General features: G+C 45.7%; 1 protein-coding gene across 9 annotated transcripts; it reads left to right on the top strand.

The window, feature by feature from the left end:
- The first annotated feature begins 183,841 nt into the window (after positions 1 to 183,841).
- On the top strand, positions 183,842 to 1,148,038 carry HDAC7 (histone deacetylase 7). 9 transcript variants are annotated; one of them, XM_030198159.1, is made up of 25 exons: positions 620,337 to 620,675; positions 621,009 to 621,071; positions 846,057 to 846,253; positions 863,168 to 863,258; positions 894,783 to 894,900; positions 897,521 to 897,636; positions 898,438 to 898,554; positions 904,976 to 905,088; positions 906,065 to 906,266; positions 934,371 to 934,576; positions 936,741 to 936,914; positions 960,127 to 960,346; positions 962,327 to 962,460; positions 966,423 to 966,543; positions 1,021,490 to 1,021,539; positions 1,051,509 to 1,051,616; positions 1,052,631 to 1,052,686; positions 1,053,639 to 1,053,726; positions 1,061,817 to 1,061,936; positions 1,090,548 to 1,090,645; positions 1,093,512 to 1,093,630; positions 1,113,330 to 1,113,463; positions 1,114,971 to 1,115,055; positions 1,117,063 to 1,117,213; positions 1,147,143 to 1,148,038. In XM_030198159.1, exons 3-25 carry the CDS (start codon positions 846,104 to 846,106, stop codon positions 1,147,186 to 1,147,188), a joined length of 2,817 nt encoding a protein of 938 aa, XP_030054019.1. In that variant the 5' UTR covers positions 620,337 to 620,675; positions 621,009 to 621,071; positions 846,057 to 846,103; the 3' UTR covers positions 1,147,189 to 1,148,038. The 9 variants fall into 9 exon arrangements, with proteins under 9 accessions (XP_030054015.1, XP_030054019.1, XP_030054014.1 ...); XM_030198155.1 differs by lacking the exons at positions 620,337 to 620,675; positions 621,009 to 621,071 and adding an exon at positions 183,842 to 183,982; XM_030198154.1 differs by lacking the exon at positions 620,337 to 620,675 and having other exon boundaries at positions 620,801 to 621,071; positions 904,979 to 905,088; positions 960,130 to 960,346.
- The last annotated feature ends 5,395 nt before the right edge of the window (positions 1,148,039 to 1,153,433 follow it).

Raw genomic sequence — 1,153,433 nt, 5'->3', positions numbered from 1 at the left:
GAGCAGCATATGAAGATTTTACAATAAACAAACATAAATCTCTCTCTTTGGGACAGCCCACCCTTGGTATCACAGACCTGGAGAAGATGCAATTTTCTCCTGAACATAGAATTCTGCATTAGAAGGATATGGAGGAGAGGGACAGAAGCAGAGACATGGAGAGGTGGGAAAGAGCAACATGAAAGAAAAAGTGGATGAGATGCTGAACTGAAAGTGATAGGTCTGAGGGGTGACAAAGGCAGGAGGCTGGAAAAAGACAAGGAAGTAAGACTGAGGGGAATGCAAAGAACAAGACAGAAAAGCCTGGGGAGAAGTGATTGTAAAAGATACAGAAGCACAAATGGAGTGTGCAGATGCATTTAAGTTGTAGCTAATATCTGTGTAAGGTTTGCTTTTTCGTTTGGAAATGATTGTGAAAAGGAAATAGTGTTGTGTAATCTGTTGTAGGTAGGTGCGGTTTGGGGCAGGCAGTCGTATCTGTCTGCATTTCTTATATTTTGACTTCTGAAGACTGAAGGAATTACGTAGTCTGGTAGTTCCTTGTCAACAGGTGCAGGTTTCTCCTTTCTTCGGCAGGTTACTGCACACACAATTCAGAGAGAAGGGGGAAGGAAGGAGCTGCTAGAACATCCACCACAAGTCCACCACACAGGCAGAGCAGAGCAAACCACCACCTCATGTCACATAATTCTTTTTCTTATCTTCTTTCTATCAAACTCATTGGAGACCCACTGCTGCACCTGGCAGGATGATAGCTCTACAGCATCTCACAAAGAACCCACAGTTTTAACCCAATCCTAACCCCTGCTTTCAGTTGCTCTCATTCTCTACTGAGTTCACGCTGCGCCTCCTCCAGTTAAGCAAGGATATTTCTGGGGTGGAAAGGGAGGCCGAGAGCTTGGTTCTCAGTCAGGGTACCGTAGCTGCCAGGCCTGGAATTGAAGGCGTAAGACTTTGAAGCATGCGCCAATCACAGTCAGGATTCTTCATCACACATATAAGCAACTTTGTACTGCAGGCTCATTAACAGTGTATTTTAAAACAACATTGGGGTTGATATTCAAAGCCAGCGAACCGGTAAGAGAGCTTCTTGCCTGATTAACTGGCAATGAACAGGCCCTGAGGGAATATTCAGTGGCACTTACCAAGATAGTACCATTAATATCCCCTCCAACTGCTAAAAATGAAACTAACTCCCTTGTCAGCACACCTAGCGGCTGGTGGAAGGGTACACATCAAATATGATGGTTTGGGTTTATCTGGGGAGGCCCAGACCTTTACTCTGTAATTCACTCCACATACAGTCTGAACCAAACTTTACCATCCTTTAAATGATTTCGGCACAGCACTATCTTCACTGATCAAGCAGTAACTATTTACACTTCTTTCCTCCTCTCTCCAGACATACAATTAATGGTTACTTTAATTCCCTTAGGGTCCCTTTTACAAAGCTGTGGCAAAAGGGGACCTGCAATGGCATCGGCACATGTTTTTGACAAGCACCAGGCCCCCTTTTACCGCAGCAGGAAAAAGACAGGTCTGTCTTTTTTCAGGAAATGTCCGTGCGGCAAGTGAAGCACTTGCCACACGGCCATTTTGGGTGGGGAGCACTTACCGCCACCCATTGAGGTGATGGTAAAAGCTCCTGTGCTAACCCAGCGGTAACCAGGCAGTACCGCCGGGTACTTTGTAAAAGGGGCCCTTAGATAGTTAAACTACTCAACAGGTTGGTGAGTGTCTTTCAAGCACAGAGTTTAGGATATCTACTGTTCACATTAACAGATGTTAAACATATATCAGTGCTCAGTTATTATTCACTTACAGTTTTCCCGACATTCAGTTGTTGGCAGATGGCTCCGGTAGACAAGATGGTAATGGTAGATTGTTATACCCCAAAATATAAAGTCCAAATCCCTCAATGTTCTCTACAACACTAATTAGATTGGGAGCCCTCCAGGGACAGGGAAATACCTAGTAAACTTGAATGTAACTCACCTTGAGCTACTACTGAAAAGGTGTGAGCAAATTCCAAATAATAAATAAAATAAAATAATTGTTTACCTCAGTAGCCGCATATACCAGACCCTATATGGGATATGGTAAGCCTCACAATAGCTCCACCAAGATTGGTCAAGAAAAGCTCCTGAATATATTAACTTTTTCAATAGCTGTTCTGGAATTTTCTGGTCTTTTCTTTTGGGTCTGCTTATTTCTGTGTGTTTCTGTGAGTTTCCACTGATAGTGGCAAGACAGGAATTTCTGGCTGACCACAAATTAAGAAAGACCATTGCCATGACATCCCAACCAACTGTCTTGTTACAAACAAACTGACAAGACCCCCCATTGTCATGACATCCCAACTGTTTGTTACTGAGCAGAGTTGTGGCAAGGACACTAAAGCCCTATCACAGGTCTCCTTTGTACTTGCAGGATTACTGATTGGGTGATATATGAGGTGGTCCTTTGTGATGGGAAGGTTATATAAGTAACTGCTCAACTAAAGAGACTCTGAAATAGTCCGGCTGGCAGGAGAGTTTCATATCCTTGCCACGGCCTATTTCCAGGGGGGGGGGGGTCCTCCCCCCTTGTAAGAACTAATTCTTTACAGCTAAGAATCTTTTGTTATCTCTTTCTTCCTTTCTTTCTCCTCTTTCTCTCTGTTCTGTGACCTTTATAAGACAGGAATACAACTTTCCTTCCTATTGTTACACTCTGTTCTGTAAAACTACTAATGCCAAGAGCCAATAGTATTTCTTGTGTTGTTGCAGTGAGAAATAGATTCCTTTTGGTTTTCTAACTTAGCCTGAGATTTTTTATAAGAATAGCAATCAAACACAGCCATTACATAGCATAATAATAGCATAACTACCTATTTCACATATCATCAAATGCAAAACCTAGATGTGGTTTTTTAGATTGTTATCCTCTTCAGCCCTGTATAGATGGAAAAGGGCACCCTGGTTGTTATAGAAGAAACACAAATTGATTTCCTGCTATTTACCTTTAGGATTTTGTAGGGGTGGACAGGTTACCCATTCCTGTTCTCTTTTTTGTTCCTGATCCTCCTTGAATCCTTGCTCCTCTAGTAAGTGCCTTTACTGACCAACCTGTGGGTAAGAACCAGCTGATTCTTTCAGTTAGGCTGCTGCTTCAGGCATATGTGAAGGAACCTCCCTTGTAGTTGCAAGCAGGGGCGTAGCCAGACCTCGGCGGGAGGGGGGTCCAGAGCCCGAGTTGGGGGGGCACGGTTTAGCCCGCCTCCCACAGCCACCGACCCCCCCCCCCCCCGCCACTTTAGACCTCCCTCCTGCCGCCGCCGCCAGATACCTATGCTGGCAGGGGTCCCCAACCCCCGCCAGCCGAAGTCTTCTTCAGCACCAGTCGACTCTGGCGCCTTCGCTGTTGATCTGTTTCTGACTCCTGTCATTCTCCATTCATGTCCTGTATGTAGCCCCATGCAGGACATGCATGCAGGACGTCAGGAGTCAGAAACAGATCATCAGCGAAGGTGCCGGGGCGGGTAGGCGGTGGGAGGGGGGGTTAAAAGAAGAGGGGGCCAGGGCTTAATTTGTGGGGGCCCATGCCCCCACCTATCTATGCCCCGGTTGCAAGGACTGAGGCGGGAGATGGACAGATGACAAAGTTGGATAGCAGGGAGTGGGCTTAAATACTCGGAGTGTTCTACTGCCACTAGAATCCTCTCTCTGAATATGGCAAAGCCCTCCTGGTCTTCTACCAACTTCCAACACCTTCTAAACCATCAGTTCCAAAGATTTCCTATACTGGATCCTTCCTTAGCCTAGCTGGAGCCATTTTTAGCAGGTACAGGATATAGAGTTCAGTAAAAGGCCAAGGTTAGAATGGGCTTTAGGAACAGTGTTGGAATAACTTGCAGACCCTCTCTCCTATTGGCTGACTGATCTCTGCTTACTACCACAGCCAGCAGTGAGAACACTGACACCAAATGGACTTTCAGGGAACAGCAGTGAGAATTCAGGCAGATTTACCCTGATAAATATCTTATAATATTATACCAGTTATTGTGTAGACAGTCTGGGAGTGGAGTCGGCACTTAACTAGATATATGTTGATAACCAGCCAAATAGGACCACATAAAGAACAGTACTATCTTTGGCCAGTTTAACTTAGCTGTGTGAAGATTGAATATTGGCACTTATCTGGTTAAGAGACAGATGCACTAAACTTAACGAGCCCTTAACGAGCCATGCAAGTAGTAAACCCTGACATGCACTAAAGACTTTTTTCCGAAGACTGTAGCAGCTAATGAAAATGGAATGCAGATGAGCAAATTGTGTAGAAACCCTATTGTAATGAGATGCACTAACCTTTTCCGATTGCCTTAACGCTGGAAAATCTAACGAGAGGTCTGTACCTCTCGTTGGGGCTGCACGGGATAAAACTTGGCCCAAAGTAACAAAACAAAATTGGGGAACAAAAAAATGCTCCGCTTTAAAAAAAAACGTTATCCCCCCCCCCTGCAGTTTTTAACCCTGCTGCTGAACCCTGAAGAAGAAGAGGTTTCCCTGGTCATCACCCCCCCCCCCCCCCAATATTAAAAATGTCTTTTTTGGCAGTGCTTCACTCAGCTGAGAGACCAGGAAGTCTCTGAGCCAATCAGAGCGCGTTTAGCTTGGCTGAACGCGTTGTGATTGGCTTAGGGACTTCCAGGTCTCAGCTGAGTTAAGCACTGCCAAAAAAGACGTTTTTATTATTGCGGGGGGGGGGGGGGGGGAATGACGGCCAAAATGGACGCCCATCCAAAAAAAACGTTCATTTTGGCCGTCATTCCTCCCTGCAATAATACGTCTTTTTTGGCAGTGCTTTATAACATTCTCATTTTTGTTGTCCATTCCTTTACTAATAATTCCTAACATTCTATTTGCTTTCTTAGCCACTGCACACTGAGCAAAGAGTTTCAATGTACCATCAACAAAGACAACTAGATCCTTTTCCTGGGTGGTAACTCCTAAGGTAGAACCTTGCATCATGTAGCTATAGTTTGGGTTCCTCTTTCCCACATGCATCACTTTGCACTGGCTCACATTAAACGTGTCTGCTGTGTGGATGCCCAGTCTCCCAGTCTTGTAAGATCCTCTTGCAATTTATAGAATTCTCTTATGATCTAACAACTTTGAATAACTTTGTGTCATCAGCAAATTAAATTGCCTCACTAGTTATTCCCATCTCTAGATCATTCAAGGTTCAAGTTTATGTTTATTTGATGAATTGCCTAACGCAATGCTGTCAAAGCGATTTACATATAATAAATGTAGTACAATACATTATATCTTACAATTTTACAATAAAAGCAAAATAAGCAGAAAACAATAAAATAAAAGAATAGAAGGAATAGAAAACAAGACCAAAGTGACCACAAATAAGCAAACCTGCTGTATCTCACAAGACCCCAAAGGCTAATGCAGGCCCACAGTTATAGAAAACAAGTTTATTTGTCGAAAGCTAATAGAAAAACATGTTTTTGAGCAAGGCCTTAAATGAGGGAAGAGAAGTCTCCAAATATAAAAGTATGGGTAGGTTTTTCCACAGTGTAAGTGCTACTACATTAACAGGCTGATTTTCGAAAGAGAAGGACGCCCATCTTTCGACACAAATCAGAAGATAGGCATCATTTTCCCAGGGTCGCCCAAATCGGCATAATCGAAAGCTGATTTTGGGCGTCCCCAACTGCTTTCCGTCACAGGGACGACTAAAGTTCACGGGGGCATGTCAGAGGCGTAGCAAAGGCGGGACTTGGGCGTGCTTAACACATGGGCGTCCTCGACCCATAATGGAAAAAAAGGGTGTCCCTGATGAGCACTTGGATGACTTTACCTGGTCCTGTTTTTCTTACGACCAAGCCACAAAAAGGTGCTCGAACTGACCAGATGACCACCGGAGAGAATCGGGGATCACCTCCTCTTACTCCCCCAGTGGTCACTAACTCCCTCCCACCCTCAAAAAAACATCTTTAAAAATCTTTTGTGCCAGCCTCTTTGCCAGCCTCAAATGTCATACTCAGGTCCATCACAGCAGTATGCAGGTCCCTGGAGCAGTTTTAGTGGGTGCAGTGCACTTCAGGCAGGCGGACCCAGGCCCATCCCCCCACCTGTTACACTTGTGGTGGTAAATGTGAGACCTCCAAAATCCACCAGAAACCCACTGTACCCACATCTAGGTGCCCCCCTTCACCCGTAAGGGCTATGGTAGTGGTGTACAGTTGTGGGTAGTGGGTTTGGGGGGGCTCAGCACACAAGGTAAGGGAGCTATGTTCCTGGGAGCAATTTATGAAGTCCACTGCAGTGCCCCCTAGGGTGCCTGGTTGGTGTCCTGGAATGTCAGGGGGACCAGTGCACTACAAATGCTGGCTCCTCCCATTTGGTCGTTTCTGAGATGGGCGTCCTTAGTTTCCATTATCGCCGAAAATCAGAAATGACCAATTCTAGGGACGACCATCTCTAAGGATGACCTAAATTTCAAGATTTGGGCAGCCCCGACCATATTATCGAAACGAAAGATGGACGTCCATCTTGTTTTGGTAATACGGGTTCCCCCGCCCCTCCACCAGGACGTTTTGCGAGGACATCCTCAGCAAAACTTGGGCTTCCCTTTCGATTATGTCCCTCTAAATGTCACTTTCCAGAGTGTGGAAGATGGAATGGTGCGCAGTGAAGGAACAGATAACAATGGCCAATGGCTAGATCAGAAGACTCGCCTAGGAGTATAAGACTGTAGACAAGGTGACAAAAACGCAGGTAGCCCTATATGAAAAATTTTGAACACCAAAAGCAGAATTTTATATGTAGTACGATATTCCACTGGCAGCCAGTGTTCAGTTTTCAACAATGGAGTCACATGATTATATTTGGAAGGATGAAAAACTAGCTTTACAGTGGACCCAGCACAGACCTCTGGGGAACCCCACCATCTACCCTTCTCCATTGAGAATACTGACTATTTAACCCTACAATCTGTTTTCAGTCTGTTAACCAGCTTTTAATCCACAATAGGACATTACCTCCTATCCCATGAGTTTTTAATTTCCTCAGTAGAGAGGTGTGGTAGCCATGATAGTCCACTTTTAAAGGTAATCAATAGAAACAAAAGAAAATAAGATGATACCTTTTTTATTGGACATAATACATTTCTTGATTAGCTTTCGAAGGTTGCCCTTTTTCGTCAGATCGGAAATAAGCAAATGTTGGTAGATGACAGAACGGTTTATAATGGGCTAGAAAACCCAGATCTTAGTTAAGTCCTGTCTGGTGGGTGTCAAAATATTTAATCATTCTGACTTCAAAGGTCTTACATTCCTGTATTGTTTTAAAGTTCCCTTTTAGGATTCTTACCATGAAATCACTGGTATAGTGTTCTGGTTTTGTAAAGTGCTGCCCCACAGGCGTGACATCTTTATTGGTACTAGCATTTTTCATATGGTGTCTATGTAAATGAAATCTCTTCTTTAGCATCTGACTTGTTTCTCCAATGTAGCAGCCTTCGTTGCATTTTTTACACTGAATGATATATACCACATTGGAAGATGAGCACGTGAAAGATTCCTTAATGTTGAATATAAACCATAAAATTGTACTGCTTTGTCACCCTCCTGTCTCCATGCATATCTCCCTGTCCCTCATCCACCCGACTCTTCCTGTCTGTCACCTATCCACCCCCATCCTGTTAGACTGTCACTGGAATGCTTTGATGTTTCACTTATATATACTAAATATCAGCAGCTCAGTTTCCTGACCAAAAAAGATTACTTCATTTGGTTAATTGAGAGATGTTGCCTCAAGAAGCCCCCGGCTCTAATTTATATGGAGCTCTAGGGGGCTGGGTTGCTTCATCATCGGCAACAACACTCTGTAAAAAGCAGCCACTACCCAACGTATATTAATTAGATAATCTTTTTCTTCTTTTCTATTTTTATATATCGTAATGGGCAGTTTATAAAATTAATATAGCGGCTACTTAGCTTTCACATGGTCCAGTCCTTCTTATAAACAGTCGTATCCATAACACGACCCAGACCGACAATGGCCAGCGTTTCGTTGCCTGCGTCAGGGTCAAAGGGTCTGCGTACAACTCCGTCGAAGGATCTCTCATCTACAATGGCTGGTCCGTTGTAGATGAGAGATCCTTCGACGGAGTTGTACGCAGACCCTTTGACCCTGACGCAGGCAACGAAACGCTGGCCATTGTCGGTCTGGGTCGCGTTATGGATACAACTGCTCATAAGAAGGACTGGACCATGTGAAAGCTAAGTAGCCGCTATATTAATTTTATAAACTGCCCATTACGATATATAAAAATAGAAAAGAAGAAAAAGATTATCTAATTAATATACGTTGGGTAGTGGCTGCTTTTTACAGAGTGTTGTTGCCGATGATGAAGCAACCCAGCCCCCTAGAGCTCCATATAAATTAGAGCCGGGGGCTTCTTGAGGCAACATCTCTCAATTAACCAAATGAAGTAATCTTTTTTGGTCAGGAAACTGAGCTGCTGATATTTCATATAAATCTCCTCCATTTTTTGCATTTACTATTGAGCTACAAACTAAGAAGGGGATATCCTTTTGAATTGTTTATAATTTATCACTTATATATACTGTCATCTACCAACATTTGCTTATTTCCGATCTGACGAAGAAGGGCAACCTTCGAAAGCTAATCAAGAAATGTATTATGTTATGTCCAATAAAAAAGGTATCATCTTATTTTCTTTTCCATGTTTTATTTTGTTTTATTTCTATTAATTTCCTCAGGAGTCTGTCATGAGGTACTTTGTCAAATGCCTTTTAAAATCCAATTATATAATATTGTCCGGTTCACCTTTGTCCACATGTTTATTCACCCTTCCAAAGAAATGTAGTACATTGGTGAGGCAAGAATTCACTTGACTAAATCCATGTTAGCTTTTTCTCATTGCTCCATGCTTATGTATTTGCTGTATAATTTTGTTCTTTATAATAGTCTCTACCATTTTGCCCGGCACCAGTCTATAATTTCACGGATCACCCCTGGAAACTTTTTAAAAAATTGGGGTTATATTGGCCACCCTCCAATCTTCTGGTACCATGTAGGATTTTAAAGACAAATTACATATTACTAACAACAGCTATGCAAGTTCATTTTTCAGTTCGGACGTATGCCATCCAATCAAGGTGATTTGCTACTCTTCAATTTGTCAAATTGCCCCACTACATCTTCCATGCTTACAGAGATTTGTTTCAGTTTCTCTGACTCATCAACATTGAATACCATTTCTGGCACTGGTATCTTTCCCACATTTTATTTTATTTATTTATTTATTAGGATTTATTTACCGCCTTTTTGAAGGAATTCACTCAAGGTGGTGTACAGTAAGAATAGATCACACATAAGCAGTAGACAATTAGAGCAGTAAAAATATTCGAACAACAATACAAGTATGGCATAGTATACTATTTGCAATGACTTGTCTTCCTCGGTGAAGACTGAAGCAATGAATTCATTTAATCTCTCTGCTATGGCCTTGTCTTCCCTGAGTGCCCCTTTTACCCCTCGGTCAACTAGCGATCCAACTGATTCTTTTACTGGCTTCTTACTTCTAATATACCTGTTATGTTATACAGGATTTATATTCCACAATCACCAAATATTTTGTTTTTACTATATATTTTTGCCTACAACGCAATCTTCTTTTCAAAGTCTCTATTTGCCTTCCTTATGAGCACTTTGCATTTGACTTGCCAGTCCTTATGCTCTTTCCTATTATTTTCCATTGGATCCTTCTTCCATTTTCTTAAGGATTTTCTTTTAGCTCTAATAGCTTCCTTCACCTAACTTTTTAACCATGCCAGCTGTTGTTTGGCCTTTCTTCCTCCTCTTTTAATACATGGAATATATCTCGTCTGGGCTTCCAAGAGGGTATTTTTGTATAGTATCCATGCCTGATGTAAATTTTTTACCTTTGCAGCTTCTCCTCTGTTTTATTTTGCCACTCTCCTCATTTTATCATAGTCTCTTTTTTGAAAGTTAAATGCTAGATTTCTTGTGTGTACTTACTCCAGAGATTATATCAAATCTGATCATATTATGATCACTGTTATCAAGTGACCCCAGCACCATTACCTCTTGCATCAGATCATGTACTCCATTAAGGACTGGGTCTACAATTGTTCTCCCTCTCGTTAGTTCCTGAACCAGCTGCTCCATAAAGCAGTCCTTGATTTCATCAAGGAATTTTACCTCCCTAGCAGGCCCTGATGTTACATTTACCTGATCAATATCGGGGTAATTCAAATCACCCATTAATATCGTGTTCCCCAGTTTGTTAGCCTCCCTAATTTCGATAACATTTCTACATCAGTCTGTTTATCCTGGCCAGGTGGACGTTAGTACACTCCTATCTCTATCTTTTTCCCCTTTACATATGGAATTTCTATCCATAGGAATTCTAAAGATGTGTTTCATGTCCTGCAGAATTTTTAGTCTATTCAATTCAAGGTTCTCCTTAACATACAATGCTACCCCTCCACCAATTTGATCCACCCTATCACTGCAATATAACTTGTACCCTGGTATGACAGTATCCCATTGGTTATGTTCCTTACACCAGGTCTCAGAGATGCCTATTGTATCTATCTTTTCATTTAGTGCAATATATTCTAATTCTCCCACTACTCCAACTACTCCCACTACTCCAACCAGAGTTACACCTAATCACACTGACCACCCTTCAACATCTTCTGTCCTTCTGTGACTGTTCTCTTGTGCTTGACTGCTTAAATATTTTAAATTTAAATGCTTTACTTTTTGTCTATTAGATTGTAAGCTCTTTGAGCAGGGACTGTCTTTCTTCTGTGTTTGTACAGCGCTGCGTACACTTTGTAGCGCTCTAGAAATGTTAAATAGTAGTAGTAGTAGTAATTCTCCCATCAGGAATGGAGGAGTAGCCTAGCAGTTAGTGCAGACACTTTAAATCCTGGGGAATTGGGTTCAATTCCCACTGCAGCTCCTTGTGACTCTGGGCAAGTCACTTAACCCTCCATTGCCCCGGGAACAAATAAGTACCTGTATATACTATGTAAACTGCTTTGAATGTAGTTGCAAAAACCACAGAAAGGTAGTATATCAAGTCCCATTCTCTTTCACCTTATTTCTTAGGCTTCTGGCAAACAGACATTTCAGCGTTTGTTGTTTCTATTTGCAATTTGCTCAGCAGTTGACAGTGATAATTTGCAACCTTTAAAATCTATCTGACCTTCATTTAAAAACATCTGATCTACTATGGACTCTATTGCAACCTCGCTATTGGGATGCCCTATCTTCCCTGTTTTGAAGATATCTTTTAAAGATACCTTGTTCCAAACCATGCGCTTTTCAGTGACTGTTGGCCTTGCCTCAGATTCTAGTTTAAAAGATGCTCTGTCTCCTTTTAAAATGATGATGCCAGCAGCCTGGAATAGACTCTGCCTTCCCCTAAATGTTAACTAGTTCCTAAGAAATCTAAAACCCTCCTCCCTGCACCATCGCCTCAACCATGCATTGAGACTCTGGAGCTCTGCCTGTCTCTTGGGCCCTGCGCGTGGAACGAGAGCACTTCTGAAAATGCTACCCTGACTGCTACCAGCTGAATATTTCCCCCACTGTAGAAAAATATTTTAAATTTTCTTATGCTCTTCCAGACTGAAAACAGGCTATGTATATACATAGATAGATATTGTAGCAGGCCTCTCAGGTCAGTGGGGCTGAGGGATACTCGGAGGCCAGTGCACAAATGCGTTCAGTAGAATATGAACCTTCTCTCTCAATGCACACAGAATATTAAAGAGTCTCCTAATGGTAGGTTTAATTTTAATAGTTACTAGTTGATAGACACAGTAAATTCAAAAGCGAAAACATAGATGTGAGACTGTTCTCAATTATAGTAAACATTCCCAACCTAGGTGCTAACTTTTCAAAATGCTACAACATAATACAGATTACCCCTCCCTGGACACAGTGAAGCAGGTTCCTTGATATTGGGGGTGATCAGCATCCACTGGCACCCAACAAGCCGGCACCTATGCTCTCCAATACTTTATAAATATATGCAAAAGAAGGGATAATAAAACAATGAGGCAAATAGTCCATAAGAACAAAGCTTGCAGACTTCCCTAGGTAAATTCAAAACCGATCTTAAGACTTTTCTATTTCTGGATGCCTTTAGCTAAATTAGTCACTTTTGTTACTGGCACTGCTGACCCTGATTAGGAGTCCTGAGTCCTCTGGTTTTTCCCTACCTGCTCTCCTATCACTTTTGTAGTTCCACCTCCTTCCCTTTAAACTAATTGTTTTGTGCTTAATCTTCTTTTCATTGTTCTATTAGATTGCAAGGCACCCTAAAAGCCCCCCATAGGGTGGGATAGCAAGTCTTTAATAAGCTTGGAAACTTGTGGGTCCTTTTACTAAGCCACGGTAAAATGTTTTTACCGCAGTCCAGTTTTTACCGCATCTACAAAAAATGGGGTTTTTTTTAATGGGATGGAAAAAGGGCCTGCGGTAAAAACGAAATCAGCGCATGCCCAAAACCGTCCTGAGTCCTTATTGCCACCCATGGATCTAGCGGTAAAGGCTCACATGCTACATGCTCAGTGACTGGTTGGTGTGCACCAAGTGCCGATTACCTCCAGAACCAGCAAGCGTAGGAATAAATAAATAAATAATTCATCCAGGCATTATGGGCAAGCACAAAATCTGAAATTACCGCCAGGATTGTGCGCTGGCTTGGAGATAGTTCCATTTTGGCGCATGCTGCACGCGCGCAGAGCCTACCACAGCTTAGTAAAAGGCTCCTTGGTAAAATTGCTGCAAAAAGTAGCAAAAATTTCACTAGATTGGTTACTCTTGGTCTACTCTGAGCATTGCTACTTACAGCTCAGACATGTTTCACAGCTCTGTGAAGAAACCCTTACTCCTCTCTATGGTGCATTGGTTCTCCTTTTAAGTTATTCAGCCACCTCACTCTCTCTTTTATCAATCATTCACAGCTGTAATGTACCTTTTGGATAGAGGCTAAGCCCCATTCTTTACTCTTCTCACTCTCCTTTTTGTAAGCAAAGGGATTTCCTGTACTTAAAGCAGCCTTCTATCCACTCTGTCCTGTGTGGTGTGTTCCCCAGTGCTCTTTTTTTTCTCTTAGAACAGGCAGGTTGACCGACACTCAAGAACTGGGTTCAACTTCCTGCCTCTGTGAGGTATCAGCATTCACCAGCTCGTGTTCTCAGTTGTAGTCTAACGGTTAGTTCAGTGGCCTGAGAACCAGGGGAACCAGGTTTGGGTCCCACTGGACAAGTCACTTAACCCTCCATTGCCCCAGGTACAAAATAAGTTCCTGTATATAATATGTAAACTGCTTTGATAGTAACCACAGAAAGGCAGTATATCAAAGCCCTTCCCTTTCCCTAAGGACTATATTTTGAAAGGAGTTTCACTCAGTCTTTCTCCTCTGAGGATCAGGGTCAAATCTATATGATGATCCATTCCTCCTCTGCTATGGCATTCTGTGCACCAGGGTGACAGCTGTGGACCAGACTGGCAACTCCTGTGCTTCTCTTCTTCAACTTTAGTCCCTTGAGTAGGGAGCCAAAGCTCTTGTGTGCCCCAGAATGAGGTAACCTACCTCCTGTAGTTTCACATCTCTCCTTGCTGTAGACCTCTCAGGGGGAGGAAGACAAGGCTCCTTCCTGAACTCAAAGTTTTATGCTTCCCTTCTGTTGGGTCACTATCCTTGACTAGACCACCCTATATTCAGATTTGACTGGTACCTTTCTGAAGTAGGGGCCTAGAATGTTCTTCCCGCAATTGTACAGGAAAGCATATTTTGGCAGCCTGCTAAATTATATTGTAATCTCAAATGAAAAAAAAAAGTCATAAAGGATAACTCTCCAAGAATAATAAGGAAAATTAATAGAATGAGATTACAAAATTCCTTATTTTCCCCCTAAGAGTAATACATTATCCATCTGTTACTCCATCATGCTTGACTTCCTGGAAATTACTCTGCAGAGGTTGAATGAAGAAAGGTCAGACAGCTTTGTAAAGGATTTAGGGATAAATTTTAGAAGCTTTAGAGACTGTGCGCACCTATAAATAGCAGACTTTTATGTGCAAAACAGTATATACACCTAAGCAGCAATTTTAGAAACGGTCATATTTATATATATAGATGATGGCAAGGTTTAAATATAAAGAAAGGAGGCATGATCTGTGCAGTCTTTAATAATATACACACATTTTGTATTTCAGAATGGCAAAAAAAACAAACAAGCAGGTGGTCTTCTAGTTCCAGAAGGAAAGAAACCATTGAAACAGACACAGCTGGAAGAAAAACATGAACTTTATTAGTAATTAAATTAAAATGATGCCCGACTCAGCAGTGTTTTGCCAGGCATGGGTTGCTTCAGGGTAAAAACATACCTTATGGTGTGGATCAATCACCAAAAGGTAGTGCGGGACCTCCAGACTCCAGGAGAGTCTCTGTTCAGATAGCATTCTCGAAGCACAGCCGTGTCGAGCATCATTTTAATTTAACTGGCTATGATGTCCCCAGTGTCCTACATTATATCGCCTGTTCCTTCCCATGGCCAGCATCTTATCATCCCCCCTCCTCTGAGGTCCAGCATCTCATCTCTTTCTAGAACAAGATTAAATTCCACTAACAACTCTGTTTTGTTTTGTTTTTTACCACGCTCCTGCTTTATGGAACTCCTTCCTATCTCATCTTGGTTCATTTAAGAAGAATTTGAAGACTTACTTTTCTATGGCCTTTTCAGCTTTCTAGTGTTGGTAGATTACACCTCTGGGACAACCACTCTTTGGTTATTTTGTGTTCATTGGTAGTTTGTATGTTTTATATTCGTATATGTTTAAGTAACTTTTATGTATTTAGTTAATAGTTATTTTCTAAACCATAAGAACATAAGTTCAGAAAATCCAATACATTAACATTTAACTTTCAAAAAGGAGACTATGAAAAAATGAGAAGCACAGTGAAAAAAAAACATAGAGGAGAAGCTGCGAAGGTCAAAAATTTACAGCAGGCATGGATGCTGTTCAAAAATGAAATCCTGGAAGCCCAGGCCAAATATATTCCATGGATTAAAAAAGGATTGAAGACGACCAAATGACAGCCAGCATTGTTAAAAAGTGAAGGAAACTATTAGAGATAAAAGAAAATCCTTCAGAAAATGGAAGAAGGATCCGACTGAAAATAATAAGAAATAGCATAAGGAATGGCGAGTCAAATGTGCTGATAAGGAAGGCAAAGAGGGACTTTGAAAAAAAAGATTGTGTTAGAGGCAAAAACACATATTAAAATTTTTTTTTAGGTATATTAAAAGTAAGAAGCCAGCAAAAGAATCAATTGGACCACTAGCTGACCAAGGGGTAAAAGGAGCACTCAGGAAAGACAAAGCCATAGCAGAGAGATTAAATGAATTCTTTGCTTCAGTCTTCACCATGGAAGATTTGGGAGAGATACCAGTGCCAGAAATGGTATTCAAACCTGATGAGTCAGAGAAAATGAATGACATCTGTATAAACCTGGAAGATGTAATGATGCAATTTGACAAATTGAAGAGTAGCAAATCGCCTGGACCAGATAGTATTCATCCCAGAGTACTGATAGAATTTTAAAATGCAGAACTATTGTTAGTAATATGTAGCTTATCTTTAAAATCGAGTATGGTACTGGAAGATTGGAGGGTGGCCAATCTAACGCTGATGTTTTTAAAAATGTTCCAGAGGTGATCTGGGAAAATATAGACCAGTGAACCTGACGTTGGTGCCGGGCAAAATGGTAGAGACTATTATAAAGAACATAATCACGGAGCATATTCAAAAGCATGTTTTAATGAGACAAAGTCAACATGGATTTAGTAAAGAGAAATCTTGCCTCACCAATCTACTACATTTCTTTGAAGGGGTGAACAAACATGTGGATTAAGGTGAGCCGGTCAATATTGTGTATCTGGATTTTCAAAAGGCATTTGACAAAGTACCTCTTGAAAAAATCCAGAGGAAATTGGAGAGTCATGGAATAGGAGTTAGTGGATTAAAACTGTGGATTAAAAACTGGTTAAAAGATAGAAAACAGAGAGTAGGGTTAAATAATCAGTATTCTCAATGGAGAAGGGTAGATAGTGGGGTTCCCCAGGGGTCTGTGCTGGGACCACTGCTTTTTAACATATTTATAAATGATCTAGAGATGGGAGTAACTAGTGAGGTAATTAAATTTGCTGACAACACAAAGTTATTCAAAGTTGTTAAATTGCAAGCGGATTGTGAAAATTATAAGAGGACCTTACAAGACTGGGAGACTGGCATAGGCGCCCCGTATAAGAGGCTTGGGGAGGCTAAGCCTCCCCAGCCAGGTGGGGTGCAGGGGGAGCAGTCACTCCCCCAAAGATCTTTAAAAGAGATGGCGCCTAACTTCCTAAGCGCCAAATGCTGATCGGCGGTCTCTGCCTCCTCCCGCGCGAGTCTTGCACCTCCCCCCCCCCCCCCCGCTCTCACCCATGTTCTCCCTCCGACGCCGCAGCGTGGATTCACAGAGCCTTAATCTGCCTGCGTCGGAGCCTCTCCCTCAGATGCGTCCCACCTCTGCGTAACACAGGAAGTTGCATTAGAGGAGGCGGGGCACGTCTGAGGGAGAGGCTCCGACGCAGGCAGATTAAGGCTGCCTATGTGAATCGCCGGCGTCAGAGGTAGAACGCCTCAGGCTTTAAAAATGAGCGGATGCAAGTGTGTTTTTATTGTTTTGTGTTTAAATTGTATACTCTTTGCTGGCTTCAAGGAATAGAGGATTATTTTACTTTGTAAATCAATGTGGGTTGCAACTTGGAGTCTATCTTGTATTTACTGTTAATAGCAAGCTATTAGTAAAACCTGCTACTTTGGTAGATTTTTAGTTCTTAGTGTCTGATTTCAATTAATTTGCTCTTCAGCCTTGTGTTAATTCAATTTTTTAAAAAATCTTTTCAACTGTCAAAACCTCTTGAATGTGAAAAAGTACTTGTATTCAGTGTTCTATCCAGGGTGAGCTAAATTTTCAGTATGCATGGATTAAAAAAGTTTTGAAGAAAACAAAGGTAATCCTATAACAGGAAAATAGATGGTACTTTAAACTGATGTTACAAAGCAAATCTCTATTAGAGCAGCTATCAAAGGAGGCAATGCATGATTTTTTTTCTTTACATTGACTTGGGTACAGCAGGTCCAAGGACCTTCTTTTTATGTTAAAGAATGTTATGGTAGGAGTCAGGGCAAACTTTGCATTGGTACTAACTGTTAGTCAGTGTGTTGGCCTGTTTATTCCCACTGGCATAATTTTAGGTGTAGCTCCTCCTTTGTGGAATAGGCTTCAGCTGAGCCAAGACATTTCTCTTAGAAAATGAAAAGCTGTTTCTTTTCTAGGAGGGCGTAGACAGATATTATGGAGGGGGGATTTACCATTTCTAATGCTGTGCTTTATGTATTGTATATCATAATTTTACTTTGTGCTAACTTTGTGTCATGGGGAAGGCAATTTCAGAAAAATAAAAATAAATTGTATATTTAAAAAAAATGAGCGAATGGGTGAGAGCTGGTGGAACAGAAGAGACAGGACCCCGGGGGGGGGGGGGGGGGGGGGGGAAGCTACGAACGGATGGAAGGCTGGCTGGCTGGGGGAGGGGAGGGGAGAGGAGAGTCACTGGTGGGCAGGGAGGGCAGGGGGAGAGGTATTTTATGGATTCCTGACCTACTGCAGCTGCTGTACTGCTCTAACCCTGTCCACTACAGTATTAACATCATGTACCAGTACAGATGTTGCAGAAAAAAAGTAGGCAGGTCCTGTTAAAAGAGGATGTCAAAGGGATATGCTCGTTAGTATGCTCCCCTATCTCTTGTTTGGCCTGTTTGTCTGTCCTAATTAGATTGTAAACTCTGTTGAGCAGGGACTGTCTCTTCATGTTCAAGTGTACAGCGCAGTAGTAGTAGTAGTAGGGCAGGGGAGAGGAGAGTTGCTGGATATGGGTGGATGGAGGGGGGAGAGGAGGGTTGCTGGACATGGGTGGATGGAGGGGAGGGGAAGGTTGCTGGATGGATGGAGGGGAGGGCAAGGGAGAGAAGGGTTGCTGGACATGGGTGGGTGGATGGAGAGGAGGGTTGCTGGACATGGATGGAGGAGATGGAAGGGAGAGAGAAGAAATACTGGATATGGATGGAGGGTGAGGGAGGAGTGAGGAAGCAGATGAGATGAGGGAAAAGGAAGAGAGTAGAAAAACTGCACATGGATGAAGAAAATAGGCAAAAGCTGGTTCCACTGGACAGTCAAGTCTGCGGAGGACCCAGCTTTTACTTACGGATGTAGGACAAGAAATGAAGAAGAAAGGCGGAAAGTAAAGAAATAAATGGAAAGGAAGCCCTGGAAACGGAGTTAAGAGGACAGATAGCAGCAGAATCGGATACTGGGCCAGCATGATCAGAAAAACAAAGTCACCAGACAACAAAGGTAGAAAAGATCATTTTATTTTCATTCTAGTGTTTGGAATATGTCCACTTTGAGAATCAGATGCTCAACATTAAAAGTTTATATTTATTTATTTATTTATTTACTTATTTATGGCATTTTATCCCACATTAAACATGAATTAGGGTGTTTTGTGGCTCTACATGAGAATTGTGATATTATGATTCCTTGTTTCATATTGATGACGGTCTGCATTTCCGTATGGGTGGTATATTGGTGTATTAGGTTCTGCCCAGTGTAATATTTATGGTACAGTAAGGTTCTGAGTGTGGTTTTGCACAAAGTTGTGAATAGTGTTTTGCAGTTGAGCGATTGTGGTTAGTACATGCTTTGAGCAACCACTTTATTCTTTGACATATACATATCTAATATCTAAATTTAATAAAAGGTATTAATTGTGACTTTTATTTTTATTTATTTATTTTTTCTGTGTGTTATCAGACAATTATGGATTTAAGCTCCACCCGTGGCCCCACTCCTAACCCCGCCCCCTTTAGCCTCCCCAAACAGTTGGGCCACCGACCGCCTATGGAGACTGGGCATCTAAATGGCAGATGACGTTTAATGTGAGCAAGTGCAAAGTGATGCATTTGGGAAAGAGGAACCTGATCATTAGCTACATAATGCAAGGTTCCACATTAGGAGTCACTGACCAGGAAAAGAATCTAGACCTCATCGTTGATGATACGTTGAAACCCTCTGCTCAGTGTGTGGCAGTGGCTAAGAAAGCAAATAGAATGTTACGTATTATTAGGAAAGGAATGGAAAACAAAAATGAGGATGTTATAATGCCTTTGTATTGCTCCATGGAGTGACCACACCTCAAATATCGTGTGCAATTCTGGTCACCGCATCTCAAAAAAGATATAGTGGAATTAGAAAAGGTAGAGAGAAGGGCAATACAAATGATAAAGGGGATGGGACGACTTCCCTGACGAGAGGCTAAAGGGGCTAGAGCTCTTCAGCTTGGAGAAAAGATGGCTGAGGGGAGATATGATAGAGGTCTATAAAATAATGAGTGGAGTGGAACGGGTAGATGTGAATCGCTTGTTTACTCTTTTCAAAAATACTGGGACTATTTCTTCAGTCAACGCGTAACTAAACTCTGGAATTCTTTGCCATAGAATATAGTAAAAGCAGTTAGCTTAGCGGGGTTTAAAAAGGTTTGAATAGCTTCCTAAAAGAAAAGTCCATAAGCCTTTATTAAATTGGACTTGGGGAAAATCCACTGCTTATTTCTAGGATAAGCAGCATAAAAAGTATTGTACTGTTTTGGGATCTTGCTAGGTACTTGTAACCTGGATTGGCCACTGTTGGAAACATGAAGCTGGGCTTGATGGACCTTCAGTCTGTCCCAGTATGGCAATACTTATATTCTTATATTCCAATCCAACCAATGTCAAGTAATTATGTCTAAAGCAAGTCCTAATTAGTCAATCTATCGATTAAATAGTAGTTGTGAGAATGAAAGGCAGGGCTGGGTGGGAGTTAGGTCTGAGGAAGAAAATTACCACCTAAAACTGCTAAGGGTTCAAGCAAACACTATTTCCAACCTTCCCCTTTGAATATGGGTAATGCTGGGTTTATATTTTCTCTTTACGTTCTCTTTGTCTTTCTTGCAGCCTTTGAGCGCACAAATGTTCAGCGGATATCTAGGCCCTCCCCTCCCCCCCCCCTCGGAAATTCATGAGCACTCCTTGGCCACTAACAAGTCTATCTTAATTTTCCACAGCTTATAAAAATCGTCATGATTCAACTATCTGGACTGGCAGAGAAGTTTTGGTTTTGCCCTTCAAATTGGATTACTGTGTTCCTCAAAATCAGGGCAAAAATCTGAGGCAGCATAAACCCATCAGAGTTGCAGTTTGAACTGGATCACATTTGCCATGATCCTGCAGAATACTGTATGGTCCCTGCCCAATACAGACAAACATAGACAGAACTTTGCAGTCAGACATCCTCTGTATAGTGCGGATTGCTATTTTTATTTCCTCTTGTTTCTAAGTGGGGTTTGTACAGTGAGCTGTCTGCCAGTCTGCACCTGCAGTGGAGCAGGGCAGGAGGGAGCAGAGAGGATATGTGGTTTCACTGAGTATCTGATATGCGCTTTCACATGTGTACCCCACAGATTAGTGATAAAGAGACTTCGCTGCAGTCTTTTGAGTTGCTTCCGTTGGTGCCTCATATTCTCTCATACAGTAATTCTCCTACTTTAACATTTCCTTAACTTCATCCAGTGACTCAGCCACGATGCACAAATTAACTCCAATAAATACTCAGTTCTAAGCTGCATCACTGCTCATTATAGTAACAAAGTCCTTCCAACCTCTGTATTTCCATGCGTAGATGACATGGAGCCCTGTTCTGTTATCAAATGATCTTGATAGTAGGCTCTAACCCGTGGTAATATACCTTCAGCAATTTTAGTTGGAAAAGAGTATAATAAATCAATAAATGATGAAAAAGGAAGATGCTTTCGCAGAAGAAGTTTTATATTTAGGAAGATGAAAATACCAAAAGCTATGAAGCCAATGATACATATAATTTACCTAAAACAAGGGTGAGTTTAGAGGTCTGGAGGAATTGCCTACTGATCAGAGCAACAGATTGAAAACCAGGAAGGCCAGGGTCCATATTCTACTTCTCCTGCTGACACTCAATATCAGGCAAATCATTTATCCCTCCATTCCCTCAGATATGCTCTCTGGGGCAGGGACCTACCAACTGCACCTGAATTTGTATCTTGCCTTAAACTCAGATTTGGATAATCAACTCTAATTAGCTTTGGTTAGGAAAGCCAGTTATGTATCACTAGTAAAAAAGGCCCGTTTCTGTTAGAAATGAAACGGGCGCTAGCAAGGTTTTCCTTGGAGTGTATGTTTCAGAAAGAGCGTGTGTGAGAGATGGAGCGTGTGTATCAGAGAGAGAATGTGAGAGAGAGAGAGACAGAGTGTATGTGTTTGTGCGAGAGAGAGAGTGTGTGAGAGACAGTGTTTGTGTTTCTATGTGACACTGTGTGAGAGAGAGGGACAAAGACAGTGAGTGTGCGAGTGAGAGTGTATGTGGCAGACAGAGAATGAGTGACTGCGTGTGTGGTGTGAGGAACCCCCTCCCTCTCCCCTGCCCCCTTGCAGCCAGGCATGTGCAGCAACCCTCCTCTCCCCGTGTTCCCCCTGCAGCCACCCATGCCCATCAACCCTCCTCTCCCCCTGCTGCGTCCTTCCTGTCTCCCTTGCTCCCCCTGCAGCCACCCATGTGGTCTCAGCCCCCCCCCCCCTCAGCATCCCTCCTGTCCCCCTGCAGACACGCATGTGCAGCGTCCCTCCTCTCTCCCCTGTCCCCCCTGCAGCCAGCCATGTCCAGTGACCCTTCTGTCCCCCTGCCCCCCCCTGCAGCTACCCATGTCCAGCGACCCTCCTCTCCTGTCCAGCCACCCATGTCTGAGGACACTCCTCTCCTTTTTCCCTGTTCCTCCCCTGTGGCCAGCCATGTCCATCGACCCACCTGCCCCCCTGATGACCACCAACCCTTCTGTCCCCCTGCCCACCCTGCAGTGTCCGTCCTGTATCCCCTGTCCCCCTTGAAGGCACCCATGTGGTGTGTGGAGCCCCATCCCTATCTCCCTGTTCCCTGCCCCCCTGCAGCCACCCATGTGCAGCGACCCTCCCCTCCCCTCCCCCTGCTTCCTTCCAGCCACCCATGTCCAGCGAGACCCCCCCTTCCCCCCAGCCAGCGCAGCACCCAAAGAAAGCCCCTTGTCCCCCCTCCGCGCATCACTCAACCCCCCCACCGTGGCACATCACCAAGCCCCTCCCCCCCTCATCAACCCCCTCGCCACCCGCAACCGCTAATATAAACTGTGTCCGGCTGCTGCTGCTTCTGCTATTCAGCAGCAGCAGCCCGTACATAAAGAAAACAAAAAAAAAAATCCTCCTAAAACGCACCTCCGTTGAGAAGCATCTCACATTGGCTGAAGTCTCAACATGCGCTCCTCCTCTCCCCTCTGACGTCTCGGCGTTTCTCCGGGGTCTTCCAGCAGGGGCACTGACATTGAGGGAAGAGGAGGAGCGGCTGCAGAGACGTCAGCCAATGTGAGATGGTTCTCCATGGAGGTGCGTTTTAGGAGGTTGTTTTTTTGTTTGTTTGTTTTCTTTATGTATGGGCTGCTGCTGCTGAATAGAAGCAGCAGCAGCCGCCGGACAGAGTTTGTATTAGCGGTCACGGGTGGCGAGGCAGTCGATGTGGGGGGGAGGGGCTTGGTGAAGCGGCGGGGGAGGGGTTGGGTGATGCGGCGAGGAGGGAAGGGGGGTAGGGGCTTTCTGATGCCCCGTTGCACGGGTTGTTGTGGCGATGCGGCGGGGGGGGCACTTAGAAGTGCACCGTCGAGGCTGTTTGTGTGTGTGTGTTTGTGTGTGTGTGTGTGTGTGTGTGTTTGTATGTATGTGTGTGTGTGTTTGTTTGTTTGTTTGTGTGTGTGTGCGTGTGTGTGTGTTTTTATGTGTTTGTGTGTGTGTGTGTGTTTTATGTGTTTCTGTGTGTGTGTTTGTGTGTTTGTTTGTGTGTGTGTTTGTTTGTTTGTGTGTGTTTATTTGTATGTTTGTGTATGTGAGTGTGTTTGTTTGTGTGTTTGTATGTATGTATGTATGTATGTGTGTGTGTGTGTGTTTGTGTGTGTATGTGTGTGTTTGTGTTTGTTTGTGTGTTTGTTTGTGTATGTGTTTGTGTGTGTGTGCATTTGTGTGTCTGCGTTTCTGTGTGTGTTTCTGTGTGCGTTTGCGTTTGCATGTGTGTTTGCGTTAGTGTGTGTGTGTGTGTTTATGTGTGTGTGTTTGTGTGTTTGTGTGTGTGTTTATGTGTGTGTGTGCGTTTGTGTGTGTGTTTATGTGTGTGCGTGTGTTTGCATGTGTGTGTGTTTATGTGTGTGTGTGTGTTTGCGTGTGTGTGTGTGTTTGCGTTTGTGTGTGTGTTTATGTGTGTGTAAGCATTTGTGTGTGTGTTTATGTGTGTGTATGTGTTTGTGTGTGTTTGTGTTTGTGTGTGTGTGTGTTTCTGTGTGTTTGTGTGTTTCTGTGTGTTTCTGTGTGTGTGTTTCTGTGTGTGTGTGTGTGTTTGTGTGCGTTTGTTTGTGTGTTTATGTGTGTGTGTGTTTGCGTGTGTGTGTTTGCATGTGTGTGTGTTTGTGTGTGTTTATGTGTGTGTGTATGTTTGTGTGTGTGTTTGTGTGTGTGTGTATGTTTATGTGTGTGTGTGTGTGTATGTGTTTGTGTGTGTGTGTGTGTGTTTGTGTGTGTGTATGGGGGGGGGTTGCGGGTGGCTTTTGTGGTCGTGTGGTTGGGGAGTTTGCCAGCAGTCTGTAGCGATTCCTAGGCAGGGGGAGGAGTATGGAAAACTCCCCCTGCTGGGTCGTTGTTTGTTGGAGGGGGTTGCCAGTTGGTAGGGGTGTCTTTATGGATCCCTTTACTCTCTGTGTTCCGCCCTCGAGGGCGGGTCAGAGAGACATCGTGAGTTGCATGGCTTCACCACCATGAACTTACGAACTGTTTAGGGATTTTGCAGATGGCTTCAGCAGGTTGTCTTCAGAATGTTGAGGTAGCGTTTTATGTACAGACTAGTAAAAAAGGCCCGTTTCTGTTAGAAATGAAACAGGCGCTAGCAAGACTTTCCTTGGAGTGTATGTTTCAGAAAGAGCGTGTGTGAGAGATGGAGCGTGTGTGTCAGAGAGAGAATGTGAGAGAGAGAGAGAGAGACAGAGTGTATGTGTTTGTGCGAGAGAGAGAGTGTGTGAGAGACAGTGTTTGTGTTTCTGTGTGACACTGTGTGAGAGAGAGGGACAAAGACAGTGAGTGTGTGAGTGAGAGTGTATGTGGCAGACAGAGAATGAGTGACTGCTTGTGTGGTGTGAGGAACCCCCTCACCCCCTTCCTCTCCCCTGCCCCCTTGCAGCCAGGCATGTGCAGCAACCCTCCTCTCCCCGTGTTCCCCCTGCAGCCACCCATGTCCAGCATCCCCCTGCAGCCACCCATGCCCATCAATCCTCCTCTCCCCCTGCTGCGTCCTTCCTGTCTCCCCTGCTCCCCCTGCAGCCACCCATGTGGTCTCAGGCCCCCCTCCCTCAACATCCCTCCTGTCCCCCTGCCCCCCCTGCAGCTACCCATGTCCAGCGACCCTCCTCTCCTGTGCAGCCACCCATGTCTGAGTACACTTCTCTCCTTTTTCCCTGTTCCTCCCCTGTGGCCAGCCATGTCCATCGACCTACCTGTCCCCCCTGATGACCACCAACCCTTCTGTCCCCCCTGCCCGCCCTGCAGTGTCCGTCCTGTATCCCCTGTCCCCCTTGCAGGTACCCATGTGGTGTGTGAAGCCCCATCCCTATCTCCATGTTCCCTGCCCCCCCTGCAGCCACCCATGTGCAGCGACCCTCCCCTCCCCTCCCCCTGCTTCCTTCCAGCCACCCATGTCCAGCGAGACCCCCCCTTCCCCCCCAGCCGGCGCAGCACCCAAAGAAAGCCCCTTGTCCCCCCTCCGCGCATCACTCAACCCCCCCACCGTGGCACATCACCAAGCCCCTCCCCCCCTCATCAACCCCCTCGCCACCCGCAACCGCTAATACAAACTGTGTCCGGCGGCTGCTGCTTCTGTTATTCAGCAGCAGCAGCCCGTACATAAAGAAAACCAAAAATCCTCCTAAAACACACCTCCGTTGAGAAGCATCTCACATTGGCTGAAGTCTCAGCATGTGCTCCTCCTCTCCCCTCTGACGTCTCGGCGTTTCTCCGGGGTCTTCCAGCAGGGGCACTGACGTTGAGGGGAGAGGAGGAGCGGCTGCAGAGACGTCAGCCAATGTGAGATGGTTCTCCACCGAGGTGCGTTTTAGGAGGTTGTTTTTTTGTTTGTTTGTTTTCTTTATGTACGGGCTGCTGCTGCTGAATAGAAGCAGCAGCAGCCGCCGGACAGAGTTTGTATTAGTGGTCGCTGGTGGCGAGGCGGTCGATGTGGGGGGGAGGGGCTTGGTGAAGCGGCGGGGGAGGGGTTGGGTGATGCGGCGAGGAGGGAAGGGGGTAGGGGCTTTTTGATGCCCCGTTGCACGGGTTGTTGTGGCTATGCGGCGGGGGGGCACTTAGAGGTGCACCGTCGAGGCTGTTTGTGTGTGTTTGTGTGTGTGTGTTTGTATGTATGTGTGTGTGTGTGTTTGTTTGTGTGTGTGTGTGTGTTTGTGTGTGTGTGTGTGTTTGTATGTGTTTGTGTGTGTTTGTGTGTGTGTGTGTTTGTGTGTGTGTGTGTGTTTGTTTGTGTGTGTGTTTGTGTGTGTGTATGTGTTTGTTTGTGTTTGTGTGTGTGTGTTTGTGTGTTTGTGTGTGTGTGTGTTTGTGTGTGTTTGTGTGTGTGTGTGTGTATGTGTGTGTGTGTGTTTGTGTGTGGGGGGGGGCTGGGGGTGGCTTTTGGGGTCGTGTGGTTGGGGAGTTTGCCAGCAGTCTGTAGCTATTCCTAGGCAGGGGGAGGAGTACGGAAACACTCCCCCTGCCTGGGTCGTTGTTTGTTGGAGGGGGTTGCCAGTTGGTAGGGGTGCCTTTATGCTACTACTACTACTACTACTACTTAACATTTCTAGAGCGCTACTAGGGTTACGCAGCGCTGTACAATTTAACAAAGAGAGACAGTCCCTGCTCAAAGAGCTTACAATCTAATAGATAATGGATCCCTTTACTCTCTGTGTTCCGTCCTCGAGGGCGAGGCAGAGAGACATGGTGACATGGCTTCACCACCATGAACTTACGAACTGTTTAGGGATTTTGCAGATGGCTTCAGCAGGTTGTCTTCAGAATGTTGAGGTAGCGTTTTATGTACAGATGGGGCGTGGCTGAGGGCGGGTCTATGAGTGGGAGGGTGGCTGGTCCTAGCCTATGAAGACTACAGGATTTTTGTGCTTCCCTGCCTTGGAGTGAGCTTCAGAAAGTTCAAGGTGGGATTTATTAATATAGACTAGTATAAAAGGCCCGTTTCGGTAGGCAATGAAACGGGCGCTAGCAAGGTAATCCCCCCCCCCCGCAGCATCCTTCCTGTCTCCCCTGCCCCCCCTGCAGCCATCCATCTGGTCTCAGGACCCCCTCCCCACCAACCCTCCTCTGCCCCTGCAGCCATGCATGTGCAGCGGCCCTCCTCTCTCCCCTGCTCCCCCTGCAGCCACCCATGTCCAGCAACCCTCCTCTCCCCCTGCAGCTACCCATGTCCAGCGACCCTCCTCTCCCCTGCCCCCCCTGCAGCCACCCATGTCCAACGACCCTCCTCTCCTTTCCCCTTGACCCCCCTGTAGCCACCCATGTCCAGCGACCCACCTCTCTCCCCTGCCCCCCTGCAGCCACCCATGTCCAGTGACCCTCCTCTCCCCTGCCCCCCCCGCAGCGTCCCTTCTGTCTCCCCTGCAACCACCCATCTGGTCTCAGGACCCCGTCCCCACCTCCCTCTTCCCTGCCCCCCCTGCAGCCATCCATGTCCAGCGACCCTCCTCTCCCCCTGCAGCCACCCATGTCCAGCGACCCTCCCCTCCCCCTGCCCCCCTCCAGCCACCCATGTCCAGCAACCCTCCCCTCCCTCCTCGGCACATCACCCAACCCCCTCCCCCCCCCCCCCCAGCGCATCACCCAAGCCCCTATCTCCCCTCGGGCACATCAACCCCCTCGCCACCCACAGCTGCCAATACTAACACTGTCCGGCCACTGCTGCGTCTCCTGTTGAGCAGCAGTGGCCGGTACAAAAAGAAAAAAGCAAAAAAAAAGATTTTAAACCTGAAACACGGCTCCGTAGACAGCCATCTGGCATTGGCTGTCATCTCTGCAGCCGCTCCTCCTCTCCCTTCTGACATCGCTGCGCTCCTCCGGGGTCTTCCTGCAGGGGCAGTGACTTGGAGGGGAGAGGAGGAGCGGCTGCAGTGACGACAGCCAATGCTAGATGGCTGTCTATGGAGCCGCGTTTCAGGTTAAAAATCTTTTAGTATTGGCAACTGTGGGTGGCGAGGGAGTTGATGTGCCCAAGAGGGGGGGGGGGTAGGGGCTTTGGTGATGCACCGAGGGGAGGTAGGGGCTTGGGTGCTGCGCTGGGGCCGAGGGGCTTGGGTGTTGTGCCGAGGGGGGGCACTGACAGCTGATTCCCAGGCAGGGGGAGGAGTAGGGAAACACAGTGACATCACTGATGTCAGTGCATTCTAAACTGCCTAGCAGACCATCTCCGAGGGAGCCACGGTCCCAGGCACATTAGAACGTTGGAGGTGAGAATTATTATATAGGATGGGGCATGGCTGAGGGCGGGTCTATGAGTGAGGGTGACTGGTCCTAGCCTATGAAGACTACAGGATTTTTGTGCTTCTCTGCCTTGGAGTGAGCTTCAGAACGTTCAAGGTGGGATTTATTAATATAGATCTTCTTCAGTTGTTGTTCTGGCAGCTTTTTGGTGGTGATGCAAAGGATAACATCACAGGCAATTTGATTTTTTATGTGAAAGAATCACCGGCAGTATCCTGTAAGTCAGCATCTCCCTGGATCTGTACCTGAAATATAAGCACTAAGCAGATCCTCTTCACACTTATCTTTGCATCCTCAAGGATTTCATTCACTCATTTCTTCCTAATGTCTATAAATATAGTAAGAATGACATCCTCAGCCATAAACAGAAATTGCAAAATTGCAGGCTTCCTGAAGGAATCCTGGTACATAGCTCTCAGCTAAGGACTGGCATTGCCATGACTGGGCTAGAGATGAAAGGGGATAAAATCCCTGGGAAGATGAAAGTCAGACGTGCCAAGTCAAATGCATTAGGCATGTAACACATGCATTTGGCCCCTTCTTCAGTTCTCACAGCAAAGTACTTTTCACTCCAGCATTACCTTCTTGCTCTGTACCCTTGGTGTCACAGTATAGCATCTCTCTCCCTTCCCTTGCCCCACACCTGTGATTTGGCTCACTCATGACTCCCCCCCCCCCCCCCCCATTAAGTCCTTTAAACTTGCCCTAGATCACCAGCAGCTGCAGTGCTGAAAACAAGCTGCCTTTGGCCAGTCCATGGAGTCTTCTCTCTGCCAATCCTGCTTTGCTGGAGGTGGGACCAGCAGAGAGAAGGCCCCCTGGTATGACCAGAGACAGCTTGTTTTCAGCACTGCAGCTGCCAGTGATCAAGAGCAATTTTAAAGGACCACCCAGGAGAAGGATGTTGGGATCGGGGAAGGGAGGGGACAGGGGAGAGAGACCTAAATTATGCTGGGACCTTATGGGGAAGGATGAAGAGGGAGAGATACTGGACCCCTAAGTGGGGAGGGGAAGGAGAGAGAGAAGAAAGAGGGACACTTGCTGAATTCCCAGGGAGGATGGCAGAAGGAAGAGAAGAGACAGGGAGAGATGCTGGACTCAGGGGAGGGGGACAGGGGGGAAAGAAGAAAGAGGGAGAGATGCTGGACATGGGGAAAGATGGGGATGTTTGTATGCAAGGGGTCCTTTTACCAAGGTGCGCTAAAAAATGGCTGGACACATGGGAATAGGGGCACAGAGGGGCAATTCTAGACATATGGGGAGAGACACAGAAGGGCAAGATAGGGACAGGGCAAGATAGGGACACAGAGAAGGAGGTGCTCAATATGGTGGGAGGATAGGGACAGGAACACAGGGGAAATACTGGACGGGGCAGATAGTGACACAGAGGGAAGATGGATGGTGGAAATTGAGAGAAAAGAATTGGCAAATGGGCAAAGAGGCCCTGGCAAGAGAGTTAAGAGAAGACAGAAGAAAGCAGAAACCAGTGGACTTGCCCAGAGTCACAAGGAGCTGCCTGTGCCTGAAATGGGAATTGAACTCAGTTCCTCAGTTCCCCAGGACCAAAGTCCACCACCCTAACCACTAGGGTGGTGGACTTTGGTCCTGGGGAACTGAGGAACTGAGTTCAATTCCCACTTCAGGCACAGGCAGCTCCTTGTGACTCTGGGCAAGTCACTTAACCCTCCATTGCCCCAGGTACAAATAAGTTCCTGTATACAATATGTAAGCTGCATTGAGCCTGCCATGAGTGAGAAAGTGCGGGGTACAAATGTAACAACAAAAAAAACAGACACCGGGATCATCAAGATTAGAAAAATAAAATGTCCAGATGGCAAAGGTAGAAAAAGGAATTTTATTTTCCATTTCTAGATTAGAATATGTCAGTTTTTGAAAAGTACATCTGCCAGTACTGGTTTTAGACATGGCTGGGGCCTGCAAGAAAATCCTCCAGCATTCTCCAGCATAATGGTGATAAATCTCACCCTTGGTGTCTCTGGAAAATGAAGGCTGTGGGGGAACTGGAAACTCAAAGTAGATAGAGGATACTGCAAGTCCAAGTTTCCCCCCCGCAAGATGTTGAAAGATAAGGACCATCAGTCCGTTTATACTTATATATCATGATGTCACAGGTTTTATTTGATCTATGGTTTCATTTTTGCACCCACCACTAAGGTCATTTTTTTTTTTATTTGTTCTATACATATTTGAATTCTGCCAATTTTTACTCCCATAAACTTTTCTGGAAGTACACTATCCTCTCAGTAGAAACATACTTTCTCACACTCCTTCTGAGCCACCCTCCCTTTGATTTCATATGATGACTCCTTGTCCCTGAGCTTTGTTTCCTCTAGCACATGTCGCTTTCTGATACTTTCTTTAAGACTCCTCAGCAGTGGCGTAGGAAGGGGGGGCGGTGGGGCGGTCCGCCCTTGGTGCACGCCGCTGGGGGGTGTCAGCGCCTCGCTGCTTCCCTGCTCTCTCTGCCCCGGGGCAGAGAGAGCAGGGAAGCAGCGAGGCGCTGACACCCCCCAGCGGCGTGCACTCGGCGGATTGGCTCTCCCGCCCGCCCCTCACCGCCTTCCAGGTATGTTCTCGGGGGGGGGGGTTGCGCTCTGGAGGGGGGAGGGTGCGCCGCGCTGCACCCGGGAGGGGGTGCGCAGCGGCGACCTGCCCCGGGTGTCAGCTGCCCTCACGACGCCACTGCTCCTCAGTATTTTGTTTGTTTGTATCACATAGAAAAATGTAGACAGATAAAGACCATATGGCCTATCCAGTCTGCCCATCCATGCCAGCTACTCTCCCTATCACTACCTTAGAGATCCTAAGTACTAGGAGGCCGCTCCACCAATTCACCACCCTTTCCATGAAGAAGTATTTCCTCAGGCTACTTCTGAGTCTATCCCCTTTCACCTTCATCCTATGCCCAGACATTCCAGAGCTTCCTTTCCCTTTTCCCTTTTTCTTATAGAGAGCACATTTTCAATCCTCCGGTCTGCGTACATTTACAGAGAAGCTCATGCACCATTTTGGTAGCCTTCCTTTGAACTGCATCTTCCTTAACAATGTCTTCCTCTAGATGTGGTCTGAAGAACTAAAAATAGTGCTCAAGGTAAGTGTAACCGCGACCTGCAGATAGGGAATACTGCTTTCCTCTGTCTACTGGAGCAGTATCTCCAAATGGGTTAGGGTTGCGCATACCAGGACAGTAATAAACCTAGCGCCTAAGCCAGGGTATATGGAGTATGATCCCAGTATCTCAAATTTACTGCTAATGCTCTCCATAATACATGCCAACGAGAGCTTCCTTCTGGTGTTTATAAGGTGTAACAAGCATAACCAACTTGGTGTGCTTGAAACTTCCTCTTAATTAAGCCTGTGACACCCAATATGATGGGGAATGCTTTCTGCCACATTTTCACAGTATCTGAGTGCATTTATTGGCATTTAAGGATCTTCAGCATCTCCTCCCAATTCACAGAATAATGACTTCACAATGACACATCTGTAATCAATGCCTTTTAGGTGGTTTTCTCCTTTGCTATAAGGTCTGGTTTTCTTGATTCAGGCTATTTTTTTTCTTAGAATTGTCAGAGGTGATCATAACCTTTCTTTATGCACTCCAGCATACTATCATCTTTCCCAATTGCTTTGCTACACTCACTGGCAGCCTTGATGTTACAACAAATGACAACCATCAGATCTCTTTCCTTTTTGGTGCCTTCTAGGTTTTTGCCTTCCAAAATGGCATTTCATCTTTGGATTTAAACTCTTCATATACCCAATTTTTTTTTTTATTAAAGTATCTTACAGAGCTATGGGATACAGGGATAGTTTACACAGGCAGTCCTAGCATTATATAATTGGCCCCAGGCTCAGGTTTGGTTTTAATAATATATTATCTGAGTCTTTTGAGGTGTGGAGGGGAACATGGCAGGGATGCCCTTTGTCGCTGTTACTATTTGTTCTTACCCTAGACCCATTAATCTGAGAAATTCAAGATAATCTGGATATAGTAGGATTACAGATAGGGGAGAGCCAATTTAAGATTGCGGCATTTGTGGATGACTTCTTAGTTTATTTTCAAGATCCTCATTGATCCTTGTCTACTCTTCTAGATAGTTTAAAGAATATGGTGATTTTGCTGGTTTTAAGTTAATTTGGAAAAATCAGAGGCTTTGGCAAGCACTGAGGACTTGAGGGGCTAATGGGGAGCATCTTTTCTGCTTCAGTGGGCAGGGGGTTCTTTCCGATATTTGGGAGTGCAAATATCAATGGATGTCACGTCCATGGTCGTGACTCCTCTTTTGCTCACCTGATTCCCTAAAGTGCAGCTTCCGGGATGGCTCCTGCCTGGCCAGCTTCCAAGATGGCTCCTGCCTGGCCAGCATCTAAGATGGCTTCCGCCTGTTCTGTTCCAGCTTCCAAGATGGCTCCTGTCTGTCCTTCCTGAATGCTCACTTCCTATGTGTTTCAAGCCTCTCTTTGGTGTCAGTGTGTTCCCTGCTTCTGTCCTGCTGTAGGTGACATCATTAGTGAGAGCCTTTATAAGGAAGTGCGGCATTGCCAAAAGGTCGTCAGGTTAGTCAGTGTTCTGTTGCGCTGCTACATAGCCTTGCTTTGGGCTCTTGCCCTTCTGCTTGTTGTGTCTGTGGACTGCTAGTCCTTCTGGTGCTTCACTCTGTGTGTGTGTGGAGCTACTGAAGCTTCAGCCTTTGTTTGTTCCCTGTCTGTGTTGGGCGCTTCTGAAGCTTCAGCCTTTGTTTGTTCCCTGTCCGTGTCTGGATCTACTGAAGCTTCAGCATTTAGCCTGCTATTCCTGGTTTATTCTACTGTCTGCAGCCTTCTCGATGGAGAAGGGTAGTTAGTGGGGTCCCTCAGGGGTCTGTGCTGGGACCGCTGCTTTTTAAGATATTTATAAATGACCTCGAGAAGATGGGAATAACTAGTGAGGTAATTAAATTTGCAGATGACACAAAGTTATCCAGAGATATCCAGTCTCATCGCGGGAGGAGTGTGAAAAATTACAAGAAGACCTCGTGAAACTGGGGGATTGGGCGTCCAAATGGCAGATGAAGTTAAACGTTGACAAGTGCAAAGTGATGCATGTGGGAAGGAGGAACCTAAATTACAGCTATGTTATGCATGGTTCCGCGTTAGGAGTTACGGACCAAGAAAGGAATCTGGGAGTCATCGTGGATAGGACGTTGAAATCTTCAGCTCAATGTGCTGCGGCAGCTAAGAAGGCAAACAGAATGTTGAGTATTATTAGAAAAGGGATGGAAAACAAGCATGAGGATGTTATAATGCCGTTATATCGCTCCATGGTGCGACCGCACCTGGAGTATTGCGTTCAGTTCTGGTCACCTTATCTCAAAAAAGATATAAAGGAATTGGAGAAGGTGCGGAGAAGGGCGACAAAAATTATAAAAGGGATGGGACGACTACCCTATGAGGAGAGGTTAAGACGGCTAGGACTCTTTAGCCTGGAGGGAAGGCGGCTGAGAGGTGATATGATAGAGGTTTACAAGATAATGAGCGGGATAGAGCGGACAGGTGTGAAGCATTTGTTTACGCTTTCTAACAATAATAGAACCAGGGGACACAAGATGAAATTAGAATGTGGTAGGTTTAAAACAAATTGGAGAAAGTTTTTCTTTACTCAGCGCGTAGTAAGACTCTGGAACTCATTGCCGGAGAAGGTAGTAATGGCAGCTGGCCTTGCTGAGTTTAAAGGGGGTCTGGACAGATTTCTGAAGGAAAAGTCCATTGATCATTATTAAATTTGGGTTTTTTTGCCAGGTTCTTGGGGCCTGGATTGGCCGCTGTCGGAGACAGAGTGCTGGGCTTGATGGACCTTTGGTCTTTTCCCAGCGTGGCGGTGCTTATGTGCTTATGTACCCAAAGACTCTGCTAGTTCCTGGTTTATTCTCCTGTCTACTGCCTGCTCCAAGACTCTGGTATTCCTGGTTTATTCTACTGTCTGCTGCCTGCCCAAGACTCTGGTATTCCTGGTTTATTCTGCTATCTGCCACCTGGTTTATTCTACTGTTTGCTTCTGCCCAGCTTGGGTGGTTGTCCTGAGTCCTGCTTCTACCTAGCTTGTATGTAAATCCTGAATCCTGCTTCTGACCAGTTTATGTCTTTATCCTGAGTCCTGCTTCTACCTATCTTGTATGTTTATCCTGCATCCTGCTTCTGCCCAGCTTATGTGTATATCCTGTACCCTGTTTCTGCCCAGCTTGTGTGTTTATCCTGAACCCTGCTTCTGCCAAGCTTGCCTGTATTTCCTGAACCCTGTTTCTGCCAAGCTTGCAAGCTTATTCTGAACCCCGTTTCTGCCAAGCTTCTGCATATCCTGAACCCCTCTTCTGCCAACCTTGTATGTATGTCCTGACCCCTGCTTCTGTCAAGCTTGTATGTATATCCAAGCCCCTGCTTCCGTCTAGCCTTTGTGTTTCCCCTGTCCGCTTAGTCTGTCTTGTGTTCTTGCCTAGTGGCAGCGTGGCAGCCTTCAGTCCTAGTCTAGTACCTAGCCAAGCCTCCCTCGTGTATCCTAGACCCGGGGGGGGGGGGGGGTCCTCTGGGCCTTCAGTTCCTGCCTTGTCCTGCAAGTCCTGCCAGCCACCTGCACTCAGGGGCTCAACTCCTGAGGAACAGTGGTCGTGCAGGTGAAGCTGTTCCTGTTCTGCCTGTTCTAGTTGCCTGCCTCAGTTACTACTCCAGTCCAGAGTTCCAGTCCTGTTCTTCCTTGTATCCAGTTCCAGGTTGGTCTTGCCTGCCTCTGCCGCTCCTCGGCAGTGGTCCAAGGGCTCACGGATTCCGGTTCTGCCTCGAGAACCCGACAATGGAGCCAGCTCAAATATATTTATTTATTTATAGCATTTATATTCCACAATATTCCCACCCATGGACAGGCTCAATGTGGTGTACAACAGTCTATAAAAACATACAACAATTCAGCAAACAATCAATGTCATAAAAGGGAAAGGGAAATAGCTAAGGAGGGAAAAGGAGAAAGAGTAGTGGTGAACAATATGTCGCTACGACAGTTGGAATTCAGAAGGAAGAGATGCCAGGTGGTTTTGAAGCGTATGCTGTACCAAAAAGGAAGGTCTTGAGGCTCTTCTTGAAGGTCGGGTGATCAAGAGTAAGTTTGACCAATTGAGGCAGCCCATTCCACAATTGAGTGCTGAGATAGGAGGAGGATGCATACGTGGTCTTATACTTGAGGCCACAAAAAACTGGGTAATGGAGGTTTGAATTTGGACAAATTGCTGTGGGACACTAGCACACAACTTGCTTTATGGCATCATCTGCTACTATCAGTAATAGGTAGAATCCAACTCTACTGTATGGTCATATTTCCACAGTAGCTTTATGTGTTTCAAATGTTTCCTTTGCATTTATTATGTTGCGAATTAAAGCATTACAAAAGGTGGTTAGCACATTTTCTTGGGCTGGTAAAAGACCTAAGTTGGTATTATTTGCTGGGTGGTTGGAAACAGGGGGGCTTGGTTATGCAAGACATAAAATTATGTAATCAAGTATGTTTATTAAGACACTTGCGAGGCTGGATATTCAGCTCAGTTAAATATATAGACATTACCATGGAACGGGAATTTTTTAAGCCCTGGTGTCCTATTACATTGCTATATGCAAAGAGTTCAGAGCTTCCTCCTCAGGTCAAGCATAGCTTATTGTTGCACTCTCTGTGGCATGTGTGGCGGGAGCTGCTCTTGATATGGGACCAGAATCCACATAGTAGCTTGTTACTTTCTCTAATGGGAAATGTGCAGTTTCAACCTGGTCTTCATAATCTGATATTTTGGTAGTGGCGAGGGTTGGGTCTAGAATGTTTGGAACACTTTATTAGGGAAGATGGAGCTCCTTTTGTTTTTGAGGAGCTGATGCAGTGATTTTCCTTTACATTGGGGGACCATTATGCTTATATGCAATTGGCTAGTTATGTTCATAGTCTGCCAACCTCAAGTTTGCAGTCGTGCTTTTGTTCAAAAATGTGAGAATTTTTACATGGAGATGCCATTGGCCAAATATCAGTTTCATGGTTTTATAAACACCTTTGCCAACACTTACTTGGATTGAATTACACTTTACTTCCAGATGTGTGGGTCAAGGAATTGGGTTGACCTTTAAGATTGGAGATTAAGGTCCCCTTATTTGCTGCTATACCACAATTGATACATCAAGCAGACTTACAAGAGTAAGCCGCAGCGCAGGCCATTTTTCAGTGCACCTTAGTAAAAGGACCCTTAGCCATCCATTGCCCCAGGTACAAAAACATAGATTGTGAGCCCTCTAAGGACAGAGAAAGTATCTGCATATAAAAGTGTACAGCACTGCGTATGTTTAGTAGTGCTATAGAAATGATTAATAGTAGTAGTAGTAGTAGTATCAATATTGGGTGATTCATAGAGCCTACTTCTCTCAATGGAGGGCTTTCAGAGCTGGCTGTACAAGGTCCCCCGTTTGTCTGAAATGTGGAACACAGGAAAATAGACTCTGGACATGTTCAAAGGTAAAAGCTTTTTGGAGGGCGCTTATAGTTTATCTTCAAAGAATCTTGGGACACGCTCTGTTCATGTCTCTCGAAGGTGTCTTGTTTCATAGGGCTTCACTTTTGGGATCTTGGGGAAGGCCTTCATTTTCGGGAAAAAATGTATCTTCAATCACTGGATGCAGGATACTTCTCCAGCATTTTGGACCTGGCGCTTGGACGTCTCGGCCATATCCCACAAGACAGAGAAACCTTTTTGCTGTTTGGGACCCTTACTTAGCTTCCATTTCACCTATAGCTCACAGCCAAGTAATTAATAAATTTCACAGATCCTAGGGTTCTTCATAGCTATATGTAATGGGGTGGGGGAGGGTTGCAGGTAAGGTTTGGGTGGGTGGGGTGGGGTCTGTAGATCAGATTTGAGACTATAAGAGTCAAAGTCTCAGATCATAAGGTTCACATGACATGGTAATAGGGGGTTTTATGGTTGAGGGGTTGGGAGAGGGTATCGATATTTAGGTATAAAAGATTACACTTATACTTTGAACTGTAAGCATCAATAATTTATTGTTTGCTTTGAAGATTTACATTGGTGAGAAAAATTTCAATAAACAGACATTTTAATAATAAAATGTGGTTGCCAAACTCATGACCATTATTTCAGTTGTCTGTAGCCATCTTTCATCTTACCCATCCCCAACGGCATGTCTGTTTGTAGATTTTATATCATCTACAAACAGGTGCACAATTATTTCCAGTCCTCCCACAATGTTGCTTTGATCCCGCGAGCGAGGGTTGGGGGTAGGCCTGCATAATAACACAGCCGGACAAAGGTGTAAAACTGAAAATAAGTACCTTATTAATGAAAAACCTGAGGCCTGTTATGTCACAGAGCCAGGAACACAAGGTGAAAAGTCTCTTTGGTTTAATGAATACAGTCTTATTCAGGGCCTGTGGCTGACAGGGCCCAAACATAGCCTGAGGCTGTTGGCTGCCAAGCCCAAATACAGCCTGTTTTTCTCTCTCTGGGCGCCAGGTCTGGCTCTAGCCAGATCTCAGGGCAAGGCGTACAGGTCTCAAGTCAAAAGTGGCTTACCTCAGCCAAGTCACATTCACAAGACATAAGTTGTAGAGGCATATGGTAGGGCTTCAACTCTTCCTTCTCTGGGGCTCCTTAACCCCAGTCTGGCATCACCTTTTATACTTCCTCTTTCTTGTACCTTTGGCTCCTCCTCTCTCATTTCACTTCCTCCCTGGGTGGGACTAATGGGCTTAAGGTGGCTCAGGCTATCTGAGGGACTATCCTTAAGGGTGAGGGGCAGAATTCTGTATATCCCCTCAAAGTCGCTGATAAACTTAGTGCCCTGTAAGGTGTATGTGTATGCAGCCACCCACAACTGAGACTTCATCCCGGCAGGACAACAGTAGGAGCTGCCATTACACCACTTCCCGTCTACCCCTAATTTATGACAACCCCTTGAGTATGTTCAAAACTTGTAGGTCAGCATTTCTTATACACCAACCTTGTAATGCACAAAATCAGAATACATGAAGGGTGAGCTACACGTTTTGAGCATGCTCGCAGGGCTGGCATAGACAGGACAGATCTGCAGCACAGTCTCCACTTATGAACACATATGCCAAGTGGGTGAGTGGGGGAGAAAAAGTTAGATACAGAAGTGGCAGCAGTGGAGGAAAAGAGGAGGCAGAAGGTAGAGACTGGGGACATGGTTAAGAATTGGGGAGAGGGTGGTGGGGATGGGGAGGAGGTAGTTTTTACAGATTTTGTTTTAAGTTTTACACCCACCTTTCATTTTACCTTACATTAATTTTTGGATTATTGTTATGCTACCTCATATCTCCTTTTTTTTGTATCTTGTACTAGTGTGTAACTACCCAGGCTAATGTTAAAGTTAGTATTTTATTGTTTGTTGTTGAGATGTTTTTGTGGTCAGCTTAACTTTTAATTGTTCACTGCTTTCATGGATCTTGAATGGTAGTATACCACATTTCTCAAATAAATAAATAAAAGAATGCTAGGGGAAAGTATAAGAATCACAGAAGGGTATGCTGGGGTTCAGAGGAGGAAGCAGGGAAAAGGATGCTGGGAGGGAAGGGGGGGAAGAAGTCAGATGTGGAGGGGGCTAAAAGATATAGGATGAATGCTGGAGAAGGGGAGGAAAGAGAAAGGGGGAAGATGATGGGGGTGAAAGGAGACAGGGGGTCAGATACTGTGACATGTGATTCTCACAATCTGCCACCACCACTTACTTGCCCAACTCTAGAGCATAGCTGCACACACCCCATAAAAATAGCCCTGACAAAATGGCCCCAACAAAAAAGCTCCAAACAAAAAAAGTTCACAACATAATAACCCCTGACATAACAGCCACTGTCAAAACGGCCTGCCCACAATATAGCCCTTGACAATCAATTGATCATTTTTCTTCCAGGTCATAGACTGGCTAGCTTGCTCATCAGTCTTACATATGGGAGACTATCAAGTACATAAAGTATGTAAGTATTGCCAAACTGGGACAGACCAAAGGTCCATCAAGCCCAGCATCCTGTTTCCAACAGTGGCCAATCCAGGTTACAAGTACCTGGCAACATCCCAAAACAGTACATTTTATGCTGCTTATTCTAGAAATACTGCCAAACAACGCAGCTCAACTCTACTCAATATAGCTGATAGCATTCTGCATGTTTATGAGACTTTACCCATAATCTCCACCATTGGATTCTCCGTTAGCACTCTGCTTATTTTTCTTTTGTTGTTATTCTAGAAATAAGCAGTGGGTTTCCCCAAATCCATTTTAATAATGGTCTATGAACTTTTCCTTTAGGAAGCAATTCAAACCTGTTTTAAACCCTCTAAGCTAACTGCTTTTACTACATTCTCTGGCAACAAATTCCAGAGTTTAATTAAATGTTGAGTGAAGAAATATTTTCTCCAATTTGTTTTAAATGTACTACTTTGTAGCTTCATTGCGTGCCCTCTAGTTCTAGTATTTTTGGAAAGAGTAAACAAGTGATTCAGTGCAGGAGTGGTCTAGTGGTTAGGGTGGTGGACTTTGTTCCTGAGGAACTGAGTTTGATTCCCACTTCAGGCACAGGCAGCTCCTTGTGACTCTGGGCAAGTCACTTAACCCTCCATTGCCCCATGTAAGCCGCATTGAGCCTGCCCTGAGTGGGAAAGCGTGGGGTACAAATGTAACAACAACTACCCGTTCCACTCCACTCAATATTTTATAGACCTCTGTCATATCTACCCTCAGCCATCTTTTCTCCAAGCTGAAGATCTTTTACTGGAATCCAAATAGGCCATATTATGTAGTACTCCCCCCACATCCTCTCCTATCAAAGAAATAGGCAAAGCTTGTTTGGTGAGATTTTCCCCTTGTGAAATCATGTTGCCTATGATTGTTAACCCATGGGCTTTGAGGTTTTCCACTATTCTGTCCTTCAGTAGCGTTTCCACGACCTTCCTCACCTCTGATGTTAAATTAGCAGCTCTGTGGGTTTCCACTTCCTTCTTGCTCCCACCCTTGTAGAGCAGCACCACATCAGCACTCCCTTGAAATATCTCCTGTTTGAATAAATAGAACAGAGCTCTTTAGCTCCGTCAGTACTAATTTTATTTAGTCCATCATTTGTATTCCATCTTTTCCAACCACAGCCGATACAACGTGGTTCAAAACATAAATAGCATGCAGTTTTATGAAAATTACACATCCTCTAGGCCCTCTATTCTCTTCTTCAATAGTATCCCATAATAGCCCTGACAAAATAGCCCCAACAAAAAAGCCCAGACAAAACAGCCTGGTAACAAAATAGCCCTTGACAAAAAGGCCTCTCCCACAAAATAACCCTTGACAAAATAGCCCCCTAGAAAAAAATGCAGTGCCATATTCTGGGCAGCCTGATCGGGCCCTTTTGTCAGAGGGCTGATTTGTCAAGGGCTATATTGTGGGCAGGCCATTTTGACAATGACTGTTATGTCAGGGTCTATTATGTCGGGAGCTTTTTTTGGTTTGCAGTTTTTTTGTCGGGGCCATTTTGACCGGGTACCTGTTTTTACATATAACAATATGGAGGTCATTTTAGAAATTCTATACATGGAAATAGCAGCACTTACATGTGTAGATTGAGTATTTTAGAATGCTATTATTTACCAGTATAGTACAATTGGAATCTAATATAATAATTTGCTCCTCCAACATTCCAATGTGTCTCACTGGGATTGTAACCACCTACTGACATCACTCCTCCAATGTTCTCCTCCAACGTTCCAATGTGTGTCACTGGAATTGTAACCACCTGCTGACGTCACTCCTCCAATGTTCTCCGTCTCCCCTCCCTCCCAGTTCCATGGGACCCTGGAATTGGGAGGGAGGGATAGAGGGACAGAGGGAGGGGGGACCCTGGAAATGGGAGGGAGAGAGGGGAACACTGGAACTCGGAGGGGGGGAGGGGGCAGGGGAGAGATGCTGCACATGGATGGATGGAGGGGCAGGGCACAGAGGACGTTGCCTGCATATGGATGAATGCAGGGGAGACCGCATAATGCAGGGGAGGGAGGGAACCCTGAAACTTGGAGGGAGGCAGGGAGGGGACGACCCTGGAACTCAGAGGCAGGGAGGGGATGACCCTGGAACTTGGAGGCAGGGAGGGAGGGAGGGGACGACCCTGGAACTGGGAGGGAGGGGGACAACAACCCTGGAACGGAGGGAGGGAGGGAGGGGGGATGACCCTGGAACTGGGAGGGAGGGGGGCCCTGGCACACACTCTCATGCTCACACACACACTCTCTCTCTCTCACAGACACACTCGCACCCAGTCTCACTCTCTCTCTCTGTCACACACACACATTCACTCTCTCTCTCTCTCACACAGTCACTCTCACACACACTCTCTCAAACATACACACTCTGAGGAAAACCTTGCTAGCGCCCATTTCATTTCTGTCAGAAACGGGCCTTTTTTACTAGCAAACGTATATTTGTTACAGAATTCCTCTATCAGCTTTTTGGACCAGCTCTGAGGCAAAAGCAGCCCTGAATAGGTTTTCTCTCCATCCACCTGCAGCATTTCTCTTCCCTTCTCCTGCATCCATGACCAGCATTTCCCCACTCGCCCCTCCCCTATTGTCTTTCCTCCATCCCACCCATCCAGCATCACCCCCTCTCTCTATCTCCCTACCTTCCCTGGCCCTTCTCTATTTCTTCCTTCCTCCCTCCAAGTCTAGCATTTTCCCTCAAACTTCCCTCCCTCCCTTCTTCTGGAACTGCTGCTGCCACTGTGCCTTTGAGTGCAGGCCCATGGTAGCAACAAAAAGGATCAGGACCTGTGTAATAAGCACCACGAAACCTTGAAGCCTACATGCTCAGTAAGGCCCTGCTGGTCCCGACTCCCGCCCCCTTTGATGCATGCAGAACATCATGAAGGCTACCTGGTGCGAGGCCTTGTCTTTTTTCTTTGCTGTCATGGGTATTTTATTTATTTGTTACATTTGTATCCCACATTTTCCCACCTTATAAACTCAGAGGTATGGCAATGGCAGTGGCAGTGGCAGCAGCAGAAAGGAGAGGAGGATCAGCCCCATAATTCAATGGCCCTCTTCTCATGAGCAACTAGGTGGCTGAGCCTCCTTCATGCAGGGACATGGGGCAGTTGCCCCTTTTAGCCCATTGGCAAAAGCAACCCTGGGTAGGCTTTGGGGCCTCTTTCTCATTTACTGCCCTGGGCCCCTTCATATCAACAGGGCCGACAAACAGAGCAGCTACCTAGGCCTCACAGCTCCGGGAAATCCCTGTGGTCTGGCATCTCTTCCCCATCTCCCTCCCATCCCCTCACCTTTCTGGTCAACCTTTAACATACTTCTCTTCACGCAGGGCTGATGGCACAGCAACAAGTCTGATGTGCTGCTTGCAGCTACTTTTTCCTTCTGCCGCATTCCACCCAGGGAGAAACAGGAAGTTGCATCAGAGAAGGCAGAACATGGCAAAAGGGAAGCTCTGGGGCAACAGCAGGCAGTGCATTAGACTTGCTGCCATGCTAGCAGCCCCACATGACAAGAAATGTGTTAAAGGTAGACCAGGAAGGTGAGGAGAAGGGAGGGAGATGGGGAAGAGATGCTAAACCTTGGGGACACCCTGGAACTGTTTTAAGATAGTCTGGGGGGGGGGGGGGTGACAGAGAGGGGAAAATACTGGACAGGGGATGGGGAGGGTACTGGAGGAAGAAATTATGGAAATAGAGGGGAGGGAGAGAGAGATGGTGGACAAAGGGATGAAAGGAGGGAAGGGAGAGATGCTGAACCAGGGGTGGGTGGGGAGGGAGAGAAAGATGCTGGATGGGAGGCAGTCGGGAAGAAAGAGAGAGAGTATGGATCCAAGCATGGAAGGAAGGGAGGAGACGAGAGGAGGGGAAGGGAAGAAACTGTTGGACCAGAGTGGGCCCTGTGCTCAGGACTGCTTTTACCTTATGTTTTTTTTCTAGAAAATAAAGGTGTTGGTACTCACACAGGATCAACCTGAGGAGACGGTAACTATCCATAGCTCTACCCTACAGTAGCCACATACCCCGGTTACTAGCAACAAAGTATATAAAAGGTTTAAAATTGCTGCAGAGGGAAGCTGACAGAATAGGAGCCAGCATCAGCAGATAAGAAACACCTGTTGGCTGACTCCTGTTGGCTGCAAGGAGGGATTTTTCCATTTCTATCTGCATTTCTTTCTCCATAAGCATCATAATGCTTCAAAATAAAGCTTTTTACATAATCAAAGGCCATAGTACTGCTCCTCCTCCGCGTCACAGTATAAGAAAAGTAGGGATATCTGGATCATTTGAAGAAGTAGAAAGGCATATGAGAGGAGGGAGCTTTGGAATGTGAGCATGTGAAGTGAGCGAAAAGCATGTGTTACACACCAACACGTGTGACTTGGTTATGTGGGCTAAGAAATGAGATCAGTAGTGGCTATGAGGGGCAGAGACAGCTTAGAGATCATGGTCTGCACTGGCTCACACAGGCCATGAAATCTGTAGCAGCTGTAGAAATAAAGGGCAAGAAAAGGAAAAATGAGTGATGAAGATGGGCTTGGGGGCTGTAAGGAAGAGAAAAATAGGGGGAGAATTCTAGGGCTGGTATGGGATGGGAGGGAGGTAGAGAAACCAGTTGGAGGAGCTTGTGGGGAGAGAGAGACAAAGCTGCTGGAGAGGAGCTGAAGGGAAGAAAGAGAAAGACTGGTGGGGGATGAGTTAGAAGTTGAGAGCCAGAGGCTGGTGGGACAGGCTAGTGTTTCCAAAACTTTAAGGGATAGATATTCCAAGGCAGTTAGTTTATAGTGGTGACTGCTAAACATGTAAGTGCCTTATCTGGGGATTTTCAGTGGCATTTATCTGGGAATTTCGATAGTGCCACTAAACATTCTTACTGACCACCCCAGCACTATGGAGGCAATTCTGTAACTGGGCACCTGCTCCATTTAGGTGCCCCAAGGCGGCAGTGTATTCTATAATGAAATCTAGACACCCAGATTCTGTTATACAATACAAGTGTGGGAAAAACACGCAAACAGGAAGAAGTCTCTATGTAAATCCAGCAGGCACCAAGGATGACGCAAATGATGACCAATCAGGGAGATGAATTTCAAAGTTGTTTAACAAAAGTACCAGAAATACGGACCTGACATGGCCCGTGTCTTGGCAAGCACAGAGTCCTGCCTCAGGGGTCACAAACAAAGTCTGGCAGTCAAATGAAATAAAATGTGCCTGGTGCAGGAGTTCAGCACAGCTTCCTGGTTCTGACTGCCCACTGTCTGGCATATCGATAATAGGAACGCAATGTAGCTAGTGTGGTCAGGGTTCTGCTCCACTCTACAAGTACCTGGCAAGATCTCAGAACAGTACAATACATTTTGCGCTGCTTATCCTAGAAATAAGCAGTGGATTTTCCCTAAGTCTATCTTAATAATGGCTTACGGACTCTTCTTTTAGAAAGTTAGCCAAACATTTTTAAGACTCTGCTAAGCTAACTGCTTTGACCACATTCTCTGACAAATTCTAGAGTTTAATTACATGTTGAGTGAAGAAATATTTTCTCCATTCATTTTAAATTTACTACTTTGTAGCTTGATTGCATGCTCCCTAGTCCTAGTATTTTTGGAAAGAGTAAACAAGTGATTCACGTCTACACGTTCCACTTTTTCTTCTACACACCCCCACAGGGGCTGGTAGAAAAGAGACACCTCTTGGACAGAAACTGTGCTGGTATAGAAACTCAGCCCAGTTTGAATTCCTTTGTCTTTGGCTCCTGCTTCCCTGGTCATTTCACCATTACACTCAGGAAAGAGGGTCTCTTCCTAGCCCAACCAGTATACCTGGAGTAAGAAGGCATGAGGAGCAGTACCAGAATTGCTTAAGTTGCTGCACTTGAACTTTTGGTGCTGCTTTTCCTATGAACATTTGGAAAGCTTGTGCGGCATCACAAATTATGTTCTCTATATGTAATATTATGTTTTGCCCTGCTCCATTTAGGTAGTCACTCTTTGCCTCATCTGGCTTTATCCAGTCAATTCCCTCAGGAGACAGAGATCTGCTCTGGGAATTTAGCCCAAGCTCACTGCTTCCTTCTCCTGCAGATTTACTAGCTTTGAGAATACACCTCTGCTCTCACGGTTTGAAATGCTCCACTCCATTGACACTCCAGAAGATGGTTCCTCCCACAGATTACCCAGGTCTAATAAGCATACGAAATCCAGTCCACTGGCTAGTACAAGCAGCCCAGTATCAAAGTTCTTTTGTATGTATTACATGCATCCCCTAGTCATGGCAAAACTGGCTGAAGAGCCCGTGTTTCAAGTCTCCCAAGTCTCTACATATCCAGCCCATGACAGTGGCACAGGCTAGGGTGTGGTTGGTGGAAGGCAAGGTGATTTTTGCTTTCTGATGGCCTCCTCATACCCTTTCTTAATGGCAGTCTTACCTTGACCATATGCTCTGGGGATGATGATATTTGGATCAGCCGCCCAGCTAGAAGGCCACAACGATACCAGGAACATTGCTGAACTACGTGGTCACATCCTTTGCTCCTCCATCAACTACTTCTGCCTTCTTCCCATTCCATTAAACAGGTTTATTTCTATCCTGGACCTCACTAGCTGGGAAAGGAATTTTGGGGTTTCAATAGAGTTTTCTGTGGTAAGAGCATTTACCCAAGCATTTACCCTGCTAGTCGCAGTGATGGAGGTCCACTCCTTGCACTGGATCCACTCCTCGTGGCAGACAGTGGATGCACTCTCTTCTACAACACTTCACTTCAGCCTTTCTCTTCTTGAGAGTCAAAAACTTCCTCCAATTTGAAGAAAACTTTACTGTAGTGCCAATGGCAGTGGACCATTGGCATCAGTTCCTGTTCCCGGTGTCATTTGTGGCACAGGATCCTGCCAATCAGCTGACCTCCCTCTACTGAAAGGTACACTTGGGGTTGCAACTAGTAGGATATTATGATGGCTTAACGATGTGTCTGTTCGGCAGTCACCTTCCTCATTTACTTTGTCAGTTTTCTCATGATAATGCAGGGCTTATTTTTCCTTCTTCAGCACTTAGATTTTCCACATCCAAGCTGGGGTCCTCCTTGCAATGGTGCTGGCTTTCTCCAGGGCATGGTTTAAATGTATGGCCCTCATTAAGCAAACTCCTTACAATGACATGTATGTTTCCACATAGGTGCGCTGGCTCAGGCCTGCCAGCAAATCACAATAATGGCTCGAAAAAGCCATTTTCCAATCCCAAAATGGCTGCTGGTACCTCCTGTGGCAGTCTCAGCAACCATTTGGATTGAAAAGGCCACTTTGACAGAGCATCAGCATGGGGCAGAAATGAGTGGGGTTTGTTCCTGCCCCCAAGGAGGAAAAGAAAATGGGACTTGATATACCACCTTTCTGTGGTTCTTGCAACTGGGGTAATGGAGGGTTAAGTGACTTGCCTAGGGTTACCATATTTTGTCCCCCCAAAAGGAGGACACATGCCCCACCCCCTTTCATGCCTCACCCCGCCCACTTCACGCCCTTGCTCCGCCCCCTGTCATATTTTCCCCTCCCCCCTGTCACACACCCCGTCACTCCACCTCCCCGTCACCCCTCCCCTTTCCTTACTACTGCCCTGGTGGTCTGGCCCGCCCCCCCTCTGAGTTCCAGGCCCCCCTCTCCCTCCCTTCAAGTTCCAGGGTCCCTCCAAGTTCCAGGGTTCCCCCTCCTTCCCCTCCGAATTTTAAAAGTCATCTCTTTCTTACCTCGTCGGGGTTACGGCAGCGGCAGGCCGGCAGCAGCAGTGAAAAGCGCTGCGTGCACGCTTCAGCCCTTCTTCCCTTCTCTGTCTCTTAGCTCTGGTCCCGCCCTTGCGGAAACAGGAAATGAGGGTGGGACCAGAGCTGAGAGACAGAGAAGGGAAGAAGGGCTGATGTGATGACCCGAACTGAGAAACCCGGACAAATCGAGGAAACTTGGAAACCCGCCCGGACTCCCCAAGGCACTCTCAAAAAAAGGACATGTCCGGGGAAATCTGGATGTATGGTAACCCTAGACTTGCCCAGAGACACAAGGAGGTGCAGTGGGAATCAAACCCAGTCCCCCAGGATCAAAGTCCACTGCACTAACCACTAAGCTACTCCTCCACTCTAATAGCACTTCAGGAGGACACTAGACCACCAGGGCTTCACTAAGGTAGGCCCAGGAAGGATCTAGAAGTGGCATGGGAGAATGGTCACAGGGGGTCACAACTAGGAGGGAAGCTTTTATGGTCAGGGAGATGGAATGGGGGAGGGGCAGTTTTGTTTATGGTTTCAGTTTCTGCCAAAACCAAGTGACCAATCTCAGTCTCAGATTCAGTTGGTCAAGCTCTAGGTACCAATTTACATAACCCCTTCCTTCTTGGATCAGTCTTAGGCGGGTAACTTCCCCTGCACAGCGATTGAGCTCTGCCGCTTTGCAGAGACTTGAGCTGCATGGTGCAGGAAGTTAGGGAAGTCTCGTGGGACTTCAAACCGCAAGACTACCCCAATTTCCTGAATGTGCAGCTCAAATCTCTGCAGAGCCCGTTTGCCGTGCAGGGGAACAGGAGGGGTTTGAAGCAGTGATGAGGATTAAGGAGGTAGGTTGGTGTGACAGTACATTGTAGTGTACCGCCACACCATTATTCACAGTACTATGGCTGGAGGGGGCTATGAGAGATTGTGGGACAGATGGAGGAGGGCCGCAGAGAAACTGGGGGAAGGGTAGGCAGTGGGCATGAGAGAAACTGGATGAAATCTGTAGAGGGAGCATGAGAGAGGCTGGGTGAAAGCTGAGGAGGGGGTCATGAGGGGCTGGAGGGAGATGGGCTGGACCCTGGGAAGGGGCCATGAGAGAGGCTGGGTGAAAGCTGAAGAGGGGGCATGAGGGGCTGGAGGGAGATGGGCTGGACCCTGGGGAGGGGGCATCAGAGAGGCTGGGTGAAAGATGAAGAAGGGGGCATGAGGGGCTGGGGGGAGACAGGCTGGACCCTGGGGAGAGGGCATCAGAGAGGCTGGGTGAAAGTTGAGGAGGGGGGGTTAAGGGGCTGGAGGGAGATGGGCTGGACCCTGGGGAGGGGAAGGAGGCTGGAGGGAGATGGGCTGGACCCATGAGTAGACAGGAACAAGGACATAGCTGGACAGGACAAATAGGGACACAAAGAAGATGAATAGCAGACATGGAGAAAGAAGACAAAAGACCTTGAAAAGGCAGGAAAAAATCAGAAGACACGAACAAAATCTAATGGAAAAATAAAATGCTCAAACAGCAAAGGTAAAAAAATATATTTTATTTTATCAACTGGGTCATCAATAAAGAATTTTAATTGCCCCAGTCTTGAAGGCCCAGTGTTGGTTTTTTTGTTTGTATTTTATCAAGTGGGCCATGTCAGGTTGTTTTTTTTTGTTACATTTGTACCTCGCGCTTTCCCACTCATGGCAGGCTCAATGCGGCGGTTTGGAAAATGTGCATCTCTGATATTTTTCATTTCCAGAACAATGGCATAGGTTGGGTTATTTTACCACAAGTTGGTTTTTTTTTTTTAGTACAGGGGATGGGTTCGATTACTTGTGGGGACAGGAGGGGATAGGTTAGATTATTTATGGAGACGGGTTAGATTCCAGTAGGGACGGGTGAGATTTCTGTCCCCGTGCAACTCTCTACTTTACGCCTGGTCCAATCTACAGCCGTCGAGCTCCTTTATAACACAAGTAGATTTGATCATGTTACACCTCTTCTCCATTCTAAACACTGGCTTCCGTTATCTGCCCATATATAATTTAAAATCCCCATTCTAGTGCATAAATCCAGGCTCTTTTCTAAGTACATATGTGTTGCCATACTGGGACAGACCGAAGGTCCATCAAGCCCAGAATCCTGTTTCTAACATTGGCCAATCCAGGTAACAAGATCCCAAAATAGTACAATACATTTTATGCTGCTTATATTAGAAATAAGCAGTGGATTTTCCCCAAGTCCATCCTAATAATAGCTTATGGCTTTTTCTTTTAGGAAGTTAGCCAAACCTTTTTTAAACCCTCAGTGGATTTTCCCCAAGTCCATCCTAATAATAGCTTATGGATTTTTATTTTAGGAAGTTAGCCAAACCTTTTTTAAACCCTGCTAAGCTAGCTGTGTTTACCACATTCTCTGGCAATGAATTCCAGAGTTTAATTACACGTTGAGTGAAGAAATATTTTCTCTGATTCATTTTAAATTTACTATTTTGTAGCTTCATTGTGTGCCCCCTAGTCCTAGTATTTTTGAAAAGAGTAAACAAGCAATTCACGTCTACCTGTTCTACTCCATTTTATAGACCTGTATCATATCTCCCCTCAGCCATCTTTTCTCCAAGCTGAAGAGCTGTAACCACTTTAGCCTTTCCTCATCTTTTATGTATATATAAATTTTGACATTTAAGGAAAAACAATAAATGATTATAAGATTTTGAAGATCATCTAATATATCAATGAAATAATGAATATTATTATTATTTGTGGCATTTATACCCCGCTCTTTCCCGCTCAATAGCAGGTTCAATGCGGCTTACATAGTATGATACAAAGTATCACAGAGATAATACAGGGATGGAAACAATGTATCAAAGAGATGACATAATTACTTAGATTAGGTTCAGTATGGTACAATGTGCCACAGAAATGATACAAAGTACAGAACAAAGTGTCACAGGGATGGCATAATTACATAGAGTGGGATAATTACATTGAGTGGGACAGTGGTAAGAGATGTGTTGAAGGGATTGTAGTGTGGGTGATATAGTGGAGTGGAGTTGTGTTTGAGAGTTAGGACGGGTTGTAGGCTTGTTTGAAGAGGTAAGTCTTCAGCAGTTTTCGGAAGGGTAGATGCTCAGTGGTTTTTCGGATGTGTCGAGGTATGGCATTCCAGAGTTGGCTGCCAATTACAGAGAAGTTGGATGCGTAGTAGGTTTTGTATTTAAGGCCTTTGCAGTTAGGGAGATGAAGATTGAGATATGTTCTAGAAGTACTGGTCCAGTTTCTGGCTGGAAGATTGATCAGGTTGGACATGTAGCTTGGGGATTCGCCATTGAGGATCTTGTGGATCATTGTGACCGATGACAAGGTGGGGGCGTAAGACTCATCAATTTAAAAGTATAATTATATTGGCGAGCTACACCACTGAGGTCTGAGGTGAGGTTGTTGAACTGAGTAAACACCAATGTAGCTATAGAGTGAATTGTGGATGCTTCCAAATGTATTGCCTGCACATTTTGAATGTTTAAGAAGGATTTTCCTATCACTGATTCAAACATTGCATGCAATATCTCATACATTCTTTAATCACCAACTTCACACACTGTGTGATGAATTCTTACTCATGCCTCCTATCAATGATCTCACACAAGTGGAGGGGCATTTTCAATATGACGTCTAAATCTGAATTTGGACATTTTACACAAAACGTCCAAATTCTGAACAGGAAAGAAGGTCATTTTCAAAAAAGAAAAACGTCTATCTTTTTTTTCCAAAAATACTATGGACGTTTTGTATTTTGGACGTTTTGTGATTTGGATGTTTTTTTGGTCCATTTTGGAAAAAAAAATGTCCAAGTGCAAAATGTACAAAATCAAGCCATTGGGATGTAGGAGGAGCCAGCATTTTTAGTAGACTGGTCCCCCAGACATCCCAGGACACTCTAGAGAGCACTGCAGTGGACTTCATAAAATGCTCCCAGGTACACATCTGACCATTGCTCCCTTACATTGTCTGCTGAGCCTCCCAAAACCCACTACCCCCAACTGTACACCACTACTATGGCCCTTACGGGTGAAGGGGACACTTATATGTGGATACAATGGGTTTCTGGTAAGTTTTGTTTCCTTCACAATACAGGTAGGGAGAGGTAGGAGGCCTGTATAAACTCTTTGAAGTTAGGGGCTCCGTTAGTCTCTCATTGCAGAGAATTTAATCACAGTTTCGGGCAGTTTCAATGTTTAGTGATAGATCATGTGCAAGAACACATTAGGGGCGGAGATCGTAGTAAACTGTTATTACAAGCAGAACAAAGATGGATCCACAGATTAAAAACTTTGGAACCTTTGGGTTTGAATTCGTCCTTACAATGGGGAGCATTCCTATAAATTTATTATTCAACGTAAATTTATTATTCAACATAATAGTGTGTTGCCCTTTAAAAAGATTCAGTTGAGCTGTCAGCGTGAGTCATCAGTGAGGTAGTTGAGTCACGCTTAACGTTAGTGACGTACTAGTTTGTGATTGGATAAAGGTTCTTTCAATTCCTCATCAAGTTCAGGTGAGGACGCCGAGAATTATTTCAGAAGATTCACATTGATTATAAAGGCAAGGTGACATGACTTGCTCTTGAGGGACGATTATGTATAAGTTTACGAGAGCTCCATATGGTATTTATCATCGTAGTCAGACGTGATAAAGTATGTAATTACAAGATTTATTTTTACTTTTCTTGCTCTGATCTAGTGTTCACGGCGCTGCATTCTAGGGGTGAGCAGGTTCCCTGATGAAGATATTCGAAACGGGACCGTAGGAACCAGTGCATTACCTAGCAGAAATTGGATCTAGCGCATCACCAAGAGGAAATTGGCACAGCATTGAGAAAAAATATTTGGCAATATTTGGCAAGATAAGTGAATCAGTTCTACGTGTTTTTTTTTATATGTTTTTTTGATATGTTGAATGGTTTTTAGTCTTAAAAAGACACTCACATGATCTGATACTAAGGACATTGTAATTAAAAATCGAAACAAAAAAAGAAAAAAACAAACAATTGAGGGTTTTTGAGTCAGTGATGACTTTTTCTACGTGCTATACAATGAACACTAATGTGTAAAAATAGCCGTAGCGGTTGAGACTTTTCCCTCATTTGCAAAAAAATCTCTGCTATAGGTGTAATTAGATTATCTAGCAAATTAGCAGTGTATCTGGTGTTGGAACTGCCTAATAAGGTGGCCAGATTTGTCTGCACAGGTTCCACTTCTTCATGATTAAACACTGGCATAATAAACAGGGCAGTGAGCAACTTGCCACCTTGCCAACCTAACCTCATATAGGCAGTTATATGGTGCAATCTTGGAATGTGATACCACGATACCATTGCTTTCAAACCTAAGAATGTCTTCCTGTCATTTATTCACTAATATCAACTTTCTGATTCTATCCCTCCCCCCTATAGGAATACGCAGCATCTGCAATCATAGAATATGCTTTGAATGTGATATGATATACATATACTTAATCTCTATCACTCCTTGCCAAGTTTGGGGTGCAGACCATAGAAATCTGCCTGGCTCCAGTCCTATTTCCCAACTACTGGCCTTATTGTTGAAGCCCACTCCAGCCTTGATCCTCATCTGTCTGCCATTTATGGGACCCATAAAAGTCTGACTGGCATTGGTTTTACTTCCAAACTTCTGGAACTGCCAGCAAAGCTCACTCCAGCTATGAGGACATTTAAGTTTTGTAATAATTATATTCCGTCCTTTTTTATATAGGGATCCTCTGTGTTTATCGCACACATTCTTGAATTCCGTCACCGTTTTTGTCTTCACAACCTCCCCCAGATCTCTAGTTCTACTGATTCCCTGTCTCAGAAAAAGATTAGTTTTCATATTAATACCTTTTAAGATTGTAAATGTCTATCACATCCCCCCCCACCATCCCTCCTTTCCTCTAGGGTATACATATTCAGGTCTTCAAGTCTCTTCTCTTATGTCTTTTAGCACAAGCCCTATATATCATTGTTGTCACCTTCCTCTGACTCACTTCTTTTGATGTCCTTTGGGAGATATGCACCAATTACTTGTACAGGGCATTAACACCTCCTTTCTTTTGCTGAATATGCCTCTCTTTATGCAGCCTAACATCCTTCTGGCTATAACCACTGCCTTATCGCATGGGTTTGTTGCCTTAAGATCCTCTGACATGTTAACTGCCAAACTTTAGACCATTCTTCTAATCATTTTATATCACTTCTTATGTTGTCCACTCTGTTGCACTTATAAGTAAGGAACAGTATTATTTTTTTGTTTCTGATTTTAAGTATGCATGTCATGTTTTATTATGTATGGGTTTTTTTTTGTAAATCGCCTATGGATTAGGCAGTATATAATTTTTGTAAATAAAATAAATAAATACATTTTAATTTCTTCCATAAAAAGCAAACTTTTCCTTCTAACCCTTGATATTGAATAGAATTGGCCCCATTACCAATTCTTAAGGCACTCCACACTCATCTTCCTTTCCTCCGAGTGAATTCCATTCACAATCACCCTTTAATTTGTCAGTCAACCAGTTTCTAATCCACTTTCGGTAATAACTTCAACCTGGAGTCTTATTCATTCCTTCCATCACTTACTTCACACACTACAATGGAGTCTCACTCACTCATCCTAACATTAGGAAAGGAATGGAAAGCAAAAGTGAGGACGTTATAATGCCTTTGTTTCGCTCCATGGTGTGACCGCACCTCGAATATTGTGTTCAATTCTGGTCATCACATCTCAAAAAAGATATAGTGGAATTAGAAAAGGTACAGAGAAGGGCAATAAAAATGATAAAGGGGATGGGACGACTTCCCTATGAGGAAAGGCTGAAGCGGCTAGAGCTCTTCAGCTTGGAGAAAAGACGGCTGTGGGGAGATATGATAGAAGTCTATAAAATGAGTGGAGTGGAACGGGTAGATGTCAATCGTTTGTTTACTCTTTCCAAAACTACTAGGACTAGGAGGCATGCAATGAATCTACAAAGTAGTAAATTTAATACGAATCGGAGAAAATATTTCTTCACTCAATGTGTAATTAATCTCTGGAATTCGTTGTCAGAGAATGTGGTAAAGGCAGTTAGCTTAGTGGGGTTTAAAAAGGTCTGACTGACTTCCTAAAGGAAAAGTCCATAGACCATTATTAAATTGACTTGGGGAAAATTCACTGCATATTTCTGGGATAAGCAGCATAAAATGTATTGAACATTTTTGGGATCTTGCCAGGTATTTGTGACCTGGATTGGCAGTGTTGGAAACAGGATGCTGGGCTTGATGGACCTTTGGTCTGTCCCAGTGTAGCAATACTTATGTACTTATGTACTGACCTCACGTACTACACTGCATTGGAGTCTCTCTCATTCATCAAATTACTGTGCTCACACTGCATTGGAGTCTCACTCCTAACAAGTAGACCTCCTACAAAGGACTGCCCATCACAAAAGTGTGCTGTTTCTTTTTTTTCCAGTAAAAGCTCTCTCATAATGGGAATGACAAAAGACAGACTTGCAGACAGCTGACGAACTTCTACAATATATGGTCTGAATAACAAGAAACAGTATTAGAAAAGTGGCTGTGAAACCTCTGAAATAATCCTTGTGTGGTTGAAGTCCTGTTTTGCTCTAGGGCTGTTCACTCCTGTCCTCTTACAGCTGTTCCTTGTTTCCCAACCATTTGTTCTTCCTGCTTTGCTGGAACATTTGAGTGTGATACTTTTGGGGGTGGGCCAGTGAAGGGTGGGGGATAACTGTCTTAAAACAAGGCAACAGCTGGACATGATCCTCCCTTGGGTCTGTCCATTTCTCCCATTCCTTCCCCCTCTTTGCTATGTGTGGGTTGCTATATATAGCTTTAGACAAACCAAAACAATAGCGTGGCCTAGGGTTAATAACCAGAAAATCAGTCTCATGTGTTCTGGCACAGAGCTTTGCCATGCCTTGACAAGACATGCAGCATGAGTTATTAAATGGACTTGGGGAAAATCCACTATTTCTGGAATAAGCAGTATAAAATGTTTTGTACATTTTTGGGATCTTGCCGGGAATCTGTGACCTGGATTGGCCACTGTTGGAAACAGGATGCTGGGCTCGATGGACCTTTGGTCTTTCCCAGTATGGCAATACTTTTGTACTTACTAGTAAAGAAGGCCCATTTCTCAGAGCAATGAAATGGGCGCTAGCTTGTTTTTTTTTGGGGGGGGGGGGGGGGTGACTCATATACGGAGAGCAGTGTGTGTGTGCACGAGTGAACGTTTGAGTGTCTTTGCCTCATCGCTATGCAGGAGCTTTCCTATCTCCCTTGCCCTCCCCCGATGTCCTGGAACTGTCTTTTGTCACGCTCCCTCCTTCTTCCGTGCCGGGTCCTCCTAAATGGACATGTCAGCATGTAGCGCATGCGGGGCACGTCGGTCACTCATCATTTATGTAGGAGATTGCTGCTGGCGCTCCGTTTCATGCAGTGTCAGTGCTCCGCCGTCGTCATCATCACGTAGTGATGCGAGGGCGGGGCACACACTGATGGGGAAAGCGGCTATCTCGACGCCTCAACTGAGGAAAGCTGATCTCGACGCTTCAACTTCCGGTGGTTGCTTCATTTAGAACATTGGGATTGTGAATTATATAGATAGATGAGTTACTTCTCGCCAGTACAGAACCAAGTGTTGACAGCATGGGAAAGACAAAGTGCCAGTTTCCTGGTACACAGGAAAATGGGGTCTTTATCAGTGATTACTGGTGGAATCCAATAAATAGCCTTCTGCTCAGTGTGCTGCTGCGGCTAGGAAAGCGAATAGAATGTTGGGTATTATTAGGAAAGGTATAGACATGTCCAGTGCCTTTGATATGGTGCACCACGGTATACTTTTGTGGCTCCTTGACTATTTTGGTGCAAGTGGTAACGTACTAGCCTGGCTGAGAGGTTTTCTTACATCCAGATCCTACCAAGTCCGTGCCAACTCTAATCTATCATCTCGTTGGAAAGCAGACTGCAGGGTGCCACAGGGCTCCCCTCTATCACCTACCCTCTTCAATTTGATATTGAAGTAAGGCTTGACCTGCTTAAGCCTCCAAAGAGAGTAGAACATTTGCTTGACTGTAGAGTTCACATGCTGCCCCAATATTTTTAGGGATGCCAAGATAGGCAGGACGAGCTCAGGAGTAATTAATGTAGGAGGCCTGAGTTTGTTATAGGGAGAGGAGAGGATCAAACAGTGCGTTTTCTCAGCGTTGAGTTTAAATCGAAAAGAATTAGCCCAATCGAGCATGGTGTTAAAGCCTCGCCAGATCCTACAGGTGATTTCAGTTAGGCCTTTCTCAAAAGGGATGAAGATAGTGATATCATCTGCATCCCTTTTGAGAAAGGCCTAACTGAAATCACCTGTAGGATCCGGCGAGGCTTTAACACCATGCTCGATTGGGCTAATTCTTTTCGATTTAAACTCAACGCTGAGAAAACGCACTGTTTGATCCTCTCCTCTCCCTATAACAAATTCAGGCCTCCTACATTAATTACTCCTGAGCTCGTCTTGCCTATATTGGCATCCCTAAAAATCTTGGGGCAGCATGTGAACTCTACAGTCAAGCAAATGTTCTACTCTCTTTGGAGGCTTAAGCGTGTCAAGCCTTACTTCCCTAGAGACGTATTCCGCAATCTAGTCCAGTCCCTGGTAATTAGCCGTCTTGATTACTGCAACAGTATCTACTGGGGATGCACGAACCTGCTCCTAAAAAAAATGCAAACTGCCCAGAATACAGCAGCTTGACTCATCTTCGGCAAATCGAGATTTGAAAGTTCGAGACCACTACGTGAGCAGCTGCGTTGGCTTCCTATGAAGGACCGCATCGCGTTCAAGATCTGTGCATTGGTGCACAAAATCATCTATGGAGAAGCCCCTTCCTATATGGACACTCTCATTAACCTGCCGCCTAGGAATTCCTGAAGGTCGGCCCGCTCGTACCTCAATCTCCACTACCCGGCTCCTCGTGGCCTCAAATATAAGACAATTTATGGTTCCTCCTTCCCTTATCTCAGCACTCAACTGTGAAACGGGCTGCCGCGAGAGGTCAAATTCACTCCTGATCACCCCACCCTTAAGAAGCTACTCAAGACCTTCCTTTTTAGCAGAGCATATGCTGTGAGCCCTTCTGGAGCCATACCATTTTAACCCGCGGCTCTCTCTCTCTATAACTTACTCTCCTCTCTTCCTTTTCCTCCTCAGTTACTTCTTTCTCCCTCTTGTGACCTTGTATTTTGTACTATTGTTTGCTTTTTAACTATTGTACGCCACATTGAGCCTGCCCTTGGGTGGGAATACTGTGGGATATAAATGTAATAAATAAATAAATAAAACAGGTGTGAGGATGTAATAATGCCATTGTATCGCTCCATGGTGCAACTGCACCTTGAGTATTGTGTCCAATTCTGGTCGCCGCATCTCAAGAAAGATATAGTGGAATTGGAAAAGGTGCAGCGAAGGGCGACGAAAATGATAGCGGGGATGGGACGACTTCCCTATGAAGAAAGACTAAGGAGGCTAGGGCTTTTCAGCTTGGAGAAGAGACGGCTGAGGGGAGACATGATAAGAGGTATATAAAATAATGAGTGGAGTGGAACAGGTGCATGTGAAGCGTCTGTTCACGCTTTCCAAAAATAGTAGGACTAGGGGGCATGCGATGAAGCTACAGTGTAGTACATTTAAGACAAATAGGAGAAAATGTTTCTTCACCCAACGCGTAATTAAACTCTGGAATTTGTTGCCGGACAGCGTGGTGAAGGCAGTTAGCTTGGCAGAGTTTTAAAAGGGTTTGGACAGTTTCCTAAAGGACAAGTCCATAGACCGCTACTAAATGGACTTGGGAAAAATCCTACTTGGAATCCAGAGATATCAGACTTTGTGTGCTCCTTTGATTCATGCTAATGAAATAGGTACTGGTACTGTTATAATTGAAGAAGAAGACCTGTTTAGTGGGTATGTGAAATATTTTTTTTTTTTTATTTCAAAATTTGTTTATTATTTTGCATATGGTTACAATAAAACATTTAACAAAAATCTTCTCTCTCTCCAATGCAAATCTATTCTCTAAGTTATACACAGGTCTGGTTAGTGAAATTTACCCCTTCCCAGCCTTAGTACAATATTCTGTGTAGTCACAAACTTTAAATTTAACTCTTTGAATCTTACCCCCCCCTTCCACCCTCTCTATCCCCATCTCCATCCCCCCTCCCCTCCTCCCATCTCCCACCCTCGTCCCTTTTAGATAAAGACTATTCTGCTTGATTGTAACATTGACCATTTCTCACATATTTAAAATATGTCCTCTACCCCCTGGGGGTATTGATTGCCAAAATGGGGTCCATAGTCTATAAAAGTCTTTGTCTGTGAATCTCCGTTCTCCTCTATAATCTGCTAATCTCTTTTCGAATTTCATGTAATCCATTAACAACTCACGCCACTTCTGCAGAGTCGGTTCTTTGTTTGTAATCCACTCTGTGAGAATAAGTTTTTTTGCTGCCAGTACAGCTCTACAAGTAAATCCCTTGAAGCCTGCTGTAGTTGGTTGAACTATCCTTGGCCTTCCGAACAGCAACAGCGGCCCTTTCTTCCATGTGGCGCCCCACATACTGGATGTCATTTGTATTACTCTGGTCCAAAATCTTTGTATTTTCGAGCAAGTCCAGAACATGTGCCCTAGTGTCGCGCCCTGCGTCCCGCACTTTGGGCATGCTCCATCTGGAGATATGCCCATATGGAAGGCTCTCCTTGGTGGAATGTAAGTTCTTAATGCAAATTTGTATTCCATTTCACAATATTGGACCATCTTTGATGATTTTTGCGTCGAATAAATGTATTCCTGTAGTATTTGAGGCGTTAAGGTCATTTGTAGTTCCTCCGTCCACGCCTGGGCCAGAGCTACATAATCTATTTCCTCTGTCATGTCTCTTAAATGTCTGTGATGCATTGTCAATGACACTCTGCCCTGTGCCTTAAATGAAAAGGCTGAGGATATCTCCTCCTGCACATCTTCCGTGAGGCATTCCCAGGGCAAGCTGTTTATATAATGTCTCAATTGCCAATAGTAGAATCTATCTCTTTCATCAAATTTAAACTGGGCCTGAAGCTCCACGAAAGGCCTGATTCTCCCCTCTGATGTCAAGACCTGATGTAAGTATACCAGTCCTCTCTGCTGCCATTGGTTAAATCTACGGTGTAGAGTTCCTGGTAGGAATTGTGGGTTATTGCAAATTGCTTGAAAAGGCGTAATTCGTCCAGAGAATTGATGGTGACGGCAAACCCACTTCCAGACCGCCCTTGCCGTGGGCATTATATGCGATTGTTGTAGGACTTTAGGAGCTTGACCGCCTCCCACATGCAACAGGCTACTGAAATGTATTCCCTGAGTTAATGTTGTTTCCAGATTTGTTGCTGAAAAGTCTGAGGTTGATCTGTACCAATCAGAAATATGTCGCATGCCACTTGCTATTGTAAGATACCTGATGCTGAGCAATCCCAATCCTCCATATTCTCTTGGTATTTGCAACGTCCGTACTGGGAGGCGTGCTTTCCTTCCCTTCCACAGAAAGCGCTGTATATACCGGTGCAAGCGTTTTTCATCTTCTTTCTTAAGAAAAAGTGGAAGGGTTTGAAATTTATAGAGCCACTTTGGCACTATCATCATGTTATAAATAGCAATTCGTCCCATAAGGGACAGCGGATATTTCTCCCACAACTGGAGTTTTATGCGAGTGGTCTCAAGCAAGGGCTCGACATTTTCTTGGTATAATTTAGATAGGTCTTGTGGTATGTTGGTTCCAAGATATTTAATTTTCTCTTCCACTCTGGCTATGGGGCAGCTTTCCTTCTCCTGCTGAGTTCCTCTCGGATATACATCCATTATTTGAGACTTTTTTTTATTTAGCTTGAAACCAGAGACTTGCCCAAATTCCTTTGTTAGGCTCAGCAGTTGGTCCAATGAGCTCATCGGGCAGGTTGATATTATCATCAGGTCGTCTGCAAACGCTAGGGCCTTTATAGTATCCCCCCCAACTTTCACCCCGGGGATTCCCTCTGCTCTCTTTATAAGTCTCAATAGGGGTTCTAATGATAGGATAAACAATGTAGGGGATAGGGGACATCCCTGTCTAGTGCCTCTGGATATTCCAAATGATTCTGCTTTAACTCCATTTACTATCACCGAAGCAGTCGGATTTGCATACAAGGATTCTATAGCTCTGTAATACCAGCCCCCAAATCCCATATGCCTCAGTACTTGGAACAAATATGTCCACCCCACCTGATCAAATGCTTTTTCAGCGTCAAGTGAAATTACGGATGTTGGGGTTTTTGTCAGCTGACCAGTCGCCATGGCTAATAGTAGTCTGCGCACGTTTTTGGCTGCCTGTCTGGTTTTAACAAATCCCACCTGCTCCTCCCCCACCAACCTGGGCAAAATCCCGGCCAGGCGATTTGCTAGTATCCTGGCCAGTATTTTTAGGTCAACATTGAGTAATGAGATGGGCCTATATGAGTCAGCCTGGCCCTCTGGCCTCCCAGGTTTTAAGATCAGGGAGATCAAGGCTGTGTTTGCATGATGTGGGAACTGCCCCTCCCCAACTACTTGTTCATAGTAGTCACTAATGACAGGGTAAAATGAGAGTGGTAAAATTTTATAAAATTCCCCAGTATACCCATCCGGGCCCGGCGCAGATCCAAGTGGTAGTGACTTCACCACCTCCTGTATCTCCCTAGCCTCTAGTGGTTCTTCTAGGACTGCTCGCTCACTGTCTGTTATTTTCGGGAGCTCTGCCTGTTCCAAAATTTTTTGTATTTCTACTTCCTCTGGGTCTTCAGGCGAACTATACAGTCTAGAAAAAAATTTTGTCAATATCTCGGCTATCCTTTCGCTCTTATTCTGCAGGAGACCCGTCTCATCTTGGAGGGCTATTATCGGTTTGCGTGGTCCCCACGCCGACACTAAGTTTGCTAACATCGTCCCTGGTCTGTTTCCAAACCTGCGAAATTTAAATTTCTGGTATGCTAGGTATCTCTTGCTTCGGTCATGAAGTAAGGCATTTAGCATCACTTGCATTGCTCGAAGCTGGTCTTTATGTTCTTGAGTCTGTTGTTTGATATATCTGGCTTTTGCTTTTTTTAAGGATTGTTCCAGTCTCATTATTGCTATTGTTTGTTTTTTATTGTGAGCGTGTACAAAGGCTATTATCTCTCCTCTGAGTACGGCTTTAGCTGCACTCCAGAACAGACCAGGCTGATCCATGTGTTCCCTATTATTCTGAACATAGTCCTCCCATTTCTTTTTGATATGCTCTTGGAATTCACTATTCTGGTACAAATAGTTTGGGAATCTCCAACTCCTACCCTGCTGATAGAACCCTGGTACCTCCACGTCTATCCATATTATGGAGTGATCCGATATCTCCTCTGGGCCTATCTCAGCGGCCCGCACCCACGGAAACGCGGTCTGGGCTATTAATATGTAATCTATTCTGGAAAGTGTGCCATGTGCTCTGGAAAGGTGAGTAAAGTCTCTCTCCCCAGGGTGTAAACTACGCCAAGTGTCTACCAAATTGAGTGAACGCTTAAAGGAATTAAGTACATGCGCTCTTGGTCCTCCTCTCGAAGCAACTCTCGGGTTTGAACAGTCTGCATTTGGATCTGCTACTAGGTTGAGATCTCCCATTACCAGGAGCTGCCCAGGTTTGTATGGGAGGCACATCTGAACAAGATTAGGATAAAATTGTGCTTCATAAATATTTGGTCCATATATTCCCAGAATTAGGAAGTTTCTCTGTTGTACCCATATCCGTACCAAAATATATCGCCCTTTTGGATCTGCTTTCACTAATTCAGATTTTGTACCTATCCCTTTTCTTATCAGCACTGCCACTCCGCCTTTCCGATCCCCAGAGGATGCTGAGTGTACCTCCCCCACCCACTGCCTTTTTAGTTTGTTATGCTCCTCTGGCGTAAGTCTTGTCTCTTGGAGACATCCGATATCTACTTTCTGTCTCTTTAGATTTGATAAGATTTTTGCCCTTTTTATTGGGGTCGTTATGCCTCCCACATTCCAGGAGGCAAATCTGATGGTTTTAATGTGCTTTTGTCTGTGGGACTCTATATGGCAAGTAGTATTTATATGTCTGCCTCAGGTGCCCAGCCTCACCCGAGACTCTGTGAGTTGTTCTATTTACCCAGGTCTCTCTTGTTGTGTTATGGGACTTCTTGGAGATGTGTTGTGTCATGGTCAATGCTTGCTTGCTTCCCCCCTTCCTACCCTTCTGCCCCACCCTTTCCCTCCCGCCCTCCCTTAACTCCTTACCCATCCCCGTACAAACCCTTCTGTTTCCCCCACCTAACATATGAGAGAAATAGTGAGATCAATGATGTGGGGCTTCCCCCTCCCCCGCCATTTACTTTATCTGTGGGCCCCTTTTCAATACCTCCTTGGATGGCTCTGGGCCTCTGCTTTGCCTGCTGCTTAAATCCAGAGTCTGTTCTCTTTAGTCCTTTATTTATTTATCTCTGCTTTGCTGTGACTGAAGTGTCTCTGCCGCCCATTCTTGAGCTTCTTTGGGGGTCATGAACACTTGCCATTTGCCCTGGTGATTGACTCGTAGCGTAGCGGGGTATATTAGCATGAATTTTTTGTTCGCTTCCACCAATGTTGTACAAATCTGGCTGTAGGCCCTCCTCCGTTCTTGCAGTGCGTAGGAGTAATCTTGGTAGATCCTCACCGGAGAGCCCTCGAAGGCCAAGGTTTCTCGTTTCAGTCGGGCACCTCTTAAAATTTCCACCTTATGCACGAAGTTGTGTACTTTTACCATCACCATCCTGGGTTTCTGATTATTGTCCATTTTCCGCCCCACTCGGTGTGCTCGCTCGAGGCAAATGGCACCCATTCCGTCTGACAACGCAAACTCATTTTGCAGCCACTTTTCTAGCACTGAAGGTAGTAGGCGCTCTGATACATTCTCAGGTATGCCTACTATTCGCAAGTTGGCTCGTCGCGAGCGATTTTCAAGGTCGTCTATTTGTTGAGATTGCTTTTGCACCAGGGATCTCAATGCCTGAAGCTGTGTTGTTGTTCCGGCTCCTTCGTCTTCTATGGCGGACACTCTTTGTTCTAGTTCGCCTGTGCGCCTGGTCGTATCGGCGAGTAGATTTTCTACTGACGTTAACTGAGTGGCCAACTGTTTTAACTGGGGATCCAGCGCCAATTTTACCGCCTCTGTTATTTGTATCAGTTGCTGATTTGTGAACATCGGCTCTGGCGTCTCTTTCGGCGGGCTCGCCGCCATCTTGCTTTCCGCGGCGCGGGGCCTCTCAGCCTCTTTCTTTACATTTTTCGGCGGCATCCTCGTGTCTAGGCGCGTAACAAAGCTGTCCATGCACTCCTACTATCTGTACGCTTTAAGTTTATAATTTTGAGGTTGAAACGGACGTTTTTATGGCGACAGGGAGGGTTCCGCCCGAGAGGAGAGCAATTCCACCTCCGCTCTCTTCAGCACATCACGTGATCTCCGGGGGTATGTGAAATATAAGATTGAACGTGCAACACTTTCCCTGCCCAGACGCCATCTTGGTGAACTGGTAACATACTGGTTGATGTCTTTTCAGCTTTTGGGTGGACCATGGGAACCTCGATATTTCCTTAGAATATGGGGTACTGATACATTTAGTTCTGTTGAATTTTTTGAGCTTTCTTGATTGCCAGGAAGAACTCCTTTTACTAATATTGGTGCTGTACCTGTAGCTCATAATCTTACATTATGAGTAGGTCGTCTGGATCCACTGACTCCCATGATTCCCTCATTTTGGAATGGGACTCTGGTCCCGATGATAATGAGATGTGGAACCCTTTTGTTCGATACCACACTCTTTGTGAACCTTTACTTGACAGTTGGACCACAGGTCCAGGCAGTGGTGTGCTGGTAAATTTTTAACAACAGGCTCTCTCTCCGGTCCACCTCGGTGCCCCCCCGTCCACCACTGCGCCCCCCCCCCCCAAAATTGCAGAGCTGGCTATAGCCGTGGGGGGGGGGGGGCAATGCATTACTCTCTCCAGGAAAAAAAATTAAATGATCCCAGGTTCCAATCTAATTCATGTTTAATGTGGGATAAAATGCCATAAATAAGTAAATAAATATAAACTTTTAATGTTGAGCACCTGATTCTCAAAGTGAACATATTCCAAACGCTATAATGAAAATAAAATGATTTTTTTTCTACCTTTGTTGTCTGGTGACTGTTTTTCTGATCATGCTGGCACAGTATCCGATTCTGCTGCTATCTGTCCTCTTAACTCCATTTCCAGGGCTTTCTTTCCATTTATTTCTTTCCTCCTTTCTTCTTCATTTCTGGTCCTCAGCTTCTGCCTATCTTCTTCATCCATGTGCAGTTTTTCTCCTCTCTTCCTTTTCCCTCATCTCATCTCCTTCCTCACTCTTCTCTCCCCTCCATCCATGTCCAGCATTTCTTCTCTCTCCCCTCCTCTCCTGTGCCCTGCACGCACCCATGTCCAGCAGTAACCCTCCTCTCCCCTGCCCTGCATGCACCCATACCCAGCGACCCTCCTCTGCCCTGCCCTGCATGCACCCAGATGTCCAGCAGTGACCCTCCTCTCCCCTGCATGCACCCATGTCCAGCAGTGACCCTCCTCTCCCCTGCATGCACCCATGTCCAGCAGTGACCCTCCTTTCCCCTGCCCTGCATGCACCCATGTCCAGCAGCGACTCCCTTTTTCACCCTGCCACACCCTCCCAAGTTGTATCGCGAATTCTTCTCCTCCCTCCCGATCCGGTCCCTCACCGCCCGCTTGTTTTTTGAATTCTTCGGAGCAGGCACTCTTGCCTGCCCGCTTCCAGCACTGACTGTCCTCCCTTGCCAATTCGCTATTCAAAATGGCCGCCGAGACTTCAGCCGAAGTCTCGCGAGGCCGCCTCTGGAAGTCTCGGCGGCCATTTTTAAAGCGCGAATCGGCAAGGGAGGACAGTCAGCGCTGGAAGCGGGCAGGCAAGACTGCCTGCCCCGAAGAATTAAAAAAAACAAGCAGGCGGTGAGGCGGATCCGGAGGGAGGGAGGAGAGCCAGAGCCGGCTCGCTATTTTCAACAACCGGCTCGCAAGCCGGAAGAAAATTTAACAACCGGCTCTTGCGAGCCGGCTCCAGCACACCACTGGGTCCAGGTACCCATATCATTGATGCATTTGATGTTTATGGGATAGCCCTGATTAAACTGGAGGAAGGGGATATACCACTGTCCCGTCCAAATAGTTCAGTTTTGGCTAATTTCCTATGATATATTGGACAGAGGATGGCATCCTTGGATCTTTATCAGAAAAAGAGGTACCAGAATTGTAGAAATGTTTCAGCTTATTTACACACAAACTTGTTGGGGAGCAATTCCTTTACATTATTAATATTTTATTCCAGATTGTGATCTACGTTCCTACAAGACATTCTTCCTATTTTCTGCTTTCAACATATATGCTGCTGACCTCTTCTTTACAAGACACTGAGTTACGGACCAAGAAAGGGATCTGGGTGTCATCGTTGATAATACACTGAAACCTTCTGCTCAGTGTGCTGCTGCGGCTAGGAAAGCGAATAGAATGTTGGGTATTATTAGGAAAGGTATGGAGAACAGATGTGAGAATGTTATAATGCCATTGTATCACTCCATGGCGCGACCACACCTTGAGTATTGTGTTCAATTCTGGTCGCTGCATCTCAAGAAAGATGTGGAGGGGCATAATCGAACGCGAACGCCCATCTCCATGGGCGTCTATGTCTGAAAACGGGTATGTGAAGAGGTGGGACAGACCGTATTATCGAAAAAGATGGGCATCCATCTTTCATTTCGAAAATACGGTTTGGACGGACCAAATGCCATGGATTTGGTCCCTTCTGAGATGGGCGTTTTTTTTTTTTTGCGATAATGGAAACTAAAAACGCCCAGCTCAGAAACGTCCCAATCCAAGCCATTTGGTCGTGGGAGGGACAAATGTACAACACTACCATAGCTCTTAGGGGTGAAGGGTACATGTGGGTACAGTGGGTTTTAGAGGCCTCCCATTTACCACCACAAGTGTTACGGGTGGGTGGGGGGATGGGCCTGGGTCTGCATGCCTGAAATGCACTGCAGTACCCACTAAAAGTGCTCCAGGGACAGGACTTGTTGCTGGTGTATAACCTTGGCACAGCAGTTGACACCTGAAGACTAATCTCGCTGAAAATGTCCTTTATTTGAATAAGCACCTTTACTCACAGTTAACTGCAGATCAGAGGTTGTGCCCCATTGGCAACGAGTCTCGCTGGTACTGAGATTAGCAGTAGGTCCAAGCTGGCAGAATGGTGTACAATGCCCTCTTTCAGCAACATTCAAGGTAAGAACTAAGTGCTGTAAAGTGTCTTACACAAATGGCCACTACCTCATGGACTACCGGAAACAAAACAGTGCACACTCTGACCCAGTAAGCAGAGGGAAAAGCACCATGGGAGTAGAGCCTACTAACTACCAATATCGTGAGCATTTAACACAAGCTAGTGGAATCACGGAGCCCAATACCCTACACCCACCACAATGCATTGCTGATGTGACTCTGCAGTGCCCTTAACAGAAAAGGTGTCACACTCACCCGAGACCCACATCAGAACCAGAGAAAGGCTGTCAGAGGATAGAACACATTCTGCTGTCTTAGAGGTGGGTACGGCATTTGAGGCTGGCATACAGGCTGGGAAAAAAGTTTGTAAACTGGGTTTTTTTGGTGGGAGGGGGTTAGTGACAACTGGGGGAATCAGGGGAGGTGATCCCCGATTCCCTCCGGTGGTCATCTGGTCAGTTGGGGCACTTTTTGGGGACTTGGACCTGAAAAAAAAAGGGTCCAAATAAAGCGGACCAAATTCTCTTCAAAAACGCCCTTCTTGTTTCGATTATCAGCTAAAGATGCCCATCTCTCCTCGGCCGATAACCACGCCCCAGTCCTGCCTTCGCCACGCCTCCGACACGGCCCAGTGATCTTTGTTCATCTCCGTGACGGACTGCAGTTGAGGATGCCAAAAATCGGGTTTCGATTATACCGATTTGGGCGCCCACGGGAAACGGATGCCCATCTCCCGATTTGGGTCGAAATATGGGCATCTTTCTCTTTCGAAAATAAGCTGGATAGTAGAACTGGAAAAGGTGCAGCAAAGGGCGACAAAAATGATAGTGGGGATGGGACGACTTCCCTATGAGGAAAAACTAAGGAGGCTTTTCAGCTTGGAGAAGAGATGGCTGAGGGGAGACATGATAGAGGTATATAAAATAATGAGTGGAGTGGAACAGGTGGATGTGAAGCGTCTGTTCACGCTTTCCAAAAATACTAGGACTAGGGGGCATGCGATGAAGCTAATAGGAGAAAAGTTTTCTTCACCCAACGCATAATTAAACTCTGGAATTCATTGCCGGAGAACGTAGTGAAGGCGGTTAGCTTGGCAGAGTTTAAAAAGGGGTTGGACATTTGGGAAGCTTGCCAGGTGCCCTTGACCTGGATTGGCCGCTGTTGGGGACAGGATGCTGGGCTCGATGGGCCTTTGGTCTTTTCCCAATATGGCATTACTTATGTACTTATGATTTATTTACCACCTTTTTGAAGGAATTCACTCAAGGCAGTGTACAGTAAGAATAGATCAAACATGAGCAGTAGGCAATTAGAGCAGTAAAAATATTCAAACAACAATACAAAGTATGGCATGGTATACTACTTGGAATGGAGTGAAGGGTAAGGCAAAGTTGTAACATATAGATGAGTAAGAAAGTAGGAAGAATTAGAAAGTAAGGTGATTGATTTGAAGAAAGTTCCACGTGAGGTCAAAGAGATGGTTAAATATTATCTCAGCTAGGGTAGGAGTGGATAAACACGTCCCGCTGCAGTATGTGCAGCCTGAGTCAATCCTTGTGTGTGTGAGTGAGACTAACAAGTTAGTTACTTCTTTCATTAAAGGCTTGGTTGAAGATCCGAGCTTTTACCTGCTTCCTGAAGTAGAGATAGTCTTGTGTTAAGCGGAGCCTTTCAGGCAATGCATTCCAGAGTGTGGGGGCTACTCCGGAGAAGGCTCGCTTGCGGGTATCACATCATGTAATGTCTTTTGGAGAGGGTGTAGTTTGTGAAAGTCCTTGGGAGGACCTTAGTGTCCTTGGCGGTGTGTGGAGGATCATCCTATTCTTCAGATACTCTGGGCCATTTCCTTTCAGGGCCTTGAAGATCAGACATAGAGTTTTAAATTTAGCCCTGTATTGTACTGGTAGCCAATGAAGTTTTACCAAAAATGGTGTAATGTGGTCACGTCGCTTGCAACCTTCTATGAGTCTTGCTGCTGCATTCTGGATCAACTGGAGCTGGTGCAGGCTCTTTGTAGTCAGACCATTGTATAGTGCATTGCAGTAATCCAATCTTGATGTTACCATGGCATGCACAACTGGGATAAGATTTACCTTCTCGATGTAAGGAGAGAGGCAGCGTAGCTGTCGCAAATAGTAGAAGCAACTCTTGAAGGTTGCTTGGATTTGGGGAATCAGCGTAAGTGTTGAATCTAACTGTATTCCAAGGTTCCTGACTTGTGATTTGAGGGGGAGTTCATACTTCCCAAAAGGGATTTTGATGTCAGGTATGTATCTACTTGTGTTATCAACCCAGAGAAGCTCGGTTTTACTTGGGTTCAGGCAAAGTTTGTTGTGCTTAGCCCATTCTTGAATTGATGTTAGACAAGTGATCAGTTTATTCAAGGCTGTAGGTAAGTCAGGTTCAATGCATAGATGTAGAACTGACTGTCCATTGACCAAATCAGCTCAGCTAGTGACTTGAAGTAGATATTGAACAGAATAGGTGACAGTATTGATCCTTGTGGTAACCCGCAGGTCAGTGTCCATGGTAGTGATGAGTTGCTGCTTTCTGTCAGTCGTGCTAGCAAGATATCATGATCCACAGTGTCAAAAGCTGCTGAGAAATCTAGCAGTACTAACATCGAGGCAAATCCCTTGTCTCGGTTTCTGTGAAGATCATCTAGCAGGGATATGAGGACCGTTTCTGTTCCATAACCAGGTCTGAATCCAGATTGACATGGATCTAGCCAGTTACTCTTTTCTAGCCATTCATTAAGTTGAACACAGACTGTTTGTTCTATGAGTTTCCTTAGAAATGGGATTTGGATACTGGCCTGTAACTTTCAAGTTTGTCCTGGTCAAGGTTGTTTTTCTTCAGCAGAGGACAAACCACTGCCCTTTTTAATGCTGTTGGTAGTTGCCCATTAGAAAGAGAGGTGTTCACAATTTTTGTGGCGCCTTCTATAAGGTCCATACTTGCCTGCTGCACTGTCTTTGATGGGCAGGGATCGAGGGAGCAGGTAGTTGGTTGAAGGTCTCTTAGGATTTTGTCAAGGCTCTCTGTCATTAGGTTAAAAGTGTTCCATCTGTCTCTGTTAGGAGGGGGCAAGTTTGTGCACCCCTGGTTGACTGGTTGGGCACTGGGTGGGATTGCCTGTAAATCCTGGTAGAGACTTTTAATTTTGTTGGCAAAGTATGCAGCAAAATCATTGCAGTTCAATTTAGACTGGGCAGGCTGGTTTTGTTGTGGGGGTTGCAGTAGGCTGTTTAATATACTGAAAAGCTGCTTGGTTGAATTGGCAGCCTGTGCAATGCATTGAGAGAAATACTGTTTTTTTTGTTAACATTTGGATCTTTCTCAAGGGTTAAAAAGATCTTGTGGGGAATAGAAGCTAGGAAAGGTTTTCTTTTTAGAGTTGGGAGCATAAAGAATTATTATATGGATACAGTGAAAGTCGAATATTACAAACATTTTGAAAAAAATTGAAGTTGTGACTTTTTAGTGTGAGGACTTAGGAAATAGTTGTAGGCATTATGTCTATAAATGTATATATTTTATGATGGTTTTTGATATAGTGTAATAATTTATCTATTTTATGTTATTTTATGTACTTCATTTCGATATTTTTTTTTAAATTAAAAGCGTTAATATCAAATAACTGAGTAAATTAAACAGTTTTTATGTTAGATTCTGAGGAAAGAGGAATTCAACTCTTCAATATGTAACCAGGGTCTGGTGAGTTGGCTTCAGATCCCATTCCTTGTTCCAAATGTGGTCAGCTACCTGACAAAGCGGTCCAGGCCCATAATCAAGCCATTGGGATGTAGGAGGAACCAGCATTTTTAGTAGACTGGTCCCCCTGACATCCCAGGACAGCAATAGGGCACCTTAGGGGGCACTGCAGTGGACTTCACAAATTGCTTCCAGGTACACATCTGACCATTGCTCCCTTACTTTGTCTGCTGAGCCCCCCAAAACCCACTACCCCCGACTGTACACCACTACCATAGCCCTTACGGGTGAAGGGGCACCTATATGTGGGTACAGTGGGTTTCTGGTGAGTTTTGGAGGGCTCACAGTTTCCTCTACAATTGTAACAGGTAGGGAGAAGTAGGAGGCTGGGTCTACCTGTCTGCCCACTACTAGACTACTCCAGGGACCTGCATGCTGCTGTAATGGACCTCAGTATGACATCTGAGGCTGTCATAGAGGCTGGCAAGTAATGTTATTCAACACACATTTTGGGGGTGGGTGGGGGTGGGTGGGGGTTAGTGGTCATCTGGTCATTTGGGGCACCTTTTTGTGCCTTATTTGTAATAAAAACAGTTCTAGCTCAAAACATTGAAGTTTTAGTGCTGGACGTTTTTACTTTGTTTCATTATGGCTGAAAGACACCCAAGTCTTAGGAATGCCGAAGTCCCGCCTTGAACACACCCCTGATACGCCCCCTTGAGATCTGGATGTCCTTCTGACAGACTTCGGAGAAGGACATCTAAAATGAGGTTTCAATTATACCGATTTGGACGTTTCTGTGAGATGGACGTCCAGTGATCATAATATGATCAGATTTGATATTAGCTTTGAAGTAAGTATACATAGGAAATCAAATACATTAGCGTTTAACTTTAAAAAAGCAGACTATGATAAATTGAGAAGAACAGTGAAAAAAAACTTAGAGGAGCGGATGCGAGGGTCAAAAATTTATATCATGCGTGGATGCTGTTCAAAAACACCAACCTGGAAGCCCAGGCCAAATATATTCCGCGAATTAAAAAAGGAGGATGGAAGACCAAACGACAGCCGGCATGGTTAAAAAGTGAGGTGAAGGAAGCTATTACAGCCAAAAGAAAATCCTTCAGAAAATGGAAGGAACCGACTGAAAATAATAAGAAACAGCATAAGGAATGTCAAGTCAAATGCAAAGCGCTGATAAGGAATGGTAAGAGGGACTTCGAAAAAAAGATTGCGTTGGAGGCAAACACATAGTAAAACTTTTTTTAGGTATATTATAAGCAGGAAGCCGGCAAAAGAATCGATTGGACCGCTAGATGACCGAGGAGTAAAAGGGGCGATTAGGGAAGATAAAGCTGTAGTGGAGAGATTAAATGAATTCTTTGCTTCAGTCTTCACCGAGGAAGATTTGGGTGGGATACCAGTGCCAGAAATGGTATTTGAAGCTGACGAGTCAGAGAAACTTAATGAATTCTCTGTAAACCTGGAGGATGTAATGGGGCAGTTCTACAAACTGAAGAGTAGCAAATCTCCTGGACCGGATGGTATTCATCCCAGAGTACTGATAGCACTGAAAAATGAGCATGTGGAGCTATTGTTAGTAATATGTAATTTATCCTTAAAATCGAGCGTGGTACTAGAAGATTGCAGGGTGGCCAATATAACACCGATTTTTAAAAAAGGTTCCAGAGGAGATCCGGGATTAATGAGACATTGTCAACTTGGATTTAGTGAAGGGAAATCTTGCCTCACCAATCTACTACATTTCTTTGAAGGGGTGAACACACATGTGGATAAAGGTGAGCCGGTTGATATTGTGTATCTGGATTTTCAGAAGGCGTTTGACTAAGTACCTCAAGAAAGACTCCAGAGGAAATTGGAGAGTCATGGAATAGGAGGTAGTGTTCTATTGTGGATTAAAAACTGGTTAAAAGATAGAAAACAGAGTAGGATTAAAAGGTCAGTATTCTCAATGGAGAAGGGTAGTTAGTGGGGTTCCCCAGGGGTCTGTGCTGGGACCGTTGCTTTTTAACATATTTATAAATTATCTAGAGATGGGAGTAATTAGTGAGGTAATTAAATTGCTGATGATACAAAGTTATTCAAAGTCGTTAAATCGTGGGAGGATTGTGAAAAATTACAAGAGGACCTTACGAGACTGGGCGTCTAAATGGCAGATGACATTTAATGTGAGCAAGTGCAAAGTGATGCATGTGGGAAAGAGGAACCTGAATTATAGCTACGTCATGCAAGGTTCCACATTAGGAGTCACGGACCAAGAAAGGGATCTAGGTGTCGTCGTTGATGATACGTTGAAACCTTCTGCTCAGTGTGCTGCTGCGGCCAAGAAAGCAAATAGAATGTTAGGTATTATTAGGAAAGGAATGGAAAACAAAAATGAGGATGTTACAATGCCTTTGTATCGCTCCATGGTGAGACCGCACCTCGAATATTGTGTTCAATTCTGGTCGCTGCATCTCAAAAAAGATATACTGGAATTAGAAAAGTTGTAGAGAAGGGCGACGAAAATGATAAAGGGGATGGGACGACTTCCCTATGAGGAAAGGCTAAAGCAGCTAGGGCTCTTCAGCTTGGAGAAAAGGGGAGATATGATAGAGGTCTATAAAATAATGAGTGGAGTTGAACGGGTAGAAGTGAAGCGTCTGTTTACGCTTTCCAAAAATACTAGGACTAGGGGGCATATGATGAAGCTACAATGTAGTAAATTTAAAATGAATCGGAGAAACGTTTTTTTCACTCAATGTGTAATTAAACTCTGGAATTCGTTGACAGAGAATGTGGTAAAGGCGGTTAGCTTAGGCGAGTTGTAAAAAGGTTTGGACAGCTTCCTAAAGGAAAAGTCCATGGATCATTATTAAATGGACTTGGGGGAAAATCCACTATTTCTGGGATAAGTAGTATAAAATGTTTTGTTCTTTTTTGGGATCTTGCCAGGTATTTGTGACATGGATTGGCCACTGTTGGAAACAGGATGCTGGGCTTGATGGACCTTTGGTTTTTCTCAGTATGGCAATACTTATGTACTTATGTACAAATGCTGATTTATGTCACTTTTTGGACGTCCATCTCTTTTGAAAATGAGCCTGATAGTCTCCTTTTGAGTGGTTGGCTTTGGATACCTTAGAACAGAGGTTTTCAACCCAGTCCTCAGGGCACACCCAGCCAGTCGGGGCTTTTAGGATATCCCTATTGAATTCTCCCCCATGGTCTCTTGGCATCTTCACCTGCTTAAATCCTGGAGAAATGAGTTCTCTCTGACACAGGTAGTGGTGGTTCCAAACTTTTCAGTCTATTCAAACAGTCAAGCTCTAGAACAGAACCATGAAGACACTTCAGAACCTCAACAACGGGCTCCAGAGTAAATGTTCAGCAAGCTGCATGCATTGTAGAATAATAACAAAAATAATTCTCCTTCCCTTTAAGAGTTATTCTCTAGCAATCTCTGGGCTAAGGTGATTATTTTACAAGGGCTATTCACATTTCAGGATTGCAAAAACTGGCATTTAAATGTTTATATTGCATAAATGTCTAAATCCCAAATTTATGTAGTAAATTGGCATGGTCTGGGCTTATTTGCAGTAGGATGAGGATGGGCCTAAAAATTAAATGTGTACTCACACATCTATGTCCAAAACAGATCGGTGTCAGGATTTACACTGGCTACCTGGGATGTCTAGGTTTCAGAAAAGTGCTTGTGTTGAGCAACGCTCCACAGTGGTTGATGTTCTGCCCGAATATGAAACTGGCAAGGGATGTTGGACTTTGAGACAGTCTGGGGAAAAATAAATGGGCATGTTCCTAAAATAACTGACATAAACAATTATGTTCTGTTACATACATGTGCTGTTATTTCAGAACATTCAAGGTGACTCAAAAAGGCACAAAACACTGCAAACTGAACCAATCTAGAAATCAAATAAATTCCAGTGAACAAAAGATTTTGATGCATCATTCAAACAACTCACTACTTGTAAATAAGAGGTATCATATAATGTCAAGTCTCAATAAGGTATCCACTTAATCACGTGTAATAATCTACCTCTCATATCAACAAATAATTTAAAAAAATGTTATCTGTGTCTGAAAAATCCAAACCCGGCAGTAGTCATCCAGCAGAGTCTGAAGACAAGGAATCCTGAAGCCAGCGTTTTGGTGAAATCACCTGTTTCAAGGGAAGCCTCAGAAAATTGAAACAATGGTAGAAATTGGGAACAAAACAAAATGACAATGAAAAACTCAAAAATAATAAATCATAATTCCACTAAAAGACAAATGCATTCTTCAGTATAAATCAGCACTACTATGGCTGTCCAGTATTTGCAGGCTAGCTGCAGGCTGAGAACCAGGAAAGCTACTACTACTACTTAACATTTCTAAAGCGCTACTAGGGTTACGCAGCGGTGTACAGTTTAACATAGGACAGTCCCTGCTCAAAGGAGCTAACAATCTAAAGGACAAATGTACAGTCAGTCAAATAGGGGGCAGTCAGATTGGGGCAGTCTAGATTTCCTGAATAGGTATAAAGGTTAGGTGCCGAAGGCAACATTGAAGAGGTGGGCTTTGAGCAAGGATTTGAAGATGGGTAGGGTGGGGGCTTGGCGTAAGGGCTCAGGAAGTTTATTCCAAGTATAGGATGAGGCGAGGCAGAAAGGGCGGAGCTTGGAGTTGGCGGTGGTGGAGAAGGGTACTGAGAGGAGGGATTTGTCCTGTGAGCGGAGGTTTCGGATGGGAACGTAAGGGGAGATGAGGGTAGAGAGGTAATGAGGGGCTGCAGACTGAGTGCATTTGTAGGTAAGAAGGAGAAGCTTGAACTGTATGTGGTATCTGATCAGAAGCCAGTGAAATGACCTGAAGAGAGGGGTGATATGAGCATATCGGTCCAGGCGGGATATAAGACGTGCAGCAGAGTTCTGAATGGATTGAAGGGGGGATAGATGGTTAAGTGGGAGGCCAGTGAGGAGTAGGTTGCAGTAGTCAAGGTGTTTATTTTCTCCGAATCTGCCTTTGCTAATCCAGCAGCGGAAGCAGTGGCCCGTCTCATCTCTCTCTGGGCAAAGTTACATATGCCATTTTTTTGCCGCAGTATGCATGCATTAATGCTTTCTAAAAGGGCCTCTAAGTCTGTAGCTGAGGCAATGGAGGGTTAAGTGAGTTGCCCAAGATCACAAGGAGCTGCAGTGGGATCTGGTAATTTCGGGATGTGTGTGCATACGACCCATGTGCTAAAAAATAACAGTTATTTTTGGGTGCTGGGGGCAAGTCTGGGGATGGAGAATGGATGTGTACAAGGTTAACCCTCTCATCTTTGGAGTCCGTAGTCATTTTCCCACTTTTGTCTCCTTTTCTACTTTTTCCTGTGGGATTTTAGAGTTCTCCACTTTGGTGGATTCTTGCAGGATCTAATCAGTTAGCACAGCTACATTGTTGTGCGCTAACCGATTAGCGTATGCTTAGCGCTTGACCCCTTACCACCTACATAATGGGTGGTGGTAGGAGATCATGCACTAAACTGTTTAAATGGTCATGCATTAACAGCAGAATTAGCGTATGGCCATTAATACAAAAATAGGACATTTGTCCATTTCAACCCAGTGGTAAAAATGGCCTTAGCGCATGGGAAAGGCCTATGTAAGGGTATACTAAACAGGGGCGTAGCAAGACCTCACAGTAGGAGGGGGCTATAGCCTGAGGTTGGGGGGCACATTTTGAGTGCCGTCCCATCTCCCCCCCCCCCCCCACCGCCACGCCATGCCACGTCTCACCTCGCCTCCCCCCCACCGCCTTGCCTCCCCCCACCACCTCGCCTTGCTTCCCCTCACAAACAAATACCTTTGCTGGTGGGGGTCTGCGTTCGCTGCCCTGCTCTTCTTTCTTCTTGCTCCTCCTGTGTACACTGACGCTCCTTTATGTGAAACTGAGAAGGAGCAATATAGCAAAGTAATAGTTTAATATGCATAAAAAGGGAGGCAGTAGCTATCATGAAAAACATTCCTAAATTATGATTAACTCATAAACATACGTGGTAGTTTCAGCCCCAGCGCACCCTATTTCCTGCGCTGAGGAAACAGGCCTGTATTTTTTAGCACAGCGTTAACCTGGCAGTAATCAGTTAGCACTGTGCGCTACCCAGTTACCGCCTGGATAGCGCAGGAGCCCTTACCATCTCACTGGGTGGTGAAAAGTACTCCCCTTCGCATGGCCACGAAGTAAGAGCTAGTTTCAGCCTTTTTTTACCTACTGTGGTAAAAAAGGCCGCAGCTCATGGTAAAAACAGCCCCACCACTAGCACAGGGCCATGTTTACCGCAGCTTAGTAAAAAGATCCCTGAATAAAGTCAGTACAGTTTTTTTTGTTCTATCCTACCTTTATTCCAATAGTTATGTGACTATTGCTGTTCTCCAGATGATTTGGTGCTCTGCCCACACATCACCCTAGCACCGGCCTGGTATGTGCAATTTTTTTTTCGTATGAGCAACATAAGAAGCAACAATTTTTGAGCGCCAGTATTAACAATGCATTTCACGAGACTGGAAGTGACAAAGAAGCAACAGTATAGACTGTTCTATATAGCGCAATTGTGTTTGAAACAAAATTAAATTGGGTCACTAATTGTTTTAGTTTAATTAATTTTTCTAGTTTAATTTTGTTTGAAAGTCGGGTTGGTATTTATTTGAGCGACCATGTAAAATCTGTGAGCGATGCTCCTAAAATGTCTGAGCAATTGCTCACTCACTCCGCTTAGAGGGAACAGTTGGTGGAGGCATACTTATGAAGGCCTAGACCAAGCAGTTTCAGTACTGCTAAATATCTAATATCTAAGAAGTAGTCTATAGTCAGTAAGAGGTGAAGGTTTCTCTTTTTCTGTAGATTACAATGATATTAAGCAGGCCAGGTTAAGCAAGTACCCCACCCCTCCCTACCTTCCTCTGAGCAGGTAATTGAGAGACAATTCATGCCATTCACTGTTTACATGAGTGTGTTTAAAAGCCTCTGGAGACTTTTAGGATGCATAACTAATTTCCAGGTGACAAGGGGGCGGGGCTGGCAGAAGAGAGAGACAGAAATCCTGCAATTCAGGACAGGATAGGAGAATGGCTTATTGCAGGGGTAGGGTCGTGGGAAAGGAATCCTGAATCCTTTGAAGTAAAGATTGCTTTTATTGAGGATGTACCTTTTAAGGAAATGCAATGTAAGAAACAAATGACATCCTGCCTGACGTATTCTTGTATGATGTGTTCCTGAAAAAAACAGTTCTTTGTATTTTGGGCTGAGAAACCCTATATAACTGCCTGGTCTGGAAGACAAAGGTCGTCAATGAAAATCTTCCTCAGTCTATCTCAATAGATTAAGGAATATGCGACCATTTCCATGACTCCCCCTTTTTATGTTCCCTCACTACCCTGCTTCTTATGTGCTACTCTTAACTTTCTATTATGTCTTATTTTTCATGTTCTTGGGTAAGAATAAATGTTGGTAATGTGAGAAGCTTCTCTTGTTCATGGTTGTTTTTGGTACTTGCCCAGCCAGTGGTACTAAGAAATCAGTTGGGGAATTTGTGTGGGTGAGGTGGTGGTTTTTTTGGTTCTGAGACCCAGCACCAACAGGCCCAAACAAAAGTGGTGTTTCTGCCCGGTTCTATTTGGATCAGAACCTCTGATTGCTGACAGGTGCACATGTCGCAATTGGCAAAGTCCAGAGAATTGGTCTCAACTAGCAACTGGCCAAGGGTACGGTTCTTAGGACATACGGCGAACGGTGAGAAAAAAGGAAGACGGCTATCGTAAGTACTTGGGGTTTATTTTGGGGAGTTTATTTTTTTATATTTTCTTCTGTGTTCTTTCCTCTTTCTGCTTTAAGATTTTCAGATAGAATTTGTTTTGTTGTAATCATGCAAGCACCTCTAGAGCTGGTCTCGGGGGCAATTCCCTCTTACAAAAAGGAGATTACCTTAACCCCCCTGAGGGAGCAGCGAAGCAGATGCCTATTAACTATCCCAACAAAGATGAGGGAAATAGTATGTGGACTAGGACATGTGGGTTCCTGAATTTTACAGGATTACGGGGAACCTTAGTGATGGATGAGTATATAGAACAGTGGGTGAAAGAGGAAGGTTTGTAGAAGAAAGCCAGGAAAATTATGAAGATAAATAAGAAGGAAGATGATGAGAGTGAGGAAGATGAAGAAGAGGAGGGGGACACGGACGGGGAACAGAGTAGTAATCAGGGACAAGAAAGTAATGAGTCAGAACTGGTAGAGAGACCGGCAGATCCTGCTGGCATTACTAAATGATTCATGAGCACCCTTTAGTATCCCAAATTATCAGTAGTAGCCTGTTAATGTTTATTGTGTCATTGCATATGTTATTGACGCTTTGGCTACATGTATGACTTATTGGCTGTAAACTCCCCTTGAATATTGGGTTAAATGATTTGTATAATACCTCAGGCATTATGTATGAGAATGATGTGTGCCCCTTTTTTAAATATTAGGAGAAGCACTACAGGAAACAGTTTGTTTTGTGAAGTTTAAATACATTGGTTACACCTTTCAACTGAAGCAGTAAGAGGATTCCTCTTTGTTCTTTTTACCTTTGTGCAGCCCACATGTATTTTGAGACATTTTGTTGTTCAACAGGTCTAAGTCAAGTGTAGGGGAAGGTAGAACTTTAGTAAAAATAGCACAGCTAAAAACTTGTGCTTAGTACAGTTTATGTTTGACATGCAGGACACTGACAGGATCAAAGAGATGTATATCTCTACTCCCCAAGATTGCCTAAGAATTGAGGGCTGGACTGCTACAGACCTAAACTATGCCTAATGTGTTTGTGCATCCCCTCCCTTAACTGAATCTAGTAGAGGCATTTAAGAGCAAATTTTGTTCGTGATTTTTTTTTCTTCTTTTTCTCTCCTGTCTGGTGGGACCCAGCCGATGGAAGCCTGTGGATGCAAGACGTCGAAACAGGGCAGAAACGGCAGATCCACATGAAAACACATGCCCATTTATAGAAGTGTGCCTAAGTGCTTCCACGTGGATCTGCATAGGCGGCATGACCATGGGTAGGTCGGGAGCGTTCCCTTCAAATGTGCACAGGGTTATAGAATTTGGGGCTCCGTGTCCAACTTGCATACTGGGATTTACACCTGCTTTCAGTGGATGTAACTTCTCATGGCCAAAGTTGAGGAAGGATCATGGTGCTACGCGCTATTCTATAAATTGCGCCAACCCTGGAACGTCCGTTATAGAATACCATACAGCGCTGTTTTTTTTTTTGGTGCTGAATTTTGAGCACCATTTATAGAATTTTCCCCTTAGCACATAAATGTTTGGCACATTTCTGAAACACCCATGCCCCTCCCAAGTGCATGTACATACTATGAGGCCAATATTCAGACTGCGGGAGATAGCCAGGCTGCCTCCCGTGGTTGGCGCTGAACCCAGATATTCAATGTTGGGCTGCTTCCAGTGACCGACATTGAATATTCGGTTTATTTATGGTGGTTTCAACATAACCAGACAAGTTGATATTCAGCCAAACTGGCCAAAGATAGGCTTGCTATTTCAGTGACCCAATTTGGCCGCCAAACTTAGCTGTTGATGCACTGAATATTAGCAGATAGCCTGCTATATTGTGCAATATAACCGGTTATCCGCTAAGGTCTGACCACAAATATTCAGAAGGCGATAACCAGCTATCTCCCACTGAATATTCACAGATAGCCGGTTAAGCGATATTTAAACAGCCAGGAGCTGTCCCTAGCAGGTTAAATAGCGCTGAACATCAAGTGGTATAGATTTTGAGCGTTAGATTTTTTTTAAAGAGGAATTTATGGGTCTAGTCCGAATTTCTTGGGGAGGTTGAAGAATGTTTATATAGGGTTACTTTTGAATGGTAGAGAATAAGTTTGTTTTGAATCAGACAATTATGTTTGTGGGACTGTGTTTAGATTCATCGTTGCCCACTGTCATCCCTTTTTTGAGAACTATCGTTTACAGTAAAAGATCAGATCAAGAGTTTAGGTGTTGTACTAGATGTTGTGCAGGACTAGATATCTCAGGTAATAAGAGTTTCTTTTTTCCAATTTCGTCTTTTTGAGCAAGCTGAAACTGATGTTGCCTGCTTCTCATTTTAGGATCGTTGTTCAAAGATAGAGTATTGCAATGCCATTTATTTGGGTGTTGCTGTGACACATTATAAAGCTTTACAAGTTATTCAGAATGCGATGGCAAGATCGATTATGGGATTTTCTAAATATATGCATATTTCACCAGTACTGATGCAGCTACATTGGATGCACAAGATTTTGTCACTTGTTCATCAAATGGTATATGCTACTGTTCCTTGGTTCTATCTTAGGTTCTGCAGTTATATCAACTGGGTAGGCAGTTAAGATCTGAGCATGCAAAGCGAGTATCCATGACAGTATTGAAGAATATCCACTCTGTTGAGTGTTCTGCCCCCATTATTCATGGTAGCAGGGTGAATTGTTATGAATATTTTGTATGACTCTTATTTGTATTTAATTGCATTGGCTATGTAGTAGACAGCACTATGTATTAGGACTGCTATTCCTATAGTTTGTAGTTTCCTGTTATTGACTCCTTGTGAGCTTTCCCTATTGGCTCTTAGTTGGGCTAAGGCCTGCCCTCCCTCTCTGCCCCTAGGGGCTGTGTGAGAGAGTTCCAGTCTTGCTTGCATACCTTTGTGATCAGCAGCTGTTCTAGGAGCTGATCCCTCCTTAATCTATTGTGATTGTATCAACATTCTTCACCATTTTTCCCAAGCCATTTATTCCCAATTGATTCCCAATAGTCCCACATTCCCCTTTGAGTATTACAGCTTTTCCTCTTACTGGGCTAAGGTTCTGGCCATCTCCTTGCCTATGAGGTGGCTGGACATGGACTCTGTTTTGCAGAAGGAAATGATTCTTTCCAAGCAACTGAACTGTAAGTTGATTTTCTTTGATTGCTATGATTGCTACATTAAAGAAGAATTGGATTAAGAATTGAGAGTCTAATTGCAAAGTATTGCTTGGGAATGGTTTAGTTGGTTGTTGAAGCTTTGTGACTTCACCTAACCTAGAACAGCACATTGAGACTAGGAAGACAGCATTTTCAGTTGCTGGCCTATTAATGTGGAATGAATTGCCTGGGTATTTATGACTGTGAGGTAATATATCCCAGTTGAAGAACTACCTGGAGGCACATCTGTTTTTTTGCAGGCATTTTCAATATTTTAGTATATGGCAGCATTGAAGATCTGTTATGATTCTGCTAGACAGGCAGGGGAATGTTTGGCACTCGCTTCTGAATGGCCTGCCAGGGGTTGAGCTGATGTCTGAAGCAGCAGACGTCAGAAGCCTGATCTATGTAAGCTTACCTCTCCCTACAGGCCATGCTTTAGCATTTGATTCCTGTCAGGTGAAGCCTGTTCCCGTTTCTCTCAGTCTATGCTGTTGCACACTGTGTTTGTTGGACTTTGTCTACTCTCCTCGTAGCTTGTAGCTTCTGTGTTTGCTGGGTATTCCCAGTTTGAGCTTGATTGTTTCACTCCCCTGCACACGAGTCTGTTCCCTGCTTGCTGCTGTAGTGTGGTCTGTGGTAAGCTTGTCCCTTTGTATCGTTCCAGTTCATTTGTTTAGTTTCCTTTCCTCAGTGTAACCCTTTATGTGCTGAATTTAGTATTTGCTTTCTGTAGTTCTGCCTCTGTCAGCAGCCTTCCTGTCCTTGTATGTACTCCTGTTTGTTTGTTTAAGTTTTCCTTTGTTTGCCTTACATTTGTCTGCCATGTTTGCCCGGGTTCTTGCTGTTTGGTGTCCCAGAAGCAGCCTTCCCTTTAGCCTGTTTTTTCCCTTTGTTTGCTGAGTCTGTCTCCTGATTTTGGTGAGCTTTGCTCCTTGTCTGATCTGTGTATGTTAAGGCAACTTTCTCTGTGCGCTGTGTGGCATAACCTTGTGTATTCCTATAAGCAGCTTCCCTTTACCCTTGTGTGCTGTAGGGCCAGCCTTGTGCATACTTGTGTGTGGATTCCCTTTACCCTTGTGCGCTGTGTGGCACAGCCTTGTGTATTCCTATAGGTGGCTTCCCCTTACCTTTGAATGCTGTATGGTACAGCCTAAAGTATTCCTTTGAGTGGCTTCCTTTAGCCTTGTCTGCCGTGTGGCACAGCCTTGTGTATTCCTATAGTAGCTTCTGGCTGTCACCTTTCCCCTGGTGTCTCTATCTTGCGCTGTGTGCTTGCTTGTGCTCCAGTCCCTTGGGGACCCCTTGTTGCTCTTTCTCCCTTCCCAGTGTATGACTCGGTTCCTGTTCAGCTATGAGGCCCGCACACTTGGACTCTGTACGAGTGGGTTCCCGTTCGGTCATAAGGCCCACCTGAGTGGTCTATCTCTCTTTTCCTGGTGGTGCTAGTTGCTTGTCCTGTGTGTGTGGGGCTTGGTGGCTGGGTTGTGCATAGCGCCTGTTTGATCTACCCTAGGCCTTGGCCAATATCCTTCCTAGGCCTCAGCCTGGGCTCAAGGGCTCACGAACAGATTAACAAGATCACATAGCTTCAGAGTCTAAGAAGATGTACTATGTTATGTGGTTTTTAAAGTTTTTATTTGTATATTTTTGACTGTTATGTATGTATGATTGTAACCCACTTAGAGATAGGTGGACTATAAATCCAAAAAAATAAATAAAATAAATTTGCTTAAAAGAGCCCAGAGCCTTGGCTGATTTTTTCTGGTCAAGACTAGACCAATATTTATCTAATGATGGTTTACCACATGTAACTGGGAGATCCTATATAAAAAGGGGGAGAAATCCTTTATTAAAAAGAATGGAGGACTGGTCCCGTGGAACATAAATACAGGTTGCTAGTGTTTGGCCTTCTATAGTTATATACAGCAATTGTGTAATTTTTATTATTGTGGTGTTATCTATATTCTCATTGGTATTTAGAAGATTGACCCGTACTACAAGAATACACCTACATGACAGCGCCATTATTTTAACACCCAGATCCACATGGAGTGGGAGCAGAGGGGACCACCCGAGAGGACCCAGTTGAGCCCTAGGAGTGACTGGAGGGTCCTGGGGATAGGGGAGATCAGGTTGGGCTACTACGGAGGGGCTTTGCATCAGATGGAAGTGCTTGGTTGGGAACATGGGGGACTCAAAGAGGGGGGAATCGGAGAATGATGGCTAGGGGAGTGGGAGAGGGGTCAGGGAAGTTAGTGGTCCTCTGTGGTGGGGACATTCCCACACTATCAGCCTACCAGTATGCAGCTTCTCACTGACATCTTGGTGACTGCAGCAGTGCTATCAGCAGTTCTGACAGATAGTGCACAGTATCAGCCTCATGCACTAGCTGTCACAGCTGCCCAGACAGCAGTTTGGCACTCTGAACGTCCCTGGGAGTAGGTCTAACTTCTGCATTGATCTCAGGGGTCACAGACATACCCTCCCCCTTTTGAAATGGGGAATGAATGTCTCTGATTTTGTCCTGCTCTGGTCTGTACCTAGTCATGCCTTGGTCTCACCCAAACCACACCTCCTTGCAGTGACGCACCTGCTGTAGTTGCCACCCAGGATGGAGCACCCCTCCCTGAGTGGAGCACCCCCTCCTCTGAGGAAGGGGGGTGCGCTGAGCAGTTGCATGGCTGTTGACTCTGCTGGTCCTCTACCCCCTCTGACATCAACTTCCTGTTCCTGGGCAGAGGACCGGCAGAGCTGACAGCCACATGACTGCTTGTCACACCCCCTTGCTGCCTGCACCAGGAGCAAACTGCCCTGCACTTGGTATGCTAGATCCTCCTTGCCATATGGACATCCTTCAGTTTTAAACATTCATATCCCATCTTTCTAAAATCAAGATTTGGATGTTCATGAACTATGAAAATCTAAATGCTAGTTTATGGACATCTACAAAATAAATAGTGCTTCTAAACATTGTATTTTCATATTTCAACACCTACTGCATATTTGGATCTGATGACACTGTTAAATAAACCTGCAGACCTACGATAATAGCTCTATAGGTATATTCAATGTCTAATCTTGGCATACACTGATTCTTATAAATGAGCTTGTGGGCATGAAGAAATTTTCTTGTTTATACATCCAGTTTTTCAAGATCATTAAGAGGCCAGTCTACAATTCCAAAGCTGTATCAGAGTGTGGGAATTGCTAGTTAAATCTTATTCCATGATGTTAATGCACTCTTTAGTATCAATTTTAGTCTCTTATTCTTTCCTGATCTTTTCTCTCAGTGATTGTTGCTCCTTCCTCCTCTACTAGATCTTTATATACAAATTTCCTGTTCAACCTTCCTTATCTCTCACGCATCAGTCAGAGGGATTTTTTTTTTCATTTTGCTCTATCTTCCTCTAAGGGACCTCTGTGGCTATACCAGCTTTGGGATATAGAGACCTCTAGTCCTACTTACTGTAATAGGTGACTTTTTCACAGTGGTGTGCTGGTAAAATTTTAACAACAGGCTCTCTCCCTGGGTATAGCCAGCCCTGCAATTTTTTTTTTTTTGGGGGGGGGGCAGAGGCTCTGCGCCCCCTTCCCCACAAATTGCATAGCTAGCTATACCCAGGGAGAGAGCCTGGGGGGAGGGGGCAATGCATTACTCTCTCCAGGAAAAGAAAATGTTAAATGCTCCCAGGTTCCAATCTAATTCATGTTTAATATGGGATAAAATGCCATAAATAAGTAAATAAATAGAAACTCTGAATGTTGAGCACCTGATTCTCATAACATGATGTCTGTTTTAGAAGCCTTTTACCAGGAGAGAAAAAAAAAATCTCTGCACCAATATAACAGGGTTAGGGTTTCTCTTTAACCGGCCCCTCCAAATGACACACAGATTACGATTTATAAGAAATTACTACTCTACCTATGAAAAGTTATTGCCTTATTATACTTCCTCTGTGTACATCCATATGCACAAGCCGGCAAGTTTGAAAATGCAACTTTTTTTTTTACAGTATCCTCCCCACAGTCCCCACCCCACCCCACCTCACCTATTCCAGACCTCCTCTCCGCTCCTCTGGTGAAAAGTTATTCCCTTATTATACTTCCTCTGTGTACATCCGTATGCACAAGGCGGCATGTTTGAAAATATATATATTTTTTACAGTATCCTCTCCACGGTCCCCACCACACCTCACCTCACCTCACCTCACCTAAACTATTCCAGGCCTCCTCCTTGCTCCCTCAGTCCCCCAAGCCGCAGGTCCCAGCACATACCTAAAGGCAGTCACCCTGGTGGTCTAGTGGATTCTTCGGGACAGGAAAGATCCCCAGTCTTTCCTGCCTGCTGCCAGCGCTGACCCTCCCGGTGCCGCATCTCTCTTTAAAATGGCTGCCGAGACTTACAAGGGCAGCCTCTCAAGACTTCAGCAGAAGTCTCACAAGGCCGCTACTGGAAGTCTCAGGAGCCATTTTTAAAGAGCGATGCAGCAGTGGGAAGGTCAGTGCCATCAGGGGGCAGGAAAGACTGGGGATCTTTCCTGCCCCAAAGAATCCACTAGACTACCAGGGTGGCTGCCTTCAGGTATATGTTGAGACCCTGCGGCTTGGGGGGAGGAGAAGCAAACCCACTTATTCTGCCTCAACAACCGGCTCGCAACATGTCACAAAAATTAACAACCGGCTCTTGCGAGCCGGTGTGAGCTGGCTCTAGCACACCATTACTTTTTTATGACACCCAGTACTTTCCAGAATTTGGAGAGTTCTCAATATAAGTAAAGCAATTGTAGGAGAAGACCTCAAATTGGAGGTAAACTGAATGGTATAAACATTTAACTCAAAGGCTGGTCAAGTTACTGTACTACAGGGGGCATAGATTTTGGCTAGCTAATATAACAAGGAGTCAGGGGCAAAAGATGGCCTCTCAAAGACAGAAAAAGGTACAACTGATCCTGGAGAGAAGGAGTTGACTCAGAGGACTATCCTAGAAGTTTGTTCCAAGAGGGCCAGTATTCAAAGAAGGAAGTGCCTGTAACCTGCACCTGACATCTGCCTAACACATGGGTAGCTTGCACCATATCGGCACTACCGCCGGGGTAACATGGGCACTCGGTGGTAATTTTGAAGTTGGTGCGCACTATTTCCTGCAGTAGAAAGTATTTTTCTATTTTCTACCGTGGAGGGGGGGAATTCCATGGTAAGAAAATGGCCCAGCACTGCTAAAAACATGCACCCACACTACTGCAGGCCACTTTTTATCGCAGCTTAGTAAAAGCACCCCATAGAAAGGAGCTGGAGAAGACTGAATTCCCTGTCTATGGAAAGAAGAGGAGGAAATATTCTCAGCCTACTGGAGGAAAGGAGATGACCTGTAACTTCTACATCTTTATCAGTTTCTTTTTTGTTATGATTGCTTAGACATTCAGTAAACTTTAATGGTGCAGAACAAAATCTGGACTGGGCTATGAGTTTGTGGAAGTGGAAGCGGAAGCAAATGGCACAGTAAGTGATCCCAGGAGCCAATTGCCTCCCAGCCATAGCTGGCCTCATCCCAGAGCCCTCTAAATCCCTGATGGTAAATCTGAATAAACAGTGCTGCCTACCCACAGTGTAATTCATGCTCAATACGCATCCAGTTTTTCCTACATAAGCACACAACTGTGGAACGCATTACCAAGAACCTTGACATCTACGTACGACCACCTAAACTTCCGGAAAACACTAAAAACCAACCTGTTTAAAAAGGCATGCTGATCCAACATAAATGCCTGATCTCTGCAACACAACATAAGTAAAGAACATAATGGACATAACACAAATCTTCCGTTAGACGATGCCCTAATGTGGTTGTGCCACATGAACTTTATCTTACCACAATATCACATTGTATTTGTTCACACCAGAGTCTGCAAATGCCTCTCCGTTACTATGTAAGCCACATTGAGCCTACAAATAGGTGGGAAAATGTGGGATACAAATGTAACAAATAAATAAATAAGGGACCACAGACCATAGGGGTTGCATCTGCTTCGAATGTGGCTGTTTATCAATACTGCTAGTTCTCCAGAATAGAAATGTAAAATTAAATTAATTTTTCCCACTATTTGTTGCATACATTTAAGCTTCAGAAGTAGTCAGAGAGGTGAGGAGTTTGTTCTGAAGTTAGGAGTGGGGATTCTTAATACAGTACTATTCACAATGACCAATAAAAAAAATTCAAATTCTGAATGTTTGAGAGCATCTCTCTGTTGTTGTAGTTCTCAAGTACAGTCCTCGTGAACCACAAATGGGTTTTAGTTTCAGGATAATCATAATGAGTACAAGAGCTCTCTGTACGACATCTGATCTAAGAATTAGGTTAATTTGCAAATAATTTGGCTGCCCTGCAAAACCCAGTCCGTTTGAACAGCACGAGGAGTAAAGCTGAGAACAATGGTGCCATTTTCAGATCTGATAGTAGATGAGCAAGCCCTTGCTGCCTTTCCAGGTGATACCCTATACCCTTGATGGACATTCTAGAAAATTTACAAAGTAAATTCACAAGCTGCTGACACCTGAACAAGAAAAGGAGATAACATGTCATAATAAAATTTAAGTTTAAAGAGAAAGAAAAAGAAAAGGTAATAAACAGCTATGTCCACCTGAGACCCCCCCCCCCCCCCCCAATACCCTTGATGTACATTTGACCATCAAAATACTGAGCAAGTGGGATCAATGAAGTAGTTTTAGATGTCTCAAGAGTTTCAAACTTGTTAATAAAAGAAGGCGGTGCAGAGTTTTGTTTAGAGAGGGAGAGGAGCACATAGGGTTAATGAGAAAATGGGTGAAGTACACACACACACAAGGTCAGAAAGTTGAAAAGTATAAAGCTCTCTTAGTGACTGGAAAGACTGAAAACATTTTAGTGATGGCTTTAAAGTTGAGAGAGAAAGAGAAAGTGATAAAGCAGTTGAAGTTCAAAGTTTGTTTGTCTTCTCTTCCCCCCACCCCTAAGTGCTATTTATAATTTGTTTTGCTTCAGATCTTTAGCCAGAGTATTTGATTCTCACAATAGGAACCATGACCAATCAATGTTGAAATATATGGTCATTTCTCAGACCAGAAGACAAGCTCCAAGGTCATCAGGAGGGCAAACTTACAGCATGGTTGAGTCACTGATGTTGTGGAAGCCAACACCAGAGATTCAAGGGTATGAATGAATCAGTACAAGGTGTAAAACATTGAAGATACTGTGTGGAGACAGTGCAATAACTTCAACACATAGAGTAATCTTAAAGATGTATAAGGAATATGTGTTGAGTTTCTCACCTATGGGCCAGTAAGGACCTTAACCCTCTAACTCAGAGATTAAGGGGAGGAGAAGAAAAGAGAAGGGTCAGGAATGGACTCTACTTTCAATAGTGACATAGACATGGGTGGGCCCAGGTGGGTACAGGGCACAGGCCCACTCACTTTGAAAATACCCACTCAGCAGCAGCACAGCAGCCCTGCAAGCTGAAGACTCATGGCAAGATGGGGGGGGGGGGGGTTCACGTAACACCACTCCGACCCCCCCCAACCTAGTACTTTTAAATCCTTTAGGTCTTCACCAGCATCAAGTAGCAACATATTCCCTGCTCACGCCAGCTCGAGTCTTCCCTCATGCAACTTCCTATTTGTGGGACCAGAAAGTTACATCAGAGGGAAGGCTCAGATCTGACATGAGCAAGGGGAATGACTTGCTGCTCGCTGCCGGCAAAGATCTGAAGAATTTAAATGTACCATGGAGTAGAGTTGTGACCCCCTCCCCAATCACCTGGAGGGAGGGAGAGATGCTGGGTATGGGGCCATCTAGGTATGCCCTGATGAGACAGATGTGTGGAGAAAAAGAAGTGTTTGAAGTCCCCCCCCCCCCCCCCCAGTCATTGTGTGCCCAGAGGAGGACAAAGGAGACATCATCATTGATGATCCTGTCCAAAAAGAGATGTAAAATGAGAGTAAAACTGCAGCCAGTTCCACACCCAACACAGGTGCGGAAGGATGGGAACCCAGAAGCAGGGACCAAGCATACGCTGGAAAGCTGGTGTGATAAGAAAGAGGACCCAAGTTCTAGGTGCCTCCTGCTTGTCTAGTCCCAAGAGGTAGAGCATGGTGGTAAGAAGAGAGAAGAACAAAGTCCCAAAAAGGGGAGAGAAGACTTGCCTATATATAGATCCCCTGATATTCAAAGCTATTTAACTAGCCAAACATAGCATACTAGCACCTAATCGCTAATATTCAGCAGCAGATAACTGATTATCTTTGCTGAATATAGCTGGTTAGCGCCTAACACATAACCGACTATATCGTGTCACATATCCGGTTAGGCGCTGATATTCAGCGCCTAACCAGATATGTTTAGCGGTCAAATAGGACCACCTAAATAGCTGTCCTATCTTTAACTGCTTAAAAGTTAACCAGTTGGCGCTGAATATTAGCATGGACGATTAACTTTTTAGTGGTTAAAAAACCCCGAATACTTAATGCCATCCTCCAGAAACAGTCCGGTATTGAATATCTAGGGTTAACACTGGCAGTGGACAGCAAAAGTGTTGCCTGGACCCAAAGTGTCTACACAGAATGAGAGGACAAAATGCATGAAAGGAGGAGAGGGCATATCTCATCCCCTAATGACAGTGCCGGATTTAGTCATAAACTAAACAAGCTACAGCTTAGGGTCTCACAATCCACAGGGCCTCACAAAATTTCAGAATTTTTTTGTCTTTTAGAATTTTATGTGGCTTTTTATGTACCAAGCCAACATCCACAGTTGAAACAACAAAATTCACGAACTTCACTTTAAATACCCCGCTTATTAAATAATTAAAAGGCATATATATGTTTTCAATTTTTTTCTTGGCGAACCAAGGTTCTGTTTTGGTATGCACCTTTGTGAGACCTTCTGGTGTAACTTTTTAACAAGGGGGCTCCAAGCTTTATGTAGCTTAGGGCCTCACCAAGTCTCAATTCGGCACTGCCTAATGAGGTAATTTTATAAAGTCATTCTCTTTACACATGTGTCCACATACATGCATAAATGGCCTCTCATACTGTTAGGTGTAAAAATATATCCCATGATATGATGGTGTGTACTTTTCCAGAGGATATGCACAGGGGTAAATTTCACAAGTACATGCATATATTATGAAATACCTTAATCTAGATGCATATATGCATAAAGGACTAGATTCAGTAAATGGCACCCAAATTTGGGTGCTGAAAAAAAATGCATGTTGAGCGCTATTTTATAAATGGTGCTTTGAGTTGCACGCCATTTATAGAATAGCGGATAGCACCGGGATCTGCACCCATCATCGCCACCATTGGCACTGACCTGTGGGGTACTACAAGGATCGATACTGTCACCTATTCTGTTCAATATCTACCTCAAACCACTAGCCAAGCTGATTTGGTCACACTTCTATGCAAACTACTTTAAAAATGAATACTTCTGATATAAAGACTCTTTCTGAGGCTGCCCTGCTTCAGGCGCAAAAGACTGCACAGCAAACCTTAGATTTGGAGACTGTGAACACTAAAATTCAAGAAATGGGATCTGTAGAAACGGCTTTGGTTAAGGATAATAATTTCCTACATAAAAGATTGGAGTACCTGGAAAACCAGGCTAGAAGACTTAACCTCAGGTTTCTTAACTTTCCCAAATCGCCTTTAATTTCCCCTTTGGATATGGTTAAAAAATATATGTCTGATATTCTTGGAATGGATAAGGACTCACTGCCTCCCCTTACTCGGGCTTATTACATCAGGAGTGGTGGAGTGGTGGAAGAAAATCCCCCGATAGCAGGGGAAAGAATGGATCTTACTTCTTTCCTTGAAAGTTCATTGGAGATAATTACTCAGAGGTTGACTCTGCTTGTTGCTTTTGTGCTGGAGCCTGATAGGAATGCTGTATTAAGGCTTTCCTTGAGACACTTAGAAAATCTGTTTCTGGGCTCAAAAATTTTTATTTTTCCTGGTCTCTCAAGGCCTACACAAATGAGACGGAGGGCCTTTTTGGAACTCCGCCCTAGGGTGGTGGCACTGGGAGCAACTTTCATATTATGCTTTCCTTGTTATTGTAATGTAATGCTTGAGGGTAAACAGTTTCAATTTGTAGACCCAAAACAGTTAAAAGAATTTCTAGATGCTAGAGTGGAATTGAATGTTGTGTGCCCTCCCTAAATGCAGGCTGGGGTCTGAACCAGAGGTTGTAACCATTAGTTCGTAATTATTGCTATATATTTTATTTTTAAATTCTAAATTCTTGGATTCCAAATTTCCTAAACTTGTGGACAGAAAGGCTCTTAATGATATTTCCTTTTATTTCTTTTTTGCCTCTTGTATAAATGCCGATTGCATACTCACGTATTGTGATGATATATTGAAATATATGAATAAAGAAATAATAATAAAAAAAAGTTCTCTTTGCATCCATTCCTGCCTATTTGTCTTCCCTTATTTCCCCATATAGTCCAGCATGAGACTGACCTCTAAGAGATTAAGTGGTTACCGAATATATTCAATCATTTTTATTAACAACATTACATCACTGATACAGCATAAGTTCAGGAAAACAGTACAATCCGTGAAAGCAATGTTGGATTAAAACAGATACAACACTGTATAACCCCCCCCCTCCCCAATTCCCCAAAGAACAAGCCCTCCCCTACCCATCCCTCCCTCCTCGTGAACTGTTCAAATGTTCAGAATATGGCTTCTCCCCTTAGAAGGTAAGGTCAACCACAGAGGCTCCCATTGTACATGGAATTTCCCACCCGCCGCACTGTCCAGGGAATGGACACTACATCTGTCAAGCTTCATTTGCTGTATCAACTGCACTCTCCAAAATGTTAGAGGGGGACGTAATCTTGCCACAAGAAGTTCTGGGTAAGCCTATTCATGATCTTCTCTTCCCTCTCCCTCAGGAACAATGGAAGCTGCTGGAAGAGATAAAGCCTCCTCGGGGCCATGAGCATGTTGAAAAGCGCGATGTGCCCCCACAAGGAGAGTGGCAGTTCCCGCCACAACGCCAACTTATGCCTCATGCTCTCCAACAGTGGGCCAACATTAATTTTGTATAGAGAAGTCAGGTCCTGCGGGATTGAAATGCCCAAATACTTCAAATCTTTGTCTGCCCATCTTAACGGGAAGTCCCTCTGCCATGCATGACACATTGTTTCATCAATTGCGAGCGCACAGGACTTCTGTAAATTTAAAGAGAACTCGGATAACACTCCATACTGTCCCAATATTCTTAGAGCATGTTGTAAAGAGGCTTGGGGTTCCTTCAGGACCAGCAAGATGTCATCCGCATAAGCTAAGGTCTTCACCGTTCCAATATTCACCCCCTTGATCTCCCCTGAACCATTTAGTATTTGTATCAAGGGTTCTAATGAAAGATCAAAGAGGAACGGCGATAAGGGACACCCCTGCCTCGTTCCTCTCTGGACTGGGAACCAATCTGATCTCCCACCGTTTGCCACAATCTGTGCCCCAAGACCTTCGTACAACACCTGGATGATCCGAATAAACCCCCTTGGGAACTCCAACCACTCCAATACTTGAAACAGATGTCTCCAGTCTACGTGATCAAAAGCCTTGGCAGCATCTAGACTGACCAACAGGAGGGGTTCCTTATTGCTTGCGCATTGAGCCATGGCTAAAAGAAAACGTCGTACATGTAGGACTGAGTGTCACTTGGGGATGAATCCCACCTGTGCTGTACTTATTAAATCTGGGATATACTCTGTCAGCCTGTTAGCCAGAATCTTTGCCAGGAGTTTAATATCTACGTTAATTAAGGATATTGGTCGATAAGAATATGGGTCTACCGCCTGCTTTCCCTGCTTAAGCAGCAGAGTAATCAAGGCTGTGTTTTCATGTTTGGGAAACTCCCCTTCGTCCAGTGGCATTCCTAGGGGGGGGGCGGTGGGTGTGGTCCACCTCAGGTGCACGCCGCTGGGGGGGTGCCGCGCGCCTGTCTGTTCTGCTTGTTCCGTGCTCCCTCTGCCCTCAGCGGCACCCCCCCCCCCAGCAGGTAAAAATGCACCCCGGGGGGTGTCTTTCGCCGGGGGGGGGGAGGTGTGTCCTTTCATGGGGGCCTTTCACCGTGGGTGGGGGGTCACGCTGCACTGGGGGGGGGTGGCGCTGCACCCGGGGTGTCAGCCACCCTAGGAACGCCACTGCCTTCGTCTATTACTGCTTGATAATATTCTAATAGGGGCAAGACCAGGCATAATTGCAGTGTTTTATAAAATTCCCCTGAAAATCCATCAATCCCGGGTGCCGAGCCCAACTTTAGGCCTTGAATAGCTTTTTGGAGCTCTTTCGGTTGCAAGGGTATCTCTAGACATTCTCGTGCCACGGGGGCTAACTTAGGCATCCCCGCTGCAGCCAAATATTTGCCCACCTCATCTCGAGATGGGGTACCGTCAGAGGCATAGAGATCTCTGAAATAATTCTGCAATATTCGCAACAAATCTTCTGTTTGATTCACTGTTTTCCCCCGTGCATCTCTCAGGGCAGTGATGGTGCGATTCCGGGCCCAGGACCTGACCATCTTCGCTAAGAAACCCCCCTGTCGGTTCCCATTTTTGAGTAATCTATATTTTTGGTAGACTAAACATCTTTGAGTTTGTTCATGTATTAAGGAATTTATTGAAAACCTGCAGGACCTCATAGTTGTCTCTGTGAGATTGTGTTGGGGAATTTATTAATGTGCGCTTGGCCTTACTTAGCTGGCCCGATAGGTTAAGGATGCTTGCAGCTACTTTTTTCCATCTTGCGGCTACATATGAAATAACCTCCCCCCTCATTACTGCCTTAGCGGTGCACCAAAACAACCCCAGATCTGATCTGTGCTGTTGATTATGTAGGGCGAACTCTTCCCATTTCTGCTGCAAAAAATTAGTAAAGTCCGCGTCTTTCACTAAATAACTAGGGAATCTCCAGTTCCTAGCTACCTGTTGCCCCGTCCTCACTTCTTTGCTGATCCACAAAGGGGAGTGATCTGAGATCACCTCCTGTTCTATACGGGAACAAAGAGGCTGACACAAACACATAATCCAATCGGGCCCACGTCCCATGAGCGCGGGACCTGTGCGTGAAGTCCCTGTCTTCAGGATGTAGGGACTTCCAGGTTAGGGTTACCATACGTCCGGATTTACCCAGACATGTCCTCTTTTTGAGGACATGTCCGGGCGTCCGGACGGGTTTTGGCCAGCCTGCCCATTTGTCCGGATTTCTGGACAAATGGGCGGGCTGACGCTGATGTGCGTGCGGCCGGCGGACCTCCCCTCCCCTTACTCACGATCTTCCCTGGTGGTCTAGTGACTTCGGGGCATGAAAGAGCCCCCTCTTTCCTGCCCGGCACACTACTCTGCATCCTGTATGCTGCCTGTGACGGTCTCGGCGAGATTCAAAATGGCCGCTGAGAATTGAAGTCTTGCGAGGCCACTTCAATACTCGGCGGCCATTTTGAATCTCGCCGAGACTGTCACAGGCAGCTTACAGGATGCAGTGCAGCGCTCCAGGCAGAAAAGAGGGGGCTCTTTCCTGCCCCGAAGAAGTCACTAGACCACCAGGGAAGATAGTGAGTAAGGGGAGAGGTGGTGACGGGGCCAGTGGGAGGTGAGGTGGTGACCAGGGGGAGGGGAAAATGTGACAGGGAGTGGGGCGAGGTGCGACAAGGGGAGGGGTGAGGTGTGACAAGGGGCGGGGAGAGGGTGTGAAAGGGGTGGGGTGAGGGCGTGAAATGGGGCAGGGCATGGGCGGGGCAAGTGTACTCTTTTTTAAGGACAAAAAATGGTAACCCTACTCCAGGTGTAACCCTACCCCAAGAGAGGTTGCAAAAGAAGATAGGATCCCCTAGCCCATCCCACCCTCAGACCCGGTGTTCCTTCGCCCAGTACAGTCTACCTCTGTGTCCATTAGTGCGTTCATGTCCCCAGTAAGTATGAGCATTTTGTCCTGATAGGGGAGTAAGGCCCGTAATAAGTCCGGAAAGAAATCCGGGGCATAGGGGGTAGGTGCATAAATTGACAGCAAATATATTTCCCTCCCCTGCAAATTCAACTTAACCATCAAATATCGCCCAGTATCATCCTGTAGGATAATTTCAGATGAGTAAACTAAATGCTTGCGGTAAAGAATCGCCACTCCCCCTCTTCTCGTTCCGGAGGAGACATAGAGGGGCATAATCGAACGAAAACGTCTATCTCCATGGGCGTTTATCTCCGAGAACCGGTCCGTGAAGGGGTGGACCAAACCGTATTTTCGAAAAAAATAGACGTCCATGTTTTATTCGACAATTTGTGAGCTGGGCGTTTTTGTTTTTCAGCGATAATGGAAAATGAAAGTGCCCAGCTCAAAAACGAATAAATCCAAGGCATTTGTTCGTGGGAGGGGCCAGGATTCGTAGTGCACTGGTCCCCCTCACATGCCAGGACACCAACCGGGCACCCTAGGGGGCACTTTTACAAAAACAAAAAAAAAGTAAAAGAGCTCCCAGGTGCATAGCACCCTTCCCTTGTGTGTTGAGCCCCCCAAATCCCCCTCAAAACCCACTGCCCACAAGTCTACACCATTACTATAGCCCTAAGGGGTGAAGGGGGGCACCTACATGTGGGTACAGTGGGTTTGGGGGGGGTTGGACGACTAAGCATTAAGCAGCACAATTGTAACAGGTAGGGGGATGGGCCTGGGTCCACTAGCCTGAAGTCCATTGCACCCCCTAACAACTGCTCCAGGGACCTGCATACTGCTGCCAGGGAGGTGGGTATGACATTTGAGGGTGAAAATAAAAAGTTGTGAAACATCATTTTTTGTGGTGGGAGGGGGTTAGTGACCACTGGGGGAGTCAGGGGAGGTCATCCCCGATTCCCTCTGGGGGTAATCTGGTCATTTAGGGCACTTTTTGGGGCCTTATTCGTGAAAAAACAGGGTCAAGGAAAAGTGCCCTAAATTCTAGCTACAAACGCATACTTTTTTTCCATTATCGGCGAAAGGCGCCCATCTCTGTTCGGGTGATAACCATGCCCCAATCCCGCCTTCACCACGCCTCCGACACGCCCCCGTCAACTTTGTACGCTTCCGCGATGGAGTGCAGTTGAAAACGTCCAAGTTCGGCTTTCGATTATACCGCGTTATTCGTTTTTGTGAGATAAACGTCCATCTCCAGATTTAGGTCGGAACTTGGGCGTTTTTCTCGTTCAATTATAAGCAGGATAATCTACCTGCCCCACCCACATTCTCTGTAACTTCTTGTGTTCTTCATCTGAGAGCCTGGTCTCCTGTAAACAAGCAATGTCCACCTTAAGCCTTTTTAGGTGTGTCAGGATTTTCTTCCGTTTTATCGGGGAGGAAATTCCCCCCACATTCCATGTTACTAACTTATATGGAGAAGACCCATCTGTCTAGAAGTCCCATCCAACGGAATAAACATATTACTGAGTCTAGAGGCCCAGTCCTTCCCCCACACTCGTTCTCTTCGCCTCCTTACACCCCTTGCCAGTAAACAGAAAAGGTGTGATACCCTGTCCTTCAGGAATAAGAAAATACAGCTCACATTCCCTCCCATGACCATTAACCCCCCACCCCCACCACCTCTCCCCACCCCCGCAGACCACTCCCCCTCCCTCCCTCCACCCTCCCCCCCCCCCAAAATAACCAACTAATTGCGGCGCCACTATGGCATCACTGGAGTCACTCTTTTGCTAGGGTCCCCGCTCCTCTCTGAATGAAAAAACATGCAATACAGCAGAAAACAGTAAAGTACACAGTCAAACCAGCCTTTCAACTCCCACACTCTCTATCTCTGAACCAGAAAGTCCACAGCTGTTACCCCCATGAGATCCAAACTGGTATGCTCAAGGTGATAGCCGTCACGGGGTTGATGCCTGGTTGCTCAATTCTCTATTTACAAAGTCCATGGCTAGTTGCTCTGAAGCACATTTTTATTTTATTTATTTATTTATTGCATTTGTATCCCACATTTTTCCACCTCTTTGCAGGCTCAATGTGGCTTACAATACATCATGAGTGGTGGTAATATATTAGAAAGTAGACATATAGTGTTATAGAAGTATCTTGGGCAACATGATAATGAAAAAACATACTAGTAGTATAACAAGAAGGATTTTAGGCAACATGATAATGATAAAACGTGATAGTAGTATAGCAAGCAGATATTGTAAGACAGTTCTGTATGTATGTGGAGGAGCTGTGTATATTCACATTGGTTGATCTTTGTGGTATGCCTTGTTAAAGAGATGGGTCTTCGGTAGTTTGCGGAAGTTCGTTAGTTCGTACATTGTTTTTAAGTTGCGCGGCAGTGCATTCCAAAATTGTGTGCTCAAGTAGTTAAAGTTTGTCGCGTGCATTAATTTGTATTTTAGACCTTTGCAGTTAGGGAAGTGCAGATCAAGGAATGTGCGGGATGATGTTTTGGCATTCCTGGGTGGCAAGTCTATCAGGTCTGACATGTAGGCTGCTGCATCTCCGTGAATGATTTTGTGAACTAGGGAGCAAATTTTGAACGTGATGCGTTCTTCAAGTGGGAGCCAGTGTAATTTTTCTCGTAGGGGCTTAGCACTTCCATATTTTGTTTTGCCGAATATAAGTCTAGCTGCTGTGTTCTGGGCTTTCTGAAGTTTTTTGATTACCTGCTCTTTACAGCCGACGTAGAGTGCGTTGCAGTAATCTAGATGACTGAGCAGCATTGATTGTACCAGGTTACGGAAAACAGTTCTTGGGAAGAAAGGTCTTACTCTTTTTAATTTCCACATTGAGTGGAACATCTTCTTGGTTGTGTTTTTCGCATGGCTCTCGAGTGTTAGGTGTCGATTGATGGTAACTCCAAGAATTTTAGGGTGTCCAAAATTGGAAGGTTCAGATTTGGTGTGTTAACGGCTGTGAATTTGTACTTGTTATATTGAGAGGTGAGTATTAGGCATTTCTGCATTAAGTTTCAGCCGAAATGCATCTGCCCATGAATGCATGATGTGGAGACTTTTGTTGATGTCATTAGAAATTTCATTTAGATCTTGTTTAAATGGGATATAGATCATTACGTCGTCTGCGTATATGTATGGGTTGAGGTTTTGGTTTGATAATAGTTTGGCCAAGGGTATCATCAATAAGTTGAATAGAGTCGGTGAGAGGGGGGATCCCTGTGGGACTCCACAATCGGGTGTCCATGTGGCTTAGGTAGTCGAGTTAGATGTCACTTGGTATGATCGTTTGGTTAGGAATCCCTTGAACCTATTGAGAAAGTTACCTCCAATTCCGAAGTATTCAAGGATGTGTAGTAGTATTCCATGATCAACCATGTCGAAAGTGCTTGACATATCAAATTGTAGGAGTAGTATGTTCTTTCCAGTTGCAATTATTTGTTTGAATTTAGTCATGAGAGTGACTAGTACTGTTTCAGTACTGTGGTTAGACTGAAATCCTGATTAAGAGTCGTGGAGTATTGAGAATTTATTTAAATAATTTGTGAGTTGTTTGGTCACCAACCCTTCCACTAATTTGGTTATTAATGGAATGGATGCTACTGGCCTGTAGTTGGTTAGTTCACTGGCATTTTTCTTTGCGTCTTTAGGTATGGGGGTGAGTAGAATGTTTCCTTTCTCCTTCGGGAAGAGTCCATTTTGTAGCATATAGTTCAAGTGTTTCGTTATGTCTGTTATGAATTGTTGAGGGGCAGATGTCATAAGGTTGTTTGGGCATATATCTAGTTTGCAATGGGATTTGGCAAATCATTTAAGCGTTTGGGAGATGATATCCTCTGATAATTTCTGGGTCTAGACAGTCAAGGAGTTAAGCATAGTCGATTGTGCTGACAGGTATCTTAAGTCGTAGTTGTACGATTTTCTCGTTGAAGTATCTCGCAAGATTGTCTGCTCCTGGTGCGTCTTTGCTATTGGTTGTGACTGGTGTGATATCTAGTAGTTTATTCACGAGTTGGAAGAGTTTATGTGTGTCCTTGTAGTTTGGTCCAATTACAGTTTTGTAATGTAATCTTTTAGTTTGTCTTATGGTATATTTGTATTTTCTTTGGAGTTGTTTCCAGGCGTTGAGTGTGGGGTCATCTTTCTTTTTATTCCATGCTCGTTCTAACCTTCTAACTTGTGTTTTAAGTTTTTTCAGCTCTTCATTGAACCATGGTATTGAATTCTTTCTACGTGAGGTTCTGGTTTGGATTGGAGCAATATTGTCTAATATGGATCTGCATCTGTCATCCCATTCTAAGAGGAATTGGATTGTATCTGCTTTTATTGTCCAGTCGTTATAGTAGATCTGTTGCCAGAATATTACTGGGTCTATTTTTCCTCTCGTGGTGTTGGTTTTCAGTTCTTGTTTATTCGGTGAGTCTTTCGTACGCCATTGGAGGGAGATGTTTGCTCTATAGTGGTAGGACCACGGTGCAGGTGTTCATTTTGTGTCTGTTAGTATAAGGTTTGAGTCGGGATCAAATTTGTGTGTGACAATGTCTAGTGTGTGTCCCTTGATGTAAGTTGGCTGCATATTTGTCCTGTGAAGATCCCATAGTTCCACTTCCCGTCCATTTGTATTTTTAGGACTGCTGGGTAGGTCAATGCAAAACGGATCTTTTTTTCCACCAAAGTAGAGCATATGGGGTGAAAACGCCATCACTTCTCTTGTAGTCCAGCCAAGTAATCAGGGACGATCAGGATCGATTTACCATCATACTTCAAAGTGTCTCTTTTGGTCTTGTAGCCTTGCATGATCTCTTCTTTATGGATATAGTTGTGTATTTTATTATTACAACCCTTGGCTTCAACTTCCCAGCTTGTAATCTCCCGAGCCTGTGCGCCCGTTCAATACAGAAACCCCCACTGCTGTCTGAAAGCGCGAACTCTTGCTGTAGCCATTTTTCCAGCAGGGGCCCAAGGGATTTGTCTGATACAGTCTCGGGTATGCCAACGAGCCTGATATTGGAACGGCGAGCTCTATTTTCCAAATCCTTGATTTTCTCAGCTTGGGCTCTGAGCTTCGCCTCTAGCTCTGCTACGTTCGGTGCATTAGAATTCCACGTGTCTTCAATGTCAGACATACGCTGTTCCAGGTCTAGGGTGCGCCTTCGATATCTCTGCCATACTGGTATCTAATTTCCCCAATTGGCTTGCCAATGATTCAAATCTGGGTTCTAGGGCAGCCCCGACCGCCATTGAAATCTGTGCAAGTTGCTGGTCTGAGAATTCGGTGCGCCCCTCCGGCACACCATCCGCCATCTTGGGTTCCGCGGTCGTTGGTGAAAGTTTCCCTTTCTCGACCCTTACGCTCCGTTTCGAAGTTCTGACCGGCATGGAGACCAGGAATTGTTTCATACACACTCGAGATCACTCTTACAAGTCCAAAATCTTTCTTTGGGATGATTTTCGGCTGGTTATCAGGTGAGGAGAGAAATGGGGGCCCTGGAGCTCAGCTGCTGCGCTGCTACCGCTCTCAGTGCATCACGTGACTCCAAGGTTACCGAATATAATTAAGAACTTAACTGTTTCACTAGAGAGAACTCCTATTCCTATAAGTGGCAGAGAACTCCCGGGGCGTAGTTAATTAAGGAGTCTTTATAGACACTCAGCTCACACCCTCGTGTGGGGTGTGACACCCATCTGCAGGAGAAAGGAGACAGAGAGATGCAGGAGATCAGAAGCGACAGCACACCATGAAGGAGAACAAGGGACATTTATTTATTTATTGTTATTTATAGTCTACCAATGCAGACAATGATATTTTGATTTTTTGGAAAAACAAGAAAACATGCTGGCCACAACTACCAAAATTTGCATGGGGGATCCTGTACATCCTGCTAACAGCACATCTTCTAAGAAGACATCTTCTATTGCAGGAGGGACTATGGAAGACAGGAGAGCTAGACTGAATCCTGAGACGATGACTTAATCACAGATTTAAAAAATAATAACAGTGCTTCATAGGCATATTTCTCCCCTCTAGGGTACACAGAACTGGTTGTAATTTGTACCCCTGGACATTTTAACAGAGTGGATTAGGATTCCTTGGGGTAGTAGAAATCAGTTATTGTTGGGGTTGGAAGGGTAGATAGAGGGTGGTGGTGAGGAGGATTATTATAGCTGCTCGCTATTGTTTTCTATATGTAATTTATACACAATAGTTGTACAGCATATTGTTCCTTTTTATACTTTAATAAGAAGATTTAAATATAAATCATAATTGCTTGAGGCTTCTGCAGATGAGGACAGAGCCCATGAGGACGGGACGGGGACAGAACCTGCGGGGACAGGGCAGGGATGGAGACAGAACCCACGGGGACAGGGCGGGGATGGGGACAAACTTTGTCCCCGTATCATTCTCTACTCCATACCATTTTGGTCACCTTTCTCTGAGCCATTTCAAGGCTTTTTATACAACCTCCAAAACTGAATACAGTACTCCTAGTAAGGCCTCACCATGTACAGGGGCATTAACACCTCCTCCCTTCTGCTGGATATGTCTCTCTAAGCAGCCAAGCTTCTTTCTGTTTTTTTTCTACTGCCTTGTCACATTGTTTTGAGATCCTTGGACACTAACATAACCCTATCTCAATGTCCTTCTCCTGGTCCATGCACGTCAGCCACTCTCTCTGCTTGTCACATACAGTTCTTTCGGATTTCTACAGCCCAAATGCACTAAAATATATATTTCTTTACAGCCAAGCCCATGCTTCCAGCTTTTATAAATCACTTCTTATGTTGTCTACTCCCGCAGAGGTGTCCACTCTGTTTCAAATCTTTATGTCATCTGCAAAAAAACACAAACTTTTCCTTTTAACCCTTCAGTAATATCACTCACAAAAACATTGAACAGAGTTGTTTCCGGGACTAATGCCTGAGGCACTCTACTACTCACCTTTCTTCTGAGTAAATTCCATTTACCACTCTACCCTCTGTCATCTGTTGACCAATTTCTGACAGTTTATTACCTATGCTTTCCAGTTTATTGGTGAGTCTCTAGTGAAGAACTGTTTCAAAGATTTTGCTGAAATCTAAACAGATTATATCCACCACATGCCCTCAGTCTAGTCTTCTGACCACCCAGTTGAAAAAATCAATCATACTGGTTTGTCATGATCTTTTGGTAAAACTGTGTTGCCTTTGGTTTTGCAACCCATTGGATTGTAGAAAATTCACAATGCTTTCCTTCAGCAGTGTCTCCAGTACTTTTCTCACCACCACCCACTACCACCCTGTAGTTTCCCAATTCCCATATCTTTGTTCCCATCTTTGTGAAGAGGGATCACATCAGCCTGTTTCCAATTCTGTGGTACCTCCCCCATGCGCAAGGATTTATTACAAACATCCTTCAGAGGACTTGCCAGAACCTCTGGGAGCTTTCTCAAGCCCCAATGCTCAAAACTCTGATATTGTTCCAAATAGCGCCATAAAAATACCACCAGAACAGCTCAAAATAACAACGCCCTAATGCTCAGCGCTAATGAGATACTCATAGCACTGAGCATTAGGGAGTTTGGAGGGAGGATTGTGCTTTGGCGCAGGAGGATTGTGTTTGGCCATGTGCAGAAGAGTTCCGTGGTAAGCTTGGCTCCTGCGTGCATACGCCTGGTAAAACCCGAACGTGAAGCACACATTGGCATCTGTTTTCTGCAGCCTAAATATAAACGTTTTAAATTTTTTTTAGCTTGGACGCTTATATTTAGATGCAGGAAACAGACGCCAATGTGTGCTTTCACTGGACATTTTCATTTTTTTTCACATGGCTGCTTTAAATTTAAATGCAGGAAAGAGATGACAATGTGTGCATTCGCTTGGGTCTGCTGTTTCTCATGACCAATGCTTAAGGGCTTATACGGGCTTCCTTCTGCTTCCAAAAGCAATCAAATCCAGCAGATTTTTGCAGAAAGAATTATGAGAAATCCTCTCTTCCAACACCCTAACACCTGCTCCGACCTCGCATTATTTTTTGCAGCAGTAAGGTAGTTTTGTTTTGGGCGCTCTTTTCTGAGCATTGGGGAGGAATATAAAATGACCTTATGTACATGAGCTTGACTACATTTGCATGCTATCTACACTAATGCCTGGCCTGCTCATTGTTTCCCACGCTAGACCCCTCGAACATTCTGTGCAGGTAAATGCAGGCACTAGTACGGCACCAATGGCTTCTAGCACCCGCGTTTACTTCTGAGCATTGGGACCTCAGTGTCCTGGGATATAACTTATGAACAAACACCCCATCTCAGTGCAGGGGTGGATTGACCATTTGGGCAACCAGGCAGTGCCCGAAGGCCCAGAGGCTCTAGGAGGCCCAGAGGCTCCCCTCCCCCCCCTTGCCACTGCTACCGCATACTACAGCCCCCTAGCTTGAGTGGGCCCTCCCTTGTCCCACCTTGAAGAGCCATGGTGGTCTAGTGGCCTCTGCGGGGGCAGGAAAGAACCGCACTCTTTCCTGCCTACTCCTGCTATTCTGCCCGGCGCTGCCATGTCTTAAAAATGGCTGCCCTCTCTGTGGCAGTCTCGCAAGACTGTTGAGACCCGCAAGACTACCGCAGGAAGTCTTGGCACCCATTTTGAAAACACGGCAGCACCGGGCAGAATAGCGGTAGTAGGCAGGAAATAGTTCTTTCCTGCTCCCCGAAGAAGCCACTAGACCACCAGGGCACTTCAAGGTAGGACCGGAAAAGACCTGCTGATGCTCGGGGGACTATAGTGTGCAGGAGAGGGGGTGGAAGCAGTGGCAGTAGGCAGGCTCTACTATGTGGGAGGGGGCATTGGCGGCAGCACAGTGGTTGGCAGCAGCAAGGGGAGCCTAATGACCCTCACTGCCTGGGGGCCTAGGTCACTGTCAGTCCGCCTTTATCTCTAGGCTGTTTGGACGCAGCAGGAAGGAAGTACTCTGCTCTGTGGCGCTGCCACACACAGGAACGTGAGAGTAATGCTAGCACCAAGTGGGCCCCCCTTGGATGCCAGGCCCTGGGGAATTTTGCCCCCCCCTGCCCCCCTCTTGGCGGCCCTGCTTGTCTCAGTGACAAGATCTTGGATATTATTTTTATGCTGCAAAGTTATACCCTGGAAAATCTGTCAATTGTTAAATTTTCATATCTATTGTGACTCCCAAGTAATGACCTGATAAGGATATTGGGTTATAATACTTGCTCATTGGTTTGATTGGAGGGGGGGGGAGTGGGTGGGTAATGGGTTTACAGAATGGGGGAATTGGATTGTATTGGAAAGTTTTGACTGTTAATTACCACCTTTGTTTATATTGTTGGAATAAACATAATTTTCAATACACATAATTTTGAAAAAAAATGCCATATGTATATTAAGACAAAATTGTATAATTTATATAGTTCTACGCTGTATTTTACCTTTACTTTCAGTAAGAAGTTTACGTGTGTTAAATTAATGTCCATTATCTGGAACATTGGGCAGCTACAAGGGCAAGGACTTTTTAAAAAAATTTGGCATCAACTTTGTGGAATGCACTGTCTTTAAGCACTTAGGACTGAAGGATCTTGGAAGCGATTGCTGAATGCGCATTATTTTACTGTGGTTTTTGGTGAGGGGTTAGTAGTAACTGTGTTTCTGGTGAGGGGGGTAAATTTTCTGATATGACGTGGTCTTGTGTGAGTGTGCTTTACCATCTGAATTTGGAGTTCCTTTCTTGGTTTTCTTTCGTTTTTAAGATTGTAAACTGCCTTGTTCTTATGTCAATCCCAGCGGTATAGCATGTGTAATAAATAAAGTGTAAACTTTATGCAGCGGATCTTGCTGCAGATAACGCGTGTTTTCAAAAGACCTCCTTTATGATGTATGCGGAATGGTTCATTGCTATATTATGATAAGTAGAATATCAAATTTAAATTAATTGATTAGGGCACTCTCTGGGAACCCTGAGTTTAAAAAATGCTTGAAAATAATCTTTTTGCAGTGTACTATTGAAAGCAATCGTGGTGTGAGGTACGGGAGGGACAGAATAGGTCGCAGATGGACAATGTCAGTCAATTGGAGACTCGGAGGTGGGGTTAACATGAATAACTGAACAAGGGACGGGTGGACCATACACCAAGAATAACTGAGGAAGGAGAATTACAGTGTAGGTAAGATTCCTCTGATAAGTCATTTCCCATCTCTCTGTGAGGAACTACGTTCTGGCATTGCTGATTATGGGCTGAAATGACATTAATTTTTCTAGCATGTGATGGGATAGACATATGAGTTTTAGCGACAACATGGTGCTCCAATTCAAACTGGAATATAAACTAAACTTGATCTTTATGGGGCTAATGACCTAGAGAGAGATTATTTTTAGCAGGCGTGCCTTGGAGACATAACTCTTCCTCTGCTGTAGAATCAGGCACGAAACACACTCCCTTCTATGGAAAGAGCCTGTATTTAGCATCCCATGTCGATTGCCAAAATTCTCACTTACAAGGGCAAACTTGAAGCATCTCTGGAGAAATGGAGCCCTGAACCTCACCACTCCCTTCCACTTCAGATCTACCCCAGCAGTACATTACTGAACACAACACAGCACATCACTGCATAGAAGAGCACAGGGTGGATTGGCCAGGCATAGCAGCACACATCATAGTATGGTCTGTTTCACTCTGTTCTAGTACAAAATACAACAGAGAAATGAACCACACAGCATGAGAGCAATGGGTATCCTCATCAAACACTCATCCTATAAGGTTAAGGGGGAAAGAATTCCACATTTGTAAAGGAAAGCATACTTTACTCAAAAGCAGGTGAATTGCCACAAACTTTGGTAAGAATACACATTTTGGGAAGAAAAAATATAGCTGACACTGATGATGTGATTAGAGCCTGAAGTAATGGGGTGGTCAGCAGATTTATTAATGATGATTTTGTTAGATTCTGAGAGAGTCAGGAAGGATTTCTTTTGTCACTGTTGCAGAGTATGGAGTATTTTTAGGCATCTTTTCCAATAGTGTGAGCGCCTGTTTTCAACGCTTGATCTATATGTCTATATGTACAAGACTGTTTACACATGTGTGGATGGAAATCCAGGGAGCTGGGCACATTAGGGTGGTGTGGAAGCCAGGAACCACTACTCAAAAAAGAGGAACAGCAGCTATAGGAGGGAGCAGTGGGTAGCCAGGCGCTGCCACCTCTGTAGAAGTGGCAGCAGTGTGACACGAGCAAGAGGTGGTAGGATTCCCCCCACCTCCACCACACAAAGATGACCTCTGGCCATGCCAGCAACTCAGCAAAAGGAGAAGGTGAACAAGGGGAAAATAAGGAAAGAGTCTGGATTTAACCAGGACCAGGGGCAGGGGTAGGGCCACCACCGCCTCTCCCCTCACTCGGGCTACAGCAGCTGCCACCGCCCCTCGCCCCCTTACCTTCCTAAATCTGCTCCTCCCTCAGTCTATCTCTCTCCTGCTCCTGTGTGCTGGGACTTGGGTAATCACATTAACATAATCACCCGGATCCCGACACACAGGAGCAGGAGAGAGAGACAGACCGAGGGAGAAGAACCTTCTGCCTGCCTCCGGAAGCCTTGCCGGCACCAGGCTCCCCCTTGGAGGCTTGGCCCAGGAATCTTGTCCTCCTGCTCCCTCCCCTCGGCAGCCCTGGGCTACTACACATCTCCCACACATTTGGTATACATAATCCATATACACCACCCACCTAATAATATGTAACCCTATGTTCTGCCCCCATATTCATGGAGGCAGGGTATATTGTGATGTATATTTAATATGAGTAATATTTGTATTCAATTACATTATCTGTGTAATAGGTAGCATTATGTATTAGGACTGTTTTTCCTATAGTTTGCAGTATCCTGTGATTGACCCCTTGTGAGCTTTCCCTGTTGGCTGTTAGCTCTGAGCTAGGGCCAGTCCTTCCTCTCTGCCCCTGTGGGCTGTGTGAGAGAGCCCAGTTTTCCTTGCATGCTTTGTGATCAGCTGCTGTTCTAAGGCTAATGTCTCCTTTATTTACTGTAATTCCATCAAGATTTTTCACCATCTCCCCAAGTCATTCTCTTTTTATTTACCTTGAGTATCTCCCCTTATTTCCTTTGAGAGATACAGCTTTTCCTCTCAACTGGGCTGAGGTTCTAGCCAATTCCTTGCCTCTGGATTGGCTAAATGCAGACTCTGTGCAGAAGGCAACAATTCTGTCTAAGCAACTGAACTGTACATTGGATTTTCTTTTTTTATTCTGATGTCCCTGAAAACCACGGACAACTTAACTAGTTTTCGCAAATCTTTGAAGACACATCTCTTCAACAAGGCCTACAAAAGACATCCTTAATGAATCAAATCACTCCTTAAATCACCCCAGTGCTTTAAAACACCTCTCACACGACCTTACCTAACACCTTTCCATCTAAAGCCTTATCTACCCTCAGCTTATTATCGACTGTATCTAAGATTATGTAATGACTCTATCATATTAACACCCTGTAAGCCACATTGAGCCTGCAAAAAGGTGGGATAATGTGGGGTACAAATGCAATAAATAATAATAATAAATAATGTGAGAGAGTGGATAGTATAATGAAGAGCACTCTCTCAAGGATGATGTAGTTCAGCCTCCTTACAGCAGGGGGCACTACTCTGCTGGGGTAGATGCTGAGGCCATAGGAGCCAACTTTTCAAAATGATTAGGGGTGCTGAATTTTTTTTTTACAGGTGGTGCATTCTCCCCTCCCCGTCCCCCTCATCCCCCCTCCCTCCCCCTCTCTCCCGTCCTTCCTCCCTTGTCCCCCGTCCACCTCCCTCCCAGTTCCAGTCCCTCCCAGTTCCAGGCCCCCCTCCCTCCCCTCTCTTTCTCCTTTCCCTCCCCCCTCCCCCCTAGTTCCAGGGTCCCCCCAGTTCCAGGGTCCCCCCTCCCTCCCTCCCTCCCAATTCCAGGGTCCCCCCCAGTTCTAGGGTCCCCCCTCCCTCTGAGTTCCACAAGGTGGTCCCCTCCCTCCCTCCGAGTTCCACAGGTCCCCCCCTGAGAGAGAGAGAAGGGAAAACTGAACTAAGGGCCGAGCCTGCATGCTTTTTACTGCTGCTGCCAGCCGCCGTAACCCCGATGAGGTAAGTCAAAATGACTTTTAAAATTCGGAGGGAGGGGTCTGGAACTCGAAGGGAGGGAGGAAGGGAGGGACGACGACCCTGGAACTCGGAGGGGGATGACCCTGGAACTCGGAGGGAGGGAGGGAAGAACTTCCTGTGGGTGAAATATTGGGGGTGCTCGAGAACCCACAGCACCCACGGAGTCGGCGCCTATGGCTGAGGCTGTTGCTGAGTCAGAGGGGTGGGGCTCAGATCAGGATGGAGCTAAAAGCCCTGACCTGAATAGGTCAGGCAGCCCTGATACAGAGGCCCTATGAGGAGAGAAGCTGCCCTGTAATGTAAGGGTTCCCTTGTTGATGTGCGGTGATCATGACCTGGCTGACATAAGCCACTTTTGCTATTTGACTGAGACTTGCAAGTTGTTTTTTGAGGCTGACGTAGAAGCTGGTAAGTAATATTTGTAATCACATTTTTGGGAGGTGGGAGGGGTGACCACTGGGGGAGTCAGGGAAGATTATCCCTGATTCCCTCCAGTGGTCATCTGGTAATTTAGGGCACTTTTTTTTGTAGCTTATTCGTTAATATAACAGGTCTAGACCAAAATGTTCAACTTATAGCCCTGGATGTTTTGTTTTGTTCCATTATGGCAGAAAAACATCCAAGTGTTAGGAACGCCCAGATCCCACCCTTAACACATCGCAGACACGCCCCCTTGTGATTTGAATGCATTTCTGATGGACTTCATAGAAAAATGTCTAAAAATTGGATATTCAGAAAAGCTGACTGGCAAGGGATACTCCAGGACTGGACTTGGGAAACACTGATGTAGATGATGGTTTGAAGTCCTTGCTAAAGAGAACACATGAAATGCTGGCAGAGGCCAATCTAAGACTTCATAAGATCTGCTCGAACAGTCCAGGAATGATGAGAGCATTTCCTGCAGAGGATCATGCCAAAGATTTAAAGGATCTAAATCTAAGAGTAGACACCCCATCTGCTTTACAGAAGCCTTGAATTACATTGGGATCTAAAGAGAGACATTTTCACCTTTCAAGTTTCCACACAAGAGAGACCATATACAGTACATGCAGAGGTGTCTTGTCTACAGTCAATAGTCTGTACGACCCACTGGGGTTTGTGGCTGCAGTCCCCATTCAAGGAAGATTCCTACTGAGGGAGTTTTCCCAAAGTACTGAGTGTGGATGTCCTACTTCCACCAGAAATGCCATTGAGAGATACCTATGTGACCAAAAGTGCACCTGAATATTCAATCCTCCTAACTCTTCAGATATGGGAGGAGTATGGGAGCGAATGATTGGAGTAGCTCGTCGTATCCTTCATGTCATGGAAACTGATCACCTTCGACTAACACATGAAGCTCTGACAACCTTTCTTGCAGAGTCACTGCCATCAAAAAGGCAGACCCTTAGTACCAGTATCTTCAGAACCAGAGTCGCCAGCAATTTCAACTCTAGCTATGCTTCTAACATAAAAAAATGAATGCCATTCGTATTCTACTTGGAGAGTTCAAATGTAGCAACATCTACAAGCATCAATGGAAGCAGGTCCAATACTTCTCAGATATCTTTTGGAAACGTTGGAAGGGAAAATACCTTCCCACTCTGCAATATTGATATAAGTGGCCTAACTTACAAGAAGGCAACCTTGTAGACAGCCAAGTACAGCGTAGTAATTGGCCTTTGGATCTCATTACTAAAATCTTTCTAAGAGAGGATGGGAAAGTCCCCAAATTGGAAGTCAAGACTGCAAATCAAGGGACAATGAAAACTTCCATCCAACCAGTCACTGAAGTGGTACTTCTCTTACCTCGTAAGAAGACATGAGGACACCGTGGACCATTGTCCACTCCAGAGACTCAGACTATTTTCTCTATTTTGTTTTGTTTGTTAATTGTGTTGTCTGTCTCTCATTTCAGCTCCTGTGAGACAGTGATAGAGAAGTCACCAGGGCAACAGTAAACCGGAGACAAGCAAGACGTTGCCAAGTTTAAGATCCAGATATAAATGGGCTTTTGCATGCTTATAATGTTTATAGTTTGAAGAGTTCAATAGTGGTATCTACCTATACCAGGCGGGGAGTCTTCTGCCTCCCATATTCATGGAGGCAGGGTATATTGTGATGTATATTTAATATGAGAGTTCTTTGTATTCAGTTACATTGTCTGTGTAATACATAGAACTGTGTATTAGGACTGTTTTTCCTATAGTTTGCAGTATCCTATTATTGACTCTTTGTGAGATTTCCCTATTGGCTGTTAGCTGTGAGCTAGGATCAGCCCTTCCCCTGCGGGTTGTGTGAGAGAGACCAGTTTTCTTTGTTTGCTTTGTGATCAGCAGCTGTTCTAAGGCTGATCCCTCCTTAATTTACTGTAATTCCATCAAGATATTTAATTAAGTCTTTCCCCTTTTATTTACCTTGAATTTCTCCCCTTTATTTCCTTTGAGAGTTACAGCTTTTCCTCTCAGCTGGGCTGAGGTTCTGGACAATTCCTTGCCTCTGGAGTGGATAGATGCAGACTCCGCAGAAGGCAACAATTCTGTCTAAGCAACTGAACTATAAATTGGATGTTTTTTGTTTATTCTGAGCACTACAATAAAGGAAGATTTACGTAATAATTGAGAGTCTACTAGCAAAGCTTCTACTTGGGGATGGTTTAAGCTGGCTGTTGAAGATACTCTATACTTTGCCTAGAACAATACACCCCACATATACCCCTCCCCACCACCCACACACAGATTGCTGAATTGAGTAGATGTGCTGGAGTTTGCAAATTAAGGAAAGTAAATTGTGCTATTGTCATGTGAGGGTCTAGCACTTTAAGGTGTAGCAATCTGTCAAAATGCTTTATCATTCTGTTTGCAGGTAGAACATTCTGGCCCCTGCTCCAGAAATCAAATGCCAATCAAAGTGTAACAGCAGGAGGTACACTGAGATAGTCTGATCCCTCAGAACAGGGAAAAATCATGTCTTTCCTCTTCTAGAGAGCATCCTGCTAAGAAGGGAGGAGGAGCAGTAAATGTGGCCTACCAGCATCTTAGGTCCCTGCTTAAAGGACTAAGGGAGGAGAAGAAGAAGAATACAGGGGCTGCCAGTCTGTTAATAAGCTGTTCCTTGGAGCTATAAGGAACCGGGACAAGTGTTTTCACCAGCATTAAACTGCTCAGGGAGGTCAGTCTGATCCACAACTGTCCCTCCGAGGCATAGAGTACCCTAAGGCAGAAGGTCTGGTCACGGGTAGACTGGATCCTAAACCTTAGAGAAGAAAAACAGGGTAGAGCTGATGACAACTGTAAATCCCAGTCCAGGATTGGAATTGAAGACTGAAAGTAGTGGAATCAGTAAGTGCAAATTTCTTCACCCACCCAGTAGTTTATGCTTAATTGGTTCACAAGGCAAGCTTATAGCTCTCATGGAACACAAATAACATCTAAAGGAGAGCTACAAACATCATTGGGATATAAGCACAGTAACCCTGTCACCACCCAATTAAGAGAGAGAGAGAAAGAGAGAGAGAGAGAGAGAGAGAGAGAGAGAGAGAGAGAACAGAGGCTCCACCATCCCTTACCTGTAGCCATAAGACTTTGATACACCATCATAAGGAGTGAGGAGTTGTAATATATCATCTCTGCTGTGCTAAACACATCAAATATGCTGGAATTGGAAGTGAGTGAAGTTATACCAAACAGACCTTGCAATGTTTCTCTGATAAAGGGTTATGAACAATGTAGCAAACAATTTACCTTAATTCATTGGACAATTTTCTTTTTACTTTTCATTATTCTTATACTATACATACTTGTTAAATAGTGGAGGGACCATTGAAGGGATTTTTTTTTAATCTGAAAGTCAGCATAGTCTTCAGTGATGCTTTTTACCTAATATTATTTTTCTGTTTCTAACTCTTTTGCCATCCACTATAGTAAGCTCATCACTTAGAGGGGCACCCTTAACACTTTGTGTGTCATGAGTTAACATTAAGAAGGTAAAGGAGCAAATGTGGCCATATACATGACTATTTGATTGCATACCTATTTCAGGGGTGATCCTCAACTCTAACTGTCAAGAAGTCCGTTACAAAGGCGTTTGAAGACACAATAACATATGGAGATGTTAATCCATTCGTCAGCCCTTGAGCCTAGGCCGAGTCTTAGGAAGGATCTTGGCCAAGGCCTAGGGTGGACCAAACAGGCGCTATGTAAACCCACAGCCACAAAGCCCTGCACACTCAGGACATTCAACCAGCACCAGCAGAAAAGGGAGATAGACCACTCAGGCAGGCCGAACAGCCAAACGGAAACCCACTCATACAGAGTCCAAGCATACGGGCCTCATGGCCGATCTGGAACTCAGTCACACACTAGGGAAGGGAAAAAGAACAACGAGGGGTCCCAGGAGGGACTGGAGCACATGCAATACACACAGCGCTAGCTATACACAAGGGAAGGGCGACAGACAAGAAACTGGCAGCTACAGGCTACGACCAGGGGAAGAGAAAGGCAAGGACAGAATGGGACACAGACTGTATAAGAGTGAAGCTCCACAGGAACACTCTAGGCTGTACCATACAGCACACAAATACACTAGGCTATGCCACACAACACCCAGGGGGAAAGGGAAGCCACCTATAGGAATACACAAGGCTGTGCTACACAGCACTCAAGGATTAAGGGAAACCACTATAGGAATACACAGGACTGTGCCACACAGCACTCAAGGTCAAGGAATACACAAGGCTGTGCCACAGAGTCAAATAACAGACACTAGAGACAAAGGGAAAAAGCAAGCAAACAGGAAAAGCTGCCTTTACATACACCCGACAGATAAGGAGCAATGCTTACAGGACTCAGGAGACAACCATAGCAGACAAAGAGTTAAAGCAGTCTAAAGGGAAGGTCTACTAAACACTCACGTCAGGAAGAAGCAGGGCTTACACTCTAATCAAAGGTTTAAAGCTAACAAAGGAAAAACACAAACAATGTTCCTACCAGAACTCAGCAGCACACAGAGACAGAGCAGACAGATCACCCACAGGTGCAGGGAAGCTAGGTAATCAGGGAAAGCAGCTTAGCTAGGGAAACAAGCATATGCTGGGAACAACCAGCACACAGAGACAGAGCTAAGAGAGCACCCACAGGTGCAGGGAAGCAAGGTAATCAGGGAAAGCAGCTTAGCTAGGGAAACAAACAAGCATACGCTGGGAACAACCAGCACACAGAGAAACTACAAGCAATGAGAAGAGTAAACAATTCCCAAGAATGCACAGTGTGCTACTAGCACAGACAGAGAGAGGGAAACAGGCTTCAGCTGACCGGGATCAAACGCTAAAGCATAGACTGAAGGGAGAGGTAGGCTTAAATAAATCTGACCTCTGACGTCTGCTGCCTAAGACGTCAGCTCAATCCCTAACAGGCCAATCAGCAGCGAGTCCCAGTCATTCCCCTGTCTGTCTTAGCAGAATCATAACAGGAGAGCTTTTTGTCATAGCATATTGTGTTAATTGTTTATTTGTTTGAGTTCTTGGTATACTGTCATTCAAACACTTTTAATTGACATCATTGTGATTTACAATAATACTGTTTCTGAAGCAAGTTCACATAAATCTGAACACTGTCCATTCAAAAACATAATCAAACAACACTGTGCATAGACACAAAAGGGGAGGTGTTGAACAGAACAACTTTAAACCAAAATTATTACATAGAGATACAAGTGGGCAGAAGTAACCAAGGTGCCCTGAGCTTTAAAAAGAACTACAACTCAAGACGTCTAACTAAAATGAATAGATAGGAAGCTTCGTACCATCAGATCTCTATTTTTGGAAGAACATTTTTCACTATTAGTTCAAGTCCTGATACGTTCACATTTAGATTATTGCAACAGTCTATACTCTAAGATTTCAACTAAATTGATTACAAGACTTCAGACACTACAGAACACTGCTGTACAATGATCTTTAGATCTCATAAAGGTGGGAGAGTTTTACCCCTCTGTTGATTCAATTACACAGGCAAGAGTTATTTTCAAATTAGCCTGTACAGTTTATAAGATCTTTGAAGGATATGGCCCATAATAATTGATACACTTATTTTCTTTTCCTAATAATGTTATATCCTTAAGATCTTATGCATTGCGCACTGTTTACTTTCCTACATCCAAAGATGTGCATTTCTTAAGGATCTTTAAAAGTTCTTACAGTTTTCAAGTGGTTCCGTGCTGGAATTCGTTACCTAAAGATCTTTGGTGCGTTAATTCTTATTCTTGCTTTCGAATAAGGGGGGAGGGAGCGGCATGCAAGCTCTGCCTCAGGCGGCATCTTGCCTTGGTCTGTCCCTCATTAGGGGCACATTTTATAAAGTGTGCTAAGCAGTTAGCACGGGATTAGCACATGTTATTAGCACCAGCCCGTGCTAATGGCTACCAGTGCACTAAAAATCTCACACTAACTGCTTAACATAAGATGGGCCGGTGGGGTGGGGTATGGGTAATGACTGGGTGTGGACTGCAAACTGCTATTAATGCACGATCATTTGCACACACTATCACATGTGAAGTTAGCTAACTTTTCTGGGCAGTAACAGCAAGGGATATGCTGGAGATACCCCCAACAGTTATCACACAGCTTTTGCACTCACCACATGCCAGTTTTGGCCATTAAAGCACAGTAAGTGCAAAAACATAACGCACTTTAGTAAACATGCCCCGTAGTTTTTCTGGTCCATATTTTGAATTAATTGGTATTTTTATATGTTTTTACCTTTGTCAGTTTGTATCACTTTAAATATCTTGGGATCATTCTTGATCAGGATCTCTCCTTCTCACAACAGATTTTTTCCCTGGCTAAGACCTTTTTCCTCTGCCTCTTGTCAGTTCAGTGCCGTGAGATCTTATCTAAACAAAGCTTCCCAAATGACTATCCTCTATGCACTTCTCTTATCACATTTAGACTATTGCAACATCATCTAGTCTGGTCTTCCCTAATATCTCATATGCCAACTCTAAACTATGCAAAATACTGCTGTTAGAATATTTGCCCTTGCCACTAGATTCAATCAACCACCATTGGCTCCTGATTGCCTTCCAAAATCAACACAAAATACTTATCTAAACCCACAAAGTGTTCTACTCCTCCCTACTTATTTCCCTCTACCCCTTCTAGAGCTCTTTGATCATTCAATGGCAACCGTCTTCAGATCCCTCCATTCAATCAAGTTCACTATGAATCAACAAAAAAAATCAAGCTTTTTTTGGCTTGCTTCCTGTCTTTGGAATTCCCTTCCTTCCATTATTCAACTTGAAGTCTCTTATCCAAAATGTAGAACCCTCCTGAAGACATACTTCTTTGAAAAAGCCTTCAACGTGCAACTAGCTCCTGAGAGCAGTTCAGGGACACATTAGCTTCTGAAGCGATATTGCTCAGATTTTATTGTTTTTCTCTCTTCTACTTTCTTCTCTCCTTTTGGACACGGTATTGTTTTTACCCTTAATATGTATTATATTATACTTGTACACTGCTTTGCTATATTTTGAGGAAAAGCGGTGTATTAAATGTCAATAAACCATAATTGTTTTTAAATATCTCTATATTGTATAATTTTATATAATTGAATGTACTCTGGCTAGAACCTTTTTTGGGATATAAGTGAATAATAAGTGCTATATTCAAATTCTCTTCACTGCAGGGATTCACAATAACACTGCTGCTAGCCACCACCCCATGACTGAATGAAAATACGGTCAGTATACACATCTCCAGGGGTGTCTCACAGATCTGTTATCCGTTATACACTCATCTGCTTGATTTAATTGCTCTTCCATTATCGGATTTCATTTCTGAATTGATATTCCAGTCTCTCACTGATCTCTCCACAGAATCTCTGAATGTACATACCAGTTCTTCTTAGGCAGTTGAATGCCAATCTATTAACCATGAAAACAAAGATTACAGCCCAAAGCAGGAGAAGACCTGGGACATGGCTTCAAGTCTTTATCACTTGGGATGGGCAGTTTAAGACAAATAAATAAATAAAAATAATTTTTAAAAACTCCTATCAGCAGTATGTACAGTGCTGAGAAAATTTCTGACCCCCCCCCCCCCCCCCCCCCAGGATAATCTATATTTTAGCATGATATATACACTAAACTTGATTAGATCCTAATCTAAATGTAATAAGAAAGGAAGGTAACCCCATTGAACATTTCATTTATTCAAAGACTTAAAAATAAATGTCGTTTTGTAAAAAAAAAAAATATATGAACCCTTATTTACTAACTGCACCTCCTTGAGCAGCAACAACTTCAACTAAATGTTTCCTGTAACTCTTTGATCAGTCCCTTACATCGTCCATGAGGAATTCTTGCCCTTTCTTCTGTACAGAACTGTTTCAAGTCAGTGACATTTGAGGACTTTTTTGCATGAATAGCTCACTTCAGGTCTTGCCACAACATTTCAATATGGTTTAGGTCAGGACTCACACAAAACGGCCTATTTTAAATAGGTTGTCGAAACTAGAATTGATACGTCCAGATCAGGCTGTGCTCAGTTGCACCTGAATTTTAGAAAGGCTCAGCCAAACACAACACCTTTTATAAAATATGTATAAGGACATGCAGAATGCATATGTATTTGCTGGCATGTACAGTTTGAACACCCTCTTGGAAATTTACACATGCGCAAAAGAGTGACAACACTTTCTGGCTTCCACATTGAAGTACCGGCACTTTTACATGGAAATGGCAATTTTGCAACTTCCACACACAAATTCTGGCAAGTGGATTACTGAGACCAAGTCAGCATGGCTTTTGTGTGGGGAAATCTTGCCTGACCAATTTACTTCAATTCTTTGAAGGAGTAAACAAACATATGGACAAAGCGGAGCCAGTTAATATTGTGTATCTGGATTTTCAAAAGGCGTTTGACAAGGTACCTCATGAAAGGCTACAGAGGAAATTGGAGGGTCATGGGATAGGAGGAAATGTCCTATTGTGGATTAAAAACTGGTTGAAGGATAGGAAACAGAGAGTGGGGTTAAATGGGCAGTATTCACAATGGAGAAGGGTAGTTAGTGGGGTTCCTCAGGGGTCTGTGCTAGGACCGCTGCTTTTTAATATATTTATAAATGATTTAGAGATTGGAGTAAATAGCGCAGTAATTAAATTTGCTGATGACACAAAGTTATTCAAAGTCGTTAACTCGTGACAGGATTGTGAAAAATTACAGAAGGACCTTACAAGACTGGGAGACTGGGCGGCTAAATGGCAGATGACGTTTAATGTGAGCAAGTGCAAGGTGATGCATGTGGGAAAAAAGATGTCACGTCTGTGGTCGTGACCCCTCTCAGGCTTATCTTATTTCTGGCGGTCAGCTTCTGAGCTGGCTTCTGTCTGGTCTTTCTGAGTTAGTTCTGTCTCTGTCTTTGTGTGCTGGCTGCTTCCAGCATGGCTCTGATTTCTCCACTACACTGCACCTGTGTCTGTTAAGCCTCTCTGTGCTTCAGTATGCTTTCTGCCTGTGTCTTGGTTTGTGCTCCCCTCGCCCTCTGGTGGCCAGAACCGGTGGCTGCCATAGACTGTCTTGCTGTCCTTACTCGGATGAGGGTACCACCTGCATTCAGGATTCCAGACCCTGCTACAAGATATCATACATGTCTGGAACGATATGGAGTTAGAAATACACGTTTTCTGGGAAATTTGACCAATTGCAATACCACCCTAGAAAGAGGGTCTCTGCGAGGTCTGAACCTCACAGACTTTTCACAGGCTAGAGCAGATGTATGGTGGTATTGTGGAACCCACACCATCCACCATACACTTCACAGAAGCTGGACAGGCAGATGTGCCCTAGTCAAATTGGTAATTCCAATCATTATAGCATCTTTGATTCCTCCTCATAGCAGCTCTTCCTCACGAGTGAAGAGACATGCAATGCCTGGATCTTTTGATGATCGGGTCTATATAGATGCAATTGGAGTTCCAAGAGGGGTCCCTGATGAGTTCAAAGCCAGAAACCAGATTGCCGCAGGGTTCGAATCTGCCTTCTTTTGGTGGTCTACTATTAACAAGAATGTAGATTGGATCAACTATATATATTACAACCAGCAGAGATTTATAAATGATACCAGAGATGCGGTTCAAGGAATTGCAGCACAGTTAGACGCCACTAGCAGAATGACGTTAGAAAATCGATTAGTGCTTGACCAGATGCTAGCGGCCGATGGCGGGGTGTGCCACAAAATAGGTACACAGTGTTGCACCTTTATCCCCAACAATACTGCTCCAGATGGATCAATTACCAGAGCTTTGAAAGGCCTTACCTCACTGTCGAAGGAATTGGCTGAGAACTCTGGTGTTGATACATCTTGGACTGGTTGGATGGATAAAGCCTTTGGTAAATGGAAGACATTTATCATTTCTGCAGCCACCACCATAATCATAGTGGTTGCAATTTTTGTATTAGTAGGATGCTGCATAATCCCTTGTGCTAGAGGCTTAGTAGAACGCTTAATTGAAACTGCCATAACAAAGAAGACAACCACAGGACAATATGTCCTGTACGAAAATCTCCTTCCCAACACCACAGGAGATAACACATTGGACTATCTCCCTATGAGATGGACCAATCGCTATGCAAATGCTAGAGACAATGTAGAAATGTCTGCAACTGTATAATCAGGTAATAGCACACAGGGATGCAATATAATAACGTAAAGCTTCATAAAATGATGTGATCAATAATCAATATGACTATGTAATCCATGCAAATGTATACTCAAAATATAATCAGTATATAGGGTATTATTATGGATTAAGAACTGGTTGAAAGATAGGAAGTAGAGAGTAGGATTGCGTGGCCAGTATTCTCAGTGGAGGAGGGTAGTTAGTGGGGTCCCGCAGGGGTCTGTGCTGGGTCCGTTGCTTTTTAATGTATTTATAAATGACCTAGAGATGGGAATAACTAGTGAGGTAATTAAATTCGCCGATGACACAAAATTATTCAGGGTCGTCAAGTCGCAGGAGGAATGTGAACGATTACAGGAGGACCTTGCGAGACTGGGAGAATGGGCGTGCAAGTGGCAGATGAAGTTCAATGTTGACAAGTGCAAAGTGATGCATGTGGGTAAGAGGAACCCGAATTATAGCTACGTCTTGCAAGGTTCCGCGTTAGGAGTTACGGATCAAGAAAGGGATCTGGGTGTCGTCGTCGATGATACGCTGAAACCTTCTGCTCAGTGTGCTGCTGCGGCTAGGAAAGCGAATAGAATGTTGGGTGTTATTAGGAAGGGTATGGAGTCCAGGTGTGCGGATGTTATAATGCCGTTGTATCGCTCCATGGTGCGACCGCACCTGGAGTATTGTGTTCAGTACTGGTCTCCGTATCTCAAAAAAGATATAGTAGAATTGGAAAAGGTACAGCGAAGGGCGACGAAAATGATAGTGGGGATGGGACGACTTTCCTATGAAGAGAGGCTGAGAAGGCTAGGGCTTTTCAGCTTGGAGAAGAGACGGCTGAGGGGAGATATGATAGAAGTGTATAAAATAATGAGTGGAATGGATCGGGTGGATGTGAAGCGACTGTTCACGCTATCCAAAAATACTAGGACTAGAGGGCATGAGTTGAAGCTACAGTGTGGTAAATTTAAAACGAATCGGAGAAAATTTTTCTTCACCCAACGTGTAATTAGACTCTGGAATTCATTGCCGGAGAACGTGGTACGGGTGGTTAGCTTGACGGAGTTTAAAAAGGGGTTAGATAGATTCCTAAAGGACAAGTCCATAGACCGCTATTAAATGGACTTGGAAAAATTCCGCATTTTTAGGTATAACTGGTCTGGAATGTTTTTACGTTTGGGGAGCGTGCCAGGTGCCCTTGACCTGGATTGGCCACTGTCGGTGACAGGATGCTGGGCTGGATGGACCTTTGGTCTTTCCCAGTATGGCACTACTTATGTACTTATGTACTTATGTACTTATATAACCAAAGAATTAATGATTGTTAGCGATATATATACATACATATGTAAGAGTAAGATTAAACCTGCATATTAATAGGTTGAAAGATATTATTGTTGTAATCATAGTATGTTACTTAATCGCAGATATGGGTAAGCCCCAAGAAGGATTGAAATAACCGAAGTAGTGCCTATGTTGTGACCTGAATTCCAAAATTCTGATCATACCGGTTTTCGATTAGACTCTCCAATTCGATAGTTTTATAGGATACCTTCTGGAATGGATGGTACCATGGTACGTTAACCCTGGTGTCACCCTATGAGATAGGGTGAAGAGGGGAATGTTAATATGTGTTCTAGCTTGAGACCTATCCACTGGAATGGTGGTGGGCCAAGCTACACAGCTTAAACCAGCTGAAAAGCACTGACTAGGCCTGATAATCAGCTGATGGCCTTATAGCAGAGAGCCCAAGAGCAGGACTGCTTGGTGAGTCTTATTGAAACCTGGTACAACTTTCAAATTGACTGTAACACTTAAGATGTAGAAATTAATGACAAAAATGGTAAAAAGCTTGGTTCATAAAATGGTGTCTGTCTTTACAACATGGCTTCCAGTATCACAAGATATAAAGACACAGATCTTTCTCAGTATTAGGAAAGAGGTTTTAAAAGTGTTGAAATTGGCACTATGAAGAAATCTTTGAGAGGAGGGGCAGGTGGGCACCTGATCTGCGGTTAAGTGTGATTCAGAGATGAAGCAAGATTAGAGAAAAAAGTCCCTCTCCAATTGACTTGTATGTACTGAAAATGCTATATAAGAAGTGGGCACCAGAGCTATCGTTGGAACATTTTCCCCAACGAATCTCCGAAAGGCAAAGCTCTGGCCGGTTGAACCCAGAATCTGTCTGATGTTTGTACCAAATTGAAGTCCTGATTTGGGTGAGAATAAAAGACTATTTCTTCCACTAAACTGTTTCAGTCTCTGTTTCAATCTATTCTCTCTCCTCCACCTGTTTCACAGAATACTACACACACAAGTAAGATTCTTTCTTTCTCACTCACATAGATTTCATGTGGGAACATAAATGGCCAAAGATTCACTTAGATCCAGATAGACAGAAAGCTGTGGTCATGGGAATTAGATTCGAGCTGCACCTTCTGTCACCCCCCCTGCGCCTCCATGACCGGAGGCGCTCCTTAGAACCCCGTGACATAACACCATGGAATGGGGTGTCACTGGAATTCAGGGAGGGGGTGATTAACAAGATCTTAGAAGAGCAAACCCTCTGTACACCTCCGTGGGGAAGGGTCCTGTGGGGGTCTAGAGAGGGATAAATAAAAAACACCGTTCCAGACTTCAGCTCAGTCCGGTCTGGATCTTCCAGGCTGCCAGACTTGCCTTTCTTGTTTGTGCCTGCACAGCACCCGTAGCTGCCTTGTGATTGCTGCAGCTGAGTCTCAGCTGCTGCTGGGCTTATTAGCCATTTGGAAACTTCTGTGTTTGCCTTTGCATTGCCTAAGGCCCTGGTTTGTTGGTGCTTGTTGCACTTCTGCTCAGTCCAGTTTATAGTCTGTAATTCTTGCCTGATTCTAGTTTAGTCTTTGTGTAGCTTTGTGTTCTGTATTGCTTGTTTACTGTATTGCTTGTTTCCCAGTCTTGTTTCTTGTTTGTAGTTCAGTGTGTAGTTCTTAGGTTGTCTGTGTTTCTTGTTCAGTGGATGCCTGGCAGCTTTCAGTTCTATCTCTTGTCTGTCAGTATTTGTTCCCTGTTTTAGTGGCTCCTCTGCAGCTTTCAGTCTTGTCTCGTCTGTCAGTATTTGTACCCTGTTTTAGTGGCTGCTCTGCAGCTTTCAGTTCCTGACCCTTTTGGACTGTCCCTGCCCAGTGGGTATCCAGTTCCTGCCCTGTCCGGTAAGTCCTGCCGGCCACCTGCACCCAGGGGCTCAACTCCTGAGGAACGGTGGTCAAGTGCAGGTGAAGTCTAGCGGTCTCTGTCTTATCCCTGTGTGGGGTGGTTTTGCCTGCCGCTGCCACTCCTAGGCAGTGGCCCAAGGGCTCACAAACCTAGTTCCTGCCTTGAAAACATGACAAAAGAATCCGAATTATAGCTACGTCATGCAAGGTTCTACGTTAGGAGTTACGGACCAAGAAAGAGATCTGGGTGTCGTCGTCAATAATACACTGAAACCTTCTGCTCAGTGTACTGATGCGGCTAGGAAAGCGAATAGAATGTTGGGTATTATTAGGAAAGGTATGGAAAACAGGTGTGAGGATGTTATAATGCCGTTGTATCGCTCCATGGTGCGACCGCACCTTGAGTATTGTGTTCAATTCTGGTCGCCGCATCTCAAGAAAGATATAGTAGAATTGGAAAAGGTGCAGCGAAGGGCGACTAAAATGATAGCGGGGATGGGACGACTGTTATGATTCTTCCGGTTTGGCAGGGGAAGGGGGTGGACTTCATTCCTGATTGGCTGTCAGGGTTTGTACTGACGTCAGGGGGTAGTACTTTAGCCTGCATGTCTCTGCTTTCCCTGCTTTGGCGTTACATTTCCTTGTGACTAAAAGCCTGTGCAGGTCTCTGCCAGTACGTTGTGCTGTGCGCTGGCTTTGATCTGTGTTTTCCTGTTCAGGGATTATTTTCCTTCCCCTTTGTTTGCGTTAGCTGGTTACAGCGTGCATGTGTGTGTGTAATCAGTTCTTGACTCCAGCTGGGCTTTCCCTCAGTGCTTGCAGTTCTCTGTGGGAAGCCAGCTGCTTGTTTGTTCAGTGGGGGGGGGGGGGGGGGGGTTGTGCTCCTGTTCAGCAGCGGACTCTGCAGGCTGCTGGTCAGCAGCTTTCTCCCTGGTTGTTTGTTTACTTAAGGATCTCTCTCCCTCGTGTTCCTGCTTGCCGGCACAGTAAATTTAACCCCCTGTGTACTGTGGCTCTGCCTCTGTCTTCTGGGTATTCTGTCAGAGGTTTCCTTTCTCTTTTACTGTTATGACTCTGCCCCGGTATCATGCTCTAATTCATCTCGCCCCCTGGTGGTCGCAATGGACTGTCTGTTGATGGTTTTCCTGGTTCCAGAAGTCATGCCGGTCCGGTCCGGATTTTCTAGCCTGCCAGTTGGTCTCGAGACTTTTTGGAACTAAGCTGTTTCCGTACCTGGTGAACTCCCTGGCTGTTGGCCTTTATTAACCACCTGGAAGTGTTTCTAGTTTGCCTTGCAACAGAGGTCCTCAGAGGTGTGTCTTCTGTGGTTGTTTGTTGCAGTGCTTTTGCTACTTTCAGTTTCTGCCTTTGAACCTAGTGCCTGGACCTGGACTTTGACTTTGCTTGCCGCCTGCCTTTGAACCTTTGCCTGGACCTGGACTCTGACTTTACTTGCCGCTTGCCTTTGAACCTTTGCCTGGACCTGGACTCGGACTTTGCTTGCCACCTGCCTTTGAACCTTTGCCTGGACCTGGACTCGGACTTTACTTGCCGCTTGCCTTTGAACCTTTGCCTGGACCTGGACTCGGACTTTGCTTGCCGCCTGCCTTGGAACCTATGACTGGAGCTGGACCTTGACTTTATTTGCCTGGCCCCGGTTCTGCTAGGTTTGTGGCCTATCTTCCTGTTCTCTGCTGTGGCTTCTGTTCCAGTAGGTGTTCCTCCTGCCGCTGCCATCCTCGGCAGTAGCCCAAGGGCTCACTATACAGTGTTTCATGTGAAGCGTGATATTTACTGTGTCTTTTCCCTGGTATTTGGTTGGGGCTTAGGTTACCCTTTTGTTTGCTGCTCCTGTCTCTGGCTTGTGGGGTTGGTGTGTTCATTCTCCCCTCTGCCCTGGGGTGGGGGTCCCGGGCTACGGGGTCCCCAGGTCAGGGGGGGTCTTTTGAGCTGTTGTCTCCACATCCGCCTGTGGTTACAGGGGCCTTCCTGTATTAGTTTCCCTGCCCTGCGCCGGTCCCCTGGGAAGGTGTGGCCCCGCTCTGGTTCTTTGTCTTCCCCTGCCCTGTGGCTGATGTACAGCACGTGGCTGGCACCTCGGGGTCCTGGGGGGACTCCTATGTTCCTTTCTCCCCTCCCTGGGTGTGTCTGGGTTCCAGTTCGGCCGTGAGGCCCGTACGAGTGGCTCTGAGTGTCTGGGTTCCGGTTCGGACGCGAGGTCCGTTTGTATGCCTATTTCCCTTTCTTCTTGAGGTGCTGGGAGAAGGGGCAGGCTAGGGGTTTGGGTAGTTGGGGCGTGCAGTGGGGGGTCGGTCTACCCCTGGCCTTGGTCTGCGATCTGCAGGCCTCGGCCGGGGCTCAAGGGCTCACGACCAACCCAACGGATTGCAACGACTTCCCTATGAAGAAAGACTAAGGAGGCTAGGGCTTTTCAGCTTGGAGAAGAGACGGCTGAGGGGAGACATGATAGAGGTATATAAAATAATGAGTTGAGTGGAACAGGTGGATGTGAAGCATATGTTCACGTTTTCCAAAAATACTAGGACTAGGGGGTATGCGATGAAACTACAGTGTAGTAAATTTAAAACAAATCGGAGAAAATATTTCTTCACCCAACGCATAATTAAACTCTGGAATTTGTTGCCGGAGAACGTGGTGAAGGCGGTTAGCTTAGCAGAGTTTAAAAAAGGGTTAGACAGTTTCCTAAAGGACAAGTCCATAAACCACTACTAAATGGACTTGAGAAAAATCCACAATTCCAGGAATAACATGTATAGAATGTTTGTACATTTGGGAAGTTTGTCAGGTGCCCTTGGCCTGGATTGGCCGCTGTCGTGGACAGGATGCTGGGCTCAATGGACCCTTGGCCTTTTCCCACTGTGACATTACTTATGTACTTATATGTATGGTGGGGTCCTTTTACAAACGCATATATATAATGGCCACCAATTAACTTGTGAAGCTGCATTTTTTTTTAATTTGGAGGTGGAAATAAAAAATGGAGATTAAGGAGAATTACTCCTTTAGGTGGTCCTATTACAAAGGCACACTAGCGTTTTAGCGCAAGCTAAATGCTAGAGACGCCCATGTATTCCTATGGACATCGCTAGTGTTTAGCACGTAATCATTAGCACGTGCTAAAAATGCTAGCACGCCTTTGTAAAAGACCCCCTTAATGTCTTGAGGAAAGCAATGGCTGAAACAAGCATTTTTTAATGTTTCAATCATTTTATTGAAGTGCAAGTAAACCAGATTTTTATGGTCCGTAAAAACTGTGAAGAGTTCCTGCGCCCCTTCCAAGAGATGCCGCCACTCCTCCAAAGCAAGTTTAATGGCCAACAACTCCTGGTCTCCTATAGCATAATTCTTCTCAGCTGGATTGTACTTCTTAGAGAAGAAGGCGCAGGGAAGGAGTTTACCTCCAGAGTGGGCTTCTGACAGCACCGCCTCAATGCCCACCTCCACAAAAAATTTCGCAGTCAGATTGGGGTGTCGTAACACCGGTGCCCTAACGAAGGCCTGCTTCAGATTCTCGAACTCTCTACACGCTTCTGCTGGCCAGTTGCGAGCATCCGCACTTTTCTTAGTCAAGGCAGTAAGAGAGGCAGTCAGGGAAGAATAATTGAGAATGAACTGCCTATAATAATTCGCAAATCCCAAAAACCGTTGCAGCGCCTTGCGCCCTGAAGGCTGCTGCCACCGCAAGATTGCGGTTACTTTACTGGGATCCATCTGCAATCCTTGGTTGGAGATGATATACCCCAGGAAGGGTAGTTCAGACTGATGGAACTCACACTTTTCCAACTTTACATAGAGCTGATTTTCTCTCAAGCATTGTAAAACAATCTTGACATGTTCATGATTATCTTCCACCGACCTGGAGAATATGAGGATGTCATCCAGATATACCATCACGAACTTATACAGGAGGTCTCTAAAGATGTCATTCATGAACGACTGAAAAACCGCTGGGCCATTAGCAAGGCCGAAGGGCATCACCAGATATTCATAGTGCCCATCAAGGGTATTAAAGGCGGTTTTCCATTCGTCCCCTGCTCGGATCCGCACAAGATTGTAAGCCCCTCTGAGGTCCAGTTTGGTAAATATCTGGGCTCCTTGCAGCCGAACAAACATTTCTGAGATCAGGGTAAGGGGAATTTATCCTTCCGAGTCATAGAGTTGAGACCCCGGTAGTCTATACACGGGCGCAAGCCCCTATCCTTCTCAACAAAAAAGAATCCAGCCCCCGCTGGGGACTGAGACGGGCGAATGAACCCTCGAGCAAGGTTATCCTGTTTGTGTGCAGTATTGTAGGGATATGGGAATGGTTTTCCTTTTTAGTACATTGATTCTATTAATGAATATGCATGTGCACATATCACTGATTACCCTAGAATACAGACTACAGTTGGTGCTTACATTGCTGAGGGAGCTCTTATATGTGTCACTACAGGAGGGGGACCTGATAGCCTAGGCCCAGTGCGGGGGGGGGGGGGGGGGGGCGCATTCCCAAACAGTTACCTTTCCAACCTGTCCCTTATTAGAGTAATGCAGACAGTCCTCGGGGGCAGGTGGTGGTGGTACATGAATATGCACTGTAGATGCCTCAGGCACAGCTGCACCAGAACCAGGCTTTCAGCGATGTTAAAATTTGGTTCACATCTGAGAGCCATATTTCTCAATCAATAACCGTTGTAAAACGTGCATCGCCATATGGACATCCATGCGTGATGGACGTCGTTACATGCACAGTTCCATATATGGCCGTCCATCCCATATATGGACGGGTCAGCACGTGGATGTCCAGGTCAGCACGTGGACATCCTGGCCCATATAGGGTCGGTCAACACGTGGACGACCATCACGCATGGACGTCCATCACACGCATGGACCGTCTTCACACGCGCGGGGTCTTATATGGATGATTATCAAGTGTACGAACCTCTTCATATATACAATAAAATATGAATGTTTCTTATATTTCCCATATCTGGAGGTTCTGCAAGTACAGTGCATGTAGTTACAGAACATCCAGGTACGGGAAATATAAGGAACATTCATAGTGCAAAGTACAGTAAAAAGGATGTGTTTCTCGCAGAACTGCCGAAGGATGTCAAGGACGTCCGCCGAAGGATGTTCATATGGCAAATGTTAGCAAGTACAGTGAATGTAGATTTGTCTTGGCAACGCCCTTTGGCAGTTCTGTAAGATGGACGTCCTTCGGCAGTTCTGCGAGAAATACATTCTTTTTACTACACTGATTTGGATGTTTCGCGCTGCGATTTTGGAATGTCTAAGGACGTCCATACTATTTTTCGATTATACCTATCTGATTTTGGACATCTTTGTGAGGACGTCCATATTCAGACTTGGACAACCTTTCAAAAATGCCCCTCCATGTTTCCCATCTTATTTTTTAGGCTTCTAGCATTTGTATACATGTACTTCGAATTGTGTTTTTTTCTTGCATTTACAAGCTGCTTAGAAGTTGAGAGGGATAATGTTCATCATTTACTCTGCTCTCCCCTTAAACACTCCTGGCTTTCTTTCACCATTGTTGAAACCTCTCTATTGGAATTCCCTAAATGTCCTCTTTCAATAGTATTCTTCAAGGATACTCCATACCAAACCATGCTGTCTGGGATACTGTCAGCTCCCCCTCCCCCCTCCCCCCCTACACACACACATCATTTTAGTTTAAAAGCTGTCCTCCTTTTTAAAAGTTAGCGACAATAGCCTGGTTCCATCCTGGTTAGGGTGGAGTCCATCCACTTGGAACAGGTTCTCCCTTTCCCAGAATGTTTTCCAGTTCCTAACAAATGTAAATCCCTCACCCCTGCACCATCATCGCAACCAGGCATTGAGACTTCAGAGCTCTACCTACCTCTTGGGTCTTGTGTGTGGAATGGAGAACATTTCTGAAAATGCTACCCTGGAGGAGCTGGACTTCAGCTTTCTACCTATGTCATTGGTACCCAAATGTACCAAGACAGCTGGCTGCTCCCCAGCACTATCTAAAATCCTATCTAGGTAACGCGTGAAGTTTGCCACCTTTGCACCAGGCAGGCAAGTGACCAGGCGATCCTCACCTAATGATCAAATCACCAACTACAGTAGCTGTCTTAACTCTTCCTGTCTGGGCAGAAGTTCTTGGAGACATATCTCAGTACAAGAGATTGTGCATCATCTGGTGGGCAGATCCTGGCTACAGCAGTACTTCCTACTGCACCAGGGTGATGCTCTCCTTTTATGGAGAGATGCTTTTGCAATGACCTCCAAAACCTCTTCTTCATAAATCATTCTGAATGTTTAGTATCTTTGTCTTGCTTCTGTACCTTCTTATGGCTTGGCTTCAGCTCATGAGCAAATGAATTTTCTGATGTAAAAACAGAATTCGTGGTTCAGTCAATGTTTTGCCTGAAATCTCCAAGTGCTAGTTAACCCAGTTGGTTTGGAACATATATGCTGTCCTAGACTGATTTGTTGACTGATGGAGGTATGAGGAGTGAATGGATCAGATGCCAGCCAGCTTCCTAGTTTTACTAGTTCCAGCCCTGATCTTCAACCAGTCCATACAAAAACATATTTGTGTAACCCATACTCAGGGTTACAGATGTCAGAGGTATCTTGAATAAAACACATTTCTTGGTGATTCCCCCCCCCCCCAAAAAAAAGATATGTACAGGTCAACGGTCAGGGTAAAAGCAAAAATCACGACAAAGTTCCACAAAAGGCCCTTTCTCCAATTCCTTTCACTGGAACTGGCTCCTCTGCCAACTCCTCTTCCAGGGCCTCAGATAGTACTTCCTTTTTTCTTCAATCCTCTCAGTGTACATGAAAAATACTTACATAAAATCCAAACTCTCAAAACATTTAGTACCTTAGACCAGCATGTTCAATACCTTGTGCATTTGGACGGTCATAGCATACATATGCCACAAACTCCTTTAGAAAAATAATTTCTAGCAGGTGATAAGCGCAGGCATTACATTAAAAAATGGGGAAATTCACTCTTCTCCCCAGGAGAACAAATTTAGAAATTCTTTTCCTGCACCCATAGTTTGGGTGTTTGGGATCACCAGGATGACTGGTCCCTTGCATCTCAATTCTGAGTCTCTCATTAGTAGAGATGGGATGCAGCTTTTCAGCTCCACTCACTTTACTGATGAAAGACTCGTCCTAGAGCACATGGACCCACTGACACTTTCTGCTCCTGGGATTTCCTCTCACCTAGCTTTTCCAGATTAGACCCTTCCTGGGTTTCTTCCATGTCTTCCTTTCCCCTCCCGTGTAAATCCTAGCTGGCTTAGGGTAGTGGATCTCTCTGTGAGGTATGGCTTTGTCAGCTATCAGGAAGAGTGCTCCCAGGTTGCCTTCTGAGGCCCTTTGGGTCCCACTAGCAACTTTCCTTTCTACTAGAGACAGGGACTATTATACTTCCCTCCAAAAACACAGGTGGAGACACTCAATGACTATCTTCCATTACCTCACACTGCAAGGCAAGGTTAGAACTTGAGCAGGGACTTTAGAATGTTCCTCTGTCCAAACCAGAGGTTCTCAACCCAGTCCTTAGGGCACACCCAGGCAGTCAGGGTTTCAGGATATCCACAATAAAAATGTATGAGAGATTTGCATACATTGGAGACAGTGCATATTCATAAGTACATAAGTACATAAGTAGTGCCATACTGGGAAAGACCAAAGGTCCATCTAGCCCAGCATCCTGTCACCGACAGTGGCCAATCCAGGTCAAGGGCACCTGGCACGCTCCCCAAACGTAAAAACATTCCAGACAAGTTATACCTAAAAATGAGGAATTTTTCCAGTCCATTTAATAGCGGTCTATGGACTTGTCCTTTAGGAATCTATCTAACCCCTTTTTAAACTCCGTCAAGCTAACCGCCCGTACCACGTTCTCCGGCAATGAATTCCAGAGTCTAATTACACGTTGGGTGAAGAAAAATTTTCTCCGATTCGTTTTAAATTTACCACACTGTAGCTTCAACTCATGCCCTCTAGTCCTAGTATTTTTGGATAGCGTGAACAGTCGCTTCACATCCACCCGATCCATTCCACTCATTATTTTATACACTTCTATCATATCTCCCCTCAGCCGTCTCTTCTCCAAGCTGAAAAGCCCTAGCCTTCTCAGCCTCTCTTCATAGGAAAGTCGTCCCATCCCCACTATCATTTTCGTCGCCCTTCGCTGTACCTTTTCCAATTCTACTATATCTTTTTTGAGATACGGAGACCAGTACTGAACACAATACTCCAGGTGCGGTCGCACCATGGAGCGATACAACGGCATTATAACATCCGCACACCTGGACTCCATACCCTTCTTAATAACACCCAACATTCTATTCGCTTTCCTAGCCGCAGCAGCACACTGAGCAGAAGGTTTCAGCGTATCATCGACGACGACACCCAGATCCCTTTCTTGATCCCTTTCACTGTCACTGAAAATTAGCAGTTAGCCCCAAACAAATGATTTAACCAGCCAGGAGCCATTTCTGGCTGGTTAATTTCATTTAATATAAGGCCCACAGTTTTTTTTTTAATTTTTATTTTTTAAACAATTTTACAATAATTTCTTGGCTAGAAAAGATGATTAACAAAGAAAAGGGATTAAAAATATAATCTTATATAATTTCCATGTTTAGGTAACATGAAAGAAAAGAAAAAGAAAATAAACTAATCAAGGTAAATAGGTTTACAATATAAGATGAAAAATCTATATCAAACTTCCATTATAATATTAATCTATAGTCCACTATTTAGGAGGCATATCAATATATCTGAGGAATTATTTCATTAGGAAAATAAAGGCTGAGAGGAAGTTGCAGGAATTCCTAAATATTTCACGGAGTAAATGTAATAATTTGTCCTGATTGTAGTGAAGGTAACAAAGGCTATTTTAGAGTCCAAAAAAACATTAAATTGCTTAGGGTCAAAAAACACATATTTTACAGAGTTTAATTTTACAACACATTTGCACAGGAAATTTAACCAGAAAAGAGCGCCCAACTGTTGTATCTTTGGGCGTAATTTAAGAAATTCTTTACGGCGTTTTTGGGTTGCTTTAGAGATGTCCGGATATATTCTTATTTTATAGGTCAAAAAAAGTTGTTCTCGATGTAGGAAATATTGCTTAAGAATCCAATCTCTGTCCAGTTGTAATACAAAGGAGACTATTAAGATTGATGGTATTAAGCCTAAATTATCATCTTCTATAACTTGTGTTAAGTTCAAATCCAAGGTATCAAATGGTATTTCTGTTCCTGGATCCTCCAATTGTTCTAAGGCCCACAGTTTTTAACTGTAAAAGAAACAAAACAATTTTATGCACAGGGAGGCAGACTCCAGAAGGAAGTAAAATATGAGACTTGAGGGACAAACACAGCCTGGCAAGCTTATTCGTGTCACCCATGAATCTTTTCCCTGCCGCTGACACTTCCCACCCAAACAGCTGATGGCAGAGGAGTTACAGAAGAGCCCCCAAGGCTAGCTGAACCATTAAGCAGACTAGGTAGTTACCTAAGGCAACAGTTTCTTGGGGACCATAAAGAGCAGCTGCAGTCGAAGCAAATAATAGATCCGGACAGCCACACAAACTCAAAGAATCATCTACATGCATATTACCCATAGGCCTGAAAAACAAATCATATAACCCTACTGTTGTATCCTTATCATTGTAAAAGAAAGTATATGCGTCAGTGGAGCAATGAAGATATTATTTTATTCCATTGTATGAAGTTTCAAAGATGCTGCTGTTGTTAGTTTTGATGATATGATTTTGTATTATATTTTGTCTGTTTTTGTCAGTTTTTATTTTATTGTGTACTAGTAAAAAAGGCCCATTTCTGACAAATGAAACGGGCGCTAGCAAGATTTTCCTCAGAGTGTGTATGTTTGAGAGAGTGTGTGTGAGACTGATTGTGTGAGAGAGAGGGAATGAGAATCAGAGTGTGTGCCAGGGGCCCATCACTCCCTCCTCCCTCCCAGTTCCAGGGTCATCCCCTCCCTCCCTCCCAGTTCCAGGGTCGTCCCCCCTCCCAGTCCCAGGGTCCGTCTGAGTTTCAGGGTCCCCCCACCCTCCGTCCCTCAGAGTTTCAGAGTCCCCACCCTCCCACCTTCCCTCCCAGTTGAAACAGCTATAGACTTGTTTCTGATGGATCAACAATTTAAAAATGACAATGTGGAGCAGCAGCTGCTAGGTTTGTTTGGTTTAGAGTGTATGGCAATGAGGGCAGCCTGGGTGAGTAAAGGCAAGCTCCTAAGACTCTGGGAGGAGTTAATTGTTTTAATTGCAAGGAGCTGTGCACCCCAGCTGACCTTGTTAATCACCCAGGGCAACCACTCCAGGTGCTTGAGAAAACAATTATCTCCCTCAGCTATTTCTGTGTGCTTGATTTACTACTCTGTTTTCCTTTGTGTACTTGCTAAACTGGATATCTATGCCACCTCAAGTTTCTGGCTGGAGGCTTCAATTAGAACGTTGGAGGTGCCTTTTATATATAGATTGTAAGCTCCTTCGAGCAGGGACTGTCCTTCTTTGTTAAACTGTACAGCGCTGCGTAACCCTAATAGCGCTCTAGAAATGTTAAGTAGTAGTAGTATATAGAGATGTGATTTGTTCTCCATTTAGAATTTGAAGATAATGCGGGATATAAATACATATTATTGTTATTATTATTATTGGCTTTCTGCTCAATAAAGAATTAAGTTTAAGGTTCTTACACTGGCTTTTATAGCACTTCATGAAGGCTTTCAATGTTATTTGGCATCCTTAACTATACTATCAGGCTTATTTTCGAAAGAGAAGAGTGCCCATCTTTTGACACAAATCGCAAGATGGGCGTCCTTTTCACAGGGGCGCCCAAATCGGCATAATTGAAAGCTGATTTTGGACGTCCTCAACTGCTTTCCGTCGCGGGGACGACCAAAGTTCACAGGGGCGTGTTGGAGGCATAGCGAAGGCGGGACTGGGGCGTGCCTAACACATGGGCGTCCTTGACCAATAATGGAAAAAAGAAGGGCGTCCCTGATGAACACTTGGACGACTTTACCTGGTCCTTTTTTTCTTACAACCAAGCCACAAAAGAGTGCCCCAATTGACCAGATGACCACCGGAGGGAATCGGGGATGACCTCCCCTTACTCCCCCAGTGGTCACTAACCCCCTCCCACCCTCAAAAATAAATTTAAAAAATATTTTTCCAGCCTCTATGCCAGCCTCAAATATTAGCTCCATGACAGCAGTATGCAGGTCCCTGGAGCAGTTTTAGTGGGTGCAGTGCACTTCAGGCAGGTGGACCCAGGCCCATCCCCCCATACCTGTTACACTTGTGGTGGTAAATGTGAGCCCTTCAAAACCCACCACAAACCCACTGTACCCACATGTAGGTGCCCCCCTTCACCCGTAAGGGTTATGGTAGTGGTGTACAGTTGTGGGGAGTGGGGTTGGGGGAGGTTGGGGGGTTGGGGGGCCCAGCACACAAGGTAAGGGAGCTATGCACCTGGGAGCAATTTCTGAAGTCCACTGCAGTGCCCCCTAGGGTGTCCGGTTGGTGTCCTGTCATGTCAGGGGGACCAGTGCACTACAAATACCGGCTCCTCCCATGACCAAAGGGCTTGCATTTGGTCGTTTCTGATATGGGCGTCCTCGGTTTCCATTATCACCGAAAATCAGGGACGACCATCTCTAAGGACGACCATCTCTAAGATCGACCCAAATTTTGCGATTTGGGCGTCCCCGACTGTATTATCGAAACGAAAGATGGACGCCCATCTTGTTTCGATAATACGGATTTCCCCGCCCCTTTGCTGGGACGACCAGCGAGGATGTCCTCAGGAAAACGGGCGCCCCTTTTGATTATGCCCCACCACATGTTCCAACTTGGTTCCTTTGATCTTTAAATGATCATCGGCTGGTCTTCTGTAAGGCTAAATTAGAATCTACTAGACATTCAGGAATGAATTCTGGATTTGGCACCAAAAATCAGTGCTGAAAAAACTGAGCGCTAAACACAACAAATGGTGCTCCGAGTTGGGCACCATTTAAAGAACAGCATTTGGCACTGGGATCGGTGTGAGGATTTACATCAACTGAAATCTGGTGTAAATCCTCACACCTAAATTACGCGCGGATCTGCTTAATTCTGTAACACTGCATGAAAATTCCAGGAATGCTCCTGACTTGCCCATGCCCCTCCCATGGCCACGCTCCTTTTTGGATCTGCACATAAAAATTTATGCGTGCATCTGTATAGAATAGTGACTACAAGTTGCACAAGTAAATGTTAATTCTTGCCAATTAGCACCAATAATTGATAGTTAGTACCCAATTATCAGTTCTAATTGGCTCATTATGCAATTAAATTGCATGTGCAAACTATGCAGACGCCCAAATTTGCGCGTCCAGTTTTTACTGTCTTATATAGAATTAGGGGGTCAGTCTTTGATTCCCTTAGCATCAGCTTTGTGGAATGACCTGCCACTTTCACTTTGAGGGGCCCTTTTATGAAAGGGTTGCTGCGTGGCAACGGGCTTGCCTCGTGGCAAAACGGAACTACTGCCAGCCCAAAGCAGCCACCTGGCAGTAGTTCTGCCACGAGTGTGCATGCAGGGAAATATTTTTATCTTTACTGCGGTGCTAACCCAGCGGTAATCAATACCCGGTTACCACGGGAGCCCTTACTGCCACCTCAATGGGTGGTGTGCTCCCCACAACATGGCCACGTGGTAAGAGTAAACTTACTGCATGGCCATTTAATTTTTAGGGGCTTTTTACCCGCTGCGGTAAAAAGGGTCCTGGCGTTTGGGATAAATGGCCCTCTCCACTACCACAGGGCCCTTTTTACCACAGCATGGTAAAAGGACCCCTGAGTGAAAGTCTGATTTGAGAAATTTAAGGCAACACTAAAACTCATCGTTTTCATGCTGCATTTGGATGAGCAGAGCTGAAGTTATGAACCCCAAACTTACAACACTCTGAATTTTAATTTTATTTTAAATTTGAATTTTTAGTTGCATTTTTAAAATTGTACTTTTTATTCTTTTTGACTATTTGATTGCTAATTTAGAGGCTAAAGCTTAGCATGCGCTAATGGGCATGTGTGCGTTAAGTGCCATGTGGTTCATAGGTATAAAATAGAATATGCAGATAACTTGTAGATTTCCATGCGCACCCCCTGCCAAAAATCTGCCACCTTGTCACATGTCCATCAAATGTTCCAGAATGTCCCCTCTTGGAATCATTACTTCCAACAACTATTGGATGCATTTGGGAACATTTTTTCAACCTCAAGGGGGTAAAATACCATCTCTAAAGATCTTTTTAGGCATTTTCTTTTCATGCAGCGCTAACTGGCCATTTGCCTGCAGTTGTAAATATCCACTTCCACCCCTCTCATGGAAATTTCCTCCCCCAGATTTGTCACCCAGGCACTCATAAACTTAAACTTTTTAAAATCCCTCTCTCTCAAGAAAGTGAAAAAACAAATAATTGAACCCTTCATCTGATTCAATGATTCCTGTAAGCTTTCACATATCTCTATCCTTATCTCCCCTCTATCTCTATCTCCTCAGCTCCTACCCCCTTTACTCTCATGAAGTTTTATATGTAAAGAGCTGCCAAAAAATCCCCATGGTCTAATCCATAAAGGTCCTGCAACTCCTGGGGAGATTTGAAACCCTCTTCCCCTACCATTTTTAGGAAAGTATGTAAGCCCCTTCATGCCCATTTCTCAAACACCCTAGAATCCTGCCCCTCCATAAAAGTTTTATCCTTTCTAATTAAAGCAAAAACTCCCCTTTAATCTTGTTAAGTTTCAGAACCTCACTCCAGTGTTTAATGAATGTTGAGTACACCAGTTGCCCACCTCGGTTACTCACTTCTATCTTCCCCCTGAGGCCCAAGGTAAATATTTAACCTCAAACTTGGGCCAGCCCCTTCCTCAATGGCTACTCCAAGTTTATTATGGGTTTACTACCCCTCCCATTGCCAAGTACATCTGGGCAGCTAACATTCTAAAAATTGAAGGTCAAGGAGGGAATAAGCAGACAGCAGACACAAAAGGGATAAGGGAAGAACTACAATGTCAATAGAACAGTAGGGGAAGGTACAAAGGTAGGGTGCACTGCATTCCAGACTCACATCTGAGAGGTGAAGAGTTAACATATGAGCTACAGCTCTAACCATAAGCATCGCGATAAAGGAATGTTTTTGATTCTGTTTTAAAGACCTGAAGATTCAAATACTTCTCCGTGATTGAGGGAGCTGATTCCAGTGTATTTGGTCTTGTCCCCCAGGGACCAAGCGAATCAGAGATGAGTCTTCCATGTGCACACCAGAGTGTTCCAAGCTCCAACTTCCATTCCTTCCTTGCCTACAGTACTGCGGCTCAAACCCAGAAAGAGACAGAAATCTAACCAGAATGTTTCTTTAGGTACTACTAAATTCTTGTGGGGACGGGTTAATTTCTTGCAGGGACAGCTGGGGATGGGTAAGTTCCAGTGGGGATGGGTGGGGATAGGTAATAATCCAGTAGGAATGAATGCAGACAGGTTAGATTCTAGCAGGGATGGGTTAGATTTCTATCCCCGTGCAACTCTCTACTTTGAACCCACTAACCACTTCTTTTTCCCATGTCAACTGTAAACTACAAGGGTCCGAAAAGTCTGCCGGTCAAGGAGGGTCCTGCCCACTTGGACCCCGGACCTGAGGAAGCGCCGGGAAGGGGGCATTTCATAATCTAATACAATGGTTGTATTCCGCGGGTAGCTTGTAAATTCAGCACGGATTACATAAAAAGGAGACCGGGTATACCCGTTGGTAGGGGGTTTAGCTCTAGGCTCCTCCAGAGCTGTTTCAGCAAGCAGCCATTATCTCCGGCTGACATCACTGCCTTCCTGTTATATTATTTTTAGATTGTAAACTCCCTAGACCTCTTCTCCAGACAAAGGGGTATAGAAAATCTAAACAAGAATGGATAGTCTATTATACTTGACATAATGCCAATAAAACAATATATCTTAGTGATGTACAAAGCAAAAGCACAAAGTAAACACAGAACACATAAATATATAAAAGGAATTGCAGAACAAGGCACAGTCAATGGAGGAAAGAAATGAAGGTTTGCACTCCAATACACCACCTCCCTCCCTCCCATCCCCCCACAAGGTATGATACATCAAGCTAATCAGATCATCTTGAGGTGAGGTTCATCTTGAAAGCCTCTCTAAATAGCCAAATCATAAGACTGACCTTGAAACATTTATAAGAAGTTTCTAGATGTAAATCTCTTCTCTTTCCTTCTCTGCTCATATCCAGCAGATTGCCAAGACCTGTCGTTTCTTTCTTTACAACATCCGTAAAATCCGCCCCTTTCTTTCTGAGCACTCTACCAAAACCCTCATCCACACCCTTGTCACCTCTCGTTTAGACTACTGCAATCTGCTTCTTGCTGGCCTCCCACTTAATCACCTCTCCCCCCTCCAGTCGGTTCAAAATTCTGCTGCCCGTCTCGTCTTCCACCAGGGTCGCTTTACTCATACTACCCCTCTCCTCAAGACCCTTCACTGGCTCCCTATCCGTTTTCACATCCTGTTCAAAGTTCTTCTACTAACGTATAAATGTACGCACTTTGCTGCTCCCCAGTATCTCTCCACACTCGTCCTTCCCTACACCCCTTCCCGTGCACTCCGCTCCATGGATAAATCCTTCTTATCTGTTCCCTTCTCCACTACTGCCAACTCCAGACTTCGCGCCTTCTGTCTCGCTGCACCCTACGCCTGGAATAAACTTCCTGAGCCCCTACGTCTTGCCCCATCCTTGGCTACCTTTAAATCTAGACTGAAAGCCCACCTCTTTAACATTGCTTTTGACTCGTAACCACTCGCCTCCACCTACCCTCCTCTCTTCCTTCCCGTTCACATTAATTGATTTGATTTGCTTACTTTATTTATTTTTTGTCTATTAGATTGTAAGCTCTTTGAGCAGGGACTGTCTTTCTTCTATGTTTGTGCAGCGCTGTGTAAGCCTTGTAGCGCTATAGAAATGCTAAATAGTAGTAGTAGTAGTAGTAGGAGAGGAGATTCAGCCAGATGAAATGCCAAAGACTCCAATCTGATGTTCTTATGAAAAGAAACAACAATGTTGTCTATAAGAATCAGTGTATGCCTAGACTGTGCATTCCTAGATCTGAAGGAGGGATGGGACTCATAGAAATAGATTATACATACAGAGCTACGATCATAGGCCTCCAGGCTTATCTAGTGGCATCATCAGATCCCAATGCATAAAATGTGTTGAAATATGAAAGAAGACTTCCAAAATCCAGTTCCATCATTAAACCTGGACAAGTAGAAGGAACGATTGATAATTCATCAGTACCAAAAGGAAAGGAAGCAACAGAATTTGTGAAGAGAAAAAGCTCTTCAAGGAATTGGATCAGCAGGAGAGAAACAACAAGTGGCAAATGCATAAGTACAACGGAAATATTGTGCACCGCCCAGTTCTGCATGTCAGTATGGGTGGTATAGAAAGTCTGAATAAACCATAAGCCATAAAAACAAAATGTTACTCCAGGAACCATTTGTGGATCAACATCTGATACTTGAATGGTTAAGGAGAAGTGATAGATAGTTGCAGCCCAGGACAGTGAAATATGAACGAGATGGTTTACAGCAAGCACTGAAAAAGCTGGTGCAACAGACATCTGTAGATTCTGTAAGAAAGAGCTACTCATCTCGTGGCAGACTGCAAAGTACTGATAGCAGAAACTTTTTATATAGAAAGGTACATCAAGGTGCATGTCTCATTCATTGGAAACTCTGTGAGCAGTACAACATTACTGTATCAGAAAAGCGCTGGGATCATGAGTTATAGAAAATGAAGAGGTTATGATCACCTAGGACATCCACATCCTGACTGATAAAACCTTAGATGCCATAAAACTAGATATAGTGGTAAAAGAGAAAAACCCCAAGTGGTATTGATGATGGAGGTGTCAGTCCCAAGCGATTACTTGGTGAATCACGTGGAGACAGGAAAGATCCTCAAGTACCAAGAAATGCAGTCATACATAATAACATACATAGTAGATGATGGCAGATAAAGACCTGTACAGTCCATCCAGTCTGCACAATAAGCATAAGGTACGATGTGATACTTCATATGTATACCTGATCTTGATTTGTCCTTGCCATTTTCAGGGCATAAACCATAGAAGTCTTCCCTGCACTGTCCTTGTTCTCCAACTTCTGAAGTTGTCATCGAAGCCCCACTCCAGTCCATCCAAATCTGTCCAGGCACAGACTGTAGAAGTCTGCCCAGCACTGGCTTTGCTTCCCAATTACTGGTGTTGTGCCACCTAATCACTGCTAAGTTCTTTGGATCCATTCCTTCTAAACAGGATTCTGAGGCTAAGAAAATGTGGCAGAAAGATACAGAAATATTTCCCATCGATTTGAGTGCCACAGACTTGATCTAAAAGATAAGTTGTCTATATATAGTACATCTTATGAACTCCAGAAAGAAGCTTTCTTTGACACAATGCAAGTTCCCTGGCGAGTGTTAGCAATAAATATGAGAGACTGAGATCATCGGGGCCGCCAAGAGGGGGGGACAGGGGGGACAAAATTCCCTGGGCGCCGAGTCCGTAGGTGCTCGCCCCTCCCTCCCTCCCTCCATCCGAGTTCTAGGGCCCGCCCTCCGTCCCTCCCTCCCTCCGAGTTCCAGGGCCCGCCCTCCGTCCCTCCCTCCAAATTTCAAAAGCGATCTTCTTACCTCGTCGGGGTTACGGCAAGAGCAGCACGCAGTGAAAAGCGTGCAGGCTCACGCTTCAGCCTTCCCTTGTCTGTCTCTCAGCTCTGGTCCCACCCTTGTGGAAACAGGAAATGAGGGTGGGACCAGAGCTGAGAGACAGACAAGGGAAGGCTGAAGCGCGAGCCTGCACGCTTTTCACTGTGTGTTGCTGTTGCCGTAACCCCGACGAAGTAAGAAGATCGCTTTTGAAATTCAGACGGATGGACGGAGGGGGGCCTTGGATCTCGGAGGGAGGGAGGCCTTGGATCTTGGAGGGAGGGGAGGGCAGGGGGGGAGAAAGAAGAGGTCGCTGGACAGGAGGGGAGGGCGGGGGAGAGAGAAGAGATCGCTGAACAAGAGGGGAGGGCAGGGGGGAGAGAGAAGAGATCGCTGGACAAGAGGGGAGGGCAGGGCAGGGGGGAGAGGAGAATTGCTGAACATAGATGGATGATTGGAGGGGGCAGGGGAGAGAGGAAATTTACTGGATATGGGTGGATGGAGGAGAGGCCAGGGGAGAATGGAGAGTTGCTGGACATGGATGGATGGAGGAAAGGGAAGTCAGGAAGGAGATGCACATGGATGGAGGGGAGGGAAGAGAGGAGAAATGCTGGACATGGATGGATGGAGTGGAGGGCAGGGAAGAGAGAAGAAATGTTGGACAAGGATGAAGGGAAGGGAAGGAAAGTCAAAGGAAGGAGATGCACACGGATGGAGGGGAAGGGAGAGAGGAGAAATGCTGGACATGGCTGGAGGGGAGGGAAGACAGGAAGTACATACACATGGATGGAGGGGAAGGGAGTGAGGAGAAATGCTGGATATGGATGGAGGGAAAATTGCTGAATTTAAGGGCTAGATTGGAACACTTTCAGGACAGATGCCGAAACTTGAGGAAGGATAGGGACAGGGCTACAGATGGTAGACAGGATGCATAAGGACACAGGAGGATGGTGGACATGGTGAGAGAAAAAATAGCAAATGGAAAGAAGACACTGCATAAAACAGAAGACGGGACCAAAGCGAATAGAAAAACTATGATCAGACAACAAAGGTAGAAAAAATATTTTATTCAGAATTTATTAATTGGAATATGTCAGCTTTTGGAAATGTGTATCTGTGATATTTTTCATGCAAGTTTCAATTTTGCTAGTATTGCTGCAGGTTGAGTCTGACTTCTTGAGGTAGCTTTCTAGTTCAGTATTTTGCCTTCATATTTTTTTTATTTCTAGTTCCTTGTGTCATATCTGTTGCCATGTGTTTTTCATGTGTGATCAAGTATTATGCTAGTGTGTAGTATTTGCAGCCCTTTTTGTTTTGTTTTTCATTAGGTTGTGTACTGGTGTTTTAGAGCCCAGTGTAATTATAGTGCTGCCTTTCCACGCATAAGGTTGTAGCTCGTCCTGTCCTTGGAATTAGTGCTGTTATGGTTTGGTAAGGTTATGAGTGGGTTTTTGCACAAGTTTGTGTATAGTGCTTTGCAGTGGAGAGATTGTGTTTTGGCCTTACTGAGGTGGCACCAAAACATCAGAAAAGGTGTAGAGCCTAAATCATGACACACTATCTCTTGAAGGATCTACATATAGTGCAGGGGCCCATCCCGGTGGCGGATGGAGGGGAGCGGGTGGAGCGGCAGTGACCTCGGGGGGGAGGGGCCCAGGGCCGGCCCTGGAGATCATGCTCTACATGCTCTGGCTTAAGAATGAGGTTCATTCCTATCATGGTATGCGCAAAACTAACCCACTTGGAGATATTGCCCCAGAGACTCCTTTGAGGTCGTTTTTGTGACTGAGCTTGTTGGCCTATTAAAGATCTTATATGGAAACACTTTCTTGTTGCTTCTGAGCTGTGGTTTGGTTGCTTATATACAGTCCCTGGGCTCAAACGCTTGCCCATGGTACCAAAGGCACATCTATAAGATCTGGGATTCCTTCATGTCTTGATGTTTGGTCAGAGGTGGATTAATAGTGGGGGAGAGATGCAGGAAAGAGTTCCAAATAGCAATAATTTTATCCAGGAATGCCAATAACAATAGATCTTCAGAAAGGTTACTATTATTAAAAGATACCATTGTTAAAATCAGTAATGATTCCTCACAGTGCTGAAGAGCCTAGTGGAAGAAGTGTCAGCTTCAGTGTGCTGTAGAGGAGAAGTGCCAGATTCTGAGCCTGGATGTAGTGTATCACATTTAAAGGAGAACTGACTCTTTCTTCAAGCTTCAGTCAGTATGTGTATGCAGTGGCGTAGCTAGGGGGGCGCAGGGGGAGCGAATGCTCCCCCAAACGGAGTTTTTAAAAAATGGTACCTGCACTTCCGGTGACGTCATGAGCTAGGGAGCAGCGTGCTACCGAAGCTCCGAGACCCCAATCTCCACTAAAGTGATAAATATCGTGGTGGAACTGACGGAATCGCTCCATTATATGGAAAAATACTTAACAGTACTACCGGCAGATATGGCTCAAAAGTCGGTGAAGAAAGACAGGAGTAAAGCGAGTAGCGGAGAAGTTAAAATGGCGGAAGAGGCCGGGGCTACCGAACCCGCGTTTACAGAAACCCGGCTAGCACAACTGACTTCGGCGGTTGAGAAAGCATGGGAACCCAGGTGGGTAGTGCTCACCAGCAAATTAGAGTCTTACCAGACAGCGTTGGATGGGATGGGAATCCGCGTAGGAGACCTGGAGACGCGAGTCTCGGCGGTGGAGGATGACTCGCGCGGATTCGGACCAGATATTGCCACTATGCGCTGCCAACTAAAAGAACATAGGAATCTACTTGATGATTATGAAAACAGAGCGCGTAGGAATAACATACGGATTGTGGGTCTGGATGAAGCGCTGCCTGAGAGGAATCTAGAAACCTGGCTAGAAAATTGGTTGTCTAAAGAACTGGCACTTACAGACACGATGGGCCCCCTAGTGATTGAACGGGCGCACCGTCTGGGCCGCCGACCAGAAGATCATACTCGCCCACGTGTGGTCATCGCAAAAATCTTAAATTATCGCCATAAAGTTGAAATTCTCCAAGGATTTAAACTCAAGCGCGACTCGCTGAAATACAATAATAGGAACATTTTGATCTTCCAAGATTTTTCTACACTGGTACAGGAAAAGAGAAAGCTGTGTTCAAAGCTGGTACAAAAGAACGTTCGTTTTGCGCTACAATATCCTGCTCAGCTGAGAGTTCATGTACATAATACATGGCAGACCTTTACCACACCGGCGTCTGCAAAACAATGCTTAATAGAAAGTAAAATTCTTGATGATGTCTGACATTGAATTTAACGACAAAGTGGAGGAGCGTTCAGTGGGGACCACATCCCCTTCAAAGTTATATGAGTAAAATGTATGTATGATATATGTTTCATTGTAATATGGAGTTCGGGGTCTCTAGTGTGCACTGGGGTCTTAGCTTCAACGTCTGACTAGATCAGGTGAATGAAGCAGGGTAGCTGTATGGTAGGGGAGGTTAAGGAAAGGGAGGGGGGTGGGGGGAGGGAGGGGAGACTCTTTCCTAACTCTTAGCATTAGGAGCGCGCGGGTGTTTCTGCAGGTGGAACATACAAACATGTGGAAGGTGAAGGTCTTGCTGGGACTAGGCACTTGTAGAATCATACGTCTGACTTGTATAGAGAGCCGGGGCAGTTGGACTACCCATAACAATAAAGAGATATGCCTATTAGAATAATATCTTGGAATGTGGGGGGTATAACATCCTCAATAAAGAGGAATAAAATATTGACTGCTCTTAAAAGGCATAAGGCCGATATAGCTTGCTTACAGGAAACACGCCTTAGTGCAGCAGAACATGCTAAGTTGCAGAGATCTTGGGTGGGGGAGTGTTACGCCGTGGACTCTAAGGGGCGCAGGGGCGGTATAGCGGTCCTTTTTCGTAAAGGGTTAGCCTGTAAAGTAACGGTGGTGGAGAAAGGAGGGCATGGTAGAACCATTACATTGCGGGTGTGGGTACAAGGCTTTAGTTTCTTGTTGGTTGGAGTATATGGTCCCAATGACTGCGATAAGGAATTTTACCAGTCCTTGGGAAGCCGCTGTCTTCAACATGGAATGGATAAGTTACTAGTTATGGGTGACTTTAATTTAGTTTTTGACCCAAAGGAGGACTCTTCAAATCCGACTTCGGCACATTATGCTGGACAGACGGCAGGAGAACTGAAAATGCTTGCAAAAACACTAAATTTAGTAGACGCGTGGAGGGCACTGCACCCAGGAGAAAAAGATTACACGCACAGATCACGCGCCCATGGTACCCTAGCACGGTTAGATTATATTTTGGTAGAGAGGTCCATGTTTCCCCAAGTACAGGCAACTCATATTGGACCGGAAGAAATATCAGATCACGCTATGGTGTGGTTGGATCTTGAGGCACCCGGGGATAGAGTTGGGGGGGGCAGGATGGAGATTCCCAGCATACTTGTATACGGAGCCCTCTTTTCAAAAATATCTGATGAGTAAATGGGGAGACTATGCATTTCATAATAAGGAACATGCACAGGTGGATCCCATTTTGTTTTGGGCGACCTCAAAGGCAGTTTTAAGAGGAGATATTATAGCCTATTGTACTGCAAGGAAAAAGCGCAGAGCAGTGAATATTTTACAATTAGAAAAACAGTTCCTCAGAGCTAAGCGCGTGCATGCACAAAGACCTTCACCTAAGACCTTAGAAGCGCTGAAAACAATACAAATTACCCTAAACACCTTAATACACGAAAACGAAACCAGATCGGCGATTTATTATAAATTTAAATTACAGCAATTTAGTAATAAAACGGGACAGTTACTAGCTAGAGTAATTAAGAACTGGGGAGGGCCCAGGGTGGTGGCCACATTGCAAGATGAGCGAAATAAGACCACTTCCTCGCAACAAGAAATTGGAAGCATTTTTACTAAATATTTTGCCTCACTCTATTCCTCTGGTGGGGTGCCCAATGTGCCCTTGATTCAGGATTACTTAGATAAGGCAAGGCTTACCAAGTTGTCATGTGACGAGTTGGCAATACTTATTGCGCCCCTGAATATGGGTGAACTACAACAGGCAATTAAACGATTAAAGCTACGTACTGCCCCGGGACCAGATGGGTATTCCGGGGAATATTACAAGATGTTACCTTTAGAGGCACAAGTAGCGCTTTTGGAACATTTTGATGAGGTGGTCAGTAAAGGTAGTTTCCCCCTTTATGCTAATACCGCGCTTATTACATTGTTGCCAAAGCCTGGAAAGCAGTTAAATAGAGCAGAGGACTTCCGGCCAATATCACTGTTGAACGTTGACATTAAGCTATTGGCGGGGATACTGGCCGAGAGGCTCTCGCAATACTTACCTAAATTGATAAGCGCTGAGCAGGTAGGATTTGTTCGTAATCGACAAGCTACACACAACGTCAGGCGCCTCCTGCTTGCAATGGCGTATTGCCAAGAAAAAGAGGACCCCTCTATAGTGGTGAGTTTAGACACCGAAAAGGCGTTTGATAGGGTAAATTGGGGATACCTATTTCCAACGATGAAGGCCATGGGGATCTCAGGATGGTTTTTGCAGGCGGTCCAGGCTCTTTATTGTGATCCGGCAGCACAGGTTTTGGTTAACGGTGTGTGGGGGAATGAGTTCCAGATTAAAAGGGGGATTCGGCAGGGCTGCCCATTGTCCCCAGCTCTATTTGTAATTTCACTGGAGCCATTTCTACGCACACTTATGAATCACAAGGATATTACAGGTATCCCGGTGGCTGGTCACCAAGTAAAAGTACTGGCCTTTGCCGATGATTTGCTGTTAACTGTGACAGATCCACCAAGGTCTATGGACATACTATTACAAGAAACAGATAGGTACGGACAAATTTCTGGTTTTAAACTAAATTTGTCTAAATCGTCCGCTCTGGAGATAGTCCAAGGAGCCCAACATGATTGGAAATCTAAATTCCTCCTAACTTGGGAAATGCATTTTATTAGATACTTAGGAGTCCGTATATCGGCAGACATGTCGAAGTTATATGAACTTAACATACAAAAACTGCTAATTGATACAAAATTGAGTTTGCAGGCTTGGAGTGCGCTTCCGGTGTCACTACTGGGGCGAATAGCCTTATTTAATATGATTATAGCCCCCAGATAGATAGATATATTTCAAACCATCCCACTGTATTTGAGAAGAAGGGATGAACGAATTTTGAATCAACATCTGCAGAAATTTCTCTGGAGAGGGAAAAAGGCCCGCCTCTCTGTCCCTTCTTTAAGTATACCAGTGGAATATGGAGGCTTGGGTCTTTTAAATCTAAGGTTCCTTAACATAGCTAGTGGAATGAGGCATATAAATGATTGGTATAGGAATACCAATGATTACACCAACACAACCCTAGAGTTGGGTCTCTCACAGGGGACACACTTCAGTAATTATTTACATAGCACTGGTGCACTTGTGCCATACTCCCTGAAACATTCGGGGATCATGGTAACAGCAAAGGCAGTGTGGGGCTGGGTATGCCGTTTACACCAATTTTCTGCAAAGGTAACCCCATTCCTGCACATTAGTGACAATCATGCTTTTCCTCTGGGTCAGCTAAATTCTGTATTTAGGAACTGGAAAAGCAAAGGCATTGTATACTTATTACATGTATTAACCAGAGAGGGCCGCATTCGAGAGTTTTCAGAATTGAAAAAAGAATTTGGACTACTAGATAGTGATATTTTCTACTATAGGCAACTGAGTCACTATGTTGCCTCTCTACCTTGGACATCGCTAACTGAGGATGTACAGGAAGAACTTTCATCAGCCTTTTCGCTGGAATCACAACAGAAAGTACCCATGACATACCATCATAGACACATACGAGACACAGCTCCAGAGGTGGAATACCATAAATTGGCACAACTATGGGAGGCAGATTTGCAAGTGCCAGTCACAACACAGCAATTGAAGACCCACATTTTACAGATAAGAAGAGTTACGACCTGGGCCACACACTGGGAGTTACAGTACAAAATGGTTTTGCAATTGCATATACCTCCAAAGAGAGCATTTCATATGGGACTCTCACCATGGGGAGAATGTGCAAAATGTGGCAGTGCAGGAGCAACATTGGGACATATGTTTTGGTCATGTGTGGGTATTCAGAAGTTTTGGAAACTGATTATAGCCTATGTTGCCAAACTGTGGGGACAATCATGGCAATATAACTCGTCCTTACTTTTTGGTTGCCCCAATTTAGGGATGACGCCCAGAAAGGGATATACTGCATTTGTTTTGAGAGCCATAATTGTTGGCAAGCAGGTAATCCTGACTGAATGGTTGTCATACCAATACCCCACATGGCAGCAATGGCGTTCTCGTATGGTGTCTCTGTTGCGCTTGGAACGCATGGCTATAAAAGACTTTGACTCTAAGATGGCGAGAGATTCCAGCAGAGATGGTCACCATTTTGGGACACTATCCACTATTGAAAGAGAAAAACGCCTAGATTTCGACACAAATCGGGAGATAGACATTTATCTCACAAAAACGAATAAATCGATATAATGGAAAGGCGATTTTGGACGTTTTCAACTGCACTCCATCGCGGAAGCGTACAAAGTTGACGGGGGCATGTCGGAGGCGTGGCAAAGATGGAGCTGGGGCGTGGTTATCAGCCGAGAAGAGATGGGCGCCTTTCGCCGATAATGGAAAAAAAGTACGCGTTTGTAGCTAGAATTTAGGGCACTTTTCCTGGACCCTGTTTTTTCACGAATAAGGCCCCAAAAAGTGCCCTAAATGACCAGATTACCACCCGAGGGAATCGGGGATGACCTCCCCTGACTCCCCCAGTGGTCACTAACCCCCTCCCACCACAAAAAATGATGTTTCACAACTTTTTATTTTCACCCGCAAATGTCATACCCACCTCCCTGGCAGCAGTATGCAGGTCCCTGGAGCAGTTGTTAGGGGGTGCAGTGGACTTCAGGCAGGTGGACCCAGGCCCATCCCCCCCCTACCTGTTACAATTGTGCTGCTTAATGCTTAGTCGTCCAACCCCCCCAAACCCACTGTACCCACATGTAGGTGCCCCCTTCACCCCTTAAGGCTATAGTAATGGTGTAGACTTGTGGGCAGTGGGTTTTGAGGGGGATTTGGGGAGCTCAACACACAAGGGAAGGGTGCTATGCACCTGGGAGCTCTTTTACCTTTTTTTTTGTTTTTGTAAAAGTGCCCCTTAGGGTGCCCGGTTGGTGTCCTGGCATGTGAGGGGGACCAGTGCAGTACGAATCCTGGCCCCTCCCATGAACAAATGCCTTGGATTTATTCGTTTTTGAGCTGGGCGCTTTCATTTTCCATTATCGCTGAAAAACAAAAACGTCCAGCTCACAAATTGTCGAATAAAACATGGACGTCTATTTTTTTCGAAAATACGGTTCGTTCTGCCCCTTCACGGACCCGTTCTCGGAGATAAATGCCCATGGAGATAGACGTTTTCGTTCAATTATGCCCCTCTATGACTACTGCGGCAAGAAGCCACTTGTTAAACTCCTAAACCCACTGCTTTGTATGATGTGACAAGAGAAAGGAAAGAGAGATTAGGTTTGGGAGGGTAGGGGGAGGGCCGGGGGGAGGGGACAAAATAAAAGAAGTTGGGGACCAAGATCATTCCTTTATGGCTGTCTGTTAAGTATAAGGGATTCAATACGAGAAGCGAGGGAAGGGAGGGGAAAAACAAAAGAAATACCTAGTTGAAATGTATGAAAATGTAGATGCTTTGTTATAAAGTTTGGATGTGACATGTGTATATTCCATGGGCTGTTTGGTTCCAACTAATAAAAACAGATTTAAACATAAAAAATGGTACCTATGCAGGTCTCAACTGGCGGGGCCGGTACACTGCAGCCAGGATTAAAAAAAAAAATTGCCATTACTTTCTCCCCTCCATTTCCCATCCCACCATGTTCCCAACACCACTTTCTGTTCTTCCTCTTCCACCCCACCCCGTCTCATCATCAAGCAAGCCTACTATGTTTAGCAGCCCCTGCAGCAATAACATGCTGCCTGTTTGAGCCGGCGTCCAATCCTTCCCTCTGCTTGCTGCGTGTCCCACCCTCGCATAACAGGAAGTACTTGTGTGAAGCCAGAGGCATGCTGCTGCGGATCCAATGCCGGCTCAGGCAGGGGCCGCTCAACAGAGCAGGCTTGACAGTCCGGGGGGGGGGGGGGGGGGTGGCGGCGGGCGGGGAGAGAGAGAGGAAAAACAAACAAAGGGTACTGGACTCGCGGTGGGTAATTGATTGAGTGTGCTGGACTCGGGGAGGATGATTGATGGCAGTGGAGAGAGGGGAAACAGAAAGTGCTGGTCTTGGGGAGGGTGATTGATGGCAGTGGAGAGAGAGAGGGGAAACAGGGTGCTGGACTGGCAGGGGTATTGAAGGTTATATAAAACAGGACACAGGGTGAGGCTATCTAGACTTTTGACCCAAAACAATAGCAAAAACTGATTATAAGAAATAAGGGACTGCCTATGCATGGTCCATCTATAAAACGTTTAAGCTGTTCTAGTTGGATAGGCAGTGCCTTAAAAGGTGGAGAACAAAATATATTTTTTAATTTTTTTACTTATTTGACAGCTTTTTAATTTATTTGAAAGCTTCCCATATGTAGACATAAATATCATGAAATAACAACTGAATATCACTAAAACAGCTTAAAAAACTATTGTAGCTGGTAGAAACAGCACTAATAAACTCTATTTTGTGATCATTTTTCTACACTGTTCTATATAATACAGATGGCCAAATTTCAGTGAGGATATCCTGTTTTCTGATGGATTCAATTTTATGTTAACTATTGTAATCTGCTTTGGGAAGCCTGGTGTTATAAAGATGGAAAGCGGAAAGAGAAGAGGAAGATGGCAGACCATTGGAGGAGGAGGAGGGAGAGAGTGAGTAAGAGAAGGGGAGACATATGATGCTGGACCTACAGGAGATGCAGCTACACAAACCCTGATGGCTTGGTTCCTTCCTGGATTGTGTACACTTAGCAGGCTTTCACTTCTTGTGTGCAGTTTGCTGTCTATACAACCTGGAAGGCACATGGCATTGAGGATTTGTGTAGCACAATAAGAAGGAAAGGGGAAGAGAGGGGACAGGGAATTGTTGGTTTGTAGGGGTGGAGGGGACAGGGAGAGGGAATAGGGAAATACTGGACCATAGTGGTGGAGAAGGGTTGGGGGGACAAGGAGATGCTGGGCTACAAGGGAATAAGAACGGAGAGGGAGGGGAGATGTTGGAATGGTGGAACAATGTGGGGAGAGACCATGGAGGTTCTCAAGGAGAGATGAGTGAAAGGAGGGTGGTAAGTACAGAGGGTAGAATTGTATAATGTGGAGTGGGTGAAAAAGAAGGTAATAAGAGGCCAGGGAATGAGTGAGACAGGAGAGGTAGGGGTGAGAGAAGATGGAAAGTTGATAGGTACTGGTAAATTAAATACAGGTGAAGGACTGAAGACTGAGAAGATAAAATCTGAGGGGAGAGACAGAAAACAGTGAAAGGAAATGTGCCAGAGACAGATAAAGTGAGGAAATAGAAGAAGATAAGAGGGAAATAAGGACAAATGGGCTGCACCCACTGGAAAGAGAGCAGAAGACAGACAGGAAAACAGAAAAGAAGAAACTGGGACCAACATGCTTGAAAAAATAAAATACCCAGACAACAAAGGTAAAAAAAAAGTGCTTTATTTTGAAGTTATTTGGTGGAATATTTTAGCTTTGGGAAATGTGCATCACAGATGTCTTTTGTAATTTTTTTTTTCAGTACAAGAGAAAATACATTTGTGTTTTCATTTCACCTATGTTGTGGAACATGCATAGTTTGAATTCTTGGGGTTCCAAGTTCAATTTTTATCTTTATATTTCTAATTTGTGATCCCTTGTTCTGTATTTGGTGTGTGACCAAGTTGTGGTATTCTGTGGGCAGGTTGTTTCTGCATAGAACTGTTTAGCAGTCTCACTTGTTCTGTTTTACCAGTAGTAGGTATATTGGTGCTCTAGGGCCCAGTGTAATATTTATAGTACTAGCTTTTCATAGGTGAATTAGGATTGATATGGTTTAGTAAGTTTTCTGTATAGGTTTTAGTGTCTTTTTGCAAGGTTTTGTGTTATTTGTGTTATTTCATAAACTGTCTGGCTCTATTTGAAAGTAGGCTCTGGAGCAAGGGCTGCCTTTGGTGGCCCTTGTCATCAAAAATAAAAATGCTCAGGGCTAATGGGCTCCACATCCTGTAGAGTCACCACACAAACAAAAGCCCATCTGATTTAAACAGTTTCTACTAGTGGAAGGAGTGTTCCTGAGGTGATGGTCACAATTTGAATAATTTTACTTGCAATTAAGAAGACAGGTTGCCTGCTCTGGCTGGTCCTAGGACCTCTGCTACCTCCCGCCTCCTAATGTAACTTCCAGTTTCCTTGTAGGTGGGATGCAGCAGGCAGCCCGTGTTAATCATTGCCGGCCACAGTCACTGCACCTGAGTGACAATACCGGCCCTGCTGCCTGTCCGACACTGACTAGCGCCTAATTTACAAAAGTTTGCTCCCCCTGATGTCAAAACCTGGCTACGCCTCTGTGTGTATGTTAAACAGAACTGTCCTTGCCCAGGCCAGAATCCATATGAATTGTGGCAAAAGAAAACTTCCATATGGAAAGCCTGTGTAGAGAAAACAACCAGCAGCAGAGCTGTGCAATTACATTACACTTTATTTTTCTATTACCCTAGTTTTTTATTGGATGTTAGTGTAGAAGCCAACTGAACCCAAAGAGTGTCCTTTGGTTGCTTGGTGGTGCCATTGACGTCTTTCAAATGCGTAGCTTTGTTTTCCTTGGAGCTGGGAAATGCATCATATGATGGATGAGCTGGGAGTTCAGAGCTCAGCTGGGAGCAGAATTCTGATTTACAGTTTCATTCCCTCCTCTGCCCTGCTGCGCTAAAGGTTTTCTGGTATCACAGCACACCTGCTGATCCATGGAGCAAAAGTTCTGTTTCTCCAACAGATAACTGAAAAATGAATCAAATTTCTTTGTACCAAGCCAAGGTTCTGCTGCCTGGACAGAATTGCTTGTGCTCCAAGAGTTGGGAAACACTGAGAAAAACACTAATTAATGCTGTTGATATTGGAAACACTACAATCCAAGAGGTATCCTACTATATAAATGAAGAGTGACTGTTCCAACATTGTTAGAGTCTATAATAGCGGCACGTATACAATATCGTGCTGATGCGCAGCCAGAAGCTCTACCTTTCTGCAGCCGGTTTCTGAGGTGTCTTTTTAAAGTCGCTCCCGTCTTTCACTGTTCAATACGCCATAGCCAACATGGTGGACATTAAAACTCTGCTGTCCGCTCTTTCAGCCAACCCGAGCTCCACAGCCATTCCCATGACCACATTCACGCCAGTAAGCACCAATCAGTATTCCGTCCCGCCCTGACAGGTTGCATTCACGGTTTGGGGCGATTGAAAGGAGAAGCATGCCTGCAGCACTAAAGACGAAGTCGGAGGGCTGAGAGGAGCAGGTATAAGAAGAGAGAGAGAACATGGACTGGGGGGGGGGGGGGGAGTGAGAGTTCAGGAGTGAACAGAGAGAGAGAAAGGGGACCGTGGGGAGGGGTTGGGATTTAGGAGAGCAGGAAAAATTGCTGGTAGGAGGGCAGAGAGAGAGAGAGATGTTTGAGAGGGACAAATGCTGGAAATAGGGGATGAAAAAAACAAGGGAGACTGTGGTCATGGAGTGGAAGGGAGAAATGGTGATCATGGAGGGCAGGGTAGAGCTGGTGCCCATGGAGGGGAAGTAAAGAGAAAAGAAAAGAAGAGAAAACAGGAAGAGACTGTGATCAGGAAGGGGAGAAATGGTGCCTATGGAGGGGAAGGGACCTGGAGAGAAGAGAGCCAGGAGGAGATGGTCATACACACTCACACTCACACACACACTCTCTCTCTCTCTCTCTCTCTCTCTCTCTGAACTCACTCTCACACTCTCTCTTTCAGACAGGCGCACACACACACACTTTCTCTCTCTCTCTCTCTCACACACACTCACTCTCTCTCTCTCTCTCACACACACACAAAATATTACCTCCTGTACTTTTACAAGACAAACAGAAGCAGGGAGAAATTTATCTCCTCCTTCCTTGACTCTTTCAGACAGACGCACACACACACACTTTCTCTGTCTCTCTCTCTCTCTCACACACACACACACACATACACTCTCTCTCTCTCTGAACTCACTCTCACAGTCTTTCTCTCTTTCAGACAGGCGTGCACACACACACTTTCTCTCGCTCTCTCTCTCTCTCACACACTCACTCTCTCTCTCACACACACAAAATATTACCTCCTGTACTTTTTTAAGACAAACAGAAGCAGGGAGAAATTTATCTTCTCCTTCCTTGACTCTCTCTGTCTTTCAGACAGATGCATACACACACACTTTCTCTGTCTCTCTCTCCCTCACACACACACATACACACTCACTCTCTCTCTCTCTCTCTGAACTCACTCTCACACTCTCTCTTTCAGACAGGCACACACACACACACACTTTCTCTCTCTCTCTCATACTCACTGTCTCTCTCTCTCTCACACACACACAAAATATTACAACAATAAGGGAATTACATTTCACAAAAAAATGTTGCCCATTTTAATGGGCTTAATGGCTTGCATTAACATATAAGAATCGATGGTAACTCATCTTGAAGATTAGCAAAAAATCTTGCCCGTTTTAATGGGCTTAAAGGCTTGTGGATATATAATGTAAGACAAACAATGCCTTTCCAGCTCCCCTGCAGGGCTACTCTCCTGACTCCTGCCTATATGGTCTTCATTAAGAAACCATCAGTTTGGCTTCACTTGTCAGACTTTAGGTGAACCAACTGGGAAGATGTAAGGACAAAGGCATGAAAGATCAATGTCTGGGAAGAAAAAGATAGGGAGGCGTAAGAAATATGACATACATGATGGATCCCTAACGAAAACTGGAGAAAGCCTAAAGAGAGGCGCCACTCGTGATGGGTTGCAGATGAGACTCGTATGATGAGGAATAAGGGAAAAGTGCGTGCATGATAATTCCCTGATCAGAATGAGATGTATGAGCAAAAAGGATATGCTTAATAACTGCCTTATGAGATTTAGATGAGAAGGAGGGAGAGGCCAAGCATGATGGAGGAGCGAGAGTTTCCATGCTATGCCCAGCAAAACCCCCAGCCATAACGGTAGCATCTTGGTGATAGCGCTGGAAGAGGGAGGAAAGAGGAAGTGTCAGGCTGTATCCACACTGTGCAGGTCGGTGTGGTCAAAGCACCATTCATCAGAGGCTAGGGCTAGGGAGCAGAGACCCTGCAGACTCAGCACTGCAGAAGTCTGTTTTCCTGCTCAATGGTCTTTTCTCAATTGCCCATTTCCCACGGGATACTCTGAAATAGCTTCAGTGCCTCAGGGTGGAATAAAAGAAAGAAAGATTTTGTTTTTATTTCTGGCTTGTGAGTGGATGGGGGGAGGGGAGGACCTTTGGACTGACTGAGGTTAGGATATGTTAAATGCCGAGGGCATTGTACAGAGGCATTGGCTTTCATGCCACTTTCATCGCCTTTCAAATGGGAATGTAAGAAAAATGATTACTAAGAGTTGTTTCTTATGTCCATGTGAGACTAAGAGAAGGAAGACAAGAATTTTACGACAAATGATGATAGCTGAGGCTATTAGCTCTGTAATGTTATATTATAGAAACATAGAAACATGATGGCAGATAAAGGCCATATGACCCATCCAGTCTGCCCATCCTCTGTAACCCCTAATTCTTCCTGTTCCTAAGCGATCCCACATGCTTGTCCCATGCCTTTTTAAATTCTGGAACAGTCCTTGACTCCACCACCTCCACCGGGAGGCCATTCCATGCCTCCACCACCCTTTCTGTGAAATAATACTTCCTTGGGTTACTCCCAAGTCTATTCCCTCAACTTTATCGTATGCCCCCTCATTCCAGAGCACTCCTTCATTTGAAAAAGGCTCTCTTCCTGTACATAAATGCCCTTGAGATATTTAAACGTTTCTATCATGTCTCCTCTCTCCCTCCTCTCTTCCAGCGTATACATGTTGAGGCTCATAAGCCTGTCCCTATAATTTTTGCATTCAAGACCACTTTCTAATTTCATAGCCACCCTCTGGACCGACTCCATCCTGTTTATATCTTTCTGAAGGTGCGGTCTCCAGAACTGCACGTACTCCAAATGAGGCCTCACCAGAAACTTATACAAGGCACTATCACCTCCTTTTTCCTGCTGGTCATGCCTCTCTTTATGCATCCAAGCATCCTTCTGGCTTTGGCTGTCGCTTTTTCTACCTGTTTGAAAGCTTTAAGGTATTCAGACATAATCACCCCCAAGTCCCGCTCTTCCTTCGCACAATGAAGCACTACACTGTACCGTTCCCTCGGATTTTTGCGACCCAAGTGCATGACCCTGCATTTTTTGGGATGCATTATATTTATGTTTGTGAGGATTTTGCCCTGTAGTATTACAGAAAACAGTATCTCCCTCTCAGATAATCTGTAGGGCTGGTGGTTGGGAGGTGGGGATAGTGCTGGGCAGACTTATACGGTCTGAGCCAGAGCCGGTGGTGGGTGGCGGGGCGGGTGGTTGGGAGGTGGGGATAGTGCTGGGCAGCAGACTTATACGGTCTGTGCCCTGAAAAAGACAGGTACAAATCAAGGTAAGGTATACACAAAAAATGGCACACATGAGTTTATCTTGTTGGGCAGACTGGGTGGACCGTGCAGGTCTTTTTCTGCCGTCATCTACTATGTTACTATGTAGCAAGTTCCAAACATTTTGATTATGAAAAGAGAAACCAAACAGTTGCAAGACCATGTCAGGATACTCCCCTAGAAAAAACATCAATGAGCTCTGATAGGAGAAACCATCACCTAAAGTTCTCTGGAAAAGCCAATTAGTTGTAAGTGCTAGTGGGCTGAAGTAAGAGCAGCCAATCAGCCTCAAGTTCTAGTAGGCACTATGTGTTAGGTGAAGCCAATCAGCTGCACTTACAGTTAGCTCTGTGATAGAAGAAACCAATCAGTTGTGAACTCCAGCAGGTACTCATAAAAGCTCATCTGGTGTGAGCTTCTGTGGGCCCTGATAGTGAAGTTAAATGCAAACCTTGCTTTTGACAGATGAGGATGAAAGTCAGACAGTAGCCTATAAGTTATATGTGTAAATGTGAGTCCCGCCCTTGCTCCACCTAGACTCCTCCTACATGTATGCCTACCTGTAAAATATGTGTTATGCGATACTCACATATTTACAGAATAGTGATTAGGCAGAGTTTTGGCATTAGCACACTTATGTGCACACATGTGTAATTGAGGCCCGATATTCAAACCGCAGGAGACAGCCCGCATAAGTGCCGCAATCGGCACTGACCTCAGATGTTCAATGCCTGGCCGTTTACAGTGACTGGCATTGAATATCCGGGGTTTCTTTAGCCAGCTCAAACTTAACCGGCCAAGTTAATATTCAGCACTGGCCGGTTATGTTTACAGCAGCCAAAGACAGGACTGCTATTTAGGTGGCTCGATTTAGCCACTAAACTTGGCTGGCGAGTGCTTGAATATTCATGGATAGCCGCTATATCATGTTAACCATGAATATTCAAGTGCTTGCTGGCTATCTCCCCCTGTATATTAGCAGTTAGCTGGCCAAATGCTGTTTAACTGGCCAGGAGCCATTCCTGGTCAGTTAAATAGCGCAGAATATCGGCCAGATGGTGTGTAAATGCTAGCACTTACTTTATAGAATTACCCCCAATGTGCCCAATGGCTAAGCCCTACTTTTACACTGCATGCCCCACTTTTTCCTCTTGCTCTCACCCTCTCTCCAGCACCAGTATCTCCTGTACAACCCTCTTTTTCACTCATGTAAATAATGCCTAGCTGTTTTCCCCTGTTCCCTTCCTCTCTTACCCCCCACCTTTGCTCCACATCTTTCTCCTCCCTCTCTCCCCATCTCACTGTGCTTCATCCCTTTCACCATGCAAAAAAGCAGTGTGTTTTTTCTAGAAAAAAAGTGCCGGTACTCAAATGCTTGGCCACCCTTCAGGGGTGGCGTCATCACTGAGGAACCCACCTCACAATATCCAGGCCCCCTACAACCAGTCACAGAATCTATAACAAGGCAGAATTGGTGTATAGAGCCTGAGTTCTGTCATTAAAACTTGTGGACCATGGGTCAGTTTTAGCAGACAATGGAAAAGGTGCCGGTACTCAGTACCCCCAAGTACCCCCTCAAAAAAAGCTTTGCAAAAAAGTATCCTTTCTCTTAACTTCCTCCAGTCCCCCCTCCACTCCCAACAGCAGCAAAATAGTGGTGTACCAAGGGTCTCTAGCACTCGAGGGGCTTATTGATTGCACCCCTCCTTCACTCCTCTCTCATCTCTTCCTCCTCCTCCCCTTCTCATCTCACACATTCTCATTGCTCATTCTCATTGTCCCTACTGCCTTTAAACATGCTGTGGTCACACCTCTCCTTAAGAAGCCTTCACTCCTCCCTTTTCTCTCCAAATTACTTGAGCGTGCTGTTCACCACCGCTGCCTTGATTTTCTCTCCTCACATGCTATTCTTTACCCACTACAATCTGGTTTTCGCCCTCTCCACTCAACCGAAACTGCGCTGACTAAAGTCTCCAATGACCTATTACTGGCTAAATCCAGAGGTCTCTATTCCATCCTCATTCTTCTTGATCTTTCCGCTGCTTTTGACACTGTCGATCAAAGCATACTCCTCGATACCCTGTCCTCACTTGGATTCCAGGGCTCTGTCCTTTCCTGGTTCTCTTCCTACCTCTCCCTCCGCACCTTCAGTGTTCACTCTGGTGGATCCTCTTCTACTTCTATCCCTCTGCCTGTCGGCGTACCTTAGGGTTCTGTTCTTGGTCCCCTCCTCTTTTCTATCTATACTTCTTCCCTTGGTTCATTAATCTCATCCCATGGCTTTTCCTACCATCTCTATGCTGATGACTCCCAAATCTACCTTTCTACCCCTGATATCTCACCTTGCATCCAAACCAAAGTTTCAGCGTGCTTATCTGACATTGCTGTCTGGATGTCTCAATGCCACCTGAAATTAAACATGACCAAAACCGAGCTTCTCATTTTCCCCCCCAAACCCACCTCCCCACTCCCCCCGTTTTCTATTTCTGTTGATGGCTCTCTCATTCTCCCTGTCTCCTCAGCTCGAAACCTTGGGGTCATCTTTGACTCTTCTCTCTCCTTCTCTGCTCATATCCAGCAGATAGCCAAGACCTGTCATTTCTTTCTTTACAACATCCGTAAAATCCGCCCCTTTCTTTCTGAGCACTCTACCAAAACCCTCATCCACACCCTTGTCACTTCTCGTTTAGACTACTGCAATCTGCTTCTTGCTGGCCTCCCACTTAGTCACCTCTCCCCTCTCCAATCGGTTCAAAACTCTGCTGCCCGTCTCGTCTTCCGCCAGGGTCGCTTTACTCATACTACCCCTCTCCTCAAGTCGCTTCACTGGCTCCCTATCCGTTTTCACATCCTGTTCAAACTTCTTCTACTAACCTATAAATGTACTCCCTCTGCTGCTCCCCAGTATCTCTCCACACTCATCCTTTCCTACACCCCTTTCCGTGCACTCCGCTCCATGGATAAATCCTTCTATCTGTTCCCTTCTCCACTACTGCCAACTCCAGACTTCGCGCCTTCTGTCTCACTGCACCCTACACCTGGAATAAACTTCCTGAGCCCCTACGTCTTGCCCCATCCTTGGCCACCTTTAAATCTAGACTGAAAGCCCACCTCTTTAACATTGCTTTTGACTAGTAACCACTTGTAACCACTCGCCTCCACCTACCCTCCTCTCCTCCTTCCTGTACACATTAATTGATTTGATTTGATTTGCTTACTTTATTTTTTGTCTACTAGATTGTAAGCTCTTTGAGCAGGGACTGTCTTTCTTCTATGTTTGTGCAGCGCTGCGTATGCCTTGTAGCGCTATAGAAATGCTAAATAGTAGTAGTAGTAGTAGTGCTCTCCTCTACCATTTCTCTTCCTCTACATTGCTTTCTTCTAACTCCCATCACTGTCATCTACATCTCTTTCCCATTATGAAGGACTCTATAGGTGTCATGCCCCTCACCTGTTTTCTGTGGTCTCCAGCAGCATTCTGTGCCAAGAAGAATCTGTTTACTTCATGGAAACTCAGTACTTCCTTTCTGGCTGATGTCATCACTACCTGTCTGGTAGTATACAAGGAAGTTTCTGACTCCTAGTCAGAGCCTTGACAACAGGTCTTTAAGAGTTGTCTAGTGTCTGTTGCAACCTTGTTCTTGCCTTTGTTCCAGTCCTGTTCCTGTCTGTGCTCCAGCTTGTGTTCCAGTCCTGTTCCAACCAGTGTCTCATTGTGTCTTGTTGCCTGGTCCTGACCGTCAGGCCAGGCCTCCAAGGGCCATCTTAAGGGCCATTCCCTAGTCCTGACCTCATCAGGGCAGGCCTCCAAGGGCCCTCTTAGGAGCCATTCCTTGGCCTTGATTCTGTTGGGTCAGCCCCCAAGGGCTCTTCTAAGAGCCATCCTCTGGTCACATCCTCGCTGGGGTGTGACTCACCTGCCACCAGTTGGGGCCTACCTAACCTTCAGGCTAGGTGAGTAGCGTAAACCTGACTGCGGCCCAACGGCTCACCTTTCAAACGGTGACTGTAGGAAGCTATTGCTCCCCCTTACTAACACTCTTTCAGAGTGGCAGAACCACCTTAAAACTCACATTCCACGCAGGGGGGGAAGTGACAAGGGAGGAGCAGAACCATAAGGGGTGGGCCAGGAAGCATAAAAGCTCATGGCCCTGCTAGGTTGAGGAGACCCTACTACTACTACTACTATTTAGCATTTCTATAGCGCTACAAGGCATACGCAGCGCTGCACAAACATCGAGGGAAACATCGAAGCCTAGCTGCGTATACTTCTACAATGTATGTGTGAACTGCAACTGCAACAGTCAGGTAGGCCAAGTTCAGCTTGGAACCTTGTAGAACTGTATTCTTAAATCAGCTGGAGGCTGGCCGGTGAATGTTACTTGCTAGAGACAGGACAGGTATCTCTGGTCACCCAGGCCAGAGTCGTGGCATGTGCTGCCTTGCAGAGAGACAGCGGTGCTCACTGTGGCCCTGTAGGAGCAGGCCATGAAAAGAGATTCCTACATCCAAGGATTAGCTGTTATGTTTATTTTCTCCCCTCCCTGTGAACTGAACCCTCTAACTGGTACCCGGTAGTAGTGAGCCCCTGTGCCCCAACTGAGCATGGCTGAGATGGAGTGATGCCGCACTCGGTCAGGCAGCCAGACAACCCCTAGCTTCACCTGGGAAGCGACCACCATTCACCGAGAGTTGAGCTCCCAGCTGCAGGTGGCCACCAGGACTTCTGGAACCAGCGGGGTTGCACAGCCGCTGACCAGGATGGCAGAGAACAGACACAGTCCAGAACCGTACTCCGATAGGCAAGAATAGTCAAAATCAGTCCAGGGTCAAGGCAGGCAGCAAACAAGCGAAATCCAAGAAAACTAGCCAAGGTCCGGTACACAGGAAAACAGGAACAGAAGATATTCGGCGAACAGCACTTGACAGCAATTCCTCAGAACAATTGAGGCTGAAGCAATGAAGGACTGAAGGCAAGGCTTTAAATAGTGTTGGAATCAATCTCAAACATGTGCAGCTGATTCAAGATGGATGCCCCCATCAGCAGATATGCCTACGTCCAAATATGGGCTTCCTTCCTGAAGCTAATCAACACCAAGATGGCTTCCTAGGATAAGACCTATCCAAGATGGCTGACTCTTGAGCTAGCCAAGATGGCTGCGGACATTGATCCAACCAAGATGACGGCTGCCAGAAATGGTAAACAGAAACAGACCCATCCTGGAGAAACCAAATCCAAAATAGCCGGCTATCTCTGCTGGACTGCGCCTCGCCGGCGAATCGGCCGCGCAGGCCTGGAACCAGGTGAGGAACGTAACATGTGTGGACTGACGACCACGTCGCAGCCTTGCAAATCTCTTCAATAGTGGCTGACTTCAAGTGGGCCACTGACGCCGCCATGGCTCTAACACTATGAGCCATGACATGACCCTCAAGAGTCAGCCCAGCCTGGGCGTAAATAAAGGAAATGCAATTGGGCGGACTGTCTGTGGGGGCTTGTCCGCTCCAGGTAGAAGGCCAATGCTCTCTTGCAGTCCAATGTGTGAAACTGACATTCAGCAGGGTGGGTATGGGGACGGGGAAAGAATGTTGGCAAGACAATTGACTGGTTCAGATGGAACTCCGACACCACCTTTGGCAGGAACTTAGGGTGAGTGTGGAGGACTACTCTGTTATGATGAAATTTGGTATAGGGAGCATGGGCTACCAAGGCTTGAAGCTCACTGATCCTCCGAGCTGAAGTGACTGCCACCAAGAAAATGACCTTCCAAGTCAAGTACTTCAGATGGCAAGACGCCAGTGGTTCAAAAGGAGGTTTCATCAGCTGGGTGAGGACAACGTTGAGGTCCCATGACACTGTAGGAGGCTTGACAGGGGGCTTTGACAAAAGCAAACCTCTCATGAACCGAATGACTAAAGGCTGTCCAGAGATAGGCTTACCCTCTACACGATAATGGAAAGCACTAATCGCACTAAAATGGTTCCTTACTGAGTTGGTTTTGAGACCAGACTCCGATAAGTGTAGAAGGTATTCAAACAGGGTCTTGTCAAGTTCCCAGGTTCAGAGCCCGTGGGGACGGGTTCTGGAGCAAACGTGAGTCCTTGGGCTGCTGACGAGGAGCGACAGCAGCAGGCAAAACCCACCAACTAATGCTGGGCTAGCACACCGGCACAGGCACGGACTGCAGGCGCCGCCCAGTGAGCCGGAACACATGGACTGGAACCCCCTGGACTGGAGGGCACCGGACTGGTCTGCCCTGGACTGGGACACACTGGACTGGAGTACACCGGACTGGTCCGCACAGGACTGGAACACACCGGGCTGGAACACACTGGAACGGAACACACTGGACTTGAGTACACCGAACTGGTCCGCACTGCTTCACCTGCTCTTAGCCACTGTCCCCCAGGAGTTGAGCCCCTGGGTTCAAGCGGCTGGCAGGACTTACCGGATACAGGATAACACAGGGGCTGGGATACTAGAACAAGTTTGACAGTACCAGGACCAGGAATGGGACTATGGCTGAGGGACCACCTCAGACCCTGGAATACCATGCAAGCTTGCACAAACCAGGAACACAGGGCCAAGACAAGACGGCAGTGCTCCCAAGCACCAAAAGGAAAGGCAGGGAAGCCCCCAGGGGAAAGCAGGGAAACCCAGCAACTCAGAAGTGTTCCTATAGCGCAACCAGACTGAAGTGCTCCTAAGCACCTAACCACAGAAATGCACCACAGCACTAAACTAGCAGAGGCACCAAACTAACATAAGTGCTCCTAAGCACTAAACCAACATAAGTGCTCCTAAGCACTAAACCAACAGAAGTGTTCCTAAGTACTAAACCCACAGAAGTGCTCCTAAGTACTACACTAACAGAAATGCACCTAAGCACTATACTAACAGAAGTGCTCCTAAGCACTAAACCAACAGAAGTGCTCCTAAGTACTAAACCCACAGAAGCTCCTAAGTACTAAACCCACAGAAGAACTCCTAAGCACTACACCAAAAGAAGTGCTCCTAAGCACTAAACTAACAAAGGTGCTCCTAAGCACCAAACTAACAGAAGTACTCCTAAGCACTCCACTAACCAAGGGAAAGCAGGGGAGCCACAAGGAGAAAGCAGGGAAGCTAAACACATAAACCAACAAAGGTGCTCCTAAGCACCAAGCGACAACAGTGCTCCACAGCACTAAACTAACAAAGGTGCTCCTAAGCACTCCACTAACAGAAGTGCTTCTAACAGCACCAAAAGGGAAAGCAGGGGAGCCACAAGGAAAAAGCAGGGAAGCTAAACACATAAGTCAAAAGTGCACACTGCACCAACACTAACCTGGACCTAAAGCAAAATGTTGCAAAGGCAAGGCAGAAAGTTCCCAGGTGGCTAATAAGCCCATCACAGCTGAGGGCACTGCAACAATCACAAGACAGCTATAGGTGAGGCTAGCTGCCAAACTTCCAAATAAGACTGGAAGGCAAAAATATCTGGACCGGAATGAAAGGAGTCTGGAAAGTCTATGGTAGCCACCGGTTCTGGCCACCAGAGGGCGAGAGGAGTACAACCCAAGGGAAAAAAAGTCATGAATATGACAGGTCTGTGCAGGACAAGAGCGAGGTTCTAGGGCCTTGCTGTCACACCAGACGACAAACCTCCTCCACTTGAAAAAGTAACTCTTCTTAGTGGAATCTTTTCTGGAAGCAAGCAAGACTCGGGAGACACCCTCAGAAAGACCCAAGGCGGCGAAGTCTACGCCCTCAACATCCAGGCCGTGAGAGCCAGAGACTGGAGGTTGGGATGCAGAAGTGCCCCCTCGTTCTGAGTAATGAGGGTTGGAAAACACTCCAATCTCCATGGTTCTTCAGACGACAACTCCAGAAGAAGAGGGAACCAGATCTGACGGGGCCAAAAGGGCATAATCAGAATCATGGTGCCGCGGTCTTGCTTGAGTTTCAGCAAAGTCTTCCCCACCAAAGGTATGGGAGGATACACGTACAGAAGTCCGTTCTCCCAATGCAGGAGGAAGGCGTCCGATGCTAACCTGTTGTGGGCCTGCAGCCTGGAACAGAATAGAGGCAGCTTGCGATTGGTCTGTGTGGCGAAAAGATCCACCGAGGGAGTGCCCCACTCCCGGAAGATCTTGCGTACCACAGTCGAGTTGAGCGACCATTCGTGTGGTTGCATGAGTCTGCTCAATCTGTCGGCCAGACTGTTCTTTACGCCTGCCAGGTACGTGGCTTGGAGAAGCATGCCATGCTGGCAAGCCCAGCGCCACATCCCGACAGCTTCCTGACACAGGGGGTGAGATCCGGTGCCCCCCCTGCTTGTTGATGTAGTACATCGCAACCTGGTTGTCTGTCTGAATTTGGATAACTTGAAAGGACAGCCGATCTCTGAAAGTCTTCAGCGTGTTCCAGACCGCTCTCAACTCCAGGAGGTTGATCTGCAGACCAGATTCCTGGAGGGACCACAGTCCTTGAGTGTGAAACCCATCGACATGGGCCCCCCACCCTAGGAGAGATGCATCCGTCGTCAGCACCTTTTGCGGCTGAGGAATTTGGAATGGGCATCCCAAGGTCAAATTGGATCGAATCGTCCACCAGTGGAGTGAAGTGTGAAAACTGGCGGGTAGTCTGATTGCATCTTCTAGCTTCCCCGTAGCCTGATACCACTGGGAAGCTAGGGTCCATTGAGCTGGTCTCATGTGAAGACGTGCCATGGGAGTCACATGGACTGTAGAGGCCATATGGCCCAGGAGTCTCAACATCTGCCGAGCTGTGATCTGCTGGGATGCTCGGGCCCAGGAGGCGAGGGATAGAAGTGTCTACGCCCTCACCTCGGGGAGATAGGCATGAGCCGTCTGTGAATTCAGCAGGGCTCCAATGAATTCGAGTGACTGGACTGGGCGGAGATGGGACTTTGGGTAGTTTATCACAAACCCCAGTAGCTCCAGAAGTTGAATAGTCCTCTGCATGGACTGTAGAGCTCCTGCCTCCGAGGTGCTCTTCACCAGCCAATCGTCGAGATAAGGGAACACTTGCACCCCCAGCTTGCGTAGCAACACCGCAACCACCACTAGGCACTTAGTGCCCAAAGGGCAGCACACAATACTGGAAAAATGCTGTGTCCCCAGACTGAATCGCAGATACTGTCTGTGAGCTGGCAGTACCGGGACGTGGGTATAAGCATCCTTTAAATCCAGGGAGCATAGCCAATTGTCTTTCTGAATCATGGGGAGAAGGGTGCCCAAGGAAAGCATCTTGAACTTTTCTCGGACCAGATATTTGTTCAGGCCTCTCAGGTCTAGGATGGGACGCATCCACCCTGTTTTCTTTTCCACAAGAAAGTACCTGGAATAGAATCCCAGCCCTTCTTGCCCTGGTGGTACGGGCTCGACCGCATTGGCGCTGAGAAGGGCGGAGAGTTCCTCTGCAAGTACCTGCCTGTGGTGGCAGCTGAAGGACTGAGCCCCCGGCGGGCAATTTGGCGGAATGGAGGTCAAATTGAGGACGTACCCGCACCGCACTAATTGGAGAACCCACTGGTCGGAGGTTATGAGAGGCCACGTTTGGTGAAAAAATTTTAACCTCCCCCCGACCGGTAGATCGTCCGGCACGGGCACTGGTATGGCGGCTATGCTCCCTTGGATCCAGTCAAAAGCCCGTCCCCTGCTTTTGCTGGGGAGCTGCAGGGGCCTGCTTGGTCGCACGCTGTTGATGCAAACGAGCGCGCTGGGGCTGAGCCTGGGAAGGCTGCTGGGAAGGAGGATTGCACCTACGCTTGGTGTAAACGTAAGAAGCAGTCTTCTTTCCCCTGAAAAATCGCCTACCTGAAGAGGTAGGTGCTGAAGGCGCCCGGTGGGAGAGAATGTCGAGGGCGGTTTCCCGCTGGCGGAGCTGTTCGACCAACTGCTCGACTTTCTCGCCAAAAATGTTATCCCCCCGGCAAGGGACATCCGCCAGCCACTGCTGAGTCCGGTTGTCCAGGTCAGAGGCACGCAGCCATGAGAGTCTGCGCATCACTATACCTTGGGCAGCGGCTCTGGATGCAACATCACAAGTGTCATAAATACCCCTGGACAGGAATTTGCGACACGCCTTTAGCTGCCTGACCACCTCCTGAAAAGGCCTGGCCTGCTCTGGCGGGAGCTTATCGACCAAGTCCGCCAGTTGCCGCATATTATTCTGCATGTGAATGCTCGTGTAGAGCTGGTAAGACTGGATCTTGGTCACGAGCATGGAGGAATGATAGGCCTTCCTCCCAAAAGAGTCCAGAGTGCGAGACTCACGCCCCGGGGGCGCCGAGGCGGTATCCCTCGAACTCTTGGCTCTCGAGAGCAGAATCCACGACCGTGGAGTCGTGTGGCAACTGAGTCCTCATCAACTCCGGGTCAGTGTGGACTCTATACTGGGACTCCGCTTTCTTCGGGATGGTGGGATTAGATAAGGGCTTCAGCCAGTTCCGAAGCAGTGTCTCCTTGAGGACATTGTGCAACGGGACCGTGGAAGACTCTCTAGGTGGTGATGGATAGTCGAGGACCTCGAGCATCTCAGCCCTCAGCTCATCCACAGTAACCATGGGAAAGGGAATGCTCACAGACATGTCCCTAACAAAAGAGGCAAAGGAAAGGTTCTCAGGTGGCGAGAGCTTCTTTTCCAGTGAAGGAGTGGGGTCAGAGGGAAGACCACAGGACTCCTCGGAAGAAATACCTGGGATCCTCCTCCTCCCCCCACGAGGCCTCCTCCTCGGTGTCGGACATAAGCTCCCTGGCCTCCGTCCGTAACCGGGCCTGTCTCGACTCAGAGGAACCACGTCCTCAATGATGGCGTTGAGAGGTGGACTCCCGTGCCGGCGGGGACGAAGCTCCCTCCATCGACGTCGATGGGGATTCCACCTGAGTGGCGGCCGAGACCGATGCCGCAAGCGGTACCGGTGTCGACGGCCGCATCACAGGGCCAGAGCCAGCCAGTGCTTCTGTTAATGGTGCCGAGGGCGCAAGCACCCCCGGCACCGTGAGACACTGGCGCAGCAGCCCTTCCTGGAGACCTGGAAGAATGGCTCGGAGGCGCTCGTCCAAAGTCTCTGTCGGGAAAGGCTGAGGGGCCGGTGCAGGAGTCGGCGCTCGAATCTGCACGGGGCCAGGGGACAGTACCAGACTGCCCGACGACCGACACATCGACACCTCTTGGATGGAGGGGGAGCGGTCTTCCCGGCGTCGACACTTCTTGGGTGCTGAATCTCTCGACACCTCGGAGCTCCCAGTACCGTGTGAAGGGGGCGACCAATGACGATGCTTCTTAGCTAACTTCTTTCGATGCATGTCATTGGCGCTCCGCGGTACCGACGAGGAGGACATGGAATCCACACGACTCCTCGGGGTCGGGTCCAAAAGGGGTCGGTCCTGATGGGCCTGCACAGCAGGAACTGCCGAGGCAGGTGGAGGCCCACTCGACTGCTCACTGCTCCCAGTGAGAGGTGGTCGTCGGGCTGGTGGTACCTGTACTCCTGAGGTCGATGCCATGTCTGGTGCTGAAGTCGACGACGCCAGTGCCGATGCTGCCAACGTCGATGCCAAAGGGCCGGCGCAAGCTCCAAAAATACGATCCCATTGAGCTTACCTCACTACCTGTGTCCGCTTCTTTAAGCTGAGACATAAGTTGCACGCTTTGGGATTATGCTCAGGCCCGAGGCACTGAAGGCACCAAGCGTGGGTGTCGGAAAGCGAGATCTGCCGGCCGCAACGACCACACTGTTTGAAGCCGATGGAAAAATCGAGGCAGCAAGGTCAAAATCATCGATGGTGGCGGCAAAAAGGGCCACAAAAAGGGAAAATCACGAACGTGCAGCCACGAGGCCGCGACAGTGGCGAAAAGAACGTAAGGCGGCAAAAACTAGGGAAAAAACAGGACTTTTTGTTTTTTTTGTAAGAGGAAGAAAGAAAAGAAGGCACAGATGGCGCCACGAAACAACAAAAAAGCGGACTAAGCGCTAGAACGGTTTCCGAGGGCTGACACAGAGAGGGACGCAACGCAGTCTCTCTCCAAGCATGGAAAACGAAAAACTGAGCGGGAGCAGTCGCGCATGGGCGGGAAGACGGCCGTGCATGCGTGGTGGGCGTGCCCCATGCGCGGGACCTCCCGCAAGACTTTTTGTGAGTTTGCTTCAAACTCTTCCGGTTGGAGGGGGCTGCCGTGGACGTCACCCAGTCGTGAGAACAGGCAGCCTGCTTGTCCTCGGAGAATAATCAATACAACTACTGAAAAACTAAACAAGCCAGATTAATACAGATCAACCCTGGACAGTCAATGCTAACAGAAAACCATGGCCCTTTCATACACGCAGAACATAGATAGACCCTCAACCAGTAGAGAATAAGTAACCACAAACTAAAAATAGAAATTTGTAGACAAAAATTAAACTGAAACCCCAAGAAACCAAACTCTGCATATAGTGCAACACTAGAAAAAGAGAAACAATGATGCATGTCCTCCTATACTGTGTAAAATGTAAAGACAGCAGAAGTAAATATCAAAAACTGACATATTCTAATCACTACAATACAAATTAACAAATACAAATTTTTATTTTTTTTTTATTTGTTACGTTTGTATCCCACATTTTCACACCTATTTGCAGGCTCAATGTGGCTTACATAGTACCGTGATGGCGATCGCCAATTCCGGTAAGAGAAATACAGAGTGGTCTATTGTTGATGTTCATAGATGACAGAGAGGCTCATTTTCAAAGACTTACAAAGTTACATAGGAACCTATGGAACTTTGTAAGTCTAAGTACTTTGAAAATGAGCCTCAAAGTATTTTAAGTGATCATGGAGAGTTAGATTTTGTACAGTTCTGACCAGTTACCAATAAGAGCAAGAGAGAGAGAGACCCCAGGACTCAGGGCAAGATGCATCAACCAAACGTAAAAGAATCTAAAATGTAAAAGTGCTTACCGAATTTGAAAAAATGAAGAATGCACTAAAAACACACCTCAGAAATGTTCGGTACGGTATTCAAAAGTCGGATGCATTAAAGTTTTGCTAATCTGGTGCAATCCCCCGTAGCGGAGTAGGAAACGCATGCGCACAGAAAGCACACGTTATCGGCATTAATCCACAAAGTAGAAAAAAATAAAGGATGAAACAAAAAATGGAAATTAAGATGATACCATTTTATTGGACAAAATACATTTTTCAGTTAGCTTTCCTGAACTGACCTGAAGGAGTTCTGTGTTAAAATTAGTCCAATAAAAAAATCACCTTATTTCCATTTTCAATTTGTATTTATTAACATTTATTAACACAACTACTACGCTGCTTTATTTTAAACTTTTTTCTACCTTTGCTGTTTGGCCATTTACTTTTTCTAATTGTGCTGGTCCCAGTCTCTGCATTCTGCTTTCTTCATTTTCTCTTAACCGCCTTGCTAGGATTTCCTATCCATTTGTCATTTTCCTCTCTCCTCTTTTTCCTTTCAGATTAGTTCAATTTATTTTTCTGCCTCTCTGTCCAGTCTTCAATTTCCCTCTTTTTACTGTGTCTACCTATAGCTTTCCATCTTTTTCCCTCACCCTGGTGCTCCTATTCCAGTTCCTCTTATTCCCCAGTCTCTCACTAAGGGGCCCTGTTACTAATGTAGATTCCTTCCTATGCTAGGCCTCTTACAAGAGCTAGGCCTGTTACATAAGCCTTTACATTGCTCTGTTTGGTTCTTATAAGTTAGCCTAATAAGTTAGCATCTTTGTAAACATACAGTGCTTTCTCAGGACTGAGGAATGACACTTCAAGGATGCAAGTTTTGCTGGAGCTGAGACTATGCCTTTCATATAAGGTGGATATAACCTTGGGACGTGGTGAGAGACTGAGGAGGATACAGTGAGCCTAAAGAATGTTTCAGTCTTGGGGAAAGAGGACACAAGGGGATTGTTAGTTTGCTGTGTGACTAACTGCACACAGAACTGATAGCTAATTAGCCAATGGCCACCGACTGTGCACGTGCACACACATCAGGAGAGACTGATAGAATACAGGAACAATCTATATATGGCACAGGCTACTTTCTGCTTTTAGTTTAGGAGAAATCACATGATTTAGGAGAAAAAAAACTTACAAAAGGTATATATGTGATGGCTGGGACAGTGTTAGCTGAGCAGTCTTTGTTATTCAGGATTTGCGTCTTGCTTTGCTGTATGACAACTTGCTCCAGAGACAACAATTACTTTGTATTTGGCTTAGAGATATACCAATAAAGATTTTTACTGGTTGCACCTATATCTAAGTCTAAATTGCTTCTCTTATTTTTTCAGCCCACGAGGCTGAAGTGTTTCCCCTCCCAAGGGACAGGGATTACACACTAAGTTGTGGTAAAAGGGGCCCTGTGATAGCAGCAGCGGCTGTTTTTGCTGTGCACCGGAAAAAGAAATGGCCGTGCCGTAAGTTCACACTTGCCATGTGACCATTCTGGGAGGAACACTTACCGCCACTCACTGAGATAGCAGTAGGGGCTCCTGCGCTAACCCAGTGGTAACTGGGTAGCTTGCGGCACTGCCCGATTACCGCAGGGTAACCCCCTGTGGAAATATTTTTAAAATATTTCTGGTACCGCAGGCATCTGCATTGGGCCAGCGGTAGTTCTGGGTTGCCATGTGGCAGCCCTTTAGTAAAAGAGCCCCCAAACTCTATCCTCTTTCTTCTGCCCTCTTTCTCCGTCCCCTTCCATCCATCTGCCCTCTTTCTCTGCCCCCTTCTATCCAGTGCATGCCTTCTCTGCCCCCTTCCATTAGTCTTCCCTCTTTCTCTGAGCTTTTCCATCCAGTGTCTGCCCTCTTTCTCTGTCTCTTCCATCCAGTGTCTGCCCTCTCTCCCCCTTTCCACTTAGCGTTTGCTCTCTCCCCTTCCATCTATCATCTGCTCTCTCTCCCCCCTTTCAACTAGCATCTACCCCACTTCTCTCCCATCCTGCGTGTGTCCCCTCTTTCTTCTTTTCATCCAGCAACCCCCTCTCTCCCTCTCCTCTTCTCTCTGACTCCCTGCCCCTGCCACCACTGCTGCTGCTTCTCCAAACCAGCAGTAGCAACAAAGCAAGTTAAAGCCATTGCAGGGCTGCACTTTGTATACATGCAACTGCTAGTTCCACCCCCTCTGATGTCATCTTCCTGTTCCAGGGCACAGCAGCTATGTGCATGTATGTACAGTGTAGCCTCACAATGGCTATAACTTGCTTTACCACTGCTGCTGCTGCTGCTGGTCCACAGAAGCAGCGGCAGCAGGGGTGGTGGCAGGAGGGAGGGAGGTGGGGAAGGCATAGACAAGTGCAGCTTAGAGGGAACATTGAATGCATCCCCTCACTGCCTGCACCCAAGACAGACTACCCCCACTGGCCTGCCCTTGATATGCCACTGATGTGATAGAAGGTGAGAGAATGATATGTACAGACCAGGAAAGATACCTCAGAGTGATAGTGACTGAGGATCTCAAGGTGGCAAAACAATGTGACAAAGTGGTAGCCAAGGCCATAAGGATAAATTGGCTGCATTGAGGGGTCATAATGGCTCTGTGAGACTACATTTGGAGTACTGTTCTGGAGGTCATATCTTGCATAGAACATAAAAACCCATTCAGAGGAAAGCCATGAAAATGGTATGGGGTCTGCACCAGAAGACATATAAGAAGAGATTTGAATATTTCTTTTATTAATTTATTTATAACACAGCTTATAGACTGCTCTATCTAATATTCTAGGTGGTTTGCAAAAATAACATCCATATTAAATTCATACAAAAACAATTTCATCACCAGGGTGAGGGAAAAACTAAAGTAAACTAAAAACTTATAGCTCCACCATCAACAAACATCACTCATCATCCATTAGACTGAAAAAAAAAATAGGCCTTAAGCAATTTTCTAAACTGCAAATAGCTCTCAACCTTTCTCAATTCAATGGGTAACTCATTTGATAGATGAGAACCTTCAATATAAATATGTATATCCTGGAGAAGAGGAGAGACAGGAAAGATATGATACAGCCACTTACATTTTTGAAAGAGAGTAAGGAACAAAACAGCTCTTTCCAACTTGAGGACATGAAATGAAGTTGTAAGGAGGAAAACTTAAAAAGCAACATCAGGAAATACTTTTTTCACTGAGAGGATGGTAAATGCCTGGAACACTCTTCCCCGGGAAGTGGTAGTGTCAAAAGAAGTGACAGAATTCAAAAAGGTGCCGGATAACCCAGAGGTTCCCTTAATGGCACAAAGACGGACTACAAGTACAAAACATTTCCACTCATTCTAAAACTTAAACTTTCACACTTTAAAGGGGAAAAAAAAGAAGCACAGAAGGGGGTAGACTGCACTAGGCATCAGTTATAACCTGAAAAACCAAGGGACGATAACCCACACAGAGTGGCAGGTACAACCCTAGCTGACTGTCTGGGCCATGTTGGTCTTTATCTGTTGTCATTTACTATGTTATTATGTACCTTATCTTCCACTTTGCCCTCCTTTTTGAAGTGAGTGTCCGCCTTTTGGGAGTACTCTTAAATTGGCCACCCTGCCCTTAATCTCACAGAACCTACTGGTCCCAAACACTCAGATTCAGATTGAAGCCAGTAAGGAGAAAGCAAATGCAGGTAAGAAGTGTTGTTCTCTTCCTGCTGATGGGATAGGATCACTGAGGGGCCAGGAGGGAGAGGATTGAGCGGGACAGCTGATTTGCCTAGATTGTCATGGATTTAATATACCGCCTTTCTGTGGTACCTCATGGAAGACTCCAGAAGAAATTGGAGAGTCATGGGATAGGAGGCAGCATCCTATTGTAGATTAAAAACTAGTTAAAGTATAGAAAACAGAAAGTAGGGTTAAATGGTCAGTATTCTCAATGGAGAAGGGTAGATAGTGGGGTTCCCCAGGGGTCTGTGCTGGGACCGCTGCTTTTTAACATATTTATAAATGATCTAGAGATAGGAGTACCTAGTGAGGTAATTAAATTTGCTGACGACATAAAGTTATTCAAAGTTGTTAAATCGGAAGAGGATTATGAAAAATTACACGAGGACCTTACGAGACTGGGAGACTGGGCATCTATCTTTTATTTATTTACTATACTGTTTCTTATTGCATTCACAAAACAGAACGGTTTACATCTTTAAAAAAATTTACATTAAAAACATACAGGAAATCCATTAATTTGATAGAAAAGCACAGCAAAACAAAAACATCCATATTAAAAAGTATGTAAACAACAGACAACCATCCATGCCAAAAATATAATTATACATATTACTAGTTAATAAATATTCAATCTGTCTGTTTTTCCCTTTCATCCCAGATTATTGTGGAACGTATTCTGAAACATTTGTTTTCAGGAATTTACGTAAGTGAATATAGGACTCTGTTACGTCTGTGCCTTCCTCGCCCTCTGGTGGCCAGAACGGGTGGCTGCTATGGACCATCACCCGTTCCAGATTTCTGCTTAGTCCGGTCCGGATCTTCTAGGCTGCCAGGGTTGCTTGTGTTGTTTGAGCCTGCACAGCACCCATAGCTGCCTGGTGATTGCAGCAGTGAGTTCCAGGTGCTGCTGGGCTTATTAGCCTTTTGAAATCTCTCTGCAGTTGCCTTTGCATCGTCTTAGGCCCCGGTACATGGGTGCTTGTGGACTTCTGCCTGAGAGACTTTGTCTGGACCTGATTCTGTGTTTGCTGGTTTCCTGCCTTTTGAACCTTGCCTGATCCTGGACTTTGCTTTGCTTGCCGCCTGCCTTTTGATCCTTTGCCTGGACCTGGACTTTGTTTTGCTTGCCGCCTGCCTTTTGAACCTTTGCCTGGACCTGGACTTTGCTTTGCTTGCTGCATGCCTTTTGAACCTTTGCCTGTACCTGTCTTCTGCTTGCTGGCTGACCGCCAGAGACCTAGCCTGGATTTGCCGGTACGTCTGTTCTGCCTTGCTTCTGGTGTGGGGTGGTTTTGCCTGCCACTGCTGCTCCTCGGCAGTGGCCCAAGGGCTCACAAACCCAGTTCCTGTTTAGTGAACGTGACAGAATGCAAAGGCCATGAGCTCGGCAGGATCACCCTATCTGCTAGGCTTCCGGCCTAGAACTTCTGCCCTTGTTTCCCTGGTGAAGTTCGGTTCTGGCTCTATTATTGTTCCTGATCTTTTCATGACGTTTGGCTGATCCACTCATGAAGAAACTGCCTGAAGCTTCAGCAGAGAGGAAGCGTTTCAGGCAGCTTGGGCTTGTGGAAAACCCTGTTTCAGCCATTGATCCTAGGACCCCGCTTTGGAAATATCGCCACCTACTTCTCTTCGACCCCGCTCTGTGGGATAGTTGGGAAGCTGCCATCGAAAGAAAGCGCCTTGCAAATCCCGAGGTCCAGGCATACGATCAGTCCATCCTGAGGGACGCTGTCAGCCGAATTGCTCCAGAGTTCAAGCCAAGTTCCAGCCCCGGCCAAGCCGCTGAGTCCATGCTGAGTTCCAGTTCCAGGCAAGCCCTTAGTCCTGTTCAAGTGGCGCTCCCACTCAAGCTTCGGAGTCCAGTCCACGGGACGCTTCTAACCAAGCCTCCCATTCTCAGTCAAGTGATGCTGCCACTCCAGCCTCGGAGTCCAGTTCGAGTTCCACTTCGAACCGAGCCTTCGATGCCAGTCCAAGTGACGCTTCCAGTCAAGCCTCTGAGTCCAGTGCGAGTGACGCTTTTGACCGAGCCTCCAATTCCAGTTCGGGTGGTGCTTCGAACAGATCCTCCAATCCTAGGTCAAGTGATGCTTCCAGTCAAGCCTCTGAGTCCAGTCCGAGTCGCACTTTGAACTGAGCCTTCGATGCCAGTCCACGTGATGCTTCCAGTCAGGCCTCTGAGTCCAGTTTGAGTGGCGCTTCTAACTGAGCCTTTGATTCCCATTCAAGTGGCACTCCTAGCTGAGCCTTTGCTGAGTTCGAGTTCCAGCCCAGATGATGCTGAGTTCGCTCCGGGTGCGGGTTCCAGCCAAGATGAGACTGATCCTGCCCTGAGTTCCAGCCAAGATGTTCCAGAGTCTGCACTGAATTCCAGCCAAGTGCTTGAGCCTGCTCTGAGTCCCTGCCCAGAGCCTGAGTCTGTTTTGAGTTTCAGCCCAGATTAGCCTGAGTCTGCTCTGAGTTCCAGTCAAGCTTCTGAGCCTGTCCTGAGTTCCAGCCAAGTGCCTGAGCCTGCTCTGAGTTCCAGCCAAGCGCCGGAGTCTCTCTGAGTTCCAGCCAAGCTTCTGAGCCTGCCCGGAGTTCCAGCCAAGAAGTGCCTGAGCCTGCTCTGAGTTCCAGCCTAGTGCCTGAGTCGACTCTGAGTTCCTGCCCGGTGCCTGAGTCTGTTTTGAGTTCCAGGCCAGAGGATGCTGAGTCCGCTCTGAGTTTGAGTTCCAGCCAAGCTGTGCCTGAGTCTGCTTCGAGGTCCAGTCCTGAGAGCGGTCTGAGGGCCGGTGCTGATGCCTGTCCGGATGCCAGTCTTGACTCTGGTTCAAGCTCCAGCCCAGCTACACCAGGTCATGTTTTGAGGCTCCTCCGTAGATTCCATCATTGCTACCCGTGGAGACCTGAAATCCCTGTGGAGGTAGTGGGAGTCTTGAGGAGGGGGTACTGTTACGTCTGTGCCTTCCTCGCCCTCTGGTGGCCAGAACGGGTGGCTGCTATGGACCATCACCCGTTCCAGATTTCTGCTCAGTCCGGTCCGAATCTTCTAGGCTGCCAGGGTTGTTTGTGTTGTATGAGCTTGCACAGCACCCATAGCTGCCTGGTGATTGCAGCAGCTGAGTTCCAGGTGCTGCTGGGCTTATTAGCCTTTTGGAATCTCTCTGCAGTTGCCTTTGCATCGTCTTAGGCCCTGGTACGTGGGTGCTTGTGCACTTCTGCCTGAGAGACTTTGTGTGGACCTGATTCTGTGTTTGCTGGTTTCCTGCCTTTTGAACCTTGCCTGATCCTGGACTTTGCTTTGCTTGCCGCCTGCCTTTTGACCCTTTGCCTGGACCTGGACTTTGTTTTGCTTGCAGCCTGCCTTTTGAACCTTTGCCTGGACCTGGACTTTGTTTTGCTTGCCGCCTGCATTTTGAACCTTTGCCTGTACCTGTCTTCTGCTTGCTGGCTGACCGCCAAAGACCTAGCCTGGATTTGCCGGTACGTCTGTTCTGCCTTGCTTCTGGTGTGGGGTGGTTTTGCCTGCCATTGCTGCTCCTCGGCAGTGGCCCAAGGGCTCACAAATCCAGTTCCTGTTTAGTGAACGTGACAGACTCTTCTATGCTAATAGTTTTTGGAAGGCAGTTCCGAAGTGAATGGGACTAGAAAAAAGAAAGCTGTGATTCTGGTAGACTCCCATCTGGTCTTTTGGGGTGACGGAATTACTAATCTATTATCTGTAAGTGATCATAGTGTTCGTATGGGAGAGTATGGTGTAATGAGATTAGTTGAATATGATGAAGTCAGTAAATGTAAGGCTTTATGTGTCAAAGTGAGAATCTTAAATTTTATTCTGGCTTCAACTGGGAGCCAGTGAAGATGGTATAAGAGAGGTGTAATCCTATCATATTTTGAAGCCCTACAAATAATACGAGCTGTTGTATTTTTATCATTTGTAACTGTTTTATATTGATCTTAGTAAGGCCTGCATAGATGATGTTGCAATAATCCAGACGTGTCATAACATATGCATATGTTAGGGTACATAGCGAATCTTTGTTGATTGAATTTCTAATTGAACGCAGTTTTCGTAGATGATAAAAAGATTTCTTTACTATCTCAGATATTTGCTCATTAAATGATAGCGCTGAGTCAATAATGACTCCTAAATATCTAAAAGATTGTACCGTTGGTATCTGTTTATTAAACAGTGTAGGTATTACAGAAGGAGCTACTTCACGGCCTGTTATCCAGGATGTAACAGTCTTATCTGGATTTAAGACTAAATGATGTCTTTTAAGCCAACTAGCCACCTCATCAAGACAATTTTGAATTTGTGTTAACTCAGTGTCCAGTGGTTTCACATAATAGATCAAGAGAAAGTCATCCGCGTACGAATATGAACTAATACCCAAAGACTGGATAAGTAATGAAAGAGGACTAATGTATAGATTAAACAAAGTTAGTGATAAAACTGATCCTTGTGGTACCCCACAGGAAAGAGTGAACTTTCGAAATGGAACGATTTTGTACAACTTTAAATGACCGATTCGTAAGAAAAGAAGTGAACCAATCATAGATCGTACCTGAGATGCCAACTTCCTTCAAACAATTAAGTAATAGATCATGATCTATTAGGTCAAATGCTGCTGACAGATCAAGCGAAATAATCAATGCAATATAACCCTGCTCCAATCTAGTATGTATTTCACTTAAAAGAGAAGTCATAACTGTCTCTGTACTGTGCCCTTTCCTAAAACCCGATTATCTCAGGTGTAGTATATTTTTTGTTTCTATATAGGATTGTAACTGAGTAAACACAACTGTTTCTAATATTTTAGATAAAAATGAGAGATTAGACACCGGACGGTAATTACCTGGGGAGTATGGATCTAAAGAGGGTTTTTTTAAAACTAGGCTTTACCAAGGCCTCTTTAAGAGCTTTTGGAACTATCGCCTCTATAAGACTTCTTTTTATAATTAAGTGAGTTTGTAGTTCTAACGATAAACTTTTTAGCCAATTTGATGGTATCGGATCTAACGAACTGTAAGTAGGTGAGATATGCCACATTAATTTTTGAAAAGATATTAAAGATGGAATCTCGAATTGGTGCCATGCTCCTGATAAAGATGAAGTGGGCATCTACTCTACATTTATATCCTTAGCAAACTGAGATCTTATCAGTTTTGGAAATGAAAAATTTTGCTAATGTTTCCGATTCTATATTTAATTTCTCTGTGCTTGTACCTGGCTTTGTTGTTAGATGTTTCATAATGAGGAATAACTGTTTAGATGAATTTGAAGCCTCCTGTATTTGCTTAGAAAAATAAGTAGTTTTTGCTATCTTTATCTGCATTATATAGTAATGTTGACATTGCTTACATTTATCTTTTAGTTCTAAGGTTTTTCCCTTGTGCCATAGTCATTCAGCTCTACGCATTTGTTGTATACATAATTTTAAACCGGGATGATACTACGGTTGAGATTGTTTCGTCCTTTGTTTCAATATTTTCACAGGAGCAATGTTGTCAAATGTTGCCGAAAGAACCAAGTTCCAAGTAGTAATCTGTTCTTCCAATGATAAATCAGAGAAATTTGATGGAAACCTTTCTGATAATGGGGGCAAAGTAGAAGGATCTATCTTTCATAAACCCCTTGTTTGAATAGAGGATGAAATAAGTCTCTGTATTGGTTTAGGAAATAATAATTTAAAGTGAAGGAAAAAATGATCTGACCAGGACACTGGTACAGTTCCAATCTTTGTACATTTGAACTCTGGCATGCATGACATAACTAAATCCAATGTATGACCAGCTTTATGAGTGGGTCCTTTTACATATTGTGTTATATATATCAATATCTTGTAAAAAATTTTAAAAATTTCTTAGAACGTAGGTTTAATCAATCATCTAAATGAATATTAAAATCACCCCATATTAGGAGATTGGGGAACTTTACTACTGCATCTGCTATTGAATGGTATATATTCTCCCAGTCTTCACCTGTAGCAGAGGGAGCACAATATAGGAGAAGTGTATGAAAAGTAGTATTGGTTGTAGTTATTTGTAATAGAAGAAGCTCTGAATAAGAAAGGCCATGCTCAGGAATCTAATTAACTTTAAGGTTTGAAGCATAAAAATAAGCTAATCCACCTCCACGCTTACCCACCTGAGATATATAGCTCACTGAGGACCAGATGCACTAAACGTAATGAGCCCTTAACAAGCAAGTAGAAAACCCTGGCATGCACTAAACACTTTTTTCCGACGATGGTAGCAGCTAATGAAAACGGAATGCAAATGAGCAAATCATGTAGAAACCCTATTGTAATGAGATGCACTAACCTTTTCTGATTGCCTTAACGCTGGAAAATCTAATGAGAGGTCTGTACCTCTCTTTGGGGCTGTACAGGATTGGAAAAATTATTAAAATGTAAAAAAAATTAAAATCGGGGGGCAAAAATGGCCAAGTGCTCGTCAGGAGTGTCCTTTATGGACGTTCTTCACTATATAAAAAAAGTAATCAATCAGGCTCCGATGTTGTTTTGATAAATGTTCAATAAAGACTTCATACAACTTAAAAAAGTGGGGAAAAAAAACAAGTGCTTGTCTTTCTTTTTAACAAACCTATTAGTGGGACTTGAACCTGCCACCTCTGGATTACAAGACCAATGCTCTAACTACTCAGCTACAGCTCCACTTGCTTAGCTTGCTCTCCCTTACTTCCAGCTGAGTGAAGCACGGCCAACAAGGATGGGGGGGGGGGGGGGGGGAGGCCACCCAAAATGGAGTTTTGTTTTTTGAAGTGAAGCTTTATTAAAAAAAATCAAACAGGCTCCGATGCTGCAAGCTCTTTTTTGGACATCATGCAACCCCGGAAGAATAAAAACGTCCTTTTTGGCCATGCTTCACTCAGCTGAGAGACCTGGAAGTAAGGGAGGGACATCCAAGCAAGTAGAGTTGTAGCTGAGTGGTTAGAGCACCGGTGGCGGGTTCAAATCCCACTAATAGCTTTGTTAAAAAAAAAAAGGACCAGCACTTGGATTTTTTTCCACTTTTTTAAGTTGTATGAAGTCTTTATTGAACATTTATCAAAACAGCATAACAAAATACAGCACTCCAGAACAAGTAAGTAATAGCACAACTGATCAGCTCCAGGTCTCTCTCAGCCAATCCCAGCACGCTTAGCTGTTACCAGTATCAGCTAAATGCGCTGGGATTAGCCGAGAGAGACCTGAAGGGAGGGCCGTCCAAAAAGTTTTGATTTGTGTCCTCTCACGTCCCGATTTTCTGGGCTGGAAGGCTCCTTCGTATCGTCAGGTTAGTTTTTATTCTCTTGCCTCTGAACTGTACGTTAGCTTGTAGCCTGTAAAAAGAATGTCTTTTTAGAGGGAGTTTTTTTTATAGTGTAGGACGTCCATAAAGGACATCCTTGGCATGCGCAGAGCAGTCAGCATAATGCTTGGCTGCTCTGCGCATGCTCCACCGGCCGATTGGCTGACTGTTTAACGATGGAATAGAGAATGCAAGTGAGCTACAACGAGCAGCTCATTTGCATTCCTATTCCTTGATGCATGCCCGTTCCTTACCGATTCGCTAAGGGAATTGGTAAGGGAAGGGCTCTAACGATTGATTAGAGCCCTTCCCTATCGGTAAACATTGAAATAAATAGGACTCTTCTCCAGAGAGAATCCAGGTCTCTGTTATCGCAAAGAGATCAAGCTGATACGATTGTATAAGATCCATGATATAATTGTACTTACATTTCAAGGACCGACAGTTTACCAGTGCTAATGACAGGGAAGAGGGAGAAGGGTTGTCATCAAGAACTACCCTTGTGGAAATTGGAGGAAGTGTTAAAAAGTGTAGCCTATCCATACTGATATTTTTCCGACTTGGCCGCCAGCCCCATTGTACTGGGATATGGGAAGTTTCCAAAGGCAGAGGTGAGGCGGCATGAGAAATTCATCAGACAAGACCAAAAAGTGGAAAAAAATAGCAGCTAGCCCGCTTATAGATACTATCCAAATTAATCTTCTTACCGGTCGTCTTTTGTTTCGCTTCATAAATTCAAACTTGCGTGTGCTTAATTGCAAGATCATGAAAAATCTCAACAAAGTGCCATAAAGATATGACACCCTTCCTCGCACACCCCAAGGAGCAAACCTAAGGAGCAGAACCTGCTCCTCAGGTGTGCTCCTCCGGCCTGTGCCCGACGTGTGCGCCGCAGCAGCACAAACACCGCTGAGGTACACGTTTAAATAATAGAAGAGACTTGCTTCGGTGTCGAAGGACGCTGGTGTGTGGGTCACGTGACCCTGCCCGAAAGCGGAATTTAGTATATGCAAAAGAATGTCCAGATAATTTTGGTGTCGAAGGATGCTGGTGCGCAGGTCACATGACCCCACCCAAAAGCAGAACTTAGCATATGCAAAAGAACGTCCAGATAATTTCAGAAACCTCAAGAAATTGGTGGGCGACTGGAATCTCAGCTGAGGCACAGGAGGCTCTGGACTCACAGGTCTGGCAGCTCTTGTATTGTTCTTAAGTTGATAATCTTTAAATTTCGCTTAAATATCTCAGGTCTTCCCCATGATATGGGCTTCAAGATCCTTTCTTGTTTGCCTTTGGATAGAATTGTTCCGTTTCTTATTGATTGATTTCAGATATTTACCTGTTCCACTGCTCGGATGTTATGCTTTAAAAAAAATGAAATCTCAAGCATTGCTCTGGTTTTTTTTTTGGCTTCTTTCCTTAATGGCAGATGACGTTTAATGTGAGCAAGTGCAAAATGATGCATGTGGGCAAGAGGAATCCGAACTGTAGCTACGTAATGCAAGGTTCCACATTAGGAGTCACCGACAAAGAAAGGGATCTCGGCGTCGTTGTTGATGATACGTTGAAACCCTCTGTTCAGTGTGCTGCGGCGGCTAAGAAAGCAAATAGAATGTTAGGTATTAGGAAAGAAATGGAAAACAAAAATGAGGACGTTATAATGCCTTTGTATTGGTCCATGGTGCAACCGCACCTCGAATATTGTGTTCAATTCTGGTCACCGCATCTCAAAAAAGATATAGTGGAATTAGACAAGGTACAGAGAAGGGCAACGAAAATGATAAAGGGGATGGGATGACTTCCTTATGAGGAAAGGCTGAAGCATCTGGGGCTCTTCAGCTAGGACTAGGGGGGCATGCGATGAAGCTACAAAGTAGTAAATCTAATACGAATCAGAGAAAAATTTTCTTCACTCAACATGTGATTAAACTCTGGAATTCGTTGCCAGAGAATGTGGTAAAGGCAGTTAGCTTAGCAGGGTTTATAAAAGATCTGGATGGCTTCCTAAAGGAAAAGTCCATAGACCATTATTAAACTGTCTTGGGGATAATCCACTACTTATTTCTGGGATAAGCAGCATAAAATGTATTGAACCTTTTGGGGATCTTGCCAGGTATTTGTGACCTGGATTGGCCACTGTTGGAAACAGGATGCTGGGCTTGATGGACCTTTGGTACTTACTTTCTCTGTCCCTAGTAGGCTCACAATTTAAGTTTTTGTACCTGGAGCAATGGAGGGTTAAGTGACTTGCCCAGAGTCACAAGGAACTGCCGTGGGAATTGAACCCAGTTTCCCAGCTGACTGCACTAGCCATTAGGCTACTCCTCCACTGAGTATGAGTTCTCTTCTATGTGCGGCTGCACAACAGTGTAGTACAAATAGAAATAATAAGTAGTAATAAATAGTCTTTTATCCCAACATTTCAGCAAGCAACAAGCTCCCTGTATCCCCAAGTGTTTAGGAGTGACATGCTCTGTATTCCTCCACCCACAGAGATGGCAGGCTCTGTATCCCTTATTGGCCGACACTTAGAACGTACTGTAATGCCGGCGCTAGAGCTGATTAGTGCTGCACAGGATGTTCAGAGGGATCTAGCACAGGAAACAAGGTGCACATCAAAGTTGACAGCAAACTGATTTAAATGTATGCAGTTGGATGTAAATGAGGTCATTAGCTATTCCCTCCCAATGCTCCAGAGAATCTGTACAAAAAACTCTGCTCTAATGCTGGAACCTGCCACCAGCTCTGAGGTCACATTCAGTGGTTAGGAGAGAGGATTTCTCATGATTTTCCTTGTAAAATCTGCTGGTTTTGATTTTATTGGAAAGAGGAAGGAATCCCGTTGTACATGTCAGAGCAAAACCGAAAGTGGAAGCACACATTGGCACCTGTTTTCTGCGCTAGTTTTTCAAGTGAAAAAAAAATTGAAAAGTTTATAGTTAAGGAGCAGAAGAATGGAGTTGATGTGTGCCTGCCCTTCCAGGTTTGAATGGGCATGCACACAAGAGCTGCACATACCAGGGGCGTAGCCACGGGCGGGCCCACCCAAGTTCGGGTCAGGCCCGCCCAGCAGCAAAGTTCCTGAGTGATGGCGATTCCAGTCGCAGCGATTCCCACACGCTGCCTGCCAGTGCCGGCTGCCGCTCAATCTCCTCGCGCTACTAAGCGCTAACCCGGAAGTCTCTCCTCTGCAGGAGAGACTTCCGGGTTAGCGCTTAGTAGCGAGAGGAGATTGTTGAGCGGCAGCCGGCAGGCAGCGTGTGGGAATCGCTACGACTGGAATCGCCGTCAGGAACTTTGCTGCTGGGCGGGCCTGCAAGGAGGGTGAGATGCTGCAGCTGCACGAGGGGGGGGGGGGAAGATGTCACATGGGGGAGGGAAGACGGGGGGGGGGACACAGCAGCTGCACAGGGGGAAGGGAAGATGGAAAGAAAGATGCTGCACAGTGGGGAGGGAAGATGGAAAGATGAGGCTTGGTTGGTGGGTGAGGGAGATGCAGCAAAAGGGGTGGAGGGGTGAGGAAGGGAGAAGTCTTGGCTCAGTATGAGGTGAAGGGGAGGGACACATGCTACATACAGAGGGGATAGGTGGGGAGGGGGAGAAATGGTAGGCATAGGGGTGGAGAGGAGGGAGAAATGGTGGGTATAGTGGTGGAGGGAGGGCGGAGCAGAGAAATTTTGTGCCCACCCATTTTGGGCTCAGGCCCACCCAAAACTGGCTGTCTGGCTACGCCACTGGCACATACCACAAAACTCTTGCATATAATCTGCATGCTGTTAATGTTGAGCATTAGGAAATTATTTTTGTGTGCTGGTTCTGCAATGTTTTCTGGCGCTGTTCCCTATAGCCACAGTTTTGAGCATCGGCCCACAAGTGCTTGCTTAGAGGCAACAGGCTCTCTGTTCCTGCCCGGTCCTTCCATGCTGTACTCACTGGATTGTTGGTTTGTCTGTATGTGTTGGAATGTTACAGATGCAGCTGCTGAGCTCACAGTAACATTCCCCAGGAATCACCATCTGTAGACACTCCGAGTCTCCACTGAGTGCTTCCTTACGCCCACAGACAGCAATTATATCGCTGTCTCTCAAGTTTTTAGGGTCTCAAAAGTCCAGAGCTTCATGATAAGAACTCTAGCTCTCTCAACTTCTTCTTACAGGTTTTTGAAAGAACCTGCTCTCTTTTGTTTGTGCTGTTGTTTAATCAGACAGTGCCTGAAATGTAGTTTCAGCTGGTTAGGGTTTGTGTGTGTGTGATGGAAGGGGGTGGAAGTACACTTGGGGAGTATCACTTATCAAGGACAGATTACCAAACTCTTTCTTGGGCTCCTGTTATTCTCCCACTCTGGGCAGGGCTGAGCCTGGCTGATCTGATAAAACTATTTCCTCCCATTGTCATTCTATATGTCCTCTGGACCCTGCTTTGAGGGTACCTTTCCGCTCTTCTTCTTGCACAACCTCTTCTCACCTCCCATTTTGCTTCTCTCCTCTCTCATTCTCTTCCCTTCTGTCCCACTCCTCCTTTCTCACCTCTTCTCCCTTCCCTTTCTCACCACCTCCCTCTTTTTCTCCTCCTCTTGTTCCCTCCAGCTGTCTTTCGCCCTCCCTTTCCTCCACCCCTCTCTGTCTCTCCTTCTCCCACCTCCCTTCTCTGTTGCCTGCATAGAGCATCTTGTGGTGCTGTAAAACAAACTCTCCCCTTCTGTGGGAGAAGCCTGGACAATGCACCAGTGCCTGTCGGACATTTGATATTTCTGGATGTACGGTCGGACTCTTGGGGAGGGTAAGTACCCCAGCAGGGCTGGCTTGTCCATCAATAGTCCATTGTCAGTCAGGAACAGATTTTACAGGGGCTCCTTCTCTTTGCCTAGAAAAAGAAAACATTGAATCTGAGGAATTTGTTTTACTTGCTAGCTTCTGTGTCTCGTTTCCTGTGTCTCCTTGTAGGCATAGTACACCTGGCAGTGATGTGCCGTGTAAAATTATTTTATGAAAACAGAGAAGTATCTTATTATGTAGAGCAGAGCTGGCATGAGCTCCATGAAGAATCTGGTTACACTTCACATCACCGACACTTCTTAACTCTAGCATCAATGTGCCACTGGGCTACTGAGTGCCACAGGGCTAAGATTTCATTCATCCCAATTGTCCGGGTTATCCAAAGTGGCAGAAGCAGAAACTAGCAAAGAGTAATTTTAGTAATTGACTACTTCCTTCTCAGGGGGTGTGTTTGCATAATTCTGCCAACAGAGCGCCTAAATCTGGCATTATAGTTATTTAAGTCTCTGAAAGAATGAAGGTGGTAATATAACTTTCTTGTACTATAAGCTGAGTGAGGTGGGATATTCTCCTGCTGGATGGCTATTATCACTGTACTTATACATACTGAATTGCAGTGCACAGTACTCAGCCTGTTTCCAGTGACATAGTGGGACTAACAATCAGCCTTGGCATTTACAACACACCAGACGAAATCCAGGCTGTAAGCTGGCCACAGGCCAATTTGACTGGTCCATTCGGTCCACAGTTGCACCAGTCCTGGGCTGGGTTGTCACGGAATATTCCATGGAAGATTTGTGGCTCATGTGTGTCACTGCTGCAGGTCCAGGTGAAATCGCTCCATCATGAGCTAATGATGGGGAGCTGTAGGAGGGAGGTTTTTCCACACAGTAGGGGTGCCACTGCTCCTTCTGTTTCTGTTATGCTGTTGTGCTCTTTGCTTTGAGTTTGATCAAACTTTACCTGCACTTCTGCGTTCCTCCTGGCAGTGTGCAGGCAGCTGTTGCAGACACTGTGAAAGATCAAAGAGAGTGAGTGCAGATGTCAGAAGGTGAGAGGCCCGGCACACTGCACCGGATCTGTTATAACCGCAGGAGACACAGGCTTGTATGCATGTAAGCACAGGCACCGACTCCGTGGGTGCTCGAGCACCCCCAATATTTCACCCACTGGAAGTTCGTTCACCCACCGGAAGTTCGTTCCCTCCCTCCCTCCTGCCTTCGAGTTCCAGGGCCCCTCCCTCCGAATTTTAAAAGTAATCTATTTTACCTCGTCGGGGTTAGGGCGGCAGCAGCGGTAAAAAGCATGCAGGCTCGGCTTGGTGCTTAGTTCAGTTTTCCCTTCTCTCTCTCAGCTCTGGTCCCGCCCTTGCGGAAACAGGAAATGAGGGCGGGACCAGAGCTGAGAGAGAGAAGGGAAAACTGAACTAAGCACCGAGCCGAGCCTGCATGCTTTTTACTGCCTGGAACTGGAAGGGACTGGAACTGGGAGGGAGGGAGGTGGGCCTGGAACTCGGAGGGAGGTGGAAAGGGACGAGGGAGGGGGGATGGGGGGACAGGGGAGGGGGAGAGAGAGGGATGGGGAGGGGGAGAGGGAGGGGAGGGGGACAGGGACAGAGGGGGAGAGGGGGAGGGGGAATGCACCAACTGTAAAAAAAAAAAAAAAAATTCAGCACCCCCAATCATTTTGAAAAGTTGGCTCCTATGCATGTAAGGGTGTGTGTACTATGTACATATGCATGCATGAATATTTGCGTCTATGTGCAGGGTCCTGGGTGGCTGTTACTAAAAGGTGGGAGAATTAACAATTCCTGTTAAAGGCAATTTTAGCTGACATCTCTAGCACCATCAGGAAAAAAAAACCCCAAACTGCGCTGTATTATACGGAGAAAATCATTTTTGTCTATTTTAACTATTTGCCTTTTGTACAACTGCCAGCTGTAGGTGGCATGTACTGCATTATGAGATTCTCAAAATCTGTTACACACGTTCCCTTCTTTGGTCAGTGTGGCATCTTCATGGCAGCCGCAGTCTCTGGGAGGGCCAGGAGAAAGGAGGGGGCTTCCTAAGGATTACTTATGATTACCCTCAGTACCCAGGTCTTTCCACTCCGCTGGCAGATAAAAGTAAGCAGTTTCTTCAACCACTGAGCTGAACAATAGAAAAAAAATGTGCCTGCACAGAAACTGTAGCTATCAGGCTTATTTTTGAAAGAGAAGGGCGCCCATCTTATGACACAAATCGGGAGATGGGCATCCTTCTCTCAGGGTCGCCCAAATCTGCATAATCGAAAGCTGATTTTGGGCATCCTCAACTGCTTTCCGTCACGGGGACAACCAAAGTTCACGGGGGCATATCGGCACCGTACCGAAGGTGGGACTGGGGCGTGATTAAGAGATGGGCGTCCTCGGCTGATAATGGAAAAAAGAAGGGCGTCCCTGACGAGCACTTGGCCGACTTTACTTGGTCCATTTTTTCTTGCGACCAAACCTCAAAAAGGTGCCCAAACTGACCAGATGACCACTGGAGGGAATCAGGGATGACCTCCCTTTACTCCCCCAGTGGTCACCAACCCCCTCCCACCCTAAACAAAAAACTTAAAATTTTTTTTTGCCAGCCTCAAATGTCATACCCAGCTCCAAGACAGCAGTATGCAGGTCCCTGGAGCAGTTTTAGTGGGTGCAGTGCACTTCAGCCAGGCGGACCCAGACCCATCCCCCTCCTACCTGTTACACTTGTGGTGGTAAATGTGAGCCTTCCAAAACCCACCCAAAACCCACTGTACCCACATGTAGGTGACCCCCTTCACCCCTTAGGGCTATGGTAGTGGTGTACAGTTGTGGGGAGTGGGTTTTGGGGGGCTCAGCACCCAAGGTAAGGGAGCTATGCACCTGGGAGCAATTTGTGAAGTCCACTGCAGTGCCCCCTAGGGTGCCCAGTTGGTGTTCTGGCATGTCAGGGGGACCAGTGCACTACGAATTCTGGCTCCTCCCATGACTAAAGGGCTTGGATTTGGTCATTTTTGAGATAGGCGTCCTCTGTTTCCATTATGGCCGAAAACCAGGGACGACCATCTCTAAGGTCAACCTAAATGTTGAGATTTAGGCGTCCCCGACCGTATTATCGAAACGAAATATGGATGCCCCGTTCGATTATGCCCCTCCACATCATTTTAGTTTTCTGTGTTACTGTGTCTCATTGCTTTGCAGTAAAACTACACCTATTAAAGGGCGCTTTGAAAGGACCTGCAGGTAAACAAAGAAATGCGTGAGGCAGTACAATACAAATACAACTGCAACCCACGCTGGGAAACACAAAATTATGATCTAGTGCTGTTGAAACTTAATGGTTTATACAAATTCTCCAGGTTTTAAAATTCCCACATGCAAAATGGAGAACTTTCCTTTGTCATTGTCTATTCAGACCTATGACCTTTGTAGAGAAAATTAAAGCTATATCATTTCAAAAAGACAACTTTATAACAATAATAAAAAAAGGTTTATGACGATTGGCTATATGGTAATGTAAACAAACATGACTCTTACAGGAGAAATCCTAAAACACATGACAATGGACATGTATTTCTGTGGTTGGAGGCTCACTGTTTGTTGACAATGATATTATACTACAGCAGCCAGACTGATCAAGAATGAAAAGAAGTTTGCATCTGTAAAAGTTGTGGATAATTGGCATTCTTGATCACTAAGAATTAGAAGGAAAAGAGCTGACCCTGTGACGTAGGCCATTGTGCTGAGTATTGTGGCATGGCAGACTCAGGTTTCAATGTGCTATCAGGTCCAGCAAAGATTAGGCATGGACAGATCCTCACATGGGCCAGGGCCCGGGCCCAGGCCCAGGCCCAGGGGCCCAAAGGTCTACAGAAGCCCTTCTCATTCTCAAGGCAGGCTTTGCATAGCAGCCTAACCATACAGTCCAGTGGTTTTGCTTTTCAGTAATGTGCTAAATCTAGTTATAAACTCTGCTGAAACTCTGACGTTTGGCATTTATTAATGCGCGTGTCAATACCCTATAACACTAACCTGATGTTGTACGCATACTTGTATAAATTTAAAACATTTGCACAGTTGCATGTATATTGTGTTCTTTGTGTGATGGGTAGTAAAACTATGTACTTGGCAGTTGCGGCCGGGAATGTCAGTGGGGGGGGGGGGGGGGGGCACCTATGTGCTAGACCCACAAACTTGTGATGGTCCTGGAGGAGGGGATGGAGATTAAAAGAAAAAAAGGTTGAAAAATAAATATCTATATTTGGCACCATGGATTCAGTGTACAATAAATAGGCAACCTCAACCAATCCCATGTAGTGTAAAACCTAATTTTCTACTGATCAGGGCAGGATTAAGCATAGGCAAACTAGGTTGTATGTTGTTCCCAAATATTTAAGAGAGGACTCTCACATGTGCGTATTCAGGGGCCAATGCACAAAAGTCCCCGTAAAGCAAACTAGGCTGTGTGTTGTTCCCAAATATTTAAGAGAGGCCTCTCACATGAGCTTATTCAGGGGCCAATGCACAAAAGTCCCCGTCAAGCACCACTCTCTATTTCCACCTCGATAAAAATTATCCGATGTGGAAATAGCGAGTGATGCTCAAAAAAAATCACATGCAAATGAGCTACTCACAAAAACAGCGAACACCTCTATAGGGGGAAAGCCAGTCATTAAGCTACACTTGCGCAGAACAGTCAATCACTAAGTGTGGCTGCTCTGGTTATGCTCAGTATGTTACCCAAAGCTTTCATACACACATACAAGCTGCATGTATAAAAGCTGTGAGTAGCTTTTAGTGCAGGAAGGACAAAATCCAGGGGCCCCGGGGCTTTGTCTGCATGCTTAGGGAGCTCTGCAAATCACTGCAGTCTAGCCCATGGTTTGCAATTTTTTGGGTGTTGCCCTCAGCAGCAGGCAGAGCTGTGTTCACATGGTGCTGGGACTCCCAAGTCTCACCCCCCCCCCCCCCCCCCCCCCCTCCGAAGCAGGCAAGCCTCTAATCTGATGTGACTTTCCCAAGTGATAGCAATCTGGCAGGACATCTTACTGGCCTGCTTCAGCCTTATCTCAGGTCTTTCTGGAGGTGTAAAGATGAAGATGGCAGATCGGATACCTGTTTCCCAGGGCCCAGGACCCAGCTCTGCAAGGGTTTCTCCCCTAAAGAAAACTCCTTTGCATATCCCAATTCCCCCTGGTTGAGATTTGAAGGGCTGATCTCTGCAAGAAAAGAGCACATGCCTGCTGAGAGAAGCCACCATCACACTAACAACAGCTCCTGACTGCCTGTAAAAATTCTACGGTAAAAGGTATGGGCTAAATTTTGTGCATCATCTGTAAAGGGCTGTGCATCGTTCAGAATACTCATTTACACTGTAATCAGCTAATTTGCCTACAATTCTTGTTGTATGCTGCCGCAAACAGTAAAAAGGTCGCTAAGCCCCTTTGTGCATGACTCGCTAAAGATCGCGCTTACTATATCGGCTGGAGCTGGTCAAAAACGCACAGTGCTGGCCCAGTAAGTGTAGTGCATTGGGCCCTCAGTGACTCTGAAGGTTGATTTTTGCCCTTGTAAGTTAGCTTCTGGTAGAAAGAAAGGGGAAGGGAAAAGAAAGCACTAGAGCCACTGCTGCCCACAGAGCTCTGTCTGGTCTCCTTACTACACCCTGTTTATTAATCCTTCAGTCCACTTGAGGAGTTGATAATCAGCACACCTTACCTGCTGCTCCCTCCTTTGCTGGGTTTTCCTCTACAGTCAGAACCACACATGACAGGAGGTTTAATTGAGAACTGGAGATGGTACGAGGCTATCTAGCCCATTATACGGGTTGAAGCCAGTGGGCGGAGCTTGCTGGCGGTAGGCAGAGATTACCACCACACTGGCTCACCCAAAACAATAGCAAAAGATTATTAGAAATAACGGACTGCCTATGTGTGGTCCATCTGCAAAAAGTCAAAAGCTGTTTCAGTTTATTTGAAAGCTTCCCATATGTATAGATATAATTATCATGAAATCAAAACTGAATATCACTACAACAGCTTCAAAAATTATTGTAGCTGGTAGAAACAGCACTAATAAAGGCTGTATTTTGTGCTCATTTTTCTACACTGTTCTATGTAATTAGAGTTAGAATATTTGCCCTAAGGAAAAAGAGGACACATGCACCACCCCCTGTCACACCCCGACCAGCCCCCTGTCACACCCCACCCTGCCCCGTCACACCCCCACCCCGCCCTGTTTCTTTGACCCTCCAAAGAAAGCCAGATTCCCTTTCTCTCCCCCATGTATATCCCCTCCCCAATTTTCCAGCATTCCTCCACCCACATGACTCTATTCACTACCCCTCCCCTCCTTTACCTTATTATAGTGCCCTGGTGGTCAAGTGGCCTCTTCGGGGCAGGAAAGAGCCCCGTCTTTCCTGCCCGGCGCGGCTGTAGACCTCTCTTGCTCCCAGCACCGATTCAATAAGGCTGCCAAGAGTTCAAGCAGTGACCATGCAAGTCTTCTGCGGAAGTCTCGTGAGGCTGCCGTTTGAACTCTCAGCAGCCATTTTGAAGCAGCGCCGGGAGCAAGGCAGTCTGCAGACGCGCTGGGCAGGAAAACTTTCCTGCCTCGAAGAGGTCACTAGAACACCAGGGCACCACACAAAGGTAAAAGAGGGAAGGATAGGACGTCCACCTGCCCGCCCGTCAGCATGCCTGTTTGTCCGCAAATCTGGACAAACGGGAAGGCTGGCAAAACCCACCCGGATGCCCGGCAGTGTCCTCAAAAAGAAGACATGTTCGGGTAAAACCGGACATATGGAGGGGTATTTTCGAACGGGACCGGCCATCTCTAAGGGCACCCATCTCCGAGGACGGCGCCACGAAGGGGCGGGGCCAACCGTATTTTCGAACGAGATGGCCGGCCATCTTTCGTTTCGATAATACGGTTGGGGCCGGCCAAATGTCAGAGATGGCCGGGTTTGAGATGGCCAGCCTCGGTTTTTGCCGATAATGGAAACCGAGGCCGGCCATCTTAAACCCAGCCAAATCCAAGGCATTTGGTCGTGGGAGGAGCCAACATTTGTAGTGCACTGGTCCCCCTGACATGCCAGGACACCAACCGGGCACCCATTAAAATAGCTCCCAGGTGCATAGCTCCCTTACCTGAGCCCCCCAAATCCCCCCCCAAAACCCATTCCCCACAACTCTACACCATTACCATAGCCCTTATGGGTGAAGGGGGCACCTACATGTGAGTACAGTGGGGGGGGGGGGGGTTTGGGGGGGGGGGGTTGGAGGGCTCCCATTTACCACCACAAGTGTAACAGGTAGGAGGGGGATAGGTCTGGATCCACCTGCCTGAAGTGTACTGCACCCACTAAAAACTGGTCCAGGGACCTGCATACTGCTGTCAGGGAGCTGGGTATGACATTTGAGGCTAGCATAGAGGTTGGCAAAAAAAGTTTTTAAAGTTATTTTTTTGAGGGTGGGAGGGGGTTAGTGACCACTGGGGGAGTCAAGGGAGATCATCCCCGATTCCCTCTGGTGGTCATCTGGTCAGTTCGGGCACTTTTTTGGGACTTGGACCTGAAAAAATCGGGACCAAGTAAAGTCGGCCAAATGCTAGTCAGGGCCGGCTTTCTTTTTTCCATTATCGGGCGAAGCCGGCCATCTCATACTACGCCCCCGTCCCGCCCCATCCCGCCTTCTGTACCCTGCCAACACGCTCCTTGAAGTTTGGCTGGCTCCGCGACGGACTGCAGTTGAGGCCGGCCAAAATCGGCTTTCGATTATGCCGATTTCGCCGGCCTTGAGAGATGGCTGGCCATCTCCCGATTTGTGTCGGAAGATGGCCGACCTTCTCTTTCGAAAATAAGCTGGATGGTAACCCTATAATACAGTAAATACATTTCCAAATTTCAGTGAGGATATCCTGTTTACTGATGGGTTCATCTTAACTGTGGTTGTTATCTGCCTTGGTAAGCCTGGTGTTATAAAGAGTGGAAGTAAAATTAAACTCTGCTTTCATTGGGGCACATGGAATCACATCTTCAAATAATCTCTTTGTACAAATGGATTACCTGCTGTTTTGAGCATGTTTCAGGGTCAAGTGGTTTTTATAAGTCAAAATAATAAAAATATTTTCTTTCATGCAGATCTCTCATTTGTTTAAAAAATACTAAATGGACTATAAGCCCCTAATGGAGTCCATTGGTTTTCTTATATTTTGTCCTTATGATGACTTATACTGTGCCAAAACTGGAAATACAGTGAGACAGAATAATAGAATTCAGTAACATCCAAAACTTACTGCTCTTTTTACTAAGTCGTGCTGTAGCCGTGCTAGCATTTTTAGCGCACATTAAAAATTAGCGCACACTTACACTAGAGACACCCATATATTCCTATAGGTGTCTCTAGCATTAGCGCGCGCTAATTTTTAGCACACCTTAGTAAACAGGGCCCTTATTAATTAACATTATAATTGTGTTCGCATTTGGGTAATAACTGAGAAAATGCTGTTGAAAAAGGACTTCAAAAAGAAATAAATATATATCATAGAACTGGAAAATGTTGGTACATTTAGACTGACTCTAGACTTCTGCATGAAGGTAGCTCTGCCCTCATTATTAAATATCTCTCTTTTAAATAGTAGTAATAAACAATATTAAGTGCATTTTTATAACGTACCAATTTTACTCCACAAAACAAAAAGAGCAAGTTCCCACAAACCATATTTCTCTTTTGATCTAGGCACAGGAAAAAAAAAGATTTTAAATGCTTCCAGGTTTCAACCGAATTCATGTTTAATGTGGGATATAAATGTCATAAATAAGTAAATAAATAAATAAATAGATAGAAATTCTGAATATTGAGCACCTGATTCTCATAACATGATGTCTGTTTTAGTGGCCCTTTACCAGTAGAAAAAAAATCTCTGCACCAATATAACACGCTAGGGTGTCCCAATAATCAGCCCCTCCAAATGACATACTGATTATGATTTATAACAAATTACCTATGAAAAGTTATTCCATTATTATACTTCCTCTGTGTACATCCGTATGCTGCACAAGCTGGCACGTTTTAAAATATAAGTGAGATTAAATAAAAATGCTACCAACAACAACAGCAGCTCATAGGTTTGTTTGCTTTGTTTTGAGTGTACGCAGAACGACGGCTGCACAGGGAAGGGGAAACACAGACAAACCTAAGTGGCTTCAACGTTTTGATGTCATACCACCTCCTGTTCTCAATCAAACCTCTTTGGGTTTTTAATTGACAGGAGACGGCATCAAGTGACAAGGCTGAAGCTGTAGCTGTCACCAACAATAAAGTACGACAACATGGATGCAGCAGCTCATAGATTTGTTTGCTTTGTTTTGAGTGTACGCAGAACGATGGTTGCACAGGGAAGGGGAAACACAGACGAATCTAAGTGGCTTCAACTTTTTGATCTCATGCCATCTCCTGTTCTCAAGCAAACCTCTTTGGGTTTTTAATTGACAGGAGACGCATCACGAAACAAGGCTGAAGCTGTAGCTGCTATCTTGATACACTAAAACCAAAACAAACTATTGGGTTTTTGTTGTTGTTGTTGCTTTTATCTTTCCTTTCATTGAATGGAGTTCCTTTCCTTTTCATTTTACTTGTACAGCGCTCTGATTTGCCTGAAGGGTGGTATAGCAAGTCAAAATAAACTAAACTAAACTTATTTTTAATAAACATTTGCTATTGTTTTGGGTGACTCAATATGGCAGCAACAGTAGCATATGGCAGCAACAGTAGCATACCTAGGTTGGCCGCCACCTGGGGCGGGTCACTGCTACACCCCCCTGGCCCATTACGCCTCCCCCCTCTCGGTGCATCACCCACCTTCCCCTCCTCCAAAGCGCACTATTCTCACCACGGAGCACTTGCATGGCTGCCAGTCCACTGCCCAGGAACAGGAAGTAACATCAGAGGGGGCAGGGAACTGGCAGAGCCAACAGCCGTGCAACTGCTCCATGCACCCCCTAGCTGCCTGCACCCAGGGCGGACCGCCCCCACTGCCCCACCCTTAGTATGCTACTGGGCAGCAAGGTTCGCCTACTGGCTTCAGGAGATAATGGGCCAAGCACACTCCCGCCATCTCGTCAATTAAAGCTCCTTGACTCAGGACCCATTTGTGGGAGTGTTAGCATGTATTTGTATTACAATGGGGAGCATATTGTGCATGGTTGTCTAGGGCTCACCAAAGGGTCAGTGCTATTCTGCTACTAATCCTATGTGTTGGATCCTTATACACGTACTATAAATACAAATGAAGCTTGTTCTTTAAACTCTGTTGATGCCAGGAAAATGTAAAATGCTTTACTTACTCTACATAGCTTTGTTTGGTTGTGTGTCCTCTATCTCTTCCCATTTTTTCCACGTTCTCCATTCTACTCTTATCCCTGTCTCTTCTTTCCCTCACTTTGACCTATCAACTTAGTTCTCTTTATTTCTCTCCCAACCTTCCTAATTACTATTTTACTTACATACAGGGCTATTCACTGTAGTAAACCATGCCAATGTTAACACAGGTTGTGCTAACTTTAACAAGGTTACCCCCGGATTCTATATAGTGCGACTTCAGTTGCATGAACAATTCAGGTCATATCCTGTATTGTGTGCGCAAGTTAATTATTTTAACAAGCCAATCAGCGCAGATAATTGTCAATTAATAGGCAATTATTGACACTAATTGGCTTTAATTAGAATGTATGCATACAACTTGCTAAGCGTATTCTATAAAGTGATGCGTGTAAATTCTAATGTGCACTGCCAAAAAGTAGGTGTGGCCACAGGTGTGGAATGGGCGGATTGTGGGCATTTCTAAAAATTATGCGTGCTGTTATAGAATACCCCTGCTCTCTGCGTAACTTAGTCGCCAGAATTTATACCAAGTTTTACTTGGCGTAAATTCCAGTGACATTTAGTCATGTGGACAGGCCCTAGGCATATTCTATAAACCACATCTAAAGTTAGGCATGGTTTATAGAATACGCCTAGGCGTATTTTTTTTCAGCGCCAATTTTTACAGCACCATATATAGAATCTAGCCCTTAATGTGTAAAGTTAGTGGATTGGCCCCTTCAAAATAATGAGGCTGTTGCAATTCACACGTTAACTTACATTAAAATTCCATAACCCATATTAATGCATGCATGAATTGCCACAGCTCTAAACTGTGTAGGTTTGTAAGGAATACAAATTAAATGCTACTCAAAAGACACATTTACTCAAAGCTGTTTTAGTGATATTCAATTTTACTTCATGATATTTATATCTAGATATGGGAAGCTTTGAAATAAATGCTAAGTAGTAGTAGTAGTAGTAAATAAAAAGCTGTCAAATAAATAAAAAATTTTTAAAATCCCTTATCCTCCACTTTTTACGTCACTGCCTAGCCCACTTGAATAGATGGACCACGCATAGGTAGTTCATTATTTTTTAATAAGTTTTGCTAATGTTTTCAATAGTGTTTGCCATTGTTTTGGGTGAACTAAAATAGCGACACGGTCCGCCTTACTGACTTCAGCCCTCACAATGGGCTAGATAGGCTCACGCTGTCTCTTGTTCTAAATCTAACCTCCATGGTTTGCCCTGGGCCCAACTTTGTCTCTCTGTGGCCCTGTGTGGGGCTATCCAGACAGTGCTCCTGGAAGTTGTAGGCGGGACTTGCAGAGGGAAGCTACGACGCTGCCAGCCAATCGCTGCCTGCACCGTTCGCCTCTGAGTCCGACGCTGGCTGGCAGGCAGTGAAGGAGGACGGCTGGGGGACGAAGAATCGCTGGATATGGGAGAGGTGAGGGCAGGGGAGAGACGGAGAATCGCTGCACATCGATGGGAGGGCAGGGGAGAGGCGGAGAATCGCTGGAAATAATGGGAGGGAAGGGCAGGGGAGAGAGAATTGCTGGACATGGGATGGGATGGGAGGGAAGGGCAAGGGAGAGAGAATTGCTGGACATGGGATGGGAGGGAAGGGCAGGGGATAGAGAATTGCTGAACATGGGATGGGATGGGAGGGAAGGGCAGGGTGAGAGAGAATTGCTGGACATGGGATGGGATGGGAGAGAAGGGAAGGGCAAGGGAAAGAGAATTGCTGGACATGGGATGGGAGGGAAGGGCAGGGGAGAGAGAATTGCTGGACATGGTATGGGAGGGAAGGGCAGGGGAGAGAGAATTGCTGGACATGGAGGGGAGAGAGGAGAATCGCTAGACGGGGAGGGGAGGACAGGGAAGAGAGAATTGCTGGACATGGAGGGGAGAGAGGAGAATCGCTGGACAGGGAGGGGAGGACAGGGAAGAGAGAATTGCTGGACATGGATGAGAGGGGAGAGAGGAGAAATGCTAGAAATGGATGGAGAGGAGAGCAGGAGATAGAGGAGAATTGCTGGACATGGATGGATGGAGGAGTTGGCTAGGAGAGAGGAGAAATGCTGACTTGGATGGAGGGGAGGAGAGAGGAGAAGTGCTGGACATGAATGGAGGGGAGGAAAGAAAAAAGAAGATGCACATGGATGGAGATGAGGGAAAGGGAAGAGGAGAAAAACTGCACATGGATGGAGAAAATAGGCAAAAGCTGGATCCATGTTATACCTCCTCCAGTCAATTCCATGGAGGAGGACCCAGCTTTTACTTATGGATGCAGGGCAACAAAAGAAGAAGAAAGGAGGAAAGTAAAGAAATAAATGGAAAGGAAGCCCTGGAAACGGAGATAAGAGAACAGATAGAGAGCAGCAGAATCAGAGACTGGGACCAATATGGATAGAAAAACAAAGTCACCAGACAACAAAGGTAGAAAAAAATCATTTTATTTTCATTTTAGTGTTTGGAATTTGTCTTATTTTGCACTGGGTATACCAGAGCTGTAACAGCTTACAGAAATTATTTATAATGAAAAAAAATCACATTATTTTTTCTCCTATACTAGTATAATATTTTCAATTATGTCTGTTTATATGCGCCATGGCTGGTATAAGGGGTGTGGCTAATGTGGGTGTGGCTATAATAGGGGCGGTGCCATATGTGGCACCGCCCACAATTTCTACAAAAAAAGCACTGGATAAAACCAAATTACTTTGGCTAGCTCGGAAAGGTTTCTTTATTCCTGATTTCCTTCCAGTGTCAAGTGATCTCTCTCTTAAAATTGATCTTTCTTCAAAGATGTTTGGAATTTACACTAGAATTTCCCTCCCTTTTGAACCACAGGTAAATCATTTAACTCAAATAGTTTTTTTTAAAGTTACATCTGCTTCATCATATTTGATGGTATTTTGATAAATCTCACTTTGCCATTTTAGTTCATTTTTGTATTCTGAGCACTTTGATTAATATGCAATGCTCTTCATTCATCTATACATCTTAAATAACAATTACTACAGAACACAGCTACTAAACGTATTCTTGGTCTTAAAAACTCTGATAGCTCTACTACCGCTCTTGTTTCCATGCATTGGCTCCCTATTCATTTTAGAGTCTTATTTAAGTTGGCCTGTCTAATTTTCAAAATGCTTGATGGTTCATCTCCAGATTATTTTTTAAATCCGATTTCTTTTCCCTTTATTCTTGGTACGCTGAGAGCCAGAGATCTGCTACACCTGTTACTACCTTCTTTTTCAGGTGTTAAATATAAAGGGCCCTGTTTACAAAGGCATGCTAGCGTTTTTAGCGCACTCTAAAATTTGCGCGTGCTAACTGTGTAGACGCCTATAAGAATATTACAGGCATCTACAATGCCTGTAATATTCTTATAGGCGTCTACACAGTTAGCATGCTAATTTTTAGTGCACGCTAAAAATGTTAGTGCGTCTTCAAAAACAGAGACCAAAAAGATTGCACAGAGGAGGGTAGCCCCAAAAGGGTGGAACCGATTTCCAACCCCAGCAGGGGGAGCAGTGACGCAGTGCTAGGGGAGCCAGTTACTCCCTTCCCCACTAGAGGGAGAAGGGGAGGTGAAGCTCAGTCCCTTAGCTGCATCGCCAGTATATAATTCCCTCCAGCTGTGAGAGGAGGGAGAGATTTCTGGGTGGCTCCCAGCCACCAGGAGGGAGAGGAAATTGATTGAGAGAGAAGCTGCCATGGAGTAGGTGGAGGACGGGAAGGGCCTGCCACTGGAGCTTCCCTGGGGGGGGGGGGGGGGGTAGTAAGCTGCCATGGAGTGTGAGAATGTAAATGTAGCCCTGTCCAGCACATGAAGGTAGTGTGAGAGGCCACAGGGGTGTGGTGCTGTGAGTAGGGTTACCATTTTGTGTCCTCTGAAAAAGAGGACACATGTCACGCCCCCTACCCCGCCCCCACCACACCTCATGCCCCGCCCCACCACGCCCCCTTCGGGTCCTCGTTCTGCCCTATTCCCCGCCCCCCATCACATAGTCTCCTCCCCGTCACATATCCCCCCCTCACTTACTATCTAGCCCTGGTGGTCTAGTAGCGTCTTCTCTTCGGGGCAGGAAAGAGCCCCCTCTTTCCTGGCCGGAGCGCTGCCTGCCCTTGCCTGCTGCATCCTCCTCGGTCTGGCTGGGGATTCAAAATGGCCACCGAGAGTTGAAGCGGCCTCGCGAGAGTTCAACTCTCGGCGGCCATTTTGAATCCCCAGCCAGACCGAGAAGGATGATAGACAGGGGAGGCAGCGCTCCGGGCAGGAAAGAGGGGGCTCTTTCCTGCCCCGAAGACGTCACTAGACCACCAGGGAACATGGTAAGGAAGGGGAGGGGACAGGAGACCAGACCCACGGCGCCGATCGCCCGCCCACACGCCCACCGCACGCACGCGCCTGCCCGCACCCGCGCCCACGTTTGTCCAGAAATCCGGACAAACGTGGGTGCGGGCAAAATCCACCGGATGCCCCGGACATGCCCTCAAAAAGAGGACATGTCCGGGGAAATCTGGACGAATGGTAACCCTAGCTGTGAGGTAGGAGGAAAGCTGCCAGCCCTGTTTGGTACAGGGTCCTCCTGGGTGCTGTGAAGAGGACAGGGGCATTAAGTAGTGGTTTCCTTTGAAGAGATTGTTTGTGAAAGGGTTGAATTATTGGGATGTATATAGAACAGCAGGCTGAACTTTGACTGAGCCCTTCTGAGGGAGAGGGGAAGTGCAAAGGAAGTGGGCCTGAAATGTTAAGGAACTGAATGTTGGCTGGAGTTTGGAAACCGGCCCGAACCCTGTTTGTGAACTGCATTTCAATTCTGAGAGTGGAACTGAATTGAGAATAAAGCACTTTGGTCTTAAGTCCATATGGCAGTCTGGTTCTTTGCTGGAATTCTGTGAGCCCAACAGGGCTGCCGGCCCCAACCCAGAGTGGAGGAAGCGGACCCCTTTACACCATGCGGCAAATGAGAACTTACTGTATGGCCATTTCGTTTTTGGTTATTTTCATCCGCTGCGGTAAAAGAGGAACTGGCGCGTGCCAAAAATGGCTGTCAATGCTAGAGCATGCCCCCTTTTACTGCAGCTTAGTAAAAGGGCCCCTTAGTTATTTCAATCTCATAAGAACCTAAAAACCTATTTGTTTAAATGATTTATGTCTTAATTAGCACATTTTTTTAGGTTACATGGAGGGGCATAATCAAAAGGGACGCCCAAGTTTTCCTGGGGACATCCTCGCAGGACAGCTCCAGCAAGGGGCGGGGAAACCCGTATTATTGAAACAAGATGGGCGTCCATCTTTCATTTTGATAATATGATTGGGGACGCCCAAATCAGCAAATTTAGGTCAACCTTAAAGATGGTCGTCCCCAGCAGAGATGGTCGTCCCCATCTCAGAAACAACCAAATCCAAAGCCATTTGGTCATGGGAGGAGCCAGCATTCGTAGTGCACTAGTCCCTCTGACATGCCAGGACACCAACCGGGCACCCTAGGGGGCACTGCAGTGGACTTCACAAATTGCTCCCAAGTACATAGCTCTCTTACCTTCAGCCAGATGCACTAACTGAATCTCTTAGCGATTCGGAAAGGAACGGGCATGCATGAAGGAAACGAGCATGCAAATGAGCTGCTCGCTGTTAGCTCATTTACACACGATTTCCATCCTAAGGAGGGGAAGCCAGTGCAGAGCAGCCAAGCATTATGTGTGGCTGCTCTGCGCATTGCTGTCTACAACCTTAGAAAAACACAAGTCCAGGTAAAAACGTCCAAGTGCTTGTCAGGGATGTCTTTTTTTTTTTTTTTACAGTATGGGTGAAGGACGTCCTTCGCTATGCCTCCATCCCTGTGACGGAAATTGAGGACGTCCAAAATGTGGATGTTTCTGTGAGAAGGACATCCATGCCTTTGCTATGCTTCTGACATCCCCTTTATTTATTTAGGTTTTGGATCACAAGTAGCAGCAGTGGGATTTGAACTGGCCACCTCTGGACCGCAAGACCACTCCACTCCACTCCACTCCCTTGAAATTTGGCCATCCCTGTGGGGCAGGGCAGTTCAGAATGTCCAAAATGTTTGAAAAAAGGACGTCCACACCTTCGCTATGCCTCTGCTGACACACACATACCTCCCCCCCCCTCCCCCCCCAGGGACCTGCATACTGCTGCGATGGACCTGAGTATGACATTTCAGGCTGGCAAAAAAAAGTTTTTAAAGTTGTTTTTTTCAGGGTGGAAGGGGGTTAGTTACCACTGGGAGAGTCTGGTCATCTGGTCAGTTCGGGCACCTTTTTGAGGCTTGGTCGTAAGAAAAAATGGACCAAGTGAAGTCACCCAAGTGCTCCTCAGGGACGCCCTTCTTTTTTCCATTATCGCTCGAGGACGCCCATCAGGCACGCCCCAGCCCCGCCTTCGCTACGCCTCCGACATGCCCCTGGGAACTTTGGTCATCCCCGCAACGGGAAGCAGTTGGGGACACCCAAAATCGGCTTTCCATTATGCCGATTTGGGCGACCCTGAGAGAAGGATGCCCATCTCCCGATTTGTGTCAAAAGATGGGCGCCCTTCTCTTTTGAAAATAAGCCTGATGTTTTTTTCTTTATTTTGTTAACTGCTTTGAACTACTGGTAAGTGGGAGTTAGTGGGATACAAGAAACATATCATATCACATCACTGTCAGCATTCATTCCTGGCCATCAAGTAAGTTTCTGTCTCTGCTTTGCATTTCTCAACACCACTGTTCACTTGATAGATTTGTTTTGTTAATTTGCCTCTCATAGATTTGGGTGTTACAAATCTTTCTCCCTTGCAGAAGAGATTGTCCCTAATAACTAAGTCTTCATGAAAATTCCAAAACTCCTCCATGTGGTGGGCATGAATGTCATGACTTTGGCCAACCATTGAGTATGATTTTATGTAGTGCTGACAGCTGAGGGTCTATTTCAGTTGAACCTTTCAGTTGGTTCATTTTCTTGTCTGAAATGAGTGACTAACAGGCTCATTTTTTAAAGAGATGGACGTCCCAAAAGTGACATAAATCGGCACTTGGACGTCCATCTCTCAGAGACGTCCAAATCGGTATAATCGAAACCCGATTTTGGACGTCTCTAACTGAAATCCGTCACAAGGACATCCAAATTTCAAGGGAGCATATCAGAGGTATGGTGAAGGTGGGACTTTGGACATCTTTGACCCATAATGGAAAAAAGCAGAGACGTCCATGAGTAAAACTTGGACGTTTTCACCCGGACGTCTGTTTTTATTACGAATAAGGCAGAAAAAGGTGCCGGAATGAAGAGAATCGGGGATGACCTCCCCTTACTCCCCCAGTGGTCACTAACCCCCTCCCACCCTCAAAAAACATTATTAAAAATATTACTTGCCAGCCTCTATGCCAGCCTCAGATGTCAGGTCTATGACAGCGCATGCAGTTTTAGTGGGTGCAGTGCACTTTAGACAGGTGGACCCAGGCCCATACTCCCCCTACCTGTTACATTTGTGGAGGAAACAGCTAGCCCTCCAAAACTACTACTACTACTACTACTTAACATTTCTAGAGCGCTACTAGGGTTACCAGAAACCCTCTGTACCCACATCTAGGTGCTCCCCTTCACCCGTAAGGGTGATGGTAGTGGTTTACAGTTGGGGGTGGTGGGTTTTGGGGGGCTCAGCACACAACGTAAGGGAGCTATGTACCTTGGAGCATTTTATGAAGTCCACTGCAGTGCCCCCTTGGGTGCCTGATTGCTGTCCTTGGGTGCTGGCTTCTCCCATGTCCAAATGGCTTGCATTTGGACGTTATTGACTTGGACATCTTTGGTTTTGAAAATTGCCAAAAGTCAAAGACGTCCAAATCTAAGGACGTCCAAATCCAAGGACGTCCTTGGTATTTTCGAAACGAAAGATGAATAGCTATCTTTTTTTAAAAATGACCTTCTGCCCGCCTCTGAATTTGGACGTCTTTGTAAAACATCCAAATTCCAACTTAGACTTGTAATCTGATGCCACAGCCACAGCCACTTTTCATCCATATATATATTGATGAAAACATTGACAGCCAAAAAAAGTGGCATGCATTTAATTTTCAATGTGAGCAAAGTTGATTTCAGTCCTAGAGGTGAGAGGCACTGTATCCCCGTCTGGCAGTATCTTCAATGCGTAAATGACTGGCTTCCCTTTGGGGGTCTTTTACAAAGGTGCACATTTTTAGGGCACACTAAATGCTGGAGATACCCATAGGAATATATGGCCATCTCTAGCATTTAGTGCATGCTTATTTTTAGCATGTACTAAAATCGCTAGTGTGCCTTTGTAAAAGAACCTCTCTGTGCATTAATACTGCTCCTAGATCTTGTTTAGATGCATCGACCCTTTTCTTACATTGTAATATGTTAGCATGCCAGTCTTTGAAAATTAGGGGTTTTTTTTTCGTCTTGTCAAATGTATCTGCCAGACGGTGCTGGGGCCAATTCTGTTCAATATATTTGTGAGTGACATTGCCGAAGGGTTAGAAGGTAAAGTTTGCCTATTTGTGGATGATACTAAGATCTGTAACAGAGTGGACACCCGGGAGGGAGTGGAAAACATGAAAAAGGATCTGAGGAAGCTAGAAGAATAGTCTAAGGTTTGGCAATTAAAATTCAATGCAAAGTGATGCACTTAGGGAGTAGAAATCCACGGGAGACGTATGTGTTAGGCGGTGAGAGTCTGATAGGTACGGACAGGGAGAGGGATCTTGGGGTGATAGTATCTGAGGATCTGAAGGTGACGAAACAGTGTGACAAGGCGGTGGCCGTAACTAGAAGGTTGCTAGGCTGTATAGAGAAAGGTGTGACCAGCAGAAGAAAGGGGGTGTTGATGCCCCTGTATAAGTCGTTGGTGAGGCCCCACCTGGAGTATTGTGTTCAGTTTTGGAGGCCGTATCTTGCTAAGGATGTAAAAAGAATCAAAGCGGTGCAAAGAAAAGCTACAAGAATGGTATGGGATTTGCGTTACAAGACGTATGAGGAAAAGACTTGTTGACCTGAACATGTATACCCTGGAGGAAAGGAGAAATAGGGGTGATATGATACAGACGTTCAAATATTTGAAAGGTATTAATCCGCAAACGAACCTTTTCCGGAGATGGGAAGGCGGTAGAACTAGAGGACATGAAATGAGATTGAAGGGGGGCAGACTCAAGAAAAATGTCAGGAAGTATTTTTTCATGGAGTGGTGGATGCTTGGAATGCCCTCCCGCGGGAGATGGTGGAGATGAAAACGGTAACAGAATTCAAACATGCATGGGATAAACATAAAGGAATCCTGTTCAGAAGGAATGGATCCTCAGGAGCTTAGCCGAGATTGGATGGCAGAGCCAGTGGGGGGAGATGGGGCTGGTGGTTGGGAGGCAGGGCTAGTGCTGGGCAGACTTCTACGGTCTGTGCCCTGAAAAAGACAGATACAAATCAAGGTAAGGTATACACAAAAAGTAGCACATATGAGTTATCTTGTTGGGCAGACTGGATGGACCGTGCTGGTCTTTTTCTGTCGTCATCTACTATGTTACTATGTTACTATCCGCCTTATTTTCGAAAGAGAAAGACGCCCATATTTTGACCCAAATCGGGAAATGGGCGTCTATCTCCCGTGGGCGCCCAAATCAGTACAATTGAAAGCCGATTTTGGGCGTCTTCAACTGCAATCTGTCGCGGAAACGGCCAAAGTTGACGGGGGTATGTCGGAAGTGTGGTGAAGGCGGGACTGGGGCGTGTTTATCGGCCGAGGAGAGATGGGCGTCCTCAGCCGATAATCGAAAAAAGAAAGGCGTTTTTTGCGCGAATTTGGGTCACTTTTTTTGGACCCTTTTTTTTCACGAACAAGTCCCAAAAAAGTGCCCTAAATGACCAGATGACCACCGGAGGGAATCGGGGATGACCACCCCTGACTCCCCCAGTGGTCACTAACCCCCTCCCACCCAAAAAACACAACTTTAAAAACTTTTTTTTTCCAGCCTGTATTCCAGCCTCAAATGTCATACCCAGCTCCATCACAGCAGTATGCAGGTCCCTGGAGCAGTTATTAGTAGGTGCAGTGGACTTCAGCCAGGTGGACCCAGGTCCATCCCCCCTACCTGTTACACTTGTGGTGGTAAATGGGAGCCCTCCAAACCGCCCCCCAAATCCACTGTACCCACATCTAGGTGCCCCCCTTCAGCCATAAGTGCTATGGTAATGGTGTAGAGTACTGGGGAGTGGGTTGTGGGGGGGATTTGGGGGGGCTCAGCACCCAAGGGAAGGGAGCTATGGACTTCAGAGGTAGTTAACTTTATTTTTTTAATTGTTACAAGTGCCCCCTAGGGTGCCCGGTTGGTGTCCTGGCATGTGAGGGGGACCAATGCACTACGAATCCTGGCCCCTCCCATGACCCAATGCCTTGGATTTGGTCGTTTTTGAGCTGGGTGTCTTCGGTTTCCATTATCGCTGAAAAACGATACCGCCCAGCTCAAATCCGCACAAATCCGGTGCATTTGGCTGGCACAAACCGTATTATCGGAAAAAAGATGGTCGCCCAGTTTTTTCCAAAATATGGTTTGCCCCGCCCCTTCATGTACCCGTTCTCGGAGATAGACGCCCATGGAGATAGGCGTTCGCGTTCGATTATGCCCCTCCAAGTATCATCTTCTTGTACCTCCCATTGAAAATCTGAGCTTTTCTTTAGAAGGGCTCTCAGAGGTGATAGTGTCAGCAAGGTGTGGAATTAACTTTCCAAGGTAATTTGCCATACCCAAAAATGTTTCCAGTTCTGATCTATTTTTGGTGGTCTCATATTAGAAATTGCTGCAATTTGTTTTCCGGATGTGGCCTGGGGCCTTCTGTTGACATTGTGTGGGTTCATTAACTTTGACGATTATACCAAGTTTTTCCATTCTGTTAATTTCCTTAGCAAGTCTCTTTCAGTGCCACTGGAACTTTACTTGGGGCATGTATAGTGGGAATTACTATTTCAACCACCTTGATTCTGTGATCTCCTGGAAACTGCCCTAAACCCTGAAAAACATCTCTTTATTTTGATAATGTATCATCAGAGTGGTCACTTTCAGCTGACATTGCATTTTGAGCATTTTCCATAGACAAAACTAACTGTAGTAGTTTTCAAATGCAGACACGCTCTAAGTCTGAACACTGAGTTGGCCAGTCTTTACGATATAAAGTTTAGACTTTATTGCATTTGTGTTAAGAGACCTTTCACATCAAGTTCTTCAACTGCATAGCAATAAAGCTTGGAACTTGTGGCTTTCACTGGTTCTGAAAACTGTTTTTCTGCTAAAATAGAGGAGTGTGGTGGGGGGGGGGCTGGAGGGAAGAGATCATTTTGCAGGAGTCAGACTTGTGGGAGGAAGGGGATTGTAGGGAAGGGAGAGAGCTACTGGATGTGGGAGGAAGAGAAGGGAGGGGATCTGATTGGAAGGGAGAGAGTTGCAGGAGGTGGGAGGAAAAGGAGGCGGGGATCTGGATGGAAGGGAGAGAGATGCTGGACATGGGAGGGAGAGGAGGAAGGGGCTGGAGAGCTGCTGGACAAGGGAGGAAGAGGAAGAAGGGACTGGATGGAAGGGAGAGAGCTGCTGGATATGGGAGGAAGAGGAGAAGGGGACTGGATGGAAGGGAGAGAGCTGCTGGACATGGGAGGAAGAGGAGGAGGGGACTGGATGGAAGGGAGAGAGCTGCTGGACATGGGAGGAAGAGGAGGAGGGAACTGGATGGAAGGGAGAAAGCTGCTGGATGTGGGAGGAGGAGGAGGGGGCTGGAGAGAAAGAGCTGCTGGATGTGGAAGGAAGAGGAGGAGGGGATCTGGATGGAAGGGAGAGAGCTGCTGGATGTGGGAGGAAGATGGGGAGGAGAACTGGAGGGAAGGGAGAGAACTACTGGTACAGCACTAGGAGGGAGGGAAGGGAAATAGAGATACCAGACCAAGGAGATGAAGGAAAAGGGAACAAATACTAAATCTACAGCATGAGAGAGGAAGGGGGGACAGGGTGGGTGGGTGGGCAGACAGGGAATCAAGCAACCAAACCAGATGCTGGAAAGGGGAGGGAGTAAGAGGGAGAGAAGCTGGATGGGGTAGGGTCACAGAGGGTAGAGATATAATGGCATTGGGGACAAAGAGAGGGGAGAAGCTGAACAGAGAAATATAGGGACACAGAGAAAGGGGGATACTAAACATGGAGGAAGATAGAGGTACAAAGATGGAAGAAGATGGATAGTGGACATGGAGAGAGAGTAGAAATATCAAATGGACATGAGACCTTGGTGAGTGAGTTAAGAGAAGACAGAAGGATGTAGAAACCAGAGCATGGGAGCAACATGATTTGGAAAAATAAAATGAGCAGACAACAAAAGGTAGAAAAAAGAATTTTATTTTTCTATTTTGTGACTAGAATATGTCAGATTTGAAATGTACATCCTGCCAGAGCTGGTGTTAGAATATGGCTGGGGCCCAAGGCAGATATTTAGGAGGGGACCCCAAAGCTTACTAACAGGCTGCACCTTCTATGGCTTCCAGCTGGTCTGGGGTTCTCTCTGGCTAGGGGGCCAAACACAGTTGCCCTAGTTGTACTTCCCCTAACACTGTCTCTTGCATGTGCTATCATATTTGCACCGTATAGGAAAAAATGCATCTCTTTGTATTTCTCTGTGCTGTGGTAAATGCAAGGTCTGGCCTCTTGGGATTTTGATTTAATTTGTTTATGGTTTGTGGTCACTTATTCTGTATTTGGCATTTGTGTTCTGTGTGTGTGACCAAAGTATTCTGTTAGCATCAATTTTTTATGTAGTATTCTATAGTACTTTGGCTTGTTCAGTTTTCTTGATGTATTGATATTTTAGGGCCCCACTGTAATATTTAGGGCATATTTGGGGGAAGCGTATGTGTGTTGGCGGACCATGGCTTAGTGGAGGATGAAGAGTGCACCCTCTTACGTGTCCCCTAGCTCTCAATGTGGCCTACAGCCACTGAAGCAGTGGTGTGCTGGAGCCGGCTCTGTCCGGCTCGCAAGAGCCGCTTGTTAAATTTTGACAGCTCTTGCGAGCCAGTTGTTGTTGGGGGCGAGCCGGCTCCATTAGGGGAGGTAAGCATGGCAGGAGGGCGCCATAACAGGCCATGCTTACCTCCCCTGCCGCTCCGAAACATGTCAAACGATGTCCTTCACCCTCACCCTCCCGCTCCCGCTCCCATCTGACTTTTTAAATTACCTCCGTCGAAACCGCTATTTAAAGCCCTGCTGCGTGCAGGCCGTCTCTCCAGGCTTCCCCTGCTTGCTTCGGTGACGTTCGCGCCCTTAGTCCCGCCTTCTGACATCATTCTTACGTCATTTCCTTTTTCCGCGAAGGCGGGACTAAGGGCATGAACGTCACCGAAGCAAGCAGGGGAAACCTGGAGAGACGGCCTGCACGCAGCAGGGCTTTAAATAGCGCGGGCTTCGACTGAGGTAATTAAAAAAGACAGATGGGAGCAGGAGGGGAGGGTGGGGGCGAAGGACATCGTTCGCTGGACATGTTTGGGAGCGGGAGGGAAGGGCAGGGGAGGGAGGAGAATCACTGGGTATGGATGGGGAGAGGGGGGCAGGGGAGAGATTTGCTGGGCATGGATGGGGAGAGGGGGCAGGGGAGAGACTTGCTGGGCATGGATGGGGAGAGGGGGGAAGGGGAGAGATTTGCTGGGCATGGATGGGAAGAGGGGGCAGGGGATAGATTTGCTGGGCATGGATGGGGAGAGGGGGGCAGGGGAGAGATTTGCTGGGCATGGATGGGGAGAGGGGGCAGGGGAGAGACTTGCTGGGCATGGATGGGGAGAGGGGGGAAGGGGAGAGATTTGCTGGGCATGGATGGGGAGAGGGGGCAGGGGATAGATTTGCTGGGCATGGATGGGGAGAGGGGGGCAGGGGAGAGATTTGCTGGGCATGGATGGGGAGAGGGGGCAGGGGAGAGACTTGCTGGGCATGGATGGGGAGAGGGGGGCAGGGGAGAGACTTGCTGGGCATGGATGGGGAGAGGGGGCAGGGGAGAGATTTGCTGGGCATGGATGGGGAGAGGGGGCAGGGGATAGATTTACTGGGCATGGATAGGGAGAGGGGGCAGGGGAGAGACTTGCTGGGCATGGATGGGGAGAGGGGGCAGAGGAGAGACCTGCTGGGCACAGATGGGGTGAGGGGGGCAGTGGAGAGACTTGCTGGGCATGGATGGGGAGAGGTGGGCAGGGGAGAGAGGAGAGTTTCAGGACATGGATGGAGGGGAGAGCAAGAGAAATTCTGGACATGGATGGAGGGGAGGGAAGGGAGAGAGAAGAAATGCTGGACATGGAGGGAAGATAGAGAAAGGTGATTAGATGAGGGAAAAGGAATTGAGGAGAGAAACTGCACATGGATGGAGAAAATAGGAAGAAGCTAGATCCACTGGACAGTCAAGTCTGCGGAGGACCAGAAATGAAGAAGAAAGGAGGAAAGAAAAGAAATAAATGGAAAGGAAGCCCTGGAAACGGAGTCAAGGGAACAGATAGAGAGCAGCAGAATCAGATACTGGACCAGCATGATCAGAGAAACAAAGTCACCAGACAACAAAGGTAGAAAAAAATAATTTTATTTTCATTATAGTGTTTGGAATATGTCCACTTTGAGAATCAGGTGCTGAACGTTAAAAGTTTATATTTATTTACTTATTTATGGCATTTTATCCCATATTAAACATGAATTAGATTGGAACCTGGGATCATTTAATTTTTTTTCCTGGAGAGAGTAATGCATTGCCTCCTCCCCCCGGCTATGGCAAGCTCTGCAATTTTGGGGGGGGCGCAGAGGTGGGGGGGGGGGGGGCGCAGCGGTGGGGGGCGCCGAGGTGGACGGGGGGCGCCGAGGTGGACCGGGGAGAGAGCCTGTTGTTAAAAATTTACCAGCACACCACTGCACTGAGGCCAGCACTGCTACTCCCCCTCAACCTCGCCCAACTATAACCACTGCCTTCAGGAATCTCCAAGCTGTCGACCCCCCTACTCTGTCCTCTCACATCTCCAATCTCTTCCCTTCCATTTCGTCTTCTGAATCTGTCGACATGGCTGTCTCTACCTACAATGAAATTCTCTCCACTGCTCTGGATACCCTAGCACCAACTGTCTCTCACCCCATTAAGCGCATTAATCCTCAGCCCTGGTTAACCTCTTGCATCCGTTACCTTCGCTCCTGCACCCGATCTGCTGAACGACTCTGGAGGAAATCTCGCACCCTGTCAGAATTCACCCATTACAAATTCATGCTATCCTCCTTCCAGTCCTCCCTATTCCTTGCCAAACAGGAATATTATTCCCAATTAACCAATTCTCTTGGCTCCAACCCTCGTCGCCTCTTCGCCACCCTCAACTCCCTACTTAAAGTGCCCTCCGCTCCCACCCCCCCCCTCACTCTCTCCTCAAACACTAGCTGACTACTTCCGCGATAAAGTGCAGAAGATAAACCTTGAATTCACTTCCAAGCCTTCTCCTCCCTGTGACTTCTTAACCCACTCCCTCAACCAACCTAACCTGGCCTCCTTCTCCTCCTTCCCTGAGATCACCGAAGAGGAAACTGCTCGCCTTCTTTCTTCCTCTAAGTGCACCACCTGTTCCTCTGACCCCATTCCCACCAATCTGCTTACCAACATCTCCCCTACAGTTAACCCCTCAATCTGTCACATCCTCAACCTCTCTCTCTCCACTGCTACTGTCCCTGACACCTTCAAGCACGCTGTAGTCACACCACTTCTCAAAAAACCATCACTTGACCCCACCTGTCCCTCCAATTATCGCCCCATCTCCCTTCTACCCTTCCTCTCCAAATTACTTGAACGCGCTGTCCACAGCCGCTGCCTTGATTTCCTCTCCTCTCAGGCCGTCCTTGATCCGCTTCAATCCGGCTTTCGCCCACTACACTCAACAGAAACAGCACTCTCCAAAGTCTGCAATGACCTGTTCCTGGCCAAATCCAAAGGTCACTATTCCATCCTCATCCTACTACTACTACTACTATTTAGCATTTCTATAGCGCTACAAGGCGTATGCAGCGCTGCACAAACATAGAAGAAAGACAGTCCCTTCTCAAAGAGCTTACAATCTAATAGACAAAAAATAAATAAAGTAAGCAAATCAAATCAATTATTGTGAACGGGAAGGAAGAGAGGAGGGTAGGTGGAGGCGAGTGGTTACAAGTGGTTACGAGTCAAAAGCAATGTTAAAGAGGTGGGCTTTCAGTCTAGATTTAAAGGTGGCCAAGGATGGGGCAAGACGTAGGGGCTCAGGAAGTTTATTCCAGGCGTAGGGTGCAGCGAGACAGAAGGCGCGGAGTTGGCAGTAGTGGAGAAGGGAACAGATAAGAAGGATTTATCCATGGAGCGGAGTGCACGGGAAGGGGTGTAGGGAAGGACGAGTGTGGAGAGACACTGTCCTCATTCGGGTTCCAGGGCTCCGTCCTCTCCTGGTTCTCCTCGTATCTTTTCCAACGCACCTTCAGAGTATTTTCTAATGGCTCTTCTTCCACCCCCGTCCCGCTCTCTGTTGGGGTTCCTCAAGGATCTGTCCTTGGACCGCTTCTTTTCTCGATATACACCTCTTCCCTGGGTTCGCTGATCTCATCACATGGTTTCCAGTACCATCTCTATGCCGATGACACCCAGCTTTACCTCTCCACTCCCGACATCACAGTCGAAACCCAGGCCAAAGTTTCGGCCTGCCTCTCAGACATCGCTGCCTGGATGTCCAACCGGCATCTGAAATTGAACATGGCAAAGACTGAGCTCCTTGTCTTTCCACCCAAACCCTCCTCTCCTCTTCCCCCACTTTCCGTCTCTGTTGACAACGCCCTCATCCTCCCCGTCTCTTCAGCCCGCAATCTCGGAGTCATTTTCGACTCCTCCCTCTCCTTCTCTGCCCATATCCAACAGACAGCCAAGACCTGTCGCTTCTTCCTCTATAATATTAGCAAAATTCGCCCATTCCTCTCTGAACAGACCACCCGAACCCTCGTCCACTCGCTCGTTACCTCTCGTCTTGACTATTGCAACCTTCTCCTCGCTGGTCTCCCGCTTAGCCACCTATCCCCCCTTCAATCTATCCAAAATTCCACCGCACGTCTTATCTACCGCGTGAACCGATACTCTCATATCACCCCTCTCCTCAAGTCGCTTCACTGGTTCCCGATCCGCTACCGTATACAATTCAAGCTTCTCCTATTGACCTTCAAGTGCACTCAATCTGCAGCCCCCCATTACCTCTCTACCCTCCTCTCCCCGTATGTTACCACCCGTAACCTCCGCTCTCAGGACAAATCACTCCTATCTGTACCCTTCTCCACCACCGCTAACTCCAGACTCCGCCCCTTCTGCCTCGCATCACCTTATGCCTGGAACAGACTTCCCGAGCCCATACTCCATGCGCCCTCCCTGCCCATTTTCAAGTCCTTACTCAAAGCCCATCTCTTCTCCCTTGCTTTTGGCACATAACCACCTTCCCCATTCATGATACCTACACTGACTACTTAGTTTGTTACCTTTAGATTGTAAGCTCTCTTGAGCAGGGCCTGTCCTCCCCATGTTTAAACTTGTACAGCGCTGCGTAACCCTGGCAGCGCTATAGAAATGCTAAGTAGTAGTAGTAGGAGTGGGGTAGGTGTGCGGTAGGAGTAGGGGGCGTGGGCATATCAGGTGGCAGGTAACATAGTAAATGACGGCAGATAAAGACCTTATGGTCCATCCAGTCTGCCAAAAAAGATAAACTCATTTACATGGTATGTGATACTTTATACCCGAGTTTGATTTGTCCTTGTCATTCTCAGGGCACAGAACGTAGAAGTCTGCCCAGCACTGTTCTTGTACTAAGTTCTGAAGCTAATGTCGAAACCCCTTAAAATTTACACTCCAGCCAATCCATATCTATTCAGTCACGATCAGGGCACAGACCGTAGAAGTCTGCCCATTACTGGCCTTGTTCTCCAACTTCTGAAGCTGAATCTGTCCAGCCAATTATCAGTGTTGCCGCCCAATCTCCGCTACAATTCCGTAGATCCATTTCTTCTAAACAGGACTCCTTTGTGTTTATCCCACGCTTGTTTGAATTCCATTACCGGTTTCATCTCTACCACCTCCCGCGGGAAGGTTTCCCCCTCTTTGTGAAAAAAATACTTCTTGTCATTACCCCTGAGTCTGCCCCCCTTCAACCTCAATTCATGTCCTCTAGTTCTACAGCCTCCAAAACTGAACACAATACTCCAAGTGGGGCCTCACCAATGACTTGTAGAGGGGCATCAACACCTCCTTTCTTCTGCAAGAAAGGTGTGTGTGTGTGTGTGTGTGTGTGTGTGTGTGTGTGTGTGTGTGTGTGTGTGTGTCCATACACATCCACACCTCTTCATAGTCACATTCACTACTTTTCAGCCCCTCTCTCCCCCAGATCTTCCTTCATGGTGTTTCTCTAGTGCCCATCAATCCAATCTGCTGGCCCACCCAAAAATTGCCTTCTGGCTACGCCACTGATCCATAGATTCAAATCCCACTGCTGCTACTTGTGATCCAAAATCCAAATAAATAAAGGGGATGTCAGAGGCATAGCAAAGGCATGGATATCCTTCTCACAGAAACATCCACATTTTGGACGTCCTCAACTACTGTCGCAGGGACGGAGGCATAGCGAAGGACATCCTTCACCCAAACTCTTTAAAAAAATTTTAAAAAGACGTCTCTGATGAGCACTTGGATGTTTTCACCTGGACTTGTATTTTTCTAAGGTTGTAGATGGCAATTTATTTAAGGCTGTAGACGGTTATTATACCCGCAGCTTGTCTGCATGTATGAAGCCATCTTTGGCATGCGCTGGCTTCCCCTCCTTAGGAAGGAAATTGTGTGCAAATGACCTAACAGTCAGCAGCTCATTTGCATGCGATTTCCTTCATGCATGCCCGTTCCTTTCCAAATCGCTAAGGGATCGGTAAGGGAAGGGCTTTTTTCCGTTTAGTTAGTGCATCAGTTAGTCCACTGCAGTGCCCCCTAGGGTGCCCGGTTGGTGTCCTGGCATGTGAGGGGGACCAGTGCACTACGAATGCTGGCTCCTCCCATGACCAAATGAGTTGGATTTGGTCATTTTTGAGATGGGCGTCCTCAGTTTCCATTATTGCCGAAAATCGGGGACGACCATCTGTAATGTCAACCATCTCAACATTTATGTCAACCATCTCTAAGGTCGACCTAAATGTGGAGATTTGGGCGTCCCCGGCCGTATTATTGAAACGAAAGATGGATGCCCATCTTGTTTCGATAATACGGGTTTCCCCACTCCTTCGCGGGGGGTCCTGTGATGACGCCCTCAAGAAAACTTTCAATTATGCCCCTTCACATCTTTTTTGAGATGCGGCAACCAGAATTGAACACAATATTCTAGGTGCAGTTGAACCATGGAGCGATACAAAGGCATTATAACATCCTCATTATTGTTTTCCATTCCTTTCCTAATAATACCTAACATTCTATTTGCTTTCTTAGCCGCAGCAGCACACTGAGCAGAAGGTTTCAACGTATCATCAACGACGACACCTAGATCCCTTTCTTAGTCTGTGACTCCTAACGTGGAACCTTGCATGACGTAGCTATAATTCGGGTTCCTCTTTCGCACATGCATCACTATGCACTTGCTCACATTAAATGTCATCTGCCATTTTGACACCTATTCTCCAAGTCTCGTAAGGTCCTCTTGTAATTTTTCGCAATCCTCCCGCAATTTAACGACTTTGAATAACTTTGTGTCATCAGCAAATTTAATTACCTCACTAGTTACTCCCATCTCTAGGTCATTTATAAATATGTTAAAAAGCAGCGGTCCCAGCACAGAGCCCTGGGGAACCCCACTAACTACCCTTCTCCATTGAGAATACTGACCATTTAACCCTCTGTTTCCTATCTTTTAACCAGTTTTAAATCCACAATAGAGCACTAACTCCTATCCAATTTCCTCTGGAGTCTTTCTTGAGGTACTTTGTCAAACGCCTTCTGAAAATCCAGATACACAATATCAACCGGCTCACCATTATCCACATGTTTGTTCACCCCTTCAAACAAATGTAGTAGATTGGTGAGGCAAGATTTCCCTTCACTAAATCCATGTTGGCTTTGTCTCATTAATCGGTGCTTTTGAATATGCTCTGTAATTTTGTTCTTAATAATAGTCTCTACCATTTTGCCCGGCACCGACGTCAGACTCACCGGTCTATAATTTCCCGGATCCCCTCTGGAACCTTTTTTAAGAAGCGGCGTTACATTGGCCACCCTCCAATCTTCCGGTACCACGCTCGATTTTAAGGATAAATTACATATTACTAACAGTAGCTCCACAAGCTCATTTTTCAGTTCTATCAGTACTCTGAGATGAATACCATCCGGTCCAGGAGATTTGCTACTCTTCAGTTTGTAGAACTGCCCCATTACATCCTCCAGGTTTACAGAGAATTCATTAAGCTTCTCTGACTCATCAGCTTCGAATACCATTTCCGGCACCGGTATCCCACCCAAATCTTCCTCGGTGAAGACCGAAGCAAAGAATTCATTTAATCTCTCCGCTACAGCTTTGTCTTCCCTGAGTGCCCCTTTTACTCCTCGGTCATCTAGCGGTCCAACCAATTCTTTTGCCGGCTTCCTGCTTTTAATATACCTAAAAAAAGTTTTACTATGTGTTTTTGCCTCCAACCAGTGGTGTGCTGGAGCCAGTTGTTAAATTTTGCTCCAACTTGCGAGCCGGTTGTTGCTACGTGCGAACTGGCTCTCCTCCCTCCCTCCCTCCGGATCCGGTCCCTCACCTTCGCCTTGTCCATCGAATTCTTCGGGGCAGGCAGTCTTGCCTGCCCGCTGCGGTGCTGACCCTCCCTCGCTGCCGGTTCACTCTTTAAAAATGGCCACCGAGACTTCCAGAGGCAGCCTCGCGAGACTTCTGCTGAAGTCTTGGAGGCCGCCATTATAAGTCTCGGTGGCCATTTTGAATAGCGATCCAGCATTGGGGGAGAGTCAGCGCCGGCAGCGGGCAGGTAAGACTGCCTGTCCCGAAGAATTTGATGAACAACTCGAGAGGGGGTGGCAGGGGAGAGAAGGGAGTCAGTTGCTGGACATGGGTGGCTGGAGGGGGGACAGGGGAGAGAGGTCAATCGCTGGGTATGGGTGGCTGGAGGGGGGCAGGGAAGAGAAGGGAGTCACTGGACATGGGTGGCTGGAGGAGGAAGGGGGCAGGGGAGAGAAGGGAGTTGCTGGGCATGGGTGGCTGGAGGGGGGCAGGGGAGAGAAGGGAGTCACTGGATATGGGTGGCATGAGGACGAAGGGGGGCAGGGGAGAGAAGGGAGTCGCTGGACATGGGTGGCTGGAGGGGGCAGGGGAGAGAAGGGAGTCGCTGGACATGGGTGGGTGGATGGGGGGCAGGGGAGAGAAGGGAGTCGCTGTATATGGGTGGCTGGAGGAGGAAGGGGGGCAGGGGAGAGAAGGGAGTCGCTGGACATGGGTGGCTGGAAGAGGAGCAGGGGACAAGAGAGAAAAGGGAGTCGCTGGGCATGGGTGGCTGAAGAGGGCAGGGGAGAGAGGTCAATCGCTGGGTATGGGTGGCTGGAGGGGTGCAGGGGAGAGAAGGGAGTCGCTGGGCATGGGTGGATGGAGGGCAGGGGGAGAGAAGGGTCACTGGACATGGGTGGATGGAGAGCAGGGAGAGAGAAGGGTCGCTGGACATGGGTGGATGGAGGGCAGGGGAGAGGAGGGGAAAGAGAAGAAATGCTGGACATGGATGGAGGGGAGGGAAGAGTGAGGAAGGAGACGAGATGAGGGAAAAGGAAGAGAGGAGAAAAACTGCACATGGATGAAGAAAATAGGCAGAAGCTGGATCCACTGGACAGTTAAGTCTGCGGAGGACCAGAAATGAAGAAGAAAGGAGGAAAGGAAAGAAATAAATGGAAAGGAAGCCCTGGAAACGGAGTTAAGAGGACAGATAGCAGCAGAATCGGATACTGGGCCAGCATGATCAGAAAAACAATCACCAGACAAGAAAGGTAGAAAAAAATCATTTTATTTTCATTATGGTGTTTGGAATATGTTCACTTCGAGAATCAGGTGCTCAACATTAAAAGTTTATATTTATTTACTTATTTATGGCATTTTATCGCACATTAAACATGAATTAGATTGGAACCTGGGATCATTTAATTTTTTTTTCCTGGAATAATGCATTGCCACCCCCCCCCCCCCCAGGCTCTCTCCCCGGCTATAGCCAGCTCTGCAATTTGGGGGGGGGAGCAGAGGGGGACCAGGGGGGAGTGCAGAGGGGGACCGGGGAGACAGCCTGTTGTTAAACATTTACCAGCACACCACTGCCTTCAACCCAATCTTTTTTTCAAAGTCTCTCTTAGCCTTCCTTATCAGCGCTTTTCATTTCACTTGACATTCATTATGCTGTTTCTTATTATTTTCAGTCGGTTTCTTCTTCCATTTTTGAAGGATTTTCTTTTACCTCTAATAGCTTCCTTCACCTCACTTTTTAACCACGCCGGCTGTCGTTTGGTCTTCCATCCTCCTTTTTTAATACGCGGAATATATGTGTTTTTGAACAGCATCCACGCACAGATATATATATATATATATATATATATATATATATATATATATATATATAAAGAAACGTATATTTCTAGATGGTACCTATATATGCCCACCAATACATACATCTGTAAGCACACATACAGTGGGGGAAATAAGTATTTGATCCCTTGCTGATTTTGTAAGTTTGCCCACTGACAAAGACATGAGCAGCCCATAATTGAAGGGTAGGTTATTGGTAACAGTGAGAGATAGCACATCACAAATTAAATCCGGAAAATCACATTGTGGAAAGTATATGAATTTATTTGCATTCTGCAGAGGGAAATAAGTATTTGATCCCCCACCAACCAGTAAGAGATCTGGCCCCTACAGACCAGGTAGATGCTCCAAATCAACTCGTTACCTGCATGACAGACAGCTGTCGGCAATGGTCACCTGTATGAAAGACACCTGTCCACAGACTCAGTGAATCAGTCAGACTCTAACCTCTACAAAATGGCCAAGAGCAAGGAGCTGTCTAAAGATGTCAGGGACAAGATCATACACCTGCACAAGGCTGGAATGGGCTACAAAACCATCAGTAAGACGCTGGGCGAGAAGGAGACAACTGTTGGTGCCATAGTAAGAAAATGGAAGAAGTACAAAATGACTGTCAATCGACAAAGATCTGGGGCTCCACGCAAAATCTCACCTCGTGGGGTATCCTTGATCATGAGGAAGGTTAGAAATCAGCCTACAACTACAAGGGGGGAACTTGTCAATGATCTCAAGGCAGCTGGGACCACTGTCACCACGAAAACCATTGGTAACACATTACGACATAACGGATTGCAATCCTGCAGTGCCCGCAAGGTCCCCCTGCTCCGGTAGGCACATGTGACGGCCCGTCTGAAGTTTGCCAGTGAACACCTGGATGATGCCGAGAGTGATTGGGAGAAGGTGCTGTGGTCAGATGAGACAAAAATTGAGCTCTTGGCATGAACTCAACTCGCCGTGTTTGGAGGAAGAGAAATGCTGCCTATGACCCAAAGAACACCGTCCCCACTGTCAAGCATGGAGGCAGAAATGTTATGTTTTGGGGGTGTTTCTCTGCTAAGGGCACAGGACTACTTCACCGCATCAATGGGAGAATGGATGGGGCCATGTACCGTACAATTCTGAGTGACAACCTCCTTCCCTCCGCCAGGGCCTTAAAATGGGTCGTGGCTGGGTCTTCCAGCACGACAATGACCCAAAACATACAGCCAAGGCAACAAAGGAGTGGCTCAGGAAGAAGCACATTAGGGTCATGGAGTGGCCTAGCCAGTCACCAGACCTTAATCCCATTGAAAACTTATGGAGGGAGCTGAAGCTGCGAGTTGCCAAGCGACAGCCCAGAACTCTTAATGATTTAGAGATGATCTGCAAAGAGGAGTGGACCAAAATTCCTCCTGACATGTGTGCAAACCTCATCATCAACTACAGAAGACGTCTGACCGCTGTGCTTGCCAACAAGGGTTTTGCCACCAAGTATTAGGTCTTGTTTGCCAGAGGGATCAAATACTTATTTCCCTCTGCAGAATGCAAATAAATTCATATACTTTCCACAATGTGATTTTCCGGATTTAATTTGTGATGTGCTATCTCTCACTGTTACCAATAACCTACCCTTCAATTATGGGCTGCTCATGTCTTTGTCAGTGGGCAAACTTACAAAATCAGCAAGGGATCAAATACTTATTTCCCCCACTGTATCCACACACACACACATATATATATATATATTTTTGTAAATAAATAAACCCTTACGTATACATACATATAAATTCACACACACAGTCATACCGTATTCCAAATATCTTTAACACATATTTCTAAATAAAACATAACCAAAGCATACTAAACACTATAAAATCACAAATGTTGGATGACCATGTCTTACCAATAAACTCCTATTGGTCAACTTGCGGACTATTGCGCAAGAAGTAAGTAAAACAATCGGGGTAGAACTCCTAATGTAAGAGAGCAAAAATAGGGTGTTCATAATCAATCACCTATATAATATCTGTGCGTGGTGTATATGTATTTTAGTGTATGTATATATGTGTATATGTATAATGGTTTTAAGTTATGATAATCATGTGCATATGACTGAAATTATGGTCTATTGATATTGTTTTATTAATTTAACAATTTATTGTTTTTAATTGATGTTTATTTTTATGTGTCTTTATGTCAGACCCCTGATGCAGGCGGTTGTACGCCGAAACACGGCCCATGTCGGGTCTTTGCCATATTAAGGGACTACATTTTTCTCAATCCTGAAGGCCCAGTGTTTGCTTTTTCTGTTTGCCTGGTTGTATTTGTATGCTGTTTTCCCTCTCTTCTGTGACTTTTTTGGGGAATAACCATAATGAATATGTATGAGATATCAAGCCAGCTCTTTCTCCCTCCCTTCCTTCCTTCTTTCCTCCTTACCCTTCACTCCCTCTTCCTCTCCAGTAGTATTTCCCCACCCCCTTTCCCATACCATGCCAGTGTTGACCTTAGAAATGCATAGGCTCTATATAAGTACATAAGTAATGCCACATTGGGAAAAGACCAAGGGTCCATCGAGCCCAGCATCCTATGCACGACAGCGGCCAATCCAGGCCAAGGGCACCTGGCAAGCTTCCCTTATGTACAAACATTCTATACATGTTATTCCTGGAATTGTGGATTTTTCCCAAGAACATTTAGTAGCGGTTTATGGACTTGTCCTTTAGGAAACTGTCTAACCCCTTTTTAAACTCTGCCAAGATAACCACCTTCACTACATTCTCCGGCAACGAATTCCAGAGTTTAATTACGCGTTGGGTGAAGAAAAATTTCCTCCGATTTCTTTCAAATTTACTACACTGTAGTTTCATCGCATGCCCCCTAGTCCTAGTATTTTTGGAAAGCGTGAACAGATGCTTCACATCCACCTGTTCCACTCCACTCATTATTTTATAGACCTCTATCATGTCTCCCCTCAGCCGTCTCTTCTCCAAGCTGAAAAGCCCTAGCCTCCTTAGTCTTTCTTCATAGGGAAGTTGTCCCATCCCCGCTATTATTTTAGTTGTCCTTCTCTGCACCTTTTCCAGTTCCACTATATCTTTCTTGAGATGTGGCGACCAGAATTTAAACACAATACTCAAGGTGCGGTCGCACCATGGAGCAATACAACGGCATTATAACATCCTCACACCTGTTTTCCATACCTTTCCTAATAATACCCAACATTCTATTGGCTTTCCGAGCCGCAGCAGCACACTGAGCAGAAGGTTTCAGTGTATTATCGACGACGACACCCAGATCCCTTTCTTGGTCCGTAACTCCTGTGGAACCTTGCATAACGTAGCTATAATTTGGGTTCTTTTTTCCCACATGCATCACCTTGCACTTGCTCACATTAAACGTCATCTGCCATCTAGACGCCCAGTCTCCCAGTCTCGTAAGGTCCTTCTGTAATTTTTCACAATCCTGTCATGAGTTAACGACTTTGAATAACTTTGTGTCATCAGCAAATTTAATTAACTCTCTAGTTACTCCCATCTCTAAATCATTTATAAATATATTAAAAAGCAGCTGTCCTAGCACAGACCCCTGAGGAACCCCACTAACTACCCTTCTCCATTGTGAATACTGCCCATTTAACCCCACTCTCTGTTTCCTATCCTTCAACCAGTTTTTAATACACAATAGGACTTTTGCTCCTATCCCATGACCCTCCAATTCCCTATCCAGCTTATAATCGAACGAGAAAAACGCCCAAGTTCCGACCTAAATCGGGAGATGGGCGTTTATCTCACAAAAACGAATAAAGCGGTATAATCGAAAGCCGATTTTGGACGTTTTCAACTGCACTCTGTCGCGGATGCGGACAAAGTTGATGGGGGCGTGTCAGAGGTGTGGCGAAGGCGGAACTGGGGCGTGGTTATCTGCCGAACAGATATGGGCGCATTTCACAGATAATGGGACAAAAGTATGCGTTTTTAGCTAGAATTTAGGGCACTTTTCCTGGACCCTGTTTTTTCACGAATAAGGCCCCAAAAAGTGCCCTAAATGACCAGATGACCACTGGAGGGAATCGGGGATGACCTCCCCTGACTCCCCCAGTGGTCATAAACCCCCTCCCACCACAAAAAATGATGTTTCACAACTTTTTATTTTGACCCTCAAATGTCATACCCACCTCCCTGGCAGCAGTATGCAGGTCCCTGGAGCAGTTGTTAGGGGGTGCAGTGGACTTCAGGCAGGTGGACCCAGGCCCATCTCCCCCCCCCTACCTGTTACAATTGTGCTGCTTAATGCTTAGTCGTCCAACCCCCCCCGAACCCACTGTACCCACATGTAGGTGCCCCCCTTCACTCCTTAGGGCTATAGTAATGGTGTAGACTTGTGGGCAGTGGGTTTTGAGGGGGATTTGGGGGGCTCTACACACAAGGGAAGGGTGCTATGCACCTGGGAGCTTTTTTACCTTTTGTTCTGTTTTTGTAAAAGTGCCCCCTAGGGTGCCTGGTTGGTGTCCTGGCATGTTAGGGGGACCAGTGCACTACGACTCCTGGCCCCTCCCACGAACAAATGCCTTGGATTTATTCGTTTTTGAGCTGGGCGATTTCATTGTCCATTATCGCTGAAAAGCAAAAACGCCCAGCTCACAACTTGGCGAATAAAACATGGACGTCTAATTTTTTCGAAAATACGCTTGGGTCCGCCCCTTCACGGACCCGTTCTCGGAGATAAACGCCCATGGAGATAGGCGTTTCTGTTCGATTATGCCCCTCCACGTAGCCTTTCATGAGGTACCTTGTCAAACGCCTTTTGAAAATCCAGATACACAATATCAACCGGTTCCCCTTTGTCCACATGTTTGTTTATCCCTGTTACTTTTGCTATATAGAAGGGCAGCTAGATTAATGAAAGTCAATTGAGAGATTTTTCTAGGGAGGGGGGAGGGCTCATAACCAGGTTTTTTTTTTTTCTTCATAAAAAGGTTCAGAGTAGGCATGTGACAATCAAGGAAGAATGAATAAGCTTTGTGAGTCTGAGATATATGGAATAAAGAGCCAACTTTGTGAAATACAAGAGAGAATAAGTTTTGTGCATCCCCTGAGGTCTCTGATACATGGAAGAGGTCAGCAAGACACGGGCACCCTGAGGGCACAAGAGCTGCCAAATGAAAAGGGCAAAGGGTAAACCGCAAGGATTCAGAGTGCAAACTGAGGATGGGTGTATTTGTATACAGAAAAGCACAAGGAAGTAGCACAGCTCACCCACTGTATACCACATAAACACTATAATATTGCGATACCAGAGAAAAACTGGGATCATGACCCTGACAATTACAGATAATGAAGACATTTGGATCGTGTGGGATGCTTCCATGCTAAATTATAAAAAGCTTGATGCTAGAAAACCAGGATAGTTGTAAATGAAAAGAAAAAAAACACAATAAATGCATTGTTAATAGAAGTGTCAGTACCAAATGACTATTCAGCATTATATATGGAGAGAGAGAAGATCCACAAGTAGCCAGAGATGAAATCAACCACCAAGAATATGTGGCTGGAAGATACAGAAATAATCCCAATTATTTGGGGTTCCACCAGCTTGAATAAAAAGAACTTTGAAGCACACCTCAATAAGTTGCCTGAATGCATTATACACTCCCCCGGATTCTATAAAGGTTGCCCATATTTACACAGCAAAATTTGGCAGATAATTCTGAGACTTGTGCACAACTTAATTGGTTAATGAGCTCATTGACGGCAACAATTGAGCACTCACAAGCAATTATTGATGTTAATTGGCATCAATTAGGAATTGCATGCGCAAGTGCCTATGCCCGATTATATAAAGCACCACACCTAAATTCTCTTGTGCATAACCCCAAAGGGGGCGTGGCTATAGGAGGGACATGGGCGGGTCATTGGCATTCCCAAACGTTATGCGTGGAGGGGCATAATCAAAAGGGACACCCATGTTTTCCTGGGGACGTCCTCGCAGGACGGCTCCAGCAAGGGGCGGGGAAACCCGTGTTATCGAAACAAGATGGGAGTCCATCTTTCGTTTCGATAATATGGTCGGGGACGCCCAAATCAGCAAATTTAGGTCAACCTTAGAGATGGTCATCCCCAGGACTTGGTCGTTTCTGATTTTCAGCGATAATGGAAAGCGAGGACGCGCATCTCAGAAATGACCAAATCCAAGCCATTTGGTTGTGGGAGAAGCTAGCACTAGTAGTGCATTGGTCCCCCTGACATGCCAGGACACCAACCGGGCATCATAGGGGGCACTGCAGTGGACTTCACAAATTGCTCCCAGGTACATAGCTCCCTTACCTTCAGCCAGATGCACTAACTGAATGGAAAAAGCCCTTCCCTTACCTATTCAGAAAGGAATGGGCATGCCTGAAGGAAATCGCATGCAAATGAGCTGCTCGCTGTTAGCTCATTTGCACACGATTTCTTTCCTAAGGAGGGGAAGCCAGTGCAGAGCAGGCAAGCATTATGCATGGCTGCGCCACGCATTCCAAAGATGGCTTCATACATGCAGACAAGCTGCGTGTATAATAGCCGTCTACAACCTTAGAAAAACACAAGTCCAGGTGAAAACGCAGGACGACTTTTTTTTTTAGAGTATGGGTGAAGGACATCCTTCGCTATGCCTCTGTCCCTGCGACAGACATCCAAAATGTGGATGTTTCTGTGAGAAGCATGTCCATGCCTTTGACATTCCCTTTATTTATTTGGATGTTGGATCACAAGTAGCAGCAGTGTGATTTGAACTGACCACCTCTGGATTGCAAGACCAGTGCTCTAACCACTAAGCCACTCCTCCACTCCAATCTACTCCCTTGAAATTTGGCCATCCCTGGGGGGGGGGGGGGCAGTTCAGGACGTCCAAAATGTTTGAAAGAAGGACGTCAACCCCTTCGCTATGCCTTCGCTGACACACACATACCCCCCCCCCCCCCCCCCCCAGGGATCTGCATACTGCTGCGATGGACCTGAGTATGACATTTAAGGCTGGCAAAAAAGTTTTTAAAGTTATTTTTTTCAGGGTGGGAGGGGGTTAGTCACCACTGGGGGAGTCAGAGGAGGTCATCCCCGATTCCCTCCGGTGGTCATCTGGTCAGTTCGGGCATCTTTTTGAGGCTTGCTCGTAAGAAAAAATGGACCAAGTAAAGTCGCCCAAGTGCTCCTCAGGGATGCCCTTTTTTCCCTTATCGCTCGAGGACGCCCATCTGTTAGGCACGCCCCAGTCCTGCCTTCGCTACACCTCTGACACGCCCCCGGGAACTTTTGTCATCCCTACGATGGAAGCAGTTGGGGACGCCCAAAATCGGCTTTCGATTATGCTGATTTCTGTCGAAAGATGGGCGCCCTTCTCTTTCGAAAATAAGCCTGATAGTGTTACAGAATCGGGGGGGGGGGGGGGGGGGGAATATATGCCCAACTTGTATGCCAGGATTTATACCTTGTTTGCGAAGGAGTAATTCCTGGCGCCTTCTTTTAGTTGCAGAAATCGGCGTACGTGCTATTCTATATAGGACGCTCCAGGGCCACCGAGAGACTGAGCTGGGCCCGGGGCGGCCCTGCCGCCCCCACCAATCGCTACTCAGGCCACCGGCACCGCAGTCCCCAGTCTCCACCCACCCACCCCCAGCCCGGTCGACAGCCCCCTCCGTCCGCCACTGGGCCCCCTGCATTCAAATCGGCACTGCCTCACCTCCATGCGAAAGCACAGCAGCAGATCGCTTCCCTTCAGGCCTTCCTTCCGTGTCCTGCCTTCACGGAAACAGGAAGTTACATCAGACGAGGGCGGGACACAGGGAGAGAAGGCCTGAAGGGAGGCGATCTGCTACTGCGCTTTCACACGGAGGTGAGGTGCTGTCGAATCGATCTGAATGCAGGGGGCCCAGTGGTGAACGGAGAGGGGCTGTCAACGGAGCCGAGGGCTGGCGGGTGAGACTGGGGACTGTGGCGCCGACCCCCCCTTGGAGGCCTGGGCCTGGGGAACTCTGTCCCCCTCCCCCCCCCCCCCTCAGCGGCCCTGGGACGCTCATCCCAGAGTGCCCTTTATAGAATAGGGCTGAGCACTGATTTTTCCCAGTGCCAAAATTTGCACATCATTTACTGAATCTAGCCCGGTATGAGGAAAATCCTACAACTGGGTGCCTCCATCTAGGCATACGGAGAACACATCCAAATTTGCAAATTTATTAAGCTTTTGATAGAGTTCCTTAAGGGAGACTCCTGAGAAAATTAAAGAGTCATGGGATAGAGGCAATGTTCTGTTGTGGATTAGGCAGTGGCATACCTAGGGTAGTTGACACCCGGGGCCGGTCATTTTTTAACACCCTCCCCCCAAATCCAGTACTAGGCATACCAAGAATACAAAACACTCAGGACCTGTAGAGCAATTCTACCATACCATAAGCAGTAATTTGTACGAGTCACACAAGGAAAAGGAAAGCATCTTAAACACTACAGTGAGCACTAGAACATCAATTCACCTATTGTAAAACGAAAACAGACGGATTAGTACAGATCGTCAATCCTGCACAGTCAATGCCAACCGAAAGCCATGTCTTTTTCACAAACACAGATACACCCTAGTCCAATATAGAATAAGTAATCATAAACTTTCTATATAGACAAAAATTAAACTGAACCCCCGATGCCAGACTCTGCATACAATGCAACACCACAGAAACAGAAAATGTCCCCTAGTACTGTGCAAAATATAAAGACAGCAGATGTAAATTTGAAAAAACTAATACCAATAACCACTTTACAAATTAACAAATAGAAATAAAACAAATACAGAAAATAAAATAATACTATTTTATTGGACAAATACATTTAGCTTCCAGAGGCCAAAATCTCCTTCCTCAGGTCAATACAGTATAGTACTGTTACAGTATCCTATCCTGACCTGAGGAAGGGGGTTTTGTTCTCTGAAAGTTAAGTCAAAATGTATTAAAATTAGTCCAATAAAAAGATTACCTTATTTACATGTTCTATTTATAAACATTTATTAACACAGCTACAATACTATATCCTAAAGCAAAAAAATAAAAATATATATTTTATTTACAGTTTGTTGTCTCTGGTTTCTGCTTTCCTCATCTTCTTTTCACTGTCTTCCTTCCATCCAGCATCTGTCTTCGCTCTCTCTCTGCCATCCAGTGTCTGCCCTCTCTAATGTCCCTTCCATCCACTGTCTGCCCTCTCTCTGCCCCTTCCATCCACTGTCTGCTCTCTCTCTCCCTTCCATCCACTGTCTGCCCTCTCTCTCCCTTCCATCCACATCTGCCCTCTATCTCTGCTCCTTCCATCCACCATTTGCCACAGTCTGCCCTCTTTCTCTCTCCCCCTTCCACCCACCATCTGCCCTTTCTCTCTGCCTCTTCAATCCGTCTGCCCTCCCTCTCCCATCCATCCAGGGTCTGCCCTCCCTCATGTGCCCCCCTTCCATCCAGGGTCTGTCCCCTCTCTCTCTGCCCCCTCTTTTCAGCCCCCAGTTCCAGCCCCCTTCACCCACCACATGCCTTGCATCCCCCCTTTTCAGCCCCAGACAAATTCTCCCACCTGCCCCAGGCATGGACCCATTTTCCCTCCTGCCCCCTTGTCAGACCCAGTTCCAGCTTCAGACCCCTTCTCCCATCTGAGCGCTCCTCTCTCCAGTCCCCTTCTCCCCTCTGAGCTCCCCCACCCCTCCCCAATCCCCTCTGAGCACCCCTCTGAGTTCCCACACCCCTCCCCAATCCCCTTCTGCCCTCTGAGCCACCCTCTGAGCTCCCCACCCTCCCAATCCCCTGCACCCCTCTGAGCTCCCCCACCCTCCCCAATCCCCTCTGAGCACCCCTCTGAGCTCCCCCACCCCTCCCAATCCCCTTCTCCCCTCTGAGCACCCATCTAAGCTCCCCCACCCTCCCTAATCCCCTTCTCCCCTCTGAGCTCCCCCCCTGAACCGGTCCCGTCCCCGTCCCCCCTCCGTTTAGAGCCAACAGAGCCCTCTTCTCCTGCCACCACCCTGCCTTTTTTTTAATCCATGCAGCGACGCAGGCAGCGCCTCGCATCTGCCCTGCTTGTGCTGTGTGAAGAAGAAAATCGCGTCTCTGGCATCGGGCCTTCCCTCGCTATGTCCCTCCCTCTTCTGAGGTAACTTCCTATTTCCTCGAGGGCGGGACACAGCGAGGGAAGGCCCGATGCCAGTGACGTGATTTTCTCCTTCAAAGCACATGCATGGCAGAAGCGAGGCGCTGCCTGCTTCGCTGCATGGATTTTAAAAAAGGCAGGGTGGTGGCAGGAGACGACGGAGTACCCTCCCACCCGCTGACACCCGGGGCAGGCCACCCCCACCGCCCCGCCCTTGCTACGCCACTGGGATTAGGAATTGGTTATTGGATAGAAAGAGGGTAGGGTTAAATGGTCATTTCTCTCAATGGAGGAGGGTGAACAGTGGAGTGCCGTAGGGATCAGTACTGAGACTGCTGCTATTTAACATATTTATAAATAATATGGAAATCAGAATGACAGGTGATTAAATTTGCAGATAACACAAAACTACTCAAGGTTGTTAAAACATATGTGAACTGTGAAAAATTGCAGTAAGTCCTTAGGAAATCCTGAGTGATGTAAAATGATTAAAAGTGAATTGAGTTTTTATTCGTTCCAAAAGACTAGGACGTTACATGGAAATACTTTTAAAACAAATAGGGGGAAATAGTTTTTCACTCAACGATTAGTTAAGGTCTGGAACTATTTGCCGGAGGATTTAGTAACAGCGGTTAGCGTATCTGGGTTTATAAAAGGTTTGGACAAGTTCCTGGAGGAAAACTCCATAATCTGCTATTAAGACAGACATGGGGAAGCCACTGCTTGCCCCGAGATTGGTAGCATGGAATGTTGCTGCTATTTGGGTTTCTGCCAGGTACTTGTGACCTAGATCGGCCACTGTTGGAAACAAGATACTGGGCTAGATGGACCACTGGTCTGTGTGGCAGGACTATAGGTGGAGGACTCCTGCACAGATTAGAGGGAACACTGGTGTACACTATGCACATCAGTGCTAGTTTTCTATGCATTGACATGTGCAAGGAGCGCATAAATGCGGGCTTTAGGAGGGTTCCATAACAGGGCATCTAAAATTAGGTACCTAGTAGGAGCCCATTCTATAAAGGATCTAGCATCTGTTTTCTTGTATAGAATACTAGTGTAATTGGGTATATATGCACTTAACAACTGAGTGTGAATGCTTACGTCAGCCATAGAATCTGGTGTGTTAGTAACCAAGTGCTGCAGATGTGCATAACTTAAAGCATTCTAGAAGTTATGCACATAAATTTTGAGCCCTGCCTATGTCCCGTTCATTCTCTCCCCCTTTGTATAACCCTCCTTGCCAGAGGATGTGGTAACAGCAATTAGCGTATCTGGGTTTAAAAAAGGTTTGGACAAGTTCCTGGAGGAAAAGTCCATAGTCTGTTATTGAGACAGTGCTGCATACATCTAGTAGCTCTATAGAAATGATAAGTAGTAGTAGTAAGCCACTGCTTGCCCTGGGAATGTTGCTGAGCAGGTGGTGGGATAATGGGGGTGGAGAGAGGGACCTGGGTGTGTGAGAATGGGGGTAGAGAGAGAAAAAGGGGCAAGGAGATTGGAATGGTGCTTGTGTGCTGCCCGAGAGATGGATGGGATAGAGAAGAGAATTTTGGGTGGAGAGGAAAGAAGAGAAGAGATGGTTTTGGCACTGTGGATAAAGGAAGGGACTTGCTCAGTTGGTAAAGGGTGAAGAGAAAGAGAGAGAGAGAGAGAGAGAGAGGAAAGGGATGATGAATAGATAGGAAGAGAGAGAAGCAGGAAGTTCAGTTTATAGGTAGGTATCGAAGGGTGGGGGGAGAGGGAGGACACAAGACTGTAGGTTCATCTAAGGGGGGCCTAAAATCCTTGCACCAGCCATATTGACTATTCCTCTTATCAGTCTTCCTTTAGCACTTACTATTTGCTGTTTATTTCCTCTGCCTGCCCCTTCCCTCTCTTCAGTAGTCCTTGTATTTGTTTATTGCCTTGCTTTTCCCCTCTCTGCCCTCCCTCCCTTTCCTCAGCAGTTCCTGTGACCCTGTATATTACCCTTGCTGCCCACCTAGCATTTCTCTATTTTTGTTTATTGCCTCTCCTTTCCCCTGCTTGCTCCATTCCATGTCCTTTCCTGTACCTCTGTTTATTGTCCATTTTTTCCCCTGCAGTTCCTGGTTTATTACCCAAGCTTTACTCTTGCCCCAGTTCCCTGCCTTTCTCTCAGCAGTTCCTGTATCTCATTTGTACTGCCCCCATTTTCCCCACCTGCCCCTTCTCTCTCTCTCTCTCTCTTTCTGCAATAGTTACTGGCAAGAAGTTCAGAAAATTCCAGTTGTTTCCAACAAACCATTATTTTTCTACAGTATAATACACTGCCCTCTGCTCATAGAGCACCTGATGCCTGCACTACATCCCTTAGTAAGAAGTTTCACCTAGAAATAATCTGACCTACATTCCGAGATGGGTGGACACAGAATTGAAAAGTTATTAGGGGAGGTGGGGGGACACACACACAAGCACACTCTTATAAGCCTTCAGCTGGAACATGGGTTGGTAACCCCCAGCATGTGTGCCACTGGAATCCACTAAGCTGGCACACTCCTGCATCCTGAGATGCTGAGGGAGAGTGGGATTGAGTGGGGGAGGGTTGTGGCTGGTTCTTTTTAGGGGATCCCTTCCTGTTCCCTTTTGGATGGCTTCTTGGCAGGACTCCTTCCTTCTTGTCCTCTCTCTCCCCCCCCCCCCCCGCCCCCCCCCCCCCCCCCCCCCACCCCCCCCCCCCCCCCCCACCCAATCCTATGGCATTGAACATCTTTAATAGCAACTCTTTGGGTTATTCAGCCCGGAAAAGCTGCCAATCTGTGACCTAGAAAATTTTCAAAAATGTCACTAACAATAAAGTAAGAACTGCTGCACTAGGTCAGACCAAGGGCCCCATATTACTGAGTATCCTGCTTCGTACAGTGGCAAGCTATGTGTGTGGTCTCCTTGCCTGCAGAACCAAGCTTAAGGAGTCCATAGATCTGATTTGGTACTGTTACTGTGCCCTGGCCATTGGGAAGGAGGTAGCCCTCTCTGATTCGTCTCCTGTGTTTCTCTTTAGTCTCATCCTGAGATGTTTCTTATTTCCAGTTCTATATCTGAGGTCCCTCAGCCCTTCATGTCCCATTCTGACCAACTCAGCCACTTCCCTTTCCTGGCTTCCCTACACTGCCTCCCTCCCATCTTTGAGTAACAAGGAGCTGGTCACAGAATGTACTGCCTCAGGCTATGCATTTCCTTCCATCTGTCAGGAAGGATTCTACCAGCTGTTAGTTATTACACAGAGCTGCCCTCTCCTTCTCCCTATGCCCTTTTCATTTCACATGAAACCACTTCCAGTCCCAAACTTTCTCTCCATCACATACTCTCACTTGTCCCTCCCCTGTAGCTTGTCCTAGCTCATTCTCTCCATTCATCACATCTCTTTACGTGTCCCTCTGTTTCCATCATCATCTCCAGCTCATCCGTTCATAAGTCTCTATCACAGCCACTAACAGCTCTTTCTCATCACAGTCCCTGAAATGTCCTCGTATCAGCTCACTAGGGATAGGCAGTCATTTCAAACGAATGTCATTTGCCAGTGAGAGCATGCACAGTTTGCACGGTACCTGGTCAAAAGAGCCCTGACAAAACAGCTCCAACAAAAAGTTCCCGACATTAATAGCCCCTGACATAATAACCACTGCCAAACAGGCTGCCCACAATATAGCCCTAAAAAATTACCCCCCCCCCCCCGACAAAAGGGCCTGATCAAGGCTGCCCAGATATAGCACTGCATTTTTCCCTAATAATCTTACCTTGCCAAAGAGGATAATTTGGTAAGACTATGAAAGTGATGACAATATTGTTTTTGTTTTAATTGGCATGTTGGTGGAAGAATAGTTTCCTTAAACAGCAGAACAGATCATGAATACCAGTTGGTAGCTATAACATTTTGTTTATTTATATATGCTTTATACAATGCAGTGCTGGTAGGAGCCTTTATCAGTGAAGATTTCACTTGTAGTTTATCATCTTTTTTTGTGATGGTTATTTTTTTTGTCATCTTTTTTTTTTGTGGGAGGGGCCATTTGTCAAGGGCTATTTGTTACAAGGCTGTTTTGTCATGGCTTTTTTGTCTGGCTAATTATCTTGGGGTGTCTGTTTGATTTGCAAATTGAGCATGCCTGATGTTTCGCATACACATAATGGTTCATGCATGCACACCCTACAGAAAAAGAGTGCACACTGGGGTAAATTCAAGGAAGGTTGTCTAAAGTTAAGTGCCAATGATTTGGGTGCTAGGCATCAATTCTATAACAGCAGTTCTGCACAGAACTCCCATTATAGAATACAAATGCAAATCCAAATATCAAAAAAATTCAGAAAATGGAACACCAACAGGAAAGGAACTATTCATAAAACACTGAGGCCCAGATGATCAAAAGCAAACACCGGCGCTAGTGGCTGTTAGCGTCATACTAGCATCGGCATTTGCTGCCGCCCCATGATTAGAGCCCTCGAGCGTGTGAAACAACGTGCTCGAGGGCTCTTTGCGCAAGTAGCATGCAAATGCATGCTAAACAGGGCATTAGGTATTCCTCCCCAATGATCAACGGCCAGCGCGCCAAAATTTGGGTCGCTGGCTGTGGCAAACCCTACGCCAGCTCCGAGCTGGCATTAGGGTTTGCCGATCATTGGGGAGGAATGGTGAGCCCTGTCCAGCATGCAGTTGCATTCTGGCAGGCCCCCGTTCCCCCCCAAATCAAACCTGTCACCCGCCAACAGGGGGCTGGAGATCCGACTGACCTCCGGTCCCCCCCAACGATCCCACCCCCCAGGTCAGGGAGGCCTGGAGATCCAGTGGGTCTTCAGCCCCCCCCCAAACCCCCAAGAAAATGTCAAATGGCCGCTGGCCAAACCCTCTCCCACCCAGTGAGTGACGGGGTGGGGGGGGGGGGCTGGAGGTCCGGTGGACCTCCAGCCCACCCCAACTCCCTCCCCCCTAGCGTTGTCCGACCGATCCCTGGTGGTCCAGCGTGAGGATAAGTAGTAGTGGTAGTAGTAGTGACAACCCCCCTCCCAGCCCTCCTACCTTTAGTTGGAGGAGGGACGCAGTCTGCCTCCCTCCTCTTCCTTCTGTTGATGACGCTGCAAAATGACGGCGCCCAGCCCCGCCCATTGCACCCTGGGATGCGCTGGGCGGGGCTACAGACCATACAAGGGAATCGCTCCCTTACATGGTCTGTAGCCCACCCAGCGCATCCCATGATGCAATGGGCGGGGCTGGGTGCGCCATTTTGCGGTGGCGTCAACAGAAGGAAGAGGAGAGAGGCAGTCTGCGTCCCTCCTCCAACTAAAGGTAGGGGGCCAGGAGGGGGGTTGTCCTTACTACCACTACTACTACTTATCCTCTTGCTGGACCACCAGGGATCGGTCGGACAATGCTGGGGGGGGGGGAGTTGGGTGGACCTCCAGCCCCCCCTCCCTTTTGCTCGCTGGGTGGGAGGGTGGGAGAGGGTTTGGCCGGCGGCCACTTGACATTTTATGGGGGTTTGGGGGGCTGGAGACCCACCGGATCTCCAGGCCTCCCTGAACCTGGGGGGGGGTGGGATCGTCGGGGGGACCGGAGGTCCGCCGGACCTCCAACCCCCGTTGCTTGGGGCAGGGTAGACAGGGCCTGGTGGTCCCATGGACCTCCAGCCCTGTTGATCATGAGGGTTTGACAGGTGTGGGCTTTTGACAGCCTCGACCTGTCAAACAAGTGCGGGAGGATTGTGCTGAGCGCATGCTCGGCACAATTCGCCCGCACTTCTACCCCATGATCAGAGAAAATTGCACTGCTTAAATTTGCATGCATTATCTCTGATCATCGGTGCGGAACAGCGCGGGGCTTTTGATCATGAGGGTGTGAATGTATAGAGAAAAAAGACCAGCACATTACTCCCAAGTGCCTCTATCCTGTACACTTTGTCCACTAACCCTTGAGACAAAGTATTGAGACTCTTGAGGAAGGCACTTTCAGTGCCGAAACGGGTACTGGTACAGTCTTCACTAAATAAATAAATTATATTTCCCACTCCTCTTCTGCTCCTGAGATTATCCGTGGGACACCGTTGTTCTTTTTCCTCCTTGGTGGATTTGTTGCGTAAGGCGTATGGGGCAGACTTAAGGCTCTCAATAAGTATACTTTTGGAAGAAAGGTGGTAGAGGGGGGATATGATCCAGCTCACCAGCCCAAAAGAATAACAACCAACTAAAAGGAAAAACAAATACATTCGGAAATAACCAACAGAAAGGGAACAAAGGACACAACAGAACCAGATACCAAGAAAACAGGCAAATAAAAAAAATTAACACAACCATGTCCCAAACTGAACCTTACCGACCAATCCAAATGGGATACGTAAACGCCAGATCAGTAGTAAACAAAACAGAGATTATAACAGACTGGATCACTACAGACAATCTTGACCTCCTATTCATCACTGAAACCTGGATTCATGACCTTAAAGACCCATAATCTTAGATCTATGTCCACCAGGATAAAAAATTACCCACTGGACAAGAAACGGAAAAAGAGGAGGAGAAATAGCCATAATATACAAATCCGAGTTCACCATCACAACCACAGCAGAAATCCATTCTACCACAATGGACACCCAGGTACAAATAAGTACCTGTATATGTAAGCCGCATTGAGCCTGCCATGAGTGGGAAAGCACGGGGTACAAATGTAACTAAAATAAAAATATTAACCTGCACCTTGAAGATCTCTACTCAACAAGCACCCAAGAATGCGAAGAGTTTCTCCAACTATGGGATCTTCACAGGACAAACACGCAACCAACTCACATCAAAGGACACACGCTAGACACTGTCACACACAAATTTGATCCCAACTCAAACCTTATACTAACAGACACAAAATGGACCACCCGCACCATGGTCCGACCACTATAAAGCAAACATCTCCCTCCAATGGCGAATGAAAGACTCACCGAATAAACAAGAACAAAAAACCTATACCAAGAGAGGAAAAATAGATCCGGTAATATTCTGGTAACAGATCTACCACAACGAATGGACAATCAAAACAGATACAATCCAATTCCTCCTAGAATAGGATGACAGATGCAGATCCATATTAGACAATATTGCACCAGCCCAAACCAGAACCTCATATAGAAAGAATTCAATACCATGGTTCAATGAAGAGCTGAAAAAACTTAAAACACAAGTTAGAAGGTTAGAACGGGCATGGAATAAAAAGAAAGACGAACCCACACTTAAAGCCTGGAAACAACTTCAAAGAAAATATAAATATACTATAAGACAAACTAAAAGATTATACTACAAAACTAAAATTGGACCAAACTACAAGGATACACAAAAACTCTTCCAACTCGTGAATCAACTACTAGATACTACACCAGTAGCAACCAACAGTAAAGATACACCAGGTGCAGACAATCTCGAGAATTACTTCAATGAGAAAATCATAAAACTGCGACTTAAAATACCTGTCAGCACCATTGACTACACCGATCTCCTTGACTGTCTAGATCCAGACCCTGGTGTATACCCAGCAGACAGAACCTGGACCAACTTCGAGATACTATCAGAGGATTTCATCTCCCACACGCTCAAAAGATTCGCCAAATCTCATTGCAAATTAGACATATGCCCAAACAACCTTATGACATCTGTCCCTCAACAATATATAACAGACCTAACGAACCATTTGAACTATATGTTACAAATGGACTCTTCCCGAAGGAGAAAGGAAATATTCTACTCACCCCCATACCCAAAGACGCAAAGAAAAGTGCGAGTGAACTAACCAACTACAGACCAATAGCATCCATTCCCCTAATAGCCAAACTAACGGAAGGAATGGTGACCAAACAACTCACAAACTACTTAAACAAATTCTCAATACTACACGACTCCCAGTCAGGATTCCGGTCTAACTACAGTACTGAAACAGTACTAGTCACTCTCATGACTAAATTCAAACAATTGATTGCAACTGGCAAGAACGTACTACTACTACAATTTGACATGTCCAGCGCCTTCGACATGGTTGATCATGGAATACTATTACATATCCTAGAGTACTTCGGAATTGGAGGCAACGTTCTCAATTGGTTCAAAGGGTTCCTAATCACACGATCATACCAAGTGACATCTAATTCGACTACATCAGCCACATGGATACCTGATTGTGGAGTTCCACAGGGATCCCCCCTCTCACTGACCTTATTCAACTTAATGATGATACCCTTGGCCAAACTACTATCAAACCAAAACCTCAACCCCATAGGCGCCCCGTATAAGAGGCTGGGGAGGCTAAGCCTCCCCAGCCCGCCACTGCCCCGCCCCCCGCCGTACCTTTAAATATTATAGTTTTGCTGGAGTCGCGGGCAGCCGGCATTGAAGACATCGGCAGGCTTACGCTGGTTCCAGCAGCCTTCCCTTCCCTCGTTGCAAGTCGGATGATGGCTCCGCCCTCGTAGAAACAGGAAATACCTCAGAAGAGGGCGGAGCCATCATCCGACTTGCAACGAGGGAAGGGAAGGCTGCTGGAACCGGCGTAAGCCTGCCGATGTCTTCAATGCCGGCTGCCCGCGACTCCAGCAAAACTATAATATTTAAAGGTACGGCGGGGGGCGGGGCAGGAAGGAAACAGGGCAGACGGGAGAGGAGAGGAGGGTTGCTGCACATGGTGGAAGAAGGGGAGAGGAGGGTTGCTGGATGGAGGGAAGGGTAGAGGAGGGTTGCTGGACATGGTGGAAGAAGGGGAGAGGAGAGGGCAGGGGAGAGGAGGATTGCTGGATGGAGGGAAGGGGAGAGGAGGGTTGCTAGACATGGTGGAAGAAGGGGAGAGGAGGGTTGCTGGATGGAGGGAAGGGGAGAAGAGGGTTGCTGGACATGGTGGAAGAAGGGGAGAGGAGGGTTGCTGGATGGAGGGAAGGGGAGAAGAGGGTTGCTGGACATGGTGGAAGAAGGGGAGAGGAAGGTTGCTGGATGGAGGGAAGGGGAGAGGAGGGTTGCTGGACATGGTGGAAGAAGGGGAGAGGAGGGTTGCTGGATGGAGGGAAGGGGAGAGGAGGGTTGCTGGACATGGTGGAAGAAGGGGGAGAGGAGAGGGCAGGGGAGAGGAGAGGAGGGTTGCTGGATGGAGGGAATGGGAGAGGAGGGTTGCTGGACATGGTGGAAGAAGGGGAGGGCAGGGGAGAGGAGGGTTGCTGGATGGAGGGAAGGGGAGAGGAGGGTTGCTGGACATGGTGGAAGAAGGGAAGAGGAGGGTTGCTGGATGGAGGGAAGGGGAGAGGAGGGTTGCTGGACATGGTGGAAGAAGGGGAGAGGAGAGGGCAGGGGAGAGGAGGGTTGTTGGATGGAGGGAAGGGAGAGGAGGGTTGCTGGACATGGTGGAAGAAGGGGAGAGGAGTGTTGCTGGATGGAGGGAAGGGGAGAGGAGGGTTGCTGGACATGGTGGAAGAAGGGGAGAGGAGAGGGCAGGGGAGAGGAGGGTTGTTGGATGGAGGGAAGGGGAGAGGAGGGTTGCTGGACATGGTGGAAGAAGGGGAGAGGAAGGTTGCTGGATGGAGGGAAGGGGAGAGGAGGGTTGCTGGACATGGTGGAAGAAGGGGAGAGGAGAGGGCAGGGGAGAGGAGGGTTGTTGGATGGAGGGAAGGGGAGAGGAGGGTTGCTGGACATGGTGGAAGAAGGGGAGAGGAGTGTTGCTGGATGGAGGGAAGGGGAAGAGGAGGGTTGCTGGACATGGTGGAAGAAGGGGAGAGGAGAGGGCAGGGGAGAGGAGGGTTGTTGGATGGAGGGAAGGGGAGAGGAGGGTTGCCTGGACATGGTGGAAGAAGGGAAGAGGAGGGTTGCTGGATGGAGGGAAGGGGAGAGGAGGGTTGCTGGACATGGTGGAAGAAGGGGAGAGGAGAGGACAGGGAGAGGAGGGTGTTGGATGGAGGAAAGGGGAGAGGAGGGTTGCTGGACATGGTGGAAGAAGGAGAGAGGAGGGTTGCTGGATGGAGGAAGGGGAGAGGAGGGTTGCTGGACATGGTGGAAGAAGGGGAGAGGAGAGGGCGGGGGAGAGGAGGATTGCTGGATGGAGGGAAGGGGAGAGGAGGGTTTGCTGTGACCATGGTGGAAGAAGGGAAGAGGAGGGTTGCTGGATGGAGGAAGGGGAGAGGAGGGTTGCTGGACATGGTGGAAGAAGGGGAGAGGAGAGGGCAGGGGGAGAGGAGGGTTGCTGGATGGAGGGAAGGTGAGAGGAGGGTTTGCTGGACCATGGTGGAAGAAGGGAAGAGGAGGGTTGCTGGATGGAGGGGAAGGGGAGAGGAGGGTTGCTGGACATATGCTGGACATATGCTGGAATATGCCCACTTTGAGAATTAGATGTTCAACATTAAAAGTTTATTTACTTATTTATGACATTTTATCCCACATAAACATGAATTAGGATGTTTTTCATGGCTCTACATGAGGAATTGTGATATTATGATCCCTTGTTTCAATATTGTTGACGGTCTGCATTTTCCGTATGGGCGGTATATTGGTGTATTAGTTTCTGCCCAGTGTAATATTTATGGTACAGTAAGGTTCTGAGTGTGTTTTTGCACAAAGTTGTGCATAGCGTTTTGCAGTTGAGCGATTGTGGTTAGTATATGCTTTGAGCAACCACTTTATTCTTTGACATATGATACATAGCTAATATCTAAATTTAATAAAAGGTATTAATTGTGACATTTATTTTTTTTTCTGTGTGTGATCAGACAATTATGGATTTAAGCTCCACCCCTGGCCCCACCCCTAACCCGCCCCCTTTAGCCCCCCCAAACAGTTGGGCCACCGACCGCCTATGCTCAACCCATACATATACGCAGATGACGTAACGATCTACATCCCATTTAAACAAGATTTAAAGGAAATTTCCAATGATATCAACCAGAGCCTACATATCATGCATTCATGGGCGGATGCATTTCAGCTGAAACTCAATGCAGAAAAAACCCAATGCCTAATACTCACCTCTCAACATAATACGAACAAATTCACCACCATTAACACACCAAAACTGAATCTTCCAATTTCGGACACCCTAAAAATTCTTGGAGTTACCATTGATCGTCACCTAACACTTGAGAATCACGCAAAGAACACAGCCAAGAAGATGTTCCACTCAATGTGGAAATTAAAAAGAATAAGACCTTTCTTCCCAAGGACCGTCTTCTGCAACCTGGTACAATCAATGGTACTTAGCCATCTAGACTATTGCAACACACTCTATGCTGGCTGCAAAGAGCAAATAATCAAGAAACTTCAGACAGCCCAGAACACTGCAGCTAGACTCATATTCGGTAAAACAAAATATGAAAGTGCTAAACCCCTACGAGAAAAACTACACTGGCTCCCACTCAAAGAACGCATCACGTTCAAAGTATGTACCCTAGTTCACAAAATCATTCACGGAGATGCCCCAGCCTACATGTCAGACCTGATAGACTTACCACCCAGGAACGCTAAAAAAACATCCCGCACATTCCTTAATCTTCACTTCCCCAACTGCAAAGGTCTAAAATACAAACTAACGCATGCATCAACCTTTTCCTACTTGAGCACACAATTCTGGAACGTGCTGCCGTGCAACTTAAAAATGATCTATGAACTAACTTCCGCAAACTACTGAAGACCCATCTCTTTGACAAGGCATACCACAAAGATCAACAAATGTGAACTCCTACACATATATCCAGAACTGCCTTACGATTTTTGCTTGTTATATTACTATCATGCTTTATCATTACCATGTCACCCAAGATCTTTTTGCAATAATAAATGTCTATTTTCTTATATATTTCCACTATTCATGATGTATTGTAAGCCACATTGAGCCTGCAAAGAGGTAGGAAAATGTGGGATACAAATGCAATAAATAAATAGAGAGGTTTTAAATACCTCTGTAGCATTAAAGTACAGGAGATGAGCCTCTTTCAAATAAAGAAAACTTCTGGAATGAGAGGGCATAGGATGAAGTTAAGAGGAAACAGGTTTAGGAGGAATGTAAGAAAATATTCTTTCATGGAAAGGATGGTGGACGCGTGGAATGGCCTCCCAATGGAGATGGTGGAGATGAGGACTGGGTCTGAATTTAAGAAAGCGTGGGGCAGGCACTTGAGCTCTCTTAGGGAAAGGAGCAGATAGTGATTGCTGTGGATGGGCAGACTGGATGGACCATTTGGTTCTTATCTGCCGTCATGTTTCTAAGTCTGGGAATAACATAAGCCTAACTTTAAGCATGAACACTTACACCGGTGAACATCCTTGTGCATGTTTTGTACAACATATGCGTGCAAGTCCTGGGCATGCTTAACCCCCCTGCCCCCCCCCCCTCGTGCTATGGATTTTGCATGAACATCTTATACTAAACTGGCTAAGGTAAATTACACGTGTAACTGCTAACTGGTGCTAATTAACACTACTTAATGGCAGTTATTACTAGTTAACATCAGTAATTAGCTCATTATTATATTAAGGTATGTTATTCAATAACTTGCAAGTGCAATTTTGCACAATAACCCCAAATTCTATACATGGCGTCTATATTTGCATGCCAAAATCTGGGCATGCTCCCAAGATGCACACACAAATTATAACAAGCCAATTGGCGTTGATAATTGGGTGCTAACAACCAATTATTTAAGTTAATTGGCACACATTCAAATTTGCGTGCTCATCTGGTTGTGCGCTATTCTAAAAGATATGGTGTCATGGGCATGTCAAGGGGGCGTTCCAAAAAGTGCATGCATAGTTATAGAATATGGCCTCAGCACACCTAACTTGGGTGCCCAGCATTTACACCAGGTTTCAGTGGGCATAAGTCTGGCACCCATAGTTAGGTGCAGGAATCAGCACTAAGTACATAGTAACATGGGGGCATAATCGAACGGGGGCGCCCATCTCTAATGAAGGCCCTGTAAACTGGCGTACCCAACCGTATTATCGAAACAAGATGGGCAGCCATCTTTTGTTTCGATGATGCGGTCGGGGCCGGCCAAATCTCAACATTTGGGCCGCCCTTAGAGATGGCCACCATTGGTTTTCGCTGATAATGGAAATGAATGGCGGCCATCTCAAAACCGGCCAAATCCAAGCCATTTGGTCGTGGGAGGAGCCAGCATTTGTAGTGCACTGGTCCCCCTCACATGCCAGGACGCCAACCGGGCACCCTAGGGGGTACTGCAGTGGACTTCATAAATTGCTCCCAGGTGCATAGCTCCCCTTACCTTGGGTGCTGAGCCCCCCCCCAAAAAAACCCAAAACCCACTCCCTACAACTGTACACCACTACCATAGCCCTTAAAGGGTAACGGGGGGCACCTAGATGTGGGTACAGTGGGTTTCGGGTGGGTTTTGGAGGGCTCCCATTTACCACCACAAGTGTAACAGGCAGGGGGGGGGGTGGGCCTGGGTCCGCCTGCCTGAAGTGCACTGCAGTACCCACTAAAAACTGCTCCAGGGATCTGCATAGTGCTGTGATGGAGCTGGGTATGACATTTGAGGCTTGCATAGAGGCTGGCAAAAAAATGTTTTTAATTTTTTTTTTGGGTGGGAGGGGGTTGATGACCACTGGGGGAGTAAGGGGAAGTCATCCCCAATTCCCTCCAGTGGTCATCTGGTCAGTTTGGGCAACTTTTCGAGGCTTGGTCGTGAACAAAAATGGACCAAGTAAAGTCGGCCAAATGCTCGTCAGGGCTGGCCTTCTTTTTTCCATTATCGTCTGAGGACAGCCATCTCTTAACCACACCCCTGTCCCGCCTTTGGTACACTGCCGACATGCCCCCTTGAACTTTGGCCGGCCCTGCGACGGAAAGCAGTTGAAGCCAGACAAAATCGGCTTTCAATTATACCGATTTGCCGGCCTTAGGAGAAGGTCGGCCATCTCCCGATTTGTGTCGGAAGATGGCCGCCCTTCTCCTTCGAAAATAAGCAGGAGAGTAACATAGTAGGTGACGGCAGAAAAAGACCTGTACGGTCCATCCAGTCTGCCCAACAAGATAAACTCATATGCGCTACTTTATATGTATACCCGACCTTGATTTGTATCTACTATTTTCAGGGCACAGATCGTAGAAGTCTGCCCAGTACTAGCCCTGCCTCCCAACCACCGGCGCTGCCACCCAATCGCCGCTAAGCTTCTGAGGATTCATTCCTTCTGAACAGGATTCCTTTATGTTTATCCCATGTATTTTTGAATTCCGTTACCATTTTCATCTCTACCACCTCCCGCGGGAGGGCATTCCAAGTATCCACCACTCTCTCCGTGAAAAAATACTTCCTGACATTTATCTTGAATCTGCCCCCCTTCAACCTCATTTCATGCCCTCTAGTTCTACCCGCCTTCCCTTCTCCGGAACAGGTTCGTTTGTAGATTAATACCTTTCAAATATTTGACGTCTGTATCATATCACCCCTGTTTCTCCTTTCCTCCAGGGTATACATGTTCAAAAAAGTATGAAAGGGAAAAGTATGATTTTATAAATTGTGCCCGTCCTTTACAGAATCACACAGTGCTGATTTTTTCTTCTGGCACCGAGTTTTGAGCGCTATTTATAGAATTCTCCCCTAAGTGGTTGGGCGTCCAACTTTATAGAATTATGGGATTATCCAGCTGATATTCAGCTTCCCTTCCTCTCCAAAATACCTCGATTTCCTCTTCTCTCAGGCCATCCTCGATCCACTTCAATCTGATTTTCGCCCTCTACACTCGACAGAAACAGCACTCTCTAAAGTCTGTAATGACCTGTTCCTTGCCAAATCTAGAGGCCATTACTCCATCCTTATCCTCCTCGATCTATCCGCCGCTTTCAACACTGTCAATCATGACTTACTTCTTGCCACACTGACCTCATTTGGATTCCAGGGCTCTGTCCTCTCCTGGTTCTCATCCTATCTCTCCCACCGCACCTTCAAAGTACACTCTCATGGATCCACCTCCACCCCCATCCCACTCTCTGTTGGAGTTCCCCAGGGATCTGTCCTTGGACCCCTTCTTTTCTCAATCTACACCTCTTCCCTGGGCTCACTGATCTCATCCCATGGGTTCCAGTATCATCTTTATGCTGATGACACCCAGCTGTATCTCTCCACACCAGACATCACTGTGGAGACCCCAGGCCAAGGTGTTGGCCTGCTTATCCGACATTGCTGCTTGGATGTCCATACGCCACCTGAAACTGAACATGGCCAAGACCGAGCTTATCGTCTTTCCACCAAAACCCACTCTCCTCTTTCCTCCACTCTCAATCTCAGTTGATAACACCCTCATCCTCCCCCGTCTCATCTGCCCGCAACCTCGGAGTCATCTTCAACTCCTCCCTCTCCTTCTCTGCACATATCCAAACAAACAGCCAAGAGACCTGTCGCTTCTTCCTCTATAACATCAGCAAGATTCGCCCTTTCCTCTCTGAGTACACCACCCGAACTCACATCCACGCTTCATCACCTCTCGCCTTGACTATTGCAACCTACTCCTCACTGGCCTCCCTCTTAACCATCTATCCCCCCTTCAATCAGTTCAGACTCCGCTGCACGCCCTTATATCCGCTTGAACCGATATACTCATATCACCCCTCTCCTCAAGTCACTTCACTGGCTTCCGATCAGATACCCGCATACAGTTCAAGCTTCTCCTTCTTACCTACAAATGCACTCAGTCTGCAGCACCTCATTACTTCTCTAGGCCTCATCTCCCCTTATGTTCCCGCCCGTAACCTCCGCTCACAGGACAAATCCCTCCTCTCAACACCCTTCTCCACCACCGCCAATTCCAGGCTCCGCCCATTCTGCCTCGCATAACCTTACGCATGGAATAAACTTCCTGAACCCCTACGCCACGCCCCCTCCTTACCCATCTTCAAATCATTGCTCAAAGCCCACCTCTTCAATATTGCTTTCGGCACCTAACCTTTATACCTTTGTACCTTTCATGTAATCATGACTGCCCCAAATTGACTACCCCTACTTGACTGACTCTACACTGGCCATTAGATTGTAGCTCTTTGAGCAGGGATTGTCCCTTCTGTGTTAAATTGTACAGCACTGCGTAACCCTGGCAGCGCTTTAGAAATGTTAAGTAGTAGTAGTAGTAGCCCACAGTCAGCTAAGTTCCTTGATCGGTGTTGAGCTTGGGATATTCAATGCTGGGCCATTTTTTGTGACCAGCACTGATATTTTTCTGCCAGCGTAAACGTAAGCAACCAACTCAATATTCACGGTGGGCCGGTTAAGGTTATAGTGGCCAAAGATAGGCCTGCTATTTGGATGGCCCGATTTGGCCGCCAAATATTGCTGGCCAAGTGCTGAATATTCGCAGCTAGCCAGTTATATCTTCTTGATATAGCTGGTTAGTTGCTATGGGGGGGATTCTATATAAGGCACCTAAAAAATCCTCACGGAGTTGGCATCCTAGTGCCTAAAACTACCACGCATCCATTTACACCAACAAAATCATGGTGGTAAATCCTGGTGATGCAGATTTAGGTGCACTGGGCCATATTCTATAACTACCCATGTAAATTTGGAATGCCCCACAAAACGCTCATTCCCAGCCTATAACCCCGCCCCTTTTGCCTGCATGCATTAGGTTTAGGCACTCTGCATTACAGAATTCTAATTAATTATCAATTAGTGCTCATTATTGCTTGTTAAGTGCTGTTAACACCGCTGATTGTCTGTTATACCAATATACCAGTTAAGTTACACTGTTACAGAATCCACCTTGGATTTCGGCATGGGAACGCTAGGCGTGCTATATAGAATCTGGGGGTATGCGCTAATATGCAGCTAAGATAACCAGTTGTCTTGAGCTGAATATTAGTTGCTTAGCCAGCTCAATGCTATTTAACTGGCCAGGAGCCATTCCTGGCTTATTAAATAGTGGTGAATATCAGCCAATGTGTGCATACAAGGTAGTAGTCTGTAAGAAAAACACACACTACACTCATATCAAAACAAAAAATGAAACTTTTCTGGGTGTCTGCCCCTATTGCTCACATACCTCTTCCCTTTCCATCACTGCCTTCTCAGTGGAGGAGCTAGTGGTTAGTGCAGTAGACTTTGATACTGGGGAGTTGAGTTCGATTCCCACTGCAGCTCCTTGTGACTCTGGGTTAAGTCACTTAAACCCTCCATTGCCCCCGTACAAAATAAGTAACCTGAATATATGTAAACCGCTTTGAATGTAGTTGCAAAAAAACCTCAGAAAGGCGGTATATCAAGTCCTATTTCCCCTTCCCATTTCTCTCCCTTTCCACCTCAGCCTCTCGTCTCCTCTGCTCTTCCTTTACATCGTCTTTCATTCGTCATCACAGCCCCTCTCGCATCTCTCAGGAAAGCTGAGTAAATCGGAGAATTCTACAAATCGAGAAGGGTCTGAGACAAAGAAATCCATGGATCTTTGTTGAGAATGAAGGTGGGCCTCCTCAAATAATTATGCATGAGTCGAACTTGCAAAAAAAAAAAAAAAAAAAACCAGGGGAAAAAAACACCTAAATCAAAAACTTGCCAAACCTCCATAACTCAGTTGTCTTGTGAATATTTAGAAATGGTGCCTGTTAAACTTGTTCCCAAAAGGGATCTAAACATGCGTAAAACAGACTGCGAAAGCCAAGAGAGTCATACGTAAATGTTTTACGGTAAAACATGCTGTAATATTTTTGCCCAGTCCTAAATCTGGCTCCGAGTCAGGGTCCCGGCAATCGCTGGAGAGAGAAAGTGCCTTTGGAAGGGAGGGGACTGTAGAAAATAATTTATTTTTCCTACACGGTGTGTTCTTTTTTTAATGATTTAATTCCATACACAGCTGTCGTTTCCGTTGCGGAATGTTGTTCTTCACAAGCTGGGACTCTCAAACATTTCCTGAAAAAACAAGTTTGGCCAAGAAGAGGGGCAGGCTGAGATTGGGAAAGCAGGCTGATGAGAAACATCGTACTCCACCTCCTCCTCAGCACTGCGATTCTTCTCATTTTTCTAGAAGATCGCAATGCATTGGTGACTGATGAGGTCATGCATGTTTCCATCACTAGGGAGACCGATAATAAGAAACCCCAACAACTTGGAAATACACAGCACCTCTGAGCTAGACACTTTCTTAATACAGCACCTAGGAAGCAAGCACCCAACCCCCTCAGAGCTACAGAACATTTGCCGGAAGGGAATAACATATTTTGTAATATTATTATCCATGTGCAGTCGACCAAAGCACAGGGAAATACACTGCCTGGCCCGAGGTCACAAAAAAAAAACGCAGGAGGAACTGGGGCTTGGAATTAAGACATAGGGAGATAAAGGTGTGAGTGTATTAATGGGTACTATTAATGCATACATTACAATTGTGTTTTAACATAGTATTATATTGTGTTTTAACACATGTATTGGTCATTTCAAGTTAACACCCTTAGATTAGACTACTAAAGTTCAGTACCACATTGGTGCCCACTAGCATGCATTAGTGTACATTATTTAATCAGGGCCGGTTTTAGACATGGTAGGGGTCCAGGGTAGAAAATAAGGAGGGGGCCCCTGAGCCCCTCTCTTTCCCCTCCCCCAATCTCTCCACCTGCATTGCTATTGTGCAGTCTGGGCATCTCTTACCTTTCCCCCCACCACAGTCTGTCTCCCTCCCTTCCCCTCACCTTGAGGTCTTCTTTAAAAATGTATTTCCCTTTGCAGCTATCCTTACAAGCTGCCCCAAAGCTTTCCCACTCTCTGCTGTGATCTACCCAAGCAGAAACAGGAAACTGTGGGCCAGATGCAGGGTTGCCAGGTGGAAAATTTTTTCCCCACCCAAACCAGCCTAAATCCAGCCCAAAACCCGCCCAAACTCAAACCCCGCCCCTGACACCCCCACCCCCGCGTCATCACCCCGCCCCCGCCGTCATCAACCCCGCCCCCGCCGTCATTGGCCCCGCCTCCCTCGTCATCGACCCCCGCCTCCCCGTCATCAGCCCCGCCTCCCTCGTCATTGGCCCCCCCCCAAAACGTCACTAACCCCCCCCCCCCGCGGGCCGAAAAAAACGCCCAAAAAACAGCCCAAAAGACCAAAAAGCAGACCAAAAAACCGCAACCCGCCGCGGGCAAAAGTTTCCCACGGCGGGTCGTGGAAAACCGCCCAATTGGGCGGTAAAACCGCCCACCTGGCAACACTGGCCAGATGCACTAAACCTAACGAGCCATTAACATAGGTTTTAAACTGGTTCTAGCCAGTTTAACGTGCAAGTAGTAAACCAGGACATGCACAAAAGGGCATTGTCCTATCACGGTAGCAGCTAACAAAAACAGAATGCAGATGAGCAAATTAGTATTATAATGTGTATAAATCATATTATCATGAGATGCACTACCGTTTTCCGATTGCCTAACCGTGGAAAATATAACGGGAGGTCTGTACCTCTCGTTGGGGCTGCACAGCATTTATTCGCCTCTAAAAACTTCTATAAATTTAACCCCCAAAAAAATTTGGAAAAAAAAATGTCCAAGTGCTCATCAGGGCCATCCTTCTAAAGTGCCTAACATGGACGTCCTTCACTAACAAAAAAAGGATGTCCCTGACGAGCACTTGGACGGTTTTCCCCCAGATTTGTTTCTGATGGGTGTCCTGTAATGACCACCACTGGAGACGTGCGAGGACGTTCAAATTAAAAAACTATTTGGACGTCTCTTTCGATTATACCCCTCCTCCAGGTCTCTCTCAGCCAATCACAGCGAGTTTAGCTGACACCAGTGACAGCTAAACGCACTGTGATTGGCTGAGAGAGACCTGGAGGAGGGGCATCAGACGTGCTGCTAACACCCCGGGGCAGACAGAAAGGAGCAAGGTGGCCGGAGCAGAAGCCGCCGATAGCTGCCAGAAGCATCGGGAGCCTCCTCGTAGCTCTTTGATCTCACTTCCGATTATGGGGATGACTTTTTTTTTCTTTCAATGAAGGACGTCCATAAAGGACATCCTTGGCATGCGCAGAGCAGCCAGCATAACGCTTCGCTGATCTACGCATGCTCAGCCGGCCGACTGGCTTGGAAGGAAATCCCATGCAAATGAGCTAGCAGCGACCAGCTCATTTGCATGTGATTTCCTTGATGCATTCCCGTTGCTTACCGATTCACTAAGGAATCGGTAAGGGAAGAGCTTTAATGATTGTTTTAGTGCATCTAGCCCACAGTCAGAAGAGGTCAGATTGCGATTCACAGTAGAGAGAGAAAGCTTCGGGGCAGTCGGAGGCAGCTTGTGAAGATGGCTGCTGCACCAGGGCCCCTCTGAGAAAAAAAATAAATTTCTAAAGAAGATTGGAAGGGAGGAGGGAAATGGACTGTGGTGGGGAGAAGGGGGGGCCTGAACTGCAGGGTCCTCGGAGCTGTGGGGCCCAGGGCAGCTGCCCTGTTTGCCCCTCCCCACCACCAAACGCCGGCCCTGTATTTATTGCAGTGCCCATTACGAGGGTAATTTTATAACAGGTCACTTGGGTTAACAGTGTAAGATGACACCTGTTTTCAGCCTATAGACACATAGGTGCCTGTGTGCCTTTATAAAACACTAGGGGTAACCTGTAGAAACTACAGCTAAATTGAAGCCATGGACGTTTACACCAGCTCAAGAATGTAAATCTACATGTATGCAATCTGAGTGAGCAAGAATGGGCTACATTCTATATATGGCATCTTAAAAATCGGTGCTGAAAAAAATACACCTATGCCTAAAGTTAGAAACAGCGACTAAGGCGTGGAGTGGGTGTATTCTATAACAGCACTCATCGTTTTTAGAAATGCCCACGACCCGCCCATTCCACACCCATGGCCACGCCTCCTTTCCAATCTGCATCTTTGAATTTTATGCACACCACTTTACAGCAGTGGCGTACCAAGGGGGGGGGGGCGGTGGGGGCGGTCCGCCCCGGGTGCATGCCGCTGGGGGGGTGCCATGGCGCGCACCTGTCAGCTGAGTTTGCTGGCTTCGCTAACTTCGCTGCAGCTCCCTCTGCCCCGGAACAGGTTACTTCCTGTTCCGGCTGGGGCAGAGGGAGCTGCAGCGAAGTTAGCGAAGTCAACAAACTCAGCTGACAGGCGCGCGCCGCGGCACCACCCCCCCCCCCCAGCAGCGTGCACCCGGGGGGGGGCCCACGCTGCACCCGGGGGGGGCGCATCGGCGATCCGCCCCGGGTGTCATGCCGGCTAGGATTGCCACTGCTTTACAGAATACGCTTAGCGAGCTGTGTCTGCAAATTTTAATTCATGAATAATTGCTTCTGAATTGGCAATTATCAAGGTAAGTTGCATGCACTAATCAGAATATGACTTGATTTGCACATGCAACTCTGGTCACACTATATAAAGAATTTGGGGGAATGTGTGTACTTTGCGATTCCACCTGTGCTGCTCCCAAACTCTGCCCCATACACACTGCATAATAGTCAGCGCTATGCAGTCGCGGCATGCATTTTGGGGATAATTATATAAAGAACTTTCATGCATGTAAAACAGGGCTTTGTACATAGACATTTACAAAATTAAGCCCATATGTAATGGAACTTATTTGCTGTCAACTCACGTTAATGAGGTTAGCAAACACTTACATAGTAGTGTATTTTATCCAGGGCCGTAGCAAACTATAACTGCATGTACCCTGTACAACATGCTCACACGATGTGGTAACAGCGGTTAGCATATCTGAGTTTAAAAAAGGTTTGGACAAATTCCTGGAGGAAAAGTACATAGTCTGCTATTGAGACAGACATGGGAAGCAACTGCTTGCCCTGTGATTCGTAGTATGGAATGTTGCCACGATTTGGGTTTCTGCCAGGTACTTGTGACCTGGCTTGGCCACTGTTTGGAAAACTAGATGGACCATTGGTCTGACCCAGTATGGTTACACTTATGTTCACCTGCCCTCCTCCCAGAATATTTAGCCCCGTCCACCAGACCACCAGAGATTTTTTTAGGTTGAGGGAGGCTCGGGGATAAGGGGCCGCAGTGTGCTGCCATTTTGACTTTCCTGTCAGTGCCTAAACCAATCAGCGCTCAGGCACTGACAGGAAAGTTAGCACAGGATCCTACTGACAGCTCAGAGCTAGTAGTTTCTAGTCATTGTGGGTCAGTTTTCTGAGCACTGGAGGGAATCTGATAGCGAGCTCATTAGCATGGGACTTTCAGTCACTGCTTCCATGCACGGCGAGGCAGTGGCCAATAACCTCTGTGCATTAGCCACAAAATAATGTTTCATTTAGACTGGCTAAAACCAATCTAAATGAAACGTTGCAAGCCCAGTTTGCTTTGAGCATCTCCTCCTAGTCCTTAATGTGTTAGTGTTAACCTAAAATCAATCAACATAAATGCCAATATGTATTAAATGTGGGAAATGTGGGATACAAATGTAACAAATAAATAAATAAATAAATAAAACTGGGACGACATCCCTGGCAAGGCAGCAGGAGGAGGGAACATCTTATCTCTTTTCTGCTGTTTTGCCCTCCAAATCTAAAATTGTAGTGTTTAGTATTGCAACAGTTAATTCAGTTAAGTCAGTACAATGCTGAAGACCACCATTTGGATTTCAAAGTTTAGGTAGAAGGTAGGCTGTTATCCTTCTAGTACCTTGCTGGGGGAGAACTTTTCTGTCTGGGAAATATAGAGGAAATCTGGGTGGTATGAGGGGACCTTCATTCTAAGGGGATATGGATGGAATGGAGAATTTACAGGTATCAGGGATGTTCACTCTGGAACAGGTCAGTAGGGCAGAGGAGTAGCCAGACACCCAATTTTGGGTGGGCCTGGCCCAAGATGGGTGGGCAAAAGAACTCCACCCCATCCCATAGGTGATTTGGTCTCTCCTCTCGCCTGTATACCATATGGTTTCTCAAATATCCCTCCTCCCGTGCACACCTTTTAAATTTCAGATTTTCAGTGAGCAGCAACTAATACACACTACTACTACTACTACTTATCATTTCTATAGCGCTACTAGACATACGCAGCACTGTACGCTTGCCTCCTCGACAGAGCTTACAATCTAATTACTCATGTAGGCCCCACATCCTTCCCACTGATACAGCTTCCTGTTTCCGCATAGGCAGGAATACATCAGAGGGAAGGCTGAAAAAGACCTGCACGGTCCATCCAGTCTGCCCAACAAGAGAACTCATATGTGCTACTTTTTGTGTATACCCTACTTTGATTTGTACCTGTGCTCTTCAGGGCACAGACCGTATAAGTCTGCCCAGCACTCAGTCGCTGCTTCCTGCAGGCGAAGATCTGCTATTTATAAGGCATGCAGGAGGGACAGTTGTTGGGAGTTTTCAGCTTGGGAATCTCTACTGGCCACATCATAGGTGTGCTGCTACTGGTGGGCCTGAGCTCAAAATGGGTGGGCCTGGGCCCACCCAAGCCCACCCTTGGCTACGCCACTGCTGAGGGCAGCTCTCGACCTGTGAGTTTGTCCTTAATGTTGGCCAATACCCCATGCCAGAATACCGCCGTAAGGCTTGGATTATCCCAACCCAGCTCTGCGGCGAGGGTCCGGAATTGGATGGCATACTCGCCCAGCGAGAGACGACCCTGCTGCAGATTCAACAGCTGAGTTGCCGCCGAAGAGGGCTTCCCGGGTTCCTTGAAGATGAGCCGAAATTGCTTCAGAAACTCTGAAAAGTTATGCAGTAGGGGATCTCTCTTCTCCCATAATAGAGATGCCCAGGCTAGGGAGGGTCCCGCCAGTAGGGAGATGATATACGCTACCTTCGCCCGATCTGAAGGAAAATCCCGAGCCTGCAACTCGAAGACAATTTGGCACTGATTGAGGAAACCCTGACAGGTCTTACTATCCCCTCATACCAAGGAGGCTGAGCTACACGAATACCTCGGCCACATGCCAGGGGACCTGGCAGGGTAAGAGAAGACGGGCCCTCCATAGCACCAGCAGGGGTAAGCGAATCCACACGTTTACTCAGCACGTTCATGACTCCCAATACTTGTTGTAGTTGAGCATGTAGTTCCTGGAGCAGCTGCATCGGGGCGGGTTGGTCAAGCTCATGACTTTGGCGTTCTGTAATCCGTTGGGTTGGTCGTGACCACTTCAGCCCCGGCCGAGGCCCACAGATCACAGACCAAGGCTGGGGGGAGACCGACCCCCCCCCCACACTGCACGCCCCAACTACCCAAACCCCTAGCCTACCCCTTTCCCCAGCACCTCAGGAAGAAAGGGAAATAGGCACACAAACGGGCCTCGCAGCCGAACCAGAACCCAGACACTCAGAGCCACTAGTATGGGACTCACGGCCGAACTGGAACCCAGACACAGCCAGGGACGGGAGAAAGGAACACAGGAGTCCCCCCAGGACCCCGAGGTGCCAGCCACGCACTGTACACCAGCCACAGGGCAGGGAAAACCAAGAACCAGAGCGGGGCCACACCCTCCCAGGGGACCGGCACAGGGCAGGGGAACTAATACAGGAAGGCCCCTGTAACCACAGGCGGATGTGGAGGCATCAGCCCAAAAGACCCCCCTGACCCGGGGACCCCCCCCAGGGCAGAGGGGAGAAATGAACACACCAACCCCACAAGCCAGAGACAGGAGCAGCAAACAAAAGAGTAAACTAGGCCCCAACCAAATACCAGGGAAAAGACACAGTAGAAAAGAAAGGAAACCTCTGACAGAATACCCAGAAGACAGAGGCAGAGCCACAGTACACAGGGGGTTAAACTTACTGAGCCAGCAAGCAGGAACAGGAGGGAGAGAGATCCTTAAGTAAACAAACAACCAGGGAGAAAGCTGTGGACCAGCAGCTGAACGGGAGCACAGCCCCCCACTGAACAAACAAGCAGCTGGCTTCCCACAGAGAACTGCAAGCAAAGGGGAAGGAAAAGAATCCCTGAACAGGAAAACACAGATCAAAGCCAGAGCACAGCACAACGTACTGGCAGAGAACTGCACAGGCTTTTAGTCACAAAGAAATGTAACGCCAAAGCAGGGGAAGCAGAGACATGCAGGCTAAAGTACTACCACCTGACGTCAGTACAAACCCTGACAGCCAATCAGGAATGAAGTCCACCCCCTTCCCCTGCCAAACCAGCAGAATCATAACAGGCTTCTTAGAATTTAGGGCTAGATCCTATATATGGCGCCTGAAAAATCCACGCAGTAAAAAAATACACCTAGGCATATTCTGTAAAATAATATGCCGAATGCCTGTCCACACGACCAAACTTTTAAAGCCATGTTTAATTGCATTTATCAGAAAAGTTAAACTTATGAAAAAAACAGAAGATTTGTGGAAGTTTAAAAACAGATTCTTTGAGAGACTGTGCCAGCACTGACCACATTCCTAAGAGCATTCAAGTCAAGTACCTTCCTTTTGTCTTTCAAGCACCTTTCCCTGCTCAAGAGCAACCCCTCCCCTCTGGGTTGTCAGCAATCAAAGGCAGCCAGAGAAGTCAGGAGGAAAACTGTTTTGTATTGGCAAATCTATGAAGATTTTAACTTTTTAAGCAAGCATAAGAAGGATTAAGAAATGAAATGAATTTAAAATGACTGTTGCAGAATTGATCAGAAACTTTGAAGCAGGATATCAGAGTGACACGGAATCTTCCAACTTGAGTTCTTTGTGTTGCATCTATCACACCTTTGTGCTAATTACCTTGAAGGTGCTCTGAAGTTCCCCTCTCTTCTTCCTCCAGCCAAAGCCAGAAATCTGAGCCCTGAAAATCCTCTGGGCAAGGAGGGTGGGAAGCAATTAGTTGCTAAGAGACTGATTGAGGGAGGACCCTGACTCAGAGCTACTATCCCCCTCCCATTTCCTCTGCTCAATATCTTATCAAAGCCAGAAATCTGAGCCTGAAGATCCTCTGGGCAAGGAGGGTGGGAAGCAATTAGTTGCTAAGAGACCGATTGAGGGAGGACCCTGACTCAGAGCTACTCTCCCCCCTCCCATCTCCTCTGCTCAATATCTTATCAAAGCCAGAAATCTGAGCCTGAAGATCCTCTGGGCAAGGAGGGTGAGAAGCAATTAGTTGCTAAGAGACTGATTGAGGGAGGACCCTGACTCAGAGCTACTCTTCCCCCTCCCATCTCCTCTGCTCATTATCTTATCACTGAAACCTGATCCAATACTGATCTCAACAGCTTGAAAGGCAGACCCTCTTCTTAAGTCAGTGAAGAGAGGGAAGCAACTTAAGTCAGTGAAAAGAGGAAAGCAACGATTAGTAGCCCACAGCGAAAAGAAACCAAAATGAATACCTTCAAACTACTCCTAATAATCTACTCCTTAACACTGATCCACGTAACACTAACCACCCCTCTTGCAGAAAGTAACATTATACGCATACTATACAATCATCAAAGATTGATCAGATACACCACACCTCATCAAACTGACAACAAAGGAAGAACACCAACATGCGGACTACCACCACAGAATGCAAAGAAGGGTCCAAACAAAATCACCTCAACAAAGAAATGACAACTAATAAAAGTCCACACAACACCAGACACAGAAGACCCATTCCAAACAATCCAAGTGGGCTACATCAACGCCAGATCTGCAGTAAACAAAACAGCAATACTAACAGACTGGATCATGGCAGAAAACCTGGACCTACTCTTCATCAATGAAACCTGGATCCACGACCAAAAGGACTCCATAATCCTAGACCTCTGCCCTCCAGGATACAAAAACACACACTGGACCAGAAAGGAAAAGAGAGGCAGAGGCATAGCACTAATCTATCGATCCCACTTTACCACCGAAATCACTGCAGAGTCCATGACACCTCAACTTGAAATTGCCTCAATCAAAATCCACAATAAAACCCTACGTGATCACTTGAATTGTGTCTTGTTTTACAGACCTCCAGGTAATTGGAACTAAGGCCAGACTAACTTCATGGACTTCATTTCAAACACATGTGTAACCAACTCCAATGTACTAGTATTAGGAGACATCAACCTTCACTTAGAAGACCCAAACTCAATCAACGCACGAGAATGTAAGGAATTCCTCCACCTACGAGATCTCAAATGGCCACAAATGCAAGCAACCCACGTCAAAGGGCACAAACTTGATCTTATCTCACACAAACTTTCAACAGACCAGAACCTAATAATAACAGATATTAAAGGGACAGAAACACCCTGGACTGATCAAATTAAATTTATCCCTACACTGGCGGAAGAAGGGATCACACCAAATACAAGAACACACATCCTACAGCACAAGAGGCCAAGTAGACACGAAAACATTCTGGCAACAGATATACAACAATGAATGGACAGCACAAACAGACGAAACAACCACAGAAGGTGATCTCTCCACAGGAGAAATGAAGAACACCAGGTACACACAGTGGATCCAAAAAAGAGTCCTCTCTCATGTAATGTCTTCCCAAACAATGTCTTTATTAAAATCAATAAAAGCCCGACACGAATCGTGTTTCGGCCACACCGGCCTGCATCAGGGGTTTATCAGCTTTGGTTGGAACAGATGAAACAGCTGAATTACAATGAAATTGTAAAGAACAAGGATGTAGGGATAGGGTCCTCCCAGAGAAAAGGAAGAAATGCTGCTGGTGGCGCCCGCTTTCCTCTTCAGAGAGCCTACAGCACATGCCGCATTTCTTCCTCACTCAGTGTCCCACCTTCTGCAATGATGTATTTCCTATCTCCGTGAGGGTGGGACACTGTGTGAGGGAAGGAAGAAGCTGGATGCGAGCCCACTGTGTTGTCTTCTTCACTGTCATTGCTGCGATTGCAAGTAAAAGGGTTAAACGCTTGGGGGGGGGGGGGGGGGGAAGGAACAGAGGAGGGCTGTCAGTTGGGGAGCTGAGGGCAGGAAGGAGGGACCATCCGAGAGCTGCCTGCTGTGTTGCGCTGCGCCGATCCTGCGTTTGGGGGGGCAATGCCCCCTCACCCCCAAACTACACCCATGCCTGCAGATCCAGTGTCTCTCCTCTTTTCTTGCCCCCTCCCCATTCCAGTGTCTCCCCTCCCAGGTCTATTGTCTTCCCCTCCTCCAGTCCAGCAGTCTCTCTTGCCTCTTCCTGGCCCAGTATCTCTCTCTCCCCCTCCTGTATCCAGCACCTCTTCCTGTCTGCTCCAACCCCCAGGTCCATTGCAGTGCCTATCCTGCTCCCTCATCCCCCCCCCCCCCCCCCCCCGTTGCAGCATCTATCCTTCTCCCTTGTTTTTTTCCTCTCCATTGCAGCATCTATCCCTTTCCTTTGTTTCTTCCCCTCCCCCCGTTACAGCATCTATCCCTCTCCCTTGTTTCTCCCCCCCCCCCCATTGCAGTATCTATCCCTCTCTCTCTTTCCCTCCCGAATGCAGTGTCTATCCCTCTCCCTCATTCCTCCCCCCCCCCCCCCCGAATGCAGCATTTATCCCTCTTGCTCCCTCCCTGCAGTCCCTCTAATTTGATTAGATCGCCGTTGGTAGCATGGCAGCATACTAACTAAGACAGCCCCGAAGCCAGCTGTTTTAGTACGATGTTTGCGTGCCGCTACCGGCGGCGATCTAAATCAAATTAGAGAGACCACAGGGAGTGAGTGAGAGGGATAGACGCTGCATCGGGGGGTGGGGGGATGAGAGAGAGAGAGAGAGACGCTTGGGGCTTGCGGCTAAGCCTCTTATACCGGGCGCCTATGAAAATGGCAATATCCTACTCACTCTGATGCCAAAAGACACCAAGAAGAAAACAAATGAAATCAGTAACTACCATCCAGTAGCATCCATTCCGTTGTCAGTCAAGCTGATGGAAAGCATGGTAGCCAAACAACTTACAGATTTTATAAATAAATTCTCAATATTACACAAATCACAGTCAGGTGTTCGCCCCCTCCACAGCACAGAAACAGTATACTCACTCTCCTAGCCAAATTTAAGCAGGAAATAGCAATAGGCAAAAACATCCTCCTCCTCCAATTCGACATGTCTAGTGCATTCGACATGGTAAACCATAATATATTAATAAGATTACTAGATAAGTTCGGAATTGGTGGAAACATACTTAGCTGGATCAAGGGCAAATGCATTTCAACTAAAACTCAACAAAGAAAAAACACACAGTCTTATCCTCTCATCCCAACACAGCGCGGACAACCCCACAATTATCAACACCCCAGATTACACCATCCCTATCTCAGACAGCCTGAAAATCCTCAGCGTTACATTGGACCGCAACCTAACGCTAGAGAGCCAAGTGACATCCACAACAAAGAAAATGTTCCATTCAATGTGGAAACTCAAATGCGTGAAACAATTCTTCCCGAGGGGAACATTTCGCAACCTGATACAATCAATGGTACTAAGCCACGTAGACTACTGCAATGGAATTTATGCGGGGTGCAAAGAACAAACCTTAAAGAAACTTCAGACCACTCAAAACACGGCAGCTGGGCTTATCTTCGGAAAAACTCGATTTGAAAGTGCAAAGCCCCTTCGCAAAAAACTACACTGGCTCCCAATCAAAGAACGCATTGCTTTCAAAATCTGCACTCTGGTTCACAAAATTATCTATGGTGAAGCTCCAGGATACATGACAGACTTGATCGACCTACCAACTAGAAACATATCCAAATCAACATGAATGTACCTAAATCTGCACTACCCAAGCTGCAAAGGACTCAAATACAAATCAACTTACGCGTCCAGTTTTTCCTACATAAGCACACAACTGTGGAACGGATTACCAAAAGCCTTGAAAACAACATACAATCACCTAAACTTCTGGAAAACACTAAAAACTAACCTGTTTAAAAAGGCATACCCTACCGATTCAACATAAATGCCTGATCTTTGCAACACAACAAAACTAAAGAACGTAATGGACATAACACAACTCTTCTGCTGTACGATTCCCTAGTGTGGCTGTGCCACATGAACTTTATCTTACCACAACATCACTTTGTATTTGTTTACACCGGAGTCTGTAATGCCTCTCCGGCAGTATGTAAGCCACATTGAGCCTGCAAGTAGGTGGGAAAATGTGGGATATAAATGTAACAAATAAATAAATATTTTACTTGGTGTAAATACCGGTGAGTAGATTTAAGCGCAGAGGGACATATTCTATAACACTGCATGTACATTTTAGAACTCCCACAAAATGCCCACATCCCTTTTTGGCTGCATGCAGTAGAATGTAGGCATTCTACGTTACAAAATACACTTAGGGCCCTGTTTACTGAGTCGTGTTATAGGCATGTTAGCATTTTTTTTTTTTTATATTTATTAAGATTTTCCATTATATTACAAGACAATCTTCTTGTTCAGGTAAAGTATCTAATAATTTACAAATTTGCAAAATAATAATAATGAAACAGGAAATACAAAAGAAAGTGAAGGTTAAGCTTCACCAAGGAAAAATTATACTCAAGTCCATAATTATGATCCAAGATTTCAGGAAAATACGGAGACAAATAGGAAATTATCAATAGAAATTATACAAAAGCTGTTAAGTAGAGCACAATTATATTTAACGCTTTTCCATTTTCACTGAGGTTATAAGCGAGGACACATGAGACGGCTCTGTAAGTACGTATTTTTTCTCCCCAAGCCTTACTATGCACTTGCAGGGGTATCTTAGAAAGAAGGTACCCCCCAAGTGCAAAATCTCAGGCCTAAGGAGCAAGAATTGTTTCCTTCGTCGTCGAGTCTCCTTAGAGACATCAGGAAAAAGTAAAACTTTTAAACCCAAAAAGGGTTTATCTTTATTACGGAAAAATAAACGAAAGATCCAGTTCTTGTCTGGTAATAATGCCACCGTGGCCACTAGTGTAGCCACAGTTGCCAATTCGGTATCAGAAGTCTCAAGTAAAAGAGAGACATCAATCGGAGCTTCGGGTAAAGAGGTTCCTTTCCCAGGAATATAATACACCATAGACATTGGTGGCAGATTCTGTTCAGGAATTGATAAATTTTCACGCATATAGCGTTTCAGCATATCTGTAGGAGTTACATTTTGAAGTCGAGGAAATAATAAATCTGAGATTATGATTTTGGTATAATTGTCAAAAGATTCCATTTTGTCTCTAAGGCTTGTCAAGTCTTTCACCATAATAGGTTGTAAAGTTTCAAGTTTCACAAGTCTCTGATCCAAATTGGTAATTTTCCCATTTAATTCTTTAATCTGTTGCTCTTGTATCCCTAAGTTACTTTCCAAAGATTTTACTTTAGGGTGAAGATCATTAATCTGTTTAAGGAAAACTTGTCCAGATTGGAAACCAAATCCCACAAAGCTTCAAGTGTCACATCTTTAGGTTTAATCATAAATTCTTAGGTAATATCAACCTTACAGGCTGGTTGTATCTTCGCTTTGCCCCTCAGCTTCTCTCCCCTCGGTTTGCAGCGTTTCCACAGGCAAACTGATCTCCAATCCTACCTCCGTAGTAAGGGAGGCTTCGATTCGGCGTTCTTCTGGGCCCCTAACCTCTATGGGAGTAGACCCTGTCGAATCCAGGAGGAAGGAACTGGCGCCAATCGGCTGGGGAGGAGGAGTGCGTTCAACGGGGCTTAGAGTCACTTCAAGTCCAGAGAGCGCCAAATTCTCCGTTTCGCCGGCGCGTACATCTGGTAGCAAACCTCCTTCGCGATGGGCTCCTTGCGATCTCAAATATCGGTCCAACGGACCAGGTAAGGAGGGTGTTAGCAGGGAAGCCCTGCCCGCTATTCGTCCTCTCCGTTTCGGCATGTTTAGGAGCTTGAGTCGCTGCGACCTATCAGCTTGCGGCCATCTTGGATCATGAGTCCTGCCAATTCATCAGCATGCCTGGCAGCAGGAGATGAATTATTAAGACCAGGGCATGTTAGCATTTTTAACGCACATTAACTATGTACACGTGTTAACCGTGTACATGCCTACACAGTTAGTGCACATGCTAATTGTAGGCATGTTAAAAATGCTAATGCACCTTTTTAAACAGGGCCCTTAGCGAATAGTGTACGTAAATTCTAATACTGCCAATAGTGCTCATTATTGCTTGTTAAGTGCTGTTATCAACACTGACTAGCTTGTTAAGCCAATTAAGTTGCGCGTGTTGTTGTAGAATACTCTTGGATTTTGGCGTGGAGCACTAGGTGCGATATATAGAATCCAGAGGTTAGTGCGCACTAATTCTGTTGGTGCACACTAAGGGGCCCTTTTACTAAGCAGTGGTAAAAAGTGACCAACGCTATCCTTAGCACGGGTGTTTCCCTTTTGGAGGCAACTTTTAGCATGACAGTAAAATGACCCCATTTTCCATTTTTCCTATTAATGGCCATGTGCCCTTACCACCACCTATTATGTAGGTCTCACGTGCTAACCACTTGTTAATCGGTTAACGAGCAGCAATGCAGCTGCATTAACCAATTAGCATAGAACACGCCTACTCTCCCCCCCATCCCTAAAAATAAGCTATACTTTTTAGTGCGTGGGTAGCTCACACCAGTCCCAAAACTACAGCGGGATGCTGGAGCGTGCCTCTTTGTAGTGCTTACCGCAGCTTAGTAAAAGGACCCCTACACTTCCAATGGGTTCCCTGAGGAAGCAGCTTGTGAAATATGAACCATGTTGGAACCCTTCTTTCATGTATTAAAGAGCACTGAAACTTTTTTTTTCCAAATAAATACATTAATTTGAAATTGCACTTTAATACAATATAGCTGTGACAATGGAATACAGTTTGGACAGTTTTTCGGACTGTGAAATTAAATTCTAGAACAGCGAATTTCTCAAGTACATGATTATATTAAGTTGAGCCTTGTGCCATTGCTCTGGGTGATTGTGGCAATCTTTCAACTATTTATAAGCATGACATTTCATCTTACATCTAAGTGTTATAAATAAATCAAAATCATTTTACGTATATGGTTAATGTGCACTGTGAGGCTTTTTTATGGAGAGATCTCAGGCGTTTATTAAACATAGATGTTACAGCATGTGGAGGAAGCAGAGTCTTGACCAGTGTTGACAGTGACTACAGAACAGGACTGGTGTTAAACATGCATAGGTCCCTAGCAGAAACTCCCACCCCCCCTAGCTGTGACTTCTACAGAACAGGGAGCCTGTAAAATGCACAGTCCATTGGCTGAATATGCCAGAGATTCAGAACAAAGAGTGTTCTCTATATATTTATATATTTAGAGCAATCATTTTGTGGGAATGTGTTCACTTCATGGGACTAAGTTTTGAAAGGGTCATTTTCATAAAGGACACGATAGAATCACAAGACTTCAGGCTTTCCTGTACAGAGTGGAATGGCAAGACAAAGGGAAACAGGAAGAGGGACTTTTACAAGGTTCAGAGGGGGTTCTGCTGTATTTAATCTATTTCCTGTAGGCCAGAAGCTGTTTCGCCCTTGAATTTGTTCAGATTTAGGTGCCCTTATCTCTCAGGAATTCCTCTCTTCCCTCCTTGGAGGGCTTTGTTTGTGTAATGGAAGCAGTGTTTGTTTTCTTTTGCTTGGAGGCATTAGACAAGGAACTTCCTGTGCAGGCAGGAAGTAGTTCTTCCCCCAAACCCTACTATTTCCTGTTACTGTGGCAACCAGCTCTCACTCACAGCAAGTCTAACTCTGCTAAGTTTTTTTTTAATGTAACAGTTTGCAAAATGTTTTCTCACATTTTTTTTTTTAAGTCTAGGTCTGTTAAGGGCAGTCTGTATTGTTCACACTCCAGTAGGACAAATAAAGTGGGAACTATTGGCCTGAAATGACTGCTTTCACTTTGGGAAACAAAGGCTGAAAACCGTTTGAATTGTTTATTTAAATTAAGAAGTCTCCTGATTATTCGAGCACTGGTACATTTGTCCCCAGATGTTTTTGCCAAGCTCTTTGTAGATAAGGTACACAGCAGTAAATGAGAATTTCCCACATGCATCTGTGATGTCGATAACCATACTGATTTGTCTGCTGATAATAGGGATTCTGTGGTGGATAATGACTCAATCACTTGCTCTTTGGGTAGTATTTGCACAACTTCTAACTCCAGGATGGGATTTAATATGTTGGCATCCAAAGGAAGGACTGGAGAACGGTTAGAGAAGAGGTTTGTCCCCCCCATAGATCATAAAGCACTTTCCTAAAGCAAGCAAAATCATACCCGTGTTTAGAATAGGTAATTGGTGCCTTCAAAATTTGGCACTCTAGCAAGCTGGTTGTGTTTAAATCTGGGCCTCTTCTGTTTCATTGGTTGGGTTAACTAAAGCAGTGGCGTAGCTAGGTGGGGCACCAGGGGAGCGGCCACTCCCCTAAACGGAGTTCTGCCGGCGCCTATTTTTTCTCGTCATGTTACACTGAAAATGTGCGCCGGCGGAAGTCCGCTCCCCCCGCACCGTCAGCCTGGCTCAACCTGGCTCCGCTTCTGAACTAAAGGATCCTTTTACTAAGCTGCAATAAAAATTGGCCTTAGTGCACCATTATGCAAGTCTTTCCTGTGCCAGTGGCAAGGGCAGAGGCCCACCCAGCAGTGGCACAGCTGGTTTGTGGCTTGTGGGTAGGGTTACCATATGGCTCCAGAAAAAGGAGGACGGATTGAGCCAGCCGGGTTTTACTTCCATTGCTTTTAATGGAAAGCAGTTGCTTTCAATGGAAGTAATTGAGCCAGCCGGGTTTTACTTCCATTGCTTTCAAAGCAATGGAAGTAAAACCCGGCTGGCTCAATCCGTCCTCCTTTTTCTGGAGCCATATGGTAACCCTACTTGTGGGATCCCCAAACCCACCAGCTGAAGACTCCCGGCGCCTCTTAACTTCACTCTCCAACCCCCTGGTACCTTGTAAAACCTTCAGTGCTGGGCCGTCAGCAAGCAGCAACTCATACCAGCTGTTCACACCAGCCCTGAGTCTTCCCTCTGATGGAACTTTTTGTTTGTGGGACCAGGAAGTTGCATCAGATGATAGGCTCAGGGTCCGGTGTGAGCAGCCATTACAAGTTGCTGCTCGCTGCTGACCCAGCACTGAAGAATTGAAAAGGTACCAGGGTGGGGGAATGAAGTTAAGAGATGCTAGATCACCTGGAGGGAGGGGGGAAATGCCTGGGTGCCCACCCAATTGGAGCTCAAGCCCACCCAAAATTGGGTGTCTGGCTATGCCCTGTTCTGCACACTAAGGCCATTTTTATAAAATGGCCAATTTTCTATTTTGTCTTAACGGCCATGTGCTAATATTGCCATCAGCACGTGGCCTTTTAAAAAATTAACACATGAGCACTTACTACCATCCATTTTATAGGTGGTAAGGGCTCATAAGGTATTCCTGTGCTAAACAGTTAGTGTGTGCTAATATAGATGCGCTAGCTGCTTAGCGCAGGAATGCCCATTCTCTGCCCATGACACACCCCCTCAAAAAATATTTAAAATACTTTTATCACGTGCATATTTCCAAATTACATAGAAACATGGAAAAATGTAGGCAGATAAAGACCATATGGCCTATCCAATCTGCCTACTCATGCTATCTATTCTCCCTATCACTCCCTTAGAGATCCCATGTACTTGTCCCAAGCTTTCTTTAATTCAGATACTGTTTTTATCTCCACTATTTCCACCAGGAGGTTGTTCGACAAATTCACCTCCCTTTTCGTGAAAAAGTATTTCCTCAGGTTACTTCTGAGTCTGTCCCCTTTCACCTTCATCCTATGCCCCTTGATTCCAGAGCTTCCTTTCAGATGAAAGAGACTCACCTCCTATGCATTTATGACGCATAGATATTTAAATGTCTCTACCATATCTCCCCTTTTCCACCTTTCTTCTAAAATATTCATATTGAGATCTTTAAGTTACTGCAGGACACCTGAGCGCATCTCCATTTATAGCAGCTTAGTAAAAGGGCCCCTAAGATTTTACCAACTATCAAGTTGATATTAATCTCATGATACCTAAGGGCCCTGTTTACTAAGGCACGCTAGTGTTTTTAGCGTGCACTAACGCTAGGGACGCCCATAGGAATATATGGGTGTCTCTAGCATTAGTGCGTGCTAATTTTTAGTGTGAGATACCCTGGCAGACCAATCATATCGGGTATTGGCACACTCATGGAGGACATATCTGGACTTATAGAGGGGATTCTGAAACCTCTAGTGCACAAGACAAACAGCTTCATTCAAGACACCACAGACTTTCTGAATAAATTGAAAAATATCAAGCAATTACCACCGGGTACCCTTCTGGTCACGACAACATTCCCCATCCGGATGGCATAACGGCATGTGAGAAGCTCTTAAAAACATCCACACTGGACCATCAATACTCACCAGAAACTATTACAAAATTAATCAAATGTATTCTAACTCATAACTATTTCCGCTTTACCAATTATATCTACCTACAAATCATGGGTACTGCGATAGGCACCAGGGCAACACCTCAATATGCTAACCTCTTTATGGCTGAACTGGAAGAGACATTTCTGAATACATATCAGACCACACCCCTAAAATACTACCGGTATATTGATGACACATGCGACTAGCTTCTCCTACATGAGCACGCAGCTATGGAATGCACTACCAACTGAGTTGAAAACGATTAATGAAATAACTAACTTTCGCAAATCTCTGAAAACCTCTCTCTTCAACAAGGCCTACAATGAGAATCCATATCTTAACCATTACACTACACCACAACACAACACCCTATTCTGATAGTTATCTTTCTATAACTTTGTTTAGATCCTTTTTCCTCGTCCATGATCCTGGTGTAACACCAACTGTATTTGTCTCCTGGAATGGCGATGCCATAACAGGTTTTTGTAAGCCACATTGAGCCTGCAAATAGTTGGGAAAATGTGGGATACAAATGCAATAAATAAATAAAAATGATTTGGACTGAGGGGGAAGAAACTCTAAAACAATTTCACAGTTCTTTCAATATATACCATCATACAATCAGATTAAAAATTGACTACTTCACAGAAAAGTCAAATTTTTGGATACCACAGTTTCAATCAGCAATGGCTACATACAAACATCCAGTAAAACTGGAGGACGTAATGGGACAGTTCAGCAAACTGAAGAGTAGCAAATCTCCTGGACCGGACGGTATATATCCTAGAGTACTGATAAAACTGAAAAATGAGCTTGAGGAGCTTCTGTTAGTGATATGCAATTTATCCTGTTTTTTTTCAAGATTTTTTTATTGGTTTTAGTACAATGTAAATAGTAAATAGTACATAACATTAACCAAAAGAAATAAAAAGATGCATTATGGAGATATATAATAGATTATAGTGTGCCAAGGAATTATACAATTATAGTTATAATAATAATTCTAAGATAAGTAGTTGTTATCATTTATGTAGTTTCGTTTGTAATGGAATCAAGATAGGAAGCAATTGGAGACCATTCAGTATTTGTTTAATTATTGATCCTGTGAAAGTGGCGGAAGCCAATTCTAGCTTCTGGTACATTAGAACAGATTGCCACCAGAAATGTTCATTTAACATTGAAGAGGTTTTCCAATTATTTAGAATCATACGTTGTGCTGTAGTAACTAATATGTCAAACAATTTGTAATTATTGGGAGAGAACGGTGAATTCTGGAGAACAGGATTTCAAAATTATTAAATGAGGAAGTTAGTGGAATATCTGAATCAAATATTTTACTAATGATGGTCCATATTGCTTTCCAAAATTTTTGAATATGAGGGCAATCAAATAACATTGGCAGGTAATGTTTCACATGTTCCATTACCATGCCAGCATAGGTGTGTGGGGTTAGACGTGCAGAGTGTAGTTTCCTCGGTGTCCACAGATCTATGGTAAAGGAATAGATTGATTGTAATATGGTTAGCAGATGGTAATGGTTTGATGAGAGAGAACCATAGTTTATCTTTAGTTGTGTTCAGGAACTAATATATGTATGTCATTCTCCCAAGTTTGTATTAGCGTGTTGTGTTTTTTATAGATGGAAGACAAGAATAGTTTGTATAGTAGAAAACCATTGACATCCCTGCTGAGCTATAAAGGCTTTGTGATAAAGCATAAAGTTTGGAAAAAGGATACCAAATTTTTCTTTTGGGGCTTTAAGTTTTTTTAATGAAATTCTGGATTGTTTAGATTTCCATAGGAAAGATGTTAGGAGTGTGTCTATTTGTTTGTTAAATGATGAATGAAATAATACAGGTATCATGCTGAGTATGTAATTGATTTTAGGCATTACCATCATTTTGATTGTTTCAATTCTTCCCCACCAAGAAATATTTAAGGGATGCCATGATAAAAGAAGATTTTTGAGAAAGGTCAATATGTTATTAGAGTTAAATTTGATAGTATCATGTATTGAGGAGTAGAGATCGATATCAAGATATCTAATTGATTTATTAGACCAGGATAGTTTGAAGGGATCAATCAAGTCTTTTGACATGAGAATGTTGAGTGGAAGGACTTCAGATTTGGATTGATTGATTTTGCAACCTGAGACAGCTGAGAAGTTATTAATGAGTGAGAGTAATGCCGGTATGGAATAGGATGGATGGGTGATATAATAAGAATATCAGCACATATGCTGATAATTGTACTGTTTTACTTTTGTATGATATACCGGTAATGTCAGTTTTTCTTTTATTGCAATTAAGAGAGGTTCTAATACTAAGTTAAACAGGAACGTGGTAAACAGGGTGTGGTACCGGAAGATTGGAGGGGTGACCAATTGTAACGCCGATTTTTAAAAAAGGTTCCAGGGGAGATCCGGGAAATTATAGACCGGTGAGTCTGACGTCGGTGCCGGGGAAAATGGTAGAGGCGTATTATTACAAACAAAATTACAGAGCGCATCCAAGGACATGGATTACTGAGGACCAAGTCAGCATGGCTTAGTGTGGGGAAATCTTGCCTGACCAATTTACTTCAGTTCTTTGAAGGAAGTAAACAACATGTGGACAAAGGGGAGCCGGTTGATATTGTGTATCTGGATTTTCAAAGGCGTTTGATAAGGTACCTCATGAAAGGCTACAGAGGAAATTAGAGGGTCATGGGGATAGGAGGAATGTCCTATTGTGGATTAAAACTGGTTGAAGGATAGGAAACAGAGAGTGGGGTTAAATGGGCAGTATTCACAATGGAGAAGGTAGTTAGTGGGGTTCCTCAGGGTTCACTCACTGCTTTTTAATATATTTATAAATGATTTAGAGATGGGAGTAACCAGCGAGGTAATTAAATTTGCTGATGACACAAAGTTATTCAAAGTCGTTAACTCGCGAGAGGATTGTGAAAAATTACAGAAGGACCTTACAAGACTGGGAGACTGGGCGGCTAAATGGCAGATGACGTTTATTGTGAACAAGTGCAAGGTGATGCATGTGGGAAAAAAGAACCCGAATTATAGCTACATCATGCAAGGTTCCACGTTAGGAGTTACGGACCAAGAAAGGGATCTGGGTGTCATCGTTGATAATACACTGAAACCTTCTGCTCAGTGTGCTGCTGCGGCTAGGAAAGCGAATAGAATGTTGGGTATTATTAGTAAAGGTATGGAGAACAGATGTGAGGATGTTATAATGCCATGGTGCGACCGCACCTTGAGTATTGTGTTCAATTCTGGTCGCCGCATCTCAAGAAAGATATAATAGAACTGGAAAAGGTGCAGCGAAGGGCGACAAAAATGATAGTGGGGATGGGATGACTTCCCTATGAAGAAAGATTAAGGAGGCTAGGGCTATTCAGCTTGGAGAAGAGACAGCTGAGGGGAGACATGATATAGGTATATAAAATAATGAGTGGAGTGGAACAGGTGATGTGAAGCGTCTGTTCACACTTTCCAAAAATACTAGGACTAGGGAGCATACGATGAATCTACAGTATAGTAAATTTAAAACAAATTGGAGAAAATTTTTCTTCACCCAATGCATAATTAAACTCTGGAATTTGTTGCCGGAGAACGTAGTGAAGGCAGTTAGCTTGGCAGAGTTAAAAAAGGGGTTGGACGGTTTTCTAAAGGACAAGTCCATAGACCGCTACTAAATGGACTTGGAAAAATCCACAATTTTGGGAATAACTTGTATAAAATGTTTGTACGTTTGGGTAGCTTGCCAGGTGCCCTTGACCTGGATTGGCTGCTGTTGTGGACAGGATGCTGGGCTCGATGGACCTTTGGTCTTTTCCCAGTATGGAATTACTTATGTACTTATGCACTTATATATAGGAAACCCACAGACAAATGCAGCTACTTCCATAACTCCAGCTTCCACCCTTCACATACAAAAAAATCCATTATTCATAGCCAGGCCACAAGATACCACCGTATCTGCTCTGACCTAGGGGACAGAGATAGGCACCTCAAAATCCTGACTGCATCCTTCAAACAGAAAGGCTACAACCCCAAAATAATCTCCAAAAATATTGCCTCCTCCCTCAAAACACCCAGGGAAAATCTGCTACAATACAAAGAAAAGAAAGCCACAGACAGAACCCCCCTTATACTGACATACAACCCAGAGCTGGAAAAACTGAGGAAAATCATAAGCGATCTGCAGCCATTACTCCAGGAGGATGAATTACTGAGAGAGATATTCCCATCCCCACCAGTGCTGGCCTTCCGACAGCCACCCAATTTAAAACACAAGCTAATGAGAAGCAAGCTCTCAACAGAGACCCATAAGAGAATGACAATAAATCCAGCTACAAACTATGCCAAAACATTTCACAAGACCCCACAGTCATTCACAAAGGAAAAATATTCAGCATAAAGGAATCCTTCACATGCTCATCTTCCAATGTAGTATATGTCATCCAGTGTAAAAAATGTGACGAAGGATGCTATACTGGAGAAACAAGCCAGATGCTGAAGAAGAGATTTAATTTGCATAGACATCATGTGAAAAATGCCAGTGCCAACCAGGATGTTGCCTCTGTGGAACAGCACTTCACAAATATTTTGACACCCACCAGATAGGACTTAACAAAGATCTGGGTTTTCTAGCCCATTAAAAACCATGAAATTTCACTGCTTTGTCACCCTCTGATCACCATGCATATCTCCCTGTCCCCCATCCTCTCAGCCCTCTCTGTTTCTCACCTAGCCCACCCCTTCCTCATCCTTTCAGACCATCACTGAAATACTTTGATGTTTCACTTATATATGCTGTTACTTATCAAAATTTGATTATTTCTGATCTGACGAAGAAGGGCTACCTTCGAAAGCTAATCAAAAAATGTATTAAGTTAGTACAATAAAAAAGGTATCATCTTATTTTCTTTATTGACTGCTAGTGTGAGATAAAAATGTTAGTGTGCCTACAGTGCTTAGTAAACTGGGCCCTAAATTTGATAAGGACCCAAAGTTAGGCTTGGCAACTATGTTAAGCTCCACTGTTAATGCTAGCCTGTCACAAGGCACTGCCCCTGTACCTCTGAAGGAGGCTATTATCAAATCCTATTGAAAAAGGGAAAACTTGAATGCTTTCTTGGCAGCAAATTATCACCCAGTCTCAAATTTGCTCTTTGTGGCTACAATATTAAAGGAAATAATCTATCTGTAGTTGTTAGATTAAAATAAGATTAATGTCTCACAGTCAAGGCAATTTGTTTAAGGGCCCTTTTACTAAGCTGTGGCAAAAGGGGCCTTGCATTAGCAGTGGGGGCCGTTTTTTTACTGTAGCGGGTAAAAAGGCCGATAAAAGAATTGGCCATGCGGTAAGATGCATGTTATGGGCTGGATTAAGTAAATGGCATTGAAAAGTTGGCACCAGGAGAAATTCATGCTGAGTGCTATTCTGTAAAGGGTGTGTGAGCTGAGTTCTCTGTGTCGAATACTACTTAGCATGTATTCAGGCACCCAATTTTGGACATGGGGGTGCAGATCTTGATAGAATTGTGTGCAGCCAGATCTGTACACAAATCCAAATTATTTATATTTTGCTCACATCTTTTCAGTAGTAGCTCAGGGTAAGTTATATTCAGGTACACTGGGTATTTCCCTGTCCCTGGAAGGCTCACAATCTAATTCTACTTTCTTTGTGTGGAAATATGTTTTTTTCAAGAAAAATAGTTTTTAAACAAAGGGAGGAGGTGGGTGTTATGACCACTGATTAAAGAAAGTAGTGACCCTCTATGAGGTATTTCAGCAATGTTGCTGTTTGTCACCTGTCTGAGGTCTCTTCCCCCCTTCTGCCTAATTTTTATACCCTGCATATTGTATTTTATTAGATTCGCCTACATATAGAGTAACAAATAAAATCATATAAAAATAAACATGTTCAACTATGTAAAATCCATTTGCTTAATAGTAAAATTGTAAAGGTGAATGAAGGTAACAAACTAAAAATAATCATTCACATACCTGAAGATCACAATTTCTTTATCAAAGTCAAAGCATCAAATACACACACAACCTAGACATATCAAATCAAGTTTCCAACTGCATCAAACTGAAAATCACTAGCCTAGAAAATGAAACTTTACACTTAATTCTGCAGGATAATAGGAGTGCTCAAGTGTGGGAAGTGTTAAAAATGTAAAGAAATATAAACAACTGACCCGGGATAAATACTGTGCATAATAAACAATATAAATAGTTGAGGCAATATGGACTGGTGCTCTACTAATGACCCAAATTATAATGTGAATGTGTGTATATCATTAAATATAAAGTGAAAATAATGGCATTGTATAAAGGCATGATGGAAACATGCAAGAAGGTATTAAACATGCCATGAAGAAATCAGGTAATGAAGATAACACAGAGGGGCATTTTTGATATGACATTCAAATCCAACTTTGGATGTTTTGCGGAAAACATCAAAAAATCCAGTAGCGAAGATGGCCACTTTTGAACCTGAAAAGGTCTTTTTTTTTCTTTGAAAATGGCCATTTCCTAGATGTTTTCTAGATTTTGTGCTTAGTGTGTCTATCTTTTTGGACCATCTTCCAAAAAAAAAAAAAAAGGTCCAAGTGAAAAACACCTAAATTTAAGTCATTGGGGTGTAGGAGGAACCAGCATTCTTAGTAGACTGGCCAAATAGACATCTCAGCAGAGCAGTGGGGCACCCTAGGGGGCACTATAATGGACTTCACATAAAAAGTCCTAGGTACACACCTCACCATTACCCCTTATATTATATGGCAAGCCCTCCAAAAACTTACTGTATTCATCTGCACACCACTACAATAGCCCTTATGACTGCAGGTGTCACTTATATATTTGGGTACAGTAGGTTGAGTGTAACAGTTAGAGTGGATTATGGGCCTGGGTCCCCTTCTCCACAGTGCACTGCAGCAACCACTAAGATACTCCAGGGCCCTGCTTTCTGCTCTAATAGGACTGGCCATAACATCTGAAGCTGTCATAAAGGCTAGTATGTAGTGTTTCTTTCACATATTTGGGGGGTGGGAGGGGGTCAGTGACCACTGGGGGAGTAAGGAGGTGTCATTCCTTTATTCCTCCAGAGGTCATCTAGTCATTTAGGGCAATTTTATGTGGCTAAGTTGTTAGCCTGGGATGTATTTGCATTGTTCCATTATAGCAGAAAAATGTCCAAGTGTTAGGAACGCCAAAATCCCACCTCCAACACGCCCCGTCATGCCCTCTTATGTAGAGGAGTGTAGATTTCTATTGATGCCCTCTTATGAAATTGGATGCACTGCAGACAAACAGCATAGAAAAATATCTAAAAATTTGTTTTGAAAATAGTGATTTGGACATTTCTGCGAGAAAAATGTTCATCTGCCGGTTTATGCCACTTTTTGGACATTTTTCTCTTTTGAAAATGAGCCTCAAAGTGAAGACGGTGCAGAGGGAAACTGCATGATCCAAACTGTAAGAGACCACATACTGAGTAAAACTGGTCTTGTTGAATTCCAAAAAATGCCAATAGCTCTAAAAAGACAATATACATAAACCCCGGGATTCTATATATGGCACCTTAATTTCTGCATGGAAATCGAAATGTATTTAATAGCAATAGGTGTAACTTTAATTGGTTAGCTAATCAGCACTATTAATTGGATTTTAAACAATTATCAACACTAATTGGCATTACACTAATTTGCATTACAATCAACCGCAACCTAATACTAGAGAACCCGTGAAATCCACAACTAAGAAAATGTTCCACTCAATGTGGAAACTCAAACGCGTGAAACCATTCTTCCCGAGGGAAACATTTCGGAACCTGATACAATCAATGGTACTAAGCCACCTAGATTACTGCAATGGAATTTATGCAGGATGCAAACAACAACTCATTAAAAAAACTTCAGACCGCTCAAAACACGGCAGCCAGGCTTATATTTGGAAAAACGCAATTCGAAAGCGCCAAGCCCCTCCGTGAAAAATTGCACTGGCTCCCAATCAAAGAGCATATTGCTTTCAAAATCTGCACCCTGTTTCATAAGATTATCTATGGCGAGGCCCCGGGATACATGACAGATCTCATCGACCTACCAATCAGAAATACAACCAGATCAACACGAACATATCTAAACCTCCACTACCCAAGCTGCACCACCTCCAGGAATCTCCAGGCTATTGACCCCCCCCCCCCCCCCCCCCCACTTTATCCTCTAGTATCTCTAATCTCCTCCCTTCCATCATGTCCTCTGAGACTGTAGACGAAGCGGTCTCCGCCTACAATGCCGCCCTCTGCTCTGGACACCCTCGCTCCATCCACCTCCCGTCCCACGAAGCGCACTAATCCCCAGCCCTGGCTGACCCCTTGCATCCATTACCTTCGCTCCTGCACCCGATCCGCTGAACGCCTCTGGAGGAAATCTCGTACCCACTCAGACTTCCTTCATTACAAATTCATGCTATCCTCCTTCCAGTCCTCCCTATTCCTTGCAAAACAAGACTATTACACACAATTGACCAACTCTCTCAGCTCCAACCCTTGTCGTCTCTTCACCACCCTTAACTCCCTCCTCAAAGTGCCCCCCGCTCCCACTACCCCTTCTCTCTCTCCTCAATCACTGGCTGACTACTTCTGCGACAAGGTACAAAAGATCAACCTTGAGTTCACTTCCAAGTCACCACCTCCTCTTCAGCCTGTAGCCCTATCCAATACCCAACCAACCATGGCCTCCTTCTCCTCCTTTCCTGAGATCACCGAGGATGAAACCTCCCGCCTTCTTTCCTCCTCGAAATGCACCACCTGTTCCTCCGATCCCATCCCCACCAACCTACTTAACACCATCTCCCATACTGTCACCCCCTCCATCTGTCGCATCCTTAACCTTTCTCTCTCCACTGCAACTGTCCCTGACACCTTCAAGCACGCCGTAGTCACACCTCTCCTAAAAAAAACCATCACTTGACCCTACCTGCCCCTCCAACTACTGCCCCATCTCTCTCCTCCCCTTCCTCTCCAAATTACTTGAGCGCCGTTCACAGTCGCTGCCTTGACTTTTTCTCCTCTCATGCCATCCTAGATCCACTTCAATCTGGTTTTTGCCCTCTACACTCGACAGAAACAGCACTCTCTAAAGTCTGCAATGACCTGCTCCTCGCCAAATCCAGTGGCCACTATTCCATCCTCATCCTCCTCGATCTATCTGCTGCGTTTGACACTGTTAATCATGATTTACTTCTTGCCACACTGTCCTCTTTTGGGTTCCAAGGCTCTGTCCTTTCCTGGTTCTCCTCCTCCCGCCGCACCTTCAGTGTACACTCTCATGGATCTTCCTCCACTCCCATCACACTTTCTGTTGGAGTTCCCCAGGGATCTGTCCTTGGACCCCTTCTCTTCTCCATCTACACCTCCTCCCTAGGATCACTGATCTCATCTCATGGATTTCAATATCATCTTTATGCTGACGACACCCAGCTATATCTCTCTACACCAGACATCACCGCTGAGACCCAGGCCAAGGTGTCGGCCTGCTTATCCGACATTGCTGCCTGGATGTCCAACCGCCACCTGAAGCTGAACATGTCCAAAACCGAGCTCCTCGTCTTTCCACCTAAACCCACCTCTCCTTTTCCTCCTCTCTCTATCTCAGTTGACAACACCCTCATCCACCCTGTCCCATCTGCCCGCAACCTCGGAGTCATCTTCGATTCCTCCCTCTCCTTCTCTGCGCATATCCAACAGACTGCCAAGACTTGTCGCTTTTTCCTCCTCAACATCAGCAAAATTCGCACTTTTCTATCTGAGCACACCACACAAACTCTCGTCCACGCTCTCATTACCTCCCGCCTTGACTACTGCAACTTGCTCCTCACCGGCCTCCCACTTAGCCATCTATCCCCCCTTCAATCCGTTCAGAACGCTGCCGCGCGTCTTATATTCCGCCAGAACCGATATGCTCATATCACCCCTCTCCTCAAGTCACTTCACTGGCTTCCGATCAGATACCGCATACAATTCAAGATTCTCCTCCTTACCTACAAATGCACCCGGTCAGCGGCTCCCCACTACCTCTCTACCCTCATCTCCCCCTATGTTCCCGCCCGTAACATCCGCTCACAGGACAAATCCCTCCTTTCAGTTCCCTTCTCCACCACTGCCAACTCCAGGCTCCGCTCATTCTGCCTTGCCTCACCCTATGCTTGGAACAATCTTCCTCAACCCATACGCCAAGCCCCCTCCCTACCCAACTTCAAATCTCTGCTTAAAACTCACCTATTCAAGGCTGCTTTCGGCACCTAACCTTTCGTGATATATAGTATGCCCTATCAGACGGACTCTACACTTGTCCGTTGACTGCACACTTATCTTTAGATTGTTTAGATTATCTCTTGATTGTACACCTGTCTTCTAGATTGTAAGCTTAGATCGTACACCTGTCTTTTAGATTGTAAGCTCTTTGAGCAGGGACTGTCCTTCCATGTTAAATTGTACAGCGCTGCGTAACCCTAGTAGTGCTTTAGAAATGTTAAATAGTAGTAGTAGTAGTAGTAGACTCAAATACAAATCAATTTACGCATCCAGCTTTTCCTACATAAGCACAAAACTATGGAACGCATTACCAAAAGCCGTGAAAACAACTTATAACCACCTAAACTTCCGGAAATCACTAAAAACTTACCTGTTCAAAAAGGCATACGCTACCGACCCTATTTAAATACCAGAACCCTGCAACACTACGAAACCAAAGAATGTAAAGAACGTAACTTAACTCTTCCTCTATATGATTCCCTAATATATTTGTTCCACATGAACCTTATTCTACCATAACATCACTGTGTAACTGTTTATACCGGAATTGGCAAACACCTTTACGTTACTATCCAGCTTATAATCGAAAGTGATCGCTGGTCATTTCCAGACACAAATCGGGAGATGGCCATCGATCTCGGAAAAGCGGCAAAATCGGTATAATTGAAAGTTGCGTTTTTGACAGCATCACCGCTTTCCCGTCGCCTCGCCGGCAAAAGTTCAAAGGGGCATGTCGCCGGCTAAGCGAAGGCGGGACATGGGCGGGTGTGGGCGTGGCTACCAGATGGCCGGCTTTCGCCGATAATGGGAAAAAAAACCCGATGATAAGCAGTATTTCGCCGGGTTTACTTGGTCCTTTTATTTTCACGACCAAGCCTCAAAAAGGTGCCCCAACTGACCAGATGACCACCGGAGGGAATGGGGGATGACCTCCCCATACTCCCCCAGTGGTCACCAACCCCCTCCCACACTAAAAAAATAAAATTAAAAACCTTTTTTGCCAGCCTGTATGCCAGCCTCAAATGCTGTACCCACCTCCATGACGGCAGAATGTGTTCTATCCTCCGACAGCCTTTCCCTGGTTGTGATGTGGCTCTCGGGTGAGTGTGACACCTTTTCTGTTAGGTGCACTGCAGAGTCACATCAGCAATGCACTGTGGTGGGTGTAGGGTACTGGGCTGTACTCACATGGTGCTTTTCCCCCTGCTAACTGGGTCAGAGTGTGCCCTGTTTTACTTCCGTTAGTCCATGAGGTAGTGGCCATGTTTGTAAGCCAGTTTTAGATCCTCTTCATGTGTTAGCCACGTTAGAGAACTTAGTTCTTACCTTGAATGTGGCTGAAAGAGGGCATTGTACACCATTCTGCCAGCTCTGACCTACTGCTAATCTCAGTACCAGGAAGACTCTTTGCCAGTGGGGCACAACCTCTGATCTGCAGTTAACTGTGAATAAACGTGCTTATTCAAATAAAGGACTTTTTCAAAGAGATTAGTGTTCAGGTGTCAACTGGTGTGGCAAGCATAAACAGCAGCAACAAGTCCTGTCCCTGGAGCACTTTTAGAGGGTACCGCAGTGCACTTAAGGCAGGCAGACCCAGACCCATCCCCCCCCCCCCCCTACCTGTAACACTTGTGCTGGTAATGGGAGCCCTCCAAAACCCACTGTACCCACATGTCTAGGGTGCCCAGTTGGTGTCCTGGCATGTCAGGGGGACCAGTGCACTACAAATGCTGGCTCCTCCCATGACCAAATGGCTTGGATTTCGCCGGGTTGGAGATCGCTGGTATTTTTTTCCATTATCGCTGAAAAACAAACCCGGCCATCTCAAACCCAGCGAAATCCACGCCATTTGGCCGGGCTAAACCGTATTATTGGAAAAAAATGGCCGGACATCTTTTTCGATAATATGGTTCCGGCCAACTGTAGCACCGCCGCCACAATAGATCGCCGGCGACGTTCGATTATGCCCCTCCACATAAGTCACATTGAGCCTGCAAATAGGTGGGAATATGTGGGATACAAATGTTACAAATAAATAAATAAGATTTACGTGCACAACTCACTAAGCGTATTCTGTAATGTGGTGCACCTGAATTCTAAGTCACATAGTTGACCATTTCTAAAATCTATGTGTGTTGTTATAGAATATTTATTTAGATTTTTGCTCACACCTTTTTCAGTAGTAGCTCAAGGTGAGTTACATTCAGGTACAGTAGATATTTCTCTGTCCCAGGAGGGCTCACAATTTAAGTTTGTACCTGAGGTTTGCCCAAGATCACAAGGAGCAGTAGTGGGATTTGAACTGGCCACCTCTGGATTGCAAGACCAGTGCTTTAACCACTAGACCACTCCTCCACTTGCTCTATGCCTAATTTAGGTGTTGGGATTTATGCCAAGTAAAACATGACATAAATGGCGTTATTCTGTATACTGCACCAAATCTTAAGCCTATTCTATAAAATGTAGGCGTACTTTACAGAATACGCTTAGGCTTATTTTCAGGAGCCATACATAGAATCCAGCCAAAAATGCCATTTTAAAGATTTTGTTCAGCGAATGAATCATAACACAAATAAAGAAATTGAAACACAAATAATAAAAGGCTAAAGAAGAGCTTACTGTCAATTAAATGCGCCACTGGATTGCAGAACACTTCTATAAAGAGCAACGCACACAAGCAATACAACTTTCAAATATAAAAAAAACAAGAGCATGACGCACCAAGTGTAGGAAGATATAATTATCAGCGATAAGGGGCCCTTTTACAAAGGCGCACTGAAAAATGGCTTGTGGTAGTGTAGATGCGTGTTTTGGGCGTCCACAGAATCATTTTTCAGCTCACCTGTAAAAATTGCCTTTTTAAAATTTTTGCCAAAAATGGACGTGCGGGGAAAGGGTTGACGGCGGTAGGCGGGGGAGGGTTAACGGCGGTAGGGGGGAGGGTTGACGGCAGTAGGGGGGGCGGTGGCTGGGGGGGCTATAATGTGCCCCCTCACTCTAGCCCCTGCCCCCCCCCTACCGCCGAACCTCAGATACACCCTTGGCTGAAGGCATAAAAAACAAAACATACAAGGGCCAAATCTACAAGTAACTGTCAAATTAAGCACTCAAAAGAGAAAACTTAAAAAGCATGCATCTAAAACTTAAAAGTGTGCAAGTAAATAAGAACTACATCACATTAATAAGCAAACGATGCCTATATAAAACGCCAATATGTGCTCTGAAAGTGTAAAAGCAAAAAATAAAACAGAAAGAAAGAATATGGCACCCATGGATAAGAATCAGTTATAGATCAGTGAAAAAGATAATTGGAAAAAAATTCATAAGAATGTACATCAGGTCAAGCACGCCTGGATAAGTTGCCTACACGTTACATCTTATGAACTCCAGTGTGAAGCTCCCTTTGGCACAATGCAAGTACTATGGTAAGCATTAGTAGTACATTTGAGAGACTGAGATCATATGCCACATACCCTGGCTTAGGAGTGAGTTTCATTCCTGTCATAGTATGCAGAAAACTAACCCATTTGGAGAAATTGCCCTCTCCCCCCGAGGATTAAGTTTAAAATTCTGATTTTAGATCACAATATTTGACAGATTTGCTTATCCCATACCACCCTGCGAGATGTTTGTGTTCTTCTCAGCAGAATTTGCTTGCAGCTACGTCTATGGTTACAATTTGTCTAGAAGAGACGCAGTGTGCTGTTTTTTCATAGCAGACATCGTTGCTGTGGAATTTGTTACCATTAGAACTTTGTCTGGAAGTCTCTTATTCTCAGTTGAGGCAGAGTGTAAAATCAAGCCTGTGGATAAATTGATCTGGTTCATCACTTTATTATTTTTTGTACTAATTGTGTAATGGTAATACTATTATAATGAATAATGGGAAAATTGAGTTTTATTTAATGTATAATTTGGATTTTGTAAAGCAATATACAGTAATACTGATTGTTGAATAACAACAAGAAATAAAATACTACTGAATGTGCATGACCAGGTTTTGTTGAGGTCTCCAGAATATGTACGCAAAATCTGTAAATAGGGTGGGCATTAGGGGGTGGCAATCTGGGGCAATTGCCCTGAGCTCCCATGCCAAAGACGGTCCAATGATTGACTCACACTGGAGGCATGTCCTGTAGGTGGGCTTCAGAGTCCCTTTCCCAGTGGGTTGCTAACAGCTGCCCTATTTGCCTCCTCCCACCCGCCAAAAACAGAATTTTAATAATGATTATTATGGGGAGATATATCCTACCAGGTATCTAGATTGCTTGTGTCATCTGGAAACATGTCATCTTTCACTCAATTCTGATCTGGAGAAAAAGGTATTGGCTTGAAAAGCTAGTCAACAATGTATTGTTAGTCCAATAAAAGAGGTATCATCTTATTTTCTCTTTTTTTATGTTGTTGTTTTATTTCTATTTATTACTTTAAAAGTGGACTAACACAGATACCACACCATTGTATCTAAGTTTCCCTATGGAGGCCAGGACCTCCAATTCCATATAGCAGTGTTCTTCAATGAAAGACCCAGGGGCCAATGGCAACCCACAGAGACTTCTAAGGTGGCTCCCGTTGTCTTTCTGGGGGGGGGGGGGGTCTGCTATTATGCCTCTCTACCCTGGCTCAGGACAGAAAGGGGAAAGTGGACGGGGGGGGGGGGGGGGAAAGAGCCACATGCTTGAAGGACAAGGCATTTCTTGAATCTTAACAGACAAAGGCAACTGCATTTGAAAATGCTCACAACCTTGAGAATATCCCCAATGAAGTCTGAAGGTGGTTTGGTGGGGATGGATGTCATTGACATACATTGGTCCGCAGTCTCATGGCCACGCATGGAAAGATATTTGGCGGCTCTCCTTCAGCTCATTAGAATCCAAAGTGGCCCCAGCTTAAATATTAATGAACACCACTGCCATAGAGGCACTGGGAATAAAAGCAGGACGGCTCAGTCTGTTCCTTAGGATACAGAGCTTGTGTGGGCAATTCTGTTGAAAACAAACAGCTTATGATAAATCTCTGCCAGGTACACAGTCATCCTGCTATGTTATGGAGGGAGAAGTCAAAGCTAAGGAGGGACTCCCTCCATTCCTGTACTGCAGTAAAAGTCTGCAATGTGCCCACAGCCAAAGAAAACAAAGATTCCAGCCCAATTTCCTCACGTGCTGTACGAATGCATTTCCAAGTCTTTCTTAAATTAGTTCAGTGCCTTCCAAGCTGTTATCCAATATGACCCTATTTTAACATTTAAAAATTCACATGACCCCAGATGATGATGAAAATAGCAGACCTACAGTCTCCTCTCCTCCCTTATCCACTTCCTCTTCCCCCTACATATCCAAAGTATGATGCCAACATGAGCGGAGGTGGTAAAAAGAGCAGCTATCAGCAGAGGACACGGAAAATTAGTGTGCAGTGCATGGGTTCTAACAGGAACCAGTATGAGAGAGGGCAGGGCCTTCATGCTGACTGCCACTACTGAACAGAGGTGATAGTGCAGGTCCAGATAGAAGAGCAAGAGCCCTGTTTCGGTGGCCCCATCCACTGATGATGTGACCCCATGCAAGGTCTCGTTCCAGTTTGGAAACCACTGGATTAATCTATTCAGTGTCATTATACTTTTTCTGCCACTAGTTGCTGCAGGTCCCTCCATGGCTCAGTTCTTTTCTTTTGGTAACACTGTCAAAGGCCAGAACACATGGAGGTAACTATTGGTCAATGTAGCTCCATTATCTGGTTAAACACTGTGATGAAGGAGAGAGGTGAGTGGGGAGGGTGTAACACTAAAAATCTTGACATCCAGAGGTGCCCAGTTCAAGTCCCACTGCTGCTCCTTATGATCTTGGGCAAGTCAATTAACCTTCTATTGCCTCAGGTACAAACTTAGATTGTGAGACTCCAGGGACAGGGAAATACTCAGTGGACCTGAATGTAACTCACCTTGAGCTACTACTGTAAAAGGTTTGAGCAAAATCCAAATAAAAATAAACATCAACAAACAGTATACAAAGAGAAGAGGGAATAGGTTAAGCCGGACAGTTTCTGAACTGTTTACACTGTTTTTCATATACCTTTTCTGAGGGCAGGTTTTGTCCTTGCTGTGAGGTTCAGGAGAGGGTGTCTTAAGTGCACCATTTGTGTATGCTATAAGTTTGGGAGTTTGCTTGCTTGGGATGTGTAAAAGAACCTATTAATCGCTTGGTTGACTGTTTCAGTGGTAAGGGGAGTGAAGGTTGTCCAGAGTCTGTCCACTGGGTATTCACCAGGGATTGGGTCCCTACACTCAAAGAAGTTATCGAAGTCGGTGATGTTCTGAGGTAGTGTGTTGCGTATATTTACAATTTTTTCGTTGAAGTATTTGGCAAGTGCGTCTGCAGATGGGGTGTTAGATATGGTGACCACGGTGGTGTCTTAGTAGTTTGTTCACGAGTTGGTATAGTTTTTTCGTGTCTTTGTGGTCAGGTCCTATTTTGGTTCTGTAATATGACCTTTTGGTTTGTCTTGTTGCAGTGGAGTTGAATGGGTAGATGTGAAGTGTCTGTTCACGCTTTCCAAAAATACTAGGACTAGGGGGCATGCGATGAAGCTACAATGTAAATTTAAAACAAATTGGAGAACATTTTTCTTCACTCAACGTGTAATTAAACTCTGGAATTCGTTGCCAGAGAATGTGGTAAAGGTAGTTAGTTTAGCAGAGTTTAAAAAAGGTATGGACAGCTTCCTAAAGGAAAAGTCCATAGACCGTTATTAAATGGACTTGGGGAAAATCCACTATTTCTGGGATAAGCAGTATAAAATGTTTTGTACATTTTGGGGATCTTGCCGGGTATTTGTGACCTGGATTGGCCACTGTTGGAAACAGGATGCTGGGCTCGATGGACCTTTGGTCTTTCCCAGTATGGCAATACTTATGTACTTATGTATTTTCTTTTAGTTTGTTTCCATGCGTTGAGTGATTGTTCATCTTTTAATTTTTTCCATGCTCGTTCAAGCTTCCTGGATTGTGTTTTTAGGTTTATTTTTAGTTCTTCGTTGTACCATGGTATTGAATTTTGCCTATGTGATGTTCTTGTATGTAAGTGCTATTTCGTCTAGTGTGTTTTTGCATCTTTTGTCCCAATCTGAGAGGTAGTATGTAGAGTCCGTTTGTGCTGTCCATGGAGTAATTTCAATACTTATCCATCTCCTCTGAAGAGAAAGAATACAATCTGTCCAACGTCTTGGACCCCCCCCCCCCCCCAGAGAACCCCCATTCAGGGTATTCCACGCCGCTTGCAACATGTGGGAGACTAACTTGTAGAAGGTGTTTGGCAACTCCAAGAAGCCCTCTATTCTTCCGAGGGCTTGGCCGAAGATGTCGAACTATACATCCCTTACAGACATGACCTAACAGAAATCACCAAAGAAATCACACTCAGCTTGAACATCATGAACTCGTGGGCGAACGGATTTCAACTAAAACTAAACACCGAAAAAACACACTGTCTAATCCTCTCATCCCAATATAACACGAACATACTCTCCAACATAACCACCCCAGACTACACCCTCCCTATCTCAGATAGCCTGAAAATACTCTGAGTTATAATTGATCATAATCTCACACTTGAAAGCCAAGTGAAAGCCACAACAAAGAAAATGTTCCACTCTATGTGGAAACTCAGAAGAGTGAAACCATTCTTCCCGAGAGAAACATTTCGCAAATTGGTACAATCAATGGTACTAAGCCACCTAGACTACTGCAGTGGAATCTATGCGGGATGCAAAGAACAAATCATAAAGAAACTCCAAACTGCCCAAAACACGGCAGCCAGACTCGTGTATGGAAAATCAAGATTCGAAAGCACAAAACCTCTAAGAGAAAAACTACACTGGCTCCCAATCAAAGAACGTATTGCGTTCAAAATCCATGCCCTCGTTCACAAAATCATCAATGCTGAAGCCCGGGATACATGTCAGACCTCATAGACCTCCCAATCAGAAATACAACAAGATCAACACGAACATACTTAAATCTCAGATAGCCTGAAAATACTCTGAATTATAATTGATCATAATCTCACACTTGAAAGCCAAGCGAAAGCCACAACAAAGAAAATGTTCCACTCTATGTGGAAACTCAGAAGAGTGAAACCATTCTTCCCGAGAGAAACATTTCGCAAATTGGTACAATCAATGGTACTAAGCCACCTAGACTACTGCAGTGGAATCTATGCGGGATGCAAAGAACAAATCATAAAGAAACTCCAAATTGCCCAAAACACGGCAGCCAGACTCGTGTATGGAAAATCAAGATTCGAAAGCACAAAACCTCTACGAGAAAAACTACACTGGCTCCCAATCAAAGAACGTATTGCGTTCAAAATCCATGCCCTCGTTCACAAAATCATCAATGCTGAAGCCCGGGATACATGTCAGACCTCATAGACCTCCCAATCAGAAATACAACAAGATCAACACGAACATACCTAAATCTCCACTACCCAAGCTGCAAAGGACTCAAATACAAATCCACCTATCAGTGGCATACCAAGGGGGGGGGGGGGCGGTGGGGGCGGTCCGCCCCGGGTGCACGCCGCTGGGGGGGGTGCTGCGCGCCTGTCGGCTCTTCGTTTTCATGCTCCCTTTGCCCCGGAACAGGTTACTTCCTGCTCCGGGACAGAGGGAGCATGAAAACGAAGAGCCGGCAGGCGCGTGGCACCCCCCCCAGTGGCGTGCACCTGGGGGGTTCTTTCACCGGGGGATCGGGGGTTCTTTCGCTGGGGGGGGGGCGTCGCGCTGTTCCGGGGGGGCGCTGCACCCGGGGGGCGGGGCGCATCGGCGATCCGCCCCGGGTGTCAGCCCCCCTAGGAACGCCACTGCAACCTATGCATCTGGCTTCTCCTATATAAGCACACAATTATGGAACGCACTACCAAATGCCGTGAAAACATTACCACCACATAAACCTCCGGAAACTACTAAAAACTTACCTGTTCAAAAAGGCATACCCAAACAACCCAACTTAAATGCCTCAATTCTGCAACACAACAAAACCAAAACTCAATTGGACATAAATTACCTCTTCCTCCTTATGATTCCTAAATCTGACTGTCATGCACGAACTTGACCACAACTTCACTTTGTAATTGTTCATACCGATATTGGCGATCGCCTCTACGGTACTAAGTAAGCCACATTGAGCCTGCAAATAGGTGGGAAAATGTGGGGTACAAGTGTTAGAAATAAATAAATAAGGGTGCTTTTAACTTTGCTGATTTTTAACAGCTGTATCATGTGCGGACTGACTCCAGGTTGCATATATTCTTGGGAGCCAGTGATCTTCAGCAGAAAGGATCATGATGAAAGGGAGTTTGCTAACCAATTCAGCAAACCCTCAGGGGATTCTTTGGAGGTGGTGACTGCTGAGAGGGAAAACAGAGGGCTTCTTTTACAAAACAACGCTACCAATTAGTGGTGCGCTGAATGCAAAGAAGCCCATTCAATTGCCATGGGCTTCTTTGCATTCAGCACATGCTAATCAGTAGTGCTGCTTTGTAAAAGGAGCCCAGAGCAACTGAATGTGCATAGGTGCTTGGAGCAGGGCTTGTAGTGGGAGGCAGGGCTGGAGGTTGGGAGGCGGGGATAGTGCGGGGCAGACTTATACGGTCTGTGCCAGAGCCAGTGGTGGGAGGCGGGACTGGAGGTTGGGAGGCAGGGATAGTGCTGTGCCAGAGCCGGTGGCGGGAGGCGGGGATAGTGCTGGGCAGACTTATACGGTCTGTGCCAGAGCCGGTGGTGGGAGACAGGGATAGTGCTGGGCAGACTTATACGGTCTGTGCCAGAGCCGGTGGTGGGAGGCGGGGATAGTGCTGGGCAGACTTATACGGTCTGTGCCAGAGCCGGTGGTTGGGAGGCGGGGCTGGTGGTTGGGAGGCGGGGATAGTGCTGGGCAGACTTATACGGTCTGTGCCCTGAAGAGCATAGGTACAAATCAAAGTAGTGTATACACAAAAAGTAGTACACATGAGCTGTCTTGTTGGGCAGACTGGATGGACCGTGCAGGTCTTTTTCTGCCGGCGTCTACTATGTTACTATGTATAACAACACAGTCTTGAAACTATGTGACTGCTTTGTGTTTGAAAATTGCTCAGGTTGGTGTAGGCCAAAAAGAATACATGTGCAAACTGCTTTGTAGAGTGACTGAAGGTGCAGAGGTGCTTGTAGCAGGGCTTTCTAATGAATATTTTATCTGTATAACAAAGTCTTGAAACTATGTGGCTGCTTTGTGTTTGAAAATTGCTCAGGTTGGTGGAGGCTGAAAAGAACACATGCAATGCAAGTTAGGCAGTATAAGGTAAAATTATGTATAATCATACCTGATAATTTTCTTTCCATTAATCATAGCTGATCAATCCATAGACTGGTGGGTTGTGTCCATCTACCAGCAGGTGGAGATAGAGAGCAAACTTTTGCCTCCCTATATGTGGTCATGTGCTGCCGGAAACTCCTCAGTATGTCGATATCAAAGCTCCATCCGCAGGACTCAGCATTTAGAGAATTACACCCACGAAGGGACACTCTGCCCAGCTCACCACCGCCGAAACGGGGGAGGGGAATTAACCCAGCTCATCCCCACACAAGTGGGGGAGGGGAATCCGTCCAGCTCATCCCCGCGGAGCGGGGGAGGGACACCACACCCGCCGATGCGGGGGGATCTGGCTTATCCTGCAACCGCAACCGCGGGAGGAGCTGACTGACCCTAACACCGCCGAAGCGGGAGGGGTACAAAGCTGCCCTACAGCCGCACGAAGCGGGAGGGAGTGCCGGCAGAATTTATGTCTCAATCCAGCCCCATAAAACGGAGGGGAGAGGAATGCAGCAGCTCACTGTAACACAAACTCGTCTCAACTCTTGAAGAATCCAAGTGAAAGAACTTGAACACGAAGTCTTTCTGAAATAACTGAAGACTAAACTTGAACCTGAAATGTAACCAGAATAAAAACAGAACAGATATCTGGGAGGGGCTATGGATTGATCAGCTATGATTAATGGAAAGAAAATTATCAGGTATGATTATACATAATTTTACCTTCCATATCATCAAGCTGATCAATCCATAGACTGGTGGGATGTACCGAAGCAGTACTCACCCAGGGCGGGACATTGAAATCCCTGACCTCAACACTGAAGCTCCAAACCGGGCCTCCGCCCGTGCAGCCACAGTCAAACTGTAATGCTTGGAGAATGTATGAGCCGAAGCCCAAGTTGCCGCCTTGCATATCTCTTCCAAGGAGACGGATCCGGCCTCTGCCATCGAGGCCGCCTGAGCTCTCGTGGAGTGAGCCTTCAGCTGGATAGGCGGCACCTTCCCCGCGGCCACATAAGCCGCTGCAATGGCTTCCTTGACCCATCTTGCCACTGTAGGCTTAGCAGCCTGCAGACCCTTACGAGGACCTGCAAACAGGACAAACAGATGATCCGATTTCCGGAAATCATTGGTCACTTCCAAGTATCTGAAGATGACTCGTCTCACATCCAGATATTTAAGAGCAGAGTACTCCTCTGGGTAGTCCTCCCTACGAAAGGAAGGGAGACAGAGCTGCTGATTCACATGGAAGCGAGAAACAATCTTGGGCAGGAAGGAAGGCACTGTGCGAATAGTCACTCCTGCCTCAGTGAACTGCAGAAAAGGCTCTCGACATGAGAGCGCCTGGAGCTCGGAAACTCTTCTGGCTGAAGTGATAGCCACCAAAAAGACTGCTTTCAACGTCAGGTCTTTCAGAGATGCCCTCGACAAGGGTTCAAAAGGCGGCTTCTGCAATGCTCTTAGCACCAGGTTGAGATTCCACGCAGGCACCACTGAGTGCAGAGGAGGGCGCAGGTGATTAACTCCCTTGAGAAAGCGCACCACATCTGGCTGCGAAGCCAGGGAAGCACCCTTCAGGCGGCCCCTGAAGCAAGCCAGAGCCGCTACCTGGACTTTAAGGGAACTGAGCGACAGGCCTTTCTCCAGACCTTCTTGCAGGAACGCCAACACTGAAGAAATTGGAGCAGTGAAGGGAGAAAGTGAGCCTGCAAAGATACGCCAAACCCTGGCGTAAGCAGTAGAAGTAGAGCGCTTCCTCGCTCTCAGCATAGTGGCGATGACCTTGTCTGAGAAGCCCTTCTTCCTCAGACGCTGCCGCTCAATAGCCAGGCCGTAAGACCAAAGGGAGAGGGATCCTCCATCCCCACGGGACCCTGATGTAACAGGCCCTGCTCCACTGACAGCCGCAGAGGATCGTCGACTGAGAGCCTGATCAAGTCCGCATACCAGGGACGTCTGGGCCAATCCGGACCCACCAGGATTACCCTGCCGGGATGCTTTGCCACCCGGTCTAGCACCCTGCCCAACATGGGCCAGGGCGGGAACACATAGAGGAGCTCTTGTGTCGGCCACTGTTGGAGAAGAGCATCTACTCCCAGGGATCGAGGGTCCCGTCCTCTGCTGAAAAAGCGCGGCACTTGGCAATTGGCCGATGACGCCATCAGATCTAGGCTCGGCTGGCCCCAGCGCTTCGTGATGTCCAAGAACGCCTGAGCAGATAGTTGCCACTCTCCGGGCTCCAAGGTATGGCGACTGAGAAAGTCCGCCTTGACATTCATGACTCCGGCAATGTGGGCCGCTGAAAGCTGCTCCAGGTTCGCTTCCGCCCACTGGCAAAGACTCATAGCCTCCTTGGCTAGAGGGGCGCTCTTGGTACCTCCCTGGCGGTTGATATAGGCCACAGCCGTGGCATTGTCCGACAGGACCCGTACAGGCTACAACACCAGTACCGGGATGAACTCCAATAACACCAACCGAATGGCTCTGAGTTCCAGGAGGTTGATAGACCACTTGCCTCTGCAGGAGACTAGAGCCCCTGCGCTGTCCTTCCCAAGCAGTGGGCTCCCCAGCCCATCAAAGAGGCGTCTGTCGTGACGACAATCCACTCCGGGGTCACCAGAGGCAATCCTGCAGACAACTTGTCTGTCTGCGTCCACCAGCTCAGCGCCTTGCGCACTGCTGGGTCCACGGGAAGGCGCACAGCATAATCCTCCGACATCGGAGTCCAGCGCAGCAGCAGAGATAGCTGTAGTGGTCTCATATGAGCCCTGGCCCAGGGCACTACTTCCATCGTGGCCGTCATAGAGCCCAACAGCTGCACGTAGTCCCAAGCCCGAATAGGAGAGGCTACTAGGAACTAGTCCACCTGAGCCTGAAGTTTGACAATCCAATTGTCTGGCAGGAACACTCTGCCCACTTGGGTGTCGAATCGAACTCCCAGATACTCCAGGGACTGAGTCGGGCGCAGCTGGCTCTTCTTCCAGTTGATGATCCATCCCAGGGAGCTCACAAGAGCAACTACCCGGTCCATAGCTTTGCCGCACTCTGCATAAGAGGGGGCTCGGATCAACCAGTCGTCCAGATAAGGATGGACTTGTACTCCTTCCTTTAGCAGGAAGGCCGCTATGACCCCCATTACTTTGGAAAAGGTCCGCGGAGCAGTAGCCAACCCGAAAGGGAGGGCTCTGAACTGGAAGTGTCGTCTCAGGACTGTAAAACGCAGAAAGCGTTGGAGAGGAGGCCAGATGGGAATGTGCAGGTACGCTTCCTTGATGTCCAAGGAAGCCAAGAACTCTCCTGCCTTCACTGCCGCTATAACAGAGCGGAGAGTCTCCATGCGAAAGTGCCTCACTTTCCAGGCCCGATTGACCCCTTTGAGGTCGAGGATAGGCCGGACAGAACCTCCTTTCTTTGGAACCACAAAGTAAATGGAGTAACGTCCCTTGCCAATCTGATTTTTTTGGCACCGGAACGACCGCACCCAGGCGGATCAGGTTGTCCAAGGTCTGCTGCACTGCCACAGCTTGACCGGAGACTTGCAGGGAGAGAGTACAAACCCGTCTCTTAAGGGTTGGCAGAACTCTAGCTTGTAGCCGTCTCTGATGACTTCCAGCACCCACGCGTCTGAAGTTATAGTGGTCCACTCGCCCAGAAACGAGGACAGCCGTCCTCCAATCTGCACTGGGACGTGGACCAAGGCCCCGTCATTGGGTACGAGACCCTGGGGGAGGACCGGAGGGAGCACCTCCGGGACGGCGGTCTCTGCGAAAGGAATGCTGCTTGGGGGAGAAATTCCTCTTGAAGGAAGAGGGGGCAGAGGAACCCGACTTGCCCGGGCGCGGGTACCGACGGGCTTCCAGCAACCGTCCTCTGGAGGTACCGGGACGAGTACTAGCCCGAGCCCTGACCTCTGGTAATTTCTTGCCCTTAGACGTGCCGAGATCGGTCACGATTTTGTCCAGCTCGACCCCAAAGAGCAGCTTGCCTTTAAAAGGCAATCTAGCCAGGCGGGATTTAGAGGCGTGGTCAGCAGACCAATGTTTCAGCCAAAGCCACCGCCGCGCAGAGACTGTCTGAGCCATGCCTTTAGCTGAGGCTCTCAAGACATCATACAGCAAGTCTGCCAAATAGACTAAGCCCGATTCCAGGGCCGGCCAATCAGCCCTCAAGGAAAGATCCGAGGGGGAAGCCCGCTGCACCATAGTCAGGCACGCCCTGGCCACATAGGAGCCGCAAACTGAGGCCTGCAAACTTAAAGCAGCTGCCTCAAAGGACGACCTTAAGGCCGCCTCCAATCTTCTGTCTTGGGCGTCCTTTAGGGCCGTGCCACCTTCCACCGGCAACGCCGATTTCTTAGTCACCGCAGTGATTAAAGAATCCACGGTAGGCCACAGATAGGCCTCACGTTCACTCACAGCCAAAGGATAGAGGCGGGACATAGCCCTAGCCACTTTAAGGCTCGTTTCCGGGACATCCCATTGAGCCGCAATTAAGGTGTGCATGGCATCATGCACGTGGAAGGATCTAGGCGGGCGCTTCGTCCCCAGCATAATGGCAGAGCCAACAGGGGCTGAGGGAGAGACGTCCTCCGAAGAGGAAATCTTCAAAGTGTCCATGGCCTGTAAAAACAGGTTGGGCAAATCCTCTGGGCTAAAAAGCCGCGCTGCAGAGGGGTCATCCGCTCCATCCGAGCGGGGATCTATCTCCTCCAAGGAATCCGCAAAGGACCGTTGGGAGACCTCAGACACGCTGCCCTCATCTACATCGGAGGAGACAAAGTCCTCCAAGGCCTGGAAATCAACCCGAGGGCGTTTACCTCTGGGAACCTCAACCTCTTTATCAGAAGAGGGAGCAGGGGCAGCGTTTTGCATGAGGAAAGCCTGATGCAGCAGCAAAACAAACTCGGGGGAGAAACCCCCCAGACTGTGCACTTCCGCAGCCTGGGCAACAGCCCTAGACGCACTCTCAACCGGCGCTCGCAATAGCGGGGGAGAGACATGCTGCGCATCCAAAATGGCGTCCGGCGCGAAACTCCGCGAAGGAGCCGCGCGGGAAGAACGGCGCTTAACTTTAGCCGCTTGTGCCGTCGCCCAAATTAAGGGCGTTCATGGCATTAATGTCTCCAACCTCAAGGGCAGCCCACGAAGAAGCCGTCCGAGCCGCGTGGCCGGCCAAGATGGCGGAGGCGAGGAGCGGGGGATGGGCGTTTATGGCGGGAAAAAACCGCCACGCCGGAGGAACGACCGGGACATTCATCGGTCACTAAACTGTCACCCATCAAGGGCGAATCAGGTTGTAAAACCCCCGCATCCCCTCTAGAAGCGCTCCAGCGATCCGGGGAGCGACCCTTTGCGCCCACGCCCTCCGACGCCATATGCCACGAGGAGAAGAATCGGGGAACCCCCTGCCCGCTATAAAAAGGTAAAATTACCTGCTTGCCGCTCCGAGCTGTAACGAACTGGTGTCCCAGTGAGTAGCTGCAATGAACGTTTAAAGAAACGTCGAATTAAACGCCTTTAAAGACGTTTAAAATTTTTTTTTTTTTTTAAACGGAGCCAGCGGGAGGGGGGAGAAAAGGAGGGACCTGGCACCACCAGGTTTGCACTTGCTCAAAAGAGCCCTCAACCCCAGGCCTCAACAAAACCTAAGGATTAGGCTTGGAGGCCTAGCCAGAGCTGCTGCTGTGTGTGACCACCACCTGCTGAGATAGAGAACATACTGGGGAGTTTCCGGCAGCACATGACCACATATAGGGAGGCAAAAGTTTGCTCTCTATCTCCACCTGCTGGTAGATGGACACAACCCACCAGTCTATGGATTGATCAGCTTGATGATATGGAATGAAAATTTAGGGCCTTGTCTCTAAAGGGTTTATGCTCCTAACTTTGGGACCTTTTTACTAAGATATGCTAAGAAATGGGCTTAGCACATCCTAGGACTATCTCATGGCTAAACCCATTTTTAGTATGTCCTAAAAAAAAGGGCTTTTTTTTTCTTTTATGCGGGCCCTGTGCTGGCCCATTAGCCAGGAGCCTGCCTCAGGAGTCTTTCTATATTATCAGGCAAGTGAAGCCATCCAATGGTAAATTTGCCAATTGGCATTGAAAACAAGTGGTCTTAAAAAAAGAGAAAACGCAGCCTAAGGTAATTGGTGCTTTCAAAATGGGTGGAAACTCGCCTATTGAAGCAGAACACTGGTAACGTAAAATCTTTAAAAGACGCCGCAAATGGCGCCAAAAGTGCAGGCAGGGCCTTGGCCAAAACACAATACTGTGTTGAGTCTTCTATCAATAAAACTTGTGTCATTAAGAATTTTGAAGAGCCTGATCCACTTCCCACTGTTCTACTAGCAAAAATATTAACATGGGAGCACTTACCGCCTCCTATTTAGGAGGTAGTAAATGCTGCTGTGTTAACCACGTGGTCATGTCGATGCACCAGTTGAGTACTGCAAACATACTCCAGGGCCACTGAGAGGGGGGGCAGAGGGAGCAAAATTCCCTGGGCCCTGCCTCCAAGGGGAAAGAAAGCTTTTTCGGGGTCTTTCTCTCTCCTGCTCCTGCATTTATTTTATTTTTGTACCCTGCGCTTTCCCACTCATGGCAGGCTCAATGTGGCTTACATGGGGCAATGGAGGGTTAAGTGACTTGCCCAGAGTCACAAGGAGCTGCCTGTGTCTGAAGTGGGAATTGAACTCAGTTCCTCAGGACCAAAGTCCACCACCCTAACCACTAGGCCACCTTTCCCTTCAAAGCAACAAGCAAAGAAGAGGAGGTGGCATAGGACTGGGCTAGACATGACGACAATGGGATGATTATTTTCTAGACCCCATTTTGAAGGATTGCCACGTACTACTACTACTACTATTTGGTGATGTATAGTAACCAAAGAGCAAGCTGATCCAATGCTGGTTTGTATGGCAGAAGGGAAGGGATATTGGATGTGTGGGTACCTTGTGTAGCTTCCATCAGGTTACACTTGCATGGGGATGGAGAAAGGAGGGAAGGGGTTAAAGCTCAAGTGTAGTGTGAGTGGGAGCACGGCTGACACCTCCCTCTCTTTCCCCGGTAACCCCCCCCCCCCCCCCCCAACCAAGCTCCAAGAATTTCCTCTCCCCTCAGTATTCTAAAATATCTTTTTCTCCTTGCTCTGTACCCTTTCAAGATCTGGCCAGAACTTCCTCACCTCTTCCACTTCTCTCTCTCTCTCCTTCATGATCTTTTGTTCTTGTTTTCCTCCATCCTAATCTTCCTTCCTTTCACCTCTCTCTCCGATTCTCTTCCCTCTTCTCTTCAATGGCTAATGTTCTGTCCTTCCCACTCCTCACCCTCTCTCCTAGCTTCCACATTTCATCCCCCTATTAAACTTACAAAAGAACAAAATCAATTGTTCAGACACAAAGCATGGCTGGGAAACCATTTCTTAAAGTTTACTTTACTATTTTAAATAAATTGTTTTCTATACAGAATAATTCAAAGATATGCAAATGTGTCACATAGCGGGTCTTTTACAAATGCACAGTAGTGTTTTTAGCACACGCTAAATGCTAGAGACGCCCATAGGAATATACGGGCATCTCTAGTGTTTAGCGCATGCTTATTTTTAGTGTGCTAAAAATGCTAACACGCCTTTCCAAAAGGCCCACATAATTGCATAACTATGCTGCAGAATCTACTCCAATCTGCTGCAGGCAACTGGGGCTATCAGCATAGAGAGGGGATTCTTTATTGATGCAGTACTACTACTACTACTTTTCATTTCTATAGCGCTACTAGACGTACGCAGCGCTGTACACTTGAACATGAAGAGACAGTCCCTGCTCGACAGAGCTTACAATCTAATTAGGACAGACAAACAGGACAAACAAGAGATAAGGGAATATTAAGGTGAGGATGATAAAATAAGGGTTCTGAACAAGTGAATAAGGGTTAGGAGTTAAAAGCAGCATCAAAAAGGTGGGCTTTTACCTTAGATTTGAAGATGGCCAGAGATGGCGCTTGACGTACCGGCTCAGGAAGTCTATTCCAGGCATATGGTGCAGCAAGATAAAAGGAACGGAGTCTGGAGTTAGCGGTGGAGGAGAAGGGTGCAGATAAGAGAGATTTACCCAGTGAACGGAGTTCCCGGGATGGAATGTAGGGAGAGATGAGCAGGGCCAGTCTTAGCAAGTGCAGGGCCCTATGCAGACCAATTTGGTGGGGCCCCATCCTAGCCCCGCCCCCACCCCCGCTCCATCCCATTGATTATTAAATTTTTAGAACATTTTTTATTTATGAAATTTCAAATAAAGACAAATGAAGCTAAATTTGTACAGAAAAACTGATTGAAATAATAAGCACAATGCTATCATGAAAACCCCCCTCTTAGTAACATAGTAACATAGTAAATGACGGCAGAAAAAGACCTGCATGGTCCATCCAGTCTGCCCAGTCTCCCCTCACCAGAAATTATTCAGTTCAAGTCCACTACAATTAGTAGTTCCAATTCTCATAACCCCGGGGGGTCAGAGGTGCAGACACACAATCTCTCCACTGCAAAACACTATACACAAACTTGTGCAAAAACACACTCATAACCTTACCAAACCATAACAGCAGTAAATCCAAGGACAGGACAAGCTACAACCTTATGCGTGGAAAGGCAGAACTGTAATTACACCAGGCTCTAAAATACCAATATACTACCTCGTGAAAAAAAGCAAAACAAAAAGGGCTGCAAATATACTACACACTAACAGGATACTGCACCTTGATCACACATGAAAAACACATGACACAACAGATATGAAGGCAAAATACTGAACTGGAAAGTTACCTCAAGAAGTCAGACTCAGCATGCAGCAATACTAGAAAAATTGAAACTTACATACAAAATACCACAGATGCACATTTCCAAAATCTGACATATTCCAATTAATAAATTCTGAATAAAATACTTTTTTCTACCTTTGTTGTCAGATCATTTAGTTTTTCTATTCGCTTTGGTCCCGGTGTCTTCGGTTTTATGCAGTGTCTTCTTTCCATTTGATATTTTTTTCTCTCACCATGTCCACCATCCTCCTGTGTCCTTATGTGTTCTGTCTACCATCTGTAAATCCTCTCTCCCTGGGCCCTGGCCTCCCATCCATGTCCATCCTTGTTCCTCTCTCCCCTTCCCTCCTCCTTCTGTCCATATCCAGCAATTCTCCTCCCTCCCCTCCATATCCAGCAATTAATCCTCTCTCCCTGGGCCCTGCCCAGTCCCATCCATATCCATCCATGCCCATCTGGCCCCGACCCCCTCCATTCATCCCTATCCAGCAATGCCCCTCTCTCCCTGAGTCCTACCCTCCCATCCATCCATGCTCATCTGTCCCCTGCCCCCTCCATTCATCCCTATCCAGCAATTTCCCTCTCTCCCTGAGCCCTGCCCAGTCCCATCCATATCCATCCATGCCCATCTGGCCCCTGCCCCCTCCATTCATCCCTATCCAGCAATGCCCCTCTCTCCCTGAGCCCTACCCTCCCATCCATCCATGCCCATATGACCCCTGCCCCCTCCATTCATCCCTATCCAGCAATTCCTCTCTCTCCCTTCCATGAACCCTGCCCTCCCATCCATGCTCCTCTCTGCCCTGCCCTCCCGCTCCCATGTCCCAACTGGCCTCCCGCCCTCTTCTCCCCCACTAGATCCCTTTCCTTTTTTGTTTCTTTTAAATTTACCTCCGTCCGGCAGCACAGCGTCAGTGAAGGAGGCGGCGCTTCCGAGTCCCGACGTCTCTAGCCTTTCCTTCACTCAGGGGCCCACCTTCTTCTGACGTCATTTCCTTGACGTCAGAAGAAGGCGGAACACTGAGCGAAGGGAAGGGGGAAGGCTAGAGACGTCGGGACTCGGTAGCGCCGCGTCTTCACTGACGCTGCGCTGCCAGACAGAGGTAAATTTAAAAGGAAGGTAAATTTAAATAGCGCCAGGAATCGGGAGCGGAGGAGGCTGACTGAGGCATGCCGCGCGGGGCCCCCTTAAGCGCGGGGCCCTATGCGGCCGCCTCGCCTTAAGACCGGCCCTGGAGATGAGAGTGGAGAGTTACTGAGGAGCTGCAGAGGAGTTTGAACTGTATGCGGAAACGCATAGGAAGCCAGTGAAGTGACTTGAGGAGAGGACTAATATGAGCATAACGACCCTGGCGAAATATTAGTCGTGCAGCAGAATTTTGAACAGATTGAAGAGGAGAGAGATGGCTAAGTGGGAGACCTGTGAGAAGCAAGTTGCAATATCTAAGCGAGAGGTGATAAGAGCGTGGATGAGGGTTCTGGTAGTGTGCTCAGAAAGGAAAGGGCGAATTTTGCTGATATTATAGAGAAAGAAACGACAGGTTTTAGCAGTCTGTTGAATATGTGCAGAGAAGGAGAGGGAGGAGTCGAAGATGACCCCAAGGTTACGAGCTGATGACACAGGAAGGATGAGAGTGTTATCCACAGAAATAGAGAATGGGGGAGGAGGAGAGGTTGGTTTAGGGAGAAAGATAAGAAGCTCAGTCTTGGTCATGTTTAGTTTCAGATGGCGCTGAGACATCCAGGCAGCAATGTCAGACAGGCAGGCTGATACTTTGGCCTGGATTTCGGCTGAGATTTCTGGTGTGGAGAGGTAGATCTGGGAGTCATCAGCGTAGATGATACTGAAAAACATGGGATGAGATCAGAGTACCAAGGCAAGAAGTATAGATGGAGAAGAGAAGAGGTCCCAGGACAGATCCCTGAGGTACACCAACTGACAGTAGGACAGAAGTAGAAGAGGATCCACTAGAGTATACACTGGTACGCTGGGAGAGATAAGAAGAAAACCAGGAAAGAACAGAGCCCTGAAATCCAAGTGAGAACAGCGTATCAAGGAGTAGGTTGTGATCAACAGTGCCAAAAGCAGCAGATAGATCGAGAAGGATGAGGATAGAATAGAGACCTTTGGATCTGGCTAGGAACAGTTCATTGGAGACTTTAGCAAGCATTGTTTCAGTTGAATGAAGGGGGCGAAAGCCAGATTGAAGTGGATCAAGAATAGCTTGAGATGAAAGAAAGTCAAGGCAAAGGAAAGGGATAGGAAAGGGAGGAGGGAGATGGGGCGATAGTTGGAAGGACAGGTAGGGTCCAATGAAGGTTTTTTTAAGGAGTGGTGTGACTACGGCGTGTTTGAAGTAAGATTGTGTTGGAGCTGTGTACTGAAGCCAAACTGTTGCTCACTGATGCAGTAAGCAAAACTTTAGCACTAACCTAGGAGAGCACAATGGTTGCATGTGCACATGGTATGCACTAAGGGCATCTGGAACTGTGAGCATGAAAACGTATTGGCACACATCTGCTGGAATGCTATTCTGTGCATAAAATGTTTGTGATACCAATATTTATTTATGCACTAGCATTCCAGCACATGCTCAGATGTGTGCTGAACCTCAGACCTGTGTGCATTTCTAGCTGCCCTTAGTGCAGATTAGAACCACGTCCTCTCAACAGTGCAACTTTTTTTTTAACCTGTGCTCTACAGGGGGCCTATGAAAAATGCTGCTGGTTCTATATGCCCACAGCAAAAAGAAGAAACAGCCATACTGTAAATCATCTCAAGCAATGCAGAACTACTACTACTACTTATCATTTTTAAAGCGCTACTAGACGTACGCAGCGCTGTACACGTGAACATGAAGAGACTGTCCCTGCTCGACTAAGCTTACAATCTAATTAAGAGCAAGCTAACCCTTCTATGCTTCCTCAGACTTGGCATTAAAGCTCTGGCATTGTGCTCAGCCTTTGAGTCTTCTGCTCAGTTCTCTGCATTTATGCAGAATAGCTAAGATATAACGTAGAACTGGATCAGTGCCCTGGTTCTACCGCACGATTAATGAAAAAAATATCCGCACCCATGCAATAAGAAATGATCATGCAAATTATGTGGCAGTAATCCACTGCTTATTGCAAATTGTTGCCCTTTCTACTAGTGTCTGAGTAGTGATTGGTTCAGGCACTGAAAGGAAGGGTGACATTAAAACAAAACAAAACAAAAAAACCTCAAGCCAAAAACCCATGCCCATTGACATTCTGCATCAACCCCTTATTTATTTATTTGTAGCATTTGTATCCCACATTTTCCCACCGATTTGCAGGCTCAATGTGGCTTACATTTGCCGTAATGGCGGTTGCCATTTCCGGGTAACAGAATTACAAAAGGCATTGCATTAAGGTGCATACATACATGGTAAAGAAGAATACATTATGGTATTGCATATTAGTTCCTGAGTGATAAATAGGATTGTAACATACATTAGGTCATCAACTATAGAGAGACCATAATCGACATAAGGGTTAAAGTGGTAGTGCTTGATCATTATTAACAAAGAGGTTATTCATTCAAGTGATAAAGAGTTCGTTTTTTTCTAGTTCATGTGCAGTCTTATTATTTAGTATTGAGGATGGATGTTATTGGTATGCCTTCTTGAACAGTTCAGTTTTCAGTAGCCTTCGGAAAATAGTTAGGTCTTGTGTTGTTTTTATGGCCTTCGATATTGCGTTCCATAGTTGTGTGCAGATGTAGGAGAAACTGGTTGCGTATGTGGATTTATATTTTAGCCCTTTACAGTTGGGGTAGTGGAGATTGAGGAATGAGCATCCTGATCTTTTTGCATTCCTAGTAGGCAAGTCTATAAAGTCTGACATATAGGCCGGGGCTTCCCCGTGAACGATTTTGTGGACCAGGGTGCAAACTTTAAACACAATTTGTTCTTTTAATGGGAGCCAGTGCAGTTTTTCTCTTAGGGGCTTGGTGCTTTCGTATTTCGCTTTCCCAAATATGAGTCTGGCTGCTGTGTTTTGGGCGGTTTGAAGCTTCTTAATGATTTGTTCTTTGCATCCTGCATAAATGGCATTGCAGTAATATAGATGGCTTAGTACCATTGATTGTACTAGGCTGCGGAATACGTCCCTTGGGAAGAAAGGTTTGATCCTTTTAAGTTTCCACATTGAGTAGAACATTTTCTTTGCGGTATTTTTCGCATGGTCTTTGAGTGTGAGATTTCGGTCAATTGTGACTCCCAGAATTTTCAGACTGCCTGAGACCAGAAGGGTGTAGTCTGGGGTGTTTATAGTATTGGGTTTGTTTGTGTTATATTGTGAGGATAGGATGAGACATTTCGTCTTTTCTGCGTTTAGCCCCAACAAAACTGCCCTCCAACCCCTGAAAAAACATCCCTGCCATCTATTGATACCCCTCCCTCAACCCAATGACTTGACTTTTATTTAAAAAGTCTCTGATGTCTAGAGGGACCTCCCAACCTCTCGCCTAGCCCACCTCCCTCAGACTCCATAATGAGGGAAGAGCTATGCTCACTGGCTCCTGCCTCTGGTGCTAGACTGTCCCTGCCCAATGCATCCAAGGATAGATGGTATGGGGCCAGGCACCCCCATTTTGAAGATGGTGCCAGCAGAAGCAGGAGCAAGTGAGCATTGCTCCTGCCTCATTTAAAGGTACAGGGTCTGGGGAACCTGGGCTAGAGGTTTGGGGAGGGTGGGTCCCGCTAGATATCAAAGACTTTTTTTAAAGTCATCAGATTTATAGTTTAGTTTATAGTTTATTGTGACTTACTAGACTTCTCTAGCTGTCAGGGCAGAGCAGAGCAGAGCAGTGTACAGGCTGAAATCATACATTTAATAGAAAAGATGGGAAAGGCATTCAATCACTAGGAGAACTCAGAAAGACATAGAGGAAGAACCAAAACTCAGGAGACATTGAAAAACTCAAGCTAGGACCTCATGATATACCATCACCTCAAAGGTTTGTTGGAAGAGCCAGGTCTTTAGATATGATTTGAAACTCTTCAAAGATAGGTCACTACAGAGGAAGGGAAAGGGGGAGATTATTCCAAACATAGGGTGTGAGGAAAAGGAAGGCACTATATCTGGTTACTTCTAGGTGTTCCAGTTTAGGACTTGGTAGAACCAGGTGATGGTCATTCAAGGACTGCAATACCCAGGTCAGTGGAGGTGGGAGGGATTTGTGCCACTAGACACTAGGGCTGGTTTTCAGTGATGAAGTTGGGAAGGGCGCAATCCATCCCACCTCTGGCACAACTTCCTGTTTCCCCTGGGCGGACTGTGGCAGAGGGAAAGCGCCAAGGAGGCTGAAGACAGCATGTCAAAATTATTGCCGCGCTGACAACCCCGTGAAGCAAAATGCATCTTAAAGTTAGACCAGGAAGGTGAGGGAGACACCGGACAGGAATGGAGAGAAAAGATAAGCCGGTCCACAGGGGGCCCCCTGGAGCAGCTGTTTTTGAAGTAAATCAGGGAAGGGGGTTCAAAAAGAGGGAGAAATGCTCGACCGAGAGTAGGGGGAGATAAAGGGGAAAAATGATGGGCCCAGAAACAGAGAACAGGGAGAGAGATGGAAAAGAAAGGGAGAGAAGTTGGACCCAGGGGGAGGGGTCAGAGATATTGGCTGGGAGAGCAGTTGGGATGAAAAAAGGAGAGATGATGGACCTGGAAGTGGTGGGGAGGGGAGAGGGGAAGAGATGTTGGATGGAAGAGCAGTCTGAAATAAGGAGAAAGAAGTTGGACCTGTTGATGAGAGGGAGGGAAGAGAGAGAGAGAAAATTTGGGTTTGAGGGTGGAAGGAAGGGATCGATACTGGATAGATACCGTCTGCTACACTGCTAGCCTTTAGATTAACTGTGTTTCAAGGGTACAATTTATTGGAATAAGTACATTATTACTCTGTTATATTTGTTATATTATATTGTTATATTGTACTTCCATTACTATGTAAGCTGCATTGAGCCTGCTTTAAGTGGGAAAGCGCGGGATACAAATGTAATAATAATAATAATGGGATGAAAAGAGGAAAGAGATGCCACATCAAGGGGGAGGGAAGAACAGAAAAGAGAGGGAGTAATGATGGACCATGGGGGTGGGAAGAGAGAGGAGAGATGGACCCATGGAGGGGGGCAGGAGGGAAGAAAGGTGAGACAGGAAGGTGCTAAGAGGTGGGGGGAAAGGGACAGGGAAATGTCAGGCAATGAGACTGGGGTAGGCTACAAAAGTGGAGAGAGGGAGAGACGATTCTGGAAATGGTGGAACCATTTAAGAGAGTTCAAAAGGAGGTGGCAAGATGAGTGAGAGAATAGTGAGTACATAGGAAGAAATGTGGTAATGGGGAGATGAAAGGAAATAGGAGGCTGGGAAAGGAGTTAGGAGATAGAAAATTGATAGGTTGCTGAAAATTAAAAAGAAGGGATGGGTGTAAGAGAGGGTGAAATTTTAGTGGACAGAAGCAGAAGAGATAGAAAAAAAAGGAGGAAATAGAAAGGGAAAAATCAATGTGTTAGAGACAGGTATAGTGAGGGAATGAAACAAGAGAGGGGAGGAGAAAAAGAAAAACGGACAGCAGAAAGAATTATCAGGCAACAGACAAGAAAGCAGAAATGAGAAACTGGGACTAAGATGATGGAAACGTAAAATGTCCAGACAACAAATGAAGAAAAAAGTGTTGCATTTTTAATTTATTATTAGCTTTGGGATATGTGCATCACAGATGGTTTTTGTATTCAGTGGAACAGGCAGATGGCTGATTTGGGGGGAAGGAAGGGGGCTTGAGCCCAAAATGCATGGGCACCAAATTTTCTCCCTGCCTGAATGCAAAATATAAATATCAAGCTGGTGAGGATCCTCAAGCCCTGCCAACTGAAGACCTCCTCCTTCAGTTCAGCAGCCAGAAATCTCCAAGCTCTACAACTGGTGGCAGTATGCCTGAGTTGCTAATTCTTTCCCACACCCATCATACATGTTCAGTTTTCATACAGGTGTGGGGGGGGGCTTCTGGCTGCAGAGCTTGGAGAGCTCTGATCGCTGAACCTGAGAAGGGGGAGGATGAGGAGGTGGTCATCAGCTAGTGAGGTTTGGGGACCCCCACCAGCCACAGCAAAGGAGTTGTTAATTTTAGGGAGCCTAGGCCTCCCCCCTTTTGTGGTTATGCCACTGATTGTGTTCAGTACAAAAAGAAGTGTATTTCGGTTTTTATTTTTCCAGTGTTGTAGTTTAACTTCATGGGGTTCCCAGTTCAGTTTTGGTGTTCATATTTCTAATTTGTGATCTCTTGTTCTGTATTTGGTGAAGGTCTATCAGCAGTCATTAAAGTTGTTTTATGTGCAGTGGTAATGGTGGGGGAGGGGGGGGGAGGGAGGAGAGGGGATTGGGGTCCCCTCCTTAATTTCTACCCTGGGCCTCCATGATATCTAACACTACTACTGCTATTTAGCATTTATATAGCGCTACAAAGCATACAGAGCGCTGCAACACCACAGTTGCCTATCTGTACTATCTATGTTTAGGGTTTTACTTGGAGCATAATTAATATTTTTCTTTTATGTTTGCCGTTTCTGATTTTGTGTGTATCCATTTTTAATGAATTATGGTTTCATACCAACTACAGCCCTGCACTGGTGAGATGGACAATTAAAAATTTCAGAAAATAAACATAAAGAAAAAAAAGAGCAAGCTTTATCCCCCCCCCCCCCCCCAAAAAAAAAAATCGCGTTGGGCCCTAGTAGGCGGTGGATGACCACCTTTCTCCCTTCTTGAGCCCCATCAGCTGCTGACTACTTAGCCAACTGGTGGCGCTGCACCGCTGCTGGGTAGTCGGTACCCCGCGCAGCAGCGGAAGGGGGTGGGGAGGAGGTGCTGCCGCTTCCCTGCTCGAACACGTAGTTGTAGCATGTTTGGGTTTCTTTTTCTCACACGCAGGCAGCTCTCGTCCCTCTCCTTCAGCCACCGATCTATCCAGCAGCAGAGCGAGCCCACGCATGGTGCTGACGATTCCCTGTCACGAAGGCAGCAAAGGCGCTTGCCAGTTGTTTTGCTCAGTGCGGACTTATAAATAGCGTACAGCTTTCGGTTGATAATGCGTGGGCAGAGGGGAAGGAGATGGGTTTTTCCTGGGGCCCTCGCGTTTCCTCTGCGAGGCGCCCAGATGAGTCAGAGGCTCGTTGTTTACTGGGCCCGCGTGCGCGCTTTTGGCCGCCTCTTAAAAAAAAAAAAAAAAAAGCGTATTCTTTTTTTCTTAAGCACGTTTGTGACGCAGTAACATCGGCAGCACCTGTAGAAATTGGCGTCGCAGGTCGCAGTACTGCACTTTATATATAACACACAAAACAGTGTAGTAGTTTCCATTATTCTATCCTTTGAAATTGGTCCTGACTCCTGCGGGAACCATAATGGAAATGGGACTTGATGTACTGCCTTTCTGAGGTTTTTGCAACTACATTCAAAGTGGTTTACATATATTCAGGTACTTATTTTGTACCAGGAGCAATGGAGGGTTAAGTGACTTGCCAAGAGTCACAAGGAGCTGCAGTGGGATTTGAACACAGTTCCCAGGATCAAAGTCCACTGCACTAACCACTAGGCTACTCCTCCACTCCTATGCACCAGGATGAGGTTGACAGAAATCCAGGATCAGCCAAAAAGTCTCCCTCCTGGAATGGGTAACTTGGCAGTACAGGCCTTAGGGATCTTACTGGAAAAGTCCAGATGCGGTGTTGGAGTAGTAATTCTGATGCCTATTTTGGTGGTACTGATATACACAGCTGTTTAAAGGCACGTGTGATCATGGACGATGGTGGCAATATCCTATATAATAAAAAGCACCTCCAACGTTCTGAAGCTGACTCCGTGGCACTCAAACCTTGAGCATTCGTGCTCTCTTTATCCATCTCCTGAATTGACATCAGGACTTCCGGGTTCGGCACAAGCAGCAGTGACCAACCAGACGAGGGTTTGAAATCGCTCCGCCATCGAGCCCATGCGCCTCCCTCCCTCTCAGAACGAAATGGAGAATGGCAGAAACCGCTCCAGCGGCAACAGCATCAGCCGCTGCACCAACAGTGGCTCCAAGTGTGGCCAACAAAAAGGTGAAGCCAACTGGAGCGGCGAAAGCATGCAAGTCAGGAGCGCAGCGCCATGTCCCTGGCTGCCCTGAAGAAGGCTCTGGCGGCGTCGGGCTATGACGTGGAGAAAAAAAACGTTGCTTGAAGCGGCATCGGCGGGAGTTAAAGAGAGTCCGAAGAGAGCCAAGAAACCGTCAGCAGCTGCTACAAAAAAAATAGCAAAAAGCCCCACAAAACTGAAAGCGGGTTAAACACAAAAAAGTAGGTAAGAGCCGGGCTAAAGCAGTGAAACAGAAGGTGAAGAAAAACCCAGAAAAGGCTGCCAAACCCAAAAAGAAACAGTAAGATGAGTTTGGTTCTTATTAAATGACTTGACAAGCCTGCTGCACGGGGGGGGGGGGGGGGGGGGGGGGGTCCTGAGCCTCAGAGAGGGAGGGGGAGGGGCGATCCTGAGCCCTCTGGGGGAGGGGTGGTCCTGAGCCCTCAGAGGGGGGAGGAGCCAGGGGGTCCTGAGACCAGATAGGGAGGGGGGCCTGAGGCACTCTCACACACTCTCAGTCTCACAGAGAGTCTGTGTATTGAGTACATACTCTCTGACACTCTGTCTCACACACACTGTACGCACTTGCACACACACTCATTCTCACACACACACTCGCATATGCGCACATTCACTCTCTCTCTCTCACACTCACTCTCACACTCTCTCAAACATTCACACTCCAAGGAAAACCTTGCTAGCACCCATTTCATTTGTGCCAGAAACGGGCCTTTTTTACTAGTATTACATATTATGCTAAAACTGTCATTATTTTTGGTTCTACACTTTTAGACAAATTGAGTAGCTAGTGCAGGGCTTAATTTGTGGAAATATCCTGGAATGCAGTTCTGCCACTTCTTTACAAGACTCCAGAGCAGCAGTTCTTAAGCAGTAGTGCCTGCACACCGAAAGGGTGCAGGAAGAGGTCAGGTGGAGTCTGGTGCAGACAGTGAAGGCCGTTAGGACAGTTAAGAACATAAGAGTTGCCATTACAGGGGCATACCGAAGGTCCATCAAACCCAACATCCTATTTACAACAGTGGCCAATCCAGGTCTCAAGTACCTGGCAAGATCCCAAAAGAGTAAAACAGATTTTATGCTGCTTATCCTATTTATTTATTACATTTGTATCCCACATTTTCCCACCTCTTTGCAAGCTCAATGTGGCTTACAATACATCATGAATGGTGGAAATATATTAGAAAATAGACATTTAGTGTTACAGAAGGATCTTGGGCAACATGATAATGATAAAACATGATAGTAGTATAACGAACAGATATTGTAAGACAGTTCTGAATATATGTGGAGGAGTTGCGTATATTCACATTGGTAGATCTTTGTGGTATGCCTTGTTGAAGAGATAGGTCTTCAGTAGTTTGCTAGAAATAAGCACTGGGTTTTCCCTTTCAGGAAATTATCCAAACCTTTTTAAAATCCTGCTAAGCTAACTGCTTTTACCAGAGTTTAATTACATGTTGAGTGAAGAAATATTTTCTCTGACTTGTTTTAAATTTACTACTTAGTAGAACTAGTATTTTTGGAAAGAGTAAACAAGCGAGTCACATCTACCCATTCCCACTACGCTCAGTATTTTATAGATCTCTATCATATCTCCCCTCAGTCTGCTCCAAGCTGAAGAGCCCTAGTCACTTTAGCCTTTCTTCATTGGGAAGTCGTCCCATCCCCTTTATCATTTTCATCACCCTTCTCTGAACCTTTTCTAATTCCGCTATATCTTTTTGAAGATGCAGTGACTAAAATTGTACTCAGTATTTGAGATGCAGTCACACGATGGAGCAATAGGCATTTTAACAATCTTATTTTTGTTTTCCATGCTTTCGTAGCCACCACTGCACACTGAGCAGAAGGTTTCAATGTATCATCAACGATGACACTAGATCCCTTTTCTGGGCAGTGACTCCTAATGTGGAACCTTGTTGAACACCATTTGATGCTAAATCTACCCAAGTTAGTGGCCATGATTTTTTTCCTCTCACTCCCCAGCCAGCCAACCAGTTGTGAGACCCCTAGCTTTATAATCAAGGGTGTTTCTCATGCCTTTATTCCATCAACTAGATTCCTGAGAGTTACCCTGGACAGCACTCTGTCCTTTCATTCTCATATTTCAGGGCTGGTTTCTCTTCTTTCTTCACACTTTGCCTTCGTTCTGTTTGCCCCCTTCTAGATCATAGCTCTCTCCGTATCCTCCTCCACTCTGTATTGTCTAAGCTCAGTGCTTTTTTTGTAGAAAAAAAGGTGCCGGTACTCATTGTGGGCGGAGTCACCACATATGACTCCACCCCTATTATAGCCACCCCCATGTTAGCCACATCCCTTATACCAGCCATAGCACATATAAACAGACATCATTGAAAATATTATACTAGTATAGGAGAAAAAAATAATGTGATTTTTTTTTTCATTATAAATAATTTCTGTAAGCTGTTGCTCCAGTATACCCAGTGCAAAATAAGACAGCAGATGTAAATTCTCAAATTGGACATATTCCAGACACTAAATGAAAATAAAAGGATTTTTTCTACCTTTGTTGTCTGGTGACTTTGTTTTATGGATCATGCTGGCCCAGTATCCAATTCTGCTGCTATCTGGCCTCTTAACTCTGTTTCCAGGGCTTCCTTTCCATCTATTTCTTTACTTTCCACCTTTCTTCTTCATTTCTTGCCCTACATCCGTAAATAAAAGCTGGGTTCTCCGCAGACTTGACTGTCCAGTGGATCCAGCTTCTGCCTATTTTCTACATCCATGTGCAGTTTTTCTCCTCTCTTCCTTTTCCCTCATCTCCTTCCTCACTCTTTCCTCGCCTCCATCCATGTCCAGCATTTCTTCTCTCTCCTCCATCCACCCATGCCTAGCAGCCCTCCTCTCCCCTGCCCTTCCCTCCATCCACCCATGTCCAGCATTTCTTCTCTCTTTCTCTCCCTTCCCTCTCCTCCATCCACCCATGTCCAGCAAGCAACCCTCCTCTGCCCTCCCCTCCATCCACCCATGTCCAGCATTTCTTCTCTTTCTCTCCCTTCCCTCTCCTCCATCCACCCATGTCCAGCGACCCTCCTGTCCTCCCTGCCCTCCCCTGCCATCCACCTATGTCCAGAAACCCCCTCCCCTCCATCCACCCATGTCCAGCGACCCTCCTGTCCCTCTGCCCTCCACCTATGTCCAGAAACCCCCCTCCCCTCCATCCACCCATGTCCAGTGACCCTCCTGTCCCCCCTGCCCTCCCCTACCATCCACCTATGTCCAGCGACCCCTCCTGTACCCCTGCCATCCACCTATGTCCAGAACCCCCCCCCTCCATCCACCCATGTCCAGTGACCCTCCTGTCCCCCCTGCCCTCCCCTGCCATCCACCTATGTCCAGAAACCCCCCTCCCCTCCATCCACCCATGTCCAGTGACCCTCCTGTCCCCCTGCCCTCCCCAGCCATCCACTTATGTCAAGAAACCCCCCTCCCCTCCATCCACCCATGTCCAGCGACCCTCCTGTCCCCCTGCCCTCCACCTATGTCCAGAAACCCCCCTCCATCCACCCATGTCCAGCGACCCTCCTGTCTCACCTGCCATCCACCTATGTCCAGAAACCCCCTCCCCTCCATCCATGTCCAGCGACCCCCCTGCCCTCCCCTGCCATCCACCTATGTCCAGGCGTGCAGCAAACAACCCCCTCCCGGTCCCCCTTGCCCTCCACCCATGTCCAGTGACTCTCCTCGTTCCCCTGCTCCCCCTCCCTCCAGCCACCCATATCCATTTGAGCCCCCCCTCCCATCTGAGCCCCCCCTCCCTTCCCGAGCTAACCTACAGGGTCCCTCAGCTACTCCGTGACGCCAGACGACCCTCCTGCTACCCGACCCGGCCGGCACCTGAGAGTAAAGAAGAAAAAATCGCTTCGTCGGCCGGCCTTCTCACTCTGTCCCACCCTCTGATGTAACTTCCGCAAGGGCAGGACAGAGTGGGAAGGCCAGCCGACGAAGCGATTTTTTCTTCTTTTGCTCTCGGATGCGAGCACCGGGCCTCCGCTTCATAGAATTTTTTTAAATGCTGGGTCAGGTGCCGGCCGGGTCGGGTGGCAGGAGGGTCGTTGGTGGCATGGAGTAGCGGAGGGACCCCGTAGGTTAGCTCGGGGGAGGGAGGGAGGGAGGAGAGCTTCGGACCTTCAAAAAGGTGCCGGTACACTGTACCGGCGCATTACCGGCACAAAAAGCACTGTCTAAGCTTGACTATTGTACACTGTTCTATTGGTCTGCCTGCTTACCAGTTACATTGTCTGCAATTGGTTCAAAATAATGCAGTGAAACTTCTTCATAATCAAAAGAAACATGACCTGTTTGTTACTCCCCTCCTTCTTGCTGAACACATATTCCCCTTGGCTTATAAGACTCCTTTTAAGGTTGATGTCTTATCGTGTTTGCTCCTCTGGCCTGCTGTCCTTTTTGGCTTCTCTTTTGATTTCCTATGCCCCTGCACAATCCCTGCGGTCATCTGACCAAGGTTTGCTCTTAGTTCCTTCTTTTTGCCAGATTTTTCCAGATATTTTCTGGTGTACCTGTGTGTCGTGACCTCTACACTGTGGAATACCCTTCCTCAATATTTGTAACTTGAGAAGTCCTTCAGCACTTTGAAACCTCAATTGAAGGCTTATTACTTTTTCCTTGATGCCCCTCTCAGATTTCCTTTTCACTGGCAAATATACGTTCAGCATCCCCCTTCCTTATGTTTTCTCCTTTTCCCCATTGTTCCTGTTGTAGACATGTAATCTTTCCTTTTCCCATTGCCCTCTTGTATTCTGTGCTGCTATATGTGTTCATTTCCCCTTTCCATTTAGTTTATTCATTGTAAATCGCTTAGATTTCTTTGAAATTTTGTGGTATATCAAATAAATTGAACTTGAATCACGTAGGTTCCTCTTTCCCGTATGCATCATTTTGTATTTTCTCACATTAAACGTCATCTGCCATTGGGATGCCCAGGCTCCTAGTCTTGTAAGGTCCTCTTCCAGTTTTTCACAATCCTCTTGTGATCTAACAACTTTCAATAACATTGTATCATCTGCAAATTTAATTATCTCACTAGTTATTCAACTGGAAAATCTGAAAGTGGACAAAGCTAAGGGGCCAGATAGGATACATCCCTGGATGCTGAGAGAACTCAGAGAAATCATGGCATGACCTCTTAAGGATTTATTTAATAGATCTTTAGAGACAGGAGAGGTTTCACGGGATTGGCAAGGAGCGGATGTTGTCCCTCTTCACAAAAGCAGAGACAGGGAAGAAATAGGAAACTACAGGCTGGTAAGCTTCATTATAGCTATGTCATGCAAGGTTCTACATTAGGAGTCACGGACCAAGAAAGGGATCTAGGTGTCGTCCTTGACGATACGTTGAAACCTTCTGCTCAGTGTGCTGCTGCGGCTAAGAAAGCAAATAGAATGTTAGGTATTATTAGGAAAGGAATGGAAAACAAAAATGAGGATGTTATAATGCCTTTGTATCGCTCCATGGTGCGACCGCACCTCGAATATTGTGTTCAATTCTGGTCGCCACATCTCAAAAAAGATATAGTGGAATTAGAAATGGTGCAGAGAAGGGCGACGAAAATGATAAAGGGGATGGGACGACTTCCCTATGAGGAAAGGCTAAAGCGGCTAGGGCTCTTCAGCTTAGAGAGAAGGCGGCTGAGGGGAGACATGATAAGAGGTCTAAGAGTTGAACGGGTAGATGTGAAGCGTCTGTTCACACTTTCCAAAATACTAGGACTAGGGGGCATGCGATGAAGCTACAATGTAGTAAATTTAAAACGAATCAGAGAAAATGTTTCTTCACTCAACGTGTAATTAAACTCTGGAATTCATTGCCAGAGAATGTGGTAAAGGCGGTTAGCTTAGCGGAGTTTTAAAAAGGATTGGACAGCTTCCTAAGGGAAAAGTCCATAGACCGTTATTAAATGGACTTGGGGGAAATCCACTATTTCTGGGATAAGCAGTATAAAATAAATAAATAAATAAAATGTGTACATTTTTGGGATCTTGCTGGGTATTTGTGACCTGGATTGGCCACTGGTGGAAAAAGGATGCTGGGCTCGATGGACCTTTGGTCTTTCCCAGTATGGCAATACTTATGTACTTATGTTCATGTCAGTAGTAGGAAAAATAATGGGGTCACTGCTGAAGGAAAAGATAGTTAACTTTCTAGAATCCAGCAGGTTGCAGGATCCGCGGCAACACGGCTTTACCAAAGGAAAATCCTGCCAAATTAATCTGATTTCTTTGACTGGGTGACCAAAGAACTGGATGAAGGACGTGCTGGATGTAATTTATTTGGATTTCAGCAAAGCCTTTGATACAATTCCTCACAGAGAAATTGCCGGAGAACGTAGTGAAGGCAGTTAGCTTGGCAGAGTTTAAAAGGGGTTGGACAGTCCATAGACCACTACTAAATGGACTTGGGAAAAATCCACGATTTCAGGAATAGCTTATATAAAATGTTTGTACGTTTGGGTAGCTTGCCAGGTGCCCTTGACCTGGATTGGTCGCTGCCGGGGACAGGATGCTGGGCTCGATGGACCTTTGGTCTTTTCTCAGTATGGCATTACTTAAGTACTTATGTAATATATTTATGAGAGACAGTGCTGAAGGGTTGCCTTTTTGTGGATGACACGAAGATAACAGAGTGGATACCATGGAGGGAGTAGAAACCATGGGAAGAGATGTCCAAAATTAGAAGAATGGTCAAAGGTCTGCCAGTTAAAATGTAATCCCAATTTAAAGTACAAAAACTCAATAACCCCATAACACAATAAAATAATATGAATGCATCAGTTGGCACAGATTTACAAGTCCGAAATAACTTTATTATATTACACTAATACATCCTTTAAAAACCTGGCTATTCAACATATCTATCTCAACCCTGATGTAATATAACATTGAATAAACATAAAAACTCTAATACTTATCTGAGAAAACTTTCTATTTTAATGTCAAAATAGATGACCCGTAGAAGTAAAATCCAAAATCACTTGTGCTGTAAATAACATCACTTCTGGTTGAGAACGCTGACCAAATCTGTGTCCAGTCTTCAAAGTTCACAATTTCAGTTGAACCCGCCACCAAGGTGTGTCCTTATGAGTCTTCAACTTGCACAACTCCAAAATCTACAGGGTTACTTAGTCCCACCAATTTAGGCATTTCCTTGTATGTCATAACATCCACAATCCAAATGTCTTGTGCAAATCCTTGTAAATCTTAAGGTTACTCTCAATAATGACAACACAGATTGGTTGGGGGTTTTTTTTTACCTTCATTTGCGCACTTCTCTGGGTTGCACGATCATGTCTTCATGACAAAGGCTGTAGACTAATGACTGAAATTACTGAATAATTGTTGCAATACATATGAGTGAAATGTTTCCTAGTACATATTGTTTGTAAACAGTCCATTTTATTCAACATGCATACATTTCTGTAGCATAAGTGTGAATTCATTGGATGTATAAATGGGAAGGGGAGCAAGAATTTCAGAGCTGCCAAATTACCCAGTTCCAGGAGGGAGATTTTTTTGCCAGTGGTGGTTGTAAGCTTACCTCCGAATGCAGTATGGTGTTTGTAGTCCCTGATGCTACCCATTGAAATCAGTGCTGCAGATCTCATAATGCATCATGTTGAGGTTGGCAGAAATCCAGGACTGGCCTGAAATCTCTCTCCTGCAACTGAGTAACTTGGAAGCTCTGGGATTTTATGAATCAGGTAAAGGGCTGTGAGACATGAAAAAGCTTAAGAACCCCCTGCTCCAGAGCAACAAGGGAGTTCTGCTTCAACGCCTTAATTCCAGGCAGCCTGTAAGGAGCTAAGGAACAAATTATAGTGCCTCGCAAAATATTGTCACAGTAGATTGTGAGGGCTTGCTGAGAGGATGGCTGCAGGGAAAGCGAGAGCGGCCCAGGAAGGAGCAAAGCAGGCAAGCACACATCCCATGTAGGCAGGAAGCTCGCCCCCTGGTGGATAAAAGATTGGTGAGAGTGAGGAATAAGGTTAGGAACTACCATCCCCATAATGCACCTGACCCAATACAGCACTCACAGGAAGTGGAGGAGGAGGGACAGGATTGGGAGATGATTTCCAATCAGGAAGATGAGGAGCAGCTGGGAGAGCCCTGGGTGGAGGAGGAAGTGATGGAATGGGATAAATTGGAGGAGGCAGGTGAGAGTGAAGAGGAGAGAATGGAGGTGTCTGCATTGGCTCAGGCTGCTGGAGCTAAGGTGAGGGGTTTACTGGCTGCTGTATTTCCTCAACTGGTTGGAATTGGAAGGAGAGAATTGAGGCAGCTGGGGAAGAAGTTGTGGCAGAAAGTAACCCAGAGCGTTAGGAGAAGAGGAGAGGTGGAACTGCAGGCTGAATGAGCTTTTGGAATCAGTTGGAAATGTGTAGCTACCTGGGAGGATAGAAGGTAGCATTGAAGTGCAGTAAACTGTAGCCAGTAGGGTGAAGGATGAACCCTCATTGAACACTGTGATTATTTATTTATTTGTAGCATTTGTATCCCACATTTTCCCACCAATTTGCAGGCTCAATGTGGCTTACATTTTGCCGTAATGGCGGTTGCCATTTCCGGTTAACAGGATACAGATGGCATTGCGTTTAAGGTGCATACATTCATGGTAACATACATGGAACATAATATTGTGGAACAGATCATGGTGTGTATATATATATACCATGTCGTACATACATGGTAAAGAATAATACATTATGGTATTGCAAGAAGGTTCCTGAGTAATAAATTGGGTTGTAACATACATTAGGTCATTGACTATAGAGAGACCCTATTCGACATAAGGTTTAAAGTGGTAGTACTTGATCATTAAGTTTAGTTTTGTATAGATCGTGTATAATGTTATTATTTAGTATTTAAGATGGATGTTGATGGTATGCCTTCTTGAAAAGATCTGTTTTCAGTATCCTTCGGAAGATGGTTAGGTCTTGCGTTGTTTTTATGGCCTTCAGTAGAGCATTTATTTATTTATTGCATTTGTATCCCACATTTTCCCACCTTTTTGCAGGCTCAATGTGGCTTACAATACATCATGAATAGTGGAAATAAGAAGAGAATAGACGTTTGGTATTACAGAAGATTTTGGGTTACATGATAATGAAAAACATGATAGTAATATAACAAGAGACATTTTAAGACAGTTTTTGGATACATGTAGGGGAGTTCACATGTGTTAATCTTTGTGGTATGTCCTGTTAAAGAGATGGGTCTTCAGTAGTTTGCGAAAGTTGGTTAGATCACAGATCATTTTTAGGTTGCGCGGCAGCGCATTCCAGATTTGTGTGCTATATATGAAAAGGTTGATGCGTGCATTAGTTTGTATTTTAGACCTTTACAGTTGGGGAATGAAGATTAAGGAATGTGCGAGATGATTTTTAGCATTCCTGGGTGGTAAGTCTATCAAGTCTGACATGTAGGCTGGGGCTTCGCAGTGAATGATTTTGTGAACTAGGGTACATATTTTGAACGTGATGCATTCTTTGAGTGGGAGCCAGTGTAACTTTTCTCATAGGGGTTTAGCCTTCATATTTGATTTTCCGAATATGAGTCTGGCTGCTGTATTCTGGGCTGTCTGGAGTTTTTTGAGTATTTGCTCTTTGCAGCCAGCGTAGAGTGCTTACAATAGTCTAGGTGACTGAGTACCAATGATTGTACCAGGTTACGGAAGACGGTCCTTGGGAAGTATTGTCTTACTCTTTTAATTTCCACATTGAGTGGAACATCTTTTTTGTTTGTGTTTTTCACGTGACTCTCAAGTGTTAGGTGTCGGTCAATGGTAACTCCAAGAATTTTAGGGTATCCGAAATTGGTAGATTCAGTTTTGGTGTGTTGATGGTGGTGAATTTGTTCGTATTGTGTTGAGAGGTGAGTATTAGACATTGGGTTTTTTTCTGCATTAAGTTTCAGCTGAAATGCATCTTGCCCATGAATGCATGATGTGTAGGCTTTGGTGATTTCTTGGAGATTTCCTTTAAATCTTGTTTAAATGGGATGTAGATTGTTACGTTATCAGCGTATATGTATGGGTTGAGGTTTTGATTTGATAGTAGTTTGGCCAAGGGTATCATCATTAGGTTAAATAAGGTCGGTGAGAGGGGGGATCTCAGTGGAACTCCGCATTCAGGTGTCCATGTGGCTGATGTACTCGAATTTGATGTCACTTGATATGATCATGTGGTTAGGAACCCTTTGAACCAGTTGAAAACATTGCCTCCGGTTCCGAAGTACTCGAGGATATGTAATAGAATTTCATGATCAACCATGTCAAAGGCGCTAGACATGGCGAATTGTAGAAGTAGTATGTTCTTGCCGGTTGCAATCATTTGTTTGAATTTAGTCATGAGCGTGACCAGTACTGTTTCGGTACTGTGATTAGAACGAAATCCTGACTGGGAGTCATGTAGTATTGAGAACTTGTTTAGATAGTTTGTGAGTTGTTTGTTCACCATCCCTTCCGTTATTTTGGTTGTTAAGGGAATAGATGCTACTGGTCTATAGTTGGTTAGTTCACCAGCATTTTTCTTTGCATCTTTGGGTATGGGGGTGAGTAGAATGTTTCCTTTCTCCTTCGAGAAGATTCCATTTTGTAGCATGAAGTTCAAGTGATTCGTTAGGTCTGTTATAAATTGTTGAGGGGCCGATTTCATGAGGTTGTTTGGACATATGTCTAGTTTGCAATTAGATTTGGCGAATCTTTTAAGCGTTTGGGAGATGAGATCCTCCGATTGTAACTCGAATTTGGTTCAGGTTCTATCTGCTGGGTATACTCCAGGGTTTGGGTCTAGGCAGTCTAGGAGTACAGCGTATTTGATGGGGCTGACAGGTATTTTAAGTCGCAGTTGTACGATTTTCTCCTTGAAGTACTTCGCGAGGTTGTCAGCTCCTGGTGTGTCTTTACTGTTGTTTGTGACTGGTGTGGTGTCTAGTAGTTTATTCACGAGTTGGAAGAGTTTGTGTGTATCCTTGTAGTTTGGTCCAATTTCAGTTTTGTAGTATAATCTTTTGGTTTGTCTTATGGTATATTTATATTTTCTTTGAAATTGTTTCCATGTGTTAAGTGTGGGGTCGTCCTTCCTTTTATTCCACGCACGTTCTAATCTTCTAACTTGTGTTTTGAGTGTTTTCAGTTCTTCGTTGAACCATGGTGTTGAGTTCTTTCTGTGTGAGGTTCTGGTTTGAATTGGGGCAATGTTGTCTAGTATTGATTTGCATCTATTGTCCCATTCTAAGAGGAATTGGTTTGTATCTGCCTTTATTGTCCATCCATTGTGATAGATCTGTTGCCAGAATATAACCGGGTCTATTTTTCCTCTCGTGGTGTAGGTTTTCCGTATTTGTTTGTTAAGTAAGTCTTCCGTTCTCCATTGGAGGGAGATGTCTGCTTTATAGTGGTCTGACCATGGTGTAGGTGTCCATTTTGCACCTGTTAAAATAAGGTTTGAGTCGTGGTCGAATTTGTGTGTGATGATGTCTAATGTCTGTCCTTTAATATGAGTTGGTTGCGTGTTTGGTTCTCTCATAGTAACTCTCTCATAGTAGATGACGGCAGAAAAAAACCTGCACGGTCCATCCAGTCTGCCCAACAAGACAACTCATGTGTGCTACTTTTTGTGTATACCCTACTTTGATTTGTACCTATGCTCTTTAGGGCACAGACCGTATAAGTCTGCCCAGCACTATCCCCGTCTCCCAACCACCGGCTCTGGCACAGACCGTATAAGTCTGCCCAGCACTATCCCCGCCTCCCAACCACCAGCTCTGGCACAGACCGAATAAGTCTGCCCAGCACTATCCCCGCCTCCCAACCACCAGCTCTGGCACAGACCGTATAAGTCTGCCCAGCACTATCCCCGCCTCCCAACCACCAGCCCCGCCTCCCAACCACCAGCTCTGGCACAGACCGTATAAATCTGCCCAGCACTATCCCCGCCTCCCAACCACCGGCTCTGGCACAGACCGTATAAGTCTGCCCAGCACTATCCCCGCCTCCCAACCACCAGCCCCGCCTCCCAACCACCGGCTCTGGCACAGACCGTATAAGTCTGCCCAGCACTATCCCCGCCTCCCAACCACCGGCTCTGGCACAGACCGTATAAGTCTGCCCAGCACTATCCCCGCCTCCCAACCACCAGCCCCGCCTCCCAACCACCGGCTCTGGCACAGACCGTATAAGTCTGCCCAGCACTATCCCCGCCTCCCAACCACCAGCTCTGGCACAGACCGTATAAATCTGCCCAGCACTATCCCCGCCTCCCAACCACCGGCTCTGGCACAGACCGAATAAGTCTGCCCAGCACTATCCCCGCCTCCAACCACCAGCTCTGGCACAGACCGTATAAGTCTGCCCAGCACTATCCCCGCCTCCCAACCACCAGCCCGCCTCCCAACCACCGGCTCTGGCACAGACCGTATAAGTCTGCCCAGCACTATCCTCGCCTCCCAACCACCTGCTCTGGCACAGACCGTATAAGTCTGCCCAGCACTATCCCCGCCTCCCAACCACCAGCCCCGCCTCCCAACCACCAGCTCTGGCACAGACCGTATAAGTCTGCCCAGCACTATCCCCGCCTCCCAACCACCAGCTCTGGCACAGACCGTATAAATCTGCCCAGCACTATCCCCGCCTCCCAACCACCGGCTCTGGCACAGACCGAATAAGTCTGCCCAGCACTATCCCCGCCTCCCAACCACCAGCTCTGGCACAGACCGTATAAGTCTGCCCAGCACTATCCCCTCCTCCCAACCACCAGCCCCGCCTCCCAACCACCGGCTCTGGCACAGACCGTATAAGTCTGCCTAGCACTATCCTCGCCTCCCAACCACTGGCTCTGGCACAGACCGTATAAGTCTGCCCAGCACTATCCCCGCCTCCCAACCACCAGCCCTGCCTCCCAACCACCAGCCCCGCCTCCCAACCACCGGCTCTGGCACAGACCGTATAAGTCTGCCCAGCACTATCCCCGCCTCCCAACCACCGGCTCTGGCACAGACGAATAAGTCTGCCCAGCACTATCCCCGCCTCCCAACCACCAGCCCCGCCTCCCAACCACCGGCTCTGGCACAGACCGTATAAGTCTGCCCAGCACTATCCCCGCCTCCCAACCACCGGCTCTGGCACAGACCGTATAAGTCTGCTCAGCACTATCCCCGCCTCCCAACCACCGGCTCTGGCACAGACCGAATAAGTCTGCCCAGCACTATCCCCGCCTCCCAACCACCAGCCCCGCCTCCCAACCATCGGCTCTGGCACAGACCGTATAAGTCTGCCCAGCACTATCCCCGCCTCCCAACCACCGGCTCTGGCACAGACCGAATAAGTCTGCCCAGCACTATCCCCGCCTCCCAACCACCAGCTCTGGCACAGACCGTATAAGTCTGCCCAGCACTATCCCACAATTGTAGGAACTCTTTGCATTCTTGGGTGCTTGTTGTGGTGAGATCTTCAAGGTGCAGGTTGATATCTCCTGTTATGATGAGGTTTGAGATAAAGTCCATGAAGTGTGTTTGGGAATCTTGCCAGTTGCCTGGTGGTCTGTAAAGTATGGCTACGTTAAGGTGTTCCTGCAAATTTGGGTGATTGATTCTTACCGAGGCAATTTCAAGTTGTGGCAGAATGGATTCAGCTGTGGTTGTGATGGTGAATTCGGATTTGTATATTATGGCTATTCCTCCTCCTCTTTTTCCATCTCTTGTCCAATGGGTAATTTTGTATCCTGGTGGGCATAGGTCTAAGATTATGGGGTCTTTAAGGTCGTGGATCCAGGTTTCAGTGATGAATAGGTCAAGATTATCTGTAGTGATCCAGTCTGTTATAATCTGTGTTTTATTTACTACTGATCTGGCGTTTACATATCCCATTTGGATCGAATGGTAAGGTTCGGTTTGGAATGAAGGTGTGTTAATTTTTATTAGTTGTCTGTATTCCTGGTCTCTGGCTTTGTTGTGTCCTTTCTTTCCTTTCTGATGGTTATTTCCGTATGTATTTGTTTTTCCTTTTTGTTGGTTGTTGATCTTTTGGTCTGGTGAGTTGAGAGTGGGTTGCCTGTAGGGTGTGTATGTTGTGGGTAGATTGTTGTTTATGTAAGGGGTAGTCCATGCGTGGTAGATTAGGGGGAGGAAGTAAATTATCATGAACAATGTGTTGGTGTTCATGTTGGCTGTTGTTTCATGGTTTTGGTTGTGTCCGAGGGTGTTAATAGCTAAGATATTATATGAATATCAAACAGTTACCGCGTTGGACAATGTCAACATCAGTGGGGTGAACTTTGAGTAGTGACTAAGTGTGGTGTTAGCATTACACGTATTTAGCTGTCTTAACATCAGGGTATCAACCTTAAGCAATGTCAACATCAAGCTTTATCCGTATTAAGCAGTGTTAACATCAGCGGTTTCAACATTAAGCAGTATCAGCATCAAGCAGTGTCACAACAAGTAGTCTCATTCCATAGCTGCGTGAGAAACTGGTCGCATATGTGGATTTGTATTTTAGCCCTTTACAGTTAGGATAGTGGAGATTGAGGAATGTGCGTGATGATCTTTTTGCATTCCTAATAGGCAAGTCTATAAGGTCTGACATGTAGGTCGGGGCTTCTCCATAGACGATTTTGTGGACCAAGGTGCAAACTTTGAACATAATTCATTCTTTTAGTGGGAGCCAGTGTAGTTTTTCTCTTAGGGGTTTGGCGCTTTCGTATTTCGCTTTCCCAAATATGAGTCTGGCTGCTATGTTTTGAGCGGTTTGAAGCTTCTTGATGATTTGCTCTTTGCATCCGGCATAGATGGCATTGCAGTAGTCTAGATGACTTAGCACCATTGATTGTACTAGGCTGCGGAATACTTCCCTTGGGAAGAAAGGTTTGATTCTTTTGAGTTTCCACATTGCGTAGAACATTTTCTTTGCTGTATTTTTCGCATGGTCTTCGAGTGTGAGGTTTTGGTCAATTGTAACTCCCAGAATTTTCAGTCTGTCTGAGACCGGAAGTGTGTAGTCTGGAGTTTTTATGGTATTGGGTTTGTTTGTGTTGTATTGTGAGGACAGGTAGAGACATTGTGTTTTTTTCTGCGTTTAGCTTTAGTTGGAATGCGTCCGCCCATGAGTTCATTATTTGGAGGCTGTGTGATTTCATTTGTGATTTCGGTTATGTCTTGTTTGAACGGGGTGTATATTGTGATATCGTCAGCATAGATGTACGGGTTAAGTCCTTGGATAGCGATTTGGCTTAAGTTGAAGAGGGTTGGTGAGAGGGGTGATCCTTGTGGTACACCACATTCAGGTTTCCATGGTGTTGACGTTTTTGAGTTTGAGATCACTTGATAGGATCTTGCTGTTAAGAAGCCTTTAAACCATCGTAGTACGTTTCGTCCAATCCCGAAGTAGTCTAGGATGTTCGGGAGTATTTGGTGGCTGACCATGTCGAACGCGCTGGACATATCAAATTGTAGGAGTAGCACATTGTTTCCAGTTGCAATTAGTTGTTTAAATTTGGTTATGAGAGTAGTTAGCACTGTTTCAGTACTATGGTTGGATCGAAATCCTGACTGTGATTCATGTAGTATTGTGAATTTGTTTAGGTAATTGGTGAGTTGTTTGGTTACCATACTTTCCATTAGTTTTACTATCAGGGGGATGGATGCTACTGGTCAATGGTTGTGTCATTTAATTTTTTCTTTAAGTCTTTGGGTATGGGTGTAAGTAATATATTTCCTTTGTCCTTGGGGAAAAGTCCGTGTTGTAGCATGTGGTTCAGGTGTGACGTAAGGTCTGTTATGAAGCATTTGGGGGCGAACCTTATTAGACTACTGGGGCAGATATCCAGTTTGGAATGGGTTTTGGAGAATTAGTTGAGTGCTTGAGTGATGGTTTCTTCGGTTAGCAGATCGAAGTCATTCCAGGAGTAGGGTCCAGGTAATCCATAAAATTTTCGTGATTAGTGGTATTGAGTGGTAGTGTGGATCGAAGTTTTGTGATTTTCTCATTGAAGTATTTGGCAAGTTGGTCTGCCGATGGGGCGTCTGTGCTGGCTGTGGTAACCGGTGTGGTGTCTGTTAGTTTATTCACGAGTTGGTAGAGTTTATGTGCGTCTTTGTAGTCTGGTCCTATTTTGGTTTTGTTGTATGTTCTTTTGGTTTGTCTTATTGTATATTTGTATTTTCTTTGCATTTGTTTCCAGGCTTTGAGTGTATGTTCATTTTTTGTTTTTTTGCCATGAGCGTTCGAGTCTCCTGACTTGTGTTTTTAGTTTTTTCAGTTCTTCATTGAACCAAGGTATTGAGCTGTGTCTTCGTATGTATATAAACAAATGTCAGTGACTGAGGATGAAACGGTATAAAATGCTGTAAGAATGATGAACTTTGGACTGTAAGAAATAAAAGAAGAAAATCCTTTTATGATATGACTGGAGTTGTTGGTCATTTTTGGGAAATGCTATTCATATGCAACCGTGAGGAGCCTCTAAACTGAAGGGAGGCACGAAGGTGGGAGTCAGAACTGAGAAACAACTGGTGCCAGAGGGAGCAGGAGCCAGTGTTGAAGCAGTCTGGCTAATTAGGGTCAACTCTGGCCAAAGAGTGGAAGGGAGACCTGCTGACAAGATGCACTGCCGATGAATCATGGGAGGGGGGGTGGCTGAGCCTGGAGCAGAGCCCAGAACAGTGATTGTACTCTAATCTAGCCCCCCCCCCTCACTTGTTGCTTCTGCTCCCCTCCCCCCAGCTGCACTTTCTTTTTGCCTACAAATTAAGCCTTGTGCCTTTTTCCCCCCAGACTTATTCAGTTCTCATTTTGCCGAATTGCATTGTGCAGTGGTTCCCAAACCTGCTCCTGGAGGCACCCCAGGCAGGGCCGTGCCAACACGGTAAGCGAGGTAAGCACGGCAGGAGGGCGCCCCGCCGCGCCATGCTTGCCTCGCCCTCTCCCATGTCCCAACTGCCCGCCCTCTTCTCCCCCCCCCAACAAGATCCCTTTTAAATTTACCTCTTCGGCAGCGAAGGCGCAGCGTCAGTGAAGGAGGCGGCGCTCCCGATGTCTCTACTAGTCTTCCCTTCGCTCACTGTTCCGCCGTCTTCTGACGTCAAGGAAATGACGTCAGAAGAAGGCGGGACATTGAGCGAAGGGAAGACTAACGAGACTTCGGGAGCGCTGCCTCCTTCACTGACGCTGCGCCTTCGCTGCCGGACGGAGGTAAATTTAAAAGGGATCTTGGGGGGGGGGAGAAAGAGGGCGGGCAGTTGGGACATGGGAGCGGAAGGGCAGGGGAGAGAGGAGTGTGGATGGGAGGGCAGCAATCACCTTCACGTGGGGGAGGGGGCGCGCGCTGCGCGCAACTGTTCATCTGCGGGGGGGGGGGGGGGGGGTGCCAACTGATCCTCTGCAGGGGGGTGACACAGACTCTTGGCACGGCCCTGACCCAGGCAGTCGGGGTTTTTCAGGATATCCACAATAACTATTCATGAGAGATTTGCATGTACTACCTGTACTCTATTCATATCTATCTCATGCATATTCATGTGGGTATATTGAAAACCTGACTGGCTGAGTGTATTCTGAGGACTGGGGCCAAGAACCCCTGCCTACTTGTATCTCATGTGTGGATGTGAGCTGTACAGCTTGCCAACCCTGCATCAAGAGGCTCACCACTGCTTTGGCTGAAAACTTAGCCATAGTACTTATGGTTTCAGCACTTGGAAACACTTAAGGGAATACACAGACTCAAATGTTGGCTTTACCCTAAACTGAAAGGAAAACACACAATAGAATTAAGCGTTGCCTTTTCTGTCTGACAACACTAGGACTCTTGCTGAGAGTAAATAGGTCACCTGTTTATAAGTACTTTTTGGACAGGTTAAAGCAAGACTTACATTTTCCTTCTGGTGGCTTCCTGTTTGACTCACACTGATGCCCTCTCCTCAGTCACTTAAGATTTGAATTGTGCAGGAGGACTGGTTACAATTAGCCCACCCCACCCCTAAGGTTTCCCAGAAAGAGGCAGCCCCCACCTCTCCAGAACAACATCTCCAGACCGGACATCCTGAACAAAACGTAGGTAGCAGAAGCTAAAATAACAGCCAATGGCTGCTGCTAGGAGGATTTCTCTTAGCAGTGTAAAGAGAAACCTAAGCAACAGCAGATAGGGTGAGAAAGGAGAGAGAGGAGGGCATGCACATGGGAGCTGACCTAACCACTAGACAAGACTAGGCTGTAGCCTAGGGTTGCCACGACAAGGCAAAGCAGAGTAGTTCAAACAGTCATACTAATTTAAAAGTCCCACAGATGGGTCGATATATGCTGCACTGTTCTTTTCCAAAGCAGTTTACTCAGGAGCAAGATTAGTGTGGGAAAATTATGATGTGGGAAGATTTTGAAGCCACCATGGCAAAGGATAATGTGGCAGGCACGCCAAAAGGCCAAATTATTAAATATTTCCGATATGAAAAACCACGACAAATCTTGGTGCATTTCTTTACTGCAGCCCTTAGTTGAAGCAAGGGAGTAAAGATGCCCCATGGAGCAAAGTGTCATCTGAGCTGAAGTGCGACACGAGACAACTGCCCCATTTTGGAAGGTGGCAGTGCCAGAGAGGCAGCATACCTCCTGCCTCAGAACTCCACATGTAGGTTGAGGGTCCAAGCTCATTGGGCCACCAGGAAATAGTGCAAGTAAGGGGGAGCCCCCAGATCACCATGGATTTTAAATGGGCTTTTTTTGTTTACCCCCCCCCCCCCCCCCACACACACACACATATACATACTGACTGCCAATACAGTTTGGCAGTGTGTGCTGTATCTTTCTTATTGCACATTTTTAAATGCTGCAGTAATTTGCATGTCATTAGTTTACTGCAGTCAGGTTTTCAGGATATCCATAATGAATATTCAGGAGAGAGATTTCCTTGCAGTGGAGGCAGTGCATACAAATCTCTCATGAATATTCATTGTGGATATCCTGAAAACCTAACTGGCTAGGGAGGGGGGGGGGCTCACAGGACACGTTTGGGAGCCACTGGTTTACTGCATCGGAAGTTAGAGGTCTTTCAGCTCATGCGTTAGAACACGTGTGCTGAATCTTAGGGCACTGTTCTAACACATCGCTCAATACATTGCAGAGAGGATGGGCAGATTTCAAATTATTTACCCTGATAAATGTCTTTTGGAAATTGCCTTTATTAAGTGTTTAATGATGAAAGTCTTGGGGAAGTGGGGATGGGGTGTTGTCTAGGGGGCATTAAAGATAATTGAGGGGCTGCAGAAGCCAGAAGTTCACCTATTACCATTTCACAGGCCCTATAGGTTACAAAAGAACAGGAAAAAGGCAGATCTCCCTCCACCCTCGCCAATATACATCATCCCAAACTATTTTGCATTGAATGCCCTTCAGATGAAGATCATTTGCTTCATCCAGTTTGCTCAGCTACCCTTTCTTTCTAAGAGCTGAGCTCTGTTAATCTCCTCCCACCCTTTCTGTTGTCAACAGGGCCTTGGTCTCAAAAAGAGAAAGGGCCTCAGTTAAAAAAAAAAAAAAAAAGGTTTATTTGTTTTAAAAAAAATATAGGGAGTTTTTTTTTTAACTAAGCTGCACTAAAAAGTGGCCTTAGCGTGCCATTAAACTGGTCATTTCCCGCATATTAAGGCCTTACACTGGTCTTTACTGTGTCCTAAGGCTCTTAAGCACAGTCAAAAAATGGCCAATTTTCCATTTTCTGCATTAATGGCCACACACTAAGGGCGCCTTTTATGAAGCGGCGCTACCAATTAGTGTGCACTGATTACGAAGGAACCCATTGAATTCCCATGGGCTTCTTTGCATTCAGCGCTTGTTAAGCAGTACCCTCACTAGGAGTGGCCTAGTGGTTAGAGTGGTGGACTTTGGTCCTGGGGAACTGGGTTCAATTCCCACTGCAGGCACAGGCAGCTCCTTGTGACTCAGGGCAAGTCACTTAACCCTCCATTGCCCCAGGTACAAATAAGTACTTGTATATAATATGTAAGCCGCATTGAACCTGCTATGAGTGGGAAAGCACAGGGTACAAATGTAATTAAAAAAATAATAAAAGGAGCCCTAATTTTGCCGTTAGCACGTGACCATAAAAAAAAGTATGGAGTCCTTATAAAATACAGCCAAACAAAGGGGATATAACTGAAACAAGTGTTTATTTTCTTCAATCCTGAGGCAGGGTCAGGAACACAGAGAAAACACCTCTTGCAATTCAGGTAGCAGTCTTTCTCAGTTCTTCAACTACTAGGGTCTGGCTCCAGCCAGCCCTCAGAGCAAGGCTTGTCAGTTCCAAGCAAAAGTGGCTTGCCTCAGCCAGGTCACAATTTTTAACATACCCTAGGGCTTCAACTCCTTTTCTGTGGCCCTCTGTATTGGGGCCTCCTGCTCACTAGTTCAACCTGAACCTGGAGCCTCTGTATCAGGGCCTTCCCTCTCAAGGCTTTTAGCTCTCTCCTGGCCTGAGCCCCGCCCCTTTGACTCAGGCTCAGCCTCTGCAGCCTAGTGCCACCTGCTGCCATATGGCTGAACTGAGTCACCTCCGCTTTGGCAGACTAGCGCCATCTGCAGAGAACTTCGTCAGTGAGGGATTGTTTCCTGCCCCTACACTACTCGTTCCCTCACAGAGCCCTTACCACCACCTGTTTTGTAGAAGGTAAGGGCTCACACGCTAATCAGAGTATGGGAATGCAGATATGTTAAACTGATTAGCATAGAAACACCCTTTCTTTGCTCCCTTAACGACAAAATTAATCTTTTTGCACGCAGATTGCAAAATAACTCAGACCACCTCAGCGTAGCTGTGTTAGACACACTCTAGTTCTTACCGCAGCTTTGTAAAAGGACCCTTTAGTAGCTTAGCATGAAATTAATTTTTCTAGCTTGAATTTATTCATTTTCCTTTTCATATTTCGAATGTCTTTTCTAACATTTCAGGTTTATTTATTGTACCACCTGTAAATTACATTAAGCAGTTTGCATATTAAAATCATAATGTAGTATGAGGGAACCCACAAAGGCAGCTTAAGATACAATAAAAGGTAAAATAATAAGAGACCTCTTAAATTGCTGTAAGACGGAGGAGTTGGCTATTATTATTATTATTATTATTAACATTTGTATAGCGCTACCAGACGCACGCAACGCTGAACACCTGACACAGAGAGACAGTCCCTGCTCAATATAGCTTACAATCTAAAAAGTAATACAGACAGACAAGACAATTAAGGGCGATGTCAATTAAGGTAATTAAGACAAGACAATTAAGGGTGCGGGGGGGGGGGGGGGGGAGTATTGGGTGAGAAGGAACAAGGGGAGGCAAATGAGCCAAAAGCAGTGGTGAAAAGGTGGGTTTTCAGCATAGATTTGAAAACAGAGATGGAGCTTAGACGTACAGGCTCAGGAAGTCTATTCCAGGCATAAGGTGCCACGAGGGAAAAGGAACGGAGTTAGCAATGGAGGAGAAGGGGGACGACAAGAGAGATTTGTCCAGTGAGCGGAATTCACGGGGAGGAATGTAGGGAGAGATGAGAGTGGTTAGAGCACCAGTCCTGACATCCAGAGGTGGCCAGTTCAAATCCCACTGCTACACCTTATGATCTTGGGCCAGTGACAGTCACTTAACCTTCTGTTGCCTCAGATACAAAATTAGATTGTGAGCCCTCCAGGGACAAAAGAAATGTTCAGTGTGCCTGAACATAACTTACCTTGAGCTACTACTGAAAAGGTGTGAGCAAAATCTAAATAAATAAACATAAGGGAGGATGTGTTAAGAGCATTGACAAACACTGATCATGAGCTTGCAAACACATTGTAGATCTAAAACCCAAATCAAGTTTGGGTGAAAGGAAATAGCTGTGAATTTTGTTAATGACAATTTGAGGCAAAGTCCAAATAGTATTTAATTCCAAAGGGTCAGTGCAATGACATCAAAAGACGATGTTCTAGCTTTTGAGATGGCTAAGGACTACCATTGGATGTTGCTATAATGACAAGAGTACAAGAAGGTGAATATGGGATAAAAGACCAGTAAAGAACTAAGGGTAACTACGTAAGTAATTTTGTGAACCAGTATCAAAGTTTTAAAATTAATTGGTAATGTGCTGAAAGCCAGTGTTCTGACACTAGGCGAGGAGTAACACTATTGAATCTTTTTGCTCTGTGAATTTAACAGCTGTACTCTATATCAATTGAAGCCATCTTAGTTGATATTGAGGGATACCATGCATACGTGAGTTGTAATAATTTAGATGTTATGACTAAAGAATGAATCAGCAACGAAAGGATGAAGCATCAAAAAAGGGTCTAGCTGAGTGAATTTGTTGTAGGACAAATAAAGACTTATAACAACAGAGTAAGTTTATCATCTAGTGTTACTCCCAGCGGGGTATAAATGTAATAAATAAATAAATAAAAGTTTGCTGAATAGTTGGGAGATACTACAAAGGAGTGGCGATAGAAAGAAAAATAAAGCATCAGTCTTAGAAGTATTTTAACTACTGTTTTGCAATTGCATCTAACACAATAAGAACCCATTAAACTACTACTACTTAACATTTCTAGAGCGCTACTAGGGTTACGCAGCGCTGTACAGTTTAACAAAAAGGACGGTCCCTGCTCCAAGGAGCTTACAATCTAGTGGGCGAAATGTCAAGTTGGGGCAGTCTAGAGTTCCTGAATAGAGGTATGGTGGTTAGGAGCCTTCAAATTTGCACTGGCTCAGGCCTTTGTGATTCTCTTAAATACCCTAATTTCAGATATTTAAATATCTATATCATATCAACCCTGTCTCTCCTCTCCTGTAGCGTATGTATAATCTTAACTGGTTTATAAGAGTTGCTATATTTTTCTCTTTCCTTCTTGTTTTTGGGTTGGACTGTTTGAGTTGCTGCTATCTGGAGTCCATGACAGAAATGGACCTTGCCCTAGCTGATAGGTGATTCCAGGCATGCACTGGTTTCCTTCTCTCCATCTTTGTTCTGACTGTTGTCCTGTATGGTGCAAAGAACAAAATTACAAGGAGTATATATTCCCTTTCAGAGCCAGCACAGAGAAGGCAGAGACTTTGTACAAAAGAGTAAGCAGGAAAAGCTCTGCACAGTCATCAGAGGAACAGCAGCAAAATATGTTGCACGAGGTTGCATAGGCCCAGTACATGTCCCGCAAAACAGTAATGGGAAGTTACAATTAAAAGTCAGAACATTCACAGTGATGGTTAGTATGGGAATCATAACAGCAGCCTTTTGCACAGTGAGCAATTCTTGTGCAATTATTTTTGTGCTTTTCCATCTTTTAAGAAATCCTTTTCTTGTCTTTCTAATACTTAAGACCACGGGCCTGATATTGAACCAACATGGCAGCCATATTAATTTAAATGCCAGCACTGGTTCAAATTAATATATACATTCAGCACAACTGTACATAGAAGCGACTATACTGAATATATGTACAATGCAGTCACTGCGCCAGGGCTGTTTGCTTAGTTTAGGCCTTATCTAATGGTGGCTGACTACTGCCACTATCTAGATAATTTCTCTGCCCTACCTTGTTCCACCCTCTCTCTGTCCATTTCTTCTATCGATCAGACCATTCAGACAGACTTTCAACCAATAGTATCTGAATAAGGGCTGAAAATCTACAGATGAATAACTTCATTTGAATATCAGCCAGTGTTTAAAACGGTTATGAAGAAGGAATACATTCTATGGACAGGGAGGATAGAAAAGAGGGAGGGGGGGAATTCAAGGAGAAGAAAACTAAGGCGCAGCTAATGCCTTGTTCTGGTTCCATGTGTTCATACCTCAGTGCATCCAAAGGGTTTGTGCAGGACAGTGCCTGTGGATAGGAATAAGAATAGCAGGTTAGGGAAATCTCATAAGGATGTGAGGGTAGATAGGTCATATCGAGAAACAGGATTTTAAGAGAAGCAAACTATCTGAAAAGAAGGACCACCAGGCCTCAGTTTAAATCAGCCCTGTTTTTTTTTCATACTTAGAGCTACTTTCCAGGAGCAACCTGAAATGGAGCATCAGACAACAGGAGTGACAGGTGATCAGCTTTAACACTAATTCAAGGTTTGAGCCTTGAAAAACATATAGAGGCTCATTTTCAAAGAGAAAAACATCTCAAAAACAGCATAAAGTGGCATTTGGACATGTTCGCGAAAAAAACGTCCAAATCACAATCTCTGCAGTGCGGGCCAATCAAAAGGGGGCGTGTTGGGGACGGGATTTGAGTGGTCCCAAAACTTGGACATTTTTCTGCCATAATGAAAAAAGCAAAAAGCCTCCAGGGCTAAAAGTTAAATGTTTTGATCTAGACCTGTTTCAGTCACACTTAAGTTACAAAAAGTTGTGCTAAATGACCAGATGACCACTGGAGGGATTAAGGCATGACCTCCCCAGTGGTCACTGACCCCATCCCACCCCCCAAAGTTGTGAAACAGCACATACCAACCTCTATGACATCTCCAGATATTATGGCCAGTCCTATTCGAGCAACAAGCAGGTACCTGGAGTAGCCTAGTGGTTGATGCAGTGCATTGTAGAGAAGGGGACTCAGGCCCACACTTGTGGTGGAAAGTATCAGCCCTCCAAACCCACAAAAACCTACTAGACCTAAATATGGGTAACATCTGCGTTGTAGTGGTGTACAGTTGGGTACAGTAGATTTTTGGTGGGTTAAGGGTGTAATGGTGAGATGTCTACCTGGGACCTTTTATGTGACGTCCACTGCAGTACTCCATAGGTGCCCCGCTGCTGTACTGGGATGTTTGCATGGCCAGTCTAAGAACGCTACCCCCCCCCCCCCCCCCCATACATTCCAATGGATTGTTTTTATGCTTTTTTCCCTCCAACAGTGGTCCTAAAAGATAGATGCACTGAGCACAAAAACATCTAGCAAATGGCCATTTTCTAAACAAAATGGATATTTTTCTGGTTTGAAAGTGGCCATGTTAGCTTTTTGGACTTTTTTCTCAAAACGTCCAAAATCAGATTTACACATATCAAAAATGCCCCTCCACATATATGTACATGCTTTCTAATAAATCAGTTCCTTTTCTACCCTCCAAACAGGGAATGTAACGTAGGATCAGAGGTCCTCATGTGGGGTTATGACCTAGTTCCAGGTCATCGGGTACTACATGGAATTATCTTCTGAGAGTATAACAAGTGAGGAAAGCATACGAAGCATGGCTCATGGAATTCCTTCCAGCTCCTCCATTTGAATGCACGTGTCTGTGTGGAGCACAGGAGGCAATGGCTTTGCTAATGATGGGTTGGGGCATCTCCTTAGCTGTATGACTCTATGCTCAGATTGCATATTACTCTCTGCAAGCTCTGCTGATTTAATCTCTGCTGATTTAGTTCTCCTTTGGGTGGTACATCAGACAGATGGCATGTTGAAATCTTTACCCTCTGTTTGATATCACTCTCCCTTAAAACACAGTACCTTAGGTTCCTCTGTCACCTCAGAATTCTTCGCTCAGTTCTTTCAGCCTCACCCTGGTTCTTTGAGATGTAAGTACTTCACTCCTGGGACAGCAGTGAGCAGTCTCTTTGTAATTGTCTTAGGCGTGGGCTGCACTTAAGGCAACTCTTCTCCTTTAGGCATTTGGAGGAGGAGTTGAAAGTTGGTGAGGGGTAGATGGTGGAAGGTGTAATTGTTGGGGAATAGTTTTGAAAAGTGAAGGTATATTGCGTGGGGTAGTTGAGGGGGTAATAAGTACATAAGTAATGCAATACTGGGAAAAGACCAAGGGTCCATCGAGCCCAGCATCCTGTCCACGACAGTGGCCAATCCAGGCCAAGGGCACCTGGCAAGCTTCCCAACGTACAAACATTCTATACATGTTATTCCCAGAATTGTGGATTTTTCCCAAGTCCATTTAGTAGCGGTTTATGGACTTGTCCTTTAGGAAACCGTCCAACCCCTTTTTAAACTCTGCTAAGCTAACCGCCTTCACCACTTTCTCCGGCAACGAATTCCAGAGTTTAATTATACGTTGGGTGAAGAAAAATTTTCTCTGATTTGTTTCAAATTTACTACACTGTAGTTTCATCGCATGCCCCCTAGTCCTAGTATTTTTGGAAAGCGTGAACAGACGCTTCACATCCACCTGTTCCACTCCAATCATTATTTTATATACCTCTATCATGTCTCCCCTCAGCCGTCTCTTCTCCAAGCTGAATAGCCCTAACCTCCTTAATCTTTCTTCATAGGGAAGTCGTCCCATCCCCGCTATCATTTTAGTCGCCCTTCGCTGCACCTTTTCCAATTCTACTATATCTTTCTTGAGATGCGGCGACCAGAATTGAACACAATACTCAAGGTGCGGTCGCACCATGGAGCGATACAACGGCATTATAACATCCTCACACCTGTTTTCCATACCTTTCCTAATAATACCCAACATTCTATTCGCTTTCCTAGCCGCAGCAGCACACTGAGCAGAAGGTTTCAGTGTATTATCGACGACGACACCCAGATCCCTTTCTTGGTCCATAACTCCTAACGTGGAACCTTGCATGACGTAGCTATAATTCGGGTTCTTTTTTCCCACATGCATCACCTTGCACTTGCTCACATTAAACGTCATCTGCCATTTAGCCGCCCAGTCTCCCAGTCTCGTAAGGTCCTCTTGTAATTTTTCACAATCCTGTCGTGATTTAACAACTTTGAATAACTTTGTGTCATCAGCAAATTTAATTACCTCGCTAGTTACTCCCATCTCTAAATCATTTATAAATATATTAAAAAGCAGCATTCCTAGCACAGACCCATGAGGAACCCCACTAACTACCCTTCTCCATTGTGAATACTGCCCATTTAACCCCACTCTCTGTTTCCTATCCTTCAACCAGTTTTTAATCCACAATAGGACATTTCCTCCTATCCCATGACCCTCCAATTTCCTCTGTAGCCTTTCATGAGGTACCTTGTCAAACGCCTTTTGAAAATCCAGATACACAATATCAACCGGTTCCCCTTTGTCCACATGTTTGTTTACTCCTTCAAAGAATTGAAGTAAATTGGTCAGGCAAGATTTCCCCACACAAAAGCCGTGCTGACTTGGTCTCAGTAATTCTTGTCCTCGGATGTGCTCTGTAATTTTGTTTTTAATAATAGCCTCTACCATTTTCCCCGGCACCGACGTCAGACTCACCGGTCTATAATTTCCCGGATCTCCCCTGGAGACTTTTTAAAAAATCGGCGTTACATTGGCCACCCTCCAATCTTCCGGTACCACGCTCAATTTTAAGGATAAGTTGCATATCACTAGCAGTAGCTCCGCAAGCTCATTTTTCAGTTCTATCAGTACTCTAGGATGAATACCATCCGGTTCAGGAGATTTGCTACTCTTCAGTTTGCTGAACTGCCCCATTACGTCCTCCAGGTTTACCGTGAAGTCAGTAAGTTTCTCCGACTCGTCCGCTTGAAATACCATTTCCGACACCGGTATCCCACCCAAATCTTCCTTGGTGAAGACCGAAGCAAAGAATTCATTCAGTCTCTCTGCTACGTTTTTGTCTTCCTTGATCGCCCCTTTTACCCCTCGGTCATCCAGCGGCCCAACAGATTCTTTTGCCGGCTTCCTGCTTTTAATATACCAAAAAAATGTTTACTATGTTTTTTTTGCCTCTAATGCTATCTTTTTTTCGTAATCTCTCTTGGCCTTCTTTATCTGCGCCTTGCATTTGCTTTGACACTCCTTATGCTGCTGCTTGTTATTTTCAGACGGTTCCTTCTTCCATTTTCTGAAGGTGTTTCTTTTAGCCCTAATAGCTTCCTTCACCTCACTTTTCAACCAGGCCGGCTGTCTTTTGGACTTCCGTCTTTCTTTTCTAATTCGCGGAATATGTATGGCCTGGGCCTCCAGGATGGTATTTTTGAACAGCGTCCACGCCTGTTGTACAGTTTTTACTCTCTCAGTTGCCCCCCTAATTTTTTTTTTACCGTTCTTCTCATTTTATCATAGTCTCCTTTTTTAAAGTTAAACGCTAACGTATTTGACTTTCTGTGTACAGTTACTTCAAGGTCGATATCAAAACTGATCATATTATGATCACTGTTATCAAGCAGCCCCAGTACCATAACGTCCCTCACCAGATCATGCGCTCCACTAAGGACCAAGTCTAGAATTTTTCCTTCTCTCGTCGGCTCCTGCACCAGCTGCTCCATAAAGCTGTCCTTGATTTCATCAAGGAATTGTACCTCTGTAGCGTGTCCCGATGTTACATTTACCCAGTCTATATTTGGATAATTGAAGTCACTCATTATTATCACATTGCCCATTTTGTTCGCGTCTCTGATTTCTTTTATCATTTCTGCATCTACCTGCTCATCCTGGTGAGGCGAACGGTAGTACACTCCTATCACCGTCCTTTTCTCCTTTTATACATGGAATTTCAACCCACAATGATTCAAAGGTGTGATTTGTGTCCTGCTGAATTTGTAATCTATCTGAGTCAAGGCTCTCGTTAATATACAATGCTACCCCTCCACCAGTCCGGTCCACCCTATCACTACGATATACTTTGTACCCCAGTATGACAGTGTCCCACTGGTTATCCTCCTTCCACCAGGTCTCAGTAATGCCTATTATATCCAATTTTTCATTTAGTGCAATATATTCCATCTTATTTCTTAGACTCCTAGCATTTGCATATAGACATTTCAGAGTATGTTTGTTGTTCCTATTTGCATGATGCTTAGTACCTGACACCATCTTTTTTTACCATCTTTTGTCTGATCTTTAGTTGTATTTAAGGGCACCTGGCCTACCACGGTCTGTTGTGCAACCTCACTATCCAGAAACCCTATCTCCCCTGTTTGTGAGGTATCTTTGCAAGATACCTTTTCCCGAACCATGTGCTTTTGAGCGACTGTCGGCCTTCCCCCCATTTCTAGTTTAAAAGCTGCTCTATCTCCTTTTTAAATGCCGACGCCAGCAGCCTGGTCCCACCCTGGTTAAGGTGGAGCCCATCCTTTCGGAATAGGCTCCCCTTCCCCAGAATGTTGCTCAGTTCCTAACAAATCTAAAACCATCCTCCCTGCACCATCGTCTCATCCACGCATTGAGACTCCGGAGCTCTGCCTGTCTCTTGGGCCCTGCGCGTGGAACAGGTAGCATTTCAGAAAATGCTACCCTAGAGGATCTGGATTTGATCTTTCTACCTAAGAGCCTAAATTTGGCTTCCAGAACCTCTCTCCCACATTTTCCTATGTCATTGGTACCCACATGTACCAAGACAGTGGACTCCTCCCCAGCACTATCTAGAATCCTATCTAGGTGACGCGTGAGGTCCGCCACCTTCGCACCAGGCAGGCAAGTCACCAGGCAATCCTCACGTCCACCAGCTACCCAGCTATCTATATGCCTAATGATCGAATCACCAACTACAACAGCTGTCCTAACCTTTCCCTCCCGGGCAGCACTTGGAGACATATCCTCGGTGCGAGAGGATAGTACATCCCCTGGTGGGCAGGTCCTGGCTACAGGAGTACTTCTTACTTCACCAGGGTGATGCTCTCCTTCTAGGAGACCTCCCTCCTCCAAGGTAGCACAAGGGCTACTAGACTGGAGGTGGGACTTCTCTACAACATCCCTGTAGGTTTCCTCTATGTACCTCTCTGTCTCCCTCAGCTCCACCAAGTCTGCTACTCTAGCCTCGAGAACGGACATGTTCTCTAAGAGCTAGGAGCTCTTTGCATCGGGTGCAAACATATGACATCTCACCAACTGGGAGATAATCATACATGTGACACTCAATGCAAAAGACTGGATAGCACCCCTCTCGCTGCTGGACTGCTGACTCCATCTTGGTGTTTAATAGATCAGTTGTGGGGATAATTTGTGGGAGGGGTTGTTTTACAGATCATCTGGTATCACATAGAGTTATCTTCTGAGAGTATAATAAAGTGTTACTACACTGCAATTTATTCCTTCCCTCAGTTCTGGTTCCAGAGGAGCAAGTCACAGTAAGAGTCAGAATTCCACTGTGACCTGAAAAGGGAGAGCAAGGCTGGACATGCCAGATTTTATTAAAATGTTGCTTTGATGCAATATGTGAGATTTTTCATGGGTCAGCGCCTAAATATCTTTTGAAGAAATTGGCCCTCTGTATACCTAATTGTCCCTGATGCTCCTTAAATGAAAGACACTTTTCCATCTGCCAGTTCTTCCCAGCTTCAGTGTGCCTGTAGGCATGCATATTCTTGCTCTTTGTATGGATTAGTATTCCTTTGGGGTCCTTTTACTAAGCTTACAGTAAGCACTAATGTGTTCTTACTGCAGCTTAAAATGTCTTACCGTGGGGCGCACTCAGGCAGCCCAAGGTAATTTTGGCATCTGCACGTGGTTCCCACACGCTAATCCAGAGGTGGCTGGTTCAAATCCTGCTGCTGCTCCTTGTGATCTTGGGCAATTCACTTAACCCTCCATTGCCTCAGGTACAAACTTAGATTGTGAGCCTTCCTGGGACAGAGAAATATCCAGTGTACCTGAATGTAACTCACCTTGAGCTACTACTGAAAAGGTGTGAGCAAAATCTAAATAATAAATAAATTTTGTTTTTTAGCACTGGGGTGTGTTAGGGGTGGAGAATACTGTGCTACTCAGCGTAGCTAAATCACTGCACACTGAGGGGCCCTTTTACTAAGACATGTAGGTGCCTACATGCACCCAATGCGTGCCAACTTGGAGTTACTGCCAAGTTACCATGTGACCCTTGCAGTAATTTCAATTTCGGCACATACCCACTATGTGTGCCTGAAAAATATTGTTTATTTTCTGGCATGTGGCATTTGACGTGTGTAAACCATTACTATCCGGTTACTACTTGAGACCGTTGGTCAATGGCTTGTGATAAGGTCTCGGACCCAAAATGGGCGCGTGGCAATTTTTATTTTGCCGCACTTCCATTTTCAGAAAAAAAAGCCATTTTTTTTGTAGGTGCGCTAAAAAATAATTCTATGTGCGTCCAAAACACATGTCTACACTACAGTAGGCCATTTTTCAGCACACCTTAGTAAAAGGACCCTTAAGCAATTAGTGCGTGAGCCCTTACTGCCTACGAAATAAGTGGCAGTAGGGACTTTTGCGCTAATGGGAAAATATAGTGCATGAACATTATTTGAAAAAAAAAAGAAAACTGGGCCATTTTTTAAATTATTATTTTGTTTATTTTGTGTGTATATTAATTGCTTATCTTATTGTACAATTTTATGATGTAATATTTTGTAAACCCGTTCTGGGCGTAATCAGTAGAGCAGGCTAAATCCACAAACAAACAAATAAATAAGAATCAACATATAATGGCATCATTCACACAGTACACTGCCTGCTCTTTTCTCTGTTTTCAGATCATAGTGGAACTCTAGTTGTGGCTAGTTTCTCCTTCCCTTCCCACATTCAGCTCAGGGCAATGGATCAGTGTTTATTAATACATTATTATTCTCTTAATAGACAGTTGTGGGTGATATGTAAGGGAATATTATGTGTAGGAATATTATGGGCATCTACACGGTGTGCTAAAAATGCTAGCACACCTTTGTAGAGTAGAAATTGAACGCATAAAAATCTACTTTCCAAGAGATGTATTCCGCACACTAGTCTGATCCACAGTCCTTGGCTATGCTGACTATTGCAACGGAATCTATGCAGGCTGCAAGGCACAATCATTGAAGAAACTGCAAACAGCACAGCAGCAAGACTAATATTCGGCAAAAATCAATTCGAAAGCGCAATGCAATAAAAGGCGCAAGAACATACCTTACTCTTCCCCAGATGTCAAGACCTAAATAAAAGTCATCACACTCGACCGGAGGAAGTGACGTCACCGATGTAGTCGGTAGCCAGAGTGTAGAGCTCCGCGGGTTATAGCCATAAAAGAGTGTCTACCCTATGATAAAAGCGAGATAATTAATCCTGCGACCGCTGAAAACGGAATATAATAACGTATGGCGGCTAGAAAAAAGTTGGCGAAATACAAGTATTCGGCGGATTCGCCGCGGGCTGCTAAAAAAGGGAGCGTGGCCCTATTGCAGAGCGGAGCTAAAATGGCGCCGACTGAGGAAGAAGAACCCGATAACGATATGGAGGAAACCGAGGTGGAAAGGAGCGAAATCATTCGATGGTTTCAAGAGCTCAAATCGGAGATGATCAACACCAGGAAAAGCATACAGTCGGCGGTTGCAGAGCTCAGGGAAGAGGTAAAAGAAATGGGACAGCGCGTGGTTGAGACGGAGGAGAGAACAGAGGCAATGGCGGGAGAATTAAAAACGTTAAAAAAGAAAGTAAATACGGAACAACAAGTGAGATTGAACATAGAGCAGCAAATAGAGGACTTAGAAAACCGCTCCAGAAGGAGTAATTTACGTTTTAAAGGCTTGCCGGAAGAATCTCAATACAAGGATGTAGAGAAGACTGTAAAAGAGATCTGTGCCTATATTTTGAATCAAGGAAAAGATTCCCAAGAAATGCTGGAAGGGCCCACAATAAAAATTGATAGAGCCCACAGAAGTTTGGGACCACAGAGGAGTGATCTCCCCAGAGACATAATTGTATGCTTCCATGACTTTCAAGTTAAGGAGGCAATATGGCGGAAAGCACGTGCTATGGGGGAAGTGGAATGGAACAATGTAAAGGTTCAGATTTTTCAAGATCTGGCGAGAGCAACTCTACAAAAAAGGCGGGACTTTAAAGATATCACTAAATATCTGCAAAGGGCTGGCCTGAGATATAAATGGCTGTATCCCAGCGGCATACTGGTATCAGTGGGCGGCCAAACAAAGAGAATACTGCAAATAGAAGAAGCATGGAAAATATTGGCATCATTAGGCTGTACGGACTTGCCAGAAGTAACAGCGACTCCTCAAAGCTCCCAAAAAGACAAACCCATCAAAGGTATGGGGGGATGGAAACAGCAAAGCAGAGGCAACAGTAGAAGGAGCCCAACATATGAGGACCGAGGGCATGAGAGAGATGCCGAGACTTGAAAAGCTACTGGTTTCAGGGCAATAGCCCGGACCTAAACCTGGTACTATGTACAATGTGTTATATGAGAAGTTATGTTAAGAAATATTGAATGTTTTCCTATTTCTGTTTTCTATGTTTAAAAGGGGGATTGGATGTGAGGGATGATTATGGGTAAAGGGGGACATGAAAGTTAAATTGAAGATGAAAACCCCATCGGAACGACACTTCCTTAGGGAACTAACTGGCATCTAAGCTTGGAGGCCAGTCGAGGGGAACTAATCGGGGAGGGGAGGGGCAGGGGGGAGGTAGGGAGGGGGGTGGGATAACAGTGGGATCATGGAATGTGAATGGTTTGAATACCCCTGAGAAAAGAAGTATTATATATAGGGAAATCAGGAAAATGCACTGGGACATTGTAATGTTGCAAGAAACTCATATTCAAAAGAAAGATGAAAGACTAATACAATATAAAAATATGGGCTCTGGATTTTTCCAGGCTGACCCCAGAGGAGGGAAGAAGGGAGGGCTGGCAATTTATATAAAAGATACAGTTGTCTTTGTTCATGAGCAAACATATAGGGACAGCCAGGGTAGATGTTTAGCGATTAAAGGTAAAGTAAATAACCAACCAATCACATTAATTAATGTTTATGCTCCTAATGAGGGGCAAGGTGCATTTTTTGAGGCTTTAAGGCTGGAACTGCTCCAATTTGTAGCAGGGGATATAATATTAGGGGGTGATTTTAACTGGGCTCTGTCAGACTTGGACCGCTCTAAAGGGGAGAGGGGAAGTGGTCAGGCAAATACGACCAAGCTTCTGAGAATGGTCAAGGATTTAGATTTGATTGATGTTTGGAGGATGCAACATCCGGGGCAACGGACTTACTCCTTCTTTTCACACGCACAACGTACTTATACTAGGATAGATACCCTCTGGAGTACCCGTAATTTATGGGGAAAGGTAAGGGATTCGGGAATAGGAACCATCCATGCATCAGACCATGCACCTATTTGGATCTCTTGGAAGGGATTAGGGAGAGAACGGGGGCATACTTTTTGGAGACTAAATGAATCCTTGTTGGACACTGCAGAGGCTTGTGAAGAAATTAGAATAGTGATACAAGACTACTTAAAACATAATGATAATGGGGAAATCTCTGATGGGATCCTTTGGGATGCTCTAAAGGTGGTGGTGAGAGGGCATTTAATTAAGAGAGGTAGCCAGCGTAAGAGAGAGGGACAGCAACAGGAGTTGAGGGTGCGACAAAGGCTAGCCACTCTAGAAGCTCAACATCAAGGGGGACGAAATCAGGGCATATGGGGGGAACTGAAAGAATGCAGGGCAGAGCTACAACGGATTCAATTGCGCCAAATGGAATATCATCGCAAACTTATAAAACAAAAGTATTTTGAGTATAGCAATAAAGCGGGAAAAATGCTGGCACGAAGTTTAAAACAACAACAGATAAGCAATACAATCACCAAGATAAAGGGGGTAGGAGATCAGTTAGCCCACCAAGATAAAGAGATTCGGGAACGATTTGCACAATATTATTCAGCCCTGTATGCCAAAGAAACGAGAGTCAGCGAGGTAGGAATTCAACAATATTTGGAAGGGATAGGCCTACAAAGGCTAACGGAATATCAGAGGGAATATTTAGATAAACCTATTACGATAGAAGAGATAGAAGGAGTAATTAAGGGCTTGAAGGGGGGAAAAGCACCAGGATTAGATGGATACACGGCCAAATTTTATAAGTTGCTGGGAAAGGAAGTTGGACCAGTATTAGGGAGGGTGGGAAATGCATGTTTTAGAACAGGGAAGTTACCGAAGAGTATGTATGAAGCGGGGATCTCGGTCCTCCCTAAGCCAGGTCGAGATCCAACACAATGCGGCTCGTATAGACCGATCTCTTTAATAAATATTGACATCAAGATATTGGCGAAGGTAATGGCTGAAAGAATTAATACATTTCTACCCCAGTTAATTCACTCGGATCAATCAGGCTTTATACCCAAAAGGCAAGTAGCTGACAATATTCGGAGAACATTAAACATAATATGGGAGGCACAGCAACGGGAGGAGGATATGGTGCTATTAACAACTGATGCAGAAAAGGCCTTTGACCGTGTGGAGTGGAACTATTTATGGGAGGTATTAAAGGTCATGGGATTTGGTACGGGGATCTTAACTTGGCTCCAGGGATTATATGCTGCACCGATGGCAAGGATAAAGGTCAATGGGGGATATTCAGATCCGGTACAGATACAGAGAGGAACTAGACAGGGGTGTCCACTTTCACCTTTGCTCTTCGCTATAGCAATTGAGCCGTTTGCACAGAGGATTAGGGAGACAACACTGATACGAGGATTTCAAGCGGGAACAGGGGAACACAAGATAGCTTTGTTTGCTGATGATATTCTCTTTTATGTAAGTCATCCGGAAGAGTCTTTACCCTACATTTGTAATGAGATTCGAACTTTCGGAGAATTGTCAGGATTTAAAGTTAATTACGATAAATCTGAAATTTTGAATATCAATATATCTCAAATTGGGATGGAAGCACTGTTGCATAGATTTCCCTTCAGGCATGCAAGAGATAATTTTAAGTATTTAGGAATTCGGATCTCAAGGGATATCACACAAATATATGGATTGAATTACGCTCCGTTATTCCGTGAACTGCGTACAGATATGAGCAGGTGGAAAAACGGACTGTTATCATGGTGGGGTAGGATAGCGGTGATAAAGATGAACTTGGTTCCCCGGATGTTGTTTCTATTCCAAACATTGCCGCTGGAGGTTCCCACAGCGGCTCTAAATAAACTACAAGCTGATTTGTCTCGGTTTGCGTGGGGGGGCAAGCGGGCTAGAATATCGAAAAGAATTATGTGGGGGAAGGTGGAGGAGGGAGGAAGGGGACTACCCAATGTATTGTGGTACTATCAAGCAGCGCAGTTGAAACAGGTGGCGGAATGGAGCAAAGGGCATAGATCACCGGTGGCGACTCTGGAACAAGACTTAACCTCTTGGTGTAACCTGGAAAGAGGAGTGTGGGGATCTGTAAAGATGAATAATTTACAACAGGGACATAATAATCCATTCATATACCACTTGCAACATATCTGGGATGTACTAAAGAACAAGTTTAAGAAGGGGGTAAAAACTTCTACCTTAGCATATATTAGGCAAGAAGCTGAGTTTCCCGCAGGGCGAGAGGGAGGGGTATTTCGGGAGTGGAATCGAAAGGGACTGAAAAGATTCAGGGACCTTATGTCGGAAGGGGTGCTAAGAGAGTTCGTAACCCTTCAAAGGAAATACGAACTGCCAGATTCTGATCATTACGCCTATTTACAAGTTAGGCATTTTATGAAGGGACAAGGGTGGTTGCAGTCCGATCCACGTGAAAGAGAGGTATTGGAAAACATATGGGAAACCCTGGAGGGAGGAAAGAAGGGAATATCCAGGCTATATAGATATATAAGGGGAGACAAAATGAAGAAATTACCATATATGACAGTGTGGGAGCGAGATCTAAATATTGAACTGAATGTGAAGGAGTGGGAAAGGGTGTGCATGGAGGTGAAAAAAGCATCTATCTGTGTATTAATTAAAGAAAATGCTTACAAAGTTTTAAGTAGATGGTATTACACGCCGGACAGGTTAAAACGAATATATCCCAGTGCATCCGACCAATGTTGGCGATGTAAGGACGGGATAGGTAGTTTTATACATGTATGGTGGGAATGCTTGTATATACAAACTTATTGGGTGGATGTTACTATGCACTTGACACACATTCTGGACACACAATTTCCAAGAGAGCCAAAATGGTGCTTATTAGGTTGGGGAAACAAAAGGGGTCAGAAATGGCAAAGGAGGCTTAAAAGATTGGGGTTGGCAGCCGCAAAGTTGGAAGTTGCGGCTCACTGGAAACAGAGCATTGGCCCCACTATTGCATCATGGAAGATGAGAATCAAGAATATTGCAGGCCTGGAACAGTTGACTGATAAGAGACTGGGTAAATACAAACCTGATGCTAAAGAGTGGACTCAATTGGAGAAATTATGGTCTAATACAATGTAAGAAACAGGGGATATAACCAAAAAGTGGACAGAAATGAATAGGGGAGGGTGGGAAAAGGAGGGGGGGGGGGAGGGGGGGAGGAAGGGGGAAAAAAAAATTATTAAAACTGATGATACACTGAGATGTAACTCAACTGTTTTATGTTACTCAGAATGTTAAAGGCGGCATAGCCTTATATTGTGTTCTTTAAGCTGTGTCTAATAAAAAAAATTTTCAAATTAAAAAAAAAAAAAAAAGTCATCACACTCTACCAGCTTTACGTACATTTGTCCAAGATACGGAATACAATACCGAAAGTCATAAAATGCGCGAATAAGTACCTGACATTCCAAAAACACCTGAAAGCACACTTCTTCAGAAAATTCTTATTGAATGAACCTACATAGTCAAGATGACCACCAATAAACACACCATGTAACTTGACCACTAACAGTAATTGAACCAAGGCATGCGTACACTCTAAATGTCTATGTAATTATTTAGATTGTAAGCTCTTTTGAACAGGGACTGTCTCTTTGTGTCAGGTGTTCAGTGCTGCGTGCGTCTGGTAGCGCAATACAAATGCTAATAATAATAATAATAATATGTCTAAAAGAAATACATTGTAAGCCACATTGAACTGACAACTGATTGGAAAATGTGAGGTACAAATGCAAAAATAAAATAAACAGGACTCAAAGAGACTGGCAGTGCACATAAAAGAAGTATTTTCAAGTGACCTGATGGTGAGTCTTTATTTAGGGGTGGGTTTTCCTCCCGCCTTTATAATATTTCCAATATTTCCAATTTATGAGATTTCAGCAAGCAGAAACCAGAGAGCAGAATTTTCTGCATTTACCAGTGACGGTGTGGATGAGATAAGATTTAAACCTGGTAACAAATAAATATTTGACAAAGATAAGATTGATGAAATTTTCAGAACTGGAGAGAATGGCAAGACATGAGATTGCTTAGTACTGATATGGACTCGTTCACCGTAAGGGAAAGTCACAGGAATTGTGGATTTCAAGAGGCTTTATAGCTTTTTGTGAGAAGTGGTTGCCGACCTCGCAGTGCCTGCTCAATCTGATTTTGCGCCTTAAAGTAGAAACAGGTACTTAAACTGTCCAACTTTCATCATATCCTTTGATTCATTTCCTTCTAGTACGATTCTTATGTTTTTATGTAACTTTGAAGATAGGTCATTTAGAAATATTGACCAGTATAAAGCACCAGTGCTTGCATAGATAAAAAATAAATTCTGTTTAGTATCTGGTGGTTATAAAGAAACTAAACCTTAGCTGAAAGGGAAGAAAATCAGAGGAAAGCTCAGAATCTTGAGTAAGAATTGGGAAAAGCAAGCTCTGGGGCCCTTTTACTAAGCTACGTAAGGGTCTCGTGCACCCAACGCATGCCAAAATGGAATTACCACCCGACTACTGCATGGCTCTTATGGTAATTTCACTTTTGGCGCGCGTCTGATACACGCATCTGAAAAATATTTTTTCTTTTCAGGTGCACATAACAGACATGCGCCAAGTGGCATTTGATGCTCGTAGGTCATTACTACCCAGGTTTATTACCGCTAGGTCAACGGCTAGTGGTAAGGTCTCAGACCCAAAATGAACGCGCAGCAATTTTCATTTTGCCGCATGTCTGTTTTCGGCAAAAAAAAGGCATTTTTTGTAGGTGCGCTGAAAAATAAAACACACGTCTACACTACCGCAGGCCATTTTTCAGCGCACCTTAGTAAAAGGATCCCTCTGTTAGGGAATCTGAGAGAGAATATGTAGCAGCAGGAAGTAGGAGTCCTTTAAGAACTTTATTTTTAAAAGAGAATTACAAGGAAAACATTGAGGATGGAGGCTACAGTTTCAAAATTGTCTGAAAACATAATTTATAACTTATGAAGCAGAAGCTTGAAATTCTGCAGAAGCAGCTGTTGTGAATAAAGGTCTCAATTTAGTTCCCAGCTGATATGTTCCAATGGTTTAAAATGTAAAGTTGGGCTATTTACATTTTAGAGACTGGTGAAATTTAAACCTTTGTTCTCTGTAATAGGCAGTATAGCAAGAACCATTAAACATAAACCTAAACATGTGAATATAGCTCGGTTCTCACACTATACTCTTAGATGAAAAAGCAGTTTTGTCAGTATAAGACAGGGAGGTACCACATCCTGAACTCCTTAAAGTCCAATAGAACTAAAGTGGGCAAAATAACTGAGGACCCCTTTTTACTAAGCTGAGGTAAAAGGGGGCCTGAGCTGGTATCTGCATGTATTTTTGATCCATGCTGAGGCCCTCTTTTACACAGTGGGTAAATGGCTGTTTTTTTAAAAAAAGAAATGGCCGTGGGTAAGTAAACAACATGAGGCACGGCCATTTTGGGGGGGGGGGGGAAGCACTTACCGCCACCCATTGAGGTGACAGTAAGGGCTTCCGTGCTAACCCGGCGGTAACCAGACAGCGCGCGTCACTGCCTGATTACATATGGGTAAATACCGGCGCTACAAAAATAAAAAATATTTTTGCAGTGTCGGAAATACGTGGAGGGGCATAATCGAACGAAAACGTCTATCTCCATGGGCGTTTATCTCCGAGAACGGGTCCGTGAAGGGGCGGACTGAACCGTATTTTGGGAAAAAATAGACGTCCATGTTTTATTCGACAATTTGTGAGCTGGGCGTTTTTGTTTTTCAGCGATAATGGAAAATGAAAGCGCCCAGCTCAAAAACGAATAAATCCAAGGCATTTGTTCATGGGAGGGGCCAGGAATCGTAGTGCACTGGTCCCCCTCACATGCCAGGACACCAACCGGGCACCCTAGGGGGCACTTTTACAAAAAAAAAACAAAAAGGCAAAAGAGCTCCCAGGTGCATAGCACCCTTCCGTTGGGTGTTGAGCCCCCCAAATCCCCCTCAAAACCCACCACCCACAATCTACACCATTACTATAGCCCCAAGGGGTGAAGGGGGGCACCTACATGTGGGTACAGTGGGTTTGGGGGGCGGTGTGGAGGGCTCCCATTTACCAGCACAAGTGTAACAGGTGGGGGGGGATGGGCCTGGGTCTACCTGCCTGACGTCCACTGCACCCCCTAATAACTGCTCCAGTGACCTGCATACTGCTGCCAGGGAGGTGGGTATGACATTTGAGGGTGAACATAAAAAGTTGTGAAACAGCATATTTTTGTGGTGGGAGGGGGTTTGTGACCACTGGGGGAGTCAGGGGAGGTCATCCCCGACTCCCTCCAGTGGTCATCTGGTCATTTAGGGCACTTTTTGGGGCCCTATTCGTGGAAAAACAGGGTCCAGGAAAAGTGCCCTAAATTCTCGCTAAAAACGCATATTTTTTTTTCCATTATCGGCGAAAGGCGCCTATCTCTGATCGGCCTATAACCACGCCCCAGTTCCGCCTTCACCACGCCTTTGACACGCCCCCATCAACTTTGTCCGCATCCGCGACGGAGTGCAGTTGAAAACGTCCAAATTCGGCTTTCGATTATACCGCTTTATTCGTTTTTGTGAGATAAACGTCTATCTCCCGATTTGGGTCGCAATATAGGCGTTTTTCTTTTTCAATTATAAGCTGGATAGTAACATAGTAGATGACGGCAGAAAAAGACCTGCCCGGTCCATCCAGTCTGCCCAACAAGATAAACTCATATGTGCTACTTTTTGTCTATACCTTACCTTGATTTGTATCTGTCTTTTTTAGGGCACAGACCGTAGAAGTCTGCCCACCACCAGCCCCGCATCCCACCACCGGCTCTGCCACTCAATCTCGGCTAAGCTCCTGAGGATCCATTCCTTCTGAACAGGATTCCTTTATGTTTATCCCATAAGAGTAAGAAGAGGCTGGATAGGAAAGGGCATGCTGGGGGTGGGAACTACCGCCAGGCTGCTGCAGTAGCCCGGTGGTAGTTCTGGATTAGTGAGCAGTAAGTCCACGTTGGACTTACTGCCGCTTAGTAAAAGATCCACTTAGTTTAGAGAGGCAAAATAATGAAGGTCTCAGTCTGTAGTCAACTTCTCCTTATGATCTTGGGTAAGTCACTTAACCTTCCATTGCCTCAGGTACAAACTTAGATTGTGAGCCTTCCTGGGAGAGAGAAATACCCAGCATACATAAATGTAATTCACCTTGAGCTACGACTGAAAAAAAATGTGTGTGCAAAAATCCAAATAAATAAATGCATCTAACTCCAGCTTTGCTGGCTTCTGAACACATCTACTTTGCATTACCACACTATGTTCCACTTACTATCTACTTGTGAGTGCAGTCTTTTGCTTTTAAATTGCAAATGTGTGTAATATCATGCCAACAGGCACTGGCTAGTTCCCCATATCTGTGATTGTTGGGTTTAGCGCCGCTGAGGGACATAACACCATCTCTTGAGTAATGTAACTGTTTTCATTATGATTTGGCGATTATTAATGTCAAGTATAGGAATTCAAGTGAGGAAGAACAATACTGAGGGAAGATGTGAAGATCAAGATGTGGAGAGAAATGAGGGAACTGTGCTAGTTGTCCCTGGATTCATTTCTGTTTATCAGGCTGATTCAAATCTGATATTGCTTCCAACACATGCATAGGCATTGAATCCCGCTTTAAAGTGATCAAAAGTAGAAGTCCCTGTGTGCAATGGAGTAAACCCAGGACTGGGTCAGCCTGACCAGCAGAAATGGAATCAGTTGGCACCTGACATTGACTGTGCTGATGGAATGCTGATCCCCATCACTCTTTTTTGTATAAAGGCTGAAGCTGTAAAACTGCAATACCACACTGCTGGCAAGAAACAGACCTCACTGGGCCATAAAATAAAAACATGGATGATATCAGTGATCCCTGTCCATCAGCTCCCTACCAGTGAGGTGTGGCTCAGCTGTGTCCCTTCAGAAATCATGTCCTTGGGCTGAGAGCCACGCAGGAACATCTGGAGGAGGTGAAGGGTCTGGCTGTTCTATCCCATTGGCTGCAGGCCCTCCGTTCTTTCAGTCTCTGCACTTGTGCAAGCCCAACCAATAAAATGATGAACAACAGAAGGCATGGTACTCTTTGGAAGTGTACCCCTTGGGCAGGTCAACTAAGAATGCCATATCAAGAGACAAGACTTCTTAACAAGTGTACTTTAGGAGAGATCTGTGTCACATTGCTGACATCACTACCATAATCCATCCCCCACCCCTTGCCCTGTTTCTGTAGGACAGTGCACCAAATTGCCTGATTCTATTTCTATTTGCCATTAGGGGCGTAATTATCAACATGAGCTACCGTTATGACATGTTACTTTACCACTAACTCCTGCTATTTTAGCATAGGGCCCACTCAAGAATTCAGGAATTCACTCAAGGTGGTGTACAGCAAGATAAAATAACACGTCCTAATGGCAGCTCACATTTATAACTTCTTCCATTAAATATCCCACTTTTAATGACAATTATTAACACAATTCATAAAATTCCTATTACGATTCATTTTAAAACATTTTTATTATCATAATGTAGCAGACCCCTGAGCGGAGCATAGTTTTTGGTGGCTGCAAGAGTTTTTGCAGGTTTAGTTTTTCTTGGTCCTGAGGGGCAGAATTATTCCTTAAGGCCCTAGCCAGAACCAGCCACTCACCTGTTTGTTCTTTTGTGTCTCAACACTCACCTCCTCATACTGACCACAACTACAGTGGTTCTGGTTAAAAATATAATATCCTGGGTAAGTAAAAGTCAATTCATCCGTACTTCACAGACCATCAAGTGGGAGACAAACATATAGAAAAAAGTATTCTGCTAACCCACTGAACTCTATACTGATTTCTGAACTTCATACTTCTTCTCTCTTCTTTATTGATTTACTAGTAAAATAGGCCCATTTCTGACACAAATGAAACGGGCGCTAGCAAGGTTTTCCTCGGAGTATGTATGTTTGAGAGAGTGTGTGTGAGAGTGACTGTGTGAGAGAGAGAGTGAATGTGCGAGTGTGTGTATGTGACAGAGAGAGTGAGACTGGGTACGATTGTGTCTGTGAGAGAGAGAGTGTGTGTGTGAGATTGAGAGTGTGTGCCAGGGGTTCCCCCTCCCTCCCAGTTCCAGTGTCTCCCCTCCCTCCGTGTTCCAGGGTCGGTCATCATCCCCCCTCCCTCCGAGTTCCAGGGTTGTCCCTCCCTTCCTCCCTCCCTCCCTCCGACTTCCAGGGTCATCCCCTCCCTCCCTCCGATTTCCAGGGTCGTCCCCTCCCTCCCTCTGACTTCCAGGGTCGTCCCCCTCCCTTCCTCCCTCCCTACGACTTCCAGAGTCATCTCCCTTCCTCCCAGGGTCGTCCCCCTCCCTCCCTCCCTCCGAGTTCCAGGGTCGTCTCCCTCCGAGTTTCACGGTCCCCTCCCCCCTCCAAGTTTCAGGGTCTCTCCCTCCCTCCCTCCCTCAGAGTTTCAGGGTCCCCCCTCCCCCCTCCCTCTGAGTTTCAGGGTCCCTCCCTCCCTTCTTCCCTCCGAGTTTCAGTCCCCCCTCCCTCCCAGTTCCAGGGTCCTCCCTCCCTCCGTCCCTCCCTCCCTCCCAGTTTCAGGGTCCCCCTCCCTCTCTCCCTCCTCCCTCCCAGTTCTAGGGCCCCCCTCCCTCCCAGTTCAAGGGTCGTCATCCCTCCCTTCCAGTTCCAGGCCCCCTCCCTCCGATTTTTAAAAGTCATCTTCACTTACCAAGTCAGGGTTGCGGCGGCGGCCAGCAGCGGTAAAACAAGTGCAGGCTCGGCCCTTCTCTCTCTTTCTCAGCTGTGGTCCCGCCTTTGCAGAAACAGGAAATGAGGGTGGGACCACAGCTGAGAAAGAGAGAGAAGGGCCGAGCCTGCACGCGTTTTACCGCTGCTGCCGGCAGCTGTAACCCTGACTTTATAAGTGAAGATGACTTTTAAAAATCAGAGATAGGGGGCCTGGAACTGGAAGGGAGGAAGGGAGGGGCGACGACACCCTCATGCGTGTTGCAATGACGGACCGGGCAGGCGTGTTGGGCGATTTTTTCACACCGTTGATTGGTTCCTCGTTCTTGTGACGACATGAGGGCGTGACAGTGAGAGTCAATGAAACGCTGAATGACAGACTTACGAACCCTATACTGCCACAGTGCCACGGAGTCAACTTCAGAACGTTGGAGGTGCTTTTTATTATAGTAGATTTGTTTCAGCATTTATATCCCACAATTTCCAAAATTACTTTGGTTCAATGCGGCTTAAAATAAAAATCACAAACAAATTCTAACAAATTGATCACTGTCCCCCAAGCTCTATAAATGGTACCTTAAGTTGTGCGTGATAATCTGATTGCATTGCCAAATTGCACGCACAATTGATTAACAAGCCAATCATCGCCAATAACTGGTACTTAACCAATTAGCGACACTAATTGGCTTTAATTAAAACTTATACGCACTGTCGCTAATTGGTTTTAATTAGAATTCATATGCACGACATTCTAGGCGTATTCTATAACATGGTGCGCGTAAATTCTAAAGCGCGCAGCTGAAAAGCCTGGCTTTAGGTGGCTTAAATGGGTGCACCTAAATTTTAGTCACAAGAATGGCGTGTTAGCATATTCTATAAACTACGCTTAACTTTAGGTGTAGTTCATACATTTGTGCTAAGCATGTGTTTTTTCTGTGCCGATTTTTAAGGCGTCATTTATAGAATTTGGCCCTATAGCAACAAATTGAATCAGCGAGACAAAGAACAGATCCTAATTAAAAAATCATTAAAAGCCTCAGTTACTAACTTCAGTAAAACATTTTCTAAAAAAGAAGGCTTTTAGATGTTTCCGAAAACTTAAGTGACTGTTCAAACCTCTTAAATCTTTGGGCAGAGAGTTCTACCACTTTGTACATTGAAAAGAAAATCCTACAGAATGTAATAATTTGCACCTCCAACATTCTGAAGCTGACTCCGTGGCAGACTGCAGTGAAGGGTTCGTAACTTTGCAACCATCTCTCTCTGTCCCGCCCTCGTGTCAAAATGTGATGACGTCAAGGGCGGAACAGTGAGAGGGAAGGGAACCCTGCTGAGTTGCTAGGCAAAGGAATGCGACGTCACCAGCATGAGGGACGTATCAGAGGCTGTTCTGTGCATGCGTCACTTCACAGGTCTCTCTCAAGCCACCCTGCGATTCTCCCCTGCCCCCCCTCCAGCCACCCAGCGATTCTCCTCGCTCCCCTGATTACCTCTGTTGAAGCGGCCACGTCATTGAAAGCCCTGCCCGTCTCCAGCATTCCCTTCGAGTTCGTTCCCTCAGAGTCCCGCCTTCTGACGTAATTTCCTCTTTCCGCGTGGGCAGGACTCTGAGGGAACGAACTCGAAGGGAAGGCTAGAGATGGGCAGGGCTTTCAATAATGCAGCCGCTTCGACGGAGGTAATCAGGGGAATGAGGACAATCACTGGGTGGCTGGAGGGGGGGCAGGGGAGAGAGGAGAATCGCTGGGTGGCTGGGGGGGGCAGGGGAGAGAGGAGAATCACACACACTCTCTCTTTCACAGACACACTCACACACATTCTCTCAAACATACACACTCTGAGGAAAACCTTGCTAACGCCTGTTTCATTTGTGTCAGAAACGGGCCTTTTTTACTAGTTGACTTATAAAACAACTTCTGACAGCTAGGACAATGGAGAGTAAGATAATTCCTTATATTGCATTTTGTAGAGGTAAATTAATCAATTCAGGCATGTATCCTAAAGCATAACCAAAAATGATTGGATATGCCAAAGTGCATAACTTAAAGGCAATACACGCCTTGATTCATGGGAACCAACTTTTCAAAATTATTGCGGGTGCTAAGCCCAATTGAAATATCCCCTCTCTGGACACATACAAAGAAATTTCTCAATTGGGGGTCCTCAAGCACTATGCCTTGATTGTTGCTGTAGGTCGGGGTGAGTGGCATTGGGACTCTGCACTCCTCTCTGTCAGTGATGATGCTTGAGGGAATTGCTTCTCCCTTTTCTAGAATGACACTTAGAACTCCACCCATTCTCTCATAGTAGTGGATCCTTCTTGTCCCTGGGATATAGGTTTCAGCTCCCGTCTTTTTAGCAGCCTGGCTCTACTTGCCTCAGTACTCAGCCAGCATTGCCCCTCTTAGCTATCCCTCCTAATTCAGTTTCACACGCACACAGGTAGTGTTGTCTCTTGGTTTTGATATCGCTCTCCCATGTACACGGTACCTCAGATTCCTCTGCCCCCTTGCAGGCTTTTTGGCTCTACTCTGCCAGCCTCGACCTAGTTCTTTGGTATTAGGACTTCTCTCCTAGGACTACAAGACCTTCCCCAGTTGTCTTAGTACATCCTCCAGGAATTACATGGTTATGCACCTGCAGAATTCTGTTCTTAGTGAGCAGACACAGAATTGCATAATTTCCTGAAACATGAGTAGAGGAGTGTGGTAGCCGTGTTAGTCCACTCTTAAGGTTATCAATAGAAATCAAACAAAATAAAACATGGAAAAGAAAATAAGATGATACCTTTTTTATTGGACATAACTTAATACATTTATTGATTAGCTTTCGAAGGTTGCCCTTCTTTGTCAGATCGGAAATAAGCAAATGTGTTAGCTGACAGTGTATATCAGTGAAAACATTCATGAGCAAAGCACACACAGAAGATATCAGATATACCCTGAGGCGTAGAATTTACCTCTGATTTGGCTTCCCTCAGCCAGGCAACAGAAACAGCCAAAACAGAAGTAGAGGAGAAGGAAGAGGTGAGCTGGACTGGTCCTGAGGCACCTCCTCCCTATCAGACACCCAGGCATGAGGCGCACACAAGCTTCCTCATCATCAGTTACAAATGTTCATTGAATGTCAAGCTATGACTAGGAAGACATCAAGTATAAGCTGTATGGAAAACCGTATTTCACAACTATATGGTGTAATATATGAGCACAAATATTTGGAGAATCAATTGTGTGGGCTAGCTCAGCAGCAATGCTTTTAAAGAAAGATTCAAGAAGTAGTAGAGAATGACGCAAATGACGACCAATCAGGGAGATGAATTTCAAAGTTCTTAATTGAAAGCACCATATTTTTAACTTTGCTGCTCTCCCATCTTCTATCCCTCTGTCAAGCTATTCACCTTGGCAGTGGTAACAATTGCCTAAAATCATCAAGGAGCTGAGCTGTAGCAGTCCTGAAAAAAAATCAACGTGTTTTTGTGGTTACCAGTTACAAATGTTAATTGAATGTCAAGCTACAGCTAGGAAGACATCAAGTATAAGCTGTATGAAAAGTGGAATTTTGGCTCTACAGCCTCATTGAGCTTGCACCTGGAGTTTGGTGTAAAATTTCAGCCTCCCTTAAGGGGAACATAGCACAGCTGGGAAAAATAACAGCAAAAGGCAACTTAACTTAATTAGGGGATTGAAACATTTACAGTCTGTGGAAAGACTGGAGCAGCTTGGAATGTCTCCCTTGAGAAGGTCTGCAGGCCATACTCGTTCTGGGCAAAGCAGGATTCCCTGCGGTCTCTGATAGCCTTAATTTGACCAATGTAAGAATTTTCCACACATCCTGCAAGAGGAAGAAACTAATACACCAATTTGATATCAGGCTAAAAATCCTTAAAAGACCAGTTTAGGCCACTGAATACTTTTTTGCTGCTTTTCCCCCCTCTGTTTTTAATAGTTTTCTACCTGTTAGTTTTGGGCAATCTCTTTCTAAGATGAGTAAGTTGGCCTAAAAAATCTCAGAACATAATAAAGCTCATGCCTCCTCAGTTGTGGCCTTCCTTCTTCGGCATTGAAGTACGAGGGAATTCCTTTCAGCTTATTTGCACTGTAGGAAAGAAGAGAAATGTTGCTTTGATTGATTAATAAGATGGTAACGGTCTGAGTTCTCATCAATTACAGATGTTTTATTGTTATTTTAATATTTCATGTGTATGACTGTATTAGTAGGTTGTGCATCGTGTTGAGTTGCGAAAGGGACATGGATGATAAATAACTAGCAGAGAAGAAGATATTACAGAAAACTGGAGGGGGGGGGGGGGTCAATTGATACCACATATACTCTAGACACTGATCACTTTATAAGTAACAACACTTCTTTAATGCCCATTTCCCCTGAGCAGTAGAAAATTGGAGAAGAATCTCAGCTGTGCAGGTTGGATGGTCCAATTTGTCTTTGTCTGCCATCATATTCTGTGTTGCACTTTGATTTTAACACTGTATTTCCCTCCCTGCAGTTGTAATATAATTGTATTTCCATACCCTGTAATAGTAGGATATAGTGATGTCATACAATACTGAGCAGGATCTAAGGACCCAGTGGATACTGACAGCCTAAAAAATATATAAGATTGTGTAACTATCTACACCCCATCAGGTGACATCATTTTAAGTAATTTATTGCTCTGTCAGTGTTTTAATCATGAGCGAAACAAAGCTGAAAAGGAAGATCAGCCGAATGTTGAGAGCTGGGGGTGCCTGATGGGGGCATTCTTGCTCTCTTGATCATGCCACAGATGTTTCTGCTCTGTTGTTATTAGTGGAATGCTTGGAACTGGAAAGTGCATTGGGAAGTGGGAGATATCATTGGAAGAAACAAACTCTAAAAATGCCTGACCTTGTGGAGCTGTCGGTCAAGATGGCCGCAACAACTTGAGCTCCAGGATTCCCCGAACGGAGATCCTCGCTACGGACATTCCCAACACCCAGCGCAGCAGGGAAAAGTACCTCTTGAAGACACCAGGATCAAGCCAAACAATTAGAACTGAAACAGCCTGGAGCACACCCGAGAAGCGGGAGAAAACAGCCGCGGTTGATCGCTCTTCCTCCATATGGCGCCACGAGCGTTTTCTCTGGAGTGGTAAAGTCAGCGGAGGGTAGTATAGGACCCCGGACCGACTACAGAGGACGCGGAGACCTACCCAGCCTGCAGTCAGGGGGGTTGAATCGGAGGAACCGGAGGCAGCGCAAAAACAGGCAAGATTTTAGATCCCAAAGGGGGGAAGGGCAGAAAGGAAGAAGAGGTGAAGCGAGAACTACGGTACATAAGAACGGGAGCAAGCCTAGAGTATGGGAGGCATCTGAATACCATAATGAGAGAATAAGAGCAGCAAGTTTAGCAAACTACTGTCACTAAATCGTGAGCAGATTAAGAACCTGCAGCGTGGTTCAAACTGTACCTACGTGTCCCTCCCGCTAAAATCCAGATTGCAGTGTGAAGGGGGAGCCAAGGTAATGTAAAATAAAAAAAGAGACTTTGGAGGACAAATCTGAGGTTTGTGGAGTATCATATTCAAAGGGCAGCTTGGAAGAAAATACTCATTGAAATAATAGGTGGCCATTACAGGAGTGAAGTCTTCAAATAAAAATTTCTGTATGGTGGCCCGAGGAAAGAAAAAGGAGGTGGAAAAAAGTAGAGGAGGAGGTTCAAAGATGGCGGAAAAGGGTTCTCCTCCGTCACTATCGGTAAGCTCCGCATGGGCATCCGAAATAGTGATGGAAGTGAAAATGGCTGTTGAAGAGGCCATGAGTCATCAACTACAGCAAGTAATAGACAAATTAGATGGAATGGACCGGCGGCTTACTAATTTCACTACAGACCTCCAGGATATCCAGCAGCAGTTGGGAGAAATGGAAGCCACAACCCAAGAATCAACTACAGATATTGAATGCTTAAAGAAAGCTGTGACTTCTTTGGAGGACAAGGTGGATGATTTAGAGAATCACTCTCGAAGGAACAACCTTAGATTGATTGGAATACCAGAATCGATAAAGGAGGTGGAACTGAGGAGTTTCCTGGAAACTTGGCTTTCTAAATCCTTGCAGACTCAAAGTACCGCGGGGCCGCTACAGATAGAAAGAGCTCATCAGTTGGGCCCCAGGAGAGCTCTCAACGACCACCCCAGGGTGGTAATGCTTAAACTGCTCCACTATCATCATAAGATGGAAATACTGGCAGCCCTCAGGAGTGGAGGAAAGCTAGAAGTCGAAGGGCATAGGATCCTGTGTTTTCAGGACTATTCCACTAAAGTTTCTCTTCAAAGTAAACAATTTTCTATGGTTTGTGGTCGTTTGCACAGATTACACATACGGTTCAGCCTACTGTATCCGGCCAAGCTGCGAATTCAGCATAATGGAACTGTACAATTTTATGAAAATGTAGAAGCAGCCCAAACATTTGTGGATCAACTGGAGCATGAGAGACCGAGTACATCTAAGACATAAGGTGACTCCCTATTGAGAGTTTGGGGATCTTTGATAGAAGATGGAGGTGCGGAAGAGACACTGAGAACTGAATATGAACATTGTCTGCAGAGAGTAAAAGACTAAGCGGTATTAATAGTTAAGGAAGGGAGGAGGGAATATGTTGAACGGACACATTTGTTTAGGTGGGGGGTCCCTGATCGGGGATACGGAAGCAGAGCACTTTTGGTGCCCTTTAGGAGTGGGTTTGGGTTGGAAGGGTGGGGGATGGGATGGGAGAGGAAGGGGTAGGGGGAGAAACACAGTCGAGAATGTACTTCAAGGTCTGGGAGGGGAAAGAGACATCAAAAGGAGAATCCTGGGTAACAGAAAGGGGTGATTGCCATGGAGTCAAATTTAAGGGGGGGGGGGGGGATGACGAGGGTACTGGCTGGGATGCCCTCATCGCTCAAAGAGAGAAGGTATCAGTTTTCCATATCATTTGTTCAATGGTATCACGTAATGGCCCTTAAAATAGTGACATGGAACGTAGGGGGTGTCTCTTCACCGATTAAAAGACAAAAAATTCTCCAGACACTCCATAAACAAAAAGTGTCCATAGCCTTCCTTCAGGAAACACATTTAAATGCCAGGGAACACCAAAAACTATGTCAATGGTGGGTGGGATCCTATTTTGAATCTCCTGCGCGAGCTAAAAGAGCGGGACTCATTGTATTAGTCAGGAAGGGGATTCAGATGGCCACTCATACAATCATTGCTGACGATGAGGGAAGATTTGTGTTGATGCATGCAACAGTAGGACATCAACCATTAATTCTATGTAATATATATGCTCGAAACACATACAACAAGGCTTTTTAGAAAAAAATTCTCACCCATCTAAATGGTTTTGAAGGGATTTCTTTCTTGATTGGAGGGGATTTCAATGCTGTGGGATACCCGAATCTGGATAGATCACATGGGGGGTCACGGGGTTCCGGTTTTGAATCTAGTGGAATCAAGGTATTGAGTGAAGTCCTGGATTTGGTGGACGTTTGGCGTACCTTACATCCGGTAGAACGTGATTATACTCACCTGTCTCATGCACATGCCACCATGTCCAGGATCGATTATATATTCATTTCTCGTAATTTGTTTGGAGGGGTGCGGGAGGCAAGCATAGGTCCCATTCAAATATCAGATCATGCACTGGTAAGGGTAACTTTGGAACTGCCTGAAGCAAATCCCCAATGTTTCCAATGGAAGTTTCTTGCTCGTTTATACAAAGATAGAGACTTTACTGATTTTATAACACAAAAATACCAGTTGTTCCAAGAAACTAATCAGGCCCATAGGGAAACCCCAATTTTATACTGAGAAACAGCTAAAGCAGTGCTTAGGGGAGAGGTTATGGCATATGTCAGTCACCAGAAGAAAGTTAGGGAGAGGGAGTTGCGCCGTTTGGAAAAAGAGGTAATAAGGTTAAGGCAAGCATACGGTAGACACCATAGCATACAATTAAAAACTCAGCTATTGGAATTGCAGCAAACTCTGAATGAAAGGATTCATTATAGCCCCCCAAAACAACAAACCTACTATAGATATCAATTATATAAATATGCAAACAAAAGTGGGAGGTTGCTAGCTTGCCTGGCACATCCCCGGCAGGGGCCCTTTAAGATAAATGCATTATACTCGGCCAGAGGAACCTTGGAGAATAAGGATGCACAAATTAATAGAATTATGACAAAGTATTATGCACATTTGTATTCACAACCAAGCCCTCCCCCATTAGAGAGTTCCATGTACTTTTTGGGACAGACTGTCCCTTGTATAAGCCGGGACAGCCTGGCCATGCTCAATGCTCCTTTTACAATAGAGGAGATATCCTGGACCATTCAGCAGGGACCATTGGGTAAGGCACCAGGTCCTGACGGTTACAGAGGTGAATTCTATAAAATACTGAGGGAAGAAGTAGTGTTACCTTTGGCAGCCATGTTTAATTCAGTAGTGAAGGAGGGAAGGATGCCCAATTCGTTAAGATTGGCACAGATCATAGTGTTACCCAAACCAGGTCGGGACATACAGAAGCCAGAGTCTTATAGGCCGATATCGTTACTCAATTATGAAGCCAAACTGTATGCAAACGTTCTAGCAAATCGCCTGTCCCGTATACTGCCAGATATTATTGAAGAATCTCAAGTGGGTTTTGTACAGGGCAGAAATATTACCAAAAAACGTAAGGAAAATATTAACAACACTAGAAGCAGTGAATAATCAAGGTACACCAACTATGTTAATCAGCTTTGATGCCGAAAAGGTGTTTGACAGGGTGGTATGGGATTTTTTATTTGGAGTGGATGCTTATGGTATAAAGGGGGCTTTTCAGGAGGCGATCAGGGCGCTATACTGTCTTCCTCAAGCGCAGGTGTGGGTTAATGGAATAGTGTCCCCCCATTCTCTATATATCGGGGTACGAGACAAGGTTGCCCATTATTGCCTCTTTTGTTTGTTTTGACTCTGGATCCCTTGATCAGGGATATACAGAGGACTCCAGATATACAGGGCATTAAGCTGGGTACTAAAACTTTTAAAATAGCAGCTTTCGCTGATGATTTACTTGTTCATGTGACTAATCCCAGGATCTCAGTGGGAGCCCTTCTGGAATGTATGGTAGAATATGGGGACTACTCGGACTTTAAGTTAAATCTCGAGAAGTCAGAAGCGCTGCAGAGAGAAGGGGAACAACTAGAGGGTTGGCAGGGCAAATTCCTATTGAAATGGGCCAATGAATCATTTCTGTATTTAGGGGTGAGGCTGACCATGGAAACTTCAAAAATATATCAATTAAATATAGATAGGTTGATACAAGAAGTGGAGTCACCTGCCGTTGTCACTTATAGGAAGAATTAACTTATTTAAAATGATTTATGTATAAATTTCATTTTTCGGCAAAGAAAGGTTTTAATTGTCTGTTACAATCAATAAAAATGATTTAAACATAACTTATTTAAAATGATCATCTTCCTAAGATGGCTATTTGTTATGCAAGTATTGCCTTTGCAACTATTGAGAAAAGATTTACAAAAACTGAATAGATTATGTAGGAGATTTCTATGGGGAGGGAAGAAATCAAAAATACGGTTAGAATATTTATATGATAACTGGGAACTAGGGGGACTGGGATTACCTTGTGTTAGGAGGTATAATCAGGCCTGTCTGCTGAGACATCTCAGGGATTGGCTGTTAGATACGGATCAGTTCACTCCAACCAGCTGGGAACGAGTACTATACAAGCCGTGGCATTTAAACTTTTTATTACAGGCTCAGTGAAAAAGTTTACCGCTCATATGTAGAAAAAGTATACTGTTACAACCCTTAAGAAATATTTGGCGTATTATTATGAAAATATGGAATCAGAACCCAAATATTAGTGACCAGTTCTTCCTCTTCAACATCAACAAAATTCACCCTTTCCTCACTGAGCACACCACCCAAACTCTTGTCCACGCCCTCATTACCTCTTGCCTCGACTACTGCAACCTACTCCTCACTGGCCTCCCACTCAGCCATCTATCCCCCCTTCAATCCATTCAGAACTCTGCCGCAGTCTTATATTCCGCCAAAACCGTTATTCTCATATCACCCCTCTCCTCAGGTCACTTCACTGGCTTCCAATCAGATACCGCATACAATTCAAGCTTCTCCTCCTTACTTACAAATGCACTCACTCTGCTGCTCCTCACTACCTCTCTACCCTCATCTCCCCCTACGTTCCTGCCCATAAGCTCCGCTCACATGACAAATCCCTCCTCTCAGTACCCTTATCCACCACTGCCAACTCCAGGCTCCGCCCATTTTACCTTGCCTCACCCTATGCCTGGAACAATCTTCCTGAACCCCTACGCCAAGCCCCCTCCCTACCCATCTTCAAATCCTTGCTTAAAGCTCACCTCTTCAATGCTGCTTTCGGAACCTAACCTTTCGAACATATAGGCTGCCCCAATCTGCCTGACCTATCAGATTGACTGTACATTTGTCTTTTAGATTGTGAGCTCCTTGAGCAGGGACTGTCCTTCCATGTTAAATTGTACAGCGCTGCGTAATCCTAGTAGCGCTTTAGAAATGTTAAGTAGTAGTAGTAGTAGTAATATCAAGGAAATGCTGATTTCCAACCAGGTCTGGAGAAGGGGCTAGTGGAGAGTTGGGCAATAAAAGGTACCACTTTAATTGCACACACAATTAATGAAGAGGGAGATTTATATAGTTTTCAAGACCTGCAACAAAGGTTATCTATGACTCATAAAGATTACTTTGCATATAGACAATTACATCATTATTGGTCAAGCTTAGATAGAGAAGCATTAAGAACAAAGCTGGGCAAGAAGCTTCGAGATCTTCTTCGAGGGGATGTTTATGGCATGGTCTCAATTTCAAGTCTGCATAAAGTCCTGTTATCTCTTATACCCCCTCATAACTATGATTCACTCAAATTGGCATGGAGTAAAGATTTGGGTTACGAATTGAAGGGAATAAACTTTGCAAAGCTGATAAAAGATATCCCAAAGCAAGTAGGTAGTGCCAAGCTTCAGGAAAACCAGTATAGGATATTACATAGGGGTTATATATCACAGTTGCAAGCAGTGAGAGCAGGCTGGATATTAGATGTCATGATTCTGGTCGTGTCCCCTCTCAGACTCACCTTATTTCTGGCGGTCAGCTTCTAAGCTGGCTTCTTTCTGTTCTTCCTGAGTTAGTTCTGTCTCTGTCTCTGTGTGCTGGCTGCTTCCAGCATGGCTCTGATTACTCCATTATACTGCACTTGTGTATGTTAAGCCTCTCTGTGCTTCAGTATGCTTTCTACCTGTGTCTTGGTTTGTGTTCCTCTTGCCCTCTGGTGGCCAGAACCGGTGGCTGCCATAGACTTTCCAGACTTTCTTTCAGGTCCGGTCCAGATATTCCAGCCCTCCAGACTTGGTTTGAAGTTTGGCAGCTAGCCTCACCCGTAGCTGCCTCATGATTCCTGCAGCTGAGTTCAGCTGCTGATGGGTTCATTACCACCTGGAAACCTTCTGAGTTTGCCTTTGCATCGTCTAAGGTCCCTGGTTTGTTGGTGCTTTGTTGCACTTCTGCCTAGTCTGGTTTCTTGTATTGTTCCCTGTCTGATTCTAGTTAATCTGTGTGTAGTTTAGCTTAGGTTTATTTGCTTATTTCCCTAGTCTTGTTTCTGGTCTGTATTCCCTGTCTAGTTTCTGTTTGTCTATGTCTCTTGCTTAGTGGTTGCTCTGCAGTTTTCAGTCCTGTCTCTTGTCTGTCAGTATTTGTACCCTGTTGTAGTGGCTGCTCTGCAGCTTTCAGTCCTGTCTCTTGTCAGTATTTGTACCCTGTTTCAGTGGCTGCGTGGCAGCTTTCAGTTCCTGTCCTTTAGCTTGTCCATTCCCTGCTTTGTGTAGTATTGTCTGTCTATGAGTCCTAGCCCAGTTTCCTGCCTTGCTGCCCATGTATATTCCTTTCCCCTCTGATCCTCTGTCCCTGTTCAGCCTAGTTGGTATCCAGTGCCTGCCCTGTCCGGTAAGTCCTGCCGGCCGCCTGCACCCAGGGGCTCAACTCCTGGGGAAGGGCGGTCAAGCGCAGGTGAAGTCTAGCTGTTTCTGTAAGAGTTCTGCCTTGTCTCTGGTGTGGGGTGGTTTTGCTTGCCACTGCTGGCAGTGGCCCAAGGGCTCAGGAACCTAGTTTCTGCCTTGAAAGCCTGGCATTAGATGCTACGTGTTCTAAATGTAAAAATGGGAACAACACTTTTATGCATGCTTTCTGGAGATGTGAAAGAGTTCAAACATTTTGGAGTACATTACAGAAGTATTTAGAACACCTTCTTGGCCAAAAAATAATACATTCTTGGAAAGGAGTACTATTAAATAAACGGGAGGCTACTGGGGTATCAGACAAAAACGTAGTTCTTTTAATGTATAAGGCATTTGCGGTGGTGAAAAATGTATACTTAAGTATTGGATGCTGGAGGAACCTCCATCTTTCTGGCACTGGAGAAATTGCTTTCACGAATTAATGCTTTGGGAGGCACGGGAAGCAGGGGCCACTCCAAAGAGAAGAAAGGCCTTTTGTAATATTTGGAACAGCTATTTACAGAACATCTCCCACAGAGCAAGAAGTGCTGTTCTAAACAAGTTCTGTACTTTGTAGAGAGATAATCATAAGGAATAGGAGTTTGGAATTCTTTACTGGAGAGGTTTGGGTGAAAGGACAGGGAGGGAAAGGACAGGGAGGGAAAGAGGACAACCTTGAGAAGGCGATGTTATCCGTAACTGAATAATAAGTTAAATTGGTAATCATTCAGGTTGATTAGTAAATGATGATCAGAGAGGGACTCAGGTAAAAGGGGATCCTTGAAGTATGGAGGAAATTTTGGAAGGGGTAGGGAGGGGGGAGGAGATAGGTGTAAATGTGGTAATATAGTAGAATGGTTCATATGGGGTAATACTAGACTTTAGGAATGGAGGGGGGTGGGGAGAAAAGTAAAAAACAAAAATTCTTTCATGATTGTGTTGAATGTTGTATGTTGGTAAACATGTTACGAGATTCAATGTTTATATCTGGAATTTTGTGGTTATGTCTTGTATGCAGAATCATCAATAAAAATTATTAAAACTAAAATGCCTGTGCTTAATTGAATTATGCAGCCATTCCAAATCCACCTGAGGGAATCTGAAAGGGAAGAAGGCAGACAGTAATGTTGGTGTGGGGGGAGTGGAATGAGGGTGGTGATGGCACTACGAAGTGACTCACGTACACGTGGCCCTGCTTTTCTACCCTACTGACATGCCAATGAGGCTCTGAAATGCCTGTAGTCTCTGCGCATGGCCCACCCCCACCCCACACAGAGCCAGCATTAAGGGGTGGCAAGCAGGGCAATTGCCCTGGGCCCCAATACCATAGGGGGGCCCTAAACCTGCCTCAAGCTAAAGGAGGCATAGGCTGAAGGTCAGCGTTTAGGCTCTCTCCCTGGTTTCTGCACTGGACCCCTGAATGTCTTAACACCAGCCCTGACCCCACAAGCAACACTGGAGGGAGAATGGGGGAATGGGAGAAGTTTGTGCAAAGAAGGGCAGGGTAGTTTGTACCTGGTCAAAATAGCCCTGACAAAAAAGCTCCAAACAAAAAAAATTCCCGACATAATAGTCCCTGACAGTGCTGTCAAAACAGCCTGCCCACAATATAACCCCTGACAAATTAGCCCCCCCCCCCCCCCCACACCAACAAAAGGGCCCGATGAGGCTGCCCAGAATATGGCACTGCATTTTTTTTCCTAATAATCTTACCTTGCCAATCAGGATAAGGTAGCATGTTGATGGAAGAATAGTTTCTTTAAATAGCAGAACAGATCATGAATACCAGTTTGTAGCTCTAGAATTTTGTTTATTTATATATGCTTTGTGCAATTGAATGCTGGTAGGAGTATTTATCAGTGAAGATTTCAGTTGTAGTTTATTATATTTTTTGTGATGTGTTATTTTTTCTTAGGGGGCTGTTTTGTTTAGAGGCTATTTTGTCAAGGGTTGTTTTGTGGGAGGGGCCATTTTGTTAAGGGCTATTTTGTTAGGGTGTGAAATGTCAAAGGTTATTTTATTACAAGGCTGTTTTCTACTACTACTACTACTACTGCTAAACATTTCTAGAGCGCTACTAGGGTTACGCAGCGCTGTACAAATTAACAATTAAGGACGGTCCCTGCTCGGAAGAGCTTACAATCTAAAGGACGAAATGTCAAGTTGGGGTAGATAAGTTTTCCTGAGAAGAGGTGAAGTGGTTAGGTGCCGAAGGCGATATTGAAGAGGTGGGCTTTGAGCATTGATTTGAAGATGGGTAGGGAGGGGGCACGGCGTATGGGCTCAGGGAGTTTGTTCCAGGCATGGGGTGAGGCGAGACAGAAGGGGCGGAGCCTGGAGTTGGAGGTGGTGGAGAAGGGTACTGAAAGGAGGGATTTGTCTTGAGAGCGGAGGTTACGGGTAGGGACGTACGGGGAGATGAGGGTAGAGAGGTACGGAGGGGCCGCAGATCGAGTGCATTTGTAGGTGAGTAAGAGAAGCTTGAACTGTATGCGGTATCCGATTGGGAGCCAGTGAAGTGACTTGAGGAGAGGGGTGACATGAGTATATCGGTTAAGGCGGAAGATAAGACGTGCGGCAGAGTTCTGGATGGACTGAAGGGGAGATAGATGGCTACGTGGGAGGCCGGTCAGGAGTAGGTTGCAGTAGTCAAGGCGAGAGGTAATGAGAGAGTGGATGAGAGTTCGGGTGGTGTGCTCGGAGAGGAAGGGGCGAATTTTGCTAATGTTGTAGAGGAAGAAGCGACAGGTCTTGGCTATCTGCTGGATGTGCGCAGAAAAGGAGAGGGAGGAGTCGAAGATGACACCGAGGTTGCGGGCAGATGAGACGGGGACGATGACGGTGTTATCAACTGAGATAGAGAGTGAAGGGAGAGGGGAAGTGGGTTTGGGTGGGAAAACAATAAGTTCAGTCTTAGACATATTCAGTTTCAGGTGGCGGTTGGACATCCAGGCAGCAATGTCGGATAAGCAGGCCGAGACTTTGGCCTGGGTATCCGCAGTGATTTGTGGTGTGGAGAGATAAAGCTGGGTGTCGTCGGCATAAAGATGATAGTGGAGACCATGAGAAGAAATCAGGGAGCCTAGGGAAGAGGTGTAGATTGAGAAAAGAAGGGGCCCAAGGACAGATCCCTGAGGAACTCCAACAGAGAGCGGGATAGGGGAGGAGGACGCACCATGAGAGTGTACTCTGAAGGTACGATGGGAGAGATAAGAGGAGAACCAGGAGAGGACAGAGCCCTGGAACCCAAGGGAGGACAGTGTGTCAAGAAGTAGGTTGTGATTGACAGTGTCAAAGGCGGCGGAGAGGTCGAGGAGGATGAGGATGGAGTAGTGACCTTTGGATTTGGCGAGGAATAGGTCATTGCAGACTTTAGATAGTGCTGTTTCTGTTGAGTGTAGGGGGCGAAAGCCGGATTGAAGCGGATCAAGGATGGCATGAGAGGAGAGAAAATCAATACAGCGGCTGGGCGCGTTCAAGTATCTTGGAGAGGAAGGGTAGGAGGGAAATGGGGCGGTAGTTGGAGGGACAGGTAGGGTCAAGTGATGGTTTTTTGAGGAGTGGAGTGACCACAGCATGCTTGAAGGTGTCCGGGACCGATGCAGTGAAGAGAGAGAGGTTAAGGATATGACAGATGGTGGGGGTGATGGTAGGAGTGATGGTGTTGAGTAGGTTGGTGGGGATGGGGTCAGAGGAACAAGTGGTGGCTTTCGAGGAGGAGAGGAGATGGGTGATTTCCACTTCGGTGATAGCAGGAAAGGAGGAGAAGGAGGCCTGGGTAGGTTGGATGACAGAGTGAGATATAGGCTGAAGAGGAATTTGTGCTTTGTGCAATTGAATGCTGGTAGGAGTATTTATCAGTGAAGATTTCAGTTGTAGTTTATTATATTTTTTGTGATGTGTTATTTTTTCTTAGGGGGCTGTTTTGTTTAGAGGCTATTTTGTCAAGGGTTGTTTTGTGGGAGGGGCCATTTTGTTAAGGGCTATTTTGTTAGGGTGTGAAATGTCAAAGGTTATTTTATTACAAGGCTGTTTTCTCATGGCTTTTTTTGTTGGGGCTATTTTGTCAGGGCTATTATGACTGGGTGCCGAGGTAGTTGTACCTGTGAAGCACTGAGAAAATACAGTGAAAGCTACTGACTCTGTGATGGTTTGAGATGCAGCACATGAAGCCCTGCAGCAGGGGAGAAAGAGCCAGTGCCACTGTCCTGCTGGCTAGGAGGGAGTGAGCCTGAGAAAGGGCATAGAAGAGGGATGAGGGAGAAGAGAAAAAATGGGTTAAGGAGAGGGGAAAAGACTCAGGGAGGGAGGGAAAGAATCTGGGATTGACTAGATGGGATGACCAGGGCATTGCCCTGGGAACTGTTTTTAGGGTGGTGATGACTCCTGTCTCTGGGGCTGGGTAGGGAGTGGAACCAATGTGTTTCATGTTACATTGGCATTAGTGTGGGGAAAAAAAAAGCTAACTCTTTTGTTTCAATTTATTTATTAATATTTAGTTCCCAACACTGCCTCAACATGTTTTCTATATATATAATTCTCACTCCAACATTCTGTCCTGCCTGGGACCGTGGCTTCTGTGGTCTGCTAGGCACCATCATGATGTGTGCCCCTCACGCCCCTCCCACCGAGTTCCAGACTCCGCCCGCCCTCCGATTTCAACACCCCCCCTCTGCGTTACGGACCCCTGGACCCCCCTGCCACGACCCCCTGGATCCCCCTTCCAGACGAAAACACTCCCCCGCTGCCGTCGCGTAACTGTGCCGGGGCGTTGCTTCATGAATAATCAGCTGTTCAAGTTTCTGTGCGTGCGTCTGATATCAGACGCATGCAGAAACTTCAACAGATGATCATTCAGCAAGCAACATGCCAGCACAGACGAAAACAGAACTTCGGCTGTCGGGGGTTGGGGTCCCCTGTCAGCACAGGTACACGACGGTGGAAGGGGTCGAGGGGGTCACGGCATGGGGGGGTCCAGGGGTCCGTAACGCGGAGGAGGGGGTGTTGAAATCGGAGGGAGGGGGGTGTCTGGATCTTGGTGGGAGGGTTGTGAGGGGGCCTTGAAATGGGTGGGTGGGAGTCTGTGAGGCCTGTGTGGGTGGGTGGGAGGGAGGGATGGGGGGCCTTGAACTGGGAGGGAGGCAGGCCGGCCTTGAACTGGGAGGGAGGGAGGGAGGCAGGCCTTGAACTGGGAGGGAGGCCTTGAACTGGGAGGGAGGGAGAAAGGCAGGGAGGGAGGGTGGCTTTGAACTGGGAGGGAGGGTGGGAGGGGGTCTGGAACTCGGAGGGGACAGAGCAAGGCAGCGAGGGAGGGTGGAGGATTGCCTTGCTAGCCCCCGTTTCATTTCATAATGAAACAGGCCTTTTTTACTAGTTAATATATATTTTGGTTCTATAATAAAACAAAGTAAGTGGGGGAGTTTTGCATAAGTTAAATGAGCTGAAAGTACTGAAATTACTTATTTTCACAAGCTTTGTTTTATTTAGGGCCAGAAAGTATAAAGAGTCGAAATGCATCTTTCCTTCCAAAATCTGCCACTAGTTTTGTAATGATTAGATGGCAGGAGGAGACAGTGCACTGTTACATAAAGTCAGAAAGGAGAATCCGTTACATTTTAGGGCAGAACATAATTTACTGCCTCTTTAGTTATTGTCCCAGAAAAGCAATCACATTAATCTCTGCAAAGTGATACATTTTAAATAAATAGTATTGGACTTTCCATGGCTCCACACTCCCATGACAGGAGTAGCATAAGAAATATTTCTTCATGAGAAGGGCAGTGGATGCATCTATAGAGGTGAAGGGAGGGTAAGAGAAGAAGCAGCATCCAAAAATGTATGGAACAAGGACAGAGGGTATTTAGGGAGAGGGAAAAGCAGAAGATCAATTAAGTGGACACCTGGGCTGTTGCAAGGAGGAAGAAAGAATGGGGAAGTGAGTTGATGTTTTTCCATTGTCAGGGCACCTGTTCTGTTCATGCCATGGAGCCCATGACAAACATGGGATCCTATACAAAGGGCTTCATTTGCCCAAATTTCAGACTTAATAAAAAGAACTGCAGCCAAAAGATACTCACCAACTTGCATAAAATAGTTCAATCCTATTTGAACAAAACATGCATGATTTGGGCTGGCCTGGTTTAGGAAGCAGAATCATAGTTTCTGCGGCTGTGTATGGGCACAGCAGGTACCTTGATGGAGAATGTATGGTGGTGCCTCCTTCTGCATTCTCCAAATACATTTTTCCAAACCAATATCAATATGTTTTTGTGCACATCTTCAACATCTCATTTTATGACAGTAATTATTTGATAGACCCCCCAAAATTTCCCACTGTTCACCTTCAGAGGCCAAAACAATTATGAGTGAATCCAGCCCATAGAAACTGAGATCGCAAAGGGGGTCAAGTGTTGTAATTTCGAAACCTATCACGGAAATTATACTGAGAAAGAAAATTCAGCTTAAAGAGAGCATTGTATATATCAGGTCTGTCTGTGAATTCTCAAAACCACAAGAGGCAGAGCATGAGAAAGAGAGAGAGAGAGAAAACTGCCTGCCTAACCCAGGTCCTGTGCAGACACACCAAAGATGAGCCCGTGAGCGAGCGAAGGTGAAATCAGTGTTAGTAGATGCCCCACTCTAAGGTGACAGATGAACAGACACAACGAAGGTAAAGCCTCTGCTACGTTCACATGTGTTCTTTTTTCTTGAGTGTCCAAATTGAAGGGAGCGGGATAGAGAATCTCTCTGATACACTCTTGCAACACACTGCTGCATTTATGTTAGTTGACCCCAGCTAGGATGTGATATTTCTGTTCCTTTTAAGCTCTTTCCCACCATATCTCCTTTCCTAATGGTCCCTTTTTCTATCTCCAAGGTCTTTATCCTTCTCTCTATCTCTCGTTTATTGTTTGTTTATTTATTTACTATACCATCACTTATCCCAAACAAATCAGACTGGTTTACATTAAAAAAAAAAAAAAAAAAAAAAAAAAATATATATATATATATATATATATATATATATATATATATATATACATTTTAATTTAAAACTAGGAAATCCATCATTGATAGGACTGCACAAACAAAAACATCCACACTGAAGAAGGAACTAAACAAATATACCATTCATACACAATTTCTCTCTCTAACCAGGATTATTATTACAGATCTGTAGATCAAAGGCAGAGCAGCTTTTATCCCTTAGGCGAGGGGCTGTGGTGTTCCATTATTATACTGTAAGGCAGGATAAATACCACTTCTGTAAAGCTCAGGGGTAAATGAATTTGAGTACATAGGCACAGACCACTGAAATCAGTTTGGGTAATTATATGAGATTGGTGTTTCTCAAAAATGATGGAAGACACAAGAGTGAGGTGCAATTGAAAAAGGCAAAGCAAAACTGTACAGTCAGTTGCAACCTTCCAGTACACAATGACAACGGTGAGCGCTGTTTTAATAGTTCCAGTGCAAACTGCATAGGGATTCTATCAGGTTGTTTTATCAGCTAGTTGGTAACTGATGCAAATTTTTTGAAGTCAAATAGATTGAAGACTAAAATAGTATGGTTTGGAGCTTATGAGTCATTGCCAATGAAACATCTTACTTTAGAGTCAGGAGAAAAATTACAAATTGAAGATCATTTGAAAGTACTTGAAGTTATTGTTGATTCAAAATTTGTCCTTTGAATTACAATTAAAAGCGTTAATGGAAAAATTATTTTTTAGGCTAAGACAATTGAGGGTAATACACCTGTATAATTACATCTGTAGAATTTTAGAAGTATGGCACAAGCCATTCTTCTCCCATACCTGGATTATTGTATCTTATTGTACGGAGGGCTCACAATCAGGATCCTCTTTTACTAAACCGCGCTAGCGATTCCCATGCGGCAAATGCGATGCAACCCAAGGACTGCAACACATTTGCCATGCTGGGAATCGCTAGCACGGTATTATAATGTTTGATTTATTTAAGCCGCATCTACATTCAGACGTGGTTTATAGAATAATGCATAGGCCAGGTGGATGTGCCTAGATTTAAGCACAGTACTACTACTACTATTTAGCATTTCTATAGCGCTACAAGGTGTACGCAGCGCTGCACAAATATAGAAGAAAGACAGTCCCTGCTCAAAGAGCTTACAATCTAATAGACAAAAAATAAAGTAAACAAATCAAATCAATTAATGTGTTCAGGAAGGAGGAGAGGAGGGTAGGTGGAGGCGAGTGGTTACAAGTGGTTACGAGTCAAAAGCAATGTTAAAGAGGTGGGCTTTCAGTCTAGATTTAAAGGTGGCCAAGGATGGGGCAAGACGTAGGGGCTCAGGAAGTTTATTCCAGGCGTAGGGTGCAGCGAGACAGAAGGCGCGAAGTCTGGAGTTGGCAGTAGTGGAGAAGGGAACAGATAAGAAAGATTTATCCATGGAGCGGGTGCACGGGAAGGGGTATAGGGAAGGACGAGTGTGGAGAGATACTGGGGAGCAGCAGAGTGAGTACATTTATAGGTTAGTAGAAGAAGTTTGAACAGGATGCGAAAACGGATAGGGAGCCAGTGAAGTGACTTGAGGAGAGGGGTAGTATGAGTAAAGCGACCCTGGCGGAAGACAAGACGGGCAGCAGAGTTTTGAACCGATCCACTTAGTCACCTCTCCCCTCTCCAATCGGTTCAAAACTGGAGGCCAGCAAGAAGCAGATTGCAGTAGTCTAAATGAGAGGTGACAAGGGTGTGGATGAGGGTGTTTTGGTAGAGTGCTCGGAAAGAAAGGGGCGGATTTTATGGATGTTGTAAAGAAAGAAACGACAGGTCTTGGCAATCTGCTGGATATGAGCAGAGAAGGAGAGAGAAGAGTCAAAGATGACCCCAAGGTTTCAAGCTGAGGAGACAGGGAGAATGAGAGAGCCATCAACAGAAATAGAAAACGGGGGGAGTGGGGAGGTGGGTTTGGGGGGGGAAATGAGAAGCTCGGTTTTGGTCATGTTTAATTTCAGGTGGCGTTGAGACATCCAGACAGCAATGTCAGACAAGCACGCTGAAACTTTGGTTTGGATGCAAGGTGAGATATCAGGGGTAGAAAGGTAGATTTGGGAGTCATCAGCATAGAGATGGTAGGAAAAGCCATGGGATGAGATTAATGAACCGAGGGAAGAAGTGTAGATAGAAAAGAGGAGGGGACCAAGAACAGAACCCTGAGGTATGCCGACAGGCAGAGGGATAGAAGTAGAAGAGGATCCACCAGAGTGAACACTGAAGGTGCGGAGGGAGAGGTAGGAAGAGAACCAGGAAAGGACAGAGCCCTGGAATCCAAGTGAGGACAGGGTATCGAGGAGTATGCTGTGATCGACAGTGTCAAAAGCAGCGGAAAGATCAAGAAGAATGAGGATGGAATAGAGACCTCTGGATTTAGCCAGTAATAGGTCATTGGAGACTTTAGTAAGCGCAGTTTCGGTTGAGTGGAGAGGGCGAAAACCAGATTGTAGTGGGTCAAGAATAGCATGTGAGGAGAGAAAATCAAGGCAGCGGTGGTGAACAGCACGCTCAAGTAATTTGGAGAGAAAAGGGAGGAGGGAGATGGGTCGGTAATTAGAGGGACAAGTAGGATCGAGTGAAGGCTTCTTAAGGAGAGGTGTGACCACAGCATGTTTAAAGGCAGTAGGGACAGACATTTGTGCCAGTGAAAAGCTGGTGTAAATGCCTGTGCCTAAATGTAGGCATGCACCCCTGAATTGTATAACCACACTCAGAGATGTGATTGATGGCCTCGACACACCCACACTCCTCACATGACCATGCTCCCTTTTTGGCTGCACACGTTTAAGCATGCCGCTTTTTAGATTACCAGTGGTTCCCAAACCTGGTCCTGGAGGCACCCCAGCCAGTCAGGTTTTCAGCATATCCACAATGAATATTCATGAGAGAGATTTGCATGCATTGCCTCTACTAAATGCAAATCTATCTCATGAATATTCATTGTGGATATGCTGAAAACCTGACAGGCTGGAGCCTCCAGGACCAGATTTTGGAACCACTGGAATATGCCTAAAAAGAAGTGCGCGTAAATTCCACTTATGCCCAATTCGTGTTGATAATTGGTCATTATCAGCCAGTTATCAAGACTAATTGGCTCGTTACTTAATTTAGTAGCGCACGTAAATTGGCCAAAGACTCAAATGTATGCACACTACTCAGCATGCCATATATAGAATCCGAGGGTTAGTCCACTATCTTGATTTTTCGTCATCTTTTTGTTCAGCTTGTTCAGTTTAAAGTTAAACTATCTATCTGTTAAGAAGATTCAAAAGAAATTGTATTTAGAGTCTTCATTTTTGTACCAGGGAGCGAAAACTTGGAACAACTTACCGCTGAAGACTCGGAAAATTCAGACGTATATTTCTTTTTGAAAAGTTTTAGGCTTATTTTTTTTCTGAAAAAGTTTGTTTACAAGACAATGAAGATTGAATGTAATTCCCCTAATATGTGGAATCTCTTTTTGTGTTATCCATTTTGAATCCAATTGGAATTTAGCGGACTATAAGAACAATATAGCATAGCATAGCTTTAGCACCTTTAATCTGTTTAACTATGAAGGTCATATATATTTTTATATAGCTGTAGGATATTATAACGGTGAGTATTCTTTCAGAGTATGAAATTCAAAATAATGTAATTGGGCTAGAGAGGATCATGCCTGGCTAAATTGTGCTGAGAAGATCAGGAGCAGATATTCAATGGCACTTAACAGCTCAGTCTATCTGCTGCGGCCCTCACCAGTTAGTGCCAGGGTGGTCAGGGAGCAGAGCCAGCAGTTATGCAAGCACAGGCAATGCTCAGTACCTTGCCTTCATAGCTAATCAGACATGTTGGAGCACATAAATAGCAATCCTAACTTTGCCTGGTTAGCTATGATGGTACAGAACTGAATATTGACCATACTTCTGGGTACTGCTGATGACCTGATAGGGCCCAGCACTGAGGGGGTCCTTTTACTAAGCTGCGGGCAGTGGTGTTCCTTGGTCGGCTGCCACCCTGGGTGAATTGCAGCTACGCACTCCCCCCCCCCCCCCCGGGTGCAGCGTCCCCACCCCAGGTGCAGCTTGACACCCCCTGGGTGCAGCGTCATTGTCTCCTCTGGTGCATCACCTCCAAGCCCCCCCCCCCCCCCGGGTGCATTGTTCTTACCTGCTGGGGTGCTGGGAGCAGCCGGGCGGCTGTTGGCTCCACCAGTTCCCTGCTCCCTCTGCCCCGGACCAGGAAGTAAAAGGAACAGGGAACCTGAGGAGCCGACAGCCATACAGCTGCTCCCTGCACCCCTCCTGCAGTGTGCACCAGGGGCAGACTGCCCCCACTGCCCCGCCCCTGGCACAGCGCTGGCTGTGGGAGAAAGGGCCCTGCAGTAGCAGAAGGGGCTGTTTTTCCCATGCGTCAGGGCCCTTTTTACTGCAGTGGGTAAAAAGGTCCCCTCCCAAAAAATAGCCTTGCGACAAGATAACACTGCGTGGCCATGCAGCAGGGAGCACTTATTGTCACTCACTGAGATGGCAGTAAGGGCTCTCGCGGTAACCCAGCAGTAACCAGGCAGCGTACGGCAATGCCCAATTACTGCTGGGTTGGCGCTGCACTATAAAAAAAAAATTTCCAGCACGGTGGAAATGGCACTCACTCAAGCTAGAACTACCACTGGCGCAGTGGCATTCTGTGGTTCACTGCCACCCGGGGCGGATTGCTGCTGCTCGCACCCCCCCCCCCCCCAGCTGCAGGGCAACACAGCACCTCCCCCCGGTGTGACATGGTGGCACGGCAACACGGCGACCCCCCCCCCGACTGAGTCCCCACCTGTCTACCAGCTCCGTCCACCCGGCGCCTCGTGCGACTCTGCGCTGCTGTAAAAGAAGAAAATCGCCTCGTCAGCGGCCCTTCTCTCACTGTGTCCCGCCCTCTGATGTAACATCCTATTTCCTCAAGGGCGGGACAGAGTGAGGGAAGGGCTGATGAGGCAATTTTCTTCTCTTACAGCAGCGCAGATGCGAGGCGCCGCACCACACAGCTGCTGGGTGGATGGAGCTGGTAGGGATTTGCTAGCAGAGCACCCCCCCCCCCATCTGTTGACACCCGGGGTGGACAGCCCCGCCCTTGCTACACCACTGCACTGGCGGCCACGTTGGGCCGGCGGTAGTCCCGAGTCAGCATGCGGTAAGCCCGTGGGGATGAGGACAAACTTTGTCCCCGTGTCATTTTCTGCTTTGAAGCCTATTAATGAACTGGACTGTTATTTATGTTTGAGTGATGCAGACAACGATATTTTGATTTTTTGGAAAAACAAACATGCTCGCCACAACTAGCAAAATTTGCATAAGGGATCCTGTACATTCCTGCTACCAGCACATCTTCTAAGAAGACAAATTGCTCATTTTTATTATTGTTTTCTATTTGTGATTTCTAAACAACAGTTGCACAGCATATCGTTCCTTTTTATACTTTAATAAAAAGATTTAAATATAAAATCATAAGTGTTCGAGGCTTCTGCAGATGAGGACAGAGCCAAAGGGGATGGGGCGAGGACAGGGACAGAACCAGCGGGGATGAGACGGGGACTGAGATAGGGTCGGCGGATTCGGGATGGGGGTAGGGTGGGGATGGGGTGCTTTACTTGCCGCACGGCCATTTCCTGCAGGAAAGAGAGACTTCCCTTTTACCCGCAGTGGTAAAAGGGGGCCTCGGCGCATGTGGAAAACACACATCAATGCTAGCGCAGGCCCCCTTATGCCACAGCTTAGAAAAAGGGGCCCTAAGTGTATTCTATAAAGTGATGCAGAATCTGCCCGTTCCGCTTGTAATGTAGGCGTCAACTTTTACACCGGGTTTTCATTGGCGTATATGGCCGCGACTAAATGTAGTTGCAGAAAACAGGCTCTGGGTGTATTCTATAAACCGCACCTTGCTTTAGGCATAGTTTATAGAATATGCCTAGGCGTATTTTTTTCAGTGCTGAATTTTTTTTAAGTGAGAGATATAGAATCTAGCCCAAAATATTTTAGAGTACACTGCTCATTCTTAATAAACTCTAGAATTATAAGATCCCGACTGATCAAACACTATAAACTTGGAATGTTTGGAGTGAATGACTGTGGAACACTTTCACACTTTAAAACTTTATGGACACAACTAGGCTGAACAAATACTTTCCACTATACTAAGCACTATTCCCATACTGTGTAGCATTGTAAGGTTATGGGCCATACTTAAATTTTCAGATCTTTAACTTTTTCTGTAAAAGTAAGTTCTTCTTAGTTATTGTTATAACTAGTTTTATGTAAAACAAACCTTGCAAAGATTGTTAGAATTTGTTTAATTTTGTAACTGACTTTTTATCCTTCACTGGTCTGTTTTCTGCCTAGAGCTTAACGGTTAAGCGGATTATAAATGCCAAAATTATCCCATGCATTCTTCAATTCCGTCACCGTTTTTGTCTTCACTCTCCTGCGGGAGAGCATTCCAGGCATCCACCACTCTTTCTGTGAAAAAGTATTTCCTGATATTACTCCTAAGTCTCCCACCCTGCAACCACAACTCATGACCTCTAGTTCTACCACTTTCCCTGTCTCTGATAAAGATTAGTTTACATATTAAAACCTGACTGAAAGTTTGAAGTATGTCCTATAACAAAATCTAAAGTAAGCAGTGGGTACGTAGAAGGGCTGCCCCTGACCTAGCATTCTTCTTTTTGTCTTTTGACAATCAGATACACTGAAACTAGCAAACTTTAGGCTGCTGTGGGGCAGGTGTAATAAAGTATATTGGTCCAGTTTGGTCTCAGTCTGCAGATTCCTCAGTAGAAACATCTTTTTTTTGTTATTTTGCATTGGAGTAAAGAAGAAAAAAAAACTAGGCGCATCTCTCATGCTGTGTCAGCACCTAGGCAAAGTTTTCAATATCAATATCAATATTTTATTTATTTATTGGAATTTATTAACCGCCTTTATGAAGCGATTCACCCATGGCGGTGTACAGCAGGTACAGTTTAACATCAAACAATTTTGCTAACAGCATAACAATAGTGAAGTGAACAAGTATAGACATAGACAGAATGAAAGAGGAAAACTTGAAAGCAGCAAACTGAGACCTAATAATAGGACTACCATGAAACAGGATCAAAAATATATACATTTAACGGCACTGAAATTCAAATAACAGAGACATAATATGATGTAAGCATAATAGCGATAGAATATCTAATGAACACACAGGGGCCCTTTTACTAAGCCGCGTAGGCGCCTACACATGCCCAACGCACGCCAATTTGGAGTTACTGCCTGGCTACCCCGTGGCCCGTGCGGTAATTTCATTTTTTACATGAGATTGGGTGGCAGAGCCGGTGGTGGGATGCAGGGCTGGTGGTTGGGAGGCGGGGATAGTGCTGGGCAGACTTGTACGGTCTGTGCCCTGAAAATGACAGTTACAAATCAAGGTAAGATATACACAAAAAGTAGCACATAAGAGTTTGTCTTGTTTGGCAGACTGGATGGACCGTGCAGGTCTTTTTCTGCCGTCATCTACTATGTTACTATGTGCCAGAAAAAAAAATTTTTCTCCAAGAAAAACTGCATTGGTTACCAATCAAAGAACGCATCACTTTCAAAATCTGCACGACTGTTCACAAAATTATATAAGGTGAGGCACCGGGATACATAACAGACCTCATAGACTTGCCAACTAGAAACACCACAAAATCTGCACGATCATACCTAAATCTCCACTACCCGAGCAACAAAGGACTCAAATACAAATCCACCTATGCATCCAGTTTTTCATAAGTAAGTGCACAACTGTGGAACAGACTCCCAAAAGCAGTAAAAACTACGCTCGACCACCTAAAGACAGAACTGTTCAAAAGAGCATACCCCACTGACCCAACATAAAATAACTGGACATCTGCGACACAATGTAACCAAAGACCGCAATGGACATCACATAACACTTCCTCCGCTCTCCCTATCTAAGTTCTCCCCAACTGTACCTACCATATATGTACCTCATTCTATCACAATATCGCTTTGAATTAATCCAAACCATGTATTTGTTCAGATCGGAATCAGCTAACGCCGTTTACGGTAATATGTAAGCCACATTGAGCCTGCAAAAGGGTGGGAAAATGTGGGATACAAATGCTACAAATAATAATAATAATATATTTTTTCTGGCCCGCAGTGAAAATCAAGTGGTAACTCTGACTTGACACGCGGAGGTGATTACCGCACGGTTAACGCGAGAGACCGTACTGCTAAGTCAATGGCTGACGGTAAGGTCTCAGACCCAAAATGGACGTGTGACAATTTTTATTTTGCCACACGTCCATTTTTGGCAAAAATAAAAAAGGCATTTTTTGCAGGCACGCTGAAAAATGGATCTGCACGTGCCCAAAACCTGCGCCTACACTACCGCAGGCCATTTTTCAGTGAACCATAGTAAAAGGAACCAATAATTAGAACATTCAAATAACATTGCTATGATACTAATGCTTTTCTGCAACACAGCTGAGGGGCCAAGTGCAGATTTATAAATGGGGACAAGATGTGTGATACCGAGTCAGCTGGGATAAATAGATGGGTGTCTAAACTCAAGGCAAGTTCTATGTATAGTTAATCAAGATATAAGGAACTGGTCTAAGTTACAGTCAGGCTCATTTTCGAAAGAGATGGACGTCCAAAAAGTGACATAAATCAGCACTTGGACATCCATCTCACAGAGATGTCCAAATCGGTATAATTGAAACCCGATTTTGGACGTCTTTCTCAGAAGTCTGTCGCAAGGACATCCAAATCTCAAGGGGGCATGTCGGACGCGTGGTTGAGGTGGGACTTGGGTGTTCCTAAGACTTGGACGTCTTTGAGCCATAATGGAAAAAAGCAAAGACGTCCAGGACTAAAACTTGGTCGCTTTCACCCAGACCTGTTTTTATTACGAATAAGGCACAAAAAGGTGCCCAAAATGACCAGATGACCACTGGAGGGAATCAGGGATGACCTCCCATTACTCCCCCAGTGGTCACTAACCCCCTCCCACCCTCAAAAAACATAATTAAAAATATTACTTGCCAGCCTCTATGCCATCCTCAGATGTCATACTCAGGTCCATGACATTGCATGCAGGTCCCTGGAGTAGTTTAGTAGTAGGTGCAGTGCACTTCAGACAGGCGGACCCAGGCCCCCCTACCTGTTATATTTCTGGAGGAAACAGCGAGCCCTCCAAAACCCACCAGAAACCCTCTGTACCCACATATAGGTGCCCCCTTCACCCGTAAGGGCTATGGTAGTGGTGTACAGTTGAGGGTAGTGGGTTTTGGGGGGCTCAACACACAAGGTAAGGGAGCTGTGTACCTGGGAGCAATTTATGAAGTCCACTGCAGTGCCCCCTAGGGTGCCCGACTGCTGTCCTGGCATGTCAGGGGGACCAGTATACTAAAAATGCTGGCTCCTCCCATGTCCAAATGGCTTGAATTTGGACGTTTTAGACTTGGATGTCTTTGGTTTCGAAAATGGCTGAAAATCAAAGACGTCCAAATCCAAGGACGTCCAAGGTATTTTCGAACACAAAGATGGATGTCCATCTTTTTTTGAAAATGACCTTTTCCCCGTCTCTGAATTTGGACATTCTACAAAGACGTCCAAATTCCAACTTAGACATTTCTTTCGAAAATGCCCCTCAGTGTGTCTAGCAAGCTAGTCCAGGTGCAGAATGGGTGTATAGTCAGCCGCCCTATGTATTAAAGGCTTGGGAGAAGAGCCAGGCTTCCTGAAGTAGTGGTAGTGTCCAGTAAATTCCATAGCTTGGGGGCTACTCCTGAGAAGGCTCACTGGCGGGTATCACATTGTCCAATTTCCTTTGATGAGGGGACAAATAGTGATGCTCTTTGAGAGGATCTTAGAGGTCTCAAAGATGTGTAAAGGGTAACTTATTCTTTAAGTACTCTGGCCCATTCGTCTGAGGGCCTTGAAAATCAAACAGTTTTACATTTAGCCCTGGAAGGTACTGGTAGCCAGTGTAGCTTTTGCAGGAAGGGTGTGAAGTGGTCACGACACTTGCAGCCTTCTATCAGTCATGCTGCAGCATTCTGGATTAGTTGGAGCTGATGCAAACTCTTTTTGATTTGACCAGTGTACAGAGCACTACAATAATCCAGTCTTGATGGCATGGACCACTGTGGTCAGACTCATGCTTTCAGTATATGGAAGGAGATTCATAACTGCCATAGGTGATAGAGACAATTTTTAAAGGTAGTTTGAATTTGCAGAATCAGAGTGAGCGATGAGTCTATGAGAATCCCAAGATTCCTGACCTATGATTTTAGGGGGAGTTCCAAAAGGTATTTTGAAATCCGGTATTTACATTTTTTATATACCACTGTATCCCCTAAAGAGGGTTCACCACAGTTTACAACAAATCAATTAGACACTGTCTTTCAAAGGAGAATCAATAAACATATCAGAATGGCAAATGGGATTGAGAAAAGGCCAATGCAGAGTTCCCTGTGGTGCAGTGATAAGACTGGACAAGGGATGTCACACTTACTAGACAGATAAAGGCAGGAAATCCAGTTTATACCCCTTTTTTTCCGCAAAAGGTTTTCTGAAGATTTTCCTTTTCTACAAGGCAAGTGACACAAGATCCAAGAATTCTAGAGTGCATAGGAAACACAAGTCAAGGAGGAGGTAATGCCCTGTACAGGTTCTTAGTAAGATTTCATTTGAGTATTATGTCCTTTTTTTAGCTAAGATCAAGAGTGAGATCTGAGCTATGAGAGGAGTAGATAAAGAACTCAACAGTTTATCCAGTCTGCCCAACAACCATATTCATTAGCCATGGGTGGGCCGGGCCCCATACAATTTGTGCTCAGGCCCACCCAAAATTTCATCTCCCATAGTGTGGCTGATGGGGATCCTCGAGCCCTGCCCAGCCACAGACCTCCTTCCCGCCAAATGAGTTTACTTCTTGGGCAGCTGCCAGCACTGTCCCTGAGAGGCTGCTGCCAGCTGGAGGCACCTCCACCGTGCACATGCTCAGTTTTCACACTGTCGCAAAATTGAGCATATGCAGAGGCCAGCATCTGGCAGCAACAGTTCGGGGACTTTTACGTTTCGAAAAGTAATGTTTAGTGTGGTGGGACCGTCACTTTGGAACAACTTGCCTGTCCTTTTGCGTACTGAGATCTCTCTCCCTTCACTTAAGGCTATGTTTAAAACTCATCTCTTCCAGCTGGCCTTTTCCGATTAAATTTTGGTTGTCCATTGTTTCTTTGCTCTGGCCTTAGGATACTGCAAGACACAACAGGACTGTTTGCTTGCCTCTGCCTGCATCTGCTCATATTTGCTTATCTATATTTGCTTTGTTACTATTTTATTTTATTTGTTCTGCTCTATTTGCTTATATTGTAAAATTTAAAAAATGCAATGTACTGTCCTGTATGTGGAATTTTACTTTATGTAAATCACTTTGATGGCTTCGGCCTTTGGTGATTAATCAAATAAATGTAACCTTTGAACCCTTGACTGCCTTTGGCGATCGATCAAATAAATGTAACCTTTGAACCCTTGACTGTGTCAGCAGCCGCCCATGAAGTAAGCTTGTTTGGCAAGAAGGAGGTCCTTGGCTGGCAGGACTTCTGGATCCCCATCAGCACAGGTATTTCATTTACATAGGGAAGGGCACCAAGAGGGGAGGCAGAAGTTAAATTTGGGTTTTGCTTTAGTTCATGGAGGGAGGGGGGGGGGGGTTGCAGACATGAAATTTTTGGCCCACCTACTTTGATCTCGGGCCCACCCTAAAATAACTGTCTGGCTCATTATCAATCCATAACTAAATCATGATCCTTAATTTTTTGGTGGGTTGAATTTGAGAATCCGTACAGTGGGTGTATGTGTGTGTTTGGAAGAGGGAGAGATTATTATTCTGCCACACAACGCAATTGAAACAGTTATGCCCTGTACAAAGTGGGAGGATTGATTGCCTGCTTAAAAATGATGGCCAGCTCTGGAGACAGCAGTTGTTAAGAGAATACAGAGAGAGCAGAGGCAAAATGGTGCTATGAGATAAGACTTAAGGGCTGAAGTATGTATGCCTTAGAGGGGAAGAGAGAGGAGGAATATGATAGGCCATTCTAACCCAGTGTGTGGTGAGCTTAAAGTTTCTGAGATCAAGAGGCTTCCAAACAAATTTCCTTATGTTTTTCCTGAAGAATACAGCTGTAAAACTTCTTTTGCCATGTGACCCCATTACTAGCTAAACAACACTTGCTTCCAGTTTCATCCAGGATTAGGTTTAAGATTCTGTTCTTGATCCACAAGGCTTTCTATACTGGCATCCTTTTTCTTTATCCACCTTGCTGACCTCTTACAGGCTTTGAGTTCTCTTCCTTCCCCAGGACAGAATCTTCTCTATTCCGGCCCATGTGTGCTGGTCTCTAGTCTAGACGGCATTCAGCCTTTTTCTTCTTAGCCCCTTTACTGTGGAATTCATTGCCTTCTATTCAGCTTGAGACTTCATACAAAATATTTAAGACAGACTTGCTATTACGAATTGGCCTTTGTTGAGCTGGGTTGATTTTGGGCTGCGGCCATGCAGTGCTTGGTACTCATTGTTCTGGTTCATGAGTGATGTGTTGTGGTATTTGTTTTATTTTACTGTTGAAACCCATTTTGCTGTTGGTTATGAAAAGTGCTATCCTAAGTATTGCAATAGGAGTCAGATGCCTCAGAAAACAAATATATATTTCAGTAGAAAGGAAATGCAAGAGCAAGAGGTCACGGTATGAGGCTCAGAGTGGGTAGACTGAGGAATAACATAAGGAAATATTCCTTTGCAGAAGAGGATATATGGAAGGCTCCTTCCCACTGGAGGGTGCGGATAAGCACAGGGACCTTGGCTGCAAAGAAGGGAAGAGGAACGCCTGAGCCTCACTGTGATTTAAATTGCATCAGGAACGAGGAGACTGGACATGGACTTGAAGTCCTTGTCTGCTATCGGTTTCTCACATTTTTGTTGGCCTTCTTTGTTTAAAAAGGATCAGTAACAAACAGATGACCAATCTAATAACCAAACCACATTACAAATATCTACCCAACCGCAAAATAACAGGGAATAGACATTGTGCATAATTCAAACACCAAAGAAACCCTAAACTTTCCTCTCTAGAGAGCATTGTTATTTGTTGGCATGGAGAAGGGATGTGCAGTCCAGTAAGGTCGGGAAGTTCTATGAACGATAAGTACATCAGACAGTTGACTTAGAGTAACAAATGGGCCCACATTGTCGTCCCATAGCTGTAATAAATCAGCACAGCTGAACTCATGGTGTTGGGTTTCAAGATTTGAAAAAAAAATTCCTTAAATTCCTAAATCTGGACTATTCCTGCTGCAGTCTGTTTATTTGTAAAGCTGAGTGGAAGCTGAAATAAAGGCTCACATTTAGCCTAGCATCTGAACTCTCCCTTCTCAAGTGGGAAAAGGACCACACTGATGGCGTGCAGGGTATTTAAACATTTTGTAAATGTGGCATGTAAGACAGGATCTTTATTTTGTCTGTAGCACTGCTGCCAGAGTGGCCCAGGGCTTATTGGAGAGGTAATGCAGTCCAGCCCTAAGAGGTTAAGTTGATGACCCCTCCTGGCAGCACAAGAAGAGACTTCCTTCTAGCTTTTTAGCAGTAAGAGACCTGGAAGTTCCCCAGGCATGTCATCTGGAGAGGGGGAGAAAATGGATATGAAAAATAAGAGGAATTTTATTTGGCCTACTGTGTCTGGATTGTAATTTGCCTTTGGTATGGGTTTGCAAAGGCAAATTAAATCCAAGATCTAAATCTAATTCAGAGGGGAAAACCCCCATCAATTGAGTAGCATAAGCTGATTGAAAAATGTATCTCTACTAATAACGGTAGACACTGAAATCTGAATCAGGTTGTAGCCTGGTTTAGAGAGCATTTATTAAACAGGAACTGGCTCATGTAAGAAAACAGGTTTTATCACAACTGGTTAACTGGGCCATTGCTTCAGTGCCACTGCCCACACTCTGTTTACCTGCTAAATCAGTCATTTCCTAGTTAGCAGGATCAGCTGTTTCATGGTTCCCACAGTCACAGCTTGAGACCCTGCTGCTGAACCTTTCCAAACCCCTGGTCCACAGGTCACATTTGGCACATGCCCTCTTTCTGGTTTTTGACACTCCAGGCCTTGTACTGACCCTGAGTTTTACTCCTGAATGCAGAACAAAACTTTACTAGTATTCACTGGAAGTCAGACAGGATAGGCTGTGGATTTTATGCTTTATATAATCATTAATGGGTGGTTTATTTGGAAAAGAAGGCAGAAAACCGAGAGATTCATCAAAAACATACAGCGTTGACTCTTTTTTGTCTTTTTTGGTCTTATTCTTAGGTTTTCTTTCATTTTTAAAGGATTTTGGAATAAATGGTTATACCATTTATTACAGGCATGCATTATTAAAAATATCTTTTCCTATGTCAGGCCTGTGCTATAGTTGTGGTGCTGTTACAACAATTGGCTTTACAATAAATTTTCCTTTATGTGTGGAAGAACATTGTCCTCCCCTATTTCTTTTGTTATGTTTTGTTATGTTATAACAGACTTATCACCCGCCAACTCCCTTGAGATTCGAGGTGAGATACAAATCAAGAGTCAGAAATTACAATATAAAATAAAAATTAAAAAAAAAACATGGATATAAAAGGCAAACACTTTGAAAACATAGCACCAACTCTTGTGCAATCTAAGTAGAGGCAGCATCAGTAGTTATGCATGTCTCTGATAAAAACAACAGAAAAAAGAGCAGGCCACGTAAAAAGTAAAATGCTACTTATTTCCAAGTCATTAAAACAGCAAACAATTTCCTTTAATCACCCAACATAGCCATGTTTCACCCTACAAGGGCTGCATCAGGGGCTAAACAAATAACCAGCAGGAGCAGTCCAATGTTTTCCATGTCTGGTTACTGCAATAATACAGCAAGAGGTTTTGCTTTTACAAGCAGCAGTTGCAGCAGCCACAGCAACCTGGCTTACAGGGCTGCCTACAAATGCAAATGTGCTGTATTGCAGTAACCAGGCAGGGAAAACATTGGACTGCTTCTGCTGGTTATTTGTTTAGCCCCTGATGCAGGGGCGGCCCGACCAATAGGCCACCTGAGGCAGGGGCCTCAGGCAGCACTCTTTCAGGAGTGGCATCTCCTCCTTTCCTTCCTCCACCCCGTTCCCTGATTTCACCTTCTTTTAACATTTTTTAAAAGCCGGCAACAGCAGTGATTGCCATACACTTCCCTGCCCCTGTCACCATCCTCTTCCCTTTACTGCAGCTGCCTCTCTGATGTAACTTCCTGTTTCCTCAGAGGCAGCCGCAGTAGAGAAAACGCCGGCGCCAGCAGCAGGGCAGTGTATAGGAGTCGCTGCCTCTGCCGGCTTTTAAAAAACATAAAAAGAAGGTAAAATCGGGGAACGGAGTGGAGGAAGGAAGGGGGCAGAACTTGGCTCGGTGGTGGAGGGTGGCAGCCTTTCAGCCCTGCCTCAGGTGGCATCTTGCCTTGGGCCATCCCTGCCCTGATGCAGCCCTTGTAGGGTAAAACATGGCCATGTTGGGCAATTAAAAGAAATTGTTTGCTGTTTTGATGATTTGGAAATAAATATCATTTTACTTTTTACGTGGTCTGCTCTTTTTTCTGTTTTCTCAGATCTTGCAGATCGTTTGCCTGTTTGTTTTTTGGGTGTTTCTTATAAAATACACACAAAATGCACAGATTCCTACTGGCAAATAGATGCACAAAGTTTCTCCTACCGTAGAGCAAGTGTAACTGTGCGGGATTATTCAAGTAGGTTATTTTATAAAGCCATTTAGGAGCATGTGTGTGGGATAAAGGCAGAGGATTACAAGTAACCAAAGGCAATTAGAACTGTTATATTCTAGTCTTTTTACCACCACCCCAAATTATTATGTACCAGCCATCCACGTCCAACCCCTTTTTAAACTCTACTAAGCTAACCGCCTTCACCACTTTCTCCAGCAACGAATTCCAGAGTTTAATTATACTTTGGGTGAAGAAAAATTTTCTCCGATTTGTTTTAAATTTACTACACTGTAGTTTCATCGCATGCCCCCTAGTCCTAGTATTTTTGGAAAACGTGAACAGACGCTTCACATCCACCTGTTCCACTCCAATCATTATTTTATATATCTCTATCCTGTCACCCCTCAGCCATCTCTTCTCCAAGCTGAATAGCCCTAGCCTCCTTAATCTTTCTTCATAGGGAAGTCATCCCATCCCCGCTATCATTTTAGTCACCCTTTGCTGCACCTTTTCCAATTCTACTATATCTTTCTTGAGATGCGGCGACCAGAATTGAACACAATACTCAAGGTGCGGTCGCACCATGGAGCGATACAACGGCATTATAACATCCTCACACCTGTTTTCCATACCTTTCCTAATAATACCCAACATTCTATTCGCTTTCCTAGCCGCAGCAGCACACTGAGCAGAAGGTTTCAGTGTATTATCGACGACGACACCCAGATCCCTTTCTTGGTCTGTAACTCCTAACGTGGAACCTTGCATGACGAAGCTATAATTCGGGTTCTTTTTTCCCACATGCATCACCTTGCACTTGCTTACATTAAACGTCATCTGCCATTTAGCCGCCCAGTCTCCCAGTCTCGTAAGGTCCTCTTGTAATTTTTCACAATCCTGTCGCGATTTAACAACTTTGAATAACTTTGTGTCATCAGCAAATTTAATTACCTTGCTAGTTACTCCCATCTCTAAATCATTTATAAATATATTAAAAAGCAGCGGTCCTAGCACAGACCCCTGAGGAAGCCCACTAACTACCCTTCTCCATTGTGAATACTGCCCATTTAACCCCACTCTCTGTTTCCTATCCTTCAACCAGTTTTTAATCCACAATAGGACATTTCCTCCTATCCCATGACCCTCCAATTTCCTCTGTAACCGTTCATGAGGTACTTGCACATAAAATTTAGGAAAGGATCCCATGCCTAAATTTAACAAGCCAATTGTCGGGTCAAATTAGCTTGTCTTTCAATTAAATTGCATGTGCCCAAATTTGTGCATGCAATTTTAGTGGCTTTTATAGAATTCGTGGTGCATGTGTAGCTGGTCCCCTGATTCATTGGGGCTGAGGGTGAACCTAGAGGTGGATACACAACTTGTTTTACTGGCTGCCACAATCTTCTCAAAATCATTCTCCTAGCACAGAAATGGTCCCCTCATAACTGTCTCTACCATTGGAATATCAGAATCACTCCGAGAAAATAAGGGAGGCAAGTATAGATTATAATAAAAACTCCCATTTACTTTATCCAACAGTGCTATCACAATAAGGTGGTAGACAGCCCTGCAAAAAGTATCAAAATTAGCTCGATTGCTAATTGATGTTTCGTAAGCAACTAAAAGCAGTGTTATTTGAGCTAGTGATAGTTTTAACCTGTTGTATATTTCCCAGCAAAATGTGTTGGTTCTCTTGTTATCTTGTGATCCGCACGGAACTATAGAGGATGTTGCACAGTATAAGACTAATGTAATGTATTCAAAGTAAGTTACATAAGTGGTCACTTAGAAAGTACATCCAGCTGAGAATATGGATGTCCATGTGTTTTAGAACAGGGTACAGTATGTACTGGAAATGTCCAGCATAAGCATCCATGGCCATAGGGGACAACTTTTCAAAATTATTGGGGGTGCTAAGCCCAATGAAAATAACCCCTCCCTGGACACATACCAGCTCCTATGTCCAGTGGCATAGCAAGGGCGTGGCGGTGGGGGCGGTCCGCCCCGGGTGTCAGCGGGTGGGGGGGGGGTGCTCCACTCCCGCTGCTCCCATCCTACCTTTAAAAGAAATCAGTGAAGCGGCGTGGCAGGCAGCACCTCGCGTCTGCCCTGCTTGTAAAAGAAGTAGATCTCCTCCTCGTCGTCGGGCCTCACTGTGTCTCGCCCTCCTCTGAGGTAACTTCCTATTTCCGCGAGGGCAGGACACAGTGAGGCCCGACGACGAGGAGGAGATCTACTTCTTTTACAAGCAGGGCAGACGCGAGGCGCTGCCTGCCATTCTGCTTCACTGATTTTTTTTAAAAGGCAGGGTGGTGGCAGGAGAAGAGGGCTGTTGTTTCGACGGAGCTGGTAGGCGAGGCTGGTCAGGTCGGGGGGCCCAGATGGGATAAGGGGATGGGGTGCCCACATGTGAGAAGGGGATGGGGTGGGGAGACCAGATGGGAGAAGGGGATGGGGTAGGGAGCCCAGATGAGAGCAGGGGAGCCCAGATGAGAGCCCAGATGGGAGAAGGGGATGGGGAGCCCAGATGGGAGAAGGGGATGGGGAGCCCAGATGGGAGAAGAGGAGCCCAGATGGGAGAAGGGGATCCCAGATGGGAGAAGGGGGTGGGAGTGGGGTTCTCAGATGGGAGAAGGGGGCTAGAACTGGGGTCTGAGAAGGGGTCATGCCTGGGGCTGGTGAGAAAATGGAGCATGCCTGGGTCAGGTGGGAGAATGGGTCTGGGGCTGAAAAGGGGGGCCCTAATGCAAGGCATGTGGATGAAGGGGCTGGAACTGGGGGCTAAAAAGGAGGGTAGGTGGGATAAGAGAGCTAGTACTGGGACTGGGGGCTGAAAAGGGGCAGGGGCTGAAACTGTGGGGACTGGGTGCTGAAAAGGAGACAGGGAGAAGTGGCTGGGGCTGAAGCTCCGGACTGGTGAGAGAAAAAGGTTGGGGGTTGAAACTGGGGGCTGAAAAAGGGACAGGGAAAAGTGGCTGGGGGCTGAAGCTCGGGACTGGTGGGAGAAAAGGGCTGGGGCTGAAACTGGGGACTGGTGGGATAGTGGGGCTGAAACTGGGGGCTGAAAAAAAGGGGCAGAGAAAGGGGACAGATCCTGGATGGAAGGGGGAGTGAGAGGGAGGGCAGACCCTGGATGGATGGGAGAGGGAGGGCAAATGGTGGATTGAAGGGGCAGAGAGAAAGGGCAGACAGTGGATGGAAGGGATAGAAAGGGCAGACAGTGAATGGAAGGGGGAGAGAGAGGGCAGACAGGGGCAGATGGTGGATGGAAGGGGCAGAGATAGAGGGCAGATGTAGATGGAAGGGGCAGGGAGAGAAGGCAGACACTGGATGGCAGAGAGAGAACAAAGACAGATGCTGGATGGAAGAAGTGAAAAGAAGATGAGGAAAGCAGAAACCAGAGACAACAAACTGTAAATAAAATATATATTTTATTTTTTGCTGTTGGATAAAGTAGTATTGTAGCTGTGTTAATAAATGTTTATAATAGAACATGTAAACAAGGTAATCTTTTTATTGGACTAATTTTAATACATTTTGGCTAACTTTCGGAGAAAAAAACCCCTTTCTCAGGTCAGGATAGGATACTGTAACAGCATTATACTGTATTGACCTGAGGAAGGATGTTTTGGCCTCCGAAAGCTAAATGTATTAGTCCAATAAAATGGTATTATTTTATTTTCTATATTTATTTTATTTCTATTTGTTAATTTGTAAAGTGGTGATTGGTTCTTGTTAGTTTTTTTTTCAAATTTACATCTGCTTCTGTGGTGTTGCATTGTATGCAGAGTCTGGCATCTTGGGGGTTCAGTTTAATTTTTGTCTAAATAGAAAGTTTATTATTACTTATTCTATAGTGGATTAGGGTGTATCTGTGTTTGTGAAAAAGACATGGCTTTCAGTTGGCATTGACTGTGCAGGATCGACAATCTGTACTATTCTGTCTGGTTTCGTTTTACAATAGGTGAATTGATGTTCTAGTGCTCACTGTAGTGTTTAAGATGCTTGAGATTGAAGGGGGGCAAACTCAAGAAAAATGTCAGGAAGTATTTTTTCATGGAGAGAGTAGTGGATGCTTGGAATGCCCTCCCGCGGGAGGTGGTGGAAATGAAAACGGTAACAGAATTCAAGCACTCATGGGATAAACATAAAGGAATCCTGTTCAGAAGGAATGGATCCTAAGGAGCTTAGCCGAGATTGGGTGGCAGAGCCGGTGGCGGGAGGCAGGGATAGTGCTGGGCAGACTTATATGGTCTGTGCCAGAGCCGGTGGTGGGAGGCGGGACTGGTGGTTGGGAGGCGGGGATAGTGCTGGGCAGACTTACACGGTCTGTGCCCTGAAAAGGACAGGTACAAATCAAGGTACACAAAAAGTAGCACGTATGAGTTTATCTTGTTGGGCAGACTGGATGGACAGGTGTTTTTCTGCCGTCATCTACTATGTTACTATGTTACTATGTTGTGTGATTCATAGAAATGACTGCTTATGGTATGGTAGAATTGCTCTTTAAGTCCTGAGTGTTTTGTATTCTCGGCATGCCTGTACTAGATTTTGGAGGGGGGTGTTAAAAAATGACCGGCCCCGGGTGCCAACTACCCTAGCTACGCCACTGCCTATGTCCATGGCTACACCAAGGTCCATGCAGAGCCAAGGTGCTGCCCAGTGGTTAGAGCAGTGGGCCCCAGGTTCACATCTCACTTCAGCTGTTTGTGTACCACTTCACTAGCCTTCAGGCTTGCAGGTGTCTTATATATTCAGGTACAGTAGGTATTTTTTCTATTCCTGGAGGGCTCAGAATAAAAAGAAAAAAGAGCTAAAGTGGGATTTGAACATGGGTTCCTTGGTCTTTAGTCTACTGCTCCAACCACTAGGCTACTCCTCAAATCAACATGTTCCTTTAAGAATAGCCATAATACCTGAAGCTGTCAGAGAGCTTGATATCCCTTGTCAAGTTCACATTCAGGGGGACAGCAACCACTGGGGGATTAAGGAGGTGTTGTGCCTTAATTCCTCCAGTGGACAGCTGCTCAGTCAGAGCACCTTTCTGTAACCTGGACAAGTACCAGGTCTAAATAAGAACATCCATCTTTTTAGACTTGGTCTTCCCTTCCCCTTCTGTGATCAGAGTTGGACGTTCATATTTTGGGCCCTCCCTAGTCCCGTCCAGACCACACCTCTTTGCCATACGGATGCATTGCAGTGTTACATCCTGCCTTTGTAAAATTGGGATTTGGACGTCCATGCAATATGGACATCTAAATGCCAGCTTTCAGACATCCAAAACAAGATTAGAGCGTCATGTTTTGATGGCACATATTTGTTGGTGAGCGTGTGCATTTGCAGAGCCAGCAAATGCACACATAAATTATAGCATAATATTATTTGCACATGTTCTGCCTAACATGGAGGTGCAGGTGATTACACCAGCAATAGTGCTGTTCTAAGTGATTAAACACATTGTCTGCCACTTGCTCTAGTATTCTACATTTGTAGAAAGTGGGTAACAAAAACACACACATAAAATGAATAAAAATGCTAAAACATAACAAACAACAAAAATCATCAGCAATTAATACATCAACTCAATTAGCTGAAAACAGTTTTTTCAATACACTTCATCCTTCTTGAAAGGCCTTTAAAAATCATTTAAAATGCTGAGCATTATCACATAATCTTAGATGCTTGGGCAAACCATTTCATAGCAAAGGACTAGCAATCGAAAATGCACACATCTTTGTATCCACATAGTGATACATCATTGGAGAAAGCAAACAGAGCTGTTGAGATGCTCAGATCTTAACGATCGTCCTGACTTGTACCGGAAATGGTGTGCGCTGGGGGTGGGAATGTGTCTTCCCACTCATCCAGTTACATAGCCAAACATAAAAATCTCAATTTTAATTTCCAAAATCTTGAAGTAACTGCTGAGTGTCACCCTAGTACGCGAATAATTTACTTAAAGTTTTAAAAAATTACTTCCGGGACTAATCTGATCAGGAGTATATGTTCCCCTTCACAGGCCAATATCTCCCTTTTCGTTATGCAAAACATTTACAAAGAGTTACCATGTGGATACGAACAATTCTAGTTTTCTCTCAAGGGCAATGTAATGTTTTGTACATTCTTCATTCCCACACCATTAGATCTTGGACCCTTTCACCTCCCTGTTCCATGCCAGCATAATTCTGGCTGCCAGCAATGAATATATTACAAGAAAATTACAACCCTCCCCAACCTATTTTCTTCCTTGACATACTCAAAAAGATAATTTAGAAGCTGATCCGATCTTTGACTTCTTAAGGAAGAGATGTTTTATGGTTCTGGTCACTAGGGATAGAATCTTTTGCTTAGGGAGATTGTGTAATCACGATCATTGAATATTATAAAGAAAGTTATATTTCCTGAGTACACAGGACTTCATAGAATATGGGAATTGCCATACTAACTCTAGTGGTGAAGTCTATCCAGCCTGGGAACTCATGAGTGGCAAACAGTAGGTACCCAGAGCAAGTGTATAGGATACAGTGTCTGCTCCGCTTCAAGTAGTCATGTTTAGGGATGAATAAAACCAAAGTGACATCCCTGACTGCTGTGTTAGTCAATCTGCATTGTTAGTTCTAATATACTGGATAGTGTGGCAGAGCACCTCCCTCTGGGCAACTTTGGTAGTGATGTGCTCTCAGTCAAACTAACAGGTCCGTTTTCTAGTATCATCAACACTAAAAGCTCTTCAGGGGTGGTTTCAGGAAACTTTATTAACCATGAGTTCAAGAACATAAGAGCATAAGCATTGCCATACTGGGACAGACTGAAGGTCCATCAAGCCCAGTATCCTGTTTCCAACAGTGGCCAAACCAGGTCACATGAACCTGGCAAGACCCCAAAAGAGTAAAACAGATTTTTTGCTGCTTGTCTTAGAAATAATTTGTGGAATGTGGTGGATAAATTTGCTCCAGAAAAGCAAAGGAATCTCCTACTCCATGATTTAATGTAGAACTGAAGATATTGAAACAAGAAATTAGGAGAAGCAGTGTGAGGTAAAGAGTAGTGAAGTCAAAACAGAGTATAAAGAACAGGCAACAAAAAATATGGTGCCTTTTTGCTAAAATGCACTAGAATCCAGACCTAATGCATGGTAATTGAAGCACTAATCATCTGCTTGCTGAAATCACACAGATCTTGAGGTGTGAATATTCACCTAGAAGTAGGACTAGGTGTCATATTAAAAAAAACACTGGTAACTCCCAACTTTGGTGAAGGTCTTGCTTATAAAGACCTTCAAGGGAGGAACTGTTTTTTTCTTGGTTTGTGCTCCTCTCGCCCTCTGGTGGCCAGAACCGGTGGCTGCCATAGACTTCCCAGACTCTCTTTTCAGTCCGGTCCAGATATTTTAGCCCTCCAGTCTTGCTTGGAAGTTTGGCAGCTATCCTCACCCTTAGCTGCCTTGAGATTGCTGCAGCTGAGCTCAGCTGCTGATGGGCTTATTAGCCACCTGGAAACTTTCTAGTTTGCCTTTGCAAACGCCAAAGGTCCAGGTTAGTGTTTGGTGCTGATAGGAGCACTTCTGTCTTGCTGTGCTGTTAGGAGCACTTCTGCCTTGTCTTGTGTCTTACCTGTATGCCTTGTTCTTGTCTGGGTGCCTGTGGGCACTCCTGTTTTGAACCCTAACCCTGTTTCTGTCAAGCTTGTTCTGTATCCTATTCCCTGTCTGAGAATCCCATATCCTCAGTAGTCCCGAACCCTGTGTTAGTCAAGCTTGTTTAGTATCCTGTTGGTCTAGTCTGTCTGCAAGCTAGGTCCAGTAAGTCCTGCCGGCCACCTGCACCTGGGTGCTCAACCCCTGGGGAATGGTGGTCAAGCGCAGGTGAAGACCGGTTGCTCTGTCCTGCTTATTCCCTGCTTGCCTACTGCTGTAGTTAACACTTTGTTATGATGTTCTCCTTTGTTCTTGTTTGTTTGTTGTTGTTGTTTTTTTTTTTTTTTAATTATTGTTATCTGGTTGATACTGCTAATTTAATATTAATGAAATCCACCTTAATAGAGTCGTTCCTTCTCTTTGGCTATGTGCGATGGTACTTTTGCCTTTTTTGTTTTGTTAGATCTTTGATATAAAACAGTTTATGGTTATTTAAGTACATGTTCTGTAACTGTTTCATTGCTTGTTGATGTCATGCTGTTATATGATATCAAGAGGAAACATTATAAAAGTTATTTGATATTTTGTTAAAAAATGCCTACGTTATAAAGGCTAATAACACAATAGCAACACTGTCACTTTGGATATGTACTACCTGCAAAACGTGTTTACATAGGTTTATCTGCTGACCTCAGCAGTGACACTTGCAGGTTCTATAACTTTCTATACTGAAAGGATTACACACCCGCCTCATTACTGGCTATGCACATCATGAATCTTTCTACTATGAAAAGTCATCTGTATGTTATTCTCTATCACCTTGAATTTTCAATTGTAATTCAAAGAAATACTCATCTTAAGATGCCTAAGAAACAATTTCGGGTTGGGGACAGAATAATGAGTATTTTTTTGAATTACAATTGAAAACTGTTAATGATAATGATAGAGAAGGATATAGAGATTATTTTTCGTAGTAGAAAGATTCATGATCTGCATGGCCAGTGATGAGGTGAGTTTGTAAGAATGTTAAAGAACCTGCAAGTGTCACTGCTGAGGTCAGCAGATAAACTTATGCAAACACTGTGGAAGTCTTTTTGCGGTTATGTTATAAAGGCAACATAGGATCGTATATGTCTTTTTAAATAGACTGTTGAGCATGGTAGTGTGGAAAAAGAGACCTTGGGGGTCCTTGAAATATTACCAGAAGTGAGCAGAAGTGCAAAATTACCTCAAAGTTGCAAATGTTAGAAGCCCAGATGGCTCAATGGATGAGTTAGCCTTTGGTGTTTTCTCAACATAAAAATATGCAGGCTTCCTTAATGCAAGAGAAAAGAATATGAACAATATTACTAACCATTTAAGGAGGGAACGAGACAGTTGATGGTGAAGATGGGCAGACTGGATGGACCATTTGGTCTTTATGTGCCATCATATTTGTGTGTTAAGGTTTTTGAATTTTTCTCAAGTATGGACAGCTACTCCAGGGGATTATTTCATAGATTTGTTAAGGAAGTTTTGAAGTTTCCAGAGAGTATATTTCCTCTAGTACATAAGATTTGTTATTTGCCTGTGCATGTGAAAGGAGGGAATGCCCCTCAAGAGGAACAGTCTTTGGCCAAACTCTTTGATAGCTTGGACTTATCTGGACTACTTCAAATATTCCTTGGAAGATATTTCTAAGAGGACAACTTTGCTGATTAATTTTGTATTTCTGCAAGATAAGGAATCAGTTATGAGGTTACATTGTGATGTCAACATTCTTTATGGGTGAGAAGATTCAAGACTGTAGGAAACAGTTCTTAGCTTTACATTAAGAGATTATATTGGGTGCCAAGTTCACATTGAGATTCCCATGTAAATGTTTGATCTTGTTGGAGAATAAGATAAAGGGGGCCTTTTTATTAAAGCATGTCCTAAGTACCACGTGGCCCATAGGTATACAATAGGATATGCAACATTTAGTTCGCGTTAAATCCATTAGTGCACACTAAGCTTTAGTAAAAGAGCCCCATTATGTTTTCTATGAACCATCTCAACTTGGGTTCTCTTTGGAGGCCAAAGGTGTGTCTTTGGTTAAGAGGTTGAATTAAGTCCATTATTTGTTTGAGATACTGTAATCCTGCTCCTTTTCTTTTTCGTATTTTCTTTGTGTCCATCTTGCTATAGTTCAGTTCTTAACCCCTTTCCCCATTGTTTGTAGTTCAATTGCAATAATATTTGTGGCATTTTCTTGTTTAGAGCTGCCTTGGATTTGTATGTGTAGAAATGTATATATTGGTTTTCAAAGCTGATCTTTGTATTCATCACTGTGGTTCACTCCTTATTGACAATGAGATTAGATTAAATTAATAGGTAGCCCTCCAACCCCCACCCAACCCCCCAAAAAAAGAACAGATAAAAGGACTACAAATACTATAATAATAGTGCAAAAGTAGTAGAAAAGTGGGTAGGAAGGACCATATTTCTCCCATTATGGAATCACTTTACCGGCTCCCTGTTGAAGCCTGAAGCCGCATGTAAAACTTGTTCTGGGCTTTGATTGGCCCAGGAGCTCAAAATTCAGCTAGTATGTACTGGCTTTTTCTCCATTCTTAGCCAGGGAGAAAAGAGAGAAAGATTTCTTTGCTGAGGCCCTGTGAATAGTTATATTTGATAACCTGCGAGCAGCTATCCAGCTTATAATCGAAAGTGATCGCCGGCTATCTTCCAGCACAAATTGGGAGATGGCCGGCGATTTCTTAAAAGCGGCGAAATCGGTATAATCAAAAGCGGCATTTTAGACAGCATCGCCGCTTTCCCGTCGCTTCGCTGGTGAAAGTTCAAGGGGGCGTGTCGGTAGATTAGCGAAGGCGGGCATGGGCGTGGCTACCAGATGGCCGGCTTTCGCCGATAATGAAAAAAAAAGCAGCGTTAAGCAGTATTTCACCGGCTTTATTTGGTTCTTTTATTTTCACGACCAAGCCTCAAAAAGGTACCCCAACTGACCAGATGACCACTGGAGGGAATGGGGGATGACCTCCCCATACTCCCCCAGTGGTCACCAACCCCCTTCCATACTAAAAAAATAAAACTAAAAACCTTTTTTGCCAGCCTGTATGCCAGCCTCAAATGCCGTACCCACCTCCATGACAGCAGAATGTGTTGTATCCTCCGACAGCCTTTCCCTGGTTGCGATGTGGCTCTCGGGTGAGTGTGATACCTTTTCTGTTAGGTGCCCTGAGAGTCACATTAGCAATGCATTGTGGTGGGTGTAGGGTACTGGGCTCTACTCCCATGGTGCTTTTCCCCCCTACTAACTGGGTCAGAGTGTGCCCTGTTTTGTTTCCTGTTGTAGTCCATGCGGTAGTGGCCATTTTTGTAAGCCAGTTTTAGGTCCCTTTCCTGTGTTACCCACGTTAGAGAATGTAGTTCTTACCTTGAATGGTGCTGAAAGAGGGCATTGTACACCATTGTGCCAGCTCTGACCTACTGCTAATCTTAGTACCAGGGGACTCTTTGCCAGTGGGGCACAACCTCTGATTTGCAGTTAACTGTGAGTAAACGTGGTTATTTCAAGAAAGGACTTTTTCAGAGAGATTAGTCTTCAGGTGTGAACTGGTGTGCCAAAGTTATACAGCAGCAATAAGTCCTAGAGTCTGTATGCAGGTCTCTGGAGCATCTTTTTCGATAATACGGCTCTGGCCAGCTGTAGCGCCGCTGCCAACATAGATCGCCGGCGATCTATTTGGCCGGCGACGTTCGATTATTCCCCTACATATGTCCTGTTCTCCCCAGGTACTATTTAGATAGTAAATAAATGTTTAGATAGTTTGTAATTGATCCATATACTTGTTATTGTTTTGCTGATTGTACCTTTTCTGTTCATTGTTCTAATTTTTCTTGAAAATAAATATTTTTTTTATTATTTATTTTATTTGTTACATTTATATCCCACATTTTCCCACCTATTTGTAGGCTCAATGTGGCTTACATAGTACCGGAGAGGCGTTACAGACTCCAGTGTAAACAAATACAAAGTGATGTTGTGGTAAGATAAAGTTCATGTGGCACAGCCACACTTGGGAATCATATAGCGGAAGAGTTGTGTTATGTCCTGTTATGATTCTGCCGGTTTGGCTGAGGGGGAGGGGTGACGTCTCTTCTGATTGGCTGCCAGGATTTGTGCTGATGTCAGGGGATAGTACTTTAGCCGGCCACTGAAGAGTTCCTCTGCTTTCGCGTTACTTTCACTCTTATGGTGTCTTGAAAGCCGCAGTTCTTGGTCAGAACGTGCTCTGTGCTCTGACTTTGATCTGAGTTCCCTGTTCAGGGATTTCTTTCCTTTCCCTTTGTTTGTGTTAGCTGGGGGCAGAGTGTGTGTGTGTGTGTGTGTATAATTAGTTCTCTTGCCTCCAGCTGGGCTTCCCTTCGCTGGCTGCAGCTCTCGGTGGGAAGCCAGCTGCTCGTTCCTCAGTGGGGGCTGGGCTTTGTTCAGCTTTCGTCTCAGCTTGGCTGCTTGTCTGAGAGTGTCCTCTCTGGTTGTTTGTTTACTCTTAGGATTTCTCTTCCCAGTGTCCCGGCCTGCTGGCTCAGTGAGTTTAACCCTTTGTGTACTGTGTGTATTGTGTTCCTGCCTCTGCCAGTGTGTTTGTTCTATTGGCCCTGTTCCCTCTCGGGAAGCGTTCTCTCTGATTGTTTGTTGATGTATGGAACTCTCTCTCTCCCTGGTGTTCCGGCTGGCTCTACCCTTTGTGTTCTGTTTGCCTCTGTCTGCAGTGGGTCTGAGGCAAAGGCTTTCTGCCTTCCTTTTGTGTCTGGTTCCTCTGGCTTCTGCCTGGGGCTTCCTACCCTGGTGGGGGGGTTGCTGTGTTAGTTCCCCTGTCCTGCGCTAGTCCCCTGGGTGGGCGTGGCCCACTCTGGTTCTTTCGTTTCTCCCTCTGCCCTATCGCTGGTGTTCAGCACGTGCCTGGCATCTTGGGGTCCCGGGGGCCCTCTGGGTTCTTTCACCCCCTCGTGTGTGTCTGGGTTCCTGTTCAGCCGTGAGGCCTGCACAAGTGGCTCTGTGTGCGTGGGTTCCGGTTCGGCCGCGAGGCCCGCCTGTTTGCCTATTTTCCTTCTTCCTGAGGGACTGCGGGGAGGGGTAACTTAGGGGTATTGTGTAGCTGGGGTGTGTGGTGGTGGGTCAGTCTTCCCTTGGCCTGGGTCGGTGCCCTGCTGGCCTTGGCCAGGGCCCAAGGGCTCACGACCAACCCAACGGATTACATGTCCATTACGTTCTTTAGTTTTGTTGTGTTGCAAAGATCAGGAACACTCTGCCTAATTGGGTGTCGAATCGAACTCCCAGATACTCCAGGGACTGAGTCGGGCGCAGCTGGCTTTTCTCCCAGTTGATGATCCACCCCAGGGAGCTCAAAAGAGCAATCACCCGGTCCACAGCTTTGCCGCACTCTGCATAAGAGGGGGCTCGGATCAACCAGTCGTCCAGATAAGGATGGACTTGTACTCCTTCCTTTCTCAGGAAGGCCGCGATGACCACCATTACTTTGGAGAAGGTCCGCGGAGCAGTAGCCAACCCGAACGGGAGGGCTCTGAATGGAAGTGTCGGCCCAGGACTGCAAAACGCAGAAAGCGTTGATGAGGAGGCCAGATGGGAATATGCAAGTACGCTTCCTTGATGTCCAAGGATGCCAGGAACTCCCCTGCCTTCACTGCCGCTATAACAGAGCGGAGGGTCTCCATGCGAAAGTGCCGAACTTTCAAGGCCCGATTGACCCCTTTGAGGTCGAGGATAGGCCGTACAGAACCTCCTTTCTTTGGTACCACAAAGTAAATGGAGTAACGTCCCTTGCCAAGCTGATTTTCTGGCACCGGAACGACCGCACCCAGGCGATCAGATTGTCCAAGGTCTGCTGCACTGCCACAGCTTTGACCGGAGACTTGCAGGGAGAGAGTACAAACCCGTCTCTTAAGGGTCGGCAGAACTCTAGCTTGTAGCCGTCTCTGATGACTTCCAGCACCCAAGCGTCTGAAGTTACCCTGGTCCACTCGCCCAGAAACGAGGACAGGCGTCCTCCAATTTGCACTGGGCCATGGACCAGGATCCCGTCATTGGGTACGAGACCCTGGGGGAGGACCGGAGGGCGCACCTCCGGGATGGCGGTCTCTGCGAAAGGAATGCTGCTTGGGGGAGAAGTTCCTCTTGAAGGAAGAGGGGGCAGAGGAGCCCGACTTGCCCGGGCGGTACCGACGGGCTTCCTGAAACCGTCCTCTGGAGATACCGGGGCGAGCACTGGCCCGAGCCCTGACCTCTGGTAACCTCTTGCCCTTAGACGTGCCGAGATCGGTCACAATTTTGTCCAGCTCGACCCCAAAGAGCAGCTTGCCTTTAAAAGGCAACTTAGCCAGGCGGGACTTAGAGGCGTGGTCCGCAGACCAATGTTTCAGCCAAAGCCACCGCCGCGCAGAGACTGTCTGAGCCATACCTTTAGCCGAGGCTCTCAAGACATCATACAGCAAGTCTGCCAAATAAGCCAAGCCCGATTCCAGGGCCGGCCAATCAGCCCTCAAGGAAGGATCCGAGGGGGAAGCCCGCTGCACAATCGTCAGGCACGCCCTGGCCACGTAGGAGCCACAAACTGAGGCCTACAAACTTAAGGCAGCCGCCTCGAAGGACGACCTTAAGGCCGCCTCCAATCTTCTGTCTTGGGCGTCCTTTAGGGCCGTGCCACCTTCCACCGGCAACACCGTTTTCTTAGTCACCGCAGTGATTAAAGAATCCACGGTAGGCCAAAGAAAGGCCTCCCGTTCACTTTCAGGCAAAGGATAGAGGCGGGACATAGCCCTAGCCACTTTGAGGCTCGCTTCCGGGACATCCCATTGAGCCGAAATTAAGGTGTGCATGGCATCATGCACGTGGAAGGTTCTAGGCGGGCGCTTCGTCCCCAGCATAATGGCGGAGCCAACAGGGGCTGAGGGAGAGACGTCCTCCGGAGAGGAAATCTTTAAAATGCTCATGGCCTGCATTAACAGGTTGGGCAAATCCTCTGAGCGAAAGATCCGTACTGCAGAGGGGTCATCCGCTCCATCCGAGCGGGAATCCGCCTCCTCCAAGGAATCCCCAAAGGACCGTTGGGAGAACTCAGATACGCTGCCCTCATCTATATCAGAGGAAACAGCGTCCTCTAAGGCCTGGGAATCCACCCGAGGGCGTTTACTTCCGGGGGCCTCAACCCCTTTATCGGACAAGGGAGAAGGGGCAGCGTTCTGCATAAGGAAGGCTTGATGCAGCAGCAAAATAAACTTGGGGGAGAAACCCCCCAGACTGTGCACTTCAGCAGCCTGGGCCACAGCCCTAGACGCACCCTCAACCGGCGCTCGTAAGAGCGGGGGAGAAACATGCTGCGCATCCAAGATGGCGTCCGGCGCGACACTCCGCGAAGGTGCCGCGCGGGAAGAACGGCGCTTAACTTTAGCCGCTTTTTTTGCCGTCGCCCAAATCAAGGGCGGCCATGGCATGAACGTCTCCCAGCTCAAGGGCGGCCCAAGAAGAAGCCGTCCGAGCAGAGTGGCCGGCCAAGATGGCGGAGGCGAGCAGCGGGGGATGGGCGTTTATGGCGGGAAAAACCGCTGCACCGGAGGAAGACCCGGGACACTGACCGGCCTCCGAACTGACACCCAACAAGGGCGAATCAGACTTTAATACCCCCGCATCCCCGCTAGGAGCGCACACGCGGTCCGGGGAGCGATTCTTCGCACCCTCGCCCTCCGATGCCATAGGCCACGTGGAGATCAATCGGGGAACCCCCTGCCCGCTATAAAAAAGGTAAAAATTACCTGCTTCTCGCTCCGAGCTGTAACGACCTGGTGTCCCAGTGAGTAGCTGCAATAAACGTTTAAATAAACATTGAAATAAACGCCTTTAAGGACGTCCAAAAATTTTTTTTTTTTTTTTTAACGGAGCCAGCGGGAGGGGGGAGAAAAGGAGGGACCTGGCGCCACCAGGTTTGCACTTGCTCAAGAAGAGCCCTCAACCCCAGGCACTCAACAAAACCTAAAAATTAGGCTTGGAGGCCTAGCCAGAGCTGCTGCTGTGTGTGACCACCACCTGCTGAGATAGAGAACATACTGGGGAGTTTCCGGCAGCACATGACCACATATAGGGAGGCAAAAGGATTGCTCTCTATCTCCACCTGCTGGTAGATGGACACAACCCACCAGTCTATGGATTGATCAGCATGATGATATGGAATATATACTTTAGACACACAAGCAAACCTATTTAAAAAAATGTATACAAAATAAATAATAAACCATTGGACAGGTATAAAAACTATTTCATTAAATGGTGTAATTAATTTTTGTCATTTAAAATTAAAAACATATAAACACATTTATAAACAAATAAACGATCATACATATATCCATAAAAATGTATGAGTATTAGAAATCAATATAAACTTATAGATCTACATGCTGGTTTCATGCTCACATAAAAATATTCTTAAAGAATTATGTATGCATACCATTGGCCTAAAAAACCATCTCTCTATATAAAACGCACCTCCAATGTTCTAATGAAGCCTCAGAAATTTCTATCCAACGTTCTAAAGTTGTAGTTGAAAGATTGCAGTTTGTCTGCCCCGCCCTCGCATCACAACGTGATGACGTCGAGGGCGGAGCAATGACACTAAACGAATCGGATCACACGCACCACGAGTTTGACAGCGCAACCCACAATCTCAACCAGCCACCTAACATTGCCTACACGAACGATGTTGATGTCATTTGCAAACACTATAGGGAGGGAGTGAGCCAGCCTGAACGTGACAGATAGGGATGGAGGCAGGCAGCCACAAACACCACGACGGAGGAGAGCGGGAGCGAGCAAGACAGCCTCCCTGAATGTGGGACTGAAAACACACACAGGACCCCCCCCCCCCAAACAGACCCAAAGGAGGCAAAAAAACGGAAACCCAAAAGCAGAACCAACTGAGCAACACACCGCCCCCCCCCCCCCCCCCCCCCCCCGGCAAACAGAATCACAAAATCCCAGAAACTCAGTTCGCCCTCCAAGTACACGGTCCGCCCAAGCCCCTCCCCTAGATGCATCACCCAAGCCTCTACCCACCTGTCACCGTTAAACACCCCCATACTAACCCTCCTCCCGTCAAGCTCTTACATCAACAGCCCTCCTTTGTTTCCTGCTGCCCAACCATAGCATTAAAATCAGTTCACTAACCTGACAGAAGCAGAGTCCAGCCGGCTCCCCTTCAGCTTTCCCCTACTCTATCAGCGTCCCGCCCTTGCATAAACAGGAAGTGAAACAGAAGGGGAAAGCAGAAGGGGAGCCGGCTGGACTCTGCTACAATCAGCGAAAAGCAACAAAGAATTAAAATTTAAAAAAAAGAAGCACTTCAATGCTGCCACAACAACTTTTGAACAAGGTACACTTCACAAAAAAAAACCCTACATGTGTCTCTCAAACAACTCCACTTCTCTCACATACACAGTCAGTCACTCCCACACAAACAATATCTCTCTCATACACTCTGTGATACACACTCTGACACAGTCACACGCTCTCTCTCTCTCACACACACACAATCTCTTTCTCCACACATACCTGCGATAGAAAAAAAAATGCAAACACCTGCACCACCATAAACACTGACTCCCCTATAAAGAAACAAGCTACAGCTTAATTTAAGTACAACCCCCCCCGCCCCCCCCCCCCCCCCCCCCCCCCCCCCCCCCCCCCCCACTCTCAATGCCTATATCACTGACACCCAGGACAATAAAAAAACATTCACTCTATTTGTCAGACACACATTCTAACACTCATACACACTGTCTCTCTTCCTCTGACACACAGAGACACACTACCCCCTCCAACTTCTCCATCCGTGCCTCCCCCCCCCAAGGGAGTTCCTAAAAAACAACTCTTATCACTAACACACACAGACACTCATTCAAACGCCCCTTCCAACCTTCACCCTCCCGCCACAAAACAAACACACACAAAAGAAACACACAAACACACACACATTCTCTCTCTCTCTCTCTCTCTCACACAGTCAATCTCACACATACTCTCCCAAACATACATACTCCAAGGAAAACCTTGCTAGCGCCCGTTTCATTTGTGTCAGAAACGGGCCTTTTTTACTAGTTATTATTTAAAATGCCAAATTAAGGACAAAATCAAAAATAATATATTGAATAAATGAATACATTTTTTACTGACCTTATAGTGTACAGCTGATTTTGTATATTCTATTATCTGTGATATATTGGTGTTACATAATACCGGATATAGGTATTTTATTCTATAAATAATAGCAGAATAATCGCTAATTAATAAGCAGGAATATCTCAGGATAAAAAGGACAACAACAAAGAAGGACTATCTAGATTTATGAGTTAGTGTGTACACGTTCCACCCATGAGTCAAAATATAGAACATGTATTATAATGACGTGAATAATAAGAGCATGGGATGTCTAGCATAAATAAATGTTTCAATATCAAATATTAAAATTAAGATAGACTAAAAACATGGGATAAAAGGAAGAAAAAAAGACTTAAAAATATATATATCATATATGTCAAATATGCTGGCTGTAAACATAGCGTCTACAGAGTCCACAAAACATCTTAAAAGGTCAACATAGTTTAAAAAGTTAAAAAAAGGCACCCTACAAAAATATCCCAAATCGAAATAGGCGTGATTGGGAAAAAAAGGGGGGCTAAATAAAAAGTGTGACGAGATAAAAATATCTCGACCAGAACAGAATGTCCATAGTGTGGAAATTGCTTCAATGATCAGTACACGATCGGACTGGAAGAAATAATGCTTTAATAATTATATTTTTCCTTTAAAAATAGGGAGTTCAAAAATTATACAAACATTGTTGAAGTAAGAAAGTTAAGGAAATATTACAGTACAACTTGTAGGCCAGACGAATTCTGGACACTTAAACATTTATATCAAACGTTAACATCAGGTGGAGTCACCACTCCACCTGTCTTCCTAGATGTTATAAACACCTCCAATTGGGATGGATCAAAAAAGGTAAATTTCTCATTACGGTATGAAATTTGACACTTGCAGGGAAATTTAAGGAAAAAAGTAGCTCCCAGGTTAATCACTTCTTGCTTTTTTTGTAAGAATTTTCTCCGGCGCAGCTGTGTTTCCCTTGATACATCCGGGAATATATTAATTTTTAGCCCCTTAAACATTTTAATTCGATTTTTATAGAAAAGTCTCAGTATCCATTGTTAATGATGAAGAATTTCAAATCTGATATTGAATGATTCATGTCCTTCCAATGTGATACCAAGAGTGCAGATTCGACTCCTCTCCTAAGACAACTCTGATGCTCTATAATACGGGTCTTAACTGATCTCTTGTTTTTCCAATATAAGCTCGACGACAGGGACACATCACCATATAAATCACATTAGATGTAATGCAGTCTGAACTATGTCATAGCTTGTACTCTTTGTTAGTACTAGGATTAATAAACTCTGTAATCTCCAATGCATGATCACAAACACTGCATTTTCCACATCTTTTGTGTCCTACGGAAAGCAAATCGATACTCTGTGGAAGTAGTTCTGGTAGGCTTGATGGAACTAGAAACTCTTTTAAATTTCTCTCCCATGAGTAAGCAATTACTAAACGTTTATCTTTGAAGCACTCATGCTTTTCCAAAATGTGCCAATGTCTTCTGATAGATTTTTGTATGTCCCTTGCCAAAAATGAAAATTTAAGAGTACATACTAAATCTGGTACCTCTCTTGGGGATTTGGATCTTAACAAAAAATCACAATCTTCAGACACTGCTCTCTGATAACCTGCTTCAACATGTTTCTTAGGATACCCTCTGTTCTGGATTCTTCATGCCATCATTTTAGACTGATTTGTGAAATCATCAAAATCTGTACGAATTTTTTTCAAATGTAAGCATTGACACAATGGTAAATTCTTCTTCAATGTATGGTGATGGTAACTATTGAAGTGTAAAAAGGCATTACGATCCATTGATTTTCTAAAAAGTGTAGTTCTGAAATGATAATCATCTTTATGGATTGATAAATCAAGAAAACTGATTACTTTGTCATCATACTGCATTTTAAAATGAAGATTGGGATCCTTGGTATTCAACCAATCAAAGATTTTTTGTAGTGATACAGTATCGCCTTTCTAAATTAAAAATATATCGTCTATGTATCGTTTTTAAAACAAAATCTGTTGCTTAAAAGGATGATCACCCAAATATGTTTTTTCAAAGTGTGCCACATACAAATTGCCTATGTCAGGAGCCACTGGAGACCCCATCGCGGTACCTTTAATCTGTTGAAAAAAATTGCCCTGAAAACAAAAGTAGTTATTGATCAATGCAATACTGGCACATGCGAGAATAAATCTGTTGGGTATTCTCTTATATGTATTGCGATTTTTAATTGTATGTTCAATGAAGTAAATTAATCAAATGTGTTGAGTCTCGAACATATGACGGTATTCCGGAACATAGGGTCTCAAAAAAAGTCAACAAATACTGACAAAGGTTCAAGGATCGAACCATTTCCTGATATAATTGGCCTTCCTGGAGGATGAGTAAGTGATTTGTGAATTTTTGGCAATATGTAAATTGTGGGAATAGTCGGATCTGTGATATTGAGAAAATGAGCTTCTTTGGAAGTAATGTAACCAGCCTTAGATGCACACTCTACTAAGGATGCAATGTCAGTTTGCAGATTTGGTGTAGGATCAGATGACAATGGTGCATAATAGTTTCTATCTTGAATTTGTCCCTCTATTTCAGCAACATATTGTGAACGATCCATTATGACAATTCCTCCGCCTTTGTTAGCGGGCTTGATCACTATTTGGTTATTTTTTTGCCAAATGCTGCATTGCAAATTTCTCTTCTCTGGTAAGATTATAATACCGAGGTCTCTTCTTCTGTTCAATTTTGGAAAGATCCCGTTCAATACATGAATTAAATGCTTGTATGAGTGGGTCTACTGGACCAGGGGGAATCCAGGAACAGGGTCTTTTAACCACTGAAGTATCTATACCAGTGGGCTTATTTGAAAAGCAATGAATAATTTGTAACTTCCTAGAAAAACGAAAAAGATCAATCCGTGTTTGAAAAGCATTGTAGGGTGCCATAGGTACAAATGTGAGGCCTTTTTGTAAGACTGAAGTTTCTGTAGTAGTGAGAGATATACTAGATAAATTAAACAGTGGAATGTCTACCTCCAGCTGTCGTGATGTGTCTGTGCCCTGTTGGCTGGTATGTATGGGCGTCCTGTCCCTCTCCCTCTGCCCCTCCATGTGCCCCTCATTCCTATAGCATTGTGTCTCTGAGAATGTTCGTACATGGGGTAGGGTGGTCTGTGTGTATGATTCTGAAATCGTGGCGGAATCTCTCTGGTATCTTTGGACCAAACCTTCTCTAAAAAAGATGACACAGGGGCAGCGGCCACAGTAGGGACAGGTGAAGACTGTGTTGTTACTCTTTTTGGTTTTTCAGATCGAATAGGTGATTCAAGGGGGCTATGAAATGGTGATGCATACAAATCTCCAGATTCACTCCTAACTCTTTTTCTACTTTGTTCTATAGGACACTGTTGTCTCGGAGGTGATAATACACGGGGAGGAATATGAGTTGGAAAATTATTTTTTTTAGAATTATAATATGGTCTAGCCTTTGAGAAATGATATATATAACCCTTTTTATAATCACTTTCATCTCTAATAATTTTTTTCTTAATGTCTTTTAATTCTGTTTTAAAATTACACAGTTTATGTTCTATATCTATATTGATAGTCTCAAAATTATGATCCTCCTTTTTAAGAATGCTCAATTTGCTATCACACTTCTCTCTTAAAATCATGCTTTTCTCTTGAGCTGTTTCTGCTATTAAAATCATCAAATCTAAGGAACATTTGTTTAAATACAACACCATTTGTCTAAAAATTCTTGATTATCTAAGAATATAGTAGGTTTCTTCAAGATACGAATACCCCTTGGGATCTTTTTATTTTTACAATACTGTATCATATTAATAAAATGTAGATAATTTCTAATAATATTTTTCTTCTGTTCAATAAATTCTCTCCATAAATCAACTAAAGTCTCTTTTGGACCTATATTATCCTCTTCTAAAAGGTCCAAATCTTGCATCAAGAGATTCAAATGTTCGTCACTGTAAGTAAGCACGTCAGCTCCTCTCTCTCTCTCTCTCTCTCTTGCTTAACTTGTGGCCCATTTATATAGAGTTTATTTTTGCTTGTTTATTGTGTTATGTGTACATAAGTATTTGCCATACTGGGACAGGACCAATGGTCCATCAAGCCCAGCATCCTGTCTCCAACCGTGGCCAATCCAGGTCACAAATACATGGCAAGATACCAAAAAAATTACAAAACATTTTATGCTGCTTATCCCAGAAATAGTGGATTTTCCCCAATTTAATAATGGTCTATGGACTTTTCCTTTAGGAAGCCATCCAAATCTTTTTAAAACTCTGCTAAGCTAACCACCTTTACCACATTTTCTGGCAATGAATTCCAGAGTTGAATTACACGTTGAGTGAAGAAAAGTTTTCTCCGATTCGTTTAAAATTTACTACTTTTGTAGCTTCATCGCATGCCCCCTAGTCCTATTATATTTGGAAAGCATGAACAGACGCTTCACGTCTACCAGTTCCACTCCACTCATTATTTTATAGACCTCTATCATATCTCCCCTCAGCCGTCTTTTCTCCAAGCTGAAAAGCCCCAGCCATTTTAGCCTTTCCTGATAAGGAAGTCGTCCCATCCCCTTTATCCTTTTCGTCACCCTTCTCTGCACCTTTTCTAATTCCACTATATCTTTTTAGAGATGCGTCGACCAAAATTGAACACAATATCCGAGGTGCAGTCGCACCATGGAGTGATACAAATGCATTATAACGTCCCAATTTTTGTTTTCCATTCCTTTCCTAATAATACCTAACATTCTATTAGCTTTCTTAGCCGTCGTATATGGTTGAAAATTTCTCTGGGCTTCTAAAGATAAGCAGCACTAAAAAAATTGGCCAGTGTTATCCCTAGCTCAGGTCCTTCCCGCTCCTTAAGGCTTCTATTAGTGCTGCCAGTAAATGGCTGAGGGGGTCCTAGCATTTTTAGCATGCACTAAATGCTAGAGATGTCCATAGGAATATATGGGCGTCTCTAGCTTTAGCGCATGCTTATTTTAACTGCGCACTAAATACACTAGAGCACCTATCTAAAAAGGGCTCTGAATTTCCTATTTCTGCAATAATGACCACATAAGCACTTACCAACACCTATTTTGTATGTGGTAAGGGCTCACGCGCTAATCCTGTGCTAATCAGTTAGTATAGCTGCACCTACTGTCCGCTGCAAACATGCTCCCAGTGCTAAAACATAGTAAACATAGTAGATGACGGCAGAAAAAGACCTGCACGGTCCATCCAGTCTGCCCAAGAAGATAAATTCATATGTGCTACTTTTTTATTTGTACTGTCCTCTTCAGTGCACAGACCGTATAAGTCTGGCCAGCCCTATCCCCGCCTCCCAACCACCAGCTCTGGCACAGACCCTATAAGTCTGCCCAGCACTATCCCCGCCGCCCAACCACCAGCCCCGGCACAGACCGTATAAGTCTGCCCAGCACTAGCCCCGCCTCCCAACCACCAGCCCCAGCACAGACCGTATAAGTCTGCCCAGCACTAGCCCCGCCTCCCAACCACCAGCTCTGCCACCCATTCTAGGCTAAGCTCCTGAGGATCCCTTCCTTCTGCACAGGATTCCTTTATGATTATCCCACGCATGTTTGAATTCCGTTACCGTTTTCATCTCCACCACCTCCCGCGGGAGGGCATTCCAAGCATCCACCACCTTCTCCGTGAAAAAATACTTCCTGACATTCTTCTTGAGTCTGCCCCCCTTCAATCTCATTTCATGCCCTCTCGTTCTACCGCCTTCCCATCTCCGGAAAAGGTTTGTTTGCGGATTAAGCGAATGCTACATACCTGTAGAAGGTATTCTCCGAGGACAGCAGGCTGATTGTTCTCACTGATGGGTGACGTCCTCGGCAGCCCCTCCAATCGGAATCTTCCTAGCAAAGTCCTTTGCTAGCCCTCGCGCGCGCCCGCGCGCACCGCGCATGCGCGGCCGTCTTCCCGCCCGAAACCGGCTCGAGCCGGCCAGTCCAGTATGTAGCAAGACAATACAGTTCAAGGGAAGACACAACTCCAAAGGGAGGCGGGCGGTGTTTGTGAGAACAATCAGCCTGCTGTCCTCGGAGAATACCTTCTACAGGTATGTAGCATTCGCTTTCTCCGAGGACAAGCAGGCTGCTTGTTCTCACTGATGGGGTATCCCTAGCCCCCAGGCTCACTCAAAACAACAACCATGGTCAATTGGACCTCGCAACGGCGAGGACATAACTGAGATTGACCTAAAAAATTTACCAACTAACTGAGAGTGCAGCCTGGAACAGAACAAACAGGGCCCTCGGGGGGTGGAGTTGGATCCTAAAGCCCAAACAGGTTCTGAAGAACAGACTGCCCGAACCGACTGTCGCGTCGGGTATCCTGCTGCAGGCAGTAATGAGATGTGAATGTGTGGACAGATGACCACGTCGCAGCTTTGCAAATTTCTTCAATGGAGGCTGACTTCAAGTGGGCTACCGACGCAGCCATGGCTCTAACATTATGAGCCGTGACATGACCCTCAAGAGCCAGCCCCGCCTGGGCGTAAGTGAAGGAAATGCAATCTGCTAGCCAATTGGATATGGTGCGTTTCCCTACAGCCACTCCCCTCCTATTGGGATTAAAAGAAACAAACAATTGGGCGGACTGTCTGTGGGGCTGTGTCCGCTCCAGGTAGAAGGCCAATGCTCTCTTGCAGTCCAATGTGTGCAGCTGACGTTCAGCAGGGCAGGAATGAGGACGGGGAAAAAATGTTGGCAAGACAATTGACTGGTTCAGATGGAACTCCGACACGACCTTTGGCAAGAACTTAGGGTGAGTGCGGAGGACTACTCTGTTATGATGAAATTTGGTGTAAGGAGCCTGGGCTACCAGGGCCTGAAGCTCACTGACCCTACGAGCTGAAGTAACTGCCACCAAGAAAATGACCTTCCAGGTCAAGTACCTCAGATGGCAGGAATTCAGTGGCTCAAAAGGAGGTTTCATCAGCTGGGTGAGAACGACATTGAGATCCCATGACACTGTAGGAGGCTTGACAGGGGGCTTTGACAAAAGCAAACCTCTCATGAAGCGAACAACTAAAGGCTGTCCCGAGATCGGCTTACCTTCCACATGGTAATGGTATGCACTGATTGCGCTAAGGTGAACTCTTACAGAGTTGGTCTTGAGACCAGACTCAGACAAGTGCAGAAGGTATTCAAGCAGGGTCTGTGTAGGACAAGAGCGAGGAGCTAGGGCCTTGCTGTCACACCAGACGGCAAACCTCCTCCACAGAAACAAGTAACTCCTCTTGGTGGAATCTTTCCTGGAAGCAAGCAAGACGCGGGAGACACCCTCTGACAGACCCAAAGAGGCAAAGTCTACGCTCTCAACATCCAGGCCGTGAGAGCCAGGGACCGGAGGCTGGGATGCAGAAGAGCCCCTTCGTTCTGCGTGATGAGGGTCGGAAAATACTCCAATCTCCACGGTTCTTCGGAGGATAACTCCAGAAGAAGAGGGAACCAGATCTGACGCGGCCAAAAAGGAGCAATCAGAATCATGGTGCCTCGGTCTTGTTTGAGTTTCAACAAAGTCTTCCCCACCAGAGGAATGGGAGGATAAGCATACAGCAGGCCTTCCCCCCAATCCAGGAGGAAGGCATCCGATGCCAGTCTGCCGTTGGCCTGAAGCCTGGAACAGAACTGAGGGACTTTGTGGTTCACATCGAGATGCGAAGAGATCCACCAAGGGGGTGCCCACGCTTGGAAGATCTGGCGCACCACTCGGGAGTTGAGCGACCACTCGTGAGGTTGCATAATCCTGCTCAACCTGTCGGCCAGACTGTTGTTTACGCCTGCCAGATATGTGGCTTGGAGCACCATGCCTTGACGGCGAGCCCAGAGCCACATGCTGACGGCTTCCTGACACAGGGGGCGAGATCCGGTGCCCCCCTGCTTGTTGACATAGTACATGGCAACCTGGTTGTCTGTCTGAATTTGGATAATTTGGTGGGACAGCCGATCTCTGAAAGCCTTCAGAGCGTTCCAGATCGCTCGCAACTCCAGGAGATTGATCTGTAGACCGCGTTCCTGGAGGGACCAGCTTCCTTGGGTGTGAAGCCCATCGACATGAGCTCCCCACCCCAGGAGAGACGCATCCGTTGTCAGCACTTTTTGTGGCTGAGGAATTTGGAAAGGACGTCCCAGAGTCAAATTGGACCAGATTGTCCACCAATACAGGGATTCGAGAAAACTCGTGGACAGGTGGATCACGTCTTCTAGACCCCCAGCAGCCTGAAACCACTGGGAGGCTAGGGTCCATTGAGCAGATCTCATGTGAAGACGGGCAATGGGAGTCACATGGACTGTGGAGGCCATGTGGCCCAGCAATCTCAACATCTGCCGAGCTGTGATCTGCTGGGACGTTCGCACCCGCGAGACGAGGGACAACAAGTTGTTGGCCCTCGCCTCTGAGAGATAGGCGCGAGCCGTCCGAGAATCCAGCAGAGCTCCTATGAATTCGAGCTTCTGCACTGGGAGAAGATGGGACTTTGGATAATTTATCACAAACCCCAGTAGCTCCAGGAGGCGAATAGTCATCTGCATGGACTGCAGGGCTCCTGCCTCGGATGTGTTCTTCACCAGCCAATCGTCGAGATATGGGAACACATGCACCCCCAGCCTGCGAAGCGCCGCTGCTACCACAGCTAGGCACTTTGTGAACACCCTGGGCGCAGAGGCGAGCCCAAAGGGTAGCACACAGTACTGGAAGTGGCGTGTGCCCAACTGAAATCGCAGATACTGCCTGTGAGCTGGCAGTATCGGGATGTGAGTGTAGGCATCCTTCAAGTCCAGAGAGCATAGCCAATCGTTTTGCTGAATCATGGGGAGAAGGGTGCCCAGGGAAAGCATCCTGAACTTTTCTTTTACGAGATATTTGTTCAGGGCCCTTAGGTCTAGGATGGGACGCATCCCCCCTGTTTTCTTTTCCACAAGGAAGTACCTGGAATAGAATCCCAGCCCTTCTTGCCCGGATGGCACGGGCTCGACCGCATTGGCGCTGAGAAGGGCGGAGAGTTCCTCTGCAAGTACCTGCTTGTGCTGGAAGCTGTAAGACTGAGCTCCCGGTGGACAATTTGGAGGTTTGGAAGCCAAATTGAGGGTGTATCCTTGCCGGACTATTTGCAGAACCCACTGATCGGAGGTTATGAGAGGCCACCTTTGGTGAAAAGCTTTCAACCTCCCTCCGACTGGCAGGTCGCCCGACACTGACACTTGGATGTCGGCTATGCTCTGCTGGAGCCAGTCAAAAGCTCGCCCCTTGCTTTTGCTGGGGAGCCACGGGGCCTTGCTGAGGCGCACGCTGCTGACGAGAGCGAGCGCGCTGGGGCTTAGCCTGGGCCGCAGGCTGTCGGGAAGGAGGATTGTACCTACGCTTACCAGAAGTATAGGGAACAGTCTTCCTTCCCCCGAAAAATCGTCTACCTGTAGAGGTAGAAGCTGAAGGCTGCCGGCGGGAGAACTTGTCGAATGCGGTGTCCCGCTGGTGGAGAGACTCTACCACCTGCTCGACTTTTTCTCCAAAAATGTTATCCGCACGGCAAGGCGAGTCCGCAATCCGCTGCTGGACTCTATTCTCCAGGTCGGCGGCACGCAGCCATGAGAGCCTGCGCATCACCACACCTTGAGCAGCGGCCCTGGACGCAACATCAAAAGTGTCATAAACTCCTCTGGCCAGGAATTTTCTGCACGCCTTCAGCTGCCTGACCACCTCCTGAAAAGGCTTGGCTTGCTCAGGGGGAAGAGCATCAACCAAGCCCGCCAACTGTCGTACATTATTCCGCATGTGTATGCTCGTGTAGAGCTGGTAAGACTGAATTTTGGCCACGAGCATAGAGGAATGGTAGGCCTTCCTCCCAAAGGAGTCTAAGGTTCTACAGTCTTTGCCCGGGGGCGCCGAAGCATGCTCCCTAGAACTCTTAGCCTTCTTTAGGGCCAGATCCACAACTCCAGAGTCGTGAGGCAACTGAGTGCGCATCAGCTCTGGGTCCCCATGGATCCGGTACTGGGACTCGATCTGCTTGGGGATGTGGGGATTAGTTAAAGGCTTGGTCCAGTTCGCCAGCAATGTCTTTTTGAGGACATGGTGCAGGGGAACAGTGGACGCTTCCTTAGGTGGAGAAGGATAGTCCAGGAGCTCAAACATTTCAGCCCTGGGCTCGTCCTCCACAACCACCGGGAAGGGGATGGCCGTAGACATCTCCCGGACAAAGGAAGCAAAAGACAGACTCTCGGGAGGAGAAAGCTGTCTTTCAGGAGAGGGAGTGGGATCAGAAGGTAGACCCTCAGACTCCTCGTCAGAGAAATATCTGGGGTCTTCTTCTTCCTCCCACGAGGCCTCACCCTCTGTGTCAGACACAAGTTCACGGACCTGCGTCTGCAACCGTGCCCGGCTCGACTCCGTGGAGCCACGTCCACGATGGGGGCGTCGAGAGGTAGACTCCCTCGCCCGCATCGGCGAAGCTCCCTCCGCCGACGTAGTCGGGGAGCCCTCCTGGGAGGTGGCCGCAGTCGGCACCGCACGCGGTACCGACGTCGGGGACCTCACCCGGGCGATGGGCCAGCCGGCGCCACGCTCGACGGTACCGGAGGCGCAAGCACCGCCGGTACCGGAGGGGTAGGGCGCAACAGCTCTCCCAGAATCTCTGGGAGAACGGCCCGGAGGCTCTCGTTCAGAGCGGCTGCAGAGAAAGGCATGGAGGTCGATGCAGGCGTCGACGTCAGAACCTGTTCCGGGCGTGGAGGCTGTTCCGGGCTGTCCAGAGTGGAGCGCATCGACACCTCCTGAACAGAGGGTGAGCGGTCCTCTCGGTGCTGATGCCTGCTGGGTGCCGACTCCCTCGGCGACCCAGAGCTCTCGGTGCCGACGCGGGGAGGGGACCGGTGTCGATGCTTCTTCGACTTCTTCCGAAGCATGTCACCGGAGCTCCCCGGCACCGACGAGGAGGACGTAGAATCCAGCCGTCGCTTCCTCGGGGCCGAGGCCGAAGGAGGTCGGTCTCGGGGGGGCTGTACCGCAGGAGCCCTCAGGGTAGGAGGAGACCCACCCGAGGGCTCACCGCCACCAGCAGGGGAATGGACAGCCCTCACCTGCACTCCACTCGATGCACCACCGTCCGACGACATCAGGAGACGAGGTCCCGGTACCACCGACGTCGATGCAGCTATCCGATGTCTCGGCGCCGATGCAGAGGGCCGATGTCTCGATGCACTCGATGCACTGGCAGCCAAGGAAGAAGGTCTGGACGCTGATGACGTCGATGCACACGATGACCCCGGTGCCGATGCCGACGAAGAGCCCGAGAACAAAACGTTCCACTGGGCCAATCTCGCTACTTGAGTCCGCCTTTGTAAGAGGGAACACAGACTACAGTTCTGGGGATGGTGCTCGGCCCCCAGACACTGAAGACACGAAGAGTGCCTATCAGTGAGCGAGATTACCCGGGCGCACTGGGTGCACTTCTTGAAGCTGCTGGAAGGCTTCGATGTCATGGGCGGAAAAATCACGCCGGCGAAGTCAAAATCCGAAATGACGAATTTGGAGCACCAAAACTTTAAGGGAGAAAAATCTCGACCGAGGCCGAAAAGAGGCCTACCCCGACAACGAAAGAAAACTTACCGGGGCAAAAACTGGAAATACGGGAAGGGGCAAACGAAACCCAAGGGGGTTTCCGGAGCACTTTCCGAACGAAAATAAACTTTTCCGAAGAAAAAACACGTCGATTAAATAACGGACGCGCGAGGTCGACTCTCCGGGGCTCAACACGGCAAAAAAACACAGCCGTACCGAGTGCGGACAAAAGAAGACTGGCCGGCTCGAGCCGGTTCGGGCGGGAAGACGGCCGCGCATGCGCGGTGCGCGCGGGCGCGCGAGGGCTAGCAAAGGACTTTGCTAGGAAGATTCCGATTGGAGGGGCTGCCGAGGACGTCACCCATCAGTGAGAACAAGCAGCCTGCTTGTCCTCGGAGAAATACCTTTCAAATATTTGAACGTCTGTATCATATCACCCCTGTTTCTTCTTTCCTCCAGGGTATACATGTTTAGGTCCGCAAGTCTCTCCTCATACGTCTTGTAACGCAAATCCCATACCATCCTCATAGCTTTTCTTTGCACCGCTTCAATTCTTTATACATCCTTAGCAAGATACGGCCTCCAAAACTGAACACAGTACTCCAGGTGGGGCCTCACCAACGACTTGTACAGGGGCATCAACACCTCTTTTCTTCTGCTGGTCACACCTCTCTCTATACAGCCTAGTAACCTTCTAGCTACGGCCACCGCCTTGTCACACTGTTTCATCGCCTTCAGATCCTCAGGTACTATGACCCCAAGATCCCTCTCCCCATCCGTACCTAGCAGACTCTCACTGCCTAACACATACACCTCTCTTGGATTTCTACTCCCTAAATGCATCACTTTGCATTTCTTCGCATTGAATTTTAATTGCCAAACCTTAGACCATTCTTCTAGCTTTTTCACATCCTTTTTCATGTTTTCCACTCCCTCCGGGGTGTCCACTGTGTTACAAATCTTAGTATCATCCGCAAATAGGCAAACTTTACCTTCTAACCCTTCGGCAATGTCACTCACAAATATATTGAACAGAATCGGCCCCAGCACCGATCCCTGAGGCACTCCACTACTCACCTTTCCCTCCTCCGAGCGAACTCCTTTCACCACCACCCTCTGGTGCCTGTCCGTCAACCAGTTCCTAATCCAGTTCACCACTTTGGGTCCTATGTTCAGCCCATCCAGTTTATTTAAGAGCCTCCTGTGGGGAACCGTGTCAAAAGCCTTGCTGAAATCTAAGTAGATTACGTCTATAGCACGTCCATGGTTCAATTCTCCGGTCACCCAATCAAAGAATTCAATGAGATTCGTTTGGCACGATTTCCCTTTGGTAAAACCATGTTGTCTCTGATCTTGCGACTCATTTTCTTCCAGGAAATTCACTATCCTTTCCTTCAGCATCTCTTCCATTACTTTTCCAGTAGAGGATTACTTGACTACTTTTCCAATAATCGAAGTGAGGCTTACCGGCCTGTAGTTTCCAGCTTCTTCTCTATCACCACTTTTGTGAAGAGGGACCACCTCCGCCGTTCTCCAATCCCTCGGAACCTCTCCCATTTCTAAGGATTTATTAAACAAATCTTTAAGAGGACCCGCCAGAACCTCTCTGAGTTCCCTCAATATCCTGGGGTGGATCCCATCCGGTCCCATGGCTTTGTCCACCTTTAGTTTTTCTAGTTGTTGATACACACTCTCTTCCGTGAATGGTGCTATATCCACTCCATTCTCAAATGTACTTTTGCCAGTCCATCGTGGTCCTTCTCCCGGATTTTCTTCAGTAAAAACAGAACAAAAGTATCTATTTAGCAAATTTGCCTTTTCTTCATCATTATCTACATAGCGGTTTGCAGTATCTTTTAGTCTCACAATTCCCTTTTTAGTCATTCTCCTTTCACTAATATACCTGAAGAAATTTTTGTCACCCCTCCTTACCTTTCTAGCCATTTGTTCTTCCGCTTGCGCTTTCGCCAGACGTACCTCTCTCTTGGCTTCTTTCAGTTTCCTCCGGTATTCCTCCCCGTGTTCCTCATCTTGAGTTTTTTTGTATTTCTGGAATGCGAACTCTTTAGCCTTTATTTTCTCAGCCACTTGCTTGGAGAACCATAGCGGCTTCCTTTTTCTCTTGTTTTTATTTACTTTCCTTACATAAAGGTTTGTGGCCCTATTTATAGCTTCTTTCAGCCTGGACCACTGTCCTTCCACTTCTCGTACGTCCTCCCACCCCATCAGCTCCTTCCTTAGGTATTCCCCCATTTTACTAAAGTCAGCATGCTTGAAATCCAGGACTTTGAGTTTTGAGTGGCCACCCTCCTCTTCAGCTGTCATATCAAACCAAACCGTTTGATGGTCACTGCCACCCACTCGGACATTTGACACACTATCCGCATTTGTGAGCACCAGATCCAGCGTCGCTCCCTCCCTCATGGGTTCCATGACCATTTGTCTGAGCACAGCACTTTGGAAAGCGTCCACAATCTCTACTTCTTCCGATTTTGCAGAAGGAACCTTCCAATCTACATCCGGCAGATTGAAATCTCCCAGCAACAGCACCTCTCTCTTCTTATTTTTTTATTTTATTTTTATTCTTTATTTTTTTAGCATGTCGGTAGCATGCGCTTATGCAAAAACTGTCGTGCGACACTTGAGCACACCCCGCGGTAATGCATTTTAACCTGTGGTAAGCCATGCACAGCTTAGTAAACAGGCCCCAAAGTGATTCCTAAATTTAAATTTAAAAATGTTTTATTTTGTCAAAATGATAAACTATGCTTCAAAATGCTGGCCGCTTTGGTTCCCAAGGGCTAGGGTGACCGTGATCACAGAGCTTCATATCAAAAGGGATGAGCAGATCAAATCCTTGCTTGGAGATGAAGTACTGCTGTGCCACTGCGAGTTTTAGCTGGTTATGGGCCCCTTTTACTAAGCGGCAGTAAGCCCAATGCGGGCATACCGCTCGCTAAACAGGAAGTACCACTGGGCTACCGCAGCAGCCCAGCGGTACTTCCCACCCCTAGTGTGCTGTCATATCCAGCGCTACAAAAATATATTTATTTTTGTAGCGCCGGAGTGTACCCAGCATTAATCGGGCAGTGACGTGTGCTGCCCAGTTACCACTGGGTTAGCGTGGGAGCCCTTATGGTGTAAGGGCTCCCCCCACCCCACCCCCCAAAATGGCCACGCAGCAAATGCTTTACTTGCTGCATGGCCATTTCCTGCAGGAAAGAAAGACTTCCCTTTTACCTGCTGTGGTAAAAGGGGACCTCGGCACGCGTGAAAAACTTGCGGCGATGCCAGCACAGGCCCCTTTTGCTGCAGCTCAGTAAAAGGGGCCCTGTATGCAGGGAATCAAATTAGGATCTGGCTCTGTCTGTCGCTGATTACCCCACAGAAAACGTAAATAGGGATCAATTGAAAAATAATTAATGTACACTGCCTAAGTAACATTGAAAGCAATAAATAAATTACTTAGGGAAAAATCATATCATTAGCATAAATTAAATAAGATGCAGTGATTTTAATGGATTTTAACAATTCAATAATTTGTATGGGAGAAAAACATGTGCTCAGATGGACATCAAACCAGTGCCTTATTTCCAGCACCATTCAATTAACCCAATTCAATCATAGCAACATGGGGAAACAATTTCCATTTAATTAACACAGGTTTTTTTTTAAATAAAAAGTACATTAAACATCTCACTAATATCATTTATATTTCAAAGTGGAATAGCACATATCTGTCTGTACTCAGTATCTGCAGGATGAAATATCTTGCTGATTTCAATAAGCACACCAGTTTCAACTGATTTCACTTCCACATCACAAAAGCTTCTTCAAACTACCAGTGCTCTAATATGGACCACGTTTCACTTAAGCCCTCAGGGAGAATACTTCATGAATTCTGACGAAGATGTTTATGATTCCAATAACTTGTACCAGATGCTGAAAAATATTTATAATGTGTATCTCAAAAAGATTGTGGAGTCCTTTTACTAAGGTGCGCTGAAAATGACCTGTGGTAGTGTAGACACGTTTTGGACGTGTGCAGAATTATTTTTAGCGCACCTACAAAAAGCGCCTTTTTAAACTTTTTGCTGAAAGTGGACATGTGGCAAAATGAAAATTGTCGTGCATCCATTTTGGGTCTGAGACCTTACCGCCAGCTTAGCGGTAGAGTCTCATTCGGCAACCGGGCAGTAATGACCTAAGTGCATCAAATGCCACTTGACACGTGTCTGATATGCACGTCTGAAAATAAAAATTATTTTTCGGACGTATGTATTGGACGCACGCCAAAAATGAAATTACCACAAGAGCCATGCAGTAGCCAGGCAGTAACTCTATTTTGGCACGCGTTGGGCGCATGTAGATGCTTACGTGGCTTAGTAAAACAGCCCCTGTGTCATAGAGCCAAAGTTTTGCTTCCAACTTGAAAGTGAAGCATTGGCTCTATTCCTCCATGAGGCACCTCTGCTTGAACGAAACTTCCTTTTCCCTCCTACACTATTCACAATCAGGTTTTAGACCTAATTGTAGTATGGAGAAAGTCCTTACCACACTCATTGCTAACTTCAGAAAAGAAATCAGCATAGGTAGGAAAATCATTCTTCTTCAGTTTGACATGTCTAGTGCATTTGATGTGGTCAATCACAATTTGCTACTAGTGCTAATGGACAATGTAGGAATAGGTGGGAATGTACTTAATTGGTTCCAAGAGTTTTTAAAATCAAGATCATATCAGGTCAAATCACAAAGCTCTATTTCTTCCCCATGGTCACTAGACTGTGGAGTGCCACAGGGCTCGCCCCTATCACTCAGCCTGTTCAATATCATGATAACCTCCAGGTAAGCTTCTGGATGCCTGAAGTTACAAAATTTTATTTAAGCAGATGATGTAACAATTTATATCCCTTTTGACAATACCATTGAAGATGTGCTGAATAATATTAAATCTGGCCTTGATCTGATGGAAAAATGGGGCTCCACCTTTACATTTAAATTAGAGGAAAAAACCCAAATTATTCATCTTATCTAACCCCTATCACACTATACATTAGCTTAGCTTTACTGTCGATGGTAATTTATCCATTGAGTCAAACTAAAGATATTAGGAGTAATAATAGACTCTTATATGTTTTTCAATGCCCACGTTCAAGCAGTCACAACAAAAGCATTCAGAGTAATGTGGAGGTTAAAAAGAATCAGATATCTCTTCTTTAATGATATCTTCAGAACCTTAGTACAATAACTATGTAAGTATTGCCATACTGGGACAGACCAAAGGTCCATCAAGCCCAGCATCCTGTTTCCAACAGTGGCCAATCCAGGTCACAAGTACCTGGCAAGATCCCCAAATTGTAGAATAACTAGAAATAAGCAGTGGATTTTCCCCAAGTCCATAATGGTCTATGGACTTTTCCTTTAGGAAGCCATCCAAACCTTTTTTAAACCCTACTAAGCTAACTGCTTTTACTACATTCTCTGGCAACGAATTCCAGATTTTAATTACACATTGAGTGAAGAAATATTTTCTCTGATTCGTTTTAAATTTACTATTTTGTAGCTTCATTGCGTGCCCCCTAGTCCTAGTATTTTTGGAAAGAGTAAACAAGCGATTCACATCTACCTGTTCCACTCCACTCATTATTGTATAGACCTCTATCATATCTCCCCTCAGTCATCTTTTCTCCAAGCTGAAGAGCCCTAGCTGCTTTAGCCTTTGCTCATAGGGAAGTTGTCCCATCCCTTTTATCATTTTCGTTGCCCTTCTCTGTACCTTTTCTATTTCCACTATATCTTTTTTTGAGGTGTGGTGACCAGAATTGCACACAGTATTCGAGGTGTGGTTGCACCATGGATGTAGGCCTGGGTCACCTTCTCCATGGTGCACTACACCGACCACTAGGCTGCTCCAGGACCTGTTTGCTGCTTTAATAGGACTGGCTATAACATTTCAGGCTGTCATAGAGGCTGGTATGTACTGTTTCTTTATATCTTGGGGGGGGGGGGGGGGTGGCGGGAAGCGTTCAGTGACCTCTGGGGGAGTAAGGGAGGGTCATTCCTCTATTTCTCCAGTGGTCATCTGGTTATTGAGGGCACTTTTCTTGTGGCTTAGTTGTTATTATAAAAGATCTAGCTCAAAACGTCTTAGTTTTAGTCCTTGGTGTTTTCATTTTGTTCCATTATGGCTGAAAAACGTCCAGGTCTTAGGAATACCCAAATCCCACCCTTAATACCTTCAGATCTGGATGTGCGCCGGACGAACTGCAAAGAAAAACGTCTGGAAAATGGGTTTTGAAAATACCGATTTGGACGTTTTAGTAAGAAAAACATCCAAATGCTGCTTTATGCCACTTTATAGATGTTTTTTCTCTTTTGAAAATAAACCCTATAGTTTGCTACCCTCTGATATTCAAAAACATTTAGCGGACAGGAATGGCACCTGGCCTGTTAAATGGTACATACCTGGCTGCCTGGTGATATTCAATGGGAGATAGCCGGCTGTCTCCCGCTGCATATTGCTGGTTAGCGGCTAGCCGGTTACATCGCATGATATAACCAGCTATCCGCAGATTTTTAGAATGGGTTTGGCGGCCATATTTGAACTTAACTGGCCAATGCCAAATCTCGGCTTGGCCGGTTAAGTTCAAACCAGCCAAAAAAAAACTGGATATTGGAGTTAGCTGAGCTAACTCCTGTGGTCTGAATATCGGCCCCTAGGTGTTTAGTTTCTATGTAGGATCTGTAGCTGTTTGGCTTGTTCTGTTTTTTCCATCAGGAATGATGTTGGCATTTTAGGGTGCTGCCTTTTTATAGGTAGGATTATTCTTTAGTCCTGGACATTTGTGCTGTTTTATTATGACAGGTTTTCTGTATAGATATGGAATATGTTTGTTTTTTTGCAGGGTTTGTTTACTTGAGCTCATTTCTGTTATGTAAAGTTTGTGAAATAATCATAGAATGCATCTACATGTGGCAGTTTAATGAATGAGACATTGTAAAAGTTGCTAGCTGTTCATGTGCCAGTTAGATGCACTGTTTACCAGTACATATTGTTTCAAAGTCACATGGCAGAATATCTAGAAAGTACACTGTACGTTGAGACAGTCTAAGTACGTGCTTGTATGTGTAGACGTATGTTGAAGTGTTTATACAGGGAAATGTATATGAATTATGGTATACTCTTTTGCAATAGGCTAGAATAGAAATTGATTTATTATTCTAAATTAACTTCAACTAGATTTACACAAAGTATCAAACCTGAGCTTAGCGTTGTGCTAATGCCATATTGAGCTAATGCCATTATTGTTTAAGAACTGGCCAGACATTAAATAGATTGTTTCACTTGTTGGAAACTGTGACTTTTATGACCTTATGCCTATAAACCACTATTAAGTGCTCATTGCTCTGCTCTGTTTACTTGTTTTATTGTCTTCCTTCAAAGCACCCTTATTTACTCTAAGTTGGCATCCTTTTGAAGCATGCTGCGAGACTAGTCTGAAAACAATGACACCTAGAACTGCATTATTGGAAGGAGACTTTTTGGACTCATTTATGTGATTTAAGAACTGCTCCATTTACTGGATGAACTGTTGAACTCTACCCCAGTGATTACACTGTTTCTCTGCTTGCAGGATTTTTGCTTTTATGTAATTTCTGTTCCATTTTTAGTTATAATGCTTTTTTGTCTGCTTATTAGGTTTACAAGCATATGTTTATGGTTTGATTCCTGTTTCATAATGTTTTTTGGTCACACAATAAGCAGTGTTCTGTCCATTTCATAGCCAAGTGTTTTTGTTTCTATTTTTCTGTATATGCCCTCTTATCATTCAACTATTGGATGCTGTCTTCCTTCATAGGCAGATCGTCATTTGTAAGTAGATGTACAGATCACATTTCTTTAATAAATGCCTTTGCAGACACAATAGTCAGAGACTCTGCACTAACTGCCCCTTTACATGACAGTCTTTTCCAGATAGATAAAAAAGTACCCTTCCTAGATCAGGTACTCCACAAGAGGGATGGTAACAAGAATATTCACAGCATACTAGTTTTCCCAAGATGTGTACCTGGGAGCTTTTATGTGAAACCCACTGCAGTACCCCCTAGGGTGCCCCATTGCTCTGCTGGGATGTCTGTGTGGCCAGTCTACTAAGAATGCCGGCTCCACCTACATCCCAATGGCTTGATTTTGTGCGTTTTTCACTTACTTTTTTTTTGTTTTGAAAATGGACTAAAAAGATAAAAGCACAGAGCACAAAGAAGAAGTGGCCATTTTCAAAAATAATTAGAGGTTTTGCTTTTTCAAAAATGGCTATATTTTCTATTCAGATTCTGGATGTTTTGAGCAAAACCTCCAAAGTCGGACTTAGATGTCATATCAAAAATGCCCCTCTGTGTCACAGAAATTACATGCTAGCAGAATACCACACCTTGGTCACATGCACAAACACAGACAGACCCTCAATAAAAATGAAGTAAGGGAACATACATCAGTAATAGATATATAAAAACAAAAACACTGAACTGGAAACCTTAAGTCAGACTTCACATGTACTGCAATAATAGAGAAACAGAAAATAAACTGGAAGGTATCAGAGATGTACATCTGCTGAAGCTGACATATTTCAACTAATAACATAGTAACATAGTAGATGACGGCAGAAAAAGACCTGCACGGTCCATCTATTCTGCCCACGATAAACTCATATGTGTATACCTTACCTTGATTTGTACCTGTCTTTTTCAGGGCACAGACCGTATAAGTCTGTCCAGCAGTATTTCCCGCCTCCCAACCACCAGTCCCGCCTCCCATCACCGGCTCTGGCACAGGACCCCGTATAAGTCTGCCCTCCCACTATCCTAGCCTCTCAACCACCAACCCCTCTTCCCCCCGCCACCCAATTTCAGCTAAGCTTCTGTGGATCCATTCCTTCTGCACAGGATTCCTTTATGCCTATCCCACGCATGTTTGAATTCCATTACCGTTTTCATCTCCACCACCTCCCGCAGGAGGGCATTCCAAGCGTTCACCACCCTCTCTCTAAATTCAGAATAAAATATTTGTTGCTACATTTGTTGTTTGAAGATGTTATCTTTCCATTTCCTTTGGTCCCAGTGTCTCTGTACTCTATTTTTTTCTCTATTTTTTCCTAATTCTCTTGCCAGGGTCTCCTGACCATCTTCCTTATGTATCCCTATCTCTCTTCCCCCTCCCTTTGCCAGCATTACCCCTCTGTACCCCTCTCCCCCTTTGCCAGCATTGTCCCCCTGTGCCTCTCTTTCCTCTTCTTTGCCAGCATTGCCCCTTGTGCCCCTCCTCCTTGCCAGAATTGCCCCATGTGCCCCTGTCTCTCTCTCTGCCAGTATTGTTCCTGTATCCCCACGTGCCCCTGCCCAGCATCTCTTGTGTCTCTGTTCTTCCCCTCTCTGTCTCTTCCATTCCTGTCTCATTACACTGCACCCCAAAGCCAGGCAGCACCCTCTCCCTGTTTCTTCCTTCCTCTCATGGTCCAGCATCTTTCCCTCCCTCCCTGTGAGTCCATCGATTTTCCACCCCCCCCCCTCTCCTGACATCCCCTTCTTCCAATCCAATTCACTCTCTAGTATGGTTTTGCCCTCTCCCTCTGTATCTCTAATTGGCACTTGCAGCAGCCCTGCGCCCACCGAAGTCAAACATTAGTTTAAGTTTTATTCTCCTTCTTCTCAACTCTCCATGGTCCCAACTTATCTTTGCTGGCAGTGAAGAGAGACTGCTTTCACCCGGTCATGGGCCCTTCTCTCCACTGTGTCCCTCTTCCAGTGAGGTAACCAGTTTCTGCCTAGGCAGGATGTGGCAGAAAGAAGGACCATGGCCCCGTGGAGGCAGTTTCTCTCTATCCCACTTACTACTTGCTAGCCAAAGTCTCCGAGGCAAGCAGAGGACTATCAGGGATCTGCTTGGGGACAGGGACTGTTTGACTGAGCAGGCTGATGGGCTGGCTGTGGTGTCAGTCACCTGGGCTGCTAGGCTGGGGGCTAGTAGGAGTAGTGAAAATAAATGGCATTTCTATTGGCCAGTTTTGAGGCATAGCACCAACTGCCAGCCAAGCTATTCAGAAGTCAGCCAGACTGACTGAAAACCAGCCACGTTGGCATCCCTATTCAAGTACAGTAGCTATTTCTTTGTCCCTGATTGGCTTACTAACTAGAAGGCCTTTTACTAAAGCTTAGCACACGCTAACGGACATTAGCATGCTCGAAGTGCCACATGGCCCATAGGTATAAAATAGGACATGTTGCATTTAGCATGTGCTAATTCCATTAGCATGAGCTACGCTTTAGTAAAAGGGCCCCTAAGTTTGTACATGAGGCAATGGAGGGCTAAGTGACTTGCTCAAGATCAAAAGGATTAGTAGTGGGATTTGAATGTTGGCTATCCAGGTTCTCAGCTCCTTGCTGTATCCATTAAGCTACTCCTTCCTTGGAGGTGCAAAGCATCAGGAGGAAACTATCTGGATCCTCCCACCTACAATAAAATATAGGCACATCTCCCTATCTTTCTTTATGTAGTCCTATCTCTCTTCTTTTGTTTTCCTTCTACCTTTGTCTATCTTTGTCCCACTGTTTCCTTCCCTCTCCCTCTCCTACTATTTATCATTTCTAAAGCGCTACTAGACGCACGCAGCGCTGTACACTTGAACATGAAGAGACAGTCCCTGCTCGACAGAGCTTACAATCTATTCCTTCTGTCTCTTTCTTGTTCATTTTGTTTCCTTATAATGGTTTGAAATGTCCATACATAGGACCCCATGGAATGGTTGGATTGCCACTATGAGACTGGCACCACCGTTACCCAGCTATTGATGCCTTTCAGCTGGGATACGACCAGCCACAGCTGCTGTGGGATGGAACTCTACAGAGAAATTAAATGAAATAAAACTATGTCCACCCTGCATACTGGTATCTTTTTCATTATTATTATTGTGGCTGTAACAATAAACAGACTCTCCAAGGCTAATTGGGGAGTTCATTTGCCAGCTGGTTACTTTTATTTTCCTGACTTATCAAGATGACATAATACCTTCCACATCATTTCTGTCTGTTGCTAATGTGTGCTTACAAACCTCACCAGTGATTCACTAGCACCAACCCCCGGTTTTAACAGAAAACACAGTTCTCTGGCATAGGTCAAGCCGTTTCACAGCTCTCAAGGCTGAAAACATTTAGCTCTTTGTGTTCAGTGCTAAAAACTGTCTTGCCCGGGTTGGAAAGGAAGGATATTGACTTGGGGAGGAGTTGTGTGTGTTCATTATACAGTAGGTAGACACCTGTGCATTGCATTGCAGCTTGGAGAGCTGTGGTTTGGTCCAATTTGGCAGGAGTATAGCACACAAACCTTTTTTATTTCCATTTTTTATCAATTGCTTCTATCAAGTTTGTATTTTTTAAATTTTCCTGGCCACCTTTTGCAGAACTCTGAGGCAAAAGATACCACCACAGCAAAAGACTAGAAGAGAGGTAGATTCAGGAGCAATATAAAGAAGCACTTTTCATAGAGCAGAATAAGGGGTGGACTTTGAAGCATTCACTTGTGTTGAGTTTAGCACCCCTGATCATTTAAAAAGTTAGCTCCTATGATGGAGACAAAATGATTTTGAAATTCAAAAAATGTTTGGGACAAGCACAGTAGATCTCAGCTAACTGGGAAGAAAGAAGTAAAACAAGAATCAAGTATGGTCTGGTAGAAAAGGGAAATGGGAATAACAAAATGTCTTTATGTGCCATGATGTTATATGTTTCTGTGTACCCTCAAGCATGTTCCCAGAAATGGATTTGCTTGGCTCTGTATACCCTAAACATATACCGTGCTGGTTGGAACAAGAGCTAACACTTGCATTTTGTTGAGGGCTGTTCATGGAGGCAAATGTTTGGTCGGTTCTGGATTTGGGGAGGTTTAAACTAAAGTTGTTCAATCAAAATTTTTAATTACAGTTAATTACCCAATTAAAAATTTTGATCGCAATTATCCTATTTGTAATCTCTGCCCAGATAGGGCTGCTGAATATCCCCTCTGGCCACCACCACACTTAAGACAATTAACCAGATATGGCAATATTTAGGACCCTAGCAGTAGAGATCTTGGCTGCCATTGTGAACCTGGAACTGGCTTGGGCTGGACCACCAAGGCATTCTTAAGGTAGGCCCAGGGGGCTTACAGAGGGTGTGAGGAAGTTATTTGGAGGGGGTAAGTGGTCTTCAAGAGGGAGGTGTTCATCTGGGGGAGGGACCTTTTCAGGAGGAGGGATGTTCTTAGAGGTGGGAGGGGCTTTGGGAGGGGGTGATCACCTCTCATGTCAGCATAACCACGTTAATAATTTTAATTCCTATTGACATTTGTGGCTTAATCATAAACATTAATGTCAATCAATAGCACTAGTTTAAAGTACCTTTTATTTATTGAGGCATAGCACAACAGAGTAATTTTAACTTGACAAATACAGAGTATATTAAAGTGAACTTTCTGTGGACTATTGCATTGGAACTGTTTACCACTAGGTATGTGGGTGGAGCCTGTTTTGATGGGTTTTAGACAAAAATTCCAAAGAACAGTGCAGCTTAAGAAGTTTAGTGAATATTGTATTATCCATTTTGCATAATAATAAACTGCTTTGCATGCATTTCCATGTTTCTGTGCTCATTAATGTTTATTCTGGTAAAAAGATTCTGCATTATGCTGCATTATTGGCAACTAATGCCTAATTGCCAATTAATGTGTATTAATTGCAAATAAGGTATATTATTGCTATAATGCAAATCAGTTAGTTTTGTCCATACAACAAGAAGTAGCATGTTACCACAGTGGTCCTGGAGGGAGCAACAAATCTACAGCTTTTACCAGTCCTGGATTTTGAACTTTTTCTACATAGAATCAGCACTTCATACATCATAACATACACCATTTATCCCATGCTTTTGTGGCATTATGCAAATAATAAAAAGATGTATGAGATGAATCCGACTCTTTAGACCAATTTCTCTCATAACGTGGGCTTAAAGATCTTATCTCACATATTAACAGACAGGTTGTGCACATACTTGCTGGCCTTAAATGGCGCAGAGCAAGTGGAATTGTTAAGGGATGTCAATCTGTGCTAAATGTACAAAATAATCTTGGCAATGAATCATTATGTACAGAGAAACATTCTGGGCGTATTGGTGGGACTAAACATTACAAAAGCCTTTGACCAAGTACATTGGACATATGTGAAACATTAAAATATATAGGTATGGAGGGATGGTTCCTGCATGCCATTAGCACATTATATACTGACCGCAAGCATCCATATTAGCTAATAGAATAGTCACTGACACAATCCTGATCCATCGGTTGTCCTCTGTCTCCGTGCTATTCCTGCTTTATTTAGAACCACTGTTAAGGACTCTGAAAAAGAATGTACATATGATATATTACATTAGTCCCAGTCTGGTTTCCATCCTAATTTTAGTGCTGAAACCATGATAAGCTCGTTGTTAGACAATTAAAGATCAGCACTGAATGAAGGGCACTGTACACTAATATTGCAGTTCGATTTCTCCTCGCATTCAACTTAGCTGATCATGAAATCTTGCTTGGTATTCTTGATAACGTAGGTATTACTGGGAAAGTTTTAAGTTGGTTTTGTCAGTTTTTAACCAGAACATACAGAGTAAAACAGTGTCTTTTCTTCAGCTTGGAAAAAGTTTTGTGGGGTGCCACAGGGCTCCCCATTCTCCCCAGTATTGTTTAATGTGTTCACGTATACTTTAGGATATGAACTGGAAAGTTCAGGATTTCGTTCTTATATATACGCAGATGACATTACAGTGAGGTTATTTTCCCTTTAAGGGATTCCTTGGAGATATCTATTCCTCAAGTTCAGGATTGTTTGACACTTATTGACTCTTGGATGTCTAGGCATCTGCTAAACATAAATAAGGACAAAACCAAATTTTTATTAGTAAATGAACAATCTGCCCATTTGAATTCTAACATGATTAGAGCTAACAACGTAGATTATCAATTGTCTCCCGCAATCAAAATTGTAGGAATTTTATTTGATAAGATGTTATCATTGGAACCTCAAGCTAATCAACTCATTAAGAAAACTTTTCTATTAATGCATAAACTGCAGCATGTTCATAAATTCTTTGAGCAGGACCAATTTCATGTATTGGTTCAAGCATGATTACTATCACAAGTTGATTATTGCAATTTAATCTATTTGGACTGCTCAAAACATTGATTGAGAAAATGGCAAACAATTCAAAACACTTCAGTTAGATTGATTTTTTTTCCCTTATCAAGGTTAGTCTTGTCACACCTTTTGTATGAAATTGTATTGGCTACCTATAGAGGGGAAGATTAAGTTTAAATTCTTTTGAGGCCTTTTTACAAAGCCGCAGGAGGGTTAATGCGTGGGTAGTGCACGCCAAATTGGCACTACCACACATCTGGCAGTAATTCCAAGTTTGGCGCACGCCAAATCCCGTGGTAGAAAATATTTTTCTATTTTCTGCTGCGGGGGGTGTTTCCAGTGGTAATCGGCAGCATGCCCACATTGGCGCCTACTGCATGGTTACCATGTGGGTAGCGCATGAGCCCTTACCACTGTCAGTGGTTAGCAGAAAGGGCTCAGGCCGTAAATAGTTTTAATTTTTGCACACACCCATTTTCCGGCCCATTAAAAAATGTCCGTTTCCCCAACTGCAGTAAAAAGTGGCCCAGCGCATGCCCAAAAGATGTGCCTACACTACCACAGACCACTTTTTCCTACAGCTTTGTAAAAGGACCCCTTTGTGTTTTGCATAAACTTTTATATGGCAGTTTACCTGCATATATGTATACTCATTTCCATTTAGCGTGGTCTGGTAGGGAGCGTAGGAGGTGTAATAATAGAATTTGCTTTCCCAACTCTTAAAGTACTCTTCCACAATTCTTTGGCATATCAAGCTGCGAAAATCTGGCAAGAACTCCCTAGAGAGATACAATTCATGTCAGATTATTTAATCTTTCGAAGATTAGTCAAAACATTTTTGGTCTGTAAAATGTTTTTGGATTAATTACATAAGTTTATTGCTTGTGTTTCCTAGAAATGTTCTAGCTCTGATGATGTGATGTGGTGTGATGTGACAAGGGTTATTACTTAGGTGGATATAAAAGTACTAGCATTTGCAGATGATATTTTGTTGGTTCTTACTGAGCCTCAGCACTCTCTTCCCAGGGCTCTGGAGAGTATAACTGCCTTTGGGAGCCAGTCGGGTCTTCAATTAACTTGTGAAATCCAAGGTTCTCCCCTTCCAGGAATCTGTGTGACAGACATGGGCACTTTTCCTTTAAGCTGGGCTAACACCTCTGAGATACAGATATGGCATTCCTACCCTACTACTAATACTATTTATCATTCTGTCTTTAATAGGCAGGATACACCTATATAATATGTTCTTGATTCCTAAGTGGTTGTATACCTTTCAAATGCTTCCCTTATATTTAACTACTAAAGATAAAAAGCAACTCAATAATATATAACAAACTATGGGACTCTTTCGTTTCGATAATACTGTCGGGGACGCCCAAATCTCCACATTTAGGTCGACCTTAGAGATGGTCGTCCTTAGAGATGGTCATCTCCGGGTTTCGGTGATAATGGAAACCAAGGACGCCCATCTCAGAAACAACCAAATTGGGGAGCGAGTGGAAGAGCAAGAAAATCGCTCTCGAAGAAATAACCTCCGGGTCATAGGTCTGCCCAAAACGGTAACAGACCAGAGACTTTATGATTTTTTTTGCTAAGTGGCTCCCGGAGCAACTGGGGCTGGAAGCTCGGGAAGACCTCTATTGCTGTGACAGGGCGCATCGGGTTGGACCGTGGGGGGAGAACAACAACAGGCCCCGCACGGCGATTGCCCACTTTACAAACTGGCAGGCGAAGGAAAGAATCCTGAAAGCTTCCAGAACCAAAGAGGCGCTTGAATATGAAGGGCGTCGATTGCTGCTGTTCAACGACTACTCGACGAGGGTGGCAATCCTGAGAAAAGCTATGGCCCCCACGTGCTCAGCGCTCTACAAGCAAGGGGTAAAATTCGCCTTGTTGTACCTGGCCAAGCTGAGGATTTGGCATGAGGGAAAGGTACTCGTTATAACGGATGTGGCAGCAGCGCAGGCCTTCCTAGAGAACTACAATAAAGAAAAGAGTCAAGCCCCACGCGAACCTGAATAGAGAGCAGAGAGGGCACGAGGGAGATGGAGAAATTTGAGACTACACCCGCAAATCCTCCGTGGTACTGCGGATTGGAGCTGAATGTTTGGCAGCAGCAGGAGAAGTCACAATTAACTGTCCTACGCTTGCCTGTGGAGACTGGAGTGGAGAGTGACACTTGATGGAGAGCAGAAGGAGGAGAAGAATTGTAGGCAAGGAATGTGAACAATTAATAATATGTTTCTGATGTTGATTAATATCTGTTCTGAGTTGGGGGGAGATGAAAATGAGTTAACAAACATAAAGTTCATGTGCATTGTTGTAAAAAATATATAGTCTTGCAATGATACTAGGGTAATAATGGTAGGGCGGGGGGTGGGACCTTGTTCTCTTTGGGCTGTACTAGGTAGGAGAAGGATGCGGGAGGATGACTGGGTCGGGGAGGACGATGGGGGTGGGGCAGGGACAGGGGAGGGGGGAGGGGTCGGAGAGGGCAGAATGTGTGAATGGGTGAGTATGGACGGTGGAATGGGTTTGAGGATGGGAGAGGGGGAGACGAATGGAGATATAGTGTGGAAGGAGGTGCGGAAGTGGCTGTTGGGTAGGTGGGAGGGGAGGAGGAGGGGAAGAGGGATGGGGGTCATAGAACTGGGAGGGCTAGGGAGAGGATAGCGGAAATAACTGTGACAGTCTGTTTGCTAGTTGGGCAGATCACAGACGCTTGCCGGTCGGGCTGGGCGACTGGCAGGCTGAACACAATCTTTATCTATGGTAAGGACAGCAAATCATATGACTATGGTTAATTTGAAAGTAATAATGCTACCACCCCTCTCGGCTGGACTGTAGTGATGTGCTCCCAGATACCTGATTGTTGTAGTCGTGGCAAATATCCAGGGAGCACACACTCACAGCTGAGGGAGTGGAACAAATAAACTAACCTCGTCCTTTACTCTCAAAGAATAAAGGAGGAAAAGAAGCTAAATTTAGGGTTTGTTCCTGAACTGGAAGAACCGCACCTTCAGATTTGCAAATTATCTTTTTCTTTATTGAATACAAATGCAAACAAATTTTCATTCAAATAAACTCAAATTCACAATTAGTGTGTGGCTTAATAGACCTGCAATAACATGTTCAACATTCAAGTGTAGAACTACTTGTACACCCTTAACTTTTTCTGTTTCTTTCAACAAAATCACCTAAAAAGGCAGAAAAGAACCTTTTCAGATAAATATTTAAATTGTCTTTCAATCAAAATCAGATATTTGTTTTAATACTCTTTCCTTGCTATTGATGTCAGAATTTGAGTCTTTATGGGTATTATGGATGTTGGTGCAGGGATCTCACTTGAACCCAGAACACTTAGGCAAGTCAGGAAAACATGGATTTTTTTTATATTTGATGTTGTTCTGTTCTTTAGTTTTCCCTTAAGATGTCGTGAAAAATAATATATTCCTTTCAACACCCTTGGCAATCTCACTTAGCTGTAGTTGAATTTATTTAGGTGATGTCTTTCTTGCGTTGGAGCTCATCTGGAACCCTTCAGAGGAGGACTCCCCCAGATTTCTTCTTCCTAAACCTCACTTATAAAGAAAATAACCAGGGAAGCAAAACCTTAAACTCCCTGCTTGTCCAGGAACTGACTCCACTCTGGTGACAATTAATCAGTTCTCAATACTGTGGCCAAACTCTCTAATTGAAATAAAATAAGTTAAAGGAGTACTCACTTCACAGCCTATTTCTCACTGTTAATTCCCTATTATAAACTGTTGTACAAGAAGGCTTTTGCACTGCATTCAGGGATCTCACACAGTAACCCATTCCATATTCAAATAGTAATACAACATTCCATCTCACAGACTTCACATAAAAACATAACATTTCCCTGCACAGCTATCAGATCAATCTGGAGAATACAGCACACTCATACAAAAGCAGTGCTTAATCTGCCACCTGACAAACCTTGCACTGAACTCAGAGCACTCACAAATAACACACCTTTTCCACAGACACAGCCTAAAAGTTTCTTTCTCCAAATAACAGATTCACCTTCAATTTCCCCTTGATCATCCTTTAAATTCTAGCACATTTCTTTCCCTGACACCCTTATAGTTTCTCTCACTTAGTATAACTACCAGCAGAAATCACAGTCTCCCACACTTCTACCAGTCTCTCTCAACATGAGTCTCAACTGTTTTTCCCTATTCTAAAAAGAGTAGGCAGCTATGTGTCCACTTAATACCTTAGCATACAGACTCTCATTCCACAAAATTGTAACTCACTTTTTATCTCTTGGAACCCAGTTCTATCTCTGAAACACACTTCACACTCACCTCAGCTCACTTTCAATGTCAAAGTACCCTTTTTCAATGTCACATTTCACTTTAAACTCATAAAATATACTGTTTTCTCTTACATTACACAGACACACACCATACGTTTTTCTTTCCCAGTGCTTCCCTGGTCTTCAGGGTTGCCAGGTGGAAAATTTTTTTCCAGCCCGATGGAGCCCAAAAAACAGCCCAAAACCCGCCCAAACACAAACCCCGCCCCTGACACCCCCACCCCCGCGTCATCAACCCCGCCCCCGCCGTCATCAACCCCGCCCCCGCCGTCACCGGCCCCGCCTCCCACGTCACCGGCCCCACCTCCCCGTCATCGCCCCCGCCTCCCACGTAATCGGCCCCGCCTCCACGTCATCGGCCCCGCCTCCCCGTCATCGGCCCCGCCTCCCACGTCATCGGCCCCGCCTCCCACGTCACTAACCCCGCCCAAAACGTCATTAACCCCACCCAAAACGTCACTAACCCCGCCCCCCCGCGGCCGAAAAAACCGCCCTGAAGGCCAAAAACAGCCCAAAAAACCGCAACCCGCCGCGGGCAAAAATTTCCCGCGGCGGGTCGCGGAAAACCGCCCAATTGGGCGGTAAAACCGCCCACCTGGCAACACTGCTGGTCTTCGCAGCAGTCTCCCTAGCAACTCACCCCCCCCCCCTAGAGGAACATCTGACATCCCTCAGCCAATCAGCTTGTCAGAGAAAGACAGGTTTTTTTTTTCTCTGATCTGTTTAGAATCTTGGCTGCTCTCCCTCCCCCATAGAAGTTACTGCAAAACTTCCTATATAGAGAGTTTCAAAGTCAAATTTTAACCTGACTTGTACCCAAAACAACAAGAAACATTTTATAGTACAATCCCCACCAAATCATGGTTTATTTCTTGAAAAATAAAACCATATTTAAGAAACATCTCACACTTTCTTCACCTAATTCTATTAATAATTTCCAAACCAACTTTAAACCTTTTCCAGCCAGCAGCATCCATCAAAACCCTGGAACAGCCCCCCCCCCCCCCCCCCAGAGCCCCAGGAAAAAAAACATTTAATATATTAGAAATATATTAGATTGAAAGCTCTTTGAGCAGGGACTGTCTTTCTTCTATGTTTGTGCAGCACTGTGTATGCCTTGTAGCGCTATAGAAATGCTAAATAGTAGTAGTAGTAGTAATATATTACAATAACTCTAAATGTAGATGGCATGCATTCCCCGATTAAAAGAACTAAGTTGTTCTCATGGCTGCGGAGAGAGGGGACTGACATAGCATTTTGCAAGAAACCCACCTCTCAGCCATAGAACACCAAAAATTGCGAAGGAGCTGGGTGGGGGAGGTAGGGTATTCTTCCTATAACTCTAGGCAGAGAGGAGTGGCCATACTAATACACAAAAAACTGCCTTTCAATATCCATAAAGTGGTTCAAGATAAAGAGGGTAGATATGTACTGGTTGTGGGTGAACTGTGGGGACAACATATACTCCTGTGCAATATATACAGGCCTAATGTCTACTCCCCCAGATTTTTTTCAAATATCGTGGCCAAGGTAGCGCCCTTTCCTAACTGTTTAATAGTACTGGGGGGAGATTTCAATGTTGTGGCTGATCCCTCCATTGACTGCAAACCTCCGAAGGTAGCGGGAGGGAACTGGGAAGCTAAGGGAGTGAAGTTTGTGGCTTCTCAATTGGGACTTGTGGACATATGGCGACTGATGCACCCGCATGACAGTAAATACACATTTTAATTTCACCCACATGATGTTTATTCTCGGCTAGACTGTATGCTGGTCAATACTTCCTGGGTGAACAGAATCTCTAAAGTGGCTATACTTGATAATGTACTGAGTGACCATTCCGCAGTCACTTTAACTATATCATTTGCGGCAGACTCAGGAGAGCGGGTGTGGAGGTTCTCGCCAACACTGTACAATAACAGGGAATTCCATGAGTTTTTGAGAAATAAATGGCTAGAGTACCAAAGGCATAATCAGATGTTGGGGGTAGATGCAGGTACATACTGGGAGGCCTCGAAGGCAGTGCTGCGAGGCGATATTATAGCGTATATGGCAGGGCAGAGGAAGCAAAGGGAGGCAGATCTTTTACGATTATCGAAAGAATACCACCAGTTGAGAAGAACGCACACGAGGGATATGACCACAGTCGGCAAAGCCCACCTGATGCAGGTTCGCAAACAAATTGATGATATCTTGGCCCAGAGGGCGGAGAGGGATATATATTTTCAACCCTTCAAATTGTACAAATGGGGTAATAAAGCGGGGAAAATACTAGCTAATTTGGTTAGGCCACCCCGCAAACGGCAGGTTATCACTAATATTAAGGACTTGGCAGGGCGGGTGCACACAGAAGAGGCCCAGATAATGCAGCAATTTGTAAACTTTTATAGCTCTCTCTACCAAAGCCGGGAGTTCGATTCAGAGGCATGCGAGAGGTTTTTTCACACGATACATCTCCCACAACCCACAGAGTTGCAAGCATTGAACGCTCCAATCCTAGGCCAGGAGATTAAGCAGGGCATTAAATCCTTGAAGCTGACCAAGGCCCCAGGACCAGACGGGTTTGGTCCCGAGTATTACTGTATCTTGGCAGACCTAGTGGTGGAGCCTTTGAGAGCATGGTTTAACGGGATAGTGGCAGAGGGGTTGGCAATTCAACGCAATATGGCCCATGTGGTACTGCTGCCCAAGCTGGGCAAAGACGCAACACAGGTGGGATCGTATAGACCCATATCACTTCTAAATCAAGACATTAAATTACTGGCTGCCATAATGGCTAAGCGATTGAATGCGGTAATCCCTGATTTGATACACGAAGACCAGGTGGGATTTGTTCCGGGGCGCTACGCATCTATGAATATCATGAGGGCTATGTTGGCAATACAGGAATATAAGGAGAGTGGAAGCTATCATGGGATTGGACATGGAAAAAGCTTTTGATAGCATTTCCTGGCAATACCTATTTTGGACCCTGGAGCGGTTTGGAATCACAGGGACATATATAACATGGATTAAGGCCCTCTACACGATGCCACTGGCTAGGTTGTTAATCAATGCAAAACTTACAGAGAGCTTTTTAATACACAGGGGCCCCCGACAGGGCTGCCCTCTCTCGCCACTCCTCTTTCTGTTGGCCGCTGGCTATAAATTAAGAAGCAGCAGAGCGCTAAGAGGGCTGCGGGTGGGCCACAGGGAATTTAAACTTAATTTGTTCGCAGACATCTTATTATATGTGGCACACACCCCTATGGATCTGCCAAGGGCATTGGCCATAGTAGATGACTTCGGGGATCTATCAGGACTGCGAGTAAATCGCGCTAAATCGGAGGTACTACCGCTTTCGGGACATACTGGGGACCCGGGAGTAGCTGGATTGCCAATCCCATATGCCAAGGGTGCAATGCGATACTTGGGTATCTTCCTCAGCACTAGCGCTGGGACATTTTATCAGAAGAACATAATGGATCCCATGGGAAAAATCAGGCAGTTGTGTGTACAGTGGAAGGAACTACCACTCTCCTTAATGGGGAGAATAGCCTTAGCAAAAATGATCCTGCTACCCAAAATTCTTTATCCCATACAGGTGGCACCTATATGGATTCTATGGAGAGAGGAGCGCCTGTTTCGCTCAACCATCCGCTCTTTTATTTGGAGCGGAAAGGGAGCAAGAATTGGGCATCAAAAACTCTCCCATAACAAGGGGACAGGGGGCCTAGGACTCCCCGACATCCATTTATACAATTTCACAGCGCTTATGCGTTTCATTTTCTAAGGGCTGGCAGACCATTACCGGTTTTTACCTAGTGGAGGGCTGGAGGATTGGAGCCAACCATGGTCTTTTATAAATCTCATACATATGCAGACTAGTTCTAACCCTCAGATAGTGGGTAGGCTGGGCTTCCTGAGACACATGAGGAGGGCATGGATTTGGTGGAGAGAGCATCAAAAGAGGTCACCGGATGCGTCCCCCTTTTTGGGCATGGTGGGCAACACGGAATTCCCGGAGGGTGTGGGATACTCGGTGTTCACTCAGTGGAAACAAAATGGGTGCAGGATTTGGGGCCATCTCTTAGTACAGGGAGGGGACTCTATGGAATCCTTTGATCAAATAAAGGAACGATGGGGCGTCCCTAATAAGTACATAAGTAATGCCACACTGGGAAAAGACCAAGGGTCCATCGAGCCCGGCATCCTGTCCACGACAGCGGCCAATCCAGGCCAAGGGCACCTGGCAAGCTTCCCAAACTTACAAACATTCTATACATGTTATTCCTGGAATTGTGGATTTTTCCCAAGTCCTGTTGCAGTACATCCAGGTGAGGCATTATTACTCTACCTTGAGGGGGATCTATGGGGATAAGTGGTTGTGGGGCGCACTTGATAAGATCCTGCTAAAGCTACCATATAAAGTAAATAGCCTCTCCACCTGGTATAAAATTCTACAAATGCACGTGCCAGAGGGGGGTATGGAAAGATTGGTGGGACAGTGGAATAAAGACATGGGTATGAATTACACAGTCCAAGTGTTCAGCAGGCTCTTTACCACCCTATATGCAATGATTAAAGCAGCGGATTTACAGGAAACACAATATAAGATATTACACCGCGCCTACATTACTAAATCCAAAGGGGGATGCACAGTATGTTAGATGCCAGAGGGGACGGGGAACATTCCTTCATTCTTTTTTGGAGTGCCCAAACCTTTTATTATGGAATGAAGCCTTTCAATTAATCCAGCAGGTACTCCAGAAACAGATAGAATGGGATTACGCAACTTTACTTTTAGGGGATCAAACTCTCTTATTGGCTCAGGGACTCCTGCAGCCACATAGGAGATTCATATATATGACTTTACTTTTAGTTAAAAAAACTGTTTTACAATTCTGGACCTCCTCCGAGAGCATACCGATTGATGCATGGAGGGCAAGGATGAGAGCCAAATTTATGCCAAATCTCTAAAACTGGCAAATAAACAATATTCGAAGGTGTGGACAGACTGCATACAGAGGTTAAGCTAAGGGAGTAATGGGGGGGGGGGGGGCTGAGGGAGGGCTCGGGGTAGGGTAGAAGGGGGAATGAGGGTGTCTGTGGTCTGGATGATTTGAGTTGGTGTGGAATAGAAAGGGATGGATGAGATGATTGGAAGAGGGGGATATTTGAAAAAAAACGATGCAAGAGGGGCCGCACTGATTATGTTGATAGACTACTTGGTTTGTATTAGCTGTTCATATGGATATATATTGTATGCAATTTTTTCTTTTGATACTATTCTGGATATGGCGGAGTGTGACCGCAGATTGTATTGGTGACAATAAAAATGAATTAAAAAAAAAAAAAGAAACAACCAAATCCAAGCCCTTTGGTCATGGGAGGAGCTAGCATTCATAGTGCACTGGCCCCCCTGACATGCCAGGACACCAGCCTGGCACCCTAGGGGGCACTGCAGTAGACTTCAGAAATTACTCCCAGGTGCATAGCTCCCTTACTTTGGGTGCTGAGCCCCCAAAACCCACTCCCCACAACTGTACACCACTATCATAGCCCTAAGGGGTGAAGGGGGACACCTACATGTGGGTACAGTGGGTTTGTGGTGGGTTTTGAAGGGCTCACATTTACCACCACAAGTGTAACAGGTAGGGGGGATGGGTCTGGGTCCGCCTGCCTGAAGTGCACTGCACCCACTAAAACTGCTCCAGGGACCTGCATACTGCTGTCATGGAGCTGGGTATGACATTTGAGGCTGGCAAAAAGTATTTTTAAAGTTTGTTTTTAGGGTGGGAGGGGGTTAGTGACCACTGGGGGAGTAAGGAGAGGTCATCCCCGATTCATTTCGGTGGTCATCTGGTCAGATTGGGCACCTTTTTGAGGCTTGGTTGCAAGAAAAAATGGACCAAGTAAAGTCGGCCAAGTGCTCGTCAGGGATGCCCTTCTTTTTTCCATTATCAGCCAAGGACACCCATGTGTTAAGCACACCCCAGTCCCGCCTTCGCTATGCTTCCGACATGCCCCCAGGAACTTTGGTCGTCCTTGCGACGGAAAGCAGTTGAGGATGCCCAAAATCGGCTTTCGATTATGCCGATTTGGGCAACCCTGAGAGAAGGACGCCCATTTCCCGATTTGTGTCGAAAGATGGGCGCCCTTCTCTTTCGAAAATAAGCCTGTATGTGGACTCATTAAACAGTATGGCACTTCATACTAAACTACAGGAAATCTTGCCAGAGGTGCTTAGTTTAGACACACAACTTAAAGTGCTGTTGAGATATCACCATAAATATCTACAGAGTAAGCATCCAGAACAGGATTATGAGTCATTGGCCCTTACGTGGAGCAGGGACTTCTCTCAGGAAATATTGGGAGAAAATCTGAAATCAGCCTTAGAATACATTTGTATTACAATTCCCAATGCATGTTCTATTACTAAAAACGTCATGCATTTGGAATTGCAATACAAATGTATTCTAAGGTTCTATATTACACCTTATAAGGTATACAAGAGGACAATCAGAGAAAATGACATCTGCCTTAAATGTTCTCAATCTCACATATGGCTCACATGTTTTGGACATGTCCTAAAATCTTGGCCTTTTGGTGTTCTCTCTATGGGCGTATTTCACAGACTTGGCAGATTCACCCGTCCCCTGAGATTTTGTTTGATAGACCTTCCATAATCCATCCTTTGCCTAGGGAAGCCCATGACTTTTTGAAGCTCGCTTACTTGATGGTAAGGAAATGCATTCTTGTTATGTGGACGTAGTCAGCATTCGTTGTCTAGGTATGGTTCCGGGTCCAGTCTGTAGAGGCAGTGGGTTCTCAATAATGCACAATCCACACGCGTTTGGATAGAAAGTATATTATATTTGCATATATATATAGGCTCACAGCACTTAGTACAGATAAATATTGCAAGGCTGTATATGGGTGTGTATTTAGATGAGAATCAATGAAAGAAAGGTAAGGATTGGGGGGTTCAGGGGGAAAGAGAGGGGGAGAGCGGCTAAAGATGTGGGTGTGCAGAGAAAGAGAGAGAGAAGAGAAGCAAGAGCAGAGCCATGTGCTCTGCTTTTTATATGTATCTAACAGGAGCAGAGAGGGATCAAATAACTTCTTTCCTTCCCAGCCTTTGTAAATGTCAGTTATTTCCTTTGCAACCTCCAGTTTAATTTCCTGATGTAAGGAAGGTGAGCATTTTCACAGGTTTTAGTCTTTGAAGTCCCTAGTTTTGGAGCCTCTCTGTCTAGCTTTCATTATTTTCAGAGAGCCCTGCTCCCAGATGCCCAGAGAGGACAAAGGTATGTTAATTAGGGGTACTTACGAAATCAAAGGGCTAACAGGCAGCTGGGCAACATTTGGTCCATCTGCCATCCTCAGGGCTTCCTGAGGGAGGGGGGAGTTATCAGAAGCTGGTTTCATATTAATCTAAATATGTCCAGCAATCCTGACATCCAGCAATCCTGACGGATGTCGGCATAGGTGCCTTCACTCCTACAATGGAGATCTCTGGTGATTTCTTTGTTGACATATGAAAAATTAGACATTGGTGATTTGAAATCTGTACAAGACAAATTATTCCAATATGTTTGGGAAACCTTTTGGAATTATTTAACACCACATGCACGTAACAGTGTACCGAACCTTTAATAGTCGTAGTATATCCTTCTGTATTGGATTCCTCTTGTTTATTTATTGTATGGGAGGGTGGGTGGGAGAATTGAATGATCCTTTAATTCACCTGCTGTTTTGTAATTGGAAATAAAGAGCTATTTTTTTCTGATAGCTATACATTGCACTAAATATTTGAAACATAATATCATAAGATCTGGTATGGGCATCGGAAGATAAAGATGAGAAATATGCTTCCACAAGAATGTGTAGGTGCAAAGGCGCCCTGCATAAGAGGCTTGGGGAGGCTAAGCCTCCCCAGCCCAATCGTGGACTTCCGTTGGCTGCTGCTGCTGCTGCCCTCACAAATGCAGCACTTTTGCCAGACAGCTCTCCCTCCTTCCTTCCCGCTCTCGGCTCCCCGACCGGCACAGCCCACCCCCCGCGTTTTAACCTTTAACATTCTGTGCAGCGACACGGACGTCAATGAAGAAAAAGGCACTACAGGCTCGTCTCCGGCTCCAGCTTCTCCTTTCTTTCTTCACACAGTGTCCCACCCTCGCGGAAACAGGAAATGCATCATCGTGAGGGCGGGGCATTGTGTGAAGCGAGAAGGGAGAAGCTGGAGCCGGAGATGAGCCTGTAGTGCCTTTTTCTTCATTGACATCGGCGTCGTTGCAACCGTCAAAAGAGGATTCTACCTGCCTTGTGAGTGACAGACAAGTACAGTCTCCATTATATCACCTTTCAAGCTGGATCTAACTTAGAAGTAGGGACTCCAGAATTTTCCTCTCTCTCTAGACACAGGGTACACATCTGAGACTCATGGTCTCTAGCTTAATCCTTGCTTCCCCACCACTAATGATGTTCTTTGTTTGCTGAATACATATATCTCTACTACCTCCAATAGGTGACAGCTCAACGTATCCACCACTGTCTCCATGCACTGCCACATAGTACTTTCCTCATATCACATTCTTAGCAACTGTGCCACTGTTGTTCTTTCTCCTTTTCCTCATCATCCCTGGTTTGTTATGATATGCTTTGGATTTTGATTTCTATTAATGGTGGGCCAAAAAGTCAAATTCCATATTGTTGATGGTCTGCATTTTCCGTATGGTAGTATATTGCTACTACTACTACTTATCATTTCTAAAGCGCTACCAGACGTACGCAGCGCTGGTGTATTAGGGTCTGCCCAGTGTAATATTTATGGTACAGTAAGGTTCTGAGTGTGTTTTTGCACAAAGTTGTGCATAGTGTTTTGCAGTTGAGCAATTGTGGTTAGTATATGCTTTGAGCAACCACTCTATTCTTTGACATATGATACATATCTAATAACTAAATTTAATAAAAGGTATTAATTGTGATTATTTTATTTTTACTTTTTTTTCTGTGTGTTGTCAGACAATTATGGATGTAAGCCCCACCCCTAACCCTACCCCCTTTAGCCTCCCCAAACAGTTGGGCCACCGACCGCCTATGTGTAGGTGGCCTTCAAGCTCAGTGGATTCTACCCAGAGATAATTAGCCCATGAAGCAGAGATATCAGACAGTATGACAGGCCTTCTCTCATGTGTTCACATAAGGTTTCAGCCAAAAAATGGGAAGCGCTGTTTCTTCATTCATGTGGAAAGGTGTTACAACTTGGGATGTGTCTGAAGGACAACTTTGTGCTGATGGAATTGGGTGTATGGTTCATGCAATACCAATGCCTGAAGCTCACTTAAGGGGCTCAATTTCAAAAGAGAAAAACATCCAAAAAGTGGCATAAATCAGCATTTGGATGTTTTTTCTCACAAAAATGTCCAAATTGGTATTTTGAAATCAAAGTTTTAGACGTTTTACTATGAAATCCATCAAAAGTGCATTCAAGTCACAAGGGGGGTATGTCAAGGGTGTGTTAAGGGCGGGATCTGGGCATTCCTAACACTTGGTCATTTTTCTGCCATAATGGAACAAAACAAAAACATCCAGGGCTATAAGTTGGACATTTGGGTCTAGACCTGTTTTATTAATGAATAAGCCACCAAAAAGTGCCCTAAATGACCAGCTGACCACTATAGAAATAAAGGAATGACACCCCTTTATCCTTCAGTGGTCACTGACCTCCTCCCACCCCACAAAGATGTAAATGAAACAGTACATACCAGGCTTTATGAAATCTTCAGATGTTATGGCCAGTTCTATTAGAGCAGCAAACAGGTTCCTGTAATATAGTGGTTGGTGCAGTGCACTGTAGAAAAGGTGACCCAGGCCCACAATCCACTCTAACTATTACACTTGTGGTGGACAATGTCAGCCCCCCCCCCAAAAAAAACCCAAAACTTACTCTACCCACATATAGGTGACACCTGCAGCCATAAGGGCTATTGTAGTGGTGTATAGTTGGGTACGGTAGGTTTTTCGTGGGTTTTAAAGGGCTTACCATATAATATAAGGGGGTATTGGTGAGATGTGTACCTAGGACCTTTTATGTGAAGTCTACTGCAGTGCCCCTTAGGGTGCCCCGCTGCTCTGCTGGAATGCCTGTGTGGCCAATCTACTAGGAAAGCTGGCTCCTCCTAATTCTCAATGGCTTGATTTTCTATGTTTTTCACTTAGAACACATCTAGAAAATAGGCATTTTCAGAAAAAAAAGGATAGATGTTTTTCTGTTTTAAACATGGCTATATTCCCCACTTGAATTCTGGACTTTTTGTGCAAAGCATTCAAAGTTGAAGTTAGATGTCATATCAAAAATGCCCCTCCATATCTCCCAGCTGAAGTAATAGCTATGAGAAAGAGTAAGTTCCAAGTTAAGAACTTGAGAGATGTTTCTAGAAATTGAAAGGGAGGCTTCACAGCTGAAGCAAGGACTAGATTCACGTCCCAAGATACATGGGGCTTTTCTAATAGAGGTTTTACATAAAGTGTGCAACCAGCTGCGATTATGAAGTTGGAAGGTTATCTATGGTGAATGGTAAGCTAACAGTAAACTGAGATGAACTTTGATAGAAGAGGTTAGAAGCCCAAGATGATATAAATGGTATAGATACAATAGAATCATCATAGAGTAGAACAAACAGCAGATTGACAAATATAGAGGATCAAAAAGCAAGGAATTATTTCAAACAATAATATGAAATAAATCCTTGCTTCTTCATCATCTATATTTGTAGGTCTACTGTTTATTCTGCTCTGTTTGCATCGCAGATCTTCTGCTTCGTGTCCCCTAAATCATCATAGAAGGACACATGACAGGGTCATGGCCGTTAAAACAGCACCAGATTGAAAACCTTCTCCACTTGTGGAAGGCTTCCAAGAAGATATAAAGATGCGAGATCTTGGTGAAGAAGTCTACCCTCCTTATCTTATCTTGTCTTAATACGTATTGACCACTTCCACCCAGTAAGATCCAAAGCGGTTTACTATCACTCTTATTTTCGAAAGGGAAGGACGCCCATCTTTCGACACAAATCGGGAGATGGGCATCCTTCTCGCAAGGTCGTCCAAATCTGCATAATCGAAAGCCGATTTTTTGCCACCCTCGACTGCTTTCCGCCGTGGGGACGACCAAAGTTCACGGGGGCGTGTCGGCAGGGTAGCGAAGGCGGGACTGGGGCGTGATTAGGAGATGGTTGTCCTCGGCCGATAACAGGAAAAAGAAGGGCGTCCATGATGAGCACTTGGCTGACTTTACTTGGTCCATTTTTTTTCATGACCAAGCCTCAAAAAGGTGCCCCAACTGACCAGATGACCACCGGAGGGAATCGGGGATGACCTCCCCTTACTCTCCCAGTGGTCACTAACCCCCTCTCACCATAATACTTTTTTGCCAGCCTCTATGCCAGCCTCAAATGCCATACTCAGGTCCATCGCAGCAGTATACAGGTCCCTGGAGCAGTTGTAGTGGATGCAGTGTACTTCAGGCAGGCGGACTTGGGGGGGGGGGGGGTGGGGGGGCTCAGCACCCAAGGTAAGGGAGCTATGCACCTGGAAGCAATTTCTGAAGTCCCCTAGGGTGCCCGGTTGGTGTCCTGGCATGTGAGGGGGACCAGTGCACTACAAATGCTGGCTCCTGCCATGACCAAAGGGCTTAGATTTGGACGTTTTTGAGATAGACGTCTTTGGTTTCCATTATCGCTGAAAACCTAAATGCCAAGATTTGGGTGTCCCCGACCGTATTATCGAAACAAAAGATGGACATCCATCTTCTTTCGATAATACGTGTTGCCCCGCCCCTTCGCAGCACCGTCCTTAGAGTTGGGCGCCCTTAGAGATGGTCGTCCCCGTTCGAAAATCCCCCTCTGTGAATATAAAAACAATAAATCTATAATATAAACAGTGACAGGGAGCAGGGAGGTAATCATTAGCAGCTGGTTTCACCTAAGTATTTCTGGAACAAATGGGTTTTCAAATTTTTACGGAAAACGATATAAAATGAAGTTTGTTTTATTGCTATGGGAAGACTATTCCAGGTTTGTACTGCTTGGAATATAAAAGATGTTTCCAGAATGATTTTGTATCAAACTTGCTTGAAAGAAGGGAAATGAAGGGGACCTTTTACAAAGCCACACTAGCATTTTTAACTTGTGGTAAAAATCAGCTAGCGGTAAACACTGAAACGCCCATAATGGACGTCTCAGCGTTTACCGCCAGCTGATTTTTACTGTGAGCTTTGTAAAAGACCCCCTAAGACTCCAACAGTCAAGTATACAATTTCCATGAATGGTTGTTGGGACAAAATCGAATCTAGTCAGATAGGAACCAGGCCATACAGTATTTTAAAAATGATACAAGAGGGCTTGAATTTAACATGAGCACACACAGGAAGCCAGTGAAGTGCTCTCAATAACTGTGTAGCATGATCGAATTTAGGCTGCCTGAAAATCAAATGAACTACTGTATTTTGTAGCAACTGAAGTTTATTTTTGCAGTTTAACAATTATACCAAGATACAATATGTTGCAATAGTCAAACTGAGATAGTATGAAACCTTGCACCACTATTGCAAAGTGCTGTTCTGAAAAAATAAGGACATACTGTTCTCAGTTGTTTCATTCTGAAAGCAAGCTTTTTGGTAAGATGACGCACCTTGTCCTCCATGGAACAGGCAGAATCCGAAATTACCCCAACACCTAATTGCAAGTTCAATAGGTAAAAAGTCTTTGGAATTTAACAGTAATGTGTCTGGCAAAAGGTCTTGAAGTTTATATAACCAAAATAATTTGGTTTTGTTAGTATTTAATTTTAGTAGTTGTGATAAGGCCCAATTTCTGATCTTTTTAGTACATTTAGTTATTGCCAAAAAAGATAGATTCATACTGTCAGTGAGTGGAATTAAAACAAACATAAGAGAGAAGGAGTTGGTCTTTCTCTAAAGAAATTGAACCTAAGGATAAAGGGGAGTCCTGAGGCACCCTACAAGGAGGCTGCCATGATGGAGAAAGTGTGCCTTTCATTTTAACCATATATTTCCTGTTGGACAAAAATTTCCAAAGCTAGCCAAGCACCAAACCAAAAATACCCAATTTGCCCAGCTTAGTAATCAATAATGTGTGAATGACTGTATCAAATGCGACTGAGATGTCAAATTGGAGCAATGCTTCTTGGCTGCCAGTGCTAAGGATTTTTCTTGCTTTGGTAACTACGGTTGAGTAACTTTTCAGTACTGTGTGAACTTTTGAATCCAAATTGGGATGAATGCAAGATATCAAATTTATCCAAATGTTTAGACAATTGCTGACTTACTGTTGACTCAGTTAAACTTCATTAAAAAAAAAAAAAGGTGTTCTAGCAATAGGAGCTAGAACTATAAGATCATGAAGGAGAGAGGAGCAGTTCTGCTGAGAATCACTATGCAACAGCTTTGCTGGAACTTGTGCAATACTTTTTGTATGAGTGGAATTGGAAGGTAGACATAAAGGAATGACCAAGTCCATAGAATCGTTAGAGCATCTGTAGTGAGATATAGGGGAAAAGGAAGAATGGAACAGGAAAGAGGAAGCTTTGTGTTAGCTTCCCTAACAAAGAGACTTATTTGAGGCATTCTCTAATCTTGATAAAGGCACATCAGAATATTTACATTGAGGGACCATTCATGAGGTCAAAAGACCCTGCTGAGCTTATCAGATAACAGATTCCAAGCATCCACCACCCTCTCCTTTTTTCACGGAGAGGGTGGTGGATGCTTGGAATGACCTCCCGCGGGAGGTGGTGGAGATGAAAACGGTAACGGAATTCAAACATGCGTGGGATATGCATAAAGGAATCCTGTGCAGTAGGAATGGATCCTCAGAAGCTTAGCCGAAATTGGGTGGCGGAGCAGGTGGGGGAAGAGAGGTTGGTGGTTGGGAGGCGAGGATAGTGGAGGGCAGACTTATACGGTCCGTGCCAGAGCCAGTGATGGGAGGCGGGACTGGTGGTTGGGAGGTGGGAAATACTGCTGGGCAGACTTGTACGGTCTGTGCCCTGAAAAAGGCAGGTACAAATCAAGGTAAGGTATACACATATGAGTTTATCTTGTTGGGCAGACTGGATGGACCATGCAGGTCTTTTTCTGCCGTCATCTACTATGTTACTATGTTACTAGATAACAGATTCTGAGAGCCAGATAAATAAGTGGCCTGCATTTGGATGGTGTTGGCTTTTGAAAGTCCAAGATTCTGGCTGCTTCTTGGTAGAGACGAAGAAAGCCTGAGCCACCTTGCTTGTTCTCATAAAACAGTGCTACTTGATTGTCCATTTGAATCAGTACAAAGGAACTGTGAAGACAGTGAAGGAATACTTGTAGTGCATAGAAGATTGCTCTGAGTTCCAAATGGTTGATGTCATCTACCAACATTTGCTTATTTCCGATCTGACGAAGAAGGGCAACCTTCGAAAGCTAATCAAGAAATGTATTAAGTTATGTCCAATAAAAAAGGTATCATCTTATTTTCTTTTCCATGTTTTATTTTGTTTTATTTCTATTGATTACCTTTAAAAGTGGACTAACACAGCTACCACACCTCTCTACTTAAACCCTGTAAACTGTCTGCAGTGTTTTTGGAATACTCTGGTGCTCTGGGGGAATGGTAATGGATTAAATGGCAGCAGTGCATTTGTGGGTCAGTAAGAGATAGTGAGCAAATGGCGTAACACTCCCAGGACATCCCTTCCATTCCTCACCTCCCAGCAATGCCTGAAAAGATATTCATTATTCCTTGCAGCCACTGTAGAACAGCAGGCTTTCATTGTTAGCCAAATAGTCAGAGTCAGGGGCAGTGCTGCAGGGGGCAAAACTGTCTAAGCTGACATTTACCAGGGCTAGAAATGAAACAATACATGATGCTTGCGTTACAAGGTTTTTGATCTGGAATGCTCTGTGAAAATGCCTTTTCCTTTTACCATGTTATACTACTAAGGAAAGCAGCTGGAAAGTGGTAAGGAAGGAAGGGACTGACCATGGAGGGACCCACATTCAAGGATATCCCTCCTGCTTTGGTGGACATGTAAGAAAGCCAACACGAGTAGATATGATCAGGAGTTGAACTGTTTGGATGTGACATAAGATGGTGGAGGATTGACCATGTCACTAAAAGCCCATTATCATACAATATCAGCCATAACTGAGATCCCAGTAGGCAGGCTTTCAGAGAGCACAAAGTTATCAATAGAAATCAAACAAAATAAAACATGGAAAAGAAAATAAGATGATACCTTTTTTATTGGACATAACTTAATACATTTCTTGATTAGCTTTCGAAGGTCGCCCTTCTTCCTCAGATTGGAAATAAGCAAATGTGCTAGCTGACAGTGTATATAAGTGAAAACATTCAAGCATTACTATGACAGTCTGACAGGGTGGGAGGATGGGGGTGAGTAGGAGGTATACGTGGGGACATCAAAGCATATCATTGATATTCTAACAGGATGGGTGTGGATAGGTGAGGGGAGGGTGATCAACAGAGACATACAGCTTTATGGTTATAATGGGCTAGGAACCCCAGATCCTTGTTAAGTCCTTTCTGTTGGGTGTTAAAATATTCAATCATTCTGACTTCAAAGGTCTTATGTTCTTGTATGGTTTTAAAGTTACCTTTCAGCAACATTCCACATGCGGATGGCATAGCTGCATGTGGAAGACTCCTAAAAAAATCCACACTGGACCATCAATATTCACCAGAAACTATTACAAAATTAATCAAATTCATTTTAACTCACAACTAGTTCCACTTTAACAATGAACAGGATGCTGCCCCCATCTGCCATGCTCAGCGGAAGGCAGCTCCGGCCAGTCCCGGAACAGATCCCCAGCTGGCAGGGCTTGGGGATTCCCACTAGCCACAGCAAGGGTCAGGGCTACTGTTAACCATGCTGGTGACCAGGGCAGAAAATAAAGAAGCCCCTCCCCCAATTCCCTTTCTTCTCCAATCTCTTCATCTGCAGTTACAGTCACACTGACAGACCCTCACAAATTACAGAACAAGGGATCACAAATTAGAAATAAAAATATGTAGACAAAATTGAACTGGGAACCTCAGCATGTACTGCAACACTGGAGAAAAAAAAAAACACAAATGCGCATTTCCTTTTCTACTTAACACAATAAAAAGACATCCACTATGCACATTTCCCAAAGCTAACATATTCCATTTAAAACATTCAAAATAAAATGATTTTTCTACCTTTACTGTCTGGACATTTTATTTTTCCATCATGTTGGTTCCAATTTCTCTTTCCCACTTTCCTGTCTGTCTTCTGCTAATTCTTCAAGTGGTTGTCCATTTGTCTTTTTTCTCCTGTCATTTCATTTCCTCACTATACCTGCCTTTGAAATATTGATCTTTCCATTTTAGCTCTTTCCTTTCTTTCTTTTTTCTTTTCTGCCTTTACACTCAAATTTCATCCTCTTTCAAAATCTTTTCTTTCTTTTTACTTTTCAGATATCTATCACATTTCCATTTCCTTTCATCCACTAGCTCTCCGATTCCCCATCTCTCTCTTTCTCAGCCTTCCATTCTCTTCCATCTTCGATCTACGCGCCATTACCATATATCTACCCCCTGTGATCACTATTCTCTCATTTTTTTCCTTGCCATCTCCACTCCCTGGGCCTCTCCCCCATGCTTTCCACCATTCCCAGTGTCTACCTCCCTCCACCCTTCCAGCCCAGCATCTCCCTCTTTCTTCTCTCCTCACCCTCATAGCCTGATATCTCCCTATCCCTTTTACCTCCCACCACCAGCAGCATCTTCCTGTCCGATCTCTCTCTCCTCCCCTCCCCCATTGTTCAGCATTTTTCCCTTTCTCTTCCCTACCATACATTGTCCATCTTCTCTCCCTGGATCCATCTTCCCTCTTTTTCCCCTTCCCTGCTTGTGCATCTCTCCTTTCCTCTCCTCTCCTCCATCTTCATGTCCAACTTTTCTCCCTCTCCCTGCCTTGAGCACCTGGTCTAACATCTCACTCTACCCCCTTCCCTGCCATGCCACACAGCATCTCTTCATCTTTCCTTCCCCTCACCTCAATGCCATGTTCAACATTTCCCCTCTCATCTTTCCCTCCTTTCATTCCACTTCCATATCCAACACTTTTTTCTCTCTCTGGTCCTTTACCACTCCTATGCAGCCTTTCCCTCCCTCTCCCCATCCCACCCCACCCCACCCATATCCAACAATTCTCCCTCTCTTTCCCCTTGCAGCATCTCTCCATCCCTCCCCCCACATTGAAAAATTATTCCTCCACCCCACCTAGCACTACCCTGTCTCATTCCCTCATCCCAACAGTGCCCCTGTCTCTCCCTGTCTCCCTGACCCCTCTCAAGCCACCTACCAGCATGCTGTAAGTTTCTTTTTCTCCCTCCCCCCAGCCACCCGTTGACATGCTGCACCTTTTTCCCCTCCCCCCCGCCAGCCACCTGTTGACATGCTGCACATTCCCCCCGCCAGCCATCCACCCACCCACCCGCTGACATGCTGCACTTTTTTCCCCTCTACCCCGCCGCCAGCCACCCGCTGCAGTTTTACCTCCCAGCCACCCGATCCAGTTCTTCACGTCTACAATGGCGCCGAATCCGTCAGCACGCTGCTGCTACACGACTGCTTCCTTCTGGGCTGGCCTCACCTCCAATACTCTCTGAAGAGGTGGGGCCAGCGCAGAGGAAGCACTTGTAGCAGCGTGCGCGCCGGAGGGCGCTGCAAGGCTCGAGCTAGCACCACTGCCAGAAGGGGATGACAGGGGAGGGAGCAGGGAGGGAACAAAACCTTCTGCGCTCCGGCGGGTGGCTGGGACTGGAGGAGGGAAAGCTGAAATCGTGGATTGGTTCTCTATGAGATGCACATTGCTGGGTGGGCCCGAGCCCAAAGTGGGTGGGCCCAGGCCCATCCAGGCCCACCCGTGGCTACGCCCCTGCTTTGAAGTCCATTCCATCTGCTTATTCAACCTGCTGCCACTCCGAGTTGCACTCATTTACCCACCCCCTGATAAGTCCCTTTCTTCTTTCCTCACTGACTTTGATGCATGGCTCTCTGTTTTTCTTGAACCTTCATCTTCGTCCCTCATTCTTGGCACCTTCAACATCCACGCTAATGACCCATTTGATTCTTATGCTTCTCAATTTCTCACTCTGACATCCTCCTACAATCTCCAGCTGAGCTCCATCACCCCTACTCACCAGAATGGTCGCTGTCTTGATCTTGTCCTCTCCTCTGTCTGCTCACCCTCCAGCTTCTGCGCTTCAGCTCTTCCTCTCTCTGACCACCATCTTATCACCTTCACACTTCATCACCCTCCCCCTCAGTCCCGCCTGACGCTTACCACATCTTTCAGAAATTTCCAGGCTGTCGACCCTCCTTCCCTTTCCTTATGTGTCTCTAATTTCCTTTCTTCCATCTTGTCCACCAAGTCTGTTGACAAGGCTGTCTCCTCCTACAATGCCACTCTTTCCTTTGCTCTAGATATCCTCGCACCCTCCACCAATCGTCGCATAAGGCGTACCAACCCTCAACCCTGGCTGACCCCTAGTATCTGATACCTATGGTCCTGTGCCCACTCTGCTGAACGTCTCTGGCTGAAATCTCGCACCCATGCCGATTTCATTCACTTCAAATTTATGCTGACCTCCTTCAAGTCATAAGTACATAAGTACATAAGTAGTGCCATACTGGGAAAGACCAAAGGTCCATCTAGCCCAGCATCCTGTCACCGACAGTGGCCAATCCAGGTCAAGGGCACCTGGCACGCTCCCCAAACGTAAAAACATTCAAGACAAGTTATACCTAAAAATGCGGAATTTTTCCAAGTCCATTTAATAGCGGTCTATGGACTTGTCCTTTAGGAATCTATCTAACCCCTTTTTAAACTCCGTCAAGCTAACCGCCCGTACCACGTTCTCCGACAACGAATTCCAGAGTCTAATTACACGTTGGGTGAAGAAAAATTTTCTCCGATTCGTTTTAAATTTACCACACTGTAGCTTCAACTCATGCCCTCTAGTCCTAGTATTTTTGGATAGCGTGAACAGTCGCTTCACATCCACCCGATCCATTCCACTCATTATTTTATACACTTCTATCATATCTCCCCTCAGCCGTCTCTTCTCCAAGCTGAAAAGCCCTAGCCTTCTCAGCCTCTCTTCATAGGAAAGTCGTCCCATCCCCACTATCATTTTCGTCGCCCTTCGCTGTACCTTTTCCAATTCTACTATATCTTTTTTGAGATACGGAGACCAGTACTGGATACAATACTCCAGGTGCGGTCGCACCATGGAGCGATACAACGGCATTATAACATCCGCACACCTGGACTCCATACCCTTCCTAATAACACCCAACATTCTATTCGCTTTCCTAGCCGCAGCAGCACACTGAGCAGAAGGTTTCAGCGTATCATCGACGACGACACCCAGATCCCTTTCTTGATCCGTAACTCCTAACGCGGAACCTTGCAAGACGTAGCTATAATTCGGGTTCCTCTTACCCACATGCATCACTTTGCACTTGTCAACATTGAACTTCATCTGCCACTTGCAGGCCCATTCTCCCAGTCTCGCAAGGTCCTCCTGTAATCGTTCACATTCCTCCTGCGACTTGACGACCCTGAATAATTTTGTGTCATCGGCGAATTTAATTACCTCACTAGTTATTCCCATCTCTAGGTCATTTATAAATACATTAAAAAGCAACGGACCCAGCACAGACCCCTGCGGGACCCCACTAACTACCCTCCTCCACTGAGAATACTGGCCACGCAATCCTACTCTCTGCTTCCTATCTTTCAACCAGTTCTTAATCCATAATAGTACCCTACCTCCGATTCCATGACTCTGCAATTTCTTCAGGAGTCTTTCGTGCGGCACTTTGTCAAACACCTTCTGAAAATCCAGATATACAATGTCAACCGGCTCCCCATTGTCCACATGTTTGCTTACCCCCTCAAAAAAATGCATTAGATTGGTGAGGCAAGACTTCCCTTCACTAAATCCGTGCTGACTTTGTCTCATCAGTCCATGTTTTTGTATTATGCTCTGCAATTTTATTCTTAATAATAGCCTCCACCATCTTGCCCGGCACCGACGTCAGACTCACCGGTCTATAATTTCCCGATCTCCTCTGGAACCCTTCTTAAAATCGGAGTAACATTGGCTACCCTCCAGTCTTCCGGTACTACACTCGATTTTAGGGACAGATTGCATATTTCTAACAGTAGCTCCGCAAGTTCATTTTTTAGTTCTATTAATACTCTGGGATGAATACCATCAGGTCCCGGTGATTTACTACTCTTCAGCTTGCTGAACTGACCCATTACATCCTCCTAGTCCTCGCCAAGCAAGACTATTACACTCAACTGACTAATTCTCTTCACTCTAACCCTCGTCACCTCTTCGCTACCTTGAACTCCCTCCTCAAAGTACCCTCAGCTCCTACCCCCCCCCCCTCTCTCCTCAATCACTGGCTAATTACTTTCATGACAAGGTCCAGAAGATCAACCTTGGATTCTCTGCCAAGCCACCTCCTCCTCTTCTTCCCTTAACCCACTCCCTTAATCACCCAACCAATGCCTCCTTCTCTTCCTTTCCTGATATCACCGAAGAGGAAATCGCACACCTTCTTTCCTCCTCGAAATGCACTACATGTCCCTCTGATCCCATTCCCACCAACTTACTTAACTCCATTTCTCCCACTATCACCCCCTCTATCTGTCACATCTTCAACCTCTCTCTTTCCACTGCAACTGTCCCTGATGCCTTCAAACATGCTGTGGTCACACCGCTCCTCAAAAAAACGTCATTGGACCCTTCCTGTCCTTCCAACTACCATCCCATCTCCCTCTTACCCTTCCTCTCCAAGTTACTTGAGCGTGCCGTTCACAGCCACTGCCTTGATTTTCTCTCCTCTCATGCCATCCTTGATCCGCTTCAATCCAGCTTTCACCCTCTACATTCGACTGAAACAGTGCTCACTAAAGTCTGTAATGATCTATTCCTCGCCTTATCCTGCTTGATCTATCCGCTGCTTTTGACACTGTCAATCATAGTGTTCTTCTTGCCACACTGTCCTCGATTGGATGTCATGGATCTGTTCTTTCCTGGTTCTCCTCTTATCTCTCCCACTGTACCTTCAGAGTATATTCTGGTGGATCATCCTCCACCCCTGTCCCACTCTCGGAGTTCCTCAGGGATCTGTCCTTGGCCCCCTTCTTTTTTCCATTTATACTTCTTCCCTGGGCTCTCTGATCTTATCTCACAGTTTCCAGTACCATCTTTATGCCGACGACACTCAGCTCTACCTCTCCACACCTGACATTACTGCTGAAACCCAGGCCAAAGTTTCAGCCTGCATGACCGACATAGCTGCCTGGATGTCACACTGCCACCTGAAACTGAACATGGCCAAAACTGAACTTATTGTCTTTCCCCCCAAGCCCACCTCGCCCCTCCCCCCATTCTCTATTTCAGTAGATGGCACCCTCATCCTCCCTATCTCATCTGCTCGCAACCTAGGAGTCATCTTTGATTCCTCCCTCTCCTCAGTGGCGTTCCTAGGGGGGCTGACACTCGGGGCAGATCGCTGATGTGCCCCGCCCCACAGGTGCAGCGCCCCCCCCCCCCCGGATGCAGCGCAGACCCCCCCCCCTGGTGAAAGGACACCCCCCCGCGAAGGACCCCCCCGGGTGCACGCCGCTGGGGGGGTGCCGCGCGCGCCTGTCCTCCGTTCGTTCCATGCTTCTTCTCTGCCCTGGAACAGGAAGTAACCTGTTCCGGGGCAGAGAAGAAGCATGGAACGAACGGAGGACAGGCGCGTGCGGCACCCCCCCCAGCGGCGTGCACCCGGGGCGGACTGCACCCCCCCACTAGGAACACCACTGCCTCTCCTTTTCCGCTAACATCCAGCAGACGGCCAAAACCTGTCGCTTCTTTGTCTACAACATTAGCAAAATTCACTCCTTCCTCTCTGAATATGCTAACAGAACCCTTATCCAAACCCTTGTCACCTCTCGCTTGGATTATTGCAATTTGCTTCTCACTGGTCTTCCGCTCAGCCATCTCTCTCCTCTCCAGTCTGTCCAAAATTCTGCAGCACAACTTATTTTCCGCCAAAATCGTTTTACTCACACTAGCCCACTCCTCAAGTCACTTCACTGGCTCCCTTTCCGCTTCCGCGTACAGTTCAAACTTCTCTTACTGACCTTTAAATGCATCCATTCTGCAGCCCCCCATTACCTCTCCTCTCTCATCTCTCCCTACATTCCTCCCCGTGAACTCCGCTCACTGGACAAATCTCTCTTGTTGTCCCCCTTCTCCTCCACTGTTAATTCCAGGCTTCGTTCCTTTTCCCTTGCAGCACCTTATGCCTGGAATGGACTTCCTGAGCCTGTACGCCTAGCTCCATCTCTACCTGTTTTCAAATCTATGCTGAAAACCCACCTTTTTACCACTGCTTTTGGCTCTTAACTACTACTCAATTACCCTATCCTTGTTCCTTCTCACCCAGTACTTTCCTTGCCCTTAATTGTCTTGTCTGTCTGTAGTTTTAGATTGTAAGCTCTATCGAGCAGGGACTGTCTCTCTGTGTCAGGTTTTCAGTGCTGCGTGCGTCTGGTAGCACTATACAAATGTTAATAATAATAATAATAATAATACTATGTAAGCCACATTGAGCTTGCAAATAGGTGGGAAAATTTGGGATACAAATGGAGGAGTGGAGGAGTGGCCTAGTGGTTAGGGTGGTGGACTCTGGTCCTAGGGAACTGAGGAACTGAGTTCAATTCCCACTTCAGGCACAGGCAGCTCCTTGTGACTCTGGGCAAGTCACTTAACCCTCCATTGCCCCAGGTACAAATAAGTACCTGTATATAATATGTAAGCCACATTGAGCCTGCCATGAGTGGGAAAGCGTGGGGTACAAATGTAACTAAAATAAAAATGCTACAAATAAATAAAAGAAAAAATAATAAAAGAAAATCCTTCAGAAAATGGAAGGAACCGACTGAAAATAATAAGAAACAGCATAAGGAATGTCAAGTTAAATGCAAAGTGCTGATAAGGAAGGCTAAGAGGGACTTCGAAAAAAAGATTGCGTTGGAGGCAAAAACACATACCGTGTTTCCCCGAAAATAAGACACTGTCTTATATTAATTTTTGCCCCCCAAAATGCGCTAGGTCTTATTTTCAGGGGCTGTCTTATTTTTCGGAGAAACATCGGGGTTGGATCGGGGTTGGCCCGCCCGCCCTCCGTCACTCCCGGAACTAACCTTAACACCTCCTTTCACCTTCGCAGCAAGCAGCAGCAGGGCAGGCCACTCCTTCCTGCCATGTCCACCCTCGCCTGACGTAACGTCCACGAGGGCGGGGCACAGAAGAAGGAGAGGCCTGCCCTGCTGCTGCTTGCTGCGAAGGTGAAAGGAGGCGTTTAAGGTTAGTTCCGGGAGCGATGGAGGGGGGGTGGAGGGGGGGCCCGGCGACCTTGGGTGGGGGGGCGGCCCGGGGGTGGCCTTGTCCGGCTCTCAGCGGCCCTGCTTTCAAACAAAAATTTGCTAGGTCTTACTTTCGGGGGAGGCCTTATATCTACCAATTCAGGAAAACCTCTACTAGGTCTTATTTTCGGGGGATGTCTTACTTTCGGGGAAACAGGGTAGTAAAACTTTTTCTTAGGTATATTAAAAGCAGGAAGCCGGCAAAAGAATCGGTTGGACCGCTAGATGACCGAGGAGTAAAAGGGGCGATCAGGGAAGACAAAGCTATAGCGGAGAGATTAAATGAATTCTTTGCTTCGGTCTTCACCGAGGAAGATTTGAGTGAGATACTGGTGCCAGAAATGGTATTCGAAGCTGATGAGTCGGAGACATAGAATGAATTCTCTATAAACCTGGAAGATGTAATGGGGCAGTTCTACAAATTGAAGAGTAGCAAATCTCCTGGACTGAAAAATGAGTGGAGGAGTGGCATAGTGGTTAGGGTGGTGGACTTTGGTCCTGGGGAACTGAGGACCTGAGTTCAATTCCCACTTCAGGCACAAGCAGCTCCTTGTGACTCTGGGCAAGTCACTTAACCCTCCATTGTCCCATGTAAGCAGCATTGAGCCTGCCATGAGTGGGAAAGTGCAGGGTACAAATGTAACAAAAAAAAAAAAACTTGCAGAGCTATTGTTAGTAACATGTAATTTATCCTTAAAATCAAGAATGGTAGCAGAAGATTGGAGGGTGACCAATGTAATGCCAATTTTTAAAAAAGGATCCAGAGGAGATCTGGGAACTTTTTTTTTTGTTACATTTGTACCCCATGCTTTCCCACTTGTAGCAGGTTCAATGTAGCTTACATATTATATTATATACAGGTACTTATTTGTACCTGGGGCAAAGGAGCTGCCTGTACCTGCAGTGGGAACTGAACCCAGTTCCTCAGGACCAAAGTCCACCACACTAACCACTAGGCCACTAGTCTGACATTGGTGCCAGGCAAAATGGTAGAGACTATTATAAAGAACAAAATTACAGAGCATATTCAAAAGCATGGATTAATGAGACAAAGTCAACATGGATTTAATGAAGGGAAATCTTGCCTCACCAATCTACTATTTATTTTATTTGTTACATTTGTATCCCACATTTTCCCACCTATTTGTAGGCTCAATGAGGCTTTCATAGTACTAGAGAGGCGTTTGCAGACTCCGGTGTGAACAAAAACAAAGTGATATTGTGGTAAGATAAAGTTTATGTGGCACAGCCACATTAGGGAATCATATGACGGAACAGTTGTGTTATGTCCATTACGTACTTTAGTTTTGTTGTGTTGCAGGTATCAGGCATTTATGTTGGATCAGCAGGGTATGCCTTTTTAAACAGGTTAGTTTTTAGTGTTTTCCAGAAGTTTAGGTGATCGTACGTAGCTTTCAAGGCTTTTGGTAATGCGTTCCACAGTTGTGTGCTAATGTAGGAAAAACTGGATACGTAGGGTTGATTTGTATTTGAGTCCTTTGCAGTCTTGGGTAGTGCAGATTAGGTACGTTCGTGTTGAGTTGGATGTGGTTTCTAGTTGGTAGGGTCCGATCAAATCTGTAATGTATCCCGGGGCTTCACCGTAGATAATTTTGTGAACCAGAGTGCAGATTTTGAAAGCAATGCGTTCTTTGATTGGGAGCCAGTGTAGTTTTTCGCGGAGGGGTTTTGCGCTTTCAAATCGTGTTTTTCTGAAGATAAGCCTAGCCTAGCTGCGTGTTTTGATGCGGTCTGGAAGTTCTTTAAGGTTTGTTCTTTGCATCCTGCATAGATTCCATTGCAGTAGTCTACATGGCTTAGTACCATTGGTTGTACCAGGTTGCGAAATGTTTTCCCTCGGGAAGAATTGCTTCAGGCGTTTGAGCTTCCACATTGAGTGGAACATTTTCTTTGTCGTGGATGTCACTTGGCTCTCTAGTGTTAAGTAGCGGTCCATGAGTCCATGACGTTCAAGCTGTTCTTGATTTCGTTGGTGATTTCTGTCAGGTTAGATTTATAAGGAATGTATATAGTGACATCGTCTGCATAGATGAAAAGGTTAAAACCTTGGTTGGATAAGGACTTGGCTAGTGGGGTCATCATTAGGTTGAAGAGGATTGGTGATAGTGGTGATCCTTGTGGTACTCCACAGTCTGCTTTCCACAGTGATTTCTTTGAAGGGGTGAACAAACACGTGGATAAAGGTGAGCCAGTTGATATTGTGTATCTGGATTTTCAGGAGGCGTTTGACAAAGTACCTCCTGAAAGACTCCAGAGGAAATTGGAGAGTCATGGAATAGGAGGTAGTGTTCTATTGTGGATTAAAAACTGGTTAAAAGATAGAAAACAGAGAGTAGGGTTAAATGGTCAGTATTCTCAATGGAGAAGGGTAGTTAGTGGGGTTCCCCAGGGGTCTGTGCTGGGACCACTGCTTTTTAACATATTTATAATGACCTAGAGATGGAGTAACTAGTGAGGTAATTAAATTTGCTGATGACACTACATTTGTAAATCAGCGAATGGAACTCTTGTCTGGAAAATTACCTACTATTGAACAAAAGTTGGAAACTTTGAGTAATAATACAGAAAATAATTCTTTAGCTATCCAAGGATGTCAACAACTGCAAATCAATTTAATTAAGAAAATCTTCTTCTACAAATGGTGGAAATGCTTGAAAACTTTCAACGCTCTAATACATTGCGGTTATTAAATTTTCCAAAACAGCCGTTGATATAACCTCTTATTACCTTTAAAAAATATCTCACAGAAGTTTTGAAGGTACCTGAGCAGTCATATCTCCCTATTTCAAAAATCTTCTATATAACATCTTCTTTGAAGAGAGTTCCTGAACAATTAGAAAGAATAGAACCCCCAGCACCAGCCGGGGACATGAATTTGACACAAATGATAGAAGATGATATGGCTGGCCTTACATCAGCAACGCTCAACCGGATAGAGACTGGGTACTAAAACAATACTTTTTACATAGAGAACAGAATTTCCTTGGTTACAAAATACGAATTTACCCTGATGTTTCAAAGGTTACGCAGAAAAAGAGACAAGAATTTCTTAAATTGCGCCCAAAGGCTCTTCAATTGGGCGCGTTATTTTGGTTAAACTATCCTTGCAAATGTGTTATAAAATTGAATTCTGTAAAGTATATATTCTATGATTCTAAGCAATTGAACTCTTTCTTGGATTCTAAATTAGCTGGCTCACCTATTTCGCCACCAGGGCCTGTAACAACTTCTACGCCATAATGTTGGAACACTTGGAGCATATTTTCAAGCACTTTGGGAGGCTAAGTTCCATATGTTTCTATGGAACTTTGGGAGGCTAAGTGCTTTGAAAATAAGCCTCTTGGACTTCTTGCTCTACCTTCCTTTTTCTTTTCTTTTTCTTTATTGAAATTGGAGCAATTTTCCTAGATTATAGTTAGTAATGCCTCCAAATATAGTGGACTAAAGATGAGTAAGGATCATATTGTGATTTATTTGGGATTGTAACAATATTTCTTATTAATATATATGACCATTGACATCTTTTCTGATTTCAAGATTTGAACTTGAATAATAATGTAAAATGTGATAAATAAATAAAAAAAATGTGCTGATGACACAAAATTAGTCAAAGTCATTAAATCGCGGGAGGATTGTGAAAAATTACAAGAGGACCTTACGAGAATGGGAGACTGGGCGTCTAAATGGCAGATGATGTTTAATGTGAGCAAATGCAAAGTGATGCATGTGGGAAAGAGGAACCTAAGTTATAGCTACGTCATGCAAGGTTCCACGTTAGGAGTCACAGACCAAGAAAGGGATTTAGGTGTCGTCGTCGTTGATGATATGTTGAAACCTTCTGCTCAGTGTGAAAGCAAATATAATGTTAGGTATTATTAGGAAAGGAGTGAAAAACAAAAATAAGGACGTTATAATGCCTTTCTATTGCTCCATGGTGCGACAGCACCTCAAATATTGTGTTCAATTCTGGTCACCGAATCTCAAAAAAGATATAGTGGAATTAGAAAAGGTGCAGAATATAGACCAATTATGGTTAATATTTCTCAGGCCATGATAATGATGTTTTATATTTTATTATCTTTTATATGTATATGTGTATGTATGTTTACATAGGATTGTATATATAATAGGTCTATATTCTTTTAAATTATGATAATTATGTTTTGGTTTTAAATGCTTTTTTTTAATGTACATGTGAATGTATGTTTATGTAAGAATGCATATGCATCTTGATTTTGATGTTGGTCCTGCACTATTGTATTATATATTATATATTTTTTACTGATATATGTTTATATATTTTTCACGTTAGACCCCTGATGCAGGCGTTTGTACGCCGAAACATGGCCCATGTCGGGTTTTCATCATAAATAAAGGACTACATTTTTCTCAATCCTGAAGGCCCAGTGTTTACTTTGTTTGTTTGTTTGGTAAATGTTTAACAACAGGCTATCTCCCCGGTCCACCAGGAAATAACATCTCTTATACTTGAATGCAACTCATCTTGAAGTACTACTGAAAATCCATCTCTGAACACAAATAGACCTTTATTCAATCTAGAATATGAACCATATTCAGAAATAGAAACTCAAAATTGTTAGACCCTATGAGCAGTGCAACACTGGAAAAAGAAAAGCAGAAATGTGTTTTCTCCTATGCGTTGGTAAAATAAAGATGCACATTTTCCAAAGCTAACACATTCCAATCTTTAAAAATGGAAAATAATATTTTTCTTTTCTACCTTTGTTGCCTGGGCATTTTAGTTTTCTAATTGGGTTGTTCTTAGTCTATTTCTTTCATTTCTCTTGTATCAATCTTTTCCTTAATTCTTATCCTGTTTTGCTTTTCCATTTCTTCTCTGCTTCTATATTCACTTATATCTGAGTTTACCCCTCATTTTTCCTTCCACCAGTCTCCTTCCTTTCACATCTCATCTACCTTTCAGCTTTTCCCATCTCCCTCTCTCACTCCCTCTTCAGCATTCCCATTTCCCCCATCTCTCTCCTCTCCCATCTCCCATGCTTCTCATATTCTCATCAGAGCCCCTGTCCCATTCCTGTCTCTCCTTCTCTCCCTTGTCTCCAGGCCATCCTTCTAATTTCTAATCCTCTGCACTATTTCCTATTGCCCTCTTTCATTATCTTCTTAATTCCATTTTCACTCTCACTCACCCCCTTTAGAGACCCATCCTGTCCTCTCTCATACCTTGCCACGGCACTCCCATTCTTCCGTAGTACCTCTCATCCTCTCTTCAGTCTTTCAGGTCATTCACACCATGTCTCAACTTCTTCTCACCCTTCATCCCCTTTCTCTTACCCCCATTTCACAAACTCACTCACACTCCCAGGCCATCAACACACTCCCACTCATACCTACCAATTATCAGGTCCTCACTATCTCCTTAAACTCCCAACAAGAATTAGATATTTGCAGAAACATGACAAAACACAATGTCAGAAGACAGCTGAAATGGAAAACAGTGTGGAAGAGCTTTATTTTCACATCCATTCAGCAAAGCGGAAAAAAACAAGGCTGAGAAGTCTGAGGAGACAGCTGTACATGAGAAAGGCCATGTGTGCTCATAGCTTTACACTCAGTTCTCCTGTTGTAGTATATGTGCTGCTGAAGCTGAAGCGAGCACCTTCACACCCAGTGCTGAGCTCTGGGAGAGCTCTTCCAGTCCAGTGATGTATGATAATCGCATGTGTTCCCGATTCTATCCTCCATGTCAATGGAATATTCTCCATCTTGGTCCTTAACTTCAAAAGGTTCAGATGTTCCATGCAGAAGCTCATCATAGTTCCATCTCTACTTTCAAATCTCACCAAGAATGCTAATGTAATTTAATGTAATATTTATATTCTACCAACTTCAGGCACCGATCACTACAAACTAAACTTATCCCTACACTGGCAGAAGAAGGGTTTACACCGAATACAAGAACACACATCCTACAGCACAAGAGGTCAAGTAGACATGAAAACATTCTGGCAACTGATATACAATAACGAATGGACAGCACAAACGGACTCCATGTACTACCTTTTAGAATGCGATAAAAGATGCAGAAGCATACTAGATAAAATAGCACCTTTCAAACAAGAATCTCATGTAAGCATAATTCAATACCATGGTTCAACGATGAACTGAAAAAGCTAAAAACACAATCCAGGAAACTCGAACAAGCATGGAAAAAACCAAAAGATGAACCTACACTCAACGCATGGAAACAAATACAAAGAAAATACAAATACGCAATAAGACAGACCAAAATATCATACTATAAAACTAAAATGGGGACAGATTACAAAGACACGAAGAAATTATACCAACTCGTGAACAAACTCCTAGACACCAACCTGGTCGCTACAACGAATACAGACATCCCATCTGCAGATAAACTTCCCAAGTATTTCAATGAAAAAATTGTAAACCTATGTAACACACTACCTCAGGAAAACATTGACCTCGAAAACTTCCTTAATGAGTCGGACCCAACCTTTGGAGAATACCCGGCTGACCGAACCTGGTCAAACTTCGCCCTCCTTACCGTCAAAACAGTTACCCAGGTGATTAGCAGGTTCTCCAACACTCACTGTAAACTAGATACCTGCCCCAGCTATCTAATGAAATCCATCCCTGACCGCTTCATAACAGACCTTACATCCCACCTAAATTACATGCTTCTGCAAGGTCTCTTCCCTAAGGAAAATGGCAATATCCTACTCACCCCGATACCAAAAGATACCAAGAAAAATACAAATGAAATCACTAACTACCATCCAGCAGCATCTATCCCGCTGGTAGTCAAACTGATGGAAAGCATGGTAACCAAACAACTTACAGATTATATAAACAAATTCTCAATATTACATGAATCACAGTCAGGATTTCGCCCCCTCCACAGCACAGAAACAGTACTACTCACTCTCCTAGCCAAATTCAAGCAGGAAATAGCAACAAGCAATAACATCCTTCTCCTCCAATTCGACATGTCTAGTGCACTCAACAAGGTAAACCATAATATACTAATAAGATTACTAGACAACTTAGGGATTGGTGGAAATATACTTAGCTGGATCAAGGGTTTCCTAACCACAAGAACATATCATGTAAAATCAAAATCAGACATATCATCACCATGGAAAGCAGAATGTGGAGTACCACAAGGATCACCGCTATCACCGATCCTCTTCAACCTAATTATGATCCCACTAGCCAAGTCCTTATCCAACCAAGGCCTTAACCCTTTCATCTATGCAGATGATGTCCACATATGCAATCCTTACAAAACTAAACTGACAGAAATCACCAACGAAATCAAGCTCAGCTTGAACATCATAGACTCATGGGCAAATGTATTTCACTAAAACTCAATAAAGAAAAAAAACACATTGCCTCATCCTCTCATCCCAGCACAATGCGGACAACGCCACAAGTATCAAAACCCCAGATTACACCCTCCCCATCTCAGACAGCCTGAAAATCCTCGGCGTTACAATGGACCGCAACTTAACACTAGAGAACCAAGTGAAATCCACAACAAAGAAAATGTTCCACTCAATGTGGAAACTCAAACGCGTGAAACAATTTTTTCCAAGGGAAACATTTCGCAACCTGATACAATCAATGGTACTAAGCCACGTCGACTACTGCAATGGATCTATGCGGGATGCAAAGAACAAACCTTAAAGAAACTTCAGACCGCTCAAAACACGGCAGCCTAGGCTTATCTTCAGAAAAACGCGATTGGCTCCCAATCAAAGAACGCATTGCTTTCAAAATCTGCACCCTGGTTCACAAAATTATCTACGGTGAAGCCCGGGATACATGACAGACTTGATTGACCTACCAACTAGAAACACATCCGAATCAACACGAACATATCTGAATCTGTACTACCCAGCTGCAAAGGACATAAATAGAAATCAACTTACGCATCCAGTTTTTCCTACATAAGCACACAACTGTGGAACACATTAGGAGTAGCCTAGTGGTTATTGCAGTGGACTTTGATCCTGGGGAGCTGAGTTCAATTCCCACTGCAGCTCCTTGTGCCTCTAGGCAAGTCACTTAACTCTCCATTGGCCCGGTACAAAAATAAGTACCTGAATATATGTAAACCACTTTGAATGTAGTTGCAAAAACCTCAGAAAGGCGGTATATCAAGTCCCATTTCCATTACCAAAAGCCTTGAAAACAACATACAATCACCTTAACTTCCAGAAAACTAACCTTTTTAAAAGGCATACCCTACCGATCCAACTTAAATGCCTGATCTCTGCAACACAACAAACTAAAGTCCAGAATGGACATAACTCTTCTGCTGTATGATTCCCTAATGTGGCTTTGCACATGAACTTTATCTTACCACAACATCACTTTGTATTTGTTCACAACCGGAGTCTGCAAACGCCTCTCCGGTACTATCCAGCTTATAATTGAAAAAGAAAACGCCTATATTGCGACCCAAATCGGGAGATAGACGTTTATCTCACAAAAACGAATAAAGCGGTATAATCGAAAGCCGAATTTGGACGTTTTCAACTGCACTAACGTCGCGGATGCGGACAAAGTTGATGGGGCGTGTCAAAGGCGTGGTGAAGGCGGAACTGGGGCGTGGTTATCGGCTGATCAGAGATAGGCGCCTTTCGCCGAATAATGGAAAAAAAATATGCGTTTTTAGCGAAAATTTAGGGCACTTTTCCTGGACCCTGTTTTTCCACGAATAGGGCCCCAAAAAGTGCCCTAAATGACCAGATGACCACTGGAGGGAGTCGGGGATGACCTCCCCTGACTCCCCCAGGGGTCACAAACCCCCTCCCACCACAAAAATATGCCGTTTCAACAACTTTTTATGTTCACCCTCAAATGTCATACCCACCTCCCTGGCAGCAGTATGCAGGTCACTGGAGCAGTTATTAGGGGGTGCAGTGGGACGTCAGGCAGGTAGACCCAGGCCCATCCCCCCCACCTGTTACACTTGTGCTGGTAAATGGGAGCCCTCCACACCGCCCCCCCCAAACCCACTGTACCCACATGTGGTGCCCCCCTTCACCCCTTAGGGCTATAGTAATGGTGTAGACTTGTGGGCGGTGGGTTTTGAGGGGGATTTGGGGGCTCAACACCCAAGGGAAGGGTGCTATGCACCTGGGAGCTCTTTTACCTTCTTTTTTGTTTTTGTAAAAGTGCCCCCTAGGGTGCCCGGTTGGTGTCCTGGCATGTGAGGGTGACCAGTGCACTACGAATCCTGGCCCCTCCCATGAACAAATGCCTTGGAGTTATTCTTGTGAGCTAGGCGCTTTCATTTTCCATTATCGCTGAAAAACAAAAACGCCCAGCTCACACATTGTTGAATAAAACATGGACGTCTATTTTTTTCGAAAATACGATTCGGTCCGCCCCTTCATGGACCCGTTCTCGGAGATAAACGCCCATGGAGATAGACATTTTCATTCGATTATGCCCCTCCATGTAAGCCACATTGAGCCTACAAATAGGTGGGAAAATGTAGGATACAAATGTAACAAATAAATAAAATAAAGGGAGAAACACTGAAGGTTTTTTTTTTTAAATGGGTGTCCAGAAAGATCTCATGGTTCATAAAAACAAATCAGATAAGATATACACATAATTGTTAAAGCAGAAGCATCAACCATGTAATTCTTTGGCCAATCAATTCCATACTTTTCAATTGAATTATAACACCAAATCATGGTGTGACTCTTACTTCTCTGTCTTTTTACTGAAAATCCACCATTTTGTCCTGAAAGCCTGCTAGTTGGCAATCTGTCCACGATGATCCCATTAAAAGGGACAGGTGTCTTTCATCACATTCTAGTGCTCATATTTAATATTTTTTAGTTAAATCCAGATCTGTACTTCTCTCCCTTGCCCCCTCACCCCAAGCTTTGTTCATCTGTATGAAACTGATATTCTTCTGCGTCTTGTGTAACATGAGGCTCCCTCCTCACCTCCGTCCTTGGGAAAACTATGTACCAAGAATGTGGCTCAGCTGCATTCGTGATGCACTCAAGATCTGTTTTGTTTCAGGGATTCCACCATCAGGACTCAGTTCATGTCAAATCAGCTGTTCTTTTGCAGATCATGGTACATTTTTATTGGCTAAAATACATACAACTCATTCTTTCAGAGTTGTGATAGGACTGTCACTGCACTGCAGTCATTGAACAGATTGATCCTGGTCTGGTGTGCCCCACCACAACACACAGGGAGCTATGAAAAGTTGCACAAGGGGTAAAACCTGGACTGGATCAGCCTAATTCAGCCTAGATGCCATACATTAACTTTCAGACTTCATAGGTATGAGTTTACATCCAAGAAGGGACCTGTGTGATCAGGAAAGCTTCCTGTATAACAACAGGCTTATCCAAGGCCAGTCTTTGAAGGCTGTAACAGGCCAGATTTCAGCATAACCCTAATGAATGTAAGATAAATTTGTATATCCACTACTGCCATTGTTTGCAAATCCATGTCTTGCATATTCATTAAGGACATTCTGAAATCTAGTTGTTTGTGGACTGAACTTGGAGGAGCCATCATCAGTTCTAATGTCTGTCACATAAACGTTTTCACAGAGCTACAGAGGATTCACTTTTCACTAGAACCCACAGGGCTACTAGAACTCTGCATTCTATGAATCTATCTGGTAACAGATTTAAAATGAATTCTAGAAAGTAGTTTTAGTCAAAGGATAATCGAAATATGGAATTTTCTGCCTGAAAATCTGGTCAAGGGTAATAGTATAGCTGAGTTTATAAAAGGTTTGAACAAGTCTCTTGAGGATAGATCTGTTAACCACTGTTTACACAGATAGATTTAGGTGTCTCCACTCCCACTTCTGGGAATTACTACATTGAATGGGCTTTACTATTTGGCAACAAAAATGGCCTTTGTAGCAGACAGGATGCAGAGCAAATGGACCATCATTCGGACTAAATGGGACTTGGGAAAAATCCACAATTCCAGGAATAACATGTATAGAATGTTTGTACGCTTGGGAGGCTCACCAGGTGCCCTTGGCCTGGATTGCCCGCTGTTGTGGACAGGATGCTGGGCTCGATGGACCCTTGGTCTTTTCCCAGTGTGGCATTACTTATGTACTTATGACCCAGTCTGACACTTCATTATGTTCTTAAAGGGCAGAATGAACCAATAAATTTAAGCTGTTGTTCAAAATTCATTTGCTAGCTTACATCTCCTGCATGTATGAGGTCTTCTTGGCACAGGAGGATTTAGTTACTTCATCCATGGGCTGGTTTTCATGTAGCTGGACTATTGTAATAGTCTGTGTTTTGCCTAAAAAGCACCTTTGGTACATAGTAACATAGTAACAAAACCCTCAATTCAATATAGCACAATTAAGTTGCTTGCACAAATCTATTTGTATTCTGCATTTGTGCGTGCAACGTAATTACTTTACAAGCAAATCAGTGTCAATAATTGCCATTTAACAAACTATTATTGACACTAATTGCATATTTCGAATTTACGTGCAGAACTGTCTAAGCGTATTCTATAACATGATGAGTGTAAATTCTAAGTCGCATAGTTGAAATGAGGGCATGGCCATGCGCATCAAATGGGCAAATCGTAGGCATTTCTAAATCTATGCATGTTGTTATAGAATACACCTCGTCTGCGTGTAATTTAGGCTTCGGCATTTACACCAAGTTTTACTTGGTGTAACTGCCTGCAATTGAATTTAGTTGCATGGACGGGTGCTTGGCATATTCTATAAATCACACAGAAATGGCTTATTCTATAAAGTACGCCTAGGGATATTTCATTTCAGCGCCAATTTTTTAGGCATGATATATAGTTTCTAGTGCTAATTCTAAATGATGGCTGCCGAAGAAGGTGGCCAGAGCCGCGCCCACCACTCTGCACAGGCCCCAGTCACACATGCTTAAACACTGGTTGTCGTCTCCACCATGCCAACCATATAGGCAACCAAACATGATGGAGTCTTGGTTATAGCCACATATCATCTCCATTTCACATTAGATAGTCTTATGGACAAGTGGGCTAAACCTTAATTTTGCCAATTTGCAGCTTTTGGATCTAGTACATGACAAGTGGTCTAAGCTAAAAGCCAATGAACTTTGCAGGGTTTTGCATGTGATTAAATGTCTCCATTGGTCACATGGGCCAACAGTAGACAACTGTGAAAATGTGTAGCCCACTTGGCCATAAGACCATCCATTTTATTGACTGTTTCCAGATAAAGGCTCAGGACACAGAGTGAAACATGGAAGACTCTAACGCTCTGCTGGGAATTGTTGCTAATGCATCGATATTTTGTAGCATGCAGCTGGCCACCTTGGAAAGGAAATGCATTACAAGCTGTGCATTTTGTTACTTGATTAAACAGGGCAAAATATTTGTGGATCGACAGAAAAGCTTCAGTAAGCGTCTCACTCTGAGACATAGTCTTCATTGAATTGGTCAGAGTAGCCTGACTTTCCACTTTCTCTCTGTTAAAATCTTTTATTTGTCCAGTAATTCGCACTGGTGGTTCTTCCAAAGCTTTCACTTGAGAAACACTCACCCAGGACTGTACCAACTATAGCTGTGCCCCATGCAACACTGTCCACTTTGCCACCGCCAATGAGAGAAGGTGGTAGCCTGGGAACAAATTTTATGTTCCTCCATATTTGTGCTTGTGTGGCCACACTGCTTGCACAGCCCTTTGCAACTGCACTAACCTATATGGAACATGGGAGGTTGCTTCAGTTGCTGTTCGCATCTCTTCTGTCCTACCTGACTCCTTGGATACAGAATGTGGGAAAGCACCTCAGAATTACTGGTCAGTGCTTTAACGCCTGGGAACTTGGTAGGGTGCTTGTCCTTCTTTCTTCCTGGGGGTTTCCTCCAGCCAGGATTACCCTGCACAATGCTGCAGCATCTCTGTTCAGGTCACGATTGTGACCTGTATCCCATGCTACACTCACCTCGCCTCCTGGTGACCAGGCCTATGGCTGCTGTGGACTGTCTTCTTCCTGTTTCCCAAACATGTTCCAGAGTTCATTCCAGTCCTATTCTGATGTTCCAGCATTCCAGACTTGCTTTGGGGGTTCCTGCAACCAAGCCTTGCCCTGGTGTTCCTGCTGTCAAGCCTTGCTGTGGTGTTCTTGCAGCTAAGCTGTGCTCTGGTGTTTTTGCTGCCACGCCTCACTCTTGCTAGTGACCTCATCTGTAATTGCCTTTATTAAGCACCTGGGAACTTTCAGGCTTGCCTTTACAACAGACGTCTTCAGATGAGTTTTCATCTGTGTGTGTTTGTTGCAGTTCCAGCCCTGCTAGTTCTTGTCTTGCCAGTCTTCAAACTTCTACTCCAACCCTGCTTGTTCCAGCCCTGCAAGCCTTCAGCTTCAGTTCTAATCCTGCTGTGTCTGCCCTGTTGTCTTCAGCTTCAGTTCCCCCACTGTTTGTTCCAACCGTGGCTGCTTTCAGCTTCCATTCCAGCCAAGCTTGTTTGAGAATCCTGAATCCTGTTTGAGAATCCTGAATCCTGTTCCAGCCAAGCCTGTTTGAGAATCCTGAATCCTGTTTGAGAATCCTGAATCCAATTCCATCAAGCACATTTCAGAATCCGTTCCAGTCAGCCAAGCCAAGCCCATTCCAGAATCCGGTTCCAGCCAAGCCCGTTCCAGAATCCGGTTCCAGCCAAGACAAGCCAAGTCCGTTCCAGCATCCGGTTCCAGCCAAGCCAAGCCCATTCCAGAATCCGGTTGTTCCAGTCCTGCTTATTCCAGCCCTGCTCATCTACCGCTTCAGTTCTCATCCTGCTAGTTCTGGTCCTGCTTGTACCAGCCTGTCTGTGTTCAGCCTCGCTTCCTGTTTGGGTGGTTCACCTGCTGCTGCCGGTCACTGGCATTGGCCCAAGGCTCACTACTCCGGACTCCGTGACAGCCTGTGACAGCAGTACCTAGATTCTGGTGCTTGGACTGATATTAGTGATTCACAGTCCCAGGACTCTGATGCCTCTGCAGTTGTTCTGGCCACCGCTTGTGTTCACCCAGACCAGTCAGCTCCAGGTTGAAACCTGCACTACATCCAAGACTATGATTCCCTCCATCGGAGGTTCTAAGAAGACTTCTCAAGACTTGTTATCTCATATCATGCCTGAAGAACAGGACCCGGGTTATAGGGTTCAGGAGATTCCTGTTATCAGGGGAGCTTATGGTCTCAAGGACAGCCCACGGCAGTCCATGGCTTGTAGTACTACTCTAGCGCTGTTTGCAAGATCCAGCTCTGTTGACAAGATCCAGCCTTGTCTTCAACCTATAGACTGGCTATCAACTTCCAGTTCTGTCGGGTTCCTGTTCATACACCTAAACTCAGCAGCAGGTTCCACAAAGATATCCCTGGAAGCCCAGACCTCCCGTGGGGACCAGGGGAGCATTGAGGGGGAGGTACTGCCACGATTGTGACTGTATCCCATGCCTACGCTCACCTTGCCTCCTGGTGACCAGCTGTTGTGGACTGTCTTCTTCCTGTTCCCAAACATGTTCCAGTCCTATCTGATGTTCAAGCATTCCAGACTTGCTTTGGGGTTCCTGCAACCAGCCTCGCCCTGGTGTTCTTGCTGCCAGGCCTTGCTGTGGTGTTCTTGTAGCCAAGCCGTGCTCTGGTGTTTTTGCTGCCAAGCCTCACTCTTGCTAGTGACCTCATCTATAATTGTAGTGGAGGAGTAGCCTAGTGGTTAGTGCAGCAGACTTTGATCCTGGGGAACTAGGTTCGATTCCCACTGCAGCTCCTTGTGACTGTGGGCATTTCCCCAGATACAAATAAGTACCTGTATATATGTAAACCACTTTGAATGTAGTTTCAAAATACCACAGAAAGGTGGTATATCAAGTCCCATTTCCCTTTATTAAGCACCTGGGAACTTTCAGGCTTACCTTTGCAACAGAGGTCTTCAGATGAGCTTTTGTCTGTGTGTTTGTTGCAGTTCCAGCCCTACTAGTTCTTGTCTTCAACTTCTACTCCAACCCTGCTTGTTCCAGCCCTTCACGCCTTCAGCTTCAGTTCTAATCCTGCTTGTGTCTGCCCTGTTTGTCTTCAGCTTCACTTCCCCCCACTGTTGTTCCAACCATGTCTGCTTTCAGCATCCATTCCAGCCAAGCCTGTTTGAGAATCCTGAATCCTGTTGAGAATCCTGAACCCTGTTCCAGCCAAGCCTGTTTGAGAATCCTGAATCCTGTTTGAGAATCTAGAATCTGATTCCAGTCAAGCCCGTTCCAGAATCCGGTTCCATTCAAGCCAAGCCCATTCCATAATCTGGTTCCAGCAAGCCAAGTCCGTTCCAGCATCTGGTTCCAGCCAAGCCAAGCCCGTTCCAGAATCCAGTTGTTCCAGTCCTGCTTATTCCAGCCCCTGCTCATCTACCACTTCAGTTCCCATCCTGCTAGTTCCAGTCCTGCTTGTACCAGCCTGTCTGTGTTCAGCCTCGCTTCCTGTTGGGGTGGTTCACCTGCTGCTGCCGGTCACTGGCATTGGCCCAAGGGCTCACTACTCTGGACTCCGTGACAGTCCGTGACAGTTCATTTGGGAAGATAAAAGTGGCAGGGCACATTCATATCATAATGTCAACAGCATTTAGAGTGCACACACCATTCCAAATCTGCAGGGGTGGTTCTGTGAAGAGTCGTAGGATTGGTGAATCCTCTATCTTGTTATTTCTTTAGCTCCCTCAGCATGAACAGGAATTGCTATAAATGTTAGCTAGAATAAACCAGATGATTTTCCAAAAATAACAATGAGGAACACTGCTGATTCACCAGAGGACTGTTGAAACTGAGGAAGCTTTTCTGTGAAATGGGAATTTAAAATGACATGGGAGAGAGGGGGGTTGAGTCTGGTGCATTCCATTCATTGTTAGATGTAATTGTGGTACACTGCATGTGTTAAACTGTTCATGGTCTACAGAAACAAATGTGAGATTTTAAACTACACAGGGTTACAGAACTGTGTACATCTTGTATCTAAAATAAATGCAACATCTGAGAACTAGGCATTTCTGCATCATAAATCAATAAGTCTTTGGGATTTTGTGAATTTCTTGTATCTTAAAATTGCAGTCGTGAGGATTTGGAGGTCAGAGTGCTTTATCTGCTTCTGGGCATGCATTATTTGCATTGTGAGCTGTAAGATTTATGTATTTATTTGTAGCATTTGTATCCCACATTTTCCCACCAATTTGCAGACTCAATGTGGCTTACATTTCCCGTAATGGCGGATGCCATTTCCGGGTAACAGAATTACAAATGGTATTGCGTTCAGGTGCATACCTACGTGGTAATATACATGGAACATAACACGCATGGAACAGGATCATGGTATAAATATATATCATGTGCATATATACATGGTAAGGGAGTATACATTATGGTAATGCATGAAGGTACTGGGTAATAAATTGGGGTTGTAACATACATTAGGTCATCGGCTAAGAAAAGACCATATTCGACATGAGGATAAAGTGGTAGTAGTAGTTCATTAATATCAGTCAAGTGATAAGATTTCAAGTATGTCTAGGTTGTGTAAGGTCTTATTATTAGTATTTAAGATGGATGTTTATGGTATGCCTTCTTGAACAGATCTGTTTTCAGTAGCCTTCGGAAGATAGTTAGGTCTTGCGTGATTTTTATGGCCTTCGGTAGTGCGTTCCATAGCTGCGTGCAGATGTATGAAAAACTGGTAGCGTATATGGATTTATATTTTAGCCCTTTGCAGTTAGGGTAGTGGAGATTGAGGAATGTGCGTGCTGATCTCTTTGCATTTCTGGTAGGCAAGTCTATAAGGTCTGACATATAGGTCGGGGCTTCCCCGTGAACGATTTGTGGCCAGGGTGCAAACTTTGAACGCAATTCATTCTTTTAGTGGTAGCCAGTGTAGTTTCTCTCTTAGGGGTTTGGCTCTTTTGTATTTCGCTTTCCCAAATATGAGTCTGGCTGCTGTGTTTGAGTGGTTTGAAGCTTCTTAATGATTTGTTCTTTGCATCCGGCATAAATGGATTGCAGTAGTCTAGATGACTTAGCACCATTGATTGTACTAGGCTGCGGAATACTTCTCTTGGGAAGAAAGGTTTGATCCTTTTAAGTTTCCACATTGAGTAGAACATTTTTTTTTTTTGCTGTATTTTTTGCATGATCTTCGAGTGTAAGATTTTGGTTAATTGTGACTCCCAAGATTTTCAGGCTGTCTGAGATCGGAAGGGTATAGTCCGGGGTATTTATGGTGTTGGGTTTGTTTGTATTGTATTGTGAGGTCAGGATGAGACATTGTGTTTTTTTCTGCATTTAGTTTTAGTTGGAATGTGTCCGCCCATGAGTTCATTATTTGGAGGCTGTGTGTGATTTCATTTGTGATTTCGGTTATATCTTTTTTGAACGGGATGTATATCGTGACATCATCTGCATAGATGTACGGGTTGAGTCCTTGGTTGCATAACGACTTGGCTAATGGTGTTATCATTAAGTTAAAAAGAGTCGGCGAGAGCGGTGATCCTTGTGGTACTCCGCATTCAGGTTTCCATGGTGTTGATGTTTTTGAGTTGCATATCACTTGGTAGGTTCTTGTTGTTAAGAAGCCTTCGAACCATCTAAGTACGTTTCCTCCTATCGCGAAGAAGTCCAGGATGTTTGAGAGTATTTGGTGGCTGACCATGTCGAACGCACTGGACATGTCAAATTGTAGTAGGAGTACATTGTTTCCAGTTGCAATTAGTTGTTTAAATTTGGTTATGAGAGTGGTTATCACTGTTTCAGTACTATGGTTGGATTGAAATCCTGACTGTGATTCATGTAGTATAGTGAATTTGTTTAGGTAGTTGGTAAGTTGTTTGGTTACCATACTTTCCATTAGTTTGACTGCCAGGGCGATTGATGCTACTGGTCGATAGTTGGTTGTGTCATTTAATTTTTTCTTTAAATCTTTGGGTATAGGGATAAGAAGTATATTACCTTTGTCCTTGAGGAACAGTCCATGTTGCAACATGTAATTCACGTGTGATGTAAAGTCTGTTATGAAGCGTTGGGGGGCAAGCCTTATTAGGTTGCTGGGACAAATATCCATTTGGAGTGGGTTTTGGAGAATTTGTTGATTGCTTGAGTGATGGTTTCTTCGGTTAACAGATCGAAGTTAGTCCAGGTTCAATCTGCTGGGTATTCATCTGGAGTTGGGTCCAAGCATTCCATGAATTTTTCGTGGTCAGTGGTATTGAGTGGTAGCGTGGATCGTAGTTTTATAATTTTCCCATTGAAGTATTTGGCAAGGTTGTCTGCTGATGGGATGTCTGTGCTAGTTGTGGTCACCGGTGTGTTCACAAGTTGATAGAGTTTATGTGCGTCTTTGTAGTCTGGCCCTATTTTGGTTTTGTAGTATGCTCTTTTGGTTTGTCTTATTGAGTATTTGTATTTTCTTTGCTGTTGTTTCCATGCGTTAAGTGTAGATTCGTCTTTCATTTTTTTCCATGCTCATTCAAGTCTCCTAGTATGTGTTTTTAGTGATTTTAGTTCTTCGTTAAACCAAGGTATTGAGTTTTGTCTGCGTGTAGTTCTTTGTTGTAGTAGTGCAATTATGTCTAGTGTGTACTTACATCTGTCGTCCCAGTTTAGTAGATAGTGTTTGGAGTCTGTTTGTGCCATCCAATCATTATTGTACATCTGTTGCCAGAATGTTCCAGGATCAATTTGGCCTCTCGTGGTGTAGGTTGTGGGTTCTTGCTTGAGGTTCGTACCTTTTTTTCCTCCATTGTAGGGTGGAGTTTAGTTTATAGTGATCTGACCATGGTATGTCCGACCATTTTGTATCTGTTAGTATAAGGTTTAGGTCTGAGGATAGTTTATGTGTGATGAGGTCAATTGTGTGTCCTTTGACATGTGTGGCTTGTATATTGGGCCAGCTAAGGTCCCATAATTGGAGGAAGTCTTTGCATTCACGTATATTGGTTGCCTTAGGGTCTTCGAGGTGTATATTTATGTCTCCTATGATAAGTAGATTGGGATTCGAAATACAAGTATTCGATATGAAATCCATGAAGTGTGATTGACATTCTTGCCAATTACCCGGTGGTCTGTAAAATAAGACAACATTTAGACTGTCAAGCAGGTTGGTATGGTTGATTCTGACTGAGGCGATTTTAAGTTCTGGTGTTATAGACTCAACAGTTGTTGTTACATTGAATTGAGATCTGTAGATTAGTGCTAGACCTCCGCCTCTTTTTCCTTTCCTTGTCCAAAGAGTAATTTTGTATCCCGGGGGGCAGAGTTCTAAAATTATGGGGTCTTTGAGGTCGTGGATCCAGGTTTCGCTAATGAGTAGTAGGTCGAGATTGTCTGCTGTAATCCAGTCTGTTATAATTATTGTTTTATTTACTACTGATCTGGCGTTTATGTATCCTATTTGAATTATTTGGTAAGGGTCCGTTTTTGATGTTGTGTTGATTTTGATTAGTTGTCGTTCTTTTATTTTAGTAGGACCCATGTTTCCCTTCTGTTGTGGTTGTCTGCGTGTTGGTGGTTTTCCTTTGTTAGAATTGTTATTGGTTTGGTAAGGTGTATTGTCTCGTGTTAGTCTTTGGTGTGTATGTAGTATGGGTATCATTGTGCTTTCAGTGATTGGAGTGGTTATAGTTATGTGAATCAGAGTGATGATATAAATAATATGAGTAGTTTGAGTGCATTCATTATATTTTTGGTTTGGTTTCGGTGTGGTTTCTAATGCAGTATTTTGGTGGGGGTGTCAGAAAATTATGTATTTAGATGATTTACTCACAGTTGATGTTCAACCGTGGTATTCCAGGATATAGAATTTCTTGTATCTGTGTCAACAGTCAAATCTAACGCTCTCGATGAGACGTCTGTTGTGTAGGCTGAACCGTCGACGATCCGTTCAGCCTCATCATTCTCTTCTGACTCCTGTAATCACTCAGAGGTTTTTGGTTAATCTCTGTTTCCACTCTTCTGTGCAGCCGTCATTGGTATACACTCAAGTCGCTACCAAGGAGGTTTAATAGACTGGAGTGGAAGTGAGCCTGTCTAGTCCACGCTAGGCTTATAGTTAATCTCTGTTTCCCTCCCCCATGCATCCGTCATTACCATAGACTCAGATCTAAGCAAGCAAAACTCAGAGCTGCTTGGTTCACGTTTAGTAGTTAGGAGGGTTCATAGACTGTAGTGGAGGTGAGCCTTTCTAGACCAAGTTAGTCTTTTAGTTAATCTCTGTTTCTACTCCTCCATGCAGCCGTCATTACCAAAGACTCAGATCAGCAAGCGGAGGAGTGGGGCCACTCGGTCTGGTCTTGATGGTAATGTTGTATTTTACTGTATTATCGAATTGTAGTACTGTTCATACCTTAGTGTTGTTTGATGTTCATGGAGTAAGCCACTTTGAGCAGTTAGTTCTCCTCCATAATATCTCCTCCGTAATGTCCCCTCAGTGACGTTATTGCTATAGCACTGGTCAAGTTTAGGGACTTCAGTCGGGCGTTGTTAGTGTAGGTTGAGGTGGTCGTTGAAGAGCTCCCAAAGTGGGCTGTTTGCAGTGGTGTGCTGGTAAATTTTTAACAACAGGCTCTCTCCCTGGTCCACCTCGGCGCCCCCCCCATCCACCTCTGTGCCCCCCCCCGTCCACCACTGCGCCCCCCCCATCCACCTCTGTGCCCCCCCCCCAAACAAAATTTGCAGAGTTGGCTATACCCCGGGGGAGGGGGGGGGGGGCGGCCAACACATTACTCTCTCCAGGAAAAAAAAATTAAATTATCCCAGGTTCCAATCTAATTCATGTTTAATATGGGATAAAATGCCATAAATAAGTAAATAAATATAAACTTTTAATGTTCAGCACCCTGATTCTCAAAGTGGACATATTCCAAACACTATAATGAAAATAAAATTATTTTTTTTCTACCTTTGTTGTCTGGTGACTTTGTTTCTCTGATCATGCTGGTCCAGTATCTGATTCTGCTGCTCTCAATCTGTTCCCTTGACTCCGTTTCCAGGGCTTCCTTTCCAATTATTTCTTTTCTTTCTTCCTTCTTCTTCATTCTGGTCCTCCGCATACTTGACTGTACAGTGGATCCAGCTTCTACCTATTTTCTTCATCCATGTGCAGTTTCTCTCCTCACTTCCTTTTCCCTCATCTAATCTCCTTCCTCTATCTTCCCTCCATGTCCAGCATTTCTTCTCTCTCCCTTCCCTCCCCTCCATCCATGTCCAGAATTTCTCTTGCTCTCCCCTCCATCCATGTCCTGAAACTCTCCTCTCTCCCCTGCCCTCTCTATCCATCCATACCCAGCAATTCTCTTCTCTCCCCTGCCCCTAGGGTTACCATACGTCCAGATTTCCCCGGACATGTCCTCTTTTTGAGGGCATGTCCGGGGCGTCCGGCGGATTTTGCCCGCGCCCATGTTTGTCCGGATTTCTGGACAAACGTGGGCGCGGGAGCGGGCAGGTGCGTGCGTGCGGTAGGCGTGTGGGCGGGCGATCGGCGCCGTGGGTCTGGTCTCCCGTCCCTTCCCCTTCCTTACCATGTTCCCTGGTGGTCTAGTGACATCTTCGTGGCAGGAAGAGCCCCCTCTTTCCTGCCCGGAGCGCTGCCTCCCCTGTCTATCATCCTTCTCGGTCTGGCTGGGGATTCAAAATGGCCGCTGAGAGTTGAACTCTCGCGAGGCCGCTTCAACTCTCGGTGACCATTTTGAATCCCCAGCCATACCGAGGAGGATGCAGCAGGCAAGGGCAGGCAGCGCTCCGGGCAGGAAAGAGGGGGCTCTTTCCTGCCCCGAAGAGAAGATGCTACTAGACCACCAGGGCTAGATAGTAAGTGAGGGGGGGGTATGTGATGGGGGGGAGGGGACTATGTGACGGGGGGGCGGGGAATAGGGGCGGAACCCGGACCTGAAGGGGGCATGGCAGGGGCGGGGCATGAGGCGTGGTGGGGCGGGGTAGGGGGCGTGACATGTGTCCTCTTTTTCAGAGGACACAAAATGGTAACCCTACCTGCCCCCCTCTACCCACCCATGCCCAGCAAGCGTTTGCCCTGCCCCCTCTATGCACCCATGCCCAGCAAGTCTCTCCCCTGCCCCCCTCTACCCATCCATGCCCAGCAAGCCTCTCCCATGCCCCCCTCTACCCACCCATGCCCAGCAAGCCTCTCCCCTGCCCTCTCTACCCACCTATGCCCAGAAAGTCTCTCCCCTGCCCCCCCTCTACCCACCCATGCCCAGCAGGTCTCTCCCCTGCCCCCCTCTACCCATCTAGCGATTCTCCTCCCTCCCCTGCCGCTCCGAAGCATGTCCAAAGATGTCCTTCGCTCCCACCCTCCCCTCCCGCTACCCTCCGTCTTTTTTTAATTACCTCCGTCGAAGCGCGCACCATTTAAAGCCCTGCTGCGTGCTGGCCGTCTCCAGGCTTCCCCTGCTTGCTTCGGATGATGTTCGTGCCTTAGTCCCGCCTTCGCGAAAAAAGGAAATGACGTCAGAATGAAGGCGGGACTAAGGCACGAACATCATCCAAGCAAGCAGGGGAAGCCTGGAGACGGCCAGCATGCAGCAGCGCTTTAAATGGCGCGTGCTTCGACGGAGGTAATTAAAAAAAGACGGAGGGGAGCGGGAGGGGAGGGTGGGAGCGAAGGACATGGTTGGATATGCTTCGGAGCGGCAGGGGAAGTAAGCATGGCCTGTGATGGCGCCCTCCTGCCATGCTTACCTCCCGCAATGGAGCCGGCTCGCCCCCAACAACAACCGGCTCGCAAGAGCTGTCAAAATTTAACAAGCAGCTCTTGCGAGCCGGTGCGAGCCGTGCGAGCCGGCTCCAGCACACCACTGGCTGTTTGTAAAGTCTCCGTTGGGGCCTTAGTTTGCGTTGTTCTTACAGCACACAGTATTTCTTTGTATTCATTCGTTGCTCCGCAAGCTCACAGTGGGTGGTCGGTTGCCCTGCGCTTTTTCACCTTCCAGTGCGCCTCTGTGATCTTTCCCGTGACCCCTGCGATCTCGGCAGGTGGATGGCCGCTGGTCTGATGACTCACTTGGTGGTGATCTCTCGCTCGGCGGTCTGGCCAGTAGGTCGCGGGGTCGGCCGGGTTGTCTGGGGGTCGCAAGGTCAGCTAGTTCGTCAGGTGGTCACTGCACCAGATTCATTTTTTGCCTCCCAGTGCACCTCTGTGATCTTTCACGTGACCCCTGCGATCTCGGCGGGTGGATGGCCGCTAGTTTGATGACTCACTTGGTGGTGACCTCTCGCTCGGCGGTCTGCCTGGTAGGTCGTGGGGTCGGCGGGGTTGCCTGGTGGTCGCAAGGTCGGTTAGTTCGTCAGGTGGTCACCGCACCAGATTCACCCGTTCACCAGGTTTCACAGAGAGCCCTCCGCTGCAGTGGCATAGCCAGGCCTGACATTTTGGGTGGGCCCAGAGCGAATATGGGTGGGCACTATGTATGAGTCCTGGGCACTATTAAAATTTATTGTTTGTGAATTTCTAGGTGGGGGTGGGCTTTTCATTGCCTAGGGCAAAAGGGATATATATTTAATGATTAAATATACTTTTTCCCCCTAGGTAGTAAAGAGTCCACCCCCCCACCCAAAAACCCACCACCAGAGCCATCATTTTGATTACAAGAGTAATCAAAATGCTGGCTGGTGCCTGGTGGTGGGCTTCTGGGAGGGAGTGGGCTCTTCACTGCCTAGGGCAAAAAAGGGTATATGTAACCATTAAATATACCTTTTTTGCCCTGTAGGCAGTGAAGTGCTTATCCCACCCAGAAGCCCAGCACCAGCCAGAATTTTGAGTACAATTACATGGCACGTTAAAAAAAATTAAAAAATACATGTTACCTGCTGGGCAGCTCCTGTACCTGTGTTGTGTGGGGCCACGGGGAATGCTACTGCTGCTGCTGTGATGATGATAATGATCGATTGGAGAACCGACACCCACACCAAGACTAAATCTAGAACTGGCTGGCAGGTAGGCACAGTATGGACTGACTGTGGAGGAGCTAGACTGCCGTTTGTTTGGCCAGTAACGGTTGAGTCAGCCAAACTGCTACGAAAAAGTCCCTCCAAAGGAGCGAGCGCTGAAGTCAAACAGGAGTGATCGTGGAGGGTAGTCCCTTCCAAGGAAGTCTTATTAAACTTCCTTGGCTGCAGGCCCGCGCCACAGATTTCAAAGTGCCGGTTGGGAAGTACTGCGTCTGTGCGGTACAGGAAATAGTATTGGGGTCAGAGGAAATAGGGTCTGAACTACCAATGAGACCTCAGAGCAGCGCGTCGGATCTGTGGACTGAAGCCGGCATTTTGTTCCGCTTTGGGCCGCACCTCATCAAGCCCTCAGTGGTTTTCCTGCAGACAACAGAGCTCTCATTCGCACTGGTAAACCGGTGACCGGTGCTGCCCAGACACGTGTTGGTTTGTCCACTGCGCCTAGCTCCTCGTTTCCACGACCTCAGCCCACAGGAACTGATGGATTTGTTCGGCACCGCACAGCTTGCGTCATGGAGCGTCACGACACTTCGCTCACTACAGCTACCAGTGCCGCCCGAGAGACTAAAAAGCAGGTGGGAGGTGGCTGAGCAGGCCGGCGCTGCTGCGAGGCAGAAAGGCAGTGGCTTCTCAGCTGTGCACTTTTCAGCGCTTAAACTGGGTGGGCCTGAGCCGAGATTGGGTGGGCCTGGGCCCACCCAGGCTACGCCCCTGCTCCGCTGGTCCACCTGGGTTCCGATTGGATCAACCTATCTCGTCCAGCGACCCATCCGGAAGGCCGCGAGGTCGGCCAGGCTGCCCGGTGGTCACGAGGTCGACTGGCCCAACTGGTGGTCGTCACTCTCGTCCAAACCGTCCAACATGCCTCACAACGGACCTTCTGTTGTTGTGTAGAGCACTTCCCAAACTGTGGGTCATGATCCCAAACAGGGTCACGACACTGCATTTGGGAATTGTGACCTGAGCAGGCAGATCATCATAATGAACCATGTTGGAGTTGCAGTCATCACTGCACTCTTTATTTTATAGACCTTTATCATATTATTTATTATTTATTGCATTTGTATCCCACATTTTCCAACCTTTTGCGGGCTCAGTGTGGCTTACAATATGATATGAATGATGGAAGTACAATTTGTTACAACTTGGTTATGGATTACATTGTGAAGAGTTATGCGAGACAATCAAAGTATTGTTGCAGAATATAACAATGGATCAAAGCTTTGAAACATTGGAAGGAGACAGCGGGAAGCTAGAAGGGCATTATGTGTGGTATACATATTTCTGTGGATAAAGGTATGAGTGAGGTTAGATTACGGGGGTGAGAGTTCAGAAATGGATGTATTGATGCATTAGTGAACAGTGAGTGTGGACTTTATGTGTTTTGGTTCTTTCCGTAAATTTTATCAAAAAGATGAGTTTTTAATAATTTGCGGAAGGAGGCTTGCTCATAGATCATTCTCAGGTTGCGCGGCAGTGTGTTCCAGAACTGCGTGTTCATGTGAGAAAAGGTTGATGCGTGTAGCGTCTTGTATTTTACGCCCTTGCAATTAGGGAAATGGAGGTTGAGGAAGGTTCGGGATGATCTTCTAGCGTTTCTGGGTGGTAAGTCTATTAACTCAGACATGTAGGCTGGAGCTTCGCCGTGAATGATTTTGTGGATTAATGTGCATACTTTAAAAGTAATGTGTTCCTTGAGTGGAAGCCAGTGTAGCTTCTCTCGTAAGGGTTTTGCACTTTCATATTTTGGTTTTCCGAAGATGAGTCTGGCTGCTGTGTTCTGGGCTGTTTGAAGTTTCCTCAGTATTTGCTCTTTGCAACCTGTGTACAGTGAGTTGCAGTAATCCAGATGACTGAGTACGAGGGATTGCACTAGGCTACGAAAGACGGATCTTGGGAAGAATGGTCTTATTCTTTTCAGTTTCCACATGCAGTAGAACATCTTTTTTGTTGTATTGTTTGCATGAGTTTCGAGTGTTACGTGGCGGTCGATAGTGACTCCAAGGATTTTTAGCGTTTCTGAGATTGGAAGGTTTAGTTTTGGTGTGTTTATAGCGGTAAATTCATTCGTGTTATATTGGGAGGTGAGTATCAGGCATTGAGTTTTTTCTGCATTTAATTTCAGACGAAATGCATTTCCCCATGTGTTCATGATGTGTAGACTTTGATTGATTTTGTTGTGGATTTCTTTGATGTCTTATGTATATTGTTACATCATCGGCGTATATATATGGATTGAGGTTGTGGTTTGATAGGAGTTTTGCCAAAGGGATCATCTCCCCTCAGCTGTCTTTTCTCCAAGCTGAAGAGCCCTAGCCGCTTCAGCCTTTCTTCATAGTGAAGTCATCCCATCCATTTTATCATTTCCGTCGCCCTTCTCTGTACCTTTTCTAATTCACTATATCTTTTTTGAGATGCGGCGACCAGAATTGAACACAATATTCGAGGTACGGTTGCACCATGGACCGATACAAAGGCATTATAGCTGCCATAGCACACAGAGCAGAGGGCTTCAACGTATCATCAACAACGACGTTGAGATCCCTTTCTTGGTCAGTGACTCCTAACATGAAACCTTGCATTATGTAGCTATAATTCGGGTTCCTCTTTCCCACATGCATCACTTTGCACTTGTTCATATTAAATGTCATCTGCCATTTAGACGCCCAGTCTTCCAGTCTCATAAGGTCCTCTTGTAATTTTTCACAATCCTCTCGCGATTTAACAACTTTGAATAACTTTGTGTCGTCAGCAAATTTAACTACCTAACTAGTTACTCCCATCTCTAGATCAGGGGCGTAGCTGCTATGGGGCCACGGGGGCCTGGGCCCCTGTAAATTTGGCCTTGGACCCCCTGCCGACACCTCTCAACTCCCCCGCCAACCCGCCATCGCCGTCTGTACCTTTGCTGGCGGGGGACCCCAACCCCCACCAGCCGAAGTCTTCTTCCTGCGTTTGGTTTCTTCTGAGTCTGATGTCCTGCTGCACGTACAACATGCAGGACATCAAACTCACAGAAACAGAACGAAGCCCTGCAGATCGCAAGGCTTCGTTCTGTTTCTGTGAGTCGAGAAGGGGGGTCAAACTTATTGGAGGTGGTGCTGGCGGCGGTGTCGGCGATGGCGGCGGCAGGGGGTGTCGGTAATGGCAGCGGGGGGTTAGCGGCACCGGGGGGGGCTAAAATGTGCCCCCTCACCTCGGCTCTGGCCCCCCCCCACCACTGAAGTCCAGATACGCCCCTGCTCTAGATCATTTACAAATATGTTAAAAAGCAGCGGTTCCAGCACAGACCCCTGGGGAACCCCACTATCTACCCTTCTCCGTTGAGAATACTGACCATTTAACCATACTCTCTGTATCCAAATGGATACAGAAAGTGAAAGTGCCTTGGTGCTTTGTAGCTTTTACTACATGAGACGTGGGGTAAGGAATAATATATTGTAGAGGAATATATTCGAGTTATTCCCCAAGTTTTCCACGTCATCACTGTGACCCCTGACGCAGGTGCTAGTCACCGAAACACGGCCCGTGTCGGGTCTTTTTGTCAAGGCTCATTCATTAAAGAACTGTGTTCCATTTTTAAAGGCCCGTGGTGATGTTTTTTTGTTTGGACTAACAATAGTTCCACCAGATCATTTTTCAATTCTATCAGTACTCTGGGATGAATACCATTCAGTCCAGAAGATTTGCTGCTCTTCAGTTTGTCAAATTGCCCCATTACATCCTCTAGTTTTATAGAGATTTCAATCAGTTTCTCCAACTCGTCAGCTTTGAATACCGTGTCTGGCACCGGTATCTCTCCAAAATCTTCCTCGGTGAAGACCAAAGCAAAGAATTCAATTTCATTTCTCCACTATTGCTTTGTCTTCCCTGATTGCCCCTTTTACCCCTCGGTCATCTAGCGATCCAACCGATTATTTTGCCGGCTTCTTGCTTTTAATATACCTAAAAAAATTTCTACTATGTGTTTGTGCCTTCCATGCAATCTTTTTTTCATAGTCCCTCTTTGCCTTCCTTATCAGCGCTTTGCATTTGACTTGACATTCCTTATGCTGCTTCTTATTAATTTCAGTCAGTTCCTTCTTCTGTTTTCTGAAGGATTTTCTTTTAGCTCTAATAGCTTCCTTCACCTCACTTTTTAACCATGCAGGCTGTCGTTTGGTCTTCCTCCTTCCTTTTTTAATACACGGAATATATTTGGCCTGGACTTCCAGGATGGTATTTTTAGACAGCATCCACACCTGATGTAAATTTTTGACCCTCGCAGCTGCTCCAAGTTTTTTTTTTCACCGTTCTTCTCATTTTATCATAGTCTCCTTTTTGAAAGTTAAACGCTAACGTATTGGATTGCCTGTTTATACTTATTCCAAAGCTAATATCAAATCTGATCATATTAAGTTCACTGTTATCAAGCAGCCCCATCACCATTACATCCTGCACCAGATCATGCGCTCCACTAAGGACTAGGTCTAGAATTTTTCCTTCTCTTGTCGGCTCCTGTACCAGCTGCTCCACTTAAATGCAGAGGATCAAAAGCACAGCACAGCAACAAATTGACAGAAAGTTATTGCCTCTCGTGTTGCATTTCTGGTGCCAAAAAAGGTCCAGTCTTATCATGGTGCACTCTTCAGTACCAAAGTGCTTGAGGAAGGATGCAGATTGTGTGTCGGTGTTGTAGATTCCTCAGTGCAGAGTCTTGTGAAGCAGACAGAGCACAGTACAGATATCTTTTTAAGGGTTTATGTTCAAAGTGATTTAACTAGACAGAAGAGGCTCCTGCCCGGTATAATCACACCGGTCAACCCAGAAGCAGATATTCAGCAGCGGTTGTACAATGCCATTGAATATCCCTTCTAACCACTCTCTGGTTAGTGCTGGGATGGTCCCGGGGTGAAGTCAGGGAGGAGCCAGAAGTTATGCGGACACTGGTGGTATTCAGTGCCAGTGCCCACATGGCTAATTGGGTTCATAAATAGCAGTCCTAACTTTTCCCAGTCAGTTGCATAGGTCCAGCACTGATATCGACTGGACCTGGATGGCTTCCAAGTGCTCTCATTAAATACTGGCAAACCTGGATGGCTTCTGGGTGCCGCTAAAGACTTGGATATTCAGTTCCAGTGCCTGGATAGGGTTCAGCACTGAATATCCAGATCTAGTAATTTAGCTGACGTAGTTAGTGTTTAAAGAAACACTGACCTCCGCTGGCTGAATATGGACTCCTTAACTCCCAGTGCCTCTGCAAGACTGTCACGGATCTTTAATCTAAGGCCTGTGGTCCAGATGTTGTCTTTGGAGGAGGTTTTTCCTTCCCCCCCCCCCCCCCCCCCATCCCCTCATACTTTTCCTGTCCCCAGGTCACTTTTTTTTTTTACTTGTTTGACCCATGAGTGCTATCCTGTGTCTTTCCTTCATGAGCTCAGTATCATCCTACCAGAGAAGATATGCACCCCATCACTACAGGGGAGGTATGTTCCCCACTCTTGATGATGGAAAGCTTGGGAGGGAGAGAAGATTTGTCTCCTTACTCCTGGGCTACTGCACTGGGAGTATATTCAAGTTTTGTCTTCTGGGGCTGCAGGACTGGTGTGTGTGTGTGGGGGGGGGGTGCTCCCCACTCTCAGTGATGCTGTACTGGAAGTGTGTTTGCAGTTGTACAATTCTCCAAGACTGCAGGACCAAGAGAAGAGGTGGTGATGAGAAAGGAAGAGCAGTAGGAAGAGACATTAGGGATCTAAGGGAAACAGAGAGAGCAAGAGTAGAATGAGTGGAGAGGGAGGTTTGAGAGGGGAATAAGAGAGAGGAGCTAAATGGTACGACAGAGTTACACCTCTCTTGAAAGAAACCCATTGGCTTTCATGTTTATTTCGCATGAAGTACAAAATTTTGATGATTACCTATAAAGCTTTTCATTCAGGCCAGCCAGAATTCTTAGCCAATTTACTTATTTCTTATTGCCAACCGTGAATATTTGAATCAAAACCAGTTGGATTTGCCATCTCCTACCCATGCAAGACTACAGTCTACTCATACTTCAGCATTTTATTACCCAGCAACAGCTTTATGGAATTCTTTGCCAACCTATCTCTGTTTAGAAATTAATGCATTAGCATTTAAGAAAGGACTGAAAACTTTTTATTTCTCCTTAGCATTTCCAGGATAGCTGTGTCTGGATAGCTGTTGCCTCATTTTATTGTTTATTACTGTTTTCATTGTATATGTATTTATGTAATGTTATTTTTATTCTATGTTGTTGTAGATTTACTTATTTAATGTTATTTTTATTCTGTGTTATTGTTTTTTATGTTTTAATGTTTTAATCAACGTTATAAACTGCTCTGATTGGTGTTACCAGATATGACAGTATATTAAATTCTTCCAAAAGAACCATTATCCCCTGGATTCTATATATGGCGCTTTGAGTTGTGCATATAAATTTGGGCATATGCCCAATTTGCACACGTAATTTAATTGAATAATGAGCCAATCACCAATAATTGGGCAATAACAAGCAATTATTAACACTAATTGGCATTAAAGGAAAGGTCACCACAGTATCGCTTGCAGCCAAGAAATAATGTGATGATGGCCCTGTAGAAGGGCACCTCCGCCCTTGCCACCCCGATATGCTCCTTGCAGCTGGGCTGGACCCTGTTCATCTGCAATGATGGGGCACATGTTGCTGCTGACGTGGGGGATGCCGAGCCATGCAGTTGGTCAGCTGCAGGCTGAGGGGGTGTAGCCATGGTGGACACCCATAAAATTTTAAATGCAGCAAGGGAAGCTGGGTCTTTGCTTCCTTTGCTGCTAGCGCTCTAGCTTTCGGCAATAATTGCCAATAATTTGAATTTACACACACATCTTTTTAGGCACATTCTATAAAGAGGTGTGTATAAATTCTAGTGCATAGACCCGAAAAAGGGTGTGGCCATAAGAGGAGCATGAGTGGGTCAAGGGCATTCCTGCAATTTGTGCACATTATTATAAAATTAGGGGGATCTGAGGATAATTTAAATATGGAGATTTACACTAGGTTTTCATTGGTGTAAATGGTTGTGCCTAAACATAGTCGCGGTTCCCAGTACTAAGCGCTATTCTATAAACCATGCCTAACTTTAAGTGCAGTTTATAGAAAAGTACTAAGTACTATTTTTTTCGGCACCAATTTTATAGGTGCCATTTATAGAATCTAATCCTCAAAGTACAAAGTTCTTCCTTTCAGTCTGTCCTTGGCACCCAGAATGTGCACCAAGAAGCAGTTTTATAACAGGGTATATGGTAGGAGCCGGTTTGATAAAGAAACATAGGTGTCTACTTTCCTTTATAGAATGCTAGTGAAACTAGGTATATACGTGCCTAAAAGTTAAGCATGTGCATATAAGTGCTTGAGATACACCGTAACTTATAGTACCCTATAAGTTATCCACGAAATTCTATATATGGCGCCTTAAGTTGTGCATGATAATTCAACTTAATTGATTAATAAACCAATCAGTGCTGATAATTGGTACATAACAACCAATTAGCAGCACTAATTGGCTTTAATTAGAATTTACACGCACAACTTTCTAGGCATATTCTATAACGCAGTGCGCATAAATTCTAATGCATGCAGTTGAAAAGGGGGCATGGTCATGGGCATGGAATGGGGTTTTAGGTGGCATAGTTTATAAAATCACGCTAATCACATGGTTTTTTGGTGCTGATTTTTAAGGCGCCATTTATAGAATTTTGCCATATGCATGTAACTTTGCATCCCACCCATGTTCCATTCAGACTCCACCTCTGTGTATGTCCACCTGTAAAACACGCAGTATGCAAGCATATTTACAGAGTAGCACTTAGGTGGAATTTTGGCATATATAAGACATTAGCAATTATTTTTTTTTGTTACATTTGTACCCCGCGCTTTCCCACTCATGGCAGGCTCAATGCAGCTTACATTGGGCAAAGGAGGGTTAAGTGACTTGCCCAGAGTCAGAAGGAGCTGCCTGTACCTGAAGTGGGACTCGAACTCAGTTCCTCAGTTCCCCAGGACCAAAGTCCACCACCCTAACCACTGGGCCACTCCTCCACTCCATTTTAATGAATTATGTGCATAATTGGCATATTTATTTATTTACTTATTTATTAGGATTTATTTACCGCCTTTTTGAAGGAATTCACTCAAGGCGGTGTACAGTAAGAGTAAATCAAACATAAGCAATAGACAATTACAGCAGTAAAAATATTCAAATAACAATACAAAGTATGGCATTGTATAGTACTTACAATATCAACACAATATGTAATAAAACATTTTCATAGTGAAGAGTATAAGCAAAGATGGAACATATAGATAGGTAGGCGAGTAGGAAGAGTTAGAAAATAAGGGGACTGAAAGTTTAACATGAGGTCAGAGAGGTGATAAAATATAATCTCAGCTAGGGTAGGAGTGGATAAACACAGAACTCTGAATGTGTACTTTATAGAACTGCCCATGTGTACAAGCAAGGCCTACTAGTCTTTCCACATCTCTATGACTGGCAACTCATCTTCAGATTTGCTAATTTCACTGAGTAACATGGTCTTATCCATGCTTCAGTATTTAGGCTTCTTCATACCTTCAAGAAGTCCACCTCTTCTGAACACCATCCAAGTTAAAGCTCTTTTTACACAAGACAGAGTGCGATATCGTACACCAGGTTGTCTACGGCACAGCGCCCAGTTATATGATGTCACTAGTAGAACTATCACCACCAAATCTCAGGAAGAAGCTGAGAGACAATCTAATTCTCCACTTCCCTAGCTGTAAAGGGGTAGTCTATAAATCGGCCCATACCGCCGGCTTTCCATATAATACGGCCAAATGGTGGCATGCATTGCTCTATGACATTTGACATTACACCACCTATGAAAGCTTTCATAAAAAACTGAAAATATTTTTATACAAGAAATTTTTGTTGATACACATGTCTTAGATCAGAGTTGCAAGACAGATCCAATAATCAGATCCTGATTGTGTATTCCACCCTCTCCCACCCTGGCTCTATTCACTTCACATGGGCATCATGCTTATGACCTTGGAGCAGTCTATCTAGATCTCACTCCCTATTCGTGTAACCACAATTCTATTGATCTCTGCCTTATCATGCCTCCTTGACCTATATCTGTCTATCTGCTTTATTTTATATAAATCACATAGAACTGAACATTCAACTTGGACAAATTCAAATCTTCTTCAGTCTGTTCAGAGGGTTCAGTGCTCCAGTTTAGTCACTGCCAGAATCTATTTGGAAATGCTGGGCTATATGGGCATCCATAGTTCATGTAATTCCTGTCACTCCTCTCAAGACAAAGAAGCCACAGTGGTATTTAAAATTCCAATGGAGTCACACTTTCCAGCACTTATCCTCCAAGAAATTCTCTTCTAGAAGCCATAGTTCAGTGGCGGACTACAGAGGTCAATATGTTCGAGGGGTTCACCTTTATGCCCAAGTAATATAATTGTGTACTCACTGCAGATGCTTCAAATTTCATATGGAAGGCTTACTTCAACTTTCAACATAAAAAAGGCATCTGGGCAAAGGCCACTCAGCTGTAGCCTAATGGTTAGAGCAATGAGCTGAGAACCACAGGAGTCTAGTTCATATCTCATTGCTGCTCCTTGTGATCTTGGGTGAGTCACTTCATCCTCCATTGCCTCAGGAACAAACTTAGATTGTGAACCTTTCAGGGACAGAATAATACTACCTACCCAAATGTTCACCACTTGAATAGTTTGCAGGTGGTATATAAGAAATGTTTTTAAAACACTGTGTGGAGCTGAGAGTGATATTTTACTACATTTGAGTACTTGAGCACCTTCTCCACAATCAGATAGTGCTAATCCAAACTGATAATCAGGTGGCAATGTTTTATATCAAGAGACACCATGACTATGGAATTTCATGACCGTAAATCCTTCAAATCCCGCTACATCCCTAGAAAGCAAAACCACTTAGCATATGGACTTGGCAGAGTCTTTCAACCTCACAGGTGGTCACTAGATTCGAAAGTTTTTCTGTTGATCTCCCAACACTGGGGAATTCCTCAAGCAGATGTATGCAGCAGCAGCAGCAGCAAAAGTGCCAAAATTTCTCTCTACTGCTCCAGACACCTGTTTCCAGTTTGTCTCATGCAGGATGTACTCCTTTAAGTGTATCCCTCTAATATCCAAAACTCTTCAGAAGTTCAAGAAAGCTAAGCACAATGATTCTCAAAGACCTCATTCGCCTCATCAAAACTGGCTCTCCTTCCTCAAGAGTGTATTGGTTCAGCCTCTGCTTACATTCCAGGTGCTCCCAAATTTCATCATACAGCATCAGGGCATGCTTTTGCATCCCAATCTCAACTCCCTAACACTCATGTCCTGGACATTGAGCAAATTGTTTCCTACTTCTCACATTCACCTCATCATTTTCTCCGGGATATTTTGCTGAAGCAATCCTAGTGATTTTACCTGGAGATGCTGTATTTAATTTCTCACCTATAAATCTGCCTGTTAAATATATTATAACAAGAACATAGTTGAACAAATGATCACATAATGCCTGCTTTTTCATCAGTAATCTGCCATGTATCCAGAATTAATCAGGCTGGATTCCATACCAAGGGCTGTGCAAGCACTGCAGTCGCATTGGGCCAGATTCTGTATATGGCACCTAAAAAATCTGTGCGGAAAACATTTCTGACTAAGCGTATTTTATAAGCAGTGCCTAGATTTAAGTGCAGTATATAGAATGTGCTTAGTTGATATCCCAGTGCCTAAAACTATATGCCTCCATTTACACCAATGAAAATGTGGCATAAATCCCAGTGTGTAGATTTAGGCGCAGAGGGCCATATTCTATAACTACCTGCATAAATTTTGGAATGCCCACAAAACACCCATTTCCCCACCCATAACCATGCTTCTTTTTGCCTGTGTGCATTAGAAGTTAGGCACACTGTGTTATAGAATATGCTTAGCGAGTTGTGTGTGTAAAGTTTAATTATTTCCAATTTGTGCTGTTATCAACTCTGATTAGCTTGTTAAGCCAATTAAGTTACATGCGTTGTTATAGAATACGCCTAGATTTCGGTGCAGATCTCTAGGTGCGCTATTTAGAAGCCGGGGAATAGGGTGGAAATATGAAGGGGTGTGAAAATTGTACCCAGCCTAATGTCTCCTCTCATTGGTGGCGGTGAGCTGCACAGTGTGCAACTAAAGCTCAGTACAGTCCTGGTCAGGCTCACAATTCCATTCTCCTTCCCAACAATTGGTTTGAGCTTTACACTGATTGAGGGAACTGATGCAAGTAGGAAAGGCCGCACACGCTCAGACCTTTCATTAGTTCTGAGCTCTGGGAGAGCTGTTCCATCCTGCACCATCAGATGACATCACCCACTTGTGTGTCTGATTCAGGGCAGCTTTTACCTATGGGAAAAACGGGCAACTGCACCAGGCCCAGCTTGTTAGGAGCCCACTCTAGTCCTCCTGCATTTTCTTTCTCTCCCTTCTTCTCTGATTCAACTACTTCCAAGGGGAAAAAGCAGCATAATGGCATGGAACTGCTGTCAGTCCATGCTGCTGATGGCTCTGCTGGTCCCATCCCTCAGAAACCAGAAGCCACATCAGAAGGGGTGTGACTGGCAGAGCCATCAGTGGCGTGGACTAAGAGTGGCTCCACACCATTATGCTACTTTTATTCCACGGGATGTGGCTTGGCTGGTAGGCAGGTAAGCTGCTGGACAGGGATGATAGGGAAAGGGAAATAGGACTTGATATACCACCTTTCTGAGGTTTTGCAACTACATTCAAAGCGGTTTACATATATGCAGGTACTTATTTTGTACCAGGGGCAATGGAGGGTTAAGTGACTTGCCCAGAGTCACAAGGAGCTGCAGTGGGAATTGAACTCAGTTCCCCAGGATCAAAGTCCACTGCACTAACCACTAGGCTAAGGGGGAAAGGGTGCTGCTGGATTGTGAGGGAGGGGCTCTGGCATAGGCGGTCGGTGGCCCAACTGTTTGGGGAGGCTAAAGGGTTAGGGTGGTGCCAGGGGTGGGGCTTACATCCATAATTGTCTGACAACACACAGAAAAATAAATAAATAAAAGTAAAATAGTCACAATTAATACCTTTAACAATTAAACATCAGATCCTCCAAAATATTATAAAACCATGTCTGATGTTATGGCAAACAAACTAAAATTAATTTAAAGTGTTGATGTCACAATCTCTCCACTGCAAAACACTATACACAAAGTTGTGGAAAAACACACTCAGAACCTTACCAAACCATTACAGCACTAATTCCAAGGACAGGACGAGCTACAACCTTATATGTGGAAAGGCAGCACTGTAATTACACCAGGCTCTAAAACACCAATACATTACCTAGTGAAAAAAATAAACCAAAAGGGCTGCAAATAGTACACACTAGCAGAATACTGCACCTTGATCACACATGAAAAACACATGACAACAGATATGACACAAGGAACTAGAAATAAAAAGATATGAAGGCAAAATACTGAACTGGAAAGTTACCTCAAGAAGTCAGACTCGGCATGCAGCAATACTAGAGAAATTGAAACTTACGTGCAAAATATCACAGATGCACATTTCCAAAAGCTGACATATTCCAATTAATAAATTCTGAATAAAATACTTTTTTCTACCTTTGTTTTCTGAGCATTTAGTTTTTCTATTCGCTTTGGTCCCAGCGTCTTCTGTTTTATGGTGTCTTCTTTCCACTTGATATTTTTTCACTCACCACTCCACCATCTTCCTGTGTCCTTATGCGTTCTGTCTACCATCTGTAGCCCTGTCCCTCTCCTTCCTCCAGTTGCAGCATCTGCCCTCAAAGCGTTCCGATCTAGCCCTTAAATTCAGCAGTTTCCCCTCCATCCATATTCAGCATCTCTCCTCACTCCCCTCCCCTCCATTCATGTGCATTTACTTCCTCTGTCTTCCCTCCCCTCCAGCCAGCATTTCTCCTCTCTTCCCTCCACTCCATCCATGTCCAGACTTCTCCTCTCTTAGTACATAAGTACATAAGTACATAAGTAGTGCCATACTGGGAAAGACCAAAGGTCCATCTAGCCCAGCATCCTGTCACCGACAGTGGCCAATCCAGGTCAAGGGCACCTGGCACGCTCCCCAAACGTAAAAACATTCCAGACAAGTTATACCTAAAAATGAGGAATTTTTCCAGTCCATTTAATAGCGGTCTATGGACTTGTCCTTTAGGAATCTATCTAACCCCTTTTTAAACTCCGTCAAGCTAACCGCCCGTACCACGTTCTCCGGCAATGAATTCCAGAGTCTAATTACACGTTGGGTGAAGAAAAATTTTCTCCGATTCGTTTTAAATTTACCACACTGTAGCTTCAACTCATGCCCTCTAGTCCTAGTATTTTTGGATAGCGTGAACAGTCGCTTCACATCCACCCGATCCATTCCACTCATTATTTTATACACTTCTATCATATCTCCCCTCAGCCGTCTCTTCTCCAAGCTGAAAAGCCCTAGCCTTCTCAGCCTCTCTTCATAGGAAAGTCGTCCCATCCCCACTATCATTTTCGTCGCCCTTCGCTGTACCTTTTCCAATTCTACTATATCTTTTTTGAGATACGGAGACCAGTACTGAACACAATACTCCAGGTGCGGTCGCACCATGGAGCGATACAACGGCATTATAACATCCGCGCACCTGGACTCCATACCCTTCTTAATAACACCCAACATTCTATTCGCTTTCCTAGCCGCAGCAGCACACTGAGCAGAAGGTTTCAGCGTATCATCGACGACGACACCCAGATCCCTTTCTTGATCCGTAACTCCTAACGCGGAACCTTGCAAGACGTAGCTATAATTCGGGTTCCTCTTACCCACATGCATCACTTTGCACTTGTCAACATTGAACTTCATCTGCCACTTGCACGCCCATTCTCCCAGTCTCGCAAGGTCCTCCTGTAATCGTTCACATTCCTCCTGCGACTTGACGACCCTGAATAATTTTGTGTCATCGGCGAATTTAATTACCTCACTAGTTATTCCCATCTCTAGGTCATTTATAAATACATTAAAAAGCAACGGACCCAGCACAGACCCCTGCGGGACCCCACTAACTACCCTCCTCCACTGAGAATACTGGCCACGCAATCCTACTCTCTGCTTCCTATCTTTCAACCAGTTCTTAATCCATAATAATACCCTACCTCCGATTCCATGACTCTGCAATTTCTTCAGGAGTCTTTCGTGCGGCACTTTGTCAAACGCCTTCTGAAAATCCAGATATACAATATCAACCGGCTCCTCTCCATCCATATTCCATGTGCATCTCCTTCCTGTCTTCCTTCCCCTCCATCCATCCATGCCCAGCAACTCTCCTCTCTCTCCCCTGCCCTCCCCTCCATTCACCATCCATGTCCAGCAACTCTCCTCTCTCTCCCCTGCCCGCCATCCAAATCTAGCAAATCTCCTCTCTCCCCTGGCCCCTCCATCCATCCATATCTAGCAATTCTCCTCTCTCCCCTGCCCTTCCCTCCATGTCCAGTGATTTCTCTTCTCACCCCTGTCCTCCCTTCCCATCCATGTCCAGCAATTCTCCTCTGCCCCTGTCCTCTCCTCCATGTCCAGTGATTTCTCCTCTCTCCCCTGTCCTCTCCTCCCATCCATGTCCAGTGATTCTCCTCTGCCCTCTCCTCCCATCCATATCCAACGATTCTCCTTTGCCCCTGTCCTCCCCTCCCCTCCCATCCATGTCCGGTTACTTGTCCCAGCCCCCCTTTTCAGCCCCCCAGTTTGAGGTGTAACCCAGCCCCACCTGCCTGTCCTCAGCTCCCCAACAGCCCACCATTCTGTTCCTGCTGCAGCCGCCCTGCATTTAAAACCTGTTATTTTAAGTCGCAGTGGTGGCTCGCCTCCAGCCTTTCCTTTCCCGCTCAATGTCCCGTCCTCACGTAAACAGGAAATACCTCATCAGCAGAAGGCGGGACACTGAGTGGGAAGGGAAAGACTGGACTCGAGCTGCCATTGCGACTTAAAATGACAGGTTTAAACGCAGGGCAGCTGCGTCGGAAACGGAATGGAAGGCATTACTACTACTACTACTTATCATTTCTATAGCGCTACAAGGCATACGCAGCGCTGTACACCATACACAAAAAGACAGTCCCTGCTCAAAGAGCTTACAATCTAGATAAGACAGGTAAACAGACAGAACAATAAGCGTAAGGGAATAAAGAGGTGAGGATAAAAGGACAGGGCAAGTGAGTAGTGGTTAGGAGTCAAAAGCAATGGTAAAGAGGTGGGCTTTAAGTTTGGACTTGAAAACGGCCAAAGGCATGTTGGGGAGTTGAGGGCAGGCTCAGCTGGGGGTGGGGGGCGAAGGCGGAAGATACAATTTGTTCTTGGCTGTACCAGTAGGGCCACATTGGAGGAGAAAGCAGACGGGGAAGGTCACAGCTGGGCTGGGGAGGCTTAGCCGCCCCAAACCTCTTATACGGGGCGCCTATGGGCTCTGGACCAGGCAGCCCATCCATAAAAGTTTGCCCAGTGCCCCAAAGGTGGCTAATGTGGTCCTGCTTTGATTAATCCTGATATCTGTAGAGAGTCTGTTCCAAGTAAGCAATTTTGCTTTACCTTTAGCTTTGTCATAACTGAGGATCCTCTGTGCTTGTCTCTGGCCTTCTTGGATTCTTTACTATTTCAGCTTCCATCCATCACTAATGGTAGGCAAAACCAATACCAGATCCTGTCTAACAACCTTATCTGCTTGGACAATGTTTTTCATGAGTACAATAAAGTCAATATTTAATTTATTTATTTTTGATCATTTGCCTCAGGAATCTGGAAACTATGAATAATGACCTTGGGCAAGTCATATCATCTGCCTTTGCATCAGGGACATTTCCTAAACTGAGTGCATTAAAGTGGGTTCATGTGAGTTACAAGTTTAATTACTAAATAGTTCCCACTGAAAATAATGGAGCTTGCAGTTATGTTTCAACAGTTTTTTATTGATGAAGCAACATTTGCAATGTAATGTAAGGACTGCATCATAACAACACTCTGTAAGCCACATTGAGCCTGCAAAAAGGTGGGATAATGTGGGGTACAAATGCAATAAATAATAATAATAAATAATAACCGTTAAATTCAACTGACACCACGCTGGTTAACATGTCAAAGTCACAGAAGAAAAACATTCACTTGTATCATCAATATTTTAGTATAACATCCCCCCCTCTCCCAACTAACAACAACTCTATGCCCACCAACCATTTACGTTCCTACTCCCCCCCACCCCCCACTCCCCATCCCCCCTACTTCAGAAGAGAAAGAACTGTCCAATAAATGTGAGTTAAAAACAATACCAAAGGAACAGACAAACATTGGAAATCCCCCTCCCTCCCCCCACCCACCCCCCACCCCGCTAAGGAGATACCCGAGCCCCCAATCAATATCTAAAATGGATGGCCTACTCCAACATGAAGCCTAAAGTGAATTGACCACTAAACTCCTCCCTTTAGGAGACAAACTTTGGATATATGGCCCCCAAATGTCCAGAAACTGCCTCCGCCGCTTGGGGGAACTGCCCATTCCTCTCCTCTCAAATAACATGAACTCATGCAGTCTGTTCCGCCAGTGCCAGAAACCCGGGGGGGGGGGGGAGGGGGGACTCCGCCATCCATTGACTCATTATAAGCCGCTTACCAATCAGACAGGCTTTCCGAATCAACTGTCGAGCCGAGCTACCCTGCAAAAAGAAAAGCTCATATTTGTCCAGCAAAATCCCCATTGGGGAGCACATGACTCTCGATCCCAAAAGGGTCTCCAAATAATGAACAATGGAATCCCAAAAGTGCCTCACCTTGTAGCACCCCCACAAACAATGGAAAAAAGACCCCAGAGCCCTCCCGCATTTCCCACACAAAAGCGTAGAGACCCCTCCCATCTTGAATATCTGAGCCTTTGTCAGGTAGGCCCTATGCAGAACACAGTACTGGCATTCTCTAAGTTTGGCATTACCCGTCAGACTTGGAATTCTAGATGTCAGAACATTGAAGTCCAGTGCAAGATGTGGCTTTACCAAATCTCCCGCCCACCGCTGTTGAATTTGCTCTCGATCTTTAGGCACCAGATATCGTCCGAACGCCCTATGTAACCCGGAGATAGAAAGACGTTCCCCCTGTATCCAGTGAAAAAACTGCCGCAGGGAATGACAGTGTCTAGAGCCAGTGGTGTGCTGGTAAATTTTTAACAACAGGCTCTCTCCCCGGTCCACCTCGGCGCCCCCCCCCCCCCCCCCCCCCGTCCACCTCTGCGCCCCCCATCCACCTCTGCGCCCCCCCCCAAATTGCAGAGCTGGCTATAGCCGGAGGGGGGGGGCAATGCATTACTCTCTCCAGGAAAAAACTATTAAATGATCCCAGGTTCCAATCTAATTCATGTTTAATGTGGGATAAAATGCCATAAATAAGTAAATAAATATAAACTTTTAATGTTGAGCACCTGATTCTCAAGGTGAACATATTCCAAACACTATAATGAAAATAAAATGAGTTTTTTTCTACCTTTGTTGTCTGGTGACTGTTTTTTCCTCTCATGCTGGCCCAGTATCCGATTCTGCTGCTATCTGTCCTCTTAACTCCGTTTCCAGGGCTTCCTTTCCATTTATTTCTTTCCTCCTTTCTTCTTCATTTCTGGTCCTCAGCTTCTGCCTATTTTCTCCATCCATTTGCAGTTATTCTCCTCTCTTCCTTTTCCCTCTTCTCATCTCATTTCTCACTCTTCCCTCCCCTCCACCCATATCCAGCATTTCTTCTCTCTCCCCTGCCCTCCATGCACCCATGTCCAGCAACCCTCCTCTCCCCTCCATGCACCCATGTCCAGCAACCCTCCTCTCCCCTCCATCCACCAATGTCCAGCGACCCTCCTCTCCCCCCTGCCCTCCATCCACCCATGTCCAGCAACCCTCCTCTCCCCCCTGCCCTCCATCCACCCATGTCCAGAAACCCTCCTCTTCCCTGCCCTCCATCCACCCACCCATGTCCAGCAAACATCCTCTCCCCTCCATGCACCCATGTCCAGCAACCCTCCTCTCCCCTCCATCTACCAATGTCCAGCGACCCTCCTCTCCCCCCTGCCCTCCATCCACCCATGTCCAGCAACCCTCCGATTCCCTGCCCTCCATCCACCCACCCATGTCCAGTAACCCTCCTCTCCCCTCCATCCACCCATGTCCAGCAACCCTCCTCTCCCCTGGCCTCCATCCACCCACCCATGTCGAGCAATCCTCATCTCCCCCCTGCCCTCCTCTCCGCCATCTTCCAGCCCTCTCCGCTCCCCTGGTTGTCCATCTTCCGTCTGTCCTCTGCTCCCCGATAGTAGCCCTGCTGGTTTCCTTTCTGCGCTGCCGCCGCCGCCCTGCCTTTAAAAAATTTATTTTCCCTCGAGGCGGCCAGTGTTGAAGCGAAGGCAGCAGGCTCAGCTCGGTTCCTGCCTTCGTTCCGTTCCTTCACATCATGGCTCCGCCCTTGCCTGACGCATTTCCTGTTTGCGCAAGGGCGGAGCCATGATGCGAAGGAACGGAACGAAGGCAGGAACCGAGCTGAGCCTGCTGCCTTCGCTTCAACACTGGCCGCCTCGAGGGAAAATAAATTTTTTAAAGGCAGGGCGGCGGCGGCAGCGCAGAAAGGAAACCAGCAGGGCTACTATCGGGAAGCAGAGGACAGACGGAAGATGGATTAGCGGGGCGGGGGAGCGGAGGTGAGCCGGCTCGCACGGGCCAACAACCGGCTCGCAAGATGCCAGAAAATTTAACAAACGGTCACACCGGCTCCAGCACACCACTGTCTAGAGCCCAAAGCCACCTTATCCAGCAAGTCAACATAATGCTTCAGCTGGGCATAAGCAAAAGTACCTCCCATGTCATAACCTAGCCCCAGTGCCCCTAAATTCAACATTAACCCCTGCCGGTTCAACACATGTTCTAACCTAGTTATACCTTGCCACGCCCATTTCCGGAAAACCACATTCTCCAGACCCAGCAGAAACAGCAAGTTGCCCTGAATAGGAAGAATATCCGAATCCCATCTACTCGGCAAACAACCTCATCAAATCTCTCCAGAGATTTCGCATAGGGGTCAATAATATGCTATTACGCAGCTCAACCAGAATCATCTTACTGGGAGCTTGTAATAGAAAATGAAACTGACAGGGCGCATAGTACTGACTTTCCAAGCGTCACTCTGTGTAATCATCTCGCGCCAGAAACCAGTCCCCAAAATGACGCAAAAGGCAAGCCCAGTTATAGCGCCTCAAGTCTGGTAAACCAAGGCCGCCCTCCCTCCATGTCCCCTGCAGTATATTCAATGGGAGCTTTGCCTTCCTCCCCCCCCCCCCCCCAGCAAAACCATCTAAACGCCTTCCTCAGCAGATTAAGATCTCCTGCGCTCAAGTAGATGGGTAACATGTGCAGTAGGAATTCCACCATTCTAAACAGCTGAATCCGCCCAGAAAGCAACAAAGGCAAAGACATCCAAGCTTGCAACCTCTCCGTTGTAGCCTTCAGCAAACCAGAGACATTCAGATGATACAACTCTGAGACCCTCATCGATAAGCGCAGACCCAGATATTTAAAGGATTCCTGCGCCCAGCGAAGAGGGAACTCCTCACCCCATTCCTGCCGCACCCCAGTGGCGTAGCCACAGGTGGGCCTGGGTGGGCCAGGGCCCACCCACTTAGGACTCAGGCCCACCTAACAGCAGCACTCATTTAGTGGTAGCTGGTGGGGATCCCAAGCTCTGCCAGTTGAAGACCTCCCCCTGATGGTGCTGAAAACATTGCTCTCCACTTCAGCAGTCTCAGCTTCCTAAGCTGGCACCTGCGTATGCTCAGTTTTCGGCGCGTGCCTGCTGCAGGCTGCCAAGGTGGAGACCAGTGTTTTTCCGCCAGCTGAGATATATTTTTAAGTTGTCTAGGCCCACCCAAAATCTGATGTCTAGCTACAACCCTGCCGCACCCCCTCCACAGAAGGCAACGCCAGTGATTTGGAGTAATTCAGACGAAACCCCGCAAAGTCTCCAAATTCTCGAAAGAGTTCCAGGAGAGCTGGTAAAGAGGTATGCAGCTCAGTAAGGTGCACTAACAAATCATCCGCAAAAGCAGAGAGCAGGAACTCCTCACTCCCAATTGACACTCCTTTGATTTCTGGATGCTGTATAATTTCACGAATAAGAGGATCCAGAGATAAGATAAACAAAAGAGGGGACAAGGGACAACCCTGTCTGGTCCCTCTATAAATCCGGAAAGACTCCGAACGCTCTCCATTCACCCACACATACGCTCGTGGTTCCGAGTACAGAACTTTAATAGCATCTAAAAAGAACCCCTCAAAGCCATAGTATCTTAAAACAGCAAACATATGACCAATTCAACCGATCGAACGCCTTCTCCGCGTCAAAGCTAACTAAGAGCGAAGACAGGCGTCCCCTGGCCACAGCCTCCAAGGAGGTCAAGATAGATCAGACATTTTTCACTGCCGTCCGTCTCTTCACAAAGCCCACCTGGGACGCATCAACCAAGAATGGGAGAACCAATGCTAAGCGGTTGGCCAATACGTTAATAAGGGATATGGGCCTATAAGATTCTGGGTCCACCACATTCTTCCCTTCCTTAGGTATCACAACAATTTGGGCCTCTTGAAAAGTACCAGGGAGCATTTGCTTAGCCACCATCGAGCTGAACAAGGACATCAACGACATCTTGACGTGATCGAAAAACTGTTTATAAAACTTTACCCTGTAACCATCTGGTCCAGGGGCCTTGTGAGAAGCACACTGCTGTAAGGCCAACATTAACTCTCCCTCAGTAAATGGCGCATTCAGGCGTTCCCGCTGTCGGTTAGAAAGCTGGGGGAGATTCAAGTTATCCAGGTACATATCACTATCTGGCACAGCATCCTGATCCGCAGCATACAACACTTTGTAAAACTGACCAAAAGCGTCCGCTATATCCCCATCCGCACGCATCATCCTCCCATCCCTTGCCCTCAACTGCAACACATGATGGACACCCCCTTTTTTATGAAGCATCCTAGCCAGCAAGCACCCCGCCTTGTTACCATGCTGAAACAAACGGTATTTATAATAAAACTGAGTCTTAACCGCCCTTTGATGTAACATTTCATTGAACTCTTTCTGTGCTTCCAACAATGCCTCCCTACACCCAGAAGTAGACGAGCACCCATAAGCTCTCCGCAACCTCTGAACCAAGGCTCCCAAACGAACAATTTCCCCATCCCTCATCTTCCTGACTCTCGCTGGATAAGAGATAATATCCCCTCGTAACACGGCCTTTGCTGTTTCCCAAAAAAGAGCTGGCTGAGCTGCATGATCCCCATTATGGTGCATATAGTCGTCCCGTCTATCTGTCAAATAAGCGTGAAATCTCATGTCCCGCACAAGCTCCAAAGGGTATCTCCATATTCGACTCCTCACACCCCGCAACCTTTCCTTCAGGGTCAACCAAACCAAAGCATGATCAGATACCGCGTACGGTTCAATTTCCGCCTTCTGCACTTGAGAAAATAGGGAGCGAGAAACAAACAAGTAATCGATGCGGGATTGAGAGCCATGTGCTCGAGAAAGATGAGTAAAGTCTCTCTCAGACGGGTGCAGCACCCTCCATACGTCTACCAACTCCAGAGCCTTACACAAGGAAGATAGCGCCCTACAGCCTCCCCCCGAACTCTGACCACCCGGGTTAGAACGATCCACTAAGGGATCAAACACCAAATTGTAATCCCCACCCGCGTACGGAGACAGCCTCTTAATCAAGTCTTGAAAAAAATTGCCATTGAAAACATTGGGGCATAAATATTACCTAACACTAAGTGAAGCCCAGCCATCTCCACATCAGCCAAGACCCACCTGCCATCTGGATCAGCCTTAATCAAATTAAGTTGAAGCGGGATGCTTTTCCTGAAAAGGATCATCACCCCTGCCTTCCTCCCCACCGCAGGAGCCTCCACCAAAGAGCCCACCCAGCCTCTTTTAAATTTAGCGTGTTCTCCCGATGACAGGTGTGTCTCTTGTATAAAAGCTACATCAGCCCTCTGCCTCTGGAGCGCCTGTAACAACTTAGCGCGCTTAGCAACCCCCCCCCCCCCCCCACGTTCCACGAAATTATGTTAAGTGATCCCATTAATCCAGTAATCATGTATTCTCAGAACAATGCTAACCCCACTCAAAAACAAAGGAGGGTGCCCCCCAGCCCTTGGACACCCCCCCATAACCACCCATTCCAATAACTACTCCTCCAAACCATCCCCAGGTATCTCCTCAACCACCCCCCACCCCCCACTCCTTCGTGGCTCCTAGAAAGCCGGACCATGCGAGCTCCCCCCTCACCCATCGCAACTGCAATTCATACTCTCTCATTCATTCATCCTTTGTACAGCAAACCCATGCAAATATCTCACCGATCCCCACATTGAATCATCAAATCTCCTGCCCCCACCCTTAACTCAATATTATCCACTGTCTCTGGTATCCAACCAAACATTAACCCAATCCCCGGATCCTGACATCTCACCCAACATAAGGCACACAACACAGGAATACTTCATACAGTCAAAAGAGGCAGTTTGATGTGCGCATATGAACACCTCTCCTCCGCCTCACGTCGAGTGCAAACAGGCTCAGCGTGTCAGGCTGCTGCGTCCAATTCACCTGCCATCCACACGAGGCCTTTCATTCTGGGCCCTCGGCCACCAAATCTTGTTGCACAAACTTCGACGCCTCATCCACCATGGTGAAAAACCACTGGGACCCTTTGTACCAGATCTTCAGCCGTGCAGGGTATAGTAAGGCAAATTGAATCTTTTTCTGAAATAAAAGTTGACACACATCACGGAATGCCTTACGCTGCTGGGACACCACTGTGGAAAAGTCCTGGAAACAGCGCACCACTGAGTTTTCATATTTCAGCTGCCCCAATTTCCTGAGTGCTTGAAATATGTCTTGCTTATGTGCAAAATTTAGCACTTTGAAAATCACCACTCTGGGGCGCAAGCCATCCCTTCTCAGAGGCCCCAACCTGTGGGCTCGTTCCACCCGCAGAGGGCCCGTTGCCAATTGTAGCTAAAGCACTGTAGGAAGCCAGGACTCTAGGAAACCTCTCAGGTCGGCTTCTTTGATTGTTTCCAGCAGCCCTACCATCTGTATGTTACTCCTCCGAGCTCTGTTCTCCAGGTCCTCCAATTTAGCTTCTAGGCGTTCCACCTTCTGTTTCAGGGCCTTACCAGAGCTCTCCTGCTGTTTCACTGAGTCCTCAATGTCCGACAGACGCTGCTTGTATTGGGCGAACTCCGTCTGGATGCCCCCCAGTTTGTCATCTATCCCTTGTAGTTGTTCAGTGATCTTCTGTAATTTCAGGTCCACAGAAGCCTCCAGTATCAAAGAAACCTCTGCCTCAACCTCCGCGGCCCACGCGGAGCTCACCGTCAGAGGACTCCCGCTGCATGCGTCCGCCATCTTGTTTTCAGGCACCCGACCTCACGCCCCGTCTTTCTTGCTCGTTTTCGCCACCATCCTCCGCTCGTGGGTGCTTTCCGCCGACCCCAAAGCAATCCCTTCGATATCTCCGCTCTCGGGTGGTGACCAGGAGCGCTCCGGTAACATGATTATGCTTAAATAAATGAGGGTGAGGAGGGAGCTCCGCACGACGACAGCCTCTCTCTAGCCGTGCATCACGTGATCCGGAGCTTGCAGTTAAATAACATGGGTTGAACTCTCATCAACACATGTTAACAGGTTAACAAATGTTAGTGAATGCAGCCCTTCAATTGTAAGCCCTTAGAGAACAGGGAACTGCCTACTGTACCTGAATGTAATTCACCTTGAGCTACCAGTGAGAAGAACTGAGCTACATAAAAATAGATAAATCAATTGTAATCATATTTGGAATTACAACTTAGCCATATGCTACGCAAGGTAAATGACAAATAATGTCAAATACCGGTATTAGCATAACATGAAACAATTCCACAATGCTCTTTCAATTAATTATTATCTTTCACCAACAAAATTGTATTTTGGTATTTAAGACTACTATCTAATGATAATCATTTTGATAATTTGAAAAAGTTCAGATTTAAGAGCATTCAGGTATTGTTGTGATACTGTCTGTTCTCTGGTTTATTGTTGCTCTGAATTATCATCACGTCTGCAAAAATCAATTTTAAAAATGTCCAAATATTCAAATAGGGCAAAAATGCCAAACCTGAGACTTGTGAAATAGAAATTGGGAATGTTGTTAGATTATATGCTGTGGTTGGTAACCTGGAGGTGGTGGTTATGGTGGAATTTGTAACTTGCATTAACCTGCAGTGGGCACTGTGACACTGTTTTGGGAGGTTTTCTGTCTCTAGTGGGAGTTTGCCAATCCTCACTGGTATTCAGATCTAACAAAGACTTAAAGAAAGCTGGACACGCTGGACTATTTGGGGATTATTACATCTTCTAATTTCTCCATCAGTTCCACAGAGAAATATTGGACATATGTCAATAACCCCCCCCCCCCCAATAAATAAATAATGAGGAGTTTTAATTAACAGATCAAAACTTCAGCCCTGGCTATAGTCCATTCACATGTCTTTAATATACATTCATAATTCAATCATCTTACAACATGTAGCTTATCTTATATTTACTGGCATAAGGGAAGTAAACATTCTTCATACAGTTTATTTTAAGATGATTCAATTGTGAATGCACTTGAAAGATGCACAAATGGACAGTAACCAGGCCAAAGTATTGACACTTGGTGCTACTTCTGCTCATCCAGTCCCTGTTTGTCTCTTCATCTCACATCACAAGTCCAGTTACCCACATGAGAAAGTCATTTAAAAAGGGAATCCTATTCATGAATATTGTTACTGCTGTAATTTATTCTTGCTGTACACCACCTTGAGTGAATTCCTTCAAAAAGGTGATCAATAAATCTGAATAAATAAAAAATAAATAAATAAATAAAATCTTGAATGTAGTAAATATTATATCATACAGAAAATGTGAAGGGGGAGGGGTGGGTGCTGCATCAGAGACAGGTCACAGGTTAAAGGCAATAATGGACCTTCACTGACCCAAGATAACCCATCACAAGCAAGAGCAGACGCTTCTTGTGGGGGCTTTTCTAGGCCAGACAACTGCCACTATCTCATAATCAGGGCAGATAAGGGAAAGCCAGAATCCTTTGATACAAGCACAAAGGGACTTATGGGACATTAGTTTACTCACCCATTAGCAGACATAATCCTTCTGTGGCTGTAAATTCTGATATTCCCAGCCCACACCCCTTCCCCCTACTTCACACAGGAAACAAGTACCAGTGAATCATAGTTACCTGATGCTAGGGTCCACCTTGGGGGTCAGCACTCAAGAAAAAGACCTGAATGTCATTGTAGATAATATGCTGAAATCTTCTACTCAGTGTGCGGTGGCAGCCAAAAAAGCAAACAGGATGCTAGGAATTATTAGCAAAAGGATGGCGAATAATACCGAAAATACTATAATGCATCTGTATCGCTCCATGGTGAGACCATACCTTGAGTACTGCGTTCAGTTCTGGTCACCGTATCTCAAAAAAGATATAACAGAATTAAAAAAGGTTCAAAGAAGAGCAACCAAAATGATAAAGGGGATGGAACTCCTCTCATATGAGGAAAGACTAAAGAGGTTAGGGCTCTTTAGCTTACAAAAGAGACGGATGAGGGGAGGTATGATTGAGGTCTACAAAATCCTGAGTGGTGTAGAAAGAGTAGAAGTAAATCAATTTTTTACTCGCTCCAAAAGTACAAAGACTAGAGGATACTCAAGGAAGTTACATGGAAATACTTTTAAAACAAATATTCACTCAACGAATAGTTAAACTTAGGAAATCTTTGCTGGAGGATGTGGTTACAGCAGTTAATGTATTTGGGTTTTCCTGGAGGATAAGTCCGTAGTCTGCTATTGAGACAGGCATGGGGAGCAACTGCTTGCCCTGGGAATTGTAGTATGGAGTGCTGCCACGATTTGGGTTTCTGCCAGCTACTTCCATCCCCTTTATCATTTTAGTCACTCTTCTTTGAACCTTTTCTAATTCCGCTATATCTTTTTTTGAGATACGGTGACCAGAACTGAACACAATACTCAAGGTGCGGAAGTACCATGGAGCGATACAAAGACATTGGTAGTGTCCAATTTTTGGTGCTAACAAGCTTGTTATTCAATTAAATTGCACATTTTGAGAGCCATTTATAGAATTTGGGGAATAGTGCTACTGGGAATTTTCTCTGACTACACTACCAGCAGCTGTATAGTAGCAGGGTGGAGCAAGGGTGTTCCATCTAACTCTGTGGATAGCAATGATATGCATTCGCTGTCTATATAGATTAGTGGTACAAATTAAGGCAGGAAGATGCTGACCTGACTTGAAACCCTTTCACTGTATGCAAAGAGGCTGAATAGTACCACTCTCTATATCAACCAATCCCAACCCAGTCCTCGGAGCACACCTAGTCCCGTTGGGTTTTCAAGCTATCTACAATGAATATGCATGAAAAAGATCTGCACGCTCTGCCTCAATTGTATGCAAATCTAACTCATGAATATTCATTGTGGATATCCTGAAAACCCAATGGGACTAGGTGTGCCCCGAGGACTGGGTTGGGAATGGCTGCTCTATATTGTCGCCAGCAGAAAGCACTGTCTACGTATATTCAGCACTGCCGCCTGGATAGCTTCGCTGAATTTATGTGGGTTTTTAAATGCCATGGCCAGAATTTAAAACAACCGCTCACTGTCATGGCTGAATATTGAGCTGATAGAATCTGAGGGCAGATAAGGAGTTTAAAGCCCATCTAGTCTGCCCAGTTCTTAATTCCCAGTTGATATCTGGCTTTCACTTCACTTCTTCATAGTTCTTTAAGTCTGCTGATCCTTATTTCAGTGTCTTCAAGTGAATTAGCACAGCAATCAGAGCTACCAAGGGGGCCCAGTTTTTGAAAGGGAGATTTAATTTATTTTATTTATTTATTTATTAATTAGGATTTATTTACCGCGTTTTTGAAAGAATTCACTCAAGGAGGTGTACAGAAAGAATAAATGAAACATAAGTAATAGACAATTACAGCAGTACAAATATTCAAATAACAATACAAAGTATGGCGTGGAGGGGCATAATCGAACGCAAACACCTATCTCTATGGGCATCTATGTCCGAAAACAGGTACATAAAGAGGCGGGACAGACCATATTTTCAAAAAAAATGGATGTTTTTCAGCTGGGCGTTTGTTTTTTTTAGCGATAATGGAAACTAAAAATGCCCAGCTCAAAAATGTCCTAATTCGAGCCATTTGGTCATGGGAGGGGCCACGATTCGTAGTACACTCGCCCCCCTGACATGCCAGGACACCAACTGGGCACCCTAGAGGTCAGTGCTGTGGACTTCAGACAACGCTCCCACATGCTTAGTTCCCTTACCACGGGTGCTGAGCACCCAACCCCCCTCCCCCAAAACCCAGTACCCACAAATGTACAACTCTACCATAGCTCTTAGGGGTGAAGGGGGCACCTACATGTGGGTACAGTGGGTTTTGGAGACCTCCCATTTACCAGCACAAGTGTTACAGGTAGGGGGGGATGGGCCTGGGTCCACCTGGCTGAAGTGCACTGCGGTACCCACTAAAAGTGCTCCAGGGACCTGCATACACGCAGGCCTCTAGGACTTGTTGCTGCTATATAACATTGGCACACCAGTTGACACCTGAAGACTAATCTCTCCGAAAACGTCCTTTATTGGAATAAGCACGCTTACAGTTAACTGCAGATCAGAGGTTGTGCCCCATTGGCAACGAGTCTCCCTGGTACTGAGATGAGCAATAGGTCAGAGCTGGCAGAATGCTGTACAATGCCATCTTTCAGCCACATTCAAGGTAAGAACTAAGTTCTCTAACGTGGCTAACACATGAAAGGGATCTAAAACTGGCTTATAAACATGGCCACTACCTCATGGACTACCGGAAACAAAACAGGGCACACTCTGACCCAGTAAGCAGGGGAAAATCACCATGGGAGTAGAGCCTACCAACTACCAACATCGTGAGCATTTGCCACAAGCTACTGGAATCACGGAGCCCAATACCCTACACCCACCACAATGCATTGCTGATGTGACTCTGCAGTGCGCATAACAGAAAAGGTGTCACACTCACCCAAGAGCCACATCAGAACCAGGGAAAGGCTGTCACAGGATAGAACACATTCTGCTGTCATAGAGATGGGTATGGCATTTGAGGCTGGCATAGAAGCTGGAAAAAAAGTTTGTAAAGTGGGTTTTGTTTGGTGGGAGGGGGTTAGTGACCACTGGGGGAGTCCTGGGAGGTCATCCCCGATTCCCTCCGGTGGTCATCTGGTCAGTTGGAGCACTTTTTTGGGACCTGTTCGTGAAAAAAAAGGGTAAAAAAAAAGTGACCCAAAATCGCGGTAAAAATGCCTTTTTTTTTCGATTATCAGCTAAAGACGCCCATCTCTCCTCGGCCAATAACCACGCCCCAGTTACGCCTTCACCACACCTCCAACACGCCCCCATCAACTTTACCTGTTTCCGCGACGAATTGCAGTTGGAAACGCCCAAAATCGGCTTTCGATTATACCGATTTGGGCGCCCACGGGAGAAAGACGCCCATCTCCCGATTTGGGTCGCAAGATAGGCGTATTTCTCTTTCGATTATAAGCTGGATAGTATACTACTTACAATGTCAACACAATATGTAATAGAACAGCAAAGATGGAACATATAGATAGGTAAGAGAGTAAGAGGAGTTAGAAAATAAGGTGACTAATTTAAAGAAAGTTGCACAAAGTTGCACATGAGGTCAGAGAGATGATTAAATGTACATGCTTCTGCTTGGTTTTCCGCCACTGCTGCTCATTGGGAGAAGCAGCAGCAATGCCAGTGTTCTGATGGTTGCAGTGGCTCAGCGAGAAAATTTGGCAGGTCTATAATCTGTGTCTTTATGCAAAAGGATTCTCAATACAATGGGGTTCAAACCTAGGACCAGCCAGGAGATGGATTTTATTGGCCATCCTTGTGTAGCGACCCCACAGCTTTGCGTGTTCTTCACCCACCACTCTGTGGCCTTGCAGTAGAATTATTTTGTCTGTGGTCACTTCATATCATAATTAGGAACTGGGGATATTGCATAAGTAACTGCACTGACACATGACCTCCTGTATTATTAGTTTATTCATGTAATTACTGGATGTCAGTTTCTCAAACACATATTACATGTTTATCTTGAGGAAAGGGGAAGTGACAGACAAGAGCTATTAAAACTCATTTCCTGGAAATATAACTTTCTGAGAATACTGACTCTTTTTGGCTGAGCAAAGACATTCTAGCCTGATTCACTTGGGCTTCTCTGCTGTTTTGGCTCTGGGAAAGGAATCTGATTTTGTAAGAGGGAGACCCCAGTCAAGGAGCACAGCAGGAGAAAGCTAGGTGGCTGTCTATGGACGATAACTACTAAACTCTGAATTAATGTTGAGGTAGTGGGATGGGGACAGTGAACACAAAATTCAATCTTATTTCCTGTTCCCACACCAGTGATAAGCCAGGAAAGCAGTGCAGGGAGATTTCATGGAGCCACTCTTTTGTTCTGATTGTGGTAGGACAGTCGAATGTTCACTATATTCACAATGAATGTGCATGAGATCATACCAGTGCGCATGCTTTATTGTGTATTCAGTCACACAACTTTTTAAAAGCCAGTTTTAATGTGTCAAACATGGTTTACACACAAATATTTATTTGTTTATTTATGACATTTATATCCCACGTTAGATTGAAAGGGACTCAGGTTAATTGTGTCTTACATGACAATAAGAAAAACAGTAAGCATGTTCAGATAGTTAACAGAATGTAAAACATATATGCTATAATGCTATAACAATAACGTGATATGAACAGATATAACTGGAAAGAAGGTGCTTTGAGAATTAAATTGGGTATTCAAATTATAAATGAAAAAATTAGGCAAGGACTTGATTAACCAAGACAGGATGGAATTAGTGGAAGATGGGATACGGTAAACTTGGTATCATGAGTAGGTTCTACAAGAAATGAGTTTTCAGTAAACTTCAGAATAGCAAATAATCAGCTGTGCATTCAATAGTTTTAGCCAAAGAGTTCCAAATTTTAGTGCCTTGATATGAGAAGTTAGTAGTGTGTATTATTTTGTAGGTCACTTTCTCGCAAGTAGGGAAATGTAGGATAAGATATTCTATAGGTGATATTAAGGCATTACAGGAAGGTAATTTAATGAGATTGTTCCTGTATGATGGAGCCAACCATACAGAATTTAGTGAATGAATGTGCACAACTGGAATGATATTCTATCTTTTATAGGCAACCAGTGTAGATTATACAGAAGGGGAGTTGCTTTGGCAAAGCGTGGAGATCTATATATGAGGCGCACAACAATGTTTTGAGCAGTTTGTAGGGTTTTTTTTTTTTTAACTTCCTTTACGTTCTGCATAGATGGAGTTGCTGTAATCAAATTTTTGATAGGACTAAGGGTTGAACTAAGGTACAAAAGACTTAGGGGCCCTTTTACTAAACCGCATAAGCATCTGCGCGTGCTGAACGCATGCCAAAATGGAATTACAACACGGCACTCTTGCAGTAATTTCATTTTTGCCATGTGTCTGATACATAGTCCGAAAAATAATTTTTACTTTCTGCCGCACATATCGAACGTGCGCCAAGTGGCATTTGGCATGCAAAGGTCATTACCGCCTGGTTACTGCATAAGACTTTACCTCTAGGTCAATGGCTGGCAGTAAGGTCTCAGAACCAAAATGCACATGTGGCAATTTTGATTTTACCGCACTTCCATTTTCTGCAAAAAAATTTTTAAAAGGCCTTTTTTACAGGTGCTCTGTAAAATGATTCTGAGTGGGCCCAAAATCCGCGCCTACACTACCGCAAGCCAATTTTCAGTGCACCTTAGTAAAAGGACCCCTTGGTTATCAAGGATGAGGAATTGATTAATAGTGACTCCTAAGATTTTCATTGTTGATTCAAGGGGATAAGTGAAGTTCTCAATTTAAATGATTTAAGATTAATAGGGTGAAGAGGATTATTTATGTATGTATGTATGTATGTATTTATTTATTTATTTGTTGCATTTGTACCCCACATTTTCCCACCTATTTGCAGGCTCAATGCGGCTTACATAGTACCGTCAAAGGCGTTTGCCCAGTCGGTGGATAACAAATACACAGTTGTATAGTGATTGTATGTGGAGGGTCGAAATGGATGAAGATTGCGTGTTGTCCTGTTCGATCATAGTCGTACTGTGTTGGTAGGTGAAGAGGGTTACGTGGGGTTGTTGGGGTAGACCTTTTTAAAGAGGTTGGTTTTTAGTGATTTCCTGAAGTTCAAGTGGTTGTGGATTGTTTTCACAGCTTTTGGGAGCCCATTCCATAGTTGTGCGCTTATGTAGGAGAAGCCGGATGCGAAAGTTGTTTTGTATTTCAGTCCTTTGCAATTTGGCTAGTGTAGGTTTAGATAGGATCTTGATGATCTGACTTTGTTTCTTATTGGTAAGTCTATGAGGTCTGTCATGTATTCTGGGACTACGCCATATATGTTTTTGTGGACTAAGGTGCAGATTTTGAACATGATCCATTCTTTGATTGGGAGCCAATGCAACTTTTCTCGCAGGGGTTTGGCACTTTCGAAGCATGTTTTGCTGAATATCAGCCTGGCTGCTGTATTTTGGGCAGTCTGGAGTTTTTTTATGAGTTGTTCTTTGCAGCCCGCGTAGATTCCGTTGCAATAATCTGCATGGTTTAGGACCATTGATTGTATTAGGTATCGAAAAGTTGTTAAAAGTTAGTAACTATTAGGAATTTAGTTTTATCAGTATTGAGTTTTAATTTAAAGTTAGATGCCCAGGATTCCATTAGAGAGATGCCTATTCTGGTGATATGCATGATTTCATATATTTCTTTGGTAAATGGAATATAAATGGTAACATCATCAGCATATATATATATGCTTTACAAAATGCAATTCTGTTATAGAGCAGCTATCCTTCTTTCCTTCATAGAATACTAGCATAACTGGGTATACAGTGGGGGAAATAAGTATTTGATCCCTTGCTGATTTTGTAAGTTTGCCCACTGACAAAGACATGAGCAGCCCATAATTGAAGGGTAGGTTATTGGTAACAGTGAGAGATAGCACATCACAAATTAAATCCGGAAAATCACATTGTGGAAAGTATATGAATTTATTTGCATTCTGCAGAGGGAAATAAGTATTTGATCCCCCACCAACCAGTAAGAGATCTGGCCCCTACAGACCAGGTAGATGCTCCAAATCAACTCGTTACCTGCATGACAGACAGCTGTCGGCAATGGTCACCTGTATGAAAGACACCTGTCCACAGACTCAGTGAATCAGTCAGACTCTAACCTCTACAAAATGGCCAAGAGCAAGGAGCTGTCTAAGGATGTCAGGGACAAGATCATACACCTGCACAAGGCTGGAATGGGCTACAAAACCATCAGTAAGACGCTGGGCGAGAAGGAGACAACTGTTGGTGCCATAGTAAGAAAATGGAAGAAGTACAAAATGACTGTCAATCGACAAAGATCTGGGGCTCCACGCAAAATCTCACCTCGTGGGGTATCCTTGATCATGAGGAAGGTTAGAAATCAGCCTACAACTACAAGGGGGGAACTTGTCAATGATCTCAAGGCAGCTGGAACCACTGTCACCACGAAAACCATTGGTAACACATTACGACATAACGGATTGCAATCCTGCAGTGCCCGCAAGGTCCCCCTGCTCCGGAAGGCACATGTGACGGCCCGTCTGAAGTTTGCCAGTGAACACCTGGATGATGCCGAGAGTGATTGGGAGAAGGTGCTGTGGTCAGATGAGACAAAAATTGAGCTCTTTGGCATGAACTCAACTCGCCGTGTTTGGAGGAAGAGAAATGCTGCCTATGACCCAAAGAACACCGTCCCCACTGTCAAGCATGGAGGTGGAAATGTTATGTTTTGGGGGTGTTTCTCTGCTAAGGGCACAGGACTACTTCACCGCATCAATGGGAGAATGGATGGGGCCATGTACCGTACAATTCTGAGTGACAACCTCCTTCCCTCCGCCAGGGCCATAAAAATGGGTCGTGGCTGGGTCTTCCAGCACGACAATGACCCAAAACATACAGCCAAGGCAACAAAGGAGTGGCTCAGGAAGAAGCACATTAGGGTCATGGAGTGGCCTAGCCAGTCACCAGACCTTAATCCCATTGAAAACTTATGGAGGGAGCTGAAGCTGCGAGTTGCCAAGCGACAGCCCAGAACTCTTAATGATTTAGAGATGATCTGCAAAGAGGAGTGGACCAAAATTCCTCCTGACATGTGTGCAAACCTCATCATCAACTACAGAAGACGTCTGACCGCTGTGCTTGCCAACAAGGGTTTTGCCACCAAGTATTAGGTCTTGTTTGCCAGAGGGATTAAATACTTATTTCCCTCTGCAGAATGCAAATAAATTCATATACTTTCCACAATGTGATTTTCCGGATTTAATTTGTGATGTGCTATCTCTCACTGTTACCAATAACCTACCCTTCAATTATGGGCTGCTCATGTCTTTGTCAGTGGGCAAACTTACAAAATCAGCAAGGGATCAAATACTTATTTCCCCCACTGTATATGTCTCTATGTGGTTAGGCACAAGCCTTACTTCAACCATAGATGCCAACATTTCAAAATGACTGGGGGTCCCAAATACAATGCCCTTCATTCTATACCTTGGTGCTTAATGTTAGATCCTAATCTGAAGTGGTTAAGTATAATAATCCTGTGTAACTCCTCATAACAAATTTTGAATTATAATCTTGCAAGTTATCTAAAGATGGAATTTTGAAGGGAATGAGATTTTTTTCACAGGAAAATGCCTCTGAATATCAGCGGTCTGAATGTTTTTGTCTCGCTGAACCACCACTCTTCAATGGCAAAAAACCCCGATTTTACTTGTATCTCTTTCTCTTTTGACTGTTTCTTAATATATGTGATTGGAAGCAAGTATAGCTGAATGTGAATGTTGTAACTGAATGTGAACGTTTTAACATAAATCTTATTATTATTATTTATTGCATTTGTGTCCCACATTTTCCCACCTATTTGCAGGTTCAATGTGGCTTACAGAGTCCTGTTATGGCATTGTCATTCCAGGATATCAGATACAATTAATGATATAAAAGGTTGAGTCAAGGAAAAGGAAAAGAGTTAGGCAGATAAGTATAGAAAGTAAACTATAGAAGGTATATAAGTATAGAAGGTAAACTTCCACTTATCTTTAGGTTCTTTCCCTGTCTGTAGTGTCAATCCAGCCACCGTCTGTAGTATCAATCCAGCCACCAATGGGGTCCCGTTTCGCCCTTGCTTGTGGACTTCGTCAGGGAAAATTATGGTGTGGTTCACAGTAACTCAGACATATGTTTATAGGTAGTGGTAAAAGTTCTACTATTTTGGGCTTAATGTTAGATGCAAAGTGCTCATGTAAGATATGGAATATTAGCACTTATGCATGACAGAGATGCCAATAATTGGCACTTATGTGCGTGATAGGCACTGTTCTATAACATACACACCAAAGTTGCTTTACTGTGTTACTGGGAAGGACATATACACATGATCGGGACTTAGGCATATAGAGGGGCATTTTCGAACAGGGACGACCATCTCTAAGGGCGCCCAATTCTAAGAACGGTGCCGCGAAGGGGCGGGGCAACACGTATTATCGAAAACAAGGACGCCCAAATCTTGACATTTAGGTCAACCTTAAAGATGGTCGTCCTCGGTTTTCGGCAATAATGGAAACCAAAGACGTCTATCTCAAAAACGTCCAAATCTAAGCCCTTTGGTCATGGGAGGAGTCAGCATTTGTAGTGCACTTGTCCCCCTCACATGCCAGGACACCAACCGGGCACTCTAGGGGGCACTGCAGTGGACTTCAGAAATTGCTCCCAGGTGCATAGCTCCCTTACCTTGGGTGCTGAGCCCCCCAAACCCCCCCCCCCCAGGTCCGCCTGCCTGAAATACACTGCACCCACTACAACTGCTCCAGGGACCTGTATACTGCTGCGATGGACCTGAGTATGGCATTTGAGGCTGGCATAGAGGCTGGTAAAAAAATATTTTTAAACTTGTTTTTTATGGTGGAAGGGGGTTTGTGACCACTGGGGGAGTAAGGGGAGGTCATCCCTGATTCCCTCCGGTGGTCATCTGGTCAGTTGGGGCACCTTTTTGAGGCTTGGTCATGAAAAAAAATGGACCAAGTAAAGTCAGCCAAGTGCTCGTCAGGGACGCCCTTCTTTTTCCTATTATCAGCCGAGGACAACCATCTCCTAATCATACCCCAGTCCCGCCTTCGTTACCCTGGCAACACGCCCCCCGTGAACTTTGGCCGTCCCCATGACGGTAAGCAGTCGAGGGTGTCAAAAAAAATCGGCTTTCGATTATGCCGATTTGGCCGACCTTGCGAGAAGGATGCCCATCTCCCGATTTGTGTCGAAAGATGGGCATCCTTCTCTTTCTTAATAAGCGTGATTGCCAAGCGATGCACACAATTTACAAAATACTATCAGTTACATGCGCATTCAGGCATGTCAACTTATGCCAGCCATTGACCTTTCATAATTGGGTGCACCTATTGTAAATTTCAGTGCGCCAGTGAGGTTTTCTGCTAATATTCTATAACGGCTTAGACGTATCAGGCATTTTAGGATCAGACCCTATTTCTCATCAGAAACATTCAGACTATTGGTACAGTCATTAACATTATCCCAATTTGATTATTGTAATGCCATATATGCTGGCTATAAGGAGCACCTGTTGAAAAAAACTCCAAACAGCTCAAAACACTGCAGCCAGGTTCATATACAAAATCTCTCATTTTGCAAGTGCCTCCCCTTTATTAATCAAATTACACTGGCTTCCCATCAAAGCAAGAATCACCTTCAAATTATGTACCTTTATCTTTCAAATACTAAATGGCACAGCTCCAGACTATTTGGTACCAATAATAAACTTACCTCAAAGAAACACTAAATATGAGACAAGAAACTATCTCAGACTACACTTAATTGCAAAAAAGTGATCTACAAAACTGTCTACTCTGCTGACTTCACTTACCTAGGAACTCCTTACCACCCAAAATAAGAAATATACAGGAATATACTAGATTCTGCAAAATCCTCAAATCTTTCCTATTCAAACAAACCCTCACAAAGAACAACCATATCTCAAACAATTAATTATTACCTGAATTGGTTATTACTCTATTTACCAATAGATTTTCTAAATGTTAAACATCCATAGTTATCCCAGTATGTTTATGATACTGTATTGTAAAATTGGATTCTTACAACAAATTACTTTCTTATGCATTATTCTTTTTATGTAACCTATAGTGTTTATTGTAAGCCACATTGAACTCAAAGTTGTTTGGGGTAATATGGGATATAAATGTCACAAATAAATAAATAAATGTCCTGAAACTGTTATAGAACTGGCGCTAAGCACGCTCCATTGTGGTACCTACATCTTGGTGCCAAGTTACAGAATTGCCCCTAGTACAAACTACCCCTCCCTGGACACAATGAAGGCGTTTGCTCAATATTGAGGGTGCTCAACACCCGCTAGCACCTCTAGTGCTGGATTCTATGAGTGAAGTGCTAATGCCTGAATGCTGAAGATACTTATTATATGTTAAATGTGTAAGTGTGAAAAGGTGCAGCAAAGGGCGACGAAAATGATAGTGGGGATGGGATGACAACCCTATGAAGAAACACTAAGGAGGCTAGGGCTTTTCAGCTTGGAGAAGAGACGGCTGAGGGGAGACATGATAGAGGTATATAAAATAATGAGTGGAGTGGAACAGGTGGATGTGAAGCGTCTGTTCACGCTTTCCAAAAATAGTAGGACTAGGGGGCATGCGATGAAACTACAGTGTAGTACATTTAAAACACATAGGAGAAAATGTTTCTTCACCCAATGCATAATTAAACTCTAGAATTTGTTGCCGGAGAACGTGGTGAAGGCAGATAGCTTGACAGAGTTTTAAAAGGGTTTGGACGGTTTCCTAAAGGACAAGTCCATAGACCGCTACTAAATGGACTTGGGAAAAATCCACAATTTCGGGAATAACATGTATAGAATGTTTGTACATTTGGGAAGCTGCCAGGTGCCCTTAACCTGAATTGGCCACTGTCGGGGACAGGATGCTGGGCTTGATGGGCCTTTGGTCTTTTCCCAGTATGGCATTACTTATGTACTGCCCTGGCCTCATCCAGACTCCACCTATGTGTAAACCCATCTGTCAACTATACGCTACATAAGATGTGTACATATTGACAGGATACTTCAAAACCTAGTGCTCTCCCTTGGGAAATGATTACGCCGCAAGCCTCAGCGGGGACACTGACTAATTCATATCTTAATATAGTGAGAATTACACACCCACGTCCTTATGGTAATGCAGTGAATTTTCTAAATATCAAATTTTGAAAGCTTAAATCTTCTTCTTTATGCACTTTGTATCAAAATGATTTCAACTTAATTATATTCTTAATTTTATAATAAATGTTTCAGTGGGCTGTGTCGGCAATGCCAGGCGGCAGCTGCTAGCACAGCTTTGTAAACAGGGGGGTAAATAACTTAACGTTAAATGCACAATTAATCGTGATTAAATTTTTATTGAAATGCAGCCCTACAAAATTTAAGAAGAAAAAGTAATTAATTTTTAGGGTTCCATTTCGATAAAAATTTCACAAAAAAGTTTCCTTTTATTCCCTTAAAGTACAATTAAATAGCGCTGTGTCAGATCAGGTTACTGGTTGCTATCAGATTGTATAAGAAATCACTGAAAAGAAGCTCTTTAAGATAAATGAAATTTTGAATGTGAGAAACATTTTGATTTGGGAAACCATATGCTAAGAGAATATTTCTAGTGGTTAATTTTATATATAATGAAAAAATGGACTGATGAAGAAAATAGGTATGAGAAGAAAGAGTCTGGATACAACTAAAAGTTGGACTCTATCCACCTTCTGATGGTCCTTAAAAATAAGAGAATAAAAGGAACTTTTTTTGTGAAAGTGATTGATTGATGAAGTTCCTATGATTTAGAGACTCTAAGACCTCATTTTTGTATACATTTATAGAAAAGTAGCATAAGTCTGCAACTTCACGTCTAACTTTAGGTGCAAGCTCTTCCGCCATGTCACAGGCTGGTGTAAGTGCTGGGGCCTAACAGGTGGCAGTGAGACACATAACTCCTTGTATTTTAGGACCTGAGTGGCTGATTCGTAGACACATCCCTGACCCAACCATGCCCCTCCCATGGCCACGTCCCCTAGAAGTTGTGTGTGACAGAAATTGCACACTCACCCTTGGATCTTATATTTATTTATTTATTTGTTACATTTGTATCCCACATTTTCCCACCTATTTGCAGGCTCAATGTGGCTTACATAGTACCGTAAAGGCATTCGCCAAGTCCGGTAGAGAAACAAATACATGGTGATGTTGTGGTCGATTAAGGTTCAGGCACAATGGGGATCGAAGAGAGGAGAGGTTATGTGGAGGGGCATAATCAAACACGAACGCCCATCTCCATGGGCGTCTATCTCCGAGGACGGGTACGTGACGGGGCGGGCCAGACCGTATTTCGAATGCAGAGCCTGAAAACCATTAGCTCCTGATCCACACAGCGGGTCCGTTTTTTGCCACTTGTAGTTTGGCAAGTTTTCAGTTGGAAACTGCTTCACTCGAGTGCGAGAGCCACTGCACACCTCTTGGCTCGTTATCAGGCTTTCTGACCATATGACCAGCAAGCTCACACGGCCGTAAACTACTCCCGCACAGTGGGCCTTCTATGAGGTGCACGCCTCATCGCCGCTCATCAGCTGCTTGCCGGCAACTTCCTCTATACTCCCAATATACTTATCCTAGGAGATATAAATCTGCATCTTGAAAACTACCTGTCTAATCACACGCAAGATTGCTTGGACTTTCTCCATTCCTGGGACTTTGTCTGCTGGAATCATCAGGCAACCCACTCAAAAGGACACATTCTCAACCTCCTCTCCATCAAGACTGTTGATTCACATTCCTTGTAATTAACTAAAACTCACTGGTCAGCTATCCCTTGGTTGGGCCATTTCAAGCTCAAATGTACCTTACTATGGCAGGTAAAGGGTTCACATCATACCACACCCCAGCCATCTTACAGCACAAGAGGTTTTATTGATCCCAAGATATTCTGGGAGTCCATATATGAGACAGCTTGGCCAGAGCAGGCGGCCTCCGAGAACTTCCTCTTGCACTGGGATGATCGATGCAGTAGAGTATTAGTTGCCATAGCACCAATCAGAACAAGGACCAGAAAGCGGGTCTTCGCTGCCCCTTGGTTCAACGAAACTAAAATCCATTAGCAGAAGACTCGAACGGGCATGGAGAAAGTGTCAGGACACTCATCATCTCACTGCCTGAAGCAGTCGCAGCGAACGTACAAATATGCGCTTAGATGAGCAAGAAAACTCTATTACAAAACCAAAATTGGGCCGGAATACAAAGACACGGAAAAACTCTTCCACTTTGTTCACAAATTATTGGATACCAGTGCGCTCACATTATTCAGTACAGACACCCCATCTGCTGCTAGCCTGGCCAAATACTTTAAGGAAAAAATCGAAACGCTACAGAGTTCCTTACCTCAGAAAAATTCTAGCGTAAGTGATTTCATCAATGGCCTGGATCCGAGCGCAGTGGAACAACTAGCTGACCGTTTTTTCTCAAATTTCAAACTCCTTTCCAAGGATTTAGTCAAGCAGGAACTCCACAGATTTTCTAGGAAGTTTTGCAAACTAGATATTTGCCCAGCTCACTTGCTCCAATGTGCCCCTGATTGCTTCCTTGCAGACTTAACACTGCATATTAACTTCATGCTTGGCAGTGGAAAGTTCCCAGAGAACTATGGAAACATTTTACTTACCCCAATTCCAAAAGATGCAAAGAAAAAACACCATGATCTTACCAACTATCGACCGATTGCTTCTATCCCGCTTTTTGTGAAATTAATGGAGAGCATGGTAAACAAGCAGCTCAATGAGTACTTGGACAAGTTCAACATTTTGCATGATTCACAGTCGGGATTCCACCCGCTTCACAGCACTGAGTCCGTGCTTCTCACACTTCTGACTAACTTTAAACGGGAGATAGCAGTCGGGAAGAGCATTCTACTATTGCAATTTGACATGTCCAGCACTTTTGACATGGTGAACCACCACATCTTACTACAGTTGCTCGATTACTTTGGTGCCAGTGGAAACGTATTAGCATGGCTGAAAGGTTTTTTAACATCCAGAACCTACCAAGTGAACTCCTGCTCAAGCTTATCTCCTATCTGGAAGGCTACAAGTGGTGTGCCACAGGGCTCCCCACTTTCCCCGACTCTTTTCAACATCATGCTGGTCCCTCTGGCCACTGCCTTGTCTAAACTTGGTCTAAACCCATTTATTTATGCTGATGACATCACAATTTCTATTCCTTTTGCAACTGACCTTAGCGAGATCCTTGCGGAAAAACGACTCGGACTACAAACTGTGCTTAACTGGGCCAACTCCTTTCAGCTAAAGCTCAATACTGAGAAAACCCATTGCCTCATTCTCTCCTCCCCTTATAGCAAATACGCCCCACAAGCTTTAATTACTCCTGAGCTTACCCTCCCCATCTCTGAATCCCTGAAAATCTTAGAAGTGATAGTCGATTGAAACCTAACGCTAGAGCAGCAAACGACTTCTACCGTCAGAAGCATGTTCTTCACTTCTTTCCTAGAGGCGTCTTTCACACCTTAGTGCAATCACTGGTCCTCAGCCGCCTTGACTATTGCAATGGCATCTATTCAGGGTGCAGAGACGTGCTCCTGAAAAAACTACAGACAGCTCAGAATACTGCTGCCAGGCTAATTTATGGTGCATCTAGATTTGAAAGTGCAAGACCATTGCGATAGAAACTGCACTGGCTTCCCGTCAAGGACCGTATCACTTTTAAAATTTGCGCCCTAGTACATAAAATCATCTACAGCGAAGCCCCAGCATACATGGACACCCTGATCAACTTGCCACCAAGGAACTCTCACAGGTCTGCATGATTGTACTTAAACCTACATTACCCAGTATATTCTGGACTTAAATACAAAAGAACCTACACATCAACTTTCTCCTACACTAGTGCCCATCTCTGGAATGATCTACCTAAGCTAGTGAAATTTACCACTGATCATCCTACCTTCAAAAAGCGCCTCAAGACCTATCTATTTGGCAAAGCATACACACCACTACCGTCTGGCATCTCTAACTTCTGAACTGTCTTCCCCGCTGTCATATTACCACCTCTGCTTTTTCTCTTTTTCTTCACCTCGCTTCTGTCCTTTCCCATTATATTTCTAGACAGTGGCGTAGCAAGGGGGGGCAGGAGGGGCGGTCCGCCCCGGGTGTCAGCTCAGGGGGGGTGCTCCCTGCCAGCTCCCCCCCTCGGCAAATCGACACCCCCCCCCCCCCCGACCAGCTCCCGCACCCTACCTTTAAAAAGAATATCGGGAGGTGAGGCACAGCGCCTCGCACCTGCCCTACACATAAAAGAAATGTGGACCGTCGGGTCTTCCCTCGCTCTATCTGTCCCGCCCTCCGCTGATGCAACTTCCTATTTCCGCAAGGACGGGACAGACACAGCGAGAGAAGGCCCGACAGTCCACATTTCTTTTACATGCAGGGCAGGCGCGAGGCGCTGCGCCTCGCCTCCCGATATTCTTTTTAAAGGTAGGGTGCGGGAGCTGGTCGGGGGGAGGGGGGTGCAACGGCGAACCGCCCTGCCCCGGGTGGCAGCCCCCCCCTGCTACGCCACTGTTTCTAGGACATTAACTGTTTGACCTTGCCTGCTGTATGTTTATGTAGATTGTTGTAAGCCACATTGGGCCTACCCTTGGGTGGGAAATTGTGGGATATAAGTTCTGTAAATAAATAAATAAAATACGGTTTGTGCCGGGCAAATGCATCGGATTTGGGCGGATTTGAGCTGGGCGTTATCGTTTTTCAGCGATAATGGAAACCGAAGGCGCCCAGCTCAAAAACGAACAAATCCAAGGCATTTGGTCATGGGAGGGGCCAGGGTTCATAGTGCTCTGGTCCCCCTCACATGCCAGGACACCAACTGGGCACCCTAGGGGGCACTTGTAACAATGAAAAAAAAAATTAAAATATCTCCCAAGTCCATAGCTCCCTTACCTTGGGTGCTGAGCCCCTCAAATCCCCCCCAAAACCCACTGCCCACAACTCTACACCATTACCATAGCACTTATGGCTGAAGGGCTGGGGGCACCTAGATGTGGGTACAGTGGGTTTTGGGGGCAGTTTGGAAGGCTCCCATTTACCAGCACAAGTGTAACAGGTAGGGGGGGAATGGGCCTGGGTCCACCTGGCTGAAGTCCACTGCACCCACTAACAACTGCTCCAGGGACATGCATACTGCTGTGATGGAGCTGGGTATGACATTTGAGGCTGGCATACAGGCTGGAAAAAAAAGTTTTTAAAGTTCTTTTTTTGGGGTGGGAGGGGGTTAGTGACCACTGGGGGAGTCAGGGGAGGTCATCCCTGATTTCCTCCAGTGGTCATCTGGGCAGTTGGGGCACTTTTTGTGGACTTGTTTGTGAGAAAAAAGGGTCCAGAAAAAGTGACCCAAATTCTCGCTTCTGGCGCCCTTCTTTTTTCGATTATCGGCCAAGGGCGCCCATCTCTCCTTGGCTGATAAACATGCCCCAGTCCCGCCTTCACCACGCCTCCGACATGCCCCTATCAACTTTGTCCGTTCCCGCGACAGATTGCAGTTGGAGACGCCCAAAATCGGCTTTCGATTATACCGATTTGGGCGCCCAGGGGAGAAAGGCGCCCATCTCCCAATTTGGGTCGAAATATGGGCGTCTTTCTCTTTTGAAAATAAGCTGGATAGTGTCCATTATGAGCTTTGGTTTTGCTGTGTTGCAGAGTGTAGGCATTTATGTTGGGTCGGTAGTGTATGCCTTTTTGAACAGGTTGGTTTTTAGTGATTTCCTGAAGTTTAGATGGTTGTAGGTTGTTTTCACAGCTTCTGGCAGTGAGTTCCATAGTTGTGTGCTTATATAGGAGAAGCTGGATGCGTATGTTGCTTTGTATTTGAGTCCTTTGCAGTTTGGGTAGTGGAGGTTTAGGTATGTTCGTGATGATCTGTTTGTGTTTCTGGTTGGTAGATCTATGAGGTCTGTCATGTAGCCTGGGACTTCGCCATAGATAATTTTGTAGACAAGGGTGCAGATTTTGAAGGTAATACGTTCTTTGATTGGGAGCTAATGCAGTTTTTCTCGGAGAGGTTTGGCACTTTCAAATCGTGTTTTACCAAATATCAGCCTGGCTGCTGTGTTTTGAGCGGTCTGGAGTGTCTTTGTGAGTTGTTCTTTACATCCCACATAGATTCCGTTGCAATAGTCTGCATGGCTTAGTACCATTGATTGTATTAGGTTACGAAATATTTCTCTTGGGAAGAAAGGTTTTACGCCTTTAAGTTTCCACATTGAGTGGAACATTTTCTTTGTTATGGAGTTCACTTGGCTCTCAAGTGTAAGGTTGCGGTTGATTGAAACACCGAGTATTTTCGGGCTATCTGAGATAGGGAGGGTGTGGCCTGGGGTGTTTATGGTTGTGGGTTTGTACGTATTGTGTTGAGATGAGAGGATGAGGCAGTATGTTTTGTCAGTGTTCAGTTTCAGTTGAAATGAGTTTGCCCATGAGTCCATAGTGTTCAGACCGAGCTTAATTTCACTGGTGATTTCTGTCAGATCATGTCTGAAGGGAACGTATAGCACACCTAGAATTACGCATGATTACATACATAAAACCAGGCATATTTTATAACTACATGTGTAGATTAATTATTTTAGCAAGCTGTTAAGCATTGTTAACAGCTCTTAACAAGCAGTAACGAGCACTAATTGACAAAAATTAGAATTTATGCATGTACATTGCTAAGCATATTCTGTAATGTACTGTGCCTAAATTCTAATGTGCACAGGCAAAAAGGGGCGTTCCAAAATCTATGTGTGTTTTTATAAAATATGGGCTAGTGCACGTAAATCTACATGCAGGGATTTGCACCAGCATTTCATTGGCATAAATGGATGCACGTAGATTCAGTCTTATAAACTATGCCTAAGTGTATTCTAAATACCGCATGTAGATATATGCACAGTATTTAGAATATACTCAAGCATAATTGCCTACCGTGCGTTAATTTTAGGTGCCATATATAGAATTGGGCCCTCAGCGACTAAGGTCAGTTGCATATGCAACTGCCAATGGGTGCCAATTAATTCAAATTAACACCAATTTAAGCCAATAATTGGCTGTTAACTCCAATTAACAGCCAATTATTATATTAATTTATACATGCAATTGACCTTGTTCTATAAATAGCACATGCAAATTTGCACGCTAAGCCTAAATTTGGCCATACAAGTTTATAGAATTAGGAGAATAATGTCTTTGTTTTTGTGTGAGTTATATTGATTATGTTTTTATAATGTTTTATTTTATCCATATTATTATGGTTGTTTTTGTGATCTGTCTAGGACAACTGTTTTGGATAAGAGGGCATATAAAAGCGATAAAAGACATTAAATGAGATAAAATACACTAGGATATAGGCAGATTTATCTGATGCATATTCATTGTGGATACCCTGTAAACGTGACTGACTGTGGGGTCACCAAGGCAAGTTAGGGAAGCTCTGTATTCATATGGCCTTATGTCATAAAGGTTTTGCCCTCATTAAGAGCATGAAGATGGATTTCTGATTTTTGCTAAGGCCAGAAAATACATCACCATGCCTGCACTGAGAGCAAAATGAACTTGTCCTTCCTGAGTTGCTGCTGTATAGTAACCCATGACTGTCATTCATTGGTAGCGTTGTGTGCGATGACAATACAGTCTGGCAGCATTTGAGCATCTTACTTTCAGTAAACTATCAACTCTGCTTATCTGAATGAGATCTCAATAGGAACTTGGAGTGACTCAAAAAGGGACCTGTGTGGCCTTGAAAACATACTGTGAGTGGTACATCTCTGATGGCCCTCTGAAAAGTCCAAGTGTCACAGACTACTAAGACTTCACTGACATGAAGTGAAGATGTGAGATACGCACTGATGTAGGAAAAGAATGTGGTGCTGTGAGGCATCTCGAATGAACCTGGATGGAGGAGGTTTATATGAATTAAATCTTACACTGGCATCGGACAGATGAGATGGAAGAAAGAGAAAGTCTTCCTGAGAATATAATGGGGTAGAATAAGAACAGGGGCTGTACATGACAGTTCCCTGATGAGGGCAGAGGTTGGACGGAGTAAAGAGAGAGGTCATCCTCTTCTCTTCCATCTATTCATTTCACTACTGTCAATTACATAAACTATAAAGTGGCATTCAATAAGAATATAAAGAACCAATTCATACAACTGATTCAAACAAACCATGCAATCAGATTGTAAAACAATCAAAACTAATAAAAGGGGTGACTCCCAGGTCCACTACGATCCACTCAGGGCCTCCGCTCTAGGTGCTCAGCGCTCCCACCAGGTGCTGTGGAGGACTTGCAGCCCGTCTGCATTTCCTCACAGCTGTATCCAGGGTGACTCCCAGGTCCACCCCAATCTTCCCAGGGCCCTCGCTCCAGGTGCCCAGGGTTTCCAGGTGCTTTTTGGCTAGGATCAGGCGACCCTCAAGGGGAGGAATGCTGGCTTCGGCCTAATCCCTGGTAAGCCTTTCCTCAGCTCAGAGGTGCCCAGCTCTACCACCGGCTGCCTTTCAGGTGCGGTGGAGGACTTGCAGCTCATCTGCATATCCTTTACAGCCTTCTCTGGGGTGACTCCCAGGTCCACTCCGATCCACTCAGGACCTCTGCTCTAGGTGCCACGCGCCGGGGCATTTTTCTCTTTACATTTATTTTTCTCCCAGTTACTAATTATGGCTCCAGTACACTTTTTCTTCTTGGTACTGTCCCTTCCTAATTTGTTTTCTCCATCTTAAAACCACCGTACACTGCAGGAACACATTGTCCACCCTCTGTATTCATCATCTCACCATCTCTTTTTTCCTCTTCCTTTTTCTCAGCTCTCAACCTTCAACATTTCCTTCCTTCCATTCATCCATCTCCTTTCTATCTGAGTACATCTCGCCTTCATCACTGTCATCGTACCTCTCCTACTCTTCTCCATACTCTCTTGCTCCTTCTCCTGCTCTCCGCTGGGGACATTAATCAAAATCTAGGTCCCCCACATCAGCTCTCATCCTATTTGTGCAGGTCACACCATGATATCTCCAATCTAATTTCTGTTCCTCTCCTGCCCCCTCCTTCCTTGCCTTTCTCTTGCGCTCTGTGGAATGCCCGCTCTGTCTGTAACAAACTTTCCTACATCCATGACCCCTTTATCTCTCGTACCCTCCATCTGCTTGCCCTAACTGAAACTTGGCTTTACCCGGAAGACTCTGCTTCAGTCGCGGCCCTATGCCATGAAAGTTATCTTTTCTCCCATACTCCTTGCCCAGTTGGCCGCAGAGGTGGTGTCAGACTACTACTTTCACCCTCTTGTAGATTTCAACCTCTTCTTCTACCTCAGTCTCACTGTTTTTCTTCCTTCGAAGTCCACTCCATTCGTCTATTTGCTCCTCTGCCTCTCCGAGTAGCAGTCATTTATTGACCCCCTGATGTCCCTTTCTTCCTTTCTCACTGACTTTGATGCTTGGCTTTCCTTCTTTCTTGAACCTTCATCTCCTTCCCTCATTCTTGGGGATTTTAATATTCATGCTAATGATCCCTCTGACTCTTATGCTTCGCAGTTTCTTGCTTTAACATCCTCTTTCAATCTTCAACTGTGCTCCACTGCCCCCACTCACCAGAATGGCCACTGTCTTGATCTTATCCTCTTCTCAAACTGCTCACTCTCCAGTTTCTGTGCCTCAACTCTTCCCCTCTCTGACCATTATCTGATAACTTTCACACTTAAACAACCTCCTCCCCAGTCCCGTCCAATCTTAACCAATACATTTAGGAATCTTCAGGCTATTGATCCTTCTACTCTGTCCTCCAGTGTTTCAAATCTCTTCTCTACCACTATCCACCTCATAATCGAAAGTGATCACCGGCCACTTCCCGACACAAATCGGGAGATGGCTGGCGATCTCGGAAAAGCGGCAAAATCGGTATAATCGAAAGCTGCTTTTTTTGACAGCATCGCCGCTTTCCCGTCGCCTCGCCAGTGAAAGTTCAAAGGGGCGTGTCGGTGGCAAAGCGAAGGCGGGACATGGGCAGGTATGGGTGTGGCTACCAGATAGCCAGCTTTCACCGATAATAGAAAAATAAATATGGCGTTAAGCAGTATTTCGCCGGGTTTACTTGGTCCTTTTATTTTCACGACCAAGCCTCACAAAGGTGCCCAAACTGACCAGGAAGGAAGCGGAGATGACCTCCCCGTACTCCCCCAGTGGTCACTAACCCCCTCCCACCAAAAAACCCCCACTTTAAACACTTTTTTTTCCAGCCTGTATGCCAGCCTCAAATGCCGTACCCACCTCCATGACAGCAGAATGTGTTCTGTCCTCCGACAGCCTTTTCCTGCTTGTGATGTGGCTCTGGGGTAAGTGTGATACCTTTTCTGTTATTTGCACTGCAGAGTCACATCAGCAATGCATTGTGGTGGGTGTAGGTATTGGTAGTTGGTAGGCTCTACTCCCCTGGTGCTTTCCCCCTGCTTACTGGGTCAGAGTGTGCCCTGTTTTGTTTCCTGTTGTAGTCCATGCGGTAGTGGCCATTTTTGTATGCCAGTTTTACTTCCCTTTCCTGTGTTACCCATGTTAGAGAATGTAGTTCTTACCTTGAATGGTGCTGAAAGAGGGCATTGTACATCATTGTGCCAGCTCTGACCTACTGCTAATCTTAGTACCAGGGGACTCTTTGCCAGTGGGGCACAACCTCTGATCTGCAGTTAACTGTGAGTAAACGTGCTTATTCAAATAAAGGACTTTTTCAAAGAGATTAGTCTTCAGGTGTCAACCGTTGTGCCAAAGTTATACAGCAGCAATAAGTCCTAGAGGCTGTATGCAGGTCCCTGGAGCAGTTTTAGTGGGTGCAGTACATTTGTGGGTAGTGGATTTGGGGGGGGGGGGGGGGGTTGGGGGGCTCAGCTCCCAAAGTAAGGGAGCTATGCACGTGGGAGCTTTTCTGAAGTCCACCGCAGTGACCCCTAGGGAGCCCGGTTGGTGTCCTGGCATGTCAGGGGGGCCAGTGCACTAAAAATGCTGGCTCCTCCCATGGCCAAATGCCTTGGATTTGGCCGGGGTTTGAGATGGCCGACATAACTTTCCATTATCGCTAAAAAACAATGCCGGCCATCTCAAACCTCGGCCAAATCCAAGGCATTTGGCTGGCTGGAACTGTATTATCGAAACAAAAGATGGCCGGCCATCTTTTTTGAAAATACGGGTCTGGCCAGCTGTTTGCGGCACCGCCAAAATACATTGCCGGCCATGTATTTCACCAGCGCCGTTCGATTATTCCCTCCACGTTATCCAAGTCTGTCAATGAGACTGTCTCTTCCTATAATACTATTCTCTCCTCTGCTCTGAATACTCTCGCTCCTCCCATTCCCCGTTCTGTAAAACGTACCAAACCCCAGCTTTGGCTGACCTCTAGAATCCGCTACCTATGTTTCTGTGCCTGCTCTGCCGAACGACTTTGGCTGAAATCATGCTGACTTCATACATTTCAAATTCTTACTGACCTCCTTCCAGTCTGCTCTTTTACTTGCCAAACAGGATTATTACATCCAGTTGACAAATTCTCTTGGCTCAAACCCTCGACGTCTCTTTGCCACACTGAACTCTCTCCTCAAAGTGCCTTCACCTCCAACCCCCCCCCCCCCCCCCCCCTTCACTTACCCCCCAGACTCAGGCTGAGTTCTTTTATGATAAGGTTCACGAGATTAAGCTTGAATTCTCAACCAGGTCACCTCCACCTCACCTTCCCTTAGTCCATTTTCTCAACCCTCCAACCCCTGCCTCCTTTCCTTCCTTCTCTGAAATCACTGAAGAGGAAACTACACATCTTATCCTCCTCGAAACTAACTACCTGTTCCTCTGATCCTATTCCCACCCATCTACTTAACACTATCTCTCCTACTGTCATCCCTTTTATCTGTCATATCCTCAATCTTTCACTGTCCACTGCGACTGTTCCTGATGCCTTCAAACATGCCATAGTCCCACCACTCCTTAAAAAACCTTCAGTAGACCCTACCTGTCCTTCCAACTATCGCCCCATCTCCCTCTTCCCTTTCCTATCCAAGATACTTGAACATGCTGTTCACCGCTGTTGCCTTGACTTTCTTTCATCTCAAACTATTCTTGATCCACTTCAATCTGGCTTTTGCCTCCTTCATTCAACTGAAACAGCACTTGCTAAAGTCTCCAATAATCTGTTCCTTGCCAGATCCAAAGGTCTCTATTCTATCCTCATCCTTCTCGATCTATCTGCTGCTTTTGACACTGTTGATCACAGCCTACTCCTTGATACGCTGTCCTCACTTGGATTTCAGGGTTCTGTTCTTTCCTGGTTTTCTTCTTATCTCTCCCAGTGTACCTTTAGTGTATAGTGGATCCTCCTCTACTTCTATCCCACTGTCAGTTGGTGTACCTCAGGGATCTGTCCTGGGACCTCTTCTTTTCTCCATCTATACTTCTTCCCTTGGTACTCTGATCTCATCCCATGGTTTTCAGTATCATCTTTACGCTGATGACTCCCAGATCTACCTCTCTACACCAGAAATCTCAGCCGAAATCCAGGCCAAAGTATCAGCCTGCCTGTCTGACATTGCTGCCTGGATGTCTCAGCGCCATCTGAAACTAAACATGACCAAGACTGAACTTCTCATCTTTCCCCCTAAACCAACCTCTCCTCCTCCCCCATTCTCTATTTCTGTGGATAACACTCTCATCCTTCCTGTCTCATCAGCTCGTAACCTTGGGGTCATCTTCGACTCCTCCCTCTCCTTCTCTGCACATATTCTCAGAAGCTTAGCTGAAATTGGGTGGTGGAGCAGGTGGGGGGAAGAGGGGGTGGTGGTTGGGAAGCAAGGATAGGGGAGGGCAGACTTATACGGTCTGTACCAGAGCCGGTGATGGGAGGCGGGACTGGTGGTTGGGAGGCGGGAAATACTGCTGGGCAGACTTATATGGTCTGTGCCCTGAAAAGGACAGGTACAAATTCAATTCAAGGTAAGGTATACACATATGAGTTTGTCTTGGGCAGACTGGATGGACCATGCAGGTCTTTTTCTGCCGTCATCTACTATGTTACTATGTATGTTATTCAGCAAACTGCTAAAACCTGTCGTTTCTTTCTCTATAATATCAGCAAAATTTGCCCTTTCCTTTCTAAGCACACTACCAGAACCCTTATCCACACTCTTATCACCTCTCGCTTAGACTATTACAACTTGCTTCTCACAGGTCTCCCACTTAACCATCTCTCTCCTCTTCAATCTGTTCAAAATTCTGCTGCACGACTAATATTCTGCCAGTGTCGTTATGCTCATATTAGCCCTCTCCTCAAGTCACTTCACTGGCTTCCTATCTGTTTCCGCATACAGTTCAAACTCCTCCTATTGACCTATAAGTGCATTCACTCTGCAACTCCTCAGTACCTTTCCACTCTCATCTCTCCCCGGGAACTCCGTTCACTGGGTAAATCTCTCTTATCTGCACCCTTCTCCTCCACTGCTAACCAGACTCTGTTCCTTTTATCTTGCTGCACCCTATGCCTGGAATAGACTTCCTGAGCCCGTACGTCAAGCTCCATCTCTTGCCGTCTTCAAATCTAATCTAAAAGCCCACCTTTTTGATGCTGCTTTTAACTCCTAACCATTATTCACTTGTTCAGAACCCTTATTTTATCATCCTCACTTTAATATTCCCTTATCTCTTGTTTGTCCTGTTTGTCTGTCCTAATTAGATTGTAAGTTCTGTTGAGCAGGGACTGTCTCTTCATGTTCAAGTGTACAGCGCTGTGTACGTCTAGTAGCGCTTTAGAAATGATAAGTAGTAGTAGTAAAATCAACTAATACACAGAAAAATAAAAAAATTTAAAACTGATGACAAGTGAGACAGAATAAGCAGAGCAGCCATGCTTCATGGCTTCTCAATGAGAGGCAGGAGGGAAGGAACATGCAGATTGAATTAGGTACATTGGCTTCCTGATGAGTGCTGGATGCAAGCAGGTAAGTAGAGGTTGTGCATGGTGGCTCCCTGATACAAAAAGGATGTGGATAGATTTTTCCTGCAAGCCAGCATTGATGCTTTCTTTTTGCTTGTGTAGAGCTGTGCTGGGTTTTGTGCTGTAGCTTTGTTGAGCAACCTACCTAGCATTATGTTTCTGCTGCTGTGCCTGGCAGGACTTTTAAGGTGAGCCTCTGACCAAGAATCCTGACCTGCTCTAAATTTAGCCTCTGTTACTACAGCAACCATTACCGAGATGTGCTATATGTGTTCTGTATGCCCTCAGGTGTCAGGAACAAAGAGGCTTGCCTTTTCTGAGTGACCTGATACTGCAGTTTCTCAGGGCTGCTGGAAACCACAGCGGCATACCCCAGAACCCTGTTAATGCTGCCAGTAAACAGCCTATCATAGCCTTCATTTTTGGTCTCTGTGTATCTGAAGGTTTCTGAGTGCTTCCTCTTGCCGTGACATATTCTGAAACATGGGTCTAACCATAGCAGGCTGCTGCCAGGTTATGTGGAGTCCATTTTGGAAGAGTTGTACACCATTTACATGCATAATGTTTATTTATTTATTACATTTGTACCCCGTGCTTTCCCACACATGGCAGGCTCAATTCGGCTTACATAGCAACAATAAATATACAATTTGTAATAAACGTAATAATGATGGGGTTAGCGGATAAGTAAATAGAACATAGGAGGAATTAGGTGTAGGATTAATTTGAACATAGGAGGAATTAGGTGTAGAAGGAAATGGGCGTTAGGAGGTAGGTGTAGGAAGATGAAGAGGAATAGATGGAGAGGAAAAGATAAGGGTAGTAATAAGGATTATGGAAAACATGGTCAATAAAAAACACATGTGGGCGCACTTTAGTTAGTTGAATTGTTAGGGTAGGCTTTCTTGAAAAGATGGGTCTTCAATGCTTTTCTGAAGGGCAAAAGGCCGTTGATTAATATGCTAATGCTATGATTAATTTGCTATGATTAATATGATTACTATGCTATGATTAATATGCTAATCTGCACATGTAAATTGGCACACACATGAGACAGATTTAAGAAAGGACCCAAAATTGAGATGTCCAGGTTTAGAACATCTCAAGTTCTACCAGTACTTAGAATAGGATCTGCCGGCCTAATGCCTGTTCTAACATACACCGAGAAATGGATATTCATTTAGACACTGATTACATGCGGCAGGAGCATTCATTTTAGAATCATAAACATCTAAAATATCAATGGATCCACTTGGGCACATGAACGTTTATGTGCCAGCATTAAAAAAAATGTTCATGTTATGAAATAGCAACATAAACTGTATGTGCTGGGAAAATAAACATGTATTTATTTATTCATTTATTGGGATTTATTAACCGCCTTTAAGAAGAGATTCACAGAAGGCGGTGTATAGCAGGTACAGTTTGACATAAAACTTAACAATTTTGTTAACAACATAACAATAGTAAAATAACCAAGAATAAACGTAAATACAGTAAATGAGGTACGCCAGACATTTTCTTTTTCCTGAAGCTGTCACAGAGCCTGGTATTCCTTGCCAGTTTCACTTTCAGGGGAGACCTAAACCACTGAGGGATTAAAGAGGGTGACCTCCCCTAATCCCTTCAGTGCAGCACTGCTCAATAGAAGTACGTATCTGAAACCTAGACTTCCTGGGTAGCAGGTGTAAATCTTTCTAAAATGGAGGCAACACATGTATTTTTAAGCATGCCCTAGTCCTGTAAACTGTTTTGTCTATGTTCATGATACCTTGGTTAACAATTTTCCTTCTGCTCTAGTTAAGGATGAGCTTTCTGGTCTCCCTCCTTTCCATTATTAATGCTAGTCTATCCACTAGATGGTTTCCCTCTGCTTGAAGGCATGCAATTACACAAGCAGGTTTAAAGGATCCAAATCCGACCAGCTTCAGCCACTTAACTGTCGACCCATTTCTAACCTGCTTTTTCCTTCCAAAATTCTCCAGAGTGGTGCATTCTCAGTTAGTTCCATTCCTGGAGAAGACAAACACACTTCATTCCAAACAATCTGGTTCCAGGACAGGTCACTCAACAGAAACAGTTTTATTGCATCTTCATCATGATTTAAGGTATGGGAGACAGCATAATCCTGCAGCACTTATTACTTCCCTGGATATCAGCACAGCCTTTGACTTAATGGACCCTACGAGGCTGCTAGATTAATTATTTTCCTTGGTTATCAATAGAAATCAAACAAAATAAAACATGGAAAAGAAAATAAGATGATACCTTTTTTATTGGACATAACTTAATACATTTCTTGATTAGCTTTCGAAGGTTGCCCTTCTTCCTCAGATCGGAAATAAGCAAATGTGGTAGCAGGTAGTATATATAAGAGAAACATCAAAGCATTACTTTGTCAGTCTGACAGAGTGGGAGGGTGGGGGTATACATGGGGACATCAAAGCATTTCATTGATATTCTAACAGAATGGGTGTTGGTAGGTGAGAGGAGGGTAATAAACAGAGAAATACAGCTTATGGTTTATAATTGGTTAGAAAACCCAGATCCTTATTAAGTCTTGTTTGTTGTGTGTCAAATAAGAATGATTGAATATTTTGACACACAACAAACAGGACTTAATAAGGATCTGGGTTTTCTAACCCATTATAAACCATAAGCTGTATTTCTCTGTTTATTTCTCTGTTTATTACCCTCCTCTCACCTACCAACACCCATTCTGTTAGAATATCAATGAAATGCTTTGATGTCCCCATGCATACCCCCACCCTCCCACTCTGTCAGACTGTCAAAGTAATGCTTTGATGTTTCTATTATATATACTACCTGCTACCACATTTGCTTATTTCCGATCTGAGGAAGAAGGGCAACCTTCGAAAGCTAATCAAGAAATGTATTAAGTTATGTCCAATAACTTTTCTTTTCCATGTTTTATTTTGTTTGATTTCTATTGATAACCTTTAAGAGTGGACTAACACGGCTACCACACCTCTCTACTTATTTTCCTTGGATATAAAAGATAAGTTCTGCACTGGTTTGCCACCTACGTTCAGGATTGTTTCTACACTGTAAAGATTTCATCTTCAGCATCAGCATCAGCATCTGCCTCTTATTAGTTACCATCTGGTGTCCCTCAGGGTACAATATTGTCTCTGACCTTTTTAAATGTCTTTCTTTCTCCCTTACATAAATTGATTCACAGCCTTGGTCTAAGTTGTTACATTTTTGCAGTTGATATCCAGATCATCTACTACTCTCACTCCTGATCTTACAGACTTAAATACAGCTCTTGATTCTGTTGCCTCTTGGCTTACCTGTCATGCTATGAAACATAGTCCATCTGTGAGGGAGTCTATACGACACTGCCCCTTTCCCTTAAGGATATTCCTTCACAGTGTCAGAACCATCTTAAAACCCATAGTCCCACCCGGAGGAGAGGTGACACAGGAGGGGTGGAGCCAGGAGGGCATGGTGCAGACCAAAAGTTACCAACTCCACTGGTTTCCCACAAAATTGGGCTCCTTTAATAAGTTGTCTGTGGGTGGTTGCTGGTTGCGGTTTTTTGGCCTGTTTCCATCTCCTATTGGTCAAATTTGGTGTTGGAATGAGGCTTGGTGCATCTCAAGCCTCATTCTGGCTCCAAATTCAACCAATAGGAGGGTGAGGTGGGTGATGAGGTCATTATCAGCCCTGCGAGAGGCAGCAGCAGCGGCGAGCAGAGCAGTGACCACATGGGATTTCAGCACTGAGCAGTGATCACGTGGAATTTCACCAAGAGAAGAGCAACTCCCCCCTGCTCCTCAGAGAGCTTGGACTCTTTTGGGCTCCTTTCAGGTGCGGAATCGTGGATTGAGCTTGGGCTATTTTGGGCTCCTTTCGGGTGCAGATTGGGCTGGGAATTTGTTTTTCTATCTGGCAACACGCCCCAGCTAGGTTAAGGAGGCCCAGAGTGAAATTGCCACCCAAGGCCTACTGCATCTGCCTCCACAACATATCTGTGAACTGCAGCCGTGACAATCAGGTAGGCCAAGTTCAACTTGGGACCTTAAAGAACAGTATGCTTGACCACAGTATTGTTGACTAGAGAAAGTAGAGTATGCCATGGCCCTACAGGAGAAAGACCCCAGGAGGACTTTTCGTACACCTGGGGAATAGTTTATGTTATTTTCTCCCTTGTCTGTGAAGCTAACAGGACCCCTCATAGCTAGCACTTTTAATAAAATATTATTTGAAAGATATCCAATATGTATTTCATGTGGTGTTAGAGGAGGGGGAAATGAAATCTTTCATTTTCCTAAGTACTGAGTATGTTTTGGCGCTGGGATTTTTTTCCTATTTGCAATTGAGCCATTATGTTTCCACCCTACCGTCTTCTTCTTTGAGATCGTAGACTCATGAGTTGCTTACAGAAGCTTTTTCTCTAGAGGCTCAATTGCAGTTATCCCTGGAGCCTAGTGGTTGGGTCAGCAGACTTTGATGCTGAGGAACTGGGTTTGATTCCCACTGCAGCTCCTTGTGACTCTGGGCAAGTCACTTAACCCTCCATTGCCCCAGGTACAAATAAGTACCTGTATATAATATGTAAACCACCTTGAATGTAGTCACAAAAACCATAGAAAGACAGCACATCAACTCCCTTTCCCCTGAGGTACCACAATAAATACTTACAAGAGAAATTGCCCAAAATATTAATTATGACCTTATAGCTCAGTAGTGGAATAGTGATCTGAACCTCATGCTTACCAGTGAGCAAATTAAGAAGTGTCTTTTAAATAGATGAAGCCTAACAAATAACTAATAGCTGAATGGCTGAAGTCTAAAAAATTTATAATTCATTGGGAAATGGAATATACATTTTTATTGTGTCTATATATTTCTCCTCATAGAGGAGAAATGATCTCTGCTCAAAGAGTCTACAACCTAAGAAACACTAGGTCATATGCTCTGGTCTTACACCTGTCTATCTTTTGGGATAGTATTTGTACACATGTTCACTCGTTGCCACCATACTGCATAGCCCCCCCCCCCCATCCCGAGTGTGTATGGGAGGGGAGAGACTGGCTCAGCAGCAGCATGTGGACAGTGGCGCTGGCTGCAACAAGGAAGAAAATGACCTGTTCTGGCCGCCAGCTGCAGCATGTAGGAGAATGACCTGTTCTGGCCACCGGAGGATCTCTTCCAATTGGCGAGACTTGGGGATTTTATTTATTTATTTATTTGTTACATTTGTATTCCACATTTTCCCACCTATTTGCTCAATGTGGCTCAATGTGGCTCAATGTGGCTTACATAGTACCGGAGAGGTGATTGCAGACTCCAATGTAAACAAATACATAGTGAAGTTGTGGTAAGATAACGTTCGTGTGGATCCCCACCTGCTCAGGTGGGGTTGCTGGTGCATGAGCAGAGGTGGGGGGAAGAAAGTGTGTGTGGAGGGGAATTGTGTGCACACCCATTTTGGGCTCAGGCCCACCCACAAATATCATGTCTGGCTACATCTCTGTTTGCCCAGTACAGGATTTGTACAGATAACATTCAGTTTTGCTTCCTGGTTACATCCTGATTAGAGGCCAACCAAATTTCAGTTTCAGATTCAACACCAAAACCAACCCAAAATCTGGGTTCGGGTTTTGGCCGAAAATGCCTATGCATTTTCAACTGAAACTGAAACTGGGCCCCCCTCCTGCTTATGCTGGTTCCAACTGCAAAATGGCTGATGGGACCTCCCAAGGCAGTCTCGGAAGCCATTTCTATTGGAGCAGCACATGGAGCAGGAACGAGTGGGATTTGTTCTTGCCCCCAAAAAGACTAACAGTGCTTCCTAAGGTAGGCCTGGGGAGGGCCTACCAGTGTCAGGCATGGGGGCCGCCACTCCTACCACTGCCAGAGGGAGGGGTTGGACTTTTTTAGTTGGATTTGGGGGGCATTTTTGTTTACAGTTTGTTTCTGCCAAAACTGAGTGGCCAATTTTGGTCACAGATTCAGTTTTGACAGAAATCACAAATTCTGGGATCAGTCAGGCTCTGATCCTGATTGGATGATGCAATTGATCTTAATACCTGTCTGAGCAACATTAATTTTTGAATAATACAATACAATACATTTCTTATATTCCATGATTTCCAGAATTCTGGTTCATCATGGATTACAATGAAAAAGATAGTTAATTACTGGAAAATTTTGACATAGATAACTGAAAAGATAAGACTGAATTAGTTTTCAAAATATTTGGAAAAGAAAAAAGTTTTCAATTTCTTCCGAAAAGTCATATAGAGTGATTCAAATCCAGTGCTTTTTTCCCTAGGAGAAAAGGTGCCAGAATATCACCCTTCCCTGCGACCACAATGCAACCTCCTGCCCTTCCCCATACACACATTTCTCCATAACCACAAGCTCTAGTGGTCTAGAGGCCTTTTCATCAGAAGTGACCCCTACTCACTCCTGTCCATGCTGGTTTTGCTATCAAAATGGCTGCTGCAAATTCCTGTAGCAGGTGTTTTGAGATTGGAACTGGCATAGGTAGAAGCCACTCCTGCCTAGGTTGGTTTCAATCTCAAAATGACTGGCACAACCTCCCGTGGCAGTCTCGCTAGCTATTTTGATTGCAGAATCATCATGGGCAGAAGCAAGTGGAGTGGGGGTCGCTCCTCTCCAAAGGGGCTGCTAGATCACCCCCAGGGCTTTTAAGGTAGGCCCAAGGAGAGCCTACAAGTGAGGGAGGGGGAGCTTGTGATTGGGGGGGGAGGTGCTTGGCAAAAAGTGCAGCCAGAAAAAGGTGCCGGTACAGTGTACCGACTCAAAAAAGCCCTGTTCAAATCCAGTGTCCTTAGAGAATGGAGTCCAAAATTTAGCAGCTTGATATGAAAACAAGCAGGAAAAAAAATTGTATATTTAACATCACCTACAGTTGTAAAGCTAAAACTGAATTCATGTTACTAAACAGGTCTATTTCTTTGTATTTCCCCCAATTATTAAATTATGAATCTATTAGGTTTCTGTGGCCTCTCAGATCCGTAAGGATTCTTCTTCACCTGCCCTCTCTATCCTATATAATAAAAGCACCTCCAACATTCTGAAGCTGACTCTGTGGCACTGTGGCAGTGTAGGGTTCGTAAGTCTATAGTTCAGCGTTTCATTGGCTCTCACTGTCCCCGCCCTCACGTCGAGGAAACGGAATGCTGCATAGTTGCCAAGCAAACAAACGCGACGTCACAGGAACGAAAAAACAATCAGAACGGAACTTGGAGGAGGGAAGTGGAGTGGATTGAATCTCTAACAAACAATCATATACAGGGAGGTATGAACATCAGTGGAGGCAAGTGCACAGAACGGAAGGGAAGACAAACATTTAATCACCACGTCACTCACACACACACTCACACACTCACTCTGTGTATCTCTCCCTTACACTGTCTGTAAAACACACTGTCACTCTCAGTCTCTCACATGGGCAACTGTATGTTGCATTCTCAAGAGTAAGGAGCTCTTCTGATGTGATTGTTAAACTGATTGAAGGGCCTGAACAAGGAAAACTTTTACCTCATTGTAACACAGTTTACACAAAAAAAATATTGTATATAAAGAAATCTTACACATGTAAACAACAATTATATTCAGAATACAACCGTGGAAACATTAATGGCAGGAACTCATTACATTGCTAGCGCCCGTTTCATTGCGTTAAGAAATGGGCCTTTTTTACTAGTGAATCTATATTTTAAAAGAGGTGATAAAATCTGCATTGTTAAAGTTATGATTGTTGCAGAGGCTGAAATGTTCTTTATCTCCTAGTGATTTTAGATCAGTTTTACAGGCACTTGTGTTAACAAAATTAGATTACTATTATTCTGTTTTGGAGGTTACCAAGCCTCTCGATGCAGACATTTCAACTTGTGCAAAATCCTGCTGCTCATTTATTCACTCCGTGTTTGTATTCTCTACACTGGTTGCCTATGTTGTGGAGGATAAAATTTTAAATATTGACTGATAAACCAAGCACTGTATAGAGACGTTTCCTTATAATTTAACAGGGTTCTGAAAATTTATAGGCTGCCAGGCTCCTTGAAATTGGAGGTCACCCAACTTCTGCAAATTCCATCTGTTATGAATATGCACTTTCCATCTGTTAAGAAGAGCAATGATTCCTGTGGATCAAGAAGGAGAAATGTATTGGGGCTTTAATTTTCTGAATGTGAAATATTGTTTGAGGAGACACTCTGGTTAGAGATATTTACTGCTATTCAATAGGATTGTGTTTTTGACAACTGTGATTATGTGCTATAATTATAGCATGAGATTGTATTTGTTAAGAACATAAGAATAGCCATATTGGGTCAGAACAATAGTCCATCTAGCCCAGCATCCTGCTTCCAACAGTGGCTAATCCAGGTCACAAGTACCTGACAGAAACCCAAGTAGTAGCAACATTCCAAGCTACCAATCCCAGGGCAAACAGTGACTCCCCTATATCCATCTCAATAACAGACTATGGACTTTTCCTCCAGGAACTTATCCAAATATTTTTTAAACCCAGATATGCTAACCACTGTTACTACATCCTTTGGCAACGAGTTCCAGAGCTTAACTATTCATTGAGTGAAAAAATATTTCCTCCTATTTGTTTTAAAAGTATTTCCATGTAATTTCATTGAGTGTCCCCTGGTCTTTGTACTTTTTGAAAGAGTGAAAATCGATTCATTTCTACCTGTTCTACACCACTCAGGATATTATAGACCTCAATCATATCCTCCCTCAGCCATCTCTTTTCCAAGCTGACGAGCCCTAACCTCTTTAACCTTTCCTCATACGGAAAGAGTTTCATCCCTTTTATCATTTTCGCCGCTCTTTTTTTAACCTTTTTTAATTCTGCAGTATCTTGTTTGAGAGACGGTGACCAGAATTGAACACAATACTCAAGGTGAGGTCGCACCATGGAGCGATACAGAGGCATTATAATATTCTTGGTCTTATTTTGCATCCCTTTCCTAATAATTCCTAGCACCCTGTTTTCTTTTTTGGCCGCCACCACACAATGGGCAGAAGATTTCAGTGTATTGTCTACAATGACACCTAGATCCTTTTCTTGAGTGCTGACTCCTAAGGTGGACCCTAGCATCAGGTAACTATGATTTGGATTATTCTTCCCAATGTCCATCACTTTGCATTTGTCCACATTACATTTCATCTGTCATTTGGATGTCCACTCCTCCTGCAATTTTTCACAATCTGCATGTGTTTTGACAACTCTGAATAGTTTTGTGTCATCTGCAAATTTAATCACCTCACTTGTCATTCTGATTTCCAGATCATTTATAAATATGTTAAATAGCACCAGTCCCAAGACAGATCCCTGCGACACTCCACTGTTCACCCTCCTCAATTGAGAAAAATGGCAATTTAACCCTACCCACTGTTTTCTGTCCAACAACCAATTCCTAATCCACAGGACATTGCTTCCTATCCCATTTTTCAGGAGTCTCTCATGAGGAACTTTGTCAAAAGCTTTCTGAAAATCTAAATACACTACATCAACCGTATCACCTTTATCCACATGTTTATTTACGCCTTCAAAGAAATGAAGCAGATTGGAGAGGCATGACTTCCATTGGCTAAATCCATGCTGACTGTGTCACATTAAATCATATTTATTTATCTATCTGTTCTGTAATTTTATTCTATATAATAATTTCCACTATTTTCCCCAGCACTGAACTCAGGGTTACTGGTCTGTAATTTCCCAGATCACTTCTGGAACCCTTTTTAAAAATTGGCATCACATTAGCCACCCTGTAATCTTCAGGTACTACAGATGTGACGGATATGTCATTACAGCTATGTACGTTTATTTGTAAACTGCTATGAAATTCTGATACAGCAGGTTAGAAGACATTGAAATAAATAAATAAATTAATTAATTAATAAAACAGACATGAGTGCATACTTTCTCTTTGAAAGTCCATCAAAGTCCACACAGAGAAAATGATAGGTATGCTTTTTATATGCACATGAAATTATATAATTATTTCCTATGTAGAGCATTATATACAACTAGTTTTAGATGGGTCAGTTAGAGGCTATTTATTGTGTCAGGATATTATCCTTGGTCCAGGGTAACCCTAATTCATGACTGCTACATAGTGGGAGGTTCTGGCAGGGGATAGATGAACATTCTACTCATCTCTTTCGTATGTACTGCTTTACCAGCCAATTGCCACTATCAGAATACCGGGCTAGAGGAACCTGGAGTCCGACTTGAGATTTTCAGTAACAGGGATAAGCTGAGCCACTCCCCACCTTTTACAGATGATAACCTGGGACCATCTGGTAACCAAAATGCATGGAAGACAAACACCAGACCAGGTGACCTGCTTTGGATTTACAGCCTGTCTCACTGACACAGACTACTGTGGATTCTTTTGGATTCGTAATAAGTAAATGAAAACCTTTATTAGAGGAGCTGAATTCTACAATGATTAGGATATATACAATGATTAGCACATATACACACAATGATTAGCTGTATAAATAATCATTACATCACTGGTCTCTACATCTAAGCAATGCCAAGAGTTCTTAGATCAGGAAAAAGAAGCAATAATTACATCACTATACATACAATCATCACTGGTCCTTACATCATCCAGGCTCGTAACATCAGCTGGGGGGGGCCTAGTTCACAGTGAGAGCTATGAGTTTCTTGGACCAGGAACAGACCCTCTGCACAGTACGTCTACTCACAGATGAGCCCCCACTCTGCTGTGACAAGCCCACCCTTTTTATTAGGCTTCAAGCCCATGTCCAGAGCTAAGGAAAGTTACAGAATGCTTCTCTGCTTAGGTACTGTGGGAACGTGGTCACATGTTTTCCAACTCCAGGTGGCCAGGCTGGACCTGGAAACAAGAACCATCCTTCCCTTCACATACCAAATTAGTTAGAGCTATGTCTTATCTTCTGTATTCCAACTTATTTTCACACAATCAAAGTTAAACAACCATTTTTAAACAGAATTACTTCTAATCAACAATACAGACGAGGGCAAGATGGCGACTTGAGAGGACATTGTAACTGAGCTCCTGACCTCCAGCGAACGGAACCAAAAAAGTAGCACTCTTTACCTAGTTTCATGGGTAAGAGGAAGGGGCACAGTCCTCCTCCAACCCTGGGAGCCCGGCTCTTCGGCAACAAATGCTTGAGCGGTTCGGCGTTCAGACACTGAATCCACAAACGCCCGCCTTGACAAGATCTGATGTTGGTCAGATGGATCGCAGTATAGAGGCGGCTTCGTTAAGTCCGCCCCAAACCATAGCTTCTCCGCGTCCTGGAAGCAGTATGATGTCAGCGGAGTTACAGCTTGAGTTATCGTCCAAAGGGTCGTTTACTCGAGAAGTAGGAGGAGGCCCTGCTGTTACTTCAACTCCAGAGGTGTTAACATTAAGGAATAGATGGGCTGATAACCCCATATCTCCTTTTGGTCTGAACACAGCTTCCAAGGTGACCGGAGAACAACAAAAGCCTGCTGTGGTAACGTTAGAGGTTTTGTGGGACGCCATTCAGGGGGTAATCACTACCCTCCTCCAGGTAACAAATTCAATTGAAGATGAAATTTCTGGTTTAAATCAATCCCAAGAGCTTCTGTTGGGAAACGTACAAGAAAATGAAGAAAAAGCTGAATTATTAGGGGGAGAAATAAAAAAATTACAAAACTTAACAGGAACAATGATTAAAGACAGGTTCATTCAAGCTAGGAAGCTGGAATATCTGGATAACCAAGGGAGGAGAAATAATCTAAAACTTCTCAATTTTCCTAAATCACCGTTGATTCCTCCAATTGATATGTTGAAAAAATATCTTTGAGAAGTCTTAGGAGTTCCGATAGAGGGCTTTCCTCCCATTGCCAGAGCTCAATATATATCTGGAATTAAATCCCTCCCTTGGACTCTCAATCTGAATTGAATATCACTGAGTTCTTGGAAAGTTCATTAGAAGTAATAACACAGCGTATACCGTATTTTTCGGACTATAAGACGCACCGGAACATAAGACGCACCTAGGTTTTAGAGGAGGGAAATAGGAAAAAAAATTTTTGCTTTTTCCCTCCTCTAAAACCTAGGTGCTCCGATGCGTCTTGTCCGAATCCCTCCCTCCAAGTTTGGGATCGCCCTCAGGGTTACCTCCTCCCCCCTCCCCGGCTCTGTCACCACCTCTCCCCTTACGCGATCTTCCCTGGTGGTCTAGTGACGTCGGGGAAGGAAAGAGCCCCCTCTTTCCTGCCCAGCGCGCTGCTCTCCATCCTCCTGTATGCATTGCTGCCTGACGGTCTCGGCGAGATTCAAAATGGCCGCCGAGAATTTAAGTCTCGGCGGCCATTTTGAATCTCGCCGAGACCATCAGGCTGCATACAGGAGGATGGAGAGCAGCGCCCCAACGTCACTAGACCACCAGGGAAGATCGCGTGAGTAAGGGGAGAAGTGGTGACAGGGCCGGGGGAGGGCGATCCCGAACTCGGAGGGAGGGAGGGAGGGATGGCAGGCGGCCTGCCAGCCAGCCAGCCAAATCTCTACCTTCGGACTATAAGACGCACCCTCCATTTTCCTCCCAAATTTGGGGGGAAAAAGTGCATCTTATAATCCGAAAAATACGGTAACTCTCCTAGTAACTTTTGCACTTGAACCAGACAGAAATAATATATTTCGATTATATTTCAGACATATGAATGCAAAATTCTTTATAGCCAAGATTCAAATATTTCCTGATTTAAATAAAGAAACTCAAAAAAGAAGGCACGAGAATTCATGGCATTAAAACCAAGAATTCTTGCTCTAGGTGGAACTTATGTACTGAAATATCCTTATACCCTCCTCTCTTCCTTCCCGTTCATATTAATTGATTTGATTTGCTTACTTTATTTATTTTCTGTCTAGTAGATTGTAAGCTCTTTGAGCAGGGACTGTCTTTCTTCTATGTTTGTGCAGCGCTGCGTATGCTTTGTAGCGCTATAGAAATGCTAAATAGTAGTAGTAGTAGTAGTAGTAGTATAGATGTTTTGTATTTTTAAATGAGTCAAATTATATATTTCTTGACCCAAAGAAAATGCAAGATTACGTAGTTCCTAGAGAAGGAGGAAGTGGTGATACTCAAACCTGAATCCTCACATATGACTATGCTGTAAATGTCAGCTAGCAGTCGTTTGCGTTTTCCCTCTTTGATTGTTTTAAGTTGATAACAATTTTGTAAAAAATTTATTCTCCTTGTATCTTGCCCCAAAATAGTGCTCAATGTTTGGAGTAAATTTGTTTCTTTAATAATATCTACGAGACAATCTGTCTACTTAATTGTATATGCCTAATATCTTTTACATTTGTATATTATATGGATAAAAAACAAAACAATACAGACCCTGAGTGCACTGGCCAGTCCAGACAGGGTTGAAAAACAATCTTTAAAATTCACTTCCATTACACCAGGTCAGGTGTCTGGTTTTCAGGATAAGCAGACTATGAAAATTCAGAAGGTTATTGGATCAACTCCACACAGATATGTGTTTTCATTGTGACAAATCTGAACACCAGACCCTTTTGTAGCATGTAGAGGTTGGAGTTTGCCATTCCTACCCCAGTAACGCTTACCACTTATGGAAGGTTGTATAGATATAATCTGTAATAAGACTTTTGGGTGCGGTCTGCTTTATTCCTTTTTATACTACAACAGTAGGAGCACAGATCCATAATAGTGACCAAAGATCAACAGTTCAGGCTGTACAATAAGCCTGAGAACTGCTGTGCTGCACCAATTTACTCACCAAGGCTCTTGCCCTGCAGTTCAAGCCCAGTATAAACAATACAGAGGAAAGAGTATCACATTTATTGGAAATTATAAGGCATAAATGCTCCTCCTGCCCCTAGAAGGTTAATCAGTAATGTGCTGTTAACGTTACTGATGATAGTGGAGGACACTTCCTTATGACCTGGGAGGAGAATGAGTCAGAAGATCTCCTGCAAGGGAATTTAAAACTCCCTGCTTTTCCTCTGGCTCTCACTTTGACCACCAGCATGTCCACATGCACCAGATTTTAGTTTTGAACTGTATAACAGGTCAGCATCTTTGTACCACTTTGAAACAATATTTTTTTTCTCCAGGGAACTGTATTTCTTTTTGCTTCCAGAAGGGAAAATAAGTACTACAGAAAACACTGTACAAGCAAGAACTTGCACATTTTGGGTCAATGTCCCATTGAGAGTGGAAGTTATCAACATGGGCTATCGTTAAGATGGGTTATTTTACTACACAGTGTTACATTTTTTGCAGTGAGACCATGTGCTAAAATAGTATGAGTTGTTCTAAAATAACTCATCTTAATGGTAACCCACTTTGATAATTTCCTCTCTGAAAGAGACATTAACCCTGAGTTATTTAAAAGGATGTTGGTTCTGCAAGATTTTCGGTGAAATAGTTTCTCCTGCAGAAATTTCAGGAAATTAAAATCTTGGGCAAAATATGTGCTCTTTGCTTCTTTCAATATTGGGCAAAGCAAAGCCAATATGCAGACTTTACGCCCTTTTTTGTCCTAATTTTACTCAAAACTTAAATCTGAACCTTTTAAAAAACATGTCTTTATTAATTTAATCCATAATAATGATGATAATGGTTTAATTCAATAAAGAAGTGTTTATATAATATAATGGCAGACACTCATTTCATTTGTCTGTTTGCAGAGACAGGGTGTGCATGCTTACTGTACTGCAATCAACATCCCACAGTTCCTAACAGTTGCCCCAGACCAGCTAATGCTCCTGCTGTGCTCATCCTCTCACAAATTCCACTGTTCTTGATGATCACACCAATGCAGTCATTCTCCTACATCTCTTGTTGGTCCTGTGAGCCACCTTGGTCCAGCTCTGTGAATGTTCCTCTTATCACTGTCAGAAGGTCCCAAGTCCTCGGACAAGCAGACAGGGAGAATGATATCAATACTGCAAGGCTTTTAGACTAGAAGCATCTTCTGGCATGCGCTAGGCTTCCCTCATTGGCACTTGGGGTCCATTAGCCAGTTCATATCCAAGTTGCAGCAACCCAAGCAAAGAACAATAGGGTGGATGGTATTGAATCGTGCCACATACAGTGGGGGAAATAAGTATTTGATCCCTTGCTGATTTTGTAAGTTTGCCCACTGACAAAGACATGAGCAGCCCATAATTGAAGGGTAGGTTATTGGTAACAGTGAGAGATAGCACATCACAAATTAAATCCGGAAAATCACATTGTGGAAAGTATATGAATTTATTTGCATTCTGCAGAGGGAAATAAGTATTTGATCCCCCACCAACCAGTAAGAGATCTGGCCCCTACAGACCAGGTAGATGCTCCAAATCAACTCGTTACCTGCATGACAGACAGCTGTCGGCAATGGTCACCTGTATGAAAGACACCTGTCCACAGACTCAGTGAATCAGTCAGACTCTAACCTCTACAAAATGGCCAAGAGCAAGGAGCTGTCTAAGGATGTCAGGGACAAGATCATACACCTGCACAAGGCTGGAATGGGCTACAAAACCATCAGTAAGACGCTGGGCGAGAAGGAGACAACTGTTGGTGCCATAGTAAGAAAATGGAAGAAGTACAAAATGACTGTCAATCGACAAAGATCTGGGGCTCCACGCAAAATCTCACCTCGTGGGGTATCCTTGATCATGAGGAAGGTTAGAAATCAGCCTACAACTACAAGGGGGGAACTTGTCAATGATCTCAAGGCAGCTGGGACCACTGTCACCACGAAAACCATTGGTAACACATTACGACATAACGGATTGCAATCCTGCAGTGCCCGCAAGGTCCCCCTGCTCCGGAAGGCACATGTGACGGCCCGTCTGAAGTTTGCCAGTGAACACCTGGATGATGCCGAGAGTGATTGGGAGAAGGTGCTGTGGTCAGATGAGACAAAAATTGAGCTCTTTGGCATGAACTCAACTCGCCGTGTTTGGAGGAAGAGAAATGCTGCCTATGACCCAAAGAACACCGTCCCCACTGTCAAGCATGGAGGTGGAAATGTTATGTTTTGGGGGTGTTTCTCTGCTAAGGGCACAGGACTACTTCACCGCATCAATGGGAGAATGGATGGGGCCATGTACCGTACAATTCTGAGTGACAACCTCCTTCCCTCCGCCAGGGCCTTAAAAATGGGTCGTGGCTGGGTCTTCCAGCACGACAATGACCCAAAACATACAGCCAAGGCAACAAAGGAGTGGCTCAGGAAGAAGCACATTAGGGTCATGGAGTGGCCTAGCCAGTCACCAGACCTTAATCCCATTGAAAACTTATGGAGGGAGCTGAAGCTGCGAGTTGCCAAGCGACAGCCCAGAACTCTTAATGATTTAGAGATGATCTGCAAAGAGGAGTGGACCAAAATTCCTCCTGACATGTGTGCAAACCTCATCATCAACTACAGAAGACGTCTGACCGCTGTGCTTGCCAACAAGGGTTTTGCCACCAAGTATTAGGTCTTGTTTGCCAGAGGGATTAAATACTTATTTCCCTCTGCAGAATGCAAATAAATTCATATACTTTCCACAATGTGATTTTCCGGATTTAATTTGTGATGTGCTATCTCTCACTGTTACCAATAACCTACCCTTCAATTATGGGCTGCTCATGTCTTTGTCAGTGGGCAAACTTACAAAATCAGCAAGGGATCAAATACTTATTTCCCCCACTGTAAATACATTCTGTAAGACTGGTTGTCCATATGCCACATCTAATCTTGGGGATTGGTCAAGGCAATAGTATGTAAAAGTATGGATGGAAGACCATGTAAAAGCCTTTCAGATATCTTGAAGAGAATCTGACTGAAATTTGAAGTTGAGGTTGATTTGCTCTGAGTTGGTAGGGTCTGATTGAGCCTACTGAGGAGATTCCAGTTTGTTTGTAGCAAAAGGTTATACAGTTCGATATTCACTTGGAAAGAGGTCATGCTGGTTGCTAGTTTAAGTCAAATGAAATGAAAAGTTAAAAAGACTTTCTGTATTGTGATGTGTGAATTAGATAGTAAGCTAAGGGTCTCTTATAGTCCAGTGTTTGCCTTGTTGGAATAGAAAGTAGCAGGTAGTATAATAGATTGGTTAAGATAGAATTCCTACACCATGTCTGGAGGAAATTTTGCATGAGTTCAGAGCACAATCCTATTTGGATGGAACTGTGTATATATTGAATAATCAAAATGCGCATAAATCTCACCGAATATGATAGCTGACCTGATTACAATTAGTTTTCCAAGAGAGACTTTTAAAGCTATGGGGCCCTTTTACTAAGCTGTGTAGACACCTACGCACTCCCATCGCGTGTCAATTTGGAGTTACCGCCTGGCTACTGCGTGGCCCAAGTGGTAATTTCATTTTTTACACACATCCACTATGCGCGCCAGAAAATAAATTTTATTCTCCTGCGCACAGCAGAAACCGAGCGGCAATCATCATTCTATATGCGTAGATGATTACTGCATGGTTACTACTTTAGACTTTACCGCTAAGTCAATGAGTGACAGTAAGGTCTCAGACCCAAAATGGATGCATGCCAATTTTTATTTTGCCATACGTCCATTTTCGGCAAAAATTTTAAAAACGCCTTTTTTACAGGTGCGCTGAAAAATGGATCTGCGCTGGCCCAAATCGCATGCCTACACTAGCGCAACCCATTTTCAGTGCACCTTACTAAAAGGACCCCTATGTTTGCTAAGTTCCAAAGGGGCTGTCATAAGCTGTGCAAGAACAATGTTAAGATCCAATGGTAATGACAGAGCTTGAACTGGAACTCTTGTGTTCATCAACCCCACATGAAATGAGCTACTAAGATAAGATTTGAGTTGAAACACCCTTACACCAGTACAATATGCCATTATACTGTAGCACTAAGATGAACTCTGATTAAATATGTTTTTAATCCTAAATTGGACAGGTAAGGAAGGGAGCACACTAACTGAGGAACGGGACAGTTTAATGATTGTGTTTTTCTACATGTACAGCAGCTAGTGAATCTCAGCCATTTTGAACTGTAGCATTTTCAGCTGGATAGTCTTCCTTTGGGTGAGAAGAGATGACTGTTTTCCTAGATTAATCAGTGGCTTGATAGCTAGTTCACTGAGCGAGGTGAACCATATCTGTCGTAGACAATAAGGGTGTACCAAAAGGAAGTATGCTGATTCTCTGATTATTTTCTGAATAGTATTTGAAATGAGTGTGACAGGAGGGAAGGTGTAAAGGAGATCGTAACTCCTGGGTTATCAAAAAGGTATCCAGAGTTAGACTGCATTCTGTTTATCTTTTTGAGCAAAAATGTTTACATTTTTCCTTTTGTTGAGTGCAAAGCAGCCTGTTGTGGTTGATCTCTATTTCTTGAACAGGTTTAAGACAACATTGTCATGTAGTGATCACTTGTGAGGGTACAACTATGGCTTGATTTGTTTAGTTTGGTTTTTGGTGCTGGGAAGATAAGCTGCATGAGGAGCTATAGCCCAAACTTTTGTTTTTGTTTTTTTGCAAAGGTTGAATGAACCAGTGCCTCCTTATTTGCCGAATGATTGTGACTTGATTGTCCATGCAGATCAGGAGCATTTTTTCTTGGATCTACTGTATTATTTATTGCTCTGAATTCTATAATGTTGACGTAGAGGAAGGTTTTGTGCTCAACATCCTTGAGTGTGCAGATGTAGCTTAGAACTTCCCATCCTCTACTGAAAACATCTGTTGTCATGACTAGTTAGTGTTTTGGTAGTCAGTAGGGTATTCCTCATCTGAGGTTGGCCTTGATCATCCATCACTTTACAGATTTTTGAATGACATGGTCTACTGTTATTCAGTGAGTGAGAGAGAGAGAGAGAGAGAGAGAGAGAGAGAGAGATTGTTTTGGTCCAATTTGAATTTTAGTTGCCATGCTAGTCATCTCATGTTCAGTCTTGCATAGGGATCTATGTTTACTGTGGCTGCTATGTTTCAAGGTTCCTATAAAATCTATAGATTAAGCTGGGGTAAGAGCAGAGTAAACCCCCTAGTGGTGGAGCAGGTAATTACAATAAGTAAAGAAATAAATATATAGGAATGTCACAGTTTCAAATAGGGTTCCCAAATAAACTCCACGCAACCAAGGGATTTGACAAGAAAAATATTAAATATTTTATTAAATGGTAAAGTAAATAGAAACACTTGGTTATGTTCCTTAAAGTTAGTACCAATTGTTAAAGTTTGATAGTTTTAAATAAACTAGTGCAAGGTGTTAAATACTTTGCGATAAATTACAAAGGCAATAAGATGTTCAAAACTACAATTACAGTTAACAAGACCCCAACCCCACTTCTGCAATAACACAAACCATCCCAATAGCTTTTTTTGAGGGGGTATTTGGGGGTACTGAGTACCGGCACCTTTTCCACTGTCTGCTAATCTTGACCCATGGTTCTCGTATTTTAATGAAAGATCTCAGGTTCTACATACAAAATTCTGCCTTGTCATAGATTCTATGACTGGTTGCAGGGGTCCTGGCTATTGTGGGGTGAGTCCCTCAATGATCACTCCACCCCTGAAGGGTGGCCTGGCATTTGAGTACCGGCACCTTTTTTGCTAGACAAAATGCACTGGGCAGAACCCAACATCATCGCACTCAGCCCTACCTACCATCCCTACGTCTTGTTCAATAGTACACTTCTCATAACATTGAGACAAAAATAGAAAATATATGCCAGATGGTAAAGACCGGTACTTAGCTTAGGGCTGGATTCACTACTGCTGTCGGGTGCCGTGCTGTGGACCAGCTGAGCCCAGTTGAAAGGTACATGTGCTCGTGATAAAAATTAAATGCAAAATCTTCTTAACTCTTCTTAATAGCTCTTTGATGCATATCACACTCAATCATACTCAGGTCCACTCCCGTACTCTCTCTCGTTCTCAACACCACGTGTGTTTCGCTATTCTTAGCATCTTCAGGAGAACTTAGATATACCAGAGCATTGCTCCCGCTGGACAAAGTGGCTCTGAAAAGGAGGGGAGACCATCGTATGAGATTGCACAATAGGAACTTGATTCCGATCTATTCTTGCCTTTCTTGTATGTATTATCAATGCTTGATTGACAATTCTCCGAAAGATTCTTTTATATGGCACTTTATTAAAGCACCTAGTGTCTCTGTACCTGGAATCTTATAAAACTCTTCTTAGCCTGTCATAAGAACATAAGAGTAGCCATACTGGGTCAAACCAGTAGTCCAACTAGCCCAGTATCCTGTTTCCAACAGTGGCCAAGCCAGGACACAAGTACCTGGCAGAAACCCAAATCGTGGCAGCATTCCATGCTACAAAACCCAGGGCAAGCAGTTGCTTCCCCATGTCTGTCTCAATAGCAGACTATGGACTTTTCCTCCAGGAACTTGTCCAACCCTTTTTTAAACCCGGATACGCTAACCTCTGTTACCACATCCTTAGACAAAGAGTTCCAGAGCGTAACTATTTGTTGCATGAAAAAATATTTCCTCCTATTTGTTTTAAAAGTATTTCCATGTAACTTCCTTGAGTGTCCCCTAGTCTTTGTACTTTTGGAACAATTAAAAAATAGATTTACTTCTACTCATTCTACACCACTTAAGATTTTGTAGACCTCGATCATATTTCCCCCTCATTCCCCCTCATCCGTCTCTTTTCCAAGCTGACGAGCCCTAACCTCTTTAGCTTTTCCTCATATGAGAGGAATTCCATCCCCTTTATCATTTTGGTCGCTCTTTTTTTTAACCTTTTCTAATTCTGCTATATCTTTTTTGAGATACGATGACCAGAACTGAATGCAATACTCGAGGTGCAGTCACACCATGGTGCAATAAAGGCATTAAAGTATTTTCGGTCTTATTCATCGTCCCTTTACTAATAATTCCTAGCATCCTGTTTGCTTTTTTTTTTTTTGCTGCCGCATACTGAGCAGAAGATTTCAGCATATTATCTGCAATGGCACCTAGATCTTTTTCTTGAGTGCTGATCCTCAAGGTGAACCCTAGCATCAGGTAACTGTGATTCGGATTATTCTTTCCAATGTGCATCATCTTGCATTTGTCAACATTAAATTTCATCTGCTATTTGAACGCCCAGTCTTCCAATTTCCTACGGTCTTCCTGCAATATTTCACAGTCCGCTCATGTTTTAATAACCTTGAATAGTTTTGTATCATCTGCAAATTTGATCACCTCACTCATCGTTATGATTTCCATATCATTTATAGATATGTTAAATAGCACTGGTCCCAGTACTGATCCCTGCGGCACTCCACTGTTCACCTTCCTCAAGGCCTGGAGTCTTAATTTTTCCTCCATTTAATCACGGAAGTTTCAAGTTTATTTTTTTTTTACGCTTGTCATCTCTCACAGGTTACTGTAATGCTTTATACCTAGGCCTACCAACAAAATTGATGTCCAAGCTCCAATTCATACAGAACGCTTCAGACTTGGTAATCTTCAGACTTCAAAAATTTGACAGTCACACCCTATCTGAAAATATTACACTGGTTCCCTATTCAAAAGAGTGTTATTCAACGCTACCTGTTTAATTTTCCGAGTAGTATATGGTTCAATTTCAGAAGTGTTAACTGGCATTTTTAAAGATTTAATGTTTGGTCATTCTACACGACTACACCGCCATCTGATATTCTGTTCCTCAAGTGCCAAAAATGTCTGCTTCTTCAAATACTTTAATTTTCTTCTAAGATCATTTCACTATGAAATTCCTTACCTACCATAATCTGCCTTGAACTCTCCTACCTTACCTTTATAGAAAAACTAAAAACCTTCCTGTTTGATGTAAACAGAATATCATCAATCGCAAACTTTTCTGTGCATTACTGACAAAACTAAAAACCTTCCGGTTTGATGAAGAACAGAATATGGTCAATCTCAAACTTCTGTGCGTTGCTGACAAACTCCTTATACAAAATGAAAACTTTATAGTTCATTGTAACATGTCTTCTGAGTAAAATGTAAAATGCTTTAATTCATTGTATTATGTCTTCTGAGCTACTGTTGTAATCCCAAAGAAAGCTATTCTGTGGTGAACCCTCTTTGAAAATACGGTGGTACACAATAAATTGATACTGATACTATACAGCCCATCGAATGCCTTCTGAGCAGTGTAGAGAACATTTGTATATTTAAAAAATTTTTAAATAGAATTTAAAAATTAATAAAGGAACTCCATTACTATCCAAGCCATGGCATACTTTAAGGCTTGTACAATTTTATATTTAAAACATTACATGGTCTTGCTGCAGAATACATAATGTCACTGTTAATTTTTCCTTGTCATGATGATAATATTTATTTATTTATTTGTTGCATTTGTATCCCACCTTATCCCACCTCTTTGCAGGCTCAAAGTGGCTTACAATACATCATGAGTAGTGGAAAAGTGTTAGTATCATAAACATTTAGTATTGCATGATCTTGGTTAGTATGATGATAAAAACAAAGTAGTAGTATACAAACAGATTTTAAGAAACAGTTCTGAGATTAAATAGGCGAGTTGTGTAGTGTATGTTCACTTGGGTTGGTCTTTTTGGTATGCTCTTTCAAAGAGATGGGTCTTCAGTAGTATGCGGAAGTTCGTTCTTTCGTAGGTCGATTTCAAGTTGCGCGGCAGTGCGTTCCATAACTGTGTGCTCAAGTAGGTGAAGTTTGACGCGTGCATTAGTTTGTATTTCATTCCTTTACAACTGGGGAAGTGCAGATCAAGGAATGTGCGGGATGATCTTCTGGCATTCCTAGGTGGTAAGTCTATTAGGTCAGACATGTAAGCTGGTGTGTCTCCATGGATAATTTTGTGAACTAGTGAACATATTTTGAACGTGATGCGTTCCTTAAGTGGAAGCCAGTGTAATTTTTCTCGTAAGGGCTTGGCACTTTCAAATTTAGGTTTGCCAAATATGAGTCTAACTGCAGTGTTCTGGGCTGTCTGAAGTTTCTTGATTATTTGTTCTTTGCAGCCGGCATATAGTGCGTTGCAATAGTCAAGATGACTAAGCACCAATGATTGTACCAAGTTACGGAAAACACTCCTTGGGAAGAAAGGTCTTATTCTTTTTAGTTTCCACATTGAGTAGAACATCTTCTTGGTTGTGTTTCTTGCGTGGTTCTCTAGTGTTAGGTGTCGATCAATGGTGACTCCAAGAATTTTTAGGGTTTCTGAGATAGGAAGGTTTAGTGTGTTGATGGCGGTGTATTCTTTTTTGTTGTGTTAGGAGGTTAGTATTAGGCATTGGGTCTTTTCTGCGTTGAGTTTCAACCGAAATGCGTCCACCCATGAATGCATGATTTTGAGGCAACTACAGAATATTTTGTCTCTACACTTACCATCTTTTAGATTTTTTTAGATATAAAAAGATATTTTAGTCTTTGTTTTATAAGTACATAAGTAATGCCACACTGGGAAAAGACCAAGGGTCCATCAAGCCCAGCATCCTGTCCACGACAGCAGCCAATCCAGGCCAAGGGCACCTGGCAAGCTTCCCAAATGTACAAACATTCTATATATGTTATTCCTGGAATTGTGGATTTTTCCCAAGTCCATTTAGTAGCGGTTTATGGACTTGGCCTTTAGGAAACCGTCTAACCCCTTTTTAAACGCTGCCAAGCTAACCGCCTTCACCACGTTCTCCTGCAACGAATTCCAGAGTTTAATTACGCGTTGGGTGAAGAAACATTTTCTCCAATTTCTTTTAAATTTACTACACTGCAGTTTCATCGCATGCCCCCTAGTCCTTGTATTTTTGGAAAGCATGAACAGACGCTTCACATCCACCTGTTCCACTCCACTCATTATTTTATATACCTCTATCATGTCTCCCCTCAGCCATCTCTTCTCCAAGCTGAAAAGCCCTAGCCTCCTTAGTCTTTCTTCATAGGGAAGTTGTCCCATCCCCATTATTGTTTTAGTTGCCCTTCGCTGCACCTAGGAGTCAAATTTTGTAGTGATATTTCTGCAGTTCTTAAATCTCTCGCTAATCTCTAGCGATTTAGGAAGTCTTTAGTTATTTAAGAAGTTTTTGTTCCTGAGGGTGTTCCAGAGACGCCTCCACTCATGTTCCTGCTCTAGGACGTGGCTCTTCAACCACATCTGGGCTTTTCCCCTGTGGCCAAGAGCTCACCCTCCAGATGCGACACAAACTAAGCAGAGGGTTTCAACATATCATCAACAATGACATCTAGATCCTTTTCCTGGGTGGTGACACCTAATATGGTCTCCCCCACTTCTCTTCCTATTGTTCTACTCTATATAACTGGGTTATCTCTGTGACACTTTGCACCACACTTTGTGTTATCTCTGTGATACTTTGTACCATACCTTGTAAGCCACATTGAACCTGCTATTGAGCGGGAAAGAGCGGGGTATACATGCTATAAATAAATAAAAAAATAGATGGCAAACCATGCTCAATAGCAACAGATAAGAGCCATGAGAGTGTGGATTCCATTTCTATGCCACATCAGATTCAGGACCTTGGGGAGGAGGGGGAGAGATCCAGGACCTCTGTAGTGAAGGAGGTAAATTTTTGCAGCCTTGAGGGGGTCATGAATAGAAGTGCTGATACTTGCAACTCCAGGTTGCTAATTGTGTACTGGTTTCTGCAGGAGGTTAAAAAGGAGGGTATAGTCAAGCTGGGGAAGTGCAGAAACAGCCCTGCTCTTGTCTATGGGAGTCAAGGAAAGCATGTAAAACTGCTCATGGTGAGTTGATTATAGAGAAGAGTGTATGGACTAACTCCTTTTTGAATCTGTACTATTTTCCTGACTAGAGTTGTTGTGTTCAATTATCTTTATTAAACTTATTCAACAGAAACCAAACAACAAAAATGCACCAAGACAAAAAAGCATCGATCATCTTGTAAATAGGACTTGATATACTGCCTTTCTGTAGCTTTTGCAACTACATTCAAAGCACATTACATGTTGTATACAGGTACTTATTTGTACTTGGGGCAATGTACATAAGTACATAAGTATTGCCATACTGGGAAAGACCAAAGGTCCATCAAGCCCAGCATCCTGTTTCCAACAGTGGCCAATCCAGGTCACAAACACCTGGCAAGATCCCAAAAAAGTACCAAAACATTCTATACTCCTTATCCCTGAAATAGTGGATTTTCCCCAAGTCCATTTAATAATGGTCTATGGACTTTTTCTTTAGGAAGCCATCCAAACCTTTTTTAAATTCTGCTAAGCTAACCGCCTTTACTACATTCTCTGGCAACGAATTCCAGAGTTTAATTACACGTTGAGTGAAGAAACATTTTTTCCAATTCATTTTAAATTTACTACATTGTAGCTTCATCGCATGCCCCCTAGTCCTAGTATTTTTGGAAAGCGTAAACAGACGCTTCACATCTACCCATTCCACTCCAATCATTATTTTATAGACCTCTATCATATCTCCCCTCAGCTGCCTTTTCTCCAAGCTGAAGAGCCCTAGCTGCTTTAGCCTTTCCTCATAGGGAAGTTGTCCCATCCCCTTTATCATTTTCGTCGCCCTTCTCTGCACCTTTTCTAATTCCACTATATCTTTTTTGAGATATGGCGACCAGAATTGAACACAATATTCAAGGTGCGGTCGCACCATGGTGCGATACAAAGGCATTATAACATCCTAATTTTTGTTTTTCATTCTTTCCTAATAATACCTAACATTCTATTTGCTTTCTTAGCTGCAGCAGCACACTGAGCAGAAGGTTTCAACATATCATCAATGACGATGGAGGGTTAAGTGATTTGCCCAGAATCATAAGGAGCTGTAGTAGGAATCAAACCCAGCTCCCCATGATCGAAGGCTGCTGCTCTAACCACTAGGCTACTCCTCCACTAGCATTGGTCTAGGCCACCTTTCTTTTGGAGAATAAGGAAGCAGTTTGCGTAGAATCCCAGATCTTCACAAATCAAGTCATACAACGTAGCTCCCTAAGGAGGAGCAAAGATGGTGAAATAAATTTAAGCATAGCATTCCTTTTCACTGCCATCATGGCTTCATATTTATGAGTCAAATCAGATTCCACCATGTGTTCCAGTTGAGAGCAGTATTGTCCTTCCAGTTTGATAAAATCAATTTGATTGCCAAAGAGATGAATAAAGAAAAAAGTTGGGAACCAGAGTTTGAAAGAGTGGTCTGAAATGCTAGTGCCTTCTAAGCAATTATTTTGTAAAACAATATTTTGTTAATCTGAAAAGTGGTCCTTAATTCGTTCCAGGCTTCATTCTGATATCTATTAAGATTTGGGCATATGAGACATATGAGACAGGGTCCCAGCTGAAGACTGACAAGAACAGCATTATTTGCTCCCTTCTTCCCCACTTTAAAGAGTTTAACTCGGGTCCCCTGGCCTAGATTTTTAGTTTTCCTTCGTGTGTTAGATTTATGTCAAAGGTTTGGAGAGGTTCTGGGATAATAGATCTAAATTGATATAGTGGGGGATTTGGAGCACTAAAGTTGATCACGTGGAGGGGCATAATCGAACGCAATCGCCTATCTCCATGGGCGTTTATCTCCGAGAACGGGTCCGTGAAGCGAACCGTATTTTTGAAAAAATGGACGTTTTTGAGCTGGGCGTTTGTTTGTTTTTTAGCGATAATGGAAACTAAAAACGCCCAGCTCAAAAACGTCCTAATCCGAGCCATTTGGTCGTGGGAGGGGCCAGGATTGGTAGTACACTGGCCCCCCTGATATGCCAGGACACCAACTGGGCACCCTAGGTCAGTACGGTGGACTTCAGAAAAAGCTCCCACATGCATAGCTCCCTTACCACGGGTGCTGAGCTCCCAACTCCCCTCCCCCAAAACCCACTACCCACAAATGTACAACACTACCATAGCTCTTAGGGGTGAAGGGGGCACCTACATGTGGGTACAGTGGGTTTTGGAGGCCTCCCATTTACCAGCACAAGTGTTACAGGTAGGGGGGATGGGCCTGGGTCCACCTGGCTGAAGTGCACTGCGGTACCCACTAAAAGTGCTCCAGGGACCTGCATACACGCAGGCCTCTAGGACTTGTTGCTGCTGTATAACATTGGCACACCAGTTGACACCTGAAGACTAATTTCTCCGAAAACGTCCTTTATTGGAATAAGCACGTTTACTCACAGTTAACTGCAGAGGTTGTGCCCTACTGGCAACGAGTCTCGCTGGTACTGAGATTAGCAGTAGGTCAGAGCTGGCAGAATGCTGTACAAACAGTACAATGCCCTCTTTCAGCCACATTCAGGGTAAGAACTAAGTTGTCTAACATGGCTAATACAGGAAAGGGAACTAAAACTGGCTTACAAAAATGGCCACTACCGCATGGACTACAACAGGAAACACAACAGGGCACACTCTGACCCAGTAGGCAGAGGGAAAAGCACCATGGGAGAAGAGACTACCAACATCGTGAGACTGTAACACAAGCTAATGAAATCACGGAGCCCAATACCCTACACCCACCACAATGCAATGCTGATGTGACCCTGTAGTGCACCCGAGAGCCACATCTGACCCAGGGAAAGGCTGTGAGAGGATCAAACACATTCTGCTGTCATGGAGGTGGGTACGGCATTTGAGGCTGGCATACAGGCTGGGAAAAACGTTTTTAAAGTGGGGGGTTTTTTGGTGGGAGGGGGTTAGTGACCACTGGGGGAGTCCGGGGACGTCATCCCCGATTCCCTACAGTGGTCATCTGGGCAGTTGGGGCACTTTTTTGGGACTTGTTCGTGAGAAAAAGGGTCCAAAAAAAGTGACTCAAAATCGCGGTAAAAACGCTTTTATTTTCGATTATCAGCTACAGACGCCCATCTCTCCTCAGCTCATAACCACGCCCCAGTTCCACCTCCGACACGCCTCCGACACGCCCCCATCAATTTATTCATTTCCGCGATGGAGTGCAGTTGGAAACGCCCAAAATCGGCTTTCGATTATACCCATTTGGCGCCTTTGTGAGAAAAACGCCCATCTCCCGATTTGGGTCGAAATACAGGCGTTTTTCTCTTTCGATTATAAGGTGGATAGTGGTCGTTAGTGCTCTATATTTAAAGGCAAGGTAGTTTTAGATGGGTAGCAGTGAGCAATGTTTACTGAAAGTTGTGCTTGTATTGGTCCCTTAGGGCTCTGTTTACTAAGGTGCACTAGCGTTTTTAGCATGTGCACAAAATTAGCATGCGCTAACTGTGTAGGCGCCCATAGGAATATTGTGGGTGCCTATGCAGTTAGCGCACACTAATGGTTAGCGCGCACTAAAAGCACTAACGCGCCTCTAGCGCGGCTTAGTAAACGGGGCACTTAAATCTAATCATCGCCCTCTTCATCTTTGCTTATGGGGTCCATCTTTCCTTGTTTTTGATGACTTAGTAATAGCATTTCTGCTGCAGGATGTAGATTGGCTGCTCAGCAGGTAAGAAGTGATGCAGGGCCTATGGCAGATTTGCTCTGTTTTTTAAATTTTCACTTTAGGCCATACTACTATGCTTGATAATAGCATGTTTGCCTGGTCTTTAGCAGATCCTGCTGGTATTTTAATAAAGCCCCTTATAGGTGCCTTACTTACGATTTTGTCAGTGGTTGGGACATCTGCTGAACCGTGTAGGTGGAATCTCTGGGGAGACATTGGCAGGGGAGGACTGAAACAGTCACTTTGACTCTGCCTCATGCTTGGGACATCACATGCTGTCAACCACACTCCTTCTTGCTCTTCTTTGTGCAGACTGTAATTGACTGTGCCCTAGTAACTGAAGACCCTTACTTTAGAAGCCCTAGTTGGGAACTACATGTGCAAATACCAGCATTAATTGAATAAACATTGAAAATTCAGTTTTAGAAAGCCAGGATTTATACATGTAAATCTGCAGAATGTGCAAATGGAAAGGAACATGGTTTTGGAGAAACTAGGGCAGGACCAAAAAAATAAATATATATTCTCCATTTCAGAAGAGAAATGCATGTCTATGATCATCGTGATCAATGCTGGAAGTTACAGCTGCTCCCAGGTACATAAAGGTTTTGTAAAAGTGCTTGTTTTGGACAGCGCTTTATAGAATGAATTAAGGGAGGTTGTCCCCTTAATCCCCCAGTGTTATTCCCCCCAAAATTGATGGTGGTGAATGGAGTTCGCTCGGAGGAGGGAAAGGTGAGTAGTGGAGTGCCTCAGGGATCGGTGCTGGGGCCCATTCTGTTCAATATATTTGTGAGTGACATTGCCGAAGGGTTACAAGGTAAAGTTTGCCTTTTTGCGGATGATACCAAGATTTGCAACAGAGTGGACACCCCGGAGGGAGTGGAAAACATGAAAAAAGATCTGAAGAAGCTGGAAAAATGGTCTAACGTTTGGCAATTAAAATTCAATGCGAAGAAATGCAAAGTGATGCACTTAGGGAGTAGAAATCCAAGGGAGGCGTATGTGTTAGGTGGGGAGAGCCTGATAGACACGGATGGGGAGAGGGATCTTGGGGTGATAGTATCTGAGGACCTGAAGGCAATGAAACAGTGCGACAAGGCGGTGGCCGTAGCGAGAAGGTTGCTAGGCTGTATAGAGAGAGGTGTGACCAGCAGAAAAAAGGAGGTTTTAATGCCCCTGTATAAGTACATAAGTACATAAGTACATAAGTAGTGCCATACTGGGAAAGACCAAAGGTCCATCTAGCCCAGCATCCTGTCACCGACAGTGGCCAATCCAGGTCAAGGGCACCTGGCACGCTCCCCAAACGTAAAAACATTCCAGACAAGTTATACCTAAAAATGAGGAATTTTTCCAGTCCATTTAATAGCGGTCTATGGACTTGTCCTTTAGGAATCTATCTAACCCCTTTTTAAACTCCGTCAAGCTAACCGCCCGTACCACGTTCTCCGGCAATGAATTCCAGAGTCTAATTACACGTTGGGTGAAGAAAAATTTTCTCCGATTCGTTTTAAATTTACCACACTGTAGCTTCAACTCATGCCCTCTAGTCCTAGTATTTTTGGATAGCGTGAACAGTCGCTTCACATCCACCCGATCCATTCCACTCATTATTTTATACACTTCTATCATATCTCCCCTCAGCCGTCTCTTCTCCAAGCTGAAAAGCCCTAGCCTTCTCAGCCTCTCTTCATAGGAAAGTCGTCCCATCCCCACTATCATTTTCGTCGCCCTTCGCTGTACCTTCTCCAATTCTACTATATCTTTTTTGAGATACGGAGACCAGTACTGAACACAATACTCCAGGTGCGGTCGCACCATGGAGCGATACAACGGCATTATAACATCCGCACACCTGGACTCCATACCCTTCCTAATAACACCCAACATTCTATTCGCTTTCCTAGCCGCAGCAGCACACTGAGCAGAAGGTTTCAGCGTATCATCGACGACGACACCCAGATCCCTTTCTTGATCCGTAACTCCTAACGCGGAACCTTGCAAGACGTAGCTATAATTCGGGTTCCTCTTACCCACATGCATCACTTTGCACTTGTCAACATTGAACTTCATCTGCCACTTGCACGCCCATTCTCCCAGTCTCGCAAGGTCCTCCTGTAATCGTTCACATTCCTCCTGCGACTTGACGACCCTGAATAATTTTGTGTCATCGGCGAATTTAATTACCTCACTAGTTATTCCCATCTCTAGGTCATTTATAAATACATTAAAAAGCAACGGACCCAGCACAGACCCCTGCGGGACCCCACTAACTACCCTCCTCCACTGAGAATACTGGCCACGCAATCCTACTCTCTGCTTCCTATCTTTCAACCAGTTCTTAATCCATAATAATACCCTACCTCCGATTCCATGACTCTGCAATTTCTTCAGGAGTCTTTCGTGCGGCACTTTGTCAAACGCCTTCTGAAAATCCAGATATACAATATCAACCGGCTCCCCATTGTCCACATGTTTGCTTACCCCCTCAAAAAAATGCATTAGATTGGTGAGGCAAGACTTCCCTTCACTAAATCCGTGCTGACTTTGTCTCATCAGTCCATGTTTTTGTATATGCTCTGCAATTTTATTCTTAATAATAGCCTCCACCATCTTGCCCGGCACCGACGTCAGACTCACCGGTCTATAATTTCCCGGATTTCCTCTGGAACCTTTCTTAAAAATCGGAGTAACATTGGCTACCCTCCAGTCTTCCGGTATTACACTCGATTTTAGGGACAGATTGCATATTTCTAACAGTAGCTCCGCAAGTTCATTTTTTAGTTCTATTAATACTCTGGGATGAATATCATCAGGTCCCGGTGATTTACTACTCTTCAGCTTGCTGAACTGACCCATTACATCCTCCAAGGTTACAGAGAATTTGTTTAGTTTCTCCGACTCCCCCGCTTCAAAGACGTTGGTGAGGCCCCACCTGGAGTATTGTGTTCAGTTTTGGAGGCCGTACCTTGCGAAGGATGTTAAAAAAATGGAAGCGGTACAAAGAAAAGCTACGAGGATGGTATGGGAGTTGCGTTCCAAGACGTATGAAGAGAGACTTGCTGACCTGAACATGTATACTCTGGAGGAAAGGAGGAACAGGGGTGATATGATACAGACGTTCAAATATTTGAAAGGTATTAATCCGCAAACGAATCTTTTCCAGAGATGGGAAGGCGGTAGAACGAGAGGACATGAAATGAGATTGAAGGGGGGCAGACTCAGGAAAGATGTCAGGAAGTATTTCTTCACGGAGAGGGTGGTGAACGCTTGGAATGCCCTCCCGCGGGAGGTGGTGGAGATGAAAACGGTAACGGAATTCAAGCATGCGTGGGACAGGCATAAAGGAATCCTGTGCAGAAGGAATGGATCCACAGAAGCTTAGCTGAAATTGGGTGGCGGGGGGAAGAGGGGTTGGTGGTTGAGAGGCTAGGATGGGGGAGGGCGGACTTATACGGGGTCTGTGCCGGAGCCGGTGATGGGAGGCGGGACTGGTGGTTGGGAGGCGGGAAATACTGCTGCACAGACTTATACGGTCTGTGCCCTGAAAGACAGGTACAAATCAAGGTAAGGTATACACATATGAGTTTATCGTGGGCAGACTAGATGGACCGTGCAGGTCTTTTTCTGCCGTCATCTACTATGTTACTATGTTACATAAGAATGCCCATACTGGGTCAGACCAATGGTCCATCTAGCCCAGTATCCTGTTTCCAACAGTGGCCAATCCAGGTCACAAGTACCTGGCAGAAACACAAATAATAGTAACATTCCATGCTACCAATCCCAGGACAAGCAGTGGCCGATGTCTATCAATAGCAGACTATGGACTTTTCCTCTAGGAACTTGTGCAAATCTCTTTTAAACCCAGAAATGCTAACCGCTGCTACCACATCCTCTGGCAATGAGTTTCAGAGCTTAACTATTCTTCCTATTTGTTTTAAAAGTATTTCCATTTATAACAAATAGGAATTTCATTGAGCGGCCCCTGATCTTTGTACTTTATGAAAGAGTGAAACATTGATTCACCTCCACCCACTCCACACCACTCAGGATTTTGTTGACGTCAATCATATTCCCCCTCAGCCATCTCTTTTTCAAGCTGAAGAGCCCTAACCTCTTTAGCTTTTCCTCGTATGGGAGGAGTTCTCATCCCTTCTTAGTTGCTTTTCTTTGAACCTTTTCTAATTCTGCTATATCTTTTTTGAGATATAGCGACCAGAATTGAATGCACAGTTGAGTGCACTGAAATTAGAGTGGTACTTATAGAACAGGGTATAAGGCATTTCCACGGGATAACTACTAATTGGCTTCAACTAATGCTTCTTAAGGTCGATTGATCCTTGGTGCCAATTTAACCTATTAAGTTATGCGCAGAGGTGGAAACTGTGTGCACCTCATTTTGTGCACCATATATAGAATCCAGGGGAATATAACTTTAGATTAAAAAGAAAAAGCAGAGCACTGACTGAATGGTGGGTTCAAGGCTTCCCCAGGGGATTGCCCATCCTGCCCCATTCATTATGAGTTTTCACTCATCTACTATAATAAAACGCACCCTCAACGTTCTGAGGACACTGACGTCACTGCAGGCACTCACACACCGGTTCGTAAGTTCATGGTGGTGAAGCCACAACACTCACCATGTCTTCATGCCCCACCCTCGCGTCACACGTGATGACATCGAGGGCGGAACAAGAAAACAAGGCAAATGAACACACGAGAAGCAGTACTCCTCCCCTTCCAAGAAATCCCAGCCGCCGACGATCACCCCGGCCCCTTTCGCCCCATCGCCCCACCCCCAGTAGCACACTCTTCCCCTCATCACCTTCCCTCCCCCCTGTCACCTCCCCTCCCCTTACGCCACTATCCCTGGTGGTCTAGCGGTACCTGTTCGCTCGGGCAGGAACGAAGGAACCCCCACTTTCCTGCCCGGAGCGCTGCTGCTAGCTGCCCGGCTGCATCGTGTCTGAGTCCAGCTCTCAGTAATTCAAAATGGCCACCGAGAATTGAAGCTGCCTCGCGAGACTTCAACTCTCGGCGGCCATTTTGAAACGCCAAGAGCCGGACTCCCACACGATGCAGCAAGGCAGCTAGCAGCACCGCTACGGGCAGGAAAGAGGGGGCTCTTTCTTTCCTACCCGACCGAACAGGTAACTCTAGACCACCAGGGAGACTAGCGTAAGGGGAGGGGAAGGGACTCCCGTGCCCGCTAGCGCCCGTTTCATCAGAGGCAGAAACGGGCCTTTTTTACTAGTATATAAATATTTGGGGTAAGATGGGCAGTCCCTGGGGGAGCCTTGAACACATCATTCAGACAGTTTTTTTTAATCTAAAGTTATATTATGTGCTGATTATTTATAAATTCTGCTTATTGTACCTGTTAGGTATAGATAAAAGTGTGTCTTTGCAGACACACTTTTAAGTATTATTTATTTGCTTATTTATTTTGTTGCTTTTGTATCCCACATTTTCCCACCTATTTGCAGGCTTAGTGTGGCTTACATTGTTCCGTAATAGCGATCGCCATTTCCGGAAGGAGAAATACAGAATTATATTATGGGGGTTATACGTATAATATCCACTACTGGTATCTGTTGTTGTGAGGTGCTGGTCTGGATCTGAGCTCACCAGACCAGGTCTGAGGGCAGACTGGTTGGGAAACACTTGCAGTATACAAACACTCTTGTTTTGAATTAACCTCTTTTATGCATAGAACATGTATGATAGACACCGTTCTAGGTTTTAGCTTTCTTAGCAGGGGCAGTCTCCAGAGGCCATCTTAGACCCTTTTCTCATTTGAAATAAAAAACTAAGGGCTTGACATTCAAAGCAATTTAACTGATCAGAAATGGCTCCTGGCTGGTTAAATCGTTTGTTTGAGACTAAGCGGTCATATTCAGAGGCACTTAAACGAAGAGTGCCGCTGAAAATGTCCAGTTAGCACCCAAAGTGAAACCAGCTATTTTATGGGTGTTTCCAAGATGGAATCAGTACTTGGTCGGTTAAGCACTGATATTTCAGCACTTAACCAGTCAAGGTAACTGCATAAATAGGATCTCTTAAAAGTCAGTCTTATCTTTATGTGGTTCACCATAGCTAGTTAAGTGCTGAATATCGCACAACCGGCTATGCTTTGCTGGCTGGCTCTAAATACCCAGAAATTCAGTGCCAGAGCCCAAACAATGGCTCGGTATTGAATTTCCAGGAATAATGCCAGCAGCAGTCAGCATAATGCTGATCATCAGTGGCTGAATATCGAGCTAAAGGTTTATTAATTTTGAGTAGTCTCACCTGTTATTAACAGTTTCTAGCAGTTTTATTACAACCCTCATGATGTGGTGACTGTGAGACATTTGATTATATTAATCTCCTTTATATCGCTGTATCTCAGAAAAGATATGGAGGAATTGGAAAAGGTTCTCGTGCGCCCTCTGGAACGCCCAATCGATCTGCAACAAACTTCCCTTCACCCACGATCTCTTCATCTCCCATTCCCTTCAACTGCTCGCCCTAACTGAAACCTGGCTCACCCCTGACAACACTGCCTCAATTGCAGCCCTATGCCACGGAGGTTATCTTTTCTCCCATTGGCCCCGCCCAGTTGGTCGCGGTGGCGGCGTCGGGCTACTACTTTCGCCCTCTTGCAGTTTTCAACCTCTCCACCTACCTCAGTCTCACTGCTTCTCATCCTTTGAGGTTCACTCCATCCGTCTATTCCACCCACTACCACTCAGAGTTGCAGTCATTTACCGCCCCCCTGATAAGTCCCTCCCTTCCTTCCTCACCGACTTCGATGCCTGGCTCACTGTTTTTCTCGAGCCCTCATCCCCATCCCTCATTCTTGGGGACTTCAACATTCACACTGATAACCCATCCGACTCATATGTTTCTCAGTTCCTCGCTCTTACCTCCTCCTTCAACCTCCAACTGAGCCCCACCACCCCTACTCATAAATCTGGCCACTGTCTTGATCTCGTCCTCTCTTCTACTAGCTCACCCCCCCAATTTCTGCGTTTCAGCTCTTCCTCTCTCTGACCATCACCTAATCACATTCACACTCCAGCACCCTCCCCCTCAATCTCGCCCCACACTAACTACTACGTTCAGAAACCTCCAGGCTGTTGACCCCCCCCACCTTATCCTCTAGTATCTCTCCTCTCCTCCCTTCCATCATGTCTTTCAAATCTGTTGACAAAGCCGTCTCCATTTACAATGCCACTCTCTCCTCTGCTCTAGATACCCTTGCACCGTCCATCTCCCGTCCCACAAGGCATACCAATCCCCAGCCCTGGCTGACCCCTTGCACCCGATACCTTCGCTCCTGCGCCCGTTCGGCTGAACGCCTCTGGAGGAAATCTCGCGCCCATACTGACTTCATTCACTTCAAATTCATGCTATCCTCCTTCCAATCCTCCCTTTTCCTCGCTAAACAGGACTATTACACCAAATTGACTAATTCCCTCAGCTCTAACCCTCGTCGTCTCTTCGCCACCCTCAACTCCCTCCTCAAAGTGCCCTCCGCTCCCACTCCCCCCTCACTCTCTCCTCAATCTCTGGCCGACTACTTCCGTGACAAGGTCCAGAAGATCAACCTCGAATTCACCACTAAACCTTCTCCTCCTCTTCATCCGATAACCCACTCTCTCAACCAACCTACCCAAGCCTCCTTCTCCTCTTTTCCTGCCATCACCGAAGAGGAAACCGCCCATCTCCTCTCCTCCTCAAAATCCACCACCTGTTCCTCTGACCCCATCCCCACCAACCTACTTAACACCATCACTCCTACTATCACCCCCACCATCTGCCATATCCTCAACCTCTCTCTCTCCACTGCAACTGTCCTGGACACCTTCAAGCATGCTGTGGTCACACCACTCCTCAAAAAACCATCACTTGACCCTACCTGTCCCTCCAACTACCGCCCCATTTCCCTCCTACCCTTCCTCTCCAAGATACTTGAACGCGCCATTCACAGCCGCTGCATTGATTTTCTCTCCTCTCATGCCATCCTCGATCCGCTTCAATCCGGCTTTCGCCCCCTACACTCGACAGAAACAGCACTATCTAAAGTCTGCAATGACCTGTTCCTCGCCAAATCCAAAGGTCACTACTCAATCCTCATCCTCCTCGACCTATCTGCCGCTTTTGACACTGTCAATCACAACCTACTTCTTGACACTCTGTCCTCCTTTGGGTTCCAGGGCTCTGTCCTCTCCTGGTTCTCCTCTTATCTCTCCCATCGTACCTTCAGAGTACACTCCCATGGTTCATCCTCCTCCCCTATCCCGCTCTCTGTTGGAGTTCCTCAGGGATCTGTCCTTGGGCCCCTTCTTTTTTCAATCTACACCTCTTCCTTAGGCTCCCTGATCTCCTCTCACGGTTTCCACTATCATCTTTATGCCGACGACACCCAGCTTTATCTCTCCACACCAGAAATCACTGCGGAAACCCAGGCCAAAGTACTGGCCTGCTTATCCGACATTGCTGCCTGGATGTCCAACCGCCACTTGAAACTAAACATGGCCAAGACTGAACTTATTGTTTTCCCACCCAAACCCACTTCTCCTCTCTCTTCACTCTCTATCTCAGTTGATAACACCCTCATCGTCCCCGTCTCATCTGCCCGCAACCACGGTGTCATCTTCGACTCCTCCCTCTCCTTCTCTGCCCATATCCAGCAGATAGCCAAGACCTGTCGCTTCTTCCTCTATAACATTAGCAAAATTCGCCCCTTCCTCTCCGAGCACACCACCCGAATCCTCATCCACTCTCTCATTACCTCTCGCCTTGACTACTGCAACCTACTCTTCACCGGCCTCCCACTTAGCCATCTATCCCCCCTTCAGTCCATCCAGAACTCTGCCGCACGTCTTATCTTCCGCCTTAACCGACATACTCATATCACCCCTCTCCTCAAGTCTCTTCACTGGCTTCCAATCAGATACCGCATACAGTTCAAGCTTCTTCTACTCACCTACAAATGCACTCGATCTGCAGCCCCTCCTTACCTCTCCACCCTCATCTCCCCTTATGTCCCTACCCGTAACCTCCGCTCTCAAGACAAATCCCTCCTTTCAGTACCCTTCTCCACCACCGCCAACTCTAGGCTTCGCCCCTTCTGCCTCGCCTCACCCCATGCTTGGAACAAACTCCCCGAGCCCATACGTCAGGCCCCCTCCCTACCCATCTTCAAATCATTGCTCAAAACCCACCTCTTCAATGTCGCCTTCGGCACCTAATCACTACACCTCTTCCCAGGAATCCATAACTGCCCCAACTTGACATTTCGTCCTTTAGATTGTAAGCTCTCCTGAGCAGGGACCATCCTGATTTGTTAATTTGTTAATTTGTACAGCGCTGCGTAACCCTAGTAGCGCTCTAGAAATGTTAAGTAGTAGTAGTAGTAGTAGATGGAACTGCTCCCATATGAAGAAAGGTTAAAGAGGTTAAAGAAACAGCTGAGGGAGGATATGATTAAGGTGTATAATGATCGAGGGGATGGAACTGCTCCCATATGAGGAAAGATTAAAGAGGTTAAAGATATGGCTGAGGGAGGATATGATTAAGGTCTATAAAATGCTGAGTGATGTAAAACGGGTAAAAGTGAATCTTTTTTTATTCTTTCAAAAAGTACAAAGACTAGGGGATACTCAATGAAATTACATGGAAATACTTTTAAAACAAATAGGAGGAAATATTTTTTCACTCAAAGAATAGTTAAGCTCTGGAACTCATTGTTGGAGGATATGGTAACAGCGATTAGCGTATCTAGGTTTAAAAAAGATTTAGACAAGTTCCTGGAGGAAAAGTCCATTGTTATTGAGATGGACATGAGAGAAGCCACTGCTTGCCCTGGGATTGGTAACATGGAATGTTACTACTAATTTGGTTTCTGCCAGGTACTTGTGACCTGGATTGCCCACTGTAAGAAGCAGGATACTGGGCTAGATGGACCGTTGGTCTATCCCAGTATGGCTATTATGTTCTTATTCATCGCTGTTGGTCTGTGGTCTTCCATTTTAAAGAGACCCTGCTAGCCTACCATGGCATTGAACAGCAGCTACTAAGAGGATTCACTCATCTCTGCTTCATCAAGAGTGAGTTTCTACCAACACCCAGAATGAATGAGGAAACAGGCAAAAGATGCCAAAGAATTTGTGGTTTTCTGAAGTGTCATCATCACTGTATTTAAGCCGTTTAAGAAATATTTACTTTGTAAATATCTGCCATCCTAAAACAAAACAAGAGATGAATGTATAGCATTATTTTAGAATGGTGCAGCTATGACCAGTCCTTGGCCTGTGAGCAGAGTCAGACCTGTGGGGAGCTCTCTGAGTTAGCAACTCTTGTAGCCTCATTACTTATGGTTTCTGGGTCTGATTACTCATTTAGGGACCAGATTAGTAATTTGTGATAAAACAGTACAATTTCGCATTGTTTTGCTGTGAGAAAATCCCTGCAGGATCTGATGGACTACTTTAGTACCGCAGTTTAATAAACCCTGCAGAAATGTTACTGACACAGCTGTAGTTGGGACAACCACACATTCCCAGCCATGACAATGCACAGGCACCACCCAAGCTGCAATATTTAAAGTAACAAGTAATGTCGTAGACGCACCTCTGTAACAACATCTATTACATTTATTAAAAGAAATATATTCTGTTACTGCCCTAAATCCCCTGAGCATAAACCCCTGTTTCCTAAAGCCCCTCCCCCCCCATAAAAAAAAGAATATATTTTAACTCCCCCTCCCATCCAAGGTCTCCCCAATACCTCAACCCCTCCTACAAATTCCCTTTACCTGAATTCAAGTCCTGGGTATTCTAGACAGGAGCACTATCCCATTGCTCTTACTCAGTTGGTTCCAAAATTCAAAACTAGCTGCCCAGAATCAAACTATCTTCCTAAGCTTGTGCAGCAGAGTGTATTTTATATTTTACATGTGTATCTCACAGCCCTGCTCCACCCAGCCTCTATCCCAGGAATTCCTGTGCTCAATCCATGTAAAGGTTGGTGCTTCATGTCAGTAGTGCATAACTTTTATTTACTTATTGGGATTTATTAACCACCTTTATGAAGAGATTCACCCAGGGCGGTGTACAGCAGGGTTTTGTACATGCTTATTTCTGTGGGGAAAATACTGTGTTACCCACAGAAGCAAGCTTTGTATAATTATCCCTAAATCTTGGCAAGCAAGGGGATCAGAGAAAAAGTGAGGAAGCATATTTTTCCTGAAAGGGTAACAGATGCCTAAGGAGCCCTTTTACTAAGCTGCGGTAGGCTGTACGCACATGCAGTGCGAGCCCAAACGAGACTACTGCCAGGCCAGCATGCCCTCCTGGCTGTAATTTCAGATTTGGTGCACGCTGATAACGTGTGGATGAATTCAGTGCTTTTTTTGTAGAAAAAAAGGTGCCGGTACTCATTGTGGGCGGAGTCACCACATATTACTCCACCCCTATTATAGCCACACCGACATTAGCCACACCCCTTATACCAGCCATAGCGCATATAAACAGACATCATTGAAAATATTATACTAGTATAGGAGAAAAAAATAATGTGATTTTTTTTTCATTATAAATAATTTCTGTAAGCTGTTACAGCTCCAGTATACCCAGTGCAAAATAAGACAGCAGATGTAAATTCTCAAATTGGACATATTCCAGACACTAAAATGAAAATAAAAGGATTTTTTCTACCTGTGTTGTCTGGTGACTTTGTTTTTCTGATCATACTGGCTCAGTATCCGATTATGCTGCTATCTGTCCTCTTAACTCCGTTTCCAGGGCTTCCTTTCCATTTATTTCTTTACTTTCCACCTTTCTTCTTCATTTTTTGGCCTAAATCCTTAAGTAAAAGCTGGGTCCTCCGCAGACTTGACTGTCCAGTGGATCCAGCTTCTGCCTATTTTCTACATCCATGTGCAGTTTTTCTCCCCTCTTGCTTTTCCCTCACCTCATCTCCTTCCTCACTCTTCCCTCGCCTCCATCCTTGTCCAGCATTTTTTCTCTCTCCTCCATCCACCCATGTCTAGCAGCCCTCCTCTCCCCTGCCCTACCCTCCATCCACCCATGTCCAGCATTTCTTCTCTCTCCCTTCCCTCTCCTCCATCCACCCATGTCCAGCAACCCTCCTCTCCCCCTGCCCTCCTCTCCATCCACCCATGTCCAGCAAGCAACCCTCCTCTGCCCCCTGCCCTTCCCTCCATTCACCCATGTCCAGCAACCCTCCTCCCCCCGTCCTCTCCTCCATCCACCCATGTCCAGCATTTCTTCTCTCTCTCTGCCCTCCCCTCCATCCACCCATGTCCAGCATTTCTTCTCTCTCTCTCTCTCTCTCTCCCTTCCCTCTCCTCCATCCACCCATGTCCAGCAACCCTCCTCTGCCGCCTGCTCTCTCCTCCATCCACCCATATTCAGCATTTTTTCTCTCTCTCTCCCTTCCCTCTCCTCCATCCACCCATGTCCAGCAACCTTCCTCTTCCCCCTGCCCTCTCCTCCATCCACCCATGTCCAGCAACCCTCTTCTCCCCTCTGCCCTCCCCTCCATCCACCCATGTCCAGCATTTCTTCGCTCTCCCTTCCCTCTCTTTCAACCACCCATGACCAGCAAACCTCCTCTGCCCTCCCCTCCATCCACCCATGTCCAGTGACCTTCCTGTCCCCCCTGCCCTCCCCTGCCATCCACCTATGTCCAGAAACCCCCCTCCCCTCCATCCACCCATGTCCAGCAAGCAACCCTCCTCTGCCCCTGCCCTCTCCTCCATCCACGCATGTCCAGCAACCTTCCTCTCCCCCCTGCCCACTCCTCCATCCACCCATGTCCAGCATTTCTTCTCTCTCCCTGCTCTCCCCTCCATCCACCCTTGTCCAGCAACCCTCCTCTTCCCCCTGCCCTCCCTTCCATCCACCCATGTTCAGCAACCCTCCACTCCCCCCTGCTCTCCCCTCCATCCACCCGTCCAGCATTTCTTCTCTCTCTCTCTCTCTCCCTTCCCTCTCCTCCATCCACCCATGTCCAGCAACCCTCCTCTGCCCCCTGCCCTCTCCTCCATCCACCCATGTCCAGCAACCCTCCTCTCCCCCCTGCCCTCCCCTCCATCCACCCATGTCCAGCATTTCTTCTCTCTCCCTTCCCTCCCCTCCATCCACCCATGTCCAGTGACCCTCCTATCCCCCTGCCCTCCCCTGCCATCCACCTATGTCCAGCAACCCCCCTGTCCCCCCTGCCATCCACCCATGTCCAGCAACTCTCCTCATTCCCCTGCTCCCCCTCCCTCCAACCAGGGCCGTGCCAAGGGTCTCTGGTGCCCCCCTGCAGACTATCAGTTGGTGCCCCCCCCCCCTGTCTCGCTTCTTCATTAGATGTTTCTCCATTGCTACCTGTCTTTCCTTTAGACTGAAAACTACAGGCCCAGCCAGACCTGACAAAAGGGTCTACCACACCCTTCAATGTCAAGCATATACTAGAAAACTGTAAATTAGCTTACACAGGAAAGCAGTTTAAAAAAATAAACACAATTCCTGCTGTTTCTTAACACTGCTCTCCAGAGAAAGCCCTGCCTTTATAAAGAGGCTTTTCAGTGGGACCTAGCCTATTAAAAACTATTAGCATAATTAGGAATGGCCAGCCCTTGTAACTGCAGAGACCTAAGCTTTGATTATGCATGTTCCTGTCTTTGTTACAGTGGGGGGGGGGGGGGGGGGGTCTCTTCATCTCATTTGCACAGTCTGACCTCCCTGGCTCACTGGGAGCCCAGTCTCTTGGAGACTGCTATACATTGCAAAATAAGATATCAGATGTAAATTCTCAAAGTGGACATATTCCAAACACTAAAATGAAAATAAAACGATTTTTTTTCTACCTTTGTTGGCTGGTGACTTTCTTTTTCTGATCATGCTGGCCCAGTATCTGATTCTGTTGCTGGTATCTGTCCTCTTAACTCTGTTTCCAGGGCTTCCTTTCCACTGTATGTATCCCTCATTGATAAGTCTCTGACTCTAAAGTTTAGCAATTTCATTAAAGCAAAATGTATTTTCAAATATCACAAACTCTCCCTATCCAAGCAGAATGTTTTATATAAAAACAAACACACAAAAAAAGCAATCAGATTTTTACTTACCAGCTATTCTACACTATACGTCACCTCAGCCAATTAAATGGATTTTAGCTGTAGCTATGATAATTATGTACACATCATTGCAGTCATGCCCTCCTCTCAGTGTACATGCTCAAAAAATAAAAACTTTGAACCACTTACAGATAACAATTACACTATTTATTTTTTTATTTCTCCCCAGTCTCACTTGCACACCTGCCTCCAAACCTGTTCTCTTTAATTTGAATGTTGCTCCAGCTCACCCTGAATGAAAGTTGTTCACACATCAAAGCCATAAATAGCTGCTGGTTGTAGTCTTTGAAGTAGCTTTAGCAGAGCATTGTGTCTGTCTCAGCACTGCTGGGCTACCTTCACTTCCTGATGTGGGGCAGGGGAGAGAGGAGAATCAAAGATTTTGCAAGTGAGTGGTGCCCTCTAGAGGTCTGCGCCCCCCTGCATTGCTTAGCTCGCTTACCGTGTCAGCACGGCCCTGCCTCCAACCACCCATATCCGTCTGAGCCCCCCCCCCCCTCCCTGACCCGGTCCCTGCTCTCCCCTCCATCCACCCATGTCCAGCAACCCTCCTCTTCCATCCACCCATGTTCAGCAACCCTCCTCTCCCCTCTGCTCTCCCCTCCATCCACCCGTCCAGCATTTCTTCTCTCTCTCTCTCTCTCTCCCTTCCCTCTCCTCCATCCACCCATGTCCAGCAACCCTCCTCTGCCCCTGCCCTCTCCTCCATCCACCCATGTCCAGCAACCCTCCTCTCCCCCCTGCCCTCCCCTCCATCCACCCATGTCCAGTGACCCTCCTATCCCCCCTGCCCTCCCCTGCCATCCACATATGTCCAGCAACCCCCCTGTCCCCCCTGCCATCCACCCATGTCCATCGACTCTCCTCATTCCCCTGCTCCCCCTCCCTCCAACCACCCATATCCATCTGAGCCCCCCTCCCGTCTGAGCCCCCCCCTCCCTGACCCAGTCCCCACCTGCCTACCAGCTCCTTGCCACCAGACGACCCTCTGCAACTACCCAGAGAACTGAATAGAAGCTAAAGCGTGGGAGGACTGATGGCATGGCTTTAAATAGTGCATGAATTAGGCCCAAAAATGCACAGCTGTCTTCAAGATGGCTGCCCCCAAACGGAGACGCCCTCAAGCCCAAACATGGGCTTCCTTCCTGCGGCAGCCCAACACCAAGATGGCCGCCCCATCCTAAGACGCCCACCTCTGAGATGGCCGCCCTCTCTTGGATATGCCCAAATCCAAGATGGCCACCATCTCCTCAGATGCCCATACCTTGCGCAAGCAGGGAACATGACAGTATCCTCTCCTAATGCCTCCCCCTCCATCCTGGGCCTGGTTTAGCAGGGTATCGATCATGAAAGTCCCGTAGCAAATTGGGAGCATGAATCTGATTCGCTGGTTCCCATGAGTTATCCTCAGGCCCATAATGTTTCCATGCCAATAGATAGTACAGGCATCCCCGCTTAAACTTTGAATCCAGTATTTCTTGTACCTCAAACTCAGGTTCTGAGGAGAGCTCCGGGACTGGACCCACTTTGGGTTTGGGGTGCCACTTGGAGGATACCAATGGCTTGAGTAAAGATACATGGAACACATTATGTATCTTGAAGTGAGGAGGCAAGCGTAGTCTGTAGGTAACGCCCCCTATTCGCTCAGTAATGGCAAATGGTCCAATGAATCTGGGGGCAAATTTAAAAGAAGGCAGTCTGAGTTTGAGGTATTTGGTGTTGAGCCATACCCGTTGTCCCGGCTGGAGTAGTGGTGGTGAGCGCCTCTGCAAAGCGTTGATATGTCTCCGTGGCTTGTTGGAGGTGTGACTGTACTTCATCCCAAACTTTCCGGAGATCAGTTAAGGTCCTTTGAAGTTAAGGTGGAGCAGCGGTTGAAACACCTCCGATCACTTGTGGCATGGGGAGAGGCAATAGTGGGTGCCATCCATAATCCGCGAAGAACGGAGAGGTGTGAGAGGCCGAATGAAGACTGTTATTGTAAGCGAATTCTGCCCATGGTAACAACAAGGCCCAGTCATCCTGCCGAATATTAAAATGCATCCGCAGATACAGTTTCAGCGTTTGATTCACCCGCTCCACCATACCATTGGTTGCGGGATGATATGCCAATGAGAAGTGGTTTGTGATTCCAAAGTTTGTACATAAGGCCCTCCAGAATCTGGACGTGAACTGTGGCCCATGAGATGTAACGTCTTATGGTAGCCTTGGTGTCCCGCAATCCTGGAAGCATGTCCCCATCTAAGTATCTTTCTCCTGAACCAAGGGGACATGAGGATCTTGGAAGGGCTTTGGGTAGATAGCGCGGAGACGGTGATGCAGGCTGGATTCAACATAGGACTCCACTCCTCAATCTCCTCCGGCGGGTCAAAGGCTCTGGACAGGGCATCTGCCTGTATATTTTTAACTGCAGGGCGAAAGCTGAGATGAAAATTGAAGCGGGCGAAAAACAAGGACCACCTGGACTGACGGGGATTAAGTCTCTTCACCTCCTGCAGATACAATAAGTTATTGTGGTCAGTGATAATAGAAATCGGATGAACTGCCCCCTCCAAGAGATATCGCCATTCCTCAAAGACCAGTTTAAGGGCCAGCATTTTTCGATCCCCAACCGTATAATTTTGTTCTGCTGCTGTAAAGTTTTTGGAGAAGAAAAAGCAAGGGTGCCTTTTCCCTGCACCTGAAGTCTGTGATAGGATAGCTCCAGGTCCTAAGGCCGAGGCGTCCACCTCCAAAATGAATGGTCGCTGGGTATTCGGACTATGAAGAACCGGGGCAGATAAGAAAGCCTTCTTTAGGCTTTCGAAGGCTTCAATAGCTTGTGGGGACCAATCCCTCACGTTGGCTCCCTTCTTTGTCAAGACGGTAAGGGGAAATAAATTGTCTATAGTAATTGGCAAAGCCCAAGAACCTTTGTATCACCCGTAATCCCTGCGGGCATGGCCACTCTTGAATAGCCCGGACTTTCCCAGGGTCCATCCGCAACCCAGTGGCTGAGCTAATGTATCCCAAAAAAGGAATACTTTGTTGATGGAATTCACACTTCTCAAGTTTGGCGAATAGGCGATTCTCTCGTAGCCTTTGCAGTACTATTCGCACATGCTTCACATGTTCTTGAGGTGACTTAGAAAAAACAAGGATATCGTCCAGGTAGACAATTACTGAGACATACAACAAATCTTGAAAGATGGAGTTGACGAAGTCTTGGAAAACAGCTGGGGCGTTACACAGGCCAAAATGCCCCTCATGGGTGTTAAAAGCCATCTTCCATTCATCCCCTGGCCGGATACGCACTAAGTTATAAGCACCTCTCAGGTCCAATTTAGAGAAAATGGTGGCCCCTTGGAGACGATCAAAGAGCTCCGGAATAAGGGGTAAGGGGTACCTGTTTTTAATCGTGATGGCATTTAAACCTCGATAATCAATACATGGACGTAAAGAGCCATCTTTTTTTGACACAAAAAAGAATCCCGCGCCACCGGGCGAGGAGGGCGGGCGAATGAATCCTTTTTTCAAATTCTCGTGGATGTACTGGCGCATGGCATCCGACTCCCCACAAGACAGTGTATATATTCGTCCTCTGGGAGGAGTCTGTCCAGGCATAAGATCGATCGCACAATCAAAAGGACGATGAGGGGGAAGAACATCCGCCTCCCGGGCATCAAACACGTCCTGGAACGTCTGATACTCACTGGGGAGCTGGAAACAGCAAGCCTTCAAACCTCCTATTCCCATCTTCACATTACCTCCGGAGGAGACCCTGAGTTTAAGGCAGGTCTCCTGACACCGAGGGCTCTAACTAGCCACATCGCCGGTCTTCCAGTTAATCTGAGGCATGTGCTGGTGTAGCCAGGGCATGCCCAGGATCACGGGGTGAATAGCCTGAGGCAGAACGTACAATTGGATCGTCTCGTCATGACTTACTCCCAGCCTAATCTGTAATGGTTTGGTGATTTGCGTGATAGTGTGAGGCAAGGCTATCCCCTGCACTGAGGTTACCTGCAGTGGCGATCCACTGGTTACACAAGGATTACCTAACTTCGTCAGGAGTCCGGCGGTGATGAAATTACCTCCAGCTCCTGAATCTATCAAAGCCGAGGTGGACACTGATATTGCAGAGTCAATGGAACAATAACCAATTTTTCATGTAATGGGGATACTTGTTCAGGCTTAGCGAACACATGACCCAGGGCCACCTCCCTTAGTGGTCCTGGGTCTGGCCGTTTCCCGCCTTGCAAGGACAATAAGCCACTATATGGCCGGTCTTCCCGCAGTAGAAGGAGAGTCAATTCCTTTGACGAAAAGCTCGCTCCTTCTCGGAGAGACGTGATCAGCCCATTACCATTGGTTCTTTGGAACTCTCCACCGCAGACCCCAGTGCCCGCTGAGTGGAATAACGGGACTGTGACCCCGAGGTGGTCTGGGGTCCCGAACACTGATTCGCCCGTTCCCGGGCTCTCTCCTGAAACCGGACATCCACTTGGGTACATAGGGAGATCACTGCATCCAAGGATGCAGGTACCTCTCGTCCGGCTAACTCGTCTTTAATGCGGCTATCTAATCCCTGCCAGAATATGGCAGTCAAGGCTTCTTGATTCCAGCCAAGTTCTGAAGCTAGCGTCCGGAAGCGAATAGCGTATACCCCCACAGTCTGTACCCTGTTGCACTCGCAACAGCTCCCCAGCGGCGGAGGATGGTCTTCCTAGAACGTTGAATACCATCCGGAATTGGCGTAGGAACTCATTGAAATTACTTAACATGGGATCCTGCTGCTCCCAAAGGGGAGTGGCCCATGCCAGGGCTGGTCCAGACAAGAGAGTCATCATATATGCAATTTTAACTTGGTCAGATGGAAAGGCTCGGGGCTGCATTTCAAATAGCATTCTGCATTGGTTGATGAAACTTCGGCAGGCAGAAGGTGTGCCATCAAAGCGTGACAGATCCGGCAGCTGGAGTCCCAAGGGAGATCCCCCCGGCTCTGAAGGGCTAGGAACAACCTGACGGGCCACCGGCATGGCCTGCATCTGGGAGCAGACATTCTGCAGCGCCGTGGATAGTTGGTTCAGCTGTCCTTGCTGCTGTTGTACAATTCGGGTCAACTCGGCCATCTCGGACTTGTCCAACAAGCTCATGGCTTCGGCTTTCTGTCAGGCACGCCAAGTGGAGATGTGAGCCCTTGTGCCCGATGGAGGAAGAATTCCCACCTAGCTGTTGGCCAACCCCGAGTTTCCCCCTGTGTGTCCCCCCTGCGACCTCCAAGAGAATTGGGGTCGCAGTTAAACAGCCACCTCCCCTTGGACAGGACTTTAACTTTCACCTTTACCATATGGTCCTGTCCTCCATCCCCAGCTGTTAGTCCAAGTCACAGTTCAACTAGCCCAGTGTTGCCTCATACGTAACAGTTGCAACTTCATCTGGCACAACTTTAAGGTAAGTACCTTTTCCTTCTCTGTGATGAGGCATCTTGCCTCAAGCATCCCCCATGCCTCTGATGGAGATTCTTCCCTCTGGTCACCTGTCCAGTTTCTCCTTAGGGGTCTGTGCCCCAGGGTTTGCAGCCCATTTCAACCAGCCTCCAGGACTCCATTTTTTCTTTTCAGGCCCCCTTCCCTTCCTGGGAATAAGCCCAGATAGCTGCAAATAAAAGCTTATGGTGTCACAACTCAGCAGAGGCCAGTTCCAATGGAACTGGAAGGCCAAAGGGGCAGGAGCATACTAGTGTGCTATAAAAAGGTCAATAAAGAAAAGAGATGAAAATATACCCCCTCCCCCCGATATTAATTTAACTGGCTGGGAATGGCACCTAACTGTCTAAATGGCACTTAGCCAGCTATCTGGTGATATTCAGCAGTTATCCCCCACTGAACATTCCCAGTTAGTGCCTAGGAGATGTCCGACTATATCACACGATATAGCCAAATATTAAAATCATATCCAGCTATTGAAACTAGCTCGTACATCTTTAGATGGTTTAGAGTTAACCAGCTATCTTTGAATATCAATGTAGACGATTAACTTCAAACCGGCTAAAAATAAAACAGATATTCAACGCCAGTTACCAGGAATGGCCGCTGACCGCAGGAGTTAGCCGAGATCCTTCCCACAGTCTGAATATCAGCCCCATACAATAATAGATGGAAGGCCTAGAACTACTAACTGTCCAAGTTCCAAAAAGTAGATACCTGTAAAAAATGAGCGACATAATTTGCATACATACTTACATCTAATACCCTCCAGACACAGTAAACTATGGACTCAACATTGAGCTCACGGCAGTCAGTGATTTTCAAGGCTCTGGGTGCTGCGGGCTAAAGTTGGCCCCGACATTCAATGCCGGACCTAATCCAGGCACCAGCACTGTATACCCAGCTCTTGCCTGGCCACTGGACGTTATCTTGGTGCCAGTCAATATTCAGACCAATGCCCAGATACCTACTTGGTTAATGTTTGGCAGCCTTTTTGCTGTCTTAAATTTATCTGGTTAGTGGGCTGAAAATCGCTGCTTGGGTAACTCCCAGCTCCACTCAGACTCCTTCCCCAGACCAGACCAGCACTAACCACAGAGTGCCACAGTCATCTGCTCAAATTTTCAGCAGCGCTATCTGGTTATATGCCACTGAAAATCCAGGTATGACCCAATCAGAAGCAGACGACCAGGTAGGACTTCCCATCAAGTTATCTTAGTATTGCCCCCTATAGGTAGAAATAACCAGCACATAATTAACTTTAGATAATGAACAAGCAGAGCTGAGTAGTGAAGACCTGGCCAGTGGACCTTTGTGTGCTGAGTTTAAGGCTCATTTTAGGGACTTCCCATCTTACCCCCATTGATATGTGAGTCCTCCTGGGCTCTGATGTCTGCAACATGTGTAGATGTAGATGTACCTGAAAACCTCATAAAAATGTAAGTCCTATGCTGGAACAGACCAATGGTTCCCTGAGTGTGGTGTCTTGTGTCTAACCCAAATTCCTAGGAAGTACCCAAGAGATCCTTCCCTATTACTCATTCTCAGACATAATTGGTGGTGAACCTCAAGTCTGCCTGACTAATAACAGTTAATGGACCTGTTTTCCAGATTTCTCCTCAGACCTTTGTTTAAACCCACTTATTAGGGGTCGATATTCAAAGTGTTTTAACTGGCTAGAAATGACTCCTGGCTGGTTAGATTTCTATTCAGGGCTAACCAGCCTCTTTCAGCGGCACTTAACCAGTTAGTGCTGCTGAAAATGACTGGCTAGCGTCGAACTGAAAACCAGCTATTCTGGAGGACGTTCTGAAGGTGGAGTCAGCACTTAGCTGGTTAAGGGCCGATATTCAGCACTTAACTGACCAAGGTAACCGCATAAACAGGATCACATAAAAGTCAGTCCCATCTTAATGCCATACCCTATAAACAGTTATATGCACATCATATTTAACCGGCTATGGTTTAGCTGGCTCTGGAAACTTGGAAATTCAATGCTGAAACCTGAACATGGCCCAGCATTGAATTTCCAAGCATAATACTGCAGCAGGACATGTTTATCCACTCCTACCCTAGCAGAGATAATATTTAACCATCTCTCTGACCTCATGTGCAACTTTCTTTAAATTAGCCACCTTACTTTCTAACTGTTCTTACTCTCTTACCTATCTATATGTTCCATCTTTGCTTTACCCTTCACTATCAATTAAAATGTTCTATTACGTATTGTGTTGACATTGTAAGTAGTATACTATGCCATACTTTGTATTCTTATTTGAATATTTTTACTTCTGTAATTGCCTATTGGTCATGTTTGATCTATTCTTACTGTACACCATCTTGAGTGAATTCCTTCAAAAAGGTAGTAAATAAATACTAATAAATCTTAATAAATAAAATACGGATGACCAGCATCAAAACGCTGAGCACCGCCAGCTGAATATCAACCTCTTAATCTTGAGCACATCCTCCAGCATGAAATTCCACCACTTAACTGGTGTTAACTGAGAAATGTAATGTGTCATTTATAGTCCACCAACTCTCAATAGGACCCAAAGTGGATTACAGTAGTTAAGGTATAATTAGAACAATCAAGAAATAGACCATAATAAATACTTTCTTTTTCTAAATAGATATGTTTTCAATTCACTTCAAAAAGAGAAGTAAGGACTAATGGATCCCAGCTCCTTTGGTAAAGAGCAGCAAGTATGGACTGCCTGATAACAAACCGAACTATTCAAAATTTTCCTGTAGCGGATGCCTGATAGCGAAAACAAGTAAATTAATTGCATGTCAATAGCTTGTGTTCACTGATATTTATTAGGAAAGAAAAATATGTCCACTAAATATTCTGGGCTTGTTCCTTCAAACACGAAACAGAGTTAAGGTGAAAAACACATGAGCATGCACCGGTACCAGTGTAGACGAACCAAGGACAGAGTTACACTATCAAACTTCTTCAAATGGAAAATCATTTTAGCCGCTGTATTTGCAAAAGCTGTCATTTAGGATAAAGGTTTACAGAGATGGTTCAATACAAACTATTACAATAATCTAAATGGGATAAGACAAGAGCCTGAACTAATAACAAAATAAAATGCTCTTCTGAGAATAGTGAATGCAATTTCAAAAATACCGTACTAACAACACGATGTACAGTATCTGTGGTCAAGTGATAAAGTGGTATCCAAAAGGACTTCCACAACCTTGGAAGTGGTTTCCACTTTAAGTGATGATCCACCTGAGAGTGTCAAAAACTCCAGAGTACGTTTTATAGAATTTCAGATCAGTTAGTTTCATGACCTGTCCCCTAACTCCTAGTGCCATTCCATTACTAACACTGGCTGTGCTGTAACCTAAACAATGACTCTGCTTGAGAAACTCGCCCTTGGTTTACCGAACGAGTGTTACTGAGTTGTATCGTTCAGTCAAGAGACCACCCTTAATCCAAACTGGGATGAACTGGCAGAAGAGCAGAGGTACAAGTGTGTTTTATTTTGGAAAATAGATAGTAACATAGTAACATAGTAGATGACGGCAGAAAAAGACCTGCATGGTCCATCGAGTCTGCCCAACAAGATAAACTCATGTGTATACCTTACCTTGATTGTACTTGCCTTTTTCAGGGCACAGACCGTACAAGTCTGCCCAGCAGTATTTCCCACCTCCCAACCACCAGTCCCGCCTCCCATCACCGGCTCTGGCACGGACCTTATAAGTCTGCCCTCCACTATCCTCGCCTCCCAACCACCAACCTCTCTTCCCCCACCTGCTCCGCCACCCAATTTCGACTAAGCTTCTGAAGATCCATTCCTGTTTTGTCTCAGGGGATAAGATTCCAGTTAATACAAATGATTTGTTTGTCACCTCTTGCTACCTAAACTGTGGAATGACTTACCTCTTACCATTAGGAACTTACATCCCTCACTGCTTTTAAACAAGCAAAAGCTCGCCTGTTTCTGTCATCCTTCCCCAGGTCCAACTGATGCTTTACTCCCCCACTCTCCCTATTTTCTTCCTTTAATTGCATTTTAGATACCTATGTGAAGGCCTTTGGCAGTATATCAAGTGTAAATTACAATCAAATGATTGCCTATGTGCAGAAAAACCACACGCTGTACAGTGGCGTTACTGATTATTGTTGTAGCACTTGCGGAGGAGAAAATACCTCAGAGACCTCTACCGGGTCTGATTACCCATACAATAGCACCGCTGGTGTGTTACCATTATTACTACTACTACTAATTGTCATTCCTAAGGCGCTACTAGACGTACGCAGTGCTGTACACTAGAACAAGAAGAGACAGTCCCTGCTCGACAGAGCTTACAATCTAATTAGGACAAACAAACAGGACAAACAAGAGATAAGGGAAAATGTGGGATACAAAAGCAATAAATAAATAAATAAAGTGAGGATGATAAAATAAGGGTTCTGAACAAGTGAATAAGGGTTAGGAGTTAAAAGCAGCATCAAAAAGGTGGGCTTTTAGCTTAGATTTGAAGACGGCCAGAGATGGAGCTTGACATACCGGCTCAGGAACTCTATTCCAGGCATATGATGCAGCAAGATAAAAGAGCGAAAACAAAAAAAGGGGTGACTCTGCGTCACCTATTCACAATAAAAATCATTGTTTTAACCAATTTATACGTCTGCCCCATTGTTTGAATAGAGCCTATTTTCCCCACCCCTTTTTTTGTTTTTGCTTTTTTTGTCCTGTGGGGATCAAGTGCACCTCCACACCCCGTGTGGTTTTTCTCTGGGCAGCAAGATAAAAGGAATGGAGTCTGGAGTTAGCAGTGGAGGAGAAGGGTGCAGATAAGAGAGATTTACCCAGTGAACGGAGTTCCCGGGGAGGAATGTAGGGGGAGATGAGAGTTGAGAGGTACTGAGGAGCTGCAGAGTGAATGCACTTATAGGTCAATAAGAGGAGTTTGAACTGTATGCGGAAATGGATAGGAAGCCAGTGAAGTGACTTGAGGAGAGGGCTAATATGAGCATAACGACACTGACGGAATATTAGTCGGGCAGCAGAATTTTGAACAGATTGAAGAGGAGAGACATGGTTAAGTGGGAGACCTGTGAGAAGCAAGTTGCAATAGTCTAAGCAAGAGGTGATAAGAGTGTGGATGATGATTCTGGTAGTGTGCTCAGAAAGGAAAGGGTGAATTTTGGTGATATTATAGAGAAAGAAACGACAGGTTTTAGCAGTCTGCTGAATATGTGCAGAGAAGGAGAGGGAGGAGTCAAAGATGACCCCAAGGCTACGAGCTGATGAGACAGGAAGGATGAGAGTGTTATCCACAGAAATAGAGAATGGGGGAGAAGGAGAGGTTGATTTAGGGGGAAAGATAGGAAGCTCAGTCTTGGTCATGTTTAGTTTCAGATGGCACTGAGACATGCAGGCAGCAATGTCAGACAGGCAGGCTGATACTTTAGCCTGGATTTCGGCTGAGATTTCTGGTGTGGAGAGGTAGATCTGGGAGTCATCGGCGTAAAGATGGGCTGAGATCAGAGTACCAAGGGAAGAAGTACAGATGGAGAAAAGAAGAGGTCCCAGGACAGATCCCTAAGGTACACCAACTGACAGTGGGATAGAAGTAGAGGAGGATCCACTGGAGCATTCACTAAAGGTACGCTGGGAGAGATAAGAAGAAAACCAGGAAAGAACAGAGCCCTAAAATCCAAGTGAGGACAGCATGTCAAGGAGTAGGCTGTGACAGTGGCGTACCTAGGGTAGTTGACACCCGGGGCCGGTCATTTTTTAACACCCCCCCCCCCCCAAATCCAGTACTAGGCATGCCGAGAATACAAAACACTCACGACCTATAGAGCAATTCTACCGTACCATAAGCAGTCATTTCTACGAGTCACACAAGGAAAAGGAAAGCATCTTAAACACTACAGTGAGCACTAGAACATCAATTCACCTATTGTAAAACGAAACCAGACAGAATAGTACAGATCGTAGATCCTGCACAGTCAATGCCAACTGAAAGCCATGTCTTTTTCACAAACACAGATACACCCTAATCCACTACAGAATAAGTAATCATAAACTTTCTATTTAGACAAAAATTAAACTGAACCCCCAATGCCAGACTCTGCATACAATGCAACACCACAGAAACAGAAACTGTCCCCTAGTACTGTGCAAAATATAAAGACAGCAGATGTAAATTTGAAAAAAACTAACAAGTACCAATCACCACTTTACAAATTAACAAATAGAAATAAAACAAATATAGAAAGTAAAATAATACCATTTTATTGGACTAATACATTTAGCTTTCAGAGGCCAAAACCTCCGTCCTCGGGTCAGTACAGTATAGTGCTGTTACAGTATCCTATCCTGACCTGAGGAAGGGGGTTTTGTTCTCCGAAAGTTAGTCAAAATGTATTAAAGTTAGTCCAATAAAAAGATTACCTTATTTACATGTTCTATTATAAACATTTAACACATCTACAATACTTTATCCTAAAGCAAAAAAAATAAAAAAATATATTTTATTTACAGTTTGTTGTCTCTGGTTTCTGCTTTCCTCATCTTCTTTTCACCGTCTTCCTTCCATCCAGCATCTGTCTTCACTCTCTCTCTCTGCCATCCAGTGTCTGCCCTCTCTGCCGTCCCTTCCATCCACTGCCTGCCCTTTCTCTTTGCCCCTTCAATCCACCATTTGCCCTCCCTCTCCCATCCATCCAGGCTCTGCCCTCTCGCTCCCCCTTCCATATAGGATCTGCCCCTCTCTCTCTCTGCCCCTTTTTTCAGCCCCCAGTTCCAGCCCCCTTCTCCCCTCTGAACACCCCCACCCCAGTCCCCTTCTCCCCTCCCCTTCTCCTGTCTGAGACCCCCACCCCAGTCCCCTTCTCCCCTCCCCTGTCTGAGACCCCCACCCCAGTCCCCTTCTCTCCTCTGAACACCCCCACCCCAGTCCCCTTCTCCCCTCCCTTCTCCCCTCCCTTCTCCCCTCTGAGATCCCCACCCCAGTCCCCTTCTCCCCTCCCCTGTCAGAGATCCCCACCCCAGTCCCCTTCTCCCCTCTGAGATCCCCACCCCAGTCCCTCCCCTGTCTGAGATCCCCACCCCAGTCCCCTTCTCCCCTCTGAACACCCCCACCCCAGTCCCCTTCTCCCCTCCCCTTCCCCCGAGACCCCCACCCCAGTCCCCTTCTCCCCACCCCAGTCCCCTTCTCCCCTCCCCTTTTCCCCTCAGAACACCCCCACCCCAGTCCCCTTCTCCCCTCCCCTTCCCTTCTCCCCTCTGAGATCCCCACCCCAGTCCCCTTCTCCTCTCCCCTGTCTGAGACCCCCACCCCAGTCCCCTTCTCCCCTCTGAACACCCCCACCCGAGTGCCTTTCGCCCCTCTCCTTCCCCACCTTAGTCCCGTTAAAACCGGTGAAGCAGCGTTGCAGGCAGCGCCTCGTGCCCTGCTTGTAAAAAAAAATCAAATCTCCTTCCTTCTCCTCATCTTGACGTCGACTCGGGCCTTCCAATCAAATTGGAAGGCCCGAGTCGACGTCAAGACGTCAAGACGAGGAGGAGAAGGAAGGAGATTTGATTTTTTTTTTTTTTTACAAGCAGGGCACGAGGCGCTGCCTGCGACGCTGCTTCGCCGGTTTTTTTAATGTGCGGCACCGCGGGAACGGCCATGGGAGGCGGCGGGAGCGGAGCACCCCCCACCCACTGGCACCCGGGGCGGACCGCCCCCACCGCCCCCCCCCCCCTTGGTACGCCACTGGGCTGTGATAAACTGTGTCAAAAGCAGCAGATAGATCGAGAAGGTTGAGGATAGAATAGAGACCTTTGGATCTGGCCAGGAACAGATCATTGGAGACTTTAGTGAGCGCTGTTTCAGTTGAATGAAGGAGGCAAAAGCCAGATTGAAGTGGATCAAGAATAGCTTGAGATGAAAGAAAGTCAAGGCAACAGCGGTGAACAGCACGTTCAAGTATCTTGGATAGGAAAGGGAGGAGGGAGATGGGTCAATAGTTGGAAGGACAGGTAGGGTCCAATGAAGGTTTTTTAAGGAGTGGTGTGACTACGGCATGTTTGAAGGCATCAGGAACAGTCGCAGTGGACAGTGAAAGATTGAGGATATGACAGATAAAAGGGATGACAGTAGGAGAGATAGTGTTAAGTAGATGAGTGGGAATAGGATCAGAGGAACAGGTAGTTAGTTTTGAGGAGGAAATAAGATGTGTAGTTTCCTCTTCAGTGATTTCAGAAAAGGAAGAAAAGGAGGCAGGGGTTGGAGGATAAGGGAAGGAGAGGTGGAGGTGACCTGGTTGAGAATTCAAGTTTAATCTTGTGAACCTTATCATGAAAGAACTCAGCCAGAGTCTGAGGGGAAAGTGAAGGGGGGGTTGGAGGTGGAGAGAGTTCAGTGTGGCAAAGAGACGTCGAGGGTTTGAGCCAAGAGAATTTGTCAACTGGATGTAATAGTCCTGTTTGGCAAGTAAAAGAGAAGACTGGAAGGAGGTCAGCAGGAATTTGAAATATACGAAGTCAGCATGGGCACGGGATTTCAGCCAAAGGCGTTCGGCAGAGCGGGCACAGGAACGTAGGTAGCAGATTCTAGAGGTCAGCCAAGGTTGGGCTTTGGTACATTTTATAGAACGGGAATGGGAGGAGCGAGAGTATCCAGAGCAGAGGAGAGAATAGTATTATAGGAAGAGACTGCCTCATTGACAGACTTGGATAACATAGTGGTAGAGAAGAGATTTGAAACACTGGAGAACAGAGTAGAAGGGTCAATAGCCTGAAGATTCCTAAATGTATTGGTTAAGATTGGATGGGACTGGGGAGGAGGGTGTTTAAGTGTGAAAGTTATCAGATGATGGTCAGAGAGGGGAAGAGTTGAGGCACAGAAACTGGAGAGTAAGCAGTTTGAGAAGAGTTTAAGATCAAGACAGTGGCCATTCCAGTGAGTGGGGGCAGTGGAGCACAGTTGAAGATTGAAAGAGGATGTTAAAGCAAGAAACTGCGAAGCATAAGAGTTAGAGGGATCATTAGCATGAATGTTAAAATCCCCAAGAATGAGGGAAGGAGATTAAGGTTCAAGAAAGAAGGAAAGCCAAGCATCAAAGTCAGTGAGAAAGGAAGAAAGGGACTTATCAGGGGGTCGATAAATGACTGCTACTCGGAGAGGCAGAGGAACAAATTGATGGATGGAGTGGACTTCGAAGGAAAAAAACAGTGAGACTGAGGTGGAAGAAGAGGTTGAAATCTACAAGAGGGTGAAAGTAGTAGCCCGACACCACTTCCGCGCCCAACCGGGCGAGGAGTATGGGAGAAAAGATAACCTCCATGGCATAGGGCCGCGACTGAAGCAGAGTCTTCAGGGTAAAGCCAAGTTTCAGTTAGGGCAAGCAGATGGAGAGTACGAGAGATAAAGAGGTCATGGATGTAGGAAAGTTTGTTACAGACAGAGCGGGCATTCCACAGAGCACAAGAGAAAGGCAGGGAAGAAGGTGGGAGGAGAGGAACAGAAATTAGATTGGAGGACCAGGATTGGCATTAATGTCCCCAGAGGACAGCAGGAGAAGGAGCAAGAGAGTATGGAGAAGAGTAGGAGAGGTATGACGACAGTGACGAAGGCGAGATGTACTCAGATAGAAAGGAGATGAATGAATGGAAGGAAGGAAATGTTGAAGGCTGAGAGCTGAGAAAAAGGAAGAGGAAAAAGAGATGGTGAGATGATGAATACAGAGGGTGGACAATGTGTTCTTGCAGTGTACAGTGGTTTCAGATGGAGAAACAGATTAGGAAGGGACAGTACCAAGAAGAAAAAGTGTACTGGAGCCATAAGTAGTAACTGAGAGAAAAATAAATGTAAAGAGAAAAATGCCCCGCGTGCCTGACAGCGCACGGCACCTAGAGCAGAGGCCCTGAGTGGATCAGAGTGGACCTAGGAGTCACCCTGGAGAAGGCTGTAAAGGATACGCATATGAGCTGCAAGTCCTCGACAGCACCTGAAAGGCAGCCGGTTGTAGAGCTGGGTACCTCTCAGCCGAGGAAAGGCTTACCAGGGGTTAGGCCAAAGCCAGCATTCCTCCCCCTGAGGGTCACCTGATCCTAGCCAAAAAGCACCTGGAAACCATGGGCACCTGGAACGAGGACCCTGGGAAGATCGGGGTGGACCTGGGAGTCACCCCAGATACAGCTGTGAGGATATGCAGAAGGGCTGCAAGTCCTCCGCTGGGCACCTAGAGCGGAGGCCCTGAGTGGACCACAGGCAGTCAACTTTTAATCACTGGTCATAAAAACTCCTCCTCATTTCTTTAATTATGTTTTTTTTCTTGCTAAGTGTAACAGTGTGATTGAAAGCAGGGCCGTGCCAACACGGTAAGCGGGGTAAGCGCCACAGGGGGGCGCCTGCCTTCAAGGGCGCCGTGCCGTCGAGTTGTATTTTTTTTTTTTAAACCTTACTTCTCCGCTCCATTCCCGAATCCCCGGCGCTTTAAATTTACCTCGCTCTGCCTCCGACATCTGCGCAGCATCAGTGGAAGTGCTGCCTGTCTGACGTCTCTCCACCAGCCTTCCGTTCGCTCGTTCATTCCCTCTGTGTCCCGCCCTCAAGGAAATGACGTCAGAAGAAGGCAGGACACAGAAGGAACGAACGAGCGAAGGGAAGGCTGGTGGAGAGACGTCAGACAGGCAGCGCTTTCACTGACACTGCGCAGACGTCGGAGGCGGAGCGAGGTAAATTTAAAGCGCCGGGGAATCGGGGATGGAGCGGAGGAGGCTCAGGCTGACTGAGAAGTATGCTCAGAGCCTCCTTTGCAGGCCAAACCCAGCTATTTCATCCATCGCGCCCCAGACGGCAGCTTGGGGATCAGCGCTCGGCTCTTTGGCACCGCCCAGCTCTTCCACGCACCTTGGAGCCAGGCAGGTCCGGGGGGGGGGGGCGCACGCACCAACTGATAGTCTGCAGGGGGGCACCAACTGATAGTCTGCAGGGGGCGCCAGAGACCCTAGGCACGGCCCTGATTGAAAGACACCCAAGCAGTGCAGCACTTATCAAACTAAGTTATCCCGATTTTATTATAAGATGAACTTTCCTTCCTGAATACTTACTTCATTCTGTCTCCTCTACCTTAACTGTGTATTTCTTTTTTTTCCGGAACTGGTAATCACCATTACGGAAATATGTAAGCCACATTGAGCCTGCAAATAGGTGGGAAAATGTGGGATACAAATGTTGTAAATAAATAAATAAATCTTAATGTAAACCTGACGAGGCCAATGTTTTGCTCCCATATAAGCTTTATCAGGGGCAGTGCTGATTGCTGCAGTGTCGTGGAATCTGCAAGCAAAAAGAGGAAGTAAGCTCATGTGTAAGAGAGTTATCTGGACTTACAAATTTGTGACCAATGATTAAAAGTTGGCCGCCTGTGGTTACGCACCAGCACTTCCATTGTATGGGCTTTCAGACCTGGTAGAGGTCTCTGAGGTCTTTTCTCTTCTGTAAGCGCTACAACAATAATTAGTAACATCGCTGAACAGTGTGTGGTTTATCTGGCTGCACATAGGCAATCATTTGATTGTAGTTTACACTAGGGAACCAGCATATGTGTACAGTTGCACAATAATAGTAGTATATCAAGTGTACCAAAATAAATAAAAATAAATAAATATGTATACACAGCTTCATCCTTAGCATGCAAAGTTGCATACCCAAGCTATAGAATGAGGTCAGTTACACACTTCATAATTTAATAATTAGATATTAATTGGCTTTAACAATCAAGTATTTGCGATAATTGGTTTTAATTGGTGCTAATTGGCAGATACATGTGTAACTGTTCTTAATCAGTATCTACAAAATATGTATGCAATTTCCTTGGCTTGGAGTATTTACACGAGCCATTCAGCTAGCGTAAGTTGGGTGCATGACTGCAGATTTATGCTAGTATTCTGTAAGAGCATGTGTAGTTGCTGCTATGGGATGCGCTCAACACGCATCATTCCAGCACCTAACTTTAAGCAAGCTATAGAGAATTACCCCCAAGCCCCAGATTCTATAAATAACATATAAATGTATGCATGCAAAATTGCATGCTATCCTGAGATGCACACACACACACGCAGCTAAATTGGAAGCGTAGCCTAGTAGTTAGTGCAGCGGACTTTGAGCATGGGGAACTGGGTTCAATTTCCACTACAGCTCCTTGTGACTCTGGACAGGTCACTTAACTTTCCATTGCCCCAGGTACAAAATAAGTACCTGCACATAGTATGTAAATCACTTTGATTGTAACCACAGAAAGGCAGTATATCAAGTCCCTTTCCCCATTAATGGCAATAATTAGGTGCTAACAATTCCTTATTGGTGTTAATTGGCAACAGTCTGGGATGTGCAATTCAATAAAGATCCGCATCAAATCTTATAGCACACAACTTGAACGTGGGCGTGGCCATAGGAGGGTCAGGGGCATTTATTTTATTTATTTATTGGGATTTATTAACCACCTTTATGAAGAGATTCACCCAAGGCGGTGTACAGCAAGTACAGTTCAGTGTTGTCAGCCTCACTTTTTTCCCCGTGACTTTGGGCTTATTTTTTTTAGAACTTGCTGGGGTTTTTTTAATTCGTGGGTAGCTTGTTTTTGGGCTTAGCGCTGGCAACATATATAGCAGAATGACTCACATACGCTGCCTGAGCCACAACTCTGGCATCTTGCGATTGGCTGAGCCGTGATCTCCTGGAGTGGGACACCAGGTGCTAAAAGTGCAGAGTTAGTGAAGTTCTGCATTTGGATTAAAATTCTTAGCATAACTTATAAAACCCTTCATTCTGGTTCTTCCTCTTATCTTGTTTCTATATTTATTCCTTACACTCCTAACTGCTAGCTCCGTTCCCCTGATTCCAATCGACTTGTTTTGCCCTCCCTGAAACAGGCCCATTATGAAGAAGTGCTGCTTTTTTCTTCTTAGCTCCAAAGCTATCGAATGATCTTCCCCCTTCTAGATTTCTCTTTTCCATGCTTTAAGGGGGTCTTTTCCTAAGCCTCTGTAATATTTTTCGCTCGTGTTACAAATCAGCTGGTGGTAAACACCGAAACACCCATAGGAATATAATGGGCATCTCGGTGTTTACTGCCAGCTGATTTCTACTGTGAGCTAAAAACACTACAACGGCTTAGTAAAAGACCATCTATGACACTGCTGCAAACTCATTTCTTCACTCTTGCTTTTGGCACCCCTCTTCCAGAGTCTTAGCTGTGGAGACTGTGTGACACTGGCAGGCAATGATTGGCTTTGTTGGGTTCAATTGTTGATTGTTGTTCTTGGGTGAATGGTTCCTTTCAAATAACGTTTTATTAATTTTAACTTTGAAAACAACTATGATCTATGCTTAGAAATGGTAGTATATCAAGCTTATTAATAAACATAAATAATATGTGTAACTTGGCACATGTAAGAAATCCGTATAAACATTTATGTTTGCATTTATTATGGTATTTTCTATACTGCCTTTTGTAAAACCATAGCAAAACAGTTTACAATAAATCATAATATATAATATATGCATATTTGGCTGCAATACATATATTTATTGCCACTGAATATATGTATAACTTTATAGAGCTATCTTGCCCATATAAAGTTATACAGCTATTTTCCCACTTGAAATGTAACTCATATTTCTATATATGTATCTGAATGTTGCCGTTATTTGTCTTTGTATGAATTGAGAAGCAGGGGGAAATGCTCATGTATGAAAGATAAGCAGTGGAAAGAGTGAGTGTGCACTGACCTATTAAAATGAAATAGTAACCAATACCATCTTAAATACATGTACTTTCTATAGGGCTATCTCATCAGTTGAGATAACGCTGACACAGACAGAATCACTTGCACCATGTCAGAATTGTTTACCTGTCCAAAAACTTTGCAAAAGTGAGAAAAATAATGGTGAGATAGTGGAGGCAGCAGCTGTGTTTCCACAGAGAAGCCATCTACTTCAGGGGTCAGCATTATACGGTTCTTTTTTGCACTCATGTCCTGTTTCTATCATAAGTCCCTGTGTGTTAGGTGTGAATTAGAATTTGCCCAAATATCCATTTTTCATGAAGGATCAATAAGAACTGAAGAATCTGGTTTTCATACTTTTCAGTTATGTAAAGTGGCCAGATAGTACCATATTCTAAGAGAAAGACTGAGATGGTCTTGGGATTACATACAGTACATGTATGAATTTGTAATTCCTGCTGTAACTAGATAATGTTTAATTTAAATTACCTCCCTCCCTCCTCCTGGGATCGGAAGAGTGCTGAAGGCCTCAGGGGGAAGAGGAGGGGAGGTGTAGCCTATTATGCTGGCTCCTCCCAGAGCCGGCAGCGAAACAAATAAAGAAGAGGAAGAGCATCTGCCCCCGCGAACCTGAAAGTGCTTCCGACCATGCGTCGTGGCTGTATTCTGGGCCACAGGGAGAAAGGGCAGGCAGGCAGGCAGCAGAGGGGGGCTGCGGCACTGGTGAAGAGAAAAAACAATTTTTTTTAAAGACGCGCCAGGGTGAACTGTGACACTTGCTGGTGCAGAGAGAAAAGCAGCAGGCTGGCTGGCAGGGAGAGCCACGGCATCGGAGCCGGCAGCCATGCCTGTGCAAATAGTTTGTGTGCACGGGAAGAAAACAGGAGAGCCAATAGGAAAAGAGAGGAGGCAGGCGCCCTAGATTGGCATGAGAATCGATCAGGAGCCCATGTGGAGGAGCAATCCCAGAAGTGGGGCAGGGCCTGGGTCCACTCCAAGCAGTTCAAGCAGCCTAGGCTGTAAATCCAGGCAGGTACAGGTGGAGAGAAGGCTGCAGGCAGGCTCCTGGGCTGAAAGGGGCAGCAGGAGAGTAGAAGCCTGGGCAGGAGGAGGTTGCTGGCAGGCAAGCCCAAAGGATGAAGCAGGAGAGTCTAGGCAAGCCAGGCAGAGAAGAGAGGCGAAGGCAGCAGCTGGGTTCCCTGGGCAGAAGAAAAGAGAGAGCTGTTGGCTGGACCTCTTGAAGTGAGAGATCTGTGGATGAGCCTGAGAGAGGGGCTATGAGCAAGCCTGCAGAGCTCGTGAGTCCTGGGGCAAGGCTGAGAAGAGAAGAGTGCTAGAGTGTGGGCTGTGCAGGGCTAAGGAGTGCTAAGCAGGGCCTGAAGGGGAGACAACAGGCAGTAGGTGCAGAGAGTGAAGGACAGGCAGTGATAAGAAAGAGCCTGAGCTGGGCAGAGTGAATGCTGGGCTGAAAAGAAGCTGAAGGAGAGTCATGTGGCTCAAGCCCCATACCTGGGAAGGAAGCCCGAGCCTTGAGAGAGAGGCCCAACTGAGAGTGCCTGCACCCAGGAGATTGATTGTGAGTGCCTGCACCCCCAAGAGCCCGACTGAGAGTCCCTGCCCTGAAGAGAGAGAGCACCTGCATCCGAGCCCAAGCCCTGAGGAAGGGAGATACCATGAGTACCTGCCCCAAAGAGAAAGCCTGCCTTGAGAGACCCAGTCTAGGAAGCCTGCCTTAAATGTCTGCCTCCTAGAGCCCAACCTAAGTGCCTGCCAGGGTGAGCTGTAGGGTTTAGAGGCAAGTGCATAAAGGAAAACGAGGAAAGAGGAACATAAGCACATAAGTACATGCCAGGGGGAGGGTAAATATGGATTCCCTTGCTTATCCTTTTATTTAAATCTAGTTAGCTATATACGACTTTCCCTGCCAAAGAAGACACTAAGACTAGAGTGCACACATGAGAAGAGGGAGTCAGGGTTTTCCTCTTTTTTAGTTTGTTGAGTTAGTGTAGTAGGTTACTGCACCAAAGAGCTGATCACCTTCAAGTAGAGATGGGACAGAGACCAACCACCAAAGGTATCCAATACAAGAGAGCAGTGAGCTAGCAAAGATAGACTGAGTAACAGTAACAAAGTACCTCATCTGGCATTATAGTATAAGTTTGAGCTACAATATACATTTGAGCTGTATTGCACAAGTAGAGTTTAATTAAGAGTGATAGTATGTGAAGACTTGCTTTGACTGTGAACTGATAATTGAGAATATTAAGATTTGCACTGTGATATCCTTAAGAAAACTTATGCATTCAAATATTTTTGAACACTAACTGGAATTTTAACATTTACTATCCAGTCAGGACACATGTGTTACATGTTTAGAACATAAGAACATAAGTGTTGCCATACTGGGACAGATGAAATGTCCATCAAACCCAATATCCTGTTTCCAACAGTGGCCAGTCCAGGTTACAAGTACCTGGCAAGATCCCAAAACAGTAAGATAGATTTTATTCTGCTTATCCTAGAAATAAGCAGTGGATTTTCCCCAAGACCATCATAATAATGGCTTATGGACTTTTCTTTTAGGAAGTAAGCCAACCTTTTTTAAACCCTGCTAAGCTAACTGGTTTTACTACATTCTCTGGCAACAGATTCCACAGGTTAATTACATGTTGAGTGAACAAATATTTTCTCTAATTTGTTTTAAATTTACTACTTAGTAGCTTCATTGTGTGCCCCCTAGTCCTAGTATTTTTGGAAAGAATAAACAAAGATCGATACTGTCACCTATTCTGTTCAATATCTACCTCAAGCCACTAGCTGAGCTGATTTGGTCAATGGACACTCAGTTCTACATCTATGCGGATGATGTGCAGCTACTCATACCCACTGACCCTGACTTACCTACAACCTTGAATAAACTGATTACCTGTATAGCATCAATTCAAGAATGGGCTAAACACAACAAACTTTGCCTGAACCCAATTAAAACCGAGCTTCTCTGGGTACATAACACAAGCAGGGGCGTATCTGGGGTTCGGCGGTAGGGGGGGGCCAGAGCCAGAGTGGGGGGGGCACATTATAGCCCCCCCCCCGCCGCCATTGCCACCCCCCTGCCGTCGTCACCACCACCCCCTACCGCCGCCAACACCTACCTTTGCTGGCGGGGGACCCCAACCCCCGCCAGCCAAGGTCCGCTTCCTCTAAAAATATTCCTTGAGCTGAGGTCTTTTAAGTTGTTCGTCCTCACTCCCACTCCTCCATGCTGCTGTTCAAACTCTGTGGAATCCAGTTTCAGAGTCTGTCTGATGTCGCAGCACGTTGTACGTTCAGGACGACGTACAACGTGCTGCGACGTCAGACAGACTCAAAAACTGGATTCCACAGAGTTTGAACAGCAGCACGGAGGAGTGGGAGCGAGGACGAACAACTTAAAAGACCTCAGCTCAAGGAATATTTTTAGAGGAAGCGGACCTCAGCTGGCAGGGGTTGGGGTCCCCTGCCAGCAAAGGTAGGTGTTGATGGCGGTAGGGGGGTCCAGGGCAAAATCTGCGGGGGCCCAGGCCCCTGTGGCCCCACTCAGATACGCCCCTGAACACAAGTGGATACATACCTGACATCAAAATCCCTTTTGGGAAGTATGAACTCCCCCTCAAATCACAAGTCAAAAACCTTGGAATACAGTTAGATTCAACACTTAATCTGATCCCCCAAATCCAAGCAACCTTCAAGAGCTGCTTCTACTATTTGCAACAGCTACGCTGCCTCTCTCCGTACATCGAGAAGGTAAATCTTATCCCAGTTGTGCATGCCATGGTAACATCAAGACTGGATTACTGCAATGCACTATACAGTGGTCTGACTACAAGGGGCCTGCACCAGCTCCAGTTGATTCAGAATGCAGCAGCAAGACATATAGAAGGTTGCAAGTGATGTGACCACATCACACAATTTTTGCAAAAACTTCATTGGCTACCAGTACAATACAGGGCTAAATTTAAAACTCTGTGTCTGATCTTCAAGGCCCTGAAAGGAAATGGCCCTGAGTATCTGAAGAATAGGATGAACCTCTCCACATACCACCAAGGACACTAAGGTCCTCCCAAGGACTTTCACTAACCACACCCTCTCCAAAAGACAATACACGATGTGATACCCACAAGCGAGCCTTCTCCGGAGTAGCCCCCACACTCTGGAATGCACTGCCTGAAAGGCTCCGCTTAACACAAGACTATCTCTACTTCAGGAAGCAGGTGAAAGCTTGGCTCTTCCACCAGGCCTTTAATGGAAGAAGTAACTAACTTGTTAGTCTCACCCACACACACAAGAAGTGACTTGGTCTGCACATACTGGAGCAGGACATGTTTATCCACTCCTACCCTAGCTGAGAATAAATCAGTGGCGTAGCTACGGGCGGGCCTGGATAGGCCCAGGCCTGCCCAGTTTGGTCTCAGGCCCATTCAGAGTCCCAACACCTCCGTGTCTCCACACCCTCTCCCACCCCCACCGTAGCGCTTGCATTTAATGCTATTGGCGCTGCCTCCTTCTGCACCTCACAGCCTCCATCTCCCACCCCCACGGCAGCGCTTGCAATTTGCTATTGGCGCTGCCTGACAGCTGACAGACGCGGTGCGACATCCTGCTCCAGGGCCTTCCCTCTGCCGAGCTGATGCAACTTCCTGTTTATGCAGGGCGTTGGTGCCGCGTCTGTGAGTTGCTGTCAGGCTACGCCGACAGCAAATTGCAAGCGCTGCCGCTGGGGTGGGAGACGGAGACTGTTAGGTGCAGGAGGAGGCAGCGCCGATATCGTTAAATGCAAGCGCTGTGGCGGGAGGGTGGGAGAGGGTGAGGAAGATGTGTCCACATAGGGTTACCATATTTTGTCCTCTGAAAAAGAGGACACATGTCCCACCCCTGCCCCGCCCCTTCCCCACCCCTTGCCACGCCATGCCCCACCCCCTGTCACATATTCCCCTCCCCCTGGGTCACATATTCCCCTCCCCTGCCCTCCATCACCTCCACTGCCCCACCGTTACCTCCCCTCCCCCGGGTCGCCTCCTCTCCCCTTACTTACTATCTACTGCCCTGGTGGTCTAGTGACCTCTTTGGGGCAGGAAAGAGCCCCCTCTTTCCTGCCCGGAGCTCTGTCCTTGCCCTGCATCCTGTTGCTGTGATGGTCTCGGGATTCAAAATGGCAGCCGAGAGTTGAAGTCTCACGAAGTCGCAGGAGGAATGTGAACGATTACAGGAGGACCTTGCGAGACTGGGAGAATGGGCGTGCAAGTGGCAGATGAAGTTCAATGTTGACAAGTGCAAAGTGATGCATGTGGGTAAGAGGAACCCGAATTATAGCTACGTCTTGCAAGGTTCCGCGTTAGGAGTTACGGATCAAGAAAGGGATCTGGGTGTCGTCGTCGATGATACGCTGAAACCTTCTGCTCAGTGTGCTGCTGCGGCTAGGAAAGCGAATAGAATGTTGGGTGTTATTAGGAAGGGTATGGAGTCCAGGTGTGCGGATGTTATAATGCCGTTGTATCGCTCCATGGTGCGACCGCACCTGGAGTATTGTGTTCAGTACTGGTCTCCGTATCTCAAAAAAGATATAGTAGAATTGGAAAAGGTACAGCGAAGGGCGACGAAAATGATAGTGGGGATGGGACGACTTTCCTATGAAGAGAGGCTGAGAAGGCTAGGGCTTTTCAGCTTGGAGAAGAGACGGCTGAGGGGAGATATGATAGAAGTGTATAAAATAATGAGTGGAATGGATCGGGTGGATGTGAAGCGACTGTTCACGCTATCCAAAAATACTAGGACTAGAGGGCATGAGTTGAAGCTACAGTGTGGTAAATTTAAAACAAATCAGAGAAAATTTTTCTTCACCCAACGTGTAATTAGACTCTGGAATTCGTTGCCGGAGAACGTGGTACGGGCGGTTAGCTTGACGGAGTTTAAAAAGGGGTTAGATAGATTCCTAAAGGACAAGTCCATAGACCACTATTAAATGGACTTGGAAAAATTCCGCATTTTTAGGTATAACTTGTCTGGAATGTTTTTACGTTTGGGGAGCGTGCCAGGTGCCCTTGACCTGGATTGGCCACTGTCGGTGACAGGATGCTGGGCTAGATGGACCTTTGGTCTTTCCCAGTATGGCACTACTTATGTACTTATGTACTTATGAGGATGCTTCAACTCTCTGTGGCCATTTTGAATCCCGAGATCGTCACAGCAACAGAATGCAGGGCAAGGCAGTGCTCCGGGCAAGAAAGAGGGGGCTCTTTCCTGCCCCGAAGAGGTCACTAGACCACCAGGGCAGTAGATAGTAAGTAAGGGGAGGGGAGGCTAGGATAGGCCCGCCACCCGCTCATCCGCCCGTTTGTCCAGAAATCCGGACAAACGGGCGGACTGGCAAAACCCGTCCGGACGCCCGGACATGTCCTCAAAAAGAGGACATGTCTGGGTAAATCTGGACGTATGGTAACCCTATGTCCACAGCTACTTTGACAGAATGTAGTGGCGTAGCCAAGGGTGGGCCTGGGTAGGCCTGAGCCCACCCACTTTGGGCTCGGGCCCACCCAGTAGCAGCACACCTATGATGCGGCTGGCTGGGATTCCCAAGCCCCACCAGCTGAAAATTCCGAACAATTGTCCCTCCTGCATGCCTTTGTAAATAGCAGATCTTTGCCTGCAGCAAGCAACGACTGATATATACTGCTCACACCAGCCCCACAGCCTTCCCTCTGACGCACCTATGCAGAAATAGGAAGTTGCATCAGTGGGAAGGCTGTGGGAGCAACATGAGCAGTGTGTATTAGTTGCTGCTCACTGCCAGTAAAAATCTGCTATTTAAAAGGTATGCGGGAGAGAGGGGATGTTTGAGAGACCATATGGCATGCAAGCAACAGAAGGCGAGACCAAATCACCTGTGGGATGGGGCGGGGTTCTTCTGTCCACCCAAAATTGGGTGTCTGGCTACACCCCTGGCACAATGCCACCAGTTTGCGAACCTCCCAAAATATGAAAGACCGCCGTTGCTTTGACTTTCTTTCATCTCAAGCTATTCTTGATCCACTTCAATCTGGCTTTCACCCCCTTCATTCAACTGAAACAGTGCTTGCTAAAGTCTCCAGTGATCTGTTCCTGCTCAGATCCAAAGGTCTCTATTCTATCCCCATCCTTCTCAATCTATCTGCTGCTTTTGACACTGTTGATCACAGCCTACTCCTTGATACGCTGTCCTCACTTGGATTTCAGGGCTCTGTTCTTTCCTGGTTTTCTTCTTATCTCTCCCAGCGTACCTTTAGTGTATACTCTAGTGGATCCTCCTCTACTTCTAGCCCACTGTCAGTTGGTGTACCTTAGGGATCTGTCCTGGGACCTCTTCTTTTCTCCATCTATATTTCTTCCCTTGGTTCTCTGATTCATCCCATGGTTTTCAGTATCATCTTTACGCTGATGACTCCCAGATCTACCTCTCCACACCAGAAATCTCAGCCGAAATCCAGGCCAAAGTATCAGCCTGCCTGTCTGACATTGCTGCCTGGATGTCTCAGCACCATCTGAAACTAAACATGACCAAGACAGCTTCTTTCCCCCTAAACCAACCTCTCCTCCTCCCCCATTCTCTATTTCTGTGGATAACACTCTCATCCTTCCTGTCTCATCAGCTCGTAACCTTGGGGTCATCTTCGACTCCTCCCTCTCCTTCTCTGCACATATTCAGCAAACTGCTAAAACCTGTCGTTTCTTTCTCTATAATATCAGCAAAATTCGCCCTTTCCTTTCTGAGCACACTACCAGAACCCTTATCCACACTCTTATCACCTCTCGCTTAGACTATTGCAACTTGCTTCTCACAGGTCTCCCACTTAGCCATGTCTCTCCTCTTCAATCTGTTCAAAATTCTGCTGCACGACTAATATTCTGCCAGTGTCGTTATGCTCATATTAGCCCTCTCCTCAAGTCACTTCACTGGCTTCCTATCCGCCTACAGTTCAAACTCCTCTTATTGACCTATAAGTGCATTCACTCTGCAGCTCCTCAGTACCTCTCCACTCTCATCTCTCCCTACATTCCTCCCCAGGAACTCCATTCACTGGGTAAATCTCTCTTATCTGTACCCTTCTCCTCCACCGCTAACTCCAGACTCCATTCCTTTTATCTTGCTGCATCATATGCCTGGAATAGACTTCCTGAGCCGGTACGTCAAGCTCCATCTCTGGCCATCTTCAAATCTAAGCTAAAGGCCCACCTTTTTGATGCTGCTTTTAACTCCTAACCCTTATTCACTTGTTCAGAACCTTTATTTTATCATCCTCACTTTAATATTCCCTTATCTCTTGTTTGTCCTGTTTGTCTATCCTAATTAGATTGTAAGCTCTGTTGACTGTCTCTTCATGTTCAAGTGTACAGTGCTGCGTACGTCTAGTAGTGCTATAGAAATGATAAGTAGTAGTAGTAGTACTTTTCAGATATGTGTCCAGAGTGATGGTGTTGGGAAAGGCAGTCAGACCTAGTATTTCTTCCCACTGGATCAGGCTTGGCCAACCTACGGCCCACGGGTCAGAACCCAGCCCACCAAGTGCTGTTTTTTTTGGCCCTTGGAAGCTTGGCAATTTTTGTTGTGCTTACAGTGAGATTCCTGCTTCCCCGTGACTCGTAAACTTGAGCTACGCAGTATCGGAAGTTCGGGTTAGTCTTGTAGTTTCAAGTCTCATGAGGCTTGAAACCGTGAGACCAACCCGAGCTTCTGGCACCATGCAGCTCAAGCTTGCATAGTTTCTTCTGCAGCTAAAGCCATGCGTGAGGCAAGAGACTGGGTGAAGACTGGGGACGAGACATGAGAGAGAGAGCATGAGACTGGGTGAAGGCTGGGGAGGGGACAACACACCATTTTATTTTGCCACTGTTTGACGGAACATGTGGCAAAATACTATTATTTTTATTTTGTCCTTCCAAATGTTACAAAATATAAAATGTAGCCCTCATTAGAAAAAGGTGGACAAGCCTGAACTAGATCAATATATTTGGGGTTAGAGGATAAAAAATAATGTTTTCTTGTATGAGCATAACTGCTAAACAGGGAAAGTATTTCCTCAATGAAATCTTTCCCTAACAAACAAGGCTGTTTATCTACAAACAGAACAAAGTGAAAAAAATGCAGAAAATCTTAATTGTTTTGAATGTGTAAAGGCTTCCATTGTTTCAGCTGGTACTCTTTTGCTCATTGCCCTGTACAGAAAATAAACAGCTTAATATAGTGTTGTGAAACCCAGAGGCAAGGAGAGGAAGGAGGAAGGAGGCAGCTGTCCTCAGAGCCCCTTTGCAGATGGAGCAGTCTGAGGAGCCTGGGGGTTTATACCTACACACAAACACACATATTCAGGCATGTGGAAAGGCATTTCTACCGAAACACAACTAGTACCAACTGGCTCCAGATTCACCAAAAGGGTTGATTCAGTCCTGTGGTCACCCACTGCCTGCAGGAACTTGTAGTTCTGATTTCCTAATTTCTTTCCCTAAGAAAGGCTAGACTACAGGTCCCTGCAGGCAATGGGTTAAACCCAGGACTGGATAATATCTGTGGAGTAATCGGGAGCCAATTGGCTACATGTTCCTATGTACATGCATTTCATTCCACATTAACATACAAATTCACATAGACATATTTCCAGACACACACACACACAAACATACAGATATACATGTGCACACACACGTTATCAGTTTCTAAGTTTATTTATTACAGAATTACACACAAGAGCTGAACAAAGCACAGAATAAAAAATAAAACATCATTGAAGAATAAATAATATAATAATCTAATATAGATAGTACAACACAAAATATAACCCAAATAAAGCAACAATAAAATTTAAAAATTGCTTGTAAAATATGCAACATAATCAAATCACATATGTGTCTTTCTTGGCAGTTTCTTAGGGAGCCCTTCCTGGAAAACTGTATACTCCAGAGTGAACGTCTCTGTCTAAATAAGCATTTTTGTGTGTCATTAGAATGAATTTATAAATTAGTTTTCAGTTGGCTTGTTGGTATATATCTGTTTGGATTTGGGGATTTATGCAGGGCTTAATTTCTAGAGGAATGGCCTGGAATGCAGTCAGGGCTGGTCTTAGCAAGTGCGGGGCCCTATGCAGACCAATTTGGCGGGGCTCCATCCTAGCCCCTCCCCACCCTAGCCCCACCCCCACCATAGCTCAGCCCCCACCCTAGCTCCACCCCATTGATAAGATTATTCCATTTTTAAATTTTTTTTAATGATATTTCAAATAAAGACAAATGAAGCTAAACTTCTACAACTTGTACAAAAAAACTGATTGAAATAATAAGCACAATGCTATCATGAACCCCCCCCCCCCCCCCAAGAAATTCAGTTCAAATCCACTACAATTAGTAGTTCTAATTCTCATAACAAAGGAGAATAAAGGAAAAATACTAAGAAAAGATCCAGGACTTTCAAATTCCCCTATTTTTTAATTTAAAAAGGTTCCTTGGAAATGGATTTTATATGTGCTCTTTTCCTCTCCTAAGCTGAACATGCTTAGAGAAATGCTCCTCTTTCTTGAGGCTACAATGCTATTTGCTTTGGAAACTCAAATTCTCCTAAATACACATGATCTGGCCAGCTTAGTAAGTACCTTTAAATGGACAATTTTTAGTCTGCCCACTTGGGATTCTTTAGGTTTTCAATAACTTTGGGCAAATTAACAGTAAAGTCTGGCACTACTAGCCCTCTCCACTTGCCCCTGTCCCCCACCCCTCACATACACGCACCACTTTAGCTAACCTCTTGATCTTTTCCTGTCACTGCCCTTCATAAAACACTGAATTTTGACTTAATCACTGATGGGAGAATAATAGACTACTGCAATAGTATTTACCTTTAAAATGGCACAAAAGGGGTTTGAAACTTCCTTCTTCCTTATAAGAAAAGCTATCATCATACCTGGCTTGCCTTTGAATGGCAGTGGCGCAAACTTGCTCGAGCTCCACTTGACTGTCTTTATTTATTTTTAAGTCGCACTCACTCACACACTGGCTCACCTCCGACCAGGCTCCAGGCAGCTTTCCCGCTCAGTGAATCCCGCCCGCCAAACAGGAAATACCTCATCAGAAGGCAGGACATTGAGCGGGAAGTGAAACACTGGGGTGAGCCGTCGCTGCAACTCTCTGTCGGGAGCCAGGGCCATCACGCTGGCACTGCAACTCTCTGTCGGGGCCGTCAGTGCAACTGTCGGGGTCTGGGGAGGCGGGAGGCTGCTGACAGCGGGCTCAGTGGGGGGTGGGAAACCTGCTACAACGTGGCGGGAGCGGAGCAGCGGCGGCCGAGCGGGATCATGATGCAGTCGTCCGAGCGGAGGTCGGTCGGAGTGAGGCAGAGTTGAGGCGCGCCGCGCGGGGCCCTATGCGGCCGCCTTGGTCGCCTCTGCCTAAGACCGTCCCTGAATGCAGTTCCACCACTTCCTTTCGGATTTCAGAGCAACAAGGGTCTTCTGCCCCAGGGCCCAGCCCCTCTGATCCAGGAACCCTGCAAGGAAGAGGAGGGGTGGGGATGAGCCTGGGACAGAGAAGAGAACAATCAGGCTGCTCCCAAATCCAGCCCCTATTCTCCTGATGCTCCGGTTCTTGCCCTTCCCGCCCCCTCCCACCCCTAGCTCCACAGTTCTACCTCTTTTTTGTCTACAAATTAAGCCCTGGAGGGGAGGGGAGAGGAGGGGAAAGGCTGAAGTGTCTAGGGCTCTTCAGCTTGAAGACAGCTAAGAGGAGATATGATAGAGGTCTATAAAATAATGAGTGGAGTGGAAAGGGTAGGTGTGAATCATTTGTGTACTCTTTCCAAAAATACTAGGACTAGGGGGCATGCGATGAAGCTATAAAGTAGTAAATTTAATACGAATCGGAGAAAATGTTTCTTCACTCAACGGGTAATTAAACTCTGGAATTTGTTGCCAGAGAATGTGGTAAAGGCAGTTAGTGGGGTTTAAAAAAAAGTCTGGATGGCTTCCTAAAGGAAAAATCCATAGACCATTATTAAACTGACATGGGGAAAATCCACTGCTTATTTCTGGGATAAACAGCATAAAATGTATTGAACTTTTTTGGGATCTTGCCAGGTATTTGTGACCTGCTGTTGGAAACAGGATGCTAGGCTTGATGGACCTTTGGTTTGTCCCAGTGTGGCAATACTTATGTACTTATAAAGGAACCAATTTTCAAAGGGAGTTATCCAGGTAAGAGTGGCTCCTACCCAGATAACTTCCAACGCATTCCATCCTCATCTTCTTTTTATTTTACATATCCTATCTTTGTTTACCTCCATGTTCTACTTACATATCCTTCTACACCATTATTATTATGTTTTATCACTATTTGCAGTAATCTCGTATAGACTTTGTAATTCTATTTACTTTTTGCAATGTAACCCGCATTGAGCCTGCTATGTGTGGGAGGGCGCGGGGTACAAATGTAATAAATAAATAAATAACTCCCACTGACCAGGTTCAACTTGGATTTTCAGTGGTATATACTCAGATAATGGGCAGACCGCAATGGCACTGTCTGGGAAGTGTCAGGATGGTCCAGGGGTGGAGCTGGTAATTATCTAGGCACTGCCAATATTCAGTGGTATATACTCACATATGCTGCCAAATATCTGGACAGACTGTAGCAGCACTATCCCAAAAGCACTAGAGTGGTCCAGGGGCAGAGTCAGGACACAGCTGGTGATTATCTGGGAAATGCCAATATTCAGCACTGGCACATGGTTAACTATCCAAACGTGAATTGAGGTTGTGGAGTGGTAGACTCAGGAGTAAAGTCAGGAAATACTTTTTCAGAGAGACAGTGGTCGATGCCTGGAATACACTACCAATGGAGGTGGTGGAGCAAAGAGTGACAGAATTCAAAACTATATGTGATATTTATTTATTTATTTATATATTTAGCATGTCCTCCCAAAAAAGCCCAGAATGGATTACAAAAGAACATACATAATCAATTAACAAAACAAACATACAAAAAATAAGACAGAAACCATTAAGAAAATAAAATCAGATAATCCTTAATTACAAAACTATTTTTAATAGCTTTCCTAAAAATCACATATCCCTTAAGCATAAATCATAGTTTAGTTATAAAGTATAGTTTTAACAGCTTTCCTAAACACCGATAAATCTTCGATAAATTTACAAAAGGGAGGAAGCTTGTTCTAGAAGAAAACAACTGAATAGGAGTAAGCTCAAGAATGTACTCTTTCAAGATAAACACAGAGGATCCCTAAACAGAAAGATGATGATATCAAAACAAAGCTTAAACAACCTATGGATAAAGCTGCCAACTGGATCCAGATTCTCAGGACAGGGTTGATCCAGTCCTGGGTTTACCCCTGTGCGTGCTGGGCCTTGTAGTCTTGCTTTTTCTTAGAGATTGCAATGGGAAAATCAGAACTACAAGGGGGTAAACCCAGGACTGAATCAACTCAGTCCTGCAAATATGGATCCAGTTGGAAGCCTTACCTATGGATGTTGATATATGATGGGCAGGAGTGAGGCTTTGATGGCAACTCCAGCAGTGGGGAAGTAAGGCCAGTGCAGGGCAGACTTCTACGGCCTATGCCTCATATATGGCAAGATCAGGATGGACTGGAGTGGGCTTCAACAGCAGTTCCAGCTGAGGGAATCGAAGGCCGGTGATAGGCAGACTTCTTCAGTGTGTGTCCTGAAAATAACAAGGATAGACTAGGGTCAAGTATACATACTTTATACCACATTCATTTTTGGTTTAATAATGAATTGATAATGAATGTGACTGTTAAGCAGATTGGATGGATCATGCAGATCTTTATCTGCCGTCATCTGCTATGTTACTATGTAGGTACAACCGCACACATAACAGTCCTAACTTGCCCGGATAGTTATCCAGGCACTGGAACTGAATATTAGATAACTTCTGGTGGCCACAAAATCACAAATATTCAGCACCGGTACCCAGATAGGGTCTGGCTCTGAAAATCCGGGTCGAATTCAGACACTGCTGACTGAATATTAACCAGCATGTGTACTTCGTAGTATCTGAGTGTATGTGTGCTTTGTTAGTGTGTGTGTGTACGCACCAATCTGCATATGTATCCTGATCTATGTGTCAGTCTGGGTGTGTTTACCTGTGCATTTCATGTGTATGTGTGTGTGTGCATGTAGCAACAGATAGTGGCAAAATAAATCAGCCTGGGGCCCCCTTGGGGATGCAGAAAAGGGAGAGTCTTTCCTCTTTTCCTCCACTGGTGCCTCCCCTCCTGCAGTGCTGGATGATGAAGAGGAAAACCAGATGGCCAGCATAACCATCCAGTAGTATTAGCTACAGAAGAGGGGACTCATTAAAGCAGAAGCATCCCACAGTGTCTGCTGAGCAGGCCAGCGCTGAAGGAGTATTTTAAAAACTGACAGGACAGAGATGCTAGTCTTTATCGTGCATTGTGAGATTAGCATTACCATTCCACAAGTTTTAAAAATACTGACATACAGGATGACTCTTCATCATGATCTCTTCCCTGTCCTTCTCTTCTGTAGTCAACGCCACAGGATGGTTCCACTAACCAGAGGCAGCCCATAGGAGATGCCAAGACATTTGCAGACTCATTGTGGGGGGTGGGGGTGGGATGACTCATTCACATCAGGTAGCAGGGGCTGAAAGGCGAGGCTGAGAAGCAGGGCCATATGTGAAAAACAGTCACTCAGTGGTGGGGGCCAACTCTGCCACCAGCCACAAGGACCCCCTCATCTTCTTTTCTTCAGTAGCCCTGACAGAATGCTTTCCCTGGCCACTCATTTCCAGGCTCCATCACTAGCACTGTAGAGATGTACTCTGCTGCACTATCTTCCTTCCCACATCGCTGTCTCTCAGGTAACCTGCACTGACCTATTGAGAGAAACCAAATCCTCCTATAGGCTAATCCACGCAGGTGTGTGTCAGTCTCTGTGGCTAGTCTGTGAATGTGTCTTGGTTTTTGTGTGTGTTAGTGTGTGTAGCCATGTTAGTCCACTTTTAAAGGTTATAAAGACAAATAAAACAAAACACAGAAAAGAAAATAAGATGATACCTTTTTTTATTGGACTAATTTAACACATTTTTTGATTAGCTTAGTGTTGTGCAATGTGGATAGGGCATCTATAGTTTGTGTGGTTATTCACAGAGTTTTTGAAGAGATAGATTTGAAGAGGAGAAGGTAGTGGTAGCTTTTGTGTTCAGTTGTAGAGATTTAGTGATGTTCATTCATATAGTTTTTGAAGGATAGATTTGAAAGGAAGGTGATGATATCCTTTGTGATTACCTGTAGAATTTTTTTGAAGAGTAGGTTTTCATTTCTTTCCTGGACTGGAGGTGATTTGTGATGCTTCTTATTGTTTTTGGTATCGAGTTCCTTTGAGGTTACCTTTGAAAGCTAATCAAAAAATGTATTTAGTCCAATAAAAAAAAGGTATCATCTTATTTTCTTTTTCTCTGTTTTGTTGTATTTCTATTTATTACCTGTATACGAGAGGCAATTCTATAATTGAGTGTTTGCAGCTAGACATGCTTTGCACTCGCAAGTGCCGCTTTATGGTCAATAATTTTTATTGATAACTTAGGTCAATATACACTTCAAAAAGGCATTTTACATTGAGAACTATCTCCCCCATCATCAAAGTTTAACATGTACCCCATTTCCCCCAAACAAGACCCCCTCCATCCCCATTCGACTTTCAATTAGAAAACACTAACCCATGTAACCAGAAATAGTATAAAACCATATTACTCTCCCTTCCCATTCTAACCCTCCCCTCCTCTCCCCCCAACCCTCCCCCCTGCTTCACCAACTACATAAACTCCGAATTCCGCAAGTTCCGCTTTAATTGGCAAATATGCACCACAGTGCTCTACGCACTAGGGGGCATATGTATGGTGCCAAGCAGCACATGCAACATGTACAACACTATCAGTTGTGTGCAATGCATGGCACTTAGGCATGCCCACATACACCATACATTGACCTGTCATAAGTGATCATGCCTAACTTCTGGCACAACAAAGCAAGCTTACACTAGTACAGTGTTTCCCAAGTCCGGTCCTGGAGTACACCTTGCCAGTCAGGTTTTCAGGATAACCACAATGAATATGCCTGAAAGAGATTTGCATATAATGGAGGCAGTGTATGCAAATCAGGGGTGGAGGAATGGGATTTGATATACCGCCTCTCTGTGTTTTTTGCAACTACATTCAAAGTGGTTTACATAGAGGTACTCCAGAACTGGACTTGAGAAACACTGCGCTAGTACTCTCTAATGTGTTAGGCACACCTAAGTGCCGTGATACAATTGGTGCTCATCACGCCTTATTCAAGGTGCCAAGTTATCAAATTACCTCCATTATTGACAATAATACAGTGGGGGAAATAAGTATTTGATCCCTTGCTGATTTTGTAAGTTTGCCCACTGACAAAGACATGAGCAGCCCATAATTGAAGGGTAGGTTATTGGTAACAGTGAGAGATAGCACATCACAAATTAAATCCGGAAAATCACATTGTGGAAAGTATATGAATTTATTTGCATTCTGCAGAGGGAAATAAGTATTTAATCCCTCTGGCAAACAAGACCTAATACTTGGTGGCAAAACCCTTGTTGGCAAGCACAGCGGTCAGACGTCTTCTGTAGTTGATGATGAGGTTTGCACACATGTCAGGAGGAATTTTGGTCCACTCCTCTTTGCAGATCATCTCTAAATCATTAAGAGTTCTGGGCTGTCGCTTGGCAACTCGCAGCTTCAGCTCCCTCCATAAGTTTTCAATGGGATTAAGGTCTGGTGACTGGCTAGGCCACTCCATGACCCTAATGTGCTTCTTCCTGAGCCACTCCTTTGTTGCCTTGGCTGTATGTTTTGGGTCATTGTCGTGCTGGAAGACCCAGCCACGACCCATTTTTAAGGCCCTGGCGGAGGGAAGGAGGTTGTCACTCAGAATTGTACGGTACATGGCCCCATCCATTCTCCCATTGATGCGGTGAAGTAGTCCTGTGCCCTTAGCAGAGAAACACCCCCAAAACATAACATTTCCACCTCCATGCTTGACAGTGGGGACGGTGTTCTTTGGGTCATAGGCAGCATTTCTCTTCCTCCAAACACGGCGAGTTGAGTTCATGCCAAAGAGCTCAATTTTTGTCTCATCTGACCACATCACCTTCTCCCAATCACTCTCGGCATCATCCAGGTGTTCACTGGCAAACTTCAGACGGGCCGTCACATGTGCCTTCCGGAGCAGGGGGACCTTGCGGGCACTGCAGGATTGCAATCCGTTATGTCGTAATGTGTTACCAATGGTTTTCGTGGTGACAGTGGTCCCAGCTGCCTTGAGATCATTGACAAGTTCCCCCCTTGTAGTTGTAGGCTGATTTCTAACCTTCCTCATGATCAAGGATACCCCACGAGGTGAGATTTTGCGTGGAGCCCCAGATCTTTGTCGATTGACAGTCATTTTGTACTTCTTCCATTTTCTTACTATGGCACCAACAGTTGTCTCCTTCTCGCCCAGCGTCTTACTGATGGTTTTGTAGCCCATTCCAGCCTTGTGCAGGTGTATGATCTTGTCCCTGACATCCTTAGACAGCTCCTTGCTCTTGGCCATTTTGTAGAGGTTAGAGTCTGACTGATTCACTGAGTCTGTGGACAGGTGTCTTTCATACAGGTGACCATTGCCGACAGCTGTCTGTCATGCAGGTAACGAGTTGATTTGGAGCATCTACCTGGTCTGTAGGGGCCAGATCTCTTACTGGTTGGTGGGGGATCAAATACTTATTTCCCTCTGCAGAATGCAAATAAATTCATATACTTTCCACAATGTGATTTTCCGGATTTAATTTGTGATGTGCTATCTCTCACTGTTACCAATAACCTACCCTTCAATTATGGGCTGCTCATGTCTTTGTCAGTGGGCAAACTTACAAAATCAGCAAGGGATCAAATACTTATTTCCCCCACTGTACATGGAGATATCAATATTCAGCTACAGGGAGAGTATATATTTAATGGCACTATCTGTTTAGCTGCTGTCACTGAATACCCGTGTAAAACCTGAAATGTCTAAGTATGTTTCAAGTGATACCTGCTAATGCCGCTTAGATGTTTAAATTATATTTTATTTATTTATCCATTCATACTTGTATCCCACAATTATCCAAAAACTAGTTTTGGTTCAATGTGGCTTACATTTAACAGAGATTACACTGATTCAATTACATTTACAAGGTTGTATGTTGCTGTGTTTTACAGTGGTTGGGAAGATAACTATTAGTGCATATGGAATAGTCATTGGGTTTCTTGAGAAGATATGTCTTAGATCATATCTTAAATGAAAAGATGTGTTACAGTTAGAGGTTGTGTTGTGTATGAGTAAGTGTCACTGCCTCCACAATGCCTTAGATCCTATCCCTGCTTTTGGAGAGATAACTTTGGACATATAAATAAATCATACATCCAAAATTTATCAGTTCAACTGCCTTGTATTAAAAAACAAAAATCATCAACAAATACTTATGTGGTCAGTGGAAACAACCTGAGAGTGGTTAAAATAAAGGCAGAAAAATACAGTGTGTTAATAGTGATGAATGATAACATGGAAAAAGGTACAGAAAAGATAACAGAAAATTGTCAGGTTCTGGTGCCAGTCCATGTTATTCCTAGTCAGATTACATTTGTAGTCTGGTGGCAGGATATCACATATTTTGTTGCTATTCTCATCTTTCTCACAGGATCATACTAAGAGTTTCCTGTTCATTTTTTATGGGACCTATGTAACTCTGTTTCTATCTGTGAGAAGTGTCATACCAAGGGCCTATGTGAGAGGTACAGCCACAGAATGCAAATATGGAGGGGCACAAAAAATTGCTCCCACCCCACCATCTCCTCTGATGGGTGGTGACAGCGAAGCAGGCAGGGAAGGGGGTGCTTTGCATTTGCACAGGGCACGCAACTACACTTCTATAGTTCAGTACTTATCTGTGAGAATGTGTCAATCTGTGTGGATCAGTCTCTGGTTTTGTATCTCTGAGACTATTAGGCGTGTACAGGTGGGTGTGTCCCTCTGCCTGTGACTGTGGTATGTGTGTGTGAAGTCTCTTTCTCCTAGCACAAGCAGGATGCCTCAGCCACATATAGGTGACATCCATGACTCCCATTGGACAGAAATGGTCTCCAATAGCTCAGATTTGTTTTTAATCCCTACGAGCATGTGCATCAGATGCCTCCACTGGGCGAGTCCAGGCAACTCCCTTTTAGCGTTGCCAATTCTGAGGTAAAACCATGGAATTGGGCTATTTCCCGCTCCTCTCCATGATTTTATTTTTAATGCCTGCAGGTCACGGCTTTTTGGGCTATTTTTGTCCAGGTTGTGCTTTTTTTTTTTTAATCGCTGCGGCCCGCAGGTTGGCTCCTCATTTATTGCTGCCTTCCTATTGGTCCTAATTGGACCACTAGGAGGTAAGATCTGGCCCTTTCAAATGCTGCACCGCACCATGGATTGCGCGCCTTTTTTCTACTACTACTACTACTACTACTATTTAGCATTTCTATAGCGCTACAAGGCATACGCAGCGCTGCACAAACATAGAAGAAAGACAGTCCCTGCTCAAAGAGCTTACAATCTAATAGACAAAAAATAAATAAAGTAAGCAAATCAAATCAATTAATGTGAACGGGAAGGAAGAGAGGAGGGTAGGTGGAGGCGAGTGGTTACAAGTGGTTACGAGTCAAAAGCAATGTTAAAGAGGTGGGCTTTCAGTCTAGATTTAAAGGTGGCCAAGGATGGGGCAAGAAGTAGGGGCTCAGGAAGTTTATTCCAGGCGTAGGGTGCAGCGAGACAGAAGGCGCGAAGTCTGGAGTTGGCAGTAGTGGAGAAGGGAACAGATAAGAAGGATTTATCCATGGAGCGGAGTGCACGGGAAGGGGTGTAGGGAAGGACGAGTGTGGAGAGATACTGGGGAGCAGCAGAGTGAATACATTTATAGGTTAGTAGAAGAAGTTTGAACAGGATGCGAAAACGGATAGGGAGCCAGTGAAGGGTCTTGAGGAGAGGGGTAGTATGAGTAAAGCAACCCTGGCGGAAGATGAGACGGGCAGCAGAGTTTTGAACCGACTGGAGAGGGGAGAGGTGACTAAGTGGGAGGCCAGCAAGAAGCAGATTGCAGTAGTCTAAACGAGAGGTGACAAGGGTGTGGATGAGGGTTTTGGTAGAGTGCTCGGAAAGAAAGGGGCGGATTTTACGGATGTTGTAAAGAAAGAAACGACAGGTCTTGGCGGTCTGCTGGATATGAGCAGAGAAGGAGAGAGAAGAGTCAAAGATGACCCCAAGGTTTCGAGCTGAGGAGACAGGGAGAATGAGAGAGCCATCAACAGAAATAGAAAACGGGGGGAGCGGGGAGGTGGGTTTGGGGGGGAAAATGAGAAGCTCGGTTTTGGTCATATTTAATTTCAGGTGGCGTTGAGACATCCAGGCAGCAATGTCAGACAAGCACGCTGAAACTTTGGTTTGGATGCAAGGTGAGATATCAGGGGTAGAAAGGTAGATTTGGGAGTCATCAGCATAGAGATGGTAGGAAAAGCCATGGGATGAGATTAATGAACCGAGGGAAGAAGTGTAGATAGAAAAGAGGAGGGGACCAAGAACAGAACCCTGAGGTACGCCAACAGGCAGAGGGATAGAAGTAGAAGAGGATCCACCAGAGTGAACACTAAAGGTGCGGAGGGAGAGGTAGGAAGAGAACCAGGAAAGGACAGAGCCCTGGAATCCAAGTGAGGACAGGGTATCGAGAAGTATGCTGTGATCGACAGTGTCAAAAGCAGCGGAAAGATCAAGAAGAATGAGGATGGAATATTGACCTCTGGATTTAGCCAGTAATAGGTCATTGGAGACTTTAGTAAGCGCAGTTTCGGTTGAGTGGAGAGGGCGAAAACCAGATTGTAATGGGTCAAGAATAGCATGTGAGGAGAGAAAATCAAGGCAGCGGCGGTGAACAGCACGCTCAAGTAATTTGGAGAGAAAAGGAAGGAGGGAGATGGGTCGGTAATTAGAGGGACAAGTAGGGTCAAGTGAAGGCTTCTTAAGGAGAGGTGTGACCACAGCATGTTTAAAGGCAGCAGGGACAGTCGCAGTGGAAAGTGAGAGATTGAGAATGTGACAGATAAAAGGAATAAGAGTAGGAGAGATGGCATTAAGAAGGTGGGTGGGAATGGGATCAGAGGAACAGGTGGTACATTTTGAGGAAGAAAGGAGAAGTGTAGTTTCCTCAATAGTAACTTCAGGAAAGGAGGAAAGGGAATGAGGGGAAGTCTTCTCTCATGGCCTGCACGACCACGCCATGCTTAAGTTTTCACTCAGCCGGAGGAGGCGAGGGGCAGGAGACAGACGGTCACCGGATGCTCTGGTGGTGGGACCCCTCCTGATCTGCTCTCCAGTCTGAGTCAGAGAGCAGATCATCAGGAGAGGGGGACCCGCAGCCACCACCAAAGAGGAGGATGAAGGCAGAAAGCGCAGTGAGTGATATATTGACCTCATTAATATTAATACTGGCCTTATTAATATTTATATTAATATTGTGCTATTTTGGGAATACTTTTTGGCTGGAAAATGTTTTGCCGTCAGTCCCTTTCCTGCCTCAGTCTAAGTTTTCTGCCGTTCCCAACGGTCAGATTTTTCAGCTCTCCACCAACTATCTTTTAATGAGCTCATGCACTTACACATCAAGAAACAAACTTCAAGATACCAACACTGGGATGCAGGCACCACCATGAAGGTTCCAGACGCAAGAGGTGTATGACCGAGATCTAGGACTTGCAGACCTCGTCCTACCTGTTTGCTCAATGGCCACATGTCTTAGTGCCCAGATGCATAGTCGAGACACTGTTCCTGCATAAAGCAGTACAGGCAAGAACAACTCTTCCTGCAGCTCCACAACCAAGCCTCCTTCTAGTGCCCCCCCCTCGAGGTCCGCTAGACCCTATCGGGCCTCTCCCACCCCCAAAATGCACATACAACAATCTCAGAGCTCCCTGCCTTAACCCCAGACTGTCTCCTCAAGCATTCAGCCATCAGGAACCCCAGAAATTGTCCTGTCCTGAGCACAGAACACAGGGGGGGGGGGGGGAGAGGGGGCACAGCTCCTACTGCTTGTCTGACTGTACATTTATCCTTTAGATTGTAAGCTCTTTGAGCAGGGACTGTCTTTCTATGCTAAATTGTACAGCGCTGCGTAATCCTAGTAGCGCTTTAGAAATGTTAAATAGTAGTAGTAGTATTCTACTACTACTACTACTTAACATTTCTAGAGTGCTACTAGGGTTACACAGCGCTGTACAATTTAACAGAGAAGGACAGTCCCTGTTCAAAGGAGCTTACAATCTAAAGGACGAAGTGTCAAGTTGGGGCAGTCTAGATTTCCTGAATAGAGGTATGGTGGTTAGGTGCTGAAGGCGACATTGAAGAGGTGGGCTTTGAGCAAGGATTTGAAGATGGGCAGGGAGGGGGCCTGGCGAATGGGCTCAGGGAGTTTATTCCAAGCATGGGGTGAGGCGAGGCAGAAAGGGCGGAGCCTGGAGTTGGCGGTGGTGGAGAAGGGTACTGAAAGGAGGGATCTGTCTTGAGAACGGAGGTTACGGGTAGGAATGTAGGAGGAGATGAGGGTAGAGAGGTAGGGAGGGGCTGCAGATTGAGTGCATTTGTAGGTTAGTAGGAGAAGCTTGAACTGTATACGGAACCTAATCTGAAGCCAGTGCAGTGACTTGAGGAGAGGGGTGATATAAGTATATTGGTCCAGGCGGATGATAAACCGTGCAGCAGAGTTCTGAACGGACAAGGGGGGATAGATGGCTAAGTGGGAGGCCAGTGAGGAGTAGGTTGCAGTAGTCAAGGCGAGAGGTAATGAGAGAGTGGATGAGAGTTTGGGTGGTGTGATCAGATAGGAAAGTGCGAATTTTGCTAATGTTATAGAGGAAGAAGCGACACATCAGGGTGCCTGTGAGTGCTGCTCCCCCCCCCCCCCCCCAGCCATACAGATCAGACCAGTCTCATCAATGCCAAGCTCACAAAGCCCGCCCACCCTCACAGACACCAACAGCCATGCTGACCTTCCTGTCCCCTTCAACTCACTCCTGCCAACATCACTGCCACACACCGGCATGCCCCATCCATCCAGACATTGCAGGACAGGTACAGGCCTGTGAACACCAGGCTCTTAGGTGTTTTCACGGAGCCCAAGAGCACTCACAGGGATCCTGTTGCCTCTCTATCAGCAAACAATCTTTCTGCCTCTCTGGAAAGAAAGACTGATCCTGCAGGGATTCGTGACTCTGCCTGTAAAGAGACAAAACAGGCATCACTCCTTATATCAGGCCCAAAGGAGATCTTCAGAGTACCCTGGGGGATTTGACACATGGGTCAGCAACAAGAAATCCTGAAAAGCAGCAGGGGATCTGCCTTGATCCTGCACAGAGTGCCCCTCCTCCCCCAAGACCTCCAGATGAGGCATGAGGCAGGGAGCTAAACTGGACTCTGGGGAAGATGCACTAAAACAGTCGTTAATGCCCGTTGCTTACCAATTCCTTAGCGAATCGGTAAGCAACGGGAATGCATCAAGGAAAGGGAATGCAAATGAACTGCTCGTTGTAGCTCACTTGCATTCTCTATTCCATCGGTAAACAGTCGGCCGGTCGAGCATGCGCAGAGCAGCCAAGCGTTATGCTGAGCTAAACGCGCTGTGATTGGCTCAGAGACTTCCAGGTCTCTCAGTTGAGTGAAGGACGTCCAAAAAGGCCGTTTTTATTAGAGGGGGGGGCATCCAAAACGGACGTCTTTTTGGATGGGCGTCCTCAACTGCACTCTTCTGCTAGGATTGAGCCGCTTCAGAGCCTTCCTGCAGCAGGCCATGGAGGGGGTGAGCGGCGCGGCGTCTTCCTTTCGGGCGGCACAGATTTGGTTTTTTTTTAATAAATCTGTTTATTGAAACCAGAACAAGTGACATCATACAAATTTAGACCAGCGGATTGAGTATAAGCTGGCTAATTTTAATATACCTATCTTCAGTTACCCCCCTCCTCCATTTTCGGGCGGCACAGGTTTTTATTAAGTGAAGGATGTCCAAAAACAATGTCTTTGGAGTGGGGTTTTTTTTTCCAGGTGAAGGACATCCAAAAAGGTCGTCCCTGACAACATTTTTTTTCTTCCAATTTGCCCCAACGAGAGGTGTAGACCTCCTGTTAGGTTTTTCACGGTAAGGGGATCAGAAAACCGTAGTGCATCTCATTATAATAGCCTTGCAACGGTAGTGCAGCTCATTATAATAGCCTTTGGATCATCTGCATTCCGTTTTCATTAGCTGCTACCGTGATCGGAAAATGGCTCGGAGAAGCCTTTAGTGCATGCCATGGTTTACTACTTGCTCGTTAATGGCTCGTTAAGTTTAGTGCATCTGACCCTCTGTCAGTGCAGCGCTCTGCCTGTACAGATACAAAACAGGCATCACTTATCTGGGGCCCAACGGAAGGACTTCTTCTGAAGCACTGGACCTCCATGCAGTTGAATCTGCAGCATAATTAAGTAGGTCTGGACCCACCAATTGGGTCCCATGGCTCCCGAGCCTGCGCTGAGGACTATGCACCTCAAGGAGCCCCCACCCCAACAGTCTGGATCACAACAGGTACTGCATTGGCCTTCGGCCAAGTGCAGCCAGCGCGGTCAGTGCAGGGTGCACACTCCCAGTAGCACGACATTGCCTCCAGCATCAGTGACCTTCCCACAGGGGACCGTTTAAAATAAATAAAGCTGTCTCACACCTTTCTGCAGGTAAGATTCACTTCCCTTTACCATGATGCCAGGGGCTTCAGGCCGATACTTCCCCTAATGACTGATCACTGCGTTAAGGAAATGGCCTGACCCAGTCTGGAAATACTGAGGGCCCCTCACAGGCCAACTCGCTACTACACCCTATTTCTATTTCATGGGGGGTAGCAGTACCCACAGCCTCAGGGGTCTGTGGTCCACAAGCCCTTATATGTACACACTATGGCCCAAATGCAAGTCCACTGTCTTCACCGGGGGGGGGGGGGCAGGATTGACCTTGAATACTTGGTTTTATATAGATGGATAGAGATATAAACACCTATCTATCTGTCTGTCTGTATATATATCTATCCTATATAATAAAAAGCACCTCCAACGTTCTGAACCTGAATGCGTGGCAGTGAAAGGTTGAAGGGTTTGTGCTACCTCTAACGCTGTATCCATCTCCTGAATTGATGTCACGTACTTCCGGGTTCGTCACAAACAGTACTGACCAACCACAGGATAGCAGCACAAGGCACAACCTCAACGTCTATAGCCTTCCCTTCGAGTTCATTCCCTCAGTCCTGCCCTCGCGGAAAGAGGAAATTACATCAGCAGGCGGGACTCAGAGGGAACAAAGTCGAAGGGAAGGCTACAGATGGGCAGGGCTTTCAAAGACGCAGCCGCTTTGATGGAGGTAAACAGGGGAATGAGGAGAATCGCTGGGTGGCTGGAGGAGGGGCAGGGGAGATAGGACAATCGCTGGGTGGCTGGAGGGGGGGCAGGGGAGAGAGGAGAATCGCAGGGTGGCTGGAGGGGGGCAGGGGAGAGACGAGAATCACTGGGTGGCTGGAGGGAGGCAGGGGAGCAAGGAGAATCGCTGGGTGTCTGGAGGGGGGCAGGGGAGAAAAGAGCATCAGTGGGTGGCTGGAGGGGGGCAAGGGAAAAAGGAAAATCGCTGGGTGGCTGGAGGGGGGCAGGGGAGAAAGGAGAATCACTGGGTGGCTGGAGGGGAAGCAGGGGACAGAGGAGACTCGCTGGGTGACTGGAGGGGGGGCAGGGGAGAGAGAATTGCTGGGTGGCTACAGGGGGGCAGGGGACAGAGGAGAATTGCTGGGTGGCTGGAGGGGAGGGGCAGGGGACAGAGGAGACACACTCGCACCCGTCTCACTCTCTTTCTGTCACACACACACACTTGCACATTCATTCTCTCACACACACACACTCTCAAACATACACACTCCAAGAAAACCCTTGCTAGCGCCCGTTTCATTTGTGTCAGAAACGGGCCTGTTTTACTAGTATCTATATATATACACACACCTTCGAACACCCTGAAAAACCAACTGGAATGGTTTAAAATCAGGGGGCAAATGCTATGCAGTGTCAAACTGGCCTTATTTGGAACTACATTCATACTGAAATCAACTGGAACTGTCTAAAATCAATGGGTTAACAAGAACTAGGGCCTAGGCGGCCTTATCCCAAACCACATTCACACTGAAATCAAATTGAACCTTTCCAAATCAAGATGCTAATGCTAAACAGTGCCAAATTGGCTTTATTTGGAACTGTATTCACATTACACACTACTCCCACTACTTCTGATTACCCATTCGGGGAATGATTATTACAGATTATCACCATTCAGATTACAAACCCGTTGTTTCATAGTACACTTCTTATGGTACCACTACCAGGGGCTGTGATCGTTATACAGACTGGGAGCCTGTACTTCTGCCAGGTACTGGTGACCTGGATCGACCCAGTATGGCTAGTCTTATATTCTTATGCTCTTATTTCCGCTGTCTTTCCACTCATTGGTATGTTACAACAACTGTAACTGCACTCAGACTGAGTCTAGTTACCACCTATTCAAAGGCCCATCAGTGGACATTCTAGTATTCTTACAGCACCATCTCTGCCACAGACCCGTTTGACCCCTTGCTGCCAACAAACCCCGTGGGGCCTTCTACTTTTCTTTCACATCTTGCACCACTAGATTGGGCCAGAGCCTCCTACCTCAGCACATCAAGGGCCATAAGGAACAAAACCCACTGGGGCACCTAACCCTCCTTACGCCCCTTGGCTCAGCAGTAACCTATATGTGGCTGATGCATCTTTCTTGTCCTAGGAGAAAATGAAGTTACTTACCTGTAACGGAAGTTCTCCATGGACAGCAGGATAAGTCAGCCTCACAACCCACCTACCTCCCCTTGGAGGATCCGTCCCTAGCTAGGGATTGACTGAGGCAGGAAAGGGAGTTGCCTGGACTCGCCCAGTAGGGACATCTGCTGCACATGCTCAGAGGCATAAAAAACAATCGTTCTGAACTATTGGAGAGCATTTCCGCCCAATGGTAGCCGTCGGACATCACCTATATGTGGCTCACTTATTTTGTCTGTCACTCTTTTGGTGTATGCGTGTGCGTGTGTGTGTGAGAGAAGTCTTTCAGAATGCCACTCTTTCTTTGCAGCTCTCTGTGTTTCCTTCTGCTTGTGAGTGTGCGTGAGAAGTCTCTCATGCTTTTGCTTTGTGCTGCTGTCTCCTTCTGCCTGTCAGTATGTGTATGATCTCTCTCTTTCAAAGTAACACAGTAAATTATGGCAGATAAAGACCCACATGGTCTATCCAGTCTGCCTGATAAGGTGGCCAGAGCCGCACCTGCCACTCTGCAGGCCACAGTCACCCATGCTTAAACACTGGTTATCAAGTCTCTACCATACAAACCCTATAGGCAGCCAGGTATGATGGAGTTTTGATTATAACCATATATCATCCCCAAGTATTGCCAACAGTATTCAACTTACCAGTCAAGATGTCTTCCCCTTCCCCCTGAGCTGCACAGCACCCTCACTCTCAGCATGACAATAATGTGATCTACAACACTGGAATTGTTGAAGCTTCACCTGTCTTTTGCCACTTGCGGAACACAAACCATAGAAGTCTGTCCGACTTTGGTCTTAGTTCCCACTGTTCTTGCCCAACATAACATCTCAACAGCCATGTCGGGTTTCCTCCTCTTTCTATTTAGGCATCCCCTGTTTCTATCCCACACATTTTTAAATTCGCTCACCGTTTTTGACTCTACCACTTTTCCTGGAAGGGCATACCAGGTGTCTACTACCCTCTCTGTAAAAAATTATTTCCTGACGCTACTCCTAAGCCTGCCTCCCTGCAGCCTCAACTCATGTTCTCTAGTTCTACCGCCCCTATGTCTCTGGAAGAGGTTTGCTTGAATATTAATACTTTTCAAGTTCTTAAATGTCTGTATCATATTATCTCTCCTTCTCCTTTTCTCTAGCGTATACATATTCAACTCCTCCAGACTCTCCTCATATGACTTTTGACACAAACCCTGTACCATTTTTGTTGGCTTCCTCTGAACCACCTCAACTGTTTTTATGTCCTTGAAAAGATACAGCCTCCAAAACTGGACAGAATAATTCAAGTGGAGCCTCACCAATGACTTGTACAGGGGAAACAGTACCTCCTTTCTTCTTCTGGTTTTACCTCTCTATGCAGCCTAGCATTCTTCAGGCAACAGCCACTGCCTTGTAACATTGTTTCACCATCTTGAGATCTTAGACACTATCACCCCAAGGACTCTCTTCTGCTCTTTTGGATTTCTACACCCCAGGTGCATCACTTTGCCCTTCTTCGCATTCAATTTTAACAGCCAAACATTCAACCATTCTTCTAATTTTTGTAGATCTTCTCTCACGTTGTCCACTCCCCCTGGGATTCCACTCTGTTGCAAATCTTGGTGTCATCTGCAAAATGCAAACTTTTCCTTCTAACCTTTCAGCAATGTCGCTCAAAAATATGTTGAATAGAATCGGCCCCAGTATCAGTCCCTGAGGTACTCCATTACTTACCTTTCAATCTTCTGAATAAACTCCATTTACCACCATCCTTCACTGTCTGTCAGTCAACCAGTTCACCAATGTATGTTTTAACTTTAGCCCGCTAACTTTATTTATGAGCCTCCTATGAGGAACTGTGTCAAAGGCCTTACTGAAATCCAAATAGACTACATCTAGCGCATGTCCACTATCCAATTCTCATCACCCAGTCAAAGAAATCAATCAGATTAATTTGGCATAATTTTCCTGTGGTGAAAGCATGTTGCCTTGGATCTTGTAACCTGTTGGATTCCAGGAAACTCACTATCCTTTCCTTGAGCAGGGCCTCCATTACCTTTCCAACCACTTAAGTAAGGTTTACTGGTCTATAGTTTTCCACTTCTCTGTCTCTACTTTTGTGAAGAGGGACCACATCCGCTCTTCTCGTCCCACGGAATTTTATCTGTCTCAAAGAACTTATTAAACAAATTTTTAAGAGGGCCCGCCAGAACCTCTCTGAGCTCCCTCAAGATTCTGGGATGGATCCCTCCCATCTGTCCTCATGGCTTTGTCCACTTTCAGTTTTTCAAGTTGTTCATAGATGCTTTCTTCTGTAAATACTGCAATATCAACTTCATTTTCATATATACCTTTATCAGTTACTCAAGGCCCTACTCTAGCATTTTCTTTGGTGAAGAAAGAAGTATTTGTTAAGCACATCTGCTTTTTCCTTATCACTCTCCACATAGCAGTTCAGCATCTTTCAGTCTTACAATTCCATTTCTAGCCTTCCTCCATTCACTAATATACCTGGAAAAAAGTCTTCCACCATTCGTTAAATTTTTAGCCGTTTGTTCTTCCGCTAGAGCCTTTGCCAGCTGTATTTCTCTCTTCACTTTTAGTTTTATCTTGTAATATCTTCTGTCTTCTTGTGTTCCTTTGAATTTCATGAACACCACCTCTTCTGCCTTTCGTCAGCGACTTGTTTGGTGAACCATATCGGTTTCCTTTTTCTTGTTTACCGTCCTTATCTAAAGACCTGTTGCTAATTTTATAGCTTTCAGTATGAACCATATATTCTCCACCGCTCTGATGATGTCCCTCCACCCCATCAGCTTTTTCTTCAGGTGCTCCCCCATTTTAACAAAGTCAGCATTCTTAAAATCCAGGATTTTGAGCAAAGTGTGTCCAGATTCCACTTTTAGCTAGGTGGGCACCACCCAGACACTGGACACACTATCTCCATTTGTAAGCACAAGATCCAGCATTGCCCCTCCCCTCCCGTCATGGGTTCTGTCACCATTTGTCTCAGCGGTGCACTTTGTAAAGCATTCACAATCTCTCATTTCTTTCTGATTCTGCAAATTTCTACTACTAATCATTCTTGCAACCTGCAGCTGGCAGGTTGAAATCTCCCAGTAATAGCACCTCTCCCTTCATTCCCAACTTTTGAATATCTATGACAAAGTTTTTTGTGGCTGTGTGTCAGTCTTTTGCTTTGCAGTTGTGCGTCTCCCTCTGAGTATGTGTATTTGTATGAATCTCTCTCAGTGTCACTCTTTCACTGTGTGTGTGTGTGTGTGTGAGGTCTCTCTCTTTCTGTTGTGTCACTCTTTTGCTTTATTCCTCTGTGTATCCCTCGTGAGTATTTGTGTGTGTGAAGTCTCTTTCGCTGTGTATGCCCGTGAGTTTTCATACGTGTATGTAGTCTCTCTCTCACTATGTACGTTTCCCTCTGCCTGTGTTTGTGTGTATGTTAGTATATGTAAGGACTCTCTCTCGCTGTCTATGTCTCCCTTTGCTCTTGAATGTTTGTGTGTGTGAATTCTCTCTTTCGCTGTGTATGTCTCTCTCTCTGCCTGGGGCTGTTTGTGTGTGTGTGAAGTCTCTCTCTCTCTCGCTGTGTGTCTCCCTCTGCCTGTGTATGTTTGTGCGTGTGTGAAATCTCCCTCTGCCTGTTTCTGTGTGTGTGAAATCTCCGTGAATGTTTGTGTGTGTCTCCCTCTGCTTGTGAATACTTATGTGTGTTAAGTCTCTTTCCCTGTGTATGTCTCCCTCTGCTCTGCCTGTGTCTTTGTGTGTGTGAGATGTCTCTCTCTCCTCGCTGTGTCTCCCTCTGCCTCTTGTGTGGGTGAACTGAAGTCTCTATGCTGTGTGTCTCCCTCTGCCACTGACGACTGCGTGTCTCTCCCTGACTCCCTCTCTTTGTGTGTGTGAAGTCTCTATCGCTGTTGTGTGTCTCCCTCAGCCTGTGAATGTTTGTGTGGGTGAAGTCTCTCTCTCACTATGAGTGTTTCACTTTGCCTGTGATGTGAGTGAGTGTACGTGTGTAAAGTCTTTCTCTCGGTGTGTATGTTTCCCTCTGCCTGCTCGTTTGTTGGTGAAGTCTCTCTGACTGTGTGCGCGCAGTCGTTTGCTGAGTTTGTGCTGCCGCTACGGTCGGGACTGTGCCTGGAAGTGAGTAGCAGAGAGCTCGGAGCCGCCTTCAGGCCCAGGAGTTATTTTGAGTGTGCTCCTCCCCTCCAGATCTATTTCTGTCGGAGCCCGGGGCTGGGGGGGGTAGTAGTCAGTGAAGTGAGATCTGGGCGGCGGGACCTCCTGCTCCTCCTCTCCTCGCATCGGGCCCTGCAGTGCAGATAGACAGCCCGCGCCTCCTTCCTTCCGCTCGGTCCCGGGAGCATGAGCCTGCTGCCGGCGGCCGCTCGGGAGCTGCGTGTGCCGGGAAGCCCATGCCGGGATTACAGCAGATGTTAAGGACAATTTACGAATCGGAGTCTTCTTTCTCCACAGATGGAAGCCGAGGGAGCTCAGAGGGCGTGAGCCCGGCCGGGGGACAGCGCTCCTGCAGCCCAGGTCAGTACGGGGGATGCTCGGGTGGGAGGTACCGGCTTCACAGGCGCGACACGTTACCAAAGTCAGATGCAAAATGTTTATAATAAAGGCGTAAAGAAAACGCAGTGTAATTGGGGACCGCGGGAAATGTTTTGTTTTGGGGATCATACAAATCAGCCTCCTCGGGGAGTACTAGTTTGTTTACATTGGGGGAGGGTTGGCAAAGAGTAAGGAAGTCATATGGTAATGGGGGAAGGTGTAGCAATTCAGCGTTTGAGGGGCCAATCCTCTGCCCCTCCTCCTCAACAGCTGCTTTGTTGGTGCTTGTGGGTGAAAACTTCATAGGATGCTGATGGCCCAATCCGTTCTGCTGTCGGTAGTTTTCTAGTAGCATTGAACATAAGTCGTGATAACTATATGTGCTTGTGTCTAGAGGCTGAGTACAGCATCTGAAAAGTCTAATTGCCAACAAAAGATTTAACAATGGCAGCTTCTGTCAGCCCTGGAGTGGGGTTTGTGGTGTAGTTATGCCTCTGTCTTGCACTAGCCCTCAGTGGCAGAGCTGTTTACTGTCAATGAATGTCGGAAGTTGCCATGCTGCTCAAACAGCAGAGCAGTGGGCTCCGATCCCAGAGATGGAAGCCGCCTCTTCCCCTGAGAGCAGTGAATGAGATCCCATGGACATTCTGGTTATTACTGTGCTCGGTTGATCCGAGGGTTTTCAGGAAAGCTGCTAGCAAAAGTCACAAAACTTTTCTTTCCAAGAAGGGGAAAGTTATCCTAGAAGTCAGTATCTACATCTTAAACCTTCCTATTGCCTTTCTCTTCATCCTCCTCCATCTGGTAGTGCAGACACACTGTTCTCTGGTTTTGATAGCTGATTAGATACTGTTTCCCAGCTATAAGTAGGTTAGTGGGAAGCCAGTTGTTCCAGGTTCTCTCTGTTAATTTGGGTTCATCAATAAGGTGCTGGGGTCCCAGAAGGGGGATTTTTTTTTAGTTGCCCCTTTCCTTGAGAATACACTAGAATTCCAAGTAAGTTTGGGCATTTATTAATCAGGGAATCAGAGGTGAGTTATTGAGGCTTCTATTCATAGTTGGACGCCTTCCATACTGTGGGTTTTGTGAGCCTAGGATTTCCTTTGTGGGACTATAAAATAATTATTTGATGCCCAGTTTTAGTTGATGTTATTTAGAGTTGTCACCAGACGACTGTCAGACCAAGTTGAATCTAACCTGTTTTGTTAAATAGCATTCCAGCGCATTTTCTGTCTTTTGTAGTTTTCCATTTGAAAGAAAAAAGGAAAAATCCTGTAATGCAGTGGGATAGGTGTAAGAAAACTAGGACTGATTTGGATTGTCTGACTGGGCTCAGGTGATAGCACTGTCTTTCTGAGCTCACTGTGGCCCTCCTGTAATAGGCTAGTGCTGCCTATAGTATCCCATGGACAGTGGAGGGATAGAGATGTTTAACTCGGCTAATTCATGGGCTGATGCTCAGAATTCGGCGCTACCTGGAACAGTGCCTGATCAATACTGCAGGAGCACTGATGGAAAAATAGTTACCCAATTTTAAACTGTAAAAAGATGTAAATGATATGCGTGCTGTTTGACTGAAAGCAAGGGGGAGCTCTTGTACACATGCACCAGGCAAACCTGGAAGCAAAGAACACATCTGCACCGTTCTGCGCTTTAAATATTATCTTTTCATAATTTTTTTCATCTGAAAAGCTTTTAGTTAAGCACAGAAAATGGGTGCCAATATGTGCTTTAATTAAGGGTTTGTTCTGACTCGCATACATTCGTCTCTCGCTACTGGTGCTTAGAGGCTTGCACGGCCTTTTTTGCTTTCAAATTAAATAAAAACTGGCAACATTTAAAGAAAAAATTGTGGGAAATCCTCTCTTCAAACACCCCAATGCGTTCTTCAAGCTGGTGTTAGGTTTTCAGTGGTAAGGGCGGCTTTCTTTTGTGCGCTGTTCTCTGAGCTTTGGGAGAGAATAGGAAATTATCTCATAAACATCCGTTTGACTACATTTGCATACTATTCGTGTTAATCTTTGGCGCGCACACTTTCTCCTGTGCTAGAGACCTCTGAACATTCTGTGCTCACTAACGCCAGCGCTAGTCTGGCGCTAATCACCTCTAGTGCTGGTGTTAGGTTTTGAGTTTCGGTCCATCGGGTTTTTAATCGGACAGCACAAAAAGCGGCCCTGCAGTGTGGTGTGTTGGGACAAATTTTCAGGGGGCACTTGGCTACTTTTCTAAGCCGGCTGCTGCCAGAACAAGCTAAGCAGGGGCTACCGGATGGAAAACACATACCGGTAGTTGTTGGATTTTGCTGATTGACTGTTCCTGTTTGACCAGTTTGTTCATTAGGTGCCAATGATAAGGGCAGCAGAAGAGGAGTCCCTGGTATTTCTCCTCTAGCTTAGGTGTTAAAGCAGAGCCTCAAGTCTAAGGCTTTTTGCACACCTGCCTGACCTATAAACTAGCCTTTAATACATCTGTTTTAAGATGCTGTAAGAGGGAATGGGGTGGGCACCTCACTACGTATCTATTTCTGGAAGACTGTGCAGAGATCTGAAACCATACACGTACTATTTCCTGTACTTTCATTACTGTGTTTTGAGACTGTTTTGCTATGTAACAGAAATGCAGAAGGTCACGGGGTTGGGGAGGAAGAATTAGAGCTGTGAGTTCAATGATTAGCACTGGTGGGCCGATGTTTGTTACTCACCAATTGAGTGGTGCTGATAAGGTGTGGAGTTCAACTGACTCCAGGTGTACGGATGTACTTCCTGGATATAGTCGGCACACAGTGCCTTGGGTGATAAGAATAAGCAACATGCTTCTTTCTCTGCTGCAGATCAGCAATAGCGTTTCTACTTCCTGTGTAACAGGGTGTTGCCTGGGCTGAAGAAATCACTTTCAATTGTGATGTCATTGCCTTCTATCTGTTGTGACATCACATTGAGTCACTGTGTCTGGTATCAGAAACAAGGCACACTGCCAACACTTCCAAGAAATGCTAGTCTGGTGGATTCAAATGGTATTCAGTGCTGGAGAGAGGGGGGTTCAGCTAATTGAACTGTTCCATTGGCTAACGTGCTGGCGATTCATAAGATTGATTTGCATACACTGCCTCCTTGGTATGCAGATCTATCTCATGAATATTCATTGCAGATTTTCTGAAAACCAGATTGGCTGGGGTTCCCCCAGGACAGGTTTGGGAACCCCTAGCTTAGTGTCATTTTGTATAAGGTGTTGCGATTTCTGTTTTAGTACACTCAAATGTGTAGAAATAATGTTTAACAAACCAGTTGGAGATAAGGCATGCAAATAAACTCTAACCTATATTATATGCAAATTTCTCTCATCATGCATATTCATTGTAGGTCCTAAAAGCCTGATTGGCTTGGTTTGTCCTGAGGGCTGGATTGAGAAGTCCTAGTTTAAATAGTGTAGGAACAGATAGGCATGTCGTGTGGCCTTTATGTGAAAGGAGACTACAGGTGACATTATAGGGTAAAGGGTAATGGATTTAATGATTTTTCTGTGGCACAGCCAAAGCAGTTTACACATTAGGATCACATCTCACTAAAGTGTTAGGGCTGATAGCCTGACAAATAGTAAACTTATAATTCAAAGGAACCTGTTTCAGGGCAGGATTAACCCTTTGGTGGGCCCTAGGCAAATAAAGGCACTGTACTATAAATACATTTTTGAACTCCCACGAATTGGGGGGGGGGGGGGGGGGGATATATGGTTCTGACTGCAGAGGAAATGAGCAGTGGAAGAAGCAGCAGGTAACAAGTGCTGCTCACTGATCTGCCCTCTGGAGGTAGTGCACAGGCAGTGGGAACAGTAGACAGACCTTGCAAGTCATACTAGTGCTGGTCTCCTCCTAGCTCTTCGTTCTGCCAGAAGTTGAGTCACCAGGGCAGAAATAAGCCCTAGGAGCCATTCAGTTAGCAGATCTGAGAAGCCCCTTTTAAATATTTGGCCCCTAGGCATGGGCCTAGTTTGCTTATGTCTGCATCCCACCCTTCCTGTTCTCATAATTGATGAGAGTGTTCCCATAAGTAAGGGAAGGGCAGTTGGACTGTGCTTTGCTGGAGGCAGGATAGTGGGTTTTTTTTTGTAGTTCTATAATACTTTCTGATTTTTTTTGTTTAAAAGATGTTGGTTAATATGCACATTTGTAGGTACTGTGTTGCCTCTTGTGATATAGGAAGTAGCGCCAAGGTGTCCTCCCGGTCCTCTTGTCTGAGGAGTGAGTGGTGACAAGCACAAGAGGCCTCACTTACAGTACTTGATAACATAAGGATGTGTTGTGCTTGAGAGCCCTAGTCTAAGGGAGCTGGTGACTTCCACTGTCAAGCTTTTGAACATTTAAAAGCTAGTTGTTATATCAAGCACTGAGCAATGCAAAAGAGTGCAACGGCTGGAAAGCTGTCTGCCCTTTAATCTGGCTTCATACTTGTTCAGTGAGTTTGCTTTTTCTGTTGCTAATTTCCAAGGGTATTCTATTTCTTTTGAAAGTCTACAGATTTCCTTAGTGCTGCACTTCTTTTGTGGTTGCAGGAAAAGTTCAGCTAACCTGTACAATTCAGGTTTCTGTCTTCCTGAATCCAGGGCTGGTGCAACCTTTAGACAAACTAGGCAGGTGCCTAGGTCAGCAGCTGCTGGGGGTGGGGCAGGGGAAAGGGAGCAAAGAGCAGCTGTTTTCAAAACAAAATAGGTTTAGACAGCCACACAAACTGCAAGAATCATTGGTGTGTGTACCTTACTTGGAAGAAGAATGGGCAATTTTCAAATAGCCCATTTGCGTTTGTAATTGGTTTTTGGAAATTGCTCTTATATGTTCACAAAAGTCTAATATTTAAAAGTATGAGGTCCAAGTATGTTTATAGGATTGATCTGAGGGTGACCGTGTGCTGATAACCATGGTTCTCGAGTTTTAATTATCAAAATGTTGGAAATGGAGGGGGTGGCTAGGAGTGTAGAAGCTAATTAAGAGAGTGCAAGACTCTGAAGGTTTATCTGGGACGACAAATACCTTGCACTGGCCCTGCCTGAATCTTGTAAGATTGTTCTTGGAACGTTCATCTATTTTTTTTCCCCTTTGTTGCTGGTGGATTTTGCCCAGCCCTATAATTAGGTTTAATATGAGATAGAGAACAGGTGCATACAGAGAGGGGGATGGGAGGATCAGGCACTGTCTTGGTGTGCTGGGAAGCCATAAAGATGCTCTTTCAGAGAGCCTCACCTGTCCTAACATGGGATGGGAGGGAGGAGAGGGTCACTTTTTCACCTGACGTTATGTTGCACTATTCACAATGGAGAATGTCAGCTTTAAGAATTTACTATGGTAACTGCAAGCTGGGATTTTTTTTTCTTTCAATACTGATTTTCTAGCTGATTTTGTGTTGAGGGCCCTGAATTGACAAATTCCAAACAAGGTGGTGCCCACCCTCCCTTCTGCCCCTCCTAGCAGGTTTACTTGCACATTGCCTATTCTGCAGATAAGGTGGCCAGCTGATTCTGGTCAGTTGTGACAGGCTGAGCCACTTTTTCGTCTCTGGACTTGTAGGCAGGGGTGTGCTGGTAAATTTTTAACAATGGGCTCTCTCTCCGGGAATAGCCGGCCCTGAAATTCTTTTTTTTTGGGGGGGGGGGGGGGAATACATGCCTCTCTCTCCCCTCCCTTGTGCGGGCATGCTAGGCATACCTTTGCCGAGCCCCACCAGCCAATAAATGGACTGCCACCATTCTTTGCTGCTTGTTTCTGGCTCTGAGCAGCATGATGGAACCTTCTTGCGCTTGCATGAAAAGTCTCAGCCTGATGCTCAGAGTCAGAAACTAGGAGCAGGGAGCAGCAACAGCAGTCTATTTACTTGGCTGGTGGGGCCAGCATTACTGCCAGCAAAGTAAAAATGAATTCAGGAGGGGGCCCAAGCCCACATTTTGGGAGTCAGTTGTTAAAGTAGCCATGGGGAGGCCTACTTTAACAACCGGCTCCCAAAATTCTTAAAAACTTAACAAACGGCTCTCGCGAGCCCTTGAGAGCCTGCTCCAGCACACCACTGCTTGTAGGGCCAGTTTTTCTAGGAAAGGCAGGAGCTACAGGTCCAGAAATACAATGGGGCAAAACTGGGACTGCTCAGCCTGTCGGTGTTGTCTCAGACTGCTGCCTTTTTTGCAACTGAAAACAAATTATTTTTCCCTTCCACCACTAGTTCTGCTCTCTGACTCACCTTCCTGAGCTGTAGCACAAACACAAGCAGTTTAAATTGGACCGAGTGGCTGCCGCTGCAATTGTGTTTACACAGAGCATTGCAAGACCTCCGTTTCCTGCATCTCTGTGCCAGGGACAGTCCGGCCAACAAGAAGTGTCCCTTTTCCCTCTTTTAAATGTATGCAGCAAGAACCTGAGCAAAAACCTAGGAGAGGAGGGCATAAATATCTCGCACTTGCAGCTGCTGGTGTCATGCTTGCAGTGTGCCTTCTTCAACCATAAGGGCTATTATCAGAGATTTAAGACCTGCATGTTTTGTTCTGCTGATTTTATACAGATTTTCCCTTTTGCCAGTAGGGGGGTCCCTGGAGGACATGTATCACTGGTTTAGATCAATTCTTCTGTGTGACACACCTGACAGCGTTTATGTATGTGACACACCGAACACTAAAATGCACAGCTGAGGAAATTACACCTAAATATTTCATTGTTTGGCTGTAAGTTTAGTATGAATTTGCCTACCCCATATCAATGAACTGTATGGAAGACATCAGTCCCAGATTTCTCACTTACACAGCAACACAAATATATATTCAAATTCTGGTGCCTGTTCTATTTTAGGAATACCCCTGACCTGCCCATGCTCCCTCCATGGCCACACCTCCTTTTGGGTTGCAGGCTATGGGATTTGGGTGCACATTGTTGTAGCACTTAGCAAGATGTGCATCCAGTTCCAAATTTTGTGCTGATTAGTGGCACTAATTGGATTGTAAGCTAATTTAGTTGGGTGCACATCTTGGGTTGGTGCCCAAATATCAGCACCATATATAGAATCCTGGGGTATATGGGTAGTGACAGGATGAAAATCTGCCATATATGCAGGTGTAGAGCGAGCGTGGCACCCAAAACTAACCTTATAGAGGTGATATTCATCAGCTGAAAGATGAATTTATACATATTTATTGAAGCACCACAGCCAGAGTTTTAAATTAATGCAGTTACTATGGCTGCTGAAAATCCTTCCCATGTTTATTTGGCCAGTTTTGACTATTGTTCTGAAGAACTTTGATTGTTGAGTCCTTCTTTATAATACCTGTTGCCATTTTGATAGTCAACTTTTCTTACAGGGACATATAGTAACATAGTAGATGACGGCAGAGAAAGACCTGTACGGTCCATCCAGTCTGCCCAACAAGATAAACTGATATGTGCTACTTTATGTGTATACCTGACCTTGATTTGTATCTGCCATTTTCACACCACAGACTGTAGAAGTCTGCCCAGCACTAGCCCTGCCTCCCACCACCGACTCTGCCACCCAATCTCCGCTAAGCTTCAGAGGATCCATTCCTTCTGAACAGGATTCCTTTATGTTTATCCCACACATTTTTGAATTCTGTTACCATTTTCATTTCCACCACCTCCCGCGGGAGGGCATTCCAAGTATTCACCACTCTCTCCGTGAAAAAATAATTCCTGACATTTTTCTTGTCTGCCCCCCTTCAATCTCATTTCATGTACTCTAGTTCTACCGCCTTCCCATCTCCGGAAAAGGTTCGTTTGCAGATTAATACCTTTCAAATATTTGAACGTCTGTATCATATCACGCCTGTTTCTCCTTTCCTCCAGGGTATACATGTTCAGGTCTGCAAGTCTCTCCTCATATGTCTTGTAACGCAAATCCCATACCATTTTTGTAGCTTTTCTTTGCACCGCTTCAATTCTTTTTACATCCTTAACAAGATACGGCCTCCAAAACTGAACACAAAACTGAACACAATACTTCAAGTGGGGCCTCACCAAAGACTTACAGGGGCATCAACACCTCCTTTCTTCTGCTGGTCACACCTCTCTCTATACAGCCTAGCAACCTTCTAGCTACTGTCACCGCCTTGTCACACTGTTTCATCGCCTTCAGATCCTCAGATACTATCACCCCAAGATCCCTCTCCCCGTCTGTACATATCAGACTCTCACCGCCTAACACATACATCTCCCGTGGATTTCTACACCCTAAGTGCATCACTTTGCATTTCTTCGCATTGAATTTTAATTGCCAAACCTTAGACCATTCTTCTAACTTTTCAGATCCTTTTTCATGTTTTCCACTCCCTCCCGGGTGTCCAGTCTGTTACAAATCTTAGTATCATCGGCAAACTTTACCTTCTAACCCTTCGGCAATGTCACTCACAAATATATTGAACAGAATCGGCCCCAGCACTGATCCCTGAGGCACTCCACTACTCACCTTTTCCTCATCCGAGCGAACTCCATTAACCACCACCCTCTGGCGTCTGTCCATCAACCAATTCCTAATCCAGTTCACCACTTCGGGTCCTATCTTCAGCCTGTTAAGTTTATTCAAGAGCCTCCTGTGGGGAACCGTGTCAAAAGCTTTGCTGAAATCTAAGTAGATTACGTCAATAGCACGTCCATGATTCAATTCTCCGGTCACCTAGCCAAAGAATTCAATGAGATTCGTTTGGCACGATTTACCTTTGGTAAAACCATGTTGTCTCGGATCTTGTAACTTATTGGCTTCCAGGAAATTCACTATCCTTTCCTTCAGCATCGCTTCCATTACTTTTCCAATAACCGAAGTGAGGCATACCGGCCTGTAGTTTCCAGCTTCTTCCCTATCACCACTTTTGTGAAGAGGGACCACACCCGCTGTTCTCCAATCCCACAGAACCTCTCCCGTCTCCAAGGATTTATTAAACAAATCTTTAAGAGGACCCCCCCAGAACCTCTCTGAGCTCCCTCAATATCCTGGGGTGGATCCCGTCCGGTCCAATGGCTTTGTCCACCTTTAGATTTTTAAGTTCATACACACTCTCTTCCGTGAACAGTGCTATAGCCACTCCATTCTCATATGCACTTTTGCCCATCAATCGCGGTCCTCCTTCAGGATTTTCTTCTGTGAAAACAGAACAAAAGTATCTATTTAGCAAATTTGCTTTTTCTTCATCATTATCCACATAGTGGTTCGCAGCATCTTTCAGTCTCACATTTCCCTTTTTTAGTCTTCCTCCTTTCACTAATATACCTGAAGAAATTTTTGTCACCTCTACTTACATTTTTAACAATTTGTTCTTGCGCTTTCGCCAGAGGTATCTCTCTCTTGGCTTCTTTCAGTTTCATCCAGTATTCCTCTCCGTGTTCCTCCTCTTTTATTTATTTATTTTTATTTATAACAATTTTTTATAACATTTCTCAAGGTTATACACTTGATCCGGAAAGTGTTATTACATTTCAAGAATACTCAAAGAAAATAGTTTAATATAGGTACGTTATAACACTCAACTCCATTATAAGATCGATCCAAGATTTCAAAATTCAGGAAAGTCAAAAGGTAAATAACAGAGGTTAATCAGCACCTAGTGTAGGACAGAAAATATTAAATTAAACTCCTTCAGCTCTCTTAGAAGATATGAAAGATGACAAATGTGAACGATCCATGAAAACGTATTTAAATGAATTAAATCGAATGATACATTTACAAGGAAACCTTAAATAAAATACTCCTCCAAGTTGGAGAATGGCAGGTTTTAACAATAAAAATTGTTTACGCCTTTTCTGGGTCTCTTTCAAAATATCAGGAAACATATTTATTCTTAGGCCAAGGAATAATTTATCCCAGTTCCTAAAGAATAGCCGAAAAAGCCATTGTTTATCAGGAATTAAAGATACAGTTGCTACCAATGTAGCCACCTGAGTTTGTTCTAGTTCAGAAGTTTCAAGAAATGCGGTCAGGTCTAGAGAGTCTTTATTCTCTTGTTGAGGCAAATCTTTCTGTGGGGTATAATACACCTGATTAAAAGGTAGTATATTTTCCTCAGGAATCTCTAATATTTCACAAAGATATCTTTTCAACATATCCATTGGTTCCATATCATCATGCTGATCAATCCATAGACTGGTGGGTTGTGTCCATCTACCAGCAGGTGGAGATAGAGAGCAATCCTTTTGCCTCCCTATATGTGGTCATGTGCTGCCGGAAACTCCCCAGTATGTTCTCTATCTCAGCAGGTGGTGGTCACACACAGCAGCAGCTCTGGCTAGGTCTCCAAGCCTAATTTTTAGGTTTTGTTGAGTACCTGGGGTTGAGGGCGCTTCTTGAGCAAGTGCAAACCTGGTGGTGCCAGGTCCCTCCTTTTCTCCCCCCTCCCGCTGGCTCCGTTAAAAAAAAAAAAAAAATTTTGGACGTCCTTAAGGGCGTTTATTTCAACGTTTATTTAAACGTTTATTGCAGCTACTCACTGAGACACCAGTTCGTTACAGCTCGGAGCGAGAAGCAGGTAATTTTTACCTTTTTGTAGCGGGCAGGGGGTTCCCCGATCGATCTCCACGTGGCCTATGGCGTCGGAGGGCGAGGGCGCGAAGAATCGCTCCCCGGACCGCGTGTGCGCTTCTAGCGGGGATGTGGGGGTCTTAAAGTCTGATTTGCCCTTGTTGGGTGTCAGTTTGGAGGCCGGTAAGTGTCCCGGTTCTTCCTCCGGTGCGGCGGTTTTCCCCCGCCATAAACGCCCATCCCCCGCTGCTCGCCTCCGCCATCTTGGCCGGCCACTCTGCTCGGACAGCTTCTTCTTGGGCCGCCCTTGAGCTGGGAGACGTTAATGCCATGGCCGCCCTTGATTTGGGCGACGGCAAAAAAGCGGCTAAAGTTAAGCACCGTTCTTCCCGCGCGGCTCCTTCACGGAGTGTCGCACCGGTCGCCATCTTGGATGCGCAGCATGTTTCTCCCCCGCTCTTGCGAGCGCCGGTTGAGGGTGCGTCTAGGGCTGTGGCCCAGGCTGCTGAAGTGCACAGTCTGGGGGGTTTCTCCCCCAAGTTTATTTTGCTGCTGCATCAGGCCTTCCTTATGCAAAACGCTGCCCCTGCTCCCTTGTCCGATAAAGGGGTTGAGGGTGGATTCCCAGGCCTTAGAGGACTCTGTCTCCTCTGATGTAGATGAGGGCAGCGTATCTGAGTTCTCCCAACGGTCCTTTGGGGATTCCTTGGAGGAGACGGATTCCTGCTCGGATGGAGCGGATGACCCCTCTGCAGCGCGGATCTTTCGCTCAGAGGATTTGCCCAACCTGTTAGTGCAGGCCATGAGCATTTTGAAGATTTCCTCTCCGGAGGACGTCTCTCCCTCAGGCCCTGTTGGCTCTGCCATTATGCTGGGGACGAAGCGCCCGCCTAGAACCTTCCACGTGCATGATGCCATGCACACCTTAATTTCGGCTCAATGGGATGTCCCGGAAGCGAGCCTCAAAGTGGCTAGGGCTATGTCCCGCCTCTATCCTTTGCCTGAAAGTGAACGGGAGGCCTTTCTTTGGCCTACCGTGGATTCTTTAATCACTGCGGTGACTAAGAAAACGGCGTTGCCGGTGGAAGGTGGCACGGCCCTAAAGGACGCCCAAGACAGAAGATTGGAGGCGGCCTTAAGGTCGTCCTTCGAGGTGGCTGCCTTAAGTTTGCAGGCCTCAGTTTGCGGCTCCTATGTGGCCAGGGCGTGCCTGACGATTGTGCAGCGGGCTTCCCCCTCGGATCCTTCCTTGAGGGCTGATTGGCCGGCCCTGGAATCGGGCTTGGCTTATTTGGCAGACTTACTGTATGATGTCTTGAGAGCCTCGGCTAAAGGCATGGCTCAGACAGTCTCTGCGCAGCGGTGGCTTTGGCTGAAGCATTGGTCTGCTGACCACGCCTCTAAGTCCCGCCTGGCTGTTGCCTTTTAAAGGCAAGCTGCTCTTTGGGGTCGAGCTGGACAAAATTGTGACCGATCTCGGCACGTCTAAGGGCAAGAGGTTACCAGAGGTCAGGGCTCGGGTCAGTGCTCGCCCCGGTAACTCCAGAGGACGGTTTCAGGAAGCCCGTCAGTACCGCCCGGGCAAGTCGGGCTCCTCTGCCCCCTCTTCCTTCAAGAGGAACTTCTCCCCCAAGCAGCATTCCTTTCGCAGAGACCGCCGTCCCGGAGGTGCGCCCTCTGGTCCTCCCCCAGGGTCTCGTACCCAATGACGGGGTCCTGGTCCATGGCCCAGTGCAGATTGGAGGACGCCTGTCCTCGTTTCTGGGCGAGTGGACCAGGGTAACTTCAGACGCTTGGGTGCTGGAAGTCATCAGAGACGGCTACAAGCTAGAGTTCTGCCGACCCTTAAGAGACGGGTTTGCACTCTCTCCCTGCAAGTCTCCGGTCAAAGCTGTGGCAGTGCAGCAGACCTTGGACAATCTGATCCGCCTGGGTGCGGTCGTTCCGGTGCCAGAAAATCAGCTTGGCAAGGGACGTTACTCCATTTACTTTGTGGTACCAAAGAAAGGAGGTTCTGTACGGCCTATCCTCGACCTCAAAGGGGTCAATCGGGCCTTGAAAGTTCGGCACTTTCGCATGGAGACTCTCCGCTCTGTTATAGCGGCAGTGAAGGCAGGGGAGTTCCTGGCATCCTTGGACATCAAGGAAGTGTACTTGCATATTCCCATCTGGCCTCCTCATCAACGCTTTCTGCGTTTTGCAGTCCTGGGCCGACACTTCCAGTTCAGAGCCCTCCTGTTCGGGTTGGCTACTGCTCCGCGGACCTTCTCCAAAGTAATGGTGGTCATCGCGGCCTTCCTGCAGAAGGAAGGAGTACAAGTCCATCCTTATCTGGACGACTGGTTGATCCGAGCCCCCTCTTATGCAGAGTGCGGCAAAACTGTGGACCGGGTGATTGCTCTTTTGAGCTCCCTGGGGTGGATCATCAACTGGGAGAAAAGCCAGCTGCGCCCGACTCAGTCCCTGGAGTATCTGGGAGTTCGATTCGACACCCAAGTGGGCAGAGTGTTCCTGCCAGACAATCGGATTGTCAAACTTCAGGCTCAGGTGGACCAGTTCCTAGTAGCCTCTCCTCTTCGGGCTTGGGACTATGTGCAGCTGTTGGGCTCTATGACGGCCACGATGGAAGTAGTGCCCTGGGCCAGGGCTCATATGAGACCACTACAACACTCTCTGCTGCAGCGCTGGACTCCGGTGTCGGAGGATTATGCTGTGCGCCTTCCCTTGGACCCAGCAGCGCGCGAGGCGCTGAGCTGGTGGCTGAAGACAGACAAGTTGTCTGCAGGGATGCCTCTTGTGACCCCGGAGTGGATTGTCGTCACAACGGACGCCTCTTTGACGGGCTGGAGAGCCCACTGCTTGGGAAGGACAGCGCAGGGGCTCTGGTCTCCTGCAGAGGCAAAGTGGTCTATCAACCTCCTGGAACTCAGAGCCATTCGGTTGGCGCTTTTGGAGTTCCTCCCGGTACTGGCGTTGAAGCCAGTACGGCTCTTGTCGGACAATGCCAAGGCTGTGGCCTATGTCAACCGCCAGGGAGGTACCAAGATCGCCCCTCTAGCCAAGGAGGCCATGAATCTATGCCAGTGGGCGGAAGCGAACCTGGAACAGCTGTCAGCGGCCCACATTGCTGGTGTCATGAATGTCAAGGCGGACTTTCTCAGTCGCCATACCTTGGATCCCGGAGAGTGGCAGTTATCGGCTCAGGCGTTCTTGGACATTACGAAGCGCTGGGGCCAGCCGAGCCTAGATCTGATGGCGTCATTGGCCAATTGCCAAGTGCCGCGCTTTTTCAGCAGAGGACGGGACCCTCGATCTCTGGGAGTAGATGCTCTTCTCCAACAGTGGCCGACACAGGAGCTTCTCTATGTGTTCCCGCCCTGGCCCATGTTGGGCAGGGTGCTAGACCGGGTGGCAAAGCATCCGGGCCGGATAATCCTGGTGGGTCCGGACTGGCCCAGACGTCCCTGGTATGCGGACTTGATCAGGCTCTCAGTGGACGACCCTCTGCGACTGCCAGTGGAGCAGGGTCTGTTGCATCAGGGTCCCGTGGTGGTGGAGGATCCCTCCCCCTTTGGTCTTACGGCCTGGCTATTGAGCGGCAGCGTCTGAGGAAGAAGGGCTTCTCAGACAAGGTCATCGCCACTATGCTGAGAGCGAGGAAGCGCTCTACTTCGACTGCTTACGCCAGGGTTTGGCGTATCTTTGCAGCATGGTGTGAAGCAGGCTCACTTTCTCCTTTCACTGCTCCAATTTCTTCAGTGTTGGCGTTCCTGCAAGAAGGTCTGGAGAAAGGCCTGTCGCTCAGTTCCCTTAAAGTCCAGGTAGCGGCTCTGGCTTGCTTCAGGGGCCGCCTGAAGGGTACTTCCCTGGCTTCGCAGCCAGATGTGGTGCGTTTTCTCAAGGGAGTTAATCACCTGCGCCCTCCTCTGCACTCAGTGGTGCTTGCGTGGAATCTCAACCTGGTGCTAAGAGCCTTGCAGAAGCCGCCTTTTGAACCCTTGTCGAGGGCATCTCTGAAAGACCTGACGTTGAAAGCAGTCTTTTTGGTGGCTATCACTTCAGCCAGAAGAGTTTCCGAGCTCCTGGCACTCTCATGTCGAGAGCCTTTTCTGCAGTTCACTGAGGCAGGAGTGACTATTCGCACAGTGCCTTCCTTCCTGCCCAAGATTGTTTCTCGCTTCCATGTGAATCAGCAGCTCTGTCTCCCATCCTTTCGTAGGGAGGACTACCCAGAGGAGTACACTGCTCTCAAATATCTGGATGTGAGACGAGTCATCATCAGATACTTGGAAGTGACCAATGATTTCCGGAAGTCGGATCATCTGTTTGTCCTGTTTGCAGGTCCTCGTAAGGGTCTGCAGGCTGCTAAGCCTACAGTGGCAAGATGGGTCAAGGAAGCCATTGCAGCAGCTTATGTGGCTGCGGGGAAGGTGCCGCCTATCCAGCTGAAGGCTCACTCCACTAGAGCTCAGGCGGCCTCGATGGCAGAGGCCTGGTCCGTCTCCTTGGAAGAGATATGCAAGGCGGCAACTTGGGCATTGGCCCATACCTTCTCCAGGCATTACCGCTTGACTGTGGCTGCTCGGGCGGAGGCCCGGTTTGGAGCTTCAGTGTTGCGGTCAGGGATTTCAATGTCCCGCCCTGGGTGAGTACTGCTTTGGTACATCCCACCAGTCTATGGATTGATCAGCATGATGATATGGAAGGTAAAATTATGTATCATACCTGATAATTTTCTTTCCATTAATCATAGCTGATCAATCCATAGCCCCTCCCAGATATCTGTACTGTTTATATTCTGGTTGCATTTCAGGTTCAAGTTTAGTCTTCAGTTCCTGTTCAGGAGGACTTCGTGTTCAAGTTTTTTCAATTGGATTCTTCAAGAGTTGAGACGAGTTTGTGTTACAGTGAGCTGCTGCATTCCTCTCCCCTCCGTTTTACGGGGCTGGATTGAGACATAAATTCTGCCGGCGCTCCCTCCCGCTTTGTGCGGCTGTAGGGCAGCTTTGTACCCCTCCCGCTTCGGCGGTGTTAGGGTCAGTCAGCTCCTCCCACGGTTGCGGTTGCAGGATAAGCCAGATCCCCCCCGCATCGGCGGGGTGGTGTCCCTCCCCCGCTCCGCGGGGATGAGCTGGACGGATTCCCCTCCCCCACTTGTGTGGGGATGAGCTGGGTTAATTCCCCTCCCCCGTTTCGGCGGTGGTGAGCTGGGCAGAGTGTCCCTTTGTGGGTGTAATTCTCTAAGTGCTGAGTCCTGCGGATGGAGCTTGGATATCGACATACTGAGGAGTTTCCGGCAGCACATGACCACATATAGGGAGGCAAAAGGATTGCTCTCTATCTCCACCTGCTGGTATATGGACACAACCCACCAGTCTATGGATTGATCAGCTATGATTAACGGAAAGAAAATTATCAGGTATGATACATAATTTTACCTTTCACCAGTTTAATCTTTGGAAAGTTTATAAATCTTACATTATTGTTCCTCAAATAGTTATCATATGTTTCCGCTTTCCTTCTTAAATTAGCAATATCTTTTAGCATTACTACTTGTACATTTTCCATTTCTGTGACTTTTTTTCTCTATAGTTTCTCTTTTTTTTCAGTTGAGGATTTTATATCCAATTCAATTTTTAACATCTTTTGTTCAGCTCCAGTTACTTTCTCAGATATAGAGTTAGTTTTTCGGGTAAAAGTTAACATAAACTGTGAAATTAAGTCCCAAAGAGAATCAAGAGTTACCTCTGTCGGCTTCTCCAGCATTTTAAGAGGAGTATTATATGGATGTTCTGGATTCTTCTCTAATTCCATGCCTTGTTGCCCCGTAGTCTTTGTGGCAGGACTGCTCGCCTCAGGAGACCTTGATTGCCCCTCTAAGTCCCCCTCAAGTTGTAATTGAGCTTCGGTTGTGGGTTTCTCCTTCTCATTCCTTGGCGGGAGTCCCGTCGATCCTTCAAAGGGGGAGCTACTCAACTGAGGCTGCGGGGGTGGAGTTCGTTGATCGGGGCTCAGAGTGATGTCATGCCCCGAGGACGTCGATAGTTCCTGCGTTTGCCTGGCACCTTCTAGGGTTCCACTCCTGGTCTGTTGAATCTGTCCTGAAGTGCTTACAAAGCGGTCCATAGGACCAGGTAATGAGGACGCTGGCTGCGAATCTTGGGCTGCCGCCCTTCCTCGTCTTTTCGGCATTTCGAGTAGCAAAAGTTGTGAGCTCCTCTAACTAGCTAAGTGCTGGTGGCCATCTTGGATCTCGGACTAAAGCCTCTGTATCCCGTGTTCCTCTTCTTGACTTTTTCTGTATTTCAGGAACGCCAACTCTTTAGCCTTTATTTTCTCAGCCACTTGCTTGGAGAACCACATCGGTTTCCTTTTTTTCTTGCTTTTATTTACTCTCCTTACATAAAGGTTAGTGGCCATATTTATAGCTTCCTTCAGTCTGGACCACTGTCCTTCCACTTCTTCCACAGAAGCTTAGCTGAAATTGGGTGGCGGGGGGAAGAGGGGTTGGTGGTTGAGAGGCTAGGATAGGGGAGGGCAGACTTTTATACGGGGTCTGTGCCAGAGCTGGTGATGGGAGGCGGGACTGGTGGTTGGGAGGCAGGAAATACTGCTGGGCAGACTTATACGGTCTGTGCTCTGAAAAAGACAGGTACAAATCAAGGTAAGGTATACACATATGAGTTTATCGTGGGCAGACTAGATGGACCGTGCAGGTCTTTTTCTGCTGTCATCTACTATGTTACTATGACACTGCCAGCCAATCACTGCCTGCACCGTTTGCCTCTGAGTCCGATGCTGGCTGGCAGGCAGTGAAGGAGGACGCTGGGGGACGAAGAATCGCTGGATATGGGAGAGGTGAGGGCAGGGGAGGGACGGAAAATCGCTGCACGTCGATGGGAGGGCAGGGGAGAGGCGGAGAATCGCTGGAAATAATGGGAGGGGAGGACAGGAGGAGAAAAAGGTGCCGGTATGCTGTACCGTTGTGTACCGGCACAAAAAAAGCACTGGCTTTTCTATATAATGCATCATTGCTTTTTCAAGTGCTTGCTTGCAAGCATCATAATACTGAATTCATTCTTTGTTGATTTGCCTTCCACATCTTTTATAGTTATATTACTCTCTATCGTTTCTCCAGAACGGTGGGATTCTACACTTAATCCTTGATATAACAGCTCAGTACCAGAATGTATTCGGGGAGATTTTAATGTTCACTTTGTTTCCTCTACTACTATTAGGGATGAAGACTTTAATATGATTTATTGAAGGGCTCAGTCTTCACCTACTTACTGTAGGATGAACACATGTAAAAGGCAATGTTTTTGAGATTTGATTTTTTTTTTCATCTTCTTAGTCTTAGCCATCCTTTCCTGAAAATACAGTAAGCTTTTTTTTTTTCTTGTGGTCTGATAATTTCCTAATATATGCTCTATTAATTATTCCACGAACATTAAGACATAATAAAGAGAGGAAGGAATTTTGTTTATTTTATCTCGGGTTGATCCAGATTCCTTTGTAAAGATTGTTCTTTCCCATCTAATTTCATTTCATTGCCTCTAAATGAACAAGTTGAATTGTAGAATTCACATGTGTCACGATGATTGGATATTCATGCCCCCAGTATTAGTTACTGAATGACAGGAAAAATAATCGGACCTGGTACCGTCCAGGATTGTCCCTCTTAGAGAGTCGCGTTAGAAGGGTTGAAAGGAAATAGTGTGTTATGAAAATGGATATAGTTAAGAGCTATTATAAGGAATGTAATCATCTGATGGAATTAAAGAAGGCTAAAGGGGATTACTATTCACGCCTCGTTTACAACAGTAAGTGTCCAGTGAGAATACTCTTTCAAATGACAAGCGATCTGTCAGACCACTCTGGGGCTCATTGTACTGTAGTGTCTCCCTTATATGGTGTGTAGCCCCGCCCAGCGCATCCCAGGATGCACTGGGCAGGGCTGGGCGCCGCCATTTGCGGCGTCGAAGGAAGAGGAAGGAGGCAGGCTGCGTCCCTCCTCCAACCAAGGTAGGGGGGCAGGCGGGCAGAGAGAGAGAGGGAGGGCAGGCGGCGGATGGAGTGACACCATCACACAGGGACCCTTGCCAATGCTGGGGGTTGGGGTGGGGGCACCGGCGGTCCAGCGGACCTCCAGCCCCCCTGTTGCTGGGGGGGGGGGCTTGGTCAGCACCCACTGGACCACCTTGGACCATTTGCGGGGGGGTTGGGGGGGCTGGAGATCCACCGGATCTCTAGCCCTCCCTGAACCTGGGGGGGGGGGGGGTTGGGATCGTTGGGGGGACCAGAGGTCCGCCAGACCTCCAGTCCCCTGTTGCTGGGGGTGGCTCACCATTCCTCCCCAATGATCTGCAAACCCTACATTGGAATCTTTAAATCGGAAGATGGACGTCCTCAACTGCCCTGTTGCAGGGACGGCCAAATTTCAAGGGGGTGTCAGAGGTATAGCGACGGGGCAGTTGAGGACATCCACATTTTGGACGTTTCTGCAATGGGCAGTTAAGGACGTCCAAAATTGGATGTTTCTATGAGAAAAACGTCTTTCTCATAGAAACATCCAATTTTGGACGTCCTCAACTGCCCCGTCACAGAAACGTCCAAATTTTGGACGTCCTCAACTGCCCTCGGCAGGTTTTGCTGTAGGGGGGAATGGGGGCCTGCCAGCATGCAAATGCATGCTGGACAGGGCTCACCATTCCTCCCCAATGATCTGCAAACCCTAACGGCAGCTCAGAGCTGGCATAAGGTTTGTCGTGGCTAGCGTCCCAATCTTTGGCGTGCTGGATGCTGATCATTGGGGATGAATGCGTTAAGTGCTGATTAGCATGCATTTGCAAGCTACTTGCGCTAAGAGCCCTGCTTAGCATGCATTTGCATGCTACTTGCGCTAAGAGCACTCGAGCACATTGTTTCACGCGCTCGAGGGCTCTAATCATGGGGTGGTAGCAAACGCCGGTGCTAGTATGGCGCTAACAGCCTCTAGCGCCGGCGTTTGCTTTTGATCATTTGCCTGTCTGTGCCTTAGCTCATTAGCTTTACTCATACAAGACCTGGGTATGGCAGCACATCTTTTTGCAGACGATATCCAACTCATTACTTTTGTTGACTGTGATCAACCAGACATTTCTTCTTTTAACATCCTGGCTTGAAAAACAGTGCTTGAAGTTAAATCCTACAAATGTAAGGCAGTATGGATCCAAGGGTCTTTTTCTTGTACCTGCTGTGTCACCAACTAGGTCATGATTGTAAAAATCTTAGCTGTCTCTTTGATTCTCATTGTATCAGTTATTAAGTTGTTTTTGCTTCTCTTTGTTTTAGTTGTGTTAGGCTGTATGTTGACCAAGTGTCTTTTCATTAAACGTATTCATACATTTATTTTTTTTCAGTAAATTTGGTTACTGTGGTTACTGTAATTCTTTTATTTAATGGTCTTCCTAGGTATACTGTTAACAGATTAGTTAATCTAGAATACAATGAATAGGCTTATTAAAGGTGCCAGAACATATGACTTCTATTATTGAAAGAGACACACTGGCTACCCTGATGTTATTATAAGAAATATAAAATATTGGTCTTGACCCATAAAACATTTTTTACAGGACTGCCTCATTGCTAATCAAAGATACTGGTTCCACATTGCTCAAATAGTCCTCAGATCTCTAAATTAGAATCGATTTGTCACTCCTCCTGTTTTTCATGCTAGATTAGATTCCACTCAAGACTTGGACCTTTTTCTTTCTGGCTCCAACATTGTGAAATTCCCTTTCCCAAGAATTACGTTCAGAATCACAATTAGAATCCTTTAAAAAAGGACTGAAAATCTATTTTTTAATGGCTTTTCCAGGGTCATAGGGGCATTGGGTGGTGCAGGTTTGATGGTTGAATTAAGTGTTGGATTATTCAGTTGTCCGATAATGTCATCTGTATGGATTTTGTTTTATTAGTAGTTATGTCACGTGTATTGTATTTTAAGTCTGCATCATTTATATAAACAGTTTTGTTTTGCTGTTTACCTAGAAGGGCAGTATATATCAAATGCTGTGAGTGAAGGAATAAATAAATAAATATTGTATAAATAGGGCTACTGATTCTAGCTTTAAACTGACAAGCCTCCGATGTGAAACAATTAAAATAAGTACATAAGTATTGCCACACTGGGACAGACCAAAGGTCCATCAAGCCCAGCATCCTGTTTCCAACAGTGGCCAATCCAGGTCACAAATACCTGGCAAGATCCTGAAAAAGTTCAATACATTTTATGCTACTTATCCCAGAAATAACCAGTGGATTTTCCCCAAGTCAATTTAAAATGGTGTTTACAGTGTGTTTTTCCTAGCAAAAAAGGTGCCGGTACTCAAATGCCAGGCCACCCTTCAGGGGTGGGGTGATCACTGAGGGACCCACCCCCAACAGCCAGGCCCCCTGCAACCAGTCACAGAATTGGTGTGTAGAGCCTGAGCTCTGTCATTAAAACTTGAGATCCATGGGTCAATTTTACCAGACAATAGAAAAGGCCCAAGTACCCCCTCAAAAAAAGCCCTGGGTGTTTATAGGATAAACACCAGAGAACACCACTTCCCCTAGTACTCTCACCCCTCCGCTGGTTTGGCTTCAATCCTCTATTTGGTTCTTGTGTCCTTCTTGCACTGGTGACTCCTTCCTAAGTGATAAAGACATACCTGTTTGATTCCATTGGAAAAGGTACCAAGAAATAGCACCCATGGCATGAAAACACCGACATAAACACTGATTTTGTTTTTGGTACCATTTAAACAACACCTAATTAGCTAGAAAATAAGCACCTAAAAGTACAACTTATAAACATCTAGAAATAGAAGTCCTAATTATAAATGTGACATTTTAAATAATTGCAATCCACATTGAACAAGTTTGGGCTATGGGTATGGTGCAACATCAGCTCTCTTCATTAATTTAGCAACTTCCTTGTCAGCAGCAGATGAATCTATTACGAATGGGTTGTGTCCACCTACCAGCAGAGGGAGATAGAGAACACTGAAAACCATAGTGCCTCTAGCACGGCTAGCTCCATCTGCCTCTCAGTATTCTCTATCCCCCAGCAGGGTTGGACGCAGCTTATTCAGCTCCTTCAAGAATCTGCCTGGGGTGGCTCCTGTGCTTTTGCCAGTTGTAGCAGGGGTGTTGTGGCTATTGCAGCTCCGCTTTAAAGGCACATAGGTTAGCCCTTTCCCTACCTTACCCTTCCCCCTATGTGGATGCAGGCATATAGGTTTGCTCTGTCTCTGCCTTTCCCACTCTCTTCTATGTGGATGCGGGCACATTGGTTCATCCTTTCCCTGCCTTTCCCACTCTTCTGGACCTCCGGAGTGCCTCTGTAGCTGTTGCCTCTAACTTTCCTCACAGCGTTAAAAAAAAAACAAACCAAAAATCGTGATGCGCTTCTTAACGCTGCGATTCTGAGGCTATCTTCTGTCTGTGCAGTGTGACCTGGGGGATGCTAAACCCCAGCGGTTACCTGAGGATAGGCCGCGGCCTTCTTCCAAGGGTCAGGCGGTTCCCTCCTCTTCCAGACCTCGCTTCCGTGAAGCTAGAAGGTAACGCCCGGGGCGTTCTGCTGGGTTTACTTCGCGTGCCCGTTTTCAGCAGAGGAACTCCTTTTGCTCAGACAAACGCTCCGCAGCGGCCAGTTCAAGGCCTGGAGTTCATGGATGACCCTCTCAATGATGGTGTGCCGGCCCACTCCTTGATTCCTGCAGTTGGAGGACGTCTTTCCCTCTTTCTCGAGGAATGGGTCAAGATTACCTCAGATCAGTGGGTTTTGGACCTGATCAGAGACGGCTACAGATTGGAATTTACTGACCCGGTGAGAGATGTGTTTTTGGAGTCCCGATGCGGCACTGCCTTCAAACGGTTGGCGGTAGAGGAGACCTTGCAAGGCTTGTTGCACCTGGGAGCGGTGATCCCCGTGCCTCCCGCCGAACGCGGCTGCGGTCGTTACTCCATTTATTTTGTGGTGCCGCGAAAAGGTGGGTCTTTTCGGCCCATTCTTGACTTGAAGAAAGTCAACGAGTCACTCAAAAGTACGGCATTTCCACGCGGAAACCCTGCGCTCCGTCATTGCGGCAGTTCAGCCAGGAGAGTTTCTCACGTCTCTGGACCTGAAAGAAGCTTACTTGCACATCCCTATTTGGCCCCGCACCAACGGTTTCTCCAGTTTGCAGTGTTGGGAAAACACTTTCAGTTTCGGGCCTTGCCTTTTGGCTTCGCCACAGCTCCCCGAACCTTTTCCAAGGTAAAGGTGGTAGTAGCTGCCTTTTCTCAGGCGAGAGGGTATCCGGGTTCACCCGTACCTTGACGACTGGCTCATCAGAGCGGACTCTACAGAGCAGAGTCGTCATGTAACAGCCAGAGTGGTCTCAGTACTGCAATCTCTGGGCTGGGTCGTCAATATACCCAAAAGTCACCTGACCCCCTCTCAATCTCTAGAATATTTGGGGGTTCGGTTCGACACAGCCTCGGGGTTGGCTTTTTTACCCGCACAAAGGAGGTGCAAGCTCCAGACCCAGGTCCGTCTGCTCCTGAGGATGCCTCACCCGCGAGCTTGGGACATTGTCCAGCTCTTGGGGTCGATGATGGCCACCCTAGAACTGGTGCCTTGGGCGAGAGCGCACATGAGACCGCTGCAGTGTTCCCTGCTACAGCGTTGGTCTCCCATTTCCCAGGATTATCAGTGCAGACTCAGTTGGCTCCCTGCGGCCCGACTCAGCATGGAGTGGTGGCTCTCAGACAGCAAGCTGCGGCGAGGAATGCCTTTAGCACTCCCCGACTGGTGCCTGGTGATAACCAATGCCAGCCTGAAGGGCTGGGGTGCTCATTGCCAGGAGAGGCGTGCCCAGGGTCTGTGGACACTCGAAGAATCGAAGTGGTCCATCAGTCACTTGGAGTTAAAAGCAATTTTCCAGGCGTTGCTGGTCTTTCAATCGACCTTGGAGGGATTGGCTGTCAGAGTGCTGTCAGACAATATGACAGCAGTGGCCTACATAAATCGTCAAGGCGGAACGCAGTGCAGAACACTGGCTGCGCAGGCCGCTCAGATTTGCCACTGGGCCGAGCTGCATCTACAGTTCCTGTCAGCAGCTCATATTGCAGGTCAGAGCAACGTGCAAGCCGATTAAGCAGACACCACATCGACCCAGCAGAGTGGGAGTTGGCAGACGAAGTGTTCCTTGAACTCTGTGTCAAATGGGGAACGCCTGTAGCGGATCTGATGGCGTCAAGCACAAATGCCAAAGTCCCGTGCTTTTACAGCAGACGGAGAGATCCTCGCTCGGCGGGGTTGGATGCCTTGGCTCAACCCTGGTATCTGGGCCTCCTATATGTGTTCCCGCCTTGGCCCTTTATAGGTCTAGTACTCCTGCGAATTCGGCTGCACCAGGGAGTGGTGATTCTCATTGCCCAGACGGCCCTGGTATGCGGACCTCCGGTGGATGCTGGTGGAGGCTCCTCTTCCTTTGCCTCTGGTATTGAACCTGTTGACGCAGGGCCCGGTAACCATGGAGGATCCCTGCCGCTTTGGTCTTACAGCATGGCAATTGAGAGGGCGCAATTGAGAGACAAGGGCTATTCTAACAAGGTCATCTCCACTCTCTTGCAGGCCCGCAAGCGGTCCACTTCCGTTGCGTATGCCCGGATTTGGCGCCAGTTTGAGGCTTGGTGTGTTCCAAAGGCGATCACACCCATGCGGGCTTCTGTCTCGCTGATTCTTGACTTTTTGCAGGATGGTGTACGAAAAGGCTTGGCCTATAATTCCCTGCGGGTGCAAGTGGCAGCATTGGCATGCTTTCGAGGGAAGGTCGCTGGCCTCTCCTTAGCTGTGCATCCAGACATTGCACAGTTTCTTAGAGGGGTGCTTCGGCTCCGTCCTCCCGTGCGGGCACCTTGTCCGGCTTGGAACCTGGGGCTGGTATTGAAGGCTCTGCAGGGTTCGCCCTTCGAGCCGCTGTGGCGGGCTTCGGAGAAGGATATGACTTTAAAGGCAGTCTTCTTGGTGGCAATCACATCAGCGAGACGGGTGTCTGAGCTCCAGGCACTGTCCTGTCAAGACCCATTTCTGCAATTTTCGGAGTCCGGAGTAACGGTACGTACTTGTGCCTTCCTTCCTGCCTAAGGTGGTTTCAGCGTTTCACCTAAACCAGCCTATTTATCTGCCCTCCTTTACTAGGGAGGAGTTTCCGGAATCTTTTGGGCAGTTACACCTTCTGGATGTGTGCAGCACTCTGTTGCAGTATCTGCAGATGTCTAATGCTTTCAGGACCTCTGATCACCTTTCTGTATTGTTGTCAGGTCCTCGCAGAGGGTCTCCAGCGTCTAAAGCCACTATAGCCCGTTGGCTTAAGAGAGCCATTTTTTCTGCATATCTGCTATCTGGCTGGCCTCCGCCTGACGCCTTTAAGGCACATTCCACAAGAGTGAGTTCTTCCTCTTGGGCTGAGACGGGAGCACTCTCTCTTCAAGAGATATGTAGTGCAGCTGCTTGGGCTTCTAAGCTCTCTTTTGCCCATCATTACAGGCTGGATGTGGCTGCCAGGAGGGAGGCGCTTTTTGGAGCACAAGTGCTTGCGTGTGGTGTGGCTTGTTCCCGCCCTATCTAGGGATTGCTTTGATACATCCCATTCGTAATGGATTCATCTGCTGCTGATGACAAGGAAGGGAAAATTAGGTTCTTACCTTGGTAATTTTCTTTCCTTTAGTCACAGCAGATGAATCCATGATCCCTCCCTGATTGACTCTGTTTTGTGTCAGTTTTTCCTGCAGACATGTTCCCTCATTGGGAGAAGTTGGAAAACAGTCTTCAGGATTTCTGGTCTACTAGAGGAGGTTGAGTTCGTCCCTCCTTTGTGTTATTGCTCCTGTTCTGGGGTGTTCGTTCGTTGTGAGGAAAGTTCATGTTATGCTACTTTGCGGTTTAACACTGCTTTGGAAGCTTCAAAATACTGAGAGGCAGACGGAGCTAGCCGTCCTAGAGGCACTATGGTTTTCAGTGTTCTCTATCTCCCCCTGCTGGTAGGTGGACACAACCCATTTGCAAAGGATTCATCTGCTGTGACTAAATGAAAGAAAATTACCAAGGTAAGAACCTGATTTTCCCTCTTGCCAAGAGATGGCTTCTCTCCCAGCACACGTTTTCCTACCTGCATTTCTTTGTCCATCATAGACTATCCCCCCACCCCGCCAGCATCTATATATCTAACCATCCCCTGAATAGCCCCCTGAGATGGTGACTATGCAGAGCCATCATCCATGGTCCAGGGATACGTCTCTCCAGCTTCCCCCCTCCCCCAATAGAACTAATATTCTTTCCCTCCCTCTCAACCCACAGGGCTGTGAATGCCACTTCAGTCCTGTGTGTGGATTTTGTCCCCACAGAACTAGGGACCAAATTCATATGTCTGGGGTATTGGGGCTCTGGAGTCGGAGTTGGAAGCAATTTTGGGTGGAGTTGGAGTCAGTAAATATATACCGTCTCTGACTTCAGCTTCAGAATAAAAACTTACCACATTAAAAATATATGGTAAATTTTATCATTTTATACTTATATATATTTTTGTCCTGGATCTAAAGTACTAGTGAAAAAAGAAATTTTTTTTTAAAGCTTAATATCAGTAGAGTTAGAGTTGAAGTTTTAATATATCAAGGCCTTAGCCCTGCGGGGTGGTATCACTGAATGGGTTAGATTTGCACATACCATGACAGAAATGAACTTATTTGTAAGCTAGGGTATGTTGGGTATAATTCAGCTCTTGGTTTTTCTGTTAGTACTTGTGTGGTGCAACAGAGAGTTTCCTTCTGGAGTTCATAGGATGTAATATATGTACAGTTGGCACCCAATAGAATAGGGATTATTTCTATATCTTCCTGATCTCGGATTGTCTCTCTTAATCTGAAGATCTTCTTCTCTGTATGTGGACCAAACCCATATTTCCTTTGAAATATAGTGTGTGGCGCTGCCAGTGAGTCGGTGAACTGATATTAAGATGAAGAAAGTTACCACAATTCTACCATGCACATTACTGGCTGAGCATTGCAGAGAGGGGTTGAGCACAGGTATTAACATGGGCGCAGAAGACGTGTCCACGCACTACATTAAAATGAATGGTAATAAGGCCATTAAATATTCTGTGGCAATACACAGAAGGAAACGGTGGATTTTGAGCACACATAATGCAAGAAATATTTTGCCAGTGTAGAAGCATCACTCAGGAAGATTTCATGTTCTCTTTGCAATTTAAATGCCTTGTTTCGCTGTCTTTTTCATTTCTTTTTCCAGCTAGACCAGCATCTGCAACTTTAAAACACACAGAGGAGGTAACCGCAGTAATGTTGTGGAGGAGTGGCCTAGTGGTTAGAGCACTGGTCTTGCAATCCAGAGGTGGCCAGTTCAAATCCCACTGCTGCTCCTTGTGATCTTGGGCAAGTCACTTAACCGTCCATTGCCTCAGATACAAACTTAGAAAATATCCGGAGTACCTGAATGTAACTCACCTTGAGCTACTACTGAAAAAGGTGCGAGCAAAATCTAAATAAATAAATAAATGTGCGACCATGTTCGAATAAAACTGAAGGTGGCAGCGCACATCTGCAGCTGTTCTTTGCAAAAGGGAAGGGAAAGGAGATGAGACATGATTGCTTACAATCAAAGTGGTTTACATTTTATATACAGGTACTTATTTTGTACCTAGGGCAATGGAGGGTTAAGTGGCTTGCCCAGGGTCACAAGTAGCTGCAGTGGGAATTGAACCTGGTTCCCCTGGTTCTCAGCCCACTGCCCCAACCATTAGGCTACTCCCTCTAGATATCAGCCTTGCAAGAAATGTTTGCGAGGCTAATGTTTTATGTGCATAACAGCCACAAATGTGCACTGGAAACTTTTTGCTTTCTTCAGACATGCACACAGGAAACCATGCTTCTGTTCATGTGTGCTTGTGCCCGGCAGGCCATGTTTTAGCATGGTTCAGTTTTGAGCTTGCAGTAGAATCTGCACATTCAGCCATCTGCATGTGGCTCTACCATGAGGCTTTCTGCATCAGTCTCACAACTTGCTGTGCCTTATATGACAAAAAAAAAGGAAGGGCACCCCTCTCCCCTAATGTCCTGATTATTACTAAGTCGTGTGTGAGTTGGAATGAGTTTGACAGTCCAGTGCTTCTGCCTAATATGCAAAGTGACACCATAGAGTTTTTAGCAGCCATTTCTGAAAGGCTCTGTGCCAAACTTTCAAAAGGAATCTGCACAAAATTGTGACCAGGATAATGAACAACATAAACATGATGCAGTTATGGGCAGCAACATTCAAGCTCAAACTGAACAAACCCCCCCCCCCCCCCCCCCCCCCCCCCACATTGTCTGATACATCACCATCATGGGCGCATCCCTTCCAATAACTGACAATCTGAAAATATTAGGAGCCACTATTGACCGCTACCTATCCTTCGATAAACAAATCTCATACACTTCGAAGAAAATATTCTAAATCATGTGGAAACTAAAACGCATAAAAACTATTTCCCTAGAAATATATTGACTACATGTTGACTACTGCAGCGGAGTTTACTCTGAATGCAGGGAACAATTATTAAAGAAACTGCAAACAGCTCAAAACACAGCTGCAAGACTAATATTCAGGGAAAAAAGTGAACCTCCACTGGCTACTCATTAAATCACGCATATCCTTCAAGATTTGCTTACTGGCCTACAGAATAATTTTCAGCCTTGCACCGGAATACATGTCAAACCTAATAGAATGACCTCTATGCAACGCAGTAAAGGGAGCAAAAAACTATTTCGCCCTACGCTTTCCCAAATGCCAAGGACTAAAATACAAATTCTAATACTCAACCAGTTTCACATACATTTGTCCAACACATTACCAACAGCTATAAAATGCACAAATAATTACATAATCTTCCGGAAACACCTGGAAGCTCACTTCTGCAGAAAATTCTTGTTCAACGAACCCACATAATCAACTGGAATCCCAACCAACACACCTCATTGACTGACCAATACAGATTCTGATCTAAGTTCGCGTCTACTTCAAACACCTTTGTAACTGGTCTATTTCTTGTCTTCCCACCCAAACCCACTTCTCCTCTACCTCCACTCTCTATCTCAGTTGATAACACCCTCATCGTCCCCGTCTCATCTGCCCGCAACCTCGGTGTCATCTTTGACTCCTCCCTCTCCTTCTCTGCGCACATCCAGCAGTTAGCCAAGACCTGTCTCTTCTTCCTCTATAACATTAGCAAAATCCGCCCTTTCCTCTCTGAGCACACCACCCGAACTCTCATCCACTCTCTCGTTACCTCTCGCCTTGACTACTGCAACCTACTCCTCACTGGTCTCCCACTTAGCCACCTTCAGTCTGTTCAGAACTCTGCTGCACGTCTTATCTTCCGCCTGAACCGATACACTCACATCACCCCTCTCCTCAAGTCACTTCATTGGCTTCCGATCAGGTACCGCATTCAATTCAAGCTTCTGCTACTAACCTACAAATGTACTCGATCTGCAGCCCCTCCTTACCTCTCAACCCTCATCTCCCCTTACGTTCCTACCCGTAACCTCCTCTCTCAAGACAAATCCCTCCTTTCAGTATCCTTCTTCACCACCGCCAACTCCAGGCTCCGCCCTTTCTGCCTCGCCTCACCCCACACGTGGAACAAACTCCCCGAGCCCATACATCAGGCCCCCTCCCTCCCCATCTTCAAATCTCTGCTTAAAGCCCACCTCTTCAATGTCACCGGCACCTAGCCTCTACACCTCTACCCAGGAAATCTAGACTGCACAACTTGACATTTTGTTCTTTAGATTGTAAGCTCCTTCGAGCAGGGACCGTCCTTCTTTGTTTATTTTGTACAGCGCTGCGTAACCCTAGTAGCGCTCTAGAAATGTTAAGTAGTAGTAGTATTGAAATTAAACTGTAAGCCACATTGAACTGGCAACTAGATTGGAAAATGTGGGGTATGAGTAAAAACCAAACTTCCATCACTGTAATACACAGAATCTTACAGGGTTGCAACTAGGACATGCTCTGGATTTTGTTTATTTAAATGTAACCTACAGGGGGTTTCACCCAGCATCAATACAATGGTTCAAAAGCTGCTTATCTTGTTCTGGGTATTTGTATGTGCCATCTCAAAGTTAAAACATCTCGAAGGGCAGATGAAAAGGGGTCCTTGACTTCATAGGTCTGTGAAACTTCTACTGTCCTTTTCACTGGTGCCAGAATGGTCTGCAGCTGTCAGATCCTTACCTTGAAAGAGCCAGGAGAACATGAGGTTAAGGATTAGAATTTGAGACTTCTAACCTTAACACTTTTTTTTTTTTTTTTAAAGAAAAGCACTTCAGAAAGTTAAACAGAACACACACACTTCAGTCTAGCACAGAGGTTCGCAAACCTAGATGATTAAATTCCCTGCACTGTGCAGGTCTTTTTCTGCCGTCATCTACTATGTTACTATGTTCTGAACATCACTGGAAAATTAGTGCCGGAACAGCACAAGGAATTAAAGCCCTCGTGATAAAAAAAACTAGTAGCATGCAAATTTATATATGTTATTAATTTTGCTCATCCTGCGGGAAGTGTGCCTGGACATGCGCCCAAGGCACAATCTTCCTGCAGTTGTTTAAAAAAGCCTGAACATGTGAAACAGGAGGTTCCCCCTGCCCTCACACACACAAGGGACTGGAAGTCTGGTGGACCTCCAGCCTCCCTAACCCCCCTTTCCCGAACAAGTATACCTGGTGGCCCAGTGACCACCCCCGACCCTCCCCCGACACAAGGGCACAGGGGGCTGGAGGTCAGGTGGACTTCTAGCCCCCCAACCCCCTGACACCAAAAAAAGGGTGTTGGGTGGCAGGATGGCTCAGTGGGCAACCCTGCCTCCCAACCCCACCCCCCAGTACCTTTTAGAAGGGCGTCACCATTTCGGAGGCGGCGCTGAAGGAAGGAGGGAGTGCTACTCCCTTGTCATTAGAGGTACATGGGGGGGGGAGCTTGGAGGTTCACTAAGCTCCCTTTATCATGGGGAGGAGTGTGTGGGAGGTTTGCTATGGGGGGAGTTTGGGGAACGCTAGACCACCAGGGAAATGTTGGGTGCTGTGTTTGAGGGGAGTGACGGCTGAGCAGGGTTTAAGCCCCCCCCCCCCCCCAGTTTCTCCTTGCTCCTTCATCTCCTTCCAACTTGAAGTCGGCAGAACTCGCAAACCCGTGGGAAGGAGGCCTGCTACTGGCCCTTTCTCTTCCCCTGTGGTCTTCTCCAGTCTGAGGCAGCAAATGTGGAAGATAATCAGCTGTCAGTGGTTGGCCTAATCATCTTTTTTTTTCTTTTTTTCTCTTGGTTTCAGTCCTCTAGGAGATTCCCGTAGCCAGGGATGGTCAGGCATTAGCGTGGGAGGGCCTTGACCTCCCAGTGCCACAGGAAGCTGGAGGCTTGACATTCCTAAAAAGCACTGGACAGACAAAAAGGGGCAAGGAAGTGATTGGTTTCATAAGATCATACATACTGGATCAGACCAAAGGTCCATTGAGTCCAGCATACTGTCTGACAGTGACCAATTCAGGTCACAAGAACCTGGCAGGGTCCCAAAGACTAAATCTGATTCTTGTCTCACGTCTCACACCCAGGCATAAGCAGTGGCTCTGTCCTTGCCTTTTCGGTCAAAGCCTTATTCATGAAACCAGGTAAACAGGAATTTTCTGCTGGCCTGTTTGTCAACCCTTGGCAGGTCCATGGTTAATCCTGTTCCTTGCTGGGAATATCAGGATAGTAATTCATACTTTCTTGGGGTGGGTGATATGGGAGCACCTTTCTGCTATGTGGGCAGTTTCTCGAGGGAGAAACAGGGACCGTGTTTTTAGAGGTAGAAATATATTTAGAAGGCTTAGGCATTTTTTGGAGACAGGGACTTTTGTTTTTCGGTTTATTGCTGCTGTTTTGCTTATTTTGTTTTGGCCTGTTGTAGTTTCCTTCTTTTTGTTTAATTATTATTTGCTTCTTTTTCTATTCTTTTTGATTTTATTGCCTTTTCTGAATTTTCTAGGGACCAGAGAATTTCCTGGCCTGGGTGGTGCTATTCTTGCAGTTAATTCTAATGGAGTTAACTTGTTTTTGTAGTTTTCTGTACAGTTGTAGCATTTTGGTATGATGTTTATTTTGTTAAAGATTGGATACAATGTGTACATTAGGTGATTTTTTTTTCTTTTTTAATGTTGCATTGATTTGAATAAACATAGTATGATTTGTGTATATTTTCTCTTTTCAGTTGTTTACCCAGCACTCTTCTTCTGCCAACCCTCCTCATTTATGATGTAGCTTGAATTAATCTGTGAATGCTGCAACATCCATATTGGGTCTGTCTAGCAATATTGTTACCTTGCCCTAGAAGTGAGTTTAAGGGGAGAGGTTTTTAGAGGAAAGCATGTGACAGGCAAGACAGTGCTTTGAATACTATGTGCAGTTCTGGTCACCGCATCTCATATATATCGGAATTAGAAAAGGTACAAAAGGTTGACGAAAATGATAAAGGGGATGGGATACCTTCCCTATGAGGAAAGGCTAAAGCGACTAGGGCTCTTCAGTTTGGAGAAAAGATGACTGAGGGGAGATGGAATAGAGGCTTATAAAATACTGAGTGGAGTGGAATGGGTAGAGGTAAATCACTTGTTTTACTCTTTCCAAAAATACTAGGATTAGGGGGGCAGCAACGAAGCTGCTAAGTAGTAAATTTAATGCAAACTGGAGAAAATATTTCTCCACTCAACCTGTAATTAAACTCTAGAATTTGTTGTCAGAGAATGTGATAAAATCAGTTCTCCGAGGACAAGCAGGCTGCTTGTTCTCACTGATGGGTGACGTCCACGGCAGCCCCTCCAATCGGAAACTTCACTAGCAAAGTCCTTTGCTAGCCCTCGCGCGCCCGCGCGCACCGCGCATGCGCGGCCGTCTTCCCGCCCGAAACCGGCTCGAGCCGGCCAGTCTTCTTTTGTCCGCACTCGGTACGGTCGTGTTTTCGCCGTGTCGAGCCCCGGAAAGTCGACCTCGCGCGTCCAATTTATTTTGAGCGTGTTTTTTTCCTTCGGGAAAGTTTTCTCTTTGTCGGGAAGTGCTCCGGAAACCCCCCGCCGGGTTTCGTGTAAATCCTCCCCGTACTTCCAGCTTTTTGCCCCGGTAAGTTTTCTTTCGTCGTCGGGGTAGGCCTCTTTTTGGCCTCGGTCGAGATTTTTCTCCCTCTAAATTTTGGTGCTTCAAATTTCGCCATTTCGGCTTTTGATTTCGCCGGCGTGATTTTTCCGCCCATGACATCGAAGCCTTCCAGCGGCTTCAAGAAGTGCACCCAGTGCGCCCGGGTTATCTCGCTCACTGATCGACACTCGTCGTGTCTTCAGTGTCTGGGGGCCGAGCACCGCCCTCAGAACTGCAGTCTGTGTTCCCTGCTTCAAAGGCGGACTCAGGTAGCGAGACTAGCCCAGTGGAACGTGTTGTTCTCGGGCTCTTCGTCGGCATCGGCACCGGGATCTTCGAGTGCATCGACGTCGTCAGCGTCCAGACCATCTTCCTCGGCCGCCCCTGCATCGAGTGCATCGAGGCATCGGGCCTCTGCATCGGCGCCGAGACATCGGATAGCTGCATCGACGTCGGTGGTACCAGGACCTCGTCTGCTGATGTCGTCGGACGGTGGTGCATCGGGTGGAGTGCAGGTGAGGGCTGTCCATTCCCCTGCTGGTGGCGGTGAGCCCTCGGGTGGGTCTCTCTTTCAGGGAGAGAAAACTAACAACTTGTGGCAGCAGCTTCGGAGAGCATTTTCCATCTCACAGATGGGCTGCGGAGAATACCTTCTCCTGCTTTGGACTTGGCCTGGCCTCAGAGTGACATCCTATAGTATATCTCCTATCAAACTGGGCTCTCTTTTTCATCGGGCACTGCCATTTCCTCCCCTCACCCTCCCCACTGACAGTTTGAACTTCGTGGGTGTGGCTTGGATCTCTTTCAGGGAGAGAAAACTAACAACTTATAGCAGCAGCTTCAGAGAGCATTTTCCATCTCACAGATAGGCTGCAGAGAATACCTTCTCCTGCTTCCACCCACCCTACCCCTCTACCCACCCACCCCTAGAGTGACATGTCTTATATAACCTCCCTATCAACCCACTCATTACTTTACCTCACCCATTTCTATTCTTCTATCACCTTCTCCCACTACTCCAACCAGAGTTACACCTAATCACACTGACCACCCTTCAACATCTTCTGTCCTTCTGTGACTGTTCTCTTGTGCTTGACTGCTTAAATATTTTAAATTTAAATGCTTTACTTTTTGTCTATTAGATTGTAAGCTCTTTGAGCAGGGACTGTCTTTCTTCTGTGTTTGTACAGCGCTGCGTACACTTTGTAGCGCTCTAGAAATGTTAAATAGTAGTAGTAGTAGTAGTCTCCGCCTACCCTGAGGGCTCCTGCGGTACAGCCCCCCCGAGATCGACCTTCTTCAGTCTCGGCCCCGAGGAAGCGACGGATGGATTCGACGTCCTCCTCGTCGGTGCCGGGGAGCTCCGGTGACATGCTTCGGAAGAAATCGAAGAAGCATCGACACCGGTCTCCTCCCCGTGTCGGCACCGAGAGCTCTGGGTCGCCGAGGGATTCGGCACCCAGCAGGCATCGGCACCGAGAGGACCGCTCACCCTCTGTTCAAGAGGTGTCGATGCGCTCCGCTCTGGACAGCCCGGAACAGCCTCCACGCCCGGAACAGGTACTGACGTCGACGCCTGCATCGACCTCTCAGCCTTTCTCTGCAGCCACTCTAAACGAGAGCCTCCGGGCCGTTCTCCCAGAGATTCTGGGAGAGCTGTTGCGCCCTACCCCTCCGGTACCGGCGGTGCTTGCGCCTCCGGTACCGTCGAGCGTGGCGCCGGCTGGCCCATCGCCCAGGTTGAGGTCCCCGACGTCGGTACCGCGTGCGGTGCCGACCGCGGCCACCTCCCAGGAAGGCTCCCCGACCACGTCGGCGGAGGGAGCTTCGCCGATGCGGGCAAGGGAGTCTACCTCTCGACGCCCCCATCGTGGACGGGGTTCCACGGAGTCGAGCAGGGCGAGGTTGCAGACACAGGTCCGGGAACTCGTGTCTGACACCAAGGGTGAGGCCTCGTGGGAGGAAGAGGAAGATCCCAGATATTTCTCTGACGAGGAGTCTGAGGGTCTTCCGTCTGATCCCACTCCCTCTCCTGAGAGACAGCTTTCTCCTCCCGAGAGTCTGTCTTTCGCTTCCTTTGTCCGGGAGATGTCTACGGCCATCCCCTTCCCGGTGGTTGTGGAGGACGAGCCCAGGGCTGAAATGTTTGAGCTCCTGGACTATCCTTCTCCACCTAAGGAAGCGTCCACTGTTCCCTTGCACCATGTCCTGAAGAAGACATTGCTTGCGAACTGGACCAAGCCATTAACTAATCCCCACATTCCCAAGAAGATCGAGTCCCAGTACCGGATCCATGGGGACCCAGAGCTGATGCGCACTCAGTTGCCTCATGACTCTGGAGTTGTGGATTTGGCCCTAAAGAAGGCTAAGAGTTCTAGGGAACATGCTTCGGCGCCCCCGGGCAAGGACGCTAGAACCTTAGACTCCTTTGGGAGGAAGGCCTACCATTCCTCTATGCTCGTGTCCAAGATCCAGTCCTACCAGCTCTACACGAGCATACACATGCGGAACAATGTGCGGCAGTTGGCGGGCTTGGTTGATGCTCTTCCCCCTGAGCAAGCCAAGCCTTTTCAGGAGGTGGTCAGGCAGCTGAAGGCGTGCAGAAAATTCCTGGCCAGAGGAGTTTATGACACTTTTGATGTTGCGTCCAGGGCCGCTGCTCAAGGTGTGGTGATACGCAGGCTCTCATGGCTGCGTGCCGCCGACCTGGAGAATAGAATCCAGCAGCGGATTGCGGACTCGCCTTGCCGTGCGGATAACATTTTTGGCGAAAAAGTCGAGCAGGTGGTAGAGTCTCTCCACCAGCGGGACACCGCATTCGACAAGTTCGCCCGCCGGCAGCCTTCAGCTTCTACCTCTACAGGTAGACGATTTTTCGGGGGAAGGAAGACTGTTCCCTATACTTCTGGCAAGCGTAGGTACAATCCTCCTTCCCGACAGCCTGCGGCCCAGGCTAAGCCCCAGCGCGCTCGCTCTCGTCAGCAGCGTGCGACTCAGCAAGGCCCCGCGGCTCCCCAGCAAAAGCAAGGGGCGAGCTTTTGACTGGCTCCAGCAGAGCATAGCCGACATCCAAGTGTCAGTGCCGGGCGACCTGCCTGTCGGAGGGAGGTTGAAAGCTTTTCACCAAAGGTGGCCTCTCATAACCTCCGATCAGTGGGTTCTCCAAACCTACAGCTTCCAGCACAAGCAGGTACTTGCAGAGGAACTCTCCGCCCTTCTCAGCGCCAATGCGGTCGAGCCCGTGCCATCCGGGCAAGAAGGGCTCGGATTCTATTCCAGGTACTTCCTTGTGGAAAAGAAAACAGGGGACCTGAACAAATATCTCGTAAAAGAAAAGTTCAGGATGCTTTCCCTGGGCACCCTTCTCCCCATGATTCAGCAAAACGATTGGCTATGCTCTCTGGACTTGAAGGATGCCTACACACACATCCCGATACTGCCAGCTCACAGACAGTATCTGCGATTTCAGCTGGGCACACGCCACTTCCAGTACTGTGTGCTACCCTTTGGGCTCGCCTCCGCGCCCAGGGTGTTCACAAAGTGCCTAGCTGTGGTAGCAGCGGCGCTTCGCAGGCTGGGGGTGCACGTGTTCCCATATCTCGACGATTGGCTGGTGAAGAACACATCCGAGGCAGGAGCCCTGCAGTCCATGCAGATGACTATTCGCCTCCTGGAGCTACTGGGGTTTGTGATAAATTACCCAAAGTCCCATCTTCTCCCAGTGCAGAAACTCGAATTCATCGGAGCCCTGCTGGATTCTCGGACGGCTCGCGCCTATCTCCCAGAGACGAGAGCCAACAACTTGTTGTCCCTCGTCTCGCGGGTGCGAGCGTCCCAGCAGATCACAGCTCGGCAGATGTTGAGATTGCTGGGCCACATGGCCTCCACAGTTCATGTGACTCCCATGGCCCGCCTTCACATGAGATCTGCTCAATGGACCCTAGCCTCCCAGTGGTATCAGGCCGCTGGGGGTCTAGAGGACGCCCTGTTTTGGTGGACGATTTGCTCCAATTTGACTCTGGGACGTCCCTTCCAAATTCCTCAGCCACAAAAAGTGCTGACCACGGATGCGTCTCTCCTGGGATGGGGAGCTCATGTCGATGGGCTTCACACCCAAGGAAGTTGGTCCCTCCAAGAACGCGATCTACAGATCAATCTTCTGGAGTTGCGAGCGATCTGGAACGCTCTGAAGGCTTTCAGAGATCGGCTGTCCCACCAAATTATCCAAATTCAGACAGACAATCAGGTTGCCATGTACTATGTCAACAAGCAGGGGGGCACCGGATCTCGCCCCCTGTGTCAGGAAGCCGTCAGCATGTGGCTCTGGGCTCGCCGTCAGGGCATGGTGCTCCAAGCCACATATCTGGCAGGTGTAAACAACAGTCTGGCCGACAGGTTGAGCAGGATTATGCAACCTCACGAGTGGTCGCTCAATTCCCGTGTGGTGCGACAGATCTTCCAGGCGTGGGGCACCCCCCTGGTGGATCTCTTCGCATCTCAAGTGAACCACAAGGTCCCTCAGTTCTGTTCCAGGCTTCAGGCCCACGGCAGACTGGCGTCGGATGCCTTCCTCCTGGATTGGGGGGAAGGTCTGCTGTATGCTTATCCTCCCATACCTCTGGTGGGGAAGACTTTGTTGAAACTCAAGCAAGACCGAGGCACCATGATTCTGATTGCTCCCTTTTGGCCGCGTCAGATCTGGTTCCCTCTTCTTCTGGAGTTATCCTCCGAAGAACCATGGAGATTGGAGTGTTTTCCGACCCTCATCACGCAGGACGACGGGGCTCTTCTGCATCCCAACCTCCAGTCCCTGGCTCTCACGGCCTGGATGTTGAGGGCGTAGACTTTGCCTCTTTGGGTCTGCCAGAGGGTGTCTCCCGCATCTTGCTTGCTTCCAGGAAAGACTCCACTAAGAGAAGTTACTTCTTTCATTGGAGGAGGTTTGCCGTCTGGTGTGACAGCAAGGCCCTAGATCCTCGCTCTTGTCCTACACAGACCCTGCTTGAATACCTTCTGCACTTGTCTGAGTCTGGTCTCAAGACCAACTCCGTAAGGGTTCACCTTAGTGCAATCAGTGCATACCATTACCAAGTGGAAGGTAAGCCGATCTCAGGACAGCCTTTAGTTGTTCGCTTCATGAGAGGTTTGCTTTTGTCAAAGCCCCCTGTCAAGCCTCCTACAGTGTCATGGGATCTCAATGTCGTTCTCACCCAGCTGATGAAACCTCCTTTTGAGCCACTGAATTCCTGCCATCCGAAGTACTTGACCTGGAAGGTCATTTTCTTGGTGGCAGTTACTTCGGCTCGTAGAGTCAGCGAGCTTCAGGCCCTGGTAGCCCAGGCCCCTTACACCAAATTTCATCACAACAGAGTAGTCCTCCGCACTCACCCTAAGTTTCTGCCAAAGGTCGTGTCGGAGTTCCATCTGAACCAGTCAATTGTCTTGCCAACATTCTTTCCCCGTCCTCATTCCTGCCCTGCTGAACGTCAGCTGCACACATTGGACTGCAAGAGAGCATTGGCCTTCTACCTGGAGCGGACACAGCCCACCAGACAGTCCGCCCAATTGTTTGTTTCTTTTGACCCCAATAGGAGGGGAGTGGCTGTAGGGAAACGCACCATATCCAATTGGCTAGCAGATTGCATTTCCTTCACTTACGCCCAGGCGGGGCTGGCTCTTGAGGGTCATGTCACGGCTCATAATGTCAGAGCCATGGCTGCGTCGGTAGCCCACTTGAAGTCAGCCTCCATTGAAGAAATTTGCAAAGCTGCAACGTGGTCATCTGTCCACACATTCACATCTCATTACTGCCTGCAGCAGGATACCCGACGCGACAGTCGGTTCGGGCAGTCAGTTCTTCAGAACCTGTTTGGGCTTTAGGATCCAACTCCACCCCCCGAGGGCCCTGTTTGTTCTGTTCCAGGCTGCACTCTCAGTTAGTTGGTAAATTTTTTAGGTCAATCTCAGTTATGTCCTCGCCGTTGCGAGGTCCAATTGACCATGGTTGTTGTTTTGAGTGAGCCTGGGGGCTAGGGATACCCCATCAGTGAGAACAAGCAGCCTGCTTGTCCTCGGAGAAAGCGAATGCTACATACCTGTAGAAGGTATTCTCCGAGGACAGCAGGCTGATTGTTCTCACAAACCCGCCCGCCTCCCCTTTGGAGTTGTGTCTTCCCTTGAAGTGTATTGTCTTGCTACATACTGGACTGGCCGGCTCGAGCCGGTTTCGGGCGGGAAGACGGCCGCGCATGCGCGGTGCGCGCGGGCGCGCGAGGGCTAGCAAAGGACTTTGCTAGTGAAGTTTCCGATTGGAGGGGCTGCCGTGGACGTCACCCATCAGTGAGAACAATCAGCCTGCTGTCCTCGGAGAATACCTTCTACAGGTATGTAGCATTCGCTTTAGCTTAGCAGGGTTTAAAAAAAGGTTAGGATAATTTCCTAAAAGAAGATTCCTAAGCCGTTACTAAGGTGGACTTGGGAAAATCCTCTGCTTATTTCTAGAATAAACAGCATAAAATCAGTTTTACTGTTTTGGGATCTTGCCAGGTATTTGTGACCTGTATTGGCCACTGTTGGAAACAGCATACTGGGCTTGATGGACCTTTGGTCTGTCTCAGTATGGCAATTCTTATGTTCTTATTATCATAGCTGCTTATCCACTGATTCAGCCACACTTAACTGGACTGTGCCACTGAATATCAGCACTACCTGCCTGTACACTGCCCAGTTATACAGGGGCAAAGCTTGGGGACCAGTTTGAATAATATTGGTGCACTGTTAACTTCCCACTAGTCGCTGTAACTGGATATTCATTGCCAGAACCGGGACATGGCCTGACATTGAATATCTAGGTTTGGTTCTATCCACAGCTGTCAACAGCTTAAAACACGGACTTCTGCAGGCTGAGTGTTACCCCCCCCCCCCCCCCCCCGATTTTTTCCCTCTGCCTTTTTAGAGCTGTCTTTCCTGTGCCAGATCAAAAAAAGTCAGAGCATAAGTTTTAGCCGATGGAGTAAAGTTTTTGTCCTCTAGGCCTCATAGTATACGGCTTCACAGCCTGTAACCCAAGAATTGTCCATGACCAACATGTGACAGGAGCTCTGAAGAAGGGACCTGTGTGGTCTCCAAAGGTCATTTACAAGAATTCCTGTGCTACTTCAGTTAAAGGCACTGTCACAGTCTGTCACGAAGTCCGGAGTAGTGAGCCCTTGGGCCACTGCCAGTGAGCGGCAGCTGCAGGTGAACCACCCAACAGGAAGCGAGGCTGACCAGAGACAGGCTGGTACAAGCAGGACCGGAACTAGCAGGATGGGGACTGAAGCAGGACTGGAACAACCGGATTCTGGAATGGGCTTGACTTGAACAGGATTCAGGATTCTGGAACAGGATTCAGGATTCTCAGGCAGGCTTGGCTGGAACAGGATTCAGGATTCTCAAACAGGCTTGGGAACTGAAGCTGAAGACCTACAAGACAAGAACCAGCAGGGCAGGAACAGCAACAAACACACAGACAAACTCAACGGAAGACCTCTGTTGCAAAGGCAAGTCTGAAAGTTCCCACGTGCTTAATAAAGGCAATTACAGATGAGGTCACAGGTAAGGCTTGGCAGCAGGAACACCCGGGCAAGTCTGGAGTGCTGGAACATTAGGACTGGAATGAACTCTGGAATGTGTTTGGGAACCAGGAAGAAGACAGTCCACAGCAGCCATATGGCCTGGTCACCAGGAGGCGAGGTGAGTGTAGGCATGGGATACAGTCACAACTGTGACAGGCACATTGAAACTGTTACAGCTCTAGTTTTCTCTTGGGCTCATATGGTTAAGAAAACTGTTCTTCGGGGCGTGTTGAAGTCTCCTGTTGCTGAAAACCATTAGAAGCATATGACCAGCAGATTTGAACCAGTGCACAGGGAGCTGGCGTACTGAGCAACATACGTGTTGCATTATTCATGTTGGAAAGGGAAGCCAGAACTGGCAGAGCCCAGCACTTACTCAACCTTGGAAACTTCCCACCTTCCTTTGTCAGGAAAGGCAAGGACAGATATTAACTCTCTGCGTGTCTTGAGGCATGTCAAATGTCCAGCCTTCAGGGATCTCTCATCTAGGGACACCTACATTCCCACCAGTCTTCAGGGTGTCTATCCAAGCTTAGTAAGGACTGCTTAAGCTTCTTGTACTGCAGCCATTGTGCTGGTGATTTCCCTCCCCCTTCCTAAGCATAGTCCTTGCCTCTAATCCATATACATTTCATCCCAGGACTTCTCTCACAGTCTTCCTTTCTCTTTCAGCCATTGCCTTTCAAAGGCCTCCACCTGCAGCTCTCCTGTTTGTGTCCCTAAGCTTTCTCTTCATCTCCCCTGGTCTGCACTTCTACCACAGTCTCTCGTCCTCAAACATTTCTCGCCACTGTTCCCACCCTTCATAATCTTGTTTTGCCCCTCTCTCCACATTAGAACTCTTTTTCTTTCCAGCAACACACATGTAACTTCCCACTGTACATTGTGGTCTGTTTTTTTATATAATAAAGCAGGAGTTTATGACTGGCAGGGCAAGAAGAGGCTGTGAGTTATGGTGGACTAAGAAAAATGCTGTGGCAAACTGCCTTGGTACTGCTGGCCTCGGGTATCTTAGCATGTTTATAGAACTACAGGGTTCCTGCATCCCAGAATCCGAGCCTTTTAGGACCCAGTTTTCAGTTCCAGAGGATGAGACATCTGGACATGTTGATGAGGCACCAGAGGCCTGGGCAGAGTGGGTGACCTCTGCTTGATTGGGACTTTGGACTAGAGCAGTGGAAAGCCCGGTTTGTGTTGACTTCTTTTTCTCAAATTGCATTTGTTGGATATAGCAGCACGCATGTTGTTGGTGTGTGGTGGTAGTGATGGTGGTGGGGAAGAAAGTTGCACCGTGTCTGCCTCCACCAGATATGAAGCTGAAATGTGGCTTTTTCTGTGGCAGTACTTACTGCTCTGTGTGGGCATCAGGCATCACAGTACTTGCATGATATGTACACACCATGAGAGAAAAGGCTGCTGGCGTAGATATGTCCACAAGCAGCAGCCACATCCATTTTTTTTTAGCAGCCAGACTTCCTGGGAACTGTTGCTTAATTACTGTTTTTATTTTTCCTTTCCAGAGAGGTCTGGGCTTGTGGGGGATCTTCATTTGTACCATGGAGTGGGGGAAGGGACTCCAGTATCCAGGGTTCCTTATAGAGTTAGGTGCCATATCAGGGGCCTTGCTTAGCAAATTTGCCTGTCTTTATTTATTTAAACCTGCCTCCCCTGCTCTTAATTACTTTAATTAAAATCAGAGTGTTTGACATGCCTTGTGCAGTTCCTCCCTTGCTTCATTGTTCAGTGTACAGAGTTTTTTTTGCTTCATGTTTGCCTGCAAGGAATTTGCAGTTTGAATAAACGAACACAAGCTCTGCCCCTAGCTTGATACTCTTTTGAGTGTTGTATTTAGAGTGGGGTTTTTTCCGTTTCTTTTTATTTAGCTTTTTATTGCAGGTCTCTGTTCCACTCCTTCTTTCCTTGTGCTCTTTCCCTCTTCATCCGGCTCCCATCAGGAATCCATCGGGCATGGTTTTGCATCCCACTTTATAACAGGGGTGTCAACTTCCAGTTCTTAGGCTCTATATACTTGACCCATTTTTTAAAAAGGGTATACAAATATAGAGCCACAATATGCAACGGTCATCCTGACTGCATGGCAGGTATCGATCTCCAGCCTGCAATGACCTGGAGAAGTGGTGCTACAGCAACAGATCTGGAAGAGTTTAGCAGAGTTCTGCTGTAGAAGAAAGTTGTGCTGGTCAAAACGCCCATTGGCTATAGTACCTCACTTTTTGTTCTCTTTCCAGAAGTGAGGAACCTGAGAGTTTCAGCAGAACAGGTCTCTCTCGCTTGTCCACTCTTCAGTGCTGCTGATGGAGCCTTGCAAGAATTTTTACCTGGTTGTTAAGATCAACTCTGATATTTAACCTTAAGCCACATACTTGTATTCACCTGACTTATACGAGTAAGTCTGAGATGGTAATTTTGATTCTGGTTATCTATATCATGGCACCTTCAGTAACATTAGGCACCACTTGTGCATATAGATAACAGAATACTAGCACTTATGCGTGTATGATGCATGCTCACACACAAGTGCAGGACATGAACTCAACAGTGTTCTTTAACATACATGCACAACTGCCTTAGTGTGTAAATGCAAGGGGGAATAAACATAGGCGGAGCATGGACGGGACATGTTTGTGTTGCCCACTTAAGCACACAGTTTACAGAATACCATAAAGGGTAAAGAGTCATGGACTTGATATACCGCCTTTCTGTGGTACAGCCAAAGCGGTTTGCATGCAGATACTTTCTCTGTCCCTACTGAGCTCATAATCTGTTTCTTTTTTTTATACACGCAAGTGCTGCAATTAGGCAGTAGCAGCAATGTCTGCCATAGATGTGATGTAAGCATTAGCATCAAAGTGTAGGTGCATTTCTGCTGACTTTATTTTATTTTAAAATATATACAGTGGGGGAAATAAGTATTTGATCCCTTGCTGATTTTGTAAGTTTGCCCACTGACAAAGACATGAGCAGCCCATAATTGAAGGGTAGGTTATTGGTAACAGTGAGAGATAGCACATCACAAATTAAATCCGGAAAATCACATTGTGGAAAGTATATGAATTTATTTGCATTCTGCAGAGGGAAATAAGTATTTGATCCCCCACCAACCAGTAAGAGATCTGGCCCCTACAGACCAGGTAGATGCTCCAAATCAACTCGTTACCTGCATGACAGACAGCTGTCGGCAATGGTCACCTGTATGAAAGACACCTGTCCACAGACTCAGTGAATCAGTCAGACTCTAACCTCTACAAAATGGCCAAGAGCAAGGAACTGTCTAAGGATGTCAGGGACAAGATCATACACCTGCACAAGGCTGGAATGGGCTACAAAACCATCAGTAAGACGCTGGGCGAGAAGGAGACAACTCTTGGTGCCATAGTAAGAAAATGGAAGAAGTACAAAATGACTGTCAATCGACAAAGATCTGGGGCTCCACGCAAAATCTCACCTCGTGGGGTATCCTTGATCATGAGGAAGGTTAGAAATCAGCCTACAACTACAAGGGGGGAACTTGTCAATGATCTCAAGGCAGCTGGGACCACTGTCACCACGAAAACCATTGGTAACACATTACGACATAACGGATTGCAATCCTGCAGTGCCCGCAAGGTCCCCCTGCTCCGGAAGGCACATGTGACGGCCCGTCTGAAGTTTGCCAGTGAACACCTGGATGATGCCGAGAGTGATTGGGAGAAGGTGCTGTGGTCAGATGAGACAAAAATTGAGCTCTTTGGCATGAACTCAACTCACCGTGTTTGGAGGAAGAGAAATGCTGCCTATGACCCAAAGAACACCGTCCCCACTGTCAAGCATGGAGGTGGAAATGTTATGTTTTGGGGGTGTTTCTCTGCTAAGGGCACAGGACTACTTCACCGCATCAATGGGAGAATGGATGGGGCCATGTACCGTACAATTCTGAGTGACAACCTCCTTCCCTCTGCCAGGGCCTTAAAAATGGGTCGTGGCTGGGTCTTCCAGCACGACAATGACCCAAAACATACAGCCAAGGCAACAAAGGAGTGGCTCAGGAAGAAGCACATTAGGGTCATGGAGTGGCCTAGCCAGTCACCAGACCTTAATCCCATTGAAAACTTATGGAGGGAGCGGAAGCTGCGAGTTGCCAAGCGACAGCCCAGAACTCTTAATGATTTAGAGATGATCTGCAAAGAGGAGTGGACCAAAATTCCTCCTGACATGTGTGCAAACCTCATCATCAACTACAGAAGACGTCTGACCGCTGTGCTTGCCAACAAGGGTTTTGCCACCAAGTATTAGGTCTTGTTTGCCAGAGGGATTAAATACTTATTTCCCTCTGCAGAATGCAAATAAATTCATATACTTTCCACAATGTGATTTTCCGGATTTAATTTGTGATGTGCTATCTCTCACTGTTACCAATAACCTACCCTTCAATTATGGGCTGCTCATGTCTTTGTCAGTGGGCAAACTTACAAAATCAGCAAGGGATCAAATACTTATTTCCCCCACTGTATCCTGCCTTTAACAAGGCAAGTTACAAATACGCACTCGTAACCAATATGCACAAACAAGTGTGCTAAAAAATCCTTTAAAGTTCTTAATTTTACAAACAATTATAAATTCCCACAACACCGCAAATAACTGTGTTGCTTATTCCAAAGAACAGGGGGAGCCGCAGAAAATGCACGATTCCGAGTCTCAACATAGTGGCATGTTGTAGCTGAAGGACCACACATACTTTGCAGATTGAGAGCGTAATGTACGTCTTGGTATAAGCGTATTTATAGAAGTGTGTTCAGCACGTGTAAATCTGGCTTCTAATTTCAAGTCCCTAGTTACAAAATTGCCCCTATGTTCTTATGTGTTGTGGTGGTTTTGCAAACCATTGAGTCAGTATTCATCCACCTCAGTATATAGGGCTTGTATTTTTATTTTTTTAACACCAGCTGTGGTGATCAATATAATCCAGTGACTATCTGGGTAAGGCAGTCCTCACTGGCAATACTCAAGTCTGCAATCCGGATAACTAATAAACAAATAACTGGATGGATAGAAAGTTGTCCTAAGTTAGCAGACTATTGCTACTATTCGGAAAGTTCCAGGATCACCCTAGCACTATCTGTATCATATGGAGGATGTAAGGATATTCTGAGGCATTATCCAGTTATCCCGATTAGTTGTACTTTATTGCTGTTATCTGGATAACTGCTTTTGAATATTAGATTGTGCATTTTTAACCATTTGGAATGATCCTGTAATTTTTATTTAATAAGAAAGTTTTGAGAGAGTGGTTGTCAGTATGACATAGAAACGGAGAAACTGACGGCGGGTAAAGGCTGAAAGGCCCATTTGGTGAGCTTGTTTCTGATGCAATACTACAAAGCCTACCTGGTCTCGAGCTTTACCCTCACATTTTCCTTTCTGAGGCTGCTCTGATCTCTTGGGCCTTCTTTTCATTGCAACTAGATAGAATGAGGCAACTCCAGACCTGGATTAGCTTGTTTGAGGCAGTCCTGTTTGAGCTTATCCCATGCTTTTTTTTGGTTCTTGTTACATGGACTGTCTCCCAGTGCCAGCCAAAATTAGGGATGGGCCATCCAGAAGATGTTCGTGTAGGTTTTTCCGGTAGTATTGTTGCTTTTCAAATGAATGCCATTAATAGTACACCCTCTTCTTAAAGTGTGCACTCGTTCCTGATATGGGATTCCCAACAAGTCACATGTGCTTCCTTTCGGAAAAAGAGGGCGCGCTGTGTGCACTTATCTTCTAATTCTGTAATCTTGCCTGTCCGTTTTCACACTCCCAGATTTTATAAAGGTCACCCAAAATAGGGCACGGATCCCAGATCAGAGCCTAAAATAATTAGTTGATAAGCTCCAACGATTAATTATCGGAGCTAACAAGCACTTGGCACTAATTTTGATTTGGGTGCCATTCTGGCTATATGCTATTCTGTAACAATGGGCACCTAAATTGGATCGTGGACAATTCAAAAAGGAGTGTGACCATGAGAGGGGCATGGGCAGGTCAGGAGGCATCACAAAAGATACACACAGTGTTACAAAATACCATGGATTTGTGTGCCAGGATTTTACACTAGGTTTCAGCTGGCAGAAGTCCTCATGCCCCAAGGCTGAGCACCGAATTCAGCAACCAAAGTTGAGTACTGAATTTTGTCAACCCCCTTTTATAGAATCTGACCCTCTGTGCACCACAGGTTACAGAATACCTCATTGGTATTAATATAATTGGTGCTAATTTGCAGCTGCATGCGTAACTGCCCTTTGGTGGTGTTCTGTAATCTTAGCACATAACTCCTTTTAGCATACATCTGCTGGGGGGGGGGGGGGGTTGTGGGCGGGTCAGGGGTGTGTCCAGCACAGGCGCACTAAGATTATAGAAAACTCGCAGTTACATGCCTAATTGATTATGCGCCAGCTTTTCCACCAGCCTGTGATGTGGCATAAGTGCTTTTGTTTAAAGTTAGGTGCAAAACTGCAGACTTAACACTAGTATTCTATAATGGCAATTACATGCATGATTGCTGTAATAGATTTTGTGCTTGGTGCACAAACTTAATTAGAATTTATTTACCACCTTTTTGAAAGAATTCACTGAAAGTGGTGTACAGTAAGAATAATTCAAACATAAGCAACAGACAATTGCAGCAGTAAAAATATTCAAATAACAATACAAAGTATGGTATAGTATACTACATTACAATGTCAACATAATACATTACAGTGTCAATACTTAATAGAACATTTTAATAGACAGTATAGGTAAAAGCAAAGATGGAACATATAGGCCCTGTTTACTAAGATGCATTAGCATTTTTAATGCTCCTGCAATTAGCAGGTGTGCTAACCGTGTAGGCGTCTATAGGGATATTGTAGGTGCATCCACAGTTAACGTGCATACATGGTTAATAACATGCATTAAAAATGCTAACGCGCCTATAACGTGGCTTGGTAAATGGGGCCCATGGATAGGTAAAAGCGTAAGAGGAGTTAGATAATAAGAGGTCTAATTTAAAGAAAGTTACACATAAGCCCGAGAGATGATTAAATATTATTTTGGCTAGGGTAGGAGTGGATAAACATGTCCTGCTATAATATGTGTAGTCTGTGTCACTCCGTGTGTGTATGTGTGAGTCTAACAGGTTAGTTACTTTAGGCACCTAACTTTAGACAACCTGTACAGAATTACTCCCATGGTGCACACTGTTTAAGGAAAGGGTGCATTTTTATCTGTGGACAATATTTGTTTTAAACAACAGCCCATCCTTAGCCAAAATAGCATCTGCCACCCTTTCTTACTAGAACTGTAATGTTCTCAGTCAACAGTCTTTTTTTATGTTCAGTACAGAAATTACTTTTTAACTTTAAGGTTTAAACAGTTTTTTGAACAATGGGCCCAATATAGAAAAAAGCTGAGCACCTAAATGTGTGCCTAGTTTCGTGACATTTAATAGCCTAAGGGGCTCTTTTTTTTTTAAGCACATGCTAAAAAATGCTAAGAAGTCCATTTTATACCTTTTTATATCTTTTGGGCTTCTTAGCATTTAGCGTGCTCTAAACGTTAGTGAAAGAATCCCTAAGTTTTTAGCTGAAAATCTATCTTAAGTTGGGAGCTTTTAAATTTTATTTACACTTAAAATTTAGGCCTCCCATACCATTCATCTGCCTAGATTAATGAGTCTAGTGCTCAAAAGCAGTGCTAAACTCCTAACTTTCTCCTGCACGACATCCAGCCCTGTTCCCTCAAATTTTTTACTGCTAAATTTAGAAGTTTAGTGAAATTCTGAGTATACATTTTTAAGCACTCGACCCTCTTAAATTTTAAGAGGCCTATTTCTCCGAGTTAGTAGCATAAATCCTTTGAATATTGAGCGCAGCAAAGCTTTCAATAGGAGTCGTCATGCATGGCCTGCATCTCCGTGAAACTTAGGTGAATCTTTAATGGATCTTCTCTTCAACCTTCCATAAGCTCTCCATAATTAGGCTTAGCAGCCCGAATGCCACAAAAATGAGAAGTGTTTTTAACAAACATAAACTCTGTGGTAAGCAGAGGGGGGGTGGCAACATCAGTGCTTGAAGAGCGGTGGTTCCCTTCTGCCTAGCGTCGGCCTCTGTCGTCCTTTCTCAGGGTTCTGAGTAACCACAGGGTATTTTTAGATGTGGTACAGGCTTAGTTAAGCAACGCTTTGTGGGCAGATCTGTAACGCACGGTGTGGCAGCAGGAAGGACAACCTTTTCTTGAATGAGATTTACTAACATTTTGCTGGAGAAATGCAACTGTCAGCTCTTAAATCTCTTTAAAGATAAAAGCCCAACCTAATCATGTTTAGAGGAAAAGTGCATAGTATCATGGAGGAAAAATCCATAGTCTGCTCCTGAGGCAGACATGGGAAGCAACTGCTTGCCCTGGGATTTGTAATATGGAGTGTTGCCACGATTTGGGTTTCTGCCAGGTACTTGTGACCTGACTTGGCGCTGTTTGGAAACAGGATACTGGGCTAGATGGACCATTGGTCTGACCCAGTATGGCTACTCATCTATCTTAGCTATCTTTTAAAAAGTGGAATAGAATGTATATATTGGTAGAGGGTTAACCACAGTTGAGAACGCTAGATAGGGTTTGGAAGAGTCTGAGGCTGTTAAAGATACAGTCTATGAAGGCTTGAGTGGTGGGGGCTGGCTTAGGCATTGATGTAGAGTGGGCACGCGAGGAACAGCAGAGATAGTGATGACCCTCCCCACAGCACTGCTTTGTATTGGGGTTCCACAAATTAGGAGGAACTATGTGATGAGAGAAGTAATATTGTTTCTGAAGGAGCGCCGTAACAAGAAGAGCTTAAGCAAAGAGTTGAGACAGGATTTTGGAAAGGTGGCGTGAAAACCAGCAAATGGAAGTGTTCTCTTACATGCTCTTAAAATCAAATTATTTGGTTGGATAGTCCAGTGCCTCTTTTTTTTTGTTTGTTTTTTTTTAAACAAAGGTACAGGATCTGACTCTGCTAACAATTAGCCTGTTGGTTTGATATCCTGTAGAAACTGGATTACTCTTTAATACGCCTCCACGGAGCACCCACTGCTTGTCACCCTGCAGGATGCTGGACTGGATGGACCTTTGTCCTGTCCTAGCCTGGCAGATGCTGAGGGCCTGATGTTGTAACACAACACCTATGTAAGAAGTAAAAAAAAACAAAACGCCTATTTTAAGCTCCACTAGCATGAAAATGCCGACGCACCAGTGGTGTAGCTAGAAGGCAGTTTTTGGGTGGGCCAACAGGTTGGATGGGTGGGCACTACAACTTTTTTTGAAAGAGAAAAAACAGCAACCTGATGCACCCATACTCTGTCCCTACCCCACTCCATGCTCGACCTCTACCTCACTCCCCATAACTTCAATGAGGGTTGCAGTGCAGGCTTCAGTGGTTGCCCAATTGAGAGCTAAGGGATGTACAATAGACTGCACTTCAGCCCCATTGAGCCATGGTCCTCCAACACACATATGGTATTGAAGTCAAACACATTCTGCATCCAGAGAACCTCCTGGTCCTCCACCAACATTGGATACAGAGCACAGCAAGGACATTTCCCCATAAAACTCATCATACAAAGAAATTTTGGTTTCTAGTGTAATCTCAACAACAGACATAAATTAATTTAAAACATCTATATAACAAAAGTCACTCAGGAACCACAGCAAATCTACCATACCAACACTAACTTCCAAAAACAAGGATCCTACCTATGAAAAGGACGCGCCTTAAATATTATAGTGGGGGCCCTAAAATACAAATACATTTGTCATGAAAGCTGAACAAGCCAAATTACTACAGAATGCTACATAGAAACTTCATGCTAACAGAATACCTCAGTCACACACAAAGAACACAAATGCCAAATACAGAATAAGTGACCACAATCTCTAGAAATATAAATTAAACCAAAACCCCAAGAAACCAGACCTTGCATGTAGTACAACACCAGAGAAACAAGAAAGGCATTTCCTCCTGTGCAAAATATAAAGATAGCACATGCCAGGGATAGTGTTAGGGGTTGCAACTAGGGCAGTTGTGCTTGTTTCCCTGGCCAGAGAAAGCCTGCCTGCTGGAAGCTGAAGGCGCAGCCTGGTAATGGACTTTAGGGCCCTTTCCTAGATTTCTGTCCTGGACCCCAGCCATGTTTAAAATCAACTCTGGCAAGATGTACATTCCAAATCCAACATATTATATTCACAACATTGAAAATAAAATAATTCTTTGTACCTTTTTGTTGTCTGGTCATTATATTTTTCAAATCGTATTGGTCCCGGTCTCTGGTTTCTGCTTCCCTCTGTCTTCTCTTAACTCACTTGCCAGGGTCTCCTGTCTATTTGACATATCTTCTTTCTCCATGTCTATCATCCATCTCCCATCTCTGTTTTCTTGAATTTCCTCGTCCAGTATCTCCCCTATGTCCATATCCCCTCATCCATCATCATTCCTTTGTGCACCTATGCACCCCATGCCCAGCATATCCGTTCTGTGTTCCTTTTCTCCCCCTTGCCTCCATATACCCCCCTCTCCAGCATTTTATCTCTATGCCATCCCCATAAGGTATCTCACATTTGTGTCTCTGTCCCCATGCTTCCACCAAATGCCCATCATCTCCCTTCTGTATCTGTACACCTCCCTAAGTCCCCTTTCTCCCTCCCCCACACCAATGTGTCCCTCTCCTCTCTGATCCCACCCCAACCAGCTTCTCTTCCTCTCTTTTCTTCTCCTTATGCATCTGGCTCTTTCTCCCACTGTGGGTTCAGCATTTGACCCCCCCCCCCCCTCTTCCTTTATCCCCTTGTCCAGCATCTCTCTCCCTTCCCTCTAACCCCTCCCATAGGCCCAGCACCTTTTTCTCTTTGCAGGTCCACATCTCTCTCCTTTCCCTTCAGCCATCCCCTGCATATCCAGCACCTCTCTCCCTTCTCCCTTTCATCCAGCCCCCCACTACATGTTCAGCACCTCTTCCCTTCACTTCAACCCTCTGCATATCCAGCACATCTCCCCTTTCCCTCCACCCCCCCCCCCCGCATATCCAGTTCCTCTCCCCTTCCCTCCAACCCCCCTGCAAATCCAGCACCTCTCTCTCTTCCGTTCTCTCCAATCCCTGCCCCTCGCAAGTCTAGCGTCTTTCTCTTCCCTTCAGGCCCCTCCCCTCCAGCACCTCCGCATCTTCCTTAACCCCCCCCCCCCCGCAAGTCCAGCACCTCTCCCTTCCTTTCAGCCCCCTTCCCTTACAGGTCCAGCACCCCACTGTCTTCCTCACCTTCTCCCATCCCTGCAGCAGCACTTGCATTTAACTCTTATCAGCGCTGCCTCCTCCTGTACCTCACAGTCTCCGTCTCCCACCCCAGCGGCAGCGCTTGCAATTTGCTATCGGCGCTGCCTGACAGAAACTGACAGGTGCAGCGCCGACGTCCTGCTCCGAGACCTTCCTTCTGCCACGTGCGTCCCGCCCTGCATAAACAGGAAGTGCATCAGCGCGGCAGAGGGAAGGCCCCGGAGCATGACGTCACGCGGAGTCTGTCAGCTGTCAGGCAGTGCCAATAGCAAATTGCAAGTGCTGCTGCAGGGGTGGGAAAGAGTGAGGAGACACAGAGCTGGGCGGGCCTGGGCCCATCCAGGCCTGCCCGTAGCTATGCCACTGTGATGCACACATTTCCACTCACTCTGAAGTTGCTATAATTATGCATTTGTAATCTTATTCTCCGAGGACAAGCAGGCTGCTTGTTCTCACTGATGGGTGACGTCCACGGCAGCCCCAGGATCGGAAAATCTTCCTAGCAACAGAAGTTTGCTAGCTCTCGTGAGATCTGCATGCATCGCGCATGCGCGACTGTCTTCCCGCCTGCTCCCAGCGTGCTTCTCAGTCTCTCTTTTTCCGCGGTCAGAACGGACATGTATCGCTCGTTCGCTGCCCCAGAGAGGCCCCCATTGCGTTCTTCGCTGCGGATTTCGTGCCTTTTCGGCTAGTTTCTTCGTTCTCCTCTCGTGTGTAAACAAACAAAAAAAAAAGTTTGTTTTCCGTTACTTCTTCAAAGTTTCCTAAGTAAGTTTCCTTTCTTTTCCGTGCGCGGCCTGTTTCGCCGCCCATCTGGGTTTTTTCCCTTTTTTGGTGCCCTCTTTTTGGCATCATTGTGTTTGACCTCGCCGGCATGATTTTTCCGCCCATGTCATCGAAGCCTGCCAATGGCTTCAAGAAGTGCACGAGGTGCCACCGGACGATCTCACTGACTGATAGACACGTTTTGTGTCTTCAGTGTCTCGGGGCAGGTCATCGCCCGGACGCCTGTACGTTGTGCCTACAGCTAAAAAAGAGGACCCAGGCGGCAAGATTGGCTCAGTGGAACATCCTGTTCGGAGCCTCGTCCGGTCCTTCGATGTCGACGGAGCCAGCGGTACCGAGATCATCGCCGATATCGATGTCGGCATCGGAGGGAGCATCGACGTCCGGAGTGCAGGTGATGGCTGTCCAGAGATCCCACGCTGGTAGCAGTGAGCCATCGAGTGAGTCTCCACCTGCCTTGAGGGCTCCTGCGGTGCAGGCCCCCCCGGGACTGACCACCTTCGGACCCGGCCCAGAGGAGACGTTTGGATTCCACGTCGTCCTCTTCGGTACTGATGCCGTGCTTCGCGCGAAGGCGAAGAAGCACTGTCATCGGTCACCTTCCCGTCGCGGTACCGAGAGCTCCTTGACACCGACAGATTCAGTACCTGTGAAGCGTCGACGTCGGGAGGACCGCTCGCCCTCCATACAAGAGGTGTCTGTGCTCTGCTCCAGACAGCCCGGTACCGCATCCGCGCCCCAGGCAGGTTCTCAGCTCGTCGCCGGTACTGGCCCCGCTGCCTTGCTCAACAGCTACTCTGGACGAGCGCCTCAAGGCCATCCTTCCAGGTATCCTGGAAAGGCTGCTGCGTTCTTCTGCTCCGGTGCCTGTGCTGGCGGTACCGTCAAGAGATGCGGCAGTTGGCTCTCCGCCTGTGGTGTGGACTGCGACGCCGGTACCGCTTGCGGCACTGGCGTCTGCTGCCACCCAGGGGGACTCCCCGCCGACGTCGCTGGAGGGAGCTTCTTCGCCACCAGCACGGGAGTCTTCTGCTCGGCACCGCTGTAGGGGACCGGGTTCCTCGGCATCGAGACGGGCTCGGCTTCGGACTGAAGTTCGTGAACTTGTGTCCAATACCGACGGTGAGGCCTCTTGGGAGGCGGAGGGGGACACCAGGTATTTCTCTGACGAGGAGTCTTGTGGTCTTCCTTCCGATCCCACTCCTTCACCTGAGAGAAAGCTTTCTCCCCCTAGAGTCTGTCTTTCTCCTCCTTTGTCCGGGAAATGTCTACGGCCCTTCCCTTCCCAGTGGTTACTGAGGATGAGCCCAGGGCTGAGATGTTCGAGGTCCTGGACTATCCTTCACCACCTAAGGAATCGTCCACTGTTCCCCTTCATAATGTCCTCAAGCAGACATTGGTGGCGAACTGGGCGAAACCGTTAAGTAACCCCCACATTCCCAAGAAGGTTGAGTCCCAGTATCGAGTCCATGGGGATCCGGAGTTGATGAGGACCCAGTTGCCTCATGACTCTGGAGTTGTGGACTCAGCTCTCAAGAAAGCCAAGAGTAGTAGAGATTACGCCTTGGCGCCCCCGGGGCGTGAATCTAAGACTCTGGACTCTTTTGGGAGGAAGGCCTACCATTCTGCTATGCTCGTGTCCAAGATCCAATCCTGCCAGCTCTACATGAACATCCACATGTGGAACAATGTGCGGCAGCTGGCGGACTTGGTCGATAAGCTCCCGTCGGAGCAGGCCAAGCCTTTTCAGGAGGTGGTCAGGCAGCTGAAGGCGTGTAGGAAATTCCTGTCCAGGGGTGCCTACGATACTTTTGATGTAGCGTCCAGGGCCGCTGCTCAGGGTATAGTGATGCGCAGACTCTCATGGCTGCGTGCCTCTGACCTGGAGAATAGGGTCCAGCAGCAGATTGCGGATGCTTCTTGCCGGGGGGATAATATTTTGGTGAGCGTGTCGAACAGGTGGTAGAACAGCTCCACCAGCGAGACACCGCATTCGACAAGCTCTCCCACCGGACGCCTTCAGCATCTACCTCAAGAGGTAGACGGTTTTATGGGGGAAGGAGGACTGCTCCTTACGCTTACAGTAAGCGTAGGTACAATCCACCTTCCCGCCAGCCTGCTCAGGCTAAGCCCCAGCGCGCTCATTCGCGTCAAAAGCGTGCGCCTCCTCAGGCCCCTGCAGCTCCCCAGCAAAAGCAAGGGATGGGCTTTTGACTGGCTCCAGGCGAGCATAGCCGAGATAAAAGTGTCTGTGCCGGACGATCTGCCAGTCGGAGGGAGGTTAAAGTTTTTTCACCAAAGGTGGCCTCTTATAACCTCTGACCAGTGGGTTCTCCAAATAGTGCGGCTAGGATACGCCCTCAATTTGGCCTCCAAACCTCCAAATTGTCCTCCGGGGGCTCAGTTTTTCAGCTTCCAGCACAAGCAGGTACTTGCAGAGGAACTCTCCGCCCTTCTCAGCGCCAATGTGGTCGAGCCCATGCCACCGGGGCAGGAAGGGCTGGGATTCTATTCCAGGTACTTTCTTGTGGAAAAGAAAATGGGGGATGCATCCCATCCTAGACCTAAGGGCCCTGAACAAATATCTGGTCCGAGAAAAGTTCAGGATGCTTTCCCTGGGCACCCTTCTTCCCATGATTCAGAAAAACGATTGGCTATGCTCTCTGGACTTAAAGGATGCTTACACTCACATCCCAATACTGCCAGCTCACAGACAGTATCTTCGATTCTGTCTGGGGATACGGCACTTTCAGTACTGTGTGCTTCCATTTGGTCTCGCCTCTGCACCCAGGGTGTTTACCAAATGCATGGCGGTAATTGCAGTGTCGCTACGCAGACTGGGAGTGCATGTGTTCCCTTATCTCGACGATTGGGTGGTAAAGAACACCTCGGAGGCAGGAGCTCTACAGTCCATGCAGGTGACTATTCAACTCCTGGAGCTACTAGCTTTTGTGATAAATTATCCCACCTTCTTCCAGTTCAAAGACTAGAATTCATAGGAGCTCTGCTGGACTCCCAGATGGCTCATGCCTACCTCCCCGAGGAGAGGACAGGCAATCTTCTGTCCCTTGTTTCCTGGATGCGAGCGTTGTAGCAGATCACAGCTCGGCAGATTTTGAGTTTGCTCGGCCCCATGGCCTCCACAGTTCATGTGACTCCCATGGCCCGTCTCCACATGCAATCAGCTCAATGGACCCTAGCTTCTCAGTGGTTTTAGGCTGCGGGGAATCTAGAGGACGTGATCCAACTGTCCACAAGTTTTCTTACCTCCCTGCATTGGTGGACAATTCGCTCCAATTTGACCCTAGGACGTCCCTTTCAAATTCCTCAGCCGCAAAAAGTGCTGACGACGGATGCATCTCTCCTGGGGTGGGGAGCTCATGTCGATGGGCTTCACACCCAGGGAGGTTGGTCCCTCCAGGAGACAGGTTTCCAGATCAACCTCCTGGAGTTACGAGCGGTCTGGAACGCACTAAAGGCTTTCAGAGATTGGCTATCCAACCAAATTATCCAAATTCAGACAGACAATCAGGTTGCCATGTATTACATCAACAAGCAGGGGGGCACCGGATCTCGCCTCCTGTGTCAGGAAGCCGTCAGGATGTGGCTTTGGGCTCGCCGTCATGGCATGTTTCTTCAAGCCACATACCTGGCAGGCGTAAACAACAGTCTGGCTGACAGGTTGAGCAGGATAATGCAACCTCACGAGTGGTCTCTCAATTCGAGAGTCGTTCGCAAGATCTTTCAAGCGTGGGGCACCCCCTTGGTAGATCTGTTTGCTACTCAGACAAATCAGTTCTGTTCCAGACTTCAGGCCCACTGGCAGACTAGTGTCGGATGCCTTTCTCCTGCATTGGGGGAAGGGCCTCCTATACCCGTATCCTCCCATACCCTTGGTAGGGAAGACTTTGCTGAAACTCAAGCAGGACCGTGGAACCATGATTCTGATTGCTCCGTTCTGGCCGCAACAGATTTGGTTCCCTCTTCTTCTGGAGTTGTCCTCCAAAAACCGTGGAGATTGGAGTGTTTTCCAACCCTCATAACTCAGAACGAGTGGGCGCTTCTGTATCCCAGCCTCCAGTCCCTGGCTCTCACGGCCTGGATGTTGAGAGCGTAGACTTTGAGGCATATTTTCAAAGCACTTTGGGAGGCTAAGTTCCATAGGTTTCTATGGAACTTTGGGAGGCTAAGTGCTTTGAAAATGAGCCTATTTGCCTCCTTAGGTCTTTCTGAGGGTGTCTCCCGAGTTTTGCTTGCTTCCAGGAAAGATTCCACGAAGAGGTGTTATGCTTCCAAGTGGAAGAGGTTTGCCGTCTGGTGTGACAGCCAGGCCCTAGATCCTCGTTCTTGTCCTACACAGACCCTGCTTGAATACCTTCTGCACTTGTCTGAGGCTGGTCTTAAGACCAACTCTGTAAGAGTTCATCTTAGCGCAATTAGTGCTTTTCATTACCATGTAGAGGGTGAGCCTATCTCGGGACAGCCTTTAGTTGTTCGATTCATGAGAGGTTTGCTTTTGTCAAAGCCCCCATCAAGCTTCCTACTATGTCATGGGACCTCAATGTCGTTCTCACCCAGCTGATGAAACCTCCTTTTGAGCCACTGAATTCTTGCCATCTGAAGTACTTGACCTGGAAGGTCATTTTCTTGGTGGCTGTCACTTCAGCTCGTAGAGTCAGTGAGCTTCAAGCCTTGGTAGCTCATGCTCCTTATACCAAATTTCATTATAACAGAGTAGTCCTCCGCACTCACCCTAAGTTCTTGCCAAAGGTGGTGTCGGAGTTCCATCTTAACCAGTCAATTGTCTTGCCAACATTCTTTCCCCGGCCTCATACCCGCCCTGCTGATCGTCAGATGCACACATTGGACTGCAAGAGAGCATTGGCCTTCTATCTGGAGCGGACAAGCCCACACAGACAGTCCGCCCAATTATTTGTTTCTTTCGACCCCAATAGAAGGGGAGTGGCTGTCGGGAAACGCACCATCTCAAATTGGCTAGCAGATTGCATTTCCTTCACTTACGCCCAAGCTGGGCAGACTCTTGAGGGCCATGTCACGGCTCATAGTGTTCGAGCCATGGCAGTGTCAGTGGCCCACTTGAAGTCAGCCCTATTGAAGAGATTTGCAAGGCTGCGACGTGGTCATCGGTCCACACATTCACATCTCATTACTGCCTCCAACAGGATACCCAACGCGACAGTCGGTTCGGGCAGTCTGTGCTGCAGAATCTGGGGTTTAGAATCCAGCTCCACCCTCCTAGGCCCATTTTTATTCTGTTCCAGGCTGCACTCTCAGTTAGTTGTTGGTGTTTAGGTCAATCTCCTGTTGACCAATGTTTGTTGCTTTGAGTGAGCCTGGGGGCTAGGGATACCCCATCAGTGAGAACAAGCAGCCTGCTTGTCCTCGGAGAAAGCGTGGTTACTAACCTGTAGCAGATATTCTCCGAGGACAGCAGGCTGATTGTTCTCACATACCTGCCCTCCTCCCCTTTAGAGTTCTGTCTTCCCTTGTCTTTGCTTTATACTGGACTGAGGAGCACGCTGGGAGCTGGCGGGAAGATGGTCGCGCATGCGCGCGATGCATGTGGATCTCGCAAGAGCTAGCAAACTTCTGTTGCTAGGAAGATTTTCCGATCCTGGGGCTGCCGTGGACGTCACCCATCATTGAGAACAAGCAGCCTGCTGTCCTCGGAGAATACAGGTTAGTAACTTCGCAAAAATCATCTCGCACATTCCTTAGTCTTCATTTCCCCAACTGCAAAGGCCTAAAATACAAATTAATGCACGGATTAACCTTTTCCTATATGAGCACACAATTCTGGAACGCATTGCCACTCAACCTAAAAGTGACCTATGAACTGACCAACTTCTGTAAACTACTAAAGACCCATCTCTTCAACAAGATATACCACAAAGACCAAAACATGTGAAACTCCCGCATATATCCAGAAATGTTAATAATGCCTTCTGTTATATTACTATCATGTATTCCACTACCATGTAACCCAGAATCCTTCTGTAACACCAAATATCTACTCTTTTCTCTTTCCCACTACACATGATGTATTGTAAGCCACATTGAGCCTGCAAAGAGGTGGAGTAATGTGGGATACAAATGCAATAAATAAATAAAATAAATAATGTACTAAAATACATATGTACATTGCAGCTCTGCCTCTGCTCCATCCAAACTCTGCCCCCAGGGATGCCTACGTAGCACATGTCCTAAAAGTAAGTGCACATTTTCAGGACAATTCTATAAGAAGTCCCTTCCATTTTACACACCAGCTGTGTTCCTGAATGCACAGAATACTGATGTTTAGGCATCAGAGCTTACCTGCAAAAATGGCATTTGGACACTTAAGTGGTGGTCTACAAGTAAACAATCAAATAGCATGGCATGTGTTTGCAGGTGGACTTTTACCCAAGCAGAGCATTGGTGGACCATAGGCAAGTGGCCATTTAGGTGGGCAGTTTACAAAATACTCTTAAGTTGCTTGCAACATTTAGGTGCCCCACTATGCCAGATCTATGTGGGTGTAATTGAGGACCCCTAAATGTGCACTAATATTGGGGGCCCATATGTATACTAGTACAATAAAATCTCGGTTATCCAACGTAAACGGGACCAGCCCATTGTTGGATAATACAGAAAACAATGGCAACCCCTCAAAGAACGCATAAACAAAGGCAAAAAGTTCCCAATTTTTGTGGTAAAAGTAGGGCCCCAGATTCAAAACTAATTGTCCCGGGCGCGAAACTTCCCTCTGTGCTACGCCAGAAAACGAAAAGAGAAGCCGCACGCTTCTTAACGGCAACGCGATGGCGTCGCCAGGGATCTGTAACTCTTGGATATACCGGATGGTCACATCAGCGAAGGTCAGGTAATCAAGATTGTACTGTATTTGATAAGGGCACTTGAGCGACCAAGTGTCAGCATAGAGTAGCCTCTCAACTCTGCATTACTGGGGCAATCCTGTTGTGGAATTGCCCCCTTTCTGTGAGTGTACTACTTATCTTGAATTTGAACAGAGAAATGTTTTCATGTGTACAGAACAGTCTGTGCATGTGGAAAAAGCTTTTTGAAATCTCCCCCCCCCCCCCCCCCCCAGCCCCACCTTCCTGTTGGTAACTTGCTGAACTGTGGAATCCATAATGTAGGAGGTAACCTAAGGATCTCCGAAAAGAGAAACAAAGCTCAGGGATTCAGGCCAATTCTGCTCCTGCTGGACACAGCCCATACGCTGTCTGAGCTCCCTGTACAGGGCACCACAGACAATAGAATTGCTGACCCCACATCCTTGTGCCTCAGAAGAGCTTCTCAGGAACACATGCACAAGAGAGCTTGGCTTCCATGCTTCATCTGGTTTTACTGACCTATAAAATCAAAAAAACAGCCAAGAGGCTGTAACCACCTTCTCTGTGCCTCCCGCTGTCCCGCACCTTACGTGCCACATTTTTGTGAAATTGCCAGTGTTTGTGAAATATAGTGTGCTGCAGGGTGCAAATGGGCCCTAGTAACATAGTAACATAGTAGATGACGGCAGAAAAAGACCTGCACGGTCCATCCAGTCTGCCCAACAAGATAAACTCATATGTGTCTACCTTACCTTGATTTGTACCTGTCTTTTTCAGGGCACAGACCGTATAAGTCTGCCCAGCACTATCCCCGCCTCCCACCACCGGCTCTGGCACAGACCGTATAAGTCTGCCCAGCACTATTCCCCGCCTCCCACCACCGGCTCTGGCACAGACCGTATAAGTCTGCCCACCACTGTCCTCACCTCCCAACCACTAACCCCTCTTCCCCCCCACCGGCTCCGCCACCCAATTTCCCCCCCTCCTCACCAATCATAATATAAATAACGTTTTTAGAACGTTCAACAAATGGGGGTCCATATGGCTCTGAGAGCAGAGGAGGCAGCAGCAGGTAAAAAGCACTGTTTGCTATGCTTGTGACTCCTCTTGCTGAGTGGTGAGGGAGTGGGAAGAATAGACAGACCTGTTTGGGTGCTTTTGGCTCTTATCCTCCTGTCCCCCTCCCCTCCCCCCAACAAGACACACACTTTTCTTTCTGCCACCAGCTGATTTACCAGGGAAAAATGCCTTGAGAACCAATGAATAAACCTGAGAGGGCCCCTCCTAAACATTTGGGCCCTAGGCATGTTCCTTGTTTACCTGTGCTTTAACCCTGCCCTGGTGAGGTGGAGGCAGAAGTCGTAATATATTTTCTCCCCATTTACTTGAGCAGTGTATTAAAGAATGTGCATGGTAGTACATCAAGTTTCAATTGGATTTTGTACATAAATTAGGAGGTTTACTCTTGTTGAGCTGTTTTATTCCAGGGACAAATTAATAGGTGGATAATTGTTGGTCATAAAGCTGATGGATTGATGTTTCTTGATTCTCATGGGAGGGGAGAAGCATGGACTTGGGGACTTCCTAATCCTTTTGGCAGGGCAGTAGGAGCAGTACGTCTAATTGGTTCCAGGCAGAGCCAGGCTGATCATCTTCTGTTGCGTGCTCTGCTTTTCTGGGAGAGCATGAATTACCTTTGCCTTCAGTTGAGTTGGGGTAAAACCAGGACTACTGGCCAGGAGCAGCTGGCCAGGAAAGCGTGGCACCAACTGTGTCAGCATCATCTTGTTACACGTGAGCGTCCAGTGCACCAAGACCAGGTTTAGAATTACAGTACCGATAGTTACATGGTCGGCAGGGGTCAGCAGGGGCTTCAGAATTTTAGTGCCCAAGGTAATTCCTGTGGTGCCCATAGCATAATCCAGTCCTGCAGCACACTGAAAAAATGTTACCTACCAAGGACCATGCAGGCTGCCTGCTTGTTTGTGCCTGCTGCATGCATTTTGCAGGGTCCCCCCCCCCCCCCCCCCCAGAATGTAGCTTGGCTACAAGAGTGCAGGCTGTGAAAAAATCAAGACACTGAAACTAACATGGACTTACATTTTCATGGTGTACTCTGGAAAAAAATAAATAAAAATTTTCTGCTACTTGTGAACCTGCCAAGTTTGTGTCCAAAAGAGGAAACGGGTGCGCCTTTTCTACTTAAAATTGTTCCACTCCAAGTATGCCTGGCTTGGCCCCTTTGAACTGCTTTGTAAGGTCTTCTACATCTCATGGGATGCTGAGTTCCCTAGTCCCCTCCCCTCTCCCCCTCCCCCCTCCCTTCCAACCAAATGCATCTTGTAGCACGCTTACAATGTGGTTAAGCAGGTAGATCCACATTGGTGTCGCAAGACAGATGCTGAAGCAGAGTCTGAAAGCCAAAAGCCTTTATCTTAACGCTTTCCTTGCCAGAGAGTACTGGTGGGAGCTTGTTCAGTGATGTAGCCTCCCATATCTGGTCCTACCTCCCCATGGCCACGCTGCCCTAGTCTGTTTGTCATTCCCCTGTTATCCCTCTGCCTCCCCTCCTGGTAGAAGATACCTGGGGCCCTGTTTCACAATTATTCCCCTTGGTATGTCTTTACTGGAATTTGTAGAGGTCACATATCATCTCTCAAAGGTCAGAGCGCTTCCCCCCCCCCCCCCCCCCCCCCCCCCACTTTATTTATATATTTATTTATTTTGGCCTGCTTGGTTCATTGGTTCTTCCTCAGACATTAAAGTAGTATCTCCTAGATTTGACTGGTCCATTTTCTGATGGTGTGCCCGTAAATTGATCTCGGTTGATCTAGAGCAGGGGGTGCTCAATGTCGGTCCTCTAGTCGGGTTTCCAGGATTTCCCCAAAGAATATGCATGAGATCTATTCGCATATGCTGCTTCCATTGTATGCAAATAGATCTCATGCCTATTTATGGTGGAAATCCTGAAAACCCAAGGGTTGTAGCCCTTGAGGACCCACATTGAACACCCCTGATCTAGAGGGCTGTGTGTAATGTTATAGATCACAGGACACTTCGATCATACTCCATTTCCATGTTCAAACCATTTGGAATCACATTTATCAAGTCTGAAGATCCACAATAGTTCTTTAAAATTTTGAGTGTGGTAGAATGTTTTTGAACTCTGACATTGGCTGCACATAAATGCTGACGCCATTTAAAAAAAATAGATCTTGTGGAATAAGCAGATCGGCTGAGCTCCAGTTGGACTTTGAAACAAAGAAACTAAAGCCCTGATGCGGAGAAGGATAGGCAAAATACATCATGTGGGCTTGAAAAAAGAAAGCTATATTGAAGATAATTACAATAATTGTTTGATATTATAAAACTTGAGGGTGGAATTGAATTGCTATTTATTTATTTATAACATTTGTATCCCACATTTTCCCACCTATTTGCAGGCTCAGTGTGGCTTACATAGTTCCGTAAGTGGTGATTACCAGTTCCGGAGAGGAGAAATACATAGTTGAGGAAGAGGAGACATACCAGCTTATAATCGAAAGTGATCGCCGGCCATCTTCTGACACAAATTGGGAGATGGCCGGCGATTTCTTAAAAGCGGCGAAATTGGTATAATCGAAAGCAGCATTTTTGACAGCATCGCCGCTTTCCCGTCGCTTCGCCGGCGAAAGTTCAAGGGGACGTGTCGGTAGATTAGCGAAGGCGGGACATGGGTGGGCATGGGCGTGGCTACCAGATGGCCGGCTTTCACCAATAATGGAAAAAAAAAAAGCGGCCGTTAAGCAGTATTTCGCCGGCTTTACTTGGTCCTTTTATTTTCACGACCAAGCCTCAAAAAGGTGCCCCAACTGACCAGATGACCACTGGAGGGAATGGGGTATGATCTCCTTATACTCCCCCAGTGGTCACCAATCCCCTTCCAAACTAAAAAAATAAAACTAAAAACCTTTTTTGCCAGCCTGTATGCCAGCCTCAAATGCTGTACCCACCTCCATGACAGCAGAATGTGTTGTATCCTCCGACAGCCTTTCCCTGGTTGCGATGTGGCTCTCGGGTGAGTGTGACATCTTTTCTGTTAGGTGCCCTGCAGAGTCACATTAGCAATGCATTGTGGTGGGTGTAGGGTACTGGGCTCTACTCCCATGGTGCTTTTCCCCCCTGCTAACTGGGTCAGTGTGCCCTGTTTTGTTTCCTGTTGTAGTCCATGCGGTAGTGGCCATTTTTGTAAGCCAGTTTTAGTTCCCTTTCCTGTGTTACCCACGTTAGAGAACGTAGTTCTTACCTTGAATGGTGCTGAAAGAGGGCATTGTGCCAGCTCTGACCTACTGCTAATCTTAGTACCAGGGGACTCTTTGCCAGTGGGGCACAACCTCTGATCTGCAGTTAACTGTGAGTAAACGTGGTTATTTCAAGAAAGGACTTTTTCAGAGAGATTAGTCTTCAGGTGTGAACTGGTGTGCCAAAGTTATACAGCAGCAATAAGTCCTAGAGGCTGTATGCAGGTCCCTGGAGCAATTTTAGTGGGTGCAGTACATTTGTGGGTAGTGGGTTTGGGGAGGCTCAGCTCCCAAAGTAAGGGAGCTATGCACGTGGGAGCTTTTCTGAAGTCCACCGCAGTGACCCTTAGGGTGGCTGGTTGGTGTCCTGGCATGTCAGGGTTGCCAGTGTACTAAAAATGCTGGCTCCTCCGATGGCCAAATGCCTTGAATTTGGCCGGGGTTTGAGATGGCCGACATAACTTTCCATTATCACTGAAAAACAAACCCGGCCATCTCAAACCCGGCGAACTCCACGGCATTTGGCCGGGCTAAACCGTATTATCGAAAAAAAAAAGATGGCCGGCCATCTTTTTCGATAATATGGTTCCAGCCAGCTGTAGCGCCGCCGCCAACATAGATCGCCGGCGATCTATTTGGCCGGCGACGTTCGATTATGCCCCTCATAGTGGATTAGGTTACAGGAAAGAAAGTTCGTCTTATGATAGGAACTGAAAGGAATTAGGTTAAACTTCATTCATGACAGATTAACTTGAACAAGTAGGAATATTAAACTATAAATCAGGATAATTTAGCATAAACAATTAAGACATAAAGAATACATTTTTGTATAGGTACATTTTGTTGGCATTTAGGATGAGTTGTTATTGAATGCTTTCTCAAATAAATAGGTTTTCAATAGTTTACGGAAGTTCACTGTGTCATGGGTTATTTTTATGGCTTTTGGTAATTCATTCCAAATTTGCGTGCATATGTAGGAGAAGCTAGATGCATATGTTAATTTATATTTCAATCCCCTATAGCTTGGATAGTGGAGATTCAAGAATGTACATGATGAGCTAGTAGAGTTCCTGGTAGATAGGTCAATAAGGTCTTACATATACTCCGGAGCTTCACCGTGTATGATCTTATGAACCAGGGTGCAAACCTTGAAAACAATACGCTCTTTTAATGGAAGCCATTGTAGCTTTTCTCGTAAGGGACTGGCGTTTTCATATTTCATTTTGCCAAATATGAGTCTGGCTGCCGCGTTTTGTACAGTTTGAAGTTTTTTGATAATTTGTTCTTTACACCCAGCATAGATGGCATTGCAATAGTCTAGCTGGCATAATACCAATGATTACACCAGTCTGTAGAATACTTCTCTTGGGAAGAAAGGTTTAATTCTTTTGAGTTTCCACATTGAATGAAACATTTTCTTTGTTTTTTCGCATGGTTTTCTAATGTAAGGTTTCGATCAATTGTAACTCCTAAAATCTTCAAAGTTTCTGATACAGGAAGGGTAAAGTTAGGGATATTTAAATTAGTGGGTTTGTACTTGTGCTGTGATGAAAGATTGAGACATTGTGTTTTCTCTGCATTGAGTTTTAATTGAAAAGCATCCGCCCATGAGTTCATAATGTGGAAACTGTCATTTAGTGCTTTAGTGATTTCTGTTAGGTCATGTTTAAATGGGATATAAATCGTAACATCATCTGCATAAATGAAAGGATTAAGGCCTTGGTTGGATAATGTTTTGGCTAAAGGTGTCATCATTAGATTGAAAAGGGACGGTGAAAGTGGAGATCCTTGAGGGACTCCACATTCTGGTTTCCAAGGTGATGATATAGTCGAATTTGATATCACTTGGTATGTTCTTGTTATTAAAAAACCTTTAATCCAGTTAAGTACGTTTCCTGTTATTCCAAAGTATTCTAGGATATTTAACAGTATTTCGTGGTTGACCAAATCAAACGCACTGGACATGTCGAATTGCAGGAGAAGTATGCTGTCTCCAGTTGCGATTGCTTGCTTAAATTTGGTTAGTATAGTGATCAACACAGTTTCTGTACTCCGGTTAGATCGAAATCCTGATTGTGATTCATGTAAAATTAAAAACTTGTTTAAATAATCGGTGAGCTGCTTAGTTACCATTCCTTCCATTAGTTTGACTGCTAAAGGAATGGATGCTACTGGGTGGTAATTGCTTATATCATTTACTTTTTTCTTTACGTCCTTAGGTATTGGTGTGAGTAGTATATTTCCTTTATCATTGGGGAAGAGTCCATGTTGTAGCATATAATTTAGATATTTCATAAGGTCTGTTATGAATCATTGAGGACGAATCTTATTAGATTATTGGGGCATGTATCAAGCTTGCAGTGGGATTTAGCAGATTTACTGATCGCTTGGGTGACAGACTCCTCAGTAAGGGTGGAGAAGTTAGACCAAATTCTGTCAGCTGGATATTCCTCTGCGGTTGGATCCAAGCAGTCAAAAAATATTTTGTGGTTAGTAGTAATAGATGATAATGTGATTTGGATCTTCGCACTTTTCTCATTAAAGTATGTAGCAAGACTGTCTGCTGATGGGGTATCTGTGGTAGTTGAAGTGACTGGGGTGGTATTTAGTAGTTTGTTCACTAGTAGAAAATGTTTGTGTGTGTCTTTGTATTCTGGTCCAATTTTTGTTTTGTAGTACGGTCTTTTGGAGTGACGTATTGCATATTTGTATTTCTTTTGGATTTGTTTCCAAGAGTTCAATGTGTCTTCATTTTTCCTTTTATTCCATGCTTGTTCATATCTCCTAACCTGGGTTTTTAACTTTTTCAATTCTTCATTAAACCAAGGCATCGAGTTGTTTCTTCGTGAGGATCTTGTTCGTAAAGGTGCTATATTATCTAGTGTATTCCTGCATCTAGTGTCCCAATCTTGGAGATAATTTTTCGAGTCTGTTTGTATTGTGCATTCGTCAGTGTAGAGCTGTTGCCAGAATGTCATGGGCTCTATTATTCCTCTTGAGGTGTAGGTTGTGCGTTCTTGGTTATGGCGTGTGTTTTTTCTTCTCCATTGTAAGGATATGTTTAATTTATGGTGATCTGACCAAGGTACTTCTTCCCATTTTGTATCTACTAGAGTTGGATTAAGATCTGATGCTAATTTGTATGTAATGAGGTCAAGAGTGTGTCCTTTGGTGTAAGTTGCTTGTATATTTGGCCAGATAAGGTCGCATAGTTGAAAGAACTCTTTACATTCACTACATTGGTTGAATTGGAATCGTCTAGGTGTAAGTTTATGTCCCCTATAATAAGAACATTAGAGTTAACGACACATGTTTTACTTTCGCGACATGGTGCAGAAAATCAACCTTGAATTCACCTCCAAACTATCTTCTCCTCCTCCTCACCCTATAACACACTCCCTCAACCAACCAACCCAGGCCTCCTTCTCCTCTTTTCCCGATATCACCGGAGGAAACCGCCTATCTTCTCTCCTCTTCGAAATGCACCATCTGTTCCTCAGACCCCATCCCCACCAACTTACTTAACACCATCACTCCTACTGTCACCCCCCCATCTGTCATATCCTCAACCTCTCTCTCTCCACTGCAACTGTCCCTGACACCTTCAAGCATGCTGTAGTCACACCACTCCTCAAAAAACCATCACTTGACCCTACCTGTCCCTCCAACTACCGCCCCATTTCCCTCCTACCCTTCCTCTCCAAGATACTTGAACACGCCGTTCACAGCCGCTGCCTCGATTTTCTATCCTCGATCCACTTCAATCTGGCTTTCGCCCCCTACACTCGAAGGAAACGGCACTATCTAAAGTCTGCAACGACCTGTTCCTTGCCAAATCCAAAGGTCACTACTCCATCCTTATCCTCCTCGACCTATCCGCCGCTTTTGACACTGTCAATCATAGTAACATAGTAACATAGTAGATGACGGCAGAAAAAGACCTGCACAGTCCATCCAGTCTGCCCAACAAGATAACTCATATTTGCTGCTTTTTGTGTATACCCTACTTTGAATCATAACTTATTTACTTCTCGCCACACTGTCCTCACTTGGGTTCCAGGGCTCTGTCCTCTTCTGGTTCTCCTCTTATCTCTCCCACCGTACCTTCAGAGTACATTCTCAGGGTTTTTCCTCCACCCCCATCCCGCTGTCTGTTGGAGTTCCTCAGGGATCTGTCCTTGGACCCCTTCTTTTCTCAATCTACACCTCCTCCCTGGGTTCCCTAATCTCCTCCCATGGGTTCCAATATCATCTTTATGCCGATGACACCCAGCTTTATCTCTCCACACCAGACATCACTGCAGAAACCCAGACTAAAGTATCGGCCTGCTTAGCCGACATTGCGACCTGGATGTCCAACCGCCACTTGAAACTGAACATGGCCAAGACCGAGCTTATTGTCTTCCCTCCCAAACCCACTTCTCCTCTCCCTCCATTCTCTATCTCTGTTGATAACACCCTCATCGTCCCCGTCTCATCTGCCCGCAACCTCGGGGTCATCATTGACTCCTCCCTCTCCTTCTCTGCGCATATCCAGCAGATAGCCAAGACCTGTCGCTTTTTCCTCTATAACATCAGCAAAATTAGCCCCTTCCTGTCTGAGCACACCACCCGAACCCTCATCCATTCTCTCATTACCTCTCGCCTTGACTACTGCAACCTACTCCTCACTGGCCTCCCAATTTGCCACCTATCCCCCCTTCAGTCCATTCAAAACTCTGCTGCACGTCTTATCTTCCGCCTGAACCGGTACACTTATATCACCCCTCTCCTCAAGTCACTTCACTGGCTTCCGATCAGGTACCGCATAGAGTTTAAGCTTCTCCTTTTAACCTACAGATGCACTCGATCTGCAGCCCCTCCCTACCTCTCTACCCTCATCTCCCCTTACATTCCTACCCGTAACCTTCATTCTCAAGACAAATCCCTCCTGTCGGTACCCTTCTCCACCACCGCCAAATCCAGGCTCCGCCCTTTCTGCCTCGCCTCACCCCATACCTGGAATAATCTCCCTGAGCCCATACGCCAGGCCCCCTTCCTGCCCATCTTCAAAGCCTTGCTCAAAACCCACCTCTTCAATGTCGCCTTCGGCACCTAACCATCATACCTCTATTCAGGAAACCTGGACTGCCCCTACTTGACATTTCGCCCTTTAGATTGTAAGCTCCTTGGAGCAGGGACTGTCCTTTATGTCAATTTATGTTAATCTATACAGCGCTGCATAACCCTAGTAGCGCTCTAGAAATGTTAAGTAGTAGTAGTAGTATGTTTTCGATATAAAGTCCATAAGTAGTGGTTGGCAATCAATCCAGTTCCCTGGTGGTCTATAAAACAGAACAACATTCAGGTGGTCGACCAAGGATGTATGATGGATTCTTACTGAGGCTATTTCAAGCTGAGGCGTTATAGATTCGGCTGTTGTTGTAATGATGAATTGGGATTTATGGATTAATGCATTACCTCCTCCTCGTTTTCCTTTTCTTGTCCAATGAGTGATTTTATAACCTGGGGGGCATAGGTCTAAAATTGTAGGGTCATTTTGATCATGAAGCCAAGTTTCAGTGATGAGTAGGAGGTCGAGGTTGTCAGTCGTGATCCAGTCTGTTATTATAGTTGTTTTATTAACAGCTGATCTAGCATTAATATAACCTAGTAGAATTGTTTGGTAAGGGTCAGTCTGATTTGAAGTTAAATTAATTTTTATTAATTGTTTATTATCTTGTAGTTTAGGTTTGTTAGGACCTTTCTTTCGTTTGTATTGATTTTGTCCCCGTGTAGCTAGGACTCTTTCGCTTAGAGAACAGATGGCTGAGGGGAGGACGATAGTCTATAAAAATACTGAGTGGAACAGGTAGACGAGAATCACTTGTTTACACTTCCTTAAAATCGAGCGTGGTACCGGAAGATTGGAGGGTGGCCAATGTAACGCCCATTTTTAAAAAAGGCTCCAGGGGAGATCCGGGAAATTATAGACCGGTGAGTTTGACGTCGGTGCCGGGGAAAATGGTAGAGGCTATTATTAAAAACAAAATTACAGAGCACATCCGAGGACATGGATTACTGAGACCGAGTCAGCACGGCTTTTGTGTGGGAAAATCTTGCCTGACCAATTTGCTTCAATTCTTTGAAGGAGTAAACAAACATGTGGACAAAGGGGAGCCGGTTGATATTGTGTATCTGGATTTTCAAAAGGCGTTTGACAAGGTACCTCATGAAAGGCTACAGAGGAAATTGCAGGGTCATGGGATAGGAGGAAATGTCCTATTGTGGATTAAAAACTGGTTGAAGGATAGGAAACAGAGAGTGGGGTTAAATGGGCAGTATTCACAATGGAGAAGGGTAGTTAGTGGGGTTCCTAAGGGGTCTGTGCTAGGACCGCTGCTTTTTAATATATTTATAAATGATTTAGAGATGGGAGTAACTAGCGAGGTAATTAAATTTGCTGATGACACAAAGTTATTCAAAGTCGTTAACTCGCGACAGGATTGTGAAAAATTACAAGAGGACCTTACGAGACTGGGAGACTGGGCGGCTAAATGGCAGATGACGTTTAATGTGAGCAAGTGCAAGGTGATGCATGTGGGAAAAAAGAACCCGAATTATAGCTACGTCATGCAAGGTTCCACGTTAGGAGTTACGGACCAAGAAAGGGATCTGGGTGTCGTCGTCGATAACACACTCAAACCTTCTGCTCAGTGTGCTGCTGCGGCTAGGAAAGCGAATAGAATGTTGGGTATTATTAGGAAAGGTATGGAAAACAGGTGTGAGGATGTTATAATGCCGTTGTATCGCTCCATGGTGCGACCGCACCTTGAGTATTGTGTTCAATTCTGGTTGCCGCATCTCAAGAAAGATATAGTACAATTGGAAAAGGTGCTGCGAAGGGCGACTAAAATGATAGCGGGGATGGGACGACTTCCCTATGTAGAAAGACTAAGGAGGCTAGGGCTATTCAGCTTGGAGAAGAGACGGCTAAGGGGAGACATGATAGAGGTATATAAAATAATGAGTTGAGTGGAACAGGTGGATGTGAAGCGTCTGTTCATGCTTTCGAAAAATACTAGGACTAGGGGCCATGCGATGAAACTACAGTGTAGTAAATTTAAAACAAATCAGAGAAAATTTTTCTTCACCCAATGTGTAATTAAACTCTGGAATTCATTGCCGGAAAATGTGGTGAAGGCGGTTAGCTTAGCAGAGTTTAAAAAGGGGTTGGACGGTTTCCTAAAGGACAAGTCCATAAACCGCTACTAAACGGACTTGGAAAAATCCAAAATCCCAGGAATAACATGTATAGAATGTTTGTACGTTTGGGAAGCTTGCCAGGTTCCCTTGGCCTGGATTGGCTGCTGTCGTGGACAAGATGCTGGGCTCGACGGACCCTTGGTCTTTTCCCAGTATGGCATTACTTATGTACTTATAAATATACAAGGACTAGGTGCACACAATGAAGTTTCTAAGTGGTAAACTTAAAACAAATTGGAGAAAATTATTTCTTTAGTCATTGTAAAGACTGGCTGTATTGTTCATGTGATGTCTATGTAAATTGAATCTTGTCTAAAGCATCTGGCCTGTTTCTCCAATATAGCATCCTTCGTTACATTTTTTACACTGAATGATATATACCACATTGGAAGATGAGCAAGTGAACAGATTTTTCTAAAAATACATTAAAAAAAACTCCAGAAATTTCTGATATTACGGCCAGGGTGATAGTTCTGGGTATGAGTTTTGTACTGAGATTTATTTCCATGTCTGTGTTTCACAAATTTTGAGTCTAAAAATTTATTGTTAATGCGAAACAGTTCTCAAATTTTATTTCCACTAGAAGAATTAAGAGTCAAAATGTAATCCCCCACTGTAAGAATTGGCTTGTTTGTCTGTAGTGGAGATTATGATTCTTATTGGGTTTAAAAAAAACAAAAACAAATTTAGGGGCCTTGTTACTAAAGGGTGGTAGGGCTACTATACGGGTAGTGTATGGCAAAACAGCACCGCTGCGAGACTATTGCTGTGATCAGCATGTGCCAATCCCCACACTAAAAAAAAAATAGAAATTATTTTCTACTGCTGGGGAAGGGGGAGTAGGCATGCCCTGCAGTAATCGGGCAGTGCATGGCCATCACCTCATGCTGTCTGATTATCAGAAGATTAGCGCATGAGCCCTTACCGTTAACTAAATAGGTGGCGGTAAGTACTCAGGCAAGAGTGGCTGCATGCTAATTGTGAAATTGGTGCACAGCCATTGCAGAGACAAGTTACAATTCCAGCATTTTTCAGACATTCTAGAAAGTGTCCGGAGCATATGACAAACCCACATGCTGATTGCAGTGCTGGCCCCTTAGAATTTAAATTAAAATTAGTCCTGTTCTTGGCTCATTATGCTACTGTGGACTTACAAGAATGTGTCATTTTTCCCTATTATTTTAGGGGGTCTTTACTAAGCCGTGGTAGAAATCAGGTGGCAGTAAATGCTGAGCTGCCCATTATATTCCTATGGGCATCTCAGCATTTACTGCCAGCTGATTTCTACCATGAGCTAAAAGCGCTACCGTGGCTTGGTAAAAGACCCCCTTAATCTTTGAGGAGGATTTTATTAGTTCCAGTAATATTTCTGTAATTAGTTTTTAATAAATAAATTTTTAAAAATTGCCCTTTAGTTAACTTAACCTACAAATTAATGTACAATTAGATGAGATAACTTGATTTAGCATGTACAAATATTGTAAGGTGCACATCCCTGACCTCTGATTTTGAGGAGTGATTATGATTATGATCTTTCTCCTGGGCCTTCCTCAGAACAGATTATCTGACAAGCCTGGACTTTTTCAACCTTGTTGAAACACTTTATTCTAACAAATTGTATTTAGTTAGCTCTAATTTTTCACTAGAGAAATATAAATGTTTTGTGTGGTAAAGAACGTACTCTTATAAAGGAGCGTCACCCTGATTTCTGGTGTACAGAAGAGAAGGCAGTGTTCTGATCCCAGGAGTGAACAGCACAGCTTCCTGCTGTGGGGGACACCTCCCTTCTGGTCCCGTCTGGAACTGCCTGGCTCTTGCATTGACGTCACCCAGTTGGCTTGTTTGTTCCTCGTCGCCGTAGGAGAATGTATGCCTGGACAAATGGAATTTTGTGATGCCGTCTTGTGTGTTGTGGAAGTTTTTTCCTGAAGTTTCGTTCGCTTTAATGTTATTGTTTCGTTCGCTTTAATGTTATTGGTTTGCTACCCCTCCTTCCCTTCTCACCCCATCTCTCCACAGTTTGTTTTGTGGGACCCCTGATGGACAGAGCAGCCCTGTGTTGAGAAACTTCTAGATGTGGGGTTTTTTTGTGTGTTTTTTTAACCTCAGAAAGGTTTGTCAGACACGTATATTTGTTTATCTTTGGTCATTTTACTATTGCTATGCTGTTAACATTAAAAGAAAACTTACAATTTTGTTAAACATTACTTCCTGCACACCACCTTGGGTGAATAGCTTCATAAAGGCAATTAATACATCCCAATAAATAAATAAATTCCTATACAGCTGCACTTGAGAACTTGCTGAAAGTTATATCTTGCACAGACACGCCAGGTTACCCAGTTGGAAGCTAGAGATTTTGGGACATTCCTAGCTTTGAACTTACCTCCCAAAGCAGTGTGGGGTTTTTAATATCTGATCCTGCCCATTGGGATCTGCAACACTGATTTCATAATGCACTAGGATAGGGTGGTCAGAAATCTAGGATTCTTCCAAAATCTCCAGCCTGGAATTGGGTAACTTGGCATCTCTGCTTGCATGATACATCTCTTCCTTTAGAAAGTATCTGTTGGTCACAAGAACCCCCCTACACTGCAATTTGGGACACATCACACCAGGGACATAGCCAGACCTCAACATTTTTTTTTTTTTGGGGGGGGGGGGGGGTCTGGAGCCCAAAGTGAGGAAAAACTGCATATCACTGTGCAGGCATTTGTGAGGCAAAGTTATACGTTTTTTTTATTTTTTTTTAAAGTGAATTGTAATAAATGTTCTGTAGTTGGTCTGGGTTCTCTGGTTTGGGTTCAGAGATCCTGACTTGCTGTCTAGATCTGGGGAGGGGGGATTCTTAGGTGAATTTAGTTGGCCCTGGGTCCATTTCCTAGAGGCATTGGGTATAGCAACATAAAACATAAACACAGATTTAAAAAAAAATCCAAACAGGGCTGTGCAGTTGGTACACCAGACCTAAGTATAAAATAATGATATATAGTAAATATATGTTGTAAGCTAGAAGTCAGTCAGTACATTTTTATCGACTCCACACAAAATTGCTTCTGATTCAGATTCCAACACCACATCCCTGAATCTAAAGGATATTTTTATCTGTGAGGTAAGCTTGCTGCTACTTACTACTGCTATCATTACTAACTTATTTCTTTGGTGCTATTAAACGTACACAGAGCTGCACACATTATATGCAGGTACTTTCTCTGTCCTTAGTGGCCTCCCAGTCTAAGATGTTTTAAGTACTTGGGGTAATGAAGGGTTAAGTCAGAATGAGCTGCAATGGGAATCAAACCCAGCTCCCCAGCATGTCAGCTTGTTGCACTAATTATTAGGCTACTCCTCCGGCTTGCTACAAATAACACACAGATAAAGGTCATTTTTATTTTCAAATCAAGGAAAACACCCTCTTAATTTTTATGGGATTAATCAGCTCAAAGTGGTCAGTGGATTTTAAGCCGCTGACAGCCGTGGACTGAGTTAAGCCTAAGAATTGGGCAACGGGCCATGTCTGGGTTCTGACATTTGAATATCTGGGTAAGTACCAGCCGATATTCAGACCGTGCCTGGTTAGCTTGGAAAATAAAGTTAGGACCGCAAAATAACCTTTATCTACTTAGGCCCCGATGCTCAAAAGCAAACGCGGGCGCTAGATGCAATTAGTTCCGTACTAGTGCCTGCATTTACCTGTGCAGAATGTTCAGAGGCCCGGAGTGCGGGAACAAACGAGTGCACAGAAGAACAATGCAAGTAGCATGCTAATGTAGTTAAGCTCAGGTTAGTGAGGTCCTTTTGTATTCCTCCCCAATGATCAGAAAAGAGCGCCGGAAACAAAACTACCTTACCACTGCAAAAAATAACGCCAGGTAGGAGCAGGCATTAGTGTTTGGAAGAGAAGATTTCCCATGATTTTCATGCTCCTCTCATGATTCTTTCTGTAAAATCTGCCGGTTTTGATTGCTTTGGGAAGCAGAAGGAAGCCCCGTGCAAGCCCTTAAATGCTGGTTCTCCAAGGACAAGCAGGCTGCTTGCTTTCACAGGAAATGGCAAATTTTTTACCAGCAAAAATAGTTTTGTCAGAGCTTTCTGGTGCGCAAACCGCGCGTGCGTGGACGACTTCCCGCCCGTCGCGTGCCTCCTTAGTTTTTTCTTGTCTGCGAACGAGGTGACAGGTTTTTTTTCTGTGTTCCTCGTAAGGCCCAGGAAAAGAGTCTGACCACCTGAAAACTCAGCGTAGCTAAATTCTTAGTTTAACCCCCTTTTAAAGTTTCCTTTGTTTTTCGACGCAGCCGGCTTTAGGCCATGCAATCGGGTTCTCCCTTTTTTTTTGTGCCCTTTTTTCTTTTAAATAGGCACAATCGTGTCTTTTGATTTCGCCGAAGCCGTTTTTCCTTCCATGTCATCGAAGACACCCAGTGGCTTCAAACGTTGTACTCGGTGCAACCGGACCATCTCAAGTACCGATACCCATGCCTGGTGTATCCAGTGCCTTGGGCCTGACCATAGCCCAGCCGCTTGTGGTTTGTGTCTTTGTATGAAGAAATGGACCGAGAAGCCCAACGAGAAAAGCTTTTTGGGGCTCGGTCCGGTCCTTCAACGTAGACATCGACATCAGTACCAAGGTCGGCAGTGTCGACATCGACTGGAGCATCAATGTCGGGAGCAGAGGTAATGGCTGCTGAGAGACCAACTCTCGCTGGGAGCAGTGAGGCGTCGAGTGGGTCTCCACCTGCCTCAAGGCCTCCTGTTATGTAGGCCCCCCAGGACCGACCTTCGTCGGACCCAGCCCCTAGGAGGCATGAGGATTCTACATCCTCATCGGTACCGAGGAGTCTCGATGATGGGCGTCGAGCAAAGGCAAAGAAGTACCATCATCGTTCTCCTTCGAAGCACGGTACTGGGAGCTCCGGAGTGTCGAGAGAGTCGGCACCCGAGAAGCGTCAGCGCCGAGAGGATCGCTCCCCCTCGATACAGGAGGTGCCGATGCGTCTGTCTCCTAGCAGAGCCCGATGCCTGCTCCCGAGCCTGTTCCACCGACCCCGCAGCCCTCTCTGATGGCAGCTCTCGACGAGCGCACCCGGGCCTTGTTTCCAGAACTTCTGGAGAGACTGCTGTCAGTCCGCTTCGGTGTCGGGGGTGTTTGCGCCTTCTGTACCATCTGCTGCAGCGGTGTCTGGCCCTTCTCCTGTGGTGAGGTCTTAACTGCGGTGCCGCCTGCAGCATCGACGTTGGCTGCCACCCAGGTCGACTCCCCTTCGACGTCAGTGGAGGGAGCTTCGCTGCAGTCAAACTGGGCGTCGGCCTCTCAACATTGCCATAGAGGACTTTGTTCCTCGGCGTCGAGGCAGGTTCAGTGTCGAAGTACCTTGACACAAGTTTTATCCGACACTGAGCAGGATCGTTCGTGGGAGTCAGAGGAAGATCCCAGGTACTTTTCTTGTGATGAGTCCTTTGGGATTCCCTCTGATCCTTCCCCTCCGCCAGAGAGGAGACTGTCTTTTTCCTCTTGTGTCTGGGAAATAGCTACGGCTATTTCCTTCCCTGTGGAGGTTGAGGATGAGCGCACGACTGAGATGCTCGAGGTCCTGGATTATTGTTCTCCACCTAAAGGTATTGAAGGAAGTCCTTATGCGAAACTAGTCGGCCCCTCTGTCTGGCCATGTGGTCCCGAACAAAGCTGAATCCCAGTATTGGATCCACGGTGAACCTGGATTGATGAGGTCCCAGTTACCCCACAATTCCATGGTGGTGGACTCCACCCTTCAGAAAGCCAGGAGTTCTAGAGACTATGCTTTGGTGCCCCCAGGCATAGAGGCTAGAACTCTTGATTCTTTCGGGAGGAAGATGTATCAGGCCGCTATGCTCGCCGCCACGATTCAGTCATACCAGCTCTTCATGAGCGTGCAGTTGAGGGACTCGATACGGCAGCTGTCAAGCTTGGTTGATGCACTGTCTACGGAGCTCGCTGAGCCTTTTCACCAGGTGGTCAGGCAGCAGAAGGCGTGTCGAAAGTTCCTGGCCAGGTGTACATTTGACACTTTTGATGTAGCATCCAGGATCACTGCTCAGGGTATAGTGATACGCAGCCATGAAAGTCTGCGCGTCTCTGACCTGGATCATTCTGTCCAGGTGGTCAGGCAGCAGAAGGCGTGTCGAAAGTTCCTGGCCAGGTGTACATTTGACACTTTTGATGTAGCATCCAGGATCACTGCTCAGGGTATAGTGATACGCAGCCATGAAAGTCTGTGCGTCTCTGACCTGGATCATTCTGTCCAACAGCAAATGGCGGATGTTCCTTGCCGGCAGGGGGGACAACCTTTTTGGTGAAAAAGTAGAGGATCTTGTTGATCAGATCAAGAAGCATAATGATGCTATGGATTCTCTCTCCCACCGGGTGCCTTCTGCTACTGCCTCCTCATCTAGGAGGTATTTTGGGGGGGAAGAGGAGTGCTCCCTATTCCTATCCTAGGCATAGGTACACTCCTTCTCGGCAGCCTGCCAGCCCCAGCACGCTCGTTCTCGTCAACAGCGTGCATCTAAGGCCCATACTGCTCCCCAGCAAAAGCAAGGGACAGACTTTTGACTGGCTCCAGTTAAGCATAGCCTCAATAAAAGTGTCTGTACCGGACAACTTGCCGGTTGGGGGAGGTTGATATTTTTTCACCAAAGGTGGCGTCTCATAACCTCTGACCGGTGGGTTCTTCAAATAGTCCGGTCAGGATACACCCTCAATCTGGAATCCAAATCTCCATATTGCCCACCAGGAGCTCATTCTTACAGCTCCCAGTACAAACAGAGGAACTCTCCGCCCTTCTAAAGGCTCAAGCGGTCGAACCCGTTCCACCAGTGGAAGAAGGGCTTGGATTCTATTCCAGGTACTTTCTTGTGCAGAAAAAGACGGGGGGGGGGGGGGGGGGGGGGGGATGCGTCCCATCCTAGACCTAAGGGGCCTGAACAAGTTTCTGGGTCCAGCACAGTTCAGGATGGTTTCCCTGGTCACCCTTCTTCCCATGATTCAGGAGAACGATTGGCTCTGCTCTCTGGACTTAAAGGATGCTTGCACACGTATCTCGATACTTCCAGCTCACAGGAAGTATCTTCGGTTTCGGCTGGGAACTCAGCACCTTCAGTATCGTGTATTGCCTTTTGTTCTGGCGTCTGCGCCCAGAGTGTTTACAAAGTATCTGGCGATAGTAGCAGTGTCACTACACAGACTGGGAGTGCATGTGTTCCCTTATCTCAACAATTGGCTGGTGAAGAGCAGGTGCTCTACAGTTCATGCCAATGACTGTTCAGGTGCTAGAGCTACTGGGTTTCGTGATCAATTACTCCAAGTTCCATCTCACCCCAGTACAGAAGTTGGAATTCATTGGGGCTCTGTTGAACACAAAGACAGCTCGAGATTATCTTCCCGACGCAAGGGCACCTGGTGTCCATGGTTCGAGCGTCTCAACAGATCACGGCTCGGCAGATGTTGAGACTTCTGGAGCATATGGCCTCCACAGTTCATGTAACTCCCATGGCACGTCTACATATGAGATCAGCTCAATGGACCCTAGCTTCCCAGTGATATCAAGCTGCGGGGGATCTAGAGGATGTAATCCAACTACCCACTGACTTTCGGAATTCCCTTCAGTGGTGGATGATTCGATCCAATCTGACCTTTGGACGTCCATTCCAAATTCCCCAGTCACAAAAAGTGCTGATGACATCTCTCCTGGGGTGGGGAGCTCATGTAGATAGGCTTCACACTCAAGGAGCTTGGACCTTTCAGGAAAAAGATCTTTTAACTGCGAGCGATCTGGAATGCTCTAAAGGCTTTCAGAGATCGGCTGTCCAACCAAATCATTTTAATTCAGACAGACAATCAGGTTGCTATGTATTACACCAACAAGCAGGGGGCACCGGATCTCGCCCTCTGTGTCAGGAAGCCGTGCAGATGTGGCTTTGGGCGCGCCGCCATGGCATGTTTCTACAAGCCACTTATCTGGCAGGCGTAAACAACAGTCTGGCTGACAGACTGAGCAGTATAATGCAACCTCACGAGTGGTCACTGAACATGGGAGTAGTCCGCAAGATCTTCCGAGCGTGAGGTACCCCCTCAGTGGATCTTTTTGCCACTCAGATCAATCACAAGGTCCCTCAGTTCTGTTCTAGGCTTCAGTCCCACGACAGACTAGCGTCGCGTGCCTTTCTCCTACATTGGGGAACAGGCCTTCTGTATGCGTTTCCTCCCATATCTCTAGTAGGGAAGACTTTACTGAAACTCTAGCAAGACCGAGGAACCATGATTCTGATTGCGCCCTCTTGGCTCCATCAGATCGTGGAGATTGGACTTTTTTCCGACCCTCATTACCCAGAACGAGGGGTCACTTCTACATCCCAACCTCCAGTCTCTGGCTCTCACGGCCTGGATGTTGAGAGCTTAGAAATTGCCTCTTTAGGTCTTTCAGAGGGTGTCTCCCGAGTCTTGCTTGCTTCCAGGAAAGATTCCACGAAAATGTGATATTCTTTCAAATGGAGGTTTGCCATCTGGTGTGACAGCAAGGCCCTAGATCCTTTTTCTTGTCCTACACAGACCCTACTTGAATACTTTCTACACTTACCAGAGTCTGGTGTCAAGACCAACTCCGTAAGATTTCGCCTTAGTGCGATTAGTGCTTTTCATAGCCGTGTAGAGGGTAAGCCTATCTCTGGACAGCCTTTAGTAGTTCGTTTCATCAGAAGTTTGGCTTTGGTCAAAGCCCCCAGTCAAACCTCCACCAGTGTCTTGGGATCTCAATGTCGTTCTCACCCAGCTGATGAAAGCTCCTTTTGAGCCACTGAATTCCTGCCATCTGAAGTACTTGACCTGGAAGGTCATTTTCTTGGTGGCTGTTACTTCAGCTCATAGGGTCAGTGAGCTTCAGGCCTTAGTAGTGCATGCACCTTATATTAAGTTTCATCACAACAGAGTAGTCCTCCGCACGCACCCTAAGTTCCTGCCAAGGGTGGTATCGGAGTTCCATCTGAACCAGTCAATTGTCTTGCCAACATTCTTTCCCCGTCCTCATACCCACCCTGGTGAAAGCAGTTTGCATACCTTGGACTGCAAGAGAGCATCGGCCTTTTACGTGGAGCGGACAAAGCCCTTTAGACAGTCCGCCCAGTTGTTTGTTTTTGTTTCTTTTGATCCCAACAGGAGGGGAGTCGCCATCGGAAAACGCACTATCTCAAATTGGCTAGCAGATTGCGTTTCCTTCACTTAATGCCCAAGCTGGGCTGACTCTGGAGGGCCATGTCACGGCTCATAATGTTAGAGCCATGGCTGCGTCAGTGGCTCACTTAGTCAACATCCATTGAAGAGATTTGCAAGGCTGCAACGTGGTCATCAGTCCACACATTCACATCTCACTACTGCCTTCAGCAGGATACCCGATGCGACAGTCAGTGCTGCAGAATCTGTTCGGGGTTTAGAATCCAACTCCACCCCGCTAGACACATTTGTGTTCTGTTCCAGGCTGCACACTCAGTTAGTTGTTTATGGTTTCAGGTCAATCTGTGTTATGTCCTCACCATTGCGAAGACAATTGACCAATGTTCATTGTTTTGAGTGAGCCTGGTTGCTAGGGATACACCACATGTGAGAACAAGCAGCCTGCTTGTCCTCTGAGAAAGCAAAGATACTTACCTGTAGCAGGTATTCTCCGAGGATAGCAGGCTGATTATTCTCACAAACCTGCCCACCTCCCCTTTGGAGGAGTTGTTTGTTTAAATGCTTTTTGTTTAAATTGAGGAGGCATGCTCATGCGACGGGTGGGAAGTCGTCGGCTCTGGCAAAACTTTTTTATTTTTGCTGGTAAAAAATTTGCCATTTCCAGGGCCGACGCGGATGTCGACGTCGACCCACATGTGAGAACAATCAGCCTGCTGTCCTTGGAGAATACCTGCTACAGGTAAGTTTCTTCGCTTTATGAGATACAGCAGACCCAAGCGAAAGCACAAATTTAGATACGTCTGTTTCCTGCATCTAAATTTAAAGCGTCCATGCTAAAAGAAAAAAAAAAAATTAAACGCTTGTGTTTAGGCTGCAGAAAACAGACGCCAACATGTGCTTCACGTTCATGTTTTACCAGGCGCATGCATAGAGGTGCCAAGCTTACCACGGAACTCTTCTGCGCATGTACCGAGCACATTCCTCCTGCCCAACTCCCTAATGCTCAACGTTATAAGTGCATCTATATTTGCATCAAATTAGCATTGAGCATTAGGGTAGTGTTCTTTTGGCGCTATTTGGAATTGCACCGGAGTTTTGAGCATCGGGGCCTTAATCAGTTACAGTTAACTCCTTTATAGCTCGCTGCTACCAACAAAGTAGTTCACAGCGGGTTACAACAAAGGTACTAGATTAAGAAAAAGATCTATGATGTAACAATAATTTCATTATGTATATCATAAACTGAAATAACCAGATCAGTAATAATTCTTGCATAACAACTTGCACTATAATTGCTTCCTCAATACATATTTATAAAACGTCTTCAAATCTTTCTTAAAAGTAACGTAACTTGGAATACGCCTTAATGTAGGTGACAAAATAGGCCATAAAAGTAGCAGCCTGATATGAAAGCAAGCATGTAAACAATTTCTTAGAAGTAACTCCCCGAGGACTAGGAAAAGAGAAGAGGAAATTACGAATATTATATTGTTGAATTGAATTTGAGTAACATACTATATATTGGGGCATTAAACCACATACAATCTTTATAACACCTTAGTTTGAACAGTTAAGACTGAATATAACTACTAACCAGTTAAGTATCGGCTCTACCTGGTCCACCCTGGCAGTAGCTGTTAGAGCCAATATTCAGCATCTCTACCTGCTAAAACACCATTAATTATTGGTGAATGGCTATCGTGGCAGGTTTTTACTGGGTAGGAGTCTCTCTTGCCAGGTTAAGGGTTCCTTTTGCTAAGCGGCAGTAAGCCCAATGTGGGCTTACCGCTTGCTATAACGGAAGTACCGCCAAGCTACTGCAGCAGTCCGGCAGTACTTCCCACCCCTACCGCGCCATCATTTCCGGTGCTACAAAAATGTATTAATTTTTGTAGTGCCGGACTGGACCTGGCGGTAATCGGGCAGTGCAGTGCGCTGCCCAGTTACCGCCAGGTTAGCATGGGAGCCCTTACCGCCTCAGCGGGTGGCGGTAAGGCCCCCCCCCCGAATTGGCTGCGTGGCAAGTGCTTTACTTGCTGCCCGGCCATTTCCTGCAGGAAAGTGAGACCTTCCTTTTTATCAGCTGCGTTAAAGGGGGGCCACGGTGCACGTGTAAAACACAGCCAACGCGGCCCCCTTTTGCCGCAGTTTGGTAAAAGGGGCCCTAAATCATTTTGAATATGGGCTCTGTGTTTAGAACAGTGATTCTCAACCAGTGTGTCACCAAAAATTTTACAAGCCTCTAATTACTACCTGTGCCTGCAAGCTGGAAACGGCAGAGACCCAGAGAGTCAAGTACTTGAATTCCCCATTAACTGGTCCCGATTTCTACTTCTTCACTACCCCCAATGATAACTACTGCCACCATCCCCAACTAGAAATGTTGCAGATCTGCTGTTCATAGGTTCTGTTATTTTTACATGGTTTCTGGGTACCATAGTTGAAAGGTTTTCTGTTACTGTTTACAGTATCTGGCTGTGGAGGAGTGTTGTGTTGTGGTTACTGAGGTGACACCAGAATTTAAATATATATCTGCCCGATATTCAGCGTTTTTTAACCAGCCAAAACGGCTACTGACTGGGTTAAATAGCACTTAACTGGCTATCCGCTCATATTCAGTGGGGGATAACCGGCTATCCCCTGCTGAATATTCCTGGTTAGCGGCTAGTTATATCATGCGATATAACTGGCTATTTGCCGTTCCTTGTCATCAAGCAGATGAAGCCATTACGTATGGGTTATGCCCATCAACCAGCAGGGGAGATAGAGAGCACTCAAACTTTCACAGTGCCCTCTTGGCCAGCTAGCTCCACTGCCTCTTCCGTATTCTCTATCTCCCTTAGCAGGGTGGCTGCAGCTTGTTCGAGCTCCAGAAAAATCTGCCGGGAGGTGGTTCCTGGCTTGCCAGTTGTTAACCGGGGTGTTGGAGGCTATAGCAGCTTCACTTTAAAGGCACATAGGTTAGCCCTTTCCCTGCCTTACCCATACCTCTGTGGATGTGGACATATTGCCTTGCTTTCCCTGTCCTTACCCACCAACAGTGGATGCAGGCATATAGGTTCGCCCTTTCCCTGCCTTTCGCACTCATCTGAGCCTCCGGAGTCTTCAATACTTCTGCTTTCCTCACAGCTTAAAAAAAAAAAAAAAAAAAGTCGCGTCCCGTTTTTAAACGCAGAGACGCTGGAACAGAGGTTTTTGACCTGATTTTCAGCAGGATCGTAGTTGTACACTAGATCCTTTTAGGTAAGAGTGTTTTCCAACTCCTCCGAGGTGGGCCCGCGATCGGGGTGATTTGGGCGCGAACACCATTTTGGATTTTACCGCCGTTTTTTGGCGATGGCTGCGGACAATGTAAAGCGCTGTTCCACTTGTGGCAAGCGCAAATCAGCAGCAGGGCTCAGTAAATCGTGCTGTATTGGCGTAGGAGCCGGCCCGAGCATGGCGAGCGATGTTTCTTCCCGCTCTGAGCTGGCAGCGGGCGCCATTTTGCTTACACCGCATGGCACGGCCTCCGTGGACACGGAGAGACCTGAGCCGGGTGGGGCACCTCGAGATGAGGTTATTTCAGGAGTGGCTAGCACCGGACAGGATTTGGGTGCCCAGGGTGAGATTTTCTCCCCGGATTTTGTGCTTTTGATGCATAAAGCATACATGATGAAATGAGCCCTTCCTCAAGGGTCGCCTCGCCTGAGGCTCCTCTGATTGCCCCCCCCGATGGATTCTGGCCTGGGACTGCCCAGTGAGGTTTAATTCCCGGATGCTTGGCCTAAAGATAAGCGCAGAAGGGTTAATTCCCCTTCAGATTGTGGTGCACCTTTCCCCCCCCCCCCCCCCCCCCCCCCCCCCCCCCCCCCCCCCCCCCGTGGTCGGGGTGTGAGGATTTGGAGAACTCTGACAGACGTTCTTGGTCTGAGGAACCAGAGTCAGGTGCGGATTTACCACAGGATCTGGATGATCCCTCCGCGGTGAGGATTTTCCACCGTGATGAGCTGCCAGCGCTTATTTCAGATACCCTGCAGGCCCTCTCGATTGAAGATCCTGACAGTGGCATGGCCTCCTCGGGTAATCCCAGGATGGCTAGTACCAAGAAAGCTGCTCGGGCCTTCCCTTTGCATGACTCCATCCTAGAGCTTGTTTCGGCTCAGTGGGCTGACCCCGAGGGACCTTTGAGAGTTTCCAGGGCTATGGGGCAGTTATACCCTCTGCGTGAGGGACATATGGCTCGTTTTCAAATGCCTACAGTGGATGCCCTAGTCACTGCGGTGACAAAGAGAACTACCCTCCCTGTTGAAGGAGGTGTTGCCCTGAAGGATGTTCAAGACCGTAGGCTGGAAACAGCGTTGAAACGGTCCTTTGAAATTGCAGGTCTCACTGTTCGGGCATCTGCATGCAGCTGTTATGCTGTGAGAGCCTGCCTAGCTTGGCTGCAACAGGCAGTGGCTCAGCCCGGAGATGGAGCGGAGCCCTTCTTGGATGTGGCTCCGCGGATGGAGGTGGCCTTGTCCTTTCTGGCTGATGCCCTTTATGACCTTGTCAGAGCTTCGGCTAAACAAATGGCAGTAGCAGTGGTGGCTCGCCGTCGTCTGTGGCTATGACACTGGGCAGCAGACATGGCCTCTAAGCAAAGGTTGGTGAAGTTGCCTTTTCAAGGACTTCTCCTATTTGGTGAGGAGTTAGAGAAAATTGTGAAAGGCCTGGGTGATCCAAAACCCCAGCGCTTGCCCGAAGATAGGCAGAGGCCTTCCTCTAAGGGCCAGGCGGTCCACTCCTCGTACAGACCTCGCTTCCGTGAAGCTAGAAGGTACCGCCCGGGGCGTTCTGCTGGGTTCACTTCACGTGCCCGTGGTCAGCAGAGGAACTCCTTTTGCTCGGACAAGCGTTCCGCAGCCGGTGGCTCAAGACCAGGAGTTCAGGGGCGACCCTCTCAATGATGGTGCACCAGCCCTCTCCTCGATGCCTGTCATCGGAGGACGGCTTTCCCTCTTTGTCGAGGAGTGGGCCAAGATTTCCTCAGATCAGTGGGTTCTGGACCTGATCAGAGATGGATACAGAATAGAATTCAACGCCCCAGTAAGAGACGTGTTTGTGGAGTCCCAATGCGGTTTTGCCGTCAAACGGGCGGCGGTGGAGGAGACTTTACAAGGTCTGATTCAGTTAGGGGCAGTGACCCCGGTGCCTCCCGCCGAGCAAGGCTGCGGCCGATACTCCATCTTCTTTGTGGTGCCGCGAAAAGGTGGGTCCTTTCGCCCTATTCTGGACTTAAAAGAAGTGAATAAGTCCCTGAGAGTGCGGCATTTCCACATGGAATCCCTGCGCTCCGTCATTGTGGCGGTTCAGCCAGGAGAGTTTCTCACGTCTCTAGACCTGAAAGAAGCTTACTTGCACATACCGATTTGGCCCCCGCACCAGAAGTTTCTGAGGTTTGCGGTGTTGGGAAAACATTTCCAGTTCAGGGCCTTGCCTTTTGGCCTCGCCACAGCTCCCCGAACCTTTTCGAAGGTAATGGTGGTAGTAGCTGCTTTTCTCAGGCGAGAAGGTATCAGGGTTCACCCGTACCTAGACGACTGGCTCATCAGAGCAGACTCTGCAACAGAGAGCTTACAAGCTACAGCCAGAGTGGTCTCAGTACTGCAATCTCTGGGCTGGGTCGTCAATATGGCCAAAAGTCACCTGTCCCCTTCTCAATCTCTAGAGTTTTTGGGGGCCAGGTTCGACACAGTCTCGGGCTATGTGTTCCTACCCGAGCTAAGGCGGTGCAAGCTTCAGAATCAGGTCCGTCTGCTCCTGAGGATGCCCCGCCCGCAAGCTTGGGACATTGTCCAGCTGCTGGGATCGATGACAGCCACAATGGAAGTGGTACCCTGGGCGAGAGCGCACCTGAGACCTCCACAGTATTCCCTACTCCGGAGATGGTCTCCTATTTCTCAGGATTACCAATGCAGACTTACTTGGCTCCCTGCGGCCCGTCTCAGCATGGAGTGGTGGCTCTCGGACAGCATGCTGCGGCGAGGAATGCCGCTGACGCTCCCCGTTTGGTGCCTAGTGGTAACAGATGCCAGCCTGAAGGGCTGGGGCGCACACTGCAAGGGGAAGCATGCCCAGGGTCTATGGACACCCGAGGAGTCGGAGTGGTCCATCAACCGCCTAGAGTTGAAACGGTGTTTCAGGTGCTTCTGGCCTTTCAAGTGACCCTGGAAGGATTGGCTGTCAGAGTGATGTCGGACAACACGACAACGGTGGCCTATATAAATCGACAAGGCGGAACAAGGTGCAGAGCACTAGCCGCGCAGGCCGAACTGATTTGCCACTGGGCCGAGCTGCATCTTCAGTGTCTGTCGGCAGCTCATATTGCAGGTCAGAGCAATGTGCAGGCCGATTATCTGAGCAGGCATCAGATCGATCCAGCAGAATGGAATCTGGCAGACGAAGTATTCCTGCAGATCTGTGCTAAATGGGGCAAGCCCGTGATGGATCTAATGGCGACAAGTGCCAATACCAAAGTCCTGTGCTTCTTCAGCAGACGGAGAGATCCTCGCTCGGCGGGGTTGGATGCCTTGGCTCAACCCTGGCCTCCGGGTCTACTTTATGTGTTTCCCCCATGGCCCTTGATAGGGCGCCTGCTCTTGCGGATTCGGCTGCACCCAGGAGAAGTGGTCCTCATCGCCCCGGATTGGCCAAGGAGACCTTGGTATGCAGACCTCCGACAGATGCTCCTGGAGGCTCCTCTGCCGTTACCTCTGGTACCGAACCTGTTGACTCAGGGACCGGTAGCCATGGAGGACGCCGGCCGCTTTGGTCTTACGGCATGGCTATTGAGAGGGCGCAATTGAGGGATAAAGGTTATTCCAATAAAGTTATTTCCACTCTCCTGCAAGCCCGCAAGCGGTCCACTTCCGTGGCTTATGCCAGGATTTGGTGCCTGTTTGAGTCTTGGTGTGCTTCCAGAGCCATTGTTCCAATGCGGGCTCCTGTCTTGCCGATTCTGGACTTTTTGCAGGAAGGTGTACAAAAAGGCTTGGCCTATAATTCCCTGCGGGTGCAGGTGGCAGCGTTGGCCTCCCTTCGTGCTAAGGTGGAAGGCGTGTCTTTGGCTGCTCACCCAGATGTGGCACGGTTTCTTAGAGGGGTACTTTGGCTCCAACCTCCAGTGCGAGCACCCTGTCCAGCTTGGAACCTGGGGCTAGTTTTGAAAACCCTGCAGGCATCTCCTTTTGAGCCACTTCGGCGAGCATCGGAGAAAGACTTGACACTTAAGGCCGTTTTTCTGGTGGCCATTACCTCGGCGAGACGGGTGTCAGAGCTCCAGGCGCTGTCCTGTAGAGACCCATTTCTGCAATTTTCAGAGTCCGGAGTCACGGTTCGGACCGTGCCTTCCTTTATGCCTAAGGTGGTTTCAGCCTTTCACTTATACCAGCCTATTTTCTTGCCCTCTTTTTCAGAGGAAGAGTTTCCAGAATCTTTTGGGCAGCTGCACCTTTTGGATGTGCGCAGGACTCTGCTGCAGTATCTGCGAGTTACTAACTCTTTCAGGACTTCTGATCATCTGTTTGTTTTGCTATCCAGTTCTCGCAGAGGGTCTCCAGCGTCTAAGGCCACTATTGCCCGCTGGCTCAAAGAAACTATCTTTTCAGCTTATCTGCTGGCCGGCAGGGTTCCGCCTGTAGCCTTTAAGGCACATTCTACTAGAGCGATTTCTTCCTCTTGGGCTGAAACTGGAGCACTCTCTCTTCAAGAGATATGCAGTGCAGCAACATGGGCTTCTAAGCTCTCCTTTGCCCGACATTACAGGCTGGATGTTGCTGCCAGGAGGGATGCGCGTTTTGGTGCACAAGTGCTAGCGCGTGGTGTGGCTTGTTCCCACCCTATCTAGGGATTGCTTTGTTACATCCCATACGTAATGGCTTCATCTGCTTGATGACAAGGAAGGGAAAATTAGGTTCTTACCTTGGTAATTTTCTTTCCTTTAGTCATAGCAGATGAAGCCATGAGCCCTCCCTGTATGATTGTCTGTATGCTGTGAATCTGTTTTTCAGGTTCTGTTCTAATTTCCTGAAGTTCCTTCCTTGGGAGAAAGTTGGAAAACAATCTTCAGGATTTATGTTCAGTTTAAATTTAGGAGGATGTGTTCATTCCCTCCAGCATGTTTTTTTTTTGGAGAATGTGTTGATTCTCTCCAGGAGGCGCGTGTGTTCCCCTCCAGTTCTATAAATAGGAGGATGAGTTCATTCCCTCCAGTGTGTTGGGAGGATGTGTGATTCCCTCCAGGAGGCGCGTGTGTTCCCCTCCACTTATACAATAAGGAGGATGAGTTTATTCTCTCCAGGAGGATGTGCATTCCCTCCTTTATGAGTTCATGCCCTTGTGATGGGCCATCGTTCGCTGTGAGGAAAGCTCTTGTGATTCCCATTGCGGTTTGCCATACTGCTTTGGAAGCTTCAAATACTGAAGAGGCAGTGGAGCTAGCTGGCCAAGAGGGCACTGTGAAAGTTTGAGTGCTCTCTATCTCCCCTGCTGGTTGATGGACATAACCCATACGTAATGGCTTCATCTGCTATGACTAAAGGAAAGAAAATTACCAAGGTAAGAACCTAATTTTCCCATCTCTGCATGCAGTGGGATAAAGCAGGATTAAATCCTGCGAGGCAAATCTTATTAATGAGCCCTCCATTTACTCAGGTACAAACTTATATAAGCATTGCTATAGTGGGACAGACCGAAGGTCCATGAAACCCAGTATCCTGTTTCCAACAATAGCCAATTCAGTTCACAATCCCAGAACAGTAAAACAGATTTTATGCTGCTTATCCTAAAAATAAGCAGTGGGTTTTCTTAAGTCCATCTTAATAATGGCTTATGGACTATTCTCTCAGGAAATTATCCAAACCTTTTTTAAATCCTGCTAAGCTAACTGCTTTTACCACATTCTCTAGCAATGAATTCCAGAGTTTTTAATTACACATTGAGTGAAAAAATATTTTCTCTGGTTTGTTTTAAATGTACTAAGGCTATAATCTCTTCAGGGACAGGAAAATAATTTAGTACCCAAATGTAACTTGCCTTGAGCTACAATTGAAAAAAGCACAAACTAATTTCAGAATCCAGTTCAGTCCAACCAAGTTTGTGGCAGGTAGAACAGCCATGGGCTGTTTAACATGCTAGTCGGAGATGTCACTGCAGAGCTCAGTGCTAGAGAGTGGAAGGTCCTAAGGGCTCAAGACAGCGGGGTCTGTGTGTTTTATTTTGAATTTTTATGCTTTCTCGCTTAAAAAGTGGAGCACTAACAACTGGATGGTATAAAATGGAATGGTAGAGGTTCAGAGTTGCCCAATGCTTATACCGCTGTAGCAGTAGTCCTTACCTCCCCTTGCTGTTACCACTGCCCTCTATTTAAAGCATCACTTCCTATCCATCTGTCATATGATTTGGCTCTGTGACAGTTGGATTGCACTCCTCCCCTGCCTTTTTAAATCCTTTTTCATGGTTCAATGAACTTTTTTTTCCCTTTTAGACTCTGAGCATTTGTTAGGGACTTGGTTCTGGAATTTGGTCAATTTAGTTGTGATCCGGAGCTGTTTTAATCAGAAATTCTAGACTGGGGTAACCATTTGTTTTCTGAGATTACTTCTGTGCTACTAGCATGCCTGTGCTTTTCCTTCCTTCCTGTGGGGAAAGCTTTTTTTCAACCTTTTGTGTAAGGCTTGCAAACCGTGTGCAGCTTTCTCCGTTTTGGTGAGGGAGTTAGGGCTCAACCCACCATCCAGATGCTTCTGGGTGTTTCTTTTATGAGCTGCTGTTGAAGATCTGCCAGCAGTGTAAGAGGGCAGTGGAAAGGTGCTGCCAAGGCCAACTCTTAAACTGAGAGAGGTCAAGCACAGGGCCCACATATCTGTAAAGGTTTGTAAAACAATTGAAACAAAGAGAGATGACAATTTTGAGTATTTCTGTCCACGCAAGTGTGGTCTAATTACAGTTTTCCTGGACAGGGGCAGATGGCAGAAAACTGAGACCTCATTTAGGGTACTGTGTACAATTCTGGAGACCACACCTTCAAAGAATAAACGGGATGGAGTCGGTCCAGAGGGGGGCTACTAAAATGGTCCGTGTTCTTTTGTCATAAAGCATATGAGGACAGGCTTAAAGATCTCGATATGTATTCTTTGGAACAAAGGCAGGAGAGGGGAGATATGATAGACATTTTGAATACCTACATGGCTTAAATGCATAGGAGGTAAGTTTCTTTCAATTGAAAGGAAGCTCTGGAACAAGGGGGCCTAGGATGAAGGTGAAAGGGGATAGACTCAAGAATAACCTGAGGAAATACTACTTTACAGAAAGGATACTGAATTTGTGGAATGTATTCAGTAGAAGTGGTGGAGTTGAACACTCTTATCTGAATTTGAGAGAGCTTGGGACAAGTACATAGGATTTCTAGGGGAGAGGAAAGAAGAGTAGATGGCATGGATGGGCAGAATGGATAGGCCACATGGTCTTTATCTGCCTATGTTTCACCTTCACGGTGTGTGGACGGGATACAGACTTGGCTCACTCCATGTTCTGAAACCAGGAGGATGGGTTTCATTTGCACTCTGGCCAGTAAACTTATTATCAACCTCTGTCCTCAAGATGGAGTGCCATGGGGCTGTAATCCAGATGAGAGCTGAGAGGCCAAAACCGTAGCCAGTCAAATGCAAAAAAACCCATGCAGAAATGGGTGAAAGCGAGGCAATATCGCTGGTGCATCAGCTACTATTTTTCAGGGATGTGAAACCAAACCACCAGCAGTAAATACCATCTGCCCAATATTCAAAGCAATTTAAAAGGCCTAGAGAGGCTTCTGGCAGTTTAAATTACTTCTCCATGGTTAACCATGAATATTCACTGGCACTTAACTGGTTAGTGCTGCCGAATATTCATGATAGCACCTGAGCCGAAACTGGCCAACTTGTGGGCATTCCAGGGATGGAATTGGCATTTATGTGGTTGAGCTGGGCAGACTTCTATGGTCTGTACCCTGAGAATTGCAAGGACAAGCCAAACTCTGGTATACATACAAAGTATCACAAGCTCATCTTGTTGGGCAGACCGGATGGACCGTTCAGGTCTTTATCTGCCGTCATTTACTATTAAGTGATGATATTCAGCCCTTAACTGCATAAGATAAATCACATAAATAGTGGCCTAATTTTATGCAGTTAAGGGCTGCATATTGCACTTAACTGCATAACTATTAGCTGCCAACATATAACCAAATATTCAATCCCGGTGCCTGGACGTGGCCGGGCATTGAATATCCAGAAGTACAGCTGGCGGTGGACATAAAATCGCTGACCGCCTCCGGCTGAATATCAGCTGGTGTGCGTGTGGTGTGTATCCAGTAGCTAGGATTTGGATTTTAGTTGTAATTGCCTTCCCAGACGTGTTCAAGGCAAGTTTTAAATTCAGGTGCAGTATGATCTAAATTGTCCATCAGTACATCCCTGTTCCGTAGTGCCTTCATCTATAGATATGGTCCCATTGCTTCATGTGCACTTAGGAAAGAGGTGATTCCCATGCTAAGCCAAAGACTCTCTTCTGCCTCCCTGCTGCATATATGCTACTCTGTGCTTTACTCCCAGATGTGTTGAATAATTCCCCAAATCCCTTTTGTTTGTGCTGTGCATTTCTGGGGAGCACTAACTTCAGGTTTAGTGATTTGCAAAGTAGCTGGGAGAAGGGAGGAAGGCTTGCATCTTGAATCCACTCCTATCACTTGGTTATTTGGTTGTAAAAGCTACTTGAAATATGCAAGTTAACACCCTTCCCTCAGCAATTCAAGATGATAGTAATGGCAAATGTGGATCAAAGGGATAGAAACTCATGGGAATGTTCTCTGCCCCCTCCAGTGGGATGTGGTGAGATTTATATAGAATGGGTTTTGCTATTCTTTGACGCTACAGCAAGGCCTGTACTTTGATTTTCATAGATGAGGAGAGGGTAGGGGTTCCCCCATGAAAGGGTTACACCTTGGCTGATGTGTAGTGACTAGAGGCTATTCTCCCAGACATCCCTACAGAGGCAGGTGCTCTGTAGACCCTGGAGCCCTACCACTTTTTTTTTTAATGATTTTTAATTATTATTATCCACCTGAAGCAGGGTGACCTGTACCTCTAGAATCACCAAGGTCTTGAAGTCTGGTCCCTACCCTTAATTTTTATTGTTTAGTAATAGTACAGATCCCTGTTTGCACATTGGACTTGGAGGAAAAACATGGCATGGATTTCATGATTGTAGAAGCAGTAGACGTAAGAATGAAGAATACAGGGTGGCATGGAAGAAATGGTAACTTCAGCCTGTGAATGCCTGAAAATAGCAGTAAAGCACTGTCCTTTTGGACAAGCTGGGGAAGCTCTATGCCAGACACTCAGAAGCAGGAGGCATAGCGGAAAGCAGCGTGTCGGATTCAAAGGAGTGGAAACCAAGACACTATCAGGCTCATGTTCGAAAGACATGGACATCCAAAAAGTGACATAAATCGGCATTTGGACGTCCTTCTCACAGGGACGTCCAAATCGGTATAATCAAAACCTGATTTTGGACGTCTTTGTCAGAAGCCCGTCGCAAGGATGTCCAAATCTCAAGGGGGCATATTGGAGGCGTGTTTGTGGTGGGACTTGGGCATTCCTAAGACTTGGACGTCTTTGAGCCATAATGGAAAAAAGCAAAGATATCCATGACTAAAACTTGGACATTTTCACCCAGACCTGTTTTTATTACAAATAAGGCACAAAAAGGTGCCCGAAATGACCAGCTGACCACTGGAGTGAATCGGGGATGGCCTTCCATTACTCCCCCAGTGGTCACTAACCCCCTCCCACCCTAAAAAAATCATTAAAAATATTACTTGCCAGCCTCAGATGTCATACTCAGGACCATGACAGCGCATGCAGGTCCCTGGAGTAGTTTAGTAGTAGGTGGAGTGCACTTCAGACAGGTGGACCCAGGACCATATCCCCCCTACCTGTTACATTTGTGGAGGAAACAGCGAGCCCTCCAAAACCCACCAGAAATCCTCTGTACCCACATATAGGTGCCCCCCTTCACCGTAAGGGCTATGGTAGTGGGTTTTGGGGGACTCAACACCCAAGGTAAGGGAGCTGTGTATCTGGGAACATTTTATGAAGTCCACTGCAGTGCCCCCTAGGGTGCCCTATTGCTGTCCTGGCATGTCAGGGGGACCAGTGTACTACAGATGCTGGCTCCTCCCACGTCTAAATGGCTTGACTTTGGACGTTTTAGACTTGGACGTCTTTGCGTTCGAAAATTGCCGAAAATCAAAGACATCCAAATCCAAGGACATCTGTGGTATTTTCGAAAAGAAAGATGGACGTCCATCTTTTTTGAAAATGACCTTTTCCCCGCCCTCAAATTTGGACGTTTTTACAAAGACGTCCAAATTCCAACTTAGACGTTTCTTTCGAAAATGCCCCTCCAAGTCCTCAAGCTTTTCCCAGCATAATCTGAGGAGCCCCAGGTACTAAAGTTGCCATCCATGGGACCACCTAATTTGGGGTTTCCTCCCACCGCACAAAGTGGACTGCTCAGAAGATCTGCAGCCTAGTGCTCCTGGGTTTAATTTAGTCCTTTGTGTGTTTCTGTACAGCAAACCTAGGTGATATTGAGAGCCTCCTAACATGGCCAGTCACCTCCTGTGAAAGAAAAAGCAGCATGTCTGACCCCGCTATGCAGGGGATACCGTATGACTTCTACTGCAGAGCACCTTTTACTTTCCAAACTTAATTTAATTTATTTTTTTATTTGATTATTTCATACAATTTCTAGTCCACTAATCACAAAATTCTTTAAAAGAGGAAAAGCAAACAAACCTTCCAGAGTTTTATGGCCTAGGGTTTCTTCATTGATCTGATTATGGCTCCAGCTGCTCTGCTGTGATAGTGTCTCTGTTCTCTTCTCATGGATAAGAGATGGGAAATCCAGGGCCTGTATGTTTCAGCTGGAAGTCATGTCTGCCTTAGAGATTTGTCCTCTTCCCTAGAAAGGGACAGTCTTGGATTTGGGCCTGTGTCTGGTGATGAAAGCCACTCTGTAAACAATGTAACTGTTAGGATAGTAGTTTTGGAATTTCTCTCAGTAGGATCCCAACACATCATAAGTCTAATACCTAAGAAACCTTCAGACAGCCCCCTCTGTGTTGGAAGGTCTTATGGCATATTTCTGGAATCTGGACATTGTGTTTCTAATCTTACTGTACTTAAGGCAGTGGTTACTAACAGGCTAAAGAATGCACATTACATGGCAAAATCATGGATTATTTGCCCTCTAATGCATTTTGTTTTAATGTGATACAAAGCACCTCATTATACAAAATGGAGTATTGCACCTCACTTTTAACTTTGTAAACTGCGTTGTTTATTCATGGGAAACTAATTTTAATTTTGCGTTAGTGTTTTTCTCCCCAGGATTGCTAACACTGGGCCCAATGCTCCTGGAGTTTCCACTCATCAGACACCCCCCCCCCTCTCATTTAGACCTTCCCCAAATCCAGCACCTCCCCTTTTTTTTCTCATCTCCACCACCTACTGGGTTGGGGGTGGGGGGTTCCCAGGTATCTAGTGGGGGGAAGGGAGGGTGGAAGTAATATCTTCAAAATGGTGTCTGATAGTGCTTACGATACTACTGTTAGGGACTGAGAGGTGATGTTTTGAAGCCGACAGCCTATAAGGCAGAAGCAATTTGGGATTACATCTGCCTCTGCTATGCATTAGGAAAGCTTCTGATCTGGGGTGGGGGATGTCTGATGCAGGCAGAGTGTGTTTGGGTTGGGAGAATTGTTTGGGGGCAGGGGCCATAGTCATGGGTGGACCTGGAGAAGCTGTGGCACCTCACTGTAGAGTCAAGCCCAGTTAGTTGGCAGCATTACACATGTGACAGGATAATTAGAGGCATTGCCATTATTTGCACTGGCTAGTGCCCACCCATGTTAATCCCAGGTCTCATCAAAAAAACAAAAATTCCTGCTTCCATAGCGTCCCACAGATCAGTCCAGAGACTGGTGGGTTATGTCCCTCTGCCAGCAGGTGGAGATAGAGAGAACTTCTGAGCCTCTATATGTGGTCATGTGAAGCCAGCCAAACCTCAGTATTCTCTCTATCTAGCAGGTGGATGGTCATAACTCTGCAGCTCTGGATTTGGGACACCTCGCCCATTCCCTCGGGATAAGCTGAGGTTACCCCACGAGGTTGAGGGCTCGCTTCTGCTGAGCAGGGATACTTGGTGGTGCCAGGTCCCTCCCTTTCTCCCCCCTCCCGCTGGTCCTTGGGGCACGTGAGTGTTAATCTCCTGAAAAAAAAAATTCAGGCAGAGACTTTAAACACATTTTTGTGTGATAGCCAGCAAACTCACAGTGAGCAGGAGCCTGCTGCAAGGCAGAACGGTAGGGAGCTGTTTTTGGCAGGCTGGGGAGTGTTATTCTGCTCTTCTTTTCTCTAGCATCATGGCAGCCCCGTCGGAATCTGTAAAGCGCTACTCCCGGTGTGGGAACCGGAGAGCAGCGTCTGGGGCGTGTGATTCCTGCCCCCGCGTTTCGCTGGGACAGGGAGACGCTGCGGGGGGCGGGAAGCGCTCACGGGTCCGGCAGGCCCATCGTTGCCCTCAGGGCGACCGTCTTCTCGGCCTCCAGCGGATGATTTTGGCGCCGTCGCACCTTTGAAGGGGCGGGTGGCGGCGGATTCTGCGGCTGGAGGTAGGAGCCGGTGATCAGCTGATGCTCGATCAGCTGGGGCTGGGACTCACAGTGCAGGCTCCCGAGCAGCTGGAGAAGCGTCGGAGCCAGCACGCCTGTTTTCCCGCGCGGATTTGCTGCCGTTTTGGATGAGGGGGAAACGGTTGCAGGGCCCCCTTTGGTCGCGAGTGTTCGGCAAGGATCTCTGTCTGCAGAAATCAGACAGGTTGCCGATGGGGAAGTGGCACAATCAGCAGTGCCTTTTTCCCCTGAATTTGTGCTATTGCTGCACAGGGCCTTTTTGCTTAAGAGATCCGGGAGGATCTTAGGAGTTGATGGTTCTTTGGGGACTTCTTCAGAGCAGGTCCCGTGACTTGGATTCGCAGGAGTTGGAATCAGTGTTGGGGACTGCAGAGGTAGATGACGGCCGGTTGTCAGAAGTTTCCTTTCTGACCCGGTCGGAAGTGCTGGAAGAGGGAGAATAGCTGTTTGAGGGGGCTGATGATCCGAAGGCAGCACGTTTGTTCCGCCACAAAGAATTGGCAAACCTTACTGTCCAAGTCATGGAAGTTTTAAATATCTCTCCACTGGACAACAGTACCTCCTGCGCGGTAGCCCCTTCTATTATGAAAGGGACTAAGCTTCCGTCCAGTACTTTTCATATTCATGAGGCTATGAGGGTGCTCATTGCGGCGCAGTGGGAGACACCGGAGGCAGGGTGGTGTGTGGCAAGGGCCATGACGCGTTTATATCCGCTTCCAGATGGAGAGTGTGAACAGTTGCATTGGCCCACGGTGGATTCGTTGATCACAGCGGTTACGAAGAGGATTACCTTGCCGGTGGAAGGCGGGACGGCACTTATGGATCCTCAGGATAGGAAGTTGGAATCTGCCGTTAAGGCATCCTTTGAGGTGGCAGCATTGTGCATGCAGGCAGCGTTCTGCGGGTCTTACGCAGCCAGGGCATGTCTTTCTTGGGTGCAGAAGGTGTCTTCCTCAGAGGAACTGGTGACAAATTTGCCCTCGCTTGAGGCGGGTCTCGCTTATTTGGCGGACTTGTATGATATTCTTCGGGCATCAGCCAAGGAAGTGGCCCTATCTGTGGTGGCTCGCCGTTGGTTGTGGCTTTGTCACTGGTTGGCGGATACGGCTTCTAAGTCTCGCCTTGCTTGTCTCCTTTTCGTGGCAAACTTCTGTTTGGCAAGGATTTGGATAAGATTGTGAAGGATCTGGGAGATTCTAAGGGCCGTCGCTTGCCGGAAGATAGGCCGAGGGCAAATTCTCGATCGAGTTCCTCTCGGGCTCGGTTTCGTGATACAAGGCGTTATCGCCCGGGTAGGTCGGTGGCTTTTTCTAAACCTCGTTTCCCTCAGAAGCAGCAGCCTTTTCGGGGGGAGTGCCGCCCAGGCGGCGTGTCCTCTAGACCTGCTACAGGGTCTCATAACCAATGATGGGGCCTTGGTCCATCTTCCAGAGGCAATAGGGGGACAGCTGCCCCTTTTTTTGGGAGAGTGGACCAGGGTGATGTCAGACGAATGGGTGTTGGAGGTAATAAGGGACGGTTATAAGCTGGAATTGGTTCGAAACCTATCAGAATTTTTTGTGGAGTCTCCTTGCAAATCTCTAAAGAAGAGAGTGGCGGTCAGGGACATGTTGAAGAATTTAATTCGCTTGGGAGCTGTGGTTCCCGTGCCAGTAACTCAGTGTGGTCTAGGCCGTTATTCCATCTATTTCGTGGTACCAAAGAAAGGATGCTCGTTTTGTCTGGTCCTCGATCTCAATGGTGTAAACAAAGCTCTGCGAGTGCGTCATTTTCGCATGGAAACTCTGCGTACCGTCATAGCTGCAGTTCAGCCCGGAGAGTTTCTTACCTCTCTCGATCTCAGGCTTATCTGCACATTCCCATTTGGCCTCCTCATCATCGGTTTCTATGCTTTGTGGTTCTAGGTCAACACTTTCAGTTCCAGGCGCTTCCCTTCGATTTAGCTATGGCTCCTCAAACGTTTTCCAAGATCATGGTTGTAGTTGCAGCGTTTTTGCGGCAGGAAGGGGTGCAAGTGCATCCTTATCTCGACAACTGGTTGATATGGGCTCCGTCTTTTCAGGACAGCGTTCAGGCAACAGCCAAAGTGGTCAGTCTGCTGACGTTGTTGGGATGGATTGTCAATTTGGAGAAGTCAATTGGTCCCATCTCAGTCCTTGACCTTGGAGTTCTATTCAACACCTGTGTGGACAGAGTCTTCTTGCCAGACAACCGGAGGGTTGGGATCCATCGCAGCCATGCTGGAGGTGGTTCCGTGGGCCAGGAGTCGCATGAGGCCTCTGCAGAAATCCCTGTTGAGCCACTGGTCTCCGGTGTCGGAGGATTACTCAGTGCGGTTGTCTTGGGAACCGATGATCTGGATGAAAATGCATTGGTGGCTCCGGACCGACAAGTTGAGCCTGGGGATGCCCCTGGCGGTGCCGGACTGGGTGGTGGTGACTACGGATGTCAGTCTATCAGGATGGGGAGCCTATTGTCGAGGGAGCACGGCGCAGGGGTCCTGGTCCCTGGAGGAGGCTTCGTGGTCCATCAATTGGTTGGAACTGAGAGCGGTGTGGCTAGCATTGCAGTCCTTTCAGGCAGATCTGGTGGGGAGACCGGTTCGGGTTCTCTCAGACAATGCGACGGCAGTAGTTTATGTCAGTCGTCAGGGGGGCACCAGGAGTGTTCCTCTGGCCAAAGAGGCGATGTGTCTATGCCGATGGGCAGAAGAACACTTAGCTCAGCTCTCGTCAGCGCACATAGCGGGGATTCTGAATACCGAAGCGGATTTTCTGAGTAGGCATATCTTACATCCGGGGGATTGGGAACTCTCCGCTCAGGCATTTGCGTTGATCGTGAGCCAGTGGGGAGTTCTGGCTATGGATCTGATGGCACGAGCAGACAATGCTAAAGTGCCACAATTTTTCAGCCGTGGCAGGGACCCCCAGTCTCGGGGGATGGATACACTTCTTCAGCCTTGGCCTCTGACGGGTCTTCTGAATGTTTTTCCGCCGTGGCCTATGATAGGCAAGATATTGAGACAAGTGGCGAGTCACCCAGGTCCGGTGATCTTTGTGGGTCTGGATTGGCCCAGGCGTCCGTGGTATGCAGATCCGGTGCACCTTCGAGTCGGCAATCCATTGCGCTTGCTCGTTCGTCGGGGTCTGTTACGCCAAGGACCTATCCTTATGGAGGATCCCTCCCCAATTCGGCCTGTCTATTGAGAGGGCAAGTTTGAGACTAAAAGGTTATCTGGAAAAGGTAATTGCCACTATGCTGCAAGCTGGAAAGCGTTCCACCTCCACAGCATACACGAGAGTGTAGTGGATATTTGAGTCATGGTGTGCGGCGGCAGGGATCTCAGCCTTTTTGGCTTTGGTATCGTCGATTTTTGCATTTTTACAGGATGGCCTAGATAAATGCCTCTTGTTGAGCTTTTTAAAAGTTCAGGTGGCAGCTTTGGCATGCTTTAGAGGCCGTTTGCGAGGTCTTTCTTAGCCTCGCACCCAGATATTCGGTTTTTGAGGGGGGTCAATCATTTGCGGCCTCCGCGAGTCTCAGTTTTTCCTACTTGGAATTTGAATTTGGTACTGAAGGCCTTGCAGCGACCTCCATTTGAGCCGTTGTCTCGGTTGTCGATTAAGGATTTGACTTTGAAACAGTATTTTTGGTTGCTGTTTCCTCAGCAAGGAGGGTTTCCGAGTTACAGGCTTTGTCCTGTAGAGATCCATTTCTTCATTTTACCGAGGCTGGGGTGACTCTGCGTACAGTTCCGTCCTTTTTGCCGAAGATTGTTTCACATTTTCACATGAATCAGCAGCTCTGTCTTCCCTCTTTTTGTAGGGAAGATCATCAGATGGAATTTTCCTCTCTCTGGTGTTTGGATGTTAAGAGGGCTATTATCAGGTATTTGGAAGTGACTAATGACTTCTGATGTTCGGATTATTTGTTTGTTCTTTTTGCAGGGCAAAGGAAGGGGCAGCAAGCTTCTAAAGCTCGCTGGTTAAAGGAAGCTATTGCCTCTGCGTATATCGCTTTCGGTAAGGTTCCTCCGGCGCAGCTCCAAGCTCATTCCACTAGGGCGCAGGCAACTTCTGTGGCAGAGGCTAGATCGGTATCTTTGGAGGAGATTTGTAGATCGGCCACCTGGTCCTTGATGCATACTTTTTCAAAGCACTATTGGTTGGATCTGGCAGCAATGGCTGAAGCTGCGTTTGGATCTTCGGTACTGCATACTGGGGTCTCTGGGTTCCACCCTATATAAGGACTGCTTGGGTACATCCCACCAGTCTCTGGATTGATCTGTGGGACGCTATGGAAGGAAAAATGAGTTATTACCTGTTAATTTTCTTTCCATTAGTCCCGACAGATCAATCCAGAGGCCCTCCCTTGAGGTTTCCTGCTTATCTGTTGGGTGTTTCTAGTTTCAGATTTCAGGTTTCAGTTTTTGGATTGTTTATTGTTTGTTCAACATGCATTGGAGCGAATTCCTTACTAACTGTGAGCTGCATGAGTTCCTCCCGCATTTGCGGTTGCAGGGTGTCCGTGAATTCTCGAAAACAGGAGAATAGCTCTCTATTGGGAGTTGGACATTTACATGACTTTGATATGGATAATACTGAGGTTTGGCTGGCTACACATGACCACATATAGAGCCTCAGAAGTTCTCTCTATCCCCACCTGTTGGCAGAGGGACATAACCCACCAGTCTCTGGATTGATCTGTCGGGACTAATGGAAAGAAAATTAACAGGTAATAACTAATTTTTCCTTACACTAGGGAGTAGTCAAGATTCAGGCCAGCTTAGGACCTGCTGTCTTTCCATTGCTGCAGCCAAGAATGCATGGTCTTGTGACTGCTGCAACTCAAAGAAAAAAAGTTTATCACACAAATTACTAACCTGTGGTACTGAGCTGGTAAAAGGCAATATCTTACACTGCCCTTCTTAATTTTTGTGTGAATGTGACATTAGGATATTTTACTTTCTAGCACATCTTGTGGTTCTGTATTGTTCTCTATAAGGTACAGAATGGCATTGTTCCCCTGAGGAACAGGAATCTGCTACATTGGGGGAGACGGTGGCTAGTCATAGATCATGCTCTGGGGATGGGGGTAAGGAGCAAAGAACCCCTAACAAGGTCCAGGTTTTCTGACTTGGCTTGGATTTGGGCTGTAGCTTTATTTGTACTACTTATTTATTCTCATCATGTGGTGCATTTTGGGGGGGGGGGGTGAAACAAAAACAGGGGCGGTAAGAGGGCAGTTCTGAGTGTTAAATGTAGGGGAGAGAAGGGAGGCCTCTAAGGATTTAAGAGATGTACAGAGCTGTTTTATTAATGCAGCATTCCCTCAGTCAGTGTTAAAGTTACTTTATTATTATTAACTCTTTTTATTGAAGTTTGAGCAAGCACAACTACTAAAAGCAATCTTATCTAACCCAGAAAGGTAACAAGATTTAGAGTTTGATCACTCAATGTATTTTTGTGCCTACTTGATCTTGCAGCACCTCGGATCTAAATCTGAATTTAGAATTATAATCTGGGATTATTATATTTTTCTGAACCCCTTGTGTATAATTCCTTTCCAACATTCTACTGCTTGCACCGGGATTTGTAGCACGGAATGTTGCTACTATTTGGGTTTCTGCCAGGTACTTGTGACCTGGATTGGCCACTGTTGGAAGCAGGATACTGGGCTAAGTGGATCTTTGGTTTGACCCAGTATGGCATGTTCTTATGTCTGTCAGGGGAGGGGGCAAAATAAGTCTCCAAGGCACTCATGATCAAAAGTCAACGCAAGCACGCGAGCGCGCAAGCCCATTATCGCCGTTTTTGCGCACACTTTTAAAACGTGGGATGATCAGCGTGGTTACTGCCATAAACTGCAAGTGTGCCCAGCACTTGCGCACATGACATTTAAATGTAGTCAATCTCATGTAAATAAGGTAATTTCGTGTTCCTTCTGGATGATCGAAAACTAGCGCCTCATAAACAGAGGTGTTGAACGGCGCTATGCCGAAAAACAGCGGGGCAGAACAACGCAAGGTCCTAGCTGGCGTTCTTGTGGCGCAGGTCCCATCAGAGCTAAAAACTTTTTTTTTTTTTTTTTAACTTCCTCTTCCTTCCTTCACGTGAGCCGGAAGTGCAAAGCTGGAAGACAAAATTATAGCACATGTTGTTCCGAGTGGTAGATTTAAAACAAATAGGAGAGAGTTTTTCTTTACTCAGCATGTAGTTAGACTCTGGAACTCGTTGCCGGAGAATGTAGTGACAGTAGTTGGCCTTGCTGAGTTTAAAGGGGGGTTGGGACAGATTCCTGAAGGAAAAGTCCATTGAACATTATTAATTTAAATTTTTGTTTTGTTTTTGGGTTTTTGCCGGGTTCTTGAGGCCTGGATTGGCCACTCTCGGAGACAGGATGCTGGGCTTGATGGACCCTTGGTCTTTTCCCAGTATGTTCTTATGTTTGTACTGCTTTTGTCAACTTTTCTTTTTAGTGAACGAGGTACAAACAATACAATGCAAAGCCACCTCGATCAACAGGGAACCAATGTTTTACGGCACCACGTGCTTGGACCCACTTTACGACAGGACGCACTTTACGACAAAACGACAAGCAGCCCTACGCACATGCGTGCTGTTCGTAGCCTAGCGCGTCTGATTAGCGCGTCTAATTAGTGCGCATGAGTCCCGGCTACTTAGCTTCATTTAACTACGTTGTCTATAGGGGTTAGCGCCGCTACACCGCTGCATATATCTGCCTACATTAACTTCTGATCATGCCATAGCGCTACACCGTGCTACTACGGCGTTGGAAGAGTGGTATTTCTAGAGCACTATCTAAAATAGCGCCGGGGTTTGATCATCTACTTGCAAGAGCGTAACAGAATGGGACCAGATTTGTTGTGGAGAAGAAGCCAAGGAAAAGACACATCAAATTTGAAAATGGACAGATCAGATAAGGGGTTCCAGAATGTATGTATGTATGTATGTGTGTGTATGTATGTGTGTATATATATATACTCCACTTCTCTCCTATTCTGGTCACAGGCACACACAAACATATACACACATGCATGCATTAACACACAAACAATAACAGCAGTGGGGGGTGACGAAAGTGGCTGGAGATCTTTAATGACAATTCTTCAATATGACTCGACACAGCATGCACACACAAACATATGCACACATACGCAGATAAAAACACATAGAAGGCTTAGAAATAATTCCATTAGACATGCTCTGTGTGCTTCCCCCACCATGCACTCTTGCCTCACCCCGTCTCTTGGTAGATGTGTATTTCTTTTGTAAATTCTGCTGTGAAACCTAGGGCCAGATGCACCAATCAACGAACCAGCAACCTGGTTTTTAAACCAGTTCTAGCCAGTCTAGCGATCAAGTAGTAAAACAAGACATGCACAAAAGGGTTCTCTGAGCCATTTTCCTGTCACGGTAGCAGCTCACGAAAACGGAATGCAAATGATCTTAAAGTTATTATAATGAGCTAATTAGTATTATAATGTACATGCAAGGCAGATGCCCAGTTGTTTTCCGACCCCATGCAGGGAGGAGGGTTTTAGATTTGTTAGGAACTGGGCAACACCTTAACCAGGGTGGGACCAGGCTGCTGACATGGCATTTAAAAAGGAGATAGAGCAGCTTTTAAACTAGAAATGGGGGGAAGGCCGACAGTTGCTCAAAAGCGCATGGTTTGGGATAAGGTATCTTGCAAGGATACCTCACAAACAGGGAAGATAGGGTTTCTGGATAGTGAGGTTGCACAACAGACCATGGTAGGCCAGGTGCCCTTAAATACAACCAAAGATCAGACAAAAGATGGCAAATCATTAGTGTCAAGTACTAAGCATCATGCAAATAGGAACAACAAACATACTCTGAAATGTCTATATGCAAATGCCAGGAGTCTAAGAAATAAGATGGGAGAGTTGGAATATATTGCACTAAATGAAAAATTGGATATAATAGGCATTTACTTTGTTTTCGATAACTCTTCACAATGTAACTCAGAATTGTACTGCAACCAATTGCACTTCCATCATTCACAATGTATTGTAAGCCACACTGAGCCCGCAAATAGGTGGGAAAATGTGGGATACAAATGCAAATAAATAAATAAATAAATAAAAATTACTGAGACCTGGTGGAAGGAGGATAACCAGTGGGACACTGTCATACCGGGGTACAAAGTATATCGTAGTGGACCGGACTGGTGGAGGGGGTAGCATTGTATATTAACGAGAGCCTTGACTCAGATAGATTACAAATTCAGCAGGACACAAATCATACCTTTGAATCATTGTGGGTTGAAATTCCATGTATAAAAGGAGAAAAGGACAGTGATAGGAGTGTACTACCATCCGCCTCACCAGGATGAGCAGGTAGACGCAGAAATGATAAAAGAAATCAGAGACGCAAACAAAATGGGCAATGTGATAATAATGGGTGACTTCAATTATCCAAATATAGACTGGATAAATGTAACATCGGGGCACGCTAGAGAGGTACAATTCCTTGATGAAATCAAGGACAGCTTTATGGAGCAGGAGCCGACGAGGGAAGGAAAAATTCTAGACTTGGTCCTTAGTGGAGCGCATGATCTGGTGAGGGATGTTATGGAGTGTCAAAGCAAATGCAAGGCACAGATAAAGAAGGCCAAGAGGGATTACGAAAAAAAGATAGCATTAGAAGCAAAAAACATAGCAAAAATTTTTTTCGGTATATTAAAAGCAGGAAGCCGGCAAAAGAATCGGTTGGGCCGCTGGATGACCGAGGGGTAGAAGGGGCGATCAAGGAAGATAAAGACGTAGCGGAGAAATTGAATGAATTCTTTGCTTTGTTCTTCACCAAGGAAGATTTGGGTGGGATACCGGTGTCGGAAATGGTATTTCAAGCGGACGAGTCTGAGAAACTTACTGACTTCACGGTAAACCTGGAGGACGTAATGAGGCAGTTCAGCAGTTCAGCAAACTGAAGAGTAGCAAATCTCCTGGACTGGATGGCATTCATCCTAGAGTACTGATAGAACTGAAAAATGAGCTTGCGGAGCTACTGTTAGTAATATGCAATTTATCCTTAAAATCGAGCGTGGTACCGGAAGATTGGAGGGTGGCCAATGTAACGCCCATTTTTTAAAAATGTTCCAGGGGAGATCCGGGAAATTATAGACCGGTGAGTCTGACGTCGGTGCTGGGGAAAATGGTAGAGGCTATTATCAAAAACAAAATTCCAGAGCACATCCGAGGACATGGATTACTGAGACCAAGTCAGCGCGGCTTTTGTGTGGGGAAATCTTGCCTGACCAATTTACTTCAATTCTTTGAAGGAGTAAACAAACATGTGGGCAAAGGGGAGCCGGTTGATATCGTGTATCTGGATTTTCAAAAGGCGTTTGACAAGGTACCTCATGAAAGGCTACAGAGGAAATTGGAGGGTCATGGGATAGGAGGAAATGTCCTATTGTGGATTAAAAACTGGTTGAAGGATAGGAAACAGAGAGTGGAGTTAAATGGGCAGTATTCACAATGGAGAAGGGTAGTTAGTGGGGTTCCTCAGGGGTCTGTGCTAGGACCACTGCTTTTTAATATATTTATAAATGATTTAGAGATGGGAGTAATTAGCAAGGTAATTAAATTTGCTGATGACACAAAGTTATTCAAAGTCGTTAACTCGCGACAGTATTGTGAAAAATTACAGAAGGACCTTACGAGACTGGGCGGCTAAATGGCAGATGACGTTTAATGTGAGCAAGTGCAAGGTGATACATGTGGGAAAAAAGAACCCGAATTATAGCTACGTCATGCAAGGTTCCACGTTAGGAGTTACGGACCAAGAAAAGGATCTGGGTGTTGTCGTCGATAATACACTGAAACCTGCTGCTCAGTGTGCAGCTGCGGCTAGGAAAGCGACTAGAATGTTGGGAATTATTAGGAAAGGTATGAAAAACAGGTGTGAGGATGTTATAATGCCATTATATCGCTCCATGGTGCGACCGCACCTTGAGTATTGTGTTCAATTCTGGTCGCTGCATCTCAAGAAAGATATAGTAGAATTGGAAAAGGTGCAGCAAAGGGCGACTAAAATGATAGCGGGGATGGGACGACTTCCCTATGAAGAAAGACTAAGGAGGCTAGGGCTTTTCAGCTTGGAGAAGAGACAGTTGAGGGGAGACATGATAGCGGTATATAAAATAATGAGTGGCGTGGAACAGGTGAATGTGAAGCGTCTGTTCACGCTTTCCAAAAATACTAGGACTAGGGAGCATGCGATGAAACTACAGTGTAGTAAATTTAAAACAAATCGGAGAAAATGTTTCTTCACCCAGTGCTTAATTAAATTCGTTGCCGGAGAACGTGGTGAAGGTGGTTAGCTTAGCAGAGTTTAAAAAGGGGTTAAACGGTTTCCTAAAGAACAAGTCCATAAACCACTATTAAATGGACTTGGGAAAAATCCACAATTCCAGGAATAACATGTATAGAATGTTTGTACGTTTGGGAAGCTCGCCAGGTGCCCTTGGCCTGGATTGGCCACTGTCGTGGACAAGATGCTGGGCTCAATGGACCCTTGGTCTTTTCCCAGTGTGGCATTACTTATGTACTTATGTGGAAAACCTAACAGGAAGTCTGCACCTCTCGTTGGGGCTGCTGTTAGCGGGACCCATGCAGAGGAGGACGCCCATTGCAAAAATCGAAAGAAAAAAAAACGTCAAAGTGCTCGTTAGGGACGTCCGTCACTCAAAAAAATAGGACGTCCCTTACGAGCACTTGGACGTTTTTTTCTTCAGATTTTGTGGTGGGCGTCCTTTTCTTGGACGTGTTTTTCTTAGGACTAAGGTGCCCGAAATGACCACCGCCGGAGAGAATCGGGAATCGGGACGTGCGAGGACGTCCCTTTTGATTATGCCCCTCCAGGTCTCTCTCAGCCAATCACAGCGCGTTTAACTGTCACTGGTGTCACTAGTGCGATTTCCTTCATGCAGGCCCATTTTTTACCGATTCGTTAAGGGTAAAAAATGGGCATGCATGAAGGAAATCACATGCAAATTAACGCTGTTAGCTCATCTGCACGCGATTTCCTTCCTAAGGAGGGGAAGCCAGTCGGCCAGCTGAGGATGCGGTAAGGGAAGGGCTCTTTCCGTGGAGTTAGTTCATCTGGCTCCTAGTGACTGAACTGTTACTTTAATGGTTGCTGTTTGTGGTGACATCTGATGACTGAACAATATACTTTGGTATGGATTGCCATGTGTATTGCCTATTAGCGGTGGAGAAGGGAAGGGAAATGGGATTTGATATACTGCCTTTCTGTGGTTTACATAGTATATACAGGTACTTATTTGTAGGCATAACAGTATTTGTTGCCTTTAGACAGTGGTGCCCTTTAATTAAAACTAAAGGTATTCATTTTAAAACATTATTTTCTGGATCTTTTTTTTTTTTTTTTTTTTGCCCAGTATGAGATAGATTGGTCTCTTTATTCCGGCGCTTTCTTTTTTTTTCCCTAACATCCATACCGTTCAAAGCATTCATGCAGTCTCTTTACATATCTTCCGATTTGTCACAGACACTATGTTCCTTATCGCCCAGCGGTCAACATTTTTTCACAAACCCTTAGATCTGATTATGTCTGTCTGTCTATCTATCTATCTATCTATCTATCTATCTATCTATCTATCTATCTATATTTTTATTTGGATTTTTGCTCGCACCTTTTCAGTATATATATATCTATATATAGATACCTATATCTATAGAGAGAGAGAGAAAAAAAATCTCATTTAACGATTATTCATACATTATGCTAAATTACACACACAGTCTCTCTGTAAATACACCTCCTTGAGCACATTGCACAATATTTCATTCAGATTGTACAAATGATAGAATGCTGTCCCTACCTCTGAACACTTCGCAAGACTCTATTTCTTTTCCTGTACAATGTAGACAAAAAGAGAATGTAAAAGAGTATGTTAAACAATCGAGTGACTAAGGAAAATCCACAAAAAATGGAGAGAATAATGTAAACAAATTAACATGAGAGATATATAAATCAAAACTATGAATAAACACTACATTGAATGCATGCATAGCGTGACATATGGAATGAGTGCAAATTTGGTATTGTACTATGAGGCAGAGGAAAAAATATTTGTTTATTGTTTTCCTGTAACTATATATAGATATGTAGTTACAGGAAAACATATGACTACTGTGGGACATTTACAAACCACTTATGGGGTAACACAATATAAGGGGAAAAGTGCCTCTTATGGGGTAACACAATATAAGGGGAAAAGGGAGGGGAAGGAAAAATATATGGGAAGAGATACGGGTCTTGCAATGTGTACAGAGGTAGGGAGTGCATCTCACCATTCAGGCATTTAAGATGATGTATTTGTGCAATGTGCTAAAAGAAGTGTTTTTACAAAGAGACTGCATGCATAATTTAACATAATATATGCATAATCGTTAAATAATAAGCGTATCGGACCCATCATGTAGTAAAAAAAATATATGGAATAAAATACAGGAAAAGAAATATGGGTCTTGTGAAGTGTACAGCATTCTACCATTTGTGCAATTGGAATGAAATATTGTGCAATGTGCTCAAGTACTATGTACAGTTCTTTTTGTCTTTTCCTCCTTTTTAACTTTTTTAGACCAGCTTATGTTTACATCCTAAGACATCTCACTGTGAAAATATGTGATCAGTTTCTGTATTATTTTAATCATATATACATTAGTTTTATTTCTATTATCACTTTAAAATAATATTGCATCCTTCACTTGTCCTTCACAATGGATTTTATGATTGTGTTATTATTATACTTGGAGGGGCATTTTCGAAAGAAACGTCTAAGTTGGAATTTGGACGTCTTTGTAAAACGTCCAAATTCGGAAGCGGGGAAAATGCCATTTTCGAAAAAAGATGGACGTCTCTGTTTGTTTTTGAAAATACCATGGACGTCCTTGATTTTCGGTCATTTTCAAACACAAAGACGTCCAAATGCAGGACGTCCAAAACAGAGGAGGAGTGGTTTAATGGTTAATGCAGTGGACTTTGATCCTGGCAACATGGGTTCAATTCCCACTGCTGCTCCTTGTGACTTCAGGCAAGTCAAATGCACAAGGGGCATTTTTGGATATGACATCTAATTCTGAATTAGAACAGGAAAGGTAATTTTCTACAAAAAAAGTCTATCTTTTCTTTTTGAAAGTGCTGTTTGGAAAAATGTTTTGTGATTTGGGGGAGGAAGGGGAGGTGATCCTCGAGTCCCTCCAGTGGTCATCTGGTCATTTGGGGCACCTCTTGTGTGGAGTAGAGGAGTAGCCTAGTGGTTAGTGCAGCAGACTTTGATCCTGTGGAAGTGGGCTCCATTACTGCTACAGCTATTAAACAGGTCTAGCTCAAAATAAGATTTAGTCTTGGACGTCTTTGTTTTGTTCCATTATCGCTGAAAGACGTCCATGTCTTAGGAACGCCAAAGTCCCGCCTTGAACTCACCCCTGGCACGCCCCCTTGAGATTTGGACGTCCTTCTGATGGACTGCAGTTACAAATGCCCAAAATTGGGTTTCGATTATACCGATTTGGTCCATCTCTTTTGAAAATGAGCCTGATAGTTTATTATTCGAATGGTTACTACTATATAATGTTTTATTATCTTGTTTTTTCATATTTGTAATTTATTTATATTTGTACAGACTCCTGAAGCAGTCACGTTTGTGCAGAAACATGGTACCATGTCATCTTCCTCAATAAATGTTTTTTATTTCACATTGAGAGTCATTGGTCTGTTTTGAAGAGCCTGATCCCGTTCTCACTCTCTTTGCCTGGTTTACTTTGTGGGATTCTGGTGTTTTTTCCACTTTTGTGGTCCTCTCACAGTTTACTGGTTCAGCTTTGATCAATAATAGATCTGTTTGCCTTTCAAAAAGCTTTAAAAACTTTAAAATCTTTTCCTCATCATAGATAATTGTAATATTTTTTTGTTCTGATTTTATTTAGTATGTAACATCCTGATCTTGCGTATCAGTTTTTTTATTTCTTTTGTTACCTCGCCTTGACATCTGTTGCCTGTGATATCTAATGGTTAGAGATATGTCATTTATAATTTTATTCTACATCTTCCAAACAGAATGTTCAAGAACCACTCCAGTCAAACTATCCATGAGCCATGTGTCGCCTGCTATTCCTAGTTGTATAGATTGGTGCACAGTGTTCTCCTTTGGTAGATCAGTTCCATTTCAGTGTTTTTGGTGTCGTGTGTGTGCTTCTCTGTATTCACGTGCCAGCTATTTTAGTGCACCTGCAATTTGATTTCAGTCTGTCCTGAGTATGTAAATTTTACAGCATTGTTATGGTTCACTGTGAGTTTAAGATTAGATTTGCATTTCTGAATCTCTGTGTTTCTGGTTACAAGTGATCCTTGATTGTTGGCTGTGGTTGTAAATGCTTTGTGTTTTGAGATTAGAGCACCAGACCCATATCCCTAATGTCATTATTTTATTTATTTTTGAACATTATTGTACCATCGTTCATAAAAATATCATAGTGGTTTACAAAATACTGGTACAAAATGTTGCAAAATATTTACGGTAACACAATAACATTAACAAAAATAACATACTATAGACTAGAGAGTTAAAATCATTCAGCAAATGGGGAAGGGGGTGTATAACTAGTATAATACAATTTAATCCAAAAAACGGTAGCCAAAGTTATACAATTATCAGGAAACAAAAGGGAAGGAATAGATCCCTGAAAGGGCTCTGTGCCTGCAAAAAGGCTACAAAATCCCAGACCAGTTAGGTCCAGGCTTCCATTTAAGGAAACGGGTGGGTGGGAAGCTACTACTACTACTCATTTCTATAGCGCTACTAAACGTACACAGGTCTGTACACTGAACTTGTAAGAGACGATCCCTCCTCGACAGAGCTTACAATCAAGACAGACAATTGGGACAATTAAGGGATAAGGGAATTACTTAAGGTGGGAATGATAAAACAGACATGGGTATTGAACAAGTGAATAGGAGTTAGGAGTCTAAAGCAGCCTCAAAAAGATGGGCTTTTAGCTAAGATTTGAAGACGGCCAGAGCTGGAGCTTGTTGTACAGATTCAGGAAGTCTGTTCTATGCATATTTATTTATTTATTGCATTTGTATCCCACATATTTGCAGGCTCTATGTGGCTTACATTGCTCCGTCATGGTATCACCATGACTGAATAAACATACAATTAGTAATTATATAAGAAACATGGGAAATATAGTGTATAAAAGTAACATGTATAGAGAGAACATTAATGGAATAATAGATGAAAACGGTTCTGTACTAAAGTTCAGATGATGGATCATTATAGTATGTTTTGTTAAAGATGTGGGTCTTCATGGATTTCCGGAAGTTGATTAGATCGTGCATTTTTTTCATAGCAGTTGGTTGTGCATTCCATAGCTGTGTGCCTATATAAGAAAAACTAGATGCATGTGTCAGTTTATATTTTAGTCCTTTACAGCTTGGGAAGTGGAGATTTAGGAGTGTGCGAGATGATATTTTAGAGTTCCTGAGTGGTAGATCTATGAGGTCTGACATGTAGACCGGAGCATCTCCATGAATGATTTTGTGAATCAAGGTACAGATCTTGAACATAATGCGTTCCCTGATTGGGAGCCAGTGTAGTTTCTTTCTAAGGGGTGTGGCACTTTCGTATTTTGCTTTACCAAATATGAGTCTGGCTGCAGTATTCTGGGCTGTCTGAAGTCTCTTGATGATTTGGTCTTTACAGCCAGCGTGTAGAGCATTGCAATAGTCTAAGTGACTTAACACCATTGACTGCACCAGGCTGCGAAATATATCTCTTGGGAATAAAGGTTTTACTCTCTTAAGTTTCCACATTGAATGGAACATTTTCTTTGTGGTATTCTTCACATGACTTTCCAATGTAAGATTTTGGTCAGTGGTAACGCCAAGAATTTTCAAGCTTTCCGATATGGGAAGGGTGAGGTTTGATGTGGTTATGGAAGTGTATTTATTAGGGTTGGATTGCGAAGAGAGGATGAGAGATTGTGTTTTTTCAGCATTAAGCTTTAATTGGAATACATCCGCCCATGAGTTCATGATTTGGAAACTGTGGTTGATGTCATTTGTAATTTCATTTAGGTCATTTTTGAATGGGATGTAGATTGTGACATCATCTGCATATATATGAGGGTTGAATCCTTGGTTGGCTAACGATTTGGCTAGGGGTGTCATCATTAGATTAAAAAGGGTAGACGAAAGTGGTGATCCTTGGGGAACTCCACAATCAGGTTTCCAAGGTGTTGATGTAATCGAATTAGATTTTACTTTTGTGGTTTACCATATCGAATGCGCTGGACATATCAAATTGCAGGAGAAGTATGTTATTGCCTGTTGCAATTGTTTGTTTGAATTTATTAAGGAGAGAGTAGTTAGTACTGTTTCAGTACTATGGTTTGACCTAAAGCCTGACTGAGAGTCGTGAAGAATAGAAAATGTATTTAAATAGTTGGTTAGTTGTTTGGTTACCATGCCCTCCATCAGTTTGGTTATCAGAGGGATAGATGCTATTGGGCGATAGTTAGTTATATCATCTGTTTTTTTTTCTTTTGATCTTTAGGAATTGGGGTGAGTAGAATATTTCCTTTATCTATTAGGAAGAGTCCGTGTTGTAACATGTATAAATGCATCGTGAGGTCCATTATGAATCGTTGAGGGGCATGTTTTATAAGGTTGTTAAGACAAATGTCAAGATAGCAGTGAGATTTGGCGAACCTATTAATCACTTGGGAGATGGTATTATATAGGAGTATGTCGAAATTTGTTCAAGTTCTGTCTGCTAGGCATTCATCGAGGGCTGGATCAAGACAGTCTAGGAATTTTACGTAATCAATGGAAGCAGTTTGTATTGTGAATCGTAACTTTACAATTTTCTTGTTAAAGTAAGTCGCAAGATTGTCAGCTGATAGGGTGTTTGAAGTATTTGAAATAACCGGGGTGGTATCTAATAATTTGTTCACTAGTTTGAAGAATTTATGTGTGTCATTGAAGTCTGGTCCTACCTTGGTTTTGTAATATGATCTTTTGGTTTGTCTGATGGTGTATTTGTACTTTCTTTGTAGTTGTTTCCAAACATTGAGTGTGGATTCATCTTTTCTTTTCCTCCAAGCTCGCTCTGATCTTCTGACTTGTTTTTAGTTGTTTTAATTCTTCATTATGTTTCAACTATTTTATTGACACCTCAATATATGGTACATTACAACAATAAAGCGGTATTACAGAAATTTTGCAACGTACAATGCGTAAACCACCTAACTTTTAACAGGGTCAAACTTTTATTATTTATCCCCCACCCTTCCCCCCCCCCCCCAACCCTCCCCCATTGTACTTCGCAGTTGCGGGAGCACGATGATCATGTACAGGGTGGGCTGAGACATGTATCTGATCCTAGCACACTACTAGGGGCTCATTTTCAAAGCACTTAGCCTTCCAAAGTTCCATAGGTTTCTGTGGAACTTTGGAAGGCTAAATGCTTTGAAAATATGCATGCATGTGTCTGAGACACCCACCCATCTACTCGATATCCAGTCTCTGTCAAAGAGAACGTCTCATTGACCTAGAGATATCAGAGCCTGTCCAGGGTTCTCTGCGACATTGACTTCATACCAGATCCGTACCTCCTCCATAATACACTAGCCCCCAGTCCATCCAGTCGCCTCCCAAGCCTATCTCCTAGCTACTCCCTCTCCTACCCCCCACCTACCTCCCCCCCTCCCAGCAAGCGGTCCTGTCTCACTTCCAGCTCCAGGCAACCTTCACTCTCCCACAGCTTCCCTTCGACTTTATCAGGCATTGAGAAGCAAGCTACGTCCCCTTGGGCTAAGAACTTGCAGATACGGCATCCAGATTTGGAGAAATTGTGCTCTACATTTGGGCAATTGTTTAGAATCTCTAGCTTCCCAGGAGGCCAAAAGGTGCACTTGATTGCGCCAGTGCCAGTAAGCCGGCTCATCCGGGGAGGTCCAATATTGCATAATGCACTTCCGAGCTACCAAACTCAGCTTCCTATATAGCTTTATAGCGGGGGCATGTAGTGGGGCAAAAGCCCTTGGTTGATCGAGCAGAAACTGCCTTTCCGTTACTTGAATCTTATTCCCTAGTCGAATCAAAAACCCTTTTACCCATTGCCAAAACGCACGCACCTTGGGGCATTGCCATAGTGCATGATATAATGAGCCGAGACCCCTTCCACATTTAGAGCAGGCTGAACTGTCCGGCCCCAACACATGAGCCAGTTGTGGTTTAGACATGTAACCCTGAAGGACTATTCTATATCCGCATTCTCTCAGCCTTTCATCCTGTACTAGCATACGGATACCTTTCAAAGTAGCTGCCACATCCCAAGACGCTAGCGAGGACCCTAGATCCTGCTCCCATTTGTGTTTAAGGCCTTCATATTGTCTCTTGGGTCGACGCTGAACTAGGGCTGCGTACAGACCAGAGACCGAGTATCGAACTGTTAACAACTCCTCAAAAAAGCCTCAAATTGTTTCACCAATCTGCCCCTTCAGAGATGCCTGGTTCAAGGATTTCATATAGTGTGTGACCTGTGCATAAGCGAACCTATTGCCCCATGTTGTCTCCACCTTATCCTGGAGAGCGTCAAATGTCATCACCTCCCACTGTTCGATAGCAAATGTTCCAATTTCATGATGCCCCGCCCTTGCCAGCTACCAAAGACCGGGTTGTCTAGTCCCGCTTCAAATACTGGGTTGCCTACAATCGGTATTTGATCTGTAACATGTGGATGTCCCCCCATCTGCCTCATCCACCATTGCCATGCCTCTCGGAGAGGCTGAAGTAGGATACTTGTTTTGAATTTAGGTGGGATGAGGCCACAAGGCAAATGGGTAAGTGACAACACATCATAAGGCGCAAAAAAGGCTTGCTCAATAGTTAGGGGCGTGTAATATTGCGTGCCATTGAACAAGTCCCCCAAATGTCGTATCACACGCCTGATTGTATAGGAGCAGGTCCGGGAAGCCTATACCTCCTTGCTTCCAACTCCCAACTAACATGTCCTGGCTGAATTTTGGCTTCTTCCCTGCCCAGCAGAACTGACTAAAAAGTCGCGTCACCCGTTTCAAATCGTTTTTCATCAAACGGATTGGCAATGTTTGTAAAACGTATAACCAGCGAGTTAACAGCACCATCTGTATGAGGTCTACCCGCCCCATTAGAGACAAAGGGAGGCTCATCCAAGAGTCTAATTTGTTCCTGGTATGCTCGAGTAGAATCTTAACATTTAACTGGTATAAGTCAGAGGTGTTCATTGTGAGCCAAATTCTTAAGTATTTGAAAGAGTCATTGGCCCACCTCAATGGAAAACCAGGTCCCCAGTCCCTCTGACTCACCGCTGGTGAGGCAAGAGCTTCAGACTTGTCCAAGTTTATCCGAAAGCCTGCATAGTCTCCGTATTCACGAAATGTCTCCAATAACGTGTCCAACGACTCTCTCGGATTCGTGAGATGTACCAAGAGGTCATCTGCAAATGCTGCGATCTTGAACATGTGCGACCCCACTCGGACTCCCTGAATCATAGGATTTTCCATAATCTCTCTAATAAGGGGGTCTAAGACCAAAACAAAAAGAAGGGGGGATAAGTTTAATTCTTCATTAAACCATGGTATTGAGTTCTGTCTACGAGATGTTTTGGTTTGTAATGGTGCTGTGGTGTCTAATATGTTTTTGCATCTGCTATCCCATACTTGGAGAAAGTCTTTTGAGTCCAATTGTGCTGCCCAGTCATTCTTGTAAATATGTTGCCAGAATATAACCGGGTCAATTCGACCTCTTGTGGTGTAGGTTGCACGTTTTTGAGTATGGTATAGGTCTTTTTTTATGCCATTGCAGGGATACATTCAGTCCACTTTGTATCTGTTAATACGAAATTAAGATCTGCAGAGAATTTATAAGTAATTATGTCTAGTGAATGACCTTTGGTGTGGGTTGCTTGCAAATTTGGCCAATGAAGGTCACAAAGTTGGAGGAAATCCTTGCAGTCGCATGCATAGGTTGAGGTGGGGTACTCTAGATGAAGGTTGATATCTCCAATTAAGAGTAGGTTTGAACTGGAGACACATATGTTCGATATGAAGTCCATGAAATGTAATTGGCAATCAAGCCAGTTACTTGGTGGTCTGTAGAACGGGATAACATTTAGGTGGCCGAGTAAGTTTGGATAATTAATTCTAACTGAAGCAATTTCTAGCTGAGGGGTTATGGATTCAGATGTTGTTGTCAAGATGAAGTAAGATCTGTAGATTATAGCTAAGCCTCCTCCACGTTTTTCCTTTCTAGTCCAGTGGGTCACTTTGTATCCTGGGGGGCATAAATCCAAAATTATGGGGTCTTTAAGATCATGGATCCATGTTTTGCTTATGAAAAGAAGATCAAGTTTTTCTATTGTGATCCAGTCTGTAATGATTATTGTTTTATTAACTATTGATCTGGCGTTTATATAACCCACTGATACAGTTTGATAGGGATCAGTAAGGTGTGAGGATGTGTTGATTGTAATTAGTTGTCTAGTCTCTTGGTATTTAGGTTTATTTTGACCATTTTTTGTTTTATGTTGGTTATGGCCATAAGTAATTGATTTTCCTTTGAATTGGGTATTGTATTTTTGGTGTTGTGCAATCTGTTTAGGTAGTCTAAAAGCTTTGTGTACAGTGGGTATGTTGTTGTTTATAAGAGGAGAGGTCAATACATGAAATATTAGGGATAAGGAATAGATTAAGAGGAGCAGTTTAGCAGTGAACATGTTGGCTTAGATGCAATAAGGTTATGGATGCGGTAATGAAGTTCAGAGGATTGTACAGCACGACAGTGAGACTGCAGAAGTCGGTAGTCAATGGTATAATGCAGTAGAAGTTGATAAGAATTTGCATCGGTATAACAGAACTATAGATATTAATGTATCCTTCCTTTTGTCTTGCTGTGTTGTGGTTAAGGGTAGTTGTATTTTAGTCAGATTCCCACGGTGTATTATAGCTTCTATGGTTAACTTCCTCAGATCATAGTTCAGATCCTGATTCGGGTCGAGAATATAATGGACTCGAGTGAGTCAGGTTTTTTTTTCCTTCCACTCGGGTTCTGGCTAAACCCAGGGGTATGATTTACTTGTCAGTATTATAAAATCGATGAAGAGGATTCTGTTAATTATGCAGCTATGATGTTGTCTTGTAGTTTTTAAGGCTGCTTATTTAGCAGTGAAGTCTCTTCCTTCCAACTATATCAAAAACAGACCGTGACCTACGGTGGCCAGTGTTCCGTCGAGCTGCGTCAGGGTCAATCGGTCAGAAAGTATTTGATAAATTTTGTCCCAGTTCCAGTTGTAAACAGTTGATTTATTATCGATCCTCCTCAACCAAAGGGATATCTTCAGCTTTATTTCAGAACTTTATTTCAGAACAGCTTTATTTCAGAACTGGAATATGGTGCAGCAAGATAAAAGAATGGAGTCTGGAGTTGGCAGTGGAGGAGAAGGGTACAGATAAGAGAGAGTTATCCAATGAATAGAGTTCCTAGAGAGGAGTGTAGGGAGAGAGAAGCGTAAAGAGGTACTGAGGAGCTGCAGAGTGAATGCACTTGTAAGTCAATAAGAGGAGTTTGAATTGTATGCGGAAATGGATAGGTAGTCATTGAAGTGACTTGAGGAGAGGGCTAATATGAGCATAGTGATACTGGTGGAATATAAGTTGTGCAGCAGAATTTTGGACAGATTGAAGGGGGGAGAGAGAGGTCTTAGTGGGAGACCTGTGAGAAGCAGGTTTCAGTAGTTCAAGCGAGAGGTGATAAAGAGTGTGGATAAGGGTTTTGGTAGCATTCTCAGAAAGGGAGCGATGAATTTTGGTGATATAGAGAAAGAAATTACAGGTTTTAGAAGTCTGATATGTGCAGAGAAAGAGAGAGAGAGAGGATTACTCCCAAAGATTACCCCAAGGTTACGAGCTGATGAGATAGGGAAGATGAGTGTTATCCACAGAGAATGGGGGAAGAGGAGAGGTTGGTTTAGGGTGAAAGATAAGAAGCTCAGTCTTGACCATGTTTAGTTTTAGATGGCGGTGAGACATCCAGTCAGCAATGTCAGACAGGCAGACTGAGACTTGGGCCTGGATTCCTGCTGAAATTTCTGGTGTGGAGGGAGAGATCTGGGAGTTATCAGCATAAAGGTGATTCTGAAAACCATGGGAGGAGATCAGAGCACCAAGGGAAGAAGTATAGATGGAGAAATGAAGAGGTCCCAAGACAGAGCCCTGAGCCCACCAACTGATGATAGGATAGAAGTGGAGGAAGATCCACCAGAATATACACTAAAAGTGCGATGGGAGAGATGAGAAGAAAACAAAGAAAGAACAGAGCCCTGAAATCCAAGTGAGGAATGCATATCAAGGAGTAGGTGGTGATCAGCAGTGTCAAAAGCAGCAGAAAGATTGAGGATAGAAGAGAGCCTTTTGATCTGGCCAGGAATAAGGTCATTGGAGACTTTAGCAAGGGCTGGGTGGGTGCCAGATTGAAGTGGATCAAGAATAGCTTGAGATGAGAGTCAAGACAACGGCGGTAAACAGCATGTTCAAATATCTTGGATAGGGAAGATTGGGTGATGGTTGGAAGGGCAGGTAGGGTCCAATTAAAGTTTTTGAGGAGTGGTGTAACTATTGCATGTTTTAACGCATCAGGAACAATTGCAGTCAAAAGTGAAAGATTTGAGGATATGACAGACGGAAGGGATGACAGTAGGAGAGATAGTGCTGAGTAGATGGGTGGGAATAGGATTCGAGTCACAGATACTTTGGAGGAGGAAAGAAAATGTGCAGTTTCCTGTTCAGTGATTTCAGAAAAGAAAAAGGAGGCAAGGGTTGAAGGAGGGTTGACAGAATGGACTGGGGGAAGAAAAGGTGGAGATGACTTGGTTGAGAACTCAAGGTTAATCTTGTGAACCTTATCGTGAAAGTACGTAGCCATAGTCTGGGGAGAAAGTGAAGGAGGGGTTGGAGATGAAGGCACTTTGAGGAGAGAGTTCAGTGTTGCAAAAGACATTGAAGGGTTGAGCCAAGAAAGTTTGTCAAGTGGATGTAGTAGTCCTGTATGGCAAGTGAAAGAGCAGACTGGAAGGAGGTCAGCAAGAATTTGAAATGTATGATGTCAGCATGGGCAGAGCATTTCAGCCAAAGGTGTTCGGCAGAGCGGGCACAGGAAAGTAGGTAGCAGGTTTTAGAGGTCAGCCAAGGCCGGGGTTTGGTACGCCTTACAGAATGGGGAATGGGAGGAATGAGAGTATCCAGAGCAGAGGCAAGAATAGTATTATAGGAAGAGACATCCTCATTGGCAGACTTGGATAACAGTAGTTGAGAAGAGAGATGAAACTCTGGTGGAGAGAGGACAAGAGTCAATAGCCTGAAGATTCCTAAATGTATAGGTATTGGACTGGACTAGAGGGGAGGGTGTTTAAGTGTGAAGGTTATCAGAAGATGGTCAGAGAGGAGAAGAGCTGAAGTGCAGAAACTGGAGAGTGGGCAGCTGAAAAAGAAGACAAGATCATGACAGTGACCATTCTGGTGAGTAGGGGTAGTGGAGCACAGCTGAAGATTGAAGGAGGATGTTAAAGCTAAGGTGTCAATATTCAAAGCAATTTAAATGACCAGGAAAAGGACCTAGGTGTCATCGTTGAAATCATCTGCTCAGTGTGTGGTGGCGGCGGCGGCTAAGAAAGCAAATTAGAAAAAGAATGGAAAACAAAACTCAGAATGTTATTATACCTTTGTATTGTTCTGTGGTATGACTGCATCTCGAATACTGTGTGCAGTTCTGGTACCTGCATCTCAAAAAAGATATTGTGGAATTAGAAAAGGTACAGAGAAGGGCGTTGAAATTTATAAAGGGAATGTAGGACCGGAGCAACAGAAAGCTACTTGCAGAGACAGACATGGGAAAGCCATTGTTTGCCATGGGATTGGTAACATGGAATATTGCTACTAATTGTTTTTTTTGCCAGGTTCTTGTGACCTTGATTGGCCACAGCAGGGTACTGGGCTAGATTGATCATTGGTCTGACCCAGTATTGCTACTCTTATGTCTAAGAGTAATTGTGTAAAAGGTGGAACACAAAGAGGCATATTTTCAAAGCACTTAGCCTCCCAAAGTTCCATAGAAACCTATGGAACTTAGCCTCCCAAAGTGCTTTGAAAATATGCCTCAAAGACAGTTGTTTGTGATGAGAAAACCAGATTTCTTTCCTGGCTGAACTGCTTGATTTTGCGGACAGTGGGTTTGAGTTTCTTCTTCAGTTACACTCTCTTATTAAGGGGCCAAATGCTCACAGCTAGCACCAGTGCTAAAAGGGGGTTAGCACCAGGTTTGTGTACATATTATTGTGCACTGAATGCTCTAATGGTTTCATTGCAGGTGCTGAAACTTTTAGCACAGTCATATTTAAATGTAATCATTAGGTACCTCGCAGCAGTGCCTGAAGAAAAAAGTTTCTCAAATGTGTTTAGCGCTGGAGACTTTGTATTGTATTAACGATTTATATTCCGCTTTTAACTCAAAGGCTACAAGGTGGATTACAATTATCAACAACTTCTCATAAGAGAATGGATTTGCAAAAGAAGAATAATAAAATTATCTAGCTTTGCCAGGTCTGGGGCAGCGTTACAAGGTTTGGTTGAGTGAAGAGGAGTCTAGAAGCTCCCTTCTCTTCCTCCAATCCAACCACCCTGCACCGGGCGGTCTTCCCTACTACTTCTACTAAATAATAATAAAAAGCACCTGGTGGTCTAATGGCCCTGGCCCTGTCCCCTTCTCAAACTGTAAAGTAGTGCCCTAGTGGTCCCCTCCCCCACACAGCTAAGTCGGGCCAGTCCTCCCTGCTAACTTTGGTAACCTAGCCCACTCCTTCAGACCCCCATACCTTTTTTCGGAAACAGGAGCAATGCTTACTCACTCCCGCTTCTCCAGGTGGCCATCTTCCGTATATGGTGGTTAGGCCCTGCCTAGTGCATACCAGGATGCACTGTGTGGGTCAGGGTGCTTTCATTGTGAAGATGGCAGCCCAGAAGAAGCAGGAGAAAGTGGGCATCACTCCTTTTCTGACAAAAGGTATTGAGGGTGGGCTAGGTTACCACTAGACCACCAGGCCAAAGTTCCAGGGGGCCTGGCTTAGCTGAGGAGGGGGTGGGGTGGGAGCACCATACCGCCAGATCATTTGTGAGGGAGGAGGCCGGGGCCAGGGAAGCCACCAGACTGACTATTTTAAGGTTGGGTAAGGGGGGGTGGAGCCATTAGACCACCAGGCTTATTTATTGGGGGAAGGGGCATGCTGTAGCACAGTTTTTAAATCACCACTCAGGCCCTGACAAGGAAAGTCAGTGTAGAGTTCTGAGTGGCATATTACTACTGCAGTTTTAACGTGATAGTAAATTTGCATGCTCATTACTCTGAGCTAGAAATTGTATGGGAATGGGGATTGCAGTAATTTCGCGGGACTGTAGTCACAATCTCTGGTGACTCCAGAATGAGGCTTGCAATGCATTGAGAGAGACGATTGGAGCATCAGAATGAGGTTTGGAACATATGGAGAGAGGCAGCTGGAGGGCCATAATGAGGCTTGGAATGCCCAGAAAGGTAGCCAGGACACTAGACTGAGGCAGTGGCGTAGCCAGAATGCAGTTTTTGGTTGGGCCAATGGGCAGGTTGGGTGGGCATGCATTTCCCCTCCTCCCCCAACCATGAACTTAAAAAAATGAAATACTTTAGCTGGTGAAGATCTCTAGCCCACAGACCCCTGTTTAGAAAAGCACAGCTGTGAAAGGCACTGCTCCATGCTAGTGACACTGGCTTCGACACCATAGGCATGCTCAGTTCTCATGCATGACATATTCCAATCATTAAATAGAAAATAACATTTTTTTTTCTACCTTTGTTTTCTGGTCATGTTATTTTTCTAATCATGTTGTCCCAGTCTCTGGTTTCTGCATTCCTCTGTCTTCTCTTAACTTTTTTTGCAATATCCTCTGTCCATTTGACCTTTCTTCTCTCTCCATGTCCACCATCCATCTCCCTTCTGTGTCCATGTCTTTATCCTACCTCTGTGTCCTTGATCTTATCCTCCCCCATGTCCAGCACCTCACTTTTGTGACCCTGCTCTTATCCTTCCCTGTGGCCATAATCTCCCCCTATTCCTTACCTCATGTCCAACATGTCCTGCATCCTGTCCTTCCTTGTGTTCAGATTCTTCTCCCATTCTTTGATTCATGTCCATCAACCCCTCTCTGTGTCCAGTCCTTCCCTGCATCCATTCTTTCCCCCCCCCCCCCCCCCCCCCCCCCCCCCGCTGTTCCTTCCCTCATTCCTTCGCTTATCCAGCAACCCTTGTGGGCATTCATTCTGGGTATCCAAAATCTTCTACCATTCTTCCTTCATAACCAGCATGCCCTCTCTGTGTCTTGTTCCTCCCTGTGTCCACCCCCCCATTCCTTCTCTTGTGAGCAGCATTCCTTTCCTATATCCCCGACCCCCCAATTCAGCATCTCCTCTATTTTCTGTCCTCCTCTGTGATCTTTTTCCTCACCCCCAATCCAGCATGTCTTCTATTTTTCAGTCCTCCTCGGTGTCCTTCCTTATGCCCAATTTTCCCCTTCTTGTTCTCTGGCACTCTCAAGCCTTCCTGTCCCCTACAGCAGCTCTCTCCCCTTCAACCGCCAACAGTCCTTCCTTACCCATGGTTAGTTACCACTAAACCCAGCAACGATGTCTGTCCTGCCCCTCCTGCCCTCTCAGAAACAGGAAGTCTGTGTCTGTCGCCACAGAGCCATCAGCGTAACGTGACTGGGAGGTCCCGCGCTGCCTTCCACGGACTACATCATTGCTGTGGGCCCTCGAGCTACATGGATACTGTCCTTTTGCAGCGATCCTCTCTCCCACCCCTGCCGCAGCGGCAGCGGCATCCTGCTCCGGAGCCCTCCCTCTGCCGCACTGATGCAACTTCCTGTTTACACAGGAACATGGCAGAGAGAAGGCCCCGGAGCAGGACGACGCATCTGTGAGTTGCTGCCAGGCAGCGCCGATAGTAAAGTGCAAGCGCCGCGGCAGGGGTGGAAGAGGGTGAGAAAGAAATGGATGTGTGTTTCTGAGGGGGCCTGAGGCAAAATTGGGTGTAGCTACGCTCCTGGACTGAGGTTTGGAACACTCACTGAATGGTGAATACCATTCAAAAACCACGAGAGGCTGTAGGGGTTGGGAGGAAACAGAGGGCTGCAAATAAATAATAGCATCGACTCCTGTGGGTACGGGTGGGCTGGAATGGATTTTAGTGGGTATGGGTTAGATTCCATTGGGGATGGATGAAACTTCTGACTCTGTTCAACTGTACTCTTAACATGTCACAGCAATTTTTCTGTGCCAGGTTCATGGTAGAGTTTCACTCTACTGCAAACTTTTAAGCATCAGCCTCCAAGTACCTTACTGCTATTACAGCAGATTAGCTTTTAAGTAAGGGCCGCGTCACCTTCCACCAGAGTTCAATGATATCACAATACCCTTCAAGTGGACAGTTCAACTATAGCAAGAGCAAATGAAATGCAGAACCCATATTTTGCTCTAGTTTTTTGTGGGCTGCTTTCTTGCTAACCTTCTCCATGGATGCCACAGGCTTCATGGAAGCTCAGCCACGTCCCTGCCGGGAGTCCTTCACTTGCAGGTTTGGACTTGTGCTGCTGCTGATGCAATATTGGCTTTTATCTGCCTAAATGAGTCTGGTTCTTCCCAGAATAACCTGTTCCTCCCACCAGCTTTTCTGCTTTTTCTGCCTGAGCTGGGTCAGGCGGGTGGGTGAACGAGGGCCTGTGTGGGATGTGGAGGAAGCCTACAGCGCTGTCTCGGTTCCTAATGGGTGTTGCTTCACCCATCCTGAGATGAGTGGCATGCGGGAAGGGCAGAAATAATCCTACTGTGTTTCTTTTAACTTCTCCCCCTCAGTCCTTCACTTCACCATGATTAAGACACAGCTTTCTTGTTTTTAAGTGTTTCAACATTTTATATTGCAGTCATTATGGATGCTCAAATGTTGTTTCAGATTGTCTTGTCTTGTGTTGGAAATACATCAGAAGGAAGAGTTCTCACTGAAGGGTCATCCTCTGCTGTGGATCATCGTGTACTTGGATGTTTGTATAGTATAAATAGCTTTAGATCATAAGGCTGCTTGCTGTGTGCAGGTTACTGGTTCCTGCAAGATGTCCCCTATGGTATAAGGGTGTTCCTCTTAGTGTTTATGTGAGTCATGTATGTAAACTGAGCATTTTTGGCTGCCTCCAACTGTAAAGGATGACTTTCTTACACAATAAGAGATGTCACAGCAACTGGTCTCTCTTACAAATCAGAGATGTTTAGAAAACCTGTCCAGTTGTTTAAGTGTTAAGCAGTAAGAGCCAAAATGTTCCAGCTGCTGAACAGAATGATGAGGAAGAACCTCAGAAAGTGCGTTAGTGCTGCGTAAAGCATTAGGCTTGCTGCTGCTGGAGTTGCTTCTAGGGGTGGCCACGTGGTCTGCTTTATACAGGACAGTGCTGAGATTTCAGAAACTGTCCCGTGGTGTGCTTCAGCGAGAACATTGTCTGGTCTTTAGTCTGGTCATGATGGGACAAAGAAAGAAAGGAGGGAAGCTGCAGAAAAGTGATGCATCACACTATTTCCTTCTTTAAATCCTACATCTGGCCATGTGTCATTCAGCTGCAATTGTGCTTAATTAGGCATGGGACAATTGCTTTTAAAAAAAATCTGGTCTGTCTTGCATATATCAGGGTATCTGTCTGTCCTGATCCCTCAAGTTTGTTCTCAATTGTGCTCTCCATTTCTGAATGGAGGAGTAGCCTAGTGGTTAGTGCAGCAGACTTTGATCCTGGGGAACTGGGTTCAATTCTCACTGCAGCTTCTTGTGTCTCTGGGCAGGTCACTTAACCCTCACTTACCTGTATATACTACGTAAACCGCTTTGAAAGTAGTTAAAAAAACCACAGAAAGGCGGTATATCAAATCCCATTTCCCTCAACTTAATGATGATCCCACTGGCAAAGTCCTTATCCAATCGAGGCCTCAACCCGTTCATAAATGCAGATGATGTTACAATCTATGTTCCCTTCAGACATGCCTTGACAGAAATAACCAATGAAATCAATGATGGCCTGAACATCATGGACTCTTGGGCAAACTCATTGTAATTGAAAGTGAACACTGAAAAAACACACTGCCTCATCCTCTCATCTTAACATAACAAGTACAAACCCGCAACCATAAACACCCCAGGACACACCCTCCCTACCTCAGACAGCCTAAAAATACTCGGCGTCACAATCGACCGCAACCTGACTCTTGAGAGCCAAGTAAACACCTTAATAAAGAAAATGTTCTATTCAATGTGGAAACTCAAACGAATAAAACCTTTCTTCCCGAGGGAAACTTTTCGAAACCTAATACAATCAGTGGTCCTAAGCCATGCAGATTACTGCAACGGAATCTATGCGGGATGTAAAGAACAACTCACAAAAAAACTCCAGACCGCCCAAAACACATTAGCCAGACTGATATATGGTAAAACACGATTCGAAAGTGCTAAACCCCTTCGAGAAAAGCTGCACTGGCTCCCAATCAAAGAATGGATCATCTTCAAAATCTGCACTTTGGTCCACAAAATTATCTACGGTGTAGTCCCCAGGATACATGACAGACCTCATAGATCTACCAACCAGAAACAGAATCGGATCATCACGATCATACCTAAACCTACATTACCCAAATTGCAAAGGACTTAAATACAAAACAACTTACGCATCCAGCTTCTCCTACATAAGCGCACAACTTTGGAATGGATTCCCAAAAGCTGTGAAAACAATCCATGACCACCTAAACTTCAGGAAATCACTAAAAACCCACCTCTTCAAAAAGGCCTATCCCACCTATCCAATGTAAATCCCCCACACCCAGCAACACAGCATAACCAATGATCGTACTGGACAATTTACAATCTTTGTTCCCTGACCCTCATGACGCCTGATTCACACCTACCTCATTTGACCACAATATAACCTTGTATTTGTTATCAACCGAATTGGCGAACACCTTTACGGTACTATGTAAGCCACATTGAGCCTGCAAATAGGTGGGAAAATGTGGGGTACAAATGTAACAAATAAATACCTCTTTCCAATTTCTCCAGGTGCCTTCTCTATTTCCCCTTCCTTTCTTTAAGGTTGTGTTTTTCACCAGGCCAGCGGGGCCAGGGACATGGTGAGGATATTGCCACAGCTGCTGGTCCCTCCTGGTGCATGCCTCCTTTGTAATTGGGAGAAACAGGGGCAGAGACTGGGACCCTTGTCCATGCTGCCATCGGAAGCAGAGGAAGGTTTGCCATTTAAATGTGGTACTGTCTGGGAACAGTTTTTACCAAGGGGGGGGGGGGGGGAATCCTGTATTCTGGCGATGTCATTGACCAGCCTTGCTTCTAGGTACTGAAAATGACACACATTGAATGTGATACCTACTGACATCATGAACAGTGTCATATGAAACCGCACACTTCTGAGGGAGCCTCTCTTTCTTTATAGAGGGGCCAGTGCAGAAAGCAACTGCAGGGTGAAAGTGGGTTATACATGCCAAGCAATGCAGAGAGGAGTTGTGCGTGGGTGTTAGCTCATGTAGGAAGACACAACCGCAGGTTGTATTAAATTGTATGCTAACAAGCTAATTAAGGTATTCCATGCTACACAGCGAGTATGCCACCCAGTTTGAGATGTGCACAATGCACGAATTTCTTCGCCAGGTCTGGGGTTGTGTGGAAGGCATTGTGGAGAGGATTCCTTGTCAGTCTTTCACATTAAGTGCTGGTTTTGTCTTGTTTTGCAAGCAGAAGGAAACCTGTGCAAGTTTTAAAGGCAGAGGTCAAGTAACAAACGTGTGCTTGTCCGAATAAAAGCAAAAGCACAAATCGCCACCTGTTCTGCGCCTAAATTTGAGTCTCTCAAAAATTTCAATTGGTGATATGCTCACGGTAGAAGCCACACGCTCGGACATCTTCGTGTGACTCTATTGCAAGCCTTTCTGCATTGGCCCTAGAGCTGGGTACCCCTTTCACACTTCTGGCAACTCAGTTGGCAGACCCTTAAGTCCTGAGAGATGTATTGGAGCAGGTAGGAAGCCATTCACTGGATTATCATGTTTCATATACCAGGAGAAAAGTGGTTCAGAATGTAGGAAGCTGTGACCAGCAGTATTCTGTTGAGGGACTTTTGTTCTCTTTCTGTACTATTTCCTTAAGATGAAGGAAAACTGCAAGATTGGTTTTTATAATATACAGGATACAGTGAGCATATATTTCATTTTGTGCTTATTTTCAGACTCTGGATATAGGCCTTGTGGGCCAAAACACAATTCATGTTGAGTCTTTTAAAAGATTTAATTAAAGATTTGGTGGCATCTTTTGGTGTGACACCTTTCTTTTGGTCACCTCTACTGTTTCGTGTGTTTCATATACTAGGTTAGGCAGTGCTTTACAGACACATATAAAAGAGAGTCCCTGCTCGTTGAAGCCTACAGTCTAGTTGACAAACAAGACACACAATGAAAGAAATAAGAGGCTTGTCAGTTTAAATCTTCCCTAACACATTAGGGAAGATCTAAACTGACTCAAACCAATTTCTTCAAGAATGGGACAATAGATGCAAAAACACATTAGACAATATTGCACCACTACAATCCAGAACATCACACAGAAAGAACTCAATACCATGGTTCAACGAAGAACTGAAAGAACTAAAAACACAAGTCAGAAGACTAGAACGAGCATGGAACAAAAAGAAAGATGACTCTGCACTCAACGCTTGGAAGCAACTACAAAGAAAATACAAATACGCCATTAGAAAAACTAAAAGATCATACTACAAAACTAAAATTGGACTAAATTACAAGGATACACATAAACTTTTCCAACTCGTGAACAAACTACTAAACACTGCCCCGGTTACTTCTAACAGCACAGACACACCAAAAGCAGACGATCTTGCAAAATACTTCAGGGAGAAAATTGTAAAGCTATGACTCACGATACCAGTCAACACCAGCAAATATACAGAACTCCTTGACTGTCTGGACCCAAACCCTGTCGAACACCCAGCAGAAAGAACCTGGACTAACTTCGACACATGATGATACCATCTCCCAAGCGCTAAAAAGATTCGCCAAGTCCCACTGCAAACTAGACATATGCCCAAACAACCTTATAAAATCTGCCCCACAACAATTCATAACAGACCTCACAAAACATCTGAACTATATGTTACAAAACGGACTCTTCCCAAAGGACAAAGGAAACATCCTACTCACCCGTATACCTAAAGACACAAAGAAAAGTACAAGCGACTTAACCAACTACCGCCCAGTAGCATCTATCCCTCTGATAACCAAATTAACGGAAGGTATGGTGACCAAACAACTCACCAATTAATTGAATAAATTTGCAATACTTCACGACTCTCAATCATGATTTCGATCGAACCACAGCTCCGAAACAGTACTAGTCACTCTCCTGACAAAATTTAAACAAACTATTGCAACCGGCAACAACATACTTCTACAATTCGACATGTCCAGTGCCTTCAACATGGTTCACCATGGAATATTACTAAACATCCTGGAATACTTCGGAGTTGGAGGTAACGTCCTAAATTGGTTTAGAGACTTCCTGACCACAAGATCATACCAAGTGACATCTAACTCGAATACATCAGCTCCATGGATACCTGAATGTGGAGTCCCTCAGGGATCTCCCCTCTCACCTACCCTCTTCAACCTAATGATGACACCCTTAGCCAAGTTACTATCCAATCAAAACCTCAAACTATATATATACGCAGACGACGTCACGATATACATCCCGTTTAAAAATGACTTAAAGGAAATCACCAATGACATCAACCATAGCTTCCAAATCATGCACTCATGGGTGGATGCATTCCAGTTGAAACTGAATGCAGAAAAAACAGAATGTCTTATACTTACTTCGCAACATAACACAAGCAAATTCACCACACTAACCACACCAAACTTTTCTCTTCCCGTCTCAGACACCCTGAAAATTCTCGGAGTCACCATAGACGAAATCTCACACTAGAAAACTACGTAAAGAACGTAACCAAGAAGATGTTCCATTCAATGTGGAAGCTTAAAAGAGTAAGACCTTTCTTTCCAAGGACCATCTTCCGCAACCTGATACAGTCAATGGTGCTGAGTCACCTAGACTACTGCAATGCTCTCTACGCTGGTTGTAAAGAGCAAATCATCAAGAAACTTCAAACAGCCCAGAACACAGCCGCCAGACTCATATTTGGTAAAACAAAGTATGAAAGTGCAAAACCCCTAAGAGAAAAACTACACAGGCTTCCACTTAAAGAACGTATAGCGTTCAAGGTCTGCACTCTAGTTCATAAAATCATTCACGGAGAAACCCCGGCATACATGTCAGACCTGGTCGACCTACCACCCAGGAACGCTAAAAGATCATCCCGCACATTCCTCAATCTTCACGTCCCCAACTGTAAAGGACTAAAATACAAACTAACACATGCGTCCAGGTTTTCGTACATAGGTACGCAGATGTGGAATGCATTACCACTTAACCTAAAAACAATTTACGAACTAATTAACTTTTGCAATTCCCTAAAGACCTACCTCTTCAACAAGGCATACCACAATGGTCAACAATTATATTCGCAACATATCGCTAGGTTACCTTATACTCTGACCTGATTTCTTCCAAGATTTGTTTACTAACTGTTTAATTCTATTACGTTTCTTATGTTCTCAATGTAACACCAATCTGTAATCTTTCACTCTGGCATGGCGACTGCCATAATGGAACATTGTAAGCCACATTGAGCCTGCAAACAGGTGGGAAAATGTGGGATACAAATGCAACAAATAAAATAAAATAAATATTTGGAAAAACAAAATACGAAAGTGCTAAGCCCCTAAGAGAAAACTTACACTGGCTTCCTCTTAAAGAACGTATAACTTTCAAAATATGCATTCTGGTGCATAAAATAATTCATGGTGATGCCCCGACCTACATGTTAGACCTCATTGACCTACCACCCAGAATGCTAAAAGATCAGCACGCACATTCCTAAACCTTCATTTCCCCAGCTGTAAAGGTCTAAAATATAGAGTAATACATGCGTCCAACTTTTCATACTTGAGTTCGCAAATGTGGAATGCTTTACTACTTGACCTGAAAATAATTCACAACCTAATTAACTTCCGTAAAGCACTGAAAACACATCTCTTTAACATGACATACCATAGTGACTCATAATTGGAACCGTAATTCTTCATCATCTACTTAACAATCAGATTATTTTCTCCCTATATAGTACTGCCTAATTTATCATGTAATTCATGTTCAATATGTGATACCAGTTGCATATTCTCCCCCTTTTTACCTGATTGTTCATTATATCATCCATGTTTCTATATATATTACCAATTGTATCTGTACTCTGACATGGCATAAGTCATGACGGAAATTGTAAGCCACATTGAGCCAGCAAATAGGTGGGAAAATGTGGGATACAAATGCAACAAATAAATAAACTTTAAATTAAAAATGTGGCCATTTTGCTTGATATACCAAGATACTGAAGAGCGTTAAAGGAGCAGGATAAAAAAATTAAGTTGTTTAATTCTAGATGACATTTATTCGTGTTTTGAAGCTGTCAAAAGCTATCTTTCTACTTAAGCCACCCTTCACAGCTCTGAATCTTGCGTGCAGGCCCAACGAGCTGCCCATGGAAAGCAGAAGGAGCTAATAGGCAGATGATCAAAAGCCCCGTGCTGTTCCAAACAGTGCTCTAAAAATAACCTGGAACAGTACGGGGCGTTATTAGACCTATGATCAGAGATAATGACATGCAAATTTAAGCACGCAATTATCTCTGATCATGGGGTAGAAGTGCAGGAGAATTGTGTCTGAGCATGCGCTCAGCACAATCCTCCTGCACTTGTTTGACAGTTCTGGGCTGTCAAAAGCCCAAACCTGTCAAACACAGGGGCTGGATGTCCATGGGACCACCAGACCCCAACTACCCCTGCCCCGAGCAAGGCAAAATGGGAGCTGGAGGTCTGGTGGACCTCTGCCCCCCCGACCCACCCCCCAGGTTCAAGGAGAGCTGGAGATCCGGTGGGTCTCCAGCCCCCCACCCAACTCCCCTCAATGTTTCTAAAAAGTCCCTGGTGGCCCCCCGACACCCCCTCGACACAGTTCAGGAAGGGCTGGAGATCCAGTGAGTCTCAAGCCCCCCCCCAATCCCCCAGCATTAGCAAGGGGTCCCTGGTGGTCCAGTATTGATTTCCTTACTCCCCTACCTTGAGTTGGAGGAGGGAGGCAGCCTGCCTCCCTCCTCTTTCTTCGATGCCTCCTGCAAAATGGCAATGCCCAGCCCTGTTCAGTGTATCCTGGGATGTGCTGGACGTGGCTTCACACCATATAAGGGAGTTAGCCCCGCCCAGCCTATTCCAGGATACAGTGGACAGGTCTGGGCACCGCCATTTTGCAGGCGGCGTCTAAGGAAGAGGAGGGAGACAGGCTACCTCCCTTCTCCAATTCAAGGTAAGGGGTAGGGGGATTGACACTGGACCACCAGGGACCCCTTGCTAATGCTGGGGGGTTGGGGGGGCTGGAGACCCACCGGACTTACAGCCCTCCCTGAACTGTGTTGGAGGGGGTATCGGGGGGACCGGAGGTCTGGCGGACCTCCAGCCCACTGTCGCTGGGGGGGGGGGGGGGGGTTGGTCGCCCACTGGGCCATCAGGGACTTTTAGAAATGCTGAAGGAAGTTGGGGGGGGGCTGGAAACCCACCAGATATCCAGCCCTCCCTGAACCTGGGGGGGTGGGGTGTTGGGGGGACCGGAGGTCCGCCGAACCTCCAGCTCACTGTCTTTGGGGGGGGGGGTCATCAGTTCCTGGGGGGTTGCTTCGTTGGGGGGGAATGGGGGCCTGCTAGCATGCAAATGCATGCTGGACAGGGCTCACCATTCCTCCCCAATGGTCTGCAAACCCTAACGCCAGCTTGGAGCTGGCGTAGGGTTTGCCATAGCCAGCGATCCAATCTTTGGTGTGCTGATCATTAGAGATGAATAGGTTTAGCATGCTATTTGCGCTGAGCCCTGTTTTGCATGCATTTGCATGCTAGTTGCGTTCAGAGCCCGTTGGCACGTTGTTTAACGCGCTCAGGGACTCTGATCATGGGGCGGTAGCAAACACAAGCGCTAGTATGGTGTTAACAGCCTCTAGTGTCGATGTTTGCTTCTGATCATCCGTATGTAAGGGTGCATTTGGGAGAGTTGAGGAGTTCTTTGGAAAGAAGAGAGGTGTTCATAATAAAAGGTGCATACTTGTTTTGTTTTTTGTTTTCATTACAGTGTGCCAACACGTAGGATACACATATGGAGACAAAGTTGAACAACACCAGCAAAAGAGAGAGGAGAGAAGCTGGTGCTTTTGAAACCAGCGCCGTGGCTTTAAGTGTGGCCAGCTCAGCTGGGGTTATTTAGCGAATGGCTGTCTTCCTTCTAGCTGGGCTTGTGGCAGGCTAAGAAAGCAGCAGCAGATTCAGGGACTTTTTCTTCACTTTACGGGAACTTGCACTGTGGTTTCCAGTCTTTCCCGTGCCCCTCCTCCATCTCTTTTTAACAAAAAGGTTTTGCTTGTCTGTGACCAGGATAATAGGCAGTCATGTAATCTCCCACGGGTGAGATGCCAGCTCATTGGGGTAGAGAGAGTACATGTGAGGATTTTGTGAAATTCTATCTCGGGCTTGGGGGAGGAGAGGGACATCCGATTTTTTTTTTTTTAAATATCTTTATTATTAGAAGAAAAGACATGTAACATTTGAACATCACATTCCGGCTCAATGAAGCCAACTATTTCCAATATCTAGCAGCCAGAACATCCGATTTTATCAGATTAACAGCTATTGTCTGAAGAGTGGCAGGGAACCCTATAGAGGTTATCTCCTTTCCCACCTTCTCAAGCCTCTGAGGTCACTGAAGCAATGAAATGGATGAAGGAAACAGTGAGTTACATTTTAAAAAAAGACACTTCCTCTTACTGAGAGAATTTTTTTTTTTTTGCTGCAGATCAGATGTTTTTTCTTTAAATCCCGGAAGAGGTCTGCCGCTAAATATATACATGGTTGTGTTTACTAGGAAAAGGTTAGAAAAAATATGGCTCAAGGCAATCTGCTGCCTGAGGCAAGGGATAAAGTTGCACCCCCTTAGCCCTCCAGAGTACCCAAAAGGGAGGACCCCCTCCCTCCTCAGAGCTGCAGTCTGGCAGGAGAGTAAGGGGTGTTCCCTCACTCAGAGCATCCTCAGGCAGTTGCTCCAAGAAAAAATACATACAACTTAGTCCCAGGCTGTATATAATAAAAAGAGAACTTATAGTTAGTTAGACTTGGGAAAATTAATCACAGATAAATGATGCAGCCTCCAGTGATAGTATAAAAAGTACTGACCACTGACCCTGCACACTGGACTGGAGCAGAGTACTACTAATCATTTCTAGAGCACTACTAGATGTACATAGCTCTGTACATATTATATACAGGTACTTTCTCTGTCGCTAGGGGGCTCACAATCTAAGTTTTTGTACCTGGGGCAATGGACGGTTAAGTGACTTGCCTAAGGCCTCAAGGAGCTGCAGTGGGAATTGAACCCAGGTTGCCAAGATCAAAGCCCGCTCCACTAACCATTAGGCTACTCCTCCACTCCTTGGGGGACCCTGGTTCAAATCCCACTGCCAAGCAAATCACTTAACCCTCCATTGCCTCATGTACAAACTTATGGGCCCTTTTACTAAGCTGCATTAGATGCTAATGCACGCCTGATGCAGCAAAAATGGCCTAACAGAATAAGGTGAAGCGTTCTGCGTTAGTTGTGCTATCTGCGCTCACTAAGCAGAGAAGGGGCATAGATGTGCTAACTAGCTAGCGCTCCGACATTACTGCCATGTTAAGTGGTTAGCACATCCATAACACAGGAGTAAGTGCTCCTGTAGTAACTCCCCCCCCCCCCCCCCCCCAGTGCCATTCACCAGCTCTAACATTAGAGCATGGCCGTGTATTCAACAAATACAAAAAAGTGCTTTTCAACAGCTGTTCAAAACATGGGCTTATTTCTTAGTGCAGCTTAATAAAAGAGCTCCTTAGCTTGTAGATTCTCTGGAGCCGGGAAGTACCTAGTGTATCTGAATGTAACTCCCTTGAGCTACTACTGATAGCTATGAGCTGAATTCAAATAATAAATTAATAAACAAGCGAACAAATGTAAAATGTTTCACAGGAAACCCCCAGCCAGCCCCTCCTTTAGCAACAGGTCAGAACAGGACTAGGACATTTCCTCATAGATCTCACCATACCAAAAAAAAAAAAAAAAAGAGCAGGGGTCCACGAATCTCAAACGAATACTACAGTGCTGTTTTGCGTCTTGTCACTTCATCTTAACAACACCATAAACCACCTCTAGTATTGGGCATATTGTGAAGTAATACAAAACATAGTAACATAGTAGATGACAGCAGAGAAAGACCTGCATGGTCCATCCTGTCTGCCCAACAAGATAACTCATATGTGCTACTTTTTGTGTATACATGACCTTGATTAGTATCTGCCATCTTCACGGCACAGACCGTAGAAGTCTGCCCACCCAATCTCTGCTAAGCTTCTGAGGATCCATTCCTTCTGAACAGGATTCCTTTATGCTTACATGCATTTTTGAATTCCGTTACCGTTTTCATCTCCACCACCTCCCGCGCGAGGGCATTCCAAGCATACACCACTCTCCATGAAAAAATACTTCCTGACATTTTTCTTGAGTCTGCCCCCCTTCAATCTCATTTCATGTCCTCTAGTTCTACCATCTTCCCATCTCCGGAAAAGGTTCTTTTACGGATTAATACCTTTCAAATATTTGAACGGCTGTATCATATCACCCCTGTTTCTCCTTTCCTCCAGGGTATACATGCTCAGGTCAGCAAGTCTCTCCTCGTACGTTTTGTAACACAAATCCCATACCATTCTCATAGCTTTTCTTTGCTCCATTTCAATTCTTTTTACATCCTTAACAAGATACGGCCTCCAAAACTGAACATAATACTCCAGGTGGGGCATCACCAACGTCTTATACAGGGGCATCAACGACTATTTTAAATGGTTTTAAAACCATTTAAAATAATCACTCAGGAACTATGGAACAAATATACCATTCTATAACCGTTCTAATTTCCAAGGGTCAACCAAGGACCTATCTCAGAAATGGCAACACTGTAAATATTGCAGCAAACCCTAGTGTCGGTACATCTATTGGAAAACTGAACAAGCTAGAATGCTACAGGTTTCTACTTAGAAATGCCATAAGAACAGAATACCTGGCCTTGGTCACACATGCTGAACAGAGATAGACCCTCACCGAGTACTGAATAAATTACCACAAACTAAAAATAGAAATATGTACACAAAAATTAAACTGAAACTCTTAAGTATTTGCACTCTGCATGCAGTGTAATACCAGAGAAATAGAAATTGTGATTCATTTCCCCTGTAGTGTGAAAATATAAAGATAACAGATGTACTTTCCAAAAACTGGCATTCCAGTTACTAAACTAAAAAAAACAAAAAACGTTTTCTACTTTTTTGTTGTTGTCTGATCATTTTATATTGCCGAGTCGGCGTGCATAGACTGTTGAGAATTTAAGACGGGCAAGACTAACCCGAGTCCCTGATGAAAACATTGAAACCCGCGGCGTCGGGCGTAATTTAGGGGAAGCCAAAGTGGACTTCAACAGCGAGAGACATGCAGTAACGTCTAAGATAACGTCTAAGTAACGTCTAAGATAAGTTTAAGTTTTTATCATTATTCTTATTTAGAGCACGTACACTTTTGGGCACTAGTGAAGTGTGTTTGCAACAGCACTTAATAATGGTTTAATAAGGGATTCCCCGATGAAGAGAGACCACGCCACTTGGCAATAAACAATGAAGTTGCCTTAAAGTGGTATTGTCCGAGGGTTCCCGAATAGCATATTTATATATATATATAAAAAAATAAATATATAAAACAATTAAAACAATTAAAGAAATATTAAAAAGTTTTTGTTTTATATGCTGTTTCCACACACTTAGTTCTTTTCTTTGGATATGTGAAAAGCTAATTTTTCAATACAACATGCAGATAATATCCTAGGCTGCCTAGTGGCACTCTTTTTCCTTTCTCTCCCCTCCTCCCTGTACCCTCCTTTCCTTTCCAAGAGCTGGCCTTTCTCTTCTTGTCCTTCCCACCCTCACACAGAATCCCAGGGCGGTATTAATTCTCCTTTCCAGTTACAGATGAGCCGGTTGGGCCCTTCCCCTCTTTACATTTGTTCTGGATACAGTTTGAGGTGGTCCTGGGCAGAACTTCAAAACGAACATTAAAAGCAGCTGTTGGCGAGCGTCATACACAGGAGACTGGGAGGGACAACCTGGCTTCCCTCTCTCTGACGGGGGTGACCGCTTTTGCTGGAGGCTTGCTGTACATTCTGAGAGATTCCAAAAGCACGTTAGGGTTGGGTTTTGTGTGTATGTGTATATATTCCTGTAAGCTTCATAGGAGCATAGAAGTTTGAGGCAGGCAGAGACCTCTAGGCCCATCAAGACTGTCTATTGGTGTTCTGTAACATGGTTGCAAATTTCTTGGGGGGGGGGGATGCTCAAGATTTGCCATTAACATCCATGTACATCGTTACCACTGAATTTACCGACTGTGGAACAGTGACCAGTGCTCAAATGAAGTTGCATGCAAATGAGATACATTGAAAGCCTACGTCAGCTCGGTAGAGAAAGCGCCTAGCACATGCGCAGAATGGTCTCGCTGTAAACATCCATGTTTTGCGCATGCCCAACAAAAAAGAAAGCAGAATGGTAACAAATGTGTTCTGTAGAAAGCGCAGGAAGAAACTTCCATCCACGTCTGTTGCAGTCAAACGCAAGATGTAAGCACTTTAGAGACTGCAAGATACACACGTAAAGAACATGCCTCTATTGCGGCAAAGTTTTAAAGCGAGAGAAAATGATCCTGACAGCCCTTGTGGTTGTCTCCTGTCGTAAAGCAAACCTTTTTGTGTGCACCATAGATGGACATCATATGCGTGCATTAACTGACATCATATGCGTTCATGAAGATAGATTTGTTTATTGTTCCATGACACTGCTACATGCAGAACACACCGACATACATGCACATGGTACGTTTCCCCCCTCAGACAATACACAGAACATATTTCCCACACATGTGCAGATAGTATTAAAAAAAAATGCAAGCACATTGCTTTCCGAAGGGTGGAACACACAAGTATAAATACATGCAGACGGCATACTTCCCACCATGGCTCTTTTCCCACACAAGTGTATGCAGATATTATTTTAAAAAATGCTGGCATTTGGGTGGGGAGGGTAGTAATAAGGGGAGATTTTTAATTTAATGGTGGACCCAAATTAGATAATATGGGAGGGGGAAGTTGGACATTGAGAAAAGAAAGAAGCCTTAAGACCTGTTTAGATAGTCTTAATGTGACGCTGTAAGAATCTGGGGGGGGGGGGGGGGCAGGGGGTTCACTTTTTATTCTGCCCTGTATGACTCTTATTCCCGGATCAACGTCATATATTGTGATAAGAGTTTGAGTGGGGAGCTTTGTTTTTTGGACAGCAGGCGGCTGGTACTAAATATTGGCGTCTGAATGGCAGCTTGTTATAGGATCTCCAGGTGATTCAACAGGTGGAGAGCACTATTAGAGAGTTTAATGATCCTAGCCTGTTTTCTCCTGAAACTATGTGGGAAAGCTTGAAAGCGGTATTAAGAGGTTGAATTCATTGGGATTGCAGCTGCTCCGAAGAAAACTAGAGAAGGAGCAGTGGTTAAGAGGGGATCTTAAGAGGTTGGAGAGGTTACATCAAGAGCAGAGGGTTGGTGAGGAGATTGGAAAATAACTGCGAGGGGTGAGAAAGGAACTTAGAGAACTGCACAATGAAGAAGTTCAATTTATGTTGGAGAGAGTTAAGCAGAGATATTATGAGGCAGGAAACAAAGCGGGTAAATTATTGACCCAGAGATTAAAAATACAGCAAACAAGGAATAACATTGCCTCTATTAAGGAGGCGCAGGGAGAGAAGAAGATATAAAACAAAAGCTGTTGAATAAGGAGTAATACACACTTGAGCAGAGGGGAGATTATAGGGTATTTGGCATTGTTCTCCCTTCTTTGTCCACTGATATGAGGGCAGTTTTAGATCAGGACATTACGAAGAGGAAGTTTTTCAGGCTGTCAAATCTCTCCGCCCAGGAATATCACCTGGGCTGGATGGATTTACAGGCTTTTTTTTTACTAAGAAGTTTGGACAGCTGGTAGTGCCTTACTGGTACATTGTTTAATTCATTGCAGGTGGAGAGCGATTGCTGCATTTTATGTGGTTAACGGGTATTAGTTTTACCCAAAGTGGGTAAGGATACTACACAATGTGGGGGCTACAGGCCTATTTCCTTTTTGAGGATTGATACTAAATTGATGACCAGGGTACTGACTAATAGGCTGGCCCAATATCTGCCTCGACCAAGTAGGATGCAGTTCGAAGAGTTTCATTGTTATCTGGCAGGCTCACGTGAGGGGTGAGAGCATGCTGGGGGGGGGGGGGGGGGGGGGGGATAGTGGTGGATGCCAAAAAGGCCTCTGGTCTTTTGGCCTTTCATGCTTAGGGTTCTGGAGAAGGTGGGCATTTAGATGTATATCTTGGATACAGTCTCCTTACAATGACCCTTTGATATGTGTTAAAATTTTTGTCAAATATTCCCCAACCCTTTCATTACAAAGGGGTACCCGACAGGGGTGTTCCCTTTCACCATTGCTCTTTGCATTGGTGATTGAGCTGTTTGCGCAGAAGGTTTGAGAGACGATGGAGATAGTGGGGTTAGAGGTTAGGGGCAGGCAACACGGGATCTCTTTATTTGCTGATGATATTTTCTTAATGACGAGAATAACAAGGGAGGGCTTAGCTGCAGCGCAGCAGTTAATGGATGAATATAGTAAGATGTCAGATTTTAAGGTTAATTTATCAAAGACTGAGATATTGAATATTTCAGTGCCAGAGGAAGCTGCAGAGTTAAAAAAAAAATAGTTCCCGTTTTTTTATGGGTGCCTTTTTCCATTAAGTACTGGGGTATATATATATATATATATATATATATATATATATATATATATATATATATATATATATGCTTTATGCTTGGCTAGCTAAGATAAATCAGGATTTGGAGCGTTGTCTTGGATGGGCCAGATAAAAGTTATCAAAATGATTTTACTCATTCCTGTATTTGTTTCAGACCCTTCCCATACAAGTATCTTCCTCTCAGTTTCATAAATAGCATGGGAAGCTGTTTTGCTTTATCTGGGGTGGAGGATCAGAAATCTAGAGTGGGGAGGAAGGTGATATTCCTAGGTAAACTTGAAGTGGGTATTGGAGTCCCAAACCTAGAAAAATGTTGCCAAGCAGCCCAATTAACTACTACTACTACTTAACATTTATAAAGCGCTACCAGGGTTACACATTTAAGAGGTCTATTTGGTTGGCAGTAGAATACAGATAAATTATGGGTGCCAGTGGAAGCATGGCAGGCTAAGAAATGGGGTTTATCTGTCCCATTGTACACTTTACCTTGGGTGGGGTATTTGATTGGGGATGTGAAGGGTTTTGAGAATCCCTTCACGAAAGTCACCATGTGGGTTTGGAAGCGGACATAGGAGTGTTTGTTAGCGGGTAAGCAATACTCCTATTTTCTTCCTGTTAGATTTGCAAAGGGTTTTCAACCAGGGAGGGATGAAAGAATTTTTATGGTTGGGAGAGGGCAAGGCTCTGTTATTTTGGCCAGATGGTGGAACAAGGAGGGGGGGGTTCTTTCTTTCAAGGAGCTTCGGTCTTGTTTTCCCTTTATTGCGGGAGATCTTTTTCCATATTTCCAGGTGAAGAATTTACCTGGAATTTGCTTGAGCAACTGGGCAAGAACCGTAGTGTTTTTTTGAGGGGCTTTTCCTAAAGTGGCCTTGTAAGGACCTTTATTTTGGTGCTTTATAAATTGCTTAATGAAAACGGGGAGGTGAGCTGGGGTATACGACTAGGTGGGCACAAGATTTGGGGTGCAGTTGGGATATAGCAGATTGGGAAAATATTTGGGGGCACATGCATAAAATTTTGTTTGCACCTTCAGTAGTGGAGAATGCTCTCAAAACTATTTTTTGATAGTACTGTACTTCTTTACAGACTAGTTGGTGGGGGGTACAGAGTCAGAATGTTTGTTGGCAGGGGTGTGGGGGAGGAGTGGCCTAGTGGTTAGGGTGGTGGACTTTGGTCCTGGGGAACTGAGGAACTGAGTTCAATTCCCACTTCAGGCACAGGCAGCTCCTTGTGACTCTGGGCAAGTCACTTAACCCTCCATTGCCCCATGTAAGCCGCATTGAGCCTGCCATGAGTGGGAAAGCGCAGGGTACAAAATGTAACAAAAAAAAAAAGGTAGGGTTGTCCCAAGATGATGGGGTTTTGGGATGTTTTTCAGCATTTCAGCCTGTGTAATGTTCTGTCTTTGTGGTGCCAGAAGTGGCACTTTTGAATAGGGTGGAAGGGGTGGATGAAGATCGAGGCAAGCTGATGATGACCATTTCTGCGACTTTGATGGTGGTGCCTGGGGTGTGGAAGGGGGACGGGGGTCCCTTGGCTGGGTGTGGAAGGGGGACGTGGGTCCCTTTTTGTGTCACAAGTTATGGCTAAGTTGGGTTATGTATGTGAATAGTATAGAATTACAGCTTTGCATTTGAATTGGGTACAGCAACTTAGCAAAATATGGAGATGTTATCTTGATTCTCGTGGGGGGGGGGGGTCTTCTAGGGCCATTTTGTGACTCAGGGCCTTAGTTCTTTTGGGGTGTAGAGTGGGTATTGGATGCTGCTTGTTCCACAGGGATTTGTACTCTCTGGTTTTGCTGGGGGGGGGGGGGGTTATTGAGGTGGGTGGCTGGGTAGTTAGGGATTAAGTGCTGGGGGGGGGGCTTGGTGGGGGTTTTTTTCTTTGCCAAAATTCTTAGAACAATACAATGGTTCCATGTGATGTTTCTGATTTGTATTAAAGACTTTAGAGTTAAAAAAAAAAATGCTGGCAGACTTTTCCACTGAGAAGTCGCCCTTATGCAATGAAGGCTCAGACCTGACAGAAAATTTTGAATGTAACAGGTAGATGCTCCTTTCTGTATTGCTCGGAAACATCTGCGCATCACATGGAATGCTCATTTTAATACAAATGAACTTGTTTTCGTAGATTTGTGTAGTGTTTTGTTAGTGTTCCGCAAATGGTGAAAGTAGTGCTGAGACCCTGGTGCATTAGATGCGCAATAACGTGCATGCTAAACTGGCTAAAACCGGTCTAAATGAAATGTTATGAGCCCGGTTTGTTTTGAGCATCTCTCTTTTGGTCACCTGAGCCTCTTATATCCCTTCTTATGGGAGATATGAAACCTTGTATACCCTGGACAGTCTTCTCCTTGCACAGAGATGCTGGTACTTGTGATCTGTGGAACAAACTGAGTGTTTCGAACTTGATTCTATCCTCTGGACAGTATGTGTATTTAGGTAACTCCTTTCCCCTCCCTGTGCTTTCTGATCCTGCTGTTATAGGGTGGGAATAAGGTGCCTAGATGGGTGATGAGCACTGATGGAGAGCGTTTCACTTCCAGTATTTATCTTACTGCTTCTTTGAGAAGAGCTGTTTTTTTGTGGCACTTTCAGTCATCAATCTGTGTGTATGCATTTGTGAATGTAACTGAAAATCTGTATCCATATATTTTATTGACCCCTGATGCAGCCCATCGGTAGGGTGAAACATGGCCATGTCGTGTCTTCTATGTGATTTTTTTTTCCATTTTAATAAAGTTGTTCATGTCTATTTCTGGTGATTTGCTAATGTCACAAATGAGCAAATGCAGAGTCCTGACCACTAAATCCATCTAGCTTTGGTGAGCTCTAGGCAAACACTGCTTTCCTTCCACCTTAATTATAAATACATGATTAAATCCTCAAAATGTGTGAACATCATTATGTTAACCTCTACTTCATTCCCTGGTGTAAATTTTCATCCCCCCACCCTCCTGACATGTTCAGCCCCTCTTGGTCCTCTTCAGCCAGCAGACTATAGGGTCCCAGGTAGTTCAGCTGCAGAAGAAACAGAAGAAAGCTGCCGTACAAGGATGTAGCAGGTGAGAAACACCTCTCATAGGGGCTGGGGAGGGAAGACTTTGGTATACTAACATGCCCCTGCTCTTTTTTCTGACATTAGCTGACTTACCAGGACAAAATCTGTCTTGGGAACTGCTGACAATTTCCCACAAACATTTGGGTTTAGGCATGTACCTAATTTGCCTATGCTTAAATTCTGCTCTGGGTGTTGTAATTGGTTACTGCTGTGACTAGAGAATGACACGGGGACGGGGAACCGCAGTAACAGCGGGGGCGGGGACAGATCCCACGGGGATGGGGATAGAGCCCACGGGGACAGGGGACAAACTTTGTCCCCGTGTCATTTTCTCTGTTAATGAACTGGACTGTTATTTATGTTTAAGTGATGCCTACAAAGATATTTTGATTTTTTTGAAAAACAAGCAAACATACTGGCCACAACTAGCAAAATTTGCATGGGAGATCCTGTACATCCTGCTACCAGCACATCTTCTGAGAAGACAACTTCTATTCCAGGAAGGACTGTGGAAGACAGGAGAGCTAGATTGAATCCTGAGATTGTTGATGATTTCTTATTTATCCAAAGATTTAAAAAAAACATAACTGTGCTTTATAGGGCATATTTTTCCCCTCTAGGGCATATAGAATGGGTTGTATTTTATACCCCTGGACATTTTATCAGTGTGAATTAGGATTCCTTGGTGTAGTAGAAATCACCTATTGTTGGGGTTGGAAGGGTAGAGGGTGGTGGTGGGAAGGAGGGTTTATTATAGCTGCTCATTGTTATTATTTTTCTCTATTTGTAATTTATACACAACAGTTGCACACATAGGCGTAGTTTGACTGTTTCATTTGGGGGGGCAAAGGAAGGGGCGGGGCATATTAGCATATTCATTTGCATATATGTATATGCAAATTATGCTAATATGGAGGAAGGAAGGGAGCAAGAGCTGGCTTTTTTGGGAATAACCAGTGTTCGTTTGCCAATGGATAGCCACTGAATCAGAGAGGCAGCGGGTTTGGCGACAGGCAGTGGTGTACTGGCAAATGTTTAACAACAGGCTCTCCCCCCAGTCCCCCTCTGCGCCCCCCCCCCCCAAATTGCAGAGCTGGCTATAGCCGGGGAGAGAGCCTGGGGGGGGGGGTATAAATAAGTAAATATAAACTTTTAATGTTGAGCACCTGATTCTCAAAGTGAACATATTGCAAACACTATAATGAAAATAAAATGATTTTTTTCTACCTTTGTTGTCTGGTGACTGTTTTTTCTGATCATGCTGGTGCAGTATCTGATTCTGCTGCTATCTGTCCTCTTAACTCCGTTTCCAGGGCTTCCTTTCCATTTATTTCTTTCTTCCTTTCTTCTTCATTTCTGGTCCTCAGCTTCTGCCTATTTTCTTCATCCATGTGCAGTTTTTCTCCTCTCTTCCTTTTCCCTCATCTCATCTCCTTCCTCACTCTTTCCTCCCCTCCATCCATGTCCAGCATTTCTTTTCTCTCCCCTGCCCTCCATCCACTCAGTCCAGCAGTGACCCTCCTCTCCCCTGCCCCCATGCCCAGTGGCCTTCCTTTCCCCTGCCCTCCATCCACCCAGTCCAGCAGTGACCCTCCTCTCCCCTGCCCCCATACCCAGTGGCCCTCCTTTCCCCTGCCTTCCATCCACTCAGTCCAGCAGTGACCCTCCTCTCCCCTGCCCCCATGCCCAGTGGCCCTCCTTTCCCCTGCCCTCCATCCACCCAGTCCAGCAGTGACCCTCCTCTCCCCTGCCCCCATACCCAGTGGCCCTCTTTTCCCCTGCCCTCCATCCACTCAGTCCAGCAGTGACCCTCCTCTCCCCTGCCCCCATACCCAGTGGCCCTCCTTTCCCCTGCCCTCCATCCACTCAGTCCAGCAGTGACCCTCCTCTCCCCTGCCCCCATGCCCAGTGGCCCTCCTTTCCCCTGCCCTCCATCCACCCAGTCCAGCAGTGACCCTCCTCTCCCCTCCCTTCATTCCGCCCTCTCCCCGTTCCTTCTCCCCCCCCCCCCCCAGCGAGCCACTTCTCCTCCCTCCCTCCGGATCCGTCCCTCACCAACGATCTTCGAATTTTTCACCTGCCCGGCCCGCTAGCGCTGACTCTCCACTGCCGGTTCACGCTTCAAAATGGCCGCCGAGACTTCTCGCGAGGCCGCCTCTGAAAGTCTCGGCGGCCATTTTTAAAGCGCGAACCAGCAGGGGAGAGAGCGCTAGCGCCTAGCGGGCAGGCAAAGGATTCGAAGATCAGGTCGGTGAGGGACGGATACGGAGGGAGGGAGGAGAGCCGGCTCACGGGGGGGCCAGGGGGGGAGGAGAAGGAACGGGGAGAGGGTGGGGTGAAGGGAGAGCTGCCTGTTGCCGGCCCTGCGTTTGGGGGGGCATTGCCCCCCCTCGCCCCCCCCCAGTCTACGCCCATGGTTGCACAGCATATTGTTCCTTTTTATATTTTAATAAAAGATTTAAATATAAAATCATAAGTGTTCGAGGCTTCTGCAGATGAGGACAGAGCCCACGGGGACGGGGCGGGGATGCAGACAGAACCTGTGGGGACGGGGTGGGGACGGAGACAAACTTTGTCCCCATTGCATTCTCTAGCTGTGACCAGTAAGGTGTCATGGCTGATATTTATGTTGTGTCCATAGGTATGAGGCTCCCTTCAGGGTAACACATTACAGTAGAGAACTTCTAGAGGAAAAGTGTGTTTTTTGGTGAAAACCTTTAGCTCCCCCATTCAAAGAAAAACTTTTCTCAGTAGATAACAGCAAATAGTATAAAAGTGATAAAAAAATACACAAAAACAAATCACCCCATAAAACATCAATACATCAAATACCAAAATACAGAATCTAGACTAAAACAAGTATTAAAATCTGGCCAATATGCCTTACTTTTTTAAAAATGTAGGGGAAAACAGCTTTTACAGTTTGGGTCTCCAAGTTAGCATAAACTAAAGCTAGTGAGAGGTGTTCTGATTCAAGCAGGGCAGTATAACTCTGGAGAAATGATTTTAATCTTTAAAAAGCATATTAGCATTCTAATTTTGGATTCTTGTTGGCACACAGGCTGGGATTTCCGTAGGCTCTGTTTGTATATGTTGCAAGGGTTATTACAGCTGTGGGGTGTAAATGCCTTCCCTGCTAATATCACTACTCCATAGCACACAATGATTGGAAGTGCTACTGGAACTTTTGCTGCTAAGTTACTGCCTTCCCTTAAGGATGTAAATTACCGTTGCTTCCAATGTGGCTTGTGGCCCACTTTAGTATCTCACCAGCAAGTACCTGAGCTGGGGGAGGGGAGACGCTCTCTGTTCTATATTTTTACCTTTAACATCTTCTCTCCTTATTAATTTTCATCTGATTCGCTTCCAGGGTCAGTTGGGCTTCTCCTTTCTGCTTACTGGTTCTCATCAGGAGACTCAGTTTGGCTCTTATCAGGCAACCTTCATGTGTAGCCTTTAGTGACTTTATTGTTTTGGTCCCACATCTGGCCATTCACTGCAGAGATCTTCCTTGAAGATGAGCAGAAGATGAGCCTTCTGGAAGAAGGCTGTCCGTGATCCCTGACTGCCTGGCATTCCTTTAATGTAGCAGTAGTCCCCTGCCCACTTTCTGTCTACTTCAGGGTACTTCATTTGGGACCAACACTCCCAGTGCAGCAGATCTGAGGAGCAACAGTGATCTCTGGCTCTAAGGTGGTAAGGTTCCCTACCCTGCTGCCATTTCTCTAGCTCTGAACACGTGTTTTTGGGAGGCACTGGCCCAAGATCCTCCTAATCTTTTTGTGGCTATGACCCCATAATTGTGACCAAATAAAACTGTGACTCCCCTGAGGTATAGAATAATGATACACCTGTGGAGTGCCAACCTAGGCCGTGACTCCAGTGGCAGATTTCTGACCCACAGTTTGGGAAGCTCTGCCTTAAGAAGAGAGAATTGTGACCTGCTACTGCTTCTGGGAGGTGTCTGGTATTGAGCAGGCTGTCAGAAAGAGAGGAGAGACATGGGCCTTGTCACTTTTGACAGGCTTTCAGTTAACATAATTGTGCCTTTTTTTAAAATGATTTAAACAGTCATAGTGCTACAAGGAACATGCAGTCCTGTGCAGACGTAAGTAACCGGTAGGCTCTGTTCAATGAGCTTTACAGTTTTCTGAAGACGGGCAGGACAAGTAAGAGATCAAGATGAATTAGGGAAATTGTAAAGGTGAGTAAAGGCCTGTTTTAATAGAATATAGGGACCAATCAGTCTAACTGGATAAAGCTCTAAGAATGGAATATTTGCCTCCACAGAAACAGCCTAGATGAGTAAACAGGAAATATGGTGGTCAGGTGAGGGGCAATGAAGGGTTTCAGGTAGGGTCTGACAGTTCTTCAAAAGGTGTGTTAAAGCACCAAATTCGGGACTCATAAATCTCTGAGAAAACCATTTCCACAAGGTTTTTCCAGTTGTGAAGAGTAGACTGTATGAATATATCCATCCACACAAGTCTTCTTACCCCATAGAGGTAATCGCTGTATTTAAAAAATTGCTGAGCCCCTCAGGCTGCTTCTGTGACTGAAGCATTTCGGTAGCATTTCACAGTGGCTGTTTCATCTCGCCATTTCACTGGAGCTTAAGTGAATTCAAGAATTTTTGTTTGCATTGTCAGAGTAATATATAAATGGGGTAATTTTATAACAAGATGGCTATTTGAGAAGTCCAAAAGGCAACCTAGGTACATAGCTCTTTAACGGTTCACCCAGAACCAGCCTCAGTAGTGCACTGAAACTGGTGTAAATTTGAGTGTGTACTTTGTACCCATGTGTTTTATAAAAGATGCACACACATCACAACTCCCTCTCCCCCTCAAGAACACGTGCACAGATCACATAAAAGTAGGCCCACACACTGTTTTCAGTGTATTGTATATGCACATAAATCTTCTGTCCACTGTGCAGCGGCAGCCAAAACAGCAAACGGAACACTAGAAATTAAGAAAGGGATGGAAAGTAAGATGACTAATATTATAGCAGTAGCATCAAAATGATTCAGAACAATATGGAAACTGAGAAGGATAACAGACTGTTTTCCATACTGGTCCAATCAACGATACTATCACTACTAGACTACTGGAATGCAGCATACATAGGGTGCAAGGAGTACACACTAACGTTGCTGCAAACAGTCCAAAACACGGCAGCAAGACTGATTTTCAAGAAATTGAAATATGAAAGAGCAACTTCACTGCCTGAAACACTACATGAGCTACCAGTCCAAGGCAAGAATATTTTTCAAAGCAAGCACTCTAATCTTCAAGATACTAATCAGAATGGCACCTGAATACATTCTTAACATGATTGAAGTATCCTCAAGAACTGCCAGCTCAGAAAACAGAAACTACCTACTCCTACATCTACCCAACTGCAGAAACACCATCTACAAAACTATCTACACAGCAGGATTTATCTACTTGGGTTCTAAATGGTGGAACTCGATACTAAAAAAACCATAAGAAGCATCACAAATCTCCCCCAATTCAGAAAAGAAATGAAAACCTACCTCCTCAAAAACTTCTACAGTTAATCACAAAGATATTTGTCGCCTTCCTTTGAAATCTACCTCCTCAGAAACTATATGAATAAATATCGCCAAAACTCTACAACTGAAAACAAAAGCTTCCACTACCTTTTCCACTTCAAATCTCTTCTTCAAAAGCTGTATGAATAACCACACAAACTATAGATGCCCTTTCCACATTGCACAAGACTATTGTAACGCCACCAAAATATAAATTGTAAGCCACTTGGAACCAAAACTTGTTTTGGGATAATAGTGGGATACAAGAATGCATAAATAAAGTGAGTTAAGGGAAAAGACTGAATCCAGTTTAAGGGGACCCGAAGATTCTCTTAAGATTGCTGAAGTGGAGTGTGATATGCTAAAGAGGTTAAAATACTTGGCTTCCCTTCTTCTTTCTCTTTCTACAGGGGCTGGGAGTAGGCGAGCACACTGCACTAGTGGTATATAGGCTGTGGTGTTAGAATAGCCCTCAATTCAGAGCACCTGTAACGTGGCACACGTTGGGGAGTGAGGACCAAGGAGCAGAAAAAGCCCCTCCTCCTGCCATATAGTTCAGAATTTTTTTTTTTTTATGGCAGCAGGACCCGCAGAAATAAATACTAAAGCGAGGTGCCTGTCCTGGCCTCACTTACTATTTTCTGCTTGCTTCTAATGAAAGTCTGCCTAGACTACCTGTAATTTAGTGCTAATTATGCAATTAGATGATTAAATTGCACTAGTGAAAACAGGGAAAAGGGCCTTCTATTAAAAAAAAATCTGCTTGAGGAAAAAGACCCATTGTCAAACCAAGAATATTTGCTTAATTAGAAATAAATGGCTACGTAGTGTAATTATCGTTCTCTGAGGACAAGCAGGCTGCTTGTTCTCACACGTGGTTCGACGTCCGCGTTGGCCCAGGAATCTGCAATTTTGCAAGCAACAAATTTAAAAAGTTTGCCAGAACCTTCTGGCGCGCATGCGCGGACAACTTTCTGCCCGTCACACGAGCATTCCCGCTCAGTTATTTTTTTCTCCGCAGTGAGGTGCAGTCGAGTTTTTCCTGCTCCTCTAAGGCCCGGGAAAGAGTTCCTTCGTTTTTGCGGCTTTTTGCCTTATTTCTTTTTTCTTGTTCCAAATTTATAGTTAAAAAAAAAAAACTTTACCCGTTTCTTTCTTTCTTTCTTTTTGCTCTTTTAAAGTTTCCTTTCTTTTTTGACGCGGCCGGGTTGTTCCCCTTTTTTCATGCCCTTTTTTTCTTTTAACTGGCACGATCGTGTCTTTTGATTTTGCTGAAGCCGTTTTTCCTTCCATGTCATCGAAGACATCCAGCGGCTTCTCAAGAGTTGTACTCTGTGCAACCGGACCATCTCAGGTACTGATATCCACGTCTGGTGTATCCAGTGTCTTGGGCCCAACCTTGTAGTCTGTGTCTTCGCATGAAGAATTGGACTCAATTGTCTCGAGAGGCCCAATGAGAGAAGCTTTTTGGGGCTTGGTCTGGTCCTTCGACGTTGACATCGACATTGAGGGATGCATCATTGTCAGCAGCCATGGTAAGGGCTACGGAACGACCAACTCATGCTGGGAGCAGTGAGGCATCGAGTGGGTCTCCACCTGTCTCAAGGCCTCCTGTTATGCAGGCCCCCAAGGACCGACCTTCGTCGGACCCGGCCCCAAGGAGACGTGAGGATTCCACGTCTTCCTCATCGATACCGAGGAGTCTCAATGACGGGCGTTGAGCGAAGGCGAAGAAGCACCGTCATCGTTCTTCTTCGACACACAGTGCCGGAGGTGCTGGGGTGTCGAGGGATTTGGCACCAGAGAAGCGTTGGCGCCAAGAGGATCGCTCTCCCTCTATTCAGGAGGTGTCGATGTGTCGGTCTAGCAGCCCGATACCTGCTCCCGAGCCTCGACAGATTCTGCCACTGGTTCCTATATCGATGGCGGCTCTCGACGAGCACATCAGGGCCCTGCTTCCAGAGCTTCTGGAAGGGTTACTACGCCAGTCTGCTTCGGTGTCGGGGGTGCTTGCACCTTCCGTACCATCTGCTGCAGCGGTATCTGGCCCTTCGCCTGTGGTGAGGTCCCCGACTTCGGTGCCACCTGCGACCCAGGTCGACTCCCCTTCGACGGCGGTGGAGGAAGTTTCACTGGAGTCCAGGCGGGCGTCGACTTCTCGGCACCGCCATCGAGGCTCAGTTTCGAACTGCTCTGAGAGATGTTTTGTCCGATACTGAAGATGAGCGTTTGTGGAAGGAAGAGGAGGATCCTAGGTACTTTTCATCTGATGAGTCCTATGGGATTCCTTCTGAACCTTCCCCTCCATCAGAAAGGAGACTTGTCTCCACTGGAGAGTCTATCCTTTACCTCCTTTGTCCGGGAAATGGCTGCGGCTATTCCCTTCCCTATGGAGGTTGAGGATGAGCCCAGAGCTGAGATGCTCGAGGTCCTGGATTGTCCTTCCCTGTTTTCACTAGTGCAATTTAATCACCTAATTGCATAATTAGCACTAAATTACAGGTAGTCTAGGCATACTTTCATTAGAAGCAAGCAGAACCTAGAGAGGCTGCAACGGCTCCTTTGCATAATGTACTGAAGGAAGTCCTTATGCGAAATTGGTCGTTCCCTCTGTCTAACCCTGTGATCCTGAAAAGAACTGAATCCCAATATTGGATCCACAGGGAACCTGGATTGATGAAGTCTCAGCTACCTCACAATTCCATGGTGGTGGAGTCCGCTTTCAAAAGAGCCAAGAGTACTAGGGATTATGCCTCGGCGACCCCAGGTAGAGAATCTAGAATCTTAGACTCTTTTTTTTTTGGAGAAAAGCGTATCAGGCTGCTATGCTCGCTGCCAAAATCCAGACATACCAGCTCTTCACGAGCATCCACTTGCGGAACTCGGTGAGGCAACTCTCTAGCTTGGTTAATGGTTGATGGTGATCAGGCAGCAGAAGGGGTGTCGAAAATTCCTGGCCAGGGGTACGTTCAACACTTTTGATGTAACATCCAGGATCTCTGCCCAAGGTATAGTGATGCGCAGACTCTCATGGCTGCATGTCTCTGACCTGGATCATTCGGTCCAGCAGTGGATGGCGGATGTTCCTTGCCGGGGGGATAACCTTTTTGGTGAGAAAGTAGATCTGATTGACCAGCTCAAAAAGCACAATGATGCTATGGATTCTCTCTCCCACCGGTCATCTTCTGCTACTACCTCCTCATTTAGGAGGTTTTTTTGGAGGGAAGAGGAGTGCTCCCTATTCCTATGCTAGGCGTAGGTAAACTCCTGCTTCTCGGCAGCCTGTCCAAGCTCAGCCCCAGCGCGCTCGTTCTTGTCAACAGCGTGCGCCTAAGGACTCTGCGGCTGCCCAGCAAAAGCAAGGGACGGGCTTTTGACTGGCTCCAGTTCAGCATAGCCTCAGAAAAAGTGTCCATGCCAGACGGCTTGCCAGTTGGCGGGGAGGTTGATATTTTTTCACCAAAGGTGGCCTTTCATAACCTCCGACAGGTGGGTTCTTCAAATAGTCCGGTCAGGATACATCCTCAATTTGGAATCCAAACCTCCAAATTGTCCACCGGGAGCTCATTCTTACAGTTCCCAGCACAAGCAGGTACTTGCAGAGGAACTCTCCACCCTCGTACAGGCCCAAGCGGTCAAACCCATTCCACCAGGGTTCCAGGTACTTCCTTGTACAAAAACAAACAGGGGGGATGCGTCCCATCCTAGACCTAAGGGCCCTGAACAAATATCTGGTCCGAGAAAAGTTCAGGATGCTTTCCCTGGGCACCCTTCTTCCCATGATTCAGAAAAATGACTGGCTATGCTCTCTGGACTTAAAGGATGCTTATACTCACATCCCTATACTGCCAGCTCACAGGCAGTATCTACGATTCCGTCTGGGAACACAGCACTTCCAGTATTGTATGCTGCCCTTTGGGCTCACGTCTGCGCCCAGGGTGTTTACCAAATGCCTGGTGGTAATTGCAGCGTTGCTACGCAGACTGGGAGTGCATGTGTTCCCCTATCTCGATGATTGGCTGGTGAAGAACACCCCAGAGGCAGGAGCTCTGCAGTCCATGCAGATGACTATTCAACTCCTGGAGCTACTGGGGTTTGTCATAAATTACCCAAAGTCCCATCTTCTTCCAGTTCAGAAACTAGAATTCATAGGAGCTTTGCTGGATTCACAGACGGCTCATGCCTATCTTCCAGAGGCGAGAGCAGACAACCTTCTGTCTCTTGTTTAAGGAAACAGCAGATCACAGCTCGGCAGATGTTGAGACTACTAGGCCATATGGCATCCACAGTCCATGTGACTCCCATGGCCCATCTTCACATGCGATCAGCTCAATGGACCCTAGCTTCCCAGTGGCTTCAGGCCGCAGGGGATCTAGAGGATGCAATCCAGCTACCCACCGAATTTCGCAATTCCCTCTAGTGGTGGACAATTGGATCCAATTTGACTTTGGGTCGTCCCTTCCAAATTCCTCAGCCGCAAAAAGTGCTGACTACGGATGCATCTCTCCTGATGTGGGAGCCCATGCAGACGGGCTTCACACTCAAGAAGCTTGGTCCCTCCAGGAATCAGGTCTTTCGGATTTCGGAGTTGCGAGCGATCTGGAACGCTCTAAGGGCTTTCAGAGATCGGCTGTCCAATCAGATTATTCAAATTCAGACAGACAATCAGGTTGCCATGTATTACGTCAACAAGCAGGGGGGCACTGGATCTCGCCCCCTGTGTCGGGAAGCCGACCAGATGTGATTATGGGCTCGCGCTCACGGCATGTTTCTCCAAGCCATGTATCTGGCAGGTGTAAACAACAGTCTGGCCGACAGGTTGAGCAGGATAATGCAACCTCAAGAGTGGTCGCTCAACTCGGGCATGGTACGCAAGATCTTCCGAGTGAGGGGCACCCCCTCGGTGGATCTTTTTGCCACTCAGACCAATCACAAGGTCCCTCAGTTCTTTTCCAGACTTCAGGCCCACGGCATGCTAGCGTCGGATGCTTTTCTCCTTCATTGGGGGAGAGGTCTTCTGTATGCATATCCTCCCATACCTCTGGTGGGGAAGACTTTACTGAAACTGCAGCAAGACCGCGGAACCATGATTCTGATTGCGCCCTTTTAGCCGCGTCAGATTTGGTTCCCTCTTCTTCTGGAGTTGTCCTCCGAAGAACTGTGGAGATTGGAGTGTTTTCCAACCCTCATCACTCAGAACAAAGGGGTGCTTCTGCATCCCAACCTCCAGTCTCTGGCTCTCACGGCCTGGATTTTGAGAGCGTAGACTTCGCCTCCTTAGGTCTTTCTGAGGGTGTCTCCTGAGTCTTGCTTGCTTCCAGGAAAGATTCCACAAAGATGTGTTAAGCTTCCAAGCGGAAGAGGTTTGCCGTCTGGTGTGATAGCAAGGCCCTAGATCCTCGCTCTTGTCCTACACAGACCCTGCTTGAATACCTTCTACACTTGTCAGAGTCTGGTTTGAAGACCAACTCCGTAAGGGTTCACCTTAGTGCAATTAGTGCTTATCATCAACGTGTAGCGGGTAAGCCTATCTCTGGACAGCCTTTAGTTCGCTTCATGAGAGGTTTACTTTTGTCAAAGCCCCCTGTCAAACCTTCATCAGTGTCATGGGATCTCAACGTCATTCTCACCCAGCTGATGAATCCTCCTTTTGAGCCACTGAATTCCTGCCATCTGAAGTATTTGACCTGGAAGGTCATTTTCTTGGTGGCTCCTTATACTAAATTTCATCATAACAGAGTAGTCCTCCGCACTCACCCTAAGTTCTTGCCAAAGGTGGTGTCGGAGGTCCATCTGAACCAGTCAATTGTCTTGCCAACATTCTTTCCCCATCCTCATACCCGCCCTGCTGAACGTCAGTTGCATACATTAGACTTCAAGAGAGCATTGGCCTTCTATGTGGACAAGCCCCTTCAGACAGTCCGCCCAAATGTTTGTTTCTTTTGATCCCAACAGAAGGGGAGTTGCTGTTGGAGAAACGCACTATTTCCTTTTGGCTAGCGGATTGCATTTCCTTCACTTATGCCCAGGCACAGCTGACTCTTGAGGGTCATGTCACGGCTCATAGTGTTCAAACCATGGCAGCATCAGTGGCCCACTTGAAGAGATTTGCAAGGCTGCGACGTGGTCATCAGTCCACACATTCACATCTCTTTACTGCCTACAGCAGGATACCCGACATGGCAGTCGGTTTGGGAGGTCAGTGCTGCAGAATCTGTTCGGAGTTTAGAATCCAACTCCACCCCCCTAGACCCATTTTTGTTCTGTTCCAGGCTGCAGTCTCTGTTAGATGTTTCTTCGTAGGTCAACCCTTGTTATGTCCTCGCCATTGCGAGGCCCAATTGACCTTTGTTTTGAGTGAGCCTGGTGGCTAGGGATACCCCATCAGTGAGAACAAGCAGCCTACTTGTCCTCTGAGAAAATGAAGATACATACCTGTAGTAGGTGTTCTCCGAGGACAGCAGGCTGATTGTTCTCACATACCCGCCCGCCTCCCCTTTGGAGTTGTCTTCCTTTCTTTGCTTGTTATCAATCTGACGGGACTCTCCCGCGACGGGTGGGAAGCTGATGGCCGCGCATGCACGGTGCGCGCACCCGCGCATGAAGGGTGGGAAGCTGATGGCCACGCATGCGTGGTGTGCGCGCCCGCGCACGATTGAAGGCTCTAGCAAACTTTTGTTGCTAGGTAGATTCCAGTCTCGGGGCTGCCGTGGATGTCACCCATCAGTGAGAACAATCAGCCTGCTGTCCTCGGAGAATACCTGCTACAGGTATGTATCTTCATTTTCTGTTAGTGAGGTTGCAATAGAGACCTTAGTAGTCCAGGTGTCTTTAAATAAAGAGAAGACATATTTTAATGATTGCAAATTATCACTGTCTAACTGTTGAGCAAGTTGTAAATAGGAACAACAAACATGGTTTGAAATGTCTGTATGCAAATGCCATCTTGGAATCCTTATGGATAGAAATTTCATGTACAAAGGGGAAAAGGATAATGATATGAGTGTATTACCATCCACCTGCCAGGATGAACAGACAGATGCAGAAATGTTATCAGAAATTAGGGAGGCTAGCAAACTGGGTAACACAATAATAATGGGTCAATGTAACATCAGGGCATGCTAGGGAGATAAAATTCCTAGATGAGGTTTTTCTTGGGTCCCGACATGGACCGTATTTTGCATGCCCGCCGTTTCAAGGCACCCAATAAACATCTCAATCGCCCTTCTCTGTATCTCTAAAGATAACTTGTGACATTTTGAAGATTTATAAATATATGGATATTTGTATAAAATAAGAAATTATAATAAACTACAAAAAATTGATTTAAAATAATAGTGTGCAATGATTAGACACTTAAGGATGGCAGAAACAAGAAGAAAAAGACCTTTTTAGGTTGGTGTTTGTCCTCAAGCTATATGAGCACACTATATATATATATATATATATATATATATATATATATATATATATAAAATTCATTTTGGTGTTAATTACTATAGGTAATGGAATAGCTCTGTGGGAAAGAGTGATATTTAATTTTAGCACCCAGTTTACTAATTAGTTTATGCGTACTTCTGGGCCCCATGGAATCCTGGGGACTGAGGGTAATTATAGCGGCTGCTTGTGTATGAAAGGCAGGCAGGCATGACCACAAATCCTGCAGAAATCATGAGTAAAATGAGCCCACATACATTTACATCTCCTCATGTATAAACAATGTTGACTTGTAAAGCACTTAGGTTGTGTTTAGCAGTATATCAAATAATATTGAAATGTGAAATAAAGTCCGCACGGAAATGACAACACTGCCTAAAATCCACTCCGATCATATCTACTCCCAAGTTGCATAAAAGGATACAAATTCATTCTTGTCACCTCACATGTACTTTTATAAGGTGGGTGGGTGAAGAGTCTCTCTCTCTTTTTTTTTTTTTATAGGGAGCTTTTTTTAAAAAAATATATATATATTTATTGGCACAACATGATACATAACAAAATACCAAAACTACATGAACATTCCACCAAATGGTAACAAGGACAATATCAGTTCTGTACAAGCAGAGTGGCAAACATGGATTTTTCTTTTTTTTTTCCTCCCCTCCCCCCTACTCCCATGCAAGCCCACCCCACCAATTACCCCCCCCCCCCCCCTCCTCCCCCCTAACAGTTCAGAATTCTGCTTTTTGCTATAGGAGTGAGTGAGTCCCAAACCGGAGACCAAATCCTGCAAAAGTGATCTCCCCATTTAGAGGCCAGGTCACAGACCCTCTGCTTCTCCACCGAGCAACATTGCATCATAGCCCATCGCCAATGCGACGTACAGGGGGCCTCCCGGGTGAGCCACTGTTGCAAGATGGTTCTTTTCCCCATCAACACAGATCTCTTCAAGAAGGCTTTCAAGCCCTCCGGCATAGGCCCCTGCACCGCAAAAACATCAAACAGTTGACCAGGAGTGGGCTTCCATCGCACTTTCCACATGCTTGACACCTGCTTACCCATGGCCAACCAAAATGAATGCACCACCGGGCAGGACCAAAACATGTGGCCCAGGGAGGCGCCCTCTCTAGCACACTTAGGGCAATCATCTGTCTCTCTCAAGGTTGCTCTAAAGGCTCTGTGGGGTGAAATATGTAAGCGTAACAAAAACTTATAGTTCAACTCCCACCATGCCGTATTCTCAGTCACTTTGTGCAGTGATTTCAGGCAAAGCTCCAATTGTTGCGGCTCCAAGCGCCATTTCAGCTCCTGGTTCCACAGGGCGCATACGGGGGCAGTGTCAAGTGGTGTTAAAGAGTCTCGTAGGCAACCATGATAGTACTTCAGAGGGGTTCTCTTTTTCGCCTCCAGTCCCAATAGATCATCCTGGAGCTCCCACACCCCTCTGGTCAGGGAGCTAGCCGGCAGTGATCGGACATAGTGTTTCAGCTGTAAATATGCAAATGCATCACCCCTTTCTAGACCAAATTTCTCACACAGGGACTGGAACGATTTCATAGACCCCTGCTCTGTTACCACCTGAAATAGGAAGTGGATCCCCTGGGCGGACCATTTTTTCCACAGGACTGAGGACTCTCCTTCTGGAAATGCCAGGTTACCCCGAATTTGGCAGTAAGGGCGACACCAGTTTATCCCATTTGAAAGTTTTACTTAACCATTGCCATGTTTTGCGTAGGGGGTTCAAGATAAATTTGTAGGGACCCAAAAGGGGCAATTGATCTGTTGGGGCCTATAGCCAGTACGCAAAATGAAGGGGTTCCATCAGAGCGGTCTCAATTCCAGTGCATGAAAAATATTCAGTGGATCGAAACCAGTCCGATATATGACGCATACAGCTAGCTATAGAAAAAAGTCTCAAGTCCAAGAGTCCCAGTCCCCCTTCCCCCGGGGGCCACATTAGTGTTTTAATCCCAATTCATGTTCTCTTCCCCTGCCATAAGAACCCATTAAGCTGTTTCTGAAGCCATGTGTCCTCTTTGTGGCCCAAAATGAACGGGAGCATCTGTAAAATATACGTCCACGTAGGGAATAAGACCATGTTATATAGAGCTATACGGCCCTGTAGCGAAAGTGGTAATCCCCTCCACCCCTGCAGAGTGGTCGAAAGGTTATCCCTCAATGGTCCAAGATTTATCACAGACAATCAGCAAGATCGGATGGAATTAATACACCCAGGTAGTGGACCACCCCTTCAGCCCATTGGAATGGGAACTCACTCACCCATTCCTCCCTTACCGCGGACTGGACTGGAAGTGGCACCGATTTTTGTAAATTAAGAGTGGGTCCAGAGAAAAATCCAAACTCCTCTATGACCTCTAGTAGGTGGGGGACCGAGATGGTAGGTTGTGTAAGGGTCAGGAAAAGATCGTCTGCAAAGGCGAGTACCCATGTTTCTTTCCCGTGACACGTCACTCCTTTTATGTCTATATCTTTTAATATAGTGCATAGGAGGGGTTCTAGATACAATAAAAACAGTAGTGGGGAAAGGGGACACCCCTGTCTGGTGCCCCTCGCCACTATGAAAGGGGCCGAGCGAAGCCCGTTGACCAACACCCGTGCTGTAGTGCCCTGATAGAGGGTCTCTATGGTAACCAAGAACCTTTCTCCCACCCCAATGTATTCTAGGACATGAAATAAGTAGTCCCAGTTGACTTTGTCGAAGGCCTTGGCTGCATCAAGACTCACCAATAGCAGGGGGTCTCCGGTAACCTGGCCATAAGCCGTTGCTAATAAAACTTTCCGCAAATGAGTAACTGCATGCCGGCCCTGTACAAATCCCACCTGGTGTTCCCCCACTAAAGATGGAATGTGGATTGCCAGCCTGTCTGCCATTATTTATAGGGAGCATTTTATGCACATTTATTGCTACATACACATGAAAAATCATATATAAAAGCACTCCCTATGGAGGCAACGTTATCCTTTTTGATGCATAAGATGCCTCTCAAAATGCGATCATGCGTAAAAGAATGCAGGGTACAATGTGAATACTCAGGGGAGAATTTTAGGCAGAGCATAGGTGTCATCGTGATTTACGCATGTGTTTATTAAAATACATGTTTGCGTGTATATTTTATGCATGGTCATTTAGGTCTGCTCCCGAGCAGGCCCCAGATGCCAGCATTCACAATCTAGGAAGTATTTCTGCAAGATTTGTGCTAATATTTTACAAGTAGGGAAAGCATGCACAGCGTGACTTACTGAATTCTTTCCAAATCCTCATGTGCTGTTCATATGTTGTGTCTCTGGGAAGCAGCTAGGGGTGATGAGGCATTTGCAGGGGCAGGGGTTAGCTGTAAGGGTAGGAGGCAGTTTGCAGGGTTGGGAGTAAAGATGTGGAGGGTTGTTTTTGAGAGTAGCAGCAGTTTTGGAGGGGGGCAGGGAGTAGTTTATGTGAGTGGGCGTGATTTTGTGGGATGATGTGGCAGTTGCAGGGGTGTAGGTTTTTTTTTTTTTGGGGGGGGGGAGGGTATTTCAATATATGTAATTTTTATGCTGTAGTAGGTGTAATTCCTTCTCCCTTAAAAATGCATTGGCTCTTTTTTTGGAAGGAGGGGGCTTATTTCTCTGTAATCCCCTGTCTAATTTGGCCCATTTTTGAACTCCGTTGTTTCATTGGGTTTTGCCACATGTTAAGTTTCACCCCATTCTGTTAAATTTTCAGAGAGCTGCTGTTCCCCAGATGGGGGAAAGGGGGGAGACTCCCACTTAAGTGTGTAACTTACAGAATAATGTAAGTTTTATGTGTGTCCCTGCACCTATGCAAGTTCTGACTTGTATAACTGTGGCCACCTAAATATTAGGCACATTGATACCAGGTTATGTTGTTATTCTATAACAGAGTCTGGGCACTCGGAAACCGTTTTAGAATAGACTCCATCCGAACATTAGGCGCTACTTCTGCACTGAGTTTTTGGCTTGAAAAGGCATTCTAACAGGTGCAAGGCACTGAATTGGGGCAGAAATGGCAGATTCATGTGAAAGCACACACAGACATTTATAGAATAATGCCTAAGTATTGCTGTGTGGATCTGCAAAGGGTGCATGGCCATGGGAGGGTCATGGGTGGGCCAAAGGCATTCCCTTAAAATGCATGCAGTGTTATAGAATTTTGGGGAATCCGTACCTAGTTTCAGTTGGTGTAGCTCCTCGTCCCCAAAGTTGAGTGCGGATCCTAGGTGCTACTCCCTATTCTGTAAAGGGTGCTGATCTTAGAGTGACTGTTATAGAACACTGTTCAGCACTGATTTTTTTATTTTTCTATTGGCACTGAATTTTGAGCACCATTTATAGAATTCCCCCCCATTATGTGTGTGTGTGTATATATATATATATATATATATATATATATATATATATATAGCAGGACATTCACTTATATTACTATATGCAGTGGTGCTTACTAAATGAAGAGTTTGAAATGTCTGGATTACACATTTAAAAAGTATTCCCTCAACATCGTGCTCGGTTTGGGGTTCTCTTTATTTAATTACGTTTTGCTCATACCTTACCTGTGTTGGCTTGAGGCAAGTTACAACGTAAGAATTACATGAATATATAAATAGATAAAAATCATATACTTAAGCTATAAACAACAGCAAAGTAGTGAGTCTCCATAAAATCAATGGGCCCAATATTCAGACGACCTGTGCTTCTAACTTTGGGGCTGTTTTACCAACGTGTGTTAAGATTTGCAGCTACTACAGCAAAATAAGAGACTTTACTGCCCAGGAGCTGCAAATCTAACAGCAATTAGTGGGGACATTTCTGGTATCTTTGTATTGATTTGTGCATTAATTTTACCAGTTTGGATTTGCACCTGCATCTTGCTACTAAAACTATACAACCAAATCTCATGGTGCACAACCCAAAAGGGGCATTCTGGAAGTTTGCACACAGTGTTATAGAATACAGTGGATGTGCACCCAAATTGTTCGTCAGGGACGTCCTTGCTTTTTTCAATTATGGGTCAAAGACCGTCCAAGTGTTAGGCACGCCCAAGTCCCGCCTTCGCTATGCCTCCGACATGCCCCCTTGGAATTTGGACGTCCTTGCGACTGCAGTTGGAGATGTCCAAAATTGGGTTTTGATTATACCGATTTGGACGCCTCTGTGAGAAGGACGTCCATCTTCCATTTTATGTCGAAAGGTGGACGTCCTTCTCTTTCGAAAATGAGCCCGATAGTCTCTCAAACATACTCCTTTCCTGCATACATTTTAATTAGCAGATTTTCACCGGCAGCAACTAATACACACTGCTCATGTTGGCCCCACAGCCTTCCCTATGAATATATCAGAAGGAAGGCTGAGGGTAGGTGCGAGCAGTATCTAGCAGTCGCTTCTTACTGCAGGCAAAGATCTGCTATTTACAAGGTATGCAGGAGGGAAAGTTGTTGGGAGTTTTCGGCTGGTGGAGGGGCCAGTGGCTAGTTTGCCCTCCTGGTTATGTAATTTTGCATTCCTCAAGAGAAGGGAAGAAGGGCGGGGGTGGTGGTGGTGGGGGGTCGTACTGAAGATCTCGCTGGAGTAGGACAGGACTCTCTTAAATATTGAATGTGTGCAAATACTGTTTGCTCACATGATAAGCTTTCTCTTACATAAGTACATAAGTACATAAGTAGTGCCATACTGGGAAAGACCAAAGGTCCATCTAGCCCAGCATCCTGTCACCGACAGTGGCCAATCCAGGTCAAGGGCACCTGGCACGCTCCCCAAACGTAAAAACATTCCAGACAAGTTATACCTAAAAATGCGGAATTTTTCCAAGTCCATTTAATAGCGGTCTATGGACTTGTCCTTTAGGAATCTATCTAACCCCTTTTTAAACTCCGTCAAGCTAACCGCCCGTACCACGTTCTCCGGCAACGAATTCCAGAGTCTAATTACACGTTGGGTGAAGAAAAATTTTCTCCGATTCGTTTTAAATTTACCACACTGTAGCTTCAACTCATGCCCTCTAGTCCTATTATTTTTGGATAGCGTGAACAGTCGCTTCACATCCACCCGATCCATTCCACTCATTATTTTATACACTTCTATCATATCTCCCCTCAGCCGTCTCTTCTCCAAGCTGAAAAGCCCTAGCCTTCTCAGCCTCTCTTCATAGGAAAGTCGTCCCATCCCCATTATCATTTTCGTCGCCCTTCGCTGTACCTTTTCCAATTCTACTATATCTTTTTTGAGATACGGAGACCAGTACTGAACACAATACTCCAGGTGCGGTCGCACCATGGAGCGATACAACGGCATTATAACATCCGCACACCTGGACTCCATACCCTTCCTAATAACACCCAACATTCTATTTGCTTTCCTAGCCGCAGCAGCACACTGAGCAGAAGGTTTCAGCGTATCATCGACGACGACACCCAGATCCCTTTCTTGATCCGTAACTCCTAACGCGGAACCTTGCAAGACGTAGCTATAATTCGGGTTCCTCTTACCCACATGCATCACTTTGCACTTGTCAACATTGAACTTCATCTGCCACTTGCACGCCCATTCTCCCAGTCTCGCAAGGTCCTCCTGTAATCGTTCACATTCCTCCTGCGACTTGACGACCCTGAATAATTTTGTGTCATCGGCGAATTTAATTACCTCACTAGTTATTCCCATCTCTAGGTCATTTATAAATACATTAAAAAGCAACGGACCCAGCACAGACCCCTGCGGGACCCCACTAACTACCCTCCTCCACTGAGAATACTGGCCACGCAATCCTACTCTCTGCTTCCTATCTTTCAACCAGTTCTTAATCCATAATAATACCCTACCTCCGATTCCATGACTCTGCAATTTCTTCAGGAGTCTTTCGTGCGGCACTTTGTCAAACGCCTTCTGAAAATCCAGATATACAATATCAACCGGCTCCCCATTGTCCACATGTTTGCTTACCCCCTCAAAAAAATGCATTAGATTGGTGAGGCAAGACTTCCCTTCACTAAATCCGTGCTGACTTTGTCTCATCAGTCCATGTTTTTGTATATGCTCTGCAATTTTATTCTTAATAATAGCCTCCACCATCTTGCCCGGCACCGACGTCAGACTCACCGGTCTATAATTTCCCGGATCTCCTCTGGAACCTTTCTTAAAAATCGGAGTAACATTGGCTACCCTCCAGTCTTCCGGTATTACACTCGATTTTAGGGACAGATTGCATATTTCTAACAGTAGCTCCGCAAGTTCATTTTTTAGTTCTATTAATACTCTGGGATGAATACCATCAGGTCCCGGTGATTTACTACTCTTCAGCTTGCTGAACTGACCCATTACATCCTCCAAGGTTACAGAGAATTTGTTTAGTTTCTCCGACTCCCCCGCTTCAAATATTCTTTCCGGCACCGGTGTCCCCCCCAAATCCTCCTCGGTGAAGACCGAAGCAAAGAATTCATTTAATTTCTCCGCTACGGCTTTGTCCTCCTTGATCGCCCCTTTAACACCATTTTCGTCCAGCGGCCCAACCGACTCTTTGGCCGGTTTCCTGCTTTTAATGTATCTAAAAAAGTTTTTACTATGTATTTTTGCTTCCAACGCTAATTTCTTCTCAAAGTCCTTTTTTGCCCTCCTTATCTCCGCTTTGCATTTGGCTTGGCATTCCTTATGATCTATCCTGTTACTTTCAGTTGGTTCTCTTCTCCACTTTCTGAAGGATTGTTTTTTGGCTCTAATGATTTCCTTTATCTTACTGTTTAGCCACGCCGGCTGACGTTTAGTCTTTTTTCCCTTTTTTCTAATACGTGGAATATATTTGTCCTGAACCTCCAGGATGGTGTTTTTAAACAGCATCCACGCCTGATGCAAGTTTTTTACTCTGCGAGCTGCTCCTTTCAGTCTTTTTTTCACCATTTTTCTCATTTTGTCGTAATCACCTTTTCTATAGTTAAACGCTAGCGTACTTGATTTCCTAGTTTCACTTCCTTCAATGCCAATATCAAAACCGATCATATTATGATCACTGTTATCAAGCGGCCCTCGTATCGTTACCCCCTGCACTAGATCATGAGCACCACTAAGGACTAAGTCTAGTATTTTTCCTTCTCTTGTCGGCTCCTGAACTAGCTGTTCCATGAAGCTGTCCTTGATTTCATCAAGAAATCTTATGTCCCTTGCGTGTACAGATGTTACATTACCCCAGTCTATATGCGGGTAATTGAAATCCCCCATTATTATTGTGTTGCCCAGTTTGTTTGCGTCCCTGATTTCCTTTAACATTTCCGCATCCGTCTGTTCGTCCTGGCCAGGCGGACGGTAGTACACTCCTATCACTATCCTTTTCCCCTTTGCACATGGAATTTCAATCCACAGTGATTCCAAGGAGTGTTTTGCTTCCTGCAGAATTTTCAATCTATTTGATTCAAGGCTCTCGTTAATATACAATGCTACCCCTCCACCAATCCGATTCACCCTATCACTACGATATAATTTGTACCCCGGTATGACAGTGTCCCACTGGTTATCCTCCTTCCACCAGGTCTCAGAGATGCCTATTATATCTAATTTTTCATTTAGTGCAATATATTCTAACTCCCCCATCTTATTTCTTAGGCTCCTGGCATTCGCATATAGACATTTCAAACTATGTTTGTTGTTCCTAAGTACATCATGCTTAGTACTTGACAGTATTAATTGGCAATCTTTTGTCTGATTTTTATTGTTATTTAAAGATACCCGATCTACTACAATCTCTTTTGCAACCTCACTATCAGGATACTCTATCTTCCCTGTTATGGTGATATCTTTGAAAGATACCTTATCCCGAACCATGCTCTTTTGAGCGACTGTCGGCCTTCCCCCCATTTCTAGTTTAAAAGCTGCTCTATCTCCTTCTTAAACGCCGATGCCAGCAGCCTGGTCCCACTCTGGTTAAGATGGAGCCCATCCTTTCGGAATAGGCTCCCCCTTCCCCAGAATGTTGCCCAGTTCCTAACAAATCTAAAGCCCTCCTCCCTGCACCATCGTCTCATCCACGCATTGAGACTCTGGAGCTCTGCCTGTCTCTTGGGCCCTGCGCGTGGCACAGGTAGCATTTCAGAAAATGCTACCCTGGAGGATCTGGATTTCAGCTTTCTACCTAAGAGCCTAAATTTTGCTTCCAGAACCTCTCTCCCACATTTTCCTATGTCATTGGTACCCACATGTACCAAGACAGCGGACTCCTCCCCAGCACTATCTAGAATCCTATCTAGGTGACACGTGAGATCCGCCACCTTCGCACCAGGCAGGCAAGTCACCAGGCGATCCTCACGTCCACCAGCCACCCAGCTATCTATATGCCTAATGATCGAATCACCAAGTACAACAGCTGTCCTAACCTTTCCCTCCCGGGCAACATTTGGAGATATATCCTATCAGAGAATTATGTACTCTGACTGCAACTTTTAATATTGATCATTATTTCTTGTTATTGAGATTTTAATTTGCATTTGGAGGATAAGGGGTTACTGAGAGGTATGTTCAGGTCAACATCATTGATTTGTCAGAGACAACATTTGTTAGAAGAAGTGTTTGTGATCTAGTGATCGATAGGCTACTGATTGTTCAGCCATTTGGGCTGATCATTTATTATTGGAGTTTGTTTTGGGTGGGCGATGGTGTCCCTCTGTGCCTAAAAGTGGATCAAGGATTGTTGAGGGTAGGGGTAAAATTGATTGAGAGTCTTTTGCAGACAGTACAGTTACTTCAGAATAAGGAAAGTAATTTGTGTTTAGCGGGTCAAGTTAAGTGTTGGAATATAAGTTTGAATTATTCAGTTTGAAGACTAAGGTTCTTATTTTAGAACCTTATTTGTGTTTTGGATGTCTGAAAACTAGCATTTAGACATCCATATTGCATGAATGTGCAAATCCCGATTTTAGAAAGCCAGGATATGGATGTTTAAAACTACAGTACGTCCCTATGGCAAGGGGGCGTGGCCTGGGTGTGTTTTGAATGGAACTAGGGAGGAGCCAAAATATAGACATCCAACTCTGATTTCAGAAGGGGAAGGGACATTTGTCCAAAAAGATGGACAAATGTCATTTAGATCTGGTACTTGGCACATCCAGGTTACAGAAAGGTGTTCCGATTTGAGGAGCTGTCCACTGGAGGGATTAACGCAAGTCATCTCTTTAATACCCCAGTGATTGTTGTCCCCCTCCCACCACAGATGTGAAACGAGCAAGAGATACTGGGCTCTGTGACAGCTTAAGGAACTATGGACCTTTATGGTACTAAAATCTTTTTAAAATTAACTTTAATAGACCTCTGTGCAGACCGGAGGAGTAGGCTAATGGTTATAGAAGTGGGTTGAGAAGCGAGGGACCCTGGTTCAAATACCACTTAGCTGTTTTGTGATTTTTTTTTCTTTAATTTGTGAATCCTCCAGGGACAGAAAAATACCTACTGGAAGTCTAAAGGCTATTGAAGCAGTGTACATTCAGGCTTTACAAAGGTTGCTGGTGCGGGCGAGGGGTCCATTCCTTCATGTGCTCTTTGAATTGGTGGATCATGTTGTTTTGCTCTCTAGTTTGAGTTGATTGAGTATAAGTAGTCAGGTTTGACTTGGTATACACTTTTTTTTTTTTGTCTTCCAGGATGACTGAAGTTTATTTTATTGAGATAATCATTGACACAGGTACCTTTGAGTACGGTCCTTAGAGCTCACCCCTTTCCCCTCTATTCAGTGTGTATGTTCATCAAGAGACGCTAAGAGGTTAGCACTGATTTTCAGCACTAAAGTCATAAATTAGAATCATAAATCTAGGCAAGCGAATGGCAGCCCTAAATTAATAGGGGTTGATATTCAAAGCGACTTAACCGGCCAGGAGAGGCTGATAGTCGGCAACATTTAACAAGCTATGATAAGAGATAGCTGGCTGCACAAACACACGACATGGCCTGGCATTGAATATCTAGGCCTAATACTGCCAGTGGCCAAAAACACCCTGCCTGGTGTGGGCTGAATATTTATCCCATAATCTTAACTTTTTAAGCTCCAAAAATAAAATTAATTTTTAGCTGAAAACCTAGACCCCTAAATCTGGCTAAAAACAGGGCATGATTTTAAGAGCACAGCTTTTTTTTTTTTTTAAATATTGGGCCCTACTCTTACTCATTTTATGGGGCAGTGTGTGGGGGTTGGAATCTTGCACTGCTGCTGCCTGTGCAGTACCTGTTCTGTGGTGAACAAATGGAGTATTTGATAGGGCCTTTTACTAAGCCGCGATAGCGTTTTGGCCCACGCTAATGATTAGCATGCGCTTAATGCTAGAGACGCCCATGTATTCCTATGGACGTGTCTAGCATTTAGTGCACGCTAAAAACGCTGCCACAGCTTAGTAGAAGACCCCTTGAGTTTCTTGACTATGCAGTGGGACATAGTGGTGAGTTGATGGAACTTCTCTGAGATGTTGACTTTGGTGTCTGGATGGGTTTAAAAGAAGTCTTTTGTATCTTTCTCAGTGCTGGTGAAGTCACTAAGGTGGTGATGGAGCATCCAGACAGCTCCAGGTTTTACTTACTCAGGAATGTGTTCCTGTTTTGAGGTATAGAATAGGAGGTACTAATTCTGTGTTTGTTGGTTTGTAAGTTTTTCCTTCATCTGCCATTTGGACACCCAATTTTCCAACTTCCAAAGGTCTTCCTGCAATTTTTCAAAATCTGCATGCATTTTAACAACTTTGAATAGTTTTGTGTCATCTTCAAATTTAATCGCCTCACTCAATATTTCCATTTCTAAATGTTAAATATCACCGGTCTCAGTACAGATCTCTGTGGCACTCCACTATTCACCCTCCTCTACTGAGAGAATTGGCCATTTTACCCTAACCTCTGTTTTCTATCCGTCAACCAGTTCCTAATCCACAACAGAACATTGCCCCCTATCCCATGGGTTTTTAATTTTTGTTTTCTCAGGAGTCTCTCATGAGGGACTTTATCAAGCATTTTCTGAAACTCTAGATGCACCACATTGATCTACTCATGTTGCAGATGTTAGGAGTCTGATCAGCAGACAAGACTCCTGTTGCCACATCAAAGGCAGACAAGGCACAAATGATGTCATTTAACAGTGCTTCATTTAAATCCAAAAGCAGCTTCTGTAGTTTTTATCACTGAAACCAGTTACCAGTTGTCTAAGATGTGTTAAGTTTTTGCATATCCATAGTAGCATTTTATAGATGTTGTTCCATCTAGTTGGAACAGCCTGTTTAAGGCTAGTCTCAGGCTTTTAGAGAATGACATGGGAGACATACAGTTAACCGCATGTCCTCATCCTCATGTCATTGCCTACCCAGGATCATTAGCCAAGGCTATAGGACCCAGGAACATCCATCCATTGACCACCCAAAGTTCTTAACAATTGTGGCATGCTCTAGATAATTTTGTAATTTATTTCTTGTTCCTTTGAGTATGTGTGCAGTGACAAGTGTGTCTCTTTCAGTGTTTGCACTTCTGCCCAGCGAGTCGTTGACTGGCAGCGCCCCTGGCACAACCCATGAATCCTGGAAATCAAATGTCTGACCCACCCTCAGGCTGTTGATCTTATTTCACTGCAGATTTGCTGGTTCTTTGTGTACTCAGCTAGTAAGAAAGCTGGTGCTTTTTCTTAATGCCTAAATGGGACTTTGGAACCAGAGGTTGATTTCAGCAGCAGCAATTACATTTCGTCTTCAGTCTACACCCTTCTACCTCCTTTCTTCTCATATTCTGCAGTGCCTGGCACTGGTCACTGATGGTAAACACATCCTCTTTCCAGGTAGAAAGTCTGAGGAGGAGATCCTGCTACTTGGAAAAGCAGTGGATAGAGACCTTGGACACCTGCAGGTTTCATCTGAAATCTGACTCCCAGGAGGGGCTGACTTCCTGTATTGTAAGCGCCCGTCCCTGCTTTTGGGTTTATCCAGTAATCTTACAGGCATCCAGCAGGAACTGGATGACAATGTTAATCTTTTTCTGTTTGTAGATCCGAGATGGGAATATTAGAAGCACCTGAGAATAATTGTCCCGATTTAGGTCTTCAACTTTTACTTCCTGTTACATTGCTGTTTGCTTTACTCCTTCACGTGCCCCTATCATGTTGGCTGTCATCATCAGGAAGCTACTCCCCTAACAAGGCTCATATATGGTTTTAACCTCCACCTTAACCATATATCATATAGAAATCATTCATATGTTTTTTATGGCCTCAGCAGTGCACATGACCAACTTCACTCTTTTATTGGACATTCAATAGCACCCAAATCCTCACTGGCGATAATATTTTATTAAACTGTTTCTTCATTTACTTATTTAACTGTTCATTTTACTTTTTAATCTCTAAGTTACTTATAAGCAATACTTAACTTGCACTGAACGGTCAGACCAGGGGTTCAACAATGCCCGACATACATGTTTCGCCCTAAAAGGCTGTGTCAAGGGCTCCCCTAAAAAATACATAAATATAAGTGCATTAAAACATCGTCTTTAAGGAGGCAGCACAGGTCCCGTATTTTACAAATGCCCAGCTGTCTCCCCATACTATACCCCATATTTTATTCTAAACCATACTTGCAACCTACCCTTTGCCGTTCTTAGTACCAGCCTCGCAATGTTTTCTTTCTGGATTTCCTCCTGCTAAGAAGCTAAAAGGACAGAGTAGGAAGCCGTCGCCATCTTAGCAGGAGGAAATCCAGAAAGAAAACATTGCGAGGCTGGTACTAAGAACGGCAAAGGGTAGGTTGCAAGTATGGTTTAGAATAAAATATGGGGTATAGTATGGGGAGACAGCTGGGCATTTGTAAAATACGGGACCTGTGCTGCCTCCTTAAAGGCGATGTTTTAATGCACTTATATTTATGTATTTTTTAGGGGAGCCCTTGACACAGCCCCCTTTTCTGATCTGTATGTAAAATGCACGGATCCTGGTGCCTAAAGATGCGTGCGTAAATTTAAATTAAAACCAGTTAGCATGGATAATTTATTATTGCCCAATTATCAGCGCTGATTGTCTCGTTTAATTAAATTGCATGTGCAAAATTGGATGTGCATCCAAACTTGCATGCACAATTTTGAGCATCATATATAGAATTAGAGACAAAAAATATGATACTTCTGAGGCTCATGAGATCAATATCGGGCAGTGCTAGCTTGCCAGTACTCAACATGCTCATCGTTCTGGCATCGGTATCTCTGAGTGCTTCCACATTTCTTTTGGTACTCAGCCTTGGCACTCAGCTGATGGGGCTTGGGGATACCCACCAACTAAGGTGTATAATTACTTTGAATTTTGATGAAGGAGGAGAGGGAGGGTGAAGAAAAGGGACCACAGGTGAAAGATGTTAGACGAAGGGGGAGGAAGAAGAGGCATTGGTGGCAGATGCTGTGCTGGAAAAGAGGGAGAAAAGCAAAAGGAAAGATTCTGGAGGAGGGAGGGACGAAACAGACAAAAAAAAATATTGGAAAAAGGGGAGAAAAACAGACCGGGACATCCTGGGAGAGGGAGGAAGAGATAGAAGAAAGAAGTACCTGCAAAGGAGCAGTGCACTTTTCCTAGCGAAAAAGGTTCTGGTACTCAAATGCTAGGCCACCCTTCAGGGGTGGGGTGATCACTGAGAGACCCACCCCACAATAGCCAGGCCCCCTACAATCAGTCACAGAATCTATGACCAGGCAGAATTGGTGTGTAGGGCCTGAGCTCTTTCATTAAAATTTGGGGACCATGGCAGTAGAAAAGGTGCCGGTACTCAGTACCCCCAAGTACCCCCTCAAAAAAAGCCCTGCAAAGGAGAGAAAGGCAAGAGGGGTAAAAGGTCATGGATTTGATATACTGCTTTTCTTTGGTACAACCAAAGTGGTTTATATGTATAATTATATGCAGGTATGTTCTATGTCCATGCTGGGCTCACAATCTAAATTTTGTACCTGGGGCAATGGAGAATTAAGTTACTTGCCCAGTGTCACAAGGAGCTGCCATGGGAATCAAACGCAGCTCCCCAGATTTTCAGCCCACTGCTCTAACCATTCTCCAGGGTACTAGTGGAGGGAGGGAAGCAGCAGTGTCCCTGGAAGCTGGAAAAATAGGAAACAGGAGAATGGATGTTGAGAAGGGAAAGGAGAGGCAGAGGACATGGGTAATGAAAAGAGGGGGGAGATAAGGGTGGATGATGGGGAACAGGAGAAGCAGGTAGGGGAGCAAATGCTAGGAATATAAGGTTGAGGTTAGAGTAGAGACTCACAATGAGGTGGGGACTTTGGAACTGGTTAGGAAAGAAGAAGAAGAAGAGGACAGACTCAAATTAGTAGAGGATTGAGAGGAAAGTGGGATCTCAAGGATTGTTTAGTGATTGGGTCGGGTGGGAAAGTAGGATTTGGGTATTGGGTTGAGGAAGAGTTGGTATTAAGGGTGGGGATTTGAGTAGGGATATGCTGGATTGGTTGTGAAGAAAGCTGGGAAGATTGTGTGAAAGACCTGGCGTGGCTGAGGTAGGTTTAGAGGACAGGAGATATGACATATAAAAATCACCATATATGGTCAGACCATAGGCTTAGCCTCCCCAGCCCAATCGTGGACTTCCGACTTCCCTTAGATGCTGCAGTGCTGCCCTCACAAGCGCAGCGCTTTTGCCAAGCAGCTCTGGCTCTCCCTCCTTCCTTCCTTGCTCTCAGATCAGCTGCTCCCCGATCGGCACCCCCCCTCCCCCGCGCGTTTTAACCTTTACTTTCCGACGTGGCAGGCTGGCAGCGACGTCAGTCAATAAAGAAAAAGGCACTAAAGGCTTCCAGCTTCTCTCTTCACACAGTGTCCTGCCCTCGCGGAAACAGGAAATGCATCATCGCTAAAGGCGGGACACTGTGTGAAGAGAGAAGCTGGAAGCCTTTAGTGCCTTTTTCTTCATGGATTGATGTCGCTGCCAGCCTGCCACGTCGGAAAGTAAAGGAGGGCGGGACACTGTGTGAAGAGAGAAGCTGGAAGCCTTTAGTGCCTTTTTCTTCATTGATTGACGTCGCTGCCAGCCTGCCACGTTGGAAAGTAAAGGTTAAAATGCATGGGGGAGGGGGGTTGCCTTTTTGTTCCGTTGTGTGTAATAGGTATGCAATATCAACCAATCTTCTGCTATAGGACCTCTTTGCTGTGGACAGTGTTTAAGGCACAGTGTGAATTTAAAAAAGCAGCTGAAGATTTATTTTCTATTCAAGCATATGGTGGTGGGTGGAGAGCTGAGTTAAGAGGTGTCTTATTGAGGGACCTGTGTCTCTGTTTTTATAGAGTTTTGTTTTCTGTGACTTGATGTAACCCGCCTAGTTGCTCAGCAGGCTAAAAATGTGAACATAAGAATAGCCATATTGGGTCAGACCAATGGTCTGTCTAGCCCATTATCCGGCTTCCAGCAGTGGCCAATCCAGGTTATAAGTACCTGGCAGAAACCCAGTTAGTAGTACTATTGGGCAGACTAGATGGACTGTACAGGTCTTTATCTGCCATCATTTACTATGTTACTACCTCTTGAAGGATCTACATTTGGTCGTTAATAAAAGGAGCTCATTGTGACCACTATCTACCCTAAAAGGGTGTTTTGTGGCTCTACATGAGAATTGTGATATTATGATCCCTTGTTTCATATTGTTGACGGTCTGCATTTTCCCTATGGGTGCTATATTGGTGTATTAGGGTCTGCCCAGTGTAATATTTATGGTACAGTAAGGTTCTGAGTGTGTTTTTGCACAAAGTTGTGCATAGTGTTTTGCAGTTGAGCAATTGTGGTTAGTATATGCTTTGAGCAACCACTTTATAAATTTAATAAAAGGTATTAACTATGACTATTTTATTTTTACTTAATTTTTTCTGTGTGTTGTCAGACAATTACGGAGGTAAGCTCCGCCCATGGCCCCACCCCTAATCCCGCCCCATTTAGCCTCCCCAAACAGTTGGGCCACCGACCGCCTATGGGTCAGACCAAAGGTCCATCTAGCCCAATGTACTCCTTCTAACAGTGGCCAAACCAGGAAACAAGGATGGCAAGATTCCATGCTGCTTAACCTCAGGGATAAGCAGTGGTTTTCCCTGGGTCTGCCTTAATAATGATTTAATTTGTCCAATCCTTTTTTAAACCCAGCTGTGCTAACTGCTTTTACCACATCTTCTGGTAACGAATTCCAGAACTTTAACAATGTATTGAGTGAAAATCATTTTTTCTTATTTGTTTCACAAGTATTACTATGTAATTTCATGGCAAGAGCTCTGGTCTTTGTGCTTTTTGTAAACAGTTGATTCACATTTACCTGTTCTACTCCACTCAGTAGTTTATAGATCTCTATTTGTAACTCTTTTTAGATGTCTCTTTTCTCCAAATTGAAGAGCCCTAATCTCTGTAGCCATTTCTCATAGGAGACTCTTGCCATCCTCTTTTTGGTTATCCTAATTCCACCATGGGGCTCATTTTCAAAGCACTTAGACATGCAAGGTTCCATAGACTCCTATGTAACTTTATTTTTATTTATTTATTAGGATTTATTTACTGCCTTTTTGAAGGAATTCTCGCAAGGCGGTGTACAGTAAGAATAGATCAAACATGTTTCTCGCAAGGCGGTGTACAGTAAGAATAGATCAAACATGAGCAGTAGGCAATTACAGCAGTAAAAGTATTCAAATAATACAAAGTAAGGCATCAAGTATCTTGGTTAGGAAAGAGAGGAGGGAGATGGGGTGATAGTTGGAAGGGCACGCAACTGTGGAATTCACTTCCAACTCAACTGAGAACAATCAACAAATTAATGAGCTTCCGCAAATCCCTGAAGACTTACCTCTTTAACAAAGCCTGCCATGAGATCCCTTAACTAACTATAACACAACACCTACCCAGCTTATTCAGAATAGATCTTTTCACTGCTTGACCAGACCCTCTTATCTTCCTTGACTTCTTTGTAACACCAATTGTATTATTTAACTTGATATGGCAATGGTATAACAGGTCTTTGTAAGCCACATTGAGCCTGCAAATAGGTGGAAAAATGTGGGATACAAGTGCAATAAATAAATAATAAATAGTATACTACTTACATGTTTAATTTCTTTATTGATTTTCATTTAATGCAAAGATACAATCTTTGATCAGATATACCAATACTTCAATAACATTGTTCAAGAAGAAACATTGTATTAATATAAAAATAAATTATTGGTTTTAACAGTCCATAATTAAGAGAGAAAATCCAATAATATACCAAAGGAAGTTGGTCTAATCTTCTTAGTTCTGCCAAAGGAAATTGAGCAGGAGGTTACCCCTATCAATTGAACCGCTTCACATCTGGTTCTCCTCCTTATTACTTTGCATATTTAGAAAGTTTCACAACTATTCTGGTTCAAAGAAAGCCTATCTCTTATCTTTAAAAAGTAATAAGCATTTGCAAGGAAATCTCAATTGAAAACAAGCATTTATCCCAATAGATTCTTGTTTCATATCCAGAAACTTCTTCCTTCTCTGTTGTGTCCATCTAGAAATATCAGGGAATATTGAAACTTTGCCTCCTTTAAATTCAGGATGAATATTCTTAAAATAAAGTCTTAATAAAGCTTCTTTATCTTGAAGAAATACAAATGTAACAATTAAGGTTGCTCTAGTTTCAATTTCCTCTTTGGAATGTTCCAGAAAGTCCGTTATATCCAATGTTTCTATTAAGTTATCTTGTTGTAGTGGAACATTTTGTTGTTGCTTTAATTTTGTTTCTAAGTAATAAAATCTCTGTATAGGTGGAAGAGATTGTTCTGAATACTTATAGATCTCTTTCAGGAATTTGAAAAACATATCTCTTGGAGTAACATATTGAGAATGTAGAAAATTTAGTATACGAAGATTTAAGTTTCTTGAGAAATTCTCTAAATTTTCTATTTTCCGATGTAATAATAAATGATCTCCAGAGATTTGAGCTTGCTGTTCTTGTAATTTAGCCATATCTATTTCCAAAGAAGATTGTTTAATTAAGACACCTTCAATTTTTTCTACATTTCTTACTTGAGTAGCATTATTTAATGAAACAGAAATAAAGGAAGCACAAACTTTAAGCAAAGATTCAAGAGCAGTCCAGATAGTTTCCAACGAGATTTCCTGGGGTCTAACAAGCGGCTGAATTGCCCTGGCACATAAGAAAATTTCCTCTTGTAAACCAGTAGCCCCTTCTGCCGTTGTCTCCCCCGAAGTCATTCCTGGAAGTCTCAGTTCGGCCTCCATAACTTCAGAGATATTTTCGTCCACCGCTTCCACTGACGAGTTCTGCCGCCCCTTCGAGTCGGTTTCTGTTCCAATACTCTGTACAATGATCCCGTCTGGTTGCGGAGGTGGAGGGGTTGCAGGTCCTAACGGGCTGAGCGAAAAATCGCTCTCCTGACCGGGGCTCTTCCTTGCCCTGGTAGTGGAAACGCCAGTATTCAGGGTCCAAACCAAAAATGTGGAGATTGAAGACTGTCCCAGTAAAGGGGTAGTTAGCTTTGGGAGGGGTGGTCCCTTAGGCATACCCTTCCTTTTCGGCATGCTCGTTTGAAGAAAAATTATATTTTTTTAGTGTTTGAAGAGAGCGCTCCTCTCACACATCCTGCTACATCGCCATCTTGGATTTCTCTGGCTACTACTTACAATATCTAATAGAACATTTTAATTGACAGTGAAGGGTAAAGCAAAGATGCAACATATAGATAGGTAAGAGAGTAAGAATAATTTGAAAATATGTTTTTTTGAGATGTGATGATCAGAATTGCACACAGTATTCAAGCTGCGGTTGCACTATAGACCTATAGGGAGGCATTATGCTCTTTTGCTTTATTCCCTATTCACAATTCCCAACATTGTTTACTTTTTTGACTGCTGCACACAGAGCAGAAGATTTTAACATATTATCAATGATCCATTTCCTCAGTGATGACTCCTAATGTCGAACCTAGCACTCTAATTTGGGTTATTTTTCCCTATTGTGCATTACTTTTCATTTGTATTCAATTTCATCTGCAGTTTGGATGTCCAGTTTTGTAAGGTCCTCCTGCAATTTCTCAGTCTGTATGTGATTTTAATAACTTTGAATAATTTTGTGTCATCTGCAAATTTGATCACTTCCCTCTTTGTTCTTTTTTTTTTTTTTAAATTTATAAATTTTTATTGAACATCAATCAATATAACAACAGTCTGGAGCCCATGACTCCCACAACTTTCCAACAAGTCAGAATTCAATCAAGTTCCACAAGAGTTTCCCCCCCCCCCCCTCCAACCCCCTCCCCCTACCCCCCCACCTTTCCCTCCCCCCCTACCCTTCCCACCCTTCAAAACTGTAGCTTAACCAGCCCTACTCTCTATGTTCCCAGTAAAGAGTATCTCCAATTGCATCCATTCTTCTGCAGTGGGACAATATCTCCCTCTACGTCTGTCCGTCATCTTTTCCATAGCCGCTATTATCCTAAGCCTCTCCACCCAATCCTTCCCCCTAGGATCCTTTGTTTCCAATTTAAGGCCACAATGGTTTTCGCCGCAGCCATACCCATTCGTTTTATTCTGCATTGCCATCTCTTCCCCCTCATATTGCCCCAACCCAACAAGCACCACTACATGGAACCGTATTACCCAACATTGTAGTTAGCAAGCCTGTTACTTCCCACCAAAATACCTGTAGTACCGGACACTCCCACCAAATATGGAAATATGTTCCCCTCCCATTCTTACATCTCCAACATGTGTCTGAGGCGTCTGGAAACATTACTTTTATTTTATCAGGCGTGTAATACCATCTGCTTAGTATCTTATACGCATTCTCTTTAATAAGGACACATATAGATGCTTTCTTGGCCTCTAAGCAAATTCGCCTCCATTCTATTTCAGTCAATTCAGTTTCCAGATCCCTCTCCCACGCCTTCATGTACGGTAATTTTACAAAGTCCCCTCCCCTAATATAATCATAAAGTTTAGATATCCCTCTCCCCTGTAGATCTATGGTACCCCACTCCCTCTTTGTTCTTATTTCCAGATCATTTATAAATATGTTCAAATGCACCGGCTCAGTACAGATCCCTATAGTATCCCTGACTGCTCACTCTCCTCCACCAAGAGAAATGTCCATTTAACCCTGCTCTGTTTTCTAGTTTTTAACCAGTTCCTGGCTGTGGACAGAGCAAAAGACAGTAAAAGAGGATAGATCTTTGGAGGGGTGAGAGGGGATAGAAAGTGGGGAAAGGGGAGGCTGGGTAGGAAGTAAGAAATAGAAGAAATATGCTAAAGTCAGGGGATGGAATGAGTGACATGGAAAAAGTTGAGGCTGATGAGAGGCATTGGGAGGTAGATGGGAACTGGAGAGAGGGATGAGTACAGTGAGTGGAAATGGGCAACTGAAGTAGGGTGCAAAATGGAGATGGGGGATTGGAATTGGAGACTGGGAAAGTAATGAAAGACCTGAAAGGGAAATGAGGGAACTTGGATTAGGAGATGGAAAGCTGCTAGTTAGGTTAGAAGTGGCTGAAGACTGCAGGGTAAAGAGAAGGGGGAAGAGAGGTGTAAAATCTAGTGTGAATAGAGAGTCAGACTAAAGAAATGGTGAACAGATATGTAAGCTCATTATCAGAGAAAAATAGAAGGGAGGAAAGAAAGAAGATGGAGGGAAAAGAAATAGAAAATGGAAAAGGAGTAGAAAAGATGACCCAAGGAGAAAATGGAAAAAGGGGAGCAGGACCATTAGAAAGATAAAAATATCCCAAAGGTGTTATAAAATATTATAACTGTGAGGCCCGATATTCAGCTGGACATGCTTTCAACAGACCAGAACTTAACAATTGCAAATATTAAATGGACAGAAACACCCTGGACTGATCATTACAAACTAAACCTATCCCTACACTGGCGAAAGAAGGGAATACACCAAAGCCAAGAACACTCATCATACATATCAAGGGGTCATGTAGACACGAAAACATTCTGGCAACTGATATACAACGATTGGACAGCACAAACAGAATCCACAGACTACCTCCTGGAATGGGATAAAAGATGTAAAAGCATACTAGATGAAATAGCACCCTTACGAACAAGAACGTCACGAACAAGAACTTCACACAAGTACAGCTCGATACCATGGTTCAACAATGAACTGAAAAAGCTAAAAACACAATCCAGGAAACTTGAATGAGCATGGAAAAAAAAAAAAGATGAACACACACTCAACACATGGAAACAGTCACAAAGAAAATACAAATACGCAATAAGACAGACCAAAAGATCATACTTCAAAACTAAAATAGGAACAGACTACAAAGACACAAAGAAATTATACTAACTAGTGAACAAACTCCTAGATACCAACCTGATCACTACTTTGAACAAAGACACAACATCTGCAGACAAACTTGCTAAATATTTCAACGAAAAAATTGTAAACCTACGCAACACACTACCTCAAGGAAACACTGACATCGAAAACTTCCTAAATGAGCTGAACCCAACCATTGGAGAACACCCGGCTGACCACACTTGGCTAAACTTCACCCTCCTTACCGTCGATACTGTAGCACGGGCGCTCAGGAGGTTCGCCAACACTCACTGTAAACTAGATACCTGCCCCAACTACCTATTGAAATCTGCCCCTGACCGCTTCATAGCAGACCTCACATCCCACCTAAACTACATGCTCCAGCAAAATGGCTGCCGAAAGTTCAAGCAGTGACCTTGCAAGACTTCTGCAGAAGTATCACGAGGCCGCCACTTGAACTTTTGGCATCCATTTTGAAGCAGCGCCGAGAGCAAGAGAGGTCTACAGCTGCACCAGGCAGGAAAGAAAGGGCTCTTTCCTGCCCTGAAGAGGTCAGTACACCACCAGGGCACCACACTAAGGTAAAGGAGGGGAGGGGAGGATAGGTAAACCTGAGGCCCACCTGCCCGTCCACTCGCCAGCCTGCCCGTTCATCCGCAAATCCTGACAACCAGGCAGGCTGGCAAAACCCGACTGGATGCCCGACCATGTCCTCAAAAACCCCATTCCCCCACAAATTAAGCCCTGTTTACCATACCCTAACAGCATTAAATCCCAAGACTTAACAGGCCTATCTAGAAAAAGGAAGCACTGTAAAATCATACCAGGCCCTAGAACACCAATACCTGCAACTGGAAAAACAACAAACTTGACGGCAAAGGTCCTCACACAGACTATATAGTAGCAGAATACCTCATACACAGAACAAACATGGCCTTCATCAATTACAGAATAAGAGACTACAAATTAGAAACAGAAGTACACATACAAAAACTGAAACAAAAGCCCATGAAATCAAGACTTTCAGCAGTGGAACACTGAATAAAGAGAAACAAATGCATACTGTCCAGTGCCAAGCAAAAATGCAAAGGCAAAAGAAATATGTTGGGTCCATATTCATGGTGATTTAACCAGCCAGAAATGGCTCCTGGCTGGTTAAATTACCTAAGGGCTAACCGGTCATTTTAAGCGGGACTTAACCGGTTAGTGCCACGAAAATGTCTGTTTAGCACCCAAATGAAAACCAGCTGTTAGTCAGCACTTGGCTGGTTAAGTACCAATATTCAGCAGTTAACCAGCCAAGGTAAGCACATAAAAGTACCATAGCCCTACAGCCAATTGAGTGCTGAATGTTGCACTTAACCGCAGGGCCGCTCTTAGCAAGTCCGGGGCCCTATGCAGACCAATTTGATGGGGCCCCACCCTAGCCCTGCCCCTACCCTAACTCCACCCCCACCCTAGCTCCACCCCCACCCTAACCGCCCCCACCCTAGCTCCAGGGCCCGCCACCCCTCCCTCCGAGCTCCAAGGCCCCCAGCTCCAGGGCTTGTCGATCCTGTACAGTCAATGCCAACTGAAAGCCATGTCTTTTTCACAAACACAGATACACCCTAATCCACTATAGAATAAGTAATCATAAACTTTCTATTTAAACTGAACCCCCAAGATGCCAGACTCTGCATACAATGCAACACCACAGAAACAGAAAATGTCCCCTAGTACTGTGCAAAATATAAAGACAGCAGATGTAAATTTGAAAAAAACTAATAAATACCAATCACCACTTTACAAATTAACAAACAGAAATAAAACAAATATAGAAAATAAAATACCATTTTATTGAACTAATACATTTAGCTTTCAGAGGCCAAAACATCCTTCCTCAGGTCAATACAGTATAGTACTGTTACAGTATCCTATCCTGACCTGAGGAAGGGGGTTTTGTTCTCCGAAAGTTAGCCAAAATGTATTAAAATTAGTCCAATAAAAAGATTACCTTGTTTACATGTTCTGTTATAAACATTTATTAACACATCTACAATACTACTTTATCCTAAAGCACAAAAATAAAAATATATATTTTATTTACAGTTTGTTGTCTCTGGTTTCTGCTTTCCTCATCTTCTTTTCACTGTCTTCCTTCCATCCAGCATCTGTCTTCGGTCTCTCTTTGCCATCCAATGTCTGCCCTCTCTGCTGTCCCCTCCATCCAGTGTCTGCCCTCTCTCCCTGCTCCTTCCATCCACATCTGCCCCTGTCTGCCCTCTCTCTCTCCCCCATCCATTCACTGTCTGCCCTTTCTATCCCTTCCATCCACTGTCTGCCCTTTCTCTCTGCCCCTTCAATCCACCATTTGCCCTCCCTCTCCCATCCATCCAGGGTTTGCCCTCCCTCTTGCTCCCCCATCCAGGATCTGCCCCTCTCTCCGCCCTTTTTTTTCAGCCCCCATTTCCAGCCCCACTATCCCACCAGTCCCCCATTTCAGCCCCAGCCCTTTTCTCCCACCAGTCCCAAGCTTCAGCCCCCCAGCCACTTCTCCCTGTCCCCTTTTCAGTCCCCAGTTTCAGCCCCTGCCCCTTTTCAGCCTCCAGTCTCAGCACTAGCCCCCTTATCCCACCTACCCTCCTTTTCAGCCCCCAGTTCCAGCCCCCTTCATCCACAAGCCTTGTATTAGGGCCCCCCTTTTCAGAACCATTCTCCCACCTGACCCACACATGCCCCATTTTTCCACCAGCCCCAGGCATGGCCCCCATTTTCCCATATTGCCCCTTCTCAGACCCAGTCCCCTTCTCCCATCCGAGACCCCCCTCCCCAATCCCCTTCTCCCATCCAAGAACCCCAATCCCCTCCCCACCCGTCCCCTTCAACCATCCAAGCACCCCCTCCCCACCTCAGTCCCCTTCTCCCATCCAAGAACCCCATTCCCCTCCTCACCCGTCCCCTTCTCCCATCCAAGAACCCCCTCCCCAGTCTCTCCCATCCAAGAACCCCCTCCCCACCTCCTTCTCCCATCCTTGAACCCCCTCCCCACCTCAGTCCCCTTCTCCCATTCAAGAACCCCCTCCCCAGTCTCTCCCATCCAAGAACCCCAGTCCCCTCCCCACCCGTCCCCTTCAACTATCCAAGAACTCCTTCCCCATCCCCTTCTGCTTCTCCCATCCGTGAACCCCCTTCCCACCTCAATCTCCTTCCCATTTGAGAACCCCCTCCCCACACCCTTCTCCCATCTGAGTCCCTCCCCACCTACCAGCTCCATTCTCCTGCCGCCCACCACCCTCACTGCCTTAAAAAAAAAAACAATTTTGAAGCGCTGGAGTGACAAGCAGCAGTGCCTCGCATCTGCCCTGCTACTAAAAATCTCTTCGACGATGTCGTCGGGCCTTCCCACATTGAGTCCCGCCCGCTTTCGTGATAATTGGAAGTTACCTCAGAGGAGTGTAGGACTCAATGTGGGAAGGCCCAACGACGTTGTCGAAGAGATTTTTAGTAGCAGGGCAGACGCGAGGCGCTGCTGCCTGTTACTCCAGCGCTTCAAATTGTTTTTTTTAAAGGCAGGACAGGGCGAGCAGCGGGAGTGGACTCGGAGCACCCCCCCACCACCCGCTGATATCGGGGGCGGACCGCCCCTACCATGTCGCCGTCGCGCGTTGTTGAACTTGGGAGGGAGAGTGGAGCTCGGGGGGGGGGGGGGGGGAGGCGGGGCGACCTGAGGGCGAGGCCCTATGCGGCCGCCTCGGTCGCCTCGCCTTAATACTGGCCCTGCTTAACCGGCTATGGTTTAGCTGGCTCTGCAAACACAGAAGTTCAATGCTGAGGTCTGGGCATGGCCCTACATTCATTTCTGGGCATAATGCTGGCAGCGATCTGCAAAACATTTATTTATTTATTTATCTGTTTGTTTGTTACATTTGTACCCCACATTTTCCCACCTATCTGTAGGCTCAGTGTGGCTTGCATAGTGCTGGAGAGCTGTTTACAGACTCCAGAGTAAACAAATACAAGGTGATGTTGTGGTAGGATAATGTTCATGTGGTAGGATCACATGAAGGAATCGTACAGCTGGAGAGTTGTGTGATGACCATTACGAGCTTTAGTGTAGTTGTGTCGCAGAGATCAGGCATTTACGTTGGGTCAGGGTATGCCTTTTTGAACAGGTGTGGGTCTTAAGTGTTTTTCGAAGTGTAAGTGGTTGTATGTAGTTTTCAAGTCTTTTGGTAGTGCGTTCAACAGTTGTGCGCTGATGTAGGAAAAACTGGATGCGTAAGTTGATTTGTATATGAGTCCTTTGCAGCTTGGATAGTGGAGATTTAGGTACATTCGTGTTGATTCAGATTTGTTTCTAGTAGGTAGATCGATCAAGTCTGTCATGTAGCCCAGTGCATCACCGTATATAATTTTGTGAACTGTGGAGGGGCATAATCGAACGGGGCCGGCCATCTACAAGGGCAGCCATCTCTAATGATGGCCCCGTTAAGTGGTGTACCCAACTGTATTATTGAAACAAGATGGTCAGCCATCTTTCGTTTTGATAATACGGTCAGGGCCGACTAAATCTCAACATTTGGGCTGCCCTTAGAGATCGCCGGCGTTAGAGATGGCTGCCATTGGTTTTCGCCGATAATGGAAACTAATGGCGGCCATCTCAAACCTGGCCAAATCCAAGCCATTTGGTCGTGGGAGGAGCCAGCATTTGTAGTGCACTGGTCCCCCTCACATGCCAGGACACCAACCGGGCACCCTAGGGGGCACTGCAGTGAACTTCACAAAATGATCCCAGGTGCATAGCTCCCATACCTTGGGTGCTGAGCCCCCCAAAACCCACTCCCCACAACTGTACAACACTACCATAGCCCTTAGGGATGAAGGAGGGCACATAGATGTGGGTACAGTGGGTTTTGGGTGGGTTTTGAAGGCCTCCCATTTACCACCACAAGTGTAACAGGTGGGGGGGGGGGGTGGGCCTGGGTCCGCCTGCCTGAAGTGCACTGCAGTACCCACTAAAAACTGCACCAGGGACCTCCATAGTGCTGTGATGGAGCTGGGTATGACATTTGAGGCTGGCACAGAGGCTGGCAAAAAAATGTGGTTTTTATTGGGTGGGAGGGGGTTGGTGACCACTGGGGGAGTAAGGAGAGGTGATCCCCGATTCCCTCCGGTGGTCATCTGGTCAGTTTGGGCACCTTTTCAAGGCTTGGTCATAAAAAGGGACCAAGTAAAGCCGGCCAAATGCTCGACAGGGCTGGCCTTCTTTTTTCCATTATCGGCCGAGGCCGGCCATCTCTTAACCACGCCCCTGTCCCGCCTTCGGTACACTGCCGACACGCCCCCTTGAACTTTGACTGGCCCTGCGACGGAAAGCAGTTGAAGCCGGCCAAAATCGGCTTTCGATTTGGCCGGTTTCAGGAGAAGGCCAGCCATCTCTCGATGTGTGTCAGAAGATGGCCACCCTTCTCGTTTGAAAATAAACAGGATAGTGCAGATTTTGAAGGTGACGCGTTCTTTGATTGGGAGCCAGTGTAGTTTTTCGCGGAAGGGTTTTGCGCTTTTGAATCGTGTTTTTCCGAAGATGAGTCTTGCTGCCATGTTTTGAGCGGTCTGGAGTTTCTGTAAGGTTTGTTCTTTGCATCCCGCATAAATTCCATTGCAATAGTCTGCATGGCTTAGTACCATTGATTGTATCAGGTTGCGAAATGTTTCCCTCGGGAAGAATTATTTCACGTGTTTGAGTTTCCACATTGAGTAGAACATTTTCTTTGTTGTGGATTTTACTTGGCTCTCTAGTGTTCAGTTGCGGTCCAGTGTAACGCCGAGGATTTTCAGGCTGTCTGAGACAGGGAGGGTGTGGTCTGGGGTGTTGATGGTTGTGGGATTGTCCGTGATGTGTTGGGATGAAAGGATGAGACAGTGGGTTTTTTCTTTTGCTGAGTTTTAGTTGAAATACATTTGCCCAGGAGTCCATGGTATTCAAGCCGATCTTTGATTTTGTTAGCGATTTCTATCAATGTAGATCTGTAAGCGATGTATATAGTGACATCATCTGCATAGATGAAAGGGTTAAGGCCTTGGTTAGATAAGATCTTGGCTAGTGGGGTCATCATCAGGTTGAAGAGGATCGGCGATAGCGGTGATCCTTGTGGTACTCCGCAGTCTGCTTTCCACGGTGATGATATGTTTGATTTTACTTGATATGTTCTTGTGGTTAGGAAACCCTTGATCCAGCTAAGTATGTTGCCAGCAATCCCGAATTTGCCGAGTAATCTTATTAATATATTATGGTTTACCATGTCGAATGCACTAGACATGTCGAATTGGAGGAGGAGGATGTTGTTACCTATTGCTATTTCCTGCTTGAATTTGACAAGGAGAGTGAGTAGTACTGTTTCTGTGCTGTGTAACGGGCGAAAACCAGACTGTGATTCATGTACTATTGAGAATTTGTTTATATAGTCTGTTAGTTGTTTGGCAACCATGCTTTCCATCAGTTTGACAGACAACGGGATGGATGCTACTGGTCAGTAGTTGGTGATTTCATTTGCTTTTTTCATGGTGTCTTTTGGTATTGGGGTGAGTAGAATATTGCCCTTTTCCTGCCCAAAAGAGGTCACTAGACCACAAGGGCACCACAGTAAGGTAAAGGAGGGGAGGGGTACTAAGGGAATCAGGCTTTTTTTTTGGGGGGGGGGGGGGCAAAGTGACGGGGCAGGGTGGAGTGTGATAGGAGGCGGGGCATGTGTCCTCTTTTTTTTTTTTTTTTTCGTTAGGACAGATATGGTAACCCATTGATTGTATCAGGTTGCGAAATGTTACCCTTGGGAAGAATTGTTTCACTCGTTTGAGTTTCCATATTGAGTGGAACATTTTTTTTGTTGTTGTGGATGTCACTTTACTCTCTAGTGTTAGGTTGCGGTCGAATGTAACGCCAAGGATTTTCAGGCTGTCTGAGATAGGGGAGGGTGTAATCTGGGGTATTGATAATTGTGGGGTTGTCCATGTTATGTTGGGATGAGAGGATAAGACAGTGTGTTTTTTCTTTGTTGAGTTTTAGTTGAAATGCATTTGCCCAGGAGTCCATGATGTTCAAACTGGTTGTGATTTCGTTGGTGATTTCTGTCAGTTTAGATTTCTAAGGAATGTATATTGTGACTTTGTCTGCATAGATGAAGGGGTTAAGGCCTTGGTTGAATAAGGACTTGGCTAGAGGGATCATCATTAGGTTGAAGAGGATCGGTGATAGCGGTGATCCTTGTGGTACTCCGCAGTCTGCTTTCCAAGGTGATGATATGTTTGTTTGATTTTACTTGGTATGTTCTTTTTTTTTTTTTGTTACATTTGTACCCCGCACTTTTTCCCCACTCATGGCAGGCTCAATGCGGCAGGCAATGGAGGGTTAAGTGACTTGCCCAGAGTCACAAGGAGCTGCCTGTGCCGGGAATCAAACTCAGTTCCTCAGGACCAAAGTCCACCACCCTAACCACTAGGCCACTCCTCCACAACTGCAGTCTGCAGTCTGCTTTCCATGGTGATATGTTTGATTTTGATTTTGCTTGATATGTTCTTGTGGTTAGGAAACCCTTGATCCAGCTTAGTATGTTTCCACCAATCCCGAACTTACCTAGTAGTCTTAATAACATATTGTGGTTTACCATGTCGAATGCGCTAGACATGTTGAATTGGAGGAGGAGGATGTTTTTGCCTATTGCTATTTCCTGCTTGAAATTGGCTAGGAGAGTGAGTAGTACTGTTTCTGTGCTGTGGAGGGGGCGAAAACCTGACTGTGAATCGTGTAATATTGAGAATTTATTTATGTAATCTGTAAGTTGTTTGGCAACCATGCTTTCCATCATTTTGACTGACAGCAGGATGGATGCTACTGGACGGTAGTTAGTAATTTCATTTTTTTTTCTTGGTATCGGGGTGAGTAGTATATTGCCATTTTCCTTAGGGAAGAGACCTTGCTGTAACATGTAGTTTAGTTGGGATGTGAGGTCTACTATGAAGCGGTTAGGGGCGGATTTCATTAAGTAGTTGGGGCAGGTATGTAGTTTACAGTGAGTGTTGGAGAACCTGCTGAGTGCCCGTGCAACTGTATCGACGGTAAAGAGGGCAAAATTTAACCAGGTACGGTCAGCCGGGTATTCTCCTAAGGTTGGGTCCAACTCGTTAAGGAAGTTTTCGATGTCAGTGTTGTCCTGAGGCATCATGTTGCATAAGTTTACTATTTTTTTGTTGAAATACTTAACAAGTTTCTCTGCAAATGGGATGTCTGTATTTGATGTTGTGACCAGGTTGGTGTCTAGGAGTTTGTTCACGAGTTGGTATAATTTCTTTGTGTCTGTGTAATCTGTCCCTATTTTAGTTTTATAGTATGTTCTTTTGGTCTGTCTTATAGCGTATTTGTACTTTCTTAGTGATAGTTTCCATGAGTTGAATGTGTGTTCATCTTTTGTTTTTTTCCATGCTCTTTCGAGCTTTCTGGATTGTGTTCTTAGCCTTTTCAGTTAAGCAGTGAACCATGGTATCGAGTTATGCTTACGTGAAGATCTTGTTCTTAAGGGTGCTATTTCATCTAGTATGCATTTGCATCTTTTATCCCATTCCATGAGGTAGTATATGGAGTCTGTTTGTGCTGTCCATTCATTGTTATATATCTGTTGCCAGAATGTTTTCGGGTCTGCTTGACCTCTTGTTCTGTAGGTTGTGTTTAGTGTAGTCCCTTCTTCCGCCAGTGTAGGGATAAGTTTAGTTTATAGTGATCAGACCAGGGTGTTTCTGTCCATTTAATATCTGTTATTAAAGTTCTGGTCTGTTGAAAGTTTGTGTGAGATGGGATCAAGTGTGTGCCCTTTGATGGGGGTTGCTTGGATTTGTGGGCATTTGAGATCTCATAATTGGAGGAATTCCTTGCATTCTCGTGAGTTGGTTGAGTTTGGGTCTTCTAAGTGAAGGTCGATGTCTCCTATTACTAATACATTGGAGTTAGTTACACATGTGTTTGAGATGAAGTCCGTGAAGTTAGTCTGGTTTTCATTCCAGTTACCTGGAGGTCTGTAAAACAGGACGCAAGACAGATGATCGCGGAGGATTTTGTTGTGAATTCTGATTGAGGCCATTTCAAGTTGAGGTGTCATGGACTCGGCAGTAGTTTCGGTGGTAAAGTGAGATTGATGGATTAGTGCTAGGCCTCCGCCTCTCTTTCCCTTATAGGTCCAGTGTATGATTTTGTATCCTGGAGGGCATAGGTCTAGGATTATGGGGTCCTTTTGGTCATGGATCCAGGTTTCATTGATGAAGAGTATGTTGATATTCACCATCTCCCTTCTTTCTTTCTTCCATCCCCCATTTCCAACATCTGTCCCTCTCTTCTCCAGCCATCCAGCATTGCTTCTCTTATCATCCACCAACGACCCATCTCTTTTCCCCCTCACCATCCAGTATCACCCATCTCTTCCCTCACACACCATCACCATCCAGCATTGCCCAGTCTCTCGGTTCCGCACACCCCCCCAGCCATCTAGTATCACTCTTTTCTCTCCTACTCTCCCCTCTACTACAAAAACAAAACCATCACCTCTGGATGTATTGACTTGTCTCCTCCTATATCCTTGTCTCCTCATCTCCCCCACCCCCCATATTCTGCATTGCACCGTTCTCACCCCCATATTTTGCATTTCCACATCTCTTCTCCATCATATTATGCATTGCTCTTTCTCCACCCCCATATCTTACATTGCCCCATCACTCCCCCCCCCCCCCATGGTCTACACTGCTCCATCTGTCCACACCCTCCATATCCTACATTGCCCCATCTTTTCCCCTCCCCATAGCCTAAGAACATAACAATAGCCATACCGGGTCTTCTCCATCATATTATGCAATGCTCTTTCCCCACCCCCATATCTTACATTGCCCCATCACTCCCCCACCCCCATGGTCTACACTGCCCCATCTTCCCCTCCCCATAGCCTAAGAACATAACAATAGCCATACCGGATCAGACCAATGGTCCATCTAGCCCAGTATCCTATTTCCAACAGTGGTAAATCCAGGTCACAAGTACCTGGCAGAAACCTAAATAGTAGCAACATTCCATGGTACCAAAAGCTTAACTAGTACCCAGGTACTCTCCTCCGTCACCTCGAAGCTGCCCCGCAAAGCAACAGGCTTGCCTGGGAGTTGAACCTAGGACTTCACGCACCGAAAGCAAGAGTCATACTCCTAGACCAATGAGCCACTGGGCTGCTTAGCAGACTTGAAGCAATTTGAACACACTTTTGAAGGCCCACAATTCCTAATACAGAGTTTGGTGAGTGAATGAGCGTAGCTAAGGTGGGAATCAAACCCAGTTCCCCTGGCTTCTAGGCTACAGCACTAACCACTAGGCCACTATGCCACTTCAGTGTGACTTCTTGTTTCTGGTTCCCTGCGCCTGCATAAGTACATAAGTATTGCCATACTGGGACAGATCAAAGCAGTGGCTTACCAAAGTGGGGGCGGTCCGCCCCGGGTGCATGCCGCTGGGGGGTGCCGCGCCGTGTGCCTGTGGGCTCCGTCTTCGCTAACTTCGCTCGTTCGCTGCAGCTCCCTCTGCACCGGAACAGGTTACTTCCTGTTCCGGGGCAGAGGGAACTGCAGCGAACGAGGGAAGTTAGCGAAGTCGGAGCCCACTGGCGCGCGCCGCAGCACCCCCCCCCCAGCGGCGTGCACCCAGGGGGGTGTCATTTCGTCAGGGGGGGTGTCATTTCGCAGGCGGGGGGGGGGGGGGCGCATTGGCGATCCGCCCCGGGTGCAATCCAAGCTAGGAATGCCACTGGATCAAAGGTCCATCAGGCCCAGCATCCTGTTTCCAACAGTGGCCAATCCAGGTCACAAATACCTGGCAAGATCCCCAAAAAGTACAAAACATTTTATACTGCTTATCCCAGAAACAGTGGATTTTCCCCAAGTCCAATTTAATAATGGTCTATGGACTTTTTCTTTAGGAAGCCTCCCAGACCTTTTTTAAACTCTGCTAAGCCAACTGCCCTTTACCACATTCTCTGGCAACGAATTCCAGAGTTTAATTACACGTTGAGTGAAGAAAAATTTTCACGGATTCATTTTAAATGTACTACTTTGTAGCTTCATCGCATGCCTCCTAGTCAGTGGTGTGCTGGAGCCGGTTGTTAAATTTTTAAAGATCTTGCGAGCCGGTTGTTTTGCAGGGCGCGAGCCGGCTCCGGTAAACAAGGTAAGCATGGCAGGAGGGCGCCACAAGCCATGCTTACCCGTTTACCTCACCTCCCACCACTGCCCTCGTTTGCCTGCGCCGCCCTGGTGGGGTGTTAAATCATTATTATTACCTTCGTTGAAGTGGCCACGTCATTGAAAGCCCTGCCCATCTCTAGCCTTCCCTTCGTGAGTTCGTTCCCTCAGAGTCCCGCCCTCGTGGAAAGAGGAAATTACATCAGAAGGCGGGACTCTGGGAGGGAACGAACTCACGAAGGGAAGGCTAGAGACGGGCAGGGCTTTCAATGACTCGGCCACTTCGTTGGAGGTAATCAGGGGGGAGAGGAGAATCACTGGGTATGGATGGCTGGAGGGGGGGCAGGGGAGAGAAGAGAATCGCTGGGTATGGATGAGTGGAGGGGGCAGGGGAGAGAAGAGAATTGCTGGGTATGGATGGCTGGCTGGAGGGGGGGCAGGGAAGAGAATAGCTGGGTATGGATGGCTGGAGGGGGGCAGGGGAGAGAAGAGAGTTGCTGGTCATGGGTGGATGGAGGGAATAGGAGAGTTGCTGGTCATGGGTGGATGGAGGGGAGGGCAGGAGGTAGAGGAGAGTTGCTGGACATGGGTGGATGGAGGGGAGAGGAGGGTTGCTGGACATGGATGGAGGAGAGGGAAGGGAGAGAGAAGAAATGCTGGACATGGATGGGGAGGGTAGGTATATAATCAAGTGGGCAGCAGTGCTCAGGACCTTACAGGTTATTCAGCTCTGGGCATAGCACTCTCGGCATTAGGTGATTCAGCTTCTATTTTTGCCCTCTCTGGGAACTATGGCGAGATAACATCTCAGCAGGGTAGGCTAAGCTAATGTTTCTAGCTTCCTAACCAAAATATTTCAGATGCCCATTTGTTTTATGCTATGTCAGCCAACGTTTGTTCTGAAGAATGTTTTGCATTGCATCCTCAGTTAATAAAATAAAATAAACAAAATGGTTTCTCTCTGTTTTGAGCCATGTTCCCTTCTATTTTCTTCTCAATGCTGTGTCTAGGTTACTTTTATGGTGCTGAGGTACGTGAGGTCATGCAGCTTTACAGATTGGGCCAGTTTGGTTGTAGACTGACAGGGATTACCTGGTGGAGAGCAGTATATAATCAGTTTGTCTGAAGCTCATCTTTCCTATCCTCTCCCTCCCTCCCTACCTTTGCCATCTTTCCTGAGGGGTGCGAAGGTCTGGAATAAAAAGCTCTTAATGTAGTTTTCAAATTTCAGTTTACAATTTTTCTTATGATTTTACTCCAATGCTGGACCATGTCCAGAAGGCAGCAGCAGCATTGATTAGGGATGTGTGGACAGCTGTTTTCTACCGGTATTAGTTTCTCCTGTCTGTCCAAACTAGACTGTTCAATTCAGCCATGGGTAGAGCTTGTTGTCTCATTTGTTGGGGCACACTCATCCGATCAAGGCTGAATGAGACTATAAGAACATCAGTGTTGTCATTCTGGGACAGACCGAAGGTCTGTCACGCTCAGCATCCCATCTCCAACAGTAGCCACCTCTGTTCCCAGGCTCTCCACTGATTCTGCACTGAATGTCTGGTCTTGGGTTGCCCAGTTTAGTGCTGATGTTCATCACCACTATCCAGTTTATTCTCTTTGTATACTGTTTCCTTTCGGGTTATCCTCAACTGGTCACCTAGATACTGTAATGTTGCAGTTACAGGAGTTATATCTAGTTTACAATTTGGCATAAGTCTGCTGTTATGTGTCTTTCTGCTGTCTCACACATTAGTTCTCCCGCTCTCAGCAATGAAGTGGTGCAGGTTCAGGCTCTCCTCGCTCGTGGCGCTCGATTCGCACCATTTCAAGAGAGGTGGGCCCAGATGAGAAAGATATGCATTCAGGTTTGTTCATCCTTTGTCAGATGTTTTCCTAGCATCTCGTTGCCATTTCCACATCACATGCAGGGGCCGTCAGAGCTACTCTCTGCAGATTTCTGGTCTTTCGAGCAATTTTCTCCTGTCCCTTGGGCGGATCAGTGGCAATTGATTGTTACTCCATTTACTTTCTGGTTTTCAAGAAAGACAGACAGTTTTTTCCATCCAATTTTAGATTTCAAGACGCTCAGTCAAGTCCTTTAAGTGCTCTCCTTTTGGATGGAGTCTTTATGACAGTGCGGTCACGGGAGTTTTCTGACTTCTCTCGATTTTACAGAAGCCTATTTTCACATTCCTATTCGTTCTGCACATCAACGTTTCCTTTGTTTTCTTTTGCAGTGCTAGTCCACCATTTTCAGTTTCAGCCTCTTCCCTTTGGGTTGGCATCTACTCTTCATACGTTTACCACAGTCAGGGTAGTTGTGGTAGAGGCTCTCACAATGGAGGGCATTTTAGTGCATCCTTATTTGGATGATTTGTTGATCTGGACAAGGTCTTCCCACAAGTATCTTCAGGTGGCAGCTCGGGTGGTACCATTCTTGTAGGTCCTACATTGGGTAGTTAATGTGCAGAAGAGCAGTCTTCTGCCTTCTCTGTCGATTACGTATCTGGGGGTCAGGTTCGACACAAGCCACGGTCGCGTGTTCTTCCGTCGACTCGGGTCTTCAAGTTGCAGACTCAGATTTCGTTGCTTCGGGCAGATTTTACTCCGGTGGGATGTTCTCTACAGCCTTGGGAACCAGTCCGGCAGTGATCGAGGTGGTGGCCCGGCCAGGACTCACAAGAGATCTCTTCAGATCTAGTGGTTGTCGAGATGGTCATTTCAGAAGGTTTCGCTTCATCAAACTTTGCCTCTTTCACTCTAAGTGCAGACCAGTTTATATTGGTGGTTTTGGGAGTCCAATTTGTTCAAAGGTATGCTTCTGGATCAGGCCAGATGGTCTGTAGTGACGACAGATGCTAGTTTCCTCGACTGGGGAGCTCGCTGTCAGGGGCAGTTTCCTCAGGGTCTCTGGTCTCTTCAGAAGGCATTAGGGACCAGAGTGATTTCTTCTGGGGCTCCAGAGGTGTTTTTCTTCTTCTGAGAAGCCGAGCAGTTCCACTAAGGTCAGGCAATGCAACAGTGGTCGCAATTTTCAATAGATCATGAGGTACGGGGAGTCTGCCATTGCTGACGGTGCTCCTGCTTCATTGGGCGGAGGTCCATCTGATGGTTCTTTCAGCGGCTTAAGTAGCAGGGGTCCTAAATGTTCACGCAAACTTTCTCAGTTGTCTTCTGCTCCATTCGAGAGAGTGGTTGCTATGCGAAGTGGCGTTTTGGCCATTACTCATTTGTTGGGGGGGGGGGGGCCGGAATGCTTCGGTTTGCTTCCCCCAGCAATGCAAAACTTCCTCTGTTCTTCTGTCATCAAAAGGCTCCCTTAGCGCAGGGAATGGACGATCTTCTACAATCCTGCTCAGCCGGTCTAAGGTATGCTTCTGATATGGTGCTTTTTTCAGAAGGTAGAGGCACACAGGGGAAGTCTGATTTTCGTGGTACCGGATTGGCCTCAAAGGACGTGGTGCGCCGATCTTCGACGTCGTTGGGATGGCTTTTTCTTTAGACTTCCGGTCCAGCGAATTCTCTGGTCGCAGAGTCCTATCGTGCATCCGGAGTCGGATCGATTCTGTCTTACGACCTGCATCTTGTTAGTGCTATCCTGGTAGTAAGGTTATTCTGCTCAGATCCTTGCGTTTATGCTTTGCTATTGTCAACGTTCTACGTCGTTGATGGAGATGGCGCACTTGGAGGATATTGGAGTACAGGGGTAAAGGCTTTGGGCCTTTCACTTTTCTGTGCTTCGGTTCCACATCTTTTGTTTTTTTCGCAGCAGGGCTGTGATATAGGCCTTCTTTAGGTCTCTTTTAAGGTGCAGTTTCCCTCTTAAGGTGCAGTTTCCAGTTTTGTTACCGTTCCGTGGTCGTATCCGAAGGAGGTCTCTAGTTAGTCTTCCGGATGGGGTCCGTTTTTTGAGGACGGTTATTGTCCTTTGCCCTTCCTCGCAAATTTTTTTCCTCGTTGGGATCTGATTTTTTGTGTTTAAGGTTCTTACGAAGACCCCCTTGGAGCTTTTGTTATCCTCTACTTTGGCGGACTTGTCTCTGAAGACAGTATTTTGGGTGGCTGCTGTTTCGGCTAGACGAGCTTCGCAGTTGCAGGCGCTGTTGTGTAGTTCTCCGTTTTTTGAGTTCTGGTCCGATCGGGTAGTGTTCCAGACCGTCCCTTCCTTTCTTCCTAAGGTAGTGTCTCAGTGTTTTATATTTCTCAGCCAGTGCTATTGCCTGTCTTCGGTTCTCTTTCTGGTTCAGAAGAGCAGTGGTTTTTGAAGTATTTGGATGTCAAGCGGGTGTTGTAGCACAATATTAGGTCTACTGATGACATCCGGTGATTTGGTTGTTTCTTTGTTCTGGTTGCAGTGGCAGCCTCTAACCTCTCTGTTTCTTGATGGCTCCAAGTAATGATTGCTTCAGCTTATTCTTTTTCTGGGACGTATGTTCCAGAGCAGGTTGAGGCTCGCTCTGCAAGAGATCGGTCACCCTCGTGGACAGACAGTTGTCTGGTGACTTCAGAAGATTTTTGTAAGGCGGCATCATGGTTGTCTCTGCATTCTTTTTTTCTAACCACTACCATTTAGACGTTCTCAGTTGTCAAGTTGTTTAGTGCGCGCATTTTATTGGCTGGGCTTCTAGGGTCCCCCCCCCCCCCCCCCCCCATATTTTCACTGCTTTGTTACTTCCCATCAGTTACATTCTGGGCCGGTCCGGAGGGACACTAAGGAAGGGTAAATTAGACCTTACCTGCTAATTTGCTTTCCTTTAGTCCCTCCGGACCGGCCCAGATCCCTCCCTTCAGATATCGGTGTTTGTTCGGAGCTGTGTTGTTAGTTTCTTGATCAATATAGTTAAAAAGAAAAGAAAATTTTCTGAAAGGTCCAGTATGAAGGTCCATGATATGTTTGAAGGCACGCACCCGTTGTTGGCAATGTGCCGGTGGCTGCTCAGGTTTTTGGATGCACAGTTTCTGTATTTCTTCTATGACTTTCCTTCTGCTTTGGTACTTTATTACTGGATCTTTCTCTAGCTGGCAAGGGCTCTTATTGGATGGCTAGAGTCACAGTTTTTTCTCAGTCTCCACCTGCTGGAAGGCGTGCACAACCCATCAGTCACATTCTGGGCCGGTCCAGAGGGACTAAAAGAAAGCAAATTAGCAGGTAAGGTCTAATTTACCCTTGTGGTGCCACCCATGTCCCGCCCAAAACACGCCCCCCTTGCAAATTTGTTTTCTGGTGATTTTAAAAATCCTGCCTCTCGGGGTCCGTTTTTGTACTTTTCTGATGTGTGGAGTTATGGTGGTCACATTGGGAGAAAACTAAAAATCCTGACAGACTGTTAGATAGGAGGAGTGGCCTAGTGGCTAGAGCACCTGACTGACAACCATAAAAGCCTGGTTCAAATCCCACTGCTGCTCCTTGTAATTTTGGGTAAGTCATTTAACCCTCCGTTGTCTCAGGTACGAAATTAGGGGCCTTTTTACTAAACCATGGTAGAAAATGTCCTTAATGTTGGTAATGTGGGTCATCTCTGCGCGTAAAGACCATTTATACCACAGCCTTAAAATTGCTATTTTTCAATTTTTTCTTCAAGCTGTTTACTAATGTTAGCATTAGTGCACGGCAGCTGAAAAAAGAAAAATAATGCTGCCTCCTATGTAGGATGCACTCGTGGCTCCCACATTAAGCACACGTAAACCAGTTAGTGTGCAGTAATGTCGGCATGTTAACTGATTTTTGATGCCACACCCATTCTCTGCCCATGACACGCCCCATGACAAAAAAAGTTGAAAAAATAAATAGCTAATGGCAAAACTAACGCAGAATGCTTTGTAAAAGGGCTCCTTAGATTTCCAGGGATAGGAAATGCATAGTGTACCTGAATGTAACTCACCTTGAGCTCATACAGACAAATAATCTTGGTGGCTGTTACCGTCTAAAGATACTGTACTCGCCACTTGTAGGAAAATTCTGAGCGGCCCTTCCTAAGGGGAGACCAGCACATTCTTGAAAAGTTCTCATCCTCCTTCTTGTTGGTATAACTCTTACAGATGTACAGTTGAAAGGTATTACTGCCTGCAGAGAATCTGGATCACTTTGGCTTTATGAATGGATTTGTACTTTCAGCTGTCAGGCAATGAGAACTCTCCATCACCCCTTTACCCTGCCCACGCAAAGTCACAAATTTTGTTTGCAAATGATTATTTTAGCTTTTTTTTAAAACTATCCACCTGTTGATGCTGATATTTAAGTTAATGTGCGCAATTGGGCTAATTGCCAAGAGGGTGGGAATGCTTGCCAAAGCCTGGGAATCGCCTGCGGGAAAGCAGCGAGGGCGGTGTCAACACAGGGCATTGTCTCCTCCGCCCCGCTCAGCTCCTGCAGTGCTGACTGAGAGACATGAATGACGGAGCCTGGGAGTTTCCCTTCTAGATTCTATAATACAATTTAATCCAGTTCTCCTAAATTAAGGTATACAATGGAGAGTAAATTGATGTACATGGGGACTGAAGGGAGGTAAGCAGAGACCAGTTTTACAAGAGACAGAACAGGAGTAAGGATTTCTCATTCCCTCCCTTCATCTTGCTATGAGCAATTCAATATGATGCTCAATTTAAGAAAACTCAAAACATGGTGGTTCCACAAAGCATATGAAAATTAGATTTCTTTTTGTTATGTGTCATGTCATGTATTTTTATTTATTTATTGCATTTGTATCCCACATTTTCCCACCTCTTTGCGGGCTCAGTGTGGCTTACAATAAGATATGAATAATGGAAATACATTTGTTACAACTTGGTTATGGGTTACATTGTAATACTTTTAAATTAGTTTTAGTCATTCTTTTTCTCATATGCTACATGATGTAGATATGTGTCCATAATTATTTTATGAAATATTTGGCTGTTTGGATTATATAGTGTATTGTTTATATGTTTTGTTAATTTTTACCTATTATGAATGTTCTCTTGTAACCCGCCCAGAACTTTAGATGGAGCAGGATAGAAATTTGTGAAATAAATGGGAGGCTGCCATGGCTAGTGGAATTGGGCAGCTGGGGGAACAGAAGAGTTTCATTAGTTTAATAGGCATTGCACATCATAAAACTGGATTAATGGCATTTAGGGCCAGGCTGACTGGTATCTCTTTGAGTTCCATTCCCAGCTCAGCTCCCCACTCCTTGTGTGAGCTGTCTGGATAAGGTGGGGTGAGAGGACTGAAAGAGTGCACGCTTATTTGCATGTGAGAAAGGTAATAAATAGAAATAAAACATGGAAAAGAAAATAAGATGATACCTTTTTTATTTGATATAACTTAATACATTTCTTGATTAGCTTTTGAAGGTTGCCCTTCTTCGTCAGATCGGAAATAAGCAAATGTTGGTAGATGACATGCCAGAATATACCCCAGGAAGTTCCTTGATCAATTTGTGGCTGTTTCTGTTGAGTGAAACCCTACTCCCCCTTCAGGACCTATGCATACTGCCTCAGCAGACTCGGGCCAATGCTCAGAACTCCTGTAGTAAGCCAGCAGCGAAGAAACCTAGTTCACCAGTGCTCAAAGGAAATAATATTCAAATTATATGTGCATTGTAAAAGTGAAAGTGAGGAGGGAGAGGCATGCTTTGGTACAAGCACAGAAGAGTTTCATGGTAAGCTCAGCTCCTGTGCACATGCGCCTGGCAAACTCGAACGTAAAGTACACATTGGCATCTGTTTTCTGCGCCTTTAAATATAAGCATTTCAATTTGTTTTTTTACTTGGAGCACTTATATTTAAATGCAAGAAACAGGCGCCAATGTGTGCTTTCCCTTTTGGGTTTCCTCTGACCTGTGCACATTAATTTCTCACTGCCAGCATTTTAGGGGCTTGCATGGGCTTCCTTCTGCTTCCAAATTATATAAAACCCAGCAGATTTTAAAGAATGAATCATGAGAAATCCTCTCTTCAAACACCCTAACTCCAAGCTGGCGTTATTTCTTCAGTGGTAAGGTGGCTTTGTTTTGTGCGCTGTTCTCTGAACATTGGGGAGGGAATAGGAAATGACCTCGTTAACATCCTTTTGACTGCATTAGCATTCTATTTGCGCTAATCTTTGGCGTGTTCGTCTCCCGCGCTACAGCCTCTGAATATTCTGTGCTCACTAAGGTTGGCGCTGGTTCGGTGTCCACATTTAATTCTGAGCATCAGTCCATGAGGAAGCCAGATGGGGTCAGGAAATCAACCCTGTGTAGGATGAATCCAATTTCAGGTTGGGGGGGGGGGGAGTTTGTAAAATGTCTCTTGGTTATTAGGAGCAGGCTGAGTCATGCCTGAATTCCCCTGGTCTTCTCCCCTTCCTGAGCATAGGTGGTTACTTCTGTTTTTCTCTAAAATGAGATCTGCAAGCCCACACTTGCAGCTAGGCAAGGCCAGAACTGGCTCAGCCTGGTTCCAGATTATGACCTGGAGTAACCTGGAAAACCAAGTCCCAACCTCTGGTGACGTTATGCACATCTGGCATTTGCCACCAAGTTGCTGCTTGCAGAAAAGCTGTGGGAAAGGAGGTGCTGCTTGCTGAGGCTGGTATGGAATGACCAGCACAGCTGGGCGATGATACCTGCTCTCTGCTGTGTGAATGCTAAACTTCCAGGACTGAAGGGGACAGCAGCAGCAGGCCTGAGGGTTAGGGGAGACTGGATGGAGGTGGAACAGGAAGTGCCCTCTGTAACTGGCAGCCTTTTTCCTCCCTGAGCCAGCATTTAGTACCATGTGACCCCCCATTGGCCAAGGTCACAGAGTGGGAGTGAAGCGAAGTTCCTGTTGCTGGGAGCCATAGCTGACTTCAGCCTTTTCAGCCCCCACCACCTCCAGCCTAAAAATATCTGCTGAGGTGGCTGGTTTTGGTCTTGTAAACAACATACGTTTTTAAAAGTAGAGGGACTTTTTTTTTTGCACAAGCATTTGCAGTCAGTCAACTGGAAGCTGAAGCATTCATTAACTTGGGCTCCGAGAAATGCTGAGGTCTGCCTAACCATTTCCCCTTACCCCCATGGTCTTGGTCATTTGGAACAACTAGCCTACAGGAAGTTCCCTGGCGTCCCTCAAGGAACTCTTCATGCATTGGGACCCCCCCCCCCCCCCAGTGAATGTGGGATTTTGAGATATTCTTTAGTGGCTGTACATATGTGGTGGGATCAGGGTCTCAGAGTGCACAGGTGATTGCTGGTCTCCCATGCTCTAGTGCAGTTTCATGCTTAGCAGTACTTTCAAGGACTAAGGATCAGAGCTTCTTTACTATGCTGTATCTTAAACACCAGTAATGGATCTTCTGTCAGAGGGCATTAGTTTAGTGACTCTGGAGACCTGGGTTTAAATTCTGCTTCTTTCACCGACACTGGTAACATAGGCAAATCACTTTCTTTTCTATTGCCTCAGATAGGAAGCTGTTTAGAGAAGAGACTTGTACCTGTATGTATATTCTGGCATGGAGCATGCTCTATGTGCATGCATAAATATTGAACAAGTGGGGAAAAGTAAGCAATGAAAGAATTCTTTCTAACTCATCTGCATATGTATGTATGTATGTGTGTCTGACCTGCAAGAGAGAAGGAAGGTTGGTCTGGATTGAGTGGTGGTTTGCAAATAATGACATGAAACTAAGTGTGTTAATATATCAGCCCATTAGATATCACGCTGAACAAATGTCAAAAGATGAATTTATTCAAGCTTCACAGTTTGCCACTGTCCACACCAACAGGTACTGGCGTTCATGTTCAAATGTACAGTGCTGGGTACGTCTTGTAGTGCCATAGAAATGATATGTAGTAGTAATAGCAGTAGTAGTACATATAAGTGCTTGTTTTCAAAGCAGATGGATTTTTTTTGGCCATTTTGAGACGTCCATCTCCCAAAAACAACCAAATTGCGATTTTCAAAAGGCATAATTTGGACATCCTTCACTACAGTCATTCAAATAACAAGGGGTGTGTTGTGGGCGTGGTTAGGGCAGGACTAAGGGAGGGCCCAAATTTAAGACATCAACAGTGATAATTTGCTTGGGAAGAAATGTCCAAGTCAAAAAAAAGGGGGGCATCCTAAGTTAGACCTGTTCCAATCACGTCAAGAGCATAAAAAAGTACCCAAGTTGAATAGCTGACCACTGGAGGGTTAATGTATGACCCCCTCATGAATCCACCCAGCGGTTACTGTCCCCTCTCCCTCACTCCTGAAAGTGACATAGAAAAGGGAAACTAGGCTCCCTGACAATATCAGGTGCTGTGTGTATTCTGAACACAACAGCAAGCAGGTCTGAAGGGTGGCCTAGTGGTTAGTGGAGTGGATTGTAAACCAGAGGACCCAGGTTTAAATCCCACTTCAACTCTGTTATTTTATCTTTAAACAAGCAACAAAGCCTGTTTCATAAAAAATGAAACTGGCTCTAGGAAGGCTCTCGTCTAAGCGATTTCTCCTCTCTCCCTTGCCCTCCCCTCCATGTCCAGCAATTGCTCCCTCCCCTTTCATCCATGTCCAGCGATTCTCCTCTACCCTGGCCTCCCCTCCATGTCCAGCGATTCTCCTCTGCCCTGCCCTCCCATCCCATTGATCTCCAGCGATTCTCCTCTGCCCTGCCCTCCCATCCATGTCCAGCGATTCTACCCTCCCCTCTCCTCTATGACCAGTGACTCTGTCCTTCCTGCCGCCCTGCCTTTAAGCCATTCATCTTGCCTCAGGTCGCATCAGCGGCAGACTCGGCTCGCGTCGCCTCCAGCCTTCCCTTGCCTTTCCTCTCAGTGTCCCGCCCTCCTCTGACGTCATTTCGTCTTTCCGCGAGGGTGGGACACTGAGAGGGAAGGGAATGCTGGAGGCGAGCTGACGTCAGCATGGTGTTACGAAGCCAGCCATCCAGGGAAGCAGTGTGACCAATTATGTAGATTATATATCTACTGTACCTAAATGTTGGATATCTTCAAGCCTGCAGTGACCACTAGGCTGCCCCTCCGTTCTGCAGGGATGTCTGTGTGACCATTTTTTGTACAAATGCTGCCAGACAAGACGTCCTTGTTGGGAAGAATAAACCAATAAGAAAGGCATGCAGAGCATTGCTTATATAATTATTTCTAACTGCTTTGTGTATGCACACGTGTGTTCTCTGTGTGTCTGTCTGACCTGGAGAGGAGGGAGGTTGGATGGTGGACTAGTATCATTCTGTTGGTTTGGAAAGAATAATAAAATGAAACCATTAGGTGTCACTGTCAATAACTTTCAAAGGATTGATTTTACGGGGTTAATATTCAGAGTGATCTAACTGGGCAGGAGAGGCGTCTGCCTGGTTAAATTGCTGGACGGTTTGGGGGTGGGTGGGTGGAGTTGGCACTTATACAGTTAAGTGCCAATAATAGACCATATAAAACACAGTCCTATCTACTTTGTCCAGTTTCACTTAGGCAGTTAAATGCTAAATATCACAATTAACAGGATTAACACAATTACAGCCAGCTGCACAAATCTAGATATTCAATATTGGGCCTGGACATGGCCTCGCATTGAACATCCATGCATAACGCTGCTGTCGGCCAAAAAAAGCTTGACTGCTGCCAGCTGAATATTGACCTGTACGACTTTAACCAGAGGATACCAGTGTCCCAAGGAAATAGATTCTCATGCATCTCCATCATTTTGAGGCTATACATATAGCAACAAGTAGCCAAACTGCATGGTTCAGTCACCTGGTATCACAGCAAAATCAGTATCCTGTTTCCAGCAGTGGCCAGTCCAGGATACAAGCACTTGGTAGATTCCCAAAAAGTAGCAAGATTCCATGTCAGTTAACCTCTGAAATAAGCTGTGGCTTTCCTGAGGTCAACCTTAACAACGGCTTATGTAGTTTACCTCTAGGAATTTATCCAAATCATTTTTAAACTCAGTTTGTGGCCACTGTTGGAAACAGGATACTAGGCTAGATGGACCATTGCTGTAACCCAGTATGGCTACTCTTATGTTCTTATCTGCTGTGACAATAAGTTCCAGAGCTTAACTATGTATTGAGTGAAAAATATTTATTCCATTTGTTTTAAATATGTTACTACGTAACTTCATGGAGTTCTCCTAGTCTTTTTACTTTTTGAAAGAGTAAACAATCGATTCACGTTTACCCATTCTACACCACATAGGATTTTATAGACCTCTGTCATATCTCTCCTCAGCCATCTCGTCTCAAAGCTGAAGAACCCTAGCCTCTTTAGCCTCTCTTCATATGAGTTTTTCCATCTCTTTCATAATTTTGGTCACCGTTCTCTGTACCTGCTGGGGGGGATCACATTCTTTCTGTGACTATACAGATTGGATCACATCCACAGAAGCTTTGATAACTGCTGGCTTATACCCTGCTTCACTTATGAAAACAGTAAGTTTCTCATTGCATGGACACTGGGCTGCTGCTTGTAAACTTCTCTACTGTTCATCCACTGGTAAGCACTCTTACTTGGTGGAAACTCTACCCCCTTGATGATCACTGTCCGCATAGCCGCAGCATGAGCCTCATTGCCTCACCTATGTAGCATTTTCCGTACTATCTGCCTTTTCATTTATCCAACTACAGGTTGGTCCCATTTATGTCAGTCATTCGAGACTGTACTGTGCTTACAATGTCAACACAATACACACAATATCTTAATAGACAGCATAGGGTATAAGTGAAGGTGGAACACAGACAGATAAGAGAGACTAATAGGAGTTAGAAAATAAGGGGACTAGTTTAAAGAAAGTTGCAGATAAAGTCAGAAAGGTGCTTGAATATTAACTCAGCTATGTTCGGAGTGCATAAACACAGTGCTTTTTTTGTGCCGGTACGCAACGGTACGGCGTACCGGCACCTTTTTCTCCTCCTCCCCTCCCCTCCCATTATTTCCAGCGATGCTCCGCCTCTTTCCTGCCCTCCCATCGACGTGCAGCGATTTTTCCGTCCCTCCCCTGCCCTCACCTCTCCCATTTCCAGCGATTCTTCATCCCCCAGCCGTCCTCCTTCACTGCCTGCCAGCCAGCGTCGGAGTCAGAAGCGAACGGTGCAGGCAGCGATTGGCTGGCAGCATCGTAGCTTCCCTCTGCAAGTCCCGCCTATGCGTAAACAGGAAGTTGTAGGCGGGACTTGCAGAGGGAAGCTACGACGCTGCCAGCCAATTGCTGCCTGCACCGTTCGCTTCTGACTCCGACGCTGGCTGGCAGGCAGTGAAGGAGGACGGCTGGGGGATGAAGAATCGCTGGAAATGGGAGAGGTGAGGGCAGGGGAGGGACGGAAAAATCGCTGCACGTCGATGGGAGGGCAGGAAAGAGGCGGAGAATCGCTGGAAATAATGGGAGGGAAGGGCAGGGGAGAGAGAATTGCTGGACATGGGAAGGGAGGGAAGGGCAGGGGAGAGAGAATTGCTGGACATGGGATGGGAGGGAAGGGCAAGGGGAGAGAGAATTGCTGGACATGGGATGGGAGGGAAGGGCAAGGGAGAGAGAATTGCTGGACATGGGAAGGGCAGGGGAGAGAGAATTGCTGGACATGGGATGGGAGGGAAGGGCAAGAGAGAGAATTGCTGGACATGGGATGGGAGGGAAGGGCAAGAGAGAGAGAATTGCTGGACATGGGATGGGAGGGAAGGGCAAGGGAGAGAGAATTGCTGGACATGGGAAGGGCAGGGGAGAGAGAATTGCAGGGCATGGGATGGGAGGGAAGGGCAAGGGATAGAGAATTGCTGGACATGGGAAGGGCAGGGGAGAGAGAATTGCTGGACATGATATGGGAGGGAAGGGCAGGGGAGAGAGAATTGCTGGACATGGGATGGGAGGGAAGGGCAAGGGAGAGAGGATTGCTGGACATGGGAAGGGCAGGGGAGAGACAATTGCTGGACATGGGATGGGAGGGAAGGGCAAGGGAGAGAGGATTGCTGGACATGGGAAGGGCAGGGGAGAGAGAATTGCTGGACATGGGATGGGAGGGAAGGGCAGGGGAGAGAGAATTGCTGGACATGGGATTGGCAGGGGAGAGAGAATTGCTGGACATGGGATGGGAGGGAAGGGCAGGGGAGAGAGAATTGCTGGACATGAGAAGGGCAGGGAAGAGAGAATTGCTGGACATGGAGGGGAGAGAGGTGAATCGCTGGATGGGGAGGGGAGGACAGGGAAGAGAGAATTGCTGGACATGGAGGGGAGAGAGGTGAATCGCTGGATGGTGAGGGGAGGACAGGGAAGAGAGAATTGCTGGACATGGAGGGGAGAGAGGAGAATCGCTGGACAGGGAGGGGAGGACAGGGAAGTGAGAATTGCTGGACATGGATGAGAGGGGAGAGAGGAGAAATGCTAGAAATGGATGGAGAGGAGAGCAGGAGATAGAGGAGAATTGCTGGACATGGATGGATGGAGGAGTTGGCTAGGAGAGAGGAGAAATGCTGACTTGGATGGAGGGGAGGAGAGAGGAGAAGTGCTGGACATGAATGGAGGGGAGGAAAGAAAAAAGAAGATGCACATGGATGGAGATGAGGGAAAGGGAAGAGGAGAAAAACTGCACATGGATGGAAAAAATAGGCAAAAGCTGGATCCATGTTATACCTCCTCCAGTCAATTCCATGGAGGAGGACCCAGCTTTTACTTATGGATGCAGGGCAACAAAAGAAGAAGAAAGGAAGAAAGTAAAGAAATAAATGGAAAGGAAGCCCTGGAAATGGAGTTAAGAGAACAGATAGCAGCAGAATCAGAGACTGGGACCAATATGGATAGAAAAACAAAGTCACCAGACAACAAAGGTAGAAAAAATCATTTTATTTTCATTTTAGTGTTTGGAATTTGTCTTATTTTGCACTGGGTATACTGGAGCTGTAACAGCTTACAGAAATTATTTATAATGAAAAAAAATCAAATTATTTTTTCTCCTATACTAGTATAATATTTTCAATGATGTCTGTTTATATGTGCCATGGCTGGTACAAGGGGTGTGACTAATGTGGGTGTGGCTATAATAGGGGCTGTGCCATGTGTGATGACCCCGCCCACAATGAGTACCGGCACCTTTTTTTCTACAAAAAAAGCACTGCATAAACATGTCTGTGTGTGTCTAGCAAGTTAGTTGCTTCTTCCATTAAAGACCTGGGTGAAGAGCCAATAATGTGACACATAAACAGCTATGTGCCTATAGAGGCACATAGGTGTTTATGTGTCATTATATTATTGGAGTGGTAAACCAACAGAAATCATGGCAATATTGAAGCTGGGGATGTATATTCCTACTCAGGAGCAGGTATAAATGTTACTATGTAAAGTACACACATATTTTCTAATTTACATATAAATTCACTGGTGAAGTTACATTTACATGTAACTTCACCAGTGTTTTGCCCCAGAACATACTACATGAGGATCATGTAAAAGTACATGAGTAACTCATGGTTAAAGCACTGGTCTTGACATCCAGAGGTGGCCAGTTCAAATCCTGCTGCTGCGCCTTGTGATGTTGGGCAAGTCACTTAACCATCCATTGCCTCAGGTACAAACTTAGATTGTGAACCCTCCTGGGACAGGGAAATCCCCAGTATACCTGAATGTAACTCACCTTGAGCTACTACTGAAAAAGGTGGGAGCAAAATCCAAAAAGTAAAATAAACTTCTGGAGTGGAGGAGTGGCCTAGTGGTTAGGGTGGTGGACTTTGGTCCTGGGGAACTGAGGAACTGAGTTCAATTCCCGGCACAGGCAGCTCCTTGTGACTCTGGGCAAGTCACTTAACCCTCCATTGCCCCATGTAAGCCGCATTGAGCCTGCCATGAGTGGAAAAGCGCGGGGTACAAATGTAACAAAAAAAAGCCTTTTAATGCGCGATAAATCCAGTATTCTCCCCCTTTACGTATAGCCGTTGGCCTCTATTTGCGAAATGGGAAGCAGCTGAACGTGTAATCTGTAAAAGAGGGAGTAAGGAAGTGGGAATCTAATCAGGCAACGTGTTGATACTTTTTAAATAAAATAAATGCATTGGTTTATGGCATGTATTCCAGAATGTCGTGGCCACTGCTGTTCAAAGGTGCCTTTGAATTTGAGATAGCGTGGTTTTTCTGACATCAGGATAAGCTCCAAACCTGTGACTAAAAGCAAGAGGTATTGAGAAGCCAGTAGCATCCCTTCAAACTGTTATTCAATTGTTAATAAATACCTCACAGATTGCTCTAAGATGCTTTGTAAGCTCTGAGCCAGACTGCTGACAGCAGCAATAGGGGAAGATATCAGAGTAAGCAAGTCTGAAGAGAACCGGGGCAAAGTCCTTGAGGGGAAAGTCACACAGCTGAGTGCCTGTACTATCAAACCATGAGGGCCATGTAAAGCAGGTCTAACTGTACAAAGGGGATTCCTCGGGTCCATGTCACTTCCTGAGCTCTGCATCCACCCCACCCCTGTCCTGTAACAAAAGGTGAATGGGTAGCAGAGGCAAGCACTGTCTTGTTCTTAACAAGCAGCAAGTCTGCATGCTGCAGAAATACTGAGGCATGATGCAGGGATTATTTTTAAAAGCCTTTTTTAATGTAATTTTTGGGGAACTAGATTTTCACAAGAAAAGATACAGAAACAAGTACTGGAATCATGCTAAGTACTGGATAGTACAGTGTCCCTCTGCTGCCCTGGATGTGAGAGAGACAATTTAAATACAGAGTTGTTGAAAACTTGTATAAAAGGCTGCCATACAGAATTTCTTGCCTTTATTTTTGTGTTCTCATGTGGCATGTTCGCTCCTGTTTAAAAAAAGATATATAAATAATAGGCTTTTTCTGAGGTCATTCTGGTCTTTTCATGATGTGTTCATCCTTTACATGTGTCAGTGGACACTGGCACCTGTATATAAAAAAAAATGTTCCGGGGCCAGTGCAGAGGAAGCACTCGTAGCGGACGGCACCGCTGCCGGAGTCCGGACGGGGATGACAGGAGGAAGGAGGGAGCAGGGAGGTAACAAAACTTGCGGTGCGCCGGCGGTTTGGGCGTCTGGGTGCACCGTTGCTGGTTGGGCCCAAGCCCAAAGTGGGTGGGCCTAGGCCCACCCATGGCTACGCCCCTGGACCAGGTAAAGTCGTCCAAGTGCTCATCAGGGATGCCCTTTTTTTTCATTATGGGTCGAGGACGCCCATGTGTTAGGCACGCCCAAGTCCCGCCTTCGCTACGCCTCTGACACGCCCCCGGGAACTTTGGTTGTCCCCGCGACGGAAAGCAGTTGGGGACGCCCAAAATTGGCTTTCCGTTATGCCGATTTGGGCCAGTGGCATAGCCAGAAGGCAATTTTTGGGTGGGCCAACAGGTCAGATGGGTGGGCACCAGGGTTGCCAACTTTTTGAAATTGAAAAACTTGCCTCCCGATACCCCACCCCATGCTCCACCTCTACCCCACTCCCAATAACTTCAATGAGGGTAGCAGTGCAGGCTTCAGTGACTGCAGGCCACATTGAGGGCTAGGGGGAAGTACAAGAGATTGCACTCTTCAGCCTCGGTCCCCTAACACACATACTTAGCCTGTATAGCAAGACCAAACACTTTTCAACACATGTCTCTAGGTACACGCTATAGAAACAATCCCAGAAAGTATAGTGTAGTATTAAAGGTAAATAAATTCTGCATCCACAGAACCCCCTGACACCCCCCCCCCCCACCCGTCCCAATGGGTGCAGAGCAGAATTAGGACATTTCCCAATAAAACTCACCATAATCTCAACAGCCGCCATATAGTAAATAAAACAATCTTTAAAACAAAATGTCACTCATAACCTAGAGCAAATCTACGATGCCAGCACTAACTTCCAAAGCAAGGATCCTACCTATGAAAAAGGCCCTACATCAGTGATGGGCAACCTTTTGAGCTTGGTGTGTCAAAATTCGCCAAAAATCCGAGCATAACTCGGGTAGTGTGTCACCTGAGAAAAAAACCATAATTTCGCGATATTTATAGTTTAAATAACAAAAATGTATAATTGTAATATATAACTGTATTTAATAAACCAAAAACGAATTATTTAACTTACCTGCTTAGTGACTTCTTTGTTCATCTGTCAGTCGGTTTCTTTTGTTGGTCTTGATATTATTTAACTTGTGTGGGGTGCCGTGAACTAAGATAAGTGAGGGGGAGGGGGAATTCTTTAACTAATCTGCCTATTAGTGACTTTTTTGTTGCTGAATTTCATTGGCTAAATCTTCAATTGAAGGTTGGTATTTTGTACACTTCAAGCCCAAGCAAGCGCTACTAACTTCATCTTTCAATCTGTTTCTTTTGTTGGTTTTGATATTATTTAACGGTGAGAATAAGGTTTCACAAAAGTACGTAGAGGGAAAAATTGTGAGTAAAGCCATTGCTATATTTTTCAGGGTGCTAAAAGTGTCTGGTAATCAGATCCAGGCACTCCAAATTTCCTGGTAACTCGGATATTCTCTTAATAATTGCATCTTTATTCTGCATATCGTGAAATAGAACTGGTGCTCATCTTAGGAGAGTTTCTTTAATAAATCCTCCCTCACTGAGTGCTTTTCCATGCTGAGCTATGAGTGAGCAATGCTCAAACTTGCAGATGTTAAATTTGTAGAACCTTTTACAAATGTAAGGATGGAATTAGATTGGCTCTTATAAAAGTGTAGCTGCCTGGAAATGTATTCCTTCCTTTCATCCTCACTTTTTTTCAAGAGCTGGGAATGATTAGTTTCAAAATGTCTATTTATATTCCACGTTCTGCTTACTACCGTTTCAGTACATAGAACGCAAAATGATGTGCCATTTTTTTCTATAATGCCATACATCTCGGTCCATGTCTCTTGAAAGGGTCGGCTACTGCTACTACCACTTCCTTTACTTAACCTTGGTTTTTTATTTTTTGGGTTCTCCATCAGGGGGGCAGTGACAGAAGATAGAATTATAGATAGCCTGTTAGCCCTGCAGGCAATTAGGGGTTAACTAGCCTAACTGACCACCTTATGTAAATTAAGATGGCTGCCGCTATTTCTAATGGCGGGAAACGGCACCCATAGCACATGCCCTCGCCTCTCCCAGCCTCCCCCTCACCTATCTCAGTAATGATGGTCAATTAGAAATCCATGACACCCCAGAACAGTAGATTGGATGATGGTTTCTGTGGTTATGTGGTTGCTGGGAATGGCGATCACAGGGCCCTCAGAGATGCGTCCCCCACGGCATTCCGCTGCTCTCTGCTCCGCCGGCCGGAAGTGAGGTCAAACGGCCGTGCAGGAGCCGGGGCAGAGGGAGCAGCAGGGAGGGAACGAACGGAGGACTCGGAGGGAGCCAATAGCGCACACGGGTAAACATGCACCGGGGGGGGGGGGGTGATTTCGCCGGGGGGGGGGGGGAGGTCGCGCTGCACCTTAGGGGGGGGGGGGCGCATTACAGTGGGGTCATAAAATAGCAATATGTCTATTGGGAAAACTGAACAAACTAAAATTACTACAGAAGGCTACATAGAAAATTCATACTAACAGAATACCTCAATCACACACTTGGACCAAAAATGCCAAAATATAGAATAATAGACTACAAATTATAAACATAAATTTAATCAAAACCCCAAGAAGCCAGACCTTGCATGTAATACAATACCAGAGAAACAGAAAGAAATGCATTTCCTCCTGTGCAAAATGTAAAGATAGTACGTGCCAGGGATGGTGTTAGAAGAATGCAACTGGAGCAATTGGTCCCCTGGCCAGAGAGAGCCACAAGCATGATGGAAGCTGAAGGCAGTGCAGTCTCGTGATGGGCTTTGGGGTTCCCTCCCAAATTTATGGCATGGGCTCCAGCCATGTCTAACACCAGCTCTGGCAAGATGTACATTCCAAATCTGACATATTCTAATCACAAAATAGAAAATAAAATTATTTTTCTACCTTTTGTTGTCTGGCTATTTTATTTTTCAAATCAGCTTGGTCCTAGTCTCTGGTTTCTGCTTTCCTCAGTCTTAATTCACTCACCAGGTCTCCTGTCTATTTGTCATGCCTTCTCTCTCCATGTCCACGAGCCATCTCCCATCTCTGTGGCCCCAAAGTTCCTTGTCCAGTATCTCCACTGTGTTCAAAATCTTGCATCCATCACCCTTTTATCTCCTACCCCTGTGTCCAACATCACCCCTTGTGTCCCTATGCCCTCCCATATCCAGTACCTCCCTTCTGAGTTCCTATTCTTCCCTATATCTAGTATCTCTCCCCTGTGTCCATATACCCCTCCCTCCCAGTGTCCAGCATAGCCTCTCTATTCCCAAATCCCCCCCCCCCCGTCAGGCATTGCCCCTCTGTGTTCATATGCCATCCCCATACAGCATCTCAGATCTGTTTCTGTATCTCCCCTTTCTCCCTCACCCACACCAATGTCTCTCTTTCCTCTGCGTCCCACCTATCCAGCTTCTCTCCTTCCTTCCAGCTTTTGGCTCTTTCTCCTACTGTGAGTTAAAAATTTGTCTCCCTCTTCCTTCATCCCCTTGACCAGTCATCTCTCTCCCTTCCCTCAAAATCTCTCCCTCTGCTACAGCACCTCTGTTCCTTCCCTGAGCCTCCCCTGCAAGCCTACCCTCTAGCCCCCCCTCATAGGTCCAGCACCTCCCTTCCTTCTAGCCTGCCCCTCCTTGCAGGTCCAGCAACTTCCTTCCTTTCCTCCAGCCCCCAGCCTCTCCCCCTTAGGTCCAGCACCTCTCTTCCTTCACTCCAGAGTCCAGCCCCTCCCCCCCCAATAAATCCAGCACCTCTCTCCCTTGCCTCAGCCAGCCACTTCCCCCTTGCAGGTCCAGAACTTCTCTGCCTTCTTTCCAGCCAACCCCTCCCTTTTGTAGGTCTAGAACCTCTTTCCTTTCTCTTCCCTTCTCTTCGGCCTCCAGTCCCCCACCCCACACAGGTGCAGCCACTGTTTCCCAGCCTGCCCCTCTCCCACCCTGCAAGTACAGCCACTCACTCCCAGTCCACCCCGCAGGCCAGCAGATGGCCACGAGCAGAGCGGAGCGAGTGAGGTCGAGGCTGTACACGCTGCCACATCATACCGCACGTAGGATGGACCAAGCTGTGCGATGTGACCTGCATTTCAGTGGGCTGGACGGAGCAGTGGAGATCAGCTGAGCGGGTGCCGTCTGCGGTCGTATGCTACGATCGCGAACGCGATGACTCAGTAGAAAACGTTGAAAAAAGGCTGCACTGTAGTGTGTGCGCTTGGGCGGGCCTGAGGTGAAATTGGACGGGCCTCACCCGTAGCTACGCCCCTGATTTGGGCGACCCTAGGAGAAGGACACCCATCTCCCAATTTGTGTCGAAAGATGGGCATCCTTCTCTTTTGAAAATAAGCCTGATTGTGTTTGTCCACATCTGGGGCGTAGCCAGACCTCAGCGGGAGGGTGGTCCAGAGCCCAAAGTGTGTGTGGGGGCACATTTTAGCCCACCTCCCCCCACCCACCGCCCCTCCCCTGCCACTTCCAACCCCCTTCCTCCGTGCCGCCACAGCCGCAAGGTACCTTTGCTGGTGGGGGTCCCCAACCCTCGCCTGCCGAAGCTTTCTTCAGCGCCGGTCTCCAGCGTGCCGCGTTCACTGATCTGTGCTTTGAGTCCTGCTGTCCTGACCTGCACGTTCCTTTAAGTGAAACTGAGCATGCTCAGTTTCACTTAAAGGAAGGAACATGCAGGACGTCAGGACTCAAGAAAGCACAGATCAGCAAACGCGGCGCTCCCAAGACAGGCATTGAAGAAGGTTTCGGCTAGCGGGGGTTTGGGACCCCCGCCAGCAAAACCAGGGACCCGGACTAAATCTGTGGGGGCTCAGGCCTGCGTGGCCCCACCTAGCTACACTCCTGGTCCACATTAAATTTCATCTGCCATTTGGATGCCCAATCTTCCAGTTTCCTAAGGTCTTCCTGCAATTTTGCACAGTCCGCATGTGTTTTAAGAATCTTGAATAGATTCATGTCATCTGCAAATTTAACCACTTGCAGCATTCCACTATTCATCCTCCTCCATTGAGAAAAATGGCCATTTAACCCTCTGTTTTCTGTCCAATAACTAATTCCTAATCCACAGAAGGACATTGCCTCCTATCCCATGATTCTTTTATTTTCTCAGGAGTCTCTCATGAGGAACTGTGTCAAAAGCTTTCTGAAAATCTAGATACAGTAAATTAACTGGCTCACCTCTATCCACCCTTCTCACCTGTAGTAGTGAATTCCCATCCCAACTTGTGGTCTGGGCAGTCACCTGTGTTTTCCCTCCCTTTGCAAGGACCATGCCTGTATAGCTGTCTGTGTTGAATTATTACTTAGACGACACCCTAACACAAGTTAATTAAAGCGATGCAGATGTTACCCTGATACACATCATGGATGAATACAGTCTCTTCATGTTCAAGTGTACAGCGCTGCGTACATCTAGTAGCGCTATAGAAATTATAAGTAGTAGTAGTTCCTTATTAAAGGAACTTTCAAAACTTGTAACCTTCCAGGTCATCCTCTGCTCCAGCTAACCCAGTGAACAGAAGACCTGACTTGGGGGGGTCAAATCAAGGATTTTTTCCATGACAATGTACAGTACTTTATGCACCAGAAAAAATGGGTAAAAATGATCCACACCAAAGAAATATAACGAATCACAAAATAATACCTCCAGTGTGACACACAGTCCACCTAATTCTGTAGTCTTGCATACACATTTCCATGCTTAACTCACAAAATTGTGTTTGTAGGTGTTAGAATATTAGCAGTTACACATGCAACTTAATTGGTAAATTACATACTCATTTGTGTTAAATAATCAGAAGTTGGACTAATTTGCACTTACGTGTATAAATGAACTTAGTCAATATTCAGTAAACTTAGGGGTTGATATTCAAAGCATTTTAACTAGCCAGAAACGACTCCTGGCTGGTTAAATCACCAGTTTGGGGCCATCTGGTAATTTTCTGTGGCACTTAACTGGTGAAATTTGATGGTTAGCTCTTAAGAGAAAACTGACTATTTTGTGTGTGTTTGTGGGGGGGGGGGGGGGGGGGGAGGGGGGTGGAATCAACACTTGGCTGGTTAAGGTGTGATATTCAGAAGTTAATTGGCCATGGTAGCTACATGAATAGGACCACATAGGTCAGTCCTATCATGTGGTAACCCACAGTCAGTTAAGTGCTGAATATTGGACTTAACTGACTGTGTGTTAGCTTGGTCCGTAAACCTGGATATTCAATGCTGAAACCCAGACAGGGCCCAGCATTAAATATCCAGGAGTAATGCCAGCTATGGTCAGGAAAATGCTGAGCGATGCTGGCTGAATATCAACCCTTAGTTTATATGGTAAAAAAAAAAAAGCCTGTAGCACATAACAGCAAGGGTGGTGTGCAGGTAAGAGGGTCATAAGCGAGTCAGGGGTGTGGCAAGGATTTTCACACTAAGTTTCTAGAACAGCGTTTTTCAGCTGGTGTGATGCGGCTGCTTCCCAGGTGTGCCACGGGGATCCACCAAGTCAACACACATTTGGCTGCCCTCGCATGCTGAGCATCCCTATTCACACACATTTGGGGACCAGTCCTCTCTCCATGGTCTGTCATGTCTCCCACTCTCCCTGGTTCAGTATTATCTCCCCCTCTCCTCCCCGTCCACGATCCGGCGCATCTCCCCTCAATCTCAAACTGCTCCCCATCCTTCAAACTCATGCCTGAGGCCCCCTGCAGCTTTCCTTCTCCGGCACCTTGTGCCCTCTGACACAACTTCTGACCCTCCTCCAACACAACTTCTCTCAATCAACTGTGTCCTGCCGTGCTGGCAAAAACAGGAAATTGCGTCAAAAGGGGGCAGGGCCTGTCACAGGTGATGTCAAAGACAAGTTTGAAGGTGGGGTGCGGGAGTGGGGAGTTTGAGAATGAGGGAGAGGTGCTGAACTGGGGCTGGGGGAGTGTGAGAATGAGGGAGAGATGCTGGGCTGGAGGAGTGTGAGAATGAGGGAGAGGTGCTGGACTGGGGCTGGGGGAGTGTGAGAATGAGGGAGAGGTGCTGGGCTGGGGGAGTGTGAGAATGAGGGAGAGGTGCTGGGCTGGGGCTGAGGGAGTGTGAAAATGAGGGAGAGGGGCTGGGGAAGTGTGAGAATGAGGGAGAGGTGCTGAACTGGGGCTGGGAGAGTGCTGGACTGGGAGATGGAGTGTGAGAATGAGGGAGAGGTGCTGGGCTGGGGGTGAGGGAATGTGAGAATGAGGGAGAGGTGCTGGACTGGGGCTGGGGGAGTGTGAGAATGAGGGAGAGGTGCTGGACTGGGGCTGGGAGAGTGGGAATTGAACCCAGATTCCCAGTATCAAAGACCGCTGCACAAACCACTAGGCTACTTTTCCACTCAAATGAGAATCATGTTCTGCATCAGGTAAAGGATTCTGCTGGCATACACAGTGGTTAAAATTCACAATGACACTGCTGTGTGTGGGAGCACGTTCACATTTTGGAGGTAAACCTATAAAGGGGCACCTATTTGTTTGCCAGGAATTCACTTATTTGGTTCCTATTCTATAAGGGAAACGAGGCACCTATTTTCCTATATAGAACACTAGTGTAATGGGGCAAATACACACCTATATTTCTTTCTTCCCCCCCCCCCCCCCCCATTCTTCCCTTCATCTCTTACCTACTGCTAATTCTGAGCTTTTTATTTCCTATACCGCTAGTTGCCACATGGCAGTTAGCGGTATAGGAAATAAATAATTTTTTGAAATTTTTTTTTAGGCACAAGCGCTTCTACAAGCATAGAGCTGGTGTAAATGCTTGCACCTAGATCTCTGAACATTGTGCTTAAATTACATGCTCTGTTCCGATTCCACCCATGTGTACGTCCACTTCAGAGCGTGCCCCGTTGCATTTAGAGGCCACGTTATAGAGAGCGTGTAGCCGGAATCTTGGCACTTGCGCATGTGCACACACGTCTATATGCTGGTATTGTGATCATTTACACACGTTCTTGATGCCTAATTGTTGGTGCCATCCTTATAGAATTGCCCTCCACGTGTATTGTCACATCAGAGGTATCAGTTTGCAGTACCTACCACCGGGTTGGTCCTGAATTCTCTTTTTGCTAGTGCTGTGATTTTAAGTGTATCTGGTGCTCTGAGTTTGAGCCTCACCTCAGGCAACTCTGCACTCGTTTTCCTGCGGAGAATGGGCCTAGTGGTTAGAGCACCGGTCTTGCAATCCAGAGGTGGCTGTTCAAATCCCACTGCTGCTCCTTGTGATTTTGGCCAAGTCACTTAACCCTCCATTGCCTCAGGTACAGATTGTGAGCCCTCCTGGGACAGAGAAATATCCAGAGTACCTGAATGTAACTCACCTTGAGCTACTACTGAAAAAGGTGTGAGCAAAATCGAAATAAATAAATAAGCACTGTCGGGGTATTTTTATAATGGGAAATACCCAGGTAAATAGGACAGGAAGGCCCAAAGCATATTTTCTGGTATTTCTTTAAGTGCAATGATGTGCATTAGCTCAAATATGACCCTTCTACTTACAGAAGGCAGTCAGATTGTCACGTTCCCGGGGTCCTTTTTATAGGCTGTCATTGAGGTTCTGGCTGGCCATTGCACTGTGCCCTGAGGAGGGGGGGTCAGCAGCAAAGTGAAATAGGCTGGGATGTTGAAGGAAGAGGGGAATGTATGGCGGCTGTGGTGTTTCCCCCCCCCCCCCCCCCCCAATGCTTTTGCATTAGAGGACTTTAAAAATCCAAAGACTTTGGTTTCTGTGTATCTGCATATTATTTGGGCACTACAGCATGGCTGTAATAAAATTTGAACAGCTTTGACTAGTATTCACAGCATGGTGTGTGTTCATCCACTGGGGTTCTGTTAGAAGTGGCCATTTTTACCTCCGAGACAGAAGAAAAGCACAGTTGAGCCACCCCTGGCATTTTTCTCAAGCCATTCTCTCTTAAGTGACATACGTTTTACATTCCCATATGGTGTGTTGGTTTTTTTTTTAAGTGTAGCCACATGTTTGAGATTTCAGAATGTAAATGTGCTCATCTGTGTATGTGTATATGTGAGTTGTGCTGTGACTCTTGGCCTGTGTTCCACTTCTACTCCCAGAATGTGTTTCTCATTGTATAGCAGAAGGTCAGAGATGTGTGCTGACAGTGGGGGAGGGGGAGAAGGGCCCTGGAGGCTAGCTGATTGTACAGCCAGACATGGTCCACAGCTCAAGTCCCACAGAGTTTCCATTCCAGAGAAGCTTGGCTATGGAAACACTCCTCAGATGTCAGCATGCCACTCATGCAAACATATGTATGCATATGTTTTTCTGCCTTTCCATTTACCTGTGTGTATGTGTATGTGTGTGTGTGTTTGTGCGCGCGTGCGCGTGCTTGCTTGGCTGCACTTTGTATATGAGTTTGGGGGGGCACATAAAATAGATGCCATAACTGGAAGATTACATCCATGGTGGTAATGTAGCAGCAGCATATCCTCAGTGGGGTCGGGTGGCAGGGCGTAAACCTCCAGTATTATATTGGATCTCAGTTTGAACCAGAAGGAATCATTCTTGCCTGATGCCTTAATCTCTCAGTTGAATTGTAGCAATTAATTAGAGCCAGAAGCAATCATTTCTATATGAAAAGCTATTAATTTTAATAGACACTGAGCAAATATAGTGTTACACATACTCTGATGTTTAAAAACAAGCTTTTAGGTAAATAGGGCATAGTTTTTAGTTATCAGTAAATAAATGTAATTGCTACAACGTGGGCAGGTATTTAAAAAAAAAAAAAAACTTCCCCTCCGAAGGGACACCACCTTCTAGTGGTGGAGGGGCTTCTGTGTTTCAATGACTCAGAGGGCTATGCTGAAGGGTTACCCATATCAGACAGGCCTCTGAGGAGAAACCAGACAAAGATGGTGACCTGAAGTTCGTATGCCCAGCGGCCCAGCTGCCCTCTGAAGTTTTGTCTTCTTTATGTAAATTCCCTCTCTGCAATTGCACTTTCCTTAACTAAGAGGAAGGGAACAACCGGCGGTCAGCCGCTGATGGCCAGCGTTTTGTCTCCTGAGCAGCAAGTGCGGGACCGCTGCGCTTCGAACTGCCCACAGATGAAAGGGTTGGCGAGTCCTTTGATTAGCGCCGGCGAAGGAGCGTCGACGCTCTTGGACCTGGAAAAACAACTCCATCGCTCCTGAATTATTCAACCACTATGTCCAAAGGAGTGGAGAAGTGAGTTAGAGGCATATGCTGAAACGGAGGACGTTTACAGCAGAACCCGAATCGGTGGAACCACTCCTAAACATCTCAAGAGAAATCACCTTGGAGTTTTTGGCTTCCGTGGAGGTTACATTGAATGCTATCTGGAAAGCGCTTCAGGACCTGACGGCGGTAGTAAATAACTTTGTTTCAGATATTGGAGAGTTACATGGACAATTTGACTGAACCCTTTGAGAGTGAAGTTCTACACAAGCTAGCAGTGGTTATGATCCTGAAAATGATAATGGACCAGAAATTTTGAATGATAAGGTGGATGTTATTGATGGCCGACTGGGAGGATGCACTGTAAGGAGCTCCGGTCTGAGGATCCGGTCTGAGGATCGTATCCCCAGCGCTCCCGCTGCAGTGCGATCCCCCCCCGGAAGAGCCCGAGTCGTTGGTTGGCTTGGCGCGGTGGCCTCTGCTGTCCCGGGTCCAGGTTCGCCCTCGGTCGTCGCGCACTCGCGCTCCCCAGCAGGAATTGCCCGGGACCGAGTTGGCTGGGAGTCGGAGGGAGTTCGCCTGCGGCCTGTAGTGCGGGCCCGACCTCGTGGCGCGAGCCCGGTCCAGGCGGCGCGGTGCACGGGCGGTGAGCACTCTCACCACTTGAATTGGTGTTTGCAGACCTGCGTGGTCCCGGCCCAGCGGTCCGGGGGACCCACCGCACCACCGCAGCAGTCCTGGGCCCAGCAGCCCGACGCCCATGCTGCCCTTCCTGCCGCGTGGCGCGGCCTGCCTGCACCACGAGTCTTCCAGACTGGGCTGTTGGGGTGGCGCACAGCGAGGCACTCTTCCACAGGCGCCCTGGTTGCTCTGTTGCTTGAGGGCAGCCCAGCTGCTCCGGCACTTTTGCTCAGAGAGCAGCCCAGCTGCTCCAGCTTTCCAAAGTCCACCCGAGCCAGCTTCTCTCTGCTTGCTGCCCCAGTCCGACGGTCTGTTGCTCTGAGAGCAGCTCAGCTGCTCCAGCTTTCCCCAGTCCACCCGAGCCAGCTTCTCTCTGCTTGCTGCCCCAGTCCAACGGTCCCAGCTTGTTCCAGTCCGCCGATCCAGCGTCCCCCCTGATTGTTTCAGTTCATCTGCTCCAGCCTGCTTGTTCCAGTCCAACTGCCCCAGCGTGTTCCAGTCCGCCTGATCTGAACTTGTTCCAGTCTGCCTGATCCCAGCTTGTTCCAGTCCGCCTGATCCCAGCTTGTTCCAGTCCGCCGATCCAGCTTCCCCCTTGCTTGTTCCAGTCCATCTGCTCCAGCCTGATGCTCCAGTCCAAATGCTCTAGTGTGTTCCAGTCCACCTGTTCCGCCTGCTCCAAGCTCGTTCCAGTCTGCATGATCCCAGCCTGTTCCAGTCCGCTTGTTCCAGCTTCTCCCTTTTTGCTCCAGTCCATCTGCTCCAGCCTGCTTGCTCCAGTACACCTGCTCCAGCCTGCCTGCTCCAGTACATCTGCTCCAGCGTGTTCCAGTCCGCCTGAACCAGCTTCTCCATGCTTGTTCCAGTCCGCCCGATCCCGGCTTGTTCCAGTCCGCCGATCCAGCTTCCCCTGCTTGCTCCAGTGTTCCATTCCACCTGTTCCTGCTTCTCCCTGCTTGCTCCAGTACACCTGCTCCAGCCTGCCTGCTCCAGTACATCTGCTCCAGCGTGTTCCAGCCCGCCTGAACCAGCTTCCCCCTGCTTGTTCCAGTCCACCTGCTCCAGCCTGCTTGTTCCAGTCCGCCCGATCCTGGCTTGTTCCAGTCCGCCGATCCAGCTTCCCCCGCTTGCTCCAGTGTTCCAGTCCATCTGCTCCAGCCTGCTTGTTCCAGTCCATCTGCTCCAGCCTGCTTGCTCCAGTACATCTGCTCCAGCATGTTCCAGTCCGCCTAACCAGCTTCTCACTGCTTGCTCCAGTCCATCTGCTCCAGCCTGCTTGCTCCAGCTTCTCCCTGCTCGTTCCTGTCCATCTGCACCTGCTTGCTCCAGCTTCTCCCTGCTCGTTCCTGTCCATCTGCACCAGCTTGTTCCAGCCTACCTGCTAGCTTGTCAGGCGTTGACTTACTTGCCTGCCTGCTAACTTGTCAGCCATTGACTTACCTGCTCTCCAGTTTCTCCCTGCTCGTTCCTGTCCATCTGCACCACTATGCTCCAGCCCGCCTGCTAGCTGTTCAGCCACTGACTTACTTGCCTACCTGCTAACTTGTCAGCCATTGACTTCGTTCCTGTCCATCTGCACCAGCTTGCTCCAGCCCGCCTGCAAGTTGCCTGCTGCTAACTTGTCAGCCATTGACTTACCTGCTCTCCAGTCCATCAATCCCTTCAATTCCAAGCCTCCAATCCAGCTATCTGCTCTATATCACTACACATACACCTGTTACACCACAATCACTACTTATGGCCCCTGTCCACATCCTCTTCCTTGCCCTGTCCCTTCCTAATCTTTTTCCCCTCCCCTTACCGCTGGAACTCATTGCCCACCCGTGTTCCCTCCCATCCTGCTCGCTACGGCATCCCTCACCACCTCACCATTTCTCTTGGCCCCCTCCTCCTTCCTCGCTCTTAACCTTCAACACCTCCTTCCTGCCATTAACCCATCACCATTCCTCCTCAGTGCACCCCGTCTTCATCGCCTTCGTCGCCCGACCTCCCCCACCCTCCTCCGCAATCTCTTGCTCCTCCTCCTGCTATCCGTGGGAGACATTAATCCTAATCCAGGCCCCCCTAACCTGTCCTCCTCCTATCCATGCAAACGATTCCGTGATGTCTCCAATCTCGTTTCTATTCCCCTCCTCCCCCTCTTCCCTCCCCTTCTCATGTGCCTTGTGGAATGCCCACTTGGTCTGCAACAAACTGCCCTTCACCCACGATCTCTTCATCTCTTGTTCCCTTCAACTGCTCGCCCTAACTGAAACCTGGCTCTCCCCTGACGACTCTGCCTCAGTTGCGGCCCTTTGTCATGGAGGTTATCTCTTCTCCCACACTCCCCGCCCAGCTGGCCGCGGTGGAGGCGTCGGGCTACTTCTTTTGCCCTCCTGTAGTTTCCAACCCCTCCTCCTACCGCAGTCTCACTGCTTCTCATCCTTTGAAGCTCACTCCATCCGGCTATTCTACCCATTACCACTCAGAGTGGCAGTCATTTACTGCCCCCCTAATAAACCCCTCTCTTCCTTCCTCACCGACTTCGATGCCTGGCTTTCCGTCTTTCTTGAACCCTCATCTCTGTCCCTCATTCTCGGAGATTTTAACATACACGTTGATGACCAGTCCGACCCTCACGCTTCTCAGTTCCTCACTCTAACATCCTCCTTCAACCTCCAGCTTTGCTCCACCACCCCTACTCACCGAGACGGCCATTGTCTTGACCTCGTCCTCTCCTCTTCCGGATCTCCCTCCAATTTCCATATTTCAACTCTTCCTCTCTCCGATCATCACCTAATCACCTTCACACTTCTTCACCCCCCCCCCCCCCAGCCCCGTCCAACTTTAACCACTACCTCCAGGAATCTCCAGGCTATTGACCCTCCCACCCTATCCTCTAATATTTCTAATCTCCTCCCCTCCATCATGTCCTCCGAGTCTGTCGACAAGGCTGTCTCCGCTTACAATGCCACTCTCTCCTCTGCTCTGGACACCTTCGCACCTTCCACCTCCTGTCCCACAAAGTGTACTAATCTTCAGCCCTGGCTGACCCCTTGCATCCGTCACCTTCACTCCTGCGCCCGATCTGCTGAACGCCTCTGGAGGAAATCTCGCACCCATTCAGACTTCCTTCACTACAAATTCATGCTATCCTCCTTCCACTCCTCCCTTTTCCTTGCCAAACAGGATTACTACACCCAATTGACCAATTCTCTCAGCTCCAACCCCTGTCGTCTCTTCTCCACCCTTAACTCCCTCCTCAAAGTGCCCTCCGCTCCCACCCCACCCTCTCTCTCTCCTCAATCACTGGCTGATTACTTCTGCGACAAGGTGCAAAAGATCAACCTTGAGTTCACTACCAAGCCATCTCTTCTTCACCCTGCAACCCTCTCCCTCACCCAACCAACCCAGGCCTTTTTCTCCTCCTTTCCTGTCATCACAGAGGAGGAAACCGCTCGCCTTCTTTCCTCCTCGAAATCCACCACCTGCCCTTCTGATCCCATCCCAACCAACTTACTTAACATCATCTCTCATACTGTTAACCCCTCCATCTGTCATATCCTCAACCTCTCTCTCTCCACTGCAACTGTCCCTGACACCTTCAAGCACACCATAGTCACACCTCTCCTCAAAAAACCATCACTTGACCCTACCTGTCCCTCCAATTACCACCCCATCTCCCTCCTACCCTTCCTGTCCAAAATACTTGAGCGTGCCATTCACAGTCGCTGCCTTGATTTTCTCTCCTCTCATACCATCCTCAATCCACTTCAATCCGGTTTTCGCCCTCTTTACTCGACAGAAACAGCACTCTCTAAAGTCTGTAATGACCTGTTCCTTGCCAAATCCAGAGGCCACTACTCCATCCTCATCCTCCTTGATCTATCCGCCGCTTTTGACACTGTGAATCATGACTTACTTCTTGCCACATTGTCCTCATTTGGGTTCCAGGGCTCTGTCCTCTCCTGGTTCTCCTCCTACCTCTCCCACCGCACCTTCAGAGTTCACTCTCATGGATCTTCCTCCACCCCTATCCCCCTATCTGTTGGTGTTCCCCAGGGATCTGTCCTTGGACCCCTTCTCTTCTCAATCTACACCTGTTCCCTGGGCGCCCTGATCTCATCTCATGGTTTCCAGTATCATCTCTATGCTGATGATACCCAGCTATATCTGTCCACACCAAACATTACCGCAGAGACCCAGGCAAAGGTATCAGCCTGCCTATCCGACATTGCTGCCTGGATGTCCAACCGCCACCTGAAACTGAACATGTCCAAGACCGAGCTCATCCTCTTTCCACCAAAACCCACGTCTTCTCTTCCTCCACTTTCTATCTCAGTTGATAACACCCTCATCCTCCCCGTCTCATCTGCCCGCAACCTCGGAGTCATCTTTGACTGCTCCCTCTCCTTCTCTGCGCATATCCAGCAGATTGCCAAGACCTGCCGCTTCTTCCTCTTTAACATCAGCAAAATTCGCCCTTTCCTCTCTGAACACACCACCCGAACTCTCGTCCATGCTCTCATTACCTCTCGCCTTGACTACTGCAACTTACTCCTCACTGGCCTCCCACTTAGCCATCTATCCCCCCTTCAATCTGTTCAGAACTCTGCGGCACGTCTCATATTCCGCTTGAACCGATATACTCATATCACCCCTCTCCTCAGGTCACTTCACTGGCTTCCAATCAGATACCACATTCAATTCAAGCTTCTCCTTCTTACCTACAAATGCATTCAGTCTGCTGTCCCTCACTACCTCTCTACTCTCATCTTCCCTTATGTTCCCGCCCGTAACCTCCGTTCACAGGACAAATCCCTCCTCTCTGTACCCTTCTCCAACACCGCCAACTCCAGGCTCCGCTCATTCTGCTTCGCCTCACCCTATGCTTGGAACAACCTTCCTGAGCCCTTACGCCAAGCTCCCTCCCTGCGCATCTTCAAGTCTTTGCTTAAAACCCACCTCTTCAATGCTGCATTCGGCACCTAACTCTTACTGTTCAGTAAATCCAGACTGCCCAATTTGACCGCCCCTATCGGACTGTCCATTCACTTATCACTTAGATTGTAAGCTCCTTGAGCAGGGACCGTCCCTCTATGTTAATTTGTACAGCGCTGCGTAACCCTAGTAGCGCTTTATAAATGTTAAGTAGTAGTAGTTCCAGGTATGACTCCTAAAGTTTTCCTCAGAAATATTTCCTTAATTATTACTTCGAAAGCAGTGAAGCCTGTGAAAACTGGGATTGCTTTAATCAGTGGAATTTGAATTAGAGACTTAAGTATATGTATTGTTAAATAATTTCTGGTTTTTAAAAGAGAGAGAATGTAATCAGATGTATTATTTCTAACTAAAATCTGGACAATAAGTATGTTCTCAATGAAATGAATTGACTATACACCGTATTTGGTCTTGAAGAAGCCAACCAGATGATCAATGTGGAATAATGAATTAGATGAGTAATATCTGGGGATAATCAGGTTAATACCATGTTTTCTTTTTTCTGTTTACTGTTTAATTGATCTCCTTGTCTTATCTCATGCTCCCTATTTTTCTTCACTTTGTGGTCTAAGAAAGAGAAAGCTTGTATATAATCTATATATCTAGTTGGGATTGTTTTCTTCTTATCTTGTATTAATGTGCAGTCATCTCTGTATTACTGTTTGCAAGTGACCCTTGTAAAATGAAAAATTATAAATAAATGATTAAAAAAAAACTTTATAGAACCAGAGAGCAAAGAGAACTTGGTGTAACGTCCCAGGGGGAGGGCAGGGCGTGATGTAAGGGATTGCAAGGGCCTAAAATACTGTCCAGGAGAGAACTGAATTGCTAGAACTGCAGAACTGAATATTTTGTAGAGTTTTGGGAAGTTTTGGACGTTTTAGGATCTGATTAGATGGCTGGAGCTGGTCTGGTCTGGAATAGAGTGTGAGTGTAATGAGATTTAACTCTCAACACTTGATGATAATTTCTCTTTGAGCGTTCAGTAAAGATGAGCACACAAACATGGGTGACCATAGTCATTTTGTTGCACGACGTCAGACACACGCAGAGGAACTTCCAGAGAAGATGAGGAAGGAACGCGAAGGGCACAACAACACTTCAGCTGACGGGGGTTTGGGTCCCCTGTCAGAACAGGTAGTACACAACGGCGGCGGGAGGCGGTTTTCGGCGGTCCGGGGGAGGGCGACAGGTTCGCCGAAGGGGGGGGGGCGAGGGGGCCGTAGCGCGGGGGGGGGGGGGGGGGGAGGAGGAATTGCCTGCCTAGGGCCCGTTTCCTTGCCTTCAGAAACGGGCCTTTTTTACTAGTAATAATAATAATAATAATTTGAGGATAAACAATTTCAATTTTTGTAGCCTAAACAACTAGAAGAACTTTTGAACGCCAGAGAAGAAGTGCATGTTAAAATGTGGTTCTTAATGTTAGTAGGTGGCTGAAGTAAACAGGTGGGAGCGACATATCTCCTATAAGTATTTAATCTTTTATTTTTTTTATTTCCTTTATCTTGGATCTGATTACTTCTTATTGTGGATGAAAATTAGAATTTCTTGAACTATTAAGTTCCTGTATTTTTCTGAGTTTCTGTGATAGTATTTGGATATTGTATATCATTTTGAAAATTATAAAAATAAAATATATATTAAAAAAAGGAAATACATTTGAAGCTGCATTATTTCAGATGACAAGTCATCGTGTGAAGACAGTCCTGCACATAGCACCTGCTGAAACCTGCAGAAGGCAGCGAGGGAGGGAGGGAGGGAGCATATTTAAATAGAATTATTACTGCTGATCCATGCATCAGTCCTATTTTGAAATACATACTGACTGTACTCATATTTGAAAACTGACTGATCAGTCAGTTTACTGAAACTATACACTTTACTGTTTTGCCTCTTCATTGCACCCAACTTTAGTCTTTTGAATATATTTCTAGTGAGCTTAGAAGTTCCTGAAATGGAGGGCGGGTTAAATCTGTCTGGCTATGCTGTGGACAGGAGTTTGGCCTTGTGTGCCCTTCTAACTGCAACCTCATGTTTTACAGATCAGGGAGGGAGAACAAGTGAAAAGAAATGAGCCAGAGGCTGTGTATTCCGGACACTTCTGTTCTATATGATGGACGCAGCCTTAGTTGTCTGTGGGTGATTATGAAGCTCAAGGCTCTGCACGCCTATCAAAATAGTGGAATCTCTTGTAGCAGTAGTACCAAGCCAGGAACCTTTCAGTACATCATTCTGGGTCCTTGGGCTTTGACACTTGACTGTTTTGTTTTCTGTTCAGGTCCTAATATACTTTTTTTGGGGGGGGAGGGAGGGAGGAAGGAAGGAATAAAGGCTTCCATTTTTTAAAAATAATTATCATGACCTTGCTTATCAAATTGGTCCATGATTTTCACAGCTAAATTTGCCTATGGCAATGGCATTATTGATAGGATGACAGCAATAAGATTAACCATTCAGGGTCAGATTGATGGTCCATCTAGTCCATTATCCTATTTCCAATAGTGGCCAGTCTAGGTCAGAAATACCTGGCAGGATTCCAAAAAGTGGCAAAGATTCCATGCTACGAACCCCAGGGATAAGCAGTGGCTTTTCTTGGGTCTATCTTGATAACGATTTATGGACTCTTCTCCAGGTACTTGTCCGAACCTTTTTTAAACCCAGCTAAATTAAGCATTTTTACCACTTGCTGCGGCAGTGAATTCCAGAGCTTAACTATACGCTGAGTAAAAAATTATTTTTTTCCAATTTGTTGTAACTTCCTGGAGTGTCCCCCCTAGTCCAGTGGTTCCCAAACCTGGTCTTGGAGACATCCCAGCCAGTCATAGTTTCAGGATATCCACAGTGAATATTCATGAGAGATCTGCATTCACTGCCATCACTGCATGCAAATCTCTCTCATGAATATTCATTGTGGATATCCTGAAAACATGACTGGCTGGGGTGCTTCTAGGGGTCAGGTTTGGGAACCATTGCCCTAGTCTTTGTACCTTTTTGAAAAGGTAAACAATCAATTTATGTTTTATCTGTTCCACTGCTTTCAGAATATTTTATAGACCTCTATCATGTCTCCCCTCAGCCGTTTCTTCTCCAAGCTAAAGAGTGCTAACCTCTTAAGCCTTTCTTCATATGACAGTTCCATTATAAGTGTTTTGAGATGCAACGATCTGGATTGCAAACAAGGTGCGGTCTTTAAAAGGGACTAAGGGAAAACTTGATAAGAACAGCCAATGAGTGCAAGTCAGGCCTTCAGTGTGTGGTGAAGATTGTCTGAGTGAGAGGGGAGATTTTGTTGGGATTGGTGGACAGGAAGGGGGTAGAAATAATTCCTTGTTGTGCCTCTTTTGATATTGTCACCATGGCGTAACCTTTCCCTTAAATCTCATGCTGTTTTGTTGTTTGTGTTTTTCAGCCTCCCCACTGCCACCGGTCTCCCTGCCCATAGTGCAGACTGCCCCCATGGATCTCCGCATGAAACCTGGCTCTGACACCACCTTGCTGGCATTGAAGCAGACGACGCAGCTGCAGCATCAGCTCTTCCTGGCAGGCCTGCACCATCAGCAGTACAGTCAGCCACAGACTGCAGCCTATGCCCACCAGCACCTACGGGTACGTGACAGGCAGGACACATTTACCAGAAGCACAGAGGTCAAACCGATCTTATAAAGAAAAAAGTGTTTTCTCATTTTTCCTTATGAGCCCCAGGTCAAAGGGGCCTTGTATTTTATTTTTGCGTTTTCAATTCTGAGATTTTTATCATTCATTTCACACTCATTCTGTAAGGTTTAGCCATTTCTGTGGCATAAAGCCACCTCCATTTAAATTCCAGGACAACTTTTAAAATTTTTTCACAAGCAGTTGCCCGTTCTCCTCAGATCCTTAGCAAAAGGAGAAAAATCAACTTTATATATCTAATTAATATCCTGCCAGAAAGAGTTAAGTGACTGCACTGTTCCGAGAGAATTCTTGCTGTTGTAAAGTACATTGTGTCTGCTTTAATAGGAATACCAAATGACTCCTTATCACTTGGTGAAGGATAATGTGGTTCTGGTTCTGTTCCTGGTCCTGGTCCTTTGCTTTCTTGGAGATATTCACATGTCCCTAAAAGAAAGAAACCTCTTACCACTTCATGCAGTGACATAAAATCTGGATTGGATTAGCCTGTCCTAGGTGACATGGAGTCTTCTGGTGACACTAAGGTGTTTTTTTTTTTTAAAGGTTATACAGTGGCATAGCTAGGGGAGGCGCAGGGGGAGCGATTGCTCCCCCAAACGGAGTTTTAAAAAAAATGGCGCCTATGCAGGTCTCAACCGGCGGGGCCGGTACACTGCAGCCAGGATTTAAAAAAAAAAAATTGCCATTACTTTCTCCCCTCCGTTTCCCACCCCATCATGTTCCCAACACCACTTTCTGTTCTCCCTCTTCCACCCCACCCCGTCCCGGAACGTCATCAAGCAAGCCTTCTATGTTTAGCAGCCCCTGCAGCAATAACACGCTACCTGTTTGAGCCGGCGTCCAATCCTTCCCTCTGCTTGCTGCGTGTCCCACCCTCGCGTAACAGGAAGTACTTGTGTGAAGCCAGAGGCATGCTGCTGTGGATCCAACGCCAGCTCAGGCAACGTGTTATCGCTACAGGGGCTGCTCAACAGAGCAGGCTTGACAGTCCGGGGGTGGCAGCGGGCGGGGGGAGAGAGAGGGGAAACAAAGGGTGCTGGACTCGGGGAGGGTGATTGATGGCGGTGGAGAGAGGGGAAACAGAGGGTGCTGGATTCAGGGAGGCTGATTGATAGCGATGGAGAGAGAGAGGGGAAACAGAAGGTGCTGGTCTCGGGGAGGGTGATTGATGGTGGAGAGAGGGGAAACTGAGGGTGCTGGACTCAGGGAGGGTGATTGATGGCGGTGGAGAGAGAGGGGAAACAGAGGGTGCTGGACTTGGGGAGGGTGATTGATGGCAGTGGAGAGAGAGAGAGAGAGAGAGAGAGAGAGGGGAAACAGGGTGCTGGACTGGCAGGGGGATTGAAGGCAAGGAGGTTAGGAGACAGGGTGAGGCTGTCTAGCCTTTTGACCCAAAACAATAGCAAAAACTGATTATTAGAAATAAGGGACTGCCTATGCATGGTCCATCTATGAAACGTTTAAGCTTTTCTAGTTGGATAGGCAGTGCCTTAAAAGGTGGAGGACAAAATATATTTTTTAATTTTTTTTACTTATTTGACAGCTTTTTAATTTATTTGAAAGCTTCCCATATGTAGACATAAATATCATGAAATTAGTAAAAAAAAGGCCCATTTCTGACACAAATGAAACGGGCGCTAGGAAGGTTTTCCTCGGAGTGTGTATGTTTGACAGAGTGTGAGAGAGAGTGAATGTGTGAGTGTGACAGAGAGAGTGAGACTGGGTGCGAATGTGTGTGAGAGAATGAGTGTGTGGCTGTGGCTGGGGGGGGGGGGGCCTCCCTCACTCTCCCTCACTCCCTCCAGGGGCCCTCCTCTCTCTCTCTCCCAGTTCCATGGTCCTCACCCCCTCCCTCCCAATTCCACAGTCGTTCCCCCCCCCCCCCCCATGGTCGTTCCCCCCCTCCCTCCGAGTTCCAGGGTCGTCGTCCCCTCCATCCATCCCTCCAAGTTCCATGGTCGTCCCCTCCCCTCACCCCCTCCCAGTTCCAGGGGCCCTCCTCCCTCCCTTCCAGTTCCAAGGGCCCTCCTCCTTCCCTCCCTCCCAGTTCCAGGGGCCCTCCTCCCAGTTCCAGTGCCCCCCTCCCTTCCTCCCTCCCTCCGAATTCCAGGGTCGTCCCCTGAGTTCCAAGGTCATCCCCCTCCCTCCCTGTCTTCAAGTTTCAGGGTCCCTCTCTCCCTCTCTCCGAGTTTCAGGGCCCTCCCTCCCTCCCTCTCTTTGAGTTTTAGGGCCCCCCTCCCTCCCTCTCTCTCTGAGTTTCAGAGCCCCCCTTCCTCTCCCTCTCTCTCCGAGTTTCAGGGCCCCCCTCCCTCTCTCTCCAAGTTTCAGGGCCCCCCTCTCTCTCTCCGAGTTTCAGGGCCCCCTCCCTCTCTCCCTCCGAGTTTCAGGGTCCCCCCTCTCTCTCTCCCTCCAAGTTTCAGGGTCCGTCCCTCCATCCCTCCCTCCTTCCGAGTTTCAGGATCGTACCTCCGAGGTTCAGGATCGTTCCTCCATCCATCCCTCCCTTCCTCACTTCCACTTCCAGGCCCACCTGCCTCCGAATTAAAAAAGTCATGTTGGACTTACCAAGTCGGGGTTACGTCGTCCGGCAGTAGCGCAAAGAGCCGTGCAGGCTCAGCCCTTCTCTCGCTGTCTGTCTCTCAGCTCTGGTTCTGCCCTTGTGGAAACAGGAAATGAGGGCGGGACCAGAGCTGAGAGACAGACAGCGAGAGAAGGGCCGAGCCTGCACGGCTCTTAGCGCTACTGCCGGACAACGTAACCCCGACTTGGTAAATCCAACATGACTTTTTAAATTCGGAGACAGGGGGCCTGGAAGTGGAAGGGAGGGACGGACGGGGGACCCTGGAACTGGGAGGGAGGTTAGCAAATGTTTGTTTGTTTTTTAATTTTTGCCTTTGTTTAGCCGGAGAAAGATGTTTGTCTCTCTCTACCCATGTCCCTAAAGTTCACTTGGAGTTCCAACGTTCCAGTGTCTCTGGTGACATCATCTGGTGGTTACGAACGCAGCCAAAGACATTGGAACGTTGGGAGTGCAAATTATTATATTAGATAACAACTGAGTATCACTAAAACAGCTTAAAAATTATTGTAGCTGGTAGAAACAGCACTAATATACTCTGTATTTTGTGATCATTTTTCTACACTGTTCTATATAATACAGACGGCCAAATTTCAGTGAGGATATCCTGTTTCCTGATGGATTCAATTTTATGTTAACTATTGTAATCTGCTTTGGAAAGCCTGGTGTTATAAAGATGGGAAGCGGGAAGAGAAGAGGAAGATGGCGGATCATAGGAGGAGGAGGAGGCAGAGAGTGAGTAAGAGAAGGGGAGAGATATGATGCTGGACCTACAGGAGATGCAGCTACACAAACCCTGATGGCTTGGTTCCTTCCTGGATTGTGTACACTTAGCAGGCTTTCACTTCTTGTGTGCAGTTTGCTGTCTATACAACCTGGAAGGCACATGGCATTGAGGATTTGTGTAGCCATGTCTCCTGGCACAATAAGGAGGATAAGGGGGGACAGGGAATTGCTGGTCTGTAGGGGTGGAGGGGAGAGGGAATAGGGAAATACTGGACCATAGTGGTGGAGAAGGGTTGGGGGGACAAGGAGATGCTGGGCTACAAGGGAATAAGAAGGGAGAGGGAGGGGAGGGGAGATGTTGGCATGGTGGAACAATGTGGGGAGAGACCATGGAGGTTCTCAAGGAGAGTTGAGTGAGAGGAGGATGGTAAGTACAGAGGGTAGAATTGTATAATGTGGAGTGGGTGAAAAAGAAGGTAATATGAGGCCAGGGAACGAGTGCGACAGGAGATGTAGTGGTGAGAGAAGATGGAAAGTTGATAGGTACTGGTAAATTAAATACAGGTGAAGGACTGAAGAGTGAGAAGATAAAATCTGAGGAGAGAGACAGAAAACAGTGAAAGGAAATGTGCCAGAGACAAAGTGAGGAAATAGAAAAAGATAAGAGGGAAATAAGGACAAATGGACTGCACCCACTGGAAAGAGAGCAGAACACAGACAGGAAAATAGAAAAGAAGAAACTGAGACCAACACCCAGACAACAAAGGTAGAAAAAAGTGTTTTATTTTGAATTTATTTGGTGGAATATTTTAGCTTTGGGAAATGTGCATCACAGATGTCTTTTGTAATTTTTTGTTTTCAGTACAAGAGAAAATACGTTTGTGTTTTCATTTCGCCTATGTTGTGGAACATGCCTAGTTTGAATTCTTGGGGTTCCCAGTTCAATTTTTATCTTGTTCTGTATGTGGTGTGTGACCAAAGTGTGTTATTCTGTGGGCAGGTAGTTTCTGTGTAGAACTGTTTAGCAGTCTCACTTGTTCTGTTTTACCAGTAGTAGGTATATTGGTGCTCTAGGGCCCAGTGTACTATTTATATTACTAGCTTTTCATAGGTGAATTAGGATTGATATGGTGTGGTAAGTTTTCTGTATAGGTTTTAGTGTCTTCTTGCAGGGTTTTGTGTTGTGTTATTTCATAAACTGTCTGGCTCTATTTGAAAGTAGGCTCTGGAGCAAGGGCTGCCTTTGGTGGCCCTTGTCATCAAAAATAAAAATGCTCAGGGCTAATGGGCTCCACATCCTGTAGAGTCACCACACAAACAAAAGCCCATCTGATTTAAACAGTTTCTACTAGTGGAAGGAGTGTTCCTGAGGTGATGGTCACAATTTGAATAATTTTACTTGCAATTAAGAAGACAGGTTGCCTGCTCTGGCCGGTCCTAGGACCTGTGCTACCTCCCGCCTCCTAATGTAACTTCCAGTTTCCTTGTAGGTGGGATGCAGCAGGCAGCCCGTGTTAATCATTGCCGGCCACAGTCACTGCACCTGAGCGACAGTACCGGCACTGCTGCCTGTCCAACACTGACTAGCGCCTAATTTACAAAAGTTTGCTCCCCCTGATCTCAAAACCTGGCTACGCCTCTGAGGTTATATTGTAGGTATATTGAACAAAGCAGGTAACAAGTGTTTGGGCAGTTAACTCCATGAAATAGGGTGTTTCTTGGTAATTGAAATCTGTGTTCCAGCCAGTAGAATTGCTCCACATTAGACTCGGCATTTTATTGGACTTGTAATTCATTAATGACTCCCAGAGAATAAGAGCTGTTATTGGCATTGAGAAGCTGGAGGATTCAGGAAGGGCATCCATGCCAGTGACTGTCCCACTTGGATGTATTATTGCAAGGGAGCTTGTATCTTTAGGGGGTGGGCAACAACCCAGTCGGAGTTTTCACAGTGAATCAGGGGCGTAGCCAGACTTCGACGGGAGGGGGATCCAGAGCGCAAGGTGAGGGGGCACATTTTAGCCCCCCCCCCCCGCCGCCGACCCCCCCCCCCCCCCGCCCACCACCACCAACTTTCACCCCTTCCCCTTCTATGTTTGTGCAGCGCTGCGTACGCCTTGTAGCGATATAGAAATGCTAAATAGTAGTAGACCCCCCTTCCCGCCGCCAACCCTCTCCCACCGCATACCTTTGCTGGCGGGGGACTCCAACCCCTGCCAGACAAGGTCCTCTTCTCGGCCGTGCAGCATTGCTGACCCGCCGCCACCGCAACCCTCTCCCTCTGCGTACCTTTGCAGGACATCAGACGCACGCACAGAAACTTGATCAGATCATTCAGCAAGCAAAGCAGCGCAGCAGAGAGAACCTGGCTGGTGGGGGTTGGGGTCCCCCGCCAGCAAAGGTACGCGGCGGGGGAGGGTTGGCGGCAGGAAGGGGGGTCGAGAGGGTCGTGGCAGGGGGTCCAGGGCCAAATCTAAGGGGGCCCAGGCCCCCGTGGCCCCATAGTAGCTACACTCCTGCAGTGAATATGCATGAGATTGGATTTGCATGTACTACTTCCATTGTATACACATAATCTAATGCATATTCCTTGTGGAAATCTTGAAAACCCTGACTGTGTTGTGGCCCTTGAGGACCATGGTTGCCCAGCCCTGATCTAGGAGTTGGTCTAGTGCCTCAGTAGTAGTGCTTAGCAATTTGTGGGTGGTGGCAGGAGCCCTAGCCACTGCTCAGTGGTGACACCCAGTGGTTTGCAAACTTTGCTCTTTTGAAGAGAGAGCCAAGCTTTTTTGGTTGGAGATGTCTTCCTGGCTTCTGGGCCAAGTTGATCAGTAGATATTTGAAATAAAAGCAAAACACTGGGAATAAAACCTTGTGTAATTGTGAATGGTGATTAAACTAAAAGGAGAAGGAAATTGTCATCCACAAAACAAGTATTTTTCTTTAATAGTGGTGCATTCTTTGAAGTTGAAGGGAGAGATTGAGGCCTTGCAGAATGGCACTTTCAGAATCCCTGCAATACGTTTTATTAACTTCGTAAATAACTGTGCTGCAGCAGAAAAAATGTCCATGTGAAAGTAACAGGGCTAGTCGTGCTGAGGCAGGATCTGATTGGGTGCTGCTCAGTCTGCTGTTCCTGAAATGCCTTGTACGTGGTGTGGTACACCATTGATGCCTTTTCATCATTAGGTTTTTAAAATTGACTAATAGGAATTTAAGCTGCAAGCAAAAATTTGGGTGCATTTAACACAGGGGAGACCAGATTTGTCCTTGCAGAGATTAACTCCCCCCTTCCCTTTTTTTTGTCACATGCCTGTGATCCAGCGGTTGGTTGCAGTGTGGTATCTGGGTGGGTGATCATGCCATTTTGTTTGAAATGAAGTGATGGTGCCCAGGGCAGTGAGCTTTAGTGGCATATAACTCAGCTAAAATACATATATTCCAACAAAATGAAGTTACAGGCAAATTTAGAAAAACAAGTTGTTAATGCCCAGCAGAATCTTTTTAACACCTAGACTGTGAGCTAGCACAAACTCTCCTAAGCAGGAGCATACTAAGTTGCTCCATTTTGGGATAGAAGATGTGAAATGGACTCTTGTCTCCAGGGCAATCATTCAAGTATCCAGCACTGAAGTGACAGGAGCCCTCCTGAGTATTTATGTGGCTGTTAGCTTGCAGCTACACTATGAGGGTTGGCCCTTGCTGGCATTCACATTTTTAGAGGGGAAGTTTGCCCCTCCCCTCTCCCTTGATGACCTGTTTCCAGACTGCTCAGGACACCGGTTGGCCCATGGAAGGCTTGCATCTCTCCCTGACATCCCTCCTCTTTACTTCCTATAGACAATAGGTTCAGCTTAATTGATGTCTTGGAGAGGCCTGATGTCATTGGGTATTTTGAAAGCCGCCCTGCTCTTGGTTAGTAGGCCTTCCCATAGACAAATGGTAGCGGGGTGCTGGGAAGGGAGAAGCTACTGGGGTCCTTATGACTGGCATTCATATATCCACTGATAATACTGCAAAAGAAAATCCCAAGGTGTGGGTCATTTTAGGGGAGGGGGGAGGATACAAACTCCGATATGTTTATGGAAGATGTTATCTGAAGCCATTTGTTGCTGAGTGTTCTAATGGTGATTTTAATTTCGGTGAGTGTATTTCTTATGCATTATTCTTTTGTTATGTATCCTGTACAAAAAAAGAGAAAAGCTTCACTGGCTCCCCATCAAAGAGAGAATATACTTCAAGGTCCATACAATGATCCATAAAATCTTATCAGAAAAATCCCCGACCTGTATGAACAACTTGATAGACCTTCCAGTTAGAAACAGATCTATATCATCACGAACATATCTCAATTTACACCTTCTCAACTGCAAAGGTATCAAGTACAAAACCTACTATGCATCCAGCTTCTCCTTTCTGGGTAGTCAACTTTGGAATGCACTACCTAGACCCATCCGAGCAATTAACAACTATTTACAATTCAGGAAAATGTTAAAGTCCCATTTCTTCAAGCAAGTTTACCCTAACCAACCAACTTAATTCTACCAGCCCACCTAAACTACCCCTGATCTGAAGATGACACTAAATCTGGCACCAATCACACCTCTGACCTTATTTCCAAATCCCCTTATACTCAATCTCCACCCTTCTATTCTCTACCTTTTATACCATTCCCCCCCCCCCCCAATCTCCTTCCCTTTACCTCCCCTATCCTTTCCTTGTCTACCTCCCCTACTCCAATTCATTATTCTTGGGCACTGTTGCCATTATATTTACCACAGTTTATAAGATTCTTCTTACGTGTACTTTGTAATGCTTTTCTTTACTATGTAAGCCGCATTGAACCTGCTGTATGTGGGAAAGCGCGGGGTACAAATGCAATAAATAAATAAATATACTGTTTATTGTAAGTCACATTGAACTCAAACTTGTTTGGGATAATGTGGGATTTTATAAATGTCACAAATAAATAAATAAAATATAAACTCATAGGGGAAAAACTGTGGTAAAAGAAGCATAACATATATAACATAGTAAATGACAGCAGATAAAGACCTGTATAGTCCATCCAGTCTGCCCAACAAGATAAACTCATTTTCTCCGAGGACAAGCAGGCTGCTTGTTCTCACTGATGGGTGACGTCCACGGCAGCCCCTCCAATCGGAAACTTCACTAACAAAGGCCTTTGCTAGTCCTCGCGCGCCCATGCGCATGCGCGGCCGTCTTCCTGCCCGAACCGGCTCGTGTTCGTCAGTCTTCTTTTGTCCGCGCTCGGTACGGTCGTGTTTGCGCCGTTCGCGCCCCTTAAGTTGACCCTCGTGCGTCTTTTGACTTCTTCGCTTTCAAAAAAAAAAAAAAAAAGGGATTTCGGAGAAGGGCCTTTCGGTCTTTTTCCCTTCCCCGTATTTCTAGTTTTTGACCCCGATAAGTTTTCTTTCGTTTTCGGGGTAGGCCCCTTTGAGGCCTTGGGTCGAGTTTTTTTCTCCCCCTCTTTTTGGTGCCTTACCGCAATTACGAGTTTTGATTTCGCCGGCGTGATTTTTCCGCCCATGTCATCGAAGTCTCCCAGCGGCTTCAAGAAGTGCACCCAGTGCGCCCGGGTAATCTCGCTCACTGATAGGCACGCGTCGTGTCTTCAGTGTCTGGGGGCTGGGCACCGCCCGCAGGCCTGTAGTCTTTGCGCCCTTTTACAGAAAAGGACTCAGGTAGCGAGATTGGCCCAGTGGAACGTTTTGTTCTCGGGCTCTTCGTCGGCATCGGCACCGGGAGTATCGAGTGCGTCGACGTTGACAGCGTCAAGACCTCCGCCCTCGGCCGCGACTGTATCGATTGCATCGAGGCATCGACCCTCTGCATCGTCGGGGCCGAGACATCGGAAGGCTGCGTCGGCGTCGGTGGTACCGGGTCCTCCACTAGTGCTGATGTCGTCGGACGGTGGTGCTTCGTCTGGAGTGCAGGTGAGGGCTGTCCATTCCCCTGCTGGTGGCGGTGAGCCTTCGGGTGGGTCTCCCCCTACCCTGAGGGCTCCTGCGGTACAGCCCCCCCGAGACCGACCTTCTTCGGCCTTGGCCCCGAGGAAGCGACGGCTGGATTCTACGTCCTCCTCGTCGGTACCGGGAAGCTCCGGTGACATGCTTCATTTGAAAAAGTCAAAGAAGCATCGACACCGGTCTCCTTCCCGCGTCGGTACCGAGAGCTCTGGGTCGCCGAGGGAGTCGGCACCCAGTAGGCATCGGCACCGGGAGGACCGCTCACCCTCTGTTCAGGAGATGTCGATGCGCTCCACCTTGGACAGCCCGGAACAGCCTCCACGCCCGGAACAGACTCTGACTTCGACTCCTGCATCGGCTTCCATGTCTTTCTCCACAGCCGCCCTGCACGAGAGTCTCCGGGCCGTTCTCCCAGAGATCCTGGGTGAGCTGTTGCGCCCTTCCCCTCCGGTACCGGGGGTGCTTGCGCCACCGGTACCGTCGAGTGAGGCGCTGGCTGGCCCCTTGCCCGGGGTGAGGTCTCCGGCATCGGTGCCGCTTGCGGTACCGACTGCGGTCGCCTCCTAGGAAGGCTCCCCGACGACGTCGGCGGAGGGAGCTTCGCCGGTGCGGGCGAGGGAGTTTACCTCTCGACGCTCCCACCGTGGCCGTGGTTCCACGGAGTCGAGCCGGGCACAGCTTCAGACACAGGTTCGTGAACTTGTGTCTGATACCGATGGTGAGGCCTCGTGGGAGGAGGAGGAGGACATCAGATATTTCTCTGACGAGGAGTCTGATGGCCTTCCTTCTGATCCCACTCCCTCCCCTGAAAGGCAGCTTTCTCCTCCCGAGAGTCTGTCTTTTGCGGCCTTTGTCCGGGAGATGTCTTCGGCCATCCCCTTCCCGGTGGTTGTGGAGGACGAGCCCAGGGCTGAAATGTTTGAGTTCCTGGACTATCCTTCTCCACCTAAGGAAGCGTCCACAGTACCCATGCATCATGTCCTAAAAAAGACATTGCTGGCAAACTGGACCAAGCCTTTAAGTAATCCCCACATTCCCAAGAAGATCGAGTCCCAGTACCGGATCCATGGGGACCCAGAGCTGATGCGCACTCAGTTGCCTCACGACTCTGGAGTTGTGGATTTGGCCCTAAAGAAGGCTAAGAGTTCTAGAGAGCATGCTTCAGCGCCCCCATGCAAAGACTCTAGAACCTTAGACTCCTTTGGGAGGAAGGCCTACCATTCCTCTATACTCATGGCCAAAATTCAGTCTTACCAGCTCTACACGAGCATACACATGCGGAACAATGTGCGGCAGTTGGCGGGCTTGGTGGACAAGCTCCCTCCTGAGCAAGCCAAGCCATTTCAGGAGGTGGTCAGGCAGCTGAAGGCGTGCAGAAAATTCCTGGCCAGAGGGGTGTATGACACCTTTGATGTTGCGTCCAGGGCCGCTGCTCAAGGTGTGGTGATGCGCAGACTCTCATGGCTGCGTGCCTCCGACCTGGAGAATAGGATCCAGCAGCGGATTGCGGACTCGCCTTGCTGTGCGGACAATATTTTTGGAGAGAAGGTCAAACAGGTGGTAGAGCAGCTCCACCAGCGGGATACCGCTTTCGACAAGTTCTCCCGCCGGCAGCCTTCAGCTTCTACCTCCACAGGTAGACGTTTTTATGGGGGAAGGAAGACTGTTCCCTACTCTTCTGGTAAGCGTAGGTACAATCCTCCTTCTCGACAGCCTGCGGCCCAGGCTAAGCCCCAGCGCGCTCGCTCTCGTCAGCAGCGTGCGCCTCAGCAAGGCCCCTCGGCTCCCCAGCAAAAGCAAGGGACGAGCTTTTGACTGGCTCCAGCAGAGCATAGCCGACATCAACGTGTCAGTGCCAGGCGATCTGCCGGTCGGAGGGAGGTTGAAAGTTTTTCACCAAAGGTGGCCTCTCATAACCTCCGACCAGTGGGTTCTTCAAATAGTCCGGCAAGGATACACCCTCAATTTGGCCTCCAAACCTCCAAATTGTCCACCGGGAGCTCAGTCTTACAGCTTCCAGCACAAGCAGGTACTTGCAGAGGAACTCTCCGCCCTTCTCAGCGCCAATGCGGTCGAGCCCGTGCCATCCGGGCAAGAAGGGCTGGGATTCTATTCCAGGTACTTCCTTGTGGAAAAGAAAACGGGGAATGCGTCCCATCCTAGACCTAAGGGCCCTGAACAAATATCTGGTCAAAGAAAAGTTCAGGATGCTTTCCCTGGGCACCCTTCTCCCCATGATTCAGGAAAACGATTGGCTATGCTCTCTGGACTTGAAGGACGCCTACACGCACATCCCGATACTGCCAGCTCACAGACAGTATCTGCGATTTCATCTGGGCACACGTCACTTCCAGTACTGTGTGCTACCCTTTGGGCTCGCCTCTGCGCCCAGAGTGTTCACGAAGTGCTTGGCTGTAGTAGCAGCGGCGCTTCGCAGGCTGGGGGTGCACGTGTTCCCATATCTCGACGATTGGCTGGTGAAGAACACATCCGAGGCAGGAGCGCTGCAGTCCATGCAGATGACTATTCGGCTCCTGGAGCTACTGGGGTTTGTGATAAATTACCCAAAGTCCCATCTTCTCCCAGTACAGAGACTCGAATTCATAGGAGCTCTGCTGGATTCTCGGACGGCTCGGGCCTATCTCCCAGAGACGAGAGCCAACAACTTGTTGTCCCTCGTCTCGCGGGTGCGAGCATCCCAGCAGATCACAGCTCGGCAGATGTTGAGATTGTTGGGCCACATGGCCTCCACAGTTCATGTGACTCCCATGGCCCGCCTTCACATGCGATCTGCTCAATGGACCCTAGCTTCCCAGTGGTTTCAGGCTGCTGGGGATCTAGAAGACGTGATCCACCTGTCCACGAGTTTTCTCAAATCCCTGTATTGGTGGACGATTTGGTCCAATTTGACTCTGGGACGCCCTTTCCAAATTCCTCAGCCACAAAAAGTGCTGACTATGGATGCGTCTCTCCTGGGGTGGGGAGCTCATGTCGATGGGCTTCACACCTAGGGAAGCTGGTCCCTCCAGGAACGCGATCTGCAGATCAATCTCCTGGAGTTACGAGCGGTCTGGAACGCTCTGAAGGCTTTCAGAGATCAGCTGTCCCACCAAATTATCCAAATTCAGACAGACAACCAGGTTGCCATGTATTACATCAACAAGCAGGGGGGCACCGGATCTCGCCCCCTGTGTCAGGAAGCCGTCAGCATGTGGCTCTGGGCTCGCCGTCACGGCATGGTGCTCCAAGCCACTTATCTGGCAGGCGTAAACAACAGTCTGGCCGACAGGTTGAGCAGGATTATGCAACCTCACGAGTGGTCGCTCAATTCCCGTGTAGTGCGACAGATCTTCCAGGTGTGGGGCACCCCCTTGGTAGATCTCTTTGCATCTCGAGCCAACCACAAAGTCCCTCAGTTCTGTTCCAGGCTTCAGGCCCACGGCAGACTGGCATCGGATGCCTTCCTCCTGGACTGGGGGGAAGGTCTGCAGTATGCTTATCCTCCCATACCTCTGGTGGGGAAGACTTTGTTGAAACTCAAGCAAGATCGAGGCACCATGATTCTGATCGTTCCCTTTTGGCCGCGTCAGATCTGGTTCCCTCTTCTTCTGGAGTTGTCCTCCGAAGAACCGTGGAGATTGGAGTGTTTTCTGATCCTCATCACACAGGACGAAGGGGCGCTTCTGCATCCCAACCTCCAGTCTCTGGCTCTCACGGCCTGGATGTTGAGAGCGTAGACTTTGCCTCTTTGGGTCTGTCAGAGGGTGTCTCCCGCATCTTGCTTGCTTCCAGGAAAGATTCCACTAAGAGGAGTTACTTCTTTCTGTGGAGGAGGTTTGCCGTCTGGTGTGACAGCAAGGCCCTAGATCCTCGCTCTTGTCCTACACAGACCCTGCTTGAATACCTTCTGCACTTGTCTGAGTCTGGTCTCAAGACCAACTCTGTAAGGGTTCACCTTAGTGCAATCAGTGCATACCATTACCGTGTGGAAGGTAAGCCGATCTCAGGACAGCCTTTAGTTGTTCGCTTCATGAGAGGTTTGCTTTTGTTAAAGCCCCCTGTCAAACCTCCTACAGTGTCATGGGATCTCAATGTCGTTCTCACCCAGCTGATGAAACCTCCTTTTGAGCCACTGAACTCCTGCCATCTGAAGTACTTGACCTGGAAGGTCATTTTCTTGGTGGCAGTTACTTCAGCTCGTAGAGTCAGTGAGCTTCAGGCCCTGGTAGCCCAGGCCCCTTACACCAAATTTCATCATAACAGAGTAGTCCTCCGCACTCACCCTAAGTTCTTGCCGAAGGTTGTGTCGGAGTTCCATCTGAACCAGTCAATTGTCTTGCCAACATTCTTTCCCCGTCCTCATTCCTGCCCTGCTGAACTTCAGCTGCACACATTGGACTGCAAGAGAGCATTGGCCTTCTATCTGGAGCGGACACAGCCCAACAGACAGTCCGCCCAATTGTTTGTTTCTTTTGATCCCAACAGGAGGGGAGTGGCTGTGGGGAAACGCACCATATCCAATTGGCTAGCAGATTGCATTTCCTTCACTTACGCCCAGGCTGGGCTGGCTCTTGAGGGTCATGTCACGGCTCATAATGTTAGAGCCATGGCAGCGTCGGTAGCCCACTTGAAGTCAGCCACTATTGAAGAGATTTGCAAAGCTGCGACGTGGTCATCTGTCCACACATTCACATCTCATTACTGCCTGCAGCAGGATACCCGACGCGACAGTCGGTTCGGGCAGTCAGTACTTCAGAATCTGTTCGGGGTTTAGAATCCAACTCCACCCCCTAGGCCCATGTTTATTCTGTTCCAGGCTACACTCTCAGTTAGTTGGATAAGTTGTTAGGTCAATCTCAGTTATGTCCTCGCCATTGCGAGGCCCAATTGACCATGTTTGTTGTTTTGAGTGAGCCTGGGGGCTAGGGATACCCCATCATTGAGAACAAGCAGCCTGCTTGTCCTCGGAGAAAGCGAATGCTACATACCTGTAGAAGGTATTCTCCGAGGACAGCAGGCTGATTGTTCTCACAAACCCGCCCGCCTCCCCTTTGGAGTTGTGTCTTCCCTTGTCTTTGTCTTGCTACATATGGGACTGACGAACACGAGCCGGTTCGGGCGGGAAGACGGCCGCGCATGCGCGGTGCGCATGGGCGCGCGAGGACTAGCAAAGGCCTTTGCTAGTGAAGTTTCCGATTGGAGGGGCTGCCGTGGACGTCACCCATCAGTGAGAACAATCAGCCTGCTGTCCTCGGAGAATACCTTCTACAGGTATGTAGCATTCGCTTTACATGGTACGCGATACTTTATATGTATACCCGAGTTTGATTTATCCTTGCCATTCTCAGGGCACAGACTGTGGAAGTCTGCCCAGCACTGCAGGAGACATTATTAATAAATACATTAATTAAAAAGTGTGTCCACCATGGTTGTGTTTCGCCCAGCGAGGACTGCTTCAGGGCCAATGTGAGTACAGTGAAATCATCAAACATAAAATCATATCATGAATAAATAATATAAAATGTCATAATTAATCAAATAGTACTAAAGGTTAACTCAAATATAGACATCATAATAAATAGTAACTGACTAAAACATAAAATAATAGTGTCTAAAAGCAATATCTCTTATACATGCAAATTGACATACTACACTGATAAGCACTACAGTGTGGTGTGGAGACCAAAGCTTATTACATACCTTTTACTTCTCCATAGGGATAATTCTATAAGGATGCACCTTAGGTGGTAAGAACGTGTGTAAATGTAAGTATTGTAGTCATGCACGTATGTGAACCGGTGACGTAACCACAGCCCTCCCCACTTTGGGCCTGCCCTCCACACCTACATTATGGATGTCCGAAGCCCTGCCAGCTAAAGAAATGCAGTGCCCAAGCTGCTCCACAGCATGCCTCCTCCAGCTGACGCAAGATTTCTCACATGCTCAGTTCACGTAAGAATTGAGCATGCTCAGGGAGTCCTGGAGGCATGCTGCAGGCTTCTGATTTGCAGAAGCAGCGCAAGGAGACAGGGAGCGTCTCGGTCACTGCATTCTTTTGGCTGGCTGGGCTTTGTCATCCCCACCAGTGGAGGTATATTTCACTAACGTGCAGGGGAGGGGGAGAGGAGGAATGCGTTACCCCCTCCCCAGTCCACCCCTGGTCCCCCCCAAATAAAATCGGAGGGCTTGCTTATGCCTCTGATGTAGAACATATATGCGTGTGAATGACCGTTTTTTTGGCTGTGTTCTAGTCTGTAAGCACATGCCAATATTGGATGGCACATACATTGCAGGAGGGCATTCACATGGGTGTATAGGGGCCAACTTTCAAAAATGATTGGGGGTGCTAAACCCAATGGAAATGACCCCTCCCTGCTCACAGTCAAGGAGTTTTTTTCAATATTGGGGGTGCTCACGCACTTTCAGAGCTGGCTCCTATGCATGGGTGGAGTTTGGGCAGGACATGGGTGTGGCACACATTTATGCACATAGATTATAAAATCTGTTGGTGTGAACAGTTATGGCTGGTGTAAGAGGTCACGCCTAAAATATAGGCACATATTTGATCTGTTACACTTGTATTCTATAAAAGAAAGTAGGTGATACTTTTTTATAGGATAGACTCCAAATTGGCACATTCATGGAACCTAAAAATAGACAGTTCCCAAAAAACAACAAGGCAGAGAATCCGCAATCTCCAACGTGGAAATAAACAAAGCAGTAAGTGGTAAATCCAAACAAATCTTTATTGATGAATTTCAGTCTAATAGAAATGGCCTGTGTCGGGCATTCTGTTAGATTAAAATTCTTCAATGAAGATTTATTCGGATTTACCACTGATCTGCTTTGTTTGATTCCACACCTAAAAATAGACATCCATTTATAGAGTCACTCTCATAGGACTAGATTCTATATATGGTGATAAAAAAAAACCCTATTCATAGCGCTATTCTATAAACCTCGCCTATATGTAGGCATGATTTATAGAATGCAAGTAGTGACCCTTCCTGTGATGCCAATTATGCCAACTAAAACCTGTAAAAATGCACAACTAATTTAGGCGCGGATTGGACATATTCTATAACTGTGTAAATTTTAGGAATGCCCATGCATCTCCCGTGGCCACACCCCTTTGAGATCCATGCAGTCCGATTTATGTGCATTGCTTTACAGAATACGCTTAGCGAGCTATGAGCATAAATCCTAATTAATGCCAATTAGTACTGATACTTGCCTGTTACCGTCCAATTATCAGTGCTGATTGGCTTGTTACCCAATTAAGTTCCACGCACAAGTTAGTTAAATGTGCTGATTTGCGTGCGGAATTCTAGTCGCCATATATAGAATCTGGGGGATAGTGTATTTGTGGTAAGAAAGTAAAAGTAATATGTTTCCAGATCTCAGACTTGAATCTTTGTGCTGCTGTCCTGGCCCATGGGACGTTACCTGCATGGGACGTTGCAGGCGTGCAGTGTAACTCTTAACAGCTGGTGTAGGGTGCTGATGTCTCCCTTCCTAAAACTATCTTTCTGTTCCTTCTCCCTCCCGCCAAAGCTGAACATGGAGTCCTCAAACCGTGATTCGGAGCAGGGAAAGCAGGACCAAGAGCTGCGTCACTTACTGCACAAGCATAAAAGTCAACAGAGTGAGTATGCATTGCTGGGAAGAGGGGCCTAGATCTTCAGGATTGCTTGTGAAATGTGTACGTTTCCATCCATTCTCATCCATAAAGAACCAGGGAACATGACGCCTGTTGAAATTGGAAGGTGGGGCTTTCCTTGGGTCTAGTGGCTTAAGTGCCATTCAGTTTGCTTCAAATCTGATTTAGGAAATAGTTTTATACTTTGTCTATGTAAACAGAGCTGCTGAGAGGGGGGCAGGGAGGGCAAGATTCCCGTGGTCCCGGCCTCCAAGGGGGGCCCGGCACTGGGGTCTGTCTCTCCTGCTCCTTACGGGACCCAGGTGATCGCACCCCGACAAGAGCAGGAGAGAGAGAACTCCAGCGCTGGGGAGGAGCAGTCACAGGGCTTCGGGGCCTCTGGTTTGGCTGGCGGGGGTCCCCAAGCCCCACCAGCATTATTCTCCACCACATTGCCTGCCCTGTGGCTGTTTTTCCTGAGCTCAGTGGCAGACAGATGTAGAGAAGAAAAAGACGAGAAGAAATGGAAAAGCAAATCTGGAAAATAAGAAGACAAACACAAGGGGTCAAGGAGGGAGAGAGGTCTGCATCCGGGGAGGAGGGGGGGGGGCAAAGAGGGAGAGAGGTGTTGGGCAGAGAGGTCAGTTAGGGAAGCGGTCCAATGAGTTGGGTGAAGAGAGGGGGCATGGAGAGGGAAAGAGGTGCTGGACTTGGGGGGGTGGGGGAGAGGAGAGAGCTTCCAGGACCTGCAGGGAAGAGATGAGGAGAGACAATACCACAGTGGAAAATGAGTGAAATGTTGCACATAAAGGGAAGAGAAGAGGGGAGACAGGCTGCACATGAAGGGAAGAAGAAGGGAAGAGAAGATAGATTTGAGAAGGAAGCAGATAAATTGATGAAAGTTGAGTGTGAAAGATCAGTGCCAAATAAACATAGAGCAGAAGAGTTAAGAGTGCAAATGGAAGAGTTAAGAGTACAGACAGAGGAAAGCAGAACTAAAGATTGGGAACAAGTTGATTGGAATAATAAAATCATCAGACCACAAAGGTAGGAAAAATGATTTTTTTATTTTATTATTTATTGCATTTGTATCCCACATTTTCCCCACCTATTTGCAGGCTCAATGTGGCTTACATAATAACCATGGTGGTGATCGCCAGTCCCGGTATAGCAGATACAGAGTGACAATGTAGAGTTCATGTAGGATAAACACATCAGGGAATAAGGAGGAAAGGTTGAGTTGTGATCAATTCGAGTCTTAGTTTCACTGTGTTGTGAGATCAAGGCATTTAAGTTGGGTCATCATGGTATGCCTTTTTGAATAAGTAAGTTTTTAGAGATTTCCGAAAGTTTGATAGGTCGTGAGTTGTTTTCAAGGTATTTGGTAGTGCGTTCCATAGTTGCGTGCTTGTAAAGGAGAAGCTGGATGCATAGGTTGTTTTGTATTTAATTCTTTTGCAGCTTGGATAATGTAGGTTTAGGTATGTGCGTGTTGATCTTGTGGTGTTTCTGGCTGGAAGGTCAATGAGGTCTGTCATGTATCCCGGGGTCTCACCATAGGTGATTTTATGCACTAGGGTACAGAGTTTGAAGGCAATCCGTTCTTTGATCGGGAGCCAATGTAGTTTTTTGCGTAGGGGTTTGGCACTTTCGTATTTTGTTTTTCCAAAAATTAATCTGGCTCAGGTGTTTTGAGCGGTTTGGAGCTTCTTTATGATTTGTTCTTTGAATCCCGTATAGATTGCATTACAATAGTCTAAGTGACTTAGTACCATAGATTTTACTAAGTTGCAGAATATTGCCCTCGGGAAGCAAGGTTTTGTTAGTTTGAGTTTCTACATTGATTGGAACATTTTCCTTGTTGTATTTTTCGATTGGGTTTCTAGCGTGAGGTTTTGATCGATGGTAACTCCAAGAATTTTTAGGCAGTCAGAAACAGGGAGGGTGTAATCTGGGTTGGTAATATTGTTAGGTTTGTTGGTATTGTATTGGGATGTAAGGATGAGACAGTGTGTTTTCTCTGCGTTTAGTTTCAGTTGGAATGCCCATGTGTTCATGATTTGCAGGCTGAGTTTGGTTTCGTTAATGATTTATATTGGGTCATGTTTAAAGGGGATGTATATCATGACATCATCTGCGTAAATGTAGGGGTTAAGTCCTTGGTTGGATAGGGATGTGGCTAGTGGCGTCATCATTAGGTTGAATAGGATTGGTGATAGTGGTGATCCTTGAGGTACGCCGCAGTCTGTATTCCATGGTGATGATACAATTGGAAGAACTAGATAAAGATCTGATCGCTGATATTCAAAAGTTGGGGAAGAAAAGAGAGGTGCTGTTGTTGGGAGATTTTAATCTGCCGGATGTAGATTGGAAGGTTCCATCTGCAAAATCGGAAAGAAGTAGAGAGATTGTGGATGCTTTCCAAAGTGCTCTGCTCAGACAAATGGTGAACGAACCCACGAGGGAGGGAGCCACGTTGGATCTGGTGCTCACGAATGGGGATAGTGTGTCAAATGTCCGAGTGGCCATCAAACGGTTTGTTTTGATGTAACGGCTCATGTGGACGGCGGCCACTCTAAACTCAAAGTCCTGGATTTCAAGCGAGCTGACTTTAACAAAATGGGAGAATACCTGAGAAAGGAGCTGATGGGCTGGGAGGACATACGAGAAGTGGAAGGACAGTGGTCCAGGCTAAAAGAAGTAATAAACAGGGCCACAGACCTTTATGTAAGGAGAGTAAATAAAAGCAAGAGAAAAAGGAAACCAATATGGTTCTCAAAGCAAGTGGCTGAGAAAATAAAGATTAAAGAGTTAGCGTTCCAGAAATATAGAAAATCTCAAGAGGAGGAACACGGGGAGGAATACCGGATGAAACTGAAAGAAGCCAAGAGAGAGGTACGTCTGGCGAAGGCGCAAGCGGAAGAACAAATGGCTAGAAATGTAAGGAGGGGAGACAAAAACTTCTTCAGGTATATTAGTGAAAGGAGAAAGACTATAAAGGGAATTGTGAGACTAAAAGATACAACAAAACGCTATGTAGAAAATGATGAAGAAAAAGCCAATTTGCTAAATAGATACTTTTGTTCTGTTTTCACTGAAGAAAACCCTGGGGAAGGACCGAGAGGGACTAGCAAAAGTACACCTGAGAATGAGGTGGATAGAGCGCCGTTCACAGAAGAGAGTGTGTATCAACAACTTGGAAAGCTGAAGGTGGACAAAGCCATGGGGCCGGACGGGATCCACCCCAGAATACTGAGGGAGCTCAGAGAGGTTCTGGCGGGTCCTCTTAAAGACTTGTTTAATAAATCCTTGGAGACGGGAGAGGTTCCGAGGGATTGGAGAACGGTGGAGGTGGTCCCTCTTCACAAAAGTGGGGATAGGGAAGAAGCTGGAAACTACAGGCCGGTAAGCCTCACTTCGGTTATTGGAAAAGTAATGGAAGCCATGCTGAAGGAAAGGATAGTGAATTTCCTGGAAGCCAATAAGTTGCAAGATCCGAGACAACATGGTTTTACCAAAGGGAAATCGTGCCAAACGAATCTCATTGAATTCTTTGACTGGGTGACAGGAGAATTAAATCAAGGACGTGCTATGGACGTCATCTACTTAGATTTCAGCAAGGCTTTCGACACGGTTCCCCACAGGAGGCTCTTAAATAAACTAGACGGCCTGAAGATAGGACCCGAAGTGGTGAACTGGATTAGGAACTGGTTGACAGACAGACGCCAGAGGGTGGTGGTGAATGGAGTTCGCTCGGAGGAGGGAAAGGTGAGTAGTGGAGTGCCTCAGGGATCGGTGCTGGGGCCGATTCTGTTCAATATATTTGTGAGTGACATTGCCGAGGGGTTACAAGGTAAGTTTTGCCTTTTTGCGGATGACACCAAGATTTCCAACAGAGTGGACACCCCGGAGGGTGTGGAAAACATGAAAAAAGATCTGAAGAAGCTATAAGAATGGTCTAACGTTTGGCAGTTAAAATTCAATGCGAAGAAATGCAAAGTGATGCACTTGGGGAGTAGAAATCCAAGGGAGACGTATGTGTTAGGCGGGGAGAGTCTGATAGGCACGGACGGGGAGAGGGATCTTGGGGTGATAGTATCTGAGGACCTGAAGGCGACGAAACAGTGCGACAAGGCGGTGGCAGTAGCTAGAAGATTGCTAGGCTGTATAGAGAGAGGAGTGACCAGCAGAAGAAAGGAGGTTTTAATGCCCCTGTATAAGACGTTGGTGAGGCCCCACCTGGAGTATTGTGTTCAGTTTTGGAGGCCGTATCTTGCGAAGGATGTTAAAAAAAATGGAAGCGGTGCAAAGAAAAGCTACGAGGATGGTATGGGATTTACGTTCCAAGACGTATGAAGAGAGGCTTGCTGACCTGAACATGTACACCCTGGAGGAAAGGAGGAACAGGGGTGATATGATACAGACGTTCAAATATTTGAAAGGTATTAATCCGCAAACGAATCTTTTCCGGAGATGGGAAGGCGGTAGAACGAGAGGACATGAAATGAGATTGAAGGGGGGCAGACTCAGGAAAGATGTCAGGAAGTATTTTTTCAGGGAGAGGGTGGTGGACGCTTGGAATGCCCTCCCGCGGGAGGTGATGGAGATGAAAACGGTAACGGAGTTCAAACATGCGTGGGATATGCATAGAGGAATCATGTGCAGAAGGAATGGATCCTCAGAAGCTTAGCTGAAATTGGGTGGCGGAGCAGGTGGGGGGAAGAGGGGGTGGTGGTTGGGAGGCGAGGATAGGGGAGGGCAGACTTATACGGTCTGTACCAGAGCCGGTGATGGGAGGCGGGACTGGTGGTTGAGAGGCGAGAAATACTGCTGGGCAGACTTATATGGTCTGTGCCCTGAAAAGGACAGGTACAAATTCAAGGTAAGGTATACACATATGAGTTTGTCATGGGCAGACTGGATGGACCATGCAGGTCTTTATCTGCCGTCATCTACTATGTTACTATGTTATGTTACTATGATATATTCGATTTTGATTTGACTTGTTAAGTTCTTGTGGTTAGGAAGCCCTTGATCCAGCTGAGTACACTTCCACCAATCCCGAAGTAGTCTAATATGTTTAGTAGTATTTCGTGGTTGACCATATCGAACGCGCTTGACATGTCGAATTGTAGGAGAAGTAGGCTATTGCCTGCTGCGGTTTCTTGTTTGAATTTGGTTAGGAGGGTAATTAGTACTGTTTTGGTGCTGTGGTTGGAGCGAAATCCAGATTGTGATTGATGTAGTATTGAAAATTTGTTTAGGTAGTCGGTAAGTTGTTTGGTTACCATGCTTTCCATCAGTTTGGTTACCAGTGGGATAGATGCTACTGGTCGGTAGTTGATTTCGTTTGATTTTTTCTTTGTATCTTTTGGTATGGGGGTAAGTAGGATATTTCCATTTTCTTTGGGAAAGAGTCCGTGTTGAAGCAGGTAGTTTAGGTGGGATGTGAGATCTATTATGAAGCGTTGAGGAGCTGGGGCAGGTGTCCAATTTGCAATGAGTCTTGGCAAATCTTTTGATCGCCTGGGTGACTATTTCGGGGGTGAGGAGGGCGAACTTTGTCCAGGTTCGGTCCACTGGGTGTTCATCGTAGGTTGGGTCGAGGCAGTCGATGAATTTCTCTATGTCATTGGTGTTTTGTGGTAGTGTGTTGCGTAGGTTTACATTTTTTTCTTTAAAGTATTTAGCAAGTTCGTCCGCAGTTGGGATGTCTATGTTGGTTGTGGTGACCGGTGTAGTGTCTAGTAGTTTGTTCATGAGATGATATAGTTTCTTCGTATCCTTGTAATCGTGTCCTATTTTGGTTTTGTAGAATGATCTTTTGGTTTGTCTTATTGCGTATTTGTACTTTTCTTTGAGATTGTTTCCATACGTTTAGTGTGTGTACGTCTTTTATTTTCTTCCTTGCTCGTTCGTGTTCCTAGTTTGTGTTTTTAGATTTTTTAGTTCTTCATTGTACCAGGGTAACGAGTCATGCCTGCATGAGGTTCTTGTTTTTAATGGTGCCATTTCGTCTAGTATACTACAACATCTTTTATCCCAATCTAGAAGATAGTATATCGAGTTAGTTTGAGATGTCCATTCATTATCATAGATCTTTTGCCAGAATGTTTCCGAGTCTATTTGTACTCTTGTGGTGTAGGTTGTGTGATCTTGTATTCGGTTTGTGCCTTTTTTTCGCCATTGAAGGGATAGGCTTAGTTTGTAGTGGTGTGTCTGTCCAGTTAATATCTGATATTATTTTTTCGGTCTGTGGACAGTTTATGTGTGAGGAGGTCAAGTGTGTGCCCTTTGACATGTGTTGCTTGCATATATGGTAATTTAAGGTCCCAAAGTTGGAGGAATTCTTTGCATTCACGTGCGTTGGTGGTGTTTGGGTCTTCTAGATGAAGGTTGATGTCACCTAGTATTAATATATTGGTGTTTGTTACGCAGGTGTTTGATATGAAGTTAGTTTTGTTTTCAGTTAGTGATTGAATTATGCAGGTGTTGAGAATTTACATCTGTTGGCTTTATTTCGCACGGTACAGGAGGACATCTATTTTTGTGGTGGTGCATGACATGTAGAGTCCAGTATGTCTGCTTTCAGTTTTAACGTGCATGTTTTTTGCGGCTCCCTATTTCTGCAACTGAGGTGAAGGATTCTGCCGGTATGTGGAGTCTGTGTAGGAATCTGTAGCAGTTTCCCAGAAGCAGGTATATTGGTGCTCTAATGTATTTCAGTAACATAATTAAATGAAATAACTACTTCTGAAGGTTACAGGTATGAGTGGGGATGGAGAAGATTACTTGCAGGGTTGGAATGGATCTTAGCGGGGATGGACGGGTATGGGTTTGTTTCCACTGGTGTGCCTTCACAATTTTTGCGCCTTGTAAGTGTGCTGCGAGATGAAAAAGGTTGAAACTCACTGGGCTGGATCCTACACACAATCTATGCTGCTAGTTACAATGGAAGCAGACAGGGCAGGCTCGCTCATGTGATGGCATAGGTACGCCAACATTTCAAAATGATTGGTGGTTCCAAACACAGTAAGTGATCCTTCCCTGGGCACATTGGAGACATTTGTTCAGTATTGGGGGTGCTCTAGCAGAATGAACAGCAAGCTGAGAGCTATGGAGGCCAGGGTTCAAATCCTGCCTTTGCCTCGGGTGCTGTTTGTGACTTTGGGCAAATAACGTCATTCTCTATTTCCTGAGGTGCAAAAGTTTTGATTGTAAGCTTTTTGAGGGAGGAACTTTATTGCTATTACATTTGGGGAGGGAGAGGTAGAATGTAAGGCTTCTTTACCATTATTACATTTTTGGTGGGGGGAAGGGGCAGGGAGATTAGAATTTAAGGCTTCTTGACCATTGTTTAGAAAGTTGGGCAAGAAATGTAAACATTAAAAATTAATTAAAAATTTAGTCTCCTGAGGGATTCATCTGATTATTTTTTTCTTGGTATTTGTCTTTTGGTTTAATATATTCCTGGAAACTCTAGTCCAAGTACTGCTCAGTGTCTTGCTGTTGGAGAAAGACAACAGGCATTTAGTTACAGCCAACTCAACTGTGATAAAATAAACAGTTAGTTTTTATTTACACACACACAGAGAGGAAACTGCAGGCCCTTCCTCTATAATAAAAATGAATTCATTGTTTGAAGTCATGACATCATGGAATGAAGCTGCCAAGAACAGAACCAACAAGAGCCGGTGATCCTAGTTCCAGAGCCCATTAGGAAGAGGGTAGAGAGGAGGCACTCTGAGCACAGAATGACTGTTATAGGAGGTGGTCTGTATGATAGAGAGGTGTGTCTGTGTGACAGAGGACAGGGAACACAGGACTGTACCTAGAGGGGACGGAGCCAAATAGAGAGACTGGTGTGTTGAGCATTATTAGTGAGCTATCCAGTATCTGTAATCAGAGTACTATGATTCCTAACAGCAGCAAAAAGCTAAAAAAAAACTCCCCAAGCCCCAAACCATGTTTTCACCTTATAGGTTCTGATTAACAAGTATGTAAAAAAAATAGCGCCCCTTCAGAGGGAGTATTTGCATGTTTTATTTTCTCTATTACAGCTTTTGCTAGCGCCAGCCCATTGGCTCAGTGGCACTGTGGTGCGTTGGCAGTTGAGGGGACTGAGTTGGATTCTTATGTAACCCTTCAGGGTTAAAAGTGAAAAGAGTACCTGGCTGCTTTGGGGTCTGACTGAGGCCGTGCTGGTGTTGTGGAGGGTCTGATCTGCGGCAGGGTGATTTGGGTCTGGAGCAGTGGGGCCACAACTGCAAATCCTCAGTTGTCTGGAGCGGAGACTGGCGTGGGCAGTGTGGAGCCGCATGGTCGTGGTTACAGAAGAGTTTGGGCTGTCTGAGCATGTACTCAGTTTCTCGCGCATGCACTGTATGTGTGAGAAGCAGGCTGTTCTCGCCCTTGTCGGGGCCTCTTCTGGGCATACATGGTTTCCTGCGCATGTGCAGAGGCATAAGAAACAGGGCCAAAAGGGAGCCGGCCCGATTCAAGAAGCTGGGCTGGTTTTGGAGATGGAGCAGAGCTGCGGGGATGATAGCGGATGTGGGGGAAAGCTCTGGAGAGTCTCCCTGAAGGTTTTCATTTTTTGGTTGTTGGCAGCAGTGCAGCCCGGAATGGCTGTGTGCGCATGTGCGTGTGAAGAGCAGGAGCAATGGAGCGTGAGAGCTGCAGGCTTGAGGGCAGAGCTGTGCAGCGGAAGGTGGGACATTGCTTGATGATGTCTGAGGAGGCTGTAAGCCTTGGCCAGGCAGGAGAGAAGGAAAAAAGATGACTTCTCTTTTGGAGCCAGTTTCTGCTTGGTGCTCGTTCAAAAATGGTGTTTCAAAACAGAGGAATTTAAATGCAGCATGTGCTGGGCAGTGAAGCCTTGGAATCCTGAGCTAGTGTTCTGAACTGCCGTTCTCTAGCAGTTGGGAGGGCAGTTCCATAGCGAGGGCGGCTGACACCTGGGGCGGGTCACCGCTACGCACCCCCCCGGATGCAGCATGGCGCCCCCCCTCGGCACGCACCCTCCCCCCCGGAGCGCATTCTTACTTCAATTAGGAAGCGAGGGGCGGGCGAGAGGGCCGATCCGCCCCTGAGTGCACGTCGCTGGGAGCTGCGTCCACTCCGCTGGTTCCTTGCTCTCTCTGCCCCAGTACAGGAAGTAACCTTTTCCGGGGCAGAGGGAGCAGGGAACCAGCGGAGCCGACACACCCCCAGTTGCGTGCACCCGGGGTGGACCGCCCCACCGCCCCCCATTCCTACGCCACTGTGGGAGGGAACTGCGTTGGTGTAAAGAACTGTCTGAGTGTATGGGTGTCATGTTTATGAGGTACGACTGTTTATGGAGTTAGAGTTTGATGTTTTGTGGAGTTATGATTGGCTAAGGCTTTTATGATTGTGCTTATGAAGAAAGTCAGTGAGTTGGGCTGTAGTTGTAGCTGCAAGAAACTGTAAAGGATCTGTAAGGGCAACGTTTGAGGTATGGTGTGTCAATGAAATAAGAACTGTTGTGAGTAGTTGTAGGCTATTGTTGTGGGTTGAAATTAATTAGGGATTTATATGTTTATTTTGAAAGGTTAGCTAGAAAACACAAATAGTAATATGCTCAGGCAGGACACATTTAGAGTGCATTCACCAGTGAGATGGAGTTTATTTATTGGGTTTTTAAAGAGAGATCAGTAGGGAGAAGACGTCCTGACATCGCTACCGGCCAATGCAAGAAAGAGAAGATTTCATGAAACGTGGACTTTGGGCTAAAGCTACGTGATGCCTGCACTGTGACTTTAGAGACGTATAGGGGAAGCAAAGTGAAAAGATAAAAATTTACCTGATCCTGGGGTTGTTGTCTGCACATAATTTGGAAAACCTGGAAAATAAGATTTTGACACAAAGCATCAATTTCAGAAATGAAAGGGTTAATTTAGAAACTTACTTGTTGCATTACACTGTTAGAAGTAAACAAAAGAGCTACTTATTTAATGCTATCCTGGAAATGTTGAATATGTTCTTTGCAGTGCATTTGTACGTTTTGCTGTAGATTCTGAGAACTTTGTAGAAAGAAATATTGTTAGCATGCATAAATGTTCATAAAATAAAACTTATTTTTATTGTTTAACTCCCTGGTTGGTGTAGAGTTTATTTGGGGTAACACTGGCAATTTTGTTAACAGTGTAATACCTTGCTCTGCCACCAGGGGGCTTACATGTAGCTTAGGCCTTCAACCTCTTGGGTTGGCCAGGGTCCCTTTGGAAGTGGTGTTTACAGCTCCTAGAGGGGAGCGGGTCCCAGTCACTATATAGTGACTACATTTAGTGGTTGGACTTTAGGGCCTGTGATTCCAGGGTTCTGGAAGGAGCTTTGGTTTGTGGGGGAAGCACTGTTATTGGAATAATGAAACTACAGTGAATTTAAAAAAGGAGGGAAAAATCTCTAGGCAGTTCCAAATGAAAAGTATGAAATCAAATCTTAGCCCTAGTTCAACTGAGCTGGATACCCAGAAGCAGCAGGACAGAATTGCTGGTAGGAGTGTGTGTTGGGGGGGGGGGGGGAGCATTTGAATTATACTTCAGCAAACCTGAGCTCAATACAAGCTACAAATTAAGATAGAGTGAGTAACCCCTTCTCTGGAGAGAACTTATAATCTAAGATGGTACTCGAGACAGTGGAGGGAAGATGACTTGTCCAAGGTCACGTGGAGGGGCATAATCGAACGCGAACGCTTATCTCCATGGGCGTCTATGTCCGAAAATGGGAAGTGAAGAGGAGGGACAGACTGTATTTTTGAAAAAAATGGACGTCTTTTTTTTTTTTCTCCCCGAAAATATGGTTTGTACGGACCAAATGCCATGAGTTGTTGTTTTTGAGCTGGGGGGGGGGGGGGGGGGGGGGGGGGGGGGGGGGGGGGGGGGGAGGGGGGGGGGGGGGGGGGGGGGGGGGGGGGGGGGGGGGGGGGGGGGGGGGGGGGGGGGGGGGGGGGGGGGGGGGGGGGGGGGGGGGGGGGGGGGGGGGGGGGGGGGGGGGGGGGGGGGGGGGGGGGGTGGGAGTGGGGGGGGGGGGGGGGGTTAGCGATAATGGAAACTAAAACCGGACCAGCTCAAAATCATCCTATTCCGAGCCATTTGGTCGGGGGAGGGGCCAGGATTCGTAGTACACTGCCCCCCTGAAATGCCATGAACCAACTGGGCACCCTAGAGGTCAGTGCGGTGGCTTCAGAAACAGCTCCCACATGCATAGCTCCCTTACCACGGGTGCTGAGCCCCACCCCCCTCCCCAAAAATCCACTACCCACAAATGTACAACACTACCATAGCTCTTAGGGGTGAAGGGGGCACCTTCGTGTGGGTACAGTGGGTTTTGGAGGCTCCATTTACCAGCACAAGTGTTACAGGTAGGGGGGGATGGCCTGGACCGCCTGCCTTAAGTGCACTGCGGTACCCACTAAGAGTGCTCCAGGGACCTGCATACACGCAGGCCTCTAGGACTTGTTGCTGCTGTAGAACCTTGGCACACCAGTTGACACCTGAACACTAATGTCTCCGAAAACATCCTTTATTGGAATAAGCACGTTTACTCACAGTTAACTGCAGATCAGAGGTTGTGCCCCACTCGCAAAGAGTCTCCCTGGTACTGAGATTAGCAGTAGGTCAGAGCTGGCAGAATGCTGTACAATGCCCACTTTCAGTAACATGGGTAACACATGAAGGGGAGTTAAAACTGGCTTATAAAAATGGCCACTACCTCATGGACTACCGGAAACAAAACAGGGCACACTTTGACCCAGTAAGCAGAGGGAAAAGCACCATGGGAGTAGAGCCTACCAACTACCAACATTGTGAGCATGTAACACAAGCTAGTGGAATCACGGTGCCCAATACCCTACACCCACCACTATGCATTTCTGATGTGACTCTGCAGTGCGCATAACAGAAAAGGTGTCACACTCACTCGAGAGCCACATCAGAACCAGGGAAAGGCTGTCAGAGGATAGAACACATTCTGCTGTCATGGAGGTGGGTATGGAATTTGAGGCTGGCATACAGGCTGGCAAAAAAAGTTTGTAAAGTGGTTTCGTTTGGTGGGAGGGGGTTAGTGACCACTGGGGGAGTCAGGGCAGGTGATCCCCGATTCCCTCCAGTGGTCATCTGGTCAGTTGGGGCACTTTTTTGGGACTTGTTTGTGAAAAAAAAAGGGTCCAAATAAAGTGACCCAAAATCGCGGTAAAAACGCCTTTTTTTTTTCCCGATTATCAGCTAAAGATGCCCATCTTTGCTCGGCCGATAACCATGCCCCAGTCCCGCCTTCACCACGCCTCCGACACGCTCCCATCAACTTTATTCGTTCCTGCAACGGAGTGCAGTTGAAGACGCCCAAAATTGGCTTTCGATTATACCAATTTGGGCACCCGCGAGAGAAAGATGTCCATCTCCCGATTTAGGTCGGAATATAGGCGTTTTTCTCTTTCGATTATAAGGTGGATAGAGTGTTTGTGGAAGAAGTGGAATTTGAATCTTGGCCTTCCTGATTCTCAGCTTCTAACCACATAAGTATTACCATACTGGGACAGACCGAAGGTCCATCAAGCCCAGCATCCTGTTTCCAACAGTGACCAATCAAGATCACAAGTACCTGGCAAGATCCCAAAAAAGTACAATACATTTTATTCTGCTTATCCTAGAAATAAGCAGTGGATTTTCCCCAACTCCATTTTAATAATGGTCTATGGATTTTTCCTTTAGGAAGCCTTCCAAACATTTACTACTTTGTATCTTCATTGCGTGCTCCCTAGTCCTAGTATTTTTGGAAAGAGTAAACAAGCGTTCCTTGTCATCAAGCAGATGAAGCCATTACGTATGGGTTATGTCCATCAACCAGCAGGGGAGATAGAGAGCACTCAAACTTTCACAGTGCCCTCTTGGCCAGCTAGCTCTACTGCCTCTTCAGTATTCTTTATCTCCCTTAGCAGGGTGGCTGCAGCTTGTTCGAGCTCCAGAAAAATCTGCCGGGAGGTGGTTCCTGGCTTGCCAGTTGTTAACCGGGGTGTTGGAGGCTATAGCAGCTTCACTTTAAAGGCACATAGGTTAGCCCTTTCCCTGCCTTACCCATACCTCTGTGGATGTGGACATATTGCCTTGCTTTCCCTGTCCTTACCCACCAACAGTGGATGCAGGCATATAGGTTCGCCCTTTCCCTGCCTTTCGCACTCATCTGAGCCTCCGGAGTCTTCAATACCTCTGCTTTCCTCACAGCTTTAAAAAAAAAAAAAAAAAAAAAAAAAGTTGCGTCGCACTTTTAAACGCAGAGACGCTGGAACAGAGGTTTTTGACCTGATTTTCAGCAGGATCGTAGTTGTACACTAGATCCTTTGAGGTAAGAGTGTTTTCCAACTCCTCCGAGGTGGGCCCGCGATCGGGGCGATTTTGGCGCGAAACCGCCATTTTGGATTTTACCGCCGTTTTTCGGCGATGGCTGCGGACAATGTAAAGCGCTGTTCCACTTGTGGCAAGCGCAAATCAGCAGCAGGGCTCTGTAAATTGTGCTGTATTGGCGTAGGAGCCAGCCCGAGCATGGCGAGCGATGTTTCTTCCCGCTCTGAGCTGGCAGCGGGCGCCATTTTGCTTACACCGCATGGCGCGGCCTCCATGGACACGGAGAGACCTGAGCCGGGTGGGGCACCTCGAGATGAGGTTATTTCAGGAGTGGCTAGCACCGGACAGGATTTGGGTGCCCAGGGTGAGATTTTCTCCCCGGATTTTGTGCTTTTGCTGCATAAAGCATACATGATGAAAAGAGCCCTTCCTCAAGGGTCGCCTGAGGCTCCTCTGATTGCCCCCCCCCCCCCCGATGGATTCTGGCCTGGGACTGCCCAGTGAGGCTTTTTTCCCGGATGCTTGGCCTAAAGATAAGCGCAGAAGGGTAAATTCCCCTTCAGATTGTGGTGCACCTTTTTCCCCCACGAGGTCGGGGTGTGAGGATTCGGAGAACTCTGACAGACGTTCTTGGTCTGAGGAACCAGAGTCAGGTGCGGATTTACCACAGGATCTGGATGATCTCTCCGCGGTGAGGATTTTCCACCGTGATGAGCTGCCAGCGCTTATTTCAGATACCCTGCAGGCCCTCTCGATTGAAGATCCTGACAGTGGCATGGCCTCCTCAGGTAATCCCAGGATGGCTAGTACCAAGAAAGCTGCTCGGGCCTTCCCTTTGCATGACTCCATCCTAGAGCTTGTTTCGGCTCAGTGGGCTGACCCCGAGGGACCTTTGAGAGTTTCCAGGGCTATGGGGCAGTTATACCCTCTGCGTGAGGGACATATGGCTCGTTTTCAAATGCCTACAGTGGATGCCCTAGTCACTGCGGTGACAAAGAGAACTACCCTCCCTGTTGAAGAAGGTGTTGCCCTGAAGGATGTTCAAGACCGTAGGCTGGAAACAGCGTTGAAATGGTCCTTTGAAATTGCAGGTCTCACTGTTTCGGAGCGTCTGCATGCAGCTGTTATGCTGTGAGAGCCTGCCTAGCTTGGCTGCAACAGGCAGTGGCTCAGCCCGGAGATGGAGCGGAGCCCTTCTTGGATGTGGCTCCGCGGATGGAGGTGGCCTTGTCCTTTCTGGCTGATGCCCTTTATGACCTTGTCAGAGCTTCGGCTAAACAAATGGCAGTAGCAGTGGCGGCTCGCCGTCGTGTGTGGCTACGACACTGGGCAGCGGACATGGCCTCTAAGCAAAGGTTGGTGACGTTGCCTTTTCAAGGACTTCTCCTATTTGGTGAGGAGTTAGAGAAAATTGTGAAAGGCCTGGGTGATCCAAAACCCCAGCGCTTGCCCGAAGATAGGCAGAGGCCTTCCTCTAAGGGCCAGGCGGTCCACTCCTCGTACAGACCTCGCTTCCGTGAAGCTAGAAGGTACCGCCCGGGGCGTTCTGCTGGGTTCACTTCACGTGCCCGTGGTCAGCAGAGGAACTCCTTTTGCTCGGACAAGCGTTCCGCAGCCGGTGGCTCAAGACCAGGAGTTCAGGGGCGACCCTCTCAATGATGGTGCACCGGCCCTCTCCTCGATGCCTATCATCGGAGGACGGCTTTCCCTCTTTGTCGAGGAGTGGGCCAAGATTTCCTCAGATCAGTGGGTTCTGGACCTGATCAGAGATGGATACAGAATAGAATTCAACGCCCCAGTAAGAGACGTGTTTGTGGAGTCCCGATGTGGTTCTGCCGTCAAACGGGCGGCGGTGGAGGAGACTTTACAAGGTCTGATTCAGTTAGGGGCAGTGACCCCGGTGCCTCCCGCCGAACAAGGCTGCGGCCGATACTCCATCTACTTTGTGGTGCCGCGAAAAGGTGGGTCCTTTCGCCCTATTCTGGACTTAAAAGAAGTGAACAAGTCCCTGAGAGTGCGGCATTTCCACATGGAATCCCTGCGCTCCGTCATTGCGGCGGCTCAGCCAGGAGAGTTTCTCACGTCTCTAGACCTGAAAGAAGCTTACTTGCACATACCGATTTGGCCCCCGCACCAGAAGTTTCTGAGGTTTGCTGTGTTTGGAAAACATTTCCAGTTCAGGGCCTTGCCTTTTGGCCTCGCCACAGCTCCCCGAACCTTTTCGAAGGTAATGATGGTAGTAGCTGCTTTTCTCAGGCGAGAAGGTATCAGGGTTCACTACTACTACTACTACTATTTAGCATTTCTATAGCGCTACAAGGCATACGCAGCGCTGCACAAACATAGAAGAAAGACAGTCCCTGCTCAAAGAGCTTACAATCTAATAGACAAAAAATAAATAAAGTAAGCAAATCAAATCAATTAATGTGAACGGGAAGGAAGAGAGGAGGGTAGGTGGAGGCGAGTGGTTACAAGTGGTTACGAGTCAAAGCAATGTTAAAGAGGTGGGCTTTCAGTCTAGATTTAAAGGTGGCCAAGGATGGGGCAAGACGTAGGGGCTCAGGAAGTTTATTCCAGGCGTAGGGTGCAGCGAGACAGAAGGCGCGAAGTCTGGAGTTGGCTGTAGTGGAGAGGGAACAGACAAGAAGGATTTATCCATGGAGCGGAGTGCACGGAAGGGGTGTAGGGAAGGACAAGTGTGGAGAGATACTGGGGAGCAGCAGAGTGAATACATTTATAGGTTAGTAGAAGAAGTTTGAACAGGATGCGAAAACGGATAGGGAGCCAGTGAAGGGTCTTGAGGAGAGGGGTAGTATGAGTAAAGCGACCCTGGCGGAAGATGAGACGGGCAGCAGAGTTTTGAACCGACTGGAGAGGGGAGAGGTGACTAAGTGGGAGGCCAGCAAGAAGCAGATTGCAGTAGTCTAAACGAGAGGTGACAAGGGTGTGGATGAGGGTTTTGGTAGAGTGCTCGGAAAGAAAGGGGCAGATTTTACGGATGTTGTAAAGAAAGAAACGACAGGTCTTGGCGGTCTGCTGGATATGAGCAGAGAAGGAGAGAGAAGAGGCAAAGATGACCCAAGGTTCCGAGCTGAGGAGACAGGGAGAATGAGAGAGCCATCAACAGAAATAGAAAACGGGGGAGCGGGGAGGTGGGTTTGGGGGGGCAATGAGAAGCTCGGTTTTGGTCATATTTAATTTCAGGTGGCGTTGAGACATCCAGGCAGCAATGTCAGACAAGCACGCTGAAACTTTGGTTTGGATGCAAGGTGAGATATCAGGGGTAGAAAGGTAGATTTGGGAGTCATCAGCATAGAGATGGTAGGAAAAGCCATGGGATGAGATTAATGAACCAAGGGAAGAAGTGTAGATAGAAAAGAGGAGGGGACCAAGAACAGAACCCTGAGGTACGCCGACAGGCAGAGGGATAGAAGTAGAAGAGGATCCACCAGAGTGAACACTAAAGGTGCGGAGGGAGAGGTAGGAAGAGAACCAGGAAGGACAGAGCCCTGGAATCCAAGTGAGGACAGGGTATCGAGAAGTATTCTGTGATCGACAGTGTCAAAAGCAGCGGAAAGATCAAGAAGAATGAGGATGGAATATTGACCTCTGGATTTAGCCAGTAATAGGTCATTGGAGACTTTAGTAAGCGCAGTTTCGGTTGAGTGGAGAGGGCGAAAACCAGATTGTAATGGGTCAAGAATAGCAGTCGTCTAGGTACGGTTCACCCGTACCTAGACGACTGGCTCATCAGAGCAGACTCTGCAACAGAGAGCTTATAAGCTACAGCCAGAGTGGTCTCAGTACTGCAATCTCTAGGCTGGGTCGTCAATATGGCCAAAAGTCACCTGTCCCCTTCACAATCTCTAGAGTTTTGGGGGCCAGGTTCGACACAGTCTCGGGCTATGTGTTCCTACCCGAGCTAAGGCGGTGCAAGCTTCAGAATCAGGTCCGTCTGCTCCTGAGGATGCCCCGCCCGCGAGCTTGGGACATTGTCCAGCTGCTGGGATCGATGACAGCCACGATGGAAGTGGTACCCTGGGCGAGAGCGCACCTGAGACCTCTACAGTATTCCCTACTCCGGAGATGGTCTCCTATTTCTCAGGATTACCAATGCAGACTTACTTGGCTCCCTGCGGCCCGTTTCAGCATGGAGTGGTGGCTCTCGGACAGCATGCTGCGGCGAGGAATGCCGCTGACGCTCCCCGTTTGGTGCCTAGTGGTAACAGATGCCAGCCTGAAGGGCTGGGGCGCACACTGCAAGGGGAAGCATGCCCAGGGTCTATGGACACCCGAGGAGTCGGAGTGGTCCATCAACCGCCTAGAGTTGAAAGCGGTGTTTCAGGCGCTTCTGGCCTTTCAAGTGACCCTGGAAGGATTGGCTGTCAGAGTGATGTCGGACAACACGACAACGGTGGCCTATATAAATCGACAAGGCGGAACAAGGTGCAGAGCACTAGCCGCGCAGGCCGGACTGATTTGCCACTGGGCCGAGCTGCATCTTCAGTGTCTGTCGGCAGCTCATATTGCAGGTCAGAGCAATGTGCAGGCCGATTATCTGAGCAGGCATCAGATCGATCCAGCAGAATGGAATCTGGCAGACGAAGTATTCCTGCAGAACTGTGCCAAATGGGGCAAGCCCGTGATGGATCTAATGGCGACAAGTGCCAATACCAAAGTCCCGTGCTTCTTCAGCAGACGGAGAGATCCTCGCTCGGCGGGGTTGGATGCCTTGGCTCAACCCTGGCCTCCGGGTCTACTTTATGTGTTTCCCCCATGACCCTTGATAGGGCGCCTGCTCTTGCGGATTCGGCTGCACCCAGGAGAAGTGGTCCTCAACGCCCTGGATTGGCCAAGGAGACCTTGGTATGCAGACCTCCGACAGATGCTCCTGGAGGCTCCTCTGCTGTTACCTCTGGTACCGAACCAGTTGACTCAGGGACCGGTAGCCATGGAGGACGCCGGCCGCTTTGGTTTTACGGCATGGCTATTGAGAGGGCGCAATTGAGGGATAAAGGTTATTCCAATAAAGTTATTTCCACTCTCCTGCAAGGCCGCAAGCGGTCCACTTCCGTGGCTTATGCCAGGATTTGGTGCCTGTTTGAGTCTTGGTGTGCTTCTAGAGCCATTGTTCCAATGCGGGCTCCTGTCTCGCCGATTCTGGACTTTTTGCAGGAAGATGTACAAAAAGGCTTGGCCTATAATTCCCTGCGGGTGCAGGTGGCAGCGTTGGCCTCCCTTCGTGGTAAGGTGGAAGGTGTGTCTTTGGCTGCTCACCCAGATGTGGCACGGTTTCTTAGAGGGGTGCTTCGGCTCCGACCTCCAGTGCGAGCACCCTGTCGAGCTTGGAACCTGGGGCTAGTTTTGAAAACCCTGCAGGCATTTCCTTTTGAGCCACTTCGGCGAGCATCGGAGAAAGACTTGACACTGAAGGCCGTTTTTCTGGTGGCCATTACCTCGGCGAGACGGGTGTCAGAGCTCCAGGCGCTGTCCTGTAGAGACCCATTTCTGCAATTTTCAGAGTCCGGAGTCACGGTTCGGACCGTGCCTTCCTTTATGCCTATGGTGGTTTCAGCCTTTCACTTAAACCAGCCTATTTTCTTGCCCTCTTTTTCAGAGGAAGAGTTTCCAGAATCTTTTGGGCAGCTGCACCTTTTGGATGTGCGCAGGACTCTGCTGCAGTATCTGCGAGTTACTAACTCTTTCAGGACTTCTGATCATCTGTTTGTTTTGCTATCCGGTTCTCGCAGAGGGTCTCCAGCGTCTAAGGCCACTATTGCCCGCTGGCTCAAAGGAACTATCTTTTCAGCTTATCTGCTGACCGGCAGGGTTCCGCCTGTAGCCTTTAAGGCACATTCTACTAGAGCGATTTCTTCCTCTTGAGCTGAAACTGGAGCACTCTCTCTTCAAGAGATATGCAGTGCAGCAACATGGGCTTCTAAGCTCTCCTTTGCCCGACATTACAGGCTGGATGTGGCTGCCAGGAGGGATGCGCGTTTTGGTGCACAAGTGCTAGCGCGTGGTGTGGCTTGTTCCCACCCTATCTAGGGATTGCTTTGTTACATCCCATACGTAATGGCTTCATCTGCTTGATGACAAGGAAGGGAAAATTAGGTTCTTACCTTGGTAATTTTCTTTCCTTTAGTCATAGCAGATGAAGCCATGAGCCCTCCCTGTATGATTGTCTGTATGCTGTGAATCTGTTTTTCAGGTTCTGTTCTAATTTCCTGAAGTTCCTTCCTTGGTAGAAAGTTGGAAAACAATCTTCAGGATTCATGTTCAGTTTAAATTTAGGAGGATGTGTTCATTCCCTCCAGCATGTTTTTTTTGGAGGATGTGTTGATTCTCTCCAGGAGGCGCGTGTGTTCCCCTCCAGTTCTATAAATAGGAGGATGAGTTCATTCCCTCAAGTGTGTTGGGAGGATGTGTGATTCCCTCCAGGAGGCGCGTGTGTTCCCCCTCCACTTATACAATAAGGAGGATGAGTTTATTCCCTCCAGGAGGATGTGCATTCCCTCCTTTATGAGTTCATGCCCTTGTGATGGGCCATCGTTCGCTGTGAGGAAAGCTCTTGTGATTCCCATTGCGGTTTGCCATACTGCTTTGGAAGCTTCAAATACTGAAGAGGCAGTGGAGCTAGCTGGCCAAGAGGGCACTGTGAAAGTTTGAGTGCTCTCTATCTCCCCTGCTGGTTGATGGACATAACCCATACGTAATGGCTTCATCTGCTATGACTAAAGGAAAGAAAATTACCAAGGTAAGAACCTAATTTTCCCATTCACATCGACCCGTTCCACACCACTCATGATAAAGGTCTATAAAATAATATTTATTTATTTATTGCATTTGTACCCCACGCTTTCCCACATACAGCAGCAGGTTCAATGCGGCTTACATAGTAAAGAAAAGCATTAAAAAGTACATGTAAGAAGAATCTTATAAACTGTGGTAAATATAATGGCAACAGTGCCCAAGAATAATGAATTGGAGTAGGGGAGGTAGACAAGGAAAGGATAGGATAGGTAAAGGGAAGGAGATTGGGGGGGGGGGGGGGGAATGGTATAAAAGGTAGCGAATAGAAGGGTGGAGATTGAGTATAAGGGGATTTGGAAATAAGGTCAGAGGTGTGATTGGTGCCAGATTTATTTCCCCTCAGCCTTCTTTTCTCCAAGCTGAAGAACCCTAGCCGCTTTAGCCTTGACTCAAAGAGAAGTCATCTCATCCCCTTTATCATTTTGTCACCCTTTTCTGTACCTTTTCTAATTCTACTGTATCTTTTTGAGATGCGGTGACCAGAACTGAACCAGTATTCAAGTTGTGGTTGCACCATGGAGCTGTACAAAGGCATTATAACGTCATCATTTCTGTTTTCCATTCCTTTCCTAATAATACCTAACATTGTATTTGCTTTCTTAGCCGCCGCCGCACACTAAGCAGAGAGTTTCAACGTATCATCAATGATGATGCCTAGATCCCTTTTCTGGTCAGTGACTCCTAATGTGGAACCTTGAACTAAGGGATCAATGCAGAAAGCAACCCTTAGAGCTACTGACTGCATGGCTTCTAACACAAGCTTTCTGCAAAGGTTTACTGCCAAGATGCAGTAATCAGTGAACATGCATACTTCTAGATGCAAGTGTACACCATCAAAAAAACCCATTGCAGACCATGGCAATCTGCAGCTCATCGCTAAAATGTCATCCTTCCTGTCAAAACAGAAGAAACAAATCTTCGCAAGAATATAGATGATAGAACAAAACAGTGAAGTTGACTAAAAACTGGACAACGCTCCAGGTAAAAAACAAATAATTTATTGATCGGTGAACACGACTCGACACAGCTTTGTTTCGGCCTATTGGGCTGCATCAGGAGTCTTTTTACAATCAAAAACCTTACTCATGTCTGATTAAAAAGAAATCACTCGTGTTCGTTATTCAATTGATGATATTAAAATGGAGCTGCAGCGTCTTGTACGTCAAAATGAAGTAGTGCTCTTCTTAAGATTAGGAAAGTTTGAAGAGCACTACTTCATTTTGACATACAAGACGCTGCAGCTCCATTTCAATATCATCAATTGAATAACGAACACGAGTGATTTTTTTTTATCAGACACAACGAGTGAGGTTTTTGATCGTAAAAAGACTCCTGATGCAGGCCCAATAGGCCGAAACACAGCTGTGTCGAGTCGTGTTCACCGATTAATACATTGTTTTTTACCTGAAGCATCATCCATTTTTTAGTCAACTTCGTTGTTTTGTTCAATCCTTCCTGTCAACGCATGAGTGGTGATTGGCTCATGCACTGACAGGGGGAGGCAGTTTTTAAAGATGGCAGCTGCATGAGGGGTCATATCTGCAATCACTCAAATAAAGTCCCCCATTCCCCCCTCCCATGAACCTCCTCAAATTGCACTGACATATAGTGGATCTCCCCTCCATCCAGTGCTACCCCCCAAAAAAGCCCTGGTGTCTAGCAGCAAACATACCCCCTTGACCTCCTCTGGAGTACCTTCAAGAATAAGCAGGAGCAATGCCCACTCGCTCGTGCCTCTGCTGCATGATCTTTGTAAATGACAGTGCCTGACCCTACATGGTGCGTCCCAAGATGCATTGCACAAGGTCAGTCTGTCAAAAAAGGGAATCTTATTCGATAGTCTTCACCTAGACTACTAAATAAGGGAAAAATGTCCATATTTGGCAGACTGATCCTAGGATGCACCGTGTGGGGTTAGGTGGTGTTATTTTTGAAGATGGTGGCACAGAGACAGGAGTGAGTGGGCATCGCTTCTACCTCGTCTTGACCATATGCCTTGTGGGGGGATCTCAGGGGGGGTTGGCAGGCAGTCAGTTATATCAGGGAAGGGGGGGTCTTAGGGGGCCTGGGAGGGCCACAGCTATTATGTGGGAGGATCGAGGATGGGGTCTCGCTAGACAACTGGGCTAATCGTTTGGGAGGGATTAGGGTTTCAGTGGGTGGGATGTCAGAGAATCGGGGAGTAATCTCAAGGGGGTGGGTCTCAGGGACTGGGGGGGGGGGGTTACTAGGCCAAAAATGTGGTCCAATTATCACACCAAAAAGTGATGATTCCAAAATATAACCAATTTAAATTATGGAGAAAAAAGACCTCAACCACTGAAATGGCACTCTCCTTCAATCAATGGTTCCATTTATTATCATTGGTCCAAAAAACCTCTATTTAACACTTAAATAACATTTATCTTTATTTTGTTTAATTGTCCCAATGTGGATTTATATTCCAAATAAAGAAGAATATTAGTCACATTGAGACAGTTAAATGGACAGTTAAACAAAATTGAAAAATTGGAATAAGATAAAGAGAAAGAAAGGTATACATTTTTTTAAATAAATTGTTAAATGGAGGTCTTTTTTTGGACCATTGATAATAAATGGAACCATTGATTGGAGCAGAGTGATATACAATATCTGCCATTATGGTTGTTGAGGTCTTTTTCCTCCATGATTTAAATTAGTTATATTTTGGAATAATCACTTTTTGGTGTGATAGTTAGACCATATTTTTGGTTTGAAATTGTTTCATATTTGGCTCCACTATATTCTCTGTTTTGAAGTGGGGTCTACTAGGCACCAGGGCTATTTGTCTGGAGGCTCAGGGGGGTTTGGGGGGTTGAGGTGTGGGTAGTCAGAGGGTCTGGTGGGGGGGGGGGGGGGGGCCTGGAAGGGTCACAGCTGTTTTTGGGGAGGATTGAGGATGAGGGCTAATTTGGAGGAGTTGTCAGGGATTAGAGTGGGATCGGGGAGTAATCTAGGGGTGGTCAGAGGTCTGAGGGGCCTGGGATTGGGGCTATTAGCTTTTCTGATGGGAGAGATACCAGTGCTAGAAATGGTATTCAAAGCTGACGAGTCAGAAAAACTGAATGAAATCTCTATAAACCTGGAAGATATAATGGCACAATTTGACAAATTGAAGAGTAGCAAATCGCCTGGACTGGATGGTATTCATCCCAAAGGACTAAAATAATTGAAAAATGAACTTGCAGAACTATTGTTAGTAATATATCATTTATCTTTAAAATCAAGCATGGTACCAGAAGATTGGAGAGTGGCCAGTGTAATGCTGATTTTTAAAAAAGGTTCCAGAGGTCATCCGGGAAATTATAGACTGGTGAGCCTGACATCTGTGCCAGGTAAAATGGTAAGAGACTATTATAAAGAACAAAATTACAGAGTATATTCAAAAGCTTGGATTAATGAGAGAAAGCCAACATGGATGTAGTGAAGGGAAATTTTTCCTCACCAATCTTTTATATTTCTTTGAAGTGGTGAACAAACATGTGGATAAAGGTTAGCCAGTCGATATTGTATATCTGGATTTTCAAAAGGAGTTTGACAAAATACCTCATGAAAGACTCCAGAGGAAACTGGAGAGTCATGGGATAGGAGGTGGAGTTCTATTGTGGATTAAAAACTGGTTAAAAGATAGAAAAAAGAGTAGATCAGTATTCTCAGTGGAGAAGGGTAGATAGTAGGGTTCCCCAGGGTTCTATGCTGGGACTGCTGGCTTTTAACATTTTATGATCTAGAGATGGGAATAACTAGTAAGGTAATTAAATGTGCTGATGACACAAAGTTTATTCAAAGTTGTTAAATTGCAAGAGGATTGTGAAAAATTACAAGCGGACCTTACGAGACTGGGCATCCAAATGGCAGATGACGTTTAATGTAAGCAAGTGCAAAGTGATGCATGTGGGAAAGAGGAACCTGAACTATAGCTACATAATGCAAGGTTCCACATTAGGAGTCACTGACTAGGAAAGGGATCTAGGTGTCATTGTTGATGATATGTTGAAACCCTGTGCTCAGTGTGCAGTGGCGGCTAAGAAAGCAAATATAATGTTAGGTATTATTAGGAAAGGAATGGAAAACAAAAATGAGGACATTATAATGCCTTTGTATTGCTCCATAGTACGACCGCACCTCGAATACTGTGTGCAGTTCTGGTCACTGCATCTCAAAAAAGATATAGCGGAAATAGAAAAGATACAGAAAAGAACAATGAAAAATGATAAAGGGAATGGGACGACTTCCCTATGAGGAAAGGCTAAAGTGGCTAGGGCTCTTCAGCTCAGAGAAAAGACAGCTGAGGGGGACATATGATAGAGATAAAATAATGAGGTGGGGAGGAGTCAAGATGGCGCCCAGCGCTTGATCGCGTCTCAAACGGAGTTCGTCTTTGGGGCCTTTTTTCTTGTTCTAAAGATTACTCTTTTCCAAATGCCGCACACTAAGAGGAAGGGGACGGTAAAAGGTTTTCCACCGTCAACTCAAATGCCTACCCCGACTCAACAGACGATCCTTAGATACGCGACAAGCACTCCATTACATACCGGCGAGAGCCCTGCTGTTAGCCCTGCTGGAGGAGCGGCATATCTACTGGGGCATGAAACATCTTTATCGCCGCCGGGTTTTAATCCGCCACCTTACCCTGCTGAGCTTCATGGAGAGGTTGAAAATACTCGGCAACCGGAAGGCGGTGTCTGGGGTAATCCTGACGGTGGCCCCCCACGACAGGATGCGGCAGGAGATAAGACTCAAGAGACGGTAACGGCGTCTCCTAAGCTGCCGTCATTACAATCCATCTGGGAATTAATGTTGCAGACAGAGGTGGTAAATTTAAAAACGACAACAGAAACTCCTATAAAAGATAAATTAATGGTTTCAAGGAGACTTGAGCAGATAGAAAATCACAATCGCCGATTAAACCTGAGGGTGTTAAATTTTCCTGTAGCAACGCGGATTACCCCATTGGACTTTTTAAAAGAAATATCTTACTGAAATACTTAGATACCCTCAGGAGGCAATTCCTCCCTTAAATAAAGTTTATTATTTACCGCCTTCAAAAACAACAAACATGAAATCAGAGACTCTACAGAATTTACCTTCTGACGGGATACAAGATTTATCTGCTTTATTGGAGGACAGTGGTGTACCAAGGGGGGGGGGCGGTGGGGGCGGTCCGCCCCGGGTGCCAGTGGGTGGGGGGTGCTCTGCTCCCGCTGCCTCCCGTGGCCGTTCCCGCGGCGCCGCACATTTAAAAAACCGGTGAAGCAGCGTCGCAGGCAGCGCCTCGTGCCCTGCTTGTAAAAAAAAAAAAAAATCAAATCTCCTTCCTCCTTCTCCTCCTCGTCTTGACGTCGACTTGGGCCTTCCAATCAATTTGATTGGAAGGCCCGAGTCAACGTCAAGATGAGAAGGAAGGAGATTTGATTTTTATTTTTACAAGCAGGGCACGAGGCGCTGCCTGCGACGCTGCTTCGCCAGTTTTAACGGGACTGAGGTGGGGAAGGAGAGGGGCGAAAGGGACTCGGGTGGGGGTGGGGGTGTTCAGAGGGGAGAAGGGGACTGGGGTGGGGGGTCTCAGAGGGGAAAAGGGGAGGGGAGAAGGGGACTGGGGTGGGGATCTCAGAGGGGAGAAGGGAAGGGGAGGGAGAAGGGGACTGGGATGGGGGTGTTCAGAGGAGAGAAGGGGACTAGGGTGGGGGTCTCAGACAGGGGAGGGGAGAAGGGGACTGAGGTAGGGGTCTCAGACAGGAGAAGGGGAGGGGAAAGGGGACTGGGGTGGGGGTGTTCAGAGGGGAGAAGGGGGCTGGAACTGGGAGCTGAAAAAAAGGGGCAGAGAGAGAGAGAGGAGACAGATCCTAGATGGAAGGGGGAGCGAGAGGGAGGGCAGACCCTGGATGGATGGGAGAGGGAGGGCAAATGGTGGATTGAAGGGGCAGAAAGAAAGGGCAGGCAGTGGATGGAAGGGATGGCAGAGAGGGCAGACACTGGATGGCAGAGAGAGAGAGAGAGAGTGAAGACAGATGCTGGATGGAAGGAAGACGGTGAAAAGAAGATGAGGAAAGCAGAAACCAGAGACAACAAACTGTAAATAAAATATATATTTTTATTTTTTTTGCTTTAGGATAAAGTATTGTAGATGTGTTAAATGTTTATAATAGAACATGTAAATAAGGTAATCTTTTTATTGGACTAATTTTAATACATTTTGACTAACTTTCGGAGAACAAAACCCCCTTCCTCAGGTCAGGATAGGATACTGTAACAGCACTATACTGTACTGACCCGAGGACGGAGGTTTTGGCCTCTGAAAGCTAAATGTATTAGTCCAATAAAATGGTATTATTTTACTTTCTATATTTGTTTTATTTCTATTTGTTAATTTGTAAAGTGGTGATTGGTACTTGTTAGGTTTTTTTTTCAAATTTACATCTGCTGTCTTTATATTTTGCACAGTACTAGGGGACAGTTTCTTGTTCTGTGGTGTTGCATTGTATGCAGAGTCTGGCATTGGGGATTCAGTTTAATTTTTGTCTAAATAGAAAGTTTATGATTACTTATTCTATAGTGGATTAGGGTGTATCTGTGTTTGTGAAAAAGACATGGCTTTCAGTTGGCATTGACTGTGCAGGATCTACGATCTGTACTATTCTGTCTGGGATCGTTTTACAATAGGTGAATTGATGTTCTAGTAAACACTACAGTGATGCTTTCCTTTTCCTTGTGTGACTTGTAGAAATGACTGCTTATGGTATGGTAGAATTGCTCTATAGGTCCTGAGTGTTTTGTATTCTCGGCATGCCTAGTACTGGATTTGGGGGGGGGGGGGGGGGGTTAAAAAATGACCAGCCCCGGGTGTCAACTACCCTAGGTACGCCACTGTTGGAGGAATCTTTGTCAGAGATTGAATCAAGAAGAACTTTAATTGTGTCCTTTATATTCGAACAGGACTTGAATGCTCTAATGAGATTATATTTTAAAAATTCAACTAAGCTCTTTTGTGGTCAAAAGATATGGATATATCTAGATGTGGTAAAAACAACACAGGATAAGAGGAAAACATTTCTGGCTCTTAGAGAAGAAGTTAAAAGTTTGGAGCTAAATTTTTGCTTGCATATCCTTGTAAGTGTGTTAAATATCTAGGAAACAAATATGTTTTTTTTTAAATCCTGACCAATTACAAAATTTTTTGAATGCAAAACGAATAACTAACTAGATGGTAAATTGTTAATGAAGGAATAACTGATTAAGATATAGAAAAAATGGAGCTTCTGGACAGGCCTATTTACCTTAAAATTTATATTAGTTGGATTTTCTCCTCAATTTCTATCCCCCCCCAGTATACTGTGGTCTAAGAAGTATATATATATATTTTGTTTTCTCTTCTTACCGGTTGGAATTCTATCCAACGTTTAATGATTTTTCTTTCGTGTTACTAATGCAAGTTGTCTTGTATAAAATTATAAATGCAATAAAAAAAAAGAGATAAAATAATGAGTGTAGTAGAACAGGTAAACGTGAATCGCTGGTTTATTTTTTCTAAAAATACTAGGAATAGGGGGACATACAGTGAAGCTACAAAGTAGTAAATTTAAAATGAATCGGAGAAAATATTTCTTCACTCAACGTGCAATTAAACTCTGGAATTCATTGCCAGAGAATGTAATAAAAGTAGTTAGTGGGGTTTAAAAAAGGTTTGGATAGCTTCCTAAAAGAAAAGTCCATAAGCCATTATTAAGATGGAGTTGGGGAAAATCCACTGCTTATTTCTAGGATATCAAGTGAATAGAAAGTTACTGTTTAGAGTAATGCCCACTGTTATAATCTGCGATCGTATGGCCACTGCTAATGGAGGAGGAGTCTCATACACCTGTACAGCTGATTTCACCTCACCCAACAGTGAGTCTTAGTTTCTGTGTGTCTTTATAATCATCGTCTCGCCTTCCCCCATATATACTAATGCTGTCTAGTGACCACTACTATGTTACATTCTGTAATCGCACTTTAGAGCGGTCTTATCTGTATCTTAACATCATAGATGGCTGCGCTTTACTTATCTGTGTCGGCTGGTGTGCCCTGTTTGCCCAACAGGAGCCTGTTGGGCAAGAACGCTTTGTCAAGGGGAGATAATTGCACAGGACCTGCAATGATACAATTTATATAAACTGTGTAAAGTATGCTTGCCAAACTGGTGACTCTTACTCTATACTAATGTGCTTATGTCTTACCACTTCGACCTCACTTGCGCCGTCTGTACGCCATCTGTTTGAACATTACAAGTAGAGATCAGCCACCTTTGGTTTGACAGTATTTCTAGGATAAGCAGCATAAAATGTATTGTACTGTTTTGGGATCTTGCCAGGTACTTGTAACCTGAATTGGCCACTGTTGGAAACAGGATGCTGGGCTTGATGGACCTTTGGTCTATCCCAGTATGGCAATACTTATGTTATGATGTTATGATGATATGGGAGTAAATTTATCACACTGTACTTGCCTTAAAATCTTTTTGGAATAGCTGATAGACTCCTTACAATTCGTTTTAACAAGCTGTGCATGTCTATCAAATGAGTTCACCTTCATGCTGAACCCTTTCCTGCCAGTAACATGCACACAGACCTCTCGCTAACCATGCATTTATGCCTGAGGTAGTTTTGTTCATTGGCTCCTAGGCTAATTGAATAATGTATTCATCTGTTGGCTGTTTGGTAAAGATAAACAGACAACCTTCAGGCAGGAGTAAGGAATGGACTCAGTCTGAGCCCTGAGCCCCTCCTACTACAGTTCTGCTCAACTTAGTCCTCAGGGAACATCCAGTCAGTCAGGATATCCATATGTATAAGAGATTTGCATGTCCTGCTTCATTTGAATGCAGAACTATCTCATGCATATTCATTATGAGGATTCTGAAAACTCTCCCAGCTAGGTGTGGCCTGAGGACTAAGTTGAGATTCACTGCCCTAACATCTATATAAGTAATCTCCCCACACCACTGGAGAGATCAGGGGTCTTTTAGAAGAATCTGAAAAAGACAAAAATATGGCTTTCAAGGAATCAAAAGATCTACAACTCAAATTTTTCCTTTAAGTCATGAAGAAGCTGAGTGTGGCATAAGATCAGTGTTCCTGAGGGTAGTGGGGAGATGATGCTTCAGTATCACATAAGGGACAGGCAGGTCCTATGCCTTGCCTCACGATTGAAAGCATGATGTTGAACCCCCTCTCTCCCTGGTTGGAACACAGCTGGGGGATTCCCACACAGCTTAGAGGGAACTTTGGCCTAGACTGTGAAAATCCTGGCCTGATATAAATGCATTTGGAGTTTTAAATTAGCTACAAAAAGGCCAAGAATCCTGTGTGCAGTAAAGAAACTTTGCCTGTTCTAAACTTCCAGAAAAACTACCTCCAAAATGACCTGGTAGCACAGTTCAGTCAATTCTCCCTCCACATCCACAGAGCAGAACTAGGATAATTTTCCTCTTACTATTCACCACATAAAAATAATATTCGAATTGTGGTGTCAAAATATACTCCACTATCATGTGCTTTGTGATGTAACACAAAATCCTTAAAAAAAAAAACCAAAAAAACAACAAAGCATAAAACCACACACTAGGCAGGGGTGGACATCCATGTTCCTCGAGGGCCACAACCCAGTCGGGTTTTCAAGATTTTCACAGTGAATATGCATGAGAGAGATTTGCATGTACTGCTTTCATTGTATGCAATAGATCTCATGCATGTTCATCGTGGAAAGCTTGAAAACCCAACTGGGTTGTGGCCCTGTGACTGTGGTTGTCCACCCCTGCCCTAGGCCCTTAGTGCAGTTGTGATCTGGCAGGTTTGCTACCTAACTGTTAGGATTCACAGCACCAAATTTACCTGAGAAAAGACAGCTCTACAAAATGCCCCCAAGCCCTAGAACACCAATGCTACACCTACTACAGGAAGAAGAGAACAATGCCTATTGCTATAGATCTGTACGCCAAAACTACTCACTACTAAACCCCTCACCATAAATTATAAATCATATATGCAGAAAACTGGAAACCCCACCTACAGAGAGAGAGAAAGAGAGAGGGGGTGATTTCCATCGGTCAACATCCTGCACGGCTGTGGACCAGTTAGGGAAGGCTAGTTTGTTGTCATAAAGCACAAGGAGCCTTCAAAAATGGGGATGTCTTGGTTTCACTTCATTCAACAGACCCGACACGGTCCATGTTTTGGCAATTATGGCCTGCGTCAGGGGTCTAATGATAGTATCTCAAATTCTAGAGTAACGGTATAAAAAACCATCCAATGGAACAAACATAGTTTCATCTGCTAAAAACTGGATAGTAAGTTACCAACTTGAAAAGCGCATTGAGAAAACTAAACTTAAAGAGTGCTGCTTGTACTAAACATACACTGTATGCCACCAAAACACGATGCTTTTCATGAAAAAACGGGGTCCCCATGCAATAACCAAGGAAATTCCACCCTCCTCTTTCACAGAAGTCACGAGGCATTTGTCATTTGGGCATGTGCTACCTCTTCTCACTGTCTGACAGTTCTCTGGACAAGAAGGCATAGATGTGCCATTCAGGTGGGGACATGTGCGCCAGGGTATATGTGTGTGACAGAAGGTGTTCCTTATAGACACAGAGATAAAAACTTTTCTGTCAGGGAGCTGGTTGACAAATCTTCCTGGGTTTTTTTCTTATCCGGTAATACAGTGGTTTTTGCTGGCCTGCTCCAAGCAGTGTAATAAAATTGTCCCTTGATCTGTAAATATTGTATCTGGGAAACACCTTTTTCTGTTTTTAATCTTGCCATTGCAATGAGTCTGACAGAGCCCCTCCCACAGCTCCCCCTCACCCACACAGGGTAAATACTGTGTAGTACACAGCCATTTATCAGTAGCAAATACGATCCTGGTCCTTCTTGGGCCTAAACTGCTGATATTAAAGTACAACATAAAAACCACAAGTAGGTCACACAGAAGTCCCTTGTGTTCCCTCATTGGAATAGTCTGATCCTGCTTGACTAAATCTGATGAAGACGTGCCCAATACAAACAGTGAGAGACATCTGAAGGAAACCCCTTGTGTTTAAAACCTTTCCAGCTGTCTAAAGTGTTCTCAGCACTCCCCTTCTAGTGCTGAAGGCACTTTGCCAGCACAGCGCACCTGAGGTGTGTCTCAGAAACCCTCACACACACCCTGTTGTGTCATCATGTATGTATAAAGATAGCAAACATCAGTGAATTGTGTTCCAGTGTATTGCATCCCACATCCACAGGTCACTATGAAATTGTAGTGACTCTCTTTTCCTTGTATCACTGGGTGTGCCTCTGTGTTCCCATGTCTGCAGGTGCAGTGGCGAGTAATGCAGTGAAGCAGAAGTTGAAAGAAGTAATCCGCAGCAAACAGCAGGCGGCGCTGGAGCGTACCAGTGCCAGTAACATCAATGGTCCCAAAATCCCATATCGGTGAGTGGCTCTAGAAAGTTCCATGAGAATCTCTGGTCATAAAGACAAATAACACACTGGACAAGGATTGCCACCGGGAGCCCTGAGTGCAGGTGTATGGCCGTCTTCTGACCCAACTCATCTCAAGCACACACAAACTGCAAGAGTTGCACGACAATGTATCCCTGCCCACTACAGGCAGAGAAAGTGCCTGCATATAATGTGAAACTGCTTTGGTTGTGCCACAGAAAAGGTGGTAAATCAAATCCATGACCCTGACCTTTACCCATCTTACCCCTTCTCTCCAGAGAGGTATGTAGACTAAACACTTCTGCTTAGCTTAGAGATACCTGGCTTAGGGCCACCCTGGCTCCGTTGTTGGTTCAGTTGTTAGTTCAAATCTTCTGCTAATCAAGGGGCAGTGGAACTTTTTCTTTGGGAGGGCCAAACAAACCAAACTCTGTCCTCACCTCTCATCTGTACACAGGAAGATGTGTACAGAACTATCCTTGGGGGAGATGATTTTTGGGTAAATAAAAATTGGTAAGTCCATGGCCCCCGTGGCCCACCCGTTCTGCTGGCCATAGGGTTGATGAAGCTGAGCTACTACTTAGTGCTCACAGCGCCTGAGGGTAGATAGTCTCAATCACTGTGTAATGGTGACACCTAGTGGCTGGAATTAGGAGCCACAGTTGCAGCATGGCCACAGTTGCAGCATTCATGGTTCATGAGTGTTGCAGCGACTGGCCTAAGCAGTGGTGTGCTGGTAAATGTTTGTTCAAAAAAAAACCCCAAAACTGTATATATGTACGAAACCGTATTATACATTTTATTGGTACAAAGGATATGTGTAGGCAGCAACCAATTTACTAATAATAATAAAATATACAATATAAATTTCATTTGGCCAATTGATTTTTGCAGAATGCTTTGGTTGATTTTTGCCACACTCTTATATCTGTAGCCAACCTATGTTTTTTTGCTAATTCTTTCAAGATTTAACAAATGGAGTTGCATCTCATTCTAAGTCTTTCCCCAATAAATTTATTGACGTTAAATCTGATGTATGATTTACTGTCAGACTACTGCTATCCTGTATAGCAGTATACCCACTACTGGGAAACTGGAACAAGCTGGACTGTTACAAATTCCTACACAGTCATTACATGCTAAAAGAATTCTTCACCTCAGTTGCACATGCAGAACGTGGATAGACCCTCAACTGATATAAAATAGGGGGCCACAAAAAACAAACAGACTGGAGACCCCCAAGAAACCCAGATTCTATAAGCAGTGAAAGTACTGGTAAAAGTAACAGAAAAGCATTTTCTTCCGTTCTCTGCTAAATACAAAATTAGAAAAGATGTACATTTCCAAAAAAAACAAACATCCATGAGCAGCATGTCCCCCTTTCCTTTCCCTCCCGTCCACGAGCAGTATGTCCTCTCATCCCCATCTATCCATGTGCTACATGTCTCCCTCCCCTCCCCTCCCTCTTCACTTCCCTCCCCTCTATGTACAGCATGTCCCACTCTCCTCTCCCTTCCGTTCCATCCACGTGCTGCTTGTCTCCTCTCCCCCCTGCGAGTTCAGAATCTCACCTTACTTTCCTCTGTCCTCTCTCCCTTGCCTCAGGCCCCATAGTTGGAGCGTTTGCTAGCTCTGGGTGCACCTTTGAGGGAAGTGGTGGAGAGAATTACTTGCACATTAAGCTCCCTCCATCTGCTCCAAATCTATCCATCTGCTGGGTCCTTCCCAAGCGACAACAGTTACTTGGCGACACAGGGAAGGACCAAAGACTGGCCAGAGAGAGCCTGTTGCAATTGCTGCCATCAGAGCCGGGCCACCACTGCCTGAATTTGATAGCCAGCTTGCAAAATGTTGGAAAAGATAACAACCGGTTAAAGCTGGCTCCAGCATACCACTGGACCTAAGTGAGGTGGGGTGGGAGCGATATGAAAAGGGGAAACACATTCCCAGATGGTTGCAATGAAAGCACATGATGCCAGACCACAGCCCTGGTTCCGATTTACCCCAGAGGCCCAAAGATGCAGGAGGAGACTGCTGACTTAAAAGTACCCCAAACACTATAATTTATTCAAATCCATGTTATGGCTGACACTTTTAAGTAACTTGAAGATCCTGGGAGAGGCGTTTCAGGTTTCTCCCAGTTGAGAAGCTGGGTTTCTCTGTCTCTACATCATAGTGTGTGTTTGGCAGTATTGCACACTAACCAGTTCTACACTGTATACGTTGCTGCTGTTTTATTGCTCCATAAAATAGCTAGCTGTTTTTTTCCCTCTGGGTAGCCAGAGGTGTGACTTGCTGCTTTTGTTTGGAGTTGACTGGCATTGTCACTCCAAGTGGGCAACTTGTTCAATGTCAGGCCTAGTTGTGTTGCTTTTATATAGCAGTAATTTACCTAAAATAGAGGGCCAGCAGCAGCCTCTGTGCAATTTAGGAAAAGGTTGTATGTCTATGACCAGGCTTGAGATCATTGCTCAGATGTGATTGGAGCCATGGCATGTACTCAGTTGATTTTGGTTCAGGTGGATGCACATGGAGCATATCGAACCACACATTTGCAGTGAACAGCTTTCTGGTATAGCTCTGGTGTAATGGTCCTAATTCCTCTTTGCAGAACCCTGGAGCACCCAGACCCTGAAGGAGCCCCGCCGTCTGCACTCCAAAGCTTTGTCCCCCAGGCCAGCTCGAGTTCAGGAGATGTGCCAGATCACTTTCCCCTCAGGAAAACAGGTACAGGCTTCTCCCCGCTTTTCTGAGGCTGCGCCGCTCTTCTTTCGTGCTGAACATATTGGTTTTCTGAGGGGAGGGGCAGTGGAGTTGGTAGCAAGGATGGCCATGGAATGTGTGTGGACAGTAAAGGTATGATCTCACTAATGCAGTCCTCAGGTCTGAGATTCTAATGAGGGGTGCAGGTTTTAGAAATATTTTAACACACACCTTGTTAATGGAAATGTATAGGCAATAATCACAATTTGTAGCGGTTTGCAAGGAGCACAACTCTGTGGAATAAAGGGTTCTTTCAGACAAACCCAGATTGGACACAACTTACAAAGAGTAAAGCACTTGCTATAATATTCATATGCAGTAGCCCAAGCTCGGTCCAGCAATTAGTGAACTCTATCAGCCTACAGCGCCTCAGGCTCAACCCAGGATGTTAATAGCAGTAACGTGAGAAAACCCATGACAGGAAGATGTGTACAGAACTATCCTTGGGGGAGATGAGGAAACAAAAGAATTAACACTATAGGGATGTTTGATGGATGCGAGTTCTAATCCCAGTCCTATCACACTCTTAGGAGGAAATGTAACTTTATTTTGTTCAGACTTAGAGACCTGCAGTCCAGTAAAGATATCTCAGTCCCTTCACTCTCTCTCTTTACAAATGTTCGGGCAGGCCCCTCGTCACAGAGGCGGTGCATATCCTTCTAAAGGGCAGTCACTTTAAAGCACTTCAGCATCCTGGGGTTAGAAGGGTGATGCATGGATCCAAATTATTTTTAGTTCAGTAATGGGATTTTACCTTTTCTGTAGCATCGGAGCCCAACTTGAAGGTGAGGTACAAGAAGGTAGTGGACAGGCGGAAAAACCCTTTGATGCGTAAGGAGAGCGCCCCGCCCACTGTGAAGCGGAAACCAACAGAGACACTAGGTAGGTGGCTTCCACACTGAAATTTGCCGGGCTGAGCCTAATGCGCTGCAGGCTGTGAGTGACCGTGGCTTTCTGTGCTGAGCCCGAGGTGTCTGCAGGCTGTGAATGGCAGTGACTTGCTAAACTGAGCCTGAAGTGCTTGGGGCCAGGTGTATCCCTAACTTGCTGGGCTGAGCCACTGAGGGGGTAATTCTATAACTGTGCACCGATATTTAGGTGCATATTCTGTAAAGGAAAGTCAGCGCTTTCTTTCTTTTCTAGAATACTAGAAAATATTTCTTCACTCAACGAGTAATTCAACTCTGGAATTCGTTGCCAGAGAATGTGGTAAAAGCAGTTAGTTTAGCAGGGTTTAAAAAAAAAAGGTTTGGATAATTGCCAAAAAGAAAAGGCCATAAGCCATTATTAAGATGGACTTGGGGAAAATCCACTGCTTATTTTTAGGTTAAGCAGCATAAAATCTGTTTTACTGTTCTGGGATCTTGCCAGGTACTTCTGACCTGGATTGGCCACTGTTGGAAACAGAATTCTGAGCTTGATGGACCTTCGGTCGGTCTGTCCCATTGCAGCAATGCTTATGTTCTTATGTAACTTGGAACATAAGTGAATATGCTCTTAGGCATGAGCGCTAGAGGTGGCAAAAGTGTGTGCTTAAGCAAACCAGAGGATCCCAGAAGAAATTTTGATTTGATTTATTAAGACTTGGTTAATCGCCTTACCTCAGAAATAGCAAAGTGATGTACAAAATTCAATAAAATAAACTAGAAAAGGAAATAGAAAAAAAAAAGAATATGGGGGATAGTGAGAGAGGTGGGAGAGGGGAGACTGAAAGGCTACTGGAACCCGAGAGAGCTGCCAGGATTGAATTGGACAGAAATGGCCTTTTCGTAGAGATGTGTTTCCAGCAGCACTTTAAACTTGGGATAAGAACACTGTAAATGGATGGCGGAGAGAAGGGAATTCCAAAGCGATGGAGCAAGCTAGAAAAAAAAGCACCGCTCAGGTGGATTCATGACGGGCTTCTTTTAGAGAGAATTCGCAGACGGTTATTATTAAGAAACCAGATCACCACTGGTCAAAAGGTCCAAAACCACTTCTATTAGTCTAATTCTAATCGGTTTGGACCTGTTGATGAGTGATGGTCCGGTTTCTTTTGGGGTCCTCTGGTCTGTTCCTCTTCTGGTGTGGATCGTCACTTCTCCTTTCTTGTGTTCCAGAGATTCATGCTTAAGTTTTTAGTATTCTCTAAGTTGTGTACATAAATGTGAATCCTGCCCAGACTCTGCCTATGTGTACACCTCACTGTTTGTTCCCTCTGAGGTGAGCAGGAGTCATTGGAGACAGACAGACAGGTTCCCTGGAGTCCTGCATGATTGCCCTGTCCCTCATGATTGAAAATGTGATCATGAAACAGCACCACCCACTGTCAAGACTGTAGGTGGAGGACTCCCTCTCATCTTAGATGGAACAGTGGTACACCTACCTGTAAAATATATACTATGTAAGATAAGCAGACATTTCCAAAAAGTGCTTACGTGAGTTTTTGGTATCTTTTCGCAAAATTGGTGTGTAAATATTACTACTACTGCCTGTTTCCATTATGTTCATTCCCACTATTCCAGGACAAGTGGGTAGTTATGTCCATTGACCAGCAGGTGGAGATAGATAATACAGAACTGAGCACCACTAAATAGTTCCCTGCTAGCGGCTCAGCTCCTCAGTATCTTCTATCTCCAGCAGGTGGATGGACAGACTTTCTGTGGTTCAGTTGGTCAACTGGTTCCCGGTTGAGCATAGTGGGCAGACATACCTGGTGGTGCTGGGTCCCTGTCGTTCTTTCCCCCCTGGAGTGTTCTGCGTTCTTATGGGAGCCTGCTCAGCAACCAGTCTGCTTCAGAAGATAAGGAACAGTGCAGGCAGCGCAGTGAGTTTGGCGGGCCGGTGGAGCTGTGCCCTGCCGTAACAGGGGGGTGGCTGTGCCCCCTGGGAGCATGGACCCGGGGTAGTGTGTTCTCTGCTGTGCTTTGGGCCTCAGGATGTCGTTGGGAGTGATTTGTGTCTGTGCTCACAAAAAAAAAAAGAGAGAGCTTTATGGTTGAGTTGTGCTGCGCTCCAGTTTTTAAAAAAAGCGCACGAAAGACAAGCGAGTGTGTAGCGCGGTGCGCCACATGTTTTCCCGCGCTGCGTCAATCTTTGTTCATGGCAGCCCCTGCTGGGAGTGCGAGGAGAAAAGCGAGTGTGTAGCGCGGTGCGCCACATGCTTTCCCACGCTGCGACAATCTTCATTCATGGCAGCCCCCGCTGGGAGTGTGAGGAGCTGCCCGTCTCCTCGGGCTGCTGCACGGTGTGCAGTACGGTTCCCGAGTGGAGGGATTGAGTCGGGGCTCACGCACACAGAGCGCCCTCAGTCGCAGCAATGCGTTTCTTGCAGCTCTGATCCCCAGTTCAGTGTCTCGGCGCTTCGCCTCAGAGGGAGGCGGGAATGGCAGCCATTTTGTTCTCTGCCGGCGCAAGGGCCTGTGCAGACAGCTGTAGCAGTGGGGATTTCAGGGGGGGCCCCCCTGAGTCAGCGCCTACCCTTCTGGGCTTGTTCTCTTGCTCTGCCAGACTTTGGGTTGGTGCAAGTAGTCCCTTCTCCAGCAGCCCTGGCATCTCCTGGGGAACAGGGAACGGGGTTTTTCCTGCCGGCTCCCAGGAGTTTGCAGCGGATAACACGTGGAGTCTTCATTTTGTTTTGCTGCAGTTGGGCTGCTCTATGGGGTCTCCTCTGTCAGAGTCCTTGGTGGAGGGTGAGCTCCCTCTGGGGGAGGAGGATGACCCTCGGGTGCTCGGCCTGTTTCAGTGGGGGGAGTTCGTCTCCCTGTTTTCGGTGGCGCTAGCAGCGCTTCCCATAGCGAAACCCTTGGGGTTCTCTGGAGGAGAGTCGGGTGGCTAGCCTTGTGTAGGGCCTCAGGGGCTTGTCCAAGGAGTTCCCCATGTATTGGTCATTCGGGGCCTGTTTACCACAATGTACAGTGCACTTGACTCAGGCCTGCAGGTTGGGAGAACCATGGCCCACTTCTTTTCTCTAGTGCAGCGAGAAGGAGTAGCTCAGTTCCCTACCTGGACTCAGTGTCTGCAGTCACCTTGAATTTTCCCTTCCTGTTTGCTGGCGGCATTGCTTCGCGGAATCTGCTAGATGGGAAGCTGAATCAGACCTTGTAGCCTGTCTTGGAGGTGTTTGAATTAGGAGCTACAGGCTTTTATTGGTAGCCCTTTGTTTTTCCTGCTGCGGGCTGTCTTGGGTCGAGGGCTGTGGCATGGGCCTGCTTGCAGTGGCAGCAGCAGTCTGTTTCTCAGGGCAGTCCCTGGGCTGCCTAGTTGGAGGCACATTTTGCCTGTCTGGTGGACGCTGTGTATGATGCTGTCTATGACATTCTTTGGGCTTCAGCCTAGGGTATGTCTTTGGCATTCACCACAAGCTGTCAGTTCTGCCTGCGGCCATAGGCAGTGGTTGCCACCTCCAAGGCCTGCGTGATCAGGTTTCCACTTTGGGGCACCTTTCTCTTTGGGTACACCCTCAGCGATTTGGTTCGGGAGCTCGGTGAGTCGGGCTCCAGCGTATGCCAGGGGACATTCCTCGTTCTTGGACCGCCCTGTGGGCTCGGCAAGTGCCCGGTTTCGTGTCAGCACTAAGGGTAGGCCTGGTCCTCAGAATTTTGGCCAGGGCTCGGTTTTGAGGCTGGAACCAGGAACCAGCAGTTCGTTCCTGTTCTGGACCCTGCCAGTTGATTCCGTCAGACCCGAGGACCCTTTTTGAGGTCATGCTCATAATGGCGGTCTTTCTGCGGAGACACAGGTTTTTGTGTTCTCCTGTACCTGGATGACTCCGGGTCTCTTCTTGCCTAACCTGAGTAGAGACCCCTTCAGCGCTGGTTCACCCCCAGTTTTTTGTCTGGTTTGGGTGTTTAATTTCAACAGCAGCAGGCTGGCACCAGCTCGCCAACTTTTATTCCCGATGAGCTTGAGTGTTTCTTCAGAGTGGCAGCACTTTTAAGTTAGCTTCCAAGTTTCTCGCTCCTGCTTTGTCACCAGCCACAGGCCTGGTATTTCGTGCAGGTCCTTAGATTCATGGAAGGGGTTCCTTCTTCTCTCATGCGGCTGCTTTAGGGGGCCCTGCTCAGCCACTGCTCTTAGGTTTCAGAGGGCGGCGGCATCTGGCTCTTTTGCTGTCAGTGCATGAGGGGTTTACTGCTTCCCCAGTCGTTGACCCTGGGAAGACCCTCCTCTAACCTGCTTTGAGAGGTGGTGTCTATAGATACCAGCTTCTCAGGCTGGGGAGTGACCTTTGCTGGGGTTTCTTGGTGCAGGGCTCTTGGTTTTCAAGGAGGGCATTGGCCCTCTATCCTCTGGAGCTGCGTGCAATGAGCCGAGCTCTGGAGGCCTTTGCCCCACTGTTGGGAATGCCGATGTTTGGGCCTTTCGGTCTTGCCTGCGGCGGTTGCCTTTTTTTTGCCTCGCAGTGGGGGACTCCTAGCAGTCTTGTTAATGGACGGGGCAGTGAGACTTCGGTTGTGCCTTTGGCTGGTTTGCGGGGTCCCTCAATATGGAGACAGACTTGCTCAGTCGGTACGCTCTGGTTTCCAGCAGAGGGAGCGGTTGGTCAAGCCATTTTCAGCTGGTGGCCTAGTCCTATGTCTAAGTTCCTCGGTGCTTCAGGCACCGCTGGGCATAGGACTGTAGGGATCTATTCGCCCTGCGACAGTTGTGTCTGAGCGAGAGACCTCCGTATGCCTTCCCCCATGCCGATTTTAGGCCGGTTGTGGGGGAGAGTGGCAGACCTTTGGGGCAGGGTGATCCTGGTCTCCAGCCTGACCATGGCTTCCATGGTATGCAAATCTCGTGAGGCTCCTGGTTAGGAAGCCATTGTGATTCCCTCAGTGTCGAGGTCTTTCTGTCGGGGCCTAGTGGCCATGGAGGTTCCCTCCCCCCCTTTCCTTTGGTCCTGCGGCCTGGCCCTGGAGAGGGCTCGGCTGAGGAAGAAAGGTTATTCGCTTCAGTGGTGGCTTCCCTGCTTCGGGCCGGGAAGCGCTCTTCCTCATCAGCGTCTGCCAGAGTGTGTTTCTAAAGTCTGGCGTGCTGTGTGGTTTTGGGTCGCAGTTGCGTCCTCTCTGGGCCACTTTCTGGCTTTTTCGTAAGAGGGAAATTCATGGGGCTAGTGCTGTAGGGCCAGTGGGGGTCCTGGCTTGCTTTCAGGGCTGCTTGCAGGAGTCTTTGCTCCTTCTGGACTGAGTTCTGGTCCTTCGGGTGCTTCAGCACTCCCCGTTTGAGCCTGTTGATAGGTGGCCCTCATTCTATGGCACCATGGCTTAGTTGGCTAAAGCACCTGTCTAGTTCTCTGTTTGTCCACGGTGTTCTTTGAGGTGTTTCTGTCAACCTGTTGCTTCTCACAACTTCAGTCTCTTTCTCTCTTGGAAGGTCCCTTTATACATTTTTCGGAGGCAGGGGTCTCCTTGGGGCAGTACCATGCTTCTTGCCTTAGTTGTTGTTGGTCTTTTTCCTTAGTCAGCGGTCTGTTTTTTTGGAAGCTTCTGGTCTCAGCAGGACGTTCTTGCATTTCACGGTTCCCGATGTTTTTCACCATTCGTTTGGTCCTATTGGGCTGTTTGGTAAACAGCAGGGGGGTCTCATGTTGCCCAAGGCTTTCTTTGCCCAGTGGGTGAAGGTGGCTGTGGTCTCAGCCTGTATCCTGGGAGGCGCTTCTCAGGTTGAAGGCTCTCTCTCCTGGACGTGTGGCTACGTCTTGGGCGGAGGCTTTGTTGTCTTCTCTAATGGCTATCTGTAGGTCAGCGGCGTACGCTTCGCTGCATACCTTCAGTAAGTATGGTAGAATGGTTGGTGCCGCTCAGGCAGCAGCTACATTTGGGGCGTCGGTTCTGCGTATGACAGATTCAGCTTCCCACCCTCGTAGGGATAGCTTTTGAACATCCCACTTTTCCTGGAATAGTGGGAATGAACATAATGGAAGGAGAAATTAGGTCTTACCTGATAATTTTCTTTCCATTAGCTCTTCACACTATTCCAGGAGCCCTCCCATGGTGCGACGCCTTTGTTGGTGGCTCTATGTACTGTCTTTGTATCCTGTTTTCCAGGGGCTTTATCTTTGAATGGTTCTTGGGGCTGGATATGTTGATTGCTGACCCTGATTGGGTGTGTTTTCTTCCTTGCTTGAGGACGGATGCTGAGGAGCTGAGCTGTTAGCAGGGAGCTATGTAGTGATGCTCAGTTCTGTAATCTCTATCTCCACCTGCTGGTCGATGGACATAACTTGTCCTGGAATAGTGTGAAGAACTAATGGCAAGAAAATTATCAGGTAAGACCTAATTTCTCCTTATAGACTTGCCCTCCTTAGTGACTTCATTGTTTTCTATCATGGTTCCAGCAGATTCCTCTCCCAGCAGCAGCAGCACTCCTGTGTCGGGCTGCAGCTCTCCCAATGACAGCGTGACTGCGGAAAATGGCTCCTTCCCCTCCCTGCCCACTGTGACAGCAGAGGTAAATCGTCAGAGACATCAGAAATGGTGGGAAATGGGAAGAGCCAGAGGATTGCTGCCTGTTCTGGGGCATCCTATGGCTCCAGCCCCTTTTCTTGGCCTTGGAGCTGTGTCCGTCAGCTGCCTGGACACATCTTTGTCCCCTAGTAGCCAAATCCAATGTGTACAACTTGCTTGCGGACAGTGTAAGCTTTTGTGTCAGGTAGATCTTGAAAACGTTCCACCAAGAAATTAGTTTTCCTAATGGAAGAGATCTTCTGAATGTGGATGAATTTATTTTTTCTTATTTTAAAATATTTATAAAACAGCACGGTTTGCTTAAAATATTCTTCTGAGCATTGTAAGGCCCTGAAGAGGTGCATGAGGGGAAGGTGCCTGGGACAGACGGATCTCCTCGGTGCATACACCTATGCAGCACAAGAAACTACTCCTGCCTACTCGTTACTGCTGCAGTGGCTCATCTCTTGCAAGAGTGTTCCCTGGCACAGCTCAGTATGCTCCATACTGCTATCCCCTGCCATCCGTACCCATTTGAGGAACAGAGTCCAGGGAGACTTCAGTGCTCTTCACATGGATTTAGAACTCTAGCTGCAAACATAGGCAGCCCCTGTGAAACTGACAGTGCACGTTAGGTCCTTGAGCCTTAACAGGTCAGGTAAAGGTTGGGACATTGGCGCAGTAGCACATTAAGCAGATGGCAGGCCTTGGTGAACCCTGTCCAGATGGGGGTGACAGCTAGCAAAATCCAAGAGTCATGTGTACTCGTATATGCTGCTTTTTCATTCATTGAATAATAAAAAAATATCTCTTTAGTTCACTTAATTTTATTATTAAAATATATATATATGTTGAGATGTTTTTGTATTGTGGGTTTTTGTTCCTTTCATTGCCTCTGCCACCTTCCTCCACACCTTTTCCTCTGGATCCTGCCACCAGCTGCTTTCTGCCCTTCTTACGTATCACCTTTGTCCCTACAGGGAGAGGCAGAGCGGAGAACTGTCCTGGGCTTGGCCCCACACAGGGTTCCAGTTCTGAATGGTCCAGTTCTGACGGGTGCTCGCTCTCCCCTTTTCATCCCTTCGGGGCTGGAGCAACATGACCCTGGGAGCCCCCTGTCACCCTGCCTGCAGCCCGTCATCATCTTGGAGCCATCCGTTACTCATGCACCGCTAGTTGCTGGTAGGTACAAGTCTGGAATCTGCTCGACTGGCAATCTGTTCCAATATGTCCTGTATATTGATGTCTTGTGCTTGGGGTAGACTGGAGGTGCTACACAGACAAACACATATAAGCGTAGGGAGCGCTAAGTTAGAAATCAACAGGATTAAGGAGAACCTACTGCACACTGCTTCATCCAGAGCCTTCAACCTACTGCTTCATCCAGAGCCATGAAGGATGAAAAAGCTTTAGCCTAGATGAGCCTGTTGCTCTTTACGTGTTGTCCATTTGTGTTTCTCCAAGCTTGGCTTAACAAATACAAGAACAGGCGGTTTCAGTTCGTGTTTAAGTAGTGCCACCTGCTTTTTGTTTTGAAGTAGTGGAGTAAGCATTGGCTGTTTACAGGAACAGATTGTCTTGGTGAGCAAGAACACAAACGAGCGCTGCCTGAACAGTGTACATGAGGTGTGAGTGGCAGGGGCCGGGCACGGATTAGTCACATGGCAATGTGCGTTGGGGAGATGGTCTGAGGTTCCGTCAGTTTTGCTCAGCTATTCTGAGTGAGGGACAGAAAGTAGCTAGACTGGGGAAAAATAGCCAGGGCCACAAGAGCTGAATAACTATTGCAGGAATAACGTGTACAAAAGGTGCCATGCAATAAGCAAAAAAAGGAAGCCAAAAGAAGAAAAACAAAAACCCCTCATGTAATAATTCACAAAGAGAAAAAGAAGTAGGGGGCGGACAGTGTTCTTCCACATACAAAAACTTACTTTAAAACCAGCAGTTGTAAAGGTACCACATATGTAGAGACTCGACATGGGACAATGTTTCAGCAATGTGGAACTGCCTGCCTCAGGGGTCACACAAAATCTGTATGATGCTATCAAAGGATTCAGATCAAAGCAGTGGTGCACAAGAGACGTTCCTAGATGCATCTGAGCACGGCAATATTCTGTGAGCTGAGTTTTGTTCTGTCCTGTGCACCAGGGGCAATAATTGACACGCCTTGCATACATTTTAAAATATTTCCCCATGGGTAAATACATGAAAAGTGTTCACATTCACCTGCGTGAAAAATGGGTGGAATTAGCTTGGGGCATGAGAGTGTGTGCTAATAATCTCATTTTAATATAGTAACATAGTAGATGACGGCAGAAAAAGACCTGCACGGTCCATCCAGTCTGCCCAAGAAGATAAATTCATATGTGCTACTTTTTTATTTGTACTGTCCTCTTCAGTGCACAGACTGTATAAGTCTGGCCAGCCCTATCCCCGCCTCCCAACCACCAGCTCTGGCACAGACCCTATAAGTCTGCCCAGCACTATCCCTGCCTCCCACCACCGGCTCTGGCACAGACCGTATAAGTCTGCCTAGCACTATCCCCGCCGTCCAACCACCAGCCCCGGCACAGACCGTATAAGTCTGCCCAGCACTAGTCCCGCCTCCCAGCCCCAGCACAGACCGTATATGTCTGCCCAGCACTAGCCCCGCCTCCCAACCACCAGCTCTGCCATTCATTCTAGGCTAAGCTCCTGAGGATCCCTTCCTTCTGCACAGGATTCTTTTATGTTTATCCCACGCATGTTTGAATTCCGTTACCGTTTTCATCTCCACCACCTCCTGTGGGAGGGCATTCCAAACATCCACCACCCTCTCCGTGAAAAAATACTTCCTGGCATTCTTCTTGAGTCTGCCCCCCTTCAATCTCATTTCATGTCCTCTCGTTCTACCGCCTTCCCATCTCCGGAAAAGGTTCGTTTGCGGATTAATACCTTTCAAATATTTGAACGTCTGTATCATATCACCCCTGTTCCTCCTTTCCTCCAGGGTATACATGTTCAGGTCCTCAAGTCTCTCCTCATACGTCTTGTAACGCAAATCCCATACCATCCTCGTAGCTTTTCTTTGCACCGCTTCAATTCTTTTTACATCCTTAGCAAGATACGGCCTCCAAAACTGAACACAATACTCCAGGTGGGGCCTCACCAACGACTTGTACAGGGGCATCAACACCTCTTTTCTTCTGCTGGTCACACCTCTCTCTATACAGCCTAGTAACCTTCTAGCTACGGCCACCGCCTTGTCACACTGTTTCATCACCTTCAGATCTTCAGATACTATGACCCCAAGATCCCTCTCCCCATCCGTACCTAGCAGACTCTCACCGCCTAACACATACGCCTCTCTTGGATTTCTACTCCCTAAGTGCATCACTTTGCATTTCTTCGCATTGAATTTTAATTGCCAAACCTTAGAGCATTGTTCTAGCTTCTTCAGATCCTTTTTCATGTTTTCCACTCCCTCCGGGGTGTCCACTGTGTTACAAATCTTAGTATCATCCGCAAATAGGCAAACTTTACCTTCTAACCCTTCGGCACTCACAAATATATTGAACAGAATCGGCCCCAGCACCGATCCCTGAGGCACTCCACTACTCACCTTTCCCTCCTCCGAGCGAACTCCATTCACCACCACCCTCTGGCGCCTGTCCGTCAACCAGTTCCTAATCCAGTTCACCACTTTGGGTCCTATCTTCAGCCCATCCAGTTTATTTAAGAGCCTCCTGTGGGGAACCGTGTCAAAAGCCTTGCTGAAATCTAAGTAGATTACGTCTATAGCACGTCCATGGTTCAGTTCTCCGGTCACTCAATCAAAGAATTCAATGAGATTCGTTTGGCACGATTTCCCTTTGGTAAAACCATGTTGTCTCGGATCTTGCAACTCATTTTCTTCCAGGAAATTCACTATCCTTTCCTTCAGCATCGCTTCCATTACTTTTCCAATAACCGAAGTGAGGCTTACCGGCCTGTAGTTTCCAGCTTCTTCCCTATCACCCTTTTGTGAAGAGGGACCACCTCCGCCGTTCTCCAATCCCTCGGAACCTCTCCCATTTCTAAGGATTTATTAAACAAATCTTTAAGAGGACCCGCCAGAACCTCTCTGAGCTCCCTCAATATCCTGGGGTGGATCCCATCCGGTCCCATGGCTTTGTCCACCTTTAGTTTTTCTAGTTGTTGATACACACTCTCTTCCGTGAACGGTGTTATATCCACTCCATTCTCAAATGAACTTTTGCCAGTCCATCGTGGTCCTTCTCCCAGATTTTCTTCAGTAAAAACAGAACAAAAGTATCTATTTAGCAAATTTGCCTTTTCTTCATCATTATCTACATAGCGGTTTGCAGTATCTTTTAGTTTCACAATTCCCTTTTTAGTCATTCTCCTTTCACTAATATACCTGAAGAAATTTTTGTCACCCCTCCTTACCTTTTTAGCCATTTGTTCTTCCGCTTGCGCTTTCGCCAGACGTACCTCTCTCTTGGCTTCTTTCAATATCTTAACACATGCACACTAGGAGCTTGCTCTCATAGAAATAGTACAAAGTATGGTGCACTGTGCCAGCATTTTTATACGCAAGTGCATTCATGGAGCATATGAACACATGTACACCTTCAGAACAGGCATACTTTGTGTGTACAAATTTGTGCTCTTCTGAGGTTTTATTTATTTATTTATTAGGATTTATTTACCGCCTTTTTGAAGGAATTCACTCAAGACGGTGTACAGTAAGAATAGATCAAACATGAGCAGGAGGCAATTAGAGCAGTAAAAATATTTGAACAACAATACAAAGTATGGCATGGTATACTAATTGCAATGACAACACAATATGTACTAGAACATTATAATTGACAGTGAAGGGTAAGGCAAAGTTGTAGCATATAGATGAGTAAGAAAGTAGGAAGAATTAGAAAGTAAGGTGATTGATTTGAAGAAAGTTGTACATGAGGTCAGAGAGATGGTTAAATATTATCTCAGCTAGGGTAGGAGTGGGTAAACATGTCCCGCTGCAGTATGTGCAGCCCTAGTCAATCCTTGTGTATGTGTGTGAGTGAGACTAACAAGTTAGTACTTCTTCCGTTAAAGGCTTGGTTGAAGAGCCAAACTTTCACCTGCTTCCTGAAGTAGAGATAGTCTTGTGTTAAGCAGAGCCTTTCAGGCAATGCATTCCAGAGTGTGGGGGCTACTCCGGAGAAGGCTCGCGGGTATCACATCATGTAATGTCTTTTGGAGAGGGTGTAGTTAGTGAAAGTCCTTGACGGTGTGTGGAGGATCATCCTATTCTTCAGATTTTCAGGGCTATTTCCTTTCAGGGCCTTGAAGATCAGACATAGAGTTTTAAATTTAGCCCTGTATTGTACTGGTAGCTAATGAAGTTTTAGCAAAAATGGTGTGATGTGGTCACGTCGCCTGCAACCTTCTATGAGTCTTGCTGCTGCATTCTGAATCAACTAGAGGTGCAGGCCCTTTGTAGTCAGACCATTGTATAGTGCATTGCAGTAATCCAGTCTTGATGTTACCATGGCATGCACAACTGGGGTAAGATTTACCTTCTCGATGTGAGGAGAGTGGCAGCGTAGCTGTCGCAAATAGTAGAAGCAACTCTTGAAGGTTGCTTGAATTTGTAACTGTATTCCAAGGTTCCTGACTTGTGATTTGAGGGGGAGGTCATACTTCCCAAAAGGGATTTTGATGTCAGATATGTATCCACTTGTGTTATGGACCCAGAGAAGCTCGGTTTTACTTGGGTTCAAGCAAAGTTTGTTGTGTTTAGCCCATTCTTGAATTGATGTTAGACAAGTGTTCAGTTTATTCAAGGCTGTAGGTAAGTCAGGTTCAGTGGGTATGAGTAGCTGCACATCATCCGCATAGATGTAGAATTGAGTGTCCATTGACCGAATCAGCTCAGCTAGTGGCTTGAGATAGATATTGAACAGAATAGGTGACAGTATCGATCCTTGTGGTACCCCGCAGGTCAGTGTCCATGGTGGTGATGAGTTGCTGCCAACCATTATGGATTGTTGCCTGTCTGATACATAGGATCTGAACCAGGCAAGTACTGTTCCATTGATACCTGTTTCTGTCAGTCGTGCTAGCAAGACATCATGATCCACAGTGTCAAAAGCTGCTGAGAAATCTAGCAAATCCCTTCGGTTTCTGTGACGATCATCTAGCAGGGATAAGAGGATCGTTTCTGTTCCATAACCAGGTTTGTGAGCCCTTGTGCACAGACGGAGCACAGTGATGAAGTATGGAGCCTGCGCCCTGTCGGGCAGCCGAGCAAACCCCGAGGCTTCACCTGAGAGGACCACTGTTCCCTGGGGGTTGAGCCCCCAGGTGCAGGCAGCCCACAGGACTTCCGGATACGGCGGGGGTCAGAGGGCCGCAGTCAACAGGCAATGGAAGGCTGGGCTTGGACAGAAGCTAGGTTAGTTGAAGTAACCAGCAAAGAACAGTCGGGATCAAGTAGTGGACGAGTTGCAGCAAGCGGAGGGTACTCCAGATCAAGCAGAGGTCTGGTGACTTGGCAAGCAGAGAGTAAAGCTAAAGGTGGACAAAGCCATGGGACCGGACGGGATCCACCCCAGGATATTAAGGGAGCTCAGAGAGGTTCTGGCGGGTCCTCTTAAAGATTTGTTTAATAAATCCTTGGAGACGGGAGAGGTTCCGAGGGATTGGAGAATGGCAGAGGTGGTCCCTTTTCACAAAAGTGGTGATAGGGAAGTAGCTGGAAACTACAGGCTGGTAAGCCTCACTTCGGTTATTGGAAAAGTAATGGAAGCGATGCTGAAGGAAAGGATAGTGAATTTCCTGGAAGCCAATAAGTTGCAAGATCCGAGACAACATGGTTTTACCAAAGGGAAATCGTGCCAAACGAATCTCATTGAGTTTTTTGATTGGGTGACAGGAGAATTGAATCAGGGACGAGCTATGGACGTAATCTACTTAGATTTCAGCAAAGCTTTTGACACGGTTCCCCACAGGAGACTCTTAAATAAACTGGATGGGCTGAAGATAGGACCTGAAGTGGTGAACTGGATTAGGAACTGGTTGACGGACAGACGCCAGAGGGTGGTGGTGAATGGAGTTCGCTCAGAGGAGGGAAAGGTGAGTAGTGGAGTGCCTCAAGGATCGGTGCTGGGGCCGATTCTGTTCAATATATTTGTGAGTGACCTTGCCGAAGGGTTAGAAGGTAAAGTTTGCCTATTTGCGAGTGATACTAAGATCTGTAACAGAGTGGACACCCCGGAGGGAGTGGAAAACATGAAAAAGGATCTGAAGAAGCTAGAACAATGGTCTAAGGTCTGGCAATTAAAATTCAATGCGAAGAAATGCAAAGTGATGCACTTAGGGAATAGAAATCCACGGGAAACGTATGTGTTAGGTGGCGAGAGTCTGATAGGTACGGACGGGGAGAGGGATCTTGGGGTGATAGTATCTGAGGATTTGAAGGCGACGAAACAGTGTGACAAGGCGGTGGCTGTATCTAGAAGGTTGTTGGGCTGTATAGAGAGAGGTGTGACCAGCAGAAGAAAGGGAGTGTTGATGCCCCCTGTAAAAGTCGTTGGTGAGGCCCCATCTGGAGTATTGTGTTCAGTTTTGGACGCCGTATCTTGCTAAGGATGTAAAAAGAAACGAAGCGGTGCAAAGAAAAGCTACGAGAATGGTATGGGATTTGCGTAACAAGACGTATGAGGAGAGACTTGCTGACCTGAACATGTATACCCTGGAGGAAAGGAGAAACAAGGGTGATATGATACAGACGTTCAAATATTTGAAAGGTATTAATCCACAAACGAACCTTTTCCGGAGATACGAAGGCGGTAGAACGAGAGGACATGAAATGAGATTGAAGGGGGGCAGACTCAAGAAAAATGTCAGGAAGTATTTCTTCACGGAGAGAGTGGTGGATGCTTGGAATGCCCTCCCGTGGGAGGTGGTGGAGATGAAAACGGTAACGGAATTCAAACATGCGTTGGATAAACATAAAGGAATCCTGTTCAGAAGGAATGGCTCCTCAGGAGCTTAACCGAGATTGGATAGCAGAGCCGGTAGTGGGAGGCGGGGCTGGAGGTTGGGAGGCGGGGATAGTGTGGGGCAGACTTATACGGTCTGTGCCAGTGCCAGTGGTGGGAGGCGGGACTGGAGGTTAGGAGGCAGGGATAGTGCTGGGCAGACTTATATGGTCTGTGCCAGAGCCGGTGGTGGGAGGCAGGGATAGTGCTGGGCAGACTTATACGGTCTGTGCCAGAGCCGGTGGTGGGAGACAGGGATAGTGCTGGGCAGACTTATACGGTCTGTGCCAGAGCCGGTGGTTGGGAGGTGGGGCTGGTGGTTGGGAGGCGGGGATAGTGCTGGGCAGACTTATACGGTCTGTGTCCTGAAGAGCATAGGTACAAATCAAAGTAGGGTATACACAAAAAGTAGCACACATGAGTTGTCTTGTTGGGCAGACTGTATGGACTGTGCAGGTCTTTTTCTGCCATCATCTACTATGTTACTATGTTCCAAGCAGAGGTCAGGTCAGGCAACAAGCAGAGAGTAGTCTGGTTCCAAGCAGAGGTCAGGTCAGGCAGCAAGCAGAGAGTAGTCAGGTTCCAAGCAGAGGTCAGGTCAGGCAGCAAGCAGAGAGTAGTCGGGTTCCAAGCAGAGGTCGGGTCAGGTAGCAAGCAGTAGTAGACAGTCTCCCAGTAGCACAAGCGATCTACCAAAGTAGAAGCTGAAGCAAGTTTGTGGGGAAGGCTGGCTTCTTAAATAGTCCTCCAGAGAGACTAGCTACAGCTGGCAAGGGGCTGGGAAACAAGAGCTGACTGGCAGAGAGGGACCCGATTGGCCAGCCAGCAAGAGGAGGCGGAGTCCGGGCGTAGGGAGCCAGTCCGGTCGTAGGGATGCGTGGCCCGAGTTCCCGGCCCCGCGCCCGGAAGAGGAGAGCTGAACTAAGAGCGCCGACGCTGCCAAGATGGCCGGTGCTCCCACCAAACCAGCGGCGATGACACGAATGGGGGCAAAGGCCCTTGCGCTGGCGTTGCCACCTCAGTGGCGCCAAGGACAGAGCGGAGAACGTGGTGCTGGGGCATCAGCATGGCCGACGCTCTCCTCCACCAAGGCTGGATTGAGGAGCAGGCAGATGGCGAAGCGTGCGCAGCAGGTGAGGAGCGCGACACATGGATCTAGCCAGTTACTCTTTTCTAGCCATTCATTAAGTTGAACACAATACTTGTCGCAATCTTTGAGGTTATTGTACAATCCTATTTTGTAAAGGTTCAGAGATGCCTATGCTGCCTTTATAACATAGGTGTTTTTTTGTCATTTCCCATAGGTACCCTATATAAACATCTTCCATATAGTTATTTCACATCATTTCTTTGAGATCTTGTTCTTTTTTTTTCCTGTTAATCTGGTGCTTAGATTTTTCTAATTTTGTGTAATGGTTGGTCATCCAAACAGATACAGTCCAGGACTTGTGAGTTATGCCCATCAACCAGCAGATGGAGACAGAGGAAGAAAGTAGTTCCTTATGACATGTCTCATAAGGACACTGTGCACTCATTAGTCCCTCAGTATTCTCTGTTTCCAGCTGCTAGCTGATGGTCTCGCCATGCAGCTCCTGACCTAGTTTTAACTAGCATCCAGTTGAGCCTGGTTCCCTCTTTTGGGTTTTTTTTCTGAGTCAACTTAAATCTGAGCTGCAGTTGACTTGGGAGCGCCTTAATTGGCTTATTCTTCTGTCCTAGTGTAAATTTTGAGTAAATTGGGGATGACTTGCTTGTCTCTTTCTCCTGTTCCTTTATTTAAAAAAGAAAAAAAAGGAACAAAAATGGAAAGTTGAAAAAGTAGAGCTGAGGTACATCTCTGAGGTTCTGGGATCCCTCCCCCGTACTTCTCTTTTAGAAATAGAAGGGTGAGTTTATTCTATGTTTTGTTTTTGCTAACTTTGGAGAGACTTCTTGTATACATTAATTGTTTGCAGTATCTATAGATGTGCATACGTCTGTCCTTAAACATGAACACAGTTAATTCCCTTCAGCTGTTTCTGGCTGCTTTTCTGCAAGAAAGTTTAATTATATCTTTACTTTTCAACCTCATGTTGCTAATATATTAAATTCATTTTGTTACTGCCTCGTCTTTTGAGCTATTTTTTTTTCATGCTGGAATCTTCCAGTCGGGACTCTATTTTCTATTGCTCGGACAACTCTTCAGTGTTTTGTCTCCTGTCTCTGCTTACCTAATGTGAAAGAACTCGGCATCAGGCTTATGTACATGAATTTTTTATTTTAGAAATACTCAGCCAGTTATGGTGGTTCTTTGGCATGGCAGTGAGCGCATTTATTAGTGCTCCAGAGATACCACAATTGGAATTAAAATTGTGTTTACGCTTTTTGCCCCTTTTCTCCATTAGTCTCCGTTCAACTTCATGAAATTCTGCTTCAGCAGCCTTCTACTGCTGTAGTATTTCATCTGCACATTATTGCACTTTAAACCCTGCCACTAGTAGAATGTTCCATGCTTTCCCTCTTTGTGATTTCAGTTGTCTTTCAGGCTCATTTTCAAAAGAGATGGACGTCCCAAAAGTGACATAAATCGGCACTTGGACATCCATCTCCCAGAGATGTCCAAATCTGTATAATCGAAACCCAATTTTGGACGTCTCTAACTGAAGTCCATCGCAAAGACGTCCAAATTTAAAGGAGGCAAATCGGAGGCGTTCCTAAGACTTGGACGTCTTTGACCCATGATTGAAAAAAGCAGAGACGTCCATGACTACAACTTGTATGTTTTCACCTGGACCTGTTTTTAGGTACAAAAAGGTGCTCGGAATGAATAAGGTACAAAATGGTGCCCGGAATGACCAGATGACCACTGGAGGTAATCGGGGATAACCTCCCCTAGTGGTCACTAACCCCCTCCCACCCTCAAAAAACATTATTAAAAATATTACTTGCCAGCCTCAATGACAGCGTCAGATGTCATTCTCAGGTCTATGACAGCGAATGCAGGTCCCTGGATCAGTTTTAGTGGGTACAGTGCACTTCAGACAGGTGGACCCAGACATTTGACAAGGTACCTCATGAAAGGCTACAGAGGAAATTGGAGGGCCATGGCATAGGAGGAATTGTCCTATTGTGGATTAAAAACTGGTTGAAGGATAGGAAACAGAGAGTGGGGTTAAATGGGCAGTATTCACAATGGAGAAGGGTAGTTAGTGGGGTTCCTCAGGGCTCTGTGCTAGGACCGCTGCTTTTTAATATATTTATAAATGATTTAGAGATGGGAGTAACTAGCGAGGTAATTAAATTTGCTGATGACACAAAGTTATTCAAAGTTGTTAAATCACGACAGGATTGTGAAAAATTACAAGAGGACCCTGGGAGACTGGGCGGCTAAATGGCAGATGACGTTTAATGTGAGCAAGTGCAAGGTGATGCATGTGGGAAAAAAGAACCCGAATTATAGCTACGTCATGCAAGGTTCCACGTTAGGAGTTACGGACCAAGAAAGGGATCTGGGTGTCATCGTCGATAATACACTGAAACCTTCTGCTCAGTGTGCTGCTGCGGCTAGGAAAGCGAATAGAATGTTGGGTATTATTAGGAAAGGTATGGAAAACAGGTGTGAGGATGTTATAATGCCATTGTATCGCTCCATGGTGCGACCGCACCTTGAGTATTGTGTTCAATTCTGGTCGCCGCATCTCAAGAAAGATATAGTAGAATTGGAAAAGGTGCAGAGAAGGGCGACTAACATGACAGCGGGGATGGGACGACTTCCCTATGAAGAAAGATTAAGGAGGCTAGGGCTATTCAGCTTGGAGAAGAGACGGCTGAGGGGAGACATGATAGAGGTACAGTGGGGGAAATAAGTATTTGATCCCTTGCTGATTTTGTAAGTTTGCCCACTGACAAAGACATGAGCAGCCCATAATTGAAGGGTAGGTTATTGGTAACAGTGAGAGATAGCACATCACAAATTAAATCCGGAAAATCACATTGTGGAAAGTATATGAATTTATTTGCATTCTGCAGAGGGAAATAAGTATTTAATCCCTCTGGCAAACAAGACCTAATACTTGGTGGCAAAACCCTTGTTGGCAAGCACAGCGGTCAGACGTCTTCTGTAGTTGATGATGAGGTTTGCACACATGTCAGGAGGAATTTTGGTCCACTCCTCTTTGCAGATCATCTCTAAATCATTAAGAGTTCTGGGCTGTCGCTTGGCAACTCGCAGCTTCAGCTCCCTCCATAAGTTTTCAATGGGATTAAGGTCTGGTGACTGGCTAGGCCACTCCATGACCCTAATGTGCTTCTTCCTGAGCCACTCCTTTGTTGCCTTGGCTGTATGTTTTGGGTCATTGTCGTGCTGGAAGACCCAGCCACGACCCATTTTTAAGGCCCTGGCGGAGGGAAGGAGGTTGTCACTCAGAATTGTACGGTACATGGCCCCATCCATTCTCCCATTGATGCGGTGAAGTAGTCCTGTGCCCTTAGCAGAGAAACACCCCCAAAACATAACATTTCCACCTCCATGCTTGACAGTGGGGACGGTGTTCTTTGGGTCATAGGCAGCATTTCTCTTCCTCCAAACACGGCGAGTTGAGTTCATGCCAAAGAGCTCAATTTTTGTCTCATCTGACCACAGCACCTTCTCCCAATCACTCTCGGCATCATCCAGGTGTTCACTGGCAAACTTCAGACGGGCCGTCACATGTGCCTTCCGGAGCAGGGGGACCTTGCGGGCACTGCAGGATTGCAATCCGTTATGTCGTAATGTGTTACCAATGGTTTTCGTGGTGACAGTGGTCCCAGCTGCCTTGAGATCATTGACAAGTTCCCCCCTTGTAGTTGTAGGCTGATTTCTAACCTTCCTCATGATCAAGGATACCCCACGAGGTGAGATTTTGCGTGGAGCCCCAGATCTTTGTCGATTGACAGTCATTTTGTACTTCTTCCATTTTCTTACTATGGCACCAACAGTTGTCTCCTTCTCGCCCAGCGTCTTACTGATGGTTTTGTAGCCCATTCCAGCCTTGTGCAGGTGTATGATCTTGTCCCTGACATCCTTAGACAGCTCCTTGCTCTTGGCCATTTTGTAGAGGTTAGAGTCTGACTGATTCACTGAGTCTGTGGACAGGTGTCTTTCATACAGGTGACCATTGCCGACAGCTGTCTGTCATGCAGGTAACGAGTTGATTTGGAGCATCTACCTGGTCTGTAGGGGCCAGATCTCTTACTGGTTGGTGGGGGATCAAATACTTATTTCCCTCTGCAGAATGCAAATAAATTCATATACTTTCCACAATGTGATTTTCCGGATTTAATTTGTGATGGGCTATCTCTCACTGTTACCAATAACCTACCCTTCAATTATGGGCTGCTCATGTCTTTGTCAGTGGGCAAACTTACAAAATCAGCAAGGGATCAAATACTTATTTCCCCCACTGTATATAAAATAATGAGTGGAGTGGAACAGGTGGATGTGAAGCATCTGTTCACGCTTTCCAAAAATACTAGGACTAGGGGGCATGCGATGAAACTACAGTGTAGTAAATTAAAACAAATCGGAGAAAATTTTTCTTCACCCAACGTATAATTAAACTCTGGAATTCATTGCCGGAGAAAGTGGTGAAGGCGGTTAGCTTAGCAGAGTTTAAAAAGGGGTTGGACGGTTTCCTAAAGGACAAGTCCATAAACCGCTACTAAATGGACTTGGGAAAAATCCACAATTCCAGGAATAACGTATAGAATGTTTGTACGTTTGGGAAGCTTGCCAGGTGCCCTTGGCCTGGATTGGCCGCTGTCATGGATAGGATGCTGGGCTCGATGGACCCTTGGTCTTTTCCCAGTATGGCATTACTTATGTACTTTTCTGCTATTTAAACGCCCAGTCCCAGTCTTGTAAGATCCACTTGTAATTTTTCACAATCCTCCCCCGATTTAACGACTTTGAATAACTTTGTGTCATCAGCAAATTTAATTACTTCACTAGTTACTCCCATCTCTAGGTCATTTATAAATATGTTAAAAAGCAGCGGTCCCAGCACAGAGCCCTGGGGAACCCAATAACTGCCCTTCTCCATTGAGAATACTGACCATTTAACCCTACTCTCTGTTTTCTATCTTTTAACCAGTTTTTAATCCACAATAGAACACTACCTCCTATCCCATGACTCTCCAATTTCCTCTGGAGCCTTTCATGAGGTTTTTTTTTTTTTTTGTTACATTTATACCCCGCGCTTTCCCACTCATGGCAGGCTCAATGCGGCTTACATGGAGCAATGGAGGGTTAAGTGACTTGCCCAGAGTCACAAGGAAGTGCCTGTGCCTGAAGTGGGAATCGAACTCAGTTCCTCAGGACCAAAGTCCACCACCCTAACCACTAGGCCACTCCTCCACTTTGTCAAACGCCTTCTAAAAATCCAGATACACAATATCAACCGGCTCCCCTTTATCCACATGTTTGTTCACCCCTTCAAAGAAATGTAGTAGATTGGTGAGGCAAGATTTCCCTTCACTAAATCCATGTTGACTTTGTCTCATTAATCCATTCTTTTGAATATGCTCTGTAATTTTGTTCTTAATAATAGTCTCTACCATTTTGCCCAGGACCAACGTCAGACTCGCCGGTCTATAGTTTCCCAGATCTCCTCTAGAACCTTTTTTAAAAATTGGTGTTACATTGGCCACCCTCCAATCTTCCGGTACCAAACTCAATTTTAAAGATAAATTGCATATTTCTAACAATAGCTCCGCAAGCTCATTTTTTAGTTCTATCAGTACTCTGGGATGAATACCATCTGGTCGAGGAGATTTGCTATTCTTCAGTTTGTAGAACTGCCCCATTACATCCTTCAGGTTTACAGAGAATTCATTACGTTTCTCTGACTCGTCAGCTTCGAATACCATTTCCGGCACCGGTATCCCACCCAAATTTTCCTCGGTGAAGACCTAAGCAAAAAATTCATTTAATCTCTCCGCTACGGCTTTGTCTTCCCTGATCGCCCCTTTTACTCCTCAGTCATCTAGCGGTCCAACCGATTCTTTTGCCGGCTTCCTTCTTTTAATATACCTAAAAAAATTTTTACTATGTGTTTTTGCCTCCAGCGCAATCTTTTTTTCAAAGTCCCTCTTAGCTTTCCTTATCAGCGCTTTGCATTTGACTTGACATTCCTTATGCCGTTTCTTATTATTTTCAGTCTGTTCCTTCCATTTTCTGAAAGATTTTCTTTTAGCTCTAATAGCTTCCTTCACCTCACTATTTAACCACGCTGGCTGTCGTTTGATCTTCTGTCCTCCTTTTTTAATATTCTACTACTACTTAGCATTTCTATAGCGCTGCCAGGGTTACGCAGCGATGTACAAGTTTAACATGGGGAAGGACAGTCCCTGCTCAAAAGAGTTTACAATCTAAAGGATTAATATGCGGAATATATTTGGCCTGGGCTTCCAGGATGGTGTTTTTGAACAGCATCCACGCCTGATATAAATTTTTGACCCTTGCAGTCGCTCCTTTAAGTTTTCTTTTCACCGTTCTTCTCATTTTATCATAGTCTCCTTTTTTAAAGTTAAACGCTAACTTATTTGATTTCCTATGTATACTTACTTCAAAGCTAATATCAAATCCGATCATATTGTGATCACTGTTATCAAGCGGCCCCAGCACCATTACCTCCTGCACCAGATCATGCACTCCACTAAGGACTATGAGTACTCAGTGCACGAGGAACTACTTTCTTCTTCTGTCTCCATCTGCTGGTAGATGGGCATAACCCAAAAGTCCTGCGCTGATCTGTTTGGACTAGCTCCCAGCATAAGCACTGCCACACTGGGAAAAGACCAAAGGTCCATCAAGCCCAGCACTCTGTCTCCGACAGCGGCCAATCCAGGCCCCCAAGAACCTGGCAAAAACCCAAAATTTAATAACGATCAATGGACTTTTCCTTCAGGAATCTGTCCAGACCCCCTTTAAACTCAACAAGGCCAGCTGCCGTCACTACCTTCTCCAGCAATGAGTTCCAGAGTCTAACCACGTGCTGAGTAAAGAAAAACTTTCTCCGATTAGTTTTAAACCTACCACATTCTAATTTCATCTTGTATCCTCTGGTTCTATTATTGTTAGAAAGCGTAAACAAACGCTTCACATCTCTCCGCTCTACCCTACTCATTATCTTGTAGACCTCTATCATATCACCCCTCAGCCGTCTTTTCTCCAGGCTAAAGAGTCCTAGCCTTCTTTTTTTTTTTTTTTGTTTCAACATTTTTATTGACCAACCAATACAGAAATAAAATTTGCACACATGAATCTACAAAAGCAATTGTCGTCTGTGATCATTATCATAATCTAACATTATTTTTCCCCCCTTTTCACCCTCCTCCCCCCACCCCTCCTCCCCTCTTCTTTCCAGTGATACCATCCGATTGTTTTACCCTTCACCCCTCCTTCCCCCTATCCCTCCCTCCCCTATCTCCCTCCTGGCTTGTGTTCTGATAGCCCGGAGAGATCCCACCCCCCCCCCCCCCCCCCCCGCTGTCTGTTAACTACGAAATTTATGTGTGATCAGGGCTATCTTTAACCTTCAAGTTAGGGTGTCGCATTATGCCAATTAAGTAGTAAACTATGCCCTCTAGGGCTTAATGCCTCCAGATAAGGGCCCCATATCTGTTTAGAATGTACATAATAACATAGTAACATAGTAGATGACGGCAGAAAAAGACCTGCACGGTCCATCCAGTCTGCCCAACAAGACAACTCATGTGTGCTACTTTTGTGTATACCCTACTTTGATTTGTACCTGTGCTCTTCAGGGCACAGACCGTATAAGTCTGCCCAGCACTAGCCCCGCCTCCCAACCACCGGCTCTGGCATAGACCGTATAAGTCTGGCCAGCACTATCCCCGCCTCCCACCACCGGCTCTGGCACAGACCGTATAAGTCTGCCCAGCGCTATCCCTGCCTCCCAACCTCCAGTCCCGCCTCCCACCACTGGCTCTGGCACAGACCGTATAAGTCTGCCCCGCACTATCCCCGCCTCCCAACCTCCAGCCCCGCCTCCCACTACCAGCTCTGCTATCCAATCTCGGTTAAGCTCCTGAGGATCCTTTCCTTCTGAACAGGATTCCTTTATGTTTATCCCACGCATGTTTGAATTCCGTTACCGTTTTCCTCTCCACCACCTCCCGCGGGATATGTACATATCTCTTTGGGGAGCCCCTTGCCTCCCGTGCTTCCCATGTTGCCAAAAGGTGTACCTGATTTCTCCAGTGCCAGTAAGCCGCCGACTCCGGAGCCGTCCAATACTGCAGAACAGTCTTCCGCGCCACCAAGCTCAGCTTATGGCATAAGGTGCGTGCCCCCGCTGAGTGTGTCCTGAAGGCCCTTTTCGTGTCCAATACAAAGTGATCCCAAGTTCCTGTTACTGATGATCCTAGTATCCGGGACAAGAATCTCTCAACCTGTGTCCAGAAAGCTCTTACCCCTGGACATGCCCAAAATGCATGGAACAATGTATGTGGGGTTTGACTTCATTTAATGCAACTCGCTCCTTGCAGGAGGCCTATACGTGACAACTGTTGCCCTGACATATATGCACGCATGATTGTCCGATAGCCACACTCGCGTAGTCTTTCATCTGACGTAAGGGTTGCTATTCCCTGCAGCATGGTTCCCCCTTCCCAACCCACCAGGGGTCTCCCTGCTTCTTGTTCCCATCTACCTTTTTATAACCTCATAATTCTTTGCCGGAGGTCCCCGACGGATCAATGCTTTATGAAGTACCGACACTGACAGGCCTGTTGCTTCTGTTTCTTGAAAAAAATCCCTCCCTCTTTGCCCCAAACCCTGTCTCAGCATAGGTTGATCTAAAGCAGATACATAGTGTTTAATTTGGACATACGCGAACTTATTCCCCCAAGAGACTGCTACTCGTTCTCTGCAATTCTTCATAACCTATTAGTTCTCCATCTCTCCCCAGGAGGTGTTCCAGCTTCCTAATACCCTCTCTTTCCCTTTTTATAAATACTGGATTATCTGTACCTGGCTGAAAGGTCAGATTCCCCCTTATTGCCAGTTGGTCAGACACCGTATAGCTCCCCCCCAACTTTCTCGCCAACCCTTTCCATACCTCCCTCATTGATGTGAGTATCACACAGCCTCTAAATTGTCGTGGAAGTTGGTTCTGGGTCATATGCAACAAAGAGAGGAAATCATATGGGGCAAAATACTCCCTTTCCATATCAGTCGGAGTATATATGTTGGTCTTACAAACCCAGTCCCCCAGATGACGTAGCAAACAAGCTTGGTTATACACATGTAGGTCGGGGATTCCCAGGTCCCCCTGATTCCAATTCCCTAGCAGGTAGGAGAACCGTACCTTTGGCTTTTTTGCTGCCCAACAGAAACTGCTGAAAGTTCCATATAGCCTCTTCAGATCTTTCTGAGTCAAACGAAGCGGCAATGTCCGCAGCACATAGAGTCACTTGGGAAATATCATCATCTGCACTAAATGTATCCGTCCTCTCAATGATAATGGAAGATTTCCCCATTTTTCCAAATGATTCTTGGTTTCTCTTATCAAATCCTTAATATTAAGATTATATAACTGCTCCAATTCCATTGTCAATATGATGCCCAGATATCTAAATGAACCGTCTGCCCAAACTAGCGGAAATGTTCCCCCCCCCCATATCTGCTTCACCTCCTCTGAGGAGGCCAACGCCTCTGACTTAGCCAAATTTATGCATAAGCCCGCAAAGTCACCATATTCCCGTAGGATGTCCATTAAGGCTATAAATGATTCCCTCGGATCAGTCAACAACACCAGCAAATCATCTGCAAATGCTGCAATTTTAAAATCCCTATCTCCCACCCGCACGCCTCTCACTGAAACATTATCTGCCACGTCTCTAATAAAAGGATCCAGGGTTAAGACGAATAGCAAGGGCGATAGTGGGCATCCCTTCTTCTTCCTTGAAGTATAGGAAAACATTCTGATTCTAAACCATTTACCAGAACTGTGGCTTGAGGCGCATGATATAGGGCTTTAACTACCGACATAAAGCGCCCCCCAAACCCATATGCCCTTAGAGTGGTAAACATAAACTACTACTACTACTACTACTATTTAGCATTTCTATAGCGCTACAAGGCATACGCAGCGCTGTACAAACATAGAAGAAAGACAGTCCCTGCTCAAAGAGCTTACAATCTAATAGACAAAAATAAATAAAGTAAGCAAATCAAATCAATTAATGTGAACGGGAAGGAAGAGAGGAGGGTAGGTGGAGGCGAGTGGTTACAAGTGGTTACGAGTCAAAAGCAATGTTAAAGAGGTGGGTTTTCAGTCTAGATTTAAAGGTGGCCAAAGATGGGGCAAGACGTAGGGGCTCAGGAAGTTTATTCCAGGCGTAGGGTGCAGCGAGACAGAAGGCGCGAAGTCTGGAGTTGGCAGTAGTGGAGAAGGGAACAGATAAGAAGGATTTATCCATGGAGCGGAGTGCACGGGAAGGGGTGTAGGGAAGGACGAGTGTGGAGAGATACTGGGGAGCAGCAGAGTGAGTACATTTATAGGTTAGTAGAAGAAGTCAGCGTACCCTGTCAAATGCTTTTTCAGCATCGAAACTGATAAGCATTGACGGGATCTTACTCCTCTTTCGGGTCTCTAGTGCCATCAGTATTCTCCTTAAGTTTTTTGCTACTGTCCTCCCCTCCACAAACCCCACCTGTGCCTCATGTAGCAATCTAGCTAACATTCCTGTCACCCGATTAGCCATTATCTTGGCCAATATTTTTGCTTCCACATTTAGTAGAGAAATGGGGCGGTAGGACTCTGGCTTAGATGGATCCTTGCCTGGCTTTGGTAGGACTACAATTTGTGCCGAGGATAACGTATGCGGCAATTTCTCCACTTCCACCACTCTATTTAGATACCTGGTCAGCGTTGGTATGATTTCTTCTCCTAGTGTCTTATAAAATTCCATTCTAAGCCCATCCGGTCCCGGGACTTTACCGAGTGGGTCCCTTGCTATCACCAATGTCACCTCTTCTTCCTGTATTGGCCTATTCAGCTTTTCCAGGTCAATCTGCCTCAAAGTTGGCAGGTTAAGATTTTCTAAATAAAGATGTCCCGGCAGCCCCTGCTCCTGCAGTTTATCATATAACCGGCTATAGAACTTTTGAAAGACCCTACATATATCCTCATCTTTCCGCACTGCATTCCCCTGGCTATCCTTCAACTGGAGCACCCTTCCTCCTCCCCCTCTGGGCTTTGCCAATTGAGCCAACAAGCGGCCCATCTTGTTACCATGTAAATATAATTGGTATTTATAGTAGGCTTGGGATTTAGCTGCCCTCTGGTGCAAATGCTCGTTTAAAGCCACTTGCAGTTCCATTAAACGCGTTCTATGAGCCGTACTATGTGTCTGACCAAACTGTTTACGGGCTTTGCAAATTTGCGCGCTCAGTCTCAAAATTTCTCTATTACGAGCCACCCTTACAAAATGTGAATAACTGATGACTTCTCCCCTAAGTACCGCCTTCGCAGCATCCCAATACAGAATTGGGTCACCTACATGCCCCCCATTTTAATTTGCATAATCCCGCCAACAACCCACAATTTTCTCTTTAAAGCGTATGTCTCTATATAGTTCTGTCGGGAACCTCCAACAGCCTCTGGCCCCCACCTGAGAGCTCGCGGACCATTCCATTAGCACCCAAGCATAGTCCGATATTGTATAGGTCCCTATCTCTGCTTTAAGAACCTTGCTAAACAATCCTGTAGACACCAGCACATAATCAATCCTCGCTTGTGTGGAATGGGCTCTCTCCATAGGATGGAGCACCCGCCATACGTCAACTACTACTACTACTACTTAGCATTTCTATAGCGCTGCCAGGGTTACGCAGCGCTGTACAAGTTTAAACATGGGGAAGGACAGTCCCTGCTCAAGAGAGCTTACAATCTAAAGGTAAAAACTATGTAGTCAGTGTAGGTATCAGGAATGGGAAGGTGGTTAGGCACCAAAAGCAAGGGAGAAGAGATGGGCCTTGAGTAAGGAAAATGGGCAGGGAGGGCGCATGACGTATGGGCTCAGGAAGTCTGTTCCAGGCATAAGGTGATGCGAGGCAGAAGGGGCGGAGTCTGGAGTTAGCGGTGGTGGAGAAGGGTACAGAAAGGAGTGATTTGTCCTGAGAGCGGAGGTTACGGGTGGGAACATATGGGGAGAGGAGGGTAGAGAGGTAATGGGGGGCTGCAGATTGAGTGCACTTGAAGGTCAATAGGAGAAGCTTGCACTGTATACGGTAGCGGATCGGGAGCCAGTGAAGCGACTTGAGGAGAGGGGTGATATGAGAGTATCGGTTCACGCGGTAGATAAGACGTGCGGCGGAATTTTGGACAGATTGAAGGGGGGATAGGTGGCTAAGCGGGAGGCCAGCGAGGAGAAGGTTGCAATAGTCAAGACGAGAGGTAACGAGCGAGTGGACGAGGGTTCGGGTGGTCTGTTCAGAGAGGAATGGGCGAATTTTGCTAATAATATAGAGGAAGAAGCGACAGGTCTTAGCTGTCTGCTGGATATGGGCAGAGAAGGAGAGGGAGGAGTCAAAAATGACTCCGAGATTGCGGGCTGAAGAGACGGGGAGGATGAGGGCGTTGTCAACAGAGACAGAAAGTGGGGGAAGAGGAGAAGAGGGTTTGGGTGGAAAGACAAGGAGCTCAGTCTTTGCCATGTTCAGTTTCAGATGCCGGTTGGACATCCAGGCAGCGATGTCTGAAAGGCAGGCCGAAGCTTTGACCTGGGTTTCAACTGTGATGTCGGGAGTGGAGAGGTAAAGCTGGGTATCATCAGCATAGAGATGGTACTGGAAACCATGTGATGAGATCAACGAGCCCAGGGAAGAGGTGTATATCGAGAAAAGAAGCGGTCCAAGGACAGATCCTTGAGGGACCCCAACAGAGAGCGGGACGGGGGTGGAAGAAGAGCCATTAGAAAATACTCTGAAGGTGCATTGGGAAAGATACGAGGAGAACCAGGAGAGGACGGAGCCCTGGAACCCAAATGAGGACAGTGTGTCAAGAAGTAAATTATGATTGACGGTGTCAAAGGCGGCAGATAGGTCGATGAGGATGGAATAGTGACCTTTGGATTTGGCAAGGAACAGGTCATTGCAGACTTTAGAGAGTGCTGTTTCTGTTGAGTGTAGTGGGCGAAAGCCGGATTGAAGCGGGTCGAGGACGGCCTGAGAGGAGAGGAAGTCAAGGCAGCGGCTGTGGACAGCACGTTCAAGTAATTTGGAGAGGAAGGGTAGAAGAGAGATGGGGCGGTAGTTGGAGGGACAGGTGGGGGTCAAGTGATGGTTTTTTGAGAAGTGGTGTGACTACAGCGTGCTTGAAGGTGTCAGGGACAGTGGCAGTGGAGAGAGAAAGGTTGAGGATGTGACAGATTGAGGGGTTAACTGTAGGAGAGATGTTGGTAAGCAGATTGGTGGGAATGGGATCAGAGGAACAGGTGGTGCACTTAGAGGAAGAAAGAAGGCGAGCAGTTTCCTCTTTGGTGATCTCAGGGAAGGAGGAGAAGGAGGTTAGGTTGGTTGAGGAAGTGGGTTAAGAAGTCACAGGGAGGAGAAGGCTTGGAAGTGAATTCAAGGTTTATCTTCTGCACTTTATCGCGGAAGTAGTCAGCTAGTGTTTGAGGAGAGAGAGAGGGGGGTGGTGGTAGCGGAGGGTTCTTTAAGTAGGGAGTTGAGGGTGGCGAAGAGGCGACGAGGGTTGGAGCCAAGAGAATTGGTTAATTGAGAATAATATTCCGGTTTGGCAAGGAATAGGGAGGACTGGAAGGAGGATAGCATGAATTTGAAATGGGTGAGGTCTGACAGGGTGCGAGATTTCCTCCAGAGTCGTTCAGCAGAGCGGGTGCAGGAGCGAAGGTAACGGATGCAAGAGGTTAACCAGGGCTGAGGATTAATGCGCTTAGTGGGGCGAGAGACAGATGGTGCTAGGGTATCCAGAGCAGTGGAGAGAATTTCATTGTAGGTAGAGACAGCCGTGTCAACAGATTCAGAAGACGAGATGGAAGGGAAGAGATTGGAGATGTGAGAGGATAGGGTAGGGGGGTCGACAGCTTGCTGAAGGCAGTGGTTATAGTTGGGCAAGGTTGAGGGGGAGGGTGATGAAGAGTGAGGGTGATTAGGTGATGATCTAAAATAGGAAGGACTGAGGTGCAGAAATTGGAAGGTGAGCAGGAAGAGAAGAGAACAAGGTCGAGACAATGGCCATCACGGTGAGGAGAGGTGGTAGGTCTAGCAGGTTCCCCATGCGGCGCAATCCCCTGTCAGATGCCCCCATATCTCTACACATCCCCTGTGAACTATCTAGTTGTGGACCCCAAACCATATTAAAGTCGCCCCCCACCACCAAATGGGCCCCTGTGCAATTGAGCAGTTGATTAATCACACTAGTATAAAACTTTTTGTCATATTGATTGGGTGCATAGATATTACACAGTATAATTTTTTGACCCTGCAGTTCCAATTCAATTAAGACAAACCTATCTCCCGGGTCTATGAATATTGGATTGCCACCCCTCTACGGACTAACACCGCCACCCCTCCTTTCTTTCCTATAGCCGCTGCAGCTATGCAATCTCCTACCCACCATGTTTTAAGTTTCGCGTGTTCTGCTTGTGTAAGATGCGTCTCTTGCAGCAACGCCACATCAACTTTATATCTCTGCAATCAACTTTATATCTTCAGTTGTCGTAATATTTTAGATCTTTTTATCGGGGAACTAATGCCCCCGACATTCCAAGATACCAGCTTTACCATGAGCTCAACCCATCCAAGATAACAACTGTCTTGTTTCTGTAAACTCCATCTCCAGAGAGGCCTCCCAGCCAGCACCTCTCTGGTTTTAATCCTGCATTTACATTTCTTTGTCTTTCAAATAGGATCTGGTCACCCTTATCTGTTATAATCATTGACAGCCTCTCACACATACCGTTCCTATTACCTTCCCCTCCCCCTGTTCCCCCCCTTCCCCTCCCCCCTTTCCAACCCTGCCTCACCTTGACCTCTGTTCCCAGTATGGAAACTGTCACGTCTTGACGCCCCCTCATCCTCCCTCTCCTACATCCAGCTTAACAAGCCCCGTCCCCACTCACCAACCTCTTCTCTTTTGAACTTAACAGAACTTACAACTTTTATTAACAGAACCCATTCAAACTATACACTATAAACTTTAAACTTTCTGCTCAATTCCCACCCCTCCCCCTGAGTAGTGGGGGATAGAGAGAGGTAAATTACGTCTATGTCCCAACCTCCATCTCTCCAACCCCTAAGGCCCATGCAAAGTCCCCGTGATTACTTGTCTCCAATATTCGCTGGTTGCTGCCTTTTGCTGCCAAACCTCCACTCCGATAAAGATTCCGGGCTTCAATTGCCCTCTCCAAGTGTCTCCTCTCAGCCCGAGCCGGTTGCCTGCTCTTCCTCCAACTGTGAGACAAACCTCTGCGCCTCCGCCACTGCTTCAAAAGAGTAGTCTGTTCCCTTATGAGTGATCTTTAAAGTAGCAGGATATATTAAAGCAAATCTGATTTTCCACTCAGAGTTTTGTACATATTGGCGAGAAAGCCCGTCTGCTCCCCGCCACTCCAGCTGAATAGTCCTGGAAGCACAGGATCCGCTTGTTGTCATATGATAGTTGCTTGGCCACACGGGAGTGTTTCAATATGAATTGCTTGTGGGCAAAGTTGAGAATCCGCATGATAACCACTCGGGGTTTGTCAATGTGAGTCTTGCGAGGTCCTATTCTATGGGCTCTTTCCACCCTTACTGGGCCCATCTCCGCCGGAAATGCAACAGCTTTTGCAAGCCAGCGTTCAACCTCCACTGAAGTCCTGGTCTCTCACGCTTTCAAGGAACCCCACCTCAGGTTGTTCCGTCTGGACCTATTCTCTAGGTCCTCCAGTTTTTGTTCTACAGACTCCATTTTCTTTTGCATCGTCTTTTGTGTCTCTTCCACCTCCGTCATTCTGTCTTCCACCTCGCTCGTCCTCGTTTGGAAGGCCACACACTCGCATGTCAGATCCTCCATCCGCGTTTGCAGCTGTTCCAGCTTGGTGCTTATAGGTGTTAATCGCCTCTCCAGCATCTCCTCCAGAACCGTCGACATTTCTGCGGTGATCTCTGCCACCCAGGCCGACGAGACTGATCCCGCGGGGTCCGGGGATGCCGCCATCTTGGATTCTGCCGATTTGCCTCTGAGTTTTTCTTTCTGCGTCGATTTTGTCGCCATCGGAGCCGGGTTTTTTTGTTGAGACTATTACCCCTGTGTGCTGCCTTTGTTCCAGTCTCGTTACATGCTTCTTTCGGGGCCAAAATTCAGTACGATTCTCGGAGGTTTAGGATAAGGGCCGGAGCGTCGCTCACTTGCGACCACCCTTCCTCATAGCGTCACGTGACCCCTGAGTCCTAGCCTTCTTAACCTCTCCTCATAAGGTAGTCGTCCCATCCCTTTTATCATTTTCGTTGCCTTTCTCTGCACCTTCTCCAATTCCTTAATATCTTTTTTAAGATGAGGCGACCAGAACTGAATACTCCAGGTGTGGTCGCACCATGGAGCAATATAATGGCATTATAACATCCTCATGCTTGTTTTCCATCCCTTTTCTAATAATACTCAACATTCTGTTCGCCTTCTTAGCCACCGCAGCACATTGAGCTGAAGATTTCAACGTCCTATCTACGTTGACTCCCAGATCCCTTTCTTGGTCCGTAGCTCCTAAAGCGGAACCTTGCATGACATAGCCATAATTCGGGTTCCTCCTTCCCACATGCATCACTTTGCACTTGTCAACGTTGAACTTCATCTGCCATTTGGACACCCAATCCCCCAGTCTCACGAGGTTTTCTTGTATTCTTTCACACTCCTCCCGTGACGAGACAACCCTGGATAACTTTGTGTCATCTGTGAATTTAATTACCTCACTAGTTACTCCCATCTCAAGGTCATTTATAAATGTGTTAAAAAGTAGCGGTCCCAGCACAGACCCCTGAAGGGACCCCACTAATTACCCTTCTTCATCGAGAATAATGACCTACTCTATGCTTCCTATCTTTTAACCAGCTCTTAATCCACAATAATACACTGCCTCCGATCCCATGACTCTCCAGTTTTCTTTGGAGTCTTTCATGAGGCACTTTGTGAAACACCTTCTGAAAATCTAGATATACAATATCCACCGGCTCCCCTTTGTCCACATGTTTGTTCACCCCCTCGAAAAAATGCAGTAGATTTGTGAGGCAAGACTTCCCTTCACTAAATCCGTGCTGTCTTTGTCTCAGTAGCCCATGCTTTTGTAAGGGGTCTGTAATTTTATTCTTAATAATAGCCTCCACCATTTTCCCGGCACCAACGTCCAAGTTATTTCCCCCCCTCTTCCTGATACATCCCTTTCCAGCTCTCTCCCCCAAACACTCCAGTGTGCTTTTTATATCCTCTCATCCACACCAGTCAGATGACAGGAGGAGGCTGATCAGGCCATGTCCTCCTCCTCTGCCATCCAGAGTCAGAGTGCTCATTTCAGTCGTACAGCTGTACAGTATCCTGCGTGGCTCAAATAAGGAGGAGGATGTGGCTTGATGTGCTTCTGTTCTACTTTTGCCATGATCACAGTTAGGATGGAGGGAGGAAAAGCATGCAATCTGCTGCTTCTGTCTTGTGCTTCTTGGGCAGAATTCTGTGCAAATTCTGCTTTGCTGAGTTGTATAGAATTTTCCCGGGAATAGTTTTTAGGGCCACTTTTTGGATGGTGTGGAGGGAGAGAATAGTAGTATATAGTGCAAATATGCATGTTTATTTTAGGCAAAGCCACTTACACCAACTACAGAGGTGGTGTAAATGCTCACAAGTAGATTGCTAAAAAAGCACCTAAGTTATAGTATTTTATAATCTGCACATGTAATTGTGTCCTTCCAGACTTCACCCATGTGAACACCCACCTTCAAACTTCATACCATCACATTAGGTGCCACTTTGTTGCTGGAATGTTGGCATTTGCACACACACACACACACACACACACATACATATGCATTCTTAGCACTTACATATTGGTGCTCTCCTTATAGAATTACAGCCCCCCCCCCCCCTTAGCATTGGCAGTCAGCACTAGCACCCAAGTTCTCGGCCCCTCTCTAAACTCATTCCTGTGACCATGTGGATTGCAGCATACCCAGTTCAGTGGTTCAGTGTAATGTATAGAAAAAGATAACTGCACATACCATGAATTACAAGCCTATATATATTAAACAGCAATAAATTGTACATGTAAAACTTGTTTAAAACATAGTTTTCAAACAGGTAATTTCTAAATGTTTTATAAATAGGACTAGTCCTTATTAAGAGTGGAGTGGAATTCTACCACTTTGCTGATAAGTATGTTCCTTGGCCATCTACATTTGGTACTTTTGTGAAATAAAGCACCAAAATTTTAAGCACTCGATCCATTTCAGTTTTCCAAAGAGCCATTTTAGACATTGAACTCCTAAACATCTCTCTGTATAAAAGGCAACACCAACGTTCTATGAAGCCTCCAGCCGGAAGTGTGAAGGGGGCGAGATATCCGGTTTCCCTATGAGTGTCTGCCCCGCCCTCTCTGTAACACAATCAGTGAAGGAAAACAGCAGAGCACTAAATCAAATCGCTGGCTCTGTAACAGTGAAGGACTCAGAGGGGGGAGGGGAGAGAGGCCAGAGGGCAGGGACACACACACTCCCACATGCACACAGAAGAAAACATTGCTAGCCCCCGTTTCATTTGCATCAGAAACGGGGCTTTTTTACTAGTAGAAACATAATTTCTAAGGCGTAGATTCGGTAAATGGCGTTCAAAATTTTGTACCAAAAAAAAAAATTTACTCTGAACAGTGTTCTGGGATGGGCATCTTTTACAGAATAGTGCTGCGATCAGCGCACGAGAAGTTACACCAGCTGAAACCAGGTGCAAATCACAATGCACGAGCTGGGTGCAGATCCGCACTGAGTACATTATAGGTAACACCCCTGGTTCGCCCATGGCCCTCCCAATGTCACGGCCCAATTGCAGATCCATGTGGAAACCCTGGCCCCACCCCCCCTTAAAATTTAAAACTATTTAACCAGCCAGGAACGGTACCTGGCCTGTTAAATGGCACTTATCCAGCTATTCAGCAATATTCAGCAGGGGAGAGCTGTTATTCCCCCGTTGAATATTCCCAGTTAGTGCCTAGGAGATAACGTGCTATATCACATGATATAACCAGCTATTTCTGAATATTCAATTCATATCTGGCTATAGTAAGTGACCACATCAGGCCACTTAACTAGCTAGTTTATCTTTAGCCGGTTTAAAGTTAACTGGCTAGTTTTGAATATTGGCTTAGCCACTTAATTTTAAACTGGCTAAAAATAAAACGGATATTCAGTGCCGTTCACTGGAAACGACCCAACACTGAATATCCAGGCTGACCCATGGGAGTTAGCCGGGTTCCCCTCTGCGTACTGAGTATTGGGCCCCTTGGGCACTATTCTATAAATGGGTGTGTTAAGTGTGTTTTTTGGTGCCTTGCATCCATTAGAATGTGTTTCCACACTGAAAATCCAGCTCGGAAATAGCGCCTAATGATCGGCACTGGTTACAACTGTGCATCTCTGTTTAGGTGCTGAGGACACACATTAGACAGCCAGGTTCTATTATATAAATGTAGCAGGAACCCCCCCAGTATCAGCACGCCTTAACATTTACCCGGCTGTGGTTATACCAGCCATATCCCTGGAGGAGCTCCAGGCGCATAAATGTGTCAAGGATGTGTGTAACTTAGTGGTCTGTAAGTTACCTATATAACTGGGAGCCCTGTCCATGCCTTTGCATTTAGGCATTGTGGAAGTTAGGTGTGCTGTTACATAGTGCTTAGGCGCCCTGCAGGCCTTTTCACAGGTAAGTATAGACTTAGTTGTGCAGTGCTAGGCATTTACACATTCATGGGATGCAGAAGTGCAGATGCCTAGATCACAGAATTATCCTTCACATTCATTGTGCTGGTTGTGGGGGGTCTGTGGTGGGGCCTCTAAACTTTTTTTTTTTTTTCTGGCTATCTTATTAGGTGTAATTATTCGATTGTAAACTGCTCTGATGTTTTAATGAAGGGCGGTATGTAAGGATCTGTAATAAACACAAATGTTTAACACGGCCCATTTAGCTTTCAGTGTAGCTGTGAAGCATCCTTTCTTCCCCTGATATTATATTTTTCTCTTTTGTAGTTCCAGGTTTGGGGGCTGTCCCCTTTCACTTTGCCCACCAGCTTATCCCCACAGACCGGTTGCCTGTTTCTGGCCAGCATAAGCCACTCGGACGGACAAGATCGGAGCCCCTTCCTCAGAACCCCAAGGGGGTCCATCAGCAGTACCTGTATCAGCAGCATGCCCAGTTCCTGGAGCGCATGAAGCAACAGGTTCCCTTAAGCAGGGTAAGCGATGGGCAGCATTAAGACATACGCAAACTAGATACGTACCTACAGCCCAAATGTATTTATTTATTTGTTACACTTGTATCCCACATTTTCCCACCTATTTGCAGGCTCAATGTGGCTTACATAGTACCATAGAGGCGATTGCCAATATCGGTATGAACAAATACAGAGTGAGGTTGTGGTAAAGTTCATGCGTGACAGACAGATTTAGGAATCAGCAGGGGGAATCAGTGAGCAGCATGTCTTACCTGCTGTTTCCTCTTTTGTTTAATTTTCCTCTACAAGTCAGAACCACTCAAGACTCATTTGTGGTATTTTAAAAATGTATTTGCATTACAGTGGAAGACCCAATGCAGTTGCTCACCTAGAGCCTCCCAAAAGAGTTAATCCTGTTAAAGGGAGGACCTGGGGATGGTGTGCTCCTCTGATAGAGGGGCTAAAGCAGTAACCTAACCAGATCTGGCCCAGAGTCAACATGTTTGTGCAGTAAGCATCTCTCTCTCCCTTCTCCTTTCCCCCAACCCCTACAAGTCTGGTATCACTCTCTTGCCCTTGGTCTTCCAAACTTGCAGAACTTTCACTGAGTTGTGACAGAGGAAGTCCCCTGAGCTGGCCATAGGCAGCCTGGCATCATCACTGCCAGGAAAGACATGCATGTGTGGAGGACTGAGAATAAGAGGCAGATACTGGTTCGGGGGGGGGGGGAAGAGAGAAACATGCTAAAATGTGAAGAGTTTTTTTTTACCTAGGCACTAGTGGAGGGACAGGCTGGCGCCTAAGGAAAAAAGAGCTCCTGATTGGCCATTAGACTTCAGTGGCCTTGAGTTAGAAATTGGAGGGCCTGTGCCCATCCAGGCCCACCCATAACAAGGCAGAGAAGAACAGATAATTTTGAGGCTAGCAAGCATTTGCTGGTCAAGGGGTAATTTAAGTAATCTTAATGCTTAAATGTCTGGTGTTTACTAGACTGATACTCCAGAGCCACAGTGTGAAATTGTCACTGCATTATACACTCGAGCCTGGGGAGGCCATTCGCACAAAATCATGTGTAAGCTAACAGTTGTTTGTTTGGGCTTCCGAATTTGGGAGTGGGGGGAGGAGTAATGTGGAAGGAGTGGTAAAACCCCTGTAAACCTCTGGGGGAGTACCTTCCCACTTTCATGGCACAACACTAAAAGCATCTATAAAACTAAGAGAAGCGCTTGTGCATCAGGAGATCAGCAGTAAGGACATTGGACATGTTGGCACACGTGTTTTAAAATTAGCTTTGTGTCCAGCATGGGGCTACTGCTGGTTTCTTATCCCACCAGTGGCTAAAGAAAAGAGGCAGCCCTGAACCACCGGTGCAGCTCATCCTGAGGAGGAGGCTTGGAGTCACCACCTTTAGAGGTGGAGAGAGAAAGAGGGAAGTGGATGCTAGGAAGGTACTACTACTACTACTTAACATTTCTAGAGCGCTACTAGGGTTACGCAGCGCTGTACAATTTAACAAAGAGAGACAGTCCCTGCTCAAAGAGCTTACAATCTAATGATGGGATGGAGAGAGAGAGAGAATGCTGCATCTCACAGAAAAGACAGAGATTTGAGTTGATTTTGGTGTGCTAGCCAAGATGTGGAGGGGCTAAAGGGCAGAATGCTGGTTTATGGGGTAGGGAGAGATGCTTGGTTCTGTGAACAAAGGAAGGGGCATTCGGCAGAAGATAGAGAGAAAGAGATGGGGAATATTGAAAAGATTTTTTTTTTGGGAGGGGGGGTGGTGATGCTGCACCAAAGCCTCTGCCTATAGATAAATGTGTAAGAGGGGAGGGCACAAAATTGAAGGTTCACCTGCTCAGCCAAATATCTTTATACCAGTCCTGATCGTGGGCTCCAGGAGGGTCTTGTAAACAGTTGGTGGAATAGGAATAGTGAGAAGACCAGTGTCCCTAAGTATATGTAAGGACTGGGCTGTTTGGTTGCCTCTGATTCCCCAGTCCACTTACAGTTTGTTTGGGATTTTTTTTTTTTTTGGGGGGGGAGAAATGATGGGAAAAATGAAAGGTTTGTGCTGTAAAGTTACTTAAAGAATTGGATCGGATTTCTTGATTTGATATACCGCCAATATACTTTTGTGTCTAAGCGGTTTACAATAAAAAATATACATCATCAATCTTATCTGCAGAGACCAGCGAAATACAGTGAGAAGCCTCGGCTCTGCCAGATCCCATCAGAAGACATGGATGCAGATGAGGGGCCACAAATTAGGAGCAGTGAGCATGGGCGAAGTAGGAGGCAGGACCCACTGAAGGAGAAGGACCAGGAGAGGGGCCAGCAGGAGGAGCTGGTCCTGCAGCAGGTAACAGCAAAGACCACATTAAAAATCCCTCATGATTAACAAAAGTAAGATAACAGATGAAGAGCACTGGACCCATCCTCCATTGTTTCAGCCTTAGCTAATGCAGTGCAGCCAGTCTCCAAGCTGTCAGCTACACAGACTGGTCTATGTACGCTGCTCCAGTTCTGGTCACCCTCTTGTCTTGCCCTTACCTCCATCTACTGTGCTGAGGATATTTCCTAGCTGTTGGACATGGAAATGTGAGTACCTGCAGGAGATCTTCCTTCACCATTTTGTCCTTAACTGGAAAGAATGCCCTAGAGCTTTGCCTTAGCTGACCGGGCTGCCTCTACTTGGGAACTGAATAGTTCTGGGCAAGTTAACTTTGTTATTCACGTTTGTTGGCTTTCTGCTTTTCCAAGTAATTGAATGTTTAGTCCAGCACTCAGGTTCTTTCTCCCCCACGTGTTCTTATTGTTGCCTGTCTGTCCCTGACATACTGGCAATCTTGTTATCCGTTCAGCTTCTGCTGCCTGAGCTTGCAGACTACAGCAGACATCCACCACTCTGTCAGTAATGAAGCACTTTCTCCAATCCTCCTGCCTGCTTTGTATCCCAATCACTTGTCGTTGACTGATTTTTTGCAAAGAGATGATAATATAACAAGACACCTACATGGAGAGGACTAGAAGGTGCCTGTATGTCATAGTGGATGATGATGATGACAGCAGACACCTGTACAGTCCATCTAGTCTGCCCAACAAGATGAACTCATTATGTGTATATGTATACCTGACCTTGATTTGTCCTTGCCATTTTCAGAGCACAGACCATAGAAGTCTGCCCAGTACTAGCTTTGCTTCCCAATTACCGGTGTTGCCACCCAATCTCTGCTAAGCTTCTGTGGATTCATTCCTTCTGAACAGGATTCCTTTGTGTTTATCCTGCGCATTTTTGAATTCCGTTACTGTTTTCATCTCCACCATCTCCCGCGGGAGGGCATTCCAAGTATCTACCACCCTCTCTGTGAAAAAATAACTTCCTGACATTTTTTTTCTGAGTCTGCCCCCCTTCAACCTCAATTCATGTCCTCTAGTTCTACCACCTTCCTGTCTTCAGAAAAGGTTTGTTTGCGGATTAATACCTTTCAAATATGTGAACGTCTATATCATATCACCCCTGTTTCTCCTTTCCTCCAGAGTATACATATTCAGGTTGGTAAATCTCTCCTCGTATGTCTTGTAATGCAAATCCCATACCATTTTTGAACATCCTTAGCAAGATACAGCCTCCAAAACTGAACACAATACTCCAGATGGGGCCTTACCAATGACTTGTACAGGGGTATCAACACCTCCTTTCTTCTGCTGGTTACACTTCTCTCTTGCCTTCGTGCCAGCCAGCCAGCACCTCAAACTCATTTTACTAACCTGACTGAAGTCGTGACTGCAAAAGAAGCAGAGTACAGCAGGCTCGCCTTCAGCCATCCCCTTCTCTCTCAGCGTCCCGCCCTCATTTCCTGTTTACACAAGGGCGGCACACTGAGAGAGAAGGGAAAGGCTGAAGGCATGAAGGCAAGGAGGGCTGTTGAGGGAGAAGAGGGCAACTCGGGAGGGGGGGGCAGGTGGGGTTTGGGGCATCACTGGACATGGAGGGGGGAGGGCAGGGGAGAGAGGAGAAATCGCTGGACATGGAGGGGAGGGCAAAGGAGAATCGCTGGACATGGATGGGAGGGAGGGGAGAGAGGAGAAATCGCTAGACATGGAGGTGAGGCCAGGAGAGAGAGGACAGTTGCTGGACATGGATGCAGGGGAGGGTGGGGCACAGAGGACACTTGCTGGACATGGATGGAGGGGAGGGCAGGGGAGAGAGGACAGTTGCTGGATATGGATGGAGGGAAGGGCAGGGGAGAGAGGACAGTTGCTGGACATGGATGCAGGGGACGGCAGGGGAGAGAGGGCAGTTGCTGCAGATGAGGGCAGGGGAGAGAGGACAGTTGCTGCACATGGGATGCGGCTGAGGGCAGGGGAGAGAGGACAGTTGCTGGACATGGATGCAGGGGAGGCCAGGAGAAATGCTGGACATGGATGGAGGGGAGGAAAACTCACACAAACACACACACACTCTGTCTCTCTCATACACACTCTGTCTGTCTCACACACACTCTCTCAAACATACACACTCCGAGGAAAACCTTGCTAGCACCCGTTTCATTTGTGTCAGAAATGGGCCTTTTTTACTAGTTCAGTAATAACTGCGTGCATCTTGGGTGAATGCGCCTCCCGTGGCCATGCCCCTTTTTGAGTTATGCAGTAAGATTTGCGTGCGGATCTTAGCGCTTAGCAGGATGAGCGTGCAAATCCAAAATGTTGACAGTTTAATATCAGTAATCACCAATTACTGGCACTAGTTAGCTTGTTAGCCAATTTAGTTGCACGCGCTTCTCAGAACAATGCACAATTTTGCATGCGGAATCTTGCATGTAATATTTAGAATCTGCCCCTTTATGCCAAATTCCATAGTCTAAACATATACATTCAATTAAAATCTATAATAATAAAATATTGTTGACATGGTGACTCTTCAAGTGTAATTCATCCATAGCTTAGGACCTTGGTGTATAAAGTTTGTTCATCTAGTAATTTATAGAGGCATTGTTGACAGGGTGGGCAACGCAAATATCCGAAGTGAGATGAATACAGCTGCCTGAGGGGACATACTTGATCTCCAGGGAAGTTAAAACCCCAGGGGCAGTCTTGTGTACAGTCTAAACCATCAGACATACGAGTATGCACATAAATTGTGACACCACCCATGGTCTACCCAGACTCTAGTTTACACTGAAGCTATGTTCAAGTTAAGAGGCATTTTATGTGTGTGTGTATACTGCCAAGTGCACAGAGTTTCCAGGTGCTTTTTGGCTAGGATCAGGCGACCCTCAGGGGGAGGAATGCTGGCTTTGGCCTAACCCCTGGTAAGCCTTTCCTCAGCTGAGAGGTGCCCAGCTCTACCACCGGCTGCCTTTCAGGTGCTGTGGAGGACTTGCAGCTCATCTGCATATCCTTACAGCCTTCTCCGGGGTGACACCCAGGTCCACTCCGATCCACTCAGGGCCTCCGCTCTAGGTGCCGCATGCCGGGGCATTTTTCTCTTTACATCTAATCTTCTTCCCAGTTGCTAAAGTACCTCAGTCATTTATGGCCCCTATTCACATTCTCTTCCTAGCCCTGTCCCTTCCTAATCTTTTCCCTCACCCCCTACCTCTCTCCGCCACAGGAACTCACTGCCCATCCATCGACTTCATCACCTCACCTTCTCTCCTACCCTCTTCCTCCCTCTTGGCTTTTAATCTCCGCCTCTTTCTTCCATCCATTTTGCCTTCCCCATTCCACCTAAATACCTCTCTCCTTTGACGCCTTCGTGGCCACACCTCTCCTACTCTCCTCCGCTCTCTTTTACTCCTTCTCTTACTCTCAGCCGGTGACATCAATCCCAATCCTGGCCCCCCTCACCAACTATTATCCCAACTCTACAGATCTCACCGCGACCTCTCTAACCTCATCTCTATTTCTCTACTCCCCTCCTCTTCTCTGCCTTTCTCTTGCGCCCTATGGAATGCCCGTTCTATCTGTAACAAACTCGCCTATATCCAGGACCTCTTTATCTCGCGTCACCTCCATCTGCTCGCCATAACAGAAACCTGGCTCTGCCCTGATGACTCCGCTTCAGTCGCAGCCCTGTGCCATGGCGGTTATCTATTTTCACATACTCCTCGCCCTGCTGGCCGCGGGGGCAGTGTTGGACCTTCTCTCTCCCTCCTCCAGATTTCAACCCCTTCTTCCACCTCAATCTCACTGTTTTTCCTCCTTTGAAGTCCACTGCATCCGCCTTTTCTCTCCTCTGCCTCTTCGAATAGCGGTCATGTATCGTCCCCCTGATAAGTCCCTTTGATGCCTGGCTTGCCTTCTTCCATGATCCTTCCTCCCCCTCTCTCATCCTTGGTGACTTTAATATTCCTGCTAATGATCCTTCCAACTCTTATATTTCCAAGTTACTCGCTTTAACATCCTCCTTTAATCTCCAACTATGCTCCACCTCCCCCACTCATCAAAACGGTCACTGTCTTGATCTCATCTTCTCCTCCAACTGTTCACCCTCTAGTTTCCTTGCCTCTGATCTTCCCTCCTTATAACTTTCACACTTAAATCTCCTCCCTCCCAGTCCCGTCCTATCTTATCTAATTTATCTAGGAATCTTCACGATATTGACCCTTCATCTCTATCCTCCCATGTTTCAAACCTCCTCTCTACTGTGGCACCATCCACGTCTGTCAACGAGGCTGTTTCTTCTTACAACAATACTCTATCCTCTGCCTTAGACACTCTTGCACCTTTGATGACCCGCCCTGTAAGGCGTACAAAACCCCAACCATGGCTGACTTCTAATATCCGCTACCTACGTTCCTGTACCCGCTCCGCAGAACGCCTCTGGCGGAAATCTCGGGCCCTTGCTGATTTCAATCTGCTCTTTTACGTGCCAAACAGGACTATTATATCCAACTGACCAACTCTCTTGGCTCTAATCCTCGACTTCTCTTCACCACATTGAACTCTCTCCTTAAGGTGCCCCCTCCCCCAACTCCCCCTTCATTATCTCCTCAGACCCTTGCTGAATTCTTTCACAACAAGGTTCAAAAGATAAACCTTGCTTTCTCTACCTCACCACCTCTCCCTCCACTAGTCCGTTCCCCTCTCTCTCCTTCCCCTCATTCCCTTTCCTGAAGTTACTATTGAGGAAACTACACTTCTCCTTTCTTCCTCAAAATGTACCACCTGTTCCTCTGATCCCATTCCCACCCACCTTCTTAATGCCATCTCTCCTGCTCTTATTCCTTTTATCTGTCACATTCTCAACCTCTCACTTTCCATTGCGACTGTCCCTGCTGCCTTTAAACATGCTGTGGTCACACCTCTCCTTAAGAAGCCTTCACTCGACCCTACTTGTCCCTCTAATTACCGACCCATCTCCCTCCTTCCTTTTCTCTCCAAATTACTTGAGCGTGCTGTTCACCGCCGCTGCCTTGATTTTCTCTCCTCACATGCTATTCTTGACCCACTACAATCTGGTTTTCGCCCTCTCCACTCAACCGAAACTGCGCTTACTAAAGTGTCCAATGACCTATTACTGGCTAAATCCAGAGGTCAATATTCCATCCTCATTCTTCTTGATCTTTCCGCTGCTTTTGACACTGTCGATCACAGCATACTTCTCGATACCCTGTCCTCACTTGGATTCCAGGGCTCTGTCCTTTCCTCGATCTCTTCCTACCTCTCCCTCCGCACCTTTAGTGTTCACTCTGGTGGATCCTCTTCTACTTCTATCCCTCTGCCTGTCGGCGTACCTCAGGGTTCTGTTCTTGGTCCCCTCCTCTTTTCTTTTTTTTTTTAATTTATAAATTTTTATTGAACATCAATCAATATAACAACATTCTGGAGCGCAGGACTCCCACAACTTTCCAACAAGTCAAAATTCCATCCATTACCACAAAAGTTTTTCCCCCCCCCTCCCTCCCCCTCACCCTCCCTCCCACCTTACCCTCCCCCCCTACCCTTCCCACCCTTCAGCACTGTGACTTAACCAACCCCGTTCTCTATGTTCCCAGTAAAAAGTGTCTCCAGATGCATCCATTCTTCTGCAGTGTGACAATATCTCCCTCTACGTCTGTCTGTCATCTTTTCCATAGCCGCAATTATCCTAAGCCTCTCCACCCAGTCCTTTCCCGTAGGACCCTTTGTTTGTTTCCAATTTAAGGCCACAGTGGTTTTCGCCGCCGCCAACCCCATCCTTTTTATTCTGCATTGCCATCTCTTCCCCCTCCTATTGCCCCAGCCCAACAAGCACCACTTAGGATCACATGGGACCATGTTACCCAATATTGTAGTTAACAAACCTGTTACTTCCCCCCAGAATACCTGCAGTACCGGACACTCCCACCAAATATGAAAGTATGTCCCCCTCCCATTCTTACATCTCCAGCATGTGTCAGGGGCATCTGGAAACATTGCCTTTATTTTATCAGGTGTGTAGTTCCATCTGCTTAATATCTTGTATGCATTCTCTTTAATAAGGACACATATAGATGCTTTCTTGGCCTCTAAACAAATTCGCCTCCATTCTATTTCGGTCAATTCCGTTTCCAGATCTCTCTCCCACGCCTTCATGTATGGCAATTTTACAAATTCCCCTCCCCTGATATAGTCATAAAGTCTAGATATCCCTCTCCCCTGAAGATCTATAATACCCCACAAGTTTTCAAATTTTTCAGTTATGGCTGGGTCCTCTTTCATCCCTATTTCCCTCCACATATAATCCTTCACCTGCATATATGCAAATATGTCTGACATAGGAAAGTCGTATTCCCTCCTAAGTACCTCAAAACTTTTGATCGCCCCATTATCCAAGAGTTCCCGAAACCGAATCAGTCCCTTTTGAACCCATGTGAGGAGCACCCGGTTTTCTTTCCTCCCTATAAACCCTGGCTCCTGTGTTATCCAAGCAAATGTGGATCTATTCCGGGTTTTCCTCAATCTTTTCTTAAGAGCTCCCCATAGTCTCAGCAAATGGGATACAAAGGGATTCAAGGCCCTCCTCCTATACTCCACATCCGGGGTTGAACCCCACAACAGCGCATCCAAATTTCCCCCCTGAACAAAGATCTGCTCCAAATTAGTTATTGGTGAGAGATCCACTTTACTCCATGGTCCTATCTGCTGCAATTGGGCTGCCCAATAATACCAAAGGATATTTGGCATACCCCTTCCTCCCTGTTCCACAGTCCGCCACATGATCTTCCTAGATAAACGGGCCTGTTTCCCCCCCCATACAAATCCACCCAACTCCATTTGTAATTTGTAGATCTCCCCTTTGGGTACTAAAATAGGCAATGTCTGAAACAAGAATAACAATCGGGGAAGGATATTCATTTTTATGGCTGCTATCCTACCCCACCATGACAACCAACCCTGCTTCCATCTACCTAAGTCCTTTCTAATTTCTCTAAAGAGGGGTAAATAATTCAACATATATAAGCTATTAAGGTCTCTCGGGATGTTAATACCCAGATATTTGAAGCTCGTAGTTGTCACCCTGAAGTCAAAATTACTCCCCAACTGTACCATCTCTGGATCTGATATCGTGATGCCCATTAATTCGGACTTATCCAGATTTACCTTAAAGCCTGATAGGGTTCCAAAAAATTTCAATTCCCTCATTATTATAGGTAACGTCAGGAGCGGGGATCCTACATAAAACAATATGTCATCGGCAAATAATGCCATTTTGTGGTCTCTCCCCCCCATTCGGACCCCTTTAGCATCTCTTAGGTTTCTAATTCTTTGTGCTAATGGCTCTATAGAAATAGCAAATAACAACGGGGAGAGAGGGCAGCCCTGCCTCGTTCCTCTTTGAATGTCAAATGAATTTGACCAACCCCCGTTAACTTTGATCCTGGCCACCGGTGTTGTATACAACCCTTTCACCCACCCTACAAATAGGCTTCCTAGTCCCATTTCCAACATTACCTCCCATAAATACTCCCATTCGACTCTGTCGAAAGCTTTCTCAGCGTCGATTGTGAGCAATGCCAGTGAGTCCCCCCTTTTCTGTGCCCCCCAAATTATATTTAGAGTTCGTCTGATGTTGTCGCTCACTTGTCGGTGCATTATGAAACCTGACTGATCTGTGTGTATAAGCGAGGGAAGCAGTACCTTCAATCGCTCCGCTATTACCTTGGCCAGTATCTTAACATCAACGTTAAGCAGGGATATCGGTCTATATGACCCACATACTGTAGGATCTCGTCCCTGTTTTAGTAGTACCGAGATCCCTGCCTCCCTCATACTCAATGGTGGATTGCCTTCAACAAAACATACATTCCCAACCTTTACCAAGAGTGGCCCTAATTCTTGCTGAAAGATCTTGTAAAATTTAGCAGTGTAACCGTCCAATCCAGGTGACTTCCCACTCTTCAAACCTCTAATGACTGAAAGCACCTCTTCTAGATCCATTGGCGCTTCCAATTCCGCCCTCTGTTCAGCTGTTATCTTAGGTAAATCTAATTCCTGTAGAAACTCAAGGATGTCTTGTTTCTGGGGCCCATCTCCCTTGGCATACAATTTAGCATAGAAATTCACAAATTGTTCTCTAATTTCATCATCCTGATAATGGAGCCTATCGTTAACCCCTTTAATTTTTACAATTGTATTTTTTATCCTTCGTTCCCTAAGCCTCCTTGCTAGCATATTTCCCGCCCTATTACTAAATTCAAAAAAATTCTGTTGCATTAACCTTCTATGGAACTCCATCTTTTTCAACTGTATAGTTTGTAATTCTGTTCTCCATTTAATGAGTTCCTCCAAATTCTGAGCTCCACCAACCCGTTGATGTCTAACTTCCTGTCTTACCAGCTCTTTCCGCACCTATAATTCATGATGTTCTCGTTCCTTTTTCCTAAAAGACCCTTTTCGTATAAGGTGTCCCCGGATCACCACCTTCAATGCATCCCACACAGTTCCCACCCCCACCTCTCCACTGTCATTAAATTCTAGATATTCTTTGATGGCTTCTCTAATTTCCTGACAATCTTCCGTTTGATCTAATAAAGTTTCATTAAGGCGCCACAGCTTTCCCATTCTCTTACATCCCCTCCCCTTCAGTGTAATCCAAACAGGGGCATGATCTGAGGCATGAATGCTCTCAATCTCTGTCTGATGAATTGCACCCCATAATTCCCTACTACACCATAACATATCAATTCGTGCATAAGTGCTCTGAGCATGAGAATAATGGGTATATGTTCTTTGAGCTGGATGCTGGAGTCGCCACACATCAAGTAAATCTAATTTCCTCATCAATTTACGTAGCATACGGCTATTAGCTCCCCCCCCCCACCCACTCCCCCTTTAGAATGGTCAATCTTTTCAACCGTATAATTAAAATCCCCCCCCAATAGGATCTTCCCCTCCACGAAATTCGCTAATTCTTGCCTGAGATGGTCATAAAACCTCCCCTGACCTACATTGGGTGCATAAACATTGATAAGTGTGAGTGGACCTTCATTTGTTCTCCCCTTAATGGCAATGCATCTCCCTTCCTTTTCTTTATAAACGTCCTCTTTAACAAATTGCACATGATCTTTCACATAAATTGCCAACCCCCCAGTTTTACTCCCCTTGGGGTCTGCCAACGTGAAGCCTTCTCCCATACCTTTGTTGAGTATCAAGTGTGTATCTTGCGACCTAATATGTGTTTCTTGTAGGAAGACTATGTCCCAGCTCATTCTGCGCAATTCTCTAAAAATCACGCTCCTCTTATTAGGGCTGTTCATTCCATTTATATTCCATGACCCTACCCTTAACCCCCTTCCCCCCCTCCCCTGGTTCCCTCCCCCCGCCCTCCCACTCGTGGGCTTGTCCTTCAACTGGCCATCCCCCCCGTCAGCCAGTTTTGCCCCTCAGGAAGTGAGCCCTCCCCAGAGGACCGCTCATTAACCATAAACTCAGTCCACAGCATTCCCCAACTTTTCCTTTCCCCCTGCAACTCTATCCCATCATATAACATCATATAACATCCTGCAGGTCACCCCGCTCGCCTGTCTTCAGACCAAAGTTCAAACCACAAAGTCTGTACTTGGCTTTCTTCAGGTGCCATCTTCATTTTCAAGTTCCAAACGACCCACAGACTGTGATCGATATTCCTTCTGTCTGGTAACTTTCTGCCATCCATTCCGCTCCTTTCGGGCCGGGCTATGCTGCTTCTGCAGTTGTGCTTCCTCCACCTCTTTCGGCAAATCTGCACACCCCATATCGCGTAGAAGTTTCCATGCTCCCAAGTGAGATTGTAGTCTGCGGGTATTATTACCAACTGTAATTTGTATTCCAAAGGGATGCAACCACCGATATCTCAGGCCAGCCTTCTGGAGGTATGTCGTGACTTCTTTGAAGTCTCTCCTCCGTAGTAGTGTTTTCTTTGCCAAATCCTGAAACACTTTGATTTTCCCAGATTTCCATTCTATTTCTCCCATTTGTCTCGCTTTCCGCCACACCTCCTCCTTCACAGTGAACTTGTGAAAGCAAGCAATTATGTCTCTCGGCATTCCACCACGTTGTGGCCCCAAACTCCTATGGGCCCTCTCGATTTCCACCGGCTCTCCCTTTACTTCCTCTTCGGAGCTGGTGTCCTGCTCCAGTAGGAAGGCACATATATCTTTTACCGTCTGGGCTGCATCCTTGAATTGCTCTTCCTCCGGCACCCCCTTGAATCTCAAGTTGCACCTCCGTGAGCGATTCTCCAAATCTTCCAGCGCCATCTCGATCTCTAGCTTAGATTGCTGTTCTGATTTAAGAGACTTCCGCAGATCCCGAACCTCTGCTGACACCGCTTCGGTCTTCTCCTCCGCCTCTGCCAGCCGGTTACCGATCTCTTTCATTTCCTCCCGCAACTCCGCAACCGCTGAGTGCAAGCTGCGCCTCGTTGTTACCATTTCAGTCTTTATCTCTTTAAACCACCTTACAAAGTCCTGTTTGCAAATTTCTGTATCACTTGCCCCGTTCTCCTCTGGGTCCGGATCAGATTCATATTCCTCGGCCGCCATTTTGGAGCCTCGTGTCGTCGTTCGCGCTCCTGCACTCCCGCTCGGTTTCGGAGCCTCGGAAGCAAATTTGAATTTGGCCAGTTTCTTTTTCGCCACCATACCGCTTGCGATCTCGTTTCCTGAAGACAGATCGTTTCGATTTGAGTGGGGAATAGTTTAATTTCGCCCTGGAGCTGACAGAGCTCTTTAGCTAAGCAGCCATCTCCAGGAGCTGACGTCACTTCCCCCTCCTCTTTTCTATCTACACTTCTTCCCTTGGTTCATTAATCTCATTCCATGGCTTTTCCTACCATCTCTATGCTGATGACTCCCAAATCTACCTTTCTACCCCTGATATCTCACCTTGCATCCAAACCAAAGTTTCAGCGTGCTTGTCTGACATTGCTGTCTGGATGTCTCAACACCACCTGAAATTAAATATGACCAAAACCGAGCTTCTCATTTTCCCCCCCAAACCCACCTCCCCACTCCCCCCGTTTTCTATTTCTGTTGATGGCTCTCTCATTCTCCCTGTCTCCTCAGCTCAAAACCTTGGGGTCATCTTTGACTCTTCTCTCTCCTTCTCTGCTCATATCCAGCAGATTGCCAAGACCTGTCGTTTCTTTCTTTACAACATCCGTAAAATCCGCCCCTTTCTTTCCGAGCACTCTACCAAAACCCTCGTCCACACCCTTGTCACCTCTCATTTAGACTACTGCAATCTGCTTCTTGCTGGCCTCCCACTTAGTCACCTCTCCCCTCCAGTCGGTTCAAAACTCTGCTGCCCGTCTCATCTTCCGCCAGGGTCGCTTTACTCATACTACCCCTCTCCTCAAGACCCTTCACTGGCTCCCTATCCATTTTCGCATCCTGTTCAAACTTCTTCTACTAACCTATAAATGTACTTACTCTGCTGCTCTCCAGTATCTCTCCACACTCGTCCTTCCCTACACCCCTTCCCGTGCACTCCGCTCCATGGATAAATCCTTCTTATCTGTTCCCTTCTCCACTACTGCCAACTCCAGACTTCGCGCCTTCTGTCTCGCTGCACCCTACGCCTGGAATAAACTTCCTGAGCCCCTACGTCTTGCCCCATCCTTGGCCACCTTTAAATCTAGACTGAAAGCCCACCTCTTTAACGTTGCTTTTGACTTGTAACCACTCGCCTCCACCTACCCTCCTCTCTTCCTTCCCGTTCACATTAATTGATTTGATTTGCTTACTTTATTTATTTTTTGTCTATTAGATTGTAAGCTCTTTGAGCAGGGACTGTCTTTCTTCTATGTTTGTGCAGCGCTGCGTACGCCTTGTAGCGCTATAGAAATGCTAAATAGTAGTAGTAGTGTTCTGAAATCCCTTTCTGTAAGGGGTCATGTTAGCGAGCAGGGACTGTCTCTTCATGTTCAAGTGTACAGCGCTGTGTACTTCTAGTAGCGCTATAGAAATAAGTAGTAGTAGCTTTGAAACATTTAAGCCATAGCAGCAATCATTAAGACTTCAACTTCAGCTATTGCCTATTCAGGTATCTTTCATATACATTCATAATTTAGTCATCTTAATAAAAATACAAAGAAAAATCCAGTTTAAATGGAAACGCGTTTTACATTCCCTCGCCCTCCTCTTGAACCTGAGAGGGCTCTGATTCCCCTATCACTGAAACAACTGCTCCCAGCCCCCTCACATTTCCCCTAGTTGTAAAACTATAGGCGCCTGGTATAAGAGGCTTGGGGAGGCTAAGCCTCCCCAGCCCAACCGCTGCCCCCACCCCGCGAGGTGCAGACTTCCCCACTCCCCAGTCGCCAATCATCTCCCGTCTCTGCCCTCAGCTGCCCGATAGCCCTCGTTCCCTTCCTGCCCTCACCCTACCTTTAAATATTGTAATTTTCCTCGAGCGAGCGGCGCCAGCATTGCAAGCAGCAGCAGGCTGCAGCCTTCCCTCGCATGGCTCTGCCCTCTTCTGACGTATTTCCTGTTTCTGCGAGGGCAGAACCATGCGAGGAAAGGCTGGAGCCTGCTGCTGCCAATGCCAGCACCACCCGCTTGAGGAAAATTACAATATTTTAAGGTAGGGCGAGGGCAGGAATGGAACGAGGGCTATCAGCTGAGGGCAGACGTGAGATGATTGATGGCAGGGGGATTGGGGGGGGCTGGAAGAAGGCAGGAAATGGCTGGCAGAAGGGAGATGGTTGACATGGGCTGCTGGATGGAGGGGAGGGGAGGGCAGGGGGGAAAGGAGGGTTGCTGGACATGGGAGGATGGCGGGGAGAGCAGGGGAGAGGAGGGTTGCTGGACATGGGTGGATGGAGGGGAGGGGAGAGGAGGGTTGCTGGACATGGGTGGATGGAGGGGAGAGGAGGGTTGCTGGACATGGGTGAATGGAGGGGAGGGGAGAGGAGAGGAGGGTTGCTGGACATGATGGATGGAGGGCAGGGGGAGAGGAGGGTTGCTGGACATGGGAGGATGGAGGGGAGTGCAGGGGAGAGGAGGGTTGCTGGACATGGGTGGATGGAGGGGAGAGGAGGGTTGCTGGACATGGGAGGATGGAGGGGAGGGCAGGGGAGAGGAGAGTTGCTGGACATGGGAGGATGGAGGGGAGGGCAGGGGAGAGGAGAGTTGCTGGACATGGGTGGATGGAGGGGAGAGGAGGGTTGCTGGACATGGGTGGATGGAGGGGAGAGGAGGGTTGCTGGACATGGGTGGATGGAGGGGAGAGGAGGATTGCTGGACATGGGTGGATGGAGGGGAGAGGAGGGTTGCTGGACATGGATGGAGGGGAGGGAAGAGTGAGGAAGGAGATGAGATGAGGGAAAAGGAAGAGAGAAAAACTGCACATGGAGAAAGAAAATAGGCGGAAGCTGGATCCACTGGACAGTCAAGTCTGTGGAAGACCCAGCTTTTACTTATGGATGTAGGGCAAGAAATGAAGAAGAAAGGCGGAAAGTAAAGAAATAAATGGAAAGGAAGCCCTGGAAACGGAGTTAAGAGGACAGATAGCAGCAGAATCGGATACTGGGCCAGCACGATCAGAAAAACAAAGTCACCAGACAACAAAGGTAGAAAAGATAATTTTATTTTCATTATAGTGTTTGGAATATGTCCACTTTGAGAATTAGGTGTTCAACATTAAAAGTTTATATTTATTTACTTATTTATGGCATTTTATCCCACATTAAATATGAATTAGGGTGTTTTGTGGCTCTACACGTATCATGATATTATGATCCTTTGTTTCATATTGTTGACGGTCTGCATTTTCCGTATGTGTGGTATATTGGTGTATTAGGTTCTGCCCAGTGTAATATTTGTGTTTTTGCACAAAGTTGTGCATAGTGTTTTGCAGTTGAGCGATTGTGGTTAGTATATGCTTTGAGCAACCTCTTTATTCTTTGACATATGATACATATCTAATATCTAAATTTAATAAAGGTATTAATTGTGACTTCTATTTATTTTTTCAGTGTGTTATCAGACAATTATGGATTTAAGCTCCACCCCCAACCCCGCCCCCTTTAGCCTCCCAAACAGTTGGGCCACCTACCGCCTATGTGTAAAACTCTGTTACAGTGAGATGGATTTGCATAAGAATGGCTGCCAGCAAATCTCTGTTCTCCCTGCTGAATATTCTCAGTGGAGCCACTAGATGGTAGCAGTGCTACACGGGTCATTCACATAACTGCAAGAGGGGCATTCACTTGGGTGGAACATGGATACAGGAAAATATCTCAAGCCCTTGCTGCATTTGGGCATTCACAGTTACAGGTCTGTGGCAGGTGCATAAACGTAGGGTGCGCCGATGCTGGGTTACGTTCATATTCTGTAATGGAATCCAGGCACCTATATGCCATTATAGAATAGGCTTTCACAGCACTGGCCACCTAAAAGGAGACACCCGCTTATAGAACTGCACCCCCCTCCCCCCATAGTTTGGGTTTAAATACAGGCTTACCTGAACTGAGTTGAGGAGTTCTCCCTTCCCCCATCCCCAGATGTTGAATCTGTGAAAAATGTTGGCAACCCTACCCCTCACTCAGTGGCGTACCTAGGGTAGTTGACACCTGGGGCTGGTCATTTTTTAACACCCCCCCCCCCCCCCCTCCAAAATCCAGTACTAGGCATACCGAAAATACAAAACATTCAGGACCTATAGAGCAATTCTACCATACCATAAGCTTTAATTTCTACGAGTCACACAAGGAAAAGGAAAGCATCTTAAACGCTTCAGTGAGCACTAGAACATCAATTCACCTATTGTAAAACGAAACCAGACAGAATAATACAGATCGTCGATCCTGCATAGTCAATGCCAACTGAAAGCCATGTCTTTTTCACAAACACAGATACACCCTAATCCACTATAGAATAAGTAATCATAAACTTTCTATTTAGACAAAAATTAAACTGAACCCCCAAGATGCCAGACTCTGCATACAATGCAACACCACAGAAACAGAAAATGTCCCCTAGTACTGTGCAAAATATAAAGACAGTAGATGTACATTTGAAAAAACTAACAAATACCAATCACCACTTTACAAGTTAACAAATAGAAATAAAACAAATAATATCATTTTATTGGACTTATACATTTAGCTTTCAGAGGCCAAAACCTCCTTCCTCAGGTCAATACAGTATAGTGCTGTTACAGTATCCTATCCTGGTTATTTAGATTACATCTTGCTCAGTAGTAGCTCAAGGTGAGTAACATTCAGGTGTTGTGGATATTTCTCAGTCCCACGAGGGCTCTAAGTTTGCACCTGAAGCTTTTGGGGATAAGTGACTTGGTCAAGATCCCAACGAGCAGCAGTGGGATTTGAACCCGCAACCTTTGGATTGCAAGACCAGTGCTCTAACCATTAGGCCACTGCAGCCACCAGGTTGTAGCCACCTGCAGGTAATTTGGGCTAGGAACTGACCTGAGGAAGGGGTTCTGTTCTCTGAAAGTAAAATGTATTAAAATTAGTCCAATAAAAAGATTACCTTATTTACATGTTCTATTTATAATCATTTATTAACAGCTACAATACTACTTTATCCTAAAGCAAAAAAATAAAAATATATATTTTATTTACAGTTTGTTGTCTCTGGTTTCTGCTTTCCTTAACTTCTTTTCACTGTCTTCCTTCCATCCAGCATCTGTCTTCGCTCTCTCTCTGCCATCCAATGTCTGCCCTCTCTGCTGTCCCCTCCATCCAATGCCTGCCCTCTCTCCCTGCCCTTTCCATCCACTGTCTGCCCTCTCTCTCCCTTCCATCCACATCTGCCCTCTATCTCTGCCCCTTCCATCCACCGTCTGCCCTCTCTCTCTCCCCCTTCCATCCACTGTCTGCCCTTTCTATCCCTTCCATCCACTGTCTCTCCTTTCTCTCTGCACCTTCAATCTACCATTTGTCCTCCATCTCCCATCCATCCAGGGTCTGCCCTCCCTCTTACCCCCCCCCCCTTTCCATCCAGGATCTGTCCCCCCCTCTCTCTCTGCACCCTTTTCCCCAGCACAGACCCCTGGAGAACCCCACTAACTACCCTTCTCCATTGAGAATACTGACCATTTAACCCTACTCTCTGTTTTCTATCTTTTAACCAGTTTTTAATCCACAATAGAACACTACCTCCTATCCCATGACTCTCCAATTTCCTCTGGAGTCTTTCATGAGGTACTTTGTCAAACGCCTTATGAAAATCCAGATACACAATCCAGCTCATTTTCGAAAGAGAAGGGCGCCAATATTCCGACCCAAATCGGGAGATGGGCGCCTTTCTCCCGTGGGCGCCCAAATCGGTATAATCGAAAGCCGATTTTGGGCACCTCCAACTGCAATCTGTCGTGGGAACAGACAAAGTTGACGGGGGCGTGTCGGAGGCGTGGTGAAAGCGGGGCTGGGGTGTGTTTATCGGCCAAGCAGAGATGGGCGCCTTCGGCCGATAATCGAAACAAAATGGGCGTTTTTAGCGAGAATTTAGGTCACTTTTTTGGGACCCTTTTTTTTTCACAAACAAGTCCCAAAAAAGTGCCCTAAGTAACCAGATGACCACCGGAGGGAATCGGGGATGGCCACCCCTGTCTCCCCCCAGTGGTCACTAACACCCTCCCACCATAAAAAAACAACTTTAACAACTTTTTTGGCCAGCCTGTATGCCAGCCTCAAATGCCATACCCAGCTCCATGACAGCAGTATGCAGGTCCCTGGAGCAGTTGTTAGTGGGTGCAGTGGACTTCAGGCAGGTGGACCCAGGCCCATCCCCCCCTACCTGTTACACTTGTGGTGGTAAATGGGAGCGCTCCAAACCGCCCCCAAAACCCACTGTACTCACATCTAGGTGCCCTCTTTCAGCCATAAGTGCTATGGTAATGGTGTAGAGTTGTGGGCAATGGGATTTGGCTCAGCACCCAAGGGAAGGGAGCTATGGACTTGGGAGGTATTTTACTTTTTTTTTTTTTTAATTGTTACAAGCAGTGCTTTTTTTGTAGAAAAAAAGGTGCCGGTACTCATTGTGGGCGGGGTCACCACACGTGGCACCGCCCCTATTATAGCCACACCCACATTAGTCACACCCCTTATACCAGCCATGGCGCATATAAACAGACATCATTGAAAATATTAAACTAGTATAGGAGAAAAAATAATGTGATTTCTTTTCATTATAAATAATTTCTGTAAGCTGTTACAGCTCCAGTATACCCAGTGCACAATAAGACAAATTCCAAACACTAAAATGAAAATAAAATGATTTTTTCTACCTTTGTTGTCTGGTGACTTTGTTTTTCTATCCATATTGGTCCCAGTCTCTGATTCTGCTGCTATCTGTTCTCTTAACTCCATTTCCAGGGCTTCCTTTCCATTTATTTCTTTACTTTCTTCCTTTCTTCTTCTTTTGTTGCCCTGCATCCATAAGTAAAAGCTGGGTCCTCCTCCATGGAATTGACTGGAGGAGGTATAACATGGATCCAGCTTTTGCCTATTTTCTCCATCCATGTGCAGTTTTTCTCCTCTTCCCTTTCCCTCATCTCCATCCATGTGCATCTTCTTTTTTCTTTCCTCCCCTCCATTCATGTCCAGCACTTCTCCTCTCTCCTCCCCTCTATCCATGTCCAGCATTTCTCATCTCTCTTCCCTCCTCTGTATCCATATAAAGCAATAATTCTCTCTCCCCTCTCCTCCATCCAAGTCAGCATTTCTCCTCTCTCCTAGCCAACTCCTCCATCCATCCATGTCCAGCAATTCTCCTCTATCTCCTGCTCTCCTCTCCATCCATTTCTAGCATTTCTCCTCTCTCCCCTCTCATCCATGTCCAGCAATTCTCTCTTCCCTGTCCTCCCCTCCCTGTCCAGTGATTCTCCTCTCTCCCCTCCATGTCCAGCAATTCTCTCTTCCCTGTCCTCCCCTCCCCATCCAGCGATTCTCCTCTCTCCCCTCCATGTCCAGCAATTCTCTCTTCCCTGCCCTTCCCTCCCATCCCATGTCCAGCAATTCTCTCTCCCTTGCCCTTCCCTCCCATGTCCAGCAATTCTCTCTTCCCTGCCCTTCCCATGTCCAGCAATTCTCTTTCCCCTGCCCTTCCCTCCCATGTCCAGCAATTCTCTCTCCCTTGCCCTTCCCTCCCATCCCATGTCCAGCAATTCTCTCTCCCCTGCCCTTCCCATGTCCAGCAATTCTCTCTCTCTTGCCCTTCCCTCCCATCCCATCAATTCTCTCTCCCCTGCCCTTCCCTCCCATCCCATGTCCAGCAATTCTCTCTCCCCTGCCCTTCCCTCCCATGTCCAGCAATTCTCTCTCCCCTGCCCTTCCCATGTCCAGCAATTCTCTCTCCCTTGCCCTTCCCTCCCATCCCATCCCATGTCCAGTAATTCTCTCTCCCCTGCTCTTCCCTCCCATCCCATGTCCAGCAATTCTCTCTCCCCTGCCCTTCCCATGTCCAGCAATTCTCTCTCCCTTGCCCTTCCCTCTCATCCCATGTCCAGCAATTCTCTCTCCCCTGCCCTTCCCTCCCATTATTTCCAGCGATTCTCCGCCTCTCCCCTGCCCTCCCATCGACGTGCAGCGATTTTTCCGTCCCTCCCCTGCCCTCACCTCTCCCATATCCAGCGATTCTTCATCCCCCAGCGTCCTCCTTCACTGCCTGCCAGCCAGCGTCGGATGCAGAAGTGAACGGTGCAGGCAGCGATTAGCTGGCAGCATCATAGCTTCCCTCTGCAAGTCCCGCCTACAACTTCCTGTTTACGCATAGGCGGGACTTGCAGAGGGAAGCTACGACGCTGCCAGCCAATTGCTGCCTGCACCGTTCGCTTCTGACTCCGACGCTGGCTGGCAGGCAGTGAAGGAGGACGCTGGGGGACGAAGAATCGCTGGATATGGGAGAGGTGAGGGCAGGGGAGGGACGGAAAAATCGCTGCACGTCGATGGGAGGGCAGGAGAGAGGCGGAGAATCGCTGGAAATAATGGGAGGGGAGGAGGAGAAAAAGGTGCCGGTACGCCGTACCGTTGCGTACCGGCACAAAAAAAGCACTGGTTACAAGTGCCCCCTAGGGTGCCCGGTTGGTGTCCTGGCACGTGAGGGGGACCAGTGCACTATGAATCTTGGCCCCTCCCAAGACCAAATGCCTTGGAGTTGTTTGTTTTTGAGATCGCTGAAAAAGGAAACCGCCCAGCTCATATCCACACACATCCGATGCATTTGCCTGGCATAAACCGTATTATCGAAACAAAAGATGGACGCCCATCTTTTTCGAAAATACGGTCTCTCTCGCACCTTCACGTACCTGTTCTTGGAGATATGCCCCTCAATATCAACTGGCTCCCCTTTATCCACATGTTTGTTCACCCCTTCAAAGAAATGTAGTAGATTGGTGAGGCAAGATTTCCCTTCACAAATCCATGTTGACTTTGTCTCATTAATCCATGTTTTTGAATATGCTCTGTAATTTTGTTCTTAATAATAGTCTCTACCATTTTGCCCGGCACCGACGTCAGACTCACTGGTCTATAATTTCCCGGAAATCCTCTAGAACCTTTTTTAAAAATCAGCGTTACATTGGCCACCCTCCAGTGTTCCGGTACCACACTCGATTTCACACAGCTCACAGTTCATCTCATGTGTGTACAGAATTCTATTACATATGTGCACAAATGACTCCTAACTTTAGATGCCCTGGTGGCCAGAAATCCTTAACATGATCTATGGTTCAGAAAGCATGCAACCTTCTCCTGGGGTGGATGGTTATGGCATCATTTTACTTTTTTTTTTTTTTTTTTAATGCATGTTCCCAAGAAAAGAAGGAATGAATTATTTGTTACTGTGTTGGTGTGCAGGAGCCTGAGGTGTTCATTTTCAAAGCCCTATTTATGTTTTTTACTTCACTAATTGGCATTTAGACATGTGTATCATCTGCATATCTAAATCCTGATTTTGAAAAGTCAGGGTGTACATAGCCAAAATATTGAATATGTGCATGTGGCAATGGAGGATGGTCTGGTCATGTTTTTGCTGGGACTAGGGCGGGGTCAAAACGACCCATGTGCGTACATATTTGTCTGCCAATATCAGCATTAAGATTTACACCTGCTCCTGATTAGGTAAAGTGGCTTGTTTTGTTCAGTGCTGCTCTGGAAAGGTTAAGGATGGTTGCCTCCTTAATCCACCAGTGGTTTTGCACCTTCCAAAAGTGATACTGGCAAAGCATATCGGGTGCTGTAATAGCTTTGGAAAACCTACACATGGCTGACACACATGTATGTTCCAGCACATATTTGTGTGTGTTCTGGAATATCAACATAACATGTTTATGTTGCTGTGTTGACTCCCATTGATAATTTGGATGTTGATTCGTACAAAATGGATGCTCCCACTGCATGCAACCAGTATATACATGTCTGTTCCTGGAGGTATTTCAGAACAGGCTCTATATTAGTAGATCCTATTCTGAAGTACTAGCCAAAATTGACACATCCCAACTTGGACATCTCATTTCCGATTTGGATTTTCTATGTAAAATAGACTGTGAGTCTATTAGAAAAGTCAGTCCTAAGGAGTTCTCCTGAACTAAGATCCTCTGTTCTTGGAAGTTTTGCCTAAGGACTGTCAGCTTCTTAAAAACGGCTCTTGGTGTGTCTCTTCATTATCTTTTGGCTTTTGCTCTTCAGTTGCATCATGTTACTAAATTCATGCTGTGTGCCCACCTGATTGCCTTTGTGCCCTTGGTGCTCTTTGAAGTGTTAAAGGTTTCATTGCCAGTACCATCTATATTACAGAACTTTCTCATATAGGCTGTTTTAATTGGGGAAAAAAATAATCCTGCTTTGTTGTAGTGGTGTAGCCAGACTGCCAATTTTGGGTGGGCCTGAACCCAAAGTGGGTGGGCACTAAATTTTCTCTCTACCCCCCCCCCCCCCCCCAGCAAAATTTAGTCACACTCAGATGCATTTGTCACACAGGGTAAAGTGCTGCTTTTCAGTGCATCAGATTTCAGACAATTTATTTAATAGCCTAATCCTTTTCAGTGAGCTTTCAGAGGCCAAAACCTCCTGCCTCAGGTCAGTATAATGCTGTTACAGTATCCTCTCCTGACCTAAGGAAGGAAGTATTGGTCTCTGAAACTTTATTAACACCATATTACTTTATCCTAAATTAAAAATAAAATTATTTTCTTTACCTTTGTTGTATGGCCATTTACTTTTTCTCATTGTGTTGCTCCCAGTCTCTAGATTCTGCTTTCCTTCGTTTTCGCTTAACTCTTCTGCCAGGGTTTCGTGGCCATTTGTCATTTTTCTCTCCTTTTTCTTTGCTTTCTTCAATATTTTTCTGCCTCTCTCTGTGTCCAGATTTAATTCATTCTTACTATCCATTCTTTAATTTCCTTCATCTACTTATGGCTTTTCATCTTTTTCTCACCCTTGTTCTCCCCATGCCCCTTCCTCTTATTCTCCAATCTTTCACTACTCCCCCTTTCCATGCAGCAGCTCTCATCTTTCTCTCCCCATCCTTCCAGTGTCTCCCCTCTCTCTCCCCATCCTTCCAATAGTCTCCTCTCTTTCTTTCTGCATCCTTCCATCGTGTCACCTCTTTCTCCCTACCCTTCCATCCAGCGTCTTCCCTCTTTCTCTCTCCATCCTTCTACCCATCTACCCTCTCTCCTGATCCTTCCATCTAATGTCTCTCTCCCTCCTTCTAACCAGTGTCTATCTCTCTACCCTTTTCTGTTCAGTGTCCCTTCTCTCTCCACATCCTTCCAGTCTCTCCCCTTTTTCTCTGCATCCTTTCATCCATCTCCCCTCTTTCTCTCCCCATCCTTCCGTCTGTTTTCCCTCTTTCTCTCCCCATCCTTCCGTCTGTTTTCCCTCTTTCTCTGCCATCCTCCCGTCTGTTTTCCCTCTTTCTCTCCCTATCCGTCCGTTTTCCCTCTTTCTCTGCCATCCTTCCATCTGTTTTCCCTCTTTCTCTCCCTATCCTTCCGTTTTCCCTCTTTCTCTCCCCATCCTTCCATCTGTTTTCCCTCTTTCTCTGCCATCCTTCCATCTGTTTTCCCTCTTTCTCTCCCCATCCTTCCGTTTTCCCTCTTTCTCTGCCATCCTCCCATCTGTTTTCCCTCTTTCTGTCCCCATCCTTCCGTTTTCCCTCTTTCTCCCCATCCTGCCATCCGTTTTCCCTCTCCCGATTCACCAGCCCCAGCTCCCATTGCCGGCCACTGCTGCTTTTCCTGATGAACAGCAGGGCCGACGCTACAAAAAGAAGCGCTCAGCTGACTGAGCTGAGCGCCAACGCTAACACGATGAGAAAAAATGTTTAAAAAAAAAAACGCGGCACCACAGGCAGCCTCAAAGCATTGGCTGCTGGCTCTGCAGGCTCCTCCCGTCTCTTACGTCACTGCCCCTGGAGCGAAGCAGGGGCAGTGACATAAGAGACGGGAGGAGCCTGCAGAGCCAGCAGCCAATGTTTCGAGGCTGCCTGCGGTGCCACGTTTTTTTAAAAACATTTTTTCTCGTCGCGTTGGCGCTCAGCTCAGTCAGCTGAGCGCTGCTTCTTTTTGTAGCGCCGGCCCTGCTGCTCATCAGAAAAAGCAGCAGTGGCCGGCAATGGGAGCTGGGGCTGGCGCGGGCCTTGAGGAAGAGTGGGTGGGCGGGCCAGAGCTGAAATTGGGTGGGCCTGGGCCCACCCAGGCCCACCCATAGCTACGCCCCTGCTTTGTTGGCATGAATCTTCCACTCCAACTCTTACGATGTGGCGCACCCACCTGATTTCTTTGTTAGCAATCCACTTGGGCATAGTGGATATTTCATCCATGAGAGGTGAACATTTTCAGCACGTCTCGGAGCATTTTTGGGCTACCTTGCAGCAGAATTCTCAGTCATCAATAGTTCCTTTGGACTATGTTTCTTCTTCTGTTTTGATGCCTCCAGCAGTGAAGATTGGGTGGGATGGGGTGGTGGGTATGGGGGCAGGGGGTGTGTAAAAGTGAGGGGTAGTTCTTGAATGGGAAAATACTTCTGATTTGGTAAATGCTTATTGCCACAATCTGATGTTTGTTGATTTCAAGTTTGTATTTTGCTTTGGCGATTTTGTGTTCAATAAAGATAATTTAAACATAAATTTATGCTGCTTCTTTCTGTTCAGCAGGCATATCTTTGGGAACAGCAGCAGAGGATTCAGCAGCTCAGAAGGCCGACACCTCTGGATGCCCTTGTGGTACCCAGTATGCATGCTCTCCACAGACCCCTTTCAAGGGCGCAGTCATCCCCCGCCTCTGCCACACTATCCTTACCTGTTCAAGAGCCGCCTGCCAAGATGTCACATCCTGTTCCAGAGCAGCCTGCCAAGAACCGCTTCATTACAGGTATCCATGGAAATGTGGACAGGGTCTATGACAAAGAGAGAGAGAAGGGGATGCGAACAAAGTGGGGGAGGCTTTTTTTCCCCTCAAAACCCATGTTACTGTTTGTTTCACACTTCTGTGATCTGCCTGATGGAAGAATTGTCCAATCTTAAACAAAATTTAGAAAAATAATCACTCGTTTTTGTACCAAAAAAAATCCTCTTCTAATGAAAAGGAACCACTAGTGCCTGACACAAACTTACACGGCCTTACTCTGTCCAATCAATCACCAGTACCTATACATCTCTAACAAGTCTGTCCTCTGTTAACATTTTTTTAAATTTAAAATTTTTTGCATATAAAACTTTAATTACTTTCTTGGAAAAAAAACCCTAAAGACCTGACATGATCCTGTGTTTCATTAACAGCGTTAGGGGACTTGTCTGTATTTCTCTTTTAGTTGCTTCAGTGTCTCATAGTGCTTTAAACCTTAACTGTCCTTTCCCAGAGTGTACTTTGCAGCTGTCTGTGCTGTGTTCATGCTTTACAGGCATGAAGGCGATTATCTGCATGGAGTGCAAATGAACTTTGAGGAAGGTTTTATTACACTTATTATTTCGAGTGTTTCAAGCCTATTGAATTCTTTCACTGAATACCAAAATTCCTACACCAGGAAAGAAAATGGAATCGTAAACAAAACACTGATGTAAACGTTAGAAAACTTTTTCTCACTGATTTTTCTACTGAAAGGAACTAATAATTGTCTGACAAAAGCTTATGTGGCCGTACTCTATTCAATCACTGCTTCTCTTATGCATTGTTAAAGATCTTTCATTTATGGTTAATTTTTAATTTATATATTTTTAACATATAAGACAAATTATTTCTTTGGGAAAATACATAGCTCCATGTTTTGTTAATAGCTGTATCTTGATCGATGAGCTCTAAAGCTCTGTGCTATTAACTGAAAGAGGAACATAAACAAGACCCTTGATGTCAAGGGGGAAAGGACGAGTCTGACACAGGTATTTTTTTTTTCCATTTTCACATCGGTGCATGTCAGATCTATATTTTTTCCCAGGTCAGCAGTTAACAAGTGTGGGCATAACTAATAGTTCCTTAGCATTCTCACCAGACCAGTCCAGAACCTGTGGTTGACTGTCACAACTCACAGGTTCTGAAAATTAGCAGGTAAGATCTAATTTCTCCTTAAGGTTTCTGATTTTAGGTTATAACTGATAAACACTGATAATGCATCCCTAGTGTAAAAACTCTAATTGGCTAAATAGCAGAAAAACATAATTTCCCCTAGTATTCTGTCACTTGCCCTTGGTTTGTCTTTTATCTTCTACTCAATTTTTGTGTGTTTTTTTTTTCTGTTCTGTCTCCAAAGTGACACAGACATACATTGTTTGATTCCACTGAAAAGGTATCCTGAACTAGTACCCATGATGTGAAAACACTGATAAACACAGATGGTTTTTCTGTACCCTAAAAAAAAAAAAACCTAATTAGCTGGAGAATAAACACCTAAATTTGCAATTGAAGAGATGAGTTCCAAAATCTGTCAAGTACGAAAAACTGTTCTCTGGATAAGTGCAAGTTTTTATTGTAACATACGAAAATGTTTGTCCCCGAGTATCATATATCTTATGCATAAATGCCTTTTAGTGCAAATTTCACACATCCTATGGCTATCTATAAAGGCAGTTTGTCTCTGGTATGAACTCACTTTTGAAAAAAAAATGTACTTAAGAGGTTTCAGAACTGTCCTCTTCAATTATAAACACCTAAGAGTAGTAGACATATTAATAGTTCTTATTTTTTTATGCAATAGAATATTGAGGCTCAAAGAAAGGATGCCTGGGAATCAGATCTAAAGTGAAAGCAATAGACACAAGAAACCTCTCCCCTTCCTGTCCCCTTCCATCATCTCCATCTCTGACCTTCTTGTTCTCCTCCCTGGGCTTTCCTCACACATTTGTATTTTTTGCACTCTAGGCATCGTGTATGACTCGGTGATGCTGAAACACCAGTGCTCCTGTGGAGACAACCGTAACCACCCAGAGCATGCTGGGAGAATACAGAGCATTGTGTCCCGCTTGCAGGAGCGGGGACTGCGCAGCCTTTGTGAGGTAACTGCCCACCCCAAGGAGCAGGCCACATGGTAAAACCGTGACCAGTGAGGTGTGGAATCACGAAGTCACTGCAGAGAGGAACAGACCTGAAGGAAAACCATAGTTGTAGTTTGCCTGTTTACTGTGAGGGGGGGGGATTGATTCAGCATTAGCACTCCTAAAATGGGGGGGGGGGGGGCAGCACTACCCCCACCCGAAACTACACCTATGGAGAGAACTGGAAAACTAGGGGATTCCTATCTTATTCTGGTGAAGGTAATACATGCTTTTACCTGGAGCTATAGAGGAGTTTCCTAGGATCACTTCCTAACCACAGATTTTGAAGCTAAATCCTGATTCACTACTAGAAAAAGGAGGAACTGTGAGAAGTGGTAGAGAGAGGTTTAGGTGGTAAAATTATCCTAATGTCATACATGAGCTTCTGAGATTACATGGTGCTTCCTTCTTCAGATAGTGTGGAGGAAAGGAACCTGTGTGATCTGAAAAGCGCATGTACATGAGTCAGCAGGACAAAAACAGGCAGTAATATGACTTCTTGGCCACCTCAGTGTGCAGGGTTTATGCCAAAGACTGAGAATCTGCACAGTATATGAGGAGGGTTAAAATTTTAGCACAGAAGAACAAAGTGAGGAGAAAAAGAGGATGTTCAACGAGTCTTTAATTCTGACAAGTATAAAATCTTGCCATCAGACCCCACTGGAGATTATCTTCAGATAATGGTACACCAGTCACAATAATGGTCTGTTTTACTCCAGGACCGATAGAGCTACTAGATCAATTTATTTCATTTATGTATTTATTAGGAGTTGTTTACTGCTTTTATGCAGAAATTTAACAAAAAGGTTTGTAAAAAAAATCTCTATCAGGAAGACAATGAAAAGAACAGCTTTTTTTGTATATGTGGTGAGGGGGGATGAGCAGTTTTTATAGCATCAGGGTAGATAATTTGAAATTTCACTAGACATTCAACATAGAACTGATGATTCCTACTTTAGAGAATGTGTATGTACATACCTGGATACAGAAAACGATACCTGTGTCAGGTGACTCTTCCTCCGTGACATCTCCTGAAAATCCAAAAGATAGCAAGTAGCATATTTGCACAAAATATTTGTGGGATATGTGGATCCTCTCTGGAAATAATCCTCTTATGGTCCTCATAGACCCACTGACATATCCTGAAATATTGGTGTTGATCAGACCCAAAACTAAATTGTTGTTAGGTGGTGTCATTGCACCCAAGTATTCCTATGTTGTGATCATCGTACAACCAATGTTAGGTAAAATCATTTTGGCAAAGATTTCAAATCAAAATCACTAAGTACAGAATGAATTTGAAATCAAAATCAGTAAATCAGTTGTGATTTTCAAATCAAAATCGGTCAACAAATGATTCAAATTGAGAATTGGCAGAGCAAGGTACTACTGTGAAATGCAGTTGACACAGGAATACAGGATTATAGAGAAATCCATCAATATTGATGCATGGATGTACAAATCCATGGCAAGAATTAATATATAAATTAGGTTTATAGAGTTTGGTAGCTTAGGCTCCAGTTTAGACCTCGCCAGTGTTATTGACCATCACAGTAATAAATCCATGAATCCTAAGATTAAATCAACAAGCATCATTTTAAATTATTTTTGATTTCATAACCAAAAAGATACAAAATTATTTGAATACGTGACTCCAAATCAAATCTAAAATCAAAATCAGGGTAAAAAGGGTGATTTCAAATATTAATGTAAAAAATCATGCAAAATGATTTTAAATTGTCATTTCAGTTTACTTGATTTTAAATCATACCTAACATTACATACAGCCAAAACATCATCAGGAATGCACAACTGCACATTTATTCACCTTTCCTTCCTCCCTTTGGGGTCCTTTTACTAAGGTGCGCTCAAAAATGGCTTGCGGTAGTGAAGGTGCAGGTTTTGGGCGCATGCAGAATCATTCTTCAGCATACCTGTAAAAAATGCCTTTTTAAAAAATATTTGCCGAAAATGGATGTGCGGCAAAATAAAAATTGCCACGCGTCCATTTTGGGCCTGCGACCTTACCACCAGCCATTGACCTAACGGTAAAGTCTCACACGATAATCGGGTGGTAATGACCTATGTGCAACAAAAAAGAAGTTACCGCAAGAGCCACACAGTAGCCATGTGGTAACTCCATTTTGGCGCGTGTTGGGCACGTATAGAACCTTACGCGGCCTAGTAAAAGGGTCCTTTTGAAAGTAGACTAAAAACAGAGGCAGCTGGCAACCTTCTATGTGTCTTGTTTATAGTTTTGCTAAGCTCAGCAGGAGTCCTCTATGCATTCCTGCCAGTGGGGGTGATGCCTCAAAATCACAATTAAAATCATGATTTTGAAGTTCTGCCCTGTCAGTAGGAACGTACACAGAGGACTCTCCCACACAGCTTAGTATTTTATTGTAATTACATTTCTGTTTTCAAAATCACCTGTAAGCCTGCTGCCCAAATGGCAGGACATTGGGCGATCTCCCTGTCAGTGTACATGTCTCTCCCCTGCTGATAACTTTCCAATTCATTGCCATTCTTAAATTTTGTAACATGTCAGGGTGCCCACAAGGATAATAAAATGGTATTGGTTTAGGGATCCTTGTATTTCACAAATGCGCACATACAGTTGTCAACCCTGAATAACTTTTTGGTTTGGCATTCAGTCTACACCAGGTTTTCTGGATGCACGATTATATTATATGACAACTTTTTGGTGTTGCATCTTATCCACGCCACATCTTCAGGCTATGTTAGAGGTCTATGAGGATCATAAGGGGATTATTTTGGGGGCAGCTTTTTTTCAGTTTTATATCTGAACTTCACCAAATGTTTGGGAGATATCCCAGAGGTGAAGAACAAGGAGAGATGGGCACAGATATTTTTCCATATCCACGTCATTGCATGTGCATGTTTCAGAAAGCATCTTTAAATGGAAGTATTAATTTTGAATCTTTTAGGTCCTGAATGTGTAGTACAGTGTTGTGAAGCCACAAAGGAAATTATTTTGGTAGTAGGGGGAAGGGGGGGGGATGAGCTCACACCTTTTTCAGTAGTAGCTTTTGGTGAGTTACATTCAGGAACAGTAGGTATTTCCCTGTCCCTGAAGTCTTAGGATCTATGCTTGTACATGAGCAATGGGATTTGAACAATGGCTTCCCTGATTCAGAGCCCGGAGGAGTAGCCTAACGATCGGAAGTGAGTTGAGATCCTGGGGAACCGGGTTCAGTTCCCTCTGCAGCTCCACGTGACCGTGAGCAAGTCACTTATCCCTCCGTCACCCCAGGTATAATATACTACTTAGATTGTGAGGCAAATTAACTGTAATAGAAATTGTAAACCGCTTAGGTCTAGGTAGTATATAAATACATAAATAAAATTAAGCTACTCCTCCATTCAGTAGGGATTTTTTTTTAAGAGCAGAATGGGACCAATTTGCTCCTCTTGTACAGTTTTTGTTTTAAAGGCTGTTCTTATGACCATGTAAAAGTGCCAAGGCCACGGTGCTCCATATCGGATTAGCTGGTGGTTCCTCAGCAGGGAGGGAGAAAAGCAAGACTGTGTAATATCTGAGCCATGGACCTTGTGACTTTGATTTGTATATACATCAGTTTAGGTTTCTGTTTTTGGCACCTTGAATGTGTCCCTTATGCACTGAGGGAGTGGTAGTGAATTGCACCAGAAGACAGGAAAGCCAGAGAAGCTGGGTGTTAGTTTAACAAACTCCTCTCTGTTATCGTGCCATGACTGGCCCTGTACAACTTCAGTGCCTGTCTGCTACCTTTTCTTGTTTTCCTCCGTTTCTCTTTGCCTTTCCATGGCTTTTGGTCTTTTTCCTCTTTTCATTTCTCTCTTCCTTTCCTCTCTTGCTCTGGATTAAGCGTCACTGCTGAAGCCGGTGTCCTGAAGGCTGCCCCCTTTTCTTCCTGCCTCAGTGTCTGCGTGGGCGGAAGGCGAGTCTGGAGGAGCTGCAGTCTGTGCACTCGGAGCAGCACGTCCTGCTGTATGGTACCAATCCCGTCAGTCGGCTTAAGCTGGACAACAGGAAGCTTGCAGGTGAGCTGAACTGAAACAAGACTGAATTTGAATTTTGGGCCAGTTTTGGCGCCAAAACTGAAATTTGGTTGGCCTCTAGTTTTGTTGTTCCTGCTGCTGCAGGTTCCTAGGTGATGCAGTGACAGAGGGTGATGCTTAGATGGGAAATGCTGGACTGGGGTTTTTGCTGACAGAGCTGCCCCAAGTTCAACAGTTGACAGACAGCACTTTCTGCCAACCTCTAGCATCTCGTACAAAAAACCAGTCTGGTCAAATACTAGAAGGTTAGAAACCCTGTTTGTTGGTCCTGGGCCTGGCTAATATTTTGAGGTCTGTTTAAATAAGAGGGGATATGCTAATAGAAACCAGAGCACTTCTATATAAATCACTTAATGTGCTCCAGACCAACAAAATGTGTATCCAAATTCTATTTATTATAACAAAGCACAAACCAACATGGATACACACCCCCTTATACCTGAACAAAGCTCAATCCTGCTTACATAATCTTTATAACGAATTGCTCAGTTGTGAAGGTGAAACTACTTCACATATAATCAGCGGGACTAACGTCCAGCCAGAGTCCCGGATTTCCGCTCCTCAGGCTTCTGAAGAAGCTCCTGAAGAAGTACCACAAAATGTGGTCACGCATTGAGGAGCTGAGGAACGTCTGGGGACATGTTTATTTTCAGATGGATCGGGCGAAGCTCTTCTGCAATGACTGAGCTGTTAAGAAAATTTAATTAATATACTCACAAATCCCAAGACACCAAACAGGCTTAAAAGACAAACATCTTTATTTTTGCAAAGGAGACAAAAATCCAACATCAATCAGGAGGTTATCTGACTCAAAAAAAAACCCCTCTACTCTTATAAACCTTTCTCCTTCAATGCCTACGTGCAGTTCCACAAAGGAGACATGGTGTCTGTGTGTCTGTCATCACAAATACATTTCAACATGTTACAGTTCTAGACTGTTAGTAAGCTAGCTAGGCAAAAAGCATATCTCAGAACATTCAGTTCTACTTATAATGCGCACAAGGTCAGAGCTGAACTGTTCCTCTTCTTCGTTTATTTAAAATTGTATGAATGATTAACCCTATATTAACACAATATTTTCTCTACATTTCCCTCCTGTTTATCATTGTTACATATGTTTTCTCAAGTCTCTAAGATAGATTCCTTTCCAAGACTCTTTCTTTTAATCCTGAAACTTCATGCAGTCTTGAGATTATTATATGCCAATGGAAGCTATGTAGTCTTTAGAGGAAGCCCGGCTATTGCCATCTTCATCATCAGGCTCTTCATGCTGGTACATAGTCTTAGTTAGGGTCGCATCAATTAGTCTTTGGAATAGGCCGCGAATACATGGAATGCAGCAGCATCCGCATGTTACCAATATGGCTGCAGCCACAGCAACCGTGGGTCAATACAGAAGTAATCAGCCCACTCCAATTCCCCCAAACCAATCTTCCATCCATTTGGTGAATGGGTCATCAAAGCCTGAATTTTCTACCAGTTCTTTTGACAAGGCTGTCAGTCCAGCCAATGCCTTGGTAATACTCCCATCGGGAGCTGTATTCAGAATATATGTACATCAAGAGAAAGGACTCAAATCCCGCAGTAACCTGGTTCCTTGCCTTGAACTCATTGGGTACCCCTCGAGTTACCCCAAAGTTGAGTGGCCAACTGATGAGGATGCACCGTGAGGAGCTCTGCTGGGCACAATTGATGAGCGATCGCCCCAGTGCTCCCACTGCCTCTCTGCCATAGCCCGAACCATCCAGACGACCCCCGGGCGCGAGAAGAGCTAGACAGCCAGCAATCCTACTCGAGGCTCCGTACACCGCCGCTGCACTCCCTGGCCGGAACGGCCCGGGCGCGGACTCGCTGGCCACAGATCCGGGACGCACGCACTACGAGGAGGGACCCGTGAGACCAGACCGGAAAGCAGAGGCAGAGTGGCAGTGGCCCATGGCGACACCGAAGTTCGACCTTGGCGCCGTCTACTGACCTGGCCTGGTCGCGAGGCCAGTCGGCGGACCCGACCACGCGGCCAATCGCGCTGCTGGTAACTTGGTAAGAGGACTGTCCCGGCCAGCGATTCGGGAGCGCCCCGCCCGACACAGCACAGACGGATGTCCTGGACTCGGGGCGAGAGGGCGATGTAACCTCTCGCCTGTACGGAACACTTCGTCCAACCCGGCCCGACCACGCTGTAACATCATCCGAGGGTGGGACAGATCAGGGGAGTTGCTGTGAGGCCCTCGCGGATTCTCTGTGCCTCGCGACTTCACTCTGTCTGTGCTGTGCATGGACTGGACCTGGTGAACTTGTGTCCCGATCTGTCTGATCCGACTGGTCCCAGGGCTGGACCTGGGGAGCTTTTGGCTAAGAAACCCAGTCTGCTCCAACCCCCCCTGACCCAGCCTGTCCCAGTTTATCCATCCTATCTGCTCCAACTTCTTCAGTCCAGCATAGCCCTGTCCGCCTGACCCAGCTCGCTCCAGCCTGCCCGCTACTCTGCTCCAGTCCATCTGTTCCAGCTTATCCCGGTCCTGCCATTCGGCTTTTCTCTGCTCCAGCTTATTCCACTCCATCCAGCGTGTCCAGTCCGCCTGATCCTGCTTGTTCCAGTATGTTCCAGTCCGCCTGATCCAGCTTGTGCCACCTGGAGGAAAGCGGCCATCGGGGGAGCCATCGGGCGAGACCTGCGGTTGTTTCCTTGGTCCCCGACGCGGGCGTGCGGCCTGGGGTTGACTGTGGCTATCTGCGGCCTTTCCCCACTGTCGTCCAGCTCCCGCGGCCTCTCTGCCTTGCCCCGTGCACCCCGGGGAGCCCGGGCTAGGGGTCTCTGCGCGGAGGAGCCAGGCGGACCATAGTCTGCCGCACTGGTCGCACCCGTGGTCCTGTGCGCTGCCGCCGCACTCCCCGGCCGGAACGGCCTGGGCGCGAATCGCAGTTGCTGACCACGCGGTGGCTTTGGGACGCGACCGGGAACAGAGGGCGGCAGAGTCCATCAGCCCCGGCCTGCGACAGAGGCAGTGTCCACCGGCCCCAGCTTGTTCCAGTCTGCAGACCCAGCATTCCCTGCCTGCTCTGATCCATCTGCCTGTTCCAGCCCGCCTGTTCCAGTCCGTCAGATCCAGCTTCTCCCTGCTTGTTCCAGCCGCAGTCTGTCGGATCCAGCTTCTCCCTGTTTGTTCCAGCTACCTGCTCCTGCCTCTCCCTGCTTGTTCCAGCTACCTGCTCCAGCTTGCCGCTGTCCGTCGGATCCAGCTTCTCCCTGCTTGTTCCAGCCGCAGTCCGTCGGATCCAGCTTCTCCCTGTTTATTCCAGCCATCTACTCCAGCTTGTTCCAGCCCGCCTACTACCTGCTCCACCTTGCCGCAGTCCATCGGATCCAGCTTCTCCCTGCTTGTTCCTGCCGCAGTCCGTCAGAACCAGCTTCTCCCTGTTTGTTCTAGCCATCTGCTCCAACTTGTTCCAGCCATCTGCTCCAACTTCTTCCAGCCCGCCTCATCCAGCTCATTCCAGTCCATCTGCACCAGCTTGTTCCAGTCCACCTGACCCAGCTCCTCCCTGTTTGTGCCAGACATCTGCTCCAGCTTCTTCCAGCCCGCCTGATCCAGCTTATTCCAACCCACCTACTCAGCTTCTCCCTGTTCACTCCAGTCCTTCTGCTTCAGCGGTGCCAGCCCACCTGATCCAGCTTGTTCCTGTCCACCTGATCCATCCTCTCCCTGCTTGTTCCAGCTTGTTCCAGCTACCTGCTCCAGCTTGTCCCAGTCCGTCGGATCCAGCTTGTTCCAGCTACCTGCTCCAGCTTGTCCCAGTCTGTCTGATCCAGCTTATCCCTGCCTGTCCCAGTCATCTGCTCCAGCTTGTTCCAGCCCGCCTGATCCAGCTCATTCAGCCTCTCCCTGCCTGTTCCAGCCACCTGCTCCAGTTGTTACCTCGACTTCTGATGCATATTGAAAACCTACTTTAACTGTTGACTGAATTCCTTTACTCTATCTTAACTGCTGATTGAATTCCTCTAGACACTATCATTCCCTATGCCTTAGCTGTTGCCTGCTGTCCCAGTCCTAGCCTTCCTCCTCTACTCCTATCACCTTAGCCACTTCACATCTATCCGCATCCACCTTAGCCCTATATATGACCCCTATACACATTCTTTTCATCGCCCTGTCCCTTCCTAACCTCTTCCCGCCTCCCCTTCCACTGTCTACCTCAGGAACTCATTGCCCACCCTTGTCCCCTCCCGTCCTGCTCATTACTCCCCTACCCTACCTCCCCCACCCCCACCACCTCCCCAGCTCTCCTGCCCCCCTCATCATCCCTAGCTCTCAACCTTCTACACTTCCTCCCCACCATTAACCCATCCCCATTCCTCCTTAACTCATCCCGTCTTCGTCATCTTCGTCGACCCTCCTCCGCACTCTCTTACTCCTCCTACTTTCCGCAGGTGACGTCAATCCCAATCCAGGTCCCCCTCACCTCTCCTCTCCTCTCCATATCCACGTAACCGATCCCAGAATGCCTCCAATCTCATCTCTATTCCCCTTCTCCCCCCCCGCTTCCCTCCCCTTCTCGTGTGCCCTATGGAATGCCCACTCAGTATGCAACAAACTCTCCTTCACCCACGATTTATTCATCTCCCGTTCCCTTCAACTGCTCGCTTTAACTGAAACTTGGATAACCCCTAACGACACTGCCTCAATCGCAGCCCTATGCCATGGAAGATATCTTTTCTCCCACACTCCCCGCCCAGATGCACGCGGTGGAGGCGTTGGGTTTCTTCTCTCACCCTCCCGTAGTTTCAAGCCCCTCCTCCTGCCACAGTCTCACTGCTTCTCATCCTTCGAAACTCATGCCATCCGGCTATTCTACCCGACACCACTCAGAGTTGCAGTCATCTACCGCCCCCCTGATAAGCCCCTCTTTTCATTCCTTACTGACTTCGACGCTTGGCTCACCGTCTTTCTTGATCCCTCATCTCCATCCCTCATTCTTGGTGATTTTAATATTCACATTGACAACCCATCCAACTCCTACGCTTCTAAATTCCTCACTCTGACATTCTCCTTTAACCTCCGACTATGCTCTACCACCCCTACTCACCGTAACGGCCATTGTCTCGACCTCGTTCTCTTCTCTTCCTGCTCACCTTCCAATTTCTGCACCTCAGTCCTTCCTATCTCAGATCATCACCTAATCACCCTCACACTTCATCACCCTCCCCCTCAACCTCGCCCAACTATAACCACTGCCTTCAGGAATCTCCAAGCCGTCGACCCCCCTACCCTATCCTCTCACATCTCCAATCCCTTCCCTTCCATCTCGTCTTCTGAATCTGTTGACACGGCTGTCTCTACCTACAATGAAATTCTCTCCACTGCTCTGGATACCCTAGCACCATCTGTCTCTTGCCCCACTAAGCGCATTAATCCTCAGCCCTGGTTAACCCCTTGCATCCATTACCTTCGCTCCTGCACCCGATCTGCTGAACGACTCTGGAGGAAATCTTGCACTCTGTCAGACTTATCCCATTACAAATTCATGCTGTCCTCCTTCCAGTCCTCCCTATTCCTTGCCAAACAGGAATATTATTCTCAATTAACCAATTCTCTTGGCTCCAACCCTCGTCGCCTCTTCGCCACCCTCAACTCCCTACTTAAAGTGCCCTCCGCTCCCCCCCCCTCACTCTCTCCTCAAACACTAGCTGACTACTTCCGCGATAAAGTGCAGAAGATAAACCTTGAATTCACTTCCAAGCCTTCTCCTCCCTGTGACTTCTTAACCCATTCCCTCAACCAACCTAACCTGGCCTCCTTCTCCTCCTTCCCTTAGATCACCAAAGAGGAAACTGCTCGCCTTCTTTCTTCCTCTAAGTGCACCACCTGTTTCTCTGATCCCATTCCCACCAATCTGCTTAACAACATCTCTCCTACAGTTATCCCCTCAATCTGTCACATCCTCAACCACTCTCTCTCCACTGCTACTGTCCCTGACACCTTCAAGCACGCTGTAGTCACACCACTTCTCAAAAAACCTTCACTTGACCCCACCTGTCCCTTCAACTACCGCCCCATCTCTCTTCTACCCTTCCTCTCCAAATTACTTGAACGCGCTCTCCACAGCCGCTGCCTTGATTTCCTCTCCTCAGGCCGTCCTCGATCCGCTTCAATCCGGCTTTCGCCCACTACACTCGACAGAAACAGCACTCTCTAAAGTCTGCAATGACCTGTTCCTTGCCAAATCCAAAGGTCACTATTCCATCCTCATCCTCCTCGACCTATCTGCCGCCTTTGACACCGTCAATCATAATTTACTTCTTGACACACTGTCCTCATTCGGGTTCCAGGGCTCCGTCCTCTCCTGGTTCTCCTCGTATCTTTCCCAACGCACCTTCAGAATATTTGCTAATGGCTCTTCTTCCACCCCCGTCCTGCTCTCTGTTGGGGTTCCTCAAGGATCTGTCCTTGGACCGCTTCTTTTCTCGATATACACCTCTTCCCTGGGCTCGCTGATCTCATCACACGGTTTCCAGTACCATCCCTATGCTGATGACACCCAGCTTTACCTCTCCACTCCCGACATCACAGTCGAAACCCAGGCCAAAGTTTCGGCCTGCCTTTCAGACATCGCTGCCTGGATGTCCAACCGGCATCTGAAACTGAACATGGCAAAGACTGAGCTCCTTGTCTTTCCACCCAAACCCTCTTCTCCTCTTCCCCCACTTTCCGTCTCTGTTGACAACGCCCTCATCCTCCCCGTCTCTTCAGCCCGCAATCTCGGAGTCATTTTCAACTCCTCCCTCTCCTTCTCTACCCATATCCAGCAGACAGCTAAGACCTGTCGCTTCTTCCTCTATAATATTAGCAAAATTCGCCCATTCCTCTCTGAACAGACCACCTGAACCCTCGTCCACTCGCTCGTTACCTCTCGTCTTGACTATTGCAACCTGCTCCTCGCTGGCCTCCCGCTTAGCCACCTATCCCCCCTTCAATCTGTCCAAAATTCCGCCGCATGGCTTATCTACCGCGTGAACCGATACTCTCATATCACCCCTCTCCTCAAGTCACTTCACTGGCTCCCGATCCGCTACCGTATACAGTTCAAGCTTCTCCTATTGACCTTCAAGTGCACTCAATCTGCAGCCCCCCATTACCTCTGTACCCTCCTCTCCCCGTATGTTCCCACCCGTAACCTCCGCTCTCAGGACAAATCACTCCTATCTGTACCCTTCTCCACCACTGCTAACTCCAGACTCCGCCCCTTCTGCCTCGCATCACCTTATGCCTGGAACAGACTTCCCGAGCCCATACGCCATGCGCCCTCCCTGCCCATTTTCAAGTCCTTACTGAAAGCCCATCTCTTCTACCTTGCTTTTGGCGCCTAACCACCTTCCCCATTCATGATACCTACACTGACTACATAGTTTGTAACCTTTAGATTGTAAGCTCTCTTGAGCAGGGACTGTCCTTCCCCATGTTTAAACTTGTACAGCGCTGCGTAACCCTGGCAGCGCTATAGAAATGCTAAGTAGTAGTAAGTAGTAGTAGTAGTAATGTCATCCACATACACATGTGGGTCGAATGATCCGCCAGGTGTCAATGCCCTCTTTATTCTGTGTGGAATTGATTTTGGCAGTTCCAGTGTTCCTGTGGGTAACATATAAAACGGCATGATGATTTGTATTAAAGTACACTCCCCATGCCACATTTGTGGGAGATGGGGTCTAAGATGGAGATCCCCACACATCCACCAGACATCAGCTCTTCCTTGGTCTTGATTCTGGAACGAATCGAGATGGTATTTACGGTTCTGTTTTCCCGTCAAGCTGACCCGATGATTGCAATATGATTCTGGTAGTGGCTTCAGATTCTGTTGCTTTCCTTGTCCTTCTATAGAAAAGCAAGTGTAGTTGCCTGGGTATGAGGTTACCTAGGGTATTCTAATTCTTCCTTTAGTGGGGGAAAAAGGTGTGACATTATAAGTCAGATGCCACTGGGTTAATAACTGCTGTTATATAGCTGGACCATGCACTGTAATCCCTCAGGATCATCAGGACTCAATCTGAAGGGTATGGTCCCCAAGGAAGGTCTTGCCTTAGCACACGCCACACAGTCACACTTGTTTATTTTTCCAGTAGTATAGATTACCCATGCCATCCATTCATTCTTTTCCTGGTAACCTGTTTCAAGTTCCAGTTTTTCTTCAATGGTCAGATTTTCAAATCTGATCATTTTAGGCAGGGAAAGTTCAAAGTTCTCTCAAGAAATATTTCTCTCCAATCTTTTGATAAAGAAGTGTCCAATGGGATCAGTCCCAGAGACGTATACTCCCACAGCATATAAACGTTCATCTGCCTTCCAGGGTGTTTGTAAAGTAATTAGTAGTTTATTGTAGTTTGTTTCATCAGTACATTCGGACACTGCTTTTTTATGATGGAAAATCTGCTTTGGATCTCAGTATCATCTTGTGTTTTTAGTAGGTAATACCTCCAAGGGGTGGAGCTCGTGCTCCAAATAGCTAGGTTCCATACAGTGCATTGATGGGTTCCGGAAGTATTTGTGGGAAGGAAGCATACTGTTAATATGTGTTGTAGCTTGAGGCCTATCCACTGGAATGGTGGTGGGCCAAGTTACAGGGCTTTGGCCAGCTGAGAAGTCCTGAATAGGCCTGATAACCCACTGATGGCCTTATAGTTGAGAACCTGCAGAGGCAGGATTGCAGGAGGAGTCTTAATGAAACCTGGTACAACTTACAAATTGATTGTAGCACATATGATGATTGAATAATGGACTAAAATGGATAAAATCTGGTTTTTAAAATGAAGTTTGTGGTACTCAGATCATAAGAGCATATGAAACTGAGATGTCAATAATAGGTTAATTTTGTATCAAGAAGAGAAAAATAAGATGTTTACAAAAGCGGAAACAGGTGCAAGATATTTTTGTAATAAGAAAAAAACATGTTATTGACAATAGCGGAAATCTTGTAATAGCTAGAACGGAAACTAGATGGTACAGATGGTACAGATGGACGCCTGCCGGAAAATTGACTCAGAGGTTAGGCAATAATAAGGAAAAAAACAGGGTCTTGCCATTGACTTGTATTGAGATCTTCGCCTATAAAAGGAGATGAGATTTAGACAGAAAGTGGGAAGTTTCCTCCAACACTTGACCGACAGCAGAACTCTGTCCAGTTGAACTCAGAATCTGTTTGATGAATGTACTGACCTGAAGACCTTATATTGGTGAGAATAAATACTTTATCTCTGGAAACTAACTTTGTCTTCATTTCTATATTTCTATTTACCTTCTACTTATCACTTGATCTACCAAGTAATCCACACACCAATAATACTGATTCCCTGAGCTAATTTGGGTTGATTTTCAATATAAAATATGTGGGAAAATAAAAGGTTAAAGATTTACTTTGATCCTAATGGACAGAAAGCTGTGGTCATGGGAATAAGGTTAGAACTGAGCCTTCTGATGCCTCCTCAACGCCAATTCCCTTGGGGAGGGATACCACTGGAATTCAGGGAGGCGTTCAAGCAAACTGTGGAGGCGCAAACCCTCTCTACGTCTCCATGGAAATGGGTTTCCCCGGGTCGTAGAGAGGGACATTAAAAACAGTGGTGACTGCCCGAATGCTGCTGTCCGAACACTGTCCCTTTTAAATTCTCTGTCCCACGCTTTCCTGTCCTTCTCCGTTTTCTGTTTGAACGCAGAGGGGATTACTCTGTGCGTTCAAAGGTTCGTTTTTTTCTTTTAACATTCTCTTCTATTCTATTCTTTTTTTATCTCCTTTTCATTCTTCTATCCTGTCCTTCTTTTGATTTGTGTGATGTGCGCAAGAGTGTGCTGGCTGTGTGATTGGTGCATTATACCAGTTCCAGGCGACTGCGATCTGGTATTTGCCGCCTGTTTATTTCACGCTCAATTCTTTGGATTGGTCTTTATGCGAGCTGTCTCAGCTTAACAATCCTTTGCAGTTGCGCGTTCTCTTTTTCTCATCTTACTCTGTATTTTTCTCTTCTTTTGTATATACCTATTGCCTTTCTCCCCGTATGTCTTCTGCCTTTTCCTACTGGCTCTCTACAGAGCTTCTGTTTTCTTCTCCATTCTATTCTCGGTTCTCCTTTACTCTCGCATGTTCTGTCTCCACCTATGTACCTTCCTACTTATCCCTCTGTCATTCTCTGTTTTTGTCCCTTCCCCGTTTTCCTTAGCTTTTGCTGACCCTCACATTGCTTTATTTCTCTTTTCTCCGTGACTGTCAGCCTCTTAGGGCGTTGCCCCACTTCCCCTTTTCTCTGCCCTGCTTTGCTCTGACTTTTTGGGCGTTGTCCCAGCCCCCTTTTAATACTTTTTTTGGTTATCCCCTTTGCCAACATCTACTAACATTTGTTTCTGACACTATACTTTCTCACCTTCCCTCCCTTGGCCGGCCGATAAGGTCCGTTAAGTTTCCCTCCATTCCTATGTGTAGATTCTCCGAGGACAAGCAGGCTGCTTGTTCTCACGACTGGGTGACGTCCGCGGCAGCCCCCACCAACCGGAAAGAAGCTTCGCGGGACGGTCGGCACGCAGGGCACGCCCACCGCGCATGCGCGGCCGTCTTCCCGCCCGTGCGCGACCGCTCCCGCCAGTTCCTTTTTTTCCGCGCCTGGAGAGAGTCGTGTTTTGCGCTCTCTCTGTTCAGCCGCCGGATCGTTCGATCGCGTTTACGCTGATCGTGGTTTTTTTCTAATTTGTTTATCGGTTTTAGTTACCGCCCGGTTTCCTTTTAGAAAAAAAAAAAAAAAGAAACCCTGCGCGTGTGGGACACGCGCTCCCTTTTTTCCCTCGCTTCCAGCGGGGACGCCACGTTGCGGCCTAGTGGCCGCTCGGTCGTTTGTTTTTCGTGGTGTGATTTTAGCCACCATTGACGACTTTGACTTCGCCGACGCGATTTTTCCGTCGATGTCCTCGAAGGTCCCGAGTGGATTTAAAAAGTGTGGTCGCTGCGGCCGGCCGATCTCGCAGACCGACACCCACGCTTGGTGCCTCCAGTGCCTCGGGCCGGAGCACAATCTCAAGTCGTGTTCTTTGTGTCTCGGTCTCCGGAAACGGACCCAGGTTGCGAGGCAAGTTCTGCGGGACCGTCTTTTTGGAACTTGCGCCGGCCCCTCGACGTCGACCTCGAAGGCATCGGTATCGACGCCCGGCCCTTCGGTACCGGTATCGATGCCCGAGACATCGGCACCGATGGCAGCGACCCCAGGAGAACAGGTCCCGTCGGCCCGCCGGTCTTCCGGTGAGAGTGGGGGTGAGAGGCCGCGTGGGCAGTCGGCCCCGGTCACGCCCTCAGCTCGTGGGCCGCGGGACCGAACCCTGTCTGACCCGGTACCTCGAGACCGAGGGGGATCGACCTCCTCCTCCTCCATGCCCTCCGGCGCCGGTGACGTGCATCGGAAGAAAGACAAGAAGCGTCGTCACCGGTCGCCTTCGGTGCATCCCGATGTCGGAGAGGAGACGCCGCCGAAGCGTCATCGTCGTGAGGAGAGGTCTCCGTCGGTTGTGGAGGTACCGACGCGTCGGGGTTCCGGCACCTCGGTGCCGTCTCCTGGCCCCCAGCAGCTTCCGGCACCGACACCCTTACCGGCCCCACCGCCTTTCCCGGCAGCGGGCCTGGACGAGTGCCTCAGAGCCATCCTTCCGGGGATCCTGGAAGGGCTGATGCGCCAGGCTGTGCCGGCGCCGGGGGTGCTTGCGCCCTCGGCGCCGATGACTGTGGCGCCGGCGAGCTCTAGCCCGGCGCCGGGGCTGTCGACACCGCCGCCGCTTGCGGTGCCGGTCTCGACCGCCACGCAGGTGGAGTCCCCGTCGACGTCGATGGAGGGAGCTCCGTCCCCGCCGGCGCGGGAGTCCACCGCTCGACGACACCGAGACCTCGGTGCCTCGACGTCGAGCCGGGCCCGGTACAGGACTCAGCTACATGAGCTAATGTCCGATACCGAGGACTCGTGGGGGGAAGAGGAGGACCCTAGATATTTCTCCTCAGAGGAGTCTACGGGCCTTCCCTCGGACCCCACGCCTTCACCGGAGAGGAAGCTCTCACCTCCTGAGAGTCTCTCCTTTGCCTCCTTTGTGCGGGATATGTCTATCAGCATTCCCTTCCACGTGGTCTCTGTGGAAGAGCCGAGGGCCGAGATGCTCGAGGTCCTCGACTATCCATCACCACCTAGAGAGTCCTCCACGGTACCGCTGCACAATGTCCTGAAGGAGACGCTGCTCCGGAACTGGGTGCGACCATTAACTAACCCCACCATTCCCAAGAAAGCAGAGTCCCAGTACAGGATCCACTCTGACCCAGAGCTCATGCGGCCCCAATTGCCCCATGACTCAGCGGTCGTGGATTCTGCTCTCAAGAGGGCACGGAGTTCGAGGGATACCGCCTCGGCGCCCCCGGGGCGGGAGTCTCGCACTCTGGACTCGTTTGGGAGGAAGGCCTACCAATCCTCCATGCTCGTGACCCGCATCCAGTCATACCTGCTCTATATGAGCATTCACATGCGGACCTATGTGCAACAACTGGCGGACCTGGTCGAGAAGCTCCCGCCGGAGCAGTCCAGGCCTTATCAGGAGGTGGTCAGGCAGCTGAAGGCGTGCAGAAAGTTCCTGTCCAGGGGTATTTTTGACACCTGTGACGTGGCATCTCGTGCTGCGGCCCAAGGTATAGTGATGCGCAGGCTCTCATGGCTGCGTGCCTCTGACCTGGACAACCGCACCCAGCAGAGACTGGCTGACGTCCCTTGCCGGGGGGATAACATTTTCGGTGAGAAGGTCGAGCAGATGGTGGACCAACTGCATCAGCGGGAAACCGCTCTCGACAAGCTCTCCCACCGGGCGCCTTCAGCATCCACCTCCACAGGTGGACGTTTTTCCCGGGCCCGGCAGGCTGCACCCTATTCTTTTGCGAAGCGTAGGTACAACCAGCCGGCCCGAAGGCCTCGTCAGGCACAGGGACAGCCCCAGCGCGCTCGTTCTCGTCAACAGCGTGCGCCTAAGCAGCCCCCTGCGCCTCCACAGCAAAAGCCGGGGACGGGCTTTTGACTGGATCCACGGGAACATAGCCGCCCTACAAGTGTCCGTACCGGACGATCTGCCGGTCGGAGGGAGGTTAAAATTCTTTCACCAAAGGTGGCCTCTCATAACCTCCGACCAGTGGGTTCTCCAAATAGTGCGGTGCGGATACGCCCTGAATTTGGCCTCCCTGCCTCCAAATTGTCCCCCGGGAGCTCAGTCTTTCAGCTCCCATCACAAGCAGGTACTTGCAGAGGAACTCTCCGCCCTTCTCAGCGCCAATGCGGTCGAGCCCGTACCACCCGGGCAGGAAGGGCAGGGATTCTATTCCAGGTACTTCCTTGTGGAAAAGAAAACAGGGGGGATGCGTCCCATCCTAGACCTGAGAGGCCTGAACAAATTCCTGGTCAAAGAAAAGTTCAGGATGCTTTCCTTGGGCACCCTTCTGCCAATGATTCAGAAAAACGATTGGCTATGTTCCCTGGATTTAAAGGACGCATATACTCACATACCGATACTGCCAGCTCACAGACAGTATCTCAGATTCCGCCTGGGCGCACGGCACTTTCAGTATTGTGTGCTGCCCTTTGGGCTCGCCTCTGCCCCACGAGTGTTTACCAAGTGCCTCGTGGTGGTAGCGGCCTACCTACGCAAGCTGGGAGTGCACGTGTTCCCATATCTCGACGATTGGCTGGTCAAGAACACCTCGGAGGCAGGAGCCCTCCGGTCCATGCAGTGCACTATTCAACTTCTGGAGCTGCTGGGGTTTGTGATAAATTACCCAAAGTCCCATCTCCAGCCATCCCAGTCTCTGGAATTCATAGGAGCGCTGCTGAATACCCAGACGGCTCAGGCCTACCTTCCCGAAGCGCGGGCCACCAATCTCCTGGCCCTGGCTTCGCAGACCAGAGCGTCTCAGCAGGTCACAGCTCGGCAGATGTTGAGACTTCTGGGTCATATGGCCTCCACAGTTCATGTGACTCCCATGGCTCGTCTTCACATGAGATCTGCTCAATGGACCCTAGCTTCCCAGTGGTTCCAAGCCACCGGGAATCTAGAAGATGTCATCCGCCTCTCCACCAGTTGCCGCACTTCACTGCTCTGGTGGACCATCCGGACCAATTTGACCCTGGGATGTCCATTCCAAATTCCGCAGCCCTCGAAACTGCTGACGACGGATGCATCTCGCCTGGGGTGGGGAGCTCACGTCGATGGGCTTCACACCCAGGGTCTGTGGTCCCTCCAGGAAAAGGATCTACAGATCAACCTCCTGGAGCTCCGAGCGATCTGGAACGCACTGCAGGCTTTCAGAGATCGGCTGTCCTACCAAATTATCCAAATTCGGACAGACAATCAGGTTGCAATGTATTACGTCAACAAGCAGGGGGGCACCGGATCTCGCCCCCTGTGTCAGGAAGCCGTCGGGATGTGGCGTTGGGCGTGCCGGTTCGGCATGCGCCTCCAAGCCACATACCTGGCAGGCGTAAACAACAGTCTGGCCGACAGACTGAGCAGAGTCATGCAACCGCACGAGTGGTCGCTCCATTCCAGAGTGGTACGCAAGATCTTCCGAGAGTGGGGCACCCCCTCGGTGGATCTTTTCGCCTCTCAGACCAACCACAAGCTGCCTCTGTTCTGTTCCAGACTTCAGACACACGGCAGGCTAGCGTCAGATGCCTTTCTCCTTCATTGGGGGACCGGCCTCCTGTATGCTTATCCTCCCATACCTTTGGTGGGGAAGACCTTACTGAAGCTCAAGCAAGACCGCGGCACCATGATTCTGATAGCGCCCTTTTGGCCCCGTCAGATCTGGTTCCCTCTTCTTCTGGAGTTGTCCTCAGAAGAACCGTGGAGATTGGACTGTTTTCCGACTCTCATTTCGCAGAACGACGGAGCGTTGCTGCACCCCAACCTTCAATCCCTGGCTCTCACGGCCTGGATGTTGAGGGCGTAGACTTCGCTGCGTTGGGTCTGTCTGAGGGTGTCTCCCGGGTCTTGCTTGCCTCTAGGAAGGATTCCACTAAAAAGAGTTACTTTTTCAAGTGGAGGAGGTTTGTCGTTTGGTGTGAGAGCAAGGCCCTAGAACCTCGTTCTTGCCCTGCACAGAACCTGCTTGAATACCTTCTGCACTTATCAGAGTCTGGCCTCAAGACCAACTCAGTAAGGCATCGCCTTAGTGCGATTAGTGCTTACCATTATCGTGTGGAAGGTAAAGCCATCTCTGGAGAGCCTTTAGTCGTTCGTTTCATGAGAGGCTTGCTTTTGTCAAAGCCCCCTATCAAGCCTCCTACTGTGTCATGGGATCTCAACGTCGTCCTCACCCAGCTGATGAAACCTCCTTTTGAGCCACTGAATACCTGCCATCTGAAGTACTTGACCTGGAAGGTCATTTTCTTGCTGGCAGTTACTTCAGCTCGTAGGGTCAGTGAGCTTCAAGCCCTAGTAGCTCATGCTCCATATACCAAATTTCATCACAACAGAGTAGTGCTCCGCACCCACCCAAAGTTCCTGCCGAAGGTGGTGTCAGAGTTCCATCTTAACCAGTCAATTGTCTTGCCAACATTCTTCCCCAGGCCGCATACCCGCCCTGCTGAACGTCAGTTGCACACATTGGACTGCAAGAGAGCATTGGCCTTCTACTTGGAGCGGACACAGCCCCACAGACAGTCCGCCCAATTGTTTGTTTCTTTCGACCCTAACAGGCTAGGGGTCGCTGTCGGGAAACGCACCATCTCTAATTGGCTAGCAGATTGCATTTCCTTCACTTACGCCCAGGCTGGGCTGACTCTTGAGGGTCATGTCACGGCTCATAGTGTTAGAGCCATGGCAGCGTCAGTGGCCCACTTGAAGTCAGCCACTATTGAAGAGATCTGCAAGGCTGCGACGTGGTCATCTGTCCACACATTCACATCTCATTACTGCCTCCAGCAGGATACCCGACGCGACAGTCGGTTCGGGCAGTCGGTGCTGCAGAATCTGTTTGGGGTGTAAATCCAACTCCACCCTCCAGGACCCGAATTTATTCTGGTCAGGCTGCACTCTCAGTTAGTTGTTCTTCGTAGGTCAATTTCTGTTGTACCCTCGCCGTTGCGAGGTTCAATTGACCTGGGTTCTTGTTTTGAGTGAGCCTGAGAGCTAGGGATACCCCAGTCGTGAGAACAAGCAGCCTGCTTGTCCTCGGAGAAAGGGTATGATACATACCTGTAGCAGGTGTTCTCCGAGGACAGCAGGCTGATTGTTCTCACCTACCCTCCCTCCTCCCCTTTGGAGTTGTGTGTTTCATCTTTTGCTAGTCATTCAACTGGCGGGAGCGGTCGCGCACGGGCGGGAAGACGGCCGCGCATGCGCGGTGGGCGTGCCCTGCGTGCCGACCGTCCCGCGAAGCTTCTTTCCGGTTGGTGGGGGCTGCCGCGGACGTCACCCAGTCGTGAGAACAATCAGCCTGCTGTCCTCGGAGAACACCTGCTACAGGTATGTATCATACCCTTTCACTGCAGTTCCCTGCATTCCTTTACAATTTTTCTGGTTTGAGTTTTTTCACAACTATGTTGTCCGGCTTTGTCTTAATGAACGATTAATAGTTGAACTCTTACAATCTTGCTTGTTTTTTGCTGTAAAACACATTTCCTGTCTCCTATTAATAACTGCGTAGTTACTCTTACTTCTCTTTTTCACTACTGTCCGCTCTGAGGTCCCCCTCATGGAAAGATGTTTAGGCCATATTCCTTCTTCCTTGAATGTGTCCTTACTCTGTTTGGTTTCTTTTATAAATATATTAAGGGAATATATAATTTGTTTCCACCATTAGGTCTATGCCTATAATTAATGTGGTTTTACCTCTAGTTTCTTTCTTTCTCAATATGCTTTAGATGGGGGAAGTGCCTGTTTCCTCAGTCGTTTATGACTGAGATTTCTCGCTCTATCTTTGTTCAACGCCTGTACTAAACCACCTGTCGTTATTTATAGTCCCATTTATTTTTCTGTATTTTTGCCTTCTCCATTTACAACTGCATAATTACTCTCTGGCCGTTGTCCTTGTTTCCCTTTTCTGCCATAGTCGGACTTCCACAAATCTTTTTGTTAATCTCAGAATACAGTGGTGGAAATAAGTATTTGATCCCTTGCTGATTTTGTAAGTTTGCCCACTGACAAAGACATGAGCAGCCCATAATTGAAGGGTAGGTTATTGGTAACAGTGAGAGATAGCACATCACAAATTAAATCCGGAAAATCACATTGTGGAAAGTATATGAATTTATTTGCATTCTGCAGAGGGAAATAAGTATTTAATCCCTCTGGCAAACAAGACCTAATACTTGGTGGCAAAACCCTTGTTGGCAAGCACAGCGGTCAGACGTCTTCTGTAGTTGATGATGAGGTTTGCACACATGTCAGGAGGAATTTTGGTCCACTCCTCTTTGCAGATCATCTCTAAATCATTAAGAGTTCTGGGCTGTCGCTTGGCAACTCGCAGCTTCAGCTCCCTCCATAAGTTTTCAATGGGATTAAGGTCTGGTGACTGGCTAGGCCACTCCATGACCCTAATGTGCTTCTTCCTGAGCCACTCCTTTGTTGCCTTGGCTGTATGTTTTGGGTCATTGTCGTGCTGGAAGACCCAGCCACGACCCATTTTTAAGGCCCTGGTGGAGGGAAGGAGGTTGTCACTCAGAATTGTAAGGTACATGGCCCCATCCATTCTCCCATTGATGCGGTGAAGTAGTCCTGTGCCCTTAGCAGAGAAACACCCCCAAAACATAACATTTCCACCTCCATGCTTGACAGTGGGGACGGTGTTCTTTGGGTCATAGGCAGCATTTCTCTTCCTCCAAACACGGCGAGTTGAGTTCATGCCAAAGAGCTCAATTTTTGTCTCATCTGACCACAGCACCTTCTCCCAATCACTCTCGGCATCATCCAGGTGTTCACTGGCAAACTTCAGACGGGCCGTCACATGTGCCTTCCGGAGCAGGGGGACCTTGCGGGCACTGCAGGATTGCAATCCGTTATGTCGTAATGTGTTACCAATGGTTTTCGTGGTGACAGTGGTCCCAGCTGCCTTGAGATCATTGACAAGTTCCCCCCTTGTAGTTGTAGGCTGATTTCTAACCTTCCTCATGATCAAGGATACCCCACGAGGTGAGATTTTGCGTGGAGCCCCAGATCTTTGTCGATTGACAGTCATTTTGTACTTCTTCCATTTTCTTACTATGGCACCAACAGTTGTCTCCTTCTCGCCCAGCGTCTTACTGATGGTTTTGTAGCCCATTCCAGCCTTATGCAGGTGTATGATCTTGTCCCTGACATCCTTAGACAGCTCCTTGCTCTTGGCCATTTTGTAGAGGTTAGAGTCTGACTGATTCACTGAGTCTGTGGACAGGTGTCTTTCATACAGGTGACCATTGCCGACAGCTGTCTGTCATGCAGGTAACGAGTTGATTTGGAGCATCTACCTGGTCTGTAGGGGCCAGATCTCTTACTGGTTGGTGGGGGATCAAATACTTATTTTCCTCTTTAGAATGCAAATAAATTCATATACTTTCCACAATGTGATTTTCCGGATTTAATTTGTGATGTGCTATCTTTCACTGTTACCAATAACCTACCCTTCAATTATGGGCTGCTCATGTCTTTGTCAGTGGGCAAACTTACAAAATCAGCAAGGGATCAAATACTTATTTCCACCACTGTATGTCTTTTAGATACTCTTTTTGGTTATCTTCTCTATTAACCTTTATAAATATCTGTTCCTGACACGGTATCCTGTACCCCCCCCCCCCCCCCTCCATAGCACGTCCGATACGGTTCCTCTACTCTGTCAGTGGTTAAAATTTATTGTTTCAGCCAGAAAAAGGTTTTTTTTTTTCCTATTAGCCCTTTTACTCCCTAGTTAAAATTTTTTTATGTCTGTCTTGGATATACTTTGGGCTCTCACTTTGACGCTCCATACTTTGGATACACCTCCCTACCCTCCTCTCTGATGCTCTACCGACTCTTGCACCTTTTTATTTTCTTCCCTGCCCTCCTCTCTGATGCTCTCCTCTTACATAATTTTATTTATTTTCCTCCTTCCGATTGCCCCTCATATCAAAAGTAGTAACATTTAAATGTGTGGCCCTCCGTAGATTATTGTTATTATATTTAGAATTGATATTTTTAACAGTAATTGTGTGTGTCCGTTTTTGGATTAGGACAAACATATGCTGCATTTGTTTAGCTGTGAGGGGATAATTGACGTGATAACCCGTTATGTAGTTTCATGATAACATGACTTTGTATGTTTTTTTTGACTCCGGAATCTAGCTTACGGCATTGTTTCTGAACGACATGATTAATATCCACTTATTTCCTGTAGAACTGTTTGCCCGTAACTTTTCAGGATTCAAGTTAGATTTTAAACTACTGATTAGCTCTACTGTAAAAAAGCTGGAGTTTTTATTTTTAGTTAAGGCTGCGGGACTGTGTTCGCGTTCTATAAATAAATGTTGTACGGCATTGTTTTCAGTCCAATCATATATTCAGTTTTCTGCAAGTTTACCCTTGTTTTATGGTACATTTTCTTGGTATACATAATGGCATTCATATGTAATAGTACATATTTCTTTTAAATCACTTATCTTTTGATAATTCAGTTGCCGGTTCTCTAGCTTCTTTGTATGTGTCCTCTCCTACGAACAGCAGTGTTTTGAATGCTTTCGGTTTCATTTTTGCGGTGGCAGCGCTGGTTTGTTGCTTGTCTAGAATGGCCTTTGTTTCTGCAGTGTAATATTGCAAGTTCCATAATAATGATTTACAGTCTGTTTTTCCAGGTTTTTTTTTGTTCATTTACTTGATATTCCTATTTTGTTGTACAGCTTCTCTTCCTCTGATATGGGGAACATACTAAGTGGTTTGTTCATTGGTTCGCTCTGCTTGTCCATCAAAATCATTTTTTTCTCCCTCGCTAGGTCCCACCTACTCTCCTATTTTGCGTGTGTCACTCTTGTTTCAGACTTTAATGTATGTTTATGCAGCACAACAGTGTGAATGATTTTATTTTGTATTGTATTGTCCTGGTTTTGCAGGCTTCCATACTGTCGGCTGTTTTATTTTAATGCTTTTGAGTTCCCCTTTTTATGAATTATTTAATGGAAAATCTATTGTCTAGTGACTCTTTTATGGTTGTACCATCCCCCAAGAGCTTACATATGTTCAGTGTTGCAAATCTTTCTTTTAATTTCCTTTTTTTTATTATATCTATTTTATTTTTACTATCTTTGCAGTTTGTTTCAGGGGCTCTTCCCTGGGATAGGCTATATTTTTATTCTACTTTTTATTTCTATTTTTCTTATATACCAGTGTCACGCTATAACTATTGGCTTTGATATCGATGCCAAGGGGTGGAGCTCGTGCTCCAAATAGCTAGGTTCCATACAGTGCATTGACGGGTTCCGGAAGTACTTGTCAGGCCATGTAAGTCTCGCAGCTGCCTCTTGTCCTCCGCAGCGAGTTAGTTAACAGAAATCTATTTCCACTGTACTGGTCTGACCCTCATAAAAGGTAATGTTCTTAGGAGGTTCAGGAAGCCTGTCTGTGCCCATTCCGTGGGTTCAGTCCTTTTGAATAGTGCTCGAGCCACACCAACTCGGCACCTTCCTCGGATGAATTTCCCCCGCATCCAATTGAAGTGGTCTTGGGAATTATTCCTTTTCTGGTCTCCAGGATTTCATGTCCTTTTAACTACGTCTATGACCTGGAGCAGGAGGATGATAAGAGCTATACCACAGATTGCTCCTAGGACCAACCTGATTATTCTCTGTCTGTCAGTCAAGGCCCTAATTGCTCTCCTCCTTTCCAGTCGTCCGAAGGGACTCCAAACTGTTGTCTCAGTCAATTGTTCACGTAGGTCGTCTGGATCAGATGTTAAGGCCTCCATTTCAACCCTAAATTCTCGCTTTGGTTGTTGTTTTCTTCACCGGGTTTGAGACAAGGGTTCCTATTAAAGCACCTCCCCTTTGCAGCCGGGCTTACCCTTGCGAGAAGTTGGTCCACTCTGGTTGCCTAATCTCAGTTCCTGGTTCTGCTACCTTCTTGCAGTGCGATAGGTGTACCCAGGTACTTCGTTCAGCTATTTTTACAGCTGTGGGTGTACTCAGGAGTACTTGGTATGGACCTTTCCAGCGAGGTGAAGCCCAGGTTTTTCCTCTTGATGACTTTGATTAGGACCCAGTCTCCTGCTTGGACCTTTCCGAGCTCAATAAGTTCAGGATCTGTGGACTGAAGAACACTACTGACAAACAACAGAAAATGAAAACCTGTCAGAATGGAAGCGGTAAAGGGATGGCCCCCCAGTGGGTTCGTGTGTGAACAATTTCAAACAGCTCAAACCTATCTCCCCTTTGCCTATAGAAGAATCAAGGGTGCCAATCTCTATCTAGTATCTTATATGAGATCAGCCAAAAGTGTACCAATTCTCCAGTGTTAAGTCTAGGTAATGGTATGCTTCCCTGTTTGAGTTTAAGTAGACCAATCCCATAGAAGTCGATTGTTTCTAAAGTAAGAGCTCCATGGCCTATGGTCCAACTGTCAAGTAAAGGTTCACACAATATACGAAAACTGATGTAAGGACTCCAGGCAGTGTTATCATCAGGACCAGGATCTCAACTCAAAACAGACATGAGAGGGTTAAAATGTTATAGCAGTTCTTTCACAAATGTTGGAGTAATATAAAATGTAAATCCTCTTTTTATCAACAAAACTGTTGCTAGCAAGGCAGTGAGAATAATAACAAAAGTGAAATAAATGAAATCTCTAGAACTGTAAGTCCCCAATGAGCAATGTTACAACGATCAGTATGAAGGGGGCGTGTTCAATATAACAACATTCAGTATGAAGTATGGCTTATTCAAGTTTTGTTAAACGACATACAGGTAGCAGACTTCAGATATCTGAAGCAGGAAGTATGGTTTTGCAGCTTCATAGCAGCAGCTGATAAGGCCTCAATTCGGAAAAGTCCAAAGTAAATAGGATCCTTCCAAGTTTTCTGTGTGCAGGATCTTCAAACTGATCTGGAATGACATTAGACAGAAAAACTTCTCTGTTAGTTAACATTTTCTTCATATATGTTGCCAGTGATTCCTCAGCCTCCTCATGACTCTTTTCCAATGAGGCAAACTGAGGGATCACATACTGCTTTCCTAACAAAATTTCAAAGGGAGTCAATCCTGTTCTCCCTGCTGGTGTTATATGCATATAAAAGGTGGCCTAGGGGAGGCAGTACATCCAATTCTCTGAGGACAAGCAGGCTGGATCGTCATGTGCGACGGCCCAGGAAACCAGGAAAAAATTTGCACAGCAAAAAACAAACAGTTTTCCAGAACGCTCCGTCTCGCAGGCCGAACACTCTGCGCATGCTCGAACGGCTTCCCACCTGCGACGCGCGCATACCCTCAGTTTTCTTTGATCCGCGTCTAGAGTGACACGATTTTTTCTCGCTCTTTTTTCAGCGTTTACCGCTCCCCTTTTTTCATTTTTTTTCTCCTTCACTGTTGTAGTTTTCAACAATATAAAAAAAAAAGTAGTTTTTCCATTATTTTATTAGTTTTTTCTTCACATTTTTAAGTTTTCTTCCTTTTTTGTCGCGGCCGCCCTTTAGGCTTCTCGGCCGGGTCATTTTTTTTTTTCTTTTCCTTTTTTGTGCCTTTTATTTGGCACAATCGAGTCTTTTAATTTCGCAGCCGCTGTTTTTCCGTCCATGTCATCGAGGACTCCCAGCGGCTTCAAACGTTGTACTCACTGTAACCGGACCATCTCGGGTACCGACCCCCACGCGTGGTGTCTCCAGTGCCTTGGGCCCGACCAGTCTTTTGATGAAGAAACGGACCCAAGTGGCGCGGGAGGCTCAATGTGAGAAACTTTTTACTGATCGGTCCGGTCCTTCGACGTCGGCATCGACATCGGTACCAAGGTTGTCGAGGGAAGCAGCGACATTGAGAGCACAGGTAATGGCTGCCAAAAGACCGCATCGCGCTGGGAGCAGCAAGGCATCGAGTGGGTCTCCACCTATCTCGAGGCCTACTGCTATGCAGGCCCCCCTGGGACCAACCTTCGTCGGACCCGGCCCCGAGGAGGCGTGAGGATTCCACGTCCTCCTCTTTGATACCAAGGAGTCTCGATGACGGGCGTTGAGCGAAGGCAAAGAAGCACCGTCATTGTTCTCCTTCCATGCACGGTACCGAGAGCTCCGGGGAGCAGAGAAGCGTCAGCGCCGGGAGGACTGCTCACCCTCCATACAGGAGATGCCAATGCGTCGATCATCTGGCAGCCTGGTACCGGCTCTCGAGCCCCCTCAAATTCTACCACCGACTCCTGCACCAGCCCCCCAGCCTTTTCCAATGGAAGCTCTTGACGAGCGCATCAGGGCCCTTCTTCCAGAGCTTCTGGAAGGGTTGCTGCGCCAGTCTGCATCGGTGTCCCCATCCTCGGTGCCGCTTGCAGTATTAGCATCGGCCGCCACTTGGGTAGATTCCCCCTCAACGTCGGTGGAGGAAGCTTCGCCGGAGTCCAGGCATGGGTCGACTTCTCGACACCCCCAACGAGGTCGTCGTTCCTCAACGTCGAGACTGGCTCGGGTTCGGGCTGCTCTTAGAAAGCTTTTGTTCGATACCGATGAGGAGCGCTCATGGGAAGAGGAGGAAGACCCCAGATACTTTTCGGAGGAAGAGTCATATGGGGTTCCCTCTGATCCTACTCCGCCAATTGAAAGAAGGATGTCTCCACCTGAGAGTCTTTCTTTCTCATCTTTTGTTCAGGAAATGTCTAAGGACATTCCATTCCCTATGGAGGTTGTGGATGAACCCAGGGCCGAGATGCTCGAGGTCTTGGATTATCCTTCTCCACCTGCTGAGGTTGCAATGGCCCCGTTGCATAATACGCTCAGGGAAGTACTTATGTGAAATTGGTCGTTCTCTCTTTCTAATCCAGTGGTCCCCAAAAAATATGATGCTATGGAATCTCTCTCCTGCCGGGTGTCCTGCTACCACCTCCTCATCTAGGAGGTTTTTTGGAGGGAGGAGGAGTGCTCCCTAGTCCTATAATAGGCGTAGGTACACTCCTGCTTCTCGGCAGCCTCTCCAGGCTCAGTCCTAGCATGCTGTTTCTCGTCAACGGCGTGCGCCTAAGGCCCCTAAGGCTCCCCAGCAAAAGCAAGGGATGGGCTTTTGACTGGCTCCAGTGCAGCATAGCCTCAGAAAAAGTGTCCATGCCAGACGGCTTGCCGGTCGGGGGGAGGTTGATATTTTTTCACCAAAGGTGGCCTCTTATAACCTCCGACAGGTGGGTTCTTCAAATAGTCCGGTTAGGATACACTCTCAATCTGGAATCCAGACCTCCAAATTGCCCACTGGGAGCTCAGTCCTTCAGCTCCCAGCACAAGCAGGTACTTGCAGAGGAACTCTCCGCCCTTCTAGAGGCCAATGCTGTCGAACCCATTCCACCAGGGGAAGAAGGGCTTGGATTCTATTCCAGGTACTTCCTTGTGCAAAAGAAAATGGGGGATGCTTCCCTTCCTAGACCTAAGGGCCCTGAACAAATTCCTAGTCCGAGAAAAGTTCAGGATGGTTTCTCTGGGCACCCTTCTTCCCATGATTCAGGAAAACGATTGGCTATGCTCTCTGGACAAAGTGCCGAGTTCCCAGCCGAAATCAAATATACTTCCTGTGAGCTGGGAGTATTGAGATGTGAGTATAGGCATCCTTTAAGTACTGTGTACTGCCTTTTGGCCTCGCATCTGCGCCCAGTGTCTTCACAGTGCCTGGCAGTTGTCGCAGCATCGCTACGCAGACTGGGAGTGCATGTGTTCCCTTATCTCGACGATTGGCTGGTGAAGAGCACCTCAGAGGCAGGGGCTCTACAGTCCATGTGGATGACTATTCAACTGCTAGAGCTACTAGGGTTTGTAATCAATTATCCCAAGTCCCACCTTGTCCCGGTTCAGAAATTGGAGTTCATTGGAGCTCTGTTGGACACACGGACGTCTTGAGCTTTTCTTCCCCGGGCAAGGGCAGACAATCTTCTGTCCCTAGTGTCCTTGGCTCGAGCAACTCAACAGATCACAGCTTGGCAGATGTTGACTTTTAGGGGACATGGCTTCCACAGTTCATGTGACTCCCATGGCATGCCTACATATGAGATCAGTTCAATGGACCCTGGCTTCCCAGTGGTGCCAGGCCACAGGGGATCTAGAGGATGTGATCCATCTCTCCACCAATTTTTGCAGTTCCCTTCAGTGGTGGACCATTCGATCCAGTCTGACCTTGGGACGTCCATTGCACATTCCTCAGCCGCAGAAAGTGCTGACGACGGATGCATCCCTCCTGGGGTGGGGAGCTCATGTAGACGGGCTTCACACTCAAGGAACTTGGTCTTTTCAGGAAAAAGATCTTCAGATCAACCTCCTGGAATTACGAGCGATCTGGAACGCTCTCAAGGCTTTCAGAGATCGGCTGTCCAACCAAATCATTTTAATTCAGACAGACAATCAGGTTGCAATGTATTACACCAACAAGCAGGGGGGCACAGGATCTCACCCTCTGTGTCAGGAAGCCGTCCAGATGTGGCTTTGGGCACACCACCACGGCATGTTTCTCCAGGTCACGTAGCTGGCAGGCGTAAATAGTCTAGCCGACAGGTTGAGCAGAATCATGCAACCTCACGAGTGGTCACTGAACATGGACGTTGTCCGCAAGATCTTCCGAGTGTGGGGCACCCTCTCGGTGGATCTTTTTGCCACTCAGATCAATCACAAAGTCCCTCAATTCTGTTCCAGACTTCAGGCCCACAACAGACTAACGTCAGATGCTTTTCTCTTACATTGGGGGACAGGCCTTCTGTATCCTTATCCTCCCATACCTCTAGTAGGGAAGACTTTGCTGAAACTCAAGCAAGACCGTGGAACCATGATTCTGATTGCGCCTTTTTGGCCCCGTCAGATATGGTTCCCTCTTCTTCTGGAGTTGTCCTCCGAAGAACCGTGGAGATTGGAGTGTTTTCATAAGTACATAAGTATTGCCATACTGGGAAAGACCAAAGGTCCATCGAGCCCAGCATCCTGTTTCCAACAGTGGCCAATCCAGGTCACAAATACCTGGCCAGATCTCAAAAATGTACAAAACATTTTATACTGCTTATCCCAGAAATAGTGGATTTTCCCCAAGTCCATTTAATAACGGTCTATGGACTTTTCCTTTAGGAAGCTGTCCAAACCTTTTTTAAACTCCGCTAAGCTAACCACCTTTACCACATTCTCTGGCAACGAATTCCAGAGTTTAAGTACACGTTGAGTGAAGAAAAGTTTTCTCTGATTTGCTTTAAATTTACTACATTGTAGCTTCATCACATGCCCCCTAGTCCTCGTATTTTTGGAAAGCATGAACAGACGCTTCACATCTACCCGTTCAACTCCACTCATTATTTTATAGATCTCTGTCATATCTCCCCTCAGCCGCCTTTCTCCAAGCTGAAGAGCCCTAGCCGCTTTAGCCTTTCCTAATAGGGAAGTCATCCCATCCCCTTTATCATTTTCGTCGCCATTCTGTGCACCTTTTCTAATTCCACTATATCTTTTTTTTTTTTTTTAATTTGAAAAAGAATTTTTTATTCAACACAACATCATTAATATAATATACTCACATTCAGCCATCCGGCTGCAAGTTGTACAAACAGTGTAAACTTCAATTCAACCTATTTCTACACACAAATTATTTTCTCCCCTACCTCCCCCCCTCCCTCCCCTCCGAAGCCCCCTCCCCCCCGTCCAGTCCCCCTACTGTCTTATTCATGGCTTAATCCCCTATGCATTTGTATCAGTGGTCCATAAACATGCCAAATGCATCCACTCCGTCGCTTCAGGCTTATATTTGCCCTTCCTTCTATCAGTCAGTTGCTCTAGACCCATGATGTTCCAGAGTCTAATTTTCCAGTCCGAGATTGTGGGGCCCACTGGTTGCTTCCAGTGCGCAGCAATTTCCAACTTTGTGGCTGCCAAACATACTCTTTTTAACCGCTTCTGCCACTTCTGGCCTCTTTTATTTCCCCACCCTAACAAACACCACTTCGGCTCTGCTGGGAATTGGGTGTCTAGTATAGATGTCATATGCATATCTACTACTTCCCAGAAAGAGTGTAGAGGGGTACATGTCCACCACACATGCAGAAAATTGCCCAAAGCATCTCCACATCACCAACACCGGTCTGATACAGTGGGGTACATTCGGTGTAACCTATCCGGTGTATAATATCATCTACTTAAGACATTGTAAGCATTTTCTTTTATCAACACACATATTGATGCCTTTTTCACCTCCAGGCACACCCGCTCCCATTCCTTCACACTCAATTCAGTATTGAAATCACACTCCCAAGCTTTCATATAAGGTAATTTGACCAAAGTATTTCTCCTGATGTACCTATAAAGTTTAGAAATACTTCTCCTCCAATTCTCCAAAGTTACCCATATATTTTCCAGTGGCTCTTGTTCCCTCGGGTCACCTTGTAGCCACCCCTGCCCTCTCATATAGTGCCTGACCTGCAGATATGCATAATAATCAGACTCCAGCAGATCAAACTTCCTCCACAACGTCCCAAACTCTCTCAATACCCCATCAGACATAAGATCCTTGAATCTCCTCAGGCCTTTTCTATACCATTCGCGAAATGTGCTCCCCTCTTGCCCTGCTGGGAACTAAGCTTCATGGATAATATGAGCTAGGGTTGAGGTTTTAACTCCCCTCTTAAATATACTTTTCAGTGCATCCCATGTTCGCTGCAAATGCACTTCCACTATATCCTTTTTTTGAGATGCGGCGACCAGAATTGAACACAATATTCGAGGTGCGGTCGCACCATGAAGCAATACAAAGGCATTACAACATCCTCATTTTTGTTTTCCATTCCTTTCCTAATGATACCTAACATTCTGTTTGCTTTCTTAGCCGCAGCACACTGAGCAGAAGGTTTCAATGTATCATCAACGACGACACCTAGATCTCTTTCTTGGTCCGTGACTCCTAACGTGGAACCTTGCATGACATAACTATAATTCGGGTTCCTCTTTCCCACATGCATCATTTTGCACTTGCTCACATTAAATGTCATCTGCCATTTAGACGCCCAGTTTCCCAGTCTTGTAAGGTCTGCTTGTAATTTTTCACAATCCTCCCGCGATTTAACGATTTTGAATAACTTTGTCTCATCAGCAAATTTAATTACCTCACTTGTTACTCCCATCTCTAGATAATTTATAAATATGTTAAAAAGCAGCAGTCCCAGCACAGAGCCCTGGGGGACCCCACTAACTACCCTTCTCCATTGAGAATACTGACCATTTAACCCTCTGTTTTCTATCTTTTAACCAGTTTTTAATCCACAATAGAACACTACCTCCTATCCCATGACTCTCCAATTTCCTCTGGAGTCTTTCATGAGGTATTTTGTCAAACGCCTTCTAAAAATCCAGATACACAATATCAACTGGCTCCCCTTTATCCACATGTTTGTTCACCCCTTCAAAGAAATGTAATAGATTGGTGAGGCAAGAATTCCCTTCACTAAATCCATGTTGACTTTGTCTCATTAATCCATGCTTTTGAATGTACTCTGTAATTTTGTTCTTAATAATAGTCTCTACCATTTTGCCCGGCACCGACGTCAGACTCACCGGTCTATAATTTCCCGGATCTCCTCTGGAACCTTTTTTAAAAATCGGAGTTACATTGGCCACTCTCCAATCTTCCGGTACCACGCTCGATTTTAAGGATAAAGTACATATTTCTAACAATAGCTCCACAAGCTCATTTTTCAGTTCTATCAGTACTCAGGGATGAATACCATCCGGTCCAGGAGATTTGCTACTCTTCAGTTTGTAGAACTGCCCCATTACATCCTCCAGGTTTACAGAGAATTCATTAACCGGTGAGTCTGACGTCAGTGCCTGGCAAAATGGTAGAGACTATTATTAAGAACAAAATTACAGAGCATATTCAAAAGCATGGATTAATGAGACAAAGTCAACATGGATTTAGTGAAGGGAAATCTTGCATCACCAATCTACTACATTTCTTTGAAGTGGTGAACAAACATGTGGATAAAGGGGAGCCGGATGATATTGTGTATCTGGATTTTTAGAAGGCATTTGACAAAGTACCTCATGAAAGACTCCAGAGGAAATTGGAGAGTCATGGAATAGGAGGTAGTGTTCTATTGTGGATTAAAAACTGGTTAAAAGATAGAAAACAGAGAGTAGGGTTAGTATTCTCAATGGAGAAGGGTAGTTAGTGGGGTTCCCCAGGGCTCTGTGCTGGGACCGCTGCTTTTTAACATATTTATAAATGATTTAGAGATGGGAGTAACTAGTGAGGTAATTAAATTTGCTGATGACACAAAGTTATTAAAAGTTGTTAAATCGCGGGAGGATTGTGAAAAATTACAAGCGGACCTTACGAGACTGGGAGACAGGGCATCTAAATGGCATATGACATTTAATGTGAGCAAGTGCAAAGTGATGCATGTGGGAAAGAGGAACCTGAATTATAGCTATGTCATGCAAGGTTCCACGTTAGGAGTCACGGACCAAGAAAGGGATCTAGGTGTCGTCATTGATGATACGTTGAAACCTTCTGCTCAGTGTGCTGCTGCGGCTAAGAAAGCAAATAGAATGTTAGGTATTATTAGGAAAGGAATGGAAAACAAAAATGTGGATGTTATAATGCCTTTGTATCGCTCCATGGTGCGACCGCACCTCGAATATTGTGTTCAATTCTGGTCGCCGCATCTCAAAAAAGATATAGTGGAATTAGAAAAGGTGCAGAGAAGGGCAACGAACATGATAAAGGGGATGGGACAACTGCCCTATGAGGAAAGGCTAAAGCAGCTAGGGCTGTTCAGCTTGGAGAAAAAAGGCAGCTGAGGGGAGATATGATAGAGGTCTATAAAATAATGAGTGGAGTTGAACGGGTAGATGTGAAGCGTCTGTTCACGCTTTCCAAAAATACTACTAGGGGGAATGCGATGAAGCTACAATGTAGTAAATTTAAAACGAATCAGAGAAAATTTTTCTTCACTCAACGTGTAATTAAACTCTGGAATTTGTTGCCAGAGAATGTGGTAAAGGCAGTTACCTTTGCGGAGTTTTAAAAAGGTTTGGACGGCTTCCTAAAGGAAAAGTCCATAGACCGTTATTAAATGGACTTGGGGAAAATCCACTATTTCTGGGATAAGCAGTATAAAATGTTTTGTATATTTTTGGGATCTTGCCAGGTATTTGTGACCTGGATTGGCCACTGTTGGAAACAGGATGCTGGGCTCGATGGACCTTTGGTCTTTCCCAGTATGGCAATACTTATGTACTTATTTTGAAACAGGAAATAATCAGTTGCTTAACTGAGTAAAGGAATTAACATATGAGTTTACCGCTAACAAGCAAAAAGATATCAAAATGCAACATAATTTAAGATTATACAATAAAGCAGCACTCCTGCAATCAGACCAACAGTTTAAATGCTGAAGTAGAACTTAACAGTTCATCCAGTAAATGGAAATTACACAAATAAGTCCAACGAAAGTCTCCTTTCAACGATGCAGCTATAGGTATCACTGTTTGGATACTATACGATCCTGTATAGATTGGGTGAAATGCTTTTCATATACCAGCTGGTCAGGCTGATATTTGTAAGTTTGTAATTAAAGTGTCACATAGGAGGTAACATCATGCTTCTGAAAGGTGCCAACAGAGTGATAACAATAAATCAAGTAAGCATAGCAGAGCAATGAGGACTTCATAGTTGTTTATAGGCCTGAGGTCATAAAGGTCACTGTTTCCAACAAGTGAAACAATCTATTTAATGCCTGGCCTGTTCTTGAACAAAATGGCATCAGCTCAGTGCTGTTCTCAGGTTTATACTTTATGCAATTCTGGTTAAAGTTAAAATCGTTATTCTAGCCTATCGCAAAAGAGTATATCATAATTCATCCCTGTTCAAACACTTCCACGTACGTCCACATATATATTCACGTACTCAGACCCTCTAACCAATGTACAGTGTACTTTCTAGATATTGTGCCATGTGACTTTTCCAACTGGCACAGTAACAGCTAACAACTTTTACAATGTAAACATCTCTGTAAGCTTTCACATAGTAAGCATCTCTGTAACCTTTGACACAGAATTACCCAGACATTAATGGGAATTTTCATCCATCTGCTTCAAAATTAGACTCCCTACAATGCAAAACATAATTGTAAATCTTTATTATGGTAGATTTCACCTTTTCTGAATAACCAGTTGTGAGCATCTGCTTAAAATCATGAGATAGGCACATTTCAGTTATACAGAAACATATTAAAGTCCTAAATACTTGTCCTAAGAAAACTAATTAACAAAGAAGATTAGAGCAGTTTCCTAAAAAGGCACTTTCCTTTTTTCTAGAGCTGCACACAACAGTTTCAGGCAAGGCACATAATCTAAAAGCTCATCTACATTTCTTGTAACTAAATTTAAAGGTAAAATCAGTTGCGTAGGGCAACAGTCCAGTAGGACTGTGAAATCCTGTTTTGTTGTAAACCTCACAGTCAATCTACAGCAGATAATATGGTCCCTTTTTGATTATTAAGGAGGAATGCAACCAACTGGAAATAAGAAAACTGCATTAAAAAAATTAGCATGCCATCAGAAATACAAGAGTGTAAAAGTTTACAACATGTAAACTGTGGGCAGCACCACCATGGTCCATGATATCAACTTTGACCAGGCACCCACTATGGGGTTAAATTAGAGTCCAGATCCTGTGTCACATGCGGACCTTCCTCAATTCTGTAAGCCTTTAACCCCCTTTTGGTTGGTTGAATGGCAATTCAGGCTCAAAAACTTCTATTAATTTAGACAGTGGTTCCTTTATTATGCCACCACCTGCATTCTTTATTATGATAGTTTCAGAGAGTAAAGGAATTAATTTTGCATCATCAACTTTTACAACTGTGCATTCAGCTCCAGTATTACACAGGACAGTTCACAACTTGCATAAACTGTAAAGATTTTTTTTTTAAAGGCAGACCTTGGGAACATTGGTCTGTAGCCTTGAAAACTAAGCAAAATAATGCTGACATGAGCCTATCAGGAATTCATCTATCGAAGAAACATACCACAGAAAATTCAAAAAATTAATGGTAAGCTTTGAACCAGACTTTTGTACAATAAAGTTCAGGAATCTCTTAAAAGTTAGTGCTCTTAAACAAAATAAAGTTTCTGTCTCGTAACTTAAAACAAGGCAATTTACAAACATTAGATCAGGCAAGAAATATCTTTAAGGAAAGTTTTTTTTTCCTAAAGGAAAAGAAACTCTAATTGTGGAATGTGAAGTATTTTAAGCTTAGTAATAATTCCAGTAATATACCCAAAAGAATTAAAGAAAAGAATGAATTGTCAACATAATAGGAATAAGTGACATATTTCTTTAACAAATGGATTCAAGGAAAATAAAAAGACATTATTCCAAAACAAAATTTAAAATGATCAAAAACTCTCAAGTACAATACAGTGTTTGCTATTATTGGGCTTCTTAGGGTTAGTGATCTCATAATTTCCTATATGTTGTTGTAACTTCTAACATGATGCAACAGTTAATTTACCATCAAATCCAAACTTCTTTTTCCATTTATTTAAATACAACACAGGATCTGGATTATGTTTATGCTTGGCCGGTTAAGTTTGAACCAGCCCAAAATAAAACGGACAATCAATACCAGTATCAGAAATGGCCCGACATTGAATATCCAGGCCCAGTGTATATTGGGCCCTTAGAATTTTGAATTTTTCTTATTACTTGGCTCCTCTAGAACTTTTGAAAATGTACCTGAAAGATATTTTTTCAATATCTTCATACAATCTGTCTGCTGAGAATATTTAATATGTTCCCAAAAGTTCCACAGTCACTGCTGAAGAGGGAGGTGTGAATCATATGGGTTTCTCCTGATTGTCTGGACATTTCACAATTTTTAGAATCTTCTCGGGATGAAATTGCTAAATGTTCCACACTATTGGCTATTTTACAGACTGGGTCAGAGAAAAAAATCTATTTTAAAACTATTCCCCCCACACCTCCTTTTTAACAAAGCCATGCAGCAATGCTGAAACAGCCCACTCACTTTGAATGGACTGTATCAGCATTATCACACCAGCAGCTGCTAGCGCAGCTTAGTAAAAAGTGTGTGGGGGGGTAGTTTTTTTCCCCCCAAGAAACAAGCCCTTTTTTCTGGTCAACAGGTAACTACTTTTCCAGATGTAGACAAACTCAGTATTGTAGGAAGCAGTTCCTACAGCTTAAGCCTAAACTATAGCTGTGGGAGCTACATTCTTTCTTAGGTTTCCCTGTAATTTCCTGGTCACACATGGAAATAACAGGCATGTCTTCCTGGATCCTGCTCATCTGGATAATTTTTTTCATACAAACCTGTTCTTCAGGCAAATGTTACTTAGGGCCCTGTTTACGCCTCGCTGTAGGTGCAGTAGCGTTTTTAGTGCATTCTAATGCCAGAAACACCCATGGGAATATATGGGTGTTTTAGTGTTAGCATGCGCTAAAAACGCTAGCGCGTCTTAGTAAACAGGGTCCTAATGGGTTACTATAGTTGGGGATTTGGGGATGACAGTAAGAAGGATTCTGTTCATTGGTATTTGCTTTTCTTTTTTTTCTTTGCCAGAGGATGTGGTAACAACAGTTAGTGTATTTGGGTTTACAAAAGGTTTGGACAAATTCCTGGAGGAAAAGTCCCATAGTCTGCTATTGAGACAGACATATGAGGCAACTGCTTGCCCTGGCATTTGTAGTATGTAGTGTTGCCACGATTTGGGTTTCTGCCATGTACTTGTGACCTGGCTTGGCCACTGTTTGGAAAACAGTTCATAAGATCATAAGATCGTACACGGTGAGACTCCAGGATATATGTCAGACTTTATTGACCTACCAACCAGGAACTCTACCAGCTCATCACGTACATTACTGAATCTCCACTATCCAGACTGTAAGGGATTGAAATATAAATTAACATATGCATCCAGCTTCTCCTACATATGCACGCAAATTTGGAATGAGTTACCAAAATCCATAAAAATAACACAAGACATAGTGACCTTCCGTAAACTATTGAAAACTTATTTATTTAAGAAAGCATACAATAACAATTCATCCTAAATGCAATTAACAAAACACATCTATACAACATGTATTCTCTATATCTCGACTGTTTTTGCTAAATTATCTTGATTTCCAGTTTAATGTTCCCAATTGTTCAAGCTAATTTTTGTCATAAATGAAGTTTAACCTATTACCTTTAGCTCTTATCTTAAGATGAACTTTCTTCCTGTAACCTAACCCAATCTGTCCCTCTACCTCAACTATGTATTTCTCCTATCCGGAACTGGTAATCACCCTTACGGAACTATGTAAGCCACATTGAGCCTGCAAATAGGTGGGAAAATGTGGGATACAAATGTTATAAATAAATAAACTTAGGGTCCCCACAAAGGATCTCTTGCTTTGGAGTTCTCGTAAAACACAACACAGGGGGGAGTGGCCAAGATGGCGCCGACACGCCGTGTATAGTGAGAGCTGTTGGAAAACTGCTGCCGTTTTCTTTTTCTTCCTTTTTCCCTCTGTGCCAATATGCCCCATACGAAAAGAAAAGGGGTTACTAGGGCCTTACCGTCTCCAGCCCTGACTTCTTTCCCTAGACAGCAGACTTTGGACAGCTTCACTATCCTGCGCCCACAGGTTGGAACCGGGGGTAGCTCCGCCTTGAACGCCAGGGACGAGAACCCGACGCTCTTGGAGCACGATACCACGCTTTCTCCCCCGGATGCCGGAATCCCACCATGTCCCGCCATGACACGGGAGGAGCAACTAGGCTCGCAAGGCACGGAGGTCATGGACTTTGGAGCCTATGGAGACGGTCCCCCTCTGGCGAAGTTCATGGTGAGTGATGCAAGCTTGGAGAAGAAGGGATCTTTGAATCCCCCCATGGTGGTGACCCTTGATACCCTCTGGCAGGCGATTGAGAAAATGAATGCCTCAATAATGAAATCAACGTCTGAAATAACAAACTTAGTTTCAACTGTGGAAGTGCTCTCTAAATCGATGGACAAACTACAAAACGACTTCAAGGATCAGTTACAGACATTTAAAGATGATATCTCAAATATTAAGGAAAATGTCTCAGAGGTTATGAAGGATAATACAAACACGTCGAAAAATACAACGAACTGAAAATTATAACAGACGATTGAATATGAGAATATTGAATTTTCCAAAGCCGGTTGGGATCCTCCCCTTAGAATTGTTTAAAAAATATTTAAATAACATAGAGGCATATTTTCAAAGCACTTAGCCTTCCAAAGTTCCATAGGTTTCTATGGAACTTTGGAAGGCTAAGTGCTTTGAAAATATGCCTCATAGTAACATAGTAGATGATAGCAGAAAAAGACCTGCACGGTCCATCCAGTCTGCCCAACAAGACAAACTCTCATGTGCTATTTTCTGTGTACACCTTACCCTGACCCGTACCTGCCCCTCCCAGGGCACAGACCGCATAAGTCTGCCCAGCACTATCCCCGCCCCCGCCTCCCACCACCGGCTCTGGCACAGACCGTATAAGTCTGCCCAGCACTATCCCCACCTCCCAACCACGAGCCCTGCCTCCCACCACCAGCTAAGCTTCTGGGGATCCCTTCCTTCTGAGCAGGATTCCTTTATGTTTATCCCACGCATGTTTGAATTCCGTTACCGTTTTCCTCTCCACCACCTCCTGCGGGAGGGCATTCCAAACATCCACCACTCTCTCCGTGAAAAAATACTTCCTGACATTTTTCTTGAGTCTGCCCCCCTTCAGTCTCATTTCACGTCCTCTAGTTCTACCGCCTTCCCATCTCCGGAAAAGGTTTGTTTGCGGATTAATACCTTTCAAATATTTGAACGTCTGTATCATATCACCCCTGTTTCTCCTTTCCTCCAGGGTATACATGTTCAGGTCACCAAGTCTCTCCTCATACATCTTGCAATGCAAATCCCATACCATTCTCGTAGCTTTTCTTTGTACCGCTTCCATTGTTTTAACATCCTTAGCAAGATACGGCCTCCAAAATTGAACACAATACTCCAGGTGGGGCCTCACCAACGTCTTATACAGGGGTATTAAAACCTTTTCTTCTGCTGGTCACACCTCTCTCTATACAGCCTAGCAATCTTCTAGCTATGGCCTCCGCCTTGTCACACTGTTTCGTCTCCTTCAGGTCCTTAGATACTATCACCCCAAGATCCCTCTCCCCGTCTGTACCTATCAGACTCTCACCGCCTAACACATACGTCTCCCGTGGATTTCTACTCGCTAAGTGCATCACTTTGCATTTCTTCGCATTGAATTTTAATTGCCAAATGTTAGACCATTCTTCTAGCTTCCGCAGATCTTTTTTCATGCTTTCCACTCCCTCCGGGGTGTCCACTCTGTTGCAAATCTTGGTGTCATCCGCAAAAAGGCAAACTTTACCTTGTAAGCCTTCGGCAGTGTCACTCACAAATATATTGAATAGAATCGGCCCCAGCACCAATCCCTGAGGCACTCAAGTATTGAAGATTCCTGTTGACAATATTCCCCAAATAAATAAGATATATTTTCTCCCTGTGAAGAAAGACCAGATGAGGAATCCTGTGGAGTTGGATCAAATTCAAATTGATGAAAAACAAGATGATTTGAAGACATTTCCCTGATCCTAGAAGATTCTTTATCTGAAGTAACAAATAGGGCCACACTTTTGATCTCATATAGTAACATAGTAGATGACGGCAGAAAAAGACCTGCATGGTCCATCCAGTCTGCCCAACAAGATAAACTCATGTGTATACCTTACCTTGATTTGTACTTGCCTTTTTCAGGGCACAGACCGTACAAGTCTGCCCAGCAGTATTTCCCACCTCCCAACCACCAGTCCCACCTCCCATCACCGGCTCTGGCACGGACCTTATAAGTCTGCCCTCCACTATCCTCGCCTCCCAACCACCAACCTCTCTTCCCCCACCTGCTCCGCCACCCAATTTCGGCTAAGCTTCTGAGGATCCATTCCTGCTGCACAGGATTCCTTTATGCACATCCCACGCATGTTTGAATTCCGTTACCGTTTTCATCTCCACCACCTCCCGCGGGAGGGCATTCCAAGCATCCACCACCCTCTCCGTGAAGAAATACTTCCTGACATCTTTTTTGAGTCTGCCCCCCTTCAATCTCATTTCATGTCCTCTCGTTCTACCGCCTTCCCATCTCCGGAAAAGATTTTTTTGCGGATTAATACCTTTCAAGTATTTGAACGTTTGTATCATATCACCCCTGTTCCTTCTTTCCTCCAGGGTATACATGTTCAGGTCAGCAAGTCTCTGCTCATACGTCTTGGAACGCAAATCCCATACCATTCTCGTAGCTTTTCTTTGCACCGCTTCCATTTTTTTAACATCCTTCGCAAGGTACGGCCTCCAAAACTGAACACAATACTCCAGGTGGGGCCTCACCAAGGACTTGTACAGGGGCATCAACACTTCCTTTCTTCTGTTGATCACACCTCTCTCTATACAGCCTAGCAACCTTCTCGCTACGGCCACCGCCTTGTCACACTGTTTCATCGCTTTCAGATCCTCGGATACTATCACCCCAAGATCCCTCTCCCCCTCAGTACCTATCAGACTCTCCCCGCCTTACACATACGTCTCTCGTGGGTTTCTACTCCCTAAATGCATCACTTTGCATTTCTTCGCATTGAATTTTAATTGCCAAACCTTAGACCATTCTTCTAGCTTCCTCAGATCCCTTTTCATGCTTTCCACTCCCTCCCGGGTGTCCACTCTGTTGCAAATCTTAGTATCATCCGCAAATAGGCAAACTTTACCTTCTAACCCTTCGGCAATGTCACTCACAAATATATTGAACAGAATTGGCCCCAGCACCGATCCCTGAGGCACTCCGCTACTCACCTTTCCCTCCTCCGAGCGAACTCCATTTACCACCACCCTCTGTTGTCTGTCCGTCAACCAGTTCCTAATCCAGTTCACCACTTCGGGACCTATCTTCAGCCCATCTAGTTTATTTAAGAGCCTCCTGTGAGGAACCGTGTCAAAAGCTTTGCTAAAATCTAAGTAGATTACGTCTATAGCACGTCGATGATTCAATTCTCCAGTTACCCAATCAAAGAATTCAATGAGATTCGTTTGGCACGATTTCCCTCTGGTAAAACCATGTTGTCTCGGATCTTGCAGCTTGTTGGCTTCTAGGAAATTCACTATCCTTTCCTTCAGCATGGCTTCCATTACTTTTCCAATAACCGAAGTGAGGCTTACCGGCCTGTAGTTTCCAGCTTCTTCCCTATCACCACTTTTGTGAAGAGGTACCACCTCTGCCGTTCTCCAGTCCCTCGGAACCTCTCCCGTCTCCAAGGATTTATTAAACAAATCTTTAAGAGGACCCGCCAGGACCTCTCTGAGTTCCCTCAATATTCTGGGGTGGATCCCGTCCGGTCCCATGGCTTTGTCCACCTTTAGCTTTCCAAGTTGTTGATACACACTCCCTTCCATGAACGGTGCTATATCCATTCCATTCTCAGGTGTACTTTTGCCAGTCCCTCGCGGTCCTTCTCCAGGATTTTCTTCAGTGAAAACCGAACAAAAGTATCTATTTCATTTTTGAGCAATATTTTAACAAAATATTAAAATTATATTTTAAGAATGCACATCAAATGTTCTGTGGGCAAAAGTTATGGATATTTCCTGATGTAACTAAGGTTACTTAAGAAAGACGGAAACAATTCCTAAATATGAAAGAAGAAACAAAGAAGAAGGGAGCAATTTTCCTCTTAGCTTATCCTTGCAAATGTATAATAAGATATTTGGGTGTTAAATATGTTTTTTTCATTCCAGAACAGTTGAGAACATTTATAGACCTGAAGAGGGCGCAAGGGTAATTATATGATTAGCCGGCAAGAAATTTGATAATGCTGGGATTGGGCGTAGCCTTATATTAAGTAATTTTTCCTGCTAAGATTTTCTCAATCTATTTATCTCTCCCCCTTATCTTTGTGGTCTAAGGAAAGGGTTTAAGGTAAAAATGTATTTGACTATGGATTATAATTTATCTGATGTAATATTATTTTTATTTTCCTCACTCCTTGTGTTATACGTAACAAGAGTATTGCTTGTGTAAATATATATAAAATTATAAATAACATAAAGTAAAATTTAAAAAAACATAACACAGACATGCACACATAACAAGCTTACAACATAAATTTCTCATAGCTATTAAACTGTTGGTTTCAGGAATTCCAAATTCCTACCAACTTTCTCTTGTCTTTAACGTGCACACGGAGTTCATTATTCCAGTAGCCTTCTCACACAGGCTATGGTCTCTGAGCGGATCCCAGATCAGACTTCTTTAACTATAGCTGTCCAAGACAAAAAAAGAGTCCACACTCCTATGAGAGTCAGTTCCAAACCGTGGACTTATTTTTTGTACTATAGCAATCAATCCCAGACTGAAAAAAAAGTCCTCGTTCCAAATCTCAGTTACTAATTTAAATGGCAAACAGGACACAACATTACCTAAGTTGGTCCCATGAGATTCGTGATGCACAGAAAAGAAAACCGTCACCCTTCCAAGTGTCAGAAGAACCAGCCCCTTTTTACAGGATTGCCCCGGGGGACTTTAAGTAGGGATTTATTCAAAATCCGTGTGCACAACAGCTCCAATCCTGACACCAGGAAAAAGTTATTCTCACGGTTGTGCCCAGTTTCCTTGCTCTCAGTCACCTCGCCCCCCGGTGGTTAGACCTGGTAGCTGCTGTGAACCGATGGCTTGCCGTTTCCCATGTTCCAGAGGATATTCTGGTCCGGTCCGGATCTTCCAGCCTTCCAGATTGTTTGGGGAGTTTTTTGGAACCAAGCAGTACCCGTACCTGGTGAAGTCCCTTGTAGGCTTCCTTTATTAATCACCTGGGAAGTTTTCTAGTTTGCCTTGCAACAGAGGTCCTCAGAGGAGTTTACTTTGGTGAGAATTAGTTGCATTGCTGCTGAGTTTTTCCCGGTTACGGCTTTGACCCTGCTTGTCTCCTGGTTTATTCGACTGTCTGCTGCCTGCCTAGACCTGGCTTGTTTTCTGGTTTCTTCTTCCTGCTGTTTCCTGCGGTTCAGCCTTCCTGCCCTGTCCGGTAAGTTTTGCCGGCTGCCTGCACCCAGGGGCTCAACCCCTGAGGAACGGCGGTCAGGTGCAGGTGAAGTTTGGGCTAATTTCCTGTCCTGCTTGTTCCAGCTTGAGTTGCCTCGGCTGCAGTCTCCATCTAGGAGTTCCAGTCCTGGGTTTGCCGGTACGTCTGTTCTGCCTTGTCTTGTGTTTGGGTGATTCTCCTGCCGCTGCCGCTCCTCGGCAGTGGCCCAAGGGCTCACTAACCCAGAGGTTCCACGAGAAACCTGACAGTTATTGGTTTCCAGCTCGAAGAACCAAGCTGTTAAGAAAATTTAATTAATATACTCACGAATCCCAAGACACCAAACAGGCTTAAAAGACAAACAGCTTTATTTTTGCAAGGAGACAAAAATCCAACATCAATCAGGAGGTTGTCTGACTCAACCCTCCCCCCCCCCCCCCCCCCCCCCCACACTCTTATAAACCTTTCTCCTTCAATGCCTACGTGCAGTTCCACAAAGGAGACATGGTGTCTGTGTGTCTGTCATCACAAATACATTTCAACATGTTAGTTCTAGACTGTTAGTAAGCTAGCTAGTCAAAAAGCATATCTCAGAACATTCAATTCTACTTATAATGCACAAGGTCAGAGCTGAACTGTTCTTCTTCTTCATTTATTTAGAAATTGTAAGAATGATTAACCCTATATTAACAGAATATTTTCTGTACATGAGCACTAACACAACGGGAGCAAATTGCGCCATTTCATTGAGGATTAAAGTTTTTTTTTACAACTGTCTTCTGCTGCACAAAATTGTGGAACTGTGTTACAAAAGGAGAATCTGAGTTGCGTGCAATTGAGATCAAATGCACGCATTGAGGGGCATAATCGAACAGGGCCGGCCATCTCTAATGACGGCCCCATAAAGCGGCGTACCCGACCGTATTATCGAAAAAGATGGGCGGCCATCTTTCGTTTCGATAATAAGGTCGGAGCCAGCCAAATCTCAACATTTGGGCCACCCTTAGAGATGGCCGACATTGGTTTTCGCCGATGATGGAAACTAATGGCGGCCATCTCAAACTCGGCCAAATCCAAGCCATTTAGTCATGGGAGGAGCCAGCATTTGTAGTGCACTGGTCCCCCTGACATGCCAGGACACCAACCGGGCACCCTAGGGGCCACTGCAGTGGACTGCTCCCAAGCCCATAGCTCCCTTCCCTTGTGTGCTGAGCCCCCCCAAACCCACTCCCCACAACTGTACTCCACTGCCATAGCCCTTATGGGTGAAGGGGGGCACCTAGATGTGGGTACAGTGGGTTTCTGGTGGATTTTGGAGGGCTCACATTTACCACCACAAGTGTAACAGGTAGGGGGGGATGGGGATGGGCCTGAAGTGCACTGCAGTACCCACTAAAAACTGCTCCAGGGACCTGCATAGTGTTGTGATGGAGCTGGGTATGACATTTGAGGCTGGCATATAGGCTGGCAAAAAAATGTATTTTAATTTTTTTTTTTTGGGTGGGAGGGGTTTGGTGACCACTGGGGGGGAGTAAGGGGAGGTGATCCCCGATTCCCTCCGGTGGTCATGCTCAGTTTGGGCACCTTTTCAAGCCTTGGTCGTGAACAAAAATTGGCCATGTAATGTCAGCCAAATGCTCATCAGGGCTGGCCTTCTTTTTTCCAATATCAGACGAGGCCGGCCATCTCTTAACCATGCCCCAATCCCACCTTCGGTACACTGCCGACACACCCCCTTGAACTTTGGCTGGCCCTGCGATGGAAAGCAGTTGAAGCCGGCCAAAATTGGCTTTTCGATTATACCGATTTGGCTGGCCTTAGGAGAAGGCCGGCCATCTCCCGATTTGTGTCGGGAGATGGCCGCCCTTCTCCTTCGAAAATAAGCAGGATAGTGACCAAGGAAAAACTCTTTTTTTTCCATCTGTAGACAGTTGTGTTCAGACAATAGTAGAATTTGATATATAGTGATATATGAGGACATGTTTGACATGAATGGACAATTTAGCTTATATAATATATGTTGATATAGTTTTACAGCGCAATGTGAGCAATTCGTTATAAAGATTATGTAAGCAGAATTGAGCTTTGTTCAGGTATAAGGGGGTGTATCCATGTTGGTTTGTGCTTTGTTATAATAAATAGAATTTGGATACATATATTGTTGGTCTGGAGCACATTAAGTAAGTAATATTTTGAGGCCTAGATGCAGAAAACCTAACGAGCAGCGTGATTTTTACATTGGTTTTAGCTGGTTTAGCGAGCATGGAGTACAGCCAGACATTCTGAGAGCTCTTTTCCTGTCACAGTAATAGCTAATGAAAATTGTTTGCAAAGCTAATTCCTGTACAAATGTGCATGCAGAGCAATGCACAGCCATTTTCTGAATGATGCACACAAGCAGCCCTTACCTTTTTACTGTGGAAATTTTAACGGAAGGTCTGGAGCTGTCAGTCCTGACAGTTCTTCATAGCAAATACTCCACAGCCGCCACCTCTGCCACTCCTGTAAGAGGAGTAGGACCCGCTGCAGAGCTCCTGCATGGGCAATGCCCTCCAGCAACTGGGCTAAAGCTCCCCTCACCAGAAGCTCTGGTGACCTCACAGCGCGGAGCAAACATCTGTAATATGAACTCCTGAGGGAAACAGATGAGGGAGAGCTGCAGGAGGAGTTCTGCTGCCTTTGCCCTGTTCTACCCCCTGGCAAGGAAGCAGGGGTAGCAGAGGAGAGAAGAGAACCCCGGAGCACGAGCGAGAATCATGGGGGGGGGGCTGCTCTTCCTGAGGGCTGTAGGTGTTTCAGCTGTCTTCCTCCTACCGCCTTTTGCGCTGAAGAAAGCACTTTTCTGAGCAGATTGCTTTCCAAGTAACGTCTTGAGAGAAGCAAATTTTCTTCTCGTTTGTTTTTTTCAGAGAGTTTCGGGATCTGCTGTGTCTCCACCCCCCCCCCCCCCCTCCCCAGGCAGGATACTGCAGACTCCCGGCATCAGTGGACTGCAGCAGTTTTGAAAGAAAAGGAAAAAAAAGCTCTGCCGGCTTTTATATACGTAGCTCGTCTGTGTGTATGAGAGCCTTCTGTAGCATATGTAGAGCAGACACGCTTAGTGACAGCTCGCTGACTGGCTTCCCCCCTATTGCATGCAAATGAGCTGGGTCGCAAAAGCAACGAGCAGCGCATTTACATTCGATTCTCTTTGGGAATCCCTCTGTATTTCCAAATTGGCAATTTTTACTGATTTGGAAGTACAGACGGATTTTTAACAGGGGCTTTGTGCATCTGGGCCTCAGTAAAAAATGGCAACGGCAAAAAAAAAATCCATGTGACGTTTGTGCTCACAGGCCATGCTGCAGCCCTGCCCCTCACGTGGGTTTCCTTTTGTAACAAGAAGCCTGTGAGGGAGGAGGGTGTGGGGCTGCAGCAGATCTGTGATAGTGCATCCCCTAGCAGGCTGAAGATTCTTGCTAACTTGTTTCAAGCTCTAGGCTTGTGACATTGCCTCACAAGGCCTTCTGTTGCATTGGGGCCCTGGGCAGTTGCCTTGATTGCACTCCTGCCACCCCCAGTGCCGTCCCCTGCCTCTTTCAATGTATCATGAATTCTTGTTCTGGAACTTTCAGTCCTTTTGAGAGTTTTTATACAGGGATAAATAGCTCAGATCTCAGTCACTGTGCTGTTTTTCTAGGAACTCTCTACTCAGTGTGACTGAGCACAGCAGCCAGGCACCAGATTAATAAGGCATTGTTTACTGAACCTTGAAGAGAAGAAGGGTGATAGGAGGGAGCAGAATGATGGTTATTATTACTGGGATGCTGAGCAATGATGGTAAAAGTGGAACATTGCAAAGAATGAGAATTTTCAGTGTGTATGAGGGTATACATTTTAGAAATATTTAAGTGTAGTATTGCACTGCAAATGAAAAGCTTCATAAGAAGTTGAAGCATATGGTGTCTAGAGACAGTGCACCAGTAACAGACAGTTTTAAAAGGCATTTGCTCAAGTAACTAAGCAATTACTTGCATGAATGTTCCAGAAAGAAAAGTGCTCTCCACTCAGTGGCCAAAATTATGTGCATTGGTTTCAGAGCACATGTTACTTATGGGTACAGGGAAAAGGCATGTGCCAGGGGAGACACAGGAAGATGTGCTCAGGTTTCTACTGGTTAAGCTATTTGGCGTTTCTTTTCCCTCTCATGAAAGCAATGACTACTACTACTATTTAGCATTTCTATAGCGCTACAAGACGTACGCAGCGCTGCACAAACATAGAAGAAAGACAGTCCCAGCTCAAAGAGCTTACAATCTAATAGACAAAAAATAAAGTAAGGAAATCAAATCAATTAATATGTACAGGAAGGAGGAGAGGAGGGTAGGTGGAGGCGAGTGGTTACAAGTGGTTACGAGTCAAAAGCAATGTTAAAGAGGTAGGCTTTCAGTCTAGATTTAAAGGTGGCCAAGGATGGGGCAAGACGTAGGGGTTCAGGAAGTTTATTCCAGGCGTAGGGTGCAGCGAGACAGAAGGTGCGAAGTCTGGAGTTGGCAGTAGTGGCGAAGGGAACTGATAAGAAGGATTTATCCATGGAGCGGAGTGCACAGGAAGGGGGGTGTAGGGAAGAACGAGTGTGGAGAGATACTGGGAAGCAGCAGAGTGAGTACATTTATAGGTTAGTAGAAGAAGTTTGAACAGGATGCAAAAACGGATAGGGAGCCAGTGAAGTGACTTGAGGAGAGGGGGGTAGTATGAGTAAAGCGACCCTGGCGGAAGACAAGACGGGCAGCAGAGTTTTGAACCGATTGGAGAGGTGACTAAGTGGGAGGCCAGCAAGAAGCAGATTGCAGTAGTCTAAACGAGAGGTGACAAGGGTGTGGATGAGGGTTTTGGTAGTGCTCGGAAAGAAAGGGGCGGATTTTACGGATGTTGTAAAGAAAGAAACTACAGGTCTTGGCGATCTGCTGGATATGAGCAGAGAAGGAGAGAGAAGAGTCAAAGATGACCCCAAGGTTTCGAGCTGAGGAGACAGGGAGAATGAGAGAGCCATCAACAGAAATAGAAAACGGGGGGAGTGGGGAGGTGGGTTTGGGGGGAAAAATGAGAAGCTCGGTTTTGGTCATGTTTAATTTCAGGTGGCGTTGAGACATCCAGACAGCAATGTCAGACAAGCACGCTGAAACTTTGGTTTGGATGCAAGGTGAGATATCAGGGGTAGGAAGGTAGATTTGGGGAGGAAGTGACGTCATCGGAGAACATGGCTGCCTAAACACCGTGCTCCCGAATGCCCACCGCAATAATTAGCGATTTTGACCGCTTCGGTTCAGTGAGCAACTGGATAAAATCAGCTGCTGAAGCAGCGGATCGACGAGAACTCGGCATGGGCATGGAGAAGCAAGTGGACCCCGTCAATCTCTCGCAGTTCGCGTTTGAACAAGACGTGACCAAAAAAAAAACATGGCGGCCCGGTTCCACCGGAAAAAATAATTTTGGAACGGGCGCATCGGGCACTAGGATCCAATAGATGAAAACTTGCTAAAGACATAATAGCATGTTTCCAGGACTTCAAATTAAAAGAGCGAGTGCTAACGGCGGCCCGACGAACAAATGATTTCAAGTGGTATTCGTATTCTATAGAAATCTATCAGGATCTAAATACTAAAGCGAAGAGCTGACCTTAAATCGCTAACCACCAAATTAAGAAAGTTGGGGATCCGCTACCGATGGAGATATCCGTTTGCATTAGCATTTTATAAAGACGGAAAGCAGCATCAAATTAAATCGTTGGCAGAGGCCCACGAGATCCTTCAGGGAGATCAACAGGCTGGTTTGCCATCCACGCCAGCTGCCTCTCAGCCAATTCATGATCAGCGGACCCACCCGAAATGGCAGCGAGTGGGGCAGAGGCGCCTGCAACGCCAGAAATCAGCAGGTCGTCTCACCTGAGAGATACATCAGACTGCAACAAGTTAGATGGACTCTGACCTGATGGAAGCTAACAATGTACTCTGATAGCTCAAGCCGTGAATCGGGGGGGGGGGGGGGGCAGTGGATCTGGCTGGTTGGTTGACTGTTTTCTTTGGCTGAAAAGTTATGTTGGGATAAATACAATATGGCCGTGTTGACCAGAGGGCCAATTGATAAGAGTAACTGTGTGGAAGAGATCTGATGTGGATGAGGGCAAGAGGGTCACATTCCTCCTTTCAAGCTCAGACCTAATTTTGGGCACGGATGCTATGGTACTGAGGTAGGGACTGTGGGTGGGGGGAGGAGGGTAGGGAAGTTGAAGATGTTCGGGGAATTGGGACATTGAGGGGAGGAGGGCGGGTGAGGTGGGGGAAGGGGAGCATCATCCCGGTATATGATAAGGTTTTCATTTGGATAGCTAATATATTACTATATTGCAATGCTTAAATGTGTTACTGTAAATGTGCGGGGATTAAACGAAAGCAGATGTTCAGAGAAATGCTGCGTCAAAAGGCAGATGTGGTTTTTCTACAAGAGACCCATCTTAAAAGGCAGCATGAATATTTAGTAAAGCATAAGTAGTATCCCAATATATTATGTGCATCTAGTACAGAGGATAAGAAAAAAAGAGGGGTTTTGATTGCGCTTTCGAGTTCCCACCCTTGGATAGTACATAAAACAGTTAAAAATAAAGCTGGCAGATATTTACTGTTGACAGTCTCTCAATATAATGTATACTATAGTCTGCTGTGTGTATGCACCCAATGAGGGTCAAAAGTTGTTCCTGGGAGAATTGGAGCGGGTCGTCTGGGGGGCATGCTAAAGGCCATTTGTTAGCGGGAGGAGATTTCAATTTGATGACTGATCCAAAGTTAGATAACTCGGGTGGTCAGTGGGTTATGCCAAAGGGGAGCATATGGCCTTTAAGGCCTGGCTGGCAAGGTGGGGACTCATGGACCTATGGCGAGACACTCATGGGATAGAAAAAGATTACACTCACTATGCACCCACGCATAACACGTACTCGAGGATTGATTATTGGTTGGGTGATGTGACGATGAGAACCAAAACAGACAAGGTGGCGACTGAATCGTGTGCCTGGTCGGACCACTCTATGGTAGTGTTGTCGATGCTAACAGGCACTCAGAAGAAAGGGCGGAAGCTCTGGGGGCTAAATGAGGCTAAATGAGACCGCTATTAAATGGACTGGAAAAATTCCTCATTTTTAGGTATAACTTGTCTGGAATGTTTTTACGTTTGGGGAGCGTGCCAGGTGCCCTTGACCTGGATTGGCCACTGTCGGTGACAGGATGCTGGGCTAGATGGACCTTTGGTCTTTCCCAGTATGGCACTACTTATGTACTTATGTACTTATGTATTGTTAGACCCACAAAATTTACCTGTGATAGAAAACTATATCACGGAATACATAAAGCTTAATGACATGGGAGAGGGCATGAAAGCGGTCCTGAGAGGTCAATTAATAGCTCTGCAGTCCTATACCAACAAAAGAAAAGCAGGGCAGGAGACTGAGCTTCGAAGAAAGATAGAACTTAGTGAGAGGGTATATAAAATTGACCGGACGGATACAAAGACATTGCAGGAATTACAACAATATAGGGCCAAGCTTAATGAATTACAATTGTCAGAAATAACGCACCAGATGCAACAAGCTCAGCAAGAACACTTTGAGTTTGGGAATAGAGCTAGTAGGCTCTTGGCCAATAAACTAAAAAAGCAAGCCCAAAGAAACTATATATTGGGTATATATGATGCCTCGGGAAGGTTGTTGAGTCAGGTAGAAGAGATACAGACAATATTTTGGGACTATTATGCTCAAATATATAAATCAGAACAGGAAACCACTCAGGAAGATATAGTGAAATATCTACAGGAAGTCAGGCTCCCAGCACTATCTGTAGAAGCGCTCGAAATTCTATCTAGCCCCATGACATTAGAGGAAGTTGAGACAGTGATCAGGAAACTGCCCACGAATAAGGCCCCTGGGCCTGATGGCTTTCCTGCACGCTTCTATAAAATGTTTGCTAAATGTCTAGCACCACTGCTGTTGAAGGTGATAGCATCCTTTGATGAGGCAGGGGAATTGCCATACTCCTGGAGATTGGCCGAAGTAGTTTTAATACAGAAACCAGGGAAAGACCCCCTGAGCTGTGGCTCGTACAGGCCCATATCTTTATTAAATATTGACTACAAAATCTTTACTAAAATCCTGGCAAATAGGCTACAGAAGGTATTGCCACATATAATACATGATGATCAGGCGGGCTTCATAGAAGGCAGTCAGACTTTGATCATATCAGGTGCTTGTTGCATATAATCCAGCAGGCATCTGATGAAACAGACTCGGTAATTCTGTTTTCGGTAGACGCGGAAAAGGCCTTCGACAGAGTGGAATGGTCATTTCTGTTTGGAGTCTTAGAACAGATAGGAATGGGAGGGAGATTTCTAAAGTGGTTGCAATTGCTATACACTAGCCCTATGGCAATGTTAAAAATAAATGGGTCTCATACGAAATTGTTAAACCTGGGAAGAGGGACGAGGCAGGGGTGTGCAGTTTCTCCCCTGCTTTTTGCACTATCAATTGAACCATTAGCCAAGAGGATTAGAGAGCATGGGAATATACGGGGAGTAGTCAGAGGTATGCGAGAGCATAAGATCATGCTCTTTGCCGATGATGTGCTGATGACATTGGCCCGCCCCGCACAGTCGCTCCGGCAGGTTATGGAGGAATTGTGGCAATACGGGAAGATGTCGGGCTTTAAAATAAATATAAATAAATCGGAGATACTTAATCTTACTATGCCCCAGGGAGAGGCCCAGAGGTTGAAGGAACTATACCCATTTCAATGGGCAACCAAAGCAATCAGATATCTAGGCATAATGGTAACCCCTAGGATTGAGAATATGTTTCAGGAAAATTTCCCAAAGAAAATGAGAGAATTGTTTGGCGAATTGGACAGATGGGAAGGCCTCACAATAACGTGGTTGGGCAGAATTCACGCCATAAAGATGATGCTTTTACCTAAATTGCTTTATCTGTATTTGGCACTCCCACTGCCGATCCCCCGAGCTTTCTTTCAACAATTAAACAAGAAAATGTTTGCATATATCTGGAGGAAGAGACCACCTAGAGTATGAAGGAGTATGATGTTTCAAACTCTAGCTAAGGGGGGAATGGGAGTCCCCAACTTCTATCTATATTACCGGGCGGCACAACTTAGAATCCTAGCGGAGTGGGATCCAATGAATACCAAGAAGTGGCTGCACTGGGAAAGAGCTTGGCTAGGTACCCGATACTTGAGTAATATATTGTGGAGCTCGGGAAGAGATATCGTAGCAGCAGCAGGGAGAGTCCCGGTGGGCCTCAAATCAGGAGAAAGGTATTCCCAGATAGAAAATACTTTTGGCAGATGGCCATACGAGGCGCACCGGGCTTTCCCCTTGGGGCAGAAGAGAGAACATACTTATTGTAGGCCAAGAAAGGGTTCAGTAGGCTGGGACAGATGTGGAGTAATAAAAACCTTTGAAGAGTTGCAGGAAGAGTTTGACCTGGAGGAAAGAGACATGGTCTTCTATGTCTGCTTAAGGAACTATATCTTGAGGCGGGCCAGGGATGAGTTGGAACTGGCTGAGACGGGGCTGGAGCAGGCGATGAGAGGGGGGGCGGTAGAGGTAGCATAACACGCCTATATAGAGCATTGCTCCTCCTCTCGTCGCCCCAAGGCTTCTACACGGGACGATGGGAGGAAGATCTCCAGATGCAGTACACAGAGGAGTGGTGGGCGGGCAGTTACAGACATCTGTTGAAGCCGTCCATCGCCCAGCCACTGGCAGAAAATGGATATAAAATTCTGTATAGATGGTATTACACCCCGATACGCTTACAAAAATTCTATCCACAGATTTCAACTGACTGCTGGAGAGAATGTTGGGGGCAGGGGACATTTTGGCACATCTGGTGGGATTGCCCCTGGGTTCAAGGGTTTTGGATCGAGATTTTAGACATGATATATGACATGATAAAGATAGCATACCCGGGTCAGGCTCAGTATTGCCTATTGAATACACGACCTGAGAAGAGCCCTATACATTGTCACAAGCTGGCTATTCATCTTCTTGGAGCAGCTAAACTGGCTCTGGCCCAAGCGTGGAGACAGAAGGAGGTCCCCAAAATGCAGGTGATAGAGGGTAGATTACATCATCTCTATCACATGTCAAAACTGACAGCTATCCAAAAAGGGCAATTACAACAATTTCAAAAAATCTGGCATATGTATGAACAATGGAGAGGGATTTAAAGATGCTCTGTACTGTACGGATGATGGGGGGGGGGGGGGAGGAGGGGAAAGGGAGAACAGGGGAGCAAAAAGTAAAATGTTGTAGTTGAATGATTGGGCTGATGTTGTTATATATTTGTCGTGTTTTACATGCTATATTGAAGAGTGTTTTTTGTACCATGTTTAAAAAGAATAAGATTAAAAAAAAAAAGAGAGGTAGATTTGGGAGTCATCAGCATAGAGATGGTAGAAAAAGCCATGGGATGAGATTAATGAACCAAGGGAAGAAGTGTAGATAGAAAAGAGGAGGGGACTAAGAACAGAACCCTGAGGTATGCCAACAGGCAGAGGGATAGAAGTAGAAGAGGATCCACCAGAGTGAACACTGAAGGTGCGGAGGGAGAGGTAGGAAGAGAACCAGGAAAGGACAGAGCCCTGGAATCCAAGTGAGGACAGGGTATCGAGGAGTATGCTGTGATCGACAGTGTCAAAAGTAGCGGAAAGATCAAGAAGAATGAGGATGGAATAGAGACCTCTGGATTTAGCCAGTAATAGGTCATTGGAGACTTTAGTAAGCGCAGTTTCGGTTGAGTGGAGAGGGCGAAAACCAGATTGTAGTGGATCAAGAATAGCATATGAGGAGAGAAAATCAAGGCAGCGGCGGTGAACAGCACGCTCAAGTAATTTGGAGAGAAAAGGGAGGAGGGAGATGGGTCGGTAATTAGAGGGACAAGTAGGGTCGAGTGAAGGCTTCTTAAGGAGAGGTGTGACCACAGCATGTTTAAAGGCAGTAGGGACAGTTGCAGTGGAAAGTGAGAGGTTGAGAATGTGACAGATAAAAGGAATAAGAGCAGGTGAGATAGCATTAAGAAGGTGGGTGGGAATGGGATCAGAGGAGCAGGTGGTACATTTTGAGGAAGAAAGGAGAAGTGTAGTTTCCTCTATAGTAACTTCAGGAAAGGAGGAAAAGGAATGAGGGGCAGGAGAGAGAGGGGAATGGACTAGTGGAGGGAGAGGTAGAGAAATCAAGGTTTATCTTTTGAACCTTGTCGTGAAAGAATTCAGCAAGGGTCTGAGGAGATAATGAAGGGGGAGTTGGGGGAGGGGGCACCTTGAGGAGAGAGTTCAATGTGGTGAAGAGAAGTCGAGGGTTAGAGCCAAGAGAGTTGGTCAGTTGGATATAATAATCCTGTTTGGCGCGTAAAAGAGCAGATTGGAAGGAGGTCAGCATGAACTTAAAGTGTAAGAAATCAGCAAGGGCCCGAGATTTCCACCAGAGGCGTTCGGCGGAGCAGGTACAGGAACGTAGGTAACGGATATTAGAAGTCAGCCAAGGTTGGGGTTTTGTACGCCTTATAGGGCGGGTCATCAAAGGTGCAAGAGTGTCTAAGGCAGATGATAGAATATTGTTGTAAGAAGAAACAGCCTCGTTGACAAACTTGGATGGTGCCACAGTAGAGAGGAGGTTTGAAACATGGGAGGATAGAGATGAAGGGTCAATATCATGAAGATTCCTAGATAAATTAGATAAGATAGGACGGGACTGGGAGGGAGGAGATTTAAGTGTGAAAGTGATGGTGATCAGAGAGGGGAAGATCAGAGGCAAGGAAACTAGAGGGTGAACAGTTGGAGGAGAAGATGAGATCAAGACAGTGACCGTTTTGATGAGTGGGGGGAGGTGGAGCATAGTTGGAGATTAAAGGAGGATGTTAAAGCGAGTAACTTGGAAATATAAGAGTTGGAAGGATCATTAGCAGGAATATTAGTCACCAAGGATGAGAGAGGGGGAGGAAGGAAGGATCATGGAAGAAGGCAAGCCAGGCGTCACTGAGAAAGGATGAAAGGGACTTATCAAGGGGACGATAAATGACCGCTATTCGAAGAGGCAGAAAAGGCGGATAGAGTGGACTTCAAAGGAGGAAAAACAGTGAGATTGAGGTGGAAGAAGGGGTTGAAATCTGGAGGAGGGAGAGAGAAGTAGTCCAGCACCGCCCCCGCGACCAGCAGGGCGAGGAGTATGTGAAAAAAGATAACTGCCATGGCAGAGGGCTGCGACTGAAGCAGAGTCATCAGGACAGAGCCAGGTTTCTGTTATGGCGAGCAGATGGAGGTGACGCGAGATAAAGAGGTCCTGGATATAGGGGAGTTTGTTACAGATAGAGCGGGCATTCATAGGGCGCAAGAGAAGGGCAGAGAAGAGGAGGGGAGTAGAGGAATAGAGATGAGGATAGAGAGGTCGCGGTGAGATCTGTAGAGTTGGGATAATAGTTGGTGAGGGGGGCCAGGATTGGGATTGATGTCACCGGCTGAGAGTAAGAGAAGGAGTAAAAGAGAGCGGCGGAGAGTAGGAGAGGTGTGGCCACGATGGCGTCAAAGGCGAGAGGTATTTAGGTGGAATGGGGAAGGCAAAATGGAGGGAAGAAAGAAACGGAGATTAAAAGCCAAGAGGGAGGAAGAGGGTAGGAGAGAAGGTGAGGTGATGAAGTCGATGGATGGGCAGTGAGTTCCTGTAGCAGAGAGAGGTAAGGGGTGAGGGAAAAGATTAGGAAGGGACAGGGCTAGGAAGAGAATGTGAATAGGGGCCATAAACGACTGAGGTACTTTAGCAACTGAGAAGAAGATTAGATGTAAAGAGAAAAATGTCCCGCATGCCGTTAGGCGCGCGGTACCTAGAGCAGAGGCCCTGAGTGGATCGGATTGGACCTGGGTGTCACCCCGGAGAAGGCTGTAAAGATATGCAGATGAGCTGCAAGTCCTCCACAGCACCTGAAAGGCAGCCGGTGGTAGAGCTGGGCACCTCTCAGCTGAGGAAAGGCTTACCAGGGGTGAGGCCGAAGCCAGCATTCCTCCCCCTGAGGGTTGCCTGAGACTCTAATGAGTGAGAGTAAGGGCTCAAAGAGTGTGTGTGTGAAAAAGAGCCTTCAAATGACTGTTATACACTCCTAGTGAGACTTCACATTCCTGCTAGAGCACATGACATGAGGAATGATAGAAGGGGGGCAGGGTGATGGTTATTATTGGGGGTGTAGAAGGCATGGAGCAGGGGCATAGCCAGACTTCGGCGGGAGGGGGGTACAGAGCCCGAGGTGAGGGGGCACATTTTAGCCCCCCCCCCCCCAGCCATTATCGACCTCCCCCTGCTGCCGCCGACCCCTGCCGCCGCTGCCAACTTTGATGACCCACCCACCATGACCGTGGGCTACCTTTGCTGGCGGGGGACCCCAATCCCCGCCAGCTGAGGTCCTCTTCTTCCCGCGAAGGCTTCGTTCTGTTTCTGACATCCCGCACATTGTACGTGCAGGACGTCAGACTCACAGAAACAGAATGAAGCCTGGCTGATCTGCAAGGCTTCGTTCTGTTTCTGTGAGTCTGACGTCCTGCACGTACAACGTGCAGGACATCAGAAACAGAACGAAGCCTTCGCGGGAAGAAGAGGACCTCAGCTGGTGGGGATTGGGGTCCCCCACCAGCAAAGGTAGCCCACGGCGACGGGCGGGGGGGTCGAGAGGGTCATCGGCAGGGGGGTCCAGGGCCAAATCTACGGGGGCCCAGGCCCCCTGGCCCCACGTAGCTACGCCACTGGCATGGAGTGAGGAATGATAGGAGAGGGCAGGGTGATAGTAATTACTGGGGGTGTAGGGGACATGGGATGAGGAATGATAGGAGGGGCAGGGTGATAGAATACAGGAATCAATGTATAATGTTTATAAATAAAGTTAGAGAAAGAAGTGTAAGCAATGTAATCAAATTTGTGGGTGTAGCTATTGAATATGGAAATAAAAGTATTTTTAGCAGTAAACTTTGTAGAAACGAGCTCTAATTCGTAGATCAGTATACAAAGCCAGCATTCTGAGCAGCTAAATTCATCAGAAGAGTAAACCCAAGACAGCTTTAATTATAGAGGTGTCGGTGCCAAGTGATTATTATGTGCATCAAGTGGAGAAAGTGAAGATCTTCCATTACCAAGACATGCAGTCAGATCCCAAGACACTGTGGCAGAAAGATAGAGAAATATTCACCAATGTATTAGGAGCCATAGGCTTCATTAAAAAGAATTTGCAGGCACACCTGGACAGGTTGCCTAATCATGTTACATCTTATGAACTCCAGAGAGAAGCTTTCTTTGGCACAATGCAAGTACTATGGTAAGCATTAGCAGTAAATTTGAGAGACGGGGATCATACTCTATGTACCCTGACTTAGAAATGAAGTTCATTATTGTCCTGGTATGCGCAACACTATCCCATTTGGAGACACTGCCTGAAATAAAAACTTCTGAGAATACAAACATTTTTGAACTCGGCAGCATGTTTGTTTTCAGATCAGCTGCTGCCCTGGTCACTCGTGAGTTTTAACACCATCCTCTGTTCTCATCATAGGAATCCTGGCACAGAAGATGTTTGTGATGCTTCCCTGTGGAGGAGTTGGTGTAAGTACTCTTAAATTCTGTATTTTCCTATTTTCTGCTCTAGGAACTGGACTGAAGCTCAACTATCACATCCAACACAACAAAACCTGCTTTATAAAATCTACTTAATCCTTTGAGGCTGCTCCTCCACTCCCTCCCTCAAACCCTTGGTGATTGCTGATAGTTGTTGGAACAGCAGTGGAAGTCTTCTTCTGCCCCTCCCACCTTTTTGCTTTAGTGATGTCTAAGTCCAACCTGCTTGCTTCAGTGATGTCACAATGTAGCCTCTGTGATACCTCAAATCACAGTCAGATAAAGGCTGGCATTCTTGACACTTCTCTATTCCCTGCCACCTTTCACTGGGAGCACTGGTGCTTGCTCCTCGTCATGAGGACTCTGTAATGCAGCCAACTCTAGAATGTTGACAGAATAGTTTTTGGGAACCCATTCACTGTGCTACGTGAGTAGTACATGTTATGCGAGTTCAGCACTGGCTCACAAGTTTCAGCAGCTGGGAATCATTTTCGGAAAATAACACAATCTATAAAACTGAAAATCTCTGTCTCCCCATTACTCTTTGCTGTTCATACATCCTCTTCAAATGTCAAGTTTCATCTTTATTTGATATACCACTTGGTGAGAAAGATCTAAGCAGTTTATAATAAAATGTTTAGGATTAGGGTTTCCTAGTTCTTATATTAACCAATGGTGGTTGTACTTTTCAGCCCTTCTGCAGTTTTTCGTTCTTAGCTGTACTGTTTGAGTTAATAGTTTAGTTGGTTAATACTATCACCAACAAGTACCATGAAAACATATTTGAGAGGGGGGGAGTATAAAAGTCTTTTACCCTATATTTTCATTGGTTGGTTTGTTTGTATTGGAAAATGTTGCATTATATTGTTGTTGAATATAGAGAGTTAAGCGTAAAATGTTCAGGATTAAGAGGGAGAGAGAGCAGACAAAATCACAAGACATCCACAAAAGAGAAAATAAGTTGCAAATCAATACCAAAAAATACATCAGTGTACAGCAATTATTACTAATTCTTACCAAGACACAATAGGAACAATCAAGGTTAATGCATAAACCCTCACTGTCTCCACAATCATGCTACTGCTACCTCACCACTTACAAGAGATGCTGTAAACAAGTCAGGATAGACCTGCTGGTCAGTAAAGGTGGTGTAGAAAAGGCAAATAATATGAATGAGGGAAATCTGCATGTATCCTACCCAGTGCTTTTTTTGTGCCGGTACGCACCAGTACGGCGTACCAGCATCTTTTTCCCCCCGGCGAGTCCTGCACCTTTTCTCTCACTCCCCTACTTACTACTACATCGGACTCGGCAGCGCGAACGGTGCAGGAAGCGATTGAGAGAGGCTTGCAGCATCAGAGCTTCCCTCTGTGAGTCCCGCCTACGTTGTTTCAACTTCCTGTTGCTGCATAGGCGGGGCTCGCAGAGGGAAGCTCCGACGCTGCCAGCCTCTCTCAATCGCTGCACCGTTCACGCTGCTGAGTCCGATGCTGGCAGCCTTTCTATCGCTTCACAGGCAGGCAGTGGAGAAGGAGGACGGGCTGGGAGAAGGATGGGCTGGGGGAAGAAGAATCGCTGGACATGGGAGAGGGGAGGCCAGGGGAGAAAGGAGAATTGCTGGACATGGATGGGAGGGCAGGAGAGAGAGGAGAATTGCTGGACATGGATGGGAGGGCAGGAGAGAGAGGAGAATCACGACATCGATGGGAGGGGAGAGCAGGGAAGAGAAAATTGCTGGACATCGATGGGAGGGGAGAGCAGGGAAGAGAGAATTGCTGGACATCGATGGGAGGGAAGGGCAGGGAAGAGAGACTTGCTGGACATCGATGGGAGGGCAGGGATGAGAGAATTGCTGAACAAGGAGGGGGAGAGAGGAGAATTGCTGGACATGGATGGCAGGGGAGGGCAGGGAAGAGAGAATTGCTGGACATGGATGGGAGGGAAGGGCAGGGAAGAGAGACTTGCTGGACATTGATGGGAGGGCAGGGATGAGAGAATTGCTGGACAAGGAGGGGGAGAGAGGAGAATTGCTGGACATGGATGGCAGGGGAGAGAGGAGAATCGCTGGACATGGATGGGAAGAGAGAGAGGAGAATCGCTGGACATTGATGGGAGGGGAGGGCAGGAGAGAGAGGAGAATCGCTGGACATCATGGGAGGGGAGGCCAGGGAAGAGAGAATTGCTGGACATCGATGGGAGGGCAGGGATGAGAGAATTACTGGACATGGAGGGGAGAGAGTTGAATCGCTGGACATGGATGGGAGGGGAGGGCAGGGAAGAGAGATTTGCTGGACATGGATGGGAGGGGAGAGGAGAGGAGAATTGCTGGACGTGGATGGGAGGGGAGGGCAGGGGAGAGAGGAGAATTGCTGGACATGGATGGGAGGGGAGGGCAGGGAAGAGAGAATTGCTGGATGTGGTTGGGAGGGGAGGACAGGGGGCAGAGAAGAATCACTGGACATGGAGGGGAGGACAGGGGGCAGAGAAGAATCACTGGACATGGATAGGAGGAGGAGGGCAGGGGAAGGAGGAGACATACTGGACATGGAGGGGAGGTCAGGGAAGAGAGATTTTCTGGACATGGATGGAAGGGGAGGGCAGGGGAGAGATGAGACATGCTGGACATGGATGGAGGGGAGGGAAGAGAGGAAGGAGATGCACATGGATGGGAGGGCAGGGAAGAGAGAAGGAATGCTGGAAATGGATGGAGAGCAGGAGATAGAGAATTGCTGGATACAGATGGATGGAGGGGTTGGCGGGGAGAGAGGAGAAATGCTGGACTTAGATGGAGGAGAGGGGAGAGAGAATTATTGCTTTATATGGATACAGGAGAGGGAAGAGAGGAGAAATGCTGGACATTGATGGAGGGGAGGAAAGGAAAAAGAAGAAGATGCATATGGATGGAGATGAGGGAAAGGGAAGAGAGTCGAAAAACTGCACATGGATGGAGAAAATAGGCAAAAGCTGGATCCACATTATATCTCTTCCAGTCAGTTCCATGGAGGAGGACCCAGCTTCTACTTATGTATGTATGGCAAGAAATGAAGAGGAAAGGAGGAAAGTAAAGAAATAAATGGAAAGGAAGCCCTGGAAACGGAGTTAAGGGAGCAGATAGAGAGCAGCAGAATAGATGACTGGGACCAATATGGATAGAAAACAGTCACCAGACAACAAAGGTAGAAAAAATCATTTTATTTTCATTTTAGTGTTTGAAATATGTCCAATTTGAAAATGTACATCTGCTGTCTTATTTTGCACTGGGTATACTGGAGCTGTAACAGCTTACAGAAATTATTTATAATGAAAAAAATCACGTTATTTTTTTCTCCTATACTAGTATAATATTTTCAATGATGTATGTTTATATGCGCCATGGCTGGTATAAGGGGTGTGGCTATTGAAAGGGTGGGGCCATATGTGGTGACCCTGCCCATAATGAGTACCGGCACCTTTTTTCCTACAAAAAAAGCACTGGTCCTACCCCTCATCACTTCTTCTGTTCACATCTTCCTTCCCCCCACCCATCCATCTCCAGCATCTGACACAAAAAGGTGAAAGGGAAAAGGCTTGGCACCCAGCCTTGGCTAAATAACCTCTGCATAGTTATGTGGCAAGCAGCAGAGCTGGCTACTGTCTGCTTGCTGTGATGTAACAGGTGAAATGGGGAGAACTTTTATATCTTGTCTCTGAATAATCCTCTTCTCTACAGTAGTTCTAGCTCATCCTCCATGCAGTGCTAGCATAAGAACTCTTAGCAGCCATGGCAGCATTTCTGCTTGGGGTGGGGGGGAGGGGATGTTTAGTGGCTTTACACAGCAGCACATGTGGCACAAACTCCCAAACATCAGATTAAAGCCACATGGTCTGAGAGATTTACAGGAAAAACCCTATATCATGCAAGGGTGGGTGGGGGGCTTTAGGGAGGAAACAGAGGGTAGAGGGCAGGAGAGGCAGAGATCAGAGTGGAGAGATTGGTTGGAGTCTATGTGTGTATTCATGGGTGAGGACTGGGCGGAGAGGTCTGATTAGGTGGATTGCGTTTTTGCAGAGGAGAAGCGTGCAGTCACTGGAGCTCCACATATGGATTTCATCAGACGCAGATTTTGAGGTTTTCCGGCTCTTTCTTTGAGGGTGACGTGATGTTGATCAGACCAAGATGTTTGTCTTTATTAAAAAAAAAAAAAAAAGGAAAGATGATAAATATGAATTTTTAGGGTTTGAATATTTGAAAAACAAGTGAGCTGTTGATGTAGGAAGCCTGGCCACAAGAGAGGGTTTTGCTGTCACTGTGTACTGTAGAGCCTTCTGCTTCTCTCTTGAGGCACATAAATCCTTGCCACACAAAATCCAAACATGTTTGATTGTAACCTCTTTAGTTTCTTAACAATGAGCAGGTGACATCACACTTCAAGATGGTTGGGCGAGCTCGTAGCTCCACATGCCCCCTCACTAATTCAGCATTTAATTCCAGCTTAATTGGGGGTTTTGGTGGTGAGTTTCTCATACTTCCTGGCTGACTTGACCCTCCATGGCTGTTTGGTGTGTGATGCAACAACAGCCGCGCAGATTGCTAAAAGTTTACTTACCGCTCGCAGCACTCCACAACTAAGATATCATTGCAGAACAGCTCTTCCGGCGGTACAGGGGATCAGCTCGTGGTGGAAGAACAATCAAATTCCAGAGGTGAGTCTGTGGAATCGTTCTTGGAGTTTCATGAACTGCTGCAAGAAATTCAATTGGACATTAAAGGGGTCCAGGAGGAAGTCTTCTCTAGTGGCAAATTTGCGCGAGGAGATCTTGGAGGTGGGCCACCGCGAATCTGAAACATGCATTGACGAGCAGTGAGAGGCCACAGTGTCTCTGGAGACTTCTCTTAACGGAACATCACCTTGCGCATACCTTCATGCTTGATAAAGGGGATGGGACTTGATATACCGCCTGTGGGGCAATGGAAGGTTAAGTGACTTGCCCGGAGTCACAAGGAGCTGCAGTGGGAATTGAACCCAGTTCCGCAGGTTCTCAGGCCGCTGCGCTAACCATTAGGCTAGTAGGCTACTCCGTGGTTGGTGGTCCAGTATACGCATTAGGGATGTGCCCAAATTGGCTGATTATCTTAACTGCAAACTGTTGGCACAGCAAATTGCTAGTATGCTTCTCTCATCTTCGGAGCAGTCAGTGCCAGCGGATACCATTAAAATAGAGTGGACGTATAGAGTGGAGGGCTGACCATGGGCAAATTTGGCATGAGATATTATAGCCTGCTTTGTGGATTACAAAGCTAAGGAGTCCGTGCTGGCTAAGACTAGAGGATCTACAGACTTGCAATGGGACTCCTATCCTATAGAACTGTATTAGGATCTAGCAGTGACTATTTTAAAAATGTGCGCTGACCTTAGACTCTTTACCAAGCGCTTTCAGGAAGGGAGTCAAATATCGTCGGCAACGTCCTTTTGTGCTGACTTTTTATCTGGAGGAAAAACTTCAGCAAGTTTGCACATTGAAGGAGGCAGGCTCGGTTCTTCCTGAAGTGGTTCCACCATTGACCTCCTCTATGGGAGTGGCTTCCAGGGCTAAAGATCTGCTCAGTTGGTCCTCTCATCCTTGGTGGCAAGGGCCGCCTTACTAGACAGCATTTGGGAGCTCAGCTACCTGATTTTGATGCTGTCTTAATTTTTATATTTTTGCTTGGCAAGTGGTCTTTTGGGGTTCTAGATGGGCCACCTTTGTTTTCACTTTTTTGGCCATGTGGCTGGGGAACTCTGTTGAATTTTCTTTTTCTGCAGGCTTAATAGCTATTGACTGCTGGGATTCACTTTTATGTTTTCTTTGTATAAGTGTTGTGGGTCATGTACTTTGACGGCCATTCTGTCTTTTAGCTGGACACCTATGGCACACCAATCACTATTAGGTGATTCAGCTAATTTACAACAGCTTGAAAAAGATTTGAAAGAGATTTTGCATTTCCACGATACCCCTGAAATGTCACCTTGGGTATTGTGGGAAAGCCTAAAGGCGGTCATGTGCCGTAGAGTCTTATCTCTGCAAGCTCATCTCCATAAAACTACTAAACAGAAGGAACACAATCTTAGGCAGATTATTCAGTATTTGGAGGGACTTCGTAAGGTGAATCAGGCAACCACCTACTCAAGATGCGGTCATTTGAATAAGGTCCGTCTTGAGCTTCATACTCTGGAACTCACTAGTATTCAAGAACAGCTGCAGCATACACAGCAAGAATATTATGAATTTAATAACTAGTCGAGTACTGGCCTACATCTGTACTAACATGGGATGGGCAGACTTGCTCTCAAGTGGGAGAAATTCATTAGGAATTTTTACATTTTCATCAGCAGCTTTATACACCAGAATCGGGCGAGGACATTCACCAGTTTTTGATGAAGATAGAGCTACCAGTTTTGGCCCCTTCTGAGCAGGATATATTATCTGCTTCCATCACCACTGATGAAGTCCTTTGAGCGATTGAGTTTGCCTTTGGGCAAAACGCCCAGCCTTGATGGCTTTAGTAATCACTTTTATAAATGCTTTAAACGGTTATTGGTTCCGGTGTTGGCGAGAGTGTATAACTCTATAGATGATGATACAGTGCTGCCGCTTTCTTGGCGGTTTTTGACTGTGACACTGTTACTTAAGCCGAATAAAAATCCCCAATATTGTGGTTCCTACTGACCCATTGCCCTCCTGGGGATTGATTATAAAGTATTTACGAAGATCCTAGCTAAATGGTACTTCCCCACGTGATTCATGCTGATCAAGCCAGATTTATCCACAGTAGGCAAACTTTTGATAACACTAGATGAGCCTTGCATCTGATTACCTAGGCGTGGCCACGCGAAAGGTGACCCTGAGGCAGTGGCGTTCCTAGGGGGGCTGGCACCCGGGGCAGATCGCCGATTTGCCCGCCTCCCGGGTGCAGCGCCCCCCCCCCCCCGGCGAAAGGACACCCCCGTGAAGACCCCCCCCCCCCTGCCGGGTGCATGCCGCCGGGGGGTGCCGCGTGCGCCTGCCCTCCGTTCCATGCTTCTTCTCCGCCCCCACCGCCCCCCCCCCCCCCCCCCCCCCAGGAACGCCACTGCCCTGAGGTGCTCTTATCCTTGGATGCAGAGAAGGCCTTTGATAGGGTTTTTTGGCCCTATTTGTTCGAGGTCTTGCAAATGATAGGCTCTTCGGGGTCTTCTCTGCATTGCATTCAGGTTGTCCTCTGCATTGCATTCAGGCTCTCTACAGACAACCTCTGGCTCATCTAAAAATAAATGGGACTTATATCGCATCCTTTGAGTTGCTTTGAGGTACTCGCCAGGATTGTGCTCTGTTCTTGCTCTCTGTATGGAGTCTTTGGCCTATATTCATGTTTCCCCATCACTTCATAGATCTAGTGGGGCCAGGAATATAACATTAAGCTATTCACAGATTATGTTCTCTTTACTCTCACCAACCCTCAGGCCTTTCATTCCGCACTTATGGATTTCTTAGACTCATATGGTTGGGTCTCTGGTTTTAAAATCAATCTTCAGAAATCAGAGATTTCTTAATATCAATTTATCGCCTGTCTATCAATTAAATTTTCCACCTAAATTACGGGAATTATTAATAGAGCTATATAGGTGGAATGATTTACAGCTTTCGTGGGTAGGTAGGATTGCAGCTTTCAAGATGACACTCTTGCCCAAATTACTTTACTTATTTATGGCCATTCCCCTCCCTATCCTGAAATCCTTTTTTCATGCTCTCAATAAGAAAGCTTTTGCTTTCATTTGAAAAAAAGGTCCCCTAGAGTAGGTCAGATGGTTCTCTATCAACTAAAAAGAGATGGGGGGATGGGGGTTCCCCATATTGAGCTTTATCATATTGCAGCCCTTCTCCAAACCATATCAATATGGCAGCAGGGGGGGACTCTAAGCCATGGCTCCACATTGAACAACACTTGGTGGGGGATACTCCACTCTGGACCCTTCCTTGGCTTCCCTTGACCAGACTGCACCGAATAGTGGCTAATATGGGTGGCTTGATTCGCTCTCCCTTGGAGGTCTGGATTAGGTGTAGAGCTCAAATGCTTCTTGATCAACAGTACCATTTGCACACACCTATTCTATGTGCTACTGGGTTTGTTCCGGGTTGGGGGGGGGCGAGTGATTCTACTTATTGGCGTTGGGCCACAATAATCTATGGGAGGAGGGGGAATTCCTTTCTTTTCCGGACTTATAAGATGAATTTTGATTGCCTCATGGGATGCTTTTCAATATGCCCAATTGAAGGGTTTTATCTCTTGTGGAGCCAGAAGTGAACTGTGTCTTGCTGAAATAGAATTGGAATGTGCACTGTGCTCGAGTACAGGAAGAGTTGGGGTTTCTTGGCTTTACAAAGCGCTTTTGCATATGGATCAACCTTTACTCTCATATATAGCTAAGTGGAAATCTATTTTAAACTCTCATTATGATCCTAAGAAATGCAGTAAAGCGTTTCTTGTTTAAAGTGTCTGTGTGCAACCCCACTGGTGGGTAATGGGTACAAGATGTTTTACCAATGGTATTATTATACTCCTAAAACATTATCACAGATGTTTGGTACGGGATCTGCCCAGTGTAGGGAAATGGGTACCTTCTAACATATATGGTGGTCCTGCCCGAAGGTACAGACTTTCTGGGTTGCTTTGTGTATACAGCTTACTGATTTCCTTTCTGTTCCACAGCCCTTGCAGGCTGAATGTTGTCTATTGAATTTCAGGGCGGTAGGAGTTAAGAAAGAGGTTCATCTGCTCTTGATTCATATTAAAATGGCTGCCTGGATTATCCTGGCAAAATACTGGAAACAAATCATCACTGGACAAAGTCTTTTAAAAAAAGTTGATTATTGCTGTTTATTGTCCCAGTTAATGGCAGGGAAGTGTGGTTGCTTTTTTCAGTATCGTAAAAACCTGGGATGTTTATAAGAAATGGTGTGATAGATCTGTATCAGAACTCTTTGCTGTTTGGAGAGTTTTTGACCACTGGACTTAAAACAGGCTGGACATTTTATTTGTGGGGGGGGGGTGGGTGGAGAGTCTGGGTATTGCATTATTGTATTGCTGGTTGATTGCTGCACTCTATGCTGTTGTTTGAAGATCCTATTTAGAACAAGTGATTGTGATTTGTGTGTTTTGGAAAACAATAAAAATTATATATTTTTAAAAAAGAAAAACAATGAGCAAATTGTTACATAGAGGGAAGCTGGTAGATGTAATTTATTTGACCTTTGCAATGCCATTGACAAGGTGTAGTGGACGGGATGCTAATCGGAGGGTAGAATGTACTGGATAACAAACTCTTCTGTTGGGTATGGGGACTCAGTCTACTCAAAATTAACTTATTCATAAACGATCTGGAAGAGGGGGTTTGAGAGCAGTGTAGGAATTTTTTCCTGATGTCATGAAACTGTTGTATTCTGAACACTATTTAAAATATGATCTTTGTCAGGAGGCAGTCTTTATCACAGGGGATCTTTTTGCTACAGTACAGGCACAATGAGGAACATAGCTCTGGAGGTGGCATAAAGACATAAATGTTTCATTAATTCTAGTGGACTTAAACGCAGGATTAAGAAATTTTACTAACCCCTGTTTAAGAGCCCATACTAGGTCAGACCATAAGTCTATCTAGCTCAGAACCTGCTTCTAACAGTGGGCAGTTCAGGTCACAAGTACCTGGCAGAAACCCAAATAGTAGCAAGATTCATGCTACTGATCCAAGGGCAAGCAATGGCTTTCCTGTGTCTGTCTCAATAACAGACGATGGGCTTTTCCTCCAGGAACTTGTCCAAACCTTTTTATTTGAAATACACTAACTACTGTTACCACATCCACTGGTAATGCGTTCCAAAGCTTAACTATTCCTTGGGTACAAAATTATTTCCTTCTATTCATTTTATAAGTATTACCACAAAGTTGTACTGAATAGCATATTTTACTATGGACTGAATACGAATAATGAAAAAAATTATTTGACTGAATACGAATAATGGGCATTGAGCTTTTAACATCCTATATAATAATTCTCACCATCAACGTTCTAAAGTAGCTGCCTGTGTCCGTGGCTCCTAGAGTTGCTGAGCTAGGCTCCGTAGCCAGGCTGACATCACTCACAGCTGATTCTCAGGCAGGGGGAGGAGTAGGGAAACAGGCAGAGCAACTTGCTTCGCATGTTTCCCTACTCCTCCCCCTGCCTGGGAATCAGCTGTGAGTGTGCCGCAGGGGGAGGGGAGGGTCGCTGGACATGGATGGCTGGGGGGGGCAGGGGAGAGGGAGGTGGGGAGGGGGTCCTGAGACCAGAGAGGTGGGGGTGGGGAGGGGGGCCCTGCGAGAGGTGGTGGGGGCCCTGCGAGAGGGGGGCACACACTCACTGTCTCTCACATATACTCTCTCTGACACATTCTCTGTCTATCACACTCTATCTCTCTGTCACACACACACAGTCTCACACACACAGACACTGTCTCTCACACACACTCTCTCTCACACAAACACACACACATTCCGTCTCTCTCTCTGACACACACACTCCATCTCTCTCTCACACTCTCTCTCAAACATACACACTCCGAGGAAAACCTTGCTAGCGCCCGTTTCATTTCTGTCAAAAACGGGCCTTTTTTACTAGTAAATAATAAAAGAAGCAACGTGCAATCAGAGATCGTGTTTATTTCAGTAGGATTTAGCATAGTAGAACCCCAGATTATTCATATTTGAATTTAAATCGCTATTCAGCCAAATAAGAATAATATATTTGGGGCAGAATCGAATACGAATATTCGGTACAGCCCTACTTACCATGTAACTTCATTGAGTGTCCCCTAGCCTTTGTACTTTTTGAAAGAGTAAAAAAAAAAATCGAGTGACTTTTAGGCATTCTACACCACCTAGAATTTTGTAAACCTCTATTATATCCCCCCTCAGCCATCTCTTTTCCAGGTTGAAGAGCCCTAACCTCTATAACCTTTCCTCATATGAGAGGAGTTCTCTATGTCACTAGGTACTATTCTATAAGGTATTGTCTAACTGCAATGGGGGACATACATATGGGCAGAGCATGGACAGGCCATGGGTGTGTCTCCCAGTTAGGGTATAGTTTATACTATATACTACGCTTGTCACTTGGTTTAATAAGAATATCAACTTGGAGTAAGAGGACACGCGTACACATGGGCATTCCAGTTCCAACTTTACACCAGGATTCTATAGCAGAATCTTGATGCCAAGAAGCCGTTACAGAATTGGTGTTCAATGCACGGCATTGGGGTGCCTACACTGAGGTGCCAATTTATAGGTTTGCCCTTCATGAGAGTAATTTTATAAAAGGACTCGATGGGTAATGTTGGTGTGTGGGTATGACACACATCTTGAAGAGCTGGTGTAAATGAAGGCATGTATTTTATGCATGTACATTTTTTTCAAGTCCGTTTTCCATTTATTGGTTCTTATGTCCCACATTATCCCAATTACTTTCAATGTGGCTTACAGTTTAACAAAGGAAAAGAAGTGATTACATAATAACCAAATACATATTACAAGAGTTGGCTCACAGTTTAACAAAGGAAGAGAAACGATTGCATAATAGTTGGAAAAGTATTATATGAGAGTACATGCTTTTCATCAGTGAAACATTGAAAATGATTAATATTTGCATACTAGACTGATGCTAAGATTACCATGAACGCATTTAACAAACATGGGGATCCCAGGGCATAGCATTTAGGTGGACAGGTTATGTATGTTCGTCGAGTGTTGTTTGGTTCAATGCCATTAGCCTTCCTTTGTTAAGTATGATTTGAAAAGGTATGATTTGAGCATTTCTCAAAATAGTAGGTAATTTGTTGTCCTCCTCATTACTAAAGATAGTGAGTTCCATGTCTTTGCCACTGGGTATTCCCCTACAGATGGGGAGATGGAATAAAAGGAAGTCGCAGGATCCTTTTGAGGTATTCCTTCATGGTAACTCAATTAGAGATCTCATGTAGTCAGGGGCCATCCCATTTAGTATCTGGAAGACAAGTAATGATGGTCAAAAATTTACATCAGGCGTGGATGCTGTTTAAAAATATCATCCTGGAAGCCCAGGCCAAATATATTTTGTGTATTAAAAAAGGAGGACGGAAGACCAAACGACTGCCGGTGTGGTTAAAAAGTGAGGTGAAGGAAGCTATTAGAGCTAAAAGAAAATCCTTCAGAAAATGAAAGAAAGAACCGACTGAAATTAATAAGAAGCAGCATAAGCCGGTGTAGTTAAAAAGTGAGGTGAAGGAAGCTATTAGAGCTAAAAGAAAATCCTTCAGAAAATGAAAGAAAGAACCGACTGAAATTAATAAGAAGCAGCATAAGGAATGTCAAGTGAAATGCAAAGCGCTGAAGGCAAAGAGGGACTTTTGAAAAAAAGATTGTGTTGGAAACTACAACACATAGTAAATTTTTTTTTAGGTATATTGAAAGCAAGAAGCCAGCAAAATAATCAGTTGGAGCACTAGATGACCAAGGGGTAAAAGGGAAGACAAAGCCATAGCGGAGAAATTAAATGAATTCTTTGCTTCGGTCTTCACCGAGCAAGATTTGGGAGAGATACCAGTGCTAGAAATGGTATTCAAAGCTGACGAGTCAGAGAAACTGAATAAAATTTCTATAAACATAGATGATGTAATGGGGCAATTTGACAAATTGAAGAGCAGCAAATGTCCTGGACCGGATGGTGTCCATCCCAGAGTACTGATAGAATTGAAAAATGAACTGGCGGAACTATTGTTAGTAATATGTAATTTATCTTTAAAATCGAGTGTGGTACCGAAAGATTGAAGAGTAGCCCATGTAACGCCAATATTTTAAAAAGGTTCCAGAGGGGATTCGGGAAATTATAGACATGTGAGCCTGACGTTTGTGCCGGGCAAAATGGTAGAGACTATTATAAAGAACAAAATTACAGAGCATATTCAAAAGCATGGATTAATGAGACAAAGCCAACATGGATTTAGTGAAGGGAAATCTTGCCTCACCAATCTACTACATTTCTTTGAAGGTGAACAAACATGTGGATAAAGGCGAGCCAGTCGATATTGTGTATCTGGATTTTCAAAAGGCGTTTGACAAAGTACCTCATGAAAGACTCCAGAAGAGTCATGGGATAGGAGGTAGTGGCCTATTGTGGATTAAAAACTGGTTAAAGGATAGAAAACAGAGAGTATGGTTAAATGGTCAGTATTCTCAATGGAGAAGGGTAGATAGTGGGGTTCCCCAGGGGTCTGTGCTGAGACAGCTGCTTTTTAACATATTTATAAATGATCTAGAGATGGGAGTAACTAGTGAGGTAATCAAATTTGCTGACAACACAAAGTTATTCAAAGTTGTTAAATTGCGAGAGGATTGTGAAAAATTACAAGTGGACCTTACAAGACTGGGAGACTGGGTGTCTAAATGGCAGATGATGTTTAATGTGAACAAGTGCAAAGCGATGCATGTGGGAAACAGGAACCTGAACTATAGCTACGTAATTCAAGGTTCCACATTAGGAGTCACCGACCAAGAAAGGGATCTCGGCGGCGTCGTTCATGATATGTTGAAACCCTCTGTTCATTGTGCTGCGGCAGCTAAGAAAACAAATACAATGTTAGGTGGTATTAGGAAAGGAATGGAAAACAAAAGTGAGGATGTTATAATGCCTTTGTTATCGGTCCATGGTGCGACCGCACCTTGAATATTGTGTTCAATTCTGGCTGCCGCATCTCAAAAAAGATGTGGAGGGGCATTTTCGAACAGGGACGCCCATCGCTAATGGCGCCCATCTTAGAGGACGGCGCGGTGAAGGGGCGGGGCCAACCGTATTTTCGAATGAGATGGGCATCCATCTTTCATTTCGAAAATACGGTGGGCCCCGCCCAAATCTCGACCTAAATGCTGAGATCGCCGGATGTAGAGATGGGCGCCTTCAGTTTTCCCCCATAATGGAAACCAATGGCGCCCATCTCAAAAACGAATCAAACCAAGGCATTTGGTCATGGGAGGGGCCAGGATTCGTAGTGCACTGGTCCCCCTCATATGCCAGAGCACCAACTGGGCACCCTAGGGGGCACTACAGTGGGCTTGGCAAATTGGTCCCAGGTGCATAGCTCCCTTACCTTGGGTACTGAGCCCCCCAACACCCCCCCCCAAACCCTCCCAAAACCCACTCCCCAAAACTATACACCACTACCATAGCTCTAAGGGATGAAGGGGGGCACCCACATGTGGGTACAGTGGGTTTCTGGTGGGTTTTGAAGGGCTCCCATTTTCCACCACAAGTGTAACAGGTGGGGGGGGGGGGGGAAGGGCCTGGGTCCGCCTGCCTGAGGTATACTGCACCTACTAAACCTGCTCCAGGGACCTTCATAGTGCTGTCATGGACCAGAGTATGACATTTGAGGCTGGCATAGAGGCTGTCAAAAAAAGTTCGTAAAGTTATTTTTTTGAGGGTGGAAGGGGGTTATTGACCACTGGGGGAGTCAGGGGAGGTGATCCCCATTTCCCTCTGGTGGTCATCTGGGCAGTTCTGGCACTTTTTTGTGACTTGGACCTAAATAAAAAGGGATCAAAAATACGGACCAAATTCTCGCCAGGGACGCCCATTTTTTTCCCATTATCAGCTACAGCCGGCCATCTCTTAACCACGTCCGGCACGCCCCTGTCCTGCCTTCGCTACCCTTCCAACACGCCCCCGGGAACTTCGGCCATCCCGGCGACAGAAAGCAGTTGGGGACGCCCAAAATCGGCTTTCGATTATGCTGATTCTGGCACCTCTGAGAGAAGGGCGCCCATTTCCCGATTTGTTTCGAAAGATGGGCACCCTTCTCTTTTGAAAATGAGCTGGATAGTGGAATTAGAAAAGGTACAGAGAAGGGCAATGAAAATGATAAAGGAGATGGGACGACTTCCCTATGAGGAAAGGCTGAAGTGTCTAGGGCTCTTCAGCTTGGAGAAAAGACGGATGAGGGGAGATATGATAGAGGTCTGTAAAATAATGAGTGGAGTGGAACGGATAGACGTGAATCGTTTGTTTACTCTTTCCAAAAATACGAATCAAGAGAAAATTTTTCTTCATTCAACGTGTAATTAAACTCTGGAATTCGTCGCCAGAGAATGTAGTAAAGGTAGTTAGCTGGATTTAAAAAAGGTCTGGACGGCTTCCTAAAGGAAAAGCCCCTAGACCATTATTAAATTGATTTAAGGAAAATCCACTGGTATTTCTGGGATAAGCAGCATAAAATGTATTGCACTTTTTGGGATCCTGCCAGGTATTTGTGACCTGGATTGGCCACTGTTGGAAACAGGATGCTGAGCTTAATGGACCTTTGGTCTGTCGTAGTGTGGTAATACTTATGTACTTAAAGTAGATTTCACTGGCATTCAGTGTAGAGATTGTAATAGCGGGGTTGCCCTTTGGTACTTCGAGGCCTTGAAAATTAATCGTGCTGCAATATTTTGGGCAGACTGAAGTTTCTTTAGGCTCTGGGTGTTGCATATACCCCGTTACAGTAATCAGTTGTGGATAGGATCAGTGTTTGTACTAGAAGGCGGAATGTTGTTAGCAAGAAGAGATCCCTAATTCTTCTTAGTTTCCATAGCATTTTGAAAACCTGTTTGGTGACTGATATTTGATCGTCGAACGTTAGATGCTGATCTATTATAACTCCTAGGACTTTTAGGTTTCTTTCTATTGGGTAGCTGCTTTGTCCAGGAAGCTGGCAAAAGAATCGGTTGGGCCGCTGGATGACCAAGGGGTAAAAGGGGCAATCAAGGAATATAAAGACGTAGCGGAGAGATTGAATGAATTCTTTGCTTCGCTCTTCACCGAGGAAGGTATGGGTGGGATACCGGTGCCGGAAATGGTATTTCAAGCTGACGAGTCGGAGAAACTTACTGACTTCACGGTAAATCTGGAGGACGTAATGGGGCAGTTCAGCAAACTGAAGAGTAGCAAATCTCCTGGACCAGATGGTATTCATCCTAGAGTAGTGCTAGAACTAAAAAATGATTTTGCGGAGCTACTGTTAGTGATATGCAATTTATCCTTAAAATTGAGCATGGTACCGGAAGATTGGAGGGTGGCCAATGGAATGCCGATTTTTAAAAAAGGTTCCAGGGGAGATCCTGGAAATTATAGACCGGTGAGTTTGACTTTGGTGCCGGGGAAAATAGTAGAGGCTATTATCAAAAACAAAATTACACAGCACATCCAAGGACATGGATTACTGAGACCAAGTCAGCACAGCTTTTGTGTGGGGAAATCTTGCCTGACCAATTTACTTCAATTCTTTGAAGGAGTAAACAAACGTGGACAAAGGGGAGCCAGTTGATATTGTGTATCTGGATTTTCAAAAGGCGTTGATATTGTGTATCTGGAAATTGGAGGGTCATGGGATAGGAGGAAATGTCCTATTGTGGATTAAAAACTGATTGAAGGATAAGAAACAGAGAGTGGGGTTAAATGGGCAATATTCACAATGGAGAAGGGTAGCTAGTGGGGTTTCTCAGGGGTCTGTGCTAGGACCGCTGCTTTTTTAATATGTTTATAAATGATTTAGAGATGGGAGTAATTAGCGAGGTTATTAAATTTGCTGATGACACAAAGTTATTCAAAGTCATTAACCTGCAACAGGATTGTGAAAAATTACAGAAGATCCTTACGAGACTGGGAGACTGGGCGGCTAAATGGCAGATGACGTTTAGTGTGAGAAAGTGCAAGGTGATGCATGTGGGGAAAAAGAACCTGAATTATAACTATGTCATGCAAGGTTACACGTTAGGAGTTATGGACCAAGAAAGGGATCTGGGTGTTGTCGTCAATAATACACTGAAACCTTCTGCTCAGTGTGCTGCTGCGGCTAGGAAAGCGAATAGAATGTTGGGTATTATTAGGAAAGGTATGGAAAACAGGTGTGAGGATGTTATAATGCCGTTGTCTCGCTCCATGGTGCGACCGTACCTTGAGCATTGTGTTCAATTCTGGTCGCCGCATCTCAAGAAAGATATAGTAGAATTGGGGTGGGGGTGAGTAGGAGATATGCAGTTCTGTCTAAAACAGGGCTCCAGGAATGGAGAATAGGTGTGCCCCAAAATTGGCAGGGAAAAATGAAGATAAAGTATACCAATATTTAATCATGAGGATCTGTGCAGAGTACCAGCTTCAACTCTGGCCACCGTGTTGGGCAGACTGGATGGACCCTGCAGGTCAACATTTACTATGTTACTATCAGGCTCATTTTCGAAAGAGATGGACATCCAAAAAGTGACATAAATCGGCACTTGGACGTCCATCTCACAGAGACGTCCAAATCGGTATAATCGAAACCCGATTTTGGACATCTTTGTCAGAAGTCCGTTGCAAGGATACCCAAATCTCAAGGGGGCAGATTGGAGGGGTATTCAAGGCGGGACTTGGGCGTTCCTAAGACTTGGATGTCTTTGACCCATAATGGAACAAAGCAAAGTCGTCCAGCACTAAAACTTGGACGTTTTAACCCAGACCTGTTTTTATCAAGAATAAGGCACTAAAAGGTGCCAGAAATGACCAGATGAGCACTGGAGGGAATCAGAGATGACCTCCCGTTAGTCCCCCAGTGGTCACTAACCCCCTCCCAACTCAAAGAAACATGATTAAAAATATTACTCGCCAGCCTCAGGTGTCATACTCCGGTCCATGACGGCGAATGCAGGTCCCCGGAGTAGGTCCTCTTCAATGCTGCGTTCGGCACCTAACCCTTACCGTTCAGTGAATCCAGACTGCCCCTATCGGACCGACCGTTCACTTGTCTATTAGATTGTAAGCTCTTTGAGCAGGGACTGTCTCTCTTTGTTAAATTGTACAGCGCTGCGTAACGCTAGTAGCGCTCTAGAAATGTTAAGTAGTAGTAGTTTAGTAGTAGGTGCAGTGCACTTCAGACAGGTGGACCAGGCCCATACTCCCCTCCTACCTGTTACATTTGTGGAGGAAACAGCGAGCCCTCCAAAACCCACCAGAAACCCTCTGTACCCACATATGGTGCCCCCCTTCATCCATAAGGGCTATGGTAGTGGTGTACACCTGAGGACAGTGGGTTTTGGGGGCTCAACACACAAGGTAAGGGAGCTGTGTACCTGGGATCATTTTATGAAGTCCACTGCAGTGTCCCCTAGGGTGCCCAATTGCTGTCCTGGCATATCAGGGGGACCAGTGTACTACAAATTCTGGCTCCTCCCACGTCCAAATGGCATGAATTTGGATGTTTTAGACTTGACGTTTTTGGTTTCAAAAATGGCCGAAAATCAAAGACGTCCAAAAATCCAAGGACATCCAAATTCAAGGACGTCCATGGTATTTTCGTACACAAAGATGGATGTCCATCTTTTTTTGAAAATGACCTTCTTCCCGCCTCCAAATTTGGACGTATTACAAAGACGTCCAAATTCCAACTTAGACATTTCTTTTGAAAATGCCCCTCCACGCCATATAGAGCTACACTGTAGATAATTCACCTGCTCCAAAGCAGCAGCAACTTTGTGTGTATATAATGCTGATAGAAATCAGCACATACGCATTTCATTTTATAGAATGCACACAATTTGTAAAGTACATTCCTGGGAATGCCTACACAAACTTCACATACACATATAGGGGTAATTTTGTAAGGGAGAGGGGTGATTGTGTTTATAGTGCTGTATATTAGACATATGTCCCAACAACCTCATAACATTCGCTCCTCAACAATTTATAACAGACCTCACAGAACATCTGAATTACATGCTACAAAATGGTCTCTTCCCAAAGGAGAAAGGAAATATTCTACTCACACCCATACCCAAAGACGCAAAGAAAAATGCTATCGAACTAACTAACTACAGACCAGTAGCATCTATCCCCCTAATAACCAAAATAACGGAGGGAATGGTAACCAAACAACTAACTGACTACTTAAATAAGTTCTCAATACTCCATGACTCCCAATCAGGTTTTCGTGCTAACCACAGCACTGAAACAGTACTAGTCACTCTCATGTCCAAATTTAGACAACTAATCGCTACTGGCAATAACATACTACTTCTACAATTCGACGTGTCCAGCGCTTTCGATATGGTCGACCACAGTATTCTACTACATCTCCTCAAATACTTCGGAATCGAAGGCAATGTTCTTAACTGGTTCAAAGGATTCCTAACCACAAGATCGTACCAAGTGATATCCAACTTGACTACATCTGCCACATGGACACCTGAATGTGGAGTGCCACAGGGATCCCCCCTCTCGCCGACTTTATTCAATCTAATGATGATACCTCTGGCTAAACTACTATCCAACCAACACCTCAACCCATATATATACGCAGACGACATAACGATTTATATCCCATTCAAACAGGATCTACAGGAAATCAACGATATTAACCAAAGTCTGCACATCATGCACTCATGGGCGGACGCATTCAAGCTCAAACTCAATGCAGAAAAACCCCAATTCTTAATACTCACTTCTCAACACAATACGAACAAATTCACCACCATAAACACACCAAATCTGACACTCCCTATATCGGACACCCTAAAACTCCTAGGAGTGACTATCGACCATCATCTAACACTTGAGAATCATACGAACAACACAACCAAGAAGATGTTCCACTCAATGTGGAAATTAAAAAGAGTAAAACAGTTCTTCCCAATGACTGTCTTCCATAACTTGGTACAATCAATGGTGCTCAGCCACCTAGACTACTGTAATGCACTATACGCTGGCTGAAAAGAACAAACAATCAAGAAACTCCAAACAGCCCAGAACACCGCAGCCAGACTTGTATTCGGAAAAGCAAAATATGAAAGTGCTAAACCATTACGAGCAAAACTACACTGGCTCCCACTTAAAGAACGCATTACGTTTAAGATTTGTACACTAGTTCATAAAATCATCCATGAAGACGCCCCAGCGTATATGTCAGACCTGATAGACTTACCGACAAGGAACGCCAAAAGATCAGCCCGCACAGTCCTTAATCTTCATCTCCCAAGCTGCAAAGGTTTAAAATACAAACTTACACACGCAGCAAACTTCACCTACTTGAGTGCCAAGCTACAGAACGCACTGCCGCAAACCTGAGAGGGATCTACGAATTAACAAACTTTCGAACATCACTGAAGACCCATCTTTTTAAAAAGGCATACCATATAGAATAACAATTATAAATGTATACATCTCCCACATCTTTACTCAGATCTATTTTTTTAATATCTGCTTGCTTTAAACCCTAATACGTTATTCAACTTCTCTATATAACAATAAGTGATTACGTTCTAATCTATCACCACCAAGAACGATTTATTGTAAGCCACATTGAGCCTGCAAAGAGGTGGGATAATGTGGGATACAAATGCAATAAATTAATATATACTCAAAGTTGCTTGGGATTATACATTCAGAAAAGTAGACACATAGAAACACAGCACTTTTATGCAATATGGTGTTTCGTTTTGAAAGCGTAGTCACGATTTACATGTGTGAATACCGGCATTTACACGTGTATGTTGCATACATATGTTAACACATTTCGGAAAGCCGACGCAAGTGAAATTCCATAGTACATACGGATTTCAAGGGGGCTGGTTTGGGCCGGACTAAAATCTACATATGTATTCCCTATCAGAACAGTAACAAATGTGCATTTGGGAAAATCATGTGTAGGCTTTTAAAAAGTGCTTGTTTCAGCCAACCCTGTACAGGAGAGATTAAGGGAGCTATCCTGCTTAATCTTCCTGCTTAATCTTAATTTCACCCTCCAAATAGAGAGAAAAAAAAATTTGCAGACTCTGTTAATGAGCAGCGGTCACGTGTAAGTTTGGAAAACAGCTGCCATGTATGTGTCTGCATTTCACAATTTGCACGTGTCTGTATTGGCACTCAGACATGTAAATTGCCACGTTTCTGCTGTTGATTTTTTCCATATGTATAGCTGTAAAATGGATGTTCCCATTGCATGAACTGGCTAATACATGTGCACTCCTGCAGGTATTTCAGAAAAGGCTGTACAGATTCTTATTTAAAATACCACTGGAACTGAGCATGTCCTAACCTGGACATCTCAATTCTGATTGCTCTATTCTGTCTGGTAATCAATAGAAATCAAACAAAATAAAACATGGAAAAGAATGTAAGATGATACCTTTTTTATTGGACATAACTTAATACATTTCTTGATTAGCTTTCGAAGGTTGCCCTTCTTCGTCAGATCGGAAATAAGCAAATGTGGAAGATGACAGAATATATAAGTGAAACATCTAAGCATTTCATTGACAGTCTAACAGGGTGGGGGTGGGTAGGAGGTATGCAATTCTGTCTAAAACAGGGCTCCAGGAATGGAGAATAGGTGGTGCAGAGTCAAGAACTGGCGCTCACACATGTATTCGTAAAATACATGATGTGTGCCTGTTCTTTCTGACACATGAGACAAAGCCAACATGCATTTAGTGAAGGGAAATCTTGCCTCACCAATCTACTACATTTCTTTGAAGGGGTGAACAAACATGTGAATCAAGGTGAGCTGGCTGATATTGTATATCTGGATTTTCAAAAGGCATTTGATGAAGTACCTCATGAAAGACTCCAGAGCAAAGTGGAGAGTCATGGGATAGGAGGTAGTGTCCTATTGTGGATTAAAAACAGAGAGTAGGGTTAAATGGTCAGTATTCTCAATGGAGAAGGGTAGATAGTGGGGTTCCCCCGGGGTCTGTGCTGGCACCGTTGTTTTTTTAACATATTTATAAATGATCTAGAGATGGGAGTAACTAGTGAGGTAATTAATTTTGTGTCATCAGCAAATTTATTCAAAGTTGTTAAATTGAAAGAGGATTGTGAAAAATTACAAGACGACCTTACAAGACAGAGAAACTGGGCACCCGAGTGGCAGATGATCTTTAATGTGAGCAAGTGAAAAGAAATACACGTGGGAAAGAGGAACCTGAACTATACTTACATGGTGCAATTATCCATAGTAGGAGTCAATGACCAGGAAAGGGATCTAGGCATCATCATTGGTGATAACGTTGAAACCCGCAGCTTAGTGTGCGGCGGTTAAGAACGCAAATAGAATGTTAGGAATATGTTAGGTGCAGCGAAGGGCGACTAAAATGATAGCGGGGATGGGACGACTTCCCTATGAAGAAAGACTAAGGAGGCTAGGGCTTTTCAGCTTGCAGAAGAGAGACGGCTGAGGGGAGACATGATAGAGGTATATAAAATAATGAGTGGAGTGGAACAGGTGGATGTGAAGCATCTGTTCACGCTTTCCAAAAATACTAGGATTAGTGGGCATGTGATGAAACTACAGTGTAGTAAATTTAAAACAAATCGGAGAAAATGTTTCTTCACCCAACGCGTAATTAAACTCTGGAATTCGTTGCCGGAGAACGTGGTGAAGGCGGTTAGCTTGGCAGAGTTTAGAAAGGGGTTAGACGGTTTCCTAAAGGACAAGTTCAAAAGCCGCTACTAAATGGACTTGGGAAAAATCCACAATTCCAGGAATAACATGTATAGAATGTTTGTACGTTTGGGAAGCTTGCCAGGTGCCCTTGGCCTGGATTGGCCGCTGTTATGGACAGGATGCTAGGCTCGATGGACCCTTGGTCTTTTTCCAGTGTGGTATTACTTATGTACTTATGTAAAACAAAAATGAGGATGTTATAATGCCTTTGTATCGCTCCATGGTGCAGTCGCACCTCGAATACTGTGTGCAATTCTGGTCACTGTATCTCAAAAAATATATAAATGGAATTAGAAAAGGTATAGAAAAAGATGATGAAAATGATAAAGGGGGTAGGACAACTTCCCTATGAGGAAAGGCTAAAGCGGCTAGGGTTCTTCAACTTGGAGAAGAAACGTCTGAGGGGCAATATGATAGAGATCTATAAAAAAACGAGTGGAGTGGAACGGGTAGACGTGAATTGCTTGTTTACTCTTTCCAAAAATACTAGGACTAGGGGGCACGCAATGAAGCTAGAAAGTAGTAAATTTAAAACAAATCAGAGAAAATATTTCTTCACTCAATGTGTAACTAAACTCTGGAATTTGTTACCAGAGAATGTGTAAAAGAAGTTAGCTTAGCGGGGTTTAAAAAAGGTTTGGATAGCTTCCTTAAAAAGAAGTCCATAAGCCATTATTAAGGTGGACTTGGGGAAAATCCAGTGCTTATGTCTAGGATAAGCAGCATAAAATTTATTTTACTGTTTGGGGATCATGCCCAGGTACTTGTAACCTGAAGTGGCCACTGTTGGAAACAGGATTCTGGACTTGATGGACCTTTGGTCTGTCTCAGTATGGCAGCACTTCTTATGTTCTTATGCACACGCAATCACCTGTGCTTCAGAGCAGGTGTAAATATGCTCATCTACTTTCCCTTGGGTAACGTTTATAAAAATACACAGACATATATGCCTTTTCTGCCTTTGTCTTAGTGATAACATTACCCTCTACGCAGTGGTGTAGCTAGGACTGAATGTGCCTTGGTGGAAAAATTCAGATGAACCATCTATAACATATTTCTCCCAATGTATTGGGAACCAGAGAGGGTTGACCCCTTCTAAGTTCCAGGAAACAAGCTCTGTAAAAAGGAAACAAAAGTCTGGAGACTTTTATATAGAAAACCTGTAACAGTAATAGAAATGGAAACTGAAGTGCAAGATATCGGAGAAGCACAATTTCCAAAGCTGACATAGTACAATTAATACATTCAGAAATTAATCTTTTGCTACCTTTTGTTGTGTGAGCATTGTATTGGTTCCATGGTCTCTTTTCTGCTGTTTTGTATTTTTTTTCTTAACTCTTTCTAGGATCTTCTGTCCTTTTAATATGTCCTTTCTCTCATCTGTCATCCATCTCTTGGTGTCCGTTATCAATTCTTTTCAGCCCCCATAATCAGGATCTCTCTTCTGTTTCCCTTTTCCTTCCCCTGCATCCAGCATTACCTCTCTGTGTTCCTGTCACTATGCTCCTTCCATGCCCAACATCTCATCTTTGTATCCCTATCCCTCCCTATGTCCAGCTTCTTCCATTTCTCCTGCATCCCTCATCCAAAGGCTAGCATTTCTCCGTCTTTCACCTTGCCCCCCCCCCCCCCCCATGGTCAAGCATCTGTCTCACCCTCCGTTATTCCCAGCATCTCTCCCCAGCCTGGCATCTCTGCCTCCCTTTTGAGTCCAGTCTCATCGCACCCTCCACAGACCCTTATCTCTCCGTTTCTTCAGCTCCTCCCTCCCCCTGCTCTACGTGGATCTGGTATTTTTCCTTCCCATTTCCCCCCTACCAGCAGGTCTGGCATTGCTCTGTGACCACCTCATAGTCCTCCAAACTAATAGCAGGGCAGCAGCACGATCAAAACAGACTGCCTCCAGCTGGCCCTGCCAGGCCTTTCTCCTGTTATGTACCGCCTCCTTCGATGTAACTTCTCGTGGGCAGGACACAGCTGAGAAAAGCCCTGGTGGGACCAGCAAGAGGCAGATGATTTTCATCACAACTTCTACAGGCAACCTGCTACAAGTTTGGAAGACTGCCGGGGGGGGGGGGGGGAGAACATAACAATAGCCATACTGAGTCAGACTAGTGGTCCATCTAGCCCACTATCCTGCTTCCAACAGTGGCCAATCTAGGTCACAGGTACCTGGCAGAAACCCAAATAGTAGCAGCATTCCATTCTACCAATTCCAGGGCAAACGGTGGCTTCCCCATGTCTTTCTTGATAGCAAACCATGGACTTTTCCTCCAGGAACTTGTCCAAACCTTCTTTAAAACAAGATACGCTAACCTTTGTTACTGCATGTTCCGGCAAAGAGTTCCGACTAGAGATGCAAAGGAGTGGGTGCTGTACCTGAAAAGGAGGGGGGAGGAGGTGAAAGGAAGAGCGATATGCCAGACCCAACCCACGTGGGGGGAGGGGAAGGAAGATGGAGAGATGCTGGACTCTGAAGGGGGGATAGCAGAAGGGAGAGAGAAAGAAGTTGGACAGCAGGAATGAAGAGCAGGAAGCCAGTATATTAGAGGGCACTTTGGTTTGACAGCAGGTGCCCCTACCATTGTGCACCCCTGGAGCTCTGTGTCAGGCTTGCTCAATGGTAGCTATGCCCCTTCCTACACATATTCACAGTGCCTACTTTTGTGTGCATGTTGCCCCAGGGTGACACTCTTGTACACATTCAAGTTGCTTATAAAATTATCCCTAGTAGGGTTAATTTTCAAATCTGCCTCTACAAATGCAATGTCAGCAGATCCTTTGGCAGGAGCTTTATACCAGTTCTTAAAGGGAAAGTAGTAGGTTTTCCCAGGGCAACTTTCAAAGAGAAAGTATCTATGGAAACTTGCTCCTGCTTTAACTGTGGGTATTTTCTTTCCTTGAAATTAGTGCACTTAGAGTTGAAAACATAATCAGCACAATTTATCTCCATCTCTGAATCTAAACGTATCCCCAGGGCTGCCTGCTTCATACCTGTCTGAAAGTAGATCCCCCCATGCATACTTCCAACTTCCAGGTGCAGGACTGAACCAAGCTCCTACAAAAAGGACAGGTTTATTCTGACCCTAAATCCCATACTCTTCTCAAATTGACTGGCATTAGGTGCAGGACTGAACCAAGCTCCTACAAAAAGGACAGGTTTATTCTGACCCTAAATCCCATACTCTTCTCAAATTGACTGGCATTAGGTGAGAAACATACCTGATATTGTCTAAAATTTTTAAGGCTTGTTGCTTAATCAATTTAATTAGCACTGGGAAACCTCTCTTTCTGTCTTTCTTTCTTTCTTTCTGTTCCTGCCAAACTCTGATAGAGGGGAGGGGCATTTTTACATAGCTGACACTGCTATAATTATTGGCAATATCTAGATTTATTTAAAATATCTAGATTTATTTAAAAGGAAAGTTATTAATATCTTAGGGCAGTTTTAAAAAGTATAATAAATTGTAAGGTGCTGGATCAGACACTACCATTTTGGTCCATTCAACTAGAGAATTCCCTTGATAGCAGCACTTAAGCTGACCCATTGGGACTTATAATCCCACCCACCCCAGGGTTTTCCACACATTTATAGACAAACCAAACCTTATTAACTTTACTCCACAGTCATACATAGGCAGTCTTGCAGGCGGATACTCCAACATAGTACACCTGTTCATACCCATTTCAACCAATCAGGATGACTTTTATTCTCTGCAATAATTGTGCTGCTTTGGTTTCAAGGCCAATCATCTGGAAACTTAAAGCTTGTCCTATCTGCCTTCAGCTATCTACTTTAAAACAAGAGCTATATAAAGTAATGCAAGAATTAGATGCAATTAAAGCAACTTATAGGACTGTACAGAATCATAACTTCTCACCACTGCCTCAGAGAATAAAACCACAAAGGAACAGATGGTTCACAGTAGGCTCAGGCAGAATTCGTCATGTCACACAGAAACATCCGCCCACACAAGTGTTGCCACTACAAAATTCTTTTGATCCACTACAGCACTGTGATGTTCCTGAAACTAAAATTGAAGCAGAAGAAAAAGAAAAAGCAAGGAAGAGGGAACAAAAAGAGGAGAAGGTACCCAAAGAGAAAAGACACTCACAAATCACTAAACCCAAAACACATACTAGGAAATGTAATTGGAAAGCAATGACCACAAATGCTCACAGTATAAGCAATAAAATTCATGACCTTCAAGCCCTGATGTTGGAGAATGACTTGGACATAGTTGCAGTCACAGAGACATGGCTCAATGGTTCCCATGACTGGGATGTAAACATACCAGGCTATAATCTTTTTAGGAAGGATAGAGAGGGACGTAAAGGTGGAGGAGTAGCTCTGTATCTGAGAAATGATATCGCAGCAACTGAAATGACAGGGAAGTGGGGAAAGGAAGAAGCGATATGGATCACCTTAACAAGAGAGGATAAAACCTTGGTCCACGTGGGTGTTGTCTACAGACCCCCGACACAATTGGAGGAACTGGATAAAGATCTGATCGCTGATATTCAAAAGTTGGGGAAGAAAAGAGAGGTGCTGTTGTTAGGAGATTTTAATCTGCCGGATGTAGATTGGAAGGTTCCGTCTGCAAAATCGGAAAGAAGTAGAGAGATTGTGGATGCTTTCCAAAGTGCTCTGCTCAGACAAATGGTGAACGAACCCACGAGGGACGGAGCCACGTTAGATCTGGTGCTCACGAATGGGGATAGTGTGTCAAATGTCCGAGTGGCTGCACACCTGGGAAACAGTGACCATCAAACGGTTTGTTTTGATGTAACGGCTCATGTGGATGGCGGCCACTCTAAACTCAAAGTCCTGGATTTCAAGCGAGCTGACTTTAACAAAATGGAAGAATACCTGAGGAAGGAGCTGATGGGCTGGGAGGACATACGAGAAGTGGAAGGACAGTGGTCCAGGCTAAAAGAAGTAATAAACAGGGCCACAGACCTTTATGTAAGGAGAGTAAATAAAAGCAAGAGAAAAAGGAAATCGATATGGTTCTCAAAGCAAGTGGCTGAGAAAATAAAGATTAAAGAGTTAGCGTTCCAGAAATATAGAAAATCTCAAGAGAAAGAACACGGGGAGGAATACCGGATGAAACTGAAAGAAGCCAAGAGAGAGGTACGTCTGGCAAAGGCGCAAGCGGAAGAACATATGGCTAGAAATGTAAGGAGGGGAGACAAAAACTTCTTCAGGTATATTAGTGAAAGGAGAAGGACTATAAAGGGGAATTGTGAGACTAAAAGATACAACAAAACACTATGTAGAAAATGATGACGAAAAAGCCAATTTGCTAAATAGATACTTTTGTTCTGTTTTCACTGAAGAAAACCCTGGGGAAGGACCGAGAGGGACTGGCAAAAGTACACCTGAGAATGAGGTGGATAGAGCGCCGTTCATGGAAGAGAGTGTGTATCAACAACTTGGAAAGCTAAAGGTGGACAAAGCCATGGGGCCGGACGGGATCCACCCCAGAATACTGAGAGAGCTCAGAGAGGTTCTGGCGGGTCCTCTTAAAGACTTGTTTAATAAATCCTTGGAGACGGGAGAGGTTCCGAGGGATTGGAGAACGGCGGAGGTGGTCCCTCTTCACAAAAGTGGGGATAGGGAAGAAGCTGGAAACTACAGGCCGGTAAGCCTCACTTCGGTTATTGGAAAAGTAATGGAAGCCATGCTGAAGGAAAGGATAGTGAATTTCCTGGAAGCCAATAAGTTGCAAGATCCGAGACAACATGGTTTCACCAAAGGGAAATCGTGCCAAACGAATCTCATTGAATTCTTTGACTGGGTGACGGGAGAATTAAATCAAGGACGTGCTATGGACGTCATCTACTTAGATTTCAGCAAGGCTTTTGACACGGTTCCCCACAGGAGGCTCTTAAATAAACTAGACGGCCTGAAGATAGGACCCGAAGTGGTGAACTGGATTAGGAACTGGTTGACGGACAGACGCCAGAGGGTGGTGGTGAATGGAGTTCGCTCGGAGGAAGGAAAGGTGAGTAGTGGAGTGCCTCAGGGATCGGTGCTGGGGCCGGTTCTGTTCAATATATTTGTGAGTGACATAGCCGAAGGGTTACAAGGTAAAGTTTGCCTTTTTGCGGATGACACCAAGATTTCCAACAGAGTGGACACCCCGGAGGGAGTGGAAAACATGAAAAAAGATCTGAAGAAGCTAGAAGAATGGTCTAACGTTTGGCAATTAAAGTTCAATGCGAAGAAATGCAAAGTGATGCACTTAGGGAGTAGAAATCCAAGGGAGACGTATGTGTTAGGCGGGGAGAGTCTGATAGGCACGGACGGGGAGAGGGATCTTGGGGTGATAGTATCTGAGGACCTGAAGGCGACGAAACAGTGCGACAAGGCGGTGACCGTAGCTAGAAGGTTGCTAGGCTGTATAGAGAGAGGAGTGACCAGCAGAAGAAAGGAGGTTTTAATGCCCCTGTATAAGACGTTGGTGAGGCCCCACCTGGAGTATTGTGTTCAGTTTTGGAGGCCGTATCTTGCTAAGGATGTTAAAAAAATGGAAGCGGTGCAAAGAAAAGCTACGAGGATGGTATGGGATTTACGTTCCAAGACGTATGAAGAGAGGCTTGCTGACCTGAACATGTACACCCTGGAGGAAAGGAGGAACAGGGGTGATATGATACAGACATTCAAATATTTGAATGGTATTAATCCGCAAACGAATCTTTTCCGGAGATGGGAAGGCGGTAGAACGAGAGGACATGAAATGAGATTGAAGGGGGGCAGACTCAGGAAAGATGTCAGGAAGTATTTTTTCACAGAGAGGGTGGTGAACGCTTGGAATGCCCTCTCGCGGGAGGTGGTGGAGATGAAAACGGTAACGGAGTTCAAACATGCGTGGGATATGCATAGAGGAATCCTGTGCAGAAGGAATGGATCCTCAGAAGCTTAGCTGAAATTGGGTGGCGGAGCAGGTGGGGGAAAGAGGGGGTGGTGGTTGGGAAGCGAGGATAGGGGAGGGCAGACTTATACGGTCTGTACCAGAGCCGGTGCTGGGAGGCGGGACTGGTGGTTGGGAGGCGGGAAATACTGCTGGGCAGACTTATATGGTCTGTGCCTTGAAAAGGACAGGTACAAATTCAATTCAAGGTAAGGTATACACATATGAGTTTGTCTTGGGCAGACTGGATGGACCGTGCAGGTCTTTTTCTGCCGTCATGTACTATGTTACTATGTTACTATACTTGTAGCTGGGTAAGGGCTGGATAAATCTTTATTTCCCAGTTAAATGGTTTCTGAAAATTGTTCTTGGAAAACCCAAGGGTATCTCACTTGCTGCAGCAAAGTTCAATGACTCTGCATCCTGTGAGATAACATGAGTCAGCATGTGCTTATTTGTAAGACAGAACTGCAGTACCCAGAATGCCCTGTTGGTGTGTTTTTAATCATTGCTTCTTCTGTCTGTGCTTAGGTGGACAATGACACAATCTGGAACGAGATGCACTCTTCTAATGCAGCCCGCTGGGCAGCGGGTAGTGTGATTGATCTTGCAGTTAAAGTGGCAACCAGAGAGCTCAAGGTAAATAAAACAGGAGAACTGGCACATTGGGGCTCTGGGTGCAAGCTTGGGAATGCCATTCCAGTTACTTTTCACTGTTTATTCCAGGTACTAAAAATAGCCATTTAAGAGCAAGTGCTGGTAACTCACTGCACACATTCCACCGAGCTTCCTTCCCAGAATATCACTACATCTATAATACTAGTACTATACTCCTTTTCAAAAGTTATGGGCCAGTTCTGCTAATCTTTTGAGGCTTGAGATCAGCAGAGTCAGCCCTTAGGTTTTGAAAATGCCCTATCAATATTATGGAAGGTTCATCCTTTTCCCCACCAATCATGCTGTATTTCTGGAAGAGATACTCTCTATTGCCAAAACACACACCCATATCTGGAGAGAGGTTGCATTACCAGCCTCTGTCTGACATAAGAGCAATCATTGTTGATGCCTGTGAACTTATCACTGAGAACTGGTTTCATATTCGTAGGTAAGTTGTCCTAAGGGTGACTTTGCTGTTGATGAAGTAGAAATGAATGCTGGAAGAAGGAAGGAGGGTGGATATATCTTAAATCTTTGCTAATTTGTGGAGGGGGGGGGGGGGGATTAAACTTTAGCATGCTTAAGAACACTAGCACTTTTATAGGACCTAGTGATTAGGGAGGTGGAGGTTAAGCAGAAATCTGATAATACAGTCATGGGAGTGGGAGGCAGGTGGTGAAAGGGAAATGCATTTTACTGGCATGAACAGGAATGCTGAGGCACAGAGGTGTGACAGTGCATGGCGCTGCACAAGAGCGCACTTGGCTGACCGGGGGGCTAGCTGCCTTTCCTCTGGTTTTGGCCAGCAGTGATGGAATTCAAGCATGCAGATAGAGGGCATTAATAAGAGCAAGAGGAGAAATCAAGTGGGGTCTCCAGTGACACCAGGGGGCAACTGAGTATTGGCTGGGCCCTAGAGGTCTTAAGTGTTCTAACAGAAACTGTGTTGATATGTTCTAACTCTGACTAAAGCTGTGGTCTTCCCTCTGCGTTTAGAATGGCTTTGCGGTGGTGAGACCCCCAGGACATCATGCAGATCATACAACAGCCATGTAAGGAGACTCGCTCTGTCTGTCCATCAGTGCTGCTTGTATTTTACCTGTTGCTTCTGCTTCAGCAGAGTATTCTGCATTCAGAAGAGGTTTGGACAAGTTCCTGGAGGAAAAGTCCATAAATCATTAGCCAGGTAGACTGGAAATGAGCTATGAGAAACAGATCTGCCTTTTGGGATATTCCGGGTACTTGTGACCCAGAATGGCCAGCGTTGGAAAAAGACAGCCGAGCCCAGCATGACTTTTCTTATTTTTTAATGAAATTTGTCAGCAAATGCAGCATTAGAAGGGTGCATGCTGGAAGCAGTCAGAATATAAGGTATTGTGGCATGCTGAGCTCTGGTTGTTAACCCCCTTAGAGTTTTAGATAAAGCAGACTAGAAATTTGTGACAGTCTCTGGGAAAAGATGACTAAAATAGCAGTTCCAAAATGTTAAAAATGGCCAACTTTTTTTTGCCATGCCATGGATCCATAAGCAATCTGAAAAGTTACATGTTTGAACTTCTGTAGCTTCTGAATTTTTTCACATGAAAGAATGGGGTTGGATTGTTGTATTACAAATTGTTTGCTCTAACAGAATTCATTAAAACCTCATTTTTTGTTTCGGTTGACTTTAGTCACCTTTTCTCAAATATGGTCACATTTATTAAATGAATAGGAACAGAATGCCTTCTGTAACTGCACCCTGTTCAAATGTAGTACAAATTGCAAGTGCAATTATTTGAGTCTCTCTGGGGAGAAAAGGACAAATGCCGTAATTCTTAACCAAAAGTAGAAAAATGTATGTAGGGTGAAGAAATGTGAGGTTTAGCAATAGCCATGAGTGTGTGTCTGTTGCAAGCTGAGGTGAGCAGTAGCTGGATTTATCTACTTGTCTGTCTATCTGCTGTGAATTTGGGTGAGGAATGATAGTGCTTTGACGCCTTTTCTACATTTTTCCCATATTCCCAGGGGGTTCTGCTTCTTTAACTCTGTGGCGATTGCTGCCCGGCAACTGCAACAGAAATTGTGTGTCAGCAAGATCCTGATTGTCGACTGGGTGAGTTCTTGACAAATCAAGCTCTGGCCATCTCTTCTGATGACTTTTTAATATGCAGCCTCTTGGTAGTGCCATCTTAACCATTGGACCATGTAATGCTGTGGCCCAGGGCACCAGCAGTTGAGGGTGCCAGAATACCCATCCTCTGACCTACCAACCAACTTGAAAACAATTAACGTAATAAATAACTTTCGCAAATCCCTGAAAACCTATCTCTTCAACAAAGCCTACCATCAGAACCCATAGCTTAACTATAATACAACACCATCTCACCCTGATGCCAAATATCTTTGTTCTATAATTGTCTGCTTAGTTCTTTTTTGTCATTCTTGATCTCTTTGTAACACCAACTGTATATTATACCCTGTAATGTCGATGCCATAACAGGACTCTGTAAGCCACATTGAGCCTGCAAATAGGTGGGAAAATGTAGGATACAAGTGCAATAAATAAATGAATAAATAAACTTGGTCTACAGGTTAAGCCTTTTCTTCTCCCCCCTCCCCCCCCCCCCCCCCCACCTCAATGAGTCCAGCACTGTTTCCCCACCTCTTTCTCCCCTGCAGTCTTGTAAAGTTCATTGGTGGCTGGTGGCAGCAGCAGGAAAGGCTACCTTCAACCAGTCCCTGGGTCTTCCCCTCTGCCATATCCTATCCACAGGAAATTGCATCAGAGGAGACAGAACACAGAGGAAAGACCCAGGGGCTGGCTGAAGGCAACTGGTGAGAGATTAGTGCCAGACCCACGGGGAAGGGGCTAGGGGAGGAGGAAAGAGGCTGAACCAGGGAGTGGGGAGAGATGCTGGCCCAAGGGAGGAAGAGATGCCAAACCCGCAGGGGGGAGTGGGCACCAGAAGCGATGGGGAGGGAGGACTCTGTCAAAAGTTTTCCTGAACCTTTCAGTAAGTAACAGAGCAGGACATGGTTGGAAAGATTAATTTAATGGGTCAGAGGAAAAATACACAATGCTGTTAAATTTCTATAGTGATGCACCGCACAAGTCCTCCTGCATTGGCATCATCACATGAGACTACCTCTTCTCACTTTCTGAAGAGCCCAACAGTTATGCTTTTTCCACAATAGTTAAGTGAGCAAATAATTTGCATTTCAGTGCTCTCTTCTCCCTTTAGAAAAATTCTTTTTCACGGTTTCTTTCGTGGTACAGGCTGTGGCCACACAAATAGTTTCTGGTACGCTGTCCAGCACCAGTCAAAGTTATCATTGAGCTGGTTGACTTTCCATAACCTGTGTTTACCAGTGTCCTAGAAACTTAAGACTCCCAGCAGCTTCAAGAAGTGCTGGCAACATGACAATGTTTGGCTCCAGTGTATCAGCACTGAAGGTATAAAATGACCTCATGTGGAAAAGCATGTGTGATACAGTTAGTTGTGTTCTGGAGGCATTTGGGTGGAATCTGGATAGCGTTGCAATTTAAACACTTTGTCTATGCCGACGACAGGGCTTTTTTTGAGGGGGTACTTTAGTGTACTTAATATCGGCACCTTTTCCATTGTCTGCTAAAATTGACTCATGGTCCACAAGTTTTAATGAAAGAGCTCAGGCTCTACATACCAATTCTACCCTGTCATAGATTATGCAAATGATTGCAAGGGGCCTGGCCATTTTGGGGTGGGTCCTTAGTGATCACTCCAACCCTGAAGGGTTGCCTGGCATTTGAGTACCTGCAGCTTTTTCACTAGAAAAATACACTAGCGACGATGTCTGGATTCTTGCAACATTTGACCCCTCTGATCCTTCGGCAATCTGTTTTGACTACTAAACTACAGGCTGTCTTGCATTGGATCCAAGATAACTAAATGAAACTTAATCTTTCTAAATCTAAGGCTATGTTTTTCACTCGCAGTGCTGCTCACAAGACCTTAGACTCCATTACTCTTTCAGGTACTCAGATATCTATTTCTGATTCTGTTAAGATTCTAGGTTTTATTATTGATGCCAATCTTACTTTTTACCCTTGTATCTCTGCTACCGTAAGTAAATGTTTCTATAGATTGTGTCAGATTCAGTCCCTTCGTTCTTTTCTAGAATCTGGAGGACTCCGTATACCGGTACAAGCCCTAGTGCCCTTATGTCTAGATTACTACAATGCATTATTTAAGGGTCTTGGACAATGGGAAATTAGATGCTTGCAGCTTGTCCAGAATGTAGCTGTTAAACAGATTATTGGTAGACGGAAATATGATCATTTTACCTCTCCTCTTAGGCAGGAGCACTGGCTCCCTGTTGAATCACAGATTAATTACAAACTTCTTACATTAATCCACAGGATTCTTAATCCAGGCCAACCTTTGATTCTTGCCTGCTACTTGACAATCTGTTTTCCCAGTTGGGCCCTCCGAGCATCACAGCAACATCTTTTCACCATCCCTTCTTTTCACACAATTCTTTTGAACATCTTCCAGAAATCAATATTTAATGTTGCCGGCCCCACCCTGTGGTATGGCCTTCCCCTTAGTTTATGCTTTATTACCTTCCCATCAAGATTTTAAAGCAGCCCTTAACACTTAATTGTTAGGCAGGTTTTTGAGTCCACTGGGTGAATTTTCCCCCTGATGCTTTCTCTCTGGCCTTGGAGGCTCATGTTGAAGCACTGAACCTGTTGGACCTGCTCCCTTTACTCCTAAGCTACTCCCCTGCAGAGTATTGCAACTCTGTACTCTCCTTTCTGCTTTCCTGTAGTTCTTTTCTTTGCCACATTTTCTCCTGCTATTAATGTTTTGTAAACTGCTATGATGCTACATTATATCATATAAAAATGAACTTGAACTTATATGCATTAGTGTTTGACTGTTCTTAAGTGATCTCAGTTGTTCCTGGCCAGTTAAATAGAGCTGAATATCGGGGGGGGGGGGGGGGGGGTTAAAGTCCATTCAGCCATTTATTTTCTTGATCCCATTAAACTTGCAACTGCCGTTGCCAAGTAATTAGATTGCAGATTGTATTTCTTTCACTTATCCTCAGGCAGACTTCACCCAGTTAAGGGCGCATCAGGTCTCATGATGCCAGAACCATGGCAGCATCAATGATCCACCTGATGTCGGTCTTCATAGAAGATATTTGCAGGGTGGACTTCTGTCCACATATTTACATCCCATTACTGTTTGAAGAGGAATTCCAGTGAGACAGTAGGTCTGGTCAGTCTGTCAAGTGAAATCTCGTTAGAATCCAAATGCATTCCCTCTAGGGCCCATTTTTATTGTTTCCAGATTGCTTTTGGTTTAAAAGAAAAAAAGGAGAGAGAAATTCACATTTACGTTTGCACACACACATACATACACAGATTGATGCACATGCACACAAGGCCTGTTTCCAACAAGAACATGTCAGTTTGTCCATTAGTATGTTGGGGTTTTTTGGTCCCCCAGTTTCTTCCCTTTCTGGTAAAGGCGACCTGTAGCTGGGAATTTCCCTGTGTGGAGATTGCATACCTTGAGTGTTCTTTTCTCCAGCCCAAATGTCATAAAATACAAACTCTGTGTAAATGTCCTAAAAATATTTTACATAGTTCTTATAATAGAAGAAAACAAGCAGTGCAGTTTTGTTCACAACAATAGCTTTAAGCAGCATCAAAGGCCTGAACAAAAAAATGTGCTTTCATTTGCTTCCAAAACTGAATTATTGAAGTGATAATACTCAGAATGGGAGACTATTTCACAATATGAAGGAAACGCATCCTACGCATCATACTGAAAAAGGTGCAAGCAAAAATCTAAATAAATCTTGGCCTTCGATTCAAATAATTGAAAGGTACAGATATGTCCCTGTGAAGAAACGGAGTGTTTTAAGCTTGTAAAGTGTATTAGATAGTACATAAGTATTGCCATACTGGGACAGACCAAAGGTCCATCAAGCCCAGCATCCTGTTTCCAACAGTGGCCAATGCAGGTCATAGGAGCCAACTTTTCAAAATGATTGGGGGTGCTGAAAATTATTATTATTTTTTTTTACAGGCGGTGCATTCCCCCTCCCCGTCTCACCCTCCTCTCCCCGTCTCCCTCTCTCTCCTCCGAGTTCCAGTCCCGCCCTCCCTCCCTCTCCTCCGAGTTCCAGTCCCAACCCCAGCCCGACCTCTTCTCCCACAACAGTCCTCCACCGGTCCTCCCTTGCCTTCCCGCGTGCCGCCCAGAATTTTAAAAGTCATCTGACCTTGGGGTCCCGGCAGCGGCAGTGAAAGGCGAGCAAGCTCAGTGCTTCGGCCTTCCCTTCTCTCTCAGCTCTGGTCCCGCCCAAGGAGCAGGCTTGGCGCTTCAGCCTTCTCTTCTTTCTTAGCTCTAGTCCCACCTGGGTGGGACCAGAGCTGAGAGAGAAGTGAAGGCTGAAGCGCCGAGCCTGCTCGCCTTTCACTGCTGCCGCTGGGACCCCGAGATAAGATGACTTTTAAAATTCTGGGCGGCACGCAGAAAGGCAAGGGCGGACTGGCGGAGGACTGTTAAGGGAGAAGAGAGCAGGTCATCTGAGAAGGGAAATTCCAGTTCTGACTTCTGGCAGGTGAAAATATCAGGGGTGCTCGAACACCCACAGCACCCACGGAGTCGGCGCCTATGATCCAGGTCACAAATACCTAGCAAGATCCTGAAAAAGTACAAAACATTTTATAGTGCTTATCCCAGAAATAAGCAGTGGATTTTCCCCTAGTCCATTTTAATAATGATCTATGGACTTTTCCTTTAGGAAGCTGGCCAAACAGTTTTTAAACCCCACTAAGCTAACCGCCTTTACCACATTCTCTGGCAACGAATTCCAGAGTTTAATTACACGTTGAGTGAAGAAAATTTTTCTCTAATTCGTTTTAAATTTGCTACCTTGTTTTTCATTGCATGCCCCTTAGTCCTAGTATTTTTAGAAAGAGTAAACAGATGCTTCACGTCTACCCTTTGCACTCCACTCATTATTTTAAAGACCTCTATCATATCTCCCCTCAGCCACCTTTTCTCCAAGCTGAAGAGCCCTAGACGCTTTAGCCTTTCCTCATAGGGAAGTCGTCCCATCCCATTTATCTTTTTCGTCGCCTTTCTCTGCACCTTTTCTAATTCCACTGTATCTTTTTTGAGATGCGGTGACCAGAATTGAACACAATATTCAAGGCGCGGTTGCACCATAGAGCGATACATTTTCCTCATTTAATTATGTCCTGAAATGTATTTCTCCTATTTGGCCAGCAGGTGGTGTTTCTTTGCTGTAAAGCTGTTATAGGGAGCTGAATATTCTTTTTCTTTAACACAAGCAGGAAGCAAGCAGCAGTATACTTTTAAAATTTGTTGACTGGGCTCTGATTGGCCTGGAGTTTGAAAAATTATCCAGTAGTGCTGGCTGTTGCTTCAGTCTTAGTCTGGGAACTGGAACCACTGGAAGTATGGCCCCAGTAACCTAGAAATCACTGGGGATAATTTGAGAGCAGGAGGCTCGCCCAGAGGTATGAGGAGGGTTCTAGTGTACAGCGCAGGCGGACCTGAACTGTGCTGGAGGTATACCCTCTCAGTGGCTGCGGGGTAACCCCAGGTGGGTGGCTAGGCGTTTCATGACGGTCCCTATCACAGATGCTTGTTGGGTATTCTTCCTGAGCCACGTCCCCTGCAGAAAGGATTATTGAATCTTCTAAAATGGTCTGTCTTGGTTATATTGAGAGTTATTTTGTTCTAGATATCTGCAGATGCACCCTCAGAGCAAGTTTGGTATTCCTATATGATAACTTTATTTTCTAAGGAAAGGCGCAGGATACTGGACTTCTCAGAATGGTGTTGCCTTCCAAGTGATTTGAGAACCTTTCTGGAACACCCTCATGCCAGTGGCCCAAAGCCGACTTCTGTTTTTCTTTTTCCACAGAAACATTATTACTTCCTATAAGGGTGGGGGGTGGAGAAGATAGGTTGGGAGGGTACAGGATAGGGTTTTGAGGATAAATGGGAGCGCCAGAAATGCCAGTTTTAGAGCGACCTTTCTTAAGTTCATTCGTGTTCTTCACTATTTTGGAACTTTGTACTGGTTATTCATGTTTTGGAAATGCTCAATAAAGATTCTTTTCAAAATAAAATATGGAGGAGTTATATTCAGTCTCATTTGATGAAAAGCAGGAACATCAAACAAAATTTATTTACAGAACGCGGACTATGGTATACCTGTTATAGGGATGTGACTTTGCTTTCCTAGCTGTACATTTTGAAGACCTATCCTGTTCATTTCATTGCTTTGTTTTGGCTTTAATACATATTTCTGGGTAATTATTATATAGGACTCTTTATTTTTGGTGCATTAAAATGGACTGATACAGCAAGCACACTGCTTTGTCAACTGTGTTTGTGTGTTCCTTTCTCTCAGTTTTCTGGTATCTTTGTCTCCTATTTATATGTGGTTTATTTTTCTCTGTTTGTGGGTTCTACTTTTTCTAAGTATATATTTCTTTTGTCTGACTTGGTTGCTCTTGTCCGTCTCCTGAGTTGCCTCACCTGCTTCTTTGTGTTCCTTTTGTATCTCTCCTATACAAAACCATGAACAAAAGAATAGTCATACTGGGTCAGACCAATGGTCCATCTAGCCTAATATCCTGCTTCCAACAGTGGCCAGTCCAGGTCACAGGTACCTGGCAGAAACCCAAATAGTAGTAATATTCCATTCTACCAATCCCAGGGCAAGCAGTGACTTCCCCCATTTCTATCTCAATAGCAAACTATGGACTTTTCCTACAGGAACATTGCTAACTGCAGTTAACACTTCCTATGGCAACAAGTTCCAGCGCTTAACTATTTGTTGAGTGAAAAAATATTTCTTCCTATTTGTTTTAAAAGTATTTCCAAGTAACTTGAAATGAGTGTCCCTCAGTTTTTGTACTTCTTGAAAGAGTAAAAAATCGATTCACTTTTACCCATTATACACCGCTTTGCAGACCTCCATCATATCTCCACTCAACCCTCTCTTTTCCAAGCTTGAGAGCCCTAACCTCTTTAGCCTTTCTTCCTATGAGAAGAGTTCCATCCCCTTTATCATTATGGTCCCTCTTCTTTGAACTTTTTATAATTCTGCTACGTCTGCTGTGGCGACTAGAATTGAATGCAGTACTCAAGTGTGGTTGCACCATGGAGTGATACAAAGGCATTATAATATTCTTGGTCTTATTTTGCATCCCTTTCCTAATAATTCCTAGCATCCTGTTTGCTTTTTTGGCTGCCATGCACTGGGCAGAAGATTTCAGCATATTGTCTACAATGACACCTAGAGCTTTTTCTTGGGTGCTGACTCCTAAGGTGGACCCTAGCATCGGGTAACTAAGATTTTGATGATTATTCCCAATGTGCATCACTTTGCATTTGTCCATATTAAATTTCATCTGCCATTTTGATGCCCAGTCTTCATCTTCCTATGGTTTTCCTGTAACTTTTCACAGCCTGCATATTTTTTAGCAACTTTGATTAGTTTTGTGTGATCTGCCAATTTAATCGCCTCAGTTGTTCCAATTTCCAGATCATTTATAAATATGTTAAATAGCACTGGTCCCAGTATAGATCCCAGTGGCACTCCATTATTCACTCTCCTCCATTGAGAAAAATGGCCATTTAACCCTACTCTCTGTTTTGTGTCCAATAACCAATTCCTAATCTGCAACAGAACATTGTCTCCTATCCCATGACTTTTTAATTTTCTCAGGAGTCTCTCATGAACTTTGTGAAAAGCTTTCTGAAAATCTAGATATACACTGCATCAACAGGCTCATCTTTATCAATATGTTTATTTATGCCTTCAAAGAAATGAAGCAAATTGGAAAGGCAAGATTTCCCTTTGCTGAATCAGTGCTGACTCTGTCCCATTAAACCATGTTTGTCTATGTGTAAAGCCATGGGAAAAAAACAGGAAAAAAAATCAATCAACATAAAAGCATGCAGTGACCACACAAAAGAGGCACAATTCAAAGTTACAGTCTCAGGGAAAGAGCCAAGAGAAAATAATAATAATAAAAAGCTGAAAAGAGCCAAATTGATGCAAGGTACCTAATTCAGTGAAATTCACCCAAGACTGCTATTGAGTCCATCACTGTACCCAAATACCTGGGTCTTTATTTTGCTTCCTTTCTTTCCTCAGGATGTTCACCATGGCAATGGGACCCAGGAGGTGTTCTACCGGGACCCCAATGTGCTGTACATCTCCTTGCATCGCTATGATGATGGCAACTTTTTCCCCGGCAGTGGCGCTCCCGATCAGGTGATTATACTGGGCTCCTGTGTCCTGTGCTTTGAGTATTGTTTTGAAAGGAGTGGGAAAGACATAAAGAGAGAAATGCTGTTTCTTCTGCTGGGGGGGGGGGGGGAGATGCTTTTGCCCTTGACTGATTGGATGGTTCAGGTGGTGGTGGTGGTACAGACAACCCATGTTGGGATTGTGAACCTCAGGGCGGTGGTGGCTGAGGTGAGTTGGGCCAGAGTTGCATTGGGATTTAAATTACCGTATTTTTCGGACTATAAGACACACTTTTTCCCCCCAAATTTGGGAGGAAAATGGGGGGTGCTTCTTATAGTCCGAAGGTAGAGATTTCCCTCCCTCCCTCCCTCCCTCCAAGTTTGGGATCGATCGCCCGCCCGCCCTCCGAGTTCTGGATGGCCCTGTCACCACTTCTCCCTACTCACGCAATCTTCCCTGGTGGTCTAGTGACGTCGGGGCAGAAAGAGCCCCCTCTTTCCTGCCCAGCGCGCTGCTCTCCATCCTCCTGTATGCAGCCTGACGGTCTCGGCGAGATTCAAAATGGCCGCCGAGACTTCAATTCTCGGCGACCATTTTGAATCTCGCCGAGACCGTCAGGCAGCATACAGGAGGACGGAGAGCAGCGCGCTGGGCAGGAAAGAGGGGGCTCTTTCCTGCCCCGACGTCACTAGACCACCAGGGAAGATCGGGTGACGTGAGTAGGGAGAAGTGGTGACGGCCGGGGGGAGGGCGATCCCGAACTCGGAGGGAGGGATTCGGACAAGACGCACCGGAGCACCTAGGTTTTAGAGGAGGGAAAAAGGAAAAAAAAATTTTCCCTATTTCCCTCCTCTAAAACCTAGGTGCGTCTTATGGTCCGGTGCGTCTTATAGTCCGAAAAATACGGTACTCTCTTTTCCAACCATTGCTCAAGTGGGGTTACGTTTAGGGTACAGTAGGTAGCTCCATGCTCCAGAATGCTAACAAATTCAAAACCTCATTTACTAATGCGCATGAACCAGCTAACGGGTTAATGTGATTTAACATAAGGTAAATAATGCAAATTCAATGGGGCCCACTTAGCTCAAATTAATGCATGTTAATGTGCATTAATAAATATTAAGGTCTAATTTTACAACAGGGTGCCTATTTTTTATATAAATGGTTGGTCCATCTATAATAAGTCATGTTTAGTGAATGATTGGTAATGGATTCCCAATCTGTCTGTTTGTTTATAACCGAGTCCTGGTTATACTCTTCCATTTGCTCTGTTATCAACAATATCTGTCCTCCTGATTATTGAATAATTTCATTAGCTCATGATGGGAAACAGGGAGGAGGTATTGCCTTAAATTTTAGGGATATATTCATTGTTACCCTACTTGAATCTTTTTCTTTGCCTGATTTAGAGATTTTTGGCATGTCAGTTTAAGGATGATACATTAGTTGGAGATTTTACAGTTATTTTATTTTCCTGTCTTCCAGCTCATTGGCCGAAGGCTAATGTTTTTTTCATGAATTTGTTCTTTGAAACTCCACCCATACTCAGTTTAATATCCTTCTTGGAAGTATCAATGTGCATTTGGGCAGTTTGACAGATTCTAAAGTTAATGATTTAAATTCTTTTCTGTCGTTACTAAATTATTCTTTTTCACACACTCACCCAACGCATATTAAGGGACATAATTTGTATCTTTTTGCCTTTACCGAGCTTGCTTCATTATTACCTCCTTTAAAGATATCAGATACCTCGTGGTCTCCTGTAGTATGGACTGACTATTTTATGTTTAAATTTAATCTCAACTGGGAACAGGCTAACCAACCTAAGCCTCAACCAAAGTTAAAGGAAACTTATACTAAGGGACCTGTAGACTTGGATTTCTGTTTGGTCTAAGTTGAAACATCAATAGTAAGCCCTGAAAAGTTTGACACCAATTAAAAGGAGTTTTGCATTAGTATTTAAGATGAGATTGCTCCCAAGAGTTTAAAGACTAGAATAACTTGTGAAAGCAATAAATGGTTTGATTCTGAATTACTCAAAGTAAAGCAGACCTGTAGGAGATTAGAAAATCCTTAAACTGTAATGATAGAAGTGAATGGAGATTTGCTATCACAACTTTAAAAAATTTCACTACGTAATAGTTTCAAGTTTATTTATAAATTTACTGTCCCACTCATCAAAAAAGGGTGTCTGAGCGGCTTACATACTAAAACATAAAGAAGGGTAAGGAAAATGGGTGGGGTAGAACTACAATTTTCCTATAGGATAGAAGAGGGGATGACTGAAAAGGAGGATTGAGAGTGGTCTGAGCAGTCTGTCGGGTTTCATCTTCATGGATTTATCAAGTGAGCTTAGGAGTACGCATCGGGGGGGGGGGGGAAGGAATGTTTTTAGATTAATTTTAAAGTTTTGAAGTGATATTTGCAGCTGATATGCAATAATGTTTCTAATACAAAAGCTCTTTTTTCAGTTAGTCACAAGATTGATTAATACTTCTCATCTGACTTCTTTGGACAAAGCTACAATTCCCATGGCAGCTGAGTTAGCTACTTTCTTTCAAAATAAATTTCTGATGATGAGGGCATCTTTTTCAGATAATGCTCCATATGAAAGTAATGATATTGTAAGTTATTTTTCTGAAATTATTGAGGATAGAATTTGGACAGGTTTTCTTCCTATTGTTTAAAATCACTTTTTTGCAAATATTCTACATTTTGTTGTGTATAAGACTTTTTCCTTCCATCTTTGATGGCTGCGCCTTCACACGAGTTTTTGCTTATTTTATTTGATTGGATTCAATGTTTACGTACTTTAGGTTCGTTCTCATAGAATGGGTGAAATTATAATTATACCTATTATAAAGAATTCAAAAGTATCTAGAGGACTGGTATCCAGCTACAGTGGTACCTTTTTTTTTTTGTTAAACTTATAGAAGTCTGGTCTTTTTCCAATTGGACTCTTAATTGTCAAAGCATAATGTTTTGCATTTTACCCATTCGGGTTTTCATTCCTTCCGTAGTACTGAGACAATAGTATTTTCTATCTGAGATACTGCTCGGCATATTATGTGTACAAATGACAAGGCGTTTCTGCTTCAATTTGATTGATCTTTCGTCCACATTCGACATGGTGGACCATGATTTCAGTACTTAATCAGATTGGTATAGATGGTTAAGTGTTAAACTGGTTTAGGGGTTGTTTGGTTTCAAGATCCTAAGGGTAAAGAATAGCAGAACACTGTCATTTAGCTCTAGTAGGGTTCTCCCTTGTCACCTACCCTGTTTAACGTATTTCTACATTCTTTGGGTCTGGAGTTGACAAGAGAGGGTTTTACAGCACACAGCTACGCTGATGATATTACCGTTATAATTCCAGTTTCTTCCTCATTGGCCCAAGTGTCATCTCTGGTTCAAAGTTGTCTTGCTCTGATTAGCTCTTCGATGTCTTGACATCGCTTAAAATTAAGTACTGACGAGACTTATTGTTTGACAATAATCCTGATCCAACTGTGAATCATATACTAGTTGACCAGACTAAATATGTACTCTTCCCTGTAGTGAAGATCTTATATTGCTCAAACCCTCTCATTTGAAACATAGCTTTATGCATTGACCAAAAGTGCCTTTTTCCTCCTTCTTAACCTTAGATGTATGTACAAATATTTTGAATTTGTACAGTTCAGATTGTTGGTGCAGTCACTTTTGCTGTCTAAAAGAGATTATTGTGATCTTGTTTTTCTAGCTGCCCCAAGGAAGTTGTAAATAATTGAAAATACTGCGGTTAGATTGATTTTTTTTCTCTCTCTCTCTACAGAAAAGAGAGAGGATTTCCCAAGTTTTCTTGAACTTCTCCAGCTACCTATAGAGGCCAAGCTTCTGCTTAATTTTTTTTGGTTATTATACAGGAGGCTTATTGGGGATTGTCTTATTTATCTGTTATCTCGCTTGGAATTTTTGCCCAAAAATAAAGATAGAAGATATGTTAATTCATTTTTTGTTTTCCCCTCCATTAAGGGAGTAAAGAGATTTACTATATAAAATAGGTTTTTAGCTGTGCAGGCTCCAAAATTACGGAAATATCTGTCTCCTTGTGTCAGTTTTCAGTTGGAGTTCCACCAATTCAAAACAAACTTAAAAACTGAGGGCCCTGTTTACTAAGCCGCCCTGTGGGCGTGCAAACATTTTAGCATGCATTAACACTAGAGATACCCATTGGAATATAATGGGTGTCTCTATCATTAGCGTGTGCTAATTTTTAGCACACGCTAAAAAGTTAGTGCTGCTTAGTAAACAGGGCCCTATGCTTTTTAGAAGATTAATACAAAATTCCCAAGTTTGTTTTGGCCTTTATGTTAACCACTCAAAACTTTAGAGGTTGATGTGGTGTACAAGCATAAAAGGCCTTATTCTATAAACATTATGCTCCTAAATTTACACTCCTAATTACGAGCATAATCTGTGCTCCAAAATAGATTACACTTATAATTTAGGAGCGTAAACGTAGGAGCATAAATTTTGCTCATAAATTTTAGGAGCATAACCTTTATATAACAATGCCCAAAGCAGTGGTGTAGCTAGGGGGGGGGCGCAGGGGGGAGCGATTGCTCCCCCAAACGGAGTTTTTAAAAAATGGTGCCTATGCAGGTCTCAACCGGCGGGGCTGGTACACTGCAAACAGGATTAAAAAAAAAATTGCCATTACTTCCTTGTCATCAAGCAGATGAAGCCATTACTTATGGGTTGTGTCCATCAACCAGCAGGGGGAGATAGAGAGCACTCAACTTTTCACAGTGCCTCATGGCCAGCCAGCTCCACTGCCTCTTCAGTATTCTCTATCTCCCCAAGCAGGGTGGCTGCAGTTTCTTCGAGCTCCATCAAAAATGTGCCTGGGGGTGGCTCCTGGCTTGCCAGTTGTTAGCCGGGGTGTTAGAGGCTATAGCAGCTTCACTTTGAAGGCACATAGGTTAGCCCTTTCCCTGCCTTACCCATGCCCCCATGGATGTGGACATATTAGCTTGCTTTTCCCTGTCCTTTCCCACTCAGTGGATGCAGGCACATTGGTTCGCCTTTCCCTGCCTTTCCCACTCATCTGAGCCTCCGGAGTTCTTATTACCTCTGCTTTCCTCACAGCGTTTAAAAAAAAAAAATGGAACAGAGGTTTTCCTTTGATTCTTCTATGGGACTGGAGCTGTGATACTCGGTCCGGTGAGGTAAGAGTGTTTTCTAACTCCTTCGGGGGGGGGGGGGGGTTTTGGCGCGAAACCGCCATTTTGAATTTTCCCGCCGTATTCAGCGATAGCTGCAGAAAATGTAAAGCGCTGTTCCCGGTGTGGCAAGCGCAAATCAGCAGCGGGGCTCTGTAAATCGTGCTGTACAGATGTAAGAGCCGGCCCGAGCATGGCGAGCGATGATTCTTCCCACTCAGAGCTGGCAGCGGACGCCATTTTGAATTCTCCGCATGGCGCGGCCTCCGTAGAGACAGAGAGCCCTGAGCCCGGGGGGGGGGGGGGGATACCTCGAATTGAGGCTATTCAGGGAGTGGCTAGCCCCGGATGGGATCTGGGTGCCCAGGGCGAGTTTTTCTCCCCTGATTTTGTGTTGTTATTGCATAAAGCATACATGCTGAAAAGAGCTCTCCCTCAAGGGTCGTCTGAGGCCCCTTCTATTGTGGTCCCCCCCCCCCCCCCCCCCCCCCCGGTGGATTCTGGCCTGGGACTGCCCGCTGAGGCTATTTTCCCTGATAATTGGCATAAAGAAAAGCGCAGAAGGGCTAATTCCCCTTCAGATTGTGGTGCACCTCCTTCCCCCCCCCCCCCCCCCCCCTCCCCGTGGTCGGGCTGTGAGGATTTGGAGAGTTCTGGCAGGCCTTCGTGGTCTGAGGAGCCAAAGTCAGGTGCAGAATTACCACAGGATCTGGATGATCCCTCCGCAGTGAGGATTTTCCACCGTGATGAGCTGCCAGCCCTACAGGTCCTTTCTATTGAAGAGCCTGACAGTGGCACGGCCTCCTCTGTGAATCCTAGGATGGCTAGTACCAAAAAGCCTGCTCGAGCCTTTCCTTTGCATGACTCCATCCAAGAGCTTATTTCCGCTCAGTGGGCTGACCCCGAGGGACCTTTGAAAGTTTCCAGGGCTATGGGGCAATTATACCCTCTGCGCGAGGAGCATTTGGCTCGCTTTGCAATGCCTAAAGTAGATGCCCTAGTCACTGCGGTGACAAAGAGAACTACCCTCCCTGTGGAAGGAGGAGTTGCCCTGAAGGATATACAAGTCTGTAGGCTGGAAGCAGCACTTAAACGGTCCTTTGAAATTGCAGGTCTTACTGTTCGGGCGTCTTCATGCAGTTGTTATGCTGCTAGAGCCTGCCTGGCGTGGTTGCAACAGGCAGTGGAACAGCCCGGAGATGGAGCGGAGCCCTTCTCGGATGTGGCTCCGCGGCTGGAGTGCGGCCTTGTCCTTTTTGACTGATGCCCTTTATGATATTGTCAGAGCTTCGGCTAAACAAATGGCAGTAGCAGTGGCGGCTCGCCGTCTTATTTGGCTAGGACATTGGGCAGCGGACATGGCCTCTAAGCAAAGGTTGGTGAAGTTGCTCTTTCAAGGTCTTCTCCTATTTGGTGAGGAGTTGGAGAAACTTGTTAAAGGCCTGGGAGATCCTAAACCCCAGCGCTTGCCCGAAGATAGGCCAAGGCCTTCCTCCAAGGGCCAGGCAGTCCACTCCTCTTATAGACCTCGCTTCCGTGAAGCTAGAAGGTACCGCCCGGGGCGTTCTGCTGGGTTCACTTCTCGTGCCCATTTTTCAACAGAGGAACTCCTTTCGCTTGGACAAGCGTTCCGCAGCCACCGGCTCTAGGCCTGGAGTTCAGGGGTGACCCTCTCAGTGATGGTGCGCCGGCCCCCTCCTCGCTTCCTTACATCGGAGGACGTCTTTCCCTCTTTGCGGAGGAGTGGGCCAATATTTCCTCAGATCAGTGGGTTCTGGACCTGATCAGAGATGGCTACAGAATAGAATTCAACGCCCCAGTAAGAGTTGTGTTTGTGGAGTCCTGATGCGGTTTTGCCGCCAAACGGGCAGCGGTAGAGGAGACTTTGCAAGGTCTGATTCAGTTAGGGGCCGTGTCCCCGGTACCTCCCGCCGAACACGGCTACGGCCGATACTCCATCTACTTTGTGGTGCTGTGAAAAGGTGGGTCTTTTCGCCCTATTCTGGACTTAAAAGAATTAAACAAGTCCCTGAGAGTGCGGCATTTCCACATGGAAACCCTGCACTCCGTCATTGCTGCGGTAAAGCCAGGAGAGTTTCTCACGTCTCTAGACCTGAAAGAAGCTTACTTGCACATACAATTTGGCCCCCGCACCAGAGGTTTCTGAGGTTTGCGGTGTTGGGAAAACATTTCCAGTTCCGGGCCTTGCCTTTTGGCCTCGCCACAGCTCCCCGAACCTTTTTGAAGGTAATGGTGGTAGTAGCTGCTTTGCTCAGGCGAGAAGGTATCAGGGTTCACCCGTACCTAAACGACTGGCTCATCAGAGCAGACTCTGTAACAGAGAGCTATCAAGCTACAGCCAGAGTGGTCTCAGTACTTCAATCTCTAGGCTGGGTTGTCAATATGGCCAAAAGTCACCTGAGCCCCTCGCAATCTCTAGAATATTTGGGGGCCAGGTTCGACACAGACTCGGGCTATGTATACCTACCCAAGCTAAGGCGGTGCAAGCTTCGGAATCAGGTCCGTCTGCTCCTGAGGATGCCCCACCTGCGAGCTTGGGACATTGTCCAGCTGCTGGGATCGATGACAGCCACATTGGAAGTGGTGCCCTGGGCGAGAGCGCACCTGAGACCTCTACAGTATTCCTTACTTCAAAGATGGTCTCCAGTTTCTCAGGATTATCAATGCAGACTTTCTTGGCTCCCTGCGGCCCAACTCAGCATGGAGTGGTGGCTCTCAGACAGAATGCTGCGGCGAGGAATGCCGCTGGCTCTCCCCGATTGGTATCTAGTAGTGACAGATGCCAGCTTGAAAGGCTGGGGCGCACATTGCAAGGGGAAGCATGCCCAGGGTCTATGGACACCCGAGGAGTCGGAGTGGTCCATCAACCGCCTGGAGTTGAAAGCGGTGTTTCAGGCACTTCTGGCCTTTCAAGTGACCCTGGAAGGATTGGCTGTCCGAGTGATGTTGGACAACACGACAGCAGTGGCCTACATAAATCGACAAGGCGGCACTCAGTGCAGAGCACTGGCCGCGCAGGCCGAACAGATTTGCCACTGGGCCGAGCTGCATCTTCAGTTTCTGTCGGCAGCTCACATTGCAGGTCAGAGCAACGTGCAAGCCGATTATCTAAGCAGGCATCAGATCGATCCAGCAGAATGGGAACTAGCAGACGAAGTATTCCTGCAGATATGTGCCAAATGGGCAAGCCCGTGATGGATTTTATGGCGACAAGTTCAAATGCCAAAGTCCCGTGCTTCTTCAGCAGACGGAGAGATCCTCGCTCGGCAGGGTTGGATGCCTTGACTCAGCCCTGGCCTCCGGGCCTACTATATGTGTTCCCTCCGTGGCTCTTGATAGGGCGCGTGCTCCTGCGAATTCGGCTGCACCCAGGAGAAGTGGTCCTCATGGCCCCGGATTGGCCCAGGAGGCCTTGGTATGCAGACCTCCGGCAGATGCTAGTGGAGGCTCCCCTTCCTTTACCTCTGGTACCGAACCTGTTGTCACAGGGCCCGGTAGCCATGGAGGACGCCTGCCGCTTTGGTCTTATGGCATGGCGATTGAGAGGGCGCAATTGAGGGACAAAGGCTATTCAAACACAGTCATTTCCACTCTCCTGCAGGCCCGCAAGCGTTCCACTTCCGTGGCTTATGCCAGGATTTGGCGCCAGTTTGAGGCTTGGTGTGCTTCAAAAGCGATCACACCCATGCGGGCTCCTGTCTCGCCAATTCTGGACTTTTTGCAGGATGATGTACAAATAGGCTTGGCCTATAATTCCCTGCGGGTGCAAGTGGCAGCGTTGGCCTCCCTTCGTGGTAAGGTTGAAGGCGTGTCTTTAGCTGCTCATCCAGATATGGCACGGTTTCTTAGTGGGGTGCTTCGGCTCCGGCCTTCCGTGCAAGCACCCTGTCCAGCTTGGAACCTGGGGCTAGTTTTGAAGGCCCTGCAGGCTTCTCCTTTTGAGCCGCTTCGGCGAGCATCGGAGAAAGATTTGACACTAAAGGCCGTTTTTCTTGTGGCCATTACTTTGGCGAGATGGGTGTCAGAGCTCCAGGCACTGTCCTGTAGAGACCCATTTCTGCAATTCTCAGAGTCCGGGGTCACGGTTCAGACCGCGCCTTCCTTCATGCCTAAGGTGGTTTCAGCGTTCCACCTAAACCAGCCTATTTTCTTGCCCTCCTTTGATAAGGAGGAGTTTCCAGAATCTTTTGGGCAGTTGCACCTGTTGGATGTGCGCAGGACTCTGCTGCAGTATCTGCGAGTTACTATCTCTTTCAGGATCTATGATCATCTGTTTGTTTTGCTATCAGGTCCTCGCAGAGGGTCTCCAGCGTCTAAAGCCACTATTGCCCGCTGGCTCAAAGAAAGTCATTTCAGCTTATCTGCTTGCCGGCCGGTCTCCGCCTGTAGCCTTTAAGGCGCATTCTACCAGAGCGATTTCTTCCTCTTGGGCTGAAACTGGAGCACTCTCTCGTCAAGAGATATGCAGTGCAGCAACATGGGCTTCTAAGCTCTCTTTTGCCCGACATTACAGGCTGGATGTGGCTGCTAGGAGGGATGCGCGTTTTGGAGCACAAGTGCTAGCGCATGGTGTGACCTGTTCCCACCCTATATAGGGATTGCTTTGTTACATCCCATACGTAATGGCTTCATCTGCTTGATGACAAGGAAGGGAAAATTAGGTTCTTACCTTGGTAATTTTCTTTCCTTTAGTCATAGCAGATGAAGCCATGAGCCCTCCCTGTATGATTGTCTGTATGCTGTGAATCTGTTTCAGGTTCTGTTCTTGTTTCCTGAAGTTCCTTCCTTGGGAGAAAGTTGGAAAACAGTCTTCAGGATTCATGTTCACTTATAGGAGGATGAGTCCATTGCGGTTTGCCATACTGCTTTGGAAGCTTCAAATACTGAAGAGGCAGTGGAGCTGGCTGGCCATGAGGCACTGTGAAAAGTTGAGTGCTCTCTATCTCCCCCTGCTGGTTGATGGACACAACCCATACGTAATGGCTTCATCTGCTATGACTAAAGGAAAGAAAATTACCAAGGTAAGAACCTAATTTTCCCTTTCTCCCCACCCCACCATGTTCCCAACACCACTTTCTGTTCTTCCTCTTCCACCCCACCCCGTCCCGGACCATCATCAAGCAAGCCTACTATGTTTAGCAGCCCCTGCAGCAATAACATGCTGCCTGTTTGAGCCGGCATCCAATCCTTCCCTCTGCTTGCTGCTTGTCCCACCCTCGCGTAACAGGAAGTACTTGTGTGAAGCCAGAGGCATGCTGCTGCGGATCCAACGCCAGCTCAGGCAGGGGCCGCTCAACAGAGCAGGCTTGACAGTCCGGGTGGCAGCGGGCGGGGAGAGAGAGAGAGGGGAAACAAAGGGTGCTGGACTCGGGGAGGGTGATTGATGGCGGAGAGAGGAGAAACTGAGTGTGCTGGACTCTGGGAGGGTAATTGATGGCAGTGGAGAGAGAGGGGAAACAGAAGGTGCTGGTGTCGGGAAGGGTGATTGATGGTGGAGAGAGGGGAAACTGAGGGTGCTGGACTCGGGGAGGGTGATTGATGGTGGTGGAGAGAGAGGGGAAACAGAGGGTGCTGGACTTGGGGAGGGTGATTGATGGCAGTGGAGAGAAAGAGGGGAAACGGTGCTGGACTGGCAGGGGGATTGAAGGCAAGGAGGTTAGATAAAACTGGAGGCAGGGTGAGGCTATCTAGCCTTTTGACCCAAAACAACAGCAAAAACTGATTATTAGAAATAAGGGACTGCCTATGCATGGTCCATCTATGAAATGTTTAAGCTGTTCTAGTTGGATAGGCAGTGCCTTAAAAGGTGGAGGACAAAATATATTTTTTAATTTTTTTACTTATTTGACAGCTTTTTAATTTATTTGAAAGCTTCCCATATGTAGACATAAATATCATGAAATAACAACTGAATATCACTAAAACAGCTTAAAAAATTATTGTAGCTGGTAAAAACAGCACTAATAAACTCAGTATTTTGTGATCATTTTTCTACACTGTTCTATATAATACAGATGACCAAATTTCAGTGAGGATATCCTGTTTCCTGATGGATTCAATTTTATGTTAACTATTGTAATCTGCTTTGGGAAGCCTGGTGTTATAAACATGGAAAGCGGGAAGAGAAGAGGAAGATGGCAGACCATAGGAGGAGGAGGGGGGAGACATATGATGCTGGGCCTACAGGAGATGCGGCTACACAAACCCTGATGGCTTGGTTCCTTCCTGGATTGTGTACACTTAGCAGGCTTTCACTTCTTGTGTGCAGTTTGCTGTCTAAACAACATGGAAGGCACTTGGCATTGGGGATTTGTGTAGCCATGTCTCCTGGCACAATAAGGAGGAAAGCGGGAGAGAGGGGACAAGGAATTGCTGGTCTGTAGGGGTGGAGGGGACAGGGAGAGGGAATAGGGAAATACTGGACCATAGTGATGGAGAAGGGTTTGGGGGGGGGGGGGGGGGCAAGGAGATGCTGGGCTACAAGAGAATAAGAAGGGAGCGGAAGGGGAGATGTTGGCATGGTGGAACAATGTGACTAGAGACCATGGAGGTTCTCAAGGAGAGATGAGTGAGAGGAGGATGGTAAGTACAGAGGGTAGAATTGTGTAATGTGGAGTGGGTGAAAAAGAAGGTAATATGAGGCCAGGGAACGAGTGAGACAGGAGAGGTAGGGGTGAGGGAAGATGGAAAGTTGATAGGTATTGGTAAATTAAATACTGAAGAGTGAGAAGATAAAATCTGAGGGGAGAGACAGAAAGCAGTGAAAGGAAATGTGCCAGAGACAGATAAAGTGAGGAAATAGAAGAAGATAAGAGGGAAATAAGGACAAATGGACTGCGCCCACTGGAAAGAGAGCAGAAGACAGACAGGAAAACAGAAAAGAAGAAACTGGGACTAACATGCTTGAAAAAATAAAATACCCAGACAACAAAGGTAGAAAAAAGTGTTTTATTTTGAATTTATTTGGTGGAATATTTTAGCTTTGGGAAATGTGCATCACAGATGTCTTTTGTAATTTTTTTTTTTTTCAGTACAAGAGAAAATACACATGCCTAGTTTGAATTCTTGGGGTTCCCAGTTTAATTTTTATCTTTATATTTCTCATTTGTGATCCCTTGTTCTGTATGTGGTGTGTGACCAAGGTGTGGTATGCTGTGGGCAGGTAGTTTCTGTGTAGAACTGTTTAGCAGTCTCACTTAATCTGCAAACGAATCTTTTCTGGAGATGGGAAGGCGGTAGAACGAGAGGACATGAAATGAGATTGAAGGGGGGCAGACTCAGGAAAGATGTCAGGAAGTATTTCTTCACAGAGAGGGTGGTGAACACTTGGAATACCCTCCCGCGGGAGGTGGTGGAGATGAAAACGGTAACGGAATTCAAACATGCGTGGGATAGGCATAAAGGAATCCTGTGTAGAAGGAATGGATCCACAGAAGCTTAGCTGAAATTGGGTGGCGGGGGGAAGAGGGGTTGATGGTTGAGAGGCTAGGATAGGGGAAGGCAGACTTATACGGGGTCTGTGCCAGAGCCGGTGATGGGAGGCAGGACTGGTGGTTGGGAGGCGGGAAATACTGCTGGACAGACTTATACGGTCTGTGCCCTGAAAAAGACAGGTACAAATCAAGCTAAGGTATACACATATGAGTTTATCGTGGGCAGACTAGATGGACCGTGCAGGTCTTTTTCTGCCGTCATGTACTATGTTACTATGTTCTGTTTTACTAGTAGTAGGTATATTGGTGCTCTAGGGCCCAGTGTAATATTTATAGTACTAGCTTTTCATAGGTGAATTAGGATTGATATGGTGTGGTAGGTTTTCTGTATAGTTTTAGTGTCTTTTTGCAGGGTTTTGTGTTGTGTTAATTCATAAACTGTCTGTCTCTATTTGAAAGTAGGCTCTGGAGCAAGGGCTGCCTTTGGTGGCCCTTGTCACCAAAAATAAAAATGCTCAGGACTAATGGGCTCCACATCCTGTAGAGTCACCACACAAACAAAAGCCCATCTGATTTAAACAGTTTCTACTAGTGGAAGGAGTGTTCCTGAGGTGATGGCCATAATTTGAATAATTTTACTTGCAATTAAGAAGACGGGTTGCCTGCTCTGGCCGGTCCCGGGACCTGTGCTACCTCCCGCCTCCTAATGTAACTTCCAGTTTCCTTGTAGGTGGGACGCAGCAGGCAGCCCGTGTTAATCATTGCCGGCCACAGTCACTGCACCTGAGCGACAATACCGGCCCTGCTGCCTGTCCGACACTGACTAGCGCCTAATTTACAAAAGTTTGCGCCCCCTGATGCAAAAACCTGGCTACGCCTCTGGCCCAAAGTGTATGTATGTATTTTTTTAAGCCTAATTTGTTTATTCAACCTAGGCACCCATAACCAGCCCCAGTAGTGCATAAATGTTCTCTCACAAATATATATTGGCACATGTACTGGGGAATATTTAGCCTGCTGCGGGCAGTGAACTTTTTAAGCGCAGTTGCCACAGGCTGAATATTAGGCCCAGATATTCGGTGTCTAACCTCATCCAGAATCGGCACTGAATATGCAGCTCATTGGCACCTGAAGTTAGCCAGGATAACTGCTGGACCGCCCCAGCACTGACTGGATAGTGCTGGGATAGAGAACAATATTCAGTGACACTATCTGGTTAAGTGCTACGAATATTATGCCCTATTTAACTGGGTAGGAACTTCTGTTTGGTTTAAATAACGCTGATTATGTACCCTGTGTTTTATACACTTTGTACATATATCATGACTGTCTCAGCTTTACAACAACAGAGGAGACCTAAAAGAGGACCTCACATTAATGACTTTGTGAGTAGCATTCCTTTAGTTTTCTGTGCCTTAGGACCCTGGTTTTTGAAGTCCTTACAAGACACCATTTATGAAAGTAGATCTTCTGGACTCCTGATGCAGGCCTTTCAGGCCAAAACTTGAGCTGTGTCAAGTCTTTAAGAAGATTTCAGTAGAGTTTCCTTGGACACCTCTGATGTGAGGTCCTCTTTTTGGTCTCCTCTGCTGTTTGCTTTGTGCATTGTTTTCCATGGAGGATTTTTCTTGTATGTGCTTTAGGTTTGTCTCAACTTTACCCAAGAGGGATGCCTATATGCAGTTGTATAAATGTTTGTGTGTGTCTAATTTACCCATCTATACCCCTTTGCAACTTTATAGTGGTCTTTTTATGCATATAAAACAGGCTTCACCCACAGAAAATGCATTATAAAATTACCCCTTACTACTTAACACACATTAGTAAATGAGGACCTGCGTTTGTTCATAAGGCAATGGAAGACCAAGGGGTAGATTCAAGAAAGGGTGTCAGAAGATAGGCACAACAAATTTGAGCGCTGAACAAGTATTCTATAATGGCAAAGTTGGGCACTGAAGCTGTTCTAGAACATTAGTGTAAGTTGGTTTTGAGCATCTACAAACTTAGGGTTCCTTTTACTAAGCTTCATAAGCATCTACACGCGTCAAAATGGAGTTACCGCCCTGCTACCACATGGCTCTTGTGGTAATTTCATTTTTGGCACGCATCCAAAAAATATTTTTTTATTTTCGGACACACGTAACGGATGCGTGCCATGGCAATTGATGTGCATAGGTCATTACCACCCAGATTCCTTACCACTAGGTCAATGACTGACAGTAAGGTCTCCGACCCAAAATGGACACGTGGCAATTTTGATTTTGCCACATGTCCATTTTTGGCAAAAAAAAAAAAAGGCCTTTTTCACAGGTACGCTGAAAAATGGATTGGCACATGCCCAAAACCCACGCCTACACTACCGCAAGCCATTTTTCAACGAGCCTTTGTAAAAGGATCCCTTAGTATGTAAGTGCCCTACATGCCCCTGATCTACCCATGCGCTTCCCTTGTTAACACCCCATTTGCAGTTTTCACTGTAGAACTTAGGCGCTAAGTTTAACTTCGATCCCCAAGCTGCTTGTTTTGCATGCTTGATCAGATCAGCCAGTGTAAGACTATGGGCCGGGGTCAGGAAGCATAGTAAGTAGATGGTATTCTTTCTTCTCTATCTGTCTGGTTATTATGGAGTTACATAAGTACCTAAGTATTGCCATACTGGGACAGACCAAAGGTCCATCAAGCCCATCATCCTGTTTCCAACAGTGGCCAATCCAGGTCACAAATACCTGGCAAGATCCCAAAAAAGTACAAAACACTGCTTATCCCAGAAATAGTGGATTTTCCCCGAGTCCATTTAATAATGGGCTATGGACTTTTCCTTTAGGAAGCCGTCCAAACATTTTTAAACTCCGCTAAGCTAACCGCCTTTACCACATTCTCTGGCAACGAATTCCAGAGTTTAATTACACGTTGAGTTTATTTCTCTGTTTATTACCCTCCTCTCACCTACCAACACCCATTCTGTTAGAATATCAATGAAATGCTTTGATGTCCCCATGCATACCCCCACCCTCCCACTCTGTCAGACAGTCAAAGTAATGCTTTGAGTTTTCTCTCTTATATACTATCTGCTACCTCATTTGCTTATTTCCGATCTGAGGAAGAAGGGCAACCTTCGAAAGCTAATCAAGAAATGTATTAAGTTATGTCCAATAAAAAAGGTATCATCTTATTTTCTTTTCCATGTTTTATTTTGTTTGATTTCTATTGATAACCTTTAAGAGTGGACTAACACGGCTACCACACCTCTCTACGTTGAGTGAAGAAAGATTTTGTCCGATTCGTTTTAAATTTACTACTTTGTAGCTTCATTGCATGCCCCCTAGTCCTAGTATTTTTGGAAAGCGTAAACAGACGCTTCACGTCTACCCGTTCAACTCCACTCATTATTTTATAGACCTCTCTCATATCTCCCCTCAGTTCCTTTCTACTGATGTGTATTTCTATTATATTTGTATGTACTCTGCCTTTATAGATTTGTTTGGGGTGGAGGTGGGTGGTTAAGTGTAATAAGCCTGAATCAGAATACTGACTCAAGCCCGGATGCTCAAAACTTCAGCGCTGTTTCAAATAGTGCCATAAAAGTACTGCCGGAACAGAACAGAAGAACAACACCCTAATGCTCAATACTAACTAGATGCAAATATAGGCGCATTGAGCACTAGGGAGTTCAGCGGGAGTATTGTGCTTTGGTGTGGGCGGATTGTGCTTAGTGCATATTCAGAAGAGCTCCCGTGGTAAGCTTGGCTCCTGTACACATGCGCCTGGTAAATCCCAAATGTGAAGCACACATTAGTATCTGTTTTCTGTGGCCTAAATATAAGCTTTTGAAAATTTTTTTTTTAGCTTGGCTGCTTAAATTTAAACACAGGAAACACTCCAATGTGTGCTTTTGTTTGGGTCTTCTGTTTCTCATGACCAGCACTTAAGAGCTTGAACTTTCTTCTTTCTGCTTCCAAAAGCACTTAAAACTGGCAGATTTTGCAGAAATAATCATGAAAGAAGCACGAGAATCATGAGAAATCCTCTCTTCCAACAGCCTAATGCCTGCTCTGACCTGGCATTATTTTTTGCAGTGGTAAGGCAATTTTGTTTCATGTGCTGTTTTCTGAGCATTGGGGAGGAATACAAAGTGACCTCATTTACATGAGCTTGCTATCTGCGCTAGTGGTGCACTCTTTGTTTCCCACACTAGACCCCTCTGAACATTCTGTGCAGGTAAACGCAGGCACTAGTACAACGCTAATGGCCTCTAGCGCCCGCGTTTACTTTTGAGCATTGGGGCCTATGTGCATTTATGCATGTAACTGCAGATTGGGGCCAATTAATACCATTTAAGTCATTGGCAATTAAAGCCAATTAGCATCCACTTTTTAAAGTTAGATGTTATTCTTAAACTTGCATGTGCCATCCTGTATGGTAGTCGCAAACTTCACCCAAGTTCATAGAATAAGCAGGAGAAGTGACTTCACTCTCTCCTTCTCACTCTATCTTGCGTCCCTCCCTGCCTGTACTGCTGCCTAGAGTCTGGTGGCAATAAAAAAAAAACAAGTTTGAAAACAAAAAAACGTTACACACTGCTTTCATACACGCAGCTTGTATATGTGTATGAAAGATGTCTGTAGCATGTGCAGAGCAGCCATGCTTGGTGATTGGCTGTTCTGCGCATGCTCGGGTGACAGATTGGCTTCCCCCCTTCTAATCTGCTTGCTGTTTTTGCGAGCAGCTCATTTGCATGCTGATTCTTTTGAGCATCCCTTGCTGTTTCCAACTCGCGGTACTTTTTACTGAGGTGGAAGTAGCGATCGGTGCTTTACCGGGGCTTTGGTGCATTTGCCCCCTATTCTTTTGTGGTTATGTGGCTGTCGGGATCTAGCAAGCTGAAGCGGTGCACACCATTTTTTTATGCTGGTGGTGCCTTTGCCTTGCTGGTCATGAATGACTCTACATCTCTGACACCAGCACCAGATTTTGGGCTGACTCTTCTCTCATAACTGTGCTCATTCTTCAAAGCATTAGTTTTTAGTTTGAACTGAAATCAGAAAATGTATAGGGGAACATGCTAGAACCACTACAGTCAATACCTCCCTGACCTGGTGTAAACCACAAATCTGTCTCTCTTGCTCTCATTTGCTCTTCTCTTTAATTAGATTCACAGCAGCAAAACAAATGTTCTTGTTTTAATGGTTTGAACAGCTGGCTGAAAACCAGGGAAGCTAGTGTTCGTAGTAGAGTCTGTTTTTACATGGCCCCCTCTGACAACCTAGTCTCAGCGAGAGCTGTAATTATGTGGGAATTATTTCTCTGATATATTTCTGCTTACCATAAGAAATATACCATTTGGACAGGTGAGGCAACAGGGTTTCTATCTCCTTACATCCACCCCAAGATACCGTGATAGGAAAGACAGAAAGGACAGAAGCTATGTTCCTTCCAAAGGCATAGTCTTTATTATAGATAATAACAAAGTAATCAGGCAAAGTAATCAGACAAAGTAACAAATAGCAATTTGTTACGAGAGGGGGAGAGAGAGACCACTGTGATAAAGAGTCATTTAGTTGATCATCTCACCCCTCTGACTAGATACAACACAACAGTACCTTATATACAGTGAATTGGGCATCAATCCCCTCCCAACTTGCAATTTCAGCTGATTTCTGTGTTACTCAGCTAATTTCTGTCTTACTTTATTGTTTACATAAAATGGAAAAACACTATCTAAATGTTATAGCACACAGAACATTTGTTTATAGAACACAGCATTTCCAAGGTTTCTTTTACAGGAATTTCCCTAGCACCCATATTTATCATCGTGTTATCTAAATCCTCAACATTTCTTCGCCTTCAAATCTTGTGAAGTAGTCTCAGTGGCACCGACTCTGTCAGGGAGGGGGGAAGAGTGCTCTTAAGAGTCAGCATGACCTAGAATTCACAGTTTCAGCAGAAAGTATAGGAATTACTGCTATAAGGGCTCTGGCTACACAGAATGCTGAAGTCAGAGCTTTTAGCCAGAAAGATGCAGCTGTCAGGCTTCTTAAGTTTGAGCCTTTAGACATGCCATTCATGGGTCATAATCTGACTTGTCAGTGTCAGAAAAGAGCAAATCAATTCACTAGTCGTTTCTTTCTTTACAACATCCATAAAATCCGCCCCTTTCTTTCCGAGCACTCTACCAAAACCCTCATCCACACCCTTGTCACCTCTCGTTTAGACTACTGCAATATGCTTCTTGCTGGCCTCCCACTTACTCACCTCTTCCCTCTCCAATCGGTTCAAAACTCTGCTGCCCGTCTCGTCTTCCGCCAGGGTCGCTTTACTCATACTACCCCTCTCCTCAAGTCGCTTCACTGGCTCCCTATCCGTTTTCGCATCCTGTTCAAACTTCTTCTACTAACCTATCTATAAATGTACTCACTCTGCTGCTCCCCAGTATCTCTCCACACTCGTCCTTCCCTACACCCCTTCCCGTGCACACCGCTCCATGGATAAATCCTTCTTATCTGTTCCCTTCTCCACTACTGCCAACTCCAGACTTCGCGCCTTCTATCTCGCTGCACCCTACGCCTGGAATAAACTTCCTGAGCCCCTTCGTCTTGCCCCATCCTTGGCCACCTTTAAATCTAGACTGAAAGCCCACCTCTTTAACATTGCTTTTGACTCATAACCACTTGTAACCACTCGCCTCCACCTACCCTCCTCTCCTCCTTCCTGTACACATTAATTGATTTGATTTCCTTACTTTATTTTTTGTCTATTAGATTGTAAGCTCTTTGAGCAGGGACTGTCGTTCTTCTATGTTTGTGCAGCGCTGCGTACGCCTTGTAGCTCTATAGAAATGCTAAATAGTAGTAGTAGTAGTAGTCTTCAAATCCTATTGATAGTCCTTGTGGTCTGGAGCAAAATCACTTCACCCTTCATTGCCTGAGGTACAAACTTACCTCCGTTTACTAAGTCGCGCTAGCAGCTGCCATGCGCTAATGCCGACACAGCCCATTCACTTTGGGCTGTGTAGACATTGCCGTGCGGCAGCTGCTAGTGCAGCTTAGTAAACAGGGGGGTTAGATTGTAAGCCCTCTAGGAACAGAAAAATACCTGCTGTATCTATATAACTCACCTTGCATTACTGACATGAAAGCAAATGCATAAATGCATTGTGTTATGTTTATTTATTTATTAGGATTTATTTACCGGCTTTTTTAAGGAATTCACTCAAGGCGGTGTACAGTAAGAATAAATCAAACATGAGCAATAGACAATTACTGCAGTAAAAGTATTTAAATAATTAGACTAGCATGTATGAACAGCATAAAACTAATATAATACATTAAAAATCCCTAATACAAACCTGCCCCATCACTTATTCCCAGAAAGGAAATAGTTTATATCACGTAACTTAAAATAACTCTCTCCAAATTGGTACAATCAATTCTCCACCATACACGTTAAAACCAATTAACTATAATCCATATAAGAATCATGGTAGCAGGTGTGGGACAGTTTTTGTAGTTTGTGGTGCTTTTACTGGACCAACACAGAAATAATTAAATGTTTAATAAGACTTACCATATATTCCAAAATACAAGGGTTTAAGCAGTGTGCATTAAAAGTGAAACATAAAAATGAAGGAAAGGAATGCCATTAGATATAGGACAGAGTAAAACCAATCGTTCACACACATAATTTTAAAAAAGACAAAAACACCACGAATGCCTGCTGGTTTCTGGGAACCAGCCCTCAGATACCAGAGAGATTTGTTAAAGGCCTGCTGGTAAAAGTGAGTCTTAAGATGCGATTTACATTTGGGAAAGGATTCTTCACCACGAATTTGATCTGGTAAATTGTTCAGAATATGGGGACAAGGTAAAAGAAAGCAGAGTGATGTGTAGACTTATAATGTATCCATCTGAGACTGGGCAATGATGATGTGAAGGGCGATTCTATAAATTGGCACTAATTTTATTTATCTAATTTATGTGTAAATCTGTTTATTAAAATTGCAAGATATAGACAAGGAGCAACCACAGAGCAAATAAAATCATGTTACATGAGGCAAGATACAAGAGCCTTGTTTCTTATAGCCCTTCGCTAAGATTCAACACCTCTATCATGAACAAATTTAATGATGATTACAAAGTACTCATAGTATGTCATCAATTACTTAGTTAAGTTTTTAAGTGTTAATACTGTTGGATGTATAGCACCTGGACCAAGTGACTTACTGGTACTCAACCTGTCAGGCTGAGTACAACCCGATTCACAGAGATTTATTCCACCTCATTTGTATTGTCACCCTTAGTCAAAATCAGTATTATCTTTTCAATAGTTGCATTGACGATGTCCCAAACCAATACATGTAATCCAGTGACCAAATAGCAACTCTGAAGTCTTGTAACATATGAACAATCAAACAGCCTGTTATTCTATCATCAAAATTTTTTTTCTTTTTTCTCCCTCCCCCCCCCCACCTATCACCCTAAATAATGTATACCTCCAACCACCCCCTTGCAGAACTAACTTAGCTCAAACCCCCTCCACCCCTCTACTCCCCCTCCCATCCCCCCTTGTCACCATGATATACTATTTAAGAATTCAATATTCTACTACGTGCCACCGGAGTTAAAGAGTCCCAAAAGGGTGACCACTTCCAACAGTATGCTTCTTCCTTAGCCGAGGAAAGATCTCCCACCCCATTGCATTCCAACGCACATAAAAAGATCATCCTGGACCGCAATTGTTGGAAAGTCGGCGGCTCCAACGCTATCCATTGTTGAAGAATTACCTTTTTCCCCATTAGAACCACCCACTTTAAAAAGGGTTTAAGCCCTTTTACCCCTAATACTGAAACAATTGCGATGATTGGGGCCTCCAAGTCATTCCCCAGAGAACCGACACATGCCCACACACCCGCGTCCAGAACTCTAAAACATGTCCAAGATCTGCTGGGGAGTGAGCACACTTGGCACAAATATCATCTTCCCGCATTGCTGCCTTCATCGCCCTATGCAGCGAAATATACATTCACGTTACAAACTTATAAAGAGTTTCCCTCAGCGTCACATTCTCTGTTACCTTTTGAATACCCAGAATATAAGTCTTCAAGTTCTCACCCCAAAGGCCAATTGACAACTCCCTATTCCACTGAGTTGCTAATTGTTCCCTCAAACACAAATGATAGTATTTAAGGGGGACTGCCAACTGCGCATCCAATATAGTAAGCAACTTCTCCCATACCACCAGAGTCAGCGAAGTAGCCGGAAGCGATCGAACATAGTGCCGCAACTGAAACCATGCGAAAAAGTCCCCCCCCCCCCCCCCCCCCGCGTTCCCATATTCCAACTGCCAATCTTCTAGCAACTTCAATGTACCATCCTCCGTATATAGCTGGTGCAAATAGTGAGCCCCTCTCGCCACCCAGGCCACAAATTGGGCGGAGGATGAGCCCAGCGGAAACTCTGGGTTACCCTGTAACGGCAGTAGAGGAGAGGTTGTCGACGAAAGCCCAAAGAAGCGACACACCCATCTCCACGCCCGCCTCAATGGCAGAAATAAAACCGCATATGCGCCTGGCATGTGAAACTTATTCGGGGGCGCATGTAACCACGCACTAAAGTGTGGCAGCCCCAGCAACTGCTTTTCCTCCTCCGTACAGGAAAAATAACTCGTGTTTCGGAACCAGTCTGACAACAACTTAACGTTCAGTAATCCCCATCCTCCCTGAATCCGAGGCAGAAAGAGCTGGGACGCCGCCACCCACGCCCTCTTTCCATGCCAAATTTTATTATTATTACTAGCATTTGTATAGCGCTACCAGACGCACGCAGCGCTGAACACCTGATACAAATACAACGCGTTACCAATCGAGTCACCAGCCGCTCATCTCTTCAGCTAAGCAGTATGGGTAGCATCTGTAAAATATGCGTCCACTTGCACCAGCATCATATTATAGAGGGCAACTCTACCCATGGCCGATAACGGCAGTGACTGCCACACCTGTAGCATGGCTCTCGTACTTACTCTTAAAGGCTCTAAATTCAACTCATAAAGCTGTGACAGTTCCGACGGGATCCACACCCCCAGATATTTTAACGGGCCTGAAGTCCAGGACAAGGGAAACTCACCCTCCCAAGTCACCTTTATTTGCTGTTGAATCGGAAATGCCACTGATTTCTGTAAATTGAGAGTAAATCCAGAAAAATAACTAAACTCCTCAATTTCGCCAAGAAGAGCAGGAACCGATTGTTGCGGTTTTGTCAGAATAACTAACACATCATCAGCAAATGCTAAGGTCTTCATTGAGAACGAAGAAAAAACCACACCTGAAATATCTGTGTCCCTTTGGATAGAGTGCAACAGGGGCTCGAGATAAAGAAGAAATAATAAGGGGGACAGGGGGCATCCCTGCCGAGTGCCACAAGACACCGGAAACGAAGCTGTTCGCACTCCATTAACCACTAAAGACGCCGTAGGCTGTTCATATAATGCCCCCACTGCGTGCAAGAACCATCCTGTAATCCCTACAAATTCCAAAACAGAAAATAAATAATCCCATCGCACTTTGTCAAATGCTTTCTCCGCGTCTAGACTGACCAAAAGCAACGGCTCGTTATTAAAATGGCTCTGGGCAATTGCAAGACATACTTTCTGCACATTCAGAGAGGAATGCCTACCCCGTACAAATCCCACCTGCCCCTCTCCCACCAGCGATGAAATATGTGGTGCCAGGCGGTCTGCCAAAACTCTTGATAAAATCTTCAAATCAACATTTATAAGAGAGATTGGCCTATATGAGCCCGGACAATCCACTGGCTTACCCGGCTTGGGTATTAAGGTAATCAAACCTTCATTCAGTACCTGGGAAAAAACCCCTGTAGGAGTGAGGCCTCGAAAAATTCCATCAAAGGGCCACCAATCTGCGGAAACATACACTGATAGAACTCCGTTGCGTACCTATCAGGACCTGGAGCCGTACCCCTCTTAAGCGACTTAACCACCCTCTGAATCTCCTTCCCACCCAACTGGGCATTTAATTGCGCAATAGTTGATGCCAAAAGACGCGGAATGCCTGAGCTGTCAAGATAATCGGCCACCGAGGGCCCATCTCTCGAGTCCGGAGAAGCACACAGGGCCGCATAATAGTGATGGAAAATCTGTGCCACGCCTGACACCCGAGTTACACGCTTGCCATCAAGCGCCACCAGAGAGAGGATGAATCTATTCCCTCTCCAGGTGTTAGCAATCCTTGCCAGCAACCTACCCGACTTATTACCAAACCGATGGAACAAAAAAGAGCGGTAAAAAAGATGTTTTAGTGCATTCGTGAATCATGGAATTTAAGGCTGCCAGAGTCAACAACATCCTTTCCCGGTTCTGCGCCGACGGTACAGCCAATTGAGCTTTCTTGGCCTCTTGGTATTTCTGCTCTAACTGTATAATCCCCTGTGAAATCCGCTTTGAACGCACACACATATATGATATAATATCACCGCGTAACACAACCTTCGAGGTTTCCCAATATAACCGTGCATCCGAGGCGTGAGAAGCATTCGCGTCTGCAAACATTGACCACCTTTTTTGTAAATACTCCTTAAAATTCTCATCCTCCACTAAATACGACGGGAATCTCCACTGCCGCTGTCGCAATCGCAATTCACCCAGGTCTATATCCACCCAAATTAAAGTATGATCATAAACTTCCAATAGACCAATTCCTGCCTTCACCACCTGTGGAAAAAGCAGTGCTGACACCAATATGTAGTGCAGACGTGACCAAGTACCATGAGCGCGGAACAAGTGGTTATAATCACACACATTAGGGTTACTCAACCGCCACGGATCCACTCAGTCTAAAGCTTTACACAAGTATGGTAAACCCTTCCCCCCCCTACCCATCGCAGTCCCCGAGGTCGGGGCCGACCTATCCTGATGCCCATCCAACACCTGATTAAAATCACCTAAAACAATCCATGGGGCCGTAGCATGTTGGATCTCTAAACGTACCAGATGCTAGAAAAAAGAATGGTCATACACATTAGGCCCTTAGACATTCAAAAGAAAAATTTTTTGACCCATAATATTTAAATGTAACAATATATAACGGCCATTCTCATCCCGAGCTACCACCTGGGATTTACATTGCAAGCTTTTATGAATCAAAACCGCCACTCCCCCCTCCTACCCCTTGCTGACGCAAAAAAGCAGTCCCCCACCCAGCGCTGCTTTAACTTTAAATGTTCTGCATCCAATAATTTAGTTTCTTGAAGACAGGCCAGTGAAACTTTGTGACCCTGAAGGGTAGACAAAATGTTTGTACGTTTAATAGGAGAAGTGATGCCTGACACATTCCAGGAGATTAGTCTAGGAACCGGCACTTTATCCAGTGTCCCAATTCCAGAATGTACCAGAGAAAGGCACACATGAAATGTCCAGAATTCCCGGGTGCCCAGCCTTCACCCCGGAATCCAAAACCAGATGAGGACCCTTCAAAATGTCAAACCCCTGTACAGCACATAAAAGATTTACATATATCATGGAAGCCCCTAAACCCCACAACTTCCGCCCCCCTCCCCCCCTACCCTCCAACCTCCAAACCCGTCTCTCCATTCTGCCACAGAGAGAACTACTAGCGATCATGTAATAACGCCAAAGGGCATCCCCTCCTCATGAATAGTAAAACATCTAAACCCACCTCTTAATAAATTTTTCCCTCCAACACCTTCGCCCACTCCCCACCCCCCCCCGGATTCATACCCCCCAAGCACACTCCCCCCACCCTCCACCCCACACCTACTGGCCCCCCCCATCCCCCCTTACAAGCCACTCACACAGACCCCCCATTGCCTCAGTTGCTGCTACACTATCGCATCCCTACTCACTCACCACGCACTCTCCTCACTCAATCTAGCACCAGACTTCACACACACTACTCCGCACCCCACTCTCTCCCCCTCACTCTCACCTCCCACTCAACCCATTCAAACCCATTGCGTTTGCACTCTACTAAGTCTTACATCCTTCAGTCCAATAATGTCCAAACCACATCAAACTCCACTGTGAAAACCTCAGAGGGGCCTCCGCTGCAGTCTGTTCCGCCATCAGCCTCTACCGTGCCTCCAAACTTAATCCCCTTACACCTGGCTCAAGGGGACTCCATTTAACCAGTCCATCGCGCTTTCCGGGGTCTCATAGGATCGCCAATGTCCATTGTCCCAAATCTTTAAGACTGCAGGATATCTCACTTGAAACTTGTATTTTCGCTCCACCAAACGGGCACACACTGTGGAATTCTGCCGACGCTTCGCCGAAAGAGCCGCAGAATAATCCTGAAACACACGGATTTGCACTCCCTCGTAACATATTTCCTCCTTATGGGATCGATAATACTGCAAAAAGGCATCTTTCTGCGCTGAGTTGTGGAACTTGGCGATGACTATTCTGGGCCGTCTCTTATCCGCTGATTTCACCCCCAAGCGTTGCGCGTGCTCCAGGCGCACCGGCTCCACATCCTCCATCCCATTAAACATAGGGCTCAGCCAGCGCTCCAACAGCTGACGCAAGGACTTCTCGGGTACCGACTCCGGGATTCCCAAGAACCGAAGATTCTCTGCGCACCCTGTTTTCAAGCTCATCGAGCTTACACTGCTGGGCACTAACCAACTCCTGAAGCTGCATGAGCTCCACGCTGCTTACCTGCGCGCTGTCCTCTAAATCCAAAACTCGGCACTCTAATTCGCCCGTTCTGCGGGTCAGCTCCGAGGTAAGTTGAGACATTCCCGTTAGCTGTTCCGACAGTTGTTGCAGACACGGATCCAGGGCAAGCACTACCGCATTGGTAAGCTCCGCAATCGCCGATTCCGTGCATGTAAGCTGCGGGCCCTGCACCTGGTCCGCCATCTTGTCTTCTACGTGCTTACTGCGATCGGGTCCCTTTTTTGCCGATTTTGCTGCCATCCTGTTTACTGGAGTCAAATATCTGTTCATAAAAGACTCCAATTCACAATCCAAGCAGGCACAAGCTTTTTGTGGGTCTTACTACTACGCTGTAAAAGGATTGAGGAGAGGACCCCCCGAGCAGCACCAGACACTCACGTCTGCCTCTCCTCACCGCATCACATGATCTCTCATCTAATTTATTTATTTATTAGGATTTATTTACCGCCTTTTTGAAGGAATTCACTCAAGGCGGTGTACAGTAAGAATACATCAAACATGAGCAATAGGCAATTACAGCAATAAAAATATTCAAATAGCAATACAAAGTATGACATATTTACAATGTCAAGACACTACGTAATAGAACATTTTAATTGATAGTGAAGGGTATAAGCAAAGATGGAACTAGGTAAGAGTAAGAAGAATTCGAAAGTAAGGTGGCTAATTTAAAGAAAGTTGCACATGAGATCAGAGGGATGGTTAAATACTATCTCAGCTAGGGTAGGAGTGGATAAACATGTCCTGCTGCAGTATGTGCAGCCCGTGTCACTCCTTGTGTGTGTGTGTGAGAGACTAACAAGTTAGTTACATCTTCCATTAAAGGCCCGGTTGAAGAGCCAAGCTTTCACCTGCTTCCTGAAGTAGAGATAGTCTTGTGTTAAGCAGAGCCTTTCAGGCAGTGCATTTCAGAGTGTGTTTATAAGTTATGAAAGAGCACTAAACATGGGTGATTGGTGCCACTAATTGGCAATTTTGTGCCTAGGTGCTGGTTTATAACATACATGCCAAAATTGCTTCGTGCTTAAGTGCGAGGGGGTGTAAACATGGTGCTGAAATTTAGACCGATATAAATAAGAATTCAATTTTCTGTAACACTGGGGTAAAAGAATTTGTATTGTAATCGTTTATTTACTCTAATAAATTTTAGCATTATTATAAAAGAGAAGGCAGGGATTGGGGGGGGGGGGGCTCTGAGATACGCACATACCTTGTACAATACTAGAAGTTAGGTGCTCTTACTTCAGGCACAGTTAGGCGCCAACAGTCACAACTGCCATTGGCATAACTGTTAGCACACCAGTGTCAGCTTATGCTAGTGTTCTGTAATGGAATTTTGGCACCAAAATGCCATTGTAGAATTGGCGCTAACAACGTGGCATTGGGGCGTCTACATCTTGGTGTCAGTTAATAGAATTGCCACCATAGTGTGTAGATCCCCTGCTTTAGATGTGAGTGAACTTTATATTAAACGCACAACATCTCTTCATCATCATGCTGGTCTATTAAAGGATCCGGACTACAGAGAAGCCAGCCATAAGCAATCGCTTGTGAATGTCACAGTAACTGTTCACCCTACAGAGGCAAAATATTTAGGAATTACTGAATACTCAGCAAGAAGGATCTCAAACTGCAAACTATACAAACAAAAATTGTCCGCCATGAGTTCTGTACTTTTTTCTGATAAATTTTACAAGACAATAATGTAAATGTTCAATAAATCTGGGCTAAGGGGGGTCTTGATAAAGTGAATAATGGATCTAATACAATAATAAATGAAAAATTCCTCATCCAAACCTTCCCTGTTTTCCCACCCAAAGTACTTTTTCATTCATCCATATGGGAAAAGAGATCCAAGCTGTTTGATGTAAAATGTGCTGAGTCCTGATGGATTGCCATCCTGCCAACCCCCTTTTCCTAGTAACAGCATTGTATGTGTCCTGCAGTTGCCTTAGGTGTCCGTCTGCTTCCTGCAGTTCAGAAAGGTATCTCATGATTGAAGTCCTCCATTCTCCCTTTTCATGGGCATGGGCAATGTTATAGAGGGTCTCAGCCTCCACTAGATAAGCTAGGTTTCTCATTCCTCCTCCTTTTTCGTGATCTGCCATTTAAGGGATCCTGGGCCTCAGATGCCCAGATCACAGGGGTTGGTTCAGCCATCCTAATGACTGGATAGACTGATGTCCTCCAGGGTCTGACTGTTGATCCCTATTTTGAGGGGGGAGGCAGGTTTGAAGCCTCATCTCATGGTTTGGTTTATTGGTTTCTAGGTTGGTGCTGGCAGTGGCGAAGGATTCAATGTGAACGTGGCATGGACAGGGGGAATTGACCCGCCTATGGGTGATCCAGAGTATCTGGCAGCTTTCAGGTACAGTTGTTGTTCTCCTCCTGTGCTCTGCAGTTTTCTCACCCTTCTTCCTTTTTACCTGATTGCTCTCTTTCTCTCTGTCTGCTACTCCTCTGATCAGTTTTAGCCAGCCTTCAGGAGCTCTCTATGCAAAAGCACCCAGGGAGTCAGTTGTATAGCCCATATAGACCTTCAGTCTGCAACCCTCAGGGGGAGGGGGGGATGTGTGGAAGGGGACCTGCAGTTCTAGGGCGCAGTGTATTGGCTGCTTGTTTTGGTGCCATTCTGGTGTGGACGTGTTGCAGATCTGTGGAGTTGCTTGCATAGACCCAGAGAGGGTTTCAGACTCCTGCAAAGCTGACTTTTTGTAGCTGGCCACAGTTTTCTTCTTTAATGGCCTCCATTCCTTTCCTTCAACCCCCTCTGGCTTTGCAGCACATGTGGTTTGATTTTACATGAAAGATATCTATAAATAGTATTTTATTTACACAGAAATTTGATTTCCGCAATGGGATTTCTGCTTAGCCTTTGATCTGCTGCCAGTTTTTCTTTTTTTCATACCATCTCCTAGTTGCCCAGTTTATCTTTTTTTCAGCCTCCAGGGGCTTCTCAGCTTGGAGGGGTATAGTTGAGAAATTGCACTCAATGGTCACTTCTATTTCTGTGTTTCTTTTTAAGTTGAGGCACAGTCAGCAAGGAGGTCATAAGGCATGATCCAGCACAAAGAAAAATTTTTACTGAATACTACAGCCCCGATACTTAGACTGCGGGAGATAGCCGGGTTGTCTCCCACAGTCTGCGCTGAACCTGGATGTTCAGTGCCGGGCCATTTCCAGTGACCGGCATTGAATATCCATTTTTTTTCAGCTGGTTTGAAGATAACCAGCTATGTTAGGCTTAAATCATGTTTATTAACTGCAATGCAACCAGAAAACTGTACAAAACATGATAGACCCTATTTGCCAAAATATAACAGACTGTTTCCCCCCCCCCCCCCCCCCAGAACTTCCCATCCCCCAAACTACCACTATGAGAGGACCATCTGTTATTAGATGTTTAAGATGGTGCTTTGTGCATGTGGGGTCAGTGTCTTCCAAAAGACCTCCCATGTAGCCTGAAAATGTCAACCAGTAGCATGCTCAAAGTCTGAAATTTGCAGACGATCCATACGCAATTGTGTACTCATTATAGTTCTCCAATGTTGCAGAGATGGGCCCCTTGTGTCCAACCAGTATGTAAGAATAGTTCTTCATGCAATAACCGGCTATGTTAATATTCAAACGTAGCCAGTCATCTTTATGTTTGAATCTGTTTATTGAAGTTTTCCAAATAACGAACAGGTACAGAACAAAAGGCAACAACATGAGACATAGAGGCATGTTATACAAAACAGAGCACCACGGGCCTTGACTCTTATAGCCCTCAGCACACCTATCACACCTCTACCTTGTACTCACTTGAAACCAACATAATGCCCCCCCTTACCCCCCCCCCCATCCCCCCCCCTCCCCACGTGCTCCATGATATACCCTTACGAATTCAAGATTCTACTGCGTGCCACTAGGGTTAAAGAGTCCCAAAATGGTGACCACCTCTGACAATATGCTTCCCCCTTGTTCGAGGCTAGATCTCCGACCCCTCTGCGTTCCAACGCACATAAATGTATCATCCTAGACCGCCACTGCTGAGATGTAGGCGGCTCCACTCCTATCCAGTGCTGGAGAATTACCTTTTTGCCCATGAGGACTGATCATTTCAAGAAAGGTTTTAGACCCTGGACTCTCTACACAGGGAGATGAAATTGATCAAATAATTGTAATGCATGAGCCTTCCAGGCGACTCCCCAGAGAGCCGAAATATGGCCAGATATACCAAGGTTGGACGCAGCCAGATATGACTGCCAAACCCAGTTTTAATGTCAACGGATAGCCGGTTATGTTGCGTGATATAACCAGTTATCCGCCCGCTGCTAACCACAGATATTCATCAGAGGTTTTCCAGTTATCTCCCGCTGAATATTGGCGGATAGCTGGTTAAGCGCAATTTATCCGGTCAGCATCCGTTCTGAGCAACGCTGAATATCCATCCTTTTTGCTGTCCTAATTTTATCTGGTTTGTGGTCTGAGTATAACAGCTAATTGGATAATTTCCAACTTCGCCCAAGAATCAGCCAGCCACTTGGTTAGTGCTGCTGAATCTGTCTTGCCGGCACTTATTATTAGCCACACCTGCCAACTGGACAAGTGCCTTTGAATATTGGCCATGTTGGGCATAAGTCTGAGAGAAAGACTGTGGTGGCTTCTGCTGAGGCTTCCCCTTGGAGGAGAAATATTCTTCAGTCCTCCTCCGCACCACATGGGGTGTGGTCTCAGAAAGGGGATAACGGCAAAGACATCTAGAAATCAAAAAGGGAAAATTCAAAGCAAAAAGATTTTCTTTAAAACCTAAAAAGCATGTTTATTAAATGTTTACTGTTGGGAACCACTGATGCAACCAACGTTGTTTAAAGTGAGACAACAGAGAGGATAGATGGAAAAGAGGTAGAGGGTCAGCAAAAGAAAATGGTCCTGGTAGCTGCTAAGGTATAAAATGGCCTGGTTTCTGGTAAATGTACAGCCCCTGTGGTTCTTGCTGAGAGAAAGCAGGTGACTGTACAACAGGCATGCCTAGGTTTAGGATTAGCATCATTGGCTGTATACCACTGCAGGACAGTGCTCTATAACCTTTGCATGGAGGTGTCTGTTCTAGGAAACTGAACCTGGTGAAGAGTAGCTTGTGCCACAGGCCCAGGCGTATTTGCTGTAATGCACTGGTCTAGCAAGTATCCTTCAACAATGATGGCTGTTTCTCAAATGTACACTGACTCTCTTTTCCATACCATTTTCAGGACTGTGGTAATGCCCATTGCCCGTGAATTCTCCCCGGACGTGGTGCTGGTGTCAGCAGGGTTTGATGCAGCAGATGGACATCCTGCCCCTCTTGGAGGATACAATGTGTCTGCCAAATGTAAGGAGTTCTGAGTTACATGATGGAATATGGGGAAGTGGGCAAGGGGTGTATAATAGATGCCACCAAGAGTATCTCACACAAGTGCTTAGCGATTGTTCTGTGGCAACGACCCCATTATCGGAGGCATACACTGATGTCAGTATGGAGGACATGCCCAGGTCCATGACCCCAAATGTAGGTTTTGGGAAGCTTTATCTTAAGCTATTTAGTAAGTGCTATGAGACATGTCACAACCCCCAAAAACCAGTTGAATGGATTGTGGCAGATTGGAGGAGGCTGAATACTGCCCAGCAAAGGCCAGAAGGGCCTTTATTAGTTTTGTTAGCGTTTGGATTATTACAAAGCTTGGGGGTAAAATATAGGGAAGTGAAAGGGCCCAAATGCTGGATTAGATATGGGAAATTGTAGGCTCGTCCAGGAAGACAACAAAACGTGACTTGGATGGGGACTGTTATCCTAAGAATTCTGAAGCTTGTACTGCTGACTGTGTGGACTGGAATAGCTGGGCAGAATGGATGGGCCCAGCTGCCTTTCCCTCTTACCCACTATGTTGATATGATTAGATGCTAAAGAGGATCCACGTACGTGGAGAACTCAATAGATCCCATGGGGCAGCAAACAGAAATAAAAGAAGTGGGAAAAGTAAACCAGGCTTGTTCAAAGAACTGGGACCAAACAAATAATTATTAATAATAATATCAACACAGTTTATTAAACTGTGTTAATTTTATTATTAATTATTTGTTTGGTCCCAGTTCTTTGGACAAGCCTGGTTTACTTTTCCCACTCGATATGATTAGATAACATTCCCTCTTTCAAATTGATATATAGTCTTATTAGGGCAATTCTATAACTTGGCACCTCATTAGGCTGAGTGCCAGTTCTATAATGGCATCTTGGCGCTACAATTCCATTATAGAACACTAGTGCAAGTCAGCATCAATGCACCTTCATTTAGTCATGACCACTTATGCAGTGCGCATAACTTATGGTAATCTGTAAGTTAGCACCACTCCCATGGCTCACCATGCCCCACCCATGTGGGTGCCATCCTCACATTTATGCACCATAGGTCCACAGCTACTTTATAGAATAGCACGTAACACATTTGGGGTGTAAACAGCTTTCATGTTTGTTAGGTACATGTAACTGCACGTGCCCAGTTATAGAATTGCCTTTTTAAATTGTACTAGGACATGAGACTAACTTGGTTTAAACAAATTTAAGAGACTAAATATTTTTTCAGTTCATACACAAACGCTGGAATTTGTGACTGAAGGATGCAGTCAAGTCTAATAATATAGCTGAATTTAATAAAGGTTTTGACAAGTTGCTGTAAGACATGTCCATTAACTGTTATCCAAGTGGACCTGAAGATGACCACCTATTACTTCTGGGAATGAGTTGGAAAGAATGGAACTCTCCATTAGCATCTGCCAGGTGACCTAAATTAGGCACCTTCAGAGATAGGATACTGGGCTCAAGGTTCTTAATCTGCTTAATAATAAATTGTAATAGGTACTGCAAGGAGTGTTTTTTATGGTACACAACTACTGTTGATTCTGTTCTAGCGAGAGCTTTTCTGTGCTTTGCATTTCTCATAACTACTACTACTTAACATTTCTAGAGCGCTACTAGGGTTACGCAGCGCTGTACAGTTTAACAAAAAAGGACAGTCCCTGCTCAAAAGAGCTTACAATCTAATGGGCGAAATGTCGAGTTGGAGCAGTCTAGATTTCCTGAATAGAAGTATGGTGGTTAGGTGCCGAAGGCGACATTGAAGAGGTGGGCTTTGAGTAAGGATTTGAAGATGGGCAGGGAGGGGGCCTGGCGTATGGGCTCAGGGAGTTTATTCCAGGCATGGGGTGAGGCGAGGCAGAAAGGGCGGAGCCTGGAGTTGGCGGTGGTGGTGAAGGGTACTGAAAGTAGGGATTTGTCTTGAGAGCGGAGGTTACGGGAAGGAACGTAAGGGGAGATGAGGGTAGAGAGGTAAGGAGGGGCTGCAGATCGAGTGCATTTGTAGGTTAATAGGAGAAGCTTGAACTGTATGTGGTACCTGATCGGAAGCCAGTGAAGTGACTTGAGGAGAGGAGTGATATGAGTATATCGGTCCAGGCGGAAGATAAGGCGTGCGGCAGAGTTCTGAACGGACTGAAGGGGGGATAGATGGCAAAGTGGGAGGCCAGTGAGGAGTAGGTTGCAGTAGTCAAGGCGAGAAGTAATGAGAGAGTGGATGAGAGTTCGGGTGGTGTGCTCAGAGAGGAAAGGGCGAATTTTGCTAATGTTATAGAGGAAGAAGCAACAGGTCTTGGCTATCTGCTGGATATGCGCAGAGAAGGAGAGGGAGGAGTCGAAGATGACTCCGAGGTTGCGGGCAGATGAGACGGGGACGATGAGGGTGTTATCAACTGAGATAGAGGGTGGAGGGAGAGGAGAAGTGGGTTTGGGAGGGAAGACAATAAGCTCGGTCTTGACCATGTTCAGTTTCAAGTGGCGGTTGGACATCCAGGCAGCAATGTCGGATAAGCAGGCCGATACTTTGGCCTGGGTTTCCGCAGTGATGTCTGGTGTGGAGAGATAAAGCTGGGTGTCATCAGCATAAAGATGATATTGGAAACCATGAGAGGAGATTAGGGAGCCCAGGGAAGAGGTGTAGATTGAAAAAAGAAGGGGTCCAAGGACAGATCCATGAGGAACTCCAACAGAGAGCGGGATTGGGGTAGAGGAAGAACCATGAGAGTGTACTCTGAAGGTACAGTGGGAGAGATAAGAGGAGAACCAGGAGAGGACAGAGCCCTGGAACCCAAATGAGGACAGTGTGGCGAGAAGTAAGTTGTGATTGACAGTGTCAAAAGCGGCAGATAGGTCAAGGAGGATGAGGATGAAGTAGTGGCCTTTGGATTTGGCAAGGAACAGGTCGTTGCAGACTTTAGATAGTGCCGTTTCTGTCGAGTGTAGGGGGCGAAAGCCGGATTGAAGCGGATCAAGGATGGCATGAGAGGAGAGAAAATCAAGGCAGCGGCTGTATCTTGGAGAGGAAGGGTAGGAGGGAAATGGGGCGGTAGTTGGAGGGACAGGTAGGGTCAAGTGATGGTTTTTTGAGGAGTGGTGTGACTACAGCATGTTTGAAGGTGTCAGGGACAGTTGCAGTGGAGAGAGAGAGGTTGAGGATATGACAGATGGGGGGGGTGACAGTAGGAGTGATGGTGTTAAATAAGTTGGTGGGGATGGGGTCTGAGGAGCAGGTAGTGCATTTCGAGGAGGAGAGAAGGCAGTCACAGCAGTATTGACGTATGCTGGAAGATTCCCCCCCCCCCCCCCCCCACAAGATATCTGGCTCATTCTGAAGCTTTTGCACAAGACAATATAAAACTACATTAAATCAACAGAGTTGCCTGTTTTCTGAGTAGCTGTCATTGGTTAATTTGCTATGTAAACAGCTTTAATAACTTTTGGCCTGTCGCATGCACTGGGAAAGCCTCTAATCCTGTGGCAATTGATGGTTATGTCTCTGTGTAACATCACACCAGATCTTTGGGTAGGATTGCCATTGAGAAATCTGTGCTCTCTTTTAATGTGATCCATATAGAGCAAGTGGTGCCCAAACACTATGCTCCTTATATGTAATGTAACAGAGCAGGGAACAGTGGGGATCACCGAAGCAGTGTAGTGTAGCAACAACATGGAACACAGGGCAGAGAGCTAGGTTTTCCCATGGTGTAAGAAAATGAACTATTATTTTGTGGTACTTCATATAAAATGGTTGAAATAATTTCTCTCCCTCTCCCAGCAGTTTTAGGTTGTAGGGGTACATTTCCCTCTTGTCTCTCACCTCTCTCCCTGGTTGAGCAACATTTGGCTTGTGGATAAACTAACAGACAGCATTTGCACTTTACACTCATAACAGTTGACTATTTCAGAAAGGTTTACATATTATATACAGGTACTTATTTTGTACCTATGGCAATGGAGGTTAAGTGACTTGACCAGAATCGCAAAGAGCTGCAGTGGGAATCTAACCCAGTCGAATCTGGTTCTCAAGCGACCGCACTATCCATTATGCTACTTCTCCAGAAATACTACGTCCAGTGGGCTTAGTCAGGATCTTTTCATTTGGGGTTGCTTTGATTTCTACAGTTTTTATTATTATTAGCATTTGTATAGCGCTACCAGACGCATGCAGCACTGAACACCTGACATAATGTCAGGCTTCTTCCCTGGAAGCACTGGGTTTGTGAGCCCTTGGACCACTACCATGGAGCGGCAGTGGCAGGCAAGGTCACCTTCAAATCAGAGACGAGGCAAGGCTGGACTGGAACCCCGGACTGGAGTTCTGCACTGGAATACACAGGACTGGAACGCACCGAACGTGTGCGCACTGGACTGGAACCCACTGGACTGGCACACACTGGAGTGGAGCCCACTGGACTGGAACACATGGGACCGGAACCTGCTGGACAGGAACACACTGGACCTAGGCTTCACCTACGCTTAGCCACCATTCCCTGAGGGTTGAGCCCTCAGGTTCGAGCAGCCGGCAGGGCTTACAGGAAAACCGGAACTGGAACTAGCAAGCAGGAACAACAGGAATCAGGATACAGAAGTGCCCCCAGGCACCTAGACGAAAGCAAGGCAGACAGGCAGGGAATGTCCGGGTTCCGGCAATAGTCAGGTCTGGCCACAGACAGAGTATATCCGGGTTCAGGCAGTAGTCGGGTCAGGCAGCAGGCAGCAAGTATCAGGGTTCAGGCAGTAGTCGGGTCAGGCAGCAAGTATCGGGGTTCAGGCAGTAGTCGGGTCAGGTAGCAGGCAGCAAGTATCGGGGTTCAGGCAGAGAGTAGTCAGATTCAGGCAATGGTCAGGTCAAGTAGCAAGACTATGGCTGGAGCTCCAGTAGCAAGGAGTACTGGCAGCGGACAGGACTAGGGCTGAAGCTCCAGAAGCAAAGGAAAACGCACACGGGAAAACCAGAAAGCTAAACACAAGAAAACTAGTAAAGCTGTACACAAGCTAACAAGAAAGCTATGCCCAAGCTAACTAGTCACAAACTAGAAACTCACACTAAGCAAAACACAGGAGAACTAGTAAAGCTGTACACATGCTAACAAGCAAAGCTATGCCCAAGCTAACTAGTCACACACTAGGAACTCGCACAACACAACGCACAGGAGAACTAGTAAAGCTGTACACAAGCTAACAAGCAAAGGTATGCCCAAGCTAACTAGTCACACACTAGGAACTCACACAACACAACACACAGGAGAACTAGTAAAGTTGTACACAAGCCAACAAGAAAAGCTATGCCCAAGCTACTAGTAACAAGCTAGAAACTCACACTGAACTGGACAAGGTAGCAGTGCACAGAGCACTCTAACATACCAGGGACCTTAGACGATGCAAAGGCTGCAGTCTCTAAGTGATTTATAAAGCCCTTCAACACCTGAGGAGCAGCTGCAGCCATCAGTAAGCAACTACGGAGGCTGTTCAGGCACAAACAAGAGAGACTAGTCCGGCAGCCTGGAAGAACTGGACCGGACTAGGCTAAAGTCTGGAATGGGTAGGAACAGCAAGACAAACTATGGCAGCCACTGGCTTTGGCCACCAGCAGGTGAGAGGAGCACAAACCAAGGAGCAGGCAGAGCGCACACAGAACATAGAGAGACTTAGAATACCTAGGTGCAGCACAGAGGAGCAAACAGAGCCAGGCTGGAGACAGAGGTAGAGCTAACTGAGGCAGCACCCCCAGGTGCAGTAGAGTGGAGTAATTAGAGCCATGCTGGAAGCAGCCAGCACACAGAAGGAAAACTACTCCAGAAAGGATAGGCAGAAGCCAGCTTAGAAGCTGACCCCCAGAAATAAGGTAAGTCTGAGAGTGGTCACGGCCACAGACATGACACATAAAGAGACAGTCCCTGCTCCAAAGAGCTTACAATCTAAATAATACAGACAGACAAGACAACTAAGGGCAAGGGAAGTACTGGGTGAGAAGGAACAAGGGGTGGGGGGAGGCAAATGAGTAGTGATTGAAAAAAGAAGGGGTCCAAGGACAGATCCATGAGGAACTCCAACAGAGAGCGGGATTGGGGTAGAGGAAGAACCATGAGAGTGTACTCTGAAGGTACAGTGGGAGAGATAAGAGGAGAACCAGGAGAGGACAGAGCCCTGGAACCCAAAGGAGGACAGTGTGTCAAGAAGTAGGTTGTGATTGACAGTGTCAAAAGTGGCGGATAGGTCGAGGAGGATGAGGATGGAGTAGTGACCTTTGGATTTGGCGAGGAACAGGTCATTGCAGACCTTAGATAGTGCCGTTTCTGTCGAGTAATTTCGTCAAGGAATTTTACCTCCCTTGCATGCCCTGATGTTACATTTACCCAGTCAATATTTACCTCATCCTGCCCTCAATGTCATCACTTCCTAATTCTTCACTGGCAGGTAAGCGGTAAAAAGAAGCCTGTAGGACTGGCACAGGTTGCCTTAAATAAATGGCTGCAGGTGACCACTCGAAGGTAGACAGTTGTGGGGGTTCAGAGAGAGATGAACAGATGTGGGGGGGAGGTGCGGATGTGTAGGCAGGAGGGAGAAGCAGATGCTGGGCTGCAGGTGGAGGGGGGGAAGATGACGATATGTGAGTAGGGGCAGAGGGAATGTACGGGAAGAAAGAGGGAGAGATTAATTTTTTATAGAGGCGGAGGACAGGTTAACTGGGCCCACCCAAAATGGCAAGTTTGGCTATGCTTCTAGACTGTGCACCACCATGTGGAAGGTTCTTAGTTTGACCCCCGAGTCAGATTTTCCACTGGGGGAGGAAACAGTTCACCCTTAATCTGCTATTTTAAATGTTATTTTAATTGTTCATTTTTAGTTTTGCTATGTGTGCTTTCTTTGTATGTTTATTTTCTTTCCTATAACCATTTGTAGTTCCTTTCTTTTTACCTTATTTTAATTTTGTACACTGCTTTGACCTTTTCTGCAAAAGCAGTATATCCAGTAACAAATAAACATCACTAAGCGCGATACTTGGGGGGCAGTTTTGTAACTGAGCACCCCGATGCTGTATAGTGACAGGACTATTGTATAATGGCATCTGGGCACACAGATTCTGTTCTAGAATATTAGCATATATAAGCATGTTCTAAAATCTAGAGGCCCGATTATTCAGCAGGCAGTGCTCAGCGTTTTGCTAAAGCCAGTGGTGTTAAAACCCAGAAATTCAGTGCCGGGCTGTGTCCGGGCTCCAGCATTGAATTTCCAGGTTTGTTGAGACAAAAACTCATAGAAACACTTTTTTGAGGTATAATAGAAGCAGGAAGCCTGCAATGGTTTCTGTGGGGCCATTAGATCAGGAAGGAGCAAAAGGAGCACTCAGGGAGGACAAGGTCATAGCGGAGAGATTGACTGAATTCTTTACCTCAGTATTTACAGAAGAAGATGTGTCTCAAAAACGATATAAAGGAATTGGAGAAGGTGCAGAGAAGGGCAACGAAAATGATAAAAGGGATGGAACGACTTCCCTATGAGGAAAGGCTGAGAAGATTAGGGCTCTTCAGCTTGGAGAAAAGGCAGCTGACAGGTGATATGATAGAAGTCTACAAAATAATGAGCGGAGTAGAGCGGACAGATGTGAAGCGTTTGTTTACACTTTCAAACAATAATAGAACCAGGGGACACAAGATGAAGCTAGAATATAGTAGATAGGAGAAAGTTTTTCTTTACTCAGTGTGTAGTTGGACTCTGGAACTCGTTGCCGGAAAATGTGGTGGCAGCGGCTGGCCTTACGGAGTTTAAGCGGGGTTTGGACAGATTCCTGAAGGAAAAGTCCATTGAACATTATTTTTTATTTATTTATTTATTTGGGGGGGGGGGGGGGGGTTGCCAGGTTCTTGAAACCTGGATTGGCCGCTATCAGAGACAGGATGCTGGGCTTGATGGACCCTTGGTCTTTTCCCAGTATGGCGGTGCTTATGTAAGAGATCTACCTATACCAGAAACGGTTTTCAGGGGTTACGTTTCGGAGGAACTGAAAGAAATCTTATTGAACTTGGAAGAAGTATTGAGCCAAATTGACAAGTTAAAGAGTAATGAATGACCTGGGACCGGATGTTATACACACCAGGGTATTTAAAGAATTCAAACATGAAATTGTTGATCTGCTAGTGATCTATAACCTATCATTAAAATTGTTCAAAGTACGTGAAGACTGGAGTGTGACCAATGTGACGCCAATTTTTAAAAAGGGTTCCAGGGGTGATCTGGGAAATTGCAGTCCGGTAAGCCTGACTTCAGTGTCAGGCAAAATAGGGGAAACTGTTATAAAGAATAAAATTACAGAACACGTAGACAAACCAGGTTTTAATGGGACAGGGCATGGATTCAGCAAAGGGAGGTCTTGCTTCGCCAATTTTCTTGATTTCATTGAAGGTGTGAATAAACGTTGATAAAGTTGAGCTGGTTGATGTGTAGGGGCATTTTCGAAAGAAACGTCCAAGTTGCGATTTGGACGTCCTTGCAAAACGGCGAAATCCAGGGGCGGGGAAACCCGTATTTTCGAAACAAGATGGACGTCCATCTTTCGTTTCAAAAATATCATCAGAGACGTCCAAATCCTTAAATTTGGATGTCCCTAGACATGGACGTTTCTGACTTTCTGCGATTTTCGAAACCAAAGACGTCCATGTCAAAAACGTCCTGATGCAAGCCATTTGTACATAAGTACATAAATAATGCCATACTGGGAAAAGACCAAGGGTCCATCGAGCCCAGCATCTTGTCCACGACAGCGGCCAATCCAGGCCAAAGGCACCTGGCAAGCTTCCCAAACGTACAAACATTCTATACATGTTATTCCTGGGATTTTGGATTTTTCCAAGTTCGTTTAGTAGCAGTTTATGGACTTGTCCTTTAGGAAACCGGCCAACCCCTTTTTAAACTCTGCTAAGCTAACCGCCTTCACCACATTTTCCGGCAATGAATTCCAGAGTTTAATTACACGTTGGGTGAAGAAAAATTTTCTCCGATTTGTTTTAAATTTACTACACTGTAGTTTAATCGCATGCCCCCTAGTCCCAGTATTTTTGGAAAGCGTGAACAGACGCTTCACATCCACCTGTTCCACTCCACTCATTATTTTATATACCTCTATCATGTCTCCCCTCAGCCGTCTCTTCTCCAAGCTGAATAGCCCTAACCTCCTTAGTCTTTCTTCATAGGGAAGTCGTCCCATCCCCGCTATCATTTTAGTCGCCCTTCGCTGCACCTTTTCCAATTCTACTATATCTTTCTTGAGATGCGGCGACCAGAATTGAACACAATACTCAAGGTGCGGTCGCACCATGGAGCGATACAACGGCATTATAACATCCTCACACCTGTTTTCCATACCTTTCCTAATAATACCCAACATTCTATTCGCTTTCCTAGCCGCAGCAGCACACTGAGCAGAAGGTTTCAGTGTGTTATCGACGACGACACCCAGATCCCTTTCTTGGTCCGTAACTCCTAACGTGGAACCTTGCATGACGTAGCTATAATTCGGGTTCTTTTTTCCCACATGCATCACCTTGCACTTGCTCACATTAAACGTCATCTGCCATTTAGCCGCCCAGTCTCCCAGTCTCGTAAGGTCCTCTTGTAATTTTTCACAATCCTGTCGCGAGTTAACGACTTTGAATAACTTTGTGTCATCAGCAAATTTAATTACCTCGCTAGTTACTCCCATCTCTAAATCATTTATAAATATATTAAAAAGCAGTGGTCCTAGCACAGACCCCTGAGGAACCCCACTAACTACCCTTCTCCATTGTGAATACTGCCCATTTAACCCCACTCTCTGTTTCCTATCCTTCAACCAGTTTTTAATCCACAATAGGACATTTCCTCCTATCCCATGACCCTCCAATTTCCTCTGTAGCCTTTCATGATGTACCTTGTCAAACGCCTTTTGAAAATCCAGATACACAATATCAACCGGCTCCCCTTTGTCCACATGTTTGTTTACTCCTTCAAAGAATTGAAGTAAATTGGTCAGGCAAGATTTCCCCACACAAAAGCCGTGCTGACTCGGTCTCAGTAATCCATGTCCTCGGATGTGCTCTGTAATTTTGTTTTTAATAATAGCCTCTACCATTTTCCCCGGCACCGACGTCAGACTCACCGGTCTATAATTTCCCGGATCTCCCCTGGAGCCTTTTTCTAAAAATAGGCGTTACATTGGCCACCCTCCAATCTTCCGGTACCACGCTCGATTTTAAGGATAAGTTGCATATCACTAGCAGTAGCTCCGAAAGCTCATTTTTCAGTTCTATCAGTACTCTAGGATGAATACCATCCGGTCCAGGAGATTTGCTACTCTTCAGTTTGCCGAACTGCCCCATTACGTCCTCCAGGTTTACCGTGAAGTCAGTAAGTTTCTCCGACTCGTCCGCTTGAAATACCATTTCCGACACCGGTATCCCACCCAAATCTTCCTCGGTGAAGACCGAAGCAAAGAATTCATTCAGTCTCTCCGCTACGTCTTTGTCTTCCTTGATCGCCCCTTTTACCCCTCGGTCATCCAGCGGCCCAACCGATTCTTTTGCCGGCTTCCTGCTTTTAATATACCGAAAAAAAATTTTACTATGTTTTTTTGCCTCTAATGCTATCTTTTTTTCGTAATCCCTCTTGGCCTTCTTTATCTGCGCCTTGCATTTGCTTTGACACTCCTTATGCTGCTTCTTGTTATTTTCAGACGGTTCCTTCTTCCATTTTCTGAAGGCGTTTCTTTTAGCCCTAATAGCTTCCTTCACCTCACTTTTCAACCAGGCCGACTGTCTTTTGGAGTTCCGTCTTTCTTTTCTAATTTGCGGAATATGTATGGCCTGGGCCTCCAGGATGGTATTTTTGAACAGCGTCCACGCCTGTTGTACAGTTTTTACTCTCTCAGTTGCCCCCCTAAGTTTTTTTTTTTTACCGTTCTTCTCATTTTATCATAGTCTCCTTTTTTAAAGTTAAACGCTAACGTATTTGACTTTCTGTGTACAGTTACTTCAAGGTCGATATCAAAACTGATCATATTATGGTCACTGTTATCAAGCGGCCCCAGTACCATAACGTCCCTCACCAGATCATGCGCTCCACTAAGGACCAAGTCTAGAATTTTTCCTTCTCTCATCGGCTCCTGCACCAGTTGCTCCATAAAGCATGAGCATGGGAGGAGCCAGCATTTGTAGTGCACTGGTCCCCCTGACATGCCAGGACACCAACCGGGCACCCTAGGGGGCCCTGCAGTGGACTTCATAAATTACTCCCAGGTACATAGCTCCCTTACCTTGTGTGCTTAGCTCCCTAAAACCCACTACCCACAACTGTACACCTTACGGATGAAGGGGGGCACCTAGATGTGGGTACAGTGGGTTTCTGGTGGGGTTTGGAGGGCTTGCTGTTTCCTCCACAAATGTAACAGGTAGGGGGGGGTATGGGCCTGGGTCCGCCTGTGTGAAGTGCTCTGCAGTGCCCACTAAAACTGCTCACGGGACCTGCATGCGCTGTCATGGACCTGAATATGACATCTGAGGCTGGCACAGCATATTTTGAAAGGTGTTTTTTGAGGGTGGGAGGGGGTTAGTGACCACTGGGGGAGTAACGGGAGGTCATCCCCGATTCTCTCCGGTGGTCATCTGGTCATTTCGGGCACCTTTTTGTGCCTTAGTCGTAATAAAAATGCGTCCAGGTGAAAACGTCCAAGTGTTCGTCAGGGACGTCCTTGTTTTTTTCAATTATGGGTCAAAGACGTCCAGGTGTTAGGCATGCCCAACTCCCACCTTCGCTACGCCTCCGACACGCCCCCTTGAAATTTGGACGTCCTTGCAATGGACTACAGTTGGAGACGTCCAAAATCGGGTTTCGATTATACCGATTTGGACGTCTCTGGGAGAAGGACGTCCATCTTCCAATTTATGTTGAAAGATGGACGTCCTTCACTTTCGAAAATGAGCCCGATATTGTATCTAGATTTTCAGAAAGCTTTTGACAAAGTACCTCATGAGAGAGACTCCTGAGAAAATTAAGGGGTCCTGGGATAGGAGGCAATGTCCTTTTGTGGATTAAGAATTGGTTATTGGACAGAAAACAGAGGGTAGGGTTAAATGGCTATTTTTTTTTAATGGAGGAAGGTAAATAGTGGAGTGCTGTAAGGATCTGTACTGGGACCGATGCTATTTAACATAAATATGTTAAATGATCTAGAAATCGGAACGACGAGTAAGGTGATTCAATTTGCAGATGACACGAAACTATTCAAAGTTGTCAAAACGCTTGCGGATTGTGAAAAATTGTAGCAAGACCTTAGGAAACTGGAAGACTGGGCATCCAAAAGGCAGATGACATTTAAGATAGACAAATGCAAAGTGATGCATGTTGGGAAGAATAGTCCGAATCATAGTTACCTGTCCACTTTAGGAATCAGCACTCATAAATATCTAGGTGTCATTGTAGACAATACCCTGAAGTCTTGTGCCCAGTGTGCAGCGGCTGCTAGGAATTATTAGAAAAAGGATGGAAAATAAGACCAAAAATATTATTATGCTTCTTTATTGCTCCATGGTCTGATCTTACCTTGAGTATTGTGTTCAGTTCTGATCGCTGTGTCTGAAAAAAGATATAGTGGAATTAGAAAAGATTCATAGAGTGACCAAACTAGGGATAGGGGATGGAACTGCTCCTATATGAGGAAAGGCTAAAGAAGTTAGGTTTCTTCAGCTTGGAAAAGAGACGATGGGGGGGGGGGGGGGGGGGGGGGGGGAAGGGGGGTATGATTGAGGTCTACGAAATCCAGAGTACCATGGAGCAGGGTGGAGGTGAATCAATTTTTCACTCATTCAAAAAGTACAAAGATTAGGGGACACTCAATGATGTTACATGGAAATACTTTTAAAACAAATAGAAGGAAATATATTTTTTCACTCAAAGAATAGTTAAGCTTTGGCTCTCATCACTGGAGGATATGGTAATGGTAGTATATCTGGGTTTACAAAAAAGGTTTGGACAAGTTCTTGGAGAAAAGGTCCTTAGTCTAGTATTGAGATGGACATGGGGAAACCACTGCTTGCCCTAGTATTGGTAGCTTTGAATGGTGCTACTAATTGGGTTTCTGCCAGGTACTTTTGACCTGGATTGGCCACTGCTGGAAGCAGGATACTGAGGTAGATGGACCATTGGTTTGACCCAGTATGTCTGTTATGTTCTAACGCATAGCTGGTTAAGTGCAATTTTAGCTGGCACTGGGTTACCACAGAAAAATAGGACTGGCTTTTATGTGATGACCTTGGCCAGTTAAGTGCTGAATATTAGCGCTTAACCAGCCAAGTGCTGGCTCTGCCCCACAGAACACTCCCATAATAGCCAGTTTTTTTTCAGTTTGACACTGTTATGCTTAAGATTAGCAGGTTGTCTTGAATGGGGTGACTTAACCAGCCAGGAGCCATTTCTGGCTTATTAGATCACTTTGAATGTTGACCTGTAGTTGTTTGCACGTACACCTGCTGCAGACACCTAAATGCTAGAGAGTGGCACGGTAATGACAATAGTCCCGATTCCTACTAATTTAAACATAGAAATAAGTCACACACATCTTGAAGAAAAAAAATCTTAACCTTCAAGAAAAATATTGAATGTAACTCACTATTTGCTAAAGTTCATGCAAAAATAAGAGTCCATCAGCCATTTCAGGCTTCAGCTGTGTTCTTTGGTCAGCTATGGTAACTCCAGCGAATGAAATTTATTGATTGATTTTCTACATTTATATCCTGCTTTAACCAAAGCAGGTTACAGTAAAACAGACATAATTTAAAAGGAAAAACTGAACTGCCCTTTCAGATGAGGTACTGCCTGCTGGAATAGCCAAATGATACTTTGTAAGCAGTTAAGGCCAAACCACTTCCTTGCTCTGCGAAAATGCCAAAACCATTCTCACAAGTTTCTGATTTCATTAAGTAGCTCTTCTTCCAAATCAGCGTACCAACGTTTTGGAGGTATTACCACTTTCCACACTCTCGATCCCCACAGTAAAACAGTGATCGTTATTTCCATTACTGTGGTAATTCTGTTCAGGTTGTCCCTGTCCTCTTGGTAATGCCATACAGATAATTCCTGTCCCTGCGAGAATTACCATTTCACACGCTTACACACTATGACACATATGCTTAGTTGCTTTTCTACTACTTAATTATTATTAATTTGATATACCGCCTCTTTCAAGCATGAGTCGAGGCAGTTTATGTACAATTGTACAATTATTTGCACTGTCCCTAATTGGCTCATAATCTAAGTAGTATATTGTACCTGGGGCAATGGAGGGCTAAGTGACTTGCCCAGGGTCACATGGAGCTACAGAGGGAATTGAACCCAGTTCCCCAGGATTTCAGCCCACTGCCAACCATTAGGCAGCAGTGGGAATCTAATCTGGTTCCCCAGGTCCTCAACCCATTGCACTAACCATTAGACTGCTCCTCACACTTAACCTGAAAAAGTGCTGGTATTCTGTTCATCTTTGTGCACCAGTGACATGTAAATGTGGGGGTGCAGTTATAGAATTGCCATCTGGAAGCTAAGCCCTGTGACATTTCTTCCAGCCCAGGACTCCTACTGCACTGACCAGTCTAGGAACATGGGGTCAATATTCAATGCAATTTAACTGGCCAGGAAAGTCTCCTGGCCGGTTAAATCGCCTGTTCAGGGCTAACTGGTCATTTTCAGCAGCACTTAACAGGTTATCACCACTGAAAATAACCTTTTTAGCGCTGAACTCAAAACCTACTATTTTGGGGTGTTCCGGGAGCAGAGTCAGCACCTGTCTGGTTAAATGCTGATATCAGAACTTGACCAGCCAGGTTAACCCATAAGTAGGACCGCATAAAATTCAGGCCTAATTTATGTGCTGAATGTTGCACTTAGCCTGCTGCAAACCCAGAAATTTAGTGCCAGTGCCTGGACATGAATTCCCAGGTTTAGCGTCGGTGGTCAGCAAAATTCTGATCGTCACCAGTTTAATATAGACCCATAGAGAGAGGAAAGGAATCTACTAAAGTATATTGAGCCTGCAACTAGTGGGAAAATGTGGGGTATAAATGTGTTAAATAAATAAATATGAAACTTGCCTCCTGTTTCTGCTATTGTTTAAAGTGTTCTCATATTCAAAATCATCCTAGTGATTGCTGCACACGCATTGGATCCAATTGATTTGTGCTGTCATTTGTGATGTGTTTATTGGTTTGACACTTGAATTTATAATTCTGTAGTGGAAGAGTTTCATTGATGATCTGCATATTTTTCCTCTAAATATTGTCTTAATTTGTGACGTGTCATGACTTCCAGTGCTGTCACTTAACATCAATCATTCCAGAGGGATCAGGGACTTTCACTGGCTCTTCTCAAGGAAATTTATAAAGCTGTAAAATTACCTTTTCATAGGGGAAATGTGTAGCTTTTGGCAGTGTATGTTTTTGAGAGCTGCAGCAAACATAATGAGATACAGGTTTTCTTTAAAAAAAAATTTCGAAAACAATGGGAAGTGGCAGGTTGAAATAGGTGTCAGGGAGCTGCAGCAAGAGCTCATGATCTCACTGCTTTACAATTGAAGGAAATTCAATCTGTTCACATCTCCTTCATCCTGGGCTGAGCTTGCTGCCAGGTCCCAGCCTGAGTTCTTTGTTTGTCACTGGAGATGACACAGCATGCTGATTGTGGGGTGGTAGGGGAAGTGTCCTATTCAGAAATCAGACTGAATTTGACTCTGAGATTAGTCTTCACTGCAGCTCTGTGACCAACAAAGGTTGACATAGTCATTCACCTGAGCCTCCTTCCCTGAGCTCAGTGAATTGCATCCTTGTGGCCCCATCAGGAATCTTGAACTGGGATCTCCCACACCCCTCCAGCTGACCTGTAATTTAAGCTTCCAAATCCATTTCCCTTATGCTGCTGAGCAGCAAAGTCAGACCCCTTCCTCCTCCTCTCACCTTTCAGGAACATTAGCACATTGGGGTGGATAGAGCTGCCCTTCCACTGGTCCGTTCCCCTGGGTGCACAGGAGAAAGTATCTTAATGCACAATAATGTGATGCCATCTGGCAAATCATTGTGCTGCATTGTTGGCCATCCTTTTTTAAACAGCAGTAGAATAGTTGATTCCTTCTGTGAAACATTCTATTCTTGAATCAAAGAATAAAGTTAAGAAAGCTTCGGAGGTTTGGCTAGTTTCAGACGTTTATGAGGCTGAAATCCTCTGTACTGGTAATATAAATGGACTTGGGCATTAGGATCAGAGTTTATTTGCAAAGAGATGCAAGCATATCTTGAAGGGCTGATTCCTGTGTGGATGGAATGCATTGCCAAGGACATTACATTATGAGAGACATCTTATCTTTTGGAAGAAATGTATTTATTTATTTGTTACATTTGTATCCCACATTTTCTCACATATTTGCAGGCTCAGTGTGGCTTACATAATATTGTAAAGGCATTCGCCAAATCCAGTACGGGATAGGTACAAAATGTTGTATTAGGATAGGGAAGATAAGATTCAATCAAGTTGGGTTGAGGTAAAAGAGTTCATCAATGTCCAATACGATCTTTAATAGTGAAGTGTTGCAGGGTTGAGTCATTTAAGTTGGGTTATTCGGATATGCCCTTCCGAATAGGTGAGTCTTTAATGACTTTCTGAATTTTAGGTAATCATAAGTTGTTTTCACCACTTGTGCCAATGCGTTCCACAGGCGCATGCCTATGTAAGAGAATTTGGATGCATGGGTTGTCTTGTATTTTAGTCCTTTGCAATTTGGGTAATGGAGATTCAGGTAAGACCGTGATGAACTGGTACTATTCTGATTGAAAGATAGATTAGGTCAATCATGTAATCTGGGACTACTCCATAGATGATTTTATGGACTAAGGTGCAGATTTTGAAAGAGATGCGTTCTTTGATAGGAAGCCAGTGCAATTTTTCACGGAGTGGTGTGGCATTTTGGAATCGTGTCTTACCAAATATCAATCTGGCTGCTGTGTTTTGTGCCATTTGGAGTTTCCTTGTGAGTTGTTCCTTACATCCTGCATAGAATCCATTGCAGTAATCAACGTGGCTTAATACCATTGATTGACTTAAATTGCGGAAAACATCTCTTGGGAAGAAAGGTTTTAAACACTTGAGTTTCCACATTGAATGAAACAGTTTCTTTACGGTGGAGTTGACTTGGGACTCAAGTGTAAGATTTCTATCAATAATAACGCCTAGTATTTTGAGACTATCAGAGATGGGAAGGGAATGCTCTGGAGTGAATAAGGTTGTGGGTTTATAATTGTTGTACTGGGATGAGAGGATAAGGCAATGCGTGTTATCGGTGTTCAGCTTCAATTGAAATGAGTTGGCCCATGAGTGCATGATGTTCAATCCATTTTTGATATCGTTGAAGATTTCTGATAAATCATGTTTAAAAGGGATATAGATTGTAACATCATCGGCATAGATGAACGGGTGGAGGCCATTATTCGATAGGGACTTGGCCAATGAGATCATGAAAATGTTGAAGAGTATTGGTGATAGAGGTGAACCTTGGGGAACGCCACAGTCTGATTTCCATAATGATGATATATTTGTATTAGATTTAACTTGGTATGACCTGGTGGTCAGAATAAACCAGTCAAGTACATTTCCACCAATTCCAAAGTGATCAAAAAGTCAAAGAAGTATGCTATGGTTGACCAATTAAAGATGTAGGGGGTTAATATTCTGCCCACGACACTTAGTGGTAGCCACAAGATGAACTGAACTTGGATATTCAATGCCAGACCACTGAGTTACAGTGGTCATCCAGAAGCTAACCATGTACAGGCCAATATTCAGACTAGTGCGTGATTAGTTTGGCAGTAAAGTTCACTGAACATCACTGCAGATCAGATAAGTGCTGGCTCTACCCAGGCTCCACCACAATGGTCACAGGCAGTATTTAGTAGAAAAAGAATGAAAATGTTCTCCACAAATTAGATGAGCCACAAAACCAAAATAAGGAGTGGAACCAGGAAACTCTTTATTGCCAGCATTCAATCAAGATCCGACACAGCTGTGTTTCACAATAAACATATGTCTGCGTCAGGGGTCACAAGATGAACTAAAATGTAAACATAATTCCAGATAACATTAAAAACAAATAATAAACATAATTGTGTAAAAACATTTAAAAAAATACTAGCAAACCAACATTAAAAACACATAAATGTAGTTGTAACCTAAGGACAGGGCCGGGCGGATTTCTGTAGTATATGTCCCAGAAATGCCAAACAGATAATAATCAAGTATTTATATCACCTTCATTGTTGGTTTAATCATGACTTGATAATAAGTGCGACTGTTGGGCAGACTGGATGGATTGTTCAGGTCATTATCTGCCGTCATCTACTATGTTACTATGTATAAAAATGTATCATATACTCATAATGAATATAAAAACTCATTACAAACATAGGCAATATTGAGCAGCTCTAGCCGCTCTTATGCTACTGAGTGAAGCTTAGTGGGGTTAAATTGGCCCTGTGGGTGCTTTCACAGATTTATTGACTTTTCTGAAGCGATGTTGATGAGATCTGAAGAGGAAGTAGGTAGTTTCATACATTAGTGAGGTGATTTTTAACATTTTGTAACGTGTGTGAGTTGATTATATGTAATCCACTTGAAATTATTTTTGATAGAAGTGGGCTATAAGCTATGAATTAAATAGCACTGCTTACGCTGAGGAGAAAAGCTATTTTCCTGTGGTTCGATAGATCAGTTTTGCAAGATAAAATTCCTGGGTATGAGTCCATTCCCCAGCTGTAGGAAGATCTGTGCTGCATGCTGTGACTTGCTGTTAAAGCAGAAGGACCTTTTAAGGGTGATATGTATTGTTATGATTCAGTGTTGGGCTCTTCTGCTGTATGTTTAAATGAGGCCGACCTATCTGAGTCTCTGTAAGCTGAAGCGATCCTTCAGGGAGTAGTTTTCCAAACTGTCTGTGCTGAGGTGAACCCCACAATAACTTAACATGCGGACTTTGTACCAGCTCACTTTGAAACTTACTATGAATTTTTAATCCACCTTTATTATTAATATGGCTACTTTTTCTTTGGAAAAATAATTGAAAATGTTTCTCTTCTGTCTCTCCTTCCCACTTACATCTGGAAATGCCTCCTCTAAAAGTGGCTTGACACGTGCCCATGGTGGAACCCTGTGCAGATTTTCAGCTGTATTAAGGGTAAAAGTGTGCAGTTATTCTTGCGGGGAGGGGGGGCTCTGCTGAAGATGAAAACTGATGCAATCTGCATACCTTTTGTATTTTGTAAACTGGGTGTGTTTATGTACCTCAGAGTACCTGCAGAGCAGAGTAGGTGAATCTATATGTAGGTACAAAGCACCCAGAGGAAGTTTCAAAGTGCAGGGTGTGGGTGCTTTGAAAACGATCACACACTAGACTCTGGAAGTATGCTTTTTCTTTTGGTTGTGGAGCTGTTTTTAGGCCAGGTATTTCCTCTATTCTTCCAGCTCAGCTCAGAGCCAGTGCTGGGATTCTGGTACCCTCAATTTAACCACTTTATCCTGCTGCCCTGGCAGGGTCCACTGTATGGAGGGGTTTCATTCCAATTGATCCTATTACTTCTGTTTTGTTTAGAGAGATTGCTGCACCGGTTTCTTCTCTCCACAGGTTTTGGTTACATGACTGAGCAGCTCATGACTTTGGCAGGAGGGGCTGTTGTCCTGGCCCTGGAGGGGGGACATGATCTCACTGCAATTTGTGATGCATCGGAAGCCTGTGTCTCAGCACTGCTTGGTAATAAGGTGAGAGGGAATGGGTGCCCTGCTTCTGGGGAAGCCATGGTTCAGGCACTCGACTCTCTCTGTTCCTGGTCACATGTTTTACAAGTAGATTGGATAGCCTCTTTCTTGGGTTGAAGAGGATAACAGTTTTTGACAGGATATACAAAGGAAATTGAAGTGGGGATATTTAGGAAGAACTCTACAAAGGAATGGTAAAGCAGTGAAAGGGGAGAACATTATGGTCTACATTGGAAAATTAATATCAGAAAACAGAGAGAGAGAGAAAACGTTTTGAATGACTTCTGTGCATCTTCAGGGAATAGGAGTCAGTAGTTACATTCAGGTACACTAGGTATCTCCTGTCCTCAGAGGGCTGACAATCTAAGGAGAACAATTCTATAACTTGGCACCTCCAGTTAGGTACTCCAGTGCCATGCACTGAGTATTAATTCCTTAACGGCATCTTTGCACCAAGATACCATTATAGAATACTAGCATAAACCCAAATTGGCAGGTCAGCATTCAGACATGACTATTTACACCAGGTCAACGGCAGACGCAAATGGCCTTGCCTAGGTGCACTATGCGACACACAAGGGAAATTTTATAAATGATGCTTAAAATTTGGTGCGGAAAAAAATCTGCGCTGAACGCTATTCTGTAACGGTGTCCTGGATCGGCACCCTTTATAGAATAGCATGTGTCACTGGAATCCATACTCAACTTTGGGCATGTGGAGTTACAACTGAAACCAGGTGTAAATCCCAGCAGCCCCCCCCCCCCCCCCCCCGAATTCTCTAACACTACAGCCATTTTAAGGGAATTCCCCTGACTCGCCCATGGCCTGCCCCTTTTGTAGAATCCACGCAGAAACAGTTATAAATGGACTTGTAAGTGTGTTTTCATGCAGATCTGCTGTTTCTGCCCCGTTTTGGCGCCTTGCATCCATTAGAATGCTTTGGCACAGAAGTAATGCCTAACATTCTGTACCATATATAGAATTCCCCCCCCCCCCCACCCCATAATTTACAGTATTCTATAAGTTATTTGCATAAGTTGGAGACACACCCATGTCCCTCCTACATGTACACCCCTTTGCAGTTATGCACTACCTTTGTAGGATAGTGTGTCGTGCAGTTACACACAAGTGCCAGTTTTCTCAGTACGAGTAGCTGCAGGCACTCAGTTATAGTATTGCCCTGTAAGTTTGTACCTGAGCCAATAAAAGATCACAAAGAGCAGCAGCAGGCTTTGAACCTGTCTTCCCATGTTCTCGTCCCACTGCCGTAACCATTAGGCTTTTCTTCCATTCTTAACTATATGAAAGGGATCGGTGCCCATTTAAAAAATTATCAGAAGTAGGGTGGGTTTGAGTTTCCAGTCTTAAAGCCATGGAATTGTGTGTTTGGTCCCTGTGGGGTCCAGCATCCCCTGTAGCCCAGAGCAGTGCATGGGGTTTGTTGTCATCCTGAACTGTGTACACGCACTCACTGTCTCAGTCTGTGTTTCATCTCTTTCCTTCCTGTAGCTGGACCCGTTCCCAGAAGAGGTTCTGAAGGAAAAACCAAACCCGAATTCAATCCGATCACTGGAAGCAGTCATTCAAGTGCAACGTGAGTCCCCCATTCCTCCTCTTTCTGAGGGAGGGTGTGGGGTGGAGAGCAAGGGAGGCTGATTAAATGATATAAAAAAGAAATTGTAAATCTGGAGCTAATCGGCTTCAAAGGGCCTGCAGCGTGACAGCAGCCATTGTGAGGAAATTAGGCACAAATGTTGCTTGGAATTTAATGAAATTAATCCCAGACCCCAGCAGACATGGCAAAAACTCTAGAGTGTACTCCCTTCCCCTCCTCCCATTGTGTGTAGTTGCTAGCCAGCTGACACAGGGCCATGGAAAGCTTTTAGTCCCTCTCTAAGGAAGCTTGGAGAGACTGGTGCCCCTGGTCTGTGCTTTAGCAGGGATGCATTGGTGTGGGCTTCCACTCAAGAGTTGCAGATAGTAACTTCCAAGGGAAACCTCGCCACTCTGAAAGCATCTACCTGGTAGCTCCGAGCACTGCTTCAGCCATTCCTCCTCATCAAGCAGTCTTCAGGGAACAATTGTACATAACCTCCTTTCTTTTCTCCTTTCTACATAGTAACATAGTAGATGACGGCAGAAAAAGATCTGCACGGTCCATCTAGTCTGCCCAACAAGATAAACGCATATGTGCTACTTGTGTATACCTTACCTTGATTTGTATCTGCCATTTTCAGGACACAGACCGTAGAAGTCTTGCCCAGAACTAGCCCCACCACCCAAACACCAGCCCCACCTCCCAATCTCGGCTAAGTTTCTGAGGATCCATTCCTTCTGCACAGGATTCCTTTATGTTTATCCCACGCATGCTTGAATTCCGCTACCGTTTTCATTCTATCATGCACAATGTTTTCTCCTTATTCATGATTGTCCATATCCCATCAGGAGACAACTACTCATGGTCTATCTTTTTTCGCTATCATCCGGGTGTCATCAGCACACCACTTGCAAAAACATCAAGGTATTTTTTTCATTTTGATGTTTTTTTTGTTTTGTTTTTTTCCACCCCTCCCTGTTTACAGACTAAGCATTACAGAGGCACTTTGTGGCAAACAGAGGAAGATGCACATTTTCTGGACAGCTGCAGAGCACCAGGTGCCACTGTAAATGGCACTGCTGTGGCCAAGAGCGATATAGCAGCCGTTGGCTTTGCCAGGCTGCTGTGAGGGGAATGTTCATGTCACTAATGGCACGATGATCAAAACTGTGGCGCTGTACGGAACAGCACCGGAGTTTACTGCCACGGCAGCACCCAAAACTAACTCCCGCATGATTGAAGCTAATATTATGAAAATGATATGTGCGCTATTAGCTTCAATCATAAGGGAGCAAAGAGGGCGCATGGTGCCTGGTGCATGCGTTCAAACGTTGTGCGTTAAGCACAACTTTTGAACACATGCCCAGGATGCCAGCTGTCACTGTTGGTCCTGGGGATCCAGTGGATCCCCACCCCCAATGATGTAAGGCCTTGGGGCTCAAAGATCCCCAACAAATACAAAGACCCTGGTGGTCCAGTGTGACCCCTGTTCTCCTGCCCTATTCCCCCCCCCTCCCACAATGAGGAAGGCCCCCCCCCCCCACAAATGGAAACACCCTGGTTGTCCAGTGAGACCCCTGCAAACCCCCCCCCCCCCCCATCATACTGGTGACCTAGTGGCGAACCCTCCAAATTCCTGATAGAGAAGGGATGCGATTCTGGTTCCTCCCGCTGGGCGCACCTCAAAATAGCAGTGCCCAGCCCTGCCTGGTGCATCCTGAGATGCACCAGACAGGGCCTGAGAAGTTCTATGTGTGGGGCAGTGTGTGTGTTTGTGTGTGAGGGAAGCTTGCATTGCTCCTACCTGTACTGTACTTGTTCTGTGGTGGGACAGCATGTGTGTGTGTGAGGGAAGCTTGCAGTGCTTCTGCCTGTGCTGTACCTATTCAGTGGGTAAAATTTATTTTTCAAGGAGAAAGAGAACCTGATTTTGTTAACCTCCTCTCTAGTTTCTCTCTTGTTCACTACACAGCTTTTTATTTGTGCTTTTATCTTTCTTTTAAGGTAAATACTGGAGTTCTGTCCAGCGCCATATATCCAGGGTAGGCTGCTCATTCCTGGATGCACAGAAACACGATAAGGATGAGGTGGAGACTGTGACGGCGCTAGCATCCCTGTCTGTTGGAGTCACTCCAAGAGGAATGTCTGAAGAGAGGTAATTGGATGCTGTTGAAATGGCTGTTGCAGTCTGAATACACCTGTATTGACATAGCAATTATTCTCCGAGGACAAGCAGGCTGCTTGTTCTCACTGATGGGTGACGTCCACGGCAGCCCCTCCAATCGGAACACTTTACTAGCAAAGGCCTTTGCTAGTCCTCGCGCGCCGATGCGCATGCGCGGCCGTCTTCCCGGCCAAACCGGCTCGTGTTCGTCAGTCTTCTTTTGTACGCGCTCGGGACGGTCGTGTTTGCGCTGTTTCGCGCCCCTCAAGTTGACCCTCGCGCGTCTTTGAGCTTTTGCTTACAACAAAAAAAAAAAAAAAAAACTTGGAGAAAGACCTTTTCGGTCTTTTCCCCTTTTTATTTCCCGTGTTTCCAGTTTTTGCCCCGCTAAGTTTCCTTTCGTTTTCGGGGTAGGCCCTTTTGAGGCCTCGGTTTGAGTTTTTCTCTCCCTATTTTTGGTGCCTTTACCGCCATTACGAGTTTTGATTTCGCCGGCGTGATTTTTCCGCCCATGTCATCGAAGTCTTCCAGCGGCTTCAAGAAGTGCACCCAGTGCGCCCGGGTAATCTCGCTCACTGATAGGCACGTGTCGTATCTTCAGTGTCTGGGGGCTGGGCACCGCCCACAGGCCTGTAGTCTTTGCGCCCTTGTACAGAAAAGGACTCAGGTAGCGAGATTGGCCCAGTGGAACGTGTTGTTCTCGGGCTCTTCGTCGGCAACAGCACCGGGGGTATCGAGTGCATCGACGTCGACAGCTCCAAGACCTTCGACCTCGGCATCGACTGCATCGAGGCATCGAGCCTCTGCATCGTCGGTACCGAGACATCGAAAGTCGGCGTCGGTGTTACCGGGACCTCCACTAGTGCTGATGTCGTCGGACGGTGGTGCTTCGACTGGAGTGCAGGTGAAGGCTGTCCATTCCCCTGCTGGTGGCGGTGAGCCTTTGGGTGGGTCTCCCCCTACCCTGAGGGCTCCTGCGGTACAGCCCCCCCGAGACCGACCTTCTTCGGCCTCGGCCCCGAGGAAGCGACTGTTGGATTCTACGTCCTCCTCGTCGGTACCGGGAAGTTCCGGTGACATGCTTCGTTTGAAAAAGTCAAAGAAGCATCGACACCGGTCTCCTTCCCGCATCGGTACCGAGAGCTCTGGGTCGCCGAGGGAGTCGGCACCCAGTAGGCATCGGCACCGGGAAGACCGCTCACCCTCTGTTCAGGAGGTGTCGATGCGCTCCACCTTGGACAGCCCGGAACAGCCTCCACGCCCAGAACAGACTCTGACTTCGACGCCTGCATCGGCTTCCATGTCTTTTTCCACAGCCGCTCTGCACGAGAGTCTCCGGGCCGTTCTCCCAGAGATCCTGGGAGAGCTGTTGCGCCCTTCCCCTCCGGTACCGGGGGTACTTGCGCCTCCGGTACCGTCGAGTGAGGCGCCGGCTGGCGGAGGGAGCTTCGCCGGTGCGGGCGAGGGAGTCTACCTCTCGACGCTCCCACCATGGCCGTGTTTCCACGGAGTCGAGTCGGGCACGGCTTCAGACGCAGGTTCATGAACTTGTGTCTGATACCGATGGTGAGGCCTCGTGGGAAGAGGAAGAAGACATCAGATATTTCTCTGACGAGGAGTCTGATGGCCTTCCTTCCGATCCCACTCCCTCCCCTGAAAGGCAGTTTTCTCCTCCTGAGAGTCTGTCTTTTGCGGCCTTTGTCCAGGAGATGTCTACGGCCATTCCCTTCCCGGTGGTTGTGGAGGACGAGCCCAGGGCTGAAATGTTTGAGCTCCTGGACTATCCTTCTCCGCCTAAGGAAGCGTCCACAGTACCCATGCATCATGTCCTGAAAAAGACATTGCTGGCGAACTGGACCAAGCCTCTAACTAATCCCCACATTCCCAAGAAGATCGAGTCCCAGTACCGGATCCATGGGGACCCAGAGCTGATGCGCACTCAGTTGCCTCACGACTCTGGTGTGGTGGATCTGGCCCTAAAGAAGGCTAAGAGTTCTAGGGAGCATGCTTCGGCGCCCCCGGGCAAGGACTCTAGAACCTTAGACTCCTTTGGGAGGAAGGCCTACCATTCTTCTATGCTCGTGGCCAAAATCCAGTCTTACCAGCTCTACACGAGCATACACATGCGGAACAATGTGCGGCAGTTGGCGGGCTTGGTGGACAAGCTCCCTCCTGAGCAAGCCAAGCCATTTCAGGAGGTGGTCAGGCAGCTGAAGGCGTGCAGAAAATTCCTGGCCAGAGGGGTATTTGATACCTTTGATGTCGCGTCCAGGGCCGCTGCTCAAGGTGTGGTGATGCGCAGACTCTCATGGCTGCGTGCCTCCGACCTGGAGAATAGGATCCAGCAGCGGATTGCGGACTCCCCTTGCCGAGCGGACAATATGTTTGGAGAAAAAGTCGAACAGGTGGTAGAGCAGCTCCACCAGCGGGATACCGCTTTTGACAAGTTCTCCCGCCGGCAGCCTTCAGCATCTACCTCCTCAGGTAGATGTTTTTATGGGGGAAGGAAGACTGTTCCCTACTCTTCTGGTAAGCGTAGGTACAATCCTCCTTCTCGACAGCCTGCGGCCCAGGCTAAGCCCCAGCGCGCTCGCTCTCGTCAGCAGCGTGCGCCTCAGCAAGGCCCCTCGGCTCCCCAGCAAAAGCAAGGGGCGAGCTTTTGACTGGCTCCAGCAGAGCATAGCCGACATCAACGTGTCAGTGCCGGGCGATCTGCCGGTCGGGGGGAGGTTGAAAGTTTTTCACCAAAGGTGGCCTCTCATAACCTCCGACCAGTGGGTTCTCCAAATAGTCCGGCAAGGATACACCCTCAATTTGGTTTCCAAACCTCCAAATTGCCCACCGGGAGCTCAATCCTACAGCTTCCAGCACAAGCAGGTACTTGCAGAGGAACTCTCCGCCCTTCTCAGCGCCAATGCGGTCGAGCCCGTGCCATCCGGGCAAGAAGGGCTGGGATTCTATTCCAGTTACTTCCTTGTGGAAAAGAAAACAGGGGGGATGCGTCCCATCCTAGACCTAAGGGCCCTGAACAAATATCTGGTCAAGGAAAAGTTCAGGATGCTTTCCCTGGGCACCCTTCTTCCCATGATTCAGGAAAACGACTGGCTATGCTCTCTGGACTTGAAGGATGCCTACACACACATCCTGATACTGCCAGCTCACAGGCAGTATCTGCGATTTCAGCTGGGCACACGTCATTCCAGTACTGTGTGCTACCCTTTGGGCTCGCCTCTGCGCCCAGAGTGTTCACGAAGTGCTTGGCTGTAGTAGCAGCAGCACTTCGCAGCAGGGGCGTATCTGGACTCCGGCGGTAGGGGGGGCCAGAGCCAGAGGGAGGGGGCACATTTTAGCGCCCCCCCCCCCCCGCCGCCGAGCCCCCACCGCCACCAATGACTTAGTCTCTCCACCCCCCTCCCGCCGCCAACCCTCCCCCGCTGCCGTTCTTACTTTTGCTGGCGGGGGACCCCAACCCCCGCCAGCCGAGGTCTGCTTCCACCTGCCGCTGCCTTCAAACCTTCTTCTTCAGCCGGCGGGGGACCCCAAACCCCCGCCAGCCGCCCCGCGCTGTTTAAAATTCATCTTCGGCCTCCGTGGCCGTGCTGCTGGGATAGGCGGCGCTGTTGAAATCCACTTCGGAGTCTGACGTCGCAGCACGTACAACGTACAACGACGTCAGACTCCGAAGTGGATTTCAACAGCGCCGCCTATCCCAGCAGCACGGCCACGGAGGCCGAAGATGAATTTTAAACAGCGCGGGGCGGCTGGCGGGGGTTTGGGGTCCCCCGCCGGCTGAAGAAGAAGGTTTGAAGGCAGCGGCAGGTGGAAGCAGACCTCGGCTGGCGGGGGTTGGGGTCCCCCGCCAGCAAAAGTAAGAACGGGCACGGGGGAGGGTTGATGGCGGTAGGGGGGGCCAGGGCAAAATCTGCGGGGGCCCAGGCCCCTGAGGCCCCACGCAGATACGCCCCTGCTTCGCAGGCTGGGAGTGCACGTGTTCCCCTATCTCGACGATTGGCTGGTAAAGAACACATTCGAGGCAGGAGCTCTACAGTCCATGCAGATGACTATTCGCCTCCTGGAGCTACTGGGGTTTGTGATAAATTATCCAAAGTCCCATCTTCTCCCAGTGCAGAGACTCGAATTCATAGGAGCTCTGCTGGATTCTCGGACAGCTCGTGCCTATCTCCCAGAGGCGAGAGCCAACAACTTGTTGTCCCTCGTCTCGCGGGTACGAGCGTCCCAGCAGATCACAGCTCAGCAGATGTTGAGATTGTTGGGCCACATGGCCTCCACAGTTCATGTGACTCCCATGGCCCGCCTTCACATGCGATCTGCTCAATGGACCCTAGCTTCCCAGTGGTTTCAGGCTGCTGGGGATCTAGAAGACGTGATCCACCTGTCCACGAGTTTTCTCAAATCCCTGTATTGGTGGATGATTTGGTCCAATTTGACTCTGGGACGCCCTTTCCAAATTCCTCAGCCACAAAAGGTGCTGACTACGGATGCGTCTCTCCTGGGGTGGGGGGCTCATGTCGATGGGCTTCACACCCAGGGAAGCTGGTCCCTCCAGGAACGCGATCTGCAGATCAATCTCCTGGAGTTACGAACGGTCTGGAACGCTCTGAAGGCTTTCAGAGATCAGCTGTCCCACCAAATTATCCAAATTCAGACAGACAACCTGGTTGCCATGTATTACATCAACAAGCAGGGGGGCACCGGATCTCGCCCCCTGTGTCAGGAAGCCGTCAGCATGTGGCTCTGGGCTCGCCGTCACGGCATGGTGCTCCAAGCCACATATCTGGCAGGCGTAAACAACAGTCTGGCCGACAGGTTGAGCAGGATTATGCAACCTCACAAGTGGTCGCTCAGCTCCCGAGTAGTGCGCCAGATCTTCCAGGTGTGGGGCACCCCCTTGGTAGATCTCTTTGCATCTCGAGCCAACCACAAGGTCCCTCAGTTCTGTTCCAGGCTTCAGGCCAACGGCAGACTGGCATCGGATGCCTTCCTCCTGGACTGGGGAGAAGGTCTGCTGTATGCTTATCCTCCCATACCTCTGGTGGGGAAGACTTTGTTGAAACTCAAGCAAGACCGAGGCACCATGATTCTGATTGCTCCCTTTTGGCCGCGTCAGATCTGGTTCCCTCTTCTTCTGGAGTTATCCTCCGAAGAACCGTGGAGTGTTTTCCGACCCTCATCACACAGGACGAAGGGGCGCTTCTGCATCCCAACCTCCAGTCTCTGGCTCTCACGGCCTGGATGTTGAGAGCGTAGACTTTGCCTCTTTGGGTCTGTCAGAGGGTGTCTCCCACATCTTGCTTGCTTCCAGACAAGATTCCACTAAGAGGAGTTACTTCTTTCTTTGGAGGAGGTTTGCCATCTGGTGTGACAGCAAGGCCCTAGATCCTCGCTCTTGTCCTACACAGACCCTGCTTGAATACCTTCTGCACTTGTCTGAGTCTGGTCTCAAGACCAACTCTGTAAGGGTTCACCTTAGCGCAATTAGTGCATACCATTACCGTGTGGAAGGTAAGCCGATCTCGGGACAGCCTTTAGTTGTTCGCTTCATGAAAGGTTTGCTTTTGTCAAAGCCCCCCGTCAAACCTCCTACAGTGTCATGGGATCTCAATGTCGTTCTCACCCAGCTGATGAAACCTCCTTTTGAGCCACTGAACTCCTGCCATGTGAAGTACTTGACCTGGAAGGTCATTTTCTTGGTGGCAGTTACTTCAGCCCGTAGAGTCAGTGAGCTTCAGGCCCTGGTAGCCCAGGCCCCTTACACTAAATTTCATCATAACAGAGTAGTCCTCCGCACTCACCCTAAGTTCTTGCCGAAGGTAGTGTCGGAGTTCCATCTGAACCAGTCAATTGTCTTGCCAACATTCTTTCCCCGTCCTCATTCCTGCCCTGCTTGTACGTCAGCTGCACACATTGGACTGCAAAAGAGCATTGGCCTTCTATCTGGAGCGGACACAGCCCAACAGACAGTCCGCCCAAATGTTTGTTTCTTTTGATCCCAACAGGAGGGGAGTGGCTGTGGGGAAACGCACCATATCCAATTGGCTAGCAGACTGCATTTCCTTCACTTATGCCCAGGCTGGTCTGGCTCTTGAGGGTCATGTCACGGCTCATAATGTCAGAGCCATGGCTGCGTCAGTGGCCCACTTGAAGTCAGCCACTATTGAAGAGATCTGCAAAGCTGCGACGTGGTCATCTGTCCACACATTCACATCTCATTACTGCCTGCAGCAGGGTACCCGACGCGACAGTCGGTTCGGGCAGTCAGTGCTTCAGAATCTGTTCGGGGTTTAGAATCCAACTCCACCCCCCTAGGCTCATGTTTTATTCTGTTCCAGGCTACACTCTCTGTTAGTTGGATAAGTTGTTAGGTCAATCTCAGTTATGTCCTCGCCGTTGCGAGGCCCAGTTGACCATGTTTGTTGTTTTGAGTGAGCCTGGGGGCTAGGGATACCCCATCAGTGAGAACAAGCAGCCTGCTTGTCCTCGGAGAAAGCGAATGCTACATACCTGTAGAAGGTGTTCTCCGAGGACAGCAGGCTGATTGTTCTCACAAACCCGCCCGCCTCCCCTTTGGAGTTGGGTCTTCCCTTGTCTTTGTCTTGCTACATACGGGACTGACGAACACGAGCCGGTTCGGGCGGGAAGACGGTCGCGCATGCGCGGTGCGCATGGGCGCGCGAGGGCTAGCAAAAGTCTTTGCTAGTGAAGTTTCCGATTGGAGGGGGATGCCGTGGACGTCACTCCATCAGTGAGAACAATCAGCCTGCTGTCCTCGGAGAATACCTTCTACAGGTATGTAGCATTCGCTTTATATTCTTTCAAAGCTATAAACAAACATATGGATAAAGGTGATCCAGTTGAAATAGTGTATTTGGATTTCAGAATCCAGTTTGACAAAAACCCTCGTTAGCGACTCATAAATAAATTTAAAAATTCATGTGATAGGAGGCAATGCCTGTGGATTTGGAAACTGGCTAAAAGACTAAGGAGGCAATTCTATAACTGACAGCACAATTTGGGTGTGCCAATGCCATGTGCTGAGTGCTAATTCTATAACGGCATTTGTGCGCTCAGATTCCATTCTGGAATACTAGCATAAGTTTGCATTGGTGCGCCTAAATATAGGCCTCAAATAGCTACACCACGCCTGTGGCTGGTGTAACTGTTGGTGCATTTTTGTGTTTAACTTACAGTATTCTGTAAGTTACGTGCGCAAGTGGGATGCCGGTCCCTACTCTGCCCACGTGTACACCCTTCCACTTAATGTGCTAAGGGCTAGATTCTATAAATGGCACCCAAAATTGGGTGCAGAAAAAAAAATGAGTACTGATCACTATTCTATAAACAGTGCTCCGAGTTGGGTGCCATTTCTGCTATAGTGCTTATGTAAACTCAGTAAAATTAATAAATAAATACTGTTAGGCAGAGTGACTGCTGTGGTTTGGAGAAAGGACTAGGAAACTGTGTCTGTCTTTAAGAGGAGATAGGGTTTATTTGTGCAATGTTTGAAGTTGTGGCATGTGCAGGGTTTTGAACTTTCACATGCATGAGCCTGGTATAATGAGTGATGTCATCAGAAAAGTTCAGTTGTATGAGTCAGTTGAAAAACCTGAAGAGAGACAGAGGCAAGTGTGGCTGCAGTCTAAGTTTTAGGTTAAATTAAGGAGAAAAAAAGGTTATAGGTCTCTAATTTCAGGATTTTTAGTAGTCTGGGAGACTAAGAGTATTGTTCCAGTGAGAAAGTAGAAAGGAAATTTCTGTTTGAAGGGAGTGAGAAAAACGTTGTGAACTAGAAATTCATTTCAGTTAATGTCAGAGCTCTGAAAAGAGTTGGAAGAGTTTGGGATTTCAGAGAAACAACATTCTCCTGAAGGATATGACAGGGGATTATTAAAGAAAGTCATTAATTTCATAGTTTCATTATAAAAAGGAACTGGTGTTTTGAGAGGCTGGTTTTAAAGGGGAAAAAAAGCTTTTAAAAAACCAGATTCAGGGAATAGTAATTTCAGGGAATACTGTGGGTTTTTGTTTAGTAATTTCTGATTGCTTTCCTGAATTTGCTGGGGAGAAAGAGAAAAGCAGAGCTGAAAAACAGTTTAGAATGCCCAGTGCTGTATTGAAGCTGAAGTGACCTTAAGCTTGAGGCAACTTTAGAATGTTGGGGTCTGCATAGGGAGCAGTGCTGGAAGCAGCATAGAATATTCAGTGCTGCATTGGAACTAAGGAGGCAGCTTGGAATCTGAGCAGTGCTGGAAGCTGCTTAGTGACTGACAAAATCTGAGACTTGACAAGTTGTAGAATTTATGGGTTCTAAAGGGAGAAAGGTTTGGGTGCTGCATTGTTAAGAGTGTAGTGTGCATTAAAAGACCTTATGGGATGTTGGGGATATTAGCACAGGGACAAATAATTATATTTTGTTTTCAGAATTAGCATACACGGCTTTTCTGCCAAAGAAGACACTGATTCAGTTGCACACGGAGGGAGTCAGGGTCTTCCTTCTTTGATTTATTTGAGAAGGTTAGTAGGTTCTGAAGACACCCTAAAGATCCAAGGAGGGGATCCAGAGATTGAACCAGCTACTGAGAACCTAAGGTACCCACCGCAAGAAAGCGACGGAGCCGGTGAAGTTGTTCTTTTAATATAAGTACATAAGTAATGCCACACTGGGAAAAGACCAAGGGTCCATCGAGCCCAGCATCCTGTGTGCACACTCAGTTTCCATTTTTAAATGCAAATGTCAGTATTGGTGGCATTTTTACATGAACATTGGAACTGAATCTAGAAAAGGATTAAAAGACTAGTTTATAACTTACTTACTTACTTACTTACTTACTTACTTACTTGAAAATTAGGATGTTAGAATAGTTTGTTAGTTTTTTTAATAAACGTTAATTTGTAACCTTTACCTTAATTTGACAAAGGTTCTGGTAGTTTTTTTCTGTGGGGAAAAGCACTGTGACATTTTCAGGGCCTGTTCCTTCAAGTGAGTGCACTTATGACATCATAGTGGGGGGTTTACACTTAGTTGGTGTAAATCCTCGTGCCTAAATTAGGCGCAGATCCTTTGGATTCTACAATACAGCGCACATCTCAAGTGAACACCCCTGACCTGGCCATGCCCCATTTACAGTTGTGCACTAAAAAAATGTATACATTAATCTTTATAGAATAGCACCTAGCAAGATGTGTGCATAAAATCAAGTTGTTGCCCATTAGTGCCAATAATTATTAGTGCCCAATTATTAGTACTAATTGGCTCATTCATTTAAGTTGCACGCACAAATAGGGCACACACCAAAATTTGCATAAGTAATTTTGAACACTTTATAGAATTTGGGGGTAAGTGACATGTGCAAAAAATGTATGGAATGTTTCCTAGTACTTAGACATGCATAAGCATGCATTATGGGCTAGGTTCTATATATTGCACCTAAAACATCAGTGCTGGAAAAACCCCACCTAAGCAGTATTCTATAAGCCGTGCCTAAAATTTGGTATGGTTTATAGAATTAACGCTTAAGTGGAGAGGTCACATGTAAATTTAGGCGTGGCCATTTGAACCTACAAAAATGTGATGCAAATTCCCGCATATAAATTTACACACAAAGTACTGTTATACAATTACGCATGTAACTCTAAACCACGCCTGCGAAATGCCGATGACCCTCCAATTTCCATACTTCTTTTTTTTGGACGGTGCGTAAATTTTAGCCGCAGATCCCACACCTAATTTTACACAGGCAAGTCCCAATTAAATCTAATTAGTACTGATAATTGCTTGTTAAAAAGTCAGTTATTGACTCATTCTATTAAATTGCTCATGCAAATTGGGGACGCACCTAAATTTGCGCTAGCAACTTTTGCAGACCTTTATTGAATTGGGGGAATAGGCGTCTAAGTGTACATTACTACTGGCTTTTGTAGTGCTTTGTCTGGGGATGGCATGCGTCGATATATTTGCATCGCGGATGCATTTTTTGGGATAATGGAGCTTCTTACTTTTCCGGTATGTACCCATGCAACTTTTTCTGTTTGTTTTTTTTGTTACTACTGTGGGTCTCGTGGAGTCTCTTGGCTGGGCTATGCTGTTCCTCTATTTCATTTCAGGAGTACCTCATTCCAGTAATCTTATGCTCCTGGACATTCCCTCAGGTTTGTTCTTTCTCCCCTATGCTGCTGTCTACCAACATTCCTCATTCAATGGTGGGCATCCATATTGGTTTGTTGCACTCTAGGTTATTGTGGTCTACACTAGTCTGCGATTACATTGTAGCCGCTAAGTTAGATGTTCTTTGTCCCGCTGAAACCTGGATTAAAAGAGGTGAACAGCATTACCGCTATGATTCGTTACCGGAGGGTTATGATGTTTTATGTCTGCCTAGACATTCTAGTTCTTGAGGTGGTCCTACTGTCTTCTGTGCCTCCAGGGTTCAAGTAGTTGAGCTTCCAACTTTGTCAACCTACTCTGAAGTGCTAGTAGTCTGTATGACATCCTTGTCCTCACCTGTGTTTTATCTTTTTTACTATCCTCCTTCTGTACCCCAAACTAACTGGGATTCCTGTCTCCATGCTGTTACCAATGCTATTATCCATTTCCTAAATATTGTATTTTTGGGTAATTTCAACGTACACTTTGATAGTCCTCAGTCTTTCTGTGTCAGACATTTTCTTTCCTTTCTTTCTGACCTCAATCTCATCCTCCTTCTCTACCCCAGACTAACTGGGATTCCTGTCTCCATGCTGTTACCGATGTTATTATCCATTTCCTTGTCATCAAGCAGATGAAGCCATTACATATGGGTTGTGTCCATCAACCAGCAGGGGGAGATAGAGAGCACTCAACTTTTCACAGTGCCTCATGGCCAGCTAGCTCCACTGCCTCTTCTATATTCTCTATCTCCCAAGCAGGGTGGCTGCAGCTTCTTCGAGCTCCATCAAAAATCTGCCTGGGGGTGGCTCCTGGCTTGCCAATTGTTAGCCAGGGTGTTAGAGGCTATAGCAGCTTCACTTTGAAGGCACATAGGTCAGCCCTTTCCCTGCCCCCGTGGATGTTGACATATTAGCTTGCTTTTCCCTGTCCTTTCCCACTCAGTGGATGCAGGCACATTGGTTCACCTTTCCCTGCCTTTCCCACTTATCTGAGCCTCTGGAGTGTTTTTATTTACCTCTTTTGCCTCTGCTTTCCTCACAGCATTAAAAATAAATAAATAAATAAATAATTAGAGTTGCGTCGCACTTTAGCGCAGCGATCTTGGAAAAGAGGCTTTTTTTCTTGAGATTCTTCTGCAGGACCAGAGCTGTGATACTCGGTCTAGTGAGGTAAGAGTGTTTTCTGACTTCTCCGGGGTGGGCCCGCGATCGGGACGTTTTTGGCGCGAACCGCCATTTTTGAATTTTACCGCCGTTTTCGGCGATGTCTGCGGAGACTGTAAAGCGCTGTTCTAAATGTGGCAAGCGCAAATCAGCAGCGGGGCTCTGTAATTTGTGCTGTACGGACGGTAGAGCCGGCCCGAGCATGGCGAGCAGCGATCTTTTGCGCTCTGAGCTGGCAGCGAACGCCATTTTGGATTTTCCACATGGCGCGGCCTCCGTTGCAATGGAGAGCCCTGAATCCGGGGGGGGGGGGTGTCCTCTGAGTGAGGCTAATAATAGAGCTGATAGCCCTGGGCAGGATCCGGGCGGTCAGGGAGCGGTTTTCTCCCCTGATTTTGTTTTAATGCTGCATAGGGTGTACATGCTTAAAAGAGCTCTTCCACAGGGATCTTTGGACCCTCTGCCTGCCCCTCCCCCCCCCCCCCCCCCCCCCCCCCCCCCCCCCCCCCCCCCCCCCCCCCCCGGTGGATCCTGGCCTTTTGGAGTTGGCTTTGCCTGTTTCTTATCCTCCTGATAAACGTAGAAGGGCTAATTCCCCTTCTGAGTGTGGTGCACCCCCCTTTTCCCCCCCGTGGTCGGGCTATGAGGATTCTGAGGGGTCTGACAGAACTTATTGGGCTGAGGAGCCAGAGTCGGGTGCAGAATTGCCACAGGAGCTTGATGATCCGTCTGCGGTGAAGATTTTCCACCGCGAGGAGCTGCCAGCGCTTATTTCAGATGCCTTACAAGCCTTCTTGATTGAAGATCCTGGGAGTGGCACAGCCTCCTCTGTTAATCCAAGGATGGTTAGTACCAGAAAGCCTGCTCGAGCCTTTCCTTTGCATGACTCCATCCAAGAGCTTATTTCGGCTCAATGGGCTGACCCCGAGGGACCTTTGAAGGTTGCCAAGGCTATGGGGCAATTATACCCTCTGAGTGAGGAACATCTGGCTCGTTTTGCAATGCCTAAAGTGGATGCCCTGGTCACGGCTGTGACAAAGAGAACTACCCTCCCTGTTGAAGGAGGTGTTGCCCTGAAGGATATTCAAGACCGCAGCCTTGATTCAGTTCTGAAGCGGTCCTTTGATTTGGCAGGTCTCACTGTTCGGGCGTCTGCATGCAGTTGTTATGCTGCTAGAGCCTGCCTGGCTTGGTTACAGCAGGCAGTGGAACAGCCCGTGACGGAGCGGAGACCTTATCTGAAGTGGCTCCGCGGATGGAGTCGGCCTTGTCCTTTTTGGCTGACGCCCTTTATGATATGGTCAGAGCTTCGGCTAAACAAATGGCTGTAGCAGTGGCGGCTCACTGCACTCTTTGGCTACGACATTGGGCGGCAGACATGGCCTCTAAGCAAAGGTTTGTGAAGTTGCCCTTTCAAGGCCTTCTCCTGTTTGGTGAGGAGCTGGAAAACATTGTTAAAGGCCTGGGGGATTCCAAACCTCAGCGCTTGCCCGAAGATAGGCGAAGCCTTCCTCTAAGGGTCAGGCGGTCCGCTCCTCTTACAGACCTCGCTTCCGTGAAGCTAGAAGGTATCGCCCCGGGGCGTGCTGCTGGGTTCACTTCGCGTGCCCGCTTTCAGCAGAGAAACTCCTTTCGCTCGGACAAACGTTCCGCAGCTGCCGGTTCAAGGCCTGGAGTTCAGGGGCGACCCTCTCAACGATGGTGCGCCGGCCCCCTCCTCGTTTCCTGTCATCGGAGGAAGACTTTCCCTCTTTTTCGAGGAGTGGGCCAAAATCTCCGCAGATCAGTGGGCCTTGGACCTGATCAGAGACGGATACCGAATAGAATTCGATGCCCCGGTGAGAGACGTGTTTGTGGAGTCCCGATGCGGTTCTGCCGCCAAACGGGCGGCGGTAGAAGAGACTTTGCTCAGTCTATGCCAGATAGGGGCTGTGACCCCGGTGCCTCCCGCCAAACAAGGTCTAGGCCGCTACTCCATTTACTTTGTGGTGCCACGAAAAGGCGGGTCTTTTCGCCCAATCCTGGACTTAAAAGAGCTAAACAAGTCCTTAAGAGTGCGGCATTTTCACATGGAAACCCTGCGCTCCGTCATTGCGGCGGTACAGCCAGGAGAGTTTCTCACGTCTCTGGACCTGAAAGAAGCTTACTTGCACATACCAATTTGGCCCCCGCACCAGAAGTTTCTGCGGTTTGCGGTGTTGGGAAAACATTTCCATTTTCGGGCCTTGCCTTTTGGCCTCTCCACAGCTCCCCGAACCTTCTCCAAGGTAATGGTGGTAGTAGCTGCCTTTCTCCGGCGAGAGAGTATCCGGGTTCACCCGTACCTAGACGACTGGCTCATCAGAGCAGACTCAGAAAAAGAGAGTCATCTAGCTACAGCCAGAGTGGTTTGAGTCCTTCAGTCTCTGGGCTGGGTCGTCAATATGGCCAAAAGTTACCTGACCCCGTCGCAATCTCTAGAATATTTGGGGGCCAGGTTCGACACAGCCTCGGGCTATGTGTTTCTTCCCGAGCAAAGGCGGTGCAAGCTTCAGAATCAGGTCCGTCTGCTCCTGAGGATGCCCTGCCCGCGAGCTTGGGACATTGTCCAGCTGTTGGGATCGATGACGGCCACCTTGGAAGTGGTGCCCTGGGCGAGAGCGCACCTGAGACCTCTACAGTATTCTCTACTTCAACGATGGTCTCCAGTATCTCAGGATTATCAGTGCAGACTTTCTTGGCTCCCTGCGGCCCGCCTCAGTATGGAGTGGTGGCTCTCGGACAGCCTGTTGCGGCGGGGAATGCAGCTGGCGCTCCCCGATTGGTGCCTAGTGGTGACAGATGCCAGCCTGAAGGGCTGGGGCGCACATTGCCAAGGGAAGCATGCCCAGGGTCTGTGGACGACGGACGAGTCGGAGAGGTCTATCAACCGCCTGGAGTTGAAAGCGGTGTTTCTGGCTCTTCTGGCCTTTCAAGTGACCCTGGAAGGATTGGCTGTCCGAGTGATGTCGGACAACACGACAGCAGTGGCCTACATAAATCGACAAGGCGGCACTCAGTGCAGAGCTCTAGCCGCGCAGGCCGAACAAATTTGCCACTGGGCCGAGCTGCATCTACAGTCCCTGTCAGCAGCTCACATTGCAGGTCAGAGCAACATGCAAGCCGACTATCTAAGCAGGCATCAGATCGATCCAGCGGAGTGGGAACTAGCAGACGATGTATTCCTGCAGATATTTGCCAAATGGGGCAAGCCAGTGATAGATCTTATGGCGTCCAGTTCCAATGCCAAAGTCCCGTGCTTCTTCAGCAGACGGAGGGATCCTCGCTCTGCCGGGTTGGATGCCTTGGCTCAACCCTGGCCCCTGGGCTTGCTGTATGTCTTCCCTCCGTGGCCCTTGATTGGGCGAGTGCTCCTGCAGATTCGGCTGCATCCAGGAGAAGTGGTACTCATCACCCCGGATTGGCCCAGGAGGCCTTGGTATGCAGACCTCCGACAGATGCTGTTGGAGGCTCCCTTTCCGTTACCTCTGGTTCCGCACCTGTTGTCACAGGATCCGGTGGCCATGGAGGACGCCTGTCGCTTTGGTCTTATGGCATGGCGACTGAGAGGGCGCAATTGAGAGATAAAGGCTACTCAAATAAGGTAATTTCCACTCTCCTGCAGGCCCGTAAGCGCTCCATTTCCGTGGCTTATGCCAGGATTTGGCGCCAGTTTGAAGTCTGGTGTGTTTCAAGAGCGCTTTCTCGGTTGCGGGCTCCTGTCTCGCCGATTCTGGACTTTTTGCAGGATGGTGTACACAAAGGCTTGGCCTATAATTCCCTGCGGGTGCAAGTGGCAGCATTGGCCTCCCTGCGTGGCAAGGTTGAAGGCGTGTCCTTAGCTGCTCATCCAGATATGGCATGTTTTCTTAGAGGGGTGCTTCGGCTCCGTCCTCCCGTGCGGGCACCTTGTCCAGCTTGGCACCTGGGGTTAGTATTGAAGGCCCTTCAGGGGGCTTCCTTTGAACCGCTTCGGCGTGCTTCAGAGAAAGATTTGACACTGAAGGCCGTCTTTTTAGTGACCATTACCTCGGCGAGACGGGTGTCAGAGCTCCAGGCGCTGTCCTGTAGAGACCCTTTTCTGAAATTCTCAGAGTCAGGGGTCACGGTTCGGACCGTGCCTTCCTTCATGCCTAAGGTGGTTTCAGCGTTTCACCTAAACCAGCCTGTTTTTCTTCCCTCCTTTGTTGAGGAGGAGTTTCCAGATTCATTTGGGCAGTTGCACCTTTTGGATGTGCGCAGGACTCTTGCAGTATCTGCGAATTACAAATTCTTTCAGGACCTCTGATCATCTTTTTGTGCTGTTTGCAGGTCCTCGCAGAGGGTCTTCAGCGTCTAAAGCCACTATTGCCTGTTGGCTCAAAGAAGCTATCTTTTCAGCATATCTGCTGTCTGGCCAGGCTCCGCCTGAAGCCTTTAAGGCACATTCCACAAGAGCGATTTCCTCTTTCTGGGCGGAAACTGGAGCACTATCTCTTCATGAGATTTGCAGTGCTGCAACATGGGCTTCTAAGCTCTCTTTCGCCCGACATTACAGGCTGGATGTGGCTGCCAGGAGGTATGCGCGTTTTGGAGCACAGGTGCTAGCGCGTGGTGTAGCTTGTTCCCACCCTATCTAGGGATTGCTTTGTTACATCCCATACGTAATGGCTTCATCTGCTTGATGACAAGGAAGGGAAAATTAGGTTCTTACCATGATAATTTTCTTTCCTTTAGTCATAGCAGATGAAGCCATGAGCCCTCCCTGTATGATTGTCTGTATTGCAGTGATTCTGATTTTAGATGCTGTTCTTGTTTCCTGAAGTTATATTCCTTCCTTGGAAAACAGACTTCAGGATTCTTGTTACAGTTATAGGAGGATGAGTTCATTCTCTCCAGTTCATGTTTTGGGAGGATGAGTTTATTCCCTCGAGGAGGATGCAAGTATTCCCTCTGTTTATACAAAGTGGAGGACGAGTTTATTCCCTCCAGGAGGATGAGTTCATGCCCTCCTTTTTTGAGTTTATGCCCTTGTTAAGGGGCCATCGTTCGCTGTGTGGAAAGTTCATGTTATTCCCATTGTGGTTTGCCATACTGCTTTGGAAGCTTCAAATACTGAAGAGGCAGTGGAGCTAGCTGGCCATGAGGCACTGTGAAAAGTTGAGTGCTCTCTATCTCCCCCTGCTGGTTGATGGACACAACCCATACGTAATGGCTTCATCTGCTATGACTAAAGGAAAGAAAATTATCATGGTAAGAACCTAATTTTCCCTTCCCAAATATTGTGTTTTTGGGTGATTTTAACGTACACTTTTGATAGTCCTCAGTCTTTCTGTGTCAAACATTTTCTTTCCTTTTTTTCTGACCTGAGTCTCGTGCAGTGGGTATCCTCTCCGACCCATCAGGGTGGGCACACCCTTGATCTAGCCATTTCCCCTACTGATGCATCTTTCCAACCGGTTTCATTCTCTTTTACTCAAAATATTCCATGGTCTGATCACTCCTTGATCTGATTTTCTGTACTGTTTCCTTTGCCACTCTCTTCTGATACCCCTTCCTCCTTGGTCAACCAGGAACCTTGCCCTGGTTGACTCGCATGCCTAGTCACCTGTACTTTTCACTTTACCTGCCAATTATGAGTCTCAACTCTTAGATGATCAGGCGACTTGTTTACACTTTGCCCTTGCTGCTGCCCCATTACAAGCTGCTTACTCTTCTCACCCCTGTCGTTCCACAACTGTGGAATGCACTACCAAAAGTCATGAAAACATACGACCATCTAAACTTCAGGAAATCACTAAAAACCTACCTATTCAAAAAAGCATACCTTACTGACATAACCTAAAAGCCTGAACCCTGCTACACAACTAACTAAAGCTAGAATTGGACTCAACGCAACTCCTCCTCGCTACGATTCCCAAATATGTCTGTAACACAAGTATCTATTCTACCATAATACCACTTTGTATTTGTTCTTTACCGGCTGGCGTATGCCTACGGTATTATGTAAGCCACATTGAGCCTGCAAATGGGTGGGAAAATGTGGGATACAAATGTAACAAATAAATAAATAACCAGCCATGGTTGCATTCTGGACTCAGGCTTCTGAAGTGACAAGTTTGCAGCTTTTAGTGTAAATGGAAGAAATCTAAGACAGAGGCTGACCTGTGGACCTTCAGAGCTAGACTAAGGAGTTTTAATTCCCATCTAAAGAAAATTTGTGCTCACTATTTTGCAACTTGTATCGATATAGCTTCAAACCTTACTAGGTTTATAACATCTTCTAAGAAGACTTTTTACTGTGGATCTCCTGTTGAGGTCCTTGCTCAGTTTTTTCATATGAAAGTACTTGATCTTGATTGTTCTTTCCCAGATCTTGAACTCACCTTGCCTCTGCAGACAGTATCTGATCAGCGTTCTTCCTTTGACCTTTCCTGGTCCTCTCCGTTGCCTCAACCCCCTGTTCCACCATTGGTATCTCAGCCTGATCCTCTTTTTTTTTTTTCTTCACCCACAAACCTTGGGATTGCTTTCTAAAGTTATCACTGGTATGAGACCTACTTCTTGTTCATTAGACTCTTTCCCTTCTGGCTGGCTTCAGGTTTCTGAGCTACAAATCCTACCCAAGGTCTTATCTGTTATTAACAATAGCCTCTTGACCCGATCAGTTCCTTCATCCTGGAAGTGTGCTGTTTTGTGCCCTATCCTTAAGCAACCATCTTTAGATCTACATACACCGTCACACTACTGCCCTGTATCAAATCTGTTTCCTTTCCAAGGTTCTTGAGAAAATTGTTTTCACCTAGTTCTCTTCTTTTGTTGAAACTCTTCTTGCGCTACACCCTGGACAAATCCAGTTTCCACCCAAATTTCAGTACAGAGACTGTCCTTAGTGAGATTTATTCCTATCTGGACAGGCACCTCACTGTCTCCCTTGACCTTTAGGCCACTTCTGACCTTGTCAACCACTCACTGCTTCTGTCACACCTCTCTTCAATTGGACTTTCTAGCATGGTACTTGAATTGGTTTGTCTCTTATCTTACTGATCGTTCTTTTCATGTTGATACTACTGTCTCAGTCTTTCTCTTGTAGGGTTCCACAAGGGTCTATTCTGTTTAACCTATTTTTGAGTCCACTAGCCTCTCTCATTCAGTCTACTGGGATTTCCTTCCATTTCTAGTCTGATGATACCCTTCTCATTTTCCCTACAAACCCTTCTTCCTAAGATATTGGTCCTCTACAAGAATGTTTGGGTTGATTTCTTCTTGGCTTTCTATTTAAACTAATCCTAAATCCTCATAAAACCCTCTATGCTGTCTCTTTCGTTGAATCTGTTTGTTTCTCCCATCACCCTGGTTGATTTGTTCCCCTATTTAGGTATTACTCTGGACTCTAATCTCTTTCACCCCTCAGATCTCAGGGCTCTGTAGATCAGGTTTCCACATTTTGTGCAAGCTTTGCTCCATTAGGAAGTACTTTGGTTTCTTTCCGTTCGCTCATCCTATCCATTCTGTTCACCTGACTAGACTACTGTAACATTACTTATTTAAGCTGCAGCTGGTCTAATCTTAATCACCTTCAGTCACTTCAAAACACTGCTATCCGTCTTCTCTGTCATGCTCATAGATTCGATCCCGTTCCCCCCTGTTACAGAAGTATCACTGGCTCCCTGTGGAACAATGTATTATTCACAAGCTCCTCATTTTGACTTTCAAATCTTTAAACCGGGTGTCCCTTCCTACTTATCCAAACCTCACTGTGCCTTATTCTCCCACTCATTTCTCCACTCAGTGATTTTTGGCTAGTTCTCCGTAGCCCTAGGTTAGTGCAACTTGAGAGTACTAGGCTTTGTGCATTTTACTTTGCCTCTCCTTTTTTATGAAATTCCCTCCCTGTTTCCATCAGTGCTGAACAACCATGTAAAACTTTTAAACGTCTTTGAAAGACCTGGCTCTTAAAAAGGGCCTTTTCCCCCAACTAATTTTGTTTTGCTGTTTTACCTGTACCTCATGGCTTAATTCTTCCCATTCCCTTTCTTGCCCTCCCTACTCCTCTTCCTTCTCCCTCATTACTTAAGGTTATGTGAACTGGTATGAGTGTTTAATTTTCCTGTCTTGAATATTGTAGTTCTTTTCTGACTTTTGTGTGTTAGTATTCTTATTGTAAACTGCTGTGATCTATCCACTAACTATGGCGCTATATCAAGCACCAGAAATGTAAACCATTATATGTGTGTAAGTGCTAGTAATTCTGTAACTTGCATGTGCAGCCAGTGCCTGACTTTAAGCACCAACTTATAGAATGAGTGGGTATATGGCCAGTTTTCAAAACGGAAAAAGGTCATTAGTGGAGTTTTCCAAGGTCCCATACCGGATTCTGTGCTGTTTAATATATTCATAAATGATCCAGAGAAAGGAGCCATGAAATGAGGTGATCAAATTTACAAAGATGTAAAATTAGTTAAAGCCTTTAAAACAACTGAGGATTGTGAGACTAGAAGACTGCTATTTACATACTCAGGTGATTCTTAATGTGGACAAGTGCAAACTGATGCATATAGGGAAAAATAATCTCAACTACAGGTAAAAAATGCTGGGTCCTGAATCAGGAGTTACCTCCCAAGAAAAAGGGCTTGGCATTGTTGTGGACAATACATTGAAATTTTTTTCCCAGTGTTCTTGGAGCTGCCAAAAAATCAATAGAAGGCTAGGGACTATTTGAGGATGGATGAGAACAAAATTGAGAATATTATTTTAACTCTGTATAGGTCCCTGGTGAGACCACACCTTTGAGTGTTATGTGCAGCTCTGGCCACTGTCTCGGAAAGCATATAGCAGGTCAGAGAACAGTGGGCAAAATGGAACACTTTTTATGCATAGGGCTCTTCAGCTTTATAAAAGAGATGACTGAGAAGGGATAATTTTTTTTTTTTAATCATGATAGGGATGGAATGGTTAATAGGGATGTGAAGGAATATATAAGAGAACCTCAGTCTTTTTTAAACTCATTCCTTACTGGGCTACTTTAACAGTGCTAGGGCTGGAGAATTAAGCCAGGAGGGCATGGATCAGCCAGGGAAGATAAAAACCCAGAGTTGGGGAAATCCAGGGAGGCCGAGAACAGGACAAAGCAGCCCTTCTGACTATGCCTCCAGTACGAATGTAAGGAATGCTTTTGCTCAGTTGTTGATTCAGCCTACAAGGTAGGACAAGTTACTTTTGTACATTGCCAGAGACTGCTCAGCAATGTTTCAAATTCATCTATTGGTTCGTTATGGAAATGGACATCCTTTTGATATTTAATCCTGAGCTGCTCTGTTTGAATTTGAGCTGACAGCCTGCAAGGCAAGGCAGATTTATAATGTGTTTTGAACTTGAACTACACAAGTGAAGATTTTTACTGCCTTTAAACTGTAGTCTGGCTGTGTGTTTAAAGGTTCAGGTTACCAAGACTCACTCATGGAGGGGCATTTTCGAACGGGGACGCCCATCTCTGAGGACGTCCCCGCGAAGGGGCGGAGCATCCCGTATTAAAACAAGATGGGCATCCATCTTTCGTTTCGATAATATGGTCGGGGACTCCCAAATCTCAACATTTAGGTCGACCTTAGAGATGGTCGACCTAAATGTTGAGATGGACGACCTCGGTTTTCGCCAATAATGGAAACCGAGGACGCCCATCTCAAAAACAGCCAAATGTAAGCCCTTTGGTCGTGGGAGGAGCCAGCATTTGTAGTGCACTAGTCCCCTGACATGCCAGGACACCAACTGGGCACCCTAGGGGGCACTGCAGTGGACTTCACAAATTGCTCCTAGGTGCATAGCTCCCTTATCTTTGGTGCTGAGCCCCCCAACCCCCCCCCCAAACCCACTCCCCACAACTGTACACCACTACCATAGCCCTAAGGGGTGAAGGGGGGGGCACCTACATGTGGGTACAGTGGGTTTTGAGTGGGTTTTGGAGGGCTCACATTTACCACCACAAGTGTAACAGGTAGGGGGGGGGGTGTTGGGCCTGGGTCTGCCTGCCTGAAGTGCACTGCACCCACTAAAAACTGCTCCAGGGACCTGCATACTGCAGTGATGGAGCTGGGTATGACATTTGAGGCTGGCAAAAAATGTTTTTTAATTTTTTTTTTAGGGTGAGAGGGGGTTGGTGACCACTGGGGGAGTAAGGGGAGGTCATCCCCGATTCCCTCTGGTGGTCATCTGGTCAGTTCAGGCACCTTTTCGAGGCTTGGTCATGAAAACAATTGGACCAAGTAAAGTTGTCCAAATGCTCATCAGGGACGCCCTTCTTTTTTCCATTATTGGCCGAGGACGGCCATCTGTTAACCACACCCCCGTCCCACCTTCAGTACACTGCCTGCACACCCCGGTGAACTTTGGTCGTCCCTGCAACGGAAAGCAGTTGAGGACACCCAAAATCGGCTTTCGATTATGCCAATTTGGGTGGCCCTGAGAGAAGGACGCCCATCTCCCGATTTGTGTCTGAAGATGGGTGTCCTTCTCTTTCGATTATGCCGCTGACAGTATCACAATGGAATGGTAGTTTCAGCTGTGCCCACGAGATGTAAATTATTGTGTCATTCTCTTCCTTCAAAATCATGAAGTTTATGTTCTATTGTCAAAACCATACAATGCAATTGCTCCACTTCCCGAGAAGAACTTTGGGCCTGAGATTCCAGTACTCCAACCCGATGCTGCTGTGAATCCAATTACCCAAACGCTCGTGTGCAGCCTCCGTTCTATCGTGAAGCTGCGGTGGAGGCGGCATCCAACACCTCCTCCACCGCAGCCCACACTTCCGATACAATTTCAGAAGTCCACATAGTGCTTACTGAAGGACTCGGTGGAGGCGTTATAGCCGCCATCTTAGCTGATACTCCAGTCTACCTGACTTTACTCTTGCGAGGCACCTTCGAAGCCATCCTGACTAAAGCTTTCAAATCCACCTCCAGGTAGACCAACAGGAAGGATCAAAGTAAAATGTAAAAACCTCCCACTTCTGGCAACGATATAGGTCAAAACTGTGGCTTTTATTGGTGCCAAGCAGGCAGCCTCTGCTCCTGTTCTTGGCATCATGTGATCTCCACAATGGAATGGTAGTACCTTTGAAACAATGCTAAGGCAAGAGGACAGCCCATGAAACTGATAACCCAATGAAATCTTATAGGGGGCGATTCTACAACTGGCACCAAGAAGTGGGTGCCACAATGGGGCACGATTAGGGGAAAGTTATCAAGGTGCAGTAAAAGATCGCCATTTATTGCTGGATTCAACAACCTTCAGGATCTCAATACCACAGGTTGCTGAATCCTGTTTTTTTTTATCTTTATTTATGCAAACAGCAAGAAGACCAACAGTACATTATATTGAAAAATCACACCCATGAACAATCTACACATGAATAATGCTGCTTATGAGCCACTTCTCAAGCAGCGTTATTCCTACAGCCTGGGAGCATTGGGCCAATGCACCTGTGCCAGCAGAGCAGGATTCACACACACCCACACCCTCCATCCACCACATGGGTAGAGGCTGTGGTTCAGGAGTGGTCTTTGAGGCCCAGTTGCTCCTGCCCAGTCCAGCACCTTCAGGAAAATGGCACCCCTAACAGTAGTCTTACATGACTAAGGGTCATGTTTCCTTATAAAGAAGCATGACCCCTAGCAGTAGTTGTGCCATTTTCCTGAAGGGTCCAGACTGGGCAGGAGTGGCTGAAGCTTTCTCCTGTCCAAAGACCACCCCTGGACCACCGGTGTATTAAAAGGTAGCCTATGCCCATGTGGGGTGGGTGTCTTGTGGCGAGGGGGGGGGGAGACACACCCTACTAGTTCAGGGGCATCAGGCCGCAGCTGCAGCCTGATGCTGTCAGGCGTGAAATAACCCCAGCTTTTTGCAGGGGTCTGGATAAATAACGTGACTTAAAGCTGTAGCACTGCTTGATAACTATAGTGCCAATTCTATAACAATTAAGGGAGAGCTCATTAAGAACCTTGTTTTTTATCTGCTCAGCTAAGCTTGTGCTCTTATAATCTGTGTTTCTTATTTCTAATTTCTAATTGATATCTGCAATCTAAGTAACAGATTTTAAAACTGCTTATTGGTAGTAGTAGTTTTTGTATTTGATAGCTGTTAATCTGAGAACTGCTTTAAAATAGGTATCAGTTCTTTTTTCAGCTTCCATAGTGTGTGGAGCCCCTCCCCCACTTGCTTTTGGTTGTAAGGCATTTGTAAAGCAGAGGAGTGGCTTCTCTCCAGGAGGTTTTGTCTTTGCAGAGGAGCTGGAAAGAATTTGGAGCTCACAGATAAGACTATTTTCTGATTACCCCTGCCTTAAAGCTGTGGTTCTGGGCATCTCATTGCAGTTCTAGAGATAGGTTACAGCAAACACATTGTACAGGTTTTAAGTTTAAGCCCACCCCACCCTGCTCCACAACCCACCCACCCACCCCAAGACTGACACTTCCTAAATAGCTTTCCCAAATACACATCTTAGCAAAAAATAACTCCACCCTAATTACAACCCCATCATAGTACACCTTTTCATACCCATTTCAACCAATCAGGATGACTTTTATTCTCTGTAATAATTGTGGTGCTTTAATTTCAAGGCCAATCAAATGGAGACTTAAAGCTTGTCCTATCTGTCTTCAGCTCACTAGTTTAAAACAGGAGCTCAGTAAAGTAAAGCAGGAATTAAATGCACTTAAAGCAACTTCTAGGACTAAACAAAATCATACTGCACAGAATCATGCCAAATTCTCACCACTGCCTCAAAGGATAAAACCACCTAAGGAACAGATGGTTCACGGTAGGCTCAGGCAGGCTTCGTTATGTGACACAAAAGCATCCGCCCGCACAAGTGTTTCCCCTACAGAATTCTTTTGCTTCATTACAGCACTGTGATGTTCCTGAAAATAGAACTGAGGAAAAAGATAAAGAAAAAGCAATGAAGGTGGTACAAAAAGATATGAAGGTACCCAAAGAGATAAAACACCCCCAAATCACTAAAGTTGAAACACATACTAGGAAATGTAGATGGAAAGCGATGACCACAAATGCTCGTAGTCTAAGCAATAAAGTTCATGACCTTCAAGCCCTGATGTTGGAGGCAGACTTAGTTGTTGCAATCACGGAGACGTGGCTCAATGGTTCCCATGAATGGGATGCAAACATACCAGGCTATAATCTATTTAGGAAGGATAAAGAGGGTCGTAAAGGTGGTGGAGTAGCTCTATATGTGAGAAATGATATCACAGCAATGGAAATGACAGGGACCTAGCGAAAGGGATCACCTTAAAAAGAGACGATAGAACTTCTGTCCACGTGGGTGTTGTCTACAGACCCCCCCGACACAATTGGAGAATTTAGATAAAGATCTGATTGCAGATATTCAAAAGTTGGGAAAAGAGAGGTGCTGTTGCTGGGAGATTTCAACCTGCCATATGTAGATTGGATGGTTCCAACTGCGGAATCGGAGAGAAGTAGAGAGATTGTGGATGCTTTTCAAAGTGCTCTGCTCAGACAAATGGTGACGGAACCCACGAGGGAGGGAGCAACGCTGGATCTGGTGCTCACAAATGGGGATAGTTTGTCAAATGTCCGAGTGGGTGCCCACCTGGGCGGCAGTGACCGTCAAACGATTTGGTTTGATATGACAGCTGTAGTGGAGGGTGGCCGTCCTGGATTTCAAGCATGCTGACTTTAGTCAAATGGGGGAATACCTGGGGAAGGAGCTGATGGGCTGGGAGGGCGAATGAGAAGTGGAAGGACAATGGTCCAGGCTGAAAGAAGCTATAAATAGGGCCACAAACCTTTATGTAAATAAAAGCAAGAGAAAAAGGAAACCGATATGGTTCTCCAAGAAAGTGGCTGAGACAATAAAGGCTAAAGAGTTGGTGTTCCAGAAATACAGAAAAACTCAAGAAGCCGAACATGGAGAGGAATACAGGAAGAAACTGAAAGAAGCCAAGAGAGAGAGATGTCTGGCGAAAGCGGAAGAACAAATGGCTAGAAATGTAAGGAGGGATGACAAAAATTTCTTCAGGTATATTAGTGAAAGGAGGAAGACTAAATAGGGAATTGTGAGACTGAAAGATGCTGCAAACCGCTATGTAGATAGCGATGAAGAAAAAGCAAATTTGCTAAATAGATACTTTTGTTCTGTTTTCACAGAAGAAAATCCTGGAGAAGGATCGCGATGGACTGGCAAAAGTGCAAATGAAAATGGAGTAGATATAGCACCGTTCACGGAAGAGTGTGTGTATAAACAACTTGAAAAGCTAAAGGTGGACAAAGCCGTGGGACCGGACGGGATCCACCCCAGGATATTAAAAGAGCTCAGAGAGGTTCTGGCGGGTCCTTTTAAAGATTTGTTTAATAAATCATTGGAAAAGGGAGCGGTTCCGTGGAATTGGAGAACGGCGGATGTGGTCCCTCTTCACAAAAGTGGTGATAGGGAAGAAGCTGGAAACTACAGGCCAGTAAGCCTCACTTCGATTATTGGAAAAGTAATGGAAGCGATGCTGAAGGAAAGGATAGTGAATTGACTGGAAGCAAATAAGTTGCAAGATCCGAAATAACATGGTTTTACCAAAAGGAAATCGTGCCAAACGAATCTCATTGAATTCTTTGACTGGGTGACTGGAGAATTAAATCAGGGATGTGCTATAGACGTAATCTACCTAGATTTCAGCAAAGCTTTTGACACGGTTCCCCATAGGAGGCTCTTAAATAAACTTGACGGGCTGAAGATAGGACCCGAAGTGGTGAACTGGATAAGGAACTGGTTGACGGACAGAAGCCAGAGGGTGGTGGTGAATGGAATTTGCTCGGAGGAGGGAAAGGTGACTAGTGGAGTGCCTCAGGGATTGGTGCTGGGGCTGATTCTGTTCAATATATTTGTGAGTGACATTGCCGAAGGGTTTGAAGGTAAAGTTTGCCTTTTTGCGGATGATACTAAGATTTGTAACAGAGTAGACACCCGGGAGGGAGTAGAAAACATGAAAAAGGATCTGCGAAAGCTAGTAGATTGGTCTAAGGCTTGGCAATTAAAATTCAATGAGAAGAAATGCAAAGTGATGCACTTAGGCAGTAGAAATCCACGGGCGACGTATGTGTTAGGTGGTGAGAGTCTTATAGGTACCGACGGGGAGAGGGATCTTGGGGTGATAGTATCTGAGGATCTGAAGGCGACGAAACAAGTGTGACAAAGCAGTGGCCGTAAGTAGAAGATTGCTAGGCTGTATAGAGAGGGGAGTGACCAGCAGAAGAAAAGAAGTGTTAATGCCCCTGTACAAATCGTTGGTGAGGCCCCACCTGGAGTATTGTGTTCAGTTTTGGAGGCCGTATCTTGCTAAAGATGTAAAAAGAATTGAAGCGGTGCAAAGAAAAGCTACGAGGATAGTATGGGATTTGCGTTACAGGACGTATGAGGAGAGACTTGCTGACCTGAACATGTATACCCTGGAGGAAAGGAGAAACAGGGGTGATATGATACAGACGTTCAAATATTTGAAAGGTATTAATCCGCAAACGAACCTTTTCCAGAGATGGGAAGGCGGCAGAACTAGAGGGCATGAAATGAGATTGAAGGGGGACAGACTCAAAAAAAATGTCAGGAAGTATTTTTTCACGGAGAGAGTGGTGGATGCTTGGAATGCCCTCCCACAGGAGGTGGTGGAGAGGAAAACGGTAACGGAATTCAAACATGCGTGGGATAAACATAAAGTAATCCTGTTCAGAAGAAATGGATCCTCAGGAGCTTAGCCGAGATTGGGTGACAAAGCTGGTGGTGGGAGGCGGGGCTGGTGGTTGGGAGGCGGGGATAGTCCTGGCCAGACTTATACGGTCTGTGCCAGAGCCGGTGGTGGGAGGCAGGGATAGTGCTGGGCAGACTTATACAGTCTGTGCCAGAGCCAGTAGTGGGAGGCAGGGCTGGTGGTTGGGAGGCGGGGATAATGCTGGGCAGACTTGTACGGTCTGTGCCCTGTAAATGACAGTTACAAATCAAGGTAAGATATACACATAAAGTAGCACATATGAGTTTGTCTTGTTGGGCAGACTGGATGGACCGTGCAGGTCTTTTTCTGCCGTCATCTACTATGTTACTATCCAGCTTATAATTCAAAGTGATCGCTGGCCATCTTCCAACATAAATCGGGAGATGGCCGGCAATTTCTTAAAAGCGGCGAAATCGGTATAATCGAAAGCGGCATTTTTGACAGCATCGCCGCTTTCCCCGTCGCTTCGCCGGCAAAAGTTCAAGGGGGCTTGTCGGTAGATTAGCGAAGGCGGGACATGGGCGGGCATGGGCGTGGCTACCAGATGGCCGGCTTTCGCCGATAATGGAAAAAAAAAGCGGCGTTAAGCAGTATTTCGCCGGCTTTACTTGGTCCTTTTATTTTCACGACCAAGCCTCAAAAAGGTGCCCCAACTGACTGACCAGATGACCACTGGAGGGAATGGGGGATGACCTCCCCATACTCCCCCAGTGGTCACCAATCCCCTTCCAAACTAAAAACCTTTTTTGCCAGCCTGTATGCCAGCCTCAAATGCTGTACCCACCTCCATGACAGCAGAATGTGTTGTATCCTCCGACAGCCTTTCCCTGGTTGTGATGTGGCTCTCGGGTGAGTGTGACACCTTTTCTGTTAGGTGCCCTGCAAAGAGTCACATTAGCAATGCGTTGTGGTGGGTGTAGGGTACTGGGCTGTACTCCCATGGTGCTTTTCCCCCCTGCTAACTGGGTCAGAGTGTGCCCTGTTTTGTTTCCTGTTGTAGTCCATGTGGTAGTGGCCATTTTTATAAGCCAGTTTTAGTTCCCTTTCCTGTGTTACCCACGTTAGAGAACGTAGTTCTTACCTTGAATGGTGCTGAAAGAGGGCATTGTACACCATTGTGCCAGCTCTGACCTACTGCTAATCTTAGTACCAGGGGACTCTGCCAGTGGGGCACAACCTCTGATCTGCAGTTAACTGTGAGTAAACGTGGTTATTTCAAGAAAGGACTTTTTCAGAGAGATTAGTCTTCAGGTGTGAACTGGTGTGCCAAAGTTATACAGCAGCAATAAGTCCTAGAGGCTGTATGCAGGTCCCTGGAGCAATTTTAGTGGGTGCAGTACATTTGTGGGTAATGGGTTTGGGGGGGGGGGGGTTGGGGGGCTCAGCTCCCAAAGTAAGGGAGCTATGCACATGGGAGTTTTTGTGAAGTCCACTGCAGTGACCCCTAGGGTGGCTGGTTGGTGTCCTGGCATGTCAGGGGGGCCAGTGCACTAAAAATGCTGGCTCCTCCCACGGCCAAATGCCTTGAATTTGGGCGGGGTTTGAGATGGCCAACATAACTTTCCATTATCACTGAAAAACAAACCCGGCCATCTCAAACCCAGCGAACTCCACAGCATTTGGCCGGGCTAAACCGTATTATCGAATAAAAAAGATGGCCGGCCATCTTTTTCGATAATACGGTTCCGGCCAGCTGTAGCGCTGCTGCCAACATAGATCCGGCGACGTTCGATTATGCCCCTCCATGTTACTATAGGTATAAAGTGGGCTTTGGCATTTAGCACGTGCTAATTCCTTTAACATTTACTAAGGCCATAACACTCCTTGATGAATGTCCCCCCTTAGGCACCTAAGTTGTCATACAATACTGGTGCAAACCCGCTGTGGTATGCCAAAAGTTAGGTGCAACCACTTTTGTCAGGTCAATGGCTGGTTTAAGTGGGCACACCTAGATGCACCAATCAACACCCACAGTTGTAAGTTGTACGTATTGTTTGGCGATATTCCCACGGCCCTCCCATTCTCCGCCTACATGTATGCCCCACTTATAGTTAAGTGCAATACCGCCTAGTGCAACACTGCCAATTATGGGTGCCAGTGACATGTTCAAGTGGCACGTACTTCTAGACACAGAGTCATGTATAGAATTGCCCTGAAAAAAATGTTTTTATATGCAGTGTATAATTAATCTGTGGAACATGTTACTGGAGGATGTGGTCAAGGAGACTATCATTGCAGTGTTTAAAAGAATTGGGCAAGTTCTTGGAGGAAAGGTCCATAAAAAATTATTAGCCAGGTAGATTTGGGAAAACTAGTGTTCACCATCCCTGGAAATGAGCTATGAAAAATGGAAATACTTTTTAGGGTGTTTGCTGGGTACTTTTGACCTGAACTGTCTGAGACGGGATGCAGGACTCAATAGACCTTGGTCTGACTCAGCATGACTTGTTCAACACCAAGGAACCACCAGGAACTCTAATAGGATACTACTGTGGTGTTTTTGGCCTTCCTTATGTGTGATTTCTGTAGAGCACTTACTGTACTGCCTTTTAGCTGTGCATGACTGATAGAGTAGATGAAAATATGTCTGTGTCAGAATACAGCAAATTGGTTATAAGATGTCTTACCTAACTTGATATATTGCACCTCATGTTGAGCTGAATTTCTCTTCCTCCTTCATCCCCCCTCCCCCCCCCCCCCCCCCCCCCCCCCAATCTCGTGCTATTTTTTTCTTGTTGCTCAAACCTAGAGCTCCAGATCTGTTTCAGACTGTAACCATTGGTTTGTTTTTCTTGTGTTTTCTCTAGATCTCAAGATGAACCGATGGAAGAAGAGGAGCCAATGAACGTATGACCTGTGACACCATGGCCTTACCGTGCTATGGACAGGAATCCAGTCTTAAGTGCTTTGTTTTCCCTGAGCACATGGGTTCTCATTTTGACATTTCCCTCGTTTTGTGGCTCACCAGTTCGCAGCACTGAGATTCACTTATGACATGTCCAGGAGATCGTTTGGCACCAGCCCTGTGTTATTGTTCCCAAGTGCCTGGACAGAGTTCCGTTTCACGGGAACATTAGACATCTATCAGCCTTCAGTCCTTGAGACATTCCAACCTTGGGACATTCCAGAACATCCTGAATAATTTCCAGGAGAACACAATGCAGTGATTCAAGGTACCCCTGTACCAAACGTTTTCACATCTGGAAATTCTACAGAATAAAGTGTCTCTTCCCCAACCTTCCAAGGAAATGTTCCTTCTCCAGAAAAGACTCTGTTGGCTTGAAAGTTGAAAAGTAGTACATTTTTAATGTGCTGTCTGCTTGGGTCGCAAAGAGATTTCATAACCAAGCAAGATTGTGAAATGTAAAATAAAGACTTCATTGGATTGAATTAGGCAAGGCGTATAATCAAAGGATTGGATTCTTATTGCTATACTAGTTACCATCTCCGAGTCCTTTCACTCAGGCTTTAAAGTGAAGACAGCTTACAAGCTCTGCTGGTATAAGCAGCCCAGGAGGAGTCCGCACGAAAGTTAAACACAGAGCTTAACACTTGAAGTGCCCAAGTACCTGCAACATATAGGATTGCATTAATAGAAGAGGTGCTGAACCTTCACCACCTGTATTGCCTTATCTGTAACCACTAGTCTTGCAAAATCCTACAATGACGCCCGTGGTTTTTGCTTAAGTTTGCACTATGTTTGGACTCCGCATGAACAAACAAAATAAGAAGATATGAACATTTAAGAAATGGTTTTCCTTCAGGAATATATCCATCATTTTTCACAGGCAGGTGAAAGTCTCATCCAAATCTTAAAGCACAGAGAAGCTCCTCAGTCTAGTTCTGAGTAAAGTGTGTTAGCACAACTGGCATTAAATATGCCTTGTCCAAGCAGTCAAATGATTTGTATCCTCATTTAGTAACAACTGCTGGGGTCTCTGGCTGCCTTTAGCATCAGATACTGAAATTCTGCACTGTGGTTAGTGCCATGGTTTAGGATCTTTAGGCTAAAAACATTTTATCATCTTTTTTTATTATTAAACCAACATAATTTTGCAGGTGTTATTCCTTGTCAGCCATTTTACAATATATTAAAAGCAAAAAAACTCAAAACTCTGAGGTTAGGAAGCGGCATGGACAGCCTAAGGCAGATGCAGTAACATCCATGAAGTTATACTATAATCTTGGTTGCCAGTTGTAGGATCTGAGCAATGGTAGGAAATCTGTCTGAACACCTAAGAAGAAGAAGAAAAAAAAAACAATCCTTGAATTATCCCAGAGAGGAGACTGCCCCCCCCCCCCCCCCCCCCCCAGAAACACACACTCCTTTTAAATCGCACAAACTGTGGTTTGTAAATTAAATAGAGTATATTATTTTTCAGTTGCCTTTTATTTTATTTACAAACCTGATGTATTCTTGATGTATTTACGTTCTGGCACAGATGGACATTCTTCCATAGACCCATACAGCTCTGTATGTCTAAGCACCTCATAGACGTAAGGCTAAAACCCACGCCTCGATTGGTATTATTGCTATATATACCAAGCAGCCTGTTGGGGGGGGGGCTCTGCACTGTGTCCCCAGGGGAGCCTGTAGTTTGTAGAATGTGCAGAATGCTTACAGGAATCCTGGAGCTAGATTATAGAGCAAAGTCGCATTTGGTGGATTATTTTGGGGGTGGGGTGGGGGGGAAGGGCAGTGGGAGCAGGATGTTTTGATTTGTTTTTGAAATATTGGCAGGATTTATGCACAATACACATCCCAAAAGATAAAATCTCCAGGGAAACTTTTATTCTATGCAAGTAATTGTATGTTTTAACTTTTTCTTATTACATCATCTTGGAAACTCCATTTGTCTTTGATAAACTGTTCATTTGGAATTTAACTTTGGTTTTGTGTAGAAAAAAATGTTTATATACTTTATATATAAATATATTTTATATATATATATATATTACGATTTTGTAAAAAAATAAAATAAAAATTGGGACAATAACTTTTATTTGCCTTAAACTGCACAATAAAGGACCAAAACACACGGAATTATGTATATACTGTACTATATATATATGTGTGTGTTATTTATCAGAGGTGGAGTACTGTATAGTCTACAGGTTAGCCTGCATTTAATTTTTCTCACGGAAGCTGCTGTTTTGATGTAGAGAACATATGTTGTCTTATGGGCTGTGCATGTTCTTATACTCGTCTGAAAATTTAGGAGCGACACTTTGGAAGAGTGACAAGTCTAAAGATAAGTGGGGGGGGGGGGGGTTTGCACTGTGACAGGTTTTTGTGATTACTATTAATGGTATTGCAGGGTTTTTTTAGGACTACTGTTTTTCCCAGCAGATGCTGGTTTTTGCGACTTTTTTTTTCCTGCTAGCTGGAAACCGATGATAGGAAAGAGTCTCCAATTGAGTATGTAGCCGTTGTTCAAAAATTAAGCGCTACTTTGAAGCTGTGAGCTTTCTTTTTTTAAATATGTTTATACCTTGAGTGTATTGTAACTGCCCTCAATGTTTGCAAAATGAATTTTGTTTGATTGTAGCAAAGGGGCCGTTTTACTAAGCCACGGTAGGGGTAATGTGTGGGTAGCGCGGGCGCCTAATTGGGAAATTGGCACGCACAGTTTCTTGCAGTAGAAAATAATTTTCTACCATGGGGGGACGTTCCCGGCAGTAATCATCAGCGCAGCCACATTGCTGTATGCTGCCTGGTTATCACATGAGCAGCGCTTGTGCCCTTACCACCAAATAATTAGGTGGTGAAAAGCAGGGGCATAGCTGCTATGGGGCCACGGGGGCCTGGGCCCCTGTAGATTTGGGCCTGGACCCCCCTGTCGGCGACCCTCTCAACCTCCCGCCACCAACCCGCCGCTTGCTACCTTTGCTGGCAGGGGACCCCAACTCCCGCCAGCCGGTCTTCTTCCTTCATTTGGTTTCTTCTGACTGAGTCTGACGTCAGACTCACAGAAACAGAATGAAGCCCTGCAGATCGCAAGGCTTCATTCTGTTTCTGTGAGTCTGACGTCCTGCACGTTGTACATGCAGGACGTCAGACTCAGAAACCAAACGAAGGAAGAAGACTTCGGCTGGCGGGGGTTGGGGTCCCCCGCCAGCAAAGGTAGGCGACGGCGGGCGGGGGGTCGAGACGGTCATCGGCGGAGGGGGTCAAAGTTGTTGGAGTTGTCGGCAATGGGCGGAGGGGTCAGTGTCGGCAGTGGGGGGGGACTAAAACGTGCCCCCTCACCTCTGCTCTGGACCCCCCTACCGTTGAAGTCTCGCTAAGCCCCTGGTGAAAAGGACTCAGGCAATAAGTAGCCATGCACTACTTTTGATGTTAGCGAACGGTCATTTACTGCCCCATTAAAAAAAAGGCCTTTTTATCCGCCGTGGTAAAAAATGGCCCAACACACACCTATTTCACATGCCCACACTAGCGCAGGCCACTTTTTACCGCAGCTCAGTAAAAGGGTCCCAAAGTAAGGTGACCATTCTATTAATTGACACCCTCATTGGGGCACCAAAATGCAGTGCGGTTCACTTCAATTCTATACTGGCATCTGGGTGCCCAGATTCTGTTGTAGAATGCTAGCACAAACCGGCATTGGCACAGGCACCATTTACGCAGGTCACTAGCTGGTATAAATGGTGTGCATGCATCTTATAATATTCTATAAGGCGTGCACATTATTGGAAGATATGCCCATGTCCTGTCCAAGCCCCTCCCCTTCACAGATGCTTAATGATGCCACTTACGTACGCTCTTATAGATGAACTCTTAGGGCAAGTGCACACAAGTGACAATTAAGAAGCTATTTGCGTGCACATGTGGTGCTAACTGCTGGCACACAGTTAGACTTTCCCTTTGTATGTTTGTTAAAGGAAGTTTCAGCTGTATTGTCAGTTCTTCAGGAAAGGTGAAGAAAAGGGTGGAATTCTAGAGAACATCAAGAGGTGTTTGTTTATTAGATTCTTGATATACTGCCTTTTTCTGTAATACAGCCAAATTAGTTGATATATTACATACAAGTGCTTTCTCTGTCTCTAGTGGGCTCACAATCAAAGGTTTTGTACCTGGGAAAGTGGAGGGTTGGGTGATTTGCCCAGAGTCACAAGGAGCCACAGTGGGAAGTGAAGCCACTCTCCCCCCCCCCCCCCCTCACTTCACTGACCATTAGGCTACTCCCATGTGGGTATTTTGGGGGCTGATAAATTGGGAAATGTGAAAGGATGACTTCCTTTTTAATGAGAAGGTTATCAGAAGAACAGGCTGAGAAATAAAGGTTCAGTATCTTTTAGTAGGGTGTTACTGAAAGGCCTAAGAATTGAGAGTTTTCTAACCCAGCCAATTAAAAGTCCCCAAACATATCATTTCTAAAAAATAAAAGGCATCAGGAAATAGGCCATTTTTTCCCATTAAGGTTCGTATTAGAAATCCTATTTGCAAAATGGACATGGATGTACCAGCATATCTACATTCATATTGCAACCACATTGAAAGTGCCACTTTTGCACATGTTGAGCATCAGTCCTCCATAAATGTGGAAATGGCAGTTCCCAGGAAAGGCATACTGGGGAACAATTACTTTACAGCACATTGACATGCAGACCAGGAGATGTAAACACCGGTATCTACACTTGCTAGAAAATATGTCCACTGGTATCTACACTTGCTATAAAAAATGTCCGCACAGATGTCCAATAAGACTGGTTGGACCAATTGTGTTGCAGCTGACTAGCAGAGAGCCAGAGCAACCAGCTAGTGAGCTGTCCGCTCTCAAACCTCTCATAGACCCCTGAATGCTGGAGCATATAGACATCATGGCAGGGTCTGGGGAAGCAGGGGAGGCCATCTGTAATCTCACCCAGGTCGTTTCAGACCACCTAAGTGTTTAGGGAATGAAAAGCCTTTCTTTTGTGGTAGGTGGCCTCCCTCTCTCTTGGGGTCCTGATGGCCATGTGGGTGCACTACAGATGGGTAGTAGTCTTGCTGTTTTTGCTGTATAGTGTTGGGGAAGTTATAGAGTGTGTGAAAAAGGCCACGAGGTGTGATGCACTGTGAGATGGCTCAGTGGCTGAGGCCCACTGTAACAGCCAGAAACTGCCAGTAGTGAAAAAAGCTTAGGTGAACAAGTACAGGATGCTCTCTGTATATGCAGCAGTAGATCTAGCACCTGGCAGAGATGGTGGATGGCAGCCTTTATTGAAGCAGAACCTGTTCATCTGTGAGATCCAGGAGCTATGTTTGGGGGCTATGATAGGGATGCCTCTTTTTAGTTCTCCTCTGCTCCCAAAGTGACTCATGCAGTAGTGTCTACTGTGTGATCTGCCATCAGACCTCAAGTGAATGACATCAGCTGATTTGGTAAGCCTCTTTCTGGGATGTGAAAAAGATGAATGTCCCAAAGTTCTCCTGCCTTCCACTGCTTGCACCACTGGTATCCCTTCACCAGCACCCCTAGTATTCCCCCACCAGCATGCTTAATATCCCCCCTTCAGTACCACCAGCATCCCTTTGAACTTCCCACCAGTTCCTATAGAATCCCCCAACCCACAAAAGAATTCTCCCAACACCTGCAACACTATTATTCTAGCACCAGCTCCACTATTATACCACTATCATCCCTCAAGTATCCCCCATCAGCACTCCAGTTAGGCTCAGAATCTAAGCTTTGGGGGCAGGGCCCCGAGGACCCACAGTGGGAATCAAACTTGGTCGCCGCAGTTCTTAGCCCACTTTGCTAACCATTAGATCTATTCCTTCATTCCTTAGTCTACCACTCTGCAACTTCAATTCACGGCTTCTAATTTTATTGCTTTCCCATCTGATACAATATCAGCACAATAATAATGAAACTTCTAATAAGCATGCATTTGAACATTCAAGTAACAGATATAGTGCTAGTGCTGTTCATACAATACAGTGAAACATCTTACCATGGAGCCAAGGAGTCGTGCAGATATTTAAATGGAGACAAGATGGGTAGGTACAAAGAGCATGTGAAGGATCCCCTTATGCTGAATGTGACGCTGGGATCTTGTGAAATGTGTTGGCACAGTTTGCAGCTTGATACATTGCAGGGACGTGTGCCACT

This window comes from Microcaecilia unicolor, chromosome 3 (genome assembly GCF_901765095.1).
Source record: "Microcaecilia unicolor chromosome 3, aMicUni1.1, whole genome shotgun sequence".
Taxonomy (NCBI): Eukaryota; Metazoa; Chordata; class Amphibia; order Gymnophiona; family Siphonopidae; genus Microcaecilia; species Microcaecilia unicolor.
This window is presented reverse-complemented; position numbering and strand designations above follow the sequence as displayed.

What these genes read in the sequence shown, in the direction of transcription:
- HDAC7 (XM_030198151.1), top strand. Translation starts at nt 620,948, where the DNA reads ATGCCGGGATTACAGCAGATGTTAAGGACAATTTACGAATCGGAGTCT. An exon ending in GGTCCCAAAATCCCATATCG is followed by an intron (nt 894,901 to 897,520) that starts GTGAGTGGCTCT and finishes TCCTCTTTGCAG; the next exon opens with AACCCTGGAGCACCCAGACC. An exon ending in ATACAATGTGTCTGCCAAAT is followed by an intron (nt 1,093,631 to 1,113,329) that starts GTAAGGAGTTCT and finishes TTCTCTCCACAG; the next exon opens with GTTTTGGTTACATGACTGAG.